The 1,153,433-nt window shown below is 37.6% G+C and overlaps 1 protein-coding gene and 1 long non-coding RNA gene across 4 annotated transcripts; one reads left to right on the forward strand and one right to left on the reverse strand.

Moving 5' to 3' along the window:
- Positions 1-153,382: 153,382 nt before the first annotated feature.
- On the reverse strand, positions 153,383-722,756 carry CADM2 (cell adhesion molecule 2). 3 transcript variants are annotated; one of them, XM_058825122.1, is made up of 11 exons: positions 722,318-722,756; positions 350,029-350,055; positions 314,391-314,540; positions 263,184-263,336; positions 260,510-260,647; positions 254,427-254,597; positions 235,695-235,785; positions 214,789-214,967; positions 196,971-197,090; positions 156,438-156,563; positions 153,383-154,859 (listed from the first exon to the last, which is right to left on the reverse strand). In XM_058825122.1, exons 1-11 carry the CDS (start codon positions 722,376-722,378, stop codon positions 154,741-154,743), a joined length of 1,335 nt encoding a protein of 444 aa, XP_058681105.1. In that variant the 5' UTR covers positions 722,379-722,756; the 3' UTR covers positions 153,383-154,740. The 3 variants fall into 3 exon arrangements, with proteins under 3 accessions (XP_058681105.1, XP_058681106.1, XP_058681107.1); XM_058825123.1 differs by lacking the exon at positions 350,029-350,055; XM_058825124.1 differs by lacking the exon at positions 196,971-197,090.
- A 227,478-nt stretch (positions 722,757-950,234) lies between these two features.
- LOC131554904 (uncharacterized) lies at positions 950,235-953,915 on the forward strand. Its single transcript, XR_009274468.1, has 3 exons — positions 950,235-950,405; positions 953,185-953,289; positions 953,369-953,915. It is a non-coding gene; the product is annotated as an uncharacterized LOC131554904 (long non-coding RNA).
- The last annotated feature ends 199,518 nt before the right edge of the window (positions 953,916-1,153,433 follow it).

The raw sequence follows: 1,153,433 nt of genomic DNA on the forward strand, positions 1-1,153,433 counted from the left end.
TCAGTTTCTAAGATCTATTGCCTGGCCTTGAACCTCTAGCACAGACCTCTGCACAAAGATCTTCTTAGAATAACAGTTTTCCACTTCCTCCACCTTCCCCAACCAAACACAGCCCTAATGGCAGTCAGCATAATAAAAAGTCTCCAGCACAAGAAAGCAAGTTCCTAACTGCAGTCAGCTAATCTCTGAGACACCCTGAGCTGTCTCAGGTGTTTGGAGGCAGCAGAAAGCTCATTAGCACCAGATAAATCCCATCCCCAGGCTCAGCCAGCTCATAAAGGGGAGGTTATTGCCCATATAAAACTGTATTGGGCACAAAGACCTTTGCTTCCCTCCCATTTTGCCTCGCACTGACATAACCTCTTCTGCCTGAGCAAGAATTTCTCTGCAGCGACAAAAGTCCCTTTTTGATATCACTGTGACCTACCTGAGGCCTCTGTTTGTCACCACCAATTCCCACAGACGACTTCTTTGGAACATGCTGTGGTTCCCAAGGCTCCAAATTAGAAAGTTTACTTGGTTTGTCTTCTTACAGAAAGGACGCTTCATAAAAATAATAGTAATTGTTTATAATAAGCAGTTTTTTCTCTGTGCAAGAAAAGAAAACTGAGAGATTATTTAAAAAATTTCACTCTATAGTTACTTTTAGCAATTGCAGGTGGTATTTGTTAGCATGGTAGTTTCCTCAATGTGGCTGAAGCCATGGCTCAGATTTTGCATCCCTTAATAAAAACCTCTTAAATGTGCTCTTTTATTTATTTGTTAATTTTCTGAAGCATTCTTTGTACATTCTTTGTACCCCCTTTGTACTTAGAAAAATCTGCTATTGCTAACTCACTTTCACATGGATAACACAAGTTTGGAAATATGTTCTCCCAGAGACCCTGCGCTAGACATAATTACTTCATCTGGATCTTCACCCTCAGCACTGTCTTTGGCAAAGATTCATGGCTTTATAGGAGTCCAAACAGCAATTTTAAAAGAAAATAGCAACAAAACCCAACAGCCCAACACACATAATCTGACGCTGCAGCTTATGCCATGGCTCATCTGGCAGATGTTCTGAAGTGAGTGCCTCTGACTCTCAGAGCTCTGCTTTCTGTTCTGTTTGCAAATGATAATTTCTGCTTTCACTGGTGGTTCCATGCCAGATCCCTGAGGGCAGTGGCAATATGTTCCACTTAATTTCAGCTTTCACTAGACCAATATATTTTTAAAGTAATAGTAATTCAGAGTTATGACCAGAGTAGTACGGCTGTGCCCAATCTATCCTTGGGGTTGTTTGCAGATGGCTTAGTCTGGTGCTTACTGCTGGAGAACATTGGCTCTGAGGCCTCCTTAGCATCTTCCCTCAAGCCAGACTGGAGGATTTTCAAGCCTTGTCCTCTGCCTGCCCTGCACAGCAGCAGCTCCAGGTTGCTGGCTCAGGCAGCACAAAGTTACTCACGTTGCTGTGCAATGCTCATTGCTCTGCTTTACTTCAGACATGCTCCAGAGGCAGGGGCTGTGACACTGAGCTGCCCCAGGAGCTCAGAACACAGCAATGCCAGCCCTCCACAGCAAAAAACCATCTACTTCTGTCTCATTTGGTGAGGTCTTTTCAGAGCTTGCAAATCGAATTTGCTTCTCCTTAGCTCTGTGCAATGCCACTCTGAGAAGAGCTGCACCTCCTCTCTCCTCTGGCAAGTGCCCAAAGCTCCACAGCCCCCCTGAATCGCTGTCAGCTGCAGCAAAGCAGCTCAAGGATCTTCTGTTTGCACCTCAAGGTACAACTGGAACCAATCCAGTTCAAGGCTGCCCAGCAGCACAGGCAAAGTCACTTTTGTCACCTGAAGAGTGAGTGACACGAGGCAAACGGGCAGTTCCTGCTCTTGGTAAGGACAGCTCCCAAGGCTTGGGCAGGAAGGGGGTGTTTAACCCCTGTTATCTCCAGGGATTAGGGCATGATTGCCCCCCTGTCACCATCCCAGCCTCTGCTGGGGCTGCTGGAGCAGCATCCTCCTCAAAGGAGGGAGCTGAGCCCATGGACCAGCATTTGCCCCTTCCCTGCTCACCCCCAACCCAGGGAAAGCCTGGCTCCTGTGACAACAGCCATGCCAAAGAATGAACATCCCCCTCCCATCACTAAAGCTGCCCTCAGCCAGGCATGCCTGCACCCCTCCTAATGGTAAACCTGCACTGAAAGGCAATTTGAGCATTCATAATCTCCTATATCAGGCTCTCATGCCATTAATGCCACCAGTGCTGTGACCTTTTAGCAAGATATCAGGTACTAGCAGCAGGCTCAGAATTGCAAACTTTAATTAAAAAATGTATTTTAAAATAAAACTCGGTTTAGATGCACTGATAAGTGATTTTCACTATGTGAAATTTCAGAGTTGCTTTCCTGGGGGGGAAAAAAATTCATTGCAAGCTTCCTATTAATTTCTGGCTAGCTGGGTTTCAAGGACAATTTTATTAAAAATGAGCAGAGCTTTCAGTAATAAAACCTTTGCAGTTGTTATGACCACCTGTGCTACCTCCCACCTTGATCCACCACATGACACAGCACAGCTAATTTTCCCACATCCTAGCAAGGAAATTGAGCTGTTACAATTTCAGACGATGGGGCTCACATACACATATTTTAGACTTCATAATTTTTCTGTTTGACACGCCTGAACCTGGCAGAGGTTGCCTAAACAGCTTTAAGATCTCTTTCTCTACACAGCACGGTATAAAAGCTCAGATAAAATCATTAAAGTTTCTGAATTGGTGCAAAACAAGAAACAAGAGGAAAATAAAACTGGGTTCCTCGTCGAAGTGCAGAGCACTGACTGTACAGGAAAGGTCTCAAAGGAGATGATCTTAATGGATTACTGTTAATAAACATTACAGTTTATTAAACAGTTTATAAAACAAACAACAGGGTGGCACTCATCTGAACTGAAACAAACAGGGAAATTATGGCTCTTGAGGCTTACTCACCACAGATATATTGCTTCCTGCTCTCCCCGCAGCCCTAGGTCTAAGTTTTATGAAAACACTAATTGTCCCCCACTGCCACTCTTAACCACCGATGACTCAGTAGAAAATAAAAACAAACCAAAAAAAAACCCTACAATAAACCCCCCCCACACCAGCCTGATTGGGTCCCCACAGACAAGCCTTTCTTGGCTGTGCCCGTCTCCATTTAATTTCAGAGGGCAAAACCTCCTAATCTTAGCCACAAAGGAAGGGCAGGAGAATTCATTCTGGGGAGAGAGAGTTGGCAAGCTGAAAAATGGAAAGCAGGGGAGGAGATTATAATTAATGCATATGGGTAGTTTACATGCTGTCTCCTCTCCATGGTGAGAATGTAGCAAGCTGTCTAATTGGAGCCTGGTTTTTGGCTCCACTTAAATTCCTCAGAAAGCATTGCACTCCACAGGCTGCATAGTTAGATTTTGTAGGTTTTGGCCACAGCAGAAGCCTAATAAAAAATACTGGGATGAGGAGGGCAAGCTATTTCAGGCATAACATTCTGGAGCAATGCAAAGAGGTCACAACTGGTGAGAATCTGCATGAAATTGCATTAGGCACAGATGAAGTGTCCGATCATCTTTCTGCCCAAATTCATAAATATATTAGCACACACAACCGTCAGAGTCACATCTTGTTTTTATATCCAGCAACCATCCTCTTCACTAGTCCCTGACAATTCTGATAAATTGCTACTGCCCTTCAAAAGAACTTTTGATTTCCATTTCAAATCCTGCCCTGGGTGTTGCCAGCATATGTGTGTTTAAAAGAGTGCAGTGACACTCTGGAAAGAGAGTGGATGCAAATCTTTCCTGCATTTGCTCAGAGACTTTGCAAGCCCTGTAAGCAAAAGCTTTACTGCCTAAACATTTTTGTTTTCAGTTATTAAGCTTTTCTGTTTTAAAAAAGTCTTTAAAAATTTAATTCCCATTATGCAAAAAATGAATGTTAAACAGCAACAATGCCTGCTAGTTTAGGCAAATAAAGTGGATAGCTATCCAGTAAATTATGCAGCAAATTGCAAGCTGGGTGAATCAGATCTTAAAGGTGCAAGTCTTGAAGCCCCCAAAATTTCATGGCTGACATCCAGGAGAGTGAATTTATTGAGTGAGGACAACACAGATGCCTGGCAGGGAAATGGAAACATTAGCCTAGAGTGGGGCATCAGCCCCACTCAGCTCATAAGTCTATGCCTGAGGTGCTGCTGTGGCCAGCAACCAGTGAATATGAAGAATTTAAGTAAAATATAGACTAAATGAAAACTTCATATTTTAGTAAAATGCAGTAAGATACCTATTTCAACTCCAAAAGGATGCTTTAGCTAAGTGATGTGAGTTACCACTTTTAATTGAAGTTAGAAAGTAATTACTAATGAGGTTTAAGGAAAGACAATTTAAAATAAAATGGTGCATACAGAAGGGCAAAGCTGCAGCTTCTAACACTAATCTAGAAACCTGTGTGCTCAGAAACTGTTTACTGAAGTCCTAACACTTATTAACTGCATCCCATTCCTTCTAAAAGACAAAACTCAACTACAAATTATTTGGAAAGGCCAGACTCCCTACATTAATTTACTGAGGCTTTCATCCTTCTGCACAGCACTGTATTTTTAATACTGCTCAAAAGATATCAAGTACCTTCTCTCCAACCTATTCACCAGCACTAAATGGGATTTGACATTACGAGGTCAGCTTTGCTTTGCCTCTTAGATGACTCACAAATTTGCAGAGACACAGGTTCACTGTTCTCACATGGATCAATGTTCAACAGACCACTGGCTCTGATGGCAAACATTTAACTTTCAGCCATTAAGTAGAAGAGGAAATTCAGGGTGTAACAAATTACCTGGCATCTAAACAATGTTAAAGTTGTCCATTAGGAGTGCCTGTAGACAGTGCAACTGCACATTAGTTTTAAATTGCAAAGTTCAGTCAATGGAGTGATAGAGTTCAGATCTGAAATGTTTTACTGAGCTAGTTAAAGGCCTGAGCAGGGAAATGTACTTCAAGTGAACAAGAGCAGAATAGAAATACTTTTCTATGATCAGAAGAAGATTGCAATCCCCCCTCACAAGAGTAAAAAAAAAACAAAACTGAAAAACACTGTAAAAGATAGCGGTAGTAATAGGTGATTTTTCTATAAAATTGCCATACGAAACTGATTTCATTGTGTTTTAAACTGTGTGGACATCCTGAACAAAAGATATTTTTTAGCATTATATTACACTTTGTTTTTCCTACCTGCTACAGCTCTTTCCTCCTGTATAGTCATGTGAAATGTCTGATCACATCAGCTTCCCAGTTAGGAGTGTTTCCCACCTTGAACAGGACTGGAAACCTAAATAAGACAGAGGAACAAAAATAAGGAATATATAAAAGAGAAAGACAGATAGTGGTACTGTTTGGGACAAGGGTGTAGAAATGAGATATTTTAACCCTTTGTAGTTTAAAAATGTTTCATTGGAAACTATTTTGGACTATGTGTCAAGCTCTGTTTACCAGCTGCCTTTTACTGCATCATGGATGAGGAAGCACAAAAAGTATTTTCCTCATGAAAAGGTTGGTGTGAAAACAGTTAAAGATGCTGGTGAGAACAAGCTCCCATTCCAGATGGAATATGGGTGTGTTAGTGAACTATCTGGAAATGTAGGGAACTCTCAAACCTCTCCATCAGACCATTTATGGGGCTTTGTTTGGTTCTTGGTGTTTGCCTCCTCAGCCTGACTCCCTGCTTTGGGTTTCTCTACTCTGTACTTTCTTGGCCCTCAACAGAAATGTTTTGCGTTTATCTCCAATTTAACCTGGATTGCAGTTCCTTGAATAATCACATTCTTCTGCCTTACCAGGGATCCTAAATGGAAGCAGACCTGAGTGGAGATGAATCTGAGAGGTTTTAAAACATAAATGGAACTCATATAGTCTGCAGAGACAGTGACAGTAAATTCTGCTTTTCTGTTTCTCAATGTATATGTTGAGAGTGTGTGCCCTGAGAAAATGGTGGTTAAACATACAAAGGCTGTCCTTGGAGGAAACCTGAGAGGTGCAAAGGAGAAAAGAGACTGGTGGAGAAAGCCATTAATAAATGTAAGCTTAAAAAAGAAATGAAGGAATGGACCTCAAGGAACTGGAAGGACAGACACAGCAGGAAGGGGAAACAGATTAAAGAAATCTGCGCAATTATTTATTTTATACTGATATTTGGTCAGCCCATCTAAACTCTCTTTAAATGATTCCACTTTGCTCACAAGGATTGCTGCAAATTAATCAAAATACTTGGGCAATATTTGGCTTATAGGGCTGATTACAGAGTGTTTTTGTAATAACCACCAGACATGTTAGTTGTAAATGCATGAGACAACCTCTATGTGCTTTCAATACTCAAGAAAACTGCATAATTTAAAAGATATTTCTTTCAGTCATGAGTGTATGGATAAACAAATAACAGGCAAACAATTCTGTCAGCTTGGAAGACCAGGGGAACTCTGCCTACCTTATCACTGTTCCTTGTTGAGATTGTTAATTCTCCAGAATTATTTGTAACTCAGTAGAGAAATTTATTCATCTTCACGAGTCTAAAAGCCAGAGGAAATGAGTACCACTACTACAATCTCTCAATTTACAGACCTCATGATCAATTTCTACAATTGTCACGGCAATCAATGCATTAATACTGAAGACATGTTATCATCACTTTAGATACCCAACATAAATGTTTATCTTTTTTGGAAATCAACTGAAAGAAGCTGCATAAGAAAAAGAAAATTCTTAGAAAAAGAGAAGCCAAATGAGCAAACTCCAAGCATCCAAATGAGCCAATTCCAACCCAAAACATTAAAATTGAGCACCTTTGTAACACCTTTCAAAGAGAGTCAAATTAAATCCAAAAATATCCAAAAAGTGCAGCTATTAGTCACTGTGCTTGCTTGATCTATTATCTTGGAGCATGAAACACTTCACAAAGAATGGCCATAAAATACATACCTGCAGGAAGAGTTCTGGCTCCTTACTGTTTGTGTGGGAATTATTGCGACAGAGGGTTCTGCTCTTTTCTTGTACCCACTGAGGCAGTCAGTGCTGTTGAATTAGTGCTGTTTCTTTATGAAAAAAAAAAAAAAAAAGGTTGAATTTTTTTTCAGGAATGAGAACACAATTTCAAATTTCATGTATGTTAGTGCTGACCAACTCCGAACAAAGTAGAAGTAAAGGAAAATATACACCCTGATATCCCAAAGCTTCATTGCTATATATGAAGTCATTATTATTTGTCCTTCATTTTTGACATTAAAAGATGATTAAGACATTGTTATTAAGATTATTCTATGCAATTAAAACAAAACCCATCTAACCTGAATGAGGAAATTCAAAGATTTTAGAATTATTAGCACAATAATGCCTAGAGTAAAATATAATCATGTCATGGACCAAATCAATGATCTGTTTTTGTTTTCTGTATATCAAATATTTTAAATAAAGGCATAAAATTTTTTCCTCTCTTGAAGCATGAAGTCAGAGAGTCTTCATAGGAATTTATGCTGCTATAAGCAGAAAACAACAATATGCCATCTAAATGGAGAACCGCCTGTATATTTTTATACTTGCTTCTACATCAATAGCTCTCTGTTTATTCATCCTGGGCAATGAAAACCAAGGTCAGTTTATCACTATGATACAAAAAATCCTCCCTGAACATGAACAAATTTTTATAAAATTTTATCTTGTAATTCTACTTTGTGTGACTTTTGTTTATTTCCCAATGAGTTTAGGATTTTCTACAGCTGTTTTTTAACAGGTAGCATGAAAACTACACAGCATTTGAGGTGAATAGCCAGCACTTACTAAGGGCATAAAACACTTTTTTCTATGTTACCAGATCTGTTTTCCTTTCCATATTTCCTAAGTTTTCTTATGATTGAGCTGTTCAGAAGAGCATGGAGGTATTTTGCCCCAGTGGCTGCAGGGGAACAAGAAAGTTTAAAAGATTCTGGACCGTATTAGGATGTTCAGCAGAGAGCAGATGGACTTGGCCAGACCTGTAGGACAATTCTTTCACACCTGTCAAGGTCAGGTCTTCAGTACCTTAATTTTCAGTATAACTTTAAGTTATACTTCTGCTTTAACATTCTAGATAATGACACCATTTTCTCAAGAAACACTCCAGCAAAGAATGGGAAAACACTCACTGACTTTAGGATTTTTTTTGCTCATGTCTCCCTGCTCCACAAATGGGATTAGCATCAGTTCTGTGCAGAAGGTGGGAGCACTAAAGTCCTGGACTATGTTTTCACAGGTGATGCCAGTGATGAAGGAGAGTGATGGTAACAGATGTGTCAGGGTGCTATTTTTCCATCATACCTCACAAAGGTTGCATAAATTGGAGTTGTTTGACAGAGTGTTGTGTTGGGACTGGGTACATGACAGCCTGAGTGTTGGATCAGCTTTCACCTCCTGTTGTAAAACTTTAAGTTCAGTCTACTGGAAAATGTTGCCCTAGCACTTGAGAAATCACAGTTGATATAGGAATAAAAACAACAACAACAACAGCAAAGCAAACACTTCTAGTGTACAACAAAAATGAGGGGGAAAAAAGACATCAGTAGTCAAAATCAATCAACCAACAGCCAACAGGTGGGTTAAAGAAATAGCATATTTTCAATAGTACCTCAAGAAAATCTTATTTTTGCAAAGGCAGGGATGTCTCACCTGGAAACTCATCCCATTGCAAAAGTGTCACCAGCTAGGCTCAAAAGAAGTGTTAAATTTACCTTTAGTGACCCTGCATTTTAAAAAGAAAAGATGTCTCATGTAAAAAACCCATTTTCCTCCTTCTCTTAAACTTTACTTCCCCAGTGGAAGCATTACACCATAACCCACTTTCACAAAATTTTCCACAGATATTTCAGCAAAAAATCAAACATCAGGATATTTTGGTGGAAAGCGACATGGCATCAGTTTACAAAAGCCAAGGCACGAGCAACTTACTGAATAACATTAGCAAAACCCAAATCCCTCCATGACCCCAAGAAAAAATGCCTGTACTTGAATTTCTTTGTGAGATTTCTTATTTAAGCCAGTTGTTAATAGATTTCATGTGAGTTGGAGTGGGTTTTGTGCAGTGCTAACTTTCACACATAACACGAGGCCATATGTCAACTGTTGTGACAGCCCAGTGGGAAACACAACTTTTAAGAAACCTTCTCTATAATACAAGCATTTCCCACAAATTTAGTGTCAACCAGCTAAAATAAAGGAATATAATTTACAGCAGAGGTCTTTAGAGATCAAAACTGACATTATTAACGGTATTACCAAAGAAGCCAACACATAAGTAGCATAAACACCACCAAGCACTAAGTAAGGATGCAGAACTGCACAGCCAATATCTATTCCTCATGCATCATCTTGAGAGGACAGGTGATACTTCCAGAAAAGCCTGCCAGGCTGTCACCTGTGTTTATAACACTCTTGCTTTCCTCACATATGCACTTTAGCATGGAGCATTATAGTTTTGCTGCTCAGCTTCAGAGAGAAATTCATCTAGTACACAGTGGTGCTGTCTCATCTGAGCTGAAGCCATATGGTGCTTCCTTACAGATAATAAGTTGTGCTGTCAGGAAGACAAGCCTGTGTAGAGTGGGGATGCACCTCCATTCCGTGAAGTCTCTTAAAACTTACTTGGATATCAATTTAAACCCACCGGGTTAAAACATCTGTGAGAAATTACAGCTGTAATCGATTGTCTTGGCTAACATGCTGCTGCCATGAAGTCCTATTGCTCCTTTCCAGTGGAGTAATGCCTTCCAAGGAGAAGCAGAAGAGTGTAATGAATGACGTGACAAAACTATCAATGCTAAAAAAACCGAAGCCGGCAAATAATGGGTTTCAGATTCCTCGAGCAGAAATGCACTAAGTTAAACCAGGATAATGCCAATATACTGGGAGAATATGTACAAAAGGAACATTTGACATGGATGTCTAATATTTAAACAGCATGCATTTTTGTCCTTCTGAAAAATGCCTGTGTTCAGAGATACAGAATAGTTGTATTTGTACTCAGCATTAATCCAATCAAAAATGTCAGGAAAAAGTACAGTCTGCCTCTCATTCTATAAATCAGGACCTATACCTCAGTGTGAAGTCAGCTGCAGTTTTAAATTCAATCCATAAAATAATGCATCTCCAAGCCTGAAATTTTTTCAGCTTCTGAATAAGTGTTTGAATAAATAACTCCTTAAACTGATTAGGTAGCTTGTCTAAGAAACACAAATGCAGGCATTTTTATGTCAACTACCATTCATGTTTATATACTGATATATTTGCAGGACTTGAGATGCAATAGTGTAAAAATAATTTCTAGAAAACACTTAGATGAAATGTCCTGTTTTGACCTGTAATAAAATAAATATTTTTTCCATAATGTCTCTCAGGTTAGAGAGAAAACTAGGCTGGGTATCATATCTTTCCTTTTCCCTGAAGGAGATGCCTAAGGAATGTGAAATGACACTGGAAAATGGTCTCAGTAACCCCTTAGGTTGTCAAACCTTTGGCTGCACAAGACTAACAGCTCTTTGTAAAGCATCTGTCTCAGCAACACTCCTGCAGCCCAAAGGCTCAGATCACAAACTTCTTAAGGGAAAAGTGATAAAGGTTCATTAATGTTGATAAGCTGCATTTTGGTCCAGAAGCAAGTCAGAGAACTCATTAGCAGGTAGAATGATAAAGATAATGGATGAGGACTCCTGCAGCTTGGTAAAATGTGAGCCTGAAGTATTTAAGTTCATTTTGCTTTATTACAGGTTTTATGGTAGTTTGCAGTCATGGTCTGCAGTTTTCCTTCCTCTCAATGCTGTTTCTCTGCAGAGAAACTAGAGAGAGGCACAAAGAGACAGAGGATTTATTTGAGCTCTCTGAGTTTAAAGCAGGAGTGACCATTCTGTCTCACACAACACAAGGGATGCTGCACGTGCTCAGCTGTGACAGAGCTCATGTCTCAAAGAGAGAATTAGAAACCAGTGTGGCACCTCCAGAAAACAAATCTGTAAAAGAATAGAATTCAAGTAGAGAAATGAAACTAAAAATTACCAGTCTGCAGTCGTAAAGACACCCAGTGATGGAAAGTTCTGCATGCAGTCAAACAGGAGCAGAAATCCTGAACAGGTCTGGCACTGCAGAGTGCAAGGTTCACCTCATCTGTGACTGATGATGCTGCAGAAAATTATAAAAGGCAAAAAGCCCTTGGAGAATGCAGGCAGGGTCTCACCTTCCTAAGTCCAAAAGTTACTTCAAATTTTGTTAGAAATGGCTATATTGTAATCATGAACCAAAAGATCAAAACATCACCAAAATAAAAAAGAAAAAAGGATGATGTTACAGCAAGGAGTAAAATATGTAAAAGTATGCAAAAGCCATGTCTTATTTACAGCATTTTTCAGCCTGTTTGGTTTGTAATAACACACTCACAAAGAGGTTAAATACAGGCAAGCCTTTCAAAGAACTCACAAAGAAATTATTCCACAGCATCTTGGCAAATGTGTTATGTGATCATCCCTTGTGCCAGAACGAACAACAACCACACCATGAAACATTAATTTGAGGTTCATTCCTTCTGTACACACAGATACACACAGAGATTCTCTCTGTGTAGATACTTCTACACACACACATGTATGTGGATGCAGAAATATAATGCATAGGATGCATACACACAAAGACAAACCTGTATGTATCATGTATAAGAACATAAAATGCAATATATGATGAAGATGACATGAATGATGTACATTGAAAAAGCAGATAAAAATTGATGGGACTTTACTTTCACATAATGGTGAAAAGAATTTCATGAGCTGCCAAATGATATATCAACTCAAATTACTTTGCAAGCAACTGCATATAAATAATTTTCCCTTACACGTTATGAGATTTGTAAATCTATTTTACCATAGAGCTGAGTGGTTTTGCTTGCTGCATGCATGGAAACTTTACTTCAATTGAAGAACTGGCTTTCCTCACTTTCTTCTACCAGAACTGCCCAGGGTTTTTTGAAAGAGTTGAAAAAATAGAGGTCTGACAGCTATTGGAAATGGTAGGCTTGTTCAAATGGGGTACCTACCTTCACTCTTGTGCTGTCATGCTAGAACATGCAAGGATAAATATTGGAGCTGCCAGAGAAAGATTTTCAGATAATATCCACCTAAAAGCCCGAGTCAAGGACTCGGCACCATTTGCCCATTATAAAAATTCAGCTCTTCACTGCCTCAGCCAGGCTGGTGCTCCTTAAGGCACCAAAGCTCTCATAACTGCTTCAATGAAGAAGAACGAGGCAATACTTTATTAAAGTGCTCATTGGCCGCAACAAAGTAAAGCCTTGCAGAGATTTCAACTGTATCAGGCTAAAGTGTTTGTATGAGATTTTTGTAGACTTGTTCATTAACACTGCAATTAATTAAAAGACAAGAACTGCCTAAGCTTTTCTTACAAACTCATCTCAGCAGACTTACAGAGTCATTGAAGCTTGGATATCACCACAAACACAAAAATGCTGTACTCCATTGATTTCTCTACACTGTAAAATCTTAGGTGAAGAAACACTGAATAGTTCTTACTTTTTCTTATATCTAATATTTCTTCCATAGCATTACCATGCCTTTGGAAGATTCATTGCCTTTCTTTCCTTCACTGTATTTTTTGGAGTAAATTATGTTCACACCTTAGTCTTTTTTTTCTGACAGAATTAAAGAAGAGAAAAACCTCAGATCAGTACATCTTTCCTTCCCTAAAGGGAGGCATGGCTGGACATTGTAAAACAAAAAAGAGGGAAGATAATTGCAGCATTTTGGAAGGAATTCCAGAATTGTGTCATGGGTTACCTCTCATACATGGAAGTTAGACTGTAGATTCTGACTTGAAACCAGACTGCTGAAAGGTGAAATTGTCCAAACTGCTCTCCAGGCTCAGAGTGATTTGGAATATATTTTACAGAATGTCTTACAATAGCATTTTGGTTCAGGCCAGCAATTAAATCTTGGCACTTGCTGTTCACTGTGCCTTGGTCTGCATACCAAAGCAGACTCAGCGTGCACATTTCTGCATTTTGGATCAAATTAACCAAAGGACTGTGAGCTCTCCTTACAAGCTTCAGCCACAGTGTTCAGTCCACGGGATCAGCCTGGAACCAGACCAAAGGCAAACACAAGAATGCTGAGTCTTCAGCTACATCTGCTTTGCCACACTGAGCTTCTCCATTTTGTGACTTACCCTGATAAAACACACACAACTTTGGGGAGGACTGTAATTTTCTGCTGTGCCTAAATGCACCTGCAGAGAAATGGGACCAGCTCCCAGCTGCAACTTGAATGCAATCCAGACTATGACTGCAAATCAGTGGGACAGCACTGGCTAGAATGGTTCAGGATCATCAAGGAAAAGGATGAAATTATAGACTTGATTCCGAAATATTGTTTGATTCTGAAATAATCAGGGGATTAAATAAGGACATCACAATGAAATCAATGGAGTTAAAGTTGACTACGCCATCTGTGAAGTTGGCTCACAGGCTCGTATTGCTTGTCGATGTTGGAAATAAAATTGCAATGCACTAATTACCTGCTTCTTAGGATCCCCATAAACACACTGCATTTAGCTACAATATGTTTAAGCCCTTAGTCCATAGATAATATCAAGATAAACTATTTTCAGTCAGCTCTGGCTCATTATGGGTGTAAAATAGTTGTCAGCCCTGACAACCACAAAACATTTAAAATTTATGCCAAGTCCATGTGATTTAACCATGCACAAAAATTCTTAATTTAACCTTTTTCAGATTATTAGCATTTTCCATAATATTTTCAGAGGATCTAATCAAACTATTTAGTCATTAAAGTCATTGATCATAATTTTTTTCACTGTGGACACTTAATTTGCAAACTTGGCAATTCTAACTCACATTTTAATAATTTTAATTATAAAGCACGGCAGATTAGGTTTTGCCAAAAAGTTCCAAGATTGATAACGGTAGAGTTAAAAACAAACCCTGTCACTTATTTCATCGCAAACAATACAAACAGAGAGTACAGACAAAATCATACTGTAGCTCCCATTACATTTGCAATGCCTCTAAAAAACAATTAGTGTTACTATAGAATTCAAGGAATTCCAGACTGTTGAAGTAACAGTGATTGTTTGCATTGAAAAATGAAGAGCTTTGTGGCTAACTCTGCACAGCAGAAGGGTCTCACATTATCTTGTGGATCCGGCCAGCTCTTTCCTCCCTTCCTAATGTGTTTCAAACCAGAATGCTCTCAGCCCCCTCCATATTTGGTCTCCAAACCTTTATAGTGTTTGGGATGTTTCAAATACATCATTTCCATTCCATGGGACCAAGGCTGCTCTGCCAGACTGAAGGGCCAGGGTAAACACATTTCCAATTTCAAAGCTGTTTGTTTTGGTAATTCCAGATAGAGAGGTTCTGAAATTGGTATACACTCATTTTTGTGTTTACCAGAGGCTGTTTCAGATGAGAATTGCTCCCACAGCCCTCTACTTGCCAGAGCCCACATGTGTAGCATAATATCTAACAAGGAACCAAATTGAGGGACTCCAAATATTTACTAAAAAAAGAAAACTGAGAAAAATAGCGTTGCAAATCCACAAACTTCATCCCGCTTAAGAAATAGCTCTTGCTGTATAATCATTTAATAGGAGTGAGGGGTAAAGTGTTGTCTCAGAGGTAATTTCAGCAAGAAAATGGAGAGAAATAGGAGCTTTTGAGCTGTACAGAATGGTGATGGCTTTACTATATTTTACATGAGGAGAGCCCTCAAACTGAAGGGCATTTGAGACACAGCGCTTTCATGTTACTGTGGTAAACTAAAGCACAATCAAGAAGGTACCTTGGGTTAGATATTTTGGTTACAAATTTTCAGGGCCCTGTCACGAGTTCTCTGAGGTTATTAATGCCATTATTAACTTGCCTGTTTGAGAGTGGTGTCTTGAAGACTCCGACGAGATTGAATCTGCTGTGGGCATTTGACGAGTGCTCTTGTACTCTCTGTCACATAAATACCAATGAAATGGAATGAATGATCAAAAAGGAAGAAAAGTGACAAAGAACTGCAGAAGTAGTTGCTGTGAGGCCTTGAGCAAATATTTTCTGCAGAGCAGGCTTGGGCAGGCTGAAATCCTCTGCCCCCCATGCACTGTCAGGGCACAGCCTACACCCATGGCAAGGAATGGCAAACTCTGGGCAAGTGCTCAAGGCTTCCCTCTCACCAAGCTCCAGGACACCAGCAAGGTCTGCAGCTTGAAATGGGCTTCTCTCCAAAAAAACCTTGGATTTGAATGTCTTCTAGGTCAACTATCTATTTCTGGGAGAACAGCCAGAATGAATAAACCCAGAATGAATACACCCAGATCCCTCTCAGCCCAATAAGCAACCATCCAGAGCACATTTTCTCCCCCAATAAATAGATAATCCAGAGAAATTATTATCATAGCTCAATAACTTCACCATTATAAGGGAGTGAATTAACTCCCTTTCCAACATTTTTACATTATCATAAGCTCGTGCGAGCAGTTGTATTTTAGAGCTAGCAATATGAAATCTTCAGTGGGACCACTATCTTTACAAAAGTTATATACAATAGAAAGAAGTTTCATTCTCCAGGTAATTCATGTGTGACTTACAGTTTTTATCATCTCTTGGTAATTATTTTCCCTCATCACGATAAGTTTCACTGGGTATATCATGTATCATATTTTAAATAACAAATTTTAATGCATGATATCCAATACCATATTCATTATTCTTAGTAAGACCAGGGAATCTAAAACAATAGAAAGTCTTATTTACATCTGACTTGAGCACAACCCTTTTTAGATGTGAAAAGCCTCATCTGGTCTGTGAGGGCACATACAAGATTACTCATATTTGCATGATGTGCAAAACTACATGCAATAATTGTGTAAAAATATTGAGCTTTTCTGAGGGTACCCAGTTCAGCCAATACATGCATTTCCCATCAGCTGTGATCAACACATAATATAAAGTTTAAAGATAAATCCTAAAACATAGTCTGAAATATTTTATGTATCTCAGATAATAGTCCAGTCAGTTTTTTCTGCAATACTTATCTCCATTTCTGGAAAAACAGAGCTCCTCATTTTAGTGTGGGCATCCATTAAGAAAAGTCATTTTTGCTTGCTGTTCATAGACTGTGAAGCTCAGAGTAGGGCTGTACAAGACATTTTGTGAGCTTCTCTCAAAGTCCTCTTCTACCAAAAGATGAAAGGTCTAACACTACTTCCAAAAGCAACTCAGAGGTATCCAAGTTCTGTATGAAGGAGGAAAAAGTGAACTCACTTCCTTTTGGATGAAAGGCACAAGATCAACTCAGCCACCTGTAGGACCATAAATTCCAGCCTTAGGCTGAATTTCCCAAACTTTAGGCTCTTTTCTGTGTACTGCAATCCCCTGCCCAGAGTGAGGAGTACGTGCAGGATGTTGGAAGAAATTGGTGTAAATATATGGGTTTCACCAACCTCAGTTTGCTGAAGGAGTGACCTCCTCCCAAAACACACATTTATGCTTTTCCAAGACATGCAGTGCATTATAATGAGCTGCAGAGAGGTATCTCTCTGGGATGAAGACTCTTTGCCTCATCTTGGAGTTAGAGGTGTCCAGATCTGCTGTTTGTCACAAGGTTGAGGCTGTATAATGGCTGCTCTCAATTTAATGATTGCATTTCTCTGCCAAAGTCCACCAGATCATCTGCAAGAGTCTTACACATATTTAACTCCTTGCATATGCAAAGTGAGGTTTTTGGCACGCTGAGAATAATTTTGCTTTTGAGTCAAACGATGCAATTTTTTTTTTTTTTCAGAGAAATTATTTTCCATCCAGCATAACCTGCGGATTTGGAACATCTGAGCAATAAGTCTGGATGCCCCAAAGTGCCAGACAAATGCCACTGTAGATTCAGGATCAACTCAGAGCAAATGTGCTCTGAGTTCAACATGCCTTAGACATGCTGGATGCCACACAGATGAAATGTGACACATTCTGGGATTGCTGGGCTCAGCAGATGCACAGCTGGGTTGGGTCTGCAGACATTTTCAAGTTTATAAACAGAAATAGGGGGAATGCCATTTAATATTGTTTGAACCTGTATTTTCTAGCTTCAAGGAAGGTGTTCTAGCAGTGAGTGACAGCTATTCAGGAGTGATCAGAGGAGCTCACTTTCAGTACTAGAAATAGTTCAGTTTGTATTGAATAAATAACTAGGTCTGAGAGAGGGAGGGACAGAGGAAGCCTGAGAGGATGTTACTTTTTAGCCTGATAGTAAGAGAAAATAAAAAAGGAATAGTTTGTCTGCCGTGTTTTGTGTAAGAAGGCTTCATGCAGATTTGCTTTGACACACAGTGGATTTGGCCACTAAGGCAAGAGAATGAAAAAACATTTCTTTGTTCAAAACACAGCTGATTAGAGCTAAATCCTCATCAGGATTAGGTTCTGTGAGGCAAGCTTGTAATAATCTAGACCTTCAATGAGCCATTCAGTGCTTTCTGAAGGGCTCTACACGCACCTTGCTCTTACAAAAACAAATATGAATACAGAGATGCACAAATCCTGGTGACTATTCACTCACCTGAAAGAACAGAAAATTTCTACAGCTGGGACAGAGCTCGGAGCTCAAGTGACTTGAATGCCAAAAAAAAGCCATTAAGCGAGAGAACCAAATTATGGATCATCTCTACCTTTTGCAGATGGAGAAATAAATTCCAGGAACAAAGAAGAACAATTCAGATTATATAGAAAAAAAAATTTAAAATCACACAATTTACATAAAGTGGCATCTACCTTAAAATATCCATATTCCCTGCAGATATACTTTGAGCATTTAAAGAAAAAAAATCAATAGGAGTTAGGTGATTAGGTGCTTATCATGATATTAATCTCTGATCCATAAAGTATTTATTTTATCATAGACTTAAGTATTTTTGTAATTATTGTATTGAATGAAGATATTTTCCTAGAACAGCATACTGGTTTCCCAGGGACAATTTGAAGCCAGCCAAAACTTCCAGCCATATTTGGCTGTACACACCTTTTTGATCTTTTCAGTTGTATTTCAAATCTGACAAAAGATGCTGTTTTAAGAAATATGAGGGGTTGCAGTGTGAAGAAAAGGAAAGTCAAAGAGAATAACCTTAGCCCAGTTGTCCTTCCAGTTTTCCACAGACATGTGGCAGCAGGCATTTATAGTCGCTGCCCACTATACTCTGCATATTTAGCAAAAGCAGACCCACCAAAAGCCTTAAATCCAAGGGAAGAAATATAACAAGGGTAAAGGGAATTTTTATTCCCTTTCATCTGTCACATTTCTTCTGCAGTGAACTCACTAAAAATTTCACCCATGATAAAAAAAAATTGAGGAGTAGGTTCTATACTGCATGTCAGTGTCCTGAAGAGACATCTCTGTAATTAGAATAAGCGAGTAGATTTTAGCAAGGGGATTTAACACATCATGCCTTATTCTTTTGGCTTTGAGCTATTAGCTGAGATCTCTGAGCTTTATTCCATACCCCACTTAAAAACTTATTTCACATATGAATTACTAAAAGCTGGATTTCAAATCTGATTCTTCCCTCAGCCTCTTTCACAGATGGGAAAGCTCAAGGCTTCTCAGCTACAAATTCAGCTTTGTCCTTCCAAAGACCCTTCAAGCAAATTCAATTCAGCAGCAGGAGCGCCAGGCTGGATGTGAAGGAGTCACCTGCTCACAGGGGTGTGTGTGGTGGTGAAGGGCAGTGCTTGGAGGGCCAGCAAGGGCAAAAGGAGCTAAAACTTGTATCTGTGTGGTAACAGGAATGCAATAAAATGTGAGCTTCTCAAATGTGGCAGGAAGGACTGCAGGTGAGTGAGAGAGAGCTGGATAAAGGAGAGGCATGGAAAGGTGGGAGAGTTCATTCTGTGTGGAGAAGAGTGAGTAGAGTAAGAAAGGGACAGAGGGTTGTTAGTAGAAGAACCAGATAATTGAGGCGAGAAGAAAGACCAGCTTGGGAATATCACCTTCAACTTCTGTTAGGCTGTTCTTACTCAAAACCCAAATAACCCTCTCACAATCCCTTGCCTACTGCTCCTGTTGCCTCTGGGCCAGTGAAGAGGTGCAGAGCAGAGGTTCCAGGGTAGTAAAGCACAATCTGCCCTCAAACCTTATAGAAATTGGTGTCACCAGAGCCTGAGACTGTAGGAGCACATCCTCCTCATCCTCCAGTACAGTCAGAACAGCCTTTTCCTGCTCCAGCCTGCCTCCCCAAACTGGTGCCTGATTCCTGTGCCTTTGCTGCCTCTGCTCCCAGGTGTGAGCTCCAGCATCCACAAATAGACCCTCTGCAATCAGTGAGACTGCTCATGTGAGTAATGGCTCACAGCTGGATGCAAACAGAGCCATGAGCTCTCTGCATTTTTAGTTTTTGGATGTTAGTATTTTCCTTGTGCTTTTTTTTTTTTTTTTTCCCCTGAGAAATTGGATAAGAAAATTGCTTTTCCTAAAATCTTCTGCATTTAGGATCATAGTGATCAGCACAGCTAGACAAGTAAAAAGGAATCTTAAGTGAAGTTATTCCAAAGTTTCTGCAACTCATAGCTTTTTATTGTTGTTCTATAAAGCTCTTTTGCTGATATGGTTTTTAAAAGCAGTGAACAATTCCCCTGTGATTTCAAAGCATCCCCAAGTCTAATAAATCCTGTTGTGGTGGTCAGAACCTACCAGTTCAGATGACTTTTGTGAGATCATGCTGAATTTACTTTTTACCAGCTATCCATTCCATTTCTGATGGGATTTGGTTTTGGGTATGTATCAATAGTCTCTAGTGGTAGTGTTATCCCCTGAAGTCACTGGGCAAAATTGATAATATTTCCTTAGCTTCTATTTTAATAAATTTGAAGAAAAAAAAATCTCAGGAGAAAAAAAAGAGATTGTTTTGGTAAGGAGCTGATTTTTATGGTGTGACTATTGCAGGGGACACTCAAAACCTGTTCAGTGTCCAGCTATTGCATCTGCAAAAAATGATGAATTTGAGAGAATTCAAACAGCATGTTACTGGCTACTAAATTGATGCCTAAAAACATTTCAGATTCTCTTGAGATCTTGAATGTAAACAGGCAAACTGTCTTCTAAAAGTCCTTGTACTTCCTACAAACTAGGAAGTCACAATACTCCTCCCTCACAAGGATGGATAAAGGAGAGGCATGGAAAGCAAGGAGCTTCCTCTCATCCTTAAAATAAAGCAAATATCTAAAGTAATTCTATCTGATCTGAAGTATATCTGGAAAGGTATTTAAGGACATCTTATTTTTACTGAATTCCTACTTAAATTCTTTAAACAGACATACTGCTTTGTGATTTACTTCTGTGTAATTATCTCTCCATCTTCCCTCCCCTCTGTGCAGCCTCCTCTGCCCAGCAGCTCTCTGTGGCTCTGGGTTGTGCAGCTGATTATTCATCACTATTCCTACTGCTAAGCCTGCTCTTTGTTATGCAATGGCTACAATTCATCCTCACCCCACTTTCCCTGCTCCTCTTCTCTCCCTGCCTCCAGGACAAGTTCACATTCCTTCCTTGCTGTGGCTGTAGCAAGGTCACAGCCCTTTTCCCTGCTCTCCCTCTCACCTGTCCAGTTCATAAGCTCTGACCTCCCATCTCTATAAAGCTCCTCCTCTGTCCAGACTTCACCTCTTCTTTCCTTCTAGTCTCTTACTGCACTTAAAGTTCAGTGAAAAACAAAGAAAACCACAAAGGCTGCACAGGACAGTCCCACACTGATTTTCAACCCTATTTTTGCTGGCATCTCCTATTTCAATGACTCTCTATTTCTGTCCAAAATCTTGTGCCATGAGAAGTTTTATTAAAAAAATTTTTATCTTGGAAGTCCACATGAAAAATTTGATTTGAAATTTGGTTTATGCCAATAAATCCATAAAACCCAAAAAGCATCTCTTGACAGATTCCTGAGCAAATGAACTTTCTGGCAAAATACAATGATGACTTTTAGATTGATCAGGCAGAAAGGTGACTATTTGAAAGTCTTGTGTCTGCCTGAGGAGGGAACATGTTTGAGGAGAGGATGTCCATCCAGCTGAAGACAGAGGTAGTAGTGTACCATAAACTCATTTTTGTAGCAGCCTTGCCACATAAAAACCAGGTAGGGTAGGCATATTGGCAGGATAACAGCTGCCTTCTTTCAGAATTTGCCTGTACATATCAGGACTGTATTTTTGATGAAGTGATAAGGAAGCACAAGCTGCAAAGTTTTGCCCACTCCTTCAGCTGAAATAACTTCATCTTACCAATGCTTGGAGAACTTCAAAAAACACTCCACAAGTATTAACACAAACATGCAAAGATCAGTTGTACTTATAAACTTATGTCATTTTCTCTAGACTGTTGGGTTTTTTCTTCATTTTTGTTCAGGCACAGCAAATAGATGTGTCAGCTTTTTGTTGGTTCAGTAACAGAAAAATCTCTCGAATCCGATTATCCCTATTCATATATAGACTTCAGTTATTTAAAAATAAGTAGTTTGGAGATTTAGTTTTGCTTCAGAAGGTAAAGTAATCTTATTGTTCTCTAATAAGTGTAGCATGAGTCACTTCACTGCAATAGTCCCTCCACATTCCAGTCTTTATTGTCTCCAAATTAAGGAAACTGTTAGATGCATCTTACTGTGAGGAAATGAATATTTCTGATCCCTGCTGCTAAATAACACGGCAGAAAATTCCTCTGAATGTACAACAGACCTGTTTTAATATGAAAACTGTCCCTTGAATGCATTATTCAGTAATTTTTAATTTCAGCAATTATTTATAATTTGTTAAACCTGTAGACTAATATCACAGACAAAAAGTGAATGTTACTTCTTTATCAAGAGGGGTCCCCATGAGCTCCCAGCCTTCCTTAGTTCTTGACAGAAACTTGATTGTGATAATGAAGCGTTATAGCCACAGGTCTGTTAAAAGCCCTGCTTTTGTTTTTGAAAGGAGTTGTGACAATTGCCTCCCATTTGAATCAATTTTGCACAACCCTCACAACAATTTTTTACTCCGTGATCATTTATTACACATCATTACCTGAGTGCTCGGTGACTCCCAGCACTGAGGAGGACTCACCCTGCTGAGAGCAGCAGACAAATTGATGGGCAAACAGCCCTAAATATTCTCATTTAAGGCTCTGGAGAGGGTGTGGTGAGGACGGAGGTGCTCCATCACCCCACACTGCAGCCAAGGGACACCAGGGCCACGAGTGTGGCACAGCCCTGGTGCTGATCCAGAGGGGCACAGGGCAGGGATGCTCACACTGGGCACCAAAGGAGCCCCTTTACACCTCCCACTAATAATTAGAGAAGGCAGGAGAGCCTAGCAAGGGTGATTCACTGCCCTGGGAGCAGGATCTGCACCCCACACCAGCACAAAGTCAGACTTGGATGCACAAAGACTTTCACTTGTTTCAGTGGTGCAGGAGGGAGACCTAGATCTTTATGCAAATCCTTCTCCTCATTTCAAAGAACCCTGCTTTTTTGACAGGTTTTAAAGAAGAGACATGTTTTTCTTACATTAATGCAGTTTCCACCTCAGCAAAGCAATGTAGTTTAGGAAATGTCTTATTAAAAACAGGTTCTGTCTTTAAATATCTAAGAAACCCTGCCTAACAAAGCTGTGCTGTGTGCAGTTTCTTGTTTTCTTAGCTTATTCTGCATTATCTAACCTACCAAATATTTCAGAAAGATTCTTTTTATGTAAAACCTGCCAACAAAAATCAATGCATAAGTAGCAGAAAAGTAATTTTGACTAGTGCCTGCATTACCTCCAACACATGAAATTTAACCAACAGAGCTTGAATTCAATGAAAAACATACATATTAAAAATTAAAAATAGCAAGTACAGAAAATTGAATTGAATCAGGATTCTCCTATCACTTGGGAAAACATATGTAGAATGGTTTATTGCACAGGAGAGTCCACACAATATTGACCAAGCCCCGCTTGACTTTCTCTAAAACATTTTTTGCATTAAAAACAACCAGTAAGAGCAGTGATTTATTTCTAAATTCCCTGTGTGTTCAAAGAGCCACAAAGGTCCTAAAACTGCTGACTAAGATAAATTGCAGGTTGGAATGTATTTAACAAATGATAATGAAAAATGCAGAAAAATATACAGAGGAACAGGAGATAGCAGTGGAATGAAGTACATGACCTGCCTGAGAAGTTACTACACACAGCCAAAGAGCAGATCCAAGTGCAGATAAATTCCCCCAGCTATCAATACCTACAGAATTAAACTGCTATTAAGAGAACACAGTGAATCCTTCAGCTGCTTAGCAAAGATGACTGGGAAACTGGTATTACAGTGGTAGAATCAAACCCCCTTTTTTTTTTGAGGCTAATTTGGGAGAAAACAATGTGCCAAAATTAAATTATTGAGTTGGAGAGAAGGAGTAGAAATAGAGAAGGAGTAGAAATAGAGAAGGAGTGGAAAAAGAGAAGAAGCAGAAAAAAAGATGAAACAGGGTGAATATTAATAGTGGCACCTCCTGCCAGCATGGCTGCCTGCTGCACTGTGCCTTGTTCCATGCTTTGGAGCATCTGGTGCTGGCTGGGATTTGGGGCTGGACACGGGAGGCAATGGACCAGGGGTCCAAGAGGGCAGGGCAATTCCTGCCATCCTCTTTTGTACCCAGGTGCAGCCAGCCCTGGCTTTGCTTGGTCTGTTGGCTTTCCAAAGCTCCTCTCCCTGTTTCTCTCTGCAGGGGAATCTCACCCAGCTGTCCCTGCAAGGCCCTGGCAGAGCAGGTCCCACCCTGGGCCAGGGCTCTGCAGCAGCTACAGAGACTGAGAGCAGCTCGTGGAGCTGAGCAGGTGAGAGAAAGCAGGACCTGCCACCCCCCTGAACCCACCTGCCTTCAGGATTTTCACTTTCCTGGCTCCCAGGCACTCCAGACACGAATGAGATGCACCAAAAAATTCCTCTGTCCACTTAAGAAAGAGCTAATATCAGAAAAGTCCAGTCCAATATCAGAAAACTGACGTGGAGAATTAAGAGGGGATATTAAAAGGGAACTTGTCTTTGGTGGATAGGAAATAAATTTAATAAAATCTTCATGCTTATAAATTAATCATGTCCTGCTGAGACTCCTTCACAGGCTTGATGTTGAATTGTTTGTATGACACTACCACAGTGTGGTGCACAAACACTGGAGATAAAAATAACTCCACAGGGAATTGAAGGAATTGTTCTGGACTGCAGACCTCAATTCACCACCACAGCATCCATGGTAAAGTAGGACTAACACCATTTTAAAAAACAACAATTAAAAAAAGAAACAGAAATATAATTTTATCTCCATGTGGGAACTGGCTTTACCATCTGGGCTGAAAAGAAAGGGAAGACACAACTAACTCCATGATGAGCAGATCCTTCTGGAGACAGGTTTCAATATCCCTCTGTTACCACCATCCTCCTAATTCTGCATATGACCTGCACCCCTATTCCCTGTGTCAGCAGGGCCTTATTATTTTCCTTCCCTGCCAAGTCAGCCTCAGCTCTTCTCCTAAGCCCTGGATTTACTCTGAGAAGAGGCCACCAGGCCAATCAACTATTGACCTGCTGCTGTGAATTTTCCTCCACAGAAGCAACGACTCCAGTTTTTCTCCTGAATGAGTTTTCACAAAATAGGACTCTCATCTTTGAGATCCCCTAATCCATCTAAGTCTTGGCTGAACTGTGTTGCAGTTTCAGAAATAAGTGGAAGCAACACTGAGACAGAACAGGATCATATACTCTTGCTTGCCTGGAAAATCAACACTAAATTATGTGACTGTAAGCAAAATATATATTCTGAAATGGAACTATTTAGTTCAAAGAAAACTGTATTGATGTCTTCATTCATTTTTCTATTTTTTCTAACTATAACAATATATATATATAAAATCTGTTTTCCCACCCTGGGGAGGTTTGCTTTTTCCAAGGAAATCAGATGAGGAAAGGCTTTCTGATATCTCATCAAGGAAAAAATAACCAAACCAAAACCAATCCTCTATACCTAGCTGGATATTGCCACTGACTCATAGGACTGTGTTCCATTAATCCTCCTCTTTACTCTTTTTTTATTGTGCTAAAAGAATTAATATTTTTAGCTAATTAAAGTCCCCATTTAGATGTGTCTATCATCAGATGGGAACATTCACTCCCACCTCACGATTTATATTTGCCAGGCTCTTCACCCACCCACCCAGCAGACTGCCAGCCCTGCACAGCCTGCCACAAATCACAATTTCTGACTTGTTCTGCTCAGCAGTGACCCACTGCACCCCTGAAACACAGAACAGAAACTCTGCTGGTCCCCATCCCAAATCAGCTCTAATCCTGTGATAGGTGAGCACACAGAAATATTAAAGGCCAAGCTTTAGATTTGCCTTGGTTCTGGTGCACAGCTGTATTTAGAAGGGCATTCAGTCATTTAAATCATGTTTATCTTCCTGCACTGAGTGACTTGTGGTTTACACCCCTCATATTACCCTGCTTAAGCTGGGCTTAACACCAGCAGCTTTATCTTGGCAGCCAGAAGGGCATCCAGTGGTGACATCCAGCTTTGCTTTTTTTGGGACAGCACTAACAGGGATTTCTACAAACTCCTGGTACTACACAAAGCACTGTGGTGATGCTGTAACCCACCAAAGGGTCTCCTCAGGGTGCCTGGCAAATACAGCACACACAAACTGATGTGTGATGGGGAAAGAGAGAAAAATTTGCGAGGATGCAATGGACTTGGGGGTCTCAAAGGTCTTTTCCAACTTAGTTCTGTGATTCTGTCTGCTTTCATCCCACAGATTCTTCCAGAGCTGCCACTTGATGGGTCCTTTTGCAAAGGAGAGGATGGGGTGGGGGTGGTGTGTGAAAACTTTGTGCTTCAAACCATGTCTCTGTTTTGGAAGAGGCAGAGACCAGGTTGGTCATTGTTACACAAGGCAACTACAAGAGCTCTGCACTGTCAGATGGACATACAGAAAAACAACTGGCCTGCTAAAGGTGGGACACCTGAAAGCAACAGGATGAGGAAAAACAACTCTAAAACTCCAGAAAATCCTGAGCTGCAAGAAAAGGAAAAAAAAAAAAAAAAAAAAAAGAGAGAGAAAGAGAGGTCTGGTGAGATTGCTCCTGAGATTTTGATGTTTTTAATTTGAGCTGTACAGCCAAGCAGTTTTCCCCACTACCTGCCTTGTTTCTAGATGAGTCATCTTTGTGCTGCCACTGCTCTCACCTCCTTCCTTCCCCACCTGTGGCATTTCTTCCATCCATGGTAAGAGTTGCTATTATAATGCAATAGCAATAATGTAATATTGCTGTTACAATAAATATTGCAGTGTCTGAGCAGTCCCAGCAGCTGATCAAATAACAGATTATGAAAAATAATCTATAACCAAAAGAGGATGCTAAAAACTACCTTGGTTTTACTTCTCCCTCCTCATTTCTTCAAGCCTGTTTGCCTAACATGAACACCAAGGCTTCCAGTGCTTTTTGTAAAAGACCAGATCCTGGCTGCCTTTGGCAACATGCTAAAGAAACACTCATTATTTATTGGATATGACATAGCCTTTCCTACATCCCTGAGTCATTCTTTGATCTCTGCTGACAATTTATTTTAAAGAATTTTGCTATCTTAAAGGATTATAACTGGTACATGGTTTCCTTTCAAAAGGATTTAAGAAAAAAAAGGAAAAAAAAAAAAAAAAAAGAAAAAAAGCCTGAAACATCATTTATGTTTTTTGTACTTTTAAAAAGTTCAGCTAAGTTCACATTCACCAGTTAAGAACTATTTTCATTTGTTTCCTTTCCCTTCAGAAGCAAACCAGCACTGCCTCATGACACCATCATTACAGCATTTGTGTGTGAGTTTGTCCTTTCATTTCTTTGATCATGAGGCAGCAAAGCCCCTCAGTGTGTCACCTTGGGGTGCTCTGCATGCCCTCTAAGCAAGGCCAGCACTTCCATTTTCCTGTACAAAGCCAGAAGGGAAGCAGCTTCCTGAAGTGTGGTGTAGTCTGAGATAGGATCCATATCCTAATGAGATTTTTTTTTTCTCCCTATGACTACATAAACAGGAGAGCTGTTAATTTTATTCAGTTATGTAAGCACCTGTCTCAAGTGGGAACATTTCACTGAATCTCTGTGCTGGCTGGTCAAAAGTGGTGTATAACACCACCTTCACATCCTTAGAAACATAAGTCATTTTCAGAAGGTGCAAGTGAGAACCTTTTTTTTCTTTTTTTCAAGCTCTCCATATTTCCAGAATTGCAATATCAAGGGCAATTTTAGTTTTTGCTTTTCTCATTTTGGGCCCACAAAAGAGATATCTGAGTAATACCACAAATATTCAAAGATTTGGGAGTATGCACAGATCAAATTTAATACATTTTTAGCTTTCTGGAAGGATATTTTAATGTGTCTTGAGTCAGACTGATATTAGCAAAGTTAATGTTTCTGATTGCTGTGTACAGTGCAGTGAATCATCTCTGTAAGCTGAGGTGAGAATTAGCAGCAGAGTTTAAAAGTTCATTAAAACTAGAAAATTTTCTTGTTAGTTATCAACATCCAGATACAAGGGCATTCATGAAAATTTACCAAGAGTCTGCTCAAATCAGAGAGGCCCTACAAGATCTTAAGAGTATTTCTGCTACTGGACTGCCCACTTTTTTACAGTGTGATGGCCAGAATATTGCCATTATTCGCTATATAAACAAATTATATCAAGAGTTTGGGTACTATTTGAGCACCTACAATTCTGCTAATGTTTCTTAATAAATCTAAATATCTCATGGAAGGCAAGCATTAGAGGAGGAAGTGGTGCAAACAATCCACAACAAACAGGAGAAAAGCAATATATTATGCAGATAGTAATTCATGACCTCACTGAGGACAGCACAGAGCTTGTACAGCATGATTTAGGGAAACAGGGAATGTCACAGTTTTCCTGATTTCTCACTGCCATCCTTTTGAAATAGAGAAGGATGATGGACATGTATGTAGTACACAAAATAGAGAAGGATGATGGACATGGTAGTACACCCCAAAAAAGGTGGTGAGATAATGGCTTTAGCTGATTTTAGCCCACAATAATCTGCAGAACTTCTATCCAGCACTTAAGAATACAACTTTTTTTTTGTCCCTTACCATTCTTCCCTCTCAGGCCAGCAAGAGTCTTTTCCCTAAGCGGCCTCTGGCTCTTGGTGAGCCTGACAGAAAAGAGAGGAGTTATTCCCTGCCAGCCCAACTGGGTAGAGAAAACACAAATTTTTACATTTCCATGGAAAGGAAAGAAAGCAAGTCCTAAAGTATTTTCTGAGAAATTACTTGAAGAGAAAGCAATTTTTTGGAATGTACCCCAGGAATTCGTCATGTCAGAGCGACGCCACAGGAAGGCCAAGCGTGCAGAGAAAAAGAAAATTTCTCAAGGGGCTTGGGTTATGGGGGGTACAGAAGAGAGGATCCAGACATGGAAATCACTCCAGTCATGCTGACTGGGGCTGACATAATGCTCTGAGGTTGAAAAAGGGCTGAGGAAGGCATGAGGGCCTCACTTTGACTCAGTTATATGTGTGAAGGCCCGTAGGAGCTAATGGAAAGATGAAGGAAGATATCTGATCAGGATGAAGAACAGAAAACCTTTCTTCCCAGAAACCTCAGGAAGGGCTTTTGAGCTGTCTGGAAAATGATGATTTTTAACATGAAGCATAAAAGTGACATTTCCGTACACAGGAACTCAGCTATCTCCCAAAGAAAGATGGGTTGGCCTTGGCACATAACAACAGAAGACAACAAAGCAGGAGACACATATAAAGTACACTGATATTGCAACTGCTCCTTTACCCCTGCCAAAGTGCAGTGCAAGTGGGAGACATTTGGAACTGGCAAAATTGAATTTCTACATGGGACTACACCTTTCTTCACTTTTACACTTTCTGTGTTTGACTGGTTTATGAGAATTATTCTTAAAAGCTGGGACCTCAGACTGAATGGTCACTGCTGTTTGTGGAGCAGGTCTTGGTACAGCCTGTTTTACTTTAATTACCTAGATCTCTAGATTTGTTTTTGTTGCCATGACCTTCATTTTCTGATGTTGTGGCTTTATGACAGCTGAAATTCTATCACTGATATTAAGATGTGGTGCACAACTAATGGCTCTAATATTCTCCTCCTTTATTGCTAGGCCTTTAAATGAAAATATTACTTTCAAAATCTACCCCAATACCATTGTTCATGAAGTGAATATCAACTTTTGAAAAGTGTTTCCAATCTTTTTTTTGCTTGGAAAAATACTCAAATGTTTTATCTCTATGTTAACTTCTTCATTTATTGGCCTTTTTCTGGCTTTACTGTGTCTGAACCTGCTAAATTTCAGAGCACTGCATGTGCCTGAGAGATCCATTGCATAAGTCCCTTTTCCTGGTCTCTGGTCATGTTACCTTTTTGTGGTACATTGGTGCTTTTATGGCCATGTCCAAGAGAAAGTATGCGCCTCCTTTTGCATGCAAAAAAACGTAGAGTTATATGTAACATATCCCTTGATCACCTCTTTATTTATATTTTTATATATAGATTTGGTAGGGTTGCCATAGACCTTTCACTTTAACTTGCTGCTGCACCTCATGTCCCTCACGGCCCTTGACTACTGTCTCTGCAACGCCATTGACCTGAATATTCCTGTTTTCATTTCTGCCTGGTGGAAACATCTGCTCAGCCCCTCAAGCCACGCAGGGAGCCTGGTTTCATTCAGGTGTCAGAAAGGCAGCAGGATTAAACCACTTCAATGGGTGGCATGCAAGCACTGACAACTTTTAGTGGAATAGAATAGGGAATAGGAATTAGTGCTTGGATCATAATGCTTTCTGTGCAGGCAACCACAGACCTCACTACCAAAGGAAAAGTGTTTGATATCAGGCACCAACTGTGCATTCAAAATAGAAAAGGCAGCAGGCCTTCTCTTGCTGAGTTTAAGCATTCAGGGACACATTCTGTCTCCTTTTGTGCTCACTCTAATTAGTCTCTCACTTCCTTTATATTCCTGCTGTAACTGGGAGGGCAGAATGTGAGTTATACAGTAGTGACATGGATGGCAGAATGCAGTCTACAATAAGCCACAAAAAAAAGTACAATACCCCAAAAGAAAACAAAATTACTGGTATGGCAGTGAGGAACACTGATGCTGCATAATTAAATGGCAGGATATTGGTTAAAAAAATAAAAATTAAAAAAACCCAATATTAGGTTACTATATTTATCCTTTATTTGCACTCCATTATTTTGCTGCACCTCCCTGACACATTTTACTTCTTAAGATTTTTGGTTGAAAGTGTAGATAAATAATCTCGATTTTATCACTAGAGACACTATTATCACAATAATAGAGACCTGAATTCCCTTTTCTTGTCTTCAGTGGGTGGCACAGAGTGTTTCCAAAGCTCATCTTTTCCACTGTGTCCTGTGCTTTTTCAATGCTAAATCTTTTGTTTTAAACACACAGAGCTGCATTGCCCAACTCCTGCACTGTGTGACTTAATGTGTTTAGGTCTTATGAAGAAAGAATTCTCCAGACTTATTTAAGTTGAAAAGACACTTGCCTGAGTCTTGCCCAAATCTGCTACGAAATCATTATATCAAAATGGATTAATGTGACAAGAATGTGAATATTCAGGTCAGGGGGTGAGTTCAAACAATTTTTAAAGCTCACTCCAATTTAAAATTGTGTGAAAGTAGGTTACTCTCACAGTGACTAAAGCTAGGAAATACTGCTGTCCTTTTAAGCATCACAGGGGATGGATGCCAGCGTGGCATCCCAAGGAATGGTAAATTCTTAATGTGAGGAATTGGATAATACATCACCTCCAAAGGTTGGGGGGAGAGATATGAAAGATTGAAAAGCCTTAAAGGACACAGCTGAAAGCTGGCTGCTGCCTATCCTTGAGATGCTCATGCAAGGACTCTGATGTACAATGCTGAAAGAAGAGGCAACCGTGGGGTCTGTGGAGATGAGGTACCTCTGTCAGTGTTAATAAAATGTGAGGTTATGTCACTGCCATGTTTGGGTCAGAAAAACACTGGAGCTCCTCTGAAGACACATGGCTAAAAAGATAATGAAAGAGCTGAAGAGCTACCACTTTTCACACAGCCTTTCCTCAGAGTGAGAAGATTAATGGTAGACTGATATCACTCTGGAAGCTTTGCTAAGGCTCATGGAAAATGAGGAAGGGATTGGTAACTGCCAGCATGGTTCCACTAAGGGCCTAAATCATACCTGCCAAATTTAGTGGCCTAAACCAGCTTGGGTGGGTAAATGAGGAACTAGAGGTGTCATTTACCTGGAGTTGTGCAGAACCTTTGACAGTGTCCTACATGACTGTTTGTCTATAAACTGTGGAGGCTTGGATTTGAAGAATGGACCACCCAGTGTAGGAGGAACTGGCTGGATGGTTGCACCTAAAGTTGTGGTCAACAGCTCAACATCTCTGGAGGGAAGAACTCATTGTGGCCCTCCAGTGCCTTAAGAAAGCCTACAAGAAATATGGGGAGGGATTTTTCCACCAGCATGCAGGTTTAGATTAGCTGTTTGAGGCACTGGAACAGGTTGCCCAAAAAAGCTGCGGATGCCCCATCCCTGGAAGTGCTCAAGGACAGGTTGGATGGGGCTCTGAGCAACCTGGTCTAGTTCAAAGTGCCCTCCCATGGCAGGAGGGTGTGGAAATGTTGTATGTGGTCCCTTCCACCCAAATCATTCTACAATTTTATCGTTTTGTGACAAATGGCATCTTCATCTCAAGAAAGTGACAAGTTCTCTTTTCTATTTCCCTTTTTCCTTTCTCTGTCTTACTTGCTTAGAATTCAGCCATTATTTTAGGAGACTATAGAACTTTCTGATCTCATCAAGAACACAATCCTTATGGAGATGTGCAGTGTCCAGGCACTTTAAAATAGCACTGTTTTTAAAAATCTAAGAAAGAACAACCCATCCCAAAACTTACATGGCTAGAGGGCTGAATTAAGACTTATTCAGGACTGAGGTTTCTGCTTGGTAGCAGATCTCCATAAAAAGCACATGCTGATGGCCCCATGTGTTTTACTATTATGTTTTTTACCCATCCTTACCTGGCTTGATAGCGATTTTTTTTTTTTCTCTGAGCCATGGAAACAGCAGCATGGGACACAGATCAGTGGCACATTGCCAAATTGATACTTGGATGATCAATAGATGCATAGTAAAAAAGAGTGCCTAACCCTTACAAAAGAAAGATGGTAATGAAGAAATCTCACAAGAGAGAGCTCCTTGCTGCAGCCACAGTCCAAATTCTCTCACTCATCATCCCAGCCAAAGTCCAAGATGGATACAGAAATTGTATCTCCTGTTCCCTCTTCCATCTCTCCTCCCAACCTTTATCTTTAACCTCTCTTCCTCCAGTCAACCAAAGAGTCAGAAATGTTTTGCTGCATCAGTCAGATACAGTTTTGCTTTTCTGAGATTTTTGTGTTTTGTTTATCTCTGTTATTTTTCTGTTTTGCTCTGACAGTGTAACCTGAGGTTTTGTTTTCACCTCCTGACTTTGGTATTTGCTCTGATCCAAGCCAAGACACAGATCATGATTTTTGAGTGGGATATAAAGGAAAGATGACATTTGCCTGGTCCTCTTTTTCTGCCCACTGGGACTGGCCTTTCTCTCAGGGGACATCTACCAAGCAGAACAAAGGTGAAATTGGAGTAAGTGTCAACATACACACCCTTGTGCAGGGACTACTTCTTTCAATAGGATGTAAAAGTTGCCAGAGATTGGTCTAGTCCCTCCTAAGTGTCTTCAAGCTCATAAGACTTCAAAAGCAGCACATTAATTCCTTGTCTTTTAAACCAGGGAGATGTTCAAAGAGAGTCTCCCCATAAACCTTTCACATTTGCAATATAGCAGTATTCCTTCCTCAGCTGAGTTTCTTCTTCCTCTATAAATAATTTGCCCCTAATTTCTCTACCTTTCCTGGTTAATTTAACTTAACAGTTCCTTGTTCCTTGTCACATTTTCCTTTCTGTCACATTCCAAATCGCCAATACCCATATTCTACACATCCACAGAACTTAGCTGGAACTTTTATCCACTTGGGAAGATGGAGATTAACCATCCCACCTTCTTACTTGATTGCCAGTGGCATTATGCTGCCTTTTGCCTGATAAGCCAAACAATTCCTAATCCTCATTTACACAGTCAATAAACTCCTGAACACTTCCCCTTCTCAGAGTCCTCCTTATATTTCTGCATCTTCCAGTAAATTGTGCTTACTTTGCTATGGCTGTAGCCCAGTACAGACTGGTAGTTTTAGCCCACAAGCAGGGAGAAGAGATCAATTTTTCCCCTCATTCCAGAAACATTAAAAAACATTTTAAAAAACATCTTCCTTTTTTTTTTTTTTTATTTTGGCTATGCAGTTTCAATCTGGTCTCTGAACTCAGATGACAGTTTCTAGGAATCTATTAACTCTTGGAACCTCCTGTTACAATGTCTCCATCTGATCCAGATCTTTCTTTAAGCAAGTGCCCTAAATTCAGTATAACCCTCTAGCCCTGAGGCCCAGGGATCTTCATCAAAGTGCAGAGAATGGAATCAGTCCCTCAAGTGCCCTGCTGCCTCCCAGTGTGGCCTTTGGATTCACCACAGCAGTGTGACATTTTTAACTCATGACTCAGACGTATTTGCTGGTGGTTCAGCACAACCCCTGACCCTTTTCTGCAGAACAGCTTCCCAGCCAGCTGCTCCTCATACTTTATTTATGCAGTTGACTCAGCTTGCCTGCGTGAAGGATCGTGCTCTTCCCCCTCTTCCATTTCAGCTCACATTCCCCAGGTTGCAAGGATCGTTCTGAATTCTGCTCTGGCTGCCCAGGGCACTCAGCCTCCTCCCTCCCAGCTTGCCCACACCTTGAGGGTGGGGATCATTAATGAAAAACCAGAAGCACAGGGCAGCCCTAACTCCACTCTTTTGATAGAAAATCTGATAAGTGCCTTCTGTGTAGAAGTTTCCAACAATTTTACACACACAGAGATGCTGTCACAGATCTCTGTAGACTGTGCTTTCTTTATTTTTGAGGATATCAGGAGAGACAGAGCCAGAAAACTTCCCAAAGTCAAAACACAAGGGATTCATTGCTTCTTCCCTGGCATGCTGTAGAAGCAAAGTAGGTTGGTGGAAACACTTGTTTCCCCCCCAGAAATCCATTCTTTAAATGCAACTTTGGTCTAACATCTTACAATAATTTTTTTTTCATAGGCTCCTTCAGCTCCCAAAATAGGGATCTTGGTATCCTTCATGATAACCACCATCTCTGACAACACCACACTGATCTCATTCCCACAAGTGGATTCAGATCTTGGATACTCTCTGTGGATTCACTGAGAAGGATTATCTGAAACATCATCTCAAATTATTTAGGGAAATGATACATACAAGTCTCCAAAATTACAATTCTGACCTGTCAGTAGTACTAGTAAATGGTGGGGAAAGTCTTGATTCCATGTCCTTTAATTAATAATATTTTTTAATAAAAACCCCCTCAATTTCAGATGTACAAATCATCTCCATTTTTTTTCCAGTTGGCCCCAAATCCATTATTATTATATTTGTTGAAAAAAAGAGTTTTTTAAAAAGTCTACCTTTAAGAAAAAAGAGTGACACTTTTCCTCTATCCTGCCTAGTCTCAGCACACACATAACTTAATTCAGCATGGATCCACTGTACAATCCAGGCCCATCAAGACAACTTCGCTCATAATGTGATTTTCAGTGTTTGTGAGAATAGGTTATTGGTTAAACAGATGGGGGAAGAAGGGAGTGAGGAGAGCTTTTGAAGTTATGAGATCATAGAAAATTTATTCTGATGGTCGAATCAAGGGACTTGAAAACTGGTGATAAAAAAAAGGATTTTGCAATTTCTCATGTCTAGTTAAATTTGTATCTACTCAGGGCATTGCCCTTATACTGCAGCTGAAAAACCTGTAAGACATCCAAGGTTATACTGCAGCAGGGCACCTTCCCTGGCTTCCAATAAATTTAAATTAAGAGAGCCCTGAGTTATTGAGACAAAAGCTGAAATAGTCTTCTGTCTGACAGGCTCAGAAAAAGCAAATGATCCCACCTGAAAGGATGCATTTTGCTGAATGGGCACTCTGGAGTCACTCTGCTAAAATACACTTAAAGCCATGTCAGGATAAATATCCTTATTTGTGTTTGCAATTATAATTTATACTCAATATACAGCACCAGATAGAACAGAAGAAAAATGACCTTTATAACACGAGGTATTCAGGAACAACAGCACCAGCGGATGACTAAAACGTTCCCATCAGTTAGAAAACAGCTCAAAAGAGTCATTTTTTGGATTTTGACTCAGGAGTGTGGCAATAGGGATTTACTGGGGCTATCCATCCTTGAATCTAAAAGCCTTCACAGGGATCAGCCCCAGCTTGGTGTCCTGGCACAGGCCAAGTTCCCAGAGCAGGGACATGGAACAGGGACATGGAACAGGGACATGGAACAGGGACATGGGCATCACCCCCTGCCCTTAAGATGCTTCTGTTCCCCCTGTCTGGCTGCCCACCAGAACCTGCAGTTCTCTGACCCTGTAAGAGATGTCCTTTCTGCCTCAGAAGCTGCAGGGACTGATAAATTGCCTTTCCTTCTCATTCCAAGGATTTCTCTTCCTCCCCTGGCACACAGAACATAATTTCTATCATTCTGCATCTGCAGGAATTCTCATTAAGACTTCTGGAGCGCTGTCCTTGTGATTATCCTGCTTTTCTAAAACTGAGGGCACACTTAGGGAAAACAAAGAGCGTTCGTGACTTTCTCAGAGCAATGCAATACATATGCAAATAAACAGATAAAACTCCCTCAGTTTCTCAGAAAATTTCCACAGCCCAAATGGGCATAATTCTACTTTTTTGCCCCCAACTACAAGCAAAATGTCCCCCTTTTTCACAAGTTCAGTCTTCTGTCGTCATGAACGTTACCTAGAAATAGAGATACTGAAAACCGAGCTGCAGTTTCAAAACCACTGGTATATGCCAATAAATTTGCTTGTCAAAAGGAACAGAAAAGGGGCTTTATAAGAGATGTAGAAGTTCAGTATTCAAATGCTGTTCTAGATATTTGAATAATTCAATGAGGAGATACATTATCTGCCTTTTATCATTTCAACAATTTTGAAATTATATTTCACCCCACTTCAAAATCCAGACTTGCAAATTTATTTGGCCTCACAAACCACCTGGCCCAATGAAGAGCATCATGGACAGGACCTGCAGGTTGGGCAAGCATCCTAAACCAAACCTACAGATAAAACTCCTGCTTCTGTCCAAGGGGGTCACACTTCTCTGGAGTCTTTTTTTAGACAAAGAATTCTCTGTCTTGCAACCACAGCTTCACTTGGCCACACTAGCAGCAAAATAACAATAACAATGATAAAATTCAGCAAAGCATAAAAACTTGTAGAACAGCTATAGTGATGCTTCTGCCATTTTTATGGGGCACTAATCTGGTTGCCTCATATGGAAGCAGATTATGGGCTCATAAAGCAGCACAAGGGATCTGGGGTGTAATGACTTTAGTAGGTACAGCAGCAGCTTTGCTACAGCTCCCCTCTTGACAAGCTGTATGATGTAGGATGAGAAGTATAAATATAAAATCAATCTAAATTTTATTTGATTGTGATTTCCACCTTATCAGGACAGAAAGAGATCGAAGGAGAGCACAAAGTAGCAGAGACAAATGCAAAAGCCCAACCTATAATAAAGCTGATGCTCTCTCAGCTGCCTAACTGTAAAAATGTTTCTGCAGATGCACAGAACACTGAAAGTATTTACACAATTCATACAAATTAACAGGTTTAGAAGCAAGTAATCAGCTATACAATAGGAAAGAGTAAAAAAAAAAGGCAGAATTAAGTAAATTGAGGTATCCCTCCAGAAGCTGTCATTTGAGTTACATCGGCTCGTTTCATTTGTATGGAAGAATATCAAAACCATACCTCTGAAATGACAAAATTGTGCATTTTATGCCAGCCTAGAAAAAAAAGGTAAAATGACAATTTTGCTTGATTGCATATTTGTTCTGCTCTGTTTACAAAGGAGTAATTATACATATTTCATTTTACATATTCATACAAAATGGTTACTAACAGAATAAGACTCAGCAGCTACAAAGACTGATAAGACAGAGTGGCTGTATGTATCCAATGCTCAAAAAGTCTGCTGAACATCTTTTTGCATCAGCTACCAATATAATATCATAGTATTGTTTCTATTTCTTTGTGTCATTTTGAATTTAGAGATGAGACAAGGACCTGTTTTTATTTTAGTTGCTGTTATTTAGTGTGTAGCAGCATGAAATCCAGGCCTGCAATTGTAGCAGCTCATTTCTAAACACCACTGCACTTCCAAATAAAGCCTGAATCTCTCTGATCATCCATGATAGAGCTGTGAAAATGAAGCTACTCCCATAATATTTTAAAAAAAAAAATCCTATTGGACTTCCAGTGTAGTTTCAGAACGGTTTGGACAGAAAAGTTGTTTATGTGCCACACTTCAATAGCAGTGCAATTTCTGACAGAGCCTTATAATGTACAATCTGGAGGTATTTGAATCTAGTTGTAAATTCAGCCCTACCTGGTTCCATTTAAATGCTGCTTGGGGTTTTGGACTCTCCTGCTGTCCCAGGGACTTGCCTGGACTCTCAAGGATGTCCCAGGGTTGTGTGGAAGGCCCTCATAGAAGATATAATCAAAAAGACCTCTCCACTCCTCCACACTGCTAAATTACTGCTGGTGTTCCAGAATTTAGACCTTCGGGCACCAGAAGAACAAATATCTGCTCTCTGGAGTCTGTAAACTGAAACCTAAGTTGTGCAAATGTCCAGTGTATTTCTTGTTCACAAACCTGCTCACTGTAAAGTCTCTCAAACCTCTGAAAGTGCTGCAAACTCTCCCACATATTCTCCTCCACCTCATCAGCCCAGAAGCTCCATGAGTCAACTCTTACCTTGTCTGCTTTCACATACACAAGCAAAAAATATTCACCATTTCCCCCTCATACTGCCTGATTCTGTCTTCAGCCACAGGACTTTTTTTTAGTAGCAGCATGAAATTTTTCTAATAAATTAATTGAAACACCAATCCAACAAGTGCTTTAGATTACAGATGTTTGCAAGCCTTGCTTCCAAGTCTGTGTCTCCAAAACAGACACAGGCATACAGGAAGGAGCTTGTGAGATATTTTGAGGGTTTTATATTGAGTAGAAAGAGATGTTTCTGGTAAGACTGGGGTAATGAAATACTTCTGTGTTGAAAGTGGGCTTGGTAACAGCTGCACATGCAGACCTGGTGGAACATTATAAAATGCACCACGAAAGTAAAGGCCAAACATGCAGGAAGTTAAAATGCACAAGCCCATCAGAATCAGAGAAGTAAATAAAAGGATCTGTTTGCAAATAGAAATCCAGTTAAATGTGTGTAATAAACAAATAAAAGAGTACCTAGAGGTCTTTGAGTTTCAGCTGCTGGATTGTCTCTACCCCTCAAAGAATGCCTTTCAGTGTCCTTCTCTTTTACATTATCAGAAGTTGTGCTGTGTGGCCTGGGCAGCAAAATGTTATTGCAGGGGTTTGCATCAACCAAGGAGCTGTCTAGCAGCAGGATAAACTGCCACAAAAGCAAAGTTATCTTACTTTTATGTAAATTCCATCTTTGACCCGCATGCAGCTGACGGTGCATATTTTATTGTGTTCACTGGGTTTTCATTAGACTCCTTGTCATTTGCTGAGAGGTTTTTTAACTTCATTTAAATCTCCTTGTGCCTCAGAAATGTCAATAAATGTCATTGTTATCATCAGTTTTGTCCTGGGTTGACTTTTCTGAGTTTTCTGTCTCTGGATTTGATTAAAATTGGGAAATAAATAGCGAATAACATATTGATTGCAGGCTGGGAAAGGTTGCAGATAATTTATTATCTGTGAGCATGATATCAAGGTTTTTCTACCAGAATCTTCAGACTAACAAAATTCATTCTGATGGAAAAGTGGGGTTTATAGCTATTCTTTAGTGCAAAGTAGTTTTTCAAGTCTTTGCTTGGTCATCTATAGACCATAAATCAAGCTAAGATCAATGGTAGTTACCTCACACTGTTAGTTCAGCAGACCTTAAAAAGGAAGCTATTAGAGATTATTAAGCCTGAAATCACAATGCCTTTCTTACAGGGGAAACAAGAAAAAACAAACAAGGAAAACAAAAAAAAAAGAAAAAAAATCCCACCAGACATTGCCTGTGAACATTAATCTAAACCATAATTCACTGTATTAGCAGTAATTTCATTATATTGCTTTATCCAGTCTTACAGAAGAGTAATTATTTGGAGCTATATGTCCTAAACTGACATTTTTACAATCTCCAATACTGCATCACTAGCCAAGAGAATGAAAACTTAACTCACCAGCATATGCTTCTGCACTTTTCATCATACCAATGAGCCCTCAAGAATGTTCCTGCTTTCAAATCTTCCCATGACTGGGAAAATCTGAGCATAACAATGGCAATGATTTAGAGACAGCAAAATGAGACAAAACCAGATAAGACATCAATCAGGCCCTTCAGTCTTTGCTGTTTACCTCTCAAAGAGTACCTGATCTAATGCCCACTTAGTCTAGAGGAGCTCATTTACAATTTCAATTGTAATTACAGTCAGAGCCTTTGCCTCTGACTGCTGTCACAAGAGGAGACTGCTGGTATTACAGCAAACTGAATTAATAATCAGAAAACATATTAATGTGTCTGCTGGGCTGAAGAATCACTGTTATATTTTATTCCCCTGAAATGCCAACAGTGCTGCTGTTTATTAAGGACAGCTCAGGTAATCAACTGTTCTATCACACACCAGGAAAGAATTCCAGAATGTCCAGAACTCCAGAAAACCTACAAGGAGAGCAGAACTCTTGGTGGAAACTGGACCCCAACAACAAACCCTGTCCCCACCTTTGGCCTGTCAGAATCACAGTCTGAGGCTGTGCCATACTTCAACATGAATTGAATCTCTGTGGCTCAGGTGAACCTGCAGACTGGATGCCAATGAACACCACTAATGCCAATTCCCAGTAGCACAAAAAAAAACTGTATTACACTTTTCCAGAACCTTCTGAGACACCCCATTTCCATCATCCCTAAATCCCTGACAGCCTTAAATCTGCTCATTCTCACTCTGTTGAAGGGAAGGAATCCACATGTTGCCTCAGGTGGGATCACTTGCTAAGCAGGTTAGAACTGGTGTTGTGATTACTGCAGCATCAAATTCAAAAGATGCTGAGTTATTCCACCAGTTCTCTGGATTGAACAGACCTGGCTCCCTGTATGGCAAGTGCAGAGCAGCAGCAACACACAAACAACAAACTTATTCAAGGGCACCACCTCAGGAATGTTAGTGACAGAATACAGGAATACAGACCGGATACATTCATCATTCCATTTAAGAGACATAAACGAGCATTGATCAGCAATACTTGTACATATGTATGTACTACGTATATATTTTGTGTGTATATATATATATATTAATAATACAATAATATATATATACAATATATAATACAATAATATATATTGCATATATATTTAGATATACTTATGTATGTATTATGTACATACATAAGTATATATATTATTATATATAATATATAATATATATAATATTATATATTATATATTATATGTATATAATATATATACCATATATATTATATATATACACACAAAATATATATTCTTATGTATGTACTATGTACCTACATAAGTATATATACAATATTTGCTAATGCACACACGTGCCCCCAGGTTCAGATCAGGTTTTCCATGTATGTCCACAGTCAGGAAAGCTGCCATTCTTAAGTGACACTGCCAGTCAAACAATGTATGAACAGATGATTACTATTAATACAACACAAACCATTCTAATAGTATTGAAAAGCCAGAATTTAGTACCTCTGGCTAAGGAAAAAAAAGAACAACCAAAAAATAACAACCCCAAAAAACCCAATAAAAACATCAAGTGGCACAATATGAGAAGATTAAACTCGATATTATCTTCTGGGCATTTTTAAAGAGTAAACTTGTTCTCTACCACACTCATTGTGAGCAGTTGGAGGACAGTTACCATTTATTACAGGGAAGGGCTCCTGTAAAGAGAGAATGAGCCAGAAGAACTGTCTCAACAATAACAGAGCTGGAAATGAACTGTCTAGAGACAAGCTGCCTCGTGTAAGGTATTGAGCTACACACACTTTGTTCTGTGTCTTATTCATTTGTAATATCAGAGGTCATGGTGCATTTACTGAGGGCCCAGATGCTGGTATTGCTCAAGCTATTGCTTTCTTACTAATGTGAAAACAGAAATATGAAGCATGCAGGAGAAATAGCCCAGGTCTGGAGGTGAGCAAAATGGCAAACAGAGCAGAGAGTCATCCCTGAGCTTCCATTTCAAGCTGAACCCTGGAATTAGCCTGTGAACCTTGCTTTCCAGCCACATTCCCTCTGTAGCCAGGACCCCTCTTCCACCAGTGACTCCTAATGGTGTTGCTGTAACAGAAGAAACACTCTTACATAATTTACACTCCTATGGGGACAGATCCTATGAAGGTAAATGAAAAATAAACATTACTGCAGTTATTCTGCTTCCTGCCCCAAATTATTCCGACAGTGCCAACGACCCAAGCAGCAGAAGACTACTCATTGTCACTTGCAATAAACGTGAAAAGGTAGACTCTGCAGAGTTAGTTTGCATAGAAACATATCTAATGTTTAGTCTTTCAATATTTTTAGTTAAGCTAGAGATGGATTTTCAAGAATTTGAGAGATTTCAGCAACACAAATTCCACTGAAATGAATGGGACTTTTTCTCCAAGTTGCTTTCCACTCTCCTCATTAAGTCCAAGACATTATTTTCACCGTTTCTCTACCTCTATTACAAATGTCTGCAGCATTTCCCAATGTACAATTAGACTTGGTAGCTTCCTACACTGCCCAAATATTAATACAATCTAGAAGCTTGGGAAGATTAAGTTCAGCTGCAGCAGTTTTATGCCCTGCACACTGAGCTGCCCTCAAGCATTTGTCCATGGGAGAGGGATGTGTCAATGTGTGTGAGAAGGAAACCTCCCTGGTACAGGCAATACACCTGGCTCATAAGAATACAGAGCATCATCACTGGAACCTCATTCCATAAAGCTCACCCATATCTGGAACTGCTGAAAATTAGTGTAGGACACCTAATTGAAAAGATAAGCAAAGAAAAATCTTGGAATACAGACATTTTTACGTATTATTATACTGTTTCCACTGCAGCTTTTCATTGCTGTGTTTCAGGCAATGACAAACCCTTTCACCTCAGAAACAATCAATGAATGGGATGTTTGAAGTGGTATGGTGGGCAGAGGGATGCACACATACAATTTTTTTTCTGATTTCCCTGGTCACCCACTTACCAGAGATTCCATGACGCCCCATCTGCACACTGGGCAGCATCTGTGCATTGAGCTGCAGCATTGCATCCCTCCAGAGCTGGGATGGAATGCTCCCTGCACTCAGGACTCTGTGCTAATGCTGCTGCTGACACCGAGGCAATGCCCAATCAACCGCCTGAGCCAAGCGTTGACAGACCCCAGAGAGGCTCCTCTGCCCCCGCCGTGATGAGAGGGCAAAAGGAGAAGGAACAGAGTCCATTAACAACTGGAGGGGGATGTCAAGGGATTAAATATTGTTCTGAGTTTAGGATGAGATGTGGAGTGACTCACAGCTCCAGCTGATCCGCTGGGAAGGGAGGAGCAGGCTCACACACAGATAGAGAGGAAGAGGCTGCAGAGGGAAGGTGAGCAAAGGATGCAGCACAGAAAGAGCAGAAATTTTGTCCAAACTTTGAGGTACAACCTCTGCTGAGAAGAAATATAGCTGTGTTGTCTCACACACTCTCCTGAGGCCTTTGAAGGGTGCAATTTATACTCTTGCAGCTGTCCCTGAGCCCAGCATCACAGAAGGGATGGATCAGGGATTTCAGTTTCTCCTGGTTTTCCCTTTGCCTGCTGCCAGAGGAAATACCCAGAGCATGGAAGGGCAGCACCTGCCCTGAAAGCAAAAGCAGAATCCATCTGCACAAAGCCATAACTCACTTCCTTGTGACCAGCTGAAAGTTGATGTTCATCTCAGAAAAGGGATCTGGAAAGTCCCTCATCAGGACATTCTAAGGTCCATCTGTGACAGTGAGCAGAACAACTTTCCTAACACATTTCATTACAGTTAAATATCTAGTTTTTGGCCCTTCTCTGCCTCTCAGACCCCTCTCCATCTTTTCATTGTTCATCTTACTAAAACACCTTATTTTTCCTTAGATAAATCACAGTTCAGAAAATCCTTATGCAATTCTGAGCATTGTAAAGTTTGCTGAAATGGATCCAGTGCATTACTCGAGCAGAGAAAAACACATCATTCCTGTGCTGTTCCAGTGAATGTCACAGAGAGTGAAACAAAAGAAATGTTTAATTACACTGCCACTAAGGCTTACTCAGACCCCCACCATCCTCCTCATCCCAGTACAATAGCAATAATCAAGCTAATCAGGAAGCTGGTGTTTATAAATCAATTAATACATCAATTAATGCACTGCTTAATGTGCTGCCTGGAGCAGCTATTACTGGCAATACATGCCAGTTAATTGCTTCCTTCCTACTCCACGGGCTCAGTGGGAATCTGCTGGCAAGAGGCACCTCTTGTGTTCATTTTCCTGATATTGAGGAAGATGCTGGACCCTCACATCTGTGTGTTGTGGCATGCAACAACCCGGGTGCCTCTCTGTTCCTCTGCCTCAAGAAAAAGCCTTCCTCCCAGAGGCAGAGGAGGGACACACTGCTTTGCAACAGGAGATGTGGAATCAAGGACACTGCACTGCTCTGCATCACACCCAGCCCCTTCTCCCCTCGATCCTGCACCACCAAGGCCCGCAGAGGGACTGAATAAATCACAGAGCCAGCCTAAAAACTGATGCTCTAGGATGTATGTGACACACATCAGCAGGGACCCTACACCTTTCAGAAACTGTTAAATGAGTATTTCGTGCAGGAGCTGTGAATAATTGCAACCTGTTTTGCCTCAGCACAGCACAAATCAGAAATTAGCTTCAGAGGGGTGGTCACACAAGTCACAAAGAACTTGATGTTACAGGGAGGTGAAGGTGCTCACGTCCATCAGTCCCCTGCTTTAGCCCTGGTGCTTTTCCTTTAAAAGTCAGTGCATAAAACACAGACTTGCCAATAAAGAGCAAGCTTGATTGCTGCTGAAACTTGACAATACACCTTGGAAAACTTGTCCCTGCTATTTCCCATCCTTTCCCTTTCTCTGGTGCAAAGTACAACAATAACCTGTAGTTTTAACCACAATAGAAACAGGCTTTGAACAATATATTTTTCACACCACCACACACTTGATTCTTCAGCCTGAGTTAGGGGAGCTGTCAGTGCCTATTAAGTACAGCCTTGCATTAAAAATGACACATGAAGTGAATTATCCACTCAGGTGACAGCTAAGGTTTTTGGATTTGGTTGCATCTTGGGCTTCAACTAGAATATTGGGGAAAAGAAATCATTTTTGGATTTTGTTTGGGGTTTTTTTTGAGGGTTTATTGTTGGTTTTGGGGGGTGGTTTTATGGCTTTGTTTTGGTTTTATCTGTCCATGCAAACAGAGAAAATAAACAGCACTGGATAAAAAGAGATTTCTTGAGTTCAAATCTCCATCTTCCTTTCATTTTTTCCTATTCTGCTTTCCCTCCCTGAAATGTGAAGAAACCATCTTTACTTTCATTATTGCTTAAAAAAGGATAAATAAGAGATTTTTTCTGTTATGAGAGGTTATTATAAACTAGCAATCAAGTTATAATTCTACTTAGCTGCATAATTGTTGTAGTTAAATTGGATTACTTTGAGTCTATGACATATCAATTCATTGGCTTTCTATACAATTAGACTGCAATAAATCAAAGTAATTTGCTGCCATATTACATGCAGACACTTATATGAGATCTCATTATCCTCAATCTGCCACAAAAGGTTTTGTATCTTTGTGCATGCAGAAAAAAAAAATTGAAATAATTTGCTGAATTTTAAATTCTGAGACACTTGAGGTATCTGCACAAGCCTTAAAAGAGTTCATGTCTTTAGAGATAACTGTTCAATAAAACGCAGCAAGTCAGAGACAAACATAAAGCAGAGTAGCAATGATATATTAATGCTGAATGTTCACCACAGAAAACCAAAGAAAAAACCTCAAAAAAGGAACCTCCAAACCAGCAAATGCAAAGCAGATAGTGAAGTTTAAAAAAATCAGGACAGAAACTTCTCAGGTGTGGAGAAACCAACTCCAGTCATCATTAGATGAGCTGCTAACTCTGAACATCTTCCTTAAATAAGGCAACAAAGATGATAAAGACACACAAAAAAAAAAATAAAAGAAGGGAAAAGGAGATATTCTGGACCTGTGAAATGGTGGTAAATTTGGAATGGATGATGCTTTCAAAGGCACTGTATTGACTGAGCACTGCCTCAAGTGAAATGGAAAAGGGCTCTCAGCAGCTGAGGGAGCTGAGCTAGCTCAGGGCTCAGTGCCTTTGAAAAGTTTTCTGTGTAACTCACAAACCCCAGCAGCTTTCAAGCCTGCAACACACTGTTTACACAAACTCTCCACAGGGCTGGGGTTTCAGCACTGGCGCAGTTTGCAGCAGCACTCGAGTTTTTATCGAGATAGCTGACAAAGAATCCTTTTTTTGTCTCTGGTTAGCCATGTAAATACAAAAACTTTTAAAAACCCAGCTACCTGTACAACCTCAGCACTGCAAACAGGGGAGATAGTAAAAAACTGAAGGATCATGCCATTCCCAGCTGCCTTGTTGGCCAGTTGATAGTTGGCTTCAGATTGCAATATGAGAAAATAGCTATAAAGCCCCAACACTCACTTCATAATGGGGAGAACTCCCTCTCAAGGATATTTTTTTCCCTTGGCCACAAAAACACAAGGTTATTTTAAATCTAAAATAAAACTTTTTCACTAGAATGGGCTGGTTTGTGTCATGTAGTTTAGTTTTCAGTTTCCAAGGGATTTAAAAATGGGAAGGAAAAAAAGGGTCACCTTTTGGAAATACACAAGACTTTGAAACAATATAAAAGCATCCCTCTGTAGAAAACAAGTCACAGCTATCCACGGATGCACTGCTTAGAGATGCAGAGTCTCAGGGGTTATGCTACCTGCTGTACAGTCCTGCTAATTCAGTTGAAGTATAAGTGAAGAAAAACATTACATAGACTTGCCTTAGATTTCTTGACCCTCTGACCATGTCTAAAAAAGAGTTCACTGCTCTTAAGCCTGTGATTCAGCACAGAAACACAATCCTCTGGAGCACAAGGGAATACACAACCAGAAACCCCCTGCTCCTCTGTGAACTTTTCCTTAATGGACTTCATGGAAACAGAATTTGCCAGGTCTGGACATGTCACTGATACTCAAATACACCAAAGATTTATAGGCAGGGATTCTGGCATGATTCACCGTTTGCCTCTGAACTAAGATACAGAAGGCACATTTCTGGACAGGAATGTGAAATAGTGCTAGCCAGAGAGTGATGGAGGAGAGCAAACAGAGGAGAAAAGGAATTTCCATATACTATTTTTTAGGAGAAGCTGGAAAAGGACAGGAAAAAAAAAAACAAGGAGAAAGAAAACTACATCCAGCAAGTGGTGAAAGAACAATAATCAAGGTTAAGGAAAGAAACAAAGAATAGCCACACTTAGCATGATTATGGACACCTCTTAGTACATCTGCCAGGAAGAGAAATGAAGGGACCATTAACTTTTTAAAGGGTAAAGCTTTTTGCCACTCAGGGTTTAAAATGCACACATAATGCAAACAAGAAATTATTCATGCAGATTTTGGTCTTAAAAATGCTAGTGAAAGCTCATAATTTTATAAATAAAATTTATAAGAGAGTAAGAGATAGGGTATGCAGTAAAAAGCAGACTGATTGCTGTGCTCCACTGAGAAAGCCTCTCAGTGCTGAGGACAGGAGAAGAAATCACCAGACTGAAAATGAAGGTGCCAGTTCCATACAGGAAAGATTTTCAGAGTCATGGACCATTACAGTGCCTCCTATGAAGAGAAGCTGAGATTACACTTGCTTATCAAGAAGAAAATGTACTGCTCTCCTCACTGAAGTAATACATTACTTCTGAACAGCTCCAGATCTTGCTTCAAATCTACCACATCCTTCTTACCAAGCAGCTCCAGATCCATCACAAGTTACCACTCAAGTGTGAAACCACAAGAGAAGTTTGTTGGTAGAACCCAGAAGACAGAAAAGAAGAAAAGAGTGACAAACTGAACTTTCCATTCACAAGAACCAGTCAACATGTTTCTATAAATGACTAATCAGACATGAGTGAAAAAATACTTCTGGTAAAATGGATCAAGATAATCATACAAGATTATGAGACTGCAATATTGCAAGGGAAAAAACAACAACACCAAACCATCAAACAAAATAAAACACAACAACAACCTGTATTAACACTATCCAGAAGGCCCATGGGGAGTTAAAGACACTTTTATTAATACAGATTGTTCAATATTTAGTGATTTATGCTTGTAAAGAACTTTATAAAAAGGTAAGAATAGATGACTGGTTGACTAAACTTTGACTATACCAAATGAGGTGGTTTTTTCTCCCACTCTCTCCTCTTACACAGGTAATTATGTAGACATGGTCTTCAAAAGTAACATCACCATGTCCTACAAAATGTCAGTTTAGCATGTTGAAACCACTAAACACTCACTATTACAATGGCCAGTGGGAAAATAAAGGTTTTCTTTCCTAGTCATTCTTATTACTTTTAATTCTCCAAGTATTTCTTCATATGCAGAAAGACACAAATGGGAACTCTCTCTGTACTTTTTATTATCTGCTGTTGTAACAAGTGCTGTGAGGATGTAAATTAAAGACTTTGTAATGCCCCCTGTCCCTGACCAAGGTCATTAACCCAGCAGAACACACATTATCTTCTGTGTCTCAGAACTCTATTTTGTGAAGTTTAAAATAAAACCCTTAAAAGATCCTTGAACAAGGCTGCCTTTGACATCTTAATGCAATCTCTACTGTTAAGCCTCCTAGCTGATTTCCTATGTAATATGTGCAAGATTTTTATGCAATGCCAAGCTTGTTTCCTACAATACATAAATGACAGAATATCTCAAGTGCTATGTCTGCTCCGTGTAAGCCACAAAGTGTTTTTCACGTAATCATGGAATCTAAAGTGGGTTGCTTACCATGACTGAGTAATGTATTTCAGAGATAGAAGTGCTTTTGTATATATAACATTATGATTTTCCCTTTGATCTCAGCTATCACATTCAGAAGTATCCTAATCTTGGAGTTTTATAGATCCTCTTGAAAGTTTATCAAACAAAGCTTTCATGAAACATACACATATTCTTGGGTATACCACATATTCTGATTTCTTCCTTTTGGTAATCATGAGCCTACTCCTCTCCATGATATTTTTGAGCAGAGGTCACACCTCTTCACTGTGCTTCATTTAGAAAACAGCCACTATCTCCTTACACTGTTGTGAATTTTTGAGTTTATTTAAGGTAATTAGCCAATAGGAGTAGACAAACAGCATCCCCAAAAATATGACACGTACTGCAATAAACTATGTGTCTCTATAGAAAACAAGATATTTACAACAGTTTCAAAATTTAATTGGCTCTAGAAAAACCAGATTAATTGTTTTTAATGAACAAAGCCAATGTCAAAAACATGGAAAATTCAGAGTGGCAGAATCCACATTTCAAACTTTTCTCTCTACTTCTTCTTTTAATGATAATGAGTTGATTGACATCCTCCCCAGAGGGGCAGACTTCTGAACACTGATAATATCACAAGCAGCTGAGCAGATTCTTTCACTAACAATTTGAAATTGCTGGGTATTGTAAGGTATTCCTCTGCTAGTGCTGACAGTAATGAATACCTAGTTTTGCACAGCTTCAACCACATGGGGGAATCACATTTTACTGTCTTCAATTTTCAGCTGGTAATCTCATACACCAGCATATTTAATACCCTTCTGATTTATAACAGAACACCCACTAATATCTTCTCAAGCACACATTTTCAAATCCTTGTACTTGAGGACTTCACAGGTGGGGGGTAAATTGCAAGGATTTGCCTTCTGAAGGTTTATCAGGAGTGCTGTTACCCCCTACGTGTGTGCCTCTCTGTCCCTGCCATATTATAGACCCAGAATTGCAGAATCCACCATAAATCTTAATTTTCTGGGCTTCCTCATGGGAACAAATTTTACATCTGGAATTGAACACACAGCTCCCTGCAAGAAATGAACATCTTTTCCTTCCCACCGTGTGTGTGTCCCCAGAGAAACAAAACAATTAAAGCTCACAATATCTAGGTGTTTAGCCACTCTCAAGTGTTCACTGCTGTTATCAATGAGCTGCCAGTCCAGGTGACTTTCAGTGACATCAATATAATTCCATAACGTCCCTGGAACTGTGGGCATTCCTTTGTCCCACAGAACTGTGACGATGGGCTCTAGGATCTAGGTGACACTTTCAACTCCTGTCAAATCACCTTCAAAGAAGTCATGGGGTTTTATCCATTTCTCCAGATCTGTTTTGACAGCACTAATGCCTGATTGTTGCTCTAACTATCCACATAACATGTCATAACTCTGTTAGAACATCTGTTATTAATTTACATTGCTAAAGAGCCAGCAGGAGCTGCTTTGTTTATTTTCCAGCAGTTCTTGCTGTGTGGATGCTCGGGAGAAATGATGCAAACACTGCTCACCTGGTGCATGTTCAGGCCCTTTTCAGTGGCTGAGCTGAGAGTGTGGAAAGCCTCTAATAGGAGAGGACAGCTCTGCTTCTTGAATTGCAGGCAACACGTGAAGCACACTGTCTGTGGAAGCAGATGGGTTCTGACAATAATTTTTCAAACCTTGCTGAAATGCCACGCCAGTCAACACGAGTGAGGCTGTGATCATTCAGCTTTCAGAGCAATCTGACTTGTTCAGCTCTCTCTTTTGCAGCACAAAGTCCTGGTCTGATGTTAGTTGTGTTTGAAATAATTTCTATTGTCACTCAAGACACCGTGGCCCTAGAAGTTATGAAAGATACATCAGAAGCTTCTGATGTGCTTTTGGCCTTTGATTTCTATCCAGGCTCATAAAACATTTGCAAATGGTTCCTCTTGGGAATGCAACACTCGGACTGAATTTTATAGAGAAGCATGTAAATGCTTTTTTTCCATAGCTGAACAGAGAATAAAACACAACCAAGGGTTTGTCTTTGTGATCAACTTCACAGTCCAGCCCTAAGTTCTGGTACCCTGCTTGTCCAAACTGAACACAAATCAATTCAATTCTAGGTTCTTGAAGTCAACCAACCAGTTTCTACCAAAACAAAACTAAGTTGTTTCAAATATTTTACTCCAGGGACAGTTACCTACATTTTATTATTTTATTATTGTAGATAAGACTGCTCACCATGTGTAGTCCTCCAATACTATATCACAGTATCCACTGCATCCTAAAATCTGCCCTTCCTGCTGTGCTCCAAAGCATGCAGTGCACACTTTTGGCTCTCATGCTAGGAAAAAACCAAAAAAACTTCATTTATAGTCTTTCACAATATTTCAGGCATTCTGAATTAGGCAAGAAGCCACTCACATACAAACAACCTTGTTTAAGGTGCAGCTGTGGGACCCAGGGGAGGTCTGGATCAACTTCCAAACAGTGCTGAGACACTTGCCTTGCAGAGCAATCCCACGTTCTTCTTTTCAGAGGCATCATTACTGCACTGCTGGCTTTTGAACTCACGTTGCCATAGCAAACACTGTGCATTGTCTCGTTATTATTTATGCTTTGAAGGATTCTGTAGGCAATTATTTCAAAACAGAGGTATTTGCATTCTTGAGGCTGAAACGAGGCTGCGCAGCTTGGAATTCATAATGCAGCTAAATCAGTGCTTGCATTTGACCACTGCAGGGTTATGCAGCTTCCCTGGGATGCTGCTGTTGGCACGATACTGGAGGGTCATTTTTGGATAGGAGAGATGATGGGAGCTGGGGTCTCACAGGCCACTTTTGACAAAGAGCAAGGAAGGAGCTTTTGTCACCTCTGAGTGACAGCAGGAAACCTTGGGATATAGAACTGACTTGGTAAAAATGACTAAAACACAAAACAAAGGTACCCAGTTCAACGTTCACACAAGTGAACCCTCCTTAGCTCTGCAAGAGTCAATGAATTTAACAGGGGGTCACATATAATCAAGGGCATTATCATCTGCTGAATAAACTGTGAACAGTGAAAAGTTTATCTGAAGCTCACAAAACTGCACAGATTTTAATGGCAGCAAACAAATGGGGGGAAAAGGGGGCTGTGCTTTAGGCTTCACTAGCTTTCTAACTTGTACTGTCTAGAAAATTGTCACATTACCTTGTAGAGAGCCTCAGGATCTGCCAATTCTTTGTAACAAAAACATGGAAAGGTCTAAACATCAAGTATTTTCACCATCAGTGTGTGTTCATCTCCCTCAAATAGCTCTAATACTGAGAATTTTTCCAGTTACTCAACACATACTGTATGTACCACAAAACAAGTGGTCTCCATCCATAAATGACAGCATAAACCTCACCTGTGTTTTGTTCCTGTAAATTCTGCTGTATTGAGCAGGAAAAAAACTTGGATCATAACACCTACATGCTATTTTCCAGAGCCAGACAATACCTTAGAGATGAACACAGGGCTGGGAAACAGCATTTTTTCCCAATTCAGTGGTTTGGATGGTGGTGTGACATTGACATCAGATTTAAATACCAACAGTAAATTCTCCAAGAAGTAAAAGTGAAATCCTATCAGCCTGAGTTTACACCATGCATCACAGTAAAATCCTTTAGATGCCCTTCACTCTTTTTTTGGTTTATCTCCAAATTTTACCAGGGTGATTTTTCTACATAAATTGAAGTACAAACCCTATTTTTCATGACTGGATGTGGCTTAGGAGATATTGTGACTTTAAAGAACATCTTGCATTTTATCTTAAGTTGTTCATCTGATGTTCCTGGCTATTTCTGGAGGGATATTTGTTACACAGCTTTGCAAGTGACCCATAAGCATTTGTGTGTCTATCAGGAGATGACATGGCCAAATGAAATTGCATTGACAGCTGCATACAAACACATGTTTTTGGCCTAAGAATGGATATATAAATGCCTGGGAGAGGTCATTAGTTGAATATTTATTAAAATAATCTAAATTATTGAAGAATTATTGTGGCACACAAAAAATAAAGCGGCCACTTACAATCACTTATCAGATTTCTGCACAACTGAGAGTGAGATTTATTTTGTTATTGTATCTAATTTCTTGCTAATATTTTAAATTTAAATAAAGATACCCTTGCAGTAGAAACACAATTGCTGGGATTTTTCAAATCCTGGAAAGGCTTTGATGGCACTGTGATTACTTGAGTAGCCATAGAAATATGGACAAATTGAAGGCTGGTAGGCAACAGGAATAATCAAAGAAGAACAAAATAAATAACTCCTTAGCACTGACAGATTATTTGTTGTCAAAAAAAAAAAAAAAAACCAAAGCAAAGATATGGAGGGAAAATACAATTTTAATAGAAGGTTAGTTGAGTGCACTGCAGCAAGGAATTTGAGAGCAATGCAAAATTGCATATTGTTTCACTTGGCTTCCACATACTTTCCTGCCGTGCTAATGAGGAAAATGCCTTTAAAATATCAACAAAGAAATATGAGTTTGTACCAGAGAATTAGATTTGGACGCAAGGTCATAAAATTTAGGTCACACAGTCCAGTGCACAGAGCAGTGCTGATAAATTCTGACAGAGGTGGTAATCAGTTAGGATGAAAGGAAAATAAAGAATTAAGGAAAACAACAGTTTTCACACGGCTGTGGTGCACTAAACAATTTCTATACTCAGATGCAATACAAATAGCTTGAAAGAAAAGGCAACCTGTAGTATGATAGCCATTTAGCCAAATGCTCTGAAAGCTGAAGGGCAATGCTCAAATCCTTTGTTTTAATAAATAACACTGGTATGAAACCTGGGACAAAGGAGATAACCAGATGAGACCCACATAGCTTAAAACAAAGAGCTCAGATAGAAATCAAGTCACCACATTTTAGACCGCAGAGTTTGCAGAATTCAGAGGGCGCCATTTTCCAGTATCATGCCAGAGTCAAACTAAGACTGCCAATTACCAGAAAGTACATGTGAATTAAAATCCTCTGTAAAAATCTAATACAACTCATGTCCTTCTAATATTTTCCTTCCTTGTATGAGTCTTTGTCTTTTAGCCTTACAGCCTGGTCCATAGAAACTTAAACAAAATGCATGATTTCATGTGCTTATTAATGTATAATATAAGAATATGATGCAACATTGCCTAAAGAAGATGAAATTTTCCTCAAATAAGGATACTGCAAAAGAGCAGAGTCTCAACCAAAACAAATATTAAAACCACATCATTTTCAGAATGAAATAATCACACATTCAAGTAATTCTAGTCTTTTAAGGTAATTCTTGCTAAGGAAGGGGAAAAAAGGAAGGGGGAAAAAAGGAAGGGGGAAAAAGGAGGGGACAAAAAGGAAGGGACAAAAAGGAAGGGACAAAAAGGAAGGGACAAAAAGGAAGGGACAAAAAGGAAGGGAAAAATTAAGAAAAATTGTTTCATATTAAAAAAAAAAAAAAGGTGTCACTGTGAAACTACTTTTTTCCTTTTTTAATCACGTAATGTAAGAACCTGTTGGGTGTTCACCATTGGCCTGTTGGCAGTGCAGAGAAGCAAAGAGGCTGTGCTGAAGGCAGAAGAGCAGCATATTTGTTAAATCCTGAAGTGATGTGATTAGAAAACTCAGCATTTTGATGGGGCTTAGTAAGACAAACAACAAATGCTCTCAGCCAGGAGTTTGCTCATTTTAGAGCTGGAATAAAGCTCTGCCTCAGTTTTCCTCCTTGCCAAAACAAGCTGAATTGGCAGGTTGTATTAAATGTCTCTTTGAAATGCCTTTTTCCCTAAAAAGTTCCATCAATTTTTATTTAATAGGCTTGGATGGAATTACTTACTGTTTCCAGGATCTAATTTGTTTATACAAAATAGAAGCTTATTTCAAAGTCAACACCATTCAGTGTCTATCCCTATTTTCATCAGTATCTAAGTCCCCCAAGGGTTGAACAGCTCCTGTAGTCTTTACCAATCCTTCACAATCCTTTGGGAGCCCTTTTCAAAAACCTATTAAAAATGCTTCACTCAGAGGATAAACTCTGTGTAGCTTGTTTTTATTTCACCATGACCCTTCCAATTTCCATGTGAGGTTGGTATCTTCCCTGAATGCCCAGGGGACTCTTATTGTGCCAGTGATTGAGATAGTCAGTTTGTCTTACGTGTACCCATAGGCACTCTGCCAGCACCATGAAATCCTCTCCTCCCAGACATCCACATATCCCACTGTGTTTTTCTCTCACAAAAATATAGCTTGAAACAGCCTGGCTGGTCCTCAGCTTCCACTGTTCCCAGAACGGACAGGATACTCATTAACAACATTCAAATATCATTGCTTTTTGTAGCAATGATTTGGTGAATGTGTTACAGATGAAGCTGCCAAAAAAAACCATGATAAAAAGAAAAAACCAATATATTACCACATATATATTTTAATAGATATATGGTAATACATATATAATATATGTATTATTTTATATATATATAATATATTATTATATCTATAATATATATGATTGTATATATATAATATATATTATTTTAATATATATATTAATATACATATTTAAAAAATATATCTATTATCCATGGGTAAAGACATTCTGAAGTGAGTTAAATACAGGACATTCCCAGGGCCTGGAAACTGGAAAACAGAGGCCAAAAGTTTAAATGTGTGTTGTGCCAGGCAGCCAGCACTGGCCATGAATACAGCCAGGCTGCTGCCTTATTCTGCCTTGCCTCCTGCTCAGGGGGTAATTTCTGACAGAAGCTGTGACTCACTGCAAAAGGTGCTATTTATCATAACTGTGTGTAGGAGACTGAGGATCCAGCTTGAATAAAAAGTCTGATTTGCATCTTTAATGTATGATAGTTTATATTTTAAGTTATTAATGAGTATGCTGATCTGAAGAAAGAAATTTGCTAAATATTTAATGTTAAACAAGCTTTACTTAAACAAACTGGAACGGAAGAAGTTTCTGAAGTTGCAACTGCAGCATTTTCAAGCCACGAGTTTATCAATATTCAAATACTTATAGGAGATGTTTGGGAATCTAAAGCCACATAACAATCTCACATTTTTACAACACCTTTAAATCAAAAGGATGTCAAAGTGTTTAACAAACTGCAGGCAAGGATCATTTCACCTACAATTAAAGCACAGACATGGCTGCAGTGAGCTTTGGAAGAGGTTTGGCAGCACAGGGGATCACTGAACAACAATACAGGAGAAGAATAAAGCTGCTGCAACTTCAGAGACTCAGCATCAGTGGGGATTTAATCCTCAAGGCTTATGAATTCATATCAGCATGTCTGCAAAGTTAGGTCCCCACACAATTAAAGAAAATAAAATCCATCATAAATTAAGCAGATTGAAAACAACTAATCAAATATACAGAATATTGTGGCGAGCCTACAAGTGTATTTTGAGCAGCAGGATGAGACTGAGCTTAATATTTCTTCATTGAAATACTGTTTTTTCTCTCTGCTGAGGGGCAGCACCTTGGTTACAGACATATTCTGTGGTTTTGGTCACGGTGTAAAGTAAATAATAACCACCCAAAAAAATTATGCCTATCAATCATCAGCAGCTGGTCTCTCAACCTTTTTTCCCCACAAAAAAAAGGGTAAAAAATTTAGAAAAAAATTTAACAAATTTAAAAGAAAAAAACCTCAAAATTTAAAAAATAAAAAATAATTTTTTTTTTTAATTAAATATGAAAATAAAATAATAATTTAAAGCTAATAAAATATAAAAAATGGAAAAATTAAAAATTAAAAATAGAATTAAAAATACTAAAAAATAAAAATATTTTCAAAATGAAAAAATAATTTAAAACTAATAAAATATAAAAAATAGAAAAAATAAAAAATAAAAAATAATAAAAAAGTAAAAACACTAAAAAATTAAAAATATTTTAAAAAGTTAAAAATAAAAAAAAAAATTTGTTCTCTAGATCCCAAGTCCTGATGGAGCAATGTCCCTTGCATAACAGTGCATAAATACTTCATTGCTCAGTGGCCCTCTGGCCCTGAGGTGCTGGAGCACAGTCCTTAATGTCAGCTGGAAAAACAGGGACACAACGGGCAAAGCCAGGAAGAACATTCACAAACCATTGCTCAGAATGACTTGCACTGGATTTGGCTCAGTATCTAATTTAGTTTTTCCTTTCGCTGTTTGATTTTTGATCTTCACTGATTGGCACTACAGCTCTGTCTTTAAGGCTAAGTGGATTTTAAAACCACAAAACCACAAACCAACAGCAGTGATGAGGTAAAAGCACCCACTCCTTCAACCCTTGCCTCAAGGAACCCTGACGGGAAACCAAGAGAAGGCAATCCATCATAACACACTCCCACCTCAGTTGTGATTTTGGTCAGCCTATTTTTAACCTCGTTTAAAACAGGTTCAAGCAGAGCCATCCCTGCTTCTCAGCATTGTAATTGGAGCAGTTCATGCATTTCACTCAATGATGCTCAATTTGAGAAATTCTGGTGCAGAAATTCCCCTGGGCACAGAACACACCCTCAAACAGACTTCTGAGAGAGACCAGTCCTCACCAAGCTGTGATGTGGGGTCACTGTTTTATCAATATCTTTCCCTAAAATCCTGAATCTTTTTGTGTTGCATCCTGAGTCCCCTGCCTCAGGAGAACAAAGTTCATGCTCCTATCTCAGCCCAGCTTCCCAAGTGCTGCCTTGTGGCACTCGCAGGAGAGCTAGACTGGTGAAAAATCATTCTCTTCAGGCTGAATTGGCCATGTAAGTGCTCTAAACAAAGCGTTTCTGCATCACAGGCAGCCCTAACAGAAATCTGTCCATCTGCACACAGGCACTGCCTGGTTCTCAGCTCCAACCAGCAAAATGCAGGCAAAAACCATGTTCCACACTAAAGTTTTGTGAAGTTAAATGTGGTAGAGAACAGGAATTGTTCAGACACCATAGCAATGATATAGAGAGATCTACAGGGTTGTTCTTCCTTCTTAACTGTACACCTTCCTGTTCCAACTGGCAATGCTCACAAAGTACAACCCATGAGGAGGGCAGAGAAAGCGGCTGCAGAACTGGAAACAGGCAGCCCCCGTCCTGCCCCCAGGTTTGTGATTTCATGATGAATTGGCACTTTGGGCAGCCAGCTGAGGATGAGTCAGTGCTGTTCCCTAAGCATGACCTCGCAGGAAGCCAGAGTGAAGCATCCCGATGCAGTTTACAACTCAGATAAGAGTGATTCAGCCTTTTACTCTGCCCTGCTGGGAAAGAATAAAACCAAAAAAAACCAACCTACCAAAGAGTCAAAATGGAAAATTCCTTCCCAGCTGCATGCATGACTTTGGTTTTGTCCTTTACACAAGAAAGAAGGGCCACGTTCAAGTGCAAAATTCCATGTGTTGTTCCCAGGTGGCAAAGGGCAGGTCTTTCCTTGTGTGGAGATTTCTCATGTGTGTGTGCACACCCACATGTGCTCAAATGAACATTCTCAGGTGCTGGAGTGGCATTCATTATTGAAACTCTCAAAGGAGAAGAGTAAATTAAAGAGTCCACTTAGCCAGCCACCACTGGAATTTCACTGGAGGGCATCTTTCTCATGAAATTAAGGCCTCTGATGGTGATAGGTATTGGCTGGGCTGTTTGTAGGATTTTTTACAGCTTTTAATTAGCAGGGTTTCTTTATAGGAACTATTTTATATCAGTCATCTCCAATGATTCTGTAGATTGCATATTAAAATTAAAATTTAATAAGTAAAGCTGTCAGACCTGAAAAGACCAACATATTTCCAATGGTTATCTCAATAGATTTCTGGCTGTAATTTTGAAAATCACTGCCTAACATAACAGGCTGATCACAAACAGATCCTCTTCTCCCAGCTGAAAATGTGTGACTTCAAAAAGTGCTTACTGATGTTGGAACTTGATCTTTCAGCAACATTTTTCCAGCATGTCAGTGATATGGTACAATTAATTCCTCATCAAAAAGAAATACAGCATCTCAGCCTTTCAATTTTGCTATTGCAAGGGTTTGATTTAACATCCTGAATGCCTAAACACTGCCAGGCAGCTGGGAGAGAATGGGATGCATTGAGATCTATCCTTTTTATTAAAAGCATATTATACCTTAAGGGAAGTGTGTTTTTCTATGGGGACTGCTGCACAATTTAATTACAGCAGACTGTGCTCTCCTTTTATGAGGTTTTTGGAGCTCAGGAAGCACACTGTGATTTGTATTGGCACATCCTGCCCTGTCACACTGGAAGGGGCAGGAAAATAGTATGGTTGGCAAAAACTCTCTGGACAAACTGCACAAATGACAGCACACTGTTGCCTCCAAAGGGAACACACATCACCCCACTAACAAACTATTACCCACTAGAAACATCTCAGAAACATGGGCTGGCTGAGGGAATGCAGCACCTCACTATATCTTTTTTTTTTTCCCCCTATACAAGCCAGGCAACAGCTCTAAATTTCCAAAGTGGCGTTTAATTTTTTTTGGGTTTTCTGGGGGGATTATATTTCACAGAAACGCTCAAGTAAGACACCCTCAGGAGAAAAGAACCCCATGCATTTTGTATACTCAATATGCTTCTTTTTAAATGTCTTTAAACCCTTTAGTTGCATAACACAATATGCTCATTTTAACACAAAGAGGGTTTAAATACTGCTGGATAAACCAACACTTAGGAAATCAAACTACTGCAGCCCTCAACTAGGGACAGAAAATAGACAATTTAATCTCTCAGAAGTGCAGTGAAATCTGGATCAAAGTTTGTCATTGCAGAAAATGTGCTTCTGCTCATCATGGCATCCTCATCTTATCAAAGGGAATTGACTACAGACTTACGTAAGTCCCAAGCTCATTAAGTAGAGCAAGGAAAAAGGGACTGGCTGGGAGTGGTAAGCAAGATTTTGTTAGTCACATGCTACTTCAAACAGTTGCTAACTAAAAAAAAAAAAATCTCATTTTTCCTTTACTGCTGGGCAACACTTTCACTAAGACAGCAAAAGGTTCCAGAAATGTAAACTGAGGGGACTTGGGCAAGACTGACAATCTTGGAGACTTGGTAGTCTCATGGAGACCTGATAGTTCTGTTCTTCTTGGCTGGTTTTGTTTTTACCCCTCCAAGTGGTCCTCAGTGCCAGCATTATCTGAATGTATGAATATGTCAGCTATCTTCTTTTCTCTAAGTCAAATTTCCAGCCAAAAGATTTTTGAGAACAAGAATAAAACTCAATTATCATGCAAACTAACAACACAGAAATGAAGAGCAAAGAGAAAACAAAACAAAAACCTCAAACCTCAAAGTATTATTTTTAAGGTATCACTCATGCTTTATGATATCCTCCAGATTTTTTAATACTTGGGATGTGTAAAACTGCTCATTTACTATCTGCCATGTCCTATTGTCAGCTGTTTTTACTGTCAAGCAGTCATGTGCCAAGGAGGACTCATATGTCCTTGCTCAAGCACATCACAGCTGACAGATGCTGCTGTCTCCCCAGCAATGGTGCACAAGGAAATGCTCTCCCATCCTTGCTTTCCTCAAAGCAGGAATCCTGCAGCAGGACTGCAGGAGGGACTGCCTCTGCATGTCCTCCTTCTCCACACTGAGCACCTCAGACAGCATTTTAAGGAGGAATTGAAAGGAAGAAGGGTAAATGTGAGCCCCTCAGAAGCTCCTTCTGAAAGAACAGAGGGTGCAGGAGGTTCCTCTATGGGCAGTGTTGGCATGGACAGTAAACAAGTGCAGAATATCCACAGTGGGTGAGAGAAAGCCCTGCTTATCCAGAAGGCACACACATATTGTATGCCCTCAGCCTAGACACAGAAGGAACTCATGAACAAGCCCAGTGTCCTTTGGCAGTGGGACGCAGGGTGGATGGAGGAATTATCAGCTCAGAATTGTCAAGCTCAGAGGTTGTGACTGCCCTGACTTGGCCAAGTTATCAGGTTAGCATTACTTTCACACATTTGCTTCCCTCAAAGGACAGATAATGCCCAAAGACAATCTGACAAACTTTTAAAGGCATCCTAGAGAAGAAGAGTAATTCCTGCTGAGAAGCTCCCATGATTTCCTTCCATGCAATAATAGCACCACTTCTCTGTATTGTTCCATGAGGGCTATCTGATCTGGAATCAGGTCTCCAAACAATTAAACTGACAGAGGAATAAATGATGGGGAAATTGCACACACAAAGAAAGGGAAACCTTGTGTCTGAGCAGCTGTGCTGGCAGCATAGGTGTTGAGCCACAGGGTACTCTCAGTGAGGCCTGTGACATGGGATTTCTCTGGGCAAAGACCATGAAATTATTTATAATTTAAACTTGCATTATTAAAAAGTGGCTTCTAAATAGTTGTGTTTATCAGTTGTTCTCTTGATTTTACAAGGTACTGGCCTAGTTGGAGGCCAAGTTATTAAAAAATAATCTTCTTTGTTGTTGTAGTTATTGAACTGATGCTATCAAAAGGACTCTGATTTATAGCATGTGTCTCTAGGGAGGCTTTAGTCCATTTTTTTTCCTCCTCTTGATATACATTGAAATTTGGCACTCAGTAAGATTCTATTTCCCTCTTTCCCTGTGTGAGTGCAGATTTTTAAGGTACTCTATTCTATTCACCCTATTCTCAAGTGAAGACATGTTGTCATCTTACTGCAAAAGTTCCATACCTTCTCAGTGATTGCTCATGGGCATCTCCTCACAGCACTGACTCCTCCTTCTTCACAGCACAAACAACAAACTCCAACTCTCTCCTCACCCAGCTCACCCACCCTTTTATAGCACCCTTGTTATTGGGTGCTAACAGCTGTGGCCTGTTAAGGGCAGGGCTGTTCCTAGTCTTTGGTGATTAGTACAGCTGCAATTCCTCAGGTGTGAGACTGCCTTCTGCACTACTTTCTTACTTTCTGTCCCTCCACAAAGATGAGTTTAGGCTGTGGTGCATCCTTCTTTCCTGTTTGGAATTTTCTAAGATCATTTTCACAATCAGCACTTTGGCCACAACACTTCAGCCTGGAAGCACTCGTATTCAAACTGCATGGCGGGTTACACAACATTCTGAAACTCTGAAAGCAATATTTGAATGTTCCTGGATGTAATTGTGCCTTGTTTCTCTTTGCCATTCTGTAGGAATGTCACCCACAGCTGTGCTGGCACTGGCTGCTTCAGGGTCTGCAGCTGGAAACAGAATGACAAATCCTATTGGAACTGGAGAAGTTGGTTGGTCAGGGCACCTGTTACAGCCCCTTGGGTTTTGGGATCCTAATTAACACCTTTGCATGGTGCCAGCCAACATGATAGCTTTTTAAATCTTAGGATGAGGAGTGTAAGGCTGTTGAGATGTCCAAAGAACCTCAAACAACACATTGCATCCCCTCAGCCTACATGCAGAAGGAGCTCAACTGTCGCAGACATCTTTTATGGAAAATCCATTCCTTAGGATTTTTCCTCCTGAGAAGCTCAGAGGCCTCAGGAACAAAATGCAAACATGGATTATCTGCTGCTGTGGAATGGAACAGGTGCATCTGTGATTGGCCCATGTTGGTTGTTTCTAATTAATGGATAATCACAGCCAGCTGGCTCAGACAGAGTGTGAGACACAAGCCTTTGTTATTCTTTCTTTCTTTTTCTATTCTTAGCTTAGCTAGCCTTCTGGTGAAACCTTTTCTTCTATTCTTTTAGTACAGTTTTAATGTAATATATATCACGAAATAATAAATCAAGCCTTCTGAAACATGGAGTCAGATCCTCGTCTCTTCCCTCAATATAAGACCCCTGTGAGCACGGTCACAGCCTTTTGCAACCAACCTCAGTCTGCACTTGAGAGCACAGCAGGACTTTGAGCCAGATCAGGACCTAAAACACCTGCAAATTCAGCTCTTGCAGACCTCCACTTTGTTCAACACACACCAAATAGTGAGGCACAGGGTACATGCTTAGAAAGAAAACAAACAAAAAGTATTAAACTTTTCCGGGAGCACTGCATTTTGAGGAGGAGAGGAACATGTGCAGAAACTCAGAGGGAGTTGCTGTCTCACACAGGCACAGGCAGGTAAGAGTTAGGGGCCTCCTGGGCACAGCAGAGATGCTGCCCAGAGCGCTGGTGATTAACAGCATTTTGCTCTGCAAGGGGCAGCCCCTCCTGGTTCCTGATGAGCTCCTGTACCTGGGGAGCACATGCCTTTCCTGATGGAAGCTGGCATGTGCTCCTGTGCTCCTGAGGTTCTTGTTAAACTGGTAATTATGCCCTCTGCCCTTCCCCCTGACTGCAAGCAGAGATATTTGGCAATGGAGCACACCCTGATACAGGTCTGCATGGACATGGAATATTCACACTCAGTACAGAGAAGCATTTACTGTGGCTCCTCTGATCCAGTTTCTGTCACTTAGAATGACTCAAATAACTTCTTACACTGACATTTCTCTCCCCTGGTGATAACTGGGGTCTAGAAAACTAGCACAGATCTAGATACTGTAGAAATCTGCAATTTGATGAGGTGAAATCCTAATCCTCCCAAGCTTCCTACATAAAGCAGTAGAAAAAGTCATGCATCTTAAAAGAGTTTCCGAGTTAGGCTCATACACTGCCAAGCACAGCTAAATATTTCTATGGGAGGAAATAATCCAAGCCAAAGGAAAAAAAAAGTGAAAATAATCTTTTTGGAAGGAAAACAGAAAATAGTATTACAGAAAAAAGTATTACAAAAAGAATAAATACTGCAAAACTAACAGAGCACTGTTAGCTCTGAGCCTTAGGAAGTTCCTCAGAAAACATTTTTCAAAGAATTCTTGTGTCTTTGCCCTAGCCCCATATCTCTTAAAATGTTACTGACTTAAAGACAAGCCCAAGATATCAGCATGAAAAGAAATCTCAGCAGCTCTCGACATATCAACAATTAACCCTGTAAACTATTTGGTTCAGAATTTCAAGAACAATTATCTTGATTAGAAACAACTGACTCATCCTGAAGATTTGTGTTTTAATCTACTTTACGGTGCTTGGAAATGCAGTGACTCTATGTGAAGCAGGGACCAAAACTTTTATCTCTTTTCTATCATGGAATGCCTAACAAATAGGCTGTACATGTCATTCTCTTCTTCTGTGTGGTCTAAGAAAGCTTCCAGTGTTTTCTGAAAATTGGAACAGCCTCACCATAAAGAGTATAGTGTGATATTTTTTTCCCCCCAGAACAGCCTGTAATTGACTCTCCTCAAGGAGATGGGAAATACAGAATTGAGTTTGTTCAGGCTGAAACAGAATTGAAATTCTTCTACAAAGATGACAAAGCTCGTAAAGAGGTTTCCCAGCTTTCTTTGCTTGGGTATCACTGGCTGCAGCATGTTACACCATCACTGGCAGTGCTCACCCCAGCTCTGTGTAAATGTGCAAAAAGGCAAACACCAGACCTTTGTTGCCTCATTCTCTTTTTCCTACCTCACTTCTTTACACTTCCTGCCAGGATATCCCCTCTCCCTCCTGTTACACCCCACAGTGTGGCCCCAAGCTCACACCACCTCCTGCAGCTCAACTTAATTACATCCTGATGAGAGGAGCTGGACTTCCATGATCCCCATGGGTCCTTCCAGCTTTGGATTTTGCACAATCCTGTGATTGTGAGCCATCATAGGAGAAGCCACAGAGTGAGGTGATGCTGCAGCCCACAACCAGAAAACAAGAGAAGTGCCACATAGATACAGCTGCTCTGGGGTGCAGCATTTTGTCTATAACACAGAGGAGAGGCTGGACAATGTGCCTGTGCAACAGGGATATTTCAGGCACAAGGGAAGTTTCTGCATCCAGGCAGGTGCTTCCACAGTCCCCGACCCAGCACAGACAAAGAGAAGCTTCTCCATAATGCCTACAACTCTGAAAAGAAAATATTACAGCAACGGTAGGAGGCTGAGAATGAAAACCCTACAAAAGCCAGGTTTGGGCTTCATCAGTGAGAACCAACCCTCTCATCTGCTCAGTTAAACGAGCCCTGAGAGAGCTCCCGTCCCTGGGGTGGGTGAGGACGGGGAGAGCAGGGGCTGGCGAGGGTGGGGAGGTGAGCGCTGCCGTCCTCCCGCTGCGCTTTCTTCCACCCCATTCAAACCCCAGGGAACGCTTCCATTCCTCTGTGCCCACAGAAGCTGCTGCAGGAAGAGAGCCAGACTGCTCCTCAGCAGGAACTGTCTCTAACAAAGGCACGTCTTCTCCTTACAATGCTCTCGCTTCAGGGTTATTTTAATCTGAAGCTTAACAGAATATAGAAGCTGTTTTGGTTAAAAAGCCTCAATGGACTAAAAGCACGACAAAGGACCCAAGAAAGAGCTTTTGTCTCTTTGCTTCATCTAAAAACTTTTAAGCCTGCTTTTTTTCCTTCAATATCTGTTTTAGATACCAGTGTCTGTATCTGAGCTATTAATAGTTGATGGGTTTGGGCTGGGTCCAAAACCTATATTCCTTCTCCTTGCCTAAGGTGAACAAGAAATCCTCTTCATACCGATTGCTCCACAGCAACAGCTTCAACAAGCTGATGCTAAACTCTAATCAATTTAAATTTTTAAAACACCAATTCAACAAAACCTAACAGAGTCTATTAAATATTCTTAGAAAACTCAGAAGTTGTTCAAAGACAATGTGGACAAAAGGCTGCTTGGAGCATAAAAATCAATTTTTATGCTTAAACAGGCTGTTTATGTTACCTGATATAGTAGAACTTGCAAAGAAAACCCAAATCTGAGTTGTTCTTTATGTTAGGGCTTCCACAGTGACCTCTCTAAAGTAATGGATGCAAATGGGCTAAGTACCACCTCTCCTTTCCCAAATAATTATTAAGTCTCATTTCTATCTGAATTAAAAATGCATTCACTACTGTGTAAATATATTTCCCCATGTTGACATTCACAACAGCAGACAGAAATCACAAGGTCAGCACCCACCCCAAACCATTACAATTCATTGTTTTCAAGGAAAATTCTGATTTCTCTGCCTTCATTCTCTGTGTGAGCATGGCTGAGTGCCAGCTGAACCACAAGGATGCCCAGGACCCAGGGAGATGCTGTGGGTAAGGCACGTACTGCAGCTGTGATGATATTCAGGAAGGGGCTGGAGCATGCCGAGAGTCACTTCTGCCACACAGGAAATCAGCAGAATAAACAAGCATCCTTTATCCTAAACTCCTTAAACCCACTGCTTTCACAGAGGTTAGGGAGTGGTTCTTCGGTGGGGTGGGGAGGGAAATCAGTTCATTTGAAATCAGGCCTGTCTGCATAATTTCTGGAAATATTTCTTGCAACAAAGCAGCTGTGCACTATCAGCACAAATCTGCAAAGCTTTTTTCAACAATTGTTGTATTTTCTCATGTTTAAAACTTTCTGATTTTTCCACTAGCACCTTCAGCAATGCATTGACACTCTGAACAGGGAGCACAAACCCTCCTGTGGGTTTGTGAGCAGGAGGGGTGAGGGTTGCCCCTGAGAACACATGCATCTCACCACAGCTAATAAATGAAAGCAGGGGAGCTCTGAACACAGCAGCCACAGCCCACAAAGGGCCTGAAATGCAGGTACAGTGCAACGTCTCCAGTGGCTACAGGTGGCTGCTGGCAACTAGAGAAGGAAACTCTCCGTAGAGAATCCACAGCATCGTTCACCACTACAAGACGCACCCACTAGTACCCAGGCTGAAGAAAAGACCATAACTGGAAAAGAACTTTACATTATGACATTCATAAAAAGTAGGACTAAATTCAGAGTTGCTATTCACCATTCATTTGAAGGAAATAAAGATAATCTGAGCAAAGCTGGGAAGTTGCAAGACTTATGTACTAATGAAATGCCTAGCTATGAAAGATTCAGTCTAATTTAGCTGTAATTAACACTTAGTTTGAAACAAAAATGATGCAAAATAAATAATTGAAAACCAATTAGACAAATACTTTTGAAATGCACAATACATTAAAAATTCACCCAGAAAGACGCTTAATTTTGGATGAAGTTGCCAAAAATACCCAAAAATACATATATATATCTATCTCAGTCTCTGTTTTCACTAAGATTTGAGGAATTACTCATATGTCATCTTCATCAGTAAACTGGGATGAGGGGGCATCTCAGTAGCCACGTTCTTGTAAAACACAAACATAGGGAATATTTGAATTAATAATAAATAGAAATTCTTTTGGAAAGAGGCCTCACCTAGCCTTTAGATCTGTGTTTTGAAGCTCTCCGTTACACCCAACTTTGAACACTTTGAAGAAATAATATGGTGTAGAAGGATATAGGATTCCTACATTACAATAAAAAATTAAATAGCTACACTTTTAAAACATTATAAGCATCTATGCTAATTATTGGACAAGGGCATAAACACTAGAATCTGCAGAGCACAGAAGGATTAATGGGTAACAATGAGATGCAGCAGAGTATTAAAGAGTGAAATGTAGCTCTTGGTTAAACAAAAGTCATCCATTAGTGTATATTTAAATCAGCCAAAAATTCAGAGTAATACCCAGATATGTGTACTGCAGGATGAGGTTTAAACATTTGGGGATCACAGCCATGAAAATAATTATTCAGTTGAAGATGAGGTCAGAGATTGCCTGTTCGTCAACTGTGAACACAATATTGCTGCTAAAAGCACTAATGAAGTCCTTGGAGACAGGAGGAGATGAGTGGTCCCAGCATGGGTGAGGCAGCTGTTGGAATTCCTGCACCCAGCCCCAGTGCACTCCTCGTGGCAGATACAGGAGTGCTAGAGAGCTCACAATGAAGATGTGTGGCTTGTGTGACAACCTCTCAAATTAATTGGCTAATGTGCTCCAAAAAGATTAATTCTTGAAATTTCTATGAAAACAAGGAAGCAAGGAATGCAATCCTTCTGATGATCCTGCTGAAAGGCTGAAGTTTGGGTTCAAGCCACAGTATCTTATAAGAATTCATATCTCAGTACCCCCTTATTACAGAAATTGTTAGAACATTGAAATCAAAGGATATGTGGGTGGTCAGAACAGGTGATAAAAAGGGATCTTGACTTCTAGTGCAGACCCTGAAGAAAAAAGTTCCAGTGGAGCTGAATAAACCATTTGCTATCTGAATCTCTCCTCTGCTAAAAATTAATTAACTTCCTGGAAATTTACAAGTTTCTACTCACACCTCAAAGATTTGCTACAGAGTTCTGACACGACTGATATATCTGACAGATAAAAGTGTTTTGGATCTATAGGCTATCTTGAACTGCATTTTAAGATAAAATAAAAGCTTTGCTTATTCTCTGTTCATCCAGAAAGTACCCGCTGCAGTTAGTGCTTCTCCACTGCCTTTGTTATTTCACCAAGAACAAAAGATTGCTGCCCCAACAACAACAATAATAGTACCAGTAGTGATAATATTTATAGTCCATTAAGTTTCAGTTCTCAGGATGATAGATACTTTTTAATAATTACAAAGATAAGATTTTACTCCTCACTATTATCTACAACAACACAACAGTGCTTAAAGCTTTTTCCTTACCAATTTGGCTTCTCATACTGGATGCACACAGTGTTTGTTCGTTACAAGAGAGCTGCTCATTAGTGCTGAACTGTTGGCAATGATCACTGGAGCATTTGTGTTTTTACCAAAATAAATAATTAGCAACTGTGCGGAAGATATTGGATGGAGAGGAAAATGGAACAAAGAAGGATCAATATGTTAAATTTTTGAGAAGCTCATAGGCTGGTGAATGACCTCAGTGGTACAACACCATTAATTGCCTTATAATACAGTTTACACAGATGGGGACTTATTTATTTGTTCATGAAGAGAAGGAGCTTTTTAGGAGGGAGGAGCCCATACAAAGTCATGGACAAGTCCCCTTTAGCATTAGGCATGCCATTAATCGGACAGTGCTTATTTCTGTCATAAATATGTATGTCCTGTTTTCAGAGATGACAGCAGTAGTTTGAAATACTGTTTTTAAGATTAGCAAAACAAATCTCTTGGATTCATTCTCCAGCCAAATGTGTGAGATATGAGCTGAAATCAGTGCTGAGCCAAAGCACTGCTATACCCCAATCTATTTGTTTTAGATCTACGCTCACAGAATCACAAAACAGTTTGGGTTGGAAGGAACAGCAAAGATCATCCAGTTCCAATCCCCCTGCCATGGGCAGGATCACCTTCCACTAGATAAGGTTGCTCAGGGCCCCATCCAACCTGGCCTTGAACACTTCCAGGGATGGAGCAGCCAACAGCTTCTCTCTGCAGCCTGAGCCAAGGCCTCACCACCTCTGAGTAAAGAATTTCTTCCCAACATCTAATCTAAACCTGCCCTCTGTCAGTTTAAAACCATTACAACCACTATCTGTCTAAAAGGTCCTTCTCCTTCCATTTTCTAAGACCCCTTGAGCATGAAAATGATTTTCTAGACATGCACAAATGTAGTGTCTTTTCCTCCATTCAAGCCTAGACACTCCAATCTCTTATCCTTCTCTTTGCAACTGATAAGGAGCACAGTGTCCTCTAATCATATGCCAATCACCACAGTGATTCCCACCCACACCTCACTTAGAGGAAGCTTAGAAGATTATTAATCAATGATTATGTGTGCAATCTCCACATGAAAAGGAACGTCAATATTTTGGGGCTAATCCAACCGTATCCAATGATCCTATGATCCTTTTGGAAGGGGAAAGAGGAGAGCAAGTAAAAACTGCGATACACTGAGGCAAAGAGGACAAATCAAAGTCCTCTTAAAGAAGCAGAGAAAAACAAAGAAAAGGGAGAGTCAAAGGGCCTGCAAAGCAACTTTTTAGTCCTTTATTCAATGGAAACCCACAATTTAGTTTTCTCAAAATAAAATTCCAGTACGTTATGAGGGGGAGTATTCACAGGACCCATATAGCAGGTACACTAATCCTAGTAAGATTTAGTGCAAGAAAGTTCAAAAAAAGACAGGCCACTCTTTTGATCCTGTATGAAAAGGAGCAATTTCTAATTGTAATTTGACACTGAAAATGTAAAAAAATTAGAGAGAGAGAGAAAATTTAAGGTGAAATATATCTACACAAGGTTTTAATCAACTCATCCTCCAGAAGCAACCAGCAAGGCTTCTTGGCTATGATTAGTCTACCAGTCTTCCCTTATCAACAGTTTGTGTGAAGGTGACATGATAACTTTCTCCCACCCCTTTTCCTCTGCCACATGTCCAAAAATTTAGATTAGAGTGAATGTGAAACTTGCTATTTTTTGCTGGAGGAGTCAGCAAGCAGCTTCCTCTGAAGCCCATCAAGAGGCTGGGCAGGGGCCCACTTTTGAGCACAGACCCAGCACTGCCAGTGAAGCCTCAGAACTTGACTGTCATTGCTTCAGGCCATCCCAAAGCACGTGCATCCTGCCAGGCATGGGAGCCCCAGGCCCTGCTCCAGCTGTGCAGCCCTCCTCCACCAAAGCAGGGCTGCTTGCCAAGCTGCAGTGCCAGCAGAGAGCCCTGCGCAGAGGAGCTCTGGTGTTATCTCTGCAAGCTGCCAATTCTCTCAATTCATCATTATCTACACACAAAATCCAGTGGGTGCCCAATGCCAGCTTAAACCACAAACCAGCACAACACCAGCAACAGGGTAAGTAGGTGCCCTCAATGTATGCAAATACAGCATTGTGGGCAGGCACCTGTTGGTGCTACTGCACTTTTATTCCTCTTTTGCAGCTTTTTATTAAAAAAAGTTGGAAAATTCAGAGAAATCTCATTTTCTGAGTAGAAAACTGACAGCCTGCCTGCTGCTGCCCCTGCACAAGTTGCACTATTCGTCTTCCAGACAGAAGCACCTCTCCATGGTATATTAATTAATCTTATGCTTCATATTCTTCAGGAGCTTTTGGAGTGCTCTGTTAACTTGAATAAATGTGGAATGACCTCGTTCTTTAACATAACCTTGCGAGAGGACTTTCCATTGAAATGGGACTCGTGCTTGCTCCTGTACATAAAGTTCCAAGGCACGTTACTCCCCTGGGTCTCTCTCCAAGCTGAATTTCAGCTCTTATCTCTTGAATAGCAGAGGAGGGAGAATTATTCTCTATGAAATATCTATATTTCTTCTGATTTTACAGTTCATATATGCACCCATATGTCTTAAAAATATATGTCCCTGAGATTAACCCACAGAAATGTAGTATACGCACATACACAAGGCTTCCTTTTACCAATAAACTAAAATAAATAAAATCAATGAAATGCTGTATCTTGTTCTAGGTTAGCACTTAACTGGTGTTCACTTCACTGACTGCCTTGAGAATGATTTTGCTTGTCTCTGCTTGTCTTGCTTTCCTCATTTTACCTCATTTAAATTTTCAAATATCGTAGAATCATTACAGTTGGTAAAAAACCTTAAAGATTATCAAGTCAAATTATTCAGCTTGCACTGCCAAGCTGCCACTACACCATGTCCCCAGGTGCCACGTCCAGTCATTTCTTGAACACTTTTGGGTTGGTGACTCAACCACTTCCTTGGGCAGCCTGTTCCAATGCCTGACCCTCCCTTTGAGTGGAGAATTTTCTTTTCCCCAATGTCCAATAGAAAAATTCCCCAGTGCAACTTGAAGCCATTTCCTCTCATCTCTGTCACCTGGGAGGAGAGATGAACCCTCAGCACACTACATCTTCCTTTCAGGGAGTTGTAGAGAGATAAGATCCTCCCTGAGCCCCCTTCTCTCCAGACTAAGCACCTCAGAATCTCCAGCAATGCATGGGGCTGCTCTTACCCAAGGTATGCTCCCAGTGTTCTCACTTGTGTTTTTGTGGGTTTTTTTACTAGAAAACTTTGCTACTTCTTAGCACTTCTACTATTTAGGCTTCTAAATGATAATATTGCAAATGGAGAAACCCAGGAATGATCTTTCCCACAGATAGTTGGGAGAGAGAAATTAATAGCCTTGTGAACTTAACCAATGAATACCTATGTTTTTTAGGGTTTTTCTCATGCTAATTTAAAAGTTTGATACTAATGGTGCTTAGCTTTTCTTCAGAGAGAAGGAAAAAATGCCCTGATAAGAATTAATTTTGATGTAGCTAGGACTAATTAAAGCCTCTATAGTTCCATTTGCAAAACTCAAAACACTTATGAGTGTTACTACACACAAAAATAACCCCAAAAATTCAAACCAGAGTTAAAAAATGAAGCATCATGGCATTTAAGTATTCCTCAGCTGGGAGCTGCATTAATGATCTTTAGCCTTCTCCCATGTTGCAGAGGGAACACAGCAACAATAGACAATATTCTACATGGGAATCTAACTCACTGCATGCCTGAAACTAAGACAATTATGTCTATTTTTAAAGGTGACATTTTATTAACAGGGCAGACCTGCTCATCCTCATGCCACAGTCAAAACTTTTTCATATCTGGGGGCTCAATAACCAACCTGATCCCAAAATGAGTGATTGATGCCATTGGTCACTCTGTAGAAGTTTAGACATTCACTTCTCATTGAATAATGTCCCTGTTCGCAGCTTTCTGAGCTACCTTTATTCTGTTTAAGAGAAGAAGGCCAGTAAATGAACAAACTAAGCAAATCTCAGGTTGTGTTTGTGGAAGCATTTACATCTGGATTGAAAGAGACCCTCTGGATTTCAGATTTGTCCATTCAGATTAGGCAAGACTCATTAATTTGATTTGAGGGCTAAGAAGTCTGAACAGCCAGCTCCTCTTTGAAGCGCTTTTCTGAGGGATGGCTGCAGAAAACATGGGGTGGGTGCTGTTACCACATCCCCTCTCATCCCTTTCCTCATTAGCAGTGCTGCTTTCAGGACTCTTGGCCCAGTTCTGTGTCTCTCCTTTGCCAGAGGGGATAGGAAAATCTTCCTTTCCATTTCACTTTTCCCTTAGCCCATCCCCTTCACAAGAGCTTTTCCTAAACCTCTGTTCCCACAACCTTGGGCTCTAGGGCTGCTTCCCATCTCTCTTCCCTATTCTCTCTTTTGGAATCAAAATCAAAACACAATCCTATTTGCATTCCTGATAAATCACGTATAATTTCTGTAACTGACAATATAATGTGAAATTCCAATTGGAAATGGCCTCCCAAAACAGAGGGAAAGGCTGCCCACACCATGACCTCATTACACATCACACACCATACCAAAAACAATATTCTGTGGAGCTGCCAGAGGTGTTCAATAATTTTTCAGTTGTGACAAGACAGGAATTTAACCTTGACAATGTTTATCCTCTTTTCATCTTTTTTTTTTTTTTTTAAGTTGCAATGAGATGGGTAAGCAACAGAGAGGGAGAAAATAGCATTTTGACTCTACTGAATTCTCACAGAACCTGCACAATGTTCAGGTTTCTGTACATTATCTCCTGTGGGGGACCCCATCTGGAATCCCTCATGTTTACAGCAATCATAGAAGTCTCTGTGGGTCTCCCTCACTGAATAATTTCCATATCCTTTTTCATTTAAAGCTTGTTTATATACTGATTCAAATTAACAAGAAATCACCTGATTAGAATTCTAGATACTTCTCGCTGTAGCGCTACTACAATTGGATTAATTTGAAAAAATACATAAACACCACTTATATAGAGGCTGCCCTATATATCTGATGAAAGAATTAACTGCTTGTGCAGATTTTGTCACAGATTACTCAACAGTCATGGCAACTGCATTTCAAGCAAACTGAACATCCCAGCAAGTACATAAAGTTTTCTGGAACACATATAAACCCTCTTAAAAAACATGTCTAAAAGAGCAGGAAGAAGGCAGTAGGATTTGAGATCAGACTTCCTTCAAACAGGCTGAGCCCTGCTAATGAAAACACACACTCACACAAATCAAAGTGACAGACTCAATATAAACATGCAACAAAAATTAATAATAAATCCTTCCTCCAGCAGGGAAATGAAATGAGCAAAATGACTGCATGACCAATTAATGATAAGGCAACAAAAAGTACATTCAACGAGGGTGCAAACATAGCAGAGAAACCAAATTAATTTTTAACACTGCCATTAATGTGGAATACACCCCAGACCACCATGGCCAAGTCCTTTTGACTGTGAGACTTGTCAGAGGGTCCACATGAAATTGGAACCACTGCAGAAAAAGTCAAGACACAAATGGACAACATGAGCAGGAGGGGCTCACCTGGAGCAGATGGTGTCCACCCAGGAGTTTCAGGGGAACCTGAGGAGGAAGCAGACAAACAGTGGGTTATATTGTTATATAATTTAAATTGTTATAAAAGTGTGCTAATATGTGAAGATAAAAATAGGGTGTCATTAGAGAATAAAATAAAATTAAGGCAAACAAAATAAGGGAATAAGATGGGAGTTTGATGCCTGCACATGGCCAATTAGTAAAAACCTTAATAAAAGACAGGATTAACACAGACTTGAACAAACATGATCTACTTGGAAAAAGGCAATGCATCTTTTCAAAGAGGCAGGGCCTTAAAGACCTTTTTAGGTTCTCTTTGTTGGATTTCAGCAGAAATCTAGATAAAGATCATATATGACCTATTTAGCCTTGCAAAATTTTTTCCAACAAAGTCTTTGAAAAAAATTTTCGATAACTATATGGACACATGCAAGGGAAGAATTCCTGGCTCAATAATAGGGTTAATGATGGGATGAAAAAGATGTAATAGGGCTGGGTCTCAAGCAGTGAAAGAAAACCATCAGTGAAATTTCCCTGGGACCCCTGCTGTTCTATATGGCCATAAATGCAGCCTCCCAGAGGGGGCCAGCAGTGAGCTGACAAAGTTTGCTGACAATACTGAGTTATTAAAGTAAGAAGGACAAGACTCATGAAAAATTGCAGGAGGATATTATGAGACTGAGCTGAGAAGAGGCTGAGCAATAAAATGTCAGATGCTGTTCAATATAGGTAAAAGTACAGTTAGTCAGACAGGAGAAAAATAATCTCAACTCCACATTTAAGGTGATGGCTGCTGAGCTGAGCAGTGCAGCTTCAGAGTGTGATCTTTCAATTGTGATAGACAATGCCCTGAAAATGCCTGCTCAGTGCTCAATAGCAGTTGAAAAAGACAAATCATAGTCACAAACTATTTCAAAATGGAGAGAGAATGAAATGGAGAACTCCATTATTTCATTGTATAATCCCGTGGTATCGCCATATCTTGAATGTTGGCTATTCCTTAACCTCAGAACAAATACAGTAATATGAAATGTGTGGAGGAAAAAAAATCAGCAGAAAACCAAAGGTGTAGGTCAGCTTTTGTATAGGGCGCATTTAAGCTAAGAATCTCTGCCATGGAAATTAGGTGACTGAGGGAGAATATGAGAAAAATTTATACTATCATTGCTGGTAAGAAAAGAGTGGCTAGGTATAAACTGTTGAATTTCTTCTTAACAGATTCAGAACTAGGGGCACAAAATTAAGGTAGCAGGAGATTCCTCACACATGCTGTGGGATGGAAAATCTGGGTTCAAGAGGAGATAGACCCTAGAAGAGAAATCCACTGACAGCTACTAAGCAGAAGGAGATAGACTTGGCATAAGAGTTTTCTCACTGAGAACAATCAGAAATAGGGAATGAAAAAATTCCCCATCTTTACTCTGCTTTTACTCTTCCCTAAACATTCACTTAAGAGGCTCCGACAGGGTCAGACTACAGAACTTTTGGTCTGACCCACTGTGATTGTCTTTATGTGTTTATGGCTTTAGGCTACAAGGCATGGAACCTGAAACATGTTAATATTTTCCCCTGTGCATTAAATGTATCATAAGTGAAGAATGACAAGTTATTTGTAACTCCCTACCACCCAGTATTGGGGTTTGTCCCATACCCAGTGCTCAGCCAGAAGGAACACTGATCCCATCTGTTGGGCTGCTTTATGCTATAAAACCTGCTATATTTCTGTCCCAGAAACCTTAATAACACAACTGTCTCCATTTTCACAAGCAGCAGGAGAAATATAAGCTAAATCTTTTATTTTTTGCATGGAGTAGTCAGGATGTTTCCTTTTGATTTTTTAGATAGTGTAATGGTTGTTTAGTACACTGCAAGGAAAGAAAATGCTAGAGATTATGGCTGAACTAGTTTTAAAAAACAGATTTGGACAAATAAAATATTTACATTGAATAGATTTCACATTGCAGTGCCTGGGAATTGGCAACAAACATTACAAATCATGAGCAATATAGAGAATACAGAATTTAATTAACAAAGCTAAAGATGGAAAAGAAAGCACACTGATATATGGAATGTGGCTCTCAGCTTCAATATTCAGCAATAATATAGCAAGTCAATGCTACTAAACCAATCTGAAATGAGTGAAAAACAGAGGCAACATAGTTGGGAGGTTATATTTCAAAATGCAATTAGTGTCAGAATATTTCAGAACTACTAAAAGCAAATAAGTCACCAAGTTCAATAAAAAGGGAAACACACATGACAAAGAAGTAATTTAGGGAGGGAAACAACTCATTATTTTTATTATTTAAATCTAATCATCATTAGATTAATTTAGAGGAAATTAAATGAAAGCAAAATACTACATCTTCATATTGCCAAATAATTGGTGTCAAAGAAATTTTAATTTACTGGAAACAATCCCTTCTGTGCAATTACAGGGAAAAAAAAAAAATCTTATTATGTATGTTAAATAGCAGCTTTCACTGTAAAATATAGCTCTCCAAAGATTAACCATGGTTTAAATGAAGGACCACAGAACAGAATTTCCTACATCCTATTTTCATGAAATTAAAAAAGACTCAAAAAAGCCTTACATGTATATATTCAGTAAGAATACAAGATTTTATCTATACTGTATTTTAAGGGATCTTTTGGACAAAGCCAGTTTTTTATTGTGCAAAATACTGGGATGAACTTTCAGAAAACACATGTTCCAGCACAACTGCCAGCTGGCTGCTCACTTTCCATCAGAATCCAGACATTTCCATGGTGCTCCCACAAAGCCACAGCGCTGAGTGTCACCAAAATATCATTTACAGGACTGAGCAAGAGGCCCCCCCTCCCCTGGGCAGTGACATGCCAAGTGCCTCCTGCATCCTGAGCACGTGGAGAACTGGCAAGGGCCCACATGGAAATTTCAGTGCTCCAGCCTGTCATGGTGTTCACAGGGGTCTCAGGTTGAGGGAAGAGATGAGGATTTGACTCCATGTTTCAGAAGGTTTGATTTAGTATTTTATGGTATATATTACATTACAACTATACTAAAAGAATAGAAGAAAGGATTTCATCAGAAGGCCAGCTAAGAATAGAATAGGAAGGAATGATAACAGAGGTTTGTGGCTCGGCTCTCTGTCTGAGCCAGCTGGGTGTGATTGGCCATTAATTAGAAACAAGTACATGAGACCAATCCCAGATCCCCCTGTTGCATTCCACAGCAGCAGATAATCAATGTTTGCATTTTGTTCCTGAGGCCTCCCAGCTTCTCAGGAGGAAAAATCCTAAGGAAAGGATTTTCCATAAAAGATGTCTGCGACACCAGCCCCGACCAACCTCCTCTACAGAAAATTCACAGACACTTCAAAGAAAAATCTGTCAGGGGTAGGGACTTTTCTCTCAACTGCTACAGGTTGAATATGATAGAAATGGGCAAATGCTCACATTTTTTGATGGGTGCTTGGGTTCAGAGTAAAACATTTCTTATCTAGAAACCTGTCTGGTGACAGAGGGACCAAATTATCCCTTTCTTTCCAGTCAGCCAAGAAATGTGCCATCCTTCCAGAGTCTTTCAGCTGTTCTGCTGCAGCTAGGAACTACAGACAAACAGCAAAGTGTAAGAATGAAAATAATAATATAAGCTTTGTATTGCTTTGACCATTCCAAATTCAGGCTCAGCTGCAGGACTGTGCACAGTCAGACCAGTTGCTGTTTTATCCAAACTAGCTCACCCATCTCTGATCAAGATGCTAGCAAGCAGCTGCATTGATCCTCTGCTATTCACACTGCATTTCTGTGATGCCTGTGAAGGCTGACCTAGAACAGAGGCTGGACAGAGTTAAAGAATAAAGTAGGTATTTATTGGAAAACCTCAGTGGGTACACCATGGACAGCACAAGAGCCCAGCCAGGGCTACATCCAAGATGAGCCCAAAATGGTCACAGAATGGATGACTGGTCCATGATGACCAGATCCAGGTCTCATCCTTCTATAAGTTCTGGTCCACTAGCACGTTGGAGTTAATTGTTCAATTATGACTTTAACTTATGAAATCCCATCCTTGTTGTTTTTCTCTCTTCAGTCCACAATTGTTTATGCTCATAAGCCTGAAATACATAATTTATCCTTAATCCCCAACTAGAGAAAGAATTGGTTTATCTATCTACTCTGTGGAGAGAGCTTACCATCCCCTAACATAAAGCTCGTAAGTATGCACTAAAGCAGTACAGAATCTGAAAAAAATACAAAAACTAAAACCTGAGGCATCATCTGTGCTCCACAGAAAAAGATCTCACTTTAGACCACGCTCATCCAAGTGGGTTTTTCCATCAGGAATCCATAGGTGTGAGCTCCTTGGCTCAGGCTGATGGTGCATCCCTTGGATGCCCACTCAGACCTGCTCCATGCTGACAACCAGCCCTGTGTGCAGCATGGAGCAAACTCACCCAATGAGCCCCTCGCGGTTCCTCCTGCAGCGACACCTCCCTAAGCACTGCTCCTTCCTTGAGGCTCAGCCTGCAGTTTTGCTCCCAGGAGTGAAGGAGGGACATTTTCCCACCCAAAGGAGTCATTGCACACTCCTCTCCTCGGGTCTCTCTCTTCCTGACCCCCCTGGGAAGTTTTCCAGGATAATTGAGGGCCAGTTCCTGTCCCAAGGCTCCAGACAAGTCAACTGAAGGAAATGAGTGAGAACCTGGGAAGGAGAGGAGAATCCAGAACTACAGCCTGTTCCCGTGTCCTGGGGATTTATCATATGGGTGAGAACCTGAGCAGAGCACAGCATGCCTGCCATTTGCTCCAGATATCCACATTTCTCTATTGTTGAGAAGCATTCAGAAGAACACTGCACACAGAGCCACAGCAAGGAGAATGCCCTCTCCCCCTAACCCTTGATTTAGGCTGAGCTCAGAAGTCTGAGTTTAATGAACTACCTGGCTACACCTCACAGTGGAAATCCATCATGGATTCCCAGTCCCTTTGGAGGATGGATCAGGGTTTGCTTTGCTCTTGCATGCACACACACACTCCTCTGCAGAAAAGGAAAATAAAAAATCCTTACAACTTCTCTAAAATGATTCTTTTAGAGTTCTGTCAGTAGGTACAGCAGAGCAAAAGGTGACTGTGGCCCCATCACCATCTCAGCTACAAAAACAAAGGCAAAGTTTCATTACCAGGCCTTTGCAGGAGACCATGCCACAGAAATGAAGAACTTGTTTGTTTTGCATATTTACACTACTACAAAATTTGCTAAAATAGGCACAAAATACACTGATACAAAATTTGCTAAAAAAGCCACATTTCTTAGCAGCTATTAAGAAAATGTGACTATCAGAATGGTAATTGACACAAAGCAAACGAGCCCAGTGGCCATGAGCATAGCTATGATGTACATTTTGTGATGGGCACATATAATACAGGCAGAACTGCCAAACAACAGTAGATTAATTTTTTCTTAAAACATTAAAAACCAGAGAAGCTTTTCCAGGAAATATGCTGATGAAGGAAGTTCCCAGAGCTCTCACTGCTTGGTGGGATCTTTATGATATCTCCAACAAAAGGATGCATTGCTTTAGTGCAGGGAAAGTGGAAAGAATGAAAACCAGGAAGCCACAAGGCTTCCTTGGAGATACAGACTCTCTGAAAGCAAAACCCTGCTGCATTTTCTCTTCTGCTGCAGAGCCCAGGGTGGATCTCCACTTGTGTTTCATTTACCTGACTTCATTTAGATGTCACAAGGAGCCCCTGCCCTCCAAGAGAGTCCATGTGACACACAGACCTGACAGCTTCCATGGCTGTCTGAAACTCATCCTGGAGCTCAGGCTCCTCCAGCAATTACACTGCAATAAGAAATCATCTCCTGTAAACTTCAGCCCCAAGTAGCTGCTCACAGTCCATTTGTGACAGTGTTTGTTTTCCCTGCTGTAATTTTTCAGACACTGTCATACTCTATTTACTCACATTGCTGTGGCTTTTGGAAGATTTAATTCGAATTGATATTTTACTGTTCTAAGGTAATTCTACACCATTATTCAAATAATGTATGTGCACACATTTCTGTTATAAATATCTTGTCAGATACATGTGTTATAATATTGACTCTTCTTGAATTAATTTTTAATGGCAAAGAAACTACTAATATATATTTATGGATAGAAAGGTGTAGTGCAACCTCCACCCACCCAAAATAAATCATGATTTGTTCCTTAAAACCATCATTCTCCAACATTGCTGTTTAATTAATCACTCAGTGCCCATGCTCTGGGGATACATGTATTTCTCTCATTTGATTACGCTCTGAGACCTCAAACAGTTTAGCACAACACCAGTAGGTGGAGTAATGGTAAAGCAAATGTCTGCTTCAGCTATTTATATTTATAAACAGCCATTTTTAATATCTTTTGCCGAGATTTGCATGAACTAGTAGTACGTATATATATTTATATCTGCCAGAAACATCTATACATAGAAAGATACATTACTTACATGCACGTATTTAAAAACATATAGATTAAAAGACAATACTTAAGCCATGAAGCACTTCTTTGTCTTAAATCCAGCATTCTGTGCAGTTTTCTTCAATTTCTCTGTGTTGGGTGATGCATTTTGTGAATTGTGCCACCAGAAACCCTGCATTCCCACACACTCAGAGAGAGCTGATCAGCGCCTGGAGGGACTCGCTGCAAGCTCCGCTCTGGTATTGGGGTCAGCTGGGATGTGAGAGACAGCTCTGGTTAATAGTGCCATGTCCTTGCCAACCTGAAGCTGTGCAGCGTGCCCAAAGCCTTCTGCACCCTGCACAGGAGCATCATTAGCAGGACCTTTGTCCCGTGCCGGGGTGGAGGGTGGCTCTCCTTACATGAAGTAAAAGTTTCTATGGATGCAGCTGCTATTTCTTTCCTCCTCTCCATTGCATAAAATCCTCCCAGCTATTCCCCAGGACTTGAGATAAACACTAGAAACTTGCAAGATTTCAAGTAGGCAACAGAGCAGAGCCTTAACGAAAGCTTAAGAGCTCAACAACCGCTGCAGCAGCTTGGTCTCCTAGAACAGCAATTTCAAGCCTCAAATTAAAGCCACTCCCATAGGTGCTATCAAAATATAGAAACTTCAGAAAATGAAACCAATGTGCACTGAAAGAAATAGTCTCATTTATTTTGGCTGCAACCTGTAGTTTTTGCTCAGGCAAAATTCCTACCAGTCAGTTGCAGGTGTTTTTTGTTGTTTTTTTTTTTTTTTTTAATTTTCTTTCTGATAGAACAAGCAGGCACAAGTCCCTCAGTCAGTATAAGAAGAAAACTTCTCAGTTATTATTAATGTCTTTTCTGAGTCACCACATTCAGATAAGAAGTGCAGTACACTTCTGTACAGCTGTCTCAGAATGATGTCTGAGCCATAATTAAGAGAATAACATTGCCTAATATCAGCAGTCATTTTATAAGTAAAATGACTGAAACTGAGCTTTGATTGCATGCAAAAATTAAAAACTTGGTCAGGTTATCTCCGTCATTCTTCAGCTAGGAGATTCACAAGAAAACATATGTGCAGGAATCTAATTTTGCTCTTAGTGATCATCATAAATTGCAAATACCAACACAAAAGGAAAAAAAAGGACAAGATTTCCTCTGTGAAATTAATATAGGTCTAAAGAACTGTAAATATCAGTCTCATTATATGCACTAGCAAGTATTGGTAAGGTTATTTCCCCTACCACCATTTGTTTTATGGAGCTATGTGGGGATTATTAATATTAAAGCATCTCATGCTCCCCACGAAATTCACAAGTTCAAGAAAACATTTTCTCACATTAATTTTAAAATACTGAATCCATCTGTGCTACCTTCTCTAGGATTGCTCAAGCTCATTACAATTTTACTCTGATTCTGTTAGTAAATTACTTATGATTCATTTGGGGGTTTTCAATCCTTCCTGTATGCAGTATTCAGTAAACCAAGAGTACCTGTGCTCTTGCCCCTGCTAATGCAAGCACCGCAGTACAATCATCTTCCACCTCCCTATTTTCCTCAGGGAGAAAAGGGGGATGTTCAGAATTACAGATATTTCAGACTAACCACCCATTTTCTGTCAGACAAAATACAGTCATACCCCTGAAAACAAACATAACCTCGGCTTATACCAGAGAAAGCAAGTGAGGAAAAGATGAGGGTAAAATACACCACAATCATTCAATAAAAAGAGCTGGAATATTAAGGGAATCAGGAATTAGCATGTTCTCAGGAGATCGCGCTCAAAATATCTGACATGTTTTGACACGTATGGAAAGAGCAAATGAGCTTGAAAGTTAAAGTGGGAAGGGTGGCTTTGCAGAGCTGATGCCTCATTTTAGGGGCTGTATTCTTCAAGCTCCTGCGCCCCTCTGGGGCTCCTGCAGGGTGGAAGGAGCCAGGCAGGGCTCACCCTGCACAGGAGGGGAGGTGCCCTCCAGCACCGGCCCCCTTTGGCAGCCAACAAAGGAGATGCCAAGAAGAAAAGCCTCCCCAATATCCCAGGTAGGTGCAAGGCAGCAAGGATGGGGCCAAGATAGAGGTGGATGTGCTGCACAGGGTTGTTGTGGCCTTTTCTCAAAAGCTAACCCCAGGTCACCCTCTGCACTGCTCCTTGCTGGCTGCTACGTTGGCTCTTCATTCCTTCTCCCTTTGAAGCAGCAAAAGGCATGACTGCCTGGGAGAGAAAACCCCACCTTTTCTAGCAGCTGAGTGCATGAAATTCAGCTCACATCTGAGCATTTGGAAAAAGGGAGTGCAGAAGGGGTAAGCTCATATCACACACTGGCACTTATTCTTCTGCACATCCCACACCCCTTGCAGAACAGGACCTACTACCTGAGTTTCAGGCTTGTTTTTTCAAAAGAGACAAAAATGTCTTTCTTCTTCTTCTCCCTGTGTTTCCATCTTAATTGAGAGCAAAATTGTTTTCTGCAGAGGCTTTTATTCTCATCTCAGGAGGATTTAGACTGAACAGGAATTCCCCCAATTTTCAAAACGATCACCTGCTGTTACTCCAAGGTTACAAATTGAGAGCTCAAAAACCAGAGCTATTTTGAGAAAAATCATACTATCTGCACTAATTTTCTAATCAATCCATGTACTTGTCCCAGTTTCATTCTTTTATCTTCCCCTTTCTTTTTCAGGTAGTGATTTTCATAGATTGTGAGAAGGGCATTGACCCTACTGTAGTCTCCTATCTTCTCCCAGGAAATCCTGTCCATGGGGGAAAAAGAAAAAAAAATCCTGTAGCATTTATGGCAAGGGCCTTCTCCAATGATGACAGAAAAGATCAATCAGGTCAGTTTTACATTCCCTTAATCTGACTACAGAGTTTTCAGATAATCTCCTACCTTGCCATTCAGAGTTATACACAGCATGAGGTTGGGAGGTCTGACATGAGGAGCTAGGGGATGATTTAGTGTATGTATTTGCCCTTTTGATTTGTTTATTGATGACTCCAAGTCCAGGGAGCCTCTTTGCATAAATCTTTTCCGATATTGCCCAGAAAGGAAAGCCCACAGCAGTTCCTTCTGCTGATGCTATTCCATAACCCGCATCCCATTTCTGTGCCAAGAGGGGCTGGGTCTCTGTGTCATGGTTTGCAGCATTTCATACATTTCATACTCCCTGAGCTCAGAGCCATGGAGAAAAGAGAGTTTGGAAACTAGAAGGGAAGTGGGTCTTAGTCAGATTTTCTATGAGGCAGAAATCAAGGGCAAAGCTCTTGGCAGAAAATGAGACAGGAGAAAGTGAAGTGGGGGCAGAGGGGCATGGATAAAGACAGACCTCTTCTGAGAACTTGAATATACTGCAGGTGAAATCCAACACTTAGGAGAAATATTTTTTCTTTCTTAAAAGAACTATAAAAAACTAACAGAGACCTGCATGCAAATCTTAGGCTTATAGATTAATTCAGGTTGGGAGTGACTTTGGGAGGTCATCTGCTCCAACCTCCAGCTCCAAGCACAATCACAACTGAATCCATTCCCCCTCTGCATTTGTGAACAGGCATGTAATAAATATTATATCCTCAAGCAAATGTCCTGGTCCAAGAAAAAAAAAAAAAAATCACATCCTGAAGTAGCTTGACATGCGCAAGGTAAAGGATGCATGCAGCAGTAGCTAACATAGGTATTCATTACACTATCACTTCAAAGCACAGCTTCCACATGTTAGCAGCAGCCTTCTTACAGCTTGCTTTATCTGCAGCAGCACAAAATCTTAAGTAACATGCAGAAAAATGAGCTACAGCAATGCTTCAGTGGTAGGGGAAGGAAACGTCCTTGGAGTCCTCCTAAATTTTCTATATAGAACTGCAAAATATGCTATAGTAAGAAGCAAGATTCCCCACAGAGCTCATGTAAATGAGAGCTGTAAAAATGTGTGCTAGATACCAGAGGATTTATTCATTATTAAACTTATATTGTGTTTACCTGTGTAGTGAAGATTGAGGAAGACTTAATTGCATGCTATGTCCTTGCCCTCTGACCTTCATGTTAATTACATTTTGCTGTAGTGAGGAATAGATGCACCATTTTCTCTTATTTCCCTAGGAGTGAGACAGTTATTAATTCCTAATAAGATAGCTTTGTCCATCTGCACAAGGCTATATTTCCTTTTCACTGCATGCACAGTACTCCCAGAAGCTTTTCATTTGCATATATTGGAGATCACTTCACCCATTTAACACTTGCAAAGTAAACTTGCTTAGAGCCACTGTGTGGCTCTGCTCTGGGGTTTAATCTCTTCCTGGTCTGTAATTATAACACCCACAGAAATCAGCCAGATGAGGATGTATGTGTGTGTGTATATATATATATAAAATATAGATATTTATATATATATATCAATATATATATAATATTATATATTTTATATATGTTGTATTATATATATTATATATATGTTACAGTGTATATATGTTATAGTGTATATATGTTATAGTGTATATCTAATATATATATAAAATATATAATATATATATGTCCTCACACATATAAGAATGCATGAGAAGCATGGCTGCCTGATGCCTTCACTGAGGTTCATTTTTTTGAACTGTAAAATGTAAAGACTGATCTTTAACATGCTTCCCACTCTTCCTGTGGAGCTGTTATTGCCATGTCCAGTGGCTTAGTTTCCAACAAAGATGAGGCTCTGCTCTGCATAAGTAAAGATTTCCTTTTTTCTTTTCTTAAATCTTTAAGAATGTTCTTTTTATTTCAGATGGGATATTAATTGAAATTATATTCTACTCCCATCTTCACCTACTAGCTTAATAGTCATCACATTGCACAAATTATTTTTAATACCTTGAAAAATTCATTAAGTGAACAAAAGATCCTGACATAAGTCATAAGATTTTTTTTTCCCTCAAATGTGAAGTTAATAAAAAAGGACTCTAGAATATTAAGGTCTACTTCTTAAGCCAACTTTGTTCCCATTTTAAAGAAGGGTCTTTCTGCTTATTTCCAGCAAATTTAGACACTAAGCTCTGACCAAAGAAAATATTAAATCAGAGGATTTTAACGTGTGTGGGCCTTCCAGCAAATAAGGAGATTTTCAGAATGAGACTTGTTTTCTTTGTTAAGAGGCTGGGCACAGGAGGCAGCAGTTAAGCTCCTTCTTAGGTTTCAAGCAGGGGAAAGCTGCCATTTATGAGAGGACTTCAGTGCTCAGAAAAGTCTCTGCCACAGATGCAAACAAAATTGGATGGAGCGGCAAAGAGAAAGCACGGCCTGTGTGGTGCCAGGGGAAGCACCATGCCCTGCTGGAGCCTGTGGAGGGGCTGAGAATCACTTGTTGCCACCAGCACAGCTCATTTTCTCTGAACTGCCAAGCATGAAGGACAAATCCTTGTTTTCCTCTAAGTTCAAGACAGTGCTGGTGTACCCAGGTGGGTTTATGTCCATATGTGCTCTGACTCAGCACCCCAATGAACCAGAATTATCATCAGGCTTCCTCATTGATAATGAAACAAACAAACAAACAAAATCTAGCAAAATCACAAACCCAAAAAAACTTTATGCCTTTTTTTTTTAAATTCCTATTTCCCTCACCTTACAACTCCAACAAGATTTGGCATTTGAAGGAATTGATCCAGTGAAAGCCTGCAATAACATGGGTTTGGAATGAGAGGCAATTTGTGTTTTGTGGTAATCACTGAGAACCAAGCAGCAGGGCAATGGACAGATGCATCTATCCTCCCTCAAACCTATTTTCACCAAGTTTTCCCCAGCTCAGAAGGTCATTTTAACATAATTTTCCACTCCCTGGTCAGTAACAATTCAGCTTGCCTTGCCAGGAGCTGTAGGGCAGGAATGGTGAGGGCAGGAGCACACCACACCCATTGTCACTACTCAAGGCCATTGTGAAATTACCAACAGGAATTTAGTCCATGCTAACATTTAACAGACTTGCCATAGCACAAAAAAAAAAAAAAAAGGAATTACCTTTTTTAATGGAAAGCTCTTTCCTTTTACTGTTACATCTGGTTTTGCATGCAGTGTAAATATCAAAACTGGTAGATGTTTACTTACAAAGCATTGGTTTGTTTCCTACCAATTTGGGATTTTCAAATATAAGCAGATCAGTCAGAAATCAATAGAACTCCCCACAGATGGGCATGAGTAACTCATTATGTCATATCTTGCTTTTTCTCAAGTTGCTCTACATTCATACACTCCATTTGACTGGTGGGTAAAATTATCCTTTCCAGGGAGCCAGGGGGCAACTGGAACAGAAAACTGCTCATCCTTCCCAGGCTTGACTTGGAATCCAGTGGGACTGAGCCCATGTTTAAGTGCTGTTTCATGTGAACTGGCACCCTTCATGGCCGTTAAAGTTTCATGAGCATGCATTTGTCTGACTGTGCAGAGCAAAAGTGGTGGGAAGGTTAAATAAACCAAACACATCTGAAACTTCTTTTCCCTTGCTGCATTTCACTGCAACCAGAAAATGCCTCCACTTAGATGCAACCAAGCCTTTCATAAAAGAATCACTGGTTGGCTGATTGTGATACAGCTGTGAAAATCCTTCTACAGCTCACTTTAGTAAAGGGCCCTCCATAGTTGAGGTATTTATCCAGCTTTGCTAAACATTCCTTCTTAACAGCAGTGGTTGATTAATCAAAACTGTTTGTAGCACAAAAACATAATAAATAATAAAAATAAATAATAATAAAAATTACTACTACTACTACTAATAATAATAATTCTACCCATCTCTTTAAAACACATGACATATGTCAGGGCTTTTTAACTATTTGACTGCCTTATCCATATTTCATACTGTAGAGGAGCATCTAGCAACCTAATGTGGTAGGATCATGAAAATTAATTAAGTCTTTGGTCTTTCTACTCTGATTTCCAATTACTGTCCAGTGTAGTGATCATATTCTCATATATGAATGAGGTAATTCACTATTTTTTCCACTAAAACAAATTTCTGCATTGCTAATCAAACAAGGTACACTACTAGCAATTTGTTTGGTTTAGCCTGAAGTCCATAAGATCTCTGAAAGGTTTAATTAAAAAAAATTCTAATAGCCCACATAATTTCATCAAGGAAAATAAGCTAAAGCTACCAGTCCAAATAGGAAAGAGAAAACCACCAAGTTTGATATTTGATACAACAGCAGAACAAGAAATGAATATATTACACACTACTACCTTCATCATCTAAGATTTCAACCTTTTTTCTTGGCTTGGAGCTGTTTTTTTTAAATTCATGGATGGCATCACAAACTTTGCAGCTGCAGGCCTCAACACCAGGTTAAGAGCTGCATAATGAGGCCAAAACTGTTTCTACTTTTGTCATTTGGTGCACATAGTCTTAAATCCAAACAGGGTTGTTAAAGATTAAAAGCAAAATAAATGGTCTTAAAAAGCCAGATAAGCTAAATTGTTACAGATTATCCACGTCTCAGTTCAAAATCATTAATGGCTCTCAGAGCAAGAGATTAAAAGACAAAAATAACCTAATTAGAAAAGATTTACAGTGGGGAGTTGAATTATTTGTGCTCAGAGCAAGGCAGGATTTGATCTGAAGCACATGACAATGCATTGGCAGTGATGAGGATGACCAGGAATGTTAACTAGCACAGCTCTGCCCTAAACCAATCAAAACTGTGTGAAGAAGAACTGAAAACAGTTTGGATATGGCACCTTGCATATAATGTCTGAGAACTTCACTCACTTTGCATTGTCTGAACAAAAGGAATGTTTAATTATGAGCTTTCAGAGATTTCTTTCACTATACCTGTAGTATGCAGAGCAGTGAATTTCAACAGCAATTTTCAACAAAAGCATGTATATTTATAAGCAACTCTTATGCTATATTTGTGAAGGGAATTCTGAATAAAAGGTAGCTACACTACTGGTGCTGGATGATTTCTTAGCCATCAGCAGGGAAGCTGCAAAATAGTTTTGACTGAACTGAGCACTCAAGGGTAAATTCAGATTTCAGTTACCTGTGTGTAATGCCAGTGATTTGCATTCAAGAAGCTGTGGCGAGAATCTGGCCTCAAGGAAATAGCTTCTGTTAGTGCCATAACCTTTGTTTTACAGGGAGTACAGCATTTGGCCCAGAGGAAAAATCCACCTCTTGTAAACCAGGTAAGCAAATGGGCACAAACCTGCTCAAGATGCCACCAGCATAAATCAGAAATCATCTCATTTCCATTTAAAAAGAAACTAACACTGTATGAAAGAGAAGCCTGCATGGTTGTTCTGATTTTAGTATTAGAGAGGGATTTTGGATTGTACTCCTTCAGTGGGTGACTAAGGTCTGCCTTTTTCATTCAAATTCATTTGTAATTTACCCATTAGATGCTGATGGTTGGAATCTAAAGAACTTATTTCTAGATTTCTTCAGCTATTAAATTTTCCTGTAATCAGCTTCACTCATTCACAGCTACAGCAACACTGCTCAATACTAATATCATCAAGATCTCTGCCTTGGTTAAATACCTCAGAGTGGGGCCAGAACTTTGTGCCTTCCAACTCCTCAAAAATACCAAATTGTGACACTGACAGACAGAAAACACTCGGGGAGTAGAATATAATATTCCTAAGAACAATGCATTAAATTAACAGATGTATTTTTAAATCCTTTTTCAGTGCAAGATTGCTTACATTTCTGGTAGTGTTCATGCTTTCATTATTATCCTAATCTGTATTTTCATATGTTCGGTGGGTCACTTCCCGCCCAGCTCATATCTACTGCATAAGACAATGCTGAGAAAAGCCTCAAGAGCAAGGCTGAAGAATTTCAGTGTACTTTTTGCTCCTGCCAGTGGCCACTTGCTGGTCACAGGACAGCCAAGCTGCATTAAATCTATTGTGTATTTGTATTGCTGGTTCTGACCAGGGGGCACTGCATGAAGATGACACCCACTGCCTTCCTTAGCCAAGCTCCATTAGGAATGAGTAACAGAAATATCCCTGTGGGCACACTTCCCTTTGCTAGCATGCCGCATAAAATTCCAACTCAAAATTTAGCTGGTATCTCTGTATTTCTCACTGTTAACTACAAGTGAAATGCTTATCTAATTATGCTAGCACTTCTTCCTTATTTCCTGTGGTTTAATCACCTGTAAAAAGAAGTTTAAAATAATTTGCTTATAATTTTCTAGTTTATTTTTAACACTGGTAATCTGTGCAAGCATATGACTTAACTGCCACAAGGACTTTATGCAGCCCTAAATGCTGCTGTGAATATTTCTCTTCTTTCCCAACTCCTACCTGATCGACAGGTAATACTTCAGGTACTAACACAAGGAATAATTTGGTAACCCATTTTAAACACAAAAAGGATTATAACTTTTTCAAAGAGGTGTTATATTCAAACCAGTATGAAAAGAGTGAAAATAAATCTACAAATACCATAATTATTTTGTTTTAGAAACATCTTTGGACAGCAAACAAATGGACATTCTATATTTATAGAGATGGACAGCCACAATATAATAAAAAATAAAACCACATGAATTTTAGTTTAATTGGTCTCTCTGGACTACTGCATTAAAAAGGAAAAAAAATAGACCAAAACTAAAAAGGAAAAGACCAAAACCCAACAAACAAAATATTTCCAGCCAACCAAAAAAAAAAACCACCAGCCAAAAAATAAACAACCCAAAAAAACCCTCAACAAACAAAAAACCCACAAAAACAAAAAGCAAAAACTCCAAACCAAAAAAAGCATTTAACAAAATATCAGTCCTTCTACTGCAATGCTAGATAGAAAAACAACAGGGTATTTTTCAGTTACATTAAAAAAGACCCCAAACTCTCTCTGTTTCCATAGTACTTGTGTCAATATGACCACGAATGACTGAACTTAGGGTAAACAGAAATGAAGTCTGCATTTCAAAATCAAAACTAAAGCACAAAACAAATTTTGCATAAAATTTCAGCCTCAGAGGCTAAGTAAATGCATCTTCTGCTAAGTTTCATTCCTGAGCCAAGGACACATCTTGCTTTCAAACTTAAAGTACAAATAAGAAATGTTTTTAATGAATTCAAATCATAACCATCCACTCCCTGAGGACTGGGGAAGAATCAGTTTTGTCTGGTTTAGTCTATTATAAAGTCATATTATTCCCATTTGAAGGGGATGCATGATCTGCGAGGACTCCATCTAGCTCATCCTTCCAGAACACGAGCATCTTTCCATTTTCACTAAGTTGCACAGTTTCTCACATATGCCATGTAATACATTTCCATGGGGGTTGGGGGGGAAATTAGACGTCTACCACCAAGAATCCTGTCCTGCTGAGATGGTCACCTGTGCTCCACAAACCAGAGATCCTTGTGCTTGCAGAGGTACATAATTCAGCATGTTTTCCTTTTGTGTACCTCCCCAAATCCCACACGCTTCACAAGCAAACAGAGCCTGTGGAAAACACTGTTTCAGCTGACAGGAGGGCTGCAGCTCACCAGGCTGGTCCCCTCAGCACACAGCACTGATCCCTGGGTAACCAAATGTGAGTTTGGCTGCAGAAATTTCTCCGTGTGCAAAGAGAAAAAATCATGCGCTCGCTTTTTCCAGAGGGCCAGGAGCTAAATTAAAGATTCAGTGCTCAGCTCCTGCCTGGAGAGCCCAGCATGGGGATGGCTGTGATGGCACACCTCAGCTCACCTCCTTGCCTGCTCTGCTGAGCCCTGGAAAATTGCAGGAAGTGGAGCTGGGTAACCTAAAACCAGCAGGGTACCTGTGCAACCCACTCACTCTGAGCTCTGTGGTTTTCAGCATGGCTGTTCTTTCTCCATCCTGGTCATTGATAGTTAAGTGATAATTAAGCATGAGACAAATCACTTCAAGACCAGAAAGGAAAGCTGTATATCACTTTTATCCAATACAATAAATACAATTAAAAGGAACTATTGCTGTCTCTCTTAGTTTTCCTCCATATATATCAGCTGTCATTCCTTGAGCTTTAAAGTGCTTGAATAATAAACCTGCATGGAATTGAATTACTTCAGTAGCAAGTTGATTAGTTCCCACATCCAATAAAATGTCTGCACTGTCTCATATATTTGGCATTTAATGTTGTAATTAATAAGTCTTGATCATGTGCCTCTTACAGCCACAGGTCAGTGACAACAGTGACATTCCCCTTCTCAGCAGGAAAATGAGCCTCCAAGACATTTTCCTAAGATGCTTTCAATTATGATAAATTGTCAGATTTGCTTCAGTCATTTTGAGAACTACTTGAAGTATATCTTTCCAGGTAAAGGCAGTGCAAAGATAGAAAGCAGAGTTGGTTGGAGTTTGTGCAAATCACATTTTGGGGAGTATTTCAGCTTTTTTTTTTTGGATCATTATAGATTCCCAAGTGAAAAGGTGTGCTTTTTCAAGTACGTGTCTTTCCAACTTAATCTAGCATTTCCAATAGAGTGCCAGATACCAAATTGCTTTAAATCTGTGTAGCTCCATTGATTTCAATGGTACATGTTCAATTTATTCCACACAGGGATTTGTCCCTTTAACTTAATATGTTTTAAAGGCAATGTTCAAAGTCATTTATACTCCCTTTCTTTTTAATGATGTATGCAAGATATTTTTTAACATTATTTTGTTAAATATCAGGTTGTTATTTGCTCCATTTTTCCAATTATTTTGACAGCATGACCATGAAAATACTGGTGGACATACAAGGATGGAGGCATTTTTCTGAGTTATCATCTAAAACATGTGAGATCTAGTCCAGACAGTGGGTTGGGGGAAAAAAAAGAAAAACAAAAAGCAATGCTGCGAAACCAACATTACTACAGCTACTTCTTTGGCACCCACAGTAAAGATACACTTTTTTAAACTATTTGCAAGGTTGCCCAGGTCACAAAGATGCAGTTTTAAAATAGTGCTCAGCATATCAAAAAATTTAAATACTGAAGGCAAAATAAGCCTATGAATTTCTAATTGCTACTAAGAATGAAAAGTTGCATTAGAAAAGGAGAGAAAATATTGCACTTAACACCTCTGATACAATAAGCCAAGGGGATAGAGAGCCAGAGGAAGAGGAGGGGGAAAAAGCACCCTTTGTGTTGCTTCCCTTTCCTGGATCTTTGTTCAGTTACACTCTCTGATCGAGAAATGCTTCCTCTGAATTGAAGACAAATTGCTGAGAACTCTCTAATTATCAGCCTGGCTGCACATACTTAACATTTACAGTCCCACCTTGCTGTTCATGTTTGTAATGCTGCCAGACCTGACACACACACAGAGCTTAGACTCCCAATGTATTACTGATTTCAAGAAGGAACAGAGTTTGGGTCCTCTTTATTTCTGTCTAGTTTTTCTTTTAGTCTTCAGGGACAGACTTTATCAAGGCTTCTGTTTCCTGACAATCAGAAGAGCTAGAAACTTATTTCAGCTAAAGCTGAAGTTTTTATACAGCCATGTGTCTGGGATGTTAAGGGAAAAAGGAATCTGAAATATCATGAGACCTGGTGCTACTGCAGTAAACACTAAGAACTTACAAGACAGTCTGATACAACATAAAATACTAATTTTCTTCAAAAAGAAGAATCCCCCAAGCTTTGGGAAGCTTGTTTTTCGTCCTCTAAGTTTTGCAGGGCTAAAACCTCAGGATAGTAACTCACTGTTTTGCCCAAAATCATGGAGTAAACTTAAAAAAAAAAAAACCAAAAAACCAAACAACAAAGAAATAATAAAAACAAAACCCAATGGAATCAAAAATTTTAGGTTTATCACCTGCTGAGTGGGAGTGAAAATGCTTGCACCTGCAGTGGATATTCCCTGAGGAAACCCTGTGTTTGCTGCGATTGTAGGCACTGGAAATCCCAAGCATTGAGAAATGGCAAGGGGTGGAATCCTTTCTAGCAGAGAGAGAGTTCCTGCCCCTCTGCAGAGTTGTGAAGGACCTTCACACCCTTCTCCTGTGACCACCCCCACCCAGCAAGGTGTGGTGTGAGGACCTTGGAGTGTCACCTGCCGGTGGCATTAGCCCCAAGTGGCAAAAGCCAGGCTGGACATGTCAGCTCGGGCTCAGTGGCCATTGATCATTGCCCAGGGGACAAAGCTGCTCTGCTCTGGGCACTGGGCAGCACACACAGTGTTCCCCATCTCCTGGAACTTTGGAGTTCACCTGTTCAGAAACCACTTGTGACAGTGCAGGTGTGTCCTCAGAGGGCACTAACATTTAACTCAGCAGCACCTATATTACAACCAGGGCTTCTGTACCACTGAATAGAAAACAAAAACTTATTTCAGACTGAAGAGTGTCACCACAATTTCCTCACATGCTAAGTACAGGCAAACCATATTTTTTCCTGCTCTCAAGTCCTTCTCTCTATTTAAAACACTACACAGTGAAATTTGTTTTGATGCTGTGCTCTAGCAAACAAATTTAGCAGTTCTGAGAGTGTTTAAGATGACCTCTTTTCTCCTCCAGATTCCACAATATATTCACCCTTACTTCAGAGACGCTGTCAAGGCACTTTATAAATGTGAACAGTAATTTATTTTGCAAATTATAAAAAAAGTAAGTAGTCTCACGAAACACTTTAAAAATAATTATGTTTGTATTACAAATTAGTAAGAAAAATCCGGAAAATTTGCGGGAGACTGAAACTAATTATCTCCTTGGAAACTACTAGTAAAGACCATGGACCAACATTAAATGATTCCAAAGAAATTAAAACAACAACAACAGGAATATTTAGGAGGACAATTGTTCAAATAATTAAAAAGGAAATGAGATAAATACCACAGAATGAATACAATAAAGAAAGAATAAAGAGATGAAATTTAAATAAGGGTAAAATAATGCACAACCTATTTACTATAATAGCAGAAATACATGAAGCACCAGTGAAACCCTGATTCTCACAGGTAAACAGCCTGACTGATAAGATCCTGCTTTTCTTAACTGTAGGAATTGCACCCAAAGGTGCAATCAAAGGATTTCCTATGCTCTGGGTTTGTAATGTGCTGCTTCTTAATTTGTAAGGTTTTTATTAAATTCATATGTAATTCGAGCTTTTAATACTTTCTCTTTGTAATACATAGAACCTGGGAAACATTTTTTCCATGTAACTGAGAGAGTCTCCAGTAACTATCTGTAAGTATACGGGCTACCTTTTGTTTAAAATTAAAAAAAAATACACCCACAAATAAATGATTTCTTGAAAATAAGAAAAGCCATTATATCAAAATTCACGAGGTTTAAAGTAAGTGTGGGAAGGAGCTACTGAAAAATGTGAGCAGTCAAAATCTTTCCTGGCTGTTCACATGGACTGTCCTTTTTGTAAAAGAAAGGTTCCTGGTACCTCTTGGACAGACATCCCTCTCAATCCCTCTCAGAACAAACTTTGCCTACACCAAGTCATCTCAACACTCATTTCACCCACACCAGAGGTGCCTTCATCACATCAATCTTCACTCCCTGCTGTGTCATAAAACCCCAAACTCACCCCTATTCACCTCACTTGTCTGACTCACTCACTATCAGGAACTGAGAATTTCAGGGTGACAAACCTATTCCATGGAAATCAAAGTGTCCTGCCTAACCCAGATGCTTTAGACAGGAAAATCTTTATGAAGTCAGTGTTTTATGTTTTCTATTTCAGGATGGAAGGAAGAAAGGAGGACTTTGGAGACAATTTGATCTGAAACAAAACACTGTTGTGTTTTAAACCAAACCATGCCCCTTCATTTTGGATTCACCAGTATTTGATTTCCCAGAGCTGCCAGGACAGCTCACCAGAGAAATTTGCTCATTCTAGAGTTCACCTTTTCCCTGTAGGTACCTTTATTGAGCTCCAGATACATTTACACACCACAGCAACCCCTCCAATTAAACTCTTAAACACATTGTCTGACTCATAAGACTTTAGTGCCTGAGAGAGGACGTAGTTTGAGCCCAAATCTGAGCCAAAGTAGGCAAGGAGCTGAGTTTTACTAGTCATAAGGTGCTGGCCCTGCTCAGGCAGGCACAGTGTAACATCCAGCCTAAAAACTTTTGCAAGTACAATTCTTTTGGGGCTTTTCCACTATAATAATAATTTTATTTTCCTCTTAATCCAGGAAAAAAACCAAGATTTTAAAATCACAATTTTCAAGCTCCTTCAGATCACTTTGTGTACCATCCAACTTCTATGCCCCTATAGCCGTTCACAATGTCACCCATCCTTAACACACCCATTCTTTTCCATCCCTTGATCCTCTCCAAATGCACCCATTGTCACTTCTCTCTCCATCATCTCTCCCATCCCAGCAGGAGCTCCTGAGGCTTGAAGCAGCCACGGGAAGCAATGACAACTGCATCTCAGCCTGACTTAGGCTCTAAATCAGATATAGAGGCACAAATCTTGGTCCCAGCCCGCTGGGAGAGAAGGGAAAGCTGTCCCCCCCCTGCAGATTTGGGAAGATGAGCATAAAGAAGGAGCCGGAGTGAAAAGCAGAGTTGGGGGGACTCAGTCAGTAGGGAAGCAGATGTGCTTGGGGCTGAACCTCAGCTGGGTGCAGCACGAGGAGAAACCGGCACAAAGGAGAGGCAGGAAGGATGAAGTAATTGCTGATCTTTACAAGCCCTATGTAAAATACCATTCATAATGGTGATGACAGTCACTTTCTGCAGACAGGCACAAAGGGCTTTTTCTTCCATGGCACTCTGACAGTTTAGGCAGGAAGAGAGAGGTGGCTAGTGGAAGCAAATTGTCAGCGATCTGTCACCGAAGAGCAGATTGCTTTTCCCCTCCCGAATTTTCCCTCCTGAGTTGAGATTAGTCTCTATTGAAACCCAGGGTTCTGTTCATCGCTGGCCAGCACCCACAGAGATGAAATTTCTTTATCAGATCTCTCTAAATAACTAGTTGAAGCTCAAATCACTCTGACCTTAGGAAGAGGAGGAACGGTCGTTGCCAAATTCCAAAGAACAAAGCAGGGTGTAAAATAAAGCTCCATAGCAAAAAAATCATTAAAGCTATTTTTCTGCATGCAGGCTGCTGTAGCACAAATTCAACCCAATGCAATCAACGAGGGAATTAAGGAAAATAAAATTATTGTAAATAAATTACTATACTTAAAACCACTTCAATTATTCTATATTTAGCCACATGTCAACAACAGAAATTAATCTGAGAAGAAAAGATTCAGTTACACATGAAATGCTGCTGCAGAGTACCAGGAGTTTCTGAAAGCAAGGGAAATTCTCCTTTGTTTTATTTGACTTTGTTTTGATAATCACTTTGCTGTTTACCCAGGTATAATGTCAGCTTCTTTGCAGAATAGTAAGATCCATGTGGAAAACAGAAATGTCTCCTAATTATTTCCTTCTAAAAGCAAACAGGAGACTTTCATATCTTGTATAATTGAATTTGAAAAATGCCAAGAAAGTTTGTTCTCTTTATAGCTGAACTTAAAACAAATTACTTTGGTGAGGGCTGAGATAGGGGGTGGGAGGAACACAAGTTTCCATTTAATTTCCAGGTGCACACACACTTTGTCTTTAGCTGTCAAAAGGCAGCTTTTCCATGAGAGGCTACAACAAGCAGATGAAATAAAAGCAAAGCCTCTGTCACGGGGGCTCTGCCTTTGTTCTGTATTTGTGCAATGCCCAGAACACTGAAGCTCTGGCTTCGAAGCCAGATATAAATAATCATGGAAGGAAATGAAAGAATAACACGAAAGAAATCAAATACATGGGTAACTTGAAAGAAGGGATAAAACTGTATTTATGCTGTTTAACCCTTGCTTATCTAGCTTGTGATGCTGCCTTAGGGAAAGAAGTTATTTTATTACAAGCCAGCAATATTTACAATGGTATTCTTTGCAGCATGTCAAAAGTAGCAGCAATGGAATATTAAACTCATATATATTTATATAGCAATCACACTGCAGCAAAACAGCTCAGATTCTCCCTGTAGAGCAAGGCCCGCTTTCACACAGAGAGCCCTGTTCAATATGTAGATCAATATATTGACATGATCAAAGTATTGACATGGTGACCATGGCAGCCTTTGATATCTATAAATAGGAGCCAGAAACCCAAAATATCTCCTTGATCCCTAGGACAAGAACAGAGCAAGGTGCCAGCCCACCTGCAGGTCAGGTCCCTGTTGGTGGCCCATGAGCTGCTGCTCACCAAGCCCAGCCCATCAAAGGCTGTGCCTCAGTGCCAGGACCCTGCAAAGCTGGATCAGAACCTCATAGCACAGCACAACAGGGGACATCTCTCTCTCCAAAAAGTTACAGTTCTTATCCCTTTCAACAGAACCACAACAGGCACCAAAGAAAATGCCAGCAGTTTTCCTGGATCGATAAAGCGTCAGCAGCAGGAGCAGTGCTCTCTGGGAAGTGATCCACCACCCATGGAAACAACATTTGAATTTGGTGTCCTCTGTGCAGAGGTATTGGAGTGGTGCATAACAATGTGAGGCATTTAGACACAGCACTCAAGCACAGATCTGTGCAATCTGCTCGCCACAACGTGTGGTGATGAGGAAAGGAAAAGGTGCTTTAAGTGCAGTCACTTCCTTCCCATTGCACAGGGAACATCATGAACTGAACAAGATGAACTGAGTGAGATGGATAAACACGTAGTAGATTTGTATTTATTAGACTGCCGCATCTCAATTGGAAATAGCAGAAAGAGTTAATAGGACAGCCACAGTCTTCTGCATCCTTTGTACCACAAGCAGCACTTTCAGACCTTGCTGGTCTTTTGCAGCTTTGCAGGAAAAATAACATGCAAAGGTAGACAAGAGAATGAAAGCTGGCTGTCTTCAGAGGGATGTGTAGACATTTTCTTGAAAGTATAGCAGGAAAATTTTGCCAGGCAATTGTACCAACATTGCTCAGAGCAGAGCTATAGAGAGAAAATATATTGGTATTGTGATGTTACAATGTCATGTTGCCTGACTGAGAAATGCATTCATGCCAACATGCAGAAGAGAGGGAAAGAGACACAGTAATATCTCTGATTTCACCAGATGACTGGAAAACTACAGAAAGCAAAGGTTAAAATGTCACAGTGGCTATTTTTAATTTTTTTTTTCCCTGCAGAGGAACCTGGCAGAGGCACCTCTTGCTGTTGGTACAGTTGCTGATGTACAACTGACATGAGGTTCCAATGGAGTTATTCCCAGATCATCCATGTGCAAAGAAAGCATCTGTGTTCTGTTTCCACGAGCCGACAGCGTGAGCAAGCGAGACGCCAGATGAAGGAAATGCTACAGCATCATCACTCTGCACTGAAGACAACAAGGCCATTTCAGGAGACAGCAAGCCTGATATTAGTTCATATTATAATCAAAACAAATCAGGCATGGGCCATTTGGATCACCTCACCAGGCTTTAGACACGCAGGAGGAAAATTTGGTGGTAGCCAGTGGTAATATGATTCTGATGTGCTGTGCTCAATGGCTACATTTGTCATTTAGCATTCAGAGTTCCCAGACTCAAATTCTGCAATGCCCTCTGATTGCTGATTGTTTCTGGAGAAGTAGTCAACAACTTAGCTAAATAAATGATAATACAGTGGCTTTTCAATCTACAGTTTGTATTGGATTTCAAGCATTTGAGATGGAAATATCAACCTGCTTGCAGCTGCTGCACTTGTTGAACAGCAGAGATCAACAAAGAATCAAGGCTGCCACTTGTAACCACACAGTAACAACACAAAAGTGAAGACATTCATTCAAGTGTTACATAAAAACAAAAGTCCTGCAGAAATAAAAAAAAGCCTAAAAATCCTGAATCACAAGAGAGCGCAACACAAATGGCTACATCAACACAGCCAAAAAAATCTGTTACATAGGAGAAAAAAACTTGACAGGTATAAAATATGTGTCTGCATTGATCCCAGATAAAAACAAAGAGAAATAGATAATTATTTTTTGACCTATGTCTAAAGCATAAGAGTCTAACTAATCACAATAAAATAATCTATGCAAGAAAAATAAACAGACCCAAGGAGAGAAATGAAGACAGGCACATAATAGATGAAAAGAGGGTGGTAAACGCAAGAAAGGGTAAATCAAAAACGCTCACACAGATCTTTTAGCTCAGCAAATTTAATGAACATCTTGGAATTTTCTAAATTTACCAAAGACGTGCTGCTGAACATCTGAGTTGGAAAAACTCCTAAGCTGAGCATAAGAAGTATAACACAGGCCCAAAGAGTTTGAAGGAAGCAGTGGAGGAAGCCAACAAAAATTCAACAAAATGCAAACTGAGGAGCTGCTAAATGGAGCTGGAAGCTTGATGAGATGGCTGTAGCACAGGGGCCTTAATCCATATCTGCTGATGCAAGTCTGGAATTCTGAGTGGTGCAGTGTCAGACTGTTTGTCTGGCTCTTTTGAAATTCCCACTGCCAGTCTGTGAGCCTCTGGTCAGGCAGGGAATGGCATTTTTCTCACTGAATCACTAAGCCAAAGACCCATCATCCTGTCAGGGACTACTGCTGATGGAAATGTGTGTTTGGATTAAGAAACCCAACTCAAAATAGATACATTGGCCCACATGCTCTAGCTGAGTATGAGTTCCACTGAGCTCTTCCTACCACAATTTTGCCTGTGGTTTTAATTGAAAGCTGTATTGCTTACTGTCCATCCTAAAATATTGACTGATTCTGCTGTGCCTTGCTGGACAGCTGCTGTGCTATGGCCCAGAGGTAATTGATGGAGAGATCTCCCATTCTCCACACTGCCTGTTCCACTGGGGAGCAGAATGTCTTGCTTAATGCCTGCAGAGCACTCTGAGATCCTTAAATGAAAGGCATAAGAGCACAAAATACCATCATCATTAGCTGTAAGGGCCACTGCAGAGCAATGGAAAAAATAGTCCTTTTCCCTGCCCATCTGGGGTTTTGCACAGTGCCTAAGCAGCGCTCCCATCCCCTGCCAGCTCAAAGAGCAAGAGATCAAATCTGTGCCTCTGGCATAACAGTGCAGAGTGCTAATTACAGAACTACCATAAAGCATCTGCTGCAATGCATAACTGTAATTCCTTGGCACGCACAAACACAGCACCTCTGTGCTCAGAGAACAGTGCTGGAAGCAAATCCTGGGGCCCAGAGCATGAGGGGCCCTCCAGGGAGTGTCCTGGGCCCAGGTGAAGGGAGGCAGAGGGCAGGGAAAGGCACCAGCCCCTGCTGCATTCCCTGAGTGCAAAAGAGTTACCAGGGCAGGCTCTGCACTCACAGAAATACAGCAGCAAAGCCCTTGAAGATGCCACCTCTCCCTTTCCAAAGCAAGGCCAGCTATCCAAAAGGGAAGTAAGGTTCTGCTGAGGAATGCACAGAAAAGAAGCCTTTGTTTAACAGCCCAGGGTCATCCAGAATTAATTATTGTGGGACACTGTGGAGCTTCATCCTACCAGTGGACATCTCAGAGAGGTTGGATATGAATTTGTCTTCCCCAAGCCACCACCTTTCCAAGGGATCCCACAGCCAGGCATTCCTTGCTGCCACTACACAGATGTGAATAATAGGATGCCTTTGCATCAAAAATAATACTGGCATAAGCAAAGGGCACATTAAGAATTAAAACAAATCTTCTGTTCATTGTTTGGAAAGGGATACTTCTCATTCATGCAGTTACTCAACACAAGAACCGAGAGTACTCATTCATCAAATATGATGTTTGCTTGGTTTTGGGATTGGAGGGATGTAGATGCCGTCCTTCCAATACAGCTCTCTCTTTGAAAGGACTTAGAAGGCCTGTCCAAAAACTCATTCAGTATATCAGGCTTATAAACTGGAAGATGAACTCCATCAGGATGGAGTCTCCAGGAAAGTCATCAAATGCTCCCTTATTCCCAGCTGGCGCACATGGATTTGAAAAAGTGACACAGAATGGGCCTACACTCTGCACCAGGGTCACAGGCAGAAATTATCTGCTGGAAGCTTTTTGTTAGCATGGAGCTTCTCTACAGCTGCAGCCCTGATGTGTCACAAAATATGTGCTTCAGTGCCCGCAGGAAATACGTGTCCCAGCCTATTACACCTCTCTTTTCATCAAAGAGGAAACACTCACAGCAGTCATTGCTATTATTTTAAAATAGTGTCAACATTTTAAGCTTCAACACTAAATAGGAACCAAACCTGGACTCTGCTTTGCAAGAAAATGAGGGACAAATGAAGACATTCATTCCACAATACCAGATTATGTGTTGACAAAACAAACCCTGAAGATAAGGCCAACAACAACAAAAAAAGAAGTAGCCCTATGAGTAAGTACTATGAAAAACGCAAAAACGCACCACAGCCGTTCTGTTAATATCTTTAAAATAAAAACAAGTGTAGTCACTTATCTATGCACAATGGCACATGAGGAAATGAATATGAAAATTTTTCAGCCTGAAATGTATAGATGGAGATCAAACACTGCTTTTGATGAAAGGTGAAGCAGAGAAATTGGAGGTTTTTTGTGTGCTGAGTTTCCTGGATTTGTTTTGTCTGCATAGAAGCACCTTTAGTAATTCAATATTAAAATAAGAAGATTGGTCACTGCCCAAATGAGTATCAAACAAGACTGGCACCCAGAGGGTGGTTGGGCATTGGAAGAAGCTGCTCACAGGAGTGGTCACAGCACCAACTCACAGAGCTCAAGAAGTGTTTGGACACTGCTCTCACACATGGTGTGACCCTTGGGGTGTCCTGTGCAGGGCCAGGAGCTGAACTTGGTGATCCTGATGGGTCCCATCCAACTCAGAATTTCTTATAATATGTTCTACTATCTCTGGCTGGCTATAACAGGTTTATCTAAAAAGTGTAACTACAAAAAATTCTGCCTACAAAACAGGAGAAGCACACCAGACCCTTCTAACTGCATTACAGTATCAGTGCATTTGGAAAGGAGGCATTGTGAGAAAATTTCAGTAATAGGTTGAAACTGAATAAAGTAAAAATCAGCTTTCTCTAGTTGCTACAGAATTGTTTCTTATTTTCATTCTTGTCTCAAATTTATTCTCACTTGGGAAATGTTAGGTTCTCTTTCTCTTTGTACAAGGCAAAAAATATTCTTTAATAGGAGATCTTTATCAATACAGAAAAATGGCTCTACTATACATTTCTACCATTGAAATCAAAAGTATCTAGAACAGACACCATGTTCATTAGGAAAAAAAAAGCTGTAGCATTAATGAATCAAAGTCAGTAACAAGCATTGGAAGAAAATAATAAAACACAAATAAATTTTTCTGCTTTTCTCAGAGAGGATTATTGGTGCTTCCTGAACACTCCTCAGTTTATTCTGCTGACACAAAGGTCCTTCCCTTCCATCTTTTAATATTAGATTTTGGGAAATTCAATTGACCACAGTGCTCCATTGCCTAAATCAGTCAGCAACATAGCATGAAAGAAGTCAAAAGAAAAAAAATGTATTTTGAAAGGTGTTGCTTCTATAAAATCCCGAGATAAAGAATTTATTACTTCTGTCCTCATCACTGACCCGATTCTACTGAAGACTGCTTATGATGGCACATGTGTGTACTTGAGAAAATCAAGAAAGCTGAAAGATCTTGTCTTAGAAAAATACATGTGAGAAATGCATCTGGAAATTGTCTTTGGGACAATTTAGAGGTGTTGTGGTGTTGCTTACTCTTTTTAAAATTCATCAGTAATACAAAGTTTTTCCAAACAGGCTGGAGGGAGAATGGATTGGGAGCAGCCCTGACTGGGGGTGTTGGTGGGTGAGGACCTCACATGAGCAGGCTGAGTACGCTCACAGCTCAGAAAGCCAAAACCAGCCTGGGCTGCATCCAAAGCAGCGTGGCCAGCACTTTAGGGAGGGCATTTTGCCCTTCTGCCCTTCCATGAGTCCCCACCTGCAGAGCTGCATCCAGCTCTGGGATCCTCGCCACAGAAAAGTCATGGAGCTGTTGTGGGGGACTCAGAAGAGATCAGAGGGTTGGAGCACCCCTGCTCTGAACACAGGCTGAGAGAGTTGGGCTGCTCAGCCTGGAGAGGAGAAGGCTCCATGGAGACCTCTCTGCACCTTCCAGTGCCTAAAGAGGATTTACAGCAAAGCTTTTCCCAAAAGCAGGCAGGGATTGGACAAGGGAGGGGTTGCCTTAAGCTAAAAGAGTGTGGAATTGGATCACATAATAGGAAAAAATTCTTTCCCATAAGGGTGGTGAGGCACTGGGACAGTTTGCCCAGAGAAGCTGTGGATGCCCCATCCCTGGAAATGTTCCTAGGCTAGGCTGGATGGAGCTTTTGAAACTGCTCCAGTGGGAGCTGTCACTGCCCACAGCAGGAAAATTGGAAGTAAATAACCTTTAGGGTTCCTTCAAACCCAAACCATTCTGGGATTCCATGATATGAAAAAAAATACACAGGGGAGAAACAAGAACAGCATATTAGATGGCAGTGCTAAAATGAAAAAAAAAAGAAGAGAAAAAAGATATAATTGTTTAAAGTATCACAGAGGATCTCTGCTTGGCAACATGATGGCAAAGCCTTAAGGCCACAGACCATATTTTGCTTCAGGTCTTCGGTATTCTTCCAGACACAAGGAATTTATCTAAGCCTGCAGAAACTGTATAAGCAGCTTGAGACTGAATCCTGTGAGCTGCTGAGTATTAAGGGAGATCAGTACACTCCTTGAAGTTACTTTTGAGAATTCTTGATTTTCTTTACAGAACATGGAGAAAAGTTGAGTGATTTAAATGCAACTCTATCCAGCAAGAAAAAAAAAACCCAGATAAATAGAGAGTAATTTGAGGCTGAAAACTGAAAAATTAACTTTTCTTAGAAACATAGGTTTTGAGAAGAACAAAAAAAATTAGCGTAGTAAATTTGATAAAGAAGGGTAAAATACTCAGAGAAGTGGGAGATAATGCACTCACAGGGATGAGATAAGCTTCAAGAAAGTCTAGACAGCTAAAAATTCCTTAAAGAAATAACAAAAACATAAAACCAAGCTAACCCAGTATAAGGAGGGACAGAAAATTTAATTAGACCCCTGTTATGTAAATCAAAATTCTTCATTGACTTCATTTTAGAGGAAGCTACACAAGATTATTAAAGCTGGTAGTAAAAGAAGAGCTTTAATACGTAGGGGGAACGTGAAGCAGAGTTTACTAGGCAAAGAATGTAAAAGGTAACACGAAATCATCCTAGAATACACTAATGCAAGGTAAAAAACAAATAAGAATATTGGCCTTTTCGTAGTCAGAGAATGCCCACACAGCTGAAGCACTGCATTCCTTCTTGGCTGTCAGTCTTCACTAGAAAAATGATGCAAAATTGAAGTAGGCAGCAAAAAGCCAGAAAGGGGAATATACAGCTCAGAGAGACTTATGATCTGTTTTCAGACTCCATAAGCCTGATAAACTTCATTTTGGGGAATTTAAAACATCTGAAAGTTGGAAGAACTTCCCCATTAATGGCTGTTCTTTCAGGAGCTCTGGGAAATGGCAGAACTCTAGAAAATCTGAAGAGATCAAATATAAAACGTATTTCTGAGATGGAAAAGAAAAATGGTAGAAATTATACCTCAGTCACCTTAACTTACTACCTGAAAACCTATCAGTACAATCAAACAACTTTTAAGACCTTGCAAGGAAACAAGGAGAAGAGAAATTGGGAAGAACAGTTCTTATCAAATCTATGCAGCATCTTTATCTCATGATATAACAGATCTTTTAACCTTAAGTTTTCTGTGACAGAAAGACTGGTAAGTCATTCACTGACTCTGTGGTGCTTATGGGGAAAGCACAGCAAACACCAAGAAGATATTTTGCATATAGGTATATACACACAGATATATATATATATATATATATATATATATATGAGGGCCTTCTTTGCCCCCTTTGAGAATAGCTTTTTACACAGAAAGCTGCAGCTCAAAAAGAGTAAAACAAAAAGATTGCACAAGCTCAGCCTGGAGAGCAACTGCTAAAAGCCAGACAAATGCTTGGTATTACAGTGGATCACAGGAGGAACATGAATCAACAATGCCCTTCTCCAGCACAAAAAGGTGGACATAGAGGCAGGATTAGAGACAACAGCATAAACTGCACTGCTCTGCCTTCCCCAGCTCTCACAGCTCTGCTGGAGCAGTGGGTTCAGCTTTGGGTATCACCCAACCATAAAAGCGTGGGTTGCTTGCACAGATTCCTGGGGATCAGATGTCTAAGACTCATAACCCACCAGGAAAGGCCAAACAAATCAGGGTTGATAACTGAGAAAGTCTTCAAGTAAATCACAGGCTTTTGAGGAGAGAGAAAGAAAAATTTATCCTCTATGTCCATGAAGGAAAGAAACAGAAACAGGTTGAAACCGCAGCCATGGAAATCCTCTTTCCATCACCAGATTTTTTTAAGAGCAGGCAAGGGAAGCATTTTTCAGGAAATACAGACAAACTTTGTCTTGTAATTTTCTGCACTGTCTTCCCTCGGGGCATTCTGAAATCCCTTTAAAACCTATAATCTATTATTTGAAGTCAGTTCCCTGCCCATTCAAAGAATTTACTAAGTCACAATATTTCCTTTTGCTACCCTGAAAAAACATGTGATGGAACTACTTTTAAAAAGCTATATTTTTTGGTAACTGCTCCAATTAGTATGATTGTCAGATATAAGACAAGATTTGCTGGAGTGATTTGGGTCATGCTCTGTTTACAATGACGCTTTCCACTTCTACTGTGACATTTACCAGCTGACAAAATAAACTTCATAAAAATAATACTAATGAAAAAGATAAGTAAAAAAATGTATCATTTTTCCATCATTGACAATATTGGCCTCTGAATGATTTCTGTTTTACAAAAACAAAGTACAAAGTTATCTGTTGCAGGAAATAGCTTATGATCAATGAAATTTCTTATTTTTCTTATTATTTAGGTGATTAAAATCCCCTGTATTCTACTTTGAGGTAATCACCACACAGTCCTGAATATTTCTAGCAGTCACAGAGATATTGCCTGAATGGGAGAATTTTTTTTTTTAATCTTTCCTGTCACTTAGGTTAAAGCAATACCAAAGTGTTTGGTTTTGATTTTGTTTGGTTGGTTTTCTAAAGCTATTTATGCACAGAATTCTAAGACAGGGCCACCCAGAGCATACCACTACTGGCTGTCGAGATCTGGAAAACAGAACTAAATAAAATTTACAAGTAATGGAAAACAATAAGAAAAACCATGCCAAAGAGTCTACTAAATTACTTACCAGGTTTCCTTCTTTGAAATGATTCATTCATAGCTTCTAAATATTCTAAATTTCCTCCACCCTCCCCTGGAGGTTGTCTCATTATACACTCTGCAAACATCTCATATATATATATACAAAATAATTTTTACCTGAATGAAAATAACCTAAAGAGTTGGCTTTCTACACAAGGAGTAACTTCCATACAAGAGCAGATACCATGTTTGTGTTTTTAAAGAATTCCTGAACCTAAAGGTTTGGGACAATTTTCTCACATACAATGTTTTCTTTAAGGATAAAGAGAATAGACAATCAGTAACATCAACATGAAACTCTTCCTAATTACCTCCTTCCCTAAATGTTATAGAAATATGACCATTTCAGTTTATCAACAAAAACGCAACATCGCAAAAAACAATTTGTATTAATCTGCGCATAAAATTTACTTGAAACAATATCATTCCATAAATTTTCAGAAGTACTTGAACAAAATCAAAAAATCCCCTTTAACTGTAACAAAATATTTTGTCCAATGGAAATGAAATTTATTCTGATGACCCTGTCAGTTATTGCAGATATACAAGATAACTCCATGATGGTGCTCAGTACTGGGAAATTTCTTGCCCTCCCAACAGTGAAATACAGATTTTGGGGGGGGGGGGGGGGGGAAATCCTGAAAATGGTGCACTCCAAAGAATATCCATTCCTTGTGACTAATTTTTTCAGCTGGTCATGCCTACCAGAGCAAAAGGACCATCAGGATTCAGAGACTGTGCCTCCTGCCCACAGCAGTACTGCACTGGGGATGTCTTTATCAAAAAAAAGACCTGAAAACCCAACTCCATCCTTCTGCTACTGCTGTAACCTCATTGCATCTTATGGCACAGAGTGCAAAGACAAGAACATGAGCAGGACTGCAAAAAGGTGCTGACAGCTGGACTGGCATGAGATAATGTGAAAATTTGTGAAACCAGTGAGTGAGATGCGGTGGAAAAACAGTGGGAAAATCTGACAGAAGAATATATTATCTGAAAGAGTGTGCTTGTTCAAACAGTGAGTGACAGGATTGCCAAGGAGAATCAGATGGCTGGGTCACTGACCAAGCCAAGGGAAAGTTTCATGGGGATAAGGTTACACATTACTAATGTGGGGATGGCAATGGAATTTGCTCAAGAGGAACAGTGTAAAACTAGCAGGAAATTATGGAAAACAGCAATGGCACACACCTGTTCAAGTTTCAGACTGAGAAAAACACCAACCAACAATTTGTTACTTGTTTATTTAGAAGATGAAGCCAAATAATAACCCAGAGACACTCAGAGGAAAATTGGTAATGAGTGTCTGGTCTCAAGAAACTGTAGATGACAAAGAGATGAAGATTAATCTGAATGGTTCAATAATGTAAAAGTATTAAACAGAAAAGGGAGATCAAATAATATCAGACTGAAATGCTTATATCCCTCTTTAGCACAAACCACTAGCAGTTGTACCACAACATTTATGGGCTCTGGAACTCCACTGATTCCTACAACAATTCCATCACTGAGACTCTCCTGTTGGAAACTTGATCTGAGAAAGAAGCAGAGATCCTGGTTTAGCAGCAAAAATTAGGCATATGAGAAAGAGCGAGTACACAAAGAACCTGTGCTGGTGCTAAAGGTGGTTTGATTTGTTAGCCCCTCTGTGATGGAAATGGTGGGTGATAGCAGGGAAAAAAAAAAGTTGAAGCAGCTCAAAAAAAAGATGACCAGAAATCAAAATGAAGACGAAATGTGACAGGGGAGATAGCAGAGAAAGGGAAAAAGGAGGTGAGGAGAACTGACAGCAAAGAGCTGTTCGGGATCATAAATGAGCTTCTTGGAAAGCAACGTGGCACTCACTGGGCTGGAGCCACTGAATTACAGCATTATACCCCAGAATTCAGCACCACAGATGCCTCTCCCAGCTACCCAAGCAGCTCTAGATTTACCCTCTACACCTTCCTGCCTTTCTTGGCTTGTCCTTGTAGAAACATTGAAGTCAATGCTGAATGGAAAATTAACCAGGCTCTCCCTCATCTTGTCTTTTCATTTCTCATTAAATTAGAGAGAAAATGTAAATGTTATTTTCTCTCTCACTTCACTGGTTATTGACAAGCCAGGAGCCAGCAGCGAGAAGACTTCATTCAGAGCTTTGTGCTCTTGCTTCTGGTGCCAGCAGCTTTCACAGATGCTGCTGGGAACAATTCAAACTGCAGCCCCTTTTCTTTCAAGGAGTGCTGCAACCCATGCCCACCAAACACAAAGTAAAAACTAAAAATGAAAGGCAGAGGATGCTTTCTGACAACATTTCTTTCCAGAGTTCAGAAGTGTTCTATGCTAAATTTATACAAGGGCAAACATTTCTTACAACAGTTTTGAGAACTTCAACACGGAAACTCCGGAAACAGAAAATTGGCAAGGTTGTAGGTGAAATTTGCTCCACATAATTCAAGAAAAAACTTGGTGGATGCTTCAAGATAGTGAGAACAGGGTTTGGCTTACTCAGGCTTCAGTAGGTTTCTTTATTTTACAGTGTTGTTCCCGAGTGTGACTAAAAATACTAAAACTGCTCAAATACAGAAGTCAGATGGTTCTAGGTCCGGTTATTGAACAGAAGAGATACAGGAGAGATGCAATTTGTGGAACACAAAGACCATGCTCATCTGAGCTTCATCTTGTTTCTTTCTGTATTTCATCATGTCTTTTGTTACATGAAATGAAAGAAACAGACACCACCTGTTCAGCTCTTCTATTTCAGTATATTTTTGAAGCAGGAAAAATAAATGGTCTGAGACAGAACATTTCATTCAGCTAGCTACCTCCATTTTCGCAGAGGTGGGATCATACATTTAGGCATGTAATTTCAGACCAAGCCTTCTCATATCCATTTATGGTTTTAAGGAATCTAGGATTTATTCAAAGTCATTACTCTCAGCCTCAGGACTGAGGTTTGCATGATGGCCTTCACTCTCCCTCCTCCTTCCCTCAAAGAATCACACACTACAGAATGTTTTAGAAGAGCTAAAATGCTCATCCTTCCCAAAGCAAAATTCAACTCTTACAAAGAAGTGCCAGATTTGATTTATTGGAGTGCAGCCTGAATCAACCGCAGGGCACAGATTTCTGCAGCAGGCTGTATTTTAGCAGATATGGTTCTTGGCTCTGCTGTTGTCTCCCTTTCACTGCACAGTGCTTGAAGTAGTTCATACAGCTGTGGCAAATTGTACTTTTTTAAAATGAGTTTTAAGTTTAGAACAACCCCTCTCAGAATTCAGCAGGAGCAGGTGAGATCCATCACCTCTTGCTGTCTCACACCAAGGATCTTGGTACCAGATGAAGTTCCTGATCCTCCACCATCATGACCCAACTCATCACTGTTTCTGCAAAACATCTCCCTTGGCAGAACACTCCCAGGGAAAACTTGGTTTCTGTTAGAACTCTGAGTCTGCCTTGCCCAGCATAGGGATGTTACTCTTACATCTCTGAGGATGCTGAAAAATGGGACTAAATCCTCCTGATCCTATTGCCAGCAGGGAACTTCCCAAAGTGATGGAGCTGGGAATATCTGGGTGTCGCTCTGTGCTGGGCAAGCCCCCTAAGAATGATTCCTGATCCTGACTAGAAACTAGGGGGCCTTTTTCTCTCCTACATAAATTTCTCTTCCCCCTATTTCTCTCCACAGCTCTGGAAGGTCTGCTCCTGTGAGGAAGCACATGGCGTGACGTTCTGCTACCATGCAAGTCAACAGCAAAACTCTCAGTTGTTAACTAGAATTGGCACTTAGTTTAACTTTTTTAGCAGAGAGTAGCACTCTAGTTCTCCAGGGAGAGGGAGAGCAGGGAACACAAAACTCCATGTTACAGATAGCCTATCTACATACTGCACCAGATTGGCAACAAGCAAGACTTAACTCCTATTTTCCTTCACTTCACATTCCATCATTCCCTTCAAATGTATTTAATCTTTTGCTGCTTTGGGGGGTGGGCTTGTTTTTTGTTGCCTTTTTTTTCTTCTTTTTTTTCAGAATGCCAAACCTTTTCAAAACAATCATAAAGGCTCTTGAAGACTGAGGCCCTTTATCTTTTGTACAGAATTAACATAGCACAGGTTCCTTTCCTGTGCAGCTGGAGGCACCCACTTGTAAGTGAAAGAGTGGCTCATTCCCCTCAGCCAGCCAATTCTCAGCCAACAATCTAACAGAGGCAAATCATTCTGGTGTTTGTCTGAAGTGTTACTCCCCACGCTGCATCATATATTCATGTTACTGTGTAAGACCAATAGAGGACAAGCCCCACCCCAGGGAAGTAAAAAAAAATGTTTTCACCATTTTTCACCCTCTCTTCAGGAATTGCACACTGATTATTACAGCAGGTGAAAAAAGAGATTGATGGCAGAGGAAGGACAGGGAGTGGAAAACACTGAGACTTGTGAGATAAGGAGCAAAGAATAAACTGAGTGAGAATAAGGGGAAAACGTGGGTGGGAATAAAGCTTTTGAAGAAAAAAGAACAAGAAAATTATCATGAAAACAGATCATGAAAATGTTTCAGATTGTGAAGGACTGCTCCTAATCCCACCCATTTGTCCCCATTATATTTTCTGAAAAATCCCCTCGCCAGGATTTCTTCTCCTGGGAAGCTGAGAAGCCTCAGAGAAAAATGAAAACAGAATTTGCTTCTCCTGTGTTTTGCTGCTCTGGAATGTGGCTGGAGATTGTTTATCCAACATGTGAATTGTTTTTACTTAATGACCAATCACCGTGCAGCTGTGTCAGGACTCTGGAAGAGGTTTTTCATTAGTATCTGGTTAAACCTTCTGCAACTATCCTTTCTTTGGTATAGTTTTAGTATAGCATTCTTTTTTATAATATAAGTACATAAAATAATAAATTAGCCTTCTAAGAACATAGAGTCCGATTCATCAATTCCTCCTTTTTCCTGGGGACCCAGCAAATACCACACCCATTTCTTCTGGTTGTAACAAAATTATTACTGGAGGAGAATGATAACATTTGGGAGACTGAGTGGGAGCAAACTAAACACCACAACATATTTAAAAAAAAAAAAGTAGGATGGGACAAAATATACCTTTTCCAAAAGCAAATAAGGAAAAATAAACTGGTGAAGTGCACCTGTGGTCCAGGACTCTTTTTACCTTCCCTTTCACTAACTATAAGCATTTAGGCTCAAAATGACTCCAGTGCTATGCAGTGGTTTGTGTGACAGCAGATGCTATCTGCACACTAAGGTCCAAGAACACAAACATCAGCTCCCAGCTGCAACCATGCAATGAAGAAGAATTTGCATGGTTGAAGCAATGACTTGAAAATGTTGAAAGAGCCGTGATGGGTATCTTTATACTCCATTTCCTAGAGACTAAGCAGCAGTATAGAGATGCAGAAGGGAATTTTCTCTTTAACTGAGGAAAAAAAAAAAAAAAGCCCAGAATCCAACAAACAAAACCAGTAGGAAAAAGATAATCCACTGCGAATTTTCAGCTCTGCTTGTTTTTAGAAAAAGCAGAGTAAATAATTTCTGTTCTTGAGAACAGCTTTAGTCTGACTCAATTCTGTCTCGGGTTGTACAGTCACACAAGGGAAATCAACCTCAAGCTACCTGGCTTATCAGCATGTTTTAGAAGAGAAAAGAGCACTTGCTGACTGTCCCCTTTGCATCCCTCCTCCAACTCACTGATGAAAGCAGCTGAGCAAACAAGAGTTGGTGGAAAAGTTTGCAATTTACTTCACTAGGTTAAAAGTAAATTCTTACCCACTCCAAACAAGCAGGATGAGCAGTGATTCAGAGAACTGTCTAAATCACAGTGACTTCTGTGCCTTCTTAGTCATGCACTATTCCAAGCTACCCCTAAAATGCTGCTATTTTTTGCTCAACATCAACTCCATTGCTGCTCTCTCAAGCCAAGATGGACAGATATGTTCTTTGATTTCTTGACCCAGGCTATTATCTTGTATAAAGAAACAGTGTATCCCCTCAAGCTGTGAATCTGAGGTCATTACTGAGATGCCAAAAGGAGTTTATAAGAGATTATTGAACATGTATCTTTGCCTTATTTTTAAAAAAGTAAACAATTTTCCTACGATCCTTTGCACAATAAGGGCAAAAAATGCCAAATGCAGTAGCAAGTTTTATTCCTGCTTAAAAAACCCCAAAATGCTTTTTTCCTCATCTGTTCTATGTGTGATTAAAATTTCTTCTCAAATTCTTGCTATTTTGTCTTGAATAAATTTTTGATCTGTTGTTTTACATAACATACACTGTTATAAGTGACCTCTACAGGTAGATGTCCTTTAAAACAAGAGAAATCAACAATCAACTACAATTAGAAATATTAACTAAGCTTATAGCAATGAGTCTTCACAGCCAGTTAATGTATGCCCTGATGACTTTTTGACAAAATTTTTAGTATGCAGTACAATAGCTTGCTAATGCTGAGTGATACTTTTAAATATCAAAATGTATATTGAGATGACAGATAAAAGTGTTACATGATGTTTGCCCTTGGATTAAAGGTTCCTTATTTGTTTGCAGTGACATGAGAAATGATAATGGCTTTGGAAAAACTGATATTGTTTGTCATGTCACAGTTCCTCTGAGATCTCCCTCTTTTCTGTTACTTTTAATACAAAGGGAGGCCTAACATTGCATTAAGTAAAATCTTAGAGGCTTAGCTTAAACCTTAACATCAAAACAGCTGACATAATTCTTGATAAGTCTTTAGATGTGGGCAGAACGATTTATAATAAGCAACAGGTTTGGAGCTTGTATTCAGCTTACAAATGACTTCAAGGTGCAGTCCCATATAGAGCACATTAACATTTTAACCTTCAGGTAAAAAAAATGCAGAAGTCTTATTATTCAAAATCAGCTCCAAGAGCAAACATGGCAGATGTCATCTCACCAGGCAAAAAGAGAAAAATTGTTACATTCAGCACAAAGAATTCTCCCCCTCCTAATCAGCAGAAAAATATGCTTGAATTTCTATGCTGGGAAGGAATGCTCCAATTGCATTAACACTGGCAGAAAAGCCTGGCAGTGTCTCACCTGAAAGACCTTCAAGCTGCAAAATATTCACCAGGTATTTTCTTTTGTGGAGGAGTGAGACCCCTTTGCCATTTCCATTGTGCCCCCAAAACAACAAGCTAAACCAAATCATGCAGCCAGGCTAATGAGAGCAAGGGTTTGTCCCTCAACCTCTGGAAACAGAGGTTAGGGTAGAAGCATAAAAACATTCTTGCTTTTTGCACAGCCATGGCATTTAATCTTTAAAAACAATCAATAAGTCACAGTTGGCTGGAGTCAATGTGAGACCTCCATCGCTGGCACTTTGCTTGGAGGTCCCTTCCAAGCCAAGCCGTTCCATGCTGCCATGAAGTCAGAGAGAAAAGGGATGGGCTGACAGACCAACCACATTAACAGTTCATAAAGAAAGAAAGAGATAAACTGACTACAAAGAAAACAGAACAAATTTCTTCAAACATCCGAACGAAATTGTATCTCTTAACAGTAGAAATATCAATAACCAGAATATCCTATGAAAACAAAAAGAAAAAAAAACAACTTATGCAGCAACAGTAGCAGTGTTATTTGCATTGTTTTCTAAGAACATTTTAATGAAATCAGCCACACAATTCCACAAGCAAAATCTCATCTGCTTTGACCATATTAGAAATAGTCAGCCTTTGGTTAAATGTGAGCATGCACACACTAATCTGAAACATTTCTGCACAATTAGAAAAAAAACCCTGTACAATAAAAGTCAATCTGCAAATGAATTATAGTTAAAGCAATATATATGGCAGGAAAAAAATAACATTGTACCTGGTACTAATTGCAGTTAGATGAAAAGCCTAGAAACAGGAGATCCCTAACCCATAATTCCACCAAAAAAATAAACCTGTCAAAATATATTTTTCCATCCTATATATTATGTTACACACTATAACAAAAATACCCAAACCCAACTCCAAATAAAATTTCTTTGGCAAGGTGGAAAAAGTAATCTGTAGTTTGAAATTTATTTTTGAGTACATTGACATTCTGGAGGTTCACTACTCTTGTAATTACGATTCAGGCTGGTAACCTCAGTTTGTGGAAAAGAATCAGAAATTAAGTGTATTGTTATGATTCCAAAAGTTAAATTTTTAGGTTTAAAAGAGATGAAATCAAGTGCTAGAACTCAGAGGGGGGAAGGGAAAAAAAAATGCAGCAAAAAATCTAAAGAAAAGAACCCTCAGAGAAACAAACAATATCAAAAGTCACTTTTTTTTGCTATTACCTAAGTATTTCTTTTTAATGTTGTTGCCTGAGTATGAATTAAATGCCTAAAGGAATGTAACTGTGATGTAAGAGATCTTTCTAAAACAGAAGGAACTACTAAGGGGAGAAAAACCACCAAGAGAGTGATGAGCACCTCTTTATCAGTCTAACCTGGGAAGTTACTTTCATTTGCTCTCCCTTCCTTGTTGAGGGTTGTTGGGAGCAGTCCTGGTTCGTGCCCAAAATGTCCAGGACCCCAAACAGATTCTTGGATAACTGAGAACAGCAAGAACACACTAACAGAGCAACCCAGTCATCTTCCCTGCTGGGGATGCAGAGGAATGCTGATATAAAACTGCTTTGGGCCCACTGCACCTGAGCGGCACAGAAAAACGTACTCCATGCATTGATCTCAAACAAAACCAAAAAGCAACAACAAAAACAAAAAAAGCAGCAAGTTAGAAGGCAAGTACAGAAGGGAGAGTGGGCAAAGAAAATCAAGGAATTCTCGTTCAGACCCATAAAGTCCAGGAAGGGACTTGAGGAGAAAAAGCTTGTTGAAATTGGGGCTTGATTGCTTTGAGGTTTTAAGCACAAGACACAAAAAGTTTCCTTGCCTAAGCAGTAAAACTGACTAAAATAATGGGGCATTTTCTTTGCTCAGGTATTACCAGACTGAGCAGCTGGTTGTTTTTTTTCCAGGAAGGTTCTGCACAGGCTTGATTTCAGAGCCAGTGGCAAGGACCCTTCTGCCATCCTTTGATCTTTGCTGACTTCTGAGGGGACAGTGTTAAATATTCCCACCCATGAGCTGGATAACAGGGGACTGGCCAACAGGAAAACTCGGAGTTTAACAAGGACCTAAGGAAACTTCTGCACCTGGAAGAAAATAACTCCAGGCAGCAGCAAAGCCTGGGGACAGAGAAGCTGAAAAGTGGCAGAGCAGTAGAGGCAACTTACATTATTTACATTACATAGCAAGTGCCTCTCCCACCTACTATCAGTTAAAAAGCAGGGCTACTTCCTACAGTGGCCTCAACTTTTCATTCAATTGTCCAGGCTAAAAATAAGTTGCAGTAATCTCATAAGGTGTCAGAAAGAAAATTAATATCAGAAGGAAAATCTGTCACAATACAGAATAGAAGTGACTAGAGCAACACATATCCCTGATTTTTTTTGTGTCTCTTGAATTCCAAGCCTGGTCATCTGAGCTAGTCAGAAAGGGGGATGAAAAGCAACAACCCAAGAACAAAAACAACAAAAAAAATCCAATGATTCACGATGATCAGAGGGATGGTGAAGAAGATGCGAATGAAACACTCAGCAGATGCCAAGTAGCAGACATGCCACATACTTACTTCAAAACAGGACCTTATGCCACTTTATTCTGTTGGAACCATCACTCTAATAACTTATTATTTCTATTACACATCACTCTGCACTTGCATTTTACTTCTCATCTCAGAATGTTTAATCAACATTGCAGTTTAGAGATAAGATGGGGCTGACCGCTTTGCGGTTCACAAGTCCTACTAGGTTTCAGCAGAAACATTATACAAATTTATACACATATCACACTGAATTTTGCATGCTAGACAGATTGAGCTCATGTTCTGCAAGTTTTCCCAAAAAGCAGAACTAACATCAAAGTAAAAAAGTGCCCAGCTTCCTGTTCGCTTTGTAGTAGGTTTGCATTTTCAAGCATAGTGCATAATCATAAGTGAAAAAATGGATGGAGTCAGCCAGAATTACTTGTGTAAAACAGCAATTTATACACAGAATTTCCACTATAAGGAGAGAGAGGAAAAAAGGGAACAGTAAGGGGGAGGGGGAAAGGAGAGGGTCTCCTTATTTTTGAAAAATATATTAAAAGAAAAAGTACAGCAGAAGACTTTTTAAAATTCATCTCTATGAGATTTTAGAGTAACTGTGGTTATCTTTATAAAATCCATCCTATCAAAAGGAAACAGATTTAGAAATGCTGGGAAACCACAAACAAATAGCTAAAATGCAGAGCAGAGGCTCTCGCAACTAAAACTGATTTTACGTGTTCCCCACTGTAAGTACCTGTGCTTTCCACTTGTTTACAAGCCCAGTAATTTGAAACTTGGACACCATCTACATCTGAATGGGTTCAACTGCCTGGATGAACCAGCCCAGCTCCAATAAAGTAGTAGAGCCAAATGAGCTTAGAGCCACTGGGGACTTTGCCTCATGCTGTGACAATCAGGAAAAAAGGTGGTTTTTTTCCCCCCCCAGTTGCATTTGAAGGCTTGACCATGCCACCCTTATGAATATTTTTCCAGAATTGTTTGGTGACCTTTTTAGTTCAGGTAGAGGCTGCCCTGGGGCCTGGCAAACCCCCAGCCCCACAGAGGCTTTGGCCAGTGGGGATGGCAGAGGGATCTCTCCCAGCTCCCCAGGCAGCACCAGCAGGGCAGGGAGCACTGCTTGCCCACAGGCTCTGCAGGTGCCAGTGCAGGAGAGCAGAGAGGAGAGAGCTGACAGCTCCTGGCAGGCATGACTGGCCATTCCCTTCCTTCCTTCCCTCTCCCTTTCATGCCCCATGTGCAGCTCCAGGAGGCAGAGGTGGGAAAGAACAAGTTGATTTCGTGCGGCACAGTTGCTCTAATCAGCCATGCCTGAACCTGGCATTCCCATTTCCAGCTCCCCTCCCATGCTGTTAACTGGGAGCAATCAGCCCCCAGTGCAACCTGCTGCAGGTTCAGCTCCCAGGGCTCGAGAGGCAGACATCTGAACATAAGCTGCTCTTGTCTGGAGCATCAGCCATAGAAATCAGAAATTTCCCCTGAGTAAACCCAGCAGGTTTATTCCTTTTATCATAGGGCTTTGCAGCTTCTCAGTCAGGCTCTCATCTTTAACTTATGTAGAGAAAAACAAGGTGTTTTTTCCTTTTTTAGTAAAATATAGACCCTCTGAAACTTTTAAATGCAGTCACATACATTTATCATTTAAAACACACATTTATCACATTAAAGCAGATGTAGGTCTTAGAAACCTTTTGTATGGCTCCTAAAAACAGAAGTTCTATGCAGGTTACAACAGAAGTTAGAAGACAGGCTTTTGTAGCATCAAGGCATCCATCCAGTTGATGGGCAGACTCCTCAGAAGTGCCATCCCTTCCAGCTTACTTCTGTTTCATTTCAGATGTGTTGGGCCAAGCCACATTACTTCAAGCTTCCATTACCCATGTCAATTCTTACTCTCACATCTGAACAGTCCTTTAAACAAAAGCAAGCTTTGCAGGCCCAGACACACACTGAATGTTTAGGAATCAGAACCAAGGTGGGCAAAGCCCTGCAGGCAGTTGGGGAAGCACAGCAATCCCCTTGCTGTGTGTTCAGAACAGGATTTAATACAACAGCAGCCAAAGTGCTCCCCAAGCACGGCGGCCACGAGTGAGCGCTCAGGGCAGCACAGAGCTGATGCTGCATCTCTGTTGGGACCACAGGAGGTCAAGTTTCACCAGGCAGCCACTTCTGTGGTCTGTGCACCTCCCAGTCCTCAGAGACCCTGCCCTAAGGGCCAGGTTTACACTGCCCAAGTCATGTTTACTGCATGGCATCCTGGCTGCTCTTGCCTCAGGCCTGTTTATCTCTGCTCCTTTCCTCGCCCAGGCATTCAGATTCCTTCCCCAGTAATGGGGCTTTGGAGAGCTTGCTTTCAAACAACTACTAAAATTCAAAACAAGGCTTCCTGATTTGTTTCTTTGGTTCAGTATTCCCTGTTCAGCTCCTGCCAAAGCTCCCCTCCCCAAGGCAGGCAAAAGTTTCTTCCAAAGCATCTTCCTCCCACATATTAATTAAGCATTACTCCCAGGTCCTGCAGCAGGCTTGCTTTTCGCTGACCACAAGGTAATTGTAGACACATTTCCAGCCAAGCCTCATCGCTGGCTTGGTTTTTTTCCTCCACTTAGGGAGTTAAAATTCACAGAGGTTGTGCTGTGCCTACTACATTATAATACATGCAGTACACTACAAATATTCTGCTACAACTTCAGCACCATTAACATACATAATTAGGAAACCCTCATATTACCATGTTGTAGAATCAGCAAACAATATGTAATCCAAGGATTTTGGGTTTTGTCTGGTCCTTTTTGCCCTCTAGGTGTGGCAATTAATTATACCACTGCTTTTTGTTTTGCAAGTATTATTATAGTTAATGATGATTAGTGTAGATAATTTTGTTAGGTTGCTGTTTTCTAGCTTAGGGGTATCACTTTCATTCTAAAGTGTTGATTGTTTCTTATCTAACTTTGAAAATGAGATTAGATGTTTCTTGTATTGTCAAACTATGTAGATTTATATGGTAATCTAAAATCTGATAAGCTATGAGTGGCATAGGATTGTGTAATAAAGCAATCACAGCAGTTGACACTTCAGAGGGAATTAAATTGAGTCTTGCTTTAAAAGAGAGAGAAAAAAAAAATAAAAAGCACCACTACATGCAGGGGACCAAAGCACTGGGGGATACATTTAGGGCGAGAGAATCATTACTTAACTTACAAGCAGCGGCCTCATTTTCTCTGCATGACTGGACAGGTGCATCCATCATGTGTTATTTCAGGAGGAAGAATAAAGGAAATAAATGGCCAAATACCAGGAGCTGCCTGGAATGAGACAGACTGGCTGAAGATTTCCGTGATGGGACTTGGATTACAGGCTTCTCCTAATGCAGCTCTCCTCACATGCTTCTGCAGAGACATGGATGGGAGAATAAGGCAGGAGTGACCTCAACCCAGTGGATGCAGTTTTTTCTAGAGGAAATTTAAATTCTCCTTGCAGGTGGGGCAAGGAAAAAGTAACCCATTTGCCTCCAGATTTAAAGACAGCTTCTAAATCAACACTGGAAATTGAATTATGCATAAGAACTCTGCACAGAAATAGGCTTTTCAATATCTATGAAAGTGAAACAAGAAGTCAAACAGATGCTTTTAGGAAAGATGATGCCCCTGGGGACTGTTAGGGAGGCACATGATTTTGCAGCATGGGAGGTTGCCTGCTGATTCCCTTCTTACAAGGAGTCACCCCAGGGTACATTCTTAGGCTTGCTACTCAGAGCTGTTGTGCTGCAGGACAGAGGAGGCTGAAAGAACAGGCCAGAACGTGCCAGGAGAAATGTCTGTGTGAATATGGCTCTTCCACATGGCAAACATGATCTTGGAGCCTCCAAAGGCTGCCCTGAACAGGCCAGAGCAGTGCAGTGACACCAGGCCATCTTCCTCTCCCAGTGAAGGACACAGATCCCTCTCCTCCCCAAATCACAGCATCAGAGGGAGCTGCCGCCAGTAAAGAGGCCCCTGACCAGTTTCCCTATGGCACAGCCAAAAGATGTCATTAGGAGGGCAGACTGGTGACTGGAGAAGACACAGTCACATTTCAGGACCTCACCAGAATCCATATTAGAGAAATTTAAAAGTTAGCATTAAGATGGTGGAGGAAGGAATGGGCTGTGCCTTCTAAAAGTGATCTCATTTCTAGCAAGAAAGAAGAAAAAATGCAGATACTTATGTCAAGCTACTGTGCATTTAAGAGTAGCTGAGTCTCAGTCTGAACTGAGCTGTGATCTACTTGTTTCAGTTGTGCAATCCATATTTTATGACCAAATTGTGATCAAACACTGTTTGAGCTATTGTTCTTGCAGATATTACATCTGAATAGTAGACACTGCTGTATCATCAGACAGCTGACACATGCCTTTCCTGGATGCAGAGCAGGAGTGGCTACCTGAAACAAGGAGGATACAAGCCCTGGATAAAAGGTGATGGTGGAGATCCTTTATTTTGGAATATTATCACTCTGAGTTAACAAGCCAAGAATGGGGAACAAGAGACAAAAATCACCTTTGCTTTTAGGATAATATTTTATGGCATTTCTCACTCCTTTTCACTCCCTAAGTCTTATGCATGTCTTGAATAATTTGGAAATCACCTGGAAAATGTAGCTGGACTATGGAATGCTCCAGTGTTCTCCATTTCTTTAACTCAAACAAAAATTAATATAATATCATAAATGTGTCAAGAGATAAATTAAGAAAAAAAATGTGTCTTTTATCTGCCTGAAGGAGCTTAGATGCTGCAGTGCTGCTATCCTCAGTTAGCAGTTTTGAGGTATGAAAGATTCTCCTTAACAGCAAGTGTTAACAGAATGTCTTATCAGAGCAAGCACTACCTCTAACAGCTCAGATCTGCCAGTGAGAGACTGGTTAGCAAAAAGAAAAACTGATTTCTGACTTTTCCTGCACTCTACATCCTCTTGGGCTAGGGTGCAGGCACAACTGTGTTTCTGCTCCCCTAACTAATATCCTTGTCTTTATTCTGCTTTCTTCCTCTGGCCACCTCTTGCTCTGCCCCCTCCTTGGTCCATCTGCTGCTCACTGCAGTGAAACCAGCCTGCCACCCTCCCCCCAAAATCCACACTGGTGACAATGAGCCCCTTCCCAAAGCACAAAATAAAGAGTGAGCAAATAAAAACCATAACCTCCATCACAGTCCCAAATAAGGAACGAGCATCCAAAAAATAAAAGGCTTCTAGAAGAAACCCCAGAGGAGAGAAGCAAATGCTACTCAGAAAGAGATAAGCCTGCGCTCTTAAATCACTTAATGCCTTCCCTCAAGTCACGGATCTACTGTGGACCAGAGAAGTCAAATCTTGTCTGCTCCAAGGGATGAAGGGGCACTACAGGCAGGACTCAACTTCCTATCCTGCCCTTTCATCTTCAGCAATCCTTGTTTCTCATCTGACACATCTGTGCAATAGACTGCAGTGACTTTAATACCAGAGACTCACGGAGGATTTTCCATTGTCAAACCCACAGCAATGAACAATTCTAACCATTTCTGGAAAACCTTTTTCCATCCCCCTCCATGCCTGTCAAAGTACCTTAACAGTATTGGTTAAACAAAGCTGCATAAACCCAGTCTAAATCAGCCGGTGTGCTCTAATCCAGGCTTGTAACTCTTTAACATTATTGTGCTTTCATACCGCTTTAACTCAGCCAAGCAGCAAGTTAGTAAAAAGGCTTTATTTCTGAGGTGCTCCTGGAACATCCCTGCATAACCAAGAGCAAAAATTGTGTCATCCCTTCTTTTGGCAAACAAGCAGCCAGGCAAGATCCTTAGCCTAACCAAGGAGTGTTCACGTGCTCAACAATATTCATAATTATGCAAATATTTTTGGCCCATTGACTGAGTCCCTGCAAGTGAACAATTAGTTTCTCCTCTATAAATTTTAATAAGCATAGGGCAAACCATCTATGCTGTAGCTGTGAGCTTTCTCCTCATCTCATTATAACAGAATAATCCATTTGGCATTTGTCAGCTTTCTCCGTATGTCTTCAGGAGAAAATTGTTCTTGGTATTCAGCAGCTTCCTTTTTTAATACATTGTCATGAACAAAAGCATGCATTCATTGCTTCTCAGATTTCTCTACAGGACTCGAGAAGAGAAAGTTTTGTTTGTCAGTTGTCATACTTCAGGATATTTTTCATAAGCAAATCACTCACCATTCATCAGCTTGATGTGGTTCTACTAAAAAAAGCAAGTGCTTGCTCCACTTTTCAACACACAGATGCAACCTCATTATAGGTCCAAGGATGAGCAACTCTAGATGCATAAACTCATAAGCAATTAGCATTATGGGGAGATCTGTACTTTGAAACAATTTTTTTGTGCAAGTAGCTAGGGAAAACTTCCCTGTGGTTATTAATTAGAGTGGGTAATTTAGACTATTAATCTTACTGACTTTTTTCCTTTGAATTCACATCAATTTACTTAGAAATAAGTAATTCTGATATTTTTGACAATTCTTCCAGCCTCAAACAAGTTATTCCTTTTCAGAAGGACAGCTAAGCATGGAAAGTGCATTCTCTACAACCACTACAAACCACACATGGCAGAGGGAAACAAAGCCCAGTTTGAAAATCTGCATCAAAGACAGCTGAGGGCATTTAAACTGCATCTGCCACAGGTGAGCAGAACCTCCTCACTGCCCTCACATGCACACTCCTCTGATCCCAGGCTAGACAAAAATGACAGGTAAAAGGGCAAAATGAGTAATTCCCTAATTTTATTGGGGTAGGGAATAACCTGACACATAAGCCCACTATACTGACTTTCTATCCTTTAGGTCTGCATCAGCTGCACAGGCACAGAATTCCTGGTGTTATGGCAGTGGCTGCCACAGAGCCCTGCTGCCAGCTTTCCAAGAGGCTCACCACTGGCTTGGTTTATGCATCTAAAGGAATATTGCAACAGCCAAAGGCAAAACTCCTTTTGCCATCTTCATTCAACAAAAGATCCGATTTGTGATTTTTTTTCTCCCCCCCATACAATCCTTGCTCTTCTGTAATGCTTAGCACCTTTCAGGAGCACACAAAGCAGTGTCTGTCACAGGCGGCTGTTTCCTTTCTACACCTTCCCAAGACAACCCTGAATGGGAATTTCATTAGCTGGCTCCAAATGCAATAGGCCAGGTGTGGAGAGTGTATGGCAACAGACACTCACCAAGTGCTTTACCCAGTAATGCAGAGAAACAAATAAAAATCCTACAATAATGCAGCCTTCCAAATAGAACTTTATTGCTGGTACTGTACAGGCAGGGGGTGGCACAAAGAGACACACAGCTGTGGTATAATTCCTGAAAAAAGGACTAGGAAACAAGTTTGGGCACAGGACCCTGATCATCCAGGCTGGCTCTTTTCTATCTGGTTTGGGTATTTCAATTATCCACATCCATCATACTGCCCAAGCACATCCAGGGATGGAGCTCACTCCAGAGGTGACAAAGATGGCATTCCACAGGACTTGGATTCTTTTCTCTACAGTTATTTACTAGTGAGAGGGTTCATGACGAAGAAAACCAATTTTCCAGGCAGCTGCAATTGGATGTGACAGGAAATGTTTCAGACTGAGAAAGCCACACAAACTGTTTTGTAGCAAAGCAGTGCTGGGGACCCAGAGGAATCCCAGGTCCAAGGGCCACCTTGTAGAGATTTGGACATGAACTAGGGGGTGCACACAGCCCTGGGGTGAGGGACCAAACCCTCCTAGAGCTGTAGATGCTCACACACCACCAGGGTGGATGAAAATTGTTCACTGCAGATGTGCTCAGTGCTTTACAGATACCATTTCTAAGGCTTTACACTCTGAAAAGCATTTATAGTTTTGAAACACAATCCAAACAGGCCTAAGGCAGCCTAATTTTCCTTTCAAGGAGTTATGAATTTATACTTAGTCTCCTTCTTAACAGACCATTTTTGACCCAATGGCCCATGATCTCCTTCAAATCCAGCCACAGCCTATCAGTCAACCTCTGTTTAGTTCACAGATCATCAGTGCAACGGAATTTAACAGCTGCTCGGGAGCCATTATAGTCTTTCATGTCAATCTGACTCTAAAGGGTGTAAAACAAATGTCAAAAATCCTCAAGAATAATTTTAATTGATATTTACTGACCATACACAAGTAGTAAGCCTTTATGCCTGGCTTTTTCTCCAAAGGGTAAAGCCAAAACTCCTTATGACCAGAGCATTAGAGCTGCCAGAAAAAATTGGTCAACACAGTAAACATCAGATGTATTCTTAAGCTGTAGGAGCTTAACAGCACATTTACTCAATAAATCCCTGCTCTTCCTTTCATTCCTATAAAATAAAATTAGCTAAACTTCAGAAAGAAGTTTGGAAGGGAATATTTTTTATTAAGACTTCACATCAGGCTTACTGTAGGTCTTTTGTGCACTTAAAATGCAATCCTCAAAACATCATGAATATATGAAGGTTCAAGAATTTCAAAACAAAAAAGTTGTATTACACAGAGGAACAATCTTCATAAGGCAGAAAAAACAAACCAGTTTGTGGTCAGATATATCTTTCAAAGCATGAAATAAACATGTACGTAAACTAGTTACTGGGAAAGAGAAAGCCCCAATGAGCAAACGGAACATTAAAAAAAACCAAAATCACTCTCAAACTGTAGACATGAAATTCAGCCTTGAGAAATCATCTAAAGCATTAGTCTTCATTTTCTTTAGTAGAAAATGAAGTGGGGGGAGAGGGAGAGAGGCATTTAGCCAGTGGCTAAAACATTTAAAGGGTTCCACACCTTTTTGGAGAAACACAACCCAAAAAACCCCCAAAACTTTGAGTCAAGAAGAAGGAGCTACAAATAACCAGTCTTCTGTGAGTTCAGAGATGAATTCACAAGTGAGCAAGGGGAAACCCATCTGTGCTCCTTAGCAGAGGGAGAGGAAGGTGATGAATGATTTGTCTCTTTCAATAATTTCTCACTAGAGTTCTGTACACCATATAATACACCAAAACCAGCAAACAGCTGCTGGCCACAAACCTCAGTTTTTCCACTTCCAGGAAACATTTTCACACAGACTAAGATAGTCGTTTTCTTTTTCTTCCCCTGTCCCAAAGGATTTTGGAGGTGTGTGAAAACGAATTAGAAAAGGAGAGCAGTTACTAAAGCAGCATTCAGGTAAAAGGTAAGCATCCATTCTCATTCCCTCAGGCAGAGGATGAAAGTGCACCCTAAATTACTAGATAATAGGAAGTGATACCCTCCACCTCCTCCATACCTCTTCCAGTAAATGCCTATTAGAGAGCAGCCTTAGTCCAGAGCTGTAAACTAAAGGTCTTAGGAAATGGGACTTGGTGGTTTGCATTCAAACCATCACTTTTGCTCCATGTGTCATGGGAGGGCTTATCACAGCCTCTGAGATTTCCATTTGCTAGCAAAAGGCAGCTGGATGTCCAGCATGACAATTGAAAGGAGCTACAAAATGCACACCTTGCTCTTTCACACCTTCTTGAAAGAAGGCAACCCTGCCTGTGCACCCATCACGGAGTTCTAGATTGTAAACATATTCTCTCCTCAACTCTGAGTTTAATTCTCAGGTGTATCAGTTATCTGTTTGGTTTACCCTCATTTTCTTTGTGAGTAAAAAGGAATATTACAAATTAAAGTAATTGCTGAGACACAGCATCCATTGTAGAGAAAGTGAAGATTACTTAGGGTAGCAAGGCAAATTTATTAGGTGGGAATTGCAAACTCAGTCAGCATTCTCCAAAAGGACAACTCAGAAGAATAAAATTAATTTGTATCAAAAAAAGAGAAAGGAAAGGGGAAAACATACAGATGAGAAAGGCAACATACAGCAAAGCATTATATGCATTTTTATATGAATAAATAACTGATACATAGAAATAAAACCAAACTTTTAAAGCCAACTCTCTTGCTGGTTTCAAGGTCAGAGTAGATTTTCCCTCACATTTGGAGGTAAAACTAGGATGACGCATTTAAAGCCATTTAGGACTAGGAAAGAACATCAACCCACTTAAAAACATGCCAGCCAAAAACCACAAAATATTAACCATTAAAAAATTCTGTGTGTTTCTATTAAAGGTTTTCAAAGTGTTTGTTCAAGTAGTTCAATTGCCAGCCAGGCATGTCACAAAACTGTTGCTCTAGATAAATTGTCCTGTTCACTTTTAAAATGTGAAAAAGGGGGAAGTTCTACACACAATTTTTTTTCCTCTGTTGTGTTGTTACCTTCAATCCAGGAGGCAGGAGAACACTCCTGCTTTAAGCCTTTTGACTGCTCTTCAAACTTATTCTTGCATAAAATTTCACCCCATTTGAAACAACTCTGCCCAGAAATAGAGATCTTCTGAAATGCAGAAATGAATGAAGCAGATTGATCTTTTCAGTGTCACATCAAGGGGAGAAATAAATAAGAAATAAACAGCTGAAGACTGAGTAAAAGCTCAGCATTTGCACACCTGTGCACAGGTGGGTTGAAGCACTGAGCACCAGGCTGCTATTAAATCAGAATAATCAGTGAGACACATTTACAGAAATCAATGCAAAAAGCTGCAATGTGCTTTCTGCTTTCACCTCTGTAAAATGAGGGTCTTCAAAACTAGCTGAGCTCCCACTTTTTGGCCTGATAGTATTTTGAGAGAGGAACTTTTGTATATCCCTACAGAATTAACAGGATCCTCTCATTGTCCCATGTTTGCATCCTTTTTTCCCCTAAAGGAGCAACTCCCTGGGTGGAATTGAGGGGTTTTGTGCCAGCCATTTGTTCCACACTGGCCACACTACACTTGTCAGGCAGGAAGCAGCTTTGATTAAGTTACTTGTATTCCCAAGAGGCTTCCCTCTGCCTGGGCTCACTCTGCAGTCCTCTAACCCTGACCAGGAGCAGCTGAACAAGTGACAATAGTCCTGGCTGGTTTATGCCATTAACACAGAATGCCTGTCTCACCAGCACAGAATACACTCAACTGGTGAAGCCAAAGTTTTGCTGCTCTTTTCATTACACCAGTGCACCAGAAAAAAACCAAGCAGGTTTGCAGGGACAGCTCTGGTGCACAATCAGAAATCCTCAATGTGATTTTGATTCCTAAACTCTCACAGGTCTCAGGTGTGTGCTGTTCCCTCATAACTCGCTCTTGGCTTTCTGAGGTGCCTCCCAGCTGAAAACATTTCATTAGGGTTTTATGGCATGGATCTGTACCCAAATGCATAAAACTTGAGCTGGAGGAGACAAAGCATCAGAGAACAGGAGTTCCTCTCTGAACAGATGGAGACAGGGCCAGGCATCAGCCACTACAAAGGGACAATGACAAAAAGTGCCTGCATGGCTGCTTAGGACTGACTGTGGCTTCTAAGGCTGCCTCTCCAGAACGCCACCCTTCTCTCACTCTCCAACTTAACCGGGTTAAAAATACTTCCAGCTCACCCTATTTCTCTTTCCTGCATCATTGTGGCTAATGAGTGCAGCTGAGGAAGGGTCTTTTCAAGTGAAGAAGCAAAGAACTGCTCAGTGTTCTGATACAAAAACATAATACAAATGTACTTTTCTCTCTCATTACTCAGTTTAGGGGTTCACCCTGAGAGAATTTAAATTTAATCAGAAAACAAGCAAATGTAGAAATTTGATGAAGCAGATAAGTAAGCATATGGCACTTTTATGCAGTCCTGTGTTTAACTACTTTGAAAATACAAATCTAAAATAATTTCCAAAATGCCTTGACTTTTTCCTTTGTCATTCCTTTCTTCAACAGGGAAAATAATGAACAAATATTATTTAAGCTCATGATACATTCAGGGCAATTGCTGATTCTGTAACCCATTACAGAAAGCTCTGAGGCAGAGAGCAGGATTTTACAACTGCTAACCATTAAAAATATATTTTTAAGTTTCCCTGCAATACTTTTCAAAAGAATTTTCAAATATGCCATTAAGCTCATTATTTCTTAAACATTACAGATATTAGCATCATCATAATACCACCATTCATACACCTGCCTTTTTTCTGTCTATTCCTCTTCTAAACTTGCTGTCCTCTTCAAAGCAAAGTTCTTTCACTTAAAAAAACACCCTTCTCCCTTGCCAGCAAAGCACTCTCATTTTCTTCCTTCAAATCCCTCCATATAACCTACATTTCACTGAGATTGACAGTAGTGCTCTAAATGCTGTCAGTATCACACCCTATCTCACAATTTTACTCTTATCCTGTGTATCATATTCTTCTGAAATCAGATTCTAAATTGCTCGGGGCTCAAAGTTGCCTTTCTACTTTTCTTTATCTCAAATCATTCCAAAGGGCCAAGCTCTTCCCACCCTGACTGGTTAATTTGCAGGAGCTTTGTGGCAGCCAGAAGTAGAGCCAACATTACTGTGCCCATGAACTGGGAGCCAGCTGAGCACACATTATTGCAGCTCCATGTTTTCCACATCAATGGGCTGTGTCAGTGACATAAAAACAGGGTACATGGCACTTGGAATGCACATTGAGTTCAGCTGCTGCTGCTCATTTTCAGCAATGTCTTGACAGAGCTGTGCCTCTGTTTTAATTAATTTCAATTTTTATACGTTAAATTTTTTTTTTTAAAATCAGGCGGCTTTTAATTATGATTTTTCATATTATTATGTTCTTAAAATGATACCATGAGGTGAAAAGTATAAATGATAATCACGGAATCCCAACCCCAAATAATCTATTTGAGGCAAGTGAGCTGAGATTGTGGAAAACAAGATGTTCTCTTATCTGTGTAGTACCAGAGTGCACACTGATAGTACAGCAGCAGAGTATAGCAAGGACTACACATTCAATAGTCCAAATATAACGTGGATGTCATCAGCAAAAAAATTCCGCCTTCTTGTTAAAGGTGATAGAATGTTAATCTTTTTGATTAAGGAGAAAAACCTTTTTTCATGATAATTATATGGATTTAATGGAAACTCTCCCTGTCAAAATATTAAACCAAACTCACCCCAGGAGTCCTGACCATCTAAAACATACATCTTTCTCTAGTCCTTTTGAAGTAGCAGTATATAACAGTGAGCTTTCTAATTGACTTTTTTTAAAATATAGAAAGCCTTTATAAACATGAAATGAGCCAATTTAAAACATTGATGGTCTTTGTACTCAAGTGCTGATGAGATAAAAAGCACATCTGAATTACAGAAAGCACAGGCTTTTAGAAAAGGTACCTCTAAGAAATTATTAAAATAATTTTTGCTTAGTGATTTTTCTAAGCCAAGGAGAAAAAAGCCATTTTATACAAACTTATTTTGAACACTGCAGTCTTATCATCATTACAATGTGAGACACACAGGCTCATTGCAAGTGGCGAGAGCAGTGTGGCTCCCAAAATATCCTGCTGGGGGAATGGCAGAGGCTAGTGGTGCACAGGTGGAGCTCCTTTGCTTTTGTCCTGTTCCTAACCCAGTGCTTCCCAAAGGGAAGGGAGACAACCTTGGTGCTGCTGGGGGTTGGTGTCTAACCTGTACCCCAGGCCAGAGAGGTGGCACAGGTCAAACAGGAATCTAAATCTGATTTTCAGTTTTCATAAATTGGAACCGACAGGAAAGAATCCAGTGTTTGGTATCAAAGGAAAAATACGCATCCAAGTACCAATTAAAATATGCAGGCCATCATTTCTTTCAGTTGAAAGACACAGCAGAGGTGATAAAAAATAGAAATATAATGGGAGGATGCTGTTTGAGGGAGAGAGAATAGCTGGAATGCTGAGCAATGCAGTGAGCACGGATGCCTCAAAGCAACTGGGCACTCCAGAGCCCCAGCAGCCCATTGCAGGACAAGCTGAGCATGCACAGGCTCTGAGTTCAGCTCAGACTCACAGGAGATTCCAAGCCCTGACCCTCAAGAAGTGCAAGCTCTGAATCCCAAATTTCTCTAACGCAGATTTTATCAGCCCTGCTGTGGCCGAGCGTGTGCTGGAAAACCTCAAGTGTGAGAATGCTGGGAGATTTTGGAAGCTGGCCCAAAAACACAAACCTGTCACCCTTTTCCTACAGAACTCAAAGACTGTAAAGGATCGCTCATAAAGTGCCCAAAGCATGGACTCTCTGAAGCTTGATAGGGCTTTTTGCTATCTCATCTTGCTTTTTACTCATCTGCTCTTTTTAATCATGTACTCCAAGCAAAGCTTCACTTCTGCAGCACAGAGCCTTCAGCTCCTTGCTGTATTGGGGAGTTATGAAGCTGCAAAGACATTTTAATAGGAATACTGCAGCACAGCATAGAGGCAGGAATAAAGCTAATCAAGACACTACATCTGAGATTAAAAGTTACTGCTTTCTCCTAAAAGTTACTCATTTCTCCTAAAAGAGAAAGTAAGCCAGGAAAGTTACTCTTTAGCATTCTCTTTGATCTGTGTATGAATTCTTAATTTAATTTGCTTAAGCTTGAAAAAGGTGGACAAGGAAGAGAAGAAATTTTTATGCGAAAAATGGTTTCACAGCAAACCAACTTCATTTGAGAGTTCTAAAAATGCATTAACTTATATATTATAAATCCATATTCTAGACCTTTCCCACAGTTCAACATAAAGTGAAGTTAAAAAATTTAATTTAAATCGTCACATTGTACAGGAGATGTGTCTCACTAAAGGTAGAAACCTTTTGAATAAGAGAACCAATTTACACCTTATTACTGAAAAATTTACACTCAACATTTGCTACGTATTTATGATTTTTGAAACAAGCAGGAAATGGATGCGAGATATGGAACAATAACAATGTGGACCCCTTGAGAGATACTGAAAAATGCTGTATAATAGATCTGGATAGTGCATAATGCTGTCCAGAGGATTTTCAATGCCACATTGAGACAGCAGCTCCACAAGCAGCCTGCAGGTCAGAGGATTTGGATGTCTGCCTAAAATGGGTGACCCCATTTTATTGCCTGCACCACAAAGCTTTGGGATTGATAAAGGGATTTAAAACTGATGAGGTCCCTCTGGCTTGTCCAGCTCTCCCATCTCTCACATGTCCTGGGAACACCACGTTCCTCACTGTGTTCCTCACTGAGCACAGATCAGCATCACAACGGAGGTTTGCCTTTTGCTCTAGAGACTGGGAATTCACCACAGAGTGTTTGTGCTTTCTCCTGGCCAGCTTCCCTCAATTTGGCTGACTCCTCAGGTGAGGAATGGGCCATCCCCAGTGGGGCAGGCACTGACACTGTCCCATCATCGTGCACCAGTTACCCCCAGTGCATTGCAGAAGCATTATGCACCTGCACCTGGGGTGCTGAGCTCTCTCTTACTGCACATCTTTACAGAGGAAATGACCAAAAAACCCCATGTTGTCAACTATTTCACCAAATATCCCTTCTCTGGACTAATGCCAGCACAACTGCTGCTATGAACATTGGAGAGGTATAATTTGATCCTCAAAGCCCATTGATCCCTTTCCCTCCTTCAGCTTTGCAGATAAAGAGTGCATCATGAGGTGCATTGTGTGCAGTTTTGTCAGAGGAGGCAGTAAAAGCTGGTCCCACGGTCACATTAAATGTCCCTGGGTACCTCTTGTTAGAAGAGAATGAGGACTTTTTTTGTGCTTTCTTCAGCCAGCTTTCCTCCCAGGGTGATGTACTAAGTACCTGCCAGCTGTTTTACATTTGGCAGAGGGAGCTGAATGCTTTTGAATGCCTTTTTATTTTTTTTTGCAATGAAGGCTGCTACATACATGTAAGCTATTAATTCAAAGACAAACAGGTACTTCTTTGATGGAGAGACATGAGTCTGTGAGGTAGAGATGGGTTAATAAATGTGAAAATGAATCCTCTAAGGATAATATTCCACTGTCAAATAGCAAAACAGCTGAAGCACCGTTCTGACATCTCCTCAGGACACATGATATTCTCATAAAACTTGGGCAGGGGAGAGACTTTTGATGTCTGGCCCTACCATTTATATTTTTAGAAGGCTATACAAAAATACTCTGACACCCTGAGGTATCTAATGGTTCAACAGTCCTGTACAGTAGGTTTTGCCTCCTTTCCAAGGCACACAAATCCATAAACCTTCACTGACCTGTGGTGTCAGTGTGTTCCTGCCTGCAGCCCTTTTTTTCTGCTGTGTTAGGAAGCCTGATGAGACTGCTTATTGAATTTCTTCCTTTCAACATCAAAGATACCAGTCATGCTCTCCAATTATTTAATAGATTCTGGTACAGTGGAGATCACCGATTCATTTTCACCAGAGATATCCCGTCATTGTAAAGAGCAATTATATATAATAACACCCTGGCTGTTCTCAAACATTCTTTTATCAAACACATAGTCCAGTGATTACCAAGATGGGCAATGATCTGATATTGATAATAAAACAAAGTCTTTGGTGTTAGATTTACCAAACTATCAATGGCTTTCCTCTGCAGACCCCAGCACTCAAAATGCAGCAGCAATGTTTGGGTTGCCTTTTGCTTTAGCTGTTAAATATTTATTTCCTGGTCATGCTCTTTAAACTTCACAGAAAGGTGCCTCTGATTCAGCTTTTTGCTGCTTGGCAGTGCTGTCTGGGGGAATGACACAGGGAGACAGGAGATGCTGACTTCTGAAGCCACTTCTGTTGCTGGGCAGCCTGAAGCAAGATGCTTTGTCTCAGTCTCCCCAGCTGTAAAATATTCCTACTTAACTGTACACAGGGGCTGAAGATCAATTTGTTAATGGCTGTGCATTAGCACTGTGCCCAGCTCTTTGAACATATAATATGTCCTAAAAATACTAACCCTCTTTGCCCTTATTCACAGATGACTTTCCAGACCAACAGATTAAAGCATTCCTTTTCCAAAACTTTCCCTGAAATAAAAACCTCCGTGGTAGCTACTCACTGAGCCTCATCTCTCAGTGGCTCTGAGGTAGCAAGTCTTCAACTTGAAGTAAAAACTTTTTCTAACCCTTCCTGTTACAGCTGTGATAAAGCCAGCAGCAAAATTAGAGCAGTGAGCTTCACAGTGCTCGGCTGATCTCAAAGCATAAATCGTGAAGAGCAAAATGAGAGCATCCACCTTCTCCAGACTCATTCTGAACCCAACCAGCTGACAAAGGCTGCAGTGATGAAGATAATCACTGTCTTGAGCAGATGGATGGCAGAGGCAAGTGTAAAATTCCCTGCCCTAGAAAGCTATTATGTCCCACAGGCAGTTCTCATGCATTTCCAAAAAATCCATATTTTAGCCAGACAACGTGATCCTCTATCTCTCATGTCTTATCCTTTCTCACTTGTAGGGCTACGCTAGACACACATTTTCCTTGGCATGTTCTCTTTTTCTGCCTTACAAATCACCTTCAGGCCAGCTGTGGCCATTTGCCTGTTAGGCAGGACACGAGCACAGCTCCTGCTGGGGCAGGGGCTGCAGCTACTACAGAGCCTGCCCACAGCAACTCCTGGGGGCCACACAGCACAAGGATGGCATGCTTATGCATGAAATAAATTTACATGAGGCACTTCAGCTGCCTGCAGCATGTTTCATTCATTCCACCCCCTAGATATGGGAACTGCTGGACATCTCCTTTCAGAATTTACCAGGCTGAAGCCTTGAAGACATGAGTTGGCTGAAAGGCAGCAAAGACACACAGGTGCAAGTTGGCAGAGGGAGAAGGATGAGCACTCTCCTGGATGGGTGGATGTGTGCAGCTCTTCTGCCACAGGAGCTGAGACCTTGCACCCAGACCAGAGCCCCACAGATATCTTTTATCAAAAATCCTTTCCTTAGATTTTTCCTCCTGAGAAGCTCAGAGGCCTCAGGAACAAAATGTAAACAATGGTTATCTGCTGCTGAGGAATGCAACAGGTGCATCTGTGATTGGCCCATGTAAATTGTTTCTAATTCATGGCCAATCAAAGTGAGCTGGCTTGGACAGAGAGCCAAGCCAGAAGCCTTTGTTATCATTCTTTCTTATTCTATTATTAGCTGGCCTTCTGAAGAAATCCTTTCTTCTATTCTTTTAGTATAGTTTTGATGTAATATATATCATAAAATAATAAATCAGCCTTCTGAAACATGGAGTCAGATCCTCATCTCTTCCCTCAGCCTGAGACACCATCCCACCCCACACAGTCTGCACACCAGGTTATTCTCTGGCTTGAGGATGAAGCAGGTCCAACATGTCAGGAAGCCACAGCAGGGGAGGGGCTGACTCACCATATTCTGCCTCTAAAATCAGCAAGAGTTTGGGGATATTCAAAACCACAGCGTGGCAGTGCAGTTTTGTTGACAGAATTGAATCTCACAGATCAAGGGGATTGCAGGTGTGAGCAGCAGGCACCAATCCCTGTGTGGGGACTTTTTGTGGGGTCAGGGACCCTGCAGTGATGGAGGAGAAGCACTCCCCAACTCCATGACCCTGAGTTTCAGCAAAATAACTGGCCTAGTTTGCCTCTTGCTATCAACTGCTGCAACTCTCACTTATAATTAGAATTCATACCCTGCAAAAGCTAGAGCCTGCAGCTAACAGACACAGCAAATTATTCAGCATTAAGCAGCATAATCTACACTGGTTTTCATGCTGCCTCTGTCCCACTCCTCCCCAGTCACCTACAAGCACTCTGTGGGCAGAGAAGCACACGTGGAACAGCCATAGCAGCTGGGAAGGAATGTTTCTTGTGCACATGGGCTCTTTACCTCTTATTCCAATGCCACATCCATTCTTTTTCTACACCAGGCAGCTGAGAGGCTTTGTTAATATAGCACCTGAAATCTATTTTCATCTAGCATTCAAAACATGACTGTAAATGGTTTATTATTGTCATACTTTTAGATGACTAACTTTAGGAGCAGTGCATTTCTGCTCTTCATTTTTCCTGGCAATACACCCTGCTTCTGTTCCCTGCAAGGTGAAAAGATCTATAGAGTGTGCTAGTTGTCAGTGCTTGCAAGTCGCCATTTAAAAGCAGATATTTTTTGTCAGCGTTTTTATTTGTGAAGCTTCTATGACAGATTTGGAAATTGAAGCCCTTGATTTATCTCCAGGCTGAAAACTAGACAGAGGGAAGGACACCATGAGCCTTAGGAATGAAATTACAAACATGTCATTACCTCCTTTTATCTGCTCTTGTTTCTGTGAAATTGCTCCAGACAACCCCAAAAATCCATGTGCTTTTACAAAAAAAAAAAAAAAAAAAAAATTTAAAATCCTCATTTCAGGCTATATTCCTCCCATATTATTTCAGTCTTCTCACTGTTAACTTGTGTTAAAACAAAGGCTAGTAAATATACTTATTTTTAACTTGTATAGGAGCTCAGCCAACAGACCCAACCAACATACCAAACAGTCATGTCTAAAATCACCACTCCCCTCCTTCTTTGTATTTCCATTGAGGTTCTTTTTGTTTGTCTGGTTTTTTTAACATATTTATTAAATCCTGTTTGTCTCACAGGAGAAAATGGTTCAATAGTGAGTCACACTAGCACTCAGTTCAGGCCACATTTGGCATAACATAGCATCACATCTGGCACCCTGAAACCATGACTGACAGACTCTGATCAAGATACACGTGATGGGAGTAGCAGGGGTTACTGCAAAGCAGGAGTGAGAGGCATGGGAGGAACTATAGTGATAAAGTGGCAAAAAGCCCAGCTCCCATTTGTCTGCTCAAGCATTTCTATTAGCTCTTGTTTTTCCACTGTGCTATAGACCTACACAGAAACCAAAAGAATGAGTTTGTGCTGTTACCCATGTGACAGCATCCATGGGGGACTGAAAAGCCTCTGCTGTGATCACAAGGGCCTGAATGGGGGTGCAAATGGATGTACAAAGCAGAGCCCCTTTCCTGAGCCAGTGCCCAAGCTGATGCTGGCACTAGTGGCAAGTCCCAAGTGGAAAATTGCCTCAGTGCAGCTTGCCTCAGCTGGGTGTATAAAACTCCCTTCTGGGCTGCCTGGTGTGTTTCCCATGTGAGAAACACTATGGTCATCCTTAAACTATTCACAGCTGAGACAGATGGCAAGAGAATGATGGCCTTGTCCTTTGTACATTTTATTGTGGTGGAGAACAATGGTCAGGTATCATTAGGTCTCAGAAATCAGACAGAAAGCAGCAGCAACAACAGTGCCTTCTCACTTTACATAGGTCTAAGTGGGTAAAGAAGACACCTACTGTGAAAAAGGCCTCATTTTGCTTCAGACAAGATCTGGGAAAAGATCAGTCTACCTGGGGTAATTCCAGCCTGCATCTTCAAGCTCCTGCACCACAACCACAGAGCTGAAACAAAGCTGGACTGGCAAAGAGGAGTAGGAATGTGTTCGTTCCCTTCTTTCTTAGGTGATGTGACTTTGCAAAAGAATGGGTTAGGTCCCTAGCTGTTAACCTTAGGAGCTATTCTCATCATCATTGACCCAATAAAGCTGTGATTTTATTCTTCTGAGAGTTAGCAGTGGTGACAAGCAAACCCTGAAGCAAACGTGGGCATCTCTGCAGCCCTATCCCTTCACAGAAGAAGGCTCATGCCAGAGCTGAAAACACTGACACCAGGGACCACACAACCCCATTAACCTTCCTGGTAGTCTGCTGTTTGACCTGCTTTCTGGAAGAAGTTCAGGTAACAGGTGCCAGCACTGAGCCCAAAAGAATATCTGATTTATGATACACTCAGCTAACTTGGCAAAGCCTCAGAAAAAAGGTGAAAGTTCAGAAATATCCCTTTTGTGAGCATCTCATGCCATCCAACTCTCCACAACTATTCTAAATGCATCCCTTTTCAGTGGGCTAAGCAGCTACACCCTAGACACCCAGATCCATGTCCTAGGCATCCACACAGATTTGAAACAGAGCTCTGGACTCTGCTGTGGCAGAGAGGCACCAAAGGTTTGATAAAAAGAAACAACTTCAATCCTTAAGCCCCTTTGCCAGTACACCTCTTTGTTCTCAGATTCCTCTCTGTGACTTGCAATCACTACCCACCCTTTATCACAGGTGTCTTGGGAGAATAAAAGTAGTAATGTCCTAGAAAATTTGGATGCTGTACTGAATAAAGGGTATTGGTACTCACTGCCATGCTGTCTGCCTGCAGAAGGGAGAGCTGGAAACTGCAGAGAACAGCATTTGAGCAAGAGTGGGCTGTGGGCAGAGGTAAGAAAAAGGCAAACTGATTTTCTCTCTCCTCCCACACCCACTAAATGGCCACAGCTGAGGCCAATGATAGCCAGGTGCAACACATCAGCAGGGAAAACCCAAAACTGAGTGTCCTGAGCAGAGAAGTAAATCAGCCCTATCAGCAAGTGATGAGCAAAACCTGTGTGCAGGAGGCAGCTGGGCCTCACCAGAGAGAGAAATGGTGTCCCTCTTTAAAATATAACACTGATGCCATTACATCAAGCTTCTTGTGGGAATTCAATCCAGCAATGGAATCATCAGAGGAAAAGAAAGCCATATTTAATCATCCAGGATTAACAAAAGCCATGTAATCATTAGCCACAAGCCACCTCAATGGTGATTCCTATTGTTAGGTGCTCAGGCTGCAAATTACCTTCACACATAACTTCCGTCATTGTGATATCTTTGTGATGAATGCAAAGATTTGTTTCATACCTTGACCATAATAAAACATAATTCTAGGTTTAAATAACTGTTTACATCTTTCACTTATGACATAAACACATTTTATGCACAATATAAATAATTTTATATATTGATTATGTAGTGGCCTTTTTCTACGGGCACATAATTTTATCATTGACGTGGCATTTCACATTATTTGGGGAGAGGTAAATTTGAAACACTTTGTTGCATAATCTCCATTTTGGAGGAGATCTTTTGGGATAAACACATCAGACATCAGTGCTTGGTGCTAAAATTAAATCTTCATCTGCTTAAATGTGTGGGTTATGAGTGCAGCAGAACCATTTACATGTCAGTGAGATGAGAATCAATTCTGCAGAATGGAAAGATTACTTAATCTAAGATATATTTTCTTGTTTTAGAACTTGTGATTGACAGACTACCTTATTACTCTTCCTTTTTTCCTTAACTTTAAGAATATCTAATGAAATTAATCACAGCCTGAAGGAGACAGTTTGAAACCTGCTAAGAATTATATATGTCAGAGCAAGCTTTACAACTTACTTGGACTAATTTGCTGCTGGCAAATATATCATTGTCACACACTTCTGTAAACTTTGCATTTGCAATCTTTTGAACTAACCACACAGGCTGAAACACTACTTTTCAAGTTTTAAGAGTGTGATAGAAGTGTTGATGCAGGATTTCTAACTTGGCAGTAGCTCAAATAAGAATGCATTGTTATAATCCCATGTTTTCTAATAAGTTGTTTAGTCCATATCAGTGAGAGTACTGAAAGAGTACAGACAGAGTGGAAAACAATTATTCTGTGATCTTTAAATGAAGCACAGGAAAATGCAGAGCTAAAGTCAGAAACTGAAGAAATTTGCCTGTACAGGAACTTTATGCAATTAATATCAGATAATATCTTTAAATAATTAATATTATTATTATTAACTCACACAATAAGTTATCTTTCTTGAATGGACAAAAAGGGTTGCATTACCCTAAAACCCAGCTATGCAAACATTATATAGAGGCAGCAAAAGTCAAAGGCAAGTCTCCAGCAGGCTTTGTCTCTTCAATTCCTGTCACTACTGTTCCTGATGTCTGTTTGAAACAAATACCAGGGAAAATATCTGTGCTATTAAAACTCCTGCTCTAAAGCAAAACCTTAATTACACCCTCCTATTCTCTTGAGTGGAGCTGCTGACACATCTGCCTGTCACACAGCCCATCTGCTCCCCAAGTTGTTTTGCTGCACGCTGCCGTGGGAGCCGCGCTGTCCTGTGGAGAACTCTCCTCTCCAGTGGCAGCGTGCAGAGAGCCCTGCTCATTGCCAGACTGGGTGCTGCCACTCCAGCTCTGACAGCCATCTGAGCTGGGTTTATTAGCAAACTCAGTGCATGCTGCTCAATTCAGTTTATTTCTACATCGGTGGCTGTCACAGACATTTGCTCCCCTGAGACCACCCAAGTGCAAATCTAATGGGATTTCTAATACATGTTAAACTAACATATTAGTGAGAGGCAAAGGCTAATTTTTAACATCACAATCTTTGAAGAGTTTTAAAAATGTGCCTTAAGTATTAACACCATTTCATACATGGAAAACATGGAATGGGTACTGCTCAAAAAGCAGTACAACCTGGGCAACCTGATATTGATTTTGCTTCTATCAGCTAAAGGGATTTGGGGAAGAAAAAACCCCCTAAAGTTACTCCTCCTGACCCAAACACGTTGACAACATAATAGATTTGTACTGACACAGAGAGTCAGGAACAAAAGATGCCTAGGGATAGGAATAAATATAGAGATATCAGCATATATATACCTCAAACATATTTGGAGATCAGATGCAGATCTGTATTCTTTGGCCACATTGTTATGGGACTTTTGGTTAACAAGAAACCCAGGCACACTGTAAGAGAGGCAATCCTTGACCTCACTCACCACAGATCAAGTACCATCTGAAATGCTGGCTTGCAAGATGTGTTTCAACTTTCTAATTAATTACAGCAGGAAGCAGTAAGAAAGCCAGGTACTTCCAGACTTTGTTTAAAAACCAAAAAAAAAAAAAAAAAAGGCAAAACTTTGAATACTGTTTAAACCCTACTTTCTTACTGTTGTCATTATCTTGCAAAGGTTCCATATTGCTACAGTTCCATACCTCCTTGATGTTTCTTGTAGGCAGCTCCTCCAGGCACTGACTCTTCCTTGTCCTCACAGCAGCCAACTGACTCCAGCTCCCCCAACCAACCAAGCCACTCTTTTATAACATTCTTATTGCCTACACCTGTGGGCCATTAAAGTCAGGCCTGCTCCTAATCTTTAACAATTAACCCAGCTGCAACTCTTCAGGGAGCATGATTACTTTCTATACTACCTTTACTTACTTATATTCTATCCCCCTATAATACAAATAAAGCAAAACTTTGAATATTGTTTAAACCCTTCTTTCTTACCCATTTTTCTTGGTTTCTATTTTGTCCCCCTTTCGATTATCAGACCTTTGCTAAAGAATGTTACCTGGTAAAAAAAATTTAGGAAGGAATAGGAAAGTTCAAGAAACAAATGGATCATCTCAATCATGTTTTGAAAATTATTATTAGTATGTTTTTATCAATTAATGGGAAAAGGCAAGTCTTCTGGTGAGAAATGATTTGCAAAGGGACGTTTCACACAGCAGTCTTACAGAGACACTTCTGCTTTTGGTTTAAAGCCCAGTACTCTACTGAGGAAATGCTGCTATAATCCTGTACCAGCCAGATGAAACTGCTGGATCAGTCCCATGAAAAAAAACCCAAATCAGAACAAGACAAATTTTTAGCAGGTTCTTGGTGCCAGCTCTGTACCAGCAAAGGGATTGGTTTTTCACAGCAAGCTGAGCACTAGAGTGAGTGTTTGGCCAGCGAGAGGATGTGGGTCAGTCACACTCTACCAGGGGCTCTGCTCCTTTAGAAATTAGTCATTTGCATTTCTTGCAGCTTAGCACAGCTACTGAAAGCAGCTGTGCCCAGAGAATTTTATGAGGACATTTAATTCCCAGGCCTTTCCCTGAAGGCTCACATTTCACTCATATAACAACTTCTTAGGAATATCTGCTCATGGTTTTCCCTTATCATATTTGACAAGTCCTCCTGTAACCTTTTGCAAAAAAAAAAAAAACCCTGCAAACAACCCTATCCTGCATTCTCATGACTGCTAGTAAATATATAGGCCTTCAGAGAAAACAAACAAAAAGTAAATACTGAGTCCCTGCATTATTTTCAATTTTTTTTTTCTGTCCAACTGTAATTGCACATTTTCTAACTTGATACATGGGCAATTCACTAGCAGTATATGGCTGTGCCAGACACTGATCCTGCCCAATATCCTCCCACTCCAATTTCTATGCATTAGCTCAGAAACAAGCTGTGGAGCTGTCCCTGCTTCTTGGGAGAGGTCAGTGCATTAACATGCATTTTTACAGAGGCTAGACGAGGTTTGAGTCACTACTGTAACACCTCATGCAGTTTTTTTGACATCTCTGGTGCTGCCTAATGAGAACTTTGGCATAAGAAGTCATTCAAAGAGGAAAAAAAGAAAAAAAAAAAACAATGAGGAAAGAAAAAAAATGGCTGAAACAAGCCTTTCTTCATTCCTTGCCCCAGCATGACACTGCATTCAACATTTTGTAAAAACAATAATTGGGTTCTGTGCTTAAGCACTTCCAAATGAATCAGGAGTAATTTCACAGAGGTCTGGGGGAGTTAGGCTGATTTTAAACTAAACTAGCTTTGGTATAACTCAGCGTTATTTCTATGGTTCTCAATTTCACCTTGTTTCATACATAGGTGATGTCTGCCAAATCACTGTTGGTCATTAGGAAAACTAAACCCATAAATTAGCTGGCTCGTTAGGGATATAGGGCAGCAAGGGCTTTCCTTTATATTCTTATATAATGATCCCTGCTTCTACAGAGTACTTAATTTCCATTTGCAAGAGAATTTCATGGCTTGTACAATGAACTCTGCAGCTCAGGAAACCCTGATAATGGTCTTCACTCCTTTCTTTTGGTTAATTGTAACAAATTTCATTGGCTGGTTTAAAGGAGATTATTTCTGGGAAGGAAATTCCTGCCTGAGGTATATAAGGAGGTGAGAGATTTCCAAGTTTTGTCTCTTGAGCTTATTAATAGTTCATCAAGGTTTAACCTCTTTCAGTATGAATTTAACAGAGGGGTTTTTTAGAGTTCCTTTTAGCTGTGAAGGAGTGAGAATGCCACTGCCATTGTCAGGGAGTAACTGTCTGTCATTCTTTTTTGCAAGCACCCGAGTAAGTGGGTGGCAGCTGGTGACAAAGGCTGTGACTGCACTTGCCATTTTCTTCTGATAGCTGGAGCAGAGCTTTGGCCTGAAGCAGTTGCTGCTGACTTTCTAGTGTCTCCAGTAGAGCTTTGAGAGAGAGTGATGAAGATGTAAATATTTATATCAAATATTCCCGTGCCAGGTGAAGCTGCTGGTATACTTTTACCCCAGAAGAGTAGGGAATGCTTTAGAACACATCATCATTTCCCATTAGTGATGGGGAGAGGGCTTCTTGTGGCTACAGGAACCTCAAGCTATTCCCTTTTGCCTTATTGTCTCCTGCAGATTTTACGCTCAAGGTGTTGCCTGTAGGCAACCTGCTCTCTCTTGGGCTCTTGAGCTCATGTGGGTTTTTAGAAGGACCCTTTGATCAGCTCCAAGGATGCCTTTGAGTGACAGTGGAAGTCCTTTCTGTTGGGAGTCTGATGTGATGCCTCCTCAGTCCCAGCTCTGGGGACTTTAGGGCATCTCAGCAGTGTCAAAGTGACATTCTCTCAGTCTGCCATCATCCTCTTCCAGAGGCCTTTTTCTCTCTGGGGCTTTGCTTTGAAATTTCTTTCATTCCCTCCCTGAACCCTTAACAGTTTTTGCTGTTGTATCTGAATCTTTAGCTATGCTCCTCTCCTTTGACTGTGAACCTCACATTGACAATTTAACTGCGAGACTTTCAGTGCTGGGAGAGCTATTGCAGCATTTCCTCCTGCCAACACCTTTCTTTTTCTCACTTTTATTGCATTTCTCATTCCTCTCCACCCCACACAGCCTATATAATTCTCTTCCCCCTGTTCCTAGTTCCTTACAAGTTCTGTATTGTTAGTTTTGAGCATCAAAGGGAAATATCTGGTTTTGAGCATCAAAGGGAAATGTCTGGTTTTGCCCTACAAAAGGGCACAATGATCATGATTCATTTCCTGAATGAAAATGTAGATTCAATGCCACAGGGGCACTGAAAAAAGCTTGGCTATTTGCCTCCCACTCTGATGGAAATAGAGAGTGATGGCAGAGAAAAATGTGTGATTTGGTGGTCATATAATGCCCTGATCTGGTGCTTCTGCTGACACACACACTCTGCCAAACTGCAGCACAGCCAAAACCAGCCACACACCAGCTTCCTTCATCCTTGGTTTACCTTCAGGAACTGATGCTGAATCTCCCTCACACTTCAGTGGACACTGCCTAGCTGTACTGACTATAGTGGGAAAATCCAAAATATTTTCCACTGTTGCCTTTTTCCCAACCTGGAAATGAAATGCAAGATAATTTTAGTAAAGAGGTTTTTATAGGTTTAAGGAAATTAGCATAATTGATAAGAAGCACCAACTAGGAGGACAAGTGGTGATGCAATTCCCCCTCAGGTCAAACTCCTTTGGAGCCCCCCAGTCAGCACTGGCTGTGCTCTGTCCATGAGGATGGATCCCAAATAGTTGTTCTCAGCCTTGGCTCCCAGGAAGAACCAAGATAACATTGGAGCCTTGCACCTCCTGGGACTTGGGGCTCTGGAATTTGTTTTGTCTTTCTGCCTAAGGAAAAACCATGGAAAATTACTGTGGGGGAAATCTAGCTACTAATAGGTGACAGAGAAACAAATATATGTGTGAGGAATTCAGAGAGCACATAAAAGAAAAAAGGCAAAAACCAAAAGGCATCACCACCGCCCCCTTTTTATATATTATGGCTTCCCTTAGAAAGGCTCAGTATGTGTCCTGCTGAAAAACTTACAGCCAAACCTGTTGATCAGTGAGTAAACTTAGTTTGCCTGTGCCACACAAAGCATCACTAGCAGCTGTGCAGGTATAAAACAAATAGGAAAAAGAGAAAGCTGTGTCCTAAGAGACAACGGTAGTTACAAAATCGTGAACTTGGAGGAGCAGAGAATGTAGAACTTGTCTGCTAGGACAAGAAAAAGGCATAGAAAAATATAGGAAGTGTTGTGCTTGTGTGTGTGCACATTTCTGTGCAGCTGTGCCTGCTGTTCATGAGCTCAACTTGAAAAACAAACCCCCTAACTTAGAGCCCACCAGTAATTCCATGCAGAACCAGAAGAAGACCTTGTATTAATAATTCAGTAATTCAAGCTGTTCAGTCCTATGGGATTAACCCTTTCATACATCATCTTCAACTTCCATGTGCAGACAAGACTTGGTCACAGGCACTGCAATCCTGTGCTACCTGCATGAAGAGGGCACCAGCCTCGCCTGTGCCCAGGTAAACAAAATTTAGGAACGGGTCTGCTCCCAGAGAATGCCAAGACCAGCCCCACACAGACACAGAGACATTGCTACACTCCCAACAGGAGGATTGCTTCCCCCCTCTCCAGGAGCTGTGACTTGTTACCACCTTCAGGCAATAAATTAATGTGGAGCTGGTGGCAGCAATTCATCTGTGTCACCTCTCAGGTGGGTGAGAGCTGTGCAGGATGGCTGGCCATGAGGAATGTCCCATTGCACCCTCAAAGGCTTGGAAAACTTGGATGCATCTTCTCCTTAATAAACAAGCTCAGCCTGCTTCCCACAGCCTATTTCAGCTTTTCAGAATTCAACCCAGGTGCTGGATTTACTTTAAAGGCTGGATTTGAGTAGAGTTAAAAGTCTTGCTGAAGATCATAAATTTAGACCATCATCAAGAAAAGTAATCCTCTATCCTGCTGAAGTCTTTACAGGGAGAATTTGCTCAAACTGGAGCATTGAATCTCATAGGAAGAAGGAACAATCACAAACTGCGTTGGTTTCATCTTCAAGTAGAAAGTGATTTTAAAAATACAAAGTTCTTACATAAACATTGGGAAAATATGAAAATATATAAATAAATAAAAAACTAAACCACAATGCTTCATTGCACACATATTCCTTCATGGGGTGTGGATGAGGAAATAGATATGACAGCTCTTAGTCATGTTCCTTACTGCTATTCTGGAGGGGAATCTCATCCAATGTGAATGAGTGCAAAATAATGATGTACTTTAACTGGATCACATCATGGTGTATGTGCTTTTGTCCCTGAGGTTACCATTAGATGCTCCAGAAAAAAAGAAAATGCACTGGAAAAATTACAGAATTATATAAAATATTTTGTTTGTCCTGAGACAGGGCAGGCTAATGCCTTCATACAGGACTAAAAGCCCTTGAAAATGGTATTATTTTCTTTTCTGTTACTTGCACTTTCTGTCCAACCTTATCTGTCAAGGTTCTGATTCTGATTTTCTCCTCTTTTCTTCTTTTCTTTTCTTTGTCTTTTGTAAATTCCCACCTGTCTCTAAGTTCAATCTACTCAAAGTCCTTGAAGTGGGAAGCACTGCTTGCTTGCCAGGTGATGGCATCAGCATTTGAAATGTTTCTTGCTGTTCAGTGGCTTTGCAAATCTCCTAGTTGGATCAGGTTTTTTTGCAGCTCTAGCCATGAATACAGCCTGTAAAGAAAAGCCACAGGCTCCCCCTTTGGTCCTACTACTAGAGAGAGACAAACCTGCCTCCCATGTTGCTGGCATGTGCAGTTTTCCTCCTCTCTCTGCTGCCTCTCCCCTCCACCCAGCTGGCAGGGCCCAGAGGATGTCCTCCCCCTCAACACTCCAAGCAGGGATGGTTGCTATCCTCACCAGCTGACATCAGTGCTAATTTCCTGTAAGTTGCCACAGAATAAAGGAGAGGCCTCTTTCTAAAAAATCTTTCCGGCTTGCTTAAAAACACTCTCTTGTCTTCTTTTCTTCCTGTGTGCAGCTTGCAGAATCAATAAGGCCCCAGCTCTTAGCCCTGAGCAGCAGAGAAGCTATTGCTGCAAACTCAGCAGGAGGAAGAGCTAGGGCAAGCAAGGAGCCCAGAGATAATCAAAAGTGCCCTCCCATGGCTCAGGATGTTGCCAAGTGCTTGGAGCAGGACCAGAAGGCAGCACACTATGACTCTTTGTCAAGCAAGGAATCATCTTCATTATCCCCACTTAATTATCTCTGAATTTCACTAATTGCACTTACCTTTACCTTACACTTACCAAAGGGGCTGGGCCAAGTGTTCCTCTGTAACATCACTTTTGAATAACTCTGTGTATCCTCATGCAGGTGCCTGATGGCTGTTAAAAGGGGCAAGGAGCTCCTCTTACACATCAGTGTTTAATGTGTATAATACCATGACAGGCTGGTACAGAGACTCTGCATTCAATGAAATTATTCTCAGTATTCAGTGTAATTTCAGGCAGCCTTCATAGTTTAAAAGAAAGCCTGTTTGTTCTCCCTTTTGAAAAGAGACAAACAAGCAAAACCCCACGAAACTCTAAACTAAGAACCAACCAAACCAAACACAAACCAAATCAAACCAAAAACCCATAGAAAGAGGGACTCTCATTGTTTATTACAACAGAAAGTAGAAAAGAGGGCTGGCTTTTTTGCTGTTGATGAAAAAAAAAATCTATTAGCAGCATTTACAGATTTAGTATTCTTTTTTTAAGGGAACCATGTAAGGGACATACCAGGTTGAAGTGATAACTTAAGAATCTTCTCTCAACCAGGGAAGGGCAAAGAGCAAAGTGCAGTTATCTCTGGGTAAGTTTTTGTTTGGTGACAGAAATGAGGACAGTACTAAAAACTATTCATCCAGGGGTGGAATGCATAGTTTGCTGCACTGTATAATTTTTTGGATTGTGTCATTTTGCTAGGGTACACTGTAGACTTCCAGCATGCTTTGTCCTGAAAGTCATGGACATGTGACTGAGGAAAAAGTGAAAATCTGTATTGCTGCTATATTTAAAATTTTTCTTATTGCACTTTAAAAATTGGTGAAGAAGACATCTTTTCATTTAGTGAGAAGAAGCAATAAAGATAAGAACAAATCCACTGAATCCAACAGGACTCTACATTTGTCAAAAGTGTGCTTAGTTCAGGTCACAGGAAAACCGAGATGTACAAGAGCACTGTAAATCCTCTGCACAGGGGTACCAGTCTGGGACTGGTTTCTTTTTCAGAAACACAGACACACTCAGAATTTCCTCTTCCCTCTGACATTTGTCCCTCTCCCTTTGAGACTGGTGGCCCTCTTGCCCTTTACAACATCAACTCAAACATGGTAAGTGGTGCAGAAAACCTTGCATGAATTCCATAGCTCCTTCAAGAGGGCTAATCCACCATTTAAGTCCCACAGGTTTAAATGCTTTTCATCACTTGACCTTTTCACAAGGATGAGTTTCCCCCACAGTGAGGATGGCATCCGACAGTTGTTACTTTGTCAGTCAGACATAACTATAAAGCAACACGCAATAAATATTATATAAACATCAAATCAAATAATAGAATTTGTAATTATGTCTCACAGATTATTTCCTTGGTTTACTGTTTAAAAGCTCAGAATTAATATTTTAAGAAGAATATGATTGATTGCAACAATTCTACTGCAAACAGCAAAATCTGCTCAGTGAACACTCTGTGTGTACAGCCACTGGTCTAAATCATCTCCACTGCCAAACTGGCAAGCACCAGGTAATGTATCAAATGAATAGACAATTCAGAAATGTCCAACAGATAACTAAAATTGAAATTTTATTTTTTTTTTCAATAATATTCATCAGACAATTTTCTGACAAGACTTTTCTGAAAGATGAAGTGCAAATGGGAACCCTGTAAGAATGTTTAGAAGAATTGTACATGACATTTTTAAGCGCCACCAAGTACACATTGAATACTTTGTAAGTATATAGGCATAGCAACATGCAAGTGTCATGTACCCAACATTACAATATGCATTTTGTCTGTTTAAAGTTATTAATGAGGAAATAAAATGAAGTTGATGTGTCTCATCATCAGTGCAATATGTTTAATTCCCATGGATTTATTTTTTAACAGGTTAATGGTTGTATTTCTGAACCATTCAAATATATTCTTCTCAGGGCCATAAATTGTCACTGTAAGAGCAAAGTACACCAGAGTTCCTAGGAGAATACACTTAGACTGTCCATGAATAAGTGAATTTGTTATAGTCCTTTCACAAATTATGCCTTATTATTTATTCTAGGAAACTTCCTGGTGAACTGAAGGGGTTTTGTAGTTATAAAATGTCTAGGCTAAAAGTAAAGGATGCACAAGGATTGCTTTATAATTCTTTTGAAAAAGAGCTAAATAGCAACTCAAACATGTGCATTAAGGACTTGAGCCTTGTTCTTTTGAGATCAATAGGTGTACTGTACTCAATTTTGATGGAAGCAGGACATATATGAATCCAGTAATCCATGATTTCCCTCTCTTGGCTCACTGTTTTGGCAGAAGCAGATGACTGTAAGTTATATTTGCATATTTCCATGAAAGCTATATAGGGGTATAAGCAAATCTGCATTCACTGAAAAAGGACAACATGTGCAACTGCATATTTACTAACATTAATCAATATGCATAGAAAGGAGAGAAAGAGGAAACGATAAAGAAATCAGCCCAGCAATTAAAGACTATCCTCCTCTTTATAATCAACATAAAGAGTTGATGATCATCCTCACAATCTTATTTACAAGCTATTACTTTAAACTCCCTCCCTTTACACCTATTATAAAAACCCTTCAATATTTCATTTTAGAACAAGACTGAAAAAATTACTATGTTTAGAAGAAAATAGCATTGGTGATTTTCAGCACTATGCATAAGGGCAGGCTAAGGCTGTCTGTATTTGTGCTGAAACATGAGATCAGAGCTCACACATGAAACACTGCTGGCTTGACCCTGAACACAGGGAAAGTGCTAAAGTGCTGACCCCAACAGGCTTGGCTTTGCACCTGAAATCTTAAAAAAGGGAAGAAACAAAAACCCTTGAACTTTTCTTTAATAGTAGCACAGACTGCTCCTTTCAGAGGAGATATTTTTCCTTCCTCCTTTCCAATTAGACCGCTGCTTTTAGCCCAGCAGAGAATAAATGACTTAAGACACAGAATGTGGAGGGCAGACCTGCAGTAAACACAGAAGCCATGAAGTATTTAATTTTTTAAAAAATTTTTCCCCATCTACTGCAAGGCTCTGGAAGCCCATAGAACTGCAGACTCATTCCAACTGGCTTCACACCTTCTGTCTGGCTGTGAGTACATTAAACATTGCTGAGGAAAATGAACACAGCTTGGCAACAGGATGATTCCTAGATGCTGGAAGAATTCTCTTAAGGGCTGCTGGAAGCGCACGAGGATTGGAGCATCCTGAGGATGTGGAGTGATACAGAAGTGTGCTGTTCAACCATGTTTGTACCCTTATTTTCTCCTGAGTTAAAAGAAGTGCAGAGTGCTGGGTAGGATTCCTCGACAGCAAGAAGGAACTGTGCTAGCTTCTCTTAATGCCAAGTAAACAACCTCCACATGTTTTAGAGGCCTTAGGTCCACCCTGAAAAACCCTGTAGGAAGTCCTACTCTCAAAAGATTTTCTACTCTGTTCTGTTGACATCAAAGTCTTCTCTATTAATTTTTCTCCTGCTGTTTGCAATAGTCCTTCTCTGCTCCCCATGCATTGAGTGTTTTTAATGTAAACATGCCCTGGCAATATTATGTTTAAATAAGTGAGAGAAAAGTCAGGATATCTCAACAGTGTTGATATTGCATATTTAATTCAAAACCTTGCATGTGCTTTTTAAAGTTTCTCTTCATACGTGCATGTCTTACTTGGAAGAATTGTGTTGCAGTTGGATTGCAAATCATTATCTAGAGCTGACTAAATATTGATGTGTTATAGCAGTTTATTTTTAAGCTGCTTGGGATGAATCCCCAGCCAGCGTAAATTGGCCCACATTTAAGGCAACAGAGTGAAGCTGATTTATACCAGCTGAGGCTGTGTCCTTATGCCCTGTTAAAAAGCTAAAACTATACCAAAATTAATAAGAACAGGGCAAGATTTATGAACCCAGAAAATATTTTTACCTATTTTTTAACAGAAAAAAATAATACAGTGATTTCATTTCAAGACTAAAGCAAAGATTCAATAGTATTTAAAATGTATACAAATATCTCATAGCTAGTACTTAGACAAAGAGGTAGATGTCATATTCTAGGAATAGTATAGTGTGGAATGATGCTAATGGCAGTTCTAAATACATTTATTTGCCTGTTACACAGGACACAAAGGAGGGTGATAGCAATGGCAACCACAAGAAGGCTTACAAATAATTCTTGTCTTCTTTTGCTATTCTATGTTATCTATCTTTTGGTGCATTTCTTCTGGAAGGGCACGACAGAAAAGTGTCAAGAAGGATAAAGATCTACAATACAAAACTTCACATTTACAAAAACATTAGCTTTATCATCTAGGGCATCCTCTGTACTGCAATGGAAGCATTGTGTACTTACAATTTATGATTACCTGGTGTTACTGAGCAAGCAGTGGAAATTCCAGGTGAGGTGATTCAGCAAAATAGGGGTCAGAAGAATGCAGATCTCTCTCTCTTTCTCTCTCTCTCTCTTTCTCTGTTGTTCATGCTAAAAATACCAGGGCATATGGCAGCATCTTAACATACTAGGCTCCCTTGAGGACAGAAAAAAAGATGAAACTTGTGCTATTGAGCCAGCAATAAGATTACAGAACAGTGTTGCCAGACATTCAGAGTGCTGGCAGCAAAGCCACTACAGGAGTCAGTGTCTTACTTTGCCTAAAGGTGTTTCAGTGGTATTTAATGGTGCTCCAAGAAATGGAAAGCAAAGCTGGTGAGAATGGGGAGCAGTATTATTTATAAATTAGTTGTCATTGCAAGTAGAGGAATTACACATATTGCATTAGGATATCCACTGCTTGTAGATGTACCTTCCACTTTTCCCCTGTGACTGTTGGGGGTCACCCCTTGCTTGAAATAATCAAAATGCATATTATAATTACATGGTTTTCCAATATCCATACACAGCAAGTACAAGATACTTACATGTAAGTACACTGTATTTACCTATATTTTTGCATAGTTTTTAGTGTGTACTTTGTGCCACTTAATAAAAAGCATTACTCGTCATTTTTGTTGTTGCTGTTTTTCTTTATTAGACAGCTTGTTCAATTAAAGTTGGAGTAGCTGGGATTTTTGGTATGCTCATCACAGATTACCAGTCCCTAGGAGTGTAGAGATTAGACATTTGGAGGAGTCTGGGTAAGCCATGGGGGGAAGCTGCAGTGTGAACATGAGAGTTTTAAATCATCTCCTTAATTAAGAAACGCAGTATCAGATTTAATGATGCTAATTTAATAAACTTACCTTTAATTGGAACGGAATTCTAAAGGTAAGAAGTCCGTTTTCCTTTTGGTAACACTTTACAATAAGTGGCACTAAATTACACTAGAACTGCTATGTTACAGGGAATTACATGTAACTACACTGTAACTGTTGAAAGAGCTACTGTTCATGTGCGTACATGGTAACTTCAGTGCTGTTACAATCATGAATTACATAATTACAGATGATTCTGTCCTTTCTTTTCATTGAAATAGCTATATATATATATTTATATATATATTATACTGCAATGAAAACACACAAGATGTTAACTTTCATGTCTCACTCAGAAAAGTTGGTTTTCTTCATGTTCCTTTAGAGAGGGAGTCTCAGTGCAAGACGAACCATCCTTAAGTAATGTGGAAATTTTTTGAGATGTTCTAGCTTAAACTCTGAGCCTCAAGTTAAACATCAGGTTCCTTAAACTGTCTCTTGGTTTGTCAGATGACACTAAAAGAGTGGGATGATGCACCCCTTGTCTTCTGATGCATCGCTTTCTTGTTCAAATCATGAGAATGTTCTTGAAGCATTAAAAAAAAAACCAACAAAAATATTAAAGTCTACATCAAAAAGTTTAAAAATAATCAGCAATCGACACTGTAAACAGTACACTGGCAGAAACTAGCTACCTAGTCTGGAGAAAACTACTCTGCAAGTGAATGAGGGAGAGGATGTCACATACATTTTAGTGAAGGTGGTTCCCATTCAGAGCCTCCTTTTTACACACTCGCTGGTGTCTCACACCATCAGAAAAACTTTTATTTTTCTTTTCAGAATGGGAACTCGGGCAAAAGGAATGGACAACTGGCTTTTAGCCTACTTAATGTCATTAGTGTTGAGCCATGACTCTGCTGACAGAAAAGAGGGATCTTTACACCCAGTGTAGTAATTTGAACCCGTGAAGACCAGACAGGCCTGCAAAGTGCTATCCAGGTAGAACGATCTGTGTGGGGCTTTTCACACCTGCTGTGCACAGCTGCAAGGTACATCACCAGGTGCAAGACAATGGAAGATCAAATGGGTTAAAAATGAGCATATGTGAGCAGTTTTAATTGAAAGCCAATGGAAAAAAAAAAAAACCCAAACAAACCTGTCTTAACAGTACAGTTTATATCTGTTTTTTTGCCTAGTTGAAATGCTGTCTGTATGCAACTGGAGAATATGGTTTGAAATGGTTACCACAAGGCCAATCCTGCTTTTGAAGGCCCTGCCTGACCTCGGCTGGGTAATGGTTCAAGTAACAACCCTACTATTCAAGCGAGCTGGAGCTAGGAAGGATGAAGAAACACCACGCTGGTGGGGAATTCCACTGGAGCAAATAAGGCCCTCATCCGGGGAAGCACTTCGTTTTTAAGCATATGAACAGTGCCTTATACTCCAAGGGAACTCCTCTGATGCCTGAAGCTGACCATGAGCTTAAAAGCTTTGTTGAGCTGGGCCCCAGGTCCTGAAATAAAACTTTGATGCTGTACTACAGCTAATGTAACTTACTGCTGTGATAAGAACCCATATTTTTGGTATTAAACTGAATGACTTCCTTTGCCAGCCTTTTACATGTTTATGTTTTGAAAGACATGAATATCTTGTAAACCTATACTAGTTTTCAATGTGTCTAGTAGCACCTACCTGGTTCTCTCAAACTACCATATTATATTAACATATTATTGCATTTTTCCACAGATGGGTATGGAGTGAACTGTAAAAACAAGCATGCAATCACATCAATGCAGACTTATTTCTTTAAAATGTCATACTGTATATGATTTATTATGTTAACACTCAACCACATCATATTATTTATGTCTGTATATTTTGAAAAAAAGTGCTGCTTTGATTGACGTCACCCTTTTTTCTTAGAAAGTAACAAGATAGATGCTTCAACAAAAACAATTAAAATACTCTAATATTGTCCTTAAAAGGTTTATATTCTTCTGATAAATAATCTGTCACAGCACCTTTATCTTCCATTTTACCATACCACATGATGTCTTATTCCAAATTCTCCCTTCCCCACACAAAAATAAAATCCCAGGAGAAAGTCCTTTACAGCAGACCATCATGCTTTTATGCTTCACAAACACATCAACCAGAGAGAAATACTTCTTTTGTCAAAGGTGCAAAACACAGGAGCCAAGCGAGCTCCAACTAGACTTAACTTGCGTTCTCCAGTGTAGAATCATTTCCAAGACCTGTTATGGCAACCTTTTCTTTTCATTGGAAGAGGAAATAAGCCGATGGGCTTACAGTGTTTTGTTGTCATATTTAAGAGCATGTGATTTTTCAGCTGTCAATTACACAAAAAAAAAAAAAAAAAAAAAAATTCAGAAATAATCCAAACAGAGACCTTCACTGTGGAGCTAAAAGCATGGCAGGAATTCTCTATCATTCACGGTGACATAAGTTTGTACCTCACAAAATGCATAGACAGGAATTTAATATAAAGAATTAGTCCATTTACTGTATACACAAAACATATATCTTTTGTTTTAACACTTCTATTTTTTCTTTTTTTTTTTTTTCCTTTTTTTGTTTTTTTTTAAGTTTTTTTTGGTTTTTTTTTTTTTTTTTTTTTTTGGCAAACCAACATAGAGAAGCAGCTCTGGAACTGCCAAATTAAAATTGAGAATTTTAGCAACTCAATAGTACTTTTTAAGGATAGTAATCAAATGTGGTTGTAATTTAAAACCTGAGGCTGTGCACTGGTTGTTAGCTTAAAACTACCTTTCCATATAACATTGTGCTTCCATTGTATAACAAAGAAAAAATTAACAAGAACTAGAAAAGTTTGCTGCTGAACAGTGCTAGGACATACAGACAAAAAAATACTAACACATGTTATCTACTCAGAATATTGATTTTGAGGCATATCTAAAGGGATATAATGGACATTAGAAAATGCTTACTTGTGACTGACTTAGCTACCGCCAAAAAAGTTGAATATGTATCAAATAATGTTTAATTGAATTTATTATATGCACTATATACAGATACTAAAATGCCTTGCAATTGTGCCCCATGAACACATCAAATTTGAGTAGGCAGGTGAGTTCATGTTTAGCAAATAAATTATAAAACCATAAATTACTCAGAAAGTTCTCTAATCTTTGTGATCCCAAAAGCCAGTAAAAGGGCAGGACAAATTGTTTCAAAAGAAGCTCTATTACCTAACTTTGCAGAATCTGTATAGCTACTCACATGTTTTTACCACTAAACCATGGCACTATTGTCAAGGTACCATTTAAATCATAACAAAACAAAGCAAAACACCCCAAAAAATTCACTGGACTGATCTTTTTTCCCACCAAATCCAAACATATGAGAAACTATACTAAACCAATTTCAATTTGTGTTTCCAAGGGCATATGTTTCAAAAACAAGTTGCTTTTTGCATTATAGATAGGTATAAAATATTCTTTGTAAACCTCTAATCTTAGACTTAACATTTTCTGTAAGTAAATTAGGACCTTACCTAATAGTACTTGTTATGAATTTTGTTCTATGACATACTAATAGGGACATGATAAAAGAAAACTGGAAAAGAAAGCTGCATAACACTTACATATGTAGAAAACTTGGATTAAGATGATGATTAACATTGTTAAGGCTGTATATTCAAGCACTGTATGTTAAGAGAGCAGTGGATATGATTTTTAGGCAATAAGAAATGTCCTGTTTTATGCATGATACTGTAATCATAGAATGAGGATGTCAACAGCTGATTGTTGGCATAAACTGGCTACTTATAGCAGGTATGCGAGTTAATAAAGATAGCAGAAGATGGCAGAAATGAATTCTGAGAAACGATAGCCAGTTTTCTCCAGCAGTCAGCCTGATAAGTAAAACTCCAAGATTCTAGCTCTGCATCTAAATGAAATACTCTTTTTTCTCCTCTGCATTGACTTGGCTGCCTTCTGCATTGATAATGGCTGTGTCGGCATCAGGGGCATCTTCAGCTCCTTTTGCTTCATTTGTTAAATATGTTCCTGTAGGAATCAGTACAAGAGAAAAGAAAAGAAAAAGAGAATGATTAGGGTTTTTTTTTTTTACACTGCATTATAGGAAGTACATTTCAAACAATGTACTCCAGTTTTTCAATTAATGAAAAATATTTTTACACAGTTTTTAGTATACATCATAAAGGTGTGCTCAACTTTCTAATTTGCTTAAGAAATATTTACACTGATACTTATACTGGGAAAGGCATATATACAAACTATAGTATATCCACAACAAATTAAGGAAATATTTTAATAAAACTCCACTTTATCTAACTGCAGTAAATGCAATATATTTTTCAATTATAGAATAAGTGATAAAATCTTGGTTATTTCATGAAATAGCTATCTATCAAAAACAAAGCAATTTTGAAGAACTAGAGATTAGTAAAAGTTCTTTTTTTTGTGGCCACTGATCATTTGTATTTCAGTTTTATAGTGATCATATCTATGCTTTAATTTTACAGAATTGTATCATAAAAAGTTCCAAGAATTACAAAATTGAGGAAGTTTTATTAACTGAAATAACTCATATTATACTATCACAACTATTTTTATGCTCTGGAAATGAATGAATGAAAAGAAGAAATGTGTACAATAGTCAAATTTCCCTTTGTGAAAATCATTATTTATGGTGGCATGAGATGTACAACTGTTCATTCAGGAAAGTAAAACAAAAGAGACACACTTTCACTGGCTCATTAGAAAAAAATTCTGATTTTCTCCCAGGTAGTATAATCCAATTGTAAAGATGTTTTTTATCAATTTATGTTTGCTAGGTGTATGATTATCCTATCTAAAATGAGAGTTACTGAATTAATAAATTAATACCAACACTCATCCTCTCTCTTTTTTCTTTTTTTTTTTTTTCTGGGTTTTAGCAATAGGCCTACAAGCTGTACAGAGGTTAAATCTCAAGGTGTGATTTTGGAACTAACTAGGTCAAAATCAAATCACAGAGAAGTCAGAAGTCAGCGTCACTCCATTCCTGCTATCTTTAGTGGCAGAGGGGATTGAAAATGAAGGGACCAGAATTATTAAGGTAAAACCACAGAATAAAGTAAAGCTAGCCCCAGGAATTAACCCCTTATTCCAGCAGGATCATTGATAAACTGATTTGAATACTCAATACTGGAATCCAACATTATCTTTTAAACATATACTTGAAATATTAGCAAAATCCATTAAAATGTAAATTTTGTTCACTCAGTGCATATATATTCTGCTGAACTGAGATGGTAGTTAAAACTATGAGAACATGATGAGAACATGTAATCAAGCATCTGGAGTTCAGATCCAAAACCAAGGGGCAATCTTACCCCTTGGTCTCCTAAATCACTGATTTATAAGATGACCTTGGGCATGCACTAACTCCATGTCCTTTGCCTTGGCCAGCCCACTGGAAAACTGCTAAAAATTCACAGGGACTTCACTTGTGACTGGACTGAGAACTATTTTTTGTTCTAATCATTTAGCAGAGGGGGGAAGGTGAAAGGAAATGGCACTCCCAGGTGAAATCATTCCTTGCTTCCAAGAGTGACTGAACTTCCCCTAAATGTGTCCTACCTTTATGTCTTGCCAGGTATCGCCCAAGGAGAATTATAGAACATAGTGTTACAAAGACAACTACAGCCACTATTCCTCCTATAAGAGCATGATCAGGTCCGGTCTGTCCAGCCAAAGCATTTGGATCTAGAAGGAGAGACAAAAAAGAAAAAGTGATCCTACATAGAGAGAAAAAAAAAAAAAAGACAGAAAAATTCACAATACCAAGTTTTATAGTGATCATCCTGAAAATAGGGCATTTCACTCTTTAATATTCAGCACCGTTATTCCCACTTTTACTCCCAGTATCTTATCAACAGCACAGTGCTGCTTGTATTCCCAGATTGTTAAAACCCTGAGGACATCACAGTTATGAAAAATATTACCCTATTCTTCTTTGGCAGAGGTTATTAAATGAAAAAGGTTCCTAGCTTTGTCCTAGTCACTTTACAACTGAAAACCTGGCCACAGCTATTTATAGAAGGAAAAACAAGGAAGTAAGAATTGGGGATTGGATAGCATCAGCAGAATAGCGTCTGCATAATACATAATTTATAGAATTGATTCTCAGTGGGGAACCCTTATATGTTCTCTTCCCCTCACTCCTACCCTCTTGCACCAGAAATAAAAAGGCAGATAAAGTGCAGCCGTGCCAAGTTCCTCTGCACATGGCTGAGTCTGTATGGATTTGGTTAGATAAAGGTATCAGGCAGACTGAAACTCAGCATTCAGACTCAAGCATCAGCTTGTGAATTTTCTACAAATGCTCAATTAACACACAGTGTGTGATATCTATTACACCAAGCTGCAATAGATATCACAGAATTATAGTCAGCTGGGATGGAAAAGGCCTTTGAGATTGTCAAGCTCAACCAATGAAGTGGCATCACCTTGTCAAGCAGTCCAGGGCACTGAGTGCCATATCCAGTCACTTCTTAACATCTCCAGGGATGGTGACTCCATCACCTCCCTAACCAGCCCATCCCAACGCCCAATCACTCTTTCTGCGAAGGAATTCTTCCCAAAGTCCAACTTAAACCTCCTCTGGCACAGCTTGCACTTTGGTGGTGTTAAACCTCATGCTGTTCTACTCAGCCCATTGACCCAGCCTGTCCAGGTCCCTCTGCAGAGCCCTCCTACCCTCCACCAGATCAACACTCCCCCACAACTTGGTGTCACCTGCACATCTGCTAATGGCAGAGTGAATCAGCAGGCTCCATTTTCCAGTTCAGAGCACTGGGAATACTGTCAGATTCAAGTGTTCTGTGCTGCTCATTTGCCTGTTCTGTTGCCCAATGCGTCACAAAAGTTGCAAAGAGACAATCGTGGGAAATAGCACAACTTTGGGGTGAGTAATTCTTCAGAGCTTTTAACAACCAACCAGTAACCTGTGACTGTTGACTCAACAGATAAATGCAGAAGGCAAAGTTTTATTCTAAGGATCATGACATGGTTCCTATTATAATGAAATGCCTCTGCTATGAAGTAATAGTAATTCTCTGAAGATGTTATTAGCATGTTCTGTATGGTGCAATCATTCCACTCCCACTGCTTCAAGGGCATTTGCCTTGTAGGAGCTGTTTATGTTCTTCAAATAGTTTGCAAACAACTTCTTTGCTTTGCAAAAGGGAAAGTGAGGAACAATATTTACACATAAAAGAGGGCAAATCTGTGAGGATGATAGAAAGGGCTCTGATAATGCTGAGGAGGTGTGATTCCATAATACCATGATTACATTCTGCTGACCAGGATTGCTATATGGCAGTAGGATGTATGGATACATCTGGTATGGGAGTCTCATGAGGTGTAACAAGACTAAGTGCTGGTGCTGCACCCAGGTCAGGGCAAACCCTGTTCTCAGTCCAGGCTGGGGGATGAACAGATCCAGGGCAGTCTGGCTGAGAAGGACTTGGGGATGCTGGTGGATGAGCAGGCCTTGTGCTCTTGCAGCCCATATAGCCAAACGTGTCCTGGGCTGCACCCAAAGCACCGTGGGCAGAAGCCAAGGGAGGGGATTCTGTCCTTCTGAGCCGTTCTTCTGAGACCCCATCTGGAGAACTGCATCCAGTTCTGGGGTTTCCAGCTCAGGAAGGACATGGAAGGCCACCAAGTTGACGTGAGTGATGGGGCACCTCTCCTATGAGGAAAGGCTGAGAGCATTGGGATTGTTCAGCCTGGAGAAGACATGGCTTTCAGGTGACCTAATTGTGGCCTTCCAGTACCTGAAGGGAGCCTGCAAGAAAGATGGAGAGACACTATTTACAAGGGTTTGTAATGATTGAACAAGGGGAAATAGCTTCAAACTAAGAGTAGGCTTAGAGTAGATTTTAGGAAGAAATTTTTCACTATGGGGGCAGTGAGATGGTGGCACAGGTTGCCCAGAGAAGCTGTGGCTGCCCCATTCCTGGGAGTGTTCAAGAGCAGGTTGGATGGGGCTCTGAGCAAGCTGGTCTAGTGGAAGGTGTCCCTGCCCATGGAATTAGATGATCTTTAAGGTCCCTTCCTACTCAAGCCATTCTATGACTTCAAGATCTACAAACACATATGTATATAATGTTCCATAGATGAAAGAAAAGAATCCTGTTTTCCCTTCCTTTTTGCAAACTGTGAAGCATTCTGCAACTACATTTTCAGGCTTGATGGAGCACAGAGTGGTGTGGCCACTGGTACAGATTCAGTTCTGCTCATAACAGTCACTGGACTCATCAGGCAGGACTTTGTCACTTATTGCTGGCTTTCTGAGCTCCCACACGGACTTTGGGGAAGCTGGTCATAGCACTTCTGTGGAAATGATGGCAAATAATAGGTATTTGCCCTCAAAAAAGCTAGAAACACCTTAAAAAGTCAGCTCTCCTGCATCCTCTTCCACCTCCACATCCTCCTGGCATGGTGCTGCTGGTGGTGGCACCAGGCTGAGTACACATCACCAGCCCAGCAGGACATAGGTTCCATTTTGGTCATTAAATCTGACCCCAAATCCTGGGCACCAGCAGACTCACAGGGGGAAAGCAAGAGTGCTGAAGCATTGCCTTCCAAAAGCAGGAGCTTGGAGCATTCATCCATCCTCTCCCTTGCCTTGCAGGGCTTTGTTTTCTGAGCCGAGCAAGGAGGACACGGGTGCTTGCTTGAGAAGATGCAAGGTGACAGCTTGCTGCAGGAATGCCAGCTTGCTTGAGCCATCTAGAAAATTCCTCCTTTTGCGCTGCCTGTGGCAATGTTGAGTGAGGCTCCTCCCTGCAGCAAAAGGGCAGGACCCGTTTGGCCTCTGAGGACCACCCATGTCCCCAAGCCTTGTGTGTGACCTGCAGGAGATGCTCTTTGGCAGCACTGGGACAGGAGCAGCACGAACGTGTTTTCCCACTAAAAACTGGCTCCTGCTGGTGTGCTGCCAGTAACAGTGAAGAATAAAAGGAGATCTTTTAAGGGATAATATACTTCCTGATAATCCAGGGATTCTGCAGGGAATAATCCAGAGAAGGGTTAGCACAGAACTTTATCTACAGGCATTTTTGCAAAGCTGATTGAAGCACACAGCCTTAGCTCAATACCCAGACGTACAACACGTGTCCTCTGTGAGCTGTAATGAATATTACAGATAAAATCCTCACAATACACTGAGATAAATACATCTCTGTGTTTTTATCCTCCTCAGAGTAACTAACTCCTCCTCTGACACACCTGCTGTGACTACAAGAAGTGACCCAAAGCCAGCCTCAACACAAGGTTTCCACCTATTACTGTGGATTAATGAGATTCCAATACTTCCATAAGCTGAATTTTTTAAACATTAGAATTAATGTAGGTACTCCTTGGACTGCAAAAGTAGCAGCATATTTTTTGCTCTAATTTCAACCTTGCTATCAAAGCCAGATTATATTGGTTGGTATCAAACTAGGGGAGTTTGTCCAAGAAAACCCCAAAACCTTATACATAACCTATTACTACTATATTATCAGTGAACAATTCCTTTGTTAAAAAGGAAAAAGGAAATGAAGGAGAGAAAGGAAAAGATGGAAGCAAAGGAAATAAAGAAAGATTCTTAAAATTAGCCGACATTTTCTTGGGAAACAAACATTTTTTTCCCATCTCAAAATGAAAATCTGCACGACATAAACAATATTCTGAACAGCAAGCATACCTCATGAATAGTCTCCTCATATAAAAATAATGCTAGCATTAAATATAAACATGCTCTACATTATGCATACAGAGTAATGCACTATACTTTTGCCTTTCATGAAATGACCTAAGCCCCATGAGTGAATTATAGATCTTGGGCTTTCTATTGTGGTATAAATAATTACTATTTCGAAATGTGCCCGAGCAGTATCTGAAAGACAGAAATACAGGGATTTGGAAGCTACACTTTTTTGTATTTTAGGTATTTATACAGTGAATGTGCATAATCATTCAAGTGTTCTGGGCACAAGTCTTAGCAGCTGCCAATACAGTTTCTGAAACCACTGACCACTCCACAGTCTGCTTTCCAAAAAGCATAATAATATTCAGATTATTTTAAGATTCACGTTTTAAGCTTAATGGACTTTCCCAAGTAAATCCTACCCTGCCATACACACAACTCCAGCAAATGAAATATTAGGTATGCAATTGTGCAATAAATACTTATAATTCAGCTGTTTCTATAAAAAAAGAAGAAGAAGAAGAAAAAAAGATTACACTGTTAGTGTTTTAATACATACTGGTTTTTACTACATGAGCACAGGCAGCTACAGTACCCATGGCCTGAAAAAATGGAATTACAATTTTGCAATCAGACTAGATCTTCAGAGATCAGTCATCCTTTGATAAAACTAAGAAAATCTTATAAAAACATAATGACACAAAACCTCACTATACTCTTTTATTTGCTCTTTCCCCCCCTGCCTAAATTTAGAAAGCTTCTTCAAAATACTGATTGCCAATGATGTGAAAATTTACCCATTTTCAGCTTTTGGGGTTTCCCTGTTACTGTTTGCTCACAAACTGTGAATACACTTAAATTAAACAACACACATTCAAATTAAATAACACTCTTAAAATGACTAAGAGGAAAAAAAAAGGCCTCATTTTTTAAGAGATGAAACACATCAGATAAACCTTAGACCCAAGAAATAACTCGATATGCGCTTTTCATGACCTGCTGACAAAGTTTCAATGTAGAATATTTTAATATGAATTCACACTTTAGTTACGCCGAGAAATTTTGGAATAGTTTTTCATGCTTTTGCATAAAGTGTATGTTAATTATTCACCTAATTTCAGTTTCTTCATGCATAAGTTTCCTTCTTATTTATGCAGAGTTGACTTGACTGAGCAGGCTGCAGGAAAGGGTCAGATAACCCTTTCCTGAGCAAAGGCAAAACAAGCACATTTGTGAATGCTGAAATGGCATATTTGGGGGAATATGTGCTCAAGTAGCCCTCTCTTTTGCAGAACTTTATCAATATGTATTTTTGGCTCATATGGTGAAGTTTTAAAAAAATCACTCTGAGCATGAGATGACCTAGGTTTTGAGGAATCCAAAATAATAATTTGTTTTGACCATTTCTACTATACAAAAAATTGGAAATATCCCAATTTGCTGTGGAGCTTTAATAGTATTCACAAAGTGAAGAGTTATTAATACATGTATAATTCATAAATTACTGTTCCTTAAGGCTGGGAAAAGAAAGGGCTGTCCCATTTCTCACAGAAGTATTGAAACCACCAGCCTACAGTCACTTTTACTTTTACTTTGATTTAATGAATAATCAAATGCTGCTGCAAAGTAGAATTGCTCCTATAAGGGCTCCTGTGGCATGGCTTTGTGTTACAATTTATATGGTAGAAAAATCTCTTAAAATGACTGCTGATTATTTCTACATATTCAGGGACTTGCTATAACCCTCAGTACAACTCACTAATATTTAATATTTTTACAAAAAGCTATTGTTTTAAGGGCATTGCCCTAATCAGTTCAGTAAAGCAAGGTGAATTTTAGGGTGGGAAACCCCAAAAAGTACAAAAATTAAATTAAAATTAAATAATTAGCTCTGTCTTATTTGAAAGGCTGTTGAAACAGCACAGGTGAGTGTGAAAATGAATGGTGGGAGACTGTGAAGATTTTTGGAGAAAATCTAGCAGGGAGCCTGAAATCATGAGATATTTAAACCTGCTTTGAAGTGTCCTAACCAGCAGAGACCAAACTGCAACAACTGTGGGGGGAGAGCAGTAGGAGGATTTCTGAAGTCCATCAGTGAATGCAAATTACATTAGAAATGTTCCCCAGTGAATTTTTTCTGCATATCAACTTAATTTCCCAAGGAGACAAGAGCTTGTGTGAATATTCTCTTTCACTCTGCTCAAATTACTTATGAAACGTGGTTCCATTACAACAAGTTTTAAGAGACAGTAAAGAACTTAAGAGTCTTGTTTTCTTATAACTAACCTGAGAGGACAGGTTGCAGCAGGGGCTCAGAGCTTATTAGATATCAGACAATGTGTAGGAAGGATGCCTTTATAAAAGCTCTAATAGAGACAAAAGCTTCTGTGAAAATCTCTGCCCAAGAATCAATTTTTCATTAGAGGTTTCTCTCCATTGCATATACTTTGGTGTCCAGTGGCACAGATCCTCTTTGAAGGTTTCACATGGCTAGGTGGCATTTATAACCTCTGAGCCCTTGCTTCCTCACCTTTTTCTCCTTTCCCCAAAGCCCACCCTTCGTGCTTCTCTTCCTTCTTGTCTCAGCTCACACTGCAGTATTTCCATAATTCAGTTAAAAAGCCACAAGGCACAATCTCATGGAAACCAGAGATGATTTCTTTCTGCAGCTTATGGCAAAACTTGGGCTCTGAAATGTATTCAGACTAATGTCACTGCCAAGATTTAGCCATAGGGTTCATAAAATATTTAATTGTCCCACCAAGGCATGTTTTGGGGGAAAAAAAAGGTAAAACTTAGGAAAAATCAAAGCAAACAAGCTAAAAAACCCCCAACCCAAAAACCTCCAAACAAAAACATCAAAACAGAACTTCAAAGATCTGGTTTTACATCAGCAGGAAAAAAGACTAAAGCAGGAATTGTACCACATTATGGATAGAAGGTTAGACTGAAGTGATAGCTGACAAGGTATTTGCCTTAGGAAAAGTGGCAGAAGTGCTGTCTGTGATAAATGCTGCTAAGTTAGAATTTACCCATTTTAACACCTTAATTTGGGCACCCCAGAGTTCAATTTCTCTTGCATGGCCTGGAAGGCTGAAACAGGTGTTTTTAATCTCTTTTTGTAATATACTACTAACCACTAAAGTACATGTATGCCAAACTTGTGAAACTATTGTTAAGTGGGAAAAGAAAGAAACTTTCTGCACCTTCATTTAAATTGCAATGAGTAGCTGCCCAAAGGGGCTGGTTGTGAAATTTGTTGAAAATGCATTCTGTTATTAACCAATTCCAAACTTAAAATATGTGACAAGCTTCTTTATCCTTCAGTGCCTGAAGCAAAGAAGAACAAAACATTGCGCTAATATACAGCACATACAAACTGATATTTTAATAGTAGAACATCATCAACCATAGCAAAGACAGGCAGAAAAAATTACTTCTAAACCTTCAAAGGAATTGATAGCCTTTTCTTCCCATGCTACTGCAGTGGCACATTTGGCCCATTTTGCCTTTGTTTCCTTTTTTTTTTCCACAGTACTGAATTTTACATACATTCCCATTAAGAAGAGCCTATGTCCCAGTAAGATAAAAGCCCTACACAATATTTCAGCAGCTGAAACCAGAGCTCCTTTTCAAGAGCTCCTGTTGTTCTCATGAAACCAAGACTTCTTTCAGTGGACAGAAAAATGTAAATGTGTCCTGATATATATTTGTGAGCAGGTAGCCCTTGTCAAAGTGAATAAAAGCACTACCCATATCTATTTATTGTGCAAATGTATTTTATTTTAATGCTTAGAAGAGAGCTGTATACCTACAATATTAAGATGAAAAGTTTAGCAATATTTTTCAGGGTCGTTAGAGCCTTGTTCCATATTTTGTGCCTGTGTCATTGACACATGTTTTTTAAAGATTCTTTTTTCCTTTCTCTTTTTTTTCCTTAATGCCACTGTAAAAGCTCCAGTTTCCTGAAGGGAACAGTTCCTCTAATTAGAGGACATAAAAGACTTTTCTTATTGACAACATTATATTTTTGGCTGTCAATAAACTCATTAATTGCTTCAGACTTTATCTTAGGAAAAAAACCCCTGAAATCTGCAATGTTTTGCCTTCCTCTTATTTTCTGTAGAGGATAATTAAGTCAATTCTGGGTTTGAAGAAATACTTGTCCATCCAGCTATAACTTCCGTAGGCTGTAGAAAAGACACAAATGGCATAGATGACATGAAAATTTCCCTGTTAAGTTGAATGAGTCAACTGTTCCAGCATTTTAATTTTCATTTTCTTGTGAAGCTCCAGAATGCTCAATGCCTTCATTGCAGTAAAAAAAGATTGAACTTTGGAAACATCCACCTATTCGATACTTTAAAAAAAAGAAAAAAGGAACAAAGAAGATCCTATCTCTATCTAGAAAAATGAGAATCATGACTTCCTACTTTGGGAGAAAAAAACACATTTCAGAAGTGCCATTTTTCTTTTGATAACTTTCCATCAATTAATATAGGAAGATCCTTGCTCTTGGTTTTCTTTGTCAAACAAGACCAGAGACCAGATGGGGTTAGTGTGCACACAGCTCCTTCTCCTGTTACCAGAAGTAATTTATATAAATAATAAACCATTCTCTCACTAATACAGAAACTGGAGGTCCCAGTTTCTTCTCCCTTTCTTAGAGTGTCTTTAATCTGTGGCTTTTGGTCACTTCCCACAGCCTTTGATTTGCTGTAGAAAACATGGCCAGGACGTGTGGGAAGGGAGCGTGGCACCTGTGCTCTGCAGAGCTGGCTGAGCGTGGGCATCTGCTGCTGGCTGCCATCACAGGGGCTGGGGCCAGACTCACATGGTCCTGGCAGCCTTAGCATTCACAATTCAGGAGAAAGCAACTCATTATCACCATAATACACTACAGGAATTACGGGGAGATTGCTGAGACAGTGATCATTCAAAGCACCAAAGGGATCACTCAAAGCTTCCTCCTCTAACTGGAGGAAGCCCCAAGAGCTGAAGCCCACTGGAAAGTGGCATAAATATTTCCACTGTGGCTTTTCTGCCATCTTGTTTGCCATGCTGTTACATGAACCCCTGCCCTGATTGCTTCTCAGAGCTAATCAGCATCACTGCAGAGCTCAAATAATAAATACCACCACAAGTAAGCAGTGGGAGAATGACACACTTACAGTCAAGAAATGGCATGAAACAAATGGATGGGGAGGATCAGTAGAGAGAGAAACAAAGCTGATCCTGATGGCAGAAAAACTGGGGAGGAGAAGTTTTGTCATCAGTAAGGCAGAGCCACACATGTAAAGTAAGTTAAGAACAGGTAAGGATGGGTAAAGATCAGAGAGGCAGCAACAGATGCACAGTTGTACCAGGTACATTGTACTGAATATGTTCATGAGAGTTTTAAAACCAAGAAGGGCAGATTTAATTTAATTGAAGAACAGCTCTAATTAAAACTTAGTTCTGTGGTGGAAGAAAACCTATTGTTCAAATGAATTCTTTATGCTTGTCATACTAATTTTTTTCTTACCAAATCAGATTAGACTAATTATAAGCCTATAATGACATCAAAACACCCCAGTAAACCAGCCACTTACAGCCAGAATCTGACACCTTATTCAGGCTGAACAGCAATTTAATCTGTCATGGGACTACTCAGTGAGAGTAACTGTAATAGAAGAGCCTCTTTGGCAGTTAATAGTATATTTTATCTGTCAGTGTATCTCCAGATTAGCCATGCATACTTGTGGTTAGGGTAGTAACGGATCCAAAAGTGGATGTTGACTGATCCAGCTCATCTCAGAAAGAGAGATGTGAGAGTCATTAGCAAAGATAGCCTTCTGTAATGCACAGAGTAACAGGAGTGAGGGGTAAATTATTTATAAGGTCAGCACCACCATTAATATGTGAGGCATCTTCTACAGCTGCTCTAATTAGGGCACAAAATCTTATAAAATTCTTTGTGACAATTGCAACATCCATCTGTGAAGTTCCTGCCCAAGAGATAAATCTACCTTCAATTTGTTTGAATTTTTTCCTTGTGGTTTAATTGAATGCTATCCATTCTTTATATGCCAACTCTGTACTAATGGAAACAACAATATTTTCCCCTTTTAATAATGACATGCTTGATGGAATTCAATATCTTAACCAAATTCTCCTCTGGGAGCATTAAGCCTGTTGTTTTCAGATGCCTTTAAGTTAAATACCATCCAGCTATTAGTAAGAGAGTGTTTGCTCTTAAAGCCATCGATTGGTAATGGGTTTGCTAAGAGTAACATTGGTCTTTGCTTTCCTAAAGGCTTTCTGTATTAATAAAAAAAATAAAGTTACACAGTCTTTCCTTTATGGGCCTCTTTTCTTTTTTTTTAACTTGGCAACATGCATTAATTCCAGCAGCATGATCTCCACTGTCAGCAGCAGTAGCTGTAACACACCCAGATTCTACCAAGGGGGTCACATCCCCACCAGCCTGCAGCTGACAGATTCATTTCCTACCTTCTCCTGAGACAGCGACGGGGACCGAGAATCCAGAGGTCCACTGTAATTACTATGTATATTTCAGATTAAATAAATGTGATAAAAGCCTCCATCTGGCTGTTGATCAAATGTGCAGAGGCAGGCTGATTTTCAGTGACATATTACAATATGTCTCTTGTAACAGTCCCTAATGCCAGCCTGTAAATTACTTACATTTGGGATTACTTGACTACGGCAGACAGAAATATTACTCACTGTTAAAGTGCTGCCTACTGGGAGCATGGGGGACGTGGTCTAATCTTAAAGCTGTTAAGCAAGGCATTAGGAAATAATGGGGCCATGTTTATTTTACTAAATGCTGATTGTGCTCACACTGTTTGAAGATGGTAGACCCAATTTAATAGCAGCCTGAGATTGTTCCAGATGCTGGAAAGCTGTAGAAAGTCTAACACTGGGGAAATAAGTATCAGTTGTGTTCTAGAGTAAAACTTTAAGTATCAGAAAAATCCAGCAAAATGTGTCAGTAGTTTCAAATAAACACTATCTTCAGAAAAAAAACCCAAAAAACAAACAAATAAAACCCCAGTAGTTCAGGGCCTTCAATTTAAGAGAAATCCCAACCAGAAACTTCAAAAATAAAACAACACAAATTTCATGGAAAAAATAGACAATGAAGGGGCCATTTCACGATTTACAGTCAAAATTTAGTACATTACTGAAGGTCTTTTAAAAACTTATGGTAAGAAAGAAAGGTTGGGGAAAAAAAATGTCTGAAGGATATTTACAGAGCAACTAATTGTGGTTTGAAGGGCTTTTTTTATGATTTACAGCTTCTCGAGCTTTATAGCTCACATATCAACAAGAAAAATAATTCAGAATTGAGAATAAAAAGCTTATTAAAAAAAAAAAAAAAAAGCCAAATATCATCTCCTAGTCAAAGGATGGATATTCTGCTCTACTCTATTACATTGTCATGGTTCTTATTGCACATTCATTCTGCCCAGAAAGTGTAGCAGGACACTCTGTATAAATCAAGGAGAGTATTGGCCTTGTAAATTCTTGCTCTAAAGTTGAGAAAAAACCCTTTACTGTTGTATAGCTCTTCAAAGAACAGCATCTTTGTACTGCAGTGGTTAAAATTTGTTTCCACCTAGACATAAGTCCAGAAGAAAGTTCTGGGAATCATTATGAGCCTAAGAAAAATCTAGAAATATTTTTCTCATCTCCTATGTGATCATTCCAACAGCTTTTCCTTTCTTTCCCTACTCAGTTCTTATTCTAACTGCATGAGATTTGCTATATAAACCCTTCACCTTAAATTGTCTCATTAGCCTGCATCACTTAGCATCCACTCCTACTTAACTGAAGTGGTTCATTAAATGACATTTCCTTTTAAAAGACCTCTAAAAACTTAGTCCTCCCTTTAGGAAGTCAAGAAGACAAATGGTGAAAGTAGAAAATAATGTGCTAAACAAATCTGGAATTAACACAACTTTTTCAAATGCCACTGCTGAGAAACTTTTCTCCTTCCTTCCTAATAAGTCTGTTGCCTTTACATTACAGCTATGTAAGGGAAATGATATTCCTCTCTGAAGTATTGTGAATGCTGAAACTGATTAAAAATAAAGATGCCCTTCAAAAACATGATGACACCCTCTTTGACGCAGAAGCTTTTGTTCATCAGTGAAATTTTGGCTATGACTATCAAACCAACATCTCTAACTAAGCCATTCCTGACTTTCAAGTAGCAGACACTACATTCAGCTGAAAACCAGAAATTGTTTCTGAGAGCTGTGAAGCCAAGTGTGGGTATTTCAAGGGTGTTACAGCCCTTGGTTCAGTAAAACACGTAAGCATGTTTTGAGACTAAAGACATGATTTAGTTCTTTTGTTGATTTGGAACTGGGCTGTTGAGCCCCAGCTCCAGTTGACACTGGCTAGAGGAGACACAGGCAAGTTAAAGAAAAAGCTAAGAATTCTTAAGCTGTGAGAAGCAGTGTTTTTAGCCTTCCTTGCCTTCTGGAAACCTTTAGCAGGCTGCTCCTCCTCCTGTGGAGTTGAGATTCATGAATTCAGAGCTCATTGTGACAGCTTCTCTCTGACACCAGCACGTCTGGGTCTGGTGCCAGCGGCAGCGGCGAGCCCGCGGTGCTGGGCAGAGCAAAATCACAGAGTCCCCCTTGCTGGGAGCAGCCTCTCATCAAAGCCCTGCTCCTGTCACCTGGGCCAAGGAGCAGCACAGGGCCTGTTCCTTCAATATCTATTTTCATACTTAAGGTGGAAGGGGGTTTTTGCACCTCACAGCTGAGCAAAATCATGAAACCTTGTGCTTGCTGTGCTTGGTCTGCTCACAGCAGCACCTAAGGCCCAGAGGGTGGGCAGGCGCTCTTCCAGGACATCATGCTGGTGGCACCCCTTGAGAGCAAGGTTTTTCAGGGAATAAGCATGGAAAATCAGATTGAAATCCTTGCCATTCAACAAATGCCTTGACATATACTTTGGCAAAGTGTTCTCTTTTTCTCGGAGCCTCAGTTCCTCAGAAACAAAGCGAGGCTCAGGAAAAATGTATTACCTTGACTCACAGAAGGAATTATAAAAGAATGATTTTAGATATCACAGTAGTATTGGTAAGGCAGGCACATCACCTGCCTTTACACACAATATTCTATGTATTACTATTTTAAAACATTTGAAATTAACTGTGCGTTTAATTTTTACTAAGCTTTTTGTTGGAAATATATATATTTTCTTTCTTGTATAAAAGGAAACTGAGTATCATTATGATTTTGTGTAATGAAGGAATTAAAAGCTAAATGCTTTTATTTCAGAGAGGTGAGACTGAACAAGACAGCCTCATGCAGCTACGCCACTGGAAGTAATTCACACCAAATAACTGAAAAAGATAAAAAAAATAGAAATATGGGAATAAGCTAGAAATAGGATGACTCTACTTTCAGATTATGGAAACAAACAGAGAAGTATTGGGAATGCTGTTAAACATTGTTAAACAGGTCAACATGTTACCCTGAGTTCATAAACCACCTTGAACTTAATAGGAAAGGATGTTCCATTTTAATAATAGAATCATTGAAGATGTATGTCAGCTGATACAAGAAGGTACCATAGAATTAATATTTAAAACAATGAACAGCTATACTCTCCTGGCTTCAGTTTTCTTTTTCATCCCAGTAATGTCTACCTTCCCACAAGTGCTAATAATTTATGCATTACAATTAAACTTAGAAAATGATGATTAAAACATCTTTCTATTTAGTTACACAAAGTTACCTAAAATCTCAGGGGAGCAATCAAATATTAAATGCTTTATTTGTATGCTAATCAAAAGCAACAACACAGTTTGGAACTTTAAAATTACATGAAGCAATCAAACCTCCATCTAGTGGTCAAGGTTTGGACAAGTGGAACAATAAGGTATCCTTGCCATTTTTGTCATCACTGAGGAACAAAAGCAACCACAGCAGTCACAAAAAAGAGCCATAAAATGTTAATGTTTCAGAATAATGTGTGCACAGGTAGAGTGACTTCTCTTAATAAGTAACCATTCTGGCATGAACAAGTTATATATTTTTAGAGACCATTATGCCTTTCATTGCTGCCACATGGTTAAATCCTCATGGATAATCTTCATAAACCACTATTGTTCCAAACCTACCACAACTCTACAGGTATAAGCCAGAATACAATATATTTCACACAATGAATGAGGAGGTGCTGGGAGAATTACATGCTGAAGAAGAGAGAGTTGAAGGAGGAAACACTTTTGCTGTCTTCTACTACAGGGGAAGGAGAAGAGATGGTGGAGCCAGGCTTTCATTAGAAGTGTGCAAAGAAGAGAGGCAGTGGACACAAGCTGGGACATAAAAAGCTCAAACTGTCAAGAAAATCTTATTCACCATAAGGATAGTCAAATGCTGGAACAAGTTACTCAGAAATTCTGTGGGCTTTCCATGCATGGATATATGAAAAAATTCACCTGAATGAGGCCCTGAGCAATCTAATGAATCACAACCCTGCTCTGAGCTTGGATCAGTTGATCTCCAGAGGTCTGTTAAAACTTTTATCATTCTCAGTTCTAAGAAATGGGCCATAAGAACCAAAATGAAGAATACATTAAAAAAAATTTGCAGTTTTCTGCATCCTAAAGTGAACAGTTAATAATAAACCAGCATCCAGGAGGATGCCAAGATCCTGCTACTGCTTTACGCCACGCTGTTCTTTTTGTGCCATCACTGTCATATCCATACTGCAAAAATTCAAAAGGCTCCAGAATTATTTTTTCCTATATTCTAGTGATGGGCACAAGATGGACATGAATTAGGGAGCAGGAGTTCACATAAAACCTTACAAATTATACCACAGAAAACAGTTGTTTGTTAGTAGAGGAAAACTCTATGCTATGTGATATAAAGGGCCTTGTCTTCCTGTCACATTTTTTTTCTCAAAATAATCTAGTTTTAATCTTACAAACAGGGTCTCAGAATTCTAGGAAAAAATAAAGAACAAACCCAAAGCTAATAAACTGTAAATTCTACACCAGATTATTTCAGAGAATGTTTTGCACAGCATTATACATAATGAGAATGTCAAAGATCAGCAAATTGTTCCAATGGACTTTCCATCAAATTATGTTTACAATTACTGAGAGGTTAGATTTGCAAAGAAATGAGCTGACATTTCAGCATTCTGTGGCAATTGCAGTATTTTCAGTCAGGATTTCAGTTTTATGGCCAGCTTGACAAAACTAGTGTAATTCTGTTTTCCTCAGGTATAGCTAGGTTTATTTATAGCGAGGTCAACTCATTTGAAATATCTTCTATTGCTTTACTCAGTAGAGAAATTGTCATGCAAGTAAAACTCTGGATGGTGGAGTCTCTCTGTAATAGCAAGGAGTAAGAACCAACAACCCCAGAAATTGCTTCTCTGCCTGTCAGAGTTGATATTCAATGCACAAAACATTTTGTAGATAAAAATATACTGAATCTTATCTCCATGTAATAACAGTGAGCACGCATTTTTCAAAGTACACTGCAGACCCCAAACGTAGCAGGGGCTCCGATGGAACTGCCACATGGAAGCCCTCATCTAACAATCTGACAACTAAATACATGGTCCAAATCTTCTCCCCAAACCTGAGGAGATAAAAATCCTGCTGCAAAAATTCTGGCCTGAAATTTCTCTGTCCCCTGAGTTTCCTGCGGGAACACATCCTGGAGAGCATCAGCCATCTCTCTTTTCCTTCCACTTTCCCATATCCCTTCCTCTCTGGTGAAATAACTTCAAGGAGAGGAAAGTTTCACAGAACACCTGTTAATGATCCTGTGTACCAACTCTATCTAGGAGTGTGCTTACACACAGTTTTCTGTGTCTCCTGCCTTCCACAGCCCTCTCTCACCACCCTTTTCCTCTGCTACTTTTCAATGAAAGATGTTCATGCAGCTTCAACAATGCTGTCATTTAAAATTACTTCACCAGTGTCACAAGCATCTCCACAAACCCTGTTATTGGCTAATTATTTTGCTTCTGTTACTTTCTGCTATTGTTTTGGAAGTGAAGAACCTTTCCTGGTCCCACAAAAGTAGGCTCCATGGGACCCCTGGCAATTTTTTTTTTCTATTCAATGTGAATGGGTACTCAAGATGAGAACCAAATGGACATTTAAGTATCTTTAGTACATCTTCAGGCAAATTTGAGCAGCAAAGTCAGAAAGAGTGTTCACAGAAGAGTGGCTTAAGCCATTTAAAGGACAGCAAGACAAATGCATCCCTGAAAATACATCCTTGGATAACTGATATGCTGTACAGCACATGCCTAGAGGCAGCATGCCTTTTTATACACCTGTGGACCTGCCTGCCCCAAAAAGTTGTTTTAAATTCACAAAGTAGGTATCTCTAGCCCTAAGTTGCCTGAGGGCCCAAGCAATTTGTTTTACCTCAAGAGTGTTAAATACACACTTGAAAACACTGAATTCAAACCAAAATGTCCTAACCACAGTTATTTTATTCAGATGCAACATGAAAGCGAACAGAACCATTATGTTTCGCTAGAGATATGGAAGTTAGAAAAGTATTAATATAAAAACAATTATTCCATGCACAAAAAAATCACATGAGAATTACACTGATATTACATGATGAGCTTCTCACTAAGAGACAGAAATGCAGTGGAGCCCCCAGAAATGGATGTCTCCAAACAGTGATGTTTTGGGAGAAGTAGGGCTTTGTGACCTTAATTAAAAAAAAAAACAAAAAAAAAAAACCCACCCCTTTTGAGTGGAACTGTCCTGGAGCATTGGATAAACACAGAAGTTACTGTTGGTGCCTAGAGAGGCTACCTAGAACAGAGGCTAGACAGAGTTAAAGGAATAAAGTAGGTGTCTATTAAAAAGGCCTTTAAAGGATACACCTTGGGCAGTACAAGAGCCTGGCCAGTGCTACACCAAAGATGGATGATGGGTCATGAGTTTTCATGCTTTGATAAGTTTTGGTCCATTTACAAATTGGGGTTAATTGCCCAATTACAGCTTCAGGTTATGAAGTCCCATCCTCCCAGTTTGCTCTCCTCAATTCACTGCTGTTTACACTTTTTGGGCTTTTTTGATACTTGCAATGGCGTCTTTGGTTCTCAGGCTGAAAAAGTATTGTTTTGTCTAACTAAACTGTGAAGAGAACTTGCTGACACTTTATATGTAGTTCAGAGTCATACATTAATGCAGTACAGAATCTGAAAAATATGAAAGCTAAAACTTAAGGCATCCCTGTACCCAAAGGCCTCTTTGAAATGCCTCATTCAGCACTACCTCCCCTTCTCTAGCTGGCTGCCTAGCATCAGGCACTGAATGTCTCCTTGCCTTTGCCCTTGTTTGACTGGTTGCACCTACAGAAGCAAATTCCTCCTGGGAAAATGACTCAGAAGATGGATGCAGTGACACATCCCCTATCTCATCTCCCTTTGGTGCATGAGCAAGTGCACACTGACCAGCAATGGTGTGATTTAGCCCTGCCCATGATCAAAATGTTCCAGAACTCTTAACAAGAAATAAAGTACAGCCAGCAGAGTGGTTCCTTAACAACAGCTCACATGTGAATGAAGTGGAACCTGGAACTCTGTATTTGAAGATATCCCATGTAAAGCACATGCATCATCAATATGTTCCTCTCCTTTCTGAAATGATTAGTTTGATGCCTCACTGTGCATTCAAGAGAATACACTCAGTTAAAATCCTCCCTCTCTCTCCATCCTGCATCTCTTCAGGGGTGAGCATTTCTGTCACAGCTGTTTATTTAAAACATGATGTTTGAAGCATATGTACATTTAGTTGATAGGGTATATGACTCATTTGCATTCACCACTATTTAGTTTAAACAATTCCCTTTTAGCATCTTATGACAGGAATTTATGGTTAATTGACTAATTTTCTGTACTATTCACATCCTAACACTTTTATGAGAACACAGAAGAAAGCAGTGAATGTGAATCCTTGGAAGGTTTTCTTCTAAGCACTGTTTTTTCACAGAATTTATCTTCCAGTTATTAACAGGCAATCTGTAGAAGCCAAGATGCAGAGTTAAATGTAAATCACATTGTCTAGTGTTGCTTAAATTTGTTCTTTGAAACATCTGCTTTTCAAGCTGTATTTACCTGTCTGCTGAGAGTCAGACAAATTACAGCAAGATTTTTTTGCCTGAAGAGATGTCTGTCATTTCACAGAACAGATGCAACGAAAAGAAGTCGACTTCCCTTTTTCTAAAATATGCTGGAGAAAAAAAATCCCAAAAAACCTTGCCCAAACAAAACAAATAGTTTAGTTTTCCTTCACATCCAAAAGGAACTACACCAGCCAACCCTTTAAACAAATGCTATTATGACTGAGTCCCTCATCAGAGGCTTAGCACTGAACAGTTTAACATTGTGTTTGCTTCATGCTTGCTTTACTTTCAGTATCTAAGGATGCAGTCTTGTCCCATCTGACTCAATATACATTTCAACCTTTTAAATATTTAAAGCATCTTAAAACTACCACTAAGAGCTGTTGGCTGACAGAGATGGTTTTCCAAATCCAAACTACTTCTGGGACCTTCTTAGTGTGAAGTGCTCAGAGACGTGTTTCTTTGTATGGAGAATACAATCCCCATTCTGCAAAGCACCGAACAAGTATTTTTCTCATGCACATATTGATGTGGTTGCCTGGCATGTCTATAAACACAGTGCCACTGAGAAGGCTTCTTGAACCAGATTTGTAATCTTTAATGAAAGTCTATCTTGTTAGAGAACAAAGTCCTGAATTGTCTCCAGCCTGGTGGCAAAGAACCACCTTGTGCTGGTAAATGCCCAGGTCTAAGCAGTACAACTTCAGGAAGGATCATATTGATCATTTCAAATCACATATATTTTTGTATAACTCCTTCTTGTGAACTAGTGATTTTTAAATTTTATTTTAGAGACACGCTTTGTAATCATCTATTGCAGGAATCCTTGTTGAAAAGGCTGACACATAAAAGAAAATTTAAAAGAAATAATAATTTTTTAGTCCCTAGACTAACACGGAGAAAAAATACTGAGACAAGTGACAAATAAAATCTCTCCTCTTAATTATCAGTTCCCAGAATCTGACTTCAAATTATTCCATCTCTTCATGTGCCAACAGGATGGATAGGGTTACTGGAGGACTAAAAGAACTCCAGAGTATGGTCCTTTAAAAGGAGCAACAGTGTTGGAGATCCATAGCACTACAAAAATACACGTTCAGTGGGTTGCTTAAAGAGAAAAAGTCTTGTGAAGCACTCCAATACAACACTTTGAAATGTCTCGTATGTGCCTTCTGAGGAAACACAAAAAGTGGTGGCTGGGATTGCTTTTTTGTAACTGACAACAGCATTTGATATCAGATCTGGCTTTTTGAGGCAGGACCTGTGTGAAATAAGCAGCTGTGCATCAAAACCAAAATATTCTTCCAAGGAGCTACAAGAAAGGCCCACGACATAAAAGGACTGATAATTATAACAGCACAAACATAATGAGCTCTGAGTGTAATTGATGGTGAGTTGACTGTTCTTTCAAAGAAAAAAAAAAACAAACCATCAAACCACTTTCAACATGTTTAGGGAGAGTTATTCTACTGCTAACATTTTTAAAGTATTTTTACACCTATATTGCACAGGAACCTTTTATTCCAAGAACACCCTGAAAACTGGATGACTCATATTACTATGTTACACTTTATGACACATTTTAAACAAACTTGAAAATCAATTATAACCAAAGAAATGTTACACTGGTTGTGGAAATTTTAGAAAAAGCAAAGTAATGTTCTCTTCCCAGTATTTTGTGCTTCTTTTCTTTTTTTATACAAGAACATAAAATATTTAAAAAGATTTTAAAGAAACAGAAGAGACTGGAAAGACTATGAAACGGGAAAAGAATCTGCCCTAAGAATGCAAACTTCTTTCTGTCAATTTTTCCTCACTTGAGTTCATAAACATTGTTGAGTCAAGTGATGTAACCGTGACTTTTGGTGCTTACTACATGACAGAATGCGCTAAAATTCAGCAGAAAGACTCACTGTACCCTTGTGGGTGAAACCAACCAGGACCAAGAAAAAGTACTGGGTACATTTGTTCTCTCTTTTTGCCAGAGGAGGGGAAAGGAGAGGCAGATTTTCAGAGGTTCCTCAGAATAATGAATTAAAATCAGCTGTTTTAGTTATTGCTGTTGGTATAAGCAGCAGAAGTACCAGTTTTATTTAATGCATATAGCTCTCTCTATCATTTAGGAAAAATATAATTAGAATTATAAATTGGCCTTCTGCTTGCTTCCTCCAAATGCTGCCCCTTTGCCCACCATTTAAAATAAACTATGAGGGGTTCTCTAAATAGTGATAGGAAATAAGACATATATCTTTCCCTGGTTTTCACTACTGCCCCTTTCTATCCTTAATGCATTTAAAGACAGAAGAATACCGACAAAGAAATAAAATACAAGGAAGAACAGAGGCTCTGCTTTGAATTTTCTGTGTGTGTGCCCAAGTATTTAGTATTATCAGTAAGAGGGTGCTGAAAAATGGAAGACAACATCTCTGAGAAGAGTGAGGATGAGAATAGCTCCAATGGTCAAACTCAGCCCCTATTAGGCCAGCAAGAAGAAACTTCAACCAGCAAAAACAGATTTCAAGGCAGAATACCAGTCAATGCTCTAGCATGCTTAGCAAAAAACAGGCGGGTAAACAATACATATTTTAGGATGCTTTCCCTTTTTTCTTCTCTTTTTTTCCCAATTAGCTGGTTGATTCGCTATTGCTAAATTCCTTTTGTTTTCACAGAATTTAATTTTCTGTCCACTGAAGCAAAACTGTAGAAAAGAAGTGAGAAAATGATGGGGCAACTAGGCAGGTAAAATCCTTGCAAATCCTACTCCAAACTGTTTAATATTCTGAATCCCTACTTCAGGGAGATAAAAAACCCTGTTGGCATAGTCTGAGTTGCACTGATGTCTGAGTACGAAGAGTTTACTGTAGATTTGGAAGCTTTGCTTTTGAAAAAAATGAAAGAAAAAGCAAGAAATTAAGATTCTTCTGTTATTCTGGGGTTTTCTAAAACACAAGCCCCAGTGATAAAGCGAAATATAAACAAACAGAAATTAGAAGCATTAGAAGTGGTCACAAACTGCTGAAGGTCTCCATTTAATTAGCATTCAAACTGATAGCGAACCATCTAGCTCATTTTGATTCATTATGAAACACTACTGGAGAAACAGAAAAATAACATAATTCCTAATGATTAAGACTGCCATTATGTTTATTTGTATAGGCATCAGACTCTTTTCAAGTTGCTGGGACCAAGCCAGGATTGCAATTTTTGCCTGAAGCAGGCGAGAGACTGTGCTGAAATGAAATGTTAACATCCCCATTGCAAACCAAAGTGTGCCTTGGAGAGTGTGGGCTCAGTTCAGTTGCCTGAACACACACTCAGGGCCAGAGCCTTCTCTGCATCACCCAGTGGAGGAGGAGTGCTGATAAATGTCTACTATATATCCTTTAACATACCTCAAGCACTCTGTGTATTAGTACAGCTGCAGCACTGCATTAAGCTGAGATTTCACTTTTGAATTTTCCTTAGCACCAGGAGATACAATTGGCATACATTTAATAGGTAGGCCCAGAATCAACTCAATACCTTCTTCACCCACATACCCTAACTCCCCCAAACTGTCCAATCCTGAACATTCCCTTTATATATTCAGTGTAACGTGCACAACTTTACACATGGCATATTTTATACATGGAATACTTTATGGATTTACTAGGTTAGACTCACAGGGCTGGAGCCCTCTAAGCCACTGCTCTTTAACAGCCTTCAGTGATGTGTAGAAGCTAAAAGCCTGTTCAGGGTATGTAAAACCAAATAACTTGGATGAAAATGTCTCCACAGACCATGAACTTCTACCCATTGACACCTCTCTAGCTGTTTCCTGTCATTTTTCTCTCACTCATAAATGGGTGAGCATTGACAAAAAACAAAAGTAAAATCCACATGGTTTTACATTGTCAGGGCTAAAAGTCAGTGTTTTCTGATTGATGACTGGCTGTGCCTTCTCCTGCCTCTGGAGCAGAGGGAGAGGTGTGACTGTCCAGGATGTGGATCCTGCTGGCAGCTGGAGTTCCACACCAGGCACTTGAGGAAATACAGGGTCAGAAATGATATTCTGCTAAGAGGAAAGAACCACAGCAACATCACAGCTGGTCTCCAGAGGTATCTGCAGAGCAGCATGGCTCTCCTTTCTCTGACCAAAAACCTAAGCACATCTTCATATGTGCTCCATGACCTCCCTGAACACAAAAAGCAGCTTGAATTTTATGTGTATCACCAGAGGAAAAAGACCAAAAAAAAGGTGTCTAATGACACAGCCTATTTTCCTAAAGAAAAACCTAAACCAAAATCAAAACCCAGAGAAAACTCACAGTATCGTTCCCTTAAACCCATTATATAAAATTCTGATTTTTCAGGTTCCATTCATGTAGTTTGTAACTTCTGAATATTGAAAAATGCAGAGGTTTTTGGCAGGAAAAACAATGCATATGTATAAATTATTCACAATGTACTTAATGATCTTATAAATCTTTCTCCATTGAGATCATATAAATCTTCCTTCATTGGTACTATGCTTAAATTTAGATTTGTCTAACAGTCACCAACTTAATCTGATTCTGTAAAAACTGTATCCACTTTTTTACCTGTGTTTGCTGCTAAATGAACAGTGTTTGTGTTTTACCTGTGTTTGTGTTAAATGAACAGTGACTTACACAGCAGCATGTTTACATGGTTTGTACATCAGGAGGATTTTAGCAGTAAATTATACTGCTAGAAGATTTAGGTTAACTATGTTGGAATAAGGTAGAGGGTTGTGGCAGTTGTGATTTAATCATCTCACAATATTCCGTATTTTTATCTGTGGTTATAAAATCTGAATTTGTATTACCCCTCTCTCTGCTTTATGTTCCTTATTCCTACCATTATTGTAACAGATGCTCTTTGGGTTTCCCCATCACTTCTGTTAATTGTGGAGCCATTACTGCTATTACAACCTTGAGCCACCCAGACAGTATTTCTTTGCACACACCATCAGTGCAATTGCCAAATAGTTTGATAATCATTTTACCACTCAACTCACACAGTAGCTGGCCATAGAGAGAAATTATTATTTCCTTCATAGCAATAAGACTCACATTTGATGAGCATTCTCATCAGATGGTATCTTTATTTTCACTGATAAAGTGAATTATATTGTAAGATGAGTAAATGCCTTTTTCATCTGTAATTTTTATTTGCATTATTTGGAAGGAGGAAAATTCATAACTTGGTTTTATGATTTTACAATGTCTTTGAAGCTGAGTGACTTGGCAATAAAGAGTCCAAATTAGTAATTCATTTTGTTAAGATGTGTTACATCACTATTATTTATGGCAATAATGGGGGGATTAAGCTGCACTCTCAAGCATCTCTGTCTCCTTCACAACCATTAGACTTTTATTTAGCTTACAAATGCAATCTTAAAACTAGGGGGAAAACTTGCAAATTTTGTAACAGCAAAAGAAAACATCCTTTATTCAAAAACATCCTGTAAGAAAGCAGAAAAGACTTTTATGACTACATGCATAATCAGTTGCCTGCGTACTTTTATGTTTTCAGGGTTGAGGCCTAATTAAAATACACCATGGTACCTTTGAGAAATTATTCTCTGTGAAAAAAAGTTCCAGCATTTGTTATTTTTCAATCCTCGCCATGTCCCACTCTTTAAATTTTACACAAGCAAATAAATGTAGCTTTGTAAAAATAATCTTTCAAAATATTATAGACTACTGAAACAACCTAGCTTTGCTGGTTTATAACAAAACAGCCTCCAATTGAGACTGAAACTTTTTTTTCTTTTTACCAGACATTTAGGAGAGAAATTGTTTTAGTTTAGAGTTCCAAACAATGTACTGAGAGAACATTTTCCAGGTGGTGCTAGAGACAGAGTGGGCAGGATAACAAAAATGTTCACATGTTGCATGAAGATGTTTCTCTAGCATCTCTCTCTCACTTTCTTTGTCTCTCCCTGCTAAACCTCACTTTGCCAAAAAATGGTGGAAACCTTTTAAAAAAATATCCTAAGCCAACAGAAATTTCTAAAGGGCAAGTTCATGAAAAAAAAAAGGGAGTGCACAGTGGTCTTTAATAATGCTGATGATTTGTGTAATGATCACTGCCTTGGTCTGACTTTTTAAGACCTGTATCAAATGGTTTTGACCTGTGTTTGCTGTGGTTTGTGAACCCTGCTATGGATAGTGGCATATTTACATTGCCCGTACACCAAAGATGCTTTAATAATAAATCATACTCTTACAAAATTTATTTTAAGTAGACTGGATGAATGAAGAGGTATATTATGGTTGGGATTTAGTCATCTTGCAGTTTTAAGTAGTTTTAGCTGTGGTTAGAAAATTAGTAGATTTAAATTTATTTTTAAAAACATTCCAACAAAAATAGCCTTATAGTCTAGTTATTTTAGTCAACTTTTGGAAAGGCACGTTTTGATTTAATAATTTTATTGTTTCAAGTAGTAATTAAGGCCATGATTTCAGCTTGTTATGTTTTTCATCATTTAAATGATGGCAAATAGAACATTTTAATTTTTTTTCCTGTGCAGACAAATCTGAGGAAATAGGGATGTCTGTACTAGATGGGTAAACACCACCATCTAGTCCAATTTAATTTACAACCAAATTAAAAAGGGAATACTAAAGTTTCCCTTGCTCACTTCACCCATTTTTAGACTCCAGAGTCTAGAAACTTTCTGCATTGGTGACTGCATTCACATCACTCACTTTTTTCATGTCATTTCTAATTTAATTTAACTGCTGCCACCTCTCTCTCCAGCTCTTCTCCAAGGTGAAGAGTGCTGGTGTGTTTAATCTCTCTTAGCACAGACACCATTTTCAAAGATCAGCCATCCTTCTCACTTTTTTTTCCCCCCTCATTTTGATCACTTTTTTTTTTTTTTTTTTTTTTTTTTTTTTTGCTGCTGGATGAGCAGAACTCCACGCTGCATTTCCAAAGCAGAGGTGCAGTATTTCTAAAGCACACCTGAAGGGGCACTCCTTAAGGTCCACCCCACATTTATGAAGTGGCAAAGCAATGATTTCTGCTTGGGTTTATGCCCCATCCTCTCTCTGCAGCAAAAGGCAAGAATGCTGCAGGGTCAGGTGACGGTGACAATGACACTGTAGAGCTCTATCACTTGTTATTGTGAAATAATTAATACCACTTCAGGTGGCAAATGAAAGATTTTTACGCTCTTCACAGTCCTGAAATATCTTCAGTCATTTTACAAGTGGTTTGTGAAAATTTCCCTACTGGGCAGAAGGGATTAGGGGGCATTACCCCCTTTATTATGAGAAGGAAAAATATGCATAATCTCTCATAGATTTTTATGCGTACTTTGACTCTGAAAATTATGCACCTTTCCAAATTTAATAAATTTTACATGAACTGCAAAATGACCATGCCTTTTTGCTAAATACTCTCACTACATTAAAAAAAATCAGTGGAATAAAAAATGTGAATGTTCAGCATATGAGTAAATAGTTTTGTTTTAAATTTCTGTCTTAAAAATATAGCTGTACTACTGCTTTCTAGCAGCAGTAATATTTAACGTTATCTACTATAGTACTGCAGATGTTCAGATATATATTTGGAAAATGAGTAAAAATTTGAAGTCAAATTACTTTTTCTTTCTTTGAAGCAGGTTCTGTGGACACTTCAGACAGAAATTGGGTCTTATCTTAATATTCACACCTTATCAAAGTTGTGAAGTGCTACATAAAATGAGCAAATAGAGTAAATGCTTGATAAGTACATAACAATATAAATGCTTTAAGCTTATCATAAAAATTATTTATCTATAATAACACAGACTGGGTGCCATGAAAAAAGAACAAACCAAAACCCCTCATTTTTTAGTATGCAATGAGTAAGTGGAAAAAAAAAAAGGAAATTAATGGAAAATTTGGGCATGACTACACCACGGTGCCTTCTAGACAACCTTCCAAATAAACTTTCTGAAGTAAAGTTCAAAGAATGGGATTTTTATTTTATCCCTAATGTCAAGCAGGGTCCTGATGTCCCACAGACACACATGCATTTGAATTAAAAACCAGATGCAGCTCCCCTGATTTCCACAGGATTGCTGATAGAGCACAATGTGGGTGGGTTTGCAGGACCAGGGCAGCATCTGCAGCCTGACTACTGCCCCTTGTCCAGAAGACAAGGAATCAGGTCATGGGAAGGCACTTAGGAAACTGTTAATGTTAAGGATATTTTGCAGTTTTATGAAGTCACAAGCTAATTCAATTCATATGCAATCCTAATCTATGTTGAATGTCATGTAAAGCTGACAAAATGTTCTTAAATTTCAGTACAGGCCTGACAAAATGTAAAGTTCAGGCTGAGTAACACTGTGCTGGACTGCAGGTGCCTTTCTTTGCCATGCTCCTGCCCTGCTATGTATGTAAGGGGTGCTGCCAATGCAGCACAGCTCTGCTGCTGATACATCATTTTCCTTTTGATTGCTGAAAGAAAAGATGTGGAATGCAGTCAGAATTAGCTCACATTCCTACAACAGGGAGTGGGCATCACATGTTTTTCTGGGACTTGCCACCTTACAGTCTCAAAACCCCACTTTTTCAGTCCTATATCCTTTCCTTTTTAGGTTTTTATCTGCATTTTTCTTTCACTAGAATACAGGCAATGCAAAAATAATAATTATTGCTAATAAAATATCAGCAGATAAAACTGAGATCTTAAGATATAACATGTTAATGAAAAGAATAAACTTATTGCCATGGGCCAATCAATTGCAAAAAAAAAAAAAAAAGAAGAATAGGTGCTTTTTTGGCAGAAAAAGTGTTCGTTCCATTTGGAAAATTCCATTTACTACATTTGCTAATAAATAACTGATCCACAGTAATTTTTGACCTAGATCTGATGTCTGAAGTTAAGCTTTAGTTGGAGTTCAGGGCTAATGAAGCCAATTCTTGGAACTCTCAACTGACCAAGACTGAGATTATTTGACTGCCATTTTCCTTTTTCCCTTTTCCAGCAGCCATCCTTTTAACATACTTTTAATATTGCAATATGGCTAAAATAACTGCCCTTTTCCAACACTGGTCTTTTGAACACAGTACAAAAGACCCTCTTCTAACCCTTATAAAGAGAATTAAAATAGCTTTTTCAAGCATTAAAAAGCCATTTATTGAAGGGATCCAGCAACAGATAGGGAAACGTATGATTGTAACCCTTCTAAACGTTTGTGTGCCTTTTAAAAAATTACATTATTCCATACCTTGAACCCTTTGATTATAATTTATTTGGAAGGGAAGATGACCTAAATTTTCACGTGTGATATTAAATGTAAAGCTTAGGTCTTTCCAGGAACCTCTCTCTACTGGAGGCTTGCGAGTTCCAGTGCAACCTTAGACATCTGCTGTGGCTGCCATGATATAAATGCTAGGGATGAATAGAATACAATGGAACAAAATAGCACAGAACAGAAAAGCCATGGTGAAAGAGACCCACAGTGATCATCCAGCCCAACTGCCTGATTGCTTCAAGCCTGACTCAAAAATCTTGATTGATGGCATTGTCCAACGCCTGCTGAACACTGACAGGGATGGGGCATCTACCGCCTCTCTCTCCAGGAAGGCTGTTTCAGTGCTTGACCACTCTCTTGGTAAAGAAATGTTTCCTAATGCCCACTCAGAATCTCTCCTGGGGCAGCTCTGAACCATTCCTGGCACTGGATGCCAAGGAAGAGATCAGCACTTCCCTCTCCACTTCCCCTCCTCAGGATCAGCCTCTTTTTCTCCACACTAGAAAAGCCCAGAGTTCAATTAAATGGATTAATGCCAATTCTGACTCTGAATGAAGAATGAAATTGAAATATGGCATGTCTACAATATTACCCTGAGTACATTCCTGTTTAAAATTAGTTAATCAATAGTAAAAGTGAGATAAATAAAACGTGAATGATAAAATGGAAAAGTAGGAGAGAAATATGAGGTTGAAATGGGCAACAATAGGGAATTTGATGTTACAATGCAGAAGCCGCCACTAATTTTCTTTTATCCAGCTTTGTTTTTCCTATTGCCTTCCTAAACCATCTTGGCCAATGACAGACCCATTGAATTTTAGACACTTGTAACTTTAAATATCTTTAAGAATTTACCCTGGATTCTTTATAAAGTTTGTGAAAGCATGAAGAATTAGCAGCATCATTCTGCAGCCAACAAAACACAGAGAAAGGTTTAAGACATGTCCAATCCTACAAAACCTAAATCAGATCACCCCAAAAGGAATGAAGACTATTTGATATGATCTCTGTTTAAATGCTAGGTGTTGAGTATGTTTAATTTCATTTACACTGAGAGACAAAAGTGTAATATAGGATTGTGTTTGAATACTGAACTAAACTCAAATACTGCCAGGTATCAACCAACTATAGATTAAAAGAATTCTTTACAAAATGGTTTAATATGGTAGGATTTTGAAAGCTGTTTTGTCTAGAAACCAGGACAGTTACTAATAGGTTTAGAAGCCTATAAAAAAGGGAACACATTGTCAACAGTAAAAAACAATTAAAAAAAACCCCTCTGAATGTATTTGAGCAGCATTAACTTGCAAAACCCTGGAATCTGCTCCTTATGTTCTGTCTTCAGAATGTAGCTTAACAGTTCATCACTTTTTTAATAAAAAACATACATTTGAAAATGTGTTTTAGACTGACCCATGTGTTGTTCATATTATGAGCATTGTTTTTCTGTTATTATATACAAGTGCATGAAGGCATTGCCTAAATAAAAAATGAAACCAAAAAAAAACAGAAGAAAAAGTCTCCTGCCCTTGAACTTTCCTGATGTTCTTAATTTCTCCATAACACTGCAAATATAACATGAGCAAGATGTTTCAGACTCCATACAAGCCAACTATTTTATTATAGGGTTGAATGCAAACCCAGACTACTGTGAATTTCTGTTGTGTATGAATTATTCCTCTGAATGCTTGTTTGGTTGAGTAGAATTATGCAGAAGTCCTATAGTCCACTCACATTTCTTAATAAATATAAAGAAGCATATTCTGCATGGGAAAACAAGACTGAAATATCTATGTCATAGTAGTAATTTCAAGTAAATTTTTCACAGAAATTATTTGGTAAGTATTAGTGAATACTGCTCAAAAGGCCCAGAAAGTAAAAAGGTGAAAATTTTCATCAGACAAAAACAATTAACACACTTCCCCACAGTCCTGTTATAATACAGGGACTTACACTAAAAACAACAAAAATCCCACAGGGACTGGGAATACATAAAACCACACAGATTACTTGGCACAAGGTCCTGTGGTAGAGGAGAGCCAACCTGAATGCAATATAAGTCTAATTTCTTAGTGTTGCTAACTCCAGAAATATTGGGAACAGATGTTTCCGAGATGAACTGGAAGGGGTAGGGCTGTGGAATTAGGCAACCCTTAAAAACTTAAATGACCCAGGGCTGCTATTGTTTCCAAAACCCCACAGTTTACCCCAAAACCCCACCACAACAGTCTGACATATGGATGTCCACACACACAACAGCAACTCAGCATTCACACTAACAAAACTGCATTGTAGGTGATAAATGAGTTCAGGATTGGTGGCAGTAATTGTGCCAAAGAATCTCAAAATGTGCCCAATATGTGCAATCCAGCCCAGTAACAGAGTGGATTCCTGCACTGGATGCAGTAATTGAAACTCAAAGCTAAATATCAGAAATGTTCCTCTGCACAGAAAACTGCACCAAAAAGAAAAAAAAAAAAAGGTTTACATATTCATTTTCTGTGATATTCCCATTGTATAACAAATTAATATAGTTTTAAAAGCCAGCTTCTGTCAAGTATGTCCAGGGACCTGGTCCAAAGTCAATGCTAAAAGTCCATTACAGCACTTTGAATTCATTAAAATGAAACTTGTCTCTTCTCTGTTGGGTGCTGAATGCACTTCATGACCTGATGTGTATACAGCAGAGACTTGTTAGCCACAAGAAAAGAAGCATACAAAAGAAATAAAATGTCTTCCTCAAATTGTCAATCTAGGGGATTTTTCTATCTTTTCTTTTTTTACCCTTTTTTTGATATATTCCCAAGAAGATTTATATTCTGGCCTTTGTTGTATGGGATCCTTGTCTCTTACCCTTTATGCCAGAAAAGGAAATTGTACATTAAGGTAAATTGCTACTCCTGATACTTCTTTCCCTTGACTGATGGTTTTCTATTACAGGCTTGCAAGAATTCAGGCTGGAAAGAAACCCAAGCATCTTGATTGAAAAGATTTGATACATTCTTTTCAAATTCATGCTATCTAAATCACAGCAGGATGACTTGTAATCAAAGTTTTTCAAAAAGAACATAAATTTGGGGAAAAGGAAAAGGCCATTCAGCCCATTGCAAGTCATCCTGGTTAACACAGTTCTTCCAGAATAGTATCTCCCTTCTTCTTTAATGACCTCAGTGCCTCCAATTCCAAACTTGGCTCAGTAGGCTATTGAAAAATTGTATTTCTTTTTGAGTGAAAAGTACTTCCTTGTGTTGGTTCTGAATTTCATTTTTTTCAGTCAGTTCCAGTTCTGCTTCCCTGTTTGGTCTTTTATAGTCAGCCAAACAGTGAGTCAAGTGCTACTGAATAAGGTTTTCCACCATGTATTTCTCCGAATAGATGAGTTTGTAATTCTCTCTTTTTCTCAATTTTGCAGCTACAAAAAATGAACTCAGCTGTGATTACGAGACTGTGGACTTCAAACCAGACTTGTCTTCCACTCCTTTCCTTTAAAGGTGTGTTTGAAGCTAATCTTTTAAAACACTGGCATTTGATTTTTGTTCACCTGCTTGCCTTTGCTGACTGCTGACACACACAGACACGTGGCAGCCCCTCCAAGCACTGTGGCACCCCCTTTTCTCCACAGTGCACTCCCTGAATCTGACCCAGAAAAGACATCTCAAATGAGTAACACAGGAAAAAAAACAACAAAACCAGGTGTGTGATTCAGCAACTTATTTCAATGCTCTGAAAAATGCTAAAAAAAAAAAATTAGCTTAAGAATACCCTTTTTTGTATTCACAGTCTGAATAACTTCACATGCAAAAATTAATAGGTCGGGTTAAATAATCTCCAAAGTCACTCTCTGTAGATTTTGCTTTTATTTTTATTTTTTTTTTATTCTGGGAATGCTATAGCTTCAAGTTTCACCAAGGTCATCTTTCATCCAAAAAATTTAATATAATTAGTATCAATTCTGCATTTTGTGAGGCTCACACTGGAAGTTATTAACTGTGTTTCAAGTGGAGTGTCAGAGAAACGAAGGGCAGAGAGAGTCATCTTTTCAGCTTCAAAGGCACAGTTGATGACTTTAGCTCACTGGTTAGTGAGAAAGACGTGCATTTTTTATTAAAGGTGTTAGCAATGCATTTGAAACTATAAGCATTTTTCTCTCTTTTTTCTTTCCTTTCCTAATTTCTAGAATTTGGCACCACTTCAGTCTTTTTTTTTAACATCCCACATAGCACTGGAACAGTGGCTTTAGATGTCCTTGTTGTCAGCTATAACAATATTTAGTTGTATACTTTTGCTTGTAACAGTGAAGCACTTTATCAATACCCTGACAGCACAGAACTTGCCAAAATCTGCCTTGCCCAGTAATAAATATAAAAAAAAAGGAAGATATCAGTTTTTGTAAAAGGAGTGCCTTTAAAATACCATAAACACCTCTCTAAATAAAGTAAAACTAAGCTTTGTGATCCCATATAAATACAGAAACAGTGAAAGACATTCAACAGCAACCATTTGCTTAATCATTCTCCCTGCTGTAAGAAATCCAATATATTGCCCTTGAAACTCAATATTAAAGTTGTGCTTGACAACACCCTTAAAATAAACCAAATCAAAATCTTAATAAGATCCTAAAGATCATAGATTCAGTTCTTTCAAATGAAATTCAAGAATCAATTTCAAAGCATGTTTGCAGAGTCTTCTTTACAATAAATATTTGCTTTTGAGAAGAAAATGCATATGGAATGTGAAACCTTCAAGAATCAATCTATTTTTTTAACCTCAAAGACATTGAAGTGAGAAGCAAGGCTCAAGTTTGCAACAGTGAGGATAACTAAGTGCTGAAGAGAAACACCAAGGGGAATCTGTTTCCTTAGGTCCTAAATTAAGTCTACATATGCCCTGGTGCATGCTCTTTAATAAAATAAAGGTTTCTCTGTCTCATAAATCTATGAGACAGTCAACTATACAGGAATTTAGGCTAACTGACCCAGCAGGTCCCTCTGGAGCAGATCACAGATTATATCTGTGAATAACACACCAAAACTACATACAGTCCCACTGAAAATTCATGAGCTTATCAATTTGTAAAGTTTTACTTGGAAGAAAGGAAAGTACAGCCTATTTTTCTGTGGAAGAAATAGTTTGGATGTCTGCAAGCCATTGTCAAGCTTATGGGGCAGCACTGACAATGCACTAAAAATTGCCTGTCTCTCTTTGGACTGGCAAATCCAGATACATCCACTTCAGAGCTACCTGCGAGTGAGATGGGATAAACCCATTTAACCAAACTGCTTGTAGAGATGTAAATACTAGGTCACCAACATCTCGAAATCAGTAGAATTCCAGCTTTTAAAGCAAGAGGTACAAAAACCTACTATTAAAAAAGTTATTATTTTGAAAAGCACATTTTAAGCTGAAGAGAGCAGGAAGTTAGTATGAATAATATAGTTTTCATATCTTGTTTGCACATGAATGTTGAAAACCACTAACTTGAGGTCAGCACCCAGCTAGAGGTCAGATGAAAATGGTCTGTGTGACATCAGTACACGCTGACTCTGGTGTAGCACTTCACACAGAGCTGGTGACATTCGTGACTTCAGTCCTTCTTCCCAGGGACTGTTTTTGGAAATGCCTGTGCTTCCCTGCTAGCTGCATGTGGGGGCTGAGCAGAGAGAGATAACACCTTACAGCCTGTGGCACCTGAGGCGAGGTCTGAGGCTGAACTCAGAGACAACGGATGCTCTTGGCAGGCAGTAAAAACGCTTCCAGCAGAAGGGACTCTTAATTTGGAGAACTTCTTGCACTACCAGCTTACAATAGAGACTGTCAGACTGCATAATTCATAGAAAAAAAAAGAAAAAAAAATGCCGAAAAACCCCCAAGTGTGATCAGAGCTTAGGCTGGGAATGTTTGAATTCCTGACGCATTGCTGAAGCCTCTCTGGAGCTCAGCTATATAATGGAATCTTTATCAGACCATCAACCAATTGTGATACTTATCTGCACAGCCTTGCATTTTGGGTTAAGTGATAATCCATCAAGGCTGGAAATCATTGTGTACTTTTTAAGTTGCCTACTTCATTACTGCAAGCTGACAGCTGGATGGATTTGTTAGCACTAGAAATATTTGTCCTAGACACAAAGAGCAGGTTCCTAATATATGATATTATGATATTTTCTTTCATGTATTCAGCATGCCTGGAGCTTAATCTATGTCTCATTTATGATATTCATTTACTTGGCAAACTATTCAGATCATGAAATCTATCTTTATTTGTTCCAGAAAGCAACAGCCTCATTTCATGAATAATATGACCAAATAATGTGTAATAATGACGATGGTCTTCATCTTACATGATAATGGCTGTTAAGCAGAGAAAATTGCCATGTTATAAATGGCACAGGTCTCTGCTTTAGTTTGTAAGGTAAAAATTGCAAAGCACAAGTACTTTTTATGGCAATGGAGGTAACTAGCCTCATGTGGATCATGTTGCCAGAATTTTTTTTGGTGGTTAGACTGCATGAGTAATGTACATGTTGCCTTGAGGATTACTCTAGGATTGATATTACAACTATAAAAAATCTTTTAAAAGTGTCTGAGAACTGGGAATTCCACACAGAAGCATTTAGGTTTGATTTGGGTCTGCTCACAACAGACATCAGGGTATTTCCATTTCCATTTCTCAGCATGTAGTGATAATACAGTTTTATATTTAGCTTCACACTGCATGAAAAATTTCCTCCTTCCATAACCACATTCTGCTGCTACTTACTGCCCTGGTGCCTCTGAGATACAGGAAGATATCTCATGTGCATGCACCAACACCTCCAATTCCTAGCCTTAAATTTTTTAAAAAAGACTATTTTCATACTATGTTTGTAGAACCTCTTGCTTGGAGCTAGCATGGTTTTGGCCTGTGATCACCGTGCATGTAAACACACAATGTTTGCCATTATTCTAATTCTATGGAGACATAGAAATCTGTAGGAATCCAGCCAATAAAGTATGAAACTGCTTGAAAATATTTGTTTTGTTTTGGTTTTTTTTTTTTAATCTTGTTGTTTGTTTTGTGTTGTTTTTTGGGGGAGGAGTGTGGAGAGGAGGGGTTTAAGGTTTCTTTTTTTTTTTTTTTTTTTTTCCCAGATTAGAAGAAGGTTTTCCTGGCTCTGTATCTATCAGACCTGAAAACCAAAGATCTCTTTGAGTTAGAACAGATGCTACAAGCTCCTCTGTTGATCTTAAATCTGTGAGCTTTGAGAATTCACAGCACTAATTGCACCACTAAGCCTGACTAGTGGAATGAAACCCTAATTAAATGGTACTTCAGAAAAGGAACAAATGCTGTGCAACCCCTAAAACGGGCACTGTGGATGACTAAGCCTCATGAAAAGATTGCTGTAGAACTAAAGAAACTCCAAGTCCTGTTCACAACAGGTGTATTTTGATATAAAAATATCCAACAGTTTGGTCTACTAGCTGGTTGCAGATGCTAGGTTAGATTTTCCAGCCATTACTCAGCTGTAGCTTGTGGATGTTTCTCCTGGGTAACAGCTCTGACCAAGACAGCCCTGTTCAGAGATTTTGAAAAAGAAGGCTGGAAAATAAATTTGAGATTTCATCATGGTCTAACATAGGTTTATCGTGATTTTTTAACACACCATCTATACGGCTGAGGAACAAGTAAATTGTAAAAATAATAGTAATGAAAGAAATCAGTATAAAATCAGGAGATGGCAGTTCTTGAAAGATGGATGATGAAGACTTGAATGTCTAATGGAAAAAAAAAATCTAAGGCACTATTGCTTGAATCTCAAATTGTTCATCCTTCAGGCAAATCTAGACCTTGGGTAAGCCACTAGGAGACTAGTGCAAAAGTATGGAGAAAGAAGAAATAAAACCTATAAAGTTCTACTTTTCCTACACAGTTTGAATAAACCCAGACACAAATTAGGTTTTATGTTACTGCTACAGCTATAAAGTAGTATATAAATGAACTGGCTTTTAGCTGGCTGTCATAGGAAAGTGCTTTTAACGTTAGACAAAGATCATTTTTATTATCAGAGTTGAATGCAAGTAAGCATGCACAGTTATATTTAAAGTGTAAGTCTACCCTTATCTCCTTTGCCCCTCACATATTCTATAGCTTTTCCTTGCTTTGTTGTTTCTCTCTTTGTTAATATCTCAGCCTGCCAAGTTATATTAATCAGATTATGAGAAAGAAAAATAAAACCATAAGGAAAGAACTGGTAATGTTTAGCATTTTTTTGATAGGAAAAAGTATGAGGACTACAAGTACTGTTCAAGTAGTTTCTGCATTTAAGCTGCCTATAATGACACAGTTATTCCATTAGGGTTGGGTTTAGGTTTTTTTTTAATAGAGACTTTAAGGTGAAACTAGGGGAAAAAAAAAGAAAGGATGGTCGCCATTTACACTATTAAATAGAAATATTCACACTTAAAGTCACAATAGTTTTCAAAATTAATACATCCTCAAACCCCTCCTTATGCCACTGTCTACTCATAAGTTTAGCTCCACAGATTTCCTTTAAGAAATCTTTATTTTACACCAAAGCTAAACCAAATAAAAGCAAAGAGGATTATAATAAGCAGAGATTTCGCTGATATATAAATGTGTGCATCTTTTGGCTTTGTGGTCACCCTGACAAATAAACTCTTGATCTCCCCAGTGCAGCTGCCTGGGAGCAGCACCGTGTCTGTGCTGCACACAACAACTTCTGGAGATGTTTTCAGGCGTTGCTATATAAAGCTTTGAACATTCTGGTACAGTCACCACCCCAGTGAGTCAGCTGAGCCTGAGTCACTCTGATACGTGCCATCAAACTGAAAGGATCTGTCTTTTGAGATTGGGTTTGGCATTCTTAAATTTCCACCTGTTTGGGTGGTGGAGGTGAGGTTTCAGTCTTCAGTAATAAGTAAAAATAAGCAAGTTTTATAACCTCTTTGACTTTTTTTGTTCCTTTATAGAAATAGGATTTAAACAAAACAAAACAAAAAAATGCTCTGTTTGTGTGTGTGTGGGTGATTAACATAATGACAGCCCATGGGAAGGTTTTATGTACATTTGTGTGCACAGGCTTTTTCCCTCTGTGAATACAGAAACACAGAGCTGTTCTGGCTTGAGGTGGCTTCTCCTGCACTGTTAATCACACCCCCTCTCCCCCTACAGGACTTGGAAAGATTGGCACAGCACCACCTAAGTTAACTTTACACTAACAAAGAATTTCTCCAATGCAAGCATCCCTTGTTTCACTGTTGGGACAAATCCACAATCCTCTTGTGCCTCTTCCCAATCATAAAAGGGAAAAATTGCAAGGATTCAATGCACAGCTTTCACAAATAACATTACATAAATTTGATAGAAAAACTGATGTACCTACTCATACAGTGTATAATTATTCTTTCAGTAGTCCTCCAGATTTGTTTCTTCTCCTCATACATTTTATTCTCATTTTGTTGTACATTCCTCATCATGGTTATTAGGCTTTAAGATACCCTTGACAAATATATAAAGGGCAATATTCCTCACTGGCATCAAATTATGTTTAGGATTTTTTGAGTTAGTAGGTAATGTACCAGTAAAAGAATAATTAATTCCTGAAGGACTGTGCACAAAAACAAGGATATGTTTTCTGAGAAAGTGAAAATTTTGACTTAACAGAAAGTTTATGAATTATCATGCTGTCATCCAACTGGATCAGTAGCCTTTTTCATGTTGTTTACTAAATGCCAGAAAAATCAGGTCAGCAATGAATCACATGGTCCCAGAATTAACTGATAACTTTTGGAGAATTTTCTTTCCCATGAATTAAGGCTTTTGGTAAAGAGGAGGTACAATAATCAGAATGCAAAATGCCTTGGATTCACAGATTCCATCGGCTTTTTACACCCTGTGTCTTATGCCTGCAAAGACATTTCCTGTGACTGGAAGTGAAACAATGCATACTCAAAGTGGACTATGTAAAAGTCATGCAGAACAGAGGACTGTCTTGCAAAGCTTACCTTAGGAGATTCTTAAGTATTAACCAGTAATTTCAAAACAAAATTAGTGAAATCTGTCGAGAAAGTTTACTATGCCAGCTATGGGAAACCCAGTTTAAAGATATTATCAAATAGCATACTCTACTACAGTCTGTGGAAAACGTGTTTCCTTAAGACATGATCCAACAAAGCAAGACAAATAGAAAAAACAAAACAAAAAAGGTTTGATGTTTGAGAATTTATGGATAGCTTCTCAAAATATTCTTTCCTGTCAAAAATCTTATTGTAATACGAAGCAGAGGTGTCAAAGGAAAATATGTTTAGGTGGTAGTTTTTGCTCAGCTAGAAACAAATGGTACTGAAAAACCTGATCTTCTCTGCAATGGCTCTTATGTTATTTGTACCTCTGTGGGGTGGGTGCTCTGACATTGCAGATGAGGTTCAGTCTTGTATGTTCAGGATGGCAGAACCCCACAGCAGGCACTGAAAGTCTGTGAACATTATTTGTTTATGGGTCCAAGACAGATAGGGGATGAGGAGACCCAAGGAGATGCACCTTGTCCAATTTCCTCTGCCATGGGAATAAAGCACTTTAAAAGAAAGTCAGGATGAAGCAAGTTAAATAGCTGAATATCTGAAGTCATTGTCTCCTATGCATTTACAGTGTTTCTGCTAAATGTCTTTGCCAGTAATACAGGGAATAATTTTCCCCACTGAACTTGGAAAATACCTCTTCATCAGAGTCATATTGACTTCTGCTTTGAAAGCAAAACCAAGCAAGCTGGTGCCTTCAGCTTCTTTGCAAAGCATATCTATAAGTTTGCTGTCCTTGTTCTTTGATCTGTCTCCCTTTGTGCTCATTTTTCACTGTGACATCCCCTCCTACCCCCATTAGAAACAGCACTTCAGTTGTCTTCCACTGTTGGCTAAAACACCAATTACTTTGGCCTTGTCCTCATAATTCATTATTAATTTCTGTATTTATGTTATTCATCTAGTGTATTTTTAAACACTTCTGTTTTGTTAAATTTCTCACAACTTGCTCATTTCATTTTGCACCCAGTTCCATATCCATTTTCATGTTTCTTCCACATTGATATATGATTTATGTTTATAGTAACCTTGTTTTTGTGTTTTACTGAAGTTTGATATCTTAGACTGTTAAGAAACCTAATTTCATTAGTTTATTTCATACTTATATTTTATATATTATTTTATACTACACGTACAATAGTATAAAATATTATATAAAATATCTTCTCTCTGCATTGGGATAAACTATCATTTTCCTTTCAATACAAGATTTTGAGGAAACATACTTCCCACACTCATTTGTCCCTTTGATCATCTCTCCAACAGACTCTATCAACCACTTCTTGAGACTGAAGTGGTCTCATCTTTTCAGCCATTTTACTGCATTCACTTCTTTCTTTCTGGGAAAAGTGAGTGCTCATGTTTCAGCAATTGATCACCCAATTTCCTTTCTTTTACTTGCTATTAAAGCAGCATCTCTGTAAGTGTAGCATCAAATTGCATGCATTCTCCCATGTGTTAGAGCTGAAACTTAGAAGAGAATCACCCGTTTCACACTGTTCTATTGATGCTGGACACACAAATAGTGAAAATGAACACTCCACAGGAAATAGAATGAGGCCCTAAACCACACTTAGGAGGTGAGACAATGCATTAAAAACATCAGTACTACCATAACAATGATAGAATTATGACCACATAACAAGCAGAAGAAAACAATTCATGAAGGGCAGCAAACTTCAGCACAGCACACCAAGAGCATCGTCCTTCCAAGATGTGGGCTCTCAGAAATTTGGAAGCTTCTGTGCTTTACACAAACCACTCTTATAAAGACAACTCCTGTAATTCTGATCCTTTTCAGGAAATGTTCCTCCTTCAACCTCTTAGACCCATGAATACTGGGCTGTTTTCCATGGTCTAAGTTTCCCTATCTGAAGGAAAAGGACAACTACAACACTTGCTCTCTCTCCATTAAAATAACAGCAATTATTAAAATATCTGTGCCCTGTGGAGGAATAATTTAGGTGATTTGATACTATGACAATTTTTATTCATGCTAGTTAGGCAGGCCACTACAACTGACTAATAACAACACATCCAGAAAGAAAAGGTGTCATAACTGTCTTAACTTTCCTGGCCTAACTGCACCTCATCATGTCAATACTTGCAGTGTGGTAAAATAATATAATTTCCTCTCTTGCGCAACGAAAGCTTTCAAGAGACCACATAAGAACCTTCTGCCATTTCATTTACCACAAGAGATTTGTAGTTACCCAGAAGATGATAATCTGCAAAACCTGCTGCACACATCTTCCCTATTTAACAGTTATCTGATCAGTCACTGAATAAAAGAGTAAAATAACCTTTATATTTTGCTCATAAAGAAATGAAGCATTACTAGGAACATATGAAAAGCTGTAACAGAAAAAACTCCAACAGATGGGGGTCAGGGAGAACTTTTAGCTCATTTACTCTAGCACTAGTGAGATAACAACACCCCTAAATAAGGAATGCCTTAAGCTGTAAAGGGCTAACAAGGGTGATACATCACAGTGCCTCTTTGTTATCAAGCAAGATTTCATCAACAGAAATTCCAGTGCTGAGACACCTAGCTTGTTTTAAATGGTAGCACCCAAAATAACCAGCCTTAAAAAGGTCATGTTTATTTAAAAATAGCTTGCTTGCATTTTACATTAAAGTTAATTTACTAACCTTAAAAAATTAAATGCAAATGTAGACAAATAATTTAAGCATCCTGTCAAAGTTCACATACACACTGCAAGAGCAATGGCAACATTCAAGGTCATATGAAATCTTTCTTAACCCACCTATCACCCTTTGGATTATTCTGTTAAATATATACTGAGCTGAACACTTGCACCCTCTCTGCAGCAATTTCTATCCTTGTTAAAATAAAAAAAAAAAAATAGAAATCAAAGCTCTAGTTTCCTCTTTATCATGTGCTTCCCAGGCCATAACAAAGAAGGATACTGTACCTCTGATGCTGGTGGCTGTTGCCGATGTGGTTGTGCTGGCTGTTAAGGCTACATTGGTTGTGACTGTTGCAGTGGTAAGGGAGGGGATGACAGTAGTGGGAAGCAAAGTGTTGAAAACATCTGGTGAGTGGAAAAAAAATATAAAATAAAATCATATCATGCAAACAAAGGAGAACCATAACAGTGGTTTAATTTGTAAATACAAGTATGTTGAAAATGACTAAATTAAAACATGATTAACATAAATTATTACAGGTACAATAGGGTACCTTTAAATTCTTGACATTTATCACTCTCAATTTTTATAGTCAATCTTTGAGTACACAAAATTTAAAACTCTGTTAAAATGACCACATTTCCACAGAACAAGAGAGTGACAGTTTAAGTGACAAGAATCCATTTCTTCACTGAGCCATTTTAAATGTCTCACGTAGTAGAAACCATATACAGATGAAACATGCTGTGTCAGAGAGGGAGATGATAAAAAACAACACCATCATGCTAAAATAAACACACACATGTTAACGAGAAATGGCTGTATGTTAAAACACCCACTTTCAGACAGACTCAATGAAGGGAAAAAGGGGAGAAAATTCTACTAACTATAAGAGCTGCTTTTTCCGGATTGCTTTTCTTCTTCCCACACATTTGCTTAAGACACAGTTGTCTGCTAAGATCCAGAGCAGAGTATATTTCAAAATCTTTACCCTAATTTGCAGGCACAGTCATCTTTCAGTCATCCTTAATGCTTACAATTTATTGTTAGTACACATCAATATTTTTATAAAACACCTTCAAATGAAAACTAAGAAATGATAACAATATTACTGATAATAAAGCATGCATGCAAGTCAGAAAAAATTCATACAAAAAATGATGACAGCATCCTATAAAACCATTCAGGTTTTGCTAAAGCAAGTGCAGGAATGCCAGGATTGGGAGCATGACTGCTTCTCTGCAGAGGAAGCAACCACACCTGATGCAGAATGCTCCAGTACAGATCAGATCATGACCAGATGTACACATAGAAAATATTTTGATTACGCTGCCAAAAGCAATAAAGACCAATAGTACTTTGCCTATAAGGTGATTGCAGGTTTTAAAGAACAAAAAACAAAAGCTCTGAAGAGAAGTAGAGAAAAGCACTTCTGAGAAGACAAAAGCATCTGACATTTTTCAGATTATTTATATGGCAGGCTTGAAAGGGAAGGACTCTTTTCTCAGCAGTTGATGGTGAGTAACCCATTCCATACTGATTTCACTGCAAATATTTCTGAAGGGTGCTATTCAGCGCAATAAAAGAGCAAAAGTCTGACCCACAATCTGTCTTCCCTTGCTTTGGAAAGAAATGCAATTGGTCCCTGAGTACCATCAATTCAGACTGAAATCAATGGAAGCTGAAGTAGCTCAGAGCTTTTCAGTATTGGGCCCTACAGAACACACTTCAGACACAGAATCCTTGAGTTCAGCATTGCTTAATTACTCTCTAAAGGCTTCAAAGTAACATGCTTACCTTATTTCCATGCTGGATGACAGATCATTTTCCAAATTTAAAAGCTTCCTTGTTAGTTACCCTGTAAGTCACCTACTATTTTCTGTATTCCTCTAGTTTTGATAAAAAATATCACCATGCTCTCTGGAATCTATATCTGTGTGATGTTCTACTTCTGAAGGCATCAGAAAACAAAGATACATCTTTCATCTCTACACTGATTTTTAATCTAATGTACACTGATATTTAATCTAATTCTCAGTATATAATATTCTCCAGACAGAAAAATTAGAACAGGCTTTTTAAAACCCTCACAGCTGTAGCCATATTAATCACCAGGAATAATGATAATATTACCTGGAGTGTGAGTATCACAATAATGAAATAGAACTGAGTATAACAAGCATTAGAAATAAATTAACATGTTAAAAAGATACATGTCACATGTACTGATGTATGCAATTGCTTCTCATAAAGGGAAACTCCTTCCCTGATAACTATCTGTTAAAAATTAAATCAAAGAGAAAAAAACTCACCTACTTCATAAGAAGAGCAAAACCTTGCTTATTAGGAAAGCTGTATACATCATTCTTGTACATAAAACTAATTAGTGTGACTCATGGTTCCATTCATTATCTTTCTTAAATACCAATTACTTAAGACTGTAATGACAAGTTATGGTTTTATGACAGAGCTATCCAATCTGCAATCATGCTGTTTACCTATTTTACCAAATAATAGCTTACATGAATCACTGGTTAACTTAGAACTTTCTGGTTTCTCTTGAGATTGAAACATTTCAAACAAGATTTCTTATTTTAAATTAAAGCTACCTAGGAAGTATTCTAGCTAACATGAACTAGGATCTGCCAGTGTTTAAGTGCAGATGTGATCTCATCAGATTAAGAGTAATGAAAACTTGTGCAGATATTAGTTTCCTGATGAAAGTCATAAACTCTGATGCCAAACATCAAAATGGAAGCCTGGCAGAAGCCTCAAAGAAAATATGTTTTCTCAAAAGGGATGCAAAAACAAGGAATAGTATTTGGTTTCTTTCCTTGCAGAGTGAGGTGAATTTAATTGTGCAAACTACTGCAGTCTGTGTGCTTTGCTCACAGCAATACCAGGACTTGCTCCTAAAGACCCTAGCATGAGGAGAAACCAGGAATCAGCAGCCTGAGGAGCATCACATTGCCCAGGCAATGAAATTTAAGTCTGTTCCGGACTCTAGAAAGGTTTGGTTTGTAGCAGCTTACATTCCAGGCTCTGCCCAGTGGAATACTCCATTAACAACATCAGAGTCTGCAACAGAAATGTGCAAAGTAAGAAAATAACTCAGAGCTCTCCAGACAACAGCCCAGATCCAAGCATTCTGAAATGATCCCCACATTGAAAAGACCTGTGTGTAAGGCACCTGCTGAGTCTGACAGAATGACTCTTATCAGTTCTTCCAAGATTTATGGATTCTTGTGAAAACTGTGTCTTTGCATTGAAAAGGCTTTTGTGTAAGAGAAAACAGAATATGCAGTTCAAGAAATAAACTAGAAGCAATGTCCAGTGTTCCTCAGTCTCTCATTGCAGGTGTAGGAAGTAAATGGGTTTGGAAGTTCCCAAAAATACACGGACTGCAGATAAAAAAAATGATACTTAACAACACAGGCTTCTGTTTAAGCCATAAGGATCACTGTGCTTTATAGAGGGTGTGCTGCTCCATGTCATGCCAGAAAAGAGAATTACAATTTGACCTGTTTCTAGTCCTGCAGGATTTTTTTTTTTTTTAATGCAAGGCAAACCTATCTTATTTCACTAGCGAGGCACACGTTGTCACCCAGAGCTCCCTGCTGGCAGCTGCTCAGAACATGCTATCATAGGGACCATGTAGATTTGTCCTCTTGAACTTTCTGTCAGGGGGGATCTTAGCAGAATGGATTTGCAGATTTCTGCCCAAGAAATCTGTGCTGGAGTGAAACGAATATCCACTTCCTTGTCTTGCAATTTCTGAATCTAGTTGTATACAACGTTCAGCTGAAAATGAATTTTTCTTTATGCCTCTCATGCCACTAAATACTAAGGATCATTATGACCAAGGGACCTCGCAGAGTGGAACTTTTTAATTCAAGTAGCCATACCCAAATCACTGTGCCAGATTGCTATTTCAGTAATACTAAGGTATTAATCCTTAGCCTCCTGTGAAGCAGAAAATAGCTATATTTTGCAGATGGGGAGCCAAAGAAGATAGAAAAGCCATGCTCAGGAGATCTAGAAGTCAAGCAATAATTGTCTCCATTAATTTTGAAACCTCACTTCTAAACTGGATGTTTGTTGACAGACAGATATTCAGTCAAAAATCCAATAATGTAATTAAGTTGGTATTAACTTCATCATCTTGCCAGCTCTGAAATGTAAACAACTCATGCAGAACTAATTGTTTCTATAAAAGCTGTTGGAAATAGAAAAGGGGTTGACCTTCATGCCAAGGGACTCCCATGGACTCTTTGTCACTTCTGTTCCACAGGTTGTACAGGTGAGGCTTGAACTGGACATTGAGTAGGAGAGATGGGCTCCTGACCTCTCTCTGGTGGCACAGGGAGGTTTGAGCTCAGCTGCAAATGCTCACCCAAGAGCCCTCATTTCAGTGAGGAGCTGGCATAATGTCAGAGCTGCTGCAGAGAGCAGACTGACACAGCTCTGGAAAGGTGTTCCTCGTGGCACTGCTGCTGCTGACACAGCACAGGCAGGAGCCAGGGGAGAGCAGCCAGCAGGCACCCTGAAGGCTTGGAAAAAGGATGGTGGAACAAGGAGGAACTGGAAACTGGGCTTGGTGTGGGAGCTGCTCATCAGCAGAGGCACAGATGCAAATTGCTTAGGAGTGGCAGGGCAGTGCTGGACCAGATGAGCTCAAAGCAGTGTCGAGCCCCACCTGCTCAAAATTTCCTGTTTGCTTCTCTTTCTTGTTTGAATTGATGCCGTGTTCTCTTTGCTAAGGCAGAAGACATCCATCCATTTAAGTGCAGAGAGTCTGGATAATTTACTCTCCCTGCCAATTTGGCCCTGAGCATTTTTACTCTCCATTTCCAAAGAAATGAGAAATGGTTCTGTTTGGTTTAGCAGGCTTATGTGAAAGATAGATCTGACCTATTGAAAATATTTGACTTTTTTGGTAGAAACACAACCGATATTTTGACATGACTGAGCACAAATCAGACAACAATAGCTGCAGCTGATAAAAATGTAAAGGCTTTTGTTTCAAGCCTGACAAAAGCTGACGGAAAAATTAAAGGACAGAGTGATAATGATGGATGGTCCTTGCTATATTTTGACTGAGAATGAAAGAAATTTTAAGTGGTAAACTGAACTGAGTGATGACCTACCTGGGAAACAATCTCACTACTCTGTGAAAAATTTAATCAGTCTGTGATATGTAGCACTAAATAATTTAGCAAGGTTTTAAATTCAAAGGGAGCTGCATTTACCTTGCTTCAAGAAAATGGGATTGAACAAAAGGATCACTCAGCTTGAACATCATGTGCCAATAGCTCCTTAGCACTTAGACTGAATGATCATGAATGCTCATGGACACGAGGTCAAGGGGTTCTTTTTACTAATTGATTCAGATTTATGGAACTCTGAAATGGCAATTATGTGCTTGACATTTTTGCTCGCAAATCAGATGTCATTAAAAGTATCCAAAACCCTTTTAACAAAAGCTCCTTGTAGATCTATATCTTTAGTTATACCAATAAAATCTTCGAGTGGATGAGTTCATATTGCAAGACACACAGTTGGACTAACTGGAAAGAATAATAATTTTTCTTCTTATAGAAAGTTTTGTAGCTTGCTGGTTCATTTGTGGTTTGTTTTTCAGGTTTTTTCCCCTATTTCAAAAGCAAGAGGTTTCAGTAGCAAATGAAGGAGGATGAAGTATTAAAAAATACAGCAAAAAAAAGCCTGTGTCCTTCTATTCTCAAAGAGCCAAGCAAAAACTTTGAATGCACATCCCTGGCCCAAATTCTGTCCTTAGAAAGTCAAGAATATAACTCAGAAAAACAAAGCACATTTTAATATTAGTATTTAGTACTGGCAGTATGGTGTCATCCCAAATCACTTAAAATGAGGGCCTGATATCACACTGTGGCACCTTTTACAACACACGCTCTGACCAGAATTGCTTATGAAAAAATAAAAAATGTGATGAATATGAAAAAACAAGGTGTAGTAGCAAGTTATTTCTGATTATGCCATCTCATTTGACACTGAAATATGAAGAAGTTAGCTGCCCTAAATTGTCTAGAAAGAACTCCTGTAGCGAATATCTCATTTATTTTGTGCACCAGAGCAACAGCAGGACTCACAAAGACCACAGGTGTGTGAAAGGCTGATTTTCCACAAGTAAAGCCAGGTCAGGCTCAGGACAGATGTGAGAGCTGCCAGAAAAAACCAGCTGTGGATCTCAGGCAGGGGAGAAGGAAGAAGCAGGGGGATGGAAGTACCTCAGTGTGGTAGGAAGGCATGGCAAGGGAGGACAAGTTGCAGGGCTGAGAGCAGTGACCAGCATTGACTTCTCTCCTCCCTAAAGGTACATCTGCCCAGACCCAGGTCAGCTCTCAGCAGAGCTGTGGGGCCCTGGGCCAGGAAGGCAGGAGAGGTATTTAGGATATTTAGGTAAAACCCAGCTCTGCCACCTTCTAGGGGCACCCTTGATGCCTCAGGTTTTAGCTTTTATATTTTTCAGATTCTGTACTGCTTTAGTGTGCAGCTCTGCACTTCATATTAGGGGATGGTGAGCTCTCTTCACAGAGCAGGGAGACAAAACAATTCCTTCTCTAGCTGGGGATCAAAGACAAATGATCCAAACTTCAGGCCCAAGAGCATAAACAGTAGTGGACTGAAGAGAGAAAAACAAGAAGGATGGGACTTCATAACCCTAAGCTGTAATTAGACAATTAACTCCAATATGCAAATGGATGAAAACGTATTAAAGTGAGAGACCTTGTGCCTGGTCGTGTATTTTGTGACCATTTTGGGTTCACCTGGGGTGTAGCCCTGGCCAGGCTCTTGTACTGCCCAAGGTGTATCCATTGAGGCCTTTTAATAAATACCTACTTTACTCTTTAACTCCATCTAGTCTCTATTTTAGGTCAGCCTTCACAAGGCATCACCCTAACAAGCAGAATATGCTGAGGAGAGGCAGCGCCCACCTTTTGCTTGCACAAACAGAGTCTAGGATTTAGTAGACACTGGGACTGTGTGCTTCAAATGCTTGTGGGTGCTTGCTGAAAATTCTAAGAGTAACAATAAACACTGAAAGGAAAGGTCTTTTTTTTTTTAATGGATATTAAAACATGACCTTTCTGCACAGCACCAGATGTTGCCACAAATTTGGCTTTGTCACCTGGAGACTGGAGCAGTCTGCTGCACTCACAGCTGGTGGAGCTGCACAGAGGGACCCCAGGAAATCTGAACAGAGCATTTCACAGGAAAGCATCTAACATGAGCATCTGAGAGATGCACTGGCGGCTCATAGCTCTCAAAATGTCGGCTCTGGCCTTTGAAGCCCTCAGTGCTTACTTTGGGGATGGTTTTGCTCCCCACAGCACTCCAGTGAATTTGCTATCAGCAAAAGCACTCTGGCTGCAACTCCCTTGGAACAGAGAGAGGAGTTTGCAATGAAGGCCTGGAGATGCTGGAGCACGCTCCCATTTCACCACCCGTCACACTCATTGTTTGTCACCAGCCCAGCCATTTAAAAAGCTCCCTGTCCCTGCTCCCAGTGAAGCAGAAGAATAAAATGTGGCATAATGTACTGTCTCACAATATATTTACCTATTGCTGCTCAGTTTTGGGGGGGAAAATTGCGTTATCTGCAGCATTTGGACTGTAGGAAGCTAATAAGCTGTAATGCCTCATTTCTTAATTTCTAGTTATGCTAAAACCAGGTGAGACACACAGTCTTCTTCAAAATGATAAATTTAACAAAATAATACCTAATTATTTCAATAATTAGATCCTGAAAATTATTTTACTGCAAGAAAAATTGAAATTCTGAAGTAGAAAAATTATTTAATACTGAAGAGTCTGTTTTCAAGCCCTCTAAGCTTTACTTTATTAATGGTTATTAGTGCAAGATTTACCTCTAAGGACAAATCAAACCAACTATTCAACATAAACATTGAGCTTCGATGTTATGGAGTAATATGAATATAATACATACAAATTTACTCCTGGAGCACTGTAAAACCTAATTTTTTCCCCCAATCTTAGCACAAGTTTTGTCAGCAGTTAAAATAAGTCCTTTCCAGTTCAATAGTAGTAATAATAACAAAGCCTATTGTTTAAAAGGAATCAATCTGTATTGTATAAAAGATGACTATTCTCATTAAAGTAGCTACAAATAGTGCACTGAAGCTTATGCAACTTGCCTGAATTTGGTAATTCAACACTTTAAATAAATAAAAAGGAAAAGCTTTAGAGCATTGTTTGAGACCACTGCCTCAAATAAAGATATCTTACTTATAAAAAGGCATATATACATATATATACACACACACACAAACACACACACACATATATGTCTTGATTTTATTCACAGTTCTACATAAACAAATATAGAAACAGTAAAGAATAGACATCTGCCTTGAAGACCTGTAAGATCATTTTTTGGGCAGTGCAGATCAAATTTAGGAAAAAAAAGACCGTATTATTCCCATTTCACAGGTGGGGAAATGAACACAGGAGAATTAAGTGGAATGTTTTATATTTTACAGACTTCTGAGCCTGACAGGGGAGTTCAGAACAGATCTCCTGAGGCTCATTTTAATACTCTGCTAAAAAAAAAAAAACCCAAAAAATCAAAACCTCAAAAGAAAACAAATTGCATTTTAAAAAAGCAGTTGTCCTTATACCTGCAGTGCAAATTTCACTGCATTCAGGACAAAATGTTACCACAAAAGCCACCAAACATCTTGTATGAATAAAGCCAGCACAATTTTCTCCAGAAGCACACCATTCTATCACTATTAATATGGTGTTCTAGGCCCATTGCCACTGCTTAAAAATCACATTAAGGCTGTGATGTTCATTTTTATTCTTTTTAAGTGAGCAGACAAGCCATATTTCCTTGTTTTCCCAAGCCATAAAATAGGAGTATTCAAAATTAAATGAAATAAAGTACTGGCAGCTGGCCCTTGAAAACCTATAAGGAAAAGCTAATGCACAATACAAATTCAGGCACCCAGCAGCCTTGAACAAAGATGACAGCTTTCTCAGAATGACACTTGACTCTTTCTGCACACACACACAAAAAAACCCAAAAAAACTTCAAAAAGCTCGGCCAGAATTGCACTGAGAAGAAAGAAAGTAATGAGAATTTTCCAAAATTTCCTTATTATGGGGACATGTTGAAACTAAATGGAGGTAAACAGATTGCTGATCTCTATTTTATTACAGTTCTACTTTCATATCTCTGAGAAATTCAGGGCAGATGACTGAAGTTGCTTTAACAACTCCAAACTTATGGCAATAATTCTAAGGTCAGTAAAGAGAGATAACAGGGACTGTAATTTATTTTAAATAAGTTTATTTCAAAATAAAATCAAAGGGTCCAACACTAATCTGAAACACTTTATCACAGTGGGATTGCTGTATCTTATTGAAAATCACCTTGGGAAAGTGACTGGCGCTGTGCAACCTAAAACACAGATTTTTGCACTTTATTGCACTGTCTCTGACTAATACACTTAATTCTCACATTCCTATCACCAAAGTACACTACCTGAGAAAATAAGGCTCTGTCTTTCCAGCTGTCAATCTTTTTGCTCTGTTTTTTGGGGGTCTGGGTTGTTTTTTTTTTTCAAAAGAGTTCTATACATGTAGTTGAATTCCTAGCATGATTCTTTGGTTTTATGCAACACAAAGCTATGAATGCTGGGATCCATGGAATATTGTCAAGACTTAATTTTGTTAAAACTAACCAGTTTCCCTTCAGGGTGGCAGACATTTAGTACCTTAACATTTATGCCATCAAGCAGGATAGCTCACCAGTGGAAACCACAAGGGTTTTTAAATAAAGAATACTTGATCGTATCTGCTAACTTATTTTAAACAAAGTGATAAGAGATTTCAATTCCTGCTCCAAAATGATGAAAGCCACCCAAAGCTCTCCTCCATCAGGCCCTTCAACATGTCAGCATCCCTCAATCCTCCCTGCTTCCCACCATTCAAGGGTTGGGAAACCTGCAGAAAATGTAAACTACAAAACCACTGGAGGGAAACCAAATCCACTGGTGCAATGATTCACTGTAATATCTGAAGAATAAATACTTTGCCCACTCCTTGAGTTTTTCCCTGCCAAACTTTCTTCTGTCCTTCCTCCTCTCCTTTGATTTGTTTGTTTCTACACTTGCCATGAGGATTAATAAGGGCAGTTTCAGCTGGAAGATGAATCTGCCTCAGGCATGAAGTTACCAAGGAAAGCATTTTTTTTCTTCAAGGGAGTAAACAAGCAGTGTGGATACCAGTGGAGGGAAAGCAAAGGGTCCTGACTGAAAACTCTTTGGGTCCCTGTCACAAATTCATCAAGCAATTAATAATTAAAAATTAAATAGCAAAAATAAAATAGTAAGTACTAACAATTTTTAATATAAACTTATGGATGTTAGAGATATTAACGGTTTGAGATAAGTTAATTACCTACTTCTATCTGAGCCTCCATGCTCATCTTCATATGTGATCAAGAAGGCTCAGATACAAAAGTTCTGAAAACTCACTAAGAGAAATTCATATTTGCAGAAGCTTTTCCCTACCCCTCTCAGCCTCCAAGACATTTGCAACCATCTCCAAGAGAACTCACAATCTCAGTCAGAGCAAAGCACAGTTCTGATGTATCACCTGGTATGACCACTGGTCATTTTAAGCAGTATCACTTAGATCATGTTCTATTTTCTTTCCTGAATGGAGTCAAACACCGAGTTCCTCAAAAGCAAGGTAAGTTATGGAAGCACCATGTGAGAAAGACAGAGACAGGACACCCTCATCTGCATTCCACCACCTTGTGGTGCAGGAAAAGCTTCAATTTAGAAAAATCACTAAGTCACTTCAATATTGTCTTTATGGCTTGAGTTTCCTGAATAATAAATGATCTAGATGGAAACAGAAGATAATTAGCAACTGTTAGATCATAATTTTATCATCAGTCTAAAATGAAATCATTGAGTTAATATTTTCTTCATGAATATTGCATATGATGTTCATAGACATAGTGATTTTACAAGCCGGCATCTCAAAGAAAAAAAAAGGTAATTTGAAGTAAAGTTCAGGAAAGTTGTGGGTACAAGCAATAGCAAAAGGTGAAAAATTAGACAGCAATCTTTGCCACTACATCAAATCAGTGGTAATAAATTTAACAGTACTGAAGGTCAGTCAAAACAGTCATAAAAGCAAGAGTGACATAACTGGTATATCCACACAATCTTTTCATTTTCAGAAATCCCATTAGAACTATCATGTCACATTTCATGTGCACATAGAAAATCAAATATTTTCAAGAGTTATGTCTTATAAAAGGCATTATCCAAAACCACAAGTTTTAGAACATATACAATATGTATTCAAATAGGAAGGAGCTTTACATGTTAGAATATATTGTTAAAGGTTATATTGATATATTGTGTATTTTGTTATTGTTCCTTTGTGAAAGGGCTTGAGGAGAGATTTCCTGCTGCTGAAGTAGTCTGCATTCAATTTCAGTGATTAATCCAACACAAAATTTTAAAAAAATCTTTTATATATTGTATAAAATTCACTTCATTTTAGAAGTTTTCTTTAATGAGAAACAGTATTTTAATATAAAAATGTAGAAGTGCCAACCATATTCCTCAAAAGTATTAGTGTGGTTTGGAATGTTATTTTCTTGACCTTTCCAAAATACTTTTAAGCTTATCTGGAAAAGAAATTTGTATCTTATTTTTCTAAAGTCACCATAAATGAAGAAAGATCAGTTCATACAGCTAAACCATACACCCCACTATTCAAGTATTTATCAACAAAAAGCAATTTCAAAGTAGCTGCCTTGAGAGTGTTCAGGGATAATAGCTGGACAATTCATCCATAAAATTAAGCCAACAACTCCACCACAAGTTTCTCGACAGACTTCTCCTACCTGAAAATGTCAACTATACACTATTCTTCTTCAGCCCAATAACAAAAGCTCAATTGCACAATTTCTTAATTCATCTGACTGCAGGAAATTCATCTGCATTGTGCTTTAAAATCTGGACCACCTCTTCTAGCCCAACTAAAAGTCAGCTTTAATGTTGTGGTAATGATTTAATGCCTTAATCTCATTTTACAACATTAATGTAAAATTGGAGTATTTCAATACAATTTGATGGGCTATGCTTTGAACAAGGTAGCTTTGGGGGAAGGAAGGCTTTTGAGACTGAGCAAGCACTCATGAGCATGCTTTTATTTATTTACTTTCCAACTGAAAGCCCAGGCTCCTTTTTTCTACAAGTTATCTTCTGTACTTTTAAGTTTATTTTTACTTCATGTAAAATGGGAATAGTAGAAACTTTTCACTTCTGTTTTAAGGACTCAGTACGGAGACTTCTTTCTTTTAATTCAAACAAAGACACCAAAAAAGAAGAATCTCCAGACTAAAAGGCACACATAGTCACATACAGTGAATTTCTAATTAAGTCTGAAGAAGTCTTCTGAGTCTCACATTCTTGAGATTGCTGTAAGGGCAATGTTGGGGTTATTCACCAAATCCCCCCATAACTGCAGCTATAAATGTTATTATTGTTACATCACACCATGGCTCTGCTCAATTCTCTTTTTGCAAAGCTCAAGCTTTGTTCACATAAAGGCAAAACATTCCCATAGGCAAAGAAAGCCTGAGGTGTGTGTGTATAAATGAGACACTTCAACTCAGAAAACTTTAAAGGAGGAAACTTTTTAAAAAGTCCAGTCACCTCAACTTGTAGGACCTTAACACCAAAACAGAGAGCAGCCAAGATTACTGATGAGTGTGCTGCTCCAAAAGGATGCTGCCTTCCTTCCCAAAATTTTTATGTGGCTTTTTTTACATGTTTATAAAGGTTATTAAATTGTCCAAAAACACTGTGCAAGCTTTACCAGAGGTCTGTATTGAAAATATTTGCAAACCAAAAGATCTATTACCTATTCATTTAGCTTAATTTTGAAAGAAAGCAGAATATATCCTCACCTCCTCAGGTTTTTTCAATTTTCTGCTCTATTCAGTTTCTACCTTTACAGAGAGACATGCACAAGTGAGTTCAAGAAATAAAGGAAATAGAAGGCCCCCTGTGAGGACATCAAAACAGAAATGAAATAGAATAAAAAACCTGATTGCTGGAAAATGAACTGAAAAAGACAAAATAATCTATAACAGATAGAGGTAGAAGAGTTTGTTTAATTTCATGAGTTTTGGATTCCACAGAGTTTCCACCAATTTTAAAAATAAAATCTTATACAGGTGTAGAAGTGCATGGTGCTGGAAGTGTTTTTGGGCATGAAAGGTGAAGATCTATAAATATATTTGGAGGTAGGATTTAATAAACTAAGGTGTCTGGTGCAGATTTAACATAGTGATGTTCCAGATATGTAAGTCAGTCGCAGAGATTTAGAAATAGACCAAAAAATGAAGAAAAAAGGGAAAAAAAAAAAAAAAAAGACCATGAAAGAAGGAGAATGGATACATGGGAGAAAATTGCAGGAAATGCAGTTTAAGATCACAATTAATGAGAAGTAGAGACCAATGTGGAAATACTTGAGAATCTATTAAAGGGAGTAGCAAATATAATTTTAAATCCAAACTTGAAGCACAAACAGCAAAAGAGGCCAAATAACTTGTAAGGTTGGAAAGCGAAGAGGTCAAGCACCAGGCTTAAACAAACAAAAGAGGATACTTTTCCCTCAACGCACATAACTACATTCAGAATCTTGTTGCCACAGGTTACTGTGGAAGCTAAGATGACAAATGTTTTGAAATGGGACTGGACAAGCAGGTGGAATATAATGCTGTAGTTAGGAAAGGTGCAGTGGGATTTCTGGTCTTACACATTGTAGGAGATCTAATGAGGTTGTAACTGGGTCTTTCAGTTGCTTTTATTTGCAAAATATTGCTTGCCCAAGAAAAAAAATACAAAATTGAGAGGCTGAAGACAAAGGAGTATGTCATGCCACTTTTTATTCCTCAGAGATCCTAAGCTGCTGGCTCAAATGATTTCCTAGTTAAAATCTGGACAATAAGAACTGCCTTGACCATCTACAGCTGCTGATTCATGTTCATTTCCACACCGCTCTTCCATATAATTGCTGCACAACACATTATAGTTCTGAATGTTTCAATTCATTTAAGGCCTGGCTGTAGATTGGCATATCAGGATATCACAGAATCACAGAAGTTCAAGACTGGAAGAGACCTATAAGATCATCAAGTCCAGCCGATGTTCTAACTGTTCAACTAGATCATGGCAGCAAGTGCCACATCCAGTCTTTTTTTTGAATTCTTCAAAGGATGATGACTCCACCACCTCACTGGGTAAATGATTCCAGTATCTGACCACTCTTTCTATATTTCACCAAGGTGCTCTGTTTCAAACAGGGCTGTAAATGATCAAGTGCTGCTGTTTGCACTGAGGAGGTTTCAGTGATGTGGACTTCTGTCACTCCCTCCAAGGCAGTGCTGAACTGAGTCTTTGGCAGTGGCACCCAGAGGTGCTGAACTACTCCTCCAAACACAGCAGCTGTGTCCTCAGTTGATTATGATGGAGCACCTCCTTCCTCCACTCCAGCTAAATCACTGCAGCTATTACTGCAGCTCTGCAAGCAGAGTCTATGTTTTTGAGTTGAGCAACACGAGTTTGACAGTTTGCTCTGTTTGCTGGTGATTAATGACTAGTATTTGGACAAAGGTAAACAAAAATTCTTAATAAATTGGAAGAGAGTGAAAATTGCCTGGGGCCCATTACCAAAGAAAGGGTGTAATATATCCAGCCAGAATGTGCACTTCTAAAGCACTAAGCTTGCCAATTAGAATACAGAAATGACAACAGCTACAGGCATTAAAGCCTCTGCCTTTGTTACTGCATGAAAAAAATGCTTGAGCAAACGACATGTCTTGCCTTTGTGCTTCTGCCTATAAACTCTGACTTTGTACCCACCTTCCTGCTTCACAGAGTACTTTTTGACATTTATTATTAACAATAAATGTTAAGAAAAAGGAAATTAGCAGTCACATTGATTTGGCAAAGCAGCATGAGTACATTTAATAGCCCAAGCCTTTAACCTTATTCAAATAGATTCAATTTCTCTGAAGTCTGGTTTCTTTAATTATACAAAAAAATTCTAAAAATAATTTTTATGTTGTCAGATACTAATTTTATTGGACAGATTTCCATTCATCTGCTAACAGCAATATTTATTTTCTCTGCCACCAGTTAACATCAAAACAGTATTACCTCATCATCACCCCTAACAGTGGAAAAAAATACTACTCTTCTGTATAATTTTGTGTTTAGATCAGTCCAGTTAAAGGCATGAGACACTCTTTGCCTGGTATGTAAAATTAATATATATACATACTTTCTTAAATCATATATAATTAAGATAAAATATATTTTCCATTTCTGGTCAATGTTGTCTCTACTCTAAAGCTGCCTAAACCCTCTCTGAGTTAGGAAGATAACTTAAAGAATCGAGAGAATTAGTAGATTGAGTATCACTGAAAGGAGGATTTCTTAGGGGGAGACAAAAAAAAAAAGAGAGAAACGAGATGAAGCTGTTACAACATTAACACACAGAAAGAGATAAAAATCTGTTGAAGTGGAAAACAAAAAAGGAATAAAATGCATGGAAATCACAGTACATATAAGAAAAGGAAAGCTGTGAATCATGTTGCCCTTCCCTGCCTCTGCAGAGGATACCTTCCACTGATGTCCCCTGTTTCCTCACACAAGCTCCTGTGGGAAATCTGGCTTGTACCTTGTCTTAGAAACCTGATATTTTAAGGTAAGAAGTCATATGATTAATGAGCTCTAACAAAGGAGTAGGACAAAAAATTACGTCAACACGTTAAGCACAGGGGAAGGGATGAGAAATCAAAGGATGCTTCCAGATATATTTAGGAAGATAAAAAATACATTCTCTATTAAATAGAAGGATGCATCTCAGAAAATGATAAAAAGTAGGTTTTCTAGCCCCCAGAGAGAGAGAGAAAAAATATTGTATAATTTTAGGAGGATTATGGCTCACTAGAGACATTCATGAATGTAATGAGCTAAAGAAGGGGTAAGGCTGCTTAAATTTATCTATACAACGGATTGTGCTACACTTGATAAAATAATTGTGTCAGTCTCCTTTTTACTTAAAATTAACCTTACAACTCTGAACCCCAGTAAGTTGTTAAGTACTAAACATCATCTCATGCTCTGTCACAGAACTCTGATTGTTTCAGAAAGCTGGGAAGCACCTGACATTTACCTTCTCTAGTTCCAGCGCTGGAATTGCAGAAATGCAATTAGGAAAACTCAGGTACTCACAACAGAAAAGGTCAGCAATGAGCAAGCTAAACCTGGTAACATGCCTAATGTGCTGCCAAACATAACAAAATGCCTCTCTGATAATGAATGATTTTACAGACTGCCAGGAAGTTGATGCAAGATTATCAGATCACCAGGGGACACACCACTGTGCAAGACTGGGAACGGTGAAATATTCTTTGATACAGTTCTATTGCAGAGCCACTGCTGATGGAAGAAGATCCCCCATTATAAAAGGCCATATTTTCAGAAATAATGACATAAATAAATTGGGCAGAAAACACAAATGACAGAACTTTCAACACATGCTAAGTGCAGAAGCCGTTACCTCATCAAAGGCAGAGCACTTTGTGCCTGCAGCCAACAACCACCACACCACTGCCTCTGGGATGCAAAAGACAATTTTTCTTTTCCTCTTCTTGTAGCAGACAACGTAAATAGAGGTTAGAGGGTTTAGTTTTTCTGTTTGTCTTTAATGCAGAAATACTCATGCAGCAGTACAGGCTCTGTGCTCCTCATGGAAAGAACTCCTCCTTATTTGTGTCACTCATTCTACATAAACTATCGTGAACTTCAAGAAAAATGAAAAGTAACCTAAGTGCTTCTTTTGATAAATGATGTTTCATCAACAGTGCCAATAAATATCTCATTACTGAAAGCAGCACTTACTAGAAGTTTTATGCCAAATACCTAGAGGCAGGTAAATCTGTAGTGAAAAATGTTTCTGATACCTTACAACCACCAAGGAAATGTATTCTTGTTGTAACTGAGTTCATAATGAGCAAATAAAATCTACATAATTCTCTTGTCTATTTAAAGACTAAAATTTACACTAGATTTTTTCATTTTATTTTGTCATAGTTATAAGAAATTGCATTAAAAAAAAGAGGGGAAAAAGTATAATCATGAACTAAAGTGAAGGTCCTGCCTCTATATTCTCTAATATAAAAACTCAAATTATGGAAATGGCAAACTTCCAGGAACTACCTCTGATAGGAGAACACCATGTTTTGAGGCTCCTAGATCCAAATTGCTAGGCTGTATTAAAGGCAAATTCTAATTTTATATTATAGTTTCACCTACAGCTGAGTTATATCAATCTATTTCATGATCATGGAATCCTTTCATGGAAGGAAGCTTTTTCACATGACACGTATTATTTATTAAGAAAAAAACCCCAAATCAATTGTAATTTATTGTGAACTTTGATATTCTTCCATTTTATTGGAAGTAGTATAATGCATTTAGGACATGGCAAAGTTTTTTGAGGTCTGACTGTAATGAGGGGCTTTGTGATATCAGCTAACTTGTATGAGCTGAATTTTCTCAGGAGCAGAATCTAACTTGTGTGAAGTATTCAATGTCCTGTCTTTGCTGGTCTATAAAAAGCTAAGCAGAAAACCTCTAGCACACATCTGTCTGTTATTTCTCTTCATATACCCTTTTGTAACCAGCTTTATCTGAGCTGGGCCTGAGGCAAGTATTTATGAAACAGTACCCACAAACTGCAAAACACTTTCACAGGTGCTTACTTAGCAAAAAGTTCACAGCAGAAGTGAATACATTTTGTTTAAACTGTAAGAAGAGAGGCATGTCATAAAAGAAAGACAACAAGCTCCCCATCGCTAGATCATAGCATCAATAAAAGTGCAATTATACATTATACACATTTTCTTACTATTCTTTCCATCATGGCCATAAGAACCTGATTGTATCAGCTGAAATGTTAAATATGCATGGAATGCACCAAGGAGAGCACACTCACCATGTACTATCAGGACATATTCCGTGCTGTTCCGGCCAATGGGATTTTTTGCTTCACATCGATATGTGCCATTGTCTGTTTTGTTTAGGAAGCTGATGCTTAGAACTCTGCCATTGACAACCATCCTCTCTGGATCTGGTAGTTCTCCACCATCCTTTGTCCACAGTACTGGTTCTGGCCTGTTGGATCAAAGTGTGGCATTTATTTAGACACGTGAAACACATACATGCAACATGTACAGCAGAAATAACATCATCAGCAACTTATGAACAGTCACCTTCCACCCCAAGAATATTTGAATTACTGGATCTAATGAACTGTCATTGTTACAACCCTACCATCCTGGATATGAACTGCTAAAGAAAGTGAATGAACAAGCAGAGAAATAAGAAAGAAGAAAAATACAAAAGGAAGCAGAATCGTATAGCAACAGGCTAAGATCTTTCCTAAATCAAAAAAATAGTTCTTGTGAGGTTTCAGGGCCCACAGGTGCTTGGCAAGGTAAGTGCAAATAGGATGATGTGGGTCTAAGTGGTTTGAAAATGGATTCTTAAATTTCTTAGGCAATTCATATTCACAAGTGAACTTGAATGCACTGAGTATTTTTCCTGAACCAGGCATATCAGTCCCAAAGTAACACGTTACACACAACCTCAACTTGTTTGTCTTGCTGCATTGTGTCACAGCCCATCCCTTTTTCCCACCTTTTCTTCATCCTTCCCTTAAATAATTCCTTGTTTCACATCACAAGCAATGTAAGATTTAACTTGAAATCCTGGATTTTCTCCTGTGAAACCTTTTCTCTTTTGCCGGATGCACTCACATCAAACAGGCCAAAGGCAATGCCCTGGTGATGGTAATCCCCCAGGCAAGGGAAGGGCACCACAAAGAAGGGAACTGGCAGTCCTGAAGGTTCATATACACCTTCCCTCAGGCAAGGCACACTAACTCCTTCCTAGAGACTCTCAAGCAGCTCCACAGCCCATGAGATCTGCCTAGCAGCCAGCAGGATGTATTTATTACTGGCACACAGCCTTTACTTACATGTAACAAGGTATATTTCCAAATTTACATGAGGGAAATCACCAAGAAGACAGGGTGGTAACTGGGAATGCAAGGTTGGTTTACTGAATCTTGTCTATGTAAGGAGCAGACAGAGCATCGAGGACCTGTTACACCAGTCACTTCAGCAGGATATTCACAGCCTGGGGATTCAATGCTACCTTGCTTGTAGCTTTGTGCAGCATAAGCCACATATCAATCTCTATCCAAACATGCCAGTTGTGTGACTCAGTAATAAACCAAAATATAATATACTGTTATTAAATTAGCAGTTGCCAGGTTAGTCACTAGTAGCACTACAGAAACACTTAATTTCACTAATTTGAAGCAGGTGTTTAAGGCCTATTATATATAATAAGTGCTAAGAAAAAGAATTTTGCCCAAATGTGGCCTCATAAAAAGAAAAATAATTGTAATGGCTGTAATGACATGATTTTGAGTTAGGCAACTCATGTAAACAGAGAGAATTTTTCTGAAATGCACTTCTATAAAATTCAAAATAGTCTTTAAAGAAAAGTATTTATTCTGAAATATAATAAATTTACGCAGATTTTAGTAATATTTTGGATGACACCCTGTTAAAGTGTTGTCAAACTTAGTATTTAGACAGGCTATACTCCAGAGTTTTGATTTTTTCCAGAAAATCATATGCTCAGAAATGAAAGCAAGGATTAAGAGCTGATAGTGTGATGGGCCTTATTTATGCCTTACCATAAATATGTCTTAATCCTCTTCCTAAACTCATTTTTATGAACTGGTATCCACACACATGTGGTGCACAATGTACACACTTTCTTTCTGTTTAATGCAAGCAGGGAATCCAGATGTCCATGCTGATGTAGAAACATTACCCTGCAGAGTTCCCAGCATTAAGGTGTGATTTGCTGTGATATTTTAAGGTGGATTTGTTCAATTTTCCGGCCAACTCCTCATTGTTTCCCATTTACCAGCTTACTGTGGCTCTGCAATCCCAGGAGTGGGGACTCTGAAACACTTCTGCTACAATGTGCACCATTACCTGCATAAATGGCGTGTTAAAGCAACTTCTGTGCAGCTGTAATTTATGGAACTTAGGTTTTAAATTGAAACTAGATGGCATATCCTAGGGGAAAACCTATAGGATAACAAATAAGTATGAAATGGAGGCATAGATATAAATTATTCAGGGAGCTCTGTCACATTGTAATACACCAACTCTCGTCTTATATAGTGCTCTTAGCTGTGGTTGCAAAACGATGTGTGGCAGAAAAGCCAGGGCTTAGAGAGAGGCAGATCTGCATTCTCTGGGTGTTGGGGAAGCTGCTAATCCAGAGTGAATATTCAGCCATCCTGTGCTGTATTTTGGCAGCAGCAGAGCAAGTCCTGGGCAGCAGGCCCAGAGCCAACACATCCTGGTGGCCGGGCACCGCTCTCCCTCCACCTCAGCACTGCCTAAAGCAGCAATTCTGTCACAGCCACGGAATTAAATTCTGCCCGCACTGCTGGGAAGCTTTGAGACACTTGGTCTACACAATTCACTGGTTAGGCAGAAGTGAGCTAAGAACATGAGACATGCCCATGCACCCTGGCCATCACGCTGCCGTGATCAGCAGCAGCAGGATGGCTGTTTAAGGGAAGCATGGGAGTACATCCATTTTGTGCTGTCCATTCCTCCTGCACTCTGCCAGCAACAGCAATCATCCTGTCAGGGGTGCTGCAGGGCACATATTTTGCTCTCTTTTGCATACACTTATTATTTAGACCTGTGCCTATGAATGTCTCTAGTATCTTGTAGAATCTGCTTATGATGTCCACCAACTATACCTCCTGTAGCAACTAATTCTGGGAGTTCCCTACCTGCCATGCAAAATGGTATTTACTTTTATCTGTCGTTCACTGATCTCCTAGAAGTGGCAATGAATATTGCAGGACATGCTAAGTAGCACTCCTTCCTGTTATAACCTTGTTGTAATTTATGAGAGCCTAGAAACTTAGCAGGCTTGTCTCTCCCCTTTTTTTCTCTTTTAGAATTTGATACCTTCTGAGACTATCAGCTGGGAAAAAAACTACACAAAAAAAGGGGGAAAGGAATCTTAACTTTAGAGCACACTTGGTATTCTTTCATAATTGCCTTAGTACCTTCATTGTTCAAAGCTGAAACCCTGAAACAGCTTTCCTTCTCTGTCAAAAGGCACAGACAAGTGTGAATTCCCCACAGTTTATCCTACTGAAACCTGCCCACATCTGCAGACCCAGACAGAGTTTCTTCTCTTACCCAAGATTTTGAAAGGCATACTTATTTTGACATGCTAAAACACCTGGCAAACATGTACTCCCAATATTGCACATTTTTCTCTATTGCATACATCCCTAACAATGCAGAATGTAAGCTTTTTTAAAATACTAATGACTTGCCCCAACACTATCAATGCTTATTTGAACTGGAACAAACAGGGATATTTGTACAAACAATACCTTCCATTTCTGCATTCAGTGAAAGCCATAGGAAAAGGAACAGGTTTTTAGTATTGAAATCTGAGTTTGTTAACGGTCTTCATGTCAGCCTCAAAACCTGACACAGAAGCAACAAAATTTGGTATTCTTTTCCAGCAGAATGAAATAGAATTGAAATCAAGGTATAAAAAAGTTGGTATGAAGTTCCACAATGGTCCATGTTTTATATTGTGGTACTTTTCTTACAAGTAACCGAACAAAGAAATGGTAAATACAGTAAAACTATTTTCTGGCCTTGAGAGTAGAAAACCCTTTCTTTCAAAACCAGTCAGAGAGAAAGGTAGGGCCAAACTGAAAGATGTTGGAAAAAAAAAATTTAAAAACTCTTGATTAGAAAAGAACACCTAGGCACTGCCTTACATTTTCAAAAAGTGTTTACATAATATGAAAGTCAACAATTATATTTTTCCACATTAATATAATTTTTTTTTTAGCCGAGGTCTTTGCAATTACACAGGAGTATTTTAAGACAACATTGGCAATTTTCTCTCTTTCTCCACTCTTAACCCAAGGACAGTGATTGAGTGCTTTCTTACAATCCTCCTCTCTAGTGATATCTTTATATATAACTATAATAGTTAACTTACCCTCCATTTAAATATTATACATATATCTATATGTTTTATATCTATACATATTGACATACATTTTCTTTTTGAACAAAGTGAATTTAGGCAATGCAATCCATTTTCACTTGAAACATCTTGGCTCTATGCATTTTTGTTGCCCTTTTCTAATTTTTGTGCACAGAAAGGTCATGTACAAAGTGTTCTTCACTGAGTCCTTAATAAACAACACTTAGACAACTTACTGACCCATTATAATAGCACAGAATAACCTTTTCATTTCCATAAGATCACACTCAAAAAACACCAAAAAACCCTGGCCAACCCAAACAACAACAAAACCCCAAAGCCACCTTTTTACAATTTCACTGGGGATATTCTCATCCAACTGGGTATGTAGGCATCCTGTCAAAATTTTGTAGCCAATGTGGGTAAAAATAAAGATAGAAGAAGAATAAGAATTTGAGGAACACTAACAAGATAAAAATAAATTCATATTTTTGAGTAGGGCCCTCTCCAACAATATCTTTTAGTTCTCCAAACAGGGGTACACTTGTATTTACTGAAGTCCATAAAAAACAAAATCTAGTGCATATGCTCAAATGAGTAGTGGAAAAGGTATCACAAGATTTATCAGAGTGTTTCTTGTTGAAAAACTGGTGCAGTATTAAAAGTCATCTAAGGGAATGATTGCTTCATTAACTTGAAACTTATAGTTCTTTTGTATCAAGAAATTGGATTTTTTAGCTTTGTCAGTTAATCACCCACTTGAAAGTCTCAACCCTGGGGGAACCTCTTGTTTATATAAAGTCTCAGTCTGAGGAGTCATATTGGGATGAGCTGGTTTGGAGCATTACATCTATCAAAAACATCAATATCCACAGTCTCTAGCCTTTCATAAAAGGCTTGGGTAGATGGATTTTATTTTATGAGATATGAACTCTCTGTGATTTTCTAGTTCTGCAAAACCTGAGTAACCTTCACAAAGTGTTTTTCTCAGCAGTAGAATTAGTAAAGAATATCCAAAGTACCTTTCATAAAGTTCCCTTGTTTTTTTTCAGAAAGAAGCTTTGAACATCTGAATTGACTGTTATTATATTTTCTTCTACTTTTCTCTTTTAAGCATTCTCAGCAGGCATAATGTAGCCTAAGAACATTTATAATGTCCTATACTAATGCTTTCTAAATGGTCAAGAATTTAATTACCAAAATGTGTTAAAAAATGAGCTGTCACTTAAATACAGATTTCAACTTTTTATATCATAAAAAATTGAAAGGATTTTACAGCTACAAAGAAAACAGGAACAACAAGAGGTATTGAAGACAGCTGAAGTGTATTATGTGAAAAAGGTGCTTAAATAATAAACAAAAAGAGGTAAACAAATCTCAAATGGTGCTAATATTCATCATTTATAGGGAAAAAAAGAGAACACTAAAAAAAGAAAAAAAAGAGAAAGATATAGCAGTAGAGGAAAGCAAGCAGTCGAACAAAGAAACCAAACCAGGTAAAGCTCAAACACTCTTCATTCCTTACTTTTTGTCCAAGATAGAGAAAGCCTTTGCTTTGTTCATCACAACTTTACTTAGGTGACAGACCTCCCTGCCTGGATCTTGCTTTGGATAAATCAGGCAGTCCTCTCACCCTTGCTGGATTACAGGTGCTAACCATGCTGATATGACAGACTAAATTTGCAGCTGCAAGTCCTTATCCCTCAGCAGACTGTGACAGCAACTGATTAAATTGCATCACGAATCTTTTCAAAGCAAATATATTTATTCTTCTACCCAAAGATACAAAGTATATCATGTTAGAGGGTAAAAGAGTAATTTCTCATATTCATATTTCCTCCTATGTACACTCAAATATTTCCTTGCAATTGGTATTAAGATTCCTTTTAGGTCTAAAACCTTTGCCTGTGGGAAGTTGACTGTTCTGTTTCTGCATTAATTCTATTTCTTTTATGTGTTTCCTCTCATCAGGCTGATAATCCATTTCCTTTTATCCTTTAGTACCCTTAGAGTCCAGGGCACCCTTTGACATAAGGCTTTCCACCTTTAACACAGCTGTGCAATGCTGCTGCTCCCTGTCTGGAGAGATTTTCCCAACTGATCAAGCCATTATAATTGTAACTTCTTTGAAGCTACTTAACTCCAGTTTTTCCCTTTGTGCATATCATGTACTCCCTCCCCAAAGAAACCTCCATTTCCTTTGTTAGTCATTTTCAAGAAGGCAAGGCAATATCAGATCAATATTCTTAAAAGTGCCTAATCCACATATATATGTGTAGCTTCTTACCTAATTCCAGTATTATTCACAATCTTCTCAGAGAAGTATAAAAACCCTGCTGTGAATAACATTTTGGGGAATGGCTTTCTCATAGTCATGAGACAGATCAACAAGAGAACTTATGTGAAAATCAGAAGACAACTTATCGGTGAATTGCACCAGAAATATCCCTTGTATACTACTATTGCAAGCAGCAGGAAGGCTAGAATGGACAAAAACACTGTCTAAAAAGAAAAAAAAACAAACAAACCCAGCAACAAAAGCAAACCAGACAAAAGTTTGTGAGGGAGATGCCACAGGAAGGAGTTGCCATCCTATAACCTATAATCTGTCCTTCTGCTATTTCACACAAATCTCTCCCACATTTGTCATGCACTACAGCTGATGTCAAACTTCTGGTGTCTCATTTCATCCCTCCTCCATTTTTTTTTTATTTCTCTAATCTGATCATCTTCCCAAACAACAAATTGGGCATTGCTGCTCTTTTATTAGTTATCCAGAAATTTCTACACCAGGCAAGCAGTTGTATCCATGAAAGGGAAAATTTGCTGAACTAATTAATTTATGCCTCCCATCACTTATGAATCTAGAAGCAAAAACTGGAGGAGGAAGACGTTGCCATACTTCCAGATTTTCAAGGCCAGGCCATCACTTAGGAGCAAACAAAACTGAAGAATACTGTTAAACTTATGTATACCTTAAAGAAGATGGCTAATCCTCTTTTAAATGCACCATCAGGTCAGGGAATAGGCACTGACTTTTTCATTTTTTTAAATTTTTTTTCCACAATAAATCTGAAAAAAAACCTGGGCATTTCAATGCACTTTTAGTAGTTCAAATCAAAATGCCAAATATTTTGGAACACTTTCAGTAAGTAGGCAGCTAATAACCACACTTTTTCTAATATGTATTTTAAAGTTTGAGGCTCAAAACATCTTAAGTTCAGAGGGAACACTATAACCTCTACAGTTTGTGAACAGCTTTAATAAGAAGTCTGCTTTAAAACCTTGTCTTTAAAAAACAATGGTATGTATGGCTATACTGTTCATTTTATGTCACCAGTTTATAAATAATTTATATTCCTTTTAAATTTTAACCAGGAAAAAAGAAAAGTCCTCCACAGAAGTATAACATGTCTTTCAAAAAGATTCCTGAGGCTAAAAAGGCAGGAGGAGAGGTGCAAGCCAGTACAGCAGCAGGACAGAGAAAAAATAAAAAATAAAATAAACACCCAAAAACAAAAGCAAAAACCAAGCAAGCAAAAAAACCCAAACCACATTAAACAATCTTAGGTCATAAATCCTGCCTCACTTGCTGGGGAGCAGAGGCCTTTCAGAAGGGATGGCCACTGTGAGCTAACTGGCAATAGCTCAAGGACAAAGCAGTAGGCAACACTTCACAGGAAACATCTGCAGGTTGGCCTGCAGTCGGCCACAGATTAGATAAGGTGTTTTCCAATTCCTATAAAGCAGCAAGGATGCTGGTTTTGTATCAGAATTGTTGTACTGAAGGCTGATAGGGGTGTACTGCACAATACTGCACCTGTTCAATGGGATGCACAATGCATTATCTGCCATGCAGTCCTTCAGCAGCTCTCACAGGCAATGGATAAGACACACCTAAATGACATATCAGTAATTAAAGAAAAGTGATAGCCTTGTTTTCAGGAGACTGCAAGAAAGCAAGGGGATATAGACTTCTAGAAGGTGCATCTCCTTTATTTCTGTAGTAGGGGAAGGCGCTAGAAGAACTGTGAAGCTGCCCCCTCATCCAGAGAATGGAAATCCAGCAGAGCCAAGTTCCAAACTGATGGCCAGGCAATCTCACACAGGGAAAGAAGTGAGGTCCACTCACAGAAAAACAATGATGCCTTGAAAGCTTCTGTAAAATTCTGGAGCTGAAAGTACTTTGGATCAGAGCTGGAGCACATCGATAATATACGCCCTTCCCCTGTTCTGCCTGGGATTGGTGCCATATATTGATGTGCAAATTACAAAGACAAATCCCTTTCAGTCTCAGAAACTAAGACCTACACTCTCAGATAAGAGCAGGGAAGGGAAGAGAGGAGAAACTATAAACAGATAAGTGAATATTAAAGAATAATTGTCAAACCTTCCTTAAATATTTTACCGCTGCTCCTAAAGGCTTTTTCTTTCCTGTCAGACTACAGCCAAAATGATAAATGGCATGTAACAATTTTATTCAGATGAAAAATTGTTGATTAAATATTGAAATCTCAATAGCCTGGTTTCACTATAATTCTAACTCTATATGTTTCTAATTATTCAGTCAGTATTGAAACAGCTAAATCTTTGCGCTTTCTATGCTGCTGTTTACACCTTGTTGATTCCTTCTTAACCTTTTAGAGCTATTGAAGAATTAGTAGATTATTCTTTTTCAACAGTTGCAAGTACAGCACGACTATAAGAACAAAGAATGATGGAAACTGCCATGGATTAAATGGACAGTATCTGGAAAAAATGTATCTCAAAGACATGCAAATGTCAGCAGTATTAAGATAATATGGTGCTCAAGTGGATGCATCAGAATGGCTGCTGAAAATTACTGGGATTAACCAGGAACTATGTTCTTAATGTTAATGAAGTACTGCTGGGGATAGGAATGCTGCAGCAAAGCATAATGATAGGATGTGCACACCTTAGTTACTGTGCATGTCATAGAACAGAGGAAAATAACATCATCTCATCTGGCACATCTTCAGAGCTGTTTCTAACACCGTGTCTCCTCACAGCAGTTTACAAGCATGCTGCATCCCCTGCCAGGGGAGCAAGCACTGAGGAAAACAGTGATTTATCAGAAATAAAAGAGAAAAAAATAGCAGAAAGAGCTTCAGCACCACTGATTTTAAATGCTTTGCATTTTCATGTTACAAGATTAAGGTACATTTTTTAAGATAGCCTGGTTTACATAGTTATGCTGAAGTGCCACATAGAGATAATGGTTGGGACTGCAAAAAAAAAGAAGCAGGCAGTAACTGCTGTCACACCACATTTTCAGGTCCTTTTTCATTATGTCTGTTGTCATATCCTCAATTCCAGCTGAGGTATGAAGGGTATATAATGGAATTAATGAGCAAATATTATTACGAGGGTTTTTTTCCCCCTTTGACAAATCCTGATTTTCAACTGCTTAGATATTTCAGGCTGCCACACTGATGGATGTTCACATGCCTAATTTGCACTGTTTTGAATTTGCCTTCACTGTGTCCCAACATTCACAAGAAACTTTGTTATTACAATAAGCTGAGAAATCCCATCTAAGAAACGCCAGCTGCGCTTTCTGAGTTAAGGTCAAATGCTTGCTGGCATGAGAATCAAAGAGGAAAATGAAGAGTGGCTGATTCATTTCCGCTTTTTCCATTAAGTAAACAGTTGAAAATCTCATTCACAGTTATTTGCTTGTCCAAATACTACTTGTTTGAAATCATTTGCTGTTGATGTAAGACAAAGGGAAGCCTCATTAAACTAAAATTCCTTCCTGTGCTTGAGGTGCAGTGACAACACCCAGAGAGCTGATAAAAGCACCAGTGCTGCGTCTTGGATGACAAGCAAGGACTTCAGAACCAACCCTCATTAACCAAGGTATGCACTTCTTGAATGTAAGAACATCATGAAGTCTGGGAGATGAAGCAAAATATCTTCTTTTCACCAGATAAGAAACCATTAATAACTAGCCACAGCAATGACATTTCTAAGATCTTCTGTTGAATTATGTCCTCTCAGCAAGTAAATATTTGTTGCTATACACAACAGTTTATAGGAGCACCACAGGAATGAAAATATACCATAAAATTTTTGTACCTCAGTTATTTTTTCACCATTGTCAAAAAAAGCTGATGTTGAAGCACATTGTATTGAACCATAATGAATAATAAAATGTTTTATGTTTTCAAGATAATGTAACAATAACCTAACAATAATACACTGTGAACTCACAAGTATTTGTATTTCATAGCTAAGTTCTATACCATGGTTTGTGTCAATTTCTTTTGCATTTAAAAATAACTTCTGAAATGGTAATACAATAAAGGGAAAAAGAGACAAGCATTATTTACTTAGAGAAGTTTGTTTTCTTTTCCCAGATGTGTTATTATCTCCAGACAAAGGGGAGTGCTTTAGTTCACACAAACTTCTCTCACACAGAAAATTATTCATTAGTACCTTCATGGTAATAATTTTAGCACTGTAAAGGAGATATCCTCAAGCTCTCCATGGGCTCCAGCTCCATTAGCTTCTAGTCCCAGCAAGCCACAACAGCCTATGTTCAGTGCTTAGCAGAGAAGCAGCAGCTGTACTGAGTCAGACAAAAAGTTCAGCTAGCCCAGTCCCTTATCTCCAACACCAGGGAGAAGCAGATGTCTAGGGAACAGGCCAAGCACAGATCTCAGGCATTTCTGATACCAAGCACAGTTTAAAAATACTCTGCAAACCTCAAGGACTTGCCTTTTCGTGAACTTAGGCAGTTTTCCCTTGAATTACTGCAAATTTTCACCATCTGTCATATCCATCGACCAGAAATTCCCAAAGTTTACCAGTCATTTTATGAAAAATTATGTCCTTGCTTGGCAACAAAGCTGGTTCTTATTAGTTTGACTTACACTTAAACATTGCTATTTGTAGAGAGAATGAACTAGCAGTCCTTAACAACTACCTCTGTACCATTTACAATTTTGGAAAGATCTGCAATGTTTCCCTTCTATACCAAATAGGCTGCCACAAGGTGAATTTTATGGGTTCTTAAAGAATGGTTTAAAAAATGTTTATCAAATGGACTTTTCCCTCTGAAAAGGGAATTAAAACCCCATTTTTTGTTTGTTTTATTTTTTTTTTTTTTTTAATTCAGATGTCTCCTACTTCTAGTCCTTTTTATAAATTTTAGGATTTGAGATGTCAGTTCTACGGATTGTGGGATCTCTGCTGAAGCCTTGTTGTCCTGACCCAGCCAGGTGGTGTTAAGCATTAAGTTTCCAGTCACAGTTCATAATTCATCAATCTCATCCTTGAATTCCCTTTGAATGCTGGGGTAAAACCTTCTGGTCCTGCTGACTTCCTACTGCTCATTCTGCCTGTTTGTTCCATAACCACCTCCACAGCCCATTTAAATCTTGCTGGTGAGCACCTGAGAAAAGAGGGAATCAGTCTTTGATGTACCCAGTTTCCTCTGCCACAGAAAACATGGATGTAGCAAATCCATCTGGCTTCTCTGTAAACCTTGATTCTCAGTTAAAAATGTACTGAGAATCTTTCAGTTATTTAATTTTAAAAACTCCAACTTTTACTTTCAAGTTTCTTTTCTAGCTATTTCTTTAATATTCCTGGGTTTTTTGGTGGTTTGCCTTACTGAATTTTTGTATTTAATCTGCCAAGATCTAAGAATCTTCACTTTCCTTTGGAAAACAATTTCAGCTTTTCAAATTATAGCTTTTGCCCTTATTATTACTTTGATTTCTCTTCTGTTTAGCCTCACCAACTTCTTCTTCTCAAGGGATTCTGCTAGGTGATATGTATTGACCCTGTGGTTCAAAACTCTTATTTTTCTAACATAGTCCTCAGGCTGCCTGGAAAGATTTAATTCTCTTAGTTGCCCCTTATAACTCCTTTTTAACAAGATTCTTCACAATTATGTAGTTCCCCTTTTTGATGTTGATTACCATATAATTGCTAAGACTTTATTTTTTGCCTCTAGGTGCAAACAGCAAATAAATACTTTTTAAAGAATGAGCTGAATGAAAATTATGCTGAGAGCTCCCTCTGTGTGTCCCCCCTTTGGAAGATTCTAGAAATTGTGTATACAAGGTAGAAAGGTAGGTTAGGAATATTTGAGGGCAATAGAAAGTAAAAACAAAACAAAAAACAAACAAAACCCCCCACAAACAAACAAATCCAACAAAATATCATCATCAAAAAGCAATAGTAAGTAGAAATACTGATCTGACTCCCACTTACCTCCCTCCTACCACAGGGTCTCACAGTCCCTCCCCCCAGCACTTCTTAACCCTTGGTAAACCTTTACAATTCCATCTTAAAAGTGACCAATACAATTCCATCTTAAAAGTGACCAATCCACTGTTCCTAAGCAGGAATAAACCAACACAATGGAATGAGGTGATCCAGGTGCAGGAGCAGGGGTTGTCCTGCAGCCCCTGGAGGAAAATACTCTGCAGCAGCATTTTCCTGTGCAAGACTGCAAATCTCAGACTCAGTCTTTGCTCAGCTCTTAAATAATGTAAGTTTTGGAGACAGTTTACCTTAGTGCTTAGAACAGTATGAATGTGGAAATTTTCAACCAGCCAAATTCAGGTCTGAGAAATCTCCAAGATCTTCCTCGCAATGCAAAGACTAGCTCAGCCAAACAATGAATAATTTGCTAGTCTAATAATAAATTAACCCAATCTATTATGTCTCTTACCTGTTTACTGTCATGCCTGTCAGAACCACAAACACTTTTATCTTGTTATCTCCATATTTTCTGAGATTCTGCTCATCAAAGAGCAGTGTTAAGCTCCTCTAGAAGGAGGGTGCTTTATCCTGCTAGCTTATACCACATACATGTTCTCAAGGTATTCTGCTGTTGTAAATGTGGGGTAAAACACAGATATTCAATGAGCAGGTGCTCCCTGTGACATTAGGTGGTTCCACATAGCATCTGCTACACAAATTCCTGAATTGTGAAACATAATCAGTATAACCAGCATGATTTACACTGAAAGTTATACTAATGTGCATTTTTGTGTTCTACTGCTAGTGGTTGATACAAAAACTCGATAATTTTATGTGCAACTGTAGCTAAACCCTTGTCTACAGAATCTAAGTATCTAAAAGGCCAAATGTCAGATCCTTTCCCAAAACTTCTTTCTCATGTTTCAACTTGCAGTCTAGTACTTAGAATTACCTGCTCTGTATTTCAAATTTATCTATTATTTTATCCCACAGGCCTTTTATATTTTAGCATGTGTTTCCACCTGAGAGCAAGGAAAAGAATTATTTCAAAAGCCATACACATGCAAAATGGATTTAACGAGCACTAAAAATGCTGCGTGCAGTTGTTTTTCATACTGTACTTTCTGCACTTTTATGGGTAAACACTGCAAAAAAGGGATGCTTAAAAAAGAGGAATAGCAATTATTGAATTGAGCCTATTAAGCAATGTGATCATTTTACAGAACACTAAAGGGGTAGTTCTTAAGCACTGCAGGAGGCTTTATTGTAAAGTGTAATTTTCAGACAGCCACTAATGCTCCCACCTGCTTCTTTTTGTGTCACACTTTTTATAACACCAATTTCCCTGCTTTCTGCAAAATACTGGGGGAAAGAAAAATTACAAAAAAGTGTTGAATATCCCAGCTGTGAAGAGAAGCTCCCAGAAGGACAAGATGTTTAATACAAAATGAAATTTAATCTATTGAATATACATACTGTATCTCAGCAAAAATGTTACCTGCTTCATAATATGTTATCTACTACATCATGGCATAATTCTACAGTGGAGGTATAACATCAATGAAATATTGGTGTAGAAAGTCTAAAGTAGAATATTCACACAATCCTTTAAAATAACTGCCTTTACCTTCAAAGACAAACTACCTGTGTGGAAAGTTTCACCAAGTAGATTTCTCCCTACAATTCATGTGATATTCTTCACAAGATTTTAGAACATTTTACTGAAAATGAGCACTCATTAAATATAATGTATAATAGATGTGCATTAATCAAGGCAGGAGATATTAGCATGAACTCCTTCAAAAGGACAATAATTCAAAAATTGGTCAACATTTCTCTGTGGTTAATAATAACCACAGGAAACAGAGTGGTTAACCTCAGCTGACATGGGATGTATCACATCAGATCAAATTTACAGGAGGCTGAGTTTGAGTTAACAAACACCTACTCAAACACAGTAAGTTCCTTTTGGAGAAATAGAAGCTCACACTTCTCCGACCAGGAAAAAAAAAAACATACAGACAGCCTAAATGGGATAAAGATACAGAGATCAAAAAGAAATCTTAAAAAAAATAATTCCAAGTAAGAACATTTCAAGAAAATATAACAAGAGCAAGGAGACAGGCAGCACAGAGATACCAGTGGTATTTGCAGAAGATAGGCTCTATCTAACTGCTGAACAAGCCAAATTCAAAGAAAGACAACTTGGAATGGACAGAAAGCAAGACAAAGGACTAGGAGAGCCTGAGCTATCCTGAGAGCTGTTCCCAGTGACAACGAACACAGGGCTGAGAACTGTGAGGAGGGTTTCTTCTCCAAGTCTGTATCCACAGATACAATACCCTGTCCTATATATGCAAGCATTTATTCAAGCATATATTTACAGAACCTTGCCCAAAGCTGTGTGTGAAATGTGTCCCTGGAAACTTCACTGGAAACTCAGCAATCTGGAGGTATAAATTAGATAAAGATATTTCAGCTAATGCTAGTTCTGAGAACAAGGCAGAGATCATCAGGGAGGCCCCTGGTTAGTTAAATGCACAGTAGTTTTGTTCAAAACCATCCACCTTTCTGCTAAGACAAAGAGCTAAACATAAAACAGTGAAACTCTAGTACCTAGTAACTAAATTCACCTCCCCCCCTTTTTTTTTCCACTTACTTGATTTCACTTGTAGATGGTCCTTTCCAGAGAAACCAGAGAGTCTTAAATTCAGGATTTCTTATGTACAAATGTGTGTGAAGCTTAAGGGAGAAATACTTTGATACCACATTCATGTTTTACAAGAGTAATATTTCATCGTGGATATGGACAAATCCATCCAATTTTCCAAATCATTAATATTTATTGATACTGCCTGAACTTCCAGTTTGAGCTGTGGATTCATTCTGCACAGTGATTTATAAACACAGAAACATGGATGCTTTTCCAGATTCATTATGATAATTCACATAGGCAGAATTGATACCAGCATTCCTTTCTAGGCTGCTAGGTACTCATGGCACAAACCCAGATAGCAGTGAATAAAATCTAGGTAGAAAATGAGATAATTTCTTACAGAACCTGCATCTCACCAGCCAGAGAGGCCAGGAAGTGCAACATAAAAACAGGACAGAAGAGACTGTCCATGGACAAAAGGCTGGCCATCAGAGGGTAAACCTGCCATTAGGATGCAGTTTCAAAGCAATATTGGCAAACTGCTCACACCAAAACGTTAATGGCTGAATGTCAAGTGGGCTTCCACAATTTTCTGCCCCAGATTCTGATTTCACTCTCAAGCACAGGTTTGTAGGCATGCTAAGAACTCACTGTTAGAACTCAAACCAAGGATGAGCTATCTCCTGAGTGGGATGCTGTGTCACTCCAAAAAAGTCTTGGGAACATAGGGACTGTGATCAATGTGAGACATTAAATATACACCATCTATTTGTCAATTTTGAACTTGGGACTTTTTGCTGCTTCAGTTCCCAGCCGTAAATCTGAGGTAAGTGAATAATCTAATCATGTAAAGGTGTGGTCAAAAATAAACATTTAAATATTTGCTAAGTTTTTAGATACTATGGAAAATTAAAAAAAATAAATCCAAAAAACAAAAATACATATGAACAGTATGAAGGAACTCTAATTCTCTCTTCTGAGGGTATATGTCAAATAAGACATACAGATAATTCATAGCTACCATTCATAATAACTGTTTCATTGAAGGAATTAAGAGTCCTCTTCAAAGGAAGAGGATACTATCACAGTTTTCAGGAAGAAAATCATTATCATGTTTGGTTTTGGTTGTGCTTTTCTCTATAACTTTCATGAGCTCACAAATAATGTTATTCTAATGAAAGATACCTATGTGAGTTTTCTGAAGCAAAAATCTTCCCTATTTATCTCAAACAAGGCCAAATATTCACTTTAAATTAGTCAACCAACTGTACTATGATTCCCCTGAGGTGTATGGAATGGAAAGACATTTCTCTAAAGCACAGAGGAGACAGCTAACTTTCTCTTTGTTTCCTGTGCCCTAATTATCCCATTATATTTTGACGTCCTTTCTCCTGACTTAAAAAACTCACATATTCCATGCATGCTTTGATGAGAGTACTGACTAAGGATATGAAATATTGAACCTTTCTTTCATTATGGGTCAGTTTTTGAATTTACTTTTAGGGCAGTTTTGAGTCACTAGACTATATTGTTAAGGCACAACAGTGTATAGAAGTTACAGCTTGCAATAAGAAAACATTGGCTTTTAAACAATTTTGTAAGCATGGATGACTGTAAATGATAATTTTGTTCTTTACTTTCTATATTTTTTACAGCTGCCTCATGTTTATTTTAAAATACTCAAAATACTGTCAGGCAATATGATTTCAGAAAAGTCTAGACATTACATAAAAAGGATGTCTAGGATTTCTGAAGTTTAATTACATTTCCTTCTTTGGAAAATAAACAAAGTCTCAGTAAAACTATATTATGCTACAAGAAGAAATAAATTAAGATGCAACAACATCTTACATATATATTAGGCAAGCTCATTGATTAAAATATTACAGACTGACAGCTGTCCAGGGATCCAGCCAAAAACAATGGAAAAGAAAGCAGTGCTAAGAATTAAAAAGGGAAGAGATTCAATTTGGTTTGAAAGTACACAAAAGTACCTCCAAAAAAGGAATGCTGCTGAATAGTCACATTAAGTACAGAGGGTCTTGACCCTGGCTATGAAGAGAAATGACTAAATACATTTCTACCTGTAATTTGGAGAAAACAAAAAAGGCCCAAAACACAACAACCCTGGACATCAATATTAACAAAATTGTCAACAGCGTGAAGAAACCAGCGACTGAGTCTTGCAAAAGGAAAGACTAAGCTAACAAAAATACACATACTCAAAGTTTTCCAAAAGAAAACTCTTACTTTTTTTATGCCAACAAAATTGGACAAAATTGGACAAAATCCTCACAAATGCTATATCTCAAGATCTCTTACAATATTGCACATAATAGGGTATACTCCTAGAGTGAGTCATGTTTATCTGTAGTAAACTGATGAATATATTTCCTTTTTTCCTTTGCATTAACATAAAATTTTAACTGAAAATGTCACAGATTTATCCATACAATATTCCAAACACCAGCCTTCTGCTGCTGTTTCTTAGAGCTGATGCCTGAAGTGCTACACAACAGGGTGAGAACATCACCAAATACACGTGCCTGCCTCTGCAAAGCCCCCACAGAACAGGCAGGCAGGAAGCCTGGCCTGCTCCTTTTATTGGTATCATCCCACTTCCACAGCAGCAGCACAGTGGTTACCCAAAAGAAGGTCATTTTCAGCTCCTGCCTCAAAGTAACAGAAATTAGCACAGGGCCTGACTGGAGCCAGAGCTGCCCTCATCCTCCCCGTGATGAGCAGAGAGGTAAAACAGCACAGTTACAGAATTAGTGCAGCCTGTCTTACACCCTCTTATGTTGCCTCACTGATTCACATTTCCATCTTCCTCTCCACCCTTGTCCCATGCCCCCAGCTTCTCCCCCTTAGCCCACTCTCAGCATCCCTGTTCCAACGTTGGGATCTCTTTACCAAGACCATGAACCCATCCACAGCAAGTGGGAACCCCAGAGGTTGGGATAATCCCAGCCCACCTCACATGCTGTGACAGCTGATGCTGCTGACATCCAAGGGTCTGAAGACATTTTTTCTCCTGTCCAAAGTCATGGCTAATGACTGGACAAGAAAAATTCTATACCCTAAACTGTGAAAACTCAGCAGGGCCCTAGATCTAACCCTTAGTACAGTTGTTCTCTGTCTCTCTGCTGTATCCCTGAAGGACGCTGTTTCAGCAAGAGATGCAGAGTGCAGTGGATTTCCCAGGCATTTGGTTTCAGCAAGTGTTCCCTCCCATTTCCTGCTACAGGACTGTAAGTTAGGAAGGGCTTTCCCTCAGGACTGTTGTCGATTGGAAACACAGCATCGAGGTAACAGTGGTGTGTGTGGTTTGAGGGACAGAATCCCCTTGCAGGAAGGTGATCCACCTTTCAGGGTGATGAGCTCTAAGATGGTGTATGATGCTGCAAGTATCGTACTTATGATGGCGCATGAGCTGTCTGATGCTGTAAGCACATTCCAGCTTTAGCCTCATCCTGCTTTTCCCCTTTGGAAAAGAATTCCTCAGCAGCAGCTATCACTATTATCAATGTCACCACAGCCACCACCTGACTTCACCCCTTCTAAGTTTTCATCTCAAATGCCACTTGGAAGCTTGTGAAAATTGCTCTGGGATGCAAGAGAAATGCACCTCTAAGTAAGTGGTTATTTACTGCTGCCTGCAGGAAGCAGGAGAGACTGTGCCATAAAGTATCCAGAAATTAACCCACGGTGTGCAAACGGCTGTGAAGGACCACGGCTGGCCCTGAGCTCTCCATGTAGCCCACAATTCATCACTTCCCTTGCGACACTGACATACCTGGGCTCAGTGGACCTCTCCAATTCCTCTCTCTCTCCCAGCCACAGGTACTCACAATGCAGGTTGGGAGCATGACATTCCTGTTTCTCAAGCTAAGCCACTGCAAACTGCTCCCAGGAGGATGCCTATTTATTACTGGCCCTGTGCCATGAAAGACTGACCTAATGAAGCAATACAGAGCAGCTGAAGTTGGCAGTGCCTGTGGCCTGGACAATTAGAGGTGCATTTATTGGCAAAATATTTGTGCCCCAAAGGCTACCACATACAGGTCCCCTGTCTTGATAATTCTGTCATGTGGAGATTTTTTTTTTCTTGCCCTTTCAAAACCAGATGTAAGTTTTGCATTTGAATCATTTAAGGACAGAACACAGCTTTAATTAAAATAAATAAACAAATCAGTAATACTTTAATTGAAGCTCTCTTTAATTACTAAGTTATAACTAGTGCCTCCTAATATTTAAAGTATGTCCAGAATATAATGCATACCAAATAGAAAATATTGTGTATGCCAAGGTATCTCACTTTTACTCCTCTGATTCTTTCCCTGATCTTGCTGTGAGTGTGGAACTGAGTGGGCCTAGAATGTCTCAAGCCTATTAGCCAAAAAAGACCACTTCATCTGTTAAGTCATAAGGAAAATACTGAGATAAGAAAAATGCTAAATATCACCCAGCCAATGGTGCACTCAGTGCAATCAGTGCTGACCTCTTTCCTAAAATTAAGCACTTGCACATCTTCAGCAGATTTTGAAAATAAGGGGGAAACAGACTCTATCTCTTCATGCTCAGGGGAATGTTCAAGGGATATGAGATAAAAGGATAACTCCTTCTCCTTCTGGTATATTATAAAAGCAAGAGAGGGCTCACAATGGATTTTTGTGTTACTGACAGAAGTATTTTTCTCAGAAACACACACCCAAATGCATCAGAAGTACACAGGTACAGAAAAGACCAATTACATGGAGCATCAGGTCAGACTAATTAGATGGACTTCCAGGGTTTTGGTCTCAAGCAGGGAAGAAGCATGATCAAGGTGCTCACCCAGCCAAGATATGGATGAAGGAGTTGCTTTAAAATGATGCAGGCACATAATATTAATAAAAAAGTACCTATGGAGTTTAAATTATGCCAGACATAACTCAGAGCTTTTGAAAACAGAAATTTTGGACTTAAATGCCTTACTTGCTCTAAATCTGACTTCAGGTTCCTACATAAAGCAATTCCATTAAGTCACTAAAGTTACACCAGGGAGAAGTTCAACCATAAGTGACATGATTTTTGTCATGCAATTTACACCTTTTCTAGGTTCTAAATATTATTCCACTACCATTTTCAAGACCATTCGAAATCTGTGTATCATCACAACACTATATATTGATCTTTTGATCAGAAGGTCAATATTTAGAAACTTGATTCATAATGACTTAATAGTAAGCAAATGGATTATTGATATATATATATTTATGAGTAAATATATAACAGCTCCTCTGAGCAGTTAACTGTTTCCAAGAGTCAAGTCTATTTAAGTAGTAGATTCTGTGCAAGGGTTAACCTCTGCACATTTGTCTCTAAAGATATTAATAGTAAAAGATGTTAATTCCCAAGGAAAACAATTTACATTCTTAAAGCAGGCTACACCTTTCCAAATCCTGGTAGGAACAGGCAGCCAACTTGCACATATAATTAAAATTCAAATTCCCCTGTAAATGGCAGCCAAAGTTCAATATAGTTTTTTCTGAGGCTGGTTGATGTAGGAAGATTTTCATGAGATGTTTTCTCCTCTATCATCAATTTAATGATGTAAACAGAGATAGATTAAACCTGCACACCTTTCAGGTTGATATACCTGACAGGAAAAAAAAAAATCTCACAGCTGCAATTCTTCCTGAAAACTCAAATAGATGACAAAGTAAAAGAACAATCTTCTATAGACACTTAATGAAGACAGGCTTCAAGGGGTTTTCTATACCAGAGAGTACTTTACACCCCAGGAGGAGACAAAGCCAGTAGATTTCTGCAGCTGAGGATTGCAGTCACAGCAGAATAAGTAAAATAACAAAAACCATATTACTTGTTAAATCACTTACACTGGTTTTCCTTTGGATTCACAAGTCAAAATTATAGATTGTCCTTCTTCAGGCCATGAATTGGAAGAAATGATTTTAACTAAAGGTGTATCTAGGAAGAAAAAAATAGACAACTTGTTGATATACACAAAAAAGATTTATTATCTAAGAGTACATTCTTCTCTATTTACAACAGACTAAACCCCAGATTTAATTTACACTTGGAGACAGTTTCATATGGAGCCTTCTGCAATTTTCCAGGAAGGCAATAAAAATGACCAATGTAACTAAACCAGTAACTTTTTATATCCCTAGGAGACACAGATAGAAAGCATGTGTATACTAAGAGAAAACTATTTCTTATTTCTGTATTTGATGCAAATACTACATATGACTATCCAAAAGTCTGATATCTAACAACAAAATAAAGAAAAAAAACCATCTAGGATGAACAACAAGTACTCCATGCAATTGTTTGCCTATTTTTAGGCTGATATGATGGAATGCTGCTATTAGAGGAATGAATGCAATAGTGTACATTTGAATAAGAACCCTTTTGTTGTTGCAGAAGCTTGAAAGTCATAATAAGAAAGATACAATGGGCTTTCAGATAAAATACCTTGTTACAGACATTTTACAGGATATTATTTCTGAAATGCAATAAAGCTGCCCCTAAACCATAACAATCTTAAACAGAATTTGCAAAGAGAATGTTTCAAATATCTGCAAAAAAGCACTACAGAAGAATCTGCAATCTGTCCAAGGTGATTGGACTAGTTTTATAGTTTTAATTGCAAAAAGATACACAATAAAGCTACTGTGAATTCATGCCAAATAAAGCATTTGAAGTAGATCTTTAACTTTTAAAATATTTGCCACCTGGCTTGCAAGAATATATTTTCATAGTCAACATATGACTTAGAGGGCCACCTTTATAAAGAACAAAAAAAAGATGATAAATAAAGGACTGTAACACATTTTTTCCTTAGGAAGAGGAAAAACAAAGTTCATTGTCACAGCGGAAAAAAAAATCAGATTGAATAGAAACATTTCTATTTCTCCTCATGGTTTCTTTGTCTATAGCTTCCTAATACAAACCCCTTTATCCTGCAAATCTAGGATACCTAAGTTTTGTCTCACTAAATTTGCAGTTGCTATTATCCTTAGCAGTGACATCAGTGATGTCCTGTCATTAAGCAAATGTGAGAGAGCATGAAAATATGACCCCACAAAATCAACGAAAAAAAAATATACTGTAACAATATAGCTTCTTACTGAGATGCCAATAGTCCTGCTGAACCCTAAATGACATCTGAACAATTAAAATGATGGAAAAAAATTCTGACTTTTGATTTTTTATTTTCACACACCACAGAGTAACAGCACAAAACAACAAGAGGGAAAGGCTTAGTGCAGACTCTCTGTAATTTCACTGAAAGTATTTTCAGCATCATTCAGCTTTCCAGAACAGCTGCTCTAACCTTACACCAGTAGCAAATCTGTTCCACAAGTTCTTATTTTTAAGGACCCTGCAAACCATTATGCAGGTGACTAATCCTTTGGAGGCCAGGCTGGCTTTTGCTTCATTTTTAGCACATGCTTAAGGCACTGACCTCAAGTGCCTTAATAAATCAGGGCATCAAGTACTTCTGTGATTTCAGTGCTGCTGTTGAAGATGAATAAATTACTCTCTTGACTATACATGGAACCAGAGGAGCAAATTAGTATCAGATAGGAATACATGAACAATTTAACTGAGGGAGGGAGGGAGGGAGACAGACAACTAAAGCAATGAGATCAAGAGGTTTCCAGAGAAATATGAAAAAGAGCAAAACTTTGATGGAAGTAATCCTGACAGCCACAGATGAAGGAAGAAATTAAAGGGCCATCTAGCTATTATTCCTGGCTTAAATATTTTAAAAAATTATCAGCATTTTATGCAATACTGTAAATGACCCAAATAAAATTGAAGAGAGGATTTCAGACAATTAAGCTTTCATCTGCATGGATCAATGCAGTGCTGCTTGCCCCTGCTTGAAGTTCCCATTCCTACTTTAATCCACCAGGCAGCTCTCTGTTCTCCACACACTTCTAAATGGAGCTTACTAACACAGAAAGGTCTTATATTTATGTTTTCACCCTCTAAGGCACAACAAAGGGGTGTAGGAAATTCATTCCCTAGTGGTTTTCCCTGCTAATTGACTTAAACAGTAACTGCTTGTTTCTCTAAAGCAGGAAACACGGGGTTTAATTCAATATATAATTTTTAAGTAAGACAACAATGGAAAAATTTTGCATTTTATTAATGATTCTTTTTCAAAAACTAGATATTCTATTTTGAGTGCTTTATTCTCAGTATTACTATTTCTATTTTTTATTTTTAGGCCATGTTTGATTTTGGTCCAGAATTACAGTGTACATTTAAAAAGGAAAAAATTTTAAGATAAACCTGCCCTCTATCTTCACATTCATACCAATAATTTAAACGAAATCTTCAGAATTGAATCAAAACTAACCTAAATATCTTATTTTTACAAAGATGATAGAACCCTGCTGACTGGTGCTTTTCCAGAACACAAGATGCTATTACAAAACACTACCTCCCACTGCGACTCTCATTTTGGAAGAACTTAAAAAGTATAAATGTACTCTATCAATACTGTGAGTTTTGACCTGTCACATTTAAAATATTAATCATAACAACTGGAATATCACATGATCTCAAGCAAACACCAACATGAGAAAACAGCCTAAAGAAAGAAAATCAAGAACTGTAATACAGAAAGAGTTGATTTCTTTTCAGATATGTTTATAAGCTTGTTATAAATAATGTAGCTATATATTAAAAAATCTTATTCTACAACAAGAAAAAAAGGAGTAGAGTCAAGAGTAATGTGGGTCAGATCTTTTCCTCCTTCTCTAAACTCAGTAGAAAAAAAACAATGTGTACAAAGCTGAACTTACCTGAACTTTAATAACTTGCACATTTTTTAGTATTTAGCCCAGCAATTTCATGAAAATAAAATACCATGGGCCAGTATTCAAAGCAAAATTCCTCTGAACAAGGGAGTGGTGACTACATTTTCTTTACAATATCCACAAATATGTCCTTATCCTGAGTTCTAAGAATATTATGGAGGAGATAAGCATTCCAAAAAGAGTAAGATTTGGGAAAGTCCAGTTCTATAAAAAAACCAGTGCTTTATGTGGGTGTAAGCACCACAGCAAGTTTTCTCAGTAAAAGGGACACAATGCTTTCAGTACCCAGTGGCTTATATAGTTACATCCATGGCCCTCCAGTCTTTAGTTTGAGTCATGAGGTACTTATGAGCTGCAACTGGTTGCTACCACCAGCCTGAACTGAGGTTCAAACATGTCTTTACATATCTGCTACCCTCCATGAGCACAGAATCTGCTAGTTTGTTTCTGGCCATACCAACTACAGATAAGAATTATGACATGGCACATTTTTTTTTGTATAACCTGTCATCATTCAGCAGACCAAAGGCAAAAGTTCCACTGAGTGATTCTGCTTCATCCATCTTTCTGGGATTTGGGCTCATCTCATCTCGCAAGCCTGGGAAACCCATTCCAGAGCTTTGGGAAGATTTATCTATTTTTGATCAGGCTATGTCAGCTTCAGCAACATACAAAATCAGTAAACATATGTGGAAAATTGATACCAGCTTATACCAATAAAAATCTGATCTGATACATGAAGAAATTAAACACTTCAACACTTTTATTTTACTTTTAGTAGCAACTAATGGCAACATTCATACCTTGTGGAACTGCATAACTGCCTGATTTAATCTCTTTGAAGCTATTTTCAAAATAAAGGTGGTTCTCATCAGTCACTAGACCTTTGCTCTTAAAAAGATCTATGCTTAAAGGTGTATTTACTTTCAGAATGTACTTGTTGCTTTTACACTGCTTGAAATAAAAGAGACTTCAGTATATATTTATATTATTTTATCACCAAGCCCTTATAAGGTTACATGCAGGATTAAATTCCTTCACATAAACTTACTCATATAAAGTAATCACAAGAAAGCTGCTGGAAAAATCCCTCATGATAAGTTATGTTATACTTCATGTGCAAACCCTCGACAAACACAGTGTAAAAATGCAAACCTGAATTCATAAAAGCAAATAAGTTTGCTAGGATTGTAAAACAGGCCAACAACAGAATCAAACAATTAATCTCTACTAGTTTCTTCTTAGTGCCATGATACTAAAAGTGGAATTTGGCCTGTTTTTCATATGTATCTTCAGAAGTCCTTGGTCCCATCAGTTCTAAGCAAAACCTTTCACGGAACTCACAGCTCTGGCTGGATCACTAAATCAAACTATAATCCTTTGCATTCTAAGGTATTAATCAGCAACAGGTGTGTAGGAATAAGCACATGAAAAATCATTTTGTCAGACAAAGGGGTAGCATTACCATGAGGTTATGATAGGAACACAGGTTATGATTCTGTTTTATCAAATAATCCCTCCCTAATGTAATCATCTTCAGTCAATGCAAGTACAATCCCAGAAACAGAAAATAAGACCACCTTTCTTCTTGGGCAGATGACTAGGAATATTCATAATCTTTTAGTCATCAGAATTCCAAGAGTGCTGAAAATGCACTCCAAAGAACCATGCAGCAGTCTTTCCTCCAGGTAATTTTAATATATGTATTACTTTAGCTGCAATATAAACTCCTTGCCCCTAGATTTCTCTACACATTCTGTTAAAAGGTAAATCTCAGCCTCCATTGGGGTTCCAGTGAAAGGAGGATTAACAGAAAAAGTCTTAGCTGTTCTCCTCTGCAGAAATTTACACAGGAATATTATATCAGATGTACAGATTCAAGTCAGGGTTCCTAATTTGCAAATTTTTCTGCTGAGTTATAGATTAAAAAAAAAAAAAAATAAATGCAATAATTTACTATGAAGTTTAAGCTTAGCACCCCAAATATCTTCCAATGTGGCTGAAAACAGAACAGACAAGTTCACCTCCTTCTTTTCCTTTACAAGGGTAGAATTACTAATCCCAAGGGTCCTGTACTTCAGCAGTCTACATTTAAGAGGTCTGCTCTACCTCCATGACTCAGGAAGCCACTTCTACACTCCCTCACTTAGACATAATTTGATTTTTGTGAGAAGTGCTAATCAATCCATCAAGATCAGTTATTAGACCCCATGCAGTGATTTATGAGTAAAAGAGGTTACTTACTCCACTGAGTACTGAAGTGCTCACTCTATGTTGATCAGATTCAGCAAACTACTTATTGGCAGTAATTTAGAGATTAGATCATTCAGCCTTTGGAGTTCATGGATTAAGATTTTGGTCTGGTTCAGAGTGCAAGGACCTCTCATGCAGTAACAGAGGTCAGCCAGGAATGCCAAGGTCTCCCTTCCAGACAGATTTAAAACTAAGATTTCACTTTGAATCTGAAAAGGCTCTTTTTCCTACCTATTTCCTAGTTTGGATAAATCAGGATTTTCTGACACATTAAAAAAAACAAACTTAGGTATTAGAAATTTTTTAGCCCAATACACATCATGAGTTAGAATTCCTCAAGCAATTCAGTACTGTGCAAATTACCTCTATTTACATTCACTGCAAACATAACACGGAATATATCCTTCATTTAATACTTAGAAAAGTTTTCTGGAGCCAGATTAGGATACTTATGAAAAGAAAAACTCATAAAACTTTAAAATTCCCCACCTTTTTCCTAGAAATGTGTCAATCTGCAGCATCTTTGGTACATTCATTCTTGGGCTTCACGAGCAAAACAATTACTTAATTTTTTTTTAAGTACTTTTTGATCTGGTGGCCTCAGAGTAGCTTTCTTATGTTTCAAAGATGACAACATTTTTGAATGTTTAAATAAGAATTTTTTAAAAATAAATTAAGTAAATGTAGACACAATGCCATAAGCAGATCTTAGATATTATACTAATACCAACATAAACTTAGGAAAACCCTGTCCAAACTGGTAACAAATATATATTCAGCTAGGGCAATTATATTTCCACACTTATTTCATAAAAAGTGCTATAAATAAACCTGTTTATTGCATGAAGTCTGTGATTCCTACTTCCCAAGGTAAAATGGCATCACAGAAGGTGTGGTTTCTTCCACATTTCAATTAAAATCTCCTGTAGTATTATCCATTTAGGGTCTCACATGCTATACAGTAATTTTGCCAAATGTTTGGATCTTTTTGTACATGTTTAGCATGATTTTCTCAAGATTAATGCAATCCAATAATTAATATTTAAAACCAAAAGACTGTATTTACTGTTTAAGTAATAATCAATTCATAAAGTAGTATTTGTCTCAACTTTTAGTTTTGGATAGGTTGGTTCACATCATTTTAAGGAAATGGGTGATGGTGGTGGATTAGTCAACCCAGGACACAGTGTCAAGCAGAAATCACATTTCTCTTGACTTCCTCTGTTTTTCCCTCACCAAATAAAGCATTTTTTTCTGGTTTGTAGAATATTTAAAGACCTGGCATAGAAAAAATTACCCATTTGGTGACAGTAACATATAATGTTCAATATATACAAGGTGCATAGAGAAAGATAAATCTTTTCAATTATTTTAGTGTATGAGTGTTTGGGGTTCAAAAAGAAAAATCCATTGGTCAGGTTCTTTCCTGTATGCATGGCACACATCAGTGTGATATATGCTGCCTAAATCTCTTTTTCTTAAAACATGAGGGATTCTGTGCTTATTTTCTCTTTCTTTTTGCCACAATGTCCTATTTAGCCTTGAAATTCATAGCAAAAAGGGCTAAACCTTGTGAAAACTGTAGAAAAAAGGAGGCACAGCTGGTCAAACATTTGCATGTGATGAACAAAAACTTAACAGCTCTACACAACATAGCTCTACAACAAACACATTAAACCTCCAAAATAAGGCTCTTCTAACTGATTAGTTTCCAGGCAGCCAAATTGTCAGGTGTCTATCTCAAAACCAGGGCAGAAACAATCTTGTCCCTAATTGTGTCATAAATAATTGAAAGCAGCTCATTAACATCATTTGACCCAAGCCTCTGCTGGAATACTTTGATTCTGATGCATCTTTCCTTTAAAAGTGACTCTCACTCTGTAGTTTATGTTATGAATGTCTCTCAAGCTGCAGCAAGAAGCTGTTTGTTGGAATGAAACCTGTGATCCTTGCTGGACTTGCTGTTTGAGTGCAAATTAAGTTAACAGCAAAAGGAAAGACACAGGAGAGGTCCAGGGAGGGGCAAACACTTCGCTGGCTGCGTTTGTCAGGGGAAGCAAGCGCTCACAATACATCAGGCTGTGCTACAAGTGTTACTTACACTCCTCCTGCTAAAAGCACTGATACCACCTCCTTATTTCATCTTTTAGGATGATGAGTAGATGGTTTTAATTACCTTTTGTCACTAGAAATTTTCTCCTATACTCAATGATTTAAAAAGCCTTAAAAGCACTGCTAGTAAGAAAAGGCCTTGTTTAACAACTTAGCAGAGCACTGGATCCAGCAGGGTGGAATATGATGAAGGATCCATTCAGGAAGAAAGCTGTGCTTGTGTGACAGAGCAGCTCTTCCCACTGTGACCACTGAGCATCCCATGGATGCCAGGTTTTACCTTCCTGGACCCTAACAACACAGGGAACATGTCTTATTAATTACTTGCCAGTTCAGGATACACTCAGCTGAGCTCCAGGCAGCCCAGATAAAACACATAGACCTTCTCTGTGGTGTAACATCCATGTCATGGTTATCCTTTTCTTGCCAGGTCATCTGGCAAGGAAAGGGATAACCCCACCTTCCTCCCATTACCCACTGACTATTTCCAGAATACTCCAAGCTCTGAATTAATCACTTAATCTTGTGCAGCAGCACCTGCTGCCTGGATCTATAATACTCAGATTTACCATGCTATTTTTAATAAATATATTTACCTTGTTGTTGTTTTTTGATTTGAACACAAACCACCATTTTCTATTTGTACCAGATTGCAAATTACTATAACTGGTTCATTACAACACATTTTTCTCCTTTCAGGTTTAGCTAAATTATGAGCTACCAACAGCATGTCTTTACTTCATGGTTTTATTTTATGACTGCAAACCTTCTGAATACTGAAAAGCTTTCATAAATTTCTCAGATATTTTAGTGTGGCGGTTCACAACAACAGTTCTGGTGCTATCATTTTAAAAAATGTTATAAAAATCTAACAGTCTGATAATAAAATATTATTGCTGCCTGGTAATAAATGGCTGCCAGATGATAAGATTTTAAAAGTTTTCCTGAGAGACTAATTCATTTATTGTCTACCCATGTTTGTCTGTTTTTCTTCAAAATGCATGTTTGTGAAATCTATTTATGTCACAGCCTTCTACATTTTTCATTGCGTTTTTTCTCTCTCTTATATCTTTGGAACCTTTCCATCATTTCCAGATGCAAAGGTAAAATAGGCAGATACCTCTGAAAATGATGATATATCTACTTTCTAAATTAATTAGCACTGGAGTGAGCACAGGCAAGTTTCAGGAACTTTTTTTTTCCTTCAGAAACCATGAGATTATAATTTTCATACATGGATAGCAATTACAAAGCTCAATGAAAATTCTGTAGTCCTATATAATTTCATTCCTATTTCTAAAACAATGTGAGAAAAGAAGTTTAGGAAAGAAGAGACTTTAAAAGTAAATTCCAAGGACAAACCACTCCAGCATGCACAAAAATAACCATCAGATTGGATATCCTAAATGAGACGAGAAAGAGGAGAGAGGAGCACTTTAATCAGTTCTGTGCAAGTGCTCACCATTTTAATAGCTTTTACACTCACCAGCTGTGCATCCTACAGCTGTGAATCAGCATTTCCACAAATTTGGATAATTTTGTAAATGGCAAGCAGCATGGCTTCTGTCTGTGCACTGCTGCCTTGAATAAGCAAGGTGCACAGTGCCTTGCTAACTTCACCAAAGTAGCCTGGTAGATGCAGGAAGTTTGATACTCTGCTTCAGAAAAAAATGAATAACTCATTGCTTAAATAGATGAGAGAAAAAAATCAATATTATGTATCTGAAAATTATTCAATTAGTAATATTTGTGGGTGAGTCAATATCATTCAAGCAATTGTGCCATTGCAATGGCATTTAATTTCAATAAAAGTATTCAACAACACTGTGAAATTAAGCCTTATGATAGTACTTCAATACTTAGGTTTGACAGAAGTGAATACTTGGTACCATATCCAAATGGATATTCCAATGTTTTCTTTTTGTACTCCTTGAAAACTGCTTTACAGTTAAGCAGGACAGAAACAGCATATGGTCCCTTTGTTACCTGAGATTCTTTGATGAATTCTGTTGTGTCATCCTTAATCTCATCTGGTTTATTTTAAAATTATGTTTGTTGTACGAAAGAGTAATAACAGCTTGTAACAGAAGAGTGTAAATGCACTCTCCTGGATGCAAAACAAGAAAGTTGATGCCAATGTGGGGGAAAAGAAAGATTGATCAGTCAAATACTCCGTCCTGACACTCATATTACATGAATGCCTCAATTTGAGCACCAACCTGGCAGGAAACCATTTAGGTTACTAATTCTGTGGGCACTGATTATGTGGTACTTTGTTAAACACATCCATTGGACTTGTTTCAGCACCTCACCTGCTGCTCATGCCAGGCTCCTTCCCCACAATTACTGAAACACAATAAAGGATGTGAAATGTGCTAGTACAATAACATGTGGCTTGGGGTTTTGGGAGGGGGAAAAGAAGCTGGAAGTACAACACCAAAGCTCACGGTTTCCCCCTGCACCACTTCAAATATTTACAGCTTTACCCTGCCTTTGTCACGTAATGTGTTCTTTGGTCATTCTTACTTACTCTGTGCTTGGCCTTCACACAGGCAGAGAAATGTGAACACATCAGTAGCCTGCTGAATTTAGTGGAGGACAGAGTGGCCCTGTCACCCCAGTTCTGAGTGTGTGCCACACACCTCCATGGGGATAGCACCAGACAACAGCCACTCCCCTTTACATGGCTTCGCAGAATGGGTCACTGGTTTCTGAATTATGCAATAAGTCCCATACACACATGAATGATTTGGTAGAAACAATATTTTCTTTGCAAATTACTTCTGTTTTCTCCAGTGACTGCAAGTGATGAAGTTTGTTTTTACAACTTTCATCGTGTTTAATTATTTTTGTCATGCCGCTTTTTCAGAGTAAACAGTAAAATCTGTTTCATTTAGCATCTCCATTGCCTTATACTGTGTTCTCTCAAACTTATTTATGTTTTATCTCACTTTGGCTGTTAAGAGAAGGAAAAAAAGAAAAGACAAAGAAAAGACTTCTGCCTAAACCACATTATAAAAAAATGCTGAACTTTAAGAGAGTGCATGACCTTTCAGTGTAATTTTATCTTCTGCTTTCTCAGATTCTTTTGTTTAAAGTCTTCATTGTTCTGTTATGTCTGACTTAAATTATCTTGAATATGGTTTAAGAACTTTAGAACATCCAGAACTGTTGGAGGAATTAAATGAGAGCTCTGGATGCTCGGCATTTCCAAATATCTCTTCAGTCCTTTCTCTGACATTCATATCAGATATTAGACACTATAAACATTTAGTCTATACACAAATAACTAAGCAGTAGCATCAGGAAATGAAAATTTTATTTTCTTGAAAATATTCATTCCACCCTCGTGAATGGCAAACTGCTCTTCCTTGGGAGGTTCTGGTAATGATCTCTACATTTGTTTTTTATCTTTTCCTCCAGAGTGTCTCACCTGCTTGCTAGTCTTTCCTACTTTTAATATTATTAAACCCTCCCCCCCAAACTGCCTTTAAAACCCTCTGGAGCCCTCTCTTAGTCACACAACAGGCACATGGAATATCCTCCTGCCCACACCAGATTTCAAAGTTTTTATGCAGAGTAGACAAGCTACCCTGTGGATTTTCTACATAAGATTTTACAGAGAAATAAATTAGATTATATTTCACTTGTAAACCATATTTGAACATAAACCTCCAGATGGTAAAGGTCAGGATTGTACATTAACCCTTTGAACTGGATATCCCCTTTGAAAGATGAAAGTTTGGCAGCAAATGGACTTACAAAAGTTTATGAATTATTTTGCATTTAAATAATGGATTTCTTATTTTCATCCATCATTAACCTAATTGATCTCATTTAAACATGCAAATTGTAGCAGTGAACTTTTCTGTTTGCAGATATCATCCTTCACTGTGTACAGTAACTATCCTTTAAGTTTCATTTGTTTCAAGCATTCACCAGTATGAAAAGTTTAATAAATGTAACTGTACTAATTAACAAAGTGCTTACATAATTATTGAGCTATATAATTAACATTTTACTTAATTTTCATTCAATATGAAGAGATGTAGAGTGCTGAAACTATAGCTTTTAAATTGCATTCTCATTATTACTGTTTTTATCTGCATCTGACACTGGTAAGTATAGAAAAATCCCTCCTTTAAGGGAGATAGACCAGCAGCTGGTCCTCAAAGTATTGTATTGAGATATATTTATTTTCCATATTAATATTCACAGGAACAAAACCCAAAACAAAAGCCCAACCTGTGCGGGTTGGTTGAGTATCACAACATGGGTGAGTCTTGGGTGGGAACCGGAATGTGTAAAAAGGATAAACTTATATGAGAGTCAACTGGAAGACACCAGAACTGTCTCCTTCTCAAGGTCACAGCATTCCAGCAGAACATCAGTGAAAGAGAAAAGCAGGAACACTGCTCAGAATCTCCTTTCAGATTCAGGGTCCCATTTCTGAAAACATCCAGCTCTTCCTGATGAGCTTCTGTCCAGGAACCTGAACAGCTCACAGGTTTTCACTGAAAGTGAAGGACATCCCTGCTTGCTCAGGCTTACAGAGATCATCTGTGATCAGAGGCTTTGTGAGAAACCAAGGTCCTGTCTGCACATCAGACAGAAAATACAGCCCCCTCTTTCTTCTTAAGCTGGAACAAAAGGTGGCTTTAATCAATAAGATCAAGCATCAAATATTGGCCTCCTTCCACAAGTTCCAGAGGTCTCTGAGGTATCACAGCCCTAAACCACTCAAATTATTCCATGATAAAATGGTTGTAGGAAGAGAGAAAATCATGCTAGTTTGAAAAAGAGAACTGCAAAGCCCTGGATGTGCAAATCTCAGGTGAGGTTTTTTTTTTTTTGGTGACCCTAGGGAATTATGTGTCTGAAAAATCCAGGTCTTTTCACTGTATCAGAAGTTATATGAAAATTGTGTGGTTAAACATATTGGTGGAAGTCATCATCACACAGACATTTTCTCTCTTGGCAACATCAAAACATGTTTCAATTCTCAGAAGAATTGCAACTATTTTCACTCCTGATTCAACACACAGGCTATTTGTTTGAGTTCATCCAGTACTTTGGGGCAATGTTAAAAATAAAATCTAAGAAAAATTGAAAGGCTATGCTATGACACCTTATTATCCTAGTTAATATAGCATTTTCTAACTCTGGGGATGCATCTCTTGCCAGATTGTCCATACAAAGATTGTGGCAGTGCGTAATCACACCAAATGTTAGCAGATTTTACTTCTAGCCAGTGTGTCTGTTGGGGTGCCACAGAGTATAATGAAGAGATGGTCACAAGCAAATGAGAACGACCAACAACTCCGTTGACTGATTAGAAACCAAAGAGATGAGCATCAGTGAAAGAAATTTCTTTTAAGTCTCAAATTTTCTTCACTTCAGAAAAACCTATCCTCTGCCTAGGGAGTAAAAGCTACTTCCAAAAAAAAAAGGGAGATGTGCCCTTATTTCCAAATCATAGGTGTCACTTAACTCAGAGAAAGTTCTGGGAACATATACCACAAATCAAAAGAAAAAAAAAAAAAGGCAAATCAGAGGAGATATGCCAAAGTGCAAAAGCAATGTTATTTTTTTAAGAACAAAATTGGGGGAAACAGCAAAAGTAAGTAAAGAGAAAGGAGCACATGAAGAGAAAATTAGAATCAGCTTTGAAAAGACAAATGGCCACACAGCTTAAAGAAAATGAATGTGTGACACATATTTTACTCATTTACAGTACAGAAGGACCATATGTAGAGTACAGAGAAAAGTTTTCCTTTCCTCTCCTATTTTATCATAGCTAAGAAGTATTCCATTTTGTGTGCTTTTGCATGAGCACACATCTCCCCTATCTGAGCTACAAAAAGTCAGCAAATTTGGGTAGAGACAGGCACCTTGAAGAGCCACTAACATATTTAACATGTGTCATTCAAGAACTGACCATTAAGACTTAAGGGAGACAGGGTTTTTGTCTCTATATAGTGTTCTGATGGGCAGCTCTGAGTCTTTCAGGCATTCATCACAGACACAGAGTCGAGCACCCAACTATTCATGACTCTTTTCTTGCCTGTTTTTAGAATGCCTTAGTTCATGTAGTGCTATATGAAGGTGCAGTACATTATATATTACAATTAGTAATTTTTTTATATATTCACACACATTTTTTACTCATTTTTGTTAAGAATGTGTATTTTAGAAACTGTGTTCCAACAAAAACTTGAAAGCAGCCAAGCAGAAAAAGTGTGCTAAACCCTCCTAGCAAACATCAGGGAATTCTTTGATGAAATTACTCTGCTTGCACCAGCAGAAATTCTGGACTCATCTTGCCATCAGGGAAGCCTCCATTTGCTGTTACACCAGGAGTGAGAGGGGCAGGGTGCTGTCAGACACACCTGCACACACAGACACCTCGTGTTCTACACGGCCGCACCAGCGCGTGGCTGATCCGATCCACAGCCTGCTGCACTTCCAGGGCTTGCTTTACTTAATGCAAAATCAATACCTTTATTTCCAGGACAACAACTCCAACATTCTCATGGAATGGCTGCCTAATTTTAAAGTCAAGTCCAGATGTTCATTGCAAAAGAATCTAATAACGGCTCACAAAAGAAGAAGTGTGCCTATCCCACAAATATGTTGGAATATCATGGGGAAGCAAGTTAGCTGACGGCTATAGATTTGTCAGGCCGACAATTCACTGCACATCTGTGTCTGCCAATGTGGAATTTACTCAAAATTGCCTCTCTAGACACTTCTTTACATAACACATATTTAGCTTATTAGTGCTGTCATTTGGGAGTGTGGTCAGCTTTTGAGCAAAATCTCACTGAGTCCATTAGCACGGATCACATTGCAGCTGCCATTTTAGAAGCACGATGATTAGGTTTGAAGTTCAAATGATTTGATTTCACTTTAAGGCTTCAAAAGCAGCCTCTGGGGTAGATTTACACAATTAATTTTTACTGAGGTCTGCTGAGTAATTCACTGTAGTCAGAGAACCTTCACTAAGGTAAGGTAATTATCACTGGGTAATTTTATGGCACTCCAATCAGTAAGAAGCAACATGTTGGCTGTTTTCTGCTCAGATAAGACTTGGAAGAAAGAGAAGATGCATCTTTTGGGAATCAAAATATGTCTGCAACACTGAGGAGGGATAAGGAGGATTCACCGACTTCCTAGATGTAAACCAGAAGTTGTACATGCCCTCAAAATGTCTTTTCAGGAGCGTGCATAAGGACTTAGACAATCTCTTAAAAATTGTACTGAGAAGCTTTCAAAACTGAAGCACCGTGCTCGTCATTCTTTAATACAGGAACAAAGAATACATTCTTTGTTTAGTCTGAGCACAGAAGTAAACAATGAAATTAAGTATCCCTTTGAGATTTGTATTTATCACTTACAAGAAGCGCTTGCTAATAATCAGTGGCAGCTGGGCTGACAAGCAAACTTCAGAGCAAAGCCAGAGGGGATACAAGTCTATTTTAGGTTTGCTATTGACAGTAAGGGTCACAGGAAAAATAAACTCAGCAAGCAGTGTCATGCTACCACAAACCTCTGCTGGCCAAGCAGAAACTAAATTACAGCCCAACCTTTCAGCACAGCAGAAAGACTTGGGCAGTTGGGCTGCCCTGAAGTGCACAGAGCACAACATAGAGATGAACAGGATTAAGCACAAGTGAGATATAACATAAATTACAGACAAATAAATCAAAATATTGGAGGAGTTAATTATCCAGTAGTCTGGAGTGGGGGTATGCTATGCTTTCCCCTATTATTTTAATATTTTGAGTTTGCAAAATTAATCTGTGAAGCCCTGTAAAAACAAGGATTGACCACTCTCTCCTTCAAAATAATAATGCAGACAATCTCCACTGTCAGACTGAACTATAAGAAAGAAAGGAAACAAAGAGCAGCAGAAGGACTTAGGCACTATTTCTATCCCATATACATAAATATGAATAATAGAAAATAAAAAACTTTGAGTGTAAAAGTTTAGTCCTCACCTTCATTTCATACACTGTAGCACTACTGGGAAAGCTTATTTGATTTCTCTATCACAATAATAAAACATAAGATTTGTGTAAGGGGAAGATGAGGGAATAAACATATTCTATATCTGATGGCTTTCATTTTGTTAAGTTGACTTCCTACTAAAGTTGATGATAAAAACAGCTGTGTGGACTCATAAGCACTTCTATCTACATCTCTCCATGGACTAATTACAAATATCTGTTTCATGCAGTCCCAGCATCTAAGTCAGATTTAATTTTGTTCTATCTTTCACTAGGCATATTTCATAACCTGTCATTTAATTTCATTTCATTATTTTGCTTTCTTTTTTCTCTACCTATCATCCACTGGATGCAAACACAGCCCTGCACTTTCTACTGTTCTCTTTTATTTTCCTTTGCTTTTTGGTTTGTTAGTTTGTTTGTTTTGATGGAGCCACAAATTTTGTCCAATGTCAGGGGCCAGTTGCTTAAAACAAAGCAGGCTTTTCAACTTTCAAGCATAATTATACAGGGCAGAAATGCCTAGACAAGTTCTTATTGCCCTTTCCTTCTAACTGGTGATGATACACTGATAATTCATGAGGAGCATCCATGTTTTAACTTTTCAGATTTTAAGGAGTTTAAAACTCAAGAGCAGTTCTAGTGAGTGATGCCTCATCTTTGTACATTCATTCTCTGCCAAAGTGATGCTCACCTGTGCTGTTCTGTTTGACATTTTTGAGACTTGCTTATTATTCTCTCACAGTTGTCTGCTAATTTTATAGATCTCTGGGATACTAAGAGCATGTGGCAATGCCACACTAACCTGGTTGTGGTTTTGGAGCCTAGAGGTTGTCAGATTTACAAATTCTCCTGACTTTGAGGTCCCATAATTCATCAGCTTTGCCAGCAATATTTTTGCCCTGCTGCAAGGTGGCATTGAGGATTTATGTTGGATCAGCTTCCACACAGGGTCCTGTGAGCATGATTCTTGTTGATACAAACAGGATGACTTTTATATGTTTGAAATCTTATGGACTGACAGAAAAAAACCCAGCTTCCACTGGCTGCAACAATATCCATGACAACGGTGAGCAACACAAGGAGAATAAAATCAAGGAGCCCAATTCCAGTGTAATGCACTCCATTTGGAGTATTTGGGATTGCTCCAGTGAATAATTTCACACCTCTTTTTCCTTTAAGGCTCTCTGATGAACCATATTATCAGTTCCTTGAATCTTCCCTTTTTGTGAAGTTTCCTTTCAAAATTTGACCAGCATTACAATTTCTGAGTATGCTGACCACGGAAATGAAGGCGGCAAGGACAAGGACAAAAGACTGATCTTAGTCTTCTTGTCACCAAGAATACTTCTTTCTCCCTAGCTTTAAATGGTTCCTCCACTCTCTGCCCTGAACTTCAGCTTCTTTTGGCACATTTATTGCTTCTCTTTCTATGTATAACGACTCCATACCAGTGCTAGAGAGTATTAAATTGATTGGTGGAAAATTAATGAAGCAAGCAGGAATGATAGAGAACAATTACTTGTGCATTATGGCTTTTGATAAGCTGGCAGTCTGAGGGGGCACTAACATAAAGCACACCAGTGATAGAAATGCCCAGTGCAGTCTGACCTTGTCAGAGAACTTCAGTAAGTCCAGAGAAGAGGGAGAAAGGTCTTGTTCAAAATTTGGAGAAACAAGCATTGAGGAAGATGCACCTCACTGCTATTTAGCAAGGAAGTGCCTTGCTACAAGGGTGCAAACTGGAAGGGAACAACAAATATTCAGTAAGTTTTATATACAAGAGGCCACCAAAAGGTTTTTTTGCCTTATGAGGCTCATGCAAACCAGGGCCCTGCCTTTACTTTCAGGCACATTTCACTACACTGCAGCCATTTGAAACTCTTTTTAGCTGTCCAATTTCTGCATCTAGTGTTCCATTAAATTTGGTTCATCTCCTGTGGTGCCAGCATCTTGAGCAAGGCACTGAAGAAAGAGCAAAGAATTAGGAAGTGAAGACATGGGCAAGTTCAGTGGCTGATGGCTGTGCAATTTAGAATTCAATGAAAGGAAGTTGTTAGGGATTCATGTCTCCAGCACAGATGCATTTGAATATATTAAGAGAGGTGTTTAACAGCCATTTGGCGAAGAAAGGCCCTGATCTCCCTCAGTAAAATGATGGCTAGAATGCTTCAGAAAACATTTTTAGCACATATGCTAATCCTTCATTTTCAGAAGGATTATTCTCTTCATTTTCAGACTTTTTTTTGCAGATGGCATTTTTAGCAAAGTTGTCAGCTTCTGTGTACAGAGTGCTTTTGCCATTCCTGCATTTTACATGTGCTGCAAGTCTTAGATGCTTATAGAAATATCCTTGTTTATAGAAATATCCCTGTTTAGAAACAAGTTACATATGGCAGCAATCCTTGACATGGCTCCTCAGGAACTGGTTGCAGTCACTGAACACTTGCCTGCTTCAGGGACAATTTTGTATGCTTTATAACAGGTTGATTGTACCTGGTCTAGAAAGAAATTCATGAAAGTTCTCTTGCCTTCCCTTGGTCTGTATTTTGCAGATGCCTGGTGTTGCTTGCTAGGCAATGAGATGTACACATATTCTCCAGGAAAAAAAAATAAATCAAAAACAGCTGGACCCTGAAAAATGGTGGATATAATACATGTGAATATGAAAATGTCAGCTGATGGTGTCTCTCCCGGTTTATAAGACACAAAAACCCTCTGCCTCAAAGGACAATCTGACTTCAGAGAAGGGCACGCAGAAAACCAGATTAATTCAACTTTGGGACAATGCACTGTGGAAAACATAATGTCCAGAAATGCTGTTTGAAAGAAAAAAAATAACCAATATATAAAGATGTAATACAACTGAAGTTTGGATTACCTAGATTAACAACCTGTGTGTGCCAGGCCTAAAAATAAATCTTAAAGAGCTTTTCTTCCTGAGTCTGTGCTATTAACAATGCTAGTGAGTTTCTTGAGCAGGATTCAGCGTCATTGAGGCAATCTGCTACAAACTTTGTTTATTTATACCCTTGTTTCAAGTTTCTAGAAACTTTCAAGGAAAACTGCGAATTAGGATGCTCTTGATGGTAAACAACCCATTTACATTGCTTCAATCATAACCAAAAAAGACAAAATGTATTTTCTTTCTTCTACTTCTCGAATAAAACCAAGAACTCAGTCCCACAGTGCTCTCAATGTTAAGCTTTCATTAAACTTTTTTGAGTCACTCCTGTAAAAATAAAATAAAAAAACACACCCCACCAACCAAGTACAAACCACAGAATTCAGCTAAAAGAAAGGTGTTATCTATCTGCTCAATACCAGAGAATTTTGCTCCAACAGACACTGAAACAAAACAAAACTATAAAAGCAAGCATGTATAATGTGTATTACTTACAGTGTATTTCTAGAACCTGCATTGCTATCTGAGGTGTAGAGTTTAGGGACTCATGATCTACTCTGCAACTTACAACTGCACCATCATCACTGCGGTCTGCTAGGAAATCCAGCGTGCTGCTGACTGTGAACGTTTTACGAGCTGAATCTTCTTCTTTTACATATTTAACATCTGAAAGAAAGAATAAACAGTTAGTTATTTTTTACAATATTTTTGGAAAAAAGTAGTCCAGCATTAGACAGCTAAATTTTCTATCACAGTTGCTGGAAAAAAAACCCCATCTTTCATTGTTGTTTTTTTTTAATATAAAAATAATTAGACTGCAGTTATTCCTCAATTTGCTCTCATTGTCAGAATAGGAGATACATATTGCAAAAGAAAATTTTAAAACTGGTTCCATAATACAGCATTCAAACAGAAATTCCATTCATTGTTACCTCTTGAATGTTTAGGTCCATATTAGATATAAATGTCCTCTGTAGGTCATCAGAAAATGATTGTGATCTTGTCCCACCCTCATCACCTTACATATTCACAGTGCCACTGAACATTAAATTTCCCAAGTTCATTTTTATAGCCTCTCACAGTAATGCAATACATGGATATTACTGAAGCGACTTGCACACAGTCAGATTCATCCTGTGCTTACTTTATTCATTGCTTATTCTGTTGTTTGGTTAGAATTATGCTAAATTACTGATAAAGCCAGGTATAGTCATCAATGGTAGTAAACAACTGTAAATAGAGCATGCCATAGTATTTACTGGAATATACAAATGAGTCTCAAGAAGACCAGAAATAAGATTACTGCAGAGAACTTCACTCACTGCTTTGCACCATTCTAAATTGACTTGATACATGATACTTGCAGATCCAGTTAAAAATCTGAGTCTTCAGCACAGACATTGTAGTGGAGGGAGTTTTCAGCTATGCTTAGGAAGCATCATCTCAGCTCAAGGTTAAAATTCACATTCAGAGCATTTTGTTGTAAAAAATACATGCTAGATCAGAAATGAAGATCCAAAAGAGAGAGCATTTGAGTTAAAATGTCTGAATATATTAACTGTAACATGAGATCTTACACATACTTCAGAATTGTTTCACTTGGTTCCCAACTACTTGCGATACTTATTGATTTTAGTTTATTTCAGAAAAAATTGTAAGCTTGTTATATTGATTTATTGCAGTGAAAGCTTGAAAAGACATCTATAAATACTTAAACATATATAGTAAATTACACTGAGATTTCATATGTCCTCTGTGCCCTAAAAAAGTGAGAGGTTTCAGTTTTACAAATTATACTAAATCCCATTAGAGAACAGAATGACCTAAATAAAATTTCCATGAAATATCAATTTTAGAAAGCAAATCTTCAATGGCTTAAGCTACATAGTTTTGGATTAAAAATACCTCTGACTTCAGAGAGGTGGTCTTTATCATTGTCTCCAGACAGACAAGGACACCGTGTCGTTATAAAGTTTCCATTCCTCACTAAAAAATAATTATTTGTTGCATACCAGAATTTTTCTGCCTGTTTGCTGCTAAGCTTTAAAACATTGCCATTTCTGCTATGGTCACTATTAATATTTTGGGATTACTAGGTAAGAGACATATTGACCAGAGCTAAAGCAAAGTTATTATAATCAAACAACAAATGTCTTCACTGATATTTAAAGCAAACACATGTGATATTGTTCCCAGAGTTAGGTTTCCATATTTAATAACAGGCACCTATATAGGTAACATTCTGCTTATAAGTAATGTGCACATCCCTTTGCTTACTGACTTTAGGTGGTGGACAGAAGGCCTGAAAACATCAACAACTTCAATTTCATAGAAAAACTGTGGCTTTTTAATCCTTTAGAAAAACAAAAGCAGGTAATTTCCTAAACTGATGTTGAGAAGCCCCTCTCTAGTTATTTATTGTGTGAAAGAATTCAACTCAGAATTAACTTCCTCTGCAAAAAGGGCAGTGATAAGATTCTACAAACTGTTAGAATCCTCACCAACAGAATTTTTTAGCTTGTCCTCCTTTACCAGCTGTATTTGCTTAGATGTTTCTTCATGGCAAATGAAGGTGTGATTGTAATATGTTCCAACTGAGTGCAAATCCAACTGGATGTAAGAATGGTGGAGATCAGCTACTGGGTACATACCATCACTCAGGAAATTTTACAGAATTTTTAAATATGTCAGTTGTAGCCTACTGTCTCATGTTTTCTTGCTGCTCCTTTCTCTCCAAAATATTCCCTTGAAGAAAAAGTTGAAAAGAAATCCAGTACACAAGCATTTTGTGTGGGAAGCACTGTAATGGAAGAGGCTGAAGGGATACAGCTTTATAAAGGAGGACCTATTGGTGTTAGGACATGTTGAATATAAGTGCGCAGAGTGCCCTTGCAGGGCTGAAAGCTAAAACCCACTGCCATGCATGAGTAAAAGCACAGCCAGAAAGTCAGGGAAAGTGATCTTTGTCTCTTTGGCACATGCATGGCTACACTGAGAGTACCAGGCCCAGTTTTGGGCTTTCTGAAGAAAAAATGTACTACAAACCTGTTGAAAAACACTGTGGTTGGTGGAGCTGTACAAGGGCATCTTAAGAAAGTTGCTATTATCTAACCTGAGGAAGAGAAGACTAAAACCAGATCAAACTGTTCCTTTAAAGTACATAAATTATGGCCATAGAGAAAAAAAGCCAGAATGCCCTCAGAGGAGTACAACAAAAGCTCATGGGCAACAAACACAAGTTACACCTAGACAAATCTGGATTATGTATCATTAAATACCTACAAATAATGAAAACACTAAACAAGAGGGCTTTAGAATGCTGAAAAATCTAGCCCAGACAGAAATGTTGCTATGGAATCTCTGTCCTGGGAGACCTTTCAAACCTGAGTTGGAGAAGACCTTTAGCCACTTGATTTAACCTTGGAAGAGATGTTGGGCCAAATGAAACCTGGGGATCAGCTTCAGGCTCACTTCCATGACTTTCAGACAGGTGCACATACAGATATGGCTGTATCAACTAACACAGGGTTATATCTCATAAGTGTAGAGGTTTGATAGGGAAAAGAATAAATGGAAATGATGGAATGTGCTCATCCATTGCTCATTGCTATTTATAAAAGCGCATACCTATAACACATAGAAATACTCATCTTTTAAAAAGACAGTTTTTCTGGTTTTACATGGCAGATAGAATTATTGTTTACATTTAAACTCAAGTTCTGACATGAAATGGCCTTATTATCAAAAAATTAAAAAATCATCTTTGCTTTAGAGGGATCTCAAGACAATGATCAGTGTCTCTCTGAAATCTTTGTGTATAAATTAAAGAAATTTACTCAGATTATCTTAACCTTGCAACAAGAGTTGCAACAAAATGAACTTATTTAGTTTTAAATTCTAGTCTACCTAGGAAAAGAAAAAAAAAAAAGGAAATCCATTTAAAATATTCCTGAAGCTGAAGAAAAATTATTTATATAATTTTGTTGAAAGAGAATGTAACAGATTTTGTTGGAAAAGATAGGTAATTTCAAAATGAAAAATTAGAATTTAGCTTCTCTGGTATTTTTTTTCTTAATAACTTTCCAGAAATGTCACCAGAATGCTAAACTGCAGATCCCTTTGTTAAATTGGTGCATATATGAGTGACAGTACAGTAAACTAAAAGGTGTGGCACCCAGTGCTTCACATTCAGTCTCCCTCATTACTAACACTTACTTTATCAAACACTATTCCCTTATCAGATGATGATTCCTTTTTTGAGTCATAGCAATGGAGCTACAATTTTAGAGTGGCTTTTTCCCCTTTGGTGCAACTCTGATCTCAGTGCATCATTTATATTCGTTTGCAGCATGTATAAAACAGTGGAACACAATTGGATTTACTGGTGCTAGACAGACGAACTTCTAACCTTTAATGTCAGCTGCATTAGCATATCATTTCATATCTATTTTCTCAGATTTATCATTTCACCTTTTGCACTGCACAAAGCTAATGTAACTTCTGCTGATGCCACTGCAGACTGGTTAGGTTATTTTATTTCTAACCTTTGAGAAATGGCAATGTGCTCTTCAGAAGACCTAGAAAACTGAACTGAAATGAATGTGCTCAGTACTTTCCTCCTATTTCTGGTTGTCAGGGTTTTCTTCCCCTTTACTGTTCTTTTTCATACTCCTTTCATATTCCTTTCTTCCCCATCCTGTTTTGGTTTTGTGTGTTTTTGGTTTTTTTTAATCCTTTTAGGAACACTTCAAAAAAATAATGAGTCAAATAGTTAAACAGTCAAATCAACAAATTGCTTGCTGGCTTCAATTACTTGTCAGCTGAAGGAAATGCAAAGGTATTACATCATATTTTAAACCATAATTTTTAAAATAACATATTTTCAAATTTCAAATACCATATTTTTAAATAACATGTTTTCAATATGGCCTTGCTGTTAGGCCAACTGTATCAGTGTTTATTTTATAGTATTGACATGGCTTGGAGTTATTTCCAATCTTAACATGCCTTTAATATGTATATTCATCATGCCATCTTTTCTGGAGGACACAGTCTCTGCTATGCCATAGCATAGATTGTGTCTTAGCTGTGCTGTTTAATTCTTCTTTTTACTTGCTTTGATAAGATGTTCTATGTCTTTCATCAATTTCCTCAAATTTCCCAATACTGAAAAGAATACTAATTATTCTCTGTTTACTCATTTTCTATCTTTGTTAGACATTTCAAATTATTCCAGACTAAAATGCTTGTTCCTTTCAATACTATTCTCATTTTCATTAGAAATGTAAGAACACCTATAGAATGAACAGGATTCTTTAGGCAATCATCTACAATCTCCTTTATTCACCAATTTTATACCAGAGCTCTGCTTTTACACATTGAACTTGGAAGAGAATAGGAAGGGAAGATTAATGTTCTGTAATTAACACCGTAACTTTGCTTGAGGCAGTTTATTGAGCTAATGAAATCCAAAATATAAGACAAATTAGATAAATGAAGGGTGGTTTTTTGTTTGTTTTTGTTTTTTAAAGCTGCAAAGAAAAGATGGATTTTGAATAATTTATTCATCTGGTCTTACAGCAGAATGAATAGAGATGACATGAATAAATGCCAATACCTCATCCTTTTTATCCATTTACTTTATAATAGGCACTTCAACTGGCTTGGAGGTGTGACAGCCTTCTGCATTAGGAATCTCTCTTCACTCACTCATTCACCAATGAGCATTTAAAAGTATTCCATCATTTTTAAGAATATGGAGTAGAAAACTGAGCTCTAAGCAAAGAACATACCAAGTGAAAGAGAAGATGGGAAGGAAATAAACAGCTTTTTGTATGCAGCTCATTCCTAGCTCGCTGCATCCTTGAAGGCAAAGCCTTGCTGTCAGCTTTGGTTTTAGTCACTCAATGGCTTTTCAGTTACAGCAGACTTTGCCCAACTCCCCCCAGCCCCTGTGAAGTTTTCCTGATCCCCTTTAAAGTCCATTTTCTCCTCCTCCTCCTCTCTGCAGACTGTCAGCATCCTTGCCTCAGCTGGAGATTCCAAGTTTCCCATCTGAGATTTCCTCATTGGCTACATCCTGCTCTCCCTCACCAGAGCAGGCTCCATAGCTCCCCTACGGGAAGTGCATTCTCCTGTCTGCTCCAGGTGGTTCTGCCTCACCTGGTCACATTTTTTAGGGGAGTGTAACCTAAATCTGGGAATTAACTAAATCAGACATACCCCATGCTGGAATGGCATAAGAGAAATGAAAAGGGGAAATATCAGGGATGAGTGGTCTGACTGTGATAATAATCCAGAAAACATTTCTCTATGAAGCCTCACAGTTGAGTTTATTATGCTGCATTTAGTTCTGAGCAATCGAAGACACCAGTTTTTACTACTTGAAAAAACAATAAAAAGATGGTTATATGACCACTACAGTAAATTACAATCAATTCTTCATCTATGCACTATCCCCTACTCATTTCATGACCAATGGGAGCAACTTTACAAAGTCAGATTAAAAAAAAATACAATTCTACAGAATGGATAATTTTGAAAATTGGATCAAATGACACCAAAATCCTTTTAAATACCTTTAACTTCTTTGTCGTTCTTGAACCATCTGATATCAGCTGCTGGCTTACTACCAGATGTCTTGCAAGTGAGCTGCATCCTCTCTCCCTCCATAACTGGTGAGGTAAATCCAGTAATTTGTGGCTTCTCAGGAACACCTAACAAGCAAACAAGCAAAATGTCTCTGATAGCATCAGCTGCTGCCACAAATGCACGACCAACTTAAAGATCACTTCTTCACATGCTCTAAATTCTGGAAACAGATAATTAATTCCCTGTGCCTTGTCAGTTAAACCTTTTTCCTGCCGGAAATTATCCATCAATCTGACTGATAGTTGATTCTAAATAAATAAAGAATGCAGGAATGACCTAATTTTCTAGAGAAACAGATTGCATTTTAATAAATACCTATCTCTGTATATTCTGCATGCAGGTCTAGTCTGATTTGTTACAATATTTAAACTGCTCAGCACAGCAAGCAGGATGACAAAGCACATTAGAAGCGCAGCTGTGAAAATTAAACATTAAACTGGCAACAAAGCTGAACTGACCTAAGTTGAAAACAGATATTTACACCTAAATAATGAAGACTTTAATAAAGAAAAAACAGGGAAAAGGGAGGGTAAAAATAAATACTGGAGTCACTTTATCTTCAGAGAAAAAATCAAAATACCAAGAGGTATAATCACAGCTCCACCGACTGTGGAGGGTCCTCTGCTGTATACAAGTTCTTCAGAGCAGATCATATGATATGGACATACCATACACATAATATTCAACATGGAAATTGCTGGTTTTTAATGAACCATGGAAGAGATAAAAGCAAAACAAAACAAAACCCAAATCAAACAAACAAACAAGAACAAAAAAGAAAACAAAGAAAATTGGGAAAGTTTTGATCACTGCATGCATGCATAAATCCATTTAACTTAGGAAGACACAAGAATAACTTACTTTAAAGTAATACTGATGACAGTAATTTAAAAATCTCCAAAAATGTCAGTTATATCTTGCAGCTACATTGCTTTGGTGCATTCACATTTGTGGCAAGATAAAGGGCTCAGTCACAATAATTGATCCCATGCCCTGTATTTATAAATTCAGTTTTTCTACATCTCTTTTACAAAATGACAGATTATGTACATAAAAGCAAAGCAGCATCACCTATTGCATAGTATATCTTTTTAATAAACCTAGTCCTCTCTTTCAGGACAGAAAAATGGAGTCTACTACAATACCTTGCCACTTAAATTTTTCTAATTGAAAGCAGAGCAGTCAATAAAGAGATTATTAGTACATAAAAGGATAGTTTATCTGATTAAAAGATGCAATACAATTCAGTGGCAAAGATCCCCTTCTCTGGCAGAAAATATTTTAGGAGTTTAAAAGGTTCCTTTGAAATAGGAAATTACAAATACAAAATGAAAAAAGGCAGGAATCCTAAACTGTGCAGTTTTCTCTCTTGGAAGGTAAGTAATGATGTTGGGAAAACTTCATGAAACTCTCCCCTAAAATGAAGGTAAACCTTAAAGGACTGTTAAGGATCAAGCTACTTTTATTAATAAATATTGGCTAGATATTTTGGGGGTTTTCTTGTCTTTGTAACACCTTTCTATGTCTTTCTGCCATTTAAAAGGTCAAACTGATGCACTCCTCAATTGTTTAGATCATGAAATGCCTCTCTACAGAAAGAAGATTAGACACAGGCAGTTGCTATTCCAGAATATTTTGCTTTGAGTGGGTACTTTTTTGTCCTTAATGGCAAACTTGTGAAGATTTCTGGAAAATAGTCTCACAGGGACTGAAAGGGAGATGTATTTCATATCCTAAGCACAAAACCAATTCCCTGGCTGTATTAATGTGAATATTACTGCCACAGAGAATATCTTACATTAGTTCTATTAAATTCAACTGTCTGCCCATCCACATATAAAAATAAAGCAAAAAGAGAGAAAGAGTCATGTTCAGGGACAGAAAAAAGGAAAAAAGAATAAAAATCAATCTCTAAAATCATATAGCCTCTTAGGTTCGCAGGTGTGTTTTAGTGAACTATAGCAATTTTGGCTGATTGGGCTACTGACATTCATAGAATCACATAAAGCTTCAAGCAGAAACTTTATTTCCTGGGCATCTCTTGAAATCTATTGCTTTTCTATGTGTATCTATAACCTTTGGGGAAAACAGCAGAGCACTTAGAGGATCAAGCATAAAAGAAGCGGCAAACCCAGTGAAAATTTGCACTTTATAGACCAAAAAAAAAAAAAAAGAGAAAGGAGAATGAACCAAAAAAATGCACAGCTAAGGAAAAATGATAAAGCTCTAAAGCCTGTTTTTTGATTTCATGCTTTCTGATTTTCTCCCCTTTGCCCCATCCAATAGATTGTCAGGAGATGAACACATGCACCTTCTGTGCACTGGTGGTGCTTGGGATGTAGAGGTTATGTCCATTTTATGGAGCACTCGTTCCGTGGTGTTTGTGTGCTCCCTAACTCATTATCCTGCCACGCTGCAAACAGTAAGAGCCATGTTATTTTTCAGCCCAGCAATATGAAACAATAAACATCAGGGGAAACCAGATCAGACGCTTACATTTACCTTCTGCCAAGCCTTAGAAAAGTTCATTCTTATCATAATTTGCCAGAGCCTGAGGAGTTTAACACTTGCTTCTTTGTGCTTGGCTCGGTGTGTGCTTACCGAGGACGGTGAGGAAAGCCTTGGAAGTTTTGACAGGCATGGTGAACAAGGAGCAGGTGTACTGCCCTTCGTCCGACAGGGACACGTCGCTGACACTGATGCTCAGCTCGTGCCACGACGCTCGCACCAGCTCGATTCTGTTGTCCCTCAGAGCTGAAAAACAACAATAACAACAAAAAATCGACATTAACGTTGGATCCAGCATGTGAACAAAGCGTGGGGTGTTGTACAAGAGGCTCCATGAAGGTTCCTAGAGAAACCAGGCCCTAGAACACAGGGGTGTGGACACAGTTGTCTTTGCAGAGCAGTTTGTCTTCTCTGTGAAATAAAGTGCAAGAGTTGAGCAAGATTTTGAGGGGTGTATTGAATGATTTTTAACATACATAAACTACAGGACTTGAGTTAACTCCAGCCTTCCTCTAAAAATCCCAACAACTTTGATTTCTGCCCCCCCGACAGCCTTGTTCAGTGCCTAAAATAAATCCTTTCCAAAACCAGCCTGCTTTCACGTATTTACACATGTTGAAAATCCTGTATCTAGCCCTGTATAGTTTGTCTACAGATTTTTCCCATGTTCATTACTACTAATATTGAACTGGACTATCAGATTTCTAAAATTCTGTAAATAATTATTTATTTTTACCAATAGACTGGAAATTCCACTTATACACGCATATGTAGTACATTTAACAAGTTGAGGTAATTGAATGTAGTGGCTTTCCATTTTTGATTATGAATAAAAATATGATCTCTTCTGTTTGCATGGAAGCAATGAGGGAGAAGGAGAATGTAGGTTCACTTAAATTCAAAAGGTCACTTTAGTTAATGATTTAAAATTTAAAGTATTTTATAGCCTATACTCAGATTAACCTCCATTTCCTATTGAAAAACTGTCAAAACATTCCCAAACATTCTATTTTTCTGCAGCAAAATTGCTTCAGGAATCTGCAGATATTATCCAAGCCTTTTCACAGCATAGAAATACTAATATCATAAGTGAACAAACACTGTAATTCTCCTAAGCAAAGAATAAGAAAACCTCTGTAACTCAGGAAGTTTAGATGTATACCTCTAGATTGAAATGTCTGGCCTGATAGTGTGTGAAACTTCAGTGAGTCTGTTTTTACAGCAAACCTCTGCAAGTCAAAAGCAAAATGGGACTATGGTGTTTGTCAAGACAGTTGCACCTGTATTTGTGAGAAGAACAAAGGTGTTTAAGTCCCTAATGCTGTTCTCTCTCACTTCTTTCTAAAGTCTCAAAAGACTCTTAGATTTGTCTAGTTTACCTTTTCTAGTGATTAAAAAAAAAAAAAAAAAAAGAGTTTGACTGTGGTTCTTTTTCTACTAAACCTAGACGTTCCTGCCGAATTGCCGTCCAAGTTGATCCAGGTAGATTTACATCAAAATAAGATACAGTGAAGATTCAGCAAAAGCATCACTTGAATTTGTATTCTTCTAAGACTGCCATTTAAGTTTGTTCTCACAAGAAAATCTGAGCAGAATTTGCTGATTATTTCAGGGTAGGCCAGCTAAAGCTCAGCTGCTTCTTCTGCAGGGTCTGAGGACTGAAAGGTGGCAGCTTAACCATGCCTAACATAAAGGCAGGCAATGAACTTCTTCAAGGCACATCAAAGAGACTGAGGTTGTGTGTAATGGACACATCTCAAACAGAATTGAGATGTCATATGGCCAGCCACAACAAGAAAAAAATCCCACAATTATTTATTTTATAATATCAAGTCTATGTAATGATGAAAAGAGGAGCAACCTTAAAGGAAAAAACAAGCAAACCAGAAGTCACAAAATGCAAAGCTGACAGAACAGCTGAGAACACCAGCTCAGAAAAACAAAAAAGCATATAAAGAAAGCATCTACCAACCCTAAACAGCAGCAAAGCTGATCATTGTGGCTTTAGCAGCCTAAACTCCTCACAACAGTGAAGCTGCTGCTATCTTTGACCAAGTAGATGGGGACTCAGAATTCCTTTCTCAGCTTGTCAATTCTAGTCAGATGCAAATGAGCAGACATAAGAATTATTGCTTATTTCAAATTAGTGACTTTCCCCCCCCAAAAAAAAAAGATTCAAATTTTTCCAAATGGTTTGATCACCACACCTGTTTATATAATTTGGCAACAGCAGAAAAAATGGAAAAACAAAACAAACAAACACACCAAAACCAAAAAGCATCTCAGTGATCCATAATTTGGAAGTGGCATTTTTTTTTCCTTCCTGTAATCCAAAATTATTTAAAAAATAATGTACTATAGCATCTTACATGGTATTTTTCTTTGTTATAATTTTCAGTTGTTACTGCCTTGTGATAAAGATTTTATGTATTTGTTGAAATATTTTCCTACAGATGGGACAATGTGTAGAATTTCATGCCCTGAGAAGAACAGTTATGAATTCCACTACAGCACAACTGGCCTACAGATGCCAACAGCACATCCTTTTGATCCTACAACTGAAATACAAACTGTTTCCATCAACTACATTCCTACTGCTCCCCTTCCTCACCTCTTCCCCTCCACACCTTTTTTAACCTTTGTAAAATATAAAAACCTCAGCTCAGTCAATTTTGTGGAAAGCTGGTAAAAACAACCACGGGTCAAGAGATGAGATCAGATCTTCCACGTTTCATTAAGGAGTGGATTTTTATTGAAAGAACTGCAAAAAAGTTTTGTAACAGAAATATCAACCCAGCCTTTGCAATAAATGCTGCAAAGAGCACCAACATAACACTCCTTTGCAGGAAAGCTGTTTGTCAGAAGCATTTTTGTAAGTGCTGGGTCTAAAAACAATTATCTGTTCTATCATTTTCAAATCTGAATATTTGTATGTTTCCTGTCTGTGCAGATGACAGGCAACCCAAATTTTACTGCTATGGCTTAGACAAAGTAAGCACTTACACAGAGACTTTTTAGAATCTTATTTTTAAATTGTATTCCTGTTTCTATATCCTCATCTGTTAAGAAACACACCAGTTTCTCTTCATGAAACTGATAGCTATGATGGATGCCGGAATTGGTTCGTTTCCATTTTCTGTCTTAGGTAAATTTTGCTTAGAAGGGTGATGGAAACAAGAGCAACAGTGGAGAAACCAGGGGCAATTCTAGCAACTTATGATATCCAGGCACTGTGAGTGAGTGGAGCAGGGTCTTGCTCATGGCAGAAAACCTTGCCAAGGCTGGCTGATGAAGCAAAGCAGCCCACGGAGCCTGGACAGAAGGCAGCTACTGAAAGGTACCAAGTGGCAAGCAGCTCCACCACAGTAGTTCAAATAAAGCTCCATAAAGTAAAATACAAAATGTTCCAGCACATTTAATTAGCACTTTTAACACAAAAAAGTAGAACACTGCTCTTTTGGAACCTTCTTAGAAACTCCTTTAACATTTCACTTTGTTAGAAGCTAAACAGACCCTTCTGGCCTCTTCCTGGGGATTTTAACTTGCACTGCTTAATCATTATCCTACCCATAGTTTGCATACCTACAGAGATACTAGAAAAATGATAAATAAATAAACAGAATATTTATTTGACTTCTGGGAAATACACATATGCCAAAAGCAGTAACAGAGAATACCAGCACTGGCATCACTTTGCTGGATTCTCACGCTGCAAGCTGTTTGAAAAATACAAAATGCAACAAGAAATATAATTACATAGTAAATTCCAATATGCCCTAGGTACATTACTTCAGTTTTCTGTAATTCCCAGGCACATGTGATGTAGTTAATTTGCAAGGCATGAAATAATTATGCATAAAACACTTGTTCCTAAGCAGACACACTTCATTTATTTTACCTGTCATTCTCTTTTCCTGTGGAAAAGATTTCCTTTCAGAATGTTCTCTGACACAGAAACAAACAACCTTGATAATTTGTATAGTTTAGGTAATTATGAGTAAGAGATACAGTCACATATTTCAGCTGCATTAATTAGCAATTATTGAGACTGATGACCATCACAATAATCTGGCCTCCTTGTTCACAATCAAACAAAGCTGTACTTTATTTTTAGGAAAAAATACTAATATAATGACCATATGTTACCAAAGAGAAATCCTGTAACAGGAATTATAACAGAGAGACAAAGGAACAATAGAAATTTGCCAAAATGGAAGGAAAAAAAAATCCACATTTCATACCATAAGGCAGTTGGACCTGTTGGACATCGTGGCTACACAGCAGCATCTCTAATGCCATTCCATCTGAAATGACCACATCTTTGTAGTATTTTGAGTCATATATTTGAGGAATGGGGAAAAAAAATCAAACAACAAAATCCCCAAATTCTCTAGAGGAATTTGCTGAATTTTGAGAATACTAACTTGACATATGCTGCCATCCTGGGATTCACTCAACAAAATTTTCTTCCTTATGTTGGAGCTCTTCCCTCTCTCATGGGAATAACATAACCATTAGTTGGAACGAGAAGGATTTCTGATACTCTACAGGTCACGCTAAACTCCCAGAATTCTAGTATTTATGAAACTGCAACGATCCCTCTGATTTTCAGATTACAACTTTCTGAATGCTGTACCACAATCTGAAAAAGATTTAAAGGGATTTAAACTGTTTCTGGATATACTTGAGAAGGCCTTTTTTCTTTGCTCCTAATGAACTCAATATACCAAGTTCCCCATAGGATGATCGACAGAAATTGCTTATAGCTGCGCCTCAACCACCACCACCAGAGGAAGAAAAAAGAAAGACAGAACGGGAATAAATGGAACAAACCAACCTAGTACTGATATTCTGTGCCTTCTAAACATTCATATTTCTTTTCAAAACATTCACATTTCCTTAAAAAACGAAGGGCTGATACACAGTTATTCTATTCATGCCTAACCCATCTAGTCTATACTTGCATGGTATCTGAATTCCTAAGACTTTAAAACTTCTCAGTTGTTTTTCATGTGGAAAGAAAATCCATTTCCTCCCTCTTTCATTTCCAGTCATGCAAGTTGATTACCTTCATGCAAGTACACGAGGGTGGCAGTGTGAATTTTTAGTCATCCCATGTTTTCTATTTCTACTTTGGCATGTGCTGAGGCTGTTCTTACCTCTCAGTGGAGGCAATTCTTACCTGTCCACAGCACTGCATTTGTGAAGCTATCACCTTTTTCCCCGGGGACAGAAGTCCTCAAACTGAGTCTACTTTCACTGGAAATGCTAATGGAAAAGGGAAAAGAATTAGGATTATCTATGCAACCTGTCAAATTGGCTGACATATGTGCCATTGGTGTCCTTTAAAGGTGGCATCATTTATGGGTATAATCAGTGGAAATCACATAAACTGAAGGTTGCAATACTGTGGAGGGATCTTTGGCTAATTGGCAGTGGAACCATCAGGTCAATTTGCAGATGCATGACGGCTTTTCCCCCATTAGGAAAATGATTAATAACAGAGATGAGTTCAAACAGACATTCCAAACAGTGTCTTTCACAGTTTTCAGTCACTTGGATGCTGAGAATACTCCAATATAACTGAATTTTTAAACCGATTCATGTACTTAATAAATTTGGGGCATCACTGAACTTCATATAAGGTACTAAATAAAAGTTTGGAAATTGAAAAACTATGTAAGAATCCTTGGAGATAGGTTTTACTTTCAAAGTATTTGGTGATAAAAAGGAAGAAATAATGGGATCAATAGAAATATACTTCTTCCACCTGTCTATCTTCTGTTTTATGGCGTGGCTTGCAGTCTAATAAGAAAAGACTAGACTGTTTTCAGCAGAGATACACAGCTGAAATCTTTGACTATGTTATTTAGAGAACAATGTTCAACAGCAAGCTGTTTCCTCCTTTTTAAATTTTTCAGAATTTTTGCATGTTGCATAATGCATCTGCCAAAGACATGCAGCAAACTCCCTTCATCAGGAGAGGTGCTGACAGCCTCACTAAGAGAGGCTTCTACTCTGTGCTTGCTTTGAAAAGGCCAAAGCACTGGGGACTCAGAACCTGCCTGTACAGCCTTATCTATTATTTATCAGGGCGCACAGCCTTAGATGCTTACGAGGGAAACCCAAACAGAAAGGTAATTTCTTCACTGAAACAACAACGATTCTCCATTTCCTGCAATCTGGATAAAATGAACAAGTGTTTAAGGTGACTTACAAGGACTTATGATCTTGAGCACAGCTGCTGAGCTGAGGTTTCACCAACTGTTGCCAAGTGACAAACGGAGGCCAGGATGACTACATGCCCTTCATGGATGGAGTAAAGAAAACTTTCCTGCATGGCAGATTTTCTGCACTGAGCTACCTTTTCTCTCACAGTCATGTTCTGTATTGGCTTCTTTTTCAGAGCACTCAAGAAATGTGTGCTCTGAAGAAAAATGAAATCTTGCAACATGCAAAAAGACAGGAAAAACTTGTCACCTAGGGTGTCTGTAATGCCTGTTTCTTGTATTAAAGAAGCAGTGAACTTATTTTCTTCTTGTCTTTTGAGAATCATAAGGATGATATTTATTGTCTGAGAAGGTCTGAGGCCTGACTCTCTTTCCCATAAGAAATTAAAGTTTCAAATCTTTGCAAAGCACACAGACTTTGAACTATAAAGATGCTTTACTGTTTTACTGTGTTAGAATAATATTTAACTGTACCTCCAAACAATAAAACAAAAATCACATTAGTCAGGATGAAACATTGTCTTACAAGGTCTGTTCATCTGGTTCCTTGTTCAACAGGGAATTACAAGATTTCCTATTATCCTAATGCAACTGGACATGTACCACAGCACAGTACCCTAGAAAATATTTAAAAACCATACTTCTCAAATATACAGCTGCAAAGCTTAAAACTGCAAAATGATCTGTCAAGGTTAGAGATGGACAGAATTAAAATAAATGAGATTCAATAGATAAAAGTAATTGGTAGTCTTATGTACCAAGTTGGAAATGAATGTTTTGAAAACAGTAATGCAGTAAAGGAGCCCTGAGGATTATAGAGGAAATTATTTAACTATATGTTCAAATGCAGCACCACTCTAAAAAGATGAATCCTATTCTGGGTTGTACTGATCCTTGCAATTATGATAAAAGAAAATGCTACAACATTCCAAAATAGCATACATCACACTGTGCTGTATATTGTAAATTACAGACAGAAACAGTCTCTCAGTTGGGAAGAGAATTTCTGAAGGTCTACTGATGGACTACTGCTGCAAAAATAATACTAAGAAAATGAAAATAATACAATAGAGAGCTGTAATAAGTCCACAAGTACCTAAGGAAAGACTAACAGAATTCAGAATTATTTTTTTTCTATAGGCTTCTGGTTAAATGAGACTTCACTGTGAGTGAGAAATGTTAGATAATTACTTTATTGAAGTAGAAGTGAGAAATAAATACTAATCCTCTTGCAAGCCAAAACAAAGCTTCACAGATTTCCAAGTCTCTCCTTCTGCAAAGATCAGACCAGGCAGTTTGGCCTCATGCTACTGATGTTGATACTAATCAGTGTGTTAAAGACTCCTGACCAAGGCAGAGTTAAGCTTATGTAGGTATTGAAAACTGTCTGGCCAAACAGCACAGAGCTCTACCAAGGCCATCTATGTATTTTAAAGAACATCAGTTCTGTAATACTCCTTTTCCTTGTCAAGAGACTGCTCTTCACAGTCACTGCTGGTGACCTTCATGCACTGGCTTTAGTCAGCTTTGGATGAAAGGACTCCTAAAGGACAGGGGGCACACAATAACTCAGACTTTACACTTTTAGCACTGCTGCACAACCTGGTTCTATTCCAGCCTGCCCAAATGCAATGCATTTTTTGTGTGTGTCTCCAGCTGACCATGCCTCAAGGAAACTCAATTTCCCTGACCTTGCAGATGGTGACATTACAGTTCTGCCCATTCACTAGCTAAGCTTAATGATCCCATGGCACTGGAAGATTTTTTAGTGGCATGAATAAGTGTTACTCATAGTAGAGTCATGTTTATGGTTCTGCTTCATATTCCTTGGAAAGTCAGAGTCTTCTTCTAATTTTTAAACATTGCAGTCCTGTTCAAACATATTATTTTAGCAGAAGATGGAGAGACTTTCTCACTTTTTGATGCTTTAAAAGAGATTTTTCTCTACCTGAGAACAGCTATAAGATGCCCCTGTTCTTTGTGCACTTATTGATTGGGTAGATACAGAAATGAACATCATCCCTCCTGTAGCAGATGGTTATTTTGGCTACAGATGCCAACAGAGGAATGCTCATTCTTCCTAACTACATTAAGCACTCAGGCTCCCTAAACTCCTGCTGCAGCCAGTGGAGCAAGTCATCTTCCTCCAGTGGCCAGTTAAGAACAGGTCACTGCCTTGAAAATATTACAGACCCTGGACAAAACAGGCAAGAAATCATCAATGATTGATGAATGTATCTGCAATCGACCTAGCAATTGATCCCAGTACCAATGGAGAGGATACTAATGTATACATCAATACTGAAGATATTAGTGCTGTTAGGGATGACTCACACATCTCACTAGGAGGGAATTGAAATATGGAACAAAGTATCAGGAGAGATCCAAAATGAGTCTAGTGCAATTCCAGAGAGGATTCAAGAAAGCTCTTTGATGGCTGCAACATCTTTTATGATTAGAGCCCTTAAAGTTTTATGATGTCTCTCACACAGCTGAGCAGCAGAAAATCTGACTCTCTACCACAAGAACACAGATGCTCTCTCTTTGTGGGATTTGTCTTAGTTTTCCACATGCAGATGTGCTGTGAAGGAAGCCGTTAGTGAGAAATGGTGTCAGAAACACACAATTAAAGGAATGGAGCTTCTCCCATACAAGTTGAGGCTAAGAGACTTAGGATTGTTTAGCAAGAAGATTAGAGAATCCTGGGGTTAATTCAAAAGAAAAAAATTGCCAGCAGATCTAGATTTCTAATTTTCATCCTTGTTCCTTTTCTTTGAAATCTTTCCTGATCACACACATAAATGGATCTTGCCGATCTTTGGAATAAACTGTCCTTTACTCCAGTTTTTAATCCATCTAGTCTCGTCCTCTTCTCCTCATCAATCTTTAATTGATAAAAAAACCTCTATTGTCACCTATATTAATAATATTTTTTCCTATTTTCTGTAGTAAATAATTTTATTTCCTCTGTGTGCTAGAAAGGTTCTCTGTAAGAATGAGGTCACTGGAGAAAAAAATTAAAGAATGGTCTAAACCAATTACATATAGAAAATACATCAGGAATACTGATCAGCAACTCTTTAAAAGTGAAGAGTACATCAAATTAACTTATTACTTTATAATTCCAAATATAAACTCCCAAGTACATTTTATCTGTTGCAGAAGTTCAAAAATGTAGCAATTGTAAATTTAAATTACTTTGCACTTATCAGCATCCTGAGCTGTATGAGGAAGAGAATTGCTAGCAGGTCCAAGTAGAGGAACCCTGCAGCCTCCTCAGCACTGGAGAGATCACAGCTCAAGTGTTGTGCCAATTCTGGGCTCACCCAGTGGAACAGAGCCAGGTCGTACTGGAGCAGGGCCACAAAGGCAACATCAATCATTTTGGTGGCACCTGAGTGCCATCCAAGCTTCTCTATCACTCCCCTCCTCAACTGGACGGAGGAGAGAAAATATAATGAAAGGCTCAGGATAAGGAGAGATTTAACAACAGTTACTGTCATGGGCAAAACAGAATTGACTTGGCAAAATTAATTTATTACCAATCAAATCAGAGTAAGATAATGAGAAATAAAATCAAATATTAAAACACCTATCTTCCGACCCCCCTTCTTTCCAGGCTTAGTTTTTCTCCCAGTATTCTCTTAACTCCTCTTTCCCAGCAGCACACAGGAACAGAATGGTCAGTTCATGTGATGGGTTCAGTGCTGGCTAATCACCAGTGCACTCACTAGAATGTACTTTGATTTGCTGCTGTGATATAGGATTAGGAGAAAGGTAAAGCAGGTTCACAACTTTCAAAGGCTATAAAGAAAAATTATTAACAGTAACTACAAGAAAGAGCAGTAAGAATCAGAACAAAACTTTCAGGACCTTTCTCCCCTTACACCCTTTTCCTTCCAACTGACAATGTAAAGAAACAAAACCTAAAATTTCAGTCAGTTTATCTCCTCTAAAATAGCCTTTCTTCAGTTCATTTAGGGAGAGAAGTCCCTGTCATTATTGTTATGGAGTTCATCACTCAGTGTTTGTGCTGCTGCTTCCTCCTCAGCGGGAGGGCTCCTCACACACTTCTGCTCCAGCATTGGAGAGTCCTCCACAAACTTAAAACTTCATCACAGAAAGAACTATGGCACTGTATTTTACTGCACAGGATCCAAAAAAGGTGTGAAGTCTCCAGCTTTACATACTCAAAATCTGACTGGACATGGTGTGGGGCAATCTGCCCTGCCTGATCCAGTTGGACTGCATGATCTCCAGAGATTCCTTTGAGGATTCTCTAATTTTTAGAGCTTTTATGTGTTTTATAATACTACAGAAAAATAAAACAAACAAACAAAAATTTGTCAGGCGTTACTCTCAACTTTTTGGCATTGAAATTGCTTTCATATAATTAAAAACTGGTACCCTGCAGAGTGCTCTGCTGAACTGTAATAAAGAAAACTGTTTGAGGAGTATCCATCCATAGAAATAAGTCTTACCTGCTACAGGGAAAGTGTTGACAGATTAACGTGATCAACTGTGGAATTTAGTGCTGTTCTGGGTAGGCCTTCCCACAGATATGCCTTTTTCCAGAATAAAAAAGAACTTTAAAAACATTTGATTGAATCAGTGAAAATCTTTCCAGATAGAACAATAGAAAGTGAGAAGGTGAAGGAAAGGGACCCTGATATTTGTCTGAGTACACACAGGTGAGCTCTCACATACTCCAGGGTCCTGTTCTATGGGGTTGTCATCTGGTCTGAGCTGCTTTCGGCACTTGGATGATAGCACAGGCTTGAGCTTCCCAAGAAATCTTCTGCATCAACATTGAATTACAGTATCATGGGCAGAAATAACAACCACCATTGAGTTTTGGAAGCTCTGGCAACTTAGATCTTCAAATGCCGACTTACTGAATACATTTTTGAGCCCCCTATGCTTGAATAGACAAAAATCATAATGTATTATTTTTATTTCCAAGATGTCTATTCTGAAATCAGGAAAATTAAAATTAAATCATACAGAACTGAATAAACCCTTGCTTAAAAAACTGAACTAAAAAAGAAATAAACAAACAGTAATTTTACAGAAAAATGCTCAGAGCTAATTTCTCTAGTATCTCCTACATTTTAAACTTCCTTCACAGATTAATTTTGTCTAGTTGAATCCTGGAAAATATCACCAAACATAGATTAGAATTAAACAACCTACTACCACTGCCACCAATAAAATAAAATAACATAAAATAAAATCTATAAAACTGTTCTTGCAGAGAAAACTTCAGTTCTATAAATTTAAGAATAGCAGCTGATTTAACTTCATACACAGGTGAAGGGTAATCAGAGCCATATGGATTAACACTAACTCAAAGGCACTCTAAAGTTGTATAGGAGACCATGGGGAGCTTCCTACTGTAAAATCTCCATCATGAGTTTTACACCAATAATTAGAAGAGTCTGCAACCAGGTTTATCTCTAGGGGATGAAGACAAAATTTTATCATCAATGCAAATCCATCTTCCTCATTCTGCCAGCAGAAATAAAACAATAAGTGTATTAAAGCCCAAAAAAGGGGCAAAAAATGCCTTTGTCTCCCCCAACAGCACTTTAAAGGAAAAAGTTCCTTGGAGACTGCTGAAATTCAGAGGAAGGGGAAGGGAGGGGGAAAGACTGTGGGACTACTTGAGGACCTGGTCCAGGTGTGTCTCTCTAGATCCAAGACAGACAGCTACAAATGAGGCAAGATGAAACATTTCTGACTGCAACAGACAAAGTAGGATGGGAATGATGATTACACTGCTCTGCAATGGGGATTGCAGTAGCCAACTTCTCTGAATGTAGGAGCTGATAATCCATTTTAAAATTAAAGATATATTGTTCCCTGTGAAAATGAAATCAAGGACTCGACTCTGTTCTCTCCCATTACAGAACAAATCAGGTAATGTAAATCAAGTATCATCTTGTAACGTGATCTCTACTGGAATAAATTTGACAGCAGTGACAGACGTGTCAAAAAGCCACTACAGCAATACCTAGGAGGCTCAATGGCCCTCTGAACCATTATTTGGTCTCTGATATTTCTGGCAATTTATTAAAGAATGGCACCTAGCTCTAGCTGGGGATGAACTTAACACCAAAAAAAAAAAAAATCTTCAGCAAACATCAGAAACATGAATCTTTGTGCCTAAGGAAAACCTTTGGGCTCTGCTGAAATTCTTCAATTATTCAATGACAAGTATCTAGCTGAGTTGCTGAGCTCAAGTCTCTCAGAAGGTGCAAATGCCTCCAGGCAACTGCCTGAATTCTCCTGGGTCATTTAACTGGATTGGGAGTGCTGGATGGATCCTGTTCCTGCACCAGGGCAACTCCCCAGGAAAGTGCTGTTCCACTGATTTTATCCAGGAGCTCACCCACCAGACATCCCCAGAATTATTTGCTGGATCTCCTCTGGCAAACTGTGATTGTCCCAAACCTGCCTGTGTTTGTCCCAAACATGCACTGCTACCCACAAGGGGTTAGACAGCCCTGCTCAGAAGGGGCAGATTCCAGAATTTCCACCTCACTTGACCATCTATTTGCATGCCATCACTGCTGGACTTTGGGGCATCTGTCATTTAAAGTCTCCTTTGAAACTGTCCTACTTTATGTCAATACAGATATTACACATATACATATAAATACATACTAATTGAATTAAAACTTTAAGCATTTTCTTGTGTTTCCTACCTGCTAGTTTTTTTTTTTTTTTTTCTGCTTCCTACTGTGAATATTTGCAGTGGCATAGCTTCAGTAGGTAAAGGTGTGAGCAAAATCCATCAAGTACAAGGCCCAGATGGTTATAATGTTCTCTGACAAGACTGGTGGTCAAAAGGTCTTATTACTGGCTTGCATTAGGGACTGTGACAACTAAAAGTTTGTCCCTTCCTTCCCACCCCTAAACACTGACTGACTCAGCTATCTGGCTAGCAGCTGGACTAAACAGCCTCTTCTCTGTGTCTGTTGCAGCATGAGCAAGATCTGACCTGTACATGTTACTTTTAGGGGAAAAGTGGAGAGTCCCAAGAAGCACTGAACAGAATCCTTTAGGTTAAAGTTAGTTGTCCAGGTTTTGTTCCTCCTCGTTAGGACTTCATGATTTTTAGTTTCTTCTTAAGCTTGCTATCTTAAGAGTAGTCAGCTCCTAATTTTTCTTGCTTTTTTCAGACACTACTCGGAGAGCTTGAACACAATCTGAGGCGCATACTTCCCATAGGTACCTCTGCTTTTTTTGTGGAAGCAGCCTATGGCTTCCCTTGTGAGGAAAACCAGTACTTTCCACGTGCTACAAAGTCATTACCAAAAGCCAGTGTTAACTCTTCAACCTCCCATCACACCTATTTGTTTACAAAAGACAAACCTCAGCTAAGGTTCTCCTTTATTTCATCCATAAATGATACAATTAAACGCAGGTACTGGGCACCAGTCATCAATGTACACTGCTGAAACCTACAGAGATTCCACACCAGTTATACATAAGGAACTTTCCTAAACAAAGCCTTAAAAAAATAAAAATCTAAGAGTCCTTGTTGTTTGTAATATTAGTACAAATAATGTTTGAAGTTATGACAAGGTTCTGCACAGACCAGAACTGATGGAGTGCAGAAGATGCTTCTTTTTCTAATTTCTATTTTGCTGTACAGGAACAAAAAGGGTGACATTTCTATGGCTGAAGTTAAAAACACCTCTCCTCTGAAAAATGGATTCTGGTAACATCAACAATATACAATCTATACAGGGTATGTGTATCAACTGAGAGGAAAAAAATGAGGAAAACAATTGTTAAGACAAACAGCAGACTAAACTAAACCTGACAGGCTTGAGTGATGACATAATACCCTCTTACTCTGTGATGGTGACACAAAAATGCCAAAGGACACAAAGCTGTCAGTCTTGTTGTTTATCTTCTATCTAGGACTAATAAAAGGAGGTTGGAGAGTGACAGAACAGACACAGGGACAGTCCTAGGCATTCAGTTTGCACTCTGAAAAATGTATTGATGGATTTAGGGGTGGCTTATTTGTTATTGCCTTTTTCTGCGTTACCTTTGTGAGCTCCCACAAACTTTTGATATAACTTTCTTTTTAAGCTATCATTGCTTTTTCAAATGCAGCAGTTATATTTGCTGATATTGCAATGCCATAGTAATTAGGTGTCAGCTCCTGGACAATTGTCCCACTTAGTTGAAAACAAAACTAAGTTTTGCATAGCCCCTTAGGTAGCATCATGGTGAATAATGGAATATTATCAAACAATTCTATTTTTAGCTGTGTCAGAAAACAAAGCCTAAATGCATCCTGCCACATCAGCTCCTAACTACTAAAAATGGTAAGTGACACAGGTCTCTGTAGAGCACAACACCGAAGCAGCACCATTTAATTTTAGCACATAAATCTTGTAAGACAGGTAAAACTACAAAGAGAGGAACAAGAAACAGTCTACACAGTGAAGTGTTGGTGAAAAAAGTGACTTTTCTGGTTATTGCCCCATTTACTTAGTAAGAAACAACTAGTTGAAAATACTCTGAGATGAACCAAGTATTTTTCAGTTCTGCAGAGTAACTCAAGGGGAAGTAACTCTCTGTTATTAAAAAGACAAGAGACAGCATTTGCAAAAATTTCCCACACAAGAATACAATGCCAGTGAAACTCAAATCACTCTTCTTTATTACTCAAGAAGATCATATAATTGAAGGAGGGACTCTATAAGGCCACAGTGCCTTACAATTCATTCCTTTCACTGGAGGGGTTGCACAGAGCTATACCAGCAAGGTTCACCTTTAAGACTTGCAAGAGATATTTTCTCTTCTAAAAGCAAACACCCAGGACCTTTAATTTCTGATTCATCCACCTCTCATATAGAAACTAACACTGAGAGGCACAATCCTGAGGAGTGAGCAATCTATTTCCCACTGAGGCTGGCATGTTCCTCTCCAAAGCACCAAATGTGCTCCTGAGAAACACTGAACTGCTTCTACTTTGGTTCCTGGTCTGTGGTTTGACCTTGTCTAGAGTAATTTTTACCTCACTGAGCCCATGATTTCTAAGCCCATGCAGTCACAGTGGCCTTTCCTTCTATCTACACATTTGCTGTAAAATGTTATTAGGGAAAGACAAGGTAACCAAGAAAGGTGGGGGGAGATTCAGCTCTCATTCCAGGGTGAGCTGGAAAACATTCCTTTATTGACACAGAAACACAAATTGGCTGAGTGTTGACAGCCCTGTTCATCTCCTGGTTGCTGAGTGCTGGGGCAGCAGCAACAGGAACAGGAACAAAGTGTTTGTCTGGAATAGCTGAACTGAACAGGCATTTGAAAACCCCTTTAAGTCCCACTGCTTTATGTCCATGTGCTTGCTACTGAGGCATTTGGGATAGATTCAACTCCATTCTCCTCACTGACTACAAACCAGTGCATCCTCCTCTCCCTTATTTCAGTGATTTTGACTGATAAAGTTCTTATTTTACAACCTCCAACAAATCATTTTGCTTTAAGGTTGTGCTCTAGCACTATACTTAACACTGGTCAATGCAAGCAGAACAATTAATAAAGTGCAGGACAATCACAAAACTCCCCTCTCTTTCCTGCACTGCACCTGCATCACAGTGCAGTTATATATATTTTAATGAGATGTGTCAGTGTGCACCATTGTGCTACAGGCACATTATTGCAGCTGTTGAAGTTATTTCTCTCTGGCATCACAACACAGTACCTGAAAACCCCAAAGCTCAGAAATACACACCCCATCATGTCTCATTACTTCAGTAATGCAGGAAACCTGTCTAGCCACTGAACCTGGCAGCAGGTAACTCCTCCTCCACATCTTATTCCTGCTTACATGTTTCTGGTAACAACAGAGGATGTTATTGTTATTTTAGGTGCAGGCATCAGCCAGAGTCTCAGCCATCTTGTGTTCCTCAGGAAAAGGCAAGAGGAAAATACGTGAATAAAATACCCAAGTGCAACAAAGGAGTTTTTAATTTACTGAAGTGTGCATTAGCTGAACTGCTTCTTCCTACTGTAGCACAGTCATTAACCTTCTTAAGAGATCAGCAGCTCTTACAAGCACATCCCCAGAAATTTAATGGAGAGACTTCTGCCTTTTAATATAAATATCTGTCCTTATTTTGTCTGCTTTTTTTAAAATATAAATAGGTACTTGTTATTTTTAATAGTATAACAAAGAACTTCCTGATAACACATTTCAGTCTCCTTTTTTTCCAACAGAAACATGATGCACTATCATTTAAACATACCGCCACAAAACTGTTTACTTCTTTTCTGCTTTTCTGTCTGTGCCACACTCCACAGTGAAACTTAGCAACAATTAAATTAATGCATTTAAACAAACATATGGTTTCAAGGGCACCCTTAAATATTGCAGGAGAGCCTCAAAGCATGATGTCCTTTACACTCTGATGTCAGCCTCCTGTCAAAGCTGCTTTATTCTGACTATGAAAGAATGTGATCTTGACCAAAATAACAATGAATGGAATCACTCAGTCAGAACCACTCAGACGTAATTCCTGCTCTAACACATTGCTCATCATAAACAGATTCTCAGATGACATTGTATCAGTTAAGTTCCTAGCTCAAAATTTTAAGTGCTTTCCTAAAGTAACAATAACAACTTTTACAATATCAAATGGAAATTACACTCACAGCCATGTGCAACATGTAAACAAACACTGGTACTGGGAAGGAAACAGCTCTTAACCGGTCTAAAAGGCTTTGAGAAAAATGAGGCATGAACAAAATGCCTAAGAGGTAGGAATTGCACACTCTTATGTAAAAATTTTTGCCAGTCTCTAAAGCCTTTGATAAACCTGGGTTTAACCTTCTATTTCTATTTCAGAAAAGCAGATATGTTTACTCGCAGCCCATGAGATACCAGGTCCATTAATAGAAAAAAAGAGGAAAGAGCTAAAGCAAACATGATTTACTGTTATAACCAAAAAGATAAGTGACATTCTATTCCTGGGAGAGAATATATAACATAAGGCTCATGGGTCAGGATAAGGGCAGGGAGAAATGACTCAGCAATTACCATCATGGGCAAAACAGGCTTGACTTGGGGAAATTAATTTTACTGTCAATCAAAAAATCTGAGAATGCATTTAAAATCAAGTAAATTAGCAACACCAGACACAAAGTAGGGAAAAAAAATCATAACATCACAACTATCTCAGTGCTCTACAACTTATTATCTCACAGGGTAAAACCCACAACAATTAAAAAAAAAATCACATCAAAGAAAAAAACCCATCATAATTTAGGATATTTTTAAGGACTGGTAGAACTGTATTTTTTCTAATAAAAATTAAATAAATTTCTAATAAAAATTGAGTGCCATTTCCAATGCCTCAAGCTCCTTGGGGAAAATCTGGACATTCTGGATATTCCATTTTTCCACGGCTCATACCTAAATCTAACTACAAACTGCAATTGCCACAGATGTGCATGGTACTTTTGAACCAGAACAACTCTCTGGACCAGCCATTCCCTGCTCCTCAGCCACACGAGCAACATCTTGGATATGCACAGGCCCGGAGAAGAGTTTCCTTCTTTGTTTGGGCATACCTGGCATCTGAAATGCTCAATAGTGTGGGCGCTGGCTGGTGAGAGAGACGGTGAATCTTGTTTCTTGAATCAGAAGGCTTGATTTATTAAGATATTATATATAATACATTCTTACTATACTAATAGAATATAGAGAGAGGTGTTGCAGAGCAGCTAGGCTAGGCTAGGAAGAGATAGAAAAGAAATCCACAACAAAGCTGTGGCCAAGGACTCAGTCCCCTGGCTTGCACTGGTGATTGGCCCTTAATTATAAACATAAAACATGAACCAATCACCAATCAAAATAGGTGCTCCTGTTGCATTCCCCAGCAGCTGATAATAATTGTTTACCTTGTCTTCGGAGGCCTCTGGCCTCCCAAAGACACAGAAATCCGAAAGAAAGGATTTCTGTGGAGAAATGTCTGCGACACAATAGGATGAGAGGGAAGCACTTTTAAAGCAGTTTATTATTGTCTTTGTTACCTGGCTAAAGCAGATAGCACCTCAGGCTCCCCTGTGGATGCACAGGAACAACACACACACTGCCAGTGTGGAATGTCACTGGACACAGCAGAGTGCCACTGCATGGGGCTGGACTAAAAGAGTCCCCTAAAAGATTTAGCCAGGCTGAGCTTTACACAGAAGTGAAGGGTAAACAGGATGTAATACACAATAAAAATGTGTTTCTGCACACAAAGGTCCTTCTTGGTGGTTGTGGCTTGAGTTAATGACCTTTGGAAGAGCCTCAAAGTAAGGTGCAACAAAGAATGCATCAGATATAGGAAGGAACAGTACAGTACAGTCCCCACCAAGGCTGGTTCTGCAGTGAAAAATGCAGTACCACAGGAGGCATATCAGAGCCACATGCCACTAATAGCAGGGTGCAGAGGGATCTGACACCAGTCCAGTGATGTGGTTATTCCACACCAACTACCTGTGCTGGTAATTCTGCACAGTCCTGTCCTTGGCTGCCTATCTCAGCTGGTTTCTCTGCCTCCTGACTGACATACAGATATTTTTCAAGGCTCTTTGCAAGGCTTTTCTTTCACTAACACAGCAATGTTGTAACTCACTGTGGGAAATTTCCAAGTTTTTTCCTATTTACTGGGTTGAATCTGATTTTACTGCCACATTGATTGCTGAAAAAACCCCACAAGACAGAGAACTGTTTTATTCTTGTAGCTAATTATGTGTAACCTTCACTTTAAGGAAACCTTTTATTCTTCAGATACTGTAGTATGCCATTACAAAGTGGATTATAATTGTCCAGCAGGACTAGCAAGAGTGCATCAGAATTCACAGTAACGATTTACAGGACCATTAATTGCCTAAATATTTGATCAGTCTCCATCATTCATCTATTGCAATATTTATTTTAGATTTAAGTAGTTTTCTTATGCTCATTATATCAGCAAATCATATTGGGAATAGTTCTTCAAATAAGTTTTTACAGCATAGAATAAAAAAGTGACTCATGTCTATAACCACAAAGATAAAGCAGAAATTATTTTCCATTTTTCATTGCAAGGTGATGCTTTTGCTAATCAGACCACCTGAGCCAATGCACCATAAAAGATTGTTTGACACAGAGAATATACATCACAGATAAGCTTAATTACTTTGCAAAGGGGAAAGAAAACTGCTCTGTGAAATAGCAGACAGGTCTCATATTGACCTGACACGAGCAGAGCTGATTGCTACTGTTCTGCAGCTCAGACATGGTTGGATTTTACAAGACTTCTGCCAGGCACAGGCAAGTTAACCACTGTAGCAGTGCTAGAAGTAGGCTTCTTTTCACTTTTTATTCCATACTGGATCTGGGTTCTAGGGGGGTTCTAGAGGGCTCAAGTTCACTTCAACATCTTCATTAATATCCTGGATGTAGGACATGTAAGAATACTAAGTTTGAAAACAATTCTAAATTGGAAGGAGCTGTCAACTCTCTCGAGGGCAGAGAGACCTTAGAGATGAGTGATCACCAACTGCATGAAGATTTACAAAGGCAGTGCCAGACTCCACACCTGGAACAGGACAGCCCTTGTTGTGTGCATAGCCTGGGGAATGAGGGGCTGGAGAGCAGTGTCATGGAAAGGGCCCTGGGGGCCCTGGTTGGTGCTAAATCTGAGCCAGCAGTGCCCTGGCACCCAGGAGGGACATCCCCGTCCTGGGGGCACCACCATCACCAGCTGGGCAAGGGAGGGGATTGTCCTGCTCTGCTCTGGGCTGGGGCAGCCTCACCTCCAGCTCTGGGGGAGTTTTGGGTGCCACAATATAAAAAAGACATGAAGCCATTGGAGAGTGTCCAAAGGAGACCACGGGGATGGTGAAGAGACTGGAGGGGAAGCCTTATGAGGAATGGCTGAGGTCACTTGGTCTGTTCAGCCTGGAGGAGACTGAGGGGAGACCTCACTGTGGTCTTTAACACCCTCATGAGGGGAAGCAGAGGGCAGGCACCGCTCTCTTTACCCTGTGACCAGTGGCAGGAAACAGCATGAAGCTGAGTCAGGGGATGTTAAGGTTAGATATGAGGAAAAGGTGGCTGAACCAGGGATGTGGTGACAGCATCAGCCTGTTTGACTTCAGAGAGCACTTAGACATGCTGCTGAGAGCACATGGTGTGACTTTGGGGTGTCTCTGCAAGGCCAGGAGTTGGACTGAATGACCCTGATGGGTCCCTTCCAACTCAACATTTTCTATTATTCTATGACCTGATGGGAGACTAAGATCACTGAAAGCCCTCTAAAACTGACACTAAACATTTCCAATGAAACCCTCTTTCAATCAAAGACAATCTGTCACTATTATTCACATCAAGAAGCATCTTAATCAGCAGGAAGCCCTGCTGCAATCAATTACCAGGCAATTCCTGCCTGTGGCAGCCTTTGGTCCCAGTATGTCACAGTTTGACTGGGAGGGACACCTTCACTCACCTCCTGCTCCCAAAGGGACAATTTCAGCACAACACACATCCTCAAGGACTCACAGCTCAAGCAGCAGATCCTTGGGCATATTAGCCCCATGGCAGGTAGCTTTGTGCAGGATTTTTGTATCCTAGGGTAGCCTAACTCACAGAGAAGCAGACAGGCCATGTTTACTTAGAAATTACATTTATGGGAGCCCATATAGGTATTCATTTAACTGCTGAGATGGTTTTCTCCTTTTTTGAGCCAAATGGAAGGGAAGAGCACATTGAGAGGACTGTAGCATTTTTACTGAGGTTGGGATAAGGACATAGTTTAATGAATTATCATTAGATTAACTGGTGAATCAAGAGAATTTGCAAGATCTACCTAGTTTTTATCTAAGATGGAGACCTGCATGATGCAAATGTTCTGGGCCACTGAGGAAGACTGCAAAGGAGAAAAAACATCATAAACACAATATTATATTTCAAACTCCAAGGCACAGTAGACATGCAATCTCTAAGATGTATATATAAATACATAAAAACCCCCAAGTACTTGTAGGTATGCTCAAAACAACTTTTATTTTTTTTTTCCTGGAAGTTAAAATCATGACTTTCCAAGTTCACATTAAATATTGGTAGTACTGATTTTGCAAGAAATAGTCTTCAAAACACATCTCAAGGGTATACTAGACTATATTACTTTCATTGAATAGGAAGTTAGTGACATAAAATCCTTCATCAATAATCTTAGAGTAGTCCTGTTCTATTCCAATGCAATTTATGCTGCTCAAAAGCTTTTGAGGTACTTTCTCCTTGAATAATAATGCCTCTTCTTTTTTGCTCTCTCTGGCTGGCATGCCATTTTAGATTTGATAAATCAAGCCTTAAAAATTTTATGATTATTCCAGTTGTTTCAAGCCTCCTTTCCACATGTTATTTTCCTGCCTTATGTTTTCATTCTCTTTTCCTTTCTTATGTCACTGTACTTCACAAATGTGCTTTGTTTTACATGGTTTTGCTAGCCTGGTTTTTATTGTGCCCCTTTATTATTGTCTTCTGCTTCTTTTATTCCTTTTGTTTTCCCTTTATCTACTTTCATGTCTCTGCACTGTTAGAGTGTGCTGAAGTACAGAGTAGGAGCAAAGCCACCATGCATTCTAAGGAGGGTGTCTGAATTTAGAAGAAGAAGGACTCAGCCCTAATCTGGGCTTTTTTCTTTTTTGTAACAAGGTCATTACTCAATTGTGCTTTTAGTTTAATTACACAATTATTACATTAGCCTTTCCATCTAATAGGCATTGCAAGGTTTGTAAAATGGTGGTGGCCAAGACAAAGATGGCCCTGTCTTTCCCACAATTTAAATACATTGCCCACTGCCATTTGATCACACTGGAGTGACAAGCACATAAGGAGAAAAGACAACCCAAAGGAAACAAAATAGTAAATAACTGCATGTTTTCTGGGACCCTTGCATTAAAGACATTGGAAAAGCACATAACCTATCATGGCTCAGATTCCCTGTCTCTCTCTCCTCATATTTTCACATGTTCGTTTTTGCTTTATTTCAATAACTATATTGAAAATACAAATCCATGGAAATATCTTTTAACAACTGAAACACTCTAAGAACTAACTATTCGTAATTAAAAGTGGAATATTTCAGATGTCAATCAAATTTCTTGTGGTATGGCACAGGAAGGAGATGAAACAATGAATTCAGAGCAATGTGGCTTGCATGAGACACAGACACAGCGACTGCACAGCAAGGGAAGATGCCCAGTCTCCTCCTTTATATAAGAATATGTCTGGTAGGCCTGTGTTAATGCTGAATTTCCTCTTTAGATACCTTAAAAAATTAGTTTCCTAAACCCACTTCATATTCTGAATTTGCAAAAGACAACAATTTCCTAATTAGCAACAAGAACAGGAGCAAATAATTTCAGGGCAGGTATTTTAAGGAATCTTTATTCACTCTTGTTTTTCTCCCATCTGTTTGGTTTTTTTTTTCCCAGTCCCTCCTTCCCCCTGCAACATATTTCTGTTCTAAACTGGCTGTTTTTACACATAAAAAACTTGTGTTCGTGAATCTGACCCCATGAGTAGAATACTGAGTGGCAAATAATTCACTTCTGTCAGGCTCTGATTTCATACTTATAAATAAAGTAGCAGGGCTTTGTTCTGATTTTTTTTTGATAACACCGTCTCAGAGGTACAATTCTACAATCTATATTCAATATAACAAATAATGAAAAAAATAGTTTACTATTTCAATTTATTGAACCATCTCTTTTTATTTTTTGTTTGACTGAAGGTTCTCAACTCTTACCTCCTTTTCTAATGATAATTATTTTGCTAATGCTATGAATCTATAGTTCCATTAGAGTACAAAATAACCATGGGAGGCAAAGTCCCAGTTCTCTCTTACATTTATTAATTTTCTTCAGTCTTTTCAGTTACTCTCAAAATGTTATGAAAATTGACAAGTTTCCTATTTCTGATGATACTTATACTAGTAGTCTAATTACTTCTTCCTGTTCTGTGACTGTTATGCAATTATATTATGCCATGAAAACAGCATGTTCTGTCAAATTGTTCTTTTTGTTTCTTCATAAAATTTTAGTACATTACAAGTAAGAGAAAAAACATTCTCTGTAACAAAGCCACAGAAAAAGTGTCACCTTTTTTTTTTTTTCTTTTTTAAATATTTATAAAACTCTTACTAATTAATGAGACCTTCAGTTCACTGGAAGATATTGAGCATATGAAAATAAAATGTTACATCACAATACACAATCTCTGAGATATTCCCTGCCAATCACATTTGATTTTTCTGATTGACTCAATCAGGCACAATTTAATCAGAAATAAATTAAATGTCCTCTATTAGAATAAAAATGCACACTTGATTTTTATTCATTTTCTTATCATATTTCTAGTATCCACAACTGTATAAGGATTAAGGAGCTCAGTGATGCATTTTCAGCTTATCCCTTGGTCTGCTCTCCTAAATATCCAACACACAAGACACATCGTGTGATAATGAATGCATTTCTGGCTGATGACACTGGGATTGTAAGAAATGACAAGCTGATAACATTTCTTTCACTCCAGCTATAAGTCCGTTCCTTGTTTTAGCTAACCATAGCTAAAATGATGGCTATTTTCTGGGATGAACTACATCTTTAGCCTAAGTAAGAATAGAAGGTTTCCTAAATAAAAGAAATGAGTTTGGCAAGAGAATATTTCTGTAGAAAAACAATAGATGATGTTGTCTAGGTAAAATCCAAAATTATACTCAATAAAACACAAGAAAACTATTTCCAAAAAAGAGAGAAAAATCTTGAACCAGAAAGGAGGCAGAATTCACTGAATGAAAAGATTAATTATATTTTATGAATACCTAGATGTCATATTTTTGTGGGCAAGGCCTTCAGGCTCACCAAGGCTGAGTCACCATGCCTGGAAGTGTTCAAGAAATGACTGGACCTGGCACTCAGTGCCATGGTCTGGTTGGCAAGGGGGTGACTGGTCAAAGTTGGACTTGATGATCCTGGAGGTCTTTTCCAACCTAAATGATTCTGTGAAGATGGTTTTGGCTTTGTCCTGCCTCAGCTAACATCAGATTTGGCATAAGGTTATCCAAAAAAACCTACTCAATACATGACACATTTCCCTGAGCCAAAAGCTCTTGAAGTAAGACATCACCAAACCAACAGTATAATCCATGGAAATAAGGTGGAGCTGAGAATAAGACTGTCATGCTCTCAGAAGAAATGTGCAGCTGATTCAGGTCACACAGGATATGGTCACAGCAATCTGCATTGTGCTATTACAAGCATCTATCAAAAAAAAAAAAAAAACAAAAAACCAAAAAAAAAGCAGCAAAGAGGGGCATCCTTAGATGTGATTAAAGAAAACACTGGGATCACAGAACACTGAATGAACTGCTGTCCTCTAAAATTGTTTTGTGATGAGCCAGCCTTGATTCATTCCATGTCAGCAGAAGCTGTCAGATGAATGACACACTTGGGCATCGAGAATTCATGCTTCACGCTGCCAGATGAAAGAAGATGAAAAGGTCCATCTCCATACATTCAACCCTTTCCCTAATGGTTTACCTAATGATAAGGATTATGCATTAAGCAGACTGGAGAATTGAAACAGAGGTGACATTTGATGCATATGTTAGCATCTCCTCATTTGAAGTGCTCCAAAAAGCAGGGAAAGAATTAATTCTTTTCATTTTCCCTAAATTTAATTCCTATGTGAGAAATCTCCTTTCATACAAGTACTCTAAATGAACAGTTGATTTGCATGGGACTGTAATGAGGATTGCAATGCAGAAGCTCACAGTAACTTTCATAGCTTCCCTTTCAATAAGTCATTTGGATGCTTGGTCCTCAGCTTAAAACCTTTTCCTAGATATTATCCAAGACCCAGGAATTCACAACACTCCACTGATGCAAAACCTGTGGAAGATTTGCTGCTGTCCCATAATCTATATAACAGCACTGTTTTACTGCACTGAGCATGGCAAAGTATGGCCATGTGACTTCTATGTATTTATACCAGCCCTGGCTCCTATGTTTGCTATTAAAAATTGTTACAAGAAAAAAAATGTGAGTATTTTGACTCATCATTTTCTCCTTAGCCTTTACAAAAATTAAGAGAGCTACTGCAGATTTGCTTCCAAAATAATGAAAGGCATGTGCTCTTTCATACTGCTTCTTTTCACATAGATGAAGAGAGCTCACCAGCTAAGCTGTTTATCAATTGCCATTGCAGTTGGCTGCCATTTAATGTTTTATTTCTCTGAGGCAATGAGAAGGCAATTTTACACAAATACTTTCTATCTCAGATGCTCTCTCATGCAGAGCCCTGCTCTCTTTCAACATATCTGTCTGTCTGTCTCTCTATCTATCCATCCATCCATCCTTACAAAAGGTGAGTAAACCCTTGATATCTTGCTTGGTTTAACACCTGCTATGAAGTGCCTCACCTGTTCTTCCCAAGAGGGCATAAAGGCATAAATCCTGTATTTCTAACTCCAGGCAGGTAAGCCACAGGTGACTGCAGGACCCTTCAAAGAGTGCTTGGATAATACCACAAGGATTCTGCCTGTTAATGGAATGGATGGGGGCTAGCAGCCTTTTGTTTTTGAAAATTACAGTCTGATTGTGGAAAAAACAATAAAATAGGGCTTTTAACTTGGCCTTGAGCCAGCACAGAGTTTGTTATAGATGACAACTATTCTAAAATTATAACCCAAAGATTTGAGACATACATTTTAGAAGTAGTTTAAAGAGGTACCAGTATCTTGCTGATGCAGAATATTTTTTTTTCACTCATCTGCTAGTCAGTCTCCCTCACTGGAAATATTCAAGGATTCTCTGGACATAATCCTGTGCAATGTGCTCTGGGATAACTCTGCTTGAGCAGGGGCATTGGACCAGATGAGCCACTGTTGTCCCCTCCAACCTGACCCATTCTGTGATTCTGGGACTTTGAGAAGTAGATAAAAAGGTCTGTCAACATTGACAGGCCCATTTCTGAAAAAGAGGGAGGGCAGTTCTTTTTGCATTTTCAATTAATACTAGGCTGCTTCAGTGCTTACTCAAAAAGTAGAATTCCTAGATTCATGTATGATCCATCTGGATTTTTTTTTTCTGTAAAACTGTAAGTCTATCCAAGTTTTGGATACCCAGATGTTGAAAGCATGCTTAATTTCTACAAAAAGGATAAATTAGGGTGCAGAGTACTAAAATAATGGAGGGAACAATATAAAATATTACTATTTTATCTGTATTTAGAAGCAAAAAAAATCCATTATGACAATGACTGCTATATTTTAAAGTCATAATGAGTCACGCAAGTTTTATTAATGCTCAACATAAATTTTTTTAAATACATCACAAAAATTAAAGTCATTGCTCCTGAGTGGATCAGGGAACCATATTTTTAACTGAAGTACATTAGGACCATTCAGAGAATGGAAAAAATGAAGCTTTGGAAAAGCCTATGAAAAAGTCTTCCCTTTAAATTTCAGTCAGCTGGGAAGCAGATGTTTTAAAAGCTATTTAATGGCAGAGGATAAGGGCCAAGCCAGCTGTGCCAGTTTTTCTAAGCACATCATGCAAACACTTACTCATATGGATGATATCTTATCATCACTGTAAGAACATTAAAATGGGCACATAAACTTGAAATGTTCAAGTTGTAGAAAAAGCCCTACCCCAGGATGATGAGTCACAAAATCCTTCTGAGCCCACAGCAATTCTTATGTCACTGTCACCACTTTTGAAAGTGACAACAGTAACCACATTTATGAAAAAATAACTTAATAAAGGTGGAACAAACATAAACAACCTTCAGTAAAGATAAGCAATATTATGACATCAAATTCAAATTTGAGTTGTAAACTTCTCAAACATTGTGCTCTTCTCAAAAGAGCACATCTTTGTTGTATTGTTGTATTACTTTCTTTCATCTACTTGAGTAAGCGTCAGTAAAAATGTTAAGGAAATGCATATTTTAAGAAAAGAAAATGGTCCATACAATTATGAAGCTTTCATTAAAATATTAATGAATATAAAAATATTATCCTGTTTATATGACTTAGTGGAAAAATAGAACCGTGACTCATTCAGTAGACAAGCAAAGCTTCATCATCTGTAAACTGTTGGTACAAAACTTGAATGAGTATTTTGTAAGGGGAAATGGATAAGAGGATAAGATGAGGCTTCTTTTAACACTTGTATAAAAAGAAGTTCAGAGGCAAAAATTGCATACACTTGACTATATTCTGTCCTTATTTGAGTTGACAATTTATGGAAATTCAGAATTCAAGAACTGCAATCAAAAATACACCAGGATTTTATCAACTAAGTTCTCAGGGTTAGGGTATTAATGTGTAATCCTATTGATTTTGCTGGATACAATTTCCCAACAACCTAATGAACTATCCAAAGAATTATTTAATATTAGAATTTAACCAAAAATTTTTAAGTACCTACAGGGTCATTTGGGCCTCCTGATTTTCTAAAAAAAAAAAATCAACTATTGACTTTTAGAAAAAGTATTGACTAAAGTAATTATTTAAAATGTTAAAATGAATACACTATAAAAAAGTTCTAAAATAGTACATTCTGATGAAGAAGGGAATTTGTCAACACAAGAAGGAAATACACAACATGTGTTTCAGTTTGTGGAACTGTCATCTCCTACGGATTAATTTTCTAGAATTAATTAATTCATTTATGAATTAATCCCACAAACAGCAGCTGAAAATACAAGGTGTTTGTTTGAAGCCTGAGATCCTGGAAGTGAATGAAGTTTAATCAGTTCCTGAAAGCTACTTGATCTACTATATGCCCTATCATATTCATCCTCTGGTTTAGAGGATGGATGGAAGTTTATCACCAGGGCTTTTTAGAGAGCTCTTTTTATAATTATATATATATAAAAAATTATTGAAGACTAAAACTTTGGTGGAAGTTTCAGAACTACGAGCAATCATGGATTGCAACCCTGAAAATGTAAACTTCAGGAACTGGCCTGAGGCTGGCAATTGTTGCTACCACAGTTTTGACTGAATGAATCATTTGACCCTAAAGCACCTGTCCAGCCAAAACCTATCACAGAATGGTTGACAACAGCTATTTCAGCAGCATTTGTAGAGGCAAGAACACACCAAGAGTCAATAGTGAAAGTAATAAAAAAGGATAAACTTTCCATTACAAATAAAACCCAGGAAAATCTTTCTGATCCTGTTTGTACAAGAAATTGTATATAATGCCAAAGCTTAGAAGTGGAGGGGGAAAAATAGACTCCGCACATTATGACTGGTCAAAGGAAGAAAGGATGTCATGATAACCCCCAGAAACAGCCTTCAGGAAAATAAGCACATCTTTGTTTGTGTTAATACTTTTGCTACAGTATTTACAGTTTCTTTGAGCATTTCTTATCTCAAGTTATTACCCCTCTCAAAAGCATGAGAGAAAAAAAACCAAATCTGCCTAGGAAACCAACTAGTGAGAGTTCTTTCAAAAGTACATTTGAAATTACATAATAAACATTACTCCTTTCCCCCTGCCTTTTATCATTACTTAATGATGCATTGTTGAAATTGAGCTCTCTGTGCAAATTTCATGTGAAAGTTTTAAACCTGGTGATGGTCTGACAATATCAAAATTCTTGGTTTTTAATTTTAGAATTAAAAGGCCCAAAGAACTAGGATTTTAAGCTATGGTTTGGTATCTCAGGGATGGTAATATAAAGAATTTGTGAAGAATGCTATTTGTTTTTCTAACCACATCATGCAAATGTGTACAACTTGCAAGTAGGACAAAAAAGAAACCTCCCTAGACCACTGCCTTTCCACTTTTTACCCTGCTTGGTGTTTTGTTTCTTTTTGGTTTGTTTTTTTTTTTTTTGCTAAACAGCATAAATAATAATCCCCAAATATAAGAAATATACACCTTCAGCATTCAGCTACTACTTGATTTGTTTCCATCAAACAGCAGCTTAGCCTATAACCACCTTACTTACATGCGACCTGAAAATTTCTTTTTACCTTGGGAAAATATTTGCTTATAGCCAGATCTACAATGCCTTTGGAAAAGAAAACATTGATCATATATATATATATATATATATATATATATATATATATATATATATATATATATATATATATAAAGAAGAAAAATCTCTGGTATGGAAGCAGCTGTGACCTTTAACATCTGCTGCAAAATCACAGGAAGCATTTCAATTAACAACTTTAGCAAATTGCTGCATTAAAATTGCTACAAATTATTTACTCAATTTCATTAACGAAAGAGAATTTTTGTGACACAGCCAAAATACTTCTGAGGAAAAGACAGCATGCTGAGTCTGGTCACGGGGAAATTGAGCTCATTTAACACAGGAGGGGAAAACAGTGGAAAGCAAATGAAAAGTGCCATGGCTGAGCCTGGAAACCTCACTGATGGGAAGTGATCACATTTCAAAAGGGTTGTTGTGATAGAGAAACCATCATTAAGCAATTCCTCTGTGGCATCAGGAGACATTAGGAGCCAGAAGCCTGGAATTAGAATTCTGAGAAGAAGGAACTTTAAACACAGAGTACTTTCCTTTTTTTGCCTTTTTTTTTTTTTTTTTAATTCTGTTATTTACAGATCTATTGTGAATTTTCTCCTACATCTACCGGTCAGCTAACTCAGGAAGAAACTACACTGTTTAAATGCTTTTAGGCAGTGTGAGGTCAGTCCCATACCTCTGATTACTCCCCAACTTGATTCATAGGAGTGTTGCAAGACACATACTGAAAGCTCCTGTGGACAATCCATTCATTCCCAAGAGAAACCTGTAACAAAATGCTCTTGGACTCTGGATGATAGAAACTCCAACTAAGTTTCATGGTAATAGTGTGACTTCTAAAATTCCAGTTCTACACCTTAAATATTGGGTCTTGTTGCCATTGTTCAGAATAAGTCAGAAATTTAAACAATGGAGATAATTCTATATGTGATGCTTCTAAGGGAAAGACTGAAATGGAAATTCAAATTCACAAGGAGAAAAGCTTACTTGTAAAGCCTTGAATGTGAAATAAAGAATCTGCCCTCTCTGAAACTACAGAAGCTCTGAAAGAACCTTCATGTGGAAGATAACCCATATTATCACAATTGCTGTGGGTTATCCAATATATTTACACACTTTCCACTTGAATAACACAAAGCAGTCTCAAAGGCAGCTGCAAGGAAAACAATTACTGCGTGATCTGGTTGTTACACTCTACCTAAACCCACACCTTTAATTGACAGTCACACAGTCACTGGGCACTAACAAAGATGACGATACCCTGCCCTCGAAGGTAGAATATAATAATTATATATATATATATATATATATATATATATATATATATAATAATAATACATATACATATATGAATAAGGCAAAGCAGAGAAAGAAGGATCAGACATTTCAATCCCCCAAAGCACAGGCATCAGACAGAAGCTGAAAGAGATTGATGGCCATATTTGCAAAAGTGCTTGTTTGACAAAACAAAACTCTCACCTGACCATCTCTCTAGACTTCCAGAGAGGCAAGGGTTCCTCACTCTCTGTCAAATCTCCCTCCCCAAAAAAACCCTCATAAAAAAATCCTGAACATTCATTTTCTCTAGACCACAATTTCATAAGGGACAGATGCAAAGAGCATTTGTTACTGAAAACAGAAGATATTTTTTATACAGAAGTGATCAAAGCCCTCAAAACCTTTTATCTGATGGTCAAGGATATTTTCTGTGTGATTAGAAATGTAAATTCAGAGACTTTCAGATGGAAGATGGCATTGAATATTAAATCATCAAAGTAGGATTTGTTTTAATGCTTATTCATGTTTGAACCAGAGAAATGCTGCAGAAATATGGCTAAACATTACTATTGCCTTCATTAATACAAAAAAAACCCCTTAAAAAATAGGTGAGACATAAATACTTCCATCCATCCTAAGATGGATGATAGTCCATCTTATTTACCAAAGGCTACATAAAAAAACTTTGATTGAAAGAGAAATCAACACCAAATTTCATGACTCCTAACCCAGTACTTTGGATATAAAAATAATTTTTCCATAATTATCAGTTTCCCTCAGCCAGCTTCTGCCCTCTCAGTTTCTTACTGAGAAGTCATTCTGCTACTGATACCTGAAGTACTACAAAGGGATTTAAGATGAGGGTTTTTTTTTTTCTTTATGACAGTGTTCTTTTAGATATTCTTCTGATGTTTGAAGCCATCTATGTTCCCTCTTCATTCCCCATTTTTCTTCCCAGATATGGCTTTTGACTCCCTTTTCTCTTTGAAATTCCCTGCTTCTTCTACACACAGAAGGAACCTAAAGAGGAAGAGTACAGAAATCTCACCTCCTGATGTTCTTTGAGGACCATTTGGACACTCCCTACTTGAAATATTGAGTCTTACAGAAATATTCAGTGAAACTTGGCAAAAATGAAGAGAGCAACAAGGAGTACAGAGACTTCCAGATGATGTGAGATTAAAATGACCATCTTTACAATGAGTTAAATGGAGCTTGGTGAGAACTAAACTTATCCATACAGTGATGAGTTAGAAAAACTAGAGAATGACAAGAATCTAATTCCAAGTCTAGGCATTCGAACTTAAATTCCTTAGGACTAGAACATTAGGGTGGCAGTTGATAGTTCTCATGAAATATCCTATCAGTACCACCAAACATGGCCCTCCAAAAGCACCTGGATATATTTAAAGGATTATAGCATGAGTCTATCACTGCCACAGGTTAGTGAACATGCAGTTCCCTTGCACTTGTCAATTTGATGGCATTGCTTTCCTTCTGAGTTGTTTAGAATAAACAACTTGAAGTTTACAGCATGAGTGTTTTGGGATCAGGAGCCCAAGAATTCTGCTGGCTGGTGTGCTGTGAGAATGTCACGGCAAATGGCACCAGTGTGCAAAGCCCCTTGGTGACATTCCTGTGACACACTACATTCACCAGAACAACCTGGTGAGACAGGAGAATTCTCATCGTTCTGGAGAGAGACAGATTCAATGATCAGAGGTTCTAAAATCTCCTTTAATCATCAACATCAGAATCAGTGACTCAGATGTATTCAGAGCGAAAAGCTGTGAGGGAGTTTCTTTAAAAAGAGCAAGCAAAATAAAGTAAGCTAAGCACAAAACTAATTAAACTTGATGCAACAAAAAACTCAAGCATTTTTGATGCAATTTATTAAGGAGAAAAAGCTGTGAAATTAACAGCAATCAAAAACTAATTAAAGTTGATGCAATAGGAGCAGCCAAAGAATGCCTGATAACATTTATTGAACCAAAGAAACATGGCTGTCAAGCTAAAAGAAATCAACCAAACTCTGTTTTTGAATAGTTAAACAAAGATAATTATTCTCTGGATGACACTTACAGAATAAGATTCAAGTCATTACCTCAAAAGACAAAAGGACTGACATGCTGCGTTAAACTGCCTGTGAAAAAAAGGGCCTTAATACAGAAACTTGCTAAGTAATTTCTAGGTCTTGCATATAAACAAATATGATTCATCAATCAAAAACAATGCACTGCTACTGTTATATCTATTACTTCTATAAACTATTGAAAAATATTTGGGAGAATACCTTGTGCAACAGGGTACTTAGAAGGCAGGGATTCCTGGTTTTTCATCCTGTCTTTGAAACTCATTGCCTCAGTGCCTGGGGCAAGTAATTATCATCTAGGAGTCATTTGTATCATCATTTGTTTTAGGATTAGGATGCAAAACTCAATTCCTGATGTCAAGCACCATTTAAAGTATGGCTAACTGCCAGAAATTCTTTTCCTGAAGAAGGTCCTGGTGGGGAATAGTGAAGTGGATCTGTCTGCAGTGAGAGCCAGGCACTTCAATTTTCAATGTAGTTGTACATCTTTTGTATCACCATCTCAGATTTATATTTAAAAAAAAAAAAATCAGACAAGAATAGGTGTTCACAGATTCTAAAGTATGTTAAAAGCTTTCTGTTTAACTAAAATTGCACCTTGTCAATGCTATAGGAAAGGTCACAGTCAGGGTCCCAGTAATGTCAATCTCATCCAAAATACTCAACTTCCAGCACCTGTATTCTGAAATAATAATTTAAAACCAAATTGGGTTTTAAATTGGTGAGCTCTATAGGCTTTCAAAATTCTTGCTAGTAAATCTCCAACATTATCATCATCATTCTCCTCTCAAAAACTATCACAAGTCTCCCGTTCATGCAATGATCAAATAAAAGTCTGTCTTCTAAAACATGATATCACAGCCAAGTGTAGCACAGATCCAAAGCAAACAATCACATTTGGTTTGTTATCTTAACCTCAAAAAGATAATATCCTCAGCTGAGGAGTTACGTTTCCTCTAATTCATTTAGTGCTTTTAGGTTCCCACTTCTTATGCTAGGATTATAATAATAATAATAATAAAAATAATAATAACAACAATAACAACAAGGACAACTACCCATTTCTGGTGTAGGACATATCAAAAAGTGATGCCTGAAGCCTGGTACTCAATTCCAAAAAGCTGCAATCTGGTATTAGTGACATGGCTAGGGTAGGTTTTGATTCTTTTTAAGCATAAAATAGCGAGTTAGCCTGTTCAGTGGTTCTGATTTTCTATTTTACTCCCAAGGAATTTTTAGCAGTGGGTGAAATCCTCATTACTTGCACAGTCTTTCAACTGTACTTTTTTTTTTATATAAGAATGCTCAGCCTTACGTTGTCAAAATATCTATTTTACTTTCAGAGACAGTTTATATCATTAACGTGGATATGTAATGGATCCTTTTTCCCTAGTGTGTTGTGAAATTGCTTTAAATTTCAGAAGGAGAGTCAAGATGTTAAACTCTTCTTTATCTTGGAAATAAACACTGTCTTGCAGGGAGCACTTGTTTGTATTCACTTCAGCAGCAGATGAATAAGGTTCCAGCAGAGCTCCAGTAAAGAGAACATTTTCATGTTTGTGTATTACAGACTTCAGCAGCCCGGTGCAGAACTTCTTTACACTTAAAATTGCAGCACCACGTTGACTCCTTGCATAAGCAAGTTAAAGCCACTGCAGAGGGCAGAGTTGTATCTGCTACTCTGTGTCATGATTTGGTCTGTCACAGACAGAACCTGCCTATGAAAAAACTGTTGGGAGTGATAAATTATATTTTAATTTCTTAAACACAGAGAGTTTTTTAAAAACTAGCTCTTTCTGATTTTTTTAGTCAATTATTCAACAAAGATCTTCTAAAACATGAAATTCCAAGAATTCACACCTGTCCTGTCTATAGTAATTTTCCCCTTTTATAAAACATTTCAGCTTTTTTCTCCATCTTTTCCTGCTGCATAAGAAAGAATTGGGACTTACCCTTCTGGTCTAGAGCTGCCTCTATCTCTTCTCTCAGCTGCCTGGTCAGTCTCTGCCTCTTCAAGTAGAGAAGAAAAACAAAATTCTTCCTGCCTTTCTTGCAGTGGCAGAATATATTTAGATCACTTTTTTTCATTTTTCTAATACCCATGAATTTGTAGATATTTGATACTCACACTTTAAAACAGATTGGAACTGGACAACATAATAATAAGGGAGCATTTTGAAGAAGAAATTGTGAGTTAAATGATGGTGCAATCATATGGTACAATTCACTAGGAACACCAGCTACAAATGTTTTTTCTTCCAGCACTTCAGATTAAATGCCCACTCACAAAATTCCTGAACTAATCTGAGAAAACTGCACTGACAGTACACCCCTTGCAGGAACATGACTTGAAAATACCTGATCATTTCTAGCTACCGAGGAAAGAAAAACCTTTGAAGATCCTCAGATCATATTGTTTTCAGTGCCACATAAATTACATCAATTCAATTTCTATTACCCTCTATTCCAGGCCTATTAAATCTTTACTAATAGGTCTCATTCATGTCATGGCTGTAGAGTGAGATGCAAGGCCCTTTTTATCATAAGTTAAACCATGGTAATGGGGGGATGGCTGGGTGACATACTGCTCTCAGACAAGGAGAGTAATTTGCACATTTTAAAATAAGAAATTAATCCTTATCGCCTCCATAACAACTTGAAGGACAACTCTGATCCACTGTGCCTTGATCAGCTTGATGTAAAAAAATACCCATTTATTGTTGTAGATAAAAGAAGGAAAGGAAATATGACTGCTGGAATATCTTTCTTCAAAATTGTTACAAAGCACATAAAAATGAATAAGGACATTTTCATATCAATGTCAATTGATATTTTCCTTTGCTACTCTCTCCCATGTTTGAAAACATAAACACAGATGTAGGCTGCTTGACTGTCTTAGGAGAAAAGGGAAGATTCTGTCACGATCAGAAAGAGAAAATCTATATTAATAAGGGTGTGAGGTTAGCATTTTTTTATAGCAAAGTGAATTTATTACTGACCCGTGTGAAAACCATCCTCGGAGGAAGCTGCAGTGCACTGATAGATTGTACACAGACCCCTTAACTTACCTCCTTGCAAATTGACATCATCATTGCCAGCAGATTTTGTTAAACACGGATGAACTGCACCTCTTAAAGCCTTCAGAAGCAAGGCTGACATTTTTTGGACAGTAAATCCTCTCATTTTTGAAAAAGCAATGATCTACACTTTAGGACACATCGATCTGGAGGATGAGTCTGAGCTCATCCAGGCTTAAAAACCTTGGAAATAGCACAAGCTGACCTGAGTTGCATTAACTTTCCAGAATTCCCCTATAGCCCCTCAAAGGGAGTGGTTCAAACATAACATGATAGGAGAGCGTTTACACTGTCCTCAGGAGCCTCTGCGCTGTGTGCTGATGCGGCCCTGCATCATCCTGGGATGATGAACTCTGGCTCGAGGAGCAGAGGCAGAACAGAGAGAAATATGGTTGGAATAAACTTTTCTTACATCACCTTAACTGCACTACAGTCAGACAGAGAATAATGTGAGTAATAAAGCAAGGATGTAGCTGGCAAGAATGGGTAAAATACATCTTTCTGCTTAGCACACTCTCATCTATAAATGGGTAAAAGTATGCACGTCCTTGGTAACTTCAACACTCAAACCAAGCTGGATTTTAAAAGTCTAACTCACTACAGAAGTGGATTATTTTACACAAAGCCACATGTTTCATACCATAGTTTTCATTTCCTTGGGAATTGAAGTACAAGAGTTCAGCAAAAGAGCAGGGCACCAAAACAAACATACATTTTGCTTTTTTATCCTCCTACTTTAGAAGACAGACATGCACACTTTTTCATAAGCAAGGAAAAATGTTTAAAGGAGTTGTAAACTGTACCTTTTTGTCCCCACTGAGGCTGCTCGCTTTCTGAAAATAAGCATAAAAAAACTCAAGATGCCCCAGAGAGAAAGCAGGAGACATCTTTTCTGCTTCTGCTTCTCCTAGGAACAAATCCCACCAGAAACTGGCACAAAAAAGAAACCAAAATATGCTCTAGTATTAGAAGAGCTTTCTTTCCACAGCACAAAGCAATGCTATTTAGCAGCACAGTACCTTGTAATGCTGCCCCTTCACTTTCTGCAGCCAGGCACTCAGTGGTGCCTTAGCCCTGAGCAGCTCTGTGATGGAGCAGGGAATGAGCTCACAGCTCTGAGCCAGGGCCCTGATCTCCCCTCTGTCAGAATGGGATGTTGTTCTGACACTAAGGTAATACTTGAGGGGAAGAGTCATTCTAAGAAGTTTGTGCTGGTGGTGTTGTGCTCTGTAGTGCCAAGGTTTATTGTTCCTATTTCACAAGAGACTGAAATTCAGTTTTAGGTCAACTCTTAAACGTATGAACCTGGTTCTTGAATTAGACCTTTCCACGGTTCCAATGTACCTCCCTTGTTAGGGCATGTGAGGCAATAAAACCAAACCCTAAATTACATTCAGTTTTCAATCAGAGGCTCTTGAATAGAGCCAGTGAAAGGAAAGATGCTTTATCAGTGATCTGTGCAGATAGGCTGATGTTATTTACTCAAAACTGGCAAAAAGCCGACATTGACAAAACCATCTTATTGAGAAAATCACTAATTAATTGATGTAGTAATGCCTCATTTCTTACTTTCTATTTTAAAACTTTCTTTTAAAATTGCTTTCCAATTTTTTAAAAAATAACCATGATGCTGGAATGGTGTGCTGGTTTTGGCTGGGGTGGAATTAAGTTTCTCCATAGTGGCTGGAATAGGGCTGGGTTTTGTTTCTATGCTGAACATGGATTGAGATTTTCATTTAGAACAAGTTTCCATTCCATACTTATAAAGCTGAACCGAAATAAACACTTTAACTTTTTTTTTTTTAAATAATATGTTTACATTAGGCAATTTCTTTCCCCTCCCCCAGATCAAGTTTGATTCTTAATGCTACAGTTTGAAAAGAAGAATATTAAAATGGTGATATTTCCTGAAAACCAGCAAATCCAGATCTCACTGCAGTTCAGTTCTGAAGGAGAATAGGTACAAAAGAGACATGAAGTTTTCATTATTAACACTCAAAAGCTTCAGTAAAGAAGCTTGTTAAGCATCAATGCACAGCTATGACTGAAAGACAAACATTCTGATGACTAAGGATGCTTGTTACAGAAAGTTTGGGTACAGTGGTCTAATTAATACTTTTTTCAAATATTTTCTGTCTTTCACTGTCAAAAATGTTGTCTTTTCATAGTCTTCTCCAGAAGTTAATTCAAGGTGAAAGATGATGCAGATGTCATTCATGTGAAGCCTTGATACTTTATTTATAAAAATTTCTTACTGTGACCGGCGAGCAACCAATTTACCTGGAGGGATCACACAGGAGGGATCCTTGTCAGACAGAAGGACCTGGCACCCATGAGGTCTTTCAAACACTGCCCCAAGAACTAGTGAACAGAGGCTGCCACAGGTATTTTAACAGGAACACCTCAGGTGGCTCAGCCTCCTGGCTGAGAGGAACAGCATCTTGCATGATTTCAAGGTTCCTGCTTGCCTCAGCTCTAAGGTGACCCTCCCTGCTGAGTGCAGGAATAATTCCAGTATGAAACTGTACACTGCAACAAAGGAAAAAGGAACAAGCCCTCCCTCACCACCCTGCCCACCCTGACAGATGCTCATGCACTGGAAACAGACATTTAAAATTCAAAACATTGACCAGGCAGCATCAAGGCACTGAGGAAGAAAATGATAAGAAAATGTTTCTATGCTAATAAGGGGAAACTGAAGCCTTCAACAGGTCAGAAAAAAAATACCCATTCACAATCCTGGCTTATCTGCACAGAGAGAAAATTCCATGTGTGTGAGTCAGTTGCTAAGAAAGCTCTGACTAATGCAGATACAAGTCTGACTTTTTAAGTTGACATTTCTACTTTTCCAGTGGATCAGAACTGTCAGGAGAGTTCCCCAGGCAGAGCAGAGGATTGCAGAGCAGAGCTATTCTGTAGCAGTCTGAGTTGTGGCGTAAGTGCTTTGATGGAATTAGTAATGGTGGTTTAAGGAGCAGCCTCGGATTCTATTCCCAGCACTAGCAATTACCACTCCCATAACAGAATCAGAACAAAGGAACAAAATCAGATAGAAACGAGCTGGCAAAGAGCAAATTCCCTTCTGCTGCTGCTTTCACAATGCCATTAAATAACATCTGGCAGTGGGGCAGGGCAGACAACTGGAGACAGGAGCATTTTAAAGTGCTGCTACTAAACCTGCCAAGAGCTCAGCTGTACACAGTCCTTCATGTCTCTTCTGCTTTTCTCACAAGATGGGACTGTGATAAACATTTACCGTTCAAAAATTAAAAATGATCAAAAATGTCTTTTATCAACTACATCAGCAGAACATACTGTGCATCTGTAGACAGATTAAATATAATTTTGCTAGGTAGTTGGAGAAAAAAGTCTTTAAAGACAGCATTTGGCATGGGTTAATCACCTCTTTCATTAAAGAAAGGAATACATACTGAGAACATCTTTCTGCCATCCGATTAAGCAATGAGCCAATACAGTTGTAAATCTTCCAGAAATTCCCCATGGTTCAACTCAACAGAGGCAATTCTTTACTTCTCAGACCATATCTCTCATTTTCAGATAAGTATTGCATTAATTGTGTACAAAAACTTTCTATCATGCTGTTAAAAGAAATGGAATGTGACTGCTCTGCTTCTCCTTAGCAACCTTTGACAATTAAGAGATTGAATTATTCATATATATTTTTAATAATATAATAACATTTTTAAAGCTTGCTCACCACTCAATTGCTCAAACAGCACGCAGACCCAAAATTGTTTGCTTCCAGTATAAACAGTGCCACTGTTTCCTTTCTGCTGTTGCTGTGGCTGACACAACTTACTGTCTCTGTAACTGAGGTAAAAAGGATTTCAGGGTACTATTCTGAGGTTCACATGCTATGAATCGATTTGCAAGTCATTGGAATTTCTTCTTCCTTTTAATGAGGCAGATTTTAAGCCTTTTCTGCACTTATTTTATTATTTACAATTAATAAAAGTACTAATTCTCTGCACCCATATCATGTAAGTCTGCTCAAGTTTGACTCATTTTCTGAACACAGTTCAATGCAGACAAGTTCTCTCCTCTGTGCTAATAAGCAGCACAACCATGATATTAGAATAGAAAGAATGAGACTTGCACTGAGGCTAATGATAATTTCATTCAGGAATGGGAAGATACAAATGACGCCCTCTTTATTTTTAGGCAAAAAAAAAGGGGAAAAAAAAGAATGGAAAAATCTGAAGAATGTCAGGAGATGAAACACATCCGGCATGAAGAAAAATAAATACACATCTGCTAAGACTATACACTGCATCCTACATTTTATAAACTAAGCTTTTGTTTACTGGAATAAACTAAATCATGACCAGATAACCCTTATGGGAAGGCCCATCTTGTATTTTTTGCTTCTAAATATTATTTTATGTAGTGAGAAATTCTATTTAAGTTTCTTTGCTTCCACCTAACACACACGTGAGCCATCAGTGCAATTGTGTGGCATTATTATTCTCTTAGGCTGCTGCTGGGCAACAGAGCTACAGATAGAAATAAAATAGTAACAGCTTGTGACAGGTTACACTTAGAATGTTTGATCAGACTGATCAATGGGCTGTGCTTCCAAAGCTAAGCTGAGGTCCAAGGAAGGAAAAGATAATGGTTGTTCCAACACTTTGGATGCATCTCAGTGAATTTGAAGGCACTTGGGATGCTGCTCCAGACTTAATGTAGCTGTCACGTACAAGAAATGCTTTTTACCATCTTGGACTCCATGATGGAAAATCTCGTCTGCATTTTTTCTTTCAAAAACTATTTCTGTTGCCATCTACCCATTTATACTACATCTTGATTTTATTTTAGATTTCAGATTTTATTTTTTCTACCCAGTTTTGTAATTATTTTATATTATCTAAACAGCATACTGAAAACTTATTGATATTTGACAGTGAATATACTAATATCAATAATTACCTTTTCACTACTATAGATTAACTGTTACATGCATTTTAATTATTTTTTTACGTCTGTTAATATGAGATTAAACTGTCTCTGCTAATGGTTTGTTGGTTTGTTTTTTCCTCTCTTCCATTTACACAATTGCCTTTTGGTTTTTGTGTTTCCTCAAGCTCCTTTTGCCCGAGAACAAGCCTCTGAAAGTAATCTCATTCAGGCTGATTCAGTTCTTGTTTCAGTTAAATTTAAAGTTATTTTCTTTGGCTCACAGCAGAACATTGCAGAGTCTCTCACTGAGGTATTGAGGATTTTCACCCCATATCAGCAGCTCATCAGCAATTACTTTTCTGCACACAGATCCTTAAAGATCCAGGACAGGATGATTTGTTACAATTTCTGTGCTGAAACAATCATGTTCCTCAAATAAGTTTCTACCAGAAAGGGAGAGGAAAGATGAACACTTGTAATAATGGGAGATCCCATGCTTCCACCTCAGAAATCGAAAACAGTACTATTTTTAGGCACATCCAGGCACTATGAAAGCATACATTTACTGCCTTTATTTAAATCTTTGGATATATTAAAATCCTCAGTTTGCCTGACCTTAATCCTTGCCATGATCCTCCTGTAAGCTATTCATCTGGGTTTTGGATTGGCTTCATAATAGATGAGGTTAGATTTGGTAAAAATTGCCTTTAATTTATTTCCCACTGCTGACAGATATTTAAACATGGTATTCTATTTTTTGCTAATAGAGCAGAATTTCTATCCACATGATAAGAAGTGAATCTAATGCACATGAGGCATTCAGAAATTTCACTTAGATTTAGTACACATCTTTTACAAATTTATTTCAGTGGGTATATTATACATGTATTTAACACACCTAATAAAAAGAGACACAAGGTGTCCTCACCCTTGCTAAGTGTGTGGAGACAAGCTTACTACAGAGATGTTCATACTCACTGTATTGCAGCCAGCTCTAACTCAGAGAGGATTTATCTCCCTGAGCCAACAGGCTCCCAAGCTTTGCTAATTCAAGACTGTGGGACAGAACATCTCTGGGATGTCTGCACCCCACTTGCCTGAGCAAGATGGAAACGTCCCCACAATCTGGCAAGCCTCCACCTCCCCAGAGAGGCTGCAATTTCAGAGGGCACAGGGCTGAAGCCCACAGGTAGAACTCTGTTATCAAACCAGGTTCTGGGGTGGGTTTGGAATCAATCTACTTGTCTCAGGCCTAGGTAAGGCAAAGTGGGAATTCTGAATCATGCTGATAGAAGAGGCTTTTCCTATTCCATTAGTATTTTCTTACCTGGCAGTCACTGTCCTTCAGTCTAATATGCTTTGGAGTTCTTTCCCATCCACTTGGGTAATTCTCTAAAAATGTGTTGTTGAATCCCTCTTCTGAGCTACATTTCTCCTTGACCTGCTGTGTTTTTTATTCCTGCAACATTTACTGACTGTTAATCTCCACGTTAACCCTTCTAAAAGCAGCTGGAATGGCAGTGACTGTACCACCTGCTGTTAGTGTAGGACTGCTGAGATTATATTGCATTTCATTTCAGTTCCCGTTTCAAAGTCAGCTTTTGATTGACTGCTTCCAGTACCACTACCCAGGGTGGTGCAGAATCTTAAATTTTGAATGTGTTAAGTTACATCTGTGTCTGTGAGCCATCCTAAAAATGTTATTTTCAGCTGATCTAATTTGCTTGGAGAAACCCTGTGGAATCGGGACAGACTTGTCTGCAATATCTTAGCCAGCTCAGATGTCTCTTCGTGGCATGTTTTCAGGAGTTTCTGCTTTGCCCTTGGAAGATTTTTTGTCCTCCAGATGTAAAGTTATGATTACACTTGTGGTGTGATTTTTTTCTTATTTCTGTATCCAACATCACACGTTTCTGTCTGGGGAATATCTGAATGCTCCATGATTGTCTTTCCCTTTTAATCATAAATATTCCTATGCTTTTATCCTAAAGCCATTGCTTTATATACTGATATGTCATTTCTAAATATTTGCACTTCATTTTCAAATGCTGCCATTTTACTCCGAGAAGCAAAATTGTCACCAGACCTGAAAACATCAGGTGAAAATCCAGTTTTCAAATTCAGTTCTTTCTGTTCTCCATAGTTCAGTTTTCTTGGATTTAACAATCATTTATATGACAAAACATTCATGTTCTGGTCTGTCTGGTGACCCTCTTATTCCTATGACTCCGCTATACTGAATACACTGTGATATAACAATCAGCATTCTTGCCTGTCACATAGTTTCTCCAAAAAAATAACCTTCGCTTTCCCTGAGGAGCACTTCTTGCTGTGCTCCTGATTAAAAACAAAATGTCTTTTTTCTGCCTACCTTCACGTTTCTTATGATGTACAACGCTGAGCTCCACTGCTCCGGGATCTACCGCTTATCATCGCGAGTGTATTGTCCCACTTGCCCTTCCCTGCACTCCAATTGTTCCTCGCTATCATTTGCTCTAAGAGTTGTCTCAAAAAACCCCAACAGGCTCAGAATTTAATGTAACAGGCTCATTTTCTCCAGAAATCCAAGGTAGGTTGGCTCATCCACGTAAAAATCTAGTGCAGAGAGTGCAGATATAAGAAATCTCTCTTTGCATCTCTTTTACATTTTTTCCACCCCTCAAAAAAAAGGAATTCTCATTCATAAAATATTCTTTGCCACTTAAAACAAAAATAGCCAGCAGCCTGAGCATCATGAAACTTCATTACAGAGTAATCTGAGCAGTGTCATCACAACTACTGCTTCAATTCATCATATACCAATGTATCAGCTTCATTCTCCATTTAGCTTGAGTGCTGGTAAACTCAATTTCTGCACATACTGACACTTCAGCACAATATAATGCAAACTCCTACACTTTCTAACCATCTCTACAATACAGCCATTTACTCCCTTAATTCTGCTAAGAAATGGAAAAATAAATGCTCTAAGTGGGAGTAGTTCTACTAATTTATTGCAATGAAATAATATTCTAATGCATTGTAATACATTTTTAAAATGTAATTTTCATATTCATGCAGACAATAGCTGTCAAGATATTTTAACAGACTCCTGGTCCCTTTTATCACTTTATCTTTTTTAAGATGTGTGAACGCAAACAGGTTTCAAAAGTGGCAACTGGTTTAGAAACATGGGGTTTAAGGATAAAGTGAGACACTTGATCTCAAAAGCTCTAAGACAGCTTCTTTCCTTCCCCAGAGCACCATGGAACTACCAACCAAAATTATTTAGACTTGTTTACTATCCATGAGCCAGAGGGAAGCTGTACTGGGCTTGGTAGGATAGAATTAATTTTCTTCATAGCAATCTGTATGGTGCTGTGTTTTGGGTTCATGACCAAAACAGGGTAGAAAACAGATCAGTGCACAGAATATCGCTGAGCATTGTCAAGGCCTTCTCTGTCTCTCACTCTGCACCCACAGTGAGAAGGCTGGGGGTGGCCAAGAAGTTGGGAAGGTACACAGCCAGGACTGCTGACCCAATCTGACCATGGAATAGTCCATAAACAGAGCAATAAAACACTTGGGAGTTGTCTTCCCCAGGTAGGGACTGTTGGGACTGGATGGCACATCACACTGCTGGTGGGACAGAATGAATGAAGGTGGGACAGCCTTTCCATTACTCGGAAATTTTTATTCCTATTTCCTTCTCTTATTAAATTCTCTTAAGCTTGATCTTTAAGTTTTTCCTAGTTTTGACCTTCTGATTCTCTCCCCTACCCCCTTGCAAGGGAGTGAGAGCAAGAACCCATTAGTAAGAAACAAAATTGCAGCTGAACACATTAACCCAGGTTATCTGTCCCTATATGTCATACTGTGGGTCTCAAGGAAAGATAAGACCTGGCCAGACAGCCACTGATATTTGTCTGGCACAGATGTGAAATCAACAGATCTGACCAACAGAAAAAGATGATCTCAACTACATATATTGGAATGACTACTCTAAAAGATTTTTATGGAAAGCTCATTGTGAAAATTCTATTGCTACCTCATACAATTTTTTTTGTTCAGTGCAAGAAGCTTCCCAAGTATTATAAAGCATTTACAGACTATTGCTATTCAGGTCAGGGAGAAAAAAAAGAAGATAAGATAAAATCCTATCCCTCTGTACTAACTTCTCCCAAAAAAAAAATCCTTCAATAATTATCTGTATAGTTTTCTTGCATTTTTCCCATTGCTTTTCATGCTACTTCATAGGTTGACTACAAGGTATTCTCTCCTTGAAAGGGTCTATTAAACTCTAAGTAACAGTGAATCTAATTTATATGTGTACCCTAGGATGGGGTTAAGCTTGGTCATCATCTCCTGTCTGATACCATCTCCACTCAATTATGTAACAGGAAGCAGAGCATGCGAAGGTGGAGACGTAAGTCCATTCATCATCACTACTTGATTTCACATTACCTAAATGCTAATGCTCTCCATCCTCCCAACAATGCAGCTTGTCTGCCTCCCTGTCTTGCATAACTAATTTAAACAATGTATGTTCTGCTTTCCTTTCTACTGCAAAAAGAATCATTGTTTTCTTTGCTTCTCTGACTCGTGTTTTGTACGAGCCTACTCCTTTTGTCTACACGCTCACCTACATCTTAAATTCAACTGCTTACTAGAATCATTAAATGTCTACAAGAGGTAAGTTCACGATTCCTCCCCAGTCAGGAATATCCTCAATTATTTTTGTAACTCACAAGTACCTCTGCTTGTTTATGCAGATTAGAATCTGAAGCTGAATCACCAGAGAATGGCGTAGATTTGGTTTATACTTAAATCCAATAGCTGGAGCCTGTCTGCCACCAAACAAGTCAAAGAATGAATACAACTATCTAGGAGGGAGTTCAGCATCTATAACATCAAAAAGACAGGATTTTCATACCTGAAAGGACCAGCCTTTTGGATAACAATTCAATCACCATTTTAATGTTATAGTAAAAAAAAAAAAAAAATCTCTGCACTAACGAATCCTTCTAAACTGACATACATGCCACTGGAATTAACATCCCATGCCTTGTACACAGTGAAATTCCATCTCCCTCTAAATACCTTTCTATTGAGAAAGAAAAAGGTCAGGAGTTGTTCGTATGGAGCTGATAGCACATCCCAACAGTCACGAGAGTTTGATTAGAGATGCGGCCTAAACTCTCAAAACACACATGCAAGTTCCAACACAATACTGCCAGCCCTGAGAGGGAGCAAATGCTGAACCTCACAGGCTGCTGCTGTACCCAAACATGTCCCCAAGATCACCTGAGGCACTGTGCCTATCAGGGAAGCTCTCAAGGGCTTTGCAAGAACAGTGGCCTCTCACAACCCTTGTCTAGCACCCCACTATCTCTGAAAGGTATTGAGATGATGGAGATCTACATAAATGCCAGGCACTCTTACACGTGAAAAATCAAAGGTCATCTAGAGAAACATATTCTGCTGCTGAGGGATGAATAATTCTGAGGCTGGAATATCCTTTCTAATTTTTCAGCAAGACATGAAAGTGCTACTACTGATGAAAGCAGAGGGGACATGTACCCATCTACGATTAGCATCAGGCACATGTCTCATCAAAATCTGTGTCAGTTTGTGGCAAACTTGTCATGGTCAATGTCAACACACCCTTGTTTTACTATAAAGAGACTTGAAAACTTCCCTGTTAAGGTGGAGAGCAGATATTTTACACTTGCACTTGCCTGACTGAGCAAAACTGTTTGGTCTGTACACACCAGGTACAGATTCTCCTCCTTTTGATAGTCCGATTACACATTTTTATACTGAGGAGATTAAAGACCTTTGATATCAACAGCCATTGTTCAGTTGTACATTCCTCCTTTATAACTCAAATATCCTGCTACATATTTATCTACATTCCCTACTGAATGGGAATATGAGAAGATGGCTGCTATAGTAAGTTGCATAAAGGTTCCTTTCAGTCTTCTCTTTATCAAATATCTCTGTGTTTCCATGCTATGGCCTTTTTCTTATAGCTCTGCATTCATATTTATGTCTCTCTGCATTTATTGCCCTCTTAATCCTTAAGAAGTAACACCAGTGAAGATAAAATAAAATAACCTATATTAATTTAAAATAATATCTGCCAGTTCTACACTGTTGCACATTGTACTTCTTCCAAAGGCAGCTATGCAATTATAGGTACTTGGGTGCATAAAGTGATACGGAGGTTTCTATGGCAATTATTCATTTTAATTGAAAATTGTGTAGGGAAAGACTCATTTCAAGGGCAGCACACAATTTGCATTTGCTTCCAGAGAATCTGGACTTCCTTAGAGTTGTGAATTCCTAGTTTTCAGGAAGACACAATCTTTAAAATTCTCTTGGGGCAGCAGGGGTGGGAGACCCAGGTAAGGTTGTTAAGCTTATTAACATTTAGGAGCATGTATCCTTATTACATATATGAATAAGTATTATATAAATACTTATTCAGTACAATATTTTTCACTGTCTGGTAAAGAGTTGATCTTTTAAATGAAAGAGGAACAATTAAAAATACAATTTATACACAATATCCTTGAATCTCTGAGGTAGAGGAACCAAAAAGGACAGAAGTGCCAAAAAGGACAGCGAGGAGACAGGTCATCAGTGAGACCAAGTCCACCAGATCAAACATTTCTGTTTTCATATATTTTAGCTACTTTGTGTTAGAATAATAATGAGGACAAAGTTATTTCAGATCTTAATATATTTTAGAGTGTCAAAGAAATAGTTGGAGAGAAGCAGCAGTTTCACCTTGGTTAGATAATAAAAAAAGCTATAACTTAATTTCCTGTGGGAAAATAGGATTTCTTTCTCCTCCTTATTCCCATCACCACAATGAGTCAAACACATTTTAGGCCTAAATTTACAATGAAAACAAAGTAGATGTACTGCAAGTGATGAAAACCAGGAAACAACCTCTGAACTGTGATTTCACATTACTAAACTCAGTGTTGCCTTTTCCGAAGCAAGGTTCTCTTTTTTGTCTATATCATTTTAAGGGTGTATAGGCCAAGTGCCAGAAGTGTCCCCAATTTAAAAATAGCTCTTGTCTCCTTCATAAACAATAAATATATATTAATCTGATGTGAAGGTTGTGGGTGGAAGTGTTCTTTACCAGCCACACAATCCTCCTAACTGAGAAAAAAAACCTCTTAGAAAGAGGTGGCCAAAGCAGAAGAGTAATTTTAATAATGTGGTTTTGGTACTAATGTGCCTGGCTCATTGCACTTCTGTACTTTAGAATATCTAGAACAAAACAGGAAGAATGACTCCTAACTTCAATGTCAATGATTGCATCACTGTTCAGAAGAATGCAAAATTACATGAGTAATAATATATGTATCATCCATTTTTAATCAACTGGAGACTAATAATTAACCCCTTGTGGAAAGGCACAGGCATTTGAAGGTCATATTTCTTCCAGATGACTGACTGGTTTTTCCTTTATCACCAGAAATTCTATTTTAGTCAGAAAATGGCTTTGCAAGATGGGAACTAACTTGCTCGAGAAAGGAGCAGGAGCATGGAAGGGGTCTTGCCAAGGATAATCCAGCAAGGGAGTTTTGCACTGCATGGAAAATTTCCTCTATTTTTGGCACCTGTTCTGCCATATGGTGGTGGTCCTAAGGTCTATGGTTGGACTTGATGAGATATTAAAGGCTTTTTCTACCCTTAATTATTATATATACTTTCAGCTCTCATCTCTCTCACATTCTGTTGGACTCTCAACCCTCTTTTGACACTTACATTCATTCCTTCATTTTACCATTTGACTCTCTCATAAATATTAAAATATATAGCTATCAAAAAAAAAGATTTCTTGAATTTATTTTATGCTTCCAGACACAAAAGAAATACACTCTCACTCCTACATGTGCCAGTCACATAAATAGAAAATAACCTATTGAGGGGAAGTGAAGTTCAAAGTAAGCAAATTTGATTTATTTTTGAACGTGGCAACACTCAGAGTTACTCAGCTCCGATGGTGATGAAAGGCTGCTGGTGATGCTGCTTGTCTAAGCTTCTGTTTTCCAACAGAACATAACTCTGTAGCTATTCAAGCTTCCATTAATTTTCAGGGTTTGAGAAACACAGCTATTAAAAAGCAATGTTCATGGTGCTGAAAGGACAAGTAAGACCTGGAGGTTGGTTTTGGCTAACAATAAGAGATAGGTTTGAATAGACTCTGGCAGAGGCACTGCTGTCAATAAATTAAATGCAATGACTGGTTCTAGTAGAAAGCTGATTTTTTATAGCCAAATTGTATGCCTGGCTGGGAGAAGTGGGAAACAAGGAAAGAAAATAAGGGGAAGCTTATACAGCTTCACTTGCCATCATTTCCTGACAAAACCACTAATAAATATCTCTTTCCATTTTGGCTCAATAATGCAACCATCAAAAGAAGGTGAAGGAAATATATTTCTTACTTATAGGAACCCATACATATACAAACAGGAAAAATTGCCAGTGGAAGCTGTAGCTTCCCTCTCAGAGGCGGCAGAATGTTTTCCATGCAGGAATTGGACAGAATACTTGAGACTGGAAATATCACACAGAGTGCAAACCGCTGCTGACATAAGACTTAATATCTCCAGCTAAAGGATCTGCAGTTTTTCTTCACCACATGAAGACATTTCCATGTGTAATAGATGCAGAGTAATTCCTCCATAAAATTAGTCATCAAATATTCCTTCAAGTCTTGGGACGAGCTAAAGTTCAATAAAGACTGTGGTCCCTTAAATTCACACACTTGAGCTCTGCACATCTCCTGTGGGGAATATAAATTGCTTCTAGTACTTACTACTCTGTATGCCATTCACATTCTGTTGCTTTAATTCATTAAATTCAAAACTAATACAAACTTCAATTATTTGTTGTAAAGGTAGAGATTTTGCTAAAGCACACAGAAAATTCAATTCACACCAAAATGGCTACACTGCTAAAATTAATGTATTTGCAGTCCTTGCACGTCTTTCTCAGCATCCTTTAAAATGCCACTTATTTTATAAAAGATATAGATTTTCTGAGTATTGATGTGCCCTATCAACAGACAAGGTGCCTCTTGTTTTAGTTTTGCAGACATTACTTACCCACCCCAAATCACTAATGATTACAGCTAAAATGAAGGGGTGCATGTGATTTCAAAGTACCTGCAGTCCTCTTTCTCAGCACACCAGTCCTTTTTCTTAGCATCCTTTAAAATGTCACTTGTTTTATAAATATACAGGTCTTCTGAGTATGAGGTGCCCTATCAACAGACAAGGTGTCTCTGCTTTTAGTTTTGCAGACATTGCTTACCCAGCCCAAATCACTAATGATTACAGCTCAAATGAAGGGGTGCGTGTGGACAAAGGTGACAGCACAGCACTTACAGCTGGAAAGTTTGCACCTTATAAAACCTCTCATCTTCAATCCTACATTCAAAAGGTACTTATGATTTCAAAGAAATTGCAAATCAAATGATTACACGCTACAGGAAATTAGGTAAAAGAGAAAGGAACCACTTCAACACCATCAAGAGATTCTATTCAGCTATTATATTAATAGTAAAAAACCATATTTTGATTGCAGCTTCTGCAGGTATAAAATGACAGGTTTTAGATTCTCTTTTATTGAAGTGCACAGATCCACAAAGCGTTTTTAGTCCTACAAGATATTTTTAACTCTTATAATCATTCAGCAAAGCATTTGGACAGCAGTTCTTTAATTTTGAGCAGAGTAATAACTGCTCTTGTTAAAATATGTTCTAGAATATGTAGCACCTTTCAAAATAAATTCAAGCACCAGAATTAACTGTTGAACTTTTGTACTACTGAAATCAACACCAAAGCTTTTACATTTTTTAAAGCCAAGTGATGAATTTATTACTCCTAACTTTAATTTCTTTATAGAATGTACTGCAATCTTGACATTAACATTCTATTATGTAAAATGCAATGCTTTTTCAGTTCAATTCAATGTCTACAAATATGCAGTACTTCAAAATAATGTCCTCATTTTTGTAAGGAATAGATGTTTTCTGGTGTTTTGTTCTTCACTAATTTAACTTAAATGTAAAAATATCTGTGCATGGAAACACTGGAAACATCTGGACACAAAATCCAAGCATTTTTTATTAGCTGTTAAGAACAGCTACCACAGCAACTGTGCATTGCACCAGCAAGCAGACTGCTGTACACTAGTGGCATACTGTGGGATTATATACATAAATGTAAAAATATACAGAATATTTATGCATGCACTCATAAAAAAGAGTCACAAGTTTTATGGGCTACTACTTCTCCTGCCACTCATAAATGCTCTTCCAATATATTTTTCAACAAGGCAAAATTATCTTCAAATAAGTCTTTCAATGCAAATTATCTTAAAATAAGCCTTTCAAATCCTATTCTTTTTCTTTAATAATTTAAATATAATGTGCAAGACAGTATTTCAGCGAACCCCAGTCAAAAAAATAAAAAAATCACAAAATAATTAAAATGGAAGACATCAATTCCAAGAATATATGGGAAATGCATTCACATCAGAGTATAAAGGAGAAATGGTTTTAAACTTTTCTTTCTTATAAAAAACAGTGCAGGAGTATGAGTTCAGGAAACAATTTACCTTTCTTGTCATCGAAGTACAGCGTCTGTTGAGCCGGATTTGACCACTGGAGGGAGGTGTTATCATTTTGATCGACCCTGCAGGTCAAATTTGCTGTTCCACCTTCAACAACTGTGACGTTCTGTGTGAGTGGGAACTGCCCTTGGCTGCCTGAGGAGGGAGGGAAGGGATGCAGAAAGGAAGAGAAAAAAAATTAAGTTGCAGTACTGAATTTATTGCAGTAGCTTCCCACAGATGATAGACCTGGAATTCAATGTGATCTAGTCTGACCAAAGAAATAAATTTACAATAAATTTTTTAAAACTGCATTTACAATATATTCCCTATAACCAAGAAACAGCTGGATGAATTAAGAAATAAGGGTTTTCCCCCTTCTTTGTCCTCCTCTGTGAGTCATACTATTTAATTCCAAAGAAATACTCAGCACTTTTGTCTCCTCAGGCATACCAAAGACAACTCAGCACAGGCAATACAGTTAAATCATTGCTGAAAACATCACTGATAAAATAACAAAAATCCACAGAGTTTTTAACAGAGAGGGATGGGGCAACCTTGACTCTCTGTTTCTTTTTTACACATTTTAAAGGCCTCTCAGGATGATGCTTTCTGTGTCAGGATTGCAAAGTTGGTGGAGAACAAATGTAGTGTGAATCTAACACTTGATGCATGCTTTGTTAGGGGAATATAACCTGATCTCATATGAAAATGGAAGAGGTGATGTTGTAGGTCTCTTTCACATCTGTGGTTCTATCCCAGAGCATTGTCAATCACATGAAGTGCTTGCTGAAAAGTCACTGGGAAGGTTTCCAAATGCCTCTACACAATGGAGGAGCAGTAGCAGTCAGGTTCTTGAATCACAAGCATTTCCAATGGCATAGTTAGTGTTTATGTATGTTATAGCACACCCCTTGTCAAACAGCACAACACATTCTGACAAAAAGGGACTGCAAGAAGGGTGCACAGAAAAAATGGAAGTGGTTTTTAACATGGGGGGGGAAAGAAAAAAAATAATCAATAATCATTGAAGCAAGACACTTTATTGAACATATGATTGTTAACTAGGAGATGTATTATTTATTTGAGGGTAAAATGCAAAGGAAAGAAAACCTAATACTCCAAGTGAAATATATGCTTCTTTCTTCTCCTGCTTTTACAGAGATTCTATTAAAAGAAGCACTGGAGAGTAGGTAGAGATGCTTGCATAAGAAGTGTAATGCCAAGATTGACACTCAAGTGGGATGTGTCAGAAATGAAAAACCTCTCCACAGCCCTACAGGAGGGAACAAGCTCATAGATGTGTCACAAGCACATCAAGGAAATAATATATACAATATCCATTAATGATACAATACAAAATCATAAAACCTTCAGAGAAAAATTCTATTTTAGTGGCTCTTATCAGATTTGTTCCCAAGTAAGTTAAACTGAGGCATGTCCTCTATACAAAAGCATGAAAATATGAAAATTTATTACCTAGGATAAAGGTTTGCAGATGACCAGAGTAAGGAAGTACTAAATAAAAGATTAACAACTGAACTTCTATTTGACCTACTGATATTGCACAAACCAGAATCCTAGCCAGATTTTGATTTCCCTACATAAAATAATCCTGATGGCCTTAGACGTGGAACAAAATCACCCACATCAGTGATAAAAATATTTTCATCAAAATGCAGATCTGAATAACTGGTATAATTTTTGTATAAATATAAACTACAGCTGTCTGATGATCAAGATTTACCATGCACTGATATTTACCCTAAGAGGGTATTTACTATCAACAGGATAACAGATATAGTAAAAAAAAAATTGGAATACTAAAAATACCATAGCTAATTTAAATGATGAAAAAAAATAAATGCCAAAATTCTCATGACATCCTCTGTATCTGACACTTCATTAATCAAACCCTGCTTCTTGAAAACCACACAGTGAGAAATATATGATGAGAGAAAAATCATAAACAAGGATGGAAAAAAAAGAAAACAGAAAAGATTTGTAATTTCCTTCCACTTCTCTTTCAATTCCAATGTGTCAAGGAACTTCAAGATATTGCATAAATTGCTTATCATTTAAATTGGAATTTTTAAATCCAGAAAAACGCACACAGCCTGTTATTACTTCCACTAAATTACAGGCAACTTACCAAAGGAATAACCTTCTAAAGTGTGAGCTGTGAATGGGAGGCTATGTGGGCTAAAACACTTTTTGCCCACAAGAAGCATTAAACAGAACCCAGTGCCAGAGATGAGCACAGTGAAATCTGTCACTTCCATGAAAGAAGTGGAATGGGAGGGAGTTTAATACAGAACCTGCTGTATTGATTCAGGACCCCATTAACACAGATGAGGAGATCTCCCCATAATTACCCTGTGTTCCCTGGCTGATATTACAGCTCTTATCAAGAAGGTGTCAGTGTACGTGCACTCCATCATTTGTTAATGACTGCCAAGTCACAGACTCATCTCTGGGCAAGAAGTAAACTATTCTGATCAACCATAGAAATGGAAACTGTAGATGCCATAACCTGAATAGGTCAGAAGAATTTTCCTTTCTCTGACCAACCTAGTGATTGCTGATGATTTGGAAACAAGAATTAATTTAGAAAGTAAAAATAAGACAAAAATGATCATTGTATCTCTTGCCAACAGAGAATCTGTATGGTTCTGGAGAAGATGCACATAGCTTCATGGGAAGCTTGGACTGGAGAAAGAGGTACAGAGAAAATGAGAGAAAATTGAATATGGAAAGTAGCCTGAGTAGAAAGAAAGGAGCCTTTGCAGGACAGATAAAACTATATAAAGCAAGTCGAAATGAATGGATACTGCGCTCCTCTTAATGAAGAGGAAAAAATATTAGCAAGTGATGGGAGAACTAAGACAAAGAAAAACTTATGAGATTTACTTTACTGTTTGCATCTGACTTGGGATACTGAAGTAGGGCTGGAAGGACAGGAGAAGATGTAAAGCCCTGTATGAAAAAGGTGACCACTAAAGCAAGCATCACCATCCTGCCCTTTTACTGCAGTAAAAGTGTGAAAGAAGTGGATTATGCTACTAGAGACTCCTTAAGGTTTTTGAGCATCTGACAATATTTTGTGGCAGAGGCCTTGTTTCTGTTAACTGTTAACGTCTCCTAAGAAAAAAGCATTCCATCCTGACTTAGCAAGTTCAGTAGTGCAAAATGTAGTGGCCCCTTCAGTAACTTATTTCAGAGAGTAACAATCAGCACTGTTCAAACAAAACCACAAAATCTACTTCTGCTCTGTATTTGCCTTGCTCTAGCACCCAGCTTCCACAAGCTCTTGTATATTTTACCCTGCTCTGAAGAGCCCTCTCTTATCAAATTTCTCTTGTAGGTACTTAGAGACTGTGATCCTATCACCCATTAACCTTCCTTTTGATAATCTAAATAAATTGAGCTCTTAAGTCTTTCTGCAGAAATCTCATTTTTCTAATCCTTTAATTAGTCTGTGCCTCTGTGTGCCCTCTTCCATGTGTCCTCTTCTTTCTGAAGTGTGCAGCCCAGACCTGGAAGCGCCCCTGCCACAGTCACAGCAGGCAGAAATCCAAAGGGGATGCCACTTTTCTGCCAGTTTTGCTATTCTTGTTTGCACATTTAAAAGAGTCCCTTGGCCCCATGGTCAGACCCAGGTGTAGGTGAAGGTTTACCATGGGGCTGGCATTTTTCCTCATACACCCTTCCAGTTCTCTTCACTGCACTCAACACAGCTTTTTAGGCAAGTTCAGTAGAATTTACTTCCTACTTAACTATTAACTGAGATGACTGACAGGCATAATTGAGATAATGGATATGACAGGGATGCTGACCATCCTAAAGACAGGGCTACCCATCCAGCTTACTTGCTATCCTCCCAAAACATGGCTGGGAATGAATGACATTCCTAACCTTCACCAGTAGTTCAATCAAACACAAATATATATATATTCACTACAGTATGTAAAATTACATTCTGTTCCAAAATCAAATCTAGAGGGAGGACCAACAAATTTTACTGTCTATATGGAATACACTAATAAAGATATAAAAAAAAAATACTGGTAGCCCACATTAATAATTCCCTTGCATCTGAAAAGGAAAAAACTACAAAGTTACGCAAAGGTAAACTACAACAAGTAGTGATATTACTGCAGCAAGGAGGCTGCATCAAGAAATCATTGTCATCATGGCGTACCCCAGCCCCTCTGCTCATTTTAGAAGCTTTGCTAGCAATATTATTTCAACTTTTTGGACTAGATGGAGCTATGTTTGAATATATTCTACCACAGGTTGTTTCTGCCATGCTTTGTGGAGGACCAGTTCTCATATCTCATTAGCCACAAGCTGTTCCCTGTCAAGAAAGGCTTTTTTTTTCCCACCCAGAAATCATGGCTAAACTGTTTTTACATTTAGCACTGATTTTTATCTCAGTATGTGTCGAGTCTATGTTGAATAATTATCATTATTTGGTCCAGTTTGTAAACATTAATCATGTGAGTTCACCTCATGTTTTTTTGTTTATGCTTGGGTTAGGTTTTGTGCTTGGTTTTGTGGCTTTGCTTTTGGTTTTTGTTGTTGTTTTGTTTTTGTTGTTTTGTTTTTTTTTTAACTTTTTGCAATTACAATGAAAGCTCTTTAATGAGTTTAACACTCCCACTTGATGCTGAGGTGATACATTCTAATCAATTTACCAGGCTAATTATAAATGTGACTAGGCAGCTGTAAGCACTGAGAAAATACAATTCTCTCTTTAGTTTTGTTTGTGCAAAGGTCTTTTTTTGTAAAGTAAACAGTTATGTCACAAATGAAGAGCATTTCACATTATCAGGGCAGCAAGCTTTGCCACTCTGTATCAAAAAGGCAGAAAAAGAAATGGTTTTAGTTAGAGAGCATGGCCTGGAAAAGAGAGAGGCAGCAGTGAATTATCAATGTTTTGCCACATTGGTTCTACTTTTGAGAGCCTGGCAGACCAGTGTCCCCATGAGGTAAATTAAGTTTATCAGCATGTAAGAGGGAAAAAGCAGAGTCTAAAGTTTTATAGGAGATATTTATCCTTTTCAGTCTTGCACGAACCACAAGGCCATGGGCTTTTTATTTGGTACCTCTATAGCATGGTGTCAACCAAAACCAGAGGCCATAAAATGCAAAGGATTAGCAGAGGAAATTAAAAAAAAAAAAAGCCCAAACTTGAGCAAATTTTAAAACAGTCTGATTTTTAATAATATTGTTAACAGGACCAGACCCTAAAAATAAATATTTGGGAGGGAGAGAAAGCAGCTTACTCTTTCAAATAGCAGCTTACATCTGTAGGGAGACTAGATTCATTTTGGCCTTCTTTCTTAGTAAAGAAATAAAACATTAGGGGGAAAAATCCATTATGATGAAATATCTAATATACTGAATCACTTTTCTGGCTTTCTCACTTAATTTATATATGAAATAATGCAAACATCACTCCAAGGAGACAAAGTGTTATTAGCTTGTCTTTACCTAATTTAAAGAGCAATGATATTGTGAATTGCATTTCAGCAGGAATAAACAGAGATCTGCATTTCTGTGCAACTGTGAGCTTTTTCTGACTTTGCAAAGGGAATGAATCTGCTTCTCTGTTTTGTCAGCATGGAGACCAGATTGAAGGTTCATGTCCTGGAAATTCTGAAGGAAGAAACTATGCAAGTTGTTGCCCTTACTATTTTTAATTTTTTTTTTTTAGAACAGTCCTTAGGAGTGTGGTAGAAATATTGATGACAGATTAAAAAAGGCAGTTTAACTCCTGATGCAGAACTACCTGCTTTGCTTTATTCTAAAAGAAAATACAGCCATGTGCCTGAATGTTAAACTGCACCCATACAGCATTTTTAAAGAACAAAAGATTGCCTGAGCATTATTTGATACACATAGTCCTTGACTGGATGAATTCACCTTTCTGGACTTGCTGTTTTAAATAACAGTAATTTAGTTCTTTATCTGGATGGTAAATACTTGTTGAGTTTATACAGTTATGCAGTTGAGTTTAAGTTGTTTGCTCACTGAAGAAACATCATTTAAAAAAAAGAAGCAAACCAAACAAAATCATGTCCTCCAATAAACGTTACATACTCCAGTAACAAAACCTCTTGCAGAGAACACAGGAATTAATGAGAACACTGCAGAAAGTTGCTACAGAATGAAAGGTTTAGGAGAGAGAGAAGAAATAATGCAGAGAGTAACTGTTAACCCCAGATTGTGCATTCAAGGTCACTGAGCCTTTTTACTGTTTCAGCAATACTAAAATAATGCAAAGGAAAAGGACAAGAGTGCAGTCTCTGATTTCACACTATGAAATTTATGTCTGCAAGCAAAAATAGATAAGGAAGAAGCCACTTGTTCCTTCCTTCCTTCCTTCCCTCCATGTGTGTCAGGTGTATGTTTCCAAACCAGCAGCTAACTCAAAATATAATTAATTTGGACTATATGACAGTGAAAGAGATTGCAGATATAAATTGGAAAAAAACCCCACATTGAAGTAAAATTATTCCACAATGATAAACAGGAAAAAAGTATGAGAGAGATAACAGGGGAAAAAAAAGTAGGCACAAACAGTGCTGTTTCCTAGGAACCTTGCCTAAGTGCCTATTTTTTACTCTTTTCAGGCTATTACCATGGTATTACTTGCTTATAAATGGAGAAGAGCATCCAGTGATTTTATTCAGTTATTATTTATTAAAAGGCATTCTCTTCCAGCACTCTGAATTCCTGAGGAAGTTATAAATCCAAATATATTTGAAGTGAACCTCATCTTTCCCCAAAAGTTGTAACAAACTGATGAATTTTCTGGTTCTCATAATTGTAAATATGGCTCAGAGCTTTGTGCCACTTGTCACTTTAAAGCTTTATGCTCAATTATTTGTGCCTTAACAAATTGAAAAGTCATTTTTCCCTAAAAGCAGGACAGCATCCAGTCCTGACATGAAGAGTATGGAATTAGACTTCTCAATTTCTTTCAGGATCTGGGTCTCACTGTCACCATATTTCTATTCCTAATCTGTAATACATACCAAGGACACCTTTGCTAATCTCCCAATTATTCAGAAAGCCAATCACAGCCTTTCCCACCATTCTCCTCTATTTTAATCCTGGTTTGAAATACTTTGGGCAAATTGCCCAGAGTAATTTCAGAGAAAAGATAAATATGATTTAACATCAATGCTGGGGGCAAATATTTTGAAAAAAAATACTTTTATTGCAAATGGGTAATGTGTAAAAAATGTGGAAATTACTAGAAATTCCAAAGTAATTAAGGAAATTTTGACTAGAAGAAAAGATGAACTGATATAATTAGAAATAATAACTTTTCACAGAGCATTAAAAGAAAACAATTTTTCTTGAGCAAAAATCAAAATGTTTTTGGTTTGAAATTTTCAAATCAAACATTACACTGAAAGATAATTACATAAAGAAGAAAAAATGTATCAGTAGATTTGATTCATCTTTTCCCTCCTCAATTTGCTATAATCCTTTTCATGAGTTCCTTACTCTCATTTGTGAAAAATTGCAAATCTCTTGGAAAAAAATGTTCTCTTAGGCTTTCCAGCTATTAAGCTCTATTAAAAAAAATATATTTGCATCCCTTTAGGAATACACTTTTTCTCCTTCCTTCATCCTTAAAGACAAATTATGGTATTTCAAGTCCAACATGTAGGTAACCCACCTGGCAAGGACTTTGTTATAGTATACCTATTTATCTTTGTTCTCTGTTTGACCTTTTTTTCTATCTGAGCAGAACACAACCAAGGTTTAAAATCCTTCCACTTTTAACTTTGTTTCACCAACTTCTGAGATATCATTCAAAGAGAAGTTAAAAGACAAAGAGGCAGCTACACAAATCAGCTCCAAGTAGTGCTGCTGTTTGAATGTTTGGGATCTCAGAAAGCATTCAGAGATGCCCCAGAATGCACCCCCATAACTGCACTGCTAATTGTTAGTTACAAACACACATAGCAAGAGCTCGCTCACCAAAGGGAACCTCCTGTGTTCAAATGGAAGTTGAACTTTTCACTGTATCGAACAGCTGAGCCAAAGTGAAAAATAAAACTGTTCTAGGTTTGCCTGAGTATTTGCCCATAAAGTAGCTTTAGTCTTGTTAAAAAATCAGAACTAAACAGGTGTTGTACATATTTACACAGAGGGGAGTGAAGAACAGTGATAAAATTCCTAATAAACCCCAGCTTGTTTCTTCTTTTTACTTCATTATATTTTACTTGGACTAGCACAGCACTGATCTTACCACCCCTGGTTTGGAAACAAATATGAATGAGAATCAGCTGTCATTGCACCAGTGCACTACATAAATCTTTGCTACCTGGACTTCCAACATTTCACTGCTCAGTTTGCTTCAGGTGACATGTCATCCTCAAAGGTAAATGAAGAAAAGAGCAAAGGTGGAGAAAAATGAATTTTGATCAGAGACTTCTCTGTTCTGATTACTAAATCACTGGTGGTTTCCAGTGAAATACTCTGTAGCTGTAAATAGTACTGATAAAACTATCCTAGCAGTAAATGGGGATCAATATACAGGGGTCAGATCTTTGAATTCTGTCAATGGAACAAAATATGGACAAGTTTACTTCGATACTTTTGAAAAACTCCCTTTCATAAATATAAAAACTATTCTGAAGAGTTGTGTTTCAACACACAAAAGAAACTCTGTCTTAAAGGAAGGAAATAAGATGCATGCAGTTTGATCTGAACAGGCACTTCCCTTAATGACCTTGTGTTGAACAATACCTAAACACATCCTGGCCAGCTGGGAATGTTGCCTGAAGAAAGCAGTTCTGATTCTCACAAAGGAAAAGTCAGAATGATTAATAAAGTGTTTTCCACTTGTGATCATCTGTATATTCACAAAGTTTTCACTCCTGATGAATTCACCATCCTGTCAATATCTACCTTCTTTGATGTTTGACTTTTTCTTGTGCAGAGGACATCACAGCTCTGTTTCAGCTCAGAAAGTTCAAGTACAAAACAACAGTTTTAAAACTGACTTTGTACTTGATGGGTTGCTTTCCCCTCTCTTGGTTTACACAATAAAATAAGGCCAGGACTTAGTCTGGAGAATAACTGTTTTCTACAATTCTAGCAGCCTTTTTGAGCCTAAGTGGCACCAAACTATAAACAACAAAATTACTTAGGCCAGACTACACTTTAAGGCATCAGAAGCCGGGCTTGACCAACAAAAATCAAAGGCAGTTTACACCAAACAAGGATGGATTTTCCACTCTGCCCTCTCCCCTTGTTGCCTCAACACTTGCTCTTTCTCTCTGCTCTGTGTCCCAACAAAGAATGGCCCTTTCCCTTCCAACAACACTACTTGTATTTCAGAATGACAGAGGAGGCTTCTTCCTGTGCTACCTTCTGAGTGAAGAGAAAGCTTTCTCAGGTGATTGCTTTTTGGCAAATTTCATCTGGGAACCAGGTGAATTGTTCCTGTTAGCAGATATTAGAAGATTAGGATTGGATTCTGCTATTCGTTCATGGACCTGTTTCCTTAATGAGTCTTGCATGCAGATCAGTTGTAGCCATGGCTCTAATTTTGTGCAATTTACATATCACTCCATGCAAAACTGCATTAGACTTGGGTGTACTTTGAAATAAAATCACTTACTCTCTTGACTTTCTTTTTTCCTCCCCGTGGTCTCTGAAATATCCATTGAAATGGCAGTGCTGATCTGCAGCAGTTCTCCCTGCTGACTTAGGCCAGCAAGCTGCTCATGAATCTAGCAGATGTTTCAGTTGTCTAGGCCAATGGAAACCTTATGGACCCTTTTTTCTTCATCTCCTCCCAGGAGCAAATGTTAGTACAGCAGATATCTGGATGTGTGCCACGCAGCAGCAGAGACAGGAAAAAGCTGCTGTGGCTTCACTGAGCGTGGTGCTGTATAATGATTGTATTTTTTTTCCAATCCTCTCCAAGAGTGTTATTTACAAATGCCACGCTTCTCACGTGTAGTTAAACACAAACCTGGGCTCTTTAAAACATCCCCTAAACTTCCCCTGTTGTGCTATTGAACCTTAGGTTAATACATAGATATAAATTAGAAATACATGTTCATATGTTGGTCTTCTATTTCCCTGCCAATATAAATTCAGAAATGCCTAAATGCAAGCTGCATTCAGCATCATGGCCCTAACAGATTGTACAGACTGTGACAATGGAAACTGTCAAGGGAATTTAGGACATAAGCAATTTACATTTTTTAAAATGTAATTTAAAATATGGAACAGGGTGCCCAGAGAAGCTGTGGATGCCCCATCCCTGGAAATGTCCCAGGCCAGGCTGGATGGAGCTTTGAGCAACCTGGGATAGTGAAAGGTGTCCCTGCCCGGGTTGGAACTGGATGAACTTAAAGGTCCCTTAGAACCCAAACCATTCTCTGTTTCTATGATTATATGGTAATTTAAAGGAAATTGTATTCCTGAATTCTCTAGCTGTCCTCAAAAAACTGCTTTTTGAAACCTTATGTTTTCATCACTTGACCTCCCTTTAGCAGTGGGTGGTAGGAACAGTCTCTTATTCAAAATCTCTAAGATCTTATTCTAGAATGTCTTTTTTTTATTTTGACCTTTGGATCCCTTTTATTTGTGAGAATTCAACATGAAGTCTGTCATTTCCACTTGTCTATGAATAAAAAGCTTCAACCCAAATACCACATTTGCTTGAAATTCTTGCCCTTACTGCTCTTAAAGGTAATAATTTAGTTTAACAATAGGGACCAGCCAAAAAAAAAAAAAATCCCAATTTCTTTACTCTATGCTTTTATGAGAAATATTTTTAGATATAGGCATTCATTATTCCTCTCTCATGAGACAATTAAATTATGACTCCTCAGAAAGTACAAAAAGGTACAGGGTAGGGGCACCTATGTGAAGTCGGTGGCAGAACCAGGAACTCAGAAGTGACTTCTGAATTTCCACAAGTAGTATTAGCATTAGCTTCAGTGTCATCTGGACTGAAGCCTTTATTTTTTTTAAATAAAAAACCCTAATTTCTATCCAACAGGCTGACAAAATAACTCTATTCATCAATTACTTTCAATTAGAAAACTGCATCTTTCTTAGGAAATTTTTTTGTCTTCCTTAAAATCATATTTAGGTATGTCCTCTTGCACAAAGAATCCCTGGAAGGAGAATCACACTTAAATTAACTGTATTCAAAAAGCAAAGAATCAAATTAATCAGCTCCATATAAATACCCTCATATCTGTACAGCTAAGTTCAACTTAAAAAAAAAAAATAAAAAAGGTTAACCTAAGAGGCTACAATAACTCTATAATTGATTTAATATAAAATTAGTTAATTATGTAATACATGGCCCACAAGGGCTCTCAACAATAACAGTTTTGCAAAGTAATATATTTTTTTAAAATCCACTCAAATGTAAGAAATCAGCAAGTAAATTGATATGTGCATTAAAGTAATGCTCAAGGTCATTGAATCAATGTGAGTAATGGTTGACTAGATTTCTTACTTGGCTGTAAGAATATTTTAGTTGAAGCCTTTTATTTTATAATTTACTAAATTATTATAAAGGTTATTTGGCACCTATTATAATGTTGTCTTCTAGAAAAGAGAAAAAAATCCCCAAAACATTTAACTGTCTTCATGCTTGATAAAACGTCTACTCTGGTAAAATTTGCAGGATAGACAAAAAGTCTGCTCCTGGTCACACTAACATTACCTCACCTCCTGTATTTTACAGGAAAAATTACATGGTAGAGGAGGATGCATGATAAAATTTAGAAAACTGATATACTAGCTTTAATATAGAGATTTTAATCTTTTTTTAAACAGTTACAACACATACCCTAAGCAGGGAAATATATTTCCCCATTGGGGAAATATAAATGTCAAAGACCATATTTGCATATCAGGGGAGGGCAGGAGAGGGGAGGAGGAGACACAATGACTAACATCTGTTGAGCAGATTGAGATAACAAGACTTTTTCCAGACAGCAGAGTGCATTTCTCAGGTGAAAAAATAAAAGAGGATTACAGTGAATTAATGTGTTTCAAAGGGGAGTAATGTAAGTTAAATGGCAGTTTCTGAATTTAGGAATTTTAAGGTTAAGTTTTGAAAATACATACCATACAACAGCTCTTCAGAATGAGCATAATAATTTTAGTAACTTTCAAGCACAGCCTGTCCTGTATTTGAGTAAAATAAGTTTTTTGGTTTTTTTTTGCCAGCTGGTCTTTGTTATTTTTTCAGACCTACAGAGAAGAAAATGCAACATGCATATCTCCACGTCTTGTTGCCTGCTTACATTCAACTAATTTTTTCCTTTCAGTTTGCACCAAGCATCTCATTCTTGGCATTCTTCCACAGAGCTATCAGAATCCCTGCTTGAAACACCATATATGAGAGGAAGGCAAGAGAGGTGATCCTGTTCACCAAGTGCCTTTGTTTAGAGTATCAAGATTTCTGTATTCTCAAGACCATGCACTTGTTTATGAACACTGACAAAGCAAATGAGCAAGTGCTTAGAACACAATGTGCTTATTAACACTGCTACTGCAGATTTTATACCCACACACATCTACGTGTTTGTAGATGCAGACTGCCTTGCAGCCATTGCAGAGGAACTGGTTTCTTGTGGGGTAAGCTGAGATTATAAAGACATGAAAAATGTTTTTTTTTTTTGAAAGGGGAGCTGATAATGTAGTGGGGATTTTCTGTGATGAAGCCGTACAGCTTAAAAAGAGGGCACAAAGTTCTACACCTCTGAGCAGGGAGCACAGCAAGCAGCACAAAGGGTGACTTTGCCCATCATTCAAATCTCTTCTCAGTCAATACTCAGGCTGGAGGCATCTGTCACACTTGGACTCTTTTTTTCTTTTCAGCATGATAGTGCAGTGCTTAGTGTTTTCTCTTCAAAACAGGCAGTGCAAAGTGGCCACAGGACAAGTCCTACAAGGGTTCATTTTTCCGTTTCTCCATTTCTGACCTAGAGCAAGCACAGCTATCTCCACACTATATCCCAATTCAGACTGTTACCATCACTTTTACTGATCTTCCTGACTTTCTTTCACAGAACCACAAGAAAAAACAATCATATCAACTAAATTATTGAGCTAAGTTAAATTCCATCACCAGTGTATATCTTCCATATTTCTCCTTTGGGCCAGGCAGCTGTGGAATAAAGTTCACTGTCCTCTGCAAGATCATTATATTGCCTTTTTTAATCTTAATTTCAATAGTTATGTATCCCCCACTTCGAGAAGGTACAGAAAATCCATAACAAATTCTTTCCAAACCCTTAGTAAAAGCCTAGCTTTCAAGTGCTGTTTTACTCACTTTTAGATGTTGCTCCTTCTGCTCGACTCTGAGAATCAAAGGAACACAAAGAATGATAGCAGTGACGACATCTTTTACTCTCATGCACTGTATAAAAAGCCTGAGCGAGTTCTCCTGAGCACCATGGAATTACAGGCTATTACATGCACTCATAAATCTTTCTTACAGCATTTTTTGGGCTTCCCATTCTTCAGCTCTCCCAGAATGATGAACGTGGATTTATCAGCACAGTAATGCCAATATGAGTCAAAACTTGGAAGTGTTGCTGGCTGTAAAATAATCCATGTCTAAAAAATTCAGAGGCAAAAAGAAAAGTTGATCTTCTCAATCAATTTGATGTGTAATTAAATCATGTCTAATTTAGACATCCTCCACTAAGAATTTTTATTTTCAGACATAAAAGGAATTGCCTTGAAGCCTTTTGTCAAGCATGCTCCTCCTGTATGAGAGATTTGGATTGGTAAATCTCCCTTCCTCTGCCACTGGCAGCAGAGTCTGGAATCTGTCTGCTGCTTCCCTGCAGATGCTTATTTCCCTTGCCAAAGGCTGCTTCCACTGCCCTGTCAGGCTGGCCAGAGCTGAACTCAGTCTGTGAAATGAGTGGGATTCAGCTGTCCCAGGCTGGATGGCAGAGCTGAATCAGTGCAGCCCAGCTCATGGGGACTGGCAGGAACTTCTCTGATATCAGCTTGTAAGAAAGAAAATCATTACTGAACCACACATCTGTGATTTCTTGTGGGCAGGAACTACTTATATGCAAACAGATGCATGGGGCTGAATAACAATGCAGCAGGATTACAAAAGATGAGTCAAAATTTGGCTGGAGTTCTCCTAAATATTACACCAAGTTCACTTACAGAAAAAACTCACAATAATATTTCAAAAAGGGAGTTTACATATTTAAAAGGCCAAGAATAATTGGTTAGCTTTCAGTTACACATAATTCTGGCTCTGTGTTTTCACAGGAAAAAAACAAACCAAAACAAGGTAACTGTTATAATCTCCAAACAAGCCAACATTGCAGAGTCTGTTTCACTGAAAGACTCTAACATGATTTCCACTGCTTCTGGGAAATTATTTCAAAATAATAACTTCACTGTAGCTGGAGCATCTCATTCCCCATGCATAGAAACCTTCTTTTCTAGGAGTATGTACAGGTTCTAAGATGCCTTCTTTAAAAATAACTTTGATGGCATTGTGTTGGGATAAGAGTGGAATAAAAAAAAATAAAAAAAACCACCTAGACCCTCCTTAGGTTTTCAGCAAGAACCATTTATATACAGTTCTTGTAGACCTGCACTAGACCATAAAGAGTATTTTCTTTCTACTAACCTTTACTTTAAAATAGGTTGAACAGCTCCATCCAAAAATGCTATCAAGAAAAAAAAAAATCTTTTAAGCAAATGAATCTGCTCCAAGAAAGGATGAAAATAAGGTGGCAAAACCAACAACTAACGTTATGATTTTTGATTTCCATAAATATTTCCAATTTCCTTTGCAGTGCCATTTGGGAAAAAAGAAATATTATCCAGCAATTCTGAGACCTGGAGCTTTAATTAAAAAAAAAAAAAAGTAACACCAAACAACATGAAACTTGTCACAGAGCAGCAAGACATAAGAACTGTCTTTTTTGGATACAAATGAAAATGTGAAAGAAATGACTGTATGTTGTAATGCTGCTGCAATCTGATTCTTCTGTTCCAAAAGCCACATCAAATGCACTGAGATGCTGGCACAAGGGCAAGGAAAAGTCCAAAAGTTCTACCCCAGTCTGTGTTTGAGAACTAGCACCATGATGCAGAAAACTCACTTGTTTTTGACTGCTCTAACTACTCTTGTTACAAATACTCTTGCTTCAGGCTTCATACACAGAAGGCCAGCATCATGGGGGAGAAGGAAGAGAAAAACAAACAAATGAACAAAAAATCAACAAAAGCAGCAACCCCTCTCACTCCCCAAAGCAATATCACATTTGTTTGGACACAGGAAGTTCTGTTCCAATAGATTGGAACAAAATTTATGGCAAACCCAGTGATTGCAGGAAGCCCTTGGAGCCCGTGCAGCAAACTCTGCATGAATAAATGCAAACACAGGGATTACTGCAAGAGAGATTAAATCAAAGTTTTGCTCCACAATTACAGAAACTGCATCCATTTAATGAAATAGATCATGACATCTCACAACATCTGTTCCAACACAGTTATAAAATGAGAAACTGCCTTCCCCTCACTGCTACAAGCAACTTTTTCTAGCTCTGCCAGACAAGAAATTTCAACAATAAGTAAATTTCTTATTTGTTCTCCCTTATACCTACAGATGAGTCAGCCAAAAGTATTAAAATAGCAAATGGAGGTAAAAAGTAGAAGGTAGCTTTCCTAGTGTCACTGTGCTATTAAAGATGAGCTAGAAAAGCAGTGCCCATTCTCCAAAAAACACATTCCTTAAAAGTAAAAAAAAAATTTTTGGTCTGTGATGACACAACAATTCATAACTACAGAAGAACAGTGAAAAGGAAGGTAAAGAGGCTTACTCTACCCCATTTTCCATCTTGAATTTATGGCGTATATGTAGGCTTCATTTAATATCACTAAAAATAGCCAAGAATCCACATTATGTAAAAAACCCAAAACCAACAACAAACCAACCAAACAAACAAAAATAAAAAAAGAACCCCACCCACCAGTATTTAAAACAATAAAATGTAACAGCAGAAAGTAGGGAGGGACTAAAATTTTGTTATGCCTTGAAGATGTGACTACACAACTTGAATCTGATGCAGCAAGAGTCATAATACTGGACTAGTAGGAAGAAAATAAAAAGAAAAAATTGAACTGCAAACAGAGAGAATATTTAAATCATTCCTTTGGGCAGACTACCTGCAAAGGACTGAAACATCAGAAACTGGAGGGGGAAAAAAGCTTATGACAAGAAGCCTGAACAGTGATAAGCAACTTTAAATCAGCCTTTAACATGTCTAACTCGACATGTATAAAAGGGACCGAATTTCCAAAGGGCAGGTCTTACTATTTGCTGAAGAAATGAAAACCACTAAGCAATTCTGAAATTTTATAGCTGAAATAGCTTGGGTAGGAAGAAGGCTTTTAAAAACAAAGAATGAAAATAGGTTATAGTATAGCAATCACTAGGAAAAAAACTCACCCAAAAAAACTGAACAGGACAGGGAAAATTGCATCAAGCAGGAGAAAGATGAAAGAACAACTCCATCAGAAAATGCTTAAATGACAAATTGATACATGCCACAGAAATTCATCAATTCTAATGATACTCTGTTTAAAAAAATCTCCAGACTTTACAGTCTTTAAAATGCAAAGAGGAGCAATGAGAATTTTCATTTAGACATGCATAGTTAGTTGTGCTTTTGTTTTTTAATATTGCTGGAAATGGAAACATTTTAAACTGCCTCTTTGTTTTTTTTACCTTAAGAACTTACTGAATTTGAAGAATGGAATTGTCTCAATGAGTTCCAACACATTCATTTACACATTTATATACAGTCTCTAGCTGTATCACAGCATTAAAAGAGGGATTCACAGAACACAAGGTCTATCTACATTTTCCTCCCACAGGTCACAAGAAATAACAATAAATTCTTTAAGCAGAAGCACAGAATAGGCTATACTAAGGTTTCTAAACCAATTTTCATTCTACTTCAAGTTGTGCGTGGAGGGAATTGGCTAATAAAAAGTCTTACACACAAAATCCATTACAGGAAGGCTCATTTCCCCAAAAGAGGGTCAGAAACAATTTCAGCCTTGTTAACGGGATGGGGAAATGACGACTGTTCAAACAAGCAATGCAAGAAAGAGATTTTAAAGTCTTTGTTTTGCACCCAACCCTTAAGTTGAACAAACAAATTTTACGGAATCAAAGCTAGCCTATTATGAAGCATAAAACTATCTCTGCTGAGAACCATAAATTATGTATGGAGCAGGCATATTTACCAGTGCTGCTAGCAATGCAGAACATCTCTGAATGAGCACTGACTGCTGAATGCCTCATGTTCTTTTATGATGAATTATGCAGGAAGCTCCAACACAACTGTGCTAAGGTGCTGGAGTTCATGTACAGAAGGGCTTGAGAGCCATTGAATGAGTGGGAGACAGAAATATTACCGTTTTTCTTTCCTTTTTCCTTTTACTCAGATCCAATATTTTGTGAAGAGTAATTGCCACTAACACAAAAATGAATATACTGAAAAATTAACAAAAAATTGTCTTTTCCATTTCCTTCCACTTTTTTTTTCTTCTCATCTACCTCCTCCTTGATAGTAAAAGGGTTTAAAATCATAAAATTCAGGGAATTAGAAAGAAGCTAGACTTAGTGGGGCCCTGGAAAAATGTTAAAAATAGACTTTGAAAATGTTAGGCTTTGCATTTGACAGATCATGTGAAATTGCACCTGCATAAGCAGTATATGATTATTAACAATGATTATTAACAATATCATAAGCAGTATATGATATATATAACAATTATATAATTGTTAGATGTGATGATTGTTTAGTAATTAAATATAATTATTGTTTAATCATAAGAAGAATCATGAGAAACTATGTTAGAAGTTAGAGGGGGACCACGAGGAGCCCATGCTTGGATGAAATATATGTATACAATAGAACAATATAAGTTTAATAATTAACATGAAGTTATATAACGATAGAATATAAAAACATGTTCATCCCGAACCCATGTTGGAGTCAGATTTGTGTTTGTACCCCTGACACCCTGAGCTCTTCAATAAAAGCACCTGCATAGAATGATTCTCATGATTACGTGTTTCTGAACACTAACACCTTCACCACACAGCCCTTCCTCAAGTGATGCAGCTACATAAAGCTTTGAAATACTGATTGCAGTGATGCACTAAATGTCATGAACAAGCACAGGCATTTGAGAATTCAAGATCCAGCATCGTATGTCAATTTGATATTCCCTCCATCATGGACAGGTGTAGAAGTCCATCCGAAAATCCTTCATTTTTTGCCTCACAATTGTCATGAGAAAAGACTGCCGGAAGGGTTAAAACTGCTGAGCCGGTTGGGAAAGAAAGTCTCCTGCTTATCTAGTGTGTTCACAAGTGATGCTTGCAGAACACGCCATGCTGTACTTGAAGGGGGCATGCTGCCCTTTTCTGGACAATTGAACTGGACTTTCTTCCAAACTCCTGACCTGGCTGGACTGAGCTCTGGGGTGGCTCCCCCTCCCTGCTCCATGAGAAGACCCTTCTTGCCTGTCTTCAACCACCGTGAAGGACCAACAGAGATGCGAATCCCCTCATCAAGGAACCAAGAACCCCTCTGGCACCCTATTGGCACCCCCATGGCACCCCCATGGCACCCTCCTTCCAGAGACTGGGACTGTACTCCCTCCCAACTCAGGGAGGGGGAAAAAACCTAACGTACCTGTGAGCATTCGGCCATGAAAACAATGGAACTGTGTCACCCCCTCCTCCCGTTCCTATTCTTCTCCCCTCCATGGCAGCCACCCTTACCCCAACCAAGATATATATTGGGGTTCGGTTCGACTGTCCTTTGAGTACTCCCCAAGACGTGTACCAGCGAGTTTTGGTGGCGGGACCCTGAAGACATCACGTTTTGGTAGCTATACCCCATTCCCTGACCTTCTTTCCTCCCTTTTTTCCTTGTCTTAGCCTTCTCTTCCCCAGATCCCTTAACCAAACGCATATTTAGCTGTGGTTATAATCAATAAAATTGCACCTTGTTGATTTGTTACTGCAAAACCCCTGTGCCTTTTGTTGGTTATTTTTGCACCCAAAAATCATTCGTCACCCGTTCATTTCGGGCGGACCTTCACAACAGGTAATTTCCAAAAAAAACCCTCTTGCTTCTTTGAAAATAAGGATGGCTTCAGAACAGTGAAGTGTGGGGAATATCTATGTGGCCCAATGAGGCACAATGCAAGAGCTCTTCCCAGCTCTGAGGCAGTGAGATCCAGAAGCCATCTGCTGTTCCTCTATCCGTGTGCCCAGACTGCTTGGATGCACAGCTCTGCCCTAGCTGTGCTATTTCTGATTCAACACCTAAGTTAGCATCTCTCTCTGGTTGTCTCACTGAACTCCACAAGCTGCAGTGAGAGCAGGGATTTTTAGCAGGCACAATCAAAACCAAGTGCAGCTTTTCCCATCCGAATTGGAAGCACACAAGGACACAGCAGTCTGTCATGTGGCTCGTTCCAGGAGATGGGAAACCCCCACATGCAGAGACATTGTGAGCTGCTTGGTTACCTGATACACGTGTGGACTCGTGGTTGTGAGCACTTTATTGTTTCCTAAGACAGAGGGATCAAAGTCTGTAGGGAAGCCATCAGATTCAGCTAAAAATACGGTCAAATACACTTGATACTCAACCTGCCTTAATATGACATGTCGGGAAAACACAAAGTGTAATTTTCCCCCAGGTAGTCAACAGTGGTTCTGATTCCAATTCAAATAGCATAGAATCATACCACAGAATGCTTTGGGTTGGGGGGAACCCTAAGGATCACCTGGTTCCAACCCTGCCACAGGCAGGACACCTTCCATCAGACCAGCTTGCTCAAAGCCCCATCCAGCCTGGGCTTGAACACTTCCAGGGATGGATCATGGTCAGCTTCTCTCTGACAGAAAAGAATTTCCACTCAACATCTAATCTAAAACGACCCTCTTCCACATTAAAGTCTCATAGATATTTCCTTTTATTTTTTCTAAAAATGAGGGTTATATTTCCTTTTTTTTGCAGCCAGTGGGAACCTCACCACCTTGCCACAACTTCTAAAATATAATGACTGAGCCACTTCATCTGTCACTACCCTTAGGACCCATGGATATATGAGAGTATTTTTCAGTCCTTGTGCTATTTGTGCTACCCAAAGACTTCTCTATTTATTTAGACCTATAGAGAAGTAAAAGTTCATAATTTTCACCTTCTTTTCAAAGTGAATACACTGGTTTAACACAGTGCATTTTATTTTAACTTCTCATTTAAAGCAGGTGGTTGAAATTTTCAAATCTTCAGGGACAAATATCCATCTTGGGCTGAAACTTTATCTGTCTCAATTCAGGAGAGAGGATTCATTTTTTTCTCTTTAAGAAAGTTATAAGCCTCATCTTGAAGTCTTTGAAGATGAAATGTATTTTCCCTACGCTCCTAACTTCAGCAATGGCCTAGAGACTTAACAGGAAAGTAGGTCATTAGAGTCCCAGATACTTTCTTTGACACAGCTAAATGACATTTCTTCTGGAATCCAAACGTCATTTTTGCCCTTTATTCTAAGAAAAATAGATGTCAATCCCCACTAGAAAACACTGTGATCATTACTTTTTGATAGAAAATTTAAACCAATGGAAAATAAAATGTTGGAGGTTCTGCTTCCCTTCAGCTTCTGTTTCATATCAATTTTCTAGGCTTCCTGGGCTGCCTAAGCATGTCTCAGCTGCCAGTCTCTCCTGTTCAAGAATGAATCTAAAGGTATCTAAGGCAGCATCTGTGCATTTTGGAGGCTCACAGAGTTCAAGATCCAAAAATTCTGCTTAGTTTCACACTGATTTAGGAAAAAAAGCAAACCTATTTTAGTGAAATTTCAGGCTACAATCTAACTCCACACTGTAACACATCCAACAGCCTCATCATTGCCATACTGTGGGTAAGGGAACAGCAATGGCTGAAACACAAAGCTCAACAGGTTCTAAGTCTAAAAGGCTAATTCCAATCACAAGGCACAAGCGGAGAAGTTGCGTCAAGCGAGATGTAAGTTAGAATTAAGAAGCAAATATTTCACAGTAAGAGTGGTCAGATACTGGAATCATTTACCCAGTGAGGTGGTGGAGTCATCATCCCTTGAAGAATTCAAAAAAAGACTGGATGTGGCACTTGCTGCCATGATCTAGTTGAACAGTTAGAACATCGACTGGACTTGATGATCTTATAGGTCTCTTCCAGTCTTGAACTTCTGTGATTCTGTGAGAAGCCTTGTCTTGTCATCCTCCTGTCACCAGCCCAGATCCCTCCTCCAGCACAGCAGTTCCTCTGCTAACAATCCCCACTTGTCCCACACACATCTTAAGCATGGCTGCAAAACGTTTCAGACTGACTGGTGATTTGTGCTTTTCTATTATGCTCCCACAGGATACACACTTTGTGTCTAATAGAAACTCACATCACACACTCGAGGAAACAAAACAGAGAGAAACAGGGAAACAATGTGTTTGTAAAATAATTTGCCATGAACAACCCAGCAAGTTCCATTACAGAGACCTCTTTAGCCACAAGGCTTTAATACTTGAGAGACACAAGCGACAGAACACTGAAAATGGAAAAAAAAAAAAACAAATCCCAGAAAATCCTTGGCAGTGGGAGACCATGGGATGACTTAGCAGAAAAAATTATGAAATTCAAATCACTATGCAATCTGACCAGTATAAATATGGTTTAGTTTAATTGATATGTAACATTTCTGTAAGCATTTAATTAAAAATCCTTTCCTATTTCATTCAGTGCCATCTTCCTCCTTTCAGGAGTTGCTTCCTGTCATCACCCTTTGCACTGCCCTCATGTACATCAAATTCTTGTTTTGCCTTCTTTTCTGTAAAAGGCTTTGACCAGAATCCAGGGAAAGGGTTTGGACAACCCTATCTCATGAAAAAAATGAGCAAGATACAGAAACTGATTTCCTAGGAAGTAACTTGAGATATCAGAAAAGGAACATCCAACTAGTGAAATTCTAAGACATTAAAAGACCTCTTTTGTGCCCCAAGCATGGAGAAAGCATCTTAAAGCCAGTCCAATCAGAAGAAATGCTATGTCTAGATCATAACAGATTCATTTATTGCCAATGAGGGAGGCAGACTGACTCTGTTACATTTATACTGCAACTCAAAACTATATTATGCCTCATACTTGGTTCCATAAATTCATAAACTTATGTTTTCGGGGCAATACACCCTTTCAGCCATAATCTTGCACTCTGACAAGCCCTGACACAGAAAATGTTAATCTCTGCTGGTCACTGGAACAGGTGTTGAGCTCCCCAAGCTGCTGACAGAGCAACAAGTTGTGCCTCTGCACAAGTCTGGTACTGAGTGATGCTGCACATATTCAAAAAGAACAAAAAAAATCATTGCCTGGCTGTCATGGATCACTGCAAAAACAAGGAGCATGCCTGAATACCAAGAATTCCCAAGGGAAAGCTTTTATAATGTAAAATAATGCCAGGAATGCCTGGGGGGAAAAAAGAAAATGAAAAAAGAAAAAGAGAAAAGATATATAATAATTTTATAGTCCATCAATGAGGTACTGATAAGCTAGAGAATGTAACCAACAAGTAAAAGGGATCCATGGGATATGATTTACAATATCTGTAGCAGACTGGAATGCTCTGCAAGACAGACATAAGACACTTCAGGAATTAAACACAAAATGGTGCAAAAACCAGCAAATGTCCTATAAAGTCTTCAAAGGATACACAGCTAGTCCAAATACAATTCTGCTGGCACAGAGCACAATTATGTAATGTAATTAGGATACAGATGAAGTAATGACATGACTGCAACGTTAATGAAAAAATGATGAGCAGAAAATTATGGTAAGAAAAATACAAAAAACCCACCCATCAGAAAATTATTATCAATGTAGTATATATATTTTATGTGAGATCAGAAATTTTTTTGCTGCTGTTGTTTTTGTGTTGTATCTCACTGCTTGCCCTTTTACCACCACTTAGCAGCATTACACTTGCTAAATATCCATGTCTTGACCAAAAAACCCCAGCAAAAAAATCCACCAGCAAGTCACCTTGTGTAGATTGGGAAGGATAAGTGAATTTGTTCCCTGCAAATGAGCAGGAAGAGGTGAAATCTAAAAGTATCATTCATACAGAAGAGGGCTGATACATCTCACAGAAAGTGCTGGACAACCTTTAGGACTGCAGTAATAGAAATGAGAAAAAATCCCCATGCACTTGGGGATTAAAAATTGAAACTTCAGCTATACCCTAGAATCTCATTAGCTGGGAACAACCGAGCAAGAAGACGACACATTTTCTAATTTATCACTGGATGAGTATGAATGACCAATATGGAGCAGCTTCAAGGGAAGCAGTTATAAGACAGTTGAAGTATTTCTGGTAGATGTGGGAAGGCTGGATAGAAAAGACACAGTGAATCCCAGGTAAAACACTGGAGAATTTTCTGCTCACTTCAGTCAACAGCAGGCAATTTACATCATTTGGAAAAATATCATCCTAGAAATAGAAGAGACTGAAAAATATCTGTCTACCAAAATGATGACTGTGAGAAAAAATGATAGATGTGTATTACTCACTGCAATAAAAAATTACATGTGAGAAGATGCTTATAATTACAGATAATCTTGACAAAAGAAAAAGTTATGTGAATATGCTGCTTCTGGAAATTAGAAATTACACCTGTCATTTTAAGGGAAGGGTTCAGACTTTCACTAATGAAATTACCAGCTGAGGAGGAAGACAAACGGAAATCAAGCCAACCAACACCAAACAATAACCAATAAATCCTCAGCTTTTCAGAAGAATGAAAACAGAGGAGGAAATATGTGATACTTATAGAGATTGGTCTTGATCAGCAAGAGTACCTCCATAGCTGTTCATGTTCAACCTGCATTTCAGAAATAGCCAAAGGGCTTGAATATTGTACTTCAAGAACTCAACCAAACTCACATCTTTTGGGAAACATGGGAACATTTTTCAGGTAAAACTGACAGCTTTACAGCCAAAACCACTGATATGACATCTTCTTTGGAGCAATTGTGACAGGAAATAACACTTTGCTCCTCACAGAAGCACTAAAGAAAGTACAATTTATTTTTAAAAAAGTAAAGTTATTAAAATAGTTGTCACTAACCTATACAAATGAATGGATATATTTTGGAATATATTTAGATCAGATCAAGATAGCAGGTGAATAAAGGAAGATTATTTACAAGAGCATGGAGAGACAGGACAAGGGGAAATGGCTTCAAACTAAAGAGAGCAGGTTTAGATCAGATATTTGGGAGAAATCCTGGACCTTGATCACTGCTGGTGTCCCAAACCCCAGGAACTTATCTCAACAGAGCTCCAAGGCCCACTTTTCCTCCTGGGCTTTTGAAGAGTGGAAAAGCCAAAGATCAGAGGAATTCTACAATGTCTGCTCTGGAAAAGCATTTTTACTAGTCTGCCTTTTGGGGAATATTTATTGTTGGAGTGGGATGGGCAGTCCATTGCAATAATCATTACAAAATTTGAATTCTGTAAGAGAAGCCCAACCATGGTAGGGAAGCCCGTTCATTCTATTCATTTCTGTACATAACATTATCTGAAAAGAACACTGAATTATTAGTTCATTAGTGTTACACACTTTTAAATTCCTAAAATGAAATGGACAGTAATGCAGGGATTGATATTCTCCCTTCATTTCTGAGCTTCTATTTGGAAAGCATTAGCTGACACACTTTACATTTCCAGAAATCAATGACAAATAAACAAAATAAATACTGCTCCCCAAGACAAATGAAAACAGCTACTTCTGAAGGAAATTAAGTAATGAAACAAAGGTTTCCAATGACAGGGAAACTACACAAAAAGCACAAAAAGTTTTCTACCTTGAAAAACTTATGTAAACTGTTTCTTCGTCAACTAAAGTAAATCTTTTTTCTCCTGATACACCACACATAGCACATATAATGTATGCATAGAAATAAGAATAACTATTAGAAAAAAAAATAAGAGAGTCACCCTTCACAAAAGAAAAAGGACTGAAGTATTCTCAGTGCCAATTAACAAAAGAAGAGTGAGTCTGTGGGAAAGGAGTTGGATGCATTCTATGTGCACAGATGCTGACACAAATCAGGAGTTTGTAGCCTTATCTTTGCTTGCATACTTTGAACCAGATTTTAGAAAACTGACCCTGACTTCTGTAAGATACATGGGGACCTGCAAAGCCTAGGGAGAACCTCTACTGGTGGCTTCTGCAAAGGCCAGCTAGACTATTTCTTTCCATGACCTCCCTTCCAGTGTTTCCCTCTCTCACAACAGCTACACTTAATTACTCCTTAATTCTCTTTCTCATTTCCCTTTAAATGATTTTTTTCAAGTTTCATCATTTTAAAGATTTGTATCATATTCTTTAAACTTAGAAAACTAAGTTGGAATCATGACTTATAGCTAGTAGGTCTCTAGGGAGCCAATGAACAGAATGCTGAAACAACAAATGAAAAGATCCAATATTTACAGTGTTTTGGGTGTTTTTAAAAATTACTACAAGTTATTAATCTGTTAGTTAATCTATTTAGCCTCCAGATCTGATCTCATAGAATCATAGAATTAGGATCCTAAAAAGGAAAACCTGAGGTTTTTTTCTTTCCTGGGATGCTGATACTGACATTGAGTTACAGCAATCTATGAAGAACACATTCATCTGTTTGGCTTCCTGGGAGCCAGCAACAGCTTCCAAAACATAAAAGGCAGAGGTTTCTTCTGAAATTTGCAATTATTTGTGATACTCTGAACAGAGCTCTGGTTTTTTCACATGAGCTGAGAAGATGCATGAAGACAATGTGATGTTGCCAGCTAGTTTTCATAAGACATGAACTTCACTATCAGCTTAACAGAGAAGGAATTGGGTGCTCTGCAACAGGGTTCACAGTGATTGAGGATGTTAACTCAGAATCAACAATTTAATGTGCATGGCAAAGAAACACTGAGTATTTTTCTCTCCTTTATCTCTAATAATCCTTCAAACCTTGTGGTCAACAGGCCAGAATAAATCAGCCCACAACCATCTCTAATCACAGTTTTTTTAAATAGTAGCATATGAACAGCACAGGAGCAAAAATCCCTCCAAAGGACACTGCTCAAGTGCTCTCCAGTACCTTTCCTTTATCTGCAGCCCATAATTAAAATGTGAGGAGGACCTTGAAGTTATGAGCCATTGAAAGAATCCCAGGGAATGCTGAGCATAATGCTTACTTACAAAGAGCTAGAGATCCCTATGAAACCATAGCAGCACACATGAAAAAGCCTTAGCTGATTTGAGGCCTTTATGCTTCATCTGAGAAACCAAGATAGAATTAACATAAACCACAAACGGCAGCAGTGGTGGTGAATCCTCAGCCATTTAAACACCGTGTGTTTCACTGACCACTAAGGTAAAACAAATTCTCTGAAGATCTGATCCCATACAGAGATCTAAGGAACAAATCTTGAGATCTGACCTAATGTGGAGAATCATTATAAGTCCTCTGGTTTTCAAAAGACAATTTGAGGAAAAAATTCCTTATGCTTAAAGTGCTTTTTTTCACTTCTTTTTGTTATAAAAGCACATGGAACAAAACCAAGCCTGAAAGAAAAGTCTGTATTTTAGAAAGTGTCTATATCTTCAGAAAAATAAAAATCATGGGTTTAACCTGTTCACCAACTGTTATCTTTTCTGCTGTATTTCAGAATTATTACCTGATGTAATTATTATTATCCCTTTTCCCTATATGAAATTTTGAAAAAAAAAATCTCAAACTTTAAGAGAAGTTGAGAAAATTAGATATTTAGGCCAAAGAAGTTGACAACCTGCCTCAGAGCAGCAGCTCCAACCAACTGCCAGATATTAGGCACTGATGCCCAACAATTCCACAGGACGTAGAAAATATGATGAAAGCATCTTGGGAACTCACTACATCCTTCTGATTGTGCCTAAATCAACAGCCTAGACTCTGAAGCAAAGTGTTTTGTCTGACTGGAATCTGACAAATTACTTAACTGAGCCAGCACACAGCAATATGTGTCTGAAATGCAATGTGCTGCCTTTGGAAATTCTTTGTAGAGAGTCATAAGGGCTCAATGCTCAAAACCATGACCAGATTTACAGCAGCACATCCATTCAAATAGCAAATAAAGCAACCACATTTCCAGCAGAGCTCTATTCAAGTATGGCAAGCTCTCCTAATACACTGCTTTTGACAGTCCCCCATGCTTAACACCCAAATGAGCACAGACAAACTGAAAAAATAAAAAAGGCAATCAGAATTTGTATTAACCATTGTGGAGGGAAGAGTGGCCTATCTGAAACCTGGGGAATAAGAACTGACAAAATGCTCTAGTCAATGGTAACCAGGTCCACCTCAGAATGGAGCATCCTCCCAGAGTCCCTCTCCCAGAGCTGTGTGGCACTTCACAAGCATGAAAGCAGACATTGTCCTTATTCCATCCCAAATTCTTCTGCACTGACTAAAAAAAAACATTTAGTCAATAAAGGACTGACACATCGGCTCAGTGTAGATGCCTCTCAAATAAAAAGGACATGTTACAGCAATAGCCTGCCCCTACAAATCTCACTTCAGGGGGGGATTGTACCTTCCTGTGCTATTTCTGTGCTGTAAGAGCAGTTCTACTCCATAATAACCTGCAACTCTAGTGAATGATATATGATCACAACTGTTAATACTGGGTTTTTGCATCTGTTCTGGAAAACAGAATAAAATGCATTAAAAGCAGTCAAGAGGACACATAGGCTCAAACTGCTGCTTCCAGAGCTGCTCCATGTAAAAAATTAAAAACTGATTCATATTTTTTTGGTCTCCTTATTATGTAGCAGGACTTGGGAACTTGAATGGCAAAATAATTCTGACAGAAACAACAATGGTGAGGATTTTGACTGCATACACTTGACATCATGTAGAAATGTCAGCTCTCTCAACATTGGAAAGATCTTACAGATGTCAGGGCCAAGTATTTCCATAGTATAATTACAAAGAGTAAAGAGCAGTCAGCAACTTTGTTAGAACTATTATCATCATTATGATTCCAGCTTTTCCCCCTGAGGATCACTGCTGGAGTTTGTAGGGAAGAGAAAAGGACAGGAAGGTATCAGAACTCAGGCAACTGGTTTCTCTCCCAAATTCTAGGACAAATGGTATATATATGATATAAGAAGTAAATTCGTGTGATTTTTTGAGACATAATTATAAAGTCTTACATTATCTAATGGAAAGCTGAACCATGAAATCATCTAGTGTCTTGATCTAATGTGAATTTTGCATTCAAGAGAATATTAAAAAAAACCATTCAACAAGACCCAACAAAAATTTAAATTTAATCCTTCACAGTCCCTCTGCACTCTTTACATGACCATTTTAAAAACTTTTTCACTTCCAAACTTTTCTGGCTTTTTGTTTCTCTGTGGACTGTCTTCAAAGACAAGCATGAATTTTGGTTCTACATCACCACTTTCTTCCTCATCAGAAATGCTGAATATGAGAAAACTCTGACCCTTAACTTCCATAAGAAATCATGGAGGAGAACCGAAATCCGTATCTTTCAGCCTCACAAGTTTAACCAGTGGACAGAATTTACTCCTCGGAGGAAAGCACAGCCTTTGTAAGCTGGAAGCAGTGACTAAACTACAGGGGAGGAAATACCAAAGAGACAGTAAAGGGATGGTTATAAAGGCTACATTCCCTTTGTTATTCTCTCTGAAAGTACAATCACTTACAAATACTAAAGGTGCTTTTAATACCTTTAAGTGACATATGAAAATTCTACCTTTAGAAGTCAAAACTGTACTTTGAATAAAAACATCACAAGATTTTACAAAGCAGAGCTCCTCTACTTCAATAGCACTGGAATATCTGAAAAATTTCAATCAGGTTTCAAATCCTGCTATGCTACTACAACAGTCTTGGCAAGCTTTTTGTAATGACCTTGTAGTAAGGGTGGAATATGACAGGTTTTTATTTCTACTTGTCTCAGGGGTGAAAGCTTATAACCATAAATAAATGCACTTCCAAACTACTGATTTATGGAGTTTCCCCAGGCTCTAGATTGGATTCACACTTCCAACATCTATACACTTCCACTTGTTGGCAACTTTTGCCATCATATGTTGCAGAGTGTCATTTTTGCAGATGATACACTGAGTTAGCTATTCCTCAACCAAAAAAAAAAGAAAAAAAAAAGAAAAAAAGGGGGAAAAAGAGCACCAGGAAAGCTGATTTCTAACTAATGTCAGTAACTGAATAGCTGAGAACTTTGTGAAGATAATACAAACAAGAAAAATAGTATTTTTTGGGTCTCTCTGTGTACATTTATTTCATTCTGCTCCTTACATGGAGAGCTGCTGTGTTACTGACTTAATTCTATGATAATTGTCTGCATGAGAAATATGCTTGGCTAATTAGCTAATTACATGCCCTAAAGAGAGGACTTAAACTGGTAGGTTTAGACCCTGTAGGTCTTGCAATTGTGTTGACCAGTTCTGGCCAACACAATTTCTCCTGGTTTGCATGGTTTTCAGTCAAAACTCTGGTATGAATGAAACCTCTTCTTTACCTATATATTTACAAATATACTTATGTAGAACATACACATTAAACTTTATCATATAATGTGAGAAAATCAAACATGGCTGGGTAGAACATGACCAATGATGATCTGGTGAGCTCCAGTGAAAAAGAATTGATTCTTAACTAAAAGACAACGTGAGGAATTGCACAACTATCCAGGCAGCAACAGAGTGTGTTGGTTCAAGACTCTTCACACAATCCCTCCTGACTTAAGCTTCAAATAAGCTGATACCAATTTCATTGACGTAATGAGAACAAACAAAGCAAATCAAGTGAATCAAGTCCAGAGTGATCTTTGCCTCCTGGATAAGATGCTTTTAGACAGTGCATCGACTGCTAGGATGATTTATATTACAGACTGAGATGTAAACCTTAAGTAGCATTGTTAAAGCTAAATTTAATCTTATGTTTCTGAAAGACAATCAGTCTCTTCTTTTAAAAGTAAGGTAGAAACAATATACTTGTTAATTTGTAGAAGAGATGACTGAAAGAACAAAAATGTTTTCCCACGGTTCTCAAAAATAGAGAGAGGTTCTTTAGGATACAGATGCAATACAAGTCAACAAAGAGTCACAACTCAAAAATCCCCTGGATATCCACCAGGCTACCAAAACCAGTCCTGTTATACCCAACTTGTGAGGCAAGTGAGATAGATTTCAAGGTACTTACAGTACTTAAAACTGTAATACTAAAATAGAAAAATAAGTTTGACGGTATCTCCCAATAAAAGGACCCCCCCTAAAACCATCAGAAATACAGATTTCATGCCAGTTTTTGAGAAAGAATAGAGCATTGTGTGGGTACAACAACAGAACTTTGCTATGAGAAGCAGTGGCACTATGATATGAATGGGATTGCCCCTGAGAAAAAAATTAAAAATAGAGCTTCATACACAGCTAAAATGGGAGAAAGAAGCATGTCAGAAATAGCTACCAATCCACCAGGTTTTTATAAAGATTGGACAGTATGAATCTTACAAAATAAAAGCAGTCACAACTTCCCCTCTGCAAGAAATCTCTTCTTGGGGACTTAGGAATCTTCTTGGGAAATGTCATCATTTCTAATCTGTGGGCCAGAGAAGACTTAGGAAGAGAAAGAAATGTACTTCTGAACAAGGTGATAAGAGATCTTTCTGGAGGGTTTGCTTTCCCCTCTCGCAAGAAAAGTTGGCCTTTTATTTTTTTTTCTTTATAAAAAGTTGCCATAGTCATCGTCAACAACAATGAAAAGTGCCATCAAAGGAAAAAACCAAAAAACACAACAACAAACACCACAACCAAAATTATCAGAAACACTGATTTATACTTTGAAGGGTTAAAAGCCAATTGCCTAACTTCAGGAGGTTTGGGACAGACCTGACAAGAACACTTAACAGATACCACTGTTATTAAACTCTGGCAAAACGTCACCTTCTCTGCTGCAGTGCTGCTCAATGTCCACTTTGGGACACGGCACACTTTGGGACAGAGGCCTAATGCCGAAATCCAAAGGCCTCACGTCCTCCAACTGTGAAGCCATTGGTGTCCCGACGCCAAAGGTGTCCCATGCCACCCCCATCCCTCATGTAAGTGGGTTTTTACTCTAAATAAGCCAACCAAAGCAGACTACCAGGCCGTGAAGAGTCTTGAAGCCCTCAGAGCACACTTCCGCACAGCTGGAAATGAGGCTGTGAGGCATCATAGCCTCGAGGCTACATGCACCTGAAGAAAAAAGAAAGACTGATAGCACTGAAAAAGTGTTTCCCAAGCTCACCTGGAAGTTGCCTGTGGGTCCCATGAAGACAACAAGCAGAATTGCAGCAAAGAACGTGACGTGTTTTGCCAGGTGGGGGTCTCTGTGGGCTGAGGGCACCAGAGCGCCCTCACAGGAGCAGTTGCCGCCATGAAGGCTGGAACTAAAATGGCGGAAATCGCGCGAGAGTTCCCTGAGGCCAACGTCAAGTGGGCGCCTGGCCTCAGAGATCTGAGACTCCTGATTGGCCAGCAACCGCAATTTTGAAACTGAAGCCTATGTGCTGATTGGCCCACCAGGGTGAGGCAAGAGCCGTTGGGCCGCCTCCCCAGGCGGTCACAGCCCCACAAGGCCCAAGGAGAATGGCGGGAAAATGGAGGGAGGGCAGTGATGGGGAAAACAAAGACAGAGCAGTCATGGATGACTGCTATGGCTGGCTCCTGTTCTGTGAGCTGCTCCAGCTGACTGACTGCTATCCACATAAGGTCCCTGTAAATGGAATTCCTGCCTTTGAGGAATTCACAAGCAAGAAGATCATCACGAACAGCAACAAGATGGCACACCAGTGGTGTGGAGAGCACTTCGACATGAGGGCGTTGTACAGACAGATCAATAGTCTTGTGGAGAACAACAAAATAAGAGACATGCCACAGATTATGTACAAGCAAACATTATTCTTGATGAAAACAGTCAAAAATCCCATTTAGGGTTAGGAACAGGGAATGGGATTTGTTATACATTTGCTATATGTTCTCTTTTTAGAAGATGGGATGGACAATCGGGCAGTACAGGCCTTATGAGGCCTGGATTAAATTGATGGGAATTGGACATGGAGAGTCTGTAAAACAGATCTAAGTCCTTGTCCTCATCCTGGGTCATGCTCATTGGCCAGCAACCAAGAGTATCAAAGAAGTGAAAATGAGGAGCACAGAACTCCATTTCTCAACTAATTACATTTGAATGCAGACATTTGGCCCTCTCTTCCACTTGCTGGCTGAAAATTCACAGATCATTAGCAGACCTGCTAAGACCATCCAGGATGGAAACCATTGTTAACGGCTGCCAGAAGAGATCTGCAAGAATATTGATCCAAAATTGTCGCAATAATGCTCCTTAAAAGGTCAAGGCAGTCTTCAAACATGTGCTCTGCTAGAGGAAATGTTCATTTATAGAGAACAAGTTAAACAATTCTCATCTGGTGCATTAAGAAATGGTCCTCTAAATATTCATGCACTGAAGAAACCTCTGATAGCCTGAGATTTTCAGGCGGCATTTTCAGTTTCTGCTTCACCAAATTAAGTGCCATAAATCCTTTTTCATGTTTCATTTTGCCCTCTCCTCACCCTTCCGAACCCTTCTGAACTAGATTTCCTCGAAATGTTCCAAGTATTCTGCCCATAAGCATCCTGTGGCAGCATCTGTCCAGGATTCCAAAGGAATCACAGAATCACAAGGTTGGAAGAGACCTTCAAGGTCATTGAGTCCAACCTGTTCCCTGACACCTCAACTCAGCCATGGCACCAAGTGCCACATCCAGTCTTTTTTTAAACAGATCCAGGGAGGTGACTCCACCACCTTGCTGGGCACACCATTCCAATACTTTAAGAAGATCCGGCCTGTGCAAAATCAAAGTATTTACCACAAAAAAACCAACCAACCAACCAACCAACCAACCAAAAAAACCCAACAAACTTCATGCAGCTTCTTCTAGGTCATCAAAAGTATAACCAAGAAAACCATGGTAAAATCAAGCAATCATAGTGCAAAATCTATCCTGGAGCTGTGAAATCCTTGAGATACTTCAATTTGACTGGAAGGCTGTGAGCAAACAGATTTAAGTGGGTTTTACTTACAGGGTAGCTCAGTCCAAATGACCTGCAGACCAGATGACCTTCCAACCTAGATTGATTCTAAGTGCCTCAATGCAAGGCTAAAGTAGAGAGTTCAACAGCTGCTTTACAGCACTTAATACAAGCAGTCTTTGACAAAGACTGAGAAAATACTTCAGGAAATAGCATTGAATTCAATGTTTGAGAGCAAAGGCTCTGTTGTTCAGCTTACAGACAATGCCACAAGGAGGGGGAGGGAAGTGGAGACCAGCAGGAGTTTTGCCATGCTAACAATGCACAAACAAAAGACAGGTGATCCCATAGAATATCATTTAATAATGGGCTCTGGAACTCTCAGATCTTAGGGTATGCATGAGGTCAACTGTGCCTTGCTGAAAATGGCAGCACAAATTCCAGACTTTTAGAAAGCAAAGATGAAGACCCATACATGAGAACAAAGACATAAAGGACTGCTGGATTTCATATTATAAGGGCCAAAAGAGAAACTCCTCCTGAGAATTCTCTCAGTTGTGAATTGATGTTTCCAGTGGTGTATTAGAGAACTGTTTTCCAGTTAAGTGTTAGACTTGAAAAGGAGGAACAGACCTTTCTTTACTGCTTAGACAGAGTAATGAGGAAAGCAGTAAGTCATCATCTACTTCATGTCTTCCACCACAGGAGATCATAAAACAGATCCTATGCTTTTGGTAAAAGACAGAGCTGTTGCAGGACTGAATTCCTTGTGGATATTGGGTGCTTTCATTCACAGGGCTGTTCAGCTCCAAAGGAAAAGCCGAGGACTTCTTGAAGGCACTGTGCAGCTGAGCAAGAGATCTCCAAAGATAACCAGATCACAGTGTCAAACCTCTTTCAGGATACAGAGCTTCAGCTGTGCATTCACTACGCATGTGCACTTCTGAAATAAGGGTGTGTTAATGCTCACAGATGAGTGGTACGCGTGAGTAATTCTGACTCATCCTACAATTCCTGTGCCTCCAGGGCAATTTCTGATTTAATGGCAATATATGGGAGTATCAGCTAATCACTGAATACTGATGAGATTGTGTTCATTTGTGCTGAAAAGTCCCTTCTGTGGATGTTGCCTTGGTTTGGGCTTTTTTTCGTTAATTATGAAGGTCTCAAAGTCTTGACCACTGTTACACAGCACCACAGCTGAATACATAACAGTACAGAAAGGAGTAAAGCAAATTTTAAAGCATGCATAGGCAAATAGATGAACTTGATTTTGTTCACTCCCCTCATTCATGTCACCCAATGCATGCAAAGTTTCTGAGAAAAAGATGTTACAAAAAGCCATGCAAGGGTTTAGAACAAAAATACAAACCTGAGCTGTATTTTAATTATTGGTTTAATTATTCTAATGCATAAACACTCTCAACTGTATTTTCTTTGATTATTATTACTGTTCTACAACCTCAAGCTAAGCAATGTATGGAATTGAATTTTGCAAACCTTGTGAATCTTGACTTCCAAAATACATGTAAACTAGCAGAGATTGTTGCCTTAAAATTTGGTGTTTAATAATCAGACAACTCAAATTTATTTACCAGAATTAATATAAAAATGATAGTAAAATACATATTCTCTTGATTTTCTATGCAAATATATATGTTCATACATATAAATGCACATGCATCTGTATATATAAACATGAATGCACTGATTTATGTGTATCTGTAAGTCAGAATACACCCCTCAGGTTACATTTGCTACATCACTGCTTCGTTGAAATTCAGGGAATGGTTTACAGCACTGCTGACCTTACATGATTAGTTCTGAAAGGTTTCCTTCTTTGTCACACTGATTTGTGGCAATCACCTTGCTGCTCTGAAGCCATAAATCTCTGCAGATATCATAGTATGCCTTTCTATATATTGGTATGCTATCAGGAACAGTGATGATCATTTATACTAGTGTGAAAAGACAGGAAATGCTTAGGAGACACTTAGGAGTTCATTGTTCTCTGTTCAGATATTTATGACTATGGCTAGAGATAAAAAATATAAATTACATTTACATATTTATGAGCATTTTTATGCAATATCTTCATTTCGATTAAAATGCCATCAATATCCCTACATTACTATAATGAAAGTCAGAAATCTAACTACAATGCACTTAGTTTTATCTTTTTCCTGAAAACTTCCCAAATTAAAGCAATTAACAAAATACAGCATGAGCAGTGCTGATTGATAAACAATGCATTTAGGTGTAAATTCAGAATTGTAAAGAACTAATCTGGCATACCATAGGACCTAAAGACATTTTTCTTTGTTTGGAGGAGCAGAAACAACCTTGGGAGAAAATGCGTGGGCTGCAGAACCATGCAATGCAAATTGAAGGGTGCAGGCAGAAACTCACCTCTAGCTTTGTTCTTTGTAGCAGCCACTGGAAGCAAGGAAAAGATTGCACAAGAAGAAGAGAACAAAGATAGATTAGACAGAAGTTTGAGCAAGCAAGAACACAGAGAAACTTCATCACTATCGATTCAAGGCTAACAAACACCATTTCTAAGATTATTTGACCTATTTATTAGAGACACTGCTGTGCTCTGAGAGAGTTCAGATCTATGATTCTGTCAGAAACCCTGCATTGAGAAGTTGGAAAATACACCAGAATACACACTCAAAAAAGCACAGTGAAGATTGCAGAAAAATCACGGATCATTAGTTACAAGTAGGTGAGAACACATGCACACACATTAGTGAATTCTAAAACTTAAAGCACCACTTGGCTTGCCAAAAGTACATTCTTCAAACCTAAATCTTATGTGATCCCCTTGCTCATATTTCTTAAAACATCATTTTTCAGTGAAGGTAATGCAAATAAGCAACAGTTAATCTGCAGATACTCCAATGATTTACAATCTGCTATACGATCACTATTTTTCTTCATTGAAACCTCTAACTTCAGATTGTTCTTGCACCCTAACAGAACATGCAAACCAAAAAGAACGATGATATTTGAACCAACAGTAACCAATGTTCAAACTCACAGAAAATAGGGACAGACATTACAGCCTTCCTTGAGTATCCTGAATCCACACAGTTTCATGCTGGTAGTATTTCATGCCCAGCAGGGTAACAAAAACAAACATTGTAGCTTAAAATGTTTCGCTAACGAACACACTGTCACCAAAATAAACAGAACCATCGTTTTCTGAGGCTCAAGAAGAAAGTTGTTAAAATATTACTCAGAATTCAAAGTTAGAATAGAATCACTCTGGTAATGAATTAAATTAGTCCAAAAGATGCCATCCAAACCTCTCTAAGTTCTCAAGCACACTCTGAAAAGGCATTAATTCAAGAGCATCGCCATGAAAAAAACCCCAAAATATGTAATTATTTTCTGCTGGCCCTCCTTGTAGGGCAGAACTACATTAACAAGGCAAAGACAGCTATGCCTGAGACCAAAAGACATGAAAGAAAAGGAGAAAGACCAAACCCTTTTCTGGAAGCTTTGCTTCTCTTGGTTATATCTAAAAGGCTTGTCTGCTTGATTTGCTTCTTGTTTTTAGTCTGGTGTCTAACCAGTCAGTCTTTACTAAAATGAGCAAGTAGTGCATAGCAGTGAAGACCAAGTTGCTATATATGAAGACATGGTTGAAAAGCTGAAATTTTTAACTTTATGAATGCATCAAAATATCAGTTCCCTAGCTACCTTTCTTGTTTTAGATTTTTTCACTGATCCCTCCTTTATTTCCAAGTTCACCATTGCGACTTTTCAACATTCTCCTTGCAGTGAAAACAACACAAAAAAATTCTGCTTTGGGGAGGTACAATGAGCGCAGATGCTTCTGCAGAACTCTTTCCATAGGGCTGTTTAATAAGACGTATTCACCTGCAAACTGCCCGTAAATCTTACACATGCTAAAATTGTGTAGTAAACAAAATTAATGATGCCATTCTAATTTTATAAGAATTGAGCAGTTTCTCCTTCATGCAAATCAAAGTTGATAATGAATGCACTGAGTTCATCAACCTGTTCATTTTATTACACTTCCCCCTTTTTTTTCCAGTCCCAAGAAGTACATCTACATGAATGTATTATCACTTCTAGTCAGAATAATCACATAAACTTAACAAAGGTCTGGAGAAAACACTATCTCCCTGTCCCTGCCAGAAATTTAAAAGACACAGGAGACTTTATATTTAATTAAACAGAATAAAAAAAAATATGTTTTTGTATATATAAACACATATATTAAAAAATATATGTACTTAAACTCCTCAGAATATATATACACACAGTTATAGGCATAAGTGATATAATTTATGTGTATGGACACACATATGCATGTATATTAAAAGAACCCACACATTCCATGATGAGACAACTTTATTTTGGAGCATGTGCACTAGACAGAGAATTATTACCTATCAGTAAATAAAGAAAAGAAATGAGATTGTACATTATAATTGGAAGTAGGACAGGTTACTAGGCTTGTTAGGCCAATTATAACTCACTGCAAACCCACTAATAGAGGACCAGATGACAGTAACCTTCTCAAAAATGTCATGTTCAATACTTGTAAATTTTCCCATTGACAGCATGGTCCAATTACAAGTCAATTCATAAAGTTCAAACTACACAACAGGCAAATTAGATGAAAATGGTCTTACAAAGTATAATTCTGCCCACAGAAGGCAACTAGCTACAGCTGTTTCCATCTTTCTGATACTTAGCATGAAGGAAAATTCCCTTTCATTGCTATCATTGAGGTAAGTTTTTCTTTTTTTCAAAGTTGAAAGAACTTTTCTCTCTTCCCTTTTTACTCACCTTGTCACACTGTAAAAAGAAGACAATTTTCAACCTATATACATTATGTTTGAAAAATTTTACCCATCCCTTATTATTACATGAAAAGCCATAGAAGACAAGCATAGACAAATGCTTTGAAAGAGCATCATCAAGACTCAAATTTAGCAGAGGGAAGTTGAGAAGCTGCGATTTTGGCTGGAGCATCAGATATGGGAAAACTCAGCTTTTTATGCCCCATGTCAGTGACAAAAGACCGTAGGTTTCAAAAAACAACATAACAGTCAAAGAATCCACTTTTGCTTTAAATCTTAAGCAAGTCAGATGATTTATCCACATTTCACATAACACATTCTCTTTTTACCCACCTAGACTTCCTTGCTTCCTGACAAAAAATAAAACTCTTCAAGGCAGTGAGTCTACCTCACCTTAAAGTAGTATATGTATATATTGCTATCTCAGGACACTGATTTGAGACTTCTGTAATACAAATCAAATTGTTTAAGACTGGCCAGTAATTATTTTTGGGCATAATATAACCTAAAATCTGCTGTATATGTCTGGCATACCTTCTTGGTCTAAATTAAAAAGCCAATCAATAAATGGATAAAAAGGAATGCCATCTGATATTTCCCTGTGTTCAGGGATATCTGTAAAAAAAAAAAAGGACATTTTTAAGGACACTTTTCTTTAGTGACTCTGTCTTGTCTTTCTTAGGAAAATTATTCTGGACAGGAAGGCATACTACAGAAAACTGTGACCTGTCACCTTTTTAGAACTTCAGGAAAATTTTTGAAGACCAGGGAAGAAATAAAGATAAAGCAGGTGTGCTGGTTATGCAGTGGAGCCATTCACGGAAGTGACTAAGAGAAGCTGCTCTCAGTTTCCTCTGCATCTGACAAAAAACCCATAAGATATTAGCTTTGAGAATTGACAATCTGTTAAACCACTGAGAAAACTGGACATGCCTCTATGTAAAAGATGAAAAAAACCCTAGGAAGCTCTCTTTTCCTTTCTGCCTGAGAGCAGGTTACAAGGCTGGCCCTGCTCCCATCTCAGACACAACAATCTGCAGGCAAAATATTAACTCTCTCAATGCAGAGAAACATTTATAGACCTTCAATCCTCCCTCTGTTGAGAGAAAAGGACAGAGTGAGAACATGGAGAGGAACAACATGAAGACACCAAGGTCAGCGAAGAAAGAGTCAAGTTGCAGATAGGAGGGACAAAGAGATGCCTTTATTTTTGGGCTGAAATCCTCTAGAAAAGCTATCAAGAAGAATGTAATTAATATATCAGATTCCTTTTCCTTGTAACTCATTGAAAGTAGAGGGTGATGAAGTGTTAAAATTGTAGATATGAGCAAAGGCCTCCATGCTAAAGTAAGCAGATGTTGCAGGAGATGTGATCTCATGAGAAGTTTGAACAGAGAGAGAGAGAGAGAGAGAGAAGAGTGATGAAGACCCTTCTGCCCCCAGGGAGAGAAGAAGATCTCTGTTCTCAGAGATGAAGATGATCTCAGAGATAAAGAAAACATTTGCTCTTGAACAGCTCATCTTTAAAATTGTACCCCATAACTTGACATGGCCCATAAACACAGCTGTGAGAAAACTGTGAAAGATGGGAGGGATTTCACAATTACAGGTACCTGGGCAGCTGTTATTTGTGGAAATTGAAACCATGAGAGAACTGTTTTCTTGTGGAGAAGTCTCCATAAACTGACAAGAGGAAATCCTCTCCTTAAGTGAACCAAAAAAAGACTATTCTAGAAGTGATAAGCTGACTGAATTTTTTCTGTACACTGTTAGTGGGAAAGAAAAGGTTGTAGAGGGGAGGAGAAGTGTTCTAAAGGTTTTATGCTGATTCTTATTATTCTTTCTTTTAGGTAATGCTAATAAACCGTTCTTAATCCTCTTCTAAAGTTTTGAGCCTGCTTTGCCTTCCTCCCAGTCCTATCTCACACCAGGAAATGAATAAATAAATTCTAGTGGGTGCAATGGAGTTTAGCCAGCACTGAGCCCACCACAATAATTGGTGCATTGGCCAAGAAATCTCAACTTAGCAAAGCAAAACCACTACAGTAGGAACAAAGACCAAATTATCAGAAGTCAGGTTGAAAGGCATGACAGAGCTATTAGATTTCTAGGTAAGGCCGAGAAATAAATCTCCTCTATTTTCTCTAGTAAGGTTAAACAGTATTGTATTTTTCAAGGCTCTCGTGGTCACAGCATATGTAAAACAAAAGGACTGGCCACCAGGGAAAGGTCTGTGAGTGAGGGCATCACAGAACAGCAAGAATTCAAGGTCAGTGATGTCAGGGGAGTACCACTATGAGAGATCTGGAAAGGGGAGGCAAACTGTACAGCTAAATTTCACAGAACAAATGCTTTTAGGGCATTTTTAAATCAGAAAAGTAATCCTGCTGTAGCTGTGCTGCCAAAAGGATCTTTTAAAAAATCATTGCCTGAATGTAAAAACTTAGATTCAAATTTCAAAAACCCTAATATACCCTTGCTTTCAAATATCAATAATATATTGTGCTTTATTTTCTGTGATACATCTTTCTGACTTCTTGCTTTTTGTATGCCAACAATTGTTAAATTACATTCTTTGATAAATGGTGGCTACAAGTTGTTCAATATTTTCTCCACACTCAGCCGCTCCACACTGTTCAATTTTGTAGACACTTTTAGACAGATTTGATATAGCTTTTATTTTATTTTTCTCTTATATGTGATTTATTATTCGATTTGTAGTTTTGTCTTTTGTCTTTGGAGAAAACCACATCCGTCCAATTACTTCAATAGCTCAATAAAATAAAAAAAGGGAAAAAGCATTTCTGCCAGATATCCAGCTAACCTTTTTATTTCAAAAAATAAGGGGAAATAAAAAGTAAAGCGAAAGGATTGAGGTCAGTCTTGTTCTCATTTCATCTCATTTCATCAACAGTAAAATATTTCAATTTTATAATGAGTTAATACTCTATTCAAGAAAAACGAGATGAAAGTCACATTCATGAAGTACATTGCCTTGATTTTCTCCCAAATTCAATAACCCACAGTTCCAGCAATTCTAGAGGACCTCTATTCTTCAATAAAAAATTAATACATTACAAGTCACATGGATGCATTTATTCATCTGTATTTTTACTCCAGCCTTAAAATCTTTTAGGATCATGAAAAATGATCAGAGAAGCACCATAAATAAACATTCCCAACTCCACAAAGTAGGAGGAAACAACAACAACAACCACACAGCCCAGTTCTCCAACACATCCAACATATAATTCAGATTACTTAAAAAAAAAAAAAACCAAAAAAAAAAACAAACAAAAAAAAACGCCAAAAAAACTACTTATTTTTACACTACTGACATTTAGAATTTTCTTTTTCATTTTAGCATGATGATGATGATGACAACAACTGCATTTTTTCCCTTTGGATAAACAGACGGATTATCACTGATCATTTAGGTCACCTAAATGCCAGCTCTGAATCTCTGACTGGAAAAGCTCCTCTGTGTGACAGAAGACCTTAGCAGGATCATTTCCTCCAGAAAATAATGCAAATTATTGGGCTCTCACTGACTAGAGACCCATTCAAACGAAGATACCCACAGGTGCGGCAATGCAGAATCCTTCCCATCCTCCTTTTGAGAACCATCATTTCCCAAAAGCCACTGAAGGAGAAACAAACCACCACCACCACCTGAAATTCATGATGGGAATTTGAGTCTCCTGAACTCAGGAAGACACTGCTGCTCAGGAAGACATTGCCCCTCAAAGAGTGGCCAACAGATGACACAAAAACATGGGATCTATATTTGTTGGCTTCTAATTTTCTGATCTTTCCTTTATTGCTATGACTTTGCATTTTATAGTGAATATAATTTTTATACATAAGTTTTGCACAATATTCTCATGGAAATTCCTAAAAAAATCACATGGTGGCATTTGCATATATAACCAGAATCCATATATTCCTAGATAAGCCTTCCTCTCTTTGTGTATATAACCATTAAAAAACTGTGCAGTCATGAATATGTAACTAAATAGAATTCAAACACATGACCTTCCATTATTCTATTTATTCTGTGCTCTCTCTCTGCATCATTGTATCTACAACACAAGTTCCAAAATGACATCAGGTAATTTCCCTCAGAATCATAAAATAGTCTTGAAGATACAACTGGAAAAGGGGACAAAAACGCAAATGGGAAGGATTCTGAGGATGTCAGCCACTGCATCCTGTGGTTTGAAGCATCATGACTTATCTTTGGACCCCTCCTTACAGATTGCCTAATATAGTGTTAAAACCTTTGGTGATGGGGACTTCAGAAGCTCTCCAGATCACCTCTTTCAGTGCCCAGCTGTCTCTCTCAACAGTAAATTGTTTTGCTCTTATATAACCTAACCATTACATGTAGGAGACTGGTACAATTCCTTCCTCCTTCTCACACCTTCCAGGAGTGCAAATTACAGAATGCATACTGCTTAAATGTAACTCTTTGCAAACCTGAAGATTTATTATTCCTGTTGTATGCTTAAAAGTAATCTAAACTTCCTCCAGATAAGTTTTCCGAGTAGCACTTCATTGCCTTCCTCAGTTTTAAAACTGTGACTACATTATGACATGCAGCAACATTTATTATGCAGTACTAATCACAAAATATTGAAAAACATGCAGCTCCATTTTCTTCCTGAAAAGTAGAGTATAAACATAGTAATTTTGTTCTCAAACTCATTATGACTGGCATGATGGAGATCAGCAAAGCATCTTATAATCTAAACATCACTAGAGTTCAGGATTCCAGCTGTAGCTGATTCACATTAGCAGCTGGAAACACATCACACAGTATATTACAGGATAGTAAAAATAGAAGATGAATATAATCATGTCCTAAAGGCCCCTCTTAAAAATATTGAGTTAAAACTATTTGCCCATCCCAAAATGCCTGCTTCTTGCATGTTTTAATGCAGCTGGACATGTAACTCCTACAAGCAATGCAAGTTGCTACTAAGCAATTTTATCATAAGCTGGGTTTACATAAAACATCAAAGAAATTTCACTTGCAAATCAATAAATCAACCCATGAAGAAGAGAAAACACAATTTTTATATTTCATTTTACCAAGGTAACAGAATGCTTTAAGAAGTATGTATAAAGACAACTCTGGAGTAGTAGAATTAAGCACTGCAATAGGCTGTAAGCTGGGTTGTATCAGGCAGAGATACAAGTGCCCAGTTCTGCTCTCAGATCACTTTCACAGTTATTTCAAAACTTAAACCAAATATTTGAAAAGCTTTAATACTCATTCATCCGTCCTCTCAAAAAAGCTATGAAAATTGTTAGTAATACAGAATGTGTATGCACACAAACATGTCCTGCTTCTGTGTTTTTGTCAGGTTTCCAGAGTAAAGAGAAAGGAAAAGATCCTCCTTGGAAAGACTTAGCAAAGTATTTGTCTGCCATCAGGTAACTGTGACTGGGCACAAGCAGCTGTAAGCAGTGAGCTTTTGTCTCTTCACATCTGCAGATCAATACATACAAAACATCTCCAATAATGCCTCGTCCATTTTACCCAATCCAAGAGCAACCTGTGACATTAATATGTCACATAGGTTTGGTTTTTGATGAAGTATATACCATCCTACATTATCACAAATCGAAATTTCCTGGGTCTACTCTGCTCATATACATTCCTTTCTGGTCACAGTCCACAGGTCTGGTAAACCACAAAAGTTTAAAGTACCTTGTATCTGAAAATAAGCTCCTATGCAACCTGCATGAAACAAACAAACAAAACCAAACAAAGAAAACCAACAAGAAAATCCAAACCCAAGCAAATGAACAAAAACCAAAAACCCCAAAACAACAAAAACCAAAACAAAAGAACAACAAAAGCAAAAAACAGACAAACAAACAAACAACAACCCAAAAAACCCATCCAGAGCAAGGAGCAATGAAGGCAGACAAACAGCTGGGGTTCTCCTTATATTACCTCTGCTTACAACTGAATCATCTACTGAAAGCTCTAAGATGATTATCAAAAGGCAGCTGGTGGTTTTTGCATGGTTACTGTCCCTATTTATTTATTTATTTCAAATTATAGGCATTGGTATCTCTGTGTAAGTGTTATAATACAAGCATACAGATAATCTGTATGAAATGCTTTTTTATTAAGGTTAATCCATGTATTAAGGACCACTGGGGCAATGCCTGAAGCATGTACAAACAAGCACATATCTTAAAGGGCAGACAATTAAAACCTTAAAAAGAAAAATGTTTTTTTGTATTCCCCAAATATTATCCATTTAGGCTTTTCCAGATACTAAGAGACAAGCTTAGAATACTGACAAGATTGATGAAAGAAATATCATAATTAACACAGTGCAGAGTTCAGACAATTAGGTTTTCTTCGGCTGAGATGGACATCTATGACCTAAATCTAAATACTTCTATAACTGAAGAATTGGAATTTCAGATCCATCAGCAAATCAAATATTTTTTCAGACCCCTAAATACAAAAAAATATAACCCCTTACCCCAAAATAGTACTAACCACAGTCAAATGACTCTGTTTCAAACACACACATTGTCATTTAACCTTATAAACATGGTAGGAAAAGATATTGCATTCTATATTATTTATTTACAGTATATATCCCAGTTTAGATAATGGAGAACATAAGGTGAATCTCTCAATTCTATCAAAATGCTATTAGGAAAGTAACATTAAAATAAAAAAAAAGACAGAAAAAAAAATCAAAACTCTTGCATTTTTCAATGTGATTTCCTGTTGTTTCGTTCTATTTTTTCCTAATAGTTCATGAAACACAAATAAAGTGAAAAAAAACCCGAAAAAATTAAGACTGCATGCCATACCCAAAGTTCAAATATTTAACTGCAATTTATCATCTTCTGCCCATAATCATGCAAAAAAATAAGGATAACTACTATATTTTTCCTTTTATGTACCTTGAAAAAGAACTTCAATACTGGAAACAGAAGAGTCATAACACCACACCATTTTGTCAGCCAATATCAAATTTGATGCCTTCTTGGCAAGACTTAATAAGCAGAACTTTTGTAGATTGGGAGAGACATGTAAATGAGGAATTTTTATAGAAATTCACAGTCCAGAGATAAATTTCACCCTTACTATTGCTCTTTTTGCCCTGACACCATTTTAAATGCATATCTGAAATTTCAGCTTAGTAATCAATTACTCATAATAAAAAACAAAAAACCAAACGAACACTATTTCATTTCCTGTATACAGTTCTGATCTTGTCCTAAAGTTTTAAATATATACGTATATGTGTGCTGAATATATAAAGTACTAGAGTTACTCAGCTCAATTACTCATCTACAGTTACTCAGCTACAATTTTCTCACAGTTATGAAAATACAATTGAAAATTCACAACTCAAAGAAATTCACAATTCAAGACTTAAGATTTCGTGCCCACTTTTTTATATAAAGAAACACAAGCCAATAATTACAATGAGATGGGTGAATGACTACTAGATTCTACAAGCCTATACCTGCACATTCAGAATATGAACACTCATAAAACAGCCATTATGTTTTTCAGAGAGGAAAAAAAAACCCAAAAGAGTACCAATTCATAATTTCAAACATTGTTTAGAAACCTTAGAAATTAAAGTTTAAAAAGAAAGCAATAATTGTTCCACATATTATACTTTTAATATTGACAAGAGGCCCATTTTGATTTGCTCTGAGCATTAAAAATATTTCTATTCCTCCTTGCATTATGCTGCCACTGTACTGAAATTATTTGTAGGTAAGAGTCATTTATGAACTGATATATGATTACAGCAGATGTACACATTGGCCACAGCTCAAAACCAGAGCAGATACATCTCATGGACAGCTCAGTTTTGCCAGAGAGTCATCAAAAAAAGGATTTATTAGAGAAGATCTTTAGCAGTGTGTGTATTCATAGTGAAAATGTAGTCAGCACATGCAGCTGGCCAACAGACACATCAACAATGGTCCATGGACCACTGTAGATGCAGCACCAAACAAGAACTTCTGAGTGACTGCTAGAAATAAATGAAGGGAGAAAAAAAAATTCTGCAAGTTCTGCTGCTTTGGTGGAATGAAAAAGAAAAGACTGAGGATTTTAGTTTGTATGTAGCAGAGGTTTTTAAAAACTGAGTCTAGGACAGGTGGTGAGTTAATACACTAAGTGGAAAATTATAGATGACCAAAAAAATAAAAACATTTCTTCAAAGCCAACAAGAAAAATTAAAATACAGGGAGGTAAAAAAGAAATGTGTACAGCCAATTGAAAATGGAAAAGGATAATGTGGAAAGATGAGAAGATGAAATACTTTCGAGAAACTTTTGAAAAGTATCACAAAAAACAGCATTTTAGGAAATTAAAGTCTAAGTCTAGTCAGAGTGATTCTTCAGGTAATCCTCTTAGTTAAGACTTAGGAACTAAGCTATTCTCACTACTCATACAATGACAAATGTGTTATGGTAAAGAAACAATTTGTGAACTCTGTTTATTTCTGAATTGTACAGCAGCTGCATTTGAGTCTTCACTGTACTTTGACCCCCAATGTGAATTTTATAACATGCCTGAAGGACATATGCCAGACAAATAATTTCTCGAGGTATTCCTCAGCAATACAGTCTAAATCCTACTGGAGAAACAAACAAACAAATCCCAAAAATGGATACACACACAGCCCCCATATCCCTCACTCCCCCAGACACCAAACTAGTCTGCAAGGCAAATAAAAAAGACACTATTGGGTATTTCTAACTCGTTCCTTGACATCTCTGCCAACATGCATCTTCTAGACAACATTATTACACAATTACACTGAGCTAAACAAGCACACAGACTCCCTTTAGAGCAGAAATAGTGTTTACACCCAGTGTTTAGCTTCAATCATCAGTGGAAAGGGAAGAAATGGTACCTGTTTGTAGCACAAAACTGCACAATAAAAGATAGTGAGCGAAAGAAGGCAAAAACGAGGGAGGTGTTGCTGGTTTTGCCTGGCTGTCAGGGCACAGCCCAAAGACATTTGTAGTTCTGTGAATGAGTACAGAACAAGCTCTGGCTGTTAACAAGCGCCCTGCAAGAGTCAGCCAGATCCTCAACAACTAAGTGCGTATCTCAGTAAATATTGCAGGCATGTTCTTGCCTTGCACACCTCTTGGAGCCCACCAAAGCAGACAGGAACAGCAGAACACCCTCACAGTTATCCCAGGAAACTAAAGAAGCCTTTCAGGACCATTTCTGATCACTTCAGCCACACAAGTTCTTCCCATTCAGCACAATCCTTGCAGTTCAGAAGGAGTTTGCACATGCAGTCAGCCGCAGCATAAATAGAAACCGGCAACACAACTATGACTACTCCTCCTTAAAAACCTCACACGCCTTCTCTTCAAAGAGATTTATGAATAATAGGAACTAAATAATTCATGGCACTGCAGATGCCAGTCCAAATAGCCTCTTCCTTTTTAAGGTTTCAGTTTGTAGATGTGTGATCAAAAGCCTTCATCAGTCATGATAGTGGCATTTGTACTCAGTCCAAACAAACCGTATTTGCATCTGAATGTCTTCCATTGAAATGAGAGACGTAATATGCAAGCCAAGTTCCAACTAAAAGGCGTTTTATGCTATTTAAATTCAGTCAAATTAAAGGCTGAATGCAACCTAAAAGGTCTACTCTCAGAAGAGTAATTTGACGCATCATAAATAAGGCGCGTGTTTTTGTTAAGAGGGCCTTAGCACTTGTCTGAAAATTTTACACAGCATCCTAACAGTGCTGCCTCCTGAGGGATACTAGAGGAAAATCCTACATAAAAAGGAAAGGAAGTAAACAGAAAACCCACTGGCAAGGTTCAATCTACTCATACACAGCTATAGGAAATCACAAAATCATTTAGATTGGAAAAGACCTCTGAGATCATTGAGCCCAACCTTTAAAATCAAACAGGTAAAAGCAGTTGTTTTGTGAAGGCAACACCAACATGAAAGATCTTGCCACTACATTTTTAAGCAAATAGGTACACCTTGGACACCAAATTTTCACCCTGTTTTATTAATCCTATTGATTAGTAAAGTGAGGATCACCGTTGCCAGGTCCATTGCTCAGGTTTGCTACTACACTGAAAACTACCACAAGAATACCTCAAAAGAATTTAAAAAACGGAAGAAAACCACAGTCCACAAAGATCACAATTAGCAAATGGAGAAGAATTTTACGTCAGCAAAGGAAAAAGCTGTAGGATTAGATTAAAATTCTTGCTCTTGCCAAGGGGAAATATATACAACTCTCATAAATTGAGGTCAATACTAATTTTAAAAAGACTATTAAGAGCCTAGAATGTCCTGAAATGAACCTTAGTGGGGATAAACAAGATGATTATTTTAAACTTGATTCATGGGGGTTTACTGTAAATCCTTTAAATTTTTTCTAAATTGTTGTGAGAGGCTCTTCCTATTGTATTTAATAATGACATGTTTTGATGAAAGAAAGAAGCAAAATATTATGTATGATCTCAAACTGAAACATGTCTCAAGTCAGTATGTTTATTTTAAGTCCATCTTGTTTGGAGTTTTTTCCTGTTTGATTTGCTTTACTAATTTATTTTTTTTGAGGAAAAAAATATCTTTTTTATTTGAAGATATGAGGACCACATGAATCAGTAATCCAAAATATATTATATTGAGGTCTTAATTTTAAAGTCCTTACATTTAATTTAGTGATTAGTATTTGCACGATGCATGAGACACACTTAAAGGAGCCCAATGATGCTCATGTTAAGTAATACACAATATTGAATAAAGTACTTAAATACTTAAGGTAACACAACCTTTGAAAGGAAGAGTTTATGTGAGCAAAAGGTAATAGGAAGAAGAGGAATTTACTCCAGGAATGAGACTATTCCACAGGTCCTCTACAGACCTCTCAGGAAAACAACAGGGAATGGCTTGTGGCAGACTAGCACAACACAGCACCGGCTCTGTGAATGCTAATGAGCAAAGCCAAGGAAAAATGCTGGAGCATCAGATATTGGAGGATGACGCTGATGGGGGCAGATGTAGAAAAATGATTATCAACTTCAGACCCCCTAGAGCAGCATGAATGAAATCACATCCTTGTGTTCTGGGAAATAAAACAGGCAACTTGGATAGAAATAAAGACAGCCTTTAATTATCGAAAAGTAAATTGGTAGCAGCCCATGATAATTCAGAAGTGGCGTTATTATAGAACACAATGCAGAGTTAATTCAGAAATCAGTTTGTTCAAAAGCATCAACAGCCGGTTTTAATAACAGACACAATGAAGAAAAGCTCCAGACAGGAGATTATCGAGCAATTTCAATCACATTATTAGATTTACAGCTACACAGTGGCAAAGAATCTGTAAGTCAGAGTTATTTAAATAAAAGAAAACAATACTTTGGATTGATGAGCTCCAAGAGTGTCAAGAAATGAACTTTTACAGCATTATTTTGTCCAGTTGTATTTCAGAGATTACTTGTTATGCTTTTACCATGCCAAAAGCCAACTTTCCCATTGCTTCATCACTTTAAAAATAAAACAAATGCTGTTGTGTCACAAGACCAATATATCATTTCAATGAAAAAAATGCTTTAGCACCAGAAAAGGTGCCACCTTCTGATTTTTCTATTGATATTCATTTAGATTTCCTTCAGAAAATTCTCTTATTGTTTTTTACTATTTTATAATTGAAGCATATGATTATAATTGGGAAAGTATGGAAAGAGCACAATCAGGTTATCAAAGTATTATAGCCAATACCACTAGCAAAGCAAAAATAGTGGATGACTGTAAGTTTAGTCAGAATGACTGAATAATTTATTAAGTGTTATAAACCAAACTTTGTGAAACACATGACAAATTTTACATATAAAATAGGCAAAGGAAATACTGTAGTCCCATAACTTGTTATGCATACACCAGAAATTAACAGTTTAAAGTTGTTTTTTTAAATTGTTTGGTTTGCTTTTTAAAGGAGAAGAATAAGACACTGTTGTTCAGGCAAACTCCTGTCTTACATCTTTAACCAGTTAACCAGGAATCTTTACAGCTAAAAATATACTTTTAGAAATATTCTTTTGTCCATCCAATTTAGTTTTTGGTCACCACCTTAGTACAACAAGTACAAGACAAGTGATATTCTGCAAACAGACAAATAATAATAATGTGAACACCAAAACTGGTGTTCTAAATAAGTGCATCAGGCCTGCCTAAGGACTGACTGACAAAAACTAAATACCTAAACCAAGTTTGGTGATATTGTTCTGAAGTCAGGGAATGGATCAGGACAGACACAGCAACTTGACACCCTGCTGGTTATCACATGAAAGACAAATATTTCTAGTTTCTCTCCTCATATCACCATGAAAACCACATAAACACTTGGTTAAGCTGTCAGGCAGCACATTAACAATAAAATACATTCTCATGTATTTTAGTACTGATTCCCAGTAAGGGAAAAAGTAGCTCTAGGATAAGAAGAATAACATGGCAAAGATGATGCTTCAAAGCACAATTTCTGAAACCTACATAAACATTATCTGAAGACTATTTTATTCCACCTTCCTTCTCTCTGCTTTAACCCACAACTGAAGTACACATACAGAAAAGAGAGATTACCATGGCATTTTCCTTGCTTAAACAATATTTTGACAAGTTTCAGTTCGTAACAATACTTTCAAAAAGAAAAACAAAAGAGCTTCTACAGTCAGCACATTGTCTACCAAGCTACACTGAGAACCAAGTACTCTAAGATGAATATTGTTTCAAACTGCAATTTCAAATTAGATTCCCTTCAAAGAAACAAAAAGAATGCTGACAAAAAAGTGTCACTCAAGGTAAAATGCTGGTATCAGTTCTGTGAGAAGCTGTCAACCACAAAGTAACACAAGTATAAATATTTGGGCTCTAAAACAACTTATGGCAAACATACAAATGCTAAATCCATATCAAACTCAGGATTTCTTTTTAATTCTGCATTTCTAATACTGTAAGGAACAGAAATATCATTCGCACAGAGACCTTCTGTGCATGACCTCCCATATTTCATCACATGGCAAACAATGCCAGAGATATTTTCGCTACCAAGTGTTCCTCTGCATAAGTTGAAATATGTAACATACGGATAAAGTACATATCAACAACAGTTGATCAGAAAATTTATTGGAAGCCACGAAAAAATCCATCTACCATGAATCATATTAATACATACATTTATTTATTGAAAACCAACTTTTTTTAGTTAACACAGGTTTTCCTTCTACAATTCTAACACTTTGTTTCCTTTAAGGATATAAGTTTCCTATTCCTTTTTCTTTTGTCTCCCAAGCAAAAGAAAACCACCAGTCTTTCAATAGATTTTACATGGTTTTCAATCAGAACTGTAATCTGCCATTCAGAGAGAAAGGGTAAGAAGGAAAAAATTTGGCCTGAGCAACATGAATGAATGAAAAAGTATTTTAACAAAAAGTATTCATGTAAGAAGCAAATTCAAGCTAAAAAAGTCTATTACCCACTGAATATGACAGGGATATTTCTATTGACTTTAGTAAGCTATGAATCAGGCAATAATTACAGCATTAGATCACTGAAAGAAAAATAACAGTGATTTAGAAAAAATAAATGGAAAAAAGGAAATAGCCCTAGAATAACCCGTATAATCTGATATCAACCTTGGCTAGGTGAAATTGCATTTTTCAGCATCCCGTAATGCTGCAATTATCAGTAGTCACATGCATATATTATTATATACTTAGCAGCCAAGATGGATGATCATTGTACGTTATAGACTCCTGATAAAATAAATTAACCGAGAAATGGTATCAGAGAGAATATTCAGAATAAATAAACCAAATTTCCTCAAAGACTTGCTGCCCAGACAAAGTGATGACTCATAAAAGAGGATCCAGGAATCAACAGACAACCAACAGACAACCAACACTGTCACAACAAACAGCCACCTCACAAAGTTGATATCAGAAAAGCATAATAAAATGGGATTTCTAAGAAGCAGAGCAAGCAGCCATAACATTGTCTGTCTCTTGACAGGTATCACATGTAGCTGAGCTGTTGCTCACATCAGTTATTCTGGAAACCAGTTTAACAAGGGAACCTCCAGGAAGGTGATCACTGGCTGTCAATGCCATGATTTCACTCCCCAAACTGCCACGTGCCATTTCATACTTCAACCCTAAAACCCAGGAATGCGTTCACTAAGAAGTGGCATGCACCTTTTTCAGGGAATTAAGTTTCTAAAAGCTGTGTTGTTCATTCAAGCATAGAAAACTCTTTGGTATGCTAGATTTTGGGAAGGGTTAAAGCACCAGCTTTAGATGAACACAGGGTCTTTTGTATATATTTAATTATAGGTAAGAAAGACAGATGAAGGTCCTCTTCAAGCTTAGTGCCACACTGAGTGCACAGTCATCAAAATTCCATGAAAATCTATATTAGCAATAATCCTAGGTAATTTAAAAACATGAAGCTCAAAGCACTGGAGAAGACATTAGAGACATAAAAGTATAATAGTAATAAGGAGCATTAAATACCAGAAGATAATCATCTTGACATCATACATTTTTTTAACATTAAGCCTTTTTACATTGGGACCATTTTGAATTAAGTGACCATAAATGTGAATGAATGTTCCTTTCCTCTATCCAACCCCCAAGCAGTTGTGACTCCCCCTCCCCTTTTATGCCAGTACATTTCAAACTACATGGAGAATTTAATGAAGAAACTAAGGTAGCTGAAACCCATTTCTTTGCATTTCTGTTGTGGCTTCAGTTCCCTTTTTGAATTTAATCAGCACCTAAATTTCTTTCATTGTACTTAACTATAACTGAGATGCACTTCACTCTCACAAAAACACATCTTAACCTGTCCTCGCATCTTGAACCTGAAAATACTTTATAAAGTGCATTACAGTTAATATCAGGGATACTGAATAGCTCTCAGATATAATCTACCCTTTGTCTCATAAATAGAAATTGATGCTAACATGAGAAAAACAAATAAAAATAGCACACAACTTGAAACTTTCAGCACCCGCAAACAGGAGATGCTTAACATGATGTTAATTAACTCAGTGAATTTGCTGAATTTTGATTGAAGGCTAAATTTCAAGTTTTAGCTTTAGGAGGACAAAATTTTTGACAGATCATAAATATGGTATCAGTAATATAGTGACTTAAGGCAGATCACAAGATTACTGTAATTTCTAGCCTTTTTGTATATTTGGACTGAACTGGACCATAAAGAATGTGCGAGGCTGGGAGGAGGGGGGTATGGGAGGATGGAGCCCACTTAATGCAAGTAATTGGTCAATTAATTTATCAACTGTGAAAAAAGTATAAAAAAATAATGAAGGGCCTAGTTAAACTACCCAATTTCTTTTGAACTTTATTCCCAGAGTGTGAAAAATCTGTTACTATGAAATCATGTTAAACTTTCCACTGCAAAAAGGAGCCAATTTCCAAGGCAGTGTTTAATTAATTTATGGAGTTACTGCTGTGAAAGTTCATTGAGACAAATACTAAAGCTGTTTTTTAAGAGGGTTGGATAATTTTCTGATGATAAACAACAGTGGCAGCTTTGTAAGCAAAGACAATGATTGTAAGAGTAATTAAATCTCATGCTTCAGGGTACAAAATAGAATCCCTTTATTCCAAGTCCAGCATGAACTATTAGTGATAGCATTTTCTTTTACTCATAAATGTTAACTCTTAGGTCAGCTGTGTTGTTTGGCCACCTTTTAACCTGTTAGCCAGTGTCAAGAGAAATCCATGGGTTAACTCAGTACGGAAGTGGCTGTATTTCCATTTTTAAAATTACATTTGGGCGCTACAGTGTAATATTCATGCATTATTTCCTGCTGTGATATTTCAACATCTTCCTCTCTGCTAAAAAAACACAACCAAAAACAATAAAAAGGAGGCAAAGTGGAAAGAAGGACACATATGTGGAAAGGAATAAAACCGTTCAAAATTTGACTGTCTTTTCATTGTCCATGTGTTTAGCACAAAAAATAATGAGTCCCAACAACACATAATACTTCACAGTAAGCGGCAAGACAAGAAAAGACAAGGCCAAAAAGTTAATAACATCTTGTACTTAGTTATAAACAATTGGAGAACTTCAGAATTTCATCCAAAAAAAATATGATGCCAAATCGTGATCACTTTTAGGCACCTACTTTCATGAATATACATACTGAAATTAAAACAGCAAAAGCAGTTGAACAATATTGCTTGAAACCACTAAGCCCTAGAAGTATACATTCCCAAAAATGGCAAACACCACTCCTGAAGGAAACGATGAGTGAAGCAGCAAAAAGCAAATAAAGTAGGTAAAGCCCATGCCATACTTTGTGATGAGAATTTTTCATACTTTGCAATGCAATAATTCCAAGGACAGCCTGCAAAGAACTGCAACCCACTGGCAGCTGACCCACGCCTGAAATCCAGGTGGCTGCATTATTGATTCTGCCCTCATCACCAGCGCTAAGACATTCATCACTAAGGAGTCAAAGCTGAAAATCCCCGACTCCTGAGACGCCACTGGGCTGTGTCTGTGAGGCTGCTCAGAATGGGCACAGCGCTGTTTTCTTTCCAATTACGGCACAGAGCAGCCAGGAGAGAGCTGCTCCCTGCGAGAGCAAGGCCGTGTGCTTCCTCAACCTCTGGCACTGTGTGCCCTCACAAATAAGTGACAGCGGCACCAGCGACCACAAACAGTCGGCAGAACCCCTGTAACAAGGGCCTGAGTAAATGCATTTCAAGTTAGATTCAATATTCTCCCATGTCCCCAAGGCTTTCAGAAGTTGCCATCTGTAGCTACATCAGCACAATGTGCCCGAGTTACTCTGTCTGCGGTTTCTGTACTCTATAAATCATATCTATATTCGGAGTTCATACAGTAAAAAAAAGCCTACAAACAAACAAAAAACAAACCACCCACCAAACAAAACCAAAACAGGAACTCACTTTCTTCCTGAGGAATTTTCAACTCAACTATAGAAAGACAACAATATTAAAAAACTAAACCAAGAGGTTTTCTGAAACAGTTCCTCCTGTTCTTTTACTCGAGAGTTAAAAGCAGTTATCTACAATGACAACAAAAAAATCTAAAATCCCACCTCCCTGTTATTGTTGAAAGCAATAATAATAGGTTTAGTTCTAACAGATTAATAGTTATCCTATCTATTTTGGGCTTAAGAGTGACCTTCAGAATTTTTATCAGATCTACATAAAAGACAGTTTTCAGCAGATACCCAGATTCAGAGATTTGTTCACACCATTCATCAGACTGAAACTCAGAAGCTTGGTCAAAACATTTTCTGTTATAGCAGCTGATTATTTCATTTTATTCTAAGGATTATAAATTAGTTTTATGTCAAACATAGAAGAAAAACATACATATGCTTATTTTTAGTGTTTAATTTCATATATCTCTGACAACAGCTGCATAACTAAAAATGTTTTGACCAGGAATTAGACCAGATGATTCCCAAAGTCTATCCAAATTTAAACTGTTCTGTGACTCTGATGAAGTTTCTGTTACAATGCAAGAGGAACTTCCTCTAATTTGTAGGTGGAGGAAAATCTTTAAAATCAGTTTTTAGACATGGAAAAAAGTAACATGCATTTACCATTAATATAAAAAAAAGGGACCAGGAAATAAAAGTGGATCATTAAAGTGGGGATAGCTCAGAGTTTTCACTCTTGCTCTTCCTAAGGCTGTGAGGGATTTGAAAATAAAATCAGCGTGCAGTCAGCAGAGTGTGGTAGAATATCCAGGCTGTGCTGTGGCTCATAAGAAAGCACCATCATCCTTTAACTCCACCTGAGTTCTATAACTCTTTTTAAACTCCAAGCATTATTTATAAACTCCAAGCTCACTGGCTGAGAGCGTTGGAACCACCAATGCTGGTTGTTTTTCTTTAATAAATTCTACACATGTGCCATCATGGGATTCTTGGCTGAGAGAGGAGCTGGGTACTCCAGGCAATCCTCACCTTAGAAAATGTCATTATCATGGGCTGTTCTAGCAGCAAATGAAAACTTTCTTCATGAGGGTAGCTGAACAATGAAACAGGATGCAAATGGGACTCAAGAACCTCAAGTTTCTTGGAGACACTCCATTTTACACACAACGAACTCATCTTCAACTCTTCACCTTGGGTATTTTATTAATAAATTACATATTGGGTACATTGAGACACTAATATGACTTCTGATCACAGCAGAGAAAGAATACTTTATCTCCCTACACAGTTACAGTCCTAATATTTACCAATTGTCATGATTTGTGAACACTTTGAGATTAAAAAAAAAGCCACTCCTGAATTATATTAGGATTTAGAGATATTATTCTTGATGGAATTAAGATTTGAATAGGCACAGCACCTCAAGTGGGGTTGTGTATAAAAGGAATTTTTCCCCCTCTGGTGGCAAATTAAGAATTTTTATAAGAAGCAGCCTTTTCTCTTGCATTACAAACAGGTTATTAGACAGATAATACAGAGTTTCAGTAGATTAGAAAGAGATAAGAACTGTATTTGCTTCATTAAATTGTAATTATGTTCTCCATGATTAGAACTTTTAAATAGTTTATTCGTTTTACACAAAACCGCAAACTAGTTTATGTTGAGGGTGATTTTCTGTACTCAGCAAACACTGAGGCATCTCAAACCCAAAAGTTTGGCAAACTGAAGACCCAAGAGACTGAACAGTCTTGCAGTGCCTATAGCATCAAACTGTTCCTCACAGTAGCCAGCTATAAAAGGGTGCTAGCAAGCCATTTTGGGCATTGGTAATGGAGAATTCTGCTAGGAAGATGGTAAGATTTAGGCAGGAGAGCTCTACAGCTACAGAGACTTGAAACAGTTCCATTCCATGGTGTAGTAAATAACAAAAAAACCCAAAAAACCAAACTCCAGCAAAGTTTACCTACTGCCCCTGCTGTAATTGTTAGACTGTCACAAGAGCACGCTGTCCACAGCTTCAAAGGCTGACTCAATCCACCAGAGCACCTCAGATAAACCAGAATCCCTTCTCATGGCTCATCAGGAACAGCAGCAGCTCAGAACACAGCATTGCTTAACATTGCATTTTATTAGCAATTTTATAGGAGCTTATGCTCATCAAGCTTATGCTCATCATCAAACGCCTCCATAGTATACATGACGCAGATTACTCAAGTATTTCTTAATGTTTCTGTCAATGCTTTTACTAAAATTCAATGTACTTAATTTCCATAGGCACTAAACAAGGTCCATGGTATTGAAAATGTCATGAATTCTCTCCCTGTTGCTCCACTTCTCTCTAAAAATACACTCTTCTGACATGTTCTCTCTCCCTAATAAATAACATTCAAGTTCCTGACCTTCAGGGCTGAAAAATGTGCATTGCATCAAGCCACATGCTAGATTACAGGTAGCAAGGTGTTTGTCTTCCTATGTATTTGCAACTAAAAAATAAACCCAAAAAACAACCAGAAAAACCCCAAAAACTTAGTTTTAAAGGAATTTATAAGAGCAAGAACAAGATCAATATTTTACATTTGAGGTTATTAAATTTCTACTAAAGACCCTATTCATCAAAAACATCTACACATGTATTCTTCCAATTTTTAATCCACTAAGACACATATGGCATTACGTGAGAAAGTCAGAGAAGCAAAGAAACATATCCCTGGAAATGGTTATGGGTGGCAGTTTAACACTGATATTGATTAAGCACCTGGAATGTATTGGAAGCTGACAGAAAAGTCTCCTGGCTGCAGAAATCGATGCAAGATGAATCTGCTCATTTTCTTTGCAGATTGGGGAATTGCACTGTTGGGTGCAAAGGCAGGATTCCAGCACAGAGCACACCCCCAGGTGTCTTTAGGGTTGTGCTTCATCCTTGTCCTGCTTCTTACTCATCCTCATCCAGTGTAACTCTGGCTGCTCTGGAATGAGGGGCCAGGCTTGGAACCTTTGGGTGAGCAGGATGGAAAGATGTGGAAAGGGGAGCATTGTGCGTTTGTGCCACTCTAACTCAGCCTCCTCACTGAGATACCTGACTTTCAAAACACTAAACAAAACAAAAATGAACAAAATCCCCCAAAAAGAACATGTCTTACTCAGTGGAAAAACAGAGTCTTAGTTTAGGCTTCCTCTCCAGCTTGCCCTTCAGAAGAATCTGTCTCTTAGTCTATTAAGGCATCTGTCAAAATTCCTCCTTCTCGTGGAGAAGTGGCATGGATATTTCCTCAAATATACTTATGGCATTAAAGGGTTATTTTTATTTGTTTTTTTAAGACATTGACCATTTTAAGGCATCCAACATTCAATACCAATTTATAGGAAAGCAGAAAGAACTTGCAAAAATGCCTGCCACATGGTCTCCACATCAAACTGCAAGAAATGCACGCATGCAGCTGAAGTGGTTGGTTAAAATAAGCTGCAACTTCTTAATTGTCTTTAAAACAGCAACAAATGGCTGGGCTGTTAAGTGGAATTTGGATGCTCACTTCCATGTGAAAAACAGCAGAGGGTGAGGATCTCACTATGGCTCCAAATCTTACTACAGTGAGCACTACACAAACATCAGGGCAGAAAATCCCTGTCCATAGAACTGTTAATCCCTGTTAAGAACTGTCAGCACTGCCCAAGAGAGCCAAGTTATCAAGAAAGTTCTGTAGGCCCTTAGCACATGTTTGTAGCAGAATGTATGACTGGGGCAATGAGAAGGGTGTTTCTGAGTAAAAGAGGAGCAGAAAACAGCAGAGGATTGCTAAAAAGCAAAGCAGAGAACACAAGAGGAGAGAGAAAATTAGCAGGATAAATATGGCTGAGGATATTCTGGTAAATGGACTAGGAAAAAAAAAAAAAGAGACTCAATAGCATTCAGACTCAATAGCGAACAAAAAAAATGAGAGTTAATAAAAACTCTTAATGAAATCCTGGACTTGGATTAGACTGAATGATGTCTGGAATAATGACTGGAATAATGTCAGGCTCCAGAAGCTCATCCCCTAACCATGTTCCTGAGAAGTCAAAGCCCCTTGAGTCATTCTCAATGTTTTCCCTTTATTCTTCCTGGGAGGAACAAGGGTATACATGGTAGGAAACAGAGGCCTGACCAACATGAAATAATTTCCTACACAGTTTTTGCTTAGCTTCCTGATAATGTCTTCAACTCTTATCAGAGGAAGACAGGGCAGTACCAAAGCATGAAAACACCAATCATATGTTTAAATATGACCATTTCTCTGTGTTATTGCAGTGATTTGGACACGTTGTACAAATTAATCTACTGAAGAAGGGTCATGGGATACTTGAAACTTCTGAGAAATTGTGCAAAAATAATAACTACAAATGTAAGTGATGGTGAGTCCATATTTTCTAAGTCACTTTTCACCTGGCCCATGTGATTAGCCTAAAAACCACAGCCAGCATGCCCTTACTTAATTAGGTTGCTACTACAAAATTATCCAAAAGAACCGACACAAGTTGATCTCTGATACTCATCTGCCATTTAAAGAAATGTAAATGAAATGTTTTGTCATCTCTTCATGAACTATCTTTTTTCTTTTTTTTTTTCCTATGCCTAGCAAAGCAAAGTTGAGCAGAAATGGGAAAACCTCAGGAAACAAGTGTACGTTTTACCTCTGTAGATGTTTTGTCTTATATAGCAACTTCTTTCCTCTAAGACTGCTTTAACCAGCTATTGTTTGGGAAAAAAGTATTCTATTTGCTAAGAAATAATATAATAAAATTGTGCAATAATCACCACAAGTAAAACACTCTAAAGACAGATGTGTCAAGTGAGGAGGCAAAGGAAGAACCTCCTTGCAAAGATCTACACAGATGGTCCCTGAGACCAATTAAAGGTCACTAGTCCCAGGATTAGCAACAACTGAATAGAAGCACATCCCCATTTTGCTGCTCATACTTCCTTTACTGCACAGCAAGCCCAGAGGCTGAAAATACTTAAATGCATTAATAAAACTTAAGATTTTTTTTCCAAGTAGCACATAAGAGGGGAAAAAAGAAAAAAGTATGCTTGTTCTAGAAATACAAAATATTTTATTTAGATTTTTAATTTAAATATTTTTTCTATCATAAAAAAAAGAAAATGTAGGCCAACAAAGGCCAGGATTACCAAAGAGCTCCCCTTTCCTTTCAGCTCTTTTTTAAGGGCTTGTCAGTTTTTATTGTACGCTCACTCCTCTTTTGACTCCTACTTGTATTATTTAATTTTTCTGCTGGCCTGTACATAAGAAATCTGTTGTCAGCCTGTCTGCATATGTCCATCAGATATGCACAGGGAATAAAATGTTCAGAACAGGAGACAAAGGGCTATTCCTTTACTCCTGCCTGACAAAAATCAGATTCACTGGAAGCTGAAGCCAGCTATACCGCTTTCAGTGGCAGCAGGTTGAAGAATGCTTTCTATTTACAAATATTATTTGTACCATAGAGGAACATATGTTGTATGATGGATCTTTCTAACTCTAAAGTGGCTAAAATAAGCTGTTGCACTTAGAAAAGTATAATCTGCCAAATCCGATATTTTAACTATCCACAAGAAGGAAAATAATATTTATGTAGGGGAAAAAAAATACCCTATGAAAGTAAAAATGCATTTAAAACCATAATTGAATTTTTTTGCATTTCTTTAAAGAGCTATTCAATGACTTCTTGGCAAGGCCTGCAACATGGAGACACCTGGAAGCTCTGCTCTATAAAGATGAACAGTGACATTCACTGGACCTCCAGCGACTAAAACACCAATGCATTCATTAAATATCACTATAACTCTACAGGTGGAAGCTCCTCTCACTTCACCTGCAGCACTTAGTGGGCAAGATTCAATCAAAAGCTCTCATAAATATGCTTGCAGTGACATTCAGCTTTGTGCTTTCCACTTAGTTTATCTCCCAGCCTAATCAGCATTTATAATGCACTTCTGCCACTTGCATCAACACGACACACAGCAATAACACTGACCATGATTGATATTTCCTCATATGGAATTGCTATTCGTGCAATTATTTATTTATGATATACTTTTATGAAAATCACTATTTCATGTATGAACATCCCTAAATGATCCCCGTATGCAACAGTAATTATTTATGATATTTTGAGGAATTATTTAATATCTGCACTCAGCCAACTACTTTTTATGATTCAAAGCTCAATGCAATATGCAAAAAATTGGCATCCTGAATTTGTCAACTACACTTAAATGATTGCAAACTACAATAACAAAGATATTAGCTACCAAAACCAGAATATTCAAAGCTGTTAAATCTGAGGAAAACAGTGCATATTCATACATACTCTCACTGACAGACATTTACAATACAATTTAAAGATATAAGTAAGTGGCACAAATTAAGGGCCGCTTACAAAGACACTAACAGGTTATCTATTCAGGAAAAGAAATCTATTATAGGACTATCAAATTTCAAGTTATTCTTACTTCCTTAAAACCATATGATCTAGGAATACATCTTCACCATTCTTAAGGGAGCAAGCAAGGATATCTTTCTGTTTCAATAAACAGGCAGAAAATTTATTATCCTCAGAATAACTACCATCAGCAATATTTATGAAACCATATTCTGGATTGGAAGGCTTTTCATGAAAGAAAAAAAGCAAAAGAATTAATTTAGTAGCTATAATCACAGTAAGCACCCAATTCCATAATTTTTTTTTTTATATCTCCCCATCTGAAAGAACAGGGTTCCAATTTGATCAGAAAAATGTAGGCGGGCATGATAAGAGAGGCATATTATGGAAAAGCAATGAGGGAAGAAATAAAACACAGGAAAAGCATTTGCTGCTGCCACCTGTAAGCCATGAGACCCAGTTGTCCCCACTGTGCTACAGCAGCAAACAAAAGCTCAAAGGACTGGTTAAGAACAAAGAATCATCCAAGAACTTTAAACCAGTAAGGATCCACTGAAGTTAAAACAGTTCAGATGTCATCTAAAACTCTCTCTCTTCATTTATATAATTGGACACTAGAAAGTAGGGTGTGAGATTCAAAGGACTCAGGGCTCAGTCCTTAGCAGAAGTCCTTGAGAAGAGACACAAAACATTCAAATCTAATCCTCTGCAGAAAACAACAAATTGATCAGGGAAAATTTTGTTTGCTGAAACTGTCATAACCCATCATGTCATCCAGATGATCTGACAATACATGTTTGTACAAAGAGATGTAAACAGTTTAGCTCCTTTGTCATAAGCGTTTCAAAGACAGGTTGGGAGTCCTTAAACTCTTCTCTTGTTGGATTATGGTTCTCCCGGTCCTACTGACACCAAACTCCAGAGCTGCCTTTAGTGCAGAAGGGCCAGAGAGCTGGATTGAAATGACAGGTTACACTTTATGTTTCTTGTCAGAGATGCTCTGTGGAGAATAATATCACAGACAGCAAAATGGGGCATGAACAAGTGCATGCCAATTTCTCATCAACCCCTCTGTGCCCAAATCTGCAGCCCAGCTCAGGTCTGCCAAAATCTGTGCTCACCTACACCAGGCACTTCCACCTCCAGGGAGTCTGTGGGTGTCTCATCATGAATCCACCATGCAATAAGGGTAAACCTCTGTTGCCCAGATTTTAGCAGCTGCCTATATTCTTCACCTTTTGGCCTTACTTCAACATCTCCCAAGAAAGAATAAAACAATTTTTAAAAAGTTTGTTCCTTTCTTAAAGTCCTTTTCCCAAGCTGATTTTCGGTGTGTTAAATATGAAAAATAGTAGCTCTGCATCACTGAAGATAGGACACTGGGATTTTAGACAGGAAATTTTATGGGTTTTATGAAAGGCAGGACATTAATCAATATAATGATGACATTTATTCAAACAAATGACCATAATACAAGTCAAATGTATTAGCCACCTTAATAAGTAGGATGAAGGACACCACCAAATAACCAAAGATATGCTTTGTTCTTAAATGTGATTGCAGGGTAAACTGTTCTCCAAGGAAAAGACAAATTGATGGATTTTCCAGATTCTGGCACCCTAATCATCCTTTATACCTGGTGTCTGAAGAATGGTGAGATGGGTTGACCCCAAACAGCACCTAAGCCTCCATCCAGCTCACTCCTCCCCAGCAGGATGGGGGAGAGGAAAGGACAGACAAAAGCAAGAAAAAAAAACCCAAAAAAAAAAGTGCATCGGAATAAAGAAATTTTAAGGAAGAAAAACAAATGAACCAACCAAACTCCAAATGAATTGGAGCAAAGCGGAAAAACTGCAAACCAGGCACTGCCCAGCCAACAAACTCTTTCAGTCACAAATCCAAGGCACAGCACCACAAAGGCTGCTATGAAGAAAATGAACTCCATGCCAGTGCAAGGGTTTATCTACAGCCAAACTATAAATCTTCCGTCAAGAAATAAAAACAAATGGAACTAAGAATTACTAAAACTGGTACAATATCAGACCCTTAACAGCTAGGCACCAGTGAAACTTCTCTAATAATAAAAGGACAGCAAGCAAAATAATAGCTTGGAAAGAGATTTCATTGGGTAAAATTTATCAAAGGAACAGGCTATGGTGGGAGGATTTCTCTTCTGTAGAACAAATAATAAGTAATCTGTCATAGTTCCACCTGAAAAATTCTGAATGGGGAAGCCACAGTGTGTATTTTTTGGAATATTTAGTATGGTACAGTTAGGAGAAGACCAAAAAATATTCATTACTGGAAATGAGACAAAAGATACTGATGCACAAATTGAAGGTATTAAATCAAATTACTTATTGGCGTTGCTCTTGCTTGTAAAATGTAAAGAGGAGGAAGATGAGAATATAAGAGAAATATAAGGTAGTAGTAGTTTAACACTTCACAAGTTAGTCACTATTGTATAAATCCTAAGTAATATGAAATGGTGATGCCATAATTGTCTAATATTTCTCTTCACATTTAAAGTCTGAGTATGTCTCACTTGAAGCCAGAGACTGCCAACAAGAGCCCAAAATCACTTTTTAATTTTTTGACACTGATGCACTGTGCAAAGTGAAAAGCCTTGGGATCAGTGGAAAGAGATGTGACCCAATCTGCTCCATGAAGACAGCTGGGCTCAGAATATTGATTCTGCTCTTTGCTTTGCCTGTCACTGACACGAGGAAGCCACAAAGAATGACCTTCTTCTAATGGCAATATCCACACCCTGCTTGCACCACAGTTTAACACAGAAACTCCTCTCTCCCTTGAGGTCAAAGCCTCCTTCCAGGTGTATGAAATCTGTTATAATCATAATAAATTCTCACCTTTATCTCATAGTCAGGCTGTCTATTTAGTTATTCAAGACATCACAGAATTATGCTTCTGATTTCAGCTCCTTACTCAACTCTTCCCAGTATTTCCTAAGAGATTCCTGCCTTTTCTTCAGTGCTATCCATTTGTGCCCACACCAGTATTCCAGCCCCTTGGCACTACCTTGTACACAGATCTTTAATTATTCCATTACACCAAACCTTTATGAGACTTAGTAATAAGCTGCAGGATATCTTTTTCAGCAACCAGCACCTGGTCACCAAAAATTTTTGTTGCTACTGATTCTTGTTCTTGCAGATCTGACAAAAAGAGATTTTTCTCCACTTGTACTTCTGGAACACCCACCAGTAGAAAGGCAGCAAAATTTCACTGAGAGTAAAACACATACAAAGCACAGAGTTAGTCAAAAGGTGATATTAAATGGCTTCTGGCAAGGGAGCCTTACATAGAGTATAAAACTGATCCTTTTTTTTTCTCTGAAAGACACTTAGATTCAAAGCAGATTTTAATAATACAAAATGTTCAACAACTCCTTGCACAGAATAATCACAGAATTTAACAAAGATTGCAATATTATGGTATACTGTGAATTATCTGATTTTTTTCCTCAGTAAATTGACTACTGGTATAAGAGCTCCTGTCACTTGATTATTCATTCTGTAAGATATTCCTGAGAATACTATTACCATCATAACCTAAATCAGTTTGCAATTAACATTTTTTAAAAAAAATATTTCTGTTAAATATTTAAAAATATTTGTGAGGAGAAAAAAACCAAAACAGATTTAACCACTGATATTCTCACCACTGTAGTCAAGGAAATTGAAACACTAATTTGCAATGGCACTATCATCTGACACGAGGAAACACAATTACATTTCACAAAATAAAATCCATCTCCACCAAAGACCCAATTTGACGGCTCTCTCTTTTCACACTGCATTAGCTCAGGGACTCTCAATCAAAAACTATCAGATGGATTTGTTAAAAGCATCTACAGATAAGTTTGCTTTTTCCTTCTGACATCAAAATCAACAGGCATGAGATTTTTCTGACTAAGCCTGGCATTCCTGCTCAGACATCCAAAGCAAACTTTTCAATAAGAAGATACACTGATTGAGGATACCCTGAGGAAAAAAAATATTTATGAGTGACAGGAAGCCAAGTGCTGAAAACGTATATCCCGCTCTCATCTGCATGCAAACACTTCAGAAGCTAGAGGGAAGCTATAAAACCTGGTTTGGGTATTAATTTTATGTTTTCTCCTGCAAACTAACTCCTCATTACAAGCTTAAAATAACAAGCAGGATTTTTTTCTTTTTTTTCCTAGTTTCTCTATGGCAGCCAGGATATGAAGTCCTGGCCAGTCTTGGGCTGAGGGGTCACAAATGACCCCAACCTGTTGTTTGCCCACCAAACAAAAGGATTTTTGCATTCTTCAGTGGCCTGGTTCTGTTCTCTAACAAATTCCCTGCAGGAGCAATGTGCTTGTAATAAAAGACTTTGAACTTCATACTCAGAACTAAAGAAGGATTTTTCAGAGTAAAAAATTTTCATTACGTGCAAGTTTCCAAAGCCAGTATGAACTTTCACTAACTGAAACCGGAATATTTAACCACCACAGTGATATAAAATGCATTTTAACGGACCCCTGGAGGAATGAATCATAGCTCTTTGTTTCCCTCCTCTAAGTTGGGGAAAATAATTTTCTTGGAGCAGATCCATTTTTTCTCCACTGACAGAGAAAAACTTAACAAGGGGTAAAGGAATTGGGCAAACACTCAGCCTCCCTCTACAAGGGCAAAGAGAGAGAAAATCAGGTTTCCACTCCCTGCCAAAGGAGCAGCACCTGCATTCAGCACTGGTGAGTGAGATTGTGTTCTCTCCCTCTGTTAAGAAAACAAAACTGGAAAAGGGATTTAATTTAATGTTGTGTCTTAATCACACCATGCTCATTAATAAAAAACAAGGTTTGTGCTGATGGAAGGAAAAACTGACGTTTCCAGCTCCAGTACTGAGCAACTGGACACATCAGCAAACGATGACTTGCCTCAAGACAGCATTACATGATGTAGTAATTTTCATGCCCACACATTAAACTTAGTTTGCAAATGGAAGAGTAAATTAGGGGGGGTAAAAAAAAGAAAAAAACAACTATGAAACCAGAAATCTTGGTGACCTGATAATATGGCAGTGATAACCCTAAACTGCTGAAATAGCTGGAAAGCAAAACACCAGCTTTGAGAAAGGGAGAGGTTGGGGTAATACTTTAGACAAAGGTTTTGACCACTTTATAGAAATAAAGTAAAACTCACAAATATTTACTATTAACATATGAAGCCAAACAATTACTTTAAAACCATCGAATCTGCCCCAGAAACTCTTATCTAAATTGCTGTCAAAATCTCAGGTAAACAACCCCAGGTGCAGTTATTTTATGTAAAAAAACGTTTTCAGTTCTAAAAGCAGGAGTTTCAGGAGAACAAGGCTTATGTAATGCCAGTTGTATTAGGGTGGTGGAAAATATTTATTGTAACCAAATTTGACATAATCATACTTGTTGCCTTGTCTGACATGCATTTTGGACACATTAACACAATTTATTGAATTAAGTGCATATTAAAAATTCAATCACTGTCATGCTTCAGATTACTTTTTCCTGACAGATGAGAACAACAGATATCTTACATTTATTCACTATTTCATCTTTGTCTTCTAAAATTCTCGCTTTTTAATATCTGCTGTATTCCAGGTGACAATGCTGAAACAATCACATTTGGGAGGCAAGTATTAGCATGACAATCTGATATTTTTCTCTGCGGTCTGTGTCTTTTGAACGTGACAGACTTTTTATGCATTCTACATATATGCATATATTTATGTACAGATATGTTTATACATAAACGTGTGTTGCTCCAATGTAAAGTCTTGCAGTTACAAAATTTTAAGAGCTTTCAGATTATTAAGTCATGAACTCCTAGGTGAACTTTAAGAAATACTTTGTAAAACAAATTCTGGACTTCATTATTATTGATGGGTTTTATGAAGCCCATTAAAAAGTGAATAGGAAAAAAAACAAGTGAAAGCTTTTTTAATGTTTGCTTTATATTTATAACCTATTAGATATCCTATGAGCTTATACATAAATTGGCAAAGCCTTGTGCAACTGAATTTTAAGAGGTTATTTAAATGAGTGTAACAGGAAAAGCAAATTTCTTATTAGTTGTAGCCAAGTTACTTAGAGAAACCCTTTCATTATATAAGCAAGATTCTCTACAGCAGTTAGAGAGGCTGTGTACAAAATAAGATGCTAATAATAATTATGGAAATTTATTACAGGTATATAAATATTAAATTCAGAATAATCATTTTGCTTCCTAAATCAAACAAACCCCAAGTATTTATTACTTGAAAAACATGAAACTCACTCCCAATCCTACAGAAAACCCCTCCGTGGCAGGGCCTTCATTCCTTACACATTTATCTTGAATTTGGAGGGCCAGTGAAGAGCTCCAATTCTTGCCTCTGAAAGAAGCTATTTCCTATCTGTGGCCTTTAAAAAAAAAAAAATTAAACATTAAAAAAAAACGAAAAAAAAGGTAACTACTCAACTACTGCCTCTTCCCATTTTGTTTTAATTCCAGATGCACCACTTTCTTTTTGAAGTCTAGATAATCTATATCTCAGGAAAAAAAAAAATAAAAAAACAAACTTTTGTCAGGCCTTGTTTATTCATTGCTTCATTTCTGTGTTCTATTATTTTTGATTGACCTTCATCAAAGCCTCCTTATTTCCCCCGAGCTCTCAGCAAGATTCTCCAAGCCCACTGTACTGAACAGAGGTCTCCTGTGCATTATCCCACCCAGAAACTGATATAACACAAGTGAATGTAGCAGCTTTAACTACCTGTCTCACCAATCCACCTGTTTGCTCCCTCTCTGTTCTACCACATCCAAATTAAAATCTCATTAGCCCCTTCCTCTGCCCTTCTGTTATGGATGTCTAGCATGTATTTCAGATATATTAGACCTCAGCTGAAGATTTTAATTCTGCACCATCTCTTCCTCTCCACCCCACTACTAAAACCTCTTTCATGAATTCTTTCTATAGTAATAATAATTCTTTCTGTAGTAATAACCTGCATCTCAGCCTTCTAAACTTGACTTAAATTACTTGTTAAACCCTCTGCTAAGTCCTTTGTCATTTTGGTCCACAGATGCTTCTTGCATAGCATCTCTGAAATACAGCCCTTCTAATCTTTTTGGAGAGAGAAAAAGGAAAAAAAAAAATTAAAAAAAGAAAGCAAGCTCATTCGATCTTCTGCATGGCTGCATCCCTTGTTTTGGCCTAAACCACTGCAGTTTTGCTTGGTTCAAATCTGTTCCAGATGTGGCTCCCACCAGATAAAAGATTTATCAGTGCAGATGAACACTGCAGTGTCCCATTAGCAGTGTTAATCCTCTGGATCACCTCAGGGAAGCAGCACACTCCGGCGTTCTAAACCCCACTACAACTAAGTAGAGTCCCAAGAAATCTCATCCGTGCATCAATGCATTGGAAAAGACACTTACTTAATTTTCTTTATTGTGTAAATGGAAGTTTTTTTTTCATTTTCTCATCCTTCTGGTCCTATTCCCTTCTCCACCTCAACACTGATACCAATTTCTACTTCCCAACCAAAGCTGGAAGGCTCCAAAGCCCATTTTAATAGAAAGGGCAGTTTCAAACCTAAAGTGTTGGTCTTCTTGAAGCAGCCCCTTCAATCCACCTTCCCCATGCTGCCAGGATCACAACAAAGGCTCTTACACCACTCAACCTACAGCCCACTGTGCCAAACAGGACTGCAACACCATTTTACTGACTCTATTTCTCTCTTTGATTTTTTTTTTTTAGCTAGCTTTTCTATTCTTGCATGACAGAGACTATCTATTACCCTTTTGTGTTTATAGATCAAGTAGTACAGCACAGTCTTATCACTTACACAGTGAATGAATGGAAAAATAGTAACGTAAATTAACTAAAAACCTAACTGTGACAAGACCTTTCTTAATCTCAATAAAAATACAGCCAGTCTGAGAAACAGCTAGAGCATGACTTATATTTTACAACCTCTTTTTAAAAAATAAAAGCTATATCAAAATATGAGGCACATTTACATCAGAAAGAGGCAAGGGAGGGCAGGAAGGGGAAAAAGGGAAGAATTTTATAAAATCAGTGTTCTTCTGTAGCAAAATGATTCTTAAATATTTTCTCTTAAAAGCTATGTCTAGCTGACAGTCAGCAGTTAATATTTATGCTCATAGGAGAACTTTCTATGCCAAGGAAGAAAAAAACAAGTTCTTCATAATGTATTTTATATTCTGGTCTCTTGATTATTTAGACATTCAGCATCCATAAACAAGCAGTTTATCCATCAGATCAGCTATGTGACACTAAAATTAATGGACTCCTGATAAATCTCCTTCACAAAAAAAAAAAAAAAAAAAAGAAGAAACAAAGTTGATTAGCATGCTTATACGCGGCTTAAAGGAAAGGAGGGAAATTTTGGAAGAGCACAAATGTCTCGCAAGACCTCAGTTTCTGCAATCATATGGATGAAAGCAACACTGCATTTTTGGTAACTCCGCTGTTTCACAAAGTATGCTCATTAAAGATACAAGCCTATGCCTAACAGCAGTGACAAAGGAATTATTTCAAATGCTGTAACTGAAAAAGAAACAAAAATAATGCAGCAACTTAAACCAGTAAAGGACAAATTGATTCATGAGCCAAAATACTGCTTCACAATATATCAAGACACAGTTTCTCATTGGCAGTGCCACCCTTTTACAAGCCTAACTAGACAGAGAGATCTAAAACCACATCCTATCTTCAGCCAAACTCTTTCTCAAGTCATTTAAAACAGCAAACATGCAAAGACCTTGCAGCAGGCTTACCCTTTCAGCTTGTCCTAAGTCAGCAGCCCAGAGCTTTTCATGCCAAATGGGACATGGCTTTGCTTTCAAGGGGTACCCTGATGGATTCCTTTCACTTTCCTGCAGATTTGCTGCTAGAATTTATAAGCAGCACTTCAAGCCTTTTCTCCCCCTCGTCCACACTGGTTTAACTTCTTTATGATGGCAGATAATTGTTTTGGCCTTAGGCAAGGAATGTGCTCTCTGCTTGGGAAGAGGGCTGCACAGCATCTTTATAAGGGAGCCAAATGAGGAAAAATGAGGTAGTTGCAGAACATTACATTTTTTTTTATCTTATCAATTATTGAGGAAACACTCTTCTGTTTAGTATGTTAAGAATACTAATAAGAGGTCAAAATATAGTATAGGGCTGTTGGTATTGATGGGAATAAGAGTCAGGATTACCAAAAATTCAAAATAAATGTTGTTTAATGAATATGGTAGCAAAACTAGGACTGAACTAACACTTAAACTACAGAAAACAAGCATTGCTATTAAAAGAATAAAAGAAAACTGAAATTAATCCAAGTGGGTGAAAAAACTGAGGGAAGTCCATCTTCTGTACAATCTATATCTTCTTACTTACTGAACCATAAATGCATCCTATTTTTAACTGCAATTAGTATAATCTGAGCTGATACAACAAGAAATAAGTTTATATAACATATAATGTGCATCTATAGTGAAATGGTATCCTGAAATTCATTAACAGGGACAATAATGTAATTGATTCTTGAATTCTGCATATCTGAAAAGGCAGGCTTAAAGAATTTTTAATCAAGGGAGCAGATACTTAAAACCTTCTTTCATAAATGAAATTGGAGGTGGATTTTTGAAAGCTGAGAGGTGGGGCCTCTGTAGGCAACCCAAAGTTGTGTACTACTTTATTATGCTTCCTCCTCCCATTTTTAATATGTCATCAATAATTGTCAAAAAGATTGGATTTTCTAGTTTTTTTTTCTGTATTGAACCCAGAATGAGGGAAAAAACTCCCGATCACAAACTAACACAGAGATTGAAATGCCATAAAGGACTTAAAGCACCAGAAAAGAAGCAAAGGCAAAGATAGTCCTTCTCATCACCTTAAGCAGTCCTATCATCACAGCCATAATTCTTTTTCCTATTTCCCATATAAGTCTGTGCCTCCCAAGGACAGCAAATATCATTACAGGAATACTTGAGGGAAATCTCTCCACTGATACTAATGTTTTCATTCTGTACTGGAAGCACCAAAACCTAAACTTTGCAATGGAACATTAGAACAGAGACAGCCTTCAGCTTTCCTCTACTTCCATTATTTTGTTGTTCCCTTTAATGCTTTTTTTCTCCATTCACTCAGAGCTTAGAGCCCCTAAAGTTGCTAAAGAAAAGAAAAATCAGTTTGAGTTTACTCATAAACATGACATTAACAGAGATTTTCGAATTTATTTCCAAGTTTGTAAGAAGTACTTATAAATAATGGTGCTCATGAAAAGATTAGTCAAAAATTCATTGTATTTGAAAATAATTGGGGCTATTATTAAATCTCTTGAAAGCTTATTAAAAGCCTGGTGGTTTTTGTCATGCATTTGTATGTTTTCTCTGGTTTTAATGCAGAAGCTTTTAAATGTAAATGCTGGAGGCTTGATTTTCAACAGAATAGAACCCAAACAGGTCACTGATAACACCAGCTCTTCTTCTCACACCCTTTCTGAACCTTTTCCTATGGAGACAAACTGGAAAACACCACACTGGCAGCAGCTGAGGAAGCAAACACGAGTGATCCTTTGGAGAATTCTGGCAGCTGACTGCTCCATCTATTTCCCAGCTTTGTTAAGAACACAATATGGCAGCAACAAAACAAAAAGTCAAAGCTGTGGTTTTGCTGATATCTCATACTGAATATTTAGGAAATCGGGGGTTTTTTTGGATTTTTTTTTCCAGAGAAATTTGGTTAACAAGTTTCAGACTGGTATTTAAATAGGTATCTCTGGTTTAGCTCTTGAGAAAGAGACAAAGATATATAGAATTCCTGCAGTTCAAACTTCAGACACCTTCTCAGTCACATACACCAAAACTATGGTATACCTGGCATATTTACAAGGGTTTACACAATTTTCATTAGTTCCTGAATGGCTGCATAGCAGCTCCAGTGTTTAACAGAGGTATACAGTGAAATCCAAGTGGCTGACATATAAACCTCCAGAGGCAGCACTAACCTGAGGCTGGCAGGCATCTTCTCTTCTGCCTGGGCTGAGTGACCTTTTCCTTGACCTACAAGCACGACTATCACTCAGGAATATCAATGAGAAGTACAAGAAACCAACTCTGTCCTACAGTGAGGCAGTGGCTAGTGCAGAAGGTAATGTTAAACCCAAAATTTACACTTTGCTTTCTGGATATTTGCATTGGTCTGCCTAAAAATTGACAGATTTATCCCCTTCTGCCTTATTTCCCCTTCCCTCCAGGCTTTCTTTTTTGAGGTCAGGTTTTTCTAAAACTGCTGCACAGAGAAATAAAATATTGACATGGCTGCCAGATTGCCATGGAATTACTCCATAGAGGAGAATTCTGAATTAACATTCAACATCATTCTAGCTTTAATATTTTGTGGTTCAGTCACTAGAACTTGCAGTTTATTGCATCTGTGAACTGCATTTTCTTCTGCCACAAAATAACCTTCTGTTTAAGGCACTTGAGGTTGGGTATAAACAAAATAAAAAAAAATTCTCAAACAGATTTCATTAATTCAGGCAAGAGAAAGTTAATATCCCATGACACAGCCTATTTGTTTGTAGGGGTGTTAAATGCATCATTTCCCTAATAAACTAAACCACCAGAGGAACGTCTAGAAGCTGGTGTTCCTTCCCTCAACCCATAAAATAGCAGCAGTGTCAGCCAGGTAAACTCTGAGGAAAAGCAGTCAATGGATCACACCCTGATAAGCCTTTTTAGGTGAGGTAAACAGACTGATATCTTGATAACAGGAAGAAAATATTCTGTTTGGAATCTTTTGAATGGTCTCTTCTGCAGGATCCAGAAGCACATTTATGGTCCCCTCAAAAGAAAGAGCCTGTTCTAGCAGCTCATTACCTGCATTACAGCTTGAGCATTCAGAATCCCTGCATTTCCATGTTTGGAGGGATTGCTTGACAAATATGCTTTCCATCTTGCTGATCTTTATGGAGTTTCAACTTATCATCTAATCAATGCTATGAAGAAAACAAAACCAGCCATCTGAACAGCACAGATATATGGCATGACAAATTCAGCCTGAAAAAAAAAAAAAACTGGCATAGATAGAGCTGATAACATTTGCAAAAAAGGATGCTCACTGACTTATGTTTTGGAGATGTGCCCTCTCACCTTAACACACCCCAAAATAAAACAGATTAAATTCTCACTCCACAAAACGTCCAATTTAAGAAACACCTCCCCTCCTGCATGCCACAGATCAATTCACTTCTGAGCTATCATCACTGCCCAAGAGCAATTTGAAAGTCTGAAAAAATTGAAAGGTTTCCCAGCTCCTCCTATTTGTACATTTAATCCCCTGAGGACTCTTTATTAGCTATCTGGCATGGAAAGTCAAACCTATTTGTTGGAAACAAAAGCCTATAAACCAAAAGCCTTGAGCACTGCACACATCCCTATTGTTTTTCAAAACCACTGTCCTTGGCCCTTTTATTCTGACCAGCACATCCTCCTGAAGGGAAGATCACAGTGCTTCAGAAAGCTGAATAAATGTAAGATGAAAGCTAAACGTTTTTGACATGTCAACACACATTTGAAACATATAATTAGCAAGACAATTGCCTAATGGATCACCTTGAATGTTAGCATTGTGACTGACAAAGATCTCTGCATATGTCAGAGAAACGGAAAATATAAAGTTTGCTGTTTTCATCCATCTTATCTAGGGAAACATAGATATAAGAACCATCAGCCTTCTTATGGTCTTATGTAGTCCCTTCTAATGAATAAAGAAGCAACCTAGACCCTTAGATTTTACTGAAAAACAGCTGAAATAAAAATTTAGCTGCCTAGCCAACTCTCAATTATTTTAAAGATGTATGTATCACTGCAAATGCCTATAAAGATCAAAATCATCTGCCCTTACATTTTCTTACATCACCCTGAGCAGAGGACTGGTCTCAAAGAAACAAATAACTTTCTCTTAGATAAGATAGACTCAGGAGCTATTCAGATTCAGCCAGTGGAATGGGCATATTACTCAAAAATCAAGGGATTTTCACCCACAATATTATTACATTTCACATGTCCTGACTTCTGGACCAATGTGTACAACAGTAATCTGTAAGTTTTTAGGGAGCTGGACTGGGAGGGTTTACAAATGAAACAACAGAAAGCCATGTAAAATAACATAAAATAAAATGAAACAAATAAAATAAGTAAATAAAAAATAAAATAAAAAATAAAACAAAATAATGATAAACTAAAGATTTTCACTAAAATGCACAAATGGGCATCATATTCCAAAGAATACTGAATTTTACTTTTCCCTCTTTGCAAGGTACTTTACTGAACCACGGGATTCTGGTATCTCATGATTGCAGGGACTGGACAGATGCTTGTATACACATGCTGAACAAACATTTTGGTTTTAAAATATGTATTTATACATGGTTTATGAACACTAGCTGTGATCTGCATCTAATCTTTAGCTGTATTTGCCCTCCTTTCACCTACATGACAATCAAAAGAATAAATTTATCAATGGTGTTGTAAACCACTAGATATTCTGAAAGGAGTGAATTATTCAGCTGAATCCTAACATAGTTGCCCATGGAAAGTGTTTGACAGAACTGTACGATCTGCAGGGCACCAATCCAACTTTTAATACTGCTGTGTTACCCAAGCCATAAATATTTTTCTGACACTGTCAGGTTTAACATTCAGCTCTGCTATAATTTCTAACCTAAACCATGAACAGTTTAAAGGATTTGTACTCTCTTAACATTTCATCTGCTGTAATTACAGTTGTTTTAATGTGCTATATCAGTTTCTGCAATACAGTAGTAGGGTTCTTGTTCTCTGGAAAAAAAAATAAAATTAAATTCTCGCACAACAAAACAACTAATGTACTTCAAAGCACAAATCAAAATTGCTACATAAATGAAGTAAATATTATTTAGGAAACTGCTGGCTCCAACAGAGGAGGACAATCACAACTTGGGAAAAAATACTTCAGCTTCATGATTATTGCAATAACCACTATTTACCTGACTACTACAACCTGTATGCTGTGTTAAAAAAAAAAAAAAAGGAAATTAAACAGCAAGAAATGCATCAGATCAACAAGCTTAATTGAAAGTGAGGAGATGGAAAACTCTAATTAACTTTGCAAACTAGTTTTGCCTTTGTCAATTACCTTAATTGTGCTATTGGAGTACAGGTTATGATCCTCACTAAAATTTGAATCACAAGAGCATGTCTGAAATCTCTGCGAGAGAAACAGCCTCCGAATGCTTCTTAATTACGGCAGCACACAACATGCAGCAGCATCACATCTGCTGGGGCACAACGTTTGTGAGGCTGAAACATCCCAGACTTTTATCTACCTGCTCAACTGCTGGCTCATATTTGAAACTTGGGATGCCATTACAATCAGTCTTTTAATGCAATACTTATAAATGGGAATTTGGCACTTCCTTAAGCCTGGATTGCTCACCAAAGAATCGTCTAATTTCACAGAGAATTCCCACAGAAAGCTCAGAACAGGGAGAAGGTACCAGGGAGAAGGAATCAGAGAGTTTCCACAGCACTGCTGCAGCAGTGGCTGCCTGAGGGCCAGCAAGAGCAGATCAGAACAGATCACACTTTTTCTGCCCCTACAATCTCATGGCTGCAGCTACAGCTGGTGCTGACTATGGATGATTTTCTGATGGAGAGCTCAAGATTACACCCTGAAGTACATATTGATAACACACTAGGAAAAAAAAACCAAAAAAAGTTGGAGTCTGAGGAAAGGACCAGGAGCTTCCCAGGGATTTCCCCTTGAGGGCTGTGAGTACCTCCTTAAAGCCAGCCAAGGAGAGCAACTTCTTTCACCTCCAGCAGGATCCTGACCCTGCCCAGCAGCCAACAACCCACCCTGCCTCCTGCTCACTCCCCTCTTTTGTGGGGTGGGGAGAAAACAGACGGAAAGCAAGAAGACTCATGGAATGAGACAATGGCAGGTTAACAGGGAAAAGCAAAAGCTGTGTGTGCAAATACAGCCAAATCCCCTGCTCCCCATCAGAGGCAGATGTTCAGCACCTCCCAGGCAAGCAGAGACTCAGAGCACACTAATGGCTGTTAGGAAAACAAACACCTTAACCCTGAATGTCCCTTTTTCCTCCTACCCTGAGCTTTTATGTTTGAGCACACCAATGATGGGATGAAATAGGATGGAATACCCCCTTGGTGAGCCAGGTCCTGCTGTCCTGTGTCTCCTCCCAACCTCCTGCCCATTCCCAGCCTTCCAGTCTCTGTGGGGCTGCATAAAACCAAGATTTTGCACTAAACAACAACAAAAAAAATCACTGTTTTACCAACACTGGTTTAGCCACAAACACAAAGCACAGCACCATATGAGCTGCTCTGGAGAAAGCTACTTGTCCCAGCACAAATTTAATGGAAAACACAGTCATTCCACTCAAAAAAGCCACCTTTATATGAAAACAATGCCAAAAATCAGCCTGAAAGATTGCAACTTTCTGTGATAGAAACATCCTGAACCAAGCCACCCATGAGACAAAAATATTCCTTAGATCTCTTAATGCCTTTCAGACCTTTATCACAGCCTATAAACCTACAGCCTGGAAGAAAAGTTGAGATCAATTTCAAAGCTTTTCTGACAATCTTTTTATTTTAATGAAGTGAAATTAGCTAAACTCTACTTTTTATAAAAAAAAAACTATCAGTAAAACAATGACTGCAAACAATGTAATTCAGAGCAAAAGCTGTAAGCAGTTGGAAATGTAAATAAAATTCTGAGAGAAAATAACAGCAAACAATTTTGGAAATTAGTTTCAGTTACATTTTCCTCATTCTCATTGTCAAAACAACATCTTCTATTCTTTGACAAATACATACTTTTATTCAATGTTGCTGTCTCCCATCACAACACTTTCAAGCAATAAAACAAACTCCACAAGCCTTAAAATGAAAACTCAGTTTTCTGTAAGTAAAATCAGCCTTGACAGCAACACAGTTGCAACAGATCCATTGACTGTACATAAAAAAAAAAAAAAAAGAAAAAAAAGAAGTGTGGTTTGGTTTTGTTTTTTGGGGTTTTTTTCTGCTTATTCCTTTAAGAACTTAATCTGAAAATTATTAAGTGAAATGTCCCCCTTCTAAGTGTACAAATTCTCTCAGCTTGAAGTTCCAGCTATCAGGCCCCTGAATTGAGCATTGGATGGGACATCAGAGAGATCAGCTTAATCCCTCCCCTATCTCAGCAGACATCACATAAATCCCATTCACTGAGCTATCAACCATCAGCTCTGCCTGTCAAGGATTCCTGCTCCTCTCGAGATCTGCCTGCTCCAGCAGCACATTCCAGCTGGAGGTGAAGGAACTGTGCTTCCCTGAGTGCCAGGGCTGCCCTGGAGGTGACACCCTGTGACAATCCCTGCGAGATGATGGAGGGGACACTCTCCAGCCCAAGGGGAAAAAGGTTTCCTTATCAGCAGACGCAGGAAAAGACAAAATGCACCAAACAGCAGGTTGAGTCCACAGGAGGAAAGGAATCAGGGAAAGTAAGTTCAGTGCAGGTCCTGAGAGCTCAAGTAAAAAAAAAAAGGTTTTGATAAAAAATACACAGCAGTTCATTTAATAGTCGATACAAGTTGGAAAGCCCAAGAGTAATGTTTAAAGCTACCCAAGTCCCCTAGAGTAAGGAAAATTTTATGGATTAAATACTTAATCCAAAAGAGAAATAGATCAGCTGCCATGCCACAACCTTGCAGCCTGAGGCAAAAATACTCAATATATTAAATTGCTATATAAACAACCCATGTCTGAAAATAAAGTGCCCTAAAAACTAAAAGAAAAAAGAAAAAGTCCATTGAAAAGAGCATCCATTTTTTTTTTCTTTAACTTTGCTGGAATGTACTCTGAAATGTAGACTACATGAGAAAACCATTTGGCTCTCAGATATACAAACACAAGGAAGATACCATTTACTTTAATCAGTGTTTCATACCTAGCATTTAAGAGCAGAATTGGGCTCTCTATCAGCAGTTCTGCAATACTCCATACTGTAATATCACTGGGCTTATCTCTCTAGTCTTCTGTTTAATTAAATTGTACTTTTTATTTTTAAGATATTGGCACAGCGGTTCCAGGGAGAAAAAAAATAGCATCTTGCACTGTACTCTGAATTTGTTTTAAACCCCTTGCTTTTCAATAAAGCTACCTCCAAAAAGTGCAGATTTTAGGTACTTCAGTGGGATTACAGCTTGCCTGCTAATTCTGCCATTAAATTAATTCTGAGAAGCTCTCCATTGCAGTTACTTCAGTAACAAATAAGACTCAAGTATAAAAGATGCATTAAAACGTGTCTTGGTCCCAATGTAAATGCAGAGAGCATTACAGCTATGTAATCTCAAGGAGAAAGCAGACGAAGAAGATTCTAATAACTGAATACTCGAAAAACCAGACATAGTTTTGGTCTCATGAAGATAAAAATATAATATTTTGTATTTGATTTATGTAGCTAGAGAGGTGCCTGTTAGAGCATTTTTGATTATATTTTGATCATTTATTTTTCCATCAGAAACTCAAAGTTCAAAGTGGCAAAAGAACAAAGCATATGGTACCTGCCCCACAGAGAGGAAAAACAGAAATTAAGCAAAGGCAAATATCCCACAACCAGTAGGCGACAGAGATGAAAACTGAATTTTCACACTATCAATATGAGTTGTTGTCACTTTAAACCTTGCCTGCATTGTTACAGCATTATATGCATCAATTAGATAACTTATTCCACTGCAGTATCACATGCACAGGTTTCCCATTTTAATAACTGTGTGACAGCACTGGCAGTGCAAATTCAGGTTATCTGGGTCACCTGCATCCCAAGCAACTTTGCACAGCTGCTCACAGCACGGTCACTCCACAGATGCAAAGGGATGAAGCCTTGGCTTCTCCAGCATCACTTCCACCCGGGTATTGGTGCTGGGGAGCAGCAGGCGAGCACACAAGCCACGATCCCCCCTCCTGCTGCCCTGCTACGGAGCAGTGGGATGCAGGCAGAGCAGAGATGCATTTCCCCTCCCCCATCGTTTAAACTGCATAAACTGTAATTTTAGTAAATCAAGCAAAGACCTAATCAAGTTTTGATTTGCTAATTACTTCTCAATTTGATTAGAGCTGGCAGCTAATCATCCCTGGAAACGTAAAGTCAATCTTTCACTCACATTTGCAAATGGGGGCTTTAGTGTAAAGAAACTGATATTGTGCATTACATCCTCATAATTAATTTTTTCATATTTCAGTGCTTTTAACAACAATCCTAATTTTCATTATTGTGGCAGCACTCTGAATAAAAACTCCATAGAATTGTATGTGGCCTGAGAGGGAACGAGACATTGATAGAAGTTCTGGTACTACTAACATTAAAGTTCAAGGGGTATGTCATGTTACATTAAACAAATACAATGCAATTAAAAAACATAAGTACTCATAGAAAGGAAAAAAATGGAAAAGTATGAACAAAACAACACAGAATTTTAACAATCAGAATTTTCAGGGTAAACTTGTAGGAGTAGGACTTTATCCCATGAGGGAAAAAAAAAAAAGTAAGTTACATTATGTAGGATAAAGTTCAAGCAGAATCATGAAATTCAGACTATTTATTTTTTTTTTCTGAAATAAAAGAGAAATAGGTAAGATAATTAAGTTATTCTCTATTTTATTTCTGTGAAGTTTTTAGTATGCAGTATCTACCTGTATTTTCCTTTATCTGATTCACGAGCAGCCTTCTAGACCCACCAACTCTCTGCTGCTCCTCACTGCCTGGCTTCTGCAGATCCTTCCTACATGAGTTTCACTAAGAGATGGAAAGCTAATGCCCTGAAAAATACATCATTACAGCTACCACAGCAGCAATTTCTGACCAGAGTAAAGTCCAAGCACGCTTTGATAGACAAAACTCAGATTAGGCATATCCCTGCAAAATCCCTTCCCTACAAAAGAATCACAGAATCAGCTGGGTTGGAAAAGACCTTTGAGACCAAGTCCAACCTATGACCTAGCATCTCCTCATCAACTAAACCATGGCACTGAGTGCCACATGCAGTCTCTTTTCAAACCCATCCAGGGATGCTGGCTCCACCACCTCCTTGGGTGGATGATTCCAGTGCCCAATCACTCTTCCAGTGAAGATTTCCTTCCTGATGTCTGACCCAAACTCTCCCTGCTGCAGCTTAAGGCCTTAATGTAGTTTTTGTTTCCTTGTTCATGTTTCCTCTGGCTTACATTTGATGCAGCCACCAGACTGACATTATTCAAGACATCCTTTGCCTTCAAGGATTATCACTCCACACCCCCATCTCCCCCCAGCCATGCATTTTATGCAGTTGCTTGTGCAATGCAGACTCCCTTCAGTTCCAACACAACACATGAGGAGAGCACAAGCAAGAGAGCAGCAGCAGGGGATAAACAGCAGCTTAAAATCATTTGGGAGGCATTGCAGAAAAGGGAAATTATTGTGCTCAGTGAAGAGAAATCCTGAAGCACAGCTTGCCTCTTCCTTCCCAGCTCCACCCTTCCAGACCTGCAGGTCTGCACCAGGCAGAGCAGAACCACAGCAGTGGGAAAGGACAAAGAGGTACAAGGTGACACTGCTGCAGCTCCCTCGCACAGGGAAAGGGCACACCAAGAGTCATTTATACCTGATTTAATGAAAAAAGTGCGGTCTAAATACCCTGCTGTGGTCTAAACGCCCATAACATACTGGGACATAAAAAAAGAGTCAGAAACAACTGAGGCACAGTCTTAAATAAAGCGCAGCCTAAATTAGTAAAATAAATGGGTTAATTTTAGAGAAAACGCATTTCAAAGAAAAAAACATACTCAGAGCCTGTCAAAAACATTTCACTTGGAGCTTTTCCTACAAAACACTTAGCTTTTTTTCTTTTACCATTACTTGTCATTTTTAAACATCTTTGCTTTGTATTATAGACTTTTGAAAGATGGCATTAAGCCCAAAAAAATTACTATGATTCTTTGCAAAGAAATTTTAAATACTTCATTTATAAATCATTTGATGAAGAAATTCAAATCGTGAGGCTTTGTTACAAACTCAAATGATTTTTTTCACATCCCCCCTGAAATAAATTATCCAGCCAGCTGCAACTAGCAAACAAAAATAGCTGGGATGTAAAAAGTGTCTCTCCTGCCTATAATCTTTCTTTGTCTCTATAAAAAGTTCCTAAAATTTGCTGATTTAATTGAATTGCCATTAATTCTTTGGCTTTTTTTCCTCTCCTCTATCCATTCTGATTTTCAGTTGAATGCTGGAATGTTACAAGTGGAAGGGTTTTGACAGAGGAAGGTAAATCCTAAAGACACTAACAGTGCCATCAAATCTTTGGTGTCACGGATTTTCAATTTTGAGTAGCACCCTTGCTCTGGAGTCCCTCATTACAAAAATGACTGATTACTCATAACCATTATTACTGTCAAAAGTTTTACAAATTCATCATCAGTATAATAATTACAGAAAAAAAAAGTAATTGCAGCTTCAGCAATATAGCATTTGTTAGATCTTAATAAAAATCAAAATCTTAAAGGTGAGGAAATCTCTATTCTCTTTACCAGCTGCCATGAAATCGTGGAAGCACATTCTGCCTGCCTGTTCTTTAATTTTCCTCTGTAAAATAATTATGCATAAAATGCATTCTTAATCTTCCTGAAGTTGAATTTGGGACAAGAAACTAATAAAGGTAACTCTGGAACCTTACAAAACATGGAAATGCAGGCTTTGTGACATTTGACATACCCTACATTATATTGTACACCAAAAACACAAGCTAGTTTCAAGTGCAAGTGAAGTGGATTAAACATTTTCCTTCTGATAGAATATTAGAGGTGCTGTCCATTACAGAGTATTGAATATGAAAATTATTTTTAATCAAGCGCATGTTTCCTATCTAAGGTCAGAACAGAAATACCAGAAGCTTTCCAAAACACCCTTAAAAACACAAAATTAAAGGGCTTTGGAACCAATACCTAATCTTTAAATTTGCTGTTATCACAGGCACAGCCTAAACTTGGCTATTTGTGATTTTGGCAGTTATTTCAAAAGCACAGTCAGAAAATTATTAAGGCATTTCAATGGAATCCACATGAGAAAGCACCACTTAGTTTTGCCAGCAGTGCTTTTCAAGAAATATTGTTCCCATAAACTCCTTTGCTGTGATTCTATTGATGAAACATTCTGCATTCACCTTAACTTCCAGGTCTAAGCCAACTAATGAAAAAATATGTCTTTTCAAATATAAGTTCTAGTATAAATTAGATGTACACTGAAAGTACAACTTAAAAACTTAATTCTTACTGAAGCAAAACTTGAGGAAGAAATAAATTTTCCAGAGGGGGACACAGTTTTCAAAGCACTTGAAACATACAGTTGAGATGGTATCTATTAAACCAGCTACTTTTCAAACATCAAGGAAATAAAACTAAAGATTGTATCTGTCTGAAATTAGAACACAAGCACTCTTGTCCATCAAAGAGGAAAACAACTCTACAATTCAGTTTCAATATTAAGTGATCGAGTGCCAAACACCAGTGGTTTAACTCAATCCATCTATTTGGTCTCTGCAACTTTAGTCCTTCTTTACAAGAAATGAATGTACTCTGAAAAACAAGGACGTACTCTATGAAGAAACTCAAAAAAGACTAAACAAGAAAATCTGGTATCGAACCAGAAAACCAGTAAAAGATGAGGCTTATGCTTTTTTCCTTGTAGAGAGCCAGAACACAACAGAAAAGCATGGGTTCTATTTCTGGGGGAAACAAATTTTGCCAGCCAATTCAATTTACTTGTTGAGAAAAACAGTTCTCTCAAGTCTTCATTCTAGCCATTGCTCCAATAATTGCCTCTGCCAGTTCACACAGGAAATGACTGGAATGATTTGTGTCTATAATTTAATACAAAAATCATGACTTAAATGAAGTGAGGAATCAGGATGTTGACAAGCTTACTTGTGAAGAACAAAGAAATTATGCTAAGGCAAGATATGAACTTCAGGCCCTTTATCATGAATTATACATGAGATTTCAAAGGAAATTTAAAAGTAATGAAGCTTGATATCATTCCCTTACCTTCAAATGAATACTCTACTTATTAGCAAACAAACTGTAGTGACTAGAAGTTTGGTGAAAATTTAGTTTTTATGCATCTGTGATCATAAATATCACAGTGGAACTGGTTTTAATGTTACTGCACATTTTTTGATACATTTGTTGGATGAATATTTCTGGTGGTTCTGAGACTTCACCTGGATTTAACACAAAATCAAATTCTTCAGGGCCTCAGGTACTTTCTCACATTACTCTCCATTAAACACTTGCACATCCTTTGAGGCGAAGTGACTTATTCCATTTTTCAAATTGAAATCCTTGTTTCCCAATGAATCTTTTTCAAATCCTAAATTAGTTAAAAACGAATTTCCCATTAACAACCTAAACTCATCAAATGGAAGCTCTCTAGTTTAAGAAATATATTGGTAATATACAGTCAGAGGCATGCAAAAATTCATACAAAGCCTCTAAACTTAATCTATAACATTTCCCTTCAGGAACTTGGAGGGAAAACCAGAGCATGAAGTTGAAAAATATTAGGAAGACACAAAAAATTATTTTGCCCAATAGCAATCAGATTGGTAATGATGAAGTTATGAGCAAGATTTGAACAGAGGTAAATTAACAATCTTTACACCTTTTACTGGGTTGTGGGTTTTTGTTCTACGTGTGGCAATTCTACTCAGAAATCACAGGTTCAATGTAGCAGGAAATTAGGGAGAAAACTCTAAATGCTTTTGCTTCTAGTGAATCAGTTATTTTCCAATAAAATCTCATTCTGTTCTTGTTTACCTGTTCTATAGTGTGGCAGAACATGATGCTGTGATATTGAAAGCAAGCTGAGGATCTCCTCCTCAAACACATCTTCTCCTCCTTTCCAAATTAATTTTTTAACACACTTGTTAACACACTAAGTCACCCAGCTCTCAGCAGCTGTATAAATGGCTTGCTCACATCCATGTTAATCTCTCAAGTATCTAGCAAGATGCCTCATGTCAAAACAATCTGATGGTGTAATTAAGTCCTGATCAAAAATATTATCGGAAATCACCACAAATATTTTAACTTCACGGAAATATCACATCTTTGCTTTTCATTTAACAGAACATGAAGATCTGAGTAATCATACCACAGCAAAATAATTGTCCTAATTAACATGTGTGAAGATATTCTGAGCTGAAACCTGGTGTAATTATTCCTCTGTATATGAAATATGTAAACAATTTTTGAGACACAAATTAAGAGAATGGAAAAGTTTCCTCATTTTGCAGCTAGTGGCACCAAATCAGAAATTGCAACAATTTCTGCTTTGCTGATTTTTATCTGCAAGAATGTAGAAGGTTTAAGTGAAGCTCACCCAAGCTAAACGTACTTGAAAACACAGTAGACAAGAGCTACTTCTGAGAGAACACAGATTATGAATTACAAATAGGTTATAAATGGACAAAAAGTAAAAAAATAAAAAATAACTACATAAAAAAAAGATGCAAACTGAAATCTCATCTTAACAGTAAATATTATTAAAAAGTTCTGTCACAACCTATCCTGCTAAATACCACACATACTTATACTTTCAGTGGGAAGGTATTAAATTGCCTTCATAAAATGTAACATGAATATCAACTCAATATTACAATGCTGTCAAAAATGCCCTGTATTATTTCCCTTTACATTTGCAATAAGCAACTGAAAAAAAACCAACCCCGCCACATTCAGTTAATGATTTATGATATCAGTGTTTTCTTCTTGACTAGTAATGCAAATAGAAAATTTAAAAATCTGAGTAACATAACACAAAAGTTGTCATGGAAACAAAAATCAATGCGAATATTGCTAAATACATCCAATATCTTATTTCTCTAAAATTGGGCTATTACCATTATTTCTTTCCAGTTTTGTCTTTTGATTGTTTGTGGTTTTTTGTTTGTTTGGTTTTTTGTTGCTGTTGTTTTTTGTTTTTGTCTTTTTGGGGTGAGTTTTGGGCTTTTTGTTTGTTTTCTTGATTAAGAAGCAAAGATGTTTTAGAGCAGTGTATGGAGGGTCAGGGCAGCCATCACTCAGATGCTATTCATTTCAGGAATACAGCATGTGGTGTGATCTCAGTAAAACTAGTCTTGCTTATCAAGAAGGACTTGAAAGACAGGTGAAATCTAATTTCTTAGTTCATCATTCAACTATTTATATTTTTCACTAATTTGTCTCTCTGGTTGCATAAGTTGGTACAAATTATGCAATGTAAAACTGCCCTGGTGGTGCAATAGTTTATAAAGAGCAAAGAGTATATCAGCCAAAATTCAAAGTTACTTTTCTTCTTCCAAACGTTTCAAAACAATAAAAGTCTCAGGAGAAAATGTTCCTTTATGCTGATATAGTTTCACATATGACACTGGTGTTCATATATTTTAGAAAATTTGGAGTTAAAGGATGCAAGACTTTTTTAAATACTTTTTTTTTTAATATGACTTTATTATCCTTTGCTCAGCACTTCAGATAAAAAACCCTAGCAAGACAACTGATAAATCATCACATCCAAATAAAGGCTTTGCTACCCATGCTACCTGTACAGACATTGTTCTTGAGGCTGGATAAATTGTTAAAATCACAACAGAGGAATGAGCTACCAAAAACCCCTTGAAATACATTGTTATGAGAGTCTGGTTTATTTGCGCTGAAAAGTTGTCTAGAAACTGAAACAAAAAAGAAAATTTTATAAAAATCATGGGCAGGTCATCGTAAAAACAAAGTAGTTTTAAAAGTTCTGCCATCAATTCTCCTTATTCAACATAATGTTAAATATGTTTAAGACACTGAAATGCTTATTTTACTGTATAAAGAAGTAGCATCTGTTACTTCACAAGTATGAGAAGAAAGAAATCCAGGATGGAACAAGAGCTGAGAAAATGAAAGATGATTACTCTTCATGGGTGACATATTTGATTTATTCCACTGAGATTAATTTCCTTTGATCATAAATTATACTGTTTAAATCAATATTTTGAGTACTAAGTACAGGAGGGGACACGTGGGAAAACCTACTAAGAGAGCTGGCATGAGATACAACTGTCAGTGAATGACACAAATGACTTTGTTTATCATTATTCCATTGGGTGAGTTGTTACTTGGATATAATCTGATCTCTTCTACTGTTTCTGACCTCTTCTTCCCAGCAGCAGGCATGTAAACCAAGAATGTTTTTGCAAGAATCCTTTTCTGTTGACTTGTTCAATCTTTTTTTGTCATTACAGAAGTCTGATGTCAATATTATCAAAGCAAATACGTGAAAATCCAGTTTAAAAAAGACTGTTTTTAGATCCTTCCTCTCCATTCAGAGAAACAAAACAAAATGCTCAGCTTTAAATTTGCCTCTCTCCTGCAACAGAAATGTATTATAAATTGCACATGACAGCTGAACACCCTAAAGAATCACTCTGGGTGCATGACAGCTGAGTTACATATTAGCCAAATATTATGGAATTAATTGTCACTTTACATTACTTTCAATAAAACTGATGAATAGATTAAATTAAATAAAAATGCAAAAACTCAGTGAAGTTTTCATTTACACTGACCAAAAGCAGAAACACAATGCTGACAATGTTAGTCTGCTCTTTATTTTTTATTTTTTAATTATAGCTGCTTCTAAACACAGCAAAACTTCACCAGTAATTCATTTTGCACTGGAAGTGTGCATGTTCATTCTGTAAGAACACACACTACGCAGTTAAAAGTGAAAATATCATCTCATTACTGTGTCACCCTAACAAAACAGCAAATCCCTACAAGGCAAGGGAAAACACAGCCTGGAGATCAACAGGGATTCTGAAGTAATCAAAGAATTTCTTGGTTACTTCAGGCCTAAGAAAATCTTCAGTGGAGAGGTTTACCTGAAGTTTATAAAAAGCATGTGCTGTAAAAGAAGAAAAGCAGGTGCCAAACTTTGGCAACTCATTAGAGAAATGCACACTAAAACCTGTCAGATTCGGAGCTAAAAGTACTGAGACTGATTTAGAACTTTGTGTTTGTAGAAGAAATATAAAGACATGCTTTGAAAAATTATGAAGCGGCATGCAAAATATTCTAGTTACACTAAGAGTGGCAGGAAAAGGCATGATTGAGCATATTATGTAATTTTTTTTTTGCCATTGTATATTTCTTACCCTTGAAATAATGATAGCCACACGGAAAAATTCTTTTCAGACCCTCACAAACTACTTGAGAACTTTCATTAGCAAATATCTGGAGATAAAACAAATGACATGAAGACACAGAATCCATGAAAGTTCTGAAAGCCCTATGCTTCCCAAGTTCTTTGTGGGTTTTTGTGTCCTGAAAACACCTAAGCTGATAGTGACACAAAATGTTTTAGTGGAAAAAAATTATAGTAACTAAAAAATGTGAAATACCTGATTTTTGTCAGAAATAACTTTCACACTGAACAGAAATTTTGGACTTGAACAGAGGCACTAAGAAATCTCTCTTAAATACCCCTCTAATCATGTTCATTCGAGATTTCAGTAAGAAATAATGACTACTTAGATTGCATATAAATACATTTCTTAAATTAATAATCTGTACTGTTTACTGGCTCTCCAGTGATGCAAATAGAAACGTGAGCATCAGTCTGCAATACTGTCACAAGATGGGAAGTTCTACCAGAGACCCAGAAAGAGTCTGAACTTGTTTTGCTATTTCCATGCACCTGCCAAAACGGCCAGACAGGAGCTAATTTTAACTGCTTAGACATGCAACAGCTGGATAGGTCACACTGCCTTCTGACTAGCAATAAATCACTGATTTTGGTGTTGTCCCTCTTATGCTGAAAGCCTGAATGAAGATTCTGATATGGAAATGAATTCAAAAGAGAAATCTGGCTCAGTGGCACATCAGGTACACATATATATGAGGGGAAAAAAAAGTTTACAAGAAATATATCTGTTTAAGGAGACTCCAAGAATAAGGAATTTTACTATAATTAGTTTTAAACAGCAGTGGCATCTACACATAGAAAAAGAAAAACCCTAGCATTGCCTCTAAAAAAGTATGTTCACACAAAATGCTTTACAGACAGAAGAAAAGCAAAAAAACTAAAATAATTAAAATTGGTGAAAGAAAAAACAGGCAAGATATTTGTGGATAAATATCCATGCTACATACACAGTGCACTTTTAATCAGGCAGGTAAAGTTTGGAATTGAGCATACTGAAACTAGCAACTAGCGTGTCTTCAACCAAGAAATTTCAAATTCAATAGGCTGGCATCAATCATGACAAAATTACTGAATCTGATCTGGATTCTCAAGGTAGGAGTCAGCCTTAAATATTCTTTATTCACAGCTTGCTGACTGTCCACTACCATGTGCAGCAAAACACGTACAAAACCCTTTAAATTTGTCATCTTCTGACCAACACAGCAGATATTAATTCTACATGGTATTCCTTGAAGAACATATTATCTAAACTCAAACGTAAACCTACACAGGAAAAAACTTTCAAATTACACATGCATCAAAATGTATGATTTTCAAGAAAAGGTAAAGGAAACCTCTTTTTCTGTGTGTGTGTATCTCAAAATATTTGCTTTTTGGACTCAAAGGTTCCTGATACACAAATAGTTGTGAGAACAGTTGTTCCGTGCTTTGCCCTTTCTCTGTGGGAGGGCACAAAGAGATGGACTTGGTTTGCATTAAAAGATTCCCTTTTTGACTGTCTGCAAGACATGAGGAGCAAAATCCATTTATAAAAGAACTACAGTAATCACAGAGATGATCTGAACCCACTGCACAATCTCTCTTCCTGAATGTTCTTGACAACCAACATAAAGGTGCCATGTTTATGTAGGGGGTTAAGATAAGTAAACACTTAAGGCACATCCAACTCTTACTTGTTGTGATTCAGGAAGAGCATCCAGGTTTGGAAAAAACCTCAAATAAGACCAACAGACTCACACCAAGTACCAGTAACATTTGTTGTTAGAAAAATGAATTTAGTCTTCTACCTATATACCAGTGTCGCAGAGATCTTTTTACGAAAAATCCTTTCCTTAGGACTTTTCCTCCTGAGAAGCTGAGAGGCTTCAAGAACAAAATGCAAACATTGATTATCTGCTGCTGTGGAATGCAACAGGTAAATCTTTGATTGGCCCATCTTGGATGTTTTTAATTAATGGCCAATCACAGCCCAGCTGGCTCAGACAGAGAGTGCAAGACACGAGCCCATGTTATCATCCTTTCTATTCTGTTCTTAGCTAGCCTTCTGGTGAAACCTTTTCTTATATTCTTTTAGTATAGTTTCAATGTAATATATATCATAAAATAATAAATCACACCTTCTGAAACATGGAGTCAGATCCTCATCTCTTCCCTCATCCTAAGACCCCTGTGAACACCATCACATACCAGGATTAAAAAATGCAGTAAACTAACTTTGCCATTTCAGTAGAAAACGCAGGTGGAGAATGCACAAAACATCCCTTTTGATTTCTACTGACTTACTTTGCACCTTTGTGGGTTGTTTTTTCCCCCCAACCTGAGTTATCCACATCGCATTAGAATTCCTTTTGCGTTTCAATTGCTCCATGGTGTGCTTATTTCTCACCTTGTTGTTTACAGCACATGAAAAGCTGAGGCAGGTGTTGCACGTAAGGCTGACACTCTGTCAGCCATAAGCTGCTCTCTGGTCAGCAGCTGCTTTTATATATGCATGAGGTGAAGTATTACTGGTAGAAGAGCTTTCCGAAGAGATTCAGAAGTAAATTAAAGAAGCTACCCAGCTGGTGATTTTAATGAATAGGTAAAAATAATGAGAAAAGGAGGGAAAAAAAAAAAATCATCAGACACAGAGCATGATTTCGCTGGAAGTATTTTCTTAAGCACATAAAGTAAGCATTTTTTAAGGTTAAAAAACAAACTGGTGTCCAGCATGAGCCTAAAAGTAATTTACTGCTCCTGTGATCTAAAACAGAACGCACTGTAATGCTCTGTCATAGTTTACATCCACACTGGGGTGGAAGAACATTAAAAAAAAAAACAAAATCTCCCACATGCCTGCAGGTGACCGCTGTAGAATACAAAATATGTTCCACCAACAAATGGGTAGAATGAAATTTATCAGAAATTTAATTAAAACAAGTCAAATGCGCAAAATTAAAAAGAAAAAATGCAAAATCTGTCCAAGCTCCCTTCACCAAATTAAAAAAAAAAAAAAAAAAAAAGAGAAGCGACGTCATTTTTTAATATTTCCTGTGTAAGAACAGCATGGGCTATTTTTTACAATGGGTCATTTTTTTGAATTCTAAATGCAGCTAGGTGAGCCCACTTCCCTATGTGAGGCCACACAAAAATAGTCCTTAAGCCTCCCAGTGTAAGGAAGATACTGGAATGACCCTCAGCATGGGACCATCACACTGTGACTATGAGCAGTGTGACCTAATGAGATGCTGGGAGCAGGCACTTGGACTTCATGGCCATTGGGAGGTCCTTCCAATTTAAATTATAACTACCCTTCTCCTAAAAAAAAATTCCAAACAGAGTTTTCCAGAGGGTTCCAATTCACTAAGGATTTAAACAAGTTTTCTTTCGAGAGAAAAACTAACTGTATTCCTACAGAACTGTTTTTTCTTACTAAATCTCCTTGCTCTGACATGGAAATTTCTTTACCCACTGGAAGACAAGTACAACACATGCCCTGGTTAGGCAGGAGCTGACTTTCTACTTGGGATATTTATACTGACACCAGTGAGGCAGCTTCTTTCCAACAAATAATGATACAAATAATAATTCTTTTACATAATAAAAAATAGTAAAATTCTTTTCACCTCAGCCATAATCAGATACTACAATTTTTGTGCCTTTCATGGTATTCTGAGCAGCATTTTAAAGACCTCTAAACTTTTTGTCAAACAATTATCAATCTTCTGACTCATGCAATCCCAGGCTGTTTTAAAAACAAGCACCCATTCAAACCACATCACATTACATCACTAACTTAAAGAAAATAACTTTTCCATTATGGAGGAAGGCAAAGTCTCTAGGATTACCACAGGACTGAGCAAACACAGGCGAATCAGCTTACTGTAGATCCAAATGGAGAGCCATAGGGGAAATTCTGTGTTCTTCCTCTAGCATGCTATGCTGTTTCATAAATACATGCCTTATATTTAGATATATATATATATTAATATTAAGGTTTACTAAAATAAGTCCTATACAGTTATATTTTTCCATTTCCCATCTATATGTGGCACTGTTACATAACAGTCACTGGCTGGACAGCAGATTATTTCTTCAGCATTTTGGAAGTGCATAAAACCCTTTTTCTTTGGAACCCATCTCCCTCAGGAAAGAAGGACATTTTCCGAGAAAAATACAAAATATCTTCTTTGCTTTTAATGTTTGTCTTGCATTTCTACTGCTCCCTGTATTACTGGCATAGTTTTCTGGATTCCCAATTTGAAGAAAATAATTTTCAGGAAAAAATTAACATATAGCCCCCCCCCCCCCCCCCAAACTTTTCAAGACGTTCCCTTTGATCTGAGATGGCCATTTCAAGACTGAGAAGTGTTCACTGAACTGGAGATGAAATCTGTTCAGACTCCTCCACCAGCCACAGCACAGCTTTGCTTTGCTTTCCCCAGAAGAGGCAAAGGGAGACAGATAATTCATGTGGCAGCTGGTCTCCCTGTGGGCAGTGTGCTGTACAGACACTTGATCATCAGGCTAAATGAATATATTTAATTTTCACATAATGAAAATTGCCAGTTCAGAAACCACCGCTGTCTGTTGTTATTTTATTTAATAAAACACTTAAAAGAACAACAAAATATGGAAAAATAAGGAGAAAGTCTGAGCACCATATTTGAAAAAAAAATAAAAAATACAAGTTTAAATTTTTAACAAATCTCCATTTTCCTGACACAGTATTAGAGATACGTATGATGATTCCAAAAATACCCTTTTTATATATATTTATTATTATTAATCTGTATTTGCCTCTGCCCACAAGCTTCTCTAGGATTGTTTCCGAGTCCCAGTGCCACTACCATCCCTTGCAATCTGCGGAAATAAAATCTTTCCTAAACAAAGATGAAAGAAAGATTAAATGGACTAGAACAGCCATTTACTGTCCTCTTTTTTTCCCCCCATCATGTAATTAAAAGCTTAAAATGAAAATGCAAATTTTCAGTTTTTTTCCCTATTTACAAGCTACTCTTCCATTTTTGGGGGCTGAACTTGAGGAGTTGGCCAGGTTCATAATTAATATCTGCTACATTTTTGATATAGTATATCATATATATATATAATTTGCCAAAATTTATTACTTGCTTAAAATTAGTTTTTACTTGCAACAGCTTTGTTGATTTTTAAGCTCATTGTGGATCCAACAATGCACAAATTCTGAGACCTGTGTATGGTAGCTGGGTTCAGCATAACTGCAGCAAGAAAAAAAACCACAGGAGAATTAAATCCACAACTTCAAAACAATGTTCTGGATTCAAAATGCATTTGATGCACATGATGAGGTGACTGACACTTGCAATTATATGAATATCTACTGGCTACTAATATTTTATTCTTTTTTCAAAAGAAAGAATAATACCTTTTAAAGTGCTGTGGAAGTGATGATTAGTGCAAAACAGGAAACAACACTTGCTGGGAATGAAAAGGCTTTGATGTGTCAAAATTAAAAACTTTTAAATTTGCCACATTTTTGTTTTGATGTAAGTCAGCGTATTAATATTTGTTGTTGTAGCTGTTTTAAACCCACAGCGTGTGCTATTCTAATAACGTCACACTTAATTTCCTTGATCTTGTTGAAAAAATTATATAATAGGTCATTTGCTGAGCAAGCTCAAAATTTGTATACAGGGCCATATTTCTCTTGCCAGATTGCTTTTAATACCAAAGATACTTTTGATGCTACTTTTGTGCTTTTCAATTTTCTTTAAAGACTGAAGAAATACCAGGTTCTTCTAATAGGATCTGATTAAAAATTCTTCTAGATACTTTTGTTGCTGAAATATATTCTGTTATTCTTCCATTAATAGAGATCTATCCACTAAAGATAATCTTAATTTAAATCCCAACAATAAAAAAATTGGGTTGTGGCTATTACAGACCACTGATTGAAGCAAACACTTTATCTCTGTGTTGATATTTGCTCCTTCTCATTTCACTGCCCTCTTAAAATAGTCTGTCAACAAAATAAATAAATAATTTCAGGCTGGGGCTGCCTGGTGAAGATGATTCAAGAAAGAAGATTTAAAGTGATAGTTTCTTTTTGAGCAATGAAATCATGCATCATAAATTGCAAATTCCCCTCCTGCAACAGCTGTTTAAATCATGTTTATTTTGCAATTAATGGAAAAGCACAATTTACCATTCATTAGTAAGAACTTTCAAATGCAGTGAGACTAGTAAATTTTCATTTCCAGTTCTAACTGCTTGCAATTTTTCTTTTCTCTCTAATTTTTTCTTTTTTTTTGGGGAGAGTTATTGAAACCCTCTTTATGTTATTGTTATGTAATCTTTTTTACACTGTTGTTGTGCTTGCATGCAGAACTTTACATATTATAAATGCATGTAAAGCATACAATTTATGGGTGTTTTTTTGGAGTACAGAAGACTTTAATTTAGCAAAATCTCTCCTTTCCTGGACCTAGGTAAATGGAAAAAAAGATTTCCCATTATCATTATATGGAAGAGGTGGGTCAACAAACAATCACAAACCAGTTATATTCAAGTGGGCATTTAAAAGATTATTCCTTCTGAACTACTACTGTTAGGTAAATCTAACAGTAAATATCAGGTTATCTGTTCATAGTCATTACACATTTACAAATTTAGAACTTGAGATATCTAAAAGCAATGATCACCTCAGAAGTTGCATTAAAAACAGCATCAAGAATAACTCTCAAAGTAAAATGAAAACCATTTTTTACTTTCTAAGTCAGCTCATTCTACTCAATTTTTGGTAATCTTTGTGCTGTTCTCAAAAGATGCAAATGAATGTTTTAACACCATGAACTACACAGGGTCCCATTTGCTTCTGCTGCATTGCAGCAGGATAACCAAGTTCTGCAGTAATGATCTGTACATAAAAAAATAAGCAAAGTAATTTTTTTTTCCCCCAGAGAACCAAGATAAAAATAAAATAAAAAAAAAAAAACCCTCTGGATTTAGATTTTCTGACTTTTAACTGTCAACAAGTTCTTAATAAAAAGAGCACAGAGCACACTCGGATGTAACATCTTTTTTATCTGGGGAAAAGGAAATGCATTCCTCATTAAAACAACCACCATCTCTAACATAACATTATTGAAAGTCATGAACAGTCAGTTTTAAGTCTTAGCTAATACAATTGTTATCCAATTCACCAGTAATTTATTGCATCCTCTAAAAATTAGGAATAAACACGGGGGCAGGGCTCACTCCCCCAGTAAATAATTTCTTTCTGTCCCTGTGACTGCATTAGTCTCATTCTCTTACACTTCTTCTCAAGCTTCTACAGCCACAGCTCGCTGCCTACCTTTTCATGATTTCCATGCTGATGCTTAAGGAGCTGAGATGGGAGGTTTGAGGCAGAGATAACATGAAGAAGCAGTTCCAGGGGAGGAGAAGGGGAAAGGAACCCTTTGGGGTTAAGATATATTGTTAGCTGGAGCATTCAGAACAAGCCTTTTACTACAGTACCTTTGGTGAGCTACGTATCATTTTCTTGTCTTTTTGCTCTTCTGCTATGGGGATCATCCTTTACACTTCTGGTTTTATGAAAGACTGTAGTCCTGCATGGATGAACACAGTGTCCCCCCTCAAACTTGACTCTCAAAGGAAGTAAAAAAAAAAAAAAAAAAATGTTTACAGGTCCTAACAATTGAATAAACTAAGATCCATCTCCCAGCAGATGATGTTGGATGTTGGGTTTTTTGCATTTTAGATATTTCTTGTTTACTTTATTTTTATTTAAGCACTAAAACTTGGACTTTCTAAAACTTGTATGCATACACAACGAATATATACACGCAATATTTATTCATCTATATATGCTAAACATTGCTATGACTGACAAAAACCCAAAAAATTGCTAATGAAGAAAATGGATGTGATAGCTCTTTAGACCTTCAAAGCAGTGACTTAATAAGAATGCCAAGGACTATTAATATAACTACATTACATAACTATTTTTTCTTTTGTTTAAATGAAGGAAGTTTTCCTTTGCTTAAATGCATAAAGTTATTTAAAACAGGCACTTTATAAATGCCTATCCCTCCTTGGAATGTAATTTCCACCACGCACATTTTCCACATCCTGTACAAGCAAGACTAGCAGCCAGTGAGAAGTAACTAAGCACTGAGCTACCAATAGGTTGCTGCTCACAAGATTTCCAATGCCTCAAGTTTCTCCATATGTTGCTAAATTATCTTATAATGAGGATATTAATTTTCTGAAATCTAAACTGGGTATTAGTCGGTATGGAGCAAATATACTAAATTTTAAACTTGTATTTCCAGGGGACTTAAAGATGATGCAAAGTTGGATTTTCCTCCTCCTCTTTTGCAATTCTCATTTCTCTCCCTCAAGAGCTGTCAAATAGCTGGCAGCTCATCCCAGTCCTCAGCCCTGCAGCTCATAAAGCTGCTCTAATTCAGAAGTGCAAAAAACACCCAACACAGTGACTCTGAGAAAGAAAACTCAGTGGCTGTGTGACAGACACAACCATCAGCTTTCTCTGTGATTTTCTTTTTTCCCCTGACTTCCATCATTCAGAGAAAATGCCATCACCAATTTGGCAAGCAGGTCTGAAGGAACATGTAGTAGCCAGAGATTTGCTGTGTGACCAGGGGAAAGGGTCAGAAAGGGAATCCAGCGCTGAAATACCAGCTCATCAAACAGCACTCTGTGGAAGCTGGCTCCCTCTGCCTCCTTTATTTCACAGAAGGTATAAATAAGTAAAATACATTTAAAATAACTTTTTTCCATTTGAGTTCTCGTCCAAAATTTCTCTCTCCCCTCTGCAACCCTTTCTTACTTTTTATGCAGGTTTAATTGCAGTGCAACTATTGGCACTTCCTGCACAATCTCACTACAGTTGCAGTGGTATAAACAGCCCAGGTGTCAGAGGGCTTGAGGAGATTTTGGGGCAGGACTTGCCAAAGAAAATTAGAACCTCTAAATGGAAATTCTGCAAAATCATACTGCCTATTTGAGATCCCACCTAGATAGTTTCATGTATACTTAGAAACTTGAATTAAAAAAGAAACTTAAAAAATGTAGTTAATATTTAAATTATCTGTTCAATAATACAGCACTGACAGTCAGGCTCTTGCAAGACATCTGGTTATACAGATACTATGCTGGTGCTCCTGAGAAAGAGGATGCAAACTTCCAAGCATCAGTGAAACAAATTAACCAATCTTTTTCCCATCAACAATTACTATCTTTACCTTTTCCAACAGGAACACACACTTATATGAATCAGCACAGAAAATAATTGTCAGTAAGAGACAAGAGCTTCTACATGAACCAAATTCATTTTTCAGAACGCTCGAGTTTCACTCCCTCTAATTACTGAGAGTTCTTTGTGCCATTAGAGAGAACTATCAGCTGAAGACATGCATGTCTTAGATGAAAGTGAAGGCTTTGGATTATTAGTTACACTGACACCTGAAATGAATGCTGCTCCTAACAAGCCATCCCCGCACTTACATTTCATCTGTTACCCCAACTTTACTCCATCAGACAGGAGATGGAAGCGAGTGTGCTCCGGAGAAGTGAATTTATTTGCCACTCAAACTTTGTGCTGATATTTTCACCTAAATTTCAACTACCTTCAGTATGGATAAGCAGGACTCATTAGGATTTTTCAAACTTTCTTCTCTGGATTTGTCATAGGAGAGTTCTCAAAACACAGTTGAACCAAACCATTAGAGATTAGAGGAAGCTAGAACAAGCTTTAGTAAAATTAAAGTATTCCTAGCAAAGATGTGAATAGCTCCTCTGAATTTACTTTTAAGATGGCAAACACACCCCCACAAAAGTTGGTAAAGAACCTCTCCAGCTTCTTCCCTCCCTCTTAAGACATTATGCAGACATGGAAATTTTCAATTAATTTGACTGCTGACTTTCACAGTGGTAACATGGAAATTGCAGCAAACAGGCTAAAAAGAGCACACCATTGCTCTCTGGTAGCTAATCTGAAATATTTCCAGCTCTTGGAAATTATTCCTTCTAAAGATGAACAACGAGAGCCAGTAGCTTCCCCTGGCAGGCTCAGAGACTGACTATCACAATCTTATCTTGATCGAGATATTTCCTGATGGAGGGAGAGCCAGATCTCTGGCAGCTCCCTCAAAGCACATTATCTGGAATAAAACCCTTCCCCTGGCCAGCAGGGACTGTGCTCCCCTCCTTGCAGCTGTCTTATCTGCTCTAGATTGTAAGGAGCCTTCCATGAGTTAGGCATGGAAGCAATTTGGAAGCTTTCTCAAAAGCTTGAACTTTTAGACCTACTAAATAAGGCTTAATGTTTATAAATGACATGTCAGAGTAACTCAGGAGACTCTGGAAGAAGCTTTCCTGTCTTTTTCATTAGAGTGACAGTGCCTTTTTAGTACCTGGAAACACACACAAAAAAGTTATCAACTGACTTCACAACCTGGAATGGTTGCAAAAAGGAGTTGCAGCAAAGGACAAAACCCTCAAATATATGCTTTTATTTTAAACATAAACCCCAAATAATTTTTGCCACTCTACTTGAGTTACTACCTCAAAGATGTTCTCAAAAAAGTAAACCACAAGATCTTAAAATTGTCACTGAATTCAAATGTGTCCTCTGAGGACCACAGCTACCTACCTTTAGAAAAAGGTTTTACTTGGATGGTATTGCCCAAAACAAAAAACCCAGTAAAGTAGGATCAGGGCCAAACCTAGGCATTAATTTCTGTGAGCAAAATACTACAGCTTCTAGCACATTTCCTTGGATAAAAGCTAATTTACCCTTTTCTAAGCTCAAAGCAAGCTTTTAATACACAAATACTTGGAACTGGAGACTGGTATGAACAAATCAATCTTCATAACACCCTTGAAGTGTGGTATGAGGTAACAAGGTCTGTTTGTTTAGTATTCAACATCATGTGACTTCAAGTTTTTTGGATAGGAGATGGATGAACACCAACATCTTCAGTGCTCATATCAGCTCATGATAGAACACATCAAAATAAAGCAACTTACCACGCTTCCCTGTATCTAACCAATTCACTAAAATTCTGGTTCTCTGTCTCAAACAAACTGGAAAAAAGCACTAGAACTGTTCTATTTTGATTAGTATACAATAATTCTAGTTATTATTTTATAATACCTATATTAGGAAAAAATACAATGACAATTATTTAAAAATATTAATAAAAAATATCCCTAGACAGTAAAAATCATTAATATTGCAAAACATATTGCAAAGTCTTAGCTTTCATTGACCAACATAGTCCAAAAAAGACCCAGAAGAAATTTTTCACTCCCTTGTTGAGTTTTTTTACAGTATGGAAAATTATGTTTTCCTGAACTCCAACCTATGAATATGAAATAGTGCATGTCTCCTACCTAACTGTACTATTGCTAAAAACATTTTATGGTTCATATTTGTTAGTTCTAGATGCTTACTCAACATGCATATTCTGCCCAAATTGCTCACACTTTAAGTCTGAATCTGCTCTTACAAATCATCTTCTAGTTATTCCCAGTTTTTTGTTATGCACTGACTACTAAAACATCTTTTCAGAATTGCTTGCCACTGTTTTTCTCATGTTCTACCAGAACCACTGCTACAGTTGTAACATCCTGTAAAACACAAGGTTGTTATATCACTTTTTTTTTTCCTTCTTTACCCTTTCCCTTTGCTTCCATAAACTATTTGATCTACATTTAGTGTTTGGAAGGACACACAACCAATTCTCACCTCAAAGATTAGAAAGCAATTACAAAGCACAAACTCCTGTTTTCTACAAAACAAGGATAACACCCTAAGCAGGATAATTTTACACAGTGCCTCAGGTTTCCTCTCATGAGGTGACATCAGAGGCAGAAGAAAGAGGGAAATTGCTGGGGATGGTGATGGTCTAAATGGCTACACCAGAGCGGACTTCTAAAAGATTTCCAAAGTATAAACCCACAACAACAAAAGGGTTTTATACTTGTTTGTGGGCAGCATTCACCTGCTTTTACTCACAGCAAGATACTGCCCAAGTGGTCACATCCAGTACATTCCAAGAGTTTTTCAAAATAAAAGTGCCTAGTTTGTGGATGTTTTTTTATTTTTACCTGCATACTGGATGTTTGTTAGGTTTGAAGTGTTTTCAAAAGAGAGAGGGAGAAAAGCACATCATAAGCTTATAACAGGCCTTTAGAATTCTGCTGCTTACCAAAGGGCATAACCCATCCCTCCCCATCTCCTTTGGTTATCTTCAGTAGTCCAGGTGTCACATCAATTGCTTTAGGCTTCCCACATCTCCCAGTATTCCTGGTATCATCTTTTGAAAATAAGGTTCAGGTGCATTTCCTTTTCTTCTTTTGGTAATTCTGTCTGTAAGGTAACTCCAGAACTGCTGGATGGAGAGATTATCAAACAGATAAAAATCTATGCAAGTAAATCTACTGGTTATTTCACTGAAGGAAAAAAGATACAGTTTAAATATATTTTAAGAGTGCAGAATGATCTCCAGCAGATTTTCTGTACCAACTATCAGAAGCTTTATAAAAACACACTAACTCTGCTTGCTGGTTTGGAACAAGAACTAAAAGGGAAAGAGAAGGTTCAGTTCATTGACACAACCCCATTTTTTGCTGCTTTTTCAAACTATTTGGCTCAATTCTTTGTTTTGAACTGCTGCTAAATGCAAAGGTTGCAAAAGTTAATACTGATTTAGTCTGATTTTCTCACAGAGCAGGCAAAATATTGTCCACAGTAGCATGATCTGTTATCCACTATCTCTGAATAAAATACTGAGCTATTTTCCAGACGCTGCATTCTCCATCCTTGCCCCAGAATGACTCGGTGCTGCAGCGTGGCAAGCTATTCTAACCTAGATTAAAGAAATTAAAAATTAAAAGAAATCAAAGATAAATTGAAGTCTGCTAGGAGCAGACTTCTTCAAGGGGCACAGACTTCAGCCCTGGATGAATTGACCTGAGCACTTGCCAGAGCAAGGCAGCCCAGACCGAACCTTTTTCTGCTCAGGTTAGGTGAACACTGCACTCCAATAGCTCAGGTCTATACAGTGACAACTCCCATGCTTTAAATATCTGGTGGGCACCTTTAATTTGGTGCCTGTTAACATTCCTGGTCTCAGTTTCCACAAAACTACTTTCCATCATTAGGTGATGAATTAACTCTATGTAGATAAATCTCACATCTGAAAAGCAATAAAGTTCATAATCCCCAAAAACCAACCAAAGCACTTGCTGGTTCATACATGTTCCATGTTTCCTTAGTTTCCAAATAAATTGAGATTGATGTTTGCACACTAATGCACTCAGTAAGGCTTATTAAATATTTGTATTACTCCGCCTGAACAGCAAATCCTCTCCTGCTGCACTGTTTCTTTGTGCTGAAACTCTTAAAGTGGCTACAAATAACTCCTGCTTTCAGAGGAATACTTATTGGTCATATTTAATAATAATAATAGCCAGTACCACTATTAAACAAATAAAAGCATTACAGAAATCCATGTGTTAAATAGTAAAAAAATCAAAGGTTTAGCTATCAGTCTCAGGTTCTCTAAATACACAGTAAAGACAAGTGGGAAATTATTGTCAATATTGTCAATACTGAGGCTATATTAGATAACTGAATTCAGATTAATGAGTTCTGGTGCTTTAGCTTGCCACAGTTTTGGGGCTTTTTATATTAAAGTTTGGTAATGATTTAAAATGCTTTAAAAGCCTCTGAAAGGGCTTGAGTAAATAACAAAAAGCCACAGAGCAAAAATAAAACAACAGAGCTCCCTCAGACACTCTGAAACCCAGAGTGGGGACGCATTGTTTTTAAAACAAGAAATTCTTTGGTGCCAGTATGACTCCAGCCTCAGCTTTCTGCAGCATGCTTCACTCACCATACATGCAGAATGCACTTTAATTTCATCCTTGGGTTGTACACACGCATTCCTGGTATTTTTAGAAGCACTTTAAAAGTATAAAATCTATTCCCTATGCCCTCATCAATTTGAAATTACCATTTTAAGGCTGATTAAATAAGGATTAGTGCCAATGTTCTACTTATTAGTCTGTGTCTTCAGCTGGAACTGATGATGTAGTATTTGTCAATAACTAGTTCACAGCCTTAAATTCTGCAAAAAGAAACCTCTGCAAGACAGTCCATCTGTCAGAAGATTTTGCAGCAGGCTCCCATGTAGAAGAAACCCATCTATTATGGGATGATACAAGCTTAAAGTGGCATGTATCACAGCTGTTTGATTACTACTGGGAAGATGACTTGCATCCCCCTCACAGCCCTGCATCAGAACCCAGCAGTGATGGATTGAATTTCCCTGGCTTTAGGGGGATGATGGATTGCCTTGGCTCCATGTGCAGGAAAGGCAAAGGAAAGGTCCAAAATTAACACCATGGCTGGAAGATGCTGGTCTGAGGGCTGATTTCCAGCACATCTGAATAGCTGACAAAACATTTCGAGGAGATTTCAAAAAGTCAAAAACCGTGAGATGGTAATCTGGGATTTCTCCATTGGAATAAAAGACCTTTTTTACAGGAGCCCCTGGGAGACACAAATCAGGCAGCAGGTTCAAAAATTTAATGAGTTTCTTCACAAGGTCTGACCTCAAACACACTCTGCTGTCCAGACCACCCCATTCCAGCCCCTTCATGCAAACAGCACATCCTGACTGACAAAATATCGCACTATGAACTGAGATCCACATTGCTCTGTTGGTCTACCAAGCAGAAAAACAGATCAAGTTTTTAAAATCTGTGTTACTACACCCAAAAAGAGAAGAAAGACAACCCCCAATGATTTAAATCTTGCACTGAAACATCTTGCTTCAACAAAACTATTGTCAATATTTCACATTTAAATGCCACTACTAACTTCAGTATGTTCCTTAAAAACAGTTTTGATTGCAGTCTATTTTTTCTTTGTATTTTGAGGTTCTTGTTGTAATGGACCAACATATGTTATTACAATACAGAAAATTTTGACTGGACTCCATTCACATAGTGCTTGCAAGTCACTAAATACAATTAGCTAATTTAAAATCTTCCTTAAATGTATTGCATTATATTTTGTGTCATAATTTGTCATAATATTTTATGGCAGTTACCAAGATTTAGAGGTAAGGTTCAAAGAACAGTAAGCATGAGAGGTTGGAATCTTGCTTTCATCTTTAAAAGAGATTTTGAAAGAGAGAAAACCAGAATGATTTCCTTTAAAATACATTTCCCTTACCTCGAATACTTAAATTCAAGAAAAGAGGTAAAAAAACCCAAACAACACAACTTAAACTTGGTATCTTGTTTATGCTTTCCTCACTTCTATTCAACTATTTCACTTCCATGTATTCTTATCCTCAGAAACTAAACACCTCTAGAATCCATCAATGCTTGCACTTCAATGAATTCTCCAGTATTTTTTCCTATACATTTATTGCTCTATGTGTAAAAATTTTTCACTCAAACTTTTTCATACCCTTTCTTAATATCTTTTGATTTCCCCCCTTTTGCTTTCTGCATGAATAAAGAGTTCATTTAACATTAGCCATCCTCCCCTCAAATACATAAATTTCACTAAAACACCCATAAAATATATTCATTTTCAGTCAGCCTCTTAATCTTTCTTCATAAATTAAATCTTTGAAGCCTGGTATGATTTTTTTTCATTTCTTCTCTTTGACCACTGAAGAGAAATTATCTGAGGATCAGTACTGAAAACTTCAGCCTGGGATTTGATCTACACATTGAAACCAAAAAGCTAAGGATTCTATCTTTTGAATGTGCATAAAGCTCAAACACCTTTTTTTCTCTCTACTTGCAGTAATAATTTCTTTATACAACCTCATGCTGTACCAAGTGGGCAATGAGGAAAAAAACATTTTTTTGAAAGTCTGCAGCCCATTATCTCCCAGTTAACCATCTTATGGGAAAGAAAGATTTTAAAACAGATATTCATCCATAATTGTCTCTAGGCAACCCTGCCAAAAAAATTAATTTTGTTCTTATGGGGAACCTTTGTTTTCAGCACTCCTTGATTTCACCTTCATGGAAGTTCGTGTATCCCAAGCCACTTCCACAGAATGCAAATATTACTCTCTAAAAAGTCCTAATGCAGTTTTGTTAACTAAAACACCAGCTGTAAGGTGACATATTTTCCCTGGAGCATTGATGTGATGACACTGAATTAGAAGCTCCAGTTGAGAAACAGTTAAGAGCAAAGGAATTGTGTCTGCATGCATGTTAGTACAACAAGTCTTTGATCCTGATCAAGCCCATGGGCACCATCATTACATAAATATTAAATTGCCTCCACAAAAGTCATATAAAGAAATGGTTGCTAAGCAAAATATTCAAAAGGAGGAAATGCCAGAGTCAGGGTAGCCTGAAAATTCAAAAAAAAATCTTGTCTACTATAATGCCATTTCTAATTGAAGAGTAAAATATTACCTTATGTCACCAGGACTCCTGCATATTGCAGTGAAAGAGATCCCTACAAACTTACTTTCACTCATGCTCACTGAGCAGTCCTGTGCTTAAAATCACAAGCCTGTATTTATTATATGGTACATAAAAAAAATATTTTCTTTGTGAACATTCCTACCACGTTCTGCTGATGTATTTAAGAACTTCACAAACGTCACAAATTTATTTTCAAAAACTCTTTTTTATGAAATCAAGCATTACTCTTGAATCTGTGTTACAGCTGTTCTCTGTTCCCAGTTTCTGGCAGGCACATGGAACATCTGTAGGGTGTCCTGGTTTCACCTGGGAGGGAGTTAATTTTCATCCCTGTAGCTGAGCTGCATTCTGAATTTAAAGTAAGAATAATGTTGATAATATGCTGATGTTTTAGTTGTTAGTAAGTAGTGCTTAATCCAAGTCAAGGACACTCCAGTTTCCATGCTCTGCCAGTGAGAGATGGCACAAGGGGCTGGAAGGGAGCATGGCCATGACCAGGGCAGCTCAGCTGTCTGGGAGGGAGCACTAAGGTGCTTTGAGGTGTTTGGTTGCTGCTTGTGATTAAAACACTACAGAGGAAAACTCACCTGAGTCCAACATTCTCAATTCTACACCTATTCAACACTGCAAACCTTCTTTATATGAGCCACAGCCACCCAAAGTAGAAACCCTCCATGTCAGTGCCTGTCAGACACCTGCATGATTAACTGTTTATACGTGTTGATTACCTCACTTTGCCTTTTATTCTTTCTCTGTCTCATTATTTAATTGCAATGTCATGGATGATTTCATCCTGTTTTAAATCAAATAGCATAAAACAAAATAATTTCAAAACATAGAACACTGAAAAATTAGTTGTACAGCAGATATCTCTTCAAGTTATACTCTGGATAGTAAAAATAAAACAAAAAACAAAACACTGCTTTGGTCATAATAAATAACAACATTTTCATATCAATTCAGAGGACTCCCTTACCAAGGGTTTTTAAATATATTTCAAAACTCCTCAAGACACAGCTACAGAGATAGCGTATGATCTTTTGAACCAAAAGAAGCATGAACACACACCACACCATTGTAATTATTATTACTTTCACACTTGACTTTGCTTCAATCACTTGCATTTGCAATGCAGCTGTTTTGACAGAACAAACAGAACCACCTTCTGCCTATACTTCAGTTTGTCCATTTTCCTACCATTTTTCAACTAATAAGTAATAATTTTAAAGGAGACTAATATGTGAAACTGTTTTATTAAAGAGCTTCTATTTTGCTCATATAGCAACAAAAAAGGCACACTTATGGGTACAGTGTGACAAGTCAGCCACTGCTGGAAACCAGTCAACAATTCTAAACTCAATCACTGCAAATTCCATAAAGGGGATTAAATAACTGAATTTTGGCTATTGACAGCACTTTTAGGCCTGCTAGTAGCATTATGCCTTTACAGATGTTTAAAACACATTAAAAGAAATTAAATGAACAGCATTCCCTTTCAAGGCACAATGAGGGATTCTCACCTTCCATTAGCTTTCCTCTTCCCTACAGCACACTCAGGTTTTACACAGATCCTGAGTAATTCCATTTGTGTGACTGAAGGGGGTCTTGCTCACAAACAGAAAGCCTGGAGGAGCATGATTGCACAAAAGAAGCACAAGGGGATGTCAATCTGATGCCCAAACTGAATCAGCCACCTCAATCCCCTGCAACAGGAACCCCCAGAAAGAGCCAGCTGCTGCCAGGGCATCTCATCACCCCTGCTAAAGGCAGCACAGCTCCCAGTCTTTAGTCATGATATCAAAACCAAAACAGGTTTGTCATGGCACAGCTCCCAGTCTTTAGTCATGATATCAAAACCAAAAAAGGTTTGTCATGGCACACACGGGGGGGTACACAACACAGGGGCAACAGATGGAGGGGAAAAGTTCCCCAGGAGAAAAACTGAGTGGACACTCTGGGAAGTGTTCCTGGAGACACACAGAGGGAACAGCTTCAGTTAAACGTGGGGATATCTAAGATTCCCAGGGTACACAGAAAGAATAAAAGGGACTCTGAAAGAGAACAAGCAAATGGGCATGGGTTGAAATCCAAGCCTGAAACCAGGCTGAGCATATTCTGGGTAAAATCCTCACGCTGACACACTCAGCTTCTCTGCCAGATCACCTTTCCTACTGCAAGGCATGGAAATCCTTTAACTTGGAAAAGTCAGCACATGCAATCCAAGTGTTGGCACAGTCTCCATTGAAGTCTCCACATTTCCAGCAATGTGTCCTAAACCACATCAGCAGCACACACCTCAGAACACATGGGAGGTCAGCTTTTAGTTGGTGAGCCTGATTCTAGAGGCCATCCATTTCCACTGCCACCTCCCCTACAAAATGAGAAAATGCGACTTTACCCCACTTGAATTAGTTACTCTTTGTTGCAATACCTCCACCTGTATGGTAAAAGCACATTTCATGTCCTGCAGAGGCCTTTGCTCTGCCACAATAATCACTCTGATGTCTTAGGGGTGTGTTTCAGATACAAACATCTGGCAAGTTTCATTTTTCTCAAGACAGAGATTCAGCTGGCACTGTCATGCAGCTAACATGGGTGCATTCCCTGTGGATTTCAAGCTGTCCCTGGAGATCAGTGTGCTTCTAGGCTCCACTGTTTAGTATTACCACCCAGTGAGACTGACTTTCTGCAGCTCCTCCAATCTGTAGAACCAAAATGTGAATATTAGGCCTCCCTGGAGCAGGCTCAGGCTGACAGCTGCCTGCATTCTGTATTCAGATTCAAATTTTACACTCTCCTCACACAAAACTCTCATATTTGAAGATGTAATTGGAAGGAAACCCATTCTTCCTGAATGCTTTGGGTAATGCACTAAAGAAGATTGATTTTAAACTTTCCAATATTATCTCCTCTCAAAAAGAAGCCTGGTCCAATGATACTCAAATCACACATCAGTGGCTGTGCCCTATAATCAGAGGAAACAATTTCCCATCAAACTGAGGGCCTGAGAAATATCCCTTACATTATCTGATCCCTGGGTCAAACATTACTTGGAACAATCCTGCCTGAACTCAGTTCCTGCCCCTGGGACAGGGAAACTGGGAGAAGATTCTTCCCCCTTATACCATGATTCGATGCTTCCACAAATGTAACCAAAATTGGATGCAAAATATGGGAAATGGTAAAGAAGGCAAAAGACTCTTCTTCCCTCTAATAATCTATTCCTGCACTATGTAAACTGACACAGAGTACAGGGGCAGCATTTTGGCTTTATCTAGTTACACTGCCTTTGAGATTTGATACTTATTCCAGGGGTAAAAAATCCCACAGAATAATTCAGAAAAAAAAACACAAAAAAACAAAGAAACAAGCCCTAAACCACAGCATATTCCTCGTAGCAAAGAAAAAAAAATAGTGTTATTAATAATAAACAGAGAAGAAGAGGGAAGAGGAAAAAGAAAGCCAAGACTGAAAATAAAAAATGGTAGAAACAAAACCACGTAAATTCAAATTATTCAAAGTTTAGAAATGCAAGGGGAAGGATAAATTTTAGATTTTAGCAGACAGGAGGAATGGTTCCCCAATTCCATCAGGACTGTGAAAGTAAAGCCCCCAGAACATCTGAAATAGGGCCAGCCAGCCACCAGGACAGTTTCCTGGCATTTGAAACCACGGCAGATGGGGAAAGGGCAGAACTCATCCCTCAGAACAAGCCTCTCAAGTCAACAATAGTTCACAGCTGACTTGGGCAAAGTCAGGCTTCCCTCCTTTGTTCTGAGCTTCCTCTGCTAGCTGCTCACTGAAACACTCAATAGATTAGTACAATTCCTCTAGAAGTGGTCTTTATCGAGACGGGCTGAGAAAATGTTCTGGCTGGCAACCTGCTTCCTTCAGGCAGAAACTCAAACTCAGGCATTCACCTGTTTGAAAGAAGTTGCTTATAATTTGAATACAGAATGGCTTAGAATCAAATCTCATACATGTCCATCTCTGGGTGAGTCCTATGCAGCTGTGTTAGTTTATATGAGCAGCACTTTCTCAGGACAAATCTGAGCATTCCCACTTACAACTCTTTGGCGTCACAGACATCTTTTATGGAAAATCCTTTCCTTAGGATTTTTCCTCCTGAGAAGCTCAGAGGCCTCAGGAACAAAATGCAAACATTGATTATCTCCTGCTGTGGGATGCAACAGGGGGATCTGGGATTGGTCTCATGTGCTTGTTTCTAATTAATGGCCAATCACACTCAGCTGGCTCAGACAGAGAGCTGAGCCTCAAGCCTTTGTTATCATTCCTTCCTATTCTGTTCTTAGCTTCTCATGAAATCCTTTCTTCTATTCTTTTAGTATAGTTTTAATGTAATATATATAATAAAATAATAAATCAAGCCTTTTGCAACTTGGAGTCTGATCCTCATCTCTTCCCTCATCCTCAGACCCCTGTGAACACCGTCACGCTTTGGTTCACATCTATCAGCATTCCTAAATGGCACAAATAGATTCCTTGAAGATGAAACTGAACTGGAAATACTCCATGAACACCTGTAGTGCTCCCCAGCCTCTGAGAGATGCTCCAGTCCATGCAACAAAAGCTTTCAAAAAGGCACAAAGCAGGTCCTCAGTACCAGCCCTTTAAATCAACTGCCCCTTTCTCTAATCCCACCTGGTAAGGCAGAGATGGCCTTGGAGTTCACAGCAATAACGTGCACGTATTTTCACACACCTATTTTCCGTTTGGCCTTTCCTATACAGTGCTAGAGAAAAGCTTTCCAATTTCCACCTTCTCACTTAGGTCCCGTGCATTGGAATTCCTCAAGTACATAGCACTGGATAAATGGAAACCAAGGCTTGGTGATCACCAAAGAAAGAGCCATTTCCCCAAATTAAACTAGGAGCTGGACCAAAATGAACTTTTTAATACAATTAAGTCACCTTTGCTTATATTAAGAGGTTATTTTTTATTTCTGTCCAGGCATTTTTCTCATGATGCTTTCAGTACAATTTAATTGCTAAGTAGAGTATGGGACAAGCTATGAAAAGGAATTCTAACCAATATGCATTAAAGCAAATTAATTCAAACAAATAATTTAAGTACATTTTGAAGTTTAGGAAACTAAACTTCAAAATCTTAAATTCTCATAGCCCCCTCAACTTCACCTAAATGACTGCTTTTACCTATTTATGCCAGTTTCAACCTCAGAAAATTCTTCCCTTTTCCTCCTGGAAGATCCATTACAACTGCTACCCAGAGACAACCTCCTGAAATCATTCATCTTATAAACCAACAACAACAAAACAAAAACCCAAACAAATAAACAAACAACACCAAAAACCTTTTATTGTCTGCAGTTCATGACTGATTTTTTTGCACTTGAATCAAACCATGTCCATCCTGACACCAAAATAACTATATGAAAATTGGTGTACTGCTAACATACATTCCACTAGTAAGTCACTAAGAAGGTCAAGCTACCTGACCTAGGTAGTAGTGCAAGTGAACAAATATTAATTTTTCCAACTCTGTATGAGAGAGTGAACAATCATCAAGGAAAAACACACACACAAAAAAATCCTACCTCTACATTATAAGACCGAATGCATCAGTTGTATTTAAGAGAAAAAGAAAGCAAATCTGAATCATTCTTCCCCTATGCTCTGCTACTGGTATTTGTTACCTTCTCATGTATATTTGCATGAGCAATGCTAACTGATTTCTCATTGATCATAGTGATACATTCATTTGTATTTTTTTATAATCATCCCACTGACATTCTTTTATAATTTGTTTTGCATTAGAAATTAGAAGAGGAGTCAAATAAAACTTAGTTTAAAAATTCCCTGTGGGCAGGTTCTCTAGAGGGCATTATCTTCTCTGTTTTCTTACCATGTATAAACCTCAGACCAAAGACGTGTTTTACAACAGTCTGAAGAAAAAAACAAATTTGCAATTAGATGGACAAACACAGAAGAGACGTGGCAGAGTTGACAACCATGCCTTCATTAAAAACAAACATGCATTTTGCTTTTTCATAGGATACACAAAGAGATGGTTACTGCCAGCTCATCATTTGACCTTTGCTGCTGCCATGTCAAGCAAAGCAAGGAGGCATTTCAGCCAGCAAAGAATCATTTAAAATTCCACAGGTTTCAGGCAACATCTTGACAGAAATCACAAGCACTGCCTTCCACTGAGCTCATCTGGCCTCTTTGGAAAACATGGCCAAATAAAGAATTCATTATCTGCATTTTCACATTTACTGTGGGGGGGAGGAAAAGGAGGAGGAAAAGGAGGAGGAAAAGGAGGAGGAAAAGGAGGAGGAAAAGGAGGAGGAAAAGGAGGAAAGAATGAATCAAGAGGCTGGGCTGGTTTAAATATTTGTCTCAGCGAGCCTATGATTTTTCCATATACAAAAGAATAATAACTTCACTCTGCATTGTTGATTTTCCTTAGATTTGCCTTCCTGATACAAACCACAAACCCCTCACATCTAGAAACATTATCCATTGACTGCTTCAAGTTACCAAGGGCTTAAATACTTCTCTCTGCAAAAGCCTCTAACAACCAGTCAGGAGGATGAATCAAGCTAATAGCCTTATGGTGTATAAATCATTTGGCCTCTGTATTTGAGAGTAAAGGGAGCAAACAACTGAACAAATTCACAGGAGATTCTAGCAGTAAGAGTACTTTTTCCTGCTGTAAGGTCACACTTGCTGATTCTCAACTACCAGGTGAAAAAATAGTGCTCCTCCTCCAGATTGCCTGGTAAAGCATGACTGAAAAACAAAAACAAACAAACAAACCCAAATCTCTAGATGACTCAACTCCAAAGAACTTTTCATATAATGACAAAACAGACTGATCAAAATGGAAACAACTCCACAAGGTGTCAAAATTTTGTTTATGTACAGTCTGCAGTAAAGACCCTGTTTCTGAGCAATATTTCACTGCCTTGTACTTAATATTCCCATTAGACTGTCAAGACATTCATCTGGGAGAGGAACAGGCATGGATATTCCCAGAATTGTGTTCTTTGCCTCAGACTCCCCCCATCTGCAGGAGTTATTTGCTAAAACATGTTTACCTACAGCAGAATGCAGGGGTTTCACTGACAGCCAACTGATAGGTGACAGCTTGCCAAGGCAAAGATGCCTCCTTCAGCCAGCTGTGCTTCATGGTGTTTTGTGAGTGTTAAACTAAAGTTTCAGGGATAACAGAAGGTAAGCAAGCAGTTGCTTGTTCTTTTTTTCCAGTAACTTCTGTCCACACACTCTGGAAGGATTTGAATACATCTATATTTCAGAAGTAAAATGTTAGGACATGGTTTTAACAGATTATTGCAGTGGATTTTTTTCTTGTGCTTTTTGTAAGTTAGGGGTTTTTTGTTTGTTTGTGGTTTTGTTTGTTTGTTTTTGTTTGTTTTTGTTTTTATTTACTCAACTCCTCTGAACATATTTATCATTTCTAACAGGAAGACACTGTAAGAATCACAGGGCTTTAACAAGCCACCCAGAAAGTACTTCGTGCTTTTGTTTTCAGGCTCTGAAAGGAAAATTTTCCAAGATACTGAAACGTACTGGCTCTGCAAAAACAAAGGAAGAAAAACCCCTAAAACCCCACTGGTTCTGTATAATACAGCATTACTCTTCAGATTTTCAGTCTCTCCCAAACTATGGCCCTATAATTTCAATTTCTGGAGTGCAGATAAACTGTGGCTGATAGAAGGCCTTCCCAAGAAGGGGTTATCTTTATTTTATGGCTGATATTTGATTGTCAAGGACAAAAATAACCATTTTTGTTCAGCAATAAGGAAAACTACATTAAGTGTTACAGCTCAAAACAAACCCAGAACATCGCAGCATTCTCTCAGGTCACCTGCACAGACCTCATGCCCAAGGTATTAAAGCATCTACACTCACTGGTGTAATTTTATGGAGCCTTGGAAAAATATCCTCTGCTGTACCCACATTTTATAGGTAATCCCAAATTGATAAAAGGCTCAGTCTCTGTCTTTGTTTGTGGAGGACATGGTAACTTTAAGCCAATTGAGGATGGAGAAAACCAGAAGATGAACAGGAATGATGAAAGAGGACTCAACTTCAAATATCCTATGGACCAATAAGGAAGAGACACACCTGATGGACAGCACAGACAACATGAAATCTGTTTTTTTCCCCACAAGTAGATCCTGAATTTGCTATTTTTTTTTTTGGTAGAAAGTTCAGGAAAACATAATAAGAAACAGGAGTCTGATGGGAGTCTTTGCATTTTACCAGAGACCAAAAATAATTCTTTAGACCAGTGAATAGGATCCTACCAGGGAATGGGCACTTCATTTCCAGCTGCATTGCCTCAGTTAAAAGAGGAAAGGTGGAGATAAATCACATTTCATCTTTCCCTCACCTTCCTTCCATCCAGCAGAGCGGCTTCTTCCTTTATTAAACCAATCAGAGCTAGTTTGAGTGTAAAATCAGTGCAGTTCTCAGAAGGGATGGGTTTTTTTTGGATAAACTAATTGTTACTCCAAGGCTGACAAGAAAGAAGCAGCAGAAATTCCTAATTCCTTTTTGCATTAGGGAGTGCCAGGTACTGATCCCAGAACTGCTGAGCAGGAAGACTGCAGGGGGATAGCAATTATAAATATTATAATATAAACTATATTATTAAATATATTATTTATATTTAATTGAATATAAGGTATATTATCATATGTTATTAAATATTAAATGTTTATTAAATACTAATAAATTTATTATTTATATTATTAAATATAAATATTATAATATGGACATTATAGAAATGCCTATGGTACTGACATGTTCTGCAGCCACAGGGCCTGAAACTCCAGCCCTTTATTGACATGTCTTTCTGTGTAATTTTTTTTTTCTCCAAAATATTTTTCAATATAATATGTCAAATGTCAAACCACCCACACAATATTTATATGGTACAAACACTAAACACGTAAAGCTTTATATTGTAAAAGGCTCCCTGGTGCAAATTTAGACTAAGAATAAAAAAACCAAAAACTAAGCCATATCCTATAATTTGATAATGCAGTTAAACAAAAAACCATAAAAAATACAAAACAAAATAAACCCCAACAAACATAAAACCAAACCAAACAAGCATAAACAACCAAAAAAGCACCATAACCCTATATTACCATCTCACTATGCGAAACACAGAACAACAACAAAGGCAAACATCTTTGCCAAGACTGTGGGATAGTACAGGGCAGCATTTAGCAAAGAAATAAATGCAGACCCAAGTGTTTTACTAAAGCTCATCCCAGATTTTCTGTGTTTCCTGGCATGGACAATTTATTTTTAGTACATTAATTCTCTAGAGAAAGAAAATGAGCAAGCCCACGGTAAGTCTTCCACTTATCCCAGCCATGGAGGAAATCAACCCAAGAGCTCCAGACCAGCCACAGATTTTGATGCCCAGTTTACTTTCAAACTGCATCCCATTCTCTTTGAGAACTGAGAACAGAAAAGCTCCAAAAGAAGAAAAGCTGAATAGATTTATTAGTGCTGTTTTTCTGGTTGGGCTGAGGGGTTTGTGCCTTTACATTCCAATAATTATATTCCTATAACATACATAAAATCATACTGAGAGAAATCTGCTCTCCAGAAAAGCAATTTTTCAATAGTTTTGCAGTACTACGGTTGTGCACAAACATAAGCATTCATGTAGAGTTTGTGAATTTATTATTTCATCTCCTGGTGCCCTGATTTCTTTCAGCATAAAGAGGCTAATTTTCTTCAAATAGGACTTTATTGTCGTTCACGTAAAAAGCTGAGTTGATTTAACAAACTCTACTTAATGAAAAATTAAATTATTCAGAAGGGCAAAAGAATATATAGAGTACAGGTTCTATTCCTACATCAGCAGCAACTGCACCTCCAACAAGGTCAGAGAACACTGTTCCAGAAAACAGAAGTTACATTCTAAACCCTTTCCTAAGAGTACGCTGATTATTACAGATGCATTCAGTATCAAGAAAAAGTGTCTGAGAGCAACTTCATTTTCTTCACCAGTGACATCTTCAGAAATGGAAACACAGTTCAGTGAATAAAACTGAATTGCTGAAGAGAGGTTAAAAAAAATAAAAAATATGCTTATTAAAAAATAATAATTTCTCCACTTATTTGACCCTACTTCCTTATGTTGGTGGCTTGGATAAATTGCTGCTTCGTATTTCCTTCCACATATGGGTTTTGGTCTTCTATTGGGACAAGCAGGCATGTGATACATTTGGTAGGTATGAGATTTTCTCCCCAAAACTCAGCATTGTAGGTCTGCTGATCCTTCCTTGACAAACATTTCTCTTGTTTGGCATTTTATCACTGGTTAAAACAAATTTTCACAGTCCCAGAAGTCTGTGATACTCGTACCCTTTTTGCCACTGTGTCTTTGCACCTTGTGCAGACATGAACTCAAAGTATTACAGGTAAGATTTAATTCCTTTTAGAAATTAATCAGTTTTTGGTCTTCTCTGTCACTTCAACCAGCAGCAAACCAGAATACAGCTTAAAACTTATTTCTTCTATGGATGAAAGAGCTTTAGCTGCTAAATATTTGTCTATTGAACAGAGAGGTTACCTGCTTCTCCTGTTGTATCCTATTTCCCCACTTAACTGAAATCAAATTTACAGACCTGCACTCTGCTAAAAACAGCTGAGAGGAACCTCAGGATATCAGAGTCTCAAACCATTAAAATCTATTGCCACACCATCACAGGATAATAAAAGAGAAAGAAAGCAAACCCAACTTTGCCAAGCCACACATGGAAAAAAGAAAACCCAAAAAAGAAACCATGACACAGAAATGAATTGTAAGTAACTCCACCTCACTTTGCTCCAGGCTCATTTTCTGCTGTGGGGAAATAGCTGTCCATCTATTTGGAATTCATGGGAAGATTGGGGCCAAAACACTCCACAGCCAAGGCAGAAATGGTAATTCTATCCAACTCTTATATATCATGCACAGTTAGCAATTGTTGACTTGGCCTTTACAAACATGACTGACTACAAAATAAAATAAAAAAAAAGAATGAAAAATTAATAAAATTAGTTTCTGGCAAACACTTTGGACTCAAGAGATCCAGTTTATTTTGATTAAAATTAAACTTTAAAGACCACCTCTTTCCAAAAATGAATCGGTTTCTATGAAGGCAAGGTGCCTAGAGGGATATCTTTGAAACGACAAGGATACAGATTGGGGTAAAGATGCCATCTGTACACTACATGGGGCACTGTAAACATCTTTCAGTTTAATTGTATATTTTACTGCAAATAATGAAAATGAAGGCCTTATACAGAATACTAAGCCTACTGAAACAGACGAAAAAAAATCTCCTTTATCCAGTCCTATATTTTACATGTTTGGCTTTGCCTTCTCCAAAAACGCTCATACAAACTATAGTCCTCTAAATGTTAAAAAATCCCATCAAACAACAAAAACACAACACAAAACCACCCAAAAGCTATAATTGAGAGTATGTATCCTTAATTTTTAAACTCTTAAAATTAGATTTAATGCTAGGACAATGTGTTATAGCAATACTCTACTGTGAAGCAAAACCAGAGTATGGGGCATATTACCAACTTCTCTTCGATGATTTGTTTGTTGCTATACACTCTTGCTGCTTTACAGTCTGGAAAGGTAATATCAATGTATTCAACAAGTAACCTATATTACAGAACATGGGTAGAGAAAAAAATAAATATATTGATATAAGTAAAAAACCCAAACAACCCACACTTATTTACCAGATTTTTTTTTCTCCCTGTCCCTTGAGGTTTACATGATTTGTGCAGTCAGTGGCACATTATGGAACTACATAAGGATAAAAAAGCTAAAACATCAACCAAATGGCCCATATTTCAATAGGCATATTTCCTATATTAGGCATATTTCTTGAGCAGTGATGAAGTGTATACATGAATAAAACCTTTGCTTCATTGGACTAAGTTTGTTCTTGGAAAGTAGGTCAAAATTTATTCACATGGACATAGAGCAGCAATTTTCTAAGGCCGGAAATGTCAGTGCCTATCTTGATTTGTAATTCTCCAGGCAAACTCCTGTGCATGAACAGGTATCAGGGCCTTTCTGTGAATTGAGCAGAAGCAGCGATACATTCCAGCAGAAGAATGAAATGTTAAACTAATGCATTTCTGCTATGTGTGCTTGTCCCTTTACCTTTTGTATAAGGGACCATGTGAGGCATATATTGCCACCAAAGTATAAAATAATAACAATAATCTTCTCATTAAGTTTGGACTTCACTGCTTGAGAAAATTTATTATTATTTGTTTATAATTATGAGTACATATGTTTTTAAGCATGAAAATAAAAACAGGAAGTTAAAGTGGACATGGGATCATTGTACTCCTATTTACAGGCTGATGAGCTTGTCTCATTTCCCACCTTCTTCCCTTCTATTTCTCAATATACACTAGCCTGTTTTCAATATTTTTCCCTTCCAATATTTTCCCTTTTCAACTAACTGACCTTATTGTTCACACAGCAGAATCTCACATTCCAAGAACAGTCCCTCCACATGACATGTTCATTTTTTACGCTTCCTAACGCAGCTCTTTTTCTATCCAGAAAATATTTCAAATGGGGTAAAGAAAAAATCAGTTTGAGCACATTCTGCCCCCAAAAAGTCAAACAACCAAAAAGCAGAGAGTAGTTACAGTTCTCACTAACTTCCTAGCTTTCAATACAAACATGATTGGTACAAGAGGGCGCCTAATTTCACTTTACTCCCAATTCACCTGGAAAAGGAGGCATGAGGAAGAGAAAGGAGGAAAAAAACTGCAAAATATTTAAGTAATTTACTGGCTGACATACTTTGATAAATGCACTTCGACTGCATTATTTCAGGAAAAAGTTAGGAAGACGGACAAGAGTGCAAGTGGGGAAAATTGTCAAAATCTATTACCTCAGGTAATATATAATAATTAAGAATATTTAATCAGGCAAAGGAAGTGGTAGCTACAGATTGTGTGGATTTTTTTTTGTTGTTGTTTTGTTTGAAAAAAAAACTTACTTTGGAAGAACTCTTAAATCCAGTTTAGGCTGCTTATGCATTCATAAACTGAGAATTTCATACAAAGTGAAATCTTAATTGCCTTAGTGTGTCCTGTGTTTAAGTGCCTTTCAGTACATTTAAAGAGTAGTTCCATAAAGAATAAATTATATCCATTAACTGACTTTATTGGAGATACTTGAAAGATAATATGATTGCTATAATTGATTTTCTTTTTTTGCACAGTTTTGATGAAAGCCAATTTAGTATTGAGTTCTCTCTAGCAGAACTTCCTGGTTTTAATAGTGCACACTTTGATAATTTTAAAAGCAGTACTCATTAAGTCCATTTGTCTAAGATTTTAATAAAATATGAGGCACTATATCAGCATGATCTGTGTTCATTGCATTAAGTGTCATTTGCATTCTGGACATACCTACAATGCAATACTCATATTTATGTTTAGTAGCTAGTGTATTCTATCAAGCTGGGTAGATCCACCTATTCATTACAGACAAAGTGTTAGCACAGAATATACAAGAAAAATAACATTCAGGTGGTCTCTCGCCATCCTGATATCACAGGTGGAAAAAGTTATAGAAAATGAAAAAACAAATATTAAAAAAAAACCACAAAAAAACACCCAAACCCAACCAAATAAAGAAACAAACAAAACCCCATAAAAACCTCGTAACCAAAAAACCCCCAGCAAAAACCCCAAGCACAAAATGAACCAACCAGTCAAAAACCAACAAACGCCCAAATCATTCAAGTATGAGTCTTGCTACAGCTCCATAGGTCTGCTGCCTTTCCACATAATGATTTTAGCTGGTAACTTAACTTGCCAATCTAACAGAGACTTGTTTTATGCTGTGCTTCTGCTGAATTAGAGTTTGAGAAATACGTTCCACTTTCATGATACTCAAAGTTGCAAGCAAAGCCAGTTGGGCAAAAAAAAAGTAAATAAAGTAACTTTCTGCAGGATTTCATTGTTCAGCAGCTGAATGGGCTACAGCTGAAATTATAGCTGTCAATTTATGTCCCTGTGTTGACAGACAAAACACCAGCGTCCTTAAATTGATGAAACTCATTGAAACCAATTTTCAGCTCCCATCAGTCATATCTGGAGCTGCACTATTCTGATGCTGGGCACCCAAGTGTAGCAGATAACTGGAGATAATCAGAGAGTAAAAAATATTTACTGAGCCGATAAGAACAATTGGTCAAGCCATTAGTAACATCTCAATGAGACTAGGTCTTGGTTTTTATTTAAAAAAACCCCTTAAAATTAATTAAAACTTAAAATTTTTAATCATTTAGCACTATACAGTTTTAGTTGCTGCCTAATAAAAGTAAATGCTAAGCTCTGTTTTAATACGCCTTGAAATTCTTCAACATAACAAGCAGGTTAAATTTTTGTGGTTTTTTTTGCTGTTTTCTGCTGTTTTGTGGATTTTTTTTTCATCACCCACCATTCCATCCAGCTGAGATTGGATTTAAAACACTCTTCTGTGTACAGTACTATCAAAATCTCAGAATGCAAGACACATTCAATATGAGCACAGCTTTATCCCCTCAATTTTTCCTTTATACAAGTTGTATTTCAAGTTAAAGACTTGAAAAGCTGAAAAACACATTGAGGGAAACAAAAATAATTTACTTATTCACTCAATATCTTGCTGAGAAAAATGGCCTAAAAAAACCAACCTGCCTACCAGATTAGATTCTGCCAGTGCACACAGTTCTGCTCAGGTCCATATCCTGATTGTGCCAACAGATGCACAAACACAGACTCATCCCTTGAAGGGCCTGGGATGTGTTGTAACAGCAGCACATGGTCATAAATAAACCCAGGGAATTCAGAACTAAGGGAGCAAGCACAGGAAGGACAAGCAGTAACCACATATTTGCACAGATGACAACGCAAAAAGTAATTTTTCTTATAGTCCGCTATGATTAGAAGATAGAGGAAATTATTACGCATTAAAGATCGCTTTCATGGAATTTATAATCTGTTGTTCAAGAAGAGAGAGAGAGAGAGAGAAAGGGAGAAAGAGAGAAAGAGAGGGGGAGAAAGGGAGAAAGGGAAATCTATTCACATGTGAAATCAGACAATCAGACCAAAATATGTAAGTTGGCAATCAGGCCAGAAAAAACTGGAGGCAGAGGCAGCAGAAATGAAGCAAAACTGACCCAGTCAGAAACTCAGCTGCTGAGCAGAGAAGCAATGAGGGAGCTCTGAGAAACCTGACATATCCAAATAGAAGCAACAGCTCAAGCATCAAGCCCAGCATTTTCCTGCTTGTTAGGTTGGGAAGAAACACTTATTTCAGCCAAATTTCAGTTAAATTGGTAAACAGTGATGCTCACCATGACCTAACATTCTTAGGCCTCCCACTGGATCTCCACAAAGAGTTCTGGGCATAACATAAGCCAGCAGGTAGCAGACACCTGGATTCCAAATATAAAGGATATCATGGCCATTTCTCAAGGCTATCTTTGTCAATAGACATGACTTATTAAAAAAAACCAAAAACACCTCACTGAAATCTAAGTGTGAGTACAAGAAAAAGACATGACCCCATCACTAACCCCATAATTAAAGATTCTGCTCAACTATCATAGCCAAAGACACACTTAGCACCCCCAGTGACTTGGCCCAGTACATCACGAGGAGCTCTTAGAGCTCTATCTTAGCAAAAAGGGAGCCCAAAATAAACAACAAATCAATAATAACAATAACATTTACACAATGAAATTGCTTTTAATGGCCTGGCAGTCTCTCTTAGCATGAGAGAACAGACTCCAGAAGCCCCAGGATGTCAGAAATATCACAAGGTAACAGAAGCAATTTCTACTCAGCTCCAACTCTGGGTTCAAACTTGTAAGAGTAGTAATCAAGTATAAACTATAAGATTAGTTCCTAATCTTAATTTGGAAAAGGGGTTTTCCTCTATTTATATATACTTTAAAACAGCATTTTCAATTAACATCTCAATCCAGAAACAAAAGACTCACAGTTACTTGTCAAGCTAGATACAAACATTTTTACAGCTTCAACATTTCAACATTTATAAATCTTGGTTTGTTATGAGTTTTACATGAAGTCCAAACACTGAGGAATCACTTTGCCAACCCATACAGGCAGTGGAGCCTTTCCTCTCATTTTTTCCACACAGCCTCTGCAAGCAGCCATGCCTACCTGTGAATTCTGTCAATGACAGCCAGCAAGGGGAGAAAAAAAAAAAAAAGTTTATTGTTTAGAAAATTAGGCCTTTTATTTGATGGATTACTATTTTCACTTAGAGCCCATCATTTGATAGTCCACATACATCACCTGTAGAAGTGGGTTAGGCAGACCAGCTTTGTGCCTAAGCTGAGCGTGCAAATACTCTGCATATATCTCTAAATATAAACCAATTTATAGTTACAAAAAAATCCTAACTTGACATTTACTGCTCCTTCTGCCTTTATTTTTGGTTTAAGCAATAAGCAAAAGTAATGTGCTGTACGCGCAATTGACAAGTTAACTCCTACAATATATAATGTATTCCTCTAATAATAATTGTCTAAACTATAACTGTCAGCACTCAAATATACAGTAATGATGCCTTGTTACTATATCACTGTATTGGAGAATTTTTCTGCTCTCCTGAGGTCAGCAAAATTCCAATTCAATACAGTTAAAACAGTGTCTATTATTTTAGTTTTCCTGTGTTTAATATAGCAGAGACATCAATACTGTGGCACCAATAACAAACACACAAGTAACTCCAAGTACATTAACACAGATGTGGATAATTATTCTTTAACAAGTTCATTGATTGCAGCTGATAGATTCTGCTCATTACCAAAAGAAGGAGTCCTATGGCAGAACTAAAAAAAAATAAATGTGTGCCTCAAAATTCTTCCACTTTCAGTGCTGTTACATAAAAGTTTTATAGTATAAATTGCTTCACCCACACACATTGATGTGTCCCAGCTCACTTCAGGAAAAAAAAAAAAAAGTTTCTACCCAAGCCTTACCTTTGGCAGTCATTTCTAAAATGAAATGGGAACCTACTTCATAAATCTTGCAACAGGTGCCAAAGATTGAAAACCTGCTCGTACAGATTTCAGCCCCTGTGAAAATACTCTGCGAAGTCTTGATGAAAGACTTGGTTTTGAGGGAAAATGCTGGCCTTACTTCAAAAATATTTTATAGATTTTTTTCCCGTTAAAATAAGGGGTCCACACAGTTTCAAAGAAACCATAGCTAATTTTAATTAAGTTATTTGCAATGGCATAGATCTCATTTATCCAGTTATGAATTAGGATTTGGACACAGGCAGGCAAAAAAGGAAGGGCACTCAGAAAGCTGAAATGAGAGGTAGGACTATAGGTGAACATATGGAGAGGGACTAGGGGGCAAGGAATGAAGAATAAATCTTGCAAGAGAGGATAAATAACGCTTAAAAAATAAAGAGTGGAGAATATTAAGGTCCACATTTCCCTCTCCTTGGTGGACAGACACTCAGGCCCCTTCCAGAATAGTTAACTGCATCTCAGTTTTTTTCCCCTTATCAATGAGGAGCTGTGAGTCTTTAACACCCACAAGTAACAACCAGGGCAGGACTGTAAAAATAGCACAGTTTTTTAGAAGTTTGCACACAGTCTGAGGTCTAAGGAGCCCCCAGAAAAAGGAACAGTTTTTTCTGTTATGAAACCCCTGGTGAGTTGTTTGTGTTTCCTTTCCATTATGTATGGGGTTTATAATTTTTTCCAACACACAGCCACATTTTGACCATCCACAATACTCTATAGCAACAAGTTACAATAGTTTTACTTTAATCTGAAAAAAGTGCTCTTTTTTTTTTTCCTCATTATCAAGTTCCTAAATAACCTAGAAATTATCATTCAGCACCCAAAGTAAGTCATAAAGTTTAATTTTAACATTACTACTTTTTATTAAGGACTCTGTATTTTAACATTCTTCTTTGTTAAAGCTCCTCCCTCACTCATCTCTCATTTCCAGCCTACTCCACAGAAAATATATTTTCCAAGTATTTTTCCCATTCTACACCTTCCTCGCCCATAAGCACATAATCCATATAAATCTATAATTTCACTTACCAAGCATTGAGGCTCCAGAAAGCACAGATTAATTGCTAGAAAGCTCTTTAGATGACAGCAGGCTCAGCCCCTGGCCCAACACACACAAAGCAGCTCTGAAAATGAGCTAATAAATCTCTTTTAGGGGCACACACTTTCTTTGTAGTGACCACACAAAGCACCATCCTCTCGTGTGTTTCCTACCACATCCTGATTTGCCAAACCGCTGCAACTCCCACCTGGAATGCAGAGCTGGATTGCTCACAGGTGCTCCCCATTAACTTCAAGAGGCATAGGATTAAAGTTAGGGTGATTTTGGGGTTTTTGTGAGGTTTTTTTTTTTTTTTTTTTGGTGGTTTTTTTTTGGTTGGTTGGTTATTTTTTACTTTTGCCCTTGTATTTCTTCCTGATGTTGAGTTTTACTGAACTATGTTCTGAGATGTGATGCAATTAGGCAACTTAAACTCTGTGTTAGTGAAGGCTGAGGATAGCATTTTTGTCTGGGGTTATTCTTTTGGGGTTTTTTTTCTGGTTTGGTTTTTTTTTTTTTTTTTTTTTTGACAAACATGTTAAGAAAATTTCCACAGGGGGAGTTTTTGGCCTGTTTGGGGTGTAAAGGAGAAAGGCTGTACAGTCAGCTTGAGGGAACAGAAATAACCTGAGAAGGCAACCTCCAATTATTATTTCTTTGAGGTTCCATGGAGGGACTAACTTTTCAAGGTATTACTGCCTTGATTTGGCTTGTAATATACCAATTTGAATCAAAACAAAACAAACAAAAAACCCAAAAATTGAGGCACAGCAGACATATTCCTAGGTCGACTTGCTATCTAATGTTTTCAGAATGGGATGGGAACTAACCTAATACAATCTGAAATTCCAAATATAGACAAGCAACACCAAAAATTAGAAAGAGGGAGGAGGAAAGATTCACAAAATTACGTGGTTTCACGATGAAATAATGTGAATAGCAGTACTGAATGGCTACATTGGCTTCAGGTCATGAAGCTGCTGTGCAGCTCTCTAGTCCAGTAAAGTTGTCACCACTGCTGGGTGACTTTGCAAGGACATAACAGCTTTTGTCTAGGCTTGTTTTAGGCTCACCTAAAGCAATATTTTAGCATAATAAACAGTGACAGCAACCCTCTGATTATCAGGTAACTCCAGCTTGATTTGGTTTGGCTTTGTACAGCGGTGGGGTGTAAACCCCACTGTTATTGATACCCTGAAATATTATCAGCAATAATGCAAAACAGTAGCTAGCTGTTAGTCCTCACCTAGCAAGTTATTTATGAATCTAGCATAAAAATGCAAATAGAGGAGTGAAGTCATGAAATGAGACCAAAGTCTTTCAAAGTAGAGACAGAATATCCAGGATTGTAGAAAAAAATACTTGGTAACCAATTACTGGTCACTAAGAGATGCAACCTTGAGATTTGGATCATAAGAAAAGAAAGAACAAAAATACAATATTCGTAAAACATCAGCTAGGATGTAAAGCAGTGGAAAAAGGGATAAGGTGATGCAGCAAGAAATCCTATCACCAACAAATGAACTCCAGTGAGAGGAAGAAATAAAGCATTTATAACAGATTTGTCCTCGTCAAGGGCACAGAACGCTGGTGACTCACTGCAACCCACTCTTCCCCCTATTCCTGCCTGAACCTGCCTCATGCCTGTCCCCAGAGGGAAAGGGGATGGCAAATGTCCCCTCAGAGCACAGCAGAAGGTGTAGGAAGTGTCACCACTTAACACATATGACTGCTGAGACTGCAATGCAAAGTTCTTACAACAAATGGCCAGAGATAATCCTGATTTAGGAACAGCTGCTAGACACTACCTGTGTCTCCCAGGCTTCCAAGAGCAGGGGAAATATTTCTCCTCCTTTCTCTCTCTACCTTTTAAACAATTCTAAGCTCTCTTTGGCATGCTTTTGCCTGTAAGCTGAGCCATAGGATAAACAACTTTCATTTTAGCTCAACATCTCAGATTGAACCAAGTGTCTTTAAGGTCAGAACACTCAACGCTTAGGTCCCAAAGCAAAGCAATGAAATGTAAAAATGCTTCATTACATGTGGTATTTTTGGGGTCCCCCGTGGCAGGAAGGAAGAGATGTATCTGACTCCATGTTCTTAGAAGGCTAATTTATTATTTTATGATATTATATAAAATCATAAAACTAAAACTATACTAAAGAATAGAGAGAAGATACACAAGGCTTAACAAGATGCTAATCAAAAACTTGTGACTGAGCAGAGCCTTGACACAGCTGGACTGTGATTGGTCATTAAGTTAAACAATTCACATGAAACCAATGTTTACCAACTGGCCAAGGTTTTAATGTCCAAACCACATTCCAAAGCAGCAAAACACAGGAGAAGCAAATCAGATAATTATTGTTTTCATTTTTCTCTGAGGTTTCTCAGCTTCCCAGGACTAGAAATCCTGGCGAAGGGATTTTTCTGAAATTATGATGACAATTACACCCAAGGGATACATCCAAGTGGCTACCATGAATCCAGACCATGACCAAGTCAGGCAATACTCTTATTTTAGTAGCACTGTACAGATGTCCTGAGAAGCACTACACTCATTTAACAATCCACAATTAGAAATAGTAGGCCTGGGGTTGTCCTTTGGTTGTTTGGGTTTTTTTTTTGTTTTGTTTTGTTGGTTTGTTTGTACTCCTCTTGTTACTGCTGTTCTGTGCCCAGTCACATCTCGAATAAATGCATTGAAACAGATTTGTAAGAACAAGGCAAAATATAACTCACTCGTGCTCGCGGGGCAGCCACTGCAGGGGTAAACTAAAGCCATCTGTTTGTTACTGCTCCTGCTGCTGTGAGACCATGCACATTTCATTGTTTCCCGTGCACGAAGCACAGAATTATCAGAAACGCTGCAGCACCTATTTTTATTTCTGTAGGAAGAGGAAATGCTCTGTTGGAGCAGGGCATGGCTGAGAGCAGCAGTGGAGCACCGTGAGCATCCGTGTGCAGCCTGTGCCCTACCTGGCGTGTGCAATGGAAGGCCCTCCATTTTTCATCAGCGTCTTAATCTGCACAAGTGTAATTACAGCCCTCCCTCAGTAATGGTAAATACAAATTATTCTGTTCTGCAAGAAGAAGATAAGCTCATTTTTTTATGTTTCAACAACAACAACAAAAAAAAAAAGAATGTATGATTGGGATAAAAAAGATATTTATCCCAGCTTAAATGTTAGGATTATGTAACAACTTTAAAAATGCCTGCACAGAAATGGAATGTTTTCCAGTTCAGCATCCTAACAGTCATCTTATAAAACTACAATGGAGAAAAAATAAAGGCTTTTCTAATTTAATCCAACACTCTTTAAAGGCTCCAAAAGGTCAACCATAGGTCCTTTATACTGTTTTATTTCCATTATAGCATTTCCTTTGGACACAGAAAATTATTTAAGTGTCTTATAATTTACCATTACACAACCAACACCTTGGAAGTCTTCACCATAATTTGAATGTGTGCGTTGAAGACAATAAATGACAATCTATTTACTAGCTTAATTAGTAAATAGTGCTGCTCATAGGTTCTTGCTTAATTACAGTCTTCTATATCACTGTTTAATTATAAAGACACACAACAGAAATATCTGAAGTGTCTGAAATTACCATGTTAGAGATTGGAAGCCTTTGGTATTCAAGACAAAGCAGCCTGCTGCTTAATATTTTTATTTCTTTGGAAACAGCATGAGTTTACTACTGCTAACCCAGCTAACAAGTGAGAAACTTCTGAATTTGAAATTCTTGAGTGTTATGCTTTCTTTAAGAATTATTAAAATGGAGATTTGCTACAGTTTACAGTTTGTAAACTAAATCCTAAGGAGTCCTACCTAATCCTAATTTTTTTTCTTCTATAGTTAGCAAACAAGTTTCAGTCAAGGTAATGTGGTTACAATCTACTTGTATGTATTGTTTATCACAACAAATAGCATTTATAAGAATGCACAGAGCAAGAAAAATACATTTTTTCACTAGTTTTATATGTTTATTCTTCCTGAGACAGGAAGTCATTTACTCTGCCTTGCAGAACATTTAATCCCTTTTACCATTCAGATCCAGCAGGATTTAAGGATGTACATCATCTCATGGGGCAGGGCCTAAGAGCATTCCAAGACAAACCCCATTTTAACCAGCTTTACAGCCCCAGCAGGCCTCCACTTCTGGGATGATTGTATCTGTTATTTTTAGAACTGATAATTACTCATTCTGCCATACAAATTTCTGAAAATTGGCAAAGAAAACTGACAAGTATACGAAATATTCTATTAAAAATTAGGAGAGGGACAGGATTGCTGCTTATTTTCTAATGGCGTATCAGAGTAGGGCTGTATTCTACAGAGGACTGTATTTCTTCACCTTTACTAGTTCAAACTGTCCGAACTATATATATAATACATATATGTGTATAAATATGTTTATATACATATACATTGTATATATGTATATATAATATACATATATTTGTATATATAATATATATACACATATATGCATATATTATATATATGCGTGTGTATATATATTATATATATGCATAGGTCTCTTATATATATATATGTGTGTGTTTATATATATATTATATCTATATTTAATTTGCCCTTAGTGTACTTATTCCTAATTCCTTGGCTCATTAATTACCTTGAAAGTTTTTAGGAGGTTCTCTGAAAAAGGCAACAAAAAACCAAACCAACCAAAAAAAACCCCAAAAAACCCCAATAACAAAAAATTCACAACCCAGAAAAAGCCCCATCCATTAAAAAAATAATTTAAAAAAATCCCAATCTATCTCTGGGTTGCATTTGATATGAACCACCCACTGTGCACCTCCTGTTTCAAAGCTTTGGTACAGGCGTTGGTTAATTCTCTCTCTTGTGTGCAGTTTTAGACAATATTCTATTTAAATTGGATACATAGTTCTGGATTCAGTTTTCTAAACCGTAGCGCTGAGTACATGTAATTCATCCTGATTTTAATTTTTCTAAGGAGCAGATGTTTAGTAGGCACAGGCTGCCTCACAAGAAGGGGAAAGGAGGAGAGTCAAAGTCGTTTTAGCTCCCTTGCTGAACTGATCAACAGAAGAAAAGAACTGAGCTAAAATACGGAGAAAAATCAAAGTAAAAATCCTGGTGTAACCTCAGAGAATCAGCAGGTGCTTAATTGCTTAAAAAGAATTAGGAGGTGACAGACAACAGGTTTATACTAGACTTTCCCGGTGTGGCACTGAAATTTGAAGAACACCTTGATCAAATCTCTTGTGTTGGAAAGGCCAACATTAAAAGGGGGAGTGTTAAAATCTGAGCAGATGTAACAGGAATACACAATCCCTGCTCTTTCAAATGTGCTCTGCTGTAGCAGATGCAGATGGAGCTGCTGCATCTCCACCCCATAAAGGTCATCCCATCACTGCCTGAGCTCTGGACTCACATATTTACTGCTGGGGAGTCATTTGTGAGCGGAAGGAGGGCAGGAAAAGGGACCGGTCTGCCCACACACAGCAAGTTTGCACTCCTCTGTTTGCCTTGGAAAAACACACTGTACCTGTACTAATCTATCAAAGGACTGGGAATCTGGAAGCGACACATTTCAAAGGATTATTGACCAATAGTTCACATGAAAGGGATTCAAAACACTGCTCACATGACACTGTACTTAAATTATTTCAGATTTCAAAGTAAAAATAAATCTGCCTCTTTTGACACAAAATCTCTTTGGCTGAGACTTTTTATTCCCACCTTCATGCTTTGTTTGCTCATCACATGAAAAGTTCAATTTTTTTTTTACACAGAAAGGCAAAAACAAAGCATAAAAGATATTTACATAATACTTTACATAACAAGCTCCTTTTGAGAAATGAGTATATTAAAATTTCGAAAGTACAGTCACAGCAAGTGGTAGGCGAGCAATGCAGATAAATCAAATCCTATTTCTTGCCATGCTGTGAAAAGACGGCTGGCTTTTAATCATCATGATGTGCCATATGTAAATTCCATCAAAGAAGAAGTTTGGTAAATGTTATATTTCATAACCACAGGGAAGGAAGCTATTTATAAACACCAATTAAATGATATAATATAGTCCAAAGCCATTAATAATAAAACTATTAATGTAGGTAGACATTACTTTCACATGGAGTGGTTTTTGAAGTAAACTTTTTCAAATGCATATTTAACTAAGGAAACATTCCATATTTTCTACTCAAGGTCATTTTAACTTATCATATTTTCAGTGATAGAAGTAAGTTGTTCAAGAAAGAAAATAACACACAAAACACTCAAACCTAGGATCACTTTCTCAAAAACTCTGAGATGGTTTCAGCCAGCAGCTGTGTTTTATATGTGGTTAGAAATCTCTACATGCATGTATGAAGCTTAAATGCAAGTTCATATTGGGTTTTGCCAGTCTCAGGAAACATTTGGTGATAAAAATGTCAGAACAGAAGACTGCAGTGAGGTTTAGCACCACAAGCCCCCAGTGGAGTAAAGAGCCCATCACAATAATACTATTACCACACTAGAATTGTGCATCACTTAGAAGTCATTATGTTTCACAAAATTCCTAGAAAAGCTGTAATAATTTATGCCATAGTAATAAAGCTTTGGAGTAGTCAAAGCTACATAGTAATAAAGCTTTGGAGTAATCACTCTGCCCTGTCTCAAACCAGCGTGGAAAATTGAATCTAGATGTTAAAGCTCTAAATACTGGACTAAAACTTAAAAAATTGTTTTCTTACAGAGAAGATGCTGAATTCAAGTGGTTTTAAAGAGAATTCTACAGCAAAGCATGAGAGATAGCTAATGACTGCTGGGCTAAGCCTTCTTGCAATAATGCATCTGACAGGCTACCCACTGGATAACCCAGGAAAGACACAAGGCTAGAGTATTTTACTATATAATAAAGACACTGAGGAATTTGTTTCTTCTTGGTAGACATCAAAATCCAGACACAAAATTTCTAAAAAGAAACAACAAAGCATCAACATAAAAAACTCCAAATCAGCAATCTCCTCCCCAGCTTTCCAGTTATTCAGTAGTTCAGGTCTATTTTGCTTTATCTAAAAAACCCTCAAATCTAGTCCACAGTCTCACCAGAAAATTTATAGAACCCTGTGTTTCTTTTCCATGAGACAGAAAAACACATTTTCAGTTACAGATTTAAAACCAAAGGTTTTATTCTAATGAGTTTTGTAAAGAGAGCTAAATATCTCCATATTTTCAGCACACTCAGCAATGTCTGAGTGCATAAACTGAGACCTGTCATGTCTGCCTTGTGATTAGGAGAAATTTAATGCTTCACCTCTTTGTCATATTTGTTGTTTTGTCAGAACTGGCATGTAGATTGAATGGCAGGTGACATTTCCAAAGATTTAAATAAGGTAAGGAATTAATGAAATTAATATATTCACTTTCTAAAGTATAATGAGTCATTTGCATAGAAAATGTAAGAGTCTGTAAAGATGAAATGAACTCCAAATGCTTGAGGACATCATGAACTCCATTTCTTGTATTTCTCTGTATGTATGTATATGTGTAGAGGTGTGTGTGTATACATATACATATATATATATATATACATATATATATATACACACACTCTGAAGGGAAAGATTTTAGACCCCTGAATTTCTTGCTCCATATAAGAAAGAGACAGAAAATTAACACATCTACCAAGAATAAAGAACAAAAAACCACTGTCCAGGCGGTGTTAAAATACACCACAGCAAAGTCACATTTACAAATTAAGCAGTAAGAGTTTCAAGGCTACCAGCTAATTCCAATTTAATGATGCTGCCAGTGTGTAAAACAATAGAGTGAGGCAAAATAAGCTGATTTGGTCAGTCAATAATTGAAAATCTATTTGCCTGATGTTGATTTACAGTGCCACAGGATTCAGCTACTGAAATTTGTAACTGGTGCTCCTGTCAACAGAAGAAAGGGCAGCCTTTAATTTATGAATTGAAGAGAGCTAGGACTAATTAAAGATGCAACATAAAGCTGGGAAATAGGAACTCTAATATGCAGCATGAATTCACATAAATACAGACATTTTAGCCAGCTGGAGCTGAGCTGTAGTGCTAACTGCAGCTCAGCTTGGCTTCACACAGGGGGTTCAAGAGTTATTGGTGTTTTTGCTCATGTGCACATTCCCAAGATACACACAGGACTTCTTTACAAGTCAAAACAATATTGTCAGAAAGTATAAAAATGAGTAAAGAGGTAACAAATACTACGGGGAGGTACAAAAAGAAAAAAAGAAAAACAAAGGCAAGTTTCAGGTTGAAGAATAGCAGGCAGTGCCTACAAGCACAGGACACCTGCAGGAGACCTGGTGTTTCAGCATCACTTGTAGATCTTTTGAAAAATTCTGTATTTTCTTCACAACAGCATGCACAGCTCCTCCTGCAGACACTCAAGTCTGCTTAAAATAAGACCCAAGTCTACGTAACAATTTGCCCCACAGTTCCTCTGCTTCAAAATGAGCAACCCTCATTTCCCTCCTGGTGGCGCAAGAGGATTTTGCCCTGTAATTCCTATTTCTCAGCATGCCATGGACACTACTGGTTTAGTAGAATGAATTCTCACCAAATTTATATCATAAACATATTCTCCATAACGATATATATTTGACAACCTGTGTCAAACAAGGCAGAAGACTGACAAACCCCATTCTATAATCTCCCTGATCACACTGAAACAATACAGGGACACAAAGCAAATGACTTTAAATGCCCCATGTTGGCCTGTTATGTCTTATAAATATTCAGAATTTGGCTAGATACACTAGGGAAGGCACTTGGAAGTTGAATTCCACACTTGCTTCAGAATGGTTACAGGAACAAGACCAAATTTAGTCTCTCACACACAACTTCTTTTTAAGACTACTTTAGGGGTGTATGTATAAGCATAATATTTGTAGATGAGATTATCCAATAGCTAAAATAAACATTGCAAACAGTAATTGAATGTACAAGTGTTTAGGAATTTGCTGATCTATCTGAGCCAGACTGTCAGTGAAGGCCTGGGATCTTCCAGACAGTTAATGCTTGAGGGGAAGCTGAATATCCAGTCACTATTTATTTATTTAATACAGAAGTCATTGATATGTACAGGGAGCCTATGGAAAACTCTTTTGTCTGAACCCAACAGGAACCTCACATTTGGTCTTGAGAAAACATGAAGATAGCAGGAAATACTAATCTGCAGAATTGTTTTAACCCGCTTACAGTACTGTGTACCAGTAATGGTACAAGTGTTTCTGTGACACTTAGACAGGCTTCTTTACGTGTTTCTTTCTACTTATTTCCTAAAATTTATATTTCTCTTCCAGTAGTTTCCCCTACATATCCATACTACCTCACTATTACCTCCAATTCATGTTTTCTGCATTACCTACCTATCATTTCAGCTATCTACTTTACAGAAAAGCTCAACTTAATTTCAGACTTTTTATCAATGAGAGATAACTGACTCTATCTTCAAGGAGGTATGGGGCATGTTTACTCTTTACCTTTGTCTCTACTATTTTCATTATATTTCTTTTAGTAAACACAATTTGGTATACTGCTTGCCCTCACAGAGTTGTCCTTGAAGCCTACAAATCCTCTTTCATTTTTAAGCATCACTCTTCTGAAGCATCACATGCTTGTTTGTGAAAGCAAAAATATTTTCTATTATGATTTAAATTCTTAAAACAGATATACAGCAATTCCAGTATATCTCTATTAACCCAAGAAAAAAGACATTTTTTGAGAAGAAGTGAGTGCAAATAGTGTCTCTGTGAAGAGACGAGGAGAAAAATAGTTATGTGTCAGCACAGAGGGGATAGAATCTACAACTCTATTAAACTCTTAATACAAGTGCTTAAATTAAAACGCCCCTTTGAGTGAAATTGTTCACTAATGTATGTTACCTGAGACTTGCCCTGCCTCCTCTCTCTCATGCCACCACCGAAGCCTGGGACAGACTTTAACCTCCTGCAGCGCAGCCAGCGATCCATCCATGACTGGTGGACCCACGGCACGGTGCAAGCACACCCTGCGGGTCACAAGGATGCACCAAAGGCAAACACGAGGCACTGAATCTGTGCTTGATGGGCAGAGGAGACAGAAGATGAGAGAGGAGATAAGGTGGATAATAGGCTTGGCTTCTGACACCTCTCCTTGTGAAGGTTCTGAGACCAAAATATTGTTGGGAGCTCTTTGCCGTTAATTAAATGGGAGCTGAGGGGATATGTAACCTGTCAAGGTCTGAATAGCTCAACCTCCAACACTTTCTTCCACAGAAAAGGCTGACTGAGGAAATGAAGTAAACATTCCCATTAAGCAGAATCCTGTTTCCTTCTCCCTCTCCTTCCCCTGGAGCACTCACAAGGTGCTCAGCCACCCCGGGTACTTCAACAAGCAGAGAGAAAACCAAAGAGCCCTCAAGAGCAAACACCATTCATTACCATTAGAGGACTTATCACTGCAGGAGTCACTTTGTTGTACTGAACAGACATGCAAAATCTGCTATTACAGTGTCACATCATTTTTTCAGAGAACAAAGTTGCTGCTTTAGCTGCACGCACCTGCGTTTCTTTGATTGCTCACCTTCACTTTGCTTTTATCACTATAGCCTGGTGCCAGCCTTAACACAGAAACAAATGACCTAATGAATGAGGGCCGAGTGCTATAAAAAGAGGCAAATTATTCAGTTGTGATAAAAATGTGTTCTTGAATGTACGTGCACACTTCAGAACAGTACAGACAGTTTCTTACCCAGTACCACTTTTCTGGGTTAAAAGGGTCAAAGAGGCAGAGTCTGGGCAGGAAAACACAGAATAGGGAATATGTGTGTCCTGCATGAGCACATGGACACTGTATAACCAAAAAAAGGCAGCAGAAGTTGCAAAATATAAAACTAATTTTCTTTATAAACAACAAAAGTTCTTCTCCCAAAGCTAGGACTTGCAATGCGTTAAATGCTCTGCATGTGAAGAAATTATTTCTTTAGTATTTCCAAAAATGGAAGGATGTCTCTTAGGTCACACATGGAAAGAAGCATCAACAACAAACAAGTCTGGAAACATGAATGACAAGACAGATGGCCTCTGTTAAAGCCAAACAAAGGTATTTACTAAAAAAAAAATTACTAAAAAACACAGCCCTTGAAGTCTACACTAACTTGAATAATGAAAAAAATTACTGGAGTGAAACCTCTGATAGAACCTAAACTTGTTTCTATAAATGTAGGATCTAATTTGTATTCAGGACACATCAATTTTCTCTTGTTTTCAAGAGAAACAATTCATTACAGAAGTTTAATGAACTCTACTCCATTTTTTATCAGGCTTTACCTTTAGGGGAGGAACAAAAGGCACTAAAGACACAAGGTACTTGATGACAAAAAAAACCCACATAAGTAGGATCTCTAAACTCATTTCTTCAGAATTCCTTATCTGCAAACAAGAGAGACCTAAATCCTTTAAAAATTCTTAGAAATTATAGGCTATTTTTCATGTTAATATATGATTATCTTGTAGTTGACAACTACTGCAAAAATCACAAATTAGAGGTAAAAATCTCAGCTGAGAAACACTTCAAGATACAGATATCCTCCCAGTGAATACTGCAGTTTTATAGACTGTAACCATTTCTCTCACTGTTCACTGAGTAAAATACAGTAACAGTAAAGTAAAAAAAAATTTTAAAAATTAGCATCAGAAGAATCCTCTGCATGCTTCATTTTGAAGGCAAAAAATTAAAGAGCTTTATTTTTGTCTACTGATCTGTGACTGAAGTACATTATATCCAACTTTAAAACATCAGCAACACTGACTGTGCAGAAAGAGAAGTGACCCATCAATTTTTATACAGCAAGTTGCTTTGTTAGAATGGTTGGGCCGCACCCCATGCTGTCACTCATTCTCTAGCTTCACTTAGGCTGTGCCAGTCAATAAAAACTGAGATTTTGTCCTTCTGCAGTGTTTATGATACGTATGTTTGGGAGATGCAACAGCATTCGAAAGATCTACCGGGATTTTTGTGGAATTACACAAATGTATAAACTGGGAAAACAAAGTAGTGTTAATGATTTTATATTGAATTAAGAGGCCTTGCAAAGCTAAGACAATTATCATTGAATATAGTACTTAAACGATGAGGTTTCATCTCAAACACTTTTAAATTAAAAAAAATATTAGCATTTTAAAGAGCACCTTGAGAGACAAGAGCCTTCTGTGCAATTTAAGGTGTATAACAAATATGACAGACAATATACACAAATGTGCATGACAGAGCAAGCTATCACATTGTCATGTGCACAGTGCTCTTTAAAAAGAACATTATTCTTTTGACAGATTTTTATTCTCATGTTTCCTACTGCTCCCAAAGACTCATTCCCTCTTTTAACATAGTGGCAGATGTGGTAAATCCTCCAGGTTTTGGCAGAGGTTTATCTGCTAAGTCAAAGAGGTAAAAAAAAAGAAGGAATGGGAATTTGAGGGTCTCTATTTGAGGTTGTCCATGCCATGGGGAGAATGTGCAGGTCACAGGCATCAGTGTATGAGCAGGCACAGGGACAACGCTGATGCAGAGCTGTTCTCCCATGGTGACCGTGGGACTGGCACCATCCTCAGCTTCTAATTGGAAATTATGGGATTGTTGAGGGCACAAATGCAAGGTCCAGTGTCATGCACAACCAGTAGGCTGGGTGGGATAGTCCCAAATAGACTTCCCTGAATCTACATGTAAAAACTGACCACCACTGACTCAAACACAGAGGACAGAAGGCATCACACCAAGAGCCTGAATTTATATTGCTGATGGTTAACAGAATATGCTGGTTTGCATCATTCTGCATTTCCAATAAAATTACATAATAGTGAATTTTTTTTTGTTTAATTCAGCATGCACAAAAAGACAATCTGGATTTCTTTGTCTTCCCTTTCTCTTGATTATTTTTCATTGCCGATTCTTCCTACAGCTAAGTCTCAAAGTCGTGGCACTTTGTCAAACTGCATATTACTTCTGAATCAATTTAGATGCATATTCTACTTAAATAGAGCACCTGAGGTATCTTGGTGTACTTTCTTTACACATGTTATTGTTATTTGAATTGTTGATGTGCCTGTGAAAACACGGTGAGAAGAGAATCAAAGTAAATGGGTCAAAGCAAAGATTTCACAAATGGGGACAAATTTGGATCTAATACATCACTCAGGAAAACACAAATCATTTGGTGTCTGTCATAGGCTTTTTTAGTCATTTAGAAAATCAATTTTCAAAAATAAGTGTTACAAAGAACTAACTATCCACATAAAGCCAGGTAATGATAAAGAGAAGGATCTCTGATTTCAGGCTTATTTACTAATCTTCTAACTTCTGTCAGGATACCACAAACTATGCAATTGTGTTTACTGTGACCAGCTTTCATCCTCTGATGGTTTGCACTGTTAAAATAAAATTTACTTCCCTTCTACCTGTTATCACTAAATTGAACTACAGCAAAATTAAAATGACAGAAGACGACAGAGCAAGGGAGCAATACACAAACATCTGCTGGAATTGTGAAAGAACAATGAGGGCCACAGAAGTAAAAAAAGACAAAATAACATTTTATGAGCTACCACTCTACCAGGATATACTAATGAAGGTTGTGGAGTTATATGACAAAAGATAAAATGCAGATAATACATCTACAGACATATGTAGGCATCTAAAGACAACGTGAGGCTTCACTGTGAGCGTCCACAAAAATGAAACGTGGCCAAACCTGGAACAGGCAGCACAGACTCTGAAAACCTTCCCTCATCACCTCTGGGCAAGCCTAATGTAAAAATGTGGGCTTAAATTACTGCTGGTTGAATTTAAAAAGTGCCAGGTCAGTGCCAGACTGCCTCACTGTCCAAAGGCTCACCCTCTGTGAGGATAAGGGGACATGAAGACAAGATGACACCAGTGAGAAGCAGGGACTCACATTGAATAATCCTTAGGAGTTCCTTCCAACCCAAAATGTTCAATGATTCTCCAATCCTGTGCTGGCCCACTGAAGCTCATGGCTCGTAAAGCAAAGGTTTTAATTCCATCCTCACCACTAGACTGCAGCTCAGGGAATCTCCTCAGCACCCTGCTCCATCCCTCAGAGGACATCAACACAGGCTGGTACCTCCTGTGACCTTGAGGAGAGGATGAAGTAAATGCTAAAATGAATTGCTGCAACAGAGCCTGCCTGAAGAAAACACAACAGGAGAAACCTGGGTATTTCTCAAAGAGTTTTCCTTCACAAGGTTGATGTTGCCACTGCCAGGGAGTGAAAGGTAATTAGACTGATTAACTGAAAATCATTGAGGAGCTGTCATTGGCTCCTTTGTCAGCGCTGAAGCTGCACAGGGCCAGGATCACTCCGCTCTAAAATACCAACAAAGAATACTAAATGAAGAAAGGTGACTGGAGAGTGGAACTATTTACACAATGTAAACCACAATATAAAACATTTGCTATTAGTTCTCAATGCATATTTTTCACTATAACAAGTAGTAGCCACTTTCCAGGTTTCAATTTCTTGATATTTCATATTATGCCAGAACTCAATTCTTTTAAAATTAGTTCCTTCCAAAGAGAAATGAAGAAAGTAACAACGCTTCGCAGAACAGTTTTCAGCAGAGAGTCTTCCTGGGATTTTTAGAGCAGAACATAAAAGAATTAAAACACAAAAAAAAATTTAGAAAATTTTTAAAAATCCCCTTTTACTTCTTCAAGTGGTAATACTGATAAACTCATCAGATTTTCTTCTGACAATACAAGAATTACTGATAGGTTTCCTTGAAGCTTGATATATTTCTGGTCAATAATTTAAATACTTGGCCAATTTGTCAACAAAAATAGCAAGAATATTCTGGAAACAAAAGCTTTGGGTATGCAGATTTAGATACTGAAATATAAGATTCAAAAGTTATGGGTTGGATCTCTTAGAGCATTTTATTCACCTATTTGTAAGTCATTTTATTGTCCAACTCATCTTCCATGTGAGTAACAATAATTGTACAGAAAAACAACCTTAGACAAGGCTGCTAAGATATTTTCCGCCTTCATTCACAAATAATTTTGCATTGATCTAAACCCAAAAAACACCACCAACATTATGTGTTTGGCTTGAGCAATTTTATCACAGATCTGTGCCTTCAATCCCAGTGTCACCTGTGTGGGAACATCCAGCAGGCATGAAAAAAACCACCGTGGTGTTGCTCTTTACCGCACTGAACTTCTTCAAACAAAATTTTTAAAAAGAGGAAAAAAGAGCACAAAAATCATTACTGGGTGAGAGCAACTGAATTTTTGAATAGTCAAATCAAGGGGAACAAAAAGAGACTGATGAAAAGTTGAATTACTCAGATGAGGAAAAATTAGTTGACTGCATTCCACTAGAATTTGCTTTTTGATTTGAAACTCTATGATCTGGAAAGCAACATATTTGCATTTACTTTTTAATACATTAATAGCAGCTTAATTGTGAAGGTTTCTTCTTAAATAATCTCATTAAAAATTAACTGGTGTTTGATTGATATGAAAACAGTTTTGATTCAGCTTTCTAGCTTTAATTCTACTAAAATTGTACAGTTTGAAAAGTAATGTATTTTATTATCACAACAGTACAGTAATTTTGCGAGCTTTTCTACTGAATAATTTGATCACTGTAGAAATGAGCTTTGCTTCAGCTTGCTTTTGATTTGTGTGTACATGTGTTAGGATTTTATGGTCTTTCACTAAAAGCTAAAATGGGATACAACGATGTCTCCCATGTCAAGGACAATGCAATGGGGCATTGCTCTTGGAGGAATTCTGGCTGAGGATTTGGGGTTACCCTGCCAGCAATCTAAGGAGCAGAAAAACCCTTCCAGATCACAGCCCAAAAAGGAGGACAAGGCCAAAATGGTTTTGGCGGTGCCCAGCAACAGGGCGAGGAACAATGGCCATAAAACAAAACAGCAAAAGCTCCATTCAACACGAGGAAGAACTTTTCTAGATTGAGAGCTGCAGAGCACTGGGACAGCTGCCCAGGGAGGGTGTGGATTGTCCCTCTCTGGAGACATTCAAACCTCACCTGGACGTGTTCCTGTGTCACCTGCTCGAGGTGACCCTGCCTTGGCTGGAGGTTTGGGCCGGGCGATCCCCAGAGGTCCCTTCCAACCCCAACTATCCTTGATTCTGTGGAATACACTTCTGAAGGATATAATTATTTTTCTCACTATAACTGATATAATAGACAATTTAGAGTTTTGTCCTTTTCCTTTTTAATTATTCACCCTCTGTAAGAAAACCTTAATTTGGCAATCGATTTAAGAAACGCGCACAGGAACCACCATGCAAAATGTTAAATTGTGAAAAATGAAGTACAAAAAGAAGGTTTGCAAAAAGAAGCCCCACAATTTCCACATAATCTTTCCTGTGATACTACATGCATATTTAATACAGGTGTGTGCTTGAACAATTTAATCTTATATTAGTGTTTCTGCACAACTCCCTCTTCATTCACGGCAAAGGCAGTTTACAGGAAGGGGAAATTCCGTGTGCTTTTAACCTCATAAATCTGCTTATAGTCCTAAATTTCATTTAAGCCCTGCACGGGCAAGAAATCTTATAGACTGAAGGTAATTTATTTCACTTGTGAATTTAAGTCTTATATTTAATGACTTTTTCCTAAACTAGAGATGCAGCTTAAAGGAGGAATTATCCATTATCCCTACCCATTTTTATCACAAAGAGACCATACCTCCATTCACAATAGGTAGACACACAAAAATCCAAGTTGCCCTAACATAACCTCACCTATAAAAACAGTGCTTATAGCATAGTTGTATGTGAAAATGATATAAAACCCAAGAATCTCTGCTATTCATGTAACAATTTACAGCACAAACTGTTGTCACAACTTAAAAGTGACTGAGAATTGCCTTGGAAATAATGGCTAATGGATTATAATAGTCTTTGTCACAAATTGTCCTGAGTAGTTTTGGTTAAGCATCATGTAGCTTTATATAGCATTATACTGCATTAATATGCTATTTCATCAAACTGCTCAAAACCTCTATTAATCTTAATGGACCCAAAGTAAGAGATCTCCTAAGAAATTTAATAACATCTCTTTTGGTATAAGTGTGCTGCTCAAGGCTGGAATAAAGTTCATTTATTCACAGTATCCAGCATGGGGCTGTGTTTTGGATTTGTGCTGTCAGCAGCGCTGATAATGCAGGGATCTACTCTTGCTTGCATCACTTGCCTTCTTGGGGGTTTATTTCTCTTTGTTATTTCCCTTTTACTTACAAATAATCTGATGATTATTATAATTTCAATTATTAAACTCTTTTTATCTCAATACCCATGTGTTTCCTCACTTTTACCCTTTTGATTCTCTCCCTGCATCCTGCTGGGAAAGAGTGAATGAATGCATGGATGACTGCTTGGTGCCTATAGTTGCTGGCTGGGGTTAGACCACGGCATGGTAGATGACTCTTTAGCCCAAGAAGACAGATCCTAAAACATAAATATCTACTTGACAGAGAAGTAGAGTTAATATTTGTCAAAGCAAACAAAAAAAAAAAAACCCAACCCCCCCCCCCCCCCCAAAATGCCAAAAAATCCAAACAAATAAAAAAAAAACAACCACAAAAAACAAACCACATATAAAGCCTGGACTGAGCTACCTACAATCAAAGAAATTCTAGAATTCTCTGCTTCCCCACAGAGCCCTAAAAGAGCTCAAATTTTCAAAACAGGTATTTCAAATGTACTGAGCAAAGACTTCAGGGTGGAGAAAGACACAGGAAAAGGAGCTCCTAAATTGCCTTATAGAGCTTCTTGCACTCTCTTTGGGTAAAACACAATCCTGCAGAGTTATTATGGCTAAAAAATATTCAGCCACCAAAAAAAATTCAACAGGAAAGTAACTTTAGGTTTGTCAACGGTGAAACAGCCAGCAACATCCAAGGAAACATCTACAGCAACCCTTTTTTTTTTCCTGTGCTTGAATGAAGAATTTTAACAACATTCAGCAGATGCCATCATTATGTGAAACTATCTTGATTACTGTAACTCTGCAACAGAAAACAGGATTTGCATACAAGTGGTAGCAAGCCACTCCTTGGAAAAAGGAAATGGTGCTTCCAAGTAGACTTGTTAACACCAAGAAATATGGGATGCCTGCTGTGAAAACTTATTTAAGAGCATTGCATTGTAAAATATTCTAGTTGAAGTGTTCCTGCTGGAAAAGGGTCATTTTTTTCACCAAAAACTTTCTTTTTACTACAGAAATGCCTGGTATCATCCCCATTTGATCTTAAATAAATATGCATTATCATGCATTTACATAAAGAAGGAAACACTGATTATCTAAAAATGATCTTAGTCTAGACCACTTGCCAGCAGGCTATGTGTGCAAAGTCAATTAGGTCACAGATTGGAGCACTTAACATTTCTCTCATTACAACTCTTCATATGGTGTGAGAGGGAGCAACAGTGACAAATTTGTGCCTGTGCAGTTTCATGAATTCACCAGGAACAAAAAAAGGATGGGGCAGGGAGAGATGGAAGGGAGAGAAGGAAATAAAAAGAAAATATGAAAGCACAAATTGCCCTACAGTCAGAAGGATTCTGCATGCCAATTAGAGGAATAAATCAGAAGCTGTTCCAACTGCCACCCTTATCAAACCTAATGATGCTCTGCACAATTTACAGGTATCAATCTGATCAGAGATACACAATCCATGGTTTCAAACCTGCACCTCAGCTTTAGTACCATTCATCTGCCACAGGTAACATGCTCCAAGATTAAAACAAATAGCATATTACATTTAAAGCAAGAGCATCTGCTGGGAGTACATTATAGAACAACAGATGTTGCTACACCAAATAACGATCGATCTTGTGCTGATCCAGTGGCACTGACAAGGCATTCAAAATGCAGCTGGACAAGGAAAGACTCTCCCATCCCAAAGTTATTCATGGAACTCTGGGTGATTTAGCAGAATAATCTTGAAACCTCTGGACATCTCAGCAAACCTTACCTTTAAAAAGCCATTTAGATTCATCACACCATTCTGTCTAGCAGTAAAGGATTTATGTTGTTTACTTGTCTTTGTGTAGCTGCAGGATTTTATGTATCCCAGTATCCAACAGCGCAGATACTGGCAGCAGCAACAACAAAAAAATCAGTGCTCAAATGTGAATACAACGTTATTAAGGATACCCCAGCACTACCATTCATTTTAAGTTGCATTTTTAAAGGCAGGATGCAATCAAGGAAACAAATATTCCTCTGAAATGTTCCAGTTTTTTTTCAAGAGGCTCAACTCTACTCTTGCTGGTAAACAGCCACATCAAGGACCACAAAAGCACAGGTTGATGGTGAGGGAAAAAATCATGAAACAATTTTAATTATATTTTCCAGGAGACTCTTAGAAAACTGTAGATGACAAACATTCTAGTAGTGGATCTTGGCTGAAGCTACTGGAATCCATTGTATTTTGTGTCAGTAATCACAGTTAATAAATAAATGAGATTCAGTTGTCTATCTAAAACACAAGACTCTTACAGAAGTAATATCCACAAATCTTGATTAACACTCAGGACGTAAAAGGAAACCAGGCTTGTTTGGTTTGTTTTCAGAGTTGTCCATATCCAATATTAACTTAAATTGAAATAAAAAGTATTTTGAATGCTTGAGCACATCAGTCTATGCAGCACAGCCAAGCTGTGCCAATCCCACCTCTTAGCAAAATGTCAGCCTATAAATACTGTCTACAAGCAGAAATGAGTATGAAGCATCCTTATGGCACAATGGTATTTCAGGAGCTTTTGACATTAATCTTGATATTGTGAACTACATGTGAAACTCCATACTTTGTTACTATTTGCATCAAACAATTTTTTTCCTCCTTTTTTCCTTTAAATTTTCAAAATCACTTCACAAAGTGACAATATTGTTGTCTTATCCTTGCTTTGTAAATATATAGACGTACAAAATACATCCAGTATGGTAACAATATGAGCTAAATAGTTTTCACAGAAGAAAAGCAGAACAGTAGAATATATTTATATTTATAACAGAACATATATATTTATAAAAGTAGCTACATATATGACACAGTAGCTCAAAATATATTTTCAAGGTTTGTTAAATACCTGCTAAGGTTGGCTATTTCTCCTTTGGAAATCAAATATTTTACTCATTCAGACACTTTCCATCTGGAAGGGAATCTGATGTTCACTCACACACACAAACAATTATATTCCCATCATAGACTTCAAATACCTGAAATGTGTTACCTTGCTGTAGTCTGATTATAGTGTGAGAAACCTGATAGTCTCTTACCTAGAACACAAAAGAGAATTTGTTTTAGATTAATTCATAGCATTGCTCAAATCATACATTTTGCAAATTAAAGAAAAATAAACTACATACAACCAACAAATTCGCTTTTGACGGTATAGTGGTAATGGTCTTTAGTATTAAATAAATCCAAGATATTTGTCATCATCTTCTTTCACAGCTTTGTCATTTTCTCTCCTTACATTACTAAAAACTCAGTCTTTTCCATCAAGGAAGGTGAAAAGCCATGTAAAAATCCAAGCTCCGTGTTCACATTTATCTTGGTATGATTCAGGTTCTTATCTTTCAAGCTTTGTCCAATGTGCACCACTTGCACAAATGTAAATGCATATACATGGGGTTTTTTGAAAGTAGAAATACAAAGGCTTCTATAAACTTCCCTTTACAGTGGTTTGGTTTTGGTTTTTTGGTTTTTTTTTTTGTTTAGGTTTTTGTCTGTTTGTTTGTTGGGTGTAATGATATTATATAAAAAACCCACTTTGGTTTCATTTTATCTTCCACTTTCTTTTTCAAAAATGACAAAGGTCCCCTACGTTTTTGTCAGCAGTACCTTGAAGCTAAAAGAAGGTCTGAGGTGGTAGTGGCACTTTCTGTTTTTAAAGTGGTAATAAACTAGTAAATACATATATTTTGAACCAATTTAACCTTTAAATTGTATACATTCTTTTAAGCAGAGTAATTTCACCTTAATGATGCCAACAACAACGAAATCACAAGTTCTTTCAACTGCTTGAACTATGGAATATATGGATTCCTGGAACAATTCAAAGTTTCTTCCTACAAGTTACTTATTATCACTTGGTTGGATTACTGGAGTCTCAACAAAGACTTTACTTTTCACAAAAGTTTTCCTTATGACATAAAGGAAACAAAATATCTCTTAGTTTAGAGCTGCAGCCATAAACCATCAGCTATCACACTTATTGTTTTAAATTTTAGGTTTGACATTTAGTTTAACTTCCCATGAGCAACACAGCGAAAATGAACACAAACTCAGCCAACTTATTATGCCTTCAGCACACAAAGGTTTTCATATGATTTAAAATCCACCAGTTATGGTATTTCTCACTGGTCCTGGCCCAGTATCACTGACACATCCAGAAAGCACAGGCTGGGTACATTTTTGTTTTCCAGCACCAAGAACTGTGCATCTGCTTCTCCCTTTCTCCCCCCAGATGCTGCAGTTCCTTCAGGCTCTGTTTGTGCAGCCATGCACTGACCCAAAACTTCCCAGTGACGTTCCCCACTCTAAACTTCAAACCACTTGAACTTGAAAAGCAGTTCTCTGTTTACTTTCTGAACTAGATCACTTAGACAGGTCTGGGTTAGTTTCTGGTAATAGCAATGCTTGAAATTGCACAACAGAGATTGCGACAACTCTCAGTGGAGAAAGCTCTGCTGGCAGATGATCCCAACCTTTCCTTTAACCTAATTCTGTTTATCCATTAGGAAACCTGAGTGATTTTCTCAGTGAACAGCTATGGGACAGCAAAACTAACCTTTTTTTTTCCTCCCCTGCTATTGAAACCTGTGGAACAGAGCTTTATTTGTAACCAAATATTTTCCTGTTCCCTCTGTAGAGCTCATTATCTTTTTAATGACTAACTTAGCTATTTTTGTAGATTTCCTTTGATAATTGTGACTCAGTTGGGCTGAGTGATGGTCTTGGGATAGAGAAGAGGGGAGGAAAAAAGGCAACATTCCCAAAGGTAAATGGCTTCTAGTGTCTATCAGATTTTATTCTAGAGAAAAACTGCTTGGCTTCATCCTAACACCTTCCAGTAAAGGTTTTACTACACTTGAAGAATCACAGAATAGTCTGTCAAGAAAATCAACTCTTAGGTTTTGTTAAACAACAAAGTATTTACATCTTCAGAAGTTAATGTATTTTATTTAGAGATTGTGAAACACTTTGAAGAAGGATGGAAAAGTGCTGTCATCTGAAAATATTTCAAGATTTTAAACAACAATTCGGCTTCCATCAGGGCAAGCCAAGAGGGTTCTGAGAAAGGAAGACTTTGCCATGTGGAAGTTCTGCTACTGCCAATGTAGTCACAGCTCTAAAATTCCTTCCTATTCAGTGCCATGCCATTTGTCTAAGACAGAAAAAGAGAACTTAAAAAGTCAGACTCTTTCTGTTCCATCCCTCTTCTTGTTCCTTTCTCATCTTCTCATCAATCTGCAGAATCCAAAATGTGTTTAACTTAGGATTTATGTGTATTATTCTGCTTCTATTCTGTTTAACAAGGGCAGCCACCAGCATGATCTCTTTCATGTCATGTGAGAGAAAACTTAAAATTGTCTTTTCCAAAGAGAAACAGATTCTAAGGGTGAACCCAGGGATTTATTGCTGTCATCTGAAATGCCAAAACATCTGCAGGCTTTAGTAGCTGGGACATATGTAAGAGAAAAGAAAAAAAAAATAATACAATATAATACCCTGTATTTTCAGCTGTGAAAATGAGCAGCAGATGTTCATGAGCAACAAGTGATTTCAATGTTATAATTAGTAAAGAAAGTACCTTTAGTGTGGGAAAGCAGAAGGGCACTGACATGCTCTGGTTTGATACAAAGGGAACAGAGAAAAGGAGACCAAATAAGAATTCTGTGTCATGTACACTGAAGAAACAGGGAATGGCCTAAGGATAAAGCGTCACTGGAGGTTTTTATAAAGGTTTAGAGTTCATTTCCATATGATTTAGAGAGACCAGAGCTTTCCAACATAGGTGTAAATTCAAAGTTATATGTTTTATGATCAATGAACCAGGAACAAGCTGAGTTCAACAAATATCTGACCAGTTAGAAACCAACAGCAATCCTACACCAATAGCAGAGTACGAGAGTAGCCTTGAATAAAGAGATACATTGTTCTAAAAACCCAGCTGGGAAAATTCATTATAAAATAATAAATAAAAAATAAACATATAATACTTAATTAAATATATAATATATAATAATAAATATAAAATAATACACAGTACTGGTAAAAACTCATGATTGTGATCACTACTAATGAGTCAAACTACTAAATTACCTTCCCTTAAAACAGATGACATTTAAAATTTTAATATAGTGATTTCTGTCTTAACAACCTCCTTCATTTCTTACTATAAATTAATCCTTTGAGCTCAAATGTAGAATACAAAAACATAAATATTTACATCTTCACCACAATTATTCAGTCTGCACAGATCCAAGCCTTGCTCACAGCTCTCAGGCTGATCAGGTCTGCTTGCATTATATGAATTCTCCTTGAGCTCGACTTTGGGTTGACTTTGAAGTTTATGAGCTGAAAAGCAGCTAAATTAAGCAGAACAAAACAAGCAAATGACAGCTAAAGAAGCATTAGACCCAAGTATATCCGTTCAATTAATTTGCAGTTTTACCCACTCTTCTGTTTAACTGCTTTGTCAAAATTTCAGCATAAGCACCATATGACTGAATTTATGCTACACACGTCAGTAAGATAAATATCTGAAATAAAGGACAAAATAAATAATTCTGCACAACAAGACCTAGTAAAAACAAACAAACTAATTCAATTTTTTTTTTCTGGTTTTCTTTTAAATGTATGCATTTGCTCTTTACTGGCAATTTGAAATGTTATTTTATAAATATATGTAAAAAAATCCCCTCATGAAGAGACTGAAAAATATTCAAGAACTAAAAGAAGGAGCAAATGTATAAATTATAAAAGTCTTCCTGGAAAAAAGGCACAGGAGACCTTGCAGGAAACTAACAATTCTTTTTTGTTGTTGTACTCTGACACAATTCAACCCAAATAATGTGTGATCCCAATTATGATATGAAATCAGTCCTAAACAGGGTAAAGTGCTGCAGTTTTGTCCTCAGATACATCAAGGAACCCCCACTTGCCTTCTCTATCTTTCAATCTAATTTTTCACCTTAAATGTTGCTTGAGATACACACGGATCAAAAAAGAACACCAATCAAATGTTTGTATGGAAACTACAGAACATTTTAATTTTCAGAAAGATTTTTGAATTACTGTAGATATGTACTAAGCTCTCAGTAGAGATGAGAGCTGCTGCAACTGTACTTTTCTAACCAAAGAATGCAAGGACTCACTTCTCACTTCACAAAGGTACCTAGAGTAAGAGGAAAAGGATTAAGACACAACATGGGTGAGTCTAAAGAAGATGGTGAGTAAACTTTTAGGAATATGTTTATTTAGAAGGGTGATGATCAGTCTAGTGCCTTGTGGAGAAAAAGATACGTGGCCCTTTCCTTTTTTTTTTCCTCCCCATAAGGAAAAACCCAATGTGCTTTAGTAAAGACTTTCTACTTATGTTCCCACATAATTCCTTATTGTTGTGGAGACATTCTCCCAGTAATCAAGGTAACTTAGAAAAACCTGTAGCTTGTCACTTCCTGAAAAAGGTGACAGGTGCTAATTTCCTCAGAGGCATCATATTTGTGCAAAGTCTGGAAAGATACTCATGGGGATAAATAAATACATGTTTTGATCCAAATATTGTCCCATTCCCATCCTTTAAATCACAGAAACACTAGAACAAATCAAAGAAAACAACGAGAAAAAATGTGTTATATCATCAATGCCGCTCTCAAAATTGCTGACTACATCTCCCATTAACTCTATTATTTTAATGTAATCAAGGGCATTAAAGTTTGCTGAGCACTTTATGTACTCAGTATTGCAAAGCACATGCAATAACAAACTCCTATTTTCCACAATTGCCGAGTAAGCATTAACAGAAGTAATTCTTCTTTATTAAATGATTTTCTGACGAGTTTTGAAAGCTTGGATGCAGATGTACTTATCTGTCCTCTAAAGCTAAGATAAACTACAGTGCAAGCTTTTTTCTTTGCATGCATGCATGGTTGATTTTCAAATCATTCCTTGGAACAAACTAATAATTACATATAACTAGAAACATAGGAAAATGCCCCCAATTCACACTGCTGGCTAGAAAAGCATTGCCAATGACTAATTCAGAGCAACAGTAATAATATATAGAGAAAAAACACCAAATATCAAAGATATAAACATCACAAAAAAATGTACCTTCAGTATGTTAATCAACTTACTATGGCACAAAAATGGTAAGAAGTGTTAGGAGATATCAGAACCAGATATTCTTTGCTTAAGGATTAACCAAAACAAAAAAGTTGAGAATGTTTTAAATGCATATGCCAAGTTAAAAAAAAAAACAAAAAACAGTAGAGTCAACCCAAAATATCTAACTGGTCAAAAATACTGGGATTTTTCTCCATCTGAACTTCACACTCCTATTACATAGATTCTGTGTCCTGACAGACTGGATTGCAGCCTTGTTTCTCAGAGCCAGAAGGGCCAGATGTAGGCTCTCAACCGTAATTTGGGGTAACAGCCCAATTTAAACCTTTAGAGAAATCAACGCTTAACAGCTTATTTGCAAACTCTTAATTCTGGAGTAGGATCTCCACTACTTTCATGCTTAAATTGTGAGGTAGGCAAATTGTCAAACTACAGGTTAGGATAGCTCTCTAATAATCACATATTAGGTCCTATGCCATGAGTTTCTTCTGAAATGATGCAGAAATTAAAACAGTAATAACTATTGTGTCCCATCTACACCGATATACAAACTTGAGTTGCTTTAGGAAATGATAGCTGAAAAGTCTGAATATGATTCTAGATTACACACTCTGGTTTATGTTAACGTAGAAACACCTGGAAAACACTAAGAGGGAAAAGGTGTGTGTTCGATACAGGCCTGGATTGAGATGCAATAGCAAGACACATGAAAACACAGAGAAGCTGTGGTGAGGGGACCTTGGCTGGCTGCCAGCTGCCCACACAGCTGATGATGTCCAAAACAGGACAGGGAGGAAAGAATACGATGAAAATGCTCTTTCTCCTCTTTTTTGCCACAAACAAAATAAACTCAGGGATAATTAATTTAATTTATTGGCAGTTAAAACAGAGACAAAAATCACAAAACACTCACTTCAATCCCAAATCCTCCACCTCCCCCACTGGAGCAAGGCTGGGGAATGGGAGCTGTGATCAATCCACAACAACTCCTCTCTGCCACTCCTTGTTCCTCATGCTTTTCCCTGCCTCCAGCACTGGGTTTTCCATGGTATCTGCAGGGGAACATGGATCACCTGCTCCTGCTCTCCCAGGACTCTTTGTCACATTTTTCCTCACAGTCCTGGCCGTGGGCTCAGCTGTGCCCTGTTCTGGGTCAGCTGGCTCCTGCTGTGTCCAGCCAAGGGCAGCTCTGGCTGCCAGACCTGGGCACCTGCAGGTCCCCAAAGTGGCCTCATAACCAAAATTCTCTGCAAATTCTCTGGGGAAGCTGGGCAGCACAGTCAGCTGTAATTTGTCATCAGGCAGATGACTAATCTCAGTTCCTCTGTCAGTCTCTGTACCCAAGGTAGGTACTCTGAGTAAGTGCTGTGGCTGCTCCTGCAGCTGAGAAAAAAAGCTAAGTCTTTCTATTTATCCAGCATTTTGCTTTAAGTACACCTCTGAGTCAATTATAAAAGTATGTGGATGTGAAATTTCTATCAATAACACTAAAGAGATGAAGGAAGAAATAACACTATGGGGGACACGAAGATTATTTTCTTATTGACATACACAAAAATTGATTAGGTTTCTCAGCTTCTCTTGCTAGGAATTCTGACGTATTACACTTAGGATTACCAGTTAGCTTCCATTTCCTTTCAACTTTTGCCTCTGGATAAGCTCAACTATTCCCAAGAAGAAACACTGATCAAGTACATTTGTCATGCGAACAACTATAATAAGGTAATTCATCATAGTCTGCCAGACTCTTATTCCAGGAAGACTGCTGCATTTTTATCCTTACTTAAAAATCTGCTGTCACTCCTGCTGGAAATTTTGGTAGACACTTTGGACACGTTTAAAAGCCCTTCCAAACTGATAGTGGCAGATAATTAAGTTATCAGCTATCAAAGTCCCTTCTCACTCTCTGCAATGTTTATGACACCATGAACCTTTCTGTCTGGTTTAATCTGACCTGTTCCGAACGTCTGATGCCTTGTTCCTTCCCTTTCCCTTTCCTACTGGTGGCCAGTGACCAAAGTAATTCACTACAACAAATGAACCTCTTCTGGAGGGTCTAATTGAGCAATTTTGTTTTCTTTTCAAGGTCTGAACTCAACCACATCCCACAATCTATTCTTCAGCACTGCAGTGGCAAAAGCTTTACTTGAAGGCAAAGAGACCTAAGATTTTAGGCTTCCAAATGGAAGAAGAATAAATCAATGTTGGTTCATAGTTGTGTGTAGGTGGAAGTGTGAGTTGCTATTTAGGCTGTCAGTAATACCATTTTTCTTTGTATATTCTCTAGTCAAAGCATATTTTTTTCTTTATTGTAATCTTGGTGCTTCACCTCCATGCTGAGTGTAAAACTTCATGTACTCGTCCTGTATTTTCTCTTACATTTCTCTGGTAGCATTCTGTGGTTATAAAAATTCTCTTTTTCTATTAAAAATCTGCTTTTTGTTCACAAAAAAAAAATCAAACAACAACAACAAAAATATAGGGCATGAAGTTTTACCACTGGTGAACAATCTCACAGATGGAAATGCACTGAAGAAAAAAAATTCTGAAAAAGAAGAATTTTCATCTTCCAGAACAGCATTAACAATAGCAAGGAGAAAATAAACTCAATCTTGCAGATATATTGCCTCACACACAAACACAAACAGGGCATAGTTTTAATCCTTGCACCTCGTCCATCAGCCCCTTTTATCTGTGGTTTTCCAATATAGCGACTCAAACCTAATGACGAAGTGATCTTAAAAGCTAGAATCAATTTCCACTGCAGTCAGAGCCATCAGAAAGATGGGGAGAGAGGTTAGATCTGATAAGCAAAATTAAAAGTAACATCAGTTAAACCCACAGGTAGATACACAGGGTAGACTGCTGGCAATGCCATGCAACCTGTGCGCACTTGGTTTATTAACAGCATTTCATTTATGAAAGAAGCAGCAGCATGACACAAGATTTATCCTGAAGCAAGGCTTCATCAAGTGTGAAAGATAGGGATTCAGCACCACAAGATAAATGAATGCTGCTCCTAACACTGGAAAAGGGAAGGAGCCCTGATAGCTCTGGGTGAAGCAAGGACCATTCTTAACGCTCACTTCACTTGTATTAATAAGTCTTCAATAAAAAAAGGCAGATATTACAAATAAGAAGTCTAAGCATGCAAGGAAGCAAGTTGGTAATATTTCAGTCTTCAAAATACTCCACCTTCTGAGCTTTGTTTGTATGTGTCTCATATGAAACCGGTGAAATGAATTTTAAAAACACAGAAATAGACTTATGCACTCAGAGATTCTCATGCATTTGGAATTAAGAACATTTGTAACTATTTCACTTGGATTTAGAATTTCTCAATTCTGGTCCCTGAGAAGGGAGATTCAGAAGCTAAAGTAATCATTATTTTCAAAACCAATATTTAAGTAGTAGCATGCTTAGTTCTTTTTCCTAGACTTTTCACATTAGCTAAAACATCACCGAAACCAGATTTCCAGTGGAGATCCTGAAACAATTATGCTTTGAAAGAAGCACCTCATATTGCTAATATAAATTCCAAATCAATCTAACTACAGCATCCAACACTTACAATTTGAGGGACACAATTCACCTCAAACTACCAACAGAAATTGATATTTTTGTTCTCCCATCCCTAGTTCCACAGCTGGATCACTCCTTGCCCACACTGTGGTTGCAGGCTTGAAGCAAACAGATGTGCCAAACAAGCAGATGTCCTGAAAATTTTGGCTGTAAATTGCAGCTCTTCCCTATCCCATGTATGCCAAATGAATTGGCATACATTCCTTATAGGTGAGGAAAAAGTTCAGAAGTGCAAATGAAAGCAGCCCTTGACCATGTATGCTGGCCTTTGCCCAACATATCCACCCAAAAATGGCAGAGCCTCTCATTTTCAATTCATAGGGGTATTTTGGTTGGTTTTATTAAGTTGCCCTTACCCACCACAGCTTGCCTGAGCTACCAGCAGTGCTAAGAAACAGAATCAGCAATTTCAGGGAAAGATTTCAAAAGCCTAAGAGCCAAGTGTTCATATTCCACTTGAAGACAATATCTTATTATAATTCCTTCATATTATGAATAGAAAATCTGGAGCCAAGATTTTGTATATGTGGAGCGCTATGATGCAACTATTTAGTATTACAGAAAACCTTATTGCTTATATGGCTTTTATGAAAATCTTCGCAGACTCTAATGAAGGTAAAACTGCTGGAGTACATACAATGAGTCAGAACTGCAAATAATCCCTATTTATGTTTTAAAACAACATTATTTTTTGATATAAAAGCCCTTTCAAAGTTAGAGCACAGAGAAACATAGTTCTTATTGCCAAAGGGACCTGGGGACCATGACAACAAATTTCAGGATGCTGGATTTTAAACTGGAGGCACTCCTGTCACAAAACAATCATTCTATCCAGGGAGTTATAAAAACAGCCTAAACAATGCAAGACCATAAAGTGTTTGACCTCTTTCCCACGAGCCAATAAATCAGGGTGCCAAAGAAGTACCAAACCATCAAACTGATGAAACCATGAGGCTGATGAGAAAGCCTCCAAATTCAACTGGGAAGAATTTAATTTCAAGTTTCCAGGGGGAATTCTTGATGCCAGATAGACTGAATTCCTACTCAACATCTCTCTGTCTGTGGCGATCATCAGTTTTAATTATTTCTGACATTTTGTCTATCATACTGCATCCCTGGAGAAAAGTAATGAGTCTCCTCGTGTGAAAGGTGAAAAGAATGAAGATCACATTAACATGCTTGAAATAAATTACCCACATGATCTTGCAACTATAAAACCCCAGAAAGGATCCCATTAAACCCCTTGCAACCGCCAGTGCGACCACAAAAATCTCCCGGTTCGCTATAAAAGTTAACTAGCGACATCTTAATTCTGGCATTTCTGCTTCATTTGTTGATTGTGTCTTCTTGTTCCAGATTCAATAACAGCAAATACCTGATAAGAATGATCATGCCAGTACCAGCCAACCAACAAGGGCTGCTCACCTGAGGAGATGAGCACAGCCATTTCTCAACTGTTTCTTTAGGAGTGCTTGGGAAAGAAGTTTGGGAAAGTTATCTTTAACTTTTCCCTGAAGGTCGTGTTTGCACTGTAATAAAACTTACTCAGCCTTTTCTTGCAAAGAATATACCAATCAGCTCAAATCAAAAGCACTGGAAAAGTACAAATTACATTCTCTCTCCTCCTGGCTTACTGGGAGAAGCACTGTGTGATAGTCTCAAGGAAAATTAAGCAAAGAAGTCCAACAGTCTGTGTTGTCTTATCTTAATAGAATTTTAGAACAGCAATGAACGCCTTCGAAGTAAAACTAAGGAGAAAAGCTAATTGGCAGAACATTATAAATTATATTTTCACACTCAACAAAATAAGTACAAGATACTTTATTATTATATTCAAAAGTACAACTCAGTGGGTAAAGGCAGATGACTGCAAAAAAATAATTTAAACCACTTTCCTCTGAGAAAGACTGTTTTATGAACTACTAATGTATCAATACATTTTATAAAAAAACACTGATACATTAAAATAGTCTATTTTCTCCCCATTTCTACACATAATGCATTTACTAAGCCATGCTGTGGATATATGCACACATCGATACAAAGTAGCATAAAATAAGCAAATAAGTACTCAATTTTCTACTTTATGAAGCAAATTGTCTACCTTCTCCTGGTAATATTCATACAATACCTCTTTTCTAAGGTGCATAAACGCACATCTCAAGGTAACATTTTGTGCGGTTCTGCTGACTGGCAAATCAAGTTTGGTCCCAGAAACATAAAAGATGGTAAAAAAATAAAATGTTACAGTAAATATCATCATATTTCTAGCTGACAAAAGCTTCAGGATCCCAAGAACGCCAAGTTCATTTTCTGTGACCTTTTACCACCTTTGACCATCCCTAAGTTTCTTTAGCAGAACTCCTGCGGATCTTTTTGTCAGAAAAACACATTAAGCAAATTAACTGGCTGCATTTCTCCTGGGGCCAGGAGCTACACCATAGATTATAACGAGGTGATTATGTTGCCACTTTGTCATTGCTGGACTTTGCATTAAGTGTTACTTGACATATGCTACCATGAAATGAATTAAAATAACAGGCAGTTAAATACAGGCAGCAGAACAGTGGTGACTTCACGTGCTAATTGTGACTGCAGCACACACAATACTCAGGTTTTATTGCTGCTGTCAGACAGAAAAAAAACTTACCAACAATTTTAGATGAGTAATTAATACCATGCAGACAAACACGAAATGAAATTCTAAGCTATTTTATATTTTCCTTTCTTATTCCCTTATGCTGTCAATGGGCATTTGAACTAAATGTTTACAAGTAATCATCCAGCTATTATTGGAAGCAGTTTATAGGAATCTATGGAGTCCATAACTACATAAATAAATTAACTTAAAAAAATAAATTTGGAGGACTCATTCTCCAAATTCTCAGGTAGAGGTGCAGCAGAGCACTGTAGAATAATTTAGCTATAAAACTAGACATGCACAAAAGGTTTGAGTCTGTATAAATAGTTCTGACCATTTAAAAAAACCAAAACAAACCCATAATTTTGTCAGTCACAAAATTAAAACAAACCCATAATTTTGTCTTCTTCAGCAGAAGAACCAAACAGTAATCAGGTTTGGGTACATAACAACAAAAATCAGATGTCTATTCTAAAATGCATCTGTTGCCTTGCAGCAGTCTTGAATTATAAACAAAAAAGATACATATATAAAAAATAAATGATCTGCAAACAGGAAGGGAATAAACCATTGTGAATATATTTCAATTTTGTATCATGTTTAGCAGTTGCTGCAGTGCTCTTCAGATATGTTACACTAGTCACAACTGGTAAAGTCATAAGCCATGATTTTGGAAAATTTCCCTTTCAAGATCTTTACTGAAACTAAATACAAAATCCTACTGACTTTACACCGACACAAACACATCTTCTGGATTAGTGCAACAAAGAACTGTGCTTGCTAACTCCTATTTACACTGTTCTTAAATCTCACCTTGAATAAAAAAGGAGTAGCTATTCCAAGAATAACAACTACTGTTGCTATTGAATGTGCTGAGATATTTATTACCATGTCTCTCATCACATATAACTATGCAAAGTAGTTATTATTTTTATCATCTGCAATTATTGAACTTCACATTCACCATCACAGAAGCTCATGCTTAACTTTAAGCTGGTTTTAAATATTTCTTTTTAAAAACAAAGAACTTTTCGTAATTTTCAAGTTTCAGATACTTGGGAACTGCATTTTACTTAATAAGCTGGCCTTGGTGTCACTTCTAAAAGATGCAATTTGCTTCCCCCCCCCCAAAAAAAAATCACCTCAAAACCAAATTAAATAGACATGTTAGGCTTTCATATATAATTATATATGTGTAAAAACATGAAGAGCATTACGTCTTTTCATTTTTGAGAGTTATCATAATGAGGGGCACTCTTCAGATGAAAGCAAAAATTAAAAAAAAATTCCTAGTTATTTCAAAGTATATCACCTCAAGATGTGGAATAGCAGTTAATAAAAGCAGAAAAAAAACCCTAAAATATAGTTTATTTAGTATGAATAAACATCTAAGTGGTTTGATTGGAAAAAAAGGATCAAGTACCTCCATTCTTTAGACTTTCCTCTTATAGAACAGACTTTCAGAAATAGCATTCCTATTGAGCTATATTTCATGATCAGAGGGATCTTTATTCCCCAAGTTGTAATTTAAGATAAAGAAAATATCAGAATTAACCCACTCATCTGTAAAGATACTGTACACCACAAGGTGCTTTACCTAATGGTAAACTGGTATTTTATGCTTTGTGCTCCCAGCATAGGAAATGGAAGAACCATAAATCATCATGGAATAGGGAGAGACATGGGCTGGAAGAGACATTAAAGATTATCAACTTCCAAACCCATCCCACCAGACCAGGTTGCTCAGAGCTCCATCCAGCCTGGCCTTGGACATTTCCAGGGATGGGGCAGCCACAGCTCCTCTGGGAAACCTGTTCCAGAGCCTCACCACCCTCACAGAAGAGAATTTGTCCCTGATAGCCAATCTGCCCTGCTTTGGTTTAAATGGAATTGTTTTAGTAGTGGTTCCGGAATAGAAATATTCCTTGAATACAAATACTCCTCTTCCTTTTTTTTTTTTTTTTTTTTTTTCTGAAAATGGATTAGTGGTGAGTGGGAACAGTGTGGCTTTACTCTTGCTTTGTATCAACTGGCAAGATGCAACTCTGCCATTTTTCAGAAATAGCTGGTGCTATAGTGATTAATGGAAAAGGGACTATCTCAGTTCTGATGCTTGATTCGTCCTTCTAAATGCAACTTCTAAATGCACAAGGATCTCTGCTCACTAAACTGAGAGCTGCTGTCCTTTCACAGCACAGAAAATAAGACCACCATCTGTTTCTTTGTAAATGCTTTATCTAAAGAGATTGTTGTAGAAGCAAAGTAAATTCTGAGAATAAAATAGGAAAAATGTAATTTGAAGTTGTCACAATACAAACAAATAGGAGATGAAGATGGATGAGGGTGGGTGGTCTGGAAGCCTGTCTAAAACCATATCGCCTGATCTGAGACCTAAGATACAAATCAAAATTTTGTGGTTTCCTAAAGAGATTTCAGTTACAAAGACACTATGTAAATCATTAAGACTGCAGAAACAGAGTCCTATTGTTACCACTGCTTATAGTTCTCTCAGTTATTTAGGGGTATGTAAGTTTGTTATTTAAATATTGTGACATTTGCAAACGCATTGTATGTTACCACAAACTCCAATTTATAGCAAAACAAACTGCTTCAAGCTGTGCTGGATGGAGCAAATGGAAGCTGCAGGTGCCTAAGGAGTAAATGGATGCCAGCTTGTTAGCTGAGGTGAGAGGCTGAGGCAACGAGCAGGCTGAACTGGCATAATGAAGAGCAGGTTTCAGGAAAGGCTGAAATTCTGCAGGCAAACGAGAAAAAGAAGCAGAAGCAAAGATAATTTTTTTGTTTCTTGAGAGGGTCTGGACATATTAAGGTAGAGCAGGAGCTTATGGTAAGAAGTTGGATTTCTGGAGGCACGGGAGGAGGATCACTGGAGCTGGTGAGTAATTAGGCAGAAGCCAAACACCTCAGAAATACATGGAGGTGGTTTGGGCAGCAGGCAATGAGGAATCATGGATAACCCCCAGTAGCAGATTGCCAGACCACAGAACAAGAACAGTTTCAGCATCCTTTAAAAAGGCAGAAAAAAGCAAAGGCTAACAATAGACTACTTAATATATTAACAAGCCTTTTAGTGTGATGGCTGAAATTGCTCTTTCCCCAATTAACTCTTCCAAAGGGGTTGCTGTTCAGATTTCTTCTTGCCCCCATAACACCGCTTTGTATCAAAACCAGCACTTGGGTGGCTTCACTGGTATTCAATAAAGAACTAATTCAGCTGCAAAGCAACCTTGCATTCGGCTCATAACCTCACCACATAAACACTCCCTCCAGCTCAAGGCAAGTCCTTATGCAGGGATAGGGCAACTGAGGCAGCATAACTTCCCATGGGTCAGGAATATAGTGAACTAGAGGGTGTGCAGTGGTTTGAAAAAGAGCCAAAAACTCTGAGGGAGTCAAACCTCCTTCTGCTATCCGGTAAAGCTGGCATAGACTGCACCTTCTTCAGGACAAAAGCAGAAGTGACCACAGACATTCAGCAATTGCCACTTCTACCAAATATTATTCACAACACAAGCTTGCTGAAAATTGTCTGTTAACTAGAAAATTACCATAATGATATTCAAGGACCTATCCACAATCACCTTTAGAGAGGAAGCTCTCCAATTTCTTTTTTGTCTTATACCTGTCTGTGTGTTAATCATGGACCAAAAGTAAATGAGAACTTTCACTCAGCAAGAGGTACTGGGTTTAGTAGGAAAAAATACCTTTCCTTCTCAAAATACTGTCCTTTCAAAAACAGTACAATCACAAATCTTTGTTTCAACCTTGTGTAGTCTTGTACATCTGGCAATCTCTACTATAAAAAGTGTGAGTAATTTTCAGATACAAGAGCCTGTTTTACCACCGTACCATTAACATTTTACCATTTACACAGTTCTCTTCACAGGATATGTGAAGCTGGCATTATGAACAGTAGGAGGGAATAAATGCAAAACAAGCTCTTTCTTTGGCTCTTGCCCAGCTAAGTCACAGAATCCCAGAAGCTCACAGTTCAATCTTATCAGATTTTTACCACAGGTGAAATTCTTCACTTTTTACTTGTGAACTCTATCATATGTGCAGTGCAAAAAACGTATAAATAACAGGAGACAAAATGATCTTGGCACCCTCCTTTCGAATTCCACTCTTCCATCCATGTATTTTTTTAATGAGAGATTTCATTGGTGGCAAGTTATTACAAGAACTCTAAAGCAGTCTGAAGAAAAAGGGAGAAAAAACTCAATTTACATATTCAATTTGCTTACAAAAGAAATTAAGACTTTATTTCAGACACTTGTACTCTCCCTCACTTGAACTAAAAACATGCTTAAAGCCTAAGCTGATGGTTTCTTTGAGACAAATTAATGTTATCTTTACCATGTGGCCATTAAGCACTCAGTCAGTGGTGACTGGAACCCTCTTGAACTTCAGTTGTACAAAGTGTCAGCTAAAGCACAAGTTCATGTAATGGAAGTGCCCTCTTGTTCTACAAGAGCAGACAGTGCTCAGAAGTTATATCTATTTACTTAGACACTTCACTGTCCTTGCAGCTTGTCGCTGTCACTGAAAAGCATCTCTGAATTTGGCATTGACACTCCGGTGAATTACATCATTGTGTTCTCATTTATAATTGACCAAAAAAAAAGTGATGCAGAGAAACACAAAATACAGGGCCTAAAGCTAAATTCCTAAATCCTTCTGTTGTTACCTGTGTATCAACAGACTGACCACGTGCAGTTCTAATTTGCTGGAATGCAACCTGAGCAGCACCTCACACTGTCCTTTCCAGCACCAACCTGAGCAAACCCCAAACCATTAAAAACGATCAGGTTTCTAGTTACAGCAACTAATTTCAGTTCCTTAAATTTTGAAGTACTGGCTGAAGCACCTTAAACATTAGGAGGAGGCAGTGCATATTATTAAATTAGTGGCATGACAGAGCCCTTCTCGGAATGAAGGATGCAGATGAATTAGTGGCCACGTAATTAAAGCACGGAAGAAAGATCAAGAGAGAGGTCCCAGAATAGCAAGTCCACACAGCACTGCTGGAAATGATCTGTCCTGTTCTGGAAGCAGCCTAGCCACATTAGCATGCTGCTCTGCTGTGCCAATAAAGCTTTTGAAGTTAGAATGCCCTGAGTGTAACTGGATAAAATACGTGACTCAACCGGGGTCGGGAATCGACAAGTCTTAAACCGTGTGTTTCGGAATGTTCTGTTCCAGAGCTGAAACAAGCAGCTTAATTCTGCCTCTCTCTGCCTGACATTAGTTCTAGTAAAGCTTTCCTGTGATTGAATCTGGCTGTGCTGCTATGCCTGTGTCCCAGACAGGATCCAGCTACTGCTAAGCCTCCTCAGTGTGAAAAGAGATCAGATGCCGTCTCTGACTTCGGGATTTACAGAGAAGTTTTTAAGAAGAAATTCTCATGGAAAAGCATGCACCAAAAAAAAAAAAAAAAAAAAAAAAACAACAACAACAACCCCACAGAGTTTTCAGTTTCTCCCAGTATAAAAAAACCAAAACAAGACAACAAAAAAAATATAATAGCAATAGCTTTTCTGGACTCTCATGTACTTAATTACAAACCTCAGCAAACTAAGCATCACAAGTCAGAGCTCTGAGTTTGCAGGTAAATTTTCTAAGCCTCTACAACACAAAAACAGTAATTTTCAGATGTTCTCATTTCACTTGTACTTAATGCGGCCCTACTGCTCAGATGTGCTCAAACCATATCACATCTACAACTGCTTCCTTGGTGTCACTCATTACCTTTGCCTGCAGTGCAACATGTGGTCAAAATCAGTAAATGTGCTCCCTCTTCTCATTTTGGTGCAGATCCTGGCTTCTCTCCTAAAACAGGAGGATCTCTTAGCACCTCTGCTTGTGCCCAGCATTCTCCCCTCCCCAAACTGTGGGTGTCCAGTCCCTGTCAAACAACCTGGCAGCCAGTTTTGCTGGAATGCCTCTTGTCAAGCACGCTAGATGAACCCTCAGCTGGTCGCTGGCCCACTTGGCAAAGCTGCTGCTCTGCTTGGCCAGCTTCTTCCCCATATCCACCACAGTGCCCAAGTGGACCCATTCAAATGCCAATGAGCTTTTTTAACCTCTTCACTGTCCCTAGCCAGGTACTGCCTGTCATAAACAACACCCATGCAAATAGCGAACATCACAGGAAAAGGTCAGAAGCAACACACATATGCGTAAAATAACCAGGTAAACCAATTCATGGTGCTTCATAAAACTAATCCAAAAAACCTCCTTTCCTTTTGAGGCTTTGGTTGTACACAAGGATAAAAAAAGGACGAAAATCTGTTGTTATTCTGTAACAGAAAACTCAGGCGGCTTTGTGTACCCTGGAATAAAGGAAGACATAAAACTTCTACATAAACTCCTGGGATGCTATAAAACAATGAGTTTTCAATTTCTGACCCTTAACACTGTCAGTAAGTACGCCCTGCTTGTTCAGCCTATAAATTTTCAAGGTTATTTTGAAAGTGAAGAACAAAAAACAAAAAAACCCACAAAAAACTTCTACTCATGAGAAAAAACCTCATATCAACAAGGAAAGCTTTTTTTTTAACTCATCCAGACATTATTACTGATACAACTTAAAAAGTTAAATAGGCTAAGGCATGATGCATATTGTATTTTTAATATATTTAAAATTCAGTTTGATTAAAGTCCAGCGGGAAGCATTGTGGGATGTAGTCATAACTTCTGTGGTAGTTTTGAAAGATGTTGCTAGATTTGAGCTATGGAACCAATTAGAGCTCCAGTTCAGTCTAAGGAAAAATGAGTCTCCAAAAATAGAACACTTGTATCACATAAAAGAAAAAGGAGATAAACCCATAAACCCAAACTAGAACACCAACACGAAATGAAACCGGATTTTCAAGGAAATGTGATAAAAGAAAATGAAATACCTGCAAATACATTGTGCAGGGAATTTTACACTGAGCATTTCAATTATCCAGCATAGGCATGCCAGTGAGTGCTTTACAGATACAGTTGAACTGCCTGGTACCAGTATAAAGATGAAATTAAATATCTCTCTCAACTCCTTTCACTTCATTTAGACACTCAAACCCTTAAAATAATTTACATATACAGGCTCTCTGCTTCTATGCAGCCCCTTTGAGCGAAGAATGGACAGTAGAAAAGAAGGCAAAAAGACTGAATCAAAATTTGGCTTTTTGTTGTTTCTGAAAATATAACAATGTGATGGTGCTACAGTGAACACAAGAAAAAAATTAAAATGGTGATCTGAATGCCTCTGGATGGAATTATTATTCTCAGTTCAGCTACCTGTTAGATCACTTCTCTCAGAGTTATGAAATGTTATGCTGCATCTTTTACTTTCATCAATTGTAGCACTCCAGCATTCTACAAAGAAAGAAGAATCATTGATGTTCTAATCTCTACTTATTTTTCTTTTAGCATTTTTAATCCTTTTCAGCTTCTTTTGAGGTACAGCTTCCATCCATCTCACAAAGAGGGCTAATGACATCAATAGACTGCTCATGAGGGCGCTTGTAACAAAACATTTGCAAAAGAATTCCAGTGCTTTTGAAATAATTCAAAATTTTTCAGGAGAAAAAACTGAGCTAGACTCATTGTCCACCCCCCTTCCAATGTAATTTAAAAAAAATACACACACACAGAGATTTTGTTGTGGCTTTCTGAAACACCATGAAGAAAAATCTCCTGCTTGTCTTTGTGTTGATCAGTGAGAATGAAAAAGACCTGCATCAGGTTGGAAACAAGTCAAAATGCTCTTTCTGACTTGTTAATGAAATCCTTCTTATGTACAAAAGGAATTCACTCACCACCTTAATAGCCACACTGCAAGTAGATTTTATCTTGCTAGAGATTCATTTATTTCAATGAGAAACTCATCTCTTTTGTGGGATTCATATAAAGGGATTGAATTTAAAAATAAATAAAAGGAATTGTTTACCTGCAGTAGGTAATAATACCTTTGGAAATGCCATCTATGGATATTGACTATGGAATCGTGAAGCATTAACCTGGCACACTTAAGTGGGTTCATACTGCAAAAATGTAATGAATCTATGCTTTAGACCAGCACAGAGCAAAATGAAAATTACATTCCAGCCACACTCAGAAAAATTAAGGGAAAAACTGTGAAAAACAAATTTCAGAGAACAGGTTCGGAAAAGTATGTAAAAAGCTTGAAGCCTTGCAAATTGCATTTAAAGGGACTGACCTGACATAAGCTTGGCAATGGATGCAACTGGAGCTTTAATTGACTAAGCTTGGACATCTGTCCCGACTGTCAATCCTCCTAACCATGAGATTGATAGATGCAAGTTAATCACCAATTACAGGCAGCTCCCTCAGATCCAGGCTGGGGCTGGAGAAGCTGGATGAACTCACACAGAGGTGGATAAAATGAGTGTGCAGGGGAGAAAAAGAGAGAGAGATTTCTGTCTGTTTCTTTCCGGGACATCATCTTAGGCTGAACTCATGGAGCAAAGCAGCACAGTAATGAAGAAAAGGGAGAAATGCTGCTTCCATGACTGTGTGACCAGCCTCCATCTCCTCTTAAAGCACTTGGGAGCAATACCCAGTAGGGTTTTACTCGCACCGCAATTAGAATCCCTTACCTCCTAGAACGCAAAGTATTTCAGCAGTGTGTAATGTGACTGCATTAGCTGTCTGCTTTTCTTCCTACCCCAAATGCAAATGCATTATCTAGTCCTTGTAACTCTTCCACATCCTTCTTAAAAGGTTACTATTTACAATAAAAAATCATTAGGATTCCTTTAGCTCCTAATATGTTTAAACTCCATCTGGAGTCCTTGCTGGCTGCTGGTTAAAGACTATGTTCTCATTTTCTCTATAAATTTACTACCACTGATAGCTTTGAATATACTGCTTTTAGGAAAAAACTCCTTTTTCCTCCTAGTTTAGCAACTGATTTGATTTTTGGCTTTCACTGGCCCAGACTTTTAAAAACATAGAACCATAGAATACAGTGAGTTGGAAGGGATCCACCAGGATCATGAAGTCCAACTCCTGGCCTCATGCAGGGCACCCCAAAAATCTGACCATGACAATGAACCTTGTCTCTTCTCTCCCCTTTCCCTCCTCCAGATTGTGGAATTGTGGAATTCTTTGTGAACACAGACTGTGGGTTTTATAGTTTAGACTTATTGATATTTGGCATTCACATGTAATGCCACCATGATACACCACAAGAGCACTTTTATGAATTATAATTATATTCAGGATACAACAATAGTGCAGTAAATTTATTCTTTTTTCTTTGTCTTCTCTCTCCACTGTTAAAAGTTTGTTTTTTTCTCAGGACACATGCTAGTTTCTTTAAGTACTCCTTTTGCAAGTGCATCTGCACAAGTAGTTAGATTTGGATTTATGTGCTTGAAGAGGAAAAATGTTACGAAATGTGGTGGCTTTTTGGGAGCAAATACTTGTTTCTATTATAGTTTATCTCCCCATTCTAGCCCTCAGGTTGACAGAAACTGCTCATGGAAGAGGCAGTTGAGGTTATAACAAAAGTTTCTAGGTTTGAAAAATAACAACTGGCAGCACAAAACCTCCAGCATGGCATGGACACATCTGCCACCTAATAGTGCAAAGTTTTCTTCCCCCAGAAAACCCTAAATGCTATCTGGGGTGATTTAGCAGCATGGAATAGATACTGAGAGGTACACCAATTAAATGATCCCTAATATGCTTTCAAGCTAATCTACTTCTAACTTGGACACGTGTATCAACCACACCAGAATAAAGTTTTTAGGGTGCCTCATGAGATGCTTTGCCATTAACCATTGGAGCTAAGCTTTTTCCAGGAGCAAATGCTTATTAGGCATCTCTGTGCATCCAAGATTCTCTGCTTACTGTTAAACATCAGCATTATTCAAAATATCTGAATGTATTCTGCAATGCTTAATAGGGAACTAGAACATTTGAGGAGGGGGAAGGGAGGAAGTAAAAGAACTTAGGCTTGCATTTTTATATCTCAGTGGTTAGAGAAGTCTCCACCTACCTAAAAAAGCCAAGGAAGTGACTTCCAGATATTTATGTCTGCACCAAATAAACCCTATCTCTGGCACACAAATACTTTGCAGTGGCAGCTGACTGTCCTGCTGCTGGCAGGTAATGGAAATGCCAGAAATACCTGACGTCCCAAGGGTTAAATAATTTCTGTAACAATAATGATCAAGCCATTAAATGCACATGAATATTTAATTTCAGCTGCACTTAGTTCCAGTCTTAATTGTCAAAACCACTTTGCTAAAAATATGCAAATAAATTATCTATCCTGCTCATTTATGCAACATCTTCACCTCCAGATTTAGGACAAGGAGTTAAATCCACCAGAAAGCCATTTTAGTGACTTGTTCTGCCAATTTTGTCCACTATGCACGAGGACTCTGAACCAGGACTAAGAATAGTTGTGCCATCATCCATTCTCCTTCACCGCTCTTTGTTTTTACAATAATTTTCACATGTTTCTCTTGATCTATTGAAAATAATTCCTCAACAATGACTTGGCTTTATCTCCAATGTTTTTAACTTGGCCCAAGAAAAAAAAAACTCCACTGTCCAACTTCAGGCTTTCAAAACAGGCTTACATTCAAAGTGTGGGAGCAACTCAGGGTTAAAATCTGATGTGTGGAGTGCAATTCATTTTAAACATAAAATTATTTTAATGGCACTACTGAAAGTGCCCTAAGCATTCTCCAGAAGCTATTAAGCCATTCAGTGTATCCTGCAGTGCTAGAAACTCCTCGTACTCTGGCCCAATGTCTACTCCATGTGGATCCTTTATCTAGAAGAGCTATACAGCAATGAGAAACAGCAGTGACTGGCACATTGCAATAAAAAAAATAAAATATATGGTTTCTTTTTAATTAGTTTAACTGAGTTTTTAGAGAAAAATGTCTTTTTTTCTGCTACATTTACTTTGTCAAGACACGTAGAGATTAAAGACTTATAATGGTATTACTTAAATCACTGGAACAAAAAAACTAGGCAAATAAAGCTGGACAATCAATAACTATTGGAAACAAAACTTTAAAAAGTAAACTTGAAGTTGTACACTACAGCCATTAGTAAAGAAAAGACCAGAGGATTAAATGACAGGCACCTAACCTTAAAGACAGGCAAAATGCACACCTAATATTTGTGCCTTGAGGCAAAAAGTCTCAATCGAGTGACAAACCCATTTTCCACTGTTGCCTGCTAGTGGCCAAAGAGCATTTTCACGTCATTTTTTATGACTCAGCAGAGCAGCTGACTGCTTCAATTTAGTACTTTTTTTTAGAACACAAATTAAATTATTTTTTCTGTCATTGGGCAAATTTGAACTTTGCAAAGCCTAACTAAGAGACATTCATTGTGTTTCATACAGCGTGTTCAAAAAGATGTGTAAAATTTTAAAATAAAATACTGCTGCAGATGAGTGTAACAACATAACCGCATCTTTTGCATGAAGATCTATTGTAGACAATGAGGTTTTATTATATTTGAAGGATTGAATTTTATTAAGCTGAATGAGTAGCAAGAAATGTTTTTATTGGGCCGGCTTAGGAATGTGATCAAATTTGGAATAATGTCATCAAGGTCAAGTGTGCATCCCAAGAGGAAGATGAGAAGATCAGGCTCTTTCACCCTCACCCCGCACAAGTATCTACAAAAGCAAACAGCAGGTGGGACAAGCTTCAAAGGGAACAATATTGATGGGAAAGGTGGAAAAAAACCACAGCCCTAGAACATATTTGTGAATATGTGAGTGTTAATGTTACGTTTAAGAAAATCTGTTTGTGCATTAATTCAATGACAAACAGCAGAGGAAAGGTTTTTTCAGGAATACTGGACTTGACACAGTTTCTTTTTTGTTAATATCTATGTCTAACTGTTACAAGGCCACACTACGACTTCCTATTTCTTTTGAATCTCAGAGATAAAGTGAAATTAATTCCATACAGAAACATACATTGCCATGAACTATTCCTTCATTTGTTTTCTGGTATTTTTCTAAAGTAAAGCAGCAACACAAAAAGACACTCCCAGGTTATCCAACTAATGCATTGTTCCCAAGGAAAAACTTTTGAGCATTGTCACAAAGTTTATGCAGAATTACCCTGCCCTATTTGCCCTAAACTTCCTGCAGCCGATTCCATACAGGCAATCAAGCTTTCAGGCAGTATGCCACTGGCTGTCCTCTTTTGAAAAAGAAACTACCATCCAAAAATCTAAGTGTGAGAAATCAGTTCTTGGCCAAGCCATCACATCTCAACATCTTACATTTTCAAGCTGTAAAACAGGACAAAATTATTTATGCCCCTCTGCCCACACTAAGATATTTCATGTGTTTAACATTGCTGGTGAAGAGGTTCACAAAAACAAAAGGTAGAATTGCCACAAGTTATTTTGTAACTTTTTCTCCAAAGTCAAAGGAGTTCTATGAGCTCTGGCCTCAAAAATGAGATTTTCTTTTTTCCTTTTGTTGAGATTTTTTTTTTTAAGTTTTGCAACACCCACTGTGTTAAGTAAATGCAAATAATACCAGAAATCAACATTTTCTGTAGGATGAAGTTTCTTACTGTAAAATCACTATTATTCAGAAGCCTAAATATAAAGTCTTGGTTCATAACTCTTGGTATCTATATTGTTATGTATTTTACTGGCAGCATTAAGAAAAAAAAAATAGCATGTACTCTGGAAAACGATAGAAATGAGCATTTCCTATGAAATGTAACTTACCTACTGCAGCTCTAATAATGCAGGGAATAGGAAGGAAGGAATAGAGGAAAAAAGGAAAAGGAAGTCTTCAAATTGGCTCTTATACCAGGAATGGATAAAAAATATCAGAACCTTCTCCATTTTCTTTTTTTCTTATTCTATTCAACTCTTTTTCATATTTTCCTCTTCAACACAGAAATATAGGTCTTATGCACTACTCTGAGCTATACTTTATTGCTCAGCACGTCGCTTCCTTGAATTAGACTCTCTATTGTCCAAATTCCCCCTCTAATGTGATAGAATTTACAATATCTTTATGTGGCAAAGCACATGTTTCATCCCAGATACGATTAATGCAGAGAATTCCAGAATTCTCTACTGCTAAATGTGCATTTTAGCATTCTATTTTCTGATTTGAGATACACTGGCACAGAACAGGAGTAAGGGTAAAGGCAGACATTTATATGTTCCTAATCACAGGGAACATGTAGATCATGTAGATATAAGAACATGAAACAAAAAGCAGGAGATACTTTGTAAAACAGTGGCTTCCTCTTTTTCTCCACATATACTTAAAGCAAGAACATGAATCTCTCCCTCAACAAATGATCGTCATCTGCCTCCACACAGGTATGTTAGAAAGCTTTTTTTTTTTTTCAAGATATGAGCATGAAGCTCAAAAGGAAAAACTTTTTTTTTTGACGGCACTTCTTTATACCCAACTCCTCTGCTTCTCCATATATATGTAAATTTTCATATGCAGCAGGCAATGATTTAAGTTGGGGAATCAGAAAGCTAACACAAGCCAATTGCCAGGAGCTGAAGTACGAATGTTCCCAAAAGCAAAAAAATAAACCCAACCAACAACAGCGGGTTGCATTACCAGAAGCGGTGCTATGAAGAACAAATCTAGATTTTACTTAAGTGCCAACAGCTGAAGCTCTGAATAAATTTGGATAGAATGCCAGATAATTTCTCTTGAAATCAAAAAATCTTCATCAGCATGAAGCTGTTAAACACATCTTTAATTCCTATATGCAATCTCAGTAAAGTTTCTAACATTATTAATTTCTGAGTGAGCAACTGTTAGCTCCTCACATGAAGATAATTTTTATTAAGCATGATACCCTTATACTAAAGGCCAACAATTCTCTGCAGCAACTGAGCAAAGGTTAGTTTTCACACCTTTCTGGATCCTACATGCATTTCATTCCCACAGTAGATGGAGGAATTTCCAAAGCTGAAAGCTATTTTGAGCAGCTTCCAGAGCCTCTCTTTGTAACACCTTCTTAACTGTGATTTCCTAATCACTATGCAGAAGATTTCACTTCCTAATTAAAGGACTGGTGCAGTGATGAAGATAAAGAATACAGAGCAGGGCTGCAAGCTAATCTACAAGCAAAACACAGGAGCAACTTGTCAAGAGTAAGGGCATATTTTATCGACAGCTGTGTCCAATAAGGATGAGTTATGCAGTGAAGGTTTAATATTAATGCATTTCATTCTTTCCCATTACTTACTCGTTATACATACCTAGGGCATTTCCAATTCTCTCACTCTCCCTTCTTATTGTAATGCAATTAACATTTTAACCCCTCTGAAAATCCTTGTTTTTGCACCATCTCAGACTTTTCTAGACAGTGCTTGACAGAGCTGTAGGGCTCAGCAGTTATGTTTTTGGCCTGTAAAATGCAGGTGGGGCTGTGTAAGTCTTGGTGATGAGTGCATCTTCTATTTGCACCTTTAAAACTTTTCCTTTATGTCTGTGTGTCTCTCCCTATATACATTGAAGTATATAAATCTTTTTATACAATTTCCCCCCAAAAGGATACCAATAATGAAATAAAAACAGATTACTATTATACACAGAAGACATTGCCTCCTGTTATGTAAAACACCTATTTTTAAACAATATGTGGTTATGGACCTAAACACCAGGACTATGCTCCTTTGTATAATCATGGTTCGGCTCCTTTGAGAGCTGGACTGCCTCTGTTCAAGCCACCCATTCCCTGCATGGAATTCTGCCCATTTACAGCAGAACTATCACCTGGGAAAGATTGAACTTCTACCATCCACATGACATCCATAAGGCAGCTCACAGCTGTCCAGTGAGGAGGAAAAAAGCAATAACCATAGAAGAGTAATATTATGGCTGGAAGCAGCAGTCTATTCTACCTCTACACTGTAATCAAAAAATATTAAATCAAAGTCCTTCTCATGGTTGCTAATTGTCCATTTTGTATTTGGGGGCAATTAACTTGGGACACCTGGGACATAATCTGCAGACACAAACACTCATAACTACATCACAAAGAGAATGCTGCTATCAGCCCATAAACTTCTACACATATGCTGGGAGTGTCCAAATGAAGACCCAACTGATGCATTTAAATTGCTGGAAATACATTGTCCATGCCTACATTTGCATTGCACAATTTAAGGACAATATTAATATGGCTTCAAATCACAGAGGAACTTCAAAAGTGGATTTGTCAAATGGACATTTTACAATAAAATTTTCTTGCAACAGAAAAGCTTGGGTTTGAATCCCAGCAAGCAATGAGGTGCTCATGATCTCTCCTTTCTGACACTTTGAAGATTTCAGGGGGAACAAAGCTGTCAGGACCCCAAGTGCATTTCACCTCCTGGAGCTTTGTCTAGCTAGACTCAAAGCCAACACAAAGCAGAGCTGGTGACCTTGGAGACAGACACTGTGAAGAAAGAGAGAAGAAACCCCAGCTGGGACTGCTCCCCATTCCCTTGAGAGCTGCTTTTACGCTGAGCCTCTCATCCTAGATCCCTGCCTGCGCTGTGCTGCCACAGCCCTGCCAGCTCCTGCCCATGGCTCCAGCTGAGCTGGACCCTGACTGACCCAGCCTTGGCCCTCCTGGCTCCGACAGCCACAGCACACGATCAGGACCCTTGGCTGGGAGTTCTCACCATGGCCAGGCCTGCCCAGATGGCTGCTGAGGGACAGGGCCGAGAGCACTGCCCTGCCTGCTGTGCTGCTCCCAGTCCTGGGGCTGTGACCCAGGGCTGTCCCTCAAGGCCAGAACCATCGGGCTTGACCCCAAACACCCCCCAGACCTTAATCCCCAGCCCATCTCCAGCTCTGTTGCTGTCCCTCACCTACCACATTCCCAGGCTACAAGTGATGCTGAGCCCCATTCAGGTTCAGCAGTGGTCTCTGGTGGCACCTAGGAGGTGTTGGCAGGGTTCCCACTCCAACATCATCTGGTTATTACTTACAAGATTATTCCCAAAAGGCTGTACTTGCAGATAGGAAAGCTCATCCAAAAACAGTGAGAAGTAAACCTTGGTGTCCTGCAGTTTGTGCGTCTAACTAGGAGCCAACGTGTAAGGGGTGAGCAAGGGGACAGAGGTTTTAACATCCCCACAGGAAAAGAGCCAGAACCACCCTCATTTCCTGCAGAAATGGAACCACAGAATGTTAAGGATGACCTTAAGGATCATCTAGTCCCAATCCTCCCTGCCATGGCTGGGGACATCTTTCACCAGACCAGTTTGCTCAAGGCCTTAAACAATTTGGCCTTGAACACTGCCAAGGCTGGGGCATCCACAACCTCCCTGGGCAACCTGTTATACAAATAAAAATTTTAGGCAATAGGACTTGGATGTATTATCCCTCAATGAGCTAGGAGTAGCTTAAGACACCTGAGTTCAGACCTGGCACATAGAAACATTCCATATACCAATGGTCAACCTACGCCGTAACGGATTGCCTCCCAACTCCTCAATGGGCACCAGGAGCTAAATCTAAGGATGGCAGAGGAAGCTGGATGTGTGCTGACGAGCCTGCACCAGTGCAAGCATTCCTGTCACCTCAACCCAGCTAAGGATTCCCTGCTCTGTGGAAAAGCCTGTGGCAGCAATACCCTGAGGTGTCCGTGCGCTGAAAAGGGAATTTAAGTCAGGGTTGTACAGGCTAAGCAGAGAGCCAGACACCTACAAATTAGGCAAAACACCTCTGTCCCTTTGAGGATCTAGTTGTAAGATACAAAAGCTGAAATACTTGGGAAAAAAAGCACACGAGGAAATCAATAATTCCGTCTGTGTGCAGTGTGAAGGCTGGGCTGAGTGCTGTAAATATTACATGCAGGAAGCAAAGGGGAAACTGGGAGGAAATTCTGAATAGCAGCTCATGCAGTCCTCAGCAGAAGTTAAACGCTGTGAGGTAACACCAGTCTGTGAGCAGGTAATTAAAGCCTGAATTAGTGTCCCTGCCTGCAGGGGACACACCAGGGTTGCATAGGCAATCCTCATCAGTGTTTCCTAGGCTGCCGGAGCTTGCCTTGCCACCTTGAAGTAGCCTTGGCATATGTTAATTTTCATTCCTTTTAATGTCATATTATATAAACAAGCCCTGTATAAAGATTGACTTCAGATATTTGTATTCAAAAAAAAAAAAAAAGGAATTATCCTCTTTGTTTTATTTGAAGGATATATTATAACACCTTCGCCGCTCAAAGGACACACTGTAATTAAAGACTGAATTTTCTCAGGATTTTAACTAAATCTGTCACTTAGCTTATGAATTAAACATAATTAAACACAAGGTCTCATAAGAATTATGCTTCTGCGCTTGCTCACTTCTGTATTATTTCTTTCACTAACAAATTGCTAGTTTTCCAGTGTTCTGCATAATTAGAAATAACTTAATAAAAATAAAATTAAAATATTTTCTTCCTTATTATAGTCAGAATTTTGGCTTTCTTGAAATTATAGTTATTCCACTCCTGTCTATGATCAAGGAAGGCAATAGCTTGTCCACAGGCAGCTTTGGCAGGGACTAACTGGTCCCTACCAGATGATAATATCCTTTTTATTTCTCCTAATCTCTTAGAAGACACAGAGAGCCTTTGGGAAAGAGAGGTGCCATCTCACTGAAGCTTGGCATGGTGTGAAGGTTACCTGTGAGCAGCAGGGGCTGATATTCCCACTTCTGGGAGAGGGGCTGCCCTTTCATTAAGCAGTTTCACACAATAACTCAATTATTAATCAGCTCTTTGATTTCACAAAATAAATTAAACATAGAACTTTGAAATTTTATAATGTTCAGTAAATAAGATAAAATAGATCAATGCAATATCCGCCCTACACGCTTTCTTACCACATGAAACTCATTGTTTCTGCATTCATTCTACAGATATTTCAGCATATTTAACCCATATTTACTTGCCATCCCAGATACCTGTTACCAACAGGATCAGCAAATGACCTTGGACAAACCACATCACAAGCCCCAGCTCCTCGTGGCTGCTACTATTTCCCTTTCAAATCTCGGATATTCCAAGCACTTAATGGTTGATTCTTTCATTGACTAATACAAAAAAAAAACTGTGACAAGAGAAAGAAAAAACACAAGTTTTAGAGAATCACAGACTTTCTTTGACCTTTGGAGGTCATCTGGACCAACCCCTTGCCTCAAAAAGCACCACTTGGGGCTAATTGCTCAGAACCACGGTGAGATGGCTTTTGACTGTTTCCAAGGTTTGAGACTACAACAAAATAAATGAAACATAAAACTTCAGAGTTTTATTATGTGCAGTAAATAAGACAAAATAGATCAATGCAATATCTGCCCTACACACTTTCTTACCACATGAGTGAAACTCATTGTTTCTGCATTCATTCTACAGATATTTCAGCATATTTAACCCATATTTGTTGCCATCCCTGTTACCAACAGGATTAGCGAATGACCTTACACCATCCACATCACAAGCCCCAGCTCCTCTTGGCTGCTACTATTTCCCTTTCAAATCTCAGATATTCCAAGCACTTAATGGCTGATTCTTTCATTGACTAATAGCAAAAAGAAAACTCTAACAAAAGAAGGAAAAAACACCTAAGTTATACAGAACCACAGAATTTCTTCGACTTTTGGAGGTCATCTGGACCAACCCCTTGCCTCAAAAAGCACCACTTGGGGCTAATTGCTCAGAAGCATGTTCAGATGGCTTTTGACTATTTCCAAGGTTTGAGACTACACAAACTCCCAAAGAATTTCACCTCTGCTTACAAAAAAAAAACAAAAAAGGAAAAGGAAAAAAAACAAAAAAAGGAGTGTGCTGGCAACACATTAATTACAACACTCTTAACCCACCATGCAAGGTCAATTCTGATGATTTACCGGTGTCTATAAGGTTGAAATTCAGCTGCGTGTTGCTGTGCAAGAGAAGAAGTGCTCATGCCAGGAATATATGCAGAAGTACAACATAAATGCAGGTTTCACTTCTTCCCAGATATTAATCTCGAAATTGCTTATTTATAAAAAGTACTTAAAGATTCATAACCACTTGTGGCTCCTTTTCTCTGCAGCTGACAGCAAAAATTAAATATGAAACATAATTCTTGCTCAATTTTAAAGATTAATACATATGTCTGCCATCATACAAAGTATGCAATTAGAAAAAATATGGAATTCTGAGTGTTTGAAAAAAGATAACACTCTTCAAAAGCGGAACTTATTTTTCTGTCAAGTGCTGCCTTAGTTTAGAAATGCAGTTCATAAAAAAAGTCATCCTCTCTATATCTCAGTTCTTATCTCTCTCATAAGATGAGTTAATGATGTTTTATGGCAGCTGCACTAACTTTTCCCTTCCCTCTGCTAAAATAAGGCAGTGAAGTAGAATGAGGAGAAAAAGCCCTGCCTTCCTAACACTTTATGGCTTTTGTTTGGTTTTCATTTTCACTTTATCGTGTAAAGATTTTTCATCAATTTTGCATATGCTTATACATTTCATTCCTTTTCCCAATATAATTACTTCCTCTTTCCTTAAAATTGCTCTCCCAAAACATGAACAAAAGTTCTTGAGGCAAATTTATTATGGTTCAAAGCTCGTTCCTTTTTCTGACTGTCTTTATGAAATCGAAATAAACATAATTACCTTGGGGACCTGCAGCCCTCTGTCAAATTTGACTGAAATCAGCCAAAAGCTTTGGGTATTTCCAGAGGAAGACAGAGCCATGCAAAGTCACAAACACTGAAAAGTTGTACAACTCTTTCTTTAAATACCAAATCCTACTAAGAAAACCCCAAACCAACCAGGTAAACAAAACCAGTGTTACCTTAACAAATAAAATGGAAACTGTCTTGTCTCTGAGCTATGCTTCAGAAGTACAGAATTCAAAAATTCTCCTTACTCCGGGAGAAAAATTCATTTAAATTCAGTCAATTTTAACGAGCACTATGAAGTCTATGTAGAAGATTCATTCTCATAAACCAGTCTGAACTTCCAACTTTTGCTCATGATGTTCTATTACTTTTTAATGTTATTTTAATATATTCCTTAAAAAAGAAAAAAAAAGAAAGAAGATAAAAAATGGCACCATTTTGGTGGCTCTTTAAACCCGACTAGAGGTAGCAATTTTCAAAAAACTTTTTTCTTTTAGTAAATTCAAAGTTCCTTATTTCAAAGTAAAAATAATTTGGCTGAAACTCCTCCTAAGATTAGCTTTTGTTAGAATCCTAGAGCTCATAAATGACAGAAACATCCCAAAATCTGCAAAGATAAATCTCATCTTTTAAATTACTGAAAGCCTTCATTAAGCCTTAATATATGCTGTCAGTTTCAAACTAAATAATAGATGAGATTTTAACATAATCAGAAGGAAACTGCTGGTACCTGCCTCTGTTACTGTCACAGTTAAATTGACATGGTAATTTTCAAAATAATGCCTTCTCTAAGTCAGTTAAGGAATGACAAGCACTCGCCATTTAGAAAACTTTTCTCCACACAGAAGGAAGCCCCTTACTATGAATTCAGTGGCATAAATGAGCAAACACCTCTTTTGCTTTGTCCACTGCGGGAGTGAAAATCAGTGGCTGGGTGAATAAAAGAAACCTGAAAAATTCATACTAACACTTTCCTCTTGGAAAAAACATTCTCTTGTTGAAGTACTGCTTCAATAGTATTTTATTATTTCTTATTTTGCTATTCATGGCTGCAAGGTAAAATCTATAATAATTCTTATTAAATGTGGATTTGGGGATTAGATTATAGACTGTGTTAAAAGCCTACACTTAGCATTCCATGTGCTGCGAGGATAAGGACTGCACAATGCAGGCAGATAAAACCCTGGGTCCCCCTACATGTTGCCTGGCATTCCAAGGGCCATGCGCCATCCATAAAAGTTTGGCTTAGGAAGGGCTGAATTTCTCTTCTGGAAGGTCACCCTTGATGGCTTCAAAGTCTCCTTTAAGGCAATCATGTTTGGTGCCCATCAGCTGTCACTATTAGAGACATTTCCAATCCTATCCCATTTCACTATTTTAGCTGCAAAAAGGATTAAAATGGGATGTAATCATTTCAAGTGCTTCACAAGTAGCTCGGAGTTCTAGCTCCTTGATCACTTGATAAAACCAGAGAAAATATTTGAACACTCAAGGAAGGCAACAGCACTATGGATAATAAAATGCTATGACTCAGAGCCCTTTCTCAGTGTTAGGATTCATTTTCTGGTTTTCTAAAACAAAACAAGAAATTTACAACTGAAAACACCTGCAAAGATTGCGACCCCTCTGGGCTGAGTCAAGCTCGCCTGGGCTTTGCCTACACAATCTGACCAGACCTTGACACCTGGAAATTCTTTCAGGTCATCCAAACGTGCCTGGCATCTAGGCATGAAGCTATATAAAAATAATTTAAATAAAAACAAACTCCACCATCTACCTATGAAATGAAATTTACTACTCCATCCTCTCGAGGATTTATGGGTGATGACAAAACACAGCACAGGCTCATTTCTCTTTTCAGCTTCCAAGCCAAATAAACAGGACAGACTAAGTGAACAGGAAAAAGAGAGCTGTAATTCAAATTGTGGGCTTAAGGTGTGGATGTTCTTTTACATCCAATTGCTCCATGAGCTTAAGAAGCTAAACTCACCACTAATAACCAAGATTGGTCCATGATTAGAGAGCCACATCATCCCCTTTCAGTAAGGGAAAAAAAGCTTACTAGGCACTGAACTCTTCACTGATTTGACTGACAGAAGTGAGAGCCCCTCTGTGCCCCTGTATTTGTGTATTCCTTTGTCCACACACAGGGGTAAGAAGCCTTTCACACTTCATTTCTAACCCATTTTCTTCCTTATGCAAAGGTGAGATGGAAGCTGTTCTGCCTCTGCTTTGGCCTCCTCCTACCCAAGCCTTGATTATTGCTGCTGCTTCGTGTCACATCCATCCGTGTGGCACGCACTGCATATATCCAGCATGAATATTTCATGAATATTGGGGAAGCAATTGCAATGTGAGACACAATGCATATTTCAGATGACACATGACTGATGTGTTTAGAGATCTGGGTTTATTATGTACTTGCAACATTCATCTACTAGCAGAAAGCTGGTCTTTTCCCCTATTGCACTGAATAAAGTCAAAGAAGGAAAACAAATGTGCATTTTGAATGTATCTGATCTTTTACTGAAACAATGAATTAAGGTACTGTCATGTTTGTTTTCCACTTTCTTTCCCCAAAGACAGAGCACAGAGATAAAAACAACACCCAAACTGCTTTGTATTTGCTTTAAAACACAAAAAGGTTCATTTTAAAGAACTTGGCATGCTCCACACCATTATTATGTTTGGATAAACACTACATTTTTTAAAGTAGGACTTCTACTATAGAAACAATTACATGATTTTATTTAATACCTCTGATTTTCTAACGATTAATCTGTTATATCTCCAAATGATTAACAAGTTCAAATTTAAAAGGGGAGACCCACATCTAGGCAGCAAACAAGCAGTTGTTTAAGACAGGAACTTGGGTGAACATCTGTTACTATTTCTGCTGTATGAATTCAAAGTTCCAGCACGGGATTTCCTTCATTGTCTTGCTTCAAATCAAATCCAAAACAGAAATTACTTCCCCACCCATAAACTCATACACATGATTTTGAAAAGGCTTCATTTGTCCCAGTAAGGGAAAAAAAAATCTTTTTGGAAGCTCATTAAGCTTCAGAGTGCGGAGTTCTCCTCTGTTTGTATTCAGTGGCTCCTTGCAGCTCCTCACCCATTTGGAGCCTTAGGAGCTCCAAGGTCCCACTGAGCTCAGCTCAGAGCCTGCCACACCTCACTCAGAAATGCACAGAAAATTGCAAGGCAGCTCTGAGACAGCTCTGAGTTAATTTAAGAAGCTGATGAAGAAATGTGAGATCAGATTTCATCTCACATTAGCTGTTCCTTTCAGGTACCAACTCAAGCAGGTCATGCAGCTGCTGTACAGGACCTCCAAGTTTTCCCTGCACTAAAAGAGAATCTCACCACCTGGAGAAATGCTTGCTTGCTAGAAAATTCTTTGGATCTTAACAAATCACTAAACATCAAATGGAAAAATGCCAGCAACAACTCAAAACCAAACAAACATATTGTAAGTCAGTTGATCTAACTGTGAAACTCCCTCATTAGAGCTTCCCAAACCCACCTGTTTCCCCTCCAGTGCCAGAATTGTGGACATTTCAGATACTGCACCTTCATTTTTGGCCCTTATTTAAAGGGTTCACATTTCATGAAAGAAAATGCTGCTTTTTTTTCTTTTCCTTCCTTTCCTCCTTTTGTAGATATTGCAGTGAGAAAAACAGAAAGCCTATAGCCTGTTTATAGTTCAATGTATCTACTTACTATATTTCAAATGTGTTAATTCTCTGAAATGAAATAATTCTATCACAAGTGCTAATGCTTCATGGCCTGAGAAAATAAAGGATTCAAACATGTTAATAACAAAAAATACATCTCAATTCATGCCATGCCACTGAAAAATCAAACCCAGGTTCAACATTCAGAGAAAAAAGTTTCTTAGTCCCTCAAAAGCAGACCTAGTACATGATTACCATGCATATATATATATATGTGTATTATATATGTATTTTGATAAACAAAAAAAATTCAAAAAAAATTCAAAAAAATACATTATATAACCACACACTAGCAATTGTAGAAAAAAAAAGGAAGTAGTTATCCTTTGGAATTGGGAAGCACTTCCCAACAATGCAGCTAATTGTAATTTCAAGTGGTGCCACAGGTATTAGCTCTCTAAAAGCCTTCCTGCGTGGCAGCTGCTTGTTCACTGGTGTTGCTGGACAGTTCACCCCATCAAGGGGCTCATCACAATCATTGCCTTTGTTTGGCAGGCCTGGTGGAAGCCAAGAGCTGCAGGGTCACCCCTGCTCCCCCTGATGAGCAGCAAGATGATGAGCTCTGCTTCTGCCTTCTCCAGAGCTCATTTTAATTCCCCACCCTTTGCTATCCAGAAAAACCCACATTGTTCCCTTGGAAATATATATTCCTGTCCAGCCTTGTCTGCCTCAGGTAATCACCGTGGCTCTGGACAGCAGCCCAGTCCTTGGAAACAAGGATGGGGGTCAGCAAATGGCTGGTGTCACCTCAGAGGTCAGAATTTGTTAGCAAAGACAATGTGGGATGGCCAGCACTGCTAAAAAAGAGATGTGGAGATATTCTTCGAGAAAAGGCACCCATGAATCATCTTGGAACAAGTGTCGTGACCACACAGAGCAGATAGGATTTTCCTAAACAGAGATGCTGTACATCAGTGCAAACAATGTTAAGGGAAGGAAGAGAGGAAATTAAAAAAGCTGAAGCCTTCCTCCTGCCTTAATTCAGGAATAGAACAGAAAGAATACTGCAGCTCAGCCTGGAGACACAAATCTTCATAAAGGCTGACTGATCCCTAAAAGTCATTATAGTGACTTCTAATGTCACTACAAAAACAACACTCTTGCTTTTCTAAGTGCTGGCATTTAATCTATTTCTGATGCACATTAATAAAATAGTGCACACAAACTTTTCATGCACACATACTCACATATATGCTTTAGAGTAGCATATGAAAAATTGTCTTATTCCATGATCTTGACCCAGAATTATTAATTTCCTTGCCTTCAGCTGGCATTCATTCTTATCTTTCACATCATTCTACTTTCACTGCAATCTTCAACCAAAATCTAATTTATATGCATACATAGGAATTCTAGGCCACTCTGTGTGTGTTCTGCTTCATGGCTGGGACTGCCAGCCATCACTTAAAGCACTTCTGATGTTCTCATCATCAGAACATCTCCAATAGACGACAGGCCTTTGAGTCAAATAAATATAAGGAAACATTCTTCTGCGTTACTACTCTTTCAGAATCAATGAATTATCAGAATATTAAAAGCAAACAACAACAATAACAAAAAAACCTAAAAAATGCATATAAAAAAGTAGGAAATACACATATATATGTATTCTAGCCCAGTATAAAGGATCTCAAGCCTTCACACCTGGCAAAGGCAGCTGTAAAGATGTTGATTCCCTCTCAACCTCATGCTTCTCAGACGAGGATAAAGCATCTATACACTCAGAAACAATGTGATGAAAGCAAATTTGGTTGCCATATCTGAATGCTTGAAATACATGAGGAGTAATTAAAGTGGTTAGTGTTGCTCTGGTGAGCCTTGATTTTCCACACAGACAGCTCTGGGGTACACTTTCTTGTTAATGCTACGTTTTAATTTACTATGGTGCTTTTGGCTGTTGCCTTCTGAGTCATTTGATTATGTTTAAAGACTTGCCATGATAAGAATACTTCAGTGTATTTACAATGTTGTGATTTTCTATATGTTAATTTGGTCAGTCACCACTTGTGGTAATTGATCATCTGAGATGGTCACAATTCTAAGCAAGTATCCTCAATGAAATTGCATTGCAATAAAAAAACAATGACACTAACTAGGAAAAAAGTGACACTGTTACTGCAGTTTCTTAATCCCAAATGTCCAATCCCCACCAACAACAAAAGGTTTTAATATTAAAAAAAAAATCAGCCATATTAAAATACAAATACATTCAACTTAAAATATCGTATTGGGAAAACAAAGTAGTCTGTTAATCACTTAAAGCATTAACAAAATGGAAAATTACTACAAAGATTAGTTTCTGTATTCAGTGTGTGGCACCCCATTTTAGGGGATGCAGTACTTTGGGAAAAACAAGGCTAACAACTTTTAAAGGACAAAGAAGTATTTTTTAGGCAAACATAAAGAGACAAGAGAGTAGGACTCAGACTGTCTCCTTAATTGCAGCTTGGCTTTATGCTCACTGAACCCTTCCTCTTCCAGCTATTTTCTCCTCCTCTGTTTTCATCCATTCACCAAGCAACTTCTGCCTCTTTTTGTCTTTAGCTTAGACTACTTTTAACAGATTTCTTCAATCACAATCCCTGATTAAAAAGGGAACTTTCCTGCCTGCCGAAATTTTGTTGTAACCTTCCCATCAGTAACTCAGCAAATTTTAGCGAGATCTGAACTTTCCCGACTGGCTCGACAGCACAACTGTACTCAGAGAGAGGGGAGAGGCTTTGCAGAATTACCACTTCAATTGGGGAACCCTCCCCACCTATTTATCCCTCTGCTGCAGCTGGTGATGGATTTTCCAGCAGACACTTTCCCACCAGACCCTGCAGGTCCCTCACAACTGAGCCAAGGTTCTCAGCTGTCAAAATGAAACACAGAGCTGGGCCATTCCTGACAGCTATCCTCTCTGGTCCTTTGACAGTGTGTCTATCCAGCCCCTGAGGAATTTCACTTCCCCAAAACTGTAAAAAATCCCCCAGCCCTGCTGACAGCCAGGGTGGAAGTGGTCAGCTCCCAAGCTCGTATGGCTGTGCAGAGCTGAGGTCCCCAGGTGTCCCAGCAGCCTCACCAGGGGACTCAGGACCAGGAATCACTTCATTTTTACAGAAAGGTTTCCTCTTCTTCATGCTTTCCCTACTCTAAGAATTACTGGTTGTTTTTTGTTTTTCCTTTAAGATAAAACTTGAGAAACAAAAACCACAGTGAGCGGCCCTGTGGCAAACCAACCATGACAGAAAACAGAGAAGCCCAGATGGAGGAGAGGAAAACTTTCTGCATTGCACAACTTTGTATGACACCTATTTATAGCTAGAAAGAAAGTGCTATCTCTTCCCCTAATCCTCCCCACACTCCTGCCTGCTTTCAATAGCCAAGCCTTAAGTGCATGAAGTTGCTTCACTTCCACACATCTGTTAGCAAATCTGGACGGCTGTCACATCATTACTGCAGGTCAAAATAGCAGGGCTAGCAATAGAGATAACAAACTAAAGCTCGTTTGAGAAATCTCTGTATTCCTTCTGTCATGCAGAGTCAACTTTATCAGTCATTAGCTTTGTAACCTTAGCTGCTCACCACACCTGTGGGCTTTCAAATGAAACCAAAGGAGTTAGTTCTGACCTTTAAATGACTGGAAAAAGGGTACTTGAGGGGCATTTACTCTGTTGTGTGATTGTCTGCAGAGAAATTTATGCTAGAGTTTTGTCAATTTAGTGAAGTGGGACCTCCTAGAAGGGCATTCACTGTTAAAGCCCCTTGACTCAGAAACTGAATGTCCCTTTAGCTCCCCAGCCTGGATTTATTGACTCTTCTGTAATGCTATTAGGTTGCCTTCTATACTAGAAAACTGAAGGAAGCTTTTGAATGTTAAGATTTGGGCTGATATTTTGAGCAGCTTAAATAAGACTATTCCTTTGTAATTCTTACAGGCAGTTGAGCCCATTAAAAAAAACAAAACAAAAAAACTGAAACAAAAATAAAGTACAGTAACATTTTATGCTATTCTTTCAGACTTCATAAGCAGAAAATATTCACATGCAGTTCGAATATAATTGTTTAGGTTGAAAAAACCATATCTTTGATTGCGAACGTTGCATGATAGAGACGTAAGTGCAAAGCTACATGTTTCAAAGGAACTGAAACAAGTCCTGCTGCAGGTTTGGATTTTGGGTCTAAGAAGAGATGATGTTTCTCATTAGAGAAACAGCAGCAGAAGTTCCTGTTGATGAGGCAGTCTATCAAGTGGTGTGTGAACTAGCAAACCACGTTCTAGGTGCTGTGACACGTATGAGTATCTGTCCCCCAGGTCCCTACAAAGTAAATGCCAGAACAAAATTGCTTTAAGAGCCAATTTCACGTTGCTCATTGCTTGCAAGTAAACTCTGCATATTTCCAGCAGAATGAGATGCAGGCAGGAGTTTCAGGTGTAAGTAGAAAGCAGTAACTCAAGCCAGATGAACACAAAATTGCCTTTCTAGCCAAGCTACTGGGAGCAAAGCTAAATCAGCCCTTCTAAAAACTTACAGTTAGGTTCTCCCTTCCTGACTCCCAAAACAACTGCAGATTAAGCAGCCTTTAATCTGACAACCAGCTTGACAATGACTCTCAATCTGGCCAGGAGAAAGCATTTGAATCTTACAGGTTAGCTTCAAATTAACCATCTGAAAATACAAAATCAAATTTACTGTTAGGTCTTGTATTTGTAATTCTAAACTCCGCTACATTTTTCAAGATGATCTGCCTTTGTACCTCCACATTGATATTTCTCAAGTGATGTTTTTAGGGATGAGGTTTAGCAGTGGACTTGACAGTGTTAGATTTACTTGGACCTGGTGATCTTTTTCAACCTAAATTATTCTAAATCTGGCCTAAGTGATTTTAGGTATAGGTTTCAATTTGACAGCTGAAAAAACTTTTGCTTCTAAGCTTATAGTTCCCTCCTTTCTGGAAATGCAAACAATGGAACCTTCTTAAAGGACACAAGAATTAGGCAGAATGAATCAGCTGCTTCTTCAAGACAATATCCAAATGAAATTTTGTCACCTTATCAATTACTAAACTGAAGTTTAGTATTTGATAAGGTGACAAATATTATTAAAATTGTTAAAATAATAGGCAAAATAAGGAAAGATTATCAGATTCTCCTCTAAAATAATAAAAAAAAAATCACAGACAATTTACACTGTCCATATAGCCGCCAATACTAGCAACTTCATTCTGTTAGCTAGCTGCTCTTTTCAGAAATAAATAAAAAAAACCAAAAAACTGAGATAAGCAATGGCTTCAGTTAGATTTAAAACTATTTGTCTTACTCAATTTCATGCAATAAAATGCACACAGAAATGTTTATGTCCTAAACTATTAGAAACATCTCAAAGACTTTTTGACACCTCAATATACAGAACAAGTTTACTCTCAGAAATGTCTGCTAAGGAATCCACTGAGCCCTTACAGATTATTATCTGGAAAAGATGAAGGAACTGGAGAATTATGGTCATTTCCATACAAATGGATAAATGAGGTATTTTTTTCATTCATGGTATTTTAATTATGTAGGTAGGTATAGAAAAGAGACATTATAGTGTTCATTCCACTACTTATGTTTCATTCTGGCTGGAATGCAGGTAAAACACAGTTTAAAAAAAGTCATTGTTTTTTTATCCACAGTAACTGAAACTTCACCTAAAACAGAAATTACAATATTTACATTCCCTACAGCTGTAAAGTGTTGAAATACAGTCAGTGCTTGGCTGAAATTCAAGTGTTTCCTATTGTACATAAATATTACCATCAGAAAAACAACCCCTTCAAAAACTATTCTGTAATTCAAAACACAGTTTACTGTACCATTCTACAGTATTTTCTTGGTGACTCCAACTTTGCTCTATAAAATAAAGACAGGAAATTCATAAGGAGCACTTACATCTTGACCCAAAACAAACTTGGAAGGCATTTTGAAATTATAGCTGTAAGCAGGTCTCTGTTTAATACTGTTTCATCTGCAAACAAATCAAAAACTTCAATTATAATTTTAGATCAGATCAAACTTAGGTTTAAAAGTTCTAATTTCTTTCTTCTCATCCTAACCTTTCCAAAATATAGGCTTATCCCTTCCTAATACGTTCCAGTTGATATGAAATTAAATGTGAAAAATGGAAGCAAAGGCAGTTCTGGATTCACAAAACTAGAGAAAGATGATTTGAAGTCTCTCCAGGGCTGGGAAAATTAAAATCAGACACAGTTCTTGAACTTGGCAGTTAAAATATAATCTGAAAATACCACCTCCTATTTCTTTTCTTCTCACCACCCAAGAAAAAATATTACTTTTGCTCACCTTAACATACATATCATCTCTCTTTCCCCCTGAAAATCTCTGATTTTCCTACTTGATATGCACCATATTCCTTATTCCAAAAGTGGACAGTGTGAAAACAGCTCAGTGAGAATGCTGTGGGGTTTCCTGTTTCTAGAGGTCAAGGTTTGTGAAATAACATGCATATATGAGATAGATGCTTAGTGCAAAACCATCTCTAGTTTCTCCTAAAACAACAAGAAATAAAATACAACCACAGCTTCCAGACTGCCCCGAGTTTATGCTTGTTTTATCAATACTTTGCAGCACTCTGAGTTCCTCCACATTAAAACTGTTTGTAGACTTCCCTGAAGGGACATCTGCACAGAACAGAAAACACGTGCAGAAGTGACACTGAGCACTGAATCACCCCTGGTCTCTCACACTGCTTGTTACTTTTATCCCAGACTCTCTTCTGGAAGGAACAACGCCGCTGTTCACAAAGCAAAACCTCTGCCCATTTCTCTTTTCCAGACAATTTATTCCCAGCACTGCTCTCAAGACACAGCACAGCCAACATCAGAGGCAACTGCCTCCCATCACCCAAGAGAATCTCTCACAACCAGCTTGGCACATTTTGTGTCCTCTGACTCCAGCCACGGCACAGAGCATCGCACACTTTGATATTGACACTACAAAATGAAAAGCTGGCCAGTGCAAAAGAGCCCGGATATTCCATGCAGTGGGACCTTAGGCAGTCAAAAACCAGCTCTGTCTACAGATTCAGACTCTGTAAATTGTGGAGGAGACCCAGAGCAAAGAGACCTGCAGTGTGCACCAAAAGGCCTTTCCTGGTTTTTGAGGGTCATCTTCTCCTGTACTGTGAGGTGTTATTTGTGAAAGTGCTTACTCAAATCTACTTATTCTTCATTTTAAAATTAAATATAATTCCAGCTAGCAATCTATAAACTACTGTAAAGATTTCTAGTTAAGTATAACTTTTTTTCCCCCTCCCAACTAGTATTATTATATGCACTTTGGAATACAGTTGAAAACATCTTGTTTAAGCAACTATTCGTTACAGCATCTATTTTATATGCAATCAGACATTTGTGACAAATAATTACCTTACATTGGGTAACTTAATCTAATCTCAAAAATCCATTGATAGCAAGCACCCTTAAACTCAACAATGACATGTTACCATACCATTATCTTTCAGCACAGACGTAAGCGAAATCTTCAAGAGTTTTCATTTCAAAGAGTTCTACTTGAGATTGCAGAAATAGTTTAATGATAGAGATTTTAGAAAGAGAAAGGTGGAAAATGAAATAAAGCTGTCCTTAAAGACTGAAAGCTCACAGAATTTTGAGGAAGAGTTCAGCAGTTATCAATGCCAATAGAATTTAATGGAGTAGATACAAAGCAAAAGACAAAATCAATACCAAGGTGTTTGTGCTTCATTTCTTTGTAGTTGTCAAACCTTTGAAGTTGTTAAATAATGACTTATAGACTAGGAATAGATGTCTACTTTGACATTTCCTTAATGCCATGTCAAGAACCCATCTATTCACACTCAAAAAAAAAAAAGTTCGTATGATACAGAAGAGAAATTCAATCTCAGAACCATGTGATGTGAAATTTACAGCACCTCAATCTTTATATTGTCTTTGTACAACACAAATAAAATAATTGAGGAAAAAAAAAACCCAAAAGATTGAATTTCTAAACAAATCTTTCTTTCAGACACACTCAGCATGCATGTAGAGAACAAGAAAAACATTTTGTCAGCTTAAGTCATTCTACAGCAGATAGAAGATCATTCCTTAAGGATTCTCCATTGACCCGCTCCTCTGAAACAGGTCTCACTCAACCCTGGCAGGCAGTCAATAACCTAGTCACAGTTGAAAGTGGCCTGGTCACTGAGGAAATGGCCTCAAGTCGCACCAGGGGATGTTCAGATTAGGTACTGAGAGAAACGTCTTCACTGGAGGGTGATCAGCACTGGAACGGGCACCCCTGGCAGTGTTGGAATCACCACCCCTGCAGGCATTTACCAGATGTGCAGATGTGGTGCCTGGGGATGGCACTGAGAGGTGAACGTGGCAGTGCTGGCTTCTGGTTGGACTCAATGATTTCAGAGACCTTTTTAAATGTAAATGGTTGTATGATTGATCACCCAGAAAAGCACTCCAGGAGATCCCAGAGCATTCAAAACCACGGCATACAGACACTGTTCCCTTCCCACTGCAGCTGGTACAAGCTGCATCCCTCTCTCCTGCAGGACTGGAGCCTGGCATGGATGGCAGGCTGGCAAGTTGTGCTTCATGAGGGAGCTGCTGCTCCCTGAGCCAGGAACTGGTACTGTGGATCTGGGGCAAATCCACCCAAGGGTGTCAAACAGGAAGGCTGGGTGAATGAACCAGAATGTAAATGAGCCCCACTTGCCTAATTGCCAGGTGAGAATCATGAATCAGAGCTCTGTGCTTCTGGTTCATGACTCATGCCTGATTAAATTGCAGCAGCTTAGAGGTTACTGTCCCATCCCAATCACAGAGTTCAAACAAATGAAGAGGATCCAGAACTTAATTCCTTACCTTGTTGCAGCTAAATCCTGCAGGGACAGTGAGTCAGCCCTCTCAGGTGCCAGGGCTCACTGTCTCACATAGAAACTGAGATGTCCCTTGGTTTACCTAAATGCCATCATGGCTCTGGAGCAGAATTGTCACTGTTCCCTCAACCCCACTCCTGGAAAAGAACCTGCCAGCAGTGGGACAGGAAGGACAGACACCAGCCAGATCCTCCTCACCTGCTCAGCAGCAATCAACAGAGCTCATGGCTCACAGCTCTTACTCTGACCCACAAGCACCTGGTCTAGCTTGGGTTAATCTACCTTGGAAATGCAGCATGGATGTTGAACTGGAAATTCACCTCCTCACTCATTCTGTATTCGCACCATTATGCAGAGATCCAGTTAAAGTTTCATTAATCATTTAAAATCTACATCACAGTAAAAACAATACTTTAATCTTACAAATACTACTCTTTTTATTAGCCATTAAAAAAAAATTAGGTAGGCATTGTGAAAGACTATCAAACAAAAGGAATTTAAACATCACTAAGATCCAACTCTGAACCATCCTGCAGAACAGATCAAGGTTAAAACCAATCCATTCATTCCCTCAAAAAGCAAAGGAAACAGCAAAAACAAAGCTCCAAAACTTCCTTGCTGGCTTTCTATGTGCTTTTAATACTGCTGGAAGGATCTCATATCTCTGACAGCCATTTTATTCCTTCACATATTTATGGAATACTGAGGAGAACAGATTAGGCAGATTTATTTCCTTTCAAGGTCACTCCTTTAGTGATCTGAAGCTAAAACAAAAGCTCAAACATCCAGAGTATTCTCATATTCTAATATTTCAATATTAAATGGATTTTAATTCCTTAAAAATAGGCAGAAGTTTGGAAGAAAATCATCTTGTTGGGAAATCAATCTGCTAATACTGGAATTGTGTGTATGGTGGAACCTTGGTAGGCCAGGGTGGGACTTCCTCACAGGCACTCTGCAAAGGGTTCATCAGACATAATCACAATTATTCCTGTGCTTTCTGCAGCCTGCCTGACCTGGGATTTCCAAAAACTCTATTACAGAGTTCAGACAGGGATACTGAAAACAAAATTGGCATAATTGAGATGAAATGTGGGGCTGGTTTTGCATTTTGGATGCCTGAGTATCATTAGGACAGTTCATTTTTCCATGACAAGACATAATAAACAAAAAAAAAATCCCAGACATTGCATCAAAGCTGGTTTGCTTTTTCTTCTGCAACTGAAGTCTTATTTTCTTTTTAGGAAATTTTGTGGAAACACAAACCGATGGGAAGGAGACTCCAGAGAATATTTTGTCCTCCAGTAACGTGTATGGATGAGATGACTTGCTGAGCAATACCTTGTTAACAACTTCCAGGTTTTAGGGAAAGTGGGGAGGGGGTTAGTTTGCATGCTGCTTGCTTTAAGAAGTTACTGCATAATCAAAACAAGACTTCCCACAGGAGGGATTCTTCAGCAGCCAAGGAAGGCAGGCAGGCATTACCCCAGACATTCAATATAGAGGATACGGTAAGAGGAAGAAAGAAAAGCAGAATTCAACGTCTCTTATTCTTACTGCAGCTGTAGAAAGGGCTACAAGGACAGGCAGCTCAGAGACAGGGACAGAGGCACCTGGCACAGGAGATGACACTGAATGCAAGGCACACATGTCCTAATCCCAGGTCACCCACTGTGGGTGAAGTTTGGGAATACTCCTCTTTCTCAGCTGGTAAGGACAGGTCTCTATTCTATCCCACCGTAAACAAATTAATTTTTGCCACTATCAACTCTTCAAAGCTCTTCAATTTCATCCCTGCAGCTTCCAGAAAACACCCCAATGCAAATCATAACATAAATAGAGTGATCTCCAGCTTCAGAGAAAAGAACACACAGTTCACGGCCATGAGCACATAATGACAATTCCATACTGTTTTATTTCATCCTTTATCTCTAGAACTTTGTTTTCCAGTACCAATTTTTGGTCCCAATCAAGAGATTGGCATACTAAGACAGTGTGATGATACACTTGACGATTTAACTAATCCAGCTCCAGTATTTCCCATCAGAGTCTTGAAAGCCATTACACATTCAGGGAGTAAAGGAATACAATTACATCAAAACAGCTACACATCAGACTTTTGGAAGAACACAGATAGCAGGGCCAAAAGAGCTGATAATTTTATAATTTTTAGAGAAAGTAAGCAACCTCATGAATCCCCTGTTAGGCTGTAAAGCACCAAAAAGTAAGGAAAAATATTTTGAGTCCTAAAGTGATGTATAAAATTCTTGTTTACCAAAGTTATTAACAGAAATAAAGCAAAACTTTGACATGCTGTCTGATCTCTTGCTTTCATCACTGGCTAGTAGCCAGTTAATTACAGCAAATTATTAATGTATTAAATTCTGTTTGCTGAAGCTATCAACAGTTTTCACTGGATGTAAATATTCAAGTTTTGTAGAAACTGGAACAGGTATGCTTTATCCTCACCTTGTACCATTTGCAAAGTGAGGAACTGCTTAATGTAGTGTGGCTATATTGTATGGAAAACCAGAACAAAAGCAACCCTGGCACAATGTCAGTGACAAACTTTAATCTGTGCCAATATCACACTTGAACTTGCACATTATAACCAATACTTCTGTAATGCCACAAATAAAAGTATTCCCACAACAATTTTAAGAGAGAGGCATCTATAATGATAGGTAATTTGCCATTGCAGACAAACATCTGCAGCTGTCCAGAGGGCGAGCATTATTTCACATAACTGTGCCCGGCTGTGACTGAGAACAGTGAGTAGGAAACGTTCTCCCATAACTGTCCTCTGAAAAAGGTTTAATATATCCCCCAAAGGGCAGAAAATTTACAAATATGAGAGTTACTGAAAAACCCAGAGGACTCTTAAGGAGAAAGCAAGTTAGGTTTCACAAGGAGTTTTCAAGATAAGGATATCATCTACTCTGCAGACAGGACAATAGATATTTTTTCTGTGCATACTTAACTCTTGTTCAAAAACATATGCAAACCAAAACACAATTATATGGCATAATTCAGTTCCACAAACAAGCAAAGTAATTTGATTCTGGAATGTTAACAGTTTCATTTGTTCCTAGAAATGTCTAAAGAAATTGCATCATGTGAGGTTTTTTTTGTCTTAACTTCCAGGGACCTCCACCAACTTTTCACCCACTCTTTTTGCATCACCTCCTGATGGGGTGAGAATTTTATCATTGAATTTGCGTCTTCTTTTTTGTTAATTTGCTGAGCAACCTTTCCATCTCCCCCTGCCTGCCTGATCACCAGGCTTTTGGTCTTGTCCTCACTTTGCTCCTTTTCCATCCACAAACCCCCTTGGCTGTGAAGCTGGCTACCACATCCAGACCAATCACTCCCAAGTGCACCTCACCAGCTCTACACAGTCTGATATCTCCAGCTGCCAAGCAGAAAATGTGCATTTGATGATGGCTTAAAGTGTACCATTATTGTGTCTCTGAAGTAAAGCAGGGGATGCTAACAGTCTTGCTATTTTATTTTAATGCTGTGTCTGTATATTCAAAAGTCTCATTAAGCAGTGCTGCACTTTTCCTTCTAGAAGGATGCCTGTGCAATGCATTTTCCTAAGGGTGTAACAAAAATGTACATCAATCACCTTTATTCATGAGATTATCTCCAGGATGTTCTTTGTACACTGTAGGTTTAGGAAATAATTTATATTTCATTTTTAGAGATCCGTACTCCACCTGACAATAAAAAGAGTAACATAAAAATGCACAAATGCACTGTTTATCTGCACTATTTCTGTTGTTTAGGTTTTTTGTGTTATTGTTTGTTTTGTCTCTTTTGTATAGCACTACAGACCTGTGATACATTTGGGGCAAAAGTTTTGGTGATGTATGAAATGAAGGCATCTCCAAATATTAAGAGAGTTCTTGACATGATGACAAATCTGAAGAGGGAAACAGAAGCTCTCTGCTAAGATGAGGAGACACATCTTACTTTCCTCTATGCAAATTTATAGCCACTGTAGCATCAAAATAAAGCTACTTGGATGAGTAGCTGGCGGAAAAAAGAAAAGTGTAATTTACCTTATTATTATTATATACATATTATTACTAGGTGGGTGAACCTCATGCTCAAGCATATTTGAGAAAATGTAAAGAGACATAAATTTATTGTCAGAGTTTCAAACTAACTGCAATCCACTCGTTTGTCACTTCTGTGTTAACTCAGCTCCTACCACCCAAACACAGTTCCAAAAGCTCATGTTGTGTTACTGCTAAGTGTTAATTACCTTTTGAACTCTGTCTTTAGGACCAGCAGGTGATAAAGTGCAATCACATTTATCCAAAAACCTTAAATCTCTTCTTTTATTTCTCAGCACACCAGATCAAAGTACCGTGGACTTTAATTTTAAGACAGCTTCAATACTTTGTGTTTCAGCTTCTTTATCACCTTAGTGATCCAGATCTGGTTTTGGAAGAAAATCTCCACCTCTAATCACAGACTCCACCTCTCTGATACCTTTCCTGATGCTGCAGTTTCTGCACAGTAGCAGCATAGAGTGTTCATATCCAAATCATTGAACTGATTTTAAAAAGAGATTACAACGGATCAACAAAGCAGTGTCTCAAAATGGGATATTTTTTGAATAATGAAATTTCCCAAATTCTCTAAAATAACATGATGCATTATCTTGCTGCAGTGGATATCACGGAAAAGCTTTTTCTGAAATCTATTAGATTTTTCTTTAAAATATTTGTATCTTTTTATCTGAATTACTCTAGAACTCTGTATACATTTGAAATCATGCATAATATCTGTCCCTATGAGCTCTCAAGTCACAAAAAAAAAAAAGTGACACCCTATGGCTAAAAACTTTAATCATGTCCTTCACTCTTATGCAGAAGATGGGCAAGTCCTGCACAACACACTGGAAAAGAGGCAGGCTAAAACTTTGCTTCCAAAATTAGTTCTGTATATTCCAGTAACAATATTTTAAAATTAAAAATATGAATTCAAAATTCAGGTTTACTGCAGAAATTCGACAAGCTCATTACAAAACCTATTTCTCTGTATCGTCCACACTATCTGATAATATTTACAATATTTACATGACAAAACCAGTACTTATAAGGAAGGCACCATCGTATTGTGTTTTTTTTTTTTTCATTAACAACAAATATGGGTTGAGGATACAGGCATTATGAATCAAACTAAACTCACAATTATTACCACTTCTAGAAAACAAGAACACCTGAAGAAGAAAGTGTTACTACTGACTACATAGAGAAAGAAACAATTTGACTAATTTTGTTTACACCTGCAACTCATGAATGAAAACTTGCACCACAGAGTCAGATTGTCACAGTAAACATGTCAACTCTGGTATATTCATACCCTTAGATAAAGTAATCTGGAAAAAATTATTTCCATAATGGGGAAACACTGTAGAGGGATTTGTACATGGCAGTTTTGAATGAAACTGTTTAATAGACACAGTCAGCAGAAAAGCACAGCTTGAATATCATAATAGCTATAATTTGAATTTACCTGACATAAAGGGAGGAGAAGAGGGAGGGAAAGAAGGAAGGGAGGAAGGAAATAGGCTCCAAGAGCAAAAGGCTACAAAGGGAAGTAAAAACCAGTTTATAAATCCACAACAATCTCATGACTACATTAGAACTAATGGAAGCTTGCCAAGACTGGCACAAAATTAGTAATGTTATCCTTCTTCTCAGTAGTGGTAGCCACCACAAGTAAGAGGTGATGAGAACTGGAAGCCTTCCCAGAATTTCATTTTCTCGGGAAAGCACCCAGTAGATAATTTAATTAAATTCTAAAATGTTAGAGAAGGAAAAAAAAAAAAAACAATCCCAAGTTTAAATGGCATGTCTGGATAGGCTGTGCAAGGTGATTTATTTCTTTAAATAGGGCAAAACAGTGAAAGAAAGATTGTTTAAGTGCCTGAGAGCAGTCATCAAGGGTCTCAAGAGACAGAGGGGGAAATGGAGCAAATTTGGGTTCAGCATTCCCTCCTGAAACTTGTAGTGCTTTTGCCATTTAGAGGTAGTTTGTTTAGGAACAGTGAGGATAACTTACGGCTAAAAGATGCAAATTCTTATTAGCAATGTGTCAACTGGCCTATTAATAAATGCAATTTAATAGGAAAGTTCTTAATATGTGCTAGTAAAATAAAATCAATTGTATTTGGAAGTCTTAACCAAACCCACAGTTTAATTGCAAGGTGTAATACTCCAGAAGGACCCTGCTGAACTTATTTTACCACTTGGTTCTAACTTTAACAGGTGGAAACCATTTAAATGGAACTCAGCATTGACTAACTCCCCTCTCTATTTGCCTTTATATATTTGTGCCTGTGAGGTGTTCAGGAACCCCTTGGTAAGCAACACAATGTCAAAGCAAAATATAAATAGTAAAAAGTAAAAAGTCCCATTTCCACTGGCAGCAATCAGGTCTGCTGTGAGCTTGGGCAGCCATGAGGTGATGGGGGATGCTTGGAAAGATTTCTTTCTACAGAATCCATTATAGGTTTTATAAACCATATTTAGTGAATAAACAGAAGTTAGGAGGAGATGAAGTTCCTCAGCTTTGAATTTTTAAGAGCAACGTATTTATAAACCAGCAAAAAAGTTCTGCATTTTTAAAACCAATCTGTGACAAAAAGCATTAAAAGACAACCTGGTAAAATCTTACTTTCTAAAGAATGCACCGAAGTTTTTGTTTTACACAGTCATTTGCAGCACACAGGCTGTAAAATTTTTTCTTTGACCAGGTTTTGATAAAATGATCTCTTCAAATTTCAAGTTCTGATCAATTATACAGAAAAAGTGACGAGGAAATGGCATCTTCAGTAACATATAGATGTAAATTCTGAAAGTACATAGATGTTTTTGCAGCAATGTGCCTCTGTTAAAAGCACCCCTATAATTCAAAGAAAGTCGACAGGTCAGTTTTTCTAACCAAGTATTCATCATTAATTGAAAACTTGGGGTTTTCTTTCCCCAGTCAAGGTATAAAAATTCCTCCCTAAAATTCAGTTAAAAAAATTTTATTTTAGTTTTCATAAATGAAAATTTTAATTTACAAAATCACTAGGGAAACAAATGTTCTAAGGACTCTTCCGAACAACAAACAAACAAAGAGAAAGTGGGTTTTTCTAAAAGAACAACAAATATTATTATTTATCTATTTTTTGCCCAGAGTGGACACCCCCAAATGCATTAAGGGGAATACTGCAGAGTTCTAGTTCCCATGGTTACTGAAAAAGACTCTACTTGCTGGCAAAAATGTTCTTTATAATTTTGTGTTCTTGAAAGTGTTAAGACTGACAGGATTAACTACTTCTTCCATCACTGTATGCTTTAATTTTGTAAAACGTGCATTTGGGGCATGTGTGTGGGTGATGGGTGCCAATAAAGTAATTTTAAAAGGTAGGGAGTGCTGTCACTTAAAAAACCCCCAAAAAACAAAAGCAAACAGATTATTTGTTTCAATACTGAATTTTGGAAGACCTGATCTGGTTATTACTTGTCTACCTCAGCCTATACTAAACCTAAATCCTAACAGAAGGAAAAGGCAAAGAATAACCTTCCTTCCTTCCATGACCCAAAGAATGTAAACATGGAAATTAAATGAGAAAAGCTAATTCCATTAGCAGTATTTTCCTAGAAAACAGAGAAATAAAAATATTGTAATTCATAAAGGTGAAATTTGCACCTTAATAAAACTTGCTATATAAAGATTTCAAATGCTTTCATTGGCATTAATTCAATATTTTCCAATAACATTGCCATTCATTATACAAGAAGAGTAAAATTTGGCAAAGCCAGTGTAAGCCACCTGCGCATTTTACACCTTAAAGAGAGGAACAAAATACTGACGTTGACAGAAAAAATAAAAGATGAAACTTCCCGGAGTGTTCCTCTAAAAACACCTCTATTAAAGAGGATCTGGGACAATGGAAACTTGGAAGTGTCTAGTGTCAACCACCAGAAGGACAGAAAGCACAAAATTTTGTGCCAGTCTTGGCAAGCTGAAGAGAGAAAAGAAACAGTATACTATTAAGAAAGCCAATGCTGTTATTCTTCTGTGTCTGCTGCCAAATTGCCCAAAAAGTCTTTAGAATGCTGAGTTGTTGTACAATATATAGATCAGAAAAAAATATAATTTTTTTCAGATATACAAGGAATGATGAAATATATTATATCATTCCTTAAAAATTCTAAGGGTTAGAGCACGGCTTATTGCACATAAGAAAATGAAGACTTGAAACACCTCAAAACATGCTTTAAGAAATATTTTCCTACCTGAATAAAAAGCAACAACTTTGAGGATCAAATTAGATCTTCTGTGCATGTGGCACTTGGGTTTTATCATCATGGGGTTGGGGGAGAGGAATAAATGATAAATCACTCTTGAGCAAAGAAAGTTTTCATGCTGATTTCTGCTGGGCAGAGGAAAGTTTTCCATTTAATTCTTTCTAATTACTTGCCTTAGTTAATGCTGTTTCCTGACCCTTTACCACCAAAAATTGGAAAAAACAAGTCCTCTTGCTGCCAGTGAGTAAAAAGCAGCGTGCACAGCAGAATACCAATTCAGTCTGCAGAGCTGGTACCATTCCCACTTGTTGTGCCTTTCTTTTTCTGCTCAAGTACATCATTTATGAAGATCACAGAAAAGCACAGTAATTTGTTTCTCATGTTAACCTCTTCAGCTCACAGCCATGCACAGCAAGACAGGCTGCACCACTAGCAGAATGCTGGCATCAAAATTACCCCTTTTCCTTCATGTCTGCTCATTTTGACAAAATAATGACCTGCAGACAACCAATAAAGGGTGTATTTTTTTCCCAAATAATTGATGATTGAATCTACTCTTGTTACAGTTTGCTGGGAGTTCATATAGAATTACAATTTAAAGAAAATGCATCCAACAAAAGCTCCCTGCAGCTGGACCCTCTGTGTAGCATTGTAACAATCTGAATTCTAGGGTTAAAACTACAAAGACTGATTCATCTGCTTTGTTCAACACCCAATTTTAAATTCACTGTATTCACTGCCTTAAACTCACTTTTCCATAACGCCTAAAAAGAATGATTATTAATTACCCAGGCAAAACTTAAAGATTTGTCCTCAGTTTTGAAGGAGTTGATAAAGACTTCCCCCTGTTTAATACATGTTAAACTTCGCTTACTTTTCAACTTACCTAATAAATCTACCCTCCAAATTGCAGCATAATTTTGAATTGCCTTTGAAAAGCAGAAGCTAAATTAGTGTTATCATTCCTTCACATTTCTGAAATAATCAAGTGCATTCCAGAGAGCGCTCTCAATATTTACCTTCCTTTCCCCCCCCCCCCCCCCCCTTTAGGTTGAAAAGTTGTTCTGGTTGATTTCTTTTTGAGCTGAACTCTTTCAGGCTCCTCCATCAAGCAGTGTTGGTGTCTGGAGAACTTTGAAGCCCGAGCTGGGAACTGACCTGCATCCAATCTATCAGCTCCTGCAAGACCTGTCAAGCCATCAGCAAGCCCTCCCTTGTCACAGCTGACAGAGCTGAGGGACAATATTTCCTTCCTATCACTTTCATGGCCTCTCTGCAGCCTGAGGAAAGGGGGAGATGGACTTTGCTGGCCTTGCAGTCTGAGCTGATCTTTTTTCTGTAAATTGAACGTCAGCAACAAAGGGATTTTCTGGTGCCAGCCCCAGGGGTTGTGGGGCGTGCACATATGGAAGGATAAACTCTGAAAAGGCTAGTGGTATGGAAGGGGAGATAAAAACTCTAAAATTCATATCATGGAACTGTTATCAGGCTAACAACCACCTTGGTCCAGAGGGAAATAAACAAAACACAATAGAAACTTAATGAGAAACATCTCTCCACCCTTCCTCAGATCTGTGGAACAGACAGGAGAGAAACCTTTGCCCCTCACGCCTAAATTATATTTCTTCTTGTGATGATTCCCTCAGTTCTGAACACAATCTTCTTGGTAAACAAGGAAGAACTCTTTCAATCATAATTCCTTTGAAATCACTGCCATGGTTTTTTCCATGGCAATGATTTTATATGAATTATGAAATCATTGCCAAAAAAATGACTTTTCAGGGCACAGTTGTGACAACATATTCTGGGGACCTGAGGTGCTGAAGCCAGGAGCAATCACTCAGTTGGTGACTACAGGTCCTGGCACTGGTGTCTCCAAGGCCAAAGTGACAGAGGAATTATTGATACCTGCTGTTGATAAGGGTACATTAGGTTAAAATAACTTAATAATCAATACACAAGTTACAGTTTATGAAAATAAAGTACAAGGCTAAGAAATGTCCCTGTGTGTTAACCCAAATGCCAGAAAGATCCAAAGACTGAGACAGAGAAGAAAGGTTTGCTTAGGTTTGTCTATCATTTTTCCAGGAAGAAGGATTGCTAGCATTCATTAGTGCAACAACATTAAAATGGAAGGCACATTAAAGATACATAAAGAACCTTTTTCTCTATTCTGTTAAAGGCATAAACTGTATTATTAAAAAAAAAAAAGGAGCAGGGCACATTTTCGTAAGGCTTTATGCAGATATATACAGTCTTTCATACTCATGTTCATGGGCTATTTGCACTGAATTGACTAAAGATGCCAAGCAGAGATAGAATATTCATTTCTGAAATATAAATCATCAAGGGATGAACAGTCCCCGGCACTCCCTTGGGTTTATACTCTTTGCTAGTTGTCTGTCTCAGCAGCTCCCTGAGACTGATGCTCAAACGACCTACTGCTCCCTATGTACTTCCCCAGGCTTGCTTCTTCAAAACCATATCTGAAGGTGTCAGAAATTCAGTTTATTTTCCTCATTTTTTTTCATTCTGCATGAGAAATCTATTGTGCTTGTTACTCAAATACTTTCCAACAGCAGAACTGATCATTTGACAGAAAATCAGGATGACGGATAGCGTGCTCAGCTGTGGCAGGAGAAATTTAGGTTGGAAACTAGGAAGAATTTTTTCACAGAGAAGGTGATCAGATATTGGAAGGGGTTGCCCATGGAGGTGTTGGAGTTCCTGTCCCAGGGAATGTTTAAGGAAAGACTGGATGTGGCACTCGGTGCCTTGGTTCCACTGGCATGGGGTGTTTAGCCAAGGGTGGGACTCTGTGATAATCTCAGAATTTTATTCCAGCCCAATTGAATCTTTGATTCAATCTGATGTAATCTATAAAATATTCAAGCATGGGAAATAAATTAAAACCAAGCCAAGCCAAAGTAAAAAAGGTGTCTCCAAGAGACACTTGAAAATTAAAGCTCCTGGGCCTGGTTACAAATAAGAGTGAAGGCTTATGTAGGAAAAACTTTAAGAGTCAAACATGTTTCTGCAATCTCCCTGCTCAGGCAGGAAAGAGACAGGTGGATAATAATCACTATGCATAAGGCAAACCAAAAACATTTTCTGCAGAAACATTACACTTGCAGATAAAACAGAAAATACAAATGTTTAGTAGAGGAATGGTAAGTGGTGCAAAGCAGTAGGTAAATAATAAAAAATACACCTTTCTATTTCTTTTTCCTGTTCACTGTTATAATTACTCTCTACAGATAGCTAATTAATTAACTTGCCTTGTTATTTGACTGCACATAGTGAATGAAGAATCAACAAAACAGAGAATATCAGGATACAGAGTGGCCACAATTCCTGTTGCTCATGCACATGCATGCTGGCTCTCACATTCAGGTCTAGACACAAATACATACATTTCTCTCTTAAAATAAATTAGAAAACTTATAATTCATTTAAAGAAAAATATTGCTTTAAACCAGACTTAAGTCTTACTTCTTTCTCCTGAAAATGATAAAATATTAGGGGAGGACACAATAAGTTCTGAGTAAACATGGAAACTTAAAACTTTTGTAAGAAGATATGTCAGCCTTCCAGTGAACACTATTTCATCAATATTTCAATATAATTTAAGGGGAAAAGAATATTTTAATTTTACATGAGAAACAAATGACAGTTATTAGACAGAGAACAATACCTTTAGAAGAAAATGTTTTGGGGGAAGAAAGTGCCAGGCTTCCTAAGAATTATGCTTTGTGGAACTGAAAAACAGATTTAGAATATATTACCTGTAGAGGGGGGCTATCACATTACCAAACTCTGAGCTGGATTGCAGTAGGACTCTCTTCTAGGAGAGAGATAGCACTCAATATTTAAAATATGATTGCTTCCTAAATGTTTGTCCAGACCCAATTACACATGATCAGACAGCTCTAATTCATGTGCCTCCCTGATTTTTATGTGGTGAGAGACTGCTCTGACAGTCATCTGTCTGACATGAACATTTTTTCTTTTTTTTTTTCTCTTGCTCCACTACACCTAATGCAGATGATATATCACTTCCCATGTAAACAGACATTTCTCACATGTCTAAACTGCCAAGAAACTTTAAGATGCTTTCTAGGACATCAAAAATATTAGTGCTAGGAAAATCTCTCTCATTTGAAAGTGCAATAGTTTGGTTTTGACACTGTCAATTAATGAATGAACAACACCATTTAAAAAGCAGCAGCACGAAAACTGCCTGCAAAACTCAAAACACATAAAATGGACTAGAATTTTTTGGGAAGCTGCATCTTCACAGAGATATTGAGGAACTGTTGTCTGATAGCAGAACACATCTTAGGGCTCATCCCTTTTGTTTTTTTTTAGCAAATTAGTTATCCCCATCACAGAGAGCACTATAATCAGCTCATTCAAGTTTGATACAATGCTTGTTGTGCCTTTCAGTCCTGCTAGTATTCTTTTCAACTGTGTGTTTTCTTTTATCAGAACAGCTTCCTCTATAGCCCTGGTTTCTGGGAAATCCAAAGACTCTCAAAGCTTTTTTAAGTTAACTCTGAGACTACAAGAAAGTGAACGTTAGACCATATGTTAAAAGCTGAATTAATTTAAAATCACAAATATTACTATTTAATATTCTGGAAATTAAAATGCACAGATTACAGAAAGGGTTTTCCTGTGGTTGAGTTATTCTGGGAGTGGTTCTGCTGATCTGTGCCATAAAACAGAGCCAGGGCTATCTTGACCAGACAGTCTCAAGCTTCACAAAAAAGTTGTGCTACCTTGATCTACTCCAGGTGCATCTCTTGGCTACATTAAAGCATCTGACGTGGCATTGGATACCTTATTTTAAGCAAAAAATGTTTAAATTAATCCTGCCAAAAGAGAATTCCACAATCATTTTTTTCTTTTTTTTTTTTTTTGAGAGAATATATAAACATTTACCATATATTCCCCTTAAAAAGCAGATTATTTAGTATTTAAGCATTTTATTTATAATTTTTCCTCACGAATGTAAAGGTTGGTTTTTGACTTCGACCAACCACAACATTTTAATTGTGATACATTTTGCAGTGTGGAAAATCTATTTATAGGACTCTCGCAGTTAGGAATAGTTTGTTGCTAAAGCAGGCTTTGTGCTTGATGCAATCATTTATACACTATTTCCTCTTTTCTAAATTAGAGGTTAGATGAGGATTTTTCTGTTTTCAAACACTGGTCAAACAACAGAACACGCTGGCAGAAAATTGTTCATCTCAGGTTAAATTTAATATGGTAATAAGTGCACAAATTCTTTATAACAAGAAAAAAAAGCCCTACAGAAACAGGAACAGAGGTGAAATGATGCCTTTTTGCCGTATGTAAATAGTGAATCAACGGACATTATAAATCTAACAAATTCTTCAAAGTACCAGACCTTATCCAAATCAAGAGAGGAGTAAAAGGGAATTGCTTGCCTCTTCAGCAAGGATTTATTTCTCACTTGACTTGGTCGAAATAAAGACAGGGAAGAGAACAAGAACCTGAACTGATAGACATCCTTAGAGCTCCACTAAAGCCAAAAGAATAAACAGATTTCGCAGCATCTGAAGATTAGCCCCCAAGAGATCAGAACTTAACAGGTTTTTTTTTATTTTTTCCATCCCTGAACACCCCAGCCCTCAGTACCTTTGCAATCTGCTCTAGTGGAGCTCCTGCCCATCAAACAGATGGTGTGATGGAGTGTCACAGTAAGCACTGGCTCAAAAGAACAACCTCTCCCTTGCAGCAGGCTGATTCCTCCCCCATTCCTTACACTGCTCACTGAGACAAAACAATTCATCGGAAAAAAAATTTCACTTCGGGGGCGCTTCCTTCTCCAGTCAGGAACTTGGCGGCTTTTTGAAAAGACAAAAATTGCAAATTCTCCCAAAAGATTTCACAGCAAACTTCTTAAAATCTTTTATGCAAAGCTACACAAACAAAACCACTGAATAAAGGTTTGCTTGTATTGGGATGGAACAACTTCCACCACAAAAAACTAATCCTTTATTCAGGGAAATTTGCAAGGAGTCTGAGGCTTAACAGCTGCTTCATAAATTCCCACTGAAGACAGGAGTGTGCTGATAAAGCACATAAACCTATCCTGATTCACAACATCATTTACAATGAGGAAGATCCATGAGCCACAAAGTTGCTCTTATTTTAGTGTGGCTGTTGCATAAAATTATCATAGAAGAAATTCTGGAAATTAGTATAGAAATTTTTTGTTGTTATTTGTTTTTTTTATTATTTTTATTTTTCAAATAGTTATTTTTCTTAATTAATTTTTTTTTACTGTAGCTTCCTTTTTCCTGCTGTAATTAATAGATTCTCAGGGAAGCACACTTTCACCTGACTGTCCTAAATTGAGCCCAGCCTCACCAATTCAGTACTGGATGTAGACAGAAGCATGGGCTGCCAAAGAAAATCTAATGAGCTCAGGATGAGAAGGAATAGGAACAGAGTTACCAACTGCTGGTCATGCACAAGCTAAAAATATAATAAATATACTAAAATATTAAAATATAATTAATTCCCCTAGATAGAAAGCATTCAAATGTCTGAAATGAAAATGTCTACAGAAATAAGATTTTACCTCAGATTTTACAGAATGTTCCTTACTAATACATTATTACAAACAAGTAACCAAACAAAAAATTCTCAATGTAAAAATAGCTATTATCTACTCCTGTTAAGAGATTATTATATTTTCTGATTCAAACTCCAAAATTTAAATAGAGGGTGTATTTATATTTTATAGTCCCTTGGTTTTTACAAACTAAAATAATTCAAAAGAGTATTTTGGTTTTGGTTCATACTGGTTATGGAGAAATAGCAATACCTTAAAAGCTACAAAATTACATTTTTTCCTGAAGTTCTCAAATCTGACAACTTTTATCAGGCTGTGAGAGAGCAAGATATGATTTCCTTGTCATCAGTTTACCTTCTATCTCTAACAACCAAACAAGAAATTTCTTATGTCTGAGGATATATTTTGAAATGTCAATAAAACCCTACAACCCAGCCCACACAAGTTGATCAAAAGCCAAATTATTTCTTGAATGGACAAAACACACAAAATGTTGCGCACTTCTATTCTCCTTGAACACACGCTGTTCCCAAGGCCCTACAAACACCACCTCAGCTCACCAAGATAAAGCACTCAATGCAATGCCTTTCAAGAAAAATGTGAAAACATGCTCCGCCTATGGGAATGGGACTACACCCAGGCCTTTTTTGGTTTTTTTTTTGTTTATTTTTTTGGGTTTTTTTTTTTTTTTGGTTGGTTGGTTTTTGTTTTGATTTTTTTTTTTTTTGTTTTTTTTTTGTTTATTTGGTTTTTTTTCCCATTTTGATTACTTCCTTGGCATGAGTAGCTCATGTGAATTAGAGAACTAGAGACAGAACCACTTTGTTATCTGTGGTATCTTTTGTACATATTTTAGAGCTTGCACATTAAGGATTTCCACAGGTCAAACTGAATACTCTTCTATTTTGTTCCACTGTGGGCAGCACAACCCTGGGCACAGCATTGTATCAATATTAACATGATTCTGCTGGATTTAATAATTGTGATAAAGGTGCCCATGACTCACAAAATGACTCCTCTACAGAAACAACTGTGCTGTTGTTTTCTGGAAAAAAATTCCATTGCAGTGCCCACCCTATCCTACAAACCAGTCTCTTGGGATGGCAGCATCCCCTGAGCTCCTCAGAGTGCACAATTACTCACTTTGGGGTAGAAAACCCTCCTGGAAGGACTGAGGTGATTTAACCTGGCAGCAGCTGAACACCCCACACTCAGAACCAGGGCACAGCGGTTTATTTAAACTGCTAACCCAAAATACAGAGGGATTTCCAGCTGAAAACGGGACAAGGAAGAGAAAATTACAATTTTCTTCTGGCTGGATATAATAGCATCCAAGTAATCAAACCTTTGTTACTAGGATAAAACGCAAATCCCAAATATAATTATTAAAAGAAAAAACAACACAAAACAAACAAAAAAGTAGCCTGAAACTTAGAAGAGTGTTTGATGTTTTAAATCAATTTCAACCATGAACCACCAGCATATTTAATAATCCTCATTCACAATTATGTAAAAGGAAGCTAAATGTTGGCTAGAACCTATGAACTGAAAAACTTCATTGAAAGTCTTCAACTAATACAACAAATAAAAATACTTTGCATCTACTGTCTAGATTTATTAGAAAGGAAAATGACCAAAAATATTAAACAATCCAAAAAGTTCCACTTTTCAAAGCTAAGAGCAGCACCAAGATTGTTTTGACAGCTACACTGTATTCCTACTTCAGATAACGTTCTTCATAACTAAGCTTAGATGCTTAAGTGGCAGCAGATTATTATTCCTGATTCACATAGAATATGAAAGAACTGATCAAAAATAACAAGTTACTTACATTTACTACATTATTCTTTTGAGACCTCTTGCACCTTTAAAAAGTTGTTAAAATATGAAGTACCTCATTTTATCAAATCAAGAAGAAAATGAAACTGCATGATTTATAACAACTCCCCTCTAAGTTGCTCCAAATTAAATAGAGAGAAAATCTTTACAAGTCTCTAGTTCAAGTAAGATGATTTCCTATCATCATCAGCTGATCCAGAATCAATGCAAAATGAACACAGTTTGTATATTGTTTACATGTAACAAAAAAAGTTAAAAATGCAAGGCTTTGAATTTCATAAGATTGATAATGAATTAGAGAATTACTTTAGAGGAACTGAGGTTTTTTTCCAGTGCTTCCCCTTAAAGCCAATCCTATGTAAAAGCAATGCTGATAAACAAGATAAGGATGCAGAGTAAAGAGAGTAACAATAAATGACCAAATCAAGATGAAGTATCAAGTAAGTTTAGTAAGAACAAGTACTAAAATATGCAGTGCCACTTATACCAACAGTCATTACTTTAAAATATATAGGCTTTATCTGAAATTTTAACAATACTGAAACTATGCCTCCTAACACATCTTTCTCTGCTGCAATGCATTTTTCAGCATAAATAATTTTTACTGGTTGAATTCTTCTCTTTGCCCTAAAACAACATCCATTTAAAGCCCATTTACAACTCCCTTTCCTGGTGGTGGAACTCTGTTTCTTCCCAAAGATCACCCCTCAAAGGATTCAGATTGATTGTTTCACCAAATACATAGTGACAAAGAGATTTTTGATCAGAAAAAGGACAGGCAAGGACATCAAGTGATGTTATTTCAAAGCCAGAACGCATTTTGGGCCCTAACAACAACCTCTGGTGAGACACCAGCCCAAAAGGTGAAGTCACAATTTGCTCTGACATTGTTTCCCTACCACAGCCCAGCCCTTCATTTCGTGTACTTAATAAAATTATCATTTTATGCCAGAGCTCAGCATTTCATTGAGAAAAATATGCCCCCCTGACCAAACAAGCAGGAAATGTGGAGAACAGCCTTGCACAGCACAACCATAAAGACAAAATTCAAAGCTATGAGGTTTTACATATTTTACCCTCTGAAATATGGGCAAAAAAGTAGCAGCAGTCAAATTATTACTCTTTGTACCCAAAAGACCAAGTGAACTTTATAAAAAGTTAATTCTGTAAGAGAAAATATGTAAAATTGAGTGCTACGGTATTAATTCAATTTTGTAATTTTATTTCTGTGTGAAATCCTTTCTTTGGGCAGAATTGTCAAAGGGACAGATGCAGGATGCTTCTTTTGGGGAGCACAGCTGGAAATCAACAAAATTAATCTGATCTACACACTTCCTTTTTATTTATTTATTGATGTAGAATTAGCTTCTCCTTTTTCTAATCCTCATTCATAATGGCTAAAGAAATAATTATCTCTTTTCAATCATTCCTCATCAGAGCCAACATTTAATAATTCATTTATACTTCAGGAGACATGTTGAGACTGCTAATTAGTTAAGAGATGGATTTTATGCATAATAATTTGCAGATGTGTTATAAAATTCCCACTCTTAAAACCATCATATGCTCTAGCAGCTTCCGTGTAAATAGAATTAAATTAAATACAGATTAAAATAAGGTTTTTTTTTTTGGACAAGATTTCAAATCAGTTTAGTTGACATTGCTTAGAAAGACTTTGTAAGACAAATGGACATATTTAAAACTACATTTTGACTGCAAAAAGGAGGATTTGTTCCAAACACATTAATTCTAAATGACATTTCTCTTTAACATACAGCACTAAAATGAAGCTATGACAGTTATATTAAAGATATTTCACTTAAAATATTTTGTTTAAAAAAAAAGTGCTGATGATGGAACTTCAGGAAGTTATTTCAAATAATAGATGAGAAGAGACTACCATTTTCCTTTGGGCTGGTGTAGTTTCCCTCTGTAATTATTTTATTCCCGAGCGGGTCTCATGACAGCGCAGTGAACACTGGAATCACTTACAGAGTTCACATCTCAAATGTTCACAGCCTGCCTCTTTCCATAACCAAACTCTTTGGGGACTGAAAGCTGCAAACACATTTTCTTCTCATGCATGCCTGTTTAGCAAGAACCACCTCCTTCTCACTTTTAATTAATTTTATACTCCCATAGTCTTGTATTCTGAGTTTTAACATTAAGCCTTCTCTCCTGTCAAATATCCACGCACCGTTTCAAAATGCATTTTCATGTATAGCAGCTGTCTTAACAACTGCCAGAAAGATGGATCTGAAGCAGTGTGACTGTCTTGCTTTTCAAAAAAATATTTGAGCTTTTCTCTAAGTATTTACACCATGATTATAATGCATTTGGAATGAACACACTTTCCAAATATTTTTCCCCTTATCTTTAATTTGTTTTCTGCGTTGATGGGCATAATCAATAATTCATCAATTTGTGAATCCATAAGTATGCCTTTTGCAATGTATTTTCAAAGTTTTATTTTCCTGACATAATGAAATGAATTCCTATCACACTAATCAGTGTACCTGAAAGTTCTCCTGCCCTCAGTTTCAAAGCACCATCTGTATCTCGGGGTCTCTTCAAACGAGCTGCTAGGACCAGACTTCCCAGAAAGACCAGACAAGATTACCACATATAAACAGAATTTTAAAGCTATTTTCTTAAAACTGGCATGTAGGAAGGAATTTTCATCAGCTCAGTGGAAGTTGTGAACAGCAGCGTGGGAAATGCTTTGCAGAAATAATCAAATTCCATAAATGAGGCATTACCTTCCTTTGACTTCAATGGATCCTTGGCTGATCCCCTTGACTCATGGTAAGGTTTAAGTGCTGTTGGGACTTTAGGCATCAATTGTTAAAAACTCATAAATGAGCCAAGTGGGGGCTCATTTTAGACCAGGGTTCTGCCCTGAACTTTGTGACTCAACAGGACAATCCTCCATATTTCTTTTAAATCCTTACCCTTTACTATCCTTTCTATTCCCCCTTTCACACACAGAGTCTACATTGATTGCTTTGGGTTGATTTTGTGTTGGTTGCAAATTGCTTGTTTTAGGATTTTTTATTTTCCTACACACAGAGGAGGAAGCTGAAGGTGGTGAGTTCCTTGGGATTGCAGAAAAGGAAAAGGAGAAATGGGAAAAGGAGTTGTGGTGACAGGGGATGGTGGCTCACTTAGCACAGCAGTGGTAAGGAGTTAATAACCCTGTTTTACTTTAAAAACTCCCTCTTGTAATGGAATAAGGCTTCATCCCCACCAGCTGAGGGGGTCAAATTAAATTGTGACATAAATCATGCTAATTATCATATGTCCTTTGGTATAAAGAAAGACATTATCTTGTGTTCTGAATTGGGGATATGCTACTGTCACATGGAGCCACAGAGGGAGCAGCAGGACTCCAGATAGGAAGAGTTGTATGCCTCTAAGGAATCCTGTAGGATCTAGCTTTACATACTTAGAGGAACTTTGATTCTAAACTTCATTTAAGCTTCTCTATGTTATAAAATGACACTGATGGGGATCTAAAGAAGAGAACTTTGAAATAATGTAACTAAATGTCTACGATAATCCTAATTGAATGTTGCTAATTCACAGCATTGCAGTCAGTTGAGGACACTGGGGTGTGAACTTATGCTTTAATGCTATCTTTCCAAATCCTTTGCCCTTTAGAAATCCTTTGGGAACAATTTTTGCCTCACATCTTCCATTCAGCTCAATGGCCCCCCTCACTAATGAAGTCAAGTTCAGTGATTTGGTCTCATGCTTTCGGAAAAAGTTATAGAATATGAATGCAATCAGTACTGCCAAAAAAACCTCATGAGAGACCACTGGGGACTGTGCATTTCAGAGGACCCTGCTCATCAGCACTGTTCTACCAGAAGGATGCTGGTAACTTCTGCTCACAGTCACCAACGAAGTGGCGATGGCCCAGTGGTGAAGCAGGAAGGAAAGCAACCTCAGCCTGATTCAGAACTTTGATGCAATTCTCATGTTCCAAGTGTCAAACAACCTTTGCATTACTGTTGGAAGGTTCTGGGTGAGTTAAAGAGAAAGCACTCTGCAGTGGTTTCACAAATGTCTGAACTCATAAATCTGCAGGGTCTTTGTGAACATCAATAGTTGCCATGAACTAGACTTAAGGAGAAAAAGGAGGATGGATAGCAATGTCAGATTCAATTCACTTTAGACTTGTGCACTGCTTTGCTTTTCAAAGAGGCACAGAAACAAAAATTCATGAAATAGTCTGCCTGCTTTTCAGGTTCAACATTGTTGTGACCAACTTCTCGATGCACACTTAGCGATAATTGTTCTTATTTTTAAAGGGCCTAAAACATACTCAAAGATCATGCTTTACATGATGAGACATGCCTTAAGAAATCATGTTCTGTGCTAAGCAGCTGTCATGACAGAAAGCTTCCTCTTGGTTCTTTAGATTTCCACAGCACACCTTGACACTCAAAGTTTTCTTCCCTGCCCCAGCACTAGAATACTGCAATTTGCTCTACGTATTGAATCCCTGCTCCTGACTCCTTTAAATCATGCAATCAGAGGTGACCCCTGTCCTAAAAGAGACCCCAATATTGTAGCTCAGAATTTTGACTATGTCGAAGGCTGTGTACTCTTCACAAAAAAAAAATAAAAAGCCTTTCCTGTCTTTTTTTTTATTTTATCCTAGTGATTGATAGGTTGCAGGTTGTTAACATAGAAACCACTGAATAAATACACAGGTAATTAATGTAAAACAGAATTACTGCATTATTCTATAAAGAAGAAATGGGATATTTAAAATTGATACACACTTCTAAAATTGAACCCATCTATCTACAGGTCATTTACAAGATACTGTGATTGTACAAACATGACAACATCTTTCTGTTCTGTGAAAATTCACACGACATCTGCTGTGTACATTTGTTGCAACTGAGTAACTTGCTGAAATATTCTCTGCTTTCCTGCAGTGAATTAGGATGGGAGGGACTGTGCTGCGTTGTAACCATCAACATGAAAAATAATAATAAAAAGACTTCACAGGTAATGTTCTTGAGATGAATTGCTGACAAACAGCCTGAAGCAGAACTAGAGCCTGAACTGCAGGCACCAAGCACCCTTTGCCTTGCCCACACCAGCCTGGGATTTGCCCTCTGCTGCCCATGATCAAAGGACTGCAGGGAGCTCTCACCCTTCCAGAGCAGCAGCCACAGGCCAGGTGAGACTGCAATGAAAGCTTCAGTACTCTTAGTTCAAATCAGAAACACCCCCCCGAAGAAATATAACTAAAAGTAGTTTATAAAAACAAGTATATCTTGATGTTTTTACTGTCTCCCTCTCCAAAATGGCATTTTTAAACGTCTAAAAAATTGCCTCTCATCTAAAAGAAGAATAATCTGTATTCCTCGTAGTTTTGTTGAGTTCTTTTGACTGTCTTGCATAGTCCCATGAAGATCAATCTCTAGAATTTCATTTTACCTTTATACTTTTATCAGAAATGTTAAAAGCCTCTCCACTGATATTGCAAACAGGATTCTTGTAAACGGTATTATATAGAAAGATAATGGATATGGAAATTGTAGCAGCATTATGAATACCAAAATATAACAATTTTATGAATGTGGTCTGTGAGACAACTATGTGACTACAATGAGGCACCAACACTTTAGGTTTAAATATGTTATGCTAAAACAGTTGGGATGCTCACCATATGCCTATAATTCTTAAAATGAATGCAATCTGCTCAGGAAGACACTGCCACCTCTTTGAAGCCAAGCACAGATTTGAAAGACAGCATCATTTTCCTTAGCTATATATTAAACCAACAAGTTTTGTTGCATTGAAAGCATAAGGATGGAGAAACCTTCAAGTACACAAATCCTTGTGAGGAAGGAGAATTACATTTCAAGGGCATTTTTGTCAATTTTGAAAACGAAGAGCTGATCTGGAAAAACACTGAAGGGAAGGGTGTAAAAATTTAAGACATCTTGAGATGAGAAGTGTCACTTAATTCTAGTTATATTAGCTATCCAGCTACCCCCACAGCCTTGTATTTCAATTTCTCCAGATTCTTTATGCAGAAGAGGTCATTGTTTAGGTGTCGGTGTCTGTACAGACTCATTTAGGATTCCTTGGTTTCCCTTGCTTTTTTTAAGATATGTTTTCTCCAAAAGAATTTATCTTACTAATACATGGTTTGGCCTTTGAAAGAGATTTTGAGTTAACGCAATCCTTCAGAAAGAAGCAGTCCTGACCCAAAATTAGATTTTCTGAATATGTTCTGCATAGTACATAAGGACTTACAGTCCAGGGAAAGCTGGACTGTGATTTTACTGTGAGAAATGGGTGGTTTATAGACATGTGAAATTGGGAGGACTCCAACAAGGACTGCAGCAGTCAGGGAAGCAAAGGTCATGGATCAAAGTCACACAACTTCCTATTGCTCCAGAAATTACCACCTGTCACCTGGAGCTCTGCAGCTGATGGGGTACAAGATCTCATCCTGTTCCAGATGCCAACTCATTTAATTCAACACTTATAACAAGCAGGAACAAAAGCACAACCACTACAATGGGCGTTTGGTACTTTGCAAAATTGTGGAAATTCTCATTTGCTGAGTCTTGCTGAAGCAGCACTTATCCCAGGAACAATGAGAGATGATGCCACCCTTGAATACAAGTAGATTTTCATATAAACAATGGCTGTCAGCTTTGAGTTAATCACACTTTTTGCTGAGATCACCACTATCTAAAAACAATGCATAACAATAATGAAGCAGATAAATAATTTTTTCAAAAATAATCAAGCATACTTCCTTTACACGTAGCCTTCATAGGATGAAGGCCTTTTCATTTCAAAGCCTGGTATGTTTAACATGGCTTCTTTTTTTTTTTTTTAACATTTTTAATGCTAAATATGGCAGAGTATATCACCTTTATTACTGAATGAGTAAATAAGCAACTCACTATTGCTCACAATGCAAAACTGGAAACCACTACAAGAAATTAACAAGTAAGGGAGGGTTACTGCATTTACTTAGAAACTGTGACATCTTTCTCTTCCAGAGAGAACATTTTTAAATATTAAGCTCCCTTTAACAATGTATATAATCATGTATTATATATATATACACACACATATATCTAATATATATTATCATTATACAATATTATTCTATATAATAATATTCATTAAAATAATCATATATATCAATATATATTAATATATCAACATATTAATACATATCATGTATAATAATATTTTAAATAACACAATATTGTATATCATATTATTATATAAATATTATAGAATATATATTATGTATTATGTATGTACATACTATATTATATATATTATTATTATTATATGTATAATGTCTGTTATTGAGTATTATATTCTAATTCAGAGGGACTGCCAGTACTTATTTTTCTTGTGTTTTTAATTGTTTTGGTTAGTCTTTAGACATGCATTCCAGAAAACAGACAGCAATAGGTACCATAGATCCATAAATATTGTTCAAGATCAAATGATCTGAATCTAATTGAGAAAAAATACACACTGAACTCAAATTCAGTATAGACAGCTAATAGATCATAATGAAAAACTAGGACAGTGTTTAGGCTTCAAATGAATGAACTGATGTCAGAGAATTATAGCTGTTGGCTTCACCCAAGATATATCATGACCCTATTATTAGGAGAGAAAAAAAAGGTAGCTTGGCTTTGTTTCAACCTACCCACACCCCAGAGCGAAACCCAAATTCTAATTACATGAGATGCCTTCTGCTTCAAATATTAAATAACAATTAAAGTGTTCACAAACAATAAAACATAAAATCAATAAAATTACCACAAAGAATTGGAAAAAACAAAATAAACTGTGTGTAACATGATTGTGATAATATCTCCCCCACCATTTAGCAAATAAACAGCAGTTTCATTCAGGAGTTTGTAAATGATTTTCTTTTTGTCAGCTTAATCTCATTTAACTCTATCTACCATTTGATTTCCACTAGGAATCCTACAATGTAGTGAAATCTCTGAAATGTTTACTGTCTTTAAAATAATCATTTCTGCCTCATACACCAAAGCTTTCTGACATGGAAGGACCAGCCCATGAACTCTAATGAACCAGTAAAGCTCTTAGCTGTACCAATACAAAATAAAATACACTGAAAGACGCTCCTAAGTGGTTTTAGAGGGTGCATTTTTGGTCATCAAGAAACTTGAGGAAACAGTTCCAAAACATCGTTCCATTGAGCAAACAGAAATCTACATCCATAGGTTTGTAGTCTATATAGTCTCACCAAACATTAGAAGAGCATAGTACAATATTGCTTTTCCATATAAACACACAACTAGCAAAACAAAACAAAAAAAAAACCCCAAAACAACAAACAAACCAACTAAAAACACCTCAAGGAGAAAAAGAAAAACCCCAAACTCCACTTGTCCTTAGAAGTGATTCCTGTATTCTTCACTTGTACATTAAATAGAAAGACTTTGAAAATGAGATTTTTAAATGCTGTTGTTTTATGGTCCCCCTCCCCAACAGGCATCAATTTAATTGAGGAACTCCATCTAGCAGTGAGAAAAAAAAAAAATCTCTCATGAGGACAGTCAGACAGTGACGCGTGCTACCCAAACAAGTTGTACAGTGTTAGATTTTCAAGTCCAGACTGAAGGAACCCCTGAGCAGCCTGGTCTGACCCCATAACCAACCCTGCTTGAGCCAGAGATTTAACTGGAAACTTCCTGAGGTCTCTCCCCCGTCCAACTGGTGTTGTTCTATAATCCTTCATTAAAATCATTAGCTATATAAAACATCAAATAATGCAGTGGTATCAGGTTCTGAAGAATTGCACGTCACTAAAAATTTATTTAGCTTTCAAAACACAAACCAATGAGTCAGCTTTGGTTATATATTAATTACTGGCATTCCCAATATAGTCTCATATGCCTAAAAGGAGTTATACTCCATGCAGACCAGAGGATTATAGTCATTTATAAGTCTTCATCTTACATCCAATTCTGCAGTTTACTTTCCGCAAGTGGTTGATACGGCTCTGAAAAATTTTTGCTTCTTAACATGACAAAGTCAAATACTTGATATAACCAAATCAAATATAATTATATCTTGAATTACTTAATTTCATGTGTGCTAATACAAAGTCTCCTCTAAATGGTAACTTTAAGAAAATCACAAAGTATTTGATTTCAAAGCACATTTCTCAAACAAAAAAAATCAGCATCCACAACTGGTTGAAGCTGCTCAAATCTGCCATTCAAAGTGATGACAGGAATAAAACCCAGAGCTCAGGTTTATTCTTTGATCACAATGTTGCTGACTGGCAGGTTTATACAATCATTTTAAACAAAAGGTATTTACATCAAAAAGCAGCTGTGTTTGGGCAATGACAGGTTCAAAAAGATGCAGAAGGGAAAAAAGAAAATATTCCCTCTGAAGAACTCTTTCTAATTGGCATTCTGCTAATCCTGTGCACAATAGAAATTGTTTAAAGTACTTAACAGAAAAATAAAGTTCACCATTGTTCCAAGAGTATGCTGGGGAGAATTAGCAGAAAAAATGTGAGACACTGGTTCAACATGGAAGAAAGCTTCTTAAAGAGAACATATCCTACCATACAGAGCAACAATTTGGCAATTTTGTACCTTCACATATACGATGCATTTTTCTCACTGAAACATCATCTTCCTCTCCCATTTATGTCCAAAAACTTAACAAAAACCCAAACTACCAATATCTGATTGTTGACAGTCCTTTTCCTCCATCCTCTCCAATTCCTTAAATAAGTGCTGCAGTCATGAGTAAAAAAAATATCTTGATAAAACTGACTTGACTAACAAGAAGCTTCCTTAGGCTCCAGCCCACAAATGATCCTCTATTTACCAACATTTTTTTAATGAATTTTAGCTAGGAAATAATTTATATCAAGAGCAGCTTCTTGGGACAGAAAAGCTTTGCCATCTCCCCCACAGCAGGGCAGTGACCTGAGCAAACACACCAGGGAATGAGCACAAGATTTTCCAGGTTAGGTGGTGGAGGCTCCCACAGAGCCTTCCCTAAAACAGCTAAGGAGCAAGCAGGCTGTTATTTGTAACACCTCATGCAAAGTAGAGGTTCAGAAAGTACACTAAAAGCACCGTATATCTATATTCAAAAAAAAAAAAAAAAGACAGTATGAACTTCATCATGGCTTTGAAACTCGTCAAAAAAAGGAAAACTGACTGAAGTGTTCCCAAAAAAAAAGCAGAAGTAAGTAAGATTAAATACTTCCTACAATGGACTGCCAAAGTGATTGCCAGATGAAGAAATGAGATAATTTCAAGCAAAGCAGCCTAAGCTACATCTTGGTTTCTCTACGGAGAAAGAGTAGGCTGGTATTTAAATAAAAATTTAAGTACCACCTTCATAGCACTGATTTTTCTCATATGATGCAGAAATTTGTTTTTGAACCATTGTTTATAATCCTGATTGTATTAAAAATAGTATAAAAAATGTAGAAGCTGAGAAGCTTAACCATCAACTCCCTCCCTTGTCCTTGCTGAATTAAAATTTGCTTATATTTGGTTTAGGGTTTAAGATGTTCTCAAGTCATAAACAAATACAGCACACTGAAATACTAATTGATGTTAAATTATTTCAGCCCAGACCTTTCTGCTGCTCACTGTTACTTGAACTGAGCATCAACAACAATCAATCTATTACTAGTGGCAACTGACATTAAAATTTCATTTAATTCAATGCTTGCCCCTTATGTATCAATTTCAGGCATAACTAATATAGCATTAGCACTGACCTTAAAGAATTCCATTCCTCTTACCATTAAATTTGGCGTTACCTGGACTAATTGTTATCTACAAATCCCCCACCAACCACATAAAGTCTTGTAAATTAGATTAGAGCAGAGGTAATTTATTCAAAAAAAAGCTTATATAATTAAAGTCCTTAAATCCATGTTACAACAATGGAATATAAAGTGATTAAAGAGTTCTACATGAAAGCCAAATTAATAACTTTTTTCCATAAACCCTTTGGTCATATGACTGAGCAAAGTTTAGCAACTTAAGTGATTGCCTATGTTGGAACAAGGAAAGAGACAAAGATTTATTTGCGTGGAATAGGGAGGTGAAATACACAGATTATGGAAATGTTTTATAAAATAATTTCCCTTATTAATCCTGTTCATTGGCAGAAATAGAACCAAATGTTTCCATGTTACAATAGAGAAAAGAAATTCAGACCAGAGAATAATTCTCTTTTCCATTTACCTCTATTCTGGACGGTAAAATACCTGCAACCTTTGGCAGCTAAATTTATTGTGGCATATGGGTGCAGACTTTTATCTTGAGCTTAATGAAAAATATTTGTGAGAATCTGCAATAAGACTATGCTATATTTTCTTCCAGATGGGTATTTTATATTATAGCTACTATTAGTTATATGAGTTATGAAAGAAATTTATTACATTTATTTATCCTCAGTCAACTCAACCGTTTTCTAAACTTGCAAATGCCAATAATTCACTTTCCAGTCAAAGCTCAACAAATTATCCTAATGGTCTTTTAATTCTTAGCCATTAGGAATCCTCAGTCCTCTTTATATCAAGCAAAGAACAGAACATCCTCTATCAATACTGGCCTTTTCATGCAAGCTGAAGGAAGTGGCTGAGGTGACCAAAGGTCCTCTACCACTTGGAAAGAAATTACTTTTGCTGTAGGTACTGGATTCATGGCCCTATGAGTCCACAATTGGTGGTACTCAAAAAAAGATTACTGTGACTGAGATTTTTCCCCTCACCTTCTGTCTAGAAGAAGATTCAGTGCGAAAAACCAAGCTGCAGAGCAGTATAGAACTTTCTTAACCTCAATCTTTCATTCCTGGCTTATTAGACAGCATGAAATAACACTGGAAAGAGATTAAAAGGAATACAGATGATGGCTTAGCAAAAAAAAAAAAGAAACATTGGAAAAAATCTCAGAAATCAAAAGAACCAAAATGAAAATCAAACTGGAATTTCCTACAGGAAAGCTGACTGAGCCAAGGTGCTCATTGTAAAAGCTTCTCTTAGTAACATCGGGTTGCCTTGTATATAAAATTTAGCCAATTTCATATTAGTGACATGATCATTAAAATAGGCTTTCCCTTGATATTCTGCTCCTCCTGCATTAAAGATAGATTAAAGAAAAGACTTCCATCTGCAAATACTTTAAGACCTTCTTTGCAATTTAATCTGTCCATTTAGGTAAGGCTGGTATCAATTTTTCCCTTCACAGAAGGGTCATTTGGCAGTAATCCTACAGGTAAATGTCCAAGCTCAGAATATAAAGTTTCTCATCTTTCTGATTGCCTTTGTAGTGATAGATTACTATTCATGTAAATGCACTCTTTGCTTTACATATATTTTATCAGCCTTAACATGTTTTATCAACATATTTAAGACATGTAAGCATCATTCTCTCCTTGGCTATGAGTTTTGAATACAGTGACAGGTTAACTGAGCTGTCTTCCCCAAAGGGAAAACAAAACCAACACACACAATATCCAGGTGATGGCACAACTCAAATATTTTAAGTAATTCAGAAGAGAAGCTTCCACTTCACCACTGACTGCAATAGGAGTGCAGGAAGTGGCATTCTTGGTGGAAATGAGCTTCTGCAAATATATTTTTGCTTCTTTCCTAAGCTAACCTTACAAATAATGTAAAAGTTGGAAGACTGCGAAGAAACAAGAATGTTTAACAGCAAAAGCAGGAAAGCAGAATAACTCCCAGCCCCCCAAATGAAAGAATTATGTTGTCTAAGCCAAGATCAGACTAATTTATGGCTGTAAAGCTGCAAAGCTTGCCTCGCTTCTGCAGTTGGCATGGGACGCACAAGAAGATCACTCAGCCTGATTTCTACCTTGTCAAAGCCATCACAGAACAGGCAATTAAAACATTAACTCTTAAAATATTGAAGCAAGAAGAAGCACTTTGAAGCAAGAAGAAATGAATACAAATTATCTGTAATAATACAGTACATAAGCAATTATATTTTGGTGTGTATTTCATTCCATACCTCTCTTTTGCAACACTGGTTATACTTTGCCTTGTGAAACTGAGCTGCTACAAAAAGATCTCATATTTGGTACTTAAAGTTTGTCCTTCGCAAAAATTCAGAAATATTGTAATAATGTAAACTGGCAAAAAACATTACTATTAATTTTCATTTTTAAGTAGCTGCTGCTTGATATATCACTAAATCCTCCACCCCATGCATCACTTTAATTCCTTTTCACCTTGACTATCAAAGCAGCTACAGCCAAGCTAGACACAAAAATTTTACAGGCAACTATACATTATTTATGTGGCTAAATAATTCATCTGTAATCTGTTTAAAATAATTAGGAAAAAAGAGCACAAAGCATCCTCTGGATTATTATAATCACCAAAACATAAATACTTGTAAATCATCAATGCTTGAAGCAGTTGCACCCAGAAAAAGAAGGATAACTATCACCAGAAACAGGTACTTAGTACAAAAGGGGTCTCATACCTTGGCACTTTATTCTCTGAGCTGATAGGAAAGGCCCATGTACTTTATACAGGTTTAGGCTTAGCTTTTGGTAAGGAGCTCAGCTCAGAACGTTTCCTGTGGATAGCATCACCTTTTATCACCTATATATCACCTTTTATCACCTATATATCACCTTTTATCTTTTTGCATTACTATGGAACCAACAAAATATCCTATTCCTCCCAACATACAAGTAAGGATCACAGCTAAGTTACCAGTCTGTACCTCCTTTGGGCATCAGTCTTCAAAGATTGACTTTTCCTCTCCAAATAAGCATTTTTCAAACAGTTAGAGGACTGTTTTAAAAGTCTACATTACCACGTATACAAATAATGCAACTATTTTTGTTATCCAAGGTGGTTTTGTTTTTTTTTGATTTTTGTTTTTTAAATTACTAGTTTTCCTTTGAAAATGAGATCCTACAAAAGGCAGAGAGACACTTCACTTTGAAATGGAATTTCAGGAGTGAAATATAAGGCTCATAAAATGTCAATTTTTCTGTAAGTAGAATTTTATGATGAGACTTTTGCACAACAGCAGTGTTTATCATCTATTTCCCAGAAATGCACAGTTAAATATTGGGCAAGCTGATGCTGAAACATCCAGCATGGAGTTGGAAACAGAAGAAATGCAAGGTACCCAGACATGCATGTACAAAAGGAGCTCTGAATATGAAGGTTCATAAGGCACATAATTTTACATGGCATTTTGTCTATTTTCAAAAATAGACCCCATTGCAACAAGTTTCTAAAATTCTTTTATTCCAAGTTGTGGATTTGATATGTAGAGTTCAAGATTCCAAACCCAAAACCAGTGGAAGAACAGGTATAAAATCCCAGCCTGTCTTTTTTACAAGCTCTGAAAACAGTACCCTAAATCAAAAAGAAAAGTAAATGAAGTGCTGCTGGCTATTTTTTCCCAAGTACATCAATTCATAGCCTGTCCAGTTGTACAGTAACATGCTTTTAATTAATCTCCATCAACAAGATCAGTTTACCTGTGCTCCTGTCTGTGTGAAATGAATATAAATATTACAATATCACCTATGCATTTAAATCACAGAGCTCATCAACTTCTGCTGGCAAGGTGAAAGATAAAAGCTACAGAAGGTCCTTCCCAGCCTCTGTCACTAATGATAAACAGCATTAACTGCTTCTGCAGACACTAATGCTGCTATCTTGGGAGCACAGGCAGCCACCATGAGAACTTTACAGCTTCACTAATCATACTCTTGTTTGTCACAGAACACCAAATAAAATCTCAATGAGAAAAGGCAATAAATATTAACAGCCATGAACAAAGGAAGGTCACATTAATATGTAGATCTTTAAATACAAGATGCTTTCTTCATTAACTAAATAACTTGTTCATTATTACAGTGTCAAGGGAGCATGAGGGAGAAAATGCATTAAAAATATTCCCTGATTGAGAGGTTTAATATATTATATACTCAATATCTAATATTTACAGAATAGGGATTTTTGTTTGGAGTCTTTTTAATTCAAGGTTGAAAGATATTTACATCACCTATTTTATAACATACATATGTCATTCAGCTTTTGCTTTACCCAGAAATTGATGGGTAAAATTTGGTTTTGGCCTGCATTTACCCCTGTAACTTATTTTTCTTCTTCTTTCTTTTTTTTTATTTTCCCTCCTCTAAGTTTTTTTTTTTATTTTTCCCCTGAGGGCATATCAGGATACAACTCTCATTTCTTTCTGATTCCAGAACCACAGTATTGCCCTTAATTTTTTGTTTTTCGCTCAAGAACTAGATCAAATTATCCATCCCATATTTATTCCCTGAAAACCACAGTATTAGATAGACTTGACCTTCCAACAGTGTTTCAGTGTCTATGTGGACATGTGCTTAGGTCTTACACCTCATCTATACCAACAACACTTTTGTTACACAAATTCTTGGCAAAGGATCAGCAAGAACAAGAAGAACTGAGTCCATCAAAACTCCACTCTCTTGAATAATGCTATAATTAATCTAAATTCAGTTTTCCCAAGTAAACTGTATTTTTACCTTTAGTCGCCTTAAGCCCTTGAGAAGCTTTTCCCACCTTCCCTTCACTCAGCAGCCATCTCCCTACCAAAGTTTAGGGTTTAAGATATTCTCAAGTCACAAACAAATACAGCATGATGAAATACTAATTGACATTAAATTATTGTAGCCCAGACTTCTCTGCTGCTCACTGTTACTCGCACTGAGCATCAACAGCAACCAATCAATTCCTGGTGGTAACTGACATTAAAATTTGATTTAAGAAAGGAGAAAAATAATGCCAGAGTAATGACTTCACCACTATTACAGCAGAAAAGGTGCAAAGGATCACTCCAAAGAGATTGTGAAATTCATCAGAAAGACCATGTATGTGAAGCCTTTTGGTGGAGCTCCAGCCTGGCCCCAAACATCTCCTCCTTGGCAACCATGGCATCACTCAATAGCACCTCAGTTATGTGATCCTTCTTGTACACAAGCACTGGAGATAAAATGAGATTATCAGGAGCTGGTGGCCTGTGAAGGGCACAATGGTCCTGTCACAGCTCAACAGAAGACTTATAAACCCTGACTGGAGTGCGGGTGAGAAACCTGAACAGTAACAGCATTCAAGACATGTGGTTAAAATGAAAAATTGTGTTTTAATAATCAATTTAATATCGTATTAGAAAGTCAGAATTAAGATGCAAATACATTTAGGGATACATTCAAATTGATCTCCAGTTGGATGATTCTTTCATATATATTAATTCACGCAGAATAAATTAAATCCCTTTTTACATACTGTACTGTAAATAGTTACATTTTTTAATAATTTGTTACTGTTTTATTTTTGGAACGTAGGGAACACAAGCCAGACTTTATAGTGATGCGAATTGGTCTATGTTTAAAACTTATCACTGAAATTTCAGCATGACCACTCCCACCATCATTGCAAATTTCTAGAGGTACAGAGGGAGGCACACCTGAGAATGAAGACAATGACTTGTGTTTGAATAAGAATTTAAATTTTAAAGCTTTCCCAGAATTTTCAGGTATCGTACACAAAGGTGTCACTCCAGGATACGCTGTGCTGGTGTTTGTGTCTTTCAATCTAATGGCTCAGAGAGTCTTTTCCCATCTCTAAGTCAACTGCTGCATTTTTAACTTACACAAACTTTTTGACATCTACAAATTCCTGCAGCAAGGAGTTGCTCACACCAGTGTTGTGCTGGTTTAAAGACAGATTTCTGCTGTAGAGCTGCAATTCAGCATTACTTTTGTAGCCCATGCTAAGGCAGGAGCCTTCTGGAAAGAGGGAGATTCCTGAGGAAAAGGCCAAGTTAGATAAGTCCATTATCCTATGGCCATTTCCCCTCTGATTTTCTTGGTTATGGAGTCTAACAGGCTCATGCTTTCTGTCATACAGGTACATTTTCTAAACATGTAAATCCTTGACTGCATGCATACTTCATAAGCAAATCACACAGAGGTTTTTTTTTTACCCCCTGAAGTGAGGGATTTTAACAGTGAAAGATTCAGAAAAAAGCAAGTAAAAAGTCAGCCATTGGCATAGATATTCAATCCTTCCCTGAGTTCATTTAAAGCCAAATTCAAAGAGAACAGCAGGATCCCAAAATGGTATTTCAGACAAGACACTTTCAAACAAGACTGTTGTTTGACTTTCAAGCAAAAGACTTTTAGAACTCATTCATCAAAAGATAAACAAACATAAGAGACCTTATCACACAGGTGCAGCAGATGTAACAGAAAAAAGGGGAAAAAAAAAATCACACCTCTGACAAAATGGGAGATTAAAGTAGATAACAAGAAGGAAACAGGGAACCAGATTAAAGTCACTATCTTGAGACCTTGTTACAACTCAGATCCATTCAGCAGAGATCTACTTCACAGCAAAATCTTCTCTGGCTTTTAGGAGAAATCACAAAGAACCTGCCATTCCAGAACAGATGTTCAGGTAATAAGTGAATGCTCTACCCCATTATTCTGTTAGGAGAGAAGATTTTCATCAAAGCAACAGAAACACAATTTACTTTCACTAGTCTGATCATGAAGTAAGGGTAGGTCTCACACTAGTAGTAAAACTGAGAATAAATAGTTGTGAATACAGAAGCTTCCTAAAATCAAAACTTTGCCTGTTCAGAGCATATTCAGATAATTCTGGTAACAAATTATCAGCTTAGAAAGCACTTATTTCTCAAGGAAGGAAACTATTAAAAGTCATAATGATGGGTGACACTAAAAGGGACAACTGGATAAAAGTCACGTGCCTCAGACAGAGTCAGACCACAGCAGTGGCTTCCTCAGGAGGAATTAATTTCTTGGGCCATTCCTTAGTCAAGAGAGACTGGTTCTTCTAAGGTCTGACCTAGAGCAATTCAGCACCCTTCCAATTATTCTTGTGGGAGAAGCAAATTTTCAAGTTAGCAACACTGAAAAATCAAGAAAAGTTTGGGAAACAAGCCTAGGAACATTAGGCTCTCATGAGGGGATTTTTTTTTTTTTTTCAAGAACTGAATGTGAGAAATGTCTTGTCAATCTCTTGCAATAAAAGCCAGAGCTCTTGGATGATTATTAAGTAACACAAATGGATTATTCTAATATAGAGATATATTTGAAAAAGTTGTAGATCTCAGATGTGGTTAAGTGAGGCCAACTGTTCAATCTATATTGTTTTTTGACCTAAAATTCTCAATTTGGACTTGAATGCTTGCAGTGCAAACTCTTAGTCATATTTTCATCAAGTATCAGTGATTTCAGGTGAGTTGCAGCAAGAAACTCAGTTAAGTGTCATAAATAATATTATGGCTCCATGTGAAGGACTTGCCTGAGATTTTGAAGAGTGATGGATTCTACTACATGACTAATACAGATCCACTGGGAAGCTTGATAGATATGGGAACTTATTTCACCACTCTTCCAAGGGACACATCCTTCCTAGTCAACTCAGGATGCGATAAATAATTTAAATCCATTTCAAAGCTCTGTTTGGGATATAGTCTATGGAAATGAGCAGCACAACCAGTAACAACTAACTCTAACAATTAAAAAAAATTATTTGCCTTTCAGAGAAACAGGTCACTTGATTTATCATGTATTGGGAAAAGTCTCTCAGGCAAAAACAAAACAAAAAAAAAGGCACAGAAAAATCATCCAACTTGATAATGTATTTCAGGGGTAGGTTTTGGGTAATTTTTCTTCTTCTGATTCCCTCCCAGGGCAATCATGTGTATTCCTCCTCAAGGCATGTTTACCCTGTTCTTATTGTGTCAGGATTCCCTACTGAAAATTAACTTTAAAAAACATGCAATTGATCACTTATTTGAGAGCAGGAGCTACAAGTACCTCTGAAATTATGCCATACCCTAGTGCTTACACTGCCAATGCCCTGATTCAGGGGCTACAACGATGCCAAGAGGAATCAGAGGGATTTCAGAAGGAGCGCGGCGCAGCTACATGATGGAAGAAGCTGTCACAGCAGGAGGAACAACAAACAGAGGCACAGACAGAGGCAATTCTTCTGTGGCCAGCAGGTCCACTAGGAATAGGCCAGAAGCAGGGAAAATTTCCTGCAGGAACAAAGCAAGAACCTGCAACAGCTGCCTGCAAGGTACCTTTGGAATGTGTAGCCAACAGACAACAGCAAAAGCATGGGAAAAAGTAAGTTAGAAATTTAATCTGGCCAAGTTTTACCTATTCAGATATAGTTCCAGTGAAGTAAATCTGCTTACTCTTGTGCTTTAAGTTAAACATCTGCACATTAAAGATCATAATCAGAATCTAAATTGTTAGAATCAGCCAAAATACATCTGTATTCTTCATTAAATCTGTTCTAGAGCAATCTGTCACCACTGGATAACACCCCTGAATAAACCCTGGGTAACCCAGGAATTCACCAGGCCAGAGGATAAGAACTGTACTTTTATATATGGCAGTTAATAGGAAAACAATCCTGTTCTGCTCTAGAAAAACACTGTCACTCCCTGTCAAGGCAGCTGAAATGGAGCAACGTCTTTTCCAGAACATCTTCTGAACATTGCTTTGTAAATTTGCTCAGAAATTACATTGAGAAGTAACTTTTGATAAACTAATTCACTTAACAGAGCAGTACAGATACTGAAACTGCAAAAGATGGCAGATTCTGTTTGTGTTGCTGAGCACCATTCCTCTCTTCAGCTTTCAGTAGTGTCATTTTTGTCATATAAAATCCAATATTCTCATATGCAAATCCGCTGATTGTTTAAAAGGATAACAGTATATAAATAAGATGCAACTCATCTATCTTATCTCAAATGGAACCCTTGTGTTAAGTAGATATTAACATCTAATTGTAGTGAATTTTAATTTTATGCATTTAAAATGCATGTGTTACATATCTCATAGCTGCATTTCCTTTTTCCTTCCTCCACCTTTAAAACAGCAGACAGATACAGAAACATTTCTTCCAAGTGAAAGGATCACTTCAAAGTCCCAGATATTTTCTCCTTCAAGTACTATCATAGGTGATAAATTACAACAAATTGCAAGCCTAACAAAACACCACTTTAAACTGCATTGTCATATTTATTATGAAGTTCCTGGTTCATTGCATTTTGGCATTTTATACAACTGGTTCTGACAGTGATTAACATGGTTTGGGCTTCTGCTGTTTCACCCAAGAGAAATAAAACACCAAAATCTCTGCAGGTGTGTAATGGGCCAGGGATTCACAATCTGTTCTGCAAAGTCAGACTTCAAAGACTTCAAAAACAAAAATACTAAAGTTGGCATTGCCTCTGTAATAATTTAAAGCTTTTTTGCATATTTCAAGGAATTTTAATTTCAGTGTTTTAATCAGCACTGTTATTCAACAGATTTCTGCAACAATTTAACCAACTGCATGACAAATTCTCCATTAGCTCTGAGTTTCACAAACCAAAAAACATACCAAGAATTAGATCTGAGAGTCAATAACAGAGCCACCTAAATTATTAAGTACTTACTTCAGCTTGAAAAGGGGCTTTCACTTATTTGAAGCACACTGTACAATTTATCTGATGCATATGCGTGCTTAAAATTATACAGTAATTACAAAGCAGCAATCACACAGTTGCACCTGCAGCACAGGAGCCTCAGGACAACATCCTAATTGTTTCTGTGATTACCTGTCTAAAAGTAGCACAGAACATACTGAAGGAGAGGTAAACTTCAGGTTACAATTTCAAGTCCTTTACAACTGAAAAAAAAAAAACCCAACCTGAGCGAAATCCAAAAAAAATTGTATTGATTAATACTAATAAATTATGATTTATTAAATAAATAATGTATTTATTTCTACTGGTGTTAATAGAAAATGTTATCATACATGTTATAGCAATTTCAAAAACATATTTCATGATTAAATATGTCTATTAAGAAATGATGAAGACAATCACTCTGTATGACATTTGTGGTTTGTTTTTCCTTGAAAGTGTATTCCCTTATACACAATACACTGTATTTTATAAGCACTTTGAGAATGTTTTGCTCCCTATCCCAAGTGGCACTTTTCTTGACCTTTTGCATTTAGTTTGAAATTCAACTTCAAAAGCATAGTTTCTTAAGTATGGGACCAAATATTTTGATCTTAAAAGAGGACTGAAGTACTACCCTAAACATTTCCATTTTCCCTTGGAAATTATAAACCTAATTTCAAGGTTCACTTAAAAACCTGATATGCAAAGCTTCAGAATACTCATCAGAACAAAATGACTAATTGCAATACAACATAAACCCATGGAAAACACTTATACCATTTTGCTGAATGCTCAGTCAAAGCCATTGTTCTAGAGCAAAATAAAAATCATCTTCCTGATCATAATAAAATAACGTTACCACAAAGATAAAAGCATAATCACAAAGATGAGCGAAAGCCTGGGAAGTCTGGCATGTGATGGAGTGAGAGAACTGGGTTTGAGCAGCCTTGAGACAAGAAGGCTTAGAGGAGGCCTTGGCACCATGCTCAAATGGTGCCTAAAAAGAAGAAGGAAATTCCATTTTACAGGGAGTCCCATGGAGAAGATGAAGGGTAATGGATGTTAATTACTTCTGGAGAGATTCTTGTTGGGCACAAGAGGCCAATTATCCAAAAAGAGCCCAATCAGCTACTGCAAAAACCTCCCCAGGGAAATGCTGGATCTCCCAACGCCAAAACCTTGAAATTCACCTGGACAGAGGCTGGGCCAGCATGTCTAGGCTGTGCTTTTGCCAAAAATCACTGAAGCAGGTGAGGGAGGTGGTGGAGTCACCACCCTTGGATGTGTTTAAAGACAGACTGGATGCGGCAATCAGTGCCATGGCTTAGCTGAGGTGTTGGGGCATGGGTTGGACTCAGTGTTGGAGGCCTCTTCCAACCCAGTGATTCTGTGAATTCTGTGAAGATGATGCTCCAAGTCCCTCCCAAACTGGTGTTCTACGGTTCTGAGATCATCAGAAGGATTAAACCCAACAAATGGACCAGAAGAGGAAGGTTAGGAGGACTGCACAGTCTTTAGCATTGCTCTTTGCTAGACAAGGATTAACTAAGCAAAGGGTCTCTTAGAAGTCTTTTTAATTGCAAAGCTGTTGATGATTTAATAATTGGGTGTGAGTGAGTCATGCAGAGGAGCATCACCCTGTGTGCTGTCCTGACTCAGCCGAGAAATATATTGCTGCCTTGGAAATGCTTCTCTCTCTTTATTTCTATCAGCTTCAGCACCAGACCTCTGAACAAAAGAACCACACCTGATTCTTTATTAAGAATTCCATTTTTTTTTTTCTTTAAAATCGTAGGACTTTGGTGCTCTACCTGAACTCTAATATTGTCAGTGTGAGGGAATTTAAGAGATAGCCAAGTTACAAAAGCTATTTTACTTGTTACTCTTGGAAATCCACAAACTTCACATAAAATTGCTGCAATTACACTCCATGCAAGGATTTAATTAATGCTAAGGAACTAGTGCAGTTAAAATACAGCACTAAACATGTCTGAAACAAAAATAATTCATCTATGGAGACAAACTAAAATTCATAAAAAAGCACAGTAAAATCACAGCATAACAGGAGAAAAGGTAAAAGTCATGCTCTACAGAAAAAAGGCATTTGAAAATCTACCTGATAGACATGGATTTCTCCAGTCTTTCACAAAGAAAAAGATTGCATAGATGCCTTGCAATGAGAATTTCTTAGAATCTCAATATAAAAACTTTGAAGTCCATTCTTCCAAAGAAACCTCACCCATCCATTAGATAACAGCTGGGAAACTAAAATGCACATGATTTTGAGAAGTAGATTTTCAATATATCATCATATACTGACTTGCTTCTAACCACAGATAGTTCATAGCACTCTTAGGAGTGTTATGGCAGCCATTATTTGCCATTATTTTTGATGCTGACAAAACACAACTTTAATATATGGCCCCAACTCTATTGTTTGACTTCTGATGTGGCCATATGAGAGAGCCCAGACAGAAAAGAGCAGACGAAATCAGAATGTAAGAAGTTGTTGTGTGCCAAAGGAGAACAAAATTAATGATTTAGTATAACAAAACACAGAGGAAAAGCCCAGGTGATGTCTACCTTCAATATGTCCTGTTTCCACATATAGTCTACTTGGAGAAGTAATAATTAAATGGGAAAAGTACTTCAAAAGTGAGTTATTTAAATCTGGACAGCAGAAATTAAAAACCAGAACTCATTAGAATATTCAAGTGTCACGGATGCAAACATCAGAGAATGCAAAACACAACAAAAATATGCTAATCTCCCCTCCCCGTTAAATAACAAATATTATTAGCATAATTATCAGCTAAGCATGTGTGGCAAAATATTAACTTTCTTCCCTAATACTCACAGAATTGTGAGACATGTAGGAACTCAATAAATAATAAATACAGGCCATTCATAGCAGGTTTGGTTTTTGGTTTGGTTTTGTGTTTTTTTCTTTTTTAATCATCAGGCATCCAACCACAGAACATAATGTTAGCCTTCCTTCCACTACACAGATTCCATAATTGCAAAGTGAAAGGCAACCTTTAAATTTCTGTGTGTTTTCCAGAGCTGCAGTCTCCTGACCCCAGGTCTGTAACACTATCACTTTCTCTCTAAATTATAATAAACATAGCATACAATAAGGATGTTAATTTTTCACATTAATTCAAATGTCGTAATAAAGTATTACCATGTCTCCTTGATATGAATGTTCCGTGATATTATTCCTATGATTATTAATTCCTCTGGCATACACCCAGAACTATTTATACTGTATATAAATTAATAAATTATCCATCTAGCAGTTAGTTGAAGCTGCTCATTCCAATTTCTGCTAATTATTAATGTGGCTGTCATATTAAATCAGAGGATTTGTGCTAAAAAAAAAGTTAAACTATTATCTATCAAATTCTAAAAATGCTAATCAATATGGTTAGCCTGAAGACACTTTTGGCCTTACTTGGCATCACTTCTCCCAGACAGTTATTTTGTTTGACCTCAAAAACTTTCTCTGCAATGCTTTGTTTTCAGAGAAAATGAGAAGCTGGGGAGAGCAAAGAATTAATGTAGACAGCTGTTTGGTATATGTTAAATAATATATGTATGATATTGAATAAAGCAGAACTAAGACTGTAGAGCCAAATGACTGCAAACTATCCAAGGGCTATAAAGATTCTTGGCTGATAATGACTCATATCCCTGAAAGCTTCATTTTGACACATATCTATGGGATTTTTCCATTGATGCTACTCTACTGAGAAAAGACAATATCTGAATATGCGGCTTCCATACAGGTTTTGATGCTTAAATATTACAAATGCTTTCCATGCTAAATTTCAGAGTGAAAAATAAACATGGCTTAGCACTACAGTATGTACTGTATTTCATTTTGAGATGCAGACAGTAAAATTGCTTTCCTGCAAGTAACACAATTATTTCATGGCAAACAGAAATGTTAATCCTCACCACCAACGTCAGCCAGAGTTGATTTAATTCTGTCAAGACTTGCAGGTCACTGTGTACCCCAGATTTCATACAATTACAATTTCCTTCCTATGCAAAACTGACATAAGACATATTTTTTAGCTTAAAAGTCTTCCCTCACTGAAGATACAAACATGGCCCCACTCAAAAAAAAAAAAATCTAACCAGCAAACCCCCACAGAAAATTATTTATCGCCGTATTGGGCATAGATTGAGTGGGTGTAGTTTGAAACTAGAATGGTTCAAGTACTGGATTTTTTTAATAAATAGATAGTTACTAAAAGGAGACTTTTTTTCTCTCTTGATGTAAAAATTCTCTCTGTATATCCTGCTAGTTCTGCAAAGTGGCTATCCCTGATTTAAAAAAACGATGAGAATTCATTTTAGAAATAACCTTTACATTAAAAAAATGCACATAGAAGACATGATTTCTCATGAGTTCTCTTACAGATGACACTAGTGGCATAAATAGATATATAATCATATACCTATCTGTTAGAATTCTCTCTTACTGAAGTTCATGTGGTGCCAACTTTAGTGCCCCACACGAAAAGGTTTTCAAAACACCTGGAAGTCACACGCTACCTGATGATGACGACAATGACAACAGATGTGGCACTCACAACAGCGACCACACCACTGTCTGCTGGCATTCTGTCCCTCTGCTGGCTCTAAAACTTTAAAATAGCTAAACTCCAAGAGGGAGTCTTGAAACTCTGAAGCAGGCACCCAGTAAATTACTCTGACTATGCAAGCACAGGGAAAGTTGTCAGCTAAAACAAGATAAAGCTGCTCCATCCAGGAGCCCAGAGCAAGCAACGCCTTGCCAAATCCACCCCATGGCCACAGCCCGCGCTGTGCTGCGTCCACGCTGCCCAGACACCTCAGGAGCGAAGCCCAGGGTCGGCTGAATGGTGACTTTCAGACAGAAAAGAGCCGTGGTGGCTCCCTCACACCCACGTTTCGATTCTGCCCGCGACGCCGTGTCAGCACGGCGGGTTTAACGAGAGCACGCCGCCAGCTCAGGAGAACCGTCCCGTAAATCCCATCAGGAGGAGCTGACCCGAGGCTGCTGCAGTGTGAAATCTCAGCACCTCAAGATAGAGGTGCAGAGTGGCTGAGACCACCCTTGAAGAGCTCGAGAGTCCTAGAATGTTGCCAGAAGTGTCTAGTGACAAGATTTTGATCCTACACAAGAAATGACACCTGTATGAAGACTAAGAAGAATTCACTGAGTGTATAGTGAAAAGTTAATTAGAGTGTAAAACACAAAGTTTAAGATTTTAGTACAAGAGAGTCTAAAGAAGAAAGATAGAAGAATTGGGGCGTGTCCTGTTCTTCTTCTTCTTAGCCTCCATCTTCTGTAGTGATAGTAGCACTTTAAGATTAGTTATTACTAAAAGTGCACCAGTTAATAAGAGTAGAAGGTATTAGAGAAAAATAATAAATATTGTACACGTAACTTCGAGTATAAAGATAAGTGACCGCCCAGGGGCTTGAAGAGTGTGCCCATAGCTAACTTGCTGTGCAGACCTCTATCGAGCTGAAAGAAAATCTTTTAGATAAACAATTAATAAACACCAAGACCGAGACAAGATCAGAAGTCTCTCCTCGTCCTTTGAAGCGCCAAGCTCTTCAAAGCCATCCCTGAGCCTTTCCAGGCCACCGAAACAGCACAGAAAACTTACAAGCCTAAACAGCCGAAAAACCGAGCAAGTGGCATCCCTGAGCTATCTCCAGTCATAAATCAGCGCCGAGAGAAACAGTGAAAGCGACACTGCCGCCCCACGGAAACTGCCTTTAATCCGACTCAACAAGCATTCTGGGCTCTCTTCTGATGTCTCCTAGCAGACACTCTAATGTAGCTGGACCTGTAGGATGTGCAGGAGGAAAAAAGAACAAACAGGCGAAAAAGAAAACAGGAGGTAGAGAAGACAGAGTGAAAAAAAGCATCCAAGAGATTTTACAACTTCATGGTTGAAAATTGCTCTGTACTCTTTTTTATAAGCAAACTTGAGGTACAGGAAGAATGGAGCCTGAGCATGCTATTTCTAAACTAACTACAACCAGAAGAAAATGCCCAAACTATTTCTTTGTTGAACAAAACAGCATCAATACTTCAATTTCAGCATGAGCCACAAATGTTCATTATTCATTTTTAAGAGACTGGAGGGCAGCCACAAGACTAAAACATTATTTTGAAATACTTCTGAGTACTTCTACCATAGACAGGAAATGTTGGGATGAAACCTGATTAGGATTTCCATTTCTTCTTCAACTTTAATCTTGCTCGAGTATAGAGAGGCTGTTCTATAACCCTGAAATTCCACAAATTTTTCTAACACCTTTCATTTTTGCCTATTTTAGCAATATCTTTCTATCTCAGCTTAATCTCAAAAAAGAACGACCAATGTAGGCATTACCTCAGAGAGAACGAGAATTCATATTGTTATGTATATGCTGATATGAAGCAAAAAACTCAGTTTTTAAATGATTTAATACTGTTCTAACTACTCAGGGTCATAGATATGTTACAGAAACATAGACTTCATTTATACATATATAATGTTAGAGCACATGATATGTTTATTTATCCTATAGTCTACTTATGCTTTCTCTGTGTATCAGCTTAAGCCTCATCTCTTTTTTTTTCTTAGGCAAATTTATATAGTCCTTATGTTTATAAAACAGTATATAAATAAATAGTAACACCTGAGAGGCAATGACACACCAGACTTGGGAAGCTGACTGAAGAAAATTGAGAATGTGGCAAAAATCCTGAGTTTCTTCACTTAATCTAAATTTGCTCACCCAAACACCCCCCCAATAAACTGGCTTTCTAATGTTGTTATACTTTTATTTCCCTAATTCTAATGCTGTAATACAGACTCTAATTTTTTAAGATAACCCAAACTATCAAACAGGGAAAGTCCAGGAGAGAAGAAACAATTGGATCCTTCTTCCCAGAACAAATTCCACTTCTTTGTAAAGAAGATCCTACTCCCCAGAAATGATGATTTCCCAAAGCCCACAGTTTGCCATTTTTGTAAAACTAATGATGTTTGCTCTTTTATAATTCCTGACACCAAAAATTTAATGTATTACATATGTGATAAGAGTAAAAAACCAACCAAACAAAAACAAGAAAAAAATCTCACATTGTGCACGTCTGGTATAAAAACTTCAACTATAAATATTTCACAGCCCATTCTCATGAAAAAGTAAAAATATTTCTCATCCATTTCTTATGCGCATTTGGGGATGTAACATGTATTTTTGAAAGCGCTGTCTGAAAAATAAAAATTAAAAAGCCCCAAGCCTTTCAAAATGGCTTGAAATATATTGCATTAAACACAAAAAAATACAAATCTTTAAAAACTATGTTTGTTTACTTATTCAAAAATTAAATTTCAGGTTTAAACACAGTTCAAAGAAAAAATTACTGTAATGGAAGAGAGAAATTATTGGTTAATTTAATATCTCTTCACAGTCATGATAAATGAATAATGATTTCTCTTTTAGATGATACAAGCGAAGACCTGAGAGAAATACAGAAATTTTTGTCTTAATCCCTCAAGTTACAAAGTATTTATCCTTCAAAGATAAAAGCACCGGAATATATTGGGGTTTTGTTCTTGGGTTTATTTTTTTAACATAGGATTGCACCAATGTCCCTGAAATCAATAGAAGAACAGAATTTCAAAACCACTGGATTGATTTAATTGGTGGCAAAATTAATTGCAATTTCGTGCAGCATATTTCAGCCTTTCTTTAAACTCATATTCTGCCAACACATTTTCAGGAGAATAATTGAATTGATCCAAGGGTGAGGACACCTCAACCAAAATCTCCAGCATCCCAGAACATACAAAGGCATTGCAGCACCTTATCCTCACCTAAAGTCTCCCACTCGGTGATCACCACTGCACCAAATAAAAAACTCATCACTCCTATCCTCCAGAACACACCTACATCATGATACTTATACATCAAAAGGGTATGTTTATAATTTTTACTTGGTAACATATATATTACAGCGGCCTGTGTGGGTCGCAGTTGGGGAGAGAGAGACGGTGAATCTTGTATCTTGATCAGAAGGCTTATTTATTAATATATGATATATAATACATTATTACTATACTAATAGAATATAGAGAGAGGTTTTGCAGAGCTGCTAGCTAAGCTAAGAATAGATAGAAAAGAATCCACAACAAAGTTGTGTCCAGGGACTCAGTCCCCTGGCTTGCACTGATGATTGGCCCTTAATTATAAACATAGAAAATGAGCCAATCAAGGTGAATCCTATTGCATTCCACAGCAGCTGATAATAATTGTTTACCTTCTCTTCGGGGGCCTCTGGCTCCCGAAGACACAGAAATATGAAAGAAAAGGATTTCTGTGGAGAAATGTCTGCGACACATATACTTTATAATACATATTATTTTATAGTTTGACATTTTATGCATCCTACATGGTGAAAAGAACACGCCATGGCACTTATGAGTCTTTGTTCTTGAAATTATGCGGTTCTGTACCAAGATTTTAGTATTGTAAAGTGACTCCTAAATAGCTATAAAATGGCATCTTATTGGCATCACTACCAAGTCAAACCATTTAATGTAAGTTAAAATTAAAGAAAATTGAGCCTACATTCTGCATCTTGTACTTTAGACAGTAAATCAACTTCCTCCCAAAACTTAATTCAGATCTAAGAATAAATCCCACCCTTCTGCAAGAAAGATCTCATTCCTGCTACAAAGTACTCTGTTGGAAAGAGGCTCTTCATTTTAGACCACAATTTCTCAAATAAACAAAAAAACCCAACCTAAACCCAGTAACAAATCCCTTTTTTTTTTTCCTTTGGCATTCTATAATAGACTCTGGCATGTTGATTTCACTTAAAAGATGCATTTCATATAGAAATGCTCATGTCCTAATCAGTACAAAATAGGTTAAAATACCATATTCTAATGATCCATGGATTTGGCATGGATTAGGCTTCTGATGGCCTCTACGTAAATGCACAGCCATAGGCATGTTTTAAAGCCATTTTTCCCACACATGCTGAGTCACCCTGGCTTTTCCTGAAGTCGAGGGAATTTATTAGGCACTTCTTAATGAATATAACATTTTGATACTACCATAAGTAACGCTCTGAAGCGGTATCTGAGTAATGCTGCAAGCAGTTTAATATACTGAAAGATGTAGAAATTATTCAACCAACCTCCTTCCTTTTTAGCAGAGGCTAAAGGGAAATATTTTGGGAAATTAAAACCCAAAACCAGGCCATTTATTTGGTAGGTCACTGACTATAAACTTAGCTATTTAACAGGTTGGTTAAGAAGGTGGTATACCTTCACATGATGAAGCAACGTTCTTGGAACAATAGTCCCCCCAAAAAAATTCCTACTCAAAAGTGTGCCCTTTAACCAAATAAAAACGTTTTTAAAATTACAGAAAATGCAGCCAGCTCTATTTTAAAGCAAACAAAAACTTGTCACTGCGGAAATCCAGCAGTACTGAATTAAATTCACAAAGATACCAGTTGAGTTTGCAGCTAACTCCAAGCACGAATAGACGTCTGCAGAGAAATGCAGTTAATCCTGTTCATTCAGTTGTGCCTAAGTAGCTTGTTATGGAAGGACAGCGACCCTGTGGTGTGTACTTCAGTGCATGCACCTGTGAACTTCCAGGGAAGAGACATTTTGGGCAGATGGTTAAGAAAAACCTCATCACTGAGTTTTTCACAACTCTCCCAATTAGTGATGGACTAATGATGGGGATGGGGGTTGGAGAGAAGCTCATAAAACCAAGCTCAAGACCAACATATGGATATTTCTTCCAAGTACAGTGAAAACAGAGTAATTTTCAGGCCTTGTTAAATAAAAACAAAATGTATTTAGAAATGCCATCAGTGGAGAATACTGGCATTACTGACATGTGTATACTGTGTTACTCCCATGGCTTGAATTTGTACACTGAGAGTTTTCACTTATAATTATTCTTCAAAATACCACCCTTTACTTATGGCAAAACCAAAAAAAAAAAAAAAGAAAACAACTAGACAAATGTAATTAAATTCTGCTGAATGAGAACATTTTGCAAGGTATTGGTAGAGGAGTAGAGTGGTATAAAAGCAGTAATATATTTTACTAGCACACTCTTAGTTATCATGCCTTATTTCTGACCCACAAGCAAAAGAGGTACTCTTCCCTCTGCACATGGACTAATCTTCACCAAGGTCAAATGATTTTATGTATTGCAACAGCAAATTTAATTGTTATTTATGGATTTTTTCCGCTGTATTTTCAATTACATTGACAAAAAAAAAAAGATTCAAATTGCTCAGCCTAAAATTCATTTTTTGACACAAGTTTTTCTGAACTTTTTCAAAGATACTTGACATTTATTGTATTAGCTAAGACCATTACAGAGGATTTAAAGGAAAGATTTAAAATCTCTTGAACACATATACAGAAGGGGGGAAGGGGAAGAAGTTGTGAAATTATAAATTAAAGAAAAACCAGCAGTGCCAATGCTATAATTCTTGACCTTTCTGAGAGTTTTCAAAAGTAGAATATTTAAGATATTGACATATAAAAATCTGTTCTGCATTTATTACCTAAATAACTAAGGAGAAAGCTGCCATGAGTCCAGACAGTACTTGTCCAGAAAATAAAAAGTTATTATTTATTTGTACAGTCTGTGATTTTGTTTTTTTAATATTTTAGATATGGTAGAGTAGAAAAAGAATATTCTTTTTTGTTGTTTGGCTTATTTTTCTCCAAGAGCTGAATCAAATATACCTCCTAATTTGAGCAAAAAGTTTCTTATTCCTGTTTTCAGTTGCGCTGTGGCGGCTTTACTCCTTCACTCTACTCCTTTTTTACTCTGTTCATTACATCCCTCACCCTTAAGTTGATGAAAATTCCTCATTTCCTTGACGCCTCATCCATCCAGACCTGGGGAGCAGAGCCCTTGGTATGTGCTCAGGAGTGCAAATCAAGCATTTCATGCCCAAAGCTATTACACAGAAATGACTGTCTGGGGTTGCATCATCAGCATTACTGCTGTAGCATGAAGGAGAAAAACAAAACAAACATTATTGGGAGAGATGGAGGGACAGCAATGAACACAAAGACTGGTTAAATCACTGCTGCTGATTTTCCATGGCCTCCCTGCTTAAGGGAGTTAAGCAAATGGAGCCAACTATTGACATGCAGGTGTTTCATCTCACGTGGACCATCACAGCACCTCCGAGATTCCAGGGGTTTGTCATACTCGGCTGAGCCACGTAATTAAACTATTTGTTGCAATTAAATAGCATGAATACTGTAGAATCTACTCCTTCTCTCATTCTAAATTTCCAAGAGAAATTTTGAAGTGCTTTAAAAGCAAGGAAATCGACCACCTTGCCCAACACATGGCAAAAAAATTCAGGTTTGCATTTGAAAAAGGTCAAGTAGAAGTATCAACAAGGATACAGCAAAATGTATCTGACATGCACAGCATAAAACCTTCTAAGAGGTTTTCTGTCAATGATTTGTCAAAAATAGATTTTATCGATTCATAGCTTTAATACACACCTTAGCCATGGGAGAGTCTCATGGCTGTACAGCTTTCCCTTTTTATTTCAGATTTGATTAGTACATATTCCAAAAAACCTAGATCTTCTGGAAAAAAGTATTCTAAGAAGTGGTTTCAGTGAACATTTATGATTCCTCTCTTTTCTTTTTTTTTATTAAGTTTGACATTTTTGAACTATACTGTATTACAGGCTATTAGCCTAAAGCAATGATTGGGTAGATTAGATTTTTAGTGAAACACCGAATGAAAAATGCGTGGAAAATGGAAATTACAAGCTTGCATTACTAGGTTCTTTTCAGAGGGCAGCTCCACCTTTGTTGTACAGTGAAGCAATAATAATTTAGACCCTGCAGCTTACATCAGTGTAAACTGAAAACCATATCCAACATGCCATGACACTGAAGACATTGTCCTCTATGAAACAGCTCTGTTTAAGCAAATATCAACAAAAATATTTTGATTTGAGTTTTACTTCTCCACTAATAATGGATACTGTTTCTCAGCCTCCTTTTTCCTTCCTATGTCTAGTCCACCAGCACCAAATTCAGTTTCCCAAGGGGAGCTGAAACAATTTCCCTGCCCATGTGGGACTTGGGGCAGTACCTGCAACCTTCCTACACCATTCAACCCTATGGTGGCAGGACAGCTGAGCTCCTCCACTTTGTGCACTCGAAGAATTTCCCCTTCAAAAGCTCAACAGATTAAGCTCAGAATGGTTTCTCAAACAGCCCATTCTCTGCAAAAACTCTGGCAGCTAAATCTTGCTGCATTTCATATCTCTCGCACTAAGGAAACGTGCTAAAAAATCAGGAATACTATATAATATACACTACAATAAACTAGGATAACACAATACCCACATTTTCTGATTGGAAAAAAAACCAACTCTCTCAGCAGATTTTTCTTTTTTTTTTTTAATATATCACTGTATTTTTTTTGCATTGTGTCTTTTTAATAAGGAAAAAATTAATCTGGAGCTGATAGATGGATAGCACTTTCAGAAAGTTGATAAGATGCCAATGATACAGCCACTGAACCATGTCTCTACCATCTCCTAACTATTTTCATTATAAAACAGACTTGCTTTAACTTCATAATGGACATAACTCTTTTGGACAGAGTAAAAAACAAAGCTCCAGTACTTTTTAAGTTCCAAGTTACAAACAGCAGACTTTAATTCACTGCATTTACTCTTTTAAATTTTGAACTTAAAGTCAACCTACTTTCCACCAAAGAACAAAAACCTCTATTACTTGCAGAAGGTGACAACAACTACAACAACTCCATGTTCTCCTTTAATCTGAATTGCAAAGAATTGGTCAGCCAAGCAGAGTCAATGTGAGGATGTTGCCCTGGTGGATAGGAGACAGCTATAGAAGTACAAGGCATCACATCTATTTTCTCAAGCAGGGCAATTCTTAATTAATCTGCAATTTATGAAACTCTCCATGCTCCCAGGAGTCTTCCCAGGGAGCCTTTGCTTGGCTGGTCACTGGGGAGGTGAAAAATGCCTCCCTTGGTGCACTGTGCCTGTGGCATGACACTGAGGGCTCCCTACAGCACAGAGGAAAATAAGCACATGAGGAAGAAATTAATACCTAAAGAAAAACATCCAAATCGCACTGGGCTAAAAAACTGAATAATAAACTCTAAAGGAACTTCAGAATAGGGAGCGTGAACAAACGTTGCATGGAAGGGGAGCAGATACACAGCACTATAATGAGGCATTTAGCAAGAAAAGCTCTTCTCTAAAATCAAAGGCAGCAGCTGGCATTTGCTTTTAACTAAAAAGCCTGCTTTCCTTGACACAATATTTAGCTCTAACCTTTGCCTGAGCTAGTTATAAGGTATTTCGTAGAGTTGGTGGTGTCGCTTTAAACAACATCAAAAAGGAATGGAGAAGACTTTAGGCACTAAAAGTATTTTTTTATATTTCTTTCAATTATTTTTTGAACTGCATGCAGTTAGTCAAATGTAAATATTTTGCTTTGCAGAGAGGTTGCCTTGAAGAAAAGTATCCTCCAACACAAAGAAAAATCACCATCCTGCCAGATTACATCCCTCGTTCACCAAATTACCCATGAAAGTAACTAAAACCCCAAACAATGTAGTCTTTTTGGATTTTAATCCATAAAATGATCTTTATACATCTATCATCACTCAGGATTGAGCTTTTCTAAAAGTTCATCTTCCCTCTTTACTCCCAGTTTTGCAAGACTTTATTCTCCCACTCTGGAATTTCAGACTGTCCTGCTGACTCACTGCTCCACTCCCCTACTGCTTAACTGAAATACTATTTTCAGTATCTTTCCCTGAGATCTGATGAAAGCATGTAAAGAACACTGTTACTCCTTTCCCTGCAACAACAGATCGAGTCCTGGACTATTCTCACTTGGATTCTCTTCACTAGTCTCACACTCACTGTTTATTTCTCTTTTCATATATTTCCACCGTTGTCAATACACAAATGTGTCCCTCTGGATGAATGCCATCTGGAACAGCCTTTTTGCATTGCTTTGCCTCATCAGCCTCAGCTTCTATTAAAATCTCCTTAAAATTGGAATTTTAAAATATAAATATATTTAATATGAACATTACAGTGCAATTAAGGCAATAAACTCCCTTTGCTTCCTTTCCAAAAGTTATGCACCGTTAATTCCAGAACCACAGTCAAGCTCAAAGTGTTCAAATGCAACAATCTAACAATTCTGAGTTAGTAAAACTCACCAACAAGAAAATATTGATTGCTAAACATTAAGTTTTACCTGGTCTGCACATACATGGAAGCAAATATATATATTTAGGTACGAGTGAAAGGGAAAGGCAACCTCTCCCTCTCAGGAGAAATGGGAACCAACAACGCAACACACTCTGCTCCTTTCAAATGTTTCATTTGTCTTAGGCTTGTGAAGAATGCCATGCTAATAAATGCTGATAGCCTGTTTCTGCAGAAGCAATCTCCTGGTTCCAAGTGAGCGGCTGGAACAATATTTTATCTCCAAACAGGAGGCAGGAGATGTCACTTGGACTGCTGGAGTCAGGGATGATGTTACCAATAGCTCCAACAGTGAAAAATCTTGAAATAATTTTTGAAATATTAAAGGAATTATGTAAAAAGGACAGGATATTCTGTATTTTACTTGTTACTAATAGAAGGCAGCCTACTAGAGCTGGGTTTATCTCTACATCTTTTTATACCTACGTATCTGTTAGCTTCAATCTGGACTGAATTTACACCTCACAGAGTGAACTATGATGGTAACAACTCTGGAATAGAGTAATTTTCTTTCTCATCTGCATACTTCTCCATCAACCTATTTTCCACCAAACTGCAGTCCAAGTTTCATCTGTTTTTCCTAAATGCATTCCTATCTAACCATGTGCAAAGCACTCATACACATCTAAATAAATGCACCAAAATCAGTGTACAGATGTTTGCCTGCTTTACTGAAGCAGAACTGAGATGGTGGAGCTTTATCACAGATGTTTTTCGTTGCTGTGGCACATCCTCAGAAATTTCTGACAAATATTGTACTTCACACAGTGCGATGCTATTTCGGCTGCTGTAAATTTCCACAGAGAAAGAGGTTTGAAAAGAAATTACTGTAAGGAAAAAATCATTAATAATTTTAGTTGCTATGCTTTAACCAGAATTGCATTTTAATACATGTGATATTTTCTTTATAAATTAATGACATGTAAGATGCCTAATGAGATCTGACTAAGGTTTTAACTTAAAAAAAACTGAACAACACATGGATGATGCACTCATGTTATATCCAAATTCACTTCACAATAGAACTTGGGGTGGGGGGGGAAGAAAATAGTCTGATCCATAAAAAATATTTTTAAAATGTAAATACCCACAGTATATGGAGACATGGAACTGGTATCACAGGTTGAGAAAATATGTTTGGTTACCTTTTAATGTACTCAACAAAACATGGGGAGGGAAAAGTGCTGGGGTGGTTCAGCATCCTAGGACAGTGTGAGAGTGGCTTAAATTTAAATCATTGGTGTGGCAGATTGCTCTGTAACAAGGCTCCAGCCTCAGCTTTTCCAGAATTAAAGGCTCCCAAAACCAAAGGCTCAACCAAGGCTCCCAAAACCACATAAAAGTCCTGAAAACATTGTAATGAAACCTTAACAAATCTCACTCAAAGTTATGAACAACCTCATCTCTCTGTCATCCAGCGTTTGGTGCCTTTCAGTTCCAGGTGTTTCTACAGCTCAATCAAATTGCATCAGGTTATCCAGACAATAAAATAACAAATATTAAAAAAATGCTCTAAACCAGAAGCCACAAACTGCTTCAGTATGGCTTGCTGGTGGTTCCACTGCATTGCATTTATACAACCCAACTTCCCACAGAAAACAGGACAGCTTAGACAGAAAAAAAAGTGCATTTATAGAGTGGGCTAAACACAAAGTACAGCTCATCCTCACTAAAAATCAGATATATTGATACTGTACTGCGTTATTAGACACAAAATATGCCTACACAGATGGACAATTTTCTAAGTTTTCTTTTTTAGAAAATCACCCCTTTAAATCAAAAACGACACGTTGATCCAGCCTACGGGATTTCTGTCTTGTTAAGAAAAATCCAGATATTTTGTATACCACGCAAATAATCCAGTATTATATGGTCCATAGAGTTCAGAATAATGTTGCTGACACAGATTTATTACAAAATAGAACAAGGAGAATTCTATATTTGCCCTTATTCATGTGTTCCTAACCAGACATATGCACAAAAATCTTGATCTAAACAAGACACCACAGTTTGACCTGGCATTGTAACAAGCCAGGTACAAACAAACACACCTAAAAAAAAAACAAGACCAACAAAAACCCCCCAACCAAACAAAACAAACAACAAAAACAAACTAAAGACCAAAACACCAAAAACCACAGAGTAACTAGTTAGTAACAATTAGAAATTACAGAGTTGTTTCTATTAGTCAGAAAAAATTCAATCTTTATTATTAGACCATTAAGGATTAACAGCCCCAGCAATTTGGGTGAATTTACCCTGAATCAAGGGCATCTTCACTATTCACTCCACTCCTGTCAGAGCAAGCAGATAATGAACAACAAGGAAATTTAAGCTCAGCTTCATGGATGGAATATGCAGCTGACTTTGTCTGCACTACAGCAAAAACCAAACAAACCACTCAGCCTTCCACCCAAAACTGCAAGCAGAAGGAAAATGCACAACTCACAGGTCTGCTCTGAACAGTGCCAGACTCTGCCCATCCAGGAGAGTCCAGGAATCGCCATGAACCCCACAGCTGAAACTCCCAGTACCGAGAGAACACAATGATTTTCAAAGGGTCTAATGGAGAAACCACTTTTTCCCCACCCCTCCCCAGTCTCTGGAGCATCCCTCTATTCCCACCACCCTTTCAGGAATAACAGCTTTCAAGCTCTTCCTTCCTTTTCAGGAGACAACTACAGTAACAAACTGCTCAGCTATCACAAGAACAGCTATTCAGAACAACAAATTGAGTTAAACCCTGAGTGCAGATAAAATTTTATTAAAGTGCCAGTTATAGACCAGTCTTTATGTGTTTAAATATAAATTTTCATAAACTAGCAGAAGCTACCCACAGATTAATGACTGGCAAGATCTTCTATAGTATGTCCATGTCTCAGAAAAATTAGTACTTGTGCATTAATCATTAATATTTATAGAATGTGAACTTGAAAATGCTAGCATAATGACATGTTTTTCTTTGAACTATTTTTCTTATTAAAAAAAAGAAATTAAAGCTCAACTTTTGGTATCTTTTTGGTAGGGATCTTTAAAGTAAAGATCACTGTAAAAGTTTTAGTAGATGTACAAAAAAATCTGTGAGAAACAGCCCCTCTGACCAATGCCTTATCAGGAAAGATTTTTTTTGTTCATGCTCTCTCATCTCCGAATTATATTTAAGTTGTAAAGTCTGAAAGTGGGGCACTTCTTTGACCTTAATTGTTACACATTTTTAGCTATGAAATCTTTGTGATATTTTCATTATCACCTGTCTAATATCACCTCACCTATCCGGCTTTGCAATGCAGCATTGTCTACAGCCTCTGTGCCTTGGGGAAGGATTTTTCATTTCATATTGTTTGCTCAGACTTTAATGAGATTCTTAAAAGAGCAATCCCTTGGATTGTAATAGAATCCCACCATAGATCAGTGGCTGGTAGGAAGTGTTTTGACATGACTGCTTTTGCAGAGGGAAATTTATGTTCACAAAAGTAAACTGGATGATGAAAGGTGGAAGGAAGAGAAAAGAATGAAGCAGCAACAGGCATCTAGATTATATTGTGTATATCATCAGAAGATATTCAAAAAAGGAGGAAAAAACGCAGAAATGTTATTAGGAGCCACACTAAAATAAAACTGCTTCTCCCTCCCTCCTTCTCAAAAGATTTTTTTTCCGAAATTACTGATAATGACGACTAGAACATACAGGAGTCCACAAAACAAAAATGGGCAAGTTGGTTTGAAAAATCTGCTAATGAAAGTTGTACTAGTGTCTAGAATAATACAATTCAATTTTAAAAACAAGAGAGGTTTTTACCATCTTATCTGAAATAAATGATTCCCCTTGTAAGAATCCCACGGTTATGGCCAGAAACAGAAAACTCTTTGTATAGAGCAAATCTCTATATCAAAGGAAAACAATAACTTGGCTCCCCTCAATATAAGTTTTTGGCATGTTTAGTTTTAGACATGCTTTTGAAAATTTAAGTATCTTTTGAGGAAACAAATAATTATCATGATGTTGAAAATAATTCACAAAATATATCTAATTACATTATTTTATGCATCCACTAGTATAAAATATTGAATTTGGAAAAAAATGTAAACTGTCCAGACTTTCAGGCCACCTGTGGATTCAGCAAGACTTGGCAGGACAACAGAAACCACCAATATAAACCTTAACTGTTGTGATCAGCCCTGTGTTTAACGTCTCATGGTACTCCCAAAAGCACAGAAAGCAAACAAAAATGAGCAAATCACTCTTAAAGCTAATGTTCCCTAAAGGCAAGAGGAAAACGGTAGCTGGAAGAGAATCTGGGGAGAGTAAAAATGATTATTTGTACTTCTTAACTCGTAAGTTCCAGCCTTTTTTAATAGTGCATTAAAAGAAAAATAAAATTAATTTTAACATAATTTTAAGCTTTTTTTTATTCTCCTCTAACTTATCTTGGTTTTAGTAATTGTTATTAGGCATCTAAAATAATATACAATATTATTTTAGGACAATAATAATATATTGAAGATTTTAAATCATTGATGGAGCAAAAGATATCCACTTTCATCATCTCTGCATTACTGAAGTAATGCAATGTGGTAATCACATATCCTCTAAACAGAGACAGAGTTGTCCCAGGATTTTTCTGGGAAGCTGTGAGAAACTTAGAGATAAGAACTAAAACAATTTTTATTTTTCTGTAACCATTTTTTATAGATAGAGTTCTCCAGAGTGTACTATTCATAGTTCATCAATAGTGTAACAAGTTTTTACTTTGAGACCAATCAAGTCTCACCTCAACAAGTCACATCATAAAATTACCTACTACTCTCATTAAACTAAATTTCAGCCTTCTAATTCACCTTTTAAAAACTAAACTCTTTTATTCCATCTCTAACTCAACAACACCAATGTAACACCATTATTTCTCTTCTCTCTATTAACATCCAAAGGTGAGAGCTGCCCAGTTTACCAAAGTGGCAAGATAGTTTGTTCATTTAACTGAGATAAACTTAATTTCTGAATCACACATTTACTGAAGTAATAAGCTATTACAATATCAGAAGAGTACGTGGGTACGTTAATCCACACACTGTGCATGGTATAGCAGACTGCAGGTGAATACACATTTACTTTATTGATTTAAAAATGGTTTGGAGCAGACACCTCATGGCACTATCCAGATCAGACATGAATTTCAGCCTCCAAAATGCCTCAAACATGACTAAGCAACATCAAGCGCTCCCAGCTAGACACAGGCTTGGAATAATTACAAACTAGCTGGCAATTAGGCACTGACCAGACACTCCTTGATCCCAGCCCAACCTTCACTGCCCTCCCAGCCAAGCTACAGACTGCCAACAGGAGAAAGGGGGAAAGCACTGAAGCCCCAAAATAGATAGCCTTCAAGAAATAATGAGTTAAACATAGAATGTGAGGCATTTGAAGAAGGCATAATAATAGGAAACACATAGAGCAATTAATCAGCTAAAACATGAAACACAATGGCAAGAAAGAGATAGGGATAGGAGAAGTCATGGGCTAAGCATGTTCAGAGCCAACAGTGTCAAACTGACCCTAAGAACTTTGCCAAGCCATGTACACCGGGAATTGGCCAGATTAGGAAAGAGGTTCAAAAGTTTAAGGAGGAAGACTCATCAGGAGACCCCAGCCCATGATGAAGGCAACTGGAACGACCACCAAGATGATCCTCAAAAGAGGTGTCCCTGCCCACGCTCCGCCTACGCCACGCCTCTTATGAATATTCATGCAAAGATATGATTATGTATATGATCTGATGTAATCTTATATCCAAAAACTGTAAAAAAGGCCTGCCTTTGTTACGGGAAACTCAGAAATCCATTTTGTGATTTCCCCGACGTGTCGCAATAAAATACCTCCTGCTTATTAGACTTAAGCTGAGTCTCTTAAGCAGTTATTCTTGCCTTTTGGGGCAAAATTCGGCATCAGCACCAAAGAGTCTGAGATGGTTTAGTGGTGTTTGAAGGTGTTTTAAAGCACCCTCAGTGCACAAATACCCGCGGACAGCGCGCACCGCAGATGCTGAGTGACCAGAGCTGGCAGCACACAGAGGCAGCCCTGGAGCAGGAGGAGGCTTCAGCAGAGCCCTGGGCAGATGCCTGGGCCAGGTCAGCAGCACAGCTGCTCCTGGCGAGGCTTCAGCTGACTCCGGGGAGCCCCGGGTTCCTATTAGCCTCCACTTAATCCCAGGCAAAACCTGGCCCTGCAAGGCGACGCACCTGAGCTAATAAGCTCCTTCTGGATCCAAAACACAGAGGGAAAGAGGGGGATGAGCCAGCAGCAGCCAGCCTGGGTCCTGCTGGCATGGAACGGAGCCAGCACTAATAAGCTGGGCCCATATGACAGCTTTCATGCTGGGCTGTGCTGCACATCCCAACAGCGTGGCTATTTTCAAGGTTTTTTTATGCCGTCCGCTGTTTTCTTCCTGACTGCCTGGCGTGCCACCACATTAGTCTGGCCCTAAAACAGCCAACTGTGAGGGGAAAATATGGAAAGGTCTCCTACCAATATAATTTGGCTGCTCCTGGCATTGAGGAAAAAAGATTTGGATGATAAGAACAAGTGTGTTTTTTTTTTCCTGTGATTGCATATTTGAAAATTTTAGAAGTTGCTTCTCATGCTTCTGCATGCATTTAATACCATTTTTAAAATAAAATGTGTAATATGCCAGTGTTTGAAAAATTTGCATGACATTTTCATTTTATGTTGAGCTTAAAGTAATCCCTATTTTAAAGGAGTTTATATAAAATATGCTCTGGTGAAGTAAAAACTTTCTTGTGAGGAAATACAGATTTTGTAGAAAATGTATCACAATCCTCTTATTTCTAAGATTAAAAAAAACTGTTAAAAAATCTTCCACAACTTCTGCTTTATTTTTACTTTGGGGGAAAAATAGTGTGTTTCCTTTACTGGAGTACCAATCTTGAGGTAAGTGCACAAGATATGCCAACTCATCTTTTCAATCTTACAAGCCTCTATCTGAGCTAAAAACTTTTTTTTTTGTTTCTGGTCATATGGTGAATTTAACTAATTAATGCCTGGAAATCCAATTATTCTTACAATACATTTTAAAACAGATATACTGCTTTTGTAAGTCATCTGCAGCTGAGTTGCAATTTCTACTTTTTTCCCAATATGAAATTTCTGTACTGCTTCACTGCTCAACACATTTATTTTCATCATGGGGTGGGGCTTTGGTAACAAACAAAACTAAATGGTCTCAAGAGGAAACTTAGGTAAAAATTTCTTCACCAGAAAGGTTGTTAAAAATTGGAACAGGCTGCTAAGGGAGGGAGGTGAGTCATGAGATCCTAAATACCAATCCTGGAGGTATTTAAAAGGAGGACAAATGTGTCACTTCTGGATGTGGTTTATTGGCAGACATGGCAATGAGGGGTTAATGGTTGGACTCAATGATCTTAAAGGTCTTTGTCACCCCACATGGTAATAAGGCCCTGACATTCCCTATTTTTAAAGGAGACTAATACAATCTAAAAACAAGTCCCTGTGGAGAAGTATTATAGAAATATATAGCATATGCAATGTCCATTTTGACTGAAGACTTTTGGAAAGGTCTCACACGAATCACAAACTTGAATCTAAAATTCAATAAAACTGAACTCTTAAGGGTTAAAAAAAAATCAGTTGTGTTTTCTTTGCCTTGAGTGTTGCATTCAAAATAATCTTAGATGCAAAGACAGCAAATTAAAAAAGGAATATCAGCTTATAAACTGCTGAAGAAAATATGACCATTTATGTGCAAAAACTGAAATGTTGCTATTAAGGGTAAACAACACTGTTCTGCAGAAGACCAGGGAAGCAGATGAGGAATGACAGAGCAAACCTTGCAGCTTCCAGCCCTCTGTTCACATGTTTCTTATTCCAAAGTTATCTCATTTATAAACTTATAAGCACCTCTCCACAGCCTTCTACACACAAGGAGAAGCCCACCTTAAAAGTCAAGAAATACTCCAGATAGTTTTGTACGAACTCTCCTTTCTGCCACAACATCTTTTTGAGTTCAATAAAATTCAGAAAACCTTAAAGCCGGGGGAGACAGCTGCAGTCTACACAGACAGCACCACAGAATATACAGAACAACTATTAGAAAAGGATTGTTTTGTTCCCTCCCTTGTTAAACTGAGTACGAAGTTTTCTTAGACTGTAGTTGAATGAATTCCATTCCTCAAACATCCTGTTATTCTGTTCTGTCACCTTTCCAATTTCTTAAGACTTTTAAGAGTAGATACTGAAAAATAAGTTTATTATGACAGTAACTGCTTCAGCAGTTCCCTGCAAAATCAACATTACCTTCCTAATTTCTATCTACCCGCCTTCAGCTTCTATATCATTCAGTTAAAGCTGGTCAGAGGCCCACAGTGGGTTATCCAGCAGAACAGTAACAATCTGCCTCACTGAAAGAGATTCCTGATGGAACTCCACGGTGCTGAGTAACCCAGAAAGGAAGGAGTAAACTACTCAGCCATCTGAGCAAGTTTGCTTCCTTTACTGTCATCTTTACTCTTTATTGACAAGCCAGGAGGAAATCCAAGATCTGGCTTTTTTTTTTTTTTTTTTTTTCTTAGCAATTCTTACAGTAAAATGCCAAGATAAAAACCTTAAATTTCTTCTCGGGTCTTCTGTGTATCTTTTCTCCCAAACCCCTTTCAGCTCTCCTTGAGGTGGTTCACACTCCACATCAACATCACCTCTCCCAACTCTGCTGTTGTGAAGGCAAATTTCAAAGCCACATCTGGCACCCGAGGGTTTGCCCAGAGCTGTGGAGCATCTTCCCAGCTCGTGTTCCTGCAGGACAGTTCTAATGTGTGTCCCTCAAATCCGCACACTTGCAGACCACAACAGCTGGCTGGGGATGACTTCCCAGTCTTGGCTCTCAATATTTTGTCCTTAGAGTTGTGTGGATAGATTGTTCCATTGAGATTTGCTTCCTCCTTAGAGCCTGAGCAAATTTCACATGATCCTGGGGTTTCAGCAGCAGGAAAAACCTGTTACAGAAATTACTGATGACAAACCACAAGGGCCATGTGGCCCATCAGTGATTCGATTTTCAGAACATGTTATTTAATTTGTAAGATGGCTTTGCCTTGATAGACCAACCCAAGACTTCAATCTCTGTGATCACCACAAATATGTCAAGGTTTCCAACCTCTACAGTAATTTCTTACCATTTTAATTCTCATTTTGGTTTACCAAGTTTTCTAGACACTTTCATCATCTGTGAGTATTCGTAATTCAGGCTATTTAAGAAATACAATTATTCCATCAGTAGCTTTGAAATATCCATTTCTGCCAGAAATAAATGCATCGTAAAAGACCCTGACTGCCACATCACTGAAAATTAACTGTGTGATAGTCCATTCTTTTCAGTCCAGCCAGCTTTGGTTTCAGTGCCATACCTGTTCCTAAGCTAGAATGCTGTGTAGGCTATGAAAACAACCCCATGGCATGAAACACAGTGTTTACAAAGTAACAAACCATACTTAGCATAAAAACAAAAAATTAAAAAAATCACCACCACTTTCTGATTTGCTGAAAGTCGATATACACAAACCATGAAAACACATACTTCCACAAGACATGTAGAACAATATTAGCGTATAATTTGGAGGAAAAAACCTGACTTTCAATTACAGCATATTATATGCAGGAGACTACTGACAATGCAAACCCCTGCAGGGAGGGATTTGTAAAATTCCCATTACAGCCCATGGGGTACTGCTGTTCACACAGAGAGGGATTTCCTAGAGCTGACGTAAAACTACACTTACCTTTGGCTGCCACTGGGGTAAGTGCTAATTCAACATAAGTGATGGTTTTATTTGTTTGTTCTGTTTGTCAGAAAGGTACAGGCACACCAGTTACACTGTGAAATATAGGAATTATGCTTCAATTTTACACAAAACTCAAGGGGACATTAAAGACCATCTAGTTCCAATGGAAGATAAAAACATAAATAACAGTTTCAGTGCTCACTGCGAAAAGCTTCAGAACCAGTTCAGATGACAATGAAGACCTAGCCACTCGTTTCTAAAAGATCTTATTAATATGGTAATTTGCAGTACACAAAATGATTTTTGATACACCAGGCACTGATGAGTGCACAACACTGAAATCACAAGTTATATTCACTATGGCCTGGTCATGTATTTTCCTGTTGTCAGTCGCAGGACATTTGAATTTGACCCAAGCACAAAAAGCCAAGCAAATATTTTATTATTTTGCATTTTCATTAGTTGAGTGCCTGGGAAACAGGCTACTCTGGCAATGTGGCTGGTGACACTCAGGTGACAGAGGTGAGGGCAATATAAGGATCTCTGCAGACTGCAACGACAGCGATAGCAGATAAAACAGACCGAGCAAAACAGAAAAATGGATCCATCAAGGCAACAGAGGCTCTCCCACCCATCAGCCTGCTAATAAAGTAGCTCAGAAAGCTCAGAGTAAGTCTATGCTCTGTCTGTGTTGGAAATTAGCAGACTGACCTTCTAAGCCAGGACTGTCAATGCAAAACTAAAGTGTCACCAAGGTCAACAATTACACATAAGCACAGCAGCTGCATTATCATTCTTAGCATTTGTTCCCTGACACAGGAATAAGTTGAACTATCCTGTAATATAGTGCAGAGAGCTGCAGAACTGTGGGAAGCAAAATTTAAAAAAAAAAAAATCACTTGTTTTCAAAGCCTAAAACAAGCAAGCAATTGTTGCATTTTAATTGCACAGCAATAAACTGGTGATTTAATTTATTCCATATATATGTTTTAAGAGTTTGATATTAAAAATAATGAATAATTAACTTAAATGAAGTAGCAATTACTCTTTTCTGCCTTTCATGCTTACCATAATAATCTATTATGAGAGTCACCACTGAAAAGCAATAAATATAATCTCACTTCATTTTGCTGATCAACAGCAATCAGTTAATGGGTTATCATATGAGATACAATCGATAGAACAGGAAATTTAAAGAGAGATGTTTATTGCTACTTAGTGAGTACTTCTATTGATATTTTAAATTTATAATTAGAATAACAGCTCATTTGCCTTTCATCATAAAAGCAGAAAGCTTCGGTCCTTGCTTTTAGACTTCCAGATTAAAAAACCCCATAATTTTGTTGTGACAGAACTTGTAGGAAGACTAATTTCCACACCTACTTTAACACAACAAAATGCTCCAAAATACTACCATTTAAAAAGTGTTCAAATTAAAAAATAGAGATATTTCAACAGTGCCAAGCAAAGAAATAAAATGCCAAGTACTAAATAAAAAAGTGATCTCTCATTCATGCAGGAAGGATTTCAATAGGATTTTTACATTATTTTACATACCATGGACTTTATTCAGGAAGATATTTATGCATATTTCTAATCTTATTAAAGGCTTACTCACTGATGAGCTCATTGTATTTCAAGATGGGCTTTGTTTCTCCTGCCATGATTCCTTTAGAGTTGCACTTCACAGATAAAATATAAAAAATACAGCGTAAGAAGCCTAATAGGATGCTCCATCTGTGACATTGACATAATAAGGTGTTTCAGAAGATATAAGAAAGTCTCAAGGGGAGATTTCTTCCTAACTCCAGGCACCTAGCAGATTTCATTCTTTCTCTCCAAAAAAAATTAAAGTCAAATTATCTCATTTTTGAAATTTAACGTGTTCATGTCTGCTTCATTTTCCCTTCAAGACCTTTCCTTTTGAATATTGTTCTACAGATGATCAAGTTTAAATTCTATTAGTTAGAACTACCAGACTTAAAATGTTAAAAAAAAATATCCAAATAAAACCACAACCCCCAAAAGAATTCACAAGATCAAGATTTAAGAAAAGCAGAAGGGGAAAAAACCCCCAAACTACATTTCTGTATTCCTTCTGGGAGGGACAGGTCTTGGCCTTCCTGAGGAGTATAAAGAGCTACCATAAATAAAAGTGGAAGAACTCTGTAGAAATTGTGTAATTTATTGACATGGCATTACTTAGGTAGCAATAAGCAGAAAACAATATTAATACTATTAAAGACACAACTCAGAAACTGAAATCTAAACTAAAGCTTAAAAACATAATTTAATTTTTTATGTTACTTTTTAGCCTACTTCTTGAAAGGTTTAGTTGTTTACACAGCTCCAACACCTTCTTGCACTCCTTCACTCCATAAATACAGATGAGCGAAAATCAAAGTTTTTTGTACAACTAGACCACCTGTAAACATCAAAACTTTTAAACACCGTAAATTCTACAGCAACCTCAGTATTATACACTTCAAATTGCACTGAATATCATTCACTAGATGAGTCAAGAAGATTTTCCTACAACTGTATGCAGCCCATGAAGCATAGAAGCGAATTCCTTATCTCATTTACCACCACAAATTTCGATGTTATTTTCTACCGACTCTAACTTGGGTTTCCCATATCAATTCCAGTCTGACTCGACTTTTGGAAGGCACTTAGGAATGACCTGTGGAATTACCAGTACCACACTAGAAGGAAGTGTGAATTAAGGGACCCTGGGAGGAATTATCAGTCACACAGAAATTAGATGAGCCCTGGTGACAGGAAGCACACGGTGTAGAAGAGCTGTAGTGAAATGAGCCAGGGCACATAAAACATCTGCCTGTGGAAACTGTGATACCTCCCAAGCCTTGCCTGTGAGCCCACTCAAAGAACTTGAGCAAAGAGGAGCATGACAAGTTATTCATTCTCATTTGACCTACTTCATCTTCTAATTAGCATTTGGTAATTGGCTGGAAAAAGTCAAATTTCTTGCCCAGTAGATGGTTCTTCAGGTATGCTGACTGCATTGGGTTAATGCCTGGGAATATGGCAATTTGTGCTACATGATTTAGGAATTGAAATTTCACCATAATTAAGTAGAATCCAAGTACCTAACAGTTAGGGATTTTTAAACACACCAAATGCTACACCACATTGTGAAGGATGACATGAAAAAGCTGCCGGTGTAACTCCAAAGAAGGATAAGTAAACAAAGGAGAGAGATCTTGCTCTCTCTTTCTGCATTTCAGAACTAACAGACCATCAAACCTGAAAGAGTCAGTAGATGTTTTACAGAGAGGGGAAAGAGGAGAACATAAGTGCACTTAAAACCAACTGCAAAGTACTTTTAAGAATAAGTTTTAACTTCAGGTAAAATAGCAAGAACATTCTGAACAAAGACCAAACCAAAACCAACAAGGATATTGGAGAGGGAAAATCTAGCTAGTACTACAAAACTGCTTGACTGGCAACTCAAGCCAAGCTACCCTTCTGCTGTTTTTGTAAACACAGCAATCATTTACCAAACTGTCAAACGAACTCCAATGTTCTACTCTGCAAATCTCAATCTGAAGGAGCATCCCCAAGCATGCCATGAAATCTGAAAAAGCTCCAGTTGAATAAAGCCTCATCTGACCCTGGAGAATCAGCTCAGCTGAGGAAACAACAATGAAAAACACACACAAATATATATTCTGACACATTTTTTCAAAGGTGGGTGATAGTTTTCATTTTGTTTTTCCACAAAAAGCATCCCAATGCTTAGTCACGATGAATATTGTAGGGCACCACAAGAACCTTCACAGCAATGTTTCAGTCTCAACAAGAAACTGGTGATTAAGAGCAGTGTGGATGCTGCACACCTTTAACTGAACTGAGGTAGGCAGCATTAACTGGTAAACAAGTAATTGTATTTTCACACTGAGAAGGAGTAAGAAGTCTAAAAAGTCAAATAACAAGTGGACTGCAATTTCAGTGGTACCAGTCATGTAGTTTGAATTTCAGTGAGGGTTGATTTGATAATGGAAGGCTAACTGCATCATTCCAGTTTCATTAAAAAATGTAAAGAAAAGCCTTTCTGGAGATAGAGAAGTGTTTTCTACTGAATCTTATCTACTGCAAAGTTCTTATTAAGGATGAGGATTTGAGGTCAATCCTCTAGTTTCAGGAAGTTAATCGAGTGATTAAGCTTTGACTAAAAATTTCAGGGATAAAGTTCTTCCAACTGAGCTTAACCTCAGCATGTGTGATGGAATTAAAACTTACTAAATCCTCACTTGCCAGAAGGACTTGTGTTGGAAACAAAACTGATGAGTTGTTGCTGCCATCCCAACCTTGCACCGTATATAATTAACACAATGATAGGTTAATCATATTCGATGGCTTCTCCTGTTCTCAGTGGCTGTTATACAATACTTGAGAAAAAAAAAGCAAATTTGGAACCTGCTCCTGCAAGTGCAAATATAAATACTCAGCTCTAATCTGTTTTGCTCTACAGAGTTTAATACATGTGTATTATCCTACCCACATGCATCCATTTGAAACCAAGGCCAGTAATTAGATGTTAAATGTGCCAGGAAATTTGAGTTTCAGTCATGGGTTCTGCTACCAATGTGTGATGCACTAAAAAACCTTTGCTTGAAAGATACTGAGTGAGCACAAAAAAATAATAGAGTCCCATTTAACACCAGCTAATCAAAATTTCTGAAAAAGAAAAAAAAAAAAGAAAAAATGAAGACAAATTTGGAAGAATTTACCAAAGCGTAAAAAAAAAATGTTCCTTATATATCCTTCAGACATTTCACGTTGCTTTCAAGTGCACTCCCAGTATTACTAGTGACTCAGTTATAATCACTCTACATGCAGACAGTTATAATGTTAGGTCTTCACACTGTGACCCATAATTACTGGTGTTGCTGTGGTTCAAAGCAGCGAGTGGGGAGAGGAGGTTCTGTCCCACAGGGGCAATCACAAGCCAGGCTGCTCCAAGTGAGTCACTTCACACACACAAGTCCAAATCTTGATGCAGGAGCAGCTTTTAGAAAAAGCTTTCAGATTACATTGACATTGAAAAATGCTAAAAATTCTTCTGCTTTTGAAAAAAAAACCCAAAAAAACCACCAAAAAAACAAACCAAAAAACCAAACAACAAAACTGTTAAGGAAACTTCCCAGTATGACCATTATGAACATTCACAGGACTCCCTGACGGCCACACTCCCAATGTCACAGATTTTCACTGCTAGAACCAAAGCCCATTCACAGTGGTGGCCCCAGTGGCCTGGTGGGCTCCCACAGGTCTCCCCACTCACAAAGTCAGGTCAGGTTTCCTCACCAGCTTGATCCCAGGTTTCTCAAAGCAGTTTCGGATGACTCATTCCATAAAGCTGCAGTAAGACAGAAACAGCCTGAGCTCGTTCCTTTGAGGAGGGATCTCAAAGAAACTCCTGGGCTTTTATCCCCTCACAGTCCAAGCTTGCCATGGTCTTACTCTTCTTCCCAAGTTCCCTTTTCCTGCTCTATATCTCCCAGTGTCCATCCACCTGGCTGGGACACCCATCTTCATGCCCTCTGTTATCAAGGCCTTTGTCTTGGGCTCCCACACCCAGGGCTCGAGCTGCACTTCAATCTGCAGTTTACAAATCATGTTACCAGCACCAAATACATTCCACAGCAACACCAAATACCCCGAACATATTTAAAGGCTCCTTGATCGCAAACAGAGCTTATGTAGAGCTGGTTGAAGGCACAGATTAACTCCAGTGTTTCAGCCATGTGTGCCTGAAGCTGAACAAGCTGGAAGTACTGAGCAGAACCACACAAGACCTTTGTGTGTTCCCTTTTCTCCTCACTACTTCTAACACAAAGACCAGATGGATGAGCTGCTCCTGTGCAATGTCTTATGCACAGAGTTGCTGAAGTTCCTGTGGATTGCAGGCACTGAGTGGGTGCCTTGTGCCAATTCAAGTTCAACTCCCACACAAGTTCTGCAGGAATGGTCAGGCCACAACTGACGCCATCTCCCAGTGCTCTGAGGAGCCAGCAAGCCCTGCTGCCAGCAAGCCTACTTAGTTCAGGTTCTACACCCATAATTTTGTCTGAAGATAAAATGTCTGAAGATACAATGCCTCCAACTCCAAAGCTGTCTCACAGAGTACAAGATTACTATATTAAGCTGTTCCCCTGTTCAATCCTGAGCCTCTCGGCATGTTTCCTGGCTGTGACATCTGCCTATCAATATTTGACAGGAAAGAAGTCCGAAAGTAAAACTCTTTTAGGCCTCCAAGACCAGTCTTGACCTTATTTCTAATAATAGACAAGAATTTCTGTTCCACATTGACTTTAGATTCAGTGTGAAAGAAAACACAATACCTATAAAACCCAGCATAGCTTTACCTAGTAGCATAAAGGAATATATGAACCTAGAAAAACAACAACACACAAATAGATGCACAAAATCATCACCTTGCAACTAAAAAGAAATAAAATTCACATGGCATTTCTTACTGTTCTAGTTCATAGTTTTCCTATAAACCAATACATTGCAAAGGCTTCTCAGAACTTCGAACTTTACTTAGCACAAAATCTTCCACCCCTGCTTTCCTCTTGCTGACAGTTCCCTGTGACTGTCAGGAGCCTTTCCCATATTCTGTGCTCTTTCTTCCTTTGCCATGCTAAACACCAGTGAAGACATTTGAGAGACCAGATCAAAGGTGTGGTTCAAGGGCACTCCCTTTAACAACAGCATGGCTTGAGAAATGCTGGTAAAAAAAAATATTTTCAAGGCTTTATGTTACTTTGTGGATGAGTGTCTTCTAACAGATCATTGTGGTTGTCAAGTGAATTGTTACTGGTGTGTCCCATTCTATAAAAGCAGGAGTAGCAGAGGATTCTTTTGATTAGATTTTTCGGATGAAAATAAAGCGTAAACGCGGCGATATTACATCTGAGAACAATTTATTGAAAAACAAAAAGGGGGTAAAAGTGTTCCTACTAAAGGGGGATAGGAAAAGGAGACAAGGAGCAGAGAGAGGAGGAAAGAAGACAGGGACAGCGTTATCACAAGAACCCCAGCTCTTTGTGGGCATTGACTTTTACCTCATGTGTAACCTTTGTTGAGGCATAAACACCTGGTGTTTATAAACACGTCCCTCTCATGGTGTTAGGAAAAAAGATGTACATGCGATTAGTCTTTAACAATGACACCTTATTTAGGCTATCAGAAAACCACACCTTGAAGAAAACCTGGAAATTTAAGAACAGATTTCCCAGAAGTACAAACACCAGGTGACAGCAAAGGCCATGAAAGAGAGAGCACAGGATGATGGCAAAGCTGCCAGGGCTCCAAACACTAATCAGAAATGGTCAATTATATTTACTACGGGAGCATGGGTTTGTGAACTGAAGCAAAAAAAGAAATGGTTTTACAAGTCAATAAAGATCAAGTTAATAAACTGTGTTTGCCAAACAATATAAATGAACCAAAGCAGATTCCAATCGTGGAGGAAGAAACACTAAGTCAACACCCCACTCTTCCTAACCAACAGAAGAAAAACTGATCAATATCAGTGATTTCTGGGGTAGAAAGTGAGGTGCTGACCACTCCCCATAACACCATATGGCTTTTCTATTGAATTATCACCATCAATCTTAGCACTGAGACTTTTTATGAAAGGTAAGGTTAACATTAGAGAAAGGAATAGACATAGAACGTCTGTTTCTATCAGTTCTGATTGTCCCATTATTGGGAATGACTTCTAACAGCTGCATAATTTGGTTTATAAGAATTAATATCATTATACCAAGACAAATAATTCTCTGAGTAGACTTAAGACTTTAATGAAATTAAGAACAAGTGCCGGTTTTGCATTTATAGTGTGTTTCTTTAGGCCACATTACCACAGGGTGCTTGACATGTACCCTGCCCTTAAAGATTATAATTAAGATGCAAAGTTGTGGCTTGATAGGAGATAAACTTACCCAGAAGCCTAATTTGCATCTTTAACCTTTTGACCCCACAAATTAATGAATTAGAAGAAAAAGCTGATGGCTGCTCTCCAGAACACCTTTCTTAAGAGGAACAGTGACCAAGAACTACATCTCTTCCCGATGGAATCAGTAACGCAAAATTGAACAGTTTCAACCAGATCCAACCGGTTCTGAGCAGAGTCAACAAGTTCAAAGCGGTTCAGACTGTGTTTAAACACGATCCAACCAGTTCAGTGCAGAACAAACTGACTCTGAAATCTGGTTGAAACCAGTTTAAACCAGATGTGACCATTACTTACAGATTCAGACAGGTTCCAACCGGTTCAAAACAGTTCTAAAACGTTCAAAATGGTTTTGATCTGTAGATCCAACCTGTTCTACAGGTTTGGACCAGATCTACATCCAACCAGTTCTGAATGATTCAATCCAGTTGCAACCACATCCAACCATTCAAATCAGTTTAAAGTGGTTTAATTTGGTTTGCACTAGTTTGAAAGAGATCAAAATTATGAATAAAGGCAGTATTTTAGGTTTTAATGACAATCTGTAAAATGTTTCAGTCTCCTCATCACCTGCCCCACGCTCCTCTGTCACCACAGTTTCAAACTCCACAGAGGGGCAGCAGCAGGAGAGGTCCTGGGCAGAGAGGTCAGGCAGCCCTGTCACTGTCACCATCTTTGCACCCACATGTGGTTTTCCTCCACACACAGAAAAGCTCCCAGAGTATGATGGCTGTAATCATGTTGAAATAAAATAAAATGGCTGTGATAGCAGTTTCAGAGAACACAATAAATGGCACTTGCACCTAAAGATGACAAGCTAATTTGTACTCATATTTTGGCATTATTGACAACTACACAGGAAAATTAATCAATACCTAAGCTATCTTATTTTCCTTTAAGTGATGAAGCCCTGTCTCAAGTGGGTTTGTATTTTATTAAGGTGGGATTATTAGATTAAGCAAGCAAAGCTTCTTTGCAAATGAAAACCTTTTAACATCACTGTCATTAGAAAAATAGTAAACTTAATATGACTTACAATATTATGGGCTATGCTTTCATGGGAGGCTGAAACTTTAAAATCTCCACTATGAAATGAGGAATAGCTTCTATGAACTGCCATTGATAATGGAGCACAAGAAAATATTACACATATTTACTGATCTTTTAAAATAGCACATGCATAATAGGCAATAATTTATCTAAATGGTGCACAGAATAAAAATAGGACACAAAGTTGCAGACAATTATCCTCAGTTTTGAACCAGAACACCTGCAGCAGTTTCTACTTATTTGAAAGTTTTGTACTAAAAATGTAATATTTCTAATAAAGCATTTAATGAATGAACATAATTAGAATGCTGGTAAAAAAAAAAAAAAAACTACAAACTACACCTAAAATGCATTAGATGAAAAACTGATGAAACAAGGTACAATAACACCACATGAGAGAAACGAGCAGCAAAAGTGGACCAGAATATTTCCAGCTACCTAGGAAGCCAAAGAAACAGGAGAGGATTTGTATTCAGGGATTTCAGTGACACCTTGTTTTGGGTAAGCCTATACACTGAAGGCATGTATCCAGCTAAGCATCCCCAGGAAAACACAATAAAAATAATAAAGAAAAATTAAATTATAAAACACTAAAAAAAATAAAGCAAATAAAAATATAAACAACTAAAAGAAACCAAAAAATAACATAAGATAAAAAAATAAAATGAAATAATAAAATATAAAATATAAAATAAAAATTTAAAAAAGTAAAAAATAAAATAAATAATAAAGAGTAAAATAAAAAATAAAATAAATAATACTAAACAAAACAGTTTTTGCCTGTGGTCACATGCAAAGGGACAGTGGGGAGCTGTACAGAATAGTTGCTCTACTCTTGTCACTGTAATGGAATAATTTACATCAAAGTTTAAAAACTTTAGCATTTGTGACCAAAATTTAGATGCACACAATACACCTGATATATTGACAAGTGATAAAACTGAATATAAAGACCATCAAACAGGAGGAAGAAAACCAACAGCAGAGGAATATTAAGAAAATATAAAGAATGGAAAGGTGATAGATTCAAAGAGAAGACTCTAAATGGTTCCCCAATACTCAACCCAGTCTGAAAATCATAATAGTTTCAAGAATGTGACAAAAAATTGCTGAACTCTTCATTTACCTTTTGGTCATCACATCTTCAAGTCACATCTCTGCTCCAATTTGCTGGAGCAGCAAGCCATAAGAAATAAAAGAAAAAAGAATGTAAAAGATAAATAACACTGAATAAAGAATCAACTCTCTTTCTTTTTTTAAGGCCTTTAGGCCTCCAAGATAGAAATACAAGCAGAACTGCTAAGCATTTTTTTAAAGAAAAGCAAAAACACAAAGGTAAAAAAAAAAGATGGTGATATTTAAAAAAAATGTTAGTAGAGAGGAAGTAGATTTAAAAAAAAAAAATCTATATTCTAAATTCTAAGACTGCAGCACTTTTAAATTTCAGTCTTGTATTTGAAGGTGTACCATGACACAATTTAAAGCTAATCTCTCGATTTATTACATAAGATTTCTTTTAATATATGAAATTATGCCTGTCCTTGGAAGGTTGCAAAGTTTAACTAGTTCATATTTTATTTAGTACTTATGATCCTAACAGCAGGCTGCCTTAGGCCTCATTTCCACTTAATACAGAAAAACAACATTCCTTATTCATGTACTGTCTGATCAAAGGTTTACATTTAGCACAACACACTAAAAAAAAAAGAATATTTTGAGTAGATTTCTTACAGCTGAGTAAGAAAGTGAGCCCAGCTCATTGAAAATTTATTAGTTCAGGTCATACTGGTTTTGCAATTTGTGCACAAACTTGTCTTGCCAAATTGAAAGCATTCAAAATCAAAAAGAATAAAGGAATGGTATGATATGGATACATAATGGAACAAACACAGGCATAACAATAAAGGAATAGAAAATAAATTGTGGTTAGGCTTCTTTTCTTGAGTGGTTACGTTTGCATTTATTTACATTATTTGCATGCTGATTAAAAGCACTTTGGGCAGAAGGGATTCCAGGCATCCACATAATTGCCTTCCTGCTGATGGATCTCTGGGCCCAGCAGTCACAGGGCTGAGCAGTCAGAGGGAAGTGCCAATTACTTTGCCTTGGGTATTTTGGGCAGATTGCTGGTACTCAGACAAGCCTGCACGTCCCATCAGTCACCACCTGGCAAGGCACACAGCTCAACTTCCACTTTAACCACTGGGGTAGATTAAAGTCAAGTCAATCACTTTACATTTCTAGGATGGTTTAAATACCTGGTACACCTCACACAGCCACCAACAAAACTAAATGGGCTGTGCAATTACAAAAATTATCACCTTAAATTCTAATTCCCTTGAATTTGATGTGATGGTCTAATTGATCTCTGATACCCTCTCAGAAGTTTTGTAATCAAGATGCTTCATTTCCCAGCAGTGCTCATGGTGGAAGGAAGGCAAAACACAGTCGAAGTGTTTCACAGCTAGCCACCAAAACAAATTCTGGCTGAGCTTTTGTTCACTTTTCTGTGCTGAAACTAATAAGCAGATGCAGATTTATCTGGTCAAAGACACAGGCAAAGAGGTTATTTGAAGTTCCTGTGAACAGACAATGCTTCTTGACTAGAATTAATGTCATGGAGCTCAAGACAAGCACCATCCTGGCTTACACTGTTCTGGTGCCAGCTTTATTTTACTTGAAATACAAGTTTGTTATGCTTGACAAACTGAGTGCGACCACAAACACTTAATTTGTTACTTCAGCTGCTGCAGAGGAGATGGGCACAAAAGCGTTCAATCTGGTATTGAATGAGTTTCGTTCGCTTAATTTCTTACTTCTGTTAAATATCTACCAGCCTACAAGGAAAGGAAAATGGCAACACTTGTAAAGTTTTAGGCTCACACATGAAAAACAGGGAGAAAAACAAAGAAATGCTTGCAACTATTTACATTTTAGATTTCAGTGATGATAAAAAGCAGTTATTTTCTCCATTTTAGAATGCTTCCAACTCTCTGCTTATTAAATGACTATCTCTCCTAACAGTCTGCTGTCCACTTAGCAAAAACAAACATTTCCCTAGATATAACTCTAAAACTTTATTTAAAACTATAAATTTTGACCAGAGGTTCTTTACTCTGGGAATTTCTCTTCTTTAATCATCATGAAAGAGATACTGGCAGAGCTTAAATTAAAGAGAGAAATCTGAAGGAGAAACAATTTGGATATAAATTATCATTTGTTCTTGGAGCTGGCCTTATAGGCCTTCCAAAACATTTGTCTGCAGATGCCCAACAGCAGGAGCTGGAGCAATCTGTTCCGTTTTTCAGTCAAAAGAATGGATCCCTCTATCCAGATCCATTTAGACCTCTAAGTACTTTGCACATGCATTGATTCTTTGTCAGACTTTTCAGGGGTTTTGACTGAGATTCCCTTTTTCCCATGTTCAGCGTATCTTACAGTACCAATTCTGTTAGTTCAGAAAGTCCATTTCACTCGGGCACATTGTTAACTACCCCTTTTTCTTTCACTTCGTCCAAAAAACTAAGTAACATAACAAAAATCCTAGGACCAACAAGCTGGGTTTTTTCCCCCCTACGAAAGAGTCATTAAAAACCTCCTACGAGGTCTTATTAAGGAGAAAAAAAAGGATTTCTGAACAACAACAATGTACTGCATACCTGGTTTTTTAAGTAACATTTAGCTCACCAGTTGCCTCCAAATCAACATTTACAGCGTTTCCTCTGGACAAGACAATTTCTTTCTCAGGCTTCGCTCTTTGACTTGTGTTAATCACAACCCTCTCAAGTGTTGCTTTCCCCCATAATATGCCACACATTTTATTGGATATATACTCTTTCTATCTCCATGACCCCCAAGTTGTGCTCCCTCGGGTATTTCCTCTAGTTTTGATTCAAATTTTTTAGATTTGCTTCTTCTTCCTGTGTTTTATTATTCCGCTGATTTCACATGCTAACTGAAAATGGAATTAACTTTCTGGTTTGCTTTCTCAGTGAGGCAAATTGAATTTGTTACCTTCACTACAAATTAATACAATGCAGCTTGGAAAAATATATTTTATATATACTTGGAAAACTTGTAACACACTTCATGCCACTAGTTGGTATATGAATAATTCAAATTCAATTACTCAGTGACAGAGTCACTACACAAACTGCAAGAAAATTAATTGTTTATTTCTTAGTGTGAAGGAAGACAGTCCTCCATATTCAGCATCTGAAATTGTGTAGTGAGTAGATATAGGAACAGAAACTTTCAGGAACAGAAGGACAAAACCCATGTTGTTTTCTTTCACAGTTCTGTGTTCCTGGCATTACAGCTGGGCAAAGTTTAAGCCATAGATGAACTGATGATTTTACCTGCAGAGTAGCAATTTGATTTGACCCTCATCCACAGAAAAGGCAGTCCTTAAAAGATGAGGCTTTCCAAAATAATTGTAACAAAGCAAACAAATCAACCATCAATTTCATAAATGAACATTTTTTTGGCAAGAGGGCTGTCTGCCAACTTTTGGGAAAACCTGGGGACCACAGCACGGCAGGATACCTCAAGCAGATATTACTTTCATTAAAACCGATGGAAAGAAACCCCAAAAAACAACAGCAAAACAACAAATAAAACAATTTGAATCTAAGCACCTACACCTCAGTCTTTGCCAAGGGAGGAAGGAAAGTTGGTGGCTGCCCTTCAAGGGGGAAAGTAAGTTGACACAGAAGTTACTGGAAAATGGTCAGTCAGTTTGAAGCAGAGTTGCCAAATCCATTAAATACTTAAAGAATGGACACAAAAATCTCATGTTTTCATAATAAATTTTCTTTTCAATTGCCTAGTGAAAACATGCAAGCTTAAAAATTTAAACATCAAATACTAAGGAGATAATAAAAAGGTCAGAGCTTCTTTGGAGTCCAAAAACCTCACTTGGGTTATTGTCTAATTTAATTTTTAAGAGAGAAATAAGACTTAGCACAGGTATAGGAGGAATATAACAGAGTGATAAGTGTACCCATGCTATCAAACTGCAGAAATTATCATTATTTGTTACCACACAATGCTGAGTATTTAGGCAAACAAACTCGCATTTACCCCAAGGCAGTCATTTATCCATTTGGAAAGGGTTGCATTTCAATTTTGGGGGTTTTTATTTCTTTTTTTAACCAAACAAATATATAGTCCCTATATAAACCAATAAAGGTTTGAGGTTCCCTTGATATGGGGAAAGCTCTTTCTAATCCAACAAACAGACTAATTTGAACTAGGTACTCAAAATAAATAATGGGACATAAAAGAGTGATGACATGTACATGGAAAAACAAAACAAAACAAAAAAATAAACCACAAAAATACCCCAACACAGCCCTATTTTTGCCCCTCTCAGCAGAAACAATTCCTGCATGCTTGGACAGAAGTCCCTGTCGGTTCTTCTGATACAGCTTGCCAAGGGAAATGCACAGACATTAGCTGTGACGATTAAATGCCACAAGACAACACTTAGAGATAGATTTGGCTTTAAATTACAGATGATAATTTAGCATATTTTACTTTTCCAGTGTATAGTTCCTCAGTGAAAACTGAATAGTCATGTATTAGGAAATTTCATTTCACATTTAAATTCAGTTATTTCAGAACTTTATTAACTTTGAGACTAAAGCAAAAGCTTTGAATCAAATGTTCAGTAATAAGAAAAAGCATTTGTTAAATTGTTAAAACTCTATTAAAATATAAGGAACAATTTCACTTTTAGCAAAGAAAAATATCACAGAAGCGATATAAGTGATAGTAAGACTATCCTAAAATATGTATTAAAATAATTCAAATTATAGTGAATTTTTTATAGCTAAAAGTATGCTGCCATGGGTGGCATGGAACCATATGGATTTTTGCTTTTAACATTCTGTTAGTGAACTGCTCCCAAATATCCTAAAAACAACAGTTCGAAGAAAACATGGTTTATTGTGAAACAGTGATTGATTCTATAAGCTGCAGAAATAAATACAAAAAATCTTGAATAAATATTTTTTAAAAACTGAGAAGTAAGACGTGGTAACAAAACCAATTGTCAATAAAAGCATTGCTTGTGCCATGGCCAAGATTAGTCAGACTTTGTCTCCTAAGAGGTGATTTTCGTAGTGGTGATAAATTCAACTAATATGTGATTCATGCAAACTAGAACTATATGAGCTGGATTACCTTTAAATTGGAATACATCTTATTTCTTATTTCCTCGCATGCAAAAGCAAAAATAATGTTTTGAAAGGCACGGACATCATTACAATTTATTACTGCAGGACAGCCACGACCTGCTGTACAAAGCAATTACGCAGCTGCAGAAAAACCCTTCTTAATTATCCTTCCTACTTCAGGCTCCTTCCCAGCTCCACTGCGCAGCCTTGGCTGCACCAATCCCAAATTGTCCAGGGTGTACAGAGACAGCAGCAATCACAGGGCTGGGTTTGCAGTGGTACCTGCAGAGGCTGCAGACAGGCTGGCACAGCCACTCCGAGGTGTGGACTGATCCCGTTTGTCAGGGCAGGTGCTAACGAAAATGCAAAATGGTAACGACGTAAAAGTCAGCATTAATTGTTCCGCCGCTGAACGCGACAGAAGGAAAAAGTGACCGGTGAATCTCTTGTTATTGAGTGCAGCAGCAAGGAGCTGCACAGTGGATGGAGAAGGCAACATGATACCTCTACCAAAGGGCTGCTAAAGGTGGCAAGGAGCAATGAATCATTTCTCATCTAGGGTTCAGAGTATTAATTATCTTACTCCAAAACACACACAAGAGGAACAGACATAAATTTACAGAACTGCCTGCTGTGGCATGATAGGAGCAATGGAATCAATGAAACAAAGACCTGAAGTAACAGAAATTATTTCCTCCTCTTATTTACAGTGCACTGGTTATAAAATTATGTTGGTACGGACCACCAAGGGCTAGAGAGCAGCCATCATCCAAACAGGTCACAAGTCACAGAATCATATAATGGTTTGGGCTGGAAGATCAAGATCATCTACTTCCAAACTCCACTGTTGTGAGCAGGGACACCTTCCACTAGACCAGGCTGCTCAGAGCCCCATCCATCCTGGTCTGAACACCTTCAGGGATGGGGCACCCACAACTTCTCTGGACTACCTATTCCAGTGCCTCACAGTAAAAAAAATTCTTCTTAATAACTAATATAAACCCACCCTCTTTAAGTTTGAAAACCTTACCTTTTGTTTTATAACTACCCACCCTCATAAAAATAATACAACACCCTGTAAAGTGAATAAAGCACAAAATGCTAGACTTGCCCCGGTTCTCCACCAACTTACATCCAGTTTCATGTCACGATTTCAAGCCTAGGAGTATTTAAGATGCTTTGTTCTGCTGTTTGCTCACCCCTGGGAGCAGCCACCTCTGGCACAGCACAGCTCCCTCCTCCAGAGGGAACCTGGACAGACAGTGGGACAGGCCTGGTGCCCCTTGGTCCAGCAGCATCCAGGAGGTAGCAAACACAGGCTGGACACTAAAAAACAATATTTACAATCCTTCCTGCATAAACCATAGCCTGAGCAGCCTATGGATAACAGGGCTGACCACAAGCTATCCATGTGGGTAACTCAGATTGTTTTTCAAATGTAGCCATCATTTTTTGTCAGGGTCTTAATTGTTATTTTGAAATACCACTTAACCTTCAAGTTCTCGACCACTCTGTAATAAAATTCCACACAAGGTGCTATCAACATTCAAATATCCCACTCATTTAAATAAGGTACTGTTATAACACAGTGAACACAGCATCACAATTTCAGAAAATTTGTTGTAGATACTTAAAACTGATTACAATTTTGAGAAAGGAATTTGTGCAGGAGCTTCATCCTATAAGCAAGATCCTTGGCTGAGATTACATAGTCCCTTTCAAACAATGTGTGGTAAGTTGTTGATTATAGTCAATTAAAGGATACAATATGAAGTGGTTTTATGCTACACAGTTCTTTCAACCATAGGAAATTAATAACAAATGCTATCAAACAGCAAAACCTAAGAAAACTTGTTAAAAGCAACAACACACCTTGCACACAATGCATGAGTCAAAAATTCCTTAAATCCAAAACGATTCCAGCATTTCTTGTGCCCACAGTACAATTCCTCACATTACAGAAATTATCAAAGCAGCGCTCTATTGCCAATTTCAGCCAAAGCGATTGTCAATATTTTGCTCTTCCCTTTTTGAGGCTTGATGTTACCTCATGTTAAAAAAAAGGTGGGGAGGGAAGCTTTTCACGTATATAAAACTATAAATATCCGACCCACAAATACAATGTTCCTACCTCTTTGCAGGGAAAAGAGAAAACAGATGGTGTCTCTTCCAGTGATAAACTAAGTAATCTGTATTCCCTTCTAGAGATGCCAGTCTTTGTCCTCCTATATTTTATTTTATCTGGCACATCAGTTGCAATATCATCCTGTTTTCATCACCAGTTCTCCAGACAACCACCAATGTCTGGCACACTCCTTTGTGAATTAAATGCAAAATCAGATGGTTGAACCTGCCTTCTTCAACTATGTAGTACAAAAGAGAGTTTTCTGAAGAGATCTTGCACAGGGCATCATCTTAGCTTTATTAGCTTTACGTGTCAAAGTGGAAGGTTTAAACAAACTCTTCAGATTTTACTACTGTAAATGGAAACAAAGGAGAGCAAGATAATCAACCACGTTCAGCAAAGAACTGATGGAACAACAAAGAGCAACAAGTAATAAATCAAACAACCATCTGTGTTAATTGATTCTGCCAAGTGCCTTTTCATTAATACCAGGTCACACTTCTAGAGTGTGTCAATAAGTATAAGCAATACACAGTCTTCCAGAAAGAGCAATCACTGCTGTTAACATGCAGAACGTTCTGATGATTGCTTCCTTGCTTAAACACCTGGATAAAAAAACCCTCCACTGGAACAGGAATAATGACACTACATTTCACTGGCTGTCTCTGACCTGCCCTGGGTAACTTTAGGATGGGATGAGGCTCCAGGGCAGGAAGAGCTTGTGGTGCACTCTGGAGGATGCTCCATCATCTTTACTATCTGTGATGAGCGCCAACTCTCCTCAAAACCAAAGTGAGCCTAGACCAACCTGAATCAGGGCACAAGCTTGAATCCAGAGTCAGGCAAGCTCCAAAACCAGGCAATCTAAAAACCACACCATGCCAAAGTAAGCTTAGGGCTTAAATCCAGAGTTAGACAAGCTCCTGGGTGCTGTGGTGGAACCTCACTCTGTCTGGAGCTCAGTGTGACTGTACTCACTGCTTTCCTCACTGAGCTTTTGAAAGGATTAGATAGCTAATATTTTAAAACCTTTAAAAGATTAAAAACTTCTAAAAGACTTGCAAAGTGACCTTGCAAGTTTGAGTTGTTTACAAACTTCACTAACTCAATTGGTTTATGTTTACAGGTGTGACAAAGATATACTTCAGTCATTGGAAATTAGCATGCATATTATATTTGTCCCCTCAAATATTGTAAATCTATAATACTACTGCACACATAAAAAATACATAACTAGAACTCCATTTTCTGATCAAAATCTAATTTCATGCCCAGCATTTTATTTGCTTATACCGGTACTACAGTGGAATAAATAAGCTCATAGACCAAGTAGCCTCACAGTTTGAAGTTAAAAAAATTTCGTGAAAAAGTATATATGCAGATTTGCATCTATTTAATCACAAATAAAACCCATTGCATTTTCTTGCAGTCTGGAACTGTACCATGTTACCTTAATCATCAACAGAAGGCAAAAATCTATTTCACAAATGTTTCAAAAAAGCACTCAAAATGTAGATTTCAATGTGCTGACTAAAGCTGGCGCAAACTGCTAAGCAAATAAAACAACTGAGCCTTTGTTATTGATAGAGGGCACTCGGACAGCCCCGGGGTTCAGCAGAATACTAAACAGATTACTGGAACCACAACCAACACCACCCCGAGCGGCGCCGACTTCGTTCTCAGGGTTTTATACAAGATGGAAACTTCTGCCACTTTACAAAGAGCTGATAAATGAGTTAGCACTAATGGTTTTTTCCCTAGCATTTTCTTCTCTATGTTCTGTTTGCTATTTCATAGTGATGGATGTGGTAAGAAAATCCTTAGAATTGCATCCCTGTACCCCAAAAAGCCTCAATGGAGCCTAGATAACCCATGAGAGTGACAGAGATACTTCCAGCTTCTCCTCTGTTAAGTAACAGAGTTACAGGAGACAATCTCTCTTTGAGGCCATATCTCAGGCATAACCATGCTACATAAACTGCTTTAAAAGTAAAAACACTGGTTACTGTTCAGACAGATCAATTTTCCAATATATTTCACCTTCAGTTCCACTAACAATTAAGGCAGTAAAGGTTTCCCAGCCTGTCACTGCTGCTTCAAACATTCTTCCTGAATGAAGAGCTTCAAAATCAATGCAAATGCTGTTTCCAACAATGTGGGCTGTTTGGCCATGTCCCGAACAACAAGTGTGGGCCAACTGGAAGCAAATATGTAAGAAGAAACAGCTGGCAAAGAAGATCTGCTATCTGTGTCTCACACATTTCCACAACAAATCTTGCCTCCCCATCAGCTGTTGGAAGCTGGAAAACCACACTGAACACTGCTAGAGAATTATACAGATTCTTGTTACAGCAAGCCAACAACTTATTAGAGAGATTCTTTCAAACAGAAATCAGAACACAAATATTTTTAAAAGACTTATGCAATTGATTCCTAACAGAGATGGGTTTATTCTCTGATTAAAAAAATGTTCCAAATAAGGAGAATCCAGAATGCTCAAACTTTTGGGGAGTTCTGTGAGAGAAAACAAGTGGTCTGGAAAACATTCCTTAAACATAACTAAGAAAACAACCAGCAAGAAGCACCTGCTCCCATCAAGCAAAGCACATTGTCAGTGTGTAAGCAAGCTATTCCAACTGGAAACAAAGTAGAATTGCATTTCAATTTTAAAAAAAAAGGTCTCAGATGAAGACATTATTAGTTAAATGATCAATGCAGATATAATAATTTATATGGTTTTATATGACAATTGAGCCTCCAATACACTATGTTATTTTTCCCAATTCTAAATACTTATCTTAGAAATATGTAGTAAAATAGAACAAAAGCTGCCTGTCCACGCTAACAGAGTCAAAGTGGGGGGAGATATTTTCACAATACAATTTTAAAGACTTGTAAATTAGTAAATTGCAAGTGAAGATTTCCAAAAGCAGCTCATTAGTTGTTGAGGTGATCTGAATAACATATATAGAAAATAAATACATTTCTTTAAGAATTAAGTATGTCATGTAACCATGAATCAGTCATCATTTATTCTGATATAACAAGTGTTTATATTTCATTTAGAGAAATATCAAATTCTTGAGATCTCAAGATTGTTTAGTTGCTGCTCTATGTGCACGAAATTGCTTTCACTCCCAGGGGTATCCAATACTTTTGTATTTTCCATTATTTATTTGTGATTTGATTTATTACTTGAAGATTCTGCAAACACTTACCCATTGGTACTTCAGGAGTAATAATTTAGCTCCATCACTGTTCAGTACTAGCTCAAATGCTCACATTTCACAGCTGCAATATTTAAGCAATGTGCACTTTAGAGCATCATAGCAGATCCAAAGAACTTTGGAAGAAAACACATAAACAACTAATCTGTCATTTTAAGGCTATACCCTTCTGAAGCATTTACCAGTTGCCTGTTCTAACAAACGTAAAAATTCCAAAGTAGCTGTAGCTGAGAGCCCAACCCACAGCCCCAGGGTCTCCTGTGCTGCTCCAGCTGCCATCAGCCTCCTTTGCCACCCTCTTACATAGTTCATGCACATTTGGTTTGCTGTTGATTGTCACTCCTCCTTTCAGCCTTTTGTTTCCCCCCTACCTAACTGCTTCCAAGTTTCTTTAAGTGTGTTATCCATCTTCCAAATTCTCCTCCTGAGATCTAATTGCACTGCATCTCCTCGAAGCTGAAGCGCACTGTGGTACTTGTGCAGTGTTCCTAATCTCTCTGTGGACCTGGCATAATTTTTTTTCTTTTTTCTAAACTTTCAAGTATTTCCATCTCCTCGTAGTTTAGCATTACACATTAATTCTGTTAGCATGTTGTTAAACACTCTCCCTGATCATTAATAGAGACATTAAAAATGACTGGTTCTAGCAGTGATCCCTGAGGTACCCTCAAGACACCCTTTGTTTGTGGTGTTTCAGCCAGCTTTTAATCCGCATGACAGTGCTCTTACCCAAGGCAATTGAAATTAATTTTGCAAGTCAGGCTTAGCAAAGCAACAGCCAAGCTTTTGTAAAAATCCAAAATTACTACACTGATTTCTTCTGCATTCGCCTCCCCCAAGTATTTTGTAGGTTTTTGAATCAACTAAAAGAGTAAGCTTTATTCACCAACTTAATTAACAGCTATATGCTGTGTATTTGTTCTATCATATCCTTTGGAATTTGTAGACAATTTTTAGTGCTACATCTGCTTTTTTTTCCTGGTGTTCTACATTTCCTTCATAGCTTCTCACATTTTAGAAGTGATAGGCAGTGCTGTAGTAGACACTGCCTTGCCAAGTACTGATCTGATGACTAAAAAGTGGTGAGGACTATAGCCTCAGGCTCGACAGAGAAAGCAAAAGTAGGTTTAGCCAGGAATTTCATCTGTATGACCATTGCCAGGATTTCAGAATAAGTTGCAGGATACTTTAGCTCTATAGGACTGGAGTTAAGACCAAACTAATTCATTGTCAACATAAATGAGATCCAGCCTCCACAACAGTAATTGTAAAGGTAAATATGAGAAGTCATAATACATATCAATTGCAAGAACCTTCCTGTGTGACTGTACATGTAGTTAAAAGGCATTTTAATGTATTCAATTTCTTGCTTTTTATCTGTAAATTATGAATTATTTTACAGGATTTTAACTTACTAATTTTCTAAGCATAAATTCTTTTTCTCAGTTTGCCTTGTCAAAGACACTTAAAACTGATTTCAGTACCCCAGGCAAGTGATCTCCTGTATTTAGTAATTTGTCTAGATTTTGCGTACACATGCCTTAACCCATAGTTGTAAAATGGATCTGTGAAGATTTTAGTTGACTTCACCTTACTGTCATGTTTATAAAACACTACATCTAAAAAGCAGTGATAAGAGTCACAATTTATCAATTTCTTCTAGAATATACGTTTTACTATTCTCATATGCCATAAACTCCTTATTTCTAAAATTCTTCCAAAACCAATTTCTAAACTCTGATGTCCTTGTATTGCTACATTATTCAAAACCACCCTGCATTTTGATGACAGCAAATAGCATTCAGTAGCTGCAAATACACTTGAATTTTATACAGGGTTCTAAGAAGAACCACAAGAACCAGATATAAAACTCCAGTCTCACCATGATGGACTACGTAGTTTTAATAATATTCACTTGAATAAAGCAAAGGTCTGATATTTTATCTTGATACACATCAGGCTCTCTCAAAAATAATTAATAAATTAATGGACATGAAATGCAACTACTCTTATTAAAAGCAACACGTTTTCCTTTTCAAGAAGGAAGGAGCGAGTGGGTTTTTTGGTACTGTGGTAGTTAGAGATAAGTGAGGAGGCATGATATAGAAATGTTTAGTTCTGTGCTATTGGAGTCAACACACTTCATGAAGAAATACATAAACCCTTCTTTATGAAGTGCTCCCTTCTTGTCATCAGCACACTCAGTACCACATTATGAAAAAATGATACTTAATCTCTTGAAGGCTGAAGATTTCAAGCTTACTTGTTTAATTTTATTAAATGCCTTCAAATATCCCTTTTTTAAATCTATACTAAGGTTCTTAATTACTGCCTGCTTAAGACTCCCATTCGAAGAAGTTTGCTGCTAAAAGAAGGGAGTAAATGAGTTTATAATTTCTGCTTATCTGTGAGCTTGTCCTGGACAGCAAGCACCACTGTGCTGCTGGCAAACATCTGATCTGCAGATCACTTCCTATATTTCTGGGTAAAGTGGATGAAGAGAGACCATTTCACTTACTGCAAAGAACATCAGGTATAAACATATTGCAATTGTAATTTTTTTTGCTCTTGTAATTAGCAATTTCACTTTGTGCTTTTATACTGCCAGCTACATCCACAGACATATCTGTATTTGTTTTCCATCACTGACCTCTATCCAGAATATTTTGATTGCAGTGCTCTTCAGGAATCTGATCCTATCCCTCCCTGTTTTCTCACATCCTATTCCAAGCCTACGTTGCAGGATCATGCCAACTGCTACTCAGTCATGATCTTGCACAAACAACTTATATAAAATCAAGAAGAAATAGATTAAATCAGCAGCATAGAACCAGCAATGTGCTCTCAAGGGAATGGCTGTTCTCCTGGTCTGGTTTTTTACCGATCTCTTGAGCCTGATGGCTGTGCTACACCTGATAGAGGAACTTGTGTGGGCTGAGAGGTGAGAAGAACAAGATATTCTAGATCTTGGAGATTCTCCTTCTCCATGACTACAGCCACAGGCATCTTTCCCACTCATTGAAATGGAGGAAATGAGAACCTGCTCCTCTTTGATTCCTCAGAATCAAGCTCTAGAGAATGAGAGTCTCATATACAGATTTATCTTTCCCTCCAACAAAATAAAGCAGTTCAACGCCCTTGCTGTCAAAAGTTCCTTTTGTTCTCTCTCTTTCTCAGGTTATTCTGGATCAAAAGTATCTTACTGTACGCACTTAAGAGCAGCTATTGCACGCGGGAACGCATTCCCCACTGCTCACACTTAATAAGCATTTTTGCATAGGTTTCATGTTCAAATTTCAGGGATTTTTTGTCGAGCAATTTATGTAGGTACAAACTCCTTAAAGTGTCCGCTGGGGACATCTGTCTTCCCAATTTCATCATTTCAAGTGAACATAATGCCCGTGTCCCCAGGTAAAAGCCATGATGCAATTCCATCAGACAGCTGCCGTACTTTGCGCAGTGTGGGTGTGAGAGCTAATTTTGTCCTTAGATTCAGAGGCTTCATTAACAGTCTTAACACATTCACTGCAGCTTTCTAAATCCTTTCAGGCTTTAACACTTAGGCTACTGAATAAAAAAAAAAATTAAAATGGAAGTTCATGTAGAGAAAATGTTATTTCTCTAACCCAAATAAAGCAGATCTTTTAGATGATGCTAAATGCCACATTACAGCACATCATTCCACTGAAATGGAATTTGTGGGAAATAAATCATAGCTAGTAAAGGCTGTAAATCACTACTTGGGGCAATTTATCCTGATATAAAATATGTGCAACTCTGAATTGAGATGCATGGAGAAATAGAATGAAAATTATGTGTCTATTATATGAAGGCATATGAACATCAACATAATGCATATTCCACCACTTTGCTGTTATGCCTTTATATTCTAAGGGTTTCATCATGTTACAGTATATTGACTACAAAATTCAATAATTAAAGTATGATGGAAAAAAAACCACACCTTTTTTTCCCCTTAGACAGGTATTTTCTCCTAGTTTAATGTTTCATACTGTGGTGGTTTGACCAGAAAGAAGTGGGAATTCTGGGATATTCTGGTCAAACCAATGGGTGCTTGGATTTTGATATTGGCACCTGGGGTAGCCAGTGGGTTTTAGGACACACCTCGAGAACACCCAGGGGTTAAAAGCAGAGCTTCGGCGCTGGGAGGCTCTCTGGGGACTTCGAGGGACCGAGGTCGGAGCTCTCCCCCGTTCAGCCGCTGCTGCTGGGCAGGGAGGGGCAGCCATGCGGTAGGCCTGGGCCTGGACAGACATGGGAGTGAGGAAGCCTTGGATGATGGAAGGGTGGAGGAAGAGCCCCAAGAGACATCGGACAGCCTTCCCCCCCCCCCCCGGAGACAGATAGAGAGAGAGAGAGTGCAACCTTGAAATTCAGTAAATATGTGCTGGCAGCAGGCAGCCCGGCTGAGGAGATGGGGGGGGGTGCAACCAGGAGTCCAGCTGCCTGGAGGAGTTTTTAACCCCTTTTGGACAATGAAAACCCTACAGAACATTAACCCTTCCTAGACGAGTGATAAGAGTGGAGGAGGATGAAGGAAATGAACGAGTGATGGGGGTCTGGACCAGAGAGAGAGAGAGTGAGAGATGTTGGAAAGATGGAGTGGCATTTTATGCTGGACTCTTTTGTGTAGCCATGGACAGAGCCATGTTTCCGTGAGATACAGAGACTGAGTCCAGGGGGAGAAATGTCCCAGTGCCAGAGAAGATTCAGTGTGGGTACCCCTCGGCCCCAGGGGGTATATAAAATATGGGGGGGACGAATGTTCCAAAGGTGAGAAGGTGAGATACTGTGCTTTTCTGGAACTGGACAAAGCATCCTTAAAAAAAGACAACCCTGGAAGCAGCCCTGATCCCCCACGACACATGGAAGGACTCCCTCTCCTCTTGAGGAGCTGAAAGTCTGAGCAATCTGAAGGGTGGTGTTGGACCTAGAATTGGTGATTTGGAAGATGTATTGTATTGGGAATTTAGGGGGGAGGAGGGGAGAGTGTTTTTGTGAGGTTTTCATTTTCCTTGTTTTTTTGTTGTTTTTTTTTTTCTTTTGTGTGTAGTTTAGTAATTGTTTGTGTGTAGCTTAGTTAATAAAATTTTCTTTATGTTTAAGTTTGGAGCCGGCTTTGCTTATTCCTGGTCACATCTCACAGCAGACACCGGGGAGAAGGTGTACTCATGGGGGCTCCGGCTTTGCCAGGCCCAAACCATAACACATACAGTATGGAAAAACTCTAGCCATTTTCTTTAAAAAAAATTAAGAAAAAACAGCCCTGAAAATGTCCAACTGTCCACAATATTTTTTTCAGTATAGGTCACTTACAGGATGAGTTAAAAAAAAAAAGATAAATTAGTCCTTTTTGTGAGTCACAAAATACTTCCATACAGAAAACATATTTTAATCAACTGATCTTGCATGAGACAACCTGTCTCAATTATATTTTATTCCTTAAAAACTGTCCATGATATCAAATTATAATACCCATAACTAAGCTTTTACATATTGCTGTTTTAGAGATAGAACTAAAATTCTGCATCTAAATAATACAGAATCCAGCTATATTTCAAATTAATGTAAAAAGTTACAGCTATATTTACAACTTCAGTAAAAAAAGGAAGCTTTACTGTTAATCCAAATATAATTTGCTGATTCATTTCTGCTCCTTTTCATGCTCACTAATCCTAACCCAAAGGCTGCTTCTTTTTTGATTCTGACTTTATGACTAAAGTAATGCCAGAAATTTTGAATTATGGATGAACTTGACTGCAGTTAGCCTTGCTCCACACAAAATGACTTCTGACAGCTGCAAAATACAACTTTGTTTCTAGCAGCAATGAGGGATAATTGGTGTAAGAGTCATTTGTGAGAATTTTGCTTTCCACAAACAGGAATTCATCTGGATGGGTGTCTCCCAACAGCAACACCTTCTTTTTTCAGGCTGAGATTTTTATAGAACAAATGGACCCAAACTGGCTCAGGAACCAAAGCTATTAACTGGATTACACAACACAAACATTTTCTAGGTGTTCCCACATTACTCTTTGGCAGCAAAATCTAAAAGCAATTCCAGATGAAATTTCTAAATTTCTGTCATAACCCAAATGCCCTTTCTTACAGTGAATCACTCCTCTCTTAAGCTTCATTTGTCAAGGCACTGAAAAAGGAGAAACTTGACCCTCGTGCAAACTACAGATATTTTGGGGATGAACAAAATACTTAGTGAATCCAAAGCTGAAGCAAAAAAAAAAAAAAAAAAACCACAAAAAAACAAGGCAAAAGGAGTGGCAAATTCAGATTCTTGTTTTGTTAAATGAGCAAAACTATGAGAGAGAAGAGAGAAAGAAGACATGAGACACATTCATTTTTCTAGACCACAGAAAAAAACCTGTCCGGAGTGAAACTTGCACAGGAGAAGGAAAAATGCATAATTTCTCTTCTAGTCTTAAGGATTTCTGCATCAGTAAATTTTCATTACTTATTGCCCTTTACATTAAAGATGATCTATGATTACTTCTGTCCTGCAAAGTTGGAATTAATACTTTTCCCTACTCCCTGTGAACCAGGTATCTGAAAGCACCTGCTATATGTGATCTGACATTTTTGGGGATGCACCTCTAGTTCATGTGCAGGGGTTTTACTTCACTGACAGCAGATTTCAATTCAAGAAACAGGTTTTCATATTCTCCTAATCAGCTAAAATGGTCTAAATGCTATTTTTGCCTGCATCTCAGGTTTTCTTTTGTGCCATTTTCTTGTCCCCCTCTCTAGACAAGTAAAAATTTGCTTTGAGTGAAAGCTATTATATCCATATAACATCAATTTTATTTAAGAAACTAATCTTTGATTAGAGAGATTACTATTTCAGTGTACATAATGTAAAAAAACAAACTTTGAATGGATCTTACACATCTTTTCCCACACTCACTGAAATTAAGTATATTGCCAAAACGAAAGTAATTTTGATTAACATTTAAATTTTATTTGAAACTGCGTTCTATATTTCTAATTTTAGTATTTTTAGGTTTTTGAGTTTCTAAAAACATTGGATCAATTACTGAGTAAGCATTCTATTACAAAGAACTTCTCTTCCTAGGATGAACTACTGCAGTCTAGGTAAGGTACACATGAATACAAATGTATGAGTCACCCTTTGTGACTCTTCTCTCACTCATATTAAGGAAAAGGAAGAATTTAAGACAAGCTGATAGCTCTCACATAAACAAACAAAGAACATGAACAGCACATACACTACCACTTCTGGACAAGCTGTCTGTACTAAAGGTGACTCTGTTTTAGATTATTGAATGACAATATTTCAAGGTTGTTTCTAAGTTCTGAGAAACATTTTTAACACTGCTTCTTGCGGCAGTCTACAAACGTTTTTAAACCTTTCCCTGTCTCAGCAAAAGGGAAGGATAAGCTCCAATAAGAAAAGCAAACTGACCAGTTTATTTCTAAAGGGTTTTCTTGCTCTAAAACAACTTTTGAGTAAAGAATTAATCTCAAGGCTAGGAGCTGCATTGAGTTTTGTGTTTCGGTAACTTTTTTCTTTTCTTTTTAGTGAAACACAACAAGTGAATGCCAGGGGACAGGTTTGCAGTGGGAGCTTTTAGCCCTCCACAAGGAAGGATGGTGCCCTATCAGTAGATGTAGCGCAGCGAACTCACCTGGTTTACTCCAGCTTGCAGAGAAAGAAGGGGAAAAGCAAAGTCACAATAGAGGCTTAAGCTTTGTTGTACAATAGCAGCAGAACTCAGCTAGTGAAAAGGCATTTATTTCTAGTCCCAGAGTGTTTGGAGAAAAGAAACACTGTTTAAGTAAGTGTATTCAGAGGTGTTTTTTCCCAGGAAGGACAGCTTTAGTCTGAGGTGGTAGATTGAGGAGTCAGCACAGGAAGGCAGAAGCCCACAGGTGCTGATATGAAACTGAGTGACAGAGCTCACAAAGGCTGTCATCCAGAAACCTTGAGTCTGACTCAGCAAAGGCTGCTGTCCCTTAAGAACTGCAGGATAAACACAGGATGAACTCCCAAAACTCACACTGACTTGGCATTGGTAAAGATGGACCCATGTGCTCATCTGGATGGCTTGGCACAGACTTGGAACACCTGCTGGCTGGTGGGAGACTCCCCACTCTTATTGATGTGGGCATCATTCCTAAGGAGCTTCAACCCATCTGGATAACCCACAACATCCCAAACAACGAGTGAAGGAACATCAGAAAACGTACAGATTGTTTTATATGAGGGCTAAAGAGTGATATAACTTGTGTTCAGAAAGATTCTGATAAAAAGCTGGTTTCAGATCCTTAAAAGTGAAAATACATGCTTTGAAAAAAATTCAGAACTCAGCTTTGGAAGTTGCTCAATGAAAATTATTAATTGCTGGATACAAGATCAATGCACAGGAATCCAAAGGGCATAAATAAGGACCCTAAAAAATATTACGTATAAATACTTGATTTCAAAAGAAACTATGGAATGAAAGCATCATCTATCAGCATAAGTTTCTGCATGTTAATGTATTTTCATATTAATCAGGATCCCACTATAGAGATGCTCATTGCAGTAGCAGTATCAGTTACACAGAAGAATATTCTTTCCAATCTGAATTAATTTGCCACTATAAGTATATGGAATGTAGACAAATTGTCTCTTGAAAACAAATAAATGAATTGGATCACCTCTCCTCGGGTTTCCTGTGACACATGCTTTTGCACACCAAGTTTGTCCTGGTTATAACATTTTCTTTTTATCAGTACTTTCTAATGACACAACTAAAATCAATCATTGTTCTCTCTCTGTTGCCACAGACAGAGAGATGAATCTGCCACAGCTTGAATTGCTATTACAATGCACTTAGAGTAAATTATCTACTCAGGAATGACAGAAACCCTGCCAATTAAACAAAGTTATTCTGACCTCTTAAATGTCATCAGACTATTGTTAGAATCATTGGCACACTGGATTTAAATATTTGAGATTTAGAAAGCTTAAGCATGCATTCTGCCCCTGGAACACCTTGGTATACAGCTTGATTCTTCATAAATCCAAGTTGTTTCAAAAGGCAAAGATCAGACTACAAACTGCATGGACTTGCTGTAGGACACTTAACTTGTAGTCATTAGCATTTTCATCACCCACAGTGTCCCACTAAACCACTACCACTGTCAGGAGGGGTTTTGCTTCTGGGCAGCATTTCTCTCAGAACACAGCTTTTTCAAATTCTGAACATCCTCTTTGTGCCACTATTAAACCGTTTTGCAATAGCAATATTTCTGAACAAAGCACTCTTATCATTGGGTAGCCCACATTGCTGAGGGTTAGATGACCTTGGTGGTGCTGCAACATTTGTAATTCTCCGGCACAATCAATTATTTCACGATAACGTCTTTTGTCAGAGAATATCGTAAAGCAATGAGAACTGGATTTTTTTTTTTCCTGTGAAAGAAAAGATCTGCTTTGACTGGTATACAGAGATGCTCATACATGGGTCACTGACTGACAAGGGAATTGTAAATTACTCGGTAATAAAAAAAATAGCAGACATTTATATAGCATTGTACCTCACACACAATGACCTCCAGGCTCATTATAATAAGTATTATTTGTCAAAACTAAATTGCAGTGCCCATCATGCCTTTCAACAGTTTTTATTTTAAAATAAGCCATGAAGGAAATACTAGATTTCAAAGAGTCTCAATCAGTTAGCCTAGCATATTCTAGCAGGTGTACAAACCACTCAGCAAATAAAATACAGATAACAAATTTAAAAAAACCTATAAAAGATTAAGTGTCATAAATTAAAATATTGGAGAGGAAACTTTCGTTCAAACTTCAAAAATTATTAGCAGGGAGGAAAACTGCTGCATGCTAAAAGGTTTAGCTCATGTTTTTAAACTTTTCCTCAGAATTCCATACACAATCACAGCAATGAAATGACAATGAAGCAAATCACAGGAGTGAAACAACAATCCCCCCAAAATTCACATCATCCTGACAAATATATAGCAGAATTAAAGGAAAAAAAAATGGTTGAACTTCTCATGTGTAAACATTTCCTGCATTAAACAATATTATTCCATAGAATTTGGAAAACATCTAGAACTGAGAGCACTTGAGCACTGACCTGGACTAGATGAATGATTCCTGTGCCCGCTTTTGCTCTTACTCTTGTTGACAGGAGTGCCTACAATCCTAAATTCCCTAAGTATTTTGGCAACTCCCTGGCCATGGAGAAGATGATAGACTAAACTGGAAGGGACATTCAGAAGTTATTTGGGGCAAAGTCACACACAGCAGGAGTGACTGCAGTCATGTCAGGAAGTTAGAGGGCTGTGTCTTGAAATAAACCCAAGTGCAATGTCCTTCCCTGCAAACAGCTTTTTCTAGCCTTCAGAGCATCCAGTAATCACATTAAAAATGGAAATGCAAAGAAAAAATATTTCAATTGTAGCTAATATTTTATAACATCCAATCTAAAAATCTATCATCTCACAAGTAGGGCATGATAGCAATCAAAGCCAAGACATCCCAGTAAACGTCACAATAAACTGCAATGAAAGAAATGATACATAAAAAGTGATGGATGACTGTAGTAGGGAAACCACAATTTTTCAAAGCATAGCTATAGTTAAGACAGCAACATCTGAGAATAATAACAACTAATTAGCAATATCTGCAGTACATTTCATGTTTAACTGGCACTGCTTGAGGAGAGTTAAGTTCTAAACCTTTAATATATCTAATATCAGTGAAGATGATTGAGGGCCTTGCACATAAAACATGACAATCAAGAGCATAAATAAAATAAATAAGGAATCACCTTTATATGTTCTAAAGACATTTTTTACTTTAGGCTACAAAAAAACACTTCTATAGCCTTCCAGCCATTTAAGCATTAGGACACAATATGTATATTTATATATACATTTGCACATGTGTACACTGAGATGCACAAACAGCACAAGGAGAAGTTTTCCTTCAAAAACTGCATAAAGAAACCTAAAAATCCCTGCAGCTTAGATTCATTTTCTTGCGGTAAATAATTTTGAAATTTCACACAGTAATAAAAAAATGATGAGGAATTGTCCTAAGTTTCTCACGTGATATTTCATCCAAAGTAAAAATCAAGCATATAGGTTAATAAAATTAAAAGGAAAACCTCAAACACAAAGTCAATGGATTTCAGAAGTCTGGCTTTTCCTCTAAGGATGCTGCCTAACAGAGAAAAGGCAATATTGACTCTTCTCTCCAGCCCCATACCACTTAGACATATGTCAATCAAACCACTTGTGGAAAAGAAAAAATAAGTAGCAGCCAATTTCTAAAGCACAGCACAGGAAAAATATCCAGCTACTAAAACCCTGAATTGCTTCAAAAATCTACTGGGCTGCTCTAGCACCAGCTGAACAAGGGTTACCTCCCTCCAGAGACCATAAAAGAGGGAGAATCGTAACAAAGGCTGGGCTGCTTCAACTGAACCAAAATCTCTTAATCTACAGATATAACTCTGGAATGCTTAATTTCTAGGAGAGACCCATTTGAAAACATGTTTAGCTTAAAAAGTTGCTAGTCTTAAATTCAGATTCCACTTTTTCCACAACAACAACAACAGGTTTCTATATAAACAGAAGGGGAAAAACATCCTCCATAATCAAGTTTTCAATGTTACCAGGTCTGTCTCAATTGACACAAAGTCAGCTTTCCCTCATCATAAAATGAAAACCAAAAAGATGACTTTATTGATTGATTGATTTTGTGGTACATTCAGTGAAGGTGGAATCCAGTCCACAAGGGAACAAAATTGATACTGATCAAAGATTTCTCAGGTCATCTGTAAATGTTATAGTAGAATGTAGCATCAAATTCAAACAGAGAAAAACATACAATTGATTCAAGGAATATAACAGGAATCACAATGCCTGTCCATGCAAGCAGTAAAATGAGTTTCACCTGGGTTTCCTCCAACCCAAGTGAAATATACAGAAATACAAGCTATGTATCAAATCAGCTGGTCAGAAACAGAAAATAAACTGGTAAAGAAAAAAAAAAAATGGCAAAGACTCAGACGTGAGCTAACACAAGCACAGAAAACTAAAAAAGTAAAACACCTGTTATCAGAGCAAATAGGTTACTCCACATTAAAGTATTTTTCTAAACTTTCAAGATAAAAATAAAGAAGAAGGCAAAGATTAGGCAAAGAGACTCTCTTTTAACACTTATATGTGATGACAGAGCGCGTATTTACAAACTATACTGTGTATTACTTTTACTGATCCATGATGGGTTTATAATATGCCACTTCATAATCAGAAAAGTTTGAAATTTCTGCAAACACAGTTCAATCAGAAAAGGGCTGCAAAAAGTTTGTGCTGCCTTTAAACTCACTTTTTATATCAGTAATATGAAGTTAAATGCATCTCACCGCAAAGTCACTCATGCATCAGCCTATCTCTGAACCTACATCTAAAACTATTCCTTTTTAATCCACACATGAATGAGAGCCTGCTTATTTAACTGCAGAAATCAAAGGATGATCATAGCACTTTGCTCTCCAATAGCCCCATAAAAGATTAGCGTGCCTTAGCTTCTCATGTTGGGTGAGCCATTCAGGCTTAGAACCGACTTCTGAAGGCATCATTTTGAGTGAAACAATTTAACAAAGTCTTACTTACTCCCTTCTTAAAATGCTATTTTTGGAATGAATTGCCATTGAATGGAATTCTATTCCACCATCCAAAGCCTGCAGTCCATCCAAGCTTCCCAAACCTCCTCATGAGCCCTGAAATGGAGTTTCTTTATCACCTTGGTTCTGCACACAAACTGACTGGACATGCATCCAAAGTAGTTTTCTTGCAATGATTTTTTTCAATGCATTTCCCAAGTATTTCATTTTCCTTACTTATTCTGCCTTGAGAGCACTGCTTTATTATTCTAGAAATATCCCTGTCCTCATTCATCAATACATTTCTCCTTTCCTACTTGTACCCCAGGGCCAACCTTAAATATCTTAAAATAGATGTCTTACAGGTAGTAACACCAAAATACTTTTTCATGCACTTTGTTTTGCTTATAAGCTGTTTATGATAGGATAGAGCAAATTCTTAAAAGATCCTTCAAAACCACAGCATTAATATACTTCTAGAAGGCACTTAATGGTTCTATGTAAATGCATAGTAACAAAAATAAGATGTTGCTCACCACTGAAACACAAAGGGAGCAATAAAATTGATGTGAATCACTTGAATTAGATGCATCAATAGTTTAATAACATTGACAGCCCACAGCTATTTGTACTTCTCCAGTGGATTCTTTAACAGTGACAAGTACCTGGATGCATTGTGTTTTCATCCTAAGTTGTCTAAACTAACAAATAAAATCCATGCCAGGTTTGGGAAATTGAGTAAGCATCCAGACTGTGCCAAAATTGCTTTATTGCTTCAATTGCAATCTAGCACAAATATCTGTTTCCTATGCCATGGGACTAGAAATTAATAAAATCCCTTCTAATGAAACTATTTCATTACAAAAGCTCACCAATGTTTCTGTGTTATAGTTAAAAAGTGCAAAGGGAAAAGAAAGAAGACAGAAAAGATCTGGGAGAAAGAAGAAAGTGGAAGAAAATTGAAGTTACTCCTTCCAAATTAATAGATGGCTACATTAATATTTATGTAAGGCACCTGAAGGACTGAAATACCAAATTCTCTGCAGAATTAAATCCTGCTTCAGTAAAAGCCTAATCTTTTAGCATTATGTATTAATACTATTATTTATAAACACATAATTATATGCTACATGTTCAAGTTAAAATCTTCAACTTACATGATGAAAAAATGCACCAAAGATAACTCATGACAGTAGAAAGACAGATGGATTTTATTCTTAAACATAAAAGGATTTTTAAAAAGCCCTGCCAATTTAGCAGTAACCTCTGGGATTCTAAAATTGTGGAGGAAAGGTAAGCCAAAAAGGATAATCATTGTGACAGATATAACTTCTATTTCCATTGGTGTCTTTTTTTTCTTCTGTTCAGAAAATATGTTTTGATTTCTAAGAGTTGGCACAAGTTTTGATTTAAAGAGTACTTACAACTAGCTGATTAAATATTTGTGGTACTCAGCAGTAAAAAGAAAAATATAAATGCATAATAAATGAATTATTATATCTGTTTTGCTGATTCTATTAAAATGTCACATGAATTTTATGAGGTAAAATTCTTGGAGTCAAGAATGCACCCGTAACTCCAACCCAAGAAAATCTCCAAAATCACTTTATACGCACAAAATACACAGATCCATGAGGGACTTCAGAAGTTTTCCTGATAGCTGAATCTTCAGTAAATACAAAAGGAAACTGCTGAGCAATTATATAGAGCATAAGGGGCAATTAAGCATTTATTGGCATTTAATTGTTATTAATTGTGCCGCTTTCTGTAGTAAATCACCAATTACACACAATATGCTGAGCTTAATTGCTGTGCATAAAACCCACGTGTGTTTGCACATATACACACATACATACACACATTTTCACAACACCAGCTACTCTACCTCATTGTTCTTAATTGAGATGGAAATCAAAACCACTATTAGAAGCTTATTTCCAATTTCATCTATTGGGAAGTGGAAGATAAACTTCCAATAGGGTATTTATAGAAAGGAATCAATACTTTCATAATGAGAGTATCATTTTGCCCTCCTGCCTTGCACTGCTTGTGTTTTTAAAAGGAAATACAGTCCTCCTGAAGACTGTGGAACTGACATCCATCACTCCTCGACACCAAAACACTGTTGATTCTCATCAAGAGAGCTTGGGGAAATCACAGAAATTCTCCCAAAAAACAGCCCCAAACTGCCCCAGCAACATCCTGGAATGCTGGATTGACCTGCAGAGCCTGCTGGAACCAATGGCAATTACTGTCAGTTCTGTTGGTTGCTCTGCAGTGTACGCACCTGTAGACTCTGAAATCAAACAGGATTGCAATTGCTTTCACCCAGGTCAGCACACAGCCATCAGCTCTAACAGCTGTCACTCATCACCCACTGGAAATCTGATCAGATTGGCAGCACACACATCAAAGCCACTTTTCCCCCCTCCTCAAATCCAGACTATCAATTCCTCACATGGAAAGGAGTCAGCCCTTTCCCTTCTTCAGAAGTTTGTGTTGCTACCCAAATCCATTAAAAACCTGCCATTAAATCCATGTCTGTACTATATTAAACAAGTAGAAACACAAAGCAATTTGCCTGCAACAAAGAATGTTCTCAAGCCACTTGTTCCTCAACAACACATGAAAAGAGCATTTACATGTCCTGGGCTGGAGAAATATTGGAGGAGGGAAGGGAGACAGTGAACTTGTGTTCTGGCAGGGTAACAAATTCAGATGCTGGTGGAATTGAGACATAAAAGGCTCAAGTCAGGTGTCTCTCACAATTTTCCACTGCTACCAGCATTTTCTCAGTTATTTCAAGAGGGCCCTATCTCAGTCACCTGTGCCAATATAAGGCCCAAAAACACAGCAACAGCAAATTTTAGCTAATCAGTCTTATGCAAGCTAATAAAGGAACAGCTCAAGTTTTATGAAGTATTCTGCTAGCCTAACTTCCAAAAAACAATTCGGTGGAATATGCTGACAAGTTCCCCCAGAAAGGGAAGTTCAACTTACACCAAGACTGGTGCCAAGGAGCATTTGTGACAAGCCACAAGAAGCTCAGGACTTGACAATTGCTCTGCTGAACATCACAGAGCTAACTTGTCATTATTTGTCAGGAAATCACTAAGCTCACGTAAACAGCTTCCTTTTGAGCTATTGCCCCAGGAAAGCCCAACACATCAGGACAGAGACATCTCTTCATCCTGCTAAAAATGTTCTTCCCCATGCCAGTGAAACATTCAGGCTAAAAATAATTTAATCCAATAAAGATCATGGCAGGCCGGTAAAAGTACAATGAAAGAAGATAGGGTAAGTGGAAGATGAGAGTCCAATAAAATACAATTGGTACTTTATAAAACCCATCAAAATAAGACAATCAAAAAGAAAAAGTCGAATGACACCTTAGTTAGTGGAGATCAGCAAATGCATTTTTCACCCAATTTCTAAGAAACAGATGAAGTTCAGAGATCTCAGAGAACAAAGTGATTGTCAGAGTGGCCTTCCCTCAAATCAAGGGGAGATGCTTTAGCAGTGAGAAACACTGTTAGTATTACATTGTTAGAACTCTTACAGAATCTATTGTTAATGACTCAGTACTTCCCTCCTCTGGGCAAAACTAAACAAAACAGAATTCACTAAGATTGTCTTCCTATTCCTGTGTTCCAAATACTTATCCTTTATACCTATGTAAAGGATATTATTTTTCACTTACCAATTCAGACTTAAGATTGTGACAGGTGTAATGGTCATTGCAAGCAACAGACACACTATACTCAGACTATCTTAACACATTATGCCTGTCAATAAAAGTCATGAAATTGATGAAAAACCTAATATTACCTCAAGAACCAAATTGTGTTACTTCTTTCCCCCATTTCTCTCCCTGTTTTTCTGTTTCTGGCTGTTTATCTTACTGTTAGCAACTGAATTAATTACTAAATGGCTATCAGAAATAACAAGTCCCCTCAGTTACACATTGAAAGCCATCCCTTCTTGCACACTGAAAAATTCCAGAAAGTTGAATCTTTCTATCTCAAGGACATCAAAATTAGGCCAAGTATATAACAAAACAATTTTTTCTACTATACTTCACTCTTCAATATATGTTAGTACTCTAAGAATACCAACTGCCATCACTGATGGAAACATTATGAAATATTCCAAGGAAGCTATTAAATGAAAACAGCTGCAATACAAAGTATTATTCCTTAATATATTTTGCTTGTTTTAGTGGGAGATTAATACCTTTTTTCACAAATTAGGCTTATATAAAGTTAAACCTTATGAATCTCCTGCAGAGTAACCTTCAGTGTAGAAGGGACACGCTACTAAAGCAAGAGATAAACAAGACACAACAAGGCTGAAATGCATGAAGGTATTTAAGAAAAAAATAATTTCATAAATCAAAAATAGTGGATATTCCTGGCTAATACACTGGATCCCATTACTATATTTCCACTTGTTTAGTATCTCTATCACTTCTTCAACTAATATTTTGTCCCATTGCCATGATTCATAAAAATGCTTAAAAGGCTACAGAATCTCAGTACTTATTTTACACTTCAAATAATTTCTTCTCAAGAAGATTTTAGATACAGGAAATAATTAGATTTAGGCTACTCATTTCTTTCATTCCATGAACATAGATACAGACACCGCAGCAAATGACAAAATACTAATTAATGGGAATACATACCAAGACAGTGAAAAGCATGCTAGGAAACAAGGTTTTTAACCTAATACAATAATTTCTGTAAAAATGAGAAATTTTAATAGAAAATTTCTTCCTTTTGATATTTGCATTTACAAACTACATTGAAAATACTGCTTGTTTGCAGTAGTCTGAATCTTATTAGAAACATTATATTTTTCAGTTGAAATTTAGGCAAGAAGCCCTACAAGTTGAAACATGAAAGCATGAAAACTGTTGTAAAGTTGAACAGCCAGTATTGAAAATAATGCAGAAAAAACTAGCATACAAATGAGACAGAGCCCAATTATGACTTGAAGAAAGGAATAAAAATAGCTGGTCCTAAAAAGAAGGAAACAGACACTTTAAATTGCACCTTTTGATGGGTAACAACCATTTCAAGTGTGCCGTCAAAATATGATTTACCCAAAGGATGTGTTTTCTCAATTAATGGCAGGCTAAAGAAGAGAAGACATTCATCAAACTCCTCTGACAATCCACCTCTCTCCCTCACTTCCTCCAAAGTCAGATTGAAATCAACAACATAAAAGTAGATCCGTTGGTGAACACACTAACAAATTGGATTTTGAAAAATTTTGCTATCTCCTGCAATTTTTAAAAAAATCTTTTCATTTGTAAGAGGAGGACAATGGCAGAAAAGGAAAAGATCACAAAAAACAGTTGAGCTGTTTCCACTAAAACCCCAATAGTTCAGAAGAATTACAAAACTTGAATAATTCAACTTTTATTCCACTCTTAGATTATTAACACTTGGTGATGAGAATTTCCTCTTATTTATTTTTTTTTTTTCTTTTATGGTTTACACCCTTCTCCATCCAGAAACAGGTTTTGGTGAAAAACTCTTACCACTACTTGCAATTGTGTCTCCTAAGCTTGTCTCAGTGATTCACCCTTTAGTGAAAAAAGGAAATATTTTTCATAATACTAAGGTGGTTTTCTGTTCTATTTACACACCAACTCACACAGGTTTTTGTTTATTTTTTTTCTGTAGACAAATGCATCCCAAACTGATGAAATCTGCACTGTGTGACTCACAGAAATTCTAAGTTATTCTCAGCTACAGCAACCACCATTTCAATTATAATGAATATTCTTGACCCCAGGCTAATAAAACCAGTATCAATTAACAGCAACTTAATATTTTGCAAATAATCTAAGTGTGATGCAGGAACAGCAAATTCTTGAACATGTTACAGCTACAGATGTTCTGATTGCTTTTTTCTCTGTCATTTGCTTTTAGATGTTCTGGCTCCAAGTCTTTGTGCTCCCACGTTTTTCTACAAAGCCTTGCAAAACCCAGTCTCCTGGACAACCCTAAACTACAAATAATGAATACCAAGGCATCATAAAAACTGAACATAAAATGCCCCAGCAGGTAACCATAATGACACTGCTTGAAGATTATAGTACACTAAAGCTTCAGAAGGTTGCATAATAAAATTGCTAAGTGATTAATTTAATATACCAATTGCTGCCACAGTGATTGCAGAGGCAAGGTACGAGCAGCTGTAGAATATGCAAATGTCTGGCTGGTACAGCCAGGTGTGAAGAACTGAAGTGAATCCTGACATCCCCAAATACAGAACCACTATGCACTGCTGCAGCTCAAGTGCAGGTTTATTTTGTGGTATTCTGCCTTCCATTAAGGTCAAAGCAGAAATATGGAACCATATGTTTTGCACTAGACCATTTATTCCATAAATGTTCTACATTTTATCAGTGCTGCTGCCTGCAGCTTATTGCTTTGTATTATCACCACTGTAGTTACTACCTGCATTAAAGTTCCATGTTAAACATTTTCCTGATGTCTCCACACCAAAGGATCAGCTTCATCAAAATACATTTTCCAAACTGGATCTCCATATTTGTTCAACTTTCTCTTTATTACCTTCAAGTTCTGACCTAAGCCTAAAGCACGGAGGCAATCTATGCTGAAGAATGACCAGAAATGGTTTCTTTATTCCACTCCTCACTGAATACAAAGTTTCCATTATCTCCTTCAACATCTTTACTCTATCAATTTGACAGGGGCACATGGTTCTACACTCCACTGCCCTCAGTCCAGAACTGTACACAGCTTTTCTATCTTTTTCTAATAAAAGCATGATAAATGATATTGTCTAGTGAAAACTACTTGTCTTCTCTCATAAGTGTCATCTTCCTTCTAATTGCTCTATACTTTACCAAAATGCATATTAGAGTAAATATCCAGTGCCAGTCAAAACTTAGATGCATGAAATACAAAAGCTTATTTGAACAAGCAGAAAATGGAAATCATTACAGCACAATAAATGCTAAACTAGTTAAGCCAGGATGTAAGACACCTGTGATAAAATTTACACTGATATCCTAACATTTTTTGACAGATCACTGTACCTGAAAAATATTTGTCTTACAGAGAAGCATTATTTAAGATGCACTGTGCAAAGATAATTGGAACAAAATGGCAAATAGAAAAATGTTCACTGAAGGAAAGATTTTATCAAGCCTGGGATGGCAAGACAGCACACGGCCAACTGTGAAAGCAAAGCATAGCAAATGTCCAGGGAAGTCCTTGAAATTACAACTGTACATAAACTGGGATCTCCTGCCTTCCCTGTGGGTCTGGCAGAACAGACTCACCTCTGCAGATTTGTTTGGTCCTTGCTAAAACGAGCTCTGATTTGCCTAATGGCATCCTGGATCTGCAGGGATCCAAGATACCAATGATGGTCTTTGGTACTTTCTCTTTACTATCCCATTACATTTCTGGTTTTCAGGATTTAATAAAGTTGATCGTAGAGCATTGATGAGCTGTGGTATTGTCTGGTGACATGTCCTGTGAACCCTTTTAAACCTATCACCTTTTACTTGTTTGCTTGTTGTGAGATCCTTGAGGACTTAAGCTTCCCAAATCAAAGTAGGCGCAAACTGAAAAATTCTACTTCTTTACATTCCTTAATTAATTGTAGATCAAAAACTTGAATTATACTTCTTTACATTCCTTAATTCATTGTAGATCAAAACCACCTCAAAATTAAGAAAAATTCTGAAGAACTTCAGGAGGTGCATGGTATAACTAACTACATTGAGCAGCATGAAAAAGATGAAGATGAGGTCTTGACCAAACATTGTACTGAATAGTAAAACTGAAAATGTTGCATACTGCTGACCTCTCCCACACCACATCCCCCTGTTCATCACATCCCACCCTCCTCCCCTTTCTTCCTTCCACCTCAGGAGCTCAGTCCCAAACACACAACAGCTCTGAGGACAAACCGGGCAGGCAGTGGTGCCAGAGCAGTGCATCTGTTTCCAGCCCCTCACTGCAAAGGAGAAGCTGCTGCAGAAATTACTCCAGGCTGGATTGCAGGCAAAAAGAAAAGGAATCAGGCATTAAAGGCCAGATATTGCCAGACAGGGGCAATTTAAACCCAGGATTAGCACTGCAGTTATCTCAAAACTGCAGCGCAAATCAAAGCTATTAATGATAACAAAGCCTACTTTCAGAATTCTGATACTACATTGCTATTGCTGTGTTGCCCAGTGCTTTCTTATATGGACAATAAAACAGGCCTCTTTATATTAAATTGTACCCTTAAATGTGAACTAGATCTATATCATCTTCTGTTATCTCAACATAAAAGCTAAAAAAAACCCAAACAAAATGAAGCAGCAGCCTCCTCCTCCATGTTTTATCAAGCCATTCTACAAGTAGTCTTTTTCAAACAGAAAAAGTTTAAAACTCATTCATAGCATTCTTCAGACATATTCTACTAAAACCCAACTGAGAGCTTGCCTGGCTGTGCTGCAGAACTCTAAGTCTGTGCTCTTGGTATCACAACTGTTCTTTTGTTCCATTTAGCAGATGATGATTTTGGCATTTGGGTTGTATAAATTGAAATATTTACCTATTAATGTTTTATTCTTGAAATTCTTAATCAACCAAGAGATTCTGCAAAGCAACCACTTCAATAGCTTCAGTTTGCTACTTGGTTTACCTTTTAATACAGCCTCAGATAACAAGTAAAGGCAGTCATTAACAATGTAACTTTAAAAAACACTCTCCCGTGGCTTTATTTATCTGTGCGGCATACTCACTTCATCTGCTTGCCACTACTGCTCAATACTGTGTGCACAACCCATATGGTTACTTAAAGCACTCCCACAATAAATGGACTGAAAATTCAGAAGAGAAAAAAACCCCACAAAGTACACATCTGACTTATGGAATAAGGTATTCCTCATAATTTTATAACAAGAAGCAAACTAAATTCATTTTTGCCATTATAATTTTCAAAGTGTTCAATAAATCCAGGTATGCCCTATATTTGCCACATCAAACAGAACTTAGATGGTAGAGTCCTTTCCCCAAAAACTAACAGGATATAAATTACTTTTAATTAAAAATTATAGTAACTGAGCTTGAAAATACAGTTTGGATGCAGAAAACAAAAATAAAAATTTTTTAATAATAAAAGAAAAGTTTCCCCATTAAATCCTTTCTCCACGGGAAATTATTTAACAGAGCAGGTGCTTAATAATTCTCTCCTGTTTTCACCCTTGGGCTTTACTGCTGAAGCACCATAATCAAATACAAGGTTACAATGAAAAGCTGCTTCAGTGCCCCAGTGCACAGATCACATTCTCTTATTGAGCTCCCTGCCCTTTCCTACCTGTCCTTCCTCCCTCCCATCTTCAAACAAGAAGTACAGCATGATCTTTTCCTTGATCTTTCTGTAAAAAGCAATCTATAATATTGACCTCTAAGAAGCTGCTTGCAATTAGAATTCCCGAGGGATGACCAGGGTGAGGCCAGTGTTCGATGACTCAGGAACTGCAAAGTATTCCAGGGAGTTTTCTGAACAACACTCCTGCACCCGGAATAGCTGCAGAAACACCTTAGCTGAGCAGGAGTCTTCAATCTACCTCTCCCTACAACTCCAGTTATTGCTTCCTGTCAATCCACTCTGGAACAGCTCTTAAATCCCACAAATATCCCCCAGCCACATTTTCCTTTCCTTATAAAAGCATTCTCAAGTACGGGCGCAGGGAGACAGGAAATTTGCCTTTTCGTTCCTTGATGCAAATGAGAACTGCAAACAAAAACACCACCCAGAACAGCTTGGGTGTCCAAGAAGCACAAAAAGAGCAGATAAAGCCCTGCCTACTCTCTGCATACAGAAATAATTTTCATTGCTCAATAAAAGCATAATTATTCTTTAAGAAGAGGGTGCTCAGCCACTTGAGTACTGAAAAAGTCGTACTCTTACACTGTCTTCCTTATGAACAATTATTTATTATATATTACATCATAGGAGCTTAAATTACGTTCAGTAGCCATCAGAGGTAAATATTTCTAGAGGAATTTCGCAGTTGAAAATTATTTCCCCACATACCCAAGCTCTGCTGTTCTTTAATAAGTTACTCTGCAAGAACAATATAATTTGGCTGCTTTCCCATCTTGGGAGGAAAAGCAACTCTTGGGGCCAGATCAATTTTTGCATGAATCCTTTTTGAGGCATTTTTTGAGGGATTTTTCCAGACAATTTTATCTCCCAAATACTACAACAAAACCTATTCAAGGGACAGAATCAGAAGACCTCAGGCTGTCCTAACATGCCCTTTATTTTCACAAACTGAACCATAGGCCACTGAGGTGTGTCTTGACCATGATGTTTAGAATCTATAAATCACCTGGCCTTTGAAGTAAGTTTCTTTCAGATGATTAGTGAAAAACCAGTTCAGTGCGTAGCCAACAACATACAAGCCCTCTCACAGACACAGCAAATAATGTAATTTTAATACCATAACAGCACCAACTCACCCAAAACTGAATGTGTCCTGAAGTCACTAAGAGGTCTCAGACATATATTTGTATTTAAAAAGTTTGATTCTGGATGGATGTGCCAAACTGCTTGATATTTTTCAGGATTTTGTTTTTTGGTTTTTTTTTTTGTTTTTTTTTTTTTTTGTTGGTTTGTTTTGTTGGGTTTTTTTTTTTGTTATTTTTTTTTTTTTTGTTATTTGTTTTTTGTGCTGGATGTTAAATGAAACACTGCAAAGAACTTCAGTGCTCACTGTGTGCTGAACAGTCTCCCTGGGTGTAGTGCATGGAAGTGCTTAAAGGAGGAAACCACTTGGTAATTGTTTTCCAAGCTTTTTAAGTAACTGAGAACTCCAGACAGCAATTCTTTCATGTGATAGAGTGGAAGTACAACCGTGATTATTTTTTTTTTTTTTGCAATATTGCAGCTACAAAAAAGATTTTTTTTTAAATCATCTCAACACAGCATTGGCAAAATCATCCAACTTCCTTCTCTTTCATTCACTAAAAACAAAACCAACCTCAATCAACATAAGTGGTGTTTTAGTTTAAGTTTAGTACACCAAATTAGGAGAGAAAAAGGGACTAAAGAGCCCCCTTCCAAAAAAACAAACTTCGTATTATTCATTATGCATACATATGCACCACAGACATGGGTTCATAAGTAATACACAAAAGCAAAAAATCCACACCTCAACATTTTTCTGTCAGCGATAGGCTAAATTTGGTAATTGCCCAATTTAAGAATATTAGTTTCCCTCACATTTGCAAGTCTAGTGGAATTCCTAAGTAAGAATGCCCCAGAAAATTGAGATTTTTCCAGTGAAAGGCGACAGTGCAATCAGAACAGAACACAGGAGCACAGAAACTAGCAAATTTATAGTAGGCATTTGTACAAAATTTAAGATTGAGTCAGGTCTTGATTATATAAAGCATGTTTATGGTATTTCAAACAGTGAATTATTATTAGATAAAACACCCCAATTCAAAAATAAAACAAACCCACAGGAAAAAAAAAAACAAAAAACAACAACACCAAGAAAACCACCCACACTAACAACAGGGACTGAAAACCCAAACTGCTGAAAAGCCACTTGACATTACCAACTGTATGATGCATTAGAGACTATTTACTGAATACCTAATCCAAAACAGATTCTCAGAGCATAAGAGAAATAATCTGCTTAAAGAGTTCACCAAGGCATGGAAAGCATCATGCTTCTTTGACTTTATTTGTGGAGTAAATCTTGATTTAAAAGAAAAGGAAGGCAAGAGAAAGGTATAATTTATCTCTGGGAATGCCACGTGAGGTGAATGCATGATCATGTCAAAGCTGGTAGAGAAAGTCACTTTACAGGGAACTAGCATGGCTGCTTTTCACCTGTGCTATTCAATTTTGCACTCCTCAAAATTCTCTATTAGCAGTCAGAATTAAATAATGACAAATTGAATTTCTCCTACTGAAAAACCACAGAGTTTGAGTTAACAGAAAAGTGGTTGCAACAAAAACAGCATACTAGCAAAAATACTAGCAAAAACCCATGATCCAAGTGTGCAAAAAATGTGACTTAAGTAGGGAGTGAAGGGAGGAAGGAGTAGGATGATTTCTGCATACTCTGAATCTGGCATTTTGTCCCAGATGTAAACAGAAAAAAATTACTCCAGGCTGGCACTGATGAAAACATATCTAAAATGAGGAAGCCCCTCAGTCATGTTTTGGGATTTGAGGAAGAGCTGTTCTTTCTTTGGCATTTTTGTGCTAGTCCAGATCAAACAAACCAGAGGTTTTCAAAGTGCTTGAAGCTCCTATTGATTTCTGCTCCTTTCTGAAACTGATCCAGAGTTTAACACCAGCATTTCTGCCCTCTCTCAGATTCCCCTTCATTTATCTGTTCTCTTTTTTTTTCTTTTCCTCATCTTTTCATTCCATGACTACCTTTGCGAAAAGGGCTTTGATTTAGCCAGTCAGGACTTTCTATTGCAACACTGCCATGAGTCAATGAGCAAAAAGCCCAGCAAAATCGATGACTAAGGGCATAGAAAGATGAATTTTGGCACAGTGAGCTGGGATGATTGAAAACTTGCTGCACCAGATGCTCATTACAGAGTCCGGCCACTTCAGCACCAAGTTATTTGGACTTTGCTGGGAGGTGTACTCTGATTTGAGGAACAAAAATTCAGACAGCCTGTTAATTCAGCTGCAAAGGTGCTAATCACCAGTAAGATAGCAGACATCTTAATGAAAAACATTTAACTTCTAGAGAAATAAGCAGTCTGCACCCTAGAATGGGTTGAGCTTGGCAACTGTGTGCCTTGGCTTCTAGTGAGTAGTAGTAGAAACCATGGGTTAAGCTGTGGCTACCTAAGCAAATCTGCCAATAGATGACTACATGAATAAAAACATCATCTTCTTGTTGTAATTTTTACGAATTTGCCTTTTTCTACTTTCAAGGAAACAATCATTGATGAGAAAAAAAAAGTTTTCAACTCATATTGACTAATGTTTTCCACCCAGAAAACCTTCAAAAGCAAGACTTGTCTTCCATTACAGAACAATCAAACCCATAAAACTATCACCTCTCCCTCAAAAATGTGTTGAGAAACATTTCAAGAAAGACTTGACTTGCCAACTGTCCCAATATTATTGTTGCAGCTGAAATAATTTTTAAAAATAGAGGTATGACAGAAGTTGACATTGGACTAAGGAAGTTAATAATTAAGAATTTAAATGTGATCTTTAGTGTTAACACAGTTAAGATTTCAGCACTAGTTAGTCCATGAAATAAATGTAATATTATGCAGCATTTTTCTTTACTGAGTCACTTTTCCCCTCAAATAATGAGACAACTGCTTAATACAGGATCAAAGTCTCAATTACTTTTTCTCACTGTCTGCTGAAACTACAAAGCAGCCTAGAAAAATAAAGCCACCATGTATAGAAGAGGAGAAAGGAAAATGAACATTTGCTAGGGAGTAATGATGAATAAATAGCAGAAAGAGCATTGTTGCAAAGCATAAAAGAATGAACTCCAAAAGCCAGGGAAGTAGGTTTCAGAATTCGTACAGAGAAAATAGAATATAGACACTGGATTAAGAAGCTACAACATGTCACAAGAAACTATAATTGCAATACATAAATTTATAACACTGCATCAAGTGCTGTCAATTGAAAGACAAAGACGAAATAGTGAATGTCTAAATGAAGAGCCAGGAAATGTCTAAAATAATTTACCTTACAAAGAGCAGTAATAATAATTCACTTCAAAAAGAACCTCCTCCAACCAGTAAGAAGAATAAATACATGAAGTATAATAACAGAAATGAATTACAAAATGGATCTACATGGAGTTACTTGGGGTTTTTGCCTGTCCCACAAAACCTCAGGAGTTCATTAGGCTGAATCCAGTTCAGTAAACACATCTGAAGCTATGTCAATGCTTTTATTCAGCCAGATTGAGCTCAAGACAATTTTCTTGAGTATATTCACAATAAGGGGGTGACATTTTATTAATAAACCATACATAATATTATCACAAAGGGCCCTGGTTTTCATTCTGCTTAATGGACTACATTCAAGAGACCACAATCATATCTGAAACCTGTTATTACTTCCCTAAAATAGCAGTAAGTGAAACGATGCCATTCATACAGGTTATTTAGCAGGGAAAAAAAGAATCAGTAAAGCCACCTGACACACAGCAGTACAAAAAAAAGCCAAAAACCACCAACAAACCCATGCAGGACTGTAGCAGAGAAAGAAAAAAAATTGATCTTAAACAAGCCTGTTGCTCATGAGTAAAAAACATAGGTCTCTTTCTTTTAAATACTGGAGAGTGATTTTCATTATTCTCTTTTCCTGGAAGTTCTACAAACCTAAACAAGAAACTTACATAACATAAATGTGCCATGGACTGGCCAATAAATTAAAGCTCATCTCACTGACTATGGTTCAACAGTCATGCTTCTAGATACATTTTAAGTATTTTAAGTATTTAGAACAAGACAATGTCAAGCTGCCTTTTAGAAAAAATTGTGTAAGAAATCAGGGACTTGAATGACACAAAATTGAATTACTTGCATTTTTCTACTTTTAGCTCATGGTTGCAAGCCTGCAAAAAAAATCCAATGTAAGCCACGAAAATGGCATGGAAAAGTCTAAAAAATTTTTAGAGTAAAAATATTTAAGAAGTGTTCTAATGTTAAAAAGTCAAGAGATATGGAATACTCCACGTACTCTATCTATAGTATAGTAGGATAGGAAAACAGACTCCATGCAGAATTTTACTACTGTTGTTGGAATATGAGAACTGAATCAACCATGAATTTTTCATTAAAAATTACTATTTATTTAACTCCAATAATTTTTACCACTTATTATTTGGAAAATGTAGCAGTTTGAAAAATATGTCTCTAATCAAAGCTAGATTTGGTCAGTTTCTGTCCAAAGGCACAGACACAACTACTACACACCAGCATTAACAACATGTTGATCTTGAATTTTGGAAAACCCTGTCCCTCCTATGTGAGGGACACAGGAGGGCATTAAAATCTCAGATATTCACATAAACACAAGTTGGCTGGAACTGCTGACTATTCTCTGAAAAGCCTCCTTCATTCTCATTGAAGCACCTGGCACTTCCTAAAAAATTATATTTGTCTCAAAGTTTCCACACAACACAAATAAGGAAACTACTAAACTGTTTATCTGACCCATCTTCCTATGTGGCTTCACATGATTGTAGCTATACAAGAAGAGAGGAGACTTAAATTTCTGGGCAGAAATAAAACTAGAGTCTTTTCTCATTCCTTGCAGAAGAGATTAATTTATGCTTTCTTCCTTTAAAAAAAATCCCTCAAAACAAAGCAAACAAAGCCGAGTAAATAATGCATATAAACTAAGGCATGGGAGGCAACTGAGAAGGCATAAAATGGGTTTTACTGGACAAAAGTTCAAACATAACAGAAAGGGCCTGGAGTGAGGAATGAGAGCAAACAGCTCACTCACCATCACTGAAGCTAACAACCACAGTCCTGTCAATCCGACAGTTTGGCTTTGCACCTGTCTCCATTGCAAAATAAAAGTATGAGCACCATGGAAAAGAGCATGCAGGTAGCCAGAGAGACCCTCTGGCAATGTCATTAATCAGCAGTTTTCATTCTACCCTGATAAATAGCACAAACTGGACTAGAGTTACCTGTAAGAACAAGCAGCAACTTCAAGATGTTCTGTGGCAGCTTAATTGCTCTGCTGCCTTTGCTGAGCTAACACAGGGACCAGGTTAACATGTGTCTTTTGCAAGATGTGTAACTTCTGAAATAAAAATAACCTCAAGGATTTTCACTTATTTATTTCTTTAACATCAAATCAAGAGTTCTTCTATCAATACACACTTTCAGCTCCCAATGAACACCAACTCACACTCCCTTCCCTGGCTTCTTTCATCCCCTACCCTGCATCTTGCAAGCTGAAGGAAGGACAATATACTTTATTTATATTAGAAGTCACATAGCATGTTTTCTGCACTGCAAGCAATCAAACAAAAACATAACAAGATGTTGAATTAAGCTGCAGATCACAGACAAAGTACATCATGCCCTGTAGCAGCACCTCCCATCCAGTGCATAGAAAAATGCTGCAGACAAGACAAATCTTGGTGAAGTTTCTCTTAGTAACTACCCTGCTTAATTCATGTTGTTGTTTCATGGCAGCTTTGATATGGAAAAATATTTAGAGCTGCACTTAGCTGTTAACCTGCTCTATTCCATGTTTCCCAGGCTAGCGTGACCGCCTTCAGTCATTTACACCATTTATATCATGTACATAAAACACCAGACAGAGTCAGCTTCAAAAAAATAAGGAATGCTACACAAACAGCTCATCCTTGCCACTGCTAAAGGCTCATTTGTCACCTTCCAACAGAAAGCCACAAAACCACCTGCAAGCTGAGGTGTGTTAGTGCACGCAGGGAATTACAAGTGCTACAATATTCTATCTGCTGTACACACAAAACTCATCAAGATAAACAAACAAGAAGAACCAAAGAAAACCATGCTAGATGCACAAAGCAGCAACTGAAGGAATAAAATCTGATTTTAAGCACTCTACAAAACCCCTCTTCTGTATATGCATGTACTAGCAAAAAGGCTTTTAAAGAGCACAATCAAAGAACAACTTTTATTCAGGGGTGCCCAAACAAAACTCATGTCAAAGTTGTCTTTTACAGAGTAAATAAAAGAGAGAAGCTTCAAACTGATTTTTGTTTCAAAGGACTTGCAGATACTATTGAATAAATAATTTGGTTTGTAATTGCTGAGATCTCAGAATTGCTCCACAAGTCGCACTTGCATATATAAAAACCCTATCAAGTCTGAAGTGTTAGACTTCCTATTGTATAATTTCACTTTGAAGTACAATGCAGGCATTATAAAGAAGTTGTTTGCCCCAGGAACACAAAGGGGGGGTGGAGGGAGAGTCTTTGTTTTAAATGCACAATGCACATTTGTTTGAGAAGGGTGGAGGGAAAAAAAATCTCCAACCAACCAAGACACAAAACACCATCCATAAAAAAAAAAAAACAAAAAAAAAAACTAAAAAGAATCAGCAAAAAGCTAGCTCCAAGAGGAAAAGAAAAAGTAACAGGTTATCAAAATATTATTTCTGCAGTTTCATTTCCCTTCAGTCAGAATAAAACAAAGCACAGTCATAGTACTCAAAAGCCTATTAAATTCAAATTTCATCTCAAACTGGGGCAAATAATGAAGTATTAAAGTGACCTGCAGATGGGAAAATCCTTTATCAAGGTATATTTAAACACATCTTATTTGTTAGACATGGTCCTGACTGCTCAAATTGTTGAGGTACTTGAGGAATTGTGCAGTTTGGCTGCACCTTGATTTTGGAGCTGCAGGGGAGTCAGCAGGAATACAATTCCTCTGGGTTTTGATAGGAAGTGCGACGCCTGCTTCCCTATCAGCTGAATTTTACATCTGCTCATCAAAAGATTTAGAAGATGCTCCTGTTGTCATCAGTTATTCCCATTTTCAGTCATTTTACGGTTCAATTAATACCACAAGCCAAGCCTAAACGTCTAAGGGAGGAGGGAGAATAGGAACAGTAGGGTGGAAGGATGGATTTGCTCTGGTTTATAGAACCAAAGAGCCAAGCAGTGTTAACCACAAGCCAATAAAGGCTTCACATCAAGCTTTCAGTAAAATAGATAGAAATAGCAACTTGGCTACAAGAATGGGAGTTAGAACTATCTCTTTTTTTTTTTTTAAATAGTACAATCAAGTGTCTCCAACACTTACAAAAGCCATCACTGCTGTAATTACTAACACAAGTCTACTCATAGAAAGATGAAAAGACCAATTTTAGTATGTAAGCAAAGCTGATGTAATTAATCAAGGTGTCAGAAGATATTCCTACAGAAACACTTAAAGATGGCTATTATTTTAAAATTCAACTCAGCTTATTTATAAAATCCTGCGATTGGATTATACACAGTATCCATCCACATTTAGTAGTTACTTAAAACGAAAATGGCATTGGTATTTTGCAACTGATTTGTTCCTAATAGCATTTATTAGCATATCCATGTTAAAGTTTCACTGTATTTTGCTTGGATTTTCAACTTGATTAAATGCAATTCACATTATTTTGATACAGCATATAAGATCAATACAGTCTATTCTACATTCAAGAGGTATAAGGCACCAATATTTGGATCTACTCTTATACTACCAGAGGCTTCTCCAGCAGCTAATTAATGCTGACATAAAAATCCCAGGTTTTTTGAAGTCTTGCTTATATGTTTGCAGTTACTCATAGAATAAGGAAGATTTTTGTTCCTTATTAGTTTTCTTATTCCAGGACTACCATATTCAAAGCTGTGCTTCTAAATGCAATCCCACCTAGAACATAAATCAATGGCCTTCATATTTCCTTTAATGAACCTGCCTTAAGTTTCTTCATAAGATCCATGCAACTGTGACTAGCTCCCAAACAGAACTGATAAGAGAGCAGACAATAAATCACATTTTAGTTACTTCCTTTGGTAGCTTGAGATACCCCAGAAGATGGAAATTATTCAAAAACACCTTTAAAGTCTATAAATTACTGTTACCTTTGGTCCAATCCATATTGTCTCAATACTGTCAATATTGGTTCCATCCATATTCTATACATTGTAATATTAATTAAAGATTCACTGAATGAAAAATAAAGAAAATAATAATGAAAAGGACTGAATAGTTTCCTATGGGATGAATTACTGACCCTCAAAATCAAGATTTACATTCAATTCCACAAGCTTATCACTGGCTTCTCTGTATTTCAATTGAAGCAATCAGTTTAAAATTTGATAGTATAAGTTTCACAAAAACAAAGTAATCAAATTACAGGAAAACACAACTTATTGTTTCTGCAATTCATCTGAACTTTGAGGTAGTTTTAATAGTTCTTGAAAAGCTAACCTGCTATCCAAGAAAATAAAACCAGACAAAATATCTCTATAACATTTCTTACACCTTTTGTAAAAGCAGTTTTTAAACATTTAAAGAAAATTTTAACAGTTGAGTAAGTCATGTCTGTGACAAAAAATGGTAGAGCCCAAACAAGAAAGCCATAACAGTGTCAATCTGGCATCCTGAATTTATCCCATTCACTACGTTTTTAATATAAATTCTCTGCCTTGAGGATTTGATTGTTGAGTGCTTCTGTGCTCTTTGCCCTACTCATGTATCCCTCTATACACATGACATGCAACACATGGGACTACTCAGCATTTTTTAAATAAACTTCTAAGTTTCCCAGGTTTTAATCCCCCCTCAAAAGTCTCATTTCCAAGAAGCATGCTCTTTTTATGTTTCCTGAATATCATTGTACAGTTATGACTGAATAAACCCTATTCAGTTTAGAACACATATCAGGCTTCCTAGAGAATCTGGAACCTTGTCTAAAGCACATTTTAAACACTTCTTTCCTTCTTCCATCATTTAAACCAACTGGACATTTGACAATTTAAGCATCCACATTGATAACACACTCTCAGACAAAAAAGAATCACTAAATTCGAATAAAAAAATTCCAATCTCACCAACTAAGCATTTTAACGAACGTTTAAATAAACACCATTTGAAGTCAGAACTATTTCCCCCAATGTGAAGTCAGAACTATTTTTTTACAAATTTTCCATGTTTAAGTGTATTTTTGTACAGCTATGTTTCTATTAATTTTGATTTCTGACTGATATAACAGACATTTCCAATGAAAACTGCTGCCCCTGGAGTTGCTGTTAATGTTGTACAATGCAATCCAGTTGGGCTGGGACTACAGCTAAAGCCTTTTACTGCCAGTTTTCCCATCATACACTCAGTTGTTGACAAGAAGTAAATCCAGCAAAGGCAAGCCACTTTGTTTAAAAGTCTCACAGAAAAAACTAGAAAAATAAAAACTTTTCCAATTATAAAAAATATAAATGATGCAAATCCAAACAAAGAAATCTGTAAGTTGAGTATTAACATACAAACAATTTTTTTCCTAATAACTTTTGCAGAGGAAATGTAAGTCCAAAGCATAATGCTAAACATTAATTAAATTCAAAATACAACACATTTATTCATAAATTCTGCAGCCACAAGCCCAAAATAGTTATCTAAATCTGTGAAATAATTTTCTGAATTCGTTTTTCTGACTGTGAATCTTTCATGGAACACTTGTTCCTACACAAGCCATTTTCACACCTACAATTCTCAGTTTGCAAGTCTCCCCTATACACATATTTTAAACAGCAACAGAACACCGCAGTCAGACAACTCCATGAAACTGAGTATCCAATCCAAGCATATAAATTCCCCAAGCATCCAATTCCCCATATAAAATATATTTTCAAATCTTCTGCACGTTTCTATGACACATTAATGTAGCAACCGATTGTGACACACACCAATAATGATTAAAATGCCATTGCAGGAGTTATTATAAATCATTCATTTTTGCTTGTGTGCTCATTAAAAAAAAAAAGAACCAACAAAATAAGAAATGCTATCTTTCTTACTTACCCACCACATACTACAAAAAAGCAATGAGCATTGTTGGCAAGCAGGAATTCTGTTAACCTTCAGTTACTCACCTAGGAAAGAGAAGAGAAAGGGATAAGCACACTTGGTGGGAGAAACAACATGACAGACTTAATTTGGCAAGTCAATTTGTTCCATGTTCATGAGATTTTTGAATTATAATATCTTTGAATCCAAGTTTAAAGCATGGATATGGAAATGTTTCCCAGCAAAGTGGATCACAAAACAACAATTTGGTAGAAGTCACATTTGTGTAAAATCCAAGCAGCTCATTCAGCTGGAGCACTGACACGATTCTGTTCTGCTACAACAAGAGGAGCGCCAAAATCTTTGAAAAATGAAATGGATAAAGATTTTGAGTTCAGAACACACTGCCTAAAGCAACATTTTAACAGAGCACAGTTACAAAGGTAATTAATTTTTGTGACTACCTTATTCACTTTCAAGGTTTTCAGTGAAGCTGGTGGAAGATCTGAAGTTTTGCCTGATAAAATTAAGACAACTTTTCTGAACTGGCACATTTACATATTTTAGTGTATTCTCTCTTTAGCAGAGCACACTGTGCTTTAGGTAATGCCAAATGAGTTTTAACTATGAAATGTTCTTACAGAGATTTAATGAACTCAGCATTTATTAATGAGTAGCATGAAGGGAAAGCAATTACAAATATCAGAATAAAAGTTCTCTTCACCAGTGTATACACAAGCTACATGTGCTAAAAAAGGTCTAGGATCTCAAATGTTTACAATAGATAGAAAAAATAATCAGCCAAACCTTTACCAAGAACATTGATATCTTCCTATAGTATGCTACACAAAATTGCATTAGCTTCAGGAAAGGCTGTGCCATCAAATTTGGGAGATTTGCCAATGAATTAAACTTCAAAGGACGTAATAAATTGGAAGTTTCTAGAAACGGAGCATATCTGAAAAACCTAACTACAACACATTAGTAGAACGTGTAGTCATCACCATAGGCAACCTGAAACGTAGCTCTTCAGAGCTGTCACTCACAAAGCCCCAGAGCACCCCAGCTGCCCCCTCGGGGACACTAGTGACACACTGCCACATTCCAGTGCATCTCACAAATCTCACTCGAGCACCCCGACTGCTGAAGGCAGAGTGAGATGCAAAGCCATCCAGACCAAGTAGGATTACTTGGTGCTTTGCATAATCCACAAGAATTTCCAGTGGTGTGGAGAGGACTGTAAAAACTGGTCCTGCTATACCCCTGCCATCCTTCACGGCACAAACACTGTTCTCTTGCAGAAATTCTTCAGCAAAAAACTTGCCAATATTATGAATATAAGGTTAGACTTCCTTACTGTGGAAAACCTAACAAAATTTTATATCATAGCAGCTCTTAGATGCCACTGTAGGCTCTTAGACACCCGAGGTTTAGGAAAAGCAGTTTTCTTTTTATTTTACATTTTTCTAGAGCATAACTACTGAGTGGAATAGTGTAAATATATGCAAAAGTACATAGCCTGTTTCATGACAGAAATCTTAAATACTCCTGCAGGTCAACAGGCATTCTTTAAAGAGATTCATAACGATGAATCTCAAGATCTACAACCTAAGTACATAAGTTAGGTCTATAGTGAGATCAGGTCCACATCATTCCACTGTATAAGGAGAGACTGCAGAAAAAATGCAAGAGTCCAAAAAGTCCAAAAAGTCCAAAAGAGAATCAGGGCATCATTATGGTTGGAAAAAAAGCTCCAAGATGTCAAGTCCAGCCTTCAACTGAATACCACCATGACCACTGAACTATATCATGGATTGCTGCATCCACTCATTTTTTGAGCACTTGGTGACTCCACCACCTCCCTCAGCAGCTTGTTCTAACAATTTACCCCTCTTGCAGTGAAGGAATTTTGCCAAATATCCAACCCAAAACTCACCTGGCACAACTTCAAGCATTATTATTAAGTAAATCTTAAAAATGCAGGGAATCAAGTCCTGAGTATCTCACTTTAACAGGTAATAATCCAGTTAAGCACAAAACTTGGCCATGTTCGTACACAGAAAATTCATTTCTGCCAACGGCTGTGGAACTTATAAATGTATCAGGTAACTAAACTAGCACACATAAACCATCTATTTAGTCCTTAAACCTTGTTTAATACTATGTGTAAGAAGTCCTTCAAATACTGTCAATTCCAGCATAATTGTGGAATCCTCCAGTTTATATTTCAAAAGTAGCAATATTTGAAATCTAAGTTTGCAAGGAAAATGCTTACTAACTTCAGAACATTAAAAACTCATGGCAGCTGTATAAAGTATTAGTGAGACAAAGCTCTTTCTTAAACAAGCACCTGAAAAACAATGAAAATAGCATTTAAAATATTTATTCACCATTACCACATGGCTCAATGTTATACATCAAATTTCTATTATGAAACCAAACTATGAAATGTGCTCTACATCCACTTCCCATAAGGGCAAAGGAAAAGTCACTCACCAGCAAAGAAAGGGTTTGTGAGGTTCTAATATATGCTACATTTCTTTTGTTGATACAATATTATTATGAGATATTTTTATTTAAAACAATAAAAAAGTAACTCCTAAAATCAACTGCTATGCAGTAATTTAATTTAGAGACAAAAACCCCTCTAACTTCTTTCATAAAGCCCTTCGAATTACATCAGTGCTGCAGTGAAAAATCTTCTAAGCAATGCATTTTCCAACATTATGCTTTTGTGATTTCCCAGTGTCAGACTATTAATGTGACAGCAAATTGCAGTCATTAGTCAAAAATAGTGAATAAAATGGTTTACATGCTTAAAGTGACCTTGAGACTGTCTTGTACCATATTGATAGCCAAAACAATTGCTGTTTCATGATTGCTCCTGGCTAAATCAAATCATGCTTCAGTTTAAAAATTGAACTACATCTCAAATTTTAATTTAGTTAAAATTCTGTACTCACTTTTAACTTTCCAATGTATGTGGGACTATATATGAAATCTGAACTTAAGTGTAACCAGAGAGAAATATTCACAAAAATTAAAGATCATCAAGAAAATTTATCATGTTACTGGTGTGCATGTAGAGCATTGCTATAGTATGGGATAAATATACATTAAAATTTTAACTGTCCACACAATTTTTAATTGGAATATTATATAAAAGCCTTGTACTTCCAAAAGCACTTATCACAGAGAAAAAAATTCCAGAGACCTGGCTCAACTTCAGTCTTCTTAATCAAAATTTCAGTTCATGGTGTGGCTTAGCATGATGGGGGAGGAAAGGGGACACAATATGACACAAACCACTAATTTTATTTCTTCTCTTCTTCGGCAAGTAGGAAAACAGGCAAATGATTAAAAAAATTTGGTAGCACAAAATTGTGGCTGTGTTACTTTTCGGAGAGGAGAAGTGCATTACATTAGTTCTCTGGAAATTTTGGGGGGTTTTTTGGGCTACCTAGCAGTTCTCTTTGTGTTCCTGTGTGTAAGTAAATACTACTTGTCTAGTTTCACTGAAGGAAGAGACAGATATCTACAGTAACTCTTATTGCCATAATGATAAATTCCACTCCCAGAGAGCTAAAATTAGCTTTCAAATCAAAGGCTACTTAAGCAAAATATAACTATTTCCTTAAAAACAAATTAAAATAATTTCTTAAAGGTCACCATTAGTAACTGCTGAGCATTTAAAAGAAACAGCAAAGAGGCATATATTTAATTCTAATGACACAGTTCATTTAAGTTTTACATGACTACTTTTATCTAAAAGTAAATGTATGCAGTGTAAAAGTGCAACACTTGAAGCTTTGATCTTAAAAAAAGCTTAAAAAAGCACATCATCTTGAAGTATAGGATTTTTTTTACAGGTACCAATCTGTAAACTTAAAGTTTACATACTTTGTGTATACTTTATAGGGGCAGTTAAAGAAGTCATTGAAGGACTAGGGTACCTTCTGTAAAAATCTCCTCAGTGAAAAAGACAGAAAAGTTACATACTCAACAGATGATGCAATCTATGTCAAGTTAAACAGAAAAAAATAAATTCAATCTATGAAAATTTTAACAGAAAATACTACATGTTACGTGTCCTTCAACTGCAGAAAAATCTACCATTTAGGTTGAGGTGCATACCTAAAGCCAGAATTCAGCTGCCTATATATGAAAAATTATGTGACAGTTGCATATTAATGGCAGAGGTTAATTCGCAAAACTTTCTAGTCAATTAGATATTTAAGAAATCGTTTAACTAATTGAACTAAGTTCCTTATAAGACTGCGAAAAATTGTTAAGAGGTACATTTCTTTTCTAATTATCTTTGTACAGACTCTTCAAAACTTCCAGTGCAATTAAGCTTAATGAAAACTTTAATGATTTAAAGACAAATGAACATCATTTTAGTTGTCCTAGATAACATATATCCTTCACAAAAGGCTGAGCAGTGACATTCTTCACACAACTGCCACACACCAATGCACTTCCAAAATGGATAATATCTCTTGGCATGTCATCTTGGGTCAGGCATAATTTAACTATTGATTTCATCTGCTTGTAACACTAATTTTTATGGCAACAAGGAGCAAGGATGGGATTTTTTCATTAGATGTTTTCCATCAAACACTAAACACAGAATTTTGAGTAGACAAGAGGTGTTTGCCATTACAGACGTAGTGGCTCTTTCATTCCTGCAAGAAACCTGGTAAAGCACCGCAGCAGCACTGCTGTCATGTTTTATGGGATATTCAGAACCCATAGGAATGGATCCTGAATATCCCATAGGAATGACAGAGCACTGCCCTGAGGAGGAGGAAACCCCCTCAAGCAGGGCTGAGGGGCACGACAGGAACTGAAAGCCTGGCATGCCGTGGCCATGACAAACGAGCTTTATTTTGGTGATCTGCTTATGATACAAGAAGATGGTGCTTAATGACAGAATCACATCAAGTAAACTCATTCTTGTGAAAAGCTCATCTAGGTTTTGCAAAGTGGTAGGACAAATCAACACACAACTAAAACAAAAAGCTCCAACTTCACGCCAGTTAAAACCCATTCCAAGGTGAAAATTTTGCATTTGAGCTACATTAACTCACTTTCTAAACATTTCAACTCCATCCAAGAATAGCTTAAAAGCAATCAGAACTTTTTAAAAATAACATTTTGTGAATAATTAGCTCCTTATATTTTGCACAATAACCTTCAGAGATACAAGGCTATTTTGTGCTGTCTTTTCCAAACACAATGTGCTTCTTTCATCTATTACACAATATGGATATGACTATACTAGAAAGCAATTGCAATTATCAAAAGATGAAATATATGATGAAATTAAAGTATTGATCAAAGCTTTCACATTTTTGTCAAATCTATTTGGAAACACACTCAACAATACAAAAATAAAAAAGAGCTCATGTATATTCAGACACAGCCAGATGAACACACACATCAGCTACAGAGGAATTCTTTAAAACACACCAGATCTGATACTTGAAAGATCTCTGTATCACTGAATAAACCTTTAGTCAGTGACAACCACAGTGAGATCAGCATCACACCAAAACACACACAGAGATTCAATCGGTTTTGCTCTCTGAAAGTTGACAGCACTTAAAGTCAAAGATTAAAAGGGAGCTGAGGTTTCCTTCCTAAGTTTAGTATTTACCATACAACATTTCAAATCAAGACACAAAAATAAAACACGGTGAAGTCTATGGGTGGTGGCTCTTGAAGTATCATCTTCACAGGTTTATTTTTTGACACATCTCCAAGTAAAACAACAAACCTCCTGAAGTAATCCTCAGCTAACTGGAGGCCTGACACATATGATAGCTACACAAGCTTACCTGAGCTGAGATGTGTCTAGTCATTATTAAAAAATACAACTGGTAAATAGCTTGCAGATGATATAGTAGACCTTTTTTACTTGCTGCCAATCAAAACCAGGGGCAGTATCTTGAGATGAGATGCTGGAATACTGCATCATGCTATGAAAACAAATTCACACATCATTACCCAAAACGTACAATTTTTTTTTACAAATTTGTAAGTATTTAAGCATTTATAAGATATTCTGTATTGCATTATAGACCTTAGAAGCCTCTTATCTTTTCAACAGCAAGATTAAAAAAAAAAATTGAGTTTAAAAATAAACTTGGAAGAGGATTCTTACCATCACCTCCTGCAACCAGAGGTGGTATGACAATCTTCCAGATAGCAATAAAACCTTCCTCCTTTTTTTTCAGACTCACTTTGGGCTCAAATTTGGGCATTATAATGTAATACATTGAGGAGCAGATTCACCAGCAACCACCACCACTGCTCCAACATCTGCCTTTTTCTGGCTCATGACAGCATAGACATCAGACCTGCACTCCTGTAAAATTCCTAAGGCTTTCTTGACTCAACTTTCCAACAATGATCAATTTATCCCACTGGTAACAGGCCAAAGGGGGAATAACAAAGGGGGTTCTACATATTCAGAGTGTTCTCCACATACTCAGATATCTTTTTAGGAGTTATGTGTAAACTCTAAGTATAGGTTTCTATTTTTGCCTATTGATTTTCACAGTGCTTTAAGCTTCAATAAGATGAGCGAGATTGCTGAGATAAAACAATGGGCAACAAAGTCATATTTACAAATTTATGTGAGGTTGCCAGGCTCCCCAGGGACATGGGCTCAGCACCAAGCCTGACAGAGCTCCCAAAGCACTTGGACAATACCCTGGGGCACATTATGTGATTCTTGGGGATGGTGCTGTGCAGGGCCAGGAGTTGGACTCCATGATCCCTGTGAGTCCCTTCCAACTCTGGACCTTCTGTGATGTTGGGATATTTTAAAGCACTGTTTGCAAGCTAAAAACCAATATTTCTTCATTGAGCTCTACATATCCGCAAAAAAAATTCCATAGCACATACAAGTTACCTAGCTGATTGATATGTTCACTTGAAAAAGGCAATATTTTTAAAACCTTGCTGTTGCTTTTGAATCACACAGTTCCACAAATTATCTTAATTACATGGGGAAAAAACAGGGAAATTTGCTTTTCACCACTTTAAACAGCATTTCATTAGTAGAAACATATTCACTGATACCTAGGAATGTCACTTTTAGGTAATAAGTTATGTGCTTGGTGTTAGAACTCCTAGCACCTGGCAAAACTTGCAGCTGAGAAGGCCTAACAATTTAAAAATAAATGAATCAAAGGCTTATTTTTAATTACAAATAAAATAATCACCTGTATTTAGCATTACACATATTTAGACAAGCTGCCTGTCTCTGTTCCCAACCACCTCTTTCCCTCTGTCATCTCCAACTTGTCATTTTTCAACTCAAATATGCAGATTGTTTTTTTTTCCCTTGGATGACTTGCCATTGAAACTGTCAAAAACTAATTATTTATGCATAGCTATTTATTATTAATCAAGTAAAATCTTCCCAGACATCACACTGCTCCTGTTTGCTCATGTCATCCTGCTGCCAGCCCTGGGTTTCACTGCTGTTGGTTTGACGCCTTTTTACACAGATCCGCCCCAATTTCCTTGCTGACCATTCCCAGATATGCTGGCTGCTCTTCTGTTTGTGTTCACTTCTCTTTTTACAAAGTTCACGCCCTTTAAAACATTTCCATGCAAGACCACAACAGCTATAAAAAGCCCAAATGATAGAAATGTTTTATTGAGAGAAATAGCTTCAACAGATAAACATTTGGATTTTTTTTTTCCCCAACATTGCGAAAAACTTAAATTTCGAGGTCCCTTCTTTCAAATCGTTTCACATATGCATAAATTTGTTTCAGTTATGCACAAATTCTTGAAAAGACATGACTAAATGGGTTCAACCTAACTTTAAAACAAGATGAAACAAACAAAAAAAAAACAACATAACACCTGCCTTTCAGCTGAATTAATTTTCTATTTTGTGCACATATTGGTGAGCCAGCTAGTAGAAAAGGCAGTATCCTGTGTGTGAAAGTGACAGGTATGCCTGCCACTTAACCTTTTAATCCTTATTCTCCAATTTAAAACATTTCTGCACCTTTCTGTTGTACAAATTCTTGAGATATCTGCAGCAACCCCTCCTCCTCCACCCTCCTATTGTTAAAAATGGGTTCCAATCACTGGCCAAGTTACTTTTAAGATTTTTTGAAGATCCTAATGGGTGAAATGTAAATATAAATAAAACAGAACAAGAACCACCACAGATTGTACATGATGACTTGAGAATAACTATGGCATATCTTGTGAATTTTCCAAAATAAATTTGTTGGAATGTATGAGTTGGGCTAACAGATTTAATTGGCAATTTTTTCTTCTCTTCTTGGTATGTTTACAAGTCTCTATGTTCAATGGCAAGGATTTAACATCCCACAAGATGAGCACAGGTGGAAATAAAAACCTCCATCCAAAAAGCCCAAACAAGAGAATTCCCAGGAAAATAAACCAAAGTTACAAGAGAAAGAGAATTGCAAAATCTGCCACGCAGGAAGGAGGTTCTGTCCCCCCACTGCTTGTCACAGCTCAAACTCACCACTTACAAGCAGCACATCATCCTCTTTTCCTTTACTTCTCTTCACTTACATCTAAATTTAATAGGAATCTAAAATTTAGTATTTTCTTCTGCAGTTTTAATTATTTCAACCGGGTTTGGCACTACCAGCACACTTACTGCACTCTCATATTATTACTATAAAAACTCCACCTTTTTTCCATTGTATTTGCAGTGACTACTTGGATCAAACATCTGATTTATTCTCTGCTCCACATCTGCCTCTGGCAAAAAAAAACTAGCCCAGCTGATTGGTTTATTTTATTTCTGCCACAGCACATCACCTTCATGGATCCATACAACACATTTGTGTGTGTGTGTGTGCAACATAAAGTCTCCAGATTTGTAAATAAACTCTCTCATTATTGTACGAAAAAATAGTTTAATAATAATAATAGAAAAGTTTCCAGAGTCACACCAGAGACTTGGAAACCTTAGATTAAATCTATGAACCTGCTACACTGCTTCTGGCTTCTCTCACAGATGGCTTCATTTGTGGTTTGTTTGCTCCTCTACAAATTCTTTTGGATGGGAGAAATTTTTGTGGGGTTGGGGATGGCAGCTTTTAGGCTAGAGACTTTCAGATTCATTTTTTTTTTCGGTTTTTTTTTTTTTTTTTTGTTTTTTTCCAGTAGCACACAGACAGGGGAAGAGCTCAAAGCTTTATCTTCATGACAAGTCCAACAAATGCTGTCCAAAAGCCACACTGCATGAGCCACGTGTCCACTTGGAAAGTCCTCAGTACTAAAACCAAACTGAAAACTTCTAAGAGCTTATTTATCACAGATAAAACGCAACTCGACATAACCCTCAAGTTTCTGCCACGCCAAACCAAGAAAAAAGGGCTGAAATCGGTTCTGCAGGCTTTGTTTTGCAATAGAAAAAAACTCATTGTGAAAGGTATCAAAAGTAACAAAAGAGTAAGCACATTTTCTGAGCTTCAGATCCTGGGCATTTTCACATCAAAGGGCTGAAAGGAGTCACTAAAATATCCATGTGGAAAGGCTGCTTTAGCAGGATGGCTGCCTCACTAAATGGCAAAGCACAGTCCAAAAGATGTAAGACGAATTTAAGACAATTACTCTGGGCATATTACTCAGGCTTGAAGTATAATCAAGTGTCTGAACTCACAGCAGGCGAGCTACACCACCCTGCACACGTAAGAACGGCACAGCTCATCTCATATTCTGAAGCTACTGTTGAGCATGGAGATATTTAAATTTTATGTCTCATATTCAACACACAGTCCAGTGAACTACTAGTGAAAATGTTCATTAGCTTTTCCTTGTATTTATTGTTACTGAATGAGCTGATGTATTGCCTTCAGAATTTCATCATGTTTAATGACATTTCAAGAGTTCTAGGCTGTCAGAATAAACATATTCAAGTGGGTCTCAGTCTTGGGGATTTTCTTGAGGGTTTCTTTTTTATTTAGTTTGTTTTTTGTTTTCTTTTTTATTATTTTGGGTGAAACATTGTGGTTTTTTTTTTCATTATTTTGGGTGAAACACAACAGGACAAAAAGCTATAGGGTGGATTCATGCTGGAAACTCAGTCAAACCTAAAACACGATCATGACTTCACATTTTATCAAATATTTTCCTACATGGGAAAATCATTAAAAAAAAACATGCAAAAGGGGAAAAGTTAATCTAGGTCTTCAGGGTGAGTTTCTGAAACAATGAAAATTTTAAATATATTGGAACAGATCCTATGCTCTCAATCACTATCAATAGAAATCTTCTAAAATTCCTTCCCTTTAATGTAGAGTTAGTCAACAAGGAGAAAAAGATTGACTGATAAAAGGAGTCACCTGAGAGATAGAAGTCCACACCTGAGAGATCGCACTAAGGCTCAAGCAAAGCACAAACCTGGAGTCAAAGAAATGCACAAAAAAGGAACCAGCTGCCCACAACTGACCAGTACATCATCTCTGTGGTGCTCTGCCAAGAAGCAAGCCAATATTGGGAAAACCTGGGCATTCACAGCTCCTCTGACTCAGAATTCCAAGGGAAGAGCTCCAACATCCTTATTAGTTCTGGTAAATAGTGACTTAAAGGTTTCCTTCATCTATATCACTATACTTTGACATCAGTGATCATTCCAACAACATCTTCATAAAGACAGAGGAAAAACTTGAGTTAGAACATCAGAACCACCATTTCAGGAACTGGTTCAAGGTCCCACCTAGGCATGAAACAATGACATGATCCCACATTTCGGTAGGGAAGATCTCATAATTTAAGACCCTCAAGAAACCTGAGAAGTAGAAATAAAATACATTTTGTTCCTTTGGCAGTTACAGGACAATATTCAGAACACAATTAGGGCAGCAATTTAAAAGCAACTTGCTCTTCCATGGTTTCCTACATCTCATCCCAAATTATTTATAATATTGTGTCTCCCACAAAAAAAAAAAAACACACACAACACACCTTTGTCAAGAACTGAGAATCCGTAATTTCAATAAACACTGAATAATAACTAAAGGAATTTTCACACTGAAAATATTTATGCATGTTTGTACATATAAAAAGGTACTTCAAAAAAATAAAGCAGGAATGACAAGCTTCCATTCTGAAACAGCTACATGTATTCCAAGACAAAGTATGGCTAAAAATCAAAGACAGTCATTTTGTTCAAAAAAGTCGCTAAATCAGGGTGGAATTGTGCAAGTGGAACACCATTAAATACTGTTAGCTCTGTGCCAAATTCATTGAAAATTCTGACAAATTTGAAAATCCAAATTGAAAATTCCCTGACAATACATAGATGCACACAAAAAAAGTAAAGAATCAACTGAATTAGTAACCATGCACAGTTCCAGGAAAACAAACATTGATGCCAACTTCCTATAATCCCCAACAGTTTAACCATGAAGTAAAGCAATAAATTAATCACTGCCTTCCCAATTCTCATTTCCTTCCACTATTTGAATGGAGAACTAAAGGCCATAGGGGAAGTTTAAGACTGAATGGGTCTGAATCACTGAATACCAACAAATTGATTCAAGTGGACCAACAGTAATTCATTGCCCTTTAATTCTCAAGCCACTTCAAGTTAACTAAAAAAACCCATGGATTTTAAAAATATATTTTAGTCTCAATTTTGATTTTTTTTGCTTAATATTTCTATAAGTTAAGATACTCTGTGATTCAAAGGTAATAAACATTATAATTTAATTTTATGAATAATGAAGTCTCTGCCAGAAGAAGTCAACATTTTATGTACAAAATCAGTGCAGGAATTAAAGCACATACACTAGTTCTTAATTCAATGGTATTTGAGGAAAATTAAAGCATGGAATCAAAACATGCAGAAATATTTTTACACACATTAGAGCAAAACAACATTTCTGCTGCTGTTTTCTTAACTGTATTTTCCTACACTCCTTTAAGTCTAAATTTCAGTGGAAAAGGTTCTAGTCCTTTCACATGATTTTTAGTGTCTGCAGTTACACTTTTACACACCTGAACTTCGATGCTCTTCTCAATTCTATACAGGAACTGTATAAATACCAAGTCCCTAAAAACTTCCCTCTGCAGTTCCAAGTTGGAAAGAAATTTTTCTCAACCCAAAAAGGTAAGCTGAGTTTTTTCCTTCATAGTCTTCCAGATATAGATTTCTAGCCCTGTCAACAGCTTAACAGATTACTTTTTTTTAATTTACTGTGTTAAAGAGAGTGCACAGCAACTGCAACAGAGCAAAGCTGATGTTACACACCTTCTGCGCACCTGTGCCTTTCATGCAAAGCACTCACCATGCTCAAGAGTTAAACCCCATGAATATCGCTATCACAGAGTCTTTATGCCATTTAGCACGCAGGCATTTCATGTATTTCTGCTTTAGTAACTACAACAGGTGAGAACAAGCTTGAGTAAACACATTTGTTTGCCTTCAAATTAGAAGTTTAACTGCATTAACATACTGATATGACAGAGATAATTCAAAGGCTCATCACGCCTAAAACTAAATTCATATGCCTTTAGAGTCCTGGGATTACAAAAAAAAATAATTAACAACTATTCAATAATGAATTATTCCAACTACCATGCATTTATGTTTTATACAGGGAAGGAAAAAAGTGCTACCAAAATGGTAAACCTTCAGTTCCTACAGGGGACTGCAAGCCATAAGTACACACCAATGCTTCCAGAAGCACAGAAGTCAAACTATCTACAATAAGCAATTTTAACAGGCAAATTACCATCTGAAATTTTCTAAATTTCAGAAGTGAGACAATACGTATCACTTCAAATCACATAATGCTGCTGATTTTGTAGGACAGTTAGGGAAAAAAAGCTGAACTCAATTTTTATAAATTGTCTCGTTTTTCTGCTAAATTACACAAATAGTGTTATCATAAAACTAAGACAATTTTTGTTGAGTCTGAAAATATAATAAAGTATTATCTTTTGTGTTGGACTAGTAATTAATCACGTAAAATTTCTATTTGTAAACTGACCTGAAATACTTTTAAAGAATCGATTTTACTTGTATGAGATTTTTTTTTTTTTTGTGATTTGCTTGGTTTTGTTTGTTTGGGTAGGCTTTTTTTCCCTTGGTTATTTTTTGTTCCTGATAGGTTTTCTAGATACGTAAAATCATCTGATATAGCCTTCTTCTTGCTCCCAACTTCTGTATTTGTGGTACTGAAAAACAGCCATACTTCCTTTTATGTCAAGCTACTGGTTTAGTTGATAGGACTCAAAATGTTAGAGAAGAAAACACCATTAACAGGTTGGGCAGAATAATATTAAGTAATGGGGTTCACAAGGTCCTCCACAGTTTTACCATTATAAAACCACATAATATGTTAAAGAAATGTTATTTTCTCCCATGTGCAAATTTCTCATATATATATAAGTTGATAACACAATTGATTGTCCATTACCACCAGAATCGGGCACATTATGATACTGAAATACTTTTACTGATCAAGATTTTAACAAAGAACTCATTTTGGTTTTGTAGTTTTGCCTGAACTACTAAAGAGTACCAAGTTGTTTACTTGGACGACCCTTGTTTTACCAGGTCTTACATGTAAAGGAAAATTCACCCCAAATTTCTTTTGTCATGGGACTTGGTAACTTCTTATCTTTTCCACAGACAACTAGTGACACCTTCCACCCCTTCAAACTTCCAAAGCATTCTTTCTAATAAACTCTTCATTTACGTGTACAATCATGTTCTAAAAGATGAAAACGCCCAACTCCAAGGAATCAAACAGGGACTGAACAAATCTCTACTGTGGTGCCTGACAGTCGAGCAGCATGGAATTACAATGGACATTTTCAACTTGCTGTTGTAGTTCAATTAACGTAATGTTATCAATAGCGGTAAAGCAAACCCATATAGATTATATAAACATAAATCTATTATCTAATATTTATCATTAAGTGCTAGTTTTCTTATACTTTTTAAAAGTTCAAAGCTATCTAATTTCTGAGATACGGAAAAACCTATCAGTTTTTAACAAAAAGAATTATTGAAGTTATTTTGATATCAGCTTCATGGTTCCTGTCTGTAATGTTGACATTAATAATGATGAATAAATGTCACAATTTTCATAGTGTTTACTTTTGAGAAATGAGCTATTTTGCCACCTTCCATGAGGAAAAAAAATGCAATACAAATATAGTTTTACGTTATGAAAAACCTTTTTCCTCATAACTATTAGAGAAGTCTTGAATTGAATCAAGATTACAGTTGGGTACCAGGAATTCCAACACAGTGAAGCAACGAATAAAAGTAAATGAGAATAATTTAAGCCCCCCTGGCTTGACAAATATTGCAAACATGGTTCTGGTGGATGTACACACTGAGGGATTTATCAGAAGAACGACAGTGCACCACTAGACACACACAAGTCTGGTGAACACACAAGAAAGGCAGGCCCTGAAGAACAACGTCCCACCCAGGCATCTATCACTCTAAGTGCCTTCCTCACCTCCCTGCCCTCCTCTCCTCACTCTTCTAACCCTTTTCATACATCCCTCCAACTTCCACACAACTCTCTGTAAAGAAAAAAAGAGAAGCACCCAGAACTCCAAAATCTCAGGGCTCTTCACATGTTTTTTTGTCCAAACAGGTAAACAGAGTAAAAGGTATTTTGAATAAGCTTCCAAAAGCGACCTGGCACTCTGCACAACGACAGCTGAACTTCAGAGATGACACCAGAAACACCCATGAGGTAAGGGGTGAAGTGCTTGGGTAACAAAAGCAGCTCCTGGCAGCCCAAAGTCTCCGTTTCTTCCATTTCTCTCCCAAAGTTACAAAAGAATCTTCTTAATTAAAATGAGCTAGGAACAAGTGTTTTAGAATGCCCTGGAATGATCAGTTATGGTGAAGTATGAGAAGACAAAAAAAACCCCAAAAAAACCCACAAAACAAAAAAAACGCCAACCCAGTCAACAACAATAACCAAAATTAGAACAAGTTATTTTTCCTTCATTTTTATAATACATTAAACAAAAAGTTTGACCAAAGCATTTTATTGAGGCCCACTTGATTAACACTCAAAGACATACTGAGCAGCACAGAATAAGGCATTTTCTGGAGGTTGGTTTCTGGTTTTTGCAAGGCTTTGGGTTTTGTTGCCCTTCCCCCCTTTTTTTTAATATTTTTTCTTTGCTTTGGTTTGCTTGTTTGGGTGGTTTGTTTTGTTTGGCATCTATTTTTTCAGAAGTCGGTATTATCTCAATTGTCTTAATTACCCTTGGCCAACGAGGGGATATGATCTTTAATTCATAGTATGTTTACTGACAAATTAAATATATTCTGCTCCAATGGCATTTCCATATATCTATTAATCTTGGGGAAAAAATTGGTATTATTTCAAAAGACAGTGATTGAAAATTTTGTATTAATTTACTATATTGACAAGCATTTTGCATCGTATTTTCTTGAAAATTGTATGTAGGTATGTGTGTATGCATATATAACAAAAGATTACTCATTTTACAGCCTTTTTGTAAACAAGGAGGGATGTTCATTGAATACAAGAAATTTTGGAGCAGTGCTTCTTTTGGAATTATATTCTAACATGATATGTGACTGAATGTTACAATTATGAACAAAATACTACATATTGAAAAAACATTTTTGAGCTTTCTGTGTGACATGGATATTTATGTACAACGTTAATTTTAATGAGCGATTCTGTCATGGAAAATAAACATGTTTTCATGGTTCAATAAATGAGTCTGTTGATTAACCAAATCTGACAGATTTTAATCTCTAATGTTTTAATCTTCTGCCTCTATCCACAATGCAAATTCTGCTAAGCTAAATATTTAAATGTGAAAGAATAATTTTTGTTTGCATCATCTGGAAAAAACCTTTACGGATCACCTTTTGCAAATTAAGACATTAAAAATTTATAAAACAAATTTAAAAACATATATTAAAACAACTGCTAGTCTATATAATTCAACTGAATTAATGTTGTATTTTTTTTTAACAGGAACACATTATACATTCCGATTATCAACTACAAAAAAAACCACAACACACTATCTCCAGAAATGCAGGGATATTAAAAATACCTACAAAGTCTTATCAGCAATAAGTGAGAATTTGTATGCATACCAAAATGCAGCCACGTAACTCCTTCATTCTGATAAGCCTATTAAATTTTCTCCCTTTTCCCAGTTTTCAACTAAGGAGACCAAAAAGAACAAACAACAACAAATTTGTCTATAGCACAGCATATCACATCTGCTACCAGTAGTAGGCATGCAATCACTGGGATTTTCATAATATTGAAAATGCCAAATAAACTTCATCATCAACATAAGTACAGGTTTGATTTGTTAGCACATAGCCACTATCATAAGGGCTGAAGATGAAATCTTAAGCCCACTGAAACTGAGAACATCATTTACCACTTTGAAGAGCTTTAAAATCAGTTAAATTTCCTCATCCTTTAATTTTTTTCTACCTCCATTTTAAGAACTTGGCCACAAGTTTTATTTTACTCTTGCGAACCCTACTGAGTTACATAAGTGCCCTTCTACAACAAGGTAAATACATTTTCAAACTACTTGCAATGAAAACAAATTTTGGTCTTGTCTTTACATGGAGAGTTTCTCTCAGAGCTGCAGGAACTCAAAAAGTCATACTTCCATTTCTATTTTCTTACCATCATCATAGTAACCCAGGCTAACAAAGCAGATGCGAAAACATTCCAACAAGTACTCCACCTACTTATTCTTAACACCTTACTCCTAGCCTTAAAAAGTTCCTGTATTCTATTAGGCTTTTTCTGATCACTTAGAAGGGCCAATGTTATTCAGATTTTCATGTTTTAGGTTTTATAAACATGCTGATATCACCAATTTTTTTTCCTTCGTTCATTTATTAAGGAATAATAAATGAACAAAGAAAAGATATTGATTATATTCAGGAAGAGGCTTTTCAGGATCTGTAAAAGCTATATACAAATAAATAATAATTTTTATTAATACATAAAATTGAAAAAAATAATGATGACAGAACCCCATGCTCTACCAATACTTGAAATTCCCACTCAGGAAGGGATTTTGATGCTGCTGATAGCTGTGCTCTGTACCAGCACACAACAGCAATACTGTGTTTACACTGAAGGGCTCTCTATTTTTTCATTAGCACTTGAGGAAGTGAAGCTGGTTCATAGATAACATGGTGACCTTTCAATAGAAAAAATACTTTGTAGAGCTGAATTCCTGAAGAGAAAGATGCAGAAACAATTACATAAACTAAGACTGACGGAGCAGTTAATCTTGTACTATTTTATATAAACCTTCAACAGCGCATCAGTCAACTAAACAAGTGCAGAAACCAAACACCTTTTCTCCCCCAGCACACAACATTTTGAGGCAAACTTAGTGCCAATGATTGTTTTCTCTGCTTACTAAATGAAATTTTGAATTTTTCTTTTTACTGCAGCACGCTATAGAACTATAACAACGACTGGAGATTCATCGAGTACAAGAAAAACTTACTTTAAGGCTCATTAAGCAATACTTTGAGGACTGACAGTCCTGCTCACCAGGTTACAACTGAATGATGCTGTTCATATACTATTTTGCCTTGGGAGTTTAATAACTTTTCTCGAGTTTTCTTGGCTTTCCTGCACAGAAAAATCAAGCACCACAGTCCTACAAAAGCTGTGAATGTATAATAATGGGCAGATTTTGCTTTTGAATAGCTACCAATCTATACTAAGTGGTCAAAGTATGGGTGAAGTGGGAATTCAGAGCAACACTTATTCTTCTTAAGTAGCATAATTTCCTCTACAAGGAGCAGACTGAAAACCCATCTCCACATCCTCAATCATGCCTTGACAGGTGCCCAAAGAAGAAACAAGCTAAAACACAGAGTTCTTTAGTGACAGAGAGCTCTGAATTATCCCCACTTAAAACCACTTATTGTTCAGTTACACACATGTAATTGGTATGAACACTCATTAAGCAGATGTCTGTGTTAATTTCTATAATAGCTTTCTGAGTTTGTGTTTGGGCAACTGTATTATTCTGAATCTCTGAAGTTCACAATAATTGCTTAATTTGTGAATAGGCACTTGTAAATTTCAGCCAGTTGCCTGAGATTTTATTTCCATCATTGCTATTATTTTGTGATTAAAATTTCTTTGTTTCTCTTTTCCAAGTACTTTATAGTTGCACACTAATGTTACACCCTTCTCAGGTGCCCCTCTTCCAGGTCATAGTGCACACCAGTAGTAGGTCTAATCTTACCTGAAATGGAAACCTTTCCAAAATTAACATCTTCGTTATCCTGCTGTGCACAACTTGCCTATTTTTAATTTATGACTTTCCAAGATAGTGTTGCTCATGAATTTCCAATGGTGTACTGATCTTTCCTTTCTTGTTCTTGATTCCATTTCCCTTTTGAAATTCAGTAAGGGAAGCTAAACACTATGCTGATGTTTTTGGACAACTCTCTTTAATGTCTGCATGGGGCATTCCCTCAAGTAGTAACAACAGATAATTTAGGGATTGTGATTACTACAGTACCTTATTATCAAGCTTACTTTAACATGATTTTTATACCTCTCCTTTCTTAAATATGTTATCCTAGAGATGCTGCCACTCTTGCTGATGGCCTCAACCTTGCCCAGCAGTGGGTCCATCTTGGAGTCAGCTCTAAAATCAGGCTTAAGGGATCAAAAATATCCCATTGAGCAAGTGTGAGTTGTTCCAACATAAGTAATATAATATTTTAAGATTCCCATAGTCTGATAATTTTGCAGTTTTCCCCAGTAGTTTAACTTGCTTATTAGATTAAAAATGATAAAACACCAAACCAAGCAATTTTTCTTTTGAGTTCGGAGTCACGTCCATTGTTTTCACGATTCTGCCTTACGGTTTTACTACATACCCAAGGTCTCAACACTAATAGAATTTAGTTTATCACACAATGAAACAGTTTCCCCCTTCACCTTCAGAGCTGTGGCATTCAGAGAAAAAACCTCCAGTTAAAAATATCAAAGCAGTTCTGCCTGTAATTGACCACTCCCTTGAAGTTTACAATTCACACACAGTTTGAAAGTTTTTGCCTCTGCAACAGACAGAAAAAACCCCTTCCAAGGCAACAACCAGAGTCCCATTTTGGTATCTCTGTCACATGCAGGTTCCCTACCACCCAAACTGCCTAAATTATCCCCTGCTTGGTGAAAATAACACATCTTGGTCTTTTATTTGAGTTAAACATTGGAGGATATTTAAAGGAGGAATAGGTATAAGCAATCTTACTTTTGTATTTTGTAAACCAAGACTTTAAATCCAAGCTGAAATAAGCAGCTTCATATTTGTGACTTCCCTTCAGAACTAAGGTTTCCTCTGGTAAATCTCAAGAAAGAGAATTAGAAAGAGTTTTGAATGCCTCTGATATGAAGCCAACTCCTAGAAAATTAAGAATCTCAAAACGAGGAAAAATATAATCTGAAACATAAATGAAACATTAATTAAGAAGCAGCAAGGAAAAGTCATCCAAAATCAATTCAAGGAAAATTAAACAAAGAGAGATGGAAATTCAATGTTTAGACTAGCATGCAGTGGTAGTGCTCTAGAATGATTAAAAATATCTAGTCCCTAAAGCAAGCTGCTTTTAAGTGAGCAAACTGCTACACTAATGTACAACAGATTTTGACAGTGCCTGACACAGAAGATTGAAAAAATCACATTTGACTTAAATAATAAACCCATGTAATATATGAAAAAGTGAAGACTGCATAAACATTGCGGCTCCACTTCCGCAGCAACCTCCATGCAAGCAGCCACCTGCCACTGTTCTGATGTCAACTCTGCTCCCCAGTGGCTTATGGCTCTGAAAGAAGAATGGAGGCCACATTTGGCATTATTAAACCCTCTTCCAAAAACAAGCTTTGTTTTCTTTTTCATTAAGGCACATGGAATATGAACAAGTCACTAAATCAAATAGGGACAACGCTAATACATCACACCTACATCCATAATTTTAATGGCTTGTTCACATGAGTTTTGTTTAAAAAAAAAAAAAAAAGGAACCAAAAAGCCCACCACACAGTGTGCAATTTGAAATTCTTGAAATTATAGGGAACCAAGTATTAGGCTTACAGAAAAAATAGTACAGTAAACTATAAGTTATGAAAACCACAATATTAAAAGTTATTATTAAAGAGGCTGGTTTAAAAAAAAAGAAATCACTGTGTACAACAGTATATTGTTCTGTTCCCATTATATTTGATGTACTGCACACAACAAGTGCACTCAACTACTGCTTCTGTCTGGTGTGGATTTGGCTGTGCTCCTACTGAACACCTGAAAAGGTTTTCAAAGACACTGAAAGGAAATAAAGTCAAATAGGATGTACTGTTCTACAAACAAAACAGTTACACAGCTTCTCAAACAAAGCCTACTTGAGTCAGGAACCCTTTTATATTCAGGTAAAATACTGCTAATAAATTCAAACCACATATCTGCAAGTGGTTCAATTTAGTGATTGCCTTGAACACCACACTGGCAGACAATAGTATGGATGCAGTTTAACTTAAATAAGGTACCACATGGAAGCATCAATCAATAAACAACCTACTGCTAATCCATCCCAGCAAGAACTCTTTCCATCCTCTTCTGCAGCTCCTGGGCTCCACTTTGATGGAGGAACTAACAGGTCTGCTTTAATAGATCCAAAAGTAATCTGACAGGGAAGGGAACACAAAAAGGGGCTGTTGCCTTCATAATAGCCACAAAAAAAGTGTGGTCTTATGCACTGGTTTTGGGTGGGGTAGAGTTAGATTTCCTCCACGGGGCTGGTATGGGGCTGTGTTTTGATTTTGTTCTGAATATAGGGTAGATTATATAGAGATGGGTTTTGCTGTTGCTGTGCAGGGCTTGCACAGGGCCAAGGTCTTTTCTCATTTTCATGCTGGCAGAGAGGCTGGGGGTGCTTGGGAGAAGACACAGCCAGGACAGGTGATCCAAAGGGATATTCCAGACCATGTGGCATCATGCTCAGTGTATAAACTGGGGAAAGAAGGAAGTGGGGGACATTTTGAGTGATGCCATTTGTCTGCTCAAGTCTCCCTTACGTGTGATGGATCCCTGCCCCCCTGGAAGCAACTGAACACCTGCCCAACCATGGCAAGTGGGGAATCAATTCTTTATTTTGTTCTGCTGGTCTGAACTGTCTCTCCCTGTTAAAATGCCTTTATCTCAACCCATGAGTTTTCCAGCTTTTCCCCTTCAGATTCCCTCCCTGCTCCCACTGGTGGGGAAGTGAGCAAGTGGCTGCCTGGGGTGAAACCACAACACCTCTATCAAAACAAACCATCCAGAAGGAGGAAATGTCATGTACTGGAAGAATACTGCTGTTTGGGGTTATGAAGAGCAGTCTTCCCCCACTGGTCAGTTTGCTGCACTGATAAATAAAAGCTCACAGGATTCCAAGGTTTTCCCAAAGTTTTGACAAATCAAAGCCTCAAAAATAGGAGAAGGAAAGAGGGAAAAGCAATTTCACCTCCCAACACTTGAACTTCAACAATACCTACTGTAAAACCCCAGATTGGTGTCCTCCAATCTTACCAAGTAGGATTGTTAAGAAAGAGGATTAGAAAGACTCCTACTGAATCAATAGCAGGTTTGGCTTGTTTCAGAGATTTCTGTCCCAAACATTAGCAGTTTTCCTTTAAGGCCTGATATGTCTTAGTATTCAAAAAAACAGAACATGCAGCCTCATGCTGAAAAGCTTTCTGTATATCATTAAAGACAAAAGAATTGGAATTAATTCTCAAAGTTCCGCTATGAATTCATTGTTACATATGAAATCCTCTCTTGGATCAAGCCAATAGCTTAGCTAACGCAATTCTGTCACCAGTAGAAGCACACCAACTTAACCAGGGTTCCTGGTTTTTATACTCAACTCCTCACCTGGAAGTGTTCAAAAACCAAGTGACCACAGCACTTCACAACATGGCTTTACATGCATGGTGCTGTCACAAGCTGGACTGCATCTCTGAGATCTTTTCCAAACCTGATGATTCTGTGGTGAACTACAGGTATATCCCCCTGCCTGGGCCTTTTGGTATCCCTCTGTGCCAAATGCCCACAAATTCATCTGATAACTTTTTGAATATAGTGGTACCATTTCCCACAAACATCCTGTGACAGCAACTTCCAGAAGGGCAAAAACCAGTGTAAATACAAATAATTTTTTTTCCTATCTGTTTCACACATCTCTTCTCATTTCATCAGAAGTCCCCAGTACTGGCATCATTTCCCAATCAGTTCTGCATTTGCCTTACCACTTACATGATTTAAAAAAAAAACAACCAAAAAACCTTTAATCCTATCCCTCACTCATTTAAGACTAAAATGCTGAGGGTCCTCTCTTCACTGGCAGCTACTGCATGCCCTTGATATTATTACCAGCTTCCCCCCATTTTCTCTCATTTCACCATCTCTTTCTTGAAATGAAGAGGACACTACTGCACATTGTGCTCAAGAGGATTTTACATGATTGTTTTTTTAACATTCCTAAAAAGCAAAATATGGCCTACATTTTCTTTTGAGAAAAAACCCAATGAAAACCAACAAAACCCCCCACCACTTTCCAAAGGGTAATCTAACCTGACTCGTGTTGTCATTGATTGTCACTGATAATTGGGACAGAGGAATCAGAATTCATATGAAGCATATCAGAGAAGAGAAGGTTACTTTGGCTAGACTGCTTTCTTCCTTCGAATTCCTAGTAGGCTATACAGTTTGGGAGAATGGAGACCACCATTCTTAAAAAAAATTGATTAATTTTTTCATTAACAAAAGTAAAATAAATAATTAATCTAACTCCTCTAAAAGCATGTAAACTTGAGAAAATCCTAATACTGCCAGTTATTTCAGTTCTACCAAGAAGGCTCAAACCAAGATATTGAATACAGACTATTTTAAAATTTCAGAACACATCCTGCACAATGAAACACTAAACTTTCATCTTTTTTAGATCTTGTCACCTTCTGATGTATGATAAAGATGCAGTTTTGTAATCACTTACATTTTCTACTTACTATGAAATTTAAAAGAATAAATCTTGTACTTTATGCAGTAAACAGTATTGGAAGTTGTATTCTATATCACTACCACAAGGGTTCCCTTATAAAGCTCTACAGCAAATGGCTTTCTGTGTTTATTGTGTGTCCTAAAAAGACAATCAAGTAGATTGCACGGGGATAAAATCAACATTACTGAGCCAAAACAGGTAATAAAGCACAAAGTCATTGCACCGGTTGTCTGCCAATACAATTGCTTTTTATCAGGCAAGAATATACACTAGCACATCAGTTGTCTTCTTTTTTTATTCTTATTTCTGAAAAGAAAGGGTTTTCCAATCAAAACTGTGTACACAAAAATTGTTAAGGCCCAGAGAACCTCACAGTTGCACTGAAGCAACACAGCAAAGACAATCGAAACAACAACCAAAAAGTCCTGACTAACCTACAAAAAATAAAAAACTAAAACTACTTCAAGGTTTTTTCTTACCCTGAAAACATTGAGATGTGGTTATTATTTTCACTAATATGAAAAAACTCACAAAAGGCCAAGATTAAATAACTGCCTTTAATATTAGTATTTTGTGTAGCTGCACAAAACTTTGTCCACAGAAATGGTGGATAACACAGTTTACACCGAGTATCATAATCCATTAAAAAACTGAAGCTACACACTGCTCTAAATGCATCATATGCTACAGACATTATAAATATATTTACTTCTCGTTCTTATAACTACCATAACTAAGTTTGATTTTTATGGTGCTTCAAATCACAAAAGCCCATAGAATACTTGACAAGCATGTGTTTTAGGCCATATTTGAAGTGTTACTGTCCTGCAGGTGACAAAAGGCAGGAATCATCCCTTAATAGATGGGAAACCAAAAAAGATCAAGTGGCCTTTTCCTAGTCACAGAGATCAAATTGTCCTCATTTACAACATATCAAATCAGAGTGACTTTACCAGATCAAAGCAAATCATCTTAACATATCTGGGCTAGTTTGTTTGTTTTTTTTTTTCCTTCTTGCGCTTAAAGTCACAAAAATAGAACTGACTTGACCATGAAAGAGATTCAGTAAAAACTTAATGCAGACAAAACAGTCATTAGAAAATGAAAAAAAAAAAAAAAAAGCTTTGGCCAGTTTGGTAGATTTTTGGGAAAGAAATGCTATAGCAGTAGTTTAAGCATGCATAACTCATGGTGCCTTCAAACACAGAACATATACTCACTTGAGTTTGTGGTAATGAGACCTAATAAAAATAAGTTCCTGATTGTCAAAACTAGACTATTATAGCAAAACAGATTCATTCAGCAGCACAACAATGTAATGATAATATTGCTGTGGTTTTTTTTTAATAGCATGAGTTCACCATGATCTATGAGGTAAATTTGAAGTTTCCAGATCACAGTTTGAAGAAATCAGGAAAAAAGTGGTCAGATCTAAACACTTGGCTGCAAACTTCATCAATGCTTGTGATTTTTGTTCTCTTCTCCCCAGATAAAAACATCAACAGGAATTCATATTCTATATCATAGCTGACTATGAATACACTCTAGGGATAAAACTGAGAAAAATACCCTTGAAGGCTGCCATGAAGTCAATAAAGACTGCCATTTCTTCTATAAATTTGACTGATTTATATTAATACAAATATGATGTAATTAGAGAGCAAACTGAATACACTCTCCTCTTTAAAGCTCCCCATGCTATTCATGCTTATGCTCTGTACCTCTCACTGCCACATATTTATTAAAAATTAGACATTATGAAGAGCGCCCAAACTGTAAGACGCCCACTGTCACATAGACTTTGTAAATTCTCCAGAGGCACTCCACAGTTCCACCGGAGTGTAAAGCACAAAACATCAAGCTGCGCAATCAAACTGAAGTAATTCAGCCTCTGGCTTTGAACCATGTATTTCCACTTAAAAAACCAACGGCAACTTCTATGAACTCCTCCACCTCAACACACACCATTCCCACCAGCTTCCACATCATCCGTGTCTCATTCATCACTCATAACCACACCCTGAACTGCAGCACCTTCTGGCTGCCACAGTTAACCCAAAAATACAGATGTGCTGAATCATGGATGTAATTAGCTAGCAAAAAATGCAGTCAACAACTATGATCTCTGCTGAAACTGAGTACTTATTTTCTCTCAAATTTACCCCAGTTCACAAGGTGACCAAAAAACCCAAGCAAGGCATGAAAGGGAAAGGACTCAAATAGCTGAGTTGCATAAACTTCACTTCCAGAGTCACTGGCACATAAAACTGAAGAAAGAAGAAAAACCAGCAGAACTAATTAATCTTCTCAGACTTGTTTTAGAAAAAACAAAAAAAAATTCATCAGGAAAACCAGTCTCTGACAAATTCATGTAATAAAGCCTGAATATAATCAAAACAAGAATCCCCCCCAAAACTAAAAATATCTATATTATGGACATTCAAGTATTATTCTTCCATTTAGTACTTCTGCTTGTTCACTGAATTTGTCTCTATGAGCTGCAATCTGACCACAAGCATTTAATGAAAAGACCCTCAGGAAAGTCTCAAACCAATACGATTAAAAAAAAAAAATTGCAATAATCTGTATCCATGCAAGCAAAATCCACACAACCAAAACTCAATTAAAACCCCTAAAACTGCAACTAAGCAGAGTCAGGAAATTCTACCTCCTCCATATTCTAGCAAAACATAATTTATAGTTGCTTTTCATTAAGGCAGATGCTTTTAAAAGAAAAAAGGGCAAAAAAAGCTTGTCATTGTATGAAAACCTCCATTTCAGGAAGCTAGGACTCAATTCCCAGCACAAACTCACACATAATTCAATACTAGAACAGCTTCTCAAATGTAGTTTATAGCATTATGACTAAGGGGTAGTTGAATTGATTTTCAATTCAAGTCAGAAATCAAGTTAACCTCCACCTCCCAGCAGACAAGTACATTCTAGTAAAATAGGAGAAAAATATCTAAAGGTTTCTGTAGTTAGCAGAAAGCCCAGTTACTAATGTAGCAAAAGAAAAAAAAAAATCACCGTCAAAGTACAATCTGCCTTCCAGAGATTCTGCAAAAACCGAATTTTTCAGGATGAGTGTGCATTCCCCCATGATGAGGATCCAGCTATGATTTGTTTGCCGCTTTCAGACATAATAATGCAGTAATAATAATAATAAATATAAATAGCACTGCAACTTAGGTAAAGCAGAAACAATATGTTTACTCCTGTCTTCTCACAGTCCAGCCACCTCTATCCTTGATGGGTCACCTGAACAGAGTCACAACACATCACACACCACAACACGGAGTCACAGGTCACATCTGTCCACTCAGGCAGTGCAAAGTCCTCAGCAGCACCACCCACAAGGCCACAAATGTGTCACACCCTGACTACAACTCAATGGCCCCGCTCAATTTTGCACTGGGACTCAGCAAACAAACAAAAGGATGGACACCAAACTACAAAAAACATTAGTGCTTTCTACAGATTCAGTATGATTGTGGTTATCTAAGGGTGGCTGTGGAACAAGCAAAACACATAAAGCTAATCAATTAAAAGGATTTACTTGCAAAATACATCTAAAATTGTCCTTTTGATGCAGCTTATCCTAGGCAGCAAAAGATCCCGTACAAACTTCTTCTCCTCTACCTACACATCTCTTAGGAAGATCAGCATTGGAAGTGAATAGGAACTTCAATTAAAGGTCCCATTTACCTAAGAAGTGTGAAAACCACACTGAAAATTTGTATGTATTTCTATGTAAAATTATATACACAGAATAAACACTCTTGAATTTCATAGTGACTAGACAGTATGAAAACCATTTGAAGGCCAGGCTATTCAAAATATTAAGGTTCAGAAAAAACCAAAAGTATTAGTGGGCTTTCCAATAGATTATTACTATTCCAGTTATTTACCTGAGGGTTTTACTCCTCTTGAGAAAATAAAAGTCAGACTGTGTCTGAATCACTTAATATCTCCCATGTTGGAAGGTTAAACCTCTGCTCAGAAACAAGCTTTTCACATAGAAAAAGAAAAAAAATCAGCTAGGAAAAGGACTTGGATTATCAGTAAAACATCTCTGCAGAATTACCTGAATGGTTCAGAAAAACATGCTCTGAAAATTGACTTTCTAAGCAGAAAAATAAAGCAATCAAGGAGACTGAGATTAATGCATTCTCTTTTTCAGGGAATCTGCAACCCAACACCCTAACGTTAAAATGATTGCTGTCTATAAAAGCTTCCTAAGTTGCCTGATTCAATCTAAATAAACTCAGAAATAAATGTTATCTTTACTTATAAATCATCAACTGATCAAAACCATTTTTTATTATTTGATAGCAATTACACCTTAAGAGATCTTCCATGAATGAACAAGAGTTATATAAACGAACAATACACTGAGTGCAAATGTTTTAAAGTAACGTTCCAGGAAGGATTTAGTAACATTCTGCTTCAGAGTGGGAAAATTGGTTAATTATTGAGAAAACAGAGCAAAGCACCACTTCTTTTATACATACTTAGATAATTTTTTTTCAATAGTGCATTTTCTTCCTCAAATGAGTGTAATCTCTACTGAAATCAAAGACAGTTCATTGAAAGAACAGGACTGTAATGTTGCCTATGACATAACAAATAAAGATATCTCCCAGGGTAAAGCAATATTTTTGACCTTTACCTATCTTTTGAGATTGATAAAAAGCTACAAACACAGCATCACTGTGTTGTGGTAAGGATTGGCAGCTTGCCTTTTTCTAGGTAAACATTTTCATTTATTAAAGTTAGGAGAAATTAGAGAAGAATAAAAACGAACATCATTCATCACCTTAATACTACTCTCCTCACCCACAGTAAAATCTCTAGAAATCCAAACACAGACCACAGCAAATTAACATGAACCCTCCCCAGAAACCAACACATCAAAAAGTCAATACAGAATTGAATCACATGAAAGACTCTGTTAATTTATGGTACATTTCAACGCTTGAAATATATTTCAACTTTTGAGATTTGAGGCTTTCTTTGATAGGGTTTAGTACATAATAAAGGCTTGGTAATGACTCAAAGCAATTGACATTTTAGGGAAACAATTAGGGAAATAAGCCTCTACCCATTTTTTTTTTCCTCTTTCTCTAAAAGACAAGCAGCCCTAGTTTATCAACATCATCTGAAGTTGTTTGTTTGCTTATACCATACCTACAGCAACATTACAATGAAGTCAGTACTTGTGGGCACTTTGGTTTTTTTTTGCATGTCTATCTGATTGCTGTTACATAGGTGAAGCCACATACACAGAATATATATGAGCAGTTGTCTGATCTTTATACTAGAAGGTATAATGACAGTAACCCAAAATTGCATCCTAAAATTTAAGCACAGAAACATTAATGAAACCTGACTGGAATGGGCAGATAATAGAGCATTCAGAGTGCTACCTGATGGTTTCTTTCTCATCAATGTAATCATAATGTTAGGAATCTTGGCAAATGATGTCAACACAGAAGAAAAGAAACACATACAGAAAACACCAAAATATATTCTGAAGCTCCACTCTACAAAATAGATTTTGACCTGTTATGAAAAGTTCTAAAGCGTTTTTCTTCACTGTTGCCTAAAGACATCTTTTACTACAAACAACCTTGTTTTGAAACAAGAGGCAGCAATTCTTGGTTTTGCCTGGATTTTTTTTTTTTTTGATCTCTTTTTGCTATTTCTACAGCCAGGATACACAACTTGCTCCCCCTTTTTGCAAATACACCTATATCATTAAGTGCGTCACCAGCACTGCGCAATTCCTGAACACTCCTCAGGGATTGTAAAAATTTGGAAAATCTGTTTTATTGCTTTTGCCGACAGTCCAACTCCGTGCAAAAGCACACAAACATAGAACTGGTTGTTTCTGTGTCAATTCTCCAGTCAGCTTTGCAGGAGATCTCCTTACATTAATCCCTTAAAAGCTGCTTAGGCAAAAAAAGCACTCGCTCGCCTCGAGTTGTTTCAGACAAACATAAACACAAACTCCAACTCTGCAGAACTCCCTACAAGCAGCTTGATTGTCATCCCTTGAAACCCGTGCTGTGACAAGAAAATTTCAGTTCAACATTGCAAGTCAGGTCCTGTAAAACACGGGGCTGATGTCTATTGTGAGCCATACAGGAGCTGTTGTTCCTTTTTAAACGATGCTCAGCAGCAACATGGAAATGTGGCAGAAGCAGGATGCCACCTCAGCCTCCCACCTTCCTGGCTACAAGTGTCTGATAACAGCTTCAACTACCTCATTTTCATCTCTGCGTGATACAGCCTACAGGACTTAAAAACAGTAAGAGAAAGTTATACACTTTTTCATCAAAAACGTATTTTTATCAAAATTGGTTTTGTTCAAGTACAGCCTGAAAACATTTTCTGAGTTTCAAAACACTTGACTAGTATTTCTTAGTTTTGCTAAAACTTTACTTTTCTGGTTTTCTGTTTGAGTTTTCATGTATTTCAGTCTGTAATGATTTGATTTTTTTCAAAATTAAATCAGAATGATTCAACATCAGTTAGTCAAAAAGACTTCAAAATACCAAAACTGAATTACTGGTGTATTATTTCCACGGTAAACAAAATTTTTGCTGTGAATTTGAGTGGCAACTAAAAAACAGCATTTCCTTTTGGAACAGATATTATTTCCCAACTTATTTTGCTAGAAACAACCAAGGACAAAGTAGTGAGTTCCTTCTCTGCCCTCTTAAATCTGCTCCCAGTCATTCATTCCTATCATCCAAATGTCATTTTTGACTGTGTTCTTTAGAGCCTCTGAGCCTCCCAAGAGCATCCACATTTTACAAACTGCTCTTGCATCTGTGGCAACACTCATCTGAGATCCCTGCAGCTGAAGTGCCCCATCATTACCTTTTGTTTACCCATCCTTAGTTAAGTGTGCAAGACAACAATTTTGCCACCTTACGAAAGTTACATAAAATCACTTTGGCTTTAGCTGAAAGACTTCGTGGTAAAGGACCAAGAGAGTGGAACATCACCTGTACTTGACCTAAAAAAAAAAACAAACAATAAAGGGAAAACAACAACTGAAACAAACAACCCCTGAAAGAAACAAGCTGAACAAAACAGACACAACCTAAAAACACTAACAAATAAAACACCACAAGATAAAACAGAGTATATTAAAGCTACAGCATGAAATTTGACACTTCCATGTGTAAACCACATAATTTACAGATATAATTCCAGGCCAGCAACAAGCCTCCCCAAATACGCTAACAGTACAATGTTTTTAGGTCTTTTTGACCCACAATTACTTTGAAGAGCTATGATTATTTCGTGAACACTTGTGTGACCCTTCTGTGTTCAGAACCATGAAGACAGCAGCACTAAACCCACAACAAATCTCATTTTAGGAGGCTTCCTATCCAAAACATCCACATTTAATACTTAGTGTAATCAGCAGTGCACTCCTCAGTGTCACTGAGGGCCCTTAACTTATTTACATTTAATATATTTATATCTACATATAATATAGATATATTTTATATATAGATACTTTTTATATATAATTTATATATTATTTTATGGTTATATATACTATATTATATATATTATATATATTATATACATTATATTATATATGCATTATATTTTTATATAATATATATAATAAATATTATGTATATTATATATATATAATGTATCTAATTTGTAGTCCAGAAAGGACTACCAGATCTGTCCACTCTGAACTCCTACAGAAAATAGGAAACAGTTTCACACAGAGAATGTCAATCCAGGCCAAAATGATGGAAGGAATAACCAAATAAAAAAAAAAGGTACTGGGCCAATTATACCTTTATCACAGCAAGACTGCATCATGCACCTTTCAGTCTGAGAGCCCAATGACCACATGGCAGCCCATCCATTTTTCTCTTGCTCATTCTGGTTCCTTCTCTTTTCCCACCCTACTTTCGACCTACCTAAAGGTCAAAACTTCTTTTAACTGCCTTTTGCTGATGCTATGTAACCTGCTACCAGCCACTTTCATTTTCTGCCTGGACAGAAAAACTGACACTTCATATTTAACTAGTTAACAGCTAGATCTGCTCTGGGGTACCAGGCAAGAAAAGATCTTCCCAAGCCTGAAGAGCTGAGTGGTGGCACACAACAGCCCTGGCTCTACAAGTCACTGTGCCTTGCAGGTCTGAGCTCTGAAAAGCAAGCCTGCCACTCACACTTAGAGAAAAACCTTTACACCCTTTCACCTGTGCTTAAAAACACTTCTCTGTCTGATCTCCGCATGCATTGCCTCTTTTCATCCCTCCTTTTAAAGCACTGACAGCACAGAAGTGTACACATATTCCATTTTCTGTATGGGGGGGTTTCTTTCCTGGTATTCTGAGCTCATGTCTAGTAATAAATTGGTATTCATATGCATAAAAAGAAGAAAGGGCATATAGTGTCCATGAGAGGAGTTTGCTGTTCCTTAGCCTGACACTGCTCAAGTCACTTCATCTCTCCCTCATCTACAAACTGGGGACTATTTTGACAAGTGTTGGTCAACAATTTTAGACTTTCAGCAAGCCTGAAAAACAATCCAAAAAAAAAAGGTTTTACTATTGAAAAAAGGGATGTCGATAAATGACCATCATATTAAAAACTAAAACAGATCTGATAATGAAAGCATAGTATTGCTTAACTAATCTCATTTACTCGGCTCTGAAATATCTACATGAATGAGTAAGAAGAAACAGCTGCAACACAACATTCCTTTTACATGTGTTGTGCTGTTTATTTAATATTGAGTTTATGGGGGGAGGGAAGAGATCAATTTGAGAACATTGCTTTCCAGACAAAAAGTAATGAAGATGGTGAGAAAGCAAAGGGATTGACCTATCCTCAGTTTAAAAAAAAACCACCTCAACAAACCCTCAGTTTGTTGCCCCAAATCCAAGAACTACCGCTGCAAATTCCTTCAAAGCAGGAATGTAGAAGAATGTACAATGTTGGTTTGTGTTGTCAGACTGGAGCCAGGCACTCAGAGGAGCTCAAGGCAAGCCTAGGTCTGCTTCTTCTGACCTGAACACTTCAGGCTGGCTCAGTGAAAGGTGGGAAGGCAAATTAAATCACCATCTGTACTAACACACACACGTTAATGGATATAAAATTAATTTGAAGGAAAAACGTGCTAAGCCTTAGATGAAGGAAGAAGCAACCTGTTGCTTCTTTCCCCTAGAACTCTTCTCCACTTTTAAAATGTCATGGGATGGGAAAAAAAAAAAAAACCAAAACAAAACCAAAATTAGGAGGCACATTGTTTTCCCTCCAGAAGCCTATGAATGGTTTACAACTGATTTACAGCTATGAGCTAAGAAAGTGTTTCCTGCTATTTAATTATAAACTTATACCCTTGGTTTTTTAATCTGATGCCACAAATTTGGTACAAATGTTCCATAAAGTGATTGCTGAATGAGGAAACTCTGCTGCTGATGTTTTTCAGTATATCAGAACTAATCTCTGTATTCAGCTTCTTACTTGTAAAAAAAAAAAAAAGAAAGTTATCCAATCATTATTTCATTATCAAAACAATGCACAGCATGGAAAACACACAGGTCTGTGGTATAACAGTAAAGGCACAGAACCAGGACTTGACAGGTCTGCTGAACTACTGCTGCAGTTTTAGGTTTCCCCCACCTATTTTCAAACATCTGATCCTACAAAAAGAAAGGAATAATTTGCCAATATGACTGTCTTGAAAATGACCTTATTAATGCTGACAAATACTGTCCATGACTATAAAAGTCACAGAATTTTATTAAGCATTATTTCAAACTCCTTCACGTTTATTCACACATTTACTGCAGTGCTTCTGGGGTCTTTTGCAGCTTCTCAAAACTTCAATACTGAAAGACTAGGTACTTTCAAGCGAAAACTTGTGAGATTAATAATAATTAATACAAGCATTAAACTAGTATTTGTAATTTTAACAGTGTAATAGTTCTCAAAACCTGCTAATTTTAGTCTGCATCCACAAAATGCACATTAGAGAATTCACTTCATAGCTTCATTATTGAAACAGAAAAATGAAACCTCCGTATGTACTAAATTTTGAAAGCTTAAAAATTAAAAATAAAGGCAGGGAAGGGATAGGAGCAAGGACAGACAATCTAACTCTGCTGGGAAATGACTTAAAAACTGCTAAGCCCACTTTTCAGCAGGATAGAGAGACAGGACAGCATCTCTTTTTCTTTACTTCTTGCTCATTGTAATGTCTAGTTTGGCCAGAACTGAGACAATCTGAGGCTTACAGACTACATAGACTTGGAAAAAAACAGCAGTATAAATAAAATTAAAATAAAAAAAAAGAAAACTCAAAAAAGAAACCAACAGAAAACAACAAGCAAAAATCTCAACACCCCCCCCAAAAAAAGCCAACAACAGCAAAACACCCACAACACACTATCATCAAAAACCAAGCAAACTACAAAAACATACTAAATGGAGACTTGCTTAGACTTGCTTTCTTCAGAATGAGCTTCAAATTTTCTTACTTAAAAATTTTTAAACTGTTTTGCTACTTCTTGAATCAAAGTTGTCCACACAACACATAGGAATCCTTTCAATACCTAAAGTAGTGTTTGAATCCACTACAGAAAGACCATTTACCTTGCACATCTTGCTAAAAAATAAAACAAAAGCTTATTAAAAGCAATACATTGGACTTCTGTATATTTTCAGGGAATAGAAAATGAAATTAGACTGTTTTCAGTGTTCTAGTACCCTAATTTATGGAGTAAGAACCTCAAAATATGTTTATCACAGAAAAATTTATAGTGTAATTGAGCAATTCAGGATTCATGCTGAGCACTGGATCTATCTTAGCAGCCACTATCACACATTTCACACTGTAATAAAAAAAAATTTCTTCTTTCATTCATCAGTCACCAAAGTGAGGGAGGAATATTCTCGTACATGTTCACATTTGCGGGCATTTTCCAACACTATGTAGTCCCTGACTGAAGCAATTTGCATACATTTACTCAGGTAGATATTATGGCCAGCCATTACCAACAGAAGCAACTGATGATGTCTTCTCCCAATTAATTTTTGTTACAAATTCTCATGGGATTATAAAACCCAAAATTCACAAAAGCTTCTGAGCTGGAGCCAGAATTTCCCTTTACAAGCCCTAATCTCTGTTTAGAGCTGGTCTTCACTACAGCCTTGTACCATTTCCTCCTCATCTACCTGGGAGTGATCTTCAGACTTAATTACATCACCACAAATCACATTTTGCTGGTGTAGTACCATATACACTGAGTCCATGAAAACTCTCTCATCCCTCTGCTACCTCCTTCCCTCTCCTCCCTTTTTTTAAAAAAATAACCTTTAAACACACCCTACATCTCACAGCAGACCACATCTGATGCTTCCCAGGTAAATACAAGTATGTTGAAGCAGGGTTACAACAAACTTTTAGAGTACATTCAACAAATTAAAGGAGGTTTTTTTTTTTTTAATTTAGACTGGGTCATTCTCCCATCTCTTCAATATTGGGGTGTTACCCTTACATCAATTTCCTTCTCATGAACTACAGCTCATTAGAGAAGCAAGAACTCATCTTGAAGTGCGCCTTTCAAAGGAAAAAAAAGAGAAAGAGAAAAACACGACCAAATAAAAACTCTTCACAGTTGGAAAAAAGCATTAGTAAAATTACACACCCAAACCAAGACAAAATCCACACTCAAAAAAACGCTAACCAAAACCCGAACTAATTTGCCCAGGTTCGGTTTTTTTTACTTTTCCTTTTTCGTAATTTCTGTTGAAGCAAAGCCTCTGTAATAACGATTCCATTGGATTTCAGTGTAATGTGTGGAACGTGTTTTGTACAAGTTATTTTAAGTAATCTGGGTACATTCCCCACACTTATCTCACTGGCAATCCCGACTAACACACCATGGACAATGAAAGAACTAAGCATTAGGAACCTGAAATGCACTGGTAGTACTCATACCCAGCATATGTACTAAGCAGAAAAACTGAGATATATAATTTCCATGTAGAAATTCCTTGACTATAATGTCCATTTTTGTGTATATTGTCTGCAGAAATCATTGCAGAAAAGAGCAACTAAAAGTTAGCACATTCAGAAGCACAGGACTACATAACAATTCGGATTCATTCTTTATGAAACAGATAGTGATAGTTGCAAGAACCTGAAAATTGTTTACATTTTCTCTAGACAAATAAGCAACTTAAAATCTGTTCACCTGGACATACAGTGGAAAGCCATTCAAGATTTTTTTGTGAGGCATATTAAAGATGGGTAACAATTTATTTTTTTTTTGAATCCACAAAACCAAAGCAATGCTTATAAAAACCAGCTTGATAGATGTTCCTGAAGTACTCCAAGTTCTCTGTCTGGTTATATTTATATGTAACTAAATAATATCAGCTTGAGGTCTGTACAAGGAGTAACCTAGAAAATCTTGTTTCCCTGAAGAAGTCACTGTTCTGCACAAGGCAGGGAACATTTGTGGGAGGCTGAGAACCAAGGAAGCCACGTACTTGACACATTTACAACTTCAGCTGAGGCATGACAGAAGATAAAATCTAACAGAGCTTCAGAAAAGCAGCTCTTTCCTAGGAAGAAAGGAGCAAGGACCTTTTTTTGTAGCAATGGTGCATTCTGGACCCTTTTTCTGGTCATTTCTAGCACACCAGCTTTTAAGATATTTCTCCAAGACAAAAAGCATATAGGCATTGAATTTTTATGCCTGGCTTCCTCCCCATGCTCTGAGGCCATCTCATCATAACTGCATTGAGTTTAGTGGGTTTTTTTGTCTTTTTTTTTACTCCAAGCACTTCATTTTACTTCCATTTTTAAAGGCATTTCTTTCAGAAGAGCTGCCTGCTGAAGCAACATCTGTTCTGAAGCACAGCAGCGGCTGACAACCTTACCAAAACACAGCCTACAGGGTTTGTGCTTGCTGTGCCTTTGTTACAACAAGCCTCACCACTGTTCTTCAAGACAGCTCAATGGCAATGTGGACACAAGAAAGACATCTCTGAAGAAGAGACATGGATGTATGTAAGGTAACATGCTAAGAGGTGATTTGGAGCAAAAACCAGTAATTTAGGAGGAGGAAGATTACGCACCAAACTAACACAGCCTTATTGTGACAGTGCTCACAGGGGTCATATGATGAGGGAAGAGACAAGTATGTGACTCCATGTTTCAGAAGGCTTGATTTATTATTTTATGATATGTATTACATTAAAACTGTACTAAAAAAATAGAAGAAAAAGTTTCATCAAAAGACTAGGCTAAGAATACAAAAGAATGAATGATAACAAAGGCAGCTGTCCCTGACTCTGTCTGAACCAGCTCACTGTGATTGGCCATTAATTAAAAACATCCATGATGGTCCAATCACAGATCCCGCTGTTGCATTCCACTGGTGCAGATAATCAATGTTTACATTTTGTTCCGGAGGCCTCTCAGCTTCTCAGGAGGAAGAATCCTAAGGAAAGGATTTTCATGAAAAGAACGAAAAGATGCCTGTGACACCTTATCTTCAACATGTTTCCCTGTAATACTCTAATTCCCATGGAAAACCAACCAGAAATTAAGGACAGAAGACAGAATTTATAATAAGTATTTGGATTAAAGGAAACGAGAGGCCTGAGCTCACAATCTCCTGTAACACACATACCAGATAAAAACACACAAGCAAACAAAAATCAGCAAAATTTCTCCATTGCTTCAGAATCTGAACTTTCTTTCAAATGGGCCCCTAAGTAGGGCTCGTTCTGCATCTGGTTATCACATAATGACACCCACACTCACAGAAGACAATTTTGACCTGAAAATGCCATGACAAAGGCACTGCCCCAGGTAACCACCTGCCTCCATGGGGCAGTAAATACAGACCAATATCACACTGACATGATGTGAGCAGCTTCCACACAAGATTTGTGCTCCATGGGAATGGTTTGCAGGCTACAAACAAAGGTCTAGATCCCTCCAAGCTGATCTAAAAGCAGACCAACACAAAATGCAGCTAAACAGTGCAAAAAAAGAACTTACAAAGCGAGTTTCACAAAGGCACTGCTACCCAGCAGTTCTGTGCTCTAACCTCCTCTTTTAAGGCACAGTGGAGAGACAGGTCAAAGGAAAAAATAAAACAGCTGACTGTGCACAAGTGTCAGGACTTTGCAGACAAACATGCTTTGTTGGCTAATAATACACACTTCATACTCCGGAGAGAATTGCTACCTATGCAGAATCCTTGAGAGTCAAGATCAGCCTAGGAGAAACCCAAACAGTGTCAGCAACAGCATGTGCAGGAATCCAAAGGTCACATCACATTGTAAACTGTGAAAAAAACACGTGTAAAGGGACCTAAAAAACCAAACAGCACTGAATTTGTGTGTGCCAGAGACCTCTCAAGGAATCCAAACCAAAGAAAAGTAATGCAGTCACAGCATGTGAGTCACCAGCCCAAAAACCCTGCCAAAAAACCATTAAAACACCACTAAAAATTTCAAATCTCACTAATCATATTAGCATAGACATTAGAGACTGTCAATGGGTAATTAAATACATTAGCAGATTTTGCAGCCTTAAGTGCAAAGAACAGGCATTTACCCAGGTAACCAAATGTTCACAGGAGGAGGCATCAGCTTTTTCACTGAAATATCTTTCAGTAAAGCTGTTTCATACAGCCAGTTAGCAGCAACCACTCTCTCACCCCTTGTGTGCTTTGCCATGAGTCCTTGCATGTTTTGCCATCTTCTAGAGAAATAAAAAGCTACTCGGGTAGGTGACTTGCTTAAAAAAAAAAAAAAAAAATCAAAAAAAAAAAAACCCAAAAACCATCTAACTGTTTATATGAGGAGAAAAGAACCCAAACAGCGAACACAGTATTTTCCATGTTTACAGAATGACACCTCAGTTCTTAAAATTAAACAAGATTAACATACAAAAAGTAAAAGCACAATCATCATGTTCTTTCTCTACAGTTTTTTAACTGGTGTATATCAACTATGAAAAGCACTAAAACATTAGTGTTTCTGTTTATTGCAAAACACCATATCTACTGTTCTCAAGGAAAAAGATTATATCTTCTTTCCATGTGCATATAATCTCTCCTGGGACTCTGGTTTTGCTTAAATGTGCATCTGTCTTTTCTCTGAAAATATTTTGTGGTCGACTAACAGAAGCTGTTTTTATTGTGGCAATCAGAATACAATCTTACTACAATGTTATGATCAGCATTTTGGTGTAATCTAGAGCTTAATGTCTTGCATAATTGCCTTAAACTCTCACTGAAGTGTCCATTTGAGGTACATCAGTGTTTCTGCTTCACAGCAGATCTGACCAAAGAAAGTTAGTTTGAAGATGTTAACAACATATAATACACTGAAATTATTTTACACAAAGAGGAAGTTTTATACACACACCAAAGTTTATTGGAAATATTTATCCAGTCAACGGCACACACCTAGAAGGGTAAGAATGATGCCAGGAACTTGAAATACTGAAATCATGCCCAACTTCAGCAAATTACTACAAAAAAACAATGCTCAACAGAACCATTGCTGAAAAGCTTTTCCTTTTTGCCTTTGACTGAAAAATGCTTATTACGGAATCACACAAAAACACTAATAATTATTTCAATGTGAGACAATAAGTAATAAATTACTGATAGGCTGCATACAGTTCTCAGTAATAGCAAAAACAGCAAGGGAATATTTAAAAGAGAAATTTTTAGACTCAATAAAACTATTTCACCATCAAATGAGTAACTTAAATTCAATGCTACTTTACCTCTAAAAATATGAAGGAAAAAAACTTCTGAAAAAGAAACAAGAGTACAAGTCTAAGAACATGTAATTGGGTCCACGGTATCAGAGAGGGTTTGCTGAAAAACAGCCATGTATAAAAAGTAAAACCGCTTACAGTCAAACAGAACAGACTAAAAAAAGAAAAAAAAAATTCCACTTGTAGATTGCAGTGGAACTTAATAGAGATTCTGATGGTATGCATTGATCTAGTATGGGCATAAAGTTCTACTCTTCTGCCCTAAAATAAGTTTTCTCTGAAGGCATCTTAGACTTGTTCACTTCCTATTTTAAACCAAAAGCACAGAAATCAAAATCTGTATTTGCTACCTGCTCTCAGTGAGTCTCCCATTTTATCTTCCATTTTTAAGTATATCTTTTGTCAGGTAGAAAACCTGCAATTAAGGATGTTTAGATTCCAAAAAACAAGACAGCTTGAGGAGAAAGCGACCATAAGCTACATTAACACTTTGGAAGCAGTTCTGACTGATAAAAAACAATTCAATAATGGCATTGTTTGTTGTTTTAAGTCAAATACGATGACATTAGTACAGATAAATATGCTGGGAATAAGGTAAGAAAGAAAACTAAGCAAGCCTGAGGCAGTTTGAAGCAGGTCAGCATGTTCATGCATCCCCTTCTGTTTTTAAAGGTAACTCACGGTTGATAACAATGTTGTTCTCAGCCTAGGAGTTAGATAATAACAGTATAAATGGGAATGAAAAGTTTTTCCAGCTGGACCTCTTAGTCCAACTGCCTGACCAGTTTAGGGTGACCAAACATTGGAACACATTATTCAGGGCATTTTCCAAATGCCTCAAACACAGACAGGGATGGCATTGACCACCAGTGTTTGGTCCATGGACTTTGAATTCACACAGCCACATTCTTACTTCTGGCTTGGAATAATACTATCTCAGCTTTTTTCACCACAGAGAAGAAGGTCAACTTAATGGTGATCTAGCTATTTATGCATATAGATAGAAGCCAAAAAAGAAATAAAATAAAAGAGTGGGAAAATAATTACACTATGTAGGATACGTCAACCAGTCTCCCAAAAACATGAAATAAAGGACTCTGAATGATTTTAGCAATGGAATTAGCTAAAACACAAAAACACATGTATAACATTGATATCATGTGCACATCTATATTCTTGCTCTTCTCAAAAACTTGAAATAATGTTCATTAAAAAAGCCAAAGCTGTTATTAATCACTTAAATTTTTCCTATCTAATTAGTTCTTATTTATTGTATTTCCATCTTCAATTGTCTTTCAATTTTGCAGCCTTTTCATCATTAGATAAAACAAGTCTGCACAACTCTAAGCAGCAAAACCGAAGAGTCTGAGTTGGCAAGGGCCCTTGCTTTCCTTTAAAGCCTAATTTTCTCTTTACACCAGCTATCACCTACTTAATATATTGATATATTTTCATTACAGCCCATGGTCCCTACAGCAGCAGAATTCTTGTCCGTTTATCATAATCATAATTTTAAAAACCCATCTTCAGCAATAGATTTCTCCTGCCTTCCTTTAAAGGACAGAAAAAGAAACAAAGCTTATACTCTCCTGTGGCTTGCACTGCATTTGAGGACTAAATTTTTTGCAGACATTTCAGTAAATTACTTGCCACTGAAACTCAAGGCCTATTTTGTAAATGAGCTTAGCATTAAGTATTTCTTTTCTTTGTGAATGAAAACTAATTCCAAAAAACCATAAGCTCTGAGTGTCAATAACCAGAAATGCTGCTTTAAGGTATTTTAATCAGTGAATTAAACAAACACTCGAAGAATGTCTCAATACTCCAAAAAGTAAAAAGGAAAACCCCTTGCTCCTTCATTATAAGCTAAATTATGAGACTTGCATATAAGATACTGAAGTAAGTATTACAAAACAATTACTGGAAAGACTAAATGATGACTAAGGTAGTGCTTCATCATCACCGCAGAAAATAGTTAATGTTATCTAAATGTTACAGTCAAATTAATTTCAAGTGTAATCAGCAAACCACTGCAAATACCCAATTATCAGCAAGAAAGAATTTAACCACAGATAAGTTTGGTGTTTGATATTTATTTGGATATTGAATTTATCAATTTTGAAGCTTTGTCCATTTCATTTTCTCTTTCAAAAATAAAATTGCTTATGAAAGTGGTCCGTAACATGTTTTTTTTACCATATGCCTCTATGAAAAATATTTAAATATTAATGCCAACTAAACTCTAATTTCCCTGATTTTTTTCCACTAACATCATTAACAGCTTTGTGATAAAAAAAGGGCAGACTTCCATAAAAAGCTTTACCCCAATGTGACACTGATATAGGCTTCTTTGCCACACAAAATTAAGAATAAGAAACAATTATTAACCGCAAATCAGAGCCCATCAAATATATATTCATTTATGCACATTATAGTTGTTTGAGAGCCCTAGTATTGAAGAGCAACAGAAGAGAAAAAGAAAAAAGCCTAAAAACCAAACAAAAAACCCAAACCATAACATAAACAAACAAAGAAAAGAAAAAAGCACAAAGTAGAAAGAGAACTTGAAGCAAAACTGAAGTGCAAATACATCTGCACCAGAGGAATCACTCTGCCTAAGCTGAGGTCACATTAAACTTCATTTAACCAGAGAGCCCAGCTGTTAAACACAGCAATTTCACCATAGATCTATTCCCCACAGGCCTCTCATGTATTAAAATTTTCTTTTCCTAAGAAGTATTTCTTTCCCTCATCTTGGCAAACTAACAGAGTCTCTTAGTTTTTATCAACCATGCACAGAATTATTACAATGGAAAAGGCACTGAGACATCCAGCTTGGGAATGTGGTGTGGTGCTGGATGCGGCCACAATTAATAATAACCAGGCTTTGCTTAGACAGAAATGAGGTGATGGTGAGACATCTTGGTTTCAACCACTGTTTGGATATTTCTCCATGCCCGGTATTTTGGTGCTTCCAAGTATTTTATTTCTTCCAATAGCTTGGAAGAAAAAAAGGTATTTTGATTACTTACATCTCCATGTCTCCCTCTACCCTTTGTTTACTTTCCTGCTGTCCCATAAACTGAATTTTAGAAATTATTAACAACTCCAAATTCTATCATCCTGCCTGAAGCCCCCTTGGATTAAGTTCAGCAGAAGGAGCAGCCTTCAGCAAACTATTTCCTTGCCAGTCAGAGGCTTACATTCTCCTGGCACTTACTGATATTAATCATGATGGCTGATCCTTTTGAGCCCTTCTGTTACCTATCCTTTACTAAAAAAGCCTCTTCCATCTCCCTGAGCTTTTAAAGATGAGACTGGTTGATCACATCAATCGATTACTCTATCAAAACATTTCTCAAAACTGCCTCTAGCTATAGACAACCGATGTTCTTGCCCTCCTAGGCACACAATTAAACACAAAGCTCAAACCTAAATTTCAGATTAGTTTGGACATATTGATCAAAGAAGCATCAGGTTTCTCTGAAATGCATCTCAAGGCATCACAGATTTAAGAAAGGCTTTTGAATTTCAGAGCAAGTAACTGCCCAGTACACACCCAGCAAAGTCCAGAACCCAAAAAGCAACATGGATAAAAGCACTGACCTTACTCAGAACCTAAATTATTTATCTTTTAGCTTTTTGTGCAGAAACCAAACCAAAGCTAGAGAAGGCATATCCAGATTTGCATGTGTTACTACACATGTTGATGTATAAAACACAACGAGTCACTCATACCTGATATCAATAGATACATTTTCAAACTTATCTATAAAAACAATGGCAATTTAATTTGCCACATTTTAGGGGAATAACCCCATACTCTCTCCATGAGGACTACTTTGATGTTGATACTTCACTCCACAGGTATACCCTGCAAAGTTACTAAACAAAAACATCCTCTCCTTTCTGGTGAGCAAGACAATTTGAAACAGTGAGAAGAGTCTTTAATACAAACACTCTTTTTAGCAACAGTAAAGCTGGATCATATCTTTTCCCCTGGGTATTATTATCCAGGCTGACAGAAAACTCTAAATGTTAACAAGTGCTCCATTGAAATAAAAATTAACTTGGTCAGTTCTGTTAGTGGTGAAATATCATTCCAATCTAATAGATCTTTGTTAGCACAGTATGAGGCAGAAGTGTACTACAGCAATATAGCAGGCTTTCTTTCAAGTTTTTTTTTTTTTTGGTTTAACAGCCATTCTTGAGTCAGAAGGAAAAAAAGCCAAGTATATATTCATTTTCCATGAAAGCAAACTTATCTGATAATAAATGACCCATTAGTTTGCTCATAATTCTGTCAGAGTTATTACAGTTTTTAGGTTCTGAATGACTGTAATTTACTATAATTGGTTTGCAGGACAAGAGATAAATTTGACTTGCTCAATTGCAGATTCACTAAAATGATTTTGAACACTGAAATCATTTCAGAGCATAACAGTCATGACAAAAATGTAACAAAACCAAAGCATTTTAATAGAAGAAATGCTACATTTTCATTTTTAAAAGCAGATTGATGACCGAAAATTACCAGCCTGCCTCAAAGTTGCTTCCTAATATTACATAAATTTTGTTTTGCACATAAAACCTCCCAGAATCAATCTTTACACTGATGTTTAGAAAGAAGAGGTGGCTGAGAAGAGATACAATCTCATAGTTCAACACATGCTGCATGGATACAAGGCTTTGCTGAACACTTCACCTCTCTCAAGTACCTGGATAGTAAAATATTAACACAACACAGAAGAGACAGAAAGCTGAAGTTTGCATGGGAACTTAAAACCTCTTTTTTTCCATGTTACATTTCAACATTTGTCTGGTTTTCTAACAGTTCAGAGGCCTTCTAAATGTTGAAATTGGAAATAGTTTACTTGTATGACTTGCTGGTCCTAATGCAAACTAGGCAATGGTAAGCAACATAACAATGGTGGAGCAGAAAATAAGAACAACATCAGAAATATTTTCTTAAATTTCATCTTACAACTATAGGAAAAAGAAAACCCAATCTTAGCTTGCTTCTAATCTGATATTTCAAGAGCAAAATGTGGTACCATCTTCACTGCCTTGACCTCCCTTTCTGTTTACTTGCCACTCAAATAGGAGAAGCAGTACAGTGTCTATGTTTACCTTCTTTTCAGCATCACAAAGCACTTCAGTCTCATATTTCATGCTCCTTATTCTCCTAAAACATCACAAATCAAAATGCTATTGTGCATTTAAGTGCAGTAGTTGTTTTTTCAAGAAAAATACTGATTGTTATGGACTTCACTGGTTATTAGATGCTCTCTCCTGTGAAAGGTTTTAAATGACCTATGTTGACATCAGAAACCTTCAGCCAAGGAAGTCAAAAGTTCTACGTGGCAAATTCAGTCTTTCACAAGTGGTAAAGCTACAAGGCTAAACTAAGTCCCTGATAAAAAAAATAAGAGTATTGTTTCCAATTTGTTACTGTGGTCAAGTCAAGCTCTAAAGATCCAGTCTTGCCACCTTAGGATGTGGCTCACAGTGGATAAGGCTTAGATCAGAATCCATGGTGATATCCTGAATAGGATTGGTGAAACAAAAATAAATAAATATATTTTAATGACTGTTGACTTCAGCTGGAGCTAAAAGGCATTGGCAAGCCTTAAATCACATTTCCTCCTACTTGTACTTGAAATCTGAACCAGCCAAAGATGCATCTTAACTGAGAGTTTGTCCTTCCAGCAGGTGAGCTGGAAATATACTTCAGATTAACAAGGTACCAAATTATCTCTGTAGAATAACTATGTGACTCTGCAACCTGAAAAAGATATGATAGACCCAAAAAGGCCACCACAGGATTCTGAGTTAAAAAATAAATAAACCAATTGCTTTCTCCCCATAAATATCTAGGGTTTGGAAAATTGCAAAGCTTCAGATGAGGTCTTCTATTGACAACTAAAAAACGCAATGCACATTTTCTCTGACAGAGCCTTACAGAAAAATTAAAATACAGAGCCTTGTACACACGGAAAACACTCCTAATATACTCAGGAAAATCACACATATCCCTTTCCATCTTCACAGTAAACGCATCAGGGAGTATTGTTCTAATGAGGATGAAGGTGTTTGAAAACTCCAGTTGGAAGTGCCTGTGCAGGCACAGGAGCTGATGCCCCATGCCACCAAATTCACAGGAAACCTGCAGGGACACAGTGTGGTTATCATGGCCAGAGCTCCCAGTTACCTGAACTGAAACACACTAAATGTGCTTTGAAAAGCTAAAATACAAGCAACTCCTGAAAGTTCTCTTATACAGACAATTCTTCCAGCAAAACCACAAAGTTTGAGCACAGCCATGCTTGCTGGGCATTTGTTTGACAGGGCATGCAAACATACTCCTGTTTGTGGGGAGAAAAAGAGGGAAATCCTGGCAAAAGTTAAGTTCCTTCCTTAAAATAAGCTCCATTTCACAAAATACCACAGCCCCTTCCTTTATTCCATTCATTTGCCTCAAACTTTTTAACAAAGAGCAGGTTAACAACAAGTCTGCTGAAATCACTTTGTCAATACACAATGGTATTATCACTTGGAAACAAGGCCAGTGATTCAGAAGACAATTTGAGAAAAAGCAAAAATCATTAATGATAAAAAATAAGCCTGAAACAAGGTGAAAAGTTAGCTTTGATTTTTTCACACTTTGAAATATCAGGTTGTAAGTGCTTTTCATTTAATTAGAAGAAAACTGCATAGAACTGGTTAAAAACTTAACTAAAGGTCATCCTCAAGAATTCCAAGCCTCTAATAATTGAGCAGCTGATTCCACGTAAATATTTTAAATTTTTCATTCTGTTTCATTGCTTTTATTCTCCATGTGCTATTGTCTGTTTATTGTGCTCTTGTTCCAACTTTTTTAAAAATAGTTGTGAATTTTATTTTAAAAAAAAATTTAAAAGAAAATTTGCAAACAAAACTTCCCCAATGTTTCACCTACAAGCAGGGGGTTATTTACTTCTTCTCTAAATGATATCAAAAAGAAAATTATATGGTACCATAAAAAAGTATACCTTCTTATAATGTTCCCTTTACAATAATGGCATATCATCAAGCCCAACTACCCATCATCCAAATTTTCCTTTTTAATCTCAAATTTAGAGAAAAAGTTCTTAAAAAGGCTTAAACCTATGTGTGTTATATATAACACATTCATTGTTAAAAATATAAGACTATTGCATAAGAAAACCTTGAGAGTTCAGACCATAAAGTAGACAAACCTTACAATTCTCTTCATCCTTAAATGCATTCCTGTAAAACATTTATTGAAAAATAACTGTCTTTCTCTGAACTAACCACTTGTGTTTATCCATTTTCAATATATCTCAGCCATCTAGAAACACTTCACTTATTTATGATTTATTTTTACCAAAATTTCCCAATAGGTAAAGGTATATGTTGATACAACTTTCTTCAAAGATTTAGAAAATAAAACATCACAGTAAGTACTGGAGAACATGTTTACAGTGGCCCATTAAAATTCTTGTAACCTCACAGCCACCAACTATGCAAATATACAAACACTACAGAGAACCTATTTTCTGTGTTAATAGCAAACCTCTTCCTGGATTTACATTTTTTTAGCGTTATGAACACTCCACATGCATTGGGTACATTTTGAACCCTCAACATGCATTGGTACAAATGTGCTAGCATCTCTAAAAGTTTGCCAAAGGCATTTGTGAAGGTCATTTCAGGAAGATTTAACAACTGCTTGGTTAGTTACCAGGTACTTTTCCACACACTACGTAAAAGATAATTTACAGAAAGAGAGAAAAAAACCCCACTCTGACCAGTTCAAACGCAATTTCACAACATGCAACATTTACAATCCACTCTTACTTTGCCTTCCTTCTCATGCTGGGATCTCAGCCCCGACACAGCTCAATTCAGTTCAAGCAGTATTAGATATGGGTGGTGAGGAAGGGGTTTGTGCTTCCATTGAGCATGGCATGACTTCATGCCAGGGCTACAAGTGTCCTCCAGCCCGAAAGCCTCAGAGTGATGCGATCCGTGCTGGAGAACCCAGGCTCCAGACTGTCAGTGTTCTGGTTCTAGAATTAGAGCCAAGAAATGGGGCTGGACAGCCCTGGGTGCTTCCAAACCTAAAATTTTGGCACAAAAGCACAACTGCTAAAAAATGCCGAAGGGATATCAAGAAATCTATTTTTCATACATAAATACAACTTTTTATCATGCAAATGCAGCTCATGCCTAAGTCTGTCACTGACAAGAAGAGTCATTCTATCCACCATTTAGCTTTCATACCACTCTCTCGTACATACATTTATTTCACAAGGAGGACAAAAACATCAAATACCCTCTGTTATTGAATAAACTGGGTAGTTAACAGGTGTGTTTTCTCATTTCCTTCCTCTGGATTTATATGAAAAAGCAGCTCAAGGACAAACCAGCTTAGAAGAGGATGGGGTACACTCTCAAGTTTCCTTCAAAACTGATAGGAGAAAAAAAAGAAAAAAAGTAGTCACAGTTCTGATCTAGAAATCTCTGAAGCCCCTTTCCCTCTTGAAGTAGGATATGGCTTCATCAGCATCCCACAAGTTTAAGATTGTGATACCAGGCACAACACAGCACCATCTGTAGCTGTGAGTTCAAAGAATTTTCTTCCTTCAGATATCCAGCAAGGTAACTGAAGTCCTTATTCCCGTGCTGGCGTGTCTGGAAAGCCCCTCCAAGACACTTTCCAAGGAAGTGACAAGATATTAAAGTCACTTTTATGAGCACTGTTTTGGAGACATATGAAAAACTGGTTTAAACAGAAGAGGAAGCTACATAAGCTTTAGAATAGGAAGCCGTGAGAAAAGTGATCTGGAAAGATTTACATTGGAAGACCATTATTTTTCTTCCCCCTAATTCATTTGTTTCATTCACTACATGACTTTATTCCTACACCAAGCTAAGCAGAAACCCTAGAGACAAAAGCTTCATTAACTGTACAGCTCTCATTCTCCAAACACCACCCATTAAACTGAGTAAGAATCCAATGAAAGACAGTGTGTTAACATGTAATTAAAGACAATTATAACACACACTGACAGGGAGAATGGGGGGCAAATTAAAATTGAAGAAGTCACATGAATGCTGACAGTCCTAACTGACAGAAGACGATAAACTGCAGCAGCTGTGTGAACCAGCAAGAGAAATGCAGCAAGAGAGAAATGGTGTTTGCTGTTAGTGGATTTCATGGCTACTCGCCAACAACTGACCAAATTTAACACTCAGGAATTCTGGATTTGCTTCCAGATTCTTCAAGCAGCTCAAACCTTTTTGCATCTGCCCCTCCTAATGAAGATTATCACTCCCAAATAATAATCTTGGTTCAATTCCTAGTGGCTTACTCCCTTCTGTATCGTTCCCTACTTCCCACTTCAGCTGAGCACAACAGGCCCATTTCCTCATCCAAATCAGAGCATCCATCACCTAACCTGACTTCAAACCAGTCCAACAGCTTCCTCTCCTCAACATACAGCTCATAGATGGCTGAATTTCTTTACAAATCAATGTGGCATCTTTCAGCAATCCTAATAACATTTAAGCATTCAGATCAAGTAAAAAGCCAATCCCCAAAAACAAGAGTGTGCAGGAAAATAAAACCCAGCTCCTACCATGCTCACTGTTTATAATTCACATCACAATCTCTTAGGAAACAAATTAGAAAAAGATAAATACTTAGTTGTTTTGTTTTTTTAATTTTACCTGAAAGCCTAATGGCACAACAGAGACAAAATTAGAATCTCAGTTCCCATAACTACAGTAAGCATCCTTATTAATGCACATGATTACAGAAGGTCTTCCCCTACATTCAGTGGCAGCTGCTGCTTTCTTTATAATTTCATTTACCTGTGGCAGTAGAGTTCATAAAACACAGACCAGGCTCCTACTATGATGCCTACTGATTTAACACATAACCAAGAAAAAAATAATAAAAAAAAAGACCAAAAAAAAGAGACTGTGCCTGAGGAGAAGCAAACAGAATATCAGGCAGAGGTTGCAGTGCAATTTCACAGAAGCTGAATAAAGATGTAATGACTTGAAACTAGTCAAAGGCTGTTTTTTCCAGGAGTCACTGGAAAAGGATTTTACTTATCTGCAACTGAGAGCAGTGCTGTGAAGCAGCTGGCTGATGTTGATGGAGAGCTGCTCACACACCTGAAGGACAGTGAGGGAAAACGTTTATAAGTGCAAACAACCAGGAAATGGAGCTGGCTCACTATAAAGGACAAAGAGAAGCCTTGATACTGAGCAGGAACAACCAGGAAAAACAACCTCAGGGACTTGAACAAACAAAAGGGAGTATGTTTTATTTGACACCATGGACAGACACCCATGCCATAAAGTTTCTAAACTACCAATTTGACAAGTCTAACCCCAGGGTTTATAAAAGCCAAGTTTATAGATAGCAATAAACCAAAATACACACAAATGATCTAGAAAACGGGGGACAAAATATCTGCTATTACTTTGAACAGCAAGTACAACAGCTAAATGAAGTCTTGAAAATTCTCTTAAGGAGAGCTTGAGACTTCCAGTGAAGCAGTACATGAATTTCAGTATCAGTCATTATACCCATGGCAAAAATCCTCAACTTCATGCTTGCACTTTTGGAGACTGAATTGACTATTTCCATTCAGGAAAGAGGCTCTTGTATAATGCTAGATAATGCTATAGAAATCAAGCCAATTTTTTGTTTGTTTTTTTTTTCCTCCCAATAGAGTAAATGCTACTAATTATTAGAAAAACCAAAGAAAACAGAGGTAATGACTGGATTATAGTCTAAACCAAATTTGTCACCATCCTAGCTACTTTGCTAAGTCCTGATGAGCTCATCTACAAGGATACAGGGGGGAAAAAAAAAGGAAAAACTCCATGAGCAACACCAATGACAAAATCATGCAGCAGCAGCAAATACATTTAAAAGTCATGACTACAACTCTCCATAGTCACCCATGGCACAGGGAGCAGTTAAGTATCCCTGTACACTGTAAAATGTTAGCCAGCGCTTATCAACATGAATTTGTAATTTAAAACAAAAGGAAGCAGTTTGCTTGCAATGGGAGATAAACCCACTGTAGTCCCTGCGAAAAAGATAAGCGAAAGCTCAATATTACACTAGGGGCTAGGCAAGTTCATGGAATAACAATCAAATGAGGGTAGCCAATTATGTAAACCCCGACATGCGGCTCTAGAAACTTATGAAATTAAGATAAGGATATTAAGGGAAGTGTCATAAATACTTGGGCTAATGTCTTCACTGCTGGAAACAAGAGAATGATATATGGTCCTTAAGCCTGATTCAGTCCAGACACATTCTTCTGTATCTGAGTTGCAAAGTTTTCTGTACTTTGGTACTTTTTCTGTACTTAGGAGCACAAAGCAGGATGAAAAATTTAAGCTGTAAATCAGCATCAGCTCCTGTCTCAAGTGAAATGCAGACTGATGTGCCACTTCAACCACAAACTGCCCTACATGAGGTAAATAGCAAAAAAGTAAACAATTTTCAGCTTCTGTAGTTCGCCAGTATTCACAAATCACCAAGCAAAAGCATCCTTGTGCACCATGTGCTTTCTTAGTCCTTGTCAACAAACAGAACAATTTGTCCTAATCCAAAAAATCCACACAATTTGCAGACCAAAAAGCTTTTTCTGATCTATCTGAAAAACCCTAAAATTTTTCTTGAACCATATAAAAACAGAGTTTGTCAGTCTGCTTGCCTTCTGTCTTAGAGGCTCTTTTTTTGAAGTGAGTACTGAATTACTCCAAAACACATTGTTGATTGAAAGGAAAGCCCATCAACCTTTCTTCCTTAAACATTTAAGTTTGCCTGGAATTCTTATGTCATCCTGACTACTTCAGACCTGTTTTATTGGTTCTCTGGAAAATAACAATGTAGAACACTCCTATGACAATATCTCTTTAGGTCAAAACTGTATTTAACAAGTCCTACTTTCCCATCTTCCAAATAAAAGTAGGTCATCTGAATTTTTCTTCTCTAGGCAGATGTGGAAGGGCTGTGCTGGCTTGATAAAGTTCTTGATAAAACTCTGGGATGAGTTGCTGAAGGATAATTGCAGTTGAATTGAATCTTTGCATTTCTGCTTCCTTTTTTCCTGCATTTTTGTGTAACCTGGCTGCACAATTGGAACTAAAGACATCCTCTGTTAAAGTTTCTTACTATTAGCTCAATATAAGAGAAGAAAACACTTATGGACACCCCAAAAAGAAGTGGGAAAAATGAATAATAGCATTTTTTGACAACTCTGTAACATATTCCTAATTTAGATGGTATTGTGACCATATCAATTCAGATAAAAAGGGATACTTAAGAATTCTATGTTCTTTACATTTAGAAACTACTTTCAGTACTTAAAGCTTCACTGTACCCATACAAGTAGTACTTCTAGTGGATAAGCAAAACCCAATATTTTGATATTCCACCTTAACATCTGAAAACTGAGAAATCAGAAATAGACTGCACTGCTTCATTTCACCCAGCAAACCTCACTGCACATTCTCACAGGTTAACCCTGTTATTTGCCTCAATTGCTACCTGCTGGGAAGTTTCCTTTGTTTCAGTCAGCTGAGACAGTCTCTCATTAGGCTCATTTCTTTCACAGCAAAACATCTGCAATCTTGGCATTCGTTCCAGACATTTTCTGTAGCTGCAGTGCTACAGTAACTTTCTCAATGAGCATTCCCTAGCAGTCACTAATTACATCAAATGAACTTTCCTTCTGCTTCGAATTTCTCGATGCAATTCAAGATCTAATATCATGCAGCATGGTTAATTTATGAAGAGTCCCCACCCAGTATCTCAGCCATGATATTTTTATTATGACCTAATCAAACACACAAAAAAAGGAAGAGTATGACCTCTTTCACACCTTTTCCAACTGGGACAAGTAATTTCATTACTCCAACTTCAACTTTAAGCCTTAAGCACACCATCACTTTTGCTGTGCAACAATAATCAAACAATGGTGCACATTGTTTGCTACATGTGAAGGAATTAGAATTTAGAATCTTAGAATTGCTTTCTAACCACATTCAGTCAACATTCATTTTTTTAGTCAATAAAACAAATAACCTATCAGGAAGGCATCTTAAGCATTATTCACTGAATTATCCAGACTGAAATTCACCATCTACAATTATTAGCAACAAGTCTGATCAGACAGAACACAGAGAAACCGAGAGTCTCCTGTTTTCATCTGAGCATCCTTGCCAACTAACTCCATAACCATTATCTAAATAGTAAATGGTCTGAAAGTCTTCTACAGAGATGTGAAGACACTAGCCTTTGCTGTGAAAGCTAGCTCTACGCAATTGGACTGATTGATGTTTTTTGTCATTTTTAGTTCAGTAAAACAATGCTGAAGCTGCTGTAGTGAAGCTGCTCTCCAGCATGCTGCAGCCCCTCATCAGAGGCAGTTTTACAGAACTACAGGCTCAACACTTTCCTTGGTGTGACTCACTGCAATTTCAGATGAAGCAGCAAGTCAGCAGCTGCCTCCAAGTTCCAGCCCTGTCAGTGCTCTCTGAGCCTGCCTGACAGACTGGTGCCAGCAGCACTGATCTGATTTTCTGTGCAGCACAGTTGCACAGATTACAGAGCTTGCTATCTGATGAGTAAACAAAGTTTCTCTGCACTTGTCAACTACCCTGAGTGCTTCTTCTCGCCTAAACTATGGCTGCAGGCTAACAGACAAAAAAAACCAGTGTCTCTGAGCACCAGAAGCTAAAAATTATATATTAAATGCTCTTTGCCAGCTCTCCTTTACAAATTCAGTGTCTACACTCACTGATCCTGTTAACTTTTAAGGTTCAGAGTGTGATGCCACTGTCTGGGTGTCGGTTTCTCCCGGCTGTTTAGGTGGCCTGGAGAGGCCCAGGGATGGCCTTGAAGAGCCGACGCTTCAAAGGACTAGAAGAGACTTCTGATCTTTTCTTGGTCTCGGTGTTTATTAGTTGTTTATCTAAAAGATTTTCTTTCAGCCCAACAGAGGTCTGCACAGCAGCCAGCCATGAGCACACTGCGAGCCCCCGGGGCGGTCACTTATCTTTATACCCGAAGTTACGTGTACAATATTTATAGTTTTTCCCCAATACCTTCTACCCTTATTAACCGGTGCACTTCTAGTAATAACCAATCCCAAAGTGCCACCATCACCACAGAAGATGGAGGCCAAGAAGAAGAAGAACAGGACACGCCCCAATTCCTCCATCTTACTTCTCTAAACCCCCCTGTACAGAAATCCTAAACCCTGTGTTTTACACTCTAATTAACTTATCCCTTCACCATTCACCCAGTGAAATCCTCCCATCCTCATACAGGTGTCGTCTCCCATGCAGGATCAAAGTCCAGCCACCAGACACTTCTGGCAACATTCCAGGACTCCCGAGCCCCCCAAGGGTGGTCTCGGCCACTCTGCACCTCCATCCTGAGGTGCTGAGATCCCACATCTGGGTAGATACTGGTCATTACACATTCTTTCACAAGTCTAAATCCCAGCAAGTACTGCTCACTGCTTTATAAAAATAAATTCCAAATCAGCATAATACCACCCTTAACACTATTTCCTTTACAGCAAAGTTCATACACAAGCCTTATTTTGAGAACTCTCTACAGCTCAAAAATCGTAGCATTTCCTCAGCTGATCCCTTTTTATTTCAGTTTGCATAATTTAACTTCACTTCAGAAATTGAAGCTCCAACCTGTGCACCTGAACATCTGAAACACACATAATTCAACTCATTTTAACTCTTTTTCTTCCCCAGCTCACACCACTGCTTCTGCCATTTGATCTCTCTATTCCAGACCATTTTATTCCCTTTGAAAATAATTTCTAATAACTAAAGAAATTAATCTGCATACTTCCTATTTTTCTTTCCTTACTAATACTTCTTATTCCAGTATTAGAATTGAACTTTTTCTTTTCTTTAACCATTGACTGAAAACACAACTATGGTACATAAACCCACATGAGTATTACTGTTTTTGGGAAATGGTCATACTATAAAATGCAGGTTTGAAAAGTCAAAAAACCACCATAGGAACAAAAAAGTCCCAAATACTTGAAAGAAGAGGAAAAAGGCCCAAACTGAAATTAAACATATATTCCTCTTACTTTTTTATATTGGTGCAAAAACAAAGTCAAGAACTAGCAAGATCTATTACTTATCGAGAGTTCCTTTATATCCTGGTGAGCTACAGAGAAATTCAGAACCACCTGGGTCACAACAGACAGGAGACATGAAGCTCTTGAAAGGCCTGCCACAAATTTAGTAAATTATTCTCCTAAATTATGGAGGTATACAAGATTCAGACCCCACTCTTATATTAATTCTTTCTTCAAGGATGTACCTTCCACAGCTGTCAAGGGATTCATTAGACATAACAATTTCACATAACTAGCAAGCTTAAGGCAGAACACCCCAAATAATTTAAATCTTTTTTGCCAACCCTCTTTCAAGGAAGAAACAGAAATAGACATAGGCACAGGTTTCAATATTTCAGACTGTTTAAAGAAAAAGTAGAAACACTGTCCTTTTTTATATTGATATGTTTCTACACTTGACAGAACAGTATTTCTTCATCATACCACAAACCTTGTTAAGAGTTTATAACAAAAATACTCTTCAATTTTTACATTTTATTTACCTAAATTTGAGCTGAAACACTCTACTTTAAACTGATCCCACAGCATCCAAACAAGGTGTGGTCCCATGAAATAACATCTGCTTAGTAAGCCACACACTGAAATCCAGTCAAATTATGTTTTGTGGGTACAGACTGACTGAACCTGAGCAGCTACCCAATTTGTGTCTGAATGTCTTATTTCCATCATTCTCTCCTCTGCCCTCCAACATGGATGCGTGTTGCACTGAGCTGCAGCTCTCAGGCTGCTGCCACATGCAGCAGCACAAACCATCATTTGTTATGTCCATAAATTATCAATAAAACCCAGAATCACTCAATCCTCTCGGCCCCAGCCCGTAAGTGCAACATAGAAACTGCAAAATAAAGCTCATTAAAAGAGCTGCAAGATGAAGATTCATTTACCACACCAAAACCAAATCCACTGCTGCTTTTCTGATATGTGTAGGCTACTGGTTACATGGATACAGTTGAAGACAGCATTTACTTTTTATTTTTATTTTCCTGTATTATTACGGTAGTTTGAATTATTAGACTGCTTAAAATATCATCAGGACTAACAGTAAATTCTTGGCCCTATCTACGCATGGTGCATCCCTTTTTGCCCACAACAAGAGACAGCACAATAGAAATAGGCCAAATAAATCCTTTCCAATTTCAACATGATTTAGCTCCTTCTGAAATTCATTTGGAATTGATCTTTCTTGGGAAAACACTGTAGGTAAACATGTCAGCCATACAAAGGTGGTGGTTAAGGACGTCTGCTGCTCACTGCAAGGCTTGAAACGGGATGGACATGGAAAGGTTCTCACCACAGAGGACTGGAGTTAGAAATGCTGTAGTTACGTAGAACCAGCCTAGAGAGACAAGTGCCCCTTCTGTCACAATGCCATCTCATGGCATGAAATTTAGACAAACAGGAGTAGGTCATCTTATTATATAAATAGCAGATTATACTATAGATACAGTTTATATATTAATATAACCATACAATATAAATATGTAAATTTATATTAAATTTCTATATGTATAAGTAACTATATTATATATCATATAATATAGTTACTCATACATATGTAAATTTATAATATACATATAGAATATATATTATAATAGTAAATGTTATATAATATATAAATATTAAACACTATACATATATATAAATATAATATACATAGAAATATGAATATCCATAACATGTAGATTATAGAGAAAAAATGTTTTGAATAGATTATATTAAAATATAAATAGATTATATGATTACATTTTAATATTTAAATATATTATTTACATCTTTATAATTAGAGTTTTACAGGTCTATGAACTCTATCAGATCTCCACTCATGAGTTCTCTAAACTAAAAAGCTGCAATGATATAATTTCTTTTTTTATCTCCTTGAGTCTTATATCTATTTTGGGATTAAAAAAAATTAGGAAAAATAGCCATTTAACTAAGTACTATGAGAGCAACTAAAGACATGAAATCAGATTACCAGACAGCATTCAGCATCTCAGTTAGACCTGCATTCTATGAACACAATTAAGTTTCTGAATTAATTCAGAAGAAAGCTGTATCACAAAGGACAAAAATTAAAAAAAAAAAAATAGCACCTTAGGTCAATGAAGTATGAAATCATCTCATCATTCATGCTCTTGTGTAGTAGTATCTTGTAGACTTTTGCTTAAAAATAGCCCAAAATTAGAGGATGCTCTGTTTAAAAAGGATTGAACCATAAAAAGACACAAAAAAATGCCTTTTATCACTTGAATTTTACCACATTTCAGAAGATACAGCCAAATTTATCATTCTGCTTCAACTGAAGCCAAAGGATGATTCAAAAACTGTAAGAACATAAATGGGGCCAACCTCACCATGGTAAGCCAAATTTGTTTAACAGCCTTTTATATACATGAGGTAACACCTTAACACATATTTGGGAGGAGAGAACTTAATGTTCTTCACTATCTCACTGCTTCACATACTGATCATTGCAATAAAACCCCAAGAACCTCTTTGATAAGGGAAAAAATCACTTCAGAATGTGACAAACAGATCTGCTCACTATAAATAGTTTGGGAATGCTGTAAACACTGTGATCAAGGGTGCAGATTAACATCAAACACCTCGTAGCAGAGGGTTACATTTCACATCTCTAACAGGAATCAAAGTCATCAAGAGGAAAGGAAATGATGTTATTTAATTTTGCCTTAAAATAAAACTCTTTAAGGATCTACCTGGGGACCATAAACAGCATCATGAATTGTGAAAGCCCAGAGCCTGAATGCATTCTTACGGCAGATGATGCTCCACACTACTCAAAACATTAGACACGTTTGGGAGTGCTTCCCAAACAGCCCACTTCCTCCTCAAATAGCAGCCTTCCTGCTTCCATCCAATTCAAAATTAACAAAGTTCCCATTAATTCAGTAAGGGCTGCAGAAAACCGAGCAGAGCCTCAGCTCCAAAATTATTTATCAACCTATTTGATCTCAAATTTCAAAGACCTTGGAAAGCCCCAACAAGTACATCTCCTCAGCAAAGCCAGATAGTACAAATACACTTCTAGCAGGAAGGTCTGGCAAGATTAATCACTGAGACAGATGTCTCAGCTATTATCCAGGATCAACCCAAAATACGCAAAATGCTCCCCAAAGCTTCTGTGAAAGTGTGGTAATAAACCATGACAAACTTGTGCCATAAAACTATTCTTTCAGGACAAAACTAATCAGTCAGAGGAATGTTAGTAGGATTCCTGTGTAGAAGAGTAGGTTGGGTTTTAATGACTACCAGTGCCATACTAGCTTTCTTTCCACATAAAATATATTAAAAACCTTTTCTTCAGGAAGTGAAATCCACATCTTGCTGAGCATTTACGCAAAAAATATCCCAAACCCTGAAAATCCTCTCAGGTGGGCATTTCTGTCCAAGACAAGGGCTGACAAAGGAGCAATAAACATTCTTAGTAGCTACAGCTCTTATCCTTGATCAAGAAAAAAACCAAATATCTGTTTTAAGCCAATACAGTAATATTTTTTTAAAAGTGATTTGAAGAACTTAAAATGAAAAGTTATCTTTGCCTGAAGTCCTCTAACATGGACAAAGTTAGTTCTATGCTTACAGAAGTACAAGGCTGGTTCTGTTACCCAGTAAATCTGTTGCTAGCATGAAGGAAACAAGTTTTAACATCTGTGAAACTACTGAACAACGTAAAAAAAACATGAAAAAAGCCCACATGCATGCAGTTCAGCTCAAGACTTGAAATGAGGCAGAATACATGGAAACCTTTACATGTGCTTTTTAGACCAAGACTAAGTATTTCTGCTTTGCATCAGATTCTTTTTTCCCCACTAGTAGTTTCTAATATGCTAACCTGTATTTTCTGCATCACCTAGTTAGTCATTTTTACAGAAGCAGATAATTCTGTAGACACAGCTCACAAAGAATTGTAAAATATTAACTTGCATTACTTCTAATTAAGTAGCTTTTCGACCCATCCAAAACCCAATTGTATTTTTCAACTACCTGAGAAGCTTTTATTGTTCCTAGTTTACGTGCATTTTGTCAGCGTACTTTTCTAAGTCACAGCAAAAAAAATAGCAACACATCAAGTACCTCTAAAGATATTAGCACTATTATTTCAAATGCTGTAGCAAAATTCAGTTTTAAATACCTTTATAATAACCAAGAAAGCAATACATTCCACACTGCCTAATGACTGAAGAAGCCTTACAAAGGCAACGTGCATGTCAGAGCTGCTCACAAATCAGAGACCTTTCACACCACGGAACTTGTTCCCAATCCCAGCACTGACAGCCTGCCTGAACCAAACACAGCAGGACAAACAATAACTGGGTATCTGCTTGCATATTAATGGCCAATATTCCACCTGCAGAAATCAAACTGTGTTATTCCCACCCCAGCAGCAGCTCAAGTTGCAGTGTGTTTGAGGGCTGACGCGTTGAGCAGCTGCAGAACAGCACCAACGCTGCAGACAGCGCGGAGCACGCTGGCTGGCACTGCTGCGTGTTGCTTCAGAAGCCTCAGAAAACATCCCCAGATAATGACACATATCTTCTTCCTGCAAACTCAAACAGCTGGTTCCCACTGCCACACAGCTTTGTCAGTGCCAGGTTAAAGAAATCCTGCGCATGATCACAGGGAAACTCTGCTTTCACCGTACTAGTCAGGAGCAGCAAACAAAGAAAAGGGAACACACACTTCGGAGTTTTACCTGCCACCAATCACAGAATGCTCCCAGTTGGAAAAGACCCACAAGAATCATCAAATCCAACTGTTAAGTGAATGGCCCATACAGGGATCAAACCCACAACTCTGGCATTACTAGCACCATGCTCAAACAAAATGAATCCTTTAAGATTGGCCTTCCCTCAGTGTCCCACTTCCACATGACATACCAAAGTTTCCCTAAGTCCCTAAGAGAGCCTGTAACTTCATCAATAACCACTAAAAACAAACATTTGAAAAGCATTAGAGTTGATCTACAAATAGATCATTAAACCAAAATGTACTAACAATATTAGATTAGGCAGTTAACAGAGGTTTTATTTCATATGGACTAGGGGAGAAGCATCCTGTTGTGACAATGCCACTGATGCTTCTGAAGCTGAGAGGAGAATGTCCCCCAAGCATTGTTCCTCTCACATTAATTTCAGAGTAAAACCTGAAGTACATTAACCACTAAGAAAGTACAACCAACATAATCTCTGACCATGACTATCATGACAGAGAAAGAAGACAGTGTCATCACAGGCTTTCATTCCATATAAAAATCAATTATTTCCTTTGTTTCCTTTTCATGCTGCAGCTACTTAAGAACAAATAAACAGTATTTTGGTTCTCCATCATCTTGAATACACAGAATCAATTTAGTTCCATCCATCCACTGCTTTCTCTAACAGCATTTTGGCAGGATTTCTTTACAACTTCAGCAAAATCTCTTTCATTGACTTTGGAGTTTTTTTGACTGACTTATGGCCAAAAGAAGAAATAGAGAAAAGGAGTTTCAGACTGCAAAAACCCATCACTCTCCCTAGGTTGTAATCAGTGTTTTTCCCCACTTGGAATAATGGCAACTTGGAAATAGGCATTTCTACTTTTGAGGGAGAAGCACTCAATTAGCCCTTGCTTCACCATGTCTTTACCAGCAAAAAATTTAGTTTTGATGACATAAGCAAGCTCATCCCCAGCTCTCCCCCTGTTCTTCATAATGCAGAGTGGCTACAGAACATAGAGTATCATGTGAAGCAATTATTTTTCAGCACACCAGAAAACCCTCCCTTGCACTGGATATGGTACAAGTTCATCTCTAAATAAGGGAAGACACTGAAGGTGCAGAAAATCTGGTTATTTTAGAACTCCTTCCATCTATGCATATTGAGTGCATGCATCAACTTATCAAGCCAAAACCAGTATGCCACACATTTTACAAAATAATCTTAATGGGAATGAGAAAGCACAAGCTATTTAGGATGAAACTGTAAAAGAAGAAATTACTTGGGATTCCAATCTATTGAGTTCAGTTGTGTTTTTCACTCATTAATGTAACAGAAGTAAAATAAGTACTCACAAATATTTGCACTGAAATAAAAGCATCTGGCTATGATAAAGTGGATTTATATTAATCTCCCTATCCCCTTATAACTTCTCTTTCCTTCACTGCGTGGTAACCTACTAAGAAGCGGGTCACTACAGAACAGGAAAAAACATATGAGCACTGATGCACGTGAGTAGTGAAGCCCAGAGATTTTTTTCACATGCATATTAGCATTCCAGACAGAACACAGGAATCCTCAGCATGACCTGTTGTGTTTTTATAATCCTCTAAAAGAAAGCAGTCAGCATTTCAAGTCTTTCCAAAAGCTATTCATAATGAAATATGTCAAATATGTTAGTAAATTTTCCAGCTCTTTATAAAAATTCTTCTCAACAGTGCATACAGTAAGCACATCAAAGACAACATTTAGGGGTGCAAAGGTTTTTTTTGTTGCTTTTCTTCTCAAGGCTGTATTTTTTTTTTCCACATTTATGAATTTTTCCTGTCTGCAAATTAAGCCCATGATCTAAAAGCTAAAGAATCAAAAGGCTCAGATTTTTATATCAGGCTTTCTTACAAACATCTGCTTAGAAAAGAAAAGGTTTTATTTGTTTGGCGTCAATCCAGCATTCAAAAGAAAAACAGCAACACTTGCTTTGCAAGGTGAACCAAGTGCAGGGTTTGCTAATATCATTCTGAGTTTTAGAGAGCCAGAAAGTTAAGTTGAAAATTAATAAAATTGGCCTTAAAACCTTTGGAACATTGCATCTGTGTGGAAACAGAGCACAGCAAAGGTAATGCAGTGGCATAACTGTGGGATCAGAGTCAGAGTCTTGGCAGCTGCCAACAGAAATAAAATGCCTCTTTCAACATAATAAACCAGCACATTAATCTATTTCCTTAAAACCAGGATATTTTTAATTAATACATTCAATCACATCTCTGTGAAAAAACAAAGCAAATTTAAATTACAGCAAAAATAAATTTGCAAATCATAGGAGATTGGGCTATTTTTGAAAGCTGTTTCCTTTTCAAAAGGCAAGCTGATCAAAAAGAAAAATGGATTTTTCTGTGATATCTGTGTGATGGTGAAGGTGATGCTCTTTAGCAACTGGATGTGGACAAGGGACTCATTTCATGTAGGCCATTAGACAGATGGCCACAACTTTCAATCGTGTCCAGCCTCATGGCAGTTCAGACTCAGGACCAAGAGGTAAAAAGCTTTGTATGCCATTAATAATCTCCAGGCCATCTGTTCTCTGTAAATGGAGACACTCTAGGACAATTCTCAACATATTTTTTATCACAGTATTTATTTCAAACCTCTCCAGAAGCTATTTACCACATCAAGTTCTCTCCATTTGCCAAATATTAATTTATCTTTTTGGAATCAGCTATGAAAACACATGAGGTGCCTCTATTGAACAAACTTGAACTGGCATGGCACCCTAGAACTGAATGGCCTTTTCCATGCCTTAGCTGAAAAAGGATCTATTGTTCAAGAGCTTCTTCAAAATTTTCAATAAAACACCACTTACATTTTGCTGATCTCAGAGATATGCCACATTAGGACACACCAATTACGAAAATGCTTTAATAGGAAAGCAATTGAAATTAAACCCTTGTGCTAAATACCCTCAAGAGCACACCCTGATGAGGTGACCCTGGCCAGCCGCCAGGCACCCACCCAGCTGCTCTCATTTCCCCTTCCCACCAGCAGAGAAGATGAGATGGAAAGGCCCATGGGTTGAGATGAAGACAGAGATCATTTACAAATTAGTACCACAAAAAAATAGACAGTTCCCGAGGAAAATTAATTTACTAACAAATAAACTAGAGTTACACAGTGAGAAAAAAGACCAAAACTAAACACCTTCCCCTCCTCATCGCTCACCTCTGCCCCCTCATTCCTCACTCCTATCTCCTGGGACAGCATTTAAGGTCAGTAGCCAGCTCTTCTTTGCTGCTGCTTCCTCCTCACACTTTTCCCTTTTTCCAGCGCGGGACCCTCCTAATGGCCGCAGGGACAAAAATATTCCTGTGGGGACCCTCAATGGATGCAATGGGGGGACTTAATCTGCTATGGTCCCATCCAAAAGCTGCCAGGGAATATTTCCCCCCCACCAACATTTTCACCAGGACTTACAGAGGAATTCCTGCATCTCCTGCTCTCCCTGTGCATGTGTTTCTGGCTCTCAAAGCTGTTCCTCATTTTTTTTCCCCCTTCACCATCAGGCAGTGCTGCCCTCCCTTAATCCAACTGTCCCTGAGGCATGACCACCTGAAAATTAATAAAATTAATGGATTTACAGTAATAAAATATATTTTATTAATAAACTTACAGCTCAGCCGTGCCCTAGGTGGGAGGGTCAGGTGGGACCAGCTGTGGCCAGCACGGGGCAACTCTGGCCACAAGCAGATGCCCTGGACACCCACACCCTACGCACTGTGGGTCAGACTGCTACATATGATGTCACCAGCCCCACCTTCACTTTTTCAGCATTTCTACAAAATGTAAAACTCATCCCAATTAGAATGAAGTGATATTGAAAGCGCAGTGCTGAGTGTTTCCTTTTTCCTGCTTTTCATTTCTCCCCAGGCTTCCGCACAAGTTCACCGTCGGCAGCTCGTTCCACGGATAGGAACAAATTTTCTGTCTAAACAAATGTTCTGCACCAAGTCTGAGGTGCAAACTGCTGTGCTGTTCCCAGGTGGCAGACAGGCCAGGCTGTCCCCAGCCCTGTGAGTAAGTTGGGACTGGGCACCCAGCCTGGCAGCAGCAGCTCCCCAAAGCACCCCGGGTCACAGGCAGGCAAAAGGATTCCAGGGCAGCTCCGACATGCACAGGCTCATCTGGGCTAAACACTGCACTAGCACAGGGTTTAACTCCACACAGCCTTGTGCTTTCTGCTGGCAGGGATCTGAAGCCCTGATAAAGAAGGCTGACAGATGCAAGTGCCATAAATCCACGGATGCTGGCAGCAAAAGCAGAGGTAGGGCTTTTAGGGAAACGCAGCCACTTCCAGATCTGGACAAGTGCTGCAAAGGACCCTCCTTCCCTACTTGTCTTTTGCCCTTCTTACCTCCTGTTATTCCTTAAAAAGCCATTTCTCTGCAATTCTAGCATGTTGAAAAATAAAACAACACTTTAAAAACTGTCAGAAGCAAATTTAAAAAATGAAAATCAAACCCCAGAACCATGCATCCAGTACCAACTGAAAAACTGCCCAGTAGGAAGTAGCTGAGAAAAGTGACAAAGAGGTTTTCTTGGATTTATCTCAAGGAAAGCAAATTACCTCCCTACGACCAAAAGCAACTGTCCAATATGAATCAACTTCTGCAAATTTGATTTCTGGGTCTGAAATATACTTTTCTCCCATGCTATTCAATAATACTTAAAGATAATCATCCAAAAATAAATCCAACTCCATTGAAAATGCAGGGAAACTTAAAAAAACACCTTAAATTTCAATGAACACAATTGTTTTCCCAACTAATCTTACTGATTTCAAGTTAGAGTCCCTGCCATTTTTTGCCACAGTCTCATCTCACTCAGAGATCACTTTCATTGAGAAAACCTGTGTAGAACAATTAAGGCAATGCAATTTTGCATATATGGAAGAGTGGGGGAAAAAAGTGATTTTAAAAAAAGTGTAAAGTGGTAGAATACTAGTAAAAAAATTAAACTCACACACACTAAACTTGACTTTTTATAAAGAAAAACTAGTATAAAACCTATCATTGAGTTTGAAAATGAAGCAGTGTGAAATATAACCATGACTGCTTCTATTTTAGGTTAGAGTTTAGCTTCTCAGAAAACGTAATACACAGGATAAATAAATCTCAACAATTCTGTGTGAAATCCAGACAATCATTTGTCATGATTTCCTCTTTTTTTTTTAGAATGAGCAGTATAGCTTTTTGAAAAAGTTTATTTAAATAACTTTTCATAGTATTTTAAAAATAGGAGATATCTTATATCTTGTACCCAAACTGCTGACAAACATAGAGAGCCAAGGCCTTGATGCAGACATTGGGCCACAGTGCTGCTACACAGTCAAATATCTTATTACGAAGCAGCCTTACCAGGCAAAAGGAATGGAGAACCAGAGCAACACTACAGTCTCATTAATCCACCTCCATAACACCACTTGATCTTCCAAGCAGCAGCTGTGGGAGCAGTAAGCCTGCTTGTGATCATCCTCTGGGAGGATGGTGCAGCTTCAAGTGTTCCTGTCTGGAGCTCCAAGACAACAACAGCGCTCTAATAAGCAACGTGCACCAAATACTCTCACAGGAGACACAGCTCCTGTCCAGGGGCTGTGATAATCTTCTACACAAAACTGGTTTTTGATGGTTCTTCAGTGTAATTTCCAGCCCTCCTTCTATTTAGTATTTCAAGATTTTATTCCATTATTACAGTCACAGCAGTTTTTTTTTCCTGTTCTTATCATCACAGAACTCTGGTACAGACTCCCAGAAACTGCTGGCATTATATTGCAAAGGTTTCATGTTGCTGTCTCCTCAGTGCAAGAGTTCCGTACCTCCTTGATGTTTCCCATAGGCAGCTCCTCTGGGCACTGACTCTTCCTTGTCCTCACAGCAGCCAACTGACTCCAGCTCCCCTCAGCCAACCAAACCACTCTTTTATAACACTCTTCTTATTGCCTACACCTGTGGGCCATTAAAGCCACACCTGCCCCTAATCTTTAATAATGAACCCAGCTGCAACCCTTTAGGGGGTAAGATTACTTTCTATACTACCTTTATTTACTTACATTCTATCCCCCTACAAGAAACCACCAAACCACCTTAGAAAAACAACACACCACCTTCCCTGATGTACATTCAGACCCAGCAGCACTACCCACACAAATGACTTGAGCAGTTTTATCAAGCTACCCCCTTTTGGAAAACAGCTGGCCAGAGCTAAGCAAATACCTGCCTGTGTTGGGCACCAAAACCATGGCAATGTTTTGGTAGCCAGGGGTGCTACAGGTGGGAGGAGCTGCCAGAACTTGTTCCCCCATGTGTGACAGAGCCAATGGCAGGCTCTGGTGAGTCCAAAGTGGATGGACTGGGGTCAAGGCTGAGCTAGTCAGGAATGGCAACAACTCTGAGGCAACGGATTTGAGAAGGAGAGGGAAAACCTGCACAATAGAAGGAGGAAAATCTTCACTGCACAAACCAGCAGTGGGAGAGAGGAATGAGAATGAGGAACAGCTCTGCAGGAACCAAGGGAAGGAAGGGCAGGAGGTGGTCCAAGGCGTCAGAGCTGAGATTTCCCTGCAGCCCAGGGAGGGCACAGGGATGCAGAGATGCACCTGCAGCCCAGGGAGGGCACAGGGATGCAGAGATGCACCTGCAGCCCAGGGAGGATCCCACACCAGAGCAGGTAGATCCCAAAGCAGGCAACACTGCCTGCTAGAACATAAGGGACAATGGGAATAAGGTGAAATAAAGGAGGTCCAAACTGGCTAAAGTGAGGCTCTCCCTCCTGATGATGGCAGGCAGGCAGCCCAGAAAAGCTGGGCCATCTCAGTCCTTGGAGGCTTTCAAGCTCCTTCTGGAGCAAGAGCTGAGTAACCTGGTCAGACCTTACAGCTGATTGTCGCAGACCTTTTTTCATGAAAATCCTTTCCTTAGGATTTTTCCTCCTAAGAAGCTGAGAGGCCTCTGGAACAAAATGGTTATCTGCTGCTGTGGAATGCAGCAGGTAAATCTTTGATTGCCCCATCCTGGATGTTTATAATTAAAGGCCAATCACAGTCCAGCTGGCTCAGACAGAGAGACCGAGACACAGCCTTCGTTATCATTCTTTCCTTTCTATTCTATTCTTAGCTAGCCTTCTGAGATGAAGCTTTTTCTTCTAGTCTTTTAGTATAGTTTTAATGTAATATAGATCATAAAATAATAAATCAAGCCTTCTGCAACATGGAGTCAGATTCCCATCTCTTCCCTAATCATAAGACCCCTGTGAACACTGTCCCAGCTGATTCTGCTTTGAAAGCAGGAGGATGAGTTGGAAATCTCCAAAGGAACGTCCCAAGTGGAAGAATCCTATCCTGTGCTAGCATATTAAAAATTGTAGGTATAAAATATTTTCTCAATTCAATGTGTCTACCCATTATCTTGCAATACCTGAGGAGCAGGACATTTTTAGTATGACTAAACACAGTAATTTCTTATTTACAAGTATTAAATAAACTGAAATTGCTGATTAATTGAAGGGAGTGACATCCTCTCTTTGTTAGTCTCATTAAAGTAGTGAAAATGAACAAGAAATATTCAATTGTCTCTTTATTTTATTCCCCAATTTTAAGTGGGTTGTTTTTCTGTTGTTGATTTTTTTTTTTTTGAATTTGAAAGTATTTGCAAATAACTATGACCAGACCAATTTAAACTTCAGAACTCCCAAATTTAAAAATCAATTAAACTATTTTTTTTTGTAATTAAACAGATTACAGTAGAAACATCTGCTTCAACTGGATGTCTTCCAGAGTATTTACAATTCAAATGCAGCTGCATTGTTTAAATAAAGAAGTAGAAATAATAAAACAAACTAATAAAAAATGCCAACCAGTAATCAGAGGAGAACATGTCCAAGTCTTTACTTATGCTTGAGTAAATGAAAACCTAATTTAACTGCAAGTATTAGGTGTTGAAATACACCTTGAGCCGATATTTGAAATTCAAAGCTGCCAGCCGCCCTTACCAAAGGAAAATTTAAGTATTTCTTCACAAATATTCAAAGGGCAGAAATAAATATAATTTTAAGGTGAAATGTAAGGCATTCCCATATTTCAAGAGTGTTGACTTGGCAGGTCAGATGAGCTCTTCTGTCTGCTTTACTTTGGAACTCTAAATCAACTTAGACACCACAAGGAACTGAAAGAAGGAATTCCATCTCTCCCTGTAATTCCATTTTGTTCATTCCTGTTGCTGTGCCACCTACACTGACTGCTGGCTTCTGGACTGTGGAAGGGATCCAGACAAAAAACAACCTAGCAGAATGATTAGCTTTAATCTGCAAGTTCTCACAACCTGTGCCATCACAAAAATGCTTTCTGGCCTTGCTGTTAGAGCACCAACCAAAAATGTCTCTTAAAAAAAAACCCTGTGTCTGTGACTGTAGTGAAAAAACGCAGCTTTACAGATAACATTTTTGCAAGTTTTCATGTTCTAACTCTGCATTTATTCGGATGGCATTTACTCTACTAAATAATGCAAAACAACAAGAAACATATATTTTTTCACATTTAAAACTTGAAGCATATATATAAAGTAAGAAATTTTCTCACTCAGAATTCGATGCTCAGAAAATTCAGTCATCCTGCTTGTACACACAGATATAAACCAAGCATCTTTAAATCAAAGAAACCACTGAAACAACTATCTATGATAGGTTTGAAGACCTCCAAACAAATTCCCAAGAGAAGGGGAAGAACCATTCTGTCACAGAAAGATTTTATGAAAAATCCTTTCCTTAGGATTTTTCCTCCAGAGAAGCTGGGAGGCCTCAGGAACAAAATGCAAACATTGATTATCTGCTGCTGCGGGATGCAACAGGTGCATCTGGGATTGGTCTCATGTGCTTGTTTCTAATTAATGGCCAATCACACCCAGCTGGGTCAGACTCTGTCCAAGACACAAGCCTTGGTTATTATTGCTTCTTTTTCTATTCTTAGCTAGCCTTAGGATGAAATCCTTTCTTCTAAACTTTTAGTATAGTTCTAATGTAATATATATCATAAAGTAATAAATCAAGCCTTCTGAAACATGGAGTCAGACCCTCATCTCTTCCCTCACCCTAAGACCCTGTGAACACGGTCACAGCAATTACAATAAATCCTCTTCAAACACAGTATTTTATAACACAACAGGGACAGCCAAGAAACAATAGCTAATAAACATTAAATCACTTCATAATTTAATTTGTCTTTGAAGCAAAGGCAGCCAGATTCTAACCTTTATATTTAAAGCCCTGAGCCACGCACCAAATCCAAACATGCATCTCAAGGAGCCTCCAATAAACATACACGTCAAAAATACAGGCTTTCACTGTATTGCAAAAGTTCCCATACCTTCTTGGTAATTTCTCATGGGCATCTCTCCTCACAGCACTGACTCCTTCTTCACAGCACAGCCAACAAACTCCAACTCCCCCCTCACCCAGCTACCCCACTCTTTTGTAGCACCCTTGTTATTGGACACAGCTGTGGCCTGTTAAGGGCAGGGCTGTTCCTCATCTTTGGTGATTGGCACAGCTGCAGCTGCTCAGGTGTGAGACTGCCTTCTGCACTATCTTTATTTTCTTACATTCTGTCCCTCCACAATTCCATAGCCACAGTATTAGCACATTTTACAGTCTGAGATAAGTAGGAGCTGTGGCTCTCACTACTGAAGCCAAGCATGAGATGTACCAGGTTTTACTGCACATCTACTGAAATGCCCACCCATTAAAGAGGGAGGCTTAATAAACTCAGAGAAACAAAACAAGGTCATATTAAATAGTTCATGCTTAAAAAAATTATGTAAACAAATAAAGTATCACTGAGTACTGACTGAAAATACTTCACTCATTACCTCAATAAAGGACTAAGACCTAAAGATTTTGTAGAGAGAAAGTATTTTGCAATATAATATTTTCAAAATCCCTAGCTCTACTGAATAATAAAATTCTGGGTGAGAAATCCCTTGCTTGAGAAGGGATTTCTCTACATCTGAAAGCAGGTGAAGAACAATGTAGGTGATAGTAAAAAGGAGGTAGTGCCAGAATAAATTAAGACATTTCTTCACATCTTAGTGCAGGAAGTGACATTTTCCACTGAATTTCCCTAAATCTTCCACTGGCCTTTTATCAGGAAGTCAAAGCCTAGTCTGGTATATGACTGGGAGCAACACCAGTTTAACTCCAGTTCCTGCTGGCAACTGAAGCCTTAATAATTGGCACAGATTAATTCTGAGCAGCAGAGGTTGCAATGCAAAGAGAAGCTCTGACAACTACATGGGGAAGGAAAACAAATGAATAGTACCCTGCTATTCTAAGTAATCCATTTTAAGTAATCCCTCTTGAAGTTTGACAGGGCCACAGTTAGAAAGCAATGTGAATTGCAAGAGGTGTCTAAGCACTCAAAAGCAGAGCTGTTCACGTGACAGGAGTGCCTACAAGTAGAAACAGACCTCACTTAAAGTTGCAGGGTTTTTTTATTGTATTTCTTTAATTGTACACTTGCTTTAATACATTAATTTTCACTTTATATTTATTCTCAGATTGATTTACTCCATGAGTTCAGGCAAACTGAATTTTTTTTGTTGAACAGTGAACTCTTTTCTAGTCCATTCTTGTGGTAGTTGTGTGACACTCCTGCAAAATTTGCTCTTTTCAAAAGCATCAACAACAAGCCTAAAACACAAAACTTACCTCAAACATAGCATGACTGTAGGGTTACAGTACCCTGGACTGATTCACTACTTTTGAGAGCAACATGAGGAGACTGTTCAGTTCACAATAAAAGATTAAATCTATTTTTAGCCTGCAACCACACCAAGTTCAGCCTGCACATTCAGCGAGGACGACTCTGCATTATTCAAAGCAAAAAAAAAAATCGTCAGAGAGCGAAACTTTGCTGGTGCCTGTGAAACCTCCCCCTACAGGGAGCTGCTGCAAACAGAGCCCAACAGGCAGCGCTCACACGCAGCTGGAGCAGCTGTGACAGACAGACAGACACCCTGCTTGCACAGACACAGCCCTCACCCAGCACAGAGCGTCACAGGCAGCCAGGGGAGAAGCTTGGTGCCAGGATGGAGCAGCAGATTGCTCCCAAATTGAAGCAGACCTAGTTAAGTCTCAGAGAACTCGGGCAAAACTTCTGTCAAGCTAAACTCTAAGAAATAGAGGGAAAAGGTAAAAAGGAATATCATCTTTGAATTATCTTCTACTGCCTCTAATTCTTCACTTATTCAGTTACAGAGCATCCAAGCTGCTCACCTGCAAGTTTTAAACAGCAGCAACTTTTTTCTATTTGCAGCTGTAAATGCTTTCCAGCATTTTCTGAGCATGCACCAATCATGACAGAACCCAAGGTTTTTTTTAAATTAGTATAGAAAGTATAAAATACAGAAAGTTACTCTTGACTCACTTCGTATTGTCAACTCTTACAGCACAACTCAAACAGTCCAGCCTGGAATGGATTTTTGTAAACAGAAATGAGCCTATTCCCTCTGACAGCATTAGCTCTGCCCACTGAGCAGATGGACAAAGTCAGACCCAAAGCAGTAATTCATGCTGAAACACAGGATACATCACTTTAAACATCCGTTGCTTAAATTGGGCTCCAGAGCAGGGAAAGTCCATCTCATCTCTATACACCCACAATATACATCATTTAATTAACTACACAACCCAGTATCACATACAGAACACAGGAACATAATTTATGTAGCCTTGCCTGAGAGAAAAATATCTTAAGAGATACTAGTCAAAAACACTAGTGCTAAGTTTTAGGTAACTGAAATCCTTTCTAATGTGCGTTTATGAAAAGGAAAATCCCTGAACCATGTCCCTAAGCTGTGAAAAGCATCAACAATTTTCTGCACAATTCCAGGGACAAGGATCCCCCCCTTCCCTGGGCAGTCTGTTCCCATGTCTGACCAACTTCTCAGTGAAAAGCTTTCCTAAGAGTCAATCTAAAACCCCCAGTACAACTTGAGGCTGTTTCCTCTCGTCCAATAGCTTGTTATCTGAACAACCTAGAACATAATTGCCTGTATGTGTGAGAACACCACAAGAACCTTCTCATTTATCTACAGAAGCTGCAAATACGGACAACAAAAGGAGGAAAAATGAGAGCCCAAAACCAGAAGCTCTTGATAGAGGTCCTTGAAAGGGATACACTTATGATACTCTCAGTTAAATTTCTGAAAAAAAAATATATTGTAACAATGTTAAGACAAACCCAAAATGGACATAAAAGACTTCCATAAGAAAAATCAAAAGTATGCTAAGCTTCAGTACCCACAATGTGTGGGTGGGAAACTGGGGAAAATAAACTAATAAAGTCACAGGACACAGAACATTCTGCCACAGATGCTTTTTTGCAACATGCTTTTGCATCATTGCTTTTTAAGTTTATCTTCCTGGATAATCAAGAAAAAAAAAAAACAACAAAAAAACCAAAAAAACAAAAAAAAAAACCAAAAAAATCCCCAAAAATAAAAAAACCCACAAAAACAACAACAAAAAAAAAAAAAAAAACCACAAACACCTTTAATGGCAGTTAAATTATTTTAAATACATAAAACTCACCAAAGTCACTGGCAGAAAGCAGCAATAGCTGGGCATCAGACTGAGAGCAGGATCAGCTGCCTGGGCTGAGCTTAAATGGAGCTCAGGGGCAGAGGATGAGGCTCCAATGCCAGGTGATGCTGCTCAGGGCAATCAAGGGCTGTCAGTGCCCTTGGGGCCCCAACAGATTTTTTTTTTTTTTTTTTTTTTTTTTTAGATTATTCCACTCACCACTAATTAAAGTGAGTTTTAACAAAATTTGTTTAAACAGGGACCTTTCTGTATTAATAATGAAATAAAATGGCATTTAAACACCATAACAAGCATTAAGCAGATGAACTACGAGGATTAGCACCAAAAGAGTGATTTACATATTTTTCTTAATCTTTTATCAACAATATTCCTGTTGGGCTGATTGTCAAGGAGCAAGAGCACTTGATTAAAAAAAAAAAAAATAAAAACAAAGCAGCTGAAAGGAAGCTCAAAAGAATGCATCCTTGCAGATAGTATAGAGGCAAACAAACCCTTATATCTCAGTGCATTTGGTGTATTTTTTGAGTAGATTAATAGAAACTGTTATTAAAATTGAGGTAGAAGGTTTAATTTAATTTAAAGCCAGTAAAGGGGACTGGTACTTCAGAAAGCTGTTGGGGTCTTGCCAAGGTGTTAAAAAGCAGTGGACAGGGGTATATTTATGCAAAAGGTTTTCAAAAATGCCCCTTGCCCAAGTGCTTTAAGGATCAAAGCTGTCACCAGCTGTAAAATCCAGCAGGAGAAAACACCTGGCTAAGGAACAGTGCAGTAGCCCATGGTCACAGCTCACAGCAAGGAGAAGTCACTGGTGGAGCCCTGCAAGGATTGATACTGAAATTGGAGATATTCAATTAAGTGCTCTATGACTGTAACTGGATGGTCCATTATTAAATTATCTCAAAGAAGAGATGAATAGGAAAGCAATCAAGTTTGCTGATTAAAGTCGGCTATTGAAGATAAGATGACTGAACATGAACCAAACACCTAATTAAAGAGGAAATATCACCTGTAACAGAGGTACTATCTTAATCATAATTTATTGGAGATTAGTATAATATCCCAGAGAAGTTTCACCAAAGATGTTCACCTTGCTTTTGCTTTCTTTTGCCATCTTTTATTTACTCCTGTTGTGGGCACAACCAGTCTTGCACTCCATATGGAAAAGCCACCAACAGATTCTGATTAGGAATTCAGATTGGCTGGAGCAGCACAAATTCCCAAGTGACTACCCATTAAACTCAGCTAGAAATAATCATCCAGGTTCAAGAAAGAAAAAAAAAAGTATTTAAAAGGAAAACTAAAGAGTCTTACTTTGGGCAAGGCAGGCACCTAATTGCAGTGAGACTGCTTTTGCAACACAGAGAATTTCAAATTGCCTGCATCATTTGGCTACTTATCCAATTCATTTAGACTGAGTTTAAACTATATATGCTAGTAGAGAGGTCACATTAAATAATGGAGACAGCTGTTTTAGTTAGTATATTTACAAAACTGCTTCTGCTGTATTATGTTGTGACAAGTTTTGTGCTGTGAAGATTTCTGCTTCTGTAGTGCTTGAGCTGCCTGATGTGTGGACAATCTCTTCTGGTCTGTAAAAAGTCAGTATATCATAAACTTTCCTGTCCAAAGCACATTTTGTCCTCCCTTGGTCACTAATAGTGGATAACTGCATCACATATTTCACCTTAAGCTTGCTGGAACAGCCCAAAGCTGCTAAATTAGGATGGGAACTAATTTTTAAGAATCATATTTAGCCAGGATCAAATGAATGTCTTGATCAGCGCCAGGAACTAATAATGGATCCTCAAGTCAGTCCAAACTGTATTTTTCAGTTAAAAAAACTTCAAAATCCAGCAAAGATACTCCCATAAATTCTGAAGTTGGTAGGGAGCCACCCATCTAGCACAGTGCACTGCTTGCTGTGCAATACATCACAGTTTGCACAATAAAATCACATTTAAAATTACCTTCCTATCTATCTAAGTGGAAATGACAGTTTTTAAAAAAATTATTATTAAAAAAAAAATCTTTAAATTATTCCATGGTTTATTAAGGGAATTGTAGGTCCAAGATCCTGATCGCTACATTAGGCAAAATATCAAGGAACACAAAGAGAGCAGAGTTAGTAAAATGTGTGGATAAATGTGATTTATACTGGAAGAGTGATGTGGGATTTTGAAGAAAAGCCTGGAAAAATAATGCCGTTTTGTGAGGAACAACAGCACAAGGTTAATGATGTTCCATCTAAGGAATTTACAAAGATTTTCAAAGGCTTTTAAACAAAGCCAAAATCATTCATTATGGGGTTTGGGTTTGTTGTGTTTTAAAAGGAAATCAGGCAACTACCTGAGATAACAAGAAAGGCATAAGCCACAGATTGTAAATCCTCACAATTCATTTCAAAACATGCTTAAAAAGGTCAATCAGGAGCAGTCAACATGGATTTACAAAAAGCAAATCACGCTCGACCAACCTAATTTCCCCCTGTGACAAAGTGACTGTCTATGCAGATAAGGGAAGCACAGTGAATGCAATTGAATGAAATGTACATTGACTTTTGGAAAGCTTTTGAACGTCTGACACAGCATTCAGATTTAAAAGCTGAGGAAGCCTTCCAGCTGACAAGTAAAAAGTCTGAGTTGAGTGACTCAAGAGATTCATCTGGCATCACAAATAATATACACAGGCATGAAATATTCTATCCTATTTGAACAATGCATTTATTGCATTAGTTATTAAAAAGCATTCTGAACTTTGTGTTACAAAGAAGCAGTGTGTCTCGATGGCAAAAAGCACACACATGGCAGAAAGAAAAGCAAATAACTGGATATTAACCTGAGCATTAGAAGGCAGCACCAGAAGAGCAATCTAATTCAGCAATCAGATTAATAGTCATTATTACCTCTCTCTCTCTCCTGTCTAAAATCCGTCTTTTCACTTATTAGCTGGATGTATTTCAGAAAGCTGCATGGAATGGAGGTGCTTGGGCGGACCCAGACTGGTGGGTTTGTTTATTTGTTTGACATGTTTCCCAATTCTCTGGGGCTCAGCAAGAACATGGTTGGCTGGCTCCATCTGACACTTCACAAGAACCGAGGTAGCATCAGGAAGAACAATGGCTACAGAGACTACATCAAATAGCAGGCAACCTGATTACCAATATTTAATAAAGGTTAAAAACAATACAACAGGAGAGCACACTTATCAAAACAAAGTGTTTTGACAGAACCAAAATGTGTTTTCTTCTGAGAATTTGTCTCTCGGGCATTTTCCGTTTTCATCTGGAATGGACAAAACAAAAACAACACTTTCCCATAGGACAAAATAAAACATAAGCTTGGCTATGTCTCTAATCAGATTTTTCAGCAATGAAGAAAAAAAGCCCTGATGTCCTTCCATCTCCAACTTCTCCACCATCAAAACAAAGTTAGACAGGGATAAAGTGATATTCCCAGAAGAGAAAATATCTGCCCCACTTTTCCCTCAGTCCTGCTGAAGCTCCATTCCAGGCACTTCCACTGATCCCAGCTGTCTGGACAAACTGGTGTACTGGTGTCTGATAGCCAATTCCCTGTGCCATCCTTCTCTGCTTTGCTTTCATGTAAGTTAATTGTTTACACACAACATTGGCCTTCTCTGGTGCTAAGCACAGCTCCTACTTTCATGGCTAAACAGAGTTATTCTAGGCTGTGCCAAGAAGTTACAGCACGCTATTCAGTGAAATTAGAACAAACAGGAAAATTTGTCATCACATAAAATGCGGCACTAATTCATTTTTCACGACTGAAAAAATGTAATTATAGAGCATTTCTAATATAAAAGACTTTATTGCATAAACTTAACACACAATTTGCAAGTTCCAACTAATGAAAAAAATGTTTAGGGAGTGAATGGTTTTGGAATGTTGTATGAATTAAGGATATGAGAAGAGTGACAGACTTTTCATTCATATTTATTTTTAATCAGCCAACTGGGATACCAAGATATTGTTTATGAGGGTTCTGAATACATCTAGATCAAATGGAATTACAAAATATAAATAATTCTGAAGCCACATCAGTAAGTTAGTGCAAGTTACCAACACGAACACCTGAAAAAGACTTAACCGTTAGTTAAAATATTTCAATTGAAACATAGTGACAAATATTTACTGCTGAAAACATAAGAAAGAGAACAATAATGAAAATATCCTTGAAATAACCCCTCTGAATTTGGTTCAGAAGTCCACTGACTGCTTCCTTTAAATGCCTTGGCTAGAGAAAGGGTTTTTTTTGTAATCAGGAGCCTCATAAGAAAAAGAATAATTCCAAAGGATAGGAATTTCTGCCTCTCAAAGAAAAATCATAGGAGCTCTTCTTTTTCTCTCATTTAGCCAATTTCAGCTCAGTGTCCTTCCATTGTGCACAAACCATGGTGGAGAGCTAACCTGTGGAGAATGAAGGTATTGAACCATGAAAAATTTCACAGAAATCTCACTTAAAACTGGTTTGTAAATTTTAGGCTGCCAGGACCTATTTAAAAATACCTCCACAAGCAAATTTATATTCCAGTGAGTTAATCATGCTACAACACAAGCCTGGAACATTGACTTTGGTGGTCAGAAGAAAAGACCTATACCCTTACAGTAGGCTCTATAGAAAATTAATTTGTGTTTCCCAATACATCACAAGTGTGGACTGAATTTTCAAATGCCTTTCAGAACTGTCATTATCATAATTGCCCATTTCTCTTGTTGCTTCTCTCTTTGTACAAATATTACCTGGGGTTTGTATTGAACTGAAACAATTCTTTTCCTTAGCAGTGAGGAGTAATCACACCACTTCATTAGGCAAGTATTAGATTTTCAGGAAAAATAAATCTGAAAAATGTATGATTTTGAGAAGACTATGAAGAACTTCTCAAGTTCAAACAAAAGAAAACAGTCACAAACTTAAATCTTGCAAAAGCCATCTTTAATAGAGTCAGGTAAGTATGGTACTTCAGAGAAATGTTACACAGCATTTACACTACAATTATTTAAGTGCGGTATCCAAGTCAACAGGAAGGGTCCAATTTGCATAGAGCATTCAGAGAAAAGAGCAATTTAAGAGCAGAGGATGCAATTTACAGGGAAATATACAAGCCGGATGACAGCAAACACTTCATTCCACTCCACAGGTCTCGGAGGTTTAAGCATCTATCTTGAGAATCTAACATTGCCAAATAAGCAGGTCCAGAATTTGCCATCAGTAGAAATGGAATTGAAAAAATGAGGAATATTTTTGTATTTCAAATAACCGTCAAAAAGCCAAAGGGAACAGGGTACTGCTGATCCACTGCCATTTAAGTGGGAAGTATGGAATCCCAAAAGTGCAGTGGTTTAAATAATCAAAAAATGGCAAAGAAGAGAGTTACTGCTCAGACAGAAGAGTTTGAATTCATCCTGTCCCACCAAGGGAATATTAAGCTCTTTTATCAAGTGAAGTAAGTTACTTTACTTCACACTTTTATCAGAATTGTAGCAACGAGTAGCTAACACTTTATAACCTGCTGTTCTGGAGAGGGAACTCATGGAGCAGCATTCTCCAAGCCCTCTGCTTGAAGCACTCATCTCAGACAGGTGACACCTGCCAGGAGCCCCTGATGCCTGAGGGGGGAGTCTGCTCTCTGATTTGGCATCAAAGAGATGGTGAGATATCAAAGTGGTGGTCCCTTCTGTACAACAGGAAATGGCTCGGAAGCTCATTTAGTGCACTCTGATTTTCCTCCATATCCAGACTCCTGGACAAACAACTATAGATCATCCCTCAGATATTTCCTTCCTACACCAGTGTTGTTCTGCCAGTCCCACCTTGAGTTTCCTGCCCAGAAAGAGATGGCAGCAGACTAAACCAAAATGTATACTTAAAATTACCTGATGACTTTCATCCGGCAGGAAAGACACTTAGGGAACCCAGACAGCCAATTTCTGTAATATTATGTAGTGAAACATCAAAAGATGATGGCTGTAATCCTCCTTTACGTCAACATTTTAGAAGAGTAGCAGTAAATAGGGTTTAAAATGGTGACTTAGCACTCAGACACATTATTAAAAAAAAACAAAAAGAGGTTGATTATGACAGCAAACTCTCAGTCTCCAAAGCCAAAATGCAAGTTGTAACACAGAAGACATAGAAAAAAAAAATGCAAATTCCTTGCAATTTCCATGTAAATCCTCAGTGGTTAACTTTTATAACTCAGTTGCCCTCTATCAAACTAGGAATTGCTGTTGTACTCATGGTTCTTTTCTCCCTCATTAAAACAAAAATTAACTCAGTAATATCAGAGAAGGGAAACAAACAAGCAGATACTAAGGACCAGTTTATTATCTATAAAGCCAAACTAAAAGGGAGCTGTCAGCTGGGATTTTCCCCCTCCCAACCTGTTCTCTGGGAAAGATTAGCTCTTTTAGATTCTAAACTATGGATCAGTAGAAAAACTGAATGGCCACTGAAGTTGCTAAAAAAATAAAACTTAACTTTCAATGAAGCAAAGCTGATTTTTTGGGGGTGGAGATTAGGAATAAAGAGTGTATGGACAGTAATAAACAAAGATACTTCAATTTGGGACAAATTTGTGTATTACTGTCCATACAAATATGGACAGTAATGCACAAAAATCCTTCAATTTGTGCTTCCCTGTAAGAACAGAAAGAGTTTTGTGGTCTATTACAGAACATAAGCATTCTGTAACTAAATCATACATTAGCTTCTTTCAGAAAATAACTTATAAAATGTAATATAGAAATTCTATTCCAAATTGGAGAGACAGGCTAGTACCTCATTTTGCACAGCTGTAATACGCTGCATTTCAATACCAGTTCTAAACAGAGCTGCTCATTTTCTAATGGATTTCTGGAAAACGCTAAATGCTATCAAAATGTCTCAAAGCTGATTAACCTTTTATGAAATCAGAAACTTTCTGTGCCCAAGCTGCTGCGTCCCTTTTCCCTGGAACAGGGAGCCCAAATGCACTTGGGAGCACAGAAATCTGAGAGTGCCTCTGCTCAGGAGCACACGAAAGCTCAGAGCTGGAGCCTGGCATATGAAGGTTTCCAGCTCCTGGCTGAAGAACTGGGAGGTTTCTAGTTTGTAGATAACTCTGAGCAAACTGCATTAAAAAGCCTCAAACTGCTCAGCACATCAAGTTCTTCCCATCTGCTGCACGTCAAAATCTGCTATTCATTAAAACACTGACTGCTGTCTCCTCCAGGTTTGGGGGGCTGTGTGGGCTTTGATTTTCTGTCTTTTTAAAGGTAGTTCCCATAATTTTTTTTTCTTCAATTCTTGTTGGACTTTTTAATCCTCAAAGCAAACATGGGAAAATATTTAATCTCAAATCGGAAAACCAAAACTTAAACAAAAAAAAAAACTTTTAAAATCAGCTATTTACAGTTTTACAAATATTTCTCATGAATTAGAAATAAGTAACCAGCACTGAAGGCCTCTGATAAGACACAGTTACATAGTTTAATATCAATAACTCCTTTCATAGAAGAAAATCCTGAAACCTTGGCCTTTTCCCCCCACCTCCCAAGATGAAGACAGGAAACTTTGTTCACCCCTTCCCTGACTGCACTCTCTGTACTCACAGCTTGGCACCTTTTTGGGCCAGGACACAGAAGCCTTTCTGGCCCTGGGTGCAAACACAGACAGCATGTTATCCATAAAACCTGTCTGCATCCTAAATGACTCTCCACCATGCTCTGTCCAAAAGAGATTAATGAGACAGATTTCCCCTCTGTCTGCTGCTCTGCATGTTTGTGTTCCACGGTGAAATCATGAAGAGCTTCCGGGCAGAATTAATAAAAATTGATTAAAACAAACTGGATCTCTATTTTTCTTCATTTGCGCCTGGAAAAATATGTTGATACATTGCATTAAATTTCATTAGTGAAAGCCACAATTTAGGAAGTGTTAAATATCCTGATTACTATTATTTTTTTTTTTATTTGAGTATTTTCTATCCTTGATCTAACATGCAGATCAACCTTTCTTTCTCTTCCTGGGAATTCTAATAATAATTACACATTTTTAAAATACTTTCAGTACTGAAAGCATAAGGTGAAGGGACTGGTGAGGAGTCTTCCATTACAGCAGTGCTTTTTTTAACAAGGCACCCTTTTCCCCAAAGACATTTTGAATTTTATTTATCAAAAATTATCAAGCAGCATAGGCATTCTCCCTGTTCCCAGAAATAGCTTTGTCCCCTTTGTCACTTACAAATTCCTTACAGCCACAGAATGAAATTCAGTAAATCAAGCTACAGTTGTGAAGATGATCCCCATGTTAGTGTGCACTTTGGTAACAAAATATTCTGCATATTTTGCATAGGTTTAACAAATTTTATTTATTTTGGTGTTTAACTTTGTAATGTCAGAAAAGGTTCAAAATTCTTCTCAGTACAAAAATACACACATATAGTGTACTTTTTATTTTTATAAACATGTCAACACTGCTCTCATCTTTATTACATCCATATTAGTTTACGTGGAAGAACATCTGTCCTTTAATTCCGCAGCCCAATACACTTTCACATAATTCCAGCTGCACAGCACTCCAATCCTATTTTCTCCAAGCTTGCTGTTAATCTTCCATCCAGGATGATGTTGGCTTTCTATTGCAAAATGCAAAGAAATGTCTTCCCAAAACGTACTCTGATAAAGGGACTACCCAGAAGAACATTGATGCTAAATAAATTATAATATATATGTCACTTCAACAATAGACGTGTCCAATCACTACAAACATGCAAGATCTAAAAGAGAAAAAAAAAAACAGACAAAAGCAACATACAGTCTAATAAAAAACCTGTATAGATACCCAATAAGCAGAACTTATTTGCAGCCACATCAGGCATATACAGAAGTAAGAGTTCTTTCCATTTAGTTTCCCAGACTAACAGCCTTGGAGATATAAACACACACTTGTCAGGACAACCTCCCCAGTGTGAAAGCCAGTTCTGCCAAATGTAACTGTGTATGCACCAAAGATTAAAAAAAAACTAACATTTTTTCAGGGTCAAGAGAGATTTCAGGGCAAAAAGCTGCATTTACCTCATCTGAATAAACAATAAAGAATAAAAATCCATTAACACAGCAAGAAGATCCACATTGCATCAGTTTTCAGTCGACTTGACTAATCTAGACACCATTTCTCATAGCTGGATATTCTCCATTTTATTGAAGAAATGATTGGCAAAGAATTAGACAGAAACATATTTAGATTTTCATTGCAACAGAATGAAAAGAAAAGGTTGGTCAAACTGCAGAAGTAATAACAACAAAGTAAGAAAAATTACCACAGAATTAAGTTGCTAGGATACAGCACACTAATGTGAAATCAGATATAACAATTAAAGTACAACTATACTTTCTGGATGTAAGAACAAAACCATGTATTAGTCTAAACCAAGTAATTAAATGGAATATTGAAAACAGAAGTGAATGGAAAAAAGCAATTCAAAATACTGCATAGTCAATTCCATATCAAAAGCTGGAAAGGTGAATTGATGCACAATTACAGACACCAATTTGACAGTAGCAAGTATAGATCAGAGACCACTTCTGAACTTAACCACCAACATGATCTTCTGTTTTGGCAAGTTGCAGCTTAAAAATTTTGTAAGTGCTGCTGTGATAGCATAGAATAGTAAAAGCCAAGTATTAAAATCACAAAAAAAACAACAAACCACAAAAGCAAACAAACAAAAATACAAACAAATGAACTCTTGAAAACACTAAAAGAAGAGATGTAACTACTTGGGAAGTGGGATAAAGAAACTGGTTTGCACAGAAAACTCAAGATTACACAAAGCGTCCCTGTTAGTTTTTGTTTACTTAAATACTACACCTGATGGGAAAAAATTCCTCAGAAGAGTGAAACTAATCAAGCAACCAAAACAAAAAAAATAAAAAAAACCCCAATGAAAATAAGGGAAGTTTTGAAATACAGAATTTGCCTCAAACTTGTAGATAAAATGAGCACATCAGCCTAAAGCAATGATTTTTCTGGACTGTATTAACATCAGCTTGCCTTTGTATGAATAAGCAAATAGTTCTTGCCCACTTTTCATCAAATCAAGATACACAAATTCAGCCACAATGATGAGGAATCAGTGCATATTCTATCATAGTATAGTTTGTCTTTGACATGTTTCTTTAGGCACCTCTGATTTCTTAGGTTATGTAAATACTGATCTCTCTGTCCCAGACATGCAAGTTCCAGATCTGCACTAACTTAAATTTACTTGACTTTATTTTGTATTTTATTTGACCAACTGATGGCAGGTTGAAGTACTTTTTAAGGTGACACAGAAAACCTTGAAAACTTAATAAAACTTAATAAAAAAGCTTAATGTCCAAAAAGATTGTCTACAACCAGACTGGCTCAACAACAAAGTGTTTATTATCAAAGCTAATAGTGTTCATTGTCAATATACTGAATACATTTATCCTTACAAATATGAAGTATATTCTTACATAAAACTACTCTGCTGTAGCAGTATTACTGTGCAAAAAACCACCATTCTCAAAAGACGATTTGAGAGTTTTCTAACCAAGTAAGCACCAATATTAAAATTGGGTTATTTCAAAAATAAAACTCTCCAGGCCCCGCATTACAGCCCAATAATGTGCTGGCACATGGAGCTGACAACAGATGCAGCAGAAGGAGCACCAACACTTTGAGCATCAAAACACCTGTCTGCAAGGCCACCATGGGGCAGGACAGGGCCTTGGAGCTGCAGCTAAATTCCACACAATCCATACAATTCCTTACATCAGGGAGTGATTGCAGGAAACTTTTGACTTCATAAAACTTATGAAGCTGCTGAATCCTGATGCCCTGCAACTGAATAAAAAATTTCAATTATTTCTATGCAAGACCTTCAAGATGGTAATCATTTGCATATGGCTGATTTAGAGATTCTGACAACAGACCATGGCAAAAAAGAACAGAACCTGTCACTCCTCCTTTTTTCCAGCCACAAGTCACTCAAATTTGCTGCTCCCCAATACCTGTTGTATTGCAAAAGCCTCTGCAATGCTGCACACATCCAATTTTTGCACACAACATCCTCCCTGTCCAACAGCAGGCGCTGCTTCAAATTGCCATTGAATCAGGCAGTTCCTGCAACCCAAGACAAGTTGTTGGCTTGTTTATGTCCAACAGATGGGCCATAAAGTTGGAGGCAGCTAAAAGAAGAAATAAAACTGGCAAAATAGTTCTCATAAGCCAGGGGGAAGCTGCATTCACAGAAGGATACATTAAGCTTCCCTCAGTCCCCTCCCAAATATCACACTGATAAATGAGGGGAAAATCAGTGATGGGAGCTTGCTCTGTCTTCTGCTGTGGTATTTTTCACTTTGACCTCAATGATCTAAGGCATGCAAAAAAAAAGGAAGGAGAGGGAAGCTTTGGGCTTTGGATTTTTTGGAGTTTTTTAACTTTTAAAATTGACAATTTCAGATAGGCTCCAAGGATGGATAACTAAAGAGTATTAGCTTTTGCTCATGCAAAAGCTAAGATGAGGAAAGAGCTAGACAGAAATTCTTCCTGATTTCTGCAGGACGACTGTTTACTGCACAGTTTTAGAACATAAGGTCTCAGAATCTTATACAAATACACATTTATACAATTAATCTATTTCTAAACATACATTAATGAAAAAATAACATTGGCTTATTTTATCTATTATATTCTTTTAAATTAATACAATATCCAAATTTGAAACATGTTTAATTCTTTTTTAACTCAATCATATTTGGCACAACGCCAAAGTCTCAATTCAACTGTACTTCTCATTTACATGGAATTTTATGCAATGTGTGGAACAGCCTACGCAATAAAATTCAAAATAAAAAAAAAAGGACATATACAGACATATAAACTATTACCATTTCTAGTTAGGATATACTTCAGAAGTTAATGCACATGTGAAACGAATTCTATGAAGCTGTTAGGCTTGAAAATGGTGGCAGCTGTAGAACTGTTCTACCTAGGAAAAGAGACAATTTAGGATGTAATGTAAATTTGGAGCAAAACCATCAGTGTCCCAGAACCCTCTCCAAGTGTTGAAGACACACACTCACAGGAGAACAGCAGGCTGGCTGTGTCCTGAACTCCAAAGTCAGGGATTAAACTTCCAGCAAGGCTGGGGTTATCTGGTGATGTTGCTACATCATCAGAAGAGATAAAGGAGACATCATCATCTTTGTGTGCTCTTGCTTGAACAACTTTGATGCTGATGACAACAGTGAACACACAAATGGAGCAGGGTTCTAACACCGTTCTGAGCAGGATCTGAGAAATTTGTTCTGCTTTTCTCTAAAGACACCCATGGCCATTGCTTCCTCCTCCTCCTTCTATTCCACAGAGCCTTGTCTCCTCACCACACCCTGCTGCAGCTTCTCTTCCTCTTGTCTCATACCGTCCCACTGCCAAAACCTCTTCCATTTTCCTCTACTGCAGGCACCATTGTGTTTCCTCCTTCCTACACCTCCTCTCTCACCCTTTCCAACCCCCCAAAAGCAGCTGTGCCACCCTCTTTCCCGCTACTTTGCACATGGGCAAGTGGAGAATCCAAGGGACAGAGGTGGGGGATCCGAGGGAGAGAGATGGGGGATCCGAGGGACAGGGATGGGGGATCCGAGGGACAGGGATGGGGGATCCAAAGGGACAGGGATGGGGGATCCAAAGGACAGAAACGGGGGATCCAAAGGACAGAAACGGGGGATCCAAAGGGACAGGGATGGGGGATCCAAAGGACAGAGACAGGGGATCCAAAGGACAGAGACAGGGGATCCAAAGGACAGAGACGGGGGATCCAAAGGGACAGGGATGGAGCAACCTGCTCCCTCTGGACAGCTCAGTGTTTCTCAGAGCTGCCAGGCACACAAAGGATGCCAGCAGGAAAAGCCCCACCGAGGCACGGGGCCAAAGCCAAGAGCTGAGCATGGCTGTGTGTGCTCCACCCTGAAGCAGCTTCTGGCAGCCAGGGCAGCTGAAGATGCTGACTAACAGTGCCATCCAAGCGAGCTGTAATTTCCAGAGTATTTAGAGCATATCTAACAGCTTTAAGTCGCAGAACAAATGCATCCTGGCAAAGTCAGACATGATGAAAAATTTGGTCACTCTCCCAAGGAAAAATGTTTAGAAACAATGTAGGAGGATGGCAATTTTTCTGGCAAGTGGCGCTGTGAAAATAAACAACGAATCAGTCTTTTAATTTGTCATCCCCAGTTAAATAATTTAAACAAGTTAAGTGATTTCTTAAATGTGCACCTGGATTGAGTAAGGTTTTAGCATTTGCCCTTTGTGGTAAACACAGCAAATAATGACAACTTGGACCCTTTTTTAGCTATTGCTCCCTCATCTGCTGCAGCAGTAAAGTGAATCTTTGAAAAGAGTGTAGTGGAAATAGATCAGTTAACTGATCCTATTGGCTTTTCTTTCTTCAGTAACTATGATGGAAATACATCTTTAACCATTGTCTTGGTGCTTAGTGCAAGCACTGAATTTTAAATTGACTTGCAAACAAACATGAATCTGTGTGAATGCCACATGATGAGCAGATCTCATAAGGCAGCTATTCGGGTGTCTCACTTGTCTTAGACACCTGCAGCTTCTGATGAAACACTTCAAAAGATTTGCTGTAATAGGCTCTGCAGAGGAAGCACTTCAGGAGTATGACTAAGCAAAGCAGAAACAGAAGACTGCTCCTGAATACCTATTAAAATAAATGCTCAATAACATGCCTGCAAAATATTCTAAGAGAGTTTACATATGTATGCACACTTCATAGCTGTATGCGACAGAAGATACACAAGCACTTCAGAGCTATTTAAATTATTTGAGTCCATTACCTGCTATCTAAAAGTTACTCTTGATGAACTGTCATGAACTTTTAGGGGAAGAAGTGTAAGCCAAAACAACTTAAGCCTCAGTCACATTACATGAAACTGCTATGAGTAAAGAGATTCAAAGACATTTTCCTTTTTAAGAAGAGTGAAAATGAAAAAAGTGTAATTCAATATACCACATATTCTTAACCACACACACATATATGTACCAGATTCATGCAACTTCTGTCATAAGAAGCTTTTATATAAATTTACAACTCAACTTTTTTTACACAAAACAACTACAGACGGTCAACAATCAAGTTCAAAACTATATGTACTAAGAATCAATGAAATCTTGTTAAACGAATGAAATGCCAAAATAATGTTTCAGGTTAAGAGCTTTGGTTTCATAAAATGATTAAAATATATTAAGCAGTGATTTCTTTATTCTACTGTTAAATAACTCTACATGATATTCAAAAGCCATAATTTTGCAGGTCTGTAAAAGCCATATTTTAAAAAGTTATTCAAAGGCAGTTTATACACATTTTTACATGGTTATACATGTTTATAATTAATTGAAGAGTAAAATCAAAAAGCAAACTATTTTCTTTCTTTTCTGACTTCAACCCACAGAAGAATTTTGCAAGTCCTGTAGAAAAGCTTCCTTTTCAAGTTCAAACTTTTGACTGCTTGGTGGGTTTGGTCTGTCAGCAGATACCACTAGAAATTAATACATTTTCAACTCTCCAGATACACATCCAAAAACATTGAGTACCAGTATTGGGAATATAGAAATCTCATTGAGATGGGATTTGTTTGTTGGTTTTTTGCCACAAAGCATCAACTAGAATTCATTTTATCTCACACATTGCTTTGTCAAGTAGCTAAATCAAAGGCCAGAATACATAACCTTGGACTGCACAACTAGAAAAACATTTCTGATGAACTAGAACAAAAGAAAAAAATCAAACTTTTCATTTCAGGAAGACAAAATGCAGACTTGAAGCATCTACAATTAAATGCAGCAAATAATCAGAGTCAGCACTTTGACAAGGGCTTGTCTGGAAACACAATCATAATCCATGGGCAGAAACCCAAAAACCTATTGAGCAGCTTCTGACTTTAATGAATAGACAGCTACATCAAGAGATCTCTCTGATCAATTTTCACCTAAACCTGTTGAATACATTACAAAAAATGTAATCATAACAATGAAACAAGGCAAGAATAAATTAATGCTTACAAGAAGGATGAAAAGAACAGTTAACAAGTAAGGTCTTGCAACAAATACACAAGGAAGATTGAAGAAAGAAAAATATTTCCATCTGTATATTTTTTTTTATGCAACATGAATGAAATTTTGATTTAAATGTAAAGTAAATTTCAAGTTGTGTATCAGAAGACAAATATTTTTAGTGTGATAATTACAATGTTGGACACAGAAAGTCAAAAATACAACCGATCATTTTGAACACAAATAGAAGGTAGGAATCAAATATTCTCAGATCTTCCTAAGACAACAAATATCTCATATATGAAATGGAAATCAAACTCTACTAGCTTCTATTTATTTCTGGAGAACCTAAGCTTGATCTTTGGATAAAATTCATTTATAACATTCCCAAAAGCAACAATTACCAAATAGGTAGGACTGTGCTAATTGAATTGACTGCTGATACACTTGGTAGAACAACCAAGTGTAGAGAAAAAAGCACAATTTAACATCCTAAAAAAACTTAATTACTTAAAATACTGGACCAATACAGCAGCCTGAAATGAGAAATGGTAGCTATTCAATCCTTATGCATGATATAGAGAGTTCCCTGCTTTATGTTTCTGGTTTAAGGCTTGGAAACCAAGAAAAAAAAAAACCAAAAAAGTAAATAAATAACCAAATAATGAAAAATGTGTGCTCCAAATATTACAGTTCCTGCAAATGACAAGCAGAGTAATCCAGCAGCAGTGGACATCAAAAAATAAGGAAGGATTAGTAACAATGAATTCCTAATCTTATTTATAAATGAATTCTTGGTTCATAAAAGGGACTATAGCATGTGGCAGCTTAGAACAGCAGAATAGTGCTGATACATATTCTGAAAACTATTAGAATAGGCTCTGCTCATAGCAGGATATTCACCCTCTGGATTGAGGCTAGTCAAGCACACAGCATTTGGATTAGACACAGGAGATACTTGTCACCATATAAAAACTGAATTGAGGAAGTCACTCAAGCTGTTATTCTGAAATCAGGCACAGGAAGAACCAACCACAGGAACAAAAACATCATTATTAAAGAGATCCCACATAGGAAAAAAAAGAAGGTGGATATAAGAGATAATACAAATTTGCACAATATTTTTAAAAGAAAAATCAATTTATAACCATTGGTATTTAAAGCCATTACACTGGTATTTAATATTGCACCCTGAAAATATTCCATTCTTTTATTACATAAAGTACGTGAAGCTGAAGCATGTTCAAGACTTGTAATTTCTTAATTCTAATGAAGAACTTCGAACACATTTTAAGTTGCAATTTGATTAGGTCTAAACTGTGTAGTGAGGCTGAACCAGTTACACATAGGAATCTTTGTGCACATCTGAAATGATGTTATTTCCCTATAGTTTACAGCAGGCAGACCACCCCACATGCCTCAAATCACATATCCTGTTCCTCTCCCTTCTACCATATTATTGTACATCAGTGCTAAACCTCTCCTCTCCATCCAGCATTTCAGAACTCTCTGCATTTCCCCATTTCCTTGCTCACCATAACATCCCACCAAATTGCTGTCATGCAAATCCAGCTTTGTGCTGCCCAGGAGAGAGAAAGCCAATCCAAGCCCAGATTCCATTGTAATACCATTACACTGGTATTTGATGTTTCACCCTGAAATGTATTCTGTTCTTTTAGTAGAGAAAGTACATGAAGCTGAAGCATGTTCAAGAATGGAATTTCTTAATTCCAATGAAAAACTTTGAACACATTTTAAGTTGCAATTTGATTAGGACTAAACTGTGTAGTGAGGGTGAACCAGTTACATGTGGCAGGGATGTACACATCTGAAATGATCTTATTTCCCTATTTTTTACAGCAGGCACTCATGTCTCAAATCACATGTCCTGTTGCTCTCCCTTCTACCATATTATTGTACATCAGTCCCGTCCCTCTCCTTTCCATCCAGCATTTCAGAACTCTGCATTTCCCCATTTCCTTGCTCACCACAACATCCTACCAAAGCTGTAGTGTGAATCCAGCTTTGTGCTGCCCATAAGAGAGAAAACCAATCCAAGCCCAGATTCCATCTGAAACCTCTTCCACATGACTACACAGGTTCCTCCCAGCCTTGCAAACCCTGCCTGGATGCTTCCCCCACCTAAATGTGCACACTCAGCCCTGTAGGTGATGGAGATCAGCCTTGAAACCCCAGGATGAGCAAGGCGCTGCCCACAGGAGATCCGGTTTGGCAGCTCCCCTCACCGCAGCCTGTGGAAGCCAACAATAAAAGCAGCACATCTGCCACTGAAAACTTACTGGGTGCACTTCTCATGCACAAGGAAATTCGTGGCATCGTGGTTTTTTAGATCTATCACCTTTTATTCTTGCCAGGAAATAGCTTAATCTTCTACAGGAGAATTACTGCTTAACAAAAAACGCTCAAAGAAAGAAAGAAAACGTTCATTAAACCACGTTCAGTGTGAAACTAGAGGTCTTTCAAGTGACCTGGTGTGGCAAATTTCAGGTTCTTTTTGTGAAAGAAGAGGTTGCCTTAACACTTATATTTGTTACCATTTCAGATTACTTTTTTCAGGGTTAATAAGCTCAACAGCTTGCAAAATAAACAAAAAGCTTAAAAGCACTGAAAGTATTTCTATTAGGTGTTTGTATTTCCATTTGTTCAGCTTCTCTTGGAGTCTATGAAATTGCCAACCTCAAAATATGAACTCCTGCAGCTACAAACAGCAAAGGATTTAACCAAAACCAACAGAAATGGCTTCATTTAAGGAAAGGCCAGCAGACACCCACCCATTCCATAGAAATTAATTGTGTCTCCTCAGCGAGGAGCATCTGTTTCAGGAAAGTAGGACAAAGGCTGGAATGTAGCATAGCCTTTCACATCCAGCATTAACCAGATGACCCACAATGGCCTGGAACAGCATCATTCTGACTCTGCTGAACAAGCCAGTACCAGGTCTTCCATAACTCAGCTGCATTGGCATTAACACTTCAAAAAAAAAAAAAAAAATAGTACATCTTTTTAATGTAGCTTCTATTTAGAGAGAGCAAACCATACATTTTGGGGGGATGTTTTCACATTTCACTTCCAGAACATTTCAGTTATTGCACTTAATTTGTCTTTAGTTTTTGGCAACATTTTTGCCAGAAGCCAACTCATTCATGGACATCTAATTTATTAACTTTGAATGCAGTGCAAATCAAGTGATAAAATATATTATATATATATATATATATATATATGTTTATAGAGTTAAACTTAGTCTAAGTGTTTACATACAAATATAGCTAAAACTATAGGTAAAACATTAAATAAATGTAACCTCTATACCACGTATTTTTTCTTAAATAACAGAAAATGCAAGCTGACTTTTTTCCAAACTTCTTAATATGAATTTCTACTAACCACAGTGGGTGTTGCATTTTTAAGTGGACTACATCTCACTCAAAATTCTGGATTTCAAGATGCATTTTTAGCAGTCTGCACCAAGACTAATGACTAGATCTAGTTTAATACAGCGCTAGGATGAGATGATACTAAAAATTCTCACTGAGAAGAATGGGACATGTATTAACAAAAAAAGTTAAATTGTTGTGTTTGCAAAGAGAAGAGTAAGGAAAACCAGTGTACTGAAAATGAATTACACAAGGTTAATTAGCCCAGCCACATCCCCATGATGTTTCCAGCTCAAGGACTTTGGAGAGCTCCTCTTTCAGCCCCTTAACCCTGCTATAAGCTGGTATAATTGTAACTGCTCAGAAGATGCTCTTTATATAGAATAAGGCAGGCTCAACTCAAAGGGTTAGTGCAGAAGGGTGAGCTCAACTCTACTTATACTTCATCTGTCATGGTATTTTGTGATGAGAAAGCCCCAAAAATAAAGATGTTGAAAGGCACTTGCCAGCAACAAGACAAAAGATGTAATGAACCAATAGTGAAAAAAATAGCCAACACTTTAGGTGGCTGAAAGCCTTACTTATTCTATCACTTTTCTGAACAAATTTTATTACCTCCACAATCTCAGAAGACTATTTGGTAGGGTGGGGGAAGAGTTTTTGCTTTGCTGAGGTCATCAGGCAACTTAAAGCACATACAAGTACAGACTGCAGAACAGTGGTACTTATTTAACAAATCCATTCTGGGATGCAGCTGCTGACAAATAGGCATAGATAAAATGGTCCTGTTATATGCATGAGGTTTCTACGTGGCAATTACTTAAAATTTACAGCTTATGCACTCAGCAAGTTGAGAAAAATGCCAACACACTTGTGGGACTGAATGACTTTTCACATGCTGTGACTGCACCTTTGAATTTTCACAGAGCAGACACATCGGCATATCTACAATTCCAACTGCAAAAAATCATAGAAAACACATAGATTACAGTAAAAAAAATCACCTTGATATTATCTGAGAACTGATACCTATTACTTATGTGTTTCACAATGAAAATGAACAGAATCCCAAATAATTGAGTCCTACAGAGATGAAAAACACCATCATCTTTGCTTCAGCTTAAACAACTTGTTTCATGGTAGAAGAGCTGGACTTCAGAATTTTATTTGTATTTTTAAGTGTTGCTGGAAAAGTTTTGTGCACACTTCAAATTCTTCAGGGAAGTGGGGAGACAGAAGGGTGGTGGGCAAAAACAAAATCCCTAAAAAAAATTCTTTTCTAGGTACTTGGAATATTTGCATAGAGTCAGATACATAACTGAATTAGGTTCATCAAATGTCATGCAATAATTGCCCTACCTTCATTGTCACTTATTTTCAGTATGGATATAAACTCAAGTACACAAACAATTCTTGGCCTCTCTCATAATTTCCATTTAATTCTGCTATGTTTGCAATGTTATGCACAGATAAAGGTTTTCAAGATGACTTAACCATCACAAATACTATGAAACAACTCTCAAAAAAAAAAAAATTGTATCACTATCATGAGCCTGAATGGCATTAGAACTCAATTTAGCTAGTGTTAACTTAAAAAAGTTAAATTCTAAGGTTCTGAGATCCCATTATCAAGGGATAAAGAGGAGTAAGCACTGTTTACTCTAAACATTAACTATTTCCTTTAAATTCCATAGTTGGAAGAAAGGCTTGAGGTTAAATTCTCTCTGTTTACACATCTGTTTAGTTTTCAGCTGAGCTCTGAAGTGTGAGCTGTCTTGAGGTGTGCTGAAGAAACAAACCGGAGTCACACCCTACACTGAAGTCATACTAGAGAGCCTTGTTTTGACTATATTTGAAATAAAACAGTTACTCTGTGGCAACTGAAATGTGGTGAAAACAAAGAGGAAGTACTTGTAAATATCAAAAGAAAATATCTAAGAACTCAAAAGTGATGCAAAAGCAGCAAAATCTGAGATATTGTTATCAAAAAACGAGGTAGCTCTCTATTGTCTCCTTCTTACAAGCTTTCCATAGATACCATGGAAGTTAAGTTGCGTGCAGTTGTCTTTTTTACTAAATCAGATATTAATGTTTAGTATTACCCCATTATCCTTACTCAAATCCAAACTACAGGAAAAAAACACAACAAACACCAAAATAAAAAAAACCAAATCCACACTACTAACAGGTGACAATGGGTTCCTCATGCTTTTGGCCCAAAACACACAGTAATTTCATGTTTATTCAGAATTATGACTCAGCTGATGTAACAAATTTAAAATATCAGGACTTATGGCAGCTGACATAAGAACAAAACAACAAAAAAGTAAAAGCTCAGACGATGGAGAAAGAATAGATAAAGTCACAGATGAAAAGAGAAGAAAATCTGGAAGTGGAACACAAAACTTAAATCAAAGAATGTTGGAAAAAAATAATATAATTTTCTCGCAAATAGAAATGCAAAGTATTTTATGGCTCCTTTACATTGTGGCATTTTCCTGGATTAGAAAGTAACCTTATATACAGTCTCATCTTGCACCTCATGTATAAATTATTCATTGCAATGTAAGCCAAGGGAAAAAACCTACTGTGCCAATCTAAATGATTTCAAACAGAAGTTACCTAAAACTCAGTACCTCATTCAGATCTCATACTGGTAACACTCACTAGGGGGGGGAAAACGAAAAAATAATTTAATGTTATTTTAATGTACTAAGAAAGCAAATCTGAGCTTTATTGATCACAGAACCAGAGAATGGCCTGGGTTGGAAGGGACTTGATAGATCACCTGTTTCCAACCTCCCTGCCATGGGCAGGGACACATTTGATGTTTTTGGAATCATTGTGCTTCCCAGAACCTAAGCAGAACAAAAGAAATAAAGATGGTTTTTATCATATTTCCTCTATTTTGAAATAATAATATTACCCCCCTCTCTCTTCCTCACATCTAAGGATCAAGCAGCATCCATTTTCTAAAAGTTATTTTGGAGTGTTGCAGAATGTTGTAGAAATCACAGGACATTTTCAGAGCACCTGGCTTAAATCAGATTATTAAATAGCATCTGTAACTTAGGAAAATCAGTGAAATAGCAGCAGTTCTAGTTCTAACACCTCACTCTTTCATAAATTCATTCTTAGCTTGCTTTGAAAAGCATGGGCTGGGACAGAAAGACTTATAAGTGGTCCATTTATTTATTGACAGCCCACCTCCAACACAGTACATAAATAATAAATTTTAGTGGTTTTGAATCAAAACACTTGAAAATTACTAACTACTTATAATAAATTCTCCCTCTTTCCAGTCAAATACTTCTTTAAGAGAACACTTGCACATAGAAGGACTCGGTTCAGGGGTCCAACACCTCCTGAGAAAAAAGAGGAAAATGCTGTAAAAATTAAGTACTTGCAATAATTTTAAGTACGTGCTGATCTCCCACACTATGGGCTGTGGGAGAAAGTGCAAACTTCTGAAGGTAGCTGGTTTGATAATCTTAAATTTATAATAGACATTCAGAAACCTTCTGCACACTTGTACCCAATTACAGTTAGGAACATAAATCTATTAACACATCCCTTTTAAAAGCAAATAGTCTGCTAACCAATGCAAATTGAACCACTGTCTCTGAGATGCCATTCTGCACTAAGCAAGCACTAAGCACTGAAGTAACTCTGGCAGTGAGTTTTTATTAGTAGCTTTTAATGGTAAAAACTAAAACCAAAAACACTGGACAAAGTCCATTACCACAAAGAGGATAATAAAATGTGACTCCTGCTTCAGAGCTAAGAATATTTGCTTGTCAGGAATAAAACAGATTTTTTTTAATTTTTGTGAATTGGAGTTGTTTTGGGTTTCTTTCCTGTTTTTCGAAATAAATCAAAACATCTTCCATTGCTTTTCAAACCATGGAATAGCTACTTTGGTGATGCTAAAATCTCACAAAAATCAACATAAAATTAATTATTGCTTTTAACATTGGTAGATAGAAATTTGCAATTGTATGGGTACTATTTAGATATTTGACTAAATCCCTAATTTGAGTCAAGTAAAAGCATTTTTTGATGGTTCATTATTAAGCATAAAGTACAAACCCAACTTTCTGTTTCAGATTCCACTCTGTATTGCAGCACTTCAGAAGGAATAGGGGAAACAAATTCCATGAAAAAGTGTTTTCACACTCCTCCATTAACAGCTGCAGCTTATTTTTTGAGTAAGTAATTACATACTTAGAGCAAACACATTTATAACTCTGACCTAGGCAGAGCACATTTTCATTTCTTTTTCAGTGCAGAAGTACATTTTCCCCTTATTTCTTTATCTTCCATCTGTTCTTTCAACGTTTTAGTTGAAGCAGTGGTCAATGAGAGGCACTCCACAGAAGTGCTACATACTGGAGCTGGAGTCTAATTAGACATTTATTATTCTGCTGCAACACTGAACACTAATAAAACAAATCTATCTCGTTCCTAGGCAGTTCATTATAATCTAGCTGCACCATTTCCTATTGCAGCATTAATGGCATTGAGACAAGACAGTGATTAAAAATTTATATTTTTTGTAAATGGAATAAAACTTAATAAATTGGTTTTCTTGTTTAATTAATTGTGGTTTATATAGTGCTACTACAGAATTACAACAAATTTCTTCCAGCAATTATTGATGATCTCATTGTGCTGTTAGCAAATTAGTCCCAAAGTGTTTAAGAAACCAACAGTGGAAAAGGATTAAAAAGGTTCACACAACTAAACAAGTTAAACTGATTAGAACAAATAAACCTAAATATAACACCAAGTATAGAGTCTAAAAAGTTATTTGAATTAGCTCCAAAGTCATTCAAACTGAAAATAAAAGGAAGTATATCACCATGCTGAATAAAACTATACCATTTGTTCAATGCACAAGTTCTTTCCCATAAAATACAAATTGTTCACTGAGAAATTATTAGCTGTTAAAGTAGCATTCTCAATGAAATCTGAAAAAATAACTTCTTCTAACATTTAAGACAGCTAAATTAGTGAAAAGTAGTAGCCTGGTGTTCTCAGTCCATACTTAAGAATTCAGCTAAGCAACAAAGATGAAAGAACAGCACCACCTAGTTCTCTATTTAAAAGTTTTCAAATATCATCATCCATTGATTTATTTTTGTAATCTGAATTCACATATGCGTGTGTATTCTGCAATAAAATCTGTCACACTGCCACAGGAAACAATACTAACACGTTTGTCAGGAGTTATTAAAGCATCTGATGTGGATGCATTACAAGGGTATGCTGTGAAAAAAAAAAAAAATCAAAACCAACTTGCACACGCAAGGATGGCAGAGATTTGCAATAATACAAATCTTGCTCTGAAGCACCACAAACACTGGATGGATTGCTCAGCTTTTCTTAATTCTACTCTTGGGACTATTCCCTAATTTGGCCAAAACACTGCATTTGTATTGATTCCCCTGTACAACAGCCTGACACTTGATAGTGTTCCACATGTTCCAGACACAAAAAATATATTCACAATACAGACAGCCCCAATAATATGTTTAAAAACACAGTAATGTGTTTAAAAAACTTTTTGCCAGCTGCTTCACAGTCACTTTTCTATTCTGCAAGCAACAGAAGCCTTTCAGAAATGGGGTAGATATTTCAGGTGTTAGCTGAACTGAGAGTTTTCATGTGAAAAATTCCCCTTTTAGAGAATGAGATTGAGACAATCCAGAGGTTTGCCAGGAGGCAAGAGCAGCACCTAAGAAACTGCTTACTCCTTCTGGTCAAACATCTTACCCAGGTTGTAGCAGCGTGGCTGCCAATGTTTAAATTTGATAAGCATGTTGCTACACATGCAGAGCAGTAATTCCATTTTATAGACATGCTGGATTTCCTAAGATCTCACTCAGATCACGAGGACATAGCAGTGGAAGTATATTTCTGAAGACATCTTCTGTTTTGACATTGATATTCATAAGTCAACTCCAATTTCTCATATCAATATACATTTCACTGAATCTTTTCTGTAAGCCTCTTAATTCACACAGAGCACAAGTGACATTGATACTGGGAGTATTCTGGGTCCTACTGCATTCTACAGTGAAATGGCTTGTCCTGTAACATTAGAGAGAAAATGGGAGTTAACTGCACATACCAAGTGCTTCAGCTGCATTTGAATGAGATGCTCAAATCAAGCAATTGATTTCTCTTAACTCAGAATGAGGAAAATTAAATGGGGCTACGCTGAAATGCTCTCATGCAGTACATTTGTACCAATCTGCAGAAATCCATCGCAATTCCTGGTTTTCCTGTGGTGACTTCTGAAGTATTTTCAGCTCTCATATTCACCCTGTCCTACTTATGCCTGTAGGAAGTCCTCCACGTTTTGCTGACATAAAAAAAATCAGGTGAATGGACAAAAGAGACTGGAGCTTTGTGACCATCCCTATAAAAAGCATTTGAAACCAGTGTCCCTGGCAGGAGGCAGTGCCAGGGACTGACTCCAACTGGCTCTCCTCCTCACCTCTGTTCAGCACACATTTGAGGAAGGCAGAGAAGTAGTGGGCAGAAAACACCAATAATTAAAAATAAAACAAAACCAAACCGAACTCTAGCAAAAAAAAAAAAAAATTCTACTCCTGCTGTCACATCCATCTCAGGCAATTTATCCTCAAAGTAGGAAGGTTGTCCTCTCACAGCTTCTGAAGAATGCACTTCCCCTAGAATCTTGACTTGTTTCATTCCATTTCCTGCAGAGGGGAAGAGGTGCAAAGCCACAGCAGGAGAAGAGTGAAAAGTCCCAGTGCATCCTGCAAGCCTGCAGTCATACAGGGATTGTTCCAGCCTCATCTTCACAGAGGTCTGGGCCCTCCACAGCAAAGGCTTCTGCGTTAAGTCCAGAGAGGGATGTTTTATTCCAAGAGAAATGGGCTGTCCACATGTCCTGTCCTCCATCCATCCATCCATCCATCCATCCATCCATCCATCCATCCAGGTATCATCCATGAAGAACACGCAGGCTCTGTCCTGGCACAGCTCACTCCTTGCAGAATTGACACATCAATGTAAACAGATTAGACAGGATCCAAATTTGAGGCCTTTATCCTCACAATCTTAAGAAAGCAAATCCCTCATGCATACAGAGCAGGGCTACTGCTGTTTCCCCACCATAAGCAGCAAGCAGAAGGAAAATAAAGGTTTATTTTTGTTTTGTTTTGTTTTTTTTTTGCTGGCAGTCATCCTGCACAGACAAGGCCTAGAGGGAGATTAATCTGCATTTATCTGTGACCAGCTACTCACATATTTTGAAATTTATTTCTGAAGATATTTACTTTCTATAAAAAAGTTCAACCAATTAAAAGGAAAAAAAAAACTATTATATTAAATCTAAACAAAAACTTTTCATTTGTTTACTTGAAATGATAGAGACTACTAGATTCTGTTTTCCTGTTGGGGTTTCTGGTATATTTCAGTTTGCAAGAGACATAGTCTAAGGAACATTAAGTGCAGCTGCACTTGCAAATCCTGTGGTACAGATATCACAGTAAATGAAGAATATCCTTCATAGCACATGTTCAACTGCCTTCTTTATCCAGATTTCCTGTTATTCCATTTTTCATCATATCAGGAAGAAATTGTTCTTTTGCAGAGCAGAAGTATCACTTCTAACAGACAAAAGCAGATTTGTACAAAATCTGGCATAACTCTTTCTCAAAATCCAAAGACAGCTTGGGAAATTCAACAATCTCATTGTTTTCAAGAACTCTTCTCCTCCCCCTGTCCCCAGATATTGCTTCCACAAAATATATAAAAGTCTAGTCACTTAAACCAATGTTAGATTCCAAACTATTTGAAACTACATTAATCTTATGGGCTAAGCATGTGAAAATCCCATAAATAGGTCTACAAGCCATTAAGGTTTTTTTATCTTTCATAAATAAAAACAAATGGCCCATATATTTATATTGATTATATGCTTTCCCAGTGGCTCCCAAATTCACCATTCAGAATGCAGCAAAGCAGTAATGATTTATAATTTGAAAAACAAAGATGGCTTAGGAAGCTGAAAACATTTAAATTTTTTTCTTGTCCAATTCTAAAACTCAGACTTATTTTGTGGGCAAAGTACTGAAATTACGTGAGCTTTGGACTATTATTTAAGGAGTTAATGAGTTTTATTCACTCTAAGAACCAATTTTGCATTTTACACAGCAAAAAGAAGTATTAACCAAAAGTTGGTAAACCACAAACATTACATTTACTGAGGAGAGATATGCCACATACTTGACAAAAAAATCCATATAATAAGAAGAATGGCAAATAGTTCTGCAGAAGATGGGCAAATACTCATTTTAACCTATATTTAAATTGCTTATACCCTGCCTGTGTTTGAAACCACACCATCTTGACTGTGTTAATACAAGCAGCAGTCAAGATTTGCCCTAAGACATGTCAGGCTGAGGACTCCAGCCTTTAGAGAAAACACAGTCTTTAAAGCTAATTCACTGCCAATTTTATACCAAAACATGAGAGACACTCTTTTACTATACAATGTCCTGTCAATTATCTGACTTGGTATTTAAGTTCTGAAAAGCTTCTCAGTGTTAGGTGATGCCACTTTTGCTACAATTGGTTTTAAATTAAAATTGAAGGGATTTCCTCTTGACTGCACACATGTAATTTGTCATTGACCACAACCACCACTGAACAAGATGGCACTTCTATATTCCTCCATATCAGCCCAAATCTCACCTATTTTTCATAGTGTTACAAAGCTACACTATACAAGCCTGAAAACATCAGTAACACTATTATAAACCTGCAATGGGAAAGTTAAATAACTGTGAAGTTAAGAGAAAACTGCAATGCCAAGAAGATGCTTCACATGTCATTTAAGAAGTGGCGTGTTAGTTTAAGGTTTCCTCCAAAGACAAGAAGTTCTTTGATTCATTCTCACTACTATTATTCTTAGTTGCCAACAAAAGAATTCATATAAATAGAATATTTCAACATATTATACCATTTGATGACCTGTCACAGATTTGGGAAACTTTGTTAGTCTGATTAGCAATCAGTTTAGTAAGTAAAATTTATAGTCACTGCATTGATTCTCCAATTTGCAAATGGCTGCACTTCAATGTTTCTGTGTATTTGAAGACATGAAAAATCTCATTCAGTTAAAGAAATTCAAGAGTGAAAATAAGTGTTTTCATTTATCAAATTAAGTCTCACTTTCTCTGTATAAATTGTGAAAATCAATGGAGAATTATTCACTGCTCTCGAGTGTACCACAATAAAGCACCAACCAGCATGTCAAGATTTTAAGTTCACATATAAAAATATATTAACACTCAGAGAAGGAAAAAAGAAACCTTTAAAAAGGATAAATATGAAATGAACTTGATGCTAGAACATACTTTTTACCATCTTTTAATTAAAATAAATTTGATTGCTTCTGCTTCAACTAGTACAGCTTTTTCCCTGGTTAGGGACTAACCAGAACTGCCTCCCTGCCTCGCAGCATAGCAGGAATAAAAGCAGGTCAAGTTACACTGTTAATCCAGCAGATGTAGGTCAGTTTGGGATAAATATCTGAGCAGACAGAAAATACCACACTGCCCGTGCCTACTACAGCTGCTGCTGTGAAGTAATTTGGTCTTACTCTCTTCAGAGCTGTCAGTCAGTGGCAGTTCTTGAATCTCCAGTGCTGAACTTGGGGAAAAAAACGGAAGTTTTAGGATTCCAATGGGTCTGTACAGCTGCACTGCCTATTCAGCTTCTGCCAGAAGCAGCAGCAATAATGCAGTGCATCATACATTGATGATAAAGGTGTAACTGTATCTTCAAAAGTGGTCACAGATATTTTTTGCATGTAGCAGCAGAGTCTGGTTCCTTCAACTAAGGTTCAGTAATTGAATAACCATGATTAGAACCATTGATTAATACTGTGGCATATAAGAGGTTTAAAACATCACCAGGATATTTTTACCTCTAACATAAATAACAATCTTTCCTGCACTATCCTTCCCAAAAAAACTGTTTACACAAAGGTGATGATAGAGGGAATATCAAAGCTATTTAAACAACTTCCATACTGGATATGTGATGACACACACTGCTTTACAAAAAACCTAAACCTAGCCAAATCCATTCAAAAAACAGAAGAAAAACTGTAGAGTTGTTCAGGAAGGTACCTCCACATGAACAAAATTTATACAGCAACATGTTCAGCTCTGAAAGAACTTTAGGGGTTTGAATTGAGGAACATACACTATAATTATTTTACTGAAACTAAAGAGCAGCTGCCTATGCACAGTTAATAATCTCTATCAGCTATTTAAGGAAAAAAAAAGATAAACCCAAATTGAGTATTAAAAAACAAAAAAAAAAAAAGATGAAAGCACGAATTTATAGTAATGTAAAACTATATTAAAACTGATTTGCTGCTACTTTAAATGCAAAAGTTACAAAAGCACTCACCCTCTCCAAAAGCCATTTGATTAAACTAGAAACCAGTAAACACAACTCAGTGTTGGGAGGAAATTGTCCTTCCCTCAAAAATCCTCAACTTGTCAAGACAGCAAAAGCATTCCTAAATAAGACTTACAAAGGTCCCAACATCTCTGTTTTGCAAATAAAAGGACAGCAAAGGATGCAAGTAAGATTTTTTTTCCTCACATTTACAGATTAAAGGGAAAGGAGATGGGAAAATAGGTAGAGAAACCGCCTACATTGTTCACTAACCCCTCTGTAGCTGTTCTGTTGGATTCTCTGTTCTGTTCTGTTCCACATGCTGGAAAGCATTAAAGGAGAGCACCAGAAGAACAGCTACAGAGCCCCCAGTGTTCTGTCCCTGAAATAAATGTTCTCTCCTCCTTTCAACCCCCTTAGAATGCTATAATGATAGTGGCTTATGCATTGATATTTAAAGCACCCATCCTGAGCTTAGCATGCATTAACATAAGAGAAACTGCAAACATTTGGGCTTGGTCTTTAATTTTAATTTATAAAATGAAGGGAAAAGATCCTGAAATAGGTTCAGAAGAAGAAAAAAAAAAAACACAAAAAAAGCCACAATATTAAGGACGCTTGCAAAGACACCCACAATCATTTTTGAAAATACTCAGTTCTTCCCAAAATGCTTTCATTATGTAGATGGATAATTGCTCAAGGGCAAATTCCTGAGAGAAATCATGATTTTACAATTTATTCCTTGCCACTGGAACGTGATATTTGCCTTTCTTCCTTTCAAACACACCTCAAAAACTCCTTGGGAAGAAGGGATATGCTCATTAAGAACATACTTAATATCATTGCAATCCCAGAGGATGCACACACTAAACTGTGTCTAATAGTTTTACCATTCTGCATTTGTTTTGGGATCTGTATTTTAAAAAGCATGTCAGTGGCAATCTCTGTACACAAGACCCTGTATTGTTTTGAGAGGCCCTAACTTTTGGGAGTTTCTGCCTGCTGTTCAACTCAATTAGAACAAAATTGAAGTAATCCTTCTTTCTCTTGGAGAAGGCATTAAGAGGACAATGACCACATCTCCTATTTCTACACTTTTAAGTGTTAGATGGAGAGGGAGTCACTGTTCCAGTTCAATCAACCACATTCTGGATGGTTATACTGCTCTTCTTTTTGGCAAGCACCTGATGTCCACGTCCATACCACACATGACTGCTGTTACCATTTACATAATCAACATTTGTAATGTACAGGAGAGAAAAGGAAGAAAAAAACCCCAAAACCACCTCAAAATCCAAGCTTCAATTTAAATAGCAATATTAAAAGAATAACTCCTATTAAGAGAATAATTCTTTGGTGGAAAGAATAAGGGTAATGTCATCCAACACATTTTGTCAATAGCAGGATCAGACCAGAGGGATGAGAGAGCTAATTATGAGAACTAAGGCTTCTGTAATAATAAACTATAACTTAGACATTTGCAGTACATTATCATGGAATTGCAACTGACAAGTAAATTTAAAAGCAGAGGCAGATTCACTGTTCTACATCTCTGAAATATGATTAAAAAAAAAAAAACTAACAGGAAAGTAGAGGAGAAAAATGTATTTGCTTCAACAGAGGTGCTTCTGTTAATGAGCACTTCCATAGAGTTACATCTTTGGTGACAAACTTCAAAACTGTTTACTGCTCATTTCATGGTAGAAACTTGATAAACACTTAGAGTGCAAGAGTGATAAATATTTGAGTGAGTAATCCCTATTCATGTACTCCACAGGGAAGTCGTGGGCCATCATCAATGGGAATATGGATTTAGTTACTTCATGTTTTAAACCTGAACTGCTATAAAATGACTAACAATAAAAAGCCACGAAGAAATCAAGCAAAATAATTCATAAAAGATGAACCAACCTGAGAACTAAGCAGCTAATAAGCCTACCAAGCCCTGGTTAGATTGATGGAAGTCATATAAAGACAGACACCATCAAGTAGAGTGAAAAATTTTATCTTTCAACTCGTGTCTAAAATATTCCACATCAAGACTGTACTAAAACTACTGTATTTATTATGCAATTTTGTATGCCCTCACAGCACCAACAGAATTAAAACTCCATGCATTTGACTTGCTGTACACTGTATTAGCATATGAACGCTTAGCTGTCAAGACAACCCCTGTGCAGGCAGCCTTGGGTTGCCAAGGCTTTGCCAACAGAAATCCAGCTGAAAATTCAAAACAAACTCTAAACACACAAGATATTGAGTAATGTGTAACAACTTCATCTTAAATCAGCTCAGATGATCTCATAAGCAGTCATATCCATGTTTGCCCAGGTTTGTTTGCAGGTTTTTTATTCTGCTTGTAACAGATCCGGGCTAATGAAAAAGAGTCTCACCCGCCAGCAATTACCTGTCTTGGCTGATTTGTTGCATCAGTGGCCACAGTTTCTGACAAATTAAAGAGTCCCTACATTGTTTTCATTAGTAGACAGGTTGCAAGCCTTTGAAGAGTCTGAAGCAACCGCACTGAGAAGATTTTCCCAGTGTTGGCAAAACCTTGGACGTGGATCGTGTGCTCCCACACATGGCACTGCCCAGAGCTGAGCACATTAAGGCATTAGATGCCATTTGCATTATCACACAGCAGGGGGCTACAGCAGCTACAATTCCAGGATAATCCTAACCTGTATCTGTATCCTATGAATCCAGCAGAACTATTTTTATTGTAGCAGTTTCTCACGTGGCGACTCTCGACAATAACGAGCTTACCCGTCAGGTTGCATAACAGCAGCTCAGATGAAGCGCTCGAGTTATTCTAAAAACGTGCCTCCCCTTACAACTGTTAAATTTTGTTTAACGACATTCACAAAGTCAAAAGACAATCAGAACAGAAAGGAAAAAAAAAAGTAAGGTTTTCTGTAAACATAAATAACAGGTTAACCTCCTGGGACATCATTTAACCACTCCAGGCTCATTACAGCGCTCAAGTTAAGAACAGCAGCAGCCAGATATCCCCACTCTTTCACAGCAAACGCTGGAGAGGGCAGAGCAGGCAAATAGCATCCCCAAACTCAGCTGACAAACCACTTCCCTGCTCCTCCACATGTTCTGACTCCCTCTCCCACCTCCTGGCTCCCCTTGCACAGCAAGCAGCTGACACTGCGCTCTTGTACTTCTTGTCTGCCTCCTCTCTGAAGGGACTGCTTGCTGCTAATGCTATTCCATGCACAAGCTGAGAACCATTATTCTATGTCCTCTTCCCTCAGCTGATGCTTCTTCAATACTCAGGACAGATTCCTTGGGCAAGTCACTCCACAGATCTTGCCAGAAAGGGAAACTTCCATACAGGACACATGTCAGATTGACTCTTTGTCATCTTGTCTTTAATTAGCTTCAGTTCCACCACCAGAAACCAATAATTGCAGAAGTGTTTCAGATCCTCAGGACAAAGATGTTATTCCCATCAGAGCTGACAGAAAAACCTGCCTGTCCCACAAACAGAAAATTTGAGGAATCTAATAAATCCATTGAGCCACTTGACTAGACAGTCTGGGGAAGTAAATCAAGCCAAAGGAAAAACTACTTTAAAATGCAGCTATTAAGCTATCAACAAGAAATGCGTCTAATGGTAACTGTGTCTGCTACTTCTGTCAAAATAAATGGCAGAAACTAACAAACAACATTCACGAAGTTGCACTTTAAGGTGGACTGAAGGAATTTGATATTCTGTTGCATACAGCTGCCACTGAGGACAGTCTTATGGAATGTATTTATTCATCTCCTCCATTCTCCTTTACCTCAGGAAACAAGGCTTGGAGAAATTACTTCCTCTCACTTCTGCCTGAGTGTTACAGGTTCTTTATATCCCCTTGAAAGAACACTCTGCTGAAGTGTGGTACACAGAGAGCCTAAGTATTTCTGACTGAAGTTTTAATCAGGAGCTGAAAAAATAATTGTGTGAGAAACAGAAGAGAGGGGAGGGAGATGTTTTACACACTCAGAGGGCAAGCTGGGTAATGTGTTAGACATCACTTTCTCCCATCTGCAAGGACAGGCCCAATCTGGTTATTTTCACACAGTCACAGTCAGATTTTTTGCACTACACCCCATTTCTTTGCAACACGTTTTTTACCTGATGCAGTTCACAGAGTTCCATCCTGCCTGGCACGCTCTCTAAACTGCAGTGAAAGACATCACTGTTTTTAATCACTGGTTTACTCTTAAAGCCGCGCCGTGCTGAATGCGGCTGATTGCATCTCGGCAAAGATCAAATCCTCCTCCTCCAGCAGCAGCCCCGATTTTATTGGTGACACAAAGTCAGTCCAGAGCCTTCCCACCCCCAGCCCCGTTGCAGGGCAATGAATTGACAATTCACAGGGAGATGTGAGAGGCACAGAGGAGCCAGCCCCCAGGTGCAGCGCGCCGCACATGCCCCCATAAATAATCCTGTATAGCACCAACACAGCGGCTCCTTGTGCCGTGACGTACCGGGCAACCCATCAACACCGGCAAAGAATACAAATAATCCGCCCGACGGACGCGTCCTCCGCCGCTGCCCAGCGCTCTCCCTTCCCCTCCCATTGCTCCTCGGCCGGGAACTTCCCCGCGAGGTGGAGCGGGGGCACTCGGGGGGTCGGGACCGTGGGGATGGATGGCAGCGGGGGAGGCTCCCAGATTCGGGAACACGGGTGGTTCCTGTGCCCCCGCTCCGGGCTGCCAGCCGCGGCTCCCTCCGGAGAGCTCGCCCGACACATGACGCAGCCATGTGAAACGCGAAATATATTGAACTTGACGTGAAATGGCATGACGGAGGAGAGCGGGGGGAGAAATAAAAAATAATAGAAAAGGGAAAAAAAAAAAAAAACCTACAAGGCCACTTAGTTTAATCGACTCTCCGCTTCTCTTTGCCACACAGAAATACCGAGGGAAGGGTTGGGAGATGCCCCGGAGGAGCGGGGTCCGCCGGCGAGTTGCACCGGCGTGGCTCCCCCGGTGGCTCCGTACCCTCCGGGCCCGGGGCCGCTCCCCGCTCGCCATCCCGGGAGCGAAGGGGAAACTCCCGGTGGCAGCGCGGCTCGGCGGCCGGCTCGGCTCCCGCTGGAGCGGGAGAGGGCTGGGGATGCTGGGGAGGCTCCCCGGCAGGCGGGCGGTCACCTCGCAGCGCGTCGCGGGGCTCCCCTGCGCGGCGGCCGCTCCATCGCGCTCGGCCGGATAACGGGAACGAGGGGGAGCGGCGGCGGGCGGGCGGCACGGAGAGGGGGACACATCCAGGGAGAGGGGGACACATCCAGCCCGCAAACTAGCTGCAGGATGAGCCGCCTAGGAGCAGGATGGCGAAGGGATCCGCGCTCATCCGATTACCCTGCGCGCACATTCGATGCCTCGCACACAGACGCACTCCCGGCGGCGGCGGCGGCGCAGCGAGGCGCGGGCACCCCCCCATCCCGCCGCCCCCCGCCGGGGGGGCACGGCTGGAGCCCGCACGTTTCCCCGGGATGCCGTGGCAGCGCACACGCCGCCGCTGCGGCCGCACTCGCACTTTCGGGGGACACGTTCGCGGCGAGGAGGAGACGGCCATCGGGGGGGCGGCTGCGGGGGTCGGGATAGGTGGGGGAAGAAGCGCGGAGGGCGAAGGAGGGCGGGAAGAGGCAGGCGAGGGAAGAAGGGCAGGAAGGGTTAACAGCCGTGCGGCGCTTCAGCGCTGGATAGCGCTACCCGAGCGGGAGGCTGGGGGCGCACGGCGAGGGGGGCGAGGGAGGGAGCGGGTCAGGAGTGGGGAGGGGGGGAAATCTGGGATGCCCCGGGCCGCAGCGGTGCCCCCCCGGCGTCCCTCCCTCCCCACGCGTGGGGCAGGGGTGGGGAGGAGGCGGTACCTTGTACGAGGATCCCGCAGAGGCTGTAGAAGCGCAGGAGCGCGCCGGGCTTCAGCCGCATCCTGGGGGCTCCCCTCGGGCTGGGTGGGCGCCAGGCACGCAGATCCGCAGCCTCCCGCCGCTCCGCTCTCCGGGCGCTTCCTTCCCCCCGCAGGAGCCGCCGCCGCCGCCGCCTCCGCCGCAGTGTCTCCCTCGCTGTATCCAGTGGGGTGAGGAGGAGGAGGAGGAGGAGGAGGACCAGGGTCGCGGGGGTGGATTGGGGAGGGAGGAGGAGGAGGAGGAGGAAAGAGCGGCTCTCTCCGCTGGCTCCGGCGCTGCTGGGCAGGTTCAGGTTCCCACCGCGGAGCGGTGCCAGGTGCCCCCGCCGGCTCCCCTTGCCCCTGCCGGCGTGTCCGTCCGTCCGTCCTGCTCTCGGCTGGCCTGCGGCGAGCTGTCCCGTGCGGTGCCGCCGGGGGCGGGGGGATGCGCAGGGGCTCCGGCTCCGCTCCCGCTCCGCTCCAGCCGCTTCCCGGCGCGAGACACAAGGGCAACCTCGGCTCGCCCCGCCCCTTTCTGCGCTCGGGCCCGCCCCTGGGCCCGGCCCCCGCCACACCCCGGCCCTCCCTGCGCCGCGGCCACGCCTCCGCGCTCCCTTCGGCTCCGCCTCCGCCGGCCGGGCCCCTCCCCTCAGGCCCGGCCCGGCCCCTCGGGCGGGCGCGTGACTGGCGCGCGGCGCTGCCCAATGGCAGCAGCCCGGGGCAGGCCCGGCAGCCAATAAGAAGCCGCGTTACAAAGCAAAGGGGCGGGCCCCGCCGCGGGGCCCGCCTCGCGCGCTTCTGAGTGACAGCCCGCCCGGACCAATCGTGGGGAGCGGCGGCCGCGCGGCGGAGCCGCAGCCAATGGGCGGCGAGAGCGGCGGGGGCGGAGCGGGAGCGGGCGCTGTCCAGGGCCGGTGCTGAAGCGGCGGCCGCGCCGGGCGGGACGCGGGCCCGGGCCGGGCTCAGTAAGGGACGCGGGCCCGGCCGGGGCTCTGTGGGGGACGCGGGCCCGGCCGGGGCTCTGTGGGGGACGCGGGCCCGGGCCGGGCTCAGTAAGGGACGCGGGCCCGGCCGGCGCTCTGTGAGGGACGCGGCCGCTTCGGCCGGCCCGTGCCTGAAGCCCCTTCGCCTCCCTCGGTTCTTCCTCCCCGAAAGCAGCGGATGGAAGAATCGCCGGCTCGTGGCGACGAATCCCGTGCAGGTGCCCTGACCGCGGCGGCGATGAGATCCAACCCCGAGCATTGGCGATAAAGCTCCCTGGACTTTGGGCGGACTCTGCGTGGCGTGGACAAAGTTTTTTTCTGTGGAGGGTTTCTCCTGAGGGTTGGTGGCATTCAGCTGGTGGTCTGGAATTGCTAATGTTCCGCTGAACGCCATGAGAAATGCAAGAAAGCAGGCAGCCACCTCACCTTTGTGCAGCTGGTGTTTAGCAGAGCATTTTGCACAAGTGAAATCAGAATATCTGGGTTTGAATATGCTGGATCTGTCTGTAAATACCCCCTGGAGGAATTGTGTTGCCTTATCCCATAGAAAGCAGGATTCCCCTGCACCCAGATAATGACCAGACATTTCTCCAGGTCTGGTTCCATCCTTTTCCTGTTGAGGTTTTCTCTCCAACACCATGCAGAATGTTTCCCACATTAACTCTCTGAATTCTCACCTTGATGTCCCAGGCTTTGACAGCACTTTGTGGAGATAAGTGGTGAAATAGTCTTCCCTACGGGAGAGGGAAGCTGTTTAAAAGCTCATTTCTCTGAAGGGGGCACGGTCTCAGATCGTCAAGGAAATGCAATCAGTTGTCAGCTTCACCTTGAAGAGCTTGCACTGGAAAGTTATGCATTCTGCAGTCATATCCTCCACTTGGTTCATTAGCAAGTGATGATTATGCCTGGCAGCAGTTGAGACTGCATCAGGATTTATATCAAGTTCCCCCTATCTCCAAAAAGATGCTCACATAAAAAACAGAATCAAATTAAAGAATCACCTTTTAAAGTGCTAGCATTCGTATGGTTTGGTAGCAAAGGACCATCCATCTCCGTGCCTTTGGAGAGTTATGTTAACACTACAGAGCACTGGAATATCCCCAAGGACAGGGAAGCATTTGTGTCTTCCTCTAAAGCATGAGTATATATTTCCTTTTTTTAAGGCAGCCCTATAAATGTCAGCAAATGTTGGTGTGGGTTTTGTTTTTTTTTTTTTTTTGGTTGGTGGTTGAGGAAATTAAAAAAACAATTCCCACAAATCCTTCTCTAAGGCAGGACTGTAATCCATCCTAAAGTGCTTTTGCATTAATTATGACAGTTGGTAGCTCTGTACTTTTGACAAGACTTACTTTTGGTTGTATTGTCGTTCCAGGAAACATTATAGGAAAGATGCAAGAGTCTTCTTAGCTTAGTGATTAAAAGCTGTAGGAAAGGGTCCCCTGGCAGGTTAGGAATGAAGTGCCTGTCTGCACATCGTGGGGTTTTCAAGTCTTTGCCATATCAGTACACTTGGAAAAGCTGATCTGAGTGTTTAGAAACACCAGCTGAGCTTTTCTTCCCAGGATTCACTGACAGGGACATCATGTCACCCCCATGTCAGGAGTATAACCAAAAATTGCCATTCTTTTCTGGCTCAAGTGGGTTTGAAATGAGTTAACAACATGTTGATAGAGAAAAAAAATCCCAGCAAAAGTCCCTGGGTTTTTTTTACTAATTATACATCTGAAAAAAATGTGTGATTAAAATCATTCCAGCTGCCAGATATGATGCCATGCTTCTCCTGATTAACTCAGAAGTGTTAATTTGATGGTTTCTGTAGGCATAGAAGCACATCTTGTGACATCCAGTGGCAGCTGTTATCTAAACAAGCTTTGCAGTTGGTCTGTGGGGCAGCATGGCCAGAAGCTCCAATGCTTCCAGACCAAAGGGCAAGAGAGATTCTTGAGGAAACACACTTCAGAACAGAGTAAAGAGTAATACCTTAAAATACCAGTAAGAAATAACACTGAAAATCAGATGCAGAAGGCAGACATTCTATCACAAACAGAAAAATGTTCTTCTGCATTATCCTGTTATTCACCAAGCTGACATGTACAAATATTCCTGATGCTAAACAAAGCAAAATAGTTTAATCCCCAAATGTGATTCAGAAGGAGTCCTCAGGTATTTCCTCTTACTAATTGGTAAGTAGCAAGTTCCCCAACTTATCATAAAATCACCCCAAAACAGCAGCTGAACTCCACCCCTTCTACAGTACCTCTAGAGTTTGCCCTGAAGGACAAACAAAATCTGAAGGGATAATAATATTATTTTTAATGATGCTCCTTGATAGCATCAGTCTTTAGGGAGGGGAAACCCAAGGAAAACATACATTAGGCAAAATATGATGGTTTTGTTGAATTCATCAAATGGCAGAAGACGCATAGAGAATTTATGGAGAGAGAAACTTCCAGAGTTACAAGCTGGGAAACAGCTCTAGAAACAATTGTTCTATGCTATGTCCTATAATACATATTTTAAAGTAAATTTAATCTAGAGGGTTGCAAAGAAGTAGTCACAATATGGTTGCAGAGTACCAAAACCAACTAAAGAAGCCCCACAGGAAATAAGGAGAAGGCAAGCTGCTGGTGACAGAAGTTAGAGACAGATTCTATCCTGGGCTACAAAACTGCTAGCCACTCATGATCACATTTGAAACAGCAGTTTGGAAAGTAACGTTTATTTACATGTTTCAGTAGGAAAAAATCTTGTGAGAAAACCCCCTAGCCTTGAAGAAATCTCTGGCTGTATAGCAGCCTCTTGCATTTGTCCTTAACAAGTGCTTAATGCTTCTTTTTGCCCCACCATGAGCTTCCCTCATGTGGAGCATCCCTAGATCCAGGAGGGATCACAGGAAGTGCATTTCCCTGCCCAGTGCACCATTCCTGGCCCATGTGGAAATCAGAGCCCCAGAGTTCATCCCCGGAATCTGTGCATTTCCCTTTTGCACTGCCTTTTACCTTGTGTTTCAGCAGCTACAGCAGAAGAGTTGAGGTTTTGTTTGTTTTTGTTGCTCTTTGGGGTGAGAAATTTTGAGTGGCTGAGGTAAGTCGCTGCTGTTTTTCATGGTTTGGGTTTGGTGGAAGCTGATTACTAAAATAAAAAAAAAGCCCAGATAACATTTACTTACCAGATGCCAGCAAAAATGCAATGGTTTGAACAAATACTGTAACTACTAATTTAGTTAAATCTATCCAACTGTGAAAATATATTGGCGTGAATAAAAATATATAGACATGAAACGCATTGCACATTTTTTTTTGTTTGAAAAAAAAAAAAAATTGGCTTCAGTAAAGAGCAATTGAAGTTTGAAAATATGCTCCAGAGAAGAAATGTGTTCATTTCCATAAAACATATTGGTGTGTAAATATACAGAATGTATCAGTTCCAGAGCAATATTATGAATTCAGTGAAATTTTGTTCTGTGTTAGTTAGTAAGATGAAGCAAGTAAAAGGAATTGCATGCTGTGAATACTACATATAAAATATGTGTGGGATGAAGTCCCATTTATAAAGCAATTATAAATGTGAGATATTTCACAGACTTTTGGAGTAGAAAAAAGTCCATAAAACAACCCTGTCAATGCAATGCCAATGCAAAGTAAACCAAGGTCAAACCTCACTGGTATCATTCTCATTGAAAAATACCTAATCTACATTTTGAGTTGGTGAATATAATTGCAGAAGAGAATTACCAATGATGAGTGGAAGCAGAATTATCTTATTCATTACCTGACCTCTCATCCATATAATTTGTGGAATGAAGACACAGAAAAAATGGTGCTGTTAACATGATTCTCCATAAATTCTAGTTAGGTCTCCCTCTTCCTAGAGTGTTTGATAATTAGCAGAAATGTGTGCTCTCCTATGCCTTCTCACCCTCAGCCAAGAAGTTACTGCTCGAAGAAATGTTACTTCCCTACCCAAAATGACAGAACGGGGGAGTTACACAACTTTAACAGCTTTTATAACATTATTTCCTTCTGGTTTTAAAAATATTCCAGCTGTACTGTGGAATGCAGAGAGTGGTTGGGCACTGGAACCCCAGGGCAGTGGTCACAGCGTCAAGCCTGACAGAGCTCAAGAAGCATTTGGACAATTGAGGCACGTGGTGTGACTCTTGGGGTGTCCTGTGCAGGGCCAGGAGTTGGACTCAGTGACCCTGATGGAACCCTTCCAGCTCAGGATATTCTCTGATTCTCTCATTCTGTGATCCTTGCAGGGCCCTTCCAATGCAGGATATCCCTATGATTATGTGCCATGCATGTCACAATTAGCCACAAAAACATATTAATACATGGAATTAACTAGACACTCATTGTGTTTTAAATGTGAACAGATTCGCACATAGTTTAGAATACATCCCAGCTAATATCTTTGGAATATGTATTTATCCAATTGTCTAATCAATTTTTTTTATTTCTAATATTTTGTAATTTTTAATTGCTTTGCTTTTTATTACTTACGCAGAGATTATGTGATGTGTTGCACAAAACCTCTCTTGCACTCAGCTGAAGTGACAAAAAAGTATTCAAAAACTCAGTAAGAAGGGAGTTGTTCTTTCTGTAGAACATCATGTCATCCCTTTTACTTTCTGAACAACAGCTCCAGTTAGTGACACCAGTACAACGATTTTCTCACATGTTCCACTAGTATAAAGGAGGCTCTGGATATTTATATCCAACATTTTGGTTTTTTGAGACTAAGATTTTCCTACTAGTGCATCCTAAATTGAAAATGTTTTCAAATACAAGTCGAAGTATTTTAACTGAACCAGAGTAAGACTCATAGAATTGAACAAATACATCCATTTGCCCATACTAAAGACTCCTAAAATATTTGTTCAAGCACATCAATTCTTTTTAAAAAACAGCTCTAAGAATTCAGAGGACCTTTCTGAAAAAAGCATTTCTTTTGCTGCCTCTATGAAAATTGGCCCACGGCATAAACCTTGGGGAAATACAAAAATGCACACAACTGACTTTAAAGATTATAGCCTTTATTTTTCTATGTATTCTGTCTCTGCTCAACAGTCTCCTAAGAATTGGATGATCTAGCAATGAAATGCAGCTAGACTGGGTTACCAGTGCCCTTTCCAGCAATGGGAGTGAGACTGTAATTCTGTCAGATGGGTGGTGTTAGGTACCGCAGCTAGGAGCAGAAAGAGCAGACTCTGTTTGACCTGTGTCTAACCAGCTCTGACGCCACAATCGCCCCTCTTGAAGCCCTGCTTTACTGTGTTCTGGCTTGCACACCAAAGAAACCAGGGAATGTGAGAATTGTGTGCTCCAGTTTTTGCTCTTCTGTTCAGTCAGGGTTCTGAGGGCTTTAATAACCCCTAATGATCCTGTTCATCTGGGGTCTCTACCCACACTCGTGGGCTCAGGAGCTCTGTTTGAGCTGAGCTGTGTTTGGACAGTTCATGTCTCCAGCCTAGTCCTCCTCCTATTTGATTATGGAAGATTTTGAGCCAGATTTCAATCAATTGCTTGATGCTGTGAGCGCTGATCCCACCCTTGGCCTTCTCAGTGTGATCTCTGACCTGCTCCTGCACTCTGATGTTGCCTCGCAGCCTGGCTGGGCTCTGCTGAAACCTCTGGGTCTGTCCTTGCTCCAGCACTGTGAGACTGGGCATCCCTGTGTTCCTGGCTCACCTTTCCTTCTTGTTAACTCCCAGCAGATGTAGTCTGAGACACCACAGCTCCCAAGGAGCTGGAAATAGACCCAGGTCTTTGGTTTCAGAGATTTGTGTCATCTTTTGATCTGCTGACGCTAGGCAGAATCAAAAGGATGTCATGTGGTACAAAAAAAAAAAAAAAAAGTACAGAGGAAAAATCCACCAGGGAGGAACGTAAAGTATATTCAGACAAATTATTTTGGGAGACGAGCTCTAGAAAAGTACAAGTGTGATGGAAGGTCAGGGTAAAATTAGGACTTTAAATTATAGGTTGAATGTATGAAAAAGGCTGGCATAAGGCTGAGGTTGAAATCTGAGGGAAGATAAAATGTTAGTAAGGACAACCAAGGTGATGAGAACATGTTGAGACCCCAGAATGGAAGGAGTTTGTGTCATCCAGGTGAGGAATTTAGGACCAGATTATCTAGGAAATAAGAAGGATAAGATAAATCTGAAGGCAAAGTAAAGCTTCAAAGAGGAACTCAGAATCCCTGAGTCCAGAAAATTGACTGAGGAGCTATGGGAGGGGGAGCATGAGTCAAGACCAGAAAACAAGTAACAAAGGCAACTGTGTGGTGATTAAAAACCAAAAAATAAAGTGCAACAGTTAAAAAGGTGAGAGCAGAAAAAAAGAAGACACAAAGAACAGAAAGAAAAAAGTCAAGATTTAAATAGCACAACTTAGAAAGCATGAGCTGAGAAGCCAGAGGAATGGAAAGGGGAATGATAAAAGTAGCTACTGATAGATGAGACAAACAAGGAGAATAACAAAACTTCAGGCTTTAAATAAAAGGAAGAAATGTCGGTGTCCAGATTGTTTTGCAGGGCCCAAAACTCATTGTATCTCACTTTCATAATGCATCTGCTTTTAGTAAACATCTGAGACTCATGATCAAGTATTTATGAAGTTACTGTCTTCTCTAGGAAACAATAATTTTCTATATCACTCCCTAACTGATGAGTTGAAATGAAAAGGTGTCAGGTGGATTTAAAGGCTCTATGCCTTCTGGTGATCAGCATGGATATCAATGTGAGAACATTTTTTCTCCCTCATTCGCTTCCATGAATTTTAGGGAAATACATACATTCACTGTACATAAGGATTTTACAGTTAGGAGATGGTCATAACGAAAGAAATGAACTTGTTAATTATACAAACTTTATGTTGTTTTTGCATTTTTATACGATGAACTAAAACTGCCTGGCAGATCTTCCTTCTGTTTTATTCCATGCCTTGTCCATCTGTTGTCCTGTTCCACCCCTCCTCCACATAACACAAAGCCTTGGGCTCAGTCAGCCCAAGAAAAGGCTCTGGGGATGATTCATGGGTTTGGGGAGAAGGGAGACACTGATAGATACAATCTCTAATTCATTAACCAGAGAAGAACCAGAAAATATGTATTCAATATGGCAGAGGTCTGAGAAAAGAGGGAAAGACAGTCTCTGAGTAACTAAATGAGGCCTTTGAGAATTGGATTATGTTTCACTATGCCTCAGAGTTCCTCTCTGATGTTAGGTAAGTCACTCAGTCCAAATGTTTTTACAGTGCTAATAAATTGATATTAATGCTCATTTTCTCAGTTCCTAACTTCGTACCAAAGAGCCTTATCTGCAGAAATGTGAAGTACTGCAGACATCCCAAAGCCGGTGTGAACTGGACTAAGAACACGCAGAGCTGTGTAATGAAAATTGGCCACTTGGAATTAGTGGTTACCTTTGACATTAATCTTAATTAAATACTTCATTATAATGTATCTGCAGAACGAGGACAAATTAAAGAAGTTGCATAGGCAATTCTGGATCCCGGCATTTCTTAAGCCTTTGATTTTTCAATTTTAGTGATGTTAATATAGCTTTGTATACCTATTGGTCATTTATTAGGATTCAGGTATTTACTTTTTTTTTTTTATTAGCTTACTAGCTTTGATTTATTTGAAATATTTGCCTAACACTTTAAATCTGTTATATCTCAGAAGCATAATCATCATGAATGAAGTCAGTGAAAGTTCCAGGACTTTTTTTTTTTTACCCTGAAGAGTGTGAATCTCTTGTATTAATCCAATAAATCACAAATGGACACAGACATTATGACTACTAAGATAAATAATGACTTACATTGCAGCTTGTTAGTGGCTCAAACTGTGGAACTGACTTCACCCATCTTTGGAAGAAAAATAGTGGAAATATATGGGGAAAGAAGTAAACCAAAAAGATTTGTGCAAAATGCAACAACTTGTCAGTCTGTTGAACTGTTGTTTCAGAGTAGGTGAGAGGTGTCTGTCACTGTAATTGCTACATTGTTTTGCATGTAAATATATATATTTTTTAAAGCAGAATTTTTTATTCAAGATCACATTGAAATGCATGTGAATCACAGAAATATATGGAATACAATGTTTATAAGTTTTCTAGATTTATTTTTTATGAAATGTGGTTCTAGACCTGCTAATATGTCGTTTAAGGAACACGACATTTTAAGAAGTGAACATAGAATAATTTTTAATGCTTTTAGAAGATAAAAATGCAGTAAAGTGATTTATTATATCACTCACCATTATGATAAAGGACAATGGAATCAGAGTTTGCTCCTAGGTGAAAAACAGAACTAAGAATTTTAAAAAGTGTGTTGCAGCCATAAAAAACTATAATACAGAAGGTTTAATGGATTAGCTTCCAAAATTCAAGTTTCTAAAGCATTAAGATACAAGGGTTAGAAGGGAACATACTTATGACAGAGAGGCACGAGAAACCATAAAAAGGTTTTCAAGGTTCTTGCACTTGTTAAAGCAAATCTAAATTCTCTAATAATCACAAAATTGGTTTTTGGCAAGTGCATTCAGTTGCCATTAATAATTCAGGTGTTAGAAGATGGTACTAACTTTAAAATAATGACATTTACAGTAAGATTTTTGGTTCTTATGGCTCTAAATTATGGGTCCTGAGGTTTTTTTATTAATATCAGGACTGTGTTGTAGCCTATTGTCAGTGATTTTTCCAGTGACAGATGATAAGATTAGAATGAACTGAAAATTATCCCTTGCTAGAGGCTGTGTATGGAAATAGTGGTAAGTAGGCACACATACAAAATGTCATTTAAAAAATTCTTCTTCTGGATTTTAGTTGTCTGAAACTTTTCACTTAAAACAGCTATGCCTCCTTTTTTAAGATCAGAATAATTTTTATAATACCAAACTATAGAAAATCACTAAACACAACTGTACTGCGTGTGTACCCTCAGTTTTTCCTGTGGAAGTATAAAGACTGAAATTAGCAAATGCTATCTGAGCAGCAGGCAATCCACTGGAGGCTGGTTTCTTGCCTACAGCAGAACTCAATTTGATTTGCTCCATATTTATAGCTTTTGCATTTTAGCGAGGTCAAAAAAGGTTAATTAAATAATTTCAATATTTCATTTTAACAGTATACAATAACTGTTTACTATATAAAAGGTAAGTTGAAGAAGAAAAATAAGAAACTTTATGTTCAGTTCTTAGGTTCTGCTAAGGCATCTTTTATATGTGGAAAATAGAAGATAAGACTGGATACTTGTCCAGTATTCATACTCCAAGTATAGCTTGGTATATGAAAATGCTTCATCACATCAAAACTAATTATCACTATAACATTATGAAACACATGCTTAAACTTTTAAAAAAATAATTCTTTTATTTTAGATATTTAATGAAGATTAAACTGATGGAGTAGGGATTCTCTTTGTTTTTTATAATGGTTTCACATACATGATGGATTGTGGATGGGAATGAAATTTACCAAATGACTCATCAGAATCTGGACCCATGTGAGACATTCCTTTTGTGACTCCTGTTTGCAAGCATACTCTGAGGATGTTAAAATGCATGAACAAACCAAGACCAAAATCTCTGTTGTTTCAAGATAACCCTAAAGACACTGTAAGTGAAAGTATCAGAACAATCTGGGACAGCTGTTAAGCTATGTTTTCCTGTAGCTGCTAGGTATAGTTTTCTCTCCTGGCTTAAGCATGCTCATGAATTTCCTGGCCTTCACAGCTGAATTTTTTACAAAAGCATAAATTTTCACCTAGGTTTTTGTGCAGGTTATCACATCCAGTAGTTTTAGTTTAAGTACATCATTCACTATTCTTTTATATTGGGAACAGTAACAAAATTAGAAAGGCAAAGGAGTTTCCAGGGGTTTGACCTTATGAGAGCTATGCTCACTGGTATATTTTGGCCTGATTTCTCCAGGGATTATAGGGATATATTTTCTGCATGAGGTTTTGCAGTTCATACTGTTTAAGGAATCTCTTTGACCTCTCTAGCCTGTGACTGTTGGGCTCCACCACTTCTTTGAGAGGTCAGACAGTCTAATTTGATAAAAATATGTAAGGTCTTCCGACAAACTACAATTGCGATAGTATTCTGAAAAGAGACCCAGATGAAACTTTGCAAATTCCAGTGAGCATTAGGTCTTTGATTAATTCCATGAAACAATTTATTTACATTTAGCCAACACATTTATCTGAACTACATAAATTATCATATAAAGTCGGCTTAGTTGAAACTGTGATGTTAATGTGTTGTCATTAGTCACTCACTGCTGGTTACAGTCATGAGTAAGGCTGAAGATTTACCATTTTTATTGTGTCATAGCATATGGAAATGAATTGTCTGACACTTTGAACTGTGCCAATAAAAGTGTTTTGTTTGTCTTCAAAGACCAGAATTTGCACTTCCAAATGTGACCATGAAATGGCTCACTCTCAGTCTTTATTTTAATTTTGTAGTGTTTCCACAGTCTCGTTGTCTGGCTGTATGGATCAGTAGTACAAAGTAACACTTTTTTTTTGTGTAGCAAAGCTGGAGAGTTGAAAGCTGTACCTACAGACATTCACCAGCAGAATGTTACCATCTTGAAACTAATTGTGCAGGATGAATTACCTGACTATATTCCCTGATGACTGTGCTAGACCACAGGAGACTATAGATGATGAAAAAATGAGAAGTAAAATAAACCTATCTCCCTTATTCCCTGAGTGTCTTGAAATTCAAATATTTTGAGATTGTGTGCCATTAACAATTTAGAGATAAGATTAGGATGTTGCTATACTTGTTTTTATTAAAACCTCTGTCCTGAAAGTACTTCTGAACTGTAATGGAAATAAAATAGCTGGGAAACTGAACATTCTACATAAATATTAAGAAAGGGCAGGATGTTTCTGTATTTCAAAAGATAAAATTTAGGTTAAAATTCTACATGGGCTTGCAATGTAAAAATCATTTTAACCAACCAAATCTGTATTTTAACAAAGCATATAGATATAAAACTAGCCACACTCTTCTAAGACTATTGAGACCATTCATGTACTTAAAGCTTGCAGACCTTTTTCTAAATTCAGACTTTCTAGAAACATTAGGGTGTGCTCACCTTGTTTTGTGTTATTTTTGATCCTGTGTGAACCTCCAGATCATCCACAGTTACTGTGCTCTGTGCAGCCTCAGAGAGTGGTCTTGGAACTATAAAAGCTGGATTTCTTCTTTATGAAACTAAATCACAATGCAAGCTTCAGGACACAGTTTACACACTTCACCACCTCATGGGTTTTTTAATACATAAAACCAGACTACAGTTAGTCTAAGGAACCCCCCTGCACCCATGTGCTTATTTTCAAAATGAATGGTTTTGTTCTGCAGAGCCATTCTTATTGTGTTTTCTTGCTTGGTGGCATAACCTTATCCTTACTTACAAGGATTTCTTCAAATGAATTGAATTGTATAAATTTCATTATTGAAAGCATAATGGGGTTTTGGTGCTTTTTAGAAATTCAGGGGGGGAACAAAAAAAGCATTAGATTTGCAAAGATTTTTGTGGGATCTAGTAGGAAATTTTCTTTCTTCATTGTGGGTTGAACTTTTCCTTCAGAAGGTTACTTGTATTAAATTAATTTCTTTTCAAAACATGTTTTTCCTTGGTTTCTTATTTTTCACAGACCATGGTACTTTGCAAATGAGCTAAACGCCTCCTTATTTTCAGTACAGGAAAATCAAGAACCATCAGATCCTGGATTTTCCCATGTAGCAGCTCAAATTCATGTCAGACTCAGTAGGAAAACAGTTTGCTATTTCACCTAGTGAAATTAGCCTAAGCTTTTCCCCTCTTCTCACTGTGCTGCTTGGGTCATCATGAGCTTGAAAATTGGCTTTGGTATTTTTTTTTGCATGACCAAGTTGTGACCAAGATCTTCTTGGGACCCTCTTTAGAGAAAACTATCCCTTGACCAGAAGCAGAGTGTCTTGGAAAGCTGATTAAAATCCTGCAAACTGGCAGGGAGAATTAAGACTAATATACAGAGTTTTAACAAATTTCACTTAGAGCAAACAAATAATAGATGTGTGACCATATTAGCTCAATAGAGGAAGAATTTAAAGCTGAAGCGAAAGTACTGAATATTTATAGGAAAAATACACATTACCTGATGTTGGTTTTCACCTTGGCTTCTTCCCACAGGGAATGGGATGACCATGGCTGATTGTTGTGGGGTGGAAGCTTTGATATTGTGCCACCGAGCAGTTTAAGCAAAATACCTTTTCTTTAGTTTACCAAGGAATGGAGAAAAGCCCCCTTTTCAGTTACACTGGGAATTTTGTGATCCTCTGGCTTGGAATCTCATTTATTTCCTGAAAACTCTATCCAACAGGATCTGTAGCTCAGGTGGCAATTGTCTCTCCTTCTGTGTCTCTCATCTCTCTTTCTCTCATTGCTGCAGAAATTGTGACAGTCCTCACAGCAGGGTTTGACTGCCCCTCCACTGAGGAATTTACAAAATACTTGTTAGGGTACATATTCTCTCTCTGCTTCTAAATTAATTTCTCTTTCTCAGATACTCAAGGTATTGCCACACACTTGTGTCCACTTAGTGGACCAGCTGACATGTCCATAAATATTTTCTATCAAATCCAAACAAACCTCATTAAATCAGCAATAGAAAAACATCTTGGATTGCAATTTTTAGAATAATTTTAATAAGTCAAGATGTGGAATGCTTTTTTCTTTTGTTGTGGAAAATACAGATTTGTCTGGAAGAAAATCTAGCCTTGCAATGTACATATAGTTCTTTTTCTTTCCACTTTTCAGATTTCTAAAAGCATGAATTTTGACATGAAAGTGCTCATACAGCAGTATGAAGTAAATTCGTTGTCTTTACATATATTGACCTCAGTGTAGTATGTGGTTTATACTGAGAAGTTAAAAACTATAAAACTTTCCTTACATTAAAATAATAAAATTATGTTTGAGATATTTGAATTCAGTAACAAAAAATAATGAGAAGCATTTACTGGATAGAATGTAATAAATAGTCCAAAACTGAGCAATTGAGTTGTTCTGTATGTCCCTGGTGATACTCCCAGTTTATATTAGTTAGTTCTGGGATATATATATATATGTGTATATGTGTGTATATATATGTGTGTGTGTGTGTATATATATATATATATATACACACATATATATATATACGTATATGTATATATATTTACATATATATGTATATCTATATATAAATATATATACACATATATGTATATATTTTTTTTTGTGAAGGAAATAATTGCTATGGAAATGTACTTCTGGTTTTAAATGTTTTAAATGTTTTAACATTTGCATTCTTAGGTGCATAAGGCCCCATTATTTCACACTGGACTGTGCAACTCAATTGTTTGTCTATTGTACCCACCTAGTAGATTTTTCTCTACAATGCTTTAAGAAGGGCCTCCCTTTTGAAGTGATGTCTCTGTGACCTTTTGTTATGGAAGAGTGTTGTTAAAGCATGTCCTGCATGTGGCTGTTGTATAATACAGCTGACATTTGCTATCTGTCCCACTTGAAAAAGGCTTAGCCATACACAGTCAGCGATGCACAGATGTGTCATCCACCTTCCACACGATTTCATTGAGGTTCACGCTTAAACAATCAGAAATTTCACTGAAATTGCTAAGCTCTCTTCTTTTGGTGCAAATTTGTCCATGATCAAGCTGTCAGTTCGATTTCCCAGCGTCTCTCCCATCTGGTTCTGAGTATTTAATTACTTTTTTGCTACGAAGTTGCTCTTTTGTGTTTCTTGAGAATTTCCTTGCTCCCCGTCTGAGGATCTCAGCATGTGGAAGGAATGTGTTGTGTTAAAATTCCAGCCCTAGAAATGATGCACAATAGTGTTGTAGTCTGAAAATTCCATGTCAGGAAACTTATCTTGTTACTGTTCAGTGATAAAAGTTCCTGTTGCTTTTGGTACTGATTTTAATTCCCAAAGCTAAGAATAATAAACTGGGGCAAATTATGCATTTCTAAATCAGGTATGCAGTGTTTCTTACTTAGGAGCCCTACAAGTATGAGGGGCTTCTCATTAGGAAGCATTGCATAAGAGTTAGAGTGGTCATGCAGTGGTACATGGCACAAATGGGATTATTAAAAGAAAATTGATGTGGTTTGCTACGACACTAGCTGATACTTTATTTTCTTGATTTTTAGTTTTTTCCTAAGTGAGATGAAAATTTTCTCACCTATTTGAGTGAAAAATAGTTTTGATTCCCTGCACCCCATTGGTTTCCCTCACAACTTCCCAGTTCTAGGTAAAGGCACAAGGGCTATACAAAATATTCAAGTACAGTTTTGAAATTATGCTGCTGCAGAGAAATTTCTTTTACGTTATCTGTGATGCATCCACGGACGTAGTACTTTATTCAGGACACATTTTTTTCACTCACAGAATAGTGATCAGAAAGAGATTTAACAAGTGTGTGGATGTGGCACTTGGGGACATGGGTTAGTGCTCTGAGAGGTGTCCCTGGGCTCAGGGTGAGGCTGGGGCTGATGCTGAGGCAAAGATTTCGCAGAAGAACAGAGCTCCCAGGGCTTAAGCGTCGGGAAAAAGAAGGAATGCTGGTTTCTGTAGCTGTGGGTGCTTCTTTGGAGTCTTCATCCTCTTCCCACTTAGGTGGAGTTCAAGCCCTTTGTACCAACCAGGCTGGTACTGGACAGAATGTAAGAAAATAAAGATAGTGCAGAAGGCAGTCTCACACCTGAGCAGCTGCAGCTGTGCCAATCCCCAAAGATGAGGAACAGCCCTGCCCTTAACAGGCCACAGCTGTGTCCAATAACAAGGGTGCTACAAAAGAGGGGTGAGGAGGGAGCTGGAGTTTGTTGGTTGTGTTGTGAAGGAGTGGTCAGTGCTGTGAGGAAATGCCCATGAGAAATCACAAAGAAGGTATGGAACTTTTGAACTAAGATGGTAACTACTATGCTCACTTTTGGGGCTAGAAATTGAAATGGGAAGATCAGGTTCTTCAACCTTTTGCAGATTAACTTTTGCGTGTGTATTACAGCTGCTGTTTAATTTCATTCTGCTTAGTACTTTCACAGGAGTTGTCACAAACAGAATTTTAATTATTCTTAAAAAAAAAGAGCTGACAAAAAGTGACTATATGGGTTCAATCAAAACAAACAAGTTGAATCAATTTTTGTCTTCTGTGGAAGTAAAGATTGTTTGTAAAGCTGAGTTCCAAGCTAGAGATATTTATGGCTAAACTTTCTCATTTGTTTTGCCTAACAGGAAGTCACTTAAGAAGGGAAAGCAAATAATTCCAGTGTTTGGATGTCCAGAGAGGAAGAAAACAAAGCTAGCCTAGGATTTGTTTAGATTTTTCAAGGTTGAATAGTGTGTGTATATATATATATATATATATATAATTATTTATATATATAAAATAGTGTGTATATATATATATATAACACAATATAACATTCAGAGACCATTCAGAAACTTGGCTTATTATAAGACATGGTTACTGATTTGTTCTGTTTTAAAACAGATCAATGACTTCTATACATTTTATTGCATTCTTCTTGATTTTCTTAGCTAAACCACTAATAAGAGCTTTAAGTTATTTTCCCTTTTCTCCCCTGGTTTTGCTGAAACATCTGGTTTTAGCCTGGTCTTATCAGAGCTGGACACTTCATAGGAGTGTGTTAAGATGACACTGAGGTTCCTTAATTAGCATCTAACAGGATCATCCTTAGCAGCTTTAAGAGTCACCCTCTGGGCAGTGGTGCTCAGTGTCTGGCAGTAGTTTGGCTATCAGGCAGGCAGTAGGATTGCAGGAATTGTTAGGAATCTGTTCTAGCTTTGCCTCTTCTGGCTACTTTGAAACAACAAGGAATTTGCCACATCATTCCCCCACCCCATCCTCCATAAGCAAATCATGACCATGGTTTGGTTCCAGTTCTTCCTGCAGTATCCCTCTTTGGTCTTTATTTCTGCTACAGTATTATTTTTTGGGGAATTTTTTTCTGCAGTCTTCTGTCATTTATCTGTGTTTTTTTTTTTTTTTTTTTTTTTTATGGTGTATTTGTGTGTATTTATTATTGTAAACAATAGTTTATTAATTTCCAAAAAACCACCTCCTTTCCCAGGCCATATGCTTGATGTTCTGCTTAATATTGTGATAGGTGTTCTGTGATATTGTGGTTTCTGTGAGCTAAATGACACATTCTTTTACCTCGTGGCACTTACCTCACATTTATTTTACTACAGGCTCCACAGGGAAGCCATCACAGTACTGAGCTGTCAGAGTTCAAAAACCATCGGGATGACATTCTTTTTATGATTTATGAGTTTGTGATTTACTTTTAGGGGGGTCCTGTAAGGAACAAAGGATTGGATGTCATGATCCTTACAGGTCTCTTTGAACTTGAGGTATTTCATGATTCTGTGTGGGTTTTTTTTCATTTTTTTCATCTGTAAGGCAGTGAGAAGGTTTGATTTGAACTTCAGCAATGCTATAAAACTGAATGTTTAAATCATTTACCAGTATTTTGAAGGGGAGCCTGTCCAATCCAAGAGTCAACATGTTTATATATAAAGGGACTTCCTCACACTGAGACTTAATAAAGTAATGAGGTTCTTCATATTTCTTTGTCTATAAAGGTTTTCATGTGTCAGTAACATTTAAAAAAGATTGCACTTCTTTTCCTTCTATAAGACTAATTTTAAGTACGTGATATGCATTATATAACCTCCTATAATTACTAAGGAAGAAACTAAGGGAATATACTCTGTCTTGTGAAGGTATAAGAAGATACAACCTTAAAGAATGCTTTTATTTACATTAAGATATTGGAAATAATCTTATTGTGTTAAGAATAAATTGTTGCTAGAACCTCTTTCCGCTTTTGCTGATTTTTCTCCCCAGCTGTTTTGCATATTTATTAGCTTCCTATCAGAGATACTTTGAATATAATTTTAAAATAAGAAAATAAATATTTTCCTACTTTTTGTATCAGGATAGTCATAAGGAAGTACATTTTCTGCATGGTGTACAGGGAGTTAGGCGTGCAATTTCTATTAATAATGAACCATGCAAAAAAATTTGCCCTTGAGATGTACATGTATAGACATCACAAACATTAATTGTTAAAGTTGTTCAGGATTCCTGAGCTACTTTCTTATCCAAAAATTATAGGGTATATAAGAATTTAATTTCTCATTGGAACAGTTGGAATTCATCTGGCTCATCTTGCATAAAGAAATATCTTCGTACAAAGTCAGGAAATCTTTGTTCCATGGAGTTTAGTGGACAGTGAGACCCTGCCAATCCCTCTCCATTTGCAGTTTGTTCCATTCTAGTGCTTACTTTCAGGTTCCATACATGTCCAAATATTAAGCCTGTTATTTGTCTTGTCAGCGAACAGGTCTGGTGGTTTTTTAGGGATTCTATAAAACTTGGCTGTGTCTCTCTATTTTTCTCAGGAGTTTACTAGAATATGTCACCACTTTCTGAATATGACTACAAGGGTGCTTGTTTCCTTCTCTCCTTATCTAACAAGTATTCCTCTGCAGGGTTAGTCAACAATCCTGTAAATATTTATGCGTCTACTTCCCACTTCAAAAAGCATTATTCACTTCAATGGAATGTGCAACAGTGAAATTGATACTATGTGTTAAAATTTGAGGGATTAGGGCCTTGGGTTTGTAGCAACTGGCAAGGTCTGTGTGAAAATCCTGTGAGCTTGATGGAAAATGCTCTTTTGTTTCAGTGACTCAGGTTTGTAGGTTTCTCTTTAATGCAGCACTCCAGTAGAATGTAGATATAACCTCTCTCTTTTGGTCTGTTTCTAGTCGAAGTGTCTTCAAACAGTTTCAAGACCTAATTGTAAAAAGTAGTCTGCAGACTACATTGGAAGCAAAGCTGGTGTGTGCAGTGCCTGAAGAGGTAGCTAGGAAAATCTGAGTTTAGGTTAAGAAATCATGCTTTTATTTTATATTATTCTTGTTTTCTTTCTGTAGCTAAAGAGAAGATGGATGCAAGCAAACTTTTTTTTTTAACCTGTCTTAAAAACTAAGCTTTCAATGTGCTTTGTGGAGACTTGCATCGACCTCCAGCTCTGGAGGTCATGAATATTGGGATTTTGGAAAAAAAACAAACTTGCGAGTATTTTTAGAAGTGCTTACTTTAATTATGATACTGAAAATGTGTTTTTTATTATTTTTATATTTTACTATCTGTCCTAGTGATGTAGCATTTGATATCTTATCTACAAACTATGGGTTCTGTTAGGCCTTATAGTTTGGTTGGCTGCTGTCTTGAAAGAAAACAAGGTTTCAGTTTTTAAGAATGTTTCACATACCTTGTAGAGGAATTCAAACAGAAGCATGGATTTAAGATTAGGCATTGGATGGATTGAACTTTTAAGAGTGATGACTTCTTACAAGTGTAATTTATTTGGGGAACAAATAAAACTTCCTAAAGCTTCTTAGATGAGAGGGGTGCAACAATTTCCATAAGTGCCCTCAGTTTTTAGAGATATCACTTAGTTTAGCCTTAAAGCTATCACTGCTCTGCATAACTTTTATTCTCTAGTGTTTAGAGTTTTCCTTTGAAATACAGAGAAGAAAATTCACAATATGCTGGTTTTGAATTGCACTGCCTTCCTCTTGGAATGCTGCTTTCTTTACAACTTGATTTGGTTTTGTTGAGGTACCTTGATTAATTAGCAGATGGTCACCCAGTTCCTTGAAGGAGATTACATCAGTCTTTCTAAAGAACTCCCATATGAGTAGTGTTGATGAGATGAGCAGAATTGATATCCAACAGTTCAGATTTGCCTTTTGTAGGGCAATACAATATAGGTAAATAAATGTAGCATAGCAAGTAATCTTATCCCTTTAAGGAGTTGCGGCTGAACCAGTTATTAGATTGGGAACAAGCCTGATTTTAACAGAACACACCTGTAGGCAATAAAATGTTAGCAAAGAGTGGGTTGGTTGGTTGAGGGGACCTGGAGTCAGTTGGCTGCTGTGAGGACAAGGAAGAGTCAGTGCCTGGAGGAGCTGCCTACAAGAAACATCAAGGAGGTATGGAACTGTAGCATTATATAACTTTTTCAATGTAAGGGCAATAGAAGTGTTGCAATATAACAGCAGCCTTTAACCAGTGCTTCTTAATTGACTAAACCCTGTCTTCATACCTCAAGAGCGAGCAAATATTTGGAATGAGTAATGCCATGTAAAGTTCTCAAATTCTGAGCTGGCCATTGCTGGAGGGGACAAGAAATCTGCAGGTAGCACCATTATCAATTTTTCTGAGACTTAAGGAACATTCTCAGGAGAAATGACTCAGTGCTAGTGTTCCCCTGATAGGAGACTACTCTGATTGCAGTACCTCCTATTCCAGGGAGTTGCAGCACCTGCACATGCTCCAGTGAGCCTCGGTGAACAGAAGGGGACTAAAAAAGACGGACGAATAACATTTAGCAGTTTAACTGCCTATAATCTTAGTGCAGTTCTAACAGATGGCTTTCATAGTGATACTGTGCATTGCTGAAAAGCTGGCGTATAACCTCAGTTGAATTCCAGGATTGCATTCCATGCCTGGTGTGCTCAGTGTGTGGGAGTGTGTGTGTAAACACGTTACCTGCCTGCAAGATATGTCGTATGAAAAGTCAAGACTGGCAATTCTTGTGGTAGCATCATCACTCTCTTTGGTGTTCAAAACCAAAGTAGCTTGTTAAGATGGCGTGGAAGCCCAGAAGATAAGGGATTTTTGTGTTTGTGTCAAGCAGCAATAGCTGGATGGCTGTGAAGCCTTACGGGGATTGTTGGCACCAACAGCCAAGGATGGTTGAGAATAGCACACAGTGAGAAAAGAGCAGGATGTGGCTGGAGAAAGGAGCCAGTGGGAGGAAGGGGAGTACTTTTCTGGGACAAACACTCTGTTCTTGTTCCTGCAGATAAGCACAACACAGTACAGTACAGGCACAGGAGTGAGATCTGATGCCTTGAGAAGGCTGACCTAGAACAGAGGCTGGACAGAGTTAAAGAATAAAGCAGGGAATTATTAAAAGACCTCAGTGGAAACACCTTGGGCAGTACAAGAGCCCAGCCAGGGCTGCGCCCAAAATGGATGACTGGTCAGAGGGTCTTGCACTTTTACAAGTTCTGGTCCATTTGCATATTGGATTTAATTGTCCAATTACAGCTTTAGGTTATGAAGTCTCATCCTTCTTGTGTATCTCTTCAGTCCACATTGTTTATGCTCTTGGACCTGAAATTTGGGTTGATTGTCTTTGGTCCCCAGCTAGAGAAGAGATTTTTTTCCTCTAGTTACTCTGTCAAGAGAGCTTACCATTGCTTAATAAGAAGCTCAGAACTACACAATAAAACAGCACAGAATCTGAAAAGTATAACACTAAAGCCTAAGGTATCAGATCAAGAAGTAGGCATGCACTGTAGGGGGGAAGAAGACCACCAAAACCCCCTGAAGCCCTTTCTTACTTACTCTTTTCCTTTTGCCCTACCCCTTTATCCAAACCCCTTATGTAGCATCTCGGGGACTAACCTACCATTTTCCAAGTGTGTCATTTGCTAACAAAACTTTGTGGGTTATTGGGAACCCTCTGACTTCTGTTTTCCCTTTAAACCCTGAGCATCTATGAGTCTTGAGTGCTCCATTCCCCCTAAGGGTGGGACATCACAGATGCTGAGAAGGTGGCTGTCATCCATTTGTATGACTGCTTCTGGTTTCCTAGCCATGCCTCTGGCCATTATATCCTGAGACAGACTTCCTTCACTTAGAGAACAGGAATAAATTTTTTGAGAATCATCTTTCTGGCGGTCATAATGCTGTCTGTATTTGTGTGTCCTCCAAGGCTGGTAATTGATTACATAACTGTTTAAATAAGGGTCTCCTGCCAGCAGCATATGTTTTGGCGTCACTCTGGTGGAGAGGTGATAGTCCTGGACAACAGTAAGGGAATAGCAGGGGCACTCACACATCTGAATGCAGTGACAGCAGTTACAGATGTTTAAGTCATCCCAAAGGTGGAACCTTTAACTTCTCTTATGCTTTCAAAAAGGGAACTAGAAACAGTGGATACAAGATGAAAAGGCAGAAGCTATCTCTGTGTCCTACAAGCAGAAAGGAAGAGTAACTCATGCTGCAATACTGGGCCTGGGACTGAGCAAATGAGACTAAGAAAGATTATGGTGGATGTGGGTAATTGGAAAACAGCTGGGATGGATATGGAGATTGAAAAAAAGCAATGAGTTCTTGTTACCTATTTTTTAGTTAGTAATAAATACTCATTGTCTACCTTTTAATTAAATGTATATGTTTGAGGCACACAGTATAATTGGTTATATGGAGTTATCAGTTTATTTGCATAGGGACACCTCAGGAAATATATTGGGGACTTCCAGCCCTTTTGTGCTGGTTTTAAGAGAGGGTTTCAAAACTTGTTACCTGTAGCAGAAGAATCAAGGAAAAGCCTAAAGGATTTTAAAGAAATTGTTTTGGAAATGTCCCCTAAACTTTGGACATCTGTGATTCTTTCCTCCAGCCCTGGCAACCTCTCCCACAAGCTGGCGGACACACTGAGATGCACAGTCACAGAATATTACCTGTCTGTCCTGTAAGCAGCTTTCAGCAGAACCAAAGCCACCCTGGATTATGCAGACAAATCCCTACTCTGCTTTCTTTTAAAAGGGTAACTGAAGTTGTCTTAGGAAGGCAGGAATCGTTTCCCTTAAAACCGAAGCTATGTCTCCAGTGTTGTATTGTTTCAAAAATTGGAGACTGAACTGATAAAATAAAAGATGTCATGGTCTGGGAGCGTTGGCAGAGAAGTTGAAGTCAAAGAAGGATTATGTGGGAGTTGGGACATGCTGTAGAAACACCCAGAGAAAAACTGAAGGAGGAGATCATGAATGCTGCTGCTGCTCACACTGCACTCTATTCATTTCTTTTCCCTTCTCAGAATTTCTCACTTGGTTTCTGAAGCACAGGAAACCATACCAACTTCCTGAAATGCCGTCTTGATTTCAGTCCAGTGAATTTAATTGGCGGTAGTGTAGAATGATTTGAAGAACAAGTACAGCCCCAAAGCAAGTGCTAATACTGCTGGGGCTTGATATATGCTGAGAATTCATTGCATGAAGCTCAGCAAAAGATCAAGACTAAAATCATTAGTTAGGCTGACTTAGAGAATTTGGAAAGTGATTTGGCACTGACCGAATTTGCATGAAGCCTGCCCTGTGATATCACACATAGGCAGGAATTAGTTATTTGGAAGACTAGAAAATTTTAAAATTACTGGCTCACTTGAAAGAAAAAAAAATCATCTTTGTTGGAGAATTTACAATCCAGTGAAATAACCATAAAAGATAGACCAAAAGCCCAAACATCCCCCTTTTCTTTCATGTTAGAATTTTTAATACATAAACTTCACAGCAGATTAAACCCTAAGTCTAAAACAGCTGTTTAAAGTATTTCTGTAACTAGGAATGCCCCTAAATAAAAAGACTGTAATGAATTCTATTGTATTTTGCTCATGCAAAGAAGGTGCTGTCATTGTGGGAGAAGGGCTGGCAGGGATTCACAGGGGGAATGAAGGTAGGAATAAAGGAGAATAGTACATTCATCTATAGTTAAAAATCACATTTGTTTTCTTTTTGATAATTCAATTGTGCTCAACATGAATTCTCACCTTTTGTGGGGGGAGAAAATTAGAAGCATAACTTCAAGCAGACAATGAAAAGAAAGCATTCATGATTCCACACTGACTAGAAAACAGCAAGAATAAATCGGACAAATCAAGCATTGTGGTAACTGTTATACAATCTCATGCCTCTTTATGCCTATTATTAATTGAATGACAATCCCTATTTATGATGGGATATCTGGGTTATTTGGCTTCAAAATACAAGATGCTTGAGGTAGGACTTTGGTATGTTTTGCTGAGATGTGTCCACTGGTTTAAGGAATAACTTTCTGCTGGATGCAGAAAGCTAGTTGCTCTTTCTTTCTGTCAGTCTTTTCTTCCTTTCTTTCTGAGTTATTAAAAACTGGTAAATGAATCTTCACCTCCACCCAGAGTTTTAGCTGCAATCCCAAAACCCACTGACATCCTGAATGCAGCAGAAGAGCCTCAACAGGGGCCCTTTGCTCAAAGGTTTGGAATTGCTCACACGCATTCTGGTGAACAAATATCCCCGTGGTGACATTTATGAGCAGAATCTATTCAACAGGAAAAAAATCCAACCAAGTTAATAGTATGGCTGACTGAATGTGAATAGTGGTTTTAAGCCCATGTACCTTTGATTTCAGTAGGCTTAAATCTTGAAGGATTTGCCGTTCTGTAACACATTGTTTGAAGCTATCATAATTTTAGGTATTACATGAAATGCTTCTTATGTCCCCCTTCTTCTGCAGGCTAATTGCAATAGCGTTTGAGAATTTGTGAAATTTGAATATCATTGGACTGCTCAACCCGCGTGGCCTTATTGCTGGGAGCCAGCATGTTTTTGGATGTGGTTCAGATGTTGTTTAAGGTTTGGCCATTATTTGTGGCTACTCCAGCCCCTGTGAAGAGCACAGAGGCTGCTCATGCCCCAGTGCTGGATGTACCTGCCCTAAGCCTGCTGTGTATTCTTTTGGTAATTATCTTCCACATTGATAGAACATTCAATTTGACTTTCTACATAATACAGATAACATAATCCTTCACTCAATTGCTTCATCATCATATTCCGGAGAATCTTCTATACCGGGAAGAACAAAGCATTCGGTATGATTTGTAGTAGGCCTACTATTAATCCATTTTTTCTCTTTCGCAGTCCTGGAAAATAGCCTTGCCTCTGCAAACACTTTTGTTTCTTTTAACATCTGTGGGTTCAGACTGTGTGTTGACTCTGCTGTTCACTCTGGGTAACAGCTGTTCTTGCTGAATTGGTTGTTTTGGTGTCATCCTTCTCTGCACAAGGATGTGTTTGCTCTCTGCTTTCCTCTGGAGGCAAGGTCTTACTTAGAGTACTCCAAGGAAGTTTTTACTTTGTGGCTATATCTTCCTATCCAGAATTGTACTGCAGGTGAGATTGCTCTGTCTCTACTAGTTTTACATATAAAAAGAAAATAAAGAAGACAAAATTGCCTTGGTAAGTTTCCCTTCTCTGCCAGTTCTCTACAACAGCAAAGATCAGCAGTAGCAAGGCTCTATGACTAAGTATATGTTTATATCACTAAAATAAATTCATTAAAATAAATTTATACTTCATGTGAGTGACTGCAATACTGAAATTGAGAGGGACTCCAAGATGAGCAGCAAATAATCTGTGCACAGATTATTACAAAGTTTAACAAAGGTACAGCAGTAGATTAAGATTTGGCTGACAATTAAGTATTTTTTCTTTCTTTTCCAGAAAACAATTTAAACTGCCAAAAAATGAAACTGAAAGTAGAGGTGTGTGCTAATGGAAATACTTATGGATTTATGGAAAATATATTTAGGTAGTAATAAATAATGCCCTTGAAGGTAAAAGGTCATAAGGAGTGGATCAACTTGCAAACATTTTTCAGAAATATGAGGATTTTTCAGAAAGAAATGTGACAAACCTAGAAGTGGAGTTACTTATTAGTAATTGGATGGCAAAAAAAGCCATGAAAAGTCAAAAAATGTGTTTTTAACTCTAATATAATCTCCATGTTTAAATGTATAGCTAAAAAGGGGAAACATTAATCAGTAGCAGAGAAAAATCCCCAAATATATAAATAGAAATGTCTTATTAAAAGATTAATTAATAAATGATAGGAAATGTAGCAAACCCAGAAATTCTTGTGGGAATTGCAGTAACATTGGATTCAAAAATGCTTCAAGAGATTATTTTAGTCTATTCAATGGCAAAAAGTTATCTAACCCATCTCTGTGGGTTTTTTTCCCAAGCGATGGACTTGGTTTTGTATTTCAACATTACTTGTTAGAAAATGTTTCTCCTCATGTCCTATGTGTGCCTTTGCTGTGAATGAATACTATTCCTTGTTAACTGCCCCATCTTTCTAGGAAATGCTGATTATGAATCCACGCCTTTCCTTTGGGAGAAACCAAATTCTCGTCAAAGTCTTTTTTTTTTTTAACTGAAAAACACTATTTTCCCAGTTTTTATTCACAACCAGATGTTTTTTAAGGCTATCCTCAATGATGGATTTGCTCTAGCAGATTATGCTAATCTCTATAGCCTCTGAAATAATTTTAAATCTATGGCGCAGCAACTAATATTTCTTTTTGCAGTTACTAATACTGTGATATGCATTGAAAAAGATTGCTTAATTTAATGGGATTCTACAAGCTCAAAAATTTTCTTTAGGGCTGACATATTAATCTATTTTCTTCAATCTAGGAAGCATAGCGGTTAAATTTAAAATATGGTAGAGATAAATATTGTGAAAAGTAATTATGCAACAGCAGAATCCAAATCTCTGTGAATTTCCTGCTTTTGAAATGTTTTACACTTCTATACATTTGAAAAACAGTTGTAATAGTGTTTTCTGCAGGAAGAGCCTAACACAGCTAATTTATTCTGGGATTTCCTTTTACCCCAAATATACCAGGTACTTTGATGTCACTGTTATAGCAGTGCACAGGTAAAAGTGTTATTTCTGCCTTCAGCCCTTGCTTTTGATACTTTTTGTTGCTGCTTTCTACATATTGTAAGGAGCACACACCTGGAGAGAGAATGGTGTTCAATGGACCACAGGATACACAAAGAACTGCTCAAATTCTAGGCATTAATTGAGTATTAATGCTATGGCAAATGTCAAGTTTTACATGACAAATTCATGTCACTGGGCATTTTTACACTCTCACAAAATATTTTACAAGTTACAGATGTGTTGGAGAATCTGCTGATTATTTTTCGCTTCATCTTGCTTTGGGTCTGATCTCTCTTTCCTAAAATGTTTTTGAAGTGTGTGATTGCCTCTTGCTTTTTCGTGAGTGCAGACTCAGCTGTCTGCAGCCAATACAGTACTTTGAGGCAGCAGTATGAATTTTTTTGTTGTATTGCTGACTTGTGAATTTAAACTTGGGAATTTTGTCAGTCGTGGCTTTGACTCTGTGCAGTCCTTTGAGCACCTCATGTGCTTCCTTCTGGAAAAGCAGGAAGAAAATCTCCCTTTTCTTCAGATGAGATGCAAAGGGCCTTTAGAAGAACCAGCAGCTGCCAAATCATGTGCTGCAGGTTAGCAGACTGCTTCTCTAATCCAGCTTCGTTTGCCAGTGCATCACCTGCTCACCTTATACACTGAATAGAAACTTGAATGTCATATCATGGCAGCCCTTAGTGGTGGCTGTTGTATTCATATAAGAGTTTATTATTAACACACTTAGATGTGTAAAAGTATGATTTCTGTGTTTTGTTTGTTATGGCCATCACTGACAAGATTGTAAAATACAATTCAGAAGGAGAAACCTGAGTGGGTCAAAATCTAAGGGAACATTTTTTTGTTCCTTTTGGTCAGAAGGAGGGGGTGCCGTGTAATCTGGCTGCTGTTGGTTTGGCACTGGCTCCTAGGGTGCTCTGTACCTTCATCACAGCTGCAGGTTTCTCTGGAGTGCCTCGCTAAGGACTGTGTGCTTCCCCAAGAGCAGTTGCAATTGTGGTCAGCTGCTGCCCCTTTGCAGCACCCAGTGCTTTCCCTGCCTGCTGGTGTTTGCATTTTGCGCGTGTGCCCTGCATCCTGGGGCTGCTGTGAGCTCTCTGCTGGCCTTGCCTGACCCCTGGCCACCGTGCCAGAAGCTTTGCCAAGCACCATCTGTATCACCTCAAAGGAAAGCTCTTCAATTGTGCACCTGCACCTATTCTGAATGCCTGGAGCCTTTTTGCTGCTTCAAAAGATATTATGGCACAACCTGAATACTTTTTTTTTTTTTAAATAGAAATTTATCAGGGAATTGAACACTTTGTGCCTTTTCTGAGAAATGAATTGCAGTCACCACTGTACTGTACCACTGAGCACACTTGACATCCATTTGGGTCGTGTAGTTTGAGTTTCACGTTTAAATGCACCGAGCTTTGGTTGGCATGAGGGTCTCCACTGCCTTGCTCTCAGGACTATTGATATAATTCTGTGCAATCTCAGCCCTGCCCTGCCTGGTGCTCTGGCAGTGCCTCTGCCATGCCCTCTCCACTCCACAGATCTCTGCAAGGATGTCAGTCCCCAAACTTGCCTGTGGATTGAGGCTCAATTATATTTCTTGCCAACCACCATCTCTGTACGTTCAATTTCTGCGAAGTTTGCTTAGCTACGTTCCTCTTTTCAGGTGAGAACTTGTTTCCTTTCAATTCTATAGAGATCCATTGATTAATCACTTTTTAATTATCATTGATTAATCTATGATAATTAGGCAGGTAATAACATGTTTTTGACTATTACTAATTAGCATACATGAATATTTAGTCTTTTATTAATATCCAGAGTAAATTAATTATCTATGTTCTTTCCTGTTAACTCATGTAACTTGCACAATGCTTGCTTTTGACACAATACAGTGGTAGTATTTAGGCTGTAAACTTTTTTCACAACAAACACACCTTGTATCTATTTGCTTCCTTGAAGACTACTTTTGCCACAGAGAATTTCTCAAGATAACTTTGTTGGTGTTTACTGGTATTTTCTTACTGAAAATTCATAACAATCAATGTAGTGCTGTTCTTTCTCTCTGCACTCCGTGTTTCCTTTTCAGACCTCTTACCTGCAGTAGTGTATGCTCTTTTTTTATTTTTTCCTACAATCTTTTGACCTTCAGATTATAATATTGGGCCTCAGGGATTGAAAATCCCTTCTTATATTTAACATGAGAGACTGTATGCTGTCGTGCACTTTCTTGGCGCTGCTGAAGCTCTTGGCACACAGCTAGGTCTAGTGAGGATACACTGACATTTCTGCTTTAGGGAAAAACATTTATTCTTCCAACACTTTGTTAAACTCTCTAGCTATCATGCTATACATAGAACAGTTCAATTTCTTTGTGTAGGTTTTCTTTTGTTTTTTGCTGCTTCTTGAAGCTTGTTCCTCCATTGATGGAACTTCTGCAGCACCTTGTTTCTTGCCTTGTAACTCAACTTTTGCCCTTTCCCTTAATATCAGAACCAGTTCCAAGATCCTGGCTTTCATCCTTTCCTTACTGGGAGAGAAGTCAGTGCGCAGGATTTGCAACAAATCCCTCAATAATTTGTTTTTCTCTCCTAGTCTTGTGTGATTTATGTGCAGTGCTATTGCCTTCCTGCTCCTGCCTTGGTTAGGACAATGGGTGCTATTATTGGGATCATAGTGCTTGCATAATATGGAACATTATCTCCTCCCTGGATGAGAGGGAACTGAATGAATCAAACGTATGGGTCTTGGAGGATGAGGTCTGTGACTCACAGGACTTTATTCTTCTGTCTTTAACTTCTTAGCCCCTTCTTTTTTCCTCCCCCCTGTGTACATCATCTTACAGAATTTCTGTGCTGTTTTCCCTCTTGAGTTCTGTGATAGGGAATTTTTTTTTAAATAGTTCAGTAGTTTAAATAGTTCAAACAATTCTTCCAAGATTCTTTTCTATTAAAAGCAAACTGTAAATGTGAATCCACCTAAGTTATCTAAAGACAGCAGCTCCAAACAGTGTATCAGTTCTGCTGTGGATGACTTCTTGTGTGGCTTTTGTTTTGATTATTCAGTTCCTTTAGAGTGAATTTCCTCAGATGGAGGACGTGTTTTAATTCTGAAATCATAGAAATAGAAAAACATTTAATCTAAACATGTATTATATGTAGACTATATGGAGAAAGCAAAGTGCTCTTCCTGGGATTCAAAAATAAGAACGTCATTTTATCAACAATACTATAATAGCCATCATATAGAAGTTTTTATCTTGTGCCCATTTAAGTCTGCTTTTGTAAGATTCTATAGCAAAATAATGTAAGTGACTAAATCCATTATAGAATATATTATCAACAGGTCTTTTACAACTCCTGGACTTTCTTGGGTCCAGTACTAAAATAAATTTGTCTCAGCTGTCAGTGTTAAACCAGATACCCAAAAAGTCAATGAATCAAAACCTGAAAACCTCAAATATTCTGGAAGGCCTTTGAAAAAAAGGCGAGATGTCTATGAGATTGTATGGGGAATCAGAGATATTTCATCATAGCTGGATTGGAAAGAGCACACAGTCAGTTTTAGTTAGTTTGAAGCTGGAAGTAACTTGTTTGATGCAAGTTCTTATGAAGGCAGTGGTGGGTGCCAGAGGAGTTCTGGGATGAGGAGACATGTATCACTTGCAAGCGTGTGGTGTAACACTGTGGAGTGATGGTCGATGGTCTGGGATACAGGACAAGCAGCTGGGGAAGCACCCATGGTCACAGCACAGCACAGGAGGAGTGGAGAAACTCAGGTTTGGGCATGGGGGTGGTGGAGAGCACAGCAGTGAGAGCAAATTTTGGGGAAAAAAGGTGGAGAGTTACTGCTGGAAGAGCTGAACTTTGTTTCTTTGGGCAATATTCTGGAGAAAAGAACCAGGGTGTAACATTATCCAAAGTCCACTTTTCTTGCCTTGTAGAGTGGGAGTAGTTGTTCTTTCTTTAGATTTAGAAATTTTATTTTTCTTTCCCATATTTGTTGTTCCCTTGATTGGATTTTTTATTTAAATCATACAAAGGTGATTATGATCAATTCTGTTAGAACGCATTTACAGATCAAATGACAACTCATCATGTCTACTATTTATATTACTAGTTTGAATGGACTATTCCTGTACTTGGAGGAGATGGTCTTCAAAGACCTGCCAATTTTTTGGCTCCTCTGCCCTTGAGAGCTGTCTTTCAGTGGATTCCACTTCTATTTTTCTAAATAAGATAGTAGCAGCTACAAATAACTGCATGGTTTCCTTGTTCTGTGCTTTGCTTTTTACATACTTTACCTCTTTGTTGTTGATCAAAATTTGTGTGTGTGTCTTTTTGGTGTTCTGAGTGAAAATGCATGAGGTTTTTGCATGACAAATGACTGAATTGACTGAGTGGGAAGCACCATTAGTGAAGTCAAGAACTTTCACAAGCAAGGCACAGCAGTTTAAGGTACCAATCTTTTGCCAGCTTACTTTTAAACCTCCTGAATTTTCTAATGTGCAGTTCCGTGCTGTTTTATATTTACCTAATTTTCCTCTCAACACTTTGATTCTGCAGCAGAAGGAAGACCCTAGTTTTCCCAAGGAACAACAGGCACTCCTCCATCCCACTTGCCCATGTACATTTTCTGACACCAGAAATCTGAGGCTTAGGAACTTAAATTGATAATAATAAAACACTGTAACAGAACAAGACAGTAAACATCATTTTCAGTCCAACACCACTGCCTTTCCCTGAAATCATCTTTGCCAATGTAACTAATGACTTGGCAAAATAAGGGAATTCCATGAGACTGCACTTCATTATTATGTATTGAGCAGATGTAAAATGTTCATGGTGACTTAGTTTGCTGTGGTTTATTTCTGAGTAGGTAGGGTTTGGGTTTTGTTAATATAAAAACCCTGTGTAGCTGAACCTGAGAAACAACAGATTGTTCCTGGCCCTGATGAATACCCACAGGAATGAAGAAGGCAAAAAGGGATTTGTTGCCACCTGTGTGTGACACCACTTCAGGCTGTTCTTTGTTCTTGCTTGCCTTTGATGTTATGGTTGGTTTGATATATGGGGAAGAGCTGACTAAAATACCAGGGCATGATGGCATAAGCACACCGTCTAAAAAGAACTGGGAACTCCTATGGAAATCAGGAGGGCTCAGAGTGCTTCCCACAAGAAAATACCATTTCATACCCCCTCCAGTGCAGGCCAATGCCACAATTTGCTTTTCTGCTTCTAATTCTGAACAAGTTGTTTTCTGTCCCTCCTGAGATTGATGCCTTGCATATGTGTATTCTGTGCACTGCTAGACTCAGATTTCGGCTCTGTGGGTGATCTTATGCCACCACAGGCCATTGTACATTCTGTAAAACACAATGAAAGTGATAAAAGGGGAAAAGGGCGTCCTGGTGAATTGCCAGAAGCAGCCCTCAGGTTTCCTGAACTTCCTGAAAATAAGACAGTGGAGAGAACACACTTTCATCCCTTGATGCCAGTATATCATAATGTTCCTATGCCTGAAATGCCTCATGTTCTTTATTTTCATTATTAGTACTTTCTGTCTCAAGCTAGCTCTTAATTAACTCTTACTGTGGCAACTCTATTAAAAAAGAAACACCATTCTTGGCAAAATTCACAGTTACATTCCTCCTTACTTTGCTGTTTGAACACAAATGGTTTGCATGTAGCATTAGAGACTCTTCAGTAGGGGAACATCTATATGCTCAGACAAACTTGAAAAGGTATATACATGTTTATTCTGGTTATGCTCCTAAGTAGATTTTTCAAGACAAGACAACTGCATAGAATCGCATCATAGACAGAATTCACAATGGAGAAAAGTTTGTTTCAAACTCAGCTCTTTAATTAAATTGTCTAAACAAACAAACTGCAACTCAAAAACCAGACGTTACAATAACTACAGCAGGGAGACAGTCCTCTGTTGCCTAGAGATTATTTCAAATGTTGATTCCTCATGAGGATTGCTCTGTGATACATTTAATATACTGTCAAATATAAAATTTGGCTAAAATTTTGCTTATCTCATTGAAAGATTATTCATCTGTTTTCCCTTTGCTCAGAAGTAATACTTTACTGGGATGACTTTGGTTCCATTTTTGCAAGTTTTTCTGTAGGTAGGAAATACTTGGTCAGGTAAGCAAAGCTTTTTGATTTAAATGGAAATAGCTTGCTTGGGTAAATGACTGCATGGTTAGACCAATTGCTTCTCCATTTCCTTACTCTTGTGTTCTGTCTGCAAATTGTCAAACATGCAGCTGCTAAAGCTGAGATGATTATAGAAAGAAAGACGTTTCATTCTTCAAACGTGCTGACACAGATTTTTTATGATAGGCCAGTCTCTGGTTCAGTGGGATTTCCAAATTTATGAAAATTCAGTATCCCATGCTGAGGGTTCAAGTCTTTACTGAAAGGAAAAGGAAAATTAAGTCTCTAATAATGGCTTAATCAATGTGGGAAGGACTTTCTTTTACATAACCTGTGCACCTTGCATTTAAAATATTTTCAGTTTTCCTTCCTTTCCTCTTAGACTTTCTGTATTATCCTAGGTGATCAGACCTTGCTAGGGCTACGTAAGTAGTGATGACAGCAGAAAATCCTTCAGAGATAACCCTTAAGCCCTCTAGAACATGTTGATATGAGCAGGAATAAGGTGTAGCCTGGTTAAATAGGTAAAATTACTGGGGAAAAGATCTCCTGCAAAACAGTGATAGAGGGAGGCCTCTCATCTTGGGAGTTGGGACCTGGAAGTAGCTCTGTGAATCAGAAATTTTTTAGAGAAGTATCTGGGAACTGTGTGCATGACAACTGTGGGAAGATGGATTCCAGAGACACCCAGAGATACCACCAAGAGGTGCATAAACAAGGAACTGCAACAATAACTTATCATCTGAGCAAGTGGGAAATAGTGGAAAAATCAAATTTCTCTGAAATAATGTAAATCATAATGATATGTTGGCTCTTACAGGTGAAAAATCAAAATTTTTAGCATCTATTGACTACTCAAAGTGGCGCATCCTACCCCCTCTTGTGTTATAAAAAAGACTTAATTTTTATTCCAAATGGGGACTTTTTCTTGGACAACACCCCATGCTGCACATAATTTTCTTATAAAGGGTGAATGCTCCTCAGGGGTTTTCTGTGAGAGTTTGGCTTTGTGACATGGACCAGCTCAAAGAGGAGGTGGTGATCTCTGTACGCCCCCAGACTGGGTAACATTTTAGGTCCTGAAAACTGTGTATGACTTCTTGCCTGTCAGATTTAAATTCATGATTTTTATCTTTTTAAAACCAAGTACATCTAAAGGAATAAGGGTTTTTTGTGCTTGTGTGAAAAAAATCATAAAAACATAATGAATTTATTTTCTTCATTAGCAAGCTGTTTCCTTCCATTGCTTTTTAAAGCAATGGAATGGAGGTACAGGGAGTTTATTATTAGCATTATGTGACTCAAACTTATAAAGGACGTTTTTAGATATGATTTTGTAATACTGGGAATGAAAACTAGTGGTGAAACATTTAAGCAGCACTATTTTTCAGAACTTGTGTTCCAAAGTTCTTGAGAGATTAATTTTGTTTTCCATTACACTTGAGCTCTGTCCTTTTCACCATAACATTTTCACATCTAATGATTTCCTTAACCTATGAGAGGAAATCACCAGTAACTGTAAACCTTTCTTTGTGACTATTTTCCCTTCCCTTGATTTGATTTGTTCTAATCTCCATTTTTATGAAAAGAAAGAAATGAAATGTCTTGTAAATCTCCATCAATATCCATGTTAACATTAATACTTATTTTTCAGTCTAGAACTGAAAGACTCACTGTGACTGCGACCTGCTTACTCTACTTAATTTTGTTTTGTTTCACTTTCTGCTTTTTCATTTTCTTTCAGGCTTCTGTGGACACATTTTCAACTAAAACCTTCATGTAATCATTTCCAAATCTTTATTTTAGACAAATAACTGGGAACCACAAGTCATGTCAACTATGACCCTGATTTGATGAAGAGGGTGTTTTGCTAGAAATTTATGTAAGGTGTTTTCGGATTTAAATGAAATTCAGAACAAGGGTACTTCTTTCCCTGTATGTAATGAGGTAAGTGAAAACCCTCTACAAAGCAGGTTCTCTGGAAAAGTAATGGAAGATTTCTGCAGGGTCAAACAAATTACTCAGTTTCAGTCCTCAATTCTCTTTTATGTCCTAGAAAATATTCTTTTTGTAAGAGCCTTCATTAAGAAAAAAGAAAAAGCTAGAAATTCAGCCAGGAAAGTGCTCAAGATGTATGTTTTTAGAACATGGCTCCTTTAAAAAATATTCCTGCTGGGTTGAAGAAAAATAGTTAATATTCTAAGATCTCTTATCCTGCTGTTGTTTAGTGCCTTGAGAGTGTTATTATACTTCCACATATTGTTTATCCCTGTATCTTTGGCTTGGCTTTACAACACTGAAATAGAAAGCATTTACAAACATGATCTCGTGTCCCTGATAAGCTTGAAGAGAAGATGTGATCATATCACACTGAGATTATCTAGCAAATAAAAAAGACAATGACTATGCAAAAAAACCTCATTTTCCAGTGGCAATCATTCTTGTCTTTTGAAACACTTTAAGCCAATGAACATTAGTGAGCTAGGTGGAAGGCAAAATTTTAAACGTCACCTCGCAGCTAAGAAATCAGATTTCAAATTAAAGTATGATAAAATTGGAAGTTTTATCTGATTATTATTTTAAAAAGTAATTCAAAGCTAGAGTCAAGCTTCTGCCAATAATCTTGGTTTATTGTCATTGAAGGCCTGTGGTAATAGTCATAGAAATGGACAGTTAATTTTTTTCTATGTATTTGAATCACTTTTTTTCTGAAATTAAGTACCATATTTTGTGAAGGTAGCTCTTTCTGTCTACAAGACCTGAGCTGAATGTACTATTGAAAGGCACTGGGCTAACAGCTATGGAAAGCATAATTCTCTGTTTAATTAGTACACTGAACTCAGTAATGACATGTTGGGGGTTTTTTTTGTACTCTGCTCTACTGGTGAGTCTCAGGTCTGCTCTGGAGTAATTACCTATATCTCAAGAATTAAGGGGGGTTTTGTTTAAGTTTTCATCAATCTGAACTTTGCTTTTGAAGGCAAAGTACTGTGTGAGCAAAGATAAACTGTCTGACAGTCTTTAACTTCCTCAATGGAAATGAAAGTTGGTCACAAGTTTTGTCTTTTATATAAATTTTTAGACCAACAAACATGGGTCACAAAACAGGCATTAGAAGACTGTCCTGGTGGATGATGTTGTTGTTTCACTTTCAAGTAGTTTACCTGAAATGCCATTAAAGTGAGAATCAACAGGAACTGGATATAAAAAATATCTTCCCACAAAGATGGATGGGTTGACCAGCAAAGACTCCTTTGTTTGGTTCAGATGTTTTGGGTGTATGTGGTATATTGAGTAGTTATCAATGTACATTTAGGTTTTACATGCATAAGCTTTGATTGGGTTTTTTTCACCATTTAAATAAACAAATTCTCTCTCATAATATGCATAGCAGTGTTTCCACTTCCATGAATATGGATTCTATCTTTATTTTACAAATAAATCATAACTTCTACATTAAGAAAGGAGTAGTATAACATTGCTTGTTTATATGCAGGCAGAAATACCTTATCTGTTTCTTTGTTTTAATTATAATGTTGTTTGTAAAGCTCTGGAGATTCTAAAGCTAATTTCATTGTTGTTAAACTCCTGGATAATCTGTTCTGTGACTTTGTGCATTGCTGGTATACAACATTCTGAATATTTTTTCCATGTTGAAGGCTTATGTTTAGTCTTGCTTTCACTGAAGCTTGTTATAATTTATCCTGCTCATTCAGCTGCAAGGTTCAGACCCTGTCCACTGAATTTCCTTAATTTCCCATGTCTTTACTTGCCTGAAACTGTTATAGTACAACTTTCTATTCATATTTAAGTGACATCACTTGTTTTTAGCTTAGAAATCAAAAATTTGATCATTTGTGAATGCACATTTGTAGCTCCTTTTGTTTTACGGTGTGGTTTTTAGGATTTAGGAAACTGAAAAGTAGAAGTGCAAGGGTGAAGGAAAATGGGAAGAATGTGGAAAAAAATAGACAAAAGTATGATATTTCTGGCCAAGCTTTATTTTAAAATTATTTTTTGGAAAGCTAAATGAAATGGATTTGTCTTGGTCATCTGTGCAAAGGAAAGTAGGAGATAGCAGAATGAGAAATTTCTTTACTTGACTGTGCAGGCATTACCTCATCACCAGCCCTGTCAGGTAGATGACAGCCATGGAATCATTCTTTCTTCCACCTATAAGGGAGTAGACAAGCCAATTCTCTAACCATAGAATCATATCAATCTGAAGGGCTGAGGTGACAAGCAAGAGGTCAAGATGGACTAGGATACATAATGGTGTGAACTGGAAGTTGTCTTTGTATACTTGGAAAAAACTATAGCTTGGGGTAGTCTTTTCGGGGTCTTTTAAGGGGCTCTGGGTCACTGAAAGTTGTTCCAGAAATAGTATTGCATTCCACACTTTGTCAGTACCAGAATTCAAGTGGGTGAAGTGGACATTGCATCCATGAAATTACCCCTGAGAAAGAAATGTCCCTGAGCAAAGAGGCACTTTATATCACCACTGCACCTGTTTGGGCAACAATGGCCGAGAAAAAACCTCTTCTGAAATGAAACCCTGCATGGCAGAAACAGGAAAGGCTCAATCAGGTGCTCCAATTCCAGTGCTGAATTTTTGAAAACTGAAGGCTGATCTGAGCTTGCATGCACGCGCACAGCTGCATCTGTGCACACAAATCTGGTATTTATGTAAGACATCATTCCATGTGTGCTTGTCTTTAGGAGGGAGAAGTCAGTCTCAAGAATATATTCCTTAAAACCATTTTACAATATACAACCTCTTGGAAAGAATTATGGTTTCTAATATTTTTTCAAGCTAAACATTTACTTAATATCCTTTGCTAAAATGGTATTTAAAAAATTTTGTGGCGAGATGGTCGCTGTCACTAGATTCTGCTTGAACTCCAAAACCAGACTGCAAAGTAATAGTTTGAGAAGATGGACTTTGTAATCTGACAATGCAGAAAAGATGAAGTTATAGTGGTGCTTCTAAAATGGAAAATTGTAATTGTTTCACTGTGTTTATCACAAATATATGTTTAATGCCATGCCTAGATTTATGACAATTTTCAGATATCTTTGCTGTCAGGTTGTTTCATAATGGCCAGAATATTTCCTGTTGTATGGCAATCTCTGCTGACTGTGCTTCTATTTTTTTCCATAGAATTATATCTGCTGAGTTCTGTGGGTTTTACATTTGATTCAAAAGGCAGAGGCTTTCTGTGCTATCATCATCATTTGCCAGATGACCAGAAATGACTCCCAGTAAGGGTTATAGAGTTGTCCCTGTTCAGTCCTTGGAGCTTTTTGATTGAATTTATTACAAGCTATATAAATATGAGCTATAAAATATTTTTGAGGTAGGAACTCTTACTGTTGTATCTTAGCATCTCTTTAAGAGATTAGGCTAAGGCTTTTGAGCTTGCCATTGGCCTGTGTAGAAACTTCTGGGCCTCTTTTGGGTCTAAGTCATGCATCCTATCTGAAAAAGCCAATGCTGGAAAACAGAGGAAGATGATTAGTTCTCTCTGAATCTCTTAGGATAAAGCTTTTCTGTCTTTTATCAGTTCATACTATTTTTATGTAATACTCTATGAGAAATGTTATAATATTTTTGAAAAACAGACATAACTGCAATTGCTACACCTTCTACCTATTCAAACTTCTCTTCCCTTTGTATCCAAGCTGATCTAGCCAAATGAAAAAACCAATAAGATCCAATACTCTCAACTTCTTTGCTGCCTGTACATGCTACCAGCAGCCATGACTGCCTTTTGTATCACAATGGCTCTTGCTGCTCAGTGGGTAAGGAACACGTGTGAGAATGGCCATGCAAACGTGATTGTTATTGAACTCTTGAACCAAAATGCCATCAGCAGCTGCAGAGGTTGCACCAGGTGAAGCAGCAAAGCAGAGCACCAGGTAGGACAGGCTCCGTGGGGTGAGCCTTACATGAATACATTTACACCCAGGAGGCTTTTTGAGAAGCGAATTGCTGGTGGAATGTTCTGTTTTGTGTTATTGCCAACCCTCTTCTTTCCCTGATATAGTAATAAAATGCTTGTTTTTGGTTTTGTTGGGTTTTTTTTTTTTTTTTTTTTTTTTCAGGCAGGGCTGTGCTCCTGTTCGTGCTGCTTAGGGTGCTGGAGGCCTTTTTTGGCTGCCGGGGCATGCTGCTGGCTCATGCTGAGCTTGCTGCCTACCAGTACCCTGAAGTCCCTTTTCCAGCTTTTTAGGTGCCATGATTTAGAGTAAATTCTGTCCAAAACATCTAAAGGAGCATAAGGCTGTGCTGTTAAAAGGAATCAGTAAAAAAAAAAATGAACATCCAAATCAGTGTTCATGAAAATCCCATGAGATTGCTTCCTGACACTGATATTTTTGAAGTAATTTCATTATGTGACACAGAAGACAAAAGACAGTTTTTTATTACCCTGGAGGGTGATGATTTTCCTACCTGTTGGACTGAATGAGTTGTTGGGCCGTATTCACATAATTTTCCATTTATTAGGAAATCCTGTTTGTGTTGTCTCCTGGAGAAAGACAGGCAGAGGTCATTGAAGAGCAAAAATGCCTAAAAACAACTACTGGACAAATAAGGGGAGTTAAAAGCAAAAAGGCAAGTACCCATCACTCTTATGCATATGGCTGCTGATAGTTCCAACATTTAAACACCTAATAAATGAACAGTGCTCTGAGGAAAGTTCTTAAAAAGCTCAAGCCAAACAACTGCCTTTGCCCAAAAATAAGCATACAGTATCTGCCCCAAGTAACTACTAGATAGAACAAGTCAGATTTTCACAAAACATCAACTAACTGGATGGAAACCACAAAATTCGGGTGATGAGTGCGTTGAATTTTCAGCATTTTTGAAGGACAGCATTATCTTGCAATTTACCATTTTTTTTCCCTGTGACTTTCATGTTGATGGGTAATAAATGCGCAAGTCTGGTTTAAAAATCAGTTGCTTCCTTTCCTCAAATCTCTCAGAAGCATGACAGCACATATCTATTTCCCATCACAGTAGTGAAAAAAGAAATGACACTCAACATCCCTCCCACAAGAGACAAATTGGAAATGGAATTGGAGCTTACTTTGAACTGCTTGGAGGAACAAAACTGGTGGTGAAGTGAGTATGAATTTGCACTACTTCGACCTTTAGGCATCACTCTTGAGGGGCATAAACAGTGAAAAATAAGTGGCAAGAAGAAAAGTCCCTATAAAAGATGGTGGGGTAATAAAGGAAGTTTAATGTCTTTTTTTTTTGCTAGCTGTTTTAAACACTTTTTAATAACACATGAACATAGAGTCTAGAAATATCATCAAAGGCTTTCAATGGAATAATGCCCACTTAAAATAATTATTTTATTTTTAATTTCTAGTTTCTTTCTTCTCTTTCTCTATTATTAGTATTATGATACAAATTATATGTTGCCCTCAGTAAGTATCAATTGGTTCTTTTAGAAACATTTCATGGGTTCCACACAAAGAGCTGTAATAAGTGGCTTTTCCCCATCCAGACAGGTAATTCAACATGAAAGAAGTGAGATTGCATATCTCTTCCTGTGTTTCACAGTTTTGGAGGATTAAGATGAACAGAGAAATACAAGATCTTTCTCATGCAGAATTACTTATATTAAGCTGACCACTACCCTCAGTGTATAAAAATTCATAATTCAGCTCTGTGTCTGCTCATTTGTTTTCTCTCCCTTAAAACAAAAACCAGCAGCTGGTGAACTATGTAGTGGATAGGAAGACTGAAGACTGAAATCCCATTTGGTCTGAAAGAATGTACTTGACATAGAAGGATACACATGAAGAACCAAAAGGAAAGATGTGTATCTGTTCATCCAACCAACACTTTTTATGCTACTCCCCTTTCTGCTCTTTTTTTGATATGCTCCAAGAGTTCAGTCTTGGGTTTTAAGTTCAGTGCTTCTTTCCGTCTGAAGGACATAATGAGATTTTTTTTTGAAAACATGCTGCAAATGGGATAGCAGTTTCTCAGTTGTAGCCCATGGAAACTATTATTGCAGATTGATTGTTAACTTTTTTCCTAGCAAACAGTTCTATCTCACATTGTGATCTTCTCCCCCCTTCACAGACTTGAAGTTAAAAATAAACTGAAGTTTGCACAGTTATTGTGTTTTCTCTTAACACATGACTGACATTTGGACAAAAAAATCACTTTTCATTCTCGCTTTTACTCTTTTCCCAAATTTTTATTTTGCTCCTGGATGTTTCTGAAGAGTATACATTGTTTCTTCTTCCTTCTCTTCAATCCTTTGTCCCTGGGTCTTTTGAAGATATCCAGAGAACAATATTGCATACCTGTCCACTGATTTTTATTTTGCTATACTTAATTATTTGAAAATAAGAGTCACCTACTTGTGCTGACAGGATTTGCTGGTCATTTGTTTAACAGAGCCTGGGGCTATTCAACCATTTACTATTCTAGCTGAAGGCAGCTCAAGGCATTTTCATCTGCCAGGCCATAATCAGTGTTGCCTTCTTCTGTGCTCCTTGTTATCCAGGCCAAATATGTTGAATTTGTTAATATGGAAAACCTCAAATGTTATTTGGCCTTTCAAACAGCAAAAAAAAAAGTAAATACAAATAAAACAGTACTCCAACTCTCACAAAGGATATTTTTTTTAAGTATTTTCCAAGGCTTTCGCGTTTCGGTGAAATAGGTATGAACTAGAACAATAAAATTTCTAGAGAGGATTCTGCCAGCTAGAAGCACAAAACCTGCAATGATTAGTCCTCAGTCCCAAACCAGTAACGAAGGAAACTGATTTTCAGAACTTGGCAAGAGTGCCTTAAACACAGCAAAGACAGAAATACGCGTTCAGTCCTTGGTACCTATAAGTAAGATTTCGCTCCTTCCTTTATGCTATATTGATCTTTGTGTGAGGAGACAGTTTGTTTTGAAGCAAATGTCTCTGAGACACTTTGATTTTCCATGAGCTTTCAGAGGAAATGTCTGGAAACAAAAAGGATAATTTCAGTTACAGTGAGCTCCTGAACGCAGCAGCCGGGCTGCTGATGGCTTTGGAACAGCCCATTTGTATCTTTGGGTGCTCTGCCATAACCTGTTGTGTGGAAACATGCCATTTTCAGATGCTTGAGAGCAAATGTTCCTGGTTTTGGGAGAATGAGGGCAGCAGAGTGTGATGCAGAAGGCTGCACCCCTCCTTGTGCAACCGTGGTGCATCTGACGTGTGCTGTTATGGTTATTGACATCAGGTCTGTGGAACAGCACAGAACATCCCATGGCTTCAGCTCTCCAGGAAGTGCCAGCTCTTACTTCAGAATAAATTAGCAACCAGAAAGGAAATTCCTTTTTTTACACATTTTACGAGAAAGGAAATTCCTTTCTGGTCAATTAATCTTTATGCCATTAATGGGTAAACCATATTTTATCATTAGTTTCGCAGGTTGTGCTGTCCCCAAATTCAATATCGAGGAGAGATACATTCAATAAAACCTTGATCCAGCAACATTTTTATGAAGCAGTGAATTTGGCTCTGAAACACCCTTCTCTTAATACATTTCTATAATTGTGCCTGCTGCTGCTGCAGATATTTGCTGTTGTTAAGAACAGTATGTAAACTTTAAATTGGACTCTTAATACTGAAAATGAAACAAAAAACTTGAAAGCAAAACAGGAAAGATCATTTTGTACCCACGTTGGGATCTGGTTGGGTATGTAAGATATATTTATGTAACTGAGAAGATAATGTTTTGCATCCTGCAGTGAGAGCGTGGAACAAGTGATTTTCGCTGGCAATCCTGCAAGGCTGCATTTGTTTTAAATCCTGTAGATACACAATATCAGCATAGTAACAAACTTGCACAGAGCCTAATCCTGAGAAACAAAAGCTATTGTTATATTTTTACTCCCTATGATAATGCCATTTGTTTAGTAAAAACGCAATTTGGAGTTTTTCCACAGCCACTTCTTTACTTCCACATGGACACTGTTTTTATCCCATATTTAGTACAGTTCTGGTCAGCAAGGCACAGAGCAGTGAAAGTTGTTTTAGTGAGGAGACTGATATATTGCAGTTGTACAAAAGGTAGTGAACTGTGACAAGAGTCAAGGCAGCATAATTACCATTATCATTGATTTACCAACAGTGTTTCTGGTGCTGTTATGTGCCCAAATTAATCTGTCTGAAAATAGCTTTCCTTGATAGAGCTCTATGAAATTAACTTGAAGTATTTGAATACTTGAAGTATTCCTGCATTTGAATTAATGCAGTTTAAGAAAGGAGCTTCAAGTTTCCTGTATCTCTTATAAACCCAACCTCTTTGGAAGTTGTCAGCCCCAGGGCTCCTGAATTCTAACTTCATTTGGAGCCACTTGCATAGCTCCTTCAAATTCCCCTGGAAATCTTTGTCCAATGAATTCCTTCTATGTAGCTGCCTTTTCATTGTTCCCTTTAAAACATGACGATATTTTTTAATTTCGCTTTGATATATCAAGATGGACACGATTTTGAACTGTCATTTTCGAACACAGGAAAAAAAAGAGATCTAAAATTGCTTTCTCCCATGAACAGGTTGAGTTTTGATAAAAATAGGTTATTTTGTGAGAAGTCTACTTTGACTTTATCTATCTTTGGCTCTATCTATCTATCTATTATCTATCTGTATGTCTGTTGGTCTTTTTTTTATCTAGGGTTTTTTTTTCCTTCAACATGGATCCAGATGGTTTAGGTTTTTCCAACCCCATCAGACTTTCAGGATGACCAGAAACAGTGCAGCAAAACACGATATTTGGTTTTCACCTGTAAATGTTTGAAAAGCATCCTAGTTCCTTTGTCATGAATGGCTGAATTAACACCCATTTCAAAATGTAGTGGCTTGCTTTACCTTCAGGTTTGTTTCTAATTGTGTGTTCTGCCTGTAGATTCCTATCCATGTCCTTAGACTCACTTATGAAGACAAAACTTTGATCTTAGATATCCTTTCTCCCAGGAACATCCTCTGTGGATCTTTCAAAGTGTGCTTCTTGTTGAAGAACTATGTTTTGAGATATAATTGAAGATCTGCGGGAACCAGCTTCTTCCTGTTGGGAAGGATGCACAGTGCTCTTTCATTGTTTCCTAGACTTTTATTGCATTCTCTTACAGCATCTTCTGTCAGTTTTATTTTAAGGAGGATTTCTCTCTGTGATCCTCTGTGACTTGTACATGAGGCATAAGATGTCAGTTTTCTTAATTACTGTGGTCAGTTTGCTTTACATCATGAAGAATCTGCCTTCACTTTTGATTTTCTAATTAAAATTAATATTGAAAATTCAGAACTGCTGTGAGTAAATATTGTATATTAATTTCACTGCATGAATTAGACCGGGTGATGGACCAGAATTGTTTTGGTTTGACAGTAGGTTAACACAAAGAAAATTCTGCACTGTTTGCGTTGCTGCTATTGGTAAAACTACTCAGTGCAAGATAAAGAAATGCTCTCATCTCTGTAGTGTGAAATTAAGGGTTAAAGAAACCTGAATTATTATCATATGTAGGATTTTTATTAGAGAACATGCGCATCTCCAGTCTAACATCTATCCTTTTTGCTATATATTTTTTGTAAAAGCAGCTTAAAATAATTCAAAGTGTAACCAATAAATCTGTTTCTAACATCTAAAATTAAGCACTCCATTCTTCTCTAGTGCCCAAAATTCAGCCCAATAAGTAATCCTTTCTTTATAAGATAGGATAGAGATATCAAATCCTCCCCAACTGTTTTCCATCAAGAAAGAGCTGTGGGCAGCCTCTTGCATCCCATAGATTATACAAGATCTCAAAACCTAACTTCTGAGAGCTTTTGGAGGAAATGCTTTATCTGTGTTACTCTGCACCTACTCTGGATTGTTCTCTCCTCTCTCATTCCCTTTCCCACACAAGTTATATCCCAACAATTTGGGCATATTATCTGTCATCTAGTTAGGAAAATCTCCTCAAACATTTCCTCTCTTCTGGGAAATGTCATTATCACCTCTGGAAAGTGGGTTCTAGATTCTCGAATGACAATATTTCTGCTGCTAAAAGGCTTTCTCACATAGCCCTGTTCTGGAAATACTTTAGAAGCAATTTAGAACAACAAAGCTTTTTATGTCCTTCTGATCTCATTAATTTTTAATGGCAGTAGAAGCAAACATAACTGCTGTTTAATGCCAGGCAGGAAAACAGACCTGACACTCTGCAGCCTGGGAAGAATCAGCACTGCTTTTCAAAAGAGCTGGATTTGGACTAGGCACTCCAGTGCTCAGAAATCAGAGCAGGGATTCTTGGCACAAATACTTAATATTAAGGTTAAGTTTATGGTCAGGTCCTTTATTCACCTCTGACAAGGAGGAGAAAGATGAACAAATCAAAAAGATGCATGGATGTGATGCATACAAAGCAGATGTCAGCAAAACTCTGGAGAAAAACATATTCTGTGCTTGCTATGAAAATAGAAAATATAAGGCAACTAGCCATCATTCCTGAAAAATCAAGGTATAATTATTTCTTGCATGTGTTAAAAAAAACTCTTTTTGAATCACTGTATCAGTTCCCAAGATTATGTGGAAGTTAGTTTTTTTTTTTTTTGCATCAAAAGAAAGTACATGTGTTTAGATAAAAGTAAAATCAATAAACCCACAAGTCAGAATAGAGAAAAAGTTTTTATCTGTCTCTCCCCCTGCCTGTTTCTGCTTGTATAAAACTTGGAAATTCAATATTATTAAAAAAAATTAATTGAAGTAGCATTATTGTTTTCTAAGTAGATACCAAAAAGAAAAATCCTGTTCTTTTTTTTTTTTTTCCTAGCTAAAAATCATTACAGCTGCAGTAAATCAAATGTCTCAGGGAATTTAAGTTTTCCTTACTTCTGCCATGCATAGAAGAAATTTGATTCCTATGCCGACTTTCTTATAATTATTCTGATAATGTAACAGCTCACTGAGTTACTTTCATGAATTTCAAGACTCTTCATTTTTCAGAGACAGGTAAAGAAAGTCTTTGGTAGATACCTGCTAGGTGCTGAATGCTTTTTGGAAAATTAGAGAAATGAGCAGGGAGATTGCATTAGAACTAGACAAGAATATACAGCTGTGGGGGTGTCAGTCCTAATTGAGGAAAAAGAAAAAAAAAGAATAAAATAATATTTTTAATGAGATTAAGCATTACACTAGGGCACTTTCAAAATCAGAATGTTCCTAATAAACTGGGTTTTTCTGGCCAGCAGTGATTTCTGGGAAGGGATTTCAATCCTCAGTTCCTTTTCTACTGTTGATGGGTAAAGAACACCCTTTTGTAGCTGATTTCATCTGTCAGTTCAATCTTCTTCTCCTCCTTTGAAGTCAGAATTATCTAATTCCTCAGTTAAATCAAATGTCAGTTTCTGTTTTTATATTAAAAGAATTGTATAAGACACACTGAACACTCAGTGCTTCGCTGGAGTGTTTATCTTTTCGTCTCATTGATTTTGTAGACAGTTTTCCCTTCAATGTCCCTTTTCTCTTTGAGATGCCTACTGTGCTGCAGTGTTGGAGTTTTTTCTTCACAATGCCAAATAGCATCTCAGCAAGCTTTAAGATGTGCACTTTATTATAAGAGGAAAATGTCTCTCTGTCATGTACGTGATTTTTGGATTCTTTTGTTTTCAGAGGGATAATGCTGCTTGGGGAATGGAGGTCGGATCAAATATTTCACATCAAAACCTGCAGGTTCCAGAGACAATGCCTCGGCTTTGTCTGGCTTCCAGGGTAAAACGGCCTGTTAATTGAATGCAAAACTGAAATGCCAAATAAAAAAATGCTTCTTCAAAGAGCCATAGATTATGGAGGTGGGTTTCGGCACTGAGGAGGCAGTATCAACAGAAATATCACCACGCAACCCCCCCAAAACTGCACTTTACTCTGCTTTTTATTACGCTATGAGTACTCCCTCATCCTCTGGAAGTGTCGTTTCTTAGGTGCTTATCAGTGGTATTCTGTGACTCAGAAATCACTGGATGAATCATTAACTCCACAAAGGACTTTTTCATGTCACGCGAAGTACAGGAGTACCTAATCCATAAACAAAGCTATAATCCTTGGTTTCACAGTTCCCTGATCTAACAACTGAACCTACCCCTCTGAGTCAGGGTGCTAATGAGAAAATTGAATTGAAGCCCCACTGTTACTGGATTGAGTTGAAAATATTATTTCAGACACTTAATGAAAACTCTATTTTTCTCTCTTTTTGGATAAAAGGTGGTACAGTAATCCAAGATTAACTTTGCTCAGACTTGTGGTTCACAGTAGGATGGGCTCAGGGCTGTGTTTGAGATCTAGAGGAGTTTGGACAGACTGTCCCAAATAGCCTTCCAGTTTTAAAGGAATGACGTGGGTTGTCCTTACCTGTACACCAGGTACCCGCCAAAGTCATTTTTTCACCCTCCCTTTTCATCTGGGGAGAGATACTGGAGTGTTTTAATTTTTACCTCATAAGAAACAAAACCACATCACCCACCTGGTATTGGATAAAAAACTTTTAAGCATCAGAGACTGGGATTATATTATATTTAAATCCAACTACAAATATTTTTATACGAACATCGTGAAGGATCTGTCAGTCTCTTGACTTACATCTTCATTTTAAGGCAGTGACTTTACCAAAGTCTTGTATTCCTGTCCACTGTCACGTCAGCGTGTGGGTCCATGACTGGATAAAGGGGGTTGGAAGAACTTGACAGGCTGAAAGAGCTGGGGCTGCCCAGAGAAGTTCGGGTGCTCCATCTCTGGAAGTTTTGGAGGCCAGCTTGGATGGGGCTCTGGTCTGGTGTAAGGTGTCCCTGCGCAGGGCAGGGGTTTGAAACTGGGTGATTTTTAAGGTCTCGTCCAACTCAAACCCATGATAAATGCAGCTTTACAAATCCATGTACCAGACACGCTAAGAGATGACTGGTACAAAGAGATAAGTTGCCTTTCTCTTTCTTAAAGTCTAAAAAATGTTCTTGATGAAAGATGAAATTGATGAAAGTGAAGTGATATTTTTTAACAGATGTAACAAGGCCCCAATTTATAGCTTCAACTAAGAGTCCTTCAGAGAAGATGTCTTGATCTGAATTAATTTTTAAATTAATAATGGAATGTACTGAAGTGGCTTCTCCACTGAGAAGCAAAATGGTACTTTGCCATTAAAGCCCTAAAATGTGTTCACTACACTTCCAGGACTGTGACTCCTGCTGCTAAATTTTTTGTACATTAAGGCCAAGGAAATGTTAGAAAATGGCATTGCAAAAAGCAGAAGATAGGTCTCAAGAGAATGCAGCTACTTTGGGTGCAAGTCCTTAGAACTGTGACCTGTAATATAAGAACTGCGTTTTTACTTTAACGGATAATCATGTAGATATCTTTTTACATGGAAAATTTCTTTGTTTTCAATAGGTTTGTGGAAAGTACTTTTCCCAGAAAAGCTTATCTAACACCCATTGAACAAAGTTGAAAAATTACTATTGATCTGGATGAGAGTGAGATCAGCACCATACTGGGAAAAATGACACATACATGTATAGAATAGTTAATGTAGAAAAGTAATTACTTCTTGCTTTATAATTTGGTATAAATTTAGCATTTAATCACCAAAAATTAACAATAGTTTCCAGAATTCTATTCTATCTTACATTTCAAAGTGATTTCATCATTTTTCTATATCTATCACACAGTATAATTCTTATTTTTTTCATGAAATGAAATAATTTCACAAAATGTTATTGCTCCTTTAGGTACTTTAAGGATTTAATGTATAATGGTAAGAGTTCAAAGCAACTGTAAGCTTAATTAAAGAAAAGAAGAAGATATTATGCCATACTTGGAGTAAGAGGATAGTGCACTAGGTACATAAGGATGTGATTTAACCAAATATAAGGTGCTGCAAAGGTGACCAAAAGAAGTAAATGGCATGGTTTAGAATGCCTAAGAAGTATTTGTTAGTCCAAATCCAGCTGAATTTCTGTGCCTCCCTGGCAAACAGCAAGTTTCAATGCGATAAACATTGCTGTACTGATGGAAAATTAACTTGTTGAATAGGTATGCAATTGTTGTGGAGGTAATCACTTCTAAAGAACATAATCTCCCTGTGTCTGGCTTTCTGAAATGGAATGAAATTAATTACTGGAAGCAAAACTTCACCATAAAAAAATATGTTGTCGTATAAATCATCATTGAATGCATATGATCTTTATTTTTTTGTGGGGTGCCTCTTAAATTTGAGTGCAATTCATGCAGTATGTCAGTCCTGGAAGAGAAAAGAGAAATTCTGTACAACAAGAGCTTGATGTCTTCATATCTGAGGGGTTTCTCATCCTGGTAGGCTTCAGTGGGCATATGGGGAACAGGGCCTTCTGCCTTGAGAGCAGATAAGGAGCAGATTGAGCTGATGGCAGAGTTATCTGCCTCCTCATCTCCCATATGAGCTGTGACCCAGCACCGTGTTCCAGCAGCCAGCCAGGACAAGGAGGGATTAGGAAGGTCTGTGTTGTGCCTGCTCATCACCCATGGGAGTGACTTGTAAATCTCTGTGTGATCCAGCTGACTGCTGCAGGGGTCACTCGATCTGCCCAAAACCAATCACAGCAGCTGTATAGCAGCAAAAACATAAAGCATGGAAATGTCCAAAGCACTGTGTGCTCAAAACCATTCCAAGTTTTGTCTAAAACTGAAACTCTGCTTCGGAAACTGGCAAGTTTAATGTGATTATTTATGCACGTTATTGAATTTTATCCAGAAGAGAGGAAAACTGATCTGATGTCAGTGATGACACACTGGAACTCCAGCTGAAAGAGAAGCTGAACACTTTGCAGGAATGAAGTCTTCCTTGGCTGGACTCTATGAGCAGCAAGCTGACTTACAGGAAGCTTTGACACACAGTCTAATCAGATTACCCTGGAGGAGAGATGAGTCCTGAAATGCTAACACTGACAAATTGCAGATCTGTGCTGATGAAAGCCACGCACCACTTGCTCTGTGCTGATCTTCTTGCTCAATATGGTACATGACAATAAAGATCAAAACCAGAGACAAAAACAGACAAATCACAGATTGTGGAGGTATGAAAAGGTGTTGTACCTTTCAGCATCTTCTCTTTGTCAACGCATTCATCTCTTGAGGTGTGTGAGATACCTTGAGATACCTATTTTCACCTTAGGTAAGCTGCCAAGCGTATGTGAAATGAGCAGTGCAGTCGTGTCCATCTGGATAGCAAGGCAATTTGGGAGGCATTTCTTTAAAAAAACCCCACAAATAAAAAAACTGCAAAAAATCCATGGAATGATTACCTCATCTTTTTGCAGGCTTTTCCCCTGGCTGTGTGCTAGAATTAAATCTGCTCAATGGATCAGATGGGTGCTCTGCATACTGAAATTGCAGCAAGTACCTGGACAGACCTTGTTTTAATAGGCAGGTTGTAGATTTTGTACAAAAACTCGTTCTGATGCACAAGTTTTTCAGCAAACAACTACTGGAGGCTCTGTCTGTGCCCGTAAGCACCACGTGTCCAATTGCAGCACCAGAGGGCAAGGGACATGACACAACTTGCATCCCCACAGCCTTTTCCCCTCCCAAAATAGGGTTGTGTTGTCTGCACTGCCTGTGGAGATCCAGAACACACCCCAGAGGCTCTGCTGCCCGAGTCAAGGTCGTGTCTGCTCCTCTGCTGCCTGCTCAAGGTCAGTGCTGGCTCCTCAGCCTTGGCTCAGTGTGGTGTGAGAGATGTGTCCCATCTTCCCTGTGCCCAGTTCTGCCCCTGTCCCACTCAACTGCCTTGCTCCCTCCTCTTCCTCATCGCCATTGTCTGACCCACACTGAGCTCCGGGCTGGCTGTGGGCGCTCCCACTCCTGTCCTGATTGTCCCCTCCTCTATGGAGCAGCTGGTGTGGCACACGTGGTGAAATTACAGCCCTTATCTACACGTTCGAAACCTGTGGTTTTCTTGGTTTAGCTTTGCAATTTGCACACAAAAAAAAAAAACAACAAAAAACCCAGCCTAACTAGAATTTATTTTCCATAATATCTCATAAAAATAATGCCAGCAGGTAATTTTCTTGGCAACACACTATTAAAATAAATATCAGATTTCAGTATAGATTTTATGTTTTTTCCTGTTTGAAAGTAATCTGAAGAATGTCCTCAATTTATTCTGCATATGGAAATTAGGTTGAATACAAGATTGAACTTTTTCCTTTACTAACTGTGTAAAATGTAACACACACTTTTTTTGTGAGCTTTCCAGCTGATATCAATGCTATTGCTTCAAGATGTAGAAACTGAAAATGGAGAGGCTTCCATATAGTTTTTATACATAAACATGTTTTTATATATATTTTAATACATATAATATTTCTATCTTCAACAACAGGAACAATAGTTCCTGTTGAAGAAATAAACAATTGTATCCAAGGTCATGTCATATCCAGAAAAGTTAAGTTATATCCCTGGGTTTTTAATATTTTTAAAAATTTTTCTAGGCCTATTTCTACTCCAGACCCAAAAGGGTGTCTTCATTTCTTTGCACAATTTAAAATTTGAACAACTAATTAGAAGAGAATATAATTTTTGATAACACCTCTGGATGGGACAAGGGTCTGAGGACTAGCATTCAGTAAAAATGAAAAATCTGTCATTGTTAATAAAATGGCTGCAAAAGGGAAATAAATTTTTTTTGTATGTCAAAGTATAAAACTGTATCTTTAAGAATAAAAAATGTAACCATATCTGGAGCATGGAAACTGCAAAAAATTTACATTTTTGATAAATAATGAGTTGAACTCAGCTCACGCTCCATTTGAAGTGTCATTGCTTAGAAAAAGTCTGAAAGAGATATCAAGTTGTATGAATGCCATCTTGGCTTCCTTTGCTTTTTTCTGTTTGCTTGTTTGTTGGGGATTTTGTTTGCTTGTTTGTTTGTCTTTGGCACTGAAGTAATTCTTCAGGAATATTTTTTTTTTTATTTCTCATTGATTCCAGTTTAAAAAAAAGTCAGTAGCCTGAGAAAATTTCAAAAGGAAATGAAGACAATGATTATAGAAGTGGAAAATCTATCTTAAAATGAAATAACTAAGGAATATAATTTACATATTTTATGAAAGAGAAGTTAAATAGCAATTTTATTAAACAATTGATTCAGACACGGTCATACAAAATGTACCTTCTTTGTTCTCTTCAAGGCTTTGAGCAAAGCTGTTGGCATAAGTTTATATTATTATACAAGCAATTAAAAAAATGCCAGGGACCCTTCTCAACCATGGGAATCTCAGCTGCCAGTGCTATTTGTAACCTGTCCCTTACAAGGTTTTGGTGCTGTCCATCAGCCTGGGCCAGGCAATGTTCTCAAAGGACACTTTGGAAGCATCCAGGCTGCTGTGGAGGCTCAGAGTGTTTAAAATGTGCTGCAGTGTCTGCTCCATTCCAGTTGGCCTTGACACCAAAGCATTTTCAAAGATCCATAAATTACTAATGCACAAGTTTGCGTTGTCAAGGCCTTAGACCTGAAACGTCTCCAGATGAGCTCCCCATGTCTGACACTTTCCTGTTTTTACCATTTCATTATACAGGCTGACATATCTAGAGACCAATTAAAAACCAACATCAGATAGTAGATTGTTTAAGTACCGCGGTTAGCAACCAGAATTAGTCCTCATTTTACATCCTAAATATTTTACATGCTATCTCCAAAATTGAAGGTGAAACGTTTCATGCTCAAGGCATTTCAGAGGCACAGGTAATTTAGAATCTCAGAATACGTTTGATTTATGTTGAATTTTGCTTTTTATTATAAAAATACCTCTTACAGCGGTCCAAAGGTTCATCACGTTATTCTATAGATCAGAGTGAAGAGCCAACAGTCACAAAAGAGAAATGTGGCCTCTCTTTTCTGGTCTTTGCAAAGATAAAAAGACAAGCATATTTTACAAGTTTTTCAGACATTGAATGCAATATGGAAAAATGAAACTGACCCAAGTCTGCTCTAATTTTTTATTGAGCACAGGAAATACCTGCTGCTCTCCTACCATGAATCTGATTTTCTTTGGATACCACTGTTAATATGGGTAAATGTAGCTACATTAGAATTTTGCCTAAACAGCCAAGATGAGCACTGCATTCCTAGCATATCTATGAGGCTTAGCATTGCAAAAACAACATTGTACTTCATGTCTTGATTAATTAAACACTCATCTAACCTTAGGAACAATAACTCCATTTAACTCCAAAATATTTTGCATGATACAGTGACAGAATTGCAGTTGCAGCCCCCTGGAAAATGCTTTAAAAAAATAAAATTGACTTTCAGTACTGTCCACTAAAAGTACTACATTTTTTAAAGTAAAAGATAACTTTTGATTTATGGAAACAATGTTTTAAAATTATTGAACTGAGACCAACAGTTTTTAGATAGGAGCTCTTCTTTTCCCAAATAATGCGCTGGAATAGTTGTCTCCTGATTTGTGACTGCTTAAAAGAAGAGTGGTAAGATAACATTTAGTTGGTATGAAACCAAATTTTTCAGCTGCAGTGCTTAAACAGGCCATGCTCGATTTGCAATATTGAAGTTGCTGTGTAAAAGCTGTGGAATGTGGTAAAAGCACAGAAGTTCCCTGATTCCTGAGCTGCTCTCTGCATGCCAGGCAGATTGTGGTGACACCACAGGGCATTGCTATGAAAAAAAAAAAAAAAAAAAGAATTTCAAAGAATGATTATGACAGGCAATTTCAGAGGAAACAACATTTCTCTAGCATTAGAGTGATGTGATATCATTCTTTATTCTGTTTGAACAGAGAAAGTGATGGTATCTGTTCATTACTTTCCCAGACTTGATTTATCAGGGCTTTTATCTCTTAAGGGATTATAATGATGGCTAATACTAATATATAATGAATTATATATGTTTACACTGCACAAGTAGATTAGATAATCTAAATACATGTTGATATTTCACCAACACTTACAAGTATTATGCTTTTGAAATTTGTGAGATTTGAAAAAATAAAAGTTTCGCTATTTGTGGAAATGTCAAAATTTGCTATTTTCCTATGAGTTTGTGGTTGGCTTTAATAAACTTTTAATAGCAACTTGTATTTGGAATGGAAAGCTTTGCATGAAACAAAATCTTAATTACTTAGTTAAAATACCTTCATTTTTCCATTTACAGCTTGATAGTCATTCAGCCATCCTTTGATATTGTTCCAGAGCACTTTTGACCAAAGATATTGTCTTTGAAATGTTTAAACAGGAAGCAAACACAAAGGGTGAATGTTGGCAAAACAAGTATCGTAACACACATAGTCAAAGTGTTACTGTTAGTAGTGCAAAAATGAATTTCTCTCGATGGAAGTAATAATAGAAGAGGTTCTGAGGAAGGGAACAGTGATTTATCAGGGGATAAATCACAGCTCACCATCAGGAGAACACAGAGCCCCTGCACTTCCCTCCATCCCACAGCCCCTGGCGAGGCAAACCCTGGGTTCTGCACCAAAATATTTCCACTTCCTCATTGCCAGCTTTGCTCTTGGGACCTGTGGCAGGGGAGGAGGTGCCTGGGCTGGAATCACAGCTGTGTTCAAGAGGTGAAAATCTCATCATATGTGGAAACCCAGGACACCCCTCTGGCTGTCCAGGACAGCCAAGGCCCCTGCCAGGGGGCTCAGAGACCCTGGCACAGAGCCCAAAACCCCAGTGGTTTTGATTATGACCCATGGAGCAAATTTCCAACCTTAGATGAAGATCAGCAAGCCACAACAGTCTAGGTAGAACAATAGTGAAGTTATCACGGGGTGGAAAAGTAGATTTTGGGGTTTTTGGAATAGGGGTTCAGGAGGCAAGATGGAGGAATCTGGGTGTGTCCTGCTTTTCTCCTTCTTTTTGGCCTCCATCTTCTGCTCTGATGGTGGCACTTACAGATTGGTCTAGAGTAGAAGCTCACTGTCTAACATAGGTGATAAGTATTGGAAAGTAATTATAAACATTGTATGCAGAGCTTTTAGTATAAAGACATAACACTGCCCCAGGGGCAGGCAGAGTGTCTGGAACTGTCCTGCTGGATGCACCTCGGCAGGGCAGGAGAAAATTTTTTATAGATAAGACACAATAAGCAACCTTGAGACCCAGAAACTGAAGAGCTCCAACTCATTCTTCAAGCATTTGGGCTGGGAAAAGAGACTTTTAACAATCTCAGGGCCACAGTGACCCAGAAAGGCCCCAAGAATCACACTCCTTATCCATCCTCTTTGGAGGCTCCCTGAGCATGGGGGCATCTGAGGTACTGCCCAAGGAGCCAAAGGAAAGTACAAGGAGGTTCCCATTAAACCAGCCTTGAGCAAACCAGAGATTTAAATCTGCTTGCTTTGTTCCCATCTCACCCATCAGCATGAGAGTTGCCTCAATTCCGGCTCCCAAGGCCTCGTTCTCATTTGTGAGAAGGGCACTTCACATCACTCTGGTAATAAAAAGAGGCATTAAAACAGGAGTAATTTATATTTACATCATTTTTATTGCTCTGTTGTTCTTACAAGGGTGTAAAGTGGCATTAGGAGAAACCACCATCAGGCTACTTAGGGTTTTTACTTCCAGGCACTACAATGCAGAGCCTAAATGACTCAGGGCATCTAAGTGAGGACATCTAAGAAAGGCATCTGTGTGATAAGGTACATATTGGAAAGGCCAGGAAAAAGTACTAGTTTAAATCTACTAAACTCACTCATAAACCCCTGGGAGGCAAGATCTGCTGGAGCAATGCCACTGAGTTATCTGGAAGCTGTTAACCTTTTTCACAAGGCTATATTGAATAAAATGTTGCTATCATCAGAAAGCTGTTTGCCAGCCCCTATGCTGTAAATAAATTTGAGATAAATATATTGCATACTGGAATTCATTTTATCACAACACCACAGAATTAGCAGAAAATTTGTCAAGGATGTATAATAGGCACAAAATTGATGAACTTGGTGGCTGAACACTCTTCCTGCTGACCTGGGATGCACAGATGGAATAATGTTGGAAATGCCTAACCTCTTTTTATGTGTAACTTCTGAATACTTGTACAAATGCAGTATATTTCTGAAAGCTATTTATATCTAAAAAAATAACACATTGATAAAAGTGGCCTAACTGTGCACTTTGGTTTTCTACAAACAATATTGCAGGATTAAGAATGAATTTCTAGATCTCAACCAGTACTAAAATCTCTGAACTCTTCTGCTATTTCTGTATTTTGTTCCCACAGAAAGTAAAGAACAAATTTTTTGTGAACATCAGCCACTTTTACCTGTGATTTGCAGTGCTTGGTGACATGAAAAAGCATTACTAAAACAGAATTAAACAAAAATCCACTTGTTTCTGCGGCTTGTTCATATCCTTTCATTCAGTATCTCTGCTATTTATTTTCTCTCAGTATGTTTTACATTTGCTAAGGCCAAATTTTTCCTTGTTTGCACATGGTCTTTCTCCACTCTGTTTTGGTCACTTCACAATTTATTGTGCCATTATGTTTGTTTTCTGTCCTTCCAGCTTCAACTTCACACATATAATTAAGAAATAAAGAAATAATGGGAAAATAAAAAAACAAATGAAAAATGGTAAAAGTAGCAAGAGGAACACAAGAGCTCAGTTCATGGCTTGGTTGAATAAAAATCTCCAAACCAAAGGACAAAAAAATCCTCTTCTGAAATCCTAAAAATAACGGGACTTTGATATAGCTACATGAGCAATCATCAAGCACTAATTAATCTCCTCTTTCATCAAAAAGAAAGAGGAGATTTCATCATCATCTTTTGGCTATATTGGTCCATGCCTCATACCTATAATTTGTGAACAATATTTAAACCATGTGAAAAAATAACCCCCACAAGTCTGTTCAATAGCTAAAACTTGACACAGTCCTAGACAGACTTTCTATAGGGGAAAATAGTAAAACCAAATAATTTATTATCAGTTTCTCACTCACATCTGATAGAAACCAGCAGCACACCCATGCACATACGAAACAGTAACTGAGAAAGAACTGACATTTTCAAAAATGTTTTAATGGTGTACGTACAGTTTTGAGTCACATGGAGGGTAATGTATTTCTGCATTCAAATTGCTTTCCTGAACCATTCCTATAACAAATGAAGACTGTAAAAGGGATGAGCCAGGCTCTGCTGGTGCTGGAACTGTGAAAACTTGGCTCCTCAAGGCTCCCTTTGGGGAGGGACAGCCTGAATGGTTTGTGTTCCTTTTGCAGCATGGATTTTGTGCTGCAGCCTGGTGGCTGCTGTCTGTGGGACTGCATTGTCTGTGGGACTCACCTGTGGGAGCCTGAGACAGCTATTTTCTCCTCAGAAAGGAGATAAGGATGCTGAGGTCCTAAATGCAATCAGGCTTTGGGCTTTCTCAGGTTCCCCGATGCTGCTGAAAGGAGCACACTCCCTTCAGACTTTGACATGATCCTCTGAACCTCAAACCTCCAGCTGCCAGGATTATGAGCCATAAGTGAAGACACAGACAATGCTGCTGTGCTTCAGGTGGGAGCAATTTTCATGATAAATTCTTTAATTTTAAACTATTGCAAGAGGTGTTGTTCAGCTCCTGTAAACATCTGTCACGTTTCTACTTGTTGGAAGCTCTGGATGTAAGAAAACATTTACAACAAAAACCATCCCAGCTCGGCTGAGCAATTAATAAACTTGCTGTAGTTTTTTTTCACTTTCAATCATTATCCTCCAGGGGATTCTTGGACTATACCACTATTCTCAGATTAAAAATTTAGGACAATAAAGAACTGCAAGTAAAGTTTATTTGCCTCTTGGGAGCAAGTAGCCAGAGATTGTTGTGTCCATCAACTCTCTGCTCACATCAGCAGACAGCTGAATGCTCCTAAAGTAGCAGAAATTGCATTAGCTTTGCTCATATCAGTGTTTCTTGCAGCTTCACAGTCCAAGGCCAACAGCAAGTGCTCACTTGGGCATTCATCATCCCTAGTGGTTCTTGCAGTCTATAATCTCAGCTTCAGCACAGAGATCTTTCATTTGAGACTGCAGAAACTGGTGAATTCACAGCACTGTGCCTGCTATTATTGGTTCAGGCTGATGAACGTATGATTTTTTGCCTCCATTGCCAGATATTCACGTCAAATTCAAATCCTTCACTGCAAACAAAGTGACCTAGTGAAGTAAAAAGGCTTGCCACACTTCAGTTTGGGAAAATTTATAACAGGGATGTGAGAAATATAAAAAGTTCTCAGGACCTGTCATCTAGCACAATGCATGTTTTGAGTAAGTATGAAAGTATTTCTGGCGAAGTGTAAAAATAACTACTTGCATCATGTTTTTCTGGGAAATATTTTTTGGAAAACATAACCCTGTTTTTACCCAAAATTTCACTTTTTATTCTAGAAATTTACTTATCTACAAGTGAATGTATATAATTCAACTCACAATTTATTTAGTTCAGAAAAATGCAAAAAAACCCTAAGCTTACATGCTCGGCAGTTGGGATGGTTTCTTTTACATACTAAATGAGTAGGAAAGCACTTTTTTCACCACCCCTCCTCACCCCCAATTATTTGCATTATGCCATTTTAGGGAAGTGAAATGGCATAATTTCACTTCACTAAAATGGCATAATACAAACAATTGGAGTGGTGGTGCAGCAGACTGGCAAGGACCAGAGCCAGCATAAGGTAAAAAGGTGTTTGAGAACAGGGAAAGGATCTCAACTTCTTGGCAGTTTTGAGAGAAGGTATTTTGCATTTCCTGGAGAAATTATGTACCAAAGCACTAGTACAGGTGTTAAGAAAGTAGATGGTGAGCTTCCTTGATAACCTGAATAAACAAGGAAAGAAACACCAGAGGATGAATTGAAGCTTTTTTTTCTTTTTAGAAATTAAAATTTTGTTGGCTTTTTTATGAACTGGTTTTTAATACAACTAAGAATCAACTATTGAATTTCAAGTTGGTATTATTTGATGTTCTTCCACCTCCTTGTAAAGTTTGATGTTAAACATAGACCAAATTTTAAACATTCCCAAAATGAAAATGGAAAATTATGGATCAAAAGGGAAAATGAAACACTAAAAGATTACTGGAGTTTAATTTTTGGCCCACCCTTTTTTTTGGAGAAGGTGAGCATAAAATTGCAGATGGTTTCACACCTTAAAACTTTCCATTTTCAGTGAATCTTTAACTGGTGTAAAAATGTATTCCCACCTTGTGTCATTATAGTTTTCAATTGTACTTTGCCCACTAGCTTAAGTGAAGTAGATCCTTTTGCCAGTACCAGAATTTTGTAAAATAATCTCTTTGAAGTGTGTTGGCTTTGCGGTAGGTACCCAAAATTTGGCAGAATAGTCATTGGGTCATGGAGACTTTTTCTGTCTCTAAGAAGATTCCTTTTGATTTTGCTGGGGTAAAAACCTCTGAAAATCAAAATTAACCTGTGCTCAGTAGAGCATCATCAGGGCCCGATAGGATCTTTTTGAGCGTTATATCCTCACTAAAGCTGATGCAGTTCCAAAGGCTTTGGTACAGGCCAGATTCACAGAAAATGCTGCCAAACTCAACCAGGTTTCCTATGTAGTCTGTGCACAGCTAAATATTCACCAAGTGCATTCTGTCCCTTTAGCTGCTGTCCAAACATCATCTTGGTTAAGAAAATGACCTTGTGCTAGTCTTAAAATGGCAATTAAGGAATTGGAAAGATCTAGTGCTGCCCTATTTCACTGATAAAGTTAAAATGTGATGAAGTTATCCATGCAAAGGCAGGGAAAGGAGAAGGACTCTGATATGTCAGGACTTCTGCAGGCAATTCCACTGCCTTTCTGCATAAAAATTTTGGATCTCTGACCTTGCCTGCTTTACTCTAACTGTGAATGTGACTCACTTCCCAGCAATGTCTTGGCTTTGCAAAGCAGGGCAAGGGAAGGCTGCATCACTGTACTTAATTCTAATATTTGTTACACAATCTATATTAGACCCTTATGCTTCTTTATTGAAATAATTTGTAAAATAGGATTTTTTTATCTGCAATTTCTGTGAAGGTGGTGAGGTAACATGTATCTACTTATAGCAATAATGCAGATTTCAGCCTGGCAGTGATAGTCAGCTACAATATGTTCAGTTCAGGGAGGAATACCAATTTTATATCCTTCTCTGTTAAGAACAATGGAGTTTAGTGACTTATTATTTTGTTTGCTATTCCTTAAAATTTGAATAATGGTATTAAAATTAACAAATCAAAACAAACCAAAAAACACATTAGACTTTCTAGCATTTAACTTCCTACAAACAGCATTTCTCTCCCCCCCACCCAGCTATATAATGCTGTTTAAAATGACATCTAGCTCTCCAGAGACATTTTTCTGGATACATTTCAGCTGCAGAGCTTCTAAAGAGTTCCTCAGCCACAGACTTCCCAGGTTTATGAACGCTGACATTTAAGACAAGCTCCTTGCTCTGGATAATTAGGCCTCCTTTGCAGGAATTCAAACACCTGGCTCGCTTCTCTCTCCAGACCATGGTTTGCCCTTCTGTCCTTTGCAAATTTATTCTCCTTGTTGTAACATTTAAAGTACCTTAAATTTGTATTCGTGGGGATGGATCCTCATGTGGTGAAATGAAGCCTCATTTGATGGATTGCTGGGAGCTGCTTCAGTATCCAGCAGAATTAATCTGCTTGAAAATGTTCTTTTTCCATTCTCTTGCTTAACTCATATTTGCAGAGAGATTCAGAGCGTGCTTAGCACACTGGCTGGTCACCTGAAGAAAAATTCATCTTTTGAAATTTCCACTAATTCGCTTAAAATGTGTTCCTTTTTTAAAGCCTGCTAATGTATGAGAGCATTAATGGTGGCAGTAGTGTTGAGAGAGATACTGTGGGTCTAAGCAAGTTATCTTGTCACTGGGACCGAGTTCAAAAGTGCCAAATATCTGTTTATGAGGAGGAAAAATTCAGTCAAAATGTGGAAATGCTTTGGAAGACAGGAGGAGGCTCTGCTGGCAGTGCTTAAGATGAATAATATAATGTGCTCTAATGAATGTCAAAAAGCAAAATTACACTTGATTCATGCTCAGCTTAAAATATTCCAGTAAAATAATTATTTTAACCAAAGATGTGTCAAGAACCATGTTATTTCTCTGACAGTGACTGCAAAAGAATATCTCTGAGACAAAGACCAGAAATAGGTGGATGCTTGTTCTTTACAGTAGGTTATTTGACCATTTACTCTGGGGACTTGTGAATTAGGAACTGTATCTGGAGTGATGCAATATTTCCTACATTCCCTATTGTAGTAAACTATAGTACAGCATTATTTCCAGGTTGTGCCTTTTCAACACTTATTTGTTTATTTTGCGAGGAAATACTACTGAATTGCTCCTGGGATTTCGCCTTTTAAAATTTTTTTCTTTTTTCTGTTAGAGTTAGAAACTACATTTAGTTTAGGGCATAGTCTTGTTTTTACTTTTATTTCTTCTATTTGACCCCTGTAAACAACTGTGAAGCTATCAGTAAATTATTTTCTGCTTTTTCAAATAATTCACTGAGACATAGCTTTTATATGACTATGAACTAGTTTCAAGTTAGTATGGCAACATGTCCTTCTTAAAAATATTTCAAGTTGATGTTCAAGAAAATACTCTGAAAAATGAAACAAATTTTTGCTCTCTGTGCAGGTGTCCTTGTACCTTCTGTAAATATAAAAACCCCCTGTCTACTAGGTTTACAATGAGCATATAGTAATGTCTGGTTCTTTTCTTTTTTTCTCTTTTCTTTATTTGAAACTGGTGTTTGAGCCAAAATCCACTTAAGGCAGCAAATACCATTATCACACTGCAACAATACACCCCAGTACCATAATTGAGATTAACTTTCAATCACTACAATTTGTGAATCAGCAATTTCGAGAGGCTTCACTGGTTTTTCCGTGTGGAAGCAATCTACCCCCTGCTCACAAAATGATGCTTTTCTTTGGGAACATGGAAGACAGTGGAGAGGTTCTTTAAAAAACTGTTGAGACAGAACATGTGAAGCCAAATATAAATGAATGAATTTATATCTGAGATAAATGCGATCCTTATTCTTGAGGCTTCATAACCAATGCCTTTCTTCTGACTTCAGATTGCAAGGCAAAATATACATCTAAAACCTCTTTCTACTTATACAAAAGAACATTTTTAGCAAAGTAGGTGTAAATTGCTATGTCTTCTATTGGCCTAGTTGAATTTTAATAGGTTAATATTACAGTCTAAGGATTTTAGTACTGATTTCAAAGCAAGTAAAGCTACAGCCTGATGTGAAGGCACAGATTAAAAATGTGGAGATAAGATAGATAAATAATCTACTTTTTTACATAAAATGGGATTAGGCAGAGTTTCGTTTCAGACCTAAAACTGATTCAGTCTTTTTAGTGCTGAGCTTGATAGTAGTTAAATCTGCTCCTGACATAGATGTTTGTGACTCTGAATCCTGCAAGAGGTCTCACCTAGTCAGAATAGGCATCACTTGTGTGCAAAAACTCAGTCTCTCTAGAAGATGTAGTGTCCAAACTCCATTTTCTTTTCTTTCTATGCAGTGATCTAATCACCAGTTTATATTTTGTTTCATGTCCACATGGGAGGGAGGAAGAGCACAATTTCTGTTCTCACCTGCTATGTCATTTTGGTTGGCAGAAGAATAGGAAAGATTTATTAGCTCAAAAGACATGGAATAAAAATTTATAAAGCTCTTTTATGGGGTGGTGAGGGGTGAAGATCTGGACTTAAATATATTCTGTTATCTTACAGTGTCTTCCATATCTTGAATGTATTCTAAATATTGCCGCTATGAAAGGAGCTGGGAATGCTACCACTTCCTCCTCTCATGTAATGCTGGGAAAAGGAATAAGTGCACAATTTTTATACACATTTCTTATAAATTTATATTGCAACAATTGAATTATGCACCTAAATTGGAGACCAGCTTCTCCTTTCATCTTGAAATTAGATACTTGTAGCTCAGATGTGGTTGATGAGGAGTAGATATGGTAGCATCAAACTTCTTTTTTATTATCTCCCTTGTCTGTTTCTAGAGTCAATTAAAAGATTTTCCTAATAATGCTTAAATTTCAAGAGAAAAAATATTCCAAATAAATTGGCTTAGATAAATTTCACCTACTGAATCACCTGTGAAATAATCTCAATCAATATTATTTCAAACTACTTTTTAAAAATTGGAAAATAATTAACTCTTGTAATAGTACTCTAAGAGAATGTAGACAGCCAAGAAAGATTATCCTGACACATTAGATCATGAAAAAATAATTTTGAGGTCTATAAACAAAAGAAAGAGTGGCCAAATTATAACTAATATTAGACAGAATGGTTTGAAGTTTTCCACCAAGATGAAGTTTGATTCATAAAAGAAAATGTGTTAATCCAGTATTTGATTTTTCTGACATTCAGCTTGATACTACATGACAAGAAAGTCCATAAGTTTACAGATATATACATAGGGAATTGATTAGATGGATTAAATACTTGACAGAAATCATGATAGAGCTGTTGAGGAGGATGTACAGAATCCTATCAACCGGAGTTCACAGCCGTCAGGGCTTGTTTGCTGCTTGATATTTCAGTCATTGATGCAGATGATGCTGCACAATCATGGTCAGAGATAATGAAGAACCATGGGATAAGACTTAACATAAAGCCAGGAAAATCTGAGTCACTTGGATAGAAGACCAAATATTAGGAAACATCCGTAATTTAGCCAAATGCACCTGGCACAGTAAGTCCAAGAGGATGGGAGAATCTGTTTTGGGAGCTCCAGTGGTGGATATGTGGGTAATCCTGGGTGATTGCCTCAGTGTGAGCTCTCAGCAATTCTTATTAGCACACAGCTGACCTCATGAAAGGCATTGCTGTATGAGACAATGGCTCACAATGGTTTAATATCTAGAGAGTGAAAACGTTCATTTTTCTAAGAGCTATTTCCTAAGAAAGTGTTTTCCATATGTTTATAGTTGTTAACACGCCCATATGTGTGTTCTGAACCCTTCTACCTTTCAGTGGGGATTATGAGGTGTTTTTATTATGAAGTTTGACTATCATTAGCTTCTCAGAATGTGTAAATAAAGGACCCTCAGTAAAACATGGTCTCCTGCAGTGCTCCAAATGGTTACAGCTATATTGATCTTGTTTTAAACAGACAATCATAATAGAAACAGTAAAGGCATGGATTCTACAGTATTTCACCAAGGTCTTCGTGGCAGAAGGGAATCTTTTGTATTTTCAAGTTCAGGTTCCTGGATAATTCAGGCAGCCATGATATAGAAATTCTTTCAGACACCTTACTTAAAAAAACCACTATGAAATTCCTGTATTCACAAGAAAGACAAAACATCACAAATTAACAAATACTACTACATTGTAAGATTTGTTTAGCTGTGATCTAGGTTTTATCTGCATAACTACAAACTTTTACACTGGCCCATCTAGTTCATAAATCCTTGGTTTATAGAAACTCAATGACATCCAGTCTTGCCAAAGCTTGCATTTATTATCTGTTTGGAAAAATTGGTCATGAAAAATCCTAGTTTTTTCCTGAGACATCTAGTGTCCTTTTTTTCCTTGTCTATTCTCCTGATTGCAGAAATGGTAGTTTTCAATACAGAAAAAAGCTTTAGTAATTCAATGTTGATTAAGTAGGGGCTGGTTTTTGACATTCTTCTATTGAGAGAGACCTTGTACCAGAGAGCTCTTATGAATTCAAAGTGTTATTTCAAGAATAAATTGTCAAGATAAAAGGTATCAGACGTAAATAATTAACTCTGTTAAGTAGGGAAAATAACTGTATCATGTCCTTGGTACTTCTCAGTCTTTAAACAGTGGTAAAGATGCAGAACATACAAGGCATTCAAATTTTGAGTGATGTTTTAAAATCCCCTTTAGCTTTTCTGGTCATCATCTACTGAAGTTGAGTGTGCTTAATGTATTGAAAATGCTAGTTGCTTTTTATTTCTACCTTTTTTCTTTAACTCAGGTTTTCTGCATAATTTCTTTCATATGATTTTAAAAGCCTTCCTGTGCTTGTAAGAGTTTCAGGCTCAGGGTATTGACCTCTGTTTGGCCAGGCAAAAGCACCTATGCTTACACAGACTCACCTGGTGTCAACAAGCCTCACAGTTAGTTGGAAATTAGGGATTAATTTGACTGGTGTTTAAAAGAGTGTCAACACATGAAAGTAACTCCTGTATTTGTGATTCTCTAATTTTCGTGCCCATGTAATTACATTCTGTGGGTTATCTTGTTAACACCCTTCTTTCCCTGGCTTTACTGCTTGCTTTGAGTGACTTTTTTTCATCACGACTCTCTTTAAACATCCCTCTGTAATGAGTCTGTGCATCCAGCTGCAATCAATCTCCTGTTAGATATTCACAGACTGAGGAACCTTGATGCTATAGGCTGACAAATAAATCCCCTTTTTCCACTGAGTGGAAGGAAAAAAAAAAAAACCTGAAACTGTAATGGTACAAACACTAATTCCCACCGATTTCTAAGATGTCTAATTCCCTTTAATTTGTTTGGCTCAAATGATTACTTCCCCATGTGTCTTAAAAGGACTGTTCTGTCAGGCAGTATTGACTGGAGTAGCTGTGCGTCTAACTGGGTTATTTACAGAAAGTGCTCCTTAATATGATTATTGTTAAGAGGCAAGTTTGGATTAGGATTTGTGTGTGTGTTGTCAGTATCTTAGGTATCTGTTTTGGAAGCTGAGCATGGTCCATGAGGTTTGCAGACAGATCAGCTTGCAAAGATGTCCCTCTAGACTGGAAGGGAAGATATCTACTCGTTACTTTAAGCATTGAGGAGGTTTAGTGTAATCAACACACTTTTAGCAGCAATAACTTGTAGCTGCTGTATTTTATTCTAGGTGTAGACTAAATCCTGGCCTATCTATCTGTCATACTGTTCATACTTATGGTGAGAAGTGAGGGGGATAAGAAACACTACTTTTCTGTGGGTAATAAATATGATTGGAAAAATTTCCCACCACATTAAATTATGGAAGATAAGCAGGTGTTCCAACACATGTGAGTGTTTGCATTCTGAAAGGAAAGGCCTTGACAGACAGGACAGAACAAGATTGCATTTTTACATTATTGTATTTTAGCTGATTGTACTTAAAATGTATCCTTGATATGGTCCATTAGTTGATCACATGATTCTATGATATATGTAAGTAATCTTGCAATGAAGAGAAGTTGAAAAACTTGGAAAAATGCCAATGTAGGATTTTTTTCAAAACCAGACCTGTTCTTTTTCAAACAATAGTTCAGCTTCTGCATTGTGCAGATCGGAGCAGTTAGATATCAGAGAGATAAGTAAGATTGATAGGGGTAATATTCAAATTGTAATACATATCAAATTATTGAACAGCTGTTTTAATGAAGGATGAGCAATCCGAGGAAGAGCTGGTTGCATCCACAAATAATCTGCAATGGGTTACTGCAGGAATTGTTGTATGCTGTCCATCAGCTCTCTTTCAATGCATATTGCAGATGTTGTACTGCATATTTCACTTTTTGCTGTCTTTTGGTTGTGAGGAAAACATAATTTTATGACTCCAAAGCAGGATCTTCCTTACCCTCCCACTAAACATCCCCTTCCCAGCCCTGTGTGGCAGATTGCTTAGGTGAGAGCCAGCCTGGCACTGGTGGCAGCTTGGACTTTTATCAAAAAGGGAAGAAGAACCATTAATCTGCTCATATCTGATTCATTAGGTGACTTTTTTTTTAACAAAGCTGGTGAATTCATGCCCATTTGTGTGGACCTTTGCCAAAACAAGCTTGCACTTTTGTAAAGTTGGCAAATTTCCTCTTCTCTACGTGTGTTTGGCATTCTTCAAACTGTCATACCACTCACCAGCGGGAAGGGACAATGCAATTGTGCTGAAATACTAAATGTGCACACACCAAACTATTTTCACCAAAAAACATTGCCCCATCCTATATTCAGAAGGCATTTCTATTGATAGATGACATTCATAGATATTCAATATAAAATTTTTTTATTAGAATTTTTAACATGATCTTGGTTTAAAAATATTTTTTAAATAATTGCTGATACAATTTCTTGCATCTCCATGTGAAAATTTTAGTGCAGAATTCCATGGTATTCAGAAAACTACCTTCCAGACCATACAACAGATTAAGTTTTCTTTATGCACCCTTAAAATAAAGATGAGATCAATCTCCATGTGGTCCTCAGGTCTGTCTTCCACTCTTTTCAAAAGCAGAGCTATGTGAGATAAGCTGGATATTATTTCAAAGGTGTATCTCATGTTGAGTGTGACAAGCCAGTAGTTGTTTTCTCAAAAATGAAGATGTTTTGGAACTTTTAATTCCTGATTAAACAGTGGATTCAAAGACAGACTGTCTGGAAAAAGAAGTGTATTGCTGACAAAGCCGCCCAGCGGATTCTTTTGTAAAAGTCTGCCTCAGGATTTTTGACAGGTGACTTAGCAAGGACCCTGGAAAGAACAGAGTTGAAAATACTGAGAATAATTAAGGGGAAAAAAAAGAAGATTGAGGATATGGACATCCAATAAAATAGTGTTGGGATTTTTGTGGACATGAATGAAGGATATAGAAGTTTTCTGAGAAGACAGGCGTATCTTCCATGTGGGAACCTTCCCAGAGTTCCAGTTCAGAGGTCCACTGCTATGAGAACATAGGCCACAAAATTAAACCATAGCTTAGAAACAATATAGTATAAAGAAATGTTGAAAAATCAGAGAAAAGAATAAGTCACCAGCTGTACTGAAGTAAATTTTTGCTGTCTGAAAAAGGAGGGTAAAAAACCATTTCTTTAACTGCGTTTGCAGTTCAACAATGATATCAGAAAAAAAGAGTGGGATACCTCTGTCAGAAACTGACAGTCAAGCTTTTCCTTACACCAAAGGATGAACCTGGAATCATAAACCAACAGAAAGCCTCTCAGAAAGGGATAGTTTATTTTTTTTCTTGGCTTGTGCACTAATCTAATCAATAGGAAGTAGAAATTAAAACACATGAGGTACTGACAGTGGAAGGAAAAACACTGATCAGCAAGAAAAGAAAGGAGCCAATTTGTTTCATGTTGGATGATTAAAACCCCTCACAGTCTCTTAAGGCAGCTGATTATGATAATAATGCAAGACCACGAGCTTATGTTTTAAATTATATTGCATCTGCTTTTTATTGGACACACAAGAATAAGGTTCACTTTGAAGCCATCTCTGAAGGTGAAGGTTTTACTCCTTTTATATTTCAAAAATGTATTGTTATAGAAACACCATATTAATAATCAAATGGGTGATTTTACTTCCTCTCCTCCCTTCTGATCAAGGACCCATAAACCCATGCCTATGTGAAGTTGCTATAGTTTTTAGTATTTATAATATCCTTCTTTTACTGACTCAGGCAAGTGTGTATATTTTTCATCTGTCAGTTTGCTACCATAAGTCAGTGCTATAGTGACACTGAGATGTTAAAAAATCATTTGGCTTTCATGTTCTACAATTTAAAGCTGCAGTTGAATGAAGTAAATAATGTATGTCTCCTTTAAAATACTTACACTAATCTGTTCTTAAAATCCAAACCAAACTCTTATGCTAACAGAGAGGTGCAGGAGCACCTAATATTTTGCCTGCATCAGCAAGTTTAGACATGCATTTTCTAACTTCTATCCTCTAAAGGTATATTCTTCACACTTTGCAATGTGTTTCTCTCTGCCTAAAATAGGGACAAAAGAAAGAAAAGCATGCCATAATTACAGTTCAGTGATGATCATTCATCCTAAATTTATGTTACTGTAACTTTTTCCTCCTTTTGATAATAGTGTCAAGCCTTTACAAAAAACCCTTAGTTTATCATTGCCCACTTTTGCCCAGTTATGGGAGAACTTTCATTTGCTTCCCATAAGTACTTTATTCTTGCCTTTTCATTTGCAAGAATGTCTTTTGGGCATACTGCATTTTTTCCCCATTATTTTCAAACATCCCTGTGGCCTATACACTTGGAGGAACCTATTTCACGCTTTGAAAAATCATCTGTTATGTGTAATTTGCTTACTGAATCTGGTAAGTGGGGTAGTTACCAGATTCTAGAGGATAATCCACCTGAGAAACATTTCTGTATTGGGGGATTTTCTGTATTTTGGTTCGAAACAACAATCCATCATTGTTGATATTCTTTCCCAGATGTGGTAAAAATTTGTAAAAAACTTGCGTTTGTGTGTGTAGTGTATCAAATGCATGGTAACCATGACAATGATTTGGTTCACAACAGAAATCACAAATACTGAAATTAGCTAAACAGTTATTAAATTGCCAATTAAATAGCTAATGAGCAAGTGTAAATGAGTCAGGTACTCAATCTTCACTCCTGAGATCTCTTCATCTTTGGTGTGTTGCATTTGGGCACTGGATCGATCTGATCCTTCTGGAAAGAGGAGTAGGATGGGATGAAAGAAGAGTTTGGAATTGGAGCAAAAGAGGGAAATCTTGGTTTTGTGAGTCATCTTCGTTAACGATAAAAGCATCAGAGTCAAGAATGATACAGTACAACAACTTGTTGAGCATGTGAAGTCAATGACAGGTGCTGGACAGGGTAATTTATAACACTGTTCCATGTGAATGCCACGTGTTAATAATTTAATAGCCGGATTTTCAGCAAAAAACTTTTAATTGCCTGGTCCATTCCATTGGGACATCATTAAAATAGGCATTTTGCAGTGCTGAAGACTAAAACCAAGTTCTAAAAAGCTCGTCCTCTGTCACAGTACAAATGGACAGTGTCTAACCCCTCCAAATCAACAAGGACTGAAAGTCAAGGCTGCTTATGACCAGAAGGTGTCAGAAAAGTAGATAAAAGCATTCACTTCCTAAGTGCTGCTGAATTATTTCTATTTGGTGTCACAAAGATACTGGATTTCAGCTTGGATTCCAGAGGATAAAAGGCCCCTGAGTTCTTTTTGTGTCCTTTAACAGCACATCCTGAGGAGCTGGTGAAATTCACTGAGCAGCAGCATGTAGTGTAACTAACCTGTACCTTAGAGAGGGTTCTGCATTTCTCAGTTGGTTTGGCTGCACTCAAGTCAAAGTTCCCTTTAAAACATACTATAACTTGGCAGCAATCAGCGAGCTGAAATTTAAAAGAGCCTTTAGCAGCACAGACAAAGCAGTAATGAAAGATGGGCTGTTAATCATTTGGGCTCGTAATTTTCTTACAACTTACACTTGCCCTGCACCCCTCCTCCAATCTTATGAGGTTTTCTTTTAGGTACCTTCAGTTTCCTGGGGATGTTAGAAGTCACTGTAATGTCATTTTTGTGTGGTTATATGGAACTGTTTGCAGCAGAGTCCGTATTCTGTTCCTTCACCAAGACTCTAGAACATGAACAGCTCCCTTTCTGACAGGCAAGCCAGGACTCTCCATTTCTTGAAACTGTAGTCTTTCCTTCCTGCCTTCCTTATTTATCCTCACACTCCTTCTGTTCCATACTGCTTTTTCTGTCTTTCCATGCTTCATCTTTCTTCTTCTTTTTTTTTTTTTTTGCCTTTTCCCAAATGGCTTGTTATAAAACATATGCAGTCAGTGATTTATGGTCTAATGTGAGGAATTGTCTTAACTGAACTCTTCCACCCTCACCTTCGACTCCTTGAAGATGTCCTCACCAAGTATTCTCTTATTTGAAGAAGTGACAGTTTTGCTGCATCTTTGAGAACAAATAAATAGTTCCTCTTCATGTGGCGTGCATTTCAATCAGTAAGATTGTTACTCAGTTACTTTAGGTTATGACCAATGAATTGCAAACAAAATAAGCCCCAAGGAATCTGCATAACATAAAAACAAGGATCAGCCAGATTTTCCAAGGGTGAGAATGCAATTCCACAAAATGCTGGTGTTGATGGATGTGAAGCTTTGGCATCATAACACATGTAGAGAAACTTCATATATTTTAAGCTGTTTGTGAAGATTTCCACTGCTCCATGTGCAGCAAAGTGCTCCCTCAAGTAAAGACACTGAGCCTATATTTAATTCCTTTATTTGAAGTGCTCTTGTGGTGTTTTTTGGTGGATTTCCTTTTTCATGTGGATCTTCAAGCTGCTCCTCAGTTACAGTACAAATGTTAATGACACAGGGATTTCACTCAGAAGTACTAAAAAGAAAAACTGTGTAAACATTACTGAATATCTTGAGATAGACCACATGGTCTAACCTTTGCATGTTATATGGAAAGGTGGCTAAGGTGAAAGGGTAAACATTGGTTCTATTGCACTGTCCTAGAAATAAAAAATAAAAATGAAGAGGGCTTTCTTTTTTATTTTTTAAGACATTGCCATTGATCTTCTGAAATATGTGGTATTTGAAGATCAAATGCCACATCTGCTTTTGGATGCAAGATTACTTGAAATATCTACAAAGCACATTCTGGTCATCATTATATTTATCCTTGACTTCTGCACTGTTAAGACGTTAAAAAGAAATTAATTCCTGTGCTGCATGCAGCCTTCAAAGACACATATTTTCAATAAATACCAATATAACAATTTGTATGTTTTCTGTTAAGTGGGTTCAGATTAATTCTTTCCTTTCGCTGCTTTGTGAAAAGCCTAGTCACTGTGAAAGGAGACAGGGAATTTCTGGAAATAAGGAGCAGAGTCTGTATCACTCCTTTGCCAGGTGGTAGAGCAGCTTGCTGCAGCAGTTAAAAGTCAGAGCCATATGGCTCTGATCCACTGCAACTGCTACAATGGAATGAGAAGTCTGGAAAACAGAAAAAGATGAATGAAAGAGTGAAGAAGTAGTCAGTTACTCTGATGAATGTGACAAGGGCTTCTCTGAGAAACAAAATAGTCTCAATCTGTGGAGTTTGGTAAGTATCGACTTTGAAAAGAATAAACATACAATCTCTTCCAGCTCCAGAAAGAATTTTGGGCACAAAGACCCCTATGCCCGTGTGACTTCCCATCAAAACTGATGGATAAGCAAGCTTAGAGGTTTATATAGCCAGTCTTGGAGAATAGGGAATAACCCAGCATGGAGTGCATGGAGGCTGTGGTTGGAGTCTGTCTTTGGCAGATATCATCATGGAAAAGAAAATGAACAAGGTAATCATCTTATACATGCTAGGTGGATTGGAGGGAAGTCAGAAGAATTATGCTGACCACACCAAATAAAGGTCTAGCCCAAATTCAGCATATATATTTAAATTTCAAAGATGGATATAGTTTAATATTAGTATCTTCCTTCCCACCTCCCCAAAGAATTTACAGTTTATAATTAACAGAAGACTATCTCTGTGCCATCTTGCACCATTAGAACAGTTCTCTGAAAGTCTTGGCAAACAGCTTAAGAGTATTTTCCTTCCTGGATTTATATTACGAAGGAGAGAGTCTCCTTGACAAAGTGGAAAGTGAAGCTAAAATATTATAGGAATAAAACTCCAAAAATTGTCAAACATGCAGCCTGGTGAGATGGGAAACTTGTCCCTGTTTGGAGATGAACAGAACTAGATGTCCTGGATCCCCAAGGATGACAAAAGAGCTTTTAAAATCAGGAGCTTTTTAAAGTCAGCTGTTGCTATAAAAATAAGTAAGATTTCAAATGTAAAATTGACCAGATCAGAGTAAAATGGGCTCATACTCTCCTCTCTTATCCAGGGTGTCTTCTTGTGGGTCCTGGACTTTATTTTAGTCCTTCAGTGCTGCTGTTTTCTTCACTGTAGCAAACTCCCCAGTGTCCATGAGTTCTCTTGAAGGCAAGTTCTTCCTGGATCCACTGCTGGTGTTGGGCTCCTCACTATGGTCTTGTCATCAGGCACTGTCTTTGTCCTCTGACTCTTGAGTTCTCCACACCACAGCCTCCTCAAAACCCCCTAAAATTCTTATTGGTGACTTAGAATGTTTGCTATCAACATTTTATTTCTTCAGAGCTCACATACATGGAAATAAGTTATGCAGCACTGGCTGTGGAAGGTTTTGGTACTGCAGAAGTGTTGAAAACAGATGGCTCATGGCTGTGTTTGAAGCAACTGGCAAATCTTTTAGGCGAAAATATTCAGCGCCGCTGCCTTAAAAATTTACTGGAAGAGGGATTTTTTGATCTTAGAGAACTATGTTTTCCAAAGACCTGGCAAAAATATTGAACATTCAAATTCCCTAGCTAACAAAAGTGTTGGTCTCTATTGGATAGCTCCATATCATAGTTCCAAAGTCATACCAAATTTGTAATTTTATATCAATGAATTTCCCTAGGTCCTGAAGTATTCTCCCTCTTCACAAGGAAAAAACCCCAACAAAACAACAAAAGCAATATTAAGGAGTGCATAGAATGAAATAATTAACAGGTAAAAAAAAGACCAGCACTCTCATATGTTATATTCCTATGTCATAGATTTTTAAAGTTTTAATCTAGGCTTTTGAATGAATAATTTAAAAAAAGTTCATAATTACACTGACTGTGATTTTTACAAGGCTGTCATCTTGCTAATATTCTCTCATTAATGTATCATTCATTTGAAAATTTTAACTACCTCTGTGGTTTATACTTTTGTGTAAAGCATATACTGGATTAAGTAGGTTAAGATTACAGTCATTTTAAATAAAGAAAATTTTAATCAAACCTATTCAATCCAAATGTAAAAATTCTGATTCAACGGGTTCTTCACTTTTCATTTTCTATTTACATTATGTGATTGCAAGAAAAAAAGTGGGGTTTTCTGTCACAAAAACACTACAGTCAATTTTTTCAAAAATGCCACATGTAGCTCTTGAGCCAATGTGAGAAAATTAGGATTTTTTAGGTAAAAAAGTGTTGGAAAGGAAATGCAGTAACCTATCACTGATATAATCATTATATTGACCCTATTGAAAATCTCAGGTGCAGGAGTAATTTTTGCTCAAATAAGAACTTAATTAAAATTCAAAGGACTGGGTTTTTTTTTTTTTGTTTTTTGGGGTTTTTTTTTTGAGAAAAAATAGCCACTGGAAAGAGTTTTGTGAAATAGGCTACCTAAGATCCAAAAGTTTTGAAGTATATAAGTCTCTCACTTTGCTAGTGCTTATCTCTAGAAACTGATGACTGATTAAAAAAGTTTGCAAGAAATACTACAGTTCTATCAAGCCAGGTACTATATGAAAATTACACATGGTGCCCAAATAGATAAAATATTTTTTATTAATATTTTTTAAACTTATTTTTAGGCTGCTTGCACATCCAGAATTAACATGTAATAATGCAAATTTTACATTTATATTTTCTATTAAATGTTCCAAAAAGCTTCTCAGTTTGTATGTGTTACAAGAACTGAGCTTCTGAGCCTCTGTATAAGGATTAAATGAGAAAGTGTGCCTTGAAACAGCCCTAATGTGCTTTGCCTTAGCCACATTTATCTTGATATTGCAATTATTATGCAATGCTTAATCCTTTTAGTGCAGAGCAACAATTCAGTGGCCAAATGAAAGGGAAGTGGGATGTGTTATCCTGTCGCTATTGTTGGAGAAGTAACATTCTCCTCAGCTGTTACACGGATGATTATTGTGGAAATAAATGACCTGTGCCTAATGTTTTACTATCCAACATAGCATAAACTGATGGAATGTGAAGGGCACCGCAATGAAATTAGTGTGTTATCCAAAATATAATTTGAGAGGAAGTTCATCCACTTAATATTTTGTTAGGAATATTTTATGGAATATAAGAGAAGGAATATTTGCCTCACACTTGGATTTATACACGTCTTTTCTCCTTCTCCTGAGGTCAGCTGCCTGACTAAATAAATGTACTTTTATAAAGCAAGGTGGCAGCAAGAAACTTCTGACAGAAAAAAACGGTCTAGCATGCTCATTTTTCATGAGAGCAGCAAAAAGATGAGATACAAACCCTGACCACACTCTGTCTTGGTTCCTCCCTTCTGCACGTTGTTTGTACCCATCCTTAACCACAGCACTTGTTAGCCTCAGTTAGTATTAAAATTACCAGATTTTCTGAAACTCAACAGGTTTTTGCACTGAAGCATTTTAGCTCAGGTGTTGAAGAAAACCTCATGGTTAATATAACTGTCAGTAACTCTTTCATCCTCTCTAAGATTTAAATCAAGTGTGTCTGGGGATGTATTTGTGGAGGGGAGATTGGATCATCTTCTATGTCCATCTAATGTGGGTAGTCTCTTTTTAAATAAAGTAATTTTTATCTCTCCTGGTCTTGCCAGAAACAGAAGTCTCTGATGGTGTCATTTACTTTAGCAAGAATGTAGATTTTCTTTTAACAGTGGACATCAGCCTATAGGAATTATTTTCCTTGGTATATTTTCCTTTTTAAAAAACAGTATAGAAGCAAAAAGCATCTAGGAAACATCCTGAGAATAAGATCTCTATACCTAGTGGCTGCTAGAGGGGAACTAAGCAGTTTCTAAAATAAAAATCAATAGGAAAGCTGTCAGGCACTGGCAACTTACTTACAGGAAAAAAATTGTCTTCCATAATTTCTTTAGTCTTAACTTGATTTATACAGGTGAATTTTTGCTTTAATCTATTTTAGGAAACTAAATCTCCTATAAGAATTTTGGGGGGTTTTGTTTTCAAATCTCTTCAATACAGGAACAAGGTTTTACACATATGAAAGATTTTCTAAAAATCCAATTTCCTAATGATATTTAAATCTTTCAGGTTTTGGCTTGGGTTTGGGTGGGGTTTTTTTGTGTTTTTGAGTTTAGGACAAAGCTTAAAGTATCTTATTCACTTTGTCTGTTCTAAACTGACCTCTTTAAACTGTTTTGTCATGTTTTGCTCTTACCTGAAACTGCTGCCTCTGGGATCCCATCTTGAGACTTAAGAGGACTAATAGCTCTTAGATGATTCTGAAAATCTTCTTTTAAATTATAAGACCTTGTCTAGACTAGGATTACTGTTATAAATTTGTTTGTTGGCTAATTCTGATGAGTGCTTTCGTATCAGTCTAGATAAGGTGGCTGTGTCCTTGGTAATATTTTCCTGCATTTTTTGTAAGTATTGTCTTTTTGATTTTCTTTTTTTGTTTATGTGTGTGTGTGCGCATTTATTTGTATTAAAATCAGTATATCCCAATTCTACTCATTCATATGTATCACTTATTTTGCACAAAAATGTAAACTAGGTGCAAGGCAGTGAGTAATTAAATCCCTTGTGTGTGTGTGTATGTGTAGAACATAACTATTTCATCTCTGATTAAAAGACCAATAGAATAGGCATTTTGAGGGAAATTTGGCACTTCAATCCCATTTTAACAGAAAAGAAGCCATGATTAGAAGGGGAAAAGATTTCAGAATGTTTGGAAATTTTATATAAGCAGAAATGGTAATATTACACAAATATAAATGAAAATATTACATAGGTAGAAATTGTAATATTATCAGAATAATTTTGATGGAGCACAATATGGAATTAACTAGGAGCTCTACTGTTAGTAATACTGAAAAAGAGTATTTCAAGTCCACAAAAATAAATAATTTGGTGTTATGATAGGAATAGGCCACATTTCCAAAATCCTGATCAGGGACTTGGATTCCTAAAGAATAGTCGAATTCCAGTTCAAAGAATGACAAAGAATGAAAGGAAGAAAGGAGAACTGATGAATGTCTGGGGAGAAATCTCTATACCTTAAAACGTACACAAAAGATTAGACAGTGCTGCAGGAGCATTTTATACTACACTTTTACAAATAAGCATAAAAGTGTTTGAACTCTGTGAACTGTGTCATGAGACAATTTCTTGTCTGGGAAGAGCTGGTGGGCGTGCAAGAATCTGGCTGTCCAACCTTCATTTCCACTGCAATTCATATACTATTCTATATATAGTATATGAATTATTGAGTATTCTATATTCAATTCTATAATAGATATATAGATATAGATATAGATATAGATATAGATATAGATATAGATATAGGTATAGATATAGGTATAGATATAGGTATACAGATATAGATATATAGATATAGATGATATAGATACAGATATAGATGATATAGATGATATAGATGATATAGATATAGATAATATAGATACAGATATAGGTATAGATATAGATATAGATGATATAGATGATATAGATATAGATATAGATGATATAGATATAGATATAGATATAGATATAGATATAGATATAGATATAGATATAGATATAGATATAGATATAGGTATAGACATAGATATAGATATAGATAGATATAGATGATAGATATAGATATAGGTATAGATATAGATATAGATATAGATATAGATATATAGATATAGATGATATAGATGACATAGATTATATAGATGATATAGATATAGATATAGATATAGAGATATAGATGATATAGATGACATAGATGATATAGATGACATAGATGATATAGATGATATAGATATAGATATAGATATAGAGATATAGATGATATAGATGACATAGATGATATAGATGATATAGATATAGATATAGATATAGAGATATAGATGATATAGATGACATAGATGATATAGATGACATAGATGATATAGATGATATAGATATAGATATAGATATAGAGATATAGATGTAGATATAGATATAGATATAGAGATATAGATATAGATATAGATATAGATATAGATATGGATATATAGATATAGATATATAGAGATAGATGATATAGATGATATAGATATAGATATAGGTATAGGTATAGATATAGATATAGATAGATGATAGATATAGGCACAGATGATATAGATATAGATATAGATATAGATATAGATATAGATAGATGATAGGTGATAGATGATAGCTATAGATAGATATTATTATTGTTACTGCTATTACTGACACTGCCAGCCCACAGAGACCCCCAGTGGGGGTGTTTCCCACCCCAGCAAGGCTGCCTTGGCCGAGCAGAGCTTTGTGCTGTCCTGGTTGCTGTGCCCCAAAGCGCACAGCCCAGGGCAGGGAGCCATCCAGCCCTGCCAGCTTTGTGCCACTGGAGGAAATGTCAAACTGCCACAGCAAAAGGTCTGGCACAAGGCAAGGAATTTGTCTCTAGGGGAAATCAGAGCCCATTCAACATTACCTGTACTTTTAACCAAAAAATGTTTTCTGCAGAGCTTCTAAAATTCCTAAATACACTTTTTTCTTTTTATCTTAAGTAGTACACCTAATGCTGACATATGCAGAGGTAGAAAGTAGACTAATACAAGTAAATAAATTTAGCTTAAAACTGATTTGAAATTGAAAAGTATAAAGGCTTTCACTGAACTTTCTTTTCTTTATTTATTTTGTAGTCAAAGAGAAGTTGCCAGGGAACACATTTTGCCAGGGCTCTACATGAATCTGCTCTGACTTGTTTTCAGAGCAAACACAAAACCTTCTATGAGGCCTTGCTACTGCTAGCACTGTCACTCACTTCAACCTGAAAATTTCAAGCAATTTCCCCCCTTTCTACACCAAATAAATTAACTAAATTAAAAAAAAAAAAAGTCTCTAACAAAAGTTTCCTTGAAGTAAGATCTTCTGTTTAATTTGTGAAAAGACAGACTGAAAGCCAGCATCTGTTTCAGCTGTTCCTTTTATATGGAAGGTGTCTGGCTACTGCTGGGATAGGGACATTGGGAATTTTTTTTAATGTTTATGTTCTTTTTGAACTATTGTTTTCTACTGACTACACTTTATGATGTAGAAACTCTTAGAATGCAAGTTCTGAAATTGTCCACTGTGGTTATATGCAAAAAGCAAACTTTCCAAAGTCTGACATAGGAGTTGGATATCTGTGGTTTTTTTCTGATAAATCACAATTAATTTGTGTTAGTGCTAGATGATAACATAATGAGGATATTAACATTGGGTATAATACTCCATTGACCAACTCACTTTCAGAATTTTGTGTTGTATAAACAGCTTGAATTCCAGTCCTTGAGGCTAGGATGTTCTTACAAAGAAAATCACATATTTTTGCATGTCTCTAACAAGACTAACACCACCACAGTGTCAGAACAGCTTTTCAGTGCTCTGCACTGAAAAGGCAGTTGACAACCTAGGCAGTTGACAAAAGAAAAAATAAAGGTCATCCAAGAAATGGACTAATTCAGTGTTGCTTTTATCAGTTTAAATTTGACAGAGATCCTTTAAAAAGTACTTGAATTCCTCTCTGTTGGATATCTGTCAGAAAAGAAAGGAAGTTATTACGAAACAAATCCCTCCAGCAGAGATGAATTCTTCCTGTTTTTTGAATGAGCTGTAATCCTGCCCAAACTGGTATTATGATAGCAGTAAGGCAAAATACTCACAATATATCACAGTTGATTTTTTAGAATTCCATAAAGAATGATGACTTCAGATGAATGATTCTACAACAAGGAAAACCTCACCCTGTTGGAAGATTAACCCAGGAAACAGTGACAAGTCCTACCTGGCTGGCATTGGCTCCCCTGTCACAGAAGGTGTTTTTGCATGAACCCAAAAACAATTAGCAGAGCCCCTTGCAGAGGCCATTGATGGTCTTCAGGGGGGTGTTCACCAAACAAGTTCAGTAGATTTAGGGTCATTCCTGCCATGCAGGTCATGGTACATGACCCTTTTGTGCCTCAATATTCAATTTGACCACTGCCTCATTGAGATTTATTTAATGATAATGATAGTCTCTCCTTTGAATGGCTGCGGAGTCTCTTCTAGAAAAGCTTGGAGCTACAAACCAACCCAAAATATTTTCATCAAGGAATCTCCCTACCCTGCCTATGGATGAGCTCTTTAATAAGGAAGAGAAAGCCGAGAGAAGACTGCATGCTGGATGAGAGGAATCTGATGGGATCCAGAAGGATTTCATCACCAAACCCTTTAATAGGTCCTTGCTGCAGTGAAAGCTGATTATAGAGCAAAGATAATGAAGTTTTGAATGTTACCAAAGAGGAATGTCATGCCACCACAGCTAATTGTCTGAGTACCCAGTGCTATCTGAGAGGTTTTGGAGCAGAGTGCGAACAACTATTGCTCTGCAAACACAACCTGGAATTGGAAGCTGGGACCTGTGCGACAAGAGTTGGGTGAGCACCATTTCCTCCATTTCCCCACTCTGTTCCTATCCTCTCCCAGACAGGCATCAACTGCAAAGAAACCCTGGGCGGGTGAGAAGAGGCCATCCAGATCAAGGTGCCAAGATGGGAACCCTCAGCCCACACCTCACCAAACCTGTGTTTTATGACCAGCTGATAAACTTTGTGAAGATACCAGGACTAACCAAGCCTGTGTTCCGATGGAGCATGAATAAAGGGTGTTTGTGGGTCAGGCTTTGCTTCTCTTACTTGAATGCTATATGTACCTAAAAGGCATAAACACCTTGATGAAAAAGGGCAAGTTCTGTAGGCAATGACCATAAACAGATGTTTACTTTCTTGCTTTGTTTGTTTATTTAAATACACTATATTGTCCCACTGCTGGCACAACAAATTTTCATTTCTTTCTTTAAATATTCCTCGCTTTTTAATAAACATTTATTTTTCATTCAATGTTCACACTTTCTTAGTACCTGCATAGTCTGAAATGCCTGCCTTTGTGCAAGAATGTAGCTGAAAATTGGAACATTGCTGCATTTTTATATCTAATTGAAAATAAATACATAAAGCTGCCAGTTTTGCTGTGTCTTTTCCCTGATGAAAGGTCATTCTTAATCTTTTTCATAGTTAATGGAATGCACTATTGTGATTATACTGAAATCTGAATGCCTTTGGAAAGTTTGAAAACTAAACAATTTCGTGTGAGATAACAGAGAAAAATAATTTCCTTTGAAGAATGACCTTTCAAAAGTGACTAGTCCCTATCTTTTCAGTGATGCCAACATGTCAGCTTCACATTGTGTACAAACCTCCCCGTCCCTGCCATATGCAAATACCCTCAGCAAAATGGTAAAACAATGCTACATAGCGTAATATCAATTTTTTCACAAATGTTCATCAGATAATGGCTTTTAAGCATCTTTGAATACAGAGCACTGTAGGGGCTGTCAGCTCTGCCCGTTGATTTTGTTTATAAAATGTCAGCATTTCCTTTTTTCTGAAAAGGACAGATGATAGTGTCTCCTCAGGAAGGGAACCTCAGACCAGCTCTCAGCTTACACCATCAGCAGTGACCTCTATTGTCTTACAGAAAACAGCAATAATAAAAGGTAATTCTCACATACATGGGAACAGAAAAAAGGTCCAAGGACATCAAGATGATTGAGATAAGATTATAATATATCCATTCTCATTTTATAATAAAAGTCTGTGCTATATTTGTCCATGCAGTTCCTTCAGAAATCTTCAAATTCGATTTTGAATAAAATTGTAAGTCAGAGTAAAACTGGGGATATGCGACCTTAAGCCTTTTCTTTTGGATGAATGGTTTATGGTCACTAAAGCTGACAGTTAGCAGTGAGAAAGAAAAATACTTAAGAACATATTCATAAATCCTCTTAAGATTAATCATACTCTTCCTTTGCATTTTATAGACAATTTTTACAAGGTACTAAATAAATTTTATTTTCAGAATGCAGCCTGTTTTCTCAGAACTATTTGCATAAGAGAAAAGATAAGAGGAAAAAATTCATAATTTCCTATTCAGAAATGCATTTAGGTACCTATTGAGTAAACAGTCAATACCCGATGCTGATACTGAACCATTTATGCCATTGGAATGTATGTTCAAATTGACAGGAGTTGCATGGCAAGATCCACTTAATTTATGCCACATTCTGACTATATTTCCATCTTTCTAACTTTCATTTTCTGTTTTACCATAGAGATAATACATTTTTGGTTGTCCATCACAGAGTTCTATGCATGAAAACCTTTACTTTTTGGACTTGAGTACCCATGAAGTGTCACCTAAATAGAAGCAATGCAGCCACAAAGGAAGAAAAATGCATATTGAGCCATTGAAACAGAAGCATTGGCAAGGCCTATGTACTAAAATTATTTAATTAATTTTAAAAAATGCATGGGTGCACACTCTGCATCAAAACAGCACTGTAGTGTGAGTAATATTTTGTATTTTGTTTGACATCAGGTGGTCACTGTGTTGCAGACTGAACATGCCTTCTGGAACCACACTGGTTTGTGATCTACACACTTAAGATTTTCAGGTAGAGAAATCAGTTTATATTAGTGATATTTTATACATTTACAAGCTATCAGGTGAGCTTTTGGATTGGTTTGACTTTAATTATGACATGTAATAACCCATAACTTCTTTATTTGATGCATTATGATAATAGAGAACACAGGCTTCTTTCATCTCAGCAACATCTCTTCAGTATTTGAAATCCTTCCTAAGATTTTGAGTATAAGGCAAAGAATTCTGTATCACATTCCTCATCCCTATTATGCTACTTAGTCATAAAGTGATAGAAGAATCCAGCTGCATGCTTTCTTGTTTGAGAAGATTATCTATTTATTTGGGTTGCTTTTGTATACCGACTCTTTTTGCCAATTGCTCCTTCCAGCAGCAGCAGTTCTTTTATTTTCTTGGTAGATGGGAAGTATGAGTCATATTTTGGGAACTTCTGCATTATTTTAATACACTTAATTACATTATATGCATGTCTAGCCATTGATATTTTATTTCAATAACTTTCAAGCTCCTATCCAAACCCCAAAGAATTGTTGTCATAATATTTGACTTCCTGTGTTTCTAGTCTCAACATCTTCAGGGACGAAGGTTCATCCTAATAATCTATTATAATTGGTCCCTTTGCACAATTAATAAGTCAAGTCTTATCAATCAGTGACTTTCTGTTTGTGTAACAAGTGCTGCAGATACTATGCAGAGAAAAGCCTTCACTGTCAGAGAAACTTTAAAGCCAAGTGAGAGAGATCGTTCCTGGTGACTTTTGAAGGAAGATTTCATTCACAGAGCTGTGTTTGACAGGGAATTGATTAGGTGAGCCATCAGCTGCTGTACATAAAGAAAACAACTCTTAGAACTTAGGAAAAGCCTCTCAATACCACAGATCCAGGATGAATACTTCCAAGGCGAGAGAGCAGCAGTGACTGCTGTATTTTTTGTTAAAATCTATTTTTAGGGAGGCTACAGCAATGGGTGTAAGACACAGCCTTGCTGAGGTACTTTGAGGTGGTCTAGGCTTAAGTTCACTATCCATCATGTGGAGGAAAAGTGGGCAGCTTAATATTCCCCTTGAAATCTGCAATGCAGCTCTGAGATGCTCCTCAGCTGGGCAAAGCTGATCAGGGAACAACTGAACCTTGCAGGAGGGACAGTTTTCTTCCCTCCTTTTCCACCACTCAGGATGGATGGGCAGAAGTGGTTTATGCAGACCAATTGCAGCCATTTTTCTTCCCTTCCAGTTTACTTCCAGGATAACTCATTCCAGAACCAGCTAAGCCCATCCCATTTGCTCTCTGCTGCTGAACAGCTGGTTGTCAGATGCAGGAGCTGAACTTTCTCAGGCAGCCCCTGAGAAAAGCCCCACAAAGCTAGTAAGTCAAGGGAGGTTTGGAATGAGTATAAATTAGGTGAGGAGAATCTTCCACGGGGATTGAAGGAATGGTAGAACTGCAACAGTCCCTCCCTTCTGCCCCTGAGGCTTCATCTGAGGATGATATATTTCTGATGGCTGCCAGTTCTGAAGGTTTTCCAGTTCCACAGAGACTTTTTTATGGCACTGAAAGAAGTGTGACCAGCCGTTCTTTGTGCCTCTACTCTGCTCTCATGCCTAGCCTAGCTGGAATACTGCATCCAGCTCTGAGATCCTTGGCACAGGAAGGATGTGGGCCTGTTGGAGTGAGTCCAGAGGAAGCCACAGAGATGATCAGAGGGCTCGAGAATCTCTCCTGCGAGGAAAGGCTGAGACACTTAGGGCTGCTCATCCTGGAGAAGAGAAGGCTCAGAGGAGACCTTATGGCAATTTCCAGTATCTGAAGTGGGCTTAAAATGGAGCTGGAGAGGGACTTTTAATTGGATCCTGCAGTGGTAGGAGAAGGGGTGAATGGTTTTAAACAGAGAGAGTGTTGGTTTAGATTAGATATTAAGAAAAAGGTATTTGTAGTGAGGGAAGTGAGGTACTGGAACAGATTGTCCAGGGAAGCTATGGATGCTCCATCCCTGGATGTGCTCAAGGCCAGGTTGGATGGGGCTCTGAGCAACCTGGGATAGTGGAAGGTGTCCCTGCCCATGGCAGAGGGGTTGGGAGTGGATGATCTCCAAGGTTCTTTCCAACCCAAACCATTCTATGTTCCTGTGACTCTGCAGCTGGCTGGAGCTGGACTGTGGCACTTGTGAGTGTTAAATAGTTGAAGATAGCTTTAGAGAAGGATGTGGAATGCAAGTAAAACCAAAAGCATTGTGCAAAACCCAACAAATCCCAGATCAACATTTTCTGGTTTGTAATGTTTGCTTTTTATTGCCAAGGACATTAAGCAGGACAGACACTTAGGAGGTCTTACCCTGATGTTTTGTTCTGGAATTCATGCTCTTTCCTTGGAGCATCCTGGCAATTATCACAGTTTCTATTTGTTCATAGATCAGTAAACAAAGGAAACTTCACTTTCAGGAGCTTGAAGTTAGTGGAAGAAAGAAGCAGGTCTGACAAGTAGTAGGAAATAAAATTAAGTTAAGAAGAGGGTAATGGGCTAATGCTTCACTTACAATAAAATACTGTTTTACGTATCTCTTTAATTATTGATTGCATGCTGGTTTACGGAAAAAAGGTAAATATGACAATGTAAAATAAAATGTGATATCTGATTTTGATATCACATTTTGATTTAGATTTGCAGGATTTTTTTTTTTTTGAATGTTTGGGTGTTTGGTTTCTGTTTGTTTTTTTTTTTCATATCTGAGATGCTTGTGTAACACCCAGATATGGAGCCCATTTTGGAATAAACAATAATAAATCACATTAGAGTTCCTTCCTGATGAGCTAGCATGACTCATCATATATGTTTAGATGACATGCCAGGCAAGCAACATAAAAAATCAGGAAAGCATCTGAAGTGACATAGAAACAGGCAGAACCTGAATCTCTCGACTCCAAGTCTACTACATCAGAAATTTTCCACCTAAATATTTAATACTCCATGCTCTAGATTTAGAGCAACTTTGTGGCCAAACATCTGGAACAATTTATGTTTCAGATTTAGGCTACTGACATAGCAAAGGAATTGCATATTGGCGGTGAATTCTTACCTTGTTTCTAAGGATCGAAATAAGGTGATTTTAATTCCATAACATAAAATATATCATTAAGTAGGACCAACCATTCAATTCAGGAGGACACAGATTTTCCCAGAGCCTTAGAATTATTTTGATCACACAAATACATAAACTACATATGGGACCTAATAATGTATTTGCTAAAATATTTATGGAGTTAAATTATTCTATGAATTGAATTGTAGTTCACTGAGACTGTTTCGTTTTAATATTAATATGGACAAGCTATGTCAGAGATGCTAAAAATGTTGAACTTCAAACACATTTCTTGATCATTCTGATTTATATAAGTGCTTTTTGGTTTAGGGCATGTTCAGTGAAAGATAAAAGGAAAAAAATTCTTGATATACCTTAAGGTGATAGGTGAACAAAGTGAAGACCTATATAGAAATAGGTCACCAACTATCAGTTGCATATAATAAATATTTTAGTTTAGGTTACTGTAAAATGCTGTTTGCAGTAACTTTGCAGAGAAGTAGTTCAGAGTAAAATAACTTTAGAACATGGAAATCTAAATTATATTTTCTGTCAGAGTTTTCTTTGAGAGAAATGTTTATCACTTTAAATCAAAATGAATTCATTTCTTAAAAATCATATAGTGGATGTAAAACCATTCCTCTAACATGTGATCAACCCACACATACTTTAGTTTGTCATTCTTCTCTTTCATTTTGCAGGTGTTGTTAAAAAAATGCAAAAGCCTCCACTTGCCAAGATGGATGGGTACTTAGTTATTTACAGCTTTAAATGAGAAAAAAAAAGCCTTTGTAGAATTCTGAAAATGTTGAAATTGTTTTTTCCCAGCTGGGAAGTGGGGTTTACTTCACTTTTAAAAATACGTCTGTGTCACAATGTTCTGGAGTTTTATGGCAGGGAACTGTGCTGCATATTGTGGAGTCCCACGAGGGAAGAAGGGCTGACTCTGCCTGTGGTAAGTGCCACATCCACCTGGTGAACTGAAATAGACCTGGTGATTTCAGATATGATTGCTCCTGTGAAGCAAAATGCTTGATTAATAGCAGATTTTCAGATTTCTTCATGTCTTTTTTTACGTATATCTCCAAGAGTCGCATATGAAAGGTGACCTTCCCTCTGAAATATTTCTGCATTATACTCCAGGGGACATTATTTGGATTTATATGGGACCAAGACCATTATGCATAGAGAAAATTAGATTTTTTTTTTCTATAAATCAAGTATTTGGGCTGCTTTTTTTTTTTCTTTCTAGAATGTTGTGCATGTATCCCAATAAAAATGAGATTCAGAAAACAAGGACGCATTAAAGAATCTGACTGTATTTCAGTGTCTTTATTTCCATTACTTTCTTTTCAGTATGCAAATATCTTAACAGGACGCCATTGAGAAAGTGAAAAAAATGCATAGTTACAATTACTTTTTCCATCATCAGTTACTGCCTTCTTTATCCCACTCTATGCCCAGACATATTCGCATTACTTTATTTTGCATTTCTGAAAAGATCAGTCCTCTGGTCTATGAGAAAGACTTTGCTCTTGAGATATGCATGATCTGACATAATCTAAAGAGGTATACCCTCAGCTGTGCTGATATGAGGTAAATAAATTAATATGGGAACCTGTGATTTAACCTCTTCAGTGAAATCCATTTCAGTATAATCTTCGATCTTTGCTTGTTGCAGCTTTTCTATGCTATAAGAACATTTTAAAATTCTGAAGCTAACCTCCTGTGAAATCCATCATGTATCTTTTAAGAGCTTTTAAATAATGTCACATGAATTTAGTGAGTTCACTTTCCCTGTACTATGAGAACTTTAATAAAACTGTGATTTCTCTAATAATAAATACAGAATTTACATAACATCTTATACTTCTTTTTTTGTTTTCAGTTAAGAAAAATCTAGATAATCTTAAAAAACAATGTTGGCAATTTAACAATTAAAGACGTATCTAGACATAAATATATACAGATAGATACTCCTTTCTTCAGTATTTCTTTCTTTCTACTAGCATATTTTTAAATTTAATTCCTCCCATGATTTCTCCACTGCTGGGTGGTTGTGTAGAACTGTGGGAAGATAGCAGAGGTTGCACATTGTGGCATTTCAAGTTCAACCTACTGTTTGTGCCCCTGAGACAGCCTGATGGTTACAAAACAGAGGAGGCTCTTGCCTTCTGAGAGCTGCCCATGGAAGAGGCAGCACAAATTCTACTAGGCTCTCATAGCAAATAACTTTTTACACTTCTGAGATCAGCAGTGCCATATTACTCCTAACCAACAGCAGTCTTCAGGGGTTCTTGAAATTTTGGCGGTGAAACCTGGCATCTGATGGATCAAGCAGTATAATGATAAATCCCACATGGTTTAGTCATCAGAATGAATATATCCGTTATATCTATAGCATGGCATCACTATTTATATCAACATCACGATACCTATTTAGGTCTCTTTCAAGCTTGTAAATCCTAAGCACTAAAGTTGCCAAAACTGAGCACTAAAGTTCCCACATGATCTGATTCCTCTCCAGCTGGAATCATGAGAGATCCAGAGTTGGTCCCACAAGTGACCAGTGCCAGATGGGGACATTTCCTCTTTTGTGTCTGCAGCAGCAGCTCTTCCTCCCGGTGTCATTCTGCTCCTTTTCAGGCTCTACCCAAGATCATTGCTCAAAAGACTGATTGCACTATCCCAGCAGAAAACCATCTGAAATTGCCTCATGGAGAGGCCTGATATATGTTGCAGCTAAAGCAAGGTAAACAGAGACAGCATGCAGCAGGGAGCAGTGACAAGGTGTTAGATTGGCTCAAGCTGTCTTGTGTAATTTTGTTTTTGAAAGTGAAGTGACACAGCTTTTGTAGCTTGGATATGAAAAGTAGTGTTAGCTCTGTTTGGTCTTTTTTTGTTTGTTTGAGTTTTGGTGGATTTTTTTTTTTTTTTTTTTTGGACTGCATGTTAGTTCTAGCCCTTATCATCTGCTCTGGTTTTGCTGGGATAGAGTTCATTTTCTTCACAGTGGCTAGTGTGGGACTGTGCTTTGGATTTTTAATGGAAACAGCGTGGATAATTCAGGGATATTTTTGTTTCTGCTGAGGAGCACTTGCACACAGGCAAGCCCTTTCTGCCTCTCACTCCTCCACACCAGTGTGTGGGCTGAGGGGGCACAAGGAGGTGGGAAAGAACAGGTGCCCCCAACTGACCCAAGGCATGTCCCAGGCCGTAATGGCCATTATTGTTTCTTACACCACTGTGTTCAGGGTATACAGCTGGGGAAACAAGAGGAAAGCAGGGGAGAGGCTCAGATTGATGGCATTTGTCCTCCCAGTGGTGAGGATGGCTGCACACCTGCCCGCCCATGGGAAATGGTGAAGGAATTCCCTGTTTGCCTTTACTTGCATGCATGGATTTTGCTCTCCCAGTTGAGCTGCCTTTATCTCAGCACACAAGTTTTCTTATTTTAACTCTTCTGATTCTCCCTCCCGTCCCACCAAGGAGGAATGGAGGAGCAGCTGGCTGGGGCTTACTCACAGGCTACACCCTAATATCACATACTGAGAAAACCTATTGTAGGTTGGAAACTATCCTGAGACCTTGGAATCTGTTTGGGACCTTGGAATTAACTTGGAAAGAGCTACTAAAATGTTAATGAAATTTTTTTTAATGTGATTTTGCAACTCCTGTAATACCTAAGTTGGTCAAAGCTTTGAGAAATGTGTGTCTAGTTGTGTCCCCAGTCCCTTGGAAAATGAATTACTGGTGATCAAAGGCTTGTGAAATACTTCAAGAATTTTTTACTAGGAAATTAGGTTGACTATTTAACCTTTTTGAACAGAGAATGTTCATCTATTAGAGAAAAGTGGAGTAATAATGGGTTATGTTCCATTTTCCCCTGTCCAATGGACCCTTGCTTTCAGGAGATACATGATTTTCAAGCTCCAACACAGAGTTCCCAATTCCCCTTCATTCCTAAGAAACTCTTCATGTCCCATTCAAGGCCCTATTAGCACAAGCATCTTGATGTGACCCTGTTCAAACATTTGGTCTCTGAAATATTCTCCCCCTGAGCAACTCTCTCCAGGTTGTCTTGCTATTTATTTAGAGAGAATATAAGAATACAGAAGGAGTAGCCATACCTGTGCACAAAATTTAACTCCCAAATGCATATCCATCCCATCATGATGAAAATAATTTCAGCTGTAGACATAATTGCCATTTATTACTGACAATCATCACTATATGCAGTGAAAATTTGTATAATTTCTGTCTAAAAACGAACCTATGTGTCTAATTTTATGTTTCTGCTGAACTGAAAACATGACAAATTTATTTTGGAGGGAAAGAAAAAATTTCAAACCAAATAAAATCTTCCATAGGTAGAAATTTCCCTCTTTCCTTTCCTTCTTAAATAACTATATTGTATTTTAAATAGCTTTGAAACTTTCTTTGGATGATTCTTTATCACCTTTTTTCAATGAAATCAATAAATAAATTTCATTGGACAAATCATGTCACGGTTTACTAATGAATATGGCATTAACATTTTCATTAAAAGGAGCATATAGATTTAGATTTAGACTAAATATTGACCTGTTTAGCTTGGAATATCAGCCCATGTACATTCACAAGCCAGTTAAGTCCAGATACATACAGGGGAATAAAAGCAAACACTTATTTACTTCAAAATCAAAAGTTACTCTGCAACATGTCTAATTAAAAATTATAGCAAAAAAGTGATAAAAAACCTACAGCAAAATAAAAAAAAATTATTAGTATTGACAAAAATGTTGAGTGCATACACTTAAAAAAAAATTGACCAGAGATTTATTTTTAATTTTTTTATGATTTATTTTGCCATCAGAAAACAAACAACAAACAAAAAATACCCTATGAACACACAATAAAACCAACAAAAAGAAACAGGTTTCCTTCCTTCTCATTTTATTGGTGATGACAGATGTTACATGGTCTTTTAGGAGTGAAGACCTCTTCAAGAATTATTGCTAAGAAGTTAGGGCTTAGTTACCCTAAATTATCTGATATTATTGACTTTAATCAATTTAGTTTCAGGAAGGAGTGCGTAAATTCTCTGCTTCTGGCTGGTCAGCTGAGCCCTCATAAATTATTATTTTTTTAATGTTAAAAATCAGCTGGAATCCATTTCTGCAGCCATACTACTTGATTCTAGGAAGGATTTTGAGAAAATAGGATAATTTTATTCACACAGAGCCTTTGAACTATTTTTTGTAAGGAATAGACTATTGATTATGTCAGCATCTCACATACTTTGTCCCAAGACTCAGCATGGAAAAAGAACTCATTTTACAATGAAAAATAAGACATGATTGCCAGGAATCAATCTTATTAGCCCCAAAAGCAATACAATATTTTCCTCAACTGATTTGACGTAGGATTCACCCAAACTGATTAACAAAAATATGAATATACATTGCTGCCATTTTATTTTATGCTGTTCTAGAACACAAAACTCTTCTAACATATTGAGCTTTTCAACCAAATACCTACATAAAAGGTTAATTGGAAGAAAAACAAAATGCCTGTGCTCTGTTTCAATACCCAGTCTTGCTGAAGCCTATAGAGCATGTGTTTTAAATGGCATATTAGCACCAAAAGGCTGTCTGTATGGAATTACCTTTAACTAGCACGTCAATTCTGCCTACAATTTCTTCCCATGAATTAAATTGGAAGTCTATTTAAAAGTATTTAAGCTTTAAAATATGGGCTTTTGGGTATGTTTTTTATTTGATGTGCTATAATGAATTGTTTCATCAAATTAATGGGAACAAATGCTGCAATATAATAGCTACTGGTGATGCTTTTCTTATTATCTGTGGAAGTTACAGATCAAATTCTTCTTTCAGATAAATTGTTGTGTGATCAGCATCAGTCACTTTCTCAGGAGTTACAAGCAATGTCTTTCAGCAATTGCACGTCATCTTTCTTTGAATAATTTTCTAAATCTGACAGACAAATTCAACCCTAACGCAAGCTGAATGCCCTCTAGTTTACACCACAATGAAATGAACCATTGCAGCCCATTTTTGAGCGCTGTCCTTGGGAAATCTCTCATTATATCCTGGCTACAGTGACTGCCTTTGTTGACATTTCCATTCAATCCTACAGCCCAGATATGCCTTTCTCCACAGTGATTCTGGAGGAAATCTACTGAAGTCAATGGAGGTACAGGAGTTTAAATAGCTGTACAAGGAGAAATGCATCATGTGAGTTAGAGTAGACAAGGATGAATTCACTGTCCTCATTTAACTTGCAGCTTAAGCTGGTGGCATTCCCTCATGTTTCTGGAGGTAGGAGAATGGTGCACTGATTCACTATCACCCTGTCAAGTACATCTCTGTGGCTTTTATTAGGTTTCAAATTTTGGTTCAGCATAAAATAAAACAAAATAAATCCTGGTTTATCAGTTTTATGACAGTGGCACTCTTTTAGTGTCAAAGAAAGTGGGAAAACGGTTTCCTGTCAGTGCAGCTGCTAACTGAGGCAACTGTGGGTAGGGGGATAGAACATAAGCAAATAAAGGTAGTATAGAAAGTAATCTTAACCCCTAAAGAGTTGCAGCTGGGTTCATTATGAAGGATTGGGAGCAGGCCTAATGCTAACAGGCCACAGGTGTAGGCAATAAGAAGAGTGTTATAAAAGAGTGGGTTGGTTGGTTGAGGGGAACTGGACTTGGTTGGGTGCTGTAGGGATGAGTCAGTGCCTGGAGGAGCTGCCTATGAGAAACATCAAGGAGGTATGGAACTCTGGCAACAGGGAGCTCCTGTAATGTAATAGAACTCTTGCACTGTATTGACAACAGATATGTATCCACTGGGATTTAAGGAGCAATATTTTTGGGACAATAAACCTTTCCTCCTTGTCAGGGATAAATCTGAAATATTTGACAGATTCTTATTTTGTTTTTATGTTGGCATTTAGGTGCAGTTTCAGACCATGACAGAAGGTGATTTGGGTATCAACAGTGCTCAGAATCTGACCTGCTGTGCCAGGGTTCACATCATGGGCTGCTGTCCCAAGCCTGGGGACAGTGCAGAGCCCACTCTCCCCAGTGAAGGGAGGGGACCTGGGCTGGGGCTGCTGATGGCCCTGAGCTCAGCCCCAAAATCAGCCCTTGGGCTGGGACAGAATCGAGGAGGGAACAGTCAGATGCATTCTGAGGCTGGGGGGCAAGGTTAGAGTGATAAAACAGATCCAAGGATAGAGCTGGACGGATGGACGGGGAAATGCTGGGGTGTGGTAAGTCTGCAACACAGGTGTACTGTATTATCTACAGCTGAAGCCCATCTTGAGAGCCTCAGCTTAAAAGCAGAGCCCAGGGAAGGGGTGGGGATTTTTTTCATGCTCACCTGCTTTCTTTTGTGTCTTCCCCTCTGTTTTGTTCTGTACTGGGGCAGCCAAAATGTTTGGGAAGGGGAAGATGCAGTAAAAGCCTTTTTGCTTTTTGTTATATCTGTGTACAATAAGATGGAAAAGGTCATGGTTAGAGCAAATTAGCTGCTGTTTTGAGCTGCTGTAGCTGGACTTTGAGAACCCCTTGTGGCTAAATGTTTACAAGGATATCCTGGAGATTCTTTGTGGATGAAAACTGCTGTTGTCTCTTCATTTGGGAGTAAGTAAAATCCTTGCAACTGAAACAAAAATCTCCTATAAAGCATGTATTTCTGTTTAAGGAATATTTTCAATCCTTACGTCTTGTTGTTATTGAAATGTTTGGCTTTTTGTAGTAAATTCTTAATTTCTTGAAGTTCTGAGCTGCGTAAACTCAGGGTTATTGTTTTTAATTTCTGTTCCCTTTTAGAAGCAATGCATCTTTTTAGAGCAGGTCAGCTTGTGTGTCATTCTCACTATAATTTTTGAGGGGAAATAATTTACTGGTTCACCATTTTTCTTTTCTACTTATCCATTCAGTGCATGATGCTTAACATGAGTTTGGTATTTCTACTGGTGGTTCCTTTAGAATTGATTTTTTGTCTGAAGGTTTTCGAATGACCCTAGGAGCTTTAACAGTAGTTTAACCCCTTGCAAATAAGGCTCATTTTGCAGCATTAATCTATGAATATCTCCTTGGGGAGGCAGTGCTTACTTTTCTTGGTGCTAGGTAAGGGGTAGAAAACAAAACTTGTCCTTTCCAGCAATTCAGTTTTTGATGACTTCCAACTGATTCTATTACCTCAGAATTGGAATGTCTTCCATATGCAAATTTAACTATAGCGTTGTTAATTTATAGCACTGTTGCTCTGCCTAGTGATGGTGATTTTCCTAAATAAGTTTCCCATAGTAGTTTAGTGAAAAGCAGACAGTTTTGTGCCATATTGATATTGCCTTCTTCAGGTGGTTTGAAGTCTTAAAATTTACAAAGCATCCACATTGAGTTTTCCCTCTTAAATGTAAAAAAAGCTTCCAAACAAATGCCCTCCAGCTATTGACTTGACATCGCAGAAATGTTTTGGGATTGGATCTCTGTGGAGCCTTCAGGATAAGTATTACATATATTATGAAATCTAGAATTGCGTTTTATCTCTGTTTTTCTGTGTAGCTTCTTTTCTCCTTTTTATGACCCTTCTCAGCCTCCTCTGTCCCAATGCACCTGTAATCCTCTATGGCAAAAAAAAACCTCAGCTTTTCCTTGGAAACGTCCTTTTAAATTCTCAGTATGGAGACTCTTTCATAGTGTGATAAGCAGCCATTTGCACATGAAGATTACGCCAGCAGAAGTGGAACTATGCAGACCCTTCTGCAAAGCAGGTTCTGGGAACTCATGCAAAACCTAAATGCTGTAGTTTGTAAAGCACCAGTTTTCAATGTCAGCATCTATTCTTACTAGTGGCAGCCTGGGAAAGTCTCCCTAGACCCACAGATCCTCTGTTGTAAATGCTGTGAAGGAGAATAATAGGTGTGTAAAGTCTCTCTAACCATGTGCACAGGCCTTCATAACCTAGAGCATCCTTATCTGTGAGCACAGCTTCCTTTCACTTTCAAATGAAGATTTCAGATACTTTTTTTCCTTTAAAGACAAAAGTAAATATTTAAATCTCTGTGACTGTTGCTTTTTGACAAATTACATAGGCATACAGGTAATTTGCTACAGTTTCTTTATTAGTTAGCTAAAGCTGATGTCCCGACTTTAATCAAGTACAAGGATGGGAGGTGCTTGAAGGTCCCTGCTCTAGATTGATATCAAGGTAAAGTAAGAACTGGCAGGTGAAGGATTCTCTCTGTCCTGCAGAGCAGGAACTATCCTTCGTCAGATGGGTCAAAAAATGTAGCAAAGAAAAAAAAAACCTATAGGTGTAGTCAGGGTGTCTGTGGCACTTCTAATTTTATCTGCCTGAATGGAGATCAAGTGAGCTGTCATAGTGGAGCAAGTCTGGGTGAGAATGTTCGTAGTAAAAGCAACATTCTTGGGTAGCAGTGTTGATGTTCTTTGCACTACTGCTGGAGATTTGTGCTTTAATCCAGCAGGAAAGCTCACGGCCTCCCCTCACAGCTTATTTTCTGCCTGATCCTTTGGTTAAGTCATAATCCTGTGTGTGGCATTGCAGTCATGAAAATTGTGTCACAAATCCAGCATAATGTTTTTCTGTAGGAAGAAGCAGTAAAAGGGAAGGAACTCAGAGGGCAAAATGTGGTTTATAGTAATCTTTGAGAAATAGAATAGTGTTTCTTCCTTTCTTTGAATTTAAGAACTCTTCAGCATGCAGTGTACAGACCCTAGGAGTGCTACAGCAAAAGAGGCTTTAGTCTGTTCTCATCTTCTCTATGTACTCATATTAATCACATTTCCTGTTGTTTTGGAAGGGAACATAATTGTGACTATTTTTTGTGAGTATATTTGTAACAACTTTATAATTGTAGAGTGTCAGTCTAAGGGGAAAGAGGCAAAAATTTTTTGCTGATGGACTGAACTGGAACTTTCGAATCAGTGGATAATAAGTTTTCAAACTTTGGCTTTTAATGTATGAGGTTATTTTGGAGTGGGTGCTGTCTTTCCACATGTATTCACAACACATAATCTCTTTTGTCAAAAGCAGAAGTGCAACTATAACATAATAAAATACCACTGCATAGTATTTGACACTGAAAATAAGAGGAAGGGCTGAACACATCTCTGTGTATTTCATGAGAGTAGTGATGGTACTGTTCCATGTTTAAAATGTTCTTTTTATTTACTGCTTTCTTTATAGACACTTGTAAATTGTTTATCACCAGGTTATCTTTAATACTTACTTTGATAAATGTCAATGCAGCTACAGAGAAAGATGGGGATTAATTTATCAACTTCTGTCATTTTTAGCACAAATATTGTGCATGTTTAATTAGTTACATGAAAGTACTTTAAAATTCCATTAACTTGAAATCAGATTCTGGCCTACGCTTGTCCTGCACTAAGTTTCCTTTTACAATGTAAGAAACTATGTCAGATGACAGCAATGGAATGATCACTGGAAGATTTTGTAGGTTTCCAGCAATTTTAAAAAATGAACCAATTTGAATTGATTGTTTAAATTTCCAAGTAATCATTCCTATTATCTCATGCTTTAGTTGCAATGTGGAACTCAGAATGAAATTTTTCAATAGAAAGCATCTTTTCTCCTTTGGTGATGGGGATTTTTGCTAGCTGTAATAAATAAAGTGATTTTCAAATGGAGTGTGTCTATTTACTGTATTTTGATGCACTGTGGACTTTCTTTTATGATACTCATTTTTGACTTCAACTGCATAATATCATAAATGAAAAGCTAATGTTTTTTATTAAGTAAAATTTGCTTCTAACATTAAAATATTTCTCCTTCAAAATGCTGCCCTCAGACCTTGTGTGTTTGGGGATGTATTCAGTGGCAGAAGCAATTTATTTTTTATTTTTAATAAATGGCCCTTTAGGCGCTTTGGACAGTTATAGCAGAATTAGCAGTTTGGTCACATTTTAAGTGTTCCCTCTGAGCAGCTATAACACAACCTTGTTATTTCATTATGAAATGGGATCTAAGCTTCGTGTGTGTCCTGTTAGGCTGCAGTTCAAAAAAAAGATAATAACCTCATGGGGCTTATCTTTGTTAATGTACTGTGACCTCTGCTATTTTCAATTTTTCTCTGAAGTGCTCCCTTAGTGCAGCTGTAGTAAAGTAATCCCAAGAACTTCTTGTAATGAGAACAGAATTTAGATATTTGTGTGACACATCCTGCAGTGGAAATGTGGGGGTATTTGTGAGTGCATTACATTGGGTGAGCTCAGACACCTCTCAGAGTTTACTATGTGTGAAACTGCTTGTTCTTCTCAAGCTCTGAGTGTAGGAGGGCCTACGAGGCTCTTCACATACTAATAACAAATCTTATTTAACTGTATTATAAAATTTATAAAAACACCCATATTTTATCATTTTTTCTGGGCTGAAGGTGACTGTCAACAAAGATAAAATTGCGTTGCTTTGGCCATTGTACCAGCAATATAAACAAATTGGGTATTCCAATTTTGACTTTTTCCACTGCAGTCTGAAGCCTGTATGACTTACATCCTTTAGTCTAGAACATTGTATGTGAAATTTTCTGTTATTTCCATCTGTGTACTGCATGCAGTGTAGCTTCCAACTACCTTGAATTAACGTAGAAAAATTGGAACTTTGCATTGGTGCTGATTTTCAGAGAATCTAGGCAGAATCTGGCTCCCAGTTGCTGAGATCGTAGCTGGTGTTCAAGTTAAATTAATTTAAAATTTTATTTCAGTTTTGAGTCAGTGAAATTGTCCTGCAATGGATTTATGCTACAGCTTTAATGGAAAATGTTCATTCTCACTTGCAAATTCACAACATCGAGACTTTAAAGAAATTCTATAAGAAAATAAAACTGAGTGTTTCACTTCAGGTTGGAATTACTTGTCCAAAATAGACCAAGTTTATAGAAAATCAGGAAACTAACAGTAGAATGATGATGTGTGTTTAATTTGGGATGACTGAAAATGGTTTTTAATTTCTGGACAGGTAATTCATGGCAGTGATTTGACCACATCCTCAATTTTTTCTGGATATGTGAATTCTGTCCTCTTTTGCTGTCCTTGCTGAAAAAGAAATTTTCCTTTGATATTGGAACAGCCATATTGATTTGCTCATGACTAAAATATGCTCCATTTTTGCATGGCCAGGCTGAATGCTCAACACTCAACTTGGAAACACAGAAAACTGAAAACTGTTTTACATGCTTTAAAGAAGGGAGAAAAATAGAGTATCCCAAGTAGTATTGGTTTCTCAGAGTTTATTACCTTGGGGCAGAAAATAGTCAGTAGAGTTAATATTTACTTATATGAGCAATATATTTCTAATAGTAATAAGATTTGGGCATGTTAATTTTTTAGAGGCAAGCTCTGTAGTCCCAAAGACATTTTTTTTGTTAAAATATTATGAGCTGTTGATAAACTAGTGATTAGCATGAGCGTGAAGAGCTAAAAATATGGGTCTAAGTGAAGACAATTTTAAGACCTAATAATCCCCCCCAAAGTATTTCCAGATTTGATTGGTTTTTTGGCTTCATCTTTATTTAAAATGTTTTGAGTGTAGATTTCTCATCAATTCAAAATATGAATTGTACAGGTATGGCAGTGACCAAGAATTTTGTATTTTAAAGTGGTGTGGTTTGTTTTTTAATTTCTTGACTTACTCTACTTCTTCATGTATTTCACAACATGAATTGGAATAAAGCAGAGTTAGGATTTTGCCAAAAGGGCTTTTTTGTGGATGGATTGGAATAGTTTGTCTTATATCTAGTGACAGATATAAAATTACTGTAGCTGCACACAGATTATTCTTCCTCTCAAAGTAACTGCTATACCATTTCAGAATATAATTAAAAACTACATAAAAAGTTTCATTAAGCCTCATTTTAAATGGTGTAACTTAATAAATTTTAGCAGTCTAGAAATGTTTTTTAGAACATCAACAATTTTTGTCTTGGTTTAAAGGGGTTAGTAGGACATCATGTATTTATATGTTGATATGCATATAATAGCATGACATAGTAGAATTATAGGTATTTTTACTGCTGATATTGCATATGCTACTCTTTACCATGCAGTAGTACTCTATCTTTGGGTTTTATTGGTCCAGTTGTGTTTTACAGCTTTTTCACTTCAGAGTAGGAAACAGGATTAGAAAATAACTACTTGTAATTGAAGGAGAACATAATCCATTCTAAATCCTAAATGTACAGAAGCTGCAACTGTAAATGGTACATATGTTTTTAATCTAACCTAATGAAACAAAGAATTGTATGTGAACTGGTTATACCATGAGTATGATGTTTTTGTGAATCCCTGAGACCAGAATGCCTATGCATAGACAGATAATTTTAGGTGAAATACACACCAAGTTTCATTAAATCTGTTAATTGTGACATAATTTATTATATTTGAAGCCACTTACTGTAATCAAGCTGCAAATCTGATTTATTACACTAAGATTTGAGACATCAGAACTCCTCGCATAATTGAGTGGGAAATGTAACAGGAGGGGTGGAAAACTAAATCCAGCTCTTGCAACTTATGTTGAACAAAATCTACAGGTAAATGGATGTGAATTTAGGTTTTCTTTCCTGCTAGTCCACTTCATTGCAGAAACTCTCTGCTCAGTAACAAAGGATTTATTAAAACATTTAAGCTGAAATGTGCTGGTATTCATTTGGTACCAGTTAGATCAATGGAGTGCTTGAAATTAAGTGCTTGGGTAAGGTGCTGCTGCTGAAGTTACATGGTTCCACAAAGAGCTAAAAAAACATGTTAATCCATGAGAGAAAATGGTAATGCAGCGTAGAGTTTGCACTCTGTACAGAAGATAAAGAATAAAAATATATCTAGTTGTTGTTTGGCTTGAGATACCAAACTTGGCCTGTAGTTGTACCAAGTTGTGCTGGGTCAAAGCTCACATTCATGTCTGATGTGTGGCCATGTGTGTGCCATCTATAACTTGGTTTTTTTAATCTAACTTAATAATTTTTCCTTAATAGGATTCTTTTTCCCTAATAGTTTCTTCTTTTCTGTGGGAAATATTTAACAGTGAATGTAAATACAGGCATCTGTAAGAAATATATGTAAATGTATGTAATTTTATGTGCTTTGTTTGGAAATCAATACCATGGCCCATTTATCATATTAACAGTCTGTCATTTGTCCTGAAGATGATTATTAAGCAAAAGATAAACATTTCAAGTTGTTTGTGCTAAGTTTTACTTCCTGTATTTCCAGCAGATGACTGAACCCATGATATAGGAGACTAAATTCCATCCTAATGACTTCGGGGAGTTTGTGATGATTAATTTATTAACACTTTTGTCACTGTTTTCCAATTGCAATTCAGAATCTATATTAAGTAGTGTTAAATTGTAATGTTATAGTGGCTCAGGAAAGCAATTGCAAAGAACAATAAATGCCAAAGATAGAAAATAAGTGCTCTGGCTACCAACAAAACAATAACCTAACAGAGTTCATTTAGCACCCTTCCAGATGGCAAGAATTTTCACAAAAGAACATTGTTTGCTGTCACTACTGCAAACATATGCTTTTTTTCATCTAATAAACATATGTATCAAATTATTATACCTTTATGCACATCTAAACCTTGATCCCACATATTTCTAGCAAGAACATTTCTCTGTGTATGTAGGTAGATAGAAATCAAAATGTGTTATTAAAGGAGTTCTATATCATGATTTGTCACCAAATTGAAAATGAATTGTTGAATGGAACTTGATCCTCTAGTGCTTTGTGCAATCACTCTGCAAAGTAGCTAATTTGTTAATATGCTAATTTTCTAATTTCTGCCTTTGTATTGGATCCCCTCCGTGAATGTGAAACCCAAATTTTTGTGCAATAGGGATTCTGTTTCAATACTCCTAAAATAAAACGGAAAAGTTATTAAAGTGATTGCAACATTTTATGGAGCATGATGTAACTCAATGATAGTAACAAGTGAATTTGAAAGTCGTTTTGTGTGGAAGAGCACAGGTGTATATGATTTTTAGGTACTGGATTTCAGAGGTATTTAAGGGGGTTTTAATTTTTATTTCTATATATTTTTAAAAAGATAAAAATTTTTAAGTTAGAGAAAACCACCCAAGGAAAGTCATTATTGAGAGAAAACTAGAGTTTTGTCTTTGTTGCTACTGAATGATCTCCATTTTAATGTATCTTTTAAGTAGATAATAAATTGCGTGAAGTTTGAAGTTTAGTATCAACCGTGCTGAAATTTTCAGTAAATTGCTTTGACAGTTTTCCCACACAAGTTGTGATCATCATTCCGTGACATGTGACACTGTGTTGTGTTTTATGTTGTCTGTAACTTAATAATTCGGGGTTTGCTGTGTTGATTTTATTTTTTTTTTCTCATAGCAGTAACCTTTTTTGGTATTCAATATCAAAAATGGCCCCTGGGAGCTTTCTGGTTCATGTGCAGGAGCAAAGTGTCAAGGACAGCATGTGCTAAGAGCATTGCATTCTGTGATTTGCAGTTTCAAAACGTGCTCTGACTGGAGCGTATCTGTGCATCACATGGGGAGCTGCCATAGCCCTGGAGGGAAGGAAGGGAAGCTTAATGTCAAGTGAAAAAGTATGGTAAAGCTTTTAAGTAGCAAATTTAAAAACAAAGATGAAGGAAGGAATATGTTCAGAATAAATTCGTTAATTTTTAATAGCAGCACTTTGCTTCATATTAGCTGGATTATAAAGTGGAGCGATGACAGAAGGAAGGAGTGCCTTGATACCCTCCAATGGATGCCTTGAATGCACAGAATTCTGCTCCTGGATCTGTTAGACTTTGCAGACATTTTGCTCTTTGTGCCAATTCCCTTCATTCTGATCAGCCAAATTCAGACATCTGTCCCTCAGCACCTCTAGCCAGGGAGCTGATCTGAGCTGCACTGTCTGTTTACATTGAGTTCAGCATGTTTTGATTTTCCTCCTCTGTTTTCATGCTATCGTTTTCCCTGTTTTGTTATGCTTTGATAACAAAGCCAGTTTAAGGCAGCCTCAGTCAGCATTACCCAATTGCGATAACCAGGAAAATTCAGTTTTTTTCTAGTCTAGGCAATGAAGATGCAGTTCTGCTCTGTGTCCTTGTTAAATTAACCTTTGCTGTGAGGATTCCAGATAATCAATAACAGCCAAGTTATAGGCAGTGCAAGGGAGTCAGAACATGATTTTCTGGATTTTGGTGATAGCTAGGAGTGAAATTTCTATTCCCCTGAAGTAATCTGGCCATTCTAACGATTACCCAGACTTTAGGACCGGAGACATTTTCTTATAATGAGAGGGCAGATATTGAAAATACTGGGAGAAAAATCCATGAATATAATGAGAAGGAAAACAGCTGGGAGATTTTAGGTCCCCACAAACTATGGATATGTTGCAGTCCCTGTGGCAGTGCGGGAGTTTCTAATAGTCCAGAAGTTAGAGCCAACAGAGATTGCATCTTGTTAAAGAGATATCAAGAGTAAGCAAGTTCCAGGTGTCATTTGCCCTTACTGTCAAATCCATGTTGGCCTTCAAAATCAAGAGTTTAGTCATAGTGTGAATTTTCTTTGGTCCAGATATTTTCAAAAAATGGGAGCATAAAATTTTGTTTCTAGTTTTAGTGTTTTTCATCAAGTGTTTTCTATGTAAACATGTGATTTATTACCTGAACGTATTTCAATATGGTTTATTATTTCTAAATCAGCTCACATATCATTGGCCTGTAGAAGTTGTAGTAGGTCTGTGTCAAGGTATCAGTAGAGGTGAGTTAGTAGAAAATGGTTCTGGATGACACATCCATATCTCTGAATGGAGTACCAAAAGGAGGCCTTTTATTCCCCCAGCCAGTGTTTTCTGCTTTCAGTTGCAACTTGTACGAGGCAAGTCCAGCAGGTGCACTGATCAGATTGATCTGAGAATTAATTTTTGTCCTGGGAACTCTTTATCATGAACTGGAGCCAGTGGGATGTGAAGTTCAGTTTTCCAGTCTGTAGCAGTCTATTTTATTATAGAAATTGGAAAAGAGTGAAGTTGTTGAATGTTTCTGGAAGTGGCAGTAGAGGTCTGTAGAAATATATGCAATATTCTAGTTTTTGTACTTGCACCTCTTTCTATTTGTTTCTGACAATTAATCAGGACAGAACTAACCTGGAACATGAATGTGAAAACATGAATTTGTGTGTGATTTTTGGGTGGGGATGAACATGTACTGAGAGGTGCTGCCTTCTGGGCAAATGATTCTGAATAAGGAAACAAACACTTCAAGGAAAAGCCTATCATTTTCATGTATGTGCATGACAGTTTGGGGTACTTAATTTATTTAATCAAGAATGTAATCCAGAAGTATATTTATTACATCAAGTCCCTGAGGCATGAAATTCCTGGAGAATTATGCATCTTTTTGCGTAATTTGGTTTTTCTCTGATTTTTAGGGTTTTTTCTCTTAGGTTTTCTCTGACTTTTAAGGTTTTTTGCTTTCTTCCACTCCTGAATATATTTGGTGAATGTTTGGCAAATGCCAAGTCATTAAACTGAAATTTGTTGACATCAGAGAGAATCGGTCTCTCCCGAGCCCAATTGCAAAGTGTTGTGCACCTAACACTGCAATTGTGTTCTAACATTTGGCTCATAAATATGCTTTTAACTTGAAAGAAACACTTGGATTGTATAAATAGAAGCTCTGCAAGCAAGGTGTTTATTTGCACATAAAAATAATAATATGCTGCTGGTTTGTAATCCATGGGCTATGGAGTAGTCTGGTAACTTCTACATGTTTTATGGAAGTATTTTAATTTTATCTTAGTACATTATGTTGTGACTGAATACTTGAATTTCAAAGGACAATTAAAAGAAACTTTCAGCTGTGTGTGTATGTTAATGAAAACACATCTTGGCATGTCTAAAATTTCTGGTAAGGTTTCCTAATATCAGATGTAATTCTGTCTGAAGGATGCAGCTTAGCATCACTGAGGTATTTCAATTTGCCCCTCTCTTTTCCATCCTCTAAAATGGGAATATCTCCAATGCATGTCTCAGCTGGATAGGATGAAACACTGAGTTGTGTTGCATCATGATGCAAGTCTATGCTGTCACTGAGGAGAAATATTTCCTTCCTTTTTTTGACTAATTTTCCCATTCCAAATCAGAATCACTGTGCTTTTACTGTATCTGTCGTAGAGTGCCATTCCAGTGTAAATGAGCATCCCCTGTGATGTCAGCATCCTTGCATGAGGTGATTGCTGTAGAAAAAAATACTTTAGGATGAGTACAGTAGGTGTATATGATGATTGCTGTTTTCCTGGGGAAATTTAGGGTGTTAGCTCCTTTTCTTGCTTAGGATCTGCAAGTAAGAAAATAAAAATTATTTTGAGATTTAGTGAAAAAAATCTTATTTAATGTTTTGTGTGGACTGCTGCATTGCTGTAAGCTATATGTATTTTTGTCACAGAAGAAATCGGGAGGAAATAAATGCTCTTAAAACCAGTTTTCGTACTCTCCATGAAAAAACTTCCAGCAGGGATTGTTGACAAAGTGCTAAGTAGCATGAGAAAAGGTAGCTGAATGGAGTCACTTTGTAATTAGCATTACTTGTCAGAAAGATGTTCTTTAAGAGTGCAAATTGTTTGAAATGAGCAGTTTTAACTTCATTTTTGAGACAGCTAAATGGAACTTGTTAGTGAAGTGTTGCAATGAAGAACAGGAGGAGGTTTTGGGTTTTGTTTTAGTACTTTTCAAGTGATAGAGGTAGAAATAAGAGATCTGAATATGTCCTTCTAGGGCAACTGGCCTAATTCTGGGGGAAAAAAAGAACCCTTTGCTGATATTTATGTGAAGTGCTTTTCTGAATGTCTCCCCTAAAAGTTTTTCTATGTCATCTCTGGAAACTCTTTAACCTTTCTAATTCTCCTTTACTTCCTTCCTAAGTATCTTTACAATGGGTAACTACTGGTGTGGTACTGGGTTTTTCTAAGTTGAGAGCTTTATTTTCATTTAACACTCCTGGAAAGCAAGCTGGCAGTCTGTTAACTATCTCATTGCCTATTTACATGCCCTGTCAGGCAAATAATGTATTTATGCCACTTTGCAACAGCTTCCCCATCTTTGGATGAGTACCTTCATGGAAATGGAAATATAACAGCCAAAATTAACATGTTTTCAGGACGCTTACAAAACAGAGGAGTCTTTTGTGTCCCACCCCAAGTACTGTGTAAAATCAGATGTGTATCCCACTTTACAGAAACACAGATTCTGACCCACCTACTCTTTGAGCAAACCTCTTGAAACTGTTGGGCTGCTGTGCCAGAAATAGGAGTGTTTGTAGCAGCTGCTGGGTTGAAGTTGGAGTGTCTGCTGGGGAAAGGATGCAACAGTCAGACAAAAAGCACAGCAGCTGAGACAGACAACTACAACAGCCTAAGAGTCCTGGGGTGTATGGAGAGGCAAAATTATTGGATTCATCACAAAGGACAGATTATGAGACATCAGTGAATAGAAATCTATCCTATTAAAATTAGTGGGACCAGTTGCAGGGTAAATTGCTGTTTAACATGCACCAGCTGCTGCTGCTTCTCTTATCACACTGCAGGACACATTCTGGGACTGTCAAATTTCCTCCCAGCCATGTTTTCTCATCAATATCTCCATTCTGCTGGACTGCTTTGGGATTTATCTTTTCATAACCTTTCTGGGACTTCTCCTTTGATTTCTCTGCTTATGTTTTTTGCTGTAGCTTCTGCTTTTCTTCCATTCTTTCTAGGAGTCAACTCTGTAGATGTCATCTTATCAGCTACCAAGGGTGATTTAGGGTGTGTAATTGATTTTAAGTAGTGAGCTAGCTCTTAGAAGAAGCCTAAACATATTTATTTTCTAATATGTTTCAATCAATCAGCTGCAATTTAGAGGCCTCACATGCAGAAAAATTTATGTGGTAGATACAGCATTAGAAAACCAGATGGCAAAGAAGAAATTGGAAATACAGCAGATGGGCAATGAATGAAATGCAAATTAAATAAGGTTTGAAGGATCTTGGGGTCTAACTGTAAACTTTAAAAGGGAAATACCTATTAAGTTAATTTTGTCTTTTTCGTACTATGCTCTCTCATTTATTTATTTTTTAAAATTTATTTCAATTTTGCTCTTGCAAGTAGTATTTTCTTGACTTGTAGTTGGAATATTAAGAAGTTTTTTCTGAAACAGCATCACAAAATGCACATCTTTTGTTATGATGCAGTTTGATGAAAGTCAGACTAGAAGTTTAGAGTCTTCTGCACAAGGACTTAGTCATGTTCTGTTTAAATACCAATATCAGGTATTAGTCTTTTTTGATGCTCATCAATGAACACAAGGCAATAGGAAAAGAAGTTGTCTTAGGTATTTGTTAATTTTAACATCTGTACCTGTCATTTTTCCAGAAAAAAATAGCAACTGCTTTTCCCACATAACTTACAGTTGCTGTACATTGACTTGTGTAAAGCATTATAGCAGGTGATAGATTTGTCATGGAGCTTTGTTTGCACTACGTTTGAAGGCATTCAACTGCAAAATCAGTTTAAGAAAGAGTGAAGTTGATTTCTTTACATGATTCACTTCGCTTTTCTTTTTCTAACAACAAGGCCCATATTGCAACAAATATTACCTTCTATTTCTGGGGAGAGAAATGGATTAGACACCAAATGAAATTGGACAGTTTTGAATTCTTGAAAAAACCCCAAACCCACAAAACTCTACACCCAAACCCAAAAAACCTAACAATAACTCTGTGACTTGAATCAGCAATGCAAAAAGTGGAGTCCTAGAAAGGGAAATATGTTTTGGGATGTGTTTAGAGAAAAGAAAAATACAATAACAGTAATAAAACAACCCCATGCCTATGCTCATATTGGTGCTCATTTTGAAAATGTCAAACAGTTGTGGCAAAAAAAGCCTCTCATAGAACCGTGTCTCTATGGCCTACTCTTGGAAGTGACCAAAATTGGATTTTTTAATTTTTTTTTGAGATTAGTGTACAACAGTTAATGTAAAGTATGTCAAAAGCGGATATAAGCATTGGAAAATATCTTTTCAGATGGCCTGAATGAACTCACCAACAGAACCCAAAATCTAAATCAGCCTCCAAGGATGTCAGCTGTTGTTATAGTCACAATTTTTAGCACCCTTCCAAGGCACAGAGCTGTGCATGCAAATGTAGCTGTAGTTGGGATTTCTGGTCCCCTGTAGCAAACAAAATTAGGGGCAAAGCCAAGAGTTCCAGCGATTCCCTCAACAGAGGCTTCTGAATTCTTCATGAGCAGCATGTTTTTAGTCACTTGAACATAACTAGGTCATATAACCATAAAAGTGGCAAGCTTTGAAAAATCTGAATTTCTTCAAAGTATGGTGAGATTAAACCCAAAGCCTTGGATCTGAAGGATGTTTGCAGACATGACAAGATGTCTGTGAACCTCACAAGAGCAGGAACAGCTAATGCTTCATGAGCATCAGCTCTTATGAGTAGCCAGCTTTGATTTGGTTTGATTTTTAGTCTTCTCTTCAGCTCAGTGTTTAGAGTGTGGATTGGCTTTATTGCCTTGAAGGATTGCAGACTACCATTTCTAACTTAGTGTAGGCAGCTGGAATAATTAATTTGAAGCACTGGCATTTTAATTTCAAGTAAGAAGTGCCCTTTTCTCACATGATTTCATAAGAAAAACGCATAATATAATTTTTCCTTTTTTTCAAGTTTCAGATCATGAGATCAGTACCTAAAAAGGCAAAATAAAAATTTTTACGAAGACCAAGTAAAAAATTAAATTGCACAGTAGTGCAATAGTAAAACATAGGCGTAAAAACATATATTTAAGTAGAAAGGTCTTAATAATATATTTTCCTACCTGTACTTCCAGAATTTTGTTATAAGCAGTCCTTCTTGTGTCTTTGAGAGCACACAAAGGAAGTAGGGTAAAAATCAAACTCTAATAAAGTACTCTAGGATAGACTGAAGCTTGCAGAAGGAAAAGGCTATCAATACATCTCTTAAATATTACATGGGCATTATCAAGCTCTAAGAGACCTGGCAGGCATTGATATAAATAGCTTAAGTGCAGATGGAAGTGTCTTGCTTCTCTCTATTGTTCTCTCCAGATGTGTGTGGAGCAATTCCTCAGAGATGCTGCTTCACTCTTCTCTTTTCCTTCTGAAAAGCAGGTGAAAGCAGGACTAGCAAAGCAGGAGTGCCTGCAACGACAGCAGTCAGGGGGTTTGGTTTGCACAGATTTGCACCCAGGAGGAAAAGCAGCTGCAGAACTCAACAAGAAGAGACTTTGGCATGAGGGTTGTCACTTGCCCTGCCCGGCAGGACTCTGATAGGGGAAATGTAGGAGGAAGAGTTCAGAGCATCACTGACTTTTCCTACCTTCACTCGCCAACCTGTGTGACATCCCATCCCCTGAAAACCTCATTCCGTGATGGACTTTGCAGTTTCACTTTGCAGAACTGGTCTGGGGGGAATATGATTAATTTCTGTAACCAATTGATGACAATCCTGTACTTTTTTTAAAATTATGGCCAAGTTCTACAGAAAGCAAATCTATACTAACTTTGTCTTTTCAGAAAGTACTTTGAATAAGGAGGACAGTTGCACATGTGATGCATTTAGAATTTTTTTTTCAAAACTCTTAAGTGTCAACCTGATAAGGTTGCTTTAATGTGTTATTGAAGTTTAGCCTGGTTATAATATGTATTATGATATGACACATCCCAATTATGCTTTTATATCATTTATTAAATTAATTTGCAGTTATTGTACCCTCAAAGTCAAAATAGTTGTTTGCAAAATCAGATAGATGGTTTGATTTTCCTACATTAAAATAAAAGGAAATGTTAAATATTCTTTTGTTTTAAGGCCAAAACCTCTCAGTTCTGTGTTTCCACAATGCCTATCACAGTACGGGATTTATGCAAGTGTAGACTGCTGTATGAGAATCATAACCTAAAGAGAAACTAAAGTAGTTTTTTGATATGTGTTTCTGACTGAAAGGTCCTGACAAGTTCTGGTAGTTAACTTTTAACTATTCCAATATATGTTACACTCTCTGCTTTGACATTCACACCTGAATCCTAGTCTTGAGCAAAGACAATTTGCAGTTTCTATAATTTTATTAAAACAGAATTGAGATAATTTCTTTTTGCATAATGCAAGAATTCATCCCAGAACATTTGCCCCAGAACGTAATTTATGTCAAAGTGCACTTTAAAAATGATGAAATTAGTAATGGAGTAAAATACTTTTTGGGAATTCAAACACAGGGTAAAGGTTTTCTTCTAGCTCAGAAAAATCCTTGCCTCAGGTAGTTGGGGTGCAGGGCTGCCAATATCAGAACTATCACTCTATCCTGTTTTCGTTCTCTATTTAAATGATCTTCACTGGTTAAATCATTACTGTTTGTCATTTTCAGAGACAATATCATAGACTAAATGAACCAAGTTCAGGCACAGATCTCCTTGCTTGGTAACTCTGTCTAGGTATGGAATATGGAAAAGATTCCTTTAGCATCACCTAAGGACCAGACAGTTCAGATTCCCTGGCTATTCTGTTAAAGATGATGTATTTCCTTGTTTCAGCTATACAGTTGCTAAAGGACTTTCTCAATTTTTAATTAGGAAGTAGCATTTAGACTGGTTTGTGCTGCTTTTTGTGCCCCCACCTGTCCAAGTGAAAACTCATACCTGGAGCCCAGTGTGCTCTTACAGGCACACCTAAAACCTTAAATGACTTTGTAGGATGATGATGGTATGTTATGTTCTCTCTCAGCTTATTCCAACAGTGAGTTTTGAATCTGTGTATTTCAGGCCTAAGTATTTGGTCACCGTTTGACTTATAAGTTTTCATAATTCTAACCCTGTGTTTAGACAGGAGCAAAAAATCAAGACTTTATCAGGCAGGAGGCAATCCCACAATGAGCGACTGGAACACTGACATTTTGATGCTCACAGTCCCTAAGGGAATGAAGTGTGGGAAGCCTGCTAGTAAGGATTAGCCTTAGCTGGCAAGGTAAACCTGTTTAACTACTTGTTTGGAAGAATAACCTAAAGAAGATTCATTGATATTTGGTTTACTTTAATTTTAAGTAGTAGTTAAACTGTAATGGGGTGTATAACGTGAGATTTGGGGATTTCTCATGTAATGAAAGCCAATAGGTATGTTTAAAAAGCTAATAATTTGGAGAACTTCCTAAATTCATCTGTTCTCATTCAGCTTGGGGAGAAAATGACAGCTAGGTTTTAACACTTATTCTATTTTGGTACTGTGGATACTTAACATTTTGGTGGGTTGATCTGTGGTAGATCCGCCCACAATTGATGCATTATATATGTTATATATATGTTATATATATTATATATATGTAATATACATAATATATTTAATATTATATGTAATATATGTTGTATATTAGATAATATGCATAATATGTAATATATATAACGTATTATGTAATATAAATGATACATATTATATATATTATGTAATGTATATGTGGTATATGGGCTGTTATATTATATATGTAATGCCTATATTATATATAGTATATATGTATTATATAAATTTTATATGTATAATATATATTATATAGTCTGCATACATATACAAAATAGATATATATTCTGCATATACACTGTTGCTGTTCATTGACTAGCCCAGTAAAAAAACACAGTTCTCTGCAAAAAGATATTTTTGGTTCATTTTTAGGAAAAGAATGGAAATTTTTTGATACCTTCTAATTTTTAATTGCTAGAAAATTTTATGCATGAGTCATGAAGTTGATGCGCTAGCCAGTTGGAAATGTTTGATTATTTGATAACTTTATCAAACAACATTAAAATCTGAGCGAACAGAGGCATTAGATAAGGAGAAAAACAGTGATATTTAAGGGGATTTAGGCCACAGGGATGGAATTTATACAAGAGAGATTTCCCTTGCTGTAGTGATGGATGTGGAACAGCTTGTGTTCAGGCTGCTCAGGACAAATCCTGTGACAGGCAGGCATTGCCTGCTCTCCCTAATCCTGGCTGGCTCAGCAGCTGCTCCTCAGCCCTTTGCTGCTCACCAGGGGCTCCCCTGTGTGGGATAACAGGCACACAGTGCTGGAAACGCTCTTCCTCCTCCCACTCTGCCTGCCCAGGGTCTGTAAGAGAAATCAGTGCCCTGCCCAAGCCCATTTCAGAGTCCTGAATGCCGCTCTGTGCTGCCTCTCTGCTTGTTTTGTTTTCTGCTGTTGTTGCTCGAGTGGTCAGGGCATCATCTTGAGCACATCACTGGGTGTGCTGCTTCCTCCCATGCTCTGGAGACCTTCCAAAGTGGGAGGGAATCCTGCTTATAGGCACTGGGACATAACCCTTGGGAGAATTAAGCTGTGTGTGCATCTTTTGTGTGCAGAGTGTTGCATTTAAAACTGTGTCAGGATCTGCATCACAATTAAGGTGGAGTGCATCCTTCTCTTAGGCCCTAATGAGAGCTGGACAAAGGCTCGCTGCTGAACCTCTGGTGCTTGTCAACCACAGCTTTTACTGGCTACTGTGAGATCATTTCTCCAGAGCCGTGACCAGAGTAGAGGCCTGGAAAGCTCCACCAGACTGCCTGATGCATGAGTAGAATCCATCAGCAATTTCTCCAGGTGCCTTTCAGGGCTTTGGAGAACTGTGGCTGTCTATGGGATTTACATTGCCATGTGGCATCCTTATAAAGAGCTCAAATACCTCACCCTCCCTTTATATCAGGCAGGAAGTCAGAGATTGCCATGGAAGGACATGAGTAGAATAACTGGCTGCCCTGGTATTTGATGTTTGGGTGCCTCAACATGGAGTTTCCCCTGGATTTTGGTAAATCAGGAATCCTTCTGTGACTTTGTACCAACCATTCTAAGCTCTGAGAGGAACAAACCACAGAGTGGGATAGCCAGAGGTGTACCTGCTCATCAGGGTTGTTTATGAGGCGGGGGACAGAGAAGAGATGTCAGAATATGCTATCTTAGCCTGCAGTGGAGGATGTATCACCAGGGGAAAATAAGGAGAGAGGGAAGGTTGTGTGAGGCAGATGTTAGGGTTGTGAATGTTTCTCTAGCAGGATGGAGCTCTATAAAACCAGGGAGCACAGTCTCAGGCAGTGTAGTCCTTCACTTCAAAACTCAGTGAATCCCTTTATTTTTTTTCCATCTAAGTAGCTGGGTGTCACTGTGAAAGTTGCGCTTGTTCTCTGACCTGTGCAGAGGGGATGCCTGGCAGCTTATGCTTCTGTGCAGTTTGTGTGTTCTTGATATTCATAAATGTGTATGGCTGTGGTTTATCAGTCTGTCTCTGTTCCAGAGGGTGTGATGCAGCTTTCTGTCATGCAGATTTGTTGTCTGGAGGCAGAGTCAGGTGATGTGAGGTACAGAAGCTGTTCCTTTGTATCACCCATGCCCTGCTTGTCTCACCCTGCTCCCTGTCATACCCTGACCCCCACACTCAGTCAGTGCCCCCTGCCCCTTCCCTCCTTGCTCTCTGCCCTCTGTCAGACGTAAGGAAGGATGAACATTTGCCCCCAAACGGTTTTTGTGATGGTCCCAAGGTCCTGCTCTGGTTGTGCATGCCAGGATGCTCCAGACCTCTGGCTGGCATTTGTCATTCATGATCTCATCTTCAGGGACTTGTGAGCTTTGGTTTGATGTGGCTGGCAGTGTTTCCTCACAAGATTGGCTTCAAACACCAGCCCAGGAGCAAACTCTCATGAATGAGAGTCTCAGAGAAGTGGGACCAAAGACTAAACTGAGACATGAGCCAAATTGACAGTGTAGACATGGTTATAATTTAGAGAATTTTGAAACCAATATTTTGTATCTTCCATGAAAAGCACTTGTTGTAATCTTGTGCCTTCTCACACAGTGCATTTCGCATAACAATAATGGAGATAATTATGGTAATTACAATAAAAATTAATAATACTTGCCCTTTTTTCAGTAGATTTTAAAGTGCTTTTCAACACTGACTAATTAAGTCTAACAATATCTTGTGAGGTGGGTAGCAGGTGTCTGCTCATCTCTCTGGATCCTGCCACCCACCCCAGTAGTACAGCTGCTTCTACTTAAGTCTCATTGACTTCTAAATTATCATCCTGGTTTTCAGCAGATAATTTTCCCACATCCTCTCCACAGTGTGTTGACAAGTGGAAGCCCTTTCTCCTGTGACTTTGGTTTAGAGAACACTGGAAATAGGCATGGAGAGGACTTATGGCTGTATCCAATATAGTAGGAATGGGAGGCTGTGCAGCCATGCCAACCCAGGCATGCTTGATATGCGACAAAGTGGAGAGCATTTTGGAAGGGAAGTATGAAAATCCTCTAGATGATGCAGGAAAAGAGCTTCGGATCACTCATCTGGGTAATATTTAGTCATATGACCAAGCATATCCTGACTTGGCCACTTGGAAGAAAAAATTAATCTGGGTTCTGATGATGCTCTTTGTATACACAGGAAAAAAAAAGGCATAAGGAATTACAGCAAAAAGGTGTATTGGGTTTTTTTAATCTTATTTCCTTTTCACCTACCCCCTCAAATATATCCACTTATGGTGCAATTATTGTATTTTCAGCGGTTACATGAGAGGTTATTCATGTTGAGGCAAACTAAACCGAGATACAACCTGTTCCTCCTAATAATCATGGAATAATCTGGGCTCTTTGCAGCAACACAGAGGGCTTGGAGAAGGCTATGAAATGACAGATGCTTGATTAAATTTTTAAAGGGTGAAGTGGAGGATGTAGGGTAAATTTTCTGAACATTGTACGGGAGACAACACAAATCCTGTTATTAGTTTACAAGTAATGTGGGTGTTAAATAATAACAGGGTTCCCACGCAGACATTTCTGATATAACTGCTGCACAAATTTACACCCATGCATCCAGTGAGTTCACACACTGAAAACTGGAATGGGCCTCTCAGTTGTTATATGTTATCAAAATTATTAGTCTTCATTTTCTCAAGTAAGGTAACGGGTTTTTTCTAAGACTTAGCACCACATAAAAAGCCTGATTATATGTCTGGCCCTCAGGAAATAAATGTTGACAGATAATCCATCAGGAACTTTGGATATGGACACTGTATCAGCCCCATATTATGCCAGATCAGGCAAATATCTTTGATCATGAGTGCACTTGTGCATTCATCAAGTCAAAAACCACTGAAATCGTCTAGTTTATAAAAGAACACAATCCTGAACAGGGGAGATAGAGCATGTATGTCAAATTTCTTTTGAATTGAGTGTTTATCCAGTCATACAAGAGAATTTTTTTCCTTCAGTGCAACTGCAGGCTGTAAGAAGAGGAAAGCCCAAATCCTCCCATGAGGCCAATCAAAAGAGCAGAGGTGCTACTAAAAATGTGAATAATTTTGAATCACTGTTTGTGGAGGTTAGAGAAGACCAGGCCTGGCATCTAAAATGGAAAACAAGTATTGTATGATAACGAGGATAAAGATGTAAGGCAATATTATTTAAGAAATGAAAACCAAGTGTCTCTGGCTAATATTAACACAATTGGATTAGAGATTAATAAATGCAATATAGATGAACTCTGGACTTGTAGCTAACTTTTTAAAAAACCCTTAAAGATTTTATGTCTTTGCCAAAACTCAGAAAAGGCTGAGAGTTCCAATTAATCCAGTATTGGTAAATATTGAAGGATACAGTTTTCAAGTATCTTTATTGGATGGTGAAAACCTTGTTTAGCCTAACTAAGAGGTATTATTCAGATTTTAAAAAATCTTTGGACAGACATAATTCTAAAATTTTATATCTTCTTGCTCTATCAACTGTACTTTTAAAGTCCAGTGCCTAATAGGCTGAATTTCAATTTTACTATGTTATTCAGTTTTAGTAGTCATTTAATATCTACCAGAGAAGAAGTGATAGGTGTTTATTCTGCTGATTGCAGAGTGAAGTACTGATTCTCCACTTACACATAACTGTAGTAATATTGTGCTTTACTTTGTAAAATTTCCACATCTGAAAGCCATCTCCTTTCCTTCAATCTTACCTTAGTGTGGGTTATTCTAAAAGTCTGCTTCCAGGAACTGTGAGCACTGAGAAGTAGTATTTTTTATTTGAAAAACCAAATAAGTTAATTAGTAACTTATGCCCTGGCAATCAGGAGAGAATCTGAATTTAGCCTTAAATTACCTGTTTGAGATTGACTTTGGGCAGAAGAGCCAGCCTAAGAGAGAGGGGCTGTAATAATGTATTTGGCTAGTCCTTCAACTGGGAGAGTTCAATTTGAACTCCAGTTACATAATTCAAATTTTAAAAAATACTACTTCTACGCTTTATTTTCTAATTCTACTTTATTTTCTGTTGAAAATAAATTATTTGGTAGCACAGGACATTTCTGATAGCGTCAGTTAAAGTGTCTAATTTGGTATTCTTTGCCTTTTAGGAGTTCTTCACCTTGAAGTTGTTGCTTGCAGAGCACTGGGAGGTTGCTTTCCAGACCCACTGTATTTTTGACTTAATATGACATGTCTAAGGTTTTTTCCTTGTAGATAACACCCTTCCCTGTAAAATAAATGTCTTGGCCACTGACACGTGAAAACATTGCCAGCTGGAGCAACTCTTAAAGCATTTGCTTAATGTTCTGCATAGGAGTGGATTCAAGCATGAGCTTAGGAGCTTTCAGAATCCAGGCTTGGTACCTGGCCCAGTACCTGAGAGAATAAAACTCCATGTGTCATTAAATCTATTAAATCTTCCTATCCTGCTCCCATTGAAAAAAATTAAAAAAAGAAAAACCAAACCAAAAAAACCTAAACCATTATTCAGCTGATGAACTTAATTTGTGGTGACTGGCAGAAAATAGAGAATTAGAAATGAAGTCAGCAGCAAGTTTAATGATAGAAACTCCATGTAAATCATGTGGGGTTTTAGCAGAAATGCAGGATGTGCGAGGAGATTGTAGCAATCATGCTTTTAATAGAGGGCTGAAATATTCATTTTTAGTTAGTTGTCATATATCCTTTATTAAAAGAAGCAATAGGTGCAATCTAATTCTTTTATAAAGTGTTAAAATGCAGATTGATAAATATTGATTAAGAAGTGGCAATTTTAACAACATGACTTTTTTTTTTGTCTGTGAGAAGTACATATAGTCTGCCTGAAACAACTACATGGAGGTGGATTAGACCTGTTTGAGCAAACTCCTATAAAATAGGATTTCAGATATCATACAGAGCTAGGGAGGTAGTGCTTCTAGGGTTTTAATATCTTTTACCTGCAAAAGTTTGTCCAAATCAAATCAAGATTATTTAAACTGGAAATGTCACTCAGCAGTTGCACTTACTGTGTCTTATTGTATCCTTTATTGGGAAAGCAATTAGGCAAAGAAAGAATATTAATAATATTAATTAACCAGATAACTCTGCTTTCTCATGTCAATGAAAATATTCCCTCATACAGCATTCTTTGATCATTTTGTTCTTTCTGCCTTGAACTCAAAAAATAAGGGTTCTATAGATTTACTGCAGGATTAGTGTGACTGTAGGAAAAAGCCATCTGCTTTCATGTAATTAACACAAATATTAGATTCAATAATCTGTACACAGCAAACTCACGTTTTCTAAAAATGGCTTCTAAACTTGATGGGAATTCATGACAACAGGGGAAATCCCTAATATTGCAGAGCAGCTTGTTCTGGTGGATAACTATTTCAACATCAGTTATATGTGCCTAACCCTAATATCCACAGCCTCTTGGCATGACCCTCTGCTGGAGTAAAAATCTTATGATTAGGCATCGTTTTTCCTCAGTAAATATTTATTATCTGTTGCAAGTCTTTCAAAATTGTCATCACTGTATTATTTCACAAAAAGTATTGTTTTGTAATGTATGCAAGGCAATTTTTTTCACTATTCATTAGTGTGATACACACTCCATGTTTCAAAATGTCCATTTTAAAATCCAGGCAGGTGCAGCTGGATGTCATCTTCCATTGTCAGCTTCACCACCACTATTAATGAAGATAAAAATGCTGGATAAAGCCAGCTCATCATTCATCTGTTTATGCATTTAAGGAGAGTATTAGATTACAATTTTAGCCACCGATTTTTTGCTTGAAATTTGAGTTTTAAAATTGTTTCTTGGTTTGCAAACAATCGCTTCCTAGCCTGTAAACTATATTTCTTTCATGTATTAAAATTCATACACTTTCTTGATGAGGTTCACCATACAAACCAATTCACAGTCCATAATAAGTGCTGTTAGGTACAATGTATCTGCCATAAAATGTTATAGTCCATGAGATTTTAGAAATGTATAATGTTCTTTCACACATCTCTTATGGATGAATCAAGAAAATCATTTCTCCTAGCAGTTATTATAACAAGATAACTGAGGATAAGCTCCATCTCTTTTCCTGTTCTTTTTTGTGGTTTAGTTCTAATCTCAGATGTGTTTGTGTCTTTAGACCATGTTACAGAAGTAGAAATGCATTTTAAATTTCAGTGGTTGAACTAAGATTAGGTCTAATCCCTGCTGCTGTTTCCATTTCCTCTGTGTGATGAACTTCCACGCCATTACACGTGGGGCAAACTGTGGCACTATATCCAAGAAGAATCAGGGCATCTGGTCTGGAATCAGCCCCAGATGGGTATGTATGAACCTTGAGTGTGTTTAGTGCAATGCTGGAAAAGAAAAATGTTGTATGCAGACTTGTATTTCAGCCTTGTTGTGACAGATAACAGCTCCACTACCAGAGAGCAAAGTCTCTTTTGAGGAGCATCCTTCGTGCTACACGAAACATGAAAATCAACAAACTTCCTATCAGTGTTTGACAATATAGTGAAAATAATGCTGTGTTTCTTGGGGAGCTTCTGGAAACAAGGGCTAAATGTGTCCTTGGAGGAAATTCTCTGTATGCTACAGCTCTGCCTGGTAGATCTCAAGTCTGTGTGGGATTGGTGGTTGTGGCTGTGCACAGGGGAATACCACAGCAAGAAGAATTGCGTTCCAACCCAGCTCTGCCACCACCTCTCAAGTGGTGGCAGAGAAGGGCTGGTGGAGAGTTTACTAATAATTCCACAGAGCAGAATCAAACTTCTCTCACAGCTCAAGCTTTGCGCTTGTATGAAGCAGTTTCCTCTCATTCCTCATGTTCAATTCATAAGGATAATTCCTGGAGTTTCCATGCTTTCTGCTTTTAAGTCCACAGGTCCCCCTTCATCATTCTGTCCATCATCTTTATGATGGTAACTGCATCCTATAGACCAGAATATTTGTATGGACCTGACAAACAAGATTGACATTGCAGAACAGTCTCTGAAGCAAATATAGTATGGAATTACCACTTTTTATTACAGACCAATCAGATTTTAATCTATTTTGCATGTTAAATTACAATGAGAGCTAAGATAACAATGTATAAAAACTTGTATTTCTCAGCTTCCACATTGTATTTAATTTTTAAATTACAGATAATCAAATTTGTGTTTTTCTTAGTCTGCTGTATTTGCTAATCACAATGTTGCACTGAACAATGTCTGTAGGGTCTTGTTTGCTTTGCTGGGGGTTGATTTTTTGATTGCGTTGTTTATTTTCTTTTAAAATATTCTTTTTATTTTAGCAATTTCAGTAAGCCACAGTGCCTGTACATTAATTTGGAATGGAAGGTAACACATAGATACAGAGTTTGTGGTATAAATAGAATAGAACATTTGTTTATATATGTATTTGTATATATAGTGTATATATATACACTATATATAATGTATATACTATATATTGTATATATAGTACATATTATATATTTAGTATATATGCTATATTTAATATTTATAGTATATCTAATATATATGCTATGTAGTATATATAATATATATGCTATATGTAATGGAGCGTATATATAATATTGTATTCATTGTATATATGTAATATATATTTCACTATTTCCTTTTCATGTTGTATTGCAGGACATATTTGTGCTATGTGAGTTTTTACAAGTAGACCTAAATCAAGTAAAGAAAATAAACCAAACAGGAACATAGAAAGCCTATTCAAAGAAATTGCTTGGAAAATGTATTGTAGCGTTAGAGGCTCAGTAGTGTGTCCTAACTGAATTCTGGTGTCAAAGTAAGAACCTGAAGTTTTTGGCTATAAATGTAGAACTTGCCCACTTATAGAAGCTGCAGCAGTCAGTTGTCAGTTTAGTGAATGAAGAAAAATTCTGTTTTAGAGGAAAACAGCCATTCTACCAGAAAATATCAACAGAAAACAATATTTTTGTAAGCCTAACTATTTTTAATACAAAAATTGCGTTATTCCTTGCTAACATTTAATTCCTCAATTCCTTTTTCTTTTTTTGGCTCATAGTTATTTCATTTCTCTGATAGGGTATACAACTGTTAAAGAAATACGAGGCAAAACAAATTCTGCAACAAATGAGGTCACAATGTTAGTGAAAAAGTTAGTGCAATACTTTTAAATTTCAGCAAGAAAGCAATGTATGTCCCTTTTTCTTCCAAGGCAGCGAATCAAAGCAATGGATATGTCCAGTGCTGTGGCTTCAGTCTAAACAATCCTTGCATGGTTGTCATCCACAATAATTGCAGCATGGCAGTACTGCAGTCACTATCCACGAGTCAGATAATCTGGCTGAGCCCAGAAAAACTCTGGGCTCCTAAACATGAGAGGATATTGCAGTAAATATTTAAGAACCGCTCACAAATCTAAAGGAGAGCTTTATTTTAACAGCATTTCATATGAGTGAAAAAATTAAACAACCAATTTTGGCGCTCTTGAAAGAGTTTGGTGGTGTTTTGTAAAGATGAGATGCAGACATGAATGCAGGATCTATTCTGCTTACATACATTTAACTGAATTTAGTTCTCCACTTCCTTGCACCCTGTATAGGTGTTTATTCCGTTTCATAGTGAGTGTAACAGTACAATTACAATTACATTTGCTGGCATTTAACACCTGTTTTGAATAAAATAAAAGCTTTTCCAGATGGAAGCAGTAGAAAATCAATCTGTAAGGCAAAATGATTCCTTATTGGAATTAATTTATGGTGCTGTTTGATTTCACCAGCTGAAATGTTGGCTAACAACTGCTGGAAGGAGAGATTGTGTTCCTCACTCCTCCCCCCTGGCCATGGAGTTTCACCTTGTCCAGTGCTGTGAGAACAGAGCTTGCTGTCAAGACAGTAAGCCAGGAGGAAATATTTTTTATGTGTGATTTTTTTTATATTTTTTTTAATTACCAAAATATCTTTCTGTACATTTTTGGATGACGCATTCTTGAATTGGCAGCTGTTTGCGAAATTGGCAAGCCAAGTGTCCTTGGTCTGGGCCAGGAATTACCTCTCTGACTCTATCCAAGGGAGTAAGGTGTTTTTGTTAGACCAAACTTTAAGAGGACTCAAAATGTAAACACGAATGGAGACTGTAAAGCTCTGATTCCATACCAGGAAAACTCCTGGTTCTCCCCAGGTGTGTGCATGCTGCACATGGCACACAGCTCACAGAGCTAAAGCTTGGCTATGCAAGACATGATGTTCCGACCAACTTTTTGAAAAGACTTCTCAAAATTTTGTATCAGACTAAAAGGCTTCCCTTGGATCTAAAGAATTTGCTATATAATCAATATTTCTAATTAATTGCCATGCTTGGTGCTTGGATAGCTTCAGGCTATTTAGCCCTAATCAAAGTATAGAATTACTTAGTAGAAAAAGGAAAGTTGATTTAATTTGATCCAGGGCAATTTTACAGGAATGAATCAGGGTTTCTATCCAGAAGTGAAGAGGTACCCTCAACATACCAATATATTGTGGTTATATCAACAAAAAGTTAATTGGTATATTCCAAGGTATTAATAGTAATCCTCATGGATGAACGACTCTGGCAAAATCTCCACAAAAATCTATCATGGAAACTGAACTTTTTATCCTTCAAAGGCTCTTTTTAATATTCTGTACTGTGAATATATCACTGTGGCATAAATAGGTGATAAATTATGTAGGTGTGGAATTGGGCCCATATTTTTAAAGTTAGAGTTAGCTGATGTTTTAAGACCAAAGAGACTAAATATACAAGTATTGCGAAAAATTGAAGTAAAAAAAAAAAAGTGGTTTATTTCTTTGGGGGGGTTTTGTGTGTATGGTTTTTTGTTTTTTATATCGCACAATGATGGAAAATTGCCCAATATTTAAAATTTGATGTAATTTAATATGTTTTAAAAGATCTATAATATAAGGACTAGAAAACGTGATAAAGTTTTAGATAAACAAAATTAAAAGAAATTTTGTGTACCGTTGCAAAAATCACTAACATTACTGAGATATTTAGTAAAAATAATTGTCAATTGGATTTTGATAGAAGCATGAAAATACCCAAGCACAGGAATAATTTAATCTATTCATACAAGTTTTTGTATTAGAGAAATAGCTTAGGGACATGGAGTGGGAAAAACCACAAACAGTAAACAGATAAGCAAATGACTGCCTTTACTTCAATAAAAATGTCTCCTTGGTGTATGGTGATGCTACCACATAAAACAAATATATGAAAACATCAGAATGTTTTTAAAAATAGCATAGAAAATAACTGTGTTATAATTCTATCAGGCACTCTTTGCGTGTAGACATGATGTTGTGTAGTTTCCATTTGCTCTACTTCAAAAGTAAAGATGGCTTTGAGATAGATTATTAGAAATGTGGGATCACTTCTTTGCAACCAGAGGGTGAAAGATTTCTTCACAGGGATGATTAAGACAAGAATAGGCATAAATGCCTGAATGACTGTAAAATGATGTTTTTTTTCTCTAGACTGTTATTAATTCAATGTGCTTTCTTTTTAAAAAAACAGGAAGCTCAACATGTGTCACTTTAAAAGTAGCGTGGGTTTTTTTCCCATTTTGTTATTTTTTCTGACAGCTTTTTTTTTTTTTTTTGCTCAAAAATGTTCCCTAAAGATTCTTTATTTCTCTCTTTGTTTTCCCAACATAATCTCTTTAGTGGTAGTTTTATTTTTGGGTCATTACCACAAAACTAATCTGATTTATTTTTATTTATCATAGGTTTTATTTTTTAATTTACCTGATGTACATTTACTTTTAGCTATTTTCAGTACCAATTTTGTTTTTGCTTTTGGACTTTCAAATCTTTAAATAGTGCTTTGTGAAAATGTTTTGCCATCTCCTGCTTGCTTGCAATTTTTACTTGCTTCTTTTTAATACCTGTCAGAGCTTTAAAGTGACTTACAGTACTAAAGTGACGTCGAGTATTAAAATGAAGTAAACTTAATATTAAAAGAATGAAACACATTTTGAAAGCCATCCTAGTTTTCACATATGGTGCATTTCTCATGTTAGTGCTGAGTTACAATGCAGGAGGACAGAATTTTAAGGTATGATCATCACCACTGGTGGTCACATAATTTTAACTTGTCCCCTAGTAGTTATAATAAATATCTGTGTTCTCTCTTTTGCTTTTTTTCCTAATCCAGGCAAAACCTTTCTGATATGGCATTTCAAGCATGGAGAAAACAGTAAAAATGTGAAAAATTAATTCTGTTACTTTGTAAGGACTAGCTCACCACATCAGATACATGTAAGTACTACGGAAACAGCTATGAGGAAAATTCTTGATTTGAAAACCTTTCTAATTTTATTTTTTTTCTCTTGCATATGAATCCTAGAGAAGAATTAGGTACAGTTACATGAGTTAAACACAAGCATCAATTAATAGCAGGGGTTATGAATTTTTGGAGTTAATTTGTTTTTGCGCAGAAGATTTTGCATGGACTAAACGCTAAATGTGGTGACCTTTGAAAGACAGGAAATTCAACTTAGTTTTCAATAAACTTTTAGTATCCCTATCAGTAATCCCTGATATTTTTCTACAGAGTGGTATGCAAGCATTGGAACCTGGGTTGTACATATATGGTGTGGTTTTTTGTTTGGGTGCTTTTTAGTTTGGTTGGGTGGGGATTTTGAGGGTTTTTTTTGGGGGTTTTGGCATGTTTCTTCTGTAGTTTTTGGGAATTTTTCTTTTTGTAATATATACTTTGCAGTACAATGAGTGCAGTCTGATCTCTAGAAATTTAAGGTGAAGAAAAGTTGGATATTGAAACAGATAGGGGAAATATTCTGGATAAGAGCCACAGGAAGGGAGTGACCCAAACCTGGTACAAATGATATTTAGAAAGTTAATTTTACTATTTTGGAGTCAGCAAACCTTGTTCTTTTACACTAATGAAGCAGCTGAAGACTTTATTCTTTTCAAAAGACCAAGTCCTTGAGCCTTGTTCAACATTAGCTATACTGAGATGTGAGATAATAAGTGAAGTAAAATTCCAGCTGTGCACTTTACTGCAGTATTGAAAGTAAACTGTACTCAAAAATATTAATCTAGTTCACTACCAGTATATTGAAAATATGCTATGCACTTTTTTGAGTTATTGAAAGTCAACTGTACTCAAAAATATTAATCTAGTTCACTGCCACAACACCCACTTTGTTGAGAAGAGGAGATTTTTGTTTTTACATATTCTCATCAGGAAAAAGCTAGTGAAGATATGGTGAAAAGATTTTGCTACTAAAACATAACATTCCTGTGAAAAAATGCCTCCTATGAGACCCTCCTGGGTGAACTGTGGCAGAATAGCATAAAACAGCCTTATTTCTAAGGGTGTAGATCTGACTTTTCTTCAATTTAGAAAGAGTTTGTTGAATTCTGCTTTGAATGATGTCTAGAGTTGCTCTTTCCCAGCACTTATTCTGCCACCTGCAAGCAATATTAACTTCCCTGAACCTGTTTGAAAGATTGCTCTTTGAGAACTGAACAAAATATTGGTGTATTCATGTTTTGTGATGCAGCAGGAAAAAAAAATAAGAGCACTGAAGAGTAAGTTGCAAAGAGGCCATGGATACATGGTCAAATCCATTACAGGCAAGCTTTTTTTCCCAAGGATTTGCTCTGACATTGCTAATATGCATGGTCCTAAAATATCAGGGAATATACAGGGCAAAGCTCAACAATAGTGTCCTTGAGTCACACAGAGTATGGGTCTCAGTATTTTATTCACATTAGGTAAATGCTTGCTGTCTTAGAGAACAATCTAACTGAAGGCAAGCAAAATAGCTGTAATGATTCCCAATAAAAGCAGGAAAAAAGAGAACAGGGAACACAGGCAGTAAATGCTCTTTTCTTCACCTAACTGTGTGTTTCTTTAGGATGTATCATCTTTAGAAGCAAGAATACATTGAGTCGAATATCTCCTTTGTAAGTAAATTAAATTTAAAGAAAATTTTTCTCTGAAATCAATGTGTCCTGTCTTCTCATGCCTCAGACAATTTAGAGCAAGTTCTTCACGGGCTAAAGAGCTTTGTTTAATGGTTGGAGAATTCTCTTCACGTTATAAAGAATAGCCTAGAAAATGTGGAGTGGACTAGTGAGCCATCTTATCAAGTCCATGTAAGCAAATAAAGAATTTAGACCAGTTAATTAAAAGAAGTAATTAAAGGTGTATTCTTGCTACAAACAATTACGGAGTAGAAAATAGCCTTGAAATGCAATTTAGTTCAAATGCTTCCCTCTGTTTGCCAAAATTAATGAATGCCTCCTTGACAGCATAACCTAACTTGAAGATTTGTAATTTGACACTGTTATGTAAGACACAATTATTGTCCTAAATTTCTAATCACAACGGATTTTAGATTTTCTATTGAATTCGTTGTTTTATAAGAACAAAAGACATGCCTTTTCTTTAGCTATGCTTTAGTAATTTTTGTTTCACTGGTGGGTGCTCTAGTCCAGGTGATTTTGTTACTGGTGAGAAGGGAAATCTGAAAGTAATTTTTTCAGAGATAATGCAGAACATTAGTGGCATTTTAATTTTGCGAATATTGACCTCATGTGACGACTTATGCAAGTGGTGCTTTTCTGCAGTCTTTGTACTTCGCAGTTGCATAAATTTGGTATTATTCTTAATAAAGGTTTGGATCAGATTTGGGGTTTATTGCCATTGAGCCCTTGAGACTCTCTTATTGCATACAATATTAGGGTTATTAGGTGGGAAGAATATTGATTTTTGCATAAAATGGCAGTGCTTAAGTCTAGCAAACCAGTAATTCTCCCCTCTCCTCACCAAAATCAACAAAAATGACCATTTTAGACCAACCAACATGAAATAAATAAAAGCAGAGTCATTTATTTAATGCATAATTTTAAGGGTCAATAAGGAATTGCTTCAGATTTGGTTTGGAATGAAAAAGCTATTAGAAAAAAATAGGAAATGGAAAATGCAATGAAATGACAGTACAGGGTGTGGTATTAGAAGGATCAGCTCACGGATAGGCAAACCATCAGTATTGTTTTTCTTTTTGGGGATGAAACTGTAGGAACACCTCTAATATTTACAGTTGGTTTCATAACCTTGCTAGGCACATTTAATAAGGAAACCCTCCAGTATTTGTAGAACTTAAGAAAATTTTAGTAATTTGAAAAGTTTACCTGATCTGAAAGTAGACTTTTTGAACTTAGCTTATAATACAAGTTATAAACTGCAGAGAGTCATTCACAAAGCCTTCTTTCCCTTAATCATTTTTAGATCATTGTCTTCTGGTCTTTTTGCTTTTCCACTAAGCTGCTTACAGATTTCTAAATACCTAATTAACTTCAAAATTAAGATAAATGCTTTATACTCAAATGGCTTCTTTAAACTCATAACCATTGTAATGTTGTAATGCCGCCACTGTCCTACATACTGGAATATAAAATATTTTATTGTTTGCTTAGCACCAATATTAAGATGTTATTACCAGTTATCTGAATTTACGTACAAAATGTTTCTAAGTGTAACACTTGGGAGGTTTATACTTTGAATATTTAAGTGTTTGCATTATTTTCACCATTAAGAAAGAACACATGTTTCCAATAATGTAAATGTCTTCCAAAGATGAAATAATCATTTCATGTTAAATAATTGGATGCTTTCAGTGCCTTCATATAAGGCATTCTCTGAAATATAATGATTCATGTATATGTTTTAAGATTGTGTTTTTAGTTGAAATGTAGGGTGAAAACACTTTGCTTTTACAGTAATGTTTATAGCTTTTGTTAGCGTGTTCTCTGAATTTTGTATTTCTGAATTATCCATGATAAAATCTGCTTGAATTTGAACAACTTCTTTTACTTAAAATAGAACCACTGAATAAATACGCTTTTTTAAAAATTGTTAGTTTTGCAAAAGATAATCTTAGTGGTGCATGTCTTTGTCTTTTCACAAAAGGCTTTTAGGATTGCATGCTATTATTTATACCATTTACCATTTTCATTTAAAAATTCCATGTAAAATATTCATAAAAATTAGTGTGATCTTTACTTTTATGTGTATTTCAAAACACAGCACACAAAATATTGTTATAGCACCGTACAGACTATAAAATGTCTTATTCGCTTTATAAACACATTTACATCAAAGCGAGTTCAGTTTAATGCCCAAAGGGAGTTTATTTCTCTTTAAAATAAGGAAATCATCAAGACAAAAGAAAGAATGCCCCCAAAATTACTGTAATTAGCTCAATGACTCCTGTTAATCAAATAGCCCCCTCCAAATAGGACTATTTCATCTTGAGTAGCCATCTCAGCAGAAAATGGACTGCAGTCACTTAACACCTGGCAAAATCACAAACAAATAGGTAATACCTTGATGTTAAAATTATATTAGGGTTCTTCATGTTAGTTATTAAAGTAATTTCTGGCAGTCTTCATAAGGGACATGTAATAAAAAATATTTAAGTAATTATAGCTCATATATTGATCACAAGTCTATTAAGATTAAAATTAATTTAAAATGTTTTGCCTACTTGGTCATGTATACAAGTTTTTCCTCATGGATAAGATCTGTTTGTTGAGCACGGAGACGAAACTTAGGTCGTTTCGTTTAGAGTAATTTAATGAAACTTGAAAATATGAAAAAAACCTTTCTGTTTTTTATATAGATAATAAAGATGGAAGTATATCTGTCTGCCTATATAATTTATACTTCATGTGTAATATATATGTATGTAATTGATGACAATATATGCCTGTAATTGTCATGTGTAGTAATAGTACACCTAATTTATGTTTGGATTTTTCAGCAAAATTCCTCAACCCAGATTCCAGGCAGTAAATCCACTATAAAATTGTTTTGAACCCACAGGTGGTGATGCATTATTTTATTGTTGCATTTATTGATTTTATTGTGGCACAGCACAAATCTGACAGCAATTAAATAGAATATGATGATGCCAAAATGTGTGGAGAGACATTTCACTTCATGCTTAGTGAAGAAAATTGTTGAACTGAAATGTTAGCAGTGGGAGACATAGAAAAAGAGAATGAATTGTTATTTCTTACTTTCTTGGCCTGTGTGGCTTCAGCATAAGAAAAACCCAAGTATTTTAAGTACCATCACTCAGGCCAGCTTTAGCAGTATCTACAGCAGGCATTCTTCTGTGAAATAATTTTTGTGGTTAGTGCATGGAGAGGGTTATTTCCTAGAGGCTTATTTTCTAGGCTGTTCATGTTCCCACTCAAATGTTAAACCAAAAATGTACAGTCACCAAAACACCTCAAACTATGATGACGTTGCATGTTTCTCATGCTTGTTCCTCGAAAATCCCATCCAGCAGTGCAAAATGTGGGACAGATTGCTGGTGTGGGAGCTGCTAAACCATCAACCTGCTGCTGGCCAAGGGAATGGGAGATGGAACAGGTGGGGAATGGTTTCCATTCATCATTTCAAAGGAGAAATGTGTGGGTGTCTGTGACAATGACCAATGCAGGAGAAATATTGCCACCAAGATAACTGCTATCCAAGGGAGAGACTCTTTAGATTCTTAATTCATTTTTTTTAATATTTGACCATAAAATAAGATTTTTAAATTTCCTAGTGTCCTAATTATAAATTCATTATTTAGCTAGCCCTCAACATAAAAAAAAAAAATTTGCCTATGAAATGTTCTCTCTTTCAGTCACACAGTTTTTTAGTCTCACAGTCAAATCTCAGTTCCTGAATTTTCACATGGACTGTTAAACTGTCTACCTGATATAAAAGTTGATTTTTGCTGTAAAACGTATATTTTTAAAACTAAGTTGAAGAAAAAGTAGTGAGGAAGAGCTCAAGTTTTGTTTCAAGTTGACAAAATCCACAAGCAGTCTGGGGTTTCTGTTTGCAGGACAGGTATATGTTGGGTGAAAAGACTGAAAATAGTTTGCTGTGTGTTTTATCATTGAAACACAGACTCCTGAACACCCTGGAATTTCAAAAAGGACACTTCTCCTTCAGGAAATATTGTTGGGTGATGACAGCCATGATACAAAGCTGGTACTGCACAGCTGCACTTCCAAGAAACAGGAAACTGAAGAGAAGGAATGGAAACAAGAAAAATGTAAGTTTCCTTATACCTTTTCCCCCCTTGTTGTCCCAGAGGGTGGAATCCTGGAGACTACAGTCCCCTGACTTGCTTTATGCTGTCCTCAACCTCTTGCATATTGCTTTGAAGGAATCAGCACAGTGCAGTTCTTTAATCAAACATCCTCTACACAGCTCCAGGTCTCTTTTTGCCTCCCAAGCAAGCTGTCATTTACCCTCTGTGACACAGGTATTACTTGCATTAAATGCACGTTCTTCGTTGCTGCAGTTAACTTATCAAGGCCCCCACCTGGTTTGATGTATCTGAAGTGGAATTTCAGTGTTTTGGGCTTTATTCTGCATGGCAGAACAAGCTCATGCTCTTTTCCTTCTGCATGAGATGTAAAGGCAGCATCTCAGAAATAGCTGAGCCTGGGGAATCAAATGCCCAGCTGAGATGACTGCTGTCTCACACTCAAACATGATGAGACTCAGCAATATTGCATTTCCTGCATGAGCTTCCCCCAGGGATGGGATCCTGGAGGTGCAGTCAGAGCATGTAGAACATGCCGGGACAAGGGCACAGCTCTCACAAAACAGCATGGCAGCTGTCATGTTTGCTGCGAAACATGGCCAGAACAGTGTGTGATACTTCTTTCCAACCTTTTCCCTTCATCCATAATACAAGTGGGATCTCTGGATGTTTTCTGCTCTTTCTTGGATGTTTGTTCAGTTAAGTCTCTTATTATAGCCTGTGTTAATGGCCAGGTTAAAACAAGTCTTGCAGATGGGAAAACAGTTTCAGAGCCTTTCCTTGAAATGTCTTCATTTCCAAAAAATGATTTATAGGTTCGGAAATAAATGACAGAAGAGAGAAAGAACTGGGTAAGGAGCACTGAGATGGCAAGATCAAGTGTTGTTCTTGGAGCAGGGAGTGATTTTTAGGGCAGGCTCTGAGAACTGCGGGCTTACCCATTGTGGGTGAGGACAGCAGGAAGAAAGCACATCCTGCTGGAGCTCTGCTCTGTGCTCCAGAGCACAACAGAGCCAAAAGCACATTTTTTTGTCTGTGTTGTGGGTCTTTTTTTGGTTTTTTTGGTTTTTTTCTTGGGCATATATAAATTTGAAGTCATTAGGAATATTGGTCATGATGTCTCTTTAGGTACAAGCAGGAGTAAGTGATCTTGGTAACAGAGACAGTAGCTGCAAATCAGCTGCTCCTTACAGGTCTAGTGATTCCTCTACCATATCAAACACATAATTTGGTTCCATGCATCAAAAGTGTTGTGCATTTTATACAAAGCAAATAGAACAAAAGTAAGCTTTGTTTCAAAAATTAGATCAACCATTTTTGTGTTCTCAACCCTTTTATAAGTGTTCTATGTTCTGTGGTTTTCTTCCTTCGCAACATTTTTTTTTTTTATGGGAAATGTTATTTAATGAATGCAAAGCTGCTTTTGGGGAAAAATATTCATACAGATCAAATGGGAGTAGTGGCAGCTTCTCACATTCAGGATGGCATTTCTGCTCATAATGATAGAGTAGCAGAGACAGAGGTATTGCAGAATTGAACAAGTTTGGGATAATGACTTAATCTTGGCAAGTTCAGGTGGATGTTGCACTGCCCAGGCTAAGGGGTTTTTGGAGCAGAGCTACCTGAATTAATTAATTTTTTTGTGGCCTGTACACCTTAGTAGGTAAATGTCATTGATCTGAACTAATTCCAAAGAGTAATTAGTATGCACTGGCACTAGATTTGCCAAAAAAAGAGACAACTTTTTCATTCTAATTCAAAACTGGAACTGAATCTCAACTTCATACACATCAGGTGGTTTTCATAACTTGTATAATGTGGTTGTGAAAACTTTCTTCTAATTCACATTTTGGGCCGGTATCTTAAAGTGAGGCGCTTTTTTTTGGTAAATTTAGTGCTAGCATTTTTAGGAAGGTTAAGCATTGATTTTGTCCACAGTGAGTCAGGAAATGGACTTAAGAAGTATTTTCCAGCTGGCCAGTAAATGTTTTATAGTTCTTGATTATTGCAAAGTGGGAAGTGCACCACCCCACCACCTCAAGTTTTAAGAAAAAGTGTTAGAAGTTTTCAACATTTGTGCCATAGAAAAACAAAAAAAATGAGGTTTTGATTAAGTTAATGGAACAGCAGAGCAATTACCTTCCTGCATCCATTTACTGTACTTTTTTATACATACATATTTATTTCAGATGTCTTCTGTTTTCAGATAGTCCAATTCTAGCAATACTTGCTAAGCTTCAATTAGGGAGTGACAAGCACTGAGTTAACTTTTTTTAGCTCAGCATATGTGACTATGTACAAACTCATGCATAAACATAAACCAAACTACCCAGCAGGATAAAAAAAAAAAAAAAGGCTAATACCTTTTTTAGAGCAGAAGTGAAAAATAGCAGCCAATGAAAACTGCAGCTATGCGATCCCAATTGCTGAGAGAGCGACGCGTTTGTCTGTGCCACCCGAGGAGGCAGAAAGCTGGGGAGTGGGAAGAGATCTGAGGAACAAAAGAGAACTTTGCAGAGCATCAGCTCTGGGAGTTGGATGTGCTGCTATGAAAGCAGGAGCGCGTGGAGGCGTGTGCAGTGACAGGCAGGAGCTGGGGCTGCTCTGGGAGAGGAGCTCAGCCAAGCACTGAAAATCAGCATTTTTATTTTTTTTTTTTCCGCCATTGGCTTCAAACCCTCAGTTTAGCTGCACTCACAGAAGTGAATTTTCAATGCATGTAACAACTACTGTTTGCGCAGTAACAGAAGCATCCACTAAAGGAATGTAAATGACCTTAGCAATTGTGTTCTTTTTGACTTCTTAAAGTGTCACCCTAGTTTAAGATTTTCTAAGCCTTCTGATGTTGACGTTCTTGTAGTGAACTTCCACACACACTTTCTGTAAAGAAGTCATTGTTTTGCTTTCATTTATGGAAGAGGAGAGAGTCGATAGACTGTTGGTTTGACCAGTGTCATTGGAGAGGTGGCACTGTCACCCTCCAATCCACTGTCACTTTTAGAAAATTATAAATGTTAGAGTCAGAGAATAAACTTGCCTTTTTTCCTTCACCTTGAGAACAGCGGTGTGAGCTTGTGTTCTTTCGTGTCCTATCGTGACACTAAAGGGTGCTTTTGCCTCACTCACATTCATCAGGACTTCCACAGCAAGGTTCCCTTTCTCACTCTATCATTTTGATTGAATTAGCTGTGAGAACTCTTACATCTCTTCCACTCTTTCTCCCTTTTTAACCTGTCAGATACTGTGTTTTCATTCTACTTTCAAAACTCCTTGAGACTCTGTTCTCTTCCTATAAACTTGTTTTCCAGTTCTGAGAAATCACTTTTGGTCCCTAGCTGCTAACTGATGCTCTTTGCCATCTCTTCCCTGCTAAGGCTTTGGGCTGATGCTTTCCTGGCATTTCTCATGTGCCCCACAGCTGGGGCAGACTGACTGATAACCTCCCCAGTAGTTTCCTTTTCCTTTCTTGCCATGAAAATCTCTGTGTGTTTGCTGCCACCACTGTGAGCACCATTTAAATGTGTTCACTCAGCTTCATTTTACTGATGAAAGGGTTTGTTACAGACCTGGCTTGCAGTTGGATTTGGGTTTAATTAGGTGTCACCTACCTTCTCAATTCTTTTCCACTGTCGCTTTGACATATTGTTGCTTTTTGACTATTCAGGCTGAGTGAAAAGGCAGTCTTTGCCTTTTTTGTTGCTTATTAGGAAAAATGGGATTAAATCAAACAACCAAACATCAGTTTGTTACACCCGTCTTTCAACGTGCAGAAGTCTGTTTTTGTCAGACGAGATGAAAAGTATTCACTACTTCAGGGTCAAATGTTGCAAAAGAAATGTCAAAGTCTTGAAAAGATTTGAAAGAGCTGCAATTCATTAAGTTTGTCAACGAAAAGATTACAGAGGGAAGAATAAGCCTGCCTGATTACTAAATGTAAATAGAATTAGGCCAACTGGAACTAGGTGCAACAGGAGCACAGTAAAATGACAATGTCTGGTATCTTAGACAATACTTTATTGTTAAATATATCAAATCCCAGGGTGAAAACAGCTGTTCAGAGAATGATGTTTTGGGATATATCCTGCAAGTGAAGCAGCAATAAAGGAGCAATTACTCATGCTGCAATGCCTACAAGAGCAGCTATTCCTCATTTCCTTGGTTCTGCACCCCAATAGTGCCAGCAGCAGGAATAACACCTTCAGGAACTTAACATCTCCCAGTGAGGAAATTATTTCCTTTATGCCTTTTATGTTTGGGATTTAATTGGTATCATTGATCAAAGAATCAATGATATTGATATTTTCTTCGCAGGTGATTTAAAACAGGTTATTATGCAAGTCTTTCAATCATAAGACATGTTGAGGTCATAGAACTAGTTCTACAAGTACAGCACAAGCAACCCAAGAAATCAAAGGTAAAAGGAAAATCATCATCTTTCCTAGGGGCATTCTTAAAAGGGGGAAGTAGGAGCAGAAGAAAGGAAGCAGTAAGTTTTTACCTGAACTTTGTTTTCAATTTTCCTGCAGTGTGCATAACTAGAGACCTGTTTCAGGTCTGAAAAAAACCAAACAAGCTCCAAACCAAAGCATATAATAAAGAACAATCAAAGCAACGATATATTTTACAGTTTCAGCTCTGAATAACAGTTTAGGGATGCTAAGGTTGCTGATTTTCTCTTTTTCACCATGTGAAAAAAATAGCTTGAGTAGCATAACAAAGGTGAATTTAGAATAACTGCTTAAAATTTCTTCATATTTTGGAATTTCTTCTTTTTATGTTAAACTGGGAAAAGAGTAAAATTTTCAACTACAGGCTTTGAGGATTCTTTTTAGTAAATATATTAACTGATCTTTTAAGAAACACAATGTGACCATATAAACCTTCCCTCATGGGTAAAATTAGAACAAAAGAGCTACAAAAGCTCTGTTGTGAGAAAATCTCTTGACTGTTTAAGATGTTGCAAAGGCCTATGTGCCTGTTTTTTTCACAAAGCAACAGGTTTCTTTTTATTATATATTTTATATATTTATGCATAATATGCCTATTTTGATTTTTATATTCATATGTAGTCCGTATGAAATATATAAGTGCATATAAATGTGTGCTTTAACTTCATGTAAAAAACTTTGGTCTCAGATATATGAAGTATTAAAAAAAAGTCTATGAAAATATTTCATAAAGGTAACAAGAGGAATAAAAAGAGTGGGATAGGAAGGACGCTGTCATGTGGCATTATTGTCTTTGTAGTGTGAGGTTCCCTTTGTCCTGATGTTAATTTTTCACGCCTCTGTGTGATTGTTTCAGTGAATAAAATGCTGCAATTTAGGAGAAGCTCAGAGGTGACAACTTGTAGCTCTTCTTTTGGGTAGGCAGTGACATAAAAAGTAGAGACCTTGGAAATGTGAAGAACTTGAATGCTTCTTGACTTTAAACCAGTTGGTGTTCAGAATTTTAATTAATTTAGGTGATAATGCCTTAGAACATTTAGCTGATAAAACAGAAGATATTTTCCTTCCAACCAGAGGTAGACCTGGTTTTATCTGTAGTACTTCATTAGGTTTGTTTTAATGATGATTTCTGTAATTCTTTGTGGAAAAGGTTACAAATTGCTTTCTGCTTTTCTTTTTACCTTTTGCTTTCCAGTTTAAGTAATAACTTTTCACTTTTTTTCTACACTGAAAATTTGATATGAAATTTTCTCAAACTGGTATGTTTATTTTTGTTGCTAAATACTCTTCTCACTTTTTAGGTTTTTATGTCTTCATAGATGTCAAAACCTGTCACAAAACAGTTTATATGGGGCTTTTCCCCCCCTTCTTTTCTTGTTTTTGAGTGATAAAACTGTTTTTTCTATTCATAATGAACAAATGTGTTAAAAGTTCTGTCAACTTTTCTGACAGATGTGAAAATCCAAATGATTCCTGGCATGCATGTATTTTAACCTACTGAAGGGTTTTAATTTACTCATTTATTCCCCCTTCCTCAGGAAGCAAGATGATATGAGAGACAGGAGGAGTAGAAAACCTACCACAAATTAGAAATGTGTAAATATACGCTATCCTTCACTCAAGTGTTAAAAGAAAAAAAATATGAAGAAGAAAACAGACTACTTGCTGACATGGCAAATCTAAGCTCAGCATTTATAGAAATCACTGTTTTTAGTGAGGTGCAAAATTAGAGAAAAAGAGTTTAGTAAAGTCAAGTGGGGGATAACAGGTTCAGCTGATCTCAGTAGAGGCTGTGTACTCAGAAGTGTTAAATATTGTAAAGATCTGTACCAGAGCAAGTTAAAAAGAATTTTTATGAAATATCTAGCAATGTTTTAAAGACACTTTAAAGGAGGTGTAACAAAATCTCTGTCAAAGAAAGATATTCTTTATTGGTTCATCAAGTAAGGGAAAAGCATTCATGCAGAGTGAAGTGATCAAGGGGTTTTCCATCTTTTAATTCATCTATCAGGACAGATCAATTAAAAGAAATGTCCATTTGAAATTCTTGTGAAATATTGTAAGCCAAAACTGAGGTTGCCTACATAATTACAATTTGCTTTTCTGGTTCATAAGAAAGTTTGGATACAGTTTCTCAGTGGTAGTCTTTGTCTTCCAGGATCCCCTTCCCCCTGCAAAATTCTCATTTCACTTACAGAGCTGGATGGACGATCTTGGCTAATTTTTATCTTTTGCGTATTCTCTGTTTTAGTCCATGGTGCCTATGCAGCTGTCATTATGTAAATAGGATTTTGGTTAAAATGTTCTGTTCAAATCCAAGTGAAACAAAGCAAACAAATCTTTACAGTTTGGGCTGCAGTAACTGTTTCCTTGCCTCATGACTGGTGTCATTCTGGCATTTTTAGAAATGAGCAGCTTTTTGGAGAGACAGCAAACTTTTTGCAGGATGTAAAGAATGGTTTCTCCTTTTTGTTTTTTCTCTGGTGAAGCCTGACTGAAGTTAGAATATTTCTTTCTTACTGTTGGAGCATCATTTTCATATCATGGGGAACAAGAAAAAGGGTACCTCCCTTGTTTCTCTGGGAAGTTATGTAATTATGCTTGATGAAGCTCTAAGAGGAAGCAAACTCATTATGATATTTATTTTCTTCTCTGCAAGTCTCTTACTAGCACCTGTTACCTTCACATTGTGTTCTTAGCCAACTCATGTTGAAAAAAGTCAGCTCATGACTTAGAAAAAAAGTCTCTGCATGCTAAAAGCAAACACTTAATTCCAAGTCACACAGACCAGGATGGCAGATTTTTTGGGGAGCTGCTTTTAATGACAATTCCATATATATTTCAGGAGTTTAACTTCAAACCAGCTATAGTCAGGATTGTAGAGTGAGAGACTATTAGCATTTGGAGCATGTCTGATGAATTCCTGGAACACATCTCCAAGTTTATTTTTGTCTGTAAGGAATCCAGTTTGTTTACTCCCAGGCCTCTCCACAGAGTGACATGAGGCACAGTGTGTGGGTGATAGGGGGAGATGTTTCAGAAACTCTCTCTTCTTCTGGTAAAATATTTGAGTGGATGGATGAAGTGCGAACCACAGTCTTCCGTTCTAGTTCTTCAAACTGTAAAGTCTATTTCTCCATCATGGAAACACTTCCCACTGAATTTATGGGGAATATGAGCAGACAGTGAATTATTTAGCACTTGGAGAAGGACTTGGTTTCTTCTTTTGTGGAACTGCCAAACTGGTTTGAGTTGTTTTCTAAAAATCCACAGTCTGAATCTGTCCCTGGCATAATCAGTTTCAGTCCATAGGTTTGAGTTCGGTAAAATTAATGGCAGATGTACTGGTGAAAAACTGGAATGCCAAGTGTCTTATAGGCACTTTTCAGTTTATTTGCTGGCCAAAATTCCATGGAAAAGTTTTTTTTTGGAGCTATGTGGTCTTAAACTGGTGTGCATATGTAGAGTCTGTATAAGGTGGTCAGTACTGCAATTGCTTCAGGTATGATTGACCACAAAATAGTAACAACTATGAGAAATAAAAAGTTTATTAGAATCACACAATTATTCAAGTTGGAAAAGACCTTTCAGATCGTATATCCCGTGTATCCAAGTGCCATGTTCAGATGCCTTTTGAACATTTATTGTTCATACTTGAAAACAAAGTAGGCTTAATTCTAGGCAATGTCAGTGCGTAAAATTTTCAACAGCACAAGGGGTGCTGTGAGATGGCAACTTCAAGTGAAAAAACTGAGCAGATTTTGGAGATAAAACTAATTCCTCAGGCCACCTGGACTGGTGTGTGATAACAGATTAGGAGAGAGAGTACTGCCATGATGGGAACTTGTTTTCCATTAACAAAATTTATGTCTTCTATCAGGTCAACACCGTTTTCAAATACTACATGCATAAAACACTTATGAAAAAAGGTTCAAACAGGAAAAAATGTAGTGACTCTACAGCGATTTGCCTCCCAGCAGTGTGAATTTCTTTATACTTCAGTACAGTAGAAAAGGGTCTGGCTGGTTATCAAGCCTATGAAGCATTTAGCCACTTGCCCTGGAATACCCAGAGGATACATCTGTGTGGGAAAAAGAACTTAAAAGTAAATATTTTTTTTGTACTTTAGCTTATGCCCATTTTGTAACATTGATTAATACAATTAATCTATATTTGTGTTTGGAGGCAAGGGGGAATTGTTGTTTAGATGGTCACAGGACCAACAAAAATCACAAAAAAAGCACCAAAAGCCTTGTAGAGCACATATTTGTGGGAAGTAAAAATGTTTTGATTAACAGTTAAATGTATTGTCTTTGAAATATATCCATCCATTCATTATTTATAGAAATATGTAAATGCAGATGCACTTAGTCATTTGCATTTTTAGAGTATGTTCTGTGTGGCTATTTCAGTTCTTCACTGTAGTTGAATAGTAAATAACACTAGTGTGAGTACCAGCATATTTTTGTGTTTATTTTTGCAATGCCTAGAGATCTCTGGCTATCAACTGAGACACACCCTTGTTCCTTCAAAGGAGACAAAAGAGTTCAGCTCTCTGTAAACCCATAACACCATTTGCTTAAGTTATGTCAAATGCTTGATCAAACTTGGCACCTGTGTGTAACAGCACTGGAGGTGCTTCACAAAAAAAATCTCTTGGAGGGAAAACAGGAGAGCTCTTGTTGCAGAAAAAGAATGTTTTCTTTACTTTCCTCTTCTAAAACTCAAATATCTACAAAATATTTCTTCCAATAAATAAAGTGAACCTTGAAGCATAGAACGTGAACTACAAACTGCTCATATCTGTGGTATTAAATATTTTTCAAAAAGGTGTTTTTCCTTCACATGGGTTTTATGGCACCATTTTTTCTTCAAGGTATCCTTTTCATGTGACCCTATCAACAGTGTTCTAGAAAGACTAAAGTTAGGCCAGTTTAAAGATGCAAAGGGAGAACCCTCCCTCAGGGAAGTGTCTTATCTCTTCAGTTTGACTTCTTCCAGTAGTGCATCCAATGCATTTTTTCTGCGTTTAATTTTTGCCTGAGTGTACATTGACTCTTCAGAAGCATGGCAAGACAAAGAAATGTAAATTACAAATTTTATTTGTAATGTCAGGAAAGGATAACAGAGAAAACAAGGCCATCTCTGATGCTCACATTTTGTCTTCAAGGTTGTTTCTTTTGTGCAACTCTGAAACTAAGCAGGAGAATAGACTGTGCTTTTTGAATGACAATAATTTACATTTAAACATTCTGTTTATTAAAATATTTTTGCTTGTAAAAATTCGCATGTTGTAGCAAGTGTTGTAAAACTGGTTAACTGTAAATCTCAGACATTAGATATTATTTTTTATAGAAGATATTCATCTACAGTTTGAGTTTTGAAAGTCTATTGCAGTTACTCCTGTTTGCAAGAAGAAATCCGTCTGTGTTAATGTTACTGTACATCCTCCTTATGTCCACAACGTTAACATTAAAGTGAGGACCTTTGGCTACAAATGAAAATTTTGCAATTTCTCACAGTTGTCTATGTTAGGTAAAATGTTACCAAATACCACAGAGCTGCTGGCCTTTGTTGGAAGTCTGACTGTCCTGCTTAATGTATTTCAGCAAAACTTGGATTTATAATTTTCAGTCTTTATTTTTCATTCATAACTCCATAAAGAACTTGAAAAAAATGGCAGTTTTGAGAAGGTGAGGCTTGGTAGAGACTCCTCAGGATTTTTTGCTGACTTTCAATGAAGCTTGCTCTGAAGGCACAGGTGTCTTAGCTGAGGTGCAGCAGTGTTGGTCTCTGATCACTCTCATGTACCTGGGCACCACAGTAAACCATGGAAGAGGTGAGACATTTTGAGTGATTTCTGGAATTGGATCTTTAAAAATACTTAAAAATAATAAAAAAAAACCCCTGCGTATTGCAAGCTTGCACATCATCAGATTTTGCTTCATTGCTCTTACCTTCATTGGCTTTGGCTGAAGACAAACTGAGGAAGTACCAATGCTTGAAATAGCAGATGTGGCCTATGCTCACATAATTTAAGAGTTTTGTTTGGTTACTTAATACAGGTTTGTTCAGCATGTTAATACTGTGGACAAACTCAAAAGAATCAGTGATGCATTTCCCTTTACAATTGGAGTTAAGCACCTTCTCTTTTCTGTTGCAAGTGTTACATGGAAGAACAGTAGATGGCTTTGCAGTGAGATTTAAACATGACAAACCTAATGACTTGAAGCAAACTCAGAACTTTTACAGCCTAAGACACTGCACTGGTGGGGTGAAACATTGAGCTGCTATCTTACCCTTAAATCAGTGCAGCAGATGTGGAGGGGCACACAATGGGTTCTGCACAGAATCAATGGATCTCTGATTTATGGCTTTTAAACATTAGAGCTTCCTTACAATTTATTCTGCTTCTTTCTTTTCTCTCTCTTTTCTTCCCCCTTTCTTTTACTTTGTCAACTGTATAACGTATCCGTATCATTCATGCAGAGTGAAGAATGAAGGTGAATTCCCTCCCCAACTCCTTGAATTCTTTTTCTTTTGTTTGAAAGATAGACTTTTATGTTTCTATTTTTTCATTTAAGTTTATCTACTAAAAGTGTTCAAAAGTGGGGAAACTTCTGTAAAGATCTGGAGAAATTTCACTTGAAAGTATAACACAATCAGTTTAGAAAAGCCTATATTGGCAAAAACTGCCTAGTGTCATTTATCCTTACCTAGGATATTTAATTTTTAAATACATCTTCAGAATCAGTGCAAAACTACTGGTTTCCAGAGAGTGAAACAATGTGAAGGCTTATGTTTTCAATAGTTTTCCTTAAATTACACGTCCACCTTCCCCCAACCCTTTTAATCTTTTTTTTTGTTTATTCTTCTCTCTCTCACAAACTATATTTTATCATCTTATAGGGACAGAAGGATCAGTAATGTAGTTTTTTTTAAAAAAAAAAGGTTAAAGTAGAAGTTTCAAGACTTATTCTGGTGGTAATATCAAATGAATTTTATAATTGTGGTGATTTCTCTTTCACAGTTCCTGTCTTTACTGGAATCCTGGAATGCATATCACAGGTATGTGGTAAGTTGCAAACATTATTTCTTTTCTTCATTAAGGGAAAGTTTTAGGCTGTTCTGCCTTAAAAATCTGTTTGTAGTAATAGAAATTGCTTCTCTTTTACCTCTTCATTAAGGAGTAGAATCTGAAATGTGTGAAAGTTGAGACAAGTGAACAAATGCGTGCATCATGAACCAAGTTATTTTCTAGTTAGCGCTGCTACCCTGGGATTTAACACACCAAAGTTATGCATTTTATTTTAGCACATTTGATGGATTTATCCCAACTTTTTTAAATGCAGAAAAACCCCTGATTACAAATGTCCCAGAATAGCTGATTAATAGTCATTAACATGTCCTGGAGATTTGTTTGAATCAACTCTGGACAAGGAACTCTTAGATGTGAATATTTTCCAAAAGCAATAAGGAAATTTTTATCCAAGTCTATGCCAAACATACTCAAGGTTTTCTTGGACTGATGATTTGTCAAATAATATTATTTTTTGGTGTTATTTCTGAGTTCATTATTTAACAGAGCATTTTAGATAGGGCTTGTGCTATAGACATCTCCTTAATAATTTTTGTTTCTGTTCGTCTACTTCATAGTGATTATTCAGGTTGTTTTGAGTCAGAAGTGTTGACATATTTATAAATGGGAAGGGGAAAAAAATTCACCATGATTTATGCATGGTACTCATGCCCCCAGTGTCCAGTTTTGGAGATGTTATACTATGATAAGAACAAGGCACCTGTTCTGTACATGAAATTCAATCTATCTGCCATGTGCCAATCCTAATTTTAATAAACCTTTGTGTGTTACTGAGTTCTACAAGTCCTTTACTTATTGAAAACCAAGTTAATAGTGAATGTCCTGTTTTTTTTCTGATCAGAACTCTTTCACTAGTCAAAGTTTAGACCTGGCATGTTTAATAAAGGCTGGCTGAGGATTGGTGACAGCAGCTGAAGCTTGTACTCCTGATTACTCCTTTTTGGCGTGCATTTGAGTAGCCATCCCCCCTTGCAGATGGGCTCCATCAGTTTATAGGCTCTCCCTGTTCTACCTGGATTTTGAAAAGTTGTCACCAGCTCAACCTCTGTGAGAAGTATACCTTGCTATTGCAGATCAGTTTTCTTAAAAGTGAAACAAAGTCATAAGGATCAATATTATTAAAAATCAAGTTGTCATACCCTAACAGCTAGCATACAGCTTGTGCAAGGCAGCATATTCTATGCATTATTTAAAATAGGGAGTCTATTGGCAGTTTTGGCATGTCATCAGTCTTCTGTGCCATTTGTAGGCTTTTGCTGTCATTTTTAAGAGCATTTGTTACATAATATTTTTAGACCTGGCTGCAAATAGTGATTTTGGAATCCAGTGTGCAGGTGTGGGTTTTCACCAAAAATATAATAATCAAATTACTTAATGTGGCCATTTTTTCAAATTATTTATTTTACAATTTCATTATTGTAGTTTTTCCCCCTTCCCTTACTTTGTTATCTTGCAAATAATATATGTTGTTTCAGGTGTCAGATAAAAGCCAAATTGTGTAACATTGCTCTAGCAGATGTCAAAGGTTCTAAAGGCTCAAGTAAAGTAATGGACTTGAGATGGTATTATAAAATAATTATTTAATTATTGGTTAGTTAAATGTTTTAGAAAGAAACGAAGTTGGAACTTTTGTCAATATGGTACAGGCCAAATGTAGCACCCTTTATTTCTTCATATCTGTGCTTCTAATATTTCTCTCATTTCTGTAATTTTTATAGATATCCTTGTAAATTTAGAAGTGTCAAACCCATCAGAGGATTTTTTAAGTGCCTACATCCTTTAGGAATTCAAACTTCATTCTGAACTTCCTGAAGTATGTACAAGCATACACAAAACATGCAGCAATTACAAATAAATATGGAAAATAAATATGGAAGAGGGTTCTTGGGTTCTGAAACAATTTAATAAATATGTGCCTACCAGATTTGCTGAATTAAGACTGTTTGTTCTAAGTTCTTTTTATCTTCTCTCAAACAAAATATCACCCATGCCTATTGTACTTATCCTCTCTTCGCCTTCATAATGAGTAATTGAAGTGTTGAAACATCATTCTTCTTGAATGCAGGGTTTGTGTGTGAAAGAAAAATAGGCAGTAGAAGATGTAAACTGATAGCACAAAATGTCCTCAAGAAATGAGAGGAGAAGAGACTGCCCTGTTTCTTTCTTTACACTTTTATTTCTTTCTCATCAAGGACTTCCATATCCTCTTTATCACCTCTTCCTGCTTGTTGCTTACTTATTGTGAATAAAACCTCTTCAGCTTTCTTTCAATGAAAAATTCACTTTTGTCTTTTCTATAAACCAATTCTAAATTATTTCCCTTTGTCCTTGCCCTTAAATAAACTTCCTTTGCTTTTTTCTCCTCTTAGTGTAGCATCTATTGGTGTATTTATTGATTTATATTGATAACATTCAGAGCTCACTCCCTGTCTTCGCTGTGTGAATTTAGATTGCATTCTGTAACTAATTTTTTTATTGACCAGTGGGATACTGCACATTTTTTCCAATAGGGCTCAGCCACCACAAAATTATAGTTGAAGTTTTCTAGAAACACTGAAAAAAATTATGCAGACAACTCTAGACGCTCCTCTTATTTAGTATGAAAAAATAGTTGCCAGTGCACCTGAACAGCTGAATATTGGGTCCTTTTTTTTTTTTTAATAGAGTTTGTGAATTAATGGCTCCTGTGGTAAATATTATTGCTTCAGTGCATACTGGATGTGTTGTATGTAGAGAGTCTTGAGGTAACAATGAAAGTGATCAGTTTCTTTTAAATCAGTATTCAGCAAACTTTTGCTTTCATGCCTTTGTTCCCCACTTTTCTTTGCATCCCCACCAAATCTTTTGTCTCTCATAGCATCAGTCCAGCTGCCAGTTTTTCATTATTACAGAAACCCTCAGCCCTCAGAAGAGAGCAGTTTTGCTTTACTCTGTTCGTGACTATGACCTTCTCTAAGATTTTGTCATCTATTTCGTGTCCTTACCACAGGTATGGATGAAAATCCAGTCTGTGTCTATTAGCGGGATGAATGGAACTGTTCTTCAGTTGTACCCAAGCATTTCTGTATTAGATCAAACTGCTTCATGGTTAGACAGAATGTCTTTCAATTTCTTTTCCCCTCTACCTCTAGGATGGCAGGAAACTCAGATACTGACAGAAGTTCTACTGAGGCTCCTAATTTTTTTCCAGAATTATTTCTTGTTGATACCTAGGCTGATGAATAACACATTAACTTTTTTTAGGTGAATTTGTGGCATTCAATTTTAAATATGTCAGTGTGGATTTAGATGGGAATTTTTTATAGGAGCTATCCTTCAGCAGTTTGATAGCTTTCTGATTTAAAAGAGGTCTTCGGGTTTTAGGCTTTTTGTGTGCTAGTTTTTCTAGAAAGAGATATTTTTTGAATGCTTCCTAATGGAACTACAGTACTGATGGCAAATCTATGTTAATTACATTATTTATTTAACAATATTAAGCTTTAAAATTGTAGGTTGAGCATTAACAGGACTGGTAATCTGAAGTCAGGCAACTTTCTCACCTCCAGTATTATAGCAAGATTACAGTACAAATTAATGACCCATGTAGGAAATTCATTTTTAATGGCATTTCATTCATTTCATTTCCAAGGTCAGAGTATGGCTATGATAACAGCTTTTAATGAAGAAAATTTGCTAATTTGGTGTGTATGACAAGAGACAGCAAAGAGCTTGAATACTCTAGCATTTTAAAATATTTAGTGCAGAGAGCCCAACAAAAAGTAATTTTTCACTGCAGTTACTGTTGTTTGCCTTTCTACTTGGTGGAAAGCAGAGGGAGAAGAGAGGCATGAAACTGCTTCCAGCTTTGAGGTGGGGAATTAATGGGGAGTTTATGCTGTGCAGTCAGTTCTTTACAGCAGCTAAAGTGAGCACTTAAGAACAGGGTTGCAGTTGTTGTTATTAGATCATGGTCCTTGTTGAGACTGAAAGTTCTTATAAACATTTTTTAAGAGTAGTGCATCTAAACCCAGCACTTCTGCATTCATATTACATAAAAAGCCCATACCTGTTATTTACATAATATGTTTTTTTTCTCTGTGTGTTAAATTAATTCTGTCTCTGGGTTCTTTTGGGTTTTTTCTCCCTCTAACGAGATTCCCTCAGGTTTCACTTTGCTAGAACTTGTTATGAGTTATATATTGATCTATATGATTATACAGTCCAGGAGCTCATGTAAATTCCTACAGGCTTGTTGCTTCTAAAACATTTGTTCCACTTTCTGCTCTGTGGCAAGCATTCAGAAAATAAATATTTCAATATTTTCCAATGTTTAATACTGATAAAAAAGTTGTTTCAATAATTTTAAATACCATGAAGGTTCTCTTATTTTGGTGAAATGTTTTTCTTGCCACATTGGTGAAATGTGGCAAGAAAAAACTGGAGAGAAAGACTCTGTGTTTTGAGCCTCACTATTATAATTTTTTAAATTGTATAATGAAAGTTATGTTTTTAGCTATGGGGAATTCTGAATATACAGGGAATTTTACCCATATTATTTGTACTTGTTGACTGATGGACTCCAGCGTTCTGTTTCTTAAAATTCTAGTATTTGAACATACCTCCTCTAACCTTAATAGGGAGGCTAAAATGAGCCATAGATTGAACCTCAATTTGCTCCTGGGAAGTTCTTGTTGCTTTATACACCTGAAGTATCTTGGGCATTTACTCCCTGCTTTAGCCAGGGAATATCACTCAGTGTGTTCCTCCAGAATCAGGAATAAGTGACTCCCTTACTCATGATGAAGCTATAAAGACATAATGGATTGGATAGTGAACAGGAAAGTAGCAAGGTGTATTAATGTATATTGAATTTATCTAGGTTGCATAATATGTGATTAGGTATACAATCAGGCTTTCTTCCATTTATTTAATGGAATATTAAATAAATAATAGCAAATAATAAATTATTGATTTTCAAGAAGGTGAGCATCCTGAATTTCAGGCACATCTTTAACATCCAATTCTCCTTGCCCTGGAGTAGTGCAGGAGTATTTAAGTATGAATCTTATTGGAAACAGTTTCAGTCACAAAAAATAGATGTGATCATGCTGTTATAGAATTTTTGGGCTGAAGTACAGCAAAATAATATTTCTATGTTCAGTGCCCATTCTTTTGAGTGATCCTGATTTCAGAGAATTATAGCCTGTTGTCTACACCAATTTTGTCTTCTATGAAAATGAGCTGAAATCTTCAAACAAAGAGAAATTTTTTGCTTAAAATTAAAAGCCAAACCATAATCTTCTGGAAATCAGCATGTATTTTGATGATTTTGACATTAAAAGATGGACATCTTTTGAGATTTACATAATTTTTTTGAGAAATTGGTAGTTGTGGAAGACATTGCTTTTGCTGTTTGGTTTTCTCATAACTATTTCCCTCTCTTCATCTCAACAAGATATACTGAAAACAAGTTATAAAATCTAGCTAGAGAATGATAGGATTATGAATTCTTTCATAAATAAATGATAACACAGACTCAGATTAACATGAAAAGCTGTTTGTTGGGTGGTTGGTTTTTTTTGTTTTGTTTTTTTTAATAGTAACTCAGTAGAGGAAAGATGAATTTATCTTTTTAATTAAGAAAACCTGACAAGCAGTGTTACTTATGGGAAGTCACATCTGCCCCAGCATGGGATAGTAAAATGTGTCCATTTATATTTTTTTGTGGAAAAATATGCATGTTTAACATTAGACAGCTTAAGATTTCTGTCACCCTTTCATGTCATTTCTATTACTTACAATTGTTTGGGGGGTGTAAATAATATAGCATGGAACTGCATTGTTTTAGCATAACCTTTTTAGTGGATTTTTCAAATTAGTTTTGTGGGGCTTTGTAGAACTCTCTGTGGATATATGACTGGTATTTGGGGTGGCGATTTGTCTTTTAGGATGAAGAAAATGAAATCCTCAAAATTAGCAGTGTTTTTGTTACTGTCCTTGTAGGATTTGCCTTTCATGACATGTGTGAAAACACCCCTTAGGCGAATCACATAGAAGTGCTAAAAAAAAAGTATACTTGGAATAAAATTACAGTATCATGATTTCTTTCATGTTGTCCCTTTTGGGGAAGGACAGAGAGGGGAAGAGAGGGAAATTGGCCCACAGAGGAAAAAAAGATCACTCTTATGAAAAAGGCTGACATGTTCCTTGCTTTTGTTTGCCTTTTTTATTTTAATGTACTACAGGCCAGTAATAAGGTTGTTGAATAATTCCAAGGACACATTATCATCCACCTTCTACTTTTTATTTAACTGAACCCATGTTCAAAAGCAAATAATATGTGCTAGCTAAAAGTCTTGTTCACAGAAGTGCTCTCCCTTCGCATTTATTCCAGGCCTAGTAAATCTGCCTTACAATTTTGTTAATGGCCGCCTTTTTAAAAGCCAATAACAACCTCCCCCCAAAAAATTGTCACCACCATTCCCTCCTCTTCCCAAACCCTACTGATAGTCAATCAACCATGCAAAGAAAATTTCCAATTTCAGTGTCTCCTGATATGTTCTGCATTAGAACCCTTAGGTGCTGAGCCTCAAAGTTGTTTAAGGGAGGCTCAGACTGGACAAGAGGAAACATTTCTTTAGAGAGAAAATGGTCAAACACTGGAAAAGGCTCCTCAGAGAGAAAGAGGTAGCCAATGCCTCAAACCTGTCAGTTTTCGATGTTATTTTTTCCAGTTATGTCAATTATACCAGTGAATCTGTTAAGCTGAAAAGCTGAATATTTTTAAATGAAACAAAGCTGTGTCTGAAACTTCTTTTATTCAGTGTTTCTTGTATATGAGATGTTTTCTGTTCACACTAAAAAGTTGTCTCTACTGACATGGACAAAGAAATGGTCAACTAAGAACAAGTAATAAGCCTTAGTTAAAAGGGTTATAGCTATAACAAAAAACTATAAAGGCTGTGCCAGTTTAGTGCTAATGCTTACTTGGAAGAAAAGTGGTTTATTGATTGGGAACTTGTTGTAGGATTATTATTGTAGCTTCTCTTTTATTGTTTTCTTGAAACGTGGCTTTGCACACCCATGGTCATTTCATTGTCAATTAATTTAGGAAAAAGAAAAATGCTTGAAACAATGCTAAGGAAAGGGATCTCTATAGTGGTTCATGCATCCAGAAACTGTTATAAATATGAGATAAGCTGTAATACCTGGAAACTAAAACTAAATTAGAATGCAAGGATGGTCTCAAGAAATGGGCAAATTTTATTCTCCAAGCTTGTACATAGTATCAGTCCATGATTGTACTTTCAAAGATTTCAAAGCAAGGCATGAAAACTCAATTTTCTGGCTAACACGACAAGTCTTGATTCATTAATGGAAACATAGAAAGTGACAATTGAAGATATGTATAAAAATGAGGATCCACTAGCATGGTCCATACTTACAGGGAGAATCATTGATTCCTCTCGCTTATATGAGAGGTCCAGAAACAATATTTTCAGACATATTATTTTTAATGACATATAAAGCCAGGTAAGCAGTAATTAAAATTTGAGGGATGTCTCTGAAATTGGTGATGAGGAAAAATATAAATAAGGGATCTTAAGAAGTAAAACTTATGTAGGAACTGAAATGGCTTAATTTGAATTGCTTTTCTAATCAGAGAGGAAAGGTATTTCTTCAGTTCTGAAGGGTGGGGAGAACTGTGCAAACACAATCTTTGTCTTTCTGAATTCTGGCCAAATAGTTTAAATTGTACATTTTATACTGATTGTTAAAGTTAGGAAAAATGAACATCACTGTTTCAGTACATACAGTTTTGGTGATATGCTAAATTTGATGTTAATTTAGGATGGGATTTTTCTTTGTGAAAATGTCTTGACTTTATCCTGGTAACGAATAAGATTAGTTTTTTTAACTGTGAAAATATATGAAGAACAAGTAAAACGTAATTAAACCAATTTATAACAAAATTGAACATTATACATTGATACACATTTTGTGTATCTAGCTAGATTGCATGCTGTTTACAGGCAAAATCATGTTTTATCAGTCATATTCTTTGTTTTGCAGCAGCAGATTGCAAGTCACGTTAACTTTCCGTTTTTTCTCTTCATTTAGTGTAATTTCATTGTTCTCCATTTAGAATAATTCATTAGACAAATTGCTTTTAAGTTGGAAAGTCAAAGGCACTCACTCTTTGTTCACGGCAGCATAGCTGGTTGTCCTTCCTGTAAGTGGCCCTTCTGGAAACCACAGTGCTTGAACAGCTGCTGATAGCACTGCAAAAGCACCTCATGTAACATGAAATTCACTGTGTTCTTATTGATTTTGCTACAAATGCCACTTATCCACAGGAGAGTCAAGCTCCACTTTGTTCTGGTGATGGTCTGTTTAGAGTAATTCAACGTCAGTACTCCAAAAGTTCAGTTGTGATCTAGTGCTACCTGAGCTTCATTCACACCTGGCACTAAAGCTCTGCTCATTTTGCATATCCTGGTTGGTGCCTTCCCAATAGAGTCCATCTTTGTCTCTCTTCAACACTCAGGAGCTGAATCACAGAATGGTTGGGGTTGGAAGGGACCTCTGGAGAGCGTCCAGGCCAACTCTGCTGCCCAGGTAGGGTCACCTTGAGCAGGTGACACAGGAACAATCCAGGTGGGTTTGAAAGTCTCAGAGAGGAAGACCCCACAACCTCCCTGGACAGCTCTTCCAGTGCTCTGCAGTTCTCAATATAAAGAAGTTCTTCCTCATGTTATGTGAAACATCTTGAGTTCTGTTTTATGGCTGGTGCCCCCTGTCCTGTCATTGGGCACCACTGAGAAGTGGCATGTGTGGGTGATGGAGGAAAAGGCCAGGCTGGCGTCTGCTGTGTAGTGCATGGCTAGCAGAAGACCTGTGACAATTTGAGTGATTAAGGAAATGCCTAATGGAGATCTGAAGTTTCGTCATGTTGAGATATTTGATGGTGCTGGGAGGTTGATTGTTGATTGTGACGGTGGTCACAGGGGTTTTCAGGTGAAGAGACAGACAAGAATGCTGACTCCATGATCAGAAGGCTTGATTTATTATTTTCTGATATATATATTTTACATTATAACTGCACTAAACAGAAAGGGAAGGAAAAGGTTTCCTCAGAAGGCTGCTAAGCTAAGAATAGAAAAGGAAAGAATGACAACAAAGGCAGCTGGCTCCGACTGAGAGCGAGAGCCAACTCTGTCGTGACTGGTCAGTAAATCCAAACATCCACCCGAGACCAATCACAGATGCACCTGTTGCATTCCACAGCAGCAGATAACTGTTGTTTACGTTCTGTTTCTGAGGCCTCAGCTCCTCAGAAGGGAAAAAGCCTAGAGAAATGATTTTTCACAAAAAATGTCTGCAACAGGTGATGATTTTCAGGATTTGGTGGTTTTTACCAAGGTTGAAGGTCATTGGCTTTTTCTGTGTGTGGATATAAGGATGATGAGGATGGACAAGGCGAACAATCCTAAGTAGGCCTTGATTAGGCCGGAATGCAGGCTGGTGGCAGTTTTTCTTGCTACTAGTTGTAGGTTGTCTAGGCCCTCTGGGCCTAGTGTTTTGTATCAGGAAAATCTTGATCTTGGCCTCTGCCTTTGAGGTATTGATGTGCTTTGATGAGACCCCCTCTCAGGCTTCTCTTGTCCACACTGAACAGGCCTAGGTCCCACAGTCCCTCCTCATTAGAGAGCTGCTCCAGTCCTTTAATCATTTTGTGGCCTCTGCTGCACCCACTCCTGTAGCTCCTTGTGTTTTTGAACTGTGGAGACCAGAACTGGACACAATATTTGAGACGTGACCTCACAAGGGCTGAGTAGAGGGGAAGAATCAGCTCCCTGAATCTCCCTTCAATAACACAATAAACATTTCTGCTTGCTTTGTGCATATCATTAGATGATTTAATTGAAAAATAACCAAGCTATTCAGGCATCTCTAATATATAGTATAGTAGATAGAACATAACTTTTATACCATAAAATATGATTGTATATAAGAAGACTGTACAGATATACATACACTAATGCATGAAATGTGCAAATGAATGTGATACTTTCATCTATGTGCATTTTCTTGTTTGAACTATTGCATATGTATAAATTAGGTATTGATAAATCTTCTAAAATATTTTTAATGCTATTTAAGGGACTTCAGACATACATCTCAATGGAAGGGAAATGAATGTGACTAAATCTCCTCAGCAGCTATGAAAATCTTAATCATGACTGATAAATTGTGCAATATCTAATTCCTGAATCAGCAAAAGCATATAAGAAGCTAAACTGCACCTGTCAATATATTTAAATAGAATTAAATACTATTCTATATGAATCTGATTTTCCAACTGAATTTTTTTTGTACTTCAAAGAAATTACATGCCTCTCGTAGGTTTAACTTGTAAGGATAAAGAAACAAACTTAGTTTGAATATGCAATCTGTCATTACAGCACTAGGTACTGTGTCTGACACACTTGAGGGTTTACATTTTCATCTCATGACTTCTTATGAACTTCAGAAAGACGATTTCCAAATGAGACTATAAAAGCAGAAAGAACAGTTCAAGTCTTCAGAGGTGCATCCAGGTTCCCCATTTGTTAATTTACTGCTATTAAATGACTGAAACTCATTGCAAATAAATTTAAACTTTGCTTTGCAATATAATATTCCCATCTGTGGCTACTTTAACAGACAATGAATTGTTGCTTAATTAATTTTAATTTTCATCCTTTCTTTTTACCTTGGCATTGTCTCATTTCATCTGTCTCCTGGAGTACACTGAACAAGTGAAAATGTTTAACTAGAAAGGAAAATAATTGAAGGAGTAGCATGTGCACCTAAAATTCAGGCTCCAAGTTTATATCAACAATTTCTAAAGCTATAAGCAACAAAAGAAATAAAGTTTATATGTACTTTCAATTACATGTCTCTACTGCATAGATAAAATACAATGTACTACTAAAATATATTTTGTAACTTGAGATACAGGGAATAAACATTGCACTAACAAAACAATATAAAACAAGCTATATTTTTGTGTAGTGATACATAGAAATAATAAATAATATTAATGTGTTAATGAAGGGCTATAACGGCTGTTTATTGTGCTTACAGTTAAAGGAAAGATAAGTCTAGTTGCTTCAAAAAATTCAGTTTCTACTTTTCGTCTTCTTGTTCATAGAGTATACCAAACTCTGCTTTGCAGGTCATTAAGTAAAGAATTTTAAACTAAATTTATTGTGACTGATGCCTAAATACAGGGGTAGGAACCACATCCATAACTTTTCTCATTAAGTTTTACTTATTACTAGCAGGCTTTCTCCAAAATCTGCCCCTTATTAACTGCTAGACATATCATTCTCTCACAAGAGATTTAAATGTCATTGGCTACGAACTTATTCATTCTAAATTCTAGTTTGCAAAGCTTTTCCTTTGCTGTTACTGAAGGCAGAACTATCTTAGTTATTAAAACATGTACTTTTTTCTAATGATTTTTCAGACTTTTAAACACCTAAACAGGAATAGCAAGAAAACCCCTGAAAACTGCATTTTTAGCTCCTTTCAGTACAACGTGATTTCTTTTAACTAATGTTTGATTTGAACCAGAATCCCAATTCTGTAGGATATGGTGCAGATCCCATACTACAAATCTTGGTTTGAAGAGGAAATAGTACTCACTCCCCTGGAAGAGGCAATGTGGTCTGAAGTACAGAATTCTGAACTAGAATGGTTATACTTGGTTATTTCTCCTTCCAGGCTTTAGGAGGTGTTTTGTATGTCCTTCCTATGCCATCCCACACTTTTCTCACTTCTAGAAAGGCAATTATGTTTTGAACTCCATGAGTGAAACCCAGGGCATATTAATTAGGTATTTCAGAATCGTTTTTGAAAACATCCAAATGTTGAACTGTTTTACAAATTTGAATTCAAGAAATGCAAACATATGCTATTGGTGTTTCCTTAAAATTATTGCATCTGAATTAGAACTTGTAATTGGGTCCTTTGCAAGCAATTATTTTACTGTGATAGTCTTGCCAAGGTGTGGGAAAGAAGCAAACCATAATATTATCAATACTTGATTCTTGACTCATTAATAATAATTATAAAAAGTTGTTGTTTATTAATTGGATACTAATTTAACAGCAATTAAGGATTAATAAAGGAATTATAAATCTAATATTTATAACCTAAACTTTAGAAATACAGGATCTCTAAATGTCATTGTTGTAGAGATTGAATTTTTCCCCAGTTACTTGTTCAGATACTGTATACATTTGTGTAAGAGTTCAGAAAAATATGTGTAGCTGTTTTATAATTATGCAGCCCCTTTAAAATTAATTGTTCTGCATCCTGGTTACATAAGCAGTGGCACGAGGCTGGGTGAGGGCAGGTTTGGGTTGGATATTGGGAAAAGCTTCTTCACCCAGGGGGTGCTTGGGCACTGAACAGGGTCTCCAGGGCAGTGGTCACAGCACCAAGACTCACAGAGCTCAAGAAGTGTTTGGACACTGCTATCACACGTGGTGTGACCCTTGGGGTGTCCTGTGCAGGAACAGGGGTTGGACTTGGTGATCCTGATGGGTCCCATCCAAATCAGGATAATCTCTATGTCAAATGTGTTGGTTAATAAAAGGCCACTGAAAAGGCAGCTTATGTGTAACAGGCTGTTAATTGTACTGCTTCATTCTACTGGTTTAAATACAAGGACCCTCTGTAGAAAATGTGACTGGCACAAAATTATTAAATGTAGCTTATTGGCTAATTTTATTTAAAAGAAATGGCTTTCCTGTTGTTTTCTAGACAGCCTTGCATGTGATCAGTTCCTGTTCTTCAGTCTCCTCAAAAGCATTTTATGAGAGTATTCTCTTAGCTTTAAGAGATATTCTCTTAGTTTTAATTCTCCTAGCCTAAGTATTGCTCACAGAAATGGTGTGAATTAATGTGTTATGACCTCAAATGACAGGGTGGAGAAAGTGTGTTGTAGTCAGAGTATGTCTGAACCCCTTAATGAGAGTAAACTATGTTTTAACAATGGTTCAGCAGGGACAGTTATAAAAAACTTCAGTTACTAAATTTTTTGTTTTAGAGCAGACTCTGTAAGGAGGATTTTGTTACCTTTTGAAGTGGGATGTGGCTATATATTTTTATTGTGGCATATTCCTTTTAATGAGATGAAATTATTTAATTTTGTGGCTATGTTCTCCTGAGAAATCAATCTCTGTGTTTAATATCTCTGTCTTACAGAAATGTCTGTCAAGTTGTGATAGACCCCAAGTTAGGTGAATGCTATTCATTCCCTCTAGTACTTTAATTTTTGCTAGTCAAGGTCTGTTGGTATGAAAGTTGAGATTTTAAAGCATGATAATATTTTGTAAAATTGTTGCTGAATATAAGCCCATGTTGATGATTCAGAAGATAATTATGATCAAAGCATATTTTTATGGGCAGAAAACTTATGAGCCAGTTTTTTCACTGGCTTCTTCAGTTTTGTAACCCCGTAGTGACTTTTGTATTATTTTTAACATTTGTGCTGCTTTTCAAGAGGGTCAGATATGGGAGTTTTTTTGACAAAATTTATAAATACAAATTACCAGAGAGTAGTTAGCTGGTGTCTTTGGGATATTCTCACTACAGAAGAGTTAAGTCACCCAGATTTCCTCCTCATCTTGGATTATTTGACCTGTGTCTGCTTCCCCCACACCCCAGTGTATTTCTTCCTAGGCAACCTCTTTTTCTTGGAGATCTGGCAGGTTGCCCCTAAAGGGCTGAAGAGCTTTTAGATGTAGAACTATTTGCCCCAGTGCTGAGGAACAAGCTGTGCTGCAAGCACACGGCACAGACTGTGCTGCTCTGAAATCCTATTGTCTGCCTTTTCCCATCTGCTGCTGAAAGCAGCATCACTTCCCTTCAGTCAGATTAGAAAGACTCACTATTTAAAATAAAAAAGGAACGATGCCCACCAGTGTTCTTATATCTATAACAACTTTATTTTTTGATAACTCCTTCCATCTGAAAATTTTAGAGTGCCATAAACATGAGTTCATTTTGGCTTTCTCCTTTATGAGTAATTTTGTTTTTTTTCCCACCAATAAGCAGCACAAAGTGCTGGTCCCTAAAACCTAGACAGCTATCAGTGACAAAATGAAGGATTCTTACCCAGAAAGTCTTACTCTGTTGTGAGCACAAGCATCTTTTATAGCCTAATTACAGGTTACACATGAATTAACTTTTGGACACTCTTAATGAAAGGAGATGTCTATTTCAATAATTGCTTTCCAGTCAAACCCAAGCTGATGCAATGAAGTATTAAAATTTAACAGATCTTTTTTGGTTTATTAGTTATATCATTGTTTAAAATTAAAAAAAATAATACCCTTCCATCACCCAAAACCCAGAAGTTTTCCTGTCATAAGGAAATATAATTTCTTTAGTGTATTATGCATACATATAATGCTGGTACTGACATAAGGTAATTCACAGTGTAGGTTAAAGTAAGAAAATGAATTAATGGTTAGGTTAAAGTAAGAAAATGAATTAATGGTTGTGAAAATATCTCACTTTGAGAGATAAAATTGAAGAACATTTCTGTTTCTGAATGCTACAAATTATTCTGAATTAAATATTAATCATTAAGTCTTTTTGCACCATATGCAGATTCTTCAAACTTATGAGATTTGAGAGTCAAATAGTAGCGAGCTGAGAGGAAGAGAAAAATCTGCATGGAGAAGAAATTTGGTAACTTCTATTTTAATTTATGTAACATAACTCTTAGGGTCAATGCCATAATATTTCTCATACATAGTGATTTTGTGCTTTGCAATTATGCATTTGAAATCATAGCACTTTTGGTTGCAGACTTGTATTTTAAAGAAACCCCAACAAAACAAACCCCCATAGTCCAATTTTGAGTATTGTTTGTCTTATTGTTAGATAGTGCTGTAAGTGATGTTATTAATTCCAGACTTATGTCTGAATAGGTGTGTGTTTTCAGAACATGTTTTTGAGAATTATGAAAGCTATTCTGGAAGATTTGTGTCTTTATAATCCTCTAAAACAGTCACTGACTACATCAATGAAAAGTAAATGCAGAGAACAGTGAAACTGAATGCAGGATCCCAAAACAGTGAGTACAACATAGAAATATTTTGTATTTTATTATTATTTCTGACTTGAATGGGAAGGTTGAAATTCTGTGAGATCTCAAGCTCTAGAACAAAACTTTAAAGTAGGAAACCTCTCCTTCTTTAGCATAGTGCCACCCTTCTCTGACTGCAGCTTTTTGGCACAAGTCACATTCTGGGACAAAACACATCATGGCTGAGCTGCAACCACTCCATCAGTCTTTAATTCCAAACTGCTAAAATCCTCTGCAAGCCCTAGGCAATTTTTTAGGAATTAATCCCTTGTCAGCCTCATGGTTTTAACAGCTTGGGTTTTTGTAGTGATATTCTCTATCCCCATGATTTGTAGTAGGCAGGTTGTTTACTAAACAGATTAAAAACCAAAACAGGAAAAATAGAGCCAAACCTCTAGTCTTTGTGATTATTTTCTAAAAGGTAATGCTAAATGTTTTCATGGATTCAAAAAGAACTCGGACAAATAAGAGTGAAAAACCTCGAATGAAGCAGGCTAAGTACAAAGGGACCACCTTAGCGCTGGAAATCCTTTGGGGTGTAGGAGGTTGTAAGACTACTCTGGAATATTATTGCTTTGGTTTTGGCCTTTTATTCTGGAGGAATACACTGCTGTGGAGAGAAATCTGGGCAGGATGGTCTCTTTTCTATCATTCCTACAATTTCTCTTATGTATGTTCTCACACAAATTCTTGCATGATTCAAAGTAATCTCTCCAATTCCACACCAGCTTCTGGTCAGAAACAGTCAATGCATATAGATTTTTAGTTGCTTTAATGTTGTGAGAATTTTGAACATTGTGATTTCCAGTACTAGTGCTGCTCTTAAAAGAAAATTCCATTATTGCTGAATTGAAAGATCCTGTTCTTTAAGTAATCTCTATGTTTAAACTCATCATTAGGTTTAGATTTTCAAACAATTTTAATCACAGTAAAAAAATATATATATGCTGCAAGTTGGTGTGAAGAGAAGAGTCTCCTTTGTTAATAATGTTGAAAGTGTTTGATTAGTCTATGTTGATGATACCAGGTAATGTTGATGTGAGAAGAACTAAGAATATGATAATTTGTTAAGATGTTCCTGCTCTTAGCAAGCTTTAGGGATAAGTTCAGACATAGGGAAAGAGTTATTGCCCATCTAAAAATGAGTTCTATTTGGTGGCTGAAGACAGAATGGATCATTAAATACATTCTCAAAAAATCACTGTGATGAACTTTCAAATCCAGTGTTGAGTATTTATCTTTTTAAAGATGACTTGAGAAAAGAGTGTGATAATAGGAATATTTTTGGTAAAGAATAACTTTGAGATTTGGAAATTCTACAATTTGTATGACTCTAAAAGCCACCTAACCAATCTGGAAAAGTAAACAAAATCTTTAAAAAAGACACTTTGCACATAGTACTGGGGAGGGTGGGGCTCATATATTGAATCAAACAAATCTTTTAAATTATGTCTAGGTCTGGTTTCTCCTTACGCTGCAAATAAGCAGGTTTATGTTACAAAGTATGTTGTAAAGCTATATCAAAATCAATAATGTGAACAGGTATATCTGGGCACTTTTCTCTAAATGTCTTGGATCTAGAATTCCCATCTGTACTTCACTGCATCCTATGCTCAGCCATTAGACCACCAAATTGCAGATGAGGAGTGTTGAGCATTGGTGAACAGCTGAAAAAAAATTTGGGTAACTCAGTACAAGGTTGCTCAGCACAGGTGTTTGTGTAATTATGATGTATTAGAAAACCTCTTTGTTCTATACCCTTCCAGCTGCCTAGAGAGTAAATTCCAGAAGTTTTTAGCAGAGATGGATACCTCTGAACAAAGCTGCAGCAATCACCTTTTAGAGGGAATATAGACATTTTATTTTAATAGGTCAAGGCACCACTCCCTTGAAAATGGGGCTTGCATGCCAAGTAACAGACGTGATGTCTTCTTTCTCCACGTCCTTCATTAGCAGGCAAGTTAGAAAAGAACTCACCTGGCAAATATTTGAGTAATTGCTGCAAAAAGAGGCCATGGAAAGTGCTACAGCTCAGGGAGTGTGTGGTATTTTCAGGGCCCCCTTGGCCGGAAAGAAATGATCAATCTGACTCTGTTCTTAGATGGCTAATTTATTATTTTATGATATTATATTAAAGAATACTAAACTATACTAAAGAATAGAGAAAAAGGATACAGACAGAAGACTGCAAAGAATGATAGGGAAAACTCATGACTCCTTCCAGAGCCTCAACACAACTGGACTATGATTGGTCATTAAATCGAAACAATTCACATGAAACCAATTAAACAACCTCCTGTTGGATAAACAATGTCCAAGCCACATTCCAAAGCAGCAAAAAACAGCAGAAACAAATGAGGTAATATTGTTTTCTTTTTCCTCTGAGGCTTCTCAGCAGAATCCTGGGCAAGGGGATTTTTCAGAAAATATGACTGTGACAAGAGTATCTTGAGGATCCACCACCTCTTAAGGACAGGGGTAACAGGAGTCTGAGAAATGCTTCAGTTAAAGTGTCCTGGGAATAGCAGAATGCTTGCCATTTATTTATACCAAAATGCAGTCTAATTGTGATTTTATAGATTTCTGCATATATGGGCAGAGGCTGGCCCTAAGAGAACATTAACAGTTCTCACCTCAATAAACAGAAATGATGGAGTGCAGAATGAGCATGCCAATACAATTTCTACTCAAAGTCATTTCTCCTTGGAAGTCACTATAACTAGATGAAGCTGTCTCCAAGCTATTTAGAAGACGTTTAAAATCATTTAATCACAAGCAAATGTCAGAGTATTTTCGCAATCAAACAAAACCCCCCTCTTCTGTACCTTATACACCTTTAAGGACATGACAGAAAATCTCAAATCTTAACACGCTTCCAAAGTAAGAGTAGTATGTATTTTTAGCCCCATTTCTCAGATGAGAAGCAGACACGCTGTAATTAAAAAGAAACCACCAAGAAACTGAAACTTTTTTGACTGAAACTTTTATCTACCCAAACTTTTTGCTTCTGATGCATGAGAAAGGACAGAGAGGGACCTTTCCAGGTATTTCTTATGCCTTTCCTCACCCTGCATGTGAGCTGGAGGCTGTAATTTAGCATTGTAAGAGGCTAATTTCCAGGGCCCCTTTTCCATTTCCCTTTTCCATTTTTAGCCCATTGCAGATCCAAAATGTTGCAACAAATGGCAACACACTCCACAATTACACTGAAAAAGCACGTATTTTGATATTAATGCTTCTGTCTACTAACATTGGGCTTCTTAATTTTGATGTGAAAAAATGAAAATAATCATGATTTGTTCATGATTTTAAATATCTAAGAGTTCACTTTGCCAAACCAGTATGTCAGGTTTTATTTAGTATTGAGAGCAATCCATATTTTTGGCATTTTTTAATCCCTGCCTTTACATATATATAAACACACAAATAGTTCATCTTATTCAAATTACATACTTTTTCAGGAAAGTGCATAGAAAAATGAGAAAATTGAAGTCTTTAGTTTCTACTTCATTGACAGTCCTGGCTTTTGGCTGAGGAGACTGAAATCAATCTGTAATTCACGATATGACTGTGCCGTGACTGCTTGTGATGCCATAATGGTGGTCTCTTTACTCTCTGTTCTTTCCCCTAGCTGCTTTTTTTATTATTCTTCTTAGCCTTTGCCTGTCACTCAGTGTCAGGCTATTAATGTTTTCCCAGGCTATGAATGTTTTCCTAGGATTAGGGGCAATGACAATTAAATATCTCTTCAGAATGATAACAGCTTGGCTAGTGACAATCACTCTGTATTTATAATAAAGATATTTCCTCCCTTTCATGCACATTATCTTGCTCCTATCCACAGTGGTGTTCATTTGCTCCTTGTCCCGTAGTTGATTGATACCTTGGAAACCACTGTAGCTCCTGGTAGCTGGTTTTCATCACTATTATTTTAAAGAATTTTATATCACCAGAACACTTAGTCACCTCATTATTCCCTTTTTTTCTAGATCATTTATGTTGAGCAGTAGATATCCCAGCAGAGCTCCCTGAGGGACTCTGCTGTTAAACCTCTACTTTTGTTGAAGCTGATCACTTAATCCTGCTATTTAAGCTATTTATTAATTCATGAGAAGACCTCCCCTCTTGTCCCATGACAACTGAATTTCCCAAGAGTTGAGATATTATCCTAGGCCATGGTGTTTTTAAATGCTTTACAGCAACTCTAACAAAACAATTTAGTACCTAATATCAAAATTCTCAGTCTATATATTATAGTATTAATGTAAAAATAAAAGGCAACTGCTTCCCTCTCCAAAACTCCAGTTGATAACACCAGAAAAACATTTATAATGTAAACCTTGAAAGATTTAACTTTTTATATTATGTGGCAAAGGTTGAAAATGGAATTTAAGTTAGTTACCTATATCATGAAGGGTCCTCTTGGATGTACTCCTTGGTTATTTTTGGTTTACCAATGGTATATTTTCCTGTGAAGTAGAGAGGAATTAAAGTAAGACAGGAAGTTTGCAGGTTGCAATATTAATGATTGGTTCTGTGGAACTGAGTTCTTTTTGAAAAACACAATTTACAATTCCTAAAAGCTAGTAATAAGATAATTGATGCAAAGCTGTAATATCATTTGGTCCCACTTGAGAGAGAAAACTTAATATTAAAATATTTTTGACTGACAGCATTGCCATTTATCTTCCTAGCAGGAGTCAAGTGAGAACAGTAAAGTGAGAAAAGCTCTCTGTGCTCCATCCATATCAGCTGCCATCATACTTAAAACAGATGATGTGAACAACCCCCAATAAGATTTTATTTCTCAGATTTTTGGATTTCAATACCCATAGTGGAACTTCAATACACTGAAAGGATTTGAGAAGTTTTCTGGGCATGACACTTTGTAGGCTTTCAGAAAGAAAAAACCAACCCAAAGGCTTAGCAATCCAGGTGTCACCAATTCAATCACCAAAATTAGATGGCTGTTATGTAAATTATGCAAATATGAGACTCAACCTCTTCTTTCATATTTGAGGAACGAAATATTTAATTATGTTGACATTTTTAATTATCATCAGGCCTCTGAGCTAACTCTTAAGTGGGATCAATGTTATTACAGGATCTCTGCACACTCTGGTGGACATTTCTGCATCACGTCAGACTTTATTGAACACGTATGTGTTAGCTGTGTTTGAAAATATGAAACAATGGACAATAAAAAAATAAATTTTCAGAGTCACCAAACAGATAAATTAATAGGGAACTTTTAGAAAGGTCTGTTCTTTGGTAGTGGTCAGAATCTGATCATATTATGATGAAAATTTTGCCTATATCTTTTCCCATACTCCAACATTACTCTTGATGTAAGTTTCAAAAAAATATCGCCAAAGTGCTCTATTGGATGGAAATTTTATGAGAAAAGAAATATCATAACTCTAACCTTTTTAATTTTAATTTATCTGCCTCACATCACAAAACTATATTGTCCCTTGCATTTACTTAGCAGGCAGAGAATAAGAGTCAAAAGATAGGCCATTCCAAAAATTTAATTTCAGCTCTCTCATTGGCATGCCTCACAGAAATTTCTCAGCTTTTCCATCAGCAAAAGAGGGACAACAGCGCTTAACTGAATTACAAAGCCAGTGATATTATTGCTGTTGTTTGTCCTATTTTGTAAGTAGATGTAATCATCTGTGTTACACAGAACTTTCTGAGAGGAATCTACCTATCTAAATAGAGATCTTAAAACCCTGAGGATTAATTAATTTATGTTTGCATAGTTCTTTGAAGCTGTGTAACACTATATAAATGTTAAATATTATCTACTTCTAGCCATTGACTATGACTTTTGGTGGGTGCTGCATATCTCAGTGCACACTATCACTACAGCCCAAGTCCTTTAAAACTCATAAAATTATTAGTTTTCCTGTTAATATTCTTTCTTTCCTCTTCTTTAACCTTCATACTCTTTGCCTGGCCTGCTAAAAGAAAAAGCTGCCAGGTAACTACTCATAAAACTATTCCAGCCATTTTAGACTTTAGTTGCTTTTATTGTATAGAAACTGTCCATCTTTCTTCAAAGTTCAAAAAAACCCAAATCAGCACAGAATGACCTGCATGACTGGGGAAGGGACTCAGTGTGTGGCAGTGAGCTCCTGTGGGGAACAACCACTGATTCATATGGGACAGTCATGTGCTCCTGCATGTTTTAGGGACGAGCAACAGGGTGACATTGGATTCTTGGAACTGAGAAGGCTAATATTGTGATTTTTATATATACACTCTGGCTAGGTGACAATTCTCTGTTCTACAATTCCTCATCAACAAAAAGAAGAAATAGCTAACTTTGATACATAGTTGTGTATATATATTATATATGCATGTATATATATACACACAAAAAAGTTGGTTTATCTTATTGAAACTACATATTTTTGCAGGACAGTGCATGGCAAAATAAGACAAATTATATCTTTAGCTTCTACTTCATTAGTAGCAATAATTGGTTCCACAAGCTCTCAAATATATCTTTTAAAAATGTTAATTCTTAGTTGTACTGAGCATGGAGAATTGACAGAAGGGACATTTATGATCGTTAATACATGACTATGAAACATCACATTTTTGTCCTTTTTTTAAGGATTAAGTGATTTACAATGCTCAGGTCACTGTCCTGCAGACTGTGGGACTATATTTTAGCTGTCCACCTCTAAGTTTCTGAGCCTTCATGTCCAACCTCATGCTCTAAGTCCATCCTGATTCCTTCTTGAAGTGAGATTTGGGAATGCTCCAGCCCTTTCCCTCTCCTGATTCCTTTTCTGGAAGGGATTTTGGGCACGCTTGGAACTTGAGGGCACATTTCAAACAGTGCCAATCTGACTGATTTAGGAGCAAGTGGTTTTCTGTGACACAAACCCATCACTGGGTATGGATTTGGCCTTCCATGGTGTTACCTGCTTAAAAGCCATGAGTGAGAATATTTGTCAACTGCATGGAAGTGACAGACGAAGGCAAGTCATTACCTAGTGGCCTTGAAACATGGACTAACTGGAAATGATTCTGTCACATGCAGAAAGCTCAGGCTGGGACTGAAAAACTTGTACTCAAGATTTCCAAGGAAAGTAGAATCCAAGAGTCCTTTTTATTTCCAGTAGAAAGAGGGTGCACTCAGGTGTAGTTCCCTTTTGCTGCAGCTTGAGCAATTCACAGAAACTGCTGCTAATTGTGACATGAGTTTTTGACTCAGGTTTCTTCACAGAAGTATGAAATTGTCCTTTAGCAATGCTGCTTGTCTATATCTGAGAAACTAAGGCAGAGCTCCTTTTTCTACTAATGCTTCTCCCCCTTGGGATCACCCTCTGACACACCGCAGAGACAGATTTCTTGGTTCATCATTTCTTTCCTCTGACAGGGAAAAAATGTCTGTTTAAAGCTTTACTCTGTGTAAATCTAAAATACCAGTGCTTCATACCCTGCCTGTACAGTGTGTTTCTATCACATCCTTTCAGAAATATCCTAAAGTGTGGTTTAATCTCATGAAAACAGGTAATTTGGCCTTGGGCGATACAGTGTGAAGGGTATCCTAAAATTTTGATTGCTCCCCTTTTTATTTATCTTGGTGGGGCAGATTAGAGGTTTCACAGATGGCAATCATTCCTCACATTAGTTTTCTAGCAAGGAAGGAATAAAATCTGTTCTATAAACTTGAAGGCCTCCTTATCTATTGCTGTAACTCAACTATTTTTTCCCTCTACAAAGTTAACAGGACCCTGGCAAAATTCCTGAAAGCCAGGTAAAAGAGGAAGGACTTTCTTGCGTCCTGTAATAATTCTTAGGAAAATGCTTATCATGTATATTGTGCAACTCCAATAATGCTCTCAGCACTAGGGTTTAGTTTAGCAACATAAAACTCTTGAAGGATGTAATTTAAGTAACTACTGAAAAACACAGACTCAGACAGAAAGAAAGTAACCACTTTCGAAAATATATTGCCCTTATTTAAAAGCAGGATTTTTCTTTTAATCAATTGTTGCTAAGTTTAGTAATTAATACATAAAGGAATATTAGTGAACAATAAATAGGAAAAAATATCAATGTCTTTTTCTATTAAACTGGAGGGAGAGTGTGACAAATCAGTAAAAGGCAAGTACATGTTTGTTCCTTCATTGATAGTTGTCCTCATATAGCCATAATGAGATAAACTATCCATTTATTTATTGAAATTAATGACAGATTTTATACAATTGTTATTTTTATCTTGGTTGTTTGTGGGGTTTTTTTCCCTGCATATCCTATTAGTATACCTTTTTTACAATAATCTACACCCACGTTTACCCAATCTACTGTCACTTTACACAAATCTTGCTAGTAAATCCTAGTGGTAATATCAATAAACACCAATGTAATAAAAAATATGCTCCATAGATTTCTTCTCTATTTAAATCCTTTGAGATTTCTTTAGTTATCTGTTTTTGCAAGCAAGCACCTTATCTACTTTTCTTGTTTTCCTAATATCAATTATTGTGGAAGCGAACACTTGCAAATTCCAGTTTTGAGCAGCAATTTTAACACAGCTGTTATCTGTCCTTCTGAAGTTTTTCCTTTCAGTTCTTTTTCAATCTGTATTGCACTGTTAAAAAAAGAAATTATCCTTTTCAGAAAGAACAGTACTGGGTTGATATATCTGCATTCTTATAACATTCATAGCTTATGAAATCCTGGCCTTGTGATTACTAACTCATTGAATAACCCACATTCAAGTCCAAGGCATTGGAAAGAAACATGAATTATGTATCTGACTACAGCATTTCAGTGAGTCAGTGAAAGGCTGACTGGTTTATGCCCTGAAGCCCATGGATTCAGTAGATGTCTTTCATTTAAATGAGTTTTAGGTCAGATCTACTATAGTGTTGCACAAACACTGAAAAATCAACAACATTCTTTAAGTGGTGTGAGTAGCCTTCTTAACATGATGAGTATCATTTACTACGTAACTAAATCTGTAAGAAATGCCTGAGTTCTGTTGCCTGTTTAAACAAAATCAAAGGTACTTGGAAAGAACTCAAGTGGACAGAAATCTTCCTCAAAGTGAGTATGTTAACAGGAAAACTGAAAACATCAGTGTCCCTTTTATCACTGAAGCAGAAATTACAGGGTTTGGAAACATTTTGAACACTTTATCCTCAAGAACATAAACCTTATTGAAAGACTTTTCTGTTTGGTCACAGATATTTTTTTATGAAAGATCCATGTGCATTTTGTTACCACATTCTATTTTGTAGCATTTAAGAAAAGCATGGGTGGGAGGTGCAAGGATGAAATGTTTCCAAAAATATCCCTTCTTTTACTTCACTTCCCGCTTTATCTGCAGGCCTTGACTGTTTTGGACTTTTTTTCCCCAGCAATTCCTTTCTCCTTGTTCCTTAGCAATGCCTCTGTCCTTGACTGCATTTCTGTCTTGGGATCTGTACTTTTTTTATTTTTTTGTGGACTAAATGTCTGCTTTGTTCATATTACTTGCAGGTTTAGAATTTTTCTCAGTCAGCAAACCTAGAAGAAATGATAGAACTTTGTCTTTGGGGAAAGCTCTGAGTTCTTAGAGCTGACCCTACAATGAGAATATCAAAGTCAGTGACAGACCAAAGGAGTAAAGAAGATACTGTGAAATTGACTTGCTTTGATGGTATAATAAAAAAAAGAAAATAGATGTTGAACCAAGCACAAAACATTGCCAAAAACTTAGAAAAATCCAAAACTCAATTCTCTGGAACATTACTGAATTAATCTTTCATATTACTTCATAGTTTTGTAAAACTTTTCAATGATTTTTTTGTTGTTTCTAATTTTCAAGAATGAGGTGGTCTGGAATATTCCTCTGTGCTACCTAATGGGATTAGGTATGGCCCCATGGGAAACCAGTTGAATTTTATGACTGCTGGTGTTGTTTTTTTTTACACTTAAAATTTTTAAGTCTATGGACAACACTGAACAAAATCTGGGGAGGAAAGGGAATCTAAAACCTTTTGAGTGTTCTACAAAGACAATTCAGGGACAGAATTCTTCAGGCAGAATAGCTGAAGAGCAATATCTCAAGATTCTTTGCAAAACTTCCTATGAAAAACCTTCTCTGCAAGGTGAGAGATAAATGGGATAAATGCTTCTAGGATAAAAGGGAGGACTAAAGAGTAATCTGTCAGGAAGAGAAACTTGTTTTCCTAACAGAGTGGCCATTCTCACCCAATTCCTTTCAGGATCAGCAGGGCCCTCTCCCTCTCCTCAGGCAGCAGCAGTGAGGCTCCAGGTCAGCTTGCAGAGTCAGAAATGAAGGAGAACAACGGTCAGATAATTAAAGAAACGAACCTGGCAGCACGGAAATGAGACAACGGGGCTGCGTTTTCTGCAGGACTGCATTTCAGCTCACCGGACTGAATGACAACCCCAGATCCCAACATGACCCTTGGAAACCGCAGCTGGAAAAGCTGAAAAAGCACAGCACTTACCAGGAAAAGGTAAGGATCAAGAGAAAAGATGTTCAGATCAACTCCTCACTGTTGCAGGAGCAAAGCCAGCCAGGACTGACGTGATTTCCCCGCCAGTGATGCTTGACTGGCTGGGAAAAGCGGCACCTCCAGGACCTGCTGTGAGAGAAAAGGAGCTCGCAAAGTCCTGCAGCCAGAACTGCCAGCCAGGTCAGGTGTGTTGCTCATCACTTCTTGAGTTATGTTGTTGAGGGAATAGCAGATAGAGGAATTGTAAATGAACATTGTAATTGCTAATGGGAAACAGCACGGCTCAGTGTTTCACCTCATGGTGTGAGAAGTGGGAAAACTTCTCCAGGTTGACTCCAGCCTCTTCCAAAAATTTCTTATATGCCCTTTTTTAATCTTTCTTGCTGACCAGGAAATGGGGACAGGTAATAGCTTGTCACATGTGAGTAAAAATGTCCTTTAGGTATAATAACCTCTTCGAAAAATAGGATAGTGATAAGAGTCATGAACTGCATTTCATGAGATTTTTTGTAACATGGCATAAGAAACATTCATATCTAAATTCTAAAGAGTGAACATCATGTGTTTTTCTGAAAAAAAAAAAAAGGCACTTTTTTCAACCTCAGAATTTAAAATTTTCCCTCTAGTATATCTGGAATCATGCACAAAAACCTTTAGGGAATGAACATCCACCAATGGGTATAAAAAGACCCAAAAACATTATCCTGAGTCATCTATTTTTTCTTCTTTTAAAGCTGTGAAAGGGAGATATACTTAGGACTGTGTGCCTTTTCCATCCCATCTACATTTTTCCAATTAAAGGGAAGCAAATCTGCTTTTAAGCTATCACAGGGAAAATAAATTCCCTCCACAAGATGGCTCCCACAGTGAGAAACTCCAGGCTCTGAAGATTCCTTTTATTAATTCTTCAGAAAGTAATCCCAAATCATACGGTTTAATCTGTCTGCTTTTAGCTCCTGAGGATTGATGCTTATTATATAAATAAAAAAGAGAGGGAGAAAGAAAGAAAAAGTTGAGTTTTCTTTTATGCTGCAATTATTCTGTGGTGCAGGATAGATAACTTTGTTATTGTGATTGCTCACAACATGGGGCAAATTTCTTGATGCCTGTTTTGATTATTTTTGCCAACTGTGTATTTTTTTTTCTAAAAACTTTAATCCAAGTGGCCATTTCATGCCAAGGATGCCTAATAGGAACTCCCCACTGAAATCAGTGAGGAACTATGACTGAAAATCAATGGCTACATATGATCCAAGTTGTTTTATTCTAGAATATTCTATGAAAGTCTTTGGGGATATAATAGCAAAAACCAATTCTGGTTATTAGCTTCACAGACACACCATTTTTATGATTTTTCAGTGACAGAGTTTCATGGAGCTTAGCAGATTAAGGGGAAAAGAGAAATCTAAGAAAATACATAAAACCAAATCTGTAGAATGCGGGAGTTTTATGACTGTAGGAGTGTTTACAAGCACCCTACCTGGAAAGTTAATACCCCTTGCTCCTGATGCTCCAAAGCAGTTATGTACATGCTCACATTAAAGCATATCTGAAAGCTTGAAATTGTGAGAGAAGATTGAGCCAAAAAAGACAAAGCAAGATGTGGTTTTGTCTTTTTGTGCTGTTGGTAAAGAGCACACACAAAGGAAACAGAAATTCACCTTGATATAACTGAGCCCTGACGTTCTGGTTTTGAGCCTTGAGCAGCACAAACAACCAAGTTTTGTGTACTTGTGGCTAATTAGTTTCTGGGTTTTTTTTGCATACCAGCAGTACCTGGGGCTTTCCATCTCTGATAGATCTGTACACAGAAATTGCACTTGCAATTGTGTCAGCATCTGTCTCCAAAGGAACTGAGAGGCTGAGGATGAAATCCTTGCTTTGTTCACCTGCATCTCACCTAGGCTAAAAGTACATTCAAGTGCCCAGTGCTGGTGCAGTTATTTTGGTTTTAATGTCATGAGACTGTTTTATTGTTCCTTCTCATGCTTCATGAATGGAAACTGTGCAAAATAATTTTTTTCCTTTGAACTTTTTGACAGTCACTACCCAGCATTCTGGAAAAGAAAGCCCCACATAAAATAAAAATATAAAAATTTCTTTTTTTGCTTTGGTTTTGAAAAAAAAAGGAAGATGCAGGTATTTGTGCCTTTCAAGAGGCAGATATTGAAAGTGATTGAAGGTCATTTTTAAGTTCAGAAGGATTTATGATAAAATGAGTGCTGATGTTTCCTCTGACTCAAGTTACCTTCTATTTAACTGGCATATAAATGAGCTTTAATTAACCTGTTTGAAAATGATAGAGAAATAGAGAAAGACCCAGTGCCAATTTATTAACTAATGTTCCTGTTATGCATGCCTGCAGGAAAGCCTGTGGGAGAAAGGAAAAATCACTGGATATTTTGCAATGCTCACCTTGCAAAGCTCTGTTCCCCCAAGCCTTATGTATTCAGAAATCTGTCATGCAAAAATGATGCAAATCTGTAGTTTACATAGGATGTATAACCATGGTGTTTGGTAGAGCTTGGGGAACTTCCAGCAAAACAGTTTAATTGGAAAATGCCATTTCATTGAACCTACAATCTTTTGCTCCAGATTTCTACAGCTGAGCAAACATCCAGTGCTCTTAACAATGAATCTGACAAGGACATCAGTTTTACTGAAAACTGGGAGGCTTGGGAGGGTTTGTGAAAAATCATCAACTTTTTATGGTATTTTATTTTGTATTTTTATATTTCTGTGAGTAGGAATTGTGCATTTTCTCAGTTTGGACATTGGCAGAGGGATCGTCTATCACCTGCCTAGCATGGGCCCACATTTGTGAGTACTGTGTTTCCCACATTTTAGGGGAAAGTCACAAAACCCCAAATAACTGGAGTGGTATATAATTAATGTACAGGAGATGCCAGCATTGTCTGCTGCAGATTGAGTTCATCAGTTAATTGAGACGTGTCTATGTCTGTACAAACAAGTTGTGATGATGCCCTGGGAAGAGGGAGCTGTTGGAGAGATTCAAAGGTCCTTTATCTGTGGTGCTTTGAGATAAGTAACAGAGTGTGAGAGAGGAAAAGTGTTTCCTCTCACTTTGTGCTCAATTATTATAAGTTGAAATACATGGGAAGTATAAAACAATTTACTCTGTATTCTCCAGAGATCAATTAACTGGAAATCTTGAAAACTTTTATTAGAGCTATAACAAAGATTAACAAAGATATCCTCTCACACAACTCTTTCCTTTTCTTGTGAATCCTCTGTACCAAAGAGTTAACATGTCCATATTAAATTAAATGTCCTCATGAATTTAATGATGTTTTGTTCATCACAAAGAATGTCACCACATCATCCTTTGTTGTTATTGGCCCACTGTGTGCAGCTATATTCATATAGTTGTACACAGAGATGCATGTCTATTACATTTATATATTTACACACAAAATACCTCTTTCCCCAGAATACCTCCCACAGTACATTTTTTATAGCTGTATTTATATGGAGGGAGAAAGGATTACCACCAAATTAAAATAACTCCATTTTGACCTATTAGTCTCAGCTAGACTTACAGAAAGATTCTTAATTACCTGAAAATATTCTGCTTACTATGTGCTTAACCTTGTAAATGTTCTTATGGAATGCATGAAAGGACTTGAGAAATGTTAAGGTTAAAATTTTACAAAACTCTTATTATAGCTGGTTGCTTCCATTTGGGAATAATTATTCAAAATATATCAAGCTTTGCAGACAAATAATTCAACACCCAAAATTAGAAAACAAATTGGAAGATTCATCAATGGACCTGTATAAAATTATCCAATTATTTTGCTGTTTGTTATAAGGTGACACCTTTTTAGTCTAATGTAGTAAACATTCATAGTTAACAGCTGACTAAGATAATGCTAACAACATGCTGTTCCAATTTATCAATTTTTCTTTTTCTTTAAGTTTTTTTCCATATTTTTTTCAGGAATAAAATTTCAAAAATGGAAAAAATTTTGAAAATGGTTTCAGAAAAACTCTGCAATTCTCTCCGTAGACAGTTTTATTCTTTATTTCCAATTTTGATGTACAGCAGAAAAGCTAATAGAAGACAATTGCTGACAAAGCAAGGTCTAGGTAAATAAAGTTCAGAGTTGTAATAATTTGCCAAAGCTACCCCCTGTTGCATTTTTAACAAAGAAAAAAGGTTGTATCTGAAGACAACTGGGGAAAACGTTCAAAAACTTGTGAAATAGCTTTTGTTCCATTATTTTATTTATTTACATATTAATTTACAGCAACATAAGACATACACACATAATTTAATGGGATAAAGGGACCTCAGGAAGTCTCCTGTCCAACCTTGTGCTTATGCCTGAACAGTTTTATGGTCAGTTTATGCAGCTCAGGATTTGATTCAGACAGGTTTTGAAACCCTCCAGAGAAGCTGCCTGCAGCATCTCAGTGCATTTGCTCCAACATTTGATTGTCCTTAGGGGGAGAAAGAAAAACAAAATTCTCCTTATATCTGGTTGGATAAAAAAAATTTAAAAATTTTATATGGTTTTCCATGTTTCAGAACACATTGCTATTTTTCACTGACTGATCACAAAAGCAATGAACATGCAAACTGACTATGTAGCAGAACACTTCTTTTGCCTAGATAAATTTTTAATTGGTTGTTTGTGATTGAACCTGTGTATCCAGCATTCTATACTTCGTGTCTTAATTTTTGAGAAAGCACATCTAGAGATGGCCATGAAAACGTATTTTTGTTACTCCACATCAATAAAAATTGAAGTACAGAAGGAAGTGGATAACTCCAGAGGACACTTTTTCTTGGAGTACAGCTTAAGACCATACAGTATCAGGAGTACAAAGACATTATTTATTTATTTATCCTGAGAAATTATTTGGAGCAATTAAAGGCTCCAGTGTTTGAACTCCTATTTAAGGACAGCAAGTTCAAGAACTCTGGGCAAGTTCAAGCAATTTTCTCTCAAAGAATTTGCAGTTAATAGGAAGGAAAACATTGAGAACGCTGTAGTTTTTGACTGTTATTGTCTAGTTTATGCAGATTTTCAATTTTTCATGAATTTGAAGAATTTTTTTCAGGGAAGCCAGGCAGAGATGATTGCTGATGAAATAGTTGCAAAGGAGCACTGGGAATGCTAAGTTGTGCTAGATTCCACATAAAGATGGAACATAGAAGCAATTTGGCATTAATTGCAAATATTACATGTGGAAACTCAAAAACTTTCAGCCCATGTCAGGGTGCAAAGCCAGGGTTTAACATTTGATGTGGGGAAAGGGACACTAGCAGCATCTCTCTTGGGTTATTGCTGACTAAGGGCTCATATCACTTTGTCCAAGACCAAATGCCAAGGAAAGTCTGTAAGAACAAGACACCCCTATAGCATTAAACCTAAGAACTTTTTCTCAGCCTCCAAAAATTTTGACTCAGAGAATTCCTCAGCCAGTATCCTGATTGGGTTTTTCTTCTTTTCATTTGTTCTAACACCCTGTGCTGAGTCCTCAGCATTCAAAACATCAAATGCCAAGGGACATTTCCTCACATATCATGTGAAAACCTGACATCTAGTTTGAGTTTTAGTGGTCCATGCAAGGATCAGAGGGTTTTCATACTGTGGTTTTCCAAAGGCAACCTTTAGAATTGGGCCTTGCGTTTGAGAAAATCTCCTTCCAAAAGCCAAATGGGATTGCTCTACTTGAATTAAACAACACTGCTTTTTTTTATTTTTTTTTTTTTGTTACATTTTAATGATTTTTTTAGCTTGGGGTGTAGCATGTATATTTATCTTGCTCGAAAGTGCCATGTAACTGATTACTAGGCTGTCATGTTTTTGGCTTTAAAGATCAATTTGCTCCACCATCATCTTAGAAATTGGCCAAAAGACTTTCAATAGGATTTGTATGTGACTTATTTCTATCTGTATCTGATCTTAACAAATTACAAATAAATCCTCTACTTGGAATATATTGTTGTAAAGAGGAGCTGAGATTACCCTGACGTGTTTTCTGTTCTGAAGTGTAAATCAAATCAGCTACTCAGCACTAGGAATTTCAGAAATTGACACACTGTCATCTCTGGGGAAATACATTTTATGGCAGGTTCTCTGACACATGTAAACATTTTGGCTTAATGCCCTTATCTAAACAAAGGCATCTTCTGCTGTATTATCTCCCCTGTGGTATCTAAGAAATCCACAGGCGGCTGGCAAATATCCACATTGGAACTGTGGAGACTTTAGGAGAGGAAAATCTCGAATCCAGAGACCCCACCAAAGGGCACCCCAAAGACACTAAGTCCTTAGGCTTAGGCAAGTAAGGATATTTAGCAGGAGATCACAATAAACCACATTTTTGAGTAGCTGTCCTTTAAGCAATGACATTGGGACTCCTGTCCTAGGAGGCTGTGGAGGCAGACAGCATTGTCAAGTCAAAAAATTAATAATAGAAATTTGAAGGATTACCCTGAACAATATTTGACATCTAGAAACTTTGATTCTCACATTTTTTTAAGAGTCAGATTTCCTCTTCTGGTTTTTTTCCCCTATGCCACAGCTTTTCATCTGTGGGATGTCTGAGCTGTTCCATACGATCCTTCATTTAAAAACAGATTACCTGCAGTCTTGGAGGAAAAAAAAATATTTCTCCTGTTAGTGAAGTTCCTCTCTATCCAGTTAGCTCACATAGGATGTGGACATACTATTGGCATTTAAGTGAAAAATCTGTTTAATAAATTCATTCCATGACACTCAGTGGCTAAGTTAGCCAAATGATTCCAATTAATTTACCCCTTAATTTGCAATGAAATTCTATAAATAAAGAGCTATGCACATAGACAGAAGACATATTTCCCACTTTCATTCAATATGAAGAAGAAAAGCATTAAAAATACATGACCAAATTGATGTTAACTTTAGCATGGTTAGACAATTTGTGCTGGCCAAACCACAGCTTTAAAAGAAAGGAATTGCTGAGAGCCACTAGGCAGTGGCATAATTGACTTTTGGTGCCTTCGAAAGACCGTGAACACCCCTAATAATTTTTGGCAGTTCCAAAGGCATTTATCATGATCAATGTGCAATGTTAAATAAATCTCCTTCAAAATGAACATAAATTCAAACTGCATTTCCATCTCAGCCTTCTGGTGACGTGAGGAAACCACTTGAGTTTCACTCTCATGGTTTATGACATCCCTGTAAGGCTTTGATGGAATTATAGCCTTATTAACTACAGTTGGGGTACATTATTCCTTAAATAATTGCAACTACAAGTCATTATTCCCCCTAGAAATTAGAACTTGCTGTACTTTCATCAGCCATGTAATCTTGAAGTAAGTTGGGGGGAATTTCGACGTGGGAGGATGTCTGCTTTTTAATTTCTGTCACTACTATACGTTCACAGCTTGGAAGAGTTGTTAGCATCCAATATTAACAGCCTTCAAACTTCTTTGTTTTGCTTTAAGGAACACTATTCACAACAATTCATTTGAGTTATCGCTGATGTTTACACTGATTTTATTGGAGCAAATAAATTTTTTAACTTTTTTTTTAAATTATTTATATTTATATCAGTTTCTGGACTAGTGCATGCTAAGAAAGTTGAATATTTCTGTCATGAGCAAGTCTGACAAGGAGGAAGATGAGTGCATGTACTATTTTGTAGTTAAAAGGAGTGAACCCATCTGGGAAAAAAATGCATGGTGTTTATAAGGCATGCTGCTAAGATGGGAATTTTTCCTCTCTGTTGATACTTTCAGCCATCACAGCCTTATCAGCTTAGTTAGCTTTGTATATTTTCTTCTTTTTGCAGTTTTCACACTGCTTAGGCTTTTAAATAGTGGAAAGTATTATTCAGTGCTGCATGCTGAAAAGAAAGCATGTTAAAGAAAAGTCTTTAGTGTAGCACATATATCATTAAGCCTGGAGGAGTTGAGGGCTTTTATTCTCTCTCTCTCTTTTCTTTTATTTTTTTTGTCTTCTTATTTTATATGCAGCTGTGAGGACTATGTCAGGTAGGAAGATTTCTGCACCCTGTTCTCTCATAACTTTTCATACCATAAAAATATGTAGTTATAACAAAGAAAAAATAAAATTTGTCACCACATTGAATGACCAATATAAAATTTTGTGAGATTATGGAAAAGATGGAGTCTCTCTTTTAAGTGATTCTTAGAGAAAGAAGAATCCTTGATTACTCAGAGAAGTTTAAAAACATTTATTTGCATCTCCAACAATTGGTTAGAGAGTATACTACAGAAAAACTTTGAAGGATATATTTGAATTCTAAGATGTTATAAGTATTTTGGGAGAGGTTATATTTTTATGAGTATAGCAATCTTGTTACATCCATGTGAATACTTCTGTCTTAAAATCACATTTGCTATCTTTTATTAATCAATGTTACTATTTCATATTACTTTGGTAATATATTTTAAGTTTAAAATTTTAAGAGATGGGCCTAAATCTCTGAAGGATTACAGTAAAAATGATAATATTTTTCCAAGATGAGATCTTAAAAATGTAGCATATTGGTTTAGCTTGGCTGGATTAAATACTATTTAAAATTCAAGCACTTAAAAATAATGCAAACAGTGTCAGTGTAGAGGACGTTGAGTTTGAATTCTTTTTTAAATGAAATAATATTTTAATTCACCTTGAGGGCTTACTCTTAAATAAATGGTGGCATGAAATGTTGTGAAGCAATACACACAAATGGGCTGCAGTTTAAAATCCATGAATGGTTTGCAGATGTTTCCACACAGGAGATGGTTGGCTCAATAGAAATGATGTGTAGTGCCTGATATTAGAATTATATTGGAAGACACATAAGTACGGCAAAGAAGTTAATGCGCTGCTATGGTAATGCAAAACTTTGTCTTCTTCCATTAAGGTAAGAAAACTGTGATTAAAAGAATTTTTCTAATATGTACAACTCAAAAACATTTTACATCAACAAGTACTGGAGTAATGCCATAACCATAGCTAATGTATAAAATCCAGAGAAAGTAATGATCCATATTAAATTCCATGTGCCAGCTATAAATATCAACAACAACACAGAAAGTAGACATGTTTTATCAGTTGTATCCTTTAAATCTAATTATGCACTGCTTAGTATTATGAATGCACATAAATTTGCCTTTCAAGACTTACATGCTTTAGATCTAAAACCCACTATAAAAGCGTGCTGAGAGTCATGGGGAAAGATGAGAGATAACAGGAAGTATTTAAAAGGAACTTTTCTGGTTATGGCAGATTTTTTTAATTTTTAAATGCAATTAATATGTTAGAAAAATTAGACATATGACATATAAATGCCACCAGATGTTCATAATATATCTTTGATAACAACACACAAATGAATTATATTTGGCCAGGCAGAGAACGTCCTGAAGGCAATACTCACAGGACTGTCATGGGGAGAGCTGTAATGGACAACATTTCAGGGATAGATTACTATGATTTTATGTTTTCCACAGCTCCATTTGTCAGTTTAAGTTTAGCCTCTCTGAAATTCCATTGAACTAACTGATAAGGTTGGGTAATAAATATTTGCAATTAAAAAAAGAAAATAAAAAACTCAACTAATTGAGATTTCACTTTTTGACGCTAATTGTGGTAAGTCAGCAGAAGAGGGAGACTAAGGGCACCACAGCATGAATGTTACCAGAGATGTCAAGGACCCAAGTCCAAGATCTTTTTTCCATAACTCAACACAAGAAATGAAACCTGGTCTTGGTTTTAAATACGTGACTAAGCTATGATGCCATTTGCTTTTCAAACTCTTTCTCTTACTCTCCCAAGGGACTTTGAGAACATTTAATTAAAGGAATCTTCATTAATAAGTTTTCTGTGCATGCCAGACTCTAAACATGGAAATTTTTGTAAGGTACAGTCTCAGAGCACTATTTCCTTTGCTTGTTGTGGAGCCGTAGTAAGACATCAATTTACTTTTACTGTAGGCTGGCAGAATTTATGAGATTATTGCTAAGTAACTTGCTCAGGGAGGGGATTTAAAGGATGGATGGGTGGATGGATGGATGGATGGATAGGTTTGAGTAACAGCAATCCCCCAGGGCTGCCTTGCCAACTTTCCCCGTTATCTAAATGTTCAGCTTTCACTAAAACCTATCTCACTTTGTGATTCTGAAAGACAGGTAACTTCTGTCATTGGCAATCTCCCTCTGCCAGGCACCAACGTGAAAGCTCTTGCAGGCTTTTTAGTTCTGCCCATGCTCTTGCAGGCTTTTTGCTTCCTTTTGTGCCATTAACAATAAACAGATTTGCTGGTTTTTAATTACCGGGAATTGCATATTTTGGCACTGCAGAGGAAGAGGTCCCATGGTTTTATGTTCCTGGAGTGTTATAAGGTTCCTAAAGAGCTGCAGCTTTCCAGGAGTACTTACAGCAGGATTCATACAATTACAGGGAGAAATTACAGCTTTTCCATTTCCAAGTGTCCCTTTCATCATTAAAGTTTCATCAGAGTCCTGTATTCTCCAGCTGAACCCATTTTGCAAAGTAAGCACAAAAAAACTCCCACCTTTGATTCCACACTGTGGTTTGCTTGCATATGTGGGTAATGCACTGCCAAATTTCTCCTATTGCTTTGTGCTAAGGTGTAAATACAAAAATAATGTATTTAAATATTTCAGTACCGATGTACAGGATATGGGTTTAACATCCTGCACATTAAAAAAGTGAATTTGGAACATTTGGTGAATCTCAGACATAGTGATGCAATTATACATTTTATTTCTTTTTTAGTTTAGCATATGGTTCCATTATGAACACTGTTAGTGTTAGTTAGCAGTTTTCAGCTTTCTTCACTAAATTAAAATAAAATAAAACCCCACAGAAACTGCATACACAGGGTTGAAATTGCCTCTTGATCAAGGAAATAGCTATATTTTACAACAGTAAGATTCTAAAAGCTTCTCTGGTGATCTGCTGTTTCTGCCCTGGGCTGAGTGAGGAGTCCTCAGCAGAGATGCTGAACAGAAATCCAGCTCTTGTCCACTGTGACCAGGAATGTGCTCAGCCAGACATAGGTTACCCTATTTGAAGCAAGAAGTGAAAGAATCTGATTTTTCTGGAAATTTATTTCAAGTGTTTTCAGTCTAGGTACGTATTGATATTCTTAAAAATGTATTGATATTCTTAAAAATGTGTTAGTAGGATGGATATAGCCTCTCTATCATTAATATATATAGCTTCTGTGGGCCTGATGTAAGATTTTATACATGTAATACACATATATGTGGGTAAATACAGAAATATCTCTTCACTATTAAGAATTTAGTCTTCAGATGTCAATTTTGAGCCATGTCTGTATCTATTTAGCAGGTTTAACAATGCTAAAGAAAACTGTAGACTAGAAATTAAAAATGTTTGTAGAAACTTACAACTTTTTAGAGTTTAGGGATTTTTCAAGGTGATGAACTAATGTGAATATTGATATGATGCTAACATTTTCATTCAATTATTTTGTGACACAGTCCTGTTTAGCATATTACTTTATTAGACACATCATTGAAATAAGGTTCCCAAAAATAACTCTCAACATTGGTGTATCACCATTTGCTTTAAGATGTATTCAAAATATGTACATTTAAGCCACAGAATCCTCTGGATTTGTGAGGCAAAGTGTAATTATGAGCATATAGTGAATACAGGTTCACTTTATATAGGCTTTTTTGTTCTGTGAATATCTATCTCTCATCAACTTTACAGAAAGCTGAGGGTAAAAACCAGGCACAGAAGTCTAGTGGGCTGAATGTAAGCAAAAATAAATACTTAAACCGTGGCTACCTACAAAAACTCCTGACAATTTCTATTTTTAAATTACCTGTTATGTTGGCAAAACCTTATTATTCTGAAAAGAAAGAAGTGTTAAATCCAAGTTAGCAGGGAAAATATAAAAATATTATTGATGCCATAGCTAAAGAGGGAATAAAATCTGTGAAAAAATATCCATATTAATTAATTAATGTGAAGAATTAGCAGAATAGAAGAAATCTTTATAAGGTTATACACCACAAAAAAAGTGTGGTTCCTTCCAAATCTGTAGATCTTGGCCAATTTTCATTGAAGTGAAACTACTGTAGATGGGCTGAACCATCTCCTGAAAATCTCTCCACGGTGTCTTTTGGATTTAAAAAACAACACAAGGACTGTTCTGCTTTGGTAGCTGACATAATTAAATGAGGTTTGCAGAGAGGAGGGTTTGCTTGTTGGTTGGTGTTTGGTTTTTTTTTTCCTTGCGAGTTCTAAGTCTGACCTACTTCCCACAGGTGTTTGGAATCTGTCATCAAGTTTAGTGCTGAGTTAGCGTTGTTAACTTCAGTGAAAATGAAGCTCCTAAAAGATCTAGAAATCACAACTGTGCAGTGCCTTGGAAGGGCATCACAGGCCTCATGAACATGAATAATGCCAAGTCTAGTCCTGGAGGTAGGATTGTTTTCCAAATGCCATAATAATACATTAATTTCTTTATTTATGCGAAGTAGGGGTTTAAAAAATGGGTCTGAAGTCTGCACGTTTCAGTAGTCTGTTTATACCCACAGTTGCAAATTTTCCTGTGCCAAATTAATGCTGAGCTCTTTCTTCTTTTATTAGGCTGAAATTCCTGCATTACAAAGGGAAAAAATCAAACTGAACATTCACTAGGTATATTTGCGAAAAGAGTTGAGATATGGTGTGAATTTTTTTGAGATTAAAATAGGAAAAAGTATGAATTTTACATAATGGTAATGATTAGAATAGTTCCAAAAGAGCATGGCTATTGTCTGGCATAGTATCATGTTACATATCTCATGTTTTGAAAATCTAAACTCCTATTTTATGGATCCTGTCAGCAGGGAATGCAATGTTAAGCAATATGTTTTAATGGAGTTGCTGTTGTGCTTCTCTAATGGGAGATTATGAAATTATAATTAGTGTAATCCTGCTTGTGTTACATAAAATGACAAAACTGCCATTTACTTCAGTGGGAACTATATTAATTATGCTGTTGTAATTAACCTTCTCCATCCCTCTTTTAAACCTGCTATTCTCAAATAACCGTGTAACACTTTACAGCTGGCAGCAGAGACTGGGGACAGACTAAACCAAACACAAGAAGCAGAGGAAGCTGGTATCAGTTAGAAGAGCACCTCTTAACTGATATCAGCTCTGGTAGAGGATCCTTAGAAAGGGAAGTTAGAAAATAGGCTAAAATGAAGAGAACATGAAGGGGGTGTATCCCGTTTCTCGCAGCCTTTGCAGCATCTCCGAGGGATTGTACTGACGAATTGTGCACAAATTGTGTGTCTTGCTAGAGTCAGCAAACAATTTTTGTGAGAAATGTAATGGGTGGGGAGTGACACTGCTGAATGATAATAAAAAAAAGGAATAAAAAGAAGTGAGACACCATTATTGATCAATATGGCAATGTTACTGACCCTGCTGCTAAAGTTAACTTGCTATTCAGAAACTTCTATTCTGAAGACAGTAAAAGCAAAGTTGTAACTTGCTTTCTCAGTACTTGTGTAGGGGAAAATGGTTTATAAACTTAACAAAAAGTTAGGAATTCTTACTTCAGTTTTGCTTCCAATAAAACTAGATTTTTTTTTCTTGCAATTTTCAGAAGGAACTGTGTACTGTGTAAAATAGATGAAATGTAACATGTTCTTGGTGTCTGTGAACACTCTGATTTTGTCTTCATCTCACTCACAGGAATATATTTCCTCTGATTTGCCTTCTTTTTCTTTATTTGGATCTCTCTTAAAGTTTGATCCATACCTTTAAATGCCCAAAGTAATGTAGGATCAATAGGGTATTGGAAATACAGTATCCTGTTAGGGTGGAATAGCTAAAGACATATTAAGGAAGAGGGTACATGTAAATCTGTGTGCATTTTCTCTTTTGACAAAGCCCAATTTAAATGAGCAGGGAACTGAAGAGTTACCAAAGCACTGACCTCTCCCACCTCATCACCAGAGAAACCATGAGGTCAAATCACACACTGACAAGAAAATCGAGCGCGGCTTTCACCTGAGCATGAGAACTCTCATCTGCAAGGAGAGAGAGTCTCAGCTCCATAAATATTTATGCATTTTGTACAATTATCGTTGAATACAGAACACGAACATTCATTAGTGCAGGAACTGAAACCCCACTTTTCCTCATCCTGGGGAGCTGCACAAGTCATTAGGCTCCAAGGTCACTCCAGCCCTCAGTGAGATATTTGTTTCACCATACCACCCTCATTTTGGATGGTGTAGTGGAATGAATATTTTACTCTACCATCTAAAATGTAACAACATCTGTAACAGCAAAAAGGAGCCTGCACTATTTTGAATCTAAAATCCTTTAAATTTGTTGGGGTTTTTTTTTCAGTTTTTTATTTTCAAAAACACTTAACCATATCCATTTTTTGGTTCTAAGTTGATTATTGTAAAATGTATGTGTCTCAATGACCCATACCTTTTATATTGCTTTTAATTATGTGTCCTTATTTAAATCTGAAAATGTATCACCCATCTATATCAAACATTTATCTATGAAGTCTGATTATATATATTATATATTATATATTATTATATATGCACAGTATAGAGTCTTGGCAACATGGCTCTGTTAGGACTGTGAATTCATAAAAAGTAAATTAGTTGCCTCAGAAACTGCATTCTTTCAGAATAAAAAAAGTACAGGACCAAATATACCTGATTATGTAGTTGAACACTGAATCTTGTCTTTATTCAGAATCCTATTTTCACAAAAATTAGCTGTGACCTTATGCATATCACCACTACTTTTCATTAACCTTGGCTTTCTTTGAAATATCTTATTGCTGTATTTCAAGATGTGAACTGAGGCTACTTCAGGTACCATATTCCATATTTTGGTAGGTTTGATGAACATTTCTGCTTTAGTATTTTTCAAAGAAGCAGTAATCATGCAAAATATCCCTCCTATTTTGGTAACCATGTGTTAACCATAGATTAAATATGGAAATATAGACTAAATTTCTCTTATAACTTTTTCTCTTCCTTTTACAAACAGTTTAAGAATCCCTATTTTTTATTGCTTCATTCAAAAATCAATTGTCCACATTTCTTTTAGACATTGTAATGAGAGTTAAGAACAAGTTACTACTAAAAGTACATTTGAGAAAATACATACACACACCTCCATTCACGTATGTTTGTATCAATGCTTCTATTTAGAAATTAATTTAAAGTAGAATAAAATTACTGAATAGATACCAGTTTCCCATCTGCACTCATAAAACTTCATATTAATACTTCTTCTGAGTCACAGTTCCATAAAGGTTACATAGGGATGAAACCTTTTTGATACAAGAATAATTTGAGAAACTTCTAACCATGGTTCCTTTTCTCATTTGAAAGTAGCTTAGATAATTTAAAATGCCAAGTGTACATGAACCTTCTCTTTTACTGCTATCTGAAATACATTGGAAAGGTTTTGTTTCATTATTTCTGACCTAGGAGAACTGGAAATTTTTTCTTTGATTAATTTAATCTCCCTTTTCTATTATAACCCAAAGGTTTGCTTTTCAGATCCAGCACCTAATATCATTTATTCCAAAACTGATGAGTGTTGTCCAATTACCTATTCTTCCACTTGAACAGTAATTGAGTTCTGCTTAAGAACTCTTATGCATTGTTTGAATAAGCCTGATGGAGCTCTAAAACATTCCTCAAGGACAGTAACAAGACACTGCGTTTGTGAGACTGACTCACAGGTAAAAAGAGAATTCTGAGCCACATTTTATCCAAGTGCTGGGGATTTGCTTCTCCTTAAACTTATTTTGCATTAGTGGAGTTATTTGTTATGTGACTTAGACATCTAAAGACAATCAGGACCTTTGTGTTTTGGTGAGCAAACTCTTCAAAAATTTACAGGTGAAATCAAATTCCTCCACCCCAAACCCACAGAAAGTGAGGTAAAGCAGATCAGGATGTGGTTCATATACTTCAAATACTACAAAACCACAATATTACAAATGTGCTGCTCACATTTACTCCTTTCTCTTCCAGCTGGCCAATGCAAACTGCTCTGACAGCCACAGATTTTTTTCTTGCCTGTCAATAGCAACACGGAAAGCTGCAGGTCTAAACTGTGTACAGAAAGAAACCCTGCCCATTTCCTCTGAAAGGATTATTGGCACAATTATTTACAAAGTTTATTAGGGTTATAAATATGTAATTAAATGTTTCAAGTGCCATTTTCCATGAAAGCTGGACATGGCTTTACTTTGCTCTTGGCTCTAAAATCTAAAATACAGCTAAAACTGCTTTATTGTCCACTGGTCTTTTGACACCAGACACGATGTCCTACAGCACCCGTGCTGTCAGTCAGTCTTACACGGAAATTGTCATCCTCCTTCCACAGTGGATCACTGACCTTTCACTGCATGAAGGGGATTGACATGACAACATACCTTCTGTAATTTCTCACAATATATACTTTTTTGCTGCTACAGACATATTGACCTTCTAATCACACAGGCTTGACGCTGCTGGCAGTGTTACATGGTCACTACTTTTGTTTCCTGTTGCTCTTTTTTAAAAAACATATTCCTTTCAGGCTCCACTTATATGTATTCAATCATCCAGTTGTTTCATAGGTGGCTGTACATTTCCTAAAATAACATGTATAATCATGTTAACATTAATATTATTAACATTAATATTTATCAAATAATAAAATTGTGATTTTTCCCACTCTCCCCAAACTAGGAGGGGTCTCTGCAGCTGCCCAGGGCTTTGTGCTGAAAATTGGAGCTGGTGTTGAGATGACCAGTTTTCAGGAGTGGTTCTTCAGCCAGGCAAAAGGGCAACCTTAAAAGCAGGGTGCATAGAAGCAAGAGCCTTCCCTGCAAAAAGCTCTCCCCTGCAAATTTTTAATCTGTATCCCACAAAATAGAGGAAAAATCTATCTTCTGTAACATAGAATGATTAAAAAGGAAAACTTCAGAAAAGCTCTCTATCACTTTTGAAATTGTATGGATTTTCAGAGTTCCTATTTTGTTCATTTTTTAAATCTGCAGACTCTTATCAGAAGTATTTCTGAGAAAAGGAATGAGATAATCTGAGCTATTTGGAAAAGACATATTAATAAATTATTCTGCTCCAGCCATTTGCATTATCTCATCAAATGTTTGTTGATTTCTTTTAACCTCGCACCCAAAATTCACCCAAGAATACTGTGCAAAATATGAACTAGTTTTATTAGTGTGGTGGAAAAATTAACTAGTAATCTAGCTCTGTTATGCATTTCTCTGTTTATACCATATGATTGTTAATCATTATCCATACATGTGGCTCTTTGAATAGTTGGCAGGTATTTGTTACTCCTGTTAATAAACTTTCAGATGGTCACTTCTCTACTATAATAAGCAAATGAGGTATTCAGTTATGTGTATCTCTTCTTAGCCATGAGTCTTCTTAACAGGAGTGTCCCAAATAATTTATTTTAAACAATAAATTTCTATGATTCTGAGAATTCCACTTAGATTCTCCAGAATGACCTATGTCATCTATACCCTGCCGCTTATCAAATGGCTCAGAATTTTTTTGTTAAGATTTCAACAGAGAATATAAAGAAATTAATTTGAAGCAATACTTCCATTGGCAATGTGCAATTGTATTGGTTTGGGGGTGAGGTAAAGTTAAGTTTCTTCACAGTAGCCAGCATGGGGCTGTGAACTGGATTTGTATTGATAATGGTTTCTTTTGTAATTGTATTGGTAATATTTCCTTACTGCTTAGCAGGGGTTACACAGAGCCAAGGCCTTTTCTGCTTCTCACACCACTCCAGAAGTAAAGGCAAGGAACTGGGAAGGGACCCAGACAGGACAGCTGACCTGATCTGTCCCAAGGGCTGTCCCATTTGCCATCATGCTCAGCACACAAGGAAGGAGGAAGGGTGGGATGTTTGCAGCGATGGTATTTGTTTCCCTAAGTCACTACTATATGTGTTAGAGCCCAGCTATGCTAGGGATGGCTGAGCACCTGTCTGCCCATGGGAACTGGTGGATGAATTTCCCATTTTTCTTTGCTTACATGCCTGAGTTTTGCTTTAGGATTAAAATCCACGCCCAAGACCTCTCACTTGGACCCTCCTGCTTCTCTCCACATCCCTCCAGGGCAGAGTGAGAGCGCGGCCGGGTGGGCTGGGCTGCCAGCTGGGTTGGACCATGCCAACCATGGAGCTGCCCCAAAATTTGAACTGGATAATCCTGGTACCTGTTGCTCACTTGCCTGAGGAGTTTATTTGTCATCTGAGGCCTTTGAAGCCGTTCATGTTCATGCCAAGTTCTGCTGGGGGCAGCGAAGTTTCCAATGTTGTTGTTCCCATCCAAGCTGCTGCATCTCCAAGATAAACAGGAAATGCACGGATGTCTTCTCCAGGATCTGTCACATGTGAGATGTAAGCTGTGTCCCCTTTTCTGGTGTGTAAACATCCCTTCTGAAATATAACACTTTATCAGGTTTTATTCTGTTTGAATGGGTTTTCAGGGAAGCATCTCCTCTGCATCTTTTCTCAGTCATCAGCTTTTTCTTAAAAAGCTTTATCCTTATTAGAACTAAAGCTTCTTTATTCCTTCACAGCTCTACAGAGGTTTCTTAACATAAGAGACAGTCCTATTTTCAATTTATTATTGTTTCTCCACTATCTGATATTGATTTTTCTCTTATTTTAAACTTTTTTTTTTTTCCATGTAAAGTAATTTTTAAGCATCAGGGGAGCAGTATAGCCAAACATTTTGCTGGTGGATAATTCCAAGCATAGCATAAGGCCTTTTTTGCTGAACTTGTACATACCATATTTTTAAATTCTCCTTTATTTCTTCCACAATCTACTTACAGTGTTATTTCAGTACACTTTTGCTTCCTTTAAAGAATACATATTTGACTAATCATGATTTCTTTCTAGTCCTATTTATTATTCTTAGTGAGACCCTGATTCAGGAGTTTTCATAAATACATTTCAAACTTAAACTAAGCTATACTGCTGAATTATTTTGATTTCACAGACTATATTTATGAATCAAGTCTGCAGTTTTATAATTTCTCAGTTAGAAGCTGCCTTTGGTCATTTCCATCTTCTATCCAGCTGCTACTGTGGATATCAAATTTTGTTGCCTTTTCCTTTCTCTGCGCTTCTTTCCTTTGTGCTTTCTTTTACTCCCACTTCCAACTTAAAAAAAGATAAAATTCTTGGACACATTTAAAAAAATGGATTTTATTATTTTATTAGCACCATACCTAGGATTATGAGGGTTCCAGTGTCTATGATCGAATAATGAAAAATACTTGCCTTTGTTCAGTTTCCTTCAGCTGTAGATATTTGCACTATAAGATTATTCTGTATATAACATACTCTGATCTTACTGTATTGCTTTTTTTTCCCCCTCCTTGCTTTTAAAAGATGGAGTCTTTGAGGCATATATGATCTATCCACTTCTAGTTGTCTTTAATAGCATAATTATAGACCTATGATTCATCTAGTTTTGGCACATTAATGAAGTGAGCTGCCACATTAGGAAGAGTAGATATTATTGGGCTATGTTCATTGTAGGTATCCTCCTACTAGAAATAATCTCTATGAGTTTTGATTAGTAATTAAAAGATGGTTCAATTTGGAATTATTCATTTTTTTGTAACTGTAGAAAAACTATACTATTATTTCCAATAAATGTACAGAATAATCATGAATATAGATAGTATCTCAAAATCTGTAAAATACATATGCATGTCTGTGAAATAAAAAAAAATATGAGTTTTGAATTGCCTGGTTGTTTAGCTCCAACATATTTCTTTATGGATGCAATACAGAATTTTCTAAATTTAAAAGTAAGCTTCACAAAGCTCCTCCTTCACATGTAAGATGCTCTATCATTTGGCTCAAAACCAGTAAAATGTTTTTTGCAGTGCTGGGGTTTCAGCACCACTTTGATTACAGACTTCTGAGAGGCAATCCTACATAATTGCCTATGAAGAGACTGAGTAGAAGCAATTAATTCACTAATAATGGCAGCAGTCAGGGTCTTTTAAAATAGATCCCAAACCACCAGAGGAATAAATGCTGATATCTGATACCCCTTCATCCTACACCCATAAATTTTCTGTAACAAAAAGTGGAGGACTATTGAATTACTCTGTGGGTCAAATCCAGACCAGCAAACTAATGCAAACCTGTCATTAAGCAGATGACTATCAGATCTCAGGACATGGACATTACAATAATTTCGTTTGCGGTGGTAGGTTCGAAGGTTCAAATAACTTTTTTCAGTTACAGGATTTTTGTCCTCCAATTCTGTGAATAACCTACTTTCTCCTGTAATAGGGGTTTAGTGATTTGCCAACTAAATGGGTGTAAGAACCCAAAAGTCAAAAATATTCATTTTTTATACTTCGTCTAAGATCCACAGTGAGAGTAACACTATCTACAAGTTTAAATTATTCTCCAGTGACTAAAAACACAGAGCTTTACTACGACCTGTATATAGCTTGGAAAGGTTAAAACCTTTCAGGCAGAGTTGTGCTACAGCGTAAAAATCTCTGTTACTACAAAAATTATACATAACAATGTAATTGTACATTGCTACTACATTGCTTGTATGTAAGCTTACAATAGAAAATAATTTCACAGAGCAGAATTTTTTAATAAAAGAGAAATGAGCAAGGAAATCTTTTTTTATAGGTCTTGAATGATGAATAATTTATTTTATTGACATCATCAGAATTCTTAGATTGGTTTAGGATTCTGTTAATTTATGGGCCAATAACTATTTCTAAATAAAAGAGTTTAAAAGAAAAAAAAATAAAAGGAAAGAAAAAAAAAGAAAAAAGGTCTTGTGAGATAAAGACCAAAGTGAGAAATGAAACCATGGGGATTTAGGGGCAAATATTATTATCTCATAGACAAAGAGAGAATTAAGGATTCTTCAGGTGAAAAGATTTCAAAATTAACAAAATCCTCTGGATGGGATGATAAGGACCCATTTGATGGATGATTTATTATCTAGGGAGACAATTAACCACTCTATCCCCTAAATGCACATATGAGGGAGTGAGGCATAAAGGGTGAAAGGGTCTTGTACCCTTCCTCACACATCAGCTGTCATTTTGGGCTGCCATGGCATCATCCACTTACCATATTTCACTTTAATGAGTGCACAAAGATGAGTAACACAAACAACTGAACTGAGACTACAGTTTTCTTGGTAAACAACAAGTGTGCTGGAATTAGGCAGTGTTTGTTTCTGTTTCTAAATAAACATACAGGAGTGGCTCTGAGTTTGTTGGTTTTGTTTGGGTTTTTTTTTTTCTTCTTTTGAACTCAATCACCATTTCCTCTTCAAAACAGGTGAAGAAACTCAACTTAATGAGTTTGATTGACACTGATAAATCAGTGACCAAACCAGAGTAATATAATCCAAGCCGTGCTGTAGCAAGAGACAACCTCAGATGCAACACATCAGAGAGCTGCTTTGTTGGGTTTAGATGCTAAAATAAATTTAAAAACTACCAGGAAAAAGCAGCCATGGGGGTTTCCATGGCTCTTGCTGCTTCTTTTCCTGTTCCTGTCTTTGAAGAGAATTTCAGCGCCACACACCTGGAGCCATGCTCAGTCCTGTTTCTCTGCTCCCAGAGCTGTGTGTGGAGCAGCTGGGCACACAGGGAAAGGCAGGAGCACTTCTCCCACCACCAGCTCCCCTCTCAGCTGGGAGCTTCCTTACACAACCCTTTTGTGCCTCTCAGGAGCTGGATTCCGCAAAAGTAAGAGTGATAAAGTGTTGCTTGCTTTTGCAAAATATCGGCCATGAATGTTTGTAAAGACTCAGCTCTACATTCTAAGCTATTTCAATTCTGAAATGATTGTATTTTCAGTGTGTCCTTCTATTGCTTCAGACCCAGAGCAGATTTATTGTTAGAGGTTAAAATAGCTTAGAAGCAGATAGGATTTGCATTATGCCATTGGAACAGATTCCTTGGGCATTCAGTATTGAGAAGCTGAAGCACTGATGCTCCTACCTGTTTTTTGGAGCTATGAGCTCTTCTTTCTATCTACTGTCTGTTAGAGCTTTTGTACCACCTCCTGCTGCAGTTTGGAATACAATAGCTTCAGCTGAAACAAAATTACTCTGAAAATAAAAAACGAAAGCACCAGCGTTGAAATAAAACAGGACAGAAGATATTTATTCCACTGCAGGTGGTATAAAATGTTTAAGCTTGTACAATGTACTTAAATAAGAGTTCATAGAGACTCATTGCTTTCCTTGGTATTATAAAATAAATACAACTTAGAAATACTCAGATACTGAACAAGGACAACCACCAGCTGCCTTGAATGGACTGCAAATACCTGCCTAAATAATTCTTCAAATCCAGCTAATATAAAAATACCAATTTTTAGCAGGAGGAAATGCTTACACCTGCTTATATGACATCTACAAGTGTTTGAGAATTTCATTTCTAGCTCTTGCTCACTCTAGCTGTAAGTTAAAAACAGCCCAGCAAACAAGAACAGGACAAAATAGGAACATTCAGGCTGAGTGGTGTAGAATAATGAAAGTAATTTAGATACATCTGAGATAATACATTAACTGCATTAGTGAAGCATTTTCTCCCATAACATAACCTGCCAATAGTGCTCTGTAACTGACAGAATAAAACTTCTTGTCAATTTTATTTTTGCATATACATATTTTCTCTAACAATATGTTCTTTTCTTCTTTGTGAATTTATGTATTACACCACACCCTGCACTCTTAGTGCTCCCTTATGAAAATTCAGACCAGTCACATGCATTTCATCTGTGCTCTGTCACCATGCCTATTCAGAGAGCTCTTCCATACATAGTTCTACAACCTGCTTTGAGACAATCAGTGCTCCTCTGGCAGGAGAACACCTGAAATTTGCAGTTGTAAATATATGAGGATATCTGACTATTGGACGGAGCTAAAACCATGCCATAGCTTTGCCTGCCTTGCACCCAAGTTGTCTGAAATGCCAGGAAGCTGTATTGTGTCCCATGTGTTAAATCTCTGGCTACACTCTAAATGGCTGAAAACAATTAACATAAATATGCTTGGAATCAGGGACTAAAGATCTCCTGACTTGAAGCAAAGAGCTGTCTTTGCAATAAAAACTGGGAGGAGTCAGTCTGGGAACAGGCTGAGGAGTGCTACCTCTTCACAATCACTGAAGATCTGGCCTCAAGCTCCTCACATATTATGAATTCTTTGACAGAAATCACTGAAGACCAGCTCCTCACTTTCCCCCCTATGCTTCACCTTAGGGCTTTGGAAAACCCTGGCAGATGACTATAAAACAGCAGGCTGTATAATTCTTAAAAGCTCTTGTGCCCTTATCAATGATGCTTTACTGCCTTTACATTGGCAATTCCAGTAAACCACTTAGATAGGAATTATCTGTCATACCCTTCTCATACCTCTTTTTGACCCTTAGGACATGAATGCCCATCGTATTAAATAAAAATAGTAATAATAATAGAAATATTAGCCAAAATTTGGATGTGCCAATTAGTTCTTCTTATAACATGTTTTCAACACAACTGGTGTGAGGCATGCCCTGGAAAAAGAGCCTAGGATTCTGTGCATCAAGGAAATGCCATTGGGAAAGATCTGCAGCTGTGAGCAGTAATTGGTAAAGTGCTATCATCAAAGCCCACATGGTCACATATGCAGAGGGAGCATAGCACATCAAGTGTAAAATGAAAGCTGTGATATAGCAAACATGAAGCCAAGGAAATATTGGTCAATATGCTGAGGCTGCTGGCTGAAGCAGTCCCCAAACTGTGTGCAACTTTGAAAGTAACAGGAGAGAACTGGAAACACAATCCCCAAACAGTTGTTCTAGTTAGTGGAAAAAGCTGATGTAGAGAAATATTCCACAGAAATGAGGTGCAGATGCTGGGTCATTATCAATGAGTAATATCACAGTGTCAGTGCTCTCACAAGCATGAAAGTGATATACATCATCACTAATCCCTGTGGATTTAATATGTCACATGGTCAGTCTGCATTCCTCCATCTCCATCAGGCAAAGGCTGTGGACACTAACAATAAAACTGATGTCCTTCAGTCACAGTGAATGGATGAATGAGGAACACAGATCAGTAGCATCACGCAGTATAATAGTGGATTAGTAGGCTAAGACACATGAAATATGTCCTGGTATAAAATATTAAACTAATTATGAAGAGTGGTTCTGCACAGCCAACACCAGATGCTTTGATTCTGGCTACTAATCTGTTTGAAACACAAGGATATGTCACATCTAAGTGTGGTCCTGCACACTGGCAAGGTGCCCAGAGACTGAACCTGTGATAGAGTGGCGAGGGTGAGAATTTCTCACTCTGTTTTTTTTTTTAATCTTGCTTTAAATGGTAGCCAGATAGTTCCCTCCCTCTTAATTTATTCTGCTACATGTTGAACAAAATTAAGGGTGTGTCCCTAAAAGAATTCTTCAGGTTTTTGGAAAGAAAGAAAAACATTATCGATATCAACCTGCCCACTGGCACTTCAAGTCCCTTTCTCTCCATCAGCAGAGAGGGGGCTAAGATTTGGAATATGTGTGGAGATCCCTAAGTGGCTACAGGTAGGATCCCTTTTTCCTTTGTAGTTCCTTTGCTAAGTTAAGGAATGAGGAATAACTGACCTGAAAATTTCTGCTTCAGTGATACCGAGTGGAGTTTTCCATATTCTGCATATTCTCTTGGTCAGGGAATGAATGCTTAGGAATTTTTGTATTTAGGAATAATTCAGCATGATGTGACTTTGGCAAACATTGTACTACATTGTACTACACAGAGAGAACAAAAGGATTCATTTACATAAAGGTTCAAAAGCTTTGATTCATAATGGTTACTCCTTGGTGATGTATCATACCATCTATATTTAAGGTTGCCTGGTCAAACCCAATGAAAGTTGCACAATTTTGTAGGCAAAAGCCAGAATATCCTTATTAATATCACCTAAATGATTTTAGATGCTCGGCTGTAGTGATAAGAGCTGAAGACTTCTCAAGTGATTTATTCTTTTCACCCCTTGTTCCAAGACTACACTCTGCAGGAAATCATCCACCACTGCCCATAAATGAAGCAATAGTTTTAACTTCACAGACTCAAGTGAAAGCACGGTGAGAGGAATGCTGGATCTTATTCCTTGAAGGCTTGTGCTTTGATAAGATCTAGCTTCTGGAATGATTAAAAAATATGCATTGGTATAGGAATGCCTCATCTTTCTTTCTTCCTTACCCTCTTTCCTTGGATACTTCTCTAACTTTTATATCTTAGTTTTCTTGCTTCCTGGATTATATACAGGTAGAACTAAGACAGAAGCCTGAATTTCTGTCTGGGATATTTTATCAGATGAAGTGGTGCATTTTAGTGCATTTAATGTCTTGGATTGCCTGGGGTTCACCCTTTTGCAGGTGACAGAAGGGGGATTACAGACCATGTTTTGATGATTTACTTGAAAAGCAGCTTGGCTTTGTATTTGGGTGAATGTCAACCTTCCTATCTCACCTTGATAGTTCTTTATGCTTGTGTGGCATGCAACCAAAGGGAAAAAAAAGAATTGGAGAGACTTGACCTATATCTCTGAAAAGTGACTGAACCTAAAAGGAAGAAAGTTATGATTCTGTCCTAGAGGATTTCTTCCACTAGCACACTTCAATCCAATTAAAAAAAAAAAAAGGACTCTACAGTTTGTTTGAATTAAGCTCATTGTCTGATTAGAAGCTCTGACTAAGCAGTTGTAGGAATACAGTGTGTATTTAAGTGAGAAAGCTTTCTCTGGTTGATTAATCAAGGGAAAGTTTCATGGTTCAACTACTCCACACTGGTTTTGCTGTGATTTGCAGAGAGGAGATCACAGAAGGGTTGTGTTTTTTTTTTTTCTTCTAATGAACATGCCCACTACATTGTATTGCAATTCAATTTATTTATTTTTTTGACCACCATTCATCACCATTTAGTCTCATGTCACACTATGACAAGAGTTGCAATTCAAACAGCACATTTCCTGTAAGGTTGATATGCATTGCTGAGGTCTGTCTTTCTTTTGGGGAACTGCAACTGTATAGTATTTTTTTATGTTATCTGTCATCACTTTGGTTTGATTTTAAGGTGTGAGGGGTAATAAAATTTTCAGAGTAAATTCTGTGATATAGGCTGCTACTCTCTGTTTTTCATTCCATCATTTTAATTTCATTACCCTCCAAATTTTTCTCCAGTGCCCTTAGTATAACTGTGTGATAGCCTCAACCATTTCTCTTGATATTCCCCAAACTACAAGTAAAGCTTCCCTACATTTGTTTCCCTCCCACACATTTTATTTTTCTTCTCTTTGAATACTGTTTATTATTGCCAGCCGTAACATAACATTTAAAATGTGTAATCCCTTTAAAACTACTTTATTTTACACAACCTCTCTGGTGATCTGAGTGGCCTGGTAGTTGCCAGTTTTTTTCAGCACTTTGTCCTGCAGGAGGGGAGGGACTGCAGGGTTTATTGGGAGAGCAGGAATTCTATGTATGTCTGAGGTGGAAAGGGTAAGGCATCAGGCCAGGTGAGTTGTTTTGGAGGAGCAGATTCTTGAATTATTTCTTGTACCCAGGTATGATGACCCTGACAAAAGTCAACGATCACATACAGCTTTTTTTTCCTCAGGATCCCATTCCAGCCAGTGCTCAGGGCAGAGCTGTTCTATGGGTTAATCAGGGTGAGAAATCCCTTACACATCCTGGGACCTGTGTTGAGCTGTTACTGGGGAATTTGGAATGAGGCAAGCGATTGCAGTGAAGTGAAGGAAGGTCTGACAATGAAAGCAGCTGGTTCTTTTTGAGAAACTGGAGTTTATTCCTGTCTATGATATGGAATGTTATTTTGTGTTATCAAATAACTTTGACCTGACTTTTCTCACTTGTAAACAAGAGTCTTCATTTCCCTGGCGTCTCCTGTGCAAAAGTGTCATATTTTAGGAACTGTGTTCTCCAATTGAGTATTCCCACTAAAACCATGAGCCACTCACCCCTCCTGGACTGAGATGAGAAGAGTTTGCTGGAAACAGCACTGAGATAAGAAAAAAAAAAAAAAAAACCATGAACAGCAACCCTGGTAACAAAGGTGTATAAAATTATTCACATGCCAAAGGGTTCACCAAGGAGCCCATGACACAACTGCAGCCTCTCCAACAGCAAGAGAGACCTTCCTCAGGAAAGACTCCCTTCCTCACACCCCTGGCAATGGTCTGAGATGGAATAGAGCAACCTCCAGGTCCTGCCTGGCCTGGGACACAAGTGTTTATAAATCAGAACTAAAACTGCAGTCAATAAATCCATAAACATAACAAGTGCTATCTAACATTAGGGATGCTGAAAAATCAGCTTCTAACCACCTCTTAAACTTCACATGCAAAATCACTTGATGCTTTTGACCTTAAACTCCCTGAGACGCAGAAACCCTCTTTAAAATGTATACAATAATGAATACATCCCCATCATTTTAGAGGGGTGAGAGGTTGGGGAAATAAATTGGTATTTGGGAAGCCGTCACGTAGTAGCAATGTGTGAATTAAGTTTCTGTTTTTAGAACAGTGTTTTAAGAGTGTGCCACTAATAATAGCTGTAACTACACATAAAAAATGAAGAGGAATAAAAAATGGAGAAGCTTTTCATAAATGATTTCCATCCAAGCTGTGCATTGCACGAGGAGTTAGGGGATTCATTAACTTTTCACGCTTGTGATCTTATGTCTAAAGAGTACCATAAGCAGGAGAACCAAATTTCAATAGCTCACATGTGGTCTTCAAATAATTTGCAGCATAAACTGATAATATTTTGACATTGTTTTAGGGGTATGTACATATGCATTTATGTCCATGCATAGGTATTGACAGATGCAGTTACAAATCATATTCACCCATCAGTTATCACTTTTTTGAATGCTAAGACACTGTTACATGTTTCAGAGATGTCTTGATATTTTCAAGCTTTGGCTTTTACTGCATTTGGATCTTTCTTCCTATTCATTTTTGGCTGTAATCACATAGTTGATAGTAGAGTTTCATCTGTAATGTAATTTACATCAATTGTGCAAAATTGTTGTCAAATGACCTTGCTAATATGGCAAATCACATATAAGAGAGGGTATTTAAATGAGATCTAAATGTTTAAATAGCTTAAAATCTTAGGATTAATAACATTCAAAATGTTGACTGTGCTACTTGAGACTTATAACCTTTCTCAAATGGATCCTTAGTTAATTATCTCTAAACCCAGCCTTTTAAAACATTATTCTGTGTCTAGAGATTGATATTTAACTTTTTTCTATTAATCATATTTAGTTTTTAGATTTGGAAAGGTAGTCCTCTAAGGTTCAGCTGACATTTAGACAATTATGTTGAGACTTAGCATTGATGTATTTTGGTTGCTTAACCCTTCTTGTCAGCAGTTTTGTATTTTATGCAGACCTTGCTGGTGTGACACTGGCATTCATAGAAGAGTGAATTTATTTTAATAAAATAATTCCTGTCCTTGTAGGTATAACAGTTATGACTATTATCTGAAAAAAAAGCAGTATGAAGTTGTAATCAATCTATAGGAAACAGTTTCACATGCAGAGATATTCATATCCGTGGTGAAAACTGATGCTGATATGTATTAAACTGTAGGCCTTTTATTACAAAACCATTTTATGTGCTTCCTAATTTAAAAAAGGGAGGAAAAATGCAACACCAACAAAAAAAAACAAAAAAACAAAAACACAAAAAAACAAAACAAAACAAAAAAAAAAAAAAAAAAAAAAAAAAAAAACAAAACCCAAAAAAACCCCCCCAATCCTAAAGTCAAAACCTTATTTTTCAGTGGTTAAAACTTGGTTTATGAAAACTGTATAGGTTACTCCATGACTCTGTCTGTTGAAGGCAACAGGGAAAAAAAATCTTCATTACATGGATTAAGGAGACTGGGGTATTTAAGCAAGGTTTCTGTCATTCTGTTGTTTATTGCTTCTTCCAGAATTGAAGAGCTCTTATTCTGTCTGCATCCTAACTCACTGTTTCTTAAAGGAATATTTTTTAGGGGTTGCAGGAAGATAATGTCAAATGATATGACCAAAAATATGGTACCTGGATTTCGGTATCTCTAATCAAGCTGGTGTTTGGTAAGGCTGGAGTGTTGAGTGCTGTCAATGTGTCACTGCCATTTAAAGAGCAATCCATGTCCCTTCTCTATTTCTAGGCAGTAGAAGAAATATTTCATGGAGGTGTCATGCACTGGAACTAAACTGACATCATATAAAGCAGAAATAGTAAAATGAAAGTTGTCAATAAATTGATGATGGACAGAGGGAGAGAGAATTGCTTGCTTGGTGTAAACACTGATTTCAGTTCATCAATTCTATTTTTTTTTTTTTAAGAGGTCAGAAATGGACTGAAAAATGCTTGTTTACATTTAAAACTATCCTAAGATTAATTAACATTTTTATGCCTCTGAAGTTTTGAAAATAATGATCAGTAGATAACACACAGAACATGTTAATTATCTTTCTAAGATTACTCAGTTTTCCAAACATAGTCCTCTGAATTTGTGAATGGTGGCATCTGAAGGTCATTTATGAACAATTCAAATGACAATTCAGAGCTAATAAACAGCCTCGTGTACTATGAATTACCACCTGCTCCCTTTTTGCAAGAAAGCATCTTTCAATATCCATGTCACACTACTGTTTATCACATTTCAGATTGATGTCTACTTTGTGCAGGAGAGCCTTAACAGCAGGGTTTGAGAATTAGTATCTTCTTTGTGCTCTGCTCTCAGAAAGTTTTTCCACAATGCTCCTGATGTCTAATTTGGTTTTTTTCATAAACATTTCTGTAAGTTCCATCACTAGGTACAGTCCTTGTTTAGGGAAGATGGCAGAACGATCTGTTTCAGTGGTAGTACCCTGGTTTTGGTGGGATAGAGGTAATTTTCTCCAGGGTAGCTGGTGCAGTGCTGAGTTTTTGATTTAATATCAGGACAATGTTGGAAACACACAGATGTTTTGGTGGTGAGCAGTGTTTACCCTCAGCCAAGGACTGTTCAGTGTCTCATGCTCTGCCTGTGAAGAGGGACACAAGAACATGGGAGGGAGCATGGCCAGGACAGCTGACATGAACCAGACCAAGCAATATTCCATAAAATATCATGTCCAGTATGCAAACTGGATGGAGTTGTCTGGAAGGGGTGGTTATTGCCCAGGGATGTAGCATCAGTCATTGGGTGGTGAAGAGGTTGTATTGAGCATCACTTCTTTCTTGAGTGTTATCTCTCAATCCCTTCCATTACTATTATTATTTTTATACCTTATTCTGTTTCCATTTTTAAACAGTTCTTATCACAATGCAAAAGGATTGCTTCTTTTCCTTCACTTCTCCTTCCAGGGTGAGGGGGTTGCTTGAAGAAGTGGCCACGTGGGGCTCAGCTGATGACTGGGGTTAACCCATAACAGGTAGGGAGGACAAAATGAAATCCTGTTTTCCTCCTAGAGGACATGTGTGAGTGCACAGGTTGATGTAATGTTCAGTAGGCCCAGAGGGAAGCCCTACAATGCCTCAAACCGAGTGAAATGTGGATATTAAGAGTGGCTGCACAAGCACAGGTGGGGTTTGTTTGCTTCTGCTGCCACTGCTGGTGGGAAGCCTGAGCTGGGCTGGGCAGGACATGCTCAGCTCAGTGGTACCCTGTCTTCCAGCCTAGCATCTTCCACTCCAAACAGAAGAACATTCTGTATACTGCCCTTTTCTATAACGTTCTATATACCAGCTCTTTTCCCTGCCAGTGCCCAGCACAGCAGGACTGAACTGTGCCTGTGCTCTCCTCCTGCACCTCTTCTCCAGGATGTTGAGAGGGAGGATAAAGTGAGAGGATGGGTGGGTGTGTGAAGGGTGGCAGTGCTGCCCACATGGAGAGAACACACGAGGGTGTGTGCAGGCTGCAGCCTCCCACAAGCATGGGAGGAGAGGGGGGATGCTGAAATCTGTATTCAGTTCCTACAGGCACTGCTCCCAGGCTGTCTATTTTAGGGGAAATATTTAGAATACCTGATGCTTCTGTGACTCCAGGTCTGATGTGAGGTGGGATTCAGAGCTGTGAGAGCACGCCAGGTTGTGTTCAGGGCACCAGAGAGGAACCTGGCCTTTTGTTTATGTTGCTCACACAATTCAGTGGCTGGTATGTGCTGCGCTATATATATCGTGTTGATGTATACTTTTGAAAATAGTAAATTCCTGAATTTATGCAACAGCTAGGCAAACAATAAAAGATATAGAGAGCTGAAATATAGAATAGGTGCCAGGATTACTCATCCTCCTCCCACTCTCTGTTGGTAATACTTTCCCTTAAAAGTAGAAGGCAGTGGTAAATTTTAATGACTTTTTCCTTCCAAGTTTCTGTTTTTGGATTTATAGGTAGAAGAGGCTAGCAAATATTTTTAAGTTTTAGTGCTCACAGCAAGTTCCAAATTAACAGTCCTTGAGAATAAAGCCTCTAGGTCTGGCAGGACACAGGAAAGGCAGAATGTGTATAAGCTTCAGGCCTCTGTGATGCTTCGGAGCTGGAAGTGTTCCCGTTGTGTGACCTTTCAGCTGAGACTGCCCGTAAAAGTATCAATTAACGTTAACAGTTTTATGGTGTGGGTTCTTGCACTTTGAGAACTATGCTAAGACCATTTATTAACCTTATCTAATGTTCAGAATAGTCAAATGAACTGGTTTTTGTTGCTTTTAGTGCTCACTAATCCCCTCAATCACTCAGTCCTTCAGCATCAAAAATGACCTTCTTTCCTAGAGATGGAGAACTAATTCTTGTGACATATTAATGCATTTTTTATTCATCATATTCAAATAATATGTACAAAATTGATGGATGGTCATGTTTGTGAGATTCTATATTTCCAAATTTCCAGATTGTTCCATTCTCTATTTCTGTACCACTCTGAAGTGCATGAGGTAGGTACTTTGTTTGTACACGGTGGAATGCAGAGAAGGTTGGCTGCAGCTACTCAAACAATTCCATCTGAGCTTGTTTTAAGTCAGTGATTGCTATTTTAATGGAAATTTGGTGAGGAAAAAAAAATCTTCTGCTTTCACCTGAGTTGAGCGAATATTTTGTGGGAAAAGGTTTCTATCAAAATCTGATTTTATTTTTTTTTAAAGTTTTACTTTGAATTCCTTGTATGAGTTTTCAGATGACCTTTACTGAGAATGGTTGTTGCTCTTATTTTTGTTTCCTTAAACCTTTTGTGCTATGCAAACCAAATTCATAGGTAGTGACCCACCTGCCCAGCCAGCATTAGAAATTCCTCATGGGACATGCTGTAGATTCGTGTAGGGAAAAGCTATTACTGCTAGCAAGGACTGGTACTCAAAGATAAAACAAGTGTGACAAACTATGAGAGGGAAAGCATGGATAGCCATGGTGAAAATGTAACACTACATTTTCACCATGGCTATTTTATAAAAGCTCAGATTAATAGCTTTGAATAATTTAAATGTATAGGGTTTGTTCATGTGTCTGACCTTGTTGTGATTAATGCTCAGGTCTAGAACTACAAATAATATTCCCCTCTGCTCCGCAGGAGGCTTCTTCAGCTTCAGTTTTGGAGGGCATGTGCTAACCACTGCATAATTTCTAAGGGGGTGTTGCTTGATCTAGTGACTTGGCCACACTTGTGGCACTGAGGTCCATCTGCTATTCAGGGAGCACAGGAAAAGAGGCAGGAGGCCAGATGTCACACATTAGAGACCTTGTCTCACTGTGGCTGGCAGCTCTGGAACGCAGCACTCAGCACACTCCTTGCATCGCTAAAAGGGTGAGAGGAGAACAGTGTGATCTTCCTGCGGCTCATATTGCATCATCCTGACTTTTGGGAGGATGCTAAGCAGATCAAGGTGTTAACAGCTTTCCTTTTATTTTTTTTTTTTTTTTTTTTTTTTTTGGTCAAGTGGTTTCTTTCAAAATGATAAGGGAAACACTGAAAGTTACCAGTTATCCAATTATTCCTATTGTTTCACAAGTACCTGAGTCAGCTTCTGAGTCCTTGGAGATGATGTACACCTTTGTAAGTACACAATTTGAATACAGGCAAGAATTGCTTCTAGATTTGCTAGAAATAAAACAAATTTCCTCTAGATTTCAGGTGCTGGGTTCCATATAATTTGTAACAATTAACCTTGCAACCGTAACACGTTAAGGGTAGATTTATAAATGAGTAAACTTTCTTCACAGTGCCCAAGTTCTTTGCATAATCTGGGCCAAACTTGTGACATGCTCAGATAAACATATGAAAAAACCAACCACCCCCAAATAAAAACAACCCTCCCTTATCCTGGATCAACAGCTCACAAGAACAGATGTCTTTCCAGTTAAATTTTTCATACTGCTTTGCCACAGCCAGAAACATTGTCTCTGCTTTCCTTAGAGGTTTATTTTTCTCCTGAGCCGGAGATACTCCATCAGAAAGGTGAATATCCACTTTCTAAATCCCGTGAGCCAAAAACATGCTGTGCACCTTTATGCTTTGTGCTCCAGCCATAAGAATTTCCCAAAGGCAAGTCAAATGGTGGGAAAAATTAGAGAAGATCATGGACAGCAGTTTTCTAACACAAGTTACAGCCTGTTGGATGTCTCACAGCCAGAAGCTTGGCACTACTGCGATGTATTGCAAACAGCTGGATTTTAATTTTTTTTTATTTTGGAAATTACCTTCATAATTAATTTTCTGTCCTAAATACATTTTGTTTAATCATTACAGGGCAGGTTCATTATTCAATTATCCAGATTGCTACAGCAAAAAGATGAGGCAACTATCCAAAGCTTTAGGTAATTATATAGTATTTTTAAATACTATAAATCTATGATAATACTGTTTGGTCATGGCAGAAAAAAAATATTGAAGTCTTAAAGAAAACTCCTCCTATAAATAGTTAAAATTAAAAAAAAAATCTACGTCCAAAAGTCCAGCAGTCATATGTGAATAATTTTATAGCACTATTTCAAATTATGTCTCCTAGCTATCCAAGCATTTTAGTGTAAGAGCTGAGACTTTAATAAAAGAATATAATTTATCTGAGTTGCACTTTCCAATTTTCAAACTAAGAACCCTATGCCAAAGTAAACTAACTATGTCTGTCCTTTGGTAACTGCACATATATTGTTTGCACCATCACACATATAAAGTTTTTTGAATAACTGATATCCCTTCTCCATTCTTTGAATATTTTTGGTCAAATAATTATTCTGTTTACTTTAGGAATGAGAGAAGGAGTAGAGAAAAGAGGTCCAAGTTGCCAAGCCTGTAGCTACTTTTGCTGCCACTCATATATTTTATATATATTTAGCATCATTTAATACATTTTGCTTGGTTGGTTGATTTTGTTGGTTTTTTTTTTGTTTTTTTTTTTTTTGTTTTTTTTTTAAATAGTACTGTTACTATATAGTGATTTTTTTACTGTTTTATGCCAGCAAGGTCCTTTCTTGAAATTATATCAGATTGATAAGAGATTTTGATCATTTTGCCTATTTATGAATAGCTATTTCCCCTTCTTTTAGAATTGCAAATACTTTATTTGGATTCCATGGTTTTGGGAAAGTTTCAAATTAGAAATAAATGGCAAAAATGCTCTCTGTATAATTACCCAACCTTATTATAATTGCAAAACACAAAATAAGTGCAAGTTATTTAAAACCCTTGCTAGTTATAAACTATAAAATGTGAAGTTAATCTGAAATTAAATGGAAAACTATGTAAGCTCTAGTAAAATGCTGTTCTGTGTATTTTATGTGATATGCATTTCTATTAGGAAAACCAGACTGCCCTTTACTCCTCTAGTGCTTATAGGACATGTGATTCCACACTCTGGTGGGGTTATTTCTCCCTCTGCTTTGCTTCTTCTCATAGCAATAATATCATACAGCATTGGCATTAGAACAAAATTTCTTATTAAAAAAAAAAAAGAGAAATACTGAAGTTCTACATGCCTGAACTCTGCTGAAACTGGTGGAAATACCAAGATATAAATTTAGCTTGGGTGATATGTAGAAGAAACATTAATTATCAGGAAGCCAAGGAAAAAATGTCTTTATCACTGTTATTTTTTTCCAACATGTTTAACAAATTAACACAGGGTGCCTTTTGCAACCATTATTTCAAAGTACCAGATTCATGTCTATTATGGATGAGTCAACAATAGAAATAAATTGGTAATGGATTATGCTTCAGTTGTGTTTGTCATACTCTTTTAACCTTACTCAAGAATACTTGCATTCAGAATGGCTGTTCTTTATTTTAAAATGATTTCATCAAAAAAAGTAAGTTGTGGTGAAATGCTGAGAGCAAGATAGTCATATTTGGGTGATCACACATAGCTCATTTGCATTTTGTAGTTATGCTACTCCAGTGCTACTCTTAGAATTTTTTCTGTGTGATTATGGAAATTAAAAAAACACATTTATTCTTTGAACATTTCCATTGCTGTTAACAGTAATTAATCATTTAGTGTCTTTAGATGTCACCAAGCATCTGTATTTGGCAAGTCTTCTGTTTGACTAGAACCATTCTATAAAACATGTAATTCATTCACCATTTCAGCTACTGTTGACTTCCTAATTAAGCCACTCAAAATAATTATTTTGATTTGTCTCTTTCTCTAAAATTCTGCTGGTAGACTTCTAGGTCAAAACAAAGGTTTAGCCTTGAAAACAGAAAAGGCTACCCTGCTTTATGTAGCTTTTAATTGTATCCATCCTCTAGGAACACTCACCTTCAGATAAAGGTAGATGTTCGTATTTCTTAATATCACACTAGATGTGTTTCATCCAATTTTGTTCATTAAAATTTTCCCCAAAACAATCCTTATGGAAAATGATGATTTGTCAAAAATAAAAAAAATTCTAAAAAACATGCACATTTTGGCAAAGTTTTTATTAATGTATTTTTTAACATCCAAGGCCAGAATAGTCAATTTGAACTTTTTCAGAATGGATTATTTTTTTCCTTTAAGAACAAATTTTTTATAATTATTTTCATTCTGCAATGCTTTTTAAATGCTCTACTAATATCCATGAAGTCCGTATCACAATAAAATTTTGCTGTTTATTTGTTTTCTGAAAAGTATAATATCAGAATTAAGCACTGAACTAATCTTTTTTTTTAATTTTTAAATAAGATGTTTTTAATTTTATTTTTCATCTGAGTGGGTAGTAAACACACCAAAGTCTAACATTTGTCAAACAGATAATTGGATTCCAAGACAGTGTGGCAAAATTTACTTTTATGAAGATAGAGCAATTCCAAATTGTGAAAATTAATGGTATCTGTGAAGGGCAAGCACTTTGCCATTTGTGGGAGGCAGTTGTCCAGGTCACTTCATGGTTCAACAGGGCAAAGAAAAAGTGCAAGCCAGTGGGAGTAATAGGATATTGAAGATGAGGAAAAATACTGTCCCAAGCATATTGAGTAATTTTCCAACAAGAATCTCCCCGCACACAAACATTTCCGTGAGGGACACGGCTTGTTTTATGTAGCTGAGCACTTGTTTGCTAAATGCCACTTGATTGCTAAATGCTGTGGACAAATTAGCAGCGTGCTTGAGAGAAGAAAATAATTAGGATTCCCATTGCTGTGTTCATGGAGGTCTTAAAGTGAAGCATCCGAGTCCTTATAATCATAGCACACTTTTCTGCACTCGTTTTCTGCTTTGGCATCTCCTTGTATCCCAGTGTTCCATGCAATCATCTACACTCCCAGCTCATTCTTTTGAGGGATACATCTTCTTCTTTTAAGAAGAAGTTAAAGAGAACTTAGCATCTGTCAGGATGAAGACATGACAATTTTCCTGCTTTTTATGCAGATGACAAATGCTGATATCCAGTGGGGTAATTCTGTGTGGTTCTTTCACTGGATGCTGGGATGGAGTCCTGTGGGATCCCCCTAATTTGGAGGTGAGATGCTGACTAAGAGAGATTACATCTTCTGGAAGATTTTGGTTGCTAAGTTATTTTAAGCATAGAAGTTCCTTCTCCTTTTCCAGTAGGAAAAGCGCATAATGGCTAATTAGGCCCTCAGGGATCAATTTTCAAAACAGTGTGCAGGAAGTGTGAGCACAAATCTTATTTGTTAATGGGCTTTGTGAACATTCCTCCTGTGATTTTTCAAAATTTAGAATGACAAAACAGCAACCTCATTGGAGAAGCAGGTTTAGATGTATAGCGTATGATGACTTTTTCTTGGGGGCATTAGGCAGATGACATACATTAAGGCCACAGAGTGGTTTTGTGGTCATTATGCCTTAGTTCCTCAAACCTTTAAACAGAACAAAATAATAAAATAATCTCTGCGGGCCTGTTGATGAAATCAATCCCTCAGTTCTTACCTAACAGTTCTTACCTAACTCCTCTTTGCTTAAAGGAGGAAAAGCAACAAAACTCTAGTTCCTAATTTTGGTGAGAAAAAGAAAATTAAAAAGAAACCTGCTGGTCCAGGCCAGGTGCCACTGGCATTCTTGGCCACCAGGGCACCCTCTGGCTCTTGTTCAGCTGCTGCTCACCAGCATCCCCAGGCTTTTTTCCACTGAGCAGCTTTCCATCCAGTCTGGTGGAAACAATGGAGTTGTTGTCACTCAGGTGCAGGACCTGCCCCTTCACCTTGTTGAACCTCGCACAGTTCACCTTGATCCATCAATCCAGCTTGTCCACATGCCTCTGAAAAGCCTCCCCACAGCAGATCAGCACTTCCACCCAATTTGGTGTTATCTACAAACTTATTGATAAAGATATTGAACAAGACAGAGCCCTAAACTGAGCCCTGGGAGCATCACTTATGTCCAGCAGCCAGCTGGATGTAAATTCACTTTCCACAACTATGCCCTGGCCATGCAGACAGTGTTTTGGACAGGGAGCCGTGCACTTATCCAAGTCAAAAAAAGCCAAATTCTCCAGAGGATGCTGTGGAAATCGTGTCATAGGCTTTACTAAAGCCCAGAGAGGTGACATCCACAGCCTTTCTGCTATCTACTGTCACCTTGTTGGTCCTACCCTGAATGGGAGACATTGTCTGTAGTTTTTGGTCTGTATCTGACCACCCCACAAAACAACTTTCCAAGAAAATGATTATCTTATTTCTAACAATTAAAAACACAATTTGTGTTCTGCTCCCTTGTACTACTTTATTTCTAAACTTTTCAAAGTTAGCTGCTGAATCTACTACATTACTGAGACCTTCCACCACTGAGAGAGTTTTTTGCCCTCCTGCTGTTCCCCTGTGCACATTCTAGTTTTCTAACTCTTATCTCTGACAGTTTATCTGCTTTCTATCTTGCCTAAGGTGCCCAAATCTCCTCCACTACCTTTCCCAGATTTTTTTTCTGCCTGACCCTGTATGTCAGAAGGGCCCTTCAGCAAAACTCTTTTCCTACCACCTTGCCACATGCCAGAGCTGAGCTGGGTTTTGTACTGTGCTTGTAAAGAAGTAATTGTTAATTATTAATGCAGTATAGCCAGGTTTTTAAGGACTTTTGCTAGCCTTGAAGAATTTCTTACTGCGCATTCTAAAGATATCACAGTTTCCTAAAGTGACAATCGAGCTTCCTGTACCTCTTTGAAGCACCCTTTACAGTGATTCTTCAAGTTCCTACTTTGTCTTAAAATCCTAAGTGCCTTAGGAAATGCTGATAAGTGCACTCAGGCTCTTGCCTAAAGGCACCAGTGTGTAAATTGTGTAAATGCTGTGACCCTGTGTGACAAGAACAGCTGCAGGAGTGGCTTCCTGGGCTGCTGCTATCACTGAAACATCACTATTAGTCAAAGGAATAAATGCAATAAAATGAGCATTAGGACATAACAAATGCTAGTTGAGGCCGGGAATTTCAACAGGATGAAAGTCAGGTTCGAATTTATCCTCCTAAATTAGGTTTGTTTATTATAGTCACATTGTAAGTTTGGCCTCGTGTTTATGCATTGCTGAAGTTTGGGACAAATGGGATGCAGAAGAATTAATTTGTAATGAACTGAAGTGAAAGCAACACCTTGGTGCTGAAGTGTATTGATTATTTTGCCTTTCTAGGAAAACATCTTTGATCAATTAATTACCTTGCTTAGATATTACTCCATAAATTACAATTAATTTTGAGTAAAACCTGGTACTTATCATAGGTGAAAACTGTTTTTTTTTTTTTCTCATGACCTTAGATAGCCAATCTCTAGAAATAGTACTAGTGCATTTCTCCCATTACAGGCTTTTATAATATTTAAAACAACAACAAATTCAAGAAAATATCAATATAAAGAAGTGAAAATTAGATGAAAACCTTTCCTATGTCAATGCCCCAGACAGATTGTTTGAATCAGTTTTGAATTTCAATCTTCATTCTCCAATTACATTTACCAGAAATAAAATTATTACCTAGTTGATAAACTGGAGAGTGTGCTTGGAAAGAAATCTTAGGTTTTATATTTTTGGAAGTAGGGGCAATTTTGGGACTTGTATGTAAAAGTTTCTGGATCTTTCGGAATTTTTTTAACTATTCTTATGCAACCAGTGTATTTTTCTTTAGTATATCTGTTAATAGTTATATTTGACAATAAAAAAAAAGTGTGATTCTTAAAGAACCACTTACTTTTAGAGAACAGTATATATAAAGAAGAGTGGAGCCGAGATTACTCTCTGATCTTTCTGGGAAATAAACTTCTAAAAATATCCCCCTCTAATTTTCTTTTAAGGCAGCCTCAAGGAAGAAAGTGTATATTGCATTTGTCATAACACAAGATGTCTAAGGCATAGTTTGCACTCAAGCTGTGCAAAATGAGAGGTGGATCTCCCGAGTCACTGCTCTTCTAAAATTTAAGCTCTGTCTCTTAAGATAATATCAGGATATTTTAAATTACAAAACATAATTAATACACAAACTTAACCAAGTTTTTGTTGGTGTAAAATGCTGTAAATATGTCATAATGTATATATGGTAAGATAGTTTTTCCTGGCTGTTTTTAATACAGTGGTTAAAACCTCACCATCCTGTAGAATTTTTTTTTTTTAATAAGTAGTGAGTGTTACTGAAATTTGAGCCATTAGGGTTTATTGATTCTGCTCTTTCATATGTCAGCTTCTGTTAGCATATCCCAAGACACAGAGCTCTGGTACCATCAACATCAGAGGAAAGACTTGAAGAAAGTTGTCTTCACAAAATATGCTGTCCCATTCTCCACTTATTTGATTTTGAGCAGGAGTGTCTGCTCCTCAGGTTATTTTTGCCTCCTGGAGGCCACCTGGAGGGAAATACAGCAAAAGCACAAAGGTGTTTTCCAGAGGAAGAAGTTCCATCTTCATTTATGTAGTCTTTAAGTAAAGGTGGAAGTGATATGGGGCTCCATGACTTGGGCCAAATGTGTACAGATCAAAACTTAAGTTATTCTGCCTCATGTCTGAAGCAAGTCATGGTATGAAAGGATTAGTCCATTTTATAAAAGTCCATCTGCAAGAGGGCAGTTTTTTCTTGATGCAGTAGAGCAGCTGCCATGTTGGTTGCCAGAGGGGTGGGAAGTTAAATAGACATTTAAAGTTTTAGATTGCTCTGGCTCCATGATGAAGTTTGAGCTGTAAAATAGTGAAATGACAAAAATGGCATAAAGTCCTGATGTCTCCACCTGGAAGGATGCAGATAATTGAGTTGGACTGAGTTGCTGGAAGCTTATCATCTCAGTGCACTTTTACAGCAAAATTAATATGCAGCCAGAAATCCTTGCATCCTAACAAAACCGTGTACTTTTACAATACAATGAATCTCAGCTTTTCCAAGGAAGCTTTCAAGCAGGATGTAAGTTTTATGTAAGAAAGATGTTCTGTGGGCTGGAACATCATACAACACTTTCTGGGCATACACACACACACACACATATATATATGTATAGAGATCTGTTCAAAGATAAAAAGTGTGGAAATTATTATAAATTTTAAGCTGGTGTAAAAGATTTCAGGAAGTCTGTGACAGAATAAAAGCTCTTGGTGTGGGAGCAGGAGTATGCAAATTGTTCTAAGGAGGTTCTCACCCCACAATGTGGTTCACAACTCGCCACTGATCCCAAAAGATAAAGAGAGGGAGATAACATAGAGTCATGGAGTTCTAATCTTGCTTAACCTGATAAGCAAGTATTAATTTATTACACAGCAAAGACAAAGTTATTGGTTGGTCTAGGTTTTAGTTTTGGAAAAATCATTTAAAACAAACATTCTGACTGCTTTGGGATAAAATGAGACCACACTCAGATCTTGATACCAAACTGCCTTTTGTAGAAACTTCTCCTTGGATTAATATGAATACAGAATTTTTTTTTCTTTTTGGCTTTATTGTTAGATAAAGTAAAACATACTTATGAGGATATTGTAGTTGTTTCTGTAGTGGGGTGATTAATCTGTGGCTAAAGACTTGGAGAGCACCGAGAAGTCTCTCTTTTCCCACATTTGCTAGGGGAAGGCATTGTCAAACGCCTTCAGACTGCGTAGGGGAAAAAAGGCACTGATGGTTTGAAGCTGTGTCATGCTCAGTAAACACCCACAGGATGGTATATATGAGAGATATCCTACACAGAGTTCTGGGAACCTTGGGAAGATTTTGGCAGCTCCTGCAGCTCTGTATGTGACAAAGTCAAAGCCAGGGAGCCTCTCACAAGTTGTACCTACACAGCAGCGTCTGAATACTGTGAGGAGTCACCTTGAAACCCCACTCACCCTCAGAGGAAACAGTTTAGGACAGAACAGCAAAATGAAATTTTTCATGAAGCACTTTACCATGATTTTTAAGGCAGAGACACATCCTTGCTACTCCATAGAAAACAGTATTTTTAAAAATTATATCAAATTATATAATCTGATTCAGATATCTTTCATTACACCAGGCATAGCCAAGTGATATGCATTTAAGAAAAAAAAAAAAAAAAAAATTACCAGAAATAAGGACATTCCCATCAGCCCCTAAGGAAGGGTTTGAAAGAAGCAGATTGACTTCCAAACACATGATGAAAAGCTCCATTGATTTTAGAGGGGTTGCTCTAAAAACATCTATCTTAAACCAGGTCAGAATCCAGCCCTTTTTTTTCAGCTATACATTCAACAGAAAATTAGAGGCAAAAATTTCACAGCAGTTATTGAAGGTGGGATGTTGGTTACTGAGGTAAAAGCATATCTGGAAAAGCTACAAAAAAGGAAACTGTTTTCATAGGGCCCATATTTGAAATATCATTCCTGAAAATTTAATCTCTTGCAGTACTTTTACTAAGGTTTGCCATGTAGGAAAAATCCTCTCTGAGGAATTCCTCATGACTTTGCAATCCACATCAGCATATAATTTCCTTTTCAATCTATTTAGTGACGCATTCATGAAAGATTTAGGTGTTGAGATTTTGTGCAGCCTGGAGAACTCTGTGAAAAAATAGTTGAGATATATACATAGCATAATGCATGTGGAGGAAAGGGTATGGGGAAAAATGATGAACCCCTGTGTTTCAGCAACAACAAAATTCTACTTAAGTAGGTATGAAAATCCAGTTGTTCAAAAAAACATAGTAGAGAGAAAGCAATGTCACATGGAGGATTTACATTTGATATGCAGCTTACAGTGCCAGATCATCCTTTGGTTTTCCCATAAAAGAAAAATGTAGACACGATTAAGTATATGCACGGTACCAGCATTAATTTAAGAACAAGTTAAGTGGTTCTGGATCAGGAAATTAGATTATAATGAACTCAATGTGATTTCATTGAGGTGAGAGAAATTTAAACTTGATAACTATTTGGAAGAAGAATAGGTAATAAGTTAGCATTCTGTTTCCCTGGAGGCAAAAGAGCCCTGACAGGACTGTTTCTCTCATTAATAGCTGACATGACTTTGTCCTAGATTATTTGCTGGCTTCGCTAGAGAATTTGCAGTTATCTGACACACATGTTCTTCATATTCCTCATGAATGAAAAGTCTAATTAAGTATATACATATACAATTCAATCTCTCCATGGCTCTGTTGGAGTGGAAATTTTCTTTTTAAACCAGATTTAACCAGAACTGTTTGGCATAGAACCTTATAATTCAAGCTACCTATTTTTAAAGGAAAGTGTCAAAATATCCCATCAGTTTGGAAAAGGGAGTAGTTATAGGATAATCACATATATTGGGCTAGATCTGAATGCAATATAATCCTACCAATTTTTTTTTTTTTTTTATTTTGGGTTCTAAACTATTTGATGAAGTCATTGTAAATTGGATGCCAGACTTGAAAGTTAAATACATTTCTAATGATTTCATTCATTTTTACTCATCTTTTCAATGAAATAAGACCTATATTCACTTTAAAAACTGAGGTAGAAAAATATGGATTGGATTAGCACTTAGAACTATGGACAACTATTACGATATCTACAATTAATTAATTTGGAGTCCTGATCAGTAAGATGCATGTTGGAGCTTAAAAGTAACTTTCAGAACATTTGATTTTAGTTCACCTCTATGCATAAAATTCTTTCAACCTTAAAGTATATGTTAAAAGTCAATATTAGAGTAAATATAAAGTCCAGTATTTTCCTTACTAATTTATATTTTTGTACTCCCATAAATGACCTTTCTATGACTCAAAGCAATTTCTTGGGAGGATGTTGTCTGAAATTCACAACATGAAAAATGCTTTCTAGATGATTACCTATTCTAAACAGATGAACAAACAAGCAGGGAAAGAAAAGTTGCAAGCATTTTGACAGAAGATTTGAGGAACATTTGGAGACAAGATACAATTAGAAGGGTCTGACCTTCTGCAAATTGTGAACACTTTCAAAGCATGTTACTTTCATGAAGTCTTATAGAGTCAGATTTATTTAGAGTTTTCCACTATTGTTAATCATCTATCAAAGGCCCAAGGGCATGACAGAGGAGTTAGTTTGGTTGATGAGTTCTGGGCTTGCAGGCTTTTCCAGGGGCTGCTCTTTGCACCTTTGTCTCTGTGTTCCCACACATCTTGCTCCTGCCGTTCCCATGGCATGGGATTCCCAAGGAAATGCATCAGGGAAAAGAGACTCGGGCATTTGTAAGGCACTGCCAGGTCAGACTGGTTCCACGAGCTGTCTTCAGACATAGAGACAGCACAGGGTGAATTTTGTCTCTGGAGCCCCTTACACTGAAAGCCTGAACTGAACACAGACTGATATTTTATTTCCACAAATACACAGTACAAGGAGCACTGCGTATTTGCAGTTTATATAATTATATAACCAAGTCTCTGAGAGAGAGCTATAATCTTCCTAAACATTAATACTTACACAGAGCTCTAAGTTACCATAGAATTTGGAAGAGGCAAACAATCCCAGAAGCTGTAGGGACGAAAAACACCTATTTTCTAAATGTTGTTTAAGAATTGAATCTATTTTTTATTTCTCCTCTCCATTTGCCTGCCTCTTCCCTTCTGTGTTAATGTTATTTAGCACTTCTGTGGAAAACTGACTTTGAAGCACGAACTCCTGACCTTCTCACAGTTTCTTTTTCTTTGTCTCTTCTGTTTTTTATTGTTTTTCTTCAATTCTGCCTTAATTAGAGAGACATTTTACTATCTGGGTGTACTTGTTTTAGCAGTCCTTAATGACAGTGTGTTCTTTTGGACATTGTTAAGGAATAGCTCAAGTGCTTTTCTCTAGTGATGGCTAAAGGTTCAGTCCAGTTCATGGAAGTAATTGGTTTTCTCTCTCATTATCAGTTCGCTTAAGTCATTTGTCTCCCAGCAGATGATGTAGAACATCAATTCAGGGAGGAAAAAAACGCAAGAAGGGAAATGGATATTCTGTTTATGATTTTTGAATTCTTTTCAGTGCTTACCTAAATGTGACAGAAAGCTGAATCAGACCTTGTGTTTCCTCTGAGGAATCTTGAGGAACCACAAGTTCACGTTGCATTTTATAATATGAAAATTCACCTGTTAGAGGAGACGCACTCCATCCTTTAAGGAAGGCAGAAGACAAATATATTGTCCAGAAATGTACATTTTAGGTCACACTTAGACCTAATCCATAACAGAACTAATAATTTTATGTACTTTGAATAGAATTAATTGATTATGTGGGTGTCATTTTTTGGTAGACTTTTGCTTTAGTTTCTTTGGTTTGAGTTTTTTTGGTGGTTTTATTTTGTGTGGTTTTTTGTTTGTTTTTTTTTTTTTATATTTTTTAGTCCAAGGGGCACTGGTATATAGTTATTATATATATATTTATATATATAATTATATTTATATTATATATAAAGTTATTCAGAAATTTCTAACTAATTTATTAATTAACAGCTAGGCGTGAACATTGCTTTAAACTTATGTAAGACATAAAATTCTATTGTAGGTTGAAGGAAACCAACTTTTCTGTTTAAGATTAATATTTTCAATGCTTTCCAAACTGTCTTGACAAACACACAAAAGATTATAACAAAAGACAAGTTAAGTTTGCAATTAATACTGAATATAATATTTGCAAGACTATTGTACTTTGAAAGTTAATTTGGAATCCTTTGATATTGTTGAGCATGTTTAGTCCTAAGGGCAGAAAGAAAGCAAACTACATTTGATCAAATTTATCTGGGCAAATCCTTCCTGCCAAGAGGAATATTAGTCTATATACACTCATGCACTTCCAATTATAATTTAAATTGTTCATTAATGAATTCACTATTTTTGGGGCACCCACTACATTTATTTTTTTCCTTTATTATCAGAATTTTAGGCCTTACATATGTACTTCAAGATAAGGGATGATTTTGTGCAGTAGCTCATAGGTCAAACTGGTGCTTAATCCATGGCTGTGTTTCCACTGGGGCTCTCATGTCAAACTTCAAGTCTGAAAAAGAGAATCAATTAAAGGAAGGTATAACACAATAATTTAGAAGTTAATCTCTCATTTTTTAATATTTTTTCAAGTCAAACTTACCCTTTTGACGTCTTTCCAACCTAGATCTCAGAGGCCTCTAATAAAAGAAGAAACATGTTCTCTACATTGACATTCATTAAGCATGAGTTATTAAAAAATAGCAAGCATCAGTTATTAAAAAAATATAAATCTTGATAATAATACCTGGAAATTGTACTGGTGCAAAATCTTTCATTTATGGAGTTTCAGTGTAGCCAACTCAAATTCTGTGGTCAGTATATTCCCTCAGTATCCTTACAGAGATTTCTAGAGGAATAGCATAAATTATTTCCTTACAGTAATTTTATATCTCATTTTTTTCAGTAAGAAATGGCAGAGCTATGTCCTGAAGGATGCTTAAGTCCCTGCTGGTTTCATTAGATACTCTGGGAGCTACACTGCTTGCAAGATGGAATATATATGTACCCTGTCTTCAAACTGTAGGCTTCATACCTTCCAGGATGCTGAATGTAACCCACAAAGTAAAAAAAAAAAAAAAAAAAAAAAAATTAAAAAACCACAAAGTAGAATTTACAGCAGATTTCTTGGCAGTGGCATGGAACAAAATGAAATATCAAGGAGTTTCTACTAAATATGTGACCTCTTAGATGGCTAAAGACAATGAACATGGTGAACTGCAGCAGTGTCAATGTCCCTGTAACCTGGTACAGCACAAGGAGTAGAGAATTCCTGCCTTTTTTTATTTTTATTTTTTTATTGTGTCATATCTCTCGTGGATAGAATGGTCAGTCCAGCCTCACTCTGTGTCTGACAGCCTTGATGCTGCTGCATCTTTTGTGTGCCTGCTCTGATCTCCAAGCTTTTCTGCCTCGTAATGTCTCATGATGGGTCCGAGCCCTTGCATAAGGGAAGGGATTTTCTAGAGAAAAATGTGTTTAAAGCTGTCCCTCCTTATAAAACTGTGCATGTCTTTGCAGCCTGGAGGCAAACGCAGACCTGAGTCAGCTCTCAAAGCCAGGAAAGTCCTTGTTGTGACTTTAGCAGGAGTTGAGGAAATATCTACAGATGATGATAAATGTATTGCATAATAACAGTGTCAGCTACTCTAATTTGACTTCCTTTGTACACAAACTGGTGCTGCACAGGTCGTGCCCTTCACAGCAGGGAAATGGGCAGGGGGATGCACCCAGGAGCTGGGCTTTGGGAGTACAGCAAAAAAAAAAAAAAAAAAATACATTGGGAACAAGCTGTTAGAGCATTTGCCACTAGTAGGGTTCTCTGGTTGTGAAGTGGCAATTTCAATCATTTTGAAATTTGCACATAAATACACTTGCCTGTTAGAGGTAACATTTGAAATGTGGAAAAGAAATATCATTTCTAAAAATGCAGAAATGTAGGGGAGGAGGAAAAAAAAAAGATCTATTTCCAGAAATGTTTTCAGCATAATGGGCCTGTTGGAATCTTTCAACCATAACATGTTATCCACTTAATAATCATGTCTGGTTATAGCAACTTCCTGTATAATAGTGACTATGATTTTCAAACTATTAAAATTATGCATTTTATAGGTTTTTAGCTCACTGATTTTAAATTAAGTCTATTCATATTGAGGAGTTTTTGAATATCTGTCACTAAGGAAGTCATCAAAATAGATTGCCAGGTAAATTAAAGCAGCAGTAAAGCATCTCACCGAGGAGATATTTCTCTTTTATGAGTGGCTGCTTTTAAAGTATGTTGAGGAGGGGAGAGTTCTGAGAGTGCCTTGTCTTATGTGTTCTTTAAATTAGAATATATTTGGAGTCAAATGTGCTGGTGTTCTACTAAGGCAGAGATGATGGCCATGCACGAAGAGAGAGAGGAGGAATTTCACCTCCTTCACTTTGCTCAGTCACTAAAAAACACTGCATATCGCATTTTGCATGTATTGTTTGCTCTCATGCACAAAGAAGGGATGCATACTTGTAAAATAAATACATATATACACATCCATCTGTGCATTCATATATAAACAAGGTGTGTGGGTGCCTACAGAAAGGGAGACCCCATGTGTGCACATATGCTTTGTGTACATTTTGAGTACTATTTCTATAAAGTGCAGGTCATGCACAGTTAAACATATGACAAGTCTGAACATGAGAAACACCTTACATATATTATTTGCAATTTGTGATGTGAAAAATGCTGTTTTTTTCTGTATTGCTGAGAGACAAACTTTTTCGACATTAACAACTTGAAACAGAAAAAAAGAAAAAAAAAATTCTAAGTTTAGATTCTGCATACCTGTATGATTTTATAGGGGATGAGAGAATAGAGGATTTTTATGGAATTTAGTGTTTTTTCGGAAGAGTGGAAATATTTTAAATTAGAACCAGCCTTTCAATAATGATGAGTTGTTTGATTGTTATGCTGTGCTTCTTAACACAGAACTTTTCTTCAGCAAAAGGTTAATTAGCTGGGAAATGAGGTATAGAAAACTATCATGAATGAGACAGTATTAAGTTTTCCTTTTTCTGCCTGTCTCCCAGACTTTTTCTAGAACAGACACTCAAAGAGGGTAAAGGTGCCTGTGTAATTGGACATTCCTTAGTGAACTGCACTGTCTTGATTCATACCCATGGAGGGAAATAAATGAATTTAATTTTCCTATAGAATATTACTGGCTTCAATAGTCTGTAGTCTGGGTTTTGTTGTTTTGGGTTTTGTTTTTTTTTTTTTTTTGAGAAAAGTCTGACTGTGCTCCTTTGGTGAACTTTAGAGAAGTTTTTGAGTAGGAAGGTGTGCCAACAAATAATAGATTTTTCTATGCGTTATACATATATCTATATATATATATATATATATTATTTATTTATTTATTTATTTATTTGTGTATTTATGTATTTATTTATTTATATTTTCAGGAGATATTTATATGCATTTTCAAGAGGTATTACTGAGCAGGTGCTTTCTCACTGCACAAACTCCATCACAGGAACTGGTGAGAGAGAAGCAGCCAATCCATGTGCCACTAACCCGGGACACATCTGTGTCAAACCAAATGAAAATGGTGAAAATATGAAAGTGCTTAGGGCCTCAAAGCACTTATTTAACAGTTTAAAAAAAATATAGCTTAAAGAGTACAGAGCTAATGTTGGACCAAATTTGTGTCTGCAGCTATGTGTTTTATGTAAAGATTTGTAGAAACACAAATATGTAAAGCAGGCAAACTTGCGCACACACACCCCTCTGTGTATTTGATTTTCAGTCTTTAAATTTCTCACTTTCACCTGCACTTCTTATGCAACTCTTTTCAGTTCTCTCCAAGTTTCTAAAGCTTTTGCCATCTGTCAGAAGTATTTCTTAGTTGTGTGATGTTAAACAAGAAGAAACTGAACTTAAGGTAAATATTAGGCAGTTTCACACTTTTTAACTGTTAAACATGTATTTTTAATACTCTGAGATCATTCATTCCAAGTGCTATTTTCATCCAGCAGAGAAGCAGAAATAGGCCTACATTTAATCACAATTCAGCTTGAATTTTGAATATTAAATGTTCATAATTAGAGCTTCTAAACAATTTACAGAGCTAGTAATAATGACAGGAATTAATTTGTAAATTTCTTTAATTAAAAATAATTTCGGCAAATCATAACTTGTTCCTGAGAAGTTTAAGAATAGAATTTGAAGCAAGGTTTTGTATAACTTTGTTCAATCCTCCAGCTTCTTTGGGGTATACGTGACAGCTAAATTTGAATTGTAGCAAGGTAATTTTTAGTTCAACACATGTCAATTTTGTACTGTCATATATATTTAAATTTAGGGGGAGATGGGCAGGACTACTAAGACATGTCTTATCATCATCTCTTTGTGATGTGTTTGAAGCAAAGCAGTTAAATAGCAGCTTTGGAAAAGGGATTTTTATTTTTGATGTTTGCTAGGCAGAAATATATACTGAAGGAAATGTTCAAACCATGGCATTCATGTGGTACGTCTTGGACTAGCCAAGGCACATGGTATTCCTGTTAGGAAGGAAATATAACCCCTAATTTGACATTATCTCTTTCTATTTTGCAAGAAAAGACCTTTAAGTCTGGAACATAATGAATTTGAAAAATTAGCCCCAACCCATTCAGACTCTGTGCAGTGTAATTCTGATATGTATGTGTACAGGAAAGCAGGAAATGTTCCTGAGCTTGTTATCAAGTGAGACAAGGTTAATTAGTGACTAGAATAGCATTATTTTACTTTAGCATTTATTTTACTCCATTATATTTTACCACCTGTCCTTCTTCCTTCCAGTATAAAATTTCCCAGTTTTAATATGAGCAAGGAGTCACTGCTGCTTTTCAGATTTGAAGTAACTAATGAATGCATATTTAATATGCAGGGTGGTTGCTCTCCTGTGGGTTTTGGTGTTTGTTTTTGGGTTTTTTTTTTTTTGGTTGGTTGTTTTTCATTAAGTGTATAGATTATTTAGACCTATATTTTTGGAAAGGAACATTGATTGATTTTTCAAAGGTTCAGTACTCAAAATTACAGCTGGATTTTCAAGGGTTCTGTGTTTGTGCTCAGCAACCTTCAGTACAGCAAGGATTTTCAAAGGTCTCAAAATACAGTGTGTCAATGCCTTGAAAATAAACTTGTTTCTTTGATGAAAAATATACACAGCTGCTTGAACAAGTACTTGCTTGAAGGTAGAGTGTATAAAAACACTACTGTCCATACAAAGAAAAAACAGAATTGCTAATTAATATCCAGCTGAGAGTTAAATTTGAACATATCTATAACTCTTCAGGTATATACAAGTTTCATGTTTCTCATTATTGGTTTGTAGTCTAGAAAAATGTGATGTAATTTAATTTTTTTTTTTTTTTCACCTTACTGTATATGTAGGGAACTGAGTTCCACTTGCCACTGGGGTTTCCACAAAAATTCAGATTCTCTCTTTGGCTCCTGTCACTATTATGTATTCAGGAAATACTCTTATTTATAGAGTAAAAATGGCCACTTATCATTAATCTTAAAGACTGAAGTCTATAAAATTGAAGCTAAAGTTAAGATTTCAGCTAAAAGCAGGGATGCAAAATACTTAAAGTGAGTTAGTATTTCAATATTCCTTTCTATGTTTTCTACTTGGTATTTATATATAATACTCAGTTACTTTTATATATAATACTCTCTTACTTCATGTTCTTTAAAATTATAATTGTTTTTTGTTTCAAAATTAAAATTTGAAAAAATTTTAATCTGAGCACAGCTTAGATTCCTTGACAATGGTCAATATTTGAAAACATTAGGATAAATAGACCAAAATGCTATCTTACAAAAAAAAAAAAAAAAGCTTTTAAGAGAGAGACAAGCTTCTGAAAAATATTGTGCGTTTTCAATTTGTTTTTCTTCACTCACTTTCTGCTCTGAGTAAGAGGGATTTCATATTGCTTTGGTTTCTTTTGGTGCAGACACTGAGCCCTATGGATCGGTCTATGCTGTAAACCATTAGAGCAGCCTCTCCTGTCCAAAGTGAACAGAAAAATCCCAGTTAGAGAGGGTAGGGGGCTCAGCAGCACAACAGAGAGAATTTTTGTTAGTCCGGTGAACTCTGTTGTGCTTTTAATTATCAAGTCAACACAAAGGAACAACCTTAGCTGTCTAATGAGCTGCGTTACATCTTTACTGATGTTCTGTTGTCCTAATGAAGATTTGCTCATCTAAACTTTTGTAGTTACCTGCTGACAATTAACAAAATCTAAAATCCTTTAAGAAGAAGTTTAGGGTGAAAGTTTAGTTAATTTAGAAGTTTATTTTCATTTTTTGGGGACTCATTGGATTAGGTAATCATGGACATCCTATCTATTGGAGCAGGGCCAGGCTCATGTTGCACAAACTCTTTGTTCCTTGAAGGTTCTTGCCTAATGCTGAGAACCTTCCAAACAAGGGAATCACAGAATCACAGAATTTTCAAGACTGGAAGAGACCTATAAGATCATCTAGTCCAGCCGATGTTCTAACTGTTCAACTAGATCATGGCAGCAAGTGCCACATCCAGTCTTTTTTTAAATTCTTCAAGGGATGATGCCTCTACCACCTCACTGGGTAAATGATTCCAGTTTCTGACTACTCTTTCTGTGAAGTATTTCCTTCTTACTTCTAACTTACATCTAGCTTGACGCAACTTGAGACTGTGTCCTCTTGTTCTATCCGTTGTCGCCCGGAGAAAGAGGCCGACCCCCAGCTCACCACAGCCACCCTTCAGGAAGTTGTAGAGAGTGATGAGGTCACCCCTTAGTCTCCTTTTCTCCAGGCTGAACAACCCCAGCTCCCTCAGTCGCTCTTCATATGGGTGTGAACAGCCTTGCTCAATTAGTCAATTGAGAAACTTATAAAATTAAGAGATGATTCCCTACCATCTTCTTTAATTTGGTGAAAAATCTGAGATTTTGAGACTTCAACTCTCATTTTACTTTGATTTGAGTTTAAAGGAAGAAGACACTGAATCTTGAATGAGGACTGTATAGGGATAAGTAAATGCAAATGTCATCACTGTTTCCTTGAAGGTTTTTTTTCTTTGTCATAGTGGTCTGATAGGAACTTACAGAGCTTTCTGAATTTATTTTACATAGGAAAATAAAACTTAATCCCTCACATATAATATTTGAGTAAATCCAGTTTTCTATATGTTTCTATTTCTAAATCGGGGGTCCCAAATACAGAATTTATTTTGAAATTAAAATTACCCTCTGTATTGCAATTTGAATTTTCAGTATTTCAAAATGTAAGGCAAGTAACTGTGTAATATTCAGTGTCTACATCTATGAGTACATCTATGAGTACACCTTCCCAGACTAGCTAGTGTTAAATGTCTGCAGTATGTCTTATTTAATACTAATAATAATTTAGGTTGGAAGGGGTCTCAATGTCATGTAATTGTCCAACCTCCAGTGTTACATTATTCCAGCTTCTTGTTTTGACTCGGAAGAATTCTTAGATTAATGCTCGAGTTTATGGTTAGCTGCAGCAATTGAACACTTGTCCTCCATCCAAGCTGGAACAGATTTTCTAACCAAAATCCAGAAAAGGAGTGCTTTATCTCAATTTGGAACTTATACTATTCTACAATCTGTTAAAAAACAAAATCAAATCTAAACCAAGATGTATATGTAGAAGCTTTATTTAGATATCTTTAAATAAAAGGGATTTGCTTGAGACTCCTGAGGTTATTAACTAACTTACATTGGCTTTTGCAGCTAAGCTTTTCTGTTTTTTCCAGTCTGATTTCTTTCTTCTGGTACATTCTCAGTAAATATTACATGTACTATTCACCAATTCAGGTAAGTGGCTTTCCTTGTATAGGAAAATAAATAAATAAAAATCAAACTGCAGTATTCAATCTTTCATAGGATGTCCTTCGCAAGCTGGGAGCAACAGCAGCTCTGTCTACACTTTCTTCACAGCCTGATCCACTAAGGACCTTTACCACAATGCACTCTAAAATTCAATCCAAAGAAGAAAATTGCAGTGAAACTCCCTTATGAAAAGTTGTTTAGAGAATTATTATTATATAAGAGTTATGAAGATGAAGAGAATTATTATTCCACATATTGAATTGCTACGGAAAGGTCAGAATATGCAACATTTATGTCACTCATTTCCTGTGTGTTGACAGTCATGACATGTAACCAGCAGAGAGATGCTGAACTGAGCCTGCAGAGCTGGGGCAGAAGATGCTGAGGTGGTGTTGATGCTTTGTTTATGCCTGGCATTTAGGCAGCTCTGTAACTCCTCATCAATGAAAGGAGAGATCAGCTGCAGCCCTGGCACTGTCAGCTCGTCTCATTGCTGCGGGTGACACCTGAAAATCACTAATACTCTCTTTTCCATTTCATCTCCTACACAGTTCTGTCTTCCAACTAGCCTTTTCTTATTCAGCCAATCAAAACATAAACCCAAAGATCTTTTTGCAGCTTGGGGTCCCCTATGAGGTCTCCACATGTGTTCTCACAAGGACAAGAAATGCCCTGAGAGCATTCTCATTCATGCTTTGGGTGCTGCAGCCTGTGTGACAGCAGCTAGAAGCCCTCTGAAGCAGTTCATGCAGTCACAGCTCCACACAATGATATTACCTATTCCTAAAATTGTTTTGAACTCCTCTCCAGACTTCAGTACCTGGTCAGGAATACCTATGGCAGGTGATTAGATTATTAAGTTAAAAACACTGCCAGTTATAGGAAAATGCTCAAAAGAACTGCAGGTAGGGTTTGGAATATTTACCTCATACTGAAAGACTTCAGGAGTTTCTGCTTTGTGCAGAGAAGGTTAAGGGAGGATTTGATCGTGGATTGAAGATATCCACCATGGAATAAGATCTTGACCTGTGGAAGCTACATAAACTGACATAAGCTAAAAACACAGACACATAGTTGAAAAACTGAACTTTGAAAACAATCAAGTTTGGGATAGTATTCAGCTGTATAAAACAAGGATTACATTCCACTGGAGCAATTTACTAATGGAGCATTTATTCTGTTGGTTTACAATTATAATCACATATGCATTGAAAAGACACTCTTTAGTTTATCTGCTAGTTACTGAACTTTGTGTCATCACTACATGGAGAGAAGAATCATTAATTCTCAGAAAGATCTTTTGAAAAAGTCTGTGGCCTGCTTTATGGTCACTCCTGGTTTCAAAATCATTGCGGTGCCAAGCAGCCAAGGGTAAATAAATTTGCATTAAAAACCTTAAAAATACATGAATCATCTTCATTTTGCCTGGACAATGCTTTCATTTGTCATAGAATCATGGAAAGGTTTGGGTCAGATGAGTCCAACTCAGAATATTTAACGCATCTGAATTCTTATACATCAGCTAATTCCAACCTCTCTGCCATGGGCAGGGACACCTTTCCACCTTGCACTAAGGCAGGTTGCTCAGAACCCCATCCAGTCTGGCCTTGAACACCTCCAAATGTCATATGGCAGTGCCAGAATAACTTTATTCAAAAGAATTTAGACCCACAGGCTTGGAGAGGGAGATGAAACCTACCAGGAGAATAAAACGCATCCACCAGCTCATTGCTTCTTTGTTATTTGGTAATATCTTTATAGATGGCATTATTTAATTTGCTTTCCTGAAATATATAGATTATAATGAAATATTTGAATGCTACCCACAACTTTAAAATGAAGTTCCAATTCTTACATTTTGTATTTATTCTGTATTTCACAATTATAGGGTACTCATTTCATTACATTGAATTATCTTTGTGCTATAATGAAAACCATTAATTTTTTAAAATCAGTATGAGTATAAACAAAAAGAAAAGAAAAAATCTTGTCATGCCACTCAAATTTGATTGCTTTTTTGATAGACTTACAAAATTAGTGGATGAGGAATATGAAGCAGATATATTTGCATTTTAGTAAAGCATGATCATGCCTTTGAAAATCTTACCAAAAAAAAATCCACATTCACTTGGATATTATTGCTATGACATGGAGGAAAATCTAGATGAAAGACAATGAACAAAGTGAACTTTAATGTGGGGTGGAGTGTAGATAGATACTCAAACCATATGCATTAAAATTCAATTTATTCAATGCTTTCTGGCCTGATCTGGAAGACCGAGTAAATAGCATTAAAAAAATTTGCAAATCATGGTGTGCTGGAAAGCCAAGTTCAATGGGCATGGGGTGGATAAACAGGGAATTCTGCCTCTTGTCCCATTGTGTCTTCACTTTCCTGTGACATCCTAAACGTAACCCAGTAAATATATCTTGGCTGAACAAGTATTAGAAAATTGGCTTACTCAATTATTTTCTTTTAAAAGCCTAAATGATTCCATGTTTTCTGTCTTGAAATAAGTAGGTCTAATATGTATTTCCTTTCCCTTTTGGAGACACTGCCAGTATGGACAAGGTATTCCTTCTAGGAAGGAGCTCTGGATGCTGCTGATGGATTCTTCTGTGTCCCTGCCTTTCCCAATGCCATTGAGCAAGAGGGAAGCTTTTCCAAAGAAAAACAGGTTTTAGCACAAAAAAAGGGTAAACTTGAGGAAGTTTTCCATGCCAGTTCTATTACCAAAGAATGTTTTTAAAAATATTAGTTAATTATTTGGACCATTAGACCATTAAAAAATAAATTGGAATAACAGTAAATCATGATTGCCATGTATATGGTATCTTTTGTCCAAAAAAGATTTTGAGCAGAATTCTTTTTGCGATGTTTGGCAGTTATGAAAGGGAGTTTATCCATGCATTAAAAAAAAAAAAAAAAAAAATCATGTTTTACTCAACATTTGATTTGTATGATGTCACTTATGAAAGAATATTTAAAGCATTATATAACTGATTATTGGTTGGGCAAATTTTTAAATTTAGAAACCAAATAACAGATATAGAACTATTTATTTTATGTCTAAATCCTTTCAGAAAGACTTTGTCAGTTTTAGTCTGTCATGATTTTGAAAGTATTACCTCAATTTCCTAGAAAAGTCTTATCACAGAAAAAAAATAAGCCAACCAAAATCCCAAAAACAAATAATCTAATCATAAGAAATTGTTCTCTTTTTTCTTTTCTCCAGTTTTTGGGGATTTATGCTTATAATCCTCAAGCTCTATATGTGACAATCCCTTAAGAAATACAGATAGTGAACACAGATAATACACATATAGGTGAGCAGCTTGATAATGGGATCTTACCCTATCCTTTGAATATATCAGTGAAAAAATAAATCCAAATAAACCATATTTTTTATTATTTTCATCGTCATTATCATGGGTAACCCATTGAAGATTATAGAACGTCTCTCAAAGCAAGATACTTTTCTGATTGGAGATGTTTGATAAACATATCTGATATTTTGATATTCCTTCTGATAGGTTTAAGAGATGCATTCAGTTTCAGGTCCACTGCTCTGATTCCCACTGAGTGTCTTATTCCCTAGGTTATTCACAGAGAAGTGCATTTCTCAGTATGATTACAGAACACGGGATCTACCCTCTTTTTCTTTCCCCAGAAATTCCTGAGGAAAGGCTGCGCTGGCGTTTCTACAAGCCTGAAGCGTGTGTGGCAATGAATCACTCAGTCTGAATAACTCAGCTTGAAATGCTATCTCTATCCCAAACTCCAGTTTTGCCTCTTGCCTGCTATTGCCTACATGCTCCAAGTGCTCCAAGGCATCCAGTTTTGTTTGTGTGGTGCTTACCAGATGGTTTTCTCCAGCTAAGGATTTCCAGCTCAGACTCACTAATGGCTGTCAGGCAGCAGGCTCACTCAGCTATCTCAAGTTAAGTGGAACCCATTAATTTTGCCATCTTGCAGTGACTTGCATTTTCCATCTAAAGATAGTTAAAAATTTACTTCCCATCTTTCTTTTTTTCCCTGCTACCCCCTAATGCGTATTGCTATTTTTATTGCAACATGCAGTTGTTTTAGAAACACGCATTTCCTAAGTGATTTACATTGTCACAGGAAAAGTCACAAAGTGCTGAACTTTATGGCAAAATAAAAGGATAACCTACTGATGAGTACTCCTTCCATTTCCACCCCATTTCTAAATTGTAGGGCTAATGGGCCAAAAAGATTTTTCATGTTTTTTCTGCCCACAAGATTTGTCTCTATAGGAAAAGAGAAATTCAGAAGTTGCATGAATTTCTCTTTGTGTGACCTATAGAATTTTTCTGACCGCAATGACCCGGTTGGGCAGCACCTCCTGCTGCTCTGCTAACAAGACCCACTGATTCCAAACACCTCCAAATCCCCAAAAATAATTTCTGTCTGTGAAACAGGAGGCAGAAGTTCACCAGCCATATTAGGTGCATCCCTGACAGAGCTTTCACTCAGTTAACGCCGTGGCAAAATTAAAAAGCCAGGAGGGGCGGGGGAGAAGACCTGCCATACAGAGAGAGAAAATAATTGCAGCACTGTTCGCTAAGGAATAATAGATCACCTTTTCACACCGCTAATTTGCCTTGCTGCCTCTCCTAACAGCCCCTGGATCCCACCTAATTGTAGCCCTCTGCTCCTGTGCCAGAGCGCATTGTCACGTCTGCTGCCTTGGCTGCCTTTTGCTCTCTCGTCTTTGTGCTCACTGACAAATGATGAGACACTGAAGTGTGAAGAAATGCAAACTGCATTATAGCAGCTCTTCAGATCACTTGAATTAGCCAATTGGCTCTGGAAACCTTTCATTCTGAGTGGTTTTTTCATTTCTGAGAAAAAAAAGGGGCTTGTACAGAGCAGGTCAAACTTCATATTTATTACTAAGATTTTTTTACCTCCATTAATTTTTACAAAAGGAAAGAGTTTGGGATTTTTTTCTCATTCTGTTATTTCAAAATCTATTTTTCAGGTAAGAAAAAATGAATTATAGGTGTGAAATTTTTCAGGTACATAATTTTTGATTCATAATTCCCTTTCCAGATCTTAATTTACCAAGCACTCAGTACTTTCATTGTTTGGACCCTCAGACAGAAACTTTGGGGAGCTACAATTCTGTCTCTAGATAAAGTTCTCAGTTCTCAAGATCCAGTCAATTATATTATTGTTTACATTGACTTGTCCTCTGCAGCCTCGATATCTGGGAATGTGCAAAAACTAGGGGTAGCATTTTCTCTGGTATTTTCAGCAGATCATTACTTGAATTATTTCCCATTGGCTTTCTTACACTATGGAAAAAAATATCCAAAGAATAGAAAAGTTTAATACAGACAAAACAGGAAAACTATTTTCCTTCCACCTCTACCTTTTGGGAGTTTTGTGCATATCCTATGCATGATGCTTTTTAGTATTAATAACTGATCTATTCATCATGCTATCAGCATGGTCAACAAACAATTCTTTGTTTGCTTACTGCCTTCCAACACACTCTGCATTTCAGCATATTAGCAGATCCAAGCCATAAGAGATAATAAACATTCACATCGGATTTTCTTAGATCTATATTTTGTGCTAACTACTTATCAGGTATCTGAATCAAGGTTATCACACAGTTTTATACAACTTGATCCACATAGTAGGAATAAAATAAATATTTTCTGTACAAATAATTCTGTACTCTGAAACAAGAATCTGTATATAATTCAGGAAGCCTAGAATGTAGCTTATTTCCCATTGGTATGTACACAAATATTTATGTTGATTTTCTGTCCAAAAGTTTTCAGCTTGCTTGCTGTGAATTGACTATCATTTATTTGTCATCAATATAATGTTTTAGGAATTGATTTCCAATTCCTGAGCTGAAGCTGGATGTTAATTTGGATTCAAAGTGTAACACAAAGGAAGTACTGTTATGCTGAAATAAGCATGGACAGAAACCAATATCACAAAATAGAATGGCAAAATTGTTTTATAATGTTTCATATGACCAGGAAGCTGTCTAATTTGATGACATTCAACTACTCTATTAAATTCCTGAAAGTTAAGGCTCCGAATGCTGTGTATTCTAGGACTGCAGAGTGAAATGCTCTCGGTGCTCCACACACACTCCAGGGAACAGCTGAGTCCTGCAGCCACAACAGTGGGGCAAAATCACACAGACAAGGCAAAGGGTGAGGAGGGACAGAGTGCTGCCCACCAGTGAGAACTGAGGGGGAAGTGTGGCAAACAGGTCTCTGAGCTCTGTGGTGAGAGAATGAGCAGGGCCAGGAGGTGCTGAAGATGTCCATGAAGCCTTTGAGAACCTCATGACAGAGCAGTTATGTCGCAGACATCTTTTTCACTAAAAATCCATTCTTTAGGATTTTCCCTTCTGGGAAGCTGAGGCTTCAGAAAAAAGAATGTAGACAATGGTTGTCTGCTGCTGTGGAATGCAACAGGTGGATTTTTGATTGGGCCATCTCGAATGTTTGTAATTAATGTCCAACAGAGTCCAAGAGAGCTGCCTTCTTAATCATTCTTTTCTATTCTTAGCTTAGCTAGGTTGTGAGGAAACCTTTTTCTTCTATTTCTTTTTGGTATAGTTATAATGTAATATACATATCATAAAATAATAAATCAAGCCTTCTGAACATGGAGTCAACATTCTCGTCTCTCCTTTCACCTGAAACCCCTGTGACCATGGTCACACAGCTATTCCCTGTGACCAGTGGAGCCCATGGAGAACCAGCAAGCTCCTGGCAGAAGAGAGCCCCCACAGGAGCTGGTTTTCTGGCAGAAAATGCAGTCAAATTATTATGAACTAACCCCAGCTCCCCTTGTCCCATCTCCATGCACCACTCAGGGAGAGGAGGAGGAGACAAGATTCCACAAAGGAATGAAGCTGAGCCAAGGACGAAGGGAGGGAAATCAGTAAGGTGATGTGGTTTTTGAGTTTATTTCTGCTGCTTCACTTGTAATCCCATAAGGGATACATTAAATTAATTTCCTCCAAATAAAGTCTGATTTGCTTATGCTGAGCTTATGGTGGAGCCCATGGAGGACCAGCAAGCTCCTGACAGAAGAGGAGCCCCAACAGGACTCAGTTTTCTGGCAGAAAGTGTATCCTGTGGAGGAACCATGCTGAAGGTGTCTCTGGCTGATGGACTTCACCCCTTGGAGAGGATCCATTTACCACTTGGAGAGGATCCATTTACCCCTTGGAGAGGATCCATGCTGAAGCAGCTCTTGAAGAGCTGCAGCCTGTGGAAAGGACTCATCTTGGAGCAGTTTGTGAAGGTCTGGTTCCAGTGGGAGTGAGCCCATGCTGGAGCTTGGGGACTGTATGAGGAAAAAGGAGCAGCAGAATCTAATTGTTATGAACTAACCCCAGCTCCCTTTTTCCCATGTCCCTGAAACCCCTCAGAAAGAGGAGCAGGAGACAGAAGACTCCACAAAGGAATGAAGCTGAGCCAAGGAAGAAGGGAGGGAAAACAGTAAGGTGATGTGGTTTTGAGTTTATTTCTGCTACTTCACTTGTAACCCCATAAGTGATGCATTGAATTAATTTCCTCCAAATGAAGTCTGGTTTGCCTGTAGTGATAACTGATAAGCAATCTCCCTGTTTTCATCTGCACTCGTGAGCTTTTTCCATATTTTCTGCTCCTGTGCTGTTGAGGAATGCAGTGAGTGGCTGGGTGGCATCTGCCAGCCAGACAAGGTCACCTCACCACACTTTCAAAGAAAGGTAAATATTCCTGTCACTAAGAATCTGCTCTCTCCTTCTGAGGCCACAAACTCAACATTATTGCCATGAAATTAATATAAAGCGCACCTTCACTTTCCAAAACTGTGGCAATATTATTGAAGTTGGATTCGAGTCTTTGTGCATACTCCAGCTAAATGTTTATGTGCATGACAACACTGGATTTTGAGGAGTGTTTACTTGGATATCCGAAAGTTCATGCCTGATTTATGTAGAAGCTTTTTTTCAGGTGTAAGAATAAGATTACAATATTTTACCAAATTTTTCAAACAATGCAGCCAGAAGAGTAACTAAAATTAATTTTGTTTAAAGTTGATTTTAAATCTGTTTCTTCCTTAAGGGAAGCTCTTCATGAACTAGCCTGCTCATTTTAATTCAGTAGTCTTTTAATATATTTTTTGTGGTTTGGAAAAAATTTCTAATATACAAGTTCGTAAGTTTTCAGATATATTATTAAGTTAGTGAGGTAGAAATAAATTTTAAAGAAATTATATTTTTTATAAAAGATATTAGTTAAAAAATTAAAAGTAACTGCATGTTATGCTCAAATTAGTAGTGCTATAAACTTCAAGGTTTTTCACATTATTATTGTTAAAAGAACTGACAACAATGACTCAGTATTTTTTGTATTTCATTTATTACACACTACAACACTTTGTGATTAAAATTAAAACAAAGAAAATGTTTTTGATGATTTACAGTAAATTTAATATTTGATTAACGTTTCAGAAAGGGGAAAAACAAATGAACAGGCTATAAAACATGCTAATGATGATCATGATAATTCAGAATGTTCTTAGAATAGATAATGCCTTAATGAAGACATCAAGATTTCATGTAGATATTCCCCCCTGTAGGTTTTATAACAAGCAGAAGAATCTTCTAAAGAATCAACAAGTTTTGAAAAACTGTATTGGATTTAAACCCTTCCTGCCATTAAAAAAAAAAGAAAAAAAAAAAAAAAGATAATATCTCCTTACTATGTTTTAATTATTATGCTCACCTCTTCCTATACATATTCTTCCATTTTCCTGTCCACTAAGTTTTGCATTTAGTAATATTAAGTCTCTCCTCTTAGCTGAAAGTGTCACAGACCAAACCACTCTTTTTCATTTCACTTTGGCCTCTGTTATTTATTTCCAACTGTTTTCTAACTTGTGGTCAAAGCTGAATAATCACTGTAAAGCTACCAGCAGCAGATGTGAAGCTGCTATTCCAAGCACAGGAGAAAAGAATCTGCGCAGGGATTTCAGATTAATTGCTCATGAAATCACCTAAAAACTTCTAAAAGTCATTATGAAGTATGACTCCTAAAAAAACCTCACTATGTACAGAACAATGATTTCCTTAAAAAAACAACTACTCTCTGTGCCACCAGTGATCTGCAAATGAAAGCTTGAGAACTACATCTTAAAGGAAATGGACAGGATATAGATAAACCTTTCTTTTCTACATCATTGATAGGAATATGAGAATATAAAATGGTGAGTAATGGCTCATTATGAGATGAATATCAGACATAATAAAGTAATTCCAATTCAGATTGTTCATTTGGGCCCAATCACAATTTGGCCAGAAGATGTGTTCTGAGGTAGGAAAGGAAAAAAAAGGACAACAGGGAGTTAGGCACTTAACACCAGGACTTTAAGAGTATTTAGCTTCTGTCTGACAGACATTGGTGTGACTGAGCCCTCCAGCAGCCCATGAAAAAGCCCAGCTTCCACTTTATTTCACAGAGACATCGCTCCTTTCTCCAAAAGCTGAAACCTACTCTCATTTTTCACTTGGATCACCTGCTGCATACCAAAGTCTCTGAGCTATCAGCTATTCTTTATCAGCACCCACTGCTCCTGCTGTGAAACTTCAAATGTAACAATTCCCCCCCACCCCCCCAAATTCATCCTTGAGCACCTACTATTTTATTAAATGCTCAGGTCTGTGTATCCTAGAGACCCTACTATGTTTCCACATGTAGAGCCTTTTTGTTTTTTTTTAAACTTAGCATGTCCTCTCTTTTCTTAACATCCCTGCATGAGCATTCCCTGCTTGCAGTTTGAGTTTCTTATGTTCAATTAGTTTTAACTCATTTAACCTTGAAAGAGCAGCTGCTCCCCACTAGCCCATGCAGTCCTCAGCTTCTGGTACAGGTGTATTAATCAGAGAGTGTGAATTAAAACTCAGGGGAAGGGTGGAGTACTTTCACAGGCAGCCTTCTCCAGAAAAGCCTCTGACTCCATCTCCCTGGGACTGGTTAATGGGCAAGTGCTACAGAGCAAAGGCTGGAGGTTGAGATTTATCTCCCTCTACTTGGTGCTCTTGCTGGGATTAAAGCACATGGAGTTCTGCTACCAGTGGCTTGCAGCACTGCTTCATCTTGATGTAAGTGTTTATGTCCTTTCTAACTGCATAGAATCTCTGGCTTGTGGACAGAATAGGATGCTCTTCTTGCTTTCAAAACAGTTTTTGAAGGCTTGTTGCTGTGGGTTCTTTTTATCTGCACGTTCCTTCTGTGAAGCGCTTCATCCAGGAGATGGGATAGCTAGCCTGAAGCTTGAAGTGTGAATTTGGGTTTATGGTTCTCATTGTGTAGGTGCCTGTGCTAAGCATAAAACCATATACTCACTTGAGGGAAAAGAGGACAATTATTCCTTTCATGTGTTTGATTTTAGCCTCTGCCAATTCCTTAAGTTCTAAGAAGTTTGGATCTGCAGGTGGGTGAGGATGGACTGGATGTCCTTTGAAGAGAGGAAAGTAATGAGTTTTAACCTTTAATTTTGGGAGTATTTGTGCTTTTGATTTCTAACTGAGGACTGGCCTTTTGTGGTGGTCACAACAGTTTTTAAACTGTGACTTCACTCCTAGTAAGTGTTTAATATTTACCACCTCCCTGTCCTAGCTGAATTGCACTTTGTGTCCTTGCAGATTTTGTCCATCTCTGTGTGCGTCTGTACCTTTTATGCATGATATAAAGTGACAACTGATACCAAATGGTATTGACAGGCCTTTATTGAACTTAATTACTTTTCAGAGACTGGCATGAATCAATCCTCATAAAATTCATCTGTCACTTTGTGATGTGCCAGGTTTAACATGGAGGAGATGAAGGGAAAACTCTCAGAGAAAAGAGCCCACTTTAACAGCAAGTTATTTCTTCTTTAATTATTGATGGACTCTTTTCAAGTGAAAATTGTCATAAACATTTATCAGTTAACATAGTGAAAATAAAGATGAGAAAACTCAGTGATGACATTCAGTTTGGTTGTGTTCTGCAGTGTAGGAAATACCATGAACTTCAATTAAAATTAGTAGATGTCCTGAAATTGCTTTCACCACTATGACAGATGAAAATTTTTAGCACTATCAAATTCATCACCCACGGTTTTGTATGGCTTTTCTTGTTGCTTTGTGTGTTTTGTTGTAGTTGTTTCTTTGTTTTGGTTGCACAAAGCTATGGAATTATACTTTTATAATAGAAATATCATGACCAAATATGAAAATGATAAGTTATGAGCTTCACTGGGAAAAGTTAACATGTTCTACAGTGATGACAAACTAAATGTTTTTAAGAGGTGTTTGTTTTGTAGTGTTTCTTATGAACGCAACTAAAAATTTTCCAGTTTTTGGGGAAAACAGTATGGATATAAACCATTAATAACTTGAAGCCTTTTAGTTAGAACCTATTCAGATGGCTTAGTGTAAACCAGTGTTTCTCAAGCTGAGGATGTTAATTGAAGGCAGATTCTTATTTTTCTTCTTAGTTTAATGTGGAATTCTCTTGTGGTGTTGTGGGTCCCAGGACAAGGTGAGAGTTGAGAATTCGACTCCAAGTTCTTAAAAGGCTGATTTATTATTTTATCATATTATATTATATTAAAAGTGCTATATTAAAGCTATACTAAAAAGGAAAGAGAAAGGAGATGTCAGAAGGCTAGACAGGAATAATAATAAAAACCAGAGTCCAACACAGCTGGACTGTGGTTGGTCAGTAAATAAACACAGTTCACATGGAACCAATCAAAGATGCACCTGTTGGTAAGCAACCTCCAGACCACATTCCAAGCATTCAGAGAATTATGGTTTACATTTCTTTTCTGAGGCTTCTCAGGAGAAAAATCCTGGTGAAGGGATTTTTCATAAAATATCATGGTGACAGTGTTCTCTCTATCTGGAATGATATTTGTCAAAACTTTCTTTCCTCATCTTTATCACCACATCTTTCTGTGATGGAGGAGTTAAACCACTGGTTCTCCAAGTGAAGGGAGGTAGGAGTAAGACTGGAATCAAAAATAATTTGTTTAAGCCAATCTGCTTTATTTTTCTGACACTAAAATAATGGAAGTTTTACACAGGCTGAGCACTTAGGGAGTGTGGCCACTCCAGTTTCCATTTCCCTGCAGGGCTTTCAGTCTATGGTTTGTATGAAGGTAGCTCAAAACTGCATCTAAGAATTCAAAGAATAGTTAAGAAAAAAGAGGCATAATAATATAATTTGGGGAGCCATTATTGCTTGGCCTAGCCAAGTGAAGGTGTGAGCTGACATCTAGTCAGCATTAAAGCTATTCATTTGGAGTAGTCTTCTAAAATGGCTAACATTTTTGTATGCTCCCCTCCGTTCTTACTGAAAGGCTGCTCCAGTTCTCATTCCAGTCTTCTAAATACAGTTGAACTTCTGACTTTTTCACAGGCAATAGGCTCTCAGTTTCTTCTTTTGTCTGTCCTCTTCTTTTGTCCTCTGTAGGTTGGTCGTGTTGGGTGAGTTTTTTTGTGTAATTAGTCCTCCTACAACTTCCATGCTAAAGAGAAGCATCCCCTCTTGTTTCCTGTTGCTAGGCTACATGACTAATGTTCATTTAAGACACATTTCTATGGTATAAAATTGTACCGTGTAGAAATGCCCAGGTCTGATTTCTGTGAGGTATTTTGGAGTATTGGAAGCACTGTTTGCCACAACACTGTAGTGTTCTATCCAAGCTGAATTACCCCACAGAGTAACAACTTCTTTTAGCTAATGTAACCACCTTTGAGTCATAAAAGTTCGTGTCTTAAGATATCCTTGTTGGTCTGTATGTGTAGTTACTCTGCACATCTTTGCGTAGACCTTCTTGTAACTTTTTCTAATTTGGTACCTTTTGTCTTGGAATTTTCAATATACTGGCAGCTGCTTCTTAGCCTATTTTCCTGCAAGAGATGAAAGCTCCAGACGGACATTCTTTCAACCAGAGGTTAAAGCACTCAAAGCTTTCATGTGTTTGGCTTCCTTGAGGTGAGGTTCCTTTTCAGAGTTAGCCCTTTTTTATGAAAATACTAGTTCAATTTCCTTCAAGATTTTTTTTTTTTTCCAGGAATTTGGAGTATATGTGGATGGATTAATCTCCTTTGAGTCTTTTCAATAATGCCTCCAATAAAATTCAAAATCATGGCCAGGATTTTAAAAAATTGTTTGCATTCCCCAGCCTGATTAGCTACTATCTATTACTGCTTTTTCAAGCAATGCATTAAGCAGCACAAGTATGTGGAATTGTGTAATTTGGCCATTGTCTTCACAGCTGGAAAACATGAAAAGTGTCTCTTCAATAATATTTTAGGTTATTACTTTTTAAAATGTATTGATACTGATTTATGTACTTAATTACAAAGTGAGGAGATGAAGTTTGCGCTTGAAGAACAATGGGATCTGTGATGTTCTGATTTCTTATGGAAGGTTTATATTGCTTTTTCAAACTTGCTCCTGAGAAAACTGTCTACCAGTTCAGGCAATGAAGAACTATGAAAATAAAAGCAGATTTTGAAATAATTCTAGATTTTCTGTGCAGAATACCTAGGAGAAGAGAATAAAAGTAGTAAGGAATGTTATGCAAGCCCTAATTAAGTTATGTTTGTGATCCAGTGTGGCACAATGCTACCTTCCTATGTGATGCAATGACTTCTATCTACATGATTACAAGCAAACTCAATTTTAACAAAATCCCATCCAGCTGAGCACATGGAATATATGTTACTAATATAAAGTTGATTTGAATTAAATTGCTGTATAAATGAGGATTAGTGGCCTGAAGTGGGCCTTATGTGCTTTGACAAAAAGCACGTTCAAGTGCTGTAAACACAAGCAAGTCCCCATCTACAACTGGACAATGCTGTCCATAAATTCAGGCTTTTAAATCTTGTACTACCACAGAGCTCTCAAAGGATTTTTCCACTAATAGTGCTGACTTGCCAGCAAACTTCTAGCATTTCAGCATGGCAGGACCCAAGTCAATTGCTAGTTTTTCATCTGGATAACAGCAAAAACCTGTCGTGCATTCAAGCAGGGAGCTGGCTGGGGTCTTGAGAAGGCCAGATAGCAAAGAATCTTAGCAGAAATCCTGTAAAATAAACTTGGAAGAAATTTTGAAGAGGTCGTTTTTCAGTTTCAGCCCCAAGGTAGAATTGGGTCTTCCTATGTTATTCCTGATGCATATTTATCTGTGTTCTAAATATAATAATGGAAATTTGGCTGCCTCCCTAGGCATTCTCTTCCAGTGCTTAGCCATCTGTAGTGCTGCACACTTCACCTGAAAGTCTCTTGATGTTATTAAACACATTACTGCTTTCCTTATCTTCATAAGATGTGAAGAAATGTTTATTCTCCACTAATTAATAATTTAAAGTGTAAAAGATAAAAAAGTTTTTACACACATCTTCCTTTAGTCTTTGTTAGACCAAATGATGTCATTTCTTTTCAACCTTGATCATGCTTGTTACTTCGCTTAAAATTCTTTACCCCTCTGATCCCAACTGTTTTGCATTTTCCTTGAATCACAGAGCCCAAAAGCAGAATGGTGATTTCTTTGAAGCTTTACCAGCAAGTAATGCCACTAAAAAAAATTTTTTTCGTGTATCTTACAGCCTATAACTGTACTTTTTATTTTGCAACATAACAATTGAAAAGAGGTGAGAGGCTTGCTTACCTTGGATTACCAAGTAGTAAAAATTCCTAACTGTTTGCTGGGACATCATTCAGACAATATTAAAGGCAAGATTTTACTTCCAATTAACTTGAGAGAATGCTTTCTGAAAAATAGGTTATTCCAGATTATTGCTAAATTTAGACTAAATTTTTGGGCACTTGTGATGGACAGAATGGATCTGTTTAATTTATGATGCTGCTGGTATGCTGCTTGATTAATCTTGAGCAAAAGTACTTTTATAAGGTATAAGAGATCCCAGACCGCCTTAAATTTTTTTTTTCCTTAAGGGGTTTTCAGGTTAGTCTAAATTGCGATATCTCTGAAAGGCATGGATGGTGTTTGGAAAATGGGTTCTTCCCCTAAAACTACATAGGTAGCAAGATGCCCTGTAAAAATTCCCGAAGCAGTGTGGTATGGGGTGATTAGCTTCATAACATGATAAAGTGTGCTGTGGATTATCATCACAAAATAGCCAATTAATTTCACAGATGCTGCAGTATTTCATGTTGAAAACCTGGGACATTTCCCAAATTGACATCTTGACTGAGCCCTTTGTGTGCCTTCTTTCTTGTTGCATTTGTTTTTTGGGTTGGTCATTAACGAGATGTAGGGAGGAAAAAAACCCAATAGGATGGTGGTAGCTAAAGCTCCATGGTAATTCACTTGCACAAGATGCAAAATGCTTTGTGTTGCAAACAAATGTTCTGCTTCTGTAAACAGTATCTCACAGTAAAAGCCTGCTTTACTCTCCTCTTTCCTTTAGCCCTCTTCACCCCTTCTAGTGGGATGACAGAAATAATGACTTGATGCTTGGCTTTGGTGAATCATGGCCTTGGTGGCAGAAGTGCTATAATTATCTCATTGCTACTCTCACAGCATCATAAATATTAAATGCAAAAAACAATGTTTCAATAGCTTTGAGGTTTTGACACTTATTGAGCAAAGCCATGGAGTTCACAGCTAATATTTCCTCTCTTTCAGTTTATCTCTTGAGCATTTTTAGTACAGTCCTGCTTTACAAGCCACAGATTGTTCATTATTAGTAGAAGAAGCTCCTGGAAGTCCATCTCAGTGCTGCTGATTTCACTCTATTGTCAACCATGAGCCAGGATTCACTTAGCAGAAAGGATGCTCTGATTAGCTTTCCCTGCATGCCACCCATGTAATCAGGCTTCCAAGAACTGCAATAAGCCTCCCCATCTGCTCAGGTAATGAGATAAGGCGCACACACCCCCCAGCTTCAGCAGCAATGAAGGGAGAGATGGCATTTTGGTTGAGCCCCTGTTATCTGTTCCTTGGAAAGGTGGATCTCCATGGCTGTATTAATGCAAGGAAATTAGAAAATGAAATGGGAAGCCAAGAAAAGAGCAAATTTTCGGGATTATCGGAATTTATTCTATCCATGTTTGGTAAGAAAGGTGATACTCATAATCATCTTAGAAGAGCTTTGTGGTGCCACTATTTGATGCTTGGCTTTCTTGTGCGTTTACTTAAGAAACCTTGTTTCTGGCCTACTCTGAAAAAAACCCTACCTAATCTGTGCCGCTTCAATCACTTTTTCCTCCCAATTTAAGTGGCTTCAGAACTTGTTCCCTCTAAACATGATTATTTCCATTCAGAAATAGTCATTGTGATGACTAAAGTCAGCCATGGAGACATCTGTGGTGGTATATTAGGAGAAAATTTTGGCACCTAGGGTTTTTAGGGCACACATTTCTGCTTATTCTGTTTTTATGCTGAAGAATGGGGGCTGCTCCCTGATATGTTTTATTGAGAAGAGCTTGGAATAGGATGCGTCTTTGAGTCTAAACCAAATTTTAAAAAAGCTGATAAATCATACCCTAAGGCAAGGAAAATGAGCTGAGAAAGAGCTACTCCTTTTTTACTGAGTGCTTGTATTTGATCTGAAGGTTAATTCTGAAGGATTATGTTGCCTTTGTGTGTTTGTTTAGAATAAGATTAGGACAAATGTTTAATTTATTATTAAAATGTTCTACACAGAATTTTCCAAAGGACACTTCATAGTTGACCTCCTAAATATTTGTAAACCAAGTGCTGCTTCTGACTGAAGCAAAATTGCTAAAATTAACCACAGCATAAGGTCCTAAATGTGTTTATTGGTCTATCAAAATGTTTTCATCTGTGGTGTTCTGACATTTGCAGTTAGTCTTAGTCCCACACTGCATTTTCTGTTCAAGGCCAGCCAGATGATTCATATGTTGCAGTTCAGCAGAATAGAAGTAAGCTTAGGTTTTTTTATGGATGTTCCTCCTTACATTTATATTGTGCATATTTATTTACTTTTTGCTCTTACTCTGGTCTTTAAAATCCAGCAGGAACATACCCAGACATGCCCCCTTTAGAACATGCAACAGGATGGGAGTTTGATTGAAGAATCTAGCTGATAAAATGACAGTGATGTATCACATTGCCTACCTGTATCTGCAGGACATCTTTTAAAACATTATAGGTGAATTAAAAAGGAGATGTATATTTGTGCTTGCTTTTTATAAACATCTCCCCCAAAAATTTTTAGTCGTGACTTTTATATAATCCCAAAAATTCACAGGTCTCAGAAGAAAAACATCTTTATTCCTCTTTTCAGGGCTTGTTCTGTAATCTATAACAGATTTTTTTTTTCCCTTATATTTTCTTAGTTGCAGCTTAATAGTCTTGCTTTCACTCTGTGGATTAAGAAAAGGGCAAATGTCAGAGTATGAGCAGAGGAAAACACCAAAACAAGCACATCAAACACTTATTTAGCACTTAATGACAGAGCTGTGGTTTCAGAGGGGCTCAGGCTGTTAAGCAGCTGGCAGGTAAGAACATAAAAGTTCTAACAATATTTCAAATGTATGGAACTTTTTTTTAGGGCTAAGTTAAGGATGGTTGTTCATGGAAAAGCTAGGAATAAATCTTTTAGGCTTATTGTAGAACCATGAGGTAGCGTAGTTTGAAAATCAGTATTCATAACATGCTGAATAATCTCTTGGTTCTTTCAGAATAATTCTGCAGAATAACAGAGGAATAAACCATTAGATGTAAAGCAGAAGAAAAATATGGAAGCCATTTCAGGTTGCTGGGTTTGGGAATGTCTGATTTGAACTCGGGCTTCCACAGATCTTGAAACATAAAGGAGTATCAAACTATTCCTATTTGGTGTGAATCTGTATGGCTGTATTATTTATTGAAAAAATAAAGGAATTGACATTCAAAATGAATACATAATATTTAATGGAAAGGAAAATTCCCTAACCAAGTCTGCTAAAGTATATCAGAAATGACCAGAACACTGTGGGAGTTAAATGGAATCTGCCTTCCATTGCCTTTACTGTGGCAGTAGCAGGCAGTGGAGGAAAACTCCTTTTCAGGCTGAGAACTGCATGGGTGATGCTGAATCCTGGAGCTCTGGCAGCTGCCAGGGTTGGATCTCCTTGGTGAGAGCTTCAGGGAATTGTAAATGTGGTGCTCAGAGACATGGCTTAGTGGTTGGCATGGCGCTATTGGGTTAGTGGCTGTTCTCAATGACTTTATAGCTCTTCTCCAACATGAACGATTCTTTGACTTGGATGTGTGACTGTGGGTGTGTTACTCCTCTACAGTTAATAGGTAAATCCATCTCATAATTTGGAGAGTGGGCCTGCTAGACTCATGCTGCTCTCTGCTCCCCCATTCTCCACCATCTCCTTCTGCAAAGCACTTGCCTAGAATTGCCAATAAAAAAACTTCATTTTTTCTGGCCTTGGATACAACATTTTTCTGTAATGACTGAGGACTTGCCCAAAGCTATAACAAGATGTTTGAAGGTGAAACAGCAGAAAAATTATGGGAGATGCCAGAGAAGGAATGCTTGCTCCTCTTTATTCTCCACAGGTTTGGTGTAAGAGAAATATTCGTCTAATCTGTGTTTTTTAGTTACTCCAAAAATGGAATCTTGTTTCATATTTGGTCTTTTTTCTTTGGCAAATCAATATGCTTAAGTCCATTTGTGTTTTCCTCCCACTTACTTCCTTTGCATATACTGTACAAAAATAACATGCAAAAATCATCCTTCTGTTGCTTCACTAACCCATGAGGATTGTAATTGTGCTTTAGAATACCCTTCATGGCCAGCAATGGTGCACTACTAACTTAAAAAGGCTTTTAAGAGCTTCTCTTGTACATGCAATTCATAAAAATCATGCCTAGTTTGATAGTCGTTTTGTGCTTATCTTAGATATGACACTACAAAGGTACAGGATAGATTCAATGGGACTTTGGAAGAAAAAGATCAATTGGATAAAACACTTCCATCTCCTCTTAGGCTTATAGAGTTGTAATTCCTAGTTACTGCTATTTAAATTTATAAAAATTATCGTTTGCTTTGTAGCACAGGATATTCTAGTCTTGGATTCTCTACTGGAATAAAGATTCTACCTCTGAAATCTAATCCTCTAGAATTTTATTTATGTGAGTGCTTAGTCAGTGAGTCTAACAAGACCAGAACACATGAAAATTTTGTTAAGCTTAAGTCCTCTAGAACTGAATGAGAGAGTATTTTTTTTGCAATACCCTTATAGTTACTTTGTAGAGTTCTTAGCTTAATTTTAGTGTTCTAAAATAAGTATTAACAACCCATCTGATTAAAAATAATTCTTATTTATTCTTTCCTATTTTTATCTGCTCTGATGAAGCTCAGTACTTTACCTCATTTCCAAGAGAAAAAAATGATTATTTCAGGGCTTGCTTTTTTTTTAACTCTATTGCTATAAAGCAGATAATTTTCTACAAGGTAATTGCAGTCTGTCCTGCATTCTCTCATGTCTCACTCAGATTTACTGCAGGTAGTAAAGGGGGAAATTTAGGGATATACCAAGAGCCTGGACAGGTGATGTGGTTTAACCCCAGCCAGCAGCTCGCTCACTCCCACACCAATGGGAACAGGGAGAAACTTGAAAGGCTAAAAACTGGAAAACTGGTGATTTAATAGGGAAAGCAAAAGTCATGCACACAAGCAAAGCAGGAAATGAATTCTTTGTTTGCCATGGGCACCTCCAGGAGAGCAGGGCCCTATCACATGTAATTATTACTTGGGAAGGCAAATGCCATCACTCAAACTTGTCCCTATTTCCCCCAGTTTATACAGTGAGCATGATATCACATGGTCTGGATTATCCCTTTGGTCAGTTGGGGTCACCTGTCCTGGCCATGTCTCCTCCCAAGGTGGCAGTGTGAAAAACAGGAAAGGCCTTGGCTCTGTGCAAGCCCTGCTCAGAGATAACACAAACATCTCTACATTATCAAACCTTTGGATTTGTTCAGCACAAATCCAAAACACAGCCCCATGGCAGACACACTGAAGAAAACCAACTCAGCCCAAACCAGCAAAGCAGGTGTCAACTCAATAACAGAGCAAGTCACATTTTTATTGTGTTGGATGCTGAAAACAGCTTATAAAATCAAGGCAAATACGTATTACTGATGTCACAGTGCTTTCTTAATTTTCACATTGATGTCCTTGGCTTAATACTTTCAGTAAATGGCCTATTTAAAACTAATTTTTATTTTTTCCATTTGAAAGTTTGACTTTGGCAGCACTAGCCTGGTTTGGAGGATGTTCCTTTGCTCAGTGGTTTTATTCTCTGTCCCTGAGATGGTGGCACCCTTCTGGCCTGTGCTGGTAGAGTGCTTGAGGCAGGAGCTGGTGTGCCCTGGCCCTTCAAATTCACTTTCACACAATGGAGCCACTGAGAGCAGAGTGAGTGAGCCAGGAGCTACAACAACTATAGGGCCTAAGTGAGGCACTTATCAACTCAGCCAGAGTTAATCAAACCATCATTTTCTGCAGTAAAAGGTCAATTTTAGGTGAATAGGATGCTTCTCTCTTCTTGCAGGAAAATGTGAGATGACTGCACTAAATTGAGGCTTGTGGTTAAATGTGCAAAACTTTTGGTGTTGGTGTTTCACTCTGTAGCTACTTTTTGTTGCTGATTTTATTGTTTTGTGGAAACTTGTCCTTGAGTCATGTTTTCTCTGTTACTCAGCATTGGCTTATTTATGTCTCTTATCCTTTCTGTTGCAGAAGATTTCTCGCAAGTTGTAAAAAACTGGGGCAGGGAAAAGTCTCTGCAGAAAAGTAACATATTGCTTTCCATTCTCTCTCTAGTTCCTTAGCAGTAGTTGACAATAGAACTCATAACTGAAGGGTGTTTCTGTAAGCTGAGGGTGATTTAGTCTTCATGTTTAAAAATAAAATAAAAAAACCTAATAAATCTTCTTGGTAGGAGAGCAAGAAAATGGACACAGAAGCAAGAATTATCTGCTCAAAGAACATTGGACAGTTTATACCTTTAAAGCAAAGGCAGATGACTGTTATGGTTTGGGCCTGGCAAAGCCGGAGCCCCCATGAGTACACCTTCTCCCCGGTGTCTGCTGTGAGATGTGACCAGGAATAAGCAAAGCCGGCTCCAAACTTAAACATAAAGAAAATTTTATTAACTAAGCTACACACAAACAATTACTAAACTACACACAAAAGAAAAAAAAAAAAAAAAAAACAAGGAAAATGAAAACCTCACAAAAAACACTCTCCCCCTCCTCCCCCCTAAATTCCCAATACAATACATCCTCCAAAATCACCAGTTCTAGGTCCAACACCACCCTTCAGATTGCTCAGACTTTCAGCTCCTCAAGAGGAGAGGGAGTCCTTCCATGTGTCGTGGTGGCCTTTTCCGTCCTTGTTCCGGTGCTCTCACCACCGAACAGGGATCAGGGCTGCTTCCAGGGTTGTCTTTTTAAGGATGCTTTGTCCAGTTCCAGAAAAGCACAGTATCTCACATTCTCACCTTTGGGACATCCGTCCCCCCCATATTTTATATACCCCCTGGGGCCGAGGGGTACCCACACTGAATCTTCTCTGGCACTGGGACATTTCTCCCCCTGGACTCAGTCTCTGTATCTCACGGAAACATGGCTCTGTCCATGGCTACACAAAAGAGTCCAGCATAAAATGCCACTCCATCTTCTCCCTTCTTTCAACATCTCTCACTCTCTCTCTCTCTGGTCCAGACCCCCATCACTCGTTCATTTCCTTTGTCCTCCTCCACTCTTATCACACGTCTAGGAAGGGTTAATGTTCTGTAGGGTTTTCATTGTCCAAAAGGGGTTAAAAACTCCTCCAGGCGGCTGGACTCCTGGCTGCACCCCCCCCATCTCCTCAGCCGGGCTGCCTGCTGCCAGCACATATTTACTGAATTTCAAGGTAACGACACAGGCTGCACTCTCTCTCTCTCTCTCTCTCTCTCTCTGTCTCCGGGGGGGGGGGGGGAAGGCTGTCCGATGTCTCTTGGGGCTCTTCCTCCACCCTTCCATCATCCAAGGCCTCCTCACTCCCATGTTTGTCCAGGCCCAGGCCTACCGCATGGCTGCCCCTCCCTGCCCAGCAGCAGCGGCTGAACGGGGGAGAGCTCCGACCTCGGTCCCTCGAAGTCCCCAGAGAGCCTCCCAGCGCCGAAGCTCTGCTTTTAACCCCTGGGTGTTCTCGAGGTGTGTCCTAAAACCCACTGGCTACCCCAGGTGCCAATATCAAAATCCAAGCACCCATTGGTTTGACCAGAATATCCCAGAATTCCCACTTCTTTCTGGTCAAACCACCACAATGACAAAGACCATATAGGACTAAAATAGGGCTCTAATCACTCACCTATCTGATATTAAAAAACAAAAATGAAAATGTAGGTACTCATCTGAAGAGTTTAGATTGGACATGTAATAACCCTAAAAATACTCCATTCACTGCCTAACAAGCAGAGAGCCTTGACATTTAGATTAATTTGAAAATTACAGCTCAGGATTTATCTTGTGTATGCTTAAAACATTAGCAAACCAAATTAATCCAGACCTGGTAAAGAAATTGGGAAACTGGGGAAAGAGTTTTCACATTTTATATTTGATTAGCTGTTCATCTGACAGTGTAAGGCAAATCCATCTTTAAGAACAAAATTAAATATGTACCAGAAGTCACTTTCTGACAATCAGAAAATCAGGTTTTATGTCATCACAACTAATATTAGCAAAATGTTCTTTAATATGATAGTATTCAGAGAATACATTTCACCTTACATTTCATACACTCTAAAATCATCCCCTCGCCCACTGCACCTTTTAATCTTTTTTTCTTTATTTTACCTACAAAAGCATCTTTATTAATAGTGCTGTAGAAGTTGAGCCAGCAGGATTTCTTAGATCTTATCATAACCCTCTGAATTTAAGCGTTCTATACCTTCCTTTTGTGATGTACCAAGTCTAAAAACTTTAAGGTTGGTCTAACTTTTAGTAAAGGCCTTCCTTTTTTACTTTGACCACCGTATAGGCATGACTATTTCATAAGGGGAAAAGGTGTTTCTTTCCTACCTGATGAAGCAGTGCTCAAAAATCTGTATTTGTGACTAGAAATAGTGTCCAAATGAGATAGTGCTGCTGACCAGCAGGCTTGTTCCTCTTTTGCTCTCAGAAGTTTGCTGGAAAACAAAATGAGGATCCTATTTTTAGCTGGTGAATCTAGTACCTGCTCCAATGTGATATTTCTATGGAAGGAGACTGAATAGTCAAAGAAAAGTAAAAACCATCAACAAATATTGGAAGGAAACAAATATATTTTCTAATAAAAAATATGTCTTAATTTCAGAAAGCACAAAGAAACATCAAATTCAAATATTTAGTCATATTTATTTTGGCTTAACAGCTGAAAGCAAATTATACACCTTGGCTAGAAGACTCCCTATAAATGACTTGTCTCATCACAGGGATGAAAACCTATCCCTATGTTTTCACATGGGGCTGTGATTGCCCTCACTGGTCCTTCTTGTTGAGCCAGACTTTTGCATATTGTGAGGGGCCAGCATGCAAAGTGAAGGTTTAAGGTACTGGTGAGGTCAAAATTGTTGACAGCCACATTAGAAAACAAAAGCTGGAGATGGAAGAGATGAGGCTGCAGCTGAACTGAGAGTAATATTTATCAAGTTGGTCTCTTATCTTGAATGAGTTTTGAAGTCTGTGAAGTGGTCATTAAGGACCCATGGCAGGAACAGTGGGATAATGATCCTCTTTACAGATGGCAATTTAACTTAAGTCATGGAGTGCTAAATGGTATTGTAGGTCTTAATGAAAGTTGATCAAAAATCTTGTTTTTCAAACTCCATACTGAGTATGTTACTCTGATTTTTTTTTTTCCTTGTTATTGAGAAATAGCATTTGGACTCTTCTTTGAGTGCTTGGAGTTATCCAAACAAATGAACTGATTTCCTGAAATTGATAAATTTAATACCTGGACTTGATAATGTTAGCTGTGGTAACATTAGCCTATTTCTTATATACTGTTTCTCTTAAGAATGAGTAACATTAATATTTATTTTTAACTTTTTACTTCTGTCTACCTGCAGAGATAAATTTTGACCAAACTGATACAAATCCATAGTAATATATGAATGTTTTTATATATTTTATAATCTCACAAAAAATATAGCTTTTCCTTTAAATACTGAAATCACTAGAACTGTTTCAACTATGCCAGAAAAAGAGAATATCTACTGGTATGCCTGCAGTGAAATGGCTATGGATAATGGCTTCTAAAAATTGTCTCAATATGTGCAGAGATATCTTGCAGGCTTCCTGGTACAGCAATTTACGAAAGGAAATACTATCATATACACTGTATTTGCTGGGTATGATATAACAACAATAAGAAAATAAGCAAGGTTTGGATCCAAACTAGCAAGACTTGAGATATTTCAACTGTTAGGAACTATAGGGTAAACTAACAAAATACCAAGCAGGCTTTTCCTTTCAGTTATAAAATATTTATACTGTGGCTGCAGTCAAAAAGCTACTGCTCATAATCTCTCCCAATGTTTCATTCAGCTCACAAAGTTAAAACTACTTTTCTTTGTTAGATAGTGAAAGGGTTTTCTTTGGTTTTTTTTTTTCCTTCCTCTCTCCTCAGCCTTAAATTAGGAAAATGACCACATTTTGTTTGGGGTGTTTGTGTCAAGCATCCTGGGTGGGGAGGCCTCAGGGAGATGGAGTGGGCAAATCAAATAATACAGAAACTCCCAAGCTGAGACAGCTTTGACCACAATGCATGCTGATGGTTGAGCATTTTGACTTCTTGGACTTGGTCTTTGATTCCTTTATGTATTCAAGAGAATTGGAAACTTGGTCAGCAGATTAGATGTTTTGTCTTGCAGTTGGACTCTTACCTCAGGTTGCTTAAGAAACAAAGATGTATTATAGTAACAGAAGTATTCAGAAGAGTGGATGTTAAATTGAAAAACTTCAATTAATGGGTTCTTGTTTCATTTGTAAATGGATGGGCTACTTCTACCTATTATTTATTGTAACTGGAAAATTGTTAGTACTGATGGAGCAAGTTCATTTTCCACAAGCAGATGAAATCTTCGAGTTCTGTCATATTTTTTTCCGCTTTCGTGATTTTTATGTTAAGCTACATAGAAAAGTTAAGTGAAAGTGTTTCCTTATTAAAGTGTTTGAAACAGGCTTGCTTCTTTGCTAATTTGAGTGTAAAATTTTTTGTGAAGATCAGAACTAAATTGTCGAAACTTTTAATAAAGGGAAGAAAAAAAAGGGAGGGGATTTGCCACCATATATCATAAGCTTAAAAGCAAATTTCTGGTATCTTAGGACATGAACCTGCTGCTTCTCAGCAGACATAAGCAAGTTTAGTGTACCACTTCTATGTTTCTTGCCTCCCCTTAGGTGCACTCAACACTACACACACACTTTTAATATCCAACATATCTTTAAAATTAGGAATGAAGGACTAGAAGTGCACTTGGCTGTCATTGGGCAATACTGAGCTGTTTTCAACATAGACAGGTAATGATGTGAAATTAAACTATCCTGTGACTGACTGGAGAATCCGTACTGAAGTCCTAATGCATGGCTTCAAAACTATAGGGAGTTGATATTGTAAGGATGGAAATCCTAAAATGCTATCTACCAATGCTATTTACTATGAAATGACATTTTTTCTGAAATATTGCCTAGAGATTGTGGTCCACTTTTCAAAGCTCCACAATAAAATGCCCCAGAAGAAAATTCTTCTCAGGCTTATCAGTTTATCTTCCCCTGTTTAGTGTGACTGTGTTGCTCTTTATGGAATCATAAATAGTAATAGACTACAGAAATAACATTTCTTCACTTGTACCATTACAAAAGAAAAGTAGTCAAATGAGACAATAACCTTGGGTTGCATTATTTAGGACACAAATTTTACACAATTTCTCTACCAGTTTGAGACAGAAACCTTGTTTGCCTGCATATCTGTGATGAGTTCATCTGTACAAAGTGCTCTTACCTGAAACTTCATTTCTATTAGGGAATGGGTGTTTTAGCAAACTTAATCTTGCTCCTTAATAAATTTCAGTTTAATAATGGACCAAATTAAGCAACTATTTTTTGTTCCATCTGCTTCACCTCCTGATTATGTCTTTTAAAAGACTGGGGGCTTTATTAAAGTGGGGAGTATTTTTGTGATGTATTTACAGTAAAAGGTAAATACACTTTCTGAAGTATTGATGTCAAGTGAGATACTTTTTAGTTTCTCATCTCTCTTCTGCCTTTAGATGAGTACATGTCTGTTTTATTTGCATAAATTATGCAAGCTTATGGCTGTTTTGAGTCGACTTTCTACATCTTTACTTTCATTTGGAAGTCAGAGAGAAGTAAGTTAATCAAGCTGCATGTGGGATAAATGGGAATATCAGGAAAGTGTGGTATGGCAGCAGTGACTAAGCAGCCTGCATTATTTTTCTTATGGGGTAGTTGTAGAAGTAATTCAAAGGAAAAATATCTAGACCTAAGAAATTGGTATGATTAGGTGTAAAGCTCTCTACTGAAAATTTTGACCCAAAAAATAACTTTTGATATGTTTTTCAAAGCACCAAAGTCAGTACAAAGCTGTCGCTGGAAACTTACTATGAGTAAAACAAAATAAATCAGGTTTAAAGCAGGCCTTAGAAACCAAGGTATCTGTCTTGAAAAAGCCAAGACAATAATCCAAAAGTCTTTGCCTGGTAGTAGAAAGCTCAAAAGCTATCACAACATGAAAACATTAGTGGTGGTTTTTGAGAAGTAATTGTTTAGTACAGTGGGTGACCCTAAAAACTTAGAGTAAGAAGCAGCAGTAGTGGTTTATAAAATGTGTTATGTTGTTTCCAAGTAGAAGTCTGAAACATCTGAGACTACTGCATGGGTGGTGGTTTTTTTATTCCCCTTCTTCACCTGACAGTCCCCTTACAATTACTGTATTTTCAAGAAGATTGTCAAAAGGCTCTCATCTATTATTCTAATGAAATATTATATGAGCTCAGGTACCAAATAAACCATTAGAGAACTTAAACATTCACTTGGGTGAAGGAAGATATAAACTAAGTTTTATCATAGACCCAGTAGAACACCATAAAATAAAATTAATATGCAAAATGAGCATCTTTCATAACAATAACACTAACTATAAGAACTAGTAAAATGTAATGGAGCAAGACAGACTTTTTTATTGCCACTACTTTCCAGGAATTGGGAGAAAGTTTTGAAGTGGAAAAACTTTTATGTGACTGTTGGGATCTGGTTTTTAGGCCTTTGAGAGTAGAGGGTGTAGTAGGGAAAGGTGAGAGACTGAGCAGAGTCTAAAATAAGAGTTATAGGTAGTAATTTTCTATGTTCCCTTGATTTAAGGTCTTACTGAATCTACTCACCTGACTCCAAACACATTCATCATCTAATGTTTTTTGCATTCATAATAATAAAATAAATAAAATATATTTGAATTTTCTTATTAAAAGAGAGAAAAAAATTAGTCTGGCATTTGGTTTTGATGCTTTATTTAATGGAGCTGGTGCTGCTGGTAGTACAACTGACAGAGTCTGAAACCCTAAAATGTTTCTTTGCTGAAATTTTGAGAAAGTTATAGCGCACACATGCTGCTACCCACACACAGACAGAGTGAAAATGCTTTGCCAGGATTGGCAGCATATTTTTGAATTTCAGGAGGTTCTTGCAAAGGTGGGGTTTTTGTCGTCTCTTGCCAATCAAACTGCAAGTCTTTAATAACTCTTTTGAGAGGGATCATCTTTTACATATAAAGTAGCAAGGAGATCTATTGTTTTAAAGGCATTGCATAAATTGTTGCACACTACCCCTCCCTATCCCCCATGTACTGAATTGTTCCATGTTGGCCATAAAAGGCATTCTCCATTGAGCAATTCATTTATTTTGATCATTTTTTTAACTCCAGCAGGTGAAACAGAACTCTGCTCCCAAGCCAGCAGGTGGAGGTGAATGTGGTTCTTGGGGGTTTTGTGCTGAAGGCTGAAGAGGAGGCAGGATGCTTTGTTATATATTGATGGTTCTATTAGGCTAAAATGTTCTTTTCACTGTGGGGAGTTTTGTGGTTTGATGAGAGAATCATCTGTTTCAATTATGAATAGTTTTTAATACCTTACTCGGGTGTACTTACTTCCATAAGAGTGTTTGCCTTTTGAATCTTTTATAAACAGATGGAAAGCACTTTGCAGCAGGAATTCCTTGTGGGATGCTGTTCAGTGTATTACATAGTGATGACCTGGTCCATAGGTGAAGCTTTCAGTGGTTGCTACACTATGAATAGTACTGTGGTGATGTGGAAAACCCCTCTGTATTGGCCAAGTCTGGCTTGTCAGATAGGATGCATTCTGTATGTGACTTGAAAATTTTCCCCGTTTTCCATGAATTGTTTCAGAGATACCACTCTTCCCTCATCTTCTTTGGTAACTGAGGTAGTAAAAAAAAAAACAGAGGGAAGTTCCTCAAAATTGAAATGTGTTTTAATTAAATCAATTCCTTTTAAAAGACAGGGCCAGCTTCTATGGCTAAAACACTCGCTATGTGTCAGGCAAGAAGTCTTTTGAGTTCTGTGTTCTGGCCTGATTGAATGAACTGGTCTGTGCCTTCCCTCCCACCCTGTTCTATGAACAGCATATCCCTGTTGCCTGAAGTACAATTAGATGCTCAAAGGAGCTCTTAATCTACCAAAGGAGGACTTGTATTTGTCCCTGTGTTCTGTTTGTACTTCAGTAATCTGCCATTTAACATCTTCAAGCATTGCTGATGCTGATGGAAACTGCTGATTTTCCCACTCTGGCTAGAAGAATACGCTCCCTTATCCAATGTTCATTTTTGGGTTACAGCATCCTTGTTATCTTGTGACTCGCCCTTCTATCTCCCACTTTCCTATTCAGGATAGTAGTTCATGTTCATTAATCAGAAAAAAAAAGAGCCTGCATTTTCAGTGCAATTTTCAGTTGTCTGAAGACTACGGAAGAAAAATAAGCCTCTTTTCAACAGCCAAAAATATAACGGGGAGCAACAAATGAATCCATACAAAACTTCTCTGCAATGTAGCAATATAGTATCTGTATTTAATATTGAAATTGTTTCCAACAAGCAAAAACATAACAAACCTATCTTATCCTATTAGCTCATCAAATTTAGTCCATGCTGTCCTGTAGTAACTTACTGTGTGCCCTTGAAGTTTTCCAGTGTTTTTGTCAGCTTTAAACTCAAGAAGCTGCTGGAAGGAGTCAAATGAGTGTACTTTTTTCTGTGCTTGTTTGTATGTACAACCAGTAAGACATCTGGTGACTATTAGATGTGTTGAAATCAAAATGACAACAACAATTATGTCTTTAACCCACCAAAAAGACTTTATACCAACTGAGGTCCAAATGTCACAACGATTAAGTGGTAAATGAATTTCGTTAGAGATGTGAGGAAGAGGAGGGAAGGTTTTCTTGTGTCATTACTCATATTGGATCAGTCAATTAATGCAGCTCAAAGGAGAAAAAGGGTACATTTTGGCCATTGTGACTGATGAAGTATTAAGTGGAGGATAGAGAGGCTACATTTATTTGGGTCTGCAGCTCTTCCCACCAGAGTTGTATTCCAGCGTGTATGTTAATTGAATTTTGCATTCCCTTAAGACCTCTATTATCCTATTAAAGTGAAAAATGTTATCAAAATTTCCAGACCGTTATTCTAATACATAACCTTCAAAAATTTTATTTTAACTTCTGCTGTGCCTCAGCTAAGAGTGACAGGATTTTCTTATGCAGACCACTGTCTACTTGGTGTGTTACTCTCAGGCAAATACAGTATTAGTGTCAGTACTTACCTGTATTTGCAAGGGTGCTTCTCTGTCTCGAATAACAGCAGCCACAAAATCTAATTCCTTTTACCTTGTGTGAATTTGCACAGTTAGTTTATGGAATGCACATTAAAAAAGGAGAAAGCTTAACACCAAAATATTTAATATAAACAGATGTTATTTTGGTTTTTTTCCCTCTGACAGTTTACATGCCACTGTTGGCGTAACAGAATTTTCACTTTAAACCTCTGAAGTGTTTTTTTTTATTGTTTTATTTTATTTTTTTTTTATCTTACTGCCTATGAATACCAGAATATTGCTCATGGGTTCAATTTGAAGGAATGGCTGTGCACTGTTTTCAGGTCCAGAGTGGAATTCATGTGGTGGTTACACTGGGATGTCATTGTGGAGCCTTTTTGGGATTGGAATGTCAGGTTTTCCAGTGGCATGCAGTTGGGCTGCTGGCCCCTTTGACACAAGTAAACCCAGCTGAACTCTTCCATACAAGTTCCTTGCCATAGCAAGGTGTGACTAAGCCTTAGGATAAAAAATAAATCATGAGAAAAGAAGTAGTAAGTTCCTCAAGTATTTGATTCTGTCTTCAGTTTGGGTACGAATATGTAGCAAGCATATCTGTGCATGTAAATCTGATTCTGGCTGTAAGAACATCATTCAGGTGTCCGCAGTGTGGGATGTTTATATGGAAAAGTTGTTGACTTCAAGAATAATCTACTTTGAGGATAAAGGTGTGGAATGGTACAGGGATACTTAGCTGAAGTCATTGTACTTATCTTTTTTTTTTTTTTTTTGTAAATATCCTTGTGCTTCTTTGGCTTCAAAATATGTGCTTGTAGCCTGAATTTAAATTCAGATGTATAATTTGAAATGAGAGGTAGAAATAAAAGAGCAGCACAACAGGTGGATGCTGAAAGTCAGGAAGACCTGATTATGACCACCTTTTCACCTTTCTAAGAGAAATGGAAGGAATTGATGTAATGAACTTGTAATTGTTCTATCTGATTTTTCACTGATAAGGCTTCAAACTCCTATCTACTTTGTTCTGGACTGAAGAATGGCTCCTCCTCCCTGAACAGTTTTCCTACTGTTCAGTCAACAGGAAACTGAAAACCAAACCATATTTAGCTGAGAAGATCTAGGTACATCAGGCAAGCATCCTGAAAATACTGCAGAGCTTCTTTTTGGGTCTGCTCTTAGGAATATTCATTTAGAGAAACTCTGGAGCATCTGACAGATGCTACACATTCTCATCACACACACATTTGTGAAGGTTGCCTACTATCATGGGCACAAATGTGGGAGTAGCGATGCAGAAACATATGCATCATATTTAGATTTCTACATGTGCAAATCTAATTATAATCAGAGAGGCACAGTACATTTTAAACTGGATTTCTTTTCCCTTTGCTATTGCCTTCCCATCAGATACATCTGTTGGAAGGCAATGTCTGTGGGCAGTGACATAACCACACACAGAGAGCAGGAGAATTGGAAGTCAAGCAAAACTTCTGACTCTACAATGTTATGGCAAGTTCCTAAATGTTGGTATACTATGATGCCTTAGCAGGCTGTGCCTCAGGAGATGGCTAAACACATATTTTGAAGACCTTTAAAATCTGAGACAAGTGCAAGTGGGGGAAAAAAACCATTGTCTAAAAAATAAAAATTGTTTAGTTGTAACTTAACACTAACAACAGCTAGAAAGAAGGAAGAGTAGTTGGCTTTTTGTGGAGGGATGGAATGTAAGAGAATAGTGCAGTAGGTAATCTCACACCTGAGGAGCTGCAGCTGTGCCAATCACCAAAGATTAGGAACAGGTGGGCCCTTAACAGGCCACAGCTGTGTCCAATTAGAAGGGTGCTACAAAAGAGGGGCTTAGGTGGTTGGGAAGAGAGTTGGAGTTTGTTGGCCGTGCTGTGAGGAGCTGCACATGGGAAATCACCAAGAAGGTATGGGAACTTTTGAAATAAGATGACAACAGGTTTTAATGTTTATCTAAAAGAATACCAATGATGAGCAAAAGGTGGTTATTTAAGAAACAATATGCTTTCTGACATATTTTGCTGTAATATCGTGGTACTTTATTGTCCTGCTTTGACTTTTTTTGCTTGCTCTGTGCAATGTATTTCTTTTTTGTTAATGTTAATTTCTGCTTTTTTTTATTGCCAAACTGAAAATAGTTTTCTTCCTTCTCCTCTTCCTGCCACTATTATAGCTGAATGGTCTCAATTTCTTGTTTCTACTTGGAATATTTTTCCTCATTTCTTGAAGCAGTGGTTTTCTCTAGATGTTAGGACTAAATTAATTTTTGTGATGAGGTTCTATCATGTGACTTAAATACTCTGCCCACTTTTTCTACTAACTTTGAAGCTTCAAATTTGACTCCTTATTCTATAAATAGTGTTTAAAAAATAAAAAACCCAAACTCAACACAGCAAAAAAAAACCCTTGAAACCAATTCAAAACCCCTCATGATTGGTTAGCCTCCTACTTGATATTTTTTTAAACATATTAAAATTAAAGTTTCACAGATTTGTGTTTGCATTCCTGATATTAATTTGAATTATCACATTTTATTCCAATGTCTGAAGAAGAGTCTATTCCGTAAATAGGTATATCTTTTAATCCATCTCTCAGAATCTTTTAAAGCTCTTCAGTTCAGAGTTTCACATGACTTTATCCCCTGTAGACTCACCTCATCACTTTGAAAAGGCATTTCTGTATTTAGACCATGACAAATTTGCTATGCTTGCTTTTCAGAGCACCTGAAGTCATGGAAATATCTTAATTCTTTTTCCTTTTTTTTTCTGTTCACCCTCCCTTTTAAAAGGAAACAAGGAAAAAGGGGAATGACCTTGTAGTGTAACAAGTGGCTGTCCTGAAGCAGCACCGTGTCCTTAGCCTGGCTTTGCTGTGTGCTTTGCAGTATTTGCTCTGCAGCCTGCAGACAAACCAGCAGCAGCTGCCTGGTGCTCTGCTCCCAGTGAATGGGGTCCCTTGACAGCCTGCAGTACATCACATTCCCCTGGGCTTCTTCAGCCCCACGGTTCTCCAGGACACCCTGTACAAAATCCGCAGTGTCTCTGTGCTGGGGGTGGCAGCATCTGGGTGTGGGAAAACCCTTCAGCAAAGCTGAGCGTGTTCCTGCCCCTGCAGCAAAGTTCTGGAATGATGAAAGCTTAATAAATTCAGTTTTGTTTTGCAGAACACTGTGGAACAGAATTGGAATTTGATCAGATATATTCTGAGTGTAGTAAGATAGTAATTGGCTTTAAACTTATCCACCAAAGCTGTTAATGTAATTAATTGAGTAATTGAACAGTTTAAGATGAAAGAAACATTTTTTTTTGGTGGTGCATACTATTATCACACTGGAAAAAGTGTTCACCTTTCTCAAGAAAAGAATACTTCGTGATGGGTAGATGGAATTTTTTTTCATGAAGCAAGGGACAAAGTGTTGTCAGTCTGGTGAAACAGAGAGAAAAGCCTTCCATCAATGTTTGTTCCTCTCTGTTTGTTCAGTACTCCCAGTAACGCTTTCAGATGTGGTATGAAAGGGAAGTGTGGCATCTCCTATTACCAACTGTTTGCTGAAGAAGACAATATGAGAAGTAGGTTTCCTAGAGGCTGCTCAGCATACCTGAGTTGATAGGAGGAAATGCAGACAAAATTTAAAAGCCTCTTCAGAACCATACCACAGGCATTTTGCCCTCCCCAGAAGATAAACTTCCATCTGAGTACCCTAGGTGGAAAAAAATAGCAAGGGTATTCATATGTAAAATGGGAAAAAATTGCCTGTTGCTTAAAAATTTCATTTTGGTAAAATGTTCAATGTTTAGTGGCCAACTCCTGGCCAAACTAGTAAGAACTGGGTTGGCATACTGGGTTCTTATGTGTGTTCACTTGGAAATTGCTAAAGTTGTCACCACACTGGTTAATAGGTCTGACCCATATCACAGCATGAATGAGAAATGCCTACCCTGCCTTAGGTAGTCTTTTCTCTGTAGGCCTGTTGTAGCTGATACATTTCCTTAGATAAAGTGAATATTAATGAACATTGTGACAAACCAGCTGGGCTTCCATAGCTTTTGTGTGTTGGGGTTGGGTTTTCTTTTGGTTTAAGTCAGGTAGTTTGGTTTGGTTTTTCTTTTGGTCTTTGAATCATGCAGTGCTGAGCTTTTTAACCTCATTACTCAGATCAGGACAAGATTTTATCCTGTGCCTCTGAGTCAACACAGGCACCCAGAACACTCACAATCCCATAGCAAGGACACAGTCAATTTATTTCTATTACCTTGCTAGCAGGGGCATCCCTGAGGCAGCACCTGGTCAGAGGCACATCAGCAGAGACGTGGACACTTGCACTCAGTCCATGTTGGAAGTCGCTGTCCTGCTGTTCCCACAGGTATTTCCATGGTTATTCCCAGCTGCAAGGTCGTTTAAGCCATTTAGATTCCTCCTGGTCACATTTCTGCTTCCCAACAATGTCTATAGCACAGCCAGTGGTGTTGCACAAAGAAAGGAGGAATTCAGAATGAGGAGGGAAAATTTCTCCACCACAGCTTTAAAGATGACTGCGGAGATGGAGTAGCCTTTAAAAAGTACCTGCAGAACTGGAGAAGCCTGGTCAATTTTGTCAGGAGATAAAATGTCATGTTGATGTGTTTGATGTGTTTAGAACAACGTAGCACTGAGATAAAGTAGCAGCACATTTCTGAGGTTCCACTTGCAAGTTTCCATTAACGCTTTAGCATTTGGGCCAGCAGCTGTTCTAGTTTCAACCTAATGTTTATTATTACTGGAAAGAGATAGCTCCCTTGGAGAATGAACAGGCACCCTGGGTTTCCTTTTCATAGCACAGGGCTGGCTTTTGGAAAGAGCAGAAAAGAGTTTTTCTCTGTCATCCCAAGCAGGGCTGCCTGGTCACACCCTTGCACTCCTGTGAAGCTTCACTTATTTTTCAATAATTGAAAATAATCTTGCAGACTAATGTGATGCTTTATCTGAGCTGATTTGGTGATATTTTCTGTAGTTTTGGATGCATACAACTGGCTTTTTCTTTCATTTTCCCCTTTTCAACCATTTTTTTAGATTGAGTTCTTCTCACCCCTTGCTGTAGCATTCTGAAGAAGTTTGCTTGCATTAAGCGATTAATAAAGGCAAGTTAATGATGAGTCTAGAAAACTTTGTTTTATCCTTCACTGCTCTGGGTATGATCTGAAGATTTTCTGTGACCCTGTATGGGAATTTGGGAATTTCCATTCCAAATTTGCGAATGGGACTATTAAACTTTTTTTTTGTGTTTTTTCCATACTTGATTACAGAAGCTGCCTGTGGGGGGGTTCTGCCATAATAATATAAGCTAATGTACGTCTCAAGTTGAAACACATTCCCTGTATTGAGTCAGGATCTAGATGTAGATATTTTTAATGGATATTTTTATAATTCATGTTTGAATTTTCCATTTCTAATTTCATTATCTTGCACTTAAACAGTCATAAGTATAATGTTTGTTCCTCAGAGTACTGCTAAATCATCCCCAGTGTGCTCTAAAACCTTATTTCATTTCCAAGTCCCATTTTTGAAATGTTAAACTATTATCTAGGACACAATGTAAGTATTCCCTGTACAAAGATGGCAGTCTTATGAAAAAGAATTATTCTTCTTTGAGATTGATAGTTATTAGTTCTAGCGCTATAGCTCTGAATGTTGAGGCTAACACTGGAATTACTATTAGTCCAAATTGCCAAAAACCTCCACTGCTTTTGCTTCTATAGGTATGGACAAGGAAGAGAAGTAAAAGAGGGGAATGTGTTATTATAATCAGGAATTGCAAGTAATTTTAAAATGTTAATATGGATCTGTTATCTTTGGATTTATTGATGCTTTTGCTTTCTTGCTGCAAAGGACAGCAATGTAGTTTCTTTTGCACACCTTCTGCTATGTATTATTTTCCTTCTGTGTGGTGGTGGAAGTGGCCATAATCTATATATAAGCTAATAACTTTCAGGCTGCAAGATTGATTCTGCCTGAGAATCTGAATCTGTGCCATTGCCTGACTGGGTAGCAAGTCCCAAGTCACAAAACACATGTTTGTCTCTGCTAGGGGCTGGCAGCACAATTGTCAAAAAGACAGAATGTTACCAGCTATTTTATAAAAGTACAAATCTGTGTATTAACACATAGCACGATTTCTTACCTTAAATAAATTTGGCTAGGAGTGTGGAAAATTATGAACAGCTAAAATGGGTTAATTATATTCCACATTCATTATGTATAAATGAAAAGCCCAGCATTATTCAAAAGCTTCACTCAATTAAATCTTCATGAACTTAAAATTCTTATTGGTCCCTAATTAAATTAGGGGAATTACTGGCAAACTGAATTGGAGTTGATCTGTATTTAGGGACCTCTTGAGCAAGGTCCCTCATCAATATAGTATCTTGCATATCGCTGCCTTAAATCTACCCCTGTGATGCTTCCATCTCAGTTGATCTAATTCATGTTTTTAATTTTGTTTCCTTCTCATGAATTCTGTATCTGTGGGTCCCAAAGAAGGAATGATTGTTAGTTGCTTAAGTAAATCTTTCATTTTTGTGGCACTGCTAGGGTCTTAATGTGGAACTCTCTGGGCAGCTTGGTTGTTGAGCAAAAATGCAGTGTTTTCTAAGCTGGGCAGACCCTTAGAAGACATAAATAAGCAAGCCAAGAGAAAAACTCACTATTCAAAGGTGATTAAATAAGAATTTGGCAACTATATCTAACAGTGGAATGCCAGGTTTTTGTAAAGTAATTGTCTCTTAAGTTGTGAATACACATACACTGACAAAAGAATATACTCCCATAATAAGACATAACACTTATTGTTGCCTTTAGGCCAATCTGTAGAATAAAAAGTTAGAGTTCTGCTAAACAAGGTAATTCATATTTCTCCTTGGATTTAATAGCAGCTCTTGAGTATTTACTGTATGGATTTATTCCTTCTTTAATAAGAAAGAAATTAACATGGAGTTATGTTCCACAATCAGAAAATATATGACTTAATGCTAAATAGTCAGAACTTAAATTATAAGGGAATTTAGTTTAAATGTTGATGAGATCCCTAAGCAGTCATGATCGTTGCCATTGGGTGTCTGTTAGAATGAGGAGACAAAGACTCCAGAAATATCCCTTCATTCCAACACCCAAGTTGCTCTTTTTTTGTACCTGCTGCTATAATATCAGAGGTGCAAGCCTGCATTTGAGAAGCTGACACATGGCTCTCTTCCAGCGTTTCCTGCCAATATAAATTAATGCTTACCATAAGACATACTTGGATGGTACAAAAGGATGGTCCTGTGAGAGATGCTTGAGGAACAGCTGAGTAGTTCTGGCTCTTACACATAAAATCTAAGGGTATATATTAATTAATTACAAAACAATCCATTATTATTTCTTGCCAGACCTAGTGTTTTGTATGTCCACAGTGATAGCATCATATTTGTTTAGGAGGGAATATCTGTTTCACAGGACCTGGTATCTAGAGGAAGATTAATCATTCTGCTAGTTAATTAAAATAATGACACTTAATGCTGTATAGTTATTTCATTTGTAAAGTTAAATGGATATTATTGCTCTCATTTTATCCCCTACCATTTTAAAACCACAGAAGAGACATACTATCATTTATTTAGTTATTTATTTTTTCTTTTCTTTAACTAGGAAGATATTAGGGTTCATCAATGCAAAAGTATGGGATTTACAGAGCTTAGCTGGTTATTACTTCATCTCTTGAGTGCCTGAATCTTAAATGTGAGCTTCTTCATGTCAAATAGAAACCAAATAAAGAGCTGATTCCAAAACCTGTTCTTCACCAAGCATTTCTTGGTAAATGAGATGGTTTTTCTAAGCAGAGGACCGTCTAAGAGTAGGAAGTAGGTGTCAGAAGCAGGTACCTAATAATTACAGCCTTCCTGTTTGTAGTTTGCTTTGTGTTGTCAGCTGAGGGAAGTAAAAAAAACAATTCCTTCTTAAGTGGAGATGCTGAAACAATGAAGCAGAGAACACTCAGTAGGTTGGTGAGATGAAAAATTGGGAGTCATTCTGCAGTCAGGTACTCAGCAATAAAAAGGCCCTAGCTTTTAATTTCACGGAAATCAGAAAATCACTATTACTTCAAGTAGATGTGTCAGACTGATGTTGGACTTCTTGCACATGTAAGACTGTGCTGTACACCTAGGATCAGTGGTGTAATATTTGTGCAAAATTGATTCAAGAATACTTTTGGACTCAAAGACCTTTTAAATGTACATAGTATTAACTTAATTCTTGATAGTGATAAACATTTCTGAAAGGGAAATAGTAAATGTTTGTTTAATTCACCTGTCAGATGTTGTGGAGACCTCAGTCTGTGATAGAGGTCTCTCTCTACAGGAAAAAGGAAAAAACTGAGCTGCAGGATGTTTTAGGTCTCATGGCTATGAATTTATTTTGTTAATATTCTAGGGATTGCTATTATTTTGATGGTGAATATTTCTTCAACTTTGCTTGGTATTGGAATATGAATCCCAATACTACCAGTTATATTGTGCCTGGGCCAGTCTGACCCTTGCTGCTGGGCCAAAGGCAGCAACTGCGGTTTATCACCCCAGAGACACCTTGGCTTGCTGGAGATTGCAGCTGGGCAGAGAACAAGTCCAGGCTTGTTAGGAACTCCGTTTACCTCAGGAGGAATAGCTTCAGGCGATGGTGAAGAGAAAAAGGAGATGGATTCTGCTGGAGGGTTTATATCCAGAGGTTTATTCCATGGTTACAGAGGTCCGAACGTGAGCAACTGCTCCAACAGAATCCCGGCCGCATGGTCTGATCACCTTTTAAGCTCAGGGACAGGGGGAGGGGAGGGGACAGGTGAGCACCAACCAGGTGAGAGGGGTGGGGTCTCAGGGGGGATGACACCCAGACAGGCCAATGACCCCTGGGCCTGAGGGGCGTCCTTTGAACTTGACCAACCACACGACGCCTTGCTGGAATGTTAAGCCTGATTGACAGGACTCATTCAGCATGGGGGCAAGGGGGAAGGGAGAGAGGTACAGGCACACCTGGGGAAGTGACCTGGAAGTCCAAAATGGGACATCACAGCACACCACAACACCTTGGGAATTGGTTGTTTCAATTTTTTTACATTTTGTGACACAAACACCTTTCTCACCCATTAAAGGTTGTATTCACAGGGAAAATATTATCAGTGTCAGTAATTTTCAGGAAGTATGACTTTGTGCTCTTCCTTTGGGTCAGAGACATCCAGTTATAGAACAGAACTGATACTCTAACGATCAGTCATAAGTGTGAACGAAAACACTTAAAGGAAATTGTAGAGTTGAAATCCATCCATGTTCAAAAGGCCAATGTGTAGTTTTTCCTCCATTTCAAGTTCAACTTCTGTCATTTTAAGTGTTCTCTGTGATACAATGCTTTATTCTCAGAAAAGCAGGGCAGCAATCGTGAGACACTTTCCCAGTACTATTTTTTTCCATACCATTCTTCTCCACTTGAATTAGTATCACAATGCACCAATAGAAAAACCCAACCAAACTCAAAAAAAGCTACTTATATCTACAGATGAGTGAGAGAGAATATATTGGGCTTGTTTATATTTTTGAATCAGCAAAAAGTTAAAACCTTTGTCTTTCTCCCCATGTCCACAAAGCCTTTGGGCCATTGTCAGAAGAAAGTGTGTTGGTACAAAATTTTGGTTTGCATATCTGGCTCTGTTGGCATGACTTTTCTCTGCTGTCTGTATAGCTTACCTGCTGTATTACTTCTGAGAACAAATGTCAGGAGATGGGGTATCAAATACAGGATGAATTTGGAAAATCTTGCTGTTCTTTGTCAGAGCTTCCTGGTGTACCCAATGTTGCAACAGCCTCTGTGTTTTTTGGATGCTAAGACTGAGATTTGGAACACAAAACAAGCAAGTGTGTATTAAAATCAGAAGGATTTTGACCTTTTGGGTTTAAACATGCTTTCTAAAAAACTAAATATAGATATATATTTGCTAATATATATATAAAATATATTTGTTATATATATATAAACAAATTATTACAATGATACTAAATAATCAATATAGAAATGGTAAAGGAACAGGACTGAACGTGATTCCAAAATTTCAATACCCAATTATTCAAATGGCTGCTGACAGGCTTGGGACTTACTTGCCCTTGTTGAGCAAAGGTGGCAGTGGCCCTCCAGATGTTATCACCACATGATCAAAAGATGGGATGAAAGTGACCCCTGGATGCCTTTGTTATCAGTCTTGTCTGACCTTTTTGGGTGACTTGGTCAGGCCACTGCCCTGGTGCATTGCCAGTTCAAGCATGGCTCCTCTGCTGGTCATGTGGTGGGAGACCAGCTTAGAAAATTATTCATATTACTAAATTACTTCTGTCTCTTGAGCAATAGGTTGGCAGATACAGACCACCTAATTAGAACTGTAAAATTCTTTTGACAAATTTGCAAGTTTTTGACTATGGAAAAGGACCCTGGGCCTGCTTTGATGTGACCAGAAGGTATGTGCTACGTCAGTGGCGATGATTTTGCAAACAAATTTTATGTGGAAATATTAATGAGGAGGGATTATTTTTTTAGGTGTGGGTGACCAGGCTCTGTGTTATGTGATGGCATGTGGTAAATGACAGCTAATGGATAAAAATATTTCCACTATGAATGACTCCAGAAGGAATTGGTTCATATATTAGTACTTGTCTTGTAGTTGAGACTTGTCAAAACTGCTGTAGAAAAGGCACTGAGTTCTGTGCTATTGTTGCTGGGATTACTGCCTCTCTGAGCAGGGCCATCACTCTCCTCAGGCTTCCTTTTGCTGGCAGTGTGCATGCAGAAACTCTTCTTCCTGCCCATCTTCCCTTTGCTGGTGTGAACTCCAGCTGTCCCTTGCTGATTCTACTCCCACCCTTGCAGCCAGTGTCTCTCCCAGGCAGCTTCCCTGCTTTTGGGTTCTGTGTGCTTTTGTGCCTCAACTCAGCCAGGAGCTCTCCTTTTTATCGGTGCTGGCCTTGCTGGATTTCTGCAAAGTGGGATGAACTGTTCTCATGCTCTGATAAGGCTGCCCTTGAGCTTTAGCTAGCTGGGTCCTTTTGCCCTAGCAGGCGTTTTCCCATGGGATCCTTCAAAGCAGGTCCCTGCAGAGGCTGAAATTTTCTCTTGGCATTCCAGGAATGCAGTACTGCTGATTCTACTCATTCCTTTTGGTATCTTGAGCATCTGGATTTCCTCTGACCCACTGTACTGGCCAGCAGATACCAGAGGCTCATGAGACACAGCTCCTGTGACAGTGAGACTTTTGTCATCTGCCTCAGGAAGATTTTATCTGCCCCTTCTTCTCGATTATCAGCGTGGTATTTACCTGGAGCTCTGAATGACTGCTTTTGCTCAACAACAGGATTGAGGAATGTACCACCTGGGCCCCCATCGTTCACACTTGCCAACAGGGTGTCCTGCTTTTTAGTACAGTGCACATGGGCCTTATCTACTTATTTCATTCTGGTGTAAGGAATAGGGATGGGAGTGAATTTACAATTTCATAGCACATTTCTTTGGAGCAGGCTTGATACTGGTTCTTGGATGTGGTGGTGTTTCTCGTTCTTTTTTTCTCTGCCTTTTGGCTTCTCCTGTGCACTCTATGGCAGGAGCTCCTGTACCTGTATGTCTCTGAGTATTCTTAGAGATAAGTGCTCAGGGGCGAGGGAGAGAAGCAGCAGGTAATCTCAGAGTATTTCATCACAGAAGCCCTAGAGGATCCTTTTAACATAAAACTACTTGTACTTAACATAAAGCATACAGTAAATGAAATGTTCCTTCAGGTAAAAGTGTGACCGTTTGGGAAACTTAGCTCATTCTATCACTTAGCCAGTTGCTCTACTGAAGGGGAAGGAATTGAAGGGGGAGTTGGTGTGATTAGTACATTAGCTTGAAATCTTGAACAGTAAAATCCTCATTTTCTCAGTCTTGTCTTTTCTTGTCTTACTTGACAAGTCTATATGAGATTGTCTTTATAACATTTTAAATAGTAGTAATCTTCCTTGCTTCTGAATATTTGCTTCAGCTGCAGAATGTACAAATAAGCTCTGCCTTAATGTGCTTGAATAGACTTCTTTAGCTTAATGTTCCCTTCAGGGATTCAGATTCACAACTTTCCATCTTTTCTTCTTCCTACTTCTGTCTCTGAAAACATCAGCATCTCTTTAAGTATCTCCACTTCCTCCTCAGGCAGTTTGTCATGAGGCTTCTTCTGGTCTGTGAATTCCCTTTAAGCTGACTTTATTTCTTTGTCTCTTATTTTATTTTTTTTTTAGTTGGGGGGAAGTGGGGTTTTCTTCTACTTTATTTTATTCTTGGTTCTACATCAGCTCCCTTGCTACAGCATTGACTTTTTTGTGATGTTGCTGTTTGGGGAAAAAAAAAAAAAACAAAACCCACCTTAATGAACTTTGTTCACTGTCCCTAACCATTGTCTCTTCTTTTCTATCAGTTGGGCAATTGAGCCTATATAAAGGAAGAAGCTTTTTAGAGACTGAGGCTCTGCTTTGCAGATATCTCTTTGCACTCTGTAATTTAAACCATGATAGTGGTATCACTGATATGCTGATTTTGGGTGTATGTACAGTGCTTGCAGGCTCAGGAGCCTTCAAGTTTTCTTCAAAGAACTTGTCAGACTTTTTCTAATAACTCATAATCAGAAAAAAAAACATATGCAGAAGAAATTGTAGAAATTGAAGGGTTTTCCTAGGAAAGTGTTAGGTTCAGTCACGTTGTACTGGTGCCATTTTAGATGTCCTTCAGTTTTTAAAGACGTGTTCTTTGAATCAGGAAAGATTTCTCTGTCTATACATTGGTAAATGGAAATAAAGAGCACTGTTCTAGTGTTCCATGAGCATTAGTCTCTCTGCTCATTTGTTTCACTAATAAAGAAATAAAACTACCTTCTTCATATGACTGATGTAAATGACAAAGTAAAAATTGGTAAAAATAATTAACTTTTGGAACACCTGCTTTTCTTTATTTTTCCCGATCACCTCTGTCTATCGCTCCTTTGGTTCTTTGTCCCACTCCCTCTGTCTTCTTCCAGCATCAGAAAATATTGCCAACAGTTTGGAACTTTTTTCTTTTTTCTAGTTTCAGGAGCATTTCAGTGCTGTTCTTTTCCATCACTAAGCATGATAAAATGCTGTAGTAATACCAAAATTATTGGTTTATATTTGCATTGTCTTAGTTACACTCTTTTGTCATGCATGTTAGGCTACTGTTTTGGTTTGAAAAGACAGGTGTCTGCTAAAGAACTGATCCTTATGGCTATTCTTGTGTATATTTATTTTCTTATTTGCGTTTTAGTAGCCTCACTCTGAGAGAACTAGTTTCCACCAGCTTCTCCTGTTGCCTGTGAAAGGACAAACCACAGCTCTGGTCAAGTTTGGAGTTACTTCCAGAGTGGGACGGGAATTTAAACCATTTTTACCTTTTCACTGACAACAAGGGAAGCACAGCGGGTTTAGTTTCCTTATGCAAATGTACTCTGTGAATATCCACTGTGCTACTTCCCCAAATTGCTTACAATTTAATTTGAAACAATGCGTAACAATCGACTGTAACCAACAAATAAGAGGAATGATGAGAGATGCAAGAACAGAAGTGCCTGTAATAAAATCATTACATGGTTCCAAGTGACTTCTGTCATTGGAGTTGGGAGCAGAATGAGGCATTAAAAACTAAGCAGTATGAAATGTAACATTTTAGCAAATTTGAAAGCACTGTGGGAATACTGACTCATTCAGATGTGGGCTTTATGGAGGGTGGTTATTTCTGTGCTGAAACTCATAAAACAAAATGCTTTAAAATATTTGTCTGTTTTAGTCTTTTTATATTGCAAGGTCAATGTGTTGGTCTAAAATGTTAAAAAAATAGCCATTTAGCTCTGAAAGCTCATTTTTACTAGAACAATTCACAACTTTATTGTGTGGTGCTGCTCTCTGAGCTGCAGCCCTCCAAGGACAAAAAAATACTGAGAAAAGAGAAACTCCTTGGATAAAGCAATTCTCTCATGCATTGCCAGATGGAGTCACTCAGAACATGATAAAAAGAAAAGTCCACTAAATTGATAGAGCAGAGCTGCCATCCTATGTGTAGTTTTTTCTCTGTGAGTGCATATATACATACACACAAATCCCTCAAATTGTTTGGGCTACCTCTTCTAATATGGAAATGAGAATATTCTCTCCTTATAGCTTCAGTGTGAAAGTAATTATTTCCAAATCTTGAAATTCACCTAATTCACTCAAAGGAACTGCACCAAGATATCCCTTTAGGTTCTTTTTATGTTGTTTGAATGTTGTGAAAACTCGGAGTGGTTCTTAGCTGACCATTTGTGTTGAGGTTATATAGAGGAACTTCAGGAAATGAAAGGTTGAAATGTGTTCCTTCTCCCTCGCTGTGGAGAGAAAAAGTCCAAAAGATGTAAATGAAACTGAGTTCTAATACTCAATCATAGACAAAATATTTTATATGCAGATCTGTAGGTATGCAGTTACAAAAATAGATGAATGTAGAAGAAATCTGGAGTGGATTTCATAGCTCTTGGGAGCAAGGGGAAACAGCTGAGGTTTTATTGCTGCAGTTCAGCTTTGCTGAGCATTGCAAATATAGAATGTTGAAAGAAAAGCTAATAAGAGGATAGCTGTTGGCACAAGAGGCTCACATTTATCAGCAGTTTCAATTAGAATTAGGTACTGCACTTAGAAAAGCTGTAGCAAATGTGAGGATCAAAGAAGTGACTTGATTTACAATTACCTCTGTGCCACTGATGTGTTTATCAAACAATTCAGATACAGTAATGAGCAAAAATACTAATGTGAAAGGAGAAGCCAGATCAAATCCATCTCCCAAGTGCAGTGTACAAATGTTGAATGAGAGAAGAAAGAAATAATAAAGGGAAAGAAGGGAAAACTTGTGGAAGCTGAAACCACATGTCATAATTTAATGTCAGTGTTAATATTCACAATGCAGGAGATGATGAAATGAGTCTCATAGTTAAGTGACATTAGGGCTTTACTTCTGGAGGTTAATCATAACCAGATCTCTGTTCTTAAACAGCAATCTTAAGTAGAGAAAAAATTGCTGGTAGCAGTAAGAAATATTGGAACAGTAAGCAGTGTAATTCCAACACCTGATTGTATGAAGATCAGAGAAAGTTTGACAGGGAGTAACTTTTAGAGCATTTGTGCCCATTTTGTTCAGAATATGAAAGATCATTCATCCATCTCGGTTGAAAATGTCATTAGAGTGTATGGCAGGTGGCAGAGAAATCTGAATGTCAGTGAAATAAAGCATAAGAGATTTTCTTGGTGAGGCATGAAGGTTGTCATCTGTAAGTCCTGTTTGAGCTTCTTCCTTTATCTTTGGAAGAGAGGGGAGGATAAAGGGAAGATGTAATGGAATCAAAGATATTGGGTTATTTCCAAAGATCCTATGTGAATGTTATGCTATTGATACTTGAAAAAAAAAATGATTCTGTGGATCTTTTTGTTACTTTTGCAAGAGTCGAGGAGGTGTGTCAGGAGAGACTGATCTGCATCTCTGAGGTTTCAGCAGGCTTCCTGGCAGCTCCCCTTTGCTACAGAATTTGTATTATCTGTTTATTACCTTGTTTGGATGGCACTTTCAACTGGCTTCCCCTCAGCAGTGCCTTTAATGCCAGAACACTTCTGAAAGAGACTTGCAGGCTGTGACAGGCTTGCCTGGGTTTCTTGGCCATGCCTGTGATATGATGGTTCCCAACACAGCTAAAAATGAATGCAGTAACTACCTGCTCTCTGAGATGTTCACAGTAAGTTGGACTGGCTGCAAGACAGGAAATGTGAATTTGAATTGAGGCAGAGAAACTTTTAAGGTTGCCTAATTCACAAATGGTTCTCCTCTGAAATTGAGCAAGTCTTAAGAGATGGTTTGGGAGTAAACCAATAACATTAACAAATTATGTGGGGTAGAACTTTTTGTGACTGAAAGCAAATCAAATAGCTCAACATTGTTGTGTAGTATCAATCTGGAAACTCCAAGGTAACTGGCTAAGTCCAAGTTCCTTGCCTCAAAAGGGAATGGTTCTGCTATAGTTCCTTTGCCACCTGCAACTGTCCTGTGGAGCTTGTCCTGAATACACATCATACCTAAAATGTCATTATTAGTTCCAGCCAATGACAACAGAATCTAAGAGTGAGCGCAGAGTCAGAAATACAAGTGAACTTCATAGAAAATTATGGTGGTTTTTTGTTTGGCTTTTTTTTTTTTGTTTTTTTTAGTGAAGGACTTGCACAAATCTCTCTCAAGTTACTTGTGGTTATCCTGCATTCAGGGAAGATTCTGATGAAATTGTTAAATATTGTTTCTCTTGTTTGTAAAAGGAAAGAAATAGCTTAAACCCTTCAATAGTTCTTTGGAGTTTATGGACCTTAGTAACTTAGGTGCTCTTGTAATCTTTTGAGCATCCAAAATAGAAAAAAGTATCAACTATCATAACATAATATTAAGGAAAGGTAATAAACTTACTTTTGCATTCATGTGAAAAATATTTGAAGTTTACTTTATAAATGGGAAAATAAGTCTATATTTTTAAAATTCCTTCCAACTTGATCCCAAGTTAAGGCAATTTCAGTCTTCTGTGATTCTATTTGTGCTTTGCTGATTGGTTCAACAATGCATTAATAAGCTCTTCTTTCTTCTCCTCCTTAATGAATTTTTAGTCTACTAATTTAAAACAGACTATTTTATCTTAAGGGTTCTCAGCAGTGAATGGTGCAAAAAATGATTTCACATCTGTCCATGGCTGGGACATTGGAACTAGATGACTTTTAATATCCCTTTGAACATAAACCACTCTGGGATTCTATGGTTCATGTCAGCTGACGTGTTAGATGCCATTGGCTGTTTCCCATCAAAGACTCAGATATTCACTACAAGAATGAGGATTCTTTTTTCAGGAATATTTGATCAATGCTCTACAGAAGTGAGTTTTATAACAATACTTCTCATGAAAATTGTTTACCTTAGTTTGGGAGATGAAAGTGATTTTGGGGAAGCAAATTAAATTTGGGGTGGTAAATTAAGCAAAATATTTTAGTGAAACAGCGTAAATCCACTCTTGTTTCCTTTTGTTGGCCTAAAATATTTTTCTGTTTTGTTCCGCTCTCTGATACATACTACCATTAATCTGTTTTATTTTCCCCTCAAATAGTCTTTATAGAGATGGAGTACTAAACTGTACATCCTATTTTTATAGTTCTTTGAATTCTGTAAGTGCTCTGTAGTATTTTGATCTTTCAGGATTCTCCTGTTTAACTGATAGAATCTTTCCCTGATGATTGTTAGAAAGTTATTCCAGTTTTCCAATTACAGTTCTTATAGTAATCTTGGCCATGGCCAAAAGTTAAAAATAATGATGTTTGGCTTAAAAATGTCTACTGGAATTACATCCCGATAACTCATTCTTGCAATACAACTTCTAATGGAATTGAAAAAAAATGAAATGCTGGGGGCTTTTTTTGGCGTTTGCTTGTTTTCTTTGTTGTTTTGGGGGTTGTTTGTTTTTTTTTTGTTGGGTTTTTTTAACGTTTGAAGAGCCAACTGCGAAGAGAAGTGGAGGGAGTTCTTATACTTTGAAGAATAAGAACAGGATCTCTTATGGCAGCTTTCTTGCATGGTACTATTTGTTGCTGCAGAAATGAGGCAAGAAGACAGCTGTTTATGCAAATAAAATGTCTCACAAATCCACATGAGAAGGTGTGCACAACACTTAGAAGAAAGAAATGTTCCCTCATGCTCATATGGCGTCTGTTTCCTGAATAAATCCCACACCAGCCTAAATGCCTGTCTGCCAACTTGTGTTAATGAATATGAAACTTGCTGAAGAGCCAAAGCATAATGAAAAAAAAGAGCATAAACCTTGCTTTTATTTTGGAATGGATGCATGACTAGTCCAAATTAGACATACAGCACTGTCCATTTCAAAGGGCAGGTTCTCTGGCTGGCTTTGCTTGTTCATTTGCTCTAAAGATAAAAAAAAATCCACTGAAAACTTGGTCAAATATAATGGAAAGAGAGAAAAGGATAGAATTGAATTATAAAAGTTGAGGGGAAAAAATCTTACGACTTAAGTGCAGTGTATGTTGTTTTGATGTCCAACTGATTTTTTTTTTTTTTTTTTTTTCCTGGCAGAAGTAGTATGGCATATGGCGTCGGGAATTTGGTGAGATTTGTTGTTTTTTTTTTTTTTCCCCAAGAACTGGTCATAATGTCTAACCGCTTTATTTGTGAGATGTACAACACAGCTATTTCTGTCCACCTCAAGTGCTCCTAAATATATGATGAAATAACAAGTTTAATTTCTTCTAACTGGCTTCCATGTAAACATTTCTGTGAGAAAAGGGCCAAATGATTGGATACATTATGATGGTAGAGCATATGGTAATTTGTCACTGTTGTCACGGTTGCACTGCTTATTGTGCCTATGAAGTTCCCTGATTTGTGAAAGTCAGACCAATTTGTTGGACTTGGGCAGATCTTCTGGATCTTTGTAGTTTTGTTTTAAGTACCCCATTTCACCATTCTGACTTCCAAATGTGAAAGAAATAGGAGTTGTTGCTCCTCTGAGTGAATACTAATTTTCATTTGCATGTGGAAATCACAGGGCTGATTATCAGCTCTTGGTTGCTGACATCTGTCTGTAGCATGGATGGTTACTTTATGGTGGTTTGGTAGTGTCTGTCTTCTTTATTTTGGGGAACAGCTAAGGAATCTGATGATTTTATCATTTCATGATAACCTGTTGGCAAGCTGAGCTCTATGGCAAGTAAGACTGCAGTCTAGAAATAAACATTGATTTGTGAAATTTCATCATCACTTTGTATTGCTGAATACATGGAGTTAGCCAGTAGAAACTCTTGTAGCAGAATTTGTTACAGGTGGGAATATAGGAAAATGTTACTAATCTTACTTAGTATTGAAACTTTTTATAACTTGTCTTTAGTTTTTCCCAGTTTCTTAACAGTGGCTAAAAAAAGGCAAAAAATATCCATCTTGACAGACAAGTGCACATATAGGAGAAAAAATAGCTTTGAGCTCCAAGTGCAAGGCTTTCTTTGTGCACTCAAATATGTGTTATTTCATTGCTTAGGAAAGCAAACTAATCCCTCCTAGAAATTCCATTATGTGGAACCGTATTGCCACCGATACAAGTCAACAGCAATTTTGTAACTGTGGAAACCAATCATATTTATTTCTGTCACCTACAGTATGTTCCAACTGACTGATGATAGCAGTACTCAGTCCTTTGTGAGGACTAGCTGCTGTAATAAGGGTGAGAGATAAACCTCTGAAACCTATTGACAAAATATTTGTGACAAGAAGATGATAAAACTCAAGAATTTGAGTTGCGTTCCGACTTGCTCTGGGAATGTGCTCTTGTGACCCACACTCTACATCTTCCTTCTGTGGAGGGGACTGTTTCTGAAAGATGTGGTGGTGATTATTCCTTTTTCACTGCAGTGCAATGAGGGGGAAAGCACATGTGAGGAATAACAGAGTTGGCTTTCTTGTTCAGTTCCATTGCAGGTGTTGCAGAAGTGACAGCATCAGTCTCGTTTAATTTGAGAGGTAGTCCTGCTGAGATCCTACAGATCTGGGATAGAGCAGATACAAAATCTGACAGGATTTAAAGTGACTTGTGGGGTTTTTTTTCTGCTAAGTTCAGTAAATGTCATTTCCGTAGTATGTGAAAATGGAATGTTTTTCAGTCTTCGTTTCATCAACTGTGATGAATTTAGAAAGTGATCCAATCTTAATATTAAAGAAAATTATGCTAAAATGCTTCCAAGCTTATTACAACTAGAAAATGAATTTTAAAAATCTAGAAATTCTAAGTTGTTATGACTTTTGGAAGGCATAATAGCTTCATCCCCAAAAATAACAGCTAAATAAAATAAAAATCATGAAGTAAGGGAGGGGAAACAAAGAACAAAACAACAATAACCCTCCAACATAAACAACCCCAATAACCCTGTGGCTTTAATTTCTATTGTGAACTTATTGGTGAAATGACATGCTCATGAAATCAATCAATCCCCTCTGACAGCTGCCGAACTTCTGCCTATAATTTGCTGCTAAAGATGGTAGTTTTAGGAGAATTTCTGGTCACCTGCTTCTAGAAGGGCTTTTAAATATAGCTTCAGAAAATCTTTCATTGTACAGAATACATGAGGGGAGTGACTAAGAAGGATGTATATGGTAGGACTTGCTACCTAGAGGAGAGGAAGATTTATTAGATTACAGTTGCTGCTAACTTCTGCTTCAGAAGAAAGTCTAATTAAAAAAAAAAAAAAAACAAACAAACAAAAAAAAAAAAACCCACCCAAACAACAAAACCAGCCAAAAAACCCTGACTTCCTTATATAAAAGAAGCTTGTGAAAAGTCTACACCAGTTGTCCCAAGGATAATCAAAGATTAGTGTTACCAGGGTTTTGTATTTCTTCCTTTCTCCCGCTTAGAGATCAAAACCTCTTATTCCTTTGCTCGTTTACTTGGGAAAATGGTTATTGGCTGCTGCTTCTCTATAAGGAGAACTAAGTTTAGCACTGTCAGGAAAATCACAAAGTGCTTGTGAACTGGTGAAAAGGCTCCCATTCCACCCTCAGAGACTCCTTAGACATCCAAGCAGCAGCAAAATATTAATTCCGAACCCAAATTAATTTGGCAGCAGAGGTTTACCCTGGCATAAGAACCCTGAAGAACTGGAGTTGATGAACACCTCACATCAGCTGGTGACTCGTACAACTTGAACCAGGGTCTTAGGGAGGGGTCTTTTGTTGTGCTCTCTTCAGTTAGGAGTAACTTTGTGGCAATATTGACCAACAGGCATTTTTTTTTTTTCCTTTTTTCTCTAAACCCATCTGGTAGCAGTGAATTTATTTCAGTTCCCTCAGTAATGCTGCTAAGGGCTTGTGTACACTGCCCGCAGAATCATGGATTAGTGGTGAGATTCAATCAAGTCCTCATATTAATGACTTTCTGCTCTGGAGCAGCTGCTGCCACCCATGGAAACCCTATTTTTTGTCCAATTTTTTTGTGCGAAATCTCCCGCCTTCTCTTGGAAAAGAAATAGAAAATAAAAAAGACACAAATGGCATGGTCATCACTGATATTTTAAGAGCTGCCTTGTACTTGTGACCGTCTAAATCCCTAAGTGTGGATGGTAACTCCCCAAATAACCCCCTACAATGGGAGAGGGACAGGGTAATGTGCCCACTAAACTCAGGGAATAGGGTTAAGAAGCTGAATATCCCAACAGCAAAGAGATCAGAGGGTGGCCTTTGTTTTAGATAAACAGCTATCAAGATCTGAAGGGATCACCTAGTGATGCAGATGGCTGGCTGAATCAGCCAGACTGGCAGTGGCCCTGTAAATCTATTGAAAAACAAAATTCTTCTGAAAAGAATGAAATAAATAGATGAGACAGGGACCTGTTGGGATTTTTTTTTTTGTTGTTTGTTTTTGGGTTTTTTGGGGTTTTTTTTGAAAGAAGGACCTTTCTAAAGAAATAACTCTCTTACTTCAACCTATCAAATGGCTCAATTCAGACAAGGATAACAAAGATGCTGAGCTAAGTATGTTCTTGAAGAGGTGTATAGGGAAAAAGGGCAGTAAGCTTTGTCTTTTTAGTATAGAAGCCCTGAGGAGTAAAATTTTTTGAACTATTAAGAAGAGAATTTAGCAGTTCAACACCTGGGTTTCAGTTACTAGCTATTGGAAGACTTACTTGTGGTAATCCAGGTGTATTCAATAATGAATCCATTTCCAAGGAAGGATATCTGAGTCTTTGTTGGATACTGTGCTTTCAGATTATTTGATTCACTGGTCAGACCTAATTTCTAACACACCAGAGTTGATCTATTGACTTCTCTTCCAATACCTGTTTTCTTGAATAGCTTGCAACACTGTCCAGAAGTGGCACATGTAAATATTTGTAGTGATTTAGGCATTGTGTTGCAATTCTTTGCAGACTTTTGTAAAGACATTCATGTAATAGACTGAGGTAGACAGGTGCTGTTTTGACCAATTAGAACCTGTGATTTTCTACAACAGCTGTGCCAGATATTTCATCCATCTCTCTTCCCCTTATTATATTTACTTGATAGCTACAGAAGGATTTGTCCTTGGAATATTGGACAGTGATGCATTTTTATCTCAGAAGTAGTCCTTTAATGAGAATAAGCTTTTAACAGAAAATCATTACTTAAACAATTTTAGGGCCTTTTGCTGTCTGTTGGAACTGAAATCGATATGCCAGGACATAGATACTGAAATTAAGTGCAAAGTTGATTTGAGTATCATATTAGTTTCCAGACTAACACTTCAGAGCTATTTAGCTAACAAACTATTTTAACTAAGTGTTTTCCATTGATATTTTCGTAATGTTTCCCATGTATTTTCATTACATTTATATATTGCCTTCACTCAGAAAACTTGTATCGTGCAAACACATAGCAAGATTAAACTGGAATGCTGCCTGCCAAAAAAAAAACAAAAAACCTTAAACAAGGTCTTTTTCTTCAATCTGCTATGGGCAACAACTAAAGCATAAAATAAGCACATCATAAGAACTAAACATGTCATAGGGGCTACTGTGATGACCCAAAAGTCCAATTCACTTGCATATTCTAAGTGTTAGGCAGGTATTTTAAGAAACATTTAGTTCTAAGGTTTTACGTGATGTCTTAAAGGTGACTTAGTCCATTATTTGGTGTATCTTTTCACAATGTAGTTGTGAAGAGAAATTTTTCACTTCTCTTAAATAGGTACAGATTTCCTTGCTCTGTGTTTTTAGCAGGTAGTGCTCTTGTTTATTAAAAAGTGATATAATGATATTAAGCATGATTTTAAACCATAACAAACAAATTCCAAGACTTCTTCCTGCTCAATGAAATCATGTTCTAATTTCTCTTTCTTATTACTTAAGCCAACCTGAAATGGCTCCAATTTGAACAACCTCCAAAAAAGAGCTTCTGCTCAAAAATCAGGAAGGTCAGGTTGAGGCAGACAAAGCTAATGGATGGACATATCCATCAAAATGAGACTCAGGAAGGAATATAACTTCATGTATGCACAGTTTTGTTTGCTCTTTCAGAAAAAAAGATAAAACAATCTTATACTTCAGTGTACTATTTCAGAGATATTACTGCTATATATATATTTTATTATTTTATTTTTCCCCAAAATGTTATCAGTCTTAGATCTGTTATTCAAGAAGGTTATGAAAGAGTTTATTTGTTTTGGCTAGATTGTTTTTGGCATTAGTTTTAGTAACTTGGTCATAGATTAAGTGAAAAATGTGTTTTTAGTACATTATTTTTTTTTTTTTGATAACTGAACAAAAAATTCCCTGAAAGTAATAATGAAAATTTTGGCCAAAAATATTTCTTATCAATATTTTACCCAGAGACAAAATGAGAACCCTCACTTTAAATCATTTTTATTATCATTCATAAAATAAATTTTAATTTTAGAGGGAAAAATGTAGATGCAGGAAATTTTATTTAAATTTACTATTTGCGAAATCATAGACTCTGTCACAATGCCGGTTTTTGCTTTTTTTTTGTTGGTGTTTTTTGGGTTTTTTCTCAGAGAAAAATCTTTGAAGAAAGAGTTAGGTTCTGTAAAAAGAATTGGTGTTAGTAGGAGCTAAAAAATGAAATAAAATGAAAGTAATTGAGACCTTTATTTTAGTATAGCCTTCTTATGCTTGTGTGTTGGGACTTGTAAAAAATTTTATTTAACCTAGCTGATACTTAAATGTTAGCCTATATCTCACATGGCTGGTGTTTGCTTTTCATAAATGCTTATTCCAGGACACAGTTTAGTGCCTTGCCTGTTATTTTTATTGTAAATAACTTCAGTCAATTATCCACGGAATAACTCAAGTTAATGTAGGAACAAGCGTTTAACTTCATGAATAATCTTGTTCTTCAAGTGAGTACATGTTTAATATTTCAGAACACTGTTATAACATTTGTTACAGGCAATTCAAGCCGGGCTATGAAATCAGCTCCCGATAAGTACTTCATGCTAGAGAACTAATTTCAGAGGATGTCCTCTCTTGCAAGACACTCTGAGCATCTTTCCCGGTGTTTACTTTGCACCCAAGTGCTAATGGCAGCATTCCTGTGGATGTTTGAGCTGCATTTCTCTGCTCCATTGCCACTGTGGATGGAATGGACCAGACTGGCTTCTAAATTCTCAGTGATAATAAGGCTGTAATTCCACCTCAATTATGTTTTCAAGGATTGTGACTGTGTTCACAGGGTTTCTTGGATGAGGGAAGGGATGAGGATGTGACTCCATGTTTCAGAAGGCTTGATTTATTATTTTATTATATATATCACATTAAAACTATACTAAAAGAATAGAAGAAAAAGTTTCATCAGAAGCCTAGCTAAGAATAGAATACCCAAGAATGATAACAAAGGTTTGTGGCTTGTCTCTCTGTCTGAGCCACCTGGGCTGTGATTGGCCATTAATTACAAACATCCAACATGGGCCAATCCCAGATGCACCTGTTGCATTCCACAGCAGCAGATAATCATTGTTTACCTTTTGTTCCTGAGGCTTCTCGGCTTCTCAGGAGGAAAAATCCTAAGCAAAGGATTTTTCATTAAAGAAGTCTGTGACAAAGGATGACTCGGAGCTCGTTGCAGTTACCCATCTGACCTGCCCAGAGGATGATAAAGGTGCCCCTGGGGCACTGCAATGTGGTGTGCCTGCCCAAGCCTGCCTGGAAAGCTCCCCAAGAAGCTGCGGCTCTCCCGAGCTCACTGCTCTTGTCATTCCAGCCATCTCTCTTCAGATGGAGGAAATAGCACTTGGTGCTGGCAGAAACAGGCACTTTCAACTCGAATGTTGAGGTATTTGTGCCCATGGGTTGCACTCCTGTCACTCTTACAGAGTTGAAAATCTGCCTTTCACCTGTGCTTGCTAGCAGAACACCACTTTTGGTACTTCTCACCACACAACTGGTGCTACTGGTTTGTTTCTTCAGGTTTATTTCTGTTAGAGTATAGAGAATCTTTGCTTGTTCTTGTTAAGCTGTGTCATAGCCTCCACCTACCTCCCTGCCTCTGAGCTCTCATCAGCTGTGCATCACAGCTGGAGGTATTTAAAATGCTCACCTGAAAAGACTTGGAAACCTTGTGTAACTCTGTGATTATGTGCAAGCATACATGGCTGTCATTTAAACATCTTGGGCAAGAAAAAGAGAGATGGAGAAATCTGAAATGCAGTTCTATTTTTAGCTGATAAATTGTATCTTAATTATAATAGTGTGTACTTTAGGAAAAAACATCCAGAATTTAACCATATATTTATGTATTTTTAAAGCTTTTCTTTTTCCCCTTGAGTGTGATGATCAGGAAACTAAAACACTTCCTGTAGAAATCAGTTAATCACAGTTCACAATGAGCAAAATTTACCTAGGTATTAGAGCTCCAGCTGACTAAATGTGAGAGCCTGGGCTTGGTAATAGCATCAAGCTGATTGGAAAATGATGGGTTTTTTCCTTGAGAAAAGTAAATCTAGGTGTATTTATGACACTAGATTTTTGGTTTACTCCTATCTGCTTAAATGGATTTGATGTGCCTTGGGCTCAAGAGAGGAACTTGGAATTTACCTGTTGATGGGAGTTCTAAAGTCTTCAGAAACTTAGGTGATTTAATGGTTAGGATCCTCCAGTTTGTTTTTGCACTGTCATATCACACACAACCCACTGGAAGAGCCTTTCACTTGATTTAGGTAGAGTTGTTTTCAGTAGACATTTTATTTTCATCAGGTATGATGGTGCAAAAAATAATTTTTATTACAAATCCTATTTGCCACAAGCACAGCTTCTTTTCTATTTATATATTTACAGCAAATATATTTTATTAAACAATAATAATTTTATTACAAAAAAAATTGGGACAAAATTTGAGCAAGTATCTGCCTTTTAAATTCAAGAGAGTTAACTTTAAATGTGAAAGGCACTAGCCTAGATTTAGATCTACTGTGCACAGATTGAAGCTACCACTGATTTGAATGCCTTTTTGTCTTGATAGCTTGCAGTAAGTTCTGACAGAGTTACTAACATGTATTTCCCCAGAAGGATACTCATTGTGAGTAATAATGTCTCATTTTCTGCTGGACATGTGTATACTTAAATGCATGATTCATAAATAGCCTATAAAATGAGATACATTTACTAATATGTAGGTAATCATAGGAAGAATTGCTATATTGCATCAAAATATAACATCAGTGTTTCTACTGAGTTACTGATTTTCTTTTTCTTCCCAGAAAGAACAAATCATTCCTTCAAATATCTCTCCTGCCAGTTATTAATGCTAGCAATATCACCTATTTTCCAAGCTAAAACTCTGACTTGAGCTTCTTCCAGAGCTCTGCTGCCTTTTCCAAATTTCATGGAACTTTTTATCTTTTTTCTTGTTTTACCTTTTTTTTAACACGAAACTAAGTAAAACCCGTTTTTCCACTTGAGTAAGTACCTTTTCTCCTAACAGAAATACGCTGCACTCTTTCCTTTTGTGAATCAGAACTCATTATTATTACTACTGCTCCTTTTTTCACTTTAGGCAAGGCAGAAGGTGTTCAGAATTGCCATGCAAGCACATTGGGGTGGATGGATACAGACAGGGAAGTGCACAATTTGCAGACAAACTCATGAATCAAATTAATATGGTCACAAAATTGCAAGTGGGGAAGGGGACATCATGCCCTGCTTTTATGCAGATAAATACCTTTATGTATAGCTCTGATGTTGAGGTGCTTGATCCAGTGATCTGTTTTCTCTTTTATTGCTGCTGGGCTGGTGGAGTGAGGGATGTGAAGCCTGTGTGATGCTGCCCATCCAACAGACTCTCTTGAGATGATCATGCAGCCAAATTTCTGTCAGGTGTCTGTCGGGCTTTTGGTCCACTATGCTGTAGGTCTCAAGCTGGGTGTTGATGGATATTGCTTTCATTGAAATTAAAAGATTGTAGGTAAAAAAAAAAAGGCCCATTAGGTTGATTTTTCCTTGTTAAACACTTTTATATTATCAAAGTAACTTTCAGGTTTTAATTTCAAAGTTCTGGTGTATTAAAATAACATAAAATGCGAATTTTCTTTTAATAAGTCAATAACATTTTATTGATCAAAAACGTATTTTTGTTTCTGAGAACATTGATTTAATATTATGCTGAAATTCAATGCTTGGTAAGGATTGGAAATCTCTCTGTGCTTTTGGTAGAATTAACCATGAAAAAGAGATGGCAGTTTCCACTGCCTCCTAAACCAACTCCTATCAACCTGAACAGGCTGGCTTATAACCCTTCCTCCATTCCATACATGTGCTTTGCTCTGACTTCTCTTCCTAAAACCTCTTTTTTCAGTGTGCACTTACTCCTTTTCCTAGAAAATTAGGACTGTTCTCACCAAGAAAGGGTCAAGTATTTTTATAAGGTGGCAGGGGTGTCAGTGTGAAGTACACATATTTGTAAATTTATGGCATACTGCTAATTCCATGCTAATTTTCCATGTGGATGCTCTTGTTATTTAGTATAATTTTGACTGGCCACAGCTTTCTGTTGCCTAATGCTGTGTGGTAAATTCAAACTCTTCAGTGTCCTGCCCAGGCACACAAGCCCTTAAAACATTCACCAGAGAAGTCACCAGAAAGTAAGAGGTTGCTACCCTGCAGTCCCCAAGAGGTCAAAAATATAAACACCTTGGTGGATGAAATCTATAGCATTTAACGCAGTGAAGGTATATCGATATATATTTAAAAGGCATATAGATTTGTAAGAAATCACCATTTTGGCTGTGTTTAGCTCCAGGAATCTTTAGTGAGGTTATTTACTTAATGGTTAAAAGTCCTTTTCATGTATCTAATCAACATAATGAGCACTTTGTGAGGTGCAATGAACTCTGCAGTTGCCTGAGCATCTGGGGACAAATATTCTGTCAGCTCTGTGTGTATGTGTGCATGTTTCTGTGTGTACAAACACTGAAGGATGTTGTGCTCATTAAACAGCACTTTTAGGTGGTTTCTATTTATTGCTGCAGTATTTGTGGTCAACAAAACTTCAACTGCAGTCAAGTGTTGTCATCTTTAAGGAAAGGTATATGTGCAGACATGGTCTTTGAGAAGAGCTTTGAGGTAGGCCAGCTAGACTTATCCCTATTGCCACAACAGATGGGCACACTGTAAATCTTCATTTGTTGGGGTTTTTTTGGTGAAAAACTAATTCTTTGGATGTAGCTTTTAATCATGGTATGTGGGTGTTGGTTTCATGTATTAATTTTTGTGTGCATATCTTAGAAATAGTTACTTGATGTACAACTATCAGAGAAATTTTGTGCTCCACATGCTTAAGAATGCAAGTTTTTCTCTCACTGTCATGCAGTCAAATTATTTTTATATAACATCAGGAATCCTGGGTTAAGCATCTTTGTTTCACTTTGTGGATGCTCAGAAAACAGAACTTTTTTAGTTTTTCTGTCTGGCTTTTTCATCCTAAGGAAATGCAAGGCCCACACTCGTGGTCATCTGTGGGAGTGTTTGTGGGCCTTGCCTACCTTGGATCTCCAACCAGCCCTTAAGAGCCTCCTCTACAAGCCTACGAGCACCAAAACGATGAGATGAAGGTTTCAAACAAATAGCTTACCTTTATTTTTGATCCAGCCATGCGTTGTGGGGGTGCATTATGCTGCAGCTGGCGGCGAGACGAGCGCTGTGGGAGCTGTGGGCAGAGCAGGCCTGACTGCTGTCCTGATTAGATCACCGACGGAGCAGCAGTGATTTCAACAAAATTGGCTGGGAAGTGGCTGCTGAGGCAATAATTCTTTTTAAAGGCCGTAGAAACCTGGTCAGGTGGTCAGAGTGTGAGCGTGGAAACCAAGTGGTTTGGGTTCTGTTCCTGTTTATAGATACATCGAATTTGTCACCTGCTTCAATTAAGTTTTCCTCCTCTGAAAAATGGAGATAAATTGCTTATTTCTGCCAACGTTAACGTCGGTGGCAAAGTGCTATTCAAGGCAAATTTTGGTTAGATTTTTTGTTTACCCAAATGAGTAATTACTCTGGCATCCCCCAGATGATTTCAGTTATGTATTGTTCTCTCCTCTTATGTTAGCTCAGTTTGAAACCTGCAAGTGGAGAAGTGGAGAAAAATAGGTTTATTTCCATGGCCTTACATATTATAACTAATAAGAAAACCTCCTGTTGCTTGTATGTGTAAAGATGCACTAGTTAGTAGTAAAACTGGACTACTTGGCCTGCTGTAACCTACCTGTTTTATAAGTTTCTTTTCTTGTTCTGGAAAACATTTAGAAATGGAGATTTACTTATTTTCTTAAAGATGCCTAGGTGTTAGGATTAATCCTTAACAAGATGGTTGTAAAATTATCAGCAGTGTGCCTATGGAATACTATTATTTCGAGTTTTTCTTTTCATGAGATGTCCATGAAAAAGCACTCCTCTCTAACAGCATCCAGGGTCTCATAACAGGCTTTTGTCTTAATTGTATTAATCTTTAAAGTATGAAATTTCCTTCTGAAATTTATGACTGTTATTTTACACAAACTTAGCATGTTTTACATTTGAAACTGTGTTAGAAATCAACAATAACATGGCTGTCATCTGCTTGCTTTCTTGAAGTGTGAAATCTACTTTTCCGTGAATGTGGTACTGCCAGAAATACTTTTTGGAAAGGTACATTTGCTCTCTGCTTTTAAAAAATTAGTCTTTTGGGCAAGGTTTGATTTTAGGGCCCTGTTCTGTATCTAGATGCCATATTTCATCTTGCTGGATTTGTGCTTACAACCTCAGCAAATTCTCAATTAGATTGAGAGCTGAATTAAAAAAAAAAAAAAAAATCCTTAATTCACTTTCTGAGTCTGAAATTATAAATTTCCACTAATAGCTTCTATCAACAGTTAAGTTCCATCTTGGTTCTGATCACTATTTACACTTAGAGTAATTTTAATTTCTAGAATGTCATAATTAATATAATTTTTTGTGGAACTACAGGGCACTCACTATGTTTTAGTCCTTTTTTTTTTTGTTAAGTTGAGGCGATAGAAAATAGAACTGAAGTGCAAAATTCTCTTAGGAACTCCAGTTGAATATTTTCTTGCCTAAGGGAGCAATGAGAATTTCTGCCTCAAAACTGAAACAGCCCCTTCTTCCAGTCTTGAAGCAAAACATTAGGTGCCATCTCCTTTGTTCCTTCTATAAAGTTTTTCTGTACTGTTGCTGTCAAAGACTGGATGCAACTGCTTTGCCTTAAAGATTTGTCAAATACTTTAGAAGCCTTAGGCTTCCTTCTTAACCCGGCTGTACCTAACTCCTCCATCAGTGTGCTTTCAGCTCAGGAGCTTAAAACTATAAGGGGGTCCTAGGAGTCATTATGTCTTCCTAACCAAGTAAGATATTTTACACATAGGAAACAAAACAGTTGCTGACATGAACTAGGAGCTCAGGTGCCACACAGCACATGATTTTTGTTGCAAGGCTTAAGAGAATCCTGCCAAAAACAGATGGGGGAAAATAAAATCTCTATTCAATAGCTGTTGGCTTAAATCCTCTGACTCCTCTGTAGTGTGTTGTGTTGTAGCACCTTCCTTGCTTTAATACCTGTCACATCTGAAATAGGGCGTGTGATTTGGGGCTGGGATGATGTTAATGTAGGCAGAGTAAGGGAAGAGGTTTGAGAGGTGTTTCTGCAAGCCAGCTAATATTATAATCCCATGCTCAAGAAAAAAAGAAAATAGAGAAAAAAGGGTCTTTTTTCCTATAGTATGTGCACAAAATAAAGCAGCCAGGAGCAGGAGTAGCTTTTGCCATCATATATAATTTTAACCATAGCTTCACTGCTCAAAATCTTCTAGCATAAACCTTTCCAAACAATTGTTTGTGTATACACTCACACACACTCTCTGAATATATAAATTATCTTTACAATTAGCACAGAATTTTGTTGTTGATGTTTCATGATGGTATAACAAGCAGATTTTCCAACCATCTTGTAAAGCAGGGTATTTCATTGGAGCCGAACTCCTCTAAAAGTGAAAAGAACTTAGTGACTTTTGAGCAATCTCAGGGCCGTGTACATGATTTTAATGGGTGCATTATTTTAAACATGGCCTTCACCATGATATGATATGGAATATCCCCTAGTTTTTCTCTTCTTGAAAAGGATCTATGTAGTCATTTCAGTCCCCTGGATCATATGGAGCTTGTTAAAAGTACCACCTTCATTATTTCACTGGAGATTATGCTACAGACCCTGAATAGAGATCTGTAAATGTAAATTAGGCATTCCTTACCCATGGAATACTCTAAAGACTGTGTCCAGAGTGGCATCAACATGTTTGGCATGGAAGTTTGAGGGTTTATGTCTAAGCTTTTGGGGTAAATGTGTGCTGGGAATGTAAATATGAAAAGGTGAAGAGACTCACTTTTCAAGGGAAAAAAAATGAATGCATTTATTTGGGAACCTGACTCTTTGTAAACATCCACACAGTCTGTCTGTGTGCACATGGGCTCAGGGACTCACAAATATTCCTCCAACAAGCTGTGTTTCTCACTTGCAATAGCAATGCAGAGTTGAGTTGTAGAAACACACGACCGTTGTTTGCACAAAGGTTCAAGAATATGGAGAGATTAGGTTGAACTCCAGGACAGTGTGATTGTTTAGCTTGGAAAGGAAAAAAAAGTATGGAAATAGGAGATGAAACCTGTATGATTCCAACTGCTAACCTCTGCTGTAATGGAGACTTGAGTTTTGGATAGAAGCATGAGTATCACATATATGAATTTAAAAAAACACAAACATTTCTTGCTTGAAAGAAATTACTACTGTGTTTGTTGAGGGTCGTTTGTGTTTTCTTAACTCTCTTGTGCTTTGTTAATGTATTGGCATAAATAACTCCCTTTAAGCACTTATTTTAAAATTATGGGTGGCCAGAGGATGACAAAGGAGCTTGGGAAGAGTCTGGAGCACAAGTCCAGTTAGAAGCAGCTGAGAGAGCTGGGGGTGTTGAGCCTGGAGAAAAAGGGGGTCAATAGAAACCTTATTTCTCTCTACTATGACCCAAAAGGAGGTTGTAGCTGGGTGGGTGCCAGCCTCTTCTCCCAGGCACCCAGAAATAGGATTAAAGGAAATGGCCTCAGGTTGTGCCTGGGGAGGTTTAGGTTGGGTCTCGGAAGGATTGTCTCCATGAAAAGGGCTGTTCAATGTCAGAATGGGCAGCCAGGAAGAAAGGAAAACAGCCTGGAGATGAGGCTGGCAATAGTATGCTGATTGCCAGTATCAAAATGTATGTTTCCAACAGAGAGAAATAATGTTGTTTCTCTTGGTCTGATTTTGGCCCACACATTGATTTAAGTTTGTCCCCCATCTAATTAAGTAGCTTAACAGAGCTACTGTGAACAGGCAATTTCCAAAAATTATTGATTCAACGGATCATCTTATTTATGATTCATTCTGACTTGAGAGTTTTGCAGGGAAAGGAGTTAAGTGTCATAAGAACACTTTTTTTTTTTAAGGCTCGCCTTGAAAAGGAAGGGATGAAGAAGCCCACTGAAGGGACAGCGAAGTGATAGGTTCATCCTGAGGAATTTTTAAGTGTTTCATTGTGCAGCCTAACAGTTCTTATTTATGCGTGTCTCTTGACTTATTAAATATATTGATGTAGGTCCTCAAATATGTCTTTAGCCAGTTTTATGAAATACACCTTCAGTAAAATCACAAGATGATTTCATCTGACTTATAAATGATAAGGCCATTTATAATGCAAGGATAGTGGATACATTGACTTAATAGAAGTGGTTTATCTGTTTTTGAATTGATTTTATTAAGTTGTCTGCTTAATTATGTCTAGATTTTAAAGTTCTGACTCATTTTTCCCTCTTTTATAAAAATATGCAAATAAGCAATCAAAAACTGAGCATCAATAGAATCTCCTGTGAACTGCCTGAACAGAAAATTGTCACAAATCTGACTCCAGACTCAAAGGGGTGGGAATAGCACCACGGGTGGATTTACAGGATACCAATAAAAGCCTTTTATATAAAAACATCCCCAGAGACAAATGTTTTATATCCTCTTAGAGGTGCATAAATCACTGACAAATCTGTCTGGCAAGCTTGTTTAGTAATTTCATTTATTAACCAAACCAATTTAACAGTTTATAGACTTGTTCATTCAGACTTGTTAGAGACATTCTGTGTATGTTTAAAACACCACTAACTATGTGTGTGTGCCACTAAATTATAACTAAGGATATCATCAGTTTCCACTCCTCCCATTCCCTCACTCTTTATGTAGTGTGCTGAAAATGGTAATTGTGTGCTATAGCATCTTCCCTGAGCATTTTGTTTTGGATATGATTCCTAAAATGCATCTTAGGGATTATCACAGCCTTAGAAACTTGTCTTTATTTTCAAGCAGGAAGCTTGAAACAAGAATAAGCAGGAAGAGCTTATTCTTTCAGGATTATATTAAAGTTTTGATCTTCTTTTGAAATTGCTCCCTATGCCTTCTGATATATAAAACAAACAGGTTAGAATTGCAATTTACAGATGGACATATGTGGTCCTCTCTGTCATGTAGCTTTTCCTCATTACATTAAATCACCCCAATTTAATGAGAATTGCCTCTCTTCACTTAATCTGGCACAAAAAAAAACCTTGCCATCCCTTTTCTGGAAGGAGGTATCCTGCCCTTTTAAATGTGGCGCTAGTAGTCATGTCCACCAACAGAACGTTTCTGTCTAAGTGAGATTTTATTAAAGAGGGAGGGGAAAGTGCTCTCAGTTATGATGGACTGAGAACTGCAGCAGCTGGATGTTATTGAAGGGGAAAGATGAAGAAAATTGAGCTCTAGAAGTAGTCTGGACATTAACAGGCTCTGCCAGCTTCACTTTTTTTGTAGGAGAGGTGACTGTAACAGAATAAATGCACATTAATGCTCTTATTACCCATGCTTGCAGTCACCATAATTAGGAAGGCTGGTGGAGAAGGAGGCACGTGTCTATCAGCACATACTTAAACTTAGGGCTTGAAGTTTATCTGTGCAAACTAAGCATGCAAATAGGAAATCTTGCTCTTAAATGATCAATCTCTAAGTGTGCTCTCCTATGGTCGTTACTAGGATTGCTCTTTCAAAATATGAGGTAATGTGCTGGCTGGTGTTTTATGCTATTAAAATGTATAGATCTTAATTATTCTTTTCCTTTTAAATGATGTTCAAAGCATTAGTACTCCATGTACAAATGGCTATTAACATCTCTCTTAATGGAGAATTATTACCCTGCCAAGATGAGGTCTTCCCTAGACAAAATATCTTGATGTAGAGAATTCAGTAAAATTGATTATAAAGATAAAACTGACATAACAGTAACTAGAAAATAGAAATCTGAAAGTGAAAAGAAGACCTCTGCAGCATGTTTTATGGCTTGGGCAAAGAGATTTGCACAACCATTGATATGGTTTGCAGTTTTGGTCTCTTTGTTATTGTTTACCATGGTGTAATTTAGAATGTTTACCATAAAGGTAAAGTTGACTTTAGCGGGCTTTGTTTCACAGCTTGCTATTTGCCCATAGTAAAGGATTTAGTGCACAACTAGAATAAAATGTGGGACGTTTTGTGGCCTCCTAAGAACTGAGTGGCAAACTCTAAGAAAGAGGGTAAATTAACACCAGATCTGCATCTAATAAATCTTCTCTAAATTAATCTTAGGCATTAATTAATAGATGGCAAAGTATATCTTTTCTCGTTAATGAATAAGAAGAATGTCTTCTAATATCATGCACTCAGGATAATAAGGATTAAGACAGTGATGTTAGTTAACAGAAGGCTTTTTCCTCTGCCATGAATTTGGGAAATCCTCTCCTTATTTTGCCACCCACTCCCTAGAAGTGCTGTGACTGTGGCTGGCAGCAGGAAAAGCAAACACTGCCGAGCCAGCTATTGCAGCTGTATCTGTGTCTCAGCTGTGCCCATCCATCTGCAGTCATTGCCATCTGCCAATTGCTGTGGTTGGGGAGCATCTGGAAGGCGAGCAGTTTTAAAGATAATTTGCTGCCCAGCAATGTTTTCCTGCTTTTTCTTTTTCATCTTACTTGCTTCTCTTCCCTCTCTCATGACTTGTGTGCATGGCAGGAGATGTGCACCAGTAAGGTACTGAGAAGCAGATTATTCCCTCCAGTATCCCACAAAAAAAGGAGACAGAGTATCCATGATGAGGACACCATGAGATGCTCTTGTCTTCCACATTTTCATCTATGAGTAGATTCCTTGTAGGATTTCTGTGTTATATTAAGTTCTATAGGAGAGGATAGGTCCATGTGTGTGCCCTTCCTTATGTTTCTGAATGATTAAATAGATTTACATAGAAAAATTATTTAGAAGAATTAGTTAGATTAGATAGAATTAGATGGTTCAGATAATTAATCATCTTTATAGGTTTGGCTTCTAGGGCCTTGGTTTTAACTATCTGGCTCTTCTGTTGTATTTTCAGTTAAAAATATATAGACACAGAGAAACATCTTGTGTTCTGGTCATTTCTTACAGTTGTGAATAGGATAATGAAGAAAGACTTACTATAGATAAACAAGAATGCTCATTGTTTTCTGAATTTGTGCAAAGAACCCCAAAGAGTCATGCATAAAGGCTAAAATGAAGTAGAGCTGGAAATCTGAGAACTCTTTGCAAAGAATGGTAATCCAGCTGTCTTTCCTTGCTTAAATTGGTATTGTTGGTATCCATGCTGGAATTTGAAGCTACATATTTCTGGACATGTTTGGTGCTCTTGCTTTGGAGCTTTTTAAGTTTTTGATGAATTGAGAAGAAATTGGAACTGGGACTCCTGGCTTGGGGTGGATTTTAGCTTGTGCTAGATTTTTTTATTCTTTTAATACCGAAAACCTCACTCAGATAACAAAATCATCCATGCTCATGGAAAATGTGACATGTTTTTTAATTTGCTTTTTTTTTTTTGCCCATATACCCCACCTTTCAAGATACTGTCCTGCAGAAAAAAAACTGATAAGCAAAAACGTATTTTCCCCTTCCTCAATGATAATCCCTTATTGGAATCTATGTTTAACAGTGAAATAGGCAAGAGAGCTGTTCAGATTTGTGCAAGCAACAGGAAACAATTTCACTAAAATGGCTGTTTAGTTCTTTGAATCCAGATCTTACCAGGCTCTGTTTGAGACAATGCCAGAATGTCACTCTCACAAGGCAACTCCATCAGCAGCCTTAAGCAGGAGAAAGGGTTTTGTCAGAATAAAAGAAAAATATTGGGAACCTCTATCAACTTTATTTTCTGCCTCTGTGGGTTTCCCTTAGTTGGAATCTGCACAATTTTCATTTTAAAAAAAACCCTTTCTTGCTTGTGCATTAGTGTCTTATTTACTGTTGCTTCTGAGCAGGAGGTTGTCATTTATACTTTTTCTTGGTTTTGCTTTGATTGTTATTTTGTTGCTTTGGTTTGGGGTGGGTTTTTTGTTTTTTTTTTCAGTCCTCCAGTCCTCTGCTTTGAAATCAAACTACCTCTATTCCCTTTGTGTTGGTACAAAAAGAATTTATTTCTGGCAACTTGTTCTGTAGGACTCTGGTCCTTGGCTGTGCATCTTGGATTCTTACCAACTGCTCCTGTTCTGGGCCTGGTAGCTTTAGCTCATTAATCTGATGTTCTATAACTTCCTGCTGCTAATCCTGGTTGTTGGGCCTCTTGTTCATTAAGCTTGCTCCTGACTCCCATGTACGACATGGGGTGTGAAATAATCTGTAATGACAAGATACATGGGAGCACAGCCCTGCTCCCCAAGGAGCCCTCCTGGCTTCTGCAGCATCACTGGTGCTCCAAGGACTGTCAGAGAGGGTAAAACCTGTCCTGTGCAAATGCTAACACTTGTTAGTGTGCATGGAATAAGTGCTCCAAACTTCTTGGGTTTTTTTATTTTCCCTGTTGCTGAATAAAAGCGATGAGCCGATGTCAATGTCTGATGGGCTTGCCAGCATGAGGCTTGACCCGCTATTAAAAGTGGAAAAGAGCAGGTCAAGTTGCAAACAGCCTCCTTTTCTCTACCTAAGATCAAGGCATTTTTGTTGTCCTTGTGATTTGAATGCAGAGTGCCTCATGGCTAATGACTGAGACTAACATCTTAAAATGGGCAAGAATTCCCAAGTATTTTTCCATTTTTCATAAGCTAAAATATCAGTCATCTTTCTGCAACATAGAAATGCTCCAGGATAAAATTAAGGGTATCGTTTTTACTATTTCAAGCTGTGGGGGTTGGTGTTTGAATCCTCTCTGAGTTCATAAACTCATCCTGTCATTTTAACTTCAAAGTTCAATTTAAAGAGCGCTAGACTAATTTTTCATGTTGTTTTAGACCCTAGTGAATATTGGACTCTTTCATGGATGTCTGGCTGTGTGACAAGGGGAACAGCCACCCTAATATTTTAGATCTGGGAAGAGTTAGGGTAGTTGGCTGTGTAATGCTCCTTTTCATTGAGCACCCAGGCCTTCTGCAGTTATGCTAAATTAGGAAGAAGCCAGGAGTAGCAAGTTTTCTGTACACTCCCTTTATATTTCACACCAAATTTGTCTTGTCAAGTTTTTTTGTTCTGTTTTTCTGGGGAGATTTTGTGTTTTGTTGTTTTTTTTTTTTTTTAAAAACCTATAAAAGCCAGTAAGTTAGTTTCTCAGATAGTCCTTTCCTAAATTTTGAGATTGGTAATTTAACTGGTATAAGCTCATTTTGTGTGGTGGCTCACTACTCTAGAGAGGGAAAACTTCTGACTGATGGTTGTGCAAAAGTTGAAGGTTGCAGCAACTCATTATGGCAACTCTGTTAGAGAGACCATTTGCTGACATTAATTCTATCAGTGATTAAATATCTTGGCTGTGTCACCAAAAGTGCAGGAAAAAACCAAAAAAAAAACTCCAACAACATTCTTAGTGTTCAAGAATGAAGGCATCGCTTTGTTCTGGCCAGTGTGTGCAACAGAAATAATTTCATCCTCACATTGCCCGGGTTGTACAGTGCAAATCATTTCATCCTACATAAATTTTACTCAATTTGTCACATATTTTATGAAGTCAAAAACCCATAGAAATTCATTGGTTTGAAGTCCATTGGTCCCAAGTTGCACTGTTCTCAGTATTTGGGTGCCTACTCGTTGTGGATTTCTTGGCCTCTGATGATAATTAGGTCTTTATTCTTATCTCTCTTTTCCCAGACCAGATGTCTCTAACCATGCCCGGGGTGATGCCTGGAGCTGGTGTTCCTTCATGGTCATTAATGGTTGTTCATCTATCTTCTGTGCTACTCCCAGTCTGCTGGCATGTTAATCTCATTAGGCCTCCCCTGGTGGAACAGTTCTCCTGAAAAGAAACTTCTGTTCCCTTCCCCTGGGACAAAAGTGAACAAAACTAACAAAAATTACATTTAAAAAAAAAAAAAAATTAAGCTTTGCATAACTTCCAACAGCTGCAGCCTTGCCCTGAGAAATAAGGTGGCAGCTTATGTAGGTGTGATAGGACCTTTGGTAATTCTTAGGGAAAACTTCTGAGCTGTGCTAATTTACTGCACAGTGAGAGCTAAAACTGGTTAGAATATTGTGGCTGAGTATTTACCTGCACTGAGATGAATAGCAAGATTACTTCATAACTCTCATAATTCTTGCTGTAAAAAGGTTTGCTTTTGTTATTCTTTTGTTTTGTTTTGTTTTTTTTCCCCTATGCTTATGTTATGGAGCCTAAGAAGTCTAGGTTTAAATTGCAATAAAGATTGAACATTGAATAATATGGGAGAAAATAAATAAGTTGTGGACAGGGGACTGGAAATCAGCACTGGTTTCCTGGCAAATTGCAGTGTCTTCAGTATGAGATGATTTTAACTGAGGTTTACATAAAACCAGGTTAGAGAGGACAAAGGTAGCTGAAGTTGCCTTACTATAGAGGAAAAGGTTGAAGGATTTTTCTAGCTCCCATCTAGTCTTATAACTCTAATCAGAAAATACTTAGGAAATTAAATCATACTCCTTTGCCTCTGGCCTGGGTTTGTGCCATTTTCTTTCTCCTGTAATGGTGAGCTGCAACCTGAGCCACGTAACAAATAATCTGAAATGCATCTCTGGCCACTGCTATTAAAAAATCCCTTGCAGGAAAAGGCTTGTACCTTCTCACTCCTCAGTGAGATTCTAATCTCCTTGCCTTAAAATACATTGGAAATAATGAATACAGTGATGTTTGTCCAGTTTTTGTCCTCATCCTGGCTACAAAATGTTCAAGGCAAGTTTGTGCTGCAAGCTCAAATCATTAAGGGCTGTGAATTTGCGGGAATAAAAATAATGATGATAATAACAAAGCAATGCCCTAGTCTAGGGAATCATTGCCATTCTGAGCAGTGTGTTGGCAATCAGGGTGTTTGTAACTGCAGTCGATAGTGAATTCCATATTTTTGTATGTCATTCTTGGCATGAATCCTTGGAATGGTAATAGAGAATAATATGATGTGCACATTGACATGAATAGATGTAATGCTTCATCTTAGTGACACCTCATACCTACAAAATTCAGAAGGATTGCTGTACTAGAAGCAGCTGAAAGCAGTCTTTAAAACAACAAATATAATGCTTTAGTTTGCAGAATTCTGAGAGTCTTGTAAGCATGAGTGAAATATTGATCTTTTTGAGGAGTTTAAATATCTTCATCTCTATCCATGAGTTACTGTGCAAGACAGCTCCTTCCTGAAGCTAGAAGTAAAAATTAATTAAAAATTCAGCAAATGCCAAAAATCTCATTTCATATGATACAGAGGCTCAATAATTTTCATTGGAAAGCAATCTACCAACAGATCTGCAGGCATTTTCAACCATATATGCTTAGATCAGGAAAAAAACCAGAACAAAGTAAATGAAGATAGAAGCCTACACTGTAGCATCAAAATTTAACTATTTGCTTTTTGTGTCTAACTATTTGCTGTTCTGTTTTAATATGCTCAGTGCATTCCCTAGCTTTTTTAAACACTTCTTTGCTGAGAAGGAAGGTCAGGCTTTGGAACAGACTTCCTGGAGAGGTGGTGGATGGTGGACCCATCCCTGTCAATGTTTAGGAGAATTTGGACAATGCCCTTAATCATGTGCTTTAACTTGTGGTCCTCTGACTTGTACCAGGTGATCATTGTAGGTCCCTTACATCTGAAATACTTTATTTTATTCTAATTTGTCAGATACTGAATGAGCATATCTTTTAAATTATAGCATCCTTAGGTGGCATTCAACTGAAAAAGCAATCCAGCTTGCTTTCACAGGAAAGGTGACTCTGCTTCAAATGGGACCAGATTTTGAGCTCTTATTTGTGCAAGTTTGTGGGAATTCTGCTTGGAGATTATAAACTAATCTCACGAGGTAAAAACTGAGCTGAGTAAGCTCATCTTATTAAAACAAACCAAAAAGAGCTATTTCTGTGTTCCCTGCTCATTTATGTGGAATAGACCTGACATACACATCTTACAGGAGCCTGAAGAGGCCGTTTCCCGTCTCCCCAGCTACTTTTTCAAAGTTATTAGCATATCACATATTTCCCAATAAACAATGCTTTTTCTTTGCTGCTGCTGATTTGGCACTTTAGTGTGTGCTTTGAGAATACAACTGATTCAGTATAAGACCATATTTATTTACCCTGGTCTTTTATCTTTCCTTAAGTGTCTCTGCAAGGCCAGAGGCAGGAATGCAAGTGTCTTGTTCCTCACAAATGAGCTCAGTCTGCCCAACCACTTGAGCCTGCTCATCTGCTGACACCTGCTCAATGTGGCCCTGAGCTCACAGACCCTCTTCTTGAGATCTGTATCAAAGTGGCCATAATTAAAAAAAAAAAAAATAAACACAACCAAATAAATAATGCACCTCACCCTTCTTTTCTTCTTTTTCTCAGGTAAGATTTGTTCAGGAGCAAGCAGGGTTTCTCAGAAGCAAGGGGTTATTCCAGTTTCAGCAGTTTTTAAACCAAGATAATTAGTGGTTCATAACCCTGTTTTGGTTTTGTTCAAGAAAAAAATGGGGAAATTAGGAAGGCTTTTAGCTGACCAGGCTAAACAGTGAGGTGTAAAGTGACAATCCTGTGCCCTACTGTACAGGAGGGTGGTATATTGTGCTAATTGCCCACCTGCCTGACAATTTTAATGTTCTCTGATTGGTATAGAGAGTCTGTGACAATTCTAACAGGCATCTTGGCCAATTAATGTGAGTCCTTGTCTTTTCCTCCTTCTGAAAAACAAACACACACTGCTTTTCCACATCTATGTGCCCTTCCACATGATAGGATGGGGAGAAGCAGAAGTGCTAACTTGATTTGTACAGAAGAGATCTGTGTGGAGGGTAATCACAGAGAGACACAGAGATTGCAACAAAGAATGGCAGAGGTAAATCTACTCTTTCTGAACCAAAAGTGCTAAGTTTAGAGTAATTCAGTCTGAGCTTGGATAATTTATATATGCAAAAAATAGGTTTGTCCTTAACAGATTTTGAAGAGTAAGATAGAATACAACATTATAAAGGTAAACCCAAACCTCACTGGTAAAATTGTGAATGGGGATTTGGCTTTTATCTTAACTTGGATCAATATTTAATGCTCTCGTCATTTGGATTTATGCCATAAGCGTGGGTTTTAGAAATGGGGCCCAAAGTGATTTATATACTTGGGCATATTGAATAGCTTATATAAGAAATCCTTCTTAGCCATCAGGTTATCTTTTGTTTCATCATGGTTCTTTGATACTAAAATTCAAACTCTGGAGTGCAGCTCTTTTTAAAATTTAAGTTGCATTAGTCAAAAATATTTTTCTGATGTTTTGTACTAAAACTCTTCTAAATTTCCGTAGTGTGATTCGTGAAAGGGAAGCTGGTAACAGTAAAGACAAGGCTGTTCTGGAAAGAGCTGTAGTGTTTTGTGTAGGTGTTGTTATTGGTAGGGGATTGGTAACACTTTTTAGAAAAATTGACAAAAAAAATTAAACTCTGAGTTTCTTTCAAATCCCATTTTATAACTTTTAAACTGCATTAGCTTGACTTTTAGGGTAAAGAGATGCAATTTTCTTTATATCATTCTTATTGCTGTCTTAGCACTGTCTCTCTCAATATACAGCACTTGTAGAAACAACAAGTATTTCTGTGTCTGCATTTATATAGTGGGATAGCTTTAGGAGAGCCATCACATTCAGTAACACTAAATTTAGGAATCCTAAAGACCGAACTAAAAATTGTAAATTTATGGAGAGGAAAAAGAAAATAAAACATGGTCTGCTCTGGAGATTAATTTATGTATTTGTACTCACAAATGGTCTAATCAGTTGCTGGAAGATGTGCAGGTCTAAAACAACTCGATCTGTTGGGTAGATTTCATAATCTCAAAGTTATAGAGCATAACATGGCTGAACAAGCTGTGTCTTCATGGTAGAGATGAATGTCTATGTACAACTCTATTTATTAAGGACAACCTAACGATATCTGCAACAGTGTGGATGGTAGACTAATTTCTGTTTTCTCCCTCTTTGGGGCATGTCAATCTGTCTGCATAAATTGGCTCCACCATTTTTGTGGTGGAACTTGCTTCTCATTAATTTTTAAGCTGTTTTGCCAGTGGCTTTGCAGCATAAATGCCACTGCCATGTTTAATCACAGATGTGCCTCTCACAGTACCTGAGCCATTCTTTCCTTCAGCAGTGGAGCAGAGCGCTCAGAGATGCCGCATATTAATGCAAAGCATTAGGCTGAAATTGCATTTGAAAGCTTCAATACAAAAGAGCTCAGTGGTCTCTTTTTGCCTTAGAGGCAACAGTAGGGAAACCAGCACATAATAAGAATTTTAACTACAGTTCCACTTTGTATTATCTACTGCCTTGTAGCATGATGCTGAGAGAGAGAGATGTACCTCTGGGAATCAAACCCCTGGACTGACTAGTAGATAAAATATAGGTAATGATAAACATAAGTTCTTTCAGTCAAAGCCAATCATCTTCTCCTTCTCATCCTTCATCTGTTTTCTTTTTTTTTTTTTTTTAATTTTATTTCTCAAGTTTGTTTATATTTGTTTCTCTCTTGCAGTCTATTTTCTGAATTTTTTTAAACATCTACTAAGCATTCTCAGGACAGTTCCAACTCTACAGCTGTAAATGAATTGTTATCAATTACCTTGTCAAAAGAAAACTAAGGGGTTTTTTTCGATCTTCTGAATTAATTAGCTTTTCACAGTAGAATAACATTGGCAAAACTATACTGTTCAGGAATTTACATATTATATAGGGGATTAGAAGTGAGACAGGTTTGAAGTTGTACTGAAATTTGCAATATACATGAGAGGGTTTGTATAATTTTTTCCTAAATTTGAAATGTACAGTCTTTAAAAAAAAGAGAAAATTGTTGACACTGTTTAATAAAAAGTAAAATATTTCTGATTTTAACCACTAACTGTATTCTTATTGCACTGATAGGAAAATTGTGCATTCCTTGACTTGCAGAAGGGAAGACATCTATGTGTGTTTGAAACTATTTATTGATGAATACACAGAATTGATTTTATTTTACATTCACAGCCCCAGCTTTGTACTGAGAGCAAAGCTAAATACTATTTAAAAAAACTGAAAAACCCCGCCAAATAAGCAAATCTTCCCCTCCCTGTCCCCTGACAACAAAACCTTTAGGAAATAAATGTTTTAGGATAGAATAAGTTTATATTTTGGTTTCAGTGGTGTGGCCAATTTAAATTCACTTTGTAATTGCAATAATTTTGTGGGTTTTTTTTTTTTGTTTTTTTTTTTTTTTTTGTCAGAAGGGTGAAAAGTTAATAGAAAAAGTAACCTTAGTTTTTCCTTTTGAGTTTCACTTTACTGGTCCTATGCCTTCTTTTGAGTTATCCCTTGAACCTAAGAAAACCTTTTAAAAATTGTTCTGGATGTATGAATTTTAGGTGTTTGGCACTCATTTTGTTCTGTAAGGACAGGTACTGTAGTGTATTCATATAATAATTTGGCAACTCTTGATAGCTAAGAAATAGAGGTTTTTATGCATCACTATTGCAAGGAAGAACAGCAAATGGAGCACAGTAAGGATTCAAGGAAAATTAAAACATGGGGGTTTTAGTTGTTGGTTTTCTTTCCTGTATGACCAAAAAGACTTTTAAATCCAATAATTATTTGTGTACTGTTCTCCCATGTACACATTCACACTTCTTTCAAGAAAGATCAAGTGCCACCTTTTTCATTGTGCTTACAAAAGCACGGTGAGCTCTGTTGCAGAGTGAGGTGCTCATTTTCAAATATCTAAGAGCAGATGCTGTTCACGGGCAGTCCCTCTGTGTCAGTGTGCTACCAGCTCACGTGATTGCCAGCTTGAAAATTATGTACAGAGAGAGCCAAGTAAGGGCATGCTGCTTTGTGCCCATTTGAGATGGACCCTGTGTCTCTCATCTTGGCCAAAATGAAATTTTTAAAATTGAGGCAGAGAGAAGAACAAGAAAAGTGTGTTGGGCTGGAAAGGGAAAGAAGGATTTCTGTCTCTAGCACTGGGTTTGTGAGCATGGGTCTGTGTGAATACACACAGAAATAATCACCTGTGCTTATCAGAATTACAGCCCCAGCAAGTTACATCCTGATTTGTTCTGATGCTCAGTGATATTAGCTACCACTTGGAGGAGTCAGGTTTTGACTCAGACATTAAGCCTACTATGGATGAGAATTATTTTCACTACTGTCAATGGTTGTGGACAATAGTATCTCAGCAAAACAACTGTGAGGAAATCCACAAAAGATCTGGCAGAACTGGCTCCTGGAGAAATACAAAATCAAGCTTTCTTCTCTTTTTTTCCCTTTTTTTTTTGTCTTTGTTTTATATTTTTTTTTATAACCTCCATCTGTTTTGTCTGTGCCTACCTGCCAAAAAGTACATGCTGAATTTCAGTTCATGAATGAATGAGGGTCTGTTTGGTTTCTTTGAAAGGACATTTGAATCCAGGCAAATTAACAACAGAAAGGCTAAGAATAGTTTACTAGAGCCTTAAAGGAGGCCACTCTTAAGTTCTCTGTTAGATAAATCAAGAAATGTATGGCTAGGAACTTTGATGAACAGCTCATGAAATCAATTTCTGTGACTGCTAAAGTGGTGGTTCTGAAGTACCATTGTGAAGAGGCATCACTGATAGAGCTGAGAGAGCTCTGAGTTTTAGAGTTTTAAATTTTTACTACAAGTAAGACAGCTAACTAGCTAGACACTTCCAGAGAGATGAACAGCACTCTACAGAAATGTTAGTTTTGATGTGGGTTTGTGTTTATGTGTAGGCTTTTTGGGTTTGTTTTAAAAAAAATTAACTAGTTATTTGAGTTTAATCCAGGGTGCTTTGTTTGGGTTTTTTTTCCCCCATAAGGACTATGGAGCTGTAACAAGTATTTTCAGTTTCCGTAGAATTCGATATGAAAGTGTACATGTGGAACCTGGAGTTTTTCTAAGCTAAAATGTTATCGACTAAGTCAGATGTATGTCCAAAAGGAATTGGTTTGCAAAACAAGGATATAAGGTTATGCTTAGTATGAAAGAAATAAATCATTGAGAAGGTTTTGTGTTTAGCTGTTCAGGAGCTTTCTCTGATGGGAATGTTTGACCTGCTTGACACAGGATGTTCATAGAGCTGAAAGCACACAAGCAGATATGTATGTCAAGGGAGATGGACACCAAAAAAAAAAAAAAAACCCACAACTTTAAACTTTAGCATTTAAGTGTGAGGATAATATAAATTATCATGAAATAGTAATGGTTTGGTAGTTTGAATATTTTATCCCCAAACCAAACACAACTGATGAGAGCACTTTGTATAAAAAGCTAAAACTCAGGGAACAAAGGAGGGCTGGTCTGGCAGGAATTATTAAAAATCTGAGAATGATGAACAGGAGTGCATCAAGGACAACTGAGTCCCTGTTTTCTTCAGTGCAAAACCTTCCTAGCACATAATAAGATAGGTAGCTAATATAGCTAGCTAATAATAGTTTTCAAGTTAATCAAGGGGGAATAAATCACTAAGTAGACTTGATAAGAATGTAGAAGACATGGAATTAATAAGCACAAATACATACAGTATTTTTAAATCCTTGTCTTTGGCAGAGGAATGCAACAACAATCAGCATCTCAAGGTCATCAGGTGTGCTGAGGAAAATGTACATGGGGAGACCAAAATTCAACACATGCTTTATAGCAGCATATTTTTGCTCTTATTAGCCATATGAAAGTGAAGGAAATGGGGAAAAATTACTTTAGTTTGAAAGACTTCTGTGAATTAGTTGTTACAGTCCATATTACTTCTGTTAGTAAGTGAAATTGAATTAAGTTTTGTATGCTAATGAGTAAAACGGTTCTAATTTTTATTTGATGCAGGAACTGAGTGTAGAAAGCCTGTGTATGTGATGATGTTTTTTAATCAAAAAAGCTCTTTAATTGCATGTCACTTCACTCTTCGTCCAAATTTGCAAGCTCCCATTTTCATCATTCCACCTCTATCTGTAGCATGGCTTCTTTATAGGGTGATGCCCAAAGGATTAGCCTTCAAATTGGCTAAAGGTACTAAATATTAATCATAATATAGTGTAACTGAACTAGCCAGGGTGAAAACCCTATGTGTAATTGGTCTCATGAGGAGAAATCTTGGGATGAAAGAGTAAAGATGGACCTCTGGGACAGGGAATAAAGATCTGGAATACGATTCTTTCAAAGATGAACAGTGGTGATGGAGCTGCTTAGTCAAGGAGAGGAAACTGTGGATGACCAAGGGCAGAGCAGAGTCATGGGAGGCAGTGCTGGCAGCTGCACTGAGGCTGGTGGAATTGTTGTGTATGGCAATGTTGCCTTTGTGAGCTGATCCAAACTGAGCAGAAACAAATTGACTGCAGCCAGGTGAAGGTTAAATATATGGCAAAAGAAAGGTTTCATCTGCTTGACTTAGACAAAAAAGAAGAAAATATATATTTGATTGAAATTTAATGATTTGGGAGAGATGTGGTTTTTGAGTTAAGGATAGGTACAGGTTGTATACAGCATGCCATGTGGGAGATGCAGTTCTATAAACTACAGTTTAGTTTACAATGTTTGAATTTATCTCCCTATCCTAGTATTCACCCTTCCCCTGGGTCACTGAGAGTTAAACTAGTTGAATGGTCACAGTTCTGGCACTATTTTTTAGACTGGAACTATAAAAACATATTGGAATTGTGAAAGCAAACTGTGAAGAACACTGGCAAGTTCTGTGAAGGAATTTGCAGCCCTAAACAGCAGGATGAATCAGAAGAATTCTCACTCAACTGAATTACCTTAGTTTTTCTCAACTCCTTTCCAAATACAGCAGTTTCTTCTGATTGATTCTAATCTCTGTCAGAAATTGCTTCCTTTCACCTTTACCCTTCTGTATTTTTCTAACTAGCTCAGTTTATTAAATTTTATTTAACTCTGCCCTCCCAGTTTGTCTGGTTGGAATGGTTTCTTGCTAGCCTTGCCACGATAAACAGGCAAGGGGAAGAATCAGGGCTGTGCCATTGTACTGAATCATCATCTGGAGACTTGAATTCCAGAATTTTTATGCCTGTTTTGCAGCTGCTTCTGTTTGTGTTTGGTGTCAACCTGCAGAATGGATTAGTTGAGCAAGTTGGCAGAGACATGAACAGCATTGGTGAGGCTGATAACGGAGGTGCTCATCTGCTTGCTTGTTCTTTGGTCTTTTGTTGAACTTTTCTTCAACTTGAGCCCATTGCACAAATTTTCACCCTTTTGATGTGTCCCTCTTTTCCTCTGTTTGGCATTAAATTTTCCATAGGAAGCAGATCATTGTGGCACAGGAGAGAGTCGGTAGCAGCTTCAGCAGATATTGCCCAGCATGCAGGAGCTGTAAAAGCATTCCCTGTAACAAGAAAATAGCAAAGTTGGTACCTGGTACTTTGTCAGTATTGAGGGGGTCCGGGGATGCTTTGGGACTGTGTGCCTATAACAGGAAATTTAAAACTTGGCACTTCTTTCTAATGAGACTTGGAAAAAGTTGATTTTGGTCATGTCAGGGAAATAGTGCTTCTGTCATAGCTTGGTTGAAGCTCAATTAAGATTAAATGGAAGTTTTGTGATGCAGCTCTTCCAGCTCCAGAAGATTTAGAAAGGGAGGGGGGCAGTTGTACAGAGAACCAGTGTACTCTGAGTGCTGCTTTGTGCATCAGATGAAGTGTAGAGTAGTTCTTAAATGTGTGGTTGGGAGCACCCAAACAAAATAGCTGGGAGATTAATGAGTCTTGTGCTGCAAGGCATTCTTCCAAGAGGAGAAGGTACTTTGCTATTTTATCTTTTAGCCACAGGTGTATATTTGGTGCTAATAGTGCTCTTGAGATCATCAAGAGGAAAATGCCAGAGGCACGGCAGGATTTGGAATGGCTAGTCATTTATTATCCTTGTGTACAGGTACCGTGAGAGAAACATGTTAAATTGTCTAGCATATAGTGAGGGTGGGGAAGAGCATCTAAAGCTTGCTGAGAACTGCCTGCTGTGACAGAAACAACTCGATTTCCTTACAAAGGAATGGGCACATGTCCAGCTCCAGGAGGAGTACAGTTAATAAAGAATTCTGGAGGACTGCTACTCTCAGAATGATTCAGTGACTATCGTATAAACTTCTTCAAAGTAGTACAGCTTTTGAACAACCTCAGAAAGTGAGAAAGCCTGTTGCTGGAACTAGTACAAACAGCTTATAACAGAGGGAAACCACTTGTTTTTTAAATCATCATGGCTATCTGAAGGGACAGCTGCTACTAGGTGCTGTTATTAGGAGGTGAGGATTATGGGATGGCCTACTGGAACAACATGTCGGGCAGCTGAAGCCATCTGTGGATGACTCAGGACCACTTGACTCCATCCAGAGAGTGCCTTTTTGTAACAAAGGTGGAAATTGCAGGTGAGAATTATCATTGAGGTCTTCTCTTTACTGCAAACCCTGGATCATCAAAAAAGGCTTTGAGAAACACAGGTAGCAGGGCAAGGGAGAAATTAATCGGTTCAGCTTTATGGCACAGTATTGAGGCACATTTTTTCCGGACTTCGCGTTGTTCAGGGTCTCTGAACACCTTGTGAATGCATGTTGATGTGAATTTCTGTGACGCAGATGAGGCCTTGATCTTAGCTCTGTGATTTTTGTGTGGGAAACAGGATCAGTGCAGACAGCATTGCTCGTAGTTGATGAAGTAGAGTCTAATAAAAGAGCTCTGCATGACTTAAAACTAATACCATGGCAAACACAAGGGGAGTGACAGATATGTGGTTTTCTTATACTCACCTGGGAGGGAGAGGACTGAGATCTTGTTCGCTAATTACTGTTGTTAAAAACAAGGTAAAAACCCCAAATAATCAAACAAGCAAAACCCCTGTAAGTTAATAATTGGGACACTGGTAGAAAGAGAGAGTTGAGCATGCATGGCTTAGAGGAGACTGGGTTTCAGCACTTGCTCTTTTGGGGAAAAAGGAGAGCACCAAGGCTGGTGAGGGGCTTGGAACACAAGCCCTGTGAGGAAAAACTGAGGGAGCTGGGGGTGTTTAGCCTGGAGAAAAGGAGACTCAGAGGTGCCCTTATCACCATCTACAACTCCCTGAAAGGTGTTTGCAGTCAGGTGAGGTTGGGCTCTTTCTCCAAGCAGCAGCTGACAGAACAATGGGACACAGTCTTAAGCTCTACCAAGGGAAATTTAGATTGGATATTAGGGAAAAATTTTTTTACAGAAAGAGTGATGAAGTGCTGGAATTGTCTGTCTGGGGAGGGGGTGGAGTCACCATCCCTGGATGTGTTCATAAAAAGACTGGATGTGGCACTCGGTGCCGTGGCTTAGTTGAGGTGTCAGGGAACCGGTTCGGCTCAATGATCTTAAAGGTCTCTTCCAACCTTGTGATTCTGTGAAAAGTGAGCAGAATCTCTGTCTGCTGTCACTGTCTCCTCAAGGATGATTGAACAGGGAGTGCCACCATTGCTGGCTGCTCCTCAGAGGGGCCCTGCAAAGTAACCCAGGAGAATCAAGGCCATGTCTCAGGAATCCTCTCCAGGGCCAGTGTGTTCAGAGCCATTAAACCCTACCTGTCTCTAGCTGTGCCAGGTGGGGTTTCTTTTCCTTCTCTTCTTTCTTTGGCTCCTTTCTGGGGAAGGAGACATTCCTAAGCTATCTCCCTGGTAAAATCTTCCCTGTCTTAAGTGTGGCTAGGAAATGAAGATGAGAACAAAGGTTGTTCTGTGGCATAGGCTTGTAAGTGGTTCTGTGGAGCTTCCTGTAGCCTGTCACAGTTTTGAATATTTCATTAGTCATAGAGAAGCTGATAAAGCCTGAGGACTCAATGTATGTGAAATAAAAGGAAAGGTTCAGCTACAGTTGTCAACAGCTTCGGGTGCTTAAGAGATAGCTTTGCCACATTTCAGCAGTCTGAAGGCCCAATACCTTAAAAACCTGATGTACAGGAAAGATCTTGGAACAGACATATCAAAGAGTGATATCTACTATGCTCATCTGCTTTGTGTCACAAGAGAATGTGATTTTTCCATGCCTTTTTTTTCTGTACTGTGATTTGTTCTATGCACAGGTCTGCACTCAAAAGAATCCAGTTCTAATTCTATTAAACTATTCAATCATGAATATACTTGAGAATAACTGTTAGACCTTTGGCAAACAATATAGATTATAGCAATTGAAAATAGCTCCATCTTTTTTCCAATTTATATATTAATAAATTTATATATAGATACATCAGACAAAACTGAATGGATTCACAAATATACACAAAGGCTTTAACATGTTGTTTGATAAAATATAAGCAACTCATTGAAAAGCAACAAGATGGAAAATATACTGCAGAAATTCTTGCAGCATTTTTATAAAGCAGCAAGCTTTACAACATCGCTACATTTTTATAGTAGAACACACTGAATTGTAGGTTCTCTCTGTTAAATCTGTTGGCACAATTCAGACATGTACAGGAATCACCAATGCTGCTGGAATGACAGTAAAAAAGACCAATATCTAATCTCTCATTTAAAAACACTAAAAGCTAATATGTAGGACTTGCTAAATATTAAAAGCTACTTTATATAAATCTGTTATATAATCTACAGAGCCAGGCAAGAATAACTTTTTAAATTTTTTTTTTAGCTATAAGAGCAAAATAAAAACCAAAAAAGACTGCTTTTTTACAAAGCCTTTTGCTGTTCTCAAATGACAAAAAGTGGATTATAGAAGTTGTTGCTATAGCAGAAACAGAAGTACTGGAGGTATTGAAGTTTCTTCATTCCCATCATGTAACAGAAGAAAGTATTTTTCCCCTATTGTGTCTTATGAAATTGTTAAGGCTCAATTGAATCAAGTTCTTGGAAAATATTAGAGGCTGTGAAATGTTTAACTTTTTCTTTATTTTTTTAATGCTTCCTTAGACATTGTATTGAAAAAATGCTTTTAAAGTGAAAAATTTTTCAGAGTATGTCAAAGTCAGAATAAAAACTGTCAGAATTTCTTTATAGTTTACAATCTCCAAACACCAACCAAATTGCTTTCCACAGCAGGATTGCTGTTATGAAGGGTATTTTCAAATGCTAAATTCATGACAGAAAACATCTTGGAGGTGAGAAAAGCTCAGTTGGCTGGTATTTTGTTCAGCAGGACTTTGTGTCCAGACTAATAGAGTGGGGTTTTTTTGTGGGTAGTACTACCAACACATTTCTAGTGATAAAGGACTAAGTGTCTGCGTTGGGAAGAAGGCAGTAGATAGTGTAGAGTGGATGTGTTTAGTTAAGTTTGTGAAAGTTATGAAAAGAATTCAAGCAATCTATGAAATTGTAGTAGCTTGCTAGCCTTTATTTTGTAAAACTCATTCACTCTAGGTATCCCTCTTCGATTTCCTCCCTTCTTCTCCGCTTGAGAAGGAAGGTTGGAGTGATTAGTTTAAAAATGCAGATGGAGCGTTAGTTTATTTGTATTATTGAAAATCTAGAAACAAGGTGGAAGTTTCATTGGCCTTCATCAAAGACGTTAAGAAATTATGCCTTATTCATCTTGTTGAGGGGGATTTACTACACTGAGACAAGAACATCCAAAGAGATATTTTCTGTCATATCAAGGAAATGTATTTCTCTCCTTGGTTTAGATGATGTTCAGCACTGATGAGATGTAAGGTCCAATGTTCCTGTCTCATGATGAGATGGGAGAGAAGGAACTGGGTCACACAGATGATGTGAGACAAGCAGACACAGCAGATGTTGTACATCTCTCACACTTACACTCATGCAGCACATGTTCCATGACCCTAAGGCTTTTTTTTTTTACTTGCTTTCTTCCAAGTACTGCATAAAATTTCTAAAATGATAGAATCAAGTGATTCTATCATGCAGTGTGAGGTAATATGTTTTCAAGATCAAAGCTTGAAAAAATAGTTGAATTCATGTCTCATATTCAGAGAATGGGAAAGGAATAATTTCAAGATTTTTTTTTTAAATATACTGCCTGTAAAATGAGGATTTCTTTTACCAGTGATGTTCTCTGTAGACATTTTATACAAAATCTATACCCTCTACAGTGATCCTAACTTTAGGCCTATTTCGCAGTAATCTAGATAGATTGAAAATAGCAGACACAATTTGAAAAGGAAGTTTCTCAGCCTTCCTGTGGAAGTTCACTGAAGACTTGAAATTGCATTGATTTCCCATGAAATCTCAGTTTCCAGTTGTTCAGTTACTTAGAAGAAAAATGTGTTTCTCTCCTCATACCTTTCTTGTGTGCCATCTTGATGTAAATTAAAACACTCTCCATAAATTGGATAAATCCGACTGTCAGGACTTCCATTAGGTAAACACCTTAAATGAAAAGGATCTGACAAATGTTGTTCAGATGCCTTGCTGTGGTTTGACTCTGCCTTCTCAAGTACCTCCACCAAACTGCAATGCAATCTCACTGTGACAGAGTGCCTGAAATGAAGGACAAGAGTCAAGGGTTTCTGAGCACAGTGGCAATTTTGGTTTTGCTAGAAAACATCACTGAAAATATTTCAAAATATTGTGGTTGTGATTTTTTTCTTTTTCTCATTGTCATTTTGTCTTCAGCTGAAGAACCTGATATTCACAGGTAGAGAATTACTAATACTTATAATCTGTAAAATTAGCCTTATATTTTTTTTGGTTGTTTTTAAATACAATTGATAGGCTGTGTCTGTGCTATAGCAGTGAGGTTAACCAGTATGTGGATTCTGACTTGTCTGCGTTGTGCAACCCATCTCTGCAAACATTATTTTTGTTGCTCACTGGTTTTGGCAGAGTTTTGGCTGATGTGACAGATATGGGACAGAGCAAAACATTCAGGAACAGTTTTTTGCGGTTATTTTTGTGTGTTATTTTTTCTTTACTGATATTTGTGTGGAACTTATCACATTTTTTTTTTTATTCTTGATGATTTTTTACTCAGGATTCTTTGGTTAGGGTGGTTGTTCCTATTAAGCTGGGAAGAAAAAATTATGGAAGCCATAACCAGTGAACAAAAATAAATGACAGTGCAGTTTTTGGCAGTGGAAAATACACTTATCTTTCTAATACTGGCAAAAATGTGAGTTCAGATTCCAAGTCGCCCCAAGAGTTAATATAGAAAAAGGAATACAAACTGACTTAAGAGTTTCAGCAATGAAAAATCCTCATGTAATGTTCATTTGAACTGAAAAATTTGCCTGTTGTACCTCTAGAATGGGACAGTCATGGAAACACTAATAACTCTGTGACTGTTCTCTAATTATATGGAAGTTCTACCCAAAAAGGTTTTACATAGCCTAAACTGTTAAAGGCTTAATGAAACTATCATCACCATAGTGATAAATCTGTTCCAGAATGTCTTCTCAGAGAGTACTCTAAGCATATCAAAATAAATAGTTGACCATAATTCTGTAATGCCACAATATTTTTAAAGAAATTCAAGGCCTTCAAGTACGCTATAGGTAAAAACTAGGAATTTGTAACAAAAGTAGTCGGAACCATTTGGAATAAGTAATAATGACATCAGTGAATCCCAGAGTTCAAATAATGATAATTTTGTCTCATGGAATAGGTGGAAATTCCCATGAAAGCCTTCAAGTCAAATTCAGCCATTACATAAATGGTGGCTGAAGCTGATCATAAAAGTGAGCACATGTAGAAATACAGCTCATATTTGTTCAGCATTCAGTAGGTCTGAAAAATGGATAGAGTAGCAAAGGCAGGCATCAGCAAACAGTAATAAGAAATCAGAAACTTCCCTGTTTAGTGCCTATTTCTGCCATTCCTAACAGCCTGACTGCATCTCAAATCAGTGGCTGTTGCTATATACACAATTTAAAATGTCTACTGTATGCTGAATTGGTGTAATTTCACGTGCGCTGTTACATGACTTTGGTTTTCCCTTAAATGTACTGCATATTTAGCATGCAAAGAATAAGAACTAATTTCAGTGATGTATGTTGATTAGGCTCTTGTTAGGCATAAATAAGGGTTATCTTGTGCTATAGAGTACATTACTTCTTAAAGCACATGGCTTCCTCTGTCTTCTTCCACTTCCACCCACAGACATTGAGACAAAGAGCAGAAGCTGAAGTGTGAATCTCAGCTCTGAGCAAAGCCTGCTACAAGAAACAGCAATGTTTATTGATCACTTGCAACTTTTTGACACTGCAAAACCAGGAGAAAACAAGGGTATAAAAATGTCAAAACTAGAGATAAGACTAGCTCTTCAGAGCAAACACATGAATTTTGCACTAAAATGTGGACAATATATATGAAGATATATAGTTGGTAACTTAAAAGTGTGAAAGAAGGTAACTCATCTGGATTTATCAAAGCTTTGTAAGAAGAAAAGAACATGTTGATTTATTGTATTAGACTTGTTGCTGTTTGTAAATTTAGGAACTAAGGGCAAAAAGAAAAGCACTATTAGAAAGCAGATTACCTTAGAAAGTGCATTTGTGGGTAAGAGTTCTGATGTTGACATAGTTCTCAAAGTGAATGAGATCATATGTTGAAAAAAAAGAGTTTGAGAACACTTAGAGGGAAGGGGAAGAAATTTAATCATCTTAAAGAACACCCAAGAAGGTGTTCAAGGAAGATAAAAAATTGGAGAATGAAATTTTCCACTCTGTCAAATGGGCTAGATAAAATGAGAGGGTAGGAACAGAGGAGTAAAATTGGGAGTTCAGGAATTAATGTGCGCATAGGTGCTCGTGCAAATAAAAAAGCTGCTCAAGTACAGAGGAAAGAGAAATTGGAAGGCATCTGCAGAAGGAGCAGTGGCTAGAAAAATACTTTTTTCTGGGCTCAGTGAGAATTGGATATTTCAAAGAAATAGACTGAATGCAGTCATACTTTCAATCCCAGAAAACCAAGTCCTTCCAACAAGACATCTAACCTAAGGAACAATTAATAACTTACCACTAAGTTTTTGAAGAATTTTAATTTAATTCTTCTCCTGGTTCACTCAATAATCATTTATCTATGATATTTAAGATTATCTTCATGTCTTGAAGACACTGTAAACATGTCTGGGAATGACACACCTCCACAGTTTCTATACAGCAGAATATGATGAAACCAGCCACCAAAAAATATTACATTTTCCACTTGCATTCATATCAGCTAACAGAATAATATCCATGTGATTTAGAACTAGACATTTCAAAAGTCTTTAAAGGATCTGAAGATCAAGTTATAAACTATGGTGCTTCCTAAAGTTCTCTAATAAATATATTATTTCCATGTAAAGTGCAAAGGAGAGGAAAGAAATGTGGTAGCATAGAATAATTTGTTCTTTTATTTTTCACTGTTGTTCATGACATATTTTGTACATGGTTTTTGAGAACTACATAAGTTAAGAAATAGTATTTCTTGTCTAAAATGTGAATATTGAGAGTTAATAAGGAGGTTGATGAGGTGTGATTATTTTTTCTTAAGGAAACTCTAGGTTTCTGACTCAGTTCTGTGACTTGAATATTATAATTTTGAGACAGGGTCTGTGGCATGAGCAGCGTTTATTTTTGTGTTTAAGCTATTCTTATTATCATAGCACTTAAAAAAATATTTGTGCCTTTGACGAACCTTTTCATGGTGCTGACTGCCACGTGAATATCAGTTGGGTAATTTTTTTGTGAGGCTGGGTTCAGTAGCTAATTCTGATACCCTAAATGCTGTTGAATTCCACTGAAAGCAAATAAGCAACTGAATAGAAACAAGACTATCTAACTCCATGACTAGGATGACTTACTTAGCTTTTTCCAAAACTACACCACAAAATGATGCATGATAACTTGGGTATGCTCCTCTGATGGACCTGAGAGGTGGAAGAAGTTTAATTCCTGTATACCCACCCCTTTATGATTTTATACTTCTTGCACTCAGTTGCAAAGGTGTTGCAGGAAAGTTACAGGAAAGTAATTACAGGTAATTTCTGACATCTAATATGAATTATTACACATAGATTAAAAGTGTGTGTAGATATATATATATATATATATATATATTTATTTTTTTTTATCTAATTTTTTTTGGTCCAGTCCTCTCAAGGCCTGTATTCAAAGCAGTTTGCTCTTTCTTGCTTTACACTGGCACTGAATGTACAATACTAAACGTACAATATATACAATATATAGACTTAGACTATCCTTCCCCAGGATGTCCATGCTTGTTTCTTGCATGATGTGTCCTATGCTTTGCTTAGGTTTAATTTCATCCCTCTTAAATGTTAGTTTTATTTATCAAGATTCTTTAATCTTCAGCCTTTAAACTCTCTTTCAGTGTTGAGCAAGGTGTTTATTGTTTCCTAAACTTGATGGAATTTGCTTTTTCTGATTCCAGAAAGAGGTTTGGAGATGTCAGCTTTTTTAGTAGTGTCAGAGTTGCCAGGTACCTCCAGCACATCAAATGAAACAGCTAAGGATGTATTAACAAGAAAACTCTAACATGGGCATTAGCAACAGGAGTGTATGCAATGTCTTTGAGAAGAAAGTAAGGAAAAATGAATTCCTGTACTCTGGATTACTTCATAAATATAAAAGCAAATAAATATTTACAATAAGTATCGATAGAAGGAATTATTTAAGTAGAGATAACATCAGGAGATTTTTTTCCAAGAAATCAAGGTGTGCTGAGAATACAGATTCCATTGATTTTTCTCTCTTAATCAGGGGCTTTTGAAATCTCTTGTAATATGATTAAGAAAAACTACTGCTTCTCAAGTGCAAGGCAGATCTGAATGAACATTTTATCAGTTAAAGAATGCCTGGTAGGTCAAGTGCAGTAAACATTGTTGTGTTTGCACACCAGGGTTCTGGGCTGAGGAAGTGCCATTCAAGGACGTGCATAAACGAGATAAAACTGAGCCATAAAATCAGGAACACAGAGTGAGGAGGAGGTGTTAGACAGACAATGAGGCAAATTCACTCAGTTCCAATTACTTGGGTTAAGTTTGCATTACAGATGCAACTTAAACTTATATTTGCAAAGAGAAACAAGAAAGATAAATGTGATGATTGACATCTAAGGCCAAGTGATACTTTTAGAGGGTTTAGCATTAACCTTATATTAAGTCATTCAGTTTTAACAACGGTTTATAATAATACAAGGTGAGGAAAACCTGGTAAATAGTTCATCTACTCAGCGAATTTGTTTAGCTGCTACATAATACTGTATTTTTCCTAAAAGAAAAATTGCTATTTCCAGAGGTACTTGTTTCAGAAAGCTGCACATGAACATTGCTGACCATCAAGCACTGGAAAATCATGTGGCTTTTCAAACCCTCATGTTTTGCTCTGATGGTTTTGTCTTTGGCACATTAGGGGAAAGTGGGAAATCACATTATTCTCTGACCTTCATCTTGCAGGAAAACCATGATTTGCTCTTGAAGCTTTTATAAAACCATGAGAGTTGGCAGCAGTGTGTGTATAGTTTTGTTTTCTAGCTAGTTAGGCTGGAGACAGAGTTTGATTTAGGTTTTGCCTCAGACAAAATTTTAATTGATAAAGACACTAAAAGCAAAAAAGACATTTCCTTAAGAAAATAAAAGCTTTAGAAGCCATCACAAAGATAACAATGCAAACTTGCTGTACTTCTGCCCTTTAATCTGTGCAATTAATATGACGACCAAATGTAATGCACATTTATCTTTAGGTAAGAATTATTTTATTTGCGAAGCTGCATTCAAATCTGAGAAAGCTGTGAAGGACAGCTTAAAACTTATTAAAAATAAAAAGCTAGCATTGTTTTTAACCTGACTGCACTTTATCAAAAGAGATTTGACAATCCCTTATGGATTTGTCAATTCCCACCACTTTAGGTGATTTTCTGCTTTTGTACTTAGATTATTAAAAAGTTCATTTCTTTCTGAATTTGTTGTCACAACAGGAGAACTGTGTTTTATCAGAGGTTAAGACTTGGCTTACTAAATTACAAAGCTTGGGGTAGCTAACAAATAGAGAAATGAAGATAGAGCTTGCATGACCATTGCAGTTTATGATTATGTTTTTGGGTTTTTCCCTAAAATCAGAGATATATTACTTAGTGGCCTTTCCTATCTGCTGATAATTTTTTGATGTTTTGCTTATCTAGAGGAACAACATGTGCCCTGTATAGAGAAATCAACTTATGCTGAGAATTAGTTAAAGGAAAACTTTATTGTACATGTAAAGTGTGGCCCTTTTGAATCAATTTCACCACTTTGTTGGTTGTTCTTAATGCATTTCAGGAAGACAAATAAGTTCAGCTCTTCTGTAGGTGAAAAAAATGAGTCCACAATGAGAATGGAGGCTGCAGTGGTGGGGGGTAGGTAGGGTGGGGGTGTTGTTTGTTTTTTTTTATTAATGTGTTGAGGTTTTTAGAACTTTACTAGAGAAGGATTCACCTCCAAAGATTTTAATTTCTCATAACAGAAAGTGGCATATAGTCAGGAGATATAAGTTTTATAATAACAAAGGCATCTATTTTATTTGCTGTTTTCAGGCACCAACATTCAACATGTTACTCTTCAGCTGAATTAATTTTGAATAGTTTGCCAAAAGAGATATTTGAGAAGTTCTTGTTTTACTTAGTCAATGTGTCTCTTACTGATATTTGATCAGGTTTTTTGTAGGGTTTAGAGTAACTTTGTTTTCATGTCTAATGTCAATTCAGAGTTGCTTTGCATTGAACCACAGAGAAGTGGAAATCTTTTAGGACTTAATTCTGTATTTCAGTTGCTTTAAATTTTGGTTTCACAATTCTCATTAACACTTGTGCCTTGATAGGTAGTAGAGCTGTACAATCTGTTTTATTAAGTATTCATGACCAGTTCTTTTATTGGAGAGCCATATAGTTTTGATCTTTTGAATTTTATCTCTGAAAAAAATAATTGTTTATATATCCATATATTTCCAGTTTGTTTTCATAATGCCTTTTCATATTTCCTTTGAGTATTTAGAGTTTTCCATCAGAAAATTTCATTTTGGGTAGGAACAATATTAAAGTACTCTGAGGCATGGAGATGACTCTATGAGCTATTTTGAATTCATTTTGTTGCATTCCACTCATTTAAATGAATGTGTTCTCCTTTGTTGGTTTTATTAAACTAGTGTGTCTGAAGCTGTTTGGAAGATATTTATTTACTTATTTTTAGGTATGGAAAGTTCTTGACAGATTGGAGCACAAATCAAACAAAAGGATTTCTGCCTTAGTGTTTCTAAGTTGTCTCTAGATCCTTCCATTTACTGAAGTATACTTTCTGCTACTACAAGTGCAATAATACTACATTGATTGTCAACATCACAACATAGTAAAAGTTCTCAGTTTTGATTTAAACACAACAATAGAAAGAATTTTTTTTTTTGGGTCTCTGGTCTCTAAAGTTAAAAGGAACCTTGAACATAATGCAGAAAAGTGCGTTTCAGGACAACAATTGACTACAGTGAAGCGCTAGATTGCTTTGTATTAGTAAGGCAGTTAGTGCTTTTTTGTCCCCTCCTTGTGGTACCTTGACATACAAAGTTATGTAAAATAACTTCAAGTTTGACATGGTGAAATGAAGTGAAAACCTTGAATGCTTGTTAGTGAAGTTATAGCTGTAAGTTTTATTTCAGAAAAACTGAGCATTTGTGTCAGTTGTAAAATGTAGACTTGATTTACTACCTACCAGCAGTAAGCATTTAGCAGTGTGCAGCTTGTGTTACTGTTGATAAGCCAATTTAAGTATATAAGGAGGAATTTTTTTGCAAGCCTTAAATAACTGAATTATTTTCAAGAATTAGTTAATTTAGAAGACCATAATTTTATTTTTCTTCCCAGAAGAAAAAAGTGCCTTATTGTGGTAAATGTTGGAAATGTGACATTGCCTATTCAAGTAAGAGGTAGGTAAACAAATGCCTAACATGAATTTTGTTTGTTTGTTTGTTTGTTTTTTTCCCTGCCTGAGCAATGCATCAAATATCCTTGGTCTTCTAGAAATGTCAGTTCTTGAAAGTCAGTCCTAACAAAACTGTCATCTTTTGGTGACAATAAAAGGCAAAGTGAGTAGGAAGATGGTGTAGGAAGTATGATACTTAAAATGAGCAGAATGGGATTGCAAGAAATGAGCTGCAAAGGAAGAGACAGCTCTGAGATAAACATCTCTTCATGTCAGCTCCAAGTAAGAACAATGAAAGTGGCTGACAGACATATGATCAACTCACCTGATGTTTGACATGTCCGGAATCAGGCAACCACAGCAGGCACAGACGGACTAGCGAGAAGAACTAAGTGCACAATGCTCTTGACTAATGGGTATGATTAATTTATTTATTCATCCCAGTGAAGGTGATCAGTTTCCAATTTAAAATCTATACATAGATCTATAAAATCCAGGAATTCTGATTGCACACTCCACATTTTTTGTGAAAATCAAGTAGGTACATATTTGTGGTACAAAGAATAGCAAAGTTCAACATCAAATCAGATAAACCCACAGCTATTAACTGAAAAAATGGTGCCTCTTGGTGACTGTTTTCTATTGACAGATGCTGTTTTCCAAACTCAATTACCAACTGGTCATTTTTGGAAGGTACCTTTGAGGTATTATAGAGGTACATGGCAACTCTGATGGCATCGGGGTGTGTTTGGCATCTGGAAGTTCAGATAGGACCAGAAGTCCTCAGAGTTATTGGATATTAGTGACAAGAGCTTTCCTTAGTGATGGATCTGTCCAAGAGTAAGATCAATATTGTCATTAATATTAATGTAATAAATGCACCTGCAACTGAGTGGAGCACATAATAAATGGGTTTAGGTACAAGTGGAATTTAGTGCTTCAGTTCAGGGAATGTGCTGTTAAGAGAAATGTCTGTAGTTGTCCTAATGCCTTATATTAGTACGTACAATATTTTTCTCTTTCTGAACACTTGAACTCCTTTTTTATGTGAGCTGCTGAAGTTTTGAGTACTTTCCCAAGTGAGAAATTGAAAATGTATTTGTAATAGCAGACCAAGCTTAATGCAGAGATAATTCGGGTAACAATGTTGAAACAAGGTCTTCTGACAAGGGAAGAGTGAGAAAAAACATTTTAGAAGAGGCCTTAGGAAATATATGTATAACCTCTTTGCAGCAACAACCCCAATGAGATCAATGTGTTGTGCTGTATTTATATTACTTCCAGTACAACATTGATATTCTGGTAAAAGATTGTAGGGAAAAGCAGAGCAAATGGCTTTTTAGTGATTATTCTGTATCTCTGAGTATGCTGGGTCATATGTTGTATCCAAAAGCAATTTGTCTGCATTAGAAACATATAATTTTTTACCTCCCTGAAAGCAAATAGTACCAGTAGCAGGATTACATTTATTATGCTGCAGTTAATGAGATTTGGAAGTGCTTAATGTAAAAGTGTGGAATCATATATATTTCACTTAATTTGAAAAATAAGTAAGAAAAAGGAGTGAAACTCTTTACCGATGAAAACAGAAACCATCCCCTTTACCACCAGAATGAGGACACCAACCAAGAGAAAAGCAATTTAGCCACCTACTGTGCAAAAGCATCACTGAAAGTTATCATGGCAAAACTTAAACCACAGAAATCTCAGAGGCTGGCAAGAGGAAGTACTAAACAACAACCCTGTAAAGCCTGTTAGGTTTATATCCCTGTCCAAAAGAAGATTTATGCCTTTGCACTTCCCTTCGGCTTGTGCATCATGAGCAGAATTTTGTTTCTTTGTCTGACAGTGCTGAAGGCTTTTGGACAATGCCCTTAAAAGCATGCTTTGACTTCTGGTCACCCTGAAGTTGTCAGACTCTTGGACTAGATGATTAGAACTAAAAAATTATTCTGTTCCATTCTAAATACACTGTCAAGTACTATACATAAAAAAGACATGATCTTTAGAAGCAGTTTTTTCAGTTATGCTGGGGTCTCAACATCCACTCTTACGTTCATATATTTGCTTGCCTGTTTGGTTTTAATTTTGTTGGGGTTTTTGTTTGCTTGTTTTTATTATTTATTAGCCCTATTAAGGCTGCATGGACTGAATTAAGTGTCTTAGAGATGCCTCCAGAGTGCATCTTCCACCTTTTTCTTAATATGGAAGGTTCCCAAATCATGTGCTTTGAAACCATTTCAGAGAGTAAACCAAAGCACAGAAAATGGAGATGATCAGGTTTGTTTTTCTCAAAAGCACGCTTCTAGCCAAACTAGAGCAGCTATAGGTGCAACCCATCTAATTTGGCTTATCTTTAGAACTAATGCAGTGTTTCTTGTTTTTACTTTGTTTTCCCCTTCATGAGTAGATTTGACACTTTTGATTCAAAGTAATACAGCAGTTAGTCCCCTACTATCCCCCAAAATTATGACCAAAACATTTGTTTCCTTGAGATAGGGAGAAGGAATATATGGCTTTAATACGTGCTCATTTTCTATTCCCCTAATCTTTTTATTTATAATGAGGTCCAAGTGAAGCAAAAATGCACTTCTCAGTGGGTATGCTGCTTTCCCCAGTTTTATCTCGAATTTTTTGCCTTCTTTTCCTCCTTTCTTTCTTTTTCCATATAGAAAACTAGTATAATTTTACTATAATACCCCTCTCCTAAGAGATGTGTCTTTCTGTATGCATACAAGCCCCTAAATCTTCGTTTTTTAATCCCCCTAATCTGTTGCAAGTCTATCTTATTTAGTGGAACTCAGAAGTTTTTCTAAGGGAGGCATGCATGCTGGAATATTACCTTTATATGCTAATTAATTGAATATGATAATGAGGACATGATGACAAAGTCAAAGCAGAAGGAGAAAACAAGTAATCTGTCTATTTCTTAAAAAGCAAACTGGCTTAGCAGAGGCTAGCCAGAGTGCCTGCAAATTTAGTTTGCTACACGTGAGTTGAGTTTTAGGGTGCCAGTCCCGTGGGAAAATCCCAGGGGATAACACTGTTTATTGCTGCTTTTTTGTAATAAAACTGGTACATTTACCTGCAGGAAGGATGTTTCTTATGGAGGAGCTGTCAGGACAGGCTCTGCTCCAGGACTTTATTCTGTGAGCTCTGGAATGAGATCCCACCCTGCCAAGAGTTAGAGGACTTGTACCACCCAACCTGAAGTGCTCTGAAGGATCCCAGCACTGCCAGGTGTATGTGCCCCAATCACCTCTGCTTTCCTCCCCCTAAATACAGCAATGTGGATCATTGTTGAACATGACCAAAGGGGACAGTCCAGGTAGCTATGAAATAACCCAGCCCAGAGAAGGAAGCAGTCATGAAATGCTCACAAGGTGTTTGTAAGAGCTGTAGACTCGAAAATGCTCATATAATAGTAGTAAGTCATGTGCTTTTGTTGAAGTAAATCCAATTTTTGCACCATTGAGACACTGCTGCTCTCCTGAATTATATTATATTTTGGGAAGTGTGGAACTGTAAAATCTTCCCAGACAGCAAAGTTCTACGAAAAGAAGAGTGCAAAGATAAATGTTATTCTCCCTTCTAATTTCTACATTTTGTTTACACCTTACACTGTGTTAATCCTATTCTCCCAGCTGCTCACCAGCATGTTTTGCTTGATAAGAAAATGTCCTGCTTTCTGATTCAATTTTCTCCTCCACTTGCTGTTGTGTACCACTTTACTTTTATTCTCCTTTTTCTTGTCTCATCCACTGCAGAAATATTTCCTTTACACTGATAACTCATAGCTACTGAAACACTTTGGGATGAAAGGTGTCAGAATCTCATATTTGCAAAGAACATTCTTATGCCTGTAGCCTGCATGTACTGCCTGGAACAGGCACATGGAGCTGTCATTGCCTCGATTTCATTTGTTCTTGCACTTCAAGTTTTCAGTAGAAATATAAAATGTATATTTTAGGCAGTTACGGTTATACAATTTCATAAACAAAAGGCTTGGTGTTGAGGCTTTAAACCTAACAAAGCTCTTAATCGGGCTGCTACATATGTCATTTTATTTCCTTTCCATGTATACTAGAAAAGAAACCCAGTTCTTATTTTATTCTATACCTCAAATTGTTCTTTGGTAAATATGAGCTTTATAGACCCCTCTTTATGCATATAAATACTACTTGTATCTCAAGCTATTTACTGTAGGAAAACAGATCTTGTCTCACCTCTGTGGAATTTGTATGAGATGAAAGAAGTAACATTTTTAGGATGTTGGCTTTTTCTCTAGCAAATAACCTCAACAGGGTTTTGTGGTAACAATGACCCTTAAAATTTAACATTTTGAAATGAGAAAATTACCACTTAGCAATAATGTGATGTGACTCAGGCAGCTTGATGGTGTCTGTCAGAATCTACCATCAGCAGAAAGATCTGAAAGAACTGGAGATGATAGGAAGAAAAAAACCACTTGCCTTTTTTTCTTCCACTCATAATTCTATGTGGGTAAGCAATTAAAAAATGAAAGGAATTGTATACTGACATAGTTTTAAAATTCAGGCATTTTTTATACTCTCATGTGAACACTTCTAATTTCATTGAAGATAGCCAAATTACAGTCATGTAAGTTGAGAATACTCTTGCCTTGTGCTAGAAACATTAATTTGGTAAATAAAGCATGAGACTATGTGCAGTCAGAAATAGAGGATGTAAAAATTTTGCAGTTAGGAATTTATTTTCAGCAAATGAAATTTGGCAGGAGTTCTCTTAAACCATTTTCAGTGAAGATTTCTTGATGTTATTCCTGGCTTTTACACACTTTCTCTAAAATATCCGCAAGCTGTTCAATATTTTTTTCTTTTTTTGTAATCATGGATACTGAGTTGTATTCCTTAATGCCTCATCTTTGGACTTCTAGAAGAGACATCCCAAGAGGTTTTGCAGAATGGATAGAAACAGAAAGGTGAGAGTGTGTGTATGTGTGCATGAGTGCTAGATGGGTTAGAGTAACATCCCGAGAAATTAATGTGATGAGCAGACCAATAAATAAAAGAGAAGTTGAGGGTAGCATTTGAGAAGTGTGGAGCTGGAGAATGGAGGGAAAATGAGCATGCGGAAAGCAGATACAATGAGCATTGCTGTATAGAAACCACTCCTTTTGTCAGAAGTTGGGCATCTCCCTTTGAAGCTTGTGCAGAACACTTTAAATTCCAATAACTGTAAATATCATTACATCTAATGTTCTCATTAACATCACAGCTTCCACTTCTAGCACTTTCAGAGCCAAGCAGTATCAGTGAAGTGGGCTGTCTTTAGAATTCTGATATTAAGCATTTGCAAATAGCTATCTGCTATCAAGCCTAAACAAATAAATATATGATCATCCCCCCAAGCTTAGGACAAATTTAATTAAGATTTTTTTAGAACTTTCTTTATAGTTGGAAAAGACTCTAGTGTATTCTCCTAGGGCTACATTCGTTCACTTTCTTCATGTTTGAGGAGCCAGCCATCACAAACCAAAAAATCTACACTCGAACCACAAAATCAATCTTGATTGTAACACAGTTTGTCAGAGAAAGCATGTTTCACTGGGAGCAGAATCTCTAAATGTTAAATATAATGGTTTTCTCCAACTTTGTTTTCCTCACTGACTTCTGTGTACAACTAGAAATCTAATCCCATTTGCTTGCTAGAAAGTACTGACTTCTCTGATGCCGCGTGAAGGCTGACCTAGAACGCAGGCTGGACAGAGTTGAAGAGTAAAGTAGGTATTTGTTAAAAGGCCTCAATGGATAGAACTTGGGCAGCACAAGAGCCCAGCAAGTGCTAAACCCAATATGAACCCAAAATGGTCACAAAATGGACAATCAGTCACGAGGTCACTCACTTTTATAAGTTCTGGTTCATTAGCATAGGAGTTTATACTCCAGTTACAGCATTAGATTATGAAATCCTATCCTCCTTGTTTTTTTCTCTTCAGTCCACCTTGTTTATGCTCTTGGGCCTCAAATTTGGGTAGTTGTCCTTGGTCCACAGCTAGAGAAGGAATTGTTTTGTCTAGCTGCTCTTCGGAGAGAGCTTACCAACACTTAATATCAATCTCTGAACTACCCACTAGTGCAGAACAGAATCTGAAAAATAGGAAAGCTAAAACTTAAGGTATCATTTCCCTGTCCTTTTTCTTCTTCCCATCTTCATGCCAAGCAGCCGCAGTCCCTTGATGGGGCACGTGCTCAGTTTGGGTTCCTCAGTTCACTCCAGGATGTGACTGTCCCCTTGTGTTTTGCTCTAAAAGGTTTTTCCTATTGCCTGCTCTTTTTAAAAAGCCACTGAAGCAAGTTGGCTATGGCCACCTGCCAGACACCCACTTGGCTGTTGTCAGTCCCCTTCCTCAAGGACATATGGATGGAAAATAAGATGTCAAAGGCTCAAGGGCTGCTTCTCAGACTGTTCCTCTCAAAACCAGACAGGTTCTGCCCTTCCTTACCTTGACGAGGTTTTGATACTGGCATGCAGTTTATGGCCTCAAGAGAAGGATTTCAGTAAGACAATAATAATTCTTAAGTATGCTCTATTTTATGGAGTAGCAGCATTGTATGATTTGCTTTAAAAGGATTACTAGGACTTTGTAGGGGTAAGATTATAAACTGTTCTTTCCCCTTCAAGAGTCAGGGAGTGATTTGCAAATATGAAGTGCATTCAGAATAAATAGACATGGAAGTAAAAAATAATTTCATGCTACAAGAAAAAAGCACTCAGTCCCAGCCATTTTATCACTGATGGTTTGCAAGGAGTGCCACAGTCCTGTGACTTTCATTAAAGGGCCCATTTTAATCTGCCTGAACATATGTGATATCTGTAACAACCTGCACAAGACATTCAAATCCATTCATTCTAGGAAGTTGTGCATTTTCTGAGGTCAAAATAAAGCAAATCTATGTGAACAGAAATTATATGTATACTTCTTTGGGGAAACAGTAAAAGTATTTTCTTTTATTCAATCTCCTTAGTTTACCAGGGAGACAGGACTTCTGTACACCAATCAAGTGTGTATATGTGTGTGCGTGTGTTTGTGTTACAATTTCTTGATTTTGAATGCCCGAGGAAGGCTGAGTTGCATGCAGACTTGGTGCCCACTTCCTGTAAGCCACGCTGCAGAAATCTCTGTGTTAATTGATATTGGGTTTTCATCAGCATACAGGCATTTATTAATAATTTCTTGATAACCGCATATCAGTTGCACATCTCTCCTCCTTTTGTTCCCCTTTAAATGGAAGCTTTCTCCCAAGCCTGTATCTGAACTCTTTAATATCAAAACCTCTGTGTCTGAGCCCTGATCTCATTTTATCACTCTAGCCAAGTCCAAAGCTCAGGTATGATTTAATTCTGAAAAGAACAGTAGTTCTTTGAGGGAGGGAAGTATGACTGAACCCTCACTATCTCATCTAATCTTGTTATGCATACATCACTGGTATCTGAGATACTTTCTCAGGAGGCTGAAGGAAAGCAGACATGGCTCAGATGCTTAGGACAAGGGGACAGACAGAGGTAAGAACATCACAGGGACAATCACTGCCTGCTGTGATGTATTTTATTCATGTAGGTGGTTAGGAGTTTGTGAGGTCAACATTAACAATAACTGAAATTCATTGTTGTACAGATAGCTCGCATTTCTCTCTTCTCTACTTCCAAGCTCAAAGTTGAGCTGTAAGTGGGGCACAGCCATGAGATTCGAATAATCTGGCTGTCATTTGAAGTGCTTTGAACTTTGAATTTCAAGATGCTTGGGAGTCTGAAACTCCAACTGCAAGAAACTTGGGCACCATATTTTAGCCTGTTTTATATTTCACAGACACTTCTATTTTTCTTCTTCTCATAGGCAGTCTTCTTAAAATAAGAGGATTTTTTTTATTTAATAGAAAAAAGGAAAGAATGCATTTATAAATAAAAAGTAAACAATCTGTAAAAAAAATTGACAAAACATACAGGCATGTGTTTCATTCACCTTTTTTTCTTTTTGGAGTAAGCTAAGCTTCAACAAGTTATGTGGGGCATGTATTTTAAGAACAAAATCAACTCTAAGGTGAAGCTGAATTATCTTGCAACCACAGTTTTGCTGTCAACACAAGTTTGATTCTCAAACAGTGCTGTGCAAAGAACTTCTTTCAAAAGCAGCTTTAGGTTGGCCCTTAAATCACTGAGCTATAAAGGCAAAGGGAAAAATAAAAGTAAAACATATGGAAGCTGTGTAAGTCTGTTTTGGCACATGATGCTGTCCCTGGATTGTGGTAGCTTCCTTCTTTATCATTCAAGGTGTGTGTTTAGTTTCCTGGCCAAAATTTTTGCTTTTTTTTCGTTTCTCAACTGAATTTCATCCATCCTTCCCAAGCTCTATTAACTGAAGTAAATTTGACTGTTCTTGCAATGATCTCTTGGTTTTTTTTCTACACTTTATTAACTGCATGTTACCTTTCAACGTACTATAATCTTTTTCAGGAGTTGTATCGTTCAAGAATTAAGCAAAAAAACCTCTGCTGATATATAGGAAAGGAGGAGGAAAGTAATGCAATTGCAGTAACTTTTTTTTCTACATATAAAAGTGAAGGAGAAAGACGACTTCCCTGGGAAGGCACCTCCGCTTGCTCACTCACATAATCAGTAACACACTACACAGATCAGCATTGGCTCCAGGGGGATTTTCCTGAAATTTTAAGCTTTGTAGCATAAACTAAAGATAGTGATCTGGTTTTATATGTAGCAGAATAGATGCTGGGTGTGCAGTTGTTGGGAGGCAATAGAAATGCTGTGAGAACCAACATGTGGCAGGAGTAGCCTGGGAGGAGAGATGACAACTTTATGTGCAACAGATTTTGTCTTTCCTCATTTCCCTGTGCCAGGCACAGCTGCCATCCAGAGCTGCATGTGCCAGGTGCCAAGCAACGTGCTCCTCTTTCCCATGAGAGTTTTGCCCCCGTGCATCCCCTGGTGTTCTCTGACGTGTTCCTGAAGGGAATGGTTTCATAGCGGTTGGACAATCCCGCTGCTTTTGAGTGATACCATCCCTGCTGCAGCAGATGTTATGGAGTTTGATGGGGGAAAAAAATCCCACTAAACCCCCAAATACAAAAGGACAATTCAAGTAAATGACCAAGTTAATATTTTTCATGCTATAGGAGCTATATTTTTTGGCACTCATAGAAAGATTGAGGTTTTCAGCATTGTTAGTGGTGCTAATTGAAGCTGTTGTGTTTGGGTGATCTATCTCCCTAATTCCAATATGGTATTTCTACACCCATATTGTATTGGTGCATGCAGGGTGTGAAAATGGGAATAAAACTGTGCTGCCCTGAAGTTAAAAAGCTAAAATGGAAGCAAATCAAGACCAAAGAAGTCTCTTCTGTGCAGCTCTGAATGGAGATAGTGTCACTGAAAATGAACCTGCCACCACTAATATGATGCAGCAGCTTTTTTGCAGGCAAGTCACTTCAGAAATTATAATGGTGCTTAAAATTGCGTATCTAGTGACTGTTTAGATGCCCAAGGATATCGCACACCTCCACCTGCTGCTGCAGAAGAGCAGAAAATCAGGCTCTGTGTTGCACTGTCTTGTATCCACTTGGGCATTTAAAACAGCACCTGATGCTTGTGTTTAGTGCATGAATCACTCCCTTGGTATAAGACTCAGTGTTGTGTTTCTAGTTCCAAATCAATAATACAGGAGTTTATTTACCATGTTTTGCCCTCAGCTCTTTTTTTTTTTTTTTTTTCAGCTGGGGAATCTTTTATGTTTTATTATTGTCTTTACAAATTGTATGTAATAATTGTAAAAAGGAGGTGGTATAGTTCCCCCTTATGTTTTTATTTTTATTGGGGGAAAAAAATAAAAATAAATGATATTTGATGGTAAGAACAGGTAGTTGGACAATGCTACTCATTAAACAGACCTGACTCTGTTTAATTTCTGAGGCAGATGTTCAATGAATCTCTTTCATTGGGTTTATGCATCTGATGGTGAGCATTTACATATAAATGAATTTCCAACATAATTAAAATGAAATTTATTGTTGGTAGCAGCATGGCATAGTAGATTTTGGTAGATGATTTAAATTAAGAGGGCTAAGTTAAACAGCAAGCCTCAAAGCTGAATGAATTTTTATAACATTTTTCCCAGTGACTCCTGCCCTTTCTAACATTTTTTGGGGGCTTTTAAAAATGAAGTTATTTTTACCCCCTCTACATTTTTCCTTCTGCTTCTTCCCCATATGTGCTCTTCCACTGGTACTTCTGTGCTGAAATATTTCTGAGTTTCTGTGGCAGTTTGTTTAGGGGTTCTAATGATGATAAGAGGATCATGAACTTTATTTCCTATGGCTAGCGTTATCTAGTTGTGTTCCTTACAAATACCTTTAAATTATATCTAATTATATATATTTATAACTATAATTAAGTGTAACTTAACTATTTCTGTCAGACAGTCCTTTATAATATACCTTGCTGAGATTTTACAGTGGAATCATCAACTGCTAAGGATAATTAGAATGTTTGAAGGAAAATGTTGTTTCTTTAGCCTTAAAAACAGCACAGTGGGTTCTAGAACTTGGTGACTGTTTCCAGCATGTGAGGACTATGACAATTTTTTTTTGTACCTTTACATATTTCTGTCTTTCTTGCAGTGGGATTAACATCCCTTTAAACCCATCCTGCAGGAAATTTGAAAAATCCTCATAAATTTCTGGTTTGAAATTAGTATTTGGATTTCTTTGAGTCTTAAGTACACTAAGCCTCTACAGGCTGGGATCTGCATGCAAAATTTATAAAGAATAAGAGTTGAGTTCCTCACAGGTCCTGCATCCAGAATATTTAGTGTGACACAATGCTTTAAACATCTATATGATGTTTAAAAAAGAAAACATCAAATCTACATATAGCTGGAATTTTTCTTCAAAAAAGAAAAGAAGATGGAGACAGGAGGAACATCTTGTGATACAGCAAATGCAGGGACAACTAAACATTAATTTTGCTGAAGAATGCTCACTTTCCTGTGGAAGCATAGATGCAAGCAGGGTACTTTAATGTACTGGCATTCAGGAAATATGAAATCTTAGCAAGCATATTATAACCCTTTCACAATTATATTCAGTATGTTCTTGAACATTCTTTCATGTATTTAAATGTATGTTATAATTAATGTGTTTGTTTAATTTTTGTCAGTCATGGAGAAAATATCTTAACAACTGGCTTTCTAAGGAATAAGTAATATATTTGTTAATCCTGGATATTCCCTATTATCATTTTTTATTTTAATCTCTGTACTTCGTGTTTCTTTGGTTTACTTGCAAGTATCTTGGACCAAGGTGCAGTAAGTTCCAAACTGGTCTTCTATTGGGCTTCACAGTCTTTACTTTTGGAAAAAATCTACTTACCTTGTCCTGACAAATATTTGTTAATACTGTAACTATGACCATACAGTTTATAATTTCGGTCATCTGGCAGGGGAACTGTTTGAGTAAAAGTAATTAAAACTTCCCTGCCCACTAACTGCTAATAGATGTAAATAGTGTCACAATGGAATGTTTCTATAAAGTTGCCACCTCTATGAAGTGGCAACTTTAAATTATTGCTAATGTGGACAGAACATCCAGAACATCACTAGATATTTACTGATACATATAAAACTGGGCTGCACCTCTGTTATATTGCACAAGACACAACTAGATTTCTAATGACTTGGAGATACCTATATTAGACTTTGAGTCTTGTTTCAGTCTTACACTGAAAGATAAAAAAAGTACCTATGGACTGAGTGACTGATTTTCAGGAAGTGTTACTGGGAGGTGCAATCAGTGCAGTTTTATTGATCCCCTTGTCTGCCCCTCTTTCCTGATTCCATTTTATAGTCCTGTAATTCATACACAAGTGAAGAGGATAGTTTTCAATTGAACACCAAGAAAAAAGTGTTTTCAAGTCTTTGTGCAGAAGAGATTGATGAGAGATGAAGGGAAGGGAGGAGAAGAAATTGACTTAGAGTTTCTACATTAGAGAGTCTTTTTGCAGAATCCAATTAATGATTGTTAGTAGTGCTAGTATTTATTATTGATATAGGGGGCTTTGCTTAGGGATATATATTCTGTAAATACCGAAAGCAGAAAACACATTATAAGTAGAGAAGACAAGAAGAAAGTGGGAGAGAAGAGAGAAAGAGGGACCTAAGGTAACCTAACAGTAAATGAACATTTAAAATGTAAAGCCAGAACTAAAGTCAGAGAATCACAGAATGGGTCAGGTTGGAAGGGACTTTAGTGAATAATCTGACCCAGCCTCCCTGTTCAGGCAGGGCCATCCCAGATCACAGGGCACAGGATTGTGTCCAGGTGGTTCTGGAAAATCTCCTGTGAGAGAGGCTGCACACCTTGTCTGAGCAACCCGTTCCAGCACTTGGTCAATGAACAGGAAAGAAGTTCTGTCTCATATTCATTGTGAAATTCCTGGGCTTTCTCCTCTTGCCCTGTTGCTGGGTACCTCTAAGCAGGGCATGGCTGCATGCTCTTGGCAACCTCCAGCCAGACACTGACAGACATCAGTGAGGTTCCCTCTCTGGTGTATCTTCTCAGGCTGAACCATCCCAGCTCCTCAGCCTTTCATCCCGTGACAGGTACTCCAGCCCCTCAATCAGCTTTGTTGCCCTCCACTGGATCTGCTCTAGGAGCTCCGTGTCTCTCTTTGAGAAACCCAGCTGTGGCCACAGCACTCCAGATGTGGCCACAGAACTCCAGATGTGGCCACTGCACTCCAGATGTGGCCACAGCACGCCAGGGCTGAGCAGAGGGGCAGGACCATCTCCCCTGTTCTGTTGGCAGTGCTTTTCCTGATGCACCCCAGGATACATTTGGTGCTTTTTTGTCCCCAGGGCTCTGCTGGCTCGTGGACAGCTTGGTGTCCACCAGGACCCTGCATTTTCCTTTGAGATTCAGAAAGTTCCTCTCTGCCTCTGACTCCAGCCTGTCAAGGCCCTCTGGGGTATCAGCCACTTCTCCCAGGCTTGTGTCTTCCAAATCTCTGGGCCCTCTATCACAGATCATTTCTCTATCATTTCTATCTGAAATCCCTTTTTTAACTCCTTATGAGTTATCACTGTTTAGAAGGAAAAAAAAATTAGAGGGAAGGTAGCTCATTAATAAAAAGTTACATGAAATCACTTTTTTTTTTTACAGAATTACCAAATCTGTTTTCAACTTGATCATCTAACTAGATATGTAAAGAAAAAAAAAAAAATGAAAGAAGTATAAATAATTAATTTGGGAGTATCTCTGATAGAATAATACAATAAACTAGCAGTTTCATTTTTTTTTTTTTTAACTTACAATATATAGATCAAGCATTTTTTGCACAAATAGGCAGAAGAGATATAGGTAATGCACTTAATGAAACAGTAGGGACTAACTGTTAAAAATAAGAAAAATTAATATGACACAGTGCAGAATTCCCCTCCCCAAGAGAAACATACTGAAAAATTAAGGAAATTCTCATTTATCACTTCCCACGTTTAATCTCTGCAGAAATGGATCTACAATAATCCTAAAATAACTAAAAGAAGCATAAAAATATTTTAAGTAATGCAATAAATTAACAGTGATGAAAAAAAGAATAAAATATAGTCTGTATCAACATAGAAGAATCTAATTAAAAATGCCCTTTTTACTCACAGGAAAACATCATAATGATGAAATCCGGCAAAGCTTTTCAAGGTCAGTGTGCCAGTAGGTCTGGTTTCTTGAAAAGCAGGTTACTGACAAGTGACAAAGGTGTTTTATCTGTAATACTTTGCCCCTGAGGCTTCAAAGTGTGGAAGATGCAGCTTATTGTCCCCTTACAATATCGGGAATATCAAAACAAAAATAGTAAGAGGTTTTCATTGTTGTGTTTGATGAAATAGGCTTTGCCATAGCGTGCTACTTCAGCATTTATTATTTATGTGATTTTTATCGTGTCAGGCTTAATCTGCAGTATGGCTAATCTTTAATGGATTTAATGCTGCCTGTGAGGTGCTGAGAATGCTCTGTAAAAAGAAGAAAATATGTTGCTGTTGTTACTTCCCTCAAGATTGATGTATCCATGGGATAGCATTTGAATATTCCAATGAAGGATATATGGCTCAAGGAGTTAAAATCAGGTTGAGAATGGTTGCTCCTATTGTCACTTGGATGCCCTGGACATCCAGTCAGACCAGATTATGGATGAATTGAAATAATTTTTAATTGTCTTCTCCATCAGTCCATACTAGAACTCACCTTACAGGGAAAAGGCACTGTTGCAGTCTATTGAAGATTGGGTGCAGGGATTTGTCCCCATGGTTGCTCTGTAAATTGTCTCAGAGGAGGAAGAGAAAAGCAGACCTGTCTTTATGTTTTCCACCTGTCTGCTGCAAGCTTTGGGAAGGGAAGGCTGGGCTGGAAATTATTTGTCTTTCAGCAGTGGCCCCCCTTTAGGTACTAGAAGATTGCCCTGGAGCAGCCCCAGCCTGTGTGCACGGGAGAGATGCTCCAAAACCCTGGTTTTTTTTAAGGTTCTCCTCTGGATTCACTCCAACAGGTCCACAGACCTATACTGGATGCCTCAGAGCTGAATGCAGGTCTCCAAAACTCCTAATTTTAATGTGGTTTGGAATATATTCTGGCACTATATATTTTGCTCGCAGGCAAGAGTTAAAATTAGCGATTCAATATTCATTATATAAGTGTGTTTAGAAGAAAGTAAAGTGAGTGTTTTATTTCTGTGTTTGGAAAATATCAGTACTTGTGCTAAGTAACAATTGTTAACCTAACTTCTGTATATAACTATGTAGGATTTCCTTTTGATAATTCCCATTTTTACATGGCTATTAACTGCATTGACTGTAATGGAGGTTTTCCCAGAAACAGTTGATTTTGCTAAAGCCAGATTTTGACATATTTGCCTCAGCTGCATAATTTTAACCATCAAGCTAACAATGCCAGCCTTTGCTAATTCTCTACTCAAATAACCAGCAGATTTGCTTGAATAATTTTGTTTGCCTTATTTTTCTTTTCTTTTTTTTTTTTTTTTTTTAAACTGAATACCTACTGCTGAAATCCAGGCTACTGGATGTCCTGAGGCTGTGCACAGCAGTCTTTGTCTGCAGTTGGAATCATTGGAACCTCACAATTCAGGTTGATTTTGTTGGTGTTTTTGTTTGATGGTTTTTTGTGGGTTTTGTTTTATGTTTTTGAGGTTTTTTTCCATGTTCTATTTTGCATTATGCTTTAAGCTTCAGGAAGAATGATTGACTCTAACTTGTCCTCAGTAGCTGTATATCCATTGTGAGACTGTGAGGAAAAACCCAACACTTGAACAAACAATCAAAATGTTTTTCATGCACTAAATTGGTATTTTTAAATAAGAAATAAGCAAAATCTCTGGATTCTAAGGAAGTGATAATGCATTTCCTTTGTTTCAGATGTGAGAGAAGATATATATATATATATATAAAAAGAGGAGAATAGCTACCTGCCTGATGCTTTTTCTTCCTTTAGGGCAGAGGGATGCTGGGTTTAATGTCCATAGGAGCACAAGTATAACTTACACAGTTTGTGTACCAGCTTTGTTCTGCATTTTTCATAAAGATAAATACCCTTATACCATGGACTTGAAGCAAGGGAGGAGGAGAGAGGCATGATTTAAGATGATTATGAACAGCAAACTATCATTTAGAGAGCCATTATTCTAAGCCTTAGCCCTCAAGTGCCTCACTGGAAAGTGCAACTTCTATAAAATTTGTCTGAATGACTTGGTTATTCCTATGACCCATTCTAAGACCACCAAGTAAACATCCATATATCTATAATATTGCTTTCTTTTTGTCATTTGTGTTTAAATCTGCTGCTTGTTAGATTGAGTATGGTACAGCTACTAAGAAAGTTATTTTTTAGCTGAAAAAAATATGTAGAAACTAGACAGAGCCATATTTACTTCTGTGTATTTAATAAATCTCAGTGGCTTTTTCTTTCAACATGTTGCTCATCCCCTGAACCTCTACAAACTTGAGTAGCCATATGTACAATATCCACTGGGGGAGGAAAAAGGGTTCTGCAGTTCTGGAACATTTCAAACAGTGGAAAAAACCCAGCAACATCCTAGTCCAATATTTACTTGCTGATCTTTGGACTTTAATGTGGGTTTCACTAGCTTCTTTTGACTTTTAGATCTTCCTCTTCTGACTCTTCTCACTGGAGGAACAGTGCACATTTATTCCTCAGCCAGCCTATGTTGTAGATCAGCTCTTTGAGGTGTTTTGTAGCAACAACATTTAATATCTCCAACATCTGTTTCAGGATGGTAAATTGATATATTTTTCAAAAATCAACTTGTGCTTAAAGTAACTTTTGCTTCAGTGATTGGTGGATTTTATCCAGGAATGCAAATTTCAGAAATTTTGGAGCTACTGAAATCAGAGCAGAAATATTCATCTCATGAGAAGCAGGGTTTCCTAGAGAACTGTGCGTGTTCCTTACAAGTGTAGAGAAGAGAGTGGAAGTATAACAGGCCTTCCTTCAATACTATCAGAGCTAGGGCAGGAAGAATCTAAACACAATAAATTCTCTTTTTGCATTTAGAAAGTAGCAAAAACAAGCTCTGCCTTCCACTTTCATGGCCATATTAATGTAATGTAGGTGAATTAGCCAAAGTGAGTGATCTAAGGAAGTGCTACACAGCACAACCAGCAACTCAGCTCTGCCTAATGAAGTGTCAATATGCCTCAAATAGTCCCTCAAATGATTTAAAGGAATTGTCACATTTAGTCAAAGAAGACTCCAATGATTTATGGTATTGTATAAAGCTCTTAATCATTTAACTATAGGAGTGCTTCAAATCACTCATCATTTTTTCAGCTACTTATCCTGATGCATATACTAATGTCTAATTTGCTAATTAGAGGAGGAAGATTGCGGTGCTTTGACAGACAAGGCCAGAAATGGATTCTGCCCATGAAAGAAGTCACAAAGGTAACAAAGACAATTTGCAGAGAAAGAAATAAGGCATAAATAAAGCAATCAGTTGCAAGACTGGAAATCTGCAGTTAGATAATTTACTATAAAAGATTAAAATTGATGCAGAATCATGCATACAAAGCCAGAGGAAAATCCTAATAGGCTTCAAAAAAATCTTCATATAAGTTCCTTTCCACAGCAGTTGTATAGGTTCACTTGTTAAACAATCTTCAAAAAATTGTCCTCATTATATAATCTGTTTTAAGAGGAGATACTAGGAATTCCTTACTCATTACTTGAGAGTGATGTTAAAACAAAGGACAAGACATCATGAAAGACAACTAGAGGAACTAGTTATTAAAGCAGGAATATAAAGAAAGAGAGAAAAGTGATGAAACATTTGAACAGCCTCAGTTTTGTAAGGAATCTGACAAATCAGAGATAGAATTCATTTAATGGACATCATGTGACTATGTTAATTTTGCAAGAGTCCACAGGTTCTGACAGACATGCTTCTATAATTGCAGAAGGAGCCACGGCTTTCCATTTCTAATTTTCTTTTGTCGTATGATCAAACATAAACTTCATGGTGTTAGCAGCCCAGATAGAGATCATGGCTAAATTGCAGAGGAATTATGTGAAAATCAGAATGTAAAGTTTGGTATATTAACATTAGTATTTATCCTATGAGATGAGCTTCAAAATAAATTCAAACACATAGTGTAAGAAAACTTAAATTACAACAAATTACAATATAGGGAGTATATCACATTAATTTTAATATGTTGAAATTGTAATCAGAAATAATTGGACTTTCAGTAGAAAAGTAAATGAAGTTGCTGAAGTAAAAGGAAATTAACATTGATTGCAAGTGGAATAAACTGTGCAGATTTGGAAGGTTCTGATTTATTGAGGTGGGAACTACTTCTAAGGCCATTAACATAAAGATTTAATTAATGTGTCATTATTTTTGCCAGATAGTACAAGGAGTTAGATAGAAGCCATTAAAAATATAATTTCATTTTGATAGGGAAAATCAATATGAAAATTGCAGGAGAAGCAATCTCAGATTACCAGACTGGACATTAATAAACTTAGCTGTTGAAAACAATTGAGAAACAACAAAAGTTCCTAACAAGAATCACAATTTCAAGCATGAAAAGCTGTTCTTTTTCACATTCTAATGAAATCTTTGTCTCTTGGACAGAGTAACATGCCTAGGAAATATGTTTCTTACTGATTTTTCTGTTTCTGTGCTTCTCATATTCTCAAATACCTGCTTTTTGAGCAGTATTCAAAATTCTCTAAGACTGCTACTTGCGTGTTTCATCCTCTTTCTGTGCCCTGCCTAGTTTTTAACATGATTCAGAGAGCATTAAATAAACTTAAAACATCTCTGCATAAAATGATACTGCCATAAAAGAACCCACTGCTTTTGTGGAAGTGGCCATAGGTGGATGATGTATTGGGATAAATCTGTGCTACTTTACTTCACCAGTACAGATTAATATTCTGTGAACTAGACAAGGATGAAAAGTCTGACTGGATAAGGACTCTCAAATATAGGTTAGTTCCTGACTTGAAAAACTGTTCTGTTTATGACTCAGTGAAAGGGGAATACTACCTGTGCTGATTGAAGACCTCAAGGATAAAATCTGTTCATGATTTTGTAGCTCTCAAACTGTTTCTGAGGACTCTGTAAGCAGCTAGATAAATAGGAAGAGAGAGATTGATTTTTCTCTATTTATATTCTGTAGACACAAATGTAAAATAATTCTTATCCTCTCTGCTTTCCCATTAGCTTGAAAATACCAGAGATTTTGTAAACCACACTCCTGCTTGCCTTGAGTGGAGAATTCTGTGTCACAAGTCTCCCATCCCCTGGTGAATTCTGAATGATCCTTTTATCATGTATGAATCCTTTAGAAGATAAACCAATCATTCTATTATCTAACCCTTTCTGCAGTAAGTGCTGTCTTTTAATTCACTTCATACTGGAAGAGAATGTGCAATATATGGTGCTGAAACATTTTGAGACTCAGTTTGTAAATGAGATGTGAAGGGCCTCCTCCTCACTCCTGATGTCTGTGTTTGAGCACATTGGCAGCACAACAGTGCAGCCTCTTTTCTTTCACCACTAGAAAGGGAGTGGCCCTTTCCTGTGGGGCTTCCTGGGTAAGAATTCAGAAATGGAAGCAGTCTGTCATGTTGTCCATTGGATTCCCCAGATGCCTAAGCGAGACATATTTGAAAACAAATTTCTTTGTCAGATGAAAAGAAATTCTGTCTTGAAGTGCTGCTGCTCTTGAAGGGAACTCTGAACTTCTAGAAGCTGTCATTTTGCAGTGTTCATTATCAGCCTCATTGCTATTCAACAGACAGTTTGGGACAGCAAAAGGAAAGCTGAGGCTCTGTAAGAGCAGGCAAGTCGCTGCTTTGTGCACAGATCCTCTTTTCTGTGTATAACATTATCAGCACTGTAAGAAAGCTGCTGAGTATAACCATGTCATTGCAAATGCTGAGGCCTTTCAAGTGTGTTTTATCAGATGGTCTCTGTCTCAGGGCACAAAGAGCATATGTTAGGATTACTGAAGGTTTTTCTTTTCATCCAAACAGTAAAAAAGAAAACCAAACCCCCTCCCCCAAAAAACAACAAAAAAAACACCCCCCAAAAAAGTAAAGCCAGCAAATGAATGAAAGATTTTCCTAACTTTTCTTTCAGAAAAAAAGAATTTTAGTTCTTTCTTCTCCATTTAGTTTTTGTGTCTGTTTACCACAATGTTTGTTACCTAAACCTAGTTATCTCCTGTTTTCTCTCACTTTATTATTATAGCTAAAAGCAATATGTATCGAAAGAAGTAGATCAAATATAAATCCTGCAACTGGAACTCTCCTAAATAGTTCAAAAGTCTTCTGAGATGCAATTTTTATTTATTTTGAAGTTTCATCCTTTCTTTCTGCATTGTAAAGCTGTGATTTCCCTATCTCCCTCTTTTAGCATCATAAAATCAGTGGTGTAATAGAAGAGTAGTGGATTAAAACATAAAAACCAACTTGATATTTATAGAATATATATATTTTAAAATTCATAATTTAACCTTAATTTTTGGATTATTCACTAGCGCCATTGGAAAGAAGCACTTTAGGTTCTACTATCAGGTTCAATATGGTAACAAGCCACAACTGAGTCTCTTCTTTAAGAGTTTCACTAACACATGCAGCTTAGAAGTTGCAATTGGCTTCTGCTTCACAGTCAGAGCCGAGAAACAAAGGATTCTGAGGTGGCCAGGGAATTGTTAGAATAACTCGGCCTGGCTTTTGTGCCAGTGAAGTTCAGGATGTGCCCAGTGTTACAGAATGGCAGCTGTCTGAGGTGCCCCTTTACTGACTGCTTTCACAGTGGAGCCAAATGGGTTATGGGGATATTTCAGGTGGAATTCATGCCCTTACCCAGAGTACAGCTGAGGTGGAGACACCAATATCTGAAGGTAATTGCTCAGCTGCAGCAGCCAAATGCCACCGACATAGCAAATTGTTGATTTATGTCACACAAAGGCAGCATGGAAAGCAAGCACCTGGGTCAAGTGTGCTTTTTCAGTTTTTTTTCCTTTACTATCTTCCTGCTTTCAGTCACAAGAAATGATACAGACCCAGCCTGAAGAGTGCAACTGGATGTTTGTGGGAAAATTGTCAATTTTAAAGCAGACTCAGGTGTAGATGTAATGGCCATATCAGAAAAGAAGTTTCACTCCCGTCACAGCTGAACCAACTGTGGCTACTCCAAATAGTCCTAGAGGCAGCATAAACACAAAGAGGAAAGGCTGTATCTTAATTTAATATTTAGGGTCAGTAGACTTTACATTTATTTTTTCCTTCATCACAACACTTACTCTTCTCTTGATGAAAAGACTGAAAAAAAAAATTTAAGAGGATGCATTGGACTCATCTGTTATGTACACAATGTCACTGTTTATGACATAGAAACTATGAACTTCAAAAAATTTCCTTTCTCACACTTTTCAAATAGCTTCCAGCGTAACACAGAGTTGGACCAGCTACACTCAGCATCTTGTACGATCAGACCCTGATGTGTCAGGAAACTTGAAATGTTTAACAGAGTTGTTCTGTGTCAGAAGCACAGTATCATCTGCTGTCACATTGTGGGGAAGAATGTAAAAACCCAGATATGTGAGAACCTCAAAAAACTCTTGAGAAGGTGGGAAAAAACCATTTTATAACTTTTTAACTGTGGAATAAAAGATATTCTTTTGAATCAGAGGTAAGGATAGTCTAGCTACCTTCCTAACAAATCCTTGTCATCTTCTAGGAAGGCTGAGGCATGGCCATTGAGACATTCCTCTGTCTGTCCCAAAGATTTAATTGATTACAGAAGAGGTTCTACAGTGACTTGGTGTTAGGCTGTTCTGCTCATCTAACCTGTCAGGACAGGTCTTGAAAGGTAAGGGTAGACAAAATTCTCAGTTGTTATCTGTTGTGACTAATGCATTCATTTTAAAAAAACAGCATTGTAAAGTTTACCTAAGCTTCTTCATTTTTAAAGAAATGTAACTGTCTACAAGTTAAAAAACTTAAAGCTGTGAAGCCGCAGTAGGTTCTTTGTATTTATCTTATGCATAAGTTAATTTTTTTCCACATAGAGAACATGAAGGTGCATGTTTTAACTCTCAAGCATTTTCATATTCAGAGGATAGTGTGATCATCGAATTAATGCCTGTGACATCACATAACATGAATGTATGTTCCAGGACTTCAGACAGTGTTGATTATTTCTTTTCGTTCATATATGGAATATTAAACACTCAACTTCTTCCTAATGTTCCTTCAACTATGAACAATGCTATTTTTAATTAAAACAGCATATTAAGGATAAAACTGAGGGTGTAGAGATCAGATACGATTTCCCTTCTATAGTTATCTTCCAGGCATTATTACTAGGATTTTGTGAGGAAAGAATTAAATAGAAGGTAGGGTTCAGTTTTATAATAAATGTGAATCACATCATTAGGAGATAATACTATATTATTTTTCTGCATTGACAATGAACATGATCACCTTAACAGGCTCCTTTTGATGCAGTATTTAAACTGATAAGTGAAGGATGTGTAAGGAATAAAATAGAACCACAGGTGGTGTTTTGGCTTCCCTATCCCACACTTCAAATACTGAGAATAAATTAATGGATAAAATATTCTACCTGAAGTTTGGAAAGACTTTATATTAATTGCTAAAATATTTAATTTCCTGGTTTGAGTCTGAATTAGAAACCTCAAGTCAGAACTCAAATATTTCAAAACAGCAAGGCTTTAAGTTAAATGTTAACCATTGTTTAATCATGAGTTTGCTTCGAAGCAGCGACAGCACCGAGACAGGCTGCGAAGCCTTTTGAAGTAATAGATTTAATGAACTTTTTTCTCTGGTTTATTGAGGGCATGTTTTCATTCTCAGGCCCAGGGTTCCCTTTATGTTTGGCACGTGCAGGGCTGCATCACTTGGAGGGCACAAGCGGGTGCGTGTCGCTGGGGCGGCCGCGGCCTCGCCGCGCTGGGGAAGGTCTCAGCCCCAGCAGGGCTCTGCTTGTTTGACAAAGCCACGTCCATGGGCTCCTCCTGCACGGCTGGAGCTAATTTTAAAAGTCAGACAAATGACAGGCAGGGGAGCCTGCTGTGCTCCCCGCTGTGCCATTGTGGCACTGATTCACGAGCGGAACAGGTGACTTTGCTGAGGCTGGAAGGAAAATGTGTGGCAGAGCAGATTGCTGGCATGAGAGCTGTGCTATGCTCAGCTGCAGAAGCATCAGTGCTGTGTTTCTGTGGCCTTTGCCTTTGACTGCAAACTATCTGCCTGTCTCCTGCTAGGGCTGAAAGATTGGGGTTCTCGCCTTTTGCAGGAATTTGTGCCAGCTGAGCCCAGAGCAGTGGCTGGCATTGCCTTCCACATGAACTGTCAGCGCACAGAGTGGAGATTGAACTGATCACCTCCTTAAAAAACATGGTGATAAAAAACCTGTACAACCCAAGTTCTGATTCAGAATTGCTTGCTTGGGAACTAAAGAGTTGACACGATGCCAGTAGTTTGACAAGACTAGGTCTTATTAAAGTGATTATTGTCATGTAATGATTAGGGTCAATTACATTTTCAGGCATTCTGAGGTGTCTAGCTGCTGCTTGGATATAAAAAACTTGTATAAAGCTAAGCCTTGTTTAATGAAGAAGTTGAGTTCAAAGCAGCGTATAGAGGAATAAAAAGGCATTTATGCAAGAGGCAGTAAATTAAAAGAGCTGAAACGATGTGAAGGTAGATGAAAATGAGTATGTGAATTGCTTGTGAAAAAAACATTAAGGTATGGTAGCATCTATATCAATTGTAACAACATAATTTAGGTTTTCAAAATTCCATTCACATTTATTTTTATCTAGTTGTATTTCTTTTTCTAGTATGAAATATTGAATGTTTTTTTTTACCAACTGTTCCCTGTAATAAGACATTTGCCATGGTATTACAAGATAATAATAACTTTCTCTAACAATGCATCTCTCTCACTCTCCATGTTTTCTGGGTGTTTTATTTGCCCTTTAATATTTTTGGCAGGTAGGTTAAGATCAGAATAGTAATTCTGCATAATTCAAATGAGAAGGTCATGTCCTGCTTCCCCAGAGGGGAATCCCCAGAGGGATTGTCCGGCTTGAACTGCATAGAGATTTGAAAATAAGTCCCACTGAGTTGGTGAAAGGACTACAGGACTTGAATAATGCATAGTCACTTGTTTTTCACCTGTCTTGTAAGGAAAACTTTAAAATATACGGTAACATAATGGTGTGTTAAAATTATGTGTTTGTGCATAGGTGGTGAATTAAGAGGGGAGGGAGAATGTCAAGGCTTCGATCCTAAAGAAATGGGAATAATGTTGAAACAAAAGGTTCCTGACTATTTAAATATGTGTTATTAGCAGGGTAAAAATTTAAAAAAATATTTAATGTTTTTAAAGAAGGAGGAGATGGTGAGAAGCTGAGGAGTCAGCACAGCTGGATGGGCCGAATACAACAGCAACATCTGGCAGATACATCTGCACTGAATGCAGGTTCACTGCTGAGCTTCTTTGTAGTTCACACTTAAAAACCAACATCTGGTTAAGCCAGCTGTTCCAAAGCTCTTGGTGTCCACCATAAATGCTGCTGGGTGGCAAAAGCAAATATAATGTGATTGGTTTAAAAGAGCAGGTGTTGCCTTTTCCTTAAATGCAGCAGTATCAGCTGTATGAATGTTTCCTTTTTGTGCTCCAAGTTAAGCAGGGATTCACACAATTATTCAAGTAATTTGAGGCCATTCCAAGGTAATTCAGATCAGTGTTAGAAAGCACTGGTGGGTGTGCTGATTGCATTTTCCATTATTTTAAGGAATCATTTCATTTGCTACTTGGTTACTTGTAGAGAGTTGTGTTGTGCCAGTGATGGTAAGATGTTGATTTCTAAATTCAGGCAAAAATATGTTTTGATGCTTGGTTGTGTTAAAAGCCTATTCTTCACCACTATGCATGCTTTTGTCTTGATTGTTTCTTTGAATATGAGAATAAATAATAAACTATCATTAATAAATTAGCAGGAGTTGACAAAAGACTAAGTGCAAATGATGGATTTCTATGTAATCCATAGAGGATAATTCTGGATCCATTGAAATAAATGACAGAAGTCTGAATCTTAAATGGAAACGGTTTTTATAAAAATATTTAATTATCTCAACTAGACCTTAAACTAACATTGACTTAAGCCTTCCGTCACTGAGCTGAATGGAAATTAATGTGAGTGAGAATAGAAAAAAAATCTGCTATTGAGGAAAAAATTTCCTTCAGTTGAAGTTATTGATGTGGTCTCATGCATTTTATGGGTTATGCTTATGTAACACATTACCAGTGGAAATAGAGGTGATGGAATGGCCATCAAAGTTATTAGGGTGCTGTTTGTTTTATTGCTCTGAGTAGATTGGTTGATTTCAGAATAACCCAAGTTAATGGAGCTGTTAGTGTAAGTACAGTGAGCATGATTTAGTCCTTGACACATACATATTTATGTATTGTTATGTTGTGGGGCACTTCTGCAAGCTGTGATTATTTTATTAAGCCCTTGCATTCACTTGAATTTTTCACATGCTGCTTCTTATTTACAGAATGCTATCCAGGCCTTGCAAGACCTAATGAATTTTTAATTGTGAGCCAATGATAAAGGTTTCTGCAAACACTCTGAAGTCATCCATCATTAAATTCATTTTACAAAACTATTTTCTTTTGCTTACTTGAATGTTACCACCCTATTTCCATCTTATCATTTGACTTCATCAGAATATAAGACCTAAATTACTCAGCTTTTGAAAGCCCTCTGCATTATCAGAATTCTGACTAAATGCTCATTTACACACAGTCAAATCTCAAGTTGTTTGGCATCTCTTTATGTGTCTGGGAAAACCTTAACACATATGAATTTTACTGTTTCGACTCATTTGTCTTCCTAATTTTTCCTTGAAAAATGCATATGTTATGTGAATGAAAGATGTGCTTCTTTCTTTACATTGTTTATTATAATGATAATCCAGTCTTCCATACTAGCTTCACCATTCTATTTTTTTTCTATCAAAAATATCTTTATATGGAAAAAATATTGTTGGTGAGCAGTGGTGTTAGAGAATCTACACTTGCACTTCATTAATGTTCTTCTTTTGCTATTACTCAAGTAAGGTGTTTGTTTTGCATTTTATTCCTCAGATGCTGGGCAGCATATACGAACATCAAAAGATTCTTCTTATATTTTGAAAGAACAGTGAAACCTGACAAATTTGGACTGCAACATCAGCATGTGCATTCATGGTTAGGATTATAACAGCAATTTATTAGAAATGAGATGTTATATCTGGAACTTTGTCAAAATGTAAATTAAAGAAAAAAATCTGATTTTTTTTTTTTAGCTATTATACAGAGTGCAGTGAAAAGCGATGCTGTTAAGATGTAAGGAAGATCGACCAGTGGAAAATTATAAATTTCATTGATTTTAAAAATTTTATATTTTTATGTAGAACCCCTGCTCCAGTGTCTGTTGCATTTCTTAAACCTTTTTCAAATAGGCAAGTGGGAGAATACAATTAAACTCTGTTAATCATCTTTCCCAAATGAAAATATTATCCTATGAGTTCTTGGCATTGACAGAAAACAAAACATAATAATTTTATTTCTTTCAAGATTATCAGAAAGTTTCATACATAAAGCAGAGATACAATTAGAAATTGTTGTATGTTTGAGGAAAAAACATTAGTACCACCCATTATTTAATGAAGGTTATAATTCATAGTTGCTCAAGAGTAAAGAAATATAGTAAGTTATTTCCTTTTTTATGTGAGTTATGATTGCTGATTTTTTGGAATGATGGTAAAAAATCCTCTTTGCAGCTCGAAGTTCATGATGCTCATGCTTGTGAAATTGATTAACATGGAATAGATTAAGGTGTCTGTAAAACACATCAGCAGTTTGACTTTGCGGAATTGTTATAAAAATTCTGTGAAATAAATGATCCATTGATATTTTGGGGGCTGACTTGTAGAGTAACATGACGGGGTGTGGAAACGTTAGGGTGAAGGCTTTTTTTGTAGCCCATATTCCCCTTTCAGGGCTGTCTGATGCCCGAGTGAAGCAAGCAGGTGCAATTCTGTGGTGTAATAGTGAGAATACGGAATTGAAATATTCTGCTTTGGGATACATTTGAGAAAACAGTTAAGAAAGCATAGCAGAGGCCCTCAGTGTCTGAAGGGACATTTCCTGAGGGTACCCATCCCACAGGATGGCTGTAGCCCAAGGCTTTGTCAATCTTCCAAGGGAGAATCCTCATCTGTTCTCAGCTGGGTAGAACTTTTAACAGAATCCAGGGAGATAATATAGATTTATACATAAAAAATATATTTGTTTATGCAAGATAAGGGAATAATTTCAGCTATTCATTATAAGTATTGTTATTTGGACATTCTCCTTCTTAGACTAGCTGCAAAGTTTTCCAAATTTCAGCCTGAACCCAAGATTCAGTTGGTTTTCGGGCTCCAGAGGTTCACTGAGGTCTATCTCCTCTTTGCGGGCAGCTGTTATATTCTTGGCATGCTGAAAATCTTGCCACAAGACAGGTTCAAAATGTCTTTTTTGCTTCCATGTTCATGAGTCTATGCAGAAAAAGGCTTGTTTATGTGCTATTCAAAAGAATTGACAAAGAAGACCTCTCCAATTTAAAATGCTGTCTGAATCTTGTTTTGAAGACATCAACCCTTGAAAAACGAAATTCTCTGTTTTTACAAAATTGGTAAAGTCACAAAACCCAACCAACCAATGAAAATTCTTAATGAATTACAAATCCTTCGTGAGCAAAGGGACTTGCCCACAGAATGGTAGTATTGATTTAATTCCCTTTGTTTTTCACTAGAGATTACCTTTTATTAGCATGTGCTAATTTTGGTGAAAATCCACTGATGCAAGTGGATTTTTGACGTTTAAATTAGTGTTGGAAATACCCACTGGGTACCTAGAAATTTCACTATGGAAATAACCAGTGGGTTCTTGTTTAGTTAAGTCAACAAGATTCATAGAAGCAGAAACAGGGTTAATTTATAAAACCTTTTAACCATTATCTTTCTCTTGAGAAAATACCTTAGGCCATGCCCTTGTGAGTGTACAGTAGTGAGAGTTACAATATTACATTGAGAAAACCCTCTATTTCTTTATATAACATTTGAAGCCAGTTTTTGTAGATGTAAAGGTGTAGCAGAAATTCAGTTAAGGTTGAAATATCCTTTGAAATGTGTCCTTTGAAATGTGTCTTCAGCATTTTGGACTTAGCTGTAACATTTAATTTTTTTTTTTTTAAGAATATAAAAGGATGGTATTTTTCAAATGCCTGAAGTATAGGGAAAAAAATTAAAATGGTTGCCTTTTAGAAAACTTTCTTCAGCCTTTTCATTTAGCCTTTTAGAAAGGGCAGGGTTATGCGAACTCAAGATAGAAATAACAAAGAACAGTAGAAATGATCTTCCAGAAGGTAAGGAGGGAGATATACTCAGTGCGATACTCTTTATTTAATGAGATGATTATTTGTTTTTCCCTGAATAGGAAAATATATTCCTGAGAAAAAGCTAGATTTTAATATATTAGGTAGAACTTTGACTGACGCTCTGTAATATTTGAGGAACAGTAACTAAAAACTATAAATGACACATTTTTGCCCTGGACAAATTTATGACTAGATTAGTACAAAATTTGGTGTTTATATTGGAGATGTAAAAATATTTATATAAGTTTTGTGGGCGAGGGCTCCGAAATGAAGGGGGACAAAAGAAAAGCTCTGAAGAGAACAGTTGATTACATAATGGCGTGAGTAAGTATCTCAATATTATGCAAATAAGGTTTGCTGTAGGTAACTACAGAAGAATTATTCTAGTGTTAAAAAATAATTATTCTAGTGTTAAAATTGGTGGTGACAACTTTGTTTTTCAGGAATCTGACTGCAAACCTTGGCTCTTGGGGCTGACCTTGTGTAAGTGATGACTACTGACACAAAAAACTTCACCATCAGGTAAATGTTCTGCTATGGAGGGACTCTAAAGAAATAAGTTGTGCCAACACATGTCTATTTCAGACACTCTGTAAATTAATAGACTGCTTGAGTAATTTAACAACATGGATAAATGTCCATCTGTGGAAAGTTCTTGAAAAATGATGGCAACATGAATAAAATCTAGAAAACAAGCAGTGCAGCAAAAATAACTTGTGGTAGGATCCAGTGTCAATCTCAAACAAGTAGAATCATTTTATTGCAGAAAAGTCTGTGGTGCAGATTCTAATAGCAAGAGAAATGAAGCTACAGTAGTAGACACATGAAGATTTAGCAGGTGGAAACCATAATATGCCAAGGGATATTTTTCTGTTTTCAGAACGCCCACACTCCTAGTAACTGATATTAATGGTACATTTCTGTATGCAGAAAAATTGTCTTAGAAAGGATTTCACTGAAAATTTATGCTGCCTTTCTGCTGTCTTTTCTGATATTACTTACATGTTATATTTTGAAAATAAATAGTCTGTGTGACAGAATGTGAATTTTTCAATGTACTAGTAATATGAAGCAATGTCACAATGAAAGTAATGGTTTGATGTTTCCATGTTATTAAACTTCAATTTAGTTCTTCAAAGTTATAAAATACTAAAATTCTCCACGTGTTTAAAGCTTGAACACTTAAAAAAAAAAACTTATTGATGAACATCATGGGTGTATTAGACATTTTAATCAAATTTAACAAAATGTGGAGAATTTAGGGTAATTAATTTTCTTGCATTTTAAATTACTCATAATTTTTTATTAAATTGTTTTTGTTTCAGAAATTCTTTTATAACATTGCAATATGAATAGATTTCTTTAACTAGACTAAATGAATGTTTTTGCTTGGTAGTCCATACCATTTAACAAAACTCTAATATCTCAGAACTTCTTTTTTTGTGGATAGTCTAAAATATTTTTCAATATACTCTAGCTTGAATTTATATGGTTTAGTGAACACCCACTTTTCTCGACAGGTTTGCAGCTTTTTCAGATTGCACTCCTGCCATGCAGTTCCCCTTGAGCTTCAATTGGTGACATTTGGAGAGAACTGCAGTGATACTCTTTAGGGATGGATTTCCAGATGCATCTTTTCTTTTGTTGTATCTCCAGGTATGTGTAACCAGTCCTGTGAAATGCTGTGTGTTTCTTAATTTCAGTGGGAATTGACAGCGCAGTGCAGAGTGCAAGCAGGCTCAGAAGTAGTTCCTGAAACAATGGATGCAGAGGAAAACATCAGATTAATCCAGAGTTCCTGTGACTTGTGATTATGACTCAAGTGTTCTAAAAGTAAAAAAAAAAAGAAAAGAAAAATGCACAGCTTTACAGGTAACTGTAAATTTTCCCAATTGCCTAAATTATCAAGGTTCCTTTTATCCAAGTGTAGTGTTTCTACTTACCTTGCTATGTTGGTACAGATAAACTATGCATTTCCTGATTTGTAGATGTACTCACTATTTGCCAGTGTTTGCTTAAAATATCTCAAGTGGACTACACCTTAAAAAAAAAATCTTTTTGAATGCTTAATTTTATCTTATTTTTTATCCATATTAAATTAAAGCAAAGGAAACACCTGAAAAAAAAACTAACAACAATAACTTAAAATACTGAAAGACTTACTTTAGTGACAATTGGAGCATCATAAGGACCTTCATGAATCTAATTAGATTTCTCAGGGAGATTTACCTTTTTGTTTTCCTGTATATGTTTCATTTAAAAGGTGCATGCTGTGTGCCAGGGGTGGAGAATGACCATGTTTCTTCCAGTTAGTTTTAAAATGCTGAGAAGGTTTTTGTTGTTCTATTTTTCAGACGCATGTGAAACTTTCTGTTAGTTAGTCTGAGTACCAGACTGGTGCAGTCATAGGATGGAAAATGAGTTTTGATTACATAGTCAAAGTAATGTCATGACACAGGGCTGGTGATTGTTTAGTGTTTGTTATGGTATAAAAAAGGATCCCCCTCATCAGTGAACTGATGAACAGGATAATTCAAGGAAGAATTGACATTGCTTGAGGCCGAAATGGTGAGATGTGCTTCAATAGAATTATAACCGCATGAGAGAATTTTGGGGAATGAATAAAGGTCATTTTTGTCCATCAAGACATATTCTTTGTAGTAGACTGTTTCCCCAAGGATCATATTTAATTGTTTCTTGAATGACACTGGTGCTTTCTGCCTGCACTACTTTGCCTGCAGGCTATTCTAAGTATTTATTATTCTCTGCATAAAAAGGTGCTTCCTGATATATATATATGCTGAATTTATTTTTCTATTTTCATTTAAGTTCTCTTGTCCTATAATCTGTGTTGGAATGGAAATAATAACCTCAATTAACATTATCTGTGGCAGACAAGAATGCTTCAAAACAGACAGTTCTACCTTTTCCTTAAAATTAGATGCCGAGATTTATAATCTAGGTAACCACAACTGCATATCAAATGGTGGCAGGGCTCTCCCTTGGAAGATTTCACATCAGAGTTAGTCTTATTTCCCTGAATGCCCTTTTACTGATGTTGTTGATGCTTCATCCCCCATTGACCAAAAACCTGTCCAATACAGAACATCTGATGACACTTGATGTCTCTTTTAAAGGGAAGCTAAAGGGAAGACAAATGCAAGATGTACTTTAAACTTATTTCAACAGGCAGAAAAATGAGAGGCAGTAGCTGGGGACATGACAGTAAGAGCTCACTAACTCCTCCTTTGCTCTTTTTTTAAAACAACTCAGCCTTACTTTAGTTTTGGAAGATTTATGGAAAAATCAGATTGTCTACACTGCCTAACTTTAAACAGTATCAAACCTGGGTTACTGGACTTAAAGGAGTGGTGCCTCATCTTCCTGAATCTTTACAGTTTTTGCCCAGTACTGGCCAGAGAAGCCAAGCAGCCGATTAGGCAATTCAGTCACAGTCCTGTTCATGTGGGGTTTCTCACTGTGTCAGGCTCCAGAAAAGCAGCCAAGGCAGTGTTTAGCTGGGTGTAGCATAAACTTCAGCAGCAACAGCATCGTGGTCTGAATGCCACATTTTATGTTTTGTTTTTTTTTTTCTGGAGAGAGAGAAATCAAAGCTTCCTCTCTTGCCGTTCCACATCCAACCACTCTGCTTTAGTTCTATCCATTCAGTTCACTATTCTTCTGTTGCAGACTCCTTACTGGGCTTCAGATGGCCCAACTCTACAACTCCTCATCAAAAATGACAAGAAAAATTTGTTTTTCTCCCACTTCTAAAAAAACATTTCTTGACCCTCCATACTGCAAACAGGCCCATATTGTGGAGGCATAGAATATATGAAAATAAAGATAGTGCAGAAGGCAGTCTCACACCTGAGGAATTGCAGCTGTACTAATCACTAAAGATTAGGAACAGGTGGGCCCTTAACAGGCCACAGCTGTGTCCAATAAGAAGGTGAGTGCTACACAAGAGTGGGTGAGCCGGGTGAGGAGAGAGATGGAGTTTGTTGGCTGTGCTGTGAAGAAGGAGGAGTCAGTGCTGTGAGGAGCTGCACATGAGAAATCACTGAGAAGGTATGGAACTTTTGCAGTAAGATGACAACACTACATCATGTCCTGTGGCAGACTCTGCTGGCACTCTTTTGCCAGCAGCCTGGGTTTCAGGTAAGTTGAGGCTCTGTAATATCAACTCCTCCATAGATGTAAGAGCCAGGTTGCGTAGCTGATGAGCTGCACATGTTTAGGAAAGAAGAGCTGACTGCCGTCACTTAAGCAGTGAGATATTGCTGTGTACAGATTAAGTGAAAAACGTTATGGAAATGCAACAAGTGCCTCCAATGTGGTTCTGAGCCATACACACTGACCCTCTGTGGAAGGTCTATAAATCAGGTACTACTACTCATGGACAGGGTTGTGTAAAGGGGGCAAACAGATGTCAAAATAGCAATAAAACATATTTATTTAGAGGCTTAAAAAAATGCCAGGGTTTAGAGAGGACTTTGGCATTTCTAGGACTTATTCTTTAGAACAGAATGAACATTATATCCCCCTCTTTCTTTTGGATAAACAGCACTCAAAACAAGGTCTTCAATTTGTAAAAAAACAAGCAAGAAAAAAATCGTGATCAGTTTCCTTTACTGAAGGAAGATTCCTTCCCTGACTATAAATGCTTGTATTAACTGGTTTTCCAATATGCGTTCAAGACAAGACAACTTCAAGCCAATTCTGAATAACCATTTTATTGAAGTAATTTCAGACACGAACAATCTCTGCTGAGACACTTATCCCCCATTGAACAGCAAGAACAATCATGATAATTATTTGCAATCAGTTACATGGGAAGAACAAAGACCCATGAATACATCCATGGCAGAATTTGTGCTGTCTTCAGTACTTTAATCATCCACTGAACCTAGAATGCTCTGCAATATTGCAAAGCATCCTTGTAATGTACTGGTCAAAAAAGATTCATCTGAGCAGTGCGAGTCTTGCATACCAGTGCCTCTTTCTGATCATGAGAAGCTGGCCTGACTTCCTTGCCAGTAATGAGTGTGAACATGGGTTAGAGTTTTTGTGTCAAAACACATCTGTAGAACAAACTAATTACAGATTATAATGGCATTGACTTTAATTTTGGCTGCCATCATAGTAGGCCTGTGCTTGATGGGAAGATCCCCTCTAGCTTAAAACTGAGGGGGGTGATGGACAATCTTAACCAGTGTCTTGAAGGAATTCTCCTTCAGTACTGGAAACTGATCGTGACTTTTTCTTGCATAGAAGTTGAGCTGCACCACACAATCTTCTTTCCCACCCATAATTAGGGAGGCCCAGAGATAAGGCAGTGTACAGATACCTGGCCAGAGCTTTCTCAGGGAAACCATTATCACTAGGTGTGCAACACCACTGATTAACAAAGAGAGAAAAATTGAATATTACAGCACCTTGTTCCCTTGTTTAAAATTGGAAAATAATGTGAGATAACAAGCGTAATCATTTTATTCCAGCTGGCGAAACTCGGTGAAATTAAATTTGCAGAAATTTCTTTACTGTTGAAAGAAAGAAATAAAAAATAAATAAAATTAGTTATGAACAATATAGAATGGATAAAACTGTGTAGTGCATTCCAGCAGAGATTAAGTACTCAATGTGATTTTTCAGCTTACTTTGTTTTATTAGGCTTCAGGTTACCAGAGATTCTTTTATTAAAAAAAAATCTCTCTGAAACTGATTTTGTTTAAGCTCTAAATTAGTATCATAGCATGAGACGTGGTTTTAGCTTGTAACTATATTTTCAAGATGTCTCTATATTTGCCTAGGAGAGGGTAACTGAATTTTAGTAAATAAGTATTACACATATATCTAGAGGCCATATTTTAACTGAATATGCATTCTGTTTAGCCATATTAACAAGGTTTGCTTTCACAGGTGTAAAACAGGGTCAGTTATGCTAATAAACCCAGAAAATTATTCCCCTGTGAAGACCAAAACACTGCCAGAAGCAAAGAAAATGATAAGATTTAGCCAGAAATTGAATATGACATGTTTTTTGCATCCGAAAGTGCTGCATTGACCTTACTTGTTCTTCTTGAAGTCTAAATATTTAGTGCTTCTTGGTTCACTTAAATGCAATTCCTTATTTTCTTAAATTTTACTCTGTTTTGACCTAAAGAAGGGAGATGCTGCTTCAAAATAAGATTCTTTTTAGTTTATTCACGAGAATTGTGATTTTACTGTTTTTAATGACTGCTTTGTTTTATAAAATAAATGTATGCTTGTAACGAGTTACTTCACTTAACAATGATGTTTTACTTTTTATTCTTTTACCTTCAGGTAGAGTGGAACAATGAGTGCAGATTTCAGTCTGCCTAAAATAATTTTCTCTGCTGGATGGAGCAGATTATTACAAGGTAATTTAAAATATATATAGAAAGTGGGGAAAAAGTTGTTTACAGCGAATGCATTTGTTAACCCTCTGATAATTGCCTACAGTGTTTTGAAGATGTAAACACAAATATGCTGTATGAATTTATGCATCAATTTCATCTAAGAATATCTCAGACTAGTCATAATAACTAGAAATACATTTTCTAAAGCAAATTGTTATCTGGGAATAAATTGCATGTTGGCTTCATCCTTCCTTCCACAGTCGCTTGCTTATCTCCAGTTGCTCACTCTTTCTGCTTTTCCCCTTTTTTGGTGTTTTTTTGTTGTTGTTTTTTTTGAGCAAACACATTTAACAGCTGTGGAAACAAACAGGGCATACTTGGCAAAAGTAGGGACCAGATGCCAAACCCTGCAATGCTTGTTCTCACAGCATCAGGCGGGGCTGCTGCTAACTCCTTGGTGTCACCTCTGCTGGTCCTTTTCCAGTTTCGCTGCTGGCAGGCAGCAGAAGGTGCATCTGGAGATGTTGTCAGGGTCCTGCAGCTGTGGGGCCGTCTTGGCTCCCGTGTCTGTATTTCGCTTTTGTATTTAAATGTTATTTTTGCATGAAATAACATTAATTGCTCGAACATAACGAGTATTTCTCTCAGCGTTCATGAAGCTGGGGAGAAAATAACTTTGTTTTCTGTAGGAGTAGATGTTTTTCTATGATTAATTACTGTCTAAATTTGAGGGGGGATTGGGCTCATCTTTAATGGGGCACAAAAATACCAGTTGACAGCTGGCTGGCACTGCTGATGTACTGTAAGAATCTGTGTCTGGATGTGATATGGGGTCACATCAGTGTGTGGGGAAAGGAGAAGGTGAGAGGGGTGTGAGTTCTGCTGTGGCCTCATTTGTCACTGTCATATTATCCAGAAAAATCCCCCTGCCCAGGATTCTTCTCCTGGGAAGCTGGGAAGCCTCAGAGAAGAAGGAAAACAATATTATCTCATTTGCTTCTCTGGTGTTTTTGCTGCTTTGGAATGTGGTTTGTTTACCAACAGGTGGTTGTTTCACTGGTTTCATGTGAATTGTTTTTACTTAATAACAAATCACCATCCAGTTGTGTCAGGGCTCTGTAGAGAGTCATGAGTTTTTATTATCTTGTAGCTCTCTGTATCCTTCTCTCTATTCTTTAGTATAGTTTAGTATAGCATTCTTTAATATAATACCATAAAATAATAAATTAGCCTTCTAGGAACTTGGAGTCAGATTCATCATTCCTCCCTACGACAGGGGACTCAGAAAATACCACCCTCATTCGCTGTTGATTTTTCTTTAAATTGCAAGTCACCCTGGAGAGGTCTGGGGAGCAACTAATTCCAAATGCTATTAACAGTCTGTAAAATAAATCTGGCATCCCAGACAGAGAGAGGGAACAAAGGAGGAAGCTGAAGGGAGAATATATATTGTCCTCCTCAACCTCCTGATAGGACACGAGGAAACGAAATGAATTTGCTTCAGGGAAAGTTCAGATGGGACATAAAGAAAAGGTTCTTCACTGAGAGAGTGGTCAGTCATTGCAACAGGCACCCTTGGGAAGTGGTTGTGGTACCAAGCCAGACTGAACTCAGGAAGTGTCTGGACAGCTCATTTAGCCAGATGGTTTTGTTCTGGTTAGTCCTGTGAGGAGCAGGGAGTTGGGCTTTGTGATCCCTGTGTGTCCCTGCCAGTTTCAGGTGCTCAGTGATTGCATACTAGCTAGAGTGTTGGGGAGCATATCCTTGGCATAGACTGGAGTCTAAACTCAGATAATACTGCTGTATGCTTCCTCATTTATACTCATATAAATGGAAGTTTAGACCTCTATGGCTTCACTATCATGCTATAATTTGGTATTGTTTTGTGATTAATGTTGAGTCTTAATTGGGTACTAATAATCCTTCTCTATGTAGTGTTTGTTCTGACTGGAAGTCTCTTCTTTTTCCAGAAGTTACTTTTTGTTTTTCTATGGCTTTGATGTTCATGGGGCATTGCTCTCTCATTTACAAATCAGCTTTTCATAGTTAACTCTTGCTGCCCTGTGGCTGTTTATCTTCCTGCCCAAGCCATCTGAACGAGTCCACACTTCTCCAAGGCTTTGGGCTCCCAAACTGCCATATCAACTACTGATACATGAGCAGATGTAAATTTTGTACCTCTTCTCAGTTGTAGTGGTGATGGTAGGTTCTCCCTACCACCAGGTGAAGCCCAAAGTCTTGCCTTCCCTTCTGTTTTAGGAAAAAATTTGGAACAAATCAGGGGAAAAACATGAACATACAGGTGTGTTCTTCAGGTGGGTGAGGAGATGAGTGTATGTGCTGAGCTTTGAGGTGGTCAGTGAAGGGACCCAGCAGAAAAGGGATGTAGGGCTGGTTTTGAGGAGACTGCATGGGCAGTGGGAAGATGAGCATCTGATGACCAAGGGGCTTCTATGGCAGAAGGAATTTAGGGACCCCTGTCCTTGACTTGCCCTTCTAATAACCAGAAATCGGTGTGATTACTGGTCCATACCTATCAGAAAGATTTATCTAAGTCACAAGGCTTTGCATATTTGTTTGCACAGCCGATTTCATTGTTGCAACAATTCTTGAGTGTTGTTACATTTCTTTTTGCAGTGAGGATGTGATTATTTTCTCCATATGCAATTGTTTGAATTGTCAATTTTACTAAAACGCAGTGCTGTTTAAAATCAGAAATGGAAAAATACTATTGCTTCATAGTAGACTTTGATGTATATTAATGTTGTATCTTTCCCCAATAAAGCAGCCAAAGTTAACATTGTTCTTTTCAGCAGATATTTCTAGTAATTTCAATGACTTATTTTGCCTAGCATTTTTTCTTATAGGCAGATAGTATAATATGAATTTACTTAGGCAGCACAGTTTTGTAATGCATTGTTGAAGGTTTTAGACCATTCTGCATATTTTTCCTGTAAAAGGAAAACATCTGGTTCTCATATAGTGTTTATGATGTGCATCAGCAAAGTACTACAGAGAACTGAAATGCTGTACAACTTAATGTGTACATTTGCTATCATTTTAGTAGTATTAAGGTGTTGATTTACAGTGCATTTGGAACCAGGTTAGATCTGTAAACTGGGGTAATGAATAGAGGGGCCAAGTAAGGTACAAACTTTTTCAGGAGAGGGTGATTAAAACCAAACTAACAAAATAGACCTTACTATTTCTCTAAACTTCAAAGCTGGGAACAATTATCAAAACCATATTAGTAGTATATTCATTTCTAACTTTTCCTTGAGATAATTTCCATTTTAAAATTTTATACTTATTTCACAACAGACAAGAAGATTGCCTATAATAAAAAAAAGCCCTCTACCTAAAATCTGAGGACATAGCTGTTATCCTGCCATCCATCCCCTGCTTCTAGCCCATGGTCAGCTACACATGGATAACTAAGGATAACAGGAACTGGTGCATGCAGCATCTGTTTTCCTCATGGCCTTGCCTCATTCAACCAAATAAGTTTTCATTTTACTCATACATCAAATATGATAAAATTTTCCTGGGATGAGGCTAAAATGTTTAAAATCTCTCTTTGCCTGCTGCTTGTGTCTCGGCTAAAGAGACTTACTTGTTGCCTGGCCATATTCTGGCATGCTTTTTGGTGATTTTTTTTGTTTGTTTTTTTAATCAGCTTTAGTTGTATTTAGGCATAGGGACTGATCAGGTATAAGTAGTATCTGTCCTGTAAATTTTACAGTAGAAACAGACATAGCATACATAATGTATTGCAGTACACCTCAATTTGTGAAGAAATTTATAGATCAGAAACACAAGTAAGGAAATGGAAAATTTACAAAATTTAAAATCTGGAGGCATACAGGTTTTAATTTTTCTTCTAAATGTCTTTTCATTCTTTAGGAGTTCAAGGTTTGCATTCATCTTTTTATAGTTGGAGTCAACACAATGAACTTCAGGGTTTGTACATCAGAATTTTTAATCATGATTGAAAAAGTTCCACAATGAATGAATAATAAACACATTTACATGTGAAGAAGAGAATATACAAGCATAAAATTTTAGGAGTTCTGTTTCAAATGTGAAATATGGTGATACTGCAGTACAGTGGTATTCCTTGTGCACAAGTGGATAACTTGTATATCAACTTATGAATTCTTGTGCAGCTACTGAATTGTGCATGGCAACAAATGTTTCTAAGATAGAGGGGGAAATAAGCTGTTGTAAGCTTCTCAATATCTGTCCTTGTCATGAAGAAAACCTGTACACCACAGCAAACAGTCATGTAGCACTTCACAAACAGGCATTGAAATTATCAAATGATTAAGAATTGAATGCTGAGGAATGCAAGCAGGTGGAGCAGATGTATTGGATGTGAAGCCAGTCATATTTGAGAACTGAAAGCAATTTTAAAAATATCCCAAAATTGTCCAACGCCAATAGTGCAAAACTCTGACAGTGTATATGGATATGAACAGAAAGAAACAAAACTGTCCAGTGTAACCTTATTAAGCTTTTTCTTTGTAGGTTACTGCAATAAAGTTTCATGCTTTGAAATCGGGATTCATATCTGGGTGAAATGGACAGCAGTTTGACAAAATCTTTAATTTTATGTGAATGCTGTGTGTTTGGTATCTTCTTTACAAATACACATCAACAGATTAATATGGAAAATTATTCCTTAAATCACTCCGATTATTTTCTGTAAGTGGAGCATCATCTGGAGAAAGCATGCTGTGTAGTGGCTATACAGTCTGTCTTGCGTAACTTTTAGATAAATTGCTGCAGCACTCTGTATCCTGGTCACAGACCTGCTGTGGGCTATCACAGCAGCTATGCCTCACCCCAGTTAACAAATTGAGTGCGTCACACTCCAGTGACAATTCTTCCAGCCACTCATCCTCTTCTACTGCTTCTTGGCCCACTGAGTGAGAATGTGTCAAGTTCTCCTCTGTCTGTAATCTGTCTACTGGCCTTTCTTCCATGGGATTGCCATGGAGCAAAATATCACACAATTGAATACGTATATGCACAGAAATATTGTTTTCAGATTTTTTTTATGCTGTTGTGAACATTATTTGTGTAAAGGAGAGTGTGGGAGAAATATTTTTTCATTTGTATCACTTATCATTTTGTCAATAATCTGCATTTTTTTACAGAAAGCCTACTTGTGGTCTTCATCTACAGACAACAAATAAAATGAATTGCATTAATGCCTTCCTACATTTTTTGTCTCTTGGTTGGATGGTATTCTGCCTGGAAATGTGAGAATTACAACTGGGGTTTGGTTTTTATGTGGGCAAAGGCATTCTTAGTATTTTGTTTGGATATTGATTTTTTATACCAGGCCTAAGTCAATGTCATATTAAAAAATTTCTGGCAATGGCAACTGGTTCAAAATTTCAGGGTCTGTCATACATGACTTGTGAGTAATGGGGTCCATAATCACATGTTTGTCTTCTGCCTTAAATTCATTAAAATTATTTGTGTTAATTGCCAACTTGAATTTCAGGTGACTGCAACCACTGCAAAACAGAAGCTCTGATACAGAGAACTGGTATTTCAATAACTTTGGGGCAGTGTAAAGAGGTACTGAAAGTGCTTGGTGGAAATGCAGAGGTTTCTAGGGTCTCCATAAAGTAAGGGAGTTAAAGAGATTTTTAGGACTGTATCATCTTATGCTCAAGAACACTGAGTGAAGACATCCATTAGAGAGCAAGACTGTATGATTTGTTGACTTTTCTATTAGTTTTACAGGTTGTGGGAGCTGATGTTTCAAATTGATATCTAAAAGTAGGTCTGTGTGATAATCAGTAATGAACCAATGACTTCTGTAGTGAGATAAGCACAGCAGTTAAAACATGCAGGAAATTGTGGTTGATTTTAAACAAATGGGGGGGAATAACTAAGTCTTAGTTAGAGTCTATAAGAGTAGATGTGCTACTTTCGGGTATGTGTAAATTACTGGCTAAAGTTCTCTCACAGGGTTGATAGGGAAAATAGAAAATTTAGGCATTTTCAATTTAATGTCATTAAAAATTTCTGTACACAGAAAATAGTCTGTTCCATTGGTTTCTATTATTTTGCAGAGGGTACAAGTGTATACATTTTTGGGCATACTGTGTTACAGCTGTATTTCTCCAAGTAGGACAATTTACACTGGAAAAAAAGCAAAGGAAAATATGTAACTCATTAAAATGAACTGTTCTGGAGCATTTCAAGTCAGACATTGATACAGATGTTTACAGAAATGGGTCTTGCTTTAGTTTCATATTTCTAAGCTACCTACTAAAGACTGCAAGTGCATTGAGAACTTTTTCAATTATGAATTTGGGCTGAGATTCTTATTGTTATTATATTCATGCATAGAAAATGCTGCTAGAACTAGTGAAGTGTTTTCGGTTTTCATTTGTTGGCATTTTTTAATGAGCTGTTTGGTTTGAAAAACCATTGGAGTTGATTTTTTTTTTTACTGCATTACTTCTACAGGCTCTTGAATTGGGTGACACAGCTTTTTCATATGCAGTATAAAAGGCAAACGAAAATAAGGGAAATAAGATGTGAGCTGAACTTAAGGTAGCAAGTTTGTTTAAAACCAAAACAAAAACCCAGCTACTTTCATGTCTTTTCCATTTACCAAGAATTTTTGCTCTTTTTTTTCTTTTTCAACAGAAGCATCAAAAGTTTGGAGATACAGTTTATATTTTTGAAAGGAATGCACTGGTTTCAGCTCTTACATCTTTGTGTCTTTTGCTTTTCAAAGTGTTTATGAGTTTGTTTTTCAGACTTTCAGGATGCAAACCCCAGCGAACTGGAGGTGGCATTGCTGGAGCTGAGGATGTGGATGATAGTTCTGGAGTATTTTTCATTTCCTTTTAGAGGCACAACTCAGTAACCAGACCCTACCCTTCCTTCTTGTGGTGAGAATCCCCAAAACACTGTGGGTGCTTTGAATCTGTAATGCTTTTAGTAGAAGATAGTGTGATGTGGCAATGTTTTACACAGAGGAAATTCAGAGTGAGGAAAGCCTGTTTGAAGCCATTGCATTTCTATCTGTGCCTGCCCTCTGTGTCCCTGTAGCACTGAGATATTTTGCTCTCAGACCAGCAGTGATTTTCAACATCTCAGAGCTAAGGGATCCCTCTCCAGGCTCTTCAGAGAAAGTTTTTGCTTCCCTCAGCTCCGATGTCTCTCTCAAGGCTGTAGTTAGAGCTCCTCTCTGTAGATCACTCCTCTCCATCTCTCCCTGCTTTGAAAGCTTTCTTGGGCTCTCCAGAAGTTTTTCCCACTTCTGCATGATCAGCTGGCTCCAGGTAAAGGCAGAAAATCCTGCTTCCTCCAAGGGCTTTCACCTCCTTCTAAAAATTTACCTCCATGCTTCCAGACTCTCATTTTTATCCAAACAACAAAGCAACATAATGCTAGAAGCAAACAAAAACTCTGGCTTGCTGTGGGATCAAAGAGGCAAAGGATTGCCTCTTGCTGTGTTGCACTCAACATTCAGGCACTAGCCAGCTCTCATTGAAAGATTTTCCTTTAAAATTTGAGCTGAAAAATAAAATATGAAAGCCTTGTAGAGCTGTAAAATATGAAAATTCTGATAGGTGATTGCTATAAGAAATATTTTTTCCTTCATGTCTTAACTTTCAAGGTAATTTTGTATGTAAACAAGGAAAAAAATATGCTAAGATCTGGACAACTGGTTCAGGTCCAAAATCACCTGTTGTCTTTGTCAAATTTTATTAACAATGTTTTTTACTTGGAAAAGGATAGATCACAATCAAGGTAACTGATTGCTGCAAATTGTTGTCATCTCAAAACAGAACAAATCACACCTTTATATTTTGTTGGCAGTTTTTTAAATTATACAAATAAATTCAAATTATTTGCTTTTAAAGATACAGCATTGCATGGTCTTAGGAATTGTAGACAGGAACTAGAAATTAACTACATAGTTTGAGAAGTTATGTCTCCCTTTCTAGCAAGTTAGTGGCAGTCTAAATTAGTTTAGAAATAAGGTTGGAACTGTACCACTATGAAAATCTTGTGTATGGGGAGTTGTTTGGGTTTTTTTGTTTATATATATATGTACTAATTATTGTTTGAAGGTACTATCACAGAAAGAGGGAAAAATTAAAAAATATGTATATATTTATATAATATTTTTACTTATAAATACTTATATAAATATTTAGAACATTTATACATTTATAAAAATATTTATATGAAATTATTTATATATACAAGTTTGTATATATACATACAAGGTTCCATTTTCAAAAGCAACTTATAAGAAATATTCATGCAACTTTATACATTTTAATGGTAGGTATTGATAAAGACATTAAAATTTTTCTGTCTTGGTTGTTTGTCTCTTATTCATGTCTGTTCTCCCAGTTTCTTCTTACAGCTTCTTATTACGGTTGACTATTTTTGGAATGGATTGAGGAAGTCCTTTTATTTTTATAGATCCATTAGTATCTCAGTTTTGTCTGCTTTACATAATGATAAAAATGTGGTTTAGAAATTCAGAAACAACAGTAAATCAAAGTAAACAAATGATGCTGTATAAGAAATGGGGAAATGTTAGGAATTTTAAGTAGTTGTTTTTACAGAGAGAAAGTGGGTGTGAAAAGTTGTGGCATGATTTTCTTCTGCAGTGATAAAGAACTGATATCGAGTATACAAAACTGCATGATGAATGCTTTCTTTTCAAGATTCTGGTCTGGAACTCTGAACCTTGCATGTTTAGTAAAATTGGAGTTAAACAGATGCCAAGGAATCAGGAAACATGGCTAGATCTAGATCACAAATATTTTTAGGTCAAAACGTGGACTCTATCTTCAGAAATGAAATGTCATGTATTAGGAGTCCTTTGCAATCCCTTACAAGGCTGTAGGCCTTCAAAGGATTTGTATCCTTAGATACTTTCTGCTTCCTTTTCCTTTGCTATATGCTGTTCTTCTGAACACCTCAAAGTACCTTATAAATAATGGATTAAACCCCAGAGAAAGTTCTATTTTGTGTAGACAGTATTGCAGCCCATTTGGTAGGAAGCAAAGTGAAGCAGAAGGAAAGAACACTGGAACTACTGCTTAAAGAGACAGAGGTAGAATGGAAAAATTAAATTTGATGACCATTTGCCGTGACAATTTGCTATGACCACATGACAACTGGTTTTCTTTAGCTATCTTTGAGCAATCAAATAAGTAGCATTAACTCCCCTTCCTTCCCCAAAAAACACTTCATAACCTTTGCTAGGTACGCATTCATAACCCAACCCATGTTTTGATCTGTAAATGTATGTGGAAAATAGTATTCAAGCATTCTTCTAAATTCTTAAATGCCCTGCTTGTCTGTCATATTCATGTTGATCATTAGTTACTAAAATCTGTGTATCTGTGTATCGGGTGTGTGCTTGGGTGAGAGCAACAATTCATTTCTATCTTTTATATTTGTAATTGTGCTCTTCTGAAGAGAGAGCTGAAAATGCAGCATGTGATTTGGGTGAAAGCAGTTGATAGGACTATTTTTAAAATATTTAATCCCACAACTTTTCTTTCTAGTTTTTTATGAACTGGAACATGTATTTGAATCTTAAAGAATTTTAAAATAATTAGATTATGTATTTCCATTTTTTTTTTCTTAGTTCTGTGGGACATCATTACCTGCTATTTAGTTATGAAAATATTGGAAATGTTTATGGACAGTTGTGTGATTTCACTATGGATACAATAACTATTCATAGATGATGACAAATTTCTGTTGTTCCTATTTTTGATTAAATAACCCTCCTTAGTGTTGTTTTTTTTTTTGTTTGCTTGTTAGGGTTTTTTTATTTCTGTTGGAGTGACTTGTCTAAAATGGTTGGATTTTTTTTCTTTAAATTATTGCAAGAGTCCTTGATAAACGACTGTGGAAAACAAATCAGTATTGTGAATTCTGGCCATTCAATGAGTAATACATTAGGCCCTAGATTTTTCTGAAACAGGAGGTTCTTGTAATTCAGGCACTGTCTTTGTTACTCTGTTCTGAGACTTTGGTGTTGCAGAAGGAGTAGGAGGCAGAGCTTTTAAAGTATTTTATTTGCATTTCAATCAAAACCAATGTTCTTTCTCTGTGCCATTAGCCACTTCTTCTGATGTAAAAGTGGGAACAAGATAACATTGATCTTCATTGTGGTGAATGGTCAAAGGGACAAAGCATGAGGGTGGTGTAGACCCTGATCCAGTCCATGGATCACTTAACACTCAGTGCTCCTAAGCCCTGCTTTTGTTCCTTTATTAGCACACACTTAAAACCTGTTTTTCCTTAGAGTCCCACTTGGAATTGAACTTTGTGTTTGTTGATGTAAACACTCAGCCAAGAGCTGAATCCTCTTGTGCCATTAGGATAGGAGCAAACAAACCCTTTCCCATACCTTGCCATGGCACATGTGTGAGAGATAATTAAATAATAAACCCCTCTCCAGTCAGTGTAGAAGCTCTGTAGGGTCTGATCTGGCAGTGAGTGAGTTTTGGCCATTAAGTTTCAAAAATGCAGACCTAAGCTCTTGGGATTTTTAAAGATGTTATAGGGTGCATTGTTTTAATCTCTCTGTTTGCAGACTTATTCCCAATCAGGATGTGCAAACCACCAAGAAATACTTTATAATAGTATTTAAAAAAAACCCTTTAAAACTATAAGGTCCTATTTTCATACTGAGTATTTTAGTACCATTAAAAGTTAGTATTTTGAACAGATTAGATGGGGCTGATTTCTATTAGAAAGATCTTGATCTTCCTTTTCTATCTTCCATTTCTATCCTAACAGGTCAAAAGATAGCAGTCTTTGACTTGTCACAGGTGCAGGATTGCATATTGCCATTTCTGGGCTTCAGGCCCGTGTAAATTTCGAAGTAGAGGGAAAAGTGAATGTTTTTCAGGCAGTCTGGCCATTATGGTTGCTCTTTTGTTTGTTTCCTAATTTCATTAATTCTTGTCTCTCTGTTATTTGCATTCCAGTTATTGGTTGAGAAAACTTTGAAAGACTTAAGGTAAAGCAGCAAAGTGTATGTAATAAAATTAATTTTTTTCTTTGGCATTGATTTATAAAGCACTAGCAGGAACACTAAGTTCATGAATTAATATCAGTATGCCGAGAACTGACAAAAAATGCAGTTTTGTTGTTCAATTTCATTTATTTCCTGGATTGTCTGACCCATGCCTATAGTTCTTATAAATTTGCATTTATTTCCTCTCTGCATTACTTAAAGGAGAGGATGCTAATATTTTCTCTTCTCCTACCACTTGTATTATTCAAGCACAATCTGTCTCCCATTTGTATTTACTTTTTTAGCTACATGGTGATTTTTATTTTTTGCCAAATTGGACTGCATCAAATAATTTATGTGATTAAATCAAAATTTTAAAGGAGATACTATTTCTTTTTGTGTGAGTGTGCATGTATGTGTATTTTTGTGAGGGGTCGGCCAGGATGTTTTACTTTTATCACTCTTAATTCTACAGAGTTTGTGGAACATAGCAAGGTGAAATTCTGTTAAATTTCTGTCTAGAATTATTTTTATGAAAATATCTGGCTTTCAACCCTAATATTTTCTAGTTGGAAAACAAAAATCACTGGTGGCACACATGTTTGCAGAGGTGTTCAGGAGGGGAGGGAGTGGAGCTTGTGCCAAGCAGGAGAACAGTGCATATCAGAAAGCTGGAATTCCACATCAGCCTAGTCCAATTTGCTCTTGTTTTAGAGGAATCTGGTATTGACTGGACAATTAGCACTGTTTGAAATGCTCATCTATATCGTGCACTGAATACGTTATCCTGTGAAAAAGTTATTGTTCCCTCTGAATATTCTGTCTCCGGAGTCTATTTGTGTTTAGATAACCACAATCTGCAACAGATTTTCTGTCTCTTTTGTGTAAGACATTAATGAGTTATTGGATCAAGTGCAATGTAATAAAGGCTGTTGTCTTTACATTTTTGGTCAAGCCCATAGCAAACTGTCTGGAACTAAATTTTCACAAATGTGCCTTGACAGCTTTTGTCATGTTCTTGTAGTTAAATCACTGGTGTTTGTCCCTTAAGTTGCCTTTTTTTTCGCCCCTCTAAGATAGAAAGTAATGATCCCAGGAGGCAAGATCTATTTGTAATACTTGTTTGTATATTTAAATTGTTTTCATGACTGCTTCTAAAACATGTTAGAGTTGTTTTGGTGTATTTTTTTCCTTTGAATGAAGCATAGCATTTTATGATCACATATATTTTTATCATCATTTTTAAATTGGTGCATGAGCAAGATATTTATTTCCTTCCATATAGAGTGAAGCAATGTTAGACAGAAATGTACCTATATTCATGCAGTTTTAAATTTTTTTTGACCTAGAACAAAGTATGTGGTAAGCAGATCCTGATTTTTGTAATTGTAATGCCCTGAAATCCAAAACAAAGTTTTCCGCTTCCCATAAGTCGAAATATTCCTTATTATCTCTTCAACTTTGTGGAAGAAAAAAAGTTTTAAGGAAGCCATTATGTGAAATGATTAAGAAAGAATTGGTAATTAATATCTGCTCATTATGTATTTCCTTCTCTGAACCTCTGGATTGTTTGTCACATGCATACTTCTGCTATGCTTTTGGTAGTATTTTAACATGAGAAATATATTCCTGTCTTTTTTTCAATACACATACTAATTGCTCAATAGGGTTGCAACTTTTCAGGTAAGAGTGTAGTGATGGTCCTCCCCTGTAACTGCCTTTTAGTGTGAATTATTCTCATTTCACACATCACTATCAGAAAAATAGCCATTTTTCTCTGACAGAAAAATCTTGTTGGATTGCAGTTAGCTTGGGATGGTGCAGAATGCTCATAGACTTTGCAGAATGTTCACAGACATCTTCTCTCCTTTCCCCTTTCAAAGCAGAAGTTATTCACATGAATAGAAGCACAATGTGCCTGAGGCCCACAGAAAGAAAAATTTGAAATATTACTTAAAATATACAGCTACATTCATATTGTGTCCCTCTATTACTATTATTCAGCCATGTAGCCTGAATTTAACTTGCTTAATATTATCATAATCTAAATTTCATTTAGCATACATATTGCCAAACTACAAAGGGGATATCCCTCTGATTCCCCTGTGAGATCAAAATTTAGTCAAGGCTTTGATTTGGACATAATTTGGTAACTTTAGAGAGTTCCACATTCTCTCTTGTGGTCATTTGAGGTAAAAATTCAGTCAGTGCAGAAGACGAATAGCATTTAACTTGCATTTCTAATTTATGTTTCCAATAATACCTTGAGGCTTTATTCACTTCCTAATCTTCTGGCTCCTCCTCTTAAAATATTTTATTTTATTTTAGGAACTGGTCTGGTTTCCCCCTGTACACGTTAGATACCGGGGTGTGCTCCAGGTTTGTGCAGCTTCAAGGGCAGCTGAAATATTGTAGTTCTCTGAGATAGTGTGAGGGAAACCCCTGAGTGACATGAAAACCACTGAAGCTTTTCTCAGCTTATTTAAGGCAGGTGAAAAAGTGCATGGCTGGAGGACCACAGTGTGCTGGTGGCTCCTAATTAGCACGCTTGCAGTGAGCCCACAGTACATCAACTAGACAGGGTTGGTGGGTGGCCAAAAGCTCACTGTAGCTTATTTTCCCGCATTCACCTTCCAGAACTATGCATTCACTTGAGTTCCTCCTTTTATTTTTTTTTTTTTTTTTTGCTTCAGTTTATTAATGAGAGACTTAAAGCCCTGCAAGCCTGAGCCATAATTTCTCCTGATGTCACTGGTGGTTAGAGCCTGTCATCAGTTCTTTTAGCCTGATTATACATCAAGATTTGCTGTCTGGGAAAGAGCACTTCTCAAACAGTAGGATTAATGATTGATTGGTCTTTTGTCCATCTAAAAGCCTTAAAGACAGAAATAAACCAGAAGAAATCAGAGAGAAAGCATGTAGTTTATGTGCAGTTCTGAGTTTATAGAATTCCACATTGTGTTTCTTGTGTGTGTGTGGTGGGCACAAGCATGCCATCACAATTTCTGCCCACAGGAAAACCTCTCAAACTCATTGCCAGTTTTAGTGGGAGAACCTGATGACCTGAACCTCCTGCCCAGTCAGGCATTCCCACCTCTTAGGTAAGAGCTGCCATTCAGTGCATTATTTGACTTGTCGTCAATGTTTTGTTTTACCACTTGTCCTGCTTTGGCCAAAAAAGGTAATCTTGCCCAGAATCCATCTCCCAGAGACTGGTCATTCCACATGCAGTCATTCCTTACCTCATGTAATAAAATGCATTTTGCTGTTAATAAATTTTTTTTTCCTTTTCTTTTTTCAGTCAATGAGCAGTTGTTGAGAAAACACCAAATTGAGAGCCTTCAGCTGTTACTGCTTATCAAGTACAAGCCTTCTGGCTGTGTGAAGGATTCACCTGAGTCTTTGTCTCAGAAGGAGCCTCAAACTTTTATTCCTTAAATTACTGTAATTATGTGTCTTGTAACTGCAGTATTTTCATACTGATGTTGTATTTTTCTTCTTTTGGTCGTTTTGCTGAATGGGTTTCAATGGCCTTTGAAGTGTTTCTTGTTAAATAAGCTGGGAGTGGGTTTTGTTGTGGTTTTTTTCCTCATTTAGTCGCTGGGTTTTTTTCACTCCAGGTGCTAATATCAGATGACAGCTGAACCAGCTTTGGTGATAAATCTTTGTTTCACTGTCACACTCAATGGGTTGCTAGGGGCAGCCTGGTGTTTAAATTACTGTTAAGTGATAAAAATCTAAAGGATTTAGATTTTTAAAAACTTTCCAGCTTATAAGATTTAGATAAGCCTGTTTCTACTGAACCTCCAAAATTAACACATATATACCTTTCAGTTTTATTAACTTTTATTGAGTTGATTTATTTAGAGGACTTGACTGAAAATATATAAGATTTAGCCTCTTGTTTGAATACTTTGCTAATAAAAAATATGTAATGATTTTCAATATTTTGAATTAATCTGTCTTAGGAAAAAAAATACTGTGCTGTTTAAAAACTTGGCCCAGGTACAGCAGAAATATTTTCTTTTACAATCCAGCTGCTTAGAGGGATTATTTAATTCAAATTCACCAGTGCTGAAATCTCACATAATAATTCATTACCTAATAGGATTACCTTAAAAGAGAGCTAGATGGCACAGTTAGTCAATAGTGTATGATACACTTTTGGAGGGTTAGGCTTAAATCTGACCCTGGGACACAAATGCATCGTGTTTGCTGGTGTGAATATAAGCCCAAGAAGATGTTTGTTTATGTTGCAAACAATCTGGCATAACTTCATGCAGCTTGGCAGGCCGCTCAGTAAAGACCTGAGACTCAACGAGCAGTTTTGGACAGAGCAACATTGGCACAGCTGTTTGGACGACCTGATTTAGCACATCTGAACTGTTCTTGGCCTTAGCCAATGGAGGTAGCTTTGCATTTCCCTGACTGCTAAAATTTGTAAGATTCACATAATAATTTAGTAGAAAATTAAGAACAGCAGTGCCACTGGAACCGATCTTTAGCTGTTGTGTCTAGGTGTTATTCCTAATTATCATTGGGATAGAAAAACTGGCTTACATAAAACTTTGTAATAAAACCCTCTGTTGCATTATTCAAGTACCTCTCAAAATTAGGAAATATCAGAGAATAGACCTCCAACAACAACCTCTGAGTTTTCAGGACATAATCTATGATTACATTAATCAGTTGATAAAATCTGTGTCACTTTGTGTTAGGTATAGTCTAATTATATTTTACTTCTCTGTTAGTAGCTCAATTAGTAGTTATTCCTGAATTAAGTTGTATGTACATTAAAATGAAGTACATTATCTAGGATAAAAATATCACATAAGTAAAAAGAATAGTTCTGAGAAATAATAAAAATGTCAACTTTCTTCTGTTGAAATATGAAATGTTTTCATTTTTCCTTGTTGCCATACGAAGGAAAAATTTGTATTGTAGCAGATTTCATACAAAAAAATTTCTGTGCTTTATTCTGACGTTGTGCTGCATCTTCTGTAGGCTAATGTGGGAAAACTTTTCCAGCACATGCAGATTTCATGTCAAACTCTCTGAAAAATTATGCGTTTGTTTGTGCTATTTAAGGTTCTTACTCTTTGTTTATATATATATTTTTTTTTTATTTCCCGAGTGGTTTTCCTTCATGTGTGCCACTGAAATGCCTGTGACTGTATATGCAACCAAGAAATATAGGAAACCCAACTTCAGGTTTGGTAGTTTGGGTGTGTTTTTTTTTTTTAATTTTCCATTTAAAAGTATAATTTTGTGTTTGCTTTAGTTGTCATATGTGATCACCTAGGAGATCCAGTCATAAATCCTGTTATGACAAGTTATGGCTATGTTCTACTGACCCTATACAGTTTGTAATGCATCCTAGGAAGTGTAAAGTACCAATGATTAAAAGCAGTTCAAATACCAGACTCCTTGCAGTAACAGTAGTTGTGCAGATTTTTAGAAAGAGTATTCCATAATTATTGCAAATTGATTTTTGCTGGTTCTGAATTTTGACTCCTTATTGTTTTTCCAAAGCAACCCATAGTTATTACCTGATTAGTGGTCTGGTAGGTTCCTCATACATTGGGAACATGTGGAAATGAGGATATGGCGTTGATCAGAGACTGCATGTCTGTGAGGCATCTTCCTGTGGCAGAGAGCATGCACTGCACTAGAAAATGCTAATAAACAGACTATGGCATTCCCCCATCCCATTAAGCCTGAGGGAGTGTCAGGGTTTACCATATGGCTCTCCATGTGCACCACTTCTGTCAAATTCACTCTTCTCACTCAGTTTTTTGTCCTTTTTTTTTAATAGTTTTTTTCTTTTCTGTCTTGCCCTGCCACCACCAGTCCTTTCGTGCTTCCTCCTGTTCAAGCAGAAAGCTTCATTTTACCTAGGGATGCTTTCCTCCCTCCTGTTTCTGCCTGCCCACTGTTGCTAATAACAGCTCCTTCTTTAGTCTCTCTAGCAATCAGGCAGAAGAAGCCCTCAGCACTGAAAAACAGGCAAATCTTGGTAACAGCCTCCCATTTTATTTTTTCTGTTTATTTCCTCTGCAGCAGTTGCCACCTGCCTTCACCTCTGCAGAAATCTGGGGATGTGCTGGTGTTCATCCAGTGGAATGGACCAAGAAGGAGGAAACAGCAGCGTATGGATCAGTTTCCTAATTTTTAATCCTAATAAACTGGATTAAAAATTAGTTTATTTTACCACACTTTATGAAACTAATGAAGCATCTCAAATGTACATAAATATTCTGCTGCTGTTCAATGTCGCTAAAATATCTGGAAAAAATTATATAAACAAGAAGGTTGACCTCTTTGATATTAAACATAGAATAGCGGAAGAGTGAATAAAGTGTTATCCTATGTACATTGAGTGAAAACACAATAAATATTCTAATTCATAAGGGAAAACATTTTCAGACTGAGAGAAGACAAAAATATTTAATTTTCTATGTACGAATGTCTGTGTAGTATTCCAGAGAAATGGTGAATCAAGCAAAGTTTGCTTTTATTGCAAAGACAAGGTTTGGGTACTGTATGCTGTGCAGGAAAATCAAATAAGACGTTCTGTCAGGAAGGCAAAAAATAAATAGCATTAGTTCTCTAGGCTGATTCTGAGCTATCAAAAATATGTCCAGTCTAACATAGATGGCATTTAGTTATAGTGCAGATGAATATTTATTAATATTCTTCAGAGACTGGAAGGATGGCTTTTGTTTCACTAGACACTTGAAGACATGATATTCAAAATGTTTCCTTTGTTTGGCATCAAAAAGTATTATGATCATTTTGGCAAAGAGTGTACAAACAAAGCTATCAGGCAATGTACTGTACTGACAGGCTTTGAGTTAGAAGATTAGTGTTGAATGAACAGAACTTTAAGTAATTTGCAAGGCCTTTCAGTCAAATGTAGGACAGGTGCTTTATAAATAGTGTAATACATAACATAATACGTGGCTTTAAAGCTTTTCAATAAGGTCAGAGAAAATCTATTTTGAGGTCAATTGGCAGGTGACAACAAGTAAAGTATACATTAAATCTCAAAGCTGTTTTTCAGGACGAAAACAGGTGTGATTTCAATTTGGTAATGAATGGACAGTGTGGCAGTTGAATTAAAAAGCAGCAGCAATTGTGCATTTTCATAAGCAAGAGAGAGTGCAAGTTTAATTGTTCCTTCACAGTGTCTTCATGGAATTTGTCAGGAAATGCCTGGATAGGAGAGATGATCTTTTACAAATGATACCCACACTGGCATGAGCCACTTGTGAGAACATGGGGAACCATCTGTATCAAGGTACCAGAATACTTTGTGTTCTCTTTTATAGGAATGACTGCTCATGTAAAGATGATCCTGTTTGCATCTGTAGATCTCTACACACGGAGAGTCATTTGCTTTACAGAAGCTCATGTTCAACACAGTTCTTCAGGTGCAACAGAGGCAACAAGTGAAGCAGATTTCTGTCAGAATTCTAGGTATGAGAGAATAGCAAACAGTGATCTCTGTCAGAATTCCAGGTATGAGAGAATAGCAAACAGTGCAGGTGATGCTGTGCTGGCTGCACCAGCCTGGTTTAAGTGAGGTGACTTTCTAGCAGAGAGAAGGCCTCAGAGCACGCAGCCTGTGCCGTTAACAGTGCAGGGATCGCTCCCTTCCACCTGCTTTATCCCACTGTACCTTCCAAGCACTGGCTAAGGGTCAGCAAAGGGTCTCCACACAGGATGAACAGACTGTCTCAACTCTTCAGTTCAAAAGCATAGGGCTGTAGTCTCTGTTGAACCATGGCTGACTGGTGCCAATACGGAAAATTAACTGGCTTTGCTAGCAAATGCAGAGGAGAGGTGTTATACCAGCAATGTTGAAAGCAAAATTGACAAAACAGTGGAATAAAAGCTCTTGAAAAATGCCAGCAGGGCATGAATAGGATGGCATACACACTAAGAAGGAAAAAATATTGTTTCTTTAAGTCAGATGATTTGTGCACCAGAGTCACAGAATTCATTTAATGGGAAAGTAACTTCTTGTGTGATAAAAATGCAAAGAATAACTTGAAAGCAAGAACTGGCTGGTGAGTGATGTACTTTGTAGTGTAGCCTGAAAACTGCAACCTTTTTGTTTTCTAATAACCCATTCACTTCCATGCTGCCTTCTTCTGGCTACCAAACAATGACACCTAAAAATGTTCCTCGTTGCTGGGCTCTAATCCAGCACCAGTGAGAGGCAAAAAGATGGCTGGTTACAGTACAGAGGGAGAATACCTACAGTGAGGGACTTCCTGGCTGTCACAGAGGAGATGACAGAAAATTTGACAGCTGAAAAGAATGACCACTGATTTTCTTCATTATTTCAGGAGAAACAAAGCCCAAAATTCTCAGTAGGATGAAGATTGTCATTCTGTTCTGATAAGCAGACAGGGAAACACACAAGCAAAGAGGAAACATCCCAGTATATTAAATCCGTAAGAACATACTAATACCACTTTTAACATCCATCCATCTATCTATTTAATCTATTTATCTAATCTATCTATGTATATATATGTAAGCTGTACTGATTATGGCTAGCTACATCTTGGCATTCAGAATCATCAGATCTAAAACAGTATCCTAATTATTTGTCTCACCCATGCCTCATGATTAATATTCAGTAGCATTTCTTATGGAACCTACTTAACTCTTGTCACCCTTTATAACCCCCATTGTTTAAAAACTATTTTAAGATCTATTGAGAGCTGTTCTTGTGTGTCCATGATCCCAGGCTGCAGTTATCTGTGTGTATGGATTGTTTCTCTAGATGTGCACTTGCACAGCCAGTACAGAATGCAGAGTGACATGGGCCGGTCGTTGAATGATTAACCTCTAAATTTATTGCAAAATCATGCGGCTTCACACTTTGATCTCCCTGACTGTTAGGATCTGATTATTAAAAGATGCCTCTGCCCGAATTAAAGTGGATGTGAGACCATAGGCCAAAGTCAATAGTACAGATTTTATTAAACAGTAAATGAGAAAGAGGGAGAGTTTAAGTAGGAAGGCAGTCACCACCGCGTGGATCCCTGTGCTGTCTTCCTGGCACTTTTTCTTTTGGTCATCTTGCTGCTGGGGGTCTCCAAGTGGTATTCTGAAGGCACTACTTCTATACAGGCCTTTTTAATATATCCTGTGCTTATCACAAGTTCCCTCAGTGGAATTTTGTCCAGTGTGCTCATTCCAAACCTTCACCTTCATTTAGCCCTCGAAATATTGCCTTCCTGTTTGCCATCTGTGCCTGTTGTGGTGGCTTAGCTTAGGGAACTTCCTTCTTTGACAGCGGTTTGAGACATTCTTTAAGTTCTCATAATGGTTTAATACTCTGGATATAACAATCTTTAGAAGCATCAGAGAAGAAACATAAAATGTTTCATGTTCAGCACTTAGTTTGCTGCTATAATCTTTATTGATCCTTAATTATTGTTACATTTAATAGCATCTGTTTTACACTCTGGCTTCCAAGCTTGTTTATTGTGGTCCTTTCTTTCCTTGTATTTCGATTTGCAACTAGAAATATAAATCAGTGAACAAGTGGCAGAATTGGGGATCTAATGTTTTGGACTCTCAATTTGAATTTGTAGGACCTCTAGAAGGATTTGTTGTCATTAATTTTTGCTGTTCAATTTACAGTGTTGTTAAATGAGCAAAACTCTCCTGTTTTAATAATATCCTTCAGCAATATGTTCTATTTGGGGAAAAAAAAAAAAACAACAAAACCCCCACCCTTGATTATAAGTTTGAAACTGATGTTCTTTCTCTCAGTATGCATTCCTGAATTGTAAATCAGGGAGAACAGAAACTCCCAGTCTTCTCACTTTGTTCTAGTCAATATTAATGCTTGTTTTTATTATGCATTCATGTATTTTCCCTTTCTTGGAGGGAATGAAGTGCATTGCTGTATATTTTAAGGAGTCTTTTGTGTCTTTTCATGTTCTTCTTACTCCCCTTTGACTTCCTGTACTTTTTCTCCTCTCCTCCTTGTTAATACTCAAAGTTTTTGACTGAGTTGGGGCATCTTGATATTTCTGTCTTGGAGGTGAACATATGGTTTTATATTGGGGTATAGGAACTAATATTTTCCTTTTTTGAGAAGGTCACCTGAAGATGAATTGATATGAGTCAGTCTGAAGCTAATAGTTTTCCAGATTTTTTAAAAAATCTACAAATTTTTTCTGGATATTTTAGTACAAGCATAAAATTATATGTTTCAAGAGAGTTAAATGACTGTCACAAAGCCCATCAAGTATTAGGACTAATTGTAGTCATCCACAATCTAATTGTGTGTTCCATACCTGGTTCATTCTGGTTTTTGCTCTAGTACATTTTAAACAATTTTTCAGAAAATAGGATTTCTTTAAAGGGAGGCCTGCTATCCTGAATATTTGTGACAACCTTTGGACAATTAAAGATTACTTTCTTTGCCAAAGCCAAAGATTAGGACTAGGATTCATGTGAGTATCCTAGCCACAGGGCTTCCATAAAGTGAGGGGCAGAAAAGGGAGCAGGAAAGAGATGCAAGCTAGAAGGAACTGTCACCTGAATATTCTTTCAGTACTTGCTCTAAAATAGGAATTATTTTTTGGAAAAAAAATTAAATCATGTATTATAACCCTTCCCAATTTTTGTTCTCAGTTGAAAATGTTTGGATTTGGCGTAACTACCAACTAATTTTCCAGAAAGTTATTCACCAAAAAAAGTATGTTATATCACTCTGTTATAGGTTAATATAAAATGCCTAATGTGTATGTACTCATATGCTTTAAAAAAAAAGCTGGGAACTTTTCAGAAGCTTGACACAACTTGCATGTTTTATCATCAATTCATGATGAAATTAATCCAATGTTCATGTAGATATAAATGGGAGATACCTGCACATCCTTTTGGTATGTCACCCTCGTGTCAGATTTAGTACACCACAAAAACTGTTCCGATCGGTCTGCAATATTTTCTTTAGAACAAGAAAACAAATGAATGGTTTTGAGTACAGTTGAAAGAACACAACAAGCATTGTGTTGCTTTATGATCTGTGCTCAGAGTCTGTGTAATACATTCTTGACCTTTCAAGGAACGGCGTTTTTCTTCAAATGTAGTTTCCTTTTTTTTTGAGTCCACGTATCTTTGGGTTGAGCAGGACAGCGATGGAGCACTGTGGTAAATTGACCAGCACAAAATGCCAGTGTCCCTGCAATTGAATCAGAGTTGTTCAACATATCCTTGTGCTAAAATAGGTGAAGCATGTGTAGAAAGCTGGATTTCCATGGGGAAATATTTCTTTCTCCAAGTGTATGTCAGGATTTTAGCGAATATTAAAGCATGTAAATAACCAATTTTATTGGCCGACTTGTTCTGTTTGTAAAATAGACTCCCATCAAAACCAAAAAGGAAATGGTCAAAGTACAAGATTATATTGGAACAGTTTTGCATATAGAAATACAAACAGTAGAATGATGATAATGACTGTTAAAGAAATAACTGATAGATTTCAGAGAGGAGTAAGAGAGAGTCACTACTTTGGCGTCTACTGCTGCTGCCTTGACATCTGTGGCTCATCAGCAAGTGAGTATTAATGTTCCCACTGCTTAGGTCTTTGCTTGTCAGTCTGTAGAGTATGTAAAATTATAATTTGGGAAAAAAAACCCTCAGAGTAGTTTCTTGGATGTACAAGTTGAGAATTTGAGGGAGTTTTGAATAAGAATTGGAGGAAACAGTTATTCTGGTGGGTGAAGTTGAAGCTCCTGAAGTTGAAAGATCATTTTCCTTATTCAGCAGAACTGGAAGATTTTTGTTTCTGGTGTTGAATTACTTGAAGTGATGGGAGCTGATTTCCTTTAGGCAAGCATTAGAAAAGTTGATCAGATGATCTTTTGTTATTTGCCTTCAGTGCAAAGCACAATTTATATAAGGAAGGCTGGGGGCGTTTTAAGTGTGTGTCATGACTTGTTCTCCCTAAATACCCATGAAGTTGAAGGGTGAATATTGATTGTGATATTGATCAGCTCAGTGATGGTGATGAGACATCACTGTATTAATTATAAGGTCTTGCATCTACTGAATAGCTGTTCATTCCTCTTAGTTCCTCTCCTTTTACTTCTTTCTCATAGCTATGCAATGTAGATGACTGTAGATGTTTTATTTTGTGGTGTTCTTGTCCAGGTCTAATCACAGCACTAAGAAGAAATTGTGAACACTGAGAGAAATTGTGAGTCCTCATCTAGCAGCCATTTCAAAGGGGAGTTGTTGTGGTGTTCTTTCCCCACTGTAAAATTCAAATGCACTTTGCTCCCTAGCCAATGGGAGGCAAGGAAACAGAGCAAGAAGAAATGAAAGTCATGTTTCCTTTATTCTCTGTCAATTCTTAAAAAAATTTAAAAAATTATTATTATTATTCTATGTCCCTCTGTGTGCCATAGGGTAGTTTAATAGCCTGGCCTGCAGAAGAAAAGGGAAAAAAATGCTTTGATATCATGAAAATTGAAGAAGTGGCTGAATTAAAACCAGGGGAAGAAAGGTAACTTCTGAAACATTTAAAAGTCTCATCTAGAAATACACTATGGTTGTCATGTCACTTTCGTTTTGGTTGTTTCAATGGCTCCAGTACTTGGAAAAAAAAATCAGAATTCCTCTCATGTCGTGTGACTGTTTCTCACTGTTTACTTTTGAGTTCACTTTCCCACTGTGTCCAGCTGAATCATTCAAATTTGTGTTGAAGTCCAGTGGACAAGTGAAAGGAAGTTTATGAGCCTAGGGGAGACTTGTACTAGAAATAATATAGGCAGTGTGAGCAGCTCGCTGTATCTTCAGGTCACATTATTTATTGATTTTATTTTAAATGTTGTTCCATAGAAATAACTTTACAAGGTTCACACAATATTTTCTTAGGGCTTGAATAGACACCAGTATGATACAAAAAAAAACTATACAATAGCAGTTTGTCATCACTCTGGTAAGATATCACTATCAAACATTTATAAAAAAATTAAATGTTTCAATATTTGAAAACCAGGCAGGGCATGAATTGCTGCTTTTATTCTTAGTTAGGAGAAAGCATGATCGTACTTAGGCTACCATCAAACAGTGAGAAACAGCTGAGGAGATGGAAAGCTGAGATTAATTTACTTTGCTACTGTTAGACCAATTAGTTAGACTTTGTAACTGTACCTCTTTTTTTAACCTTTTTTTTTAAATCTTTTTTAAACTTGTAAGTGCTCTCTTAATGATTTGGAGTCACTGAGCATGTGTGTTACCTTCCTCAGTGAGGCACTGAGATCCCTAAGGGGCAGTTGCTGGTAAATCTTGTTAGAATTAGAAGGTGTCATCTCCATCATTTCATCCTTGCCTTGGTGGAAGTTATAATCTGTGTAGTATAGCTGTAGTAAAGCTGACAGAAGTGGATGTTTGCCTCTGCTTTGATGTTTTTTCACATGGCTCAGTAAAGACACTGGCCTTTGAACTGGAATGGCTGAGGAATGAGTAAGGAATGGTCCTTTTTACCAACTCTGGCATGTAAAGAAAACTTCAAAATAAAATTGAGAAGCTGGAGAAGTACTAGTGTTTGCATGCTCATGGTTGTAGGCTTCAGGGTTCAGAGTCAATGCCTCTGAGTGTCATAAATGATACAATTAATAAATTATCTGATTTGAAGCTGGCAGCTTTGCTGGGTCCTCTCCTGACGTGATGTGAGGCAGGTCCAAAGTAAAGTCATCTCCCCCAGTCATGGATTTGAGTTGATAGGAAAAATATTGCCACTGATACAAGGCCAGTAAATGAAAGAAAGCTTCCTGATCTGCTTTCCTGATATTCAGCTCTAGAAATGCATGTAGTGGAGTTGTGCCATCTTATGTTTGGAACAGTGATAGACTAATAAAAAGATTAAGTTTCCCTTCATATCAGTCCAGTGAGGAGTAATCTGAATCAGGACTTTTCACACACAAATCTGCATCAACCCAACCCTTGTGTGCTAATCTTGTGTACCATAACAACAGGCTTAAGTGCTGATATGACTCTAGTATGCCTTGCTATAAATTATTTCGTTTTATGTAGCTATCCAATGTATATCTCATTATGAGTTGTGAAATGTCCTGTTTGAGGCCTGAGGGAAACATGATTTGCTTCATTTTGTTTGCTTTTTTGTTTGATTTTGATTTTTTATAATTTTCTTGTACTGGGAAAAAAAAAAAGAAAAAAGTAAATATTTCCTGCTTACCAGCTTAAAAAGCACGGGGCTTAAAAAGATACAGCATATTGCTGTCCAAACTGAGATCAGAAATTGAGAGCTGGAGTGGTAGTCCTAGAACTGAGGAAAATTCTCATTTAAATCTGTCTTTAGCAAGCTGCATACATTATACATTCAAATATATGTATATACATGAACATATAATTGAGATGGATGTACAGGTGGTATGCTCCAAGAAAGAGTCAGAAAAAGAGATTAAGATTAAATGTGTATTTAAAAGTAGAGTTTTAAAAATGCTTGCTTTTCTCAAATTCAAATTCAGATGTTTTGAAAAGTTAAATAGGATTCAGTTGTTTGAGGATTACTTTGTGTATGACTTGGATTTAAGTCACAGGGTATTTCAGATCAGCTACTGTTCAAAGCAGCTGCTGTTAAAGGATTTACACATGATATTGCTTCCAGGGTATTAGTATAGCAGGTCTTATTCTAGCTGATTTTGAAGTGAAATGTAGATTTTGCATTGTCCTTGTCTAATGTGTATTTTTTTTTGAGCAATCTTGATCTGCTCTTTAAGGGTATTAACTGGTTCAAAATCGTTGGCATCGTGTAGAGGATTTTAAATAGAGGAACACAGAGTTAAGCTCTGTGAAACCATGCTTTTCATTTAACTGTACAAGTGTAAAAATCAAGTCTCTAGAGTGAAAAAAAAGGTTCTTAGAATCATTCATTCAGTGATTCAGATTCTAAAGAAACACACAGATGATACTTCAGTAAGGGTAGTATGCATATCTTGGGTTATCATTATATAGCAATTCCCCAACAGGCTGAAAAGAACATAGAATATTTATGAGGGGGAAAAAAAAGAGATAAGATTTTGGTAAGCTTTTTAAGTAAAGTCAAAAGAAAATGAAATATGCCTACAGTATTTCACCCACAAACAGATGGCCAAACATAACAAACCAATAGTATGTAAATATCAGTGTTAGGAAGATCTGTTGCAATGCATGAAAAATTACTGGTTTCTTGGCTGCTACCTTCATACAGACTAAACCTTCACACAGAAGAGTAGGATATATGTTATTTTTTCACAGAGACAGATATAGTTGCTCAAAGTTGCCACCTTCATTTAAAAACTCATCTTTTAAAAAGTGCCATGCAGAATCAACAGATGCCCTTTAGAACTTGTAAAGGTGCTGAAAGAAATACCCAGAATTGAAAGTCTGGAGATGCAGGCAGTGAAAGGAAATGTTGTTCTGTTTTCACAAGGCCTGGGAGTCCCTTGCACCCACATAAGTCTGTGAGAGAGAACTTGTGAGGGAAATGGAAAATTTGAGCAGAGTTGTTGCATGCAGCAGGCAGGCTGTGAAATAGTGAACTTCTGGTTCTGTGTCGTGCACTCAGAACACTGGCACTAAAATGTCTCTTTCTGTTTAAATTCACAAGACAAGCAATGATCCAGACTGGATCTTAGTGTGCTGTTCCTGGAAGCACAATTTATTAACAACCACCGAGACCCACAGTGTTTTTCCAGGTGCGTTGCAAATAGCATCTCTAGTATTGGAAGACACATTTTGCAACTAAAGTATGCTAAGGGTGTTTGCTCATTGAAATTGCATTAATGGGGGGTTTTGTTTTAACTTTAAAAAGGGGCTGCACAAGTGGCTCGACTTTTGAGCTCAGGCAATTGATTTAAAATCCCCCTTTGACAATGACTTTTGTCTTTTCTGGAATGTGAATGATGCTGCTTTACTCCACCAAAGCCTTTTGAGTTCCTTGGATTAGGAACTTTTGTCTGGCCCAGGTTCTGTACTGTTGTGTCAGTATGGCCTCTCTTAATCCTAAACCATTTTATCTAGTATGGAAGTACCATGGGAGGATATGGGTCAGTGGCTGTTAAAAGGTCTAGCTGGGTTTCTGATGTAAACAGAGGAGGAATACAATGAATGGAAATGTTGTTCTGAAATAGACACTGAAGTGCTCTTTCAGATTTGCCAGCATTAGTATGCCAGAGTAAAACGTCAAGCTGTAAAAAATAAATTTATAATTTTGTCTCAGTTTTGATACCATGTATCTTCATTGTTAAATTTGATTCATTTGTTTCGTTCCCTCAGCTCTGCTCTGACTCTGGGTAAGCTCCCTTGCCTCCATTCTCTTTTCATACTTTGCCAGCTTTCCTTGTAGAGAGCTGAAAATGTGTTCTAGATCATTAACATGACTAATCTCAACATAAATTTACAATAAGCATTGCTAGCTCTAGCAAGACAGACCATTTTCCTATGTTCTGAAATTATAGAAGTAAGCTCTGACTTCTGTTGCTCTCAAATGTTCTCCTATTGCTGCCTCTCCATTTGACTTTCCTGTGTGAAATTCAGGTTAACTCTGATATGACCACAGCCTGGTAGCAGAGGTTGTTTTGTCTGTCCGAGTGTTATCACCTGGGTTACATGAGAAAGAGTAAAGCTGGTGGTGGGAAAATTGAATTGACAACACAAACATCAGTTTTGTAATGAAAACAATTGATAATGTTTACGTTTAAGGTGCAAAGTATAGCAAATACAATGCCAGTCTGGTTACATTAATATGAAGAGAAACAAAGGAACATTATTATAATAACAATTTATTACTTGTACGATTTAATAAGGAATATTTTCTGGTGACAAGCTGGTTAATAAGAGCAGGCAGTCAGGACTGAATGTGCTTAGGGAGCAAATGATAGTTTTTATTCCTATGGGTTTAGCTTCAAATTCTCCAGGTTTCTGCAAATGGGAAAATGAGAAATCATCCAGTTGTAATTGTGAAAAATTTCTCTCTCCTGGTTTTTTTAACCACTTAATCAGCTTCTTATTGTGGATTCATTTACAACTTTCTCAGTTTTGAATTAGATGAGTGATCATTTAGCTTTTTTTCTTAACAGATTTGGGCTTTTGGATTTTTTTTTCTTGCAACTCTGACTTTCTGTATTAATATTTTTCCATTCCCCCCTCTTTTTTTTTACTTTTTTGAAAGTAAAACATCTATCCATGTTGCATGATATGCGCTATTATAAATTTCCCATTTACTACTTCTCACCTTTTTGGTGTCCCAGCACAGGATGAGTATCTTGTGTCCTATGGAAATACCCACATAACTGATCCAGGAAAACACAGATTAACATCAAACCATACATGTTAATGAAAAGGAATTTATGGTGTTCTTGTACCAATGAACACTATGATGGAGTGAGAAAATGCCATAGGACAACTTCAGTGCTGAACTGGCTAGAAATTGTTGCCAGGATAGTCTATAAGATGTTTAATTTTTCAAATGAGTTCCTATTTAGACTCTATTATTAGGATCTGGTTTCATGTTTTCCTGGAAGGACTCAGTTTTCAGCTGTCAGCAGTTTATATCCAGCTGAATTACAATAACACACAAAATGAGAGTGGTGCATTCCAGCCATAAAACGACACCTCTTTTGCTCACAGGGTTTGTGTTCCATATCACTGAATCAGTGGGACCATGCCACGTGATGCCATCTGAAGGTTTGGCCCTCAGCAGCACACAATATTCAAAATTCAGTTCAAATATTCAGTTTCCAAGGACCATTAGTCAAATAGAATAACCCAATCACACTACAGGCCAAGGTCTGCTCTGCCAAACTTTGGGGTAGGAGCTTCCTTTCTCTAATTGTTGTGACAGAAAATGAAAGTATATGTGGATAAGTAGCATAAAATTCATATGGTATTTCCTTTTTTCTCTTCTAGAAGTAATTTTATGGCCTGTGGAAGTAAGATGTGACTTTCAAAATGGAGAATGATTTTGTTTATTTGAACTGCCCCTGTTAACATGTCTAATTTTAATGGCGGCTGGTGGGATGTTGGTTTCAAATGTACTGAGAACTAGACCTGGGCGAGAACTTTAACACTGACATATAAGCAGCCAGAAACCTCTGGCCCTCTATTCTCTGAACTGTGGTAACTGCATAGGTCAGATGGTGTAGCAAAATTATTTCTAAAATTGCATAATTTCTGTTAGTAATAGTACCAGAAAATGATGTAAGTGAGGAAATGGAAAAGTACTTATTGCAAAGTTGAAATAGAGGCTTTAGGAACTGTATTTAGGTTTGACAAGTCAAAAAAAAAAGCAGACAGATTTTCTCAGTTTTAATTTATATTTCATTAACACACCCATAACAGCAATGGAAATGATAACAAGCTACAATTTTGATGACTTATCATTCACACAGAAGTCATTAAGAAAACATTTTGTTGATATAAAATATTTTCTGGGGATTTACAGTGAAAGAAATGTGTTGCACTTGATAGTGAGGAAGGTTGGCTGAAACTACAGTGTAAGTAAATTCTAATCCATTGTATCTGTGGGTAAAACTAGATTGAAATATACAGGATTGTTCCATACATTCAAAAGGTGAGGAGGACATAAAATCCTAGTTTTAGGGATGATCTAATTCCCGGATGTTCCTGAAATGTAGGGTTACTGATGGCAGAGGTTGCTGTTCACAGGGGGAGAGCTCAGGTGGCTGCTTGTGCTCAGAGCCTTCCTTTTCCTTCTCCTTGGTCAGCTTTAATTCCTTGCTCAAGGAGCTCCTTGTTGCAGGTGTTCAGCATGTGGGCCCAAGCCATTCACTCCCTTATGCCAGGTCACACTGCTGCAACTTTGAATTTAATTAGAGCTAAACCACAGAGTTATAATCTGCCTGGCTTTGAGCATTTGTGGAAAAGCAACCAAATGTGTCAAATCTGGGAGAAAAGACCTATGTTTCAGACTGCATGCAAGAGAGTGCATTTTCCCCATGAATTGCCATAGTGGGATGTAGGGGGATAAGAATATAAAAGTAAGTAAAGGTAGTATAGCAAGTAATCTTACCCCCTAAAGAGTTGCAACTGGGTTAATTATTCAAGATTGGGAGCAGTTGTGGCTTTAACAGGCCACAGGTGTAGGCAATAAGAAGAGTGTTATAAAAGAGTGGATTGGTGGGAACTGGAGTCAGTTGGCTGCTGTGGGGACAAGGAAGAGTCAGTGCCCAGAGGAGCTGCCTACAAGAAACACCAAGGAGGTATGAAATTCTGGCAATGTGGAACCTTTGCAATGTAATGACAATAGAACTCTTGCACTATAATGACAACATTGGGAGAGAGATGTTAAGATCATTAGAATAGTATTAAATTGATGAGATGTTGACAAATAGTTTTTTCTTTATGTATTTAAGGTGAAATAGTGGAAGACATCTAAGATGAATTTCATTTCAATGTAGTCTTTGACTCAAAGTATGCAAAGGATGGCTTTTAGCTGTGTTACCTAAATGGGTGGTTATCAATGTTCTGAATGTTGTAATTTCACTTTAAATCCATCTGACACTCTGATAACTTAGAAAGCTTTTGGTGTCTCCGGATGGTAAGAAGTGAGAAAATAAAAAGGGCATTTTTTAGGGCAATTTAGCCAAAGTGGCAATATACTGGGATGGAGTGAGTTATCCATGTGTATCTCCTATCTTGCTTACTCTCTTCCCAAGCTGTCAGCTGGTTAAAGCACAAAATGAGAATATAGTTCCCTGATACCACAATGACAGTTTAAGTCGTACCTTTCCCTGCCCATATCTCCTATTGCCAAGTCCCTGAAAATTGCTTGCGAGGGTGTGAAGTGCATGAAATCAGATCAGGAGAACCGATTTAGATTAAAAATAAAGCCTCCTTCTGCTCACCTTTATTCTTTTATCCCATTTCATTCCCTGGCCCGAGCTGACAGCTGTGCCAGGGGCTGAGTTAGCGCAGAGCAGAGCAGGGGAGGGAGGCAGCAGTGACAAAAGGGGCAGGAGGTGGCTGCTGCTGGCCAGAATGAGTATTGAACACCTCTCCTTGTTGAGCTGTGGCCTGTGCGCTGCCAGCCTGAATGTCTGAGGCCAGGGCTGCCAGCAGAACAGGGAGGGAAGTTTCTGTACACTTTAATATCTGTGCAGGTGCAATCAGCAAGGAATTGGGACTGGTCATACCAAGTAGCTTGGGAAAGTGTCTGGAACTTGTTGTATGAAACTATTTAAAACTAACCCTCTTAGGAAATTTAAAACTTGTTTGAAGTAGATGCAGGAAGCAGCACTGAATTTTCCAACCTTGTGTTTCCCAGCTAATTAGGAGTTATAAACTACCTTCTCTTGCTGCAAGAGCCCCTCAAGCACATACAAAGTACATCTCCGGGGAGTTAAAAATTCTGCTGTTTTTCAAGTGACTCTTTTCCTGCAGCAGGGTGCAACCCTCTTTGATTTGATCAAGTTGGCCAAATCATTTGCAATTTTGCATCTTTACTAATATGTTTTGACAATACCTTGTGCTGTTGTATAATTTGCTTCTAATAAATATATGTGGGCCTCTCAGTTTAGCAATCACCCATAAACCTATTATTGAAAACTTCAGGAGTACTAAAAGTCACCTGACATCTCAGGTAGGGTATTTTAAGACTAATTCAGATAGTATGCTATGAATTATTTCATTATTACAAGTTCTTATAAATGGCTGTTAGAAGTTAGTATGAATATGTATTTTTCTTTCCTTGGTAGGTCACCACTGTTGCAGTATGTGGTCCAAAATATTTGTACAAAATTATTTATCTGTAAGTTGGAATACTGACATGTGTCCATGTGTTTATAAATGCACGTATGTGCAAGCTACGTATGTATGCACACACATAGTTAACTATTATACCTATATACATATATATGTATATAGTTAAATGTGTGTGTATATATATGTATATAGATACATATATGTATATATATATGTACATATATATGTGTATATATATGTACACACACATATTTAACTATTATCTGTGAGTGCAAAAGGCTTTTGGAATGCTTATTTCAGATTAATTTTTAAACTGCATAAGTCTAAAAATTTTGAAATAAACTGTAGCTTTTATTTCTAAATTTGTTAGCTTCTATCTGTTGCACAGTATTCAATTAAACACTTAACTTGCCTACTCATTTATTCCATGTATTTATGCAGAGCTGTGCTCACTTTTACATTCAATTTCCTCAGGGAGAATACAAATATTTTTAATTTTATTTTGTGAGCCATATGTTCAAGAGCTGCTACTAGTTTGCTGTTTCAACTTTCTTTGCCTTTTTCTGCCTTTACAACATTCCAGGCACTCAATAGTACAGTCTAAATAGAGCACTTTAATCATGCCACTAAAAAAAGTTTCTTGCGCAATGTAATTTTATTATGAACTCAACATTTATTTAGTTTTATCATAATATCCCCTCAGTTGCTCAGTTCTTCTCTGAAAAGCCATCCCTCTTTCTGGTTATTTTGTGAGTCAGCTTTTATAAATTTATTGCTGCTCATTCCTTTTATCTTAGCTCCAGCAATGTGGGTTTGCCACAGGACTACATTAGGGTGGATTTTATTTGTACTTTTAATGCGTTTCTGACCACCAGACCATAGTAAATGTGTCTTCACTGAATGATGGCTGTGTTTTTTTTCTTTATGCAATATTAAATTTGTCTTTCTCTTGTGGTCATCTACCCACTTTGATGACTCATCCCTGTTCTTCTGTTTGGTCCTGACAAGGAGGTAGAGCCTCCAGGGATCAGAGGAAGAGCAAGTGAGACCCCAGGAGCAAATGGGCAGAACAGGGCAGGGCAGGAGCTAAAATGCTGCAGTCAGACTGGATGTCAGTTTATGCCTGCTGGCCGTGGGGAAAGGCTGCAAGGAAAACAGCAAAGAGGCAAAAATGGCCTTGTTTCATAAAAGCGACAAAAGGTGTAACCAAATCTCTGCAAGAAGAAAGGAGAAGAGAAAAAAAATCTGGCTTTGTCTTGAGTGTATTTGTCCTGAGAATGATGTGTGTTAAATTTCAGTTTGGGAAATAACCAAAATTACTTAATTGCATCGTTAAATTTTGCCATCTGCAGATTTTAATTGATGCTTGATTACTAAAGTGAGATGTCCTGTGAATATTTTGAGTAGTAAGTTTAAAACTTGAAGCACAGTTGCTATTCCAGTGATGTGGATCCTTTTCAGGATAGAGTTATAACATATTTGGATGCCACTTAAAAACTGTATTCCCTCCTTTGCCACATAATTATGGTTCTGTGACCGGTGGATTTCCCGTATCAGATTCTGAGGGTTCTACTCTGAAACACTTGTGTAGATCACATTTCCTTTCTGTTGAAGTGCTTTCCTGGCCTATAAACTTGGCATACAGGATGAATGGTTTTCATTTCTTATGAACACTAAAGATCTAGTTTCCATCTTGTAGGAATTTTTTATCAGGTTCTAGCTGTGACAACATATTTTTATTCCAAATAATGCTCTGCTCTGCCTTATCATTAGTCTTTGCATCTTGCTCAGTGTGATCTCCCTCACTTCCCCCACCCCCTATTACTTGGTATTTTAAATCTTCCAAGGGTTTCATGTATATTATTATTCTCAAGATTCAGCTCAAACTTCCATGATATGCTGCTTATCTGCAAAGGTCGATACTGATTTGATATATCTTGGCAAGCATTTTTTGTGGCATGAGGTAGGGGAAAGGGATATCAAAATTCTCTGTCTTTGCATTACAGAGTCCCTGTGGAGCAGCTGCATCAAATTTCTCACATTATTTATGACTGAAGCAAAAGTAACTTTCTGATTGTCCTCATTTTTGTGATTTGTCCCCTACTCAATGTCACTCCAGCTTCCCTCTGGAAGAAACGTTTTGGGATCATCAGTCAGATGGAAGATCACATACCTTTGTGTAATTATTTGAGATGGTTAGATACCATCTAACCATCTAGGTAATTCAGTCATACACTTTGAGCTAATTTAAATATAAAGTGCACTGAAAATCACTACCCACTTCTGCACCAAAAAAAAATCACCACCTACATTTTAGCTGCTGCTATTATGAACTCCTGGGATCACTTTGTGTTAAATTTAACTTTGAAATTGCTAACTTCTTTATACTCTTTCTACTGCAGAGTCTTTTCTCGTTTGATTAGGATTTGTTTTTTTTTTTCTAAAATAAGGTTGTATCGAGGTGGGGGTTTGTCTCTTTTTGTGAGTAACAGATGATAGGACAAGAGAAAATGGCCTCAGGTTGTACCAGGGGAGGTTTAGATTGGCTATTAGGCAAAACCTTTTTCACCAAAAGGGTTTTTAAGCCTTGGAACAGGCTGTGCAGAGAAGTGGTTGAGTCACCATCCCTGGAGGTGTTTAAAAGGAATGTGGCACTTATGGACAGGGTTTAGTGATGAACTTGGCAGTGATGGGTTTAACTGGATGACCTGAGAAGTCTTTTCCAACCTAAATGATTCCATGATTCTCTTAACTATTTTCTCTGCAGTGCAGGAGAATGACAGACTTTATGGCTGCTGGTCAGTGGTGGTAAATTCTATGCCTGAATAATATTGAATTAGCTGAGGCGTATGCCCCTTTGTCTAGAGCAAAGACTTATTTCCTAAGCTTAGACTAAAGAAAAAAAAAAAAAGAAGAATTTAATGTCAATTCCTGTCAATGCTAAAGGAGGAAAAAACCAAAACAGGGCCGTGTACAACCCCCATGATAAAGCCTTTTTAAAAATCACAGAATGACTAGGTTGGAAGAGACCTTGAAGATCAAGTCCAACCCATGCCCTAAACACCTTAACTAAACCATGGCACCAAGTGCCACATCCAGTCTTTTTCTGAACACATCCAGAGATGGTGACTCCATCACATCCCCAGGCAGGCCATTCCAATATTTTTTAACTCTTTCTGTGAGAAACTTCTTCCTATTATCCAACCTATATTTCCTCTGATGCAGCTTGAGGCTGTGTCCCCTCCTGAATGCAGGCATACAACCAAATAAGCAAATTATTAAGTATCCATAATAAGGAATTGATGCTGATGTGAATTTTTTCTTCCCTTTGAATTGTTCCTCTGTTTCCTGGGATGGATGATTTGGTGTTTTACTTCTTTTGGAGTCAGGTCAGTGTCTTAATCCTTTTCTTACTAGGTTCATAATTATTTTGAACATCTTTATGCTTCTATGACTTGGAAACACTGACATTTTGTTAAACTCTGCCTTTTAAGAGCAACCATTATTGCTATCTTAAGTTGTGCTCTATTACAAAGTTTTCTAAGCACTTACTGACTCTGTACTAAGCACTTTGAAGGCTTAGTAAACACAGAAATAATAATTATATTAAAGCTGAAATTGCAGCTGGAGCCATGAACAGGAAATCCATGCCTAAGTGCATTTTCATCCTTGTTTAAAGAAAATGAGTTTTGGGAAATTGGTTCTTAACATGATATTGTAGCATGAAAGTAAGTTATTTGGTGAAATATTTTCAGGTAATTGTTATGCCCACTTAAAACACACTGAAAACATGACATCAGTGCTGTCTTAAACAACTAGGGCTGTGGGATGAAACTTATATTTTGTTGAAGAAATCTGGAAGCTGAACATTCTAAAAAAACACGAGTGAGACTAAGAGTAACATAGAAACTTTGTTTTAAATCACCTAGTCAAATAACTACATAATTGAAGTGGAAAACATAAAATTCATATAAAATAATTTAAATATTAGAGGTGATATTAAAAGATAATAAATTCAGATCAAATATGGAGAATTTGGTCCAGAGACTGATCAGTGTTGTCACCACTCAAGTGAAAGAGCTCTCTGCTGGTCTAGTGCACCACAACCCTTGTACCTGCTCATTTGGTTATTTCCATGCATCCTTATTGATTTTGTTTTTTTAATGGTCTCACAGTCATCTCTCATATATCCAAACTGCATGGCTGTAGGATTGATAATGCATGGGGTAAAGTTTTGGAATGTGATTTTAGTTTTTCAGAGGTACAGAGGAGGTCACAGAGTAATTTCAATGCAACAGGCTGCATAGACTCCCAGCCCCTCAGCAATGAAAATCTTAGTGATCCTCCACTCCTTTGTGAACTTAACTGTGTTTAAAAATGAAATTAGAGTTCTGGTGTCAATAGAAAGCAATCCGGGATGCATTAACACAAAGTGTCAAATATAACAATGTGCAGTTGCTAAATTTTAGTTTATGTTTTTCTATATAGCTTTATTTTTTGTTATTCTTTGAGTTTTATTTGGCTTTCATCATTCAAATAATAAAATTCTAAAGCGAGAAATCTCCTTTGTAAATAATGAGAAAAGGAGGGCTAAATTTCCCCCTTTTATACCTAGAAACAGGTATTCAAGAAGCTATTGTATGTATGATTTGTGCCAAAATAGTTTTATTGGTTTAAAACATTATCTTTCTCAATAAATGATTATATACTGCTTTAGACACCTTCTCAGCTGTGCTTTTGAAATTTCAGGCATGTATTTAATTTTCTGAGTTTGTAGCATGTATGATGTAATGACTTGAAATGTCTCTTGTGTGCAAAGGTAATGCCAGATAATTGACTTTATGCTCCTGAACCTAATTTTCTGGAAGGAAAATAATTTATAATAATTCAATAAAGACTAATGGTCCTGTTAAAATTAGTTGCTTTCAAAACAGTGCATTTATTGCTATAAATATCCCTGCTTTCTCCAGAAGCAAGGCTCAAGGTCTCAGTTTTCTCCACAGAAAGATTCTTGGCTGGAAAATTGTTCGCATTACACACACAACACCCTGGACACGTTTTGTAGAACTATATAAAACCATTCTCATTATTTCAATTTATGGTGTAACTGGGTGCCAAAGCCCTTGAGCCTTGGCTCAGTGTGAGCACAATGCAGGTTATGAAAGGACAGTATAAATGAAAAATACCTGACCGTTACACAAAGGATACTGACACTATTGTGCTCTATCCAGTTGTTTACTGTGCAATAGTATGGAAAGTCTATTATACTAGTTTTATAGTTACAGATGCTGTTTTGGGACATTCATCACATGGTCTTGAACAAACATGGGGGAATAACCAGTTGCCTGTTATATACTATATTTTCAAGACAACAGCCCTTTCCCCATCTAGGAGAATGCATTTTCAAGCAATATTGATTTTTCTTTCATTCTTCTCTCCTCTCCTCTCTCCTTAAGAAGCCAGTTTTAGAATTATCTTTGGTCCTTAAACTTGTTTGTCTCTTGTCTCTACATGGAATTGTTTAGCCTTTTGGTCCTTTTTTTTTTGAAACAACCTTGCATCAATTGAAGTTATATGCTGGACTGTGATCATCAAAATGCAGGAATTTAGTGGGTCAGCCCCCTGTGCAGGACACGTGTCACTTTTGGCTTCTGCCATCAGACAGCTGGAGGGATCTGTAAAAAGAGGTAATTTGTTTTGAAATGTTGCTTAAAAGCTGTTAATCAGGTAAAAGCCTTCTGAATTAAAAGTTCTCTCCAATAGGTCCTTGGTTCAATTTGCTGTCACTGATGTACCTCAGACAGACCCCAGTAAAAAACAAACTGAAATGGCTGCCGCCATGAAATTGCCAATTAACAATGCTATTTGTGACTTTAAGACAAGGAGTAAGAAACCTGGGTTTTTAAAGCCTCTTTTCTGTACTTTGATGAAAATTCACATGGATGGGTTCCCCATGCACAAAAAAGCAACAGGTTTAAAAATTCAAGAGGAGCTAGCAACATGCCCTCAGCTGCCTTGTGTGCGAAGAGACCTTTGACCAAAGTATTGAAGCTCGGTCCCCTTGAAAATGTTTTGATATAACTCTGGCCTTTTCCAGGTAAACGTGGAACTCTTCTGAACAGTATTGCTGTAAATGTGATTTGTGAGAAGAGCAAACAGAGTTTCGAGCAACCTGTTTGACAGGTAGTGATTCATTTGAGGTTTGCTATTTATGTATTTGAAACGTCTTCCTTCATCCCACCCTTTTCCAAATCTTTCTCACTTTAAATTTGGAAGAAATCATGCCTACATATATCAATGTGAAAAAAAGCTTTCTTTTTCTGCAATGCATATTCACATAAATTCCACTTTTTTATGAGAACAGTCTGTGTAGATGAAGGCAAGTGTATGTCAAAATAGGATGGAGAAAATGTTTCCTCTAGGTCTCTGTTTCAGCTTTTGTTGTTCTTTTAATGCTTGTTATAAATCTTATCTTTATGATTTGAAGTATTACCTTCCAAAGGGGCTTATGAAATAAATGCTTAAAAATTTAATAGTGTTAATTGGTATGTTCCAGTGATGGATATAATTTAAAAATATATATCCTATGTGAGGTTTCATTTAGCTGTAGACATGACTTTTCTCATTTTTAGATGCTAGTTGCATTACCATATGTTTTGAGAAAATGCTCTGACCCCTACATCAAAAGCATAAGCAAAAAGAATTGTTGTAGGAACTTCATATGGGTATTCATAGGACAGCCTATAATTTATGACTTATGTTTGATCTTAGCCTTTTTAATTAGAAACACATTGCATCTGCTTAGCATTGCTACTGTTTTGTTGCAGAAGATTTTTTGTAGCAATTAATCTAGTAATATCCCTGAGCAATCTGAAATTGTTGAAGAAGATGGAAATTGGCTGATGAATGTATTGGTCACTTCAAAGGCATGTTCAAATCTATCTTCTTGCTGTCCTAATGAATATGGAAGCCTGCCCGGTGCGTGATTGGATTTTAATGACTTCAAGGTCAGGGACTTTGTAAGGTGTGAATCTGCTTGCAAGGTCACTGGTGGCAAACAGTGCATGGATCTGAAAATAAACAAGGAGCTGTCAGGGATATTAACTTTTTGTACAAAAACCCTTGGGATGAAAAGGTTAATAGGTGATTGCATTGTAACTTGTTTTGAAACGCAAAACGAGCTGTAAAGCTACGTGCATTATCCTGTATTATGCCTTGCATAAGAAACAGTGGTAATTTAAAATGTAGGCAGTGTTTGATTGTAATAGTATCCTAGCTTATCAAAAGCTTGTTTTGCCACTATTTCAACTGGTCCACATAATCAACATATGCTCCAAATGCTGACCTTTTGGAGAAACAGGTGAAATTACCTGGATGTGTAAGTGTATTTTTTCCCATAACTAACTCAAACTAGCCATTACCCATAGAAATTTAGGTTGCCTGTACAGCAGTTATAACCCATATTAATTTGCTATTCTGTAAAGGTTGTTGAAGATGGAGGAAAATAAACGAGGAACAAGGCTGAAAATACTAAGAAAGTTTATAAATGACTTGTCTTAAGGTACTTGACTTCTGGTAGAACAGCACAGGAATTACTCCTGCATGAGGAAAATAAAAAAAGAAAATCCTCCAGAGGGGGAGAAATTTGGAGGGATGGTGACATTTTTTTTGGTAGGATAAAAATTAAATTTACTAAGAACAAAGATGCAGAGCTGTTGGATAATTTACCCTGCTGCTTTGGGGCAGTGAGCAAATTTCAAGCATGACTACCACAGTTGTAATTTCTCTCAAGATGTTCATACCAATGGGAGGTTTCATCTGATGGGCATGTTCAGATCTTAGCTAACATAATAATGTAGAATGGAGTTCGACAGAAACTATTTCCTGTCACTGGAAAGTTTGGTCTTAGTGACCAAAGACAGACAAAAAATACTGCAGAATACAAAAAAAGTACCCCACAGCTATGGGGCAAAAACCAGTTTTACTAAAGTCTGAAAGTTCTGTAATTTTCTTTTTTTTTTTTTTTTCTTTTCTTTTCCCAGAAAGTATATGTGTGCATGCAGGTTTTTGTATATCTTTTACTCCACATTTGTGAATTTTATGTGTGTGTGGAAACTGCTGACAGTGTTTTGGCCTGTGTGAGTCGTGTTTTCACGATTAAGCTAATCAGTATATCAGCAGTAAATAACCCAAATTTAGTTGCAAATTCAATTGTCACAGAAGTTCTGCATTTAAAACAAGGACTTGAAGTTTTTGCTGTAAATGAAAAATATGTTATGCCCTTCTCAGAATAATGTTTAGTCTTTGCATTCTTTATGGTGTAACATTGCCAGCAGTCATACAAAAAAATAAAGCAGAAGAGTTTTTCCAAGATTGCATGAAGAGTTCCTTGGTTTTGAATTCCTCCCACACACGTTCACTGTAGTCTTTTATGGGGTGCCAATGTTTCATTGATTTCACTCTCCTGAATGCGTAAGCTCAGGTTTCTATTTCCATCTGGTTTTGGAGTATAAGGGATGAGAAGAAATGTGTTTTGTTTTCACTTACTCACTTATCGATTATCAAGAATCCCTTTTTCTTTCTGCATCCTGCCTCGCTACAAGAAAGAGAGGGCGTAAACTGGGTTTTCTCTAAGTGTTGTTTTGGGGTGATAATGGTTTGAAAACAAAAAATAACTCAGTTTCAATTTTCTATCTTTAAGATAAATGGAAAATGTCAGCATTGACATAGCAAGACTTTGAAAAAGAATAAACTTGAAAGCAATTCCTTCTGTAGCTTTATAGTGAAAATAGTGAAACCTGTTAATAGGATGAATATTAGCTTTGGGAGTGCCTTTGTTTAATGACTAATTCTAATGATTAGAGTAACTCAGTTTCTTCTCAGAGTTGACAAGCATCCTTTGTGCAATCTGTAATGGGTTTGTAGGAATATGAACTGAATCTCTGTTTTTGCAGCCACTTGATGCAGAGCAGCTGAAGGCATGGGTATGAAGAGCATTTCTTTAAGACAAAACCATCATATACTAATCTCTATTAGTTGTGATTCTATAATGTTAATTTTCAAACCATATGTCACATGTTAATGTCCTTGTATATATGAACTTATTAGTACCCTGTTCTTTCTGTGTTGTTGCTGGTTTTAATTTTTCAGGTTTGAGACTGCAGGCAAGTTTGTCAGCCTCTTCCATCCTGGCAGTTTCTGCTTTTGACCTCTGCATTGCCTCTTACATAGACACATTGACAGTAAGTGTGGTGTCCAAGTCCCTTTCTGTTCTTGCACTCTCACTCAATTTTCTCATATTCTAGATATGCTTCATTGTAGCTTTAATTTTCTCTGATTTGAACAACTAATCAGTCAAAACTGTCTCTTATCACTGGTTGTCTATGCACTTTGTGATAAAGTGATATTTCTGAAATTCCAGCTGTTTAGTCAGCTTTGGTAATGTTGAGATTGGGGAAAAAAAAATCTATCTGCTGTACTTTTGGATAATTTTCTGTTTCAGCTTGTCTGATATTGAATTATGCAGTCATTCTTATTTAAATTCTGTGTTTTAGGAACACACATCAGAGCTCCATGAGTGGTTTAATTGAAGTGCTGAGTTATATTTTGGAATTCTATACCACCAAATCTGTGGCATGTAAAATGGCAATCCTAGAAACAAACGACTTTTGTCATTAAAAATATCTGCTAATTTTCTGCAAATTGCACTAATTGCTCATTCAACAGTAGTAATGCACACAGCTTGGTATAAGAGGAAGATTTCATCTTCAGTGGATTTCTGCTCTCTGTACAAACTCCAGTCACACACAGCAGAGCTGGAAACAGTGCCAATCAATCAAAGAAATCACTAGCCTCTTTTATCCTATTTTTAGTGTCCTCCCTGTTGCTAGTGCAGCCTCTGCTGTGAAATCATACTGTTGTATTTTTCTGAAAATATGATGAGTAATTATTTTTTTTAAAGCATAGCCAAAAAGGAGAATAATCTAAGGCCGTCCAATCCAGAGCCTGTTGGAGTGGGCAATTAGTAAGCCACCATGAGACTGTTCTGCTTGCATGAGTATTAAACATTTATGCCACTGACAAGTGATTGAGCTCTCTCCATCCCAGCGTGAGAATAAAAGGCCACCAGGTCTCTCCATCAAGAGAAGGCCCAAAATGTTTCTGTATCCCTGAGGAAACAGAGCAGGAAGGAAAAATGAAGATAACTTGGTTTTAGAAAGGACTCCTGCTTCTTTTCTAATTTCCCTTTGATAGCTGAGCCTCCTTAAAAGCAATGATGGGTGAAGATGTGGCGAAGACAGGGTTGGGGAAGAAGGGAGCTTATTTGGGGAAATTAAATCAGAATTCAGATGCAAGGAAGATTGACACATTAGCACTGTGGAAAGCAGAATGTGCTGCTGCTAAACTGTGTGACAGGAGAGTCTGTAAAACCTAAAATCAGCTGTGAGAAGAATAGAGGAATGGGATCAGTCCTGACTGAGTACGTGACTGAAACATTCAGAGTTTTCCCAAAAATCCTTTAATCTCTCTGCAGTTGCCAAGCGCTTCTCACCTCACACTTCTGAGGTGGCCTTACCTGGTGTTTTACAACATGGTCTCAGCTGGTTCCTGCTGTGTTGCAGAAAAAGGAACTTTATTTTTCATTATGTCTGTAATAAGAGAGTTGTACTTAGCAGTCACTGCCTTTACAATTGTCTAAAAATCCAAATAATCAAAGGGCTGCTTTGTATATACAAGTGGCAAAACAGCAATATTAAGAAATTATTGTAAGGTAGCTGTGTCAAAAAGTCCCTTCATGTTGAATGTTCCACTGTTGTATGCTTGACCTGCTTGTTTTAAGTTTGTAAACTCTGGAGGAACAATACTGTGTTATCTATTTGTTTGGATCCCTGTGTTGCAAACCTTCAAACTAATTTTTTTTTTTTTCTGTTTGAGTACATTTGGAACACAAACTCAAAATATAAATTAAAGGACATCCAGTCCTGCAAGCAGAATACCTTGGGTGAAAAGACAAGTTTTTTCTGAGGGGTGGAAGACCTTTCCCTGCACCACTGGTCATTTGGTGGCTGAATTATCCCTGCCATATGGGAGGTCTGGGCTTCGCTTGCAGCCAATGCAACAATCATTTACTTGGCTTGTGAAATTCCCAGTGGCAGGTGGATGCTGCTGGAGATTTTTATGGAACATTGCTTTTCCACTTTATAACCAGAAAAGGCTTTTATTTTTCCTTTACTTCCCCACCATCCCCACAAGGTTTTCACTAGAAATGAATCACAGTCTCAGGGGGAATGAGTGTGTTCTGTCTGTCTTCTGAAAGGTTCAGCAGCCAAGGTTTGTATGATTTTGTCTTGGATATGGTGGAAAAAAACCAAAGAGAACAGGACATTTCAGAGGTTTTAGGAGATGTAAGAGCAAGCTTTCTCTCTGAGCTGTCTGTCCCATCAAATGCAGAATGAAGAAAACAGGGCTTGACATGTCACTGGCCAAATTTATGCTTTTGGTGATATGTTTAATTTTTCTTCCATTCCCCACTGAACAAAGAAGTTTCGATTTCTAAATCATGAGGGACATTAATATATATATATTCAAATTCAATGGTTCCTCCTAATGACTAGTGCCCCCGATGTTGTTTAAACTCAGACAAAGAATTATGAGAATAACTCACTCTTATCAAACATGCTTCACTATTAAAGAACCTTAATGTCAAGGGTCAAAAACATGGGAATTCTGTTCTGGGTCTATCTGCTTAATTTGAGATGCTTATTTGTGAGTTTTGATATTTTGACTCCTTTTCTTGCTGATGGAAAGAACCTGGTGCTTTTCAGGCACAAATTATGCTGATCTCAACTCTGGGTGAGATATCAGACCTCTAGATGTCTATTTTCTTTCTCTATAGTCCTCTCTAGCTCAGATGTACTCAAGAGGAAAAAAACTCATTCTGAATCCTAATTGGATTAGGAATGCTGACAGCTTAGAATTTTGTTGAAACATGGGAGCATCTCAGATATGTAAAATATATATCTTGTCATCAAGCTAACACCCCAAATTAGATTTCTTAAATGTTATATTTATATATGACTCAGTTTCCCATCTGTGAAATATTCACGGAGAGCTTCCTCACTTCAAAGACATGCTGTAGATTTTTAGAAAATAGTAAGAGAAGCTTTTTAAGGTGATAAAATATTCTATATAGAGATATAAAGTGCTGTTGAAACCAGGCATCAACAAAATAGGGTTTATAAGGAATTAGGCCACACCATACTTAACAGAGAAATTAAAAAACAAAAGAGAAGAAAAAAAAAAGAGAAGAAAGAGAAGTAATTAAAGAAGCAGAAGAAAATTAACTGAATAAAAATACCATTCACTGAATATCACTAATTTCTCTGCATAAAGATAATAAAAGTTCTGTAGATGTCAGAATATGATATCACATTGCTGACCTGTACTATGGTCAAGAGGTTAGAAATCAGATTACATGAGCAATTTATGTATGGAGGTTTTGTCATGTTGTAGTCTTTGAATTTGTTGCCTTCATGCTATTTTTAGTGAAACATTTAATTTGTGGTTTGATCAAATAATTGGCAAATACTTCTGAACACAATTTCAAAATTTAATTACTCATTAGGTTTATGCATAAGTATGTCTCCTAATTTTTTTTAATGAGCATTTTAACAATCTTTTTTTTGAATTTGAAGGAATGCTGGTGCTCATACAGATCTTCCTTTTCTTGGGCAAACAAGTGTATTTATCAGCCGAAAGAGAATGCTTGTTGTTTGCTATTCAATTAATTAATATTTGCTAAACATTTGACTCATTTTTTCTTATTAACAATATTATGTTGTCCTAGCATACAAAAATAGCTGCTGTGGTAACACTCTTACTTTTACAATCTTGAAATGATAAATTACTTTGGCTCTCACTCTGTCTAGGTATTGCAATTCCTAATCCCCTTAAAGCTGACTTAGAGTAATTTTATCATCCCTCTTTTTCAGACTGGGGTCTGAGAGGTGCACAGACAAAGCAGGGGAAAGGAGGTGAGAAAACAGCGGAGCCAGGCGCTGAAATTTTGCAGCTACCTGGAAAAGAGGTCAAAACCACGTAAGGGAGAGGCAATTTCCCCTGGCAGACAGTGGCAGGACAAGAGGACAGAGCCTCAAATGGTGCGGGTTGGTGGTGGTTCAGGTTGGGCATCAGGAGGAATTGCTTCGTTGAGGTGGCTGTTAAATGGTGGAATGGACTGGAGGTGTTTGAGGAAAGACTGGACATGGCACATGGTCTGGTCAGCAAGGCGGTGGTCACTCAAAGGTTGGACTCAATAATCTCAGAGGTTTTTCCCACCCTTGGTGATTCTCTGTGTGTGAAAGGTGCGTGCCACAAAGATCTACCAGCTCGGTGCAGAGGCAGCTTTAAGCAGCCTCAAGCCAGGTAAACTGAGGCAGCTGACGTTAAGACAAAGCAGCTCCCATAATTTGTTGTGCCAGAATCACTGTGGGTTTAGCAGAGAACAGCTAGATGATTTCCTCTGTTGAGTTTTTACTGGCTGGTGCATGCATGCACACACGTGCACTGCTGCTCTGGACTGAGTTTGTGTTTGATCTGAAACTCTGCTTTGTGGAAACAAATGTTTTCATTAACATTGTAATAAGGAGGAACAACACAAATTTTTCCTGGCTTGCAGATAAGGGCATCATATGTGGTAAACAGCTGGAGTAGAATGAACCAAGTATTACTCACACTTAAAAGGGTTATTTGTAATTTTCTGCCCAAGGTAAAATTGATTCCAGTTGGAAAGTAGGAGTCATTTTCTAATTTTTTTTTTTCTTCATAGGAATACAGGATATAAGACAAAGATGTCTTGGGCAGTCAGACCCAGATCTATCATGTCATATTTTAATTGTGTTTGCCAGAATTTAAGAAGGATCTTTTTTTCCTTTTTTGTTTTACTGTTCTCTAATAGAAAGAAGTTTTAGAGTCTTCCTTCCCTGATAGTGTGAAGCCTTTTTACAATATCCAGCCTGGATTTATTCTCACCTAGTTCACATGCATTTGTTTCAATGTCAGAGTTGCTAATAACATGGCCAGGGTGAAATAGCTCATTTTCTTCCTTTATATTTAGGGATAGCAGCTGCATGTCTTCTGGCTCTTTATTTTGTTTAGGCAAATACTTCAAGCCCTTTTGTCCTCCTTCTGTAAAATAAGTTTTTTCACTTTTCAGCTTGTGCAAAGCCAGCACAAAAAGGACTGACTTCATAACTTGAGGCAAGACTAGTATGCCAATAATGTGCATTCCTGCTTGCAGAAACTTCTGTAGCTATTACATCAGGTTGGAGATGGCCATGAGGTGAATGCATTTGGGGTCAGAGGGAATATGACTACTTAAGGCTCTGAAACACATCATCTTCATCTCTGAATCTGGGGAAGATTGCTGCGAGCAGCTTCTGTAGAGCAGAGCTGATAGTCATCTCACTGAGTCAATACAAGTTCACCAGTTTAGAGAAGCTGAAGATCAATCTGATACATTTATTTTTCTAAGTTTATCTGTGTTTACCCTCGCACCTCTTGCATGCCATATGAATGTCCCAAGTGACAGAAATCATTGTAACAGAAAATGGAAGGAAAGCTGTGGGCAAAATATATGTTGAACTCTTTCTAATAGATTTAGGTATACTGTATTGTTGGATACAGCCACAGTATATTTTAAACACAAAATATGACATCTTCACTGAAAAAAAACCCTAAGAAAATTCTTCTTTCGCTCTCCATATTTTATTTTCAGGAAAGAAATACATTACTCTTCTAATATGCAAGATTGTTATGCATTATGGCTAAAACTTCACACTATACTTCTGTTCTAGGTTAGCTGCTTTCTGTCAGCTTCCAGGGTAAACTGGTTTTGGGTGGGGTTTTTTTTTCCCCATTAGGATTTCCTAAATTACTCTGAAATTATTAGTCATCTAATTCTTGCTAATTGATATCTAATTTGGATATTCTTTTCACAGCAGCTCCAGAAACTCCTGAAGGTTGCAACAATATAAAATATTTGCTTAAACCAAGGTTTTAAAGATTTTTTTTTTTGCTTAATCTTTTTTTTTTCTTTCTTTTATTATGATTATGAAAATGCAAAGATTAATTTCTGAGCAATTTTAGTTTTTTCTCATCCCTACTGGGACTTTTGTTTGTCCAAGGAACTTCTGCACCGGAAAAGGTTACATGAGAGGGCAATCCAAATTGTGGATCCTTTCTCTTACGCACAAGTTTATAAACTCAAATTCGGAGACTGTGTTTTAAATCATAGCCTTTTGAGTTTCTTTACCTATCTTGAGAAGATTAATGTTTGAGATGGTAGTGCATAATATTTGAATTATTCATTTTAATTAAAATTGATCATGAGAACTAATTAAAAGACACGCAAGTGGTTACTGGAAGCTTAGTTGGACTACTTTTCAAAAATACCATTTGGTGTTCAGCATTAGGCTCATGTTGATTTTAGAAATTATATTCTATAAATAATAAGGGGCTATAATTAATTCTGCATAAGAATTTGGAAATCTAATCTGTCATAAAAAGATGTTGAGCAGTGCTTTCTGGTTTTGGAAAATCATGGGTTCTTTTTTCATATACAGCTTTATGCAGCACTCAAAAATGTCAACTGGAAAAAGGTTTAAAATGACCTCTAATTAATTTCTTTTTCTCTATATTCTAAAGTGAGTTTCAGCAGCCTTCCCATTACCCTTGCTGGAATATTGTGGGAAGATACATAAAATCATAATAAATAAATAATCTTGTAGAAAAATAAGTATTGAGAGTGATCTGCTGGATCACCAAACCCAGGAAATCAATACTTGCTCTTATAGCCAATCTCATTACAAAAACCAGGGTTTACCCACCAATAAGTAGATTGTTGGCCTCATTGTTATTGCTCAGGAAATTCTCTCCATTCTTATAATTAGAACCTCTCAGATTTCCAGTCTAAATGTATTAATTGTCAGTTCATGCTCATTTTCTTTGAAAAGCTCTTTACTTGACCTCAGATTGTGACTTGATGACTAATTTTGAGAGCTATGATGGGAATCCATTATCACCTACTCAGAGAGATGTTCTTAATGCATTGCCTAATTTCCACTACATGAAATATAGTTTCACCATTTCTGCTCTGTGTCTGACTGAGGTTGTTGAAAGGAATAGAACCAAAAGAAATGTTTAAAAAGAGATTTTAGCCACTTTAGCCTAAGATTTGTGCAGTGGTTTCAAAAGAATGGAGAGATGCCAGGGACTGTAAAAGTCGAATTTAATAGCTGAAGGTGAACTTACATGTACTTATTTCTATTTGTGGTGAAAATTTCACACTGAAAGGAAACAGATTGTGCAGAGAGGAATAAATGGGGCATTTTCTAGAAAACTTTACATCCTATGTTTTAATTTCTTTGAAAATTTTCATTAGTGTCTATTTTTCAGAGAAAATTTAGATCTTTGACTATGTAATTTTTCTTTTTTTTCTGGTGTGACGTGAGTTCCTGGAACTCTTACGTAGCTGTTTTTCCTTTTAAATAAATTCTACTGGTGTCAGACAAAAGTTGCATTATTCTACATCCATACTGAGAGTCAATTTCTCAAAATAAAAGCCTTTCAAAACACAGGAAGGTTTTAGGGCTGAGTTGGACACACTTGTGTTACTCACCTAGGCTGAAAATGCTTTAAGAACACTGACAGGGAAGAGTCCTGTGGGTTGCTGCTAGGGGAGTGTTAGTGGGATTTTGGGATCTTTACATAAAATTGAATTTTAAAATCTCTGACATTGATTGTGATGTTCATGTTCATCACTTTTTTGAAGAGCAGATCTGTTCCCAGTAGAACGGCTTACACAGACCTCAGAAATTTCTTGTGGCCCATATATATATATATATATTTTCCCCCTCTCTATTGAATGAACTAGGCTGGAAACATTTCCTAAGCAGTGAAGAACTCTGACCCACATTTCCATGACATCAAAAGCTCCTTTCTCAGGCAGCATGGCAAGGTGCTGCCCTCCCAAAGATGAGCAACACACTGAAGGCTTGTCTCAGGATGCTTTCTGCTAGGAGCCAGGGAGAGCTGGGTTAGCAGGGTCAAATGCCATGGATATTTGTAGAGGGAAGAAAATATTGGCTAACATCAACTCTGTGCTCCCTGACCAGGAAAAGGAAGGGCAGGATGGAAGAAACAGCTTTTCAGATTTAGGCAGTTCTGAGAAAAAGCTCTAAGAGATGAATCAAAGGCGGGCCGTGTTTTCATTGAAAGAGGAAAGACTCCATAAACAACTTTAGTGGCACCAAATATTGTGTTGAACTGTGAAGATAAAACAGCCCCAAAAGGACTCCAAAACAATTTTGGTGTTGTTGAGTAAAGTCACAACGATCCACAAATTGCAGAGTTGATACACTCTTCTGACTCTGAAGAAGCTGAAGGTGGAAGATGTTTTCCTCCTAAGCTTCTGCTGTATGGTAAAAAGAATAGTGGATGGGTTTACCTTCCACAGTGGCAAATGGATTTGAAGCAGAAACATTCTCTCTGAAAGGACAGTAACAAATTTAGAAGCCCAGAATTCTTTCTACTAAAAAAGGGTAAATTTTCCTATAACCTAAAGTGTCTAAGTTGTCTTTGTGATTTAAATTTCTTCCACACAGAGATTCCATTAGTAACAGTTATATTGCCACAGATTAAAAGTATGTGTGAACAATTGGAATCTCTCAAGGCATCAGTTACTCTTCAATAACAAATGTTTTCATTGACTTGGAGACAGTTATAGCAGGTGGTTTTCATTTCCAATGTACCTTGAGTAATTATTCATGTTCTGCTGATGGTTATTTATTATTGAATTAAAATGTATTTGGGGGATAAAAGCCCATTAGGATAAAGAATTGTGTGAAACCCAAAAAGTTGCAATGAAGGTTGAGTATGCAAATTCCTGCTCTTGGCTCCTATATATTAATGGCCAGGTAGAAAGCTTCAGACAAAAAGAATATTGTGTTAATCTAAAAGTAACCACCTGCTTTCCATAAAATTAGAAAAGAATTTGAGTTATTCATCCAGGAAGCCTAACCAGAACAAAGAACATTCATGGACTAGTAAGCTGTGACATTAGGTATCATGCCCTTCTTAAGGAGCAGTTTTCTTTCCAGCCTTGATTCAATATTAGTGGGGAAGAACTGATTAAAAAGAAAAGGTTCTGCTAGTTAGAAATGGCAATAAATTTTTCAGGAACTCTATCAGCTCATACATATGCCTAATAAATTAACTCATCTTTATGAAAAAATCTGCAAGTATATTCTATTCAAAGGTACATTGCTTGTTTTGAATCTTAAATTCATTAATCTCTGTGAATTTTTACACTTGCCTGATATGGTTTGAAACGCTTGTTGTGATGTATCATCTGAGGGTAATAACCAATTTGAATTTATAGGGAACATTATCACTGTGAGATGTGGGAAATTTCATGTGTAACTTGAGAAACAAGTAAATTCCTGTGCTCTGGGACATGTGAATGCAAACATTCTTTTACTTAAATAAAGCACTGTAGTTTTAATTGTAGGTCACTTTGCTAAATTCAGTTATGTGATGCACCTCATGATTTCTGCTTTTTTTTTTTTTACCTTTCCAATATAACTTATCCATTCTCATTGTGTGTCTTTGGAAGGTGAAAAAATTTATGAGAGAAAAAATTCTTGTACCTTACCAATTCCTTCCCCTGGCTGTGTTTCAAATTGGTGATTTTTACATCACCCCTGCACCATCTCTTTTCCAGAAAGAGTTGCATATGGGAAGACTGACTTCAGGACAGTTACTTTTTTTTTTGTGGATGTTTTGGTTGTTGTGGTTTTTTTTTTGTTGTGTTTGTTTGTTTATTTGGTTTTTTTTTTTTTACTGCGTTAATCCCTGGATGAGGGTTCCTGGATAAGTTATGACAGCTCAATCACATCTCTAAATTGTGCTAAACTGTGGTGGAAGCAAGGGGGATGCTCTGCAGCCAAGAGTTATTGGAGAGCAGCGTGCTCTGATTAGGCCCCGTTTGTCCCTTGGCAAAGCCTGTGTGTTGGTGCTGTGTGTGTGTGTGTCCTTTCTGTCAGCTGGTGCTCGGCTTCCCATGCCAGAAATATTTCTGTTAGGTATCCAGGTCTTCCTGCTGTTGAAGTGGCACAGAGGGAGTAGATTTTGACAGGGCAATTTTCTGGACAGCTATTAGAAATTTTTTGGAGGCTGTATCCTGGATGCTGTTTTATTCCAAAATATTTTACTATACTGCAATTGCTCTTTTTGTTTTGTTTCTTTTTTTTTTTTTTTTTTTTTTTCAGTTCATGACCTGTTTGTAAATGCTATGATACATCTAGAACAATGGTCAAATTCCTATTACCTGAGCAGAGTTGTCTAATTCAGGAGTTGGGGTTTTTCTGTTGCATCAGACTGATGGGGATGGAGGCAAGGAAAGGCTGTGCTCCTCAGTGGCATGGGTGCTCAGGGTCTTCTGGAGGTTTTATGCAAAAAATCCCCAATTAGTGAAGGGAGCGTGTTCTCTGGCAGTGCAGTTGACTTTTGCTGCCCTTTTATAACAAATTGTAGTTGCGAACTTGTGACCTTTATTCCAATTTTAAAGTGTGTGTCAAGGTACCATAAGCTGTTAAGTTGCTCACAATCATGCAAATCATTAGTAACTCACTCTGAATTTGGTATGATGGTGCTTTGTGGAGTCTTTAAAATAGATATTGCGCTGCTGTCCTCAATCATGAGGCACTGAGCTCAATGAGATCCCCTGATCATTTGTACCTCTCTACTGTCACTTCTACAGTGAGTGAGAGAGAAACAGCCCTATGCAATCACTCACATACTAAATTAAGTTCTGAAGTTTTCTCCACTGACCATGAAAAAGGAGAAGGTTTCAAATTTTTATTAGAGCCTAAGATCCAGGTGAACTTGGGCATTCAAAGTGCATTTTCTTTCCAAAATATTGGATATTTGGCTAAAATAAGCTAATGAAATCTTGGTTTCTTGGTTTGAAACATCAGAAGTTTGAATGACAATCTTGCACAGATAGTGTTAGTCTTTTACATCTCTCTTTCTGTTTCTGAGTCCTCATTGGTGGCCTGTGTTGTGTACCTGGTTATGTATGTTGCTAAAATTGATGCTGAGAGGAATCATGTACCCCTCTTTCTCTGAAGTGTCATAACAATTTGATAAGCCCATTCTCTTCCTTTGGATAAAATATTTTTACTGTGGGATTTCTTCAGATTTCATTGAAAATCCTAAGGGATTCAAACTGACTGCTGCATGGTACTGCTTTGTAATGCAGCATCTTGAAGTTGGCGTCACAAATAAGTACCCAGTGACTAATCTCTCAACTAAACCTGTTGGGCTCTTTTATTTTTAATACAGAAAGCTAGATTGTCTTGTTCCTCTTGCCAAATTATAGGAATAGCTGTTTGAAAAAGAACCCACAGTAGAAGGAAGGCATCTGTTCAATTTCCTTTGTTCTTTCCCCACACTGGATATTGCTGAAAACTAAAGATGTTATTTTCCCCCCCTGTTTGTCATCAGGCAGGATAAAATGCACGTTACTTTTAATTTCACCATTGTTTCTCTGTAATCAAAAGAGAAGCAATGTTTAAATTAAGAACTTCAATATTCTCATCCTACACAAAGTTCTACAAAGCTGGTATTTTGCTGACTAGTTGTTTTCAACAAGGAATCACTAGGCTTGCCCATGCACAAATGCTGCTTCGGAAATTAGGTCTCCTAGTATGCAACTACTAGTGAAAATAATGATTGTCTTTCAGGGTTGGTTGGTTTGGGGTTTTTCTTTTATTTCAGCGACGATTCTGTACTAGTGGCCAGGCAATTGTGAATCACTGTATATTTGTGTGTGCTGATATTCCTTTAGAATCACAGAGCAGTAGAATGTTTTGGGTCAGAAGGGGCCTTTAGAGATCATCTATTTTAACCTCCTCCCTTAGGCAGAGGCAAATAAACTGGGTTGCTCAAAGCCTCATCCAACCTAATCTTGAGCACATCCTATGTTCCCATTTGGAACATCTTCAGCTTCTCTGTGGAACCTGTTCAAGTGTCTTGCCACTCTCATCATTAAAAAAATTCATATTTATCCCCTACCTACACCTGCCCTCTTTGTGTTTAAAATTGTTGCTCTTTGTTCTGTCACTACAGACACTGGTAGAAAAATCTGCTGCTGCCTTTCTAAGATATTCCTTTGTGTACTGAAAAACTGCAGTTAAATATTCCTGGGGACTTCTTGAGCTTGATCAACCCAACACTCAGCCTGTCTTCATAGGTGAAGTGTTCCAGTTTAATGCCTTTACTTTTGATATTTAAGCAAGGCAAATGTTCTGGACCATCACCTGCCTTGTAATGAGCTACCAAATACCACCTACCCAACTGCCTTCCACCACGACTTCATTGCTCCCGTGCCCAACCATTAAACCTCTTTTATTGAATCCCCAGCAATACAGGTCATTCAGAAGATCACATTGCTACAAGGGCTGTGAAGCACAAGGTGTTACTGAGTACTTTTTGTCTGTATTTCATCTTCTATCCTAAAAGTGGAACAAAATAATTTTTTCTGCAGCAGTCCTCTGCTTCATCGGTCGAAGGTCTCTACAATTCCAGGCTTTGGACTGATTGAATATTGTTACAGATTTTTGCAAGATATGATAGGGAAGGCTGGTGTTCAGAAGGAAAAAGCTTACTTTTTTGTCCTTTTTTTCCCCACAAGGTTGTCACATGAAGGAAAAAAATATATTAGGGAAAACTCCACAGCCAAATCAACATTGCCCCATTTAATTTACAAGCTGCTGGGAAATTTCTACTTCCCTTATAAATTACTTTGTAAAAAACCAGAAATTCATCTCAATTTATTTATTTAAAGTATAGCCACACCATTTATACGTAAAGTTCACCTGACATTATGACTTCTGCCTGACTCTGACCAGTATTGGATGCTTAGAAATGAAGATAAGTTATACAAAAATTTAGGAAACATCAGAGGAACAGCGATCATGCTTGGGGATCCAGGTTTTTCTCTGACTGGTTTAATTTTGTCTTATTTCCATTTGCTGTCTCCTTGAAGGGCTAAAGTCCATTTATGTTTACTGTCACTATTAAGAGGTCATTAAGCATGTAGAGTATTTTAAGATTGATACTCGTTAAATTATTTATATATCTTATTTTGCTGTGTCTGACTAAACTTGTATGTAACACTCACAAGAAAGAATGTACAGTGTTTATAAAACACTAAAGTTACATCTGCTGTTTTTGTGTGTTCCCAGTATTCCTGACACCCTACCTGACCAGAGATGAATGTCAAGTTGTTGTTAGAAAAGTATATATAATGACTCTTGGAGGACCTCCCCAAATGTTTCTACAGGCTTTCTACAGGTCTGTCTCTGCTATTCCCACCTGTATTTTTTATTAATTTGGTTGGCACTGTGATTTGACCAACTGGGCTTTCAGTAACAAATTTGTGGGTTGTTAAATTCTGAAGAAGAACTCTGAGGAAATTGTGCTATGTGCTTGTCCATATGTCCGCATGCTACTGCCTTTTCCTCTTACATTCTCCCTGTTCTACCTCTGGGGCACCCATTGTTGGGTACCTGGGAGCAGGGTGGGGCTCAGGGTGGATGGGTTCAAGGTTCAACACTTCAGACTTGTGTGCTTGAAATGTCACACAAGCAGTATCATTTAGGGAAACCTACTTATTGCTGCAAAGAATCCTTTCATGAGTTATTATGTGGATTTCAAATGTGCATTGGTACTATTGTGTGGGGACAGAAAATTTCATTTTCCTTCATTTTGGATGCAGTTTTATGCTTCTCTGCTCTTGTAGAGGGATCTTCATTCACCTCACTGACTCAATTACATAGTGATACTTTCTTTTCTCCTTAACTAAATTGTGTTCCAAGGTGGATGTCTTCTAAATGTATTCTAATTTATGTGTTGGGAAAGAAATTATTTGCGTCCAGACTAACAAGAAACTTGACCATTTTTAGACTAAGCACAGCAATACAAGGACCCAGAACTATAAATTTAACAAACCAGACCAGGCAGCTCATATGCAGATACAGGGAATAAGGAAAATGAGATGCCTGTGGCTGTGCCACAGTAGCCATCACACTGATAGTTCATGCTTCAAGGAGCAATGCTGAACTAAGGAGAGTATTTGAAATCCTACTTGTGTCTTGGTCCAGAACAGCCAGATTAATCTAGACACTGAACTCAGAAGGGTTTGTTGTTTTTTTTTTTTTTCATTTGGTATATATCTAGGCAGAGCAGTTTGTCTTAGATTAGATTACCTCATAGTGTTGTGTTAAGGGAAATGAATTTTGAAAAAGAATGTCAGCATTTCCTTCACAACACCAAAAAAGATAACTCTGCACGACAAGGAAGCAAAGTTAAGAGTATATGTACCCGTAACCTGATAACAGTTTGTGCAGACAGATCTGACATAATATTCAGCAGATTGCTGTCAAGTTTGGGTACTGAGAGATTATTTCTGGGCTCTGTATTTCTGTAGAGAGTGTTGGACTGGATAGCCATGCTTCAGAGGAATTCTTTGGCAAGGGTGTCATCGAAGCATTCTTTGTGAGCAGCAAAGGCAGATACTGGTCATAGGTCAGAGCCTTAGAAATCAAGGTGATAACCTTCAGAAGGAGCTCCTTCTGCAGCAAATGAACCGGCACTTTGTGCTCTACCTAATTAACAAGCTTGCAATGTTCTTTCAGCCCTGATGTTGGAGAGAGATGGCCATTAGCCATACAAATCAGCGATGCGGTGATCAGGGTGACAAGGCAGGTCACCCCCTTGCCCTGTGGTGGAAAATGCATTTTCCTTCAGCCCTCTTGTCAAGCACTGGAAAATTCCCCAGTGGATCCAGTCCATGGCAAATTTATCTCATTAATGGGAGATCCCACGACTTTTTGTACCTCATTATAAATGCCACACTTTTTCTAGGTGTGGCGTGCTGGATTTTCTGGGGCGCAGTTAATTTTCTTCACAGTAGCTTGTGAGGGTGGGGTTGTGCCTTGGATTTGTGCTGGAAATAGGGTTGATCACACAGAGATATTTTCTGTTATTGCTGAACAGGGCTCTTACAGAGCCAAGGCCTTGTCTGCTTCTAGTAGAAACCACCAATGAGTGGCTCTGGTGGGTTTGGTTACTGATTGGGTTTAAAACATGACACAGAGGTAGAATATTTCAGTAGTTGTATTATTATGCATGTTTTTATTAACATTTGTCTTTGTCCTTCCTCATCCCTGTGGCAAATCCTCATTGGACTATTAGCACTAAGATGGGAACAGACTCGGCTGCATTGGATTGATAGAAAGAGAAAGCTGTGATCACTCCACGTTCCATCAGCATTTCAAGGTACAAGTTGTTCATTGGTTTGTACATACAAGGTAATTTCACTGAATATTTGTTATGGTTTCTTAACCTTGCTGCAACATTTCTGATGCCCAGGAGAAGGAGAATATGCAACCAGTGCTGTATTTGAGATTCTCATAGGCATGCAAAGCCTTGAAATACAGCTCCAAAATAGAGTAAATTCCAAAGTAGTAAGGTCAGCCTAATTTTAATCTTTATTTTGCATCCCTTGATAATGTTAACATTTTCTAAATATTGCCCTTGCTGAAGTATTTAATATTTTAAAATATATTTCATGGAAAAAAATGTCTCTAGTTTAAATTTGGACTAACCCTTACCAATACATATATGCACATATATATGTTAAGAAAATGTTCCTGGTTTTAGTAATTTAAGTCTTTGTCAAGATCTTGTTAAGACTTTTTAAGTTCCTAAAGAGGTGTATTTATAACTTATTTTTGCCTTATATCTTTCCTCACTAAGTTTAGTAAGAAATGGCCTCCTTTCCCCAACAAGAGCATCAGTTGGCAACTATATGATAAAATGAGAAAAATTCATCTTCCTGTTGCATCCCTTCATGCTGAAACAGTGCAGAGTTAAAATTCTTCTGTTGGTTTATTTTCTCTCTCACTGTTGTTGTTACCCTCTTGTTCTTGCGTTTAGTATCTTTCTTTGGTTCCCCTATTTCTCTATTTTGTTGGGTTGCAAAAGTGATGATTTTGTATTGGGGGATTTTTTTCTCTGCATGGAATGTTTTAAAACATAACAATGCAGCATGGTGGACAAACACCAGGATTTATTTTTCTCAGTCAGCTGGATCTAAAGCCCATTGCAAGCAATGGAAACAACACAATATGATCCAGTAGGATTAACTCCAATACGAGTAGAAGCTAGGGAACATAATTAAAAAACATGGCCATCCCAAAAAAAGTGGTGAGGGCATTCAAAGTCTGTCTCCCTCTTTACTGGGGAGTGGTGGAGGTAAATTGCAAAAGTAGACCTGCCTTTTTGTCTTCTCTAAAAGGTGACACTTGAGATGACCTAAAGTGAAGCCCAAGGGTGTCTTTTTTGTATAAAATCAAGGTCTGAGGAGCAAAAGCCAATGGAGGTTCAAATAATTCGAAGAACAGATAGTGAAGAAGTTTGTATCTTTTTCTCTCTGCTTTTAGCTTAAAAAGTAATGTGAATACTTCTGTCTAGCTGAAAATTCTTAGCAAAGGAAAGAATTTAAGAATTTGATCAGAAAAATTTTGATGGAGTCCTACTGAGAGATTTTAGCACAAAAGATTGTGTATGACTCAAGAACAAAGGATGATGAAGAAATTGTTGGGCATCATTAAGTATTACATTGCTGTTTTGCTCTGTAATAGAGGACTGTAACTCATTCTGGAGCCTGATTTTTTAAACAGAATTAACACAAACTATTAGCTACAAAAGTAACTGATATGTAGAGGTACCTATTTGCTATTCCTTGAAATTCTGGGTAAGCAGGAAAAATGTTTGAAATTAATATCTAAACTATTTGACTTTTTGATCCGGAAGTATGACTGATAACTAAGGGTGAAATCTAAACTGAGAGGTTAGGAATTCCTAAAATACTGGGTTTTAACCTCTTCATGTCTTTTCCCATTATCTCTCCTCTTCACTCTGAAAAAAGCAACATACATGTGCAATGATTTGTGGGTGGTTGTAAGCAATGACTTCTTGTAAGCAATGCCAGTGTTGAGTCTGTCACTAATTTGCTTGAATGCTTTTGGAAAACAAGGCCTTTAACCTCTCTTCATACTTTTTTTTTTTTTAGGTACATGTTTTACATCATATAATTTGCCTAGGCTGGGAAAAAAATGTTAAGAAGAGAAGGTAAATGTAAGTCTGATGTAAGCATTTTAGAGAAATCGTCCTTCAAACAAGTGGATCAAGAAAAGCTAACAGCATCTCATTATCCCATTCATATATTCCATTGATTTGGGTGCTTGAAAGGCATTTAGCTTGCTGAGTTGGATTTAGATTTGCTATGACAGGAATGGCATTGCCTTTTATTTTGGTTCTTGCAGACTTCGGTCAAGTGGGATAATGTTACATCCATGCTTTCCCTAAAATCCTGACCCTTTAGCTTGGGCAATTATTATTATATTATCTTGGTGCTAGAACTGGAGATTTTCTTTTCCTTGTGACTATAATTTCAGTGCTGTGATTCCCCATCCTTTTCTTAGATAACACAGGCTCAGCAGATGGAGGAGAGGACAAAGCCATCAATTGCCTTCAGTGGTGTAAGTGAGGAAGAGACAAAACCCAAGTGCCACTGTCACCAGGCATTAAAAATCTGGAGATGGAGATTGTTAAAAAAGCACAGAGTGGTGAGTATTAAACTGTATTGCAAATTTTGTTTTTACTGTGGATGTTTTGGCAATATGTCCTCTGAAACAAATTCTCAGCAGGGTCTTCTCTTTAAGAGCAGTTCCCTTTACTTTGGCTCTTACTTTCTGTTGTCTTGTTAATATTTTCCTAAGATTCTTGTTCCTTCTTTAGCTTTATGGATGAATATTTCATATGTGGATGAATTTGGAACAATAAATTCTGCCAAAAGCATAAGATGTCAGTATTTGCCAGGTTTCAGTTTTTTAACAGCATCATCCCAACAGCAGGCTATGGTCTTTTCCAATATATTCTTTGATGGTCCAACAGTGTGTAAGGAAAACAATTTCTGGATGCTCTTTAATTAGAATGACTGATGTTTTCTCTGAGGTTTGCAGACAGCACTGACACTTCAGTGTGTTTTCTGAGAAAAGAGGTCTGTGACAATTGACAGAAAAACATCTGCAATACTGAGAAGTAATATATTTATCTACTTGTGATATTTCTGGGAACCTCACAGCTCGATCTCAAGGTCATAAAGTCCAAGCTTTATTTTGACAAATACAGAACTGACTCCCAGAGTTTAGAGCTCTGCAAAAACTCAAGGCACTCTCCTGTTTGAAGAATGCTTTCCAAATTTAAATGGTATGGGTGCTTCTCTTGGTAGCAGCCTTCAGGTCTGTGTCAGGCCTGTCACACAGAGGAGGTAGCTTGCTTCAATCCTTTCCTTTCCCTTCCCCAAGAGCAATTCTTGGCTCCTGAAACCTTGGCTGCTCCATAGTTCATCCCTGCAGGCTACACCCACTTAGCTCATTTGGGATCTGCTGCTTTCCCAATACTGCTGCAGAGTCTGCACGAATAAATCTTCAATTTACCTTGCAGCTTTTCCACTCTTCTGCTGCACAGTCACAAACTGGGATCACAAAGCATTTCATTTCCGCTGCTTTCAATCCACACATACTTATTCCTGTAAATCTGAGCTACAACACTGACTGCCAACAGAGACCTCATCTCCATGTGGACACACTTTCCATTTCCCAACTCCTGAGGCTTGATCCTGCAGACCTGCTGGATTATGGGGGAAATTGTGAAACCTGCAGGTCTAGGGTCCCATAGTGGCAGAACAGGAGCCACTGTGTGAATGGTTTTACCCTGGCTTTGTGGCTTTGTTCCTGTGCTTTGGAATAAAATGAACAAAACCCCACAGCTAAAGCTCCTGTTTTGATACTCCTCCCCAACCAAGCTGGAGTGATCAGCAGGGTCTGTAATGCTTATGGCTAAAATTAAGCAGCATTTGGAGGTAAATGATTGCTAACAACAGAAGAATAATTTGTCCTGGATCTGTTCAAATGTTCAGTCTTAAAAACTTATTTATGTTGGTTTTGGTCTTTTTTTCTTTAGGAATTGGAGCATTTTGTTTCACCATTTTCAGATGAAATGTTTTGATGTTTAGTTTTGAAACAACAAAGACATGTATCTTCCGATTCATGTTTATAATTGGCATAAATGATTTCTTTGTGAAAGAACACTGAGATCTTGACTATATTTTTTTTTTTTCTGAGGGTAAGTCTCCATTCATTGCTAAGTCTGTTAGGAATCTCCTTGAGTTGCACGTGTCTGCTGTGATACAACACTGAAGCCTCTGTTATTCTGATCTACCATATGCTTATTTATTCTGAAAAAAATCTGTTACTAACTTCATGTTCAGAGACATCCTTTGTCTCCATGCTAATTCACTTCTTGGCTATTTAACTGGCCCACTGAGACTCAGCTGCAATAGATTTTACATAGACTGGAAACAAGACTGAGACCCACATTTCTTTTTGCATAGACCATTGAAAGGGAAGGGAGGTCTAACGGTGAATACAGTAGGTGAATACATTTTTGGAGGGATAAAAGTTTTTATCATCTCTAAGTAATTTTAACACAAGAAAAATGAAACTTTGGCCCTAAAACACTAGCTGCACATAGAAGTAGTAAATTAGAAATATTAATATCCCATTGTCAGTTGTAACATTGTTCATTCTTTTGTCAGACACACACATCACACTCTATCTAATGGTGATCTCACATTGCACTTAAGGAATCTTTCTACTAAGTATTTGTCCTGTCAATTCTGTCAGAGAAATATTAAACTCTTTATAATTAATAAACTAGCTTTGCTGGCCCAAAAGATATAAAGAGTTAGGTCTAGTGCTAATAATATTTGCAGAAGTAACCTTCAGACATTGGACTGCACTGCTTTTTTTCTTGCCAGTGTGCTGAAATATCTTTTGTTTGGAAGAGATAATTTTAATATCCTCCATATATTCCACAGATAGAGAAGGCAAGCCAAGAACCCGTTTATCTTGCCTGAAATTTGATTTCAGAGGAATTATTTATTTTAATAGAAAATTGATCCTAAAGGGGAGATCACGTCTCAGGAAGCCAGAAGTGGAGTATTGCTTTACCAGTTTAAAAAACTGGTACTTACCACCTCCTAAGCAGCACATATTCCCAGCCCACTGCCAATAAATCTAACAATGTGCAGCAGCTAGCAGCCTGTTCCCCCATAAGTGCTGCATGTGATCATGTATTGAAAGGTCTTGTTAAAAAGTATGTGCACAGTGGAACGGCTAAAGCTTCTGTGGGATCTGTAAATTTAAACACATTTCCTTTGCAATATTTAAGAAGCCAAGGTACACTTCTTTCACATAGATTTGTCTTTAAAAGTGATAAATATGAGCCATATTGAAGATAGATTTAAATTAACTTTAATATAGCAACTCCATATTTTTCAACATGTGCAAATGCTGAACTTATTTGCCACAAGGCTAAATGCTTGTGCCACTTCATTTCACTTTAAATTTTAGATCTAAGGACTAATTTTAAAATAACACAGACTGAGTTTGGGAATGTCACGAAGTTAGAATCACACCAAAACCATGTGTGAACAAAGGTGACACCAAAGTGTCTTTGTATCACTCTGCTCAAATGGTTGTCTGGGCACTGGCTCTGCTCCTTTAATTACCAAGACAAATCTCAGTGCAGACAAAGGATGTAGCTGGAGGAGGAAGTAAATCTGTCCAAGAAATATTTAGTGCTAAGTTAGTGTAGCTACTGGGAAGTAGCAAAGACACAAATACCCTATTTAAAACTCTTCCAGCTCCAGAACACTCTTTTAAAGCACTCTCATAAAAATGGATGCTCCATAAGCAGCAAGAAGGAACCAGCTCCCAGTGCTACTCCAATAGAGCTGAGCAAGAACTGTGTCAATCTCCTCAGGCCTTAAAATTTCCAGCTGAATTTAAACTTGTGTTTAAATTCAGAAATTTTAGATGCTTCTGGGAGGAACTGTCATTAACAAAACGTAGACCGCATTAAGCATGGCAGGGAGCAGTTGATCTCTTTATACAGCCTCGATTATATTCTTGTTAGGCACTTCTTCATGCTGAAGATATTTCATGCAGAAATGCCTACGATCACAACAGAATGTTCAAACTGATATGCCTCTGAATGTTGCAGTAGGAAAAAGCAATTCAGTAGTGTGGGTAAGCTTTGAAGTTTTGTAAGGGCTCCTGTGAGTTTATAAATACCTGTCTAGATATATTTTTACAGAAGTAGCACAAAGTTGTATTCTTACGTGCTCTGCTGATTTAAAACCCAAGACATTTCAAAGTAAGCTAGTCACTAGTCCAATCCTGTGTTCAGGGAGAGAAAAAAAAAAAGAAAAGGATGTGAATGATAGGCCAAAATCCAGGAGGATACATGACAAATTCATACAAATATTTTCTAACTGAATTTTTTTTATCCTCTGTGGAGAGACACTTTATATGGCTGGAACTGGTTGTTTGTTTGGTTGCAGATATATGTGGATTCTTGGGGGGGGGGCTAGGGTTGTTTTTTTGTTTTGTTTTGGGGTTTGCTGTTGTTTTTTGGTTCTGTGGGTTTATGTTTTTAGGAACAAGTGAGGCCACGTTGTGAAAATGTGAGCTGTTGTGTGAGAGGTAAACCCGTGATATTGTCTTTAATCTGAAAGGCAGAGATGCTTTATAGTGCAGTTGTTTCCAAGTGAATTCCACTAGTTCAAATGAAATTGGAGCTAGTGGAGAAGATGCTCTCTTGTCCCTTCCCCAGACTTATGGCTAGTCCTAGCTCATGGTACACATGGGTTCTGCAAGGCAGCTCTGACCTCCCTCTTGGTGCAGCTGCAGTTGAGATTGAGCATCAGAGTCAGCTACTATATCAACCAGGAAAAATGACGCATTTGAACAGAAGGCAACATCTCCTTCCATCCAGAATAGAAGGTTATAAACAAAAAAATATTTATTGCATGTCTCATCCCTCTTCATTTCCCTTAATTGTCTCTCCTGCTCATATAAGCTTTCTTGTTCATTTTCAGAGTTTTCCCACTAAACTTCTTTCCCTTTGAACTCAAGCAAATTGCTTTTGATTCCAACATGGAAAATGAAATGTGGAGTTACTCAAAATTTTAAAACTGCATCTTCTGGGTTTATCTGATATGATTCTAACTCCATTGTTGTGCTCAACTAAATTACTTTCTATAGGAGTTATAACGTGGTCACACCTCCAGAGCCATTTTGAATAGAGTTCAAATGGTCTTCAAAGGGTTTGTTTGCTAATACATGGAGCCACCTGCAGCTGTGAACGTTCTCCTCCCATCATGACCAGAGAACAGAATTCACTTCTCTGACATTACTCTTTGCTAGTGGTAGGCTCCTTTGAATGTGTGTAGGACAAGCATTTCTCCTTTCTGTTAATAGCACACCTGGTCACCTATTGCAAACAACATTCAGCCAATCCTTCATTAAGCCTTTAGACATCCATCCTGGTTTTGACACCTAGCAATTATTCCAGTAGGCAGCTGTTCCTTCGGCATTGTTTTACGCTTCGCAATCACATATGGTGGCAATTTCGTGCCATCTGCTAGCACTGCCGACAGGGCTCTAACATGCAGTTTTTCATCCCCCAAAGTTTTTTTTATGATGACAAATTCTGTGCCTGTTTCTTCAGAGGTGTAACTAGGTGCTGTGTCAAAACAAACTGGAGTCTCATTGGCATTCCCCATTTGGCTCGGCAAGCACTGAAAGGCATTGATTTTTCTAGGGAAGTTGGAAAGTAGGTGTGGGTATAACAAAGTTCTTCACTGTAGGCAGAATCCATTGTGCCACATCATTTGTACACATTGACTGTTACTTGCCTTGAATTCCCTCTATGCAGTGTTTTGTGCTTGTAGTATTTCTTGATCTTTCAATTTAATGATTTCCTATTTTAAAGGGGTTTCTGTCTTTTCTTGGAGCGTGCAGCAACTCTACAACTTGTTCTTCTACTTTTCTACTTTGTGAGTGTTCTATTTTGGGTGCATTTACATATATATATAGTATGTGCTCCCAGCACCACATTTTTTTTAATAAGAGGTACCACCAAACTTAAAATATGTGTTGTATACCTATTGGTTCCTCCCCTCCATACAATCTGCTATTTCACACATAACTTACAAGATTTGGGGAGACTCAAAACTGTGAAAGATCGCTGTGGAGCCTTCTGAGTTACAGTGCAACACACAGCTTCGTGAGTCAGTGAGAAAAAGAGTTAACATGTTATCACTGTGTTTTATTTAAACTTAAGAGTTGATTTGGGCTTATTTATGCTCCTTTTTCACTGGGAGACCTCCCACAGTGCACACTCACTTGGTCTTCATTAATCCTAAAGGAAGAGGAACTAATTTTTTTCAGTTGAACTAACTGGGGGGGGGAAAATTATCTTTTTTTTTGCTGAGGCTTGCTGCATCACTGAAACACACGAGTCTCTGGTGCAAGATGGGATCCACCCAAGAATGCCAAGGAAACTGCCAGAACAGGTCACTGAGCAAAATTCAATCATTTACCAGCAGCCCTATTCAAATGGGGGGTCCCAGTTGGTTGGAGGTTAGGAAAAGTAACAAACATCCAAAAGTAACAAACATCACAAAGGAATGGTGGGATGGGGAATCTGGAGAACTGCAGGTCTCTGAGCTTCACCTTGGTGCCAGGGAAGGTCATGGAGCAGATCATCTCTAGTGCCATCACATCTTGAGTGTACAGGATAATCAGAGCATCAAGCCCAGCCAGACTGGAATTGTGACCAGCAACGGTGAGGCCACACCCAAAATTGTATTCAGTTTTGGGCTTCTCACTACAGGAAAGGCACTGAGGTGCTGGAGTGAGTCCAGAGAAGGGAACAGAGCTCGTGGAGGGTCTAGAGCACAAATTTTGTTAGGCTGAAGGATCTGGGAGGGTTTAGCCTGGAGAAAAAGAGGCTCAGTGGAGACCTTATCACTCTCTGCAAGGAGGATTCAGGCATATGGGGGTTGGTCTCTTCTCCCAGGTAATCAGCAATAGGATGAGAAGAAATGGCCTTAAGCTGTGCCTAGGAGAGGTTTAGATTGGATATTAGAAAAAAAATTCATCACTGAAATGATTGTTAAACACTGGAACAGGCAACCCAGGGCAGAGGTGGAGTCACCAATTCTAAATATATTTACAAAACAGCAGATGTGGAGGTCAGTATCATGGTGGAGCCACCAATTCTGGATGTATTTAAAAAAACAGTAGATGTGGAAGTGAGGAACATGTCTTAGTGGTGGACTTGGCAGTGCTGGGTTAGTTGTTGGTTTTGATGGTCTTAAAAGGCTTTTCCAATCTAAATAATTCTGCAATTATAGTGAGGTGGGGATCGGTCTTCTGCGTAACAAGTGACAGGATGGGAGGAAACAGCCTCAAGTTCCACCAAGAGAGGCTTAGACTGGATATTGGGGAAAATTTCATCACTGAAAGGGTGGTCAGGCACTGGGACAAGATGCCCATGGGAGAGGTGGAATCATCATTCCTGAAAGTGTTCAAAAGGCACTTGGTTTACTGGTGAACATGGTGATTCTGGGTTAATTGCTGGTCTCAGCAATTTGAGGTTTTTTCCAGCCTTCACAACTTTATGCTTTTCCTTCTTTGTTGCTAAAAGGAATAGATTTTTCAGTAAGAGATGTGGAAATATAAGAAATAAATGACAAGAATGGAATCACGATTCAAGGGAAATTTTAGGGAACAATTAAGTATTGAACTATTGGGATCTCTCCACCCTTTTCCTCCACTCAAACCTTTGGTTCTTTTCTGTTCCCTGAGTAAATTAATTCAACTGCAAGCCAGGATTTTGTGGCTGTAAATACATGCCAGAGCGTTATTGTTTTGTTGCCAGTAGGTTTGCCCACTGAGGCCTCCCAGCCTCTGTATTTATACACTTTTCACACTGTAAAGGGATCATAGCTCCTTGGGAGACACACTGCTAACATTTCTGTGGTGCAGAAAATAGAGAAATAGTGGTAGGCCAGCTCTGATATATTGTTAAAATTCCTGACTTCATTTATGTGGGAGCCTGCTAAATCTTTATTTTGCAATCTGAATTCAGAAGGAGGAAAAGTGATGCTGAATTACTTTCTTTCTCACCGGGAGCAGTCTCACGCTTGCTGCCTGTGCTTTGTGAGGGCTGCATACATAGTTAAACACCTTTTGAGTTTACAGATGCCTTTACATTTACAAATGCCTTTATCTTCAGAAGCATATTTGACACACTAGGCTGACTTACAGTCTGAAAAGCCAGTGAATCATTCCGTGAATAGCTGAACACAGAGCGTTTGAAACAATCAGTGACAACTTGCCAGGGCTTGGGCAGAATGCTCCCTATTGTAAAAAAGAGCTGTAGAGCAGCCTGTGAAACTCCAGTGGTCATCACATAGGAAAAGAATGCAGCCAATCTCCAAGGAGCTAAGCAGGTTTTAGCATCACCAGTTGCCTGTAGTCATAATGTAAGTTATCTCCCTGCATTTCACAGGCCTTTCATGTTCTGCTTAGGAATGAAAGGATTGCTACTTTTGCTAATCTTCATATCTTAAGTATTTTCATATTTAGCAAAATCTTTTTTTTTTTTGTTGTTGTTGTTTTGTTCATTAGTTAGTTAATTTTTGAATATTTGATCTGTTTATACCAATTGACTTTTTTCCTGAATTTGTGAAAACTACAAATACAGGTTATTCCTGCCTCACATGACATTATGCAGGCTTGAAGGTGAAATCCTGTTAGATGAACGTTTGCACACTTATGTTTTCACTATTAGACTCTTAATACCCCCCAGCTACTAGAAGAGAACAAAATTAGAAGCTAGTGACTTGACTTCTCCTTTCTTCTTTATTCTCTACATCCAGTTACAAAAGGGTGACGTGTGTGGGAGGTGTAAAGAGAGAGTAGAGACGCATGTGGGGATGGGGTGTAAATATTTTAGCACTGCTAGACAGCCTAGTTTATTCCATTTACTCTGAATTGCACTGTTACATTGCTTCACATTCAGTTCTCAAAATCTCAAGTTCCTGGCATTCCAGACATATCTACAAGGTTTGTGTGGGAGAAAAGTATTTTCCCAAATCTGTTGAATATAGACTTTGACTTGCAACCTTGCTGAAATCCAGGGTAAACTATTCTTTTGGCAGCAATGCATTTTAGATGAACACCATAAAGAATTAAACAAGCCTTCAGATGATCAGTACCATCATCACTCATCACTGAAATGGAACTGTTTCTCCAGTAAAACAAAGAAAATCAACACTAATCCAAGCTTGCTCTGTAAATATTACAGATACCCAAAGAAAGTAAGCAGGGTGAACTCTCGTACACTTTTGAACTTAGAAGCAGAGTAATAGAATTTTTCATGCAGGAGAAACGGTATTTGTTATTACCACATATTTTCCTCTTTATTTTCATTGTGCACATAATTGTATACTTGGTGTATTTAATAAGTCTTACTGTGCTACAGTGCAATTCGAGAGAGTGCTCAGAGATTCCAAACACAATGTCAATGAAATTAGATGCCACTGCTAAAGGAGCTCTTCTATATTTTATTTCTTTGTGGCTTTTGTAAGTATAATTCTGTGAATGCATAGGAAATTATGGAAAATCACAACAAAAGACATATACTGTGCCAATGGTGATTATATTTCTCTGTTATCAGAATGTCTAAAATGAGTAGTTATGTATTCTACATTTTGCTGTACCACACTGCTTGAATTACAGACATTTGGGGAATATTTTCCTTCTGTGGAAATTGGTCTAAGTCATTGTAGTAGAAGGGGAAGAGCTAAATGGATGTAATTTTTTTTCTGTTCTGGTACCTTTCCACCAGAGGTCTTTGAAATTCTTTCATGGAACCTGTCTAAATTGGCAGTAAATAATGTGCTTTTGTACCAGGTGGATGTTGAATTGATTCGAAGGTGATCAGGTGCTGCATCATCTTTATTTTCACACATCAAAGGTAGGCATATTGCAAGCAATTAATCTTGTGCTTGTTTATTGTTTTGGAGTAAATGCATTTTGCACACCTTTTTTATTGCTGATTTTAATTTAATTACAAATCATCCCTATGTGTATCTGTCATTACTGTAGTGAGCACAAAAGTGAAAGGATGAGAGAGTAAAGAAAAAGAAGCTTTTGCATCTGTGACACTGGCTACTTTTGAAACAAAAGACATAAAACAAATTACTCATCACTGGTGTTTTTGAAACAAATTAACTATTAGCAGTATTTGCAAACATATTTTGCTACTAACAGCAAAACACTTGTGTTTTGCATAAAAGCCTTGTCAGTTTTCAGAAAGTAATTTTGTTCTGGGGCCCAGTTTTGTGAGGTGGAATTTATTCAGAATAGGCCAGCATGGTTAGTTGTCATTGCAAACATCAGGTAAAAAATAGGGGGTACAATAAAATAAACCTTAAAAAACTGAATTTTACCCTTTTTTTCTTTTCTACCTACTAATGTAGACATCAGTCCCTAGTAGGATAAATATTTCTTTTCACAATCACCCCACAAGGCTTTTTGTTAATGACTATGGCCATTAACTTGTAGGATATTTCTAAATCTCTGAAGTTTCTCTTTGGTGTATGGATCTGGATTTCACTAAAATGTATTTAATATAAATATGTTAAAATATGTAGGTGTTATTCTGTGAGATCTTTTCTGTTGCCCATTGTTGTTTTATTGAGAATAAGGATCGATGCCCTTGGGTTTTTAGCTCCTTAAATTGTAACAGAAAGGAATTCTTTACAAAAACCCACAGGCTGTTGTGCAGTTTTCACCTGTTAAGAGTAAAGCAAGCTGGTTTCTATTTGAAGTCTATAAACTCTTGTTCCTATGGAGCAACCAAACTTGAAGCTCCTATGTCATCCTATCTTCATAAAAAGTAGAAATTTACAGACAAGGGAAATGTGGAAGCATTAAAAGTAATGGTTGTAGGACATGCCAGGATAGGTGTGTCTGTAATTGCAATTAAAATGTTCTAAAGTGCCTTTGGGGAGCAGCATTAAAAAATTGGACAAACAAACATAATTTGTCCATTTCTCTTTTTCTATACTTCTCATCCCTTCCCAAAATGGCCCTGTTGGTCATGTACTGTAGGAAGTGTTAATTATTTACATTTCTGGTGAATTTAAGTCTGTGGTTTTATTTTGTCATAATTGTGATAATGTAACACTCTAAAAAGGAATGGGGAGGTGTTTTTGGATATTTTCTGGTTTTGAGTGCAGAGATAGGAGAATGTTAGTGGTGTGACATCAGCATTCACATTTGCATCTCCCAAGTTCTGTTCACTTTGTGGTTAAATCCACTCAGCTTATTCTTTTTAAATAATTTATTTTTTATTGTTTCCTAAATCCTTTCCTCTATCCTTTGTGTGTTATAAACATTCTTTGAGCCCTCTTGTATAAGTCTAACTTCTTTTTAATTTTAGGTTATGAACAATCTCTGACTTAAATTGGGGAAAACTGATACAATTGAATGTGGAAGCTGACTCTTGGAGTCTAATACTAATTTTCCCCTTTTATGCCAAAATTAAAATGTTAAATATTCAGAAAGCTCTTTATCAGTAGACACTTTTTGGGGCAAGGGGAAAAAAGGAAAAAAAACCCCAAACATTCAAACCCCAAAGAAATCTCTTTTCATGATGTTTTTTCCCCAGTAGTTCAATTTCCGTGATGCTCTTGTAGTTTCAGACACTCAAAACTTAAAGCCCAATTTCCTTACAAAAGTAAAATTGGTAAGACCTTCATTGTTACTTTTGCTCTTTGATTAAAATCACTAAAAGTTTCAGCTTTTAAAAGTTCTTAGACAAAAGGACAAATTCTACTCTTGATCTCATTCTGTAACATCAGTGAATCCTTGCAACTGAATTCTCTTAGAGGTAAAATGTAGATTCTTTACCTCCAAATACTCATGTTTACACTGTTGTTTGTAACTGAGAAATCTTGAATTAAATTTATGCAGCACACGAGGAGGAGGAGGAGGATACAAATCCAAAGTAAAAACAATGTGAGATGTGTTCAAACTGCAATGCCTTGTGTACCATACATGGAATCTTGAAGCTGAAATGTTGGATAACTCTGTGGACTAATTCAGTGAATTAAGTATTTGTATAACATTGTGTACATAAGCCTGGGTAAAGGGTCCTTTGGTCTTCATAACACTAGAATATATTATTATACCACAGACTAAACAAAAACTGATAAAACACTGATTTTGTTAGTGGCAAAATTCTGCACTCTGGATAACAATTTTAACAGCTGTTTACATTTCATAAATGGTGGTTTTAAATAACTGTGAATTGCTGGCCTGAGCAGGCAAAATAAGAAATCCATTAAAATTTCAACAAAATATCTTCAGTTTTTCTACAACAATGAAATATTTAACAATGTAGCAACAAATATTTCAGAACAATTGAACTGTTTTATAGACAAAGAAAGTTATTTTGCAATCCTGCACACCCCCAGGGCAAGGTGAAGCTCTGTCAAATGTGAGCCATTCTCCAGAGCAAGGATTTGATTGCGCCAGACCCTGAGCCTCTGAATTTGGGTTTCAGATATCAAAATATTTACCAGTGTTTACTCTGTGTTCTTGATAGCACAAAAAGGCACCAGAGTGAGGTGAGATTTGGTTTCTATGGTTTAGAAGCTACTAAAAGGTTTCCAAAATCCCACACCTAGAGTCCTTCTTTAGAGCATTGTCTGACTATACAGGATTTTTTTCCTCAGCTCCAGTTTAATGACTGGGAATGTTTTTTGGAATTAATTGGATTTAAGAATGGCTACAGAATTAGCTTAGGATGGAAACTGCAGCCTTCATCCACTAAGAGATGAACACCAAAATTGTGAGTTGTGAAGCATTCTTGAAAAGTGACTGTGTAGAGGAAACAGACTTGTTCTACAGGCTGCTTGAAAGAGTAAAACAGGGGTAATATAAATATTGAGCAAGTGAATTGCTAGAAAATGGAGGAACCTTGTTGACCCAAATCCCTTACCTAGAATAGGAAATAAATTTACTTTATTCTTTCAAGACTGATAAAGGAAACCTCTGCATAAAAATTTTACCTGACAGCTGGGAAGCCCAAGAGGTGTGATAAATCCTTTAAAGATGTTATCTAATTCCTGAAATCTGCAGTGATGTAAATGCTAATCCCACCCCCTTATAACACCTCCAAAAATGTGTAATACATGAGGGCTAAAAGAATTCCAGCCTAATCTTCACTGCCCTTCTTTCACCACCCATAATTTCTTTCACCATCACCAAGACCTCCAAAATAAAAAGTTAAATGCAGTGTTAGTACATAGTATATGGGAAGGGATTTTGGGAACACAAAGGAAAGTCTTTGTGCATTCCAATAATAACAATATCTGGTTACCTTCATTAGAATCTGAATATAAATCAGAGCTTATTTTGCCAAGTCTCAATAAAATCAATGAGGATGCAGAATGCTTGTTTTAGTGTAAATATGCAGCTGTTGAACTGAAACAAAGTTCATTCCCCAATGCCAGTCTTTGTTTCTAACTACAAATAAGTATTTGCTTAACTGAAGTGGAAGGGCACTCACAACTTATTGACCTGTAAATGTCTTATACTTCATCAAGGAATTTACAGAATTTTTCTGTTTCTCCAAATACCAGATCTGGATCATGAGAATACCATTAAGTATGTGCTCAGTCATTTTAACTGCATTGATTCCTTATTTTGGATGGTTAATTCATTACTCTGCAGTGGGTTTTGCTCCTAGTCACTGAATAATATATGTATTGAAGATTGGGCATACAAATGTGTGATACTGTACATATTTTGTATGCAAACTGTTACCAGGCAACATCAATTAATGTTACAAGTAAATTAAAACCCAATTTGTTACAAAGATTGTATTTTATACTTTAAAAAATCAATGGGATGTTGGGTGAATGAGGATGGTGGAACTGGACCTGCCTCCTTCACAGGTTCTCAGAGTGAGCAGAAAGGGTCTGGAATTTTTAGTCTACATCTGCTATAAATATCTGAACTGGAATCTTGTCTCATACAGTTCAGGAAACATTCAAGGCAAAGGGAAACTTGAAGCAGTAGAGGTGCCCAATACAAATGTGCTGGATGCAGAGTGAGTAAACCTGAACTCTGATGTGTCTGTAAGTGATCCAAGTCAAGAACACAAGACAATGAAAAACTACTTATAAAGGGAGTAACAGATATTTTTTTCTTTGTTTTCTCTTTTATGCACACCTCAAAGGGAGAGTCTTCTAAAGGAAGTTGTTTTGTGAGCATTGCAACTCATGATTCTCTGTTCCTAAGTGTTTATACCTAATAGGTGCTTTTTTCCCTGCTCCGTTTTTTTTTCTTTTTTTTTCCCCTCTTTTCCTCTACTCTCTATCTTCTTCCACTGTACCTTGATCTTCTCAGGTGTCCGAATCCCCAGATGGATAGAAAAATACTTCGTTACTTCTTTCAGGCTGCTACTGAGCTAATTTATTGAAATGAATATGTATGTCTGTTTGAATGACCAGCTGATGAATGAGAACTCAAAGAGTTTCTCCTTCTGCAGGGATAAAAATTTTTATTCCTACCCAGAGGCTGATTTTCTCAGACTTCATGTTTCTGATGCAGCCAGACTTACATTGCTGGATTTAGGTGATTTATTGAAAAGGTTTTCACCAGGAGGGTAGGCAGCAAGCCTGTGAATAAGCTTTGTTTCTTAGGATATCCAGGCGCAATTTGAAATAAGGATATTTTTTCTGGGATAAATTTTAGACTTCTCCTGCTTCCCAGAAAATCAAGGAAGATAGAATAGCACAGTAAGACTTATTGGAGCAATCTGTCTTTGTAACACTAAGTCTGATTACTGGATACATTCCCAAGCTAAGTAGTAATCTGAAAATTATATTTCCAGAACCAATTTGTCCTCATCCTTCCAAGCTTTTTCCCCCCTGCTCCATAACCTCTATAGCGTCTGGTTTCCTAAAATCTGTCTATCCATCCAGAATTTGATTTTCTCCTGTACCCCTCCAAATTCCATATTTTTTTCTCATATTGATGGAACAGCACCCTCCTTACCTGTCAATCAAAACCATAATACTACAACTTTCAGTACTAAACTTGTTTATTTTTATTACCTCTTCAATAATACCTACAGTCCTCAAATCCATATTTTGGCTTCCAGTTCATAGCAATTTAAATTCACATCATTTTTTCTTATTTTTAAGGTCATTCACAGTTATGATACTCCTTGCTTATCTGACTTCAAGTTTTCTATGTCTTTGTCCATCTCTATCACAGGTCTGTTCATGATGTTTCCTAAAGAGCTGTAAAGCTCAAAGATTTACATTTTCTAAATCAGGATTTCAGGTAAATGTCTATTATGAGGGCTGCAAGAAATTCAGAGTTAACAGGAGCTAGAGAAAACTCTGTTTTTATTTTTAAGGAAAAAAGAATTAATTTACATATTAATACATACAGACGTGTGTGTGTGTATATATACATATGTATATATATATATGTATAGATATAAAGTATTTGTTGGAGCCTGCTATTTAGGATAACAGCAAGAACAGCCTCCTGGTGCAACAGCAATCCATTAAACCATTAAATTGATGCTCTTCTAATATTGTATACTTTCTAGATCATCTTCATTTTTTAACCCCGATTAAAGCTCATCTTCACTTGTCATGCTTTAGCATTGTGTTCTCCATCTGTATATCTGATCATAACTACACACATGGAAGAGCTGACAAAAATGCTTAAAATCTACATGTCCCATAGGTTTTGTCACTTTGCCAGGCTTGTATCTTTTTCTTTCATCAATGTCTGAATGATAGAAGGATCTGTGCTTTCCTTGGAGCATCATCATTCCACAGTTGTTCCCTGCTGCTTATGGAAAAGGTGGTGTTTTCCCTGGCCCAACCGTTTTCTCTTTTCTGTGCCTGAACGTCCCAGGAAAATCATGGTAGACTTTTTTTAATCAGATTTGGATTTATAGCCAAAATATTGGTGTTGTGCTTTTTCACTTCACAGGAATGGAAACTTTCAGCATTGACCTAATTTTATCTCATTAAGGATCGTGGGAGTTTTGTTTAGCACTACCTTTAGCAGGAACAGTGATGACAATCCTGATTCATTTCACTGATCCCATGTTTGGAAAATTTGAATGCTTAGGAATTTTTGAAGTTATTACTTGGCTTGGTTTCTTAACATAGAATGCAAAAAGTCATTGAGATAGAAATCAATTTGCTTTTATATCTTTTAGAAATAAAAAAAGAAAAATGCTCAGAAAAAGTAATACTATCCATTCAGAGCCTTAAAAATTGCTTTGATTTCAATTTGAAAAATCAACTATGTTTTTTTATCTGATTTCTTGGGATGAAAGGGTTATTTCACATTGTTTTCTTGTTCTTGCAGTTCAATCCTGAATTAATAATGTTCATTATATACCTGTCTATACAGATATATGCTTATCTTTGTGTTCATCATGGAATGATGCTCCCAGGTACTTTGAAATGTGAGCGCTTGTTGCTTTTGGGGTGTGTGTCTGGATGGGATGTTTTTCTTTTAGTCTCAGGGGTATTGCAGTCAACAAGTCAGGAAAAGCCCCAAAATGTAATGGTGTGATAAAAACTAAAGATCAAGGAATTATAAAATAAAATGTTATTCTTTGTATCATTCAGTAGACTGAAAAATGCAGGTTTTTTATTTATTTCCTTTTTTTCCAGGTGGAAAGGCTATGTAGAACTTCTGCTCATATGAAAAAAAAATTGGTCCTTATTGTTTGTTTTGGACATGTATCTTTAAAAGGATCTCTACTATATCTGCACGATGTACCAGGAGAATGAGGATGCTTAGCATTGTCCCTTTTTCTTTTCAGCCTAGTCAGTATTTCATTCGCACACACTTTTAATATTCCTGTTGCCTAAATCATGTATTAATGTTCTTGGTCTCCATAGCTGAAAGGCATAATTCCAGTAATGAGGGGAAATAAGCAGAATGCTTGATGAAGTAGCTAAGCTACCAAACAACAAACAGAATGTTTCATCAACTCTGTTTTAACAACCTCCATGGGAAGCTGCCACAGCTTTGTCATTTCTCAAAAAGAGAAATGCATATCTTTTTATTGCTATGTGGTGTGGTATCAAAAGGGTCAAATCAACTAAAATGTTGTGAAAGCATAAAATGCAACAGCAATAGAAACAATCTATGGTGAAATTAGAGGAAAACAAAATCACAAAAAACCAATGTTTTCAAAATTATTTCATACAGTGATCATATTGTTTTTGTTTTTATTCTTCTGTGAGACCCCCAGCACACCTCCTAAATCCCATGAGAACAGCCAGAATCAGCAGTTATGCCAAGGTGATACAGTCTCCTGGCTAAATTAGCTATTTTGTTCCTTACTCTTCCAGGATTTCATGTTGAAAAGGAAGTTTGATAATTCTAAGACAGAACTCTTTTAAATCTTTCCTTTTAGGTCCATTTTCTTCTTAAATTCTGAGAGATTTCTAGAATAGAACTGTACTACTGAGAGGAAGAGGAGAAATCAGAGATGATGGAGTCAGCTTCTAAGTTACTGAGAGATGAGTTCCAAAGGCTGTGTGCTTCCTTCATTTTTTGTAAAATATCTTTTCCAGCTGTAGAAATACAGATGTATAATACTTAAAATAATTACTTTTAAGTTAGTTTCTTCAGTCATTTTTACCATCATTGCATGATAATAGCTATTTTAAAAATTCTAATAAAAGATTCTTAGGATTTTTTTTTTTTTGAGCCAATACATTGAAGAGTACCTTAAGTACCATCTATTAAAACTTTTATTTTCCATTTTCCCTTATGGCTAGTGGATTATGATAGCCTTTCTAAGCAGTTTTAACTGCCTCTACAGAAGCATTCATATATATGGGAACATCTGTTAAAGAGTTTTTGTTCACAAGTATAAAACAATGTGATGCAGATGTTAGAGTGGATAACCTGAACATTCCTACTTACTGTGAATTTTATCAGCTGCTCCCATAGTTTTGGGAGCTCACTTCACCTTGTCAGGACCACAGTAATTCTCAACCAATGAACTAAAAATCAGCCCTAGAGAAACAGGAGGGTAGATAAATATAGCTATAGATTTTTTTTTTTTAAGTTCACCACTGATACGTGGAGAGACAGGATCCATTTGGAAACTGTCTTGATTCTGTTAATTGCTTGTTCATTATTACATGAGCAAGCTTACACATTATTTCCTGGTTTCAGATAAAGCACAGCTGGAAATCTGCCTGATGCTATCAGCTCTTTCGAAGTGATTGGGCGCAACACCTGAATGATTAGAAAGAAAGGTAAGAGATTTTCAGTAAATACATTTTGCTCATTGTGTAAACTGACATGAAATACTATTCCAGGCGTTTCTCATGTATTTAGTCAATAAATATATCTAGTTGTGTCTTTTTTCTGGGTACATTAAATGTACAAAGAGAAAAACCACACTCATGGAGGCTACAGTCAAATATTGCATTCAGTTTGGAAGCAGTGAATGGTCTCGGTGTTTCATGAGTGACATGAGAGAGACCAAATCAGTTCAGACCATGCCTGACAGCTTCTGTCTGACAAAGGCCAGCAGTGGATCTCCAGGACCTGGCAGAAGTGTAATGGCATTCCCTGGAATGCTCTCCCAAAAATCCCACGGCCTCTGGTCAGAGGCTTTCCTAGAGAGCAGTAACACTTTACATTTTATCACCTTCAAAGGATTTTACTCTCCCTTTAGCTGTACACCAGTTTTTATGCACTGCAGCTCTTCCTGGGCTGAGAGCAAGGTCTTCACTTGCTCTGCATGTTCTGCTCATGGATGGCTGTGTGCATTTGTGCCATGTACCCCTCACCCTGCCAGGTCTTTTTCAGGATGAAAGGTCCTAGTCTGCTTTGTCACTTCTTGCACAGAAACATTTATTACCTTGATAATCACTGCCATTCTCCTGTAGGACTTCTCATTTTCAGTGTGTCCTTTTTGATGTGAGAACTCACAACATTTAACAGGAAGGTACAGCATCGTTTTCTACATAGTCATAATGAAATTTGACTTTTTTTCTGTTTCTTTCCTTATTATTCACAAACTTTTTTTATTATTTCAAATTTCCATTGATCATTTTATTGATGTACCTGATTGGGCAGAGCTTTTAATGTGTTTGTAGAGTTTTGTTTAGGTTTTTTGTTTTCCATACACAAATAGTTTTAAATTTTTTAGTATGAATTCTATTGGCCCAAAGCAGAGTCTTCTAAGTTTCTCTGTTCATTGAAAGCAGTCATTGTTTTTGCTACTGTGAATATGTCAGCATCATCAACACACTGCATCCTTCATTGTTCATCCAGGTTTCTGTATTAATTTATGAATATAACTCATAACTCCCCACTAGACACTTCTGGCTCTGTAAAATCTAGCCACTTTTCTTTTATCTTTTTTTTCAACTGTGTGAGAACATTTGCCATCATCCTATGCCTAGAAGTTTTCAGTTTTGAACCTGTGAGACACACTTTGGCATTCCAAGGGGATGAGATGCAAATCTGATTCATCACTATACTTGATCATTTCTTCAAAAGACCCTATAATTGGGAAGGAAATATTTCTCTTTGGAAGAGCTGTATTGAACCTTCACAATGTATTTTATTCTTAACTTCATGAATTCAATTTTTTATTATGAGCAAAAGATCAGCTGTTTAACCCTTGATCTCCTTTTGAATACTATGCTATCTGTTACTGAAAAGTCATTTTGTCAACTTAATAAATTTTTCTACCAGTATTTCAGCTTGGCATGGATCACTGCTATTTACCTTGCAAAGGAAGGTTTTTCAGAATAATTACCTAAGTGGATCCATAGATTAAAAAAAATAGCTTTAGCATTATCTACTCTGCATACTCCTGTTATGCTTAAATGTTCTACTTTTTCTGTGGTCTTCTTGCAGGCATCTTTCTTCTTATGTGTTTGAAAACTTAAAAATATTTTAATCTGTATTATTTTGTTTTAGTTCTTTGCAAGTTGGTTTTCAAGCTCATGTTTAGCCTGCTAAAACCTGCTAAAGATTAAGAACTTTTCTATCTTCCTCATTTGCACACATCTTCACTATTTGAAAGCAGACTTACGGATTTTTACTGCCTTCTCCTACTTTGATATTTAACTAGGTTTTCTCAACTTCATAATTTTTTTTTCAGAATATTTGTGCCTATGATTTATGCCTCTAATATGGTTTTAAGCAATTCTGAGCCTACTGCTCAAACTTTTGACTGTCCTTCACGGATTTTGACAACTTCCTTATTCTTTGTTATTCTGCTTTTCACATTTTGCAGTACCAAGCAATAGCAAACTTTGCAAGCCTGTTTGCTCCTATGGATGTCCAACCTAGGCGTGGTTTTGTCTGCTTGAGTTATGCAGGGCAGATCTTTAATCACAGCTCTTGAGCCCCACCTTGTTCCGAGTCAGGACCTGGTTAAAAGTTTCTTCCTTTACTTCCTGACTAGGGCCTCCATAAAGCAATCATTTTTCATGACTAGAATTTAAATTTCAACTTATATTTTAATGAAATATTTGTCAAATCAAAATTTCAGATGGTCTTCCATATCTATTGCAGGTACCATTCTTGCTGCCTCTCTGATCTTGTCAAATAACCTGAATATTAAGCTTTTTTTCCACCATGCTGACTGGGCAGCAGTATACTTTAAATTCACATGCTCTCTTCCAGGATATGTGGAGGTGAGTAACAAAAAGGTACAAATAAGTAAATAAAATGTGTACATCTTCCAGTATCTCCAGTGTGTTGGGACTTTAGAGACTCTTTGAATCTGTATGACATGAGCATATGTTGTTTGTCTGCAGTTCACTGTCTAAAAGATAAATTTCAAGGACATGTTGATTACTGGGTTTAATACTTCCTTTGAGCTTTGAAAAGACTTCTTGCATACAAATAATTAACTTTAATGGAAAAGAAATGATGTTGTCTCTGCAAATGCTAAGTGTTGGATTTGTGAATCTAGTTTTCATGTTCAGGCTTGACTTTTGATGAGTTTCTAAATTAAACCTCACAATGACTCCATTTTAAATGATTCTTTAATAAAGGATGTTATCTTGACACTGAGTTAGCTAAAATTTAAAAAAAAAAATCACTTCTTTTAAAACTGGGATCAGCCTAAGCAGTCATTAGGCTTGAACATACTGGTTTATTCTGCTTCTGTACCCACCCAGCTCTGACATTGCATAGGGCCAGGACAAAGTTTTCCATAAGAAGCAAGTTACATAATGACACTATATTTTTTATGCTGTTAATTTTGTTTAGTTCTGTATTTTTTACTGTCATTCACTTGCTGCTCTTGACCATGAGCTTTCTTAAAAAGCCATCATCTAGATAATTTGCAGGCTTGACATGTTCTGATTGCATGGAGGCCGTTGATTGTAGGTAGTACATTCCATTGGCCCCTCTGAATGAGACTGGTGTAAGAGTTTTGTTCGTACTGTTAACAGGCTAAGAGTGTTTAGTTTTGCCCTTCCTGCACGCTGCCTGTAGGTCAGTGGCACGTGACACCCTCTAGAGTGTGTAAAAGTGGCTGAAAACTCAATAAGATCTTACTAGAAACATGGTACAATATCTTCAGTTTGAACACGGCACTTGTTTAATTCTGAGCTCAGCTGTGCCTGCTGGCTCAAGCTCAGTTCCTTGGGTGGGACTGGGATAATTATCTTTTGTGCCAATTACAAGGCAGTTCATTCAAAATTATGCTTGGAGCTGAAAACAACTTTTCCAGGAAAGCAACAAATTAGGCTTTTAACATGATTCTAATCCTTCCCTAAACAATTACTGAGAACTGGCCTTTAACTTCTCTCTCAAACAAGTTTAGATTTACAGTACATAGCTGGGTTTTCTAAAATAAGATTTGAATATCCCTCTCTTTAGAAAAAAATAAATGTGCTACTGAAAATTTTGCAGAATAGCTGATTCAGTTTATTTTACTGGAAATAATAAAAGCCTCATTTTGCAGTACAAATAAGCATTGTTAAAAGCAATTCCACTTGATCTGCTGTTTGTGAAAGAGGGCAAAATGTTAGTTTTGAAGCTGAAGCTGTTTGTTTACACCAAAGCTATGATAAAAATAGCTCTAGTGTAAAAATTCATTCTTCGTCATACCAATACTACTATGTCCATTTTGTGAATGGGCAGTGAAAGAAAGCAAGAGCTAGAGGACAGATTATTTTTATTAACGTAATTTATCAAGCAATTATCCAGCATTGCAACTCTCAAATGCTTGTTCCTTATTTTAAACTCTAGCCAAGATGAATAAATGTTTCTTGTCCTCAGGAACTGATGCTCTAAAGTCAAAATTTGGTTGTTTGTCTCTTAACTGCCAGGAAAAAGAAAAGGACTCATGGGTTTTTACAGGATATTTTACTCTAAGCCTACTCCAACATGTAGCCCTGCTGTGACAATATTTCCTAGTCATTACTCTCCCTCCTGGCAGCACTACTTCCTAATTTATTGTGGCCAACCTGTTCCTCTTGTCAGGTCATGTCTGACATTTGAACATGTGGCGGCACAGGGGAAGCAGGTTTTCTGTGAGCCTTGGGATGAAAAATGCTAAGCTGTGGTTATCTGTAGAAACACCTTCCACACTGGGAAATTGGTCTACATGATGTGTAGGCTTTGCCACCTCCTGCTACCACCCTCTAAACTCTTGTAGGACAAGCAGGAAATATCCACCTGAAAAGAATCTGTCAGCCTTCCAAAAGGTGACCTGTGAACTGCACACAACAAAGTGAAATAAGTAGTGCAGGATGGAAGCTGGCCATGGATATGGGCACATGGAACAAGTCTGAGTGAAGAGAAATAGCTGGATGTTGGGACAAGTAACATTATAACAGTCTTCACATGAGAGTTAGCTTTAATCTAGTTTCACTAGATTTAAACCAGTTAACTAGTTATATGAAGTTCAGTAGCTTATTGCCATTTCTGAGCTATCCTCTTTGTCCTCAGGTTAGTATTTTTATACAGCTGACATAATTTTGTAAAAAAAATAATTACTATGTGCACCTCCAAAATGGGCTTAGAACAGTCATCAAGGTACTGCAAGTGGTTGTAATTCCTACATTAGAATCGCAGAAACTGATACATAATTAGCCCTTTGCATAGCACAGCAGCGAGGAAGGAAATGATGGTAAGTAACAATGTACAAGCAGGTTTGGTGATGATTGTCTTTGGCAAAACAGCTGAAGGACAGAATGAAAGAAAAGAGTTTGTGAGACAGAGGCATGCCTGCACAGCAGAATAAGCTCCTTTCCCAAATGTCTGGCTGCAAGGATGAGAGGAAGCTTTGGTTCTGAATCTCTGCAGGCACAGTTGATACTGACTTGAAATATTGATCCCACTAACTCAAGTTCAGGATTCCCTGAATGTGGATAAGTGTCCTCTGAAGCAGAACAGCTTTGAGCAGAGGAGTTTTTGTCAGTATCTACTTGTTCTCTCTGATCTAGGAGCAAGAGGTTCAGAAACAGGCTGCAATTAGAGCTGCTTAAGTGGTATATAAAAACTCTAAAATAATAAAATTAAACAAATAAAAGTTGTCCTAATAAAATAGCTCATTTGGGCACAGTGGTTTGGCTGTGTACTGCAGATACTCTCTAAAGGTGTAATTCAGTTTTCATTTGTTGCATATTCAATGTATGTCTCATTTTGCTCTTGTAATGATTGGTTTTGTGCTAAAAACTGGCTATCATGCTAAACTTAACGCAATTAGTTTCTTTTTCCTGCAGGATTAAAATCATTCACAAAATAGATTCCAGAGTTGTGCTAGGTGTTGAAAAAAGGAGCTGCATGCTCAAAACCTGAGAGAATGCTACTCATTTCTTTATAGCAGAAGAATTAATTGATTCACCTGAAAAAGGGATATGTTTGCGTCCTCTGAAAAGATAAAAAAAACAACCCAATCAACCCTGTAAGGTATGAAAGTATTTTCTTTGTTGGGAAAGTACCTGTGCCTAAAAAAAAAAAGAAAAGAAAAAGGGCAGCAACTTTCTTCATGCATTAGATAAGTAACATTACTACGAATTAAATAAAGAAATGGAAAGAGTGGCTTCCCTTCTGGTGGGATCCAACGCAAAGAGAGGATCTTGATTTGATGTGGACAGTTAAGACAAAAAACAAACTTTCTTTGCAAGCTTAAGACAAAATTTAACATAATCAGGGAATATATATCCTTAGGGATTTATTTCCAGCAGGGATTTATTTTCCATATTGTGAAGGAGAGCCTACCTATGTTATCCTGTTGCTCATTTTCTCCAGAGAGTAAAAAGAGCTGACTCAGGTGTCATAACTCCTCAGATTGGAGGCTGCTGTGTCCTCTGGGAAGGTGGAAGGGAAAGGAGGCACTGTGGGCTTGGACATTCGGGGTCTAACCTTTGGTTGTCGGAGCTGGCACCAGAGTGCTGGACTTCAGGACATGGATGGACTGCCTGACGCGGATCTGACATCTGGATTTTGAGTCAGAATGAGCAGGGAGTCCTCGATGAAAGAGACTGAACTTCATGCACACGGTGAGTAAAGCAGCCTCAGTATTTTCACTGCAATGCAGGAATCTTGTTGGGTCTGTGCTATTGAGAGTGGTTTCCATCATATGTCTGGTGAGTGGAATTCAGACACTTACTTTCAGGTCAAAATACTTATCATGTCCTGTGAGACTTGTTCAGTGTTGTTGGCATGGCCTTGGAAAGCTGGACTTTTACTGCAAAACCTGACAAATCAATTTATTTTATTAATATAAGACGCTTCAGGGTGATTAGGTGACAATGTAGTTGATTGCTTGTTTGTGTTTATGTAAAGAAAGCTGGCATTGGGTTTTGATCTACTTTCCAGATCACTATGGAGCATTAGAACACTCGAATAGGAAAGTGTAGTTCCAGACTAGTGACATTTGTTGATAATACCTGTAAAGTGTTACAAATTCTTGCATGTCAAGGTCTTAATACAAAATTAAAATGATAGGAGTATGTAAAATAAAAGGACAATTGAAATGCACTTCTCACCAAAAGCCAGAGCAGACCTGAGCATATCTAGAAAGCAGGATGTTCTCTAGCACAGCCAAAAGACATTCCTTCTGCCTCTCTCCTGCCTTTTCTTTGACATCCATCTGTACCCATTTGTAATGTGCTCTCTCAGTCACTTAGATTCAGCCCCTGAATGCTGAGCTGCCCATCATTTCACTACCCCTTAGTCTTGCTATATGTTATAAATATTGAAATATCTTGTTGATGTTAATCAAGCAGTTTGTTTAGACTGTTGAGACTACAGATTAGGTGGCAGTGGGATGCTCAGGAGGAAGAACACATTAAAGATGTCTGTTTAAGGGAAAACCAAGGGTAGGATAATAAATTTTCATCTGCATGTAGCCATCATTACCTCTTGAACAGAAATCCTGGGCTTCTCTCATTTGCCACACTTTTTAACAAGGGTGGAAGAGGGATGGAGTAGAAAGAACAATTGCAACTTCCGTCAAAATTTACCATTACAATAATCACAGATAATGCTGCATTTGGGTCCTGCTGTGTGCTCCATAATTCTGCCAGGGGAGGAAATGATCCTGTTGAAACATGCAATTCTTAGGTTGCAGGGATATTTCACAGTTTTGCCTTGTTGTGAGTTGTATAATTTTCCAAAACATGCTGTATTATGGTTTCATAGTATTTTAAAGATATCTTTTTTGGGGGAGTTGAAGATGGGACACAGTAGTGTTTATCACTTCTGCTTATTTTTTTTCAAACCATCAGAATTTTGAACTTTTCCCACCAGCAAAAAAGCATAAAAATATTTATCACCAGAGGGAAATTCCATTACTAATGATTTTCACAAATAAAGTGCAATCGTTAATTGATTTTATCAGTTTTGTGATATGTTAGTAGCAATGGAACATTTCCTAGCCTTTGATGATGGTTTGATACAGGACATTTTTAATTGTTAATGTTATCAGAGTATTTGTCAATATATTTATACCTTAGAGAGGCAATATAAGTTTTAAAAAGTTTATCTGAGAGGAACACATCCAAATATTTGTGGAATCAATTGAAAAGAAATACAAAATCAAGTGACATACTTTTAAAATTAAGAGTAATGCTAATTTTATCATTTATCAATAAAAATTTTTGAAAATATATTTCATTAAAAAGGGTATTTTTCCGTCTGTTACAGAAGAGTCCATGTAATTAGATGTACACAGAAGTGTGTAAGGTGATGATAGAATTATTGTGTTGCACCTGATGATCTCATATTGGCAATGCTGCTAGTGAGAAAAGAGAAAAAGATGCTAAAATACTCCCTGAGATTGCCTTGCGATTCATAAAACCTGTATATTTAACAACTGCATGTTCCTGCACTCCATGATTTTTTTCTTCAGTCATTTTCTAAAAGGTTCATGACAGAGGAGAAGGTGCTAAAAAACTTGCTGTAATTAGCCACAAATTGGAGGCAAACATATGGAATTGTTTAATACCAAATTCACAGTGCGCTTTAAGAAACTCCTCTGAAAAGTGTCACAGCTTATGTGAGATATTTGTGCTGTTTAAAAAAAAAACTTGTTCAGGTTTCTTGTAGAACAAACCTAAGGCGTGCTCAAAAAATTTTCAATCCATAAAACTGTGCACAAATATTCTATAAAAGGAGAGAGCTGTGACCTTTTTGTTTGTATGTAGCCTACAGACCCTAATAATCATATAAATTGAATATGTGGAAGTGCTGTCCCACTTAAATAGGACTAGATTTTATGTGTTGGGACTCTTATGCCACTGTTTATCACTGTTGATCTTTAATTTTGGGTCAATATCAACATAGATGTGAGCTTGAAACATTTTGTATTTCAGGTGGAACATCAGTGATCTCTGGAAAGATGTGGCAGGAGATAATTTTTAATGTTACTCACATTACACAGGTTTTTTTTTTAATTTTATTTTCACTGACTGAAAGGTCATTTCAGGTGAAATGTGTAATAGCCTGAGTTTGAGGAGGACATTTTAAAATAATAATTTTAAATTAATACACAATGTACTGCTCAATTGCATAGACTCTTATAATTCCTCAAGATTGCAAATGAAATGCTGGTTTCAAATGAGAAGTTTGGTCAGATGTACTTGTGTCAAAAGTCTCACAGGAAAACAGAAATTAATTTATTTCCTACCTCTTAGACATTTAAAGATTTTCTGTCCTAACTCAACTGATTCTGTGTTATCTCATCTGTCCATGACCATCTACACTTTAAAATGAGTGAAGCTGCTTTTCCTGTTTTCTTCATGTTTTCTTCTTTTTCTGTGCAAAATATGGGGTTTTCGTGATGTTAAGGAGGAAAACAATGTTAAATCCTAAGAATGATCTCACCTCTATTATTTTTCTCATATACACACACACACAAAAACCTTGAATGATTTCCAGTTAAAGAAGTAGTTTAAAAATATGAATGATAAATAAAATTGAATCCAAACCCTGAATTCAAAGCTAAAGAGCAATCAGAATATTTTTAAAACTGAATAAAATTGTGAATGTCTTTGTAATTTCTTTGACCTTCAAAATCAGCATTGTTTGCAAAGCTTTCAGCTGGATACTCCTAGTAAATCAGAACATAAAGTGCTGCAGATCTGTCATATGGCATCAGGAAATAGGCAAAAGCCTGGAAAAATCTGAAAAACACTGAGCTATGCTGATATTGGGTGCTTGTAATGTGGATTACCGTCTCTGAAAACAAATAAACATGCAGAGAAGCCAGATTAATGATCAAAAGATAATTAGCTTCGCAGATATTTGTAAATAGTTTAATTGGAGGACATTGCATTTAACATTCTATAAAAAGTAATAGGTAACCATCAAACTGTCATCAAGGAAATTAAATGCTTGTTTAGTGTATTGTCTGTGACATGATTAATCTAATGACTGATTTATATATGCCTCTGCCCTCTTTCCCAGTAATGCTAACAACTGACAAAACTTTTTTTTTTTTTTTTTCATTTTGAAGAGATTTATTTCATAGCATGTGAAAATTTGCTGGAATAAGCTCTTGTGAAAAATAATTTCATTGTTTCGCAGATCCAGTGTGAATTTGCCTAGAGGTTGAGGCATTTAACTAAGATCTATCTGGCTCTAAATTCAGGGCATTGTTTTGAGGAATATTTGCTGCTTTTTCCTCATTAAAAAACAAACAAACAAACAAAACAGCCCTGTTCTAATTTTAAAGTGAGGGATTGCATGACACAGCCAGCAGCTGGGTCTGTCACAGGAGTCAGTACAAGGGCCACGTTTTCAATGTTTGGTGTGATTCTCAGCAAGGACTTCAACCTTAGTATCCCATGAAGTTCTCATAACCATGATATTCCTGGCTGGGAAAAAAAGAGAAGCTTAAATTTTGATTAAATCAATAATGAGAAGAAAAAAGAATAAACTGCTTTAACAAACAATAACAGAAAACAAACAACAAAAAGATGTCGCAGCATTTCTCAGGGGAAAAAAAACATCCATCCAGTTTTTCAAATAATTTCAACTTCTTACTTTCAACAGGTATGCATTAAAAGCATCTCTAGACACTCTTTAAAAATAGTTGCCATTTTCAATAATGAAAGGCTTTTTAAGATAAGGATTTCTGACTGAGCATTGCTGCAATGTTTATTGCTTATTTTATGATTGTTTTCTTCTTTTGCTTTGTTTTTCTTGGTTTGAACTGGTTTGTTTGCTTTTACAAAAATTTGGTTTGTTTGAAACCATAGAAGCTGACTGTAAGAAGAGGCTCCAGCAGTCTTCTTGTGCATGAAAAGTTCTGCCAGGTGTGAAGATCGATTTTCAGCTGTCAGGCTCTCTCAACTACAACAAACCATATTTTGCAGGTTTTGTTGTGGGTGTAGCACAGCCCCTGGCCTGTGTGACCTATATTTTAGCCTGCACTTTACAATTGGTGCCATGATAAATCCCAGTTTCTGTTGGGTGTCAGGGTTGCTGTTCTTCTCATTGTCTCTGCTGCCCAAGTGGTGATAATCCCCTTTTCCAGTGCTCATTAATAATCCATCCAAGGTTTACTTGGGAGCTGTGCTTTGTTATGGTCCAGCATGAACTAAGCTGGTGCTCCGAGATGAGAAGGTTTAAGTCTCTTTGTGATGAATATTTGATAACAGTCCTCAGAGAAGGTACCTCTGAAAAGATGGTGAACTCCGCTGCACACAATGAGAACCCTTAGGAGTATGAGAATTGGGGAATAACTTGGAAATATGGCTTTAATCTTAATTGTTTACCTAAATATGTTCCTAATGTTAAACCATAAAGTATTACTAATGTATTAGGCAGGGTAAGATGTTAGCATGTGCTGGGATTATTGCACACATCGGAAATTATTACTTACCATTTTGCGGAGTATTTTGCATTTCTTTTGGTTTTTTTTATCAGAAGGCTTTGGAGTCACAGTATGTTCTTTTAAGTCATTGTTGGAATTCCTTTGTGATTTAGGTACCTGTATAATCTCCATGTTACAGCTGATTCTGTGAGGTACCATGCAAAAGGACGTGAGTGGAATGTGTAGAGAGACATTGGGCACCTCTGAAAATGAGAAATAAAATCTAAATTTTTTGCATCATTTTTGTAACTTGGGACAGTCAAGCTGTTTTTTTCTTTAGTATGTCCATTAATGATTGTTCATTAATTAGAAATTTACTGTACCAAACCTAGGCACCTGTCCTGTGCATTTAAAACCGAGGAACTTGCATAAATGTTGACTTTGATTTTTCAGCCCTAATAGGAGTTGATAAGCCATAAAGCTTTTCTGCAAGTCACTATTCTAATACTCTGGGAATGGAAAGACAGTCAAAATGACAGGAATCTTGTTCCTTCTCAGTGACTCTGGAATATTTATTGTGTTAGAGAAGCATATCATCCTCAAAGTCTCTAATGGCCCTGTCTATGTGGAGTCAACACAAGTTATGGCAATTTTTCAGCCACTCTCCTTGACCTTCTCATTATCTTTACTTCTGTCTGGTCTGCAGGAGGAGGGCAGCTAATCAGTGATATCAATGTTACATGTCACCCAGACATTTGTGGTTTTGGTAGCAGGGTTGGTTCAAGATCTCAAAGATGTAAGGCTGTTTTAGACAAGATTAGCACTATTGCTAATATCACACCCTAAATATTAAATATTTTAATTCTCGAAAGATTTTATGGGGTTTTTTTCTGAATTTCATTATAAAGCAGAAGTTTATTCTTCTGTTAGATCCTTAAGTTAAATGAGAATAAATAAATAATAGCTGTCACTAAACAGAGTTCTTTTCAAAGCTCAAAATTATACAGAAAGCCACAGAAA

This window comes from Ammospiza caudacuta, chromosome 2 (assembly GCF_027887145.1).
Source record: "Ammospiza caudacuta isolate bAmmCau1 chromosome 2, bAmmCau1.pri, whole genome shotgun sequence".
NCBI classification, from domain to species: domain Eukaryota; kingdom Metazoa; phylum Chordata; class Aves; order Passeriformes; family Passerellidae; genus Ammospiza; species Ammospiza caudacuta.

What these genes read in the sequence shown, in the direction of transcription:
- CADM2 (XM_058825122.1), bottom strand. Translation starts at nt 722,378, where the DNA reads ATGCGGCTGAAGCCCGGCGCGCTCCTGCGCTTCTACAGCCTCTGCGGG. An exon ending in GCAGGTTCTAGAAATACACT is followed by an intron (nt 235,786 to 254,426) that starts GTAAGTAATACA and finishes TTTTCTTCCTAG; the next exon opens with ATACACCTTTAGTTAAAATC. An exon ending in AACAGCCACCAGCATCAGAG is followed by an intron (nt 156,564 to 196,970) that starts GTACAGTATCCT and finishes CTCTCCTTCTAG; the next exon opens with ATCCAAATGCTTTGGCTGGA.